This window comes from Arabidopsis thaliana, chromosome 5 (genome assembly GCF_000001735.4).
Source record: "Arabidopsis thaliana chromosome 5, partial sequence".
Lineage (NCBI taxonomy): Eukaryota > Viridiplantae > Streptophyta > Magnoliopsida > Brassicales > Brassicaceae > Arabidopsis > Arabidopsis thaliana.
Genome location: NC_003076.8, coordinates 6,474,977 through 7,493,256, shown reverse-complemented (window position 1 = coordinate 7,493,256; position 1,018,280 = coordinate 6,474,977). Strand labels below are relative to the sequence as shown.

General features: G+C 36.5%; 275 protein-coding genes, 28 long non-coding RNA genes, 18 other non-coding genes and 8 pseudogenes across 553 annotated transcripts in view, besides 2 other annotated features; 172 read left to right on the top strand and 157 right to left on the bottom strand.

The window, feature by feature from the left end:
• Window positions 1–1,901, top strand: part of AT5G22560 (transmembrane protein, putative (DUF247)) — a 1,914-nt gene extending 13 nt beyond the window's left edge. The window contains exon 1 of the mRNA NM_122162.3: window positions 1–1,901. This exon is cut by the window's left edge and continues 13 nt beyond it. Coding sequence (NP_197648.1) covers window positions 160–1,713 — 1,554 coding nt within the window. The 5' untranslated portion in view covers window positions 1–159 and the 3' untranslated portion in view covers window positions 1,714–1,901.
• An 832-nt stretch (window positions 1,902–2,733) lies between these two features.
• Window positions 2,734–3,887, bottom strand: AT5G22555 (uncharacterized protein). Its single transcript, NM_122161.3, has 3 exons — window positions 3,705–3,887; window positions 3,409–3,474; window positions 2,734–3,079 (listed from the first exon to the last, which is right to left on the bottom strand). The coding sequence occupies exons 1-3, from the start codon at window positions 3,805–3,807 to the stop codon at window positions 2,961–2,963; spliced, it is 288 nt and encodes a 95-aa protein (NP_568421.1). The 5' UTR covers window positions 3,808–3,887; the 3' UTR covers window positions 2,734–2,960.
• Window positions 3,888–7,774: 3,887 nt separating this feature from the next.
• On the top strand, window positions 7,775–9,394 carry AT5G22550 (transmembrane protein, putative (DUF247)). Of its 2 annotated transcripts, NM_122160.2 has the most exons (2): window positions 7,775–8,127; window positions 8,275–9,394. In NM_122160.2, exons 1-2 carry the CDS (start codon window positions 7,824–7,826, stop codon window positions 9,300–9,302), a joined length of 1,332 nt encoding a protein of 443 aa, NP_568420.1. In that variant the 5' UTR covers window positions 7,775–7,823; the 3' UTR covers window positions 9,303–9,394. The 2 variants fall into 2 exon arrangements, with proteins under 2 accessions (NP_568420.1, NP_974821.1); NM_203092.2 differs by having other exon boundaries at window positions 7,776–9,391.
• Window position 9,395: 1 nt separating this feature from the next.
• On the bottom strand, window positions 9,396–10,098 carry AT5G22545 (uncharacterized protein). The gene has a single exon (NM_147904.3). The coding sequence runs from the start codon at window positions 9,949–9,951 to the stop codon at window positions 9,616–9,618; it is 336 nt and encodes a 111-aa protein (NP_680209.1). The 5' UTR covers window positions 9,952–10,098; the 3' UTR covers window positions 9,396–9,615.
• Window positions 10,099–10,303: 205 nt separating this feature from the next.
• Window positions 10,304–11,860, top strand: AT5G22540 (transmembrane protein, putative (DUF247)). Its single transcript, NM_122159.4, has one exon. The coding sequence runs from the start codon at window positions 10,389–10,391 to the stop codon at window positions 11,709–11,711; it is 1,323 nt and encodes a 440-aa protein (NP_197646.1). The 5' UTR covers window positions 10,304–10,388; the 3' UTR covers window positions 11,712–11,860.
• A 190-nt stretch (window positions 11,861–12,050) lies between these two features.
• AT5G22530 (uncharacterized protein) lies at window positions 12,051–12,844 on the bottom strand. The gene has a single exon (NM_122158.3). The coding sequence runs from the start codon at window positions 12,631–12,633 to the stop codon at window positions 12,214–12,216; it is 420 nt and encodes a 139-aa protein (NP_568419.1). The 5' UTR covers window positions 12,634–12,844; the 3' UTR covers window positions 12,051–12,213.
• An 869-nt stretch (window positions 12,845–13,713) lies between these two features.
• AT5G22520 (uncharacterized protein) lies at window positions 13,714–14,397 on the bottom strand. Its single transcript, NM_122157.3, has one exon. It carries the CDS (start codon window positions 14,246–14,248, stop codon window positions 13,928–13,930), a length of 321 nt encoding a protein of 106 aa, NP_197644.1. The 5' UTR covers window positions 14,249–14,397; the 3' UTR covers window positions 13,714–13,927.
• Window positions 14,398–14,583: 186 nt separating this feature from the next.
• Window positions 14,584–14,688, top strand: MIR8173. The gene has a single exon (NR_142685.1). It is a non-coding gene; the product is annotated as a microRNA ath-MIR8173 precursor (primary transcript).
• A 233-nt stretch (window positions 14,689–14,921) lies between these two features.
• On the top strand, window positions 14,922–18,622 carry INV-E (alkaline/neutral invertase). 2 transcript variants are annotated; one of them, NM_122156.4, is made up of 7 exons: window positions 14,922–15,433; window positions 15,723–16,383; window positions 16,569–16,734; window positions 16,818–17,029; window positions 17,114–17,607; window positions 17,713–17,761; window positions 17,957–18,622. In NM_122156.4, exons 2-7 carry the CDS (start codon window positions 15,778–15,780, stop codon window positions 18,281–18,283), a joined length of 1,854 nt encoding a protein of 617 aa, NP_197643.1. In that variant the 5' UTR covers window positions 14,922–15,433; window positions 15,723–15,777; the 3' UTR covers window positions 18,284–18,622. The 2 variants fall into 2 exon arrangements, with proteins under 2 accessions (NP_197643.1, NP_001332722.1); NM_001343739.1 differs by having other exon boundaries at window positions 15,065–15,433; window positions 15,765–16,383; window positions 17,957–18,510.
• Window positions 18,623–19,123: 501 nt separating this feature from the next.
• Window positions 19,124–22,929, bottom strand: FAR1 (fatty acid reductase 1). Of its 2 annotated transcripts, NM_122155.4 has the most exons (10): window positions 22,641–22,929; window positions 21,843–21,946; window positions 21,511–21,716; window positions 21,310–21,410; window positions 21,044–21,230; window positions 20,796–20,957; window positions 20,621–20,702; window positions 20,184–20,453; window positions 19,694–19,821; window positions 19,132–19,500 (listed from the first exon to the last, which is right to left on the bottom strand). In NM_122155.4, the coding sequence occupies exons 1-10, from the start codon at window positions 22,714–22,716 to the stop codon at window positions 19,341–19,343; spliced, it is 1,476 nt and encodes a 491-aa protein (NP_197642.1). In that variant the 5' UTR covers window positions 22,717–22,929; the 3' UTR covers window positions 19,132–19,340. The 2 variants fall into 2 exon arrangements, with proteins under 2 accessions (NP_001331256.1, NP_197642.1); NM_001343737.1 differs by having other exon boundaries at window positions 19,124–19,500; window positions 19,694–20,453; window positions 22,641–22,814.
• AT5G22505 (uncharacterized protein) lies at window positions 19,408–20,717 on the top strand (the record flags this gene model as incomplete). Its single annotated transcript, NM_001343738.1, has 2 exons — window positions 19,408–19,482; window positions 20,583–20,717. The coding sequence occupies 2 exons, from the start codon at window positions 19,408–19,410 to the stop codon at window positions 20,715–20,717; spliced, it is 210 nt and encodes a 69-aa protein (NP_001331257.1).
• A 7,463-nt stretch (window positions 22,930–30,392) lies between the features above and the next one.
• On the top strand, window positions 30,393–30,749 carry AT5G03405. The gene has a single exon (NR_142684.1). It is a non-coding gene; the product is annotated as an other RNA (long non-coding RNA).
• A 1,414-nt stretch (window positions 30,750–32,163) lies between these two features.
• On the top strand, window positions 32,164–34,483 carry AT5G22490 (O-acyltransferase (WSD1-like) family protein). Of its 2 annotated transcripts, NM_122154.2 has the most exons (7): window positions 32,164–32,393; window positions 32,523–33,092; window positions 33,232–33,298; window positions 33,399–33,511; window positions 33,624–33,833; window positions 33,912–34,049; window positions 34,150–34,483. In NM_122154.2, the coding sequence occupies exons 1-7, from the start codon at window positions 32,208–32,210 to the stop codon at window positions 34,312–34,314; spliced, it is 1,449 nt and encodes a 482-aa protein (NP_197641.1). In that variant the 5' UTR covers window positions 32,164–32,207; the 3' UTR covers window positions 34,315–34,483. The 2 variants fall into 2 exon arrangements, with proteins under 2 accessions (NP_197641.1, NP_001330895.1); NM_001343736.1 differs by having other exon boundaries at window positions 33,624–34,049.
• A 1,908-nt stretch (window positions 34,484–36,391) lies between these two features.
• Window positions 36,392–41,754, top strand: AT5G22480 (ZPR1 zinc-finger domain protein). Its single transcript, NM_122153.5, has 17 exons — window positions 36,392–36,669; window positions 37,012–37,211; window positions 37,716–37,760; window positions 37,967–38,007; window positions 38,112–38,193; window positions 38,367–38,411; window positions 38,621–38,677; window positions 39,011–39,070; window positions 39,163–39,290; window positions 39,378–39,630; window positions 39,794–39,860; window positions 39,972–40,042; window positions 40,133–40,222; window positions 40,637–40,745; window positions 41,013–41,104; window positions 41,200–41,305; window positions 41,502–41,754. Exons 2-17 carry the CDS (start codon window positions 37,089–37,091, stop codon window positions 41,612–41,614), a joined length of 1,482 nt encoding a protein of 493 aa, NP_197640.1. The 5' UTR covers window positions 36,392–36,669; window positions 37,012–37,088; the 3' UTR covers window positions 41,615–41,754.
• A 453-nt stretch (window positions 41,755–42,207) lies between these two features.
• AT5G22470 (poly ADP-ribose polymerase 3) lies at window positions 42,208–46,295 on the bottom strand. Its single transcript, NM_001343735.1, has 16 exons — window positions 46,159–46,295; window positions 45,840–46,081; window positions 45,568–45,766; window positions 45,379–45,492; window positions 45,162–45,289; window positions 44,900–45,074; window positions 44,687–44,820; window positions 44,370–44,607; window positions 44,147–44,274; window positions 43,987–44,063; window positions 43,738–43,898; window positions 43,443–43,652; window positions 43,259–43,361; window positions 43,094–43,176; window positions 42,683–43,009; window positions 42,208–42,588 (listed from the first exon to the last, which is right to left on the bottom strand). Exons 1-16 carry the CDS (start codon window positions 46,210–46,212, stop codon window positions 42,514–42,516), a joined length of 2,448 nt encoding a protein of 815 aa, NP_001318618.1. The 5' UTR covers window positions 46,213–46,295; the 3' UTR covers window positions 42,208–42,513.
• Window positions 46,296–47,617: 1,322 nt separating this feature from the next.
• AT5G22460 (alpha/beta-Hydrolases superfamily protein) lies at window positions 47,618–49,797 on the top strand. 3 transcript variants are annotated; one of them, NM_180724.3, is made up of 5 exons: window positions 47,618–47,877; window positions 47,971–48,239; window positions 48,651–48,862; window positions 48,947–49,214; window positions 49,308–49,797. In NM_180724.3, exons 2-5 carry the CDS (start codon window positions 47,988–47,990, stop codon window positions 49,596–49,598), a joined length of 1,023 nt encoding a protein of 340 aa, NP_851055.1. In that variant the 5' UTR covers window positions 47,618–47,877; window positions 47,971–47,987; the 3' UTR covers window positions 49,599–49,797. The 3 variants fall into 3 exon arrangements, with proteins under 3 accessions (NP_851055.1, NP_001332031.1, NP_197638.1); NM_122151.2 differs by having other exon boundaries at window positions 47,857–47,877; window positions 47,962–48,239; window positions 49,308–49,749; NM_001343734.1 differs by having other exon boundaries at window positions 47,684–48,239; window positions 49,308–49,756.
• Window positions 49,794–56,352, top strand: AT5G22450 (spectrin beta chain, brain). 3 transcript variants are annotated; one of them, NM_001343732.1, is made up of 18 exons: window positions 49,868–49,963; window positions 50,073–50,160; window positions 50,357–50,675; window positions 50,760–51,000; window positions 51,255–51,520; window positions 52,017–52,181; window positions 52,274–52,413; window positions 52,494–53,025; window positions 53,114–53,205; window positions 53,527–53,589; window positions 53,670–53,758; window positions 53,844–53,909; window positions 53,998–54,627; window positions 54,735–54,800; window positions 54,919–54,989; window positions 55,067–55,124; window positions 55,208–55,463; window positions 55,658–56,352. In NM_001343732.1, exons 3-18 carry the CDS (start codon window positions 50,401–50,403, stop codon window positions 56,110–56,112), a joined length of 3,465 nt encoding a protein of 1,154 aa, NP_001330672.1. In that variant the 5' UTR covers window positions 49,868–49,963; window positions 50,073–50,160; window positions 50,357–50,400; the 3' UTR covers window positions 56,113–56,352. The 3 variants fall into 3 exon arrangements, with proteins under 3 accessions (NP_001330671.1, NP_197637.2, NP_001330672.1); NM_001343733.1 differs by lacking the exon at window positions 50,073–50,160 and having other exon boundaries at window positions 49,794–49,963; window positions 55,658–56,325; NM_122150.3 differs by having other exon boundaries at window positions 49,794–50,160; window positions 55,658–56,325.
• Window positions 56,353–56,487: 135 nt separating this feature from the next.
• Window positions 56,488–58,192, top strand: AT5G22440 (Ribosomal protein L1p/L10e family). 2 transcript variants are annotated; one of them, NM_122149.5, is made up of 6 exons: window positions 56,488–56,631; window positions 56,742–56,775; window positions 57,015–57,237; window positions 57,324–57,489; window positions 57,584–57,789; window positions 57,876–58,192. In NM_122149.5, the coding sequence occupies exons 2-6, from the start codon at window positions 56,771–56,773 to the stop codon at window positions 57,927–57,929; spliced, it is 654 nt and encodes a 217-aa protein (NP_197636.1). In that variant the 5' UTR covers window positions 56,488–56,631; window positions 56,742–56,770; the 3' UTR covers window positions 57,930–58,192. The 2 variants fall into 2 exon arrangements, with proteins under 2 accessions (NP_197636.1, NP_001078612.1); NM_001085143.1 differs by having other exon boundaries at window positions 56,605–56,775; window positions 57,876–58,181.
• A 111-nt stretch (window positions 58,193–58,303) lies between these two features.
• Window positions 58,304–59,467, bottom strand: AT5G22430 (Pollen Ole e 1 allergen and extensin family protein). The gene is made up of 2 exons (NM_122148.4): window positions 59,209–59,467; window positions 58,304–58,993 (listed from the first exon to the last, which is right to left on the bottom strand). The coding sequence occupies exons 1-2, from the start codon at window positions 59,342–59,344 to the stop codon at window positions 58,611–58,613; spliced, it is 519 nt and encodes a 172-aa protein (NP_568418.1). The 5' UTR covers window positions 59,345–59,467; the 3' UTR covers window positions 58,304–58,610.
• Window positions 59,468–60,431: 964 nt separating this feature from the next.
• Window positions 60,432–63,488, bottom strand: FAR7 (fatty acid reductase 7; the record flags this gene model as incomplete). Of its 7 annotated transcripts, NM_001343728.1 has the most annotated exons (10): window positions 60,432–60,803; window positions 60,945–61,069; window positions 61,183–61,449; window positions 61,549–61,630; window positions 61,741–61,902; window positions 61,996–62,188; window positions 62,518–62,618; window positions 62,726–62,930; window positions 63,011–63,114; window positions 63,279–63,488. In NM_001343728.1, the coding sequence occupies 8 exons, from the start codon at window positions 62,782–62,784 to the stop codon at window positions 60,671–60,673; spliced, it is 1,122 nt and encodes a 373-aa protein (NP_001331818.1). The 7 variants fall into 7 exon arrangements, with proteins under 7 accessions (NP_001331818.1, NP_001331821.1, NP_001331819.1 ...); NM_001343727.1 differs by having other exon boundaries at window positions 62,518–62,930; NM_001343729.1 differs by lacking the exon at window positions 62,518–62,618.
• Window positions 63,489–65,292: 1,804 nt separating this feature from the next.
• RHS18 (root hair specific 18) lies at window positions 65,293–66,947 on the bottom strand. The gene is made up of 4 exons (NM_122146.4): window positions 66,692–66,947; window positions 66,403–66,582; window positions 66,145–66,310; window positions 65,293–65,965 (listed from the first exon to the last, which is right to left on the bottom strand). Exons 1-4 carry the CDS (start codon window positions 66,908–66,910, stop codon window positions 65,535–65,537), a joined length of 996 nt encoding a protein of 331 aa, NP_197633.1. The 5' UTR covers window positions 66,911–66,947; the 3' UTR covers window positions 65,293–65,534.
• A 735-nt stretch (window positions 66,948–67,682) lies between these two features.
• On the top strand, window positions 67,683–70,587 carry AT5G22400 (Rho GTPase activating protein with PAK-box/P21-Rho-binding domain-containing protein). The gene is made up of 5 exons (NM_122145.5): window positions 67,683–68,388; window positions 69,027–69,147; window positions 69,234–69,353; window positions 69,430–69,660; window positions 69,746–70,587. Exons 1-5 carry the CDS (start codon window positions 67,922–67,924, stop codon window positions 70,205–70,207), a joined length of 1,401 nt encoding a protein of 466 aa, NP_197632.1. The 5' UTR covers window positions 67,683–67,921; the 3' UTR covers window positions 70,208–70,587.
• Window positions 70,588–71,688: 1,101 nt separating this feature from the next.
• Window positions 71,689–72,209, bottom strand: AT5G03395. Its single transcript, NR_142683.1, has one exon. It is a non-coding gene; the product is annotated as an other RNA (long non-coding RNA).
• A 1,712-nt stretch (window positions 72,210–73,921) lies between these two features.
• AT5G22390 (FANTASTIC four-like protein (DUF3049)) lies at window positions 73,922–75,162 on the top strand. Its single transcript, NM_122144.3, has one exon. It carries the CDS (start codon window positions 74,266–74,268, stop codon window positions 74,872–74,874), a length of 609 nt encoding a protein of 202 aa, NP_197631.1. The 5' UTR covers window positions 73,922–74,265; the 3' UTR covers window positions 74,875–75,162.
• Window positions 75,163–83,154: 7,992 nt separating this feature from the next.
• On the top strand, window positions 83,155–84,498 carry NAC090 (NAC domain containing protein 90). The gene is made up of 3 exons (NM_122143.3): window positions 83,155–83,378; window positions 83,694–83,980; window positions 84,073–84,498. The coding sequence occupies exons 1-3, from the start codon at window positions 83,219–83,221 to the stop codon at window positions 84,331–84,333; spliced, it is 708 nt and encodes a 235-aa protein (NP_197630.1). The 5' UTR covers window positions 83,155–83,218; the 3' UTR covers window positions 84,334–84,498.
• A 4-nt stretch (window positions 84,499–84,502) lies between these two features.
• Window positions 84,503–87,227, bottom strand: QQT1 (P-loop containing nucleoside triphosphate hydrolases superfamily protein). Of its 3 annotated transcripts, none has more exons than NM_122142.4 (11): window positions 87,060–87,227; window positions 86,579–86,674; window positions 86,227–86,271; window positions 86,072–86,151; window positions 85,907–85,981; window positions 85,714–85,817; window positions 85,470–85,626; window positions 85,290–85,377; window positions 85,118–85,190; window positions 84,910–85,040; window positions 84,505–84,799 (listed from the first exon to the last, which is right to left on the bottom strand). In NM_122142.4, the coding sequence occupies exons 2-11, from the start codon at window positions 86,668–86,670 to the stop codon at window positions 84,748–84,750; spliced, it is 897 nt and encodes a 298-aa protein (NP_197629.2). In that variant the 5' UTR covers window positions 86,671–86,674; window positions 87,060–87,227; the 3' UTR covers window positions 84,505–84,747. The 3 variants fall into 3 exon arrangements, with proteins under 3 accessions (NP_001332350.1, NP_197629.2, NP_001119261.1); NM_001125789.1 differs by having other exon boundaries at window positions 84,555–84,799; window positions 86,579–86,671; window positions 87,060–87,160; NM_001343725.1 differs by lacking the exon at window positions 87,060–87,227 and having other exon boundaries at window positions 84,503–84,799; window positions 86,579–87,035.
• A 146-nt stretch (window positions 87,228–87,373) lies between these two features.
• On the top strand, window positions 87,374–89,253 carry VAMP714 (vesicle-associated membrane protein 714). Its single transcript, NM_122141.5, has 4 exons — window positions 87,374–87,822; window positions 87,930–88,120; window positions 88,289–88,452; window positions 88,788–89,253. Exons 1-4 carry the CDS (start codon window positions 87,603–87,605, stop codon window positions 88,876–88,878), a joined length of 666 nt encoding a protein of 221 aa, NP_197628.1. The 5' UTR covers window positions 87,374–87,602; the 3' UTR covers window positions 88,879–89,253.
• Window positions 89,254–89,284: 31 nt separating this feature from the next.
• Window positions 89,285–91,550, bottom strand: AT5G22355 (Cysteine/Histidine-rich C1 domain family protein). Its single transcript, NM_147903.3, has one exon. It carries the CDS (start codon window positions 91,493–91,495, stop codon window positions 89,501–89,503), a length of 1,995 nt encoding a protein of 664 aa, NP_680208.1. The 5' UTR covers window positions 91,496–91,550; the 3' UTR covers window positions 89,285–89,500.
• A 416-nt stretch (window positions 91,551–91,966) lies between these two features.
• ELM1 (fission ELM1-like protein (DUF1022)) lies at window positions 91,967–95,871 on the top strand. Its single transcript, NM_122140.4, has 10 exons — window positions 91,967–92,696; window positions 93,377–93,618; window positions 93,803–93,899; window positions 94,101–94,250; window positions 94,347–94,473; window positions 94,608–94,720; window positions 94,806–94,869; window positions 94,965–95,058; window positions 95,138–95,246; window positions 95,394–95,871. Exons 1-10 carry the CDS (start codon window positions 92,511–92,513, stop codon window positions 95,493–95,495), a joined length of 1,284 nt encoding a protein of 427 aa, NP_568417.1. The 5' UTR covers window positions 91,967–92,510; the 3' UTR covers window positions 95,496–95,871.
• A 65-nt stretch (window positions 95,872–95,936) lies between these two features.
• AT5G22340 (NF-kappa-B inhibitor-like protein) lies at window positions 95,937–98,814 on the bottom strand. 2 transcript variants are annotated; one of them, NM_122139.5, is made up of 9 exons: window positions 98,598–98,814; window positions 98,339–98,511; window positions 97,919–98,038; window positions 97,758–97,814; window positions 97,512–97,592; window positions 97,390–97,424; window positions 97,181–97,270; window positions 96,925–97,084; window positions 95,937–96,807 (listed from the first exon to the last, which is right to left on the bottom strand). In NM_122139.5, the coding sequence occupies exons 1-9, from the start codon at window positions 98,746–98,748 to the stop codon at window positions 96,703–96,705; spliced, it is 972 nt and encodes a 323-aa protein (NP_197626.2). In that variant the 5' UTR covers window positions 98,749–98,814; the 3' UTR covers window positions 95,937–96,702. The 2 variants fall into 2 exon arrangements, with proteins under 2 accessions (NP_197626.2, NP_001031922.1); NM_001036845.1 differs by having other exon boundaries at window positions 96,382–96,803; window positions 98,598–98,784.
• Window positions 98,815–98,976: 162 nt separating this feature from the next.
• On the top strand, window positions 98,977–102,461 carry RIN1 (P-loop containing nucleoside triphosphate hydrolases superfamily protein). The gene is made up of 12 exons (NM_122138.3): window positions 98,977–99,275; window positions 99,849–100,037; window positions 100,158–100,289; window positions 100,381–100,530; window positions 100,737–100,892; window positions 101,050–101,184; window positions 101,270–101,335; window positions 101,432–101,538; window positions 101,630–101,729; window positions 101,808–101,899; window positions 101,982–102,051; window positions 102,142–102,461. The coding sequence occupies exons 1-12, from the start codon at window positions 99,186–99,188 to the stop codon at window positions 102,229–102,231; spliced, it is 1,377 nt and encodes a 458-aa protein (NP_197625.1). The 5' UTR covers window positions 98,977–99,185; the 3' UTR covers window positions 102,232–102,461.
• Window positions 102,462–102,643: 182 nt separating this feature from the next.
• AT5G22320 (Leucine-rich repeat (LRR) family protein) lies at window positions 102,644–105,272 on the top strand. Of its 2 annotated transcripts, none has more exons than NM_122137.4 (10): window positions 102,644–102,929; window positions 103,010–103,081; window positions 103,188–103,280; window positions 103,428–103,509; window positions 103,591–103,647; window positions 103,740–103,804; window positions 103,878–103,973; window positions 104,078–104,164; window positions 104,279–104,359; window positions 104,456–105,253. In NM_122137.4, exons 1-10 carry the CDS (start codon window positions 102,831–102,833, stop codon window positions 105,080–105,082), a joined length of 1,359 nt encoding a protein of 452 aa, NP_568416.1. In that variant the 5' UTR covers window positions 102,644–102,830; the 3' UTR covers window positions 105,083–105,253. The 2 variants fall into 2 exon arrangements, with proteins under 2 accessions (NP_568416.1, NP_001190363.1); NM_001203434.1 differs by having other exon boundaries at window positions 102,737–102,929; window positions 103,926–103,973; window positions 104,456–105,272.
• A 25-nt stretch (window positions 105,273–105,297) lies between these two features.
• Window positions 105,298–105,369, bottom strand: AT5G22315. Its single transcript has one exon. It is a non-coding gene; the product is annotated as a tRNA-Gln (tRNA).
• A 2,054-nt stretch (window positions 105,370–107,423) lies between these two features.
• On the top strand, window positions 107,424–109,674 carry AT5G22310 (trichohyalin-like protein). The gene is made up of 3 exons (NM_122136.2): window positions 107,424–108,340; window positions 108,424–108,516; window positions 108,592–109,674. The coding sequence occupies exons 1-3, from the start codon at window positions 107,912–107,914 to the stop codon at window positions 109,513–109,515; spliced, it is 1,446 nt and encodes a 481-aa protein (NP_568415.1). The 5' UTR covers window positions 107,424–107,911; the 3' UTR covers window positions 109,516–109,674.
• Window positions 109,675–111,231: 1,557 nt separating this feature from the next.
• On the bottom strand, window positions 111,232–114,070 carry NIT4 (nitrilase 4). 2 transcript variants are annotated; one of them, NM_001343724.1, is made up of 5 exons: window positions 113,694–114,070; window positions 112,530–113,612; window positions 112,109–112,402; window positions 111,728–112,009; window positions 111,232–111,641 (listed from the first exon to the last, which is right to left on the bottom strand). In NM_001343724.1, the coding sequence occupies exons 2-5, from the start codon at window positions 112,591–112,593 to the stop codon at window positions 111,493–111,495; spliced, it is 789 nt and encodes a 262-aa protein (NP_001330785.1). In that variant the 5' UTR covers window positions 112,594–113,612; window positions 113,694–114,070; the 3' UTR covers window positions 111,232–111,492. The 2 variants fall into 2 exon arrangements, with proteins under 2 accessions (NP_001330785.1, NP_197622.1); NM_122135.6 differs by having other exon boundaries at window positions 113,433–113,612.
• A 1,410-nt stretch (window positions 114,071–115,480) lies between these two features.
• NAC089 (NAC domain containing protein 89) lies at window positions 115,481–117,418 on the top strand. Of its 2 annotated transcripts, NM_122134.4 has the most exons (4): window positions 115,481–115,960; window positions 116,141–116,394; window positions 116,561–116,791; window positions 116,878–117,418. In NM_122134.4, the coding sequence occupies exons 1-4, from the start codon at window positions 115,759–115,761 to the stop codon at window positions 117,211–117,213; spliced, it is 1,023 nt and encodes a 340-aa protein (NP_568414.1). In that variant the 5' UTR covers window positions 115,481–115,758; the 3' UTR covers window positions 117,214–117,418. The 2 variants fall into 2 exon arrangements, with proteins under 2 accessions (NP_568414.1, NP_001330322.1); NM_001343723.1 differs by having other exon boundaries at window positions 115,590–116,394; window positions 116,878–117,381.
• A 44-nt stretch (window positions 117,419–117,462) lies between these two features.
• AT5G22280 (peptidyl-prolyl cis-trans isomerase G) lies at window positions 117,463–119,294 on the top strand. Of its 3 annotated transcripts, none has more exons than NM_122133.3 (3): window positions 117,463–117,751; window positions 118,122–118,300; window positions 118,876–119,294. In NM_122133.3, exons 2-3 carry the CDS (start codon window positions 118,145–118,147, stop codon window positions 119,044–119,046), a joined length of 327 nt encoding a protein of 108 aa, NP_197620.1. In that variant the 5' UTR covers window positions 117,463–117,751; window positions 118,122–118,144; the 3' UTR covers window positions 119,047–119,294. The 3 variants fall into 3 exon arrangements, with proteins under 3 accessions (NP_197620.1, NP_001119260.1, NP_001190362.1); NM_001125788.1 differs by having other exon boundaries at window positions 117,538–117,751; window positions 118,202–118,300; window positions 118,876–119,262; NM_001203433.1 differs by having other exon boundaries at window positions 117,538–117,751; window positions 118,731–119,262.
• A 703-nt stretch (window positions 119,295–119,997) lies between these two features.
• On the top strand, window positions 119,998–121,148 carry AT5G22270 (uncharacterized protein). Its single transcript, NM_122132.3, has 2 exons — window positions 119,998–120,216; window positions 120,441–121,148. The coding sequence occupies exon 2, from the start codon at window positions 120,489–120,491 to the stop codon at window positions 120,768–120,770; it is 282 nt and encodes a 93-aa protein (NP_197619.1). The 5' UTR covers window positions 119,998–120,216; window positions 120,441–120,488; the 3' UTR covers window positions 120,771–121,148.
• Window positions 121,149–122,961: 1,813 nt separating this feature from the next.
• On the top strand, window positions 122,962–125,622 carry MS1 (RING/FYVE/PHD zinc finger superfamily protein). The gene is made up of 3 exons (NM_122131.2): window positions 122,962–123,377; window positions 123,690–123,972; window positions 124,128–125,622. Exons 1-3 carry the CDS (start codon window positions 123,065–123,067, stop codon window positions 125,548–125,550), a joined length of 2,019 nt encoding a protein of 672 aa, NP_197618.1. The 5' UTR covers window positions 122,962–123,064; the 3' UTR covers window positions 125,551–125,622.
• An 835-nt stretch (window positions 125,623–126,457) lies between these two features.
• On the top strand, window positions 126,458–127,780 carry CAF1b (Polynucleotidyl transferase, ribonuclease H-like superfamily protein). The gene has a single exon (NM_122130.4). It carries the CDS (start codon window positions 126,816–126,818, stop codon window positions 127,650–127,652), a length of 837 nt encoding a protein of 278 aa, NP_197617.1. The 5' UTR covers window positions 126,458–126,815; the 3' UTR covers window positions 127,653–127,780.
• A 50-nt stretch (window positions 127,781–127,830) lies between these two features.
• On the bottom strand, window positions 127,831–128,568 carry OFP10 (Ovate family protein; the record flags this gene model as incomplete). Its single annotated transcript, NM_122129.2, has 1 exon — window positions 127,831–128,568. One exon carries the CDS (start codon window positions 128,566–128,568, stop codon window positions 127,978–127,980), a length of 591 nt encoding a protein of 196 aa, NP_197616.1. The 3' UTR covers window positions 127,831–127,977.
• Window positions 128,569–128,751: 183 nt separating this feature from the next.
• Window positions 128,752–132,722, bottom strand: E2F1 (E2F transcription factor 1). Of its 2 annotated transcripts, none has more exons than NM_122128.3 (14): window positions 132,326–132,722; window positions 131,693–131,855; window positions 131,505–131,561; window positions 131,338–131,423; window positions 131,170–131,258; window positions 131,021–131,075; window positions 130,510–130,562; window positions 130,385–130,435; window positions 130,259–130,307; window positions 130,106–130,171; window positions 129,952–130,025; window positions 129,596–129,866; window positions 129,396–129,465; window positions 128,752–129,279 (listed from the first exon to the last, which is right to left on the bottom strand). In NM_122128.3, exons 1-14 carry the CDS (start codon window positions 132,506–132,508, stop codon window positions 129,137–129,139), a joined length of 1,410 nt encoding a protein of 469 aa, NP_568413.1. In that variant the 5' UTR covers window positions 132,509–132,722; the 3' UTR covers window positions 128,752–129,136. The 2 variants fall into 2 exon arrangements, with proteins under 2 accessions (NP_568413.1, NP_001031921.3); NM_001036844.3 differs by having other exon boundaries at window positions 128,921–129,270.
• A 483-nt stretch (window positions 132,723–133,205) lies between these two features.
• AT5G22210 (aspartyl/glutamyl-tRNA (Asn/Gln) amidotransferase subunit B) lies at window positions 133,206–134,479 on the bottom strand. 2 transcript variants are annotated; one of them, NM_203091.3, is made up of 2 exons: window positions 134,374–134,479; window positions 133,206–133,723 (listed from the first exon to the last, which is right to left on the bottom strand). In NM_203091.3, the coding sequence occupies exon 2, from the start codon at window positions 133,706–133,708 to the stop codon at window positions 133,466–133,468; it is 243 nt and encodes an 80-aa protein (NP_974820.1). In that variant the 5' UTR covers window positions 133,709–133,723; window positions 134,374–134,479; the 3' UTR covers window positions 133,206–133,465. The 2 variants fall into 2 exon arrangements, with proteins under 2 accessions (NP_974820.1, NP_680207.1); NM_147902.5 differs by having other exon boundaries at window positions 133,206–133,708.
• Window positions 134,480–136,134: 1,655 nt separating this feature from the next.
• Window positions 136,135–137,687, bottom strand: AT5G22200 (Late embryogenesis abundant (LEA) hydroxyproline-rich glycoprotein family). Its single transcript, NM_147901.2, has 2 exons — window positions 137,255–137,687; window positions 136,135–136,703 (listed from the first exon to the last, which is right to left on the bottom strand). The coding sequence occupies exons 1-2, from the start codon at window positions 137,567–137,569 to the stop codon at window positions 136,386–136,388; spliced, it is 633 nt and encodes a 210-aa protein (NP_680206.1). The 5' UTR covers window positions 137,570–137,687; the 3' UTR covers window positions 136,135–136,385.
• An 881-nt stretch (window positions 137,688–138,568) lies between these two features.
• AT5G22190 (uncharacterized protein) lies at window positions 138,569–139,093 on the bottom strand (the record flags this gene model as incomplete). The annotated part of the gene is made up of 3 exons (NM_147900.1): window positions 138,569–138,760; window positions 138,851–138,995; window positions 139,077–139,093. 3 exons carry the CDS (start codon window positions 139,091–139,093, stop codon window positions 138,569–138,571), a joined length of 354 nt encoding a protein of 117 aa, NP_680205.1.
• Window positions 139,094–139,550: 457 nt separating this feature from the next.
• On the top strand, window positions 139,551–140,187 carry AT5G22180 (uncharacterized protein; the record flags this gene model as incomplete). Its single annotated transcript, NM_147899.1, has 3 exons — window positions 139,551–139,710; window positions 139,767–139,933; window positions 140,005–140,187. 3 exons carry the CDS (start codon window positions 139,551–139,553, stop codon window positions 140,185–140,187), a joined length of 510 nt encoding a protein of 169 aa, NP_680204.1.
• Window positions 140,188–142,066: 1,879 nt separating this feature from the next.
• AT5G22170 (uncharacterized protein) lies at window positions 142,067–142,682 on the bottom strand (the record flags this gene model as incomplete). The annotated part of the gene is made up of 2 exons (NM_147898.1): window positions 142,067–142,338; window positions 142,415–142,682. 2 exons carry the CDS (start codon window positions 142,680–142,682, stop codon window positions 142,067–142,069), a joined length of 540 nt encoding a protein of 179 aa, NP_680203.1.
• A 1,319-nt stretch (window positions 142,683–144,001) lies between these two features.
• On the bottom strand, window positions 144,002–146,313 carry AT5G22160 (uncharacterized protein; the record flags this gene model as incomplete). Its single annotated transcript, NM_147897.1, has 3 exons — window positions 144,002–144,453; window positions 145,588–145,907; window positions 146,024–146,313. 3 exons carry the CDS (start codon window positions 146,311–146,313, stop codon window positions 144,002–144,004), a joined length of 1,062 nt encoding a protein of 353 aa, NP_680202.1.
• An 882-nt stretch (window positions 146,314–147,195) lies between these two features.
• AT5G22150 (uncharacterized protein) lies at window positions 147,196–150,692 on the bottom strand (the record flags this gene model as incomplete). Of its 2 annotated transcripts, none has more annotated exons than NM_147896.2 (3): window positions 147,196–147,744; window positions 150,069–150,297; window positions 150,371–150,692. In NM_147896.2, 3 exons carry the CDS (start codon window positions 150,688–150,690, stop codon window positions 147,301–147,303), a joined length of 993 nt encoding a protein of 330 aa, NP_680201.1. The 2 variants fall into 2 exon arrangements, with proteins under 2 accessions (NP_680201.1, NP_001332348.1); NM_001343722.1 differs by having other exon boundaries at window positions 147,301–147,744; window positions 150,407–150,690.
• A 605-nt stretch (window positions 150,693–151,297) lies between these two features.
• On the top strand, window positions 151,298–153,202 carry AT5G22140 (FAD/NAD(P)-binding oxidoreductase family protein). Of its 2 annotated transcripts, none has more exons than NM_147895.3 (4): window positions 151,298–151,721; window positions 151,819–152,075; window positions 152,167–152,618; window positions 152,707–153,202. In NM_147895.3, the coding sequence occupies exons 1-4, from the start codon at window positions 151,600–151,602 to the stop codon at window positions 152,971–152,973; spliced, it is 1,098 nt and encodes a 365-aa protein (NP_680200.1). In that variant the 5' UTR covers window positions 151,298–151,599; the 3' UTR covers window positions 152,974–153,202. The 2 variants fall into 2 exon arrangements, with proteins under 2 accessions (NP_680200.1, NP_974819.1); NM_203090.1 differs by having other exon boundaries at window positions 151,466–151,725; window positions 151,823–152,075; window positions 152,707–153,135.
• On the bottom strand, window positions 152,229–152,831 carry AT5G22145 (uncharacterized protein; the record flags this gene model as incomplete). The annotated part of the gene is made up of 2 exons (NM_001343721.1): window positions 152,229–152,616; window positions 152,809–152,831. 2 exons carry the CDS (start codon window positions 152,829–152,831, stop codon window positions 152,430–152,432), a joined length of 210 nt encoding a protein of 69 aa, NP_001330889.1. The 3' UTR covers window positions 152,229–152,429.
• A 2-nt stretch (window positions 153,203–153,204) lies between the features above and the next one.
• On the top strand, window positions 153,205–156,099 carry PNT1 (mannosyltransferase family protein). 3 transcript variants are annotated; one of them, NM_147894.4, is made up of 5 exons: window positions 153,205–153,468; window positions 153,660–153,923; window positions 154,085–154,267; window positions 154,781–155,325; window positions 155,454–156,099. In NM_147894.4, exons 1-5 carry the CDS (start codon window positions 153,426–153,428, stop codon window positions 155,769–155,771), a joined length of 1,353 nt encoding a protein of 450 aa, NP_680199.1. In that variant the 5' UTR covers window positions 153,205–153,425; the 3' UTR covers window positions 155,772–156,099. The 3 variants fall into 3 exon arrangements, with proteins under 3 accessions (NP_680199.1, NP_001190361.1, NP_001332623.1); NM_001203432.1 differs by having other exon boundaries at window positions 154,025–154,267; NM_001343720.1 differs by lacking the exon at window positions 153,205–153,468 and having other exon boundaries at window positions 153,635–153,923.
• A 139-nt stretch (window positions 156,100–156,238) lies between these two features.
• Window positions 156,239–158,943, top strand: AT5G22120 (coiled-coil protein). Its single transcript, NM_147893.4, has 7 exons — window positions 156,239–156,821; window positions 156,951–157,033; window positions 157,120–157,182; window positions 157,285–157,530; window positions 157,681–157,842; window positions 158,145–158,234; window positions 158,458–158,943. Exons 1-7 carry the CDS (start codon window positions 156,502–156,504, stop codon window positions 158,643–158,645), a joined length of 1,152 nt encoding a protein of 383 aa, NP_680198.1. The 5' UTR covers window positions 156,239–156,501; the 3' UTR covers window positions 158,646–158,943.
• Window positions 158,944–158,974: 31 nt separating this feature from the next.
• DPB2 (DNA polymerase epsilon subunit B2) lies at window positions 158,975–162,432 on the top strand (the record flags this gene model as incomplete). Of its 2 annotated transcripts, NM_147892.4 has the most annotated exons (13): window positions 158,975–159,247; window positions 159,340–159,508; window positions 159,693–159,846; window positions 159,952–160,083; window positions 160,233–160,310; window positions 160,653–160,757; window positions 160,873–160,953; window positions 161,038–161,168; window positions 161,259–161,353; window positions 161,444–161,543; window positions 161,657–161,771; window positions 161,864–161,974; window positions 162,046–162,432. In NM_147892.4, exons 1-13 carry the CDS (start codon window positions 159,079–159,081, stop codon window positions 162,184–162,186), a joined length of 1,581 nt encoding a protein of 526 aa, NP_680197.2. In that variant the 5' UTR covers window positions 158,975–159,078. The 2 variants fall into 2 exon arrangements, with proteins under 2 accessions (NP_680197.2, NP_001332528.1); NM_001343719.1 differs by lacking the exon at window positions 162,046–162,432 and having other exon boundaries at window positions 161,864–162,022.
• AT5G22100 (RNA cyclase family protein) lies at window positions 162,327–164,387 on the bottom strand. The gene is made up of 6 exons (NM_147891.4): window positions 164,044–164,387; window positions 163,657–163,806; window positions 163,395–163,573; window positions 163,139–163,314; window positions 162,842–163,055; window positions 162,327–162,748 (listed from the first exon to the last, which is right to left on the bottom strand). The coding sequence occupies exons 1-6, from the start codon at window positions 164,240–164,242 to the stop codon at window positions 162,539–162,541; spliced, it is 1,128 nt and encodes a 375-aa protein (NP_680196.1). The 5' UTR covers window positions 164,243–164,387; the 3' UTR covers window positions 162,327–162,538.
• A 6,686-nt stretch (window positions 164,388–171,073) lies between these two features.
• AT5G03385 lies at window positions 171,074–171,746 on the top strand. Its single transcript, NR_142682.1, has one exon. It is a non-coding gene; the product is annotated as an other RNA (long non-coding RNA).
• Window positions 171,514–178,674, top strand: AT5G22090 (FAF-like protein (DUF3049)). 2 transcript variants are annotated; one of them, NM_001203431.2, is made up of 2 exons: window positions 171,514–171,729; window positions 176,812–178,674. In NM_001203431.2, the coding sequence occupies exon 2, from the start codon at window positions 176,863–176,865 to the stop codon at window positions 178,252–178,254; it is 1,392 nt and encodes a 463-aa protein (NP_001190360.1). In that variant the 5' UTR covers window positions 171,514–171,729; window positions 176,812–176,862; the 3' UTR covers window positions 178,255–178,674. The 2 variants fall into 2 exon arrangements, with proteins under 2 accessions (NP_001190360.1, NP_680195.2); NM_147890.4 differs by lacking the exon at window positions 171,514–171,729 and adding an exon at window positions 176,528–176,714.
• An 802-nt stretch (window positions 178,675–179,476) lies between these two features.
• On the top strand, window positions 179,477–183,086 carry AT5G22080 (Chaperone DnaJ-domain superfamily protein). Of its 2 annotated transcripts, none has more exons than NM_147889.6 (9): window positions 179,477–179,805; window positions 180,223–180,313; window positions 180,476–180,536; window positions 180,702–180,779; window positions 180,894–180,967; window positions 181,665–181,778; window positions 181,872–181,979; window positions 182,419–182,457; window positions 182,571–182,879. In NM_147889.6, exons 1-9 carry the CDS (start codon window positions 179,717–179,719, stop codon window positions 182,655–182,657), a joined length of 741 nt encoding a protein of 246 aa, NP_680194.1. In that variant the 5' UTR covers window positions 179,477–179,716; the 3' UTR covers window positions 182,658–182,879. The 2 variants fall into 2 exon arrangements, with proteins under 2 accessions (NP_680194.1, NP_001190359.1); NM_001203430.1 differs by having other exon boundaries at window positions 179,587–179,805; window positions 181,665–181,724; window positions 182,571–183,086.
• Window positions 182,890–185,363, bottom strand: AT5G22070 (Core-2/I-branching beta-1,6-N-acetylglucosaminyltransferase family protein). The gene is made up of 2 exons (NM_147888.2): window positions 183,905–185,363; window positions 182,890–183,313 (listed from the first exon to the last, which is right to left on the bottom strand). The coding sequence occupies exon 1, from the start codon at window positions 185,000–185,002 to the stop codon at window positions 183,914–183,916; it is 1,089 nt and encodes a 362-aa protein (NP_680193.2). The 5' UTR covers window positions 185,003–185,363; the 3' UTR covers window positions 182,890–183,313; window positions 183,905–183,913.
• Window positions 184,038–184,320, top strand: AT5G03375. Its single transcript, NR_142681.1, has one exon. It is a non-coding gene; the product is annotated as an other RNA (long non-coding RNA).
• A 2,023-nt stretch (window positions 185,364–187,386) lies between the features above and the next one.
• J2 (DNAJ homologue 2) lies at window positions 187,387–189,751 on the top strand. The gene is made up of 5 exons (NM_122127.3): window positions 187,387–187,741; window positions 188,073–188,380; window positions 188,481–188,757; window positions 188,842–189,040; window positions 189,137–189,751. Exons 1-5 carry the CDS (start codon window positions 187,589–187,591, stop codon window positions 189,457–189,459), a joined length of 1,260 nt encoding a protein of 419 aa, NP_568412.1. The 5' UTR covers window positions 187,387–187,588; the 3' UTR covers window positions 189,460–189,751.
• On the bottom strand, window positions 189,381–192,033 carry AT5G22050 (Protein kinase superfamily protein). Of its 2 annotated transcripts, NM_180722.1 has the most exons (8): window positions 191,718–191,922; window positions 191,033–191,288; window positions 190,884–190,936; window positions 190,747–190,814; window positions 190,565–190,660; window positions 190,425–190,487; window positions 190,017–190,338; window positions 189,839–189,996 (listed from the first exon to the last, which is right to left on the bottom strand). In NM_180722.1, exons 1-7 carry the CDS (start codon window positions 191,788–191,790, stop codon window positions 190,048–190,050), a joined length of 900 nt encoding a protein of 299 aa, NP_851053.1. In that variant the 5' UTR covers window positions 191,791–191,922; the 3' UTR covers window positions 189,839–189,996; window positions 190,017–190,047. The 2 variants fall into 2 exon arrangements, with proteins under 2 accessions (NP_680192.2, NP_851053.1); NM_147887.4 differs by having other exon boundaries at window positions 189,381–190,355; window positions 190,425–190,494; window positions 191,718–192,033.
• An 899-nt stretch (window positions 192,034–192,932) lies between these two features.
• On the bottom strand, window positions 192,933–193,268 carry AT5G22044 (annotated as a pseudogene). Its single transcript has one exon.
• A 675-nt stretch (window positions 193,269–193,943) lies between these two features.
• On the top strand, window positions 193,944–196,342 carry AT5G22040 (ubiquitin carboxyl-terminal hydrolase). 3 transcript variants are annotated; one of them, NM_147886.4, is made up of 4 exons: window positions 193,944–194,262; window positions 194,871–195,110; window positions 195,386–195,633; window positions 195,714–196,258. In NM_147886.4, the coding sequence occupies exons 2-4, from the start codon at window positions 194,894–194,896 to the stop codon at window positions 196,101–196,103; spliced, it is 855 nt and encodes a 284-aa protein (NP_680191.1). In that variant the 5' UTR covers window positions 193,944–194,262; window positions 194,871–194,893; the 3' UTR covers window positions 196,104–196,258. The 3 variants fall into 3 exon arrangements, with proteins under 3 accessions (NP_680191.1, NP_001119259.1, NP_001190358.1); NM_001203429.1 differs by having other exon boundaries at window positions 194,137–194,262; window positions 194,876–195,110; window positions 195,714–196,229; NM_001125787.2 differs by having other exon boundaries at window positions 194,109–195,110; window positions 195,714–196,342.
• Window positions 196,343–196,912: 570 nt separating this feature from the next.
• On the top strand, window positions 196,913–203,554 carry UBP8 (ubiquitin-specific protease 8; the record flags this gene model as incomplete). Of its 2 annotated transcripts, NM_122126.5 has the most annotated exons (16): window positions 196,913–197,007; window positions 197,660–197,911; window positions 198,035–198,124; window positions 198,446–198,569; window positions 198,655–198,708; window positions 199,121–199,180; window positions 199,308–199,400; window positions 199,558–199,887; window positions 199,995–200,135; window positions 200,271–200,441; window positions 200,920–201,177; window positions 201,296–201,444; window positions 201,766–202,302; window positions 202,509–202,782; window positions 202,989–203,132; window positions 203,201–203,554. In NM_122126.5, 15 exons carry the CDS (start codon window positions 196,913–196,915, stop codon window positions 203,100–203,102), a joined length of 2,742 nt encoding a protein of 913 aa, NP_568411.4. The 2 variants fall into 2 exon arrangements, with proteins under 2 accessions (NP_568411.4, NP_001318617.1); NM_001343718.1 differs by lacking the exons at window positions 198,035–198,124; window positions 198,655–198,708; window positions 203,201–203,554 and having other exon boundaries at window positions 198,446–198,587; window positions 202,989–203,102.
• A 56-nt stretch (window positions 203,555–203,610) lies between these two features.
• AT5G22020 (Calcium-dependent phosphotriesterase superfamily protein) lies at window positions 203,611–205,629 on the top strand. 3 transcript variants are annotated; one of them, NM_001343716.1, is made up of 4 exons: window positions 203,611–203,692; window positions 203,763–204,519; window positions 204,611–204,778; window positions 204,980–205,582. In NM_001343716.1, the coding sequence occupies exons 2-4, from the start codon at window positions 203,900–203,902 to the stop codon at window positions 205,377–205,379; spliced, it is 1,188 nt and encodes a 395-aa protein (NP_001331596.1). In that variant the 5' UTR covers window positions 203,611–203,692; window positions 203,763–203,899; the 3' UTR covers window positions 205,380–205,582. The 3 variants fall into 3 exon arrangements, with proteins under 3 accessions (NP_001331596.1, NP_001331597.1, NP_680189.1); NM_001343717.1 differs by having other exon boundaries at window positions 203,647–203,692; window positions 203,773–204,519; window positions 204,980–205,559; NM_147884.6 differs by lacking the exon at window positions 203,611–203,692 and having other exon boundaries at window positions 203,767–204,519; window positions 204,980–205,629.
• Window positions 205,630–205,822: 193 nt separating this feature from the next.
• On the top strand, window positions 205,823–212,936 carry RFC1 (replication factor C1). Of its 2 annotated transcripts, NM_147883.6 has the most exons (23): window positions 205,823–205,981; window positions 206,177–206,222; window positions 206,372–206,497; window positions 206,798–207,259; window positions 207,349–207,416; window positions 207,499–207,574; window positions 207,654–207,715; window positions 207,804–207,949; window positions 208,121–208,257; window positions 208,337–208,525; window positions 208,614–208,735; window positions 208,838–209,045; window positions 209,172–209,225; window positions 209,671–209,840; window positions 210,018–210,108; window positions 210,280–210,449; window positions 210,770–210,809; window positions 211,098–211,222; window positions 211,455–211,527; window positions 211,641–211,733; window positions 211,822–212,071; window positions 212,247–212,303; window positions 212,477–212,936. In NM_147883.6, the coding sequence occupies exons 2-23, from the start codon at window positions 206,220–206,222 to the stop codon at window positions 212,623–212,625; spliced, it is 2,871 nt and encodes a 956-aa protein (NP_680188.1). In that variant the 5' UTR covers window positions 205,823–205,981; window positions 206,177–206,219; the 3' UTR covers window positions 212,626–212,936. The 2 variants fall into 2 exon arrangements, with proteins under 2 accessions (NP_680188.1, NP_001330213.1); NM_001343715.1 differs by having other exon boundaries at window positions 212,247–212,936.
• Window positions 212,913–216,075, bottom strand: RHF2A (RING-H2 group F2A). Of its 4 annotated transcripts, none has more exons than NM_180719.4 (9): window positions 215,816–216,075; window positions 215,454–215,588; window positions 215,324–215,370; window positions 214,945–215,007; window positions 214,734–214,842; window positions 214,292–214,641; window positions 214,095–214,199; window positions 213,674–214,016; window positions 212,913–213,458 (listed from the first exon to the last, which is right to left on the bottom strand). In NM_180719.4, exons 1-8 carry the CDS (start codon window positions 215,819–215,821, stop codon window positions 213,704–213,706), a joined length of 1,128 nt encoding a protein of 375 aa, NP_851050.1. In that variant the 5' UTR covers window positions 215,822–216,075; the 3' UTR covers window positions 212,913–213,458; window positions 213,674–213,703. The 4 variants fall into 4 exon arrangements, with proteins under 4 accessions (NP_851050.1, NP_568410.1, NP_851051.1 ...); NM_122125.3 differs by having other exon boundaries at window positions 213,002–213,458; window positions 213,701–214,016; window positions 215,816–216,074; NM_180720.1 differs by having other exon boundaries at window positions 213,002–213,458; window positions 215,454–215,576; window positions 215,804–215,935.
• A 602-nt stretch (window positions 216,076–216,677) lies between these two features.
• TPR7 (Tetratricopeptide repeat (TPR)-like superfamily protein) lies at window positions 216,678–220,186 on the bottom strand. Its single transcript, NM_147882.3, has 11 exons — window positions 219,767–220,186; window positions 219,424–219,654; window positions 219,231–219,287; window positions 218,988–219,116; window positions 218,724–218,801; window positions 218,532–218,602; window positions 218,360–218,409; window positions 218,072–218,219; window positions 217,401–217,914; window positions 217,167–217,310; window positions 216,678–217,085 (listed from the first exon to the last, which is right to left on the bottom strand). The coding sequence occupies exons 1-11, from the start codon at window positions 219,860–219,862 to the stop codon at window positions 216,939–216,941; spliced, it is 1,665 nt and encodes a 554-aa protein (NP_680187.2). The 5' UTR covers window positions 219,863–220,186; the 3' UTR covers window positions 216,678–216,938.
• A 1,542-nt stretch (window positions 220,187–221,728) lies between these two features.
• AT5G03335 lies at window positions 221,729–222,034 on the bottom strand. Its single transcript, NR_142680.1, has one exon. It is a non-coding gene; the product is annotated as an other RNA (long non-coding RNA).
• Window positions 221,799–222,323, top strand: AT5G03325. The gene is made up of 2 exons (NR_142679.1): window positions 221,799–221,989; window positions 222,128–222,323. It is a non-coding gene; the product is annotated as an other RNA (long non-coding RNA).
• Window positions 222,066–222,983, top strand: AT5G00440. The gene is made up of 2 exons (NR_144148.1): window positions 222,066–222,587; window positions 222,708–222,983. It is a non-coding gene; the product is annotated as an uncharacterized misc_RNA (transcript).
• Window positions 222,984–227,382: 4,399 nt separating this feature from the next.
• On the top strand, window positions 227,383–229,429 carry AT5G21280 (hydroxyproline-rich glycoprotein family protein). 2 transcript variants are annotated; one of them, NM_147881.4, is made up of 2 exons: window positions 227,383–228,599; window positions 229,112–229,429. In NM_147881.4, the coding sequence occupies exons 1-2, from the start codon at window positions 227,743–227,745 to the stop codon at window positions 229,161–229,163; spliced, it is 909 nt and encodes a 302-aa protein (NP_680186.1). In that variant the 5' UTR covers window positions 227,383–227,742; the 3' UTR covers window positions 229,164–229,429. The 2 variants fall into 2 exon arrangements, with proteins under 2 accessions (NP_680186.1, NP_001332554.1); NM_001343703.1 differs by having other exon boundaries at window positions 227,406–229,045; window positions 229,112–229,377.
• Window positions 229,430–229,612: 183 nt separating this feature from the next.
• Window positions 229,613–231,734, bottom strand: AT5G21970 (Ubiquitin carboxyl-terminal hydrolase family protein). 2 transcript variants are annotated; one of them, NM_001343713.1, is made up of 2 exons: window positions 231,493–231,734; window positions 229,613–231,267 (listed from the first exon to the last, which is right to left on the bottom strand). In NM_001343713.1, exon 2 carries the CDS (start codon window positions 231,184–231,186, stop codon window positions 229,837–229,839), a length of 1,350 nt encoding a protein of 449 aa, NP_001331314.1. In that variant the 5' UTR covers window positions 231,187–231,267; window positions 231,493–231,734; the 3' UTR covers window positions 229,613–229,836. The 2 variants fall into 2 exon arrangements, with proteins under 2 accessions (NP_001331314.1, NP_680185.1); NM_147880.3 differs by having other exon boundaries at window positions 229,613–231,207.
• Window positions 231,735–233,688: 1,954 nt separating this feature from the next.
• Window positions 233,689–235,220, top strand: AT5G21960 (Integrase-type DNA-binding superfamily protein). The gene has a single exon (NM_147879.3). It carries the CDS (start codon window positions 234,047–234,049, stop codon window positions 234,695–234,697), a length of 651 nt encoding a protein of 216 aa, NP_680184.1. The 5' UTR covers window positions 233,689–234,046; the 3' UTR covers window positions 234,698–235,220.
• A 1,880-nt stretch (window positions 235,221–237,100) lies between these two features.
• AT5G21950 (alpha/beta-Hydrolases superfamily protein) lies at window positions 237,101–239,408 on the top strand. 7 transcript variants are annotated; one of them, NM_001343711.1, is made up of 4 exons: window positions 237,101–238,026; window positions 238,561–238,656; window positions 238,835–238,902; window positions 239,064–239,363. In NM_001343711.1, exons 1-4 carry the CDS (start codon window positions 237,235–237,237, stop codon window positions 239,188–239,190), a joined length of 1,083 nt encoding a protein of 360 aa, NP_001331426.1. In that variant the 5' UTR covers window positions 237,101–237,234; the 3' UTR covers window positions 239,191–239,363. The 7 variants fall into 7 exon arrangements, with proteins under 7 accessions (NP_001331426.1, NP_001331427.1, NP_001331428.1 ...); NM_147878.3 differs by having other exon boundaries at window positions 237,246–238,026; window positions 239,064–239,408; NM_001343710.1 differs by having other exon boundaries at window positions 237,101–238,656.
• An 861-nt stretch (window positions 239,409–240,269) lies between these two features.
• On the bottom strand, window positions 240,270–241,262 carry AT5G00435. Its single transcript, NR_144147.1, has one exon. It is a non-coding gene; the product is annotated as an uncharacterized misc_RNA (transcript).
• Window positions 241,263–242,486: 1,224 nt separating this feature from the next.
• On the top strand, window positions 242,487–244,243 carry AT5G21940 (hybrid signal transduction histidine kinase M-like protein). Its single transcript, NM_147877.4, has 2 exons — window positions 242,487–243,166; window positions 243,280–244,243. The coding sequence occupies exons 1-2, from the start codon at window positions 242,904–242,906 to the stop codon at window positions 243,809–243,811; spliced, it is 795 nt and encodes a 264-aa protein (NP_680182.1). The 5' UTR covers window positions 242,487–242,903; the 3' UTR covers window positions 243,812–244,243.
• On the bottom strand, window positions 244,087–250,255 carry PAA2. 4 transcript variants are annotated; one of them, NM_001036843.1, is made up of 17 exons: window positions 249,507–250,219; window positions 249,331–249,408; window positions 248,861–248,958; window positions 248,721–248,774; window positions 248,514–248,600; window positions 248,261–248,425; window positions 247,782–247,892; window positions 247,572–247,640; window positions 247,171–247,280; window positions 246,889–246,994; window positions 246,621–246,687; window positions 246,127–246,206; window positions 245,346–245,975; window positions 245,040–245,171; window positions 244,758–244,908; window positions 244,494–244,627; window positions 244,087–244,342 (listed from the first exon to the last, which is right to left on the bottom strand). In NM_001036843.1, exons 1-16 carry the CDS (start codon window positions 250,126–250,128, stop codon window positions 244,536–244,538), a joined length of 2,652 nt encoding a protein of 883 aa, NP_001031920.1. In that variant the 5' UTR covers window positions 250,129–250,219; the 3' UTR covers window positions 244,087–244,342; window positions 244,494–244,535. The 4 variants fall into 4 exon arrangements, with proteins under 4 accessions (NP_001031920.1, NP_680181.2, NP_001331520.1 ...); NM_147876.5 differs by having other exon boundaries at window positions 244,123–244,627; window positions 249,507–250,242; NM_001343706.1 differs by having other exon boundaries at window positions 244,123–244,627; window positions 244,758–245,171; window positions 249,507–250,242.
• A 121-nt stretch (window positions 250,256–250,376) lies between these two features.
• On the top strand, window positions 250,377–252,056 carry YLMG2 (YGGT family protein; the record flags this gene model as incomplete). Of its 2 annotated transcripts, NM_147875.5 has the most annotated exons (3): window positions 250,377–250,797; window positions 251,175–251,377; window positions 251,661–252,056. In NM_147875.5, the coding sequence occupies exons 1-3, from the start codon at window positions 250,492–250,494 to the stop codon at window positions 251,905–251,907; spliced, it is 756 nt and encodes a 251-aa protein (NP_680180.1). In that variant the 5' UTR covers window positions 250,377–250,491. The 2 variants fall into 2 exon arrangements, with proteins under 2 accessions (NP_680180.1, NP_001318616.1); NM_001343705.1 differs by lacking the exon at window positions 251,661–252,056 and having other exon boundaries at window positions 250,400–250,797; window positions 251,175–251,381.
• AT5G03315 lies at window positions 251,417–251,603 on the bottom strand. The gene has a single exon (NR_142678.1).
• Window positions 251,511–252,598, bottom strand: AT5G21910 (uncharacterized protein). The gene has a single exon (NM_147874.2). It carries the CDS (start codon window positions 252,466–252,468, stop codon window positions 252,130–252,132), a length of 339 nt encoding a protein of 112 aa, NP_680179.2. The 5' UTR covers window positions 252,469–252,598; the 3' UTR covers window positions 251,511–252,129.
• A 123-nt stretch (window positions 252,599–252,721) lies between these two features.
• AT5G21900 (RNI-like superfamily protein) lies at window positions 252,722–255,083 on the bottom strand. Of its 2 annotated transcripts, NM_147873.3 has the most exons (6): window positions 254,338–255,083; window positions 253,823–254,259; window positions 253,564–253,725; window positions 253,399–253,474; window positions 253,163–253,318; window positions 252,722–253,041 (listed from the first exon to the last, which is right to left on the bottom strand). In NM_147873.3, exons 1-6 carry the CDS (start codon window positions 255,016–255,018, stop codon window positions 252,919–252,921), a joined length of 1,635 nt encoding a protein of 544 aa, NP_680178.1. In that variant the 5' UTR covers window positions 255,019–255,083; the 3' UTR covers window positions 252,722–252,918. The 2 variants fall into 2 exon arrangements, with proteins under 2 accessions (NP_680178.1, NP_001330253.1); NM_001343704.1 differs by having other exon boundaries at window positions 253,399–253,725.
• A 1,522-nt stretch (window positions 255,084–256,605) lies between these two features.
• Window positions 256,606–256,974, top strand: AT5G21535 (annotated as a pseudogene; the record flags this gene model as incomplete). The annotated part of the gene is made up of 1 exon: window positions 256,606–256,974.
• Window positions 256,975–262,952: 5,978 nt separating this feature from the next.
• CKX7 (cytokinin oxidase 7) lies at window positions 262,953–266,651 on the bottom strand. Its single transcript, NM_180532.3, has 4 exons — window positions 265,693–266,651; window positions 265,301–265,576; window positions 264,257–264,519; window positions 262,953–263,517 (listed from the first exon to the last, which is right to left on the bottom strand). Exons 1-4 carry the CDS (start codon window positions 266,413–266,415, stop codon window positions 263,205–263,207), a joined length of 1,575 nt encoding a protein of 524 aa, NP_850863.1. The 5' UTR covers window positions 266,416–266,651; the 3' UTR covers window positions 262,953–263,204.
• A 2,966-nt stretch (window positions 266,652–269,617) lies between these two features.
• Window positions 269,618–271,078, bottom strand: NdhU (Chaperone DnaJ-domain superfamily protein). Of its 2 annotated transcripts, none has more exons than NM_180531.4 (5): window positions 270,696–271,078; window positions 270,515–270,576; window positions 270,307–270,396; window positions 270,053–270,193; window positions 269,618–269,952 (listed from the first exon to the last, which is right to left on the bottom strand). In NM_180531.4, exons 1-5 carry the CDS (start codon window positions 270,961–270,963, stop codon window positions 269,857–269,859), a joined length of 657 nt encoding a protein of 218 aa, NP_850862.1. In that variant the 5' UTR covers window positions 270,964–271,078; the 3' UTR covers window positions 269,618–269,856. The 2 variants fall into 2 exon arrangements, with proteins under 2 accessions (NP_850862.1, NP_001031919.1); NM_001036842.1 differs by having other exon boundaries at window positions 269,636–269,952; window positions 270,053–270,190; window positions 270,696–271,031.
• Window positions 271,079–271,128: 50 nt separating this feature from the next.
• On the top strand, window positions 271,129–271,200 carry AT5G21378. The gene has a single exon. It is a non-coding gene; the product is annotated as a tRNA-Asp (tRNA).
• Window positions 271,201–271,235: 35 nt separating this feature from the next.
• Window positions 271,236–276,013, bottom strand: CIPK26 (Ca2+regulated serine-threonine protein kinase family protein). The gene is made up of 15 exons (NM_180530.3): window positions 275,751–276,013; window positions 275,006–275,209; window positions 274,857–274,919; window positions 274,667–274,738; window positions 274,364–274,471; window positions 274,200–274,280; window positions 273,944–273,997; window positions 273,732–273,857; window positions 273,553–273,642; window positions 272,618–272,740; window positions 272,401–272,511; window positions 272,181–272,294; window positions 271,847–271,903; window positions 271,670–271,744; window positions 271,236–271,588 (listed from the first exon to the last, which is right to left on the bottom strand). Exons 2-15 carry the CDS (start codon window positions 275,174–275,176, stop codon window positions 271,514–271,516), a joined length of 1,320 nt encoding a protein of 439 aa, NP_850861.2. The 5' UTR covers window positions 275,177–275,209; window positions 275,751–276,013; the 3' UTR covers window positions 271,236–271,513.
• Window positions 276,014–277,204: 1,191 nt separating this feature from the next.
• CAM6 (calmodulin 6) lies at window positions 277,205–278,783 on the top strand. The gene is made up of 2 exons (NM_180529.4): window positions 277,205–277,382; window positions 278,144–278,783. Exons 1-2 carry the CDS (start codon window positions 277,307–277,309, stop codon window positions 278,515–278,517), a joined length of 450 nt encoding a protein of 149 aa, NP_850860.1. The 5' UTR covers window positions 277,205–277,306; the 3' UTR covers window positions 278,518–278,783.
• A 558-nt stretch (window positions 278,784–279,341) lies between these two features.
• Window positions 279,342–284,614, bottom strand: AT5G21222 (protein kinase family protein). 4 transcript variants are annotated; one of them, NM_001343701.1, is made up of 13 exons: window positions 284,329–284,614; window positions 284,012–284,199; window positions 283,665–283,869; window positions 283,430–283,492; window positions 283,224–283,295; window positions 282,945–283,052; window positions 282,756–282,836; window positions 282,506–282,559; window positions 282,303–282,428; window positions 282,129–282,218; window positions 281,431–281,553; window positions 280,378–281,250; window positions 279,342–280,291 (listed from the first exon to the last, which is right to left on the bottom strand). In NM_001343701.1, exons 3-13 carry the CDS (start codon window positions 283,833–283,835, stop codon window positions 279,557–279,559), a joined length of 2,496 nt encoding a protein of 831 aa, NP_001330026.1. In that variant the 5' UTR covers window positions 283,836–283,869; window positions 284,012–284,199; window positions 284,329–284,614; the 3' UTR covers window positions 279,342–279,556. The 4 variants fall into 4 exon arrangements, with proteins under 4 accessions (NP_001330026.1, NP_001330027.1, NP_850859.2 ...); NM_001343700.1 differs by having other exon boundaries at window positions 283,665–284,199; NM_180528.4 differs by lacking the exon at window positions 284,012–284,199.
• A 29-nt stretch (window positions 284,615–284,643) lies between these two features.
• On the bottom strand, window positions 284,644–287,780 carry AKINBETA1 (5'-AMP-activated protein kinase beta-2 subunit protein). 3 transcript variants are annotated; one of them, NM_001036841.2, is made up of 5 exons: window positions 287,342–287,590; window positions 285,923–286,033; window positions 285,659–285,834; window positions 285,415–285,577; window positions 284,761–285,332 (listed from the first exon to the last, which is right to left on the bottom strand). In NM_001036841.2, the coding sequence occupies exons 1-5, from the start codon at window positions 287,537–287,539 to the stop codon at window positions 285,018–285,020; spliced, it is 963 nt and encodes a 320-aa protein (NP_001031918.2). In that variant the 5' UTR covers window positions 287,540–287,590; the 3' UTR covers window positions 284,761–285,017. The 3 variants fall into 3 exon arrangements, with proteins under 3 accessions (NP_197615.1, NP_001031918.2, NP_001330544.1); NM_122124.4 differs by lacking the exon at window positions 285,923–286,033 and having other exon boundaries at window positions 284,644–285,332; window positions 287,342–287,780; NM_001343699.1 differs by lacking the exon at window positions 287,342–287,590 and having other exon boundaries at window positions 285,923–286,091.
• Window positions 287,781–287,877: 97 nt separating this feature from the next.
• Window positions 287,878–288,179, top strand: AT5G00430. The gene has a single exon (NR_144146.1). It is a non-coding gene; the product is annotated as an uncharacterized misc_RNA (transcript).
• Window positions 288,180–289,159: 980 nt separating this feature from the next.
• Window positions 289,160–294,624, top strand: LARP1a (LA RNA-binding protein). Of its 3 annotated transcripts, none has more exons than NM_001203426.1 (16): window positions 289,160–289,629; window positions 289,966–290,425; window positions 290,586–290,745; window positions 290,860–290,950; window positions 291,065–291,136; window positions 291,491–291,673; window positions 291,775–291,950; window positions 292,093–292,162; window positions 292,247–292,351; window positions 292,426–292,733; window positions 292,829–292,972; window positions 293,068–293,131; window positions 293,321–293,466; window positions 293,578–293,682; window positions 293,922–294,056; window positions 294,413–294,480. In NM_001203426.1, the coding sequence occupies exons 1-16, from the start codon at window positions 289,378–289,380 to the stop codon at window positions 294,438–294,440; spliced, it is 2,499 nt and encodes an 832-aa protein (NP_001190355.1). In that variant the 5' UTR covers window positions 289,160–289,377; the 3' UTR covers window positions 294,441–294,480. The 3 variants fall into 3 exon arrangements, with proteins under 3 accessions (NP_001190355.1, NP_001190354.1, NP_568409.1); NM_001203425.1 differs by having other exon boundaries at window positions 294,410–294,480; NM_122123.3 differs by having other exon boundaries at window positions 289,163–289,629; window positions 293,922–294,624.
• A 251-nt stretch (window positions 294,625–294,875) lies between these two features.
• On the bottom strand, window positions 294,876–301,018 carry AGO9 (Argonaute family protein). Its single transcript, NM_122122.3, has 23 exons — window positions 300,905–301,018; window positions 299,570–299,787; window positions 299,261–299,466; window positions 298,952–299,158; window positions 298,732–298,868; window positions 298,545–298,642; window positions 298,382–298,479; window positions 298,148–298,307; window positions 297,944–298,060; window positions 297,750–297,857; window positions 297,593–297,655; window positions 297,404–297,517; window positions 297,141–297,309; window positions 296,936–297,048; window positions 296,691–296,828; window positions 296,458–296,585; window positions 296,259–296,324; window positions 296,116–296,179; window positions 295,891–296,002; window positions 295,732–295,805; window positions 295,545–295,639; window positions 295,411–295,442; window positions 294,876–295,319 (listed from the first exon to the last, which is right to left on the bottom strand). Exons 2-23 carry the CDS (start codon window positions 299,783–299,785, stop codon window positions 295,144–295,146), a joined length of 2,691 nt encoding a protein of 896 aa, NP_197613.2. The 5' UTR covers window positions 299,786–299,787; window positions 300,905–301,018; the 3' UTR covers window positions 294,876–295,143.
• A 2,542-nt stretch (window positions 301,019–303,560) lies between these two features.
• Window positions 303,561–306,161, top strand: emb1379 (embryo defective 1379). Its single transcript, NM_147872.5, has 6 exons — window positions 303,561–303,850; window positions 304,138–304,334; window positions 304,572–304,652; window positions 305,083–305,310; window positions 305,427–305,501; window positions 305,599–306,161. Exons 1-6 carry the CDS (start codon window positions 303,736–303,738, stop codon window positions 305,839–305,841), a joined length of 939 nt encoding a protein of 312 aa, NP_680177.2. The 5' UTR covers window positions 303,561–303,735; the 3' UTR covers window positions 305,842–306,161.
• A 176-nt stretch (window positions 306,162–306,337) lies between these two features.
• Window positions 306,338–307,360, bottom strand: AT5G21130 (Late embryogenesis abundant (LEA) hydroxyproline-rich glycoprotein family). Its single transcript, NM_122121.3, has one exon. It carries the CDS (start codon window positions 307,287–307,289, stop codon window positions 306,444–306,446), a length of 846 nt encoding a protein of 281 aa, NP_197612.1. The 5' UTR covers window positions 307,290–307,360; the 3' UTR covers window positions 306,338–306,443.
• Window positions 307,361–307,828: 468 nt separating this feature from the next.
• On the top strand, window positions 307,829–308,209 carry AT5G21125 (uncharacterized protein; the record flags this gene model as incomplete). The annotated part of the gene is made up of 1 exon (NM_180527.1): window positions 307,829–308,209. One exon carries the CDS (start codon window positions 307,829–307,831, stop codon window positions 308,207–308,209), a length of 381 nt encoding a protein of 126 aa, NP_850858.1.
• Window positions 308,210–308,891: 682 nt separating this feature from the next.
• EIL2 (ETHYLENE-INSENSITIVE3-like 2) lies at window positions 308,892–311,331 on the bottom strand. Of its 3 annotated transcripts, NM_001343697.1 has the most exons (2): window positions 311,246–311,331; window positions 308,892–310,633 (listed from the first exon to the last, which is right to left on the bottom strand). In NM_001343697.1, the coding sequence occupies exon 2, from the start codon at window positions 310,626–310,628 to the stop codon at window positions 309,072–309,074; it is 1,557 nt and encodes a 518-aa protein (NP_001318615.1). In that variant the 5' UTR covers window positions 310,629–310,633; window positions 311,246–311,331; the 3' UTR covers window positions 308,892–309,071. The 3 variants fall into 3 exon arrangements, with proteins under 3 accessions (NP_001318615.1, NP_001332194.1, NP_197611.1); NM_001343698.1 differs by lacking the exon at window positions 311,246–311,331 and having other exon boundaries at window positions 308,915–310,668; NM_122120.2 differs by lacking the exon at window positions 311,246–311,331 and having other exon boundaries at window positions 308,915–310,636.
• Window positions 311,332–315,271: 3,940 nt separating this feature from the next.
• On the bottom strand, window positions 315,272–320,653 carry AT5G21105 (Plant L-ascorbate oxidase). 3 transcript variants are annotated; one of them, NM_001203424.1, is made up of 6 exons: window positions 320,231–320,570; window positions 319,603–319,695; window positions 319,308–319,520; window positions 318,706–318,903; window positions 316,001–316,810; window positions 315,416–315,617 (listed from the first exon to the last, which is right to left on the bottom strand). In NM_001203424.1, exons 1-6 carry the CDS (start codon window positions 320,528–320,530, stop codon window positions 315,600–315,602), a joined length of 1,632 nt encoding a protein of 543 aa, NP_001190353.1. In that variant the 5' UTR covers window positions 320,531–320,570; the 3' UTR covers window positions 315,416–315,599. The 3 variants fall into 3 exon arrangements, with proteins under 3 accessions (NP_680176.5, NP_001190353.1, NP_001154729.1); NM_147871.6 differs by having other exon boundaries at window positions 315,272–316,810; window positions 320,231–320,653; NM_001161257.2 differs by lacking the exons at window positions 319,603–319,695; window positions 320,231–320,570 and having other exon boundaries at window positions 315,416–316,810; window positions 318,706–319,331.
• Window positions 320,654–322,295: 1,642 nt separating this feature from the next.
• On the bottom strand, window positions 322,296–325,151 carry AT5G21100 (Plant L-ascorbate oxidase). Its single transcript, NM_122118.5, has 4 exons — window positions 324,688–325,151; window positions 324,072–324,164; window positions 323,581–323,982; window positions 322,296–323,506 (listed from the first exon to the last, which is right to left on the bottom strand). The coding sequence occupies exons 1-4, from the start codon at window positions 324,943–324,945 to the stop codon at window positions 322,538–322,540; spliced, it is 1,722 nt and encodes a 573-aa protein (NP_197609.1). The 5' UTR covers window positions 324,946–325,151; the 3' UTR covers window positions 322,296–322,537.
• MIR1888a lies at window positions 324,288–324,387 on the bottom strand. Its single transcript, NR_142677.1, has one exon. It is a non-coding gene; the product is annotated as a microRNA ath-MIR1888a precursor (primary transcript).
• A 754-nt stretch (window positions 325,152–325,905) lies between the features above and the next one.
• On the bottom strand, window positions 325,906–328,697 carry AT5G21090 (Leucine-rich repeat (LRR) family protein). The gene is made up of 6 exons (NM_122117.4): window positions 328,276–328,697; window positions 327,359–327,430; window positions 327,062–327,205; window positions 326,796–326,867; window positions 326,608–326,679; window positions 325,906–326,425 (listed from the first exon to the last, which is right to left on the bottom strand). Exons 1-6 carry the CDS (start codon window positions 328,497–328,499, stop codon window positions 326,353–326,355), a joined length of 657 nt encoding a protein of 218 aa, NP_197608.1. The 5' UTR covers window positions 328,500–328,697; the 3' UTR covers window positions 325,906–326,352.
• A 606-nt stretch (window positions 328,698–329,303) lies between these two features.
• AT5G03295 lies at window positions 329,304–329,549 on the top strand. Its single transcript, NR_142676.1, has one exon. It is a non-coding gene; the product is annotated as an other RNA (long non-coding RNA).
• Window positions 329,550–330,068: 519 nt separating this feature from the next.
• Window positions 330,069–335,454, top strand: AT5G21080 (Uncharacterized protein). Its single transcript, NM_122116.6, has 18 exons — window positions 330,069–330,485; window positions 330,839–330,913; window positions 330,999–331,114; window positions 331,198–331,312; window positions 331,404–331,532; window positions 331,619–331,666; window positions 331,759–331,934; window positions 332,019–332,215; window positions 332,297–332,589; window positions 332,684–332,833; window positions 332,932–333,390; window positions 333,469–333,615; window positions 333,712–333,781; window positions 333,904–334,031; window positions 334,122–334,328; window positions 334,415–334,552; window positions 334,635–334,763; window positions 334,857–335,454. Exons 1-18 carry the CDS (start codon window positions 330,351–330,353, stop codon window positions 335,220–335,222), a joined length of 3,078 nt encoding a protein of 1,025 aa, NP_197607.5. The 5' UTR covers window positions 330,069–330,350; the 3' UTR covers window positions 335,223–335,454.
• AT5G21070 (Fe(3+) dicitrate transport system permease) lies at window positions 335,368–337,194 on the bottom strand. The gene is made up of 3 exons (NM_122115.4): window positions 336,754–337,194; window positions 336,100–336,427; window positions 335,368–335,968 (listed from the first exon to the last, which is right to left on the bottom strand). The coding sequence occupies exons 1-3, from the start codon at window positions 336,899–336,901 to the stop codon at window positions 335,767–335,769; spliced, it is 678 nt and encodes a 225-aa protein (NP_197606.1). The 5' UTR covers window positions 336,902–337,194; the 3' UTR covers window positions 335,368–335,766.
• A 3,140-nt stretch (window positions 337,195–340,334) lies between these two features.
• Window positions 340,335–344,279, top strand: AT5G21060 (Glyceraldehyde-3-phosphate dehydrogenase-like family protein). 3 transcript variants are annotated; one of them, NM_122114.3, is made up of 12 exons: window positions 340,335–340,607; window positions 340,875–341,025; window positions 341,097–341,174; window positions 341,292–341,407; window positions 341,837–341,890; window positions 342,048–342,135; window positions 342,232–342,324; window positions 342,633–342,673; window positions 343,047–343,100; window positions 343,339–343,502; window positions 343,679–343,748; window positions 343,979–344,279. In NM_122114.3, the coding sequence occupies exons 1-12, from the start codon at window positions 340,512–340,514 to the stop codon at window positions 344,102–344,104; spliced, it is 1,131 nt and encodes a 376-aa protein (NP_197605.1). In that variant the 5' UTR covers window positions 340,335–340,511; the 3' UTR covers window positions 344,105–344,279. The 3 variants fall into 3 exon arrangements, with proteins under 3 accessions (NP_197605.1, NP_001031916.1, NP_001031917.1); NM_001036839.2 differs by having other exon boundaries at window positions 340,381–340,607; window positions 341,091–341,174; NM_001036840.2 differs by having other exon boundaries at window positions 340,381–340,607; window positions 341,091–341,174; window positions 343,679–343,752; window positions 343,983–344,279.
• A 20-nt stretch (window positions 344,280–344,299) lies between these two features.
• AT5G21050 (hyccin) lies at window positions 344,300–345,367 on the bottom strand (the record flags this gene model as incomplete). The annotated part of the gene is made up of 1 exon (NM_122113.1): window positions 344,300–345,367. One exon carries the CDS (start codon window positions 345,365–345,367, stop codon window positions 344,300–344,302), a length of 1,068 nt encoding a protein of 355 aa, NP_197604.1.
• Window positions 345,368–345,979: 612 nt separating this feature from the next.
• Window positions 345,980–348,428, top strand: FBX2 (F-box protein 2). 3 transcript variants are annotated; one of them, NM_001203423.1, is made up of 2 exons: window positions 345,980–346,239; window positions 346,468–348,380. In NM_001203423.1, exon 2 carries the CDS (start codon window positions 346,580–346,582, stop codon window positions 348,197–348,199), a length of 1,620 nt encoding a protein of 539 aa, NP_001190352.1. In that variant the 5' UTR covers window positions 345,980–346,239; window positions 346,468–346,579; the 3' UTR covers window positions 348,200–348,380. The 3 variants fall into 3 exon arrangements, with proteins under 3 accessions (NP_001190352.1, NP_001331436.1, NP_568408.1); NM_001343696.1 differs by having other exon boundaries at window positions 346,088–346,239; window positions 346,497–348,369; NM_122112.4 differs by having other exon boundaries at window positions 346,097–346,239; window positions 346,473–348,428.
• A 556-nt stretch (window positions 348,429–348,984) lies between these two features.
• Window positions 348,985–353,440, top strand: AT5G21030 (PAZ domain-containing protein / piwi domain-containing protein; the record flags this gene model as incomplete). 2 transcript variants are annotated; one of them, NM_122111.3, is made up of 21 exons in its annotated part: window positions 348,985–349,164; window positions 349,254–349,642; window positions 349,739–349,875; window positions 349,962–350,059; window positions 350,152–350,249; window positions 350,326–350,488; window positions 350,595–350,711; window positions 350,786–350,893; window positions 350,980–351,042; window positions 351,135–351,236; window positions 351,336–351,504; window positions 351,602–351,699; window positions 351,779–351,919; window positions 352,000–352,130; window positions 352,231–352,293; window positions 352,371–352,434; window positions 352,588–352,642; window positions 352,730–352,803; window positions 352,886–352,980; window positions 353,082–353,113; window positions 353,190–353,440. In NM_122111.3, the coding sequence occupies 21 exons, from the start codon at window positions 348,985–348,987 to the stop codon at window positions 353,363–353,365; spliced, it is 2,553 nt and encodes an 850-aa protein (NP_197602.2). The 2 variants fall into 2 exon arrangements, with proteins under 2 accessions (NP_197602.2, NP_001331316.1); NM_001343695.1 differs by having other exon boundaries at window positions 351,123–351,236; window positions 353,190–353,365.
• A 155-nt stretch (window positions 353,441–353,595) lies between these two features.
• AT5G21020 (uncharacterized protein) lies at window positions 353,596–354,495 on the bottom strand. Its single transcript, NM_203089.1, has one exon. The coding sequence runs from the start codon at window positions 354,232–354,234 to the stop codon at window positions 354,106–354,108; it is 129 nt and encodes a 42-aa protein (NP_974818.1). The 5' UTR covers window positions 354,235–354,495; the 3' UTR covers window positions 353,596–354,105.
• Window positions 354,496–354,545: 50 nt separating this feature from the next.
• Window positions 354,546–357,296, bottom strand: BPM5 (BTB-POZ and MATH domain 5). Its single transcript, NM_122109.4, has 4 exons — window positions 356,795–357,296; window positions 355,585–355,930; window positions 355,212–355,500; window positions 354,546–355,079 (listed from the first exon to the last, which is right to left on the bottom strand). The coding sequence occupies exons 1-4, from the start codon at window positions 357,193–357,195 to the stop codon at window positions 354,883–354,885; spliced, it is 1,233 nt and encodes a 410-aa protein (NP_197600.1). The 5' UTR covers window positions 357,196–357,296; the 3' UTR covers window positions 354,546–354,882.
• Window positions 357,297–357,995: 699 nt separating this feature from the next.
• Window positions 357,996–358,503, bottom strand: AT5G03275. Its single transcript, NR_142675.1, has 2 exons — window positions 358,350–358,503; window positions 357,996–358,190 (listed from the first exon to the last, which is right to left on the bottom strand). It is a non-coding gene; the product is annotated as an other RNA (long non-coding RNA).
• On the bottom strand, window positions 358,253–358,941 carry AT5G20995 (uncharacterized protein; the record flags this gene model as incomplete). The annotated part of the gene is made up of 4 exons (NM_001343694.1): window positions 358,253–358,402; window positions 358,478–358,567; window positions 358,681–358,805; window positions 358,898–358,941. 4 exons carry the CDS (start codon window positions 358,939–358,941, stop codon window positions 358,311–358,313), a joined length of 351 nt encoding a protein of 116 aa, NP_001332399.1. The 3' UTR covers window positions 358,253–358,310.
• An 803-nt stretch (window positions 358,942–359,744) lies between these two features.
• B73 (molybdopterin biosynthesis CNX1 protein / molybdenum cofactor biosynthesis enzyme CNX1 (CNX1)) lies at window positions 359,745–364,782 on the top strand. 3 transcript variants are annotated; one of them, NM_122108.4, is made up of 13 exons: window positions 359,745–360,057; window positions 360,139–360,265; window positions 360,461–360,591; window positions 361,099–361,200; window positions 361,284–361,367; window positions 361,483–361,710; window positions 361,910–362,100; window positions 362,197–362,301; window positions 362,428–362,721; window positions 363,551–363,708; window positions 363,792–363,898; window positions 364,153–364,209; window positions 364,290–364,782. In NM_122108.4, exons 1-13 carry the CDS (start codon window positions 359,860–359,862, stop codon window positions 364,518–364,520), a joined length of 2,013 nt encoding a protein of 670 aa, NP_197599.1. In that variant the 5' UTR covers window positions 359,745–359,859; the 3' UTR covers window positions 364,521–364,782. The 3 variants fall into 3 exon arrangements, with proteins under 3 accessions (NP_197599.1, NP_001332397.1, NP_001332398.1); NM_001343692.1 differs by having other exon boundaries at window positions 359,755–360,057; window positions 360,461–361,200; NM_001343693.1 differs by lacking the exon at window positions 359,745–360,057 and having other exon boundaries at window positions 360,086–360,265.
• A 62-nt stretch (window positions 364,783–364,844) lies between these two features.
• On the top strand, window positions 364,845–370,457 carry MS3 (methionine synthase 3). 2 transcript variants are annotated; one of them, NM_001085142.1, is made up of 13 exons: window positions 364,898–365,043; window positions 365,313–365,666; window positions 365,745–365,832; window positions 365,998–366,125; window positions 366,255–366,646; window positions 366,737–366,900; window positions 367,189–367,269; window positions 367,338–367,504; window positions 367,588–367,693; window positions 367,771–368,021; window positions 368,094–368,295; window positions 368,495–368,872; window positions 369,980–370,457. In NM_001085142.1, exons 1-12 carry the CDS (start codon window positions 364,904–364,906, stop codon window positions 368,858–368,860), a joined length of 2,439 nt encoding a protein of 812 aa, NP_001078611.1. In that variant the 5' UTR covers window positions 364,898–364,903; the 3' UTR covers window positions 368,861–368,872; window positions 369,980–370,457. The 2 variants fall into 2 exon arrangements, with proteins under 2 accessions (NP_197598.2, NP_001078611.1); NM_122107.4 differs by lacking the exon at window positions 369,980–370,457 and having other exon boundaries at window positions 364,845–365,043; window positions 368,495–369,108.
• AT5G20970 (HSP20-like chaperones superfamily protein) lies at window positions 369,256–370,457 on the bottom strand (the record flags this gene model as incomplete). The annotated part of the gene is made up of 2 exons (NM_122106.2): window positions 370,026–370,457; window positions 369,256–369,905 (listed from the first exon to the last, which is right to left on the bottom strand). Exons 1-2 carry the CDS (start codon window positions 370,123–370,125, stop codon window positions 369,256–369,258), a joined length of 750 nt encoding a protein of 249 aa, NP_197597.1. The 5' UTR covers window positions 370,126–370,457.
• A 25-nt stretch (window positions 370,458–370,482) lies between these two features.
• On the bottom strand, window positions 370,483–376,802 carry AO1 (aldehyde oxidase 1). 2 transcript variants are annotated; one of them, NM_122105.3, is made up of 11 exons: window positions 376,288–376,570; window positions 373,873–375,519; window positions 373,537–373,796; window positions 373,247–373,456; window positions 372,948–373,166; window positions 371,887–372,858; window positions 371,704–371,796; window positions 371,520–371,618; window positions 371,242–371,431; window positions 370,746–371,148; window positions 370,483–370,583 (listed from the first exon to the last, which is right to left on the bottom strand). In NM_122105.3, the coding sequence occupies exons 1-10, from the start codon at window positions 376,472–376,474 to the stop codon at window positions 370,919–370,921; spliced, it is 4,107 nt and encodes a 1,368-aa protein (NP_568407.2). In that variant the 5' UTR covers window positions 376,475–376,570; the 3' UTR covers window positions 370,483–370,583; window positions 370,746–370,918. The 2 variants fall into 2 exon arrangements, with proteins under 2 accessions (NP_568407.2, NP_851049.1); NM_180718.2 differs by having other exon boundaries at window positions 370,510–371,148; window positions 376,288–376,802.
• Window positions 370,569–370,691, top strand: MIR5631. Its single transcript, NR_142674.1, has one exon. It is a non-coding gene; the product is annotated as a microRNA ath-MIR5631 precursor (primary transcript).
• Window positions 376,803–381,803: 5,001 nt separating the features above from the next.
• Window positions 381,804–385,985, top strand: AT5G20950 (Glycosyl hydrolase family protein). Of its 3 annotated transcripts, none has more exons than NM_180717.3 (10): window positions 381,804–382,061; window positions 382,460–382,695; window positions 382,788–382,992; window positions 383,129–383,219; window positions 383,318–383,460; window positions 384,018–384,261; window positions 384,341–384,445; window positions 384,537–384,719; window positions 384,804–385,008; window positions 385,164–385,985. In NM_180717.3, exons 2-10 carry the CDS (start codon window positions 382,482–382,484, stop codon window positions 385,646–385,648), a joined length of 1,875 nt encoding a protein of 624 aa, NP_851048.1. In that variant the 5' UTR covers window positions 381,804–382,061; window positions 382,460–382,481; the 3' UTR covers window positions 385,649–385,985. The 3 variants fall into 3 exon arrangements, with proteins under 3 accessions (NP_851048.1, NP_001332146.1, NP_197595.2); NM_001343691.1 differs by having other exon boundaries at window positions 382,438–382,695; NM_122104.5 differs by having other exon boundaries at window positions 381,905–382,061; window positions 382,438–382,695; window positions 385,164–385,984.
• Window positions 385,986–386,290: 305 nt separating this feature from the next.
• On the bottom strand, window positions 386,291–389,226 carry AT5G03255. Its single transcript, NR_142673.1, has 3 exons — window positions 388,686–389,226; window positions 387,437–388,547; window positions 386,291–387,302 (listed from the first exon to the last, which is right to left on the bottom strand). It is a non-coding gene; the product is annotated as an other RNA (long non-coding RNA).
• Window positions 386,423–389,330, top strand: AT5G20940 (Glycosyl hydrolase family protein). Its single transcript, NM_122103.4, has 9 exons — window positions 386,423–386,835; window positions 386,909–387,113; window positions 387,196–387,286; window positions 387,352–387,494; window positions 387,569–387,812; window positions 387,907–388,011; window positions 388,076–388,258; window positions 388,322–388,526; window positions 388,709–389,330. The coding sequence occupies exons 1-9, from the start codon at window positions 386,604–386,606 to the stop codon at window positions 389,179–389,181; spliced, it is 1,881 nt and encodes a 626-aa protein (NP_197594.2). The 5' UTR covers window positions 386,423–386,603; the 3' UTR covers window positions 389,182–389,330.
• Window positions 389,312–389,873, bottom strand: CRR42 (DUF3148 family protein; the record flags this gene model as incomplete). 2 transcript variants are annotated; one of them, NM_122102.3, is made up of 2 exons in its annotated part: window positions 389,559–389,873; window positions 389,312–389,426 (listed from the first exon to the last, which is right to left on the bottom strand). In NM_122102.3, exons 1-2 carry the CDS (start codon window positions 389,807–389,809, stop codon window positions 389,312–389,314), a joined length of 366 nt encoding a protein of 121 aa, NP_568406.2. In that variant the 5' UTR covers window positions 389,810–389,873. The 2 variants fall into 2 exon arrangements, with proteins under 2 accessions (NP_568406.2, NP_001331861.1); NM_001343690.1 differs by lacking the exon at window positions 389,312–389,426 and having other exon boundaries at window positions 389,522–389,838.
• Window positions 389,874–390,050: 177 nt separating this feature from the next.
• TSL (Protein kinase superfamily protein) lies at window positions 390,051–395,389 on the bottom strand. Its single transcript, NM_122101.2, has 16 exons — window positions 394,793–395,389; window positions 394,446–394,535; window positions 394,103–394,306; window positions 393,782–393,832; window positions 393,477–393,584; window positions 393,323–393,367; window positions 392,553–392,665; window positions 392,176–392,242; window positions 392,010–392,079; window positions 391,789–391,883; window positions 391,516–391,695; window positions 391,225–391,435; window positions 390,876–391,140; window positions 390,724–390,778; window positions 390,482–390,646; window positions 390,051–390,382 (listed from the first exon to the last, which is right to left on the bottom strand). The coding sequence occupies exons 1-16, from the start codon at window positions 395,042–395,044 to the stop codon at window positions 390,287–390,289; spliced, it is 2,067 nt and encodes a 688-aa protein (NP_568405.1). The 5' UTR covers window positions 395,045–395,389; the 3' UTR covers window positions 390,051–390,286.
• A 722-nt stretch (window positions 395,390–396,111) lies between these two features.
• Window positions 396,112–398,608, top strand: EIF2 BETA (eukaryotic translation initiation factor 2 beta subunit). 3 transcript variants are annotated; one of them, NM_122100.4, is made up of 10 exons: window positions 396,112–396,245; window positions 396,588–396,634; window positions 396,762–396,876; window positions 396,968–397,023; window positions 397,126–397,180; window positions 397,275–397,369; window positions 397,460–397,605; window positions 397,723–397,865; window positions 397,957–398,042; window positions 398,192–398,608. In NM_122100.4, the coding sequence occupies exons 2-10, from the start codon at window positions 396,596–396,598 to the stop codon at window positions 398,261–398,263; spliced, it is 807 nt and encodes a 268-aa protein (NP_197592.1). In that variant the 5' UTR covers window positions 396,112–396,245; window positions 396,588–396,595; the 3' UTR covers window positions 398,264–398,608. The 3 variants fall into 3 exon arrangements, with proteins under 3 accessions (NP_197592.1, NP_974817.1, NP_001078610.1); NM_203088.2 differs by having other exon boundaries at window positions 396,146–396,245; window positions 396,765–396,876; window positions 398,192–398,539; NM_001085141.1 differs by having other exon boundaries at window positions 396,183–396,386; window positions 398,192–398,539.
• A 145-nt stretch (window positions 398,609–398,753) lies between these two features.
• AIP2 (RING/U-box superfamily protein) lies at window positions 398,754–400,745 on the top strand. The gene is made up of 5 exons (NM_122099.4): window positions 398,754–399,114; window positions 399,387–399,591; window positions 399,680–399,876; window positions 400,151–400,363; window positions 400,445–400,745. The coding sequence occupies exons 1-5, from the start codon at window positions 398,947–398,949 to the stop codon at window positions 400,592–400,594; spliced, it is 933 nt and encodes a 310-aa protein (NP_197591.1). The 5' UTR covers window positions 398,754–398,946; the 3' UTR covers window positions 400,595–400,745.
• AT5G03245 lies at window positions 398,834–399,103 on the bottom strand. The gene has a single exon (NR_142672.1). It is a non-coding gene; the product is annotated as an other RNA (long non-coding RNA).
• Window positions 400,718–402,553, bottom strand: JAZ12 (jasmonate-zim-domain protein 12). Its single transcript, NM_122098.5, has 5 exons — window positions 402,250–402,553; window positions 401,757–401,859; window positions 401,502–401,682; window positions 401,353–401,410; window positions 400,718–401,152 (listed from the first exon to the last, which is right to left on the bottom strand). Exons 1-5 carry the CDS (start codon window positions 402,372–402,374, stop codon window positions 401,056–401,058), a joined length of 564 nt encoding a protein of 187 aa, NP_197590.1. The 5' UTR covers window positions 402,375–402,553; the 3' UTR covers window positions 400,718–401,055.
• AT5G03235 lies at window positions 401,132–401,342 on the top strand. The gene has a single exon (NR_142671.1). It is a non-coding gene; the product is annotated as an other RNA (long non-coding RNA).
• Window positions 402,554–403,087: 534 nt separating the features above from the next.
• AT5G20890 (TCP-1/cpn60 chaperonin family protein) lies at window positions 403,088–406,604 on the top strand. The gene is made up of 11 exons (NM_122097.3): window positions 403,088–403,356; window positions 403,441–403,497; window positions 403,594–403,659; window positions 403,749–403,860; window positions 403,962–404,090; window positions 404,189–404,260; window positions 404,432–404,547; window positions 404,773–404,849; window positions 405,103–405,588; window positions 405,688–406,003; window positions 406,091–406,604. Exons 1-11 carry the CDS (start codon window positions 403,351–403,353, stop codon window positions 406,235–406,237), a joined length of 1,584 nt encoding a protein of 527 aa, NP_197589.1. The 5' UTR covers window positions 403,088–403,350; the 3' UTR covers window positions 406,238–406,604.
• A 1,793-nt stretch (window positions 406,605–408,397) lies between these two features.
• On the top strand, window positions 408,398–409,849 carry AT5G20885 (RING/U-box superfamily protein). The gene has a single exon (NM_122096.5). The coding sequence runs from the start codon at window positions 408,594–408,596 to the stop codon at window positions 409,122–409,124; it is 531 nt and encodes a 176-aa protein (NP_568404.1). The 5' UTR covers window positions 408,398–408,593; the 3' UTR covers window positions 409,125–409,849.
• Window positions 409,850–410,030: 181 nt separating this feature from the next.
• On the top strand, window positions 410,031–411,153 carry AT5G20880 (annotated as a pseudogene; the record flags this gene model as incomplete). The annotated part of the gene is made up of 1 exon: window positions 410,031–411,153.
• A 314-nt stretch (window positions 411,154–411,467) lies between these two features.
• AT5G20870 (O-Glycosyl hydrolases family 17 protein) lies at window positions 411,468–413,458 on the top strand. The gene is made up of 2 exons (NM_122094.3): window positions 411,468–411,870; window positions 412,068–413,458. Exons 1-2 carry the CDS (start codon window positions 411,518–411,520, stop codon window positions 413,218–413,220), a joined length of 1,506 nt encoding a protein of 501 aa, NP_197587.1. The 5' UTR covers window positions 411,468–411,517; the 3' UTR covers window positions 413,221–413,458.
• A 649-nt stretch (window positions 413,459–414,107) lies between these two features.
• AT5G20860 (Plant invertase/pectin methylesterase inhibitor superfamily) lies at window positions 414,108–416,522 on the top strand (the record flags this gene model as incomplete). 2 transcript variants are annotated; one of them, NM_122093.1, is made up of 5 exons in its annotated part: window positions 414,180–414,507; window positions 414,912–415,343; window positions 415,428–415,502; window positions 415,589–416,221; window positions 416,297–416,367. In NM_122093.1, 5 exons carry the CDS (start codon window positions 414,180–414,182, stop codon window positions 416,365–416,367), a joined length of 1,539 nt encoding a protein of 512 aa, NP_197586.1. The 2 variants fall into 2 exon arrangements, with proteins under 2 accessions (NP_001331066.1, NP_197586.1); NM_001343689.1 differs by having other exon boundaries at window positions 414,108–414,507; window positions 414,912–415,502; window positions 415,589–416,522.
• Window positions 416,523–418,413: 1,891 nt separating this feature from the next.
• AT5G20858 lies at window positions 418,414–418,485 on the top strand. The gene has a single exon. It is a non-coding gene; the product is annotated as a tRNA-Cys (tRNA).
• Window positions 418,486–418,829: 344 nt separating this feature from the next.
• On the top strand, window positions 418,830–418,901 carry AT5G20856. The gene has a single exon. It is a non-coding gene; the product is annotated as a tRNA-Cys (tRNA).
• Window positions 418,902–419,242: 341 nt separating this feature from the next.
• ATC2 lies at window positions 419,243–419,314 on the top strand. Its single transcript has one exon. It is a non-coding gene; the product is annotated as a tRNA-Cys (tRNA).
• Window positions 419,315–419,655: 341 nt separating this feature from the next.
• On the top strand, window positions 419,656–419,727 carry AT5G20852. Its single transcript has one exon. It is a non-coding gene; the product is annotated as a tRNA-Cys (tRNA).
• Window positions 419,728–420,288: 561 nt separating this feature from the next.
• Window positions 420,289–422,766, top strand: RAD51 (RAS associated with diabetes protein 51). 2 transcript variants are annotated; one of them, NM_122092.3, is made up of 9 exons: window positions 420,291–420,492; window positions 420,897–421,041; window positions 421,152–421,262; window positions 421,337–421,428; window positions 421,560–421,654; window positions 421,740–421,853; window positions 421,942–422,071; window positions 422,159–422,280; window positions 422,376–422,766. In NM_122092.3, the coding sequence occupies exons 1-9, from the start codon at window positions 420,397–420,399 to the stop codon at window positions 422,497–422,499; spliced, it is 1,029 nt and encodes a 342-aa protein (NP_568402.1). In that variant the 5' UTR covers window positions 420,291–420,396; the 3' UTR covers window positions 422,500–422,766. The 2 variants fall into 2 exon arrangements, with proteins under 2 accessions (NP_001332342.1, NP_568402.1); NM_001343688.1 differs by having other exon boundaries at window positions 420,289–420,492; window positions 422,159–422,726.
• Window positions 422,767–423,913: 1,147 nt separating this feature from the next.
• AT5G20840 (Phosphoinositide phosphatase family protein) lies at window positions 423,914–432,265 on the top strand. Its single transcript, NM_122091.3, has 16 exons — window positions 423,914–424,786; window positions 424,933–425,134; window positions 425,240–425,405; window positions 425,637–425,859; window positions 426,243–426,319; window positions 426,567–426,754; window positions 426,854–426,951; window positions 427,171–427,304; window positions 427,406–427,534; window positions 427,848–428,199; window positions 429,039–429,160; window positions 429,263–429,373; window positions 429,922–430,113; window positions 430,398–430,574; window positions 430,865–430,979; window positions 431,512–432,265. Exons 1-16 carry the CDS (start codon window positions 424,685–424,687, stop codon window positions 431,617–431,619), a joined length of 2,496 nt encoding a protein of 831 aa, NP_197584.2. The 5' UTR covers window positions 423,914–424,684; the 3' UTR covers window positions 431,620–432,265.
• Window positions 432,266–436,025: 3,760 nt separating this feature from the next.
• MIR8167d lies at window positions 436,026–436,100 on the bottom strand. Its single transcript, NR_142670.1, has one exon. It is a non-coding gene; the product is annotated as a microRNA ath-MIR8167d precursor (primary transcript).
• A 1,758-nt stretch (window positions 436,101–437,858) lies between these two features.
• Window positions 437,859–443,040, top strand: SUS1 (sucrose synthase 1). 3 transcript variants are annotated; one of them, NM_001036838.2, is made up of 14 exons: window positions 437,859–438,094; window positions 439,179–439,328; window positions 439,407–439,533; window positions 439,631–439,782; window positions 439,859–440,051; window positions 440,132–440,467; window positions 440,558–440,653; window positions 440,734–440,907; window positions 440,989–441,105; window positions 441,195–441,361; window positions 441,448–441,672; window positions 441,750–442,313; window positions 442,396–442,534; window positions 442,626–443,031. In NM_001036838.2, exons 2-14 carry the CDS (start codon window positions 439,225–439,227, stop codon window positions 442,656–442,658), a joined length of 2,427 nt encoding a protein of 808 aa, NP_001031915.1. In that variant the 5' UTR covers window positions 437,859–438,094; window positions 439,179–439,224; the 3' UTR covers window positions 442,659–443,031. The 3 variants fall into 3 exon arrangements, with proteins under 3 accessions (NP_001031915.1, NP_197583.1, NP_001332603.1); NM_001343687.1 differs by lacking the exon at window positions 437,859–438,094 and adding an exon at window positions 438,976–439,011; NM_122090.4 differs by lacking the exon at window positions 437,859–438,094 and having other exon boundaries at window positions 438,544–439,328; window positions 442,626–443,040.
• A 2,770-nt stretch (window positions 443,041–445,810) lies between these two features.
• Window positions 445,811–446,510, top strand: AT5G20820 (SAUR-like auxin-responsive protein family). The gene has a single exon (NM_122089.2). The coding sequence runs from the start codon at window positions 445,963–445,965 to the stop codon at window positions 446,344–446,346; it is 384 nt and encodes a 127-aa protein (NP_197582.1). The 5' UTR covers window positions 445,811–445,962; the 3' UTR covers window positions 446,347–446,510.
• A 595-nt stretch (window positions 446,511–447,105) lies between these two features.
• On the top strand, window positions 447,106–447,340 carry AT5G03215. Its single transcript, NR_142669.1, has one exon. It is a non-coding gene; the product is annotated as an other RNA (long non-coding RNA).
• Window positions 447,341–447,426: 86 nt separating this feature from the next.
• Window positions 447,427–449,499, bottom strand: AT5G20810 (SAUR-like auxin-responsive protein family). Of its 2 annotated transcripts, NM_122088.4 has the most exons (3): window positions 449,068–449,499; window positions 448,001–448,523; window positions 447,427–447,733 (listed from the first exon to the last, which is right to left on the bottom strand). In NM_122088.4, the coding sequence occupies exons 2-3, from the start codon at window positions 448,464–448,466 to the stop codon at window positions 447,702–447,704; spliced, it is 498 nt and encodes a 165-aa protein (NP_197581.2). In that variant the 5' UTR covers window positions 448,467–448,523; window positions 449,068–449,499; the 3' UTR covers window positions 447,427–447,701. The 2 variants fall into 2 exon arrangements, with proteins under 2 accessions (NP_197581.2, NP_001031914.1); NM_001036837.2 differs by having other exon boundaries at window positions 447,545–448,523; window positions 449,068–449,456.
• A 1,081-nt stretch (window positions 449,500–450,580) lies between these two features.
• Window positions 450,581–452,143, bottom strand: AT5G20800 (annotated as a pseudogene; the record flags this gene model as incomplete). The annotated part of the gene is made up of 1 exon: window positions 450,581–452,143.
• A 194-nt stretch (window positions 452,144–452,337) lies between these two features.
• AT5G20790 (uncharacterized protein) lies at window positions 452,338–453,583 on the top strand. Of its 2 annotated transcripts, NM_001203422.1 has the most exons (2): window positions 452,603–453,028; window positions 453,273–453,346. In NM_001203422.1, the coding sequence occupies exons 1-2, from the start codon at window positions 452,630–452,632 to the stop codon at window positions 453,291–453,293; spliced, it is 420 nt and encodes a 139-aa protein (NP_001190351.1). In that variant the 5' UTR covers window positions 452,603–452,629; the 3' UTR covers window positions 453,294–453,346. The 2 variants fall into 2 exon arrangements, with proteins under 2 accessions (NP_568401.1, NP_001190351.1); NM_122086.2 differs by having other exon boundaries at window positions 452,338–453,583.
• Window positions 453,584–454,787: 1,204 nt separating this feature from the next.
• On the top strand, window positions 454,788–457,652 carry AT5G20780 (annotated as a pseudogene; the record flags this gene model as incomplete). The annotated part of the gene is made up of 1 exon: window positions 454,788–457,652.
• Window positions 457,653–458,373: 721 nt separating this feature from the next.
• Window positions 458,374–459,069, top strand: AT5G20770 (annotated as a pseudogene; the record flags this gene model as incomplete). The annotated part of the gene is made up of 1 exon: window positions 458,374–459,069.
• A 998-nt stretch (window positions 459,070–460,067) lies between these two features.
• On the bottom strand, window positions 460,068–460,730 carry AT5G20760 (annotated as a pseudogene; the record flags this gene model as incomplete). Its single annotated transcript has 1 exon — window positions 460,068–460,730.
• A 1,236-nt stretch (window positions 460,731–461,966) lies between these two features.
• AT5G20750 lies at window positions 461,967–465,484 on the bottom strand (annotated as a pseudogene; the record flags this gene model as incomplete). The annotated part of the gene is made up of 7 exons: window positions 461,967–462,588; window positions 462,826–463,106; window positions 463,190–463,276; window positions 463,375–463,428; window positions 463,514–464,332; window positions 464,421–465,376; window positions 465,469–465,484.
• A 1,019-nt stretch (window positions 465,485–466,503) lies between these two features.
• Window positions 466,504–467,692, top strand: AT5G20740 (Plant invertase/pectin methylesterase inhibitor superfamily protein). Of its 2 annotated transcripts, none has more exons than NM_001343686.1 (1): window positions 466,504–467,642. In NM_001343686.1, exon 1 carries the CDS (start codon window positions 466,671–466,673, stop codon window positions 467,388–467,390), a length of 720 nt encoding a protein of 239 aa, NP_001332017.1. In that variant the 5' UTR covers window positions 466,504–466,670; the 3' UTR covers window positions 467,391–467,642. The 2 variants fall into 2 exon arrangements, with proteins under 2 accessions (NP_001332017.1, NP_197574.1); NM_122081.3 differs by having other exon boundaries at window positions 466,724–467,692.
• A 1,641-nt stretch (window positions 467,693–469,333) lies between these two features.
• Window positions 469,334–469,813, top strand: AT5G03205. The gene has a single exon (NR_142668.1). It is a non-coding gene; the product is annotated as an other RNA (long non-coding RNA).
• A 1,264-nt stretch (window positions 469,814–471,077) lies between these two features.
• On the top strand, window positions 471,078–476,812 carry NPH4 (Transcriptional factor B3 family protein / auxin-responsive factor AUX/IAA-like protein). 3 transcript variants are annotated; one of them, NM_122080.3, is made up of 14 exons: window positions 471,144–471,798; window positions 472,119–472,231; window positions 472,332–472,427; window positions 472,532–472,588; window positions 472,677–472,832; window positions 472,920–473,004; window positions 473,096–473,186; window positions 473,269–473,436; window positions 473,528–473,723; window positions 473,822–473,960; window positions 474,038–476,016; window positions 476,095–476,285; window positions 476,373–476,488; window positions 476,534–476,812. In NM_122080.3, the coding sequence occupies exons 1-14, from the start codon at window positions 471,753–471,755 to the stop codon at window positions 476,551–476,553; spliced, it is 3,453 nt and encodes a 1,150-aa protein (NP_568400.2). In that variant the 5' UTR covers window positions 471,144–471,752; the 3' UTR covers window positions 476,554–476,812. The 3 variants fall into 3 exon arrangements, with proteins under 3 accessions (NP_851047.1, NP_568400.2, NP_851046.1); NM_180716.3 differs by having other exon boundaries at window positions 471,078–471,798; window positions 473,269–473,433; window positions 476,373–476,812; NM_180715.1 differs by having other exon boundaries at window positions 476,373–476,787.
• Window positions 471,450–471,485: a sequence feature (AT5G20730.uORF1).
• Window positions 471,659–471,694: a sequence feature (AT5G20730.uORF2).
• On the bottom strand, window positions 476,559–478,595 carry CPN20 (chaperonin 20; the record flags this gene model as incomplete). 4 transcript variants are annotated; one of them, NM_001343684.1, is made up of 7 exons in its annotated part: window positions 478,341–478,588; window positions 478,069–478,247; window positions 477,619–477,798; window positions 477,364–477,519; window positions 477,199–477,276; window positions 476,801–477,076; window positions 476,559–476,591 (listed from the first exon to the last, which is right to left on the bottom strand). In NM_001343684.1, exons 2-6 carry the CDS (start codon window positions 478,240–478,242, stop codon window positions 476,903–476,905), a joined length of 762 nt encoding a protein of 253 aa, NP_001318614.1. In that variant the 5' UTR covers window positions 478,243–478,247; window positions 478,341–478,588. The 4 variants fall into 4 exon arrangements, with proteins under 4 accessions (NP_001318614.1, NP_851045.1, NP_197572.1 ...); NM_180714.4 differs by lacking the exon at window positions 476,559–476,591 and having other exon boundaries at window positions 476,776–477,076; window positions 478,508–478,595; NM_122079.4 differs by lacking the exon at window positions 476,559–476,591 and having other exon boundaries at window positions 476,776–477,076; window positions 478,069–478,244; window positions 478,508–478,588.
• On the top strand, window positions 478,227–478,530 carry AT5G03195. The gene has a single exon (NR_142667.1). It is a non-coding gene; the product is annotated as an other RNA (long non-coding RNA).
• Window positions 478,596–479,007: 412 nt separating the features above from the next.
• Window positions 479,008–482,806, bottom strand: BGAL7 (beta-galactosidase 7). Of its 2 annotated transcripts, NM_122078.5 has the most exons (11): window positions 482,551–482,806; window positions 482,196–482,471; window positions 482,015–482,107; window positions 481,477–481,815; window positions 481,307–481,394; window positions 481,105–481,223; window positions 480,674–481,020; window positions 480,364–480,580; window positions 480,052–480,279; window positions 479,755–479,966; window positions 479,008–479,653 (listed from the first exon to the last, which is right to left on the bottom strand). In NM_122078.5, exons 1-11 carry the CDS (start codon window positions 482,719–482,721, stop codon window positions 479,263–479,265), a joined length of 2,481 nt encoding a protein of 826 aa, NP_568399.4. In that variant the 5' UTR covers window positions 482,722–482,806; the 3' UTR covers window positions 479,008–479,262. The 2 variants fall into 2 exon arrangements, with proteins under 2 accessions (NP_568399.4, NP_001330417.1); NM_001343683.1 differs by lacking the exons at window positions 482,015–482,107; window positions 482,196–482,471; window positions 482,551–482,806 and having other exon boundaries at window positions 481,477–481,846.
• A 2,948-nt stretch (window positions 482,807–485,754) lies between these two features.
• On the top strand, window positions 485,755–487,590 carry AT5G20700 (senescence-associated family protein, putative (DUF581)). Its single transcript, NM_122077.4, has 2 exons — window positions 485,755–486,858; window positions 486,938–487,590. Exons 1-2 carry the CDS (start codon window positions 486,254–486,256, stop codon window positions 487,077–487,079), a joined length of 747 nt encoding a protein of 248 aa, NP_197570.1. The 5' UTR covers window positions 485,755–486,253; the 3' UTR covers window positions 487,080–487,590.
• An 891-nt stretch (window positions 487,591–488,481) lies between these two features.
• PRK6 (Leucine-rich repeat protein kinase family protein) lies at window positions 488,482–490,804 on the bottom strand (the record flags this gene model as incomplete). The annotated part of the gene is made up of 2 exons (NM_122076.3): window positions 488,482–489,274; window positions 489,394–490,804. 2 exons carry the CDS (start codon window positions 490,802–490,804, stop codon window positions 488,706–488,708), a joined length of 1,980 nt encoding a protein of 659 aa, NP_197569.2. The 3' UTR covers window positions 488,482–488,705.
• A 419-nt stretch (window positions 490,805–491,223) lies between these two features.
• On the bottom strand, window positions 491,224–495,267 carry TBL16 (TRICHOME BIREFRINGENCE-LIKE 16). 6 transcript variants are annotated; one of them, NM_001161256.2, is made up of 7 exons: window positions 494,907–495,267; window positions 494,259–494,405; window positions 493,886–494,037; window positions 493,492–493,575; window positions 493,005–493,346; window positions 492,612–492,807; window positions 491,224–492,489 (listed from the first exon to the last, which is right to left on the bottom strand). In NM_001161256.2, exons 2-7 carry the CDS (start codon window positions 494,309–494,311, stop codon window positions 491,661–491,663), a joined length of 1,656 nt encoding a protein of 551 aa, NP_001154728.1. In that variant the 5' UTR covers window positions 494,312–494,405; window positions 494,907–495,267; the 3' UTR covers window positions 491,224–491,660. The 6 variants fall into 6 exon arrangements, with proteins under 6 accessions (NP_001154728.1, NP_001078609.1, NP_001332054.1 ...); NM_001343681.1 differs by having other exon boundaries at window positions 491,310–492,489; window positions 494,259–494,357; window positions 494,444–495,214; NM_122075.2 differs by having other exon boundaries at window positions 491,347–492,489; window positions 494,259–494,478; window positions 494,907–495,154.
• A 4,041-nt stretch (window positions 495,268–499,308) lies between these two features.
• AT5G20670 (DUF1677 family protein (DUF1677)) lies at window positions 499,309–500,173 on the top strand. Its single transcript, NM_122074.3, has one exon. The coding sequence runs from the start codon at window positions 499,464–499,466 to the stop codon at window positions 499,923–499,925; it is 462 nt and encodes a 153-aa protein (NP_197567.1). The 5' UTR covers window positions 499,309–499,463; the 3' UTR covers window positions 499,926–500,173.
• Window positions 500,174–502,117: 1,944 nt separating this feature from the next.
• On the bottom strand, window positions 502,118–507,077 carry AT5G20660 (Zn-dependent exopeptidases superfamily protein). 4 transcript variants are annotated; one of them, NM_122073.2, is made up of 12 exons: window positions 506,523–507,077; window positions 506,200–506,438; window positions 505,945–506,101; window positions 505,721–505,798; window positions 505,297–505,371; window positions 505,092–505,211; window positions 504,835–504,999; window positions 504,203–504,725; window positions 503,901–504,057; window positions 503,309–503,418; window positions 503,095–503,207; window positions 502,118–502,972 (listed from the first exon to the last, which is right to left on the bottom strand). In NM_122073.2, exons 1-12 carry the CDS (start codon window positions 506,853–506,855, stop codon window positions 502,310–502,312), a joined length of 2,733 nt encoding a protein of 910 aa, NP_197566.1. In that variant the 5' UTR covers window positions 506,856–507,077; the 3' UTR covers window positions 502,118–502,309. The 4 variants fall into 4 exon arrangements, with proteins under 4 accessions (NP_197566.1, NP_001332551.1, NP_001332552.1 ...); NM_001343678.1 differs by having other exon boundaries at window positions 502,169–502,972; window positions 506,200–507,033; NM_001343679.1 differs by lacking the exons at window positions 504,203–504,725; window positions 504,835–504,999; window positions 505,092–505,211; ... (3 more) ...; window positions 506,200–506,438; window positions 506,523–507,077 and having other exon boundaries at window positions 502,214–502,972; window positions 503,309–503,608; window positions 503,901–503,924.
• A 142-nt stretch (window positions 507,078–507,219) lies between these two features.
• Window positions 507,220–507,959, top strand: COPT5 (copper transporter 5). The gene has a single exon (NM_122072.2). The coding sequence runs from the start codon at window positions 507,336–507,338 to the stop codon at window positions 507,774–507,776; it is 441 nt and encodes a 146-aa protein (NP_197565.1). The 5' UTR covers window positions 507,220–507,335; the 3' UTR covers window positions 507,777–507,959.
• AT5G03185 lies at window positions 507,305–507,570 on the bottom strand. Its single transcript, NR_142666.1, has one exon. It is a non-coding gene; the product is annotated as an other RNA (long non-coding RNA).
• On the bottom strand, window positions 507,892–509,017 carry AT5G20640 (LURP-one-like protein (DUF567)). The gene is made up of 3 exons (NM_122071.2): window positions 508,639–509,017; window positions 508,288–508,548; window positions 507,892–508,198 (listed from the first exon to the last, which is right to left on the bottom strand). The coding sequence occupies exons 1-3, from the start codon at window positions 508,876–508,878 to the stop codon at window positions 508,052–508,054; spliced, it is 648 nt and encodes a 215-aa protein (NP_197564.1). The 5' UTR covers window positions 508,879–509,017; the 3' UTR covers window positions 507,892–508,051.
• A 2,076-nt stretch (window positions 509,018–511,093) lies between these two features.
• On the top strand, window positions 511,094–514,100 carry AGG3 (guanine nucleotide-binding protein subunit gamma). Of its 2 annotated transcripts, NM_147870.4 has the most exons (5): window positions 511,094–511,684; window positions 513,020–513,072; window positions 513,148–513,192; window positions 513,293–513,337; window positions 513,526–514,100. In NM_147870.4, the coding sequence occupies exons 1-5, from the start codon at window positions 511,490–511,492 to the stop codon at window positions 513,941–513,943; spliced, it is 756 nt and encodes a 251-aa protein (NP_680175.2). In that variant the 5' UTR covers window positions 511,094–511,489; the 3' UTR covers window positions 513,944–514,100. The 2 variants fall into 2 exon arrangements, with proteins under 2 accessions (NP_680175.2, NP_001330927.1); NM_001343677.1 differs by lacking the exon at window positions 511,094–511,684 and having other exon boundaries at window positions 511,852–513,072; window positions 513,526–514,080.
• Window positions 514,101–517,220: 3,120 nt separating this feature from the next.
• GER3 (germin 3) lies at window positions 517,221–518,228 on the top strand. The gene has a single exon (NM_122070.3). It carries the CDS (start codon window positions 517,307–517,309, stop codon window positions 517,940–517,942), a length of 636 nt encoding a protein of 211 aa, NP_197563.1. The 5' UTR covers window positions 517,221–517,306; the 3' UTR covers window positions 517,943–518,228.
• Window positions 518,229–518,247: 19 nt separating this feature from the next.
• Window positions 518,248–520,204, top strand: UBQ4 (ubiquitin 4). 2 transcript variants are annotated; one of them, NM_001343676.1, is made up of 3 exons: window positions 518,248–518,408; window positions 518,794–518,874; window positions 519,103–520,204. In NM_001343676.1, the coding sequence occupies exons 2-3, from the start codon at window positions 518,794–518,796 to the stop codon at window positions 519,940–519,942; spliced, it is 921 nt and encodes a 306-aa protein (NP_001332370.1). In that variant the 5' UTR covers window positions 518,248–518,408; the 3' UTR covers window positions 519,943–520,204. The 2 variants fall into 2 exon arrangements, with proteins under 2 accessions (NP_001332370.1, NP_568397.1); NM_122069.4 differs by having other exon boundaries at window positions 518,295–518,408; window positions 518,794–520,187.
• Window positions 520,205–520,261: 57 nt separating this feature from the next.
• On the bottom strand, window positions 520,262–524,646 carry AT5G20610 (EEIG1/EHBP1 protein amino-terminal domain protein). The gene is made up of 3 exons (NM_122068.3): window positions 524,496–524,646; window positions 521,663–524,088; window positions 520,262–521,546 (listed from the first exon to the last, which is right to left on the bottom strand). Exons 2-3 carry the CDS (start codon window positions 524,071–524,073, stop codon window positions 520,463–520,465), a joined length of 3,495 nt encoding a protein of 1,164 aa, NP_197561.1. The 5' UTR covers window positions 524,074–524,088; window positions 524,496–524,646; the 3' UTR covers window positions 520,262–520,462.
• Window positions 524,647–525,223: 577 nt separating this feature from the next.
• On the top strand, window positions 525,224–527,079 carry AT5G20600 (ribosomal RNA processing-like protein). The gene has a single exon (NM_122067.4). The coding sequence runs from the start codon at window positions 525,314–525,316 to the stop codon at window positions 526,910–526,912; it is 1,599 nt and encodes a 532-aa protein (NP_197560.2). The 5' UTR covers window positions 525,224–525,313; the 3' UTR covers window positions 526,913–527,079.
• TBL5 (TRICHOME BIREFRINGENCE-LIKE 5) lies at window positions 527,031–529,919 on the bottom strand (the record flags this gene model as incomplete). 2 transcript variants are annotated; one of them, NM_122066.4, is made up of 5 exons in its annotated part: window positions 529,154–529,919; window positions 528,543–528,735; window positions 528,101–528,294; window positions 527,750–527,908; window positions 527,031–527,575 (listed from the first exon to the last, which is right to left on the bottom strand). In NM_122066.4, the coding sequence occupies exons 1-5, from the start codon at window positions 529,738–529,740 to the stop codon at window positions 527,251–527,253; spliced, it is 1,458 nt and encodes a 485-aa protein (NP_197559.1). In that variant the 5' UTR covers window positions 529,741–529,919. The 2 variants fall into 2 exon arrangements, with proteins under 2 accessions (NP_197559.1, NP_001331307.1); NM_001343675.1 differs by lacking the exon at window positions 527,031–527,575 and having other exon boundaries at window positions 527,746–527,908; window positions 529,154–529,820.
• Window positions 529,920–530,340: 421 nt separating this feature from the next.
• AT5G20580 (TMEM192 family protein) lies at window positions 530,341–534,660 on the top strand. 2 transcript variants are annotated; one of them, NM_203087.4, is made up of 14 exons: window positions 530,341–530,723; window positions 530,951–531,038; window positions 531,148–531,256; window positions 531,453–531,502; window positions 531,626–531,692; window positions 531,779–531,851; window positions 532,278–532,333; window positions 532,952–533,045; window positions 533,182–533,266; window positions 533,448–533,507; window positions 533,661–533,720; window positions 533,885–533,977; window positions 534,162–534,224; window positions 534,378–534,660. In NM_203087.4, the coding sequence occupies exons 1-14, from the start codon at window positions 530,665–530,667 to the stop codon at window positions 534,465–534,467; spliced, it is 1,047 nt and encodes a 348-aa protein (NP_974816.1). In that variant the 5' UTR covers window positions 530,341–530,664; the 3' UTR covers window positions 534,468–534,660. The 2 variants fall into 2 exon arrangements, with proteins under 2 accessions (NP_974816.1, NP_197558.2); NM_122065.3 differs by having other exon boundaries at window positions 530,453–530,723; window positions 530,951–531,042; window positions 531,152–531,256; window positions 534,378–534,629.
• A 258-nt stretch (window positions 534,661–534,918) lies between these two features.
• RBX1 (RING-box 1) lies at window positions 534,919–536,684 on the top strand. 3 transcript variants are annotated; one of them, NM_001161253.1, is made up of 6 exons: window positions 534,946–535,171; window positions 535,299–535,349; window positions 535,444–535,503; window positions 535,917–535,988; window positions 536,162–536,233; window positions 536,315–536,597. In NM_001161253.1, the coding sequence occupies exons 1-6, from the start codon at window positions 535,036–535,038 to the stop codon at window positions 536,350–536,352; spliced, it is 429 nt and encodes a 142-aa protein (NP_001154725.1). In that variant the 5' UTR covers window positions 534,946–535,035; the 3' UTR covers window positions 536,353–536,597. The 3 variants fall into 3 exon arrangements, with proteins under 3 accessions (NP_568396.1, NP_001154725.1, NP_001154726.1); NM_122064.3 differs by lacking the exon at window positions 535,917–535,988 and having other exon boundaries at window positions 534,919–535,171; window positions 536,315–536,684; NM_001161254.1 differs by lacking the exon at window positions 535,917–535,988 and having other exon boundaries at window positions 534,946–535,225.
• Window positions 536,685–536,782: 98 nt separating this feature from the next.
• AT5G20560 (Glycosyl hydrolase superfamily protein) lies at window positions 536,783–538,067 on the bottom strand. Its single transcript, NM_001343674.1, has 2 exons — window positions 538,033–538,067; window positions 536,783–537,903 (listed from the first exon to the last, which is right to left on the bottom strand). Exon 2 carries the CDS (start codon window positions 537,887–537,889, stop codon window positions 536,876–536,878), a length of 1,014 nt encoding a protein of 337 aa, NP_001318613.1. The 5' UTR covers window positions 537,890–537,903; window positions 538,033–538,067; the 3' UTR covers window positions 536,783–536,875.
• Window positions 538,068–539,285: 1,218 nt separating this feature from the next.
• On the top strand, window positions 539,286–540,860 carry AT5G20550 (2-oxoglutarate (2OG) and Fe(II)-dependent oxygenase superfamily protein). The gene is made up of 4 exons (NM_122062.3): window positions 539,286–539,634; window positions 539,723–539,970; window positions 540,040–540,370; window positions 540,452–540,860. The coding sequence occupies exons 1-4, from the start codon at window positions 539,401–539,403 to the stop codon at window positions 540,686–540,688; spliced, it is 1,050 nt and encodes a 349-aa protein (NP_197555.1). The 5' UTR covers window positions 539,286–539,400; the 3' UTR covers window positions 540,689–540,860.
• A 358-nt stretch (window positions 540,861–541,218) lies between these two features.
• Window positions 541,219–545,468, bottom strand: BRXL4 (BREVIS RADIX-like 4). The gene is made up of 5 exons (NM_122061.4): window positions 545,216–545,468; window positions 544,685–545,124; window positions 542,151–542,286; window positions 541,672–542,072; window positions 541,219–541,575 (listed from the first exon to the last, which is right to left on the bottom strand). Exons 1-5 carry the CDS (start codon window positions 545,312–545,314, stop codon window positions 541,497–541,499), a joined length of 1,155 nt encoding a protein of 384 aa, NP_197554.2. The 5' UTR covers window positions 545,315–545,468; the 3' UTR covers window positions 541,219–541,496.
• Window positions 545,469–546,742: 1,274 nt separating this feature from the next.
• On the top strand, window positions 546,743–550,302 carry WAV2 (alpha/beta-Hydrolases superfamily protein). The gene is made up of 8 exons (NM_122059.4): window positions 546,743–547,179; window positions 547,469–547,504; window positions 547,635–547,713; window positions 547,825–547,879; window positions 547,972–548,088; window positions 548,786–548,950; window positions 549,372–549,600; window positions 549,714–550,302. Exons 1-8 carry the CDS (start codon window positions 546,942–546,944, stop codon window positions 549,719–549,721), a joined length of 927 nt encoding a protein of 308 aa, NP_568395.1. The 5' UTR covers window positions 546,743–546,941; the 3' UTR covers window positions 549,722–550,302.
• AL5 (alfin-like 5) lies at window positions 550,246–553,444 on the top strand (the record flags this gene model as incomplete). 3 transcript variants are annotated; one of them, NM_122058.4, is made up of 5 exons in its annotated part: window positions 550,246–550,510; window positions 550,711–550,743; window positions 551,312–551,540; window positions 551,685–551,820; window positions 552,982–553,444. In NM_122058.4, the coding sequence occupies exons 1-5, from the start codon at window positions 550,411–550,413 to the stop codon at window positions 553,264–553,266; spliced, it is 783 nt and encodes a 260-aa protein (NP_197551.2). In that variant the 5' UTR covers window positions 550,246–550,410. The 3 variants fall into 3 exon arrangements, with proteins under 3 accessions (NP_197551.2, NP_001331722.1, NP_001331723.1); NM_001343672.1 differs by having other exon boundaries at window positions 550,349–550,510; window positions 550,711–550,902; window positions 552,982–553,266; NM_001343673.1 differs by lacking the exon at window positions 552,982–553,444 and having other exon boundaries at window positions 550,349–550,510; window positions 551,685–551,895.
• Window positions 550,488–553,004, bottom strand: AT5G03175. Of its 2 annotated transcripts, none has more exons than NR_142665.1 (1): window positions 550,488–551,103. It is a non-coding gene; the product is annotated as an other RNA (long non-coding RNA). The 2 variants fall into 2 exon arrangements; NR_142664.1 differs by lacking the exon at window positions 550,488–551,103 and adding an exon at window positions 552,485–553,004.
• On the bottom strand, window positions 553,409–554,840 carry AT5G20500 (Glutaredoxin family protein). The gene is made up of 4 exons (NM_122057.4): window positions 554,448–554,840; window positions 554,006–554,079; window positions 553,760–553,858; window positions 553,409–553,668 (listed from the first exon to the last, which is right to left on the bottom strand). Exons 1-4 carry the CDS (start codon window positions 554,603–554,605, stop codon window positions 553,592–553,594), a joined length of 408 nt encoding a protein of 135 aa, NP_197550.1. The 5' UTR covers window positions 554,606–554,840; the 3' UTR covers window positions 553,409–553,591.
• AT5G03165 lies at window positions 554,056–554,441 on the top strand. Its single transcript, NR_142663.1, has one exon. It is a non-coding gene; the product is annotated as an other RNA (long non-coding RNA).
• A 499-nt stretch (window positions 554,841–555,339) lies between the features above and the next one.
• Window positions 555,340–555,555, bottom strand: AT5G03155. Its single transcript, NR_142662.1, has one exon. It is a non-coding gene; the product is annotated as an other RNA (long non-coding RNA).
• XIK (myosin family protein with Dil) lies at window positions 555,427–566,741 on the top strand (the record flags this gene model as incomplete). Of its 3 annotated transcripts, NM_001343671.1 has the most annotated exons (39): window positions 555,427–555,879; window positions 556,714–556,842; window positions 557,112–557,255; window positions 557,361–557,506; window positions 557,609–557,765; window positions 557,932–557,990; window positions 558,347–558,506; window positions 558,612–558,761; window positions 558,847–558,983; window positions 559,068–559,214; window positions 559,407–559,508; window positions 559,590–559,647; window positions 559,735–559,836; window positions 559,928–559,965; window positions 560,123–560,249; window positions 560,325–560,495; window positions 560,815–560,946; window positions 561,071–561,180; window positions 561,331–561,391; window positions 561,479–561,656; window positions 561,883–562,088; window positions 562,214–562,333; window positions 562,418–562,516; window positions 562,591–562,812; window positions 562,934–563,073; window positions 563,276–563,393; window positions 563,491–563,541; window positions 563,640–563,711; window positions 563,822–563,992; window positions 564,111–564,266; window positions 564,366–564,572; window positions 564,849–564,986; window positions 565,077–565,147; window positions 565,242–565,341; window positions 565,433–565,489; window positions 565,583–565,639; window positions 565,734–565,814; window positions 565,894–565,976; window positions 566,058–566,741. In NM_001343671.1, the coding sequence occupies 39 exons, from the start codon at window positions 555,877–555,879 to the stop codon at window positions 566,191–566,193; spliced, it is 4,596 nt and encodes a 1,531-aa protein (NP_001318612.1). The 3 variants fall into 3 exon arrangements, with proteins under 3 accessions (NP_001318612.1, NP_001154724.1, NP_001318611.1); NM_001161252.2 differs by lacking the exon at window positions 555,427–555,879 and having other exon boundaries at window positions 556,693–556,842; window positions 566,058–566,637; NM_001343670.1 differs by lacking the exon at window positions 555,427–555,879 and having other exon boundaries at window positions 566,058–566,193.
• Window positions 566,742–566,810: 69 nt separating this feature from the next.
• Window positions 566,811–567,252, bottom strand: MIR5635a. The gene has a single exon (NR_142661.1). It is a non-coding gene; the product is annotated as a microRNA ath-MIR5635a precursor (primary transcript).
• Window positions 567,253–567,355: 103 nt separating this feature from the next.
• EFR (EF-TU receptor) lies at window positions 567,356–571,748 on the bottom strand. 2 transcript variants are annotated; one of them, NM_001343669.1, is made up of 3 exons: window positions 571,274–571,748; window positions 568,060–571,089; window positions 567,356–567,972 (listed from the first exon to the last, which is right to left on the bottom strand). In NM_001343669.1, exons 2-3 carry the CDS (start codon window positions 570,758–570,760, stop codon window positions 567,578–567,580), a joined length of 3,096 nt encoding a protein of 1,031 aa, NP_001318610.1. In that variant the 5' UTR covers window positions 570,761–571,089; window positions 571,274–571,748; the 3' UTR covers window positions 567,356–567,577. The 2 variants fall into 2 exon arrangements, with proteins under 2 accessions (NP_001318610.1, NP_197548.1); NM_122055.5 differs by having other exon boundaries at window positions 568,060–571,748.
• AT5G03135 lies at window positions 571,644–572,023 on the top strand. The gene has a single exon (NR_142660.1). It is a non-coding gene; the product is annotated as an other RNA (long non-coding RNA).
• An 831-nt stretch (window positions 572,024–572,854) lies between these two features.
• On the bottom strand, window positions 572,855–573,058 carry AT5G03125. Its single transcript, NR_142659.1, has one exon. It is a non-coding gene; the product is annotated as an other RNA (long non-coding RNA).
• A 78-nt stretch (window positions 573,059–573,136) lies between these two features.
• On the top strand, window positions 573,137–577,076 carry HDK (myosin; the record flags this gene model as incomplete). Its single annotated transcript, NM_122054.2, has 14 exons — window positions 573,137–573,430; window positions 573,528–573,626; window positions 573,701–573,922; window positions 574,048–574,175; window positions 574,328–574,418; window positions 574,620–574,784; window positions 574,903–574,999; window positions 575,601–575,697; window positions 576,026–576,092; window positions 576,182–576,238; window positions 576,332–576,385; window positions 576,472–576,552; window positions 576,633–576,715; window positions 576,798–577,076. 14 exons carry the CDS (start codon window positions 573,137–573,139, stop codon window positions 576,931–576,933), a joined length of 1,671 nt encoding a protein of 556 aa, NP_197547.1. The 3' UTR covers window positions 576,934–577,076.
• Window positions 577,077–578,401: 1,325 nt separating this feature from the next.
• On the bottom strand, window positions 578,402–578,954 carry AT5G20460 (uncharacterized protein; the record flags this gene model as incomplete). Its single annotated transcript, NM_122053.1, has 2 exons — window positions 578,402–578,497; window positions 578,898–578,954. 2 exons carry the CDS (start codon window positions 578,952–578,954, stop codon window positions 578,402–578,404), a joined length of 153 nt encoding a protein of 50 aa, NP_197546.1.
• A 979-nt stretch (window positions 578,955–579,933) lies between these two features.
• On the top strand, window positions 579,934–582,771 carry AT5G20450 (myosin). Of its 12 annotated transcripts, NM_001343664.1 has the most exons (10): window positions 579,937–580,130; window positions 580,446–580,487; window positions 580,603–580,770; window positions 580,898–581,029; window positions 581,122–581,253; window positions 581,361–581,531; window positions 581,657–581,779; window positions 581,882–582,055; window positions 582,170–582,362; window positions 582,439–582,771. In NM_001343664.1, the coding sequence occupies exons 1-9, from the start codon at window positions 580,125–580,127 to the stop codon at window positions 582,287–582,289; spliced, it is 1,068 nt and encodes a 355-aa protein (NP_001330934.1). In that variant the 5' UTR covers window positions 579,937–580,124; the 3' UTR covers window positions 582,290–582,362; window positions 582,439–582,771. The 12 variants fall into 12 exon arrangements, with proteins under 12 accessions (NP_001330937.1, NP_001031913.1, NP_001330934.1 ...); NM_001343665.1 differs by having other exon boundaries at window positions 579,934–580,487; window positions 582,439–582,756; NM_001343668.1 differs by lacking the exon at window positions 581,122–581,253 and having other exon boundaries at window positions 579,944–580,130; window positions 582,439–582,738.
• On the bottom strand, window positions 582,742–582,840 carry AT5G20447 (uncharacterized protein; the record flags this gene model as incomplete). Its single annotated transcript, NM_001125784.1, has 1 exon — window positions 582,742–582,840. The coding sequence occupies one exon, from the start codon at window positions 582,838–582,840 to the stop codon at window positions 582,742–582,744; it is 99 nt and encodes a 32-aa protein (NP_001119256.1).
• Window positions 582,841–583,260: 420 nt separating this feature from the next.
• On the bottom strand, window positions 583,261–584,651 carry AT5G20440 (Mob1/phocein family protein; the record flags this gene model as incomplete). Its single annotated transcript, NM_122051.5, has 7 exons — window positions 584,583–584,651; window positions 584,300–584,360; window positions 584,116–584,212; window positions 583,939–584,029; window positions 583,690–583,823; window positions 583,443–583,606; window positions 583,261–583,335 (listed from the first exon to the last, which is right to left on the bottom strand). The coding sequence occupies exons 1-7, from the start codon at window positions 584,609–584,611 to the stop codon at window positions 583,261–583,263; spliced, it is 651 nt and encodes a 216-aa protein (NP_197544.3). The 5' UTR covers window positions 584,612–584,651.
• Window positions 584,652–587,750: 3,099 nt separating this feature from the next.
• On the bottom strand, window positions 587,751–588,585 carry AT5G20430 (Mob1/phocein family protein). Its single transcript, NM_122050.2, has 4 exons — window positions 588,539–588,585; window positions 588,302–588,420; window positions 588,051–588,214; window positions 587,751–587,937 (listed from the first exon to the last, which is right to left on the bottom strand). Exons 1-4 carry the CDS (start codon window positions 588,550–588,552, stop codon window positions 587,866–587,868), a joined length of 369 nt encoding a protein of 122 aa, NP_197543.1. The 5' UTR covers window positions 588,553–588,585; the 3' UTR covers window positions 587,751–587,865.
• Window positions 588,586–589,014: 429 nt separating this feature from the next.
• CHR42 (chromatin remodeling 42) lies at window positions 589,015–594,467 on the top strand. The gene is made up of 6 exons (NM_122049.3): window positions 589,015–589,164; window positions 589,938–590,039; window positions 590,229–590,461; window positions 590,553–591,986; window positions 592,084–592,221; window positions 592,311–594,467. Exons 2-6 carry the CDS (start codon window positions 589,991–589,993, stop codon window positions 594,240–594,242), a joined length of 3,786 nt encoding a protein of 1,261 aa, NP_197542.1. The 5' UTR covers window positions 589,015–589,164; window positions 589,938–589,990; the 3' UTR covers window positions 594,243–594,467.
• A 6-nt stretch (window positions 594,468–594,473) lies between these two features.
• Window positions 594,474–596,794, bottom strand: MGD2 (monogalactosyldiacylglycerol synthase 2). Its single transcript, NM_122048.4, has 6 exons — window positions 596,187–596,794; window positions 595,767–596,101; window positions 595,319–595,685; window positions 595,178–595,240; window positions 595,025–595,099; window positions 594,474–594,936 (listed from the first exon to the last, which is right to left on the bottom strand). Exons 1-6 carry the CDS (start codon window positions 596,490–596,492, stop codon window positions 594,676–594,678), a joined length of 1,407 nt encoding a protein of 468 aa, NP_568394.2. The 5' UTR covers window positions 596,493–596,794; the 3' UTR covers window positions 594,474–594,675.
• Window positions 596,795–596,906: 112 nt separating this feature from the next.
• Window positions 596,907–598,531, bottom strand: AT5G20400 (2-oxoglutarate (2OG) and Fe(II)-dependent oxygenase superfamily protein). The gene is made up of 4 exons (NM_122047.4): window positions 598,153–598,531; window positions 597,810–598,057; window positions 597,402–597,729; window positions 596,907–597,308 (listed from the first exon to the last, which is right to left on the bottom strand). The coding sequence occupies exons 1-4, from the start codon at window positions 598,384–598,386 to the stop codon at window positions 597,072–597,074; spliced, it is 1,047 nt and encodes a 348-aa protein (NP_197540.1). The 5' UTR covers window positions 598,387–598,531; the 3' UTR covers window positions 596,907–597,071.
• Window positions 598,532–599,059: 528 nt separating this feature from the next.
• Window positions 599,060–600,557, top strand: AT5G20390 (Glycosyl hydrolase superfamily protein). Its single transcript, NM_122046.4, has 2 exons — window positions 599,060–599,131; window positions 599,227–600,557. The coding sequence occupies exon 2, from the start codon at window positions 599,241–599,243 to the stop codon at window positions 600,273–600,275; it is 1,035 nt and encodes a 344-aa protein (NP_197539.1). The 5' UTR covers window positions 599,060–599,131; window positions 599,227–599,240; the 3' UTR covers window positions 600,276–600,557.
• A 128-nt stretch (window positions 600,558–600,685) lies between these two features.
• PHT4;5 (phosphate transporter 4;5) lies at window positions 600,686–605,621 on the top strand. Of its 2 annotated transcripts, none has more exons than NM_001343659.1 (15): window positions 600,686–601,246; window positions 601,470–601,615; window positions 601,690–601,789; window positions 601,996–602,048; window positions 602,383–602,457; window positions 602,606–602,686; window positions 602,855–602,901; window positions 603,312–603,379; window positions 603,716–603,831; window positions 604,165–604,201; window positions 604,318–604,413; window positions 604,627–604,768; window positions 604,891–604,943; window positions 605,052–605,138; window positions 605,217–605,621. In NM_001343659.1, the coding sequence occupies exons 1-15, from the start codon at window positions 600,743–600,745 to the stop codon at window positions 605,319–605,321; spliced, it is 1,710 nt and encodes a 569-aa protein (NP_001330368.1). In that variant the 5' UTR covers window positions 600,686–600,742; the 3' UTR covers window positions 605,322–605,621. The 2 variants fall into 2 exon arrangements, with proteins under 2 accessions (NP_001330368.1, NP_197538.2); NM_122045.4 differs by having other exon boundaries at window positions 600,798–601,246; window positions 605,217–605,608.
• Window positions 605,622–605,798: 177 nt separating this feature from the next.
• AT5G20370 (serine-rich protein-like protein) lies at window positions 605,799–606,495 on the top strand (the record flags this gene model as incomplete). Its single annotated transcript, NM_122044.2, has 1 exon — window positions 605,799–606,495. The coding sequence occupies one exon, from the start codon at window positions 605,799–605,801 to the stop codon at window positions 606,324–606,326; it is 528 nt and encodes a 175-aa protein (NP_197537.1). The 3' UTR covers window positions 606,327–606,495.
• A 1,668-nt stretch (window positions 606,496–608,163) lies between these two features.
• On the top strand, window positions 608,164–611,925 carry Phox3 (Octicosapeptide/Phox/Bem1p (PB1) domain-containing protein / tetratricopeptide repeat (TPR)-containing protein; the record flags this gene model as incomplete). 7 transcript variants are annotated; one of them, NM_001343657.1, is made up of 4 exons in its annotated part: window positions 608,176–608,701; window positions 608,972–610,895; window positions 610,976–611,203; window positions 611,508–611,910. In NM_001343657.1, the coding sequence occupies 3 exons, from the start codon at window positions 608,627–608,629 to the stop codon at window positions 611,134–611,136; spliced, it is 2,160 nt and encodes a 719-aa protein (NP_001332686.1). In that variant the 3' UTR covers window positions 611,137–611,203; window positions 611,508–611,910. The 7 variants fall into 7 exon arrangements, with proteins under 7 accessions (NP_197536.1, NP_001332686.1, NP_001332687.1 ...); NM_001343655.1 differs by having other exon boundaries at window positions 608,236–608,791; window positions 611,508–611,915; NM_001343654.1 differs by having other exon boundaries at window positions 608,627–608,911; window positions 608,942–610,895; window positions 611,508–611,925.
• TIP1 (Ankyrin repeat family protein with DHHC zinc finger domain-containing protein) lies at window positions 611,751–616,816 on the bottom strand. Its single transcript, NM_122042.4, has 13 exons — window positions 616,228–616,816; window positions 615,983–616,123; window positions 615,749–615,861; window positions 615,174–615,253; window positions 614,909–615,072; window positions 614,466–614,604; window positions 614,268–614,367; window positions 613,845–613,902; window positions 613,644–613,721; window positions 613,437–613,535; window positions 613,006–613,084; window positions 612,762–612,910; window positions 611,751–612,559 (listed from the first exon to the last, which is right to left on the bottom strand). Exons 1-13 carry the CDS (start codon window positions 616,483–616,485, stop codon window positions 612,155–612,157), a joined length of 1,863 nt encoding a protein of 620 aa, NP_197535.2. The 5' UTR covers window positions 616,486–616,816; the 3' UTR covers window positions 611,751–612,154.
• Window positions 616,817–617,330: 514 nt separating this feature from the next.
• On the bottom strand, window positions 617,331–618,470 carry BG5 (beta-1,3-glucanase 5; the record flags this gene model as incomplete). The annotated part of the gene is made up of 1 exon (NM_122041.2): window positions 617,331–618,470. The coding sequence occupies one exon, from the start codon at window positions 618,468–618,470 to the stop codon at window positions 617,406–617,408; it is 1,065 nt and encodes a 354-aa protein (NP_197534.1). The 3' UTR covers window positions 617,331–617,405.
• Window positions 618,471–620,144: 1,674 nt separating this feature from the next.
• BETAG4 (beta-1,3-glucanase 4) lies at window positions 620,145–621,746 on the bottom strand. Its single transcript, NM_122040.4, has one exon. The coding sequence runs from the start codon at window positions 621,635–621,637 to the stop codon at window positions 620,600–620,602; it is 1,038 nt and encodes a 345-aa protein (NP_197533.1). The 5' UTR covers window positions 621,638–621,746; the 3' UTR covers window positions 620,145–620,599.
• A 2,203-nt stretch (window positions 621,747–623,949) lies between these two features.
• On the top strand, window positions 623,950–634,045 carry DCL4 (dicer-like 4). 3 transcript variants are annotated; one of them, NM_001203419.2, is made up of 25 exons: window positions 623,950–624,565; window positions 624,793–624,970; window positions 625,057–625,167; window positions 625,364–625,462; window positions 625,553–625,625; window positions 625,831–625,895; window positions 626,257–626,400; window positions 626,481–626,615; window positions 627,101–627,230; window positions 627,463–627,559; window positions 628,140–628,332; window positions 628,501–628,661; window positions 628,740–628,946; window positions 629,062–629,333; window positions 629,419–629,696; window positions 629,766–630,202; window positions 630,398–630,498; window positions 630,649–630,854; window positions 630,947–631,156; window positions 631,402–631,866; window positions 631,953–632,225; window positions 632,497–632,823; window positions 632,960–633,221; window positions 633,305–633,419; window positions 633,536–634,029. In NM_001203419.2, the coding sequence occupies exons 1-25, from the start codon at window positions 624,189–624,191 to the stop codon at window positions 633,684–633,686; spliced, it is 5,067 nt and encodes a 1,688-aa protein (NP_001190348.1). In that variant the 5' UTR covers window positions 623,950–624,188; the 3' UTR covers window positions 633,687–634,029. The 3 variants fall into 3 exon arrangements, with proteins under 3 accessions (NP_001190348.1, NP_197532.3, NP_001330078.1); NM_122039.5 differs by having other exon boundaries at window positions 623,991–624,565; window positions 625,322–625,462; window positions 633,536–634,045; NM_001343652.1 differs by lacking the exons at window positions 623,950–624,565; window positions 624,793–624,970; window positions 625,057–625,167 and having other exon boundaries at window positions 625,291–625,462; window positions 633,536–634,028.
• A 66-nt stretch (window positions 634,046–634,111) lies between these two features.
• Window positions 634,112–635,704, bottom strand: AT5G20310 (Adenine nucleotide alpha hydrolases-like superfamily protein; the record flags this gene model as incomplete). Its single annotated transcript, NM_122038.2, has 4 exons — window positions 634,112–634,856; window positions 634,934–635,131; window positions 635,230–635,351; window positions 635,441–635,704. The coding sequence occupies 4 exons, from the start codon at window positions 635,702–635,704 to the stop codon at window positions 634,256–634,258; spliced, it is 1,185 nt and encodes a 394-aa protein (NP_197531.1). The 3' UTR covers window positions 634,112–634,255.
• A 571-nt stretch (window positions 635,705–636,275) lies between these two features.
• On the top strand, window positions 636,276–639,958 carry Toc90 (Avirulence induced gene (AIG1) family protein). 5 transcript variants are annotated; one of them, NM_001036834.1, is made up of 4 exons: window positions 636,403–636,410; window positions 636,739–636,818; window positions 636,917–637,039; window positions 637,447–639,841. In NM_001036834.1, exons 3-4 carry the CDS (start codon window positions 636,925–636,927, stop codon window positions 639,711–639,713), a joined length of 2,382 nt encoding a protein of 793 aa, NP_001031911.1. In that variant the 5' UTR covers window positions 636,403–636,410; window positions 636,739–636,818; window positions 636,917–636,924; the 3' UTR covers window positions 639,714–639,841. The 5 variants fall into 5 exon arrangements, with proteins under 5 accessions (NP_197530.2, NP_001031912.1, NP_001318609.1 ...); NM_122037.4 differs by lacking the exon at window positions 636,739–636,818 and having other exon boundaries at window positions 636,276–636,410; window positions 637,447–639,958; NM_001036835.1 differs by lacking the exon at window positions 636,739–636,818 and having other exon boundaries at window positions 636,280–636,410; window positions 636,917–637,044.
• Window positions 639,959–640,150: 192 nt separating this feature from the next.
• AT5G20290 (Ribosomal protein S8e family protein) lies at window positions 640,151–641,916 on the top strand. The gene is made up of 5 exons (NM_122036.5): window positions 640,151–640,248; window positions 640,361–640,433; window positions 640,775–641,108; window positions 641,220–641,401; window positions 641,487–641,916. The coding sequence occupies exons 1-5, from the start codon at window positions 640,245–640,247 to the stop codon at window positions 641,560–641,562; spliced, it is 669 nt and encodes a 222-aa protein (NP_197529.1). The 5' UTR covers window positions 640,151–640,244; the 3' UTR covers window positions 641,563–641,916.
• Window positions 641,917–643,019: 1,103 nt separating this feature from the next.
• Window positions 643,020–648,545, top strand: SPS1F (sucrose phosphate synthase 1F). Its single transcript, NM_122035.3, has 13 exons — window positions 643,020–643,448; window positions 643,534–643,623; window positions 644,076–644,317; window positions 644,560–644,623; window positions 644,719–645,417; window positions 645,737–645,850; window positions 645,973–646,104; window positions 646,225–646,401; window positions 646,496–646,549; window positions 646,636–646,698; window positions 646,791–647,705; window positions 647,799–647,926; window positions 647,999–648,545. The coding sequence occupies exons 1-13, from the start codon at window positions 643,260–643,262 to the stop codon at window positions 648,261–648,263; spliced, it is 3,132 nt and encodes a 1,043-aa protein (NP_197528.1). The 5' UTR covers window positions 643,020–643,259; the 3' UTR covers window positions 648,264–648,545.
• A 1,765-nt stretch (window positions 648,546–650,310) lies between these two features.
• Window positions 650,311–652,424, top strand: HHP1 (heptahelical transmembrane protein1). Its single transcript, NM_122034.3, has 3 exons — window positions 650,311–650,902; window positions 650,984–651,059; window positions 651,612–652,424. Exons 1-3 carry the CDS (start codon window positions 650,601–650,603, stop codon window positions 652,230–652,232), a joined length of 999 nt encoding a protein of 332 aa, NP_197527.1. The 5' UTR covers window positions 650,311–650,600; the 3' UTR covers window positions 652,233–652,424.
• Window positions 652,425–653,647: 1,223 nt separating this feature from the next.
• On the top strand, window positions 653,648–656,476 carry AT5G20260 (Exostosin family protein; the record flags this gene model as incomplete). Of its 3 annotated transcripts, none has more annotated exons than NM_001343648.1 (4): window positions 653,648–653,931; window positions 654,023–654,170; window positions 655,357–655,711; window positions 655,789–656,476. In NM_001343648.1, exons 3-4 carry the CDS (start codon window positions 655,370–655,372, stop codon window positions 656,449–656,451), a joined length of 1,005 nt encoding a protein of 334 aa, NP_001318608.1. In that variant the 5' UTR covers window positions 653,648–653,931; window positions 654,023–654,170; window positions 655,357–655,369. The 3 variants fall into 3 exon arrangements, with proteins under 3 accessions (NP_001318608.1, NP_197526.6, NP_001330300.1); NM_122033.6 differs by having other exon boundaries at window positions 653,670–653,931; window positions 654,019–654,170; window positions 655,789–656,451; NM_001343649.1 differs by lacking the exons at window positions 653,648–653,931; window positions 654,023–654,170 and having other exon boundaries at window positions 655,246–655,711; window positions 655,789–656,451.
• On the bottom strand, window positions 656,395–659,693 carry DIN10 (Raffinose synthase family protein). 4 transcript variants are annotated; one of them, NM_122032.6, is made up of 5 exons: window positions 659,362–659,693; window positions 659,210–659,252; window positions 657,537–659,110; window positions 657,305–657,439; window positions 656,395–657,222 (listed from the first exon to the last, which is right to left on the bottom strand). In NM_122032.6, exons 3-5 carry the CDS (start codon window positions 659,048–659,050, stop codon window positions 656,622–656,624), a joined length of 2,250 nt encoding a protein of 749 aa, NP_197525.1. In that variant the 5' UTR covers window positions 659,051–659,110; window positions 659,210–659,252; window positions 659,362–659,693; the 3' UTR covers window positions 656,395–656,621. The 4 variants fall into 4 exon arrangements, with proteins under 4 accessions (NP_197525.1, NP_851044.2, NP_001190347.1 ...); NM_001203418.1 differs by having other exon boundaries at window positions 656,475–657,222; window positions 659,210–659,268; window positions 659,362–659,598; NM_180713.4 differs by having other exon boundaries at window positions 657,537–659,252.
• Window positions 659,694–660,710: 1,017 nt separating this feature from the next.
• AT5G00425 lies at window positions 660,711–661,267 on the top strand. Its single transcript, NR_144145.1, has 2 exons — window positions 660,711–660,964; window positions 661,056–661,267. It is a non-coding gene; the product is annotated as an uncharacterized misc_RNA (transcript).
• Window positions 661,268–661,741: 474 nt separating this feature from the next.
• On the bottom strand, window positions 661,742–664,353 carry PI (K-box region and MADS-box transcription factor family protein). 2 transcript variants are annotated; one of them, NM_122031.4, is made up of 6 exons: window positions 663,800–664,353; window positions 662,741–662,802; window positions 662,521–662,620; window positions 662,419–662,448; window positions 662,286–662,330; window positions 661,742–662,183 (listed from the first exon to the last, which is right to left on the bottom strand). In NM_122031.4, the coding sequence occupies exons 1-6, from the start codon at window positions 664,052–664,054 to the stop codon at window positions 662,049–662,051; spliced, it is 627 nt and encodes a 208-aa protein (NP_197524.1). In that variant the 5' UTR covers window positions 664,055–664,353; the 3' UTR covers window positions 661,742–662,048. The 2 variants fall into 2 exon arrangements, with proteins under 2 accessions (NP_197524.1, NP_001330416.1); NM_001343647.1 differs by having other exon boundaries at window positions 662,419–662,620; window positions 663,800–664,270.
• Window positions 664,354–665,086: 733 nt separating this feature from the next.
• On the top strand, window positions 665,087–665,354 carry AT5G03115. Its single transcript, NR_142658.1, has one exon. It is a non-coding gene; the product is annotated as an other RNA (long non-coding RNA).
• Window positions 665,355–665,508: 154 nt separating this feature from the next.
• BCB (blue-copper-binding protein) lies at window positions 665,509–666,892 on the bottom strand. The gene is made up of 2 exons (NM_122030.4): window positions 666,460–666,892; window positions 665,509–666,267 (listed from the first exon to the last, which is right to left on the bottom strand). Exons 1-2 carry the CDS (start codon window positions 666,629–666,631, stop codon window positions 665,849–665,851), a joined length of 591 nt encoding a protein of 196 aa, NP_197523.1. The 5' UTR covers window positions 666,632–666,892; the 3' UTR covers window positions 665,509–665,848.
• Window positions 666,893–667,144: 252 nt separating this feature from the next.
• On the top strand, window positions 667,145–668,722 carry AT5G20225. Of its 2 annotated transcripts, NR_143288.1 has the most exons (2): window positions 667,145–667,483; window positions 667,574–668,722. It is a non-coding gene; the product is annotated as an other RNA (long non-coding RNA). The 2 variants fall into 2 exon arrangements; NR_143289.1 differs by having other exon boundaries at window positions 667,159–668,249.
• On the bottom strand, window positions 667,276–671,376 carry AT5G20220 (zinc knuckle (CCHC-type) family protein; the record flags this gene model as incomplete). Of its 4 annotated transcripts, none has more annotated exons than NM_122028.3 (9): window positions 671,159–671,363; window positions 670,906–671,070; window positions 670,736–670,791; window positions 668,911–669,073; window positions 668,738–668,826; window positions 668,527–668,659; window positions 668,349–668,441; window positions 668,147–668,249; window positions 667,276–667,886 (listed from the first exon to the last, which is right to left on the bottom strand). In NM_122028.3, exons 2-9 carry the CDS (start codon window positions 671,047–671,049, stop codon window positions 667,486–667,488), a joined length of 1,182 nt encoding a protein of 393 aa, NP_568393.1. In that variant the 5' UTR covers window positions 671,050–671,070; window positions 671,159–671,363. The 4 variants fall into 4 exon arrangements, with proteins under 4 accessions (NP_568393.1, NP_001078608.1, NP_001330528.1 ...); NM_001085139.1 differs by having other exon boundaries at window positions 670,906–671,077; window positions 671,159–671,267; NM_001343646.1 differs by having other exon boundaries at window positions 667,486–667,886; window positions 670,906–671,363.
• A 53-nt stretch (window positions 671,377–671,429) lies between these two features.
• Window positions 671,430–676,645, bottom strand: AT5G20200 (nucleoporin-like protein). Its single transcript, NM_122027.4, has 8 exons — window positions 676,187–676,645; window positions 675,561–675,616; window positions 674,859–675,022; window positions 674,426–674,633; window positions 673,798–674,121; window positions 673,637–673,720; window positions 672,399–673,037; window positions 671,430–672,155 (listed from the first exon to the last, which is right to left on the bottom strand). The coding sequence occupies exons 1-8, from the start codon at window positions 676,479–676,481 to the stop codon at window positions 671,637–671,639; spliced, it is 2,289 nt and encodes a 762-aa protein (NP_197520.1). The 5' UTR covers window positions 676,482–676,645; the 3' UTR covers window positions 671,430–671,636.
• A 738-nt stretch (window positions 676,646–677,383) lies between these two features.
• On the bottom strand, window positions 677,384–679,495 carry AT5G20190 (Tetratricopeptide repeat (TPR)-like superfamily protein). Its single transcript, NM_122026.4, has 3 exons — window positions 678,616–679,495; window positions 678,349–678,521; window positions 677,384–678,236 (listed from the first exon to the last, which is right to left on the bottom strand). The coding sequence occupies exons 1-3, from the start codon at window positions 679,162–679,164 to the stop codon at window positions 678,086–678,088; spliced, it is 873 nt and encodes a 290-aa protein (NP_197519.1). The 5' UTR covers window positions 679,165–679,495; the 3' UTR covers window positions 677,384–678,085.
• Window positions 679,496–681,070: 1,575 nt separating this feature from the next.
• On the bottom strand, window positions 681,071–682,349 carry AT5G20180 (Ribosomal protein L36). 4 transcript variants are annotated; one of them, NM_180526.1, is made up of 4 exons: window positions 682,261–682,293; window positions 682,089–682,162; window positions 681,791–681,956; window positions 681,111–681,503 (listed from the first exon to the last, which is right to left on the bottom strand). In NM_180526.1, exons 3-4 carry the CDS (start codon window positions 681,943–681,945, stop codon window positions 681,347–681,349), a joined length of 312 nt encoding a protein of 103 aa, NP_850857.1. In that variant the 5' UTR covers window positions 681,946–681,956; window positions 682,089–682,162; window positions 682,261–682,293; the 3' UTR covers window positions 681,111–681,346. The 4 variants fall into 4 exon arrangements, with proteins under 4 accessions (NP_197518.1, NP_850857.1, NP_001330929.1 ...); NM_122025.4 differs by lacking the exon at window positions 682,089–682,162 and having other exon boundaries at window positions 681,071–681,503; window positions 682,261–682,337; NM_001343643.1 differs by having other exon boundaries at window positions 682,089–682,349.
• Window positions 682,338–685,882, top strand: AT5G20170 (RNA polymerase II transcription mediator). The gene is made up of 8 exons (NM_122024.4): window positions 682,338–682,616; window positions 682,705–682,909; window positions 683,070–683,183; window positions 683,388–683,473; window positions 683,965–684,352; window positions 684,435–684,881; window positions 684,991–685,305; window positions 685,386–685,882. The coding sequence occupies exons 1-8, from the start codon at window positions 682,528–682,530 to the stop codon at window positions 685,701–685,703; spliced, it is 1,962 nt and encodes a 653-aa protein (NP_197517.3). The 5' UTR covers window positions 682,338–682,527; the 3' UTR covers window positions 685,704–685,882.
• Window positions 685,883–685,911: 29 nt separating this feature from the next.
• AT5G20165 (kish-A-like protein) lies at window positions 685,912–687,715 on the top strand. 4 transcript variants are annotated; one of them, NM_001343641.1, is made up of 6 exons: window positions 685,930–686,110; window positions 686,477–686,529; window positions 686,619–686,725; window positions 686,823–686,891; window positions 687,006–687,040; window positions 687,234–687,663. In NM_001343641.1, the coding sequence occupies exons 2-6, from the start codon at window positions 686,527–686,529 to the stop codon at window positions 687,293–687,295; spliced, it is 276 nt and encodes a 91-aa protein (NP_001318607.1). In that variant the 5' UTR covers window positions 685,930–686,110; window positions 686,477–686,526; the 3' UTR covers window positions 687,296–687,663. The 4 variants fall into 4 exon arrangements, with proteins under 4 accessions (NP_680174.2, NP_001318607.1, NP_001331371.1 ...); NM_001085138.2 differs by lacking the exon at window positions 686,823–686,891 and having other exon boundaries at window positions 685,931–686,110; window positions 687,234–687,294; window positions 687,387–687,715; NM_147869.3 differs by lacking the exon at window positions 686,823–686,891 and having other exon boundaries at window positions 685,912–686,110; window positions 687,387–687,707.
• Window positions 687,716–688,030: 315 nt separating this feature from the next.
• On the top strand, window positions 688,031–689,563 carry AT5G20160 (Ribosomal protein L7Ae/L30e/S12e/Gadd45 family protein). 3 transcript variants are annotated; one of them, NM_122023.4, is made up of 5 exons: window positions 688,031–688,157; window positions 688,278–688,398; window positions 688,495–688,598; window positions 688,925–689,056; window positions 689,156–689,563. In NM_122023.4, exons 1-5 carry the CDS (start codon window positions 688,155–688,157, stop codon window positions 689,180–689,182), a joined length of 387 nt encoding a protein of 128 aa, NP_197516.1. In that variant the 5' UTR covers window positions 688,031–688,154; the 3' UTR covers window positions 689,183–689,563. The 3 variants fall into 3 exon arrangements, with proteins under 3 accessions (NP_197516.1, NP_001154723.1, NP_850856.1); NM_180525.2 differs by having other exon boundaries at window positions 688,062–688,157; window positions 688,278–688,598; window positions 689,156–689,475; NM_001161251.2 differs by lacking the exon at window positions 689,156–689,563 and having other exon boundaries at window positions 688,056–688,157; window positions 688,278–688,946.
• Window positions 689,564–689,601: 38 nt separating this feature from the next.
• SPX1 (SPX domain-containing protein 1) lies at window positions 689,602–690,975 on the bottom strand. The gene is made up of 3 exons (NM_122022.3): window positions 690,559–690,975; window positions 690,351–690,477; window positions 689,602–690,263 (listed from the first exon to the last, which is right to left on the bottom strand). Exons 1-3 carry the CDS (start codon window positions 690,826–690,828, stop codon window positions 689,890–689,892), a joined length of 771 nt encoding a protein of 256 aa, NP_197515.1. The 5' UTR covers window positions 690,829–690,975; the 3' UTR covers window positions 689,602–689,889.
• A 1,304-nt stretch (window positions 690,976–692,279) lies between these two features.
• HBP5 (SOUL heme-binding family protein) lies at window positions 692,280–694,425 on the top strand. 2 transcript variants are annotated; one of them, NM_001203416.1, is made up of 8 exons: window positions 692,280–692,745; window positions 692,825–692,962; window positions 693,039–693,107; window positions 693,190–693,261; window positions 693,347–693,429; window positions 693,531–693,665; window positions 693,764–693,977; window positions 694,096–694,334. In NM_001203416.1, exons 1-8 carry the CDS (start codon window positions 692,365–692,367, stop codon window positions 694,189–694,191), a joined length of 1,188 nt encoding a protein of 395 aa, NP_001190345.1. In that variant the 5' UTR covers window positions 692,280–692,364; the 3' UTR covers window positions 694,192–694,334. The 2 variants fall into 2 exon arrangements, with proteins under 2 accessions (NP_001190345.1, NP_197514.2); NM_122021.3 differs by having other exon boundaries at window positions 692,354–692,745; window positions 694,166–694,425.
• AT5G20130 (sulfate adenylyltransferase subunit) lies at window positions 694,358–695,896 on the bottom strand (the record flags this gene model as incomplete). Of its 2 annotated transcripts, none has more annotated exons than NM_122020.4 (3): window positions 695,602–695,817; window positions 694,858–695,079; window positions 694,358–694,772 (listed from the first exon to the last, which is right to left on the bottom strand). In NM_122020.4, exons 1-3 carry the CDS (start codon window positions 695,770–695,772, stop codon window positions 694,557–694,559), a joined length of 609 nt encoding a protein of 202 aa, NP_568392.1. In that variant the 5' UTR covers window positions 695,773–695,817. The 2 variants fall into 2 exon arrangements, with proteins under 2 accessions (NP_568392.1, NP_001332651.1); NM_001343640.1 differs by having other exon boundaries at window positions 694,557–694,772; window positions 695,602–695,896.
• A 111-nt stretch (window positions 695,897–696,007) lies between these two features.
• AT5G20120 (testis- and ovary-specific PAZ domain protein) lies at window positions 696,008–697,943 on the bottom strand. 2 transcript variants are annotated; one of them, NM_122019.4, is made up of 5 exons: window positions 697,704–697,943; window positions 697,109–697,557; window positions 696,652–696,816; window positions 696,518–696,569; window positions 696,008–696,425 (listed from the first exon to the last, which is right to left on the bottom strand). In NM_122019.4, the coding sequence occupies exons 2-5, from the start codon at window positions 697,366–697,368 to the stop codon at window positions 696,336–696,338; spliced, it is 567 nt and encodes a 188-aa protein (NP_197512.1). In that variant the 5' UTR covers window positions 697,369–697,557; window positions 697,704–697,943; the 3' UTR covers window positions 696,008–696,335. The 2 variants fall into 2 exon arrangements, with proteins under 2 accessions (NP_197512.1, NP_001331187.1); NM_001343639.1 differs by having other exon boundaries at window positions 696,013–696,425; window positions 697,109–697,891.
• A 1,894-nt stretch (window positions 697,944–699,837) lies between these two features.
• AT5G20110 (Dynein light chain type 1 family protein) lies at window positions 699,838–701,897 on the top strand. Of its 2 annotated transcripts, none has more exons than NM_122018.3 (2): window positions 699,838–700,474; window positions 701,557–701,897. In NM_122018.3, exons 1-2 carry the CDS (start codon window positions 700,004–700,006, stop codon window positions 701,713–701,715), a joined length of 630 nt encoding a protein of 209 aa, NP_197511.1. In that variant the 5' UTR covers window positions 699,838–700,003; the 3' UTR covers window positions 701,716–701,897. The 2 variants fall into 2 exon arrangements, with proteins under 2 accessions (NP_197511.1, NP_001332728.1); NM_001343638.1 differs by having other exon boundaries at window positions 701,220–701,897.
• Window positions 701,898–702,415: 518 nt separating this feature from the next.
• Window positions 702,416–703,322, bottom strand: AT5G20100 (plant/protein). Its single transcript, NM_122017.3, has one exon. It carries the CDS (start codon window positions 703,102–703,104, stop codon window positions 702,763–702,765), a length of 342 nt encoding a protein of 113 aa, NP_197510.1. The 5' UTR covers window positions 703,105–703,322; the 3' UTR covers window positions 702,416–702,762.
• Window positions 703,323–704,576: 1,254 nt separating this feature from the next.
• AT5G20090 (Uncharacterized protein family (UPF0041)) lies at window positions 704,577–706,423 on the top strand. Of its 4 annotated transcripts, none has more exons than NM_122016.3 (5): window positions 704,577–704,734; window positions 705,252–705,355; window positions 705,441–705,495; window positions 705,575–705,710; window positions 705,969–706,423. In NM_122016.3, exons 2-5 carry the CDS (start codon window positions 705,257–705,259, stop codon window positions 706,009–706,011), a joined length of 333 nt encoding a protein of 110 aa, NP_197509.1. In that variant the 5' UTR covers window positions 704,577–704,734; window positions 705,252–705,256; the 3' UTR covers window positions 706,012–706,423. The 4 variants fall into 4 exon arrangements, with proteins under 4 accessions (NP_197509.1, NP_001078606.1, NP_001119254.1 ...); NM_001085137.1 differs by having other exon boundaries at window positions 704,620–704,734; window positions 705,255–705,355; window positions 705,969–706,248; NM_001125782.1 differs by having other exon boundaries at window positions 704,620–704,734; window positions 705,575–705,732; window positions 705,985–706,248.
• AT5G20080 (FAD/NAD(P)-binding oxidoreductase) lies at window positions 706,410–710,746 on the bottom strand. Its single transcript, NM_122015.5, has 13 exons — window positions 710,379–710,746; window positions 710,124–710,166; window positions 709,927–710,002; window positions 709,542–709,601; window positions 709,371–709,421; window positions 708,838–708,892; window positions 708,627–708,697; window positions 708,483–708,534; window positions 708,071–708,148; window positions 707,796–707,885; window positions 707,583–707,696; window positions 707,344–707,412; window positions 706,410–706,953 (listed from the first exon to the last, which is right to left on the bottom strand). The coding sequence occupies exons 1-13, from the start codon at window positions 710,547–710,549 to the stop codon at window positions 706,897–706,899; spliced, it is 987 nt and encodes a 328-aa protein (NP_568391.1). The 5' UTR covers window positions 710,550–710,746; the 3' UTR covers window positions 706,410–706,896.
• A 9-nt stretch (window positions 710,747–710,755) lies between these two features.
• On the bottom strand, window positions 710,756–713,416 carry NUDX19 (nudix hydrolase homolog 19). Its single transcript, NM_122014.4, has 6 exons — window positions 712,771–713,416; window positions 712,366–712,506; window positions 712,172–712,276; window positions 711,919–712,018; window positions 711,331–711,423; window positions 710,756–711,232 (listed from the first exon to the last, which is right to left on the bottom strand). Exons 1-6 carry the CDS (start codon window positions 713,362–713,364, stop codon window positions 710,949–710,951), a joined length of 1,317 nt encoding a protein of 438 aa, NP_197507.1. The 5' UTR covers window positions 713,365–713,416; the 3' UTR covers window positions 710,756–710,948.
• A 169-nt stretch (window positions 713,417–713,585) lies between these two features.
• Window positions 713,586–717,184, bottom strand: AT5G20060 (alpha/beta-Hydrolases superfamily protein). 4 transcript variants are annotated; one of them, NM_122013.4, is made up of 9 exons: window positions 717,041–717,184; window positions 716,427–716,522; window positions 716,227–716,338; window positions 715,979–716,015; window positions 715,815–715,884; window positions 715,091–715,195; window positions 714,396–714,546; window positions 714,233–714,312; window positions 713,586–713,982 (listed from the first exon to the last, which is right to left on the bottom strand). In NM_122013.4, exons 2-9 carry the CDS (start codon window positions 716,455–716,457, stop codon window positions 713,810–713,812), a joined length of 759 nt encoding a protein of 252 aa, NP_197506.1. In that variant the 5' UTR covers window positions 716,458–716,522; window positions 717,041–717,184; the 3' UTR covers window positions 713,586–713,809. The 4 variants fall into 4 exon arrangements, with proteins under 4 accessions (NP_197506.1, NP_001331839.1, NP_001031909.1 ...); NM_001343636.1 differs by lacking the exon at window positions 717,041–717,184 and adding an exon at window positions 716,914–717,021 and having other exon boundaries at window positions 713,643–713,982; NM_001036832.1 differs by lacking the exon at window positions 717,041–717,184 and adding an exon at window positions 716,816–716,982 and having other exon boundaries at window positions 713,643–713,982.
• Window positions 717,185–717,321: 137 nt separating this feature from the next.
• Window positions 717,322–719,155, bottom strand: AT5G20050 (Protein kinase superfamily protein). The gene has a single exon (NM_122012.3). It carries the CDS (start codon window positions 718,874–718,876, stop codon window positions 717,518–717,520), a length of 1,359 nt encoding a protein of 452 aa, NP_197505.1. The 5' UTR covers window positions 718,877–719,155; the 3' UTR covers window positions 717,322–717,517.
• A 1,849-nt stretch (window positions 719,156–721,004) lies between these two features.
• Window positions 721,005–721,785, top strand: AT5G20045 (uncharacterized protein). Its single transcript, NM_203085.2, has one exon. The coding sequence runs from the start codon at window positions 721,100–721,102 to the stop codon at window positions 721,331–721,333; it is 234 nt and encodes a 77-aa protein (NP_974814.1). The 5' UTR covers window positions 721,005–721,099; the 3' UTR covers window positions 721,334–721,785.
• A 281-nt stretch (window positions 721,786–722,066) lies between these two features.
• On the top strand, window positions 722,067–725,556 carry IPT9 (isopentenyltransferase 9; the record flags this gene model as incomplete). 3 transcript variants are annotated; one of them, NM_001203415.1, is made up of 11 exons in its annotated part: window positions 722,067–722,531; window positions 722,704–722,757; window positions 722,863–722,905; window positions 723,010–723,118; window positions 723,233–723,431; window positions 723,579–723,804; window positions 724,034–724,146; window positions 724,527–724,621; window positions 724,827–724,902; window positions 724,989–725,128; window positions 725,219–725,455. In NM_001203415.1, exons 1-11 carry the CDS (start codon window positions 722,277–722,279, stop codon window positions 725,316–725,318), a joined length of 1,410 nt encoding a protein of 469 aa, NP_001190344.1. In that variant the 5' UTR covers window positions 722,067–722,276. The 3 variants fall into 3 exon arrangements, with proteins under 3 accessions (NP_001190344.1, NP_851043.1, NP_568390.2); NM_180712.3 differs by having other exon boundaries at window positions 722,087–722,531; window positions 724,034–724,128; window positions 725,219–725,556; NM_122011.4 differs by having other exon boundaries at window positions 722,087–722,531; window positions 724,034–724,128; window positions 725,231–725,318.
• A 998-nt stretch (window positions 725,557–726,554) lies between these two features.
• On the top strand, window positions 726,555–728,530 carry AT5G20030 (Plant Tudor-like RNA-binding protein). 2 transcript variants are annotated; one of them, NM_122010.3, is made up of 3 exons: window positions 726,555–726,725; window positions 727,216–727,604; window positions 727,690–728,530. In NM_122010.3, the coding sequence occupies exons 2-3, from the start codon at window positions 727,221–727,223 to the stop codon at window positions 728,284–728,286; spliced, it is 981 nt and encodes a 326-aa protein (NP_197503.1). In that variant the 5' UTR covers window positions 726,555–726,725; window positions 727,216–727,220; the 3' UTR covers window positions 728,287–728,530. The 2 variants fall into 2 exon arrangements, with proteins under 2 accessions (NP_197503.1, NP_001330569.1); NM_001343635.1 differs by lacking the exon at window positions 726,555–726,725 and having other exon boundaries at window positions 726,811–727,604.
• A 43-nt stretch (window positions 728,531–728,573) lies between these two features.
• Window positions 728,574–730,688, bottom strand: RAN2 (RAS-related GTP-binding nuclear protein 2). Its single transcript, NM_122009.4, has 5 exons — window positions 730,438–730,688; window positions 730,242–730,311; window positions 729,845–729,901; window positions 729,646–729,763; window positions 728,574–729,293 (listed from the first exon to the last, which is right to left on the bottom strand). The coding sequence occupies exons 1-5, from the start codon at window positions 730,438–730,440 to the stop codon at window positions 728,876–728,878; spliced, it is 666 nt and encodes a 221-aa protein (NP_197502.1). The 5' UTR covers window positions 730,441–730,688; the 3' UTR covers window positions 728,574–728,875.
• Window positions 730,689–730,926: 238 nt separating this feature from the next.
• RAN-1 (RAS-related nuclear protein-1) lies at window positions 730,927–733,163 on the bottom strand. The gene is made up of 5 exons (NM_122008.3): window positions 732,891–733,163; window positions 732,670–732,739; window positions 732,391–732,447; window positions 732,186–732,303; window positions 730,927–731,927 (listed from the first exon to the last, which is right to left on the bottom strand). Exons 1-5 carry the CDS (start codon window positions 732,891–732,893, stop codon window positions 731,510–731,512), a joined length of 666 nt encoding a protein of 221 aa, NP_197501.1. The 5' UTR covers window positions 732,894–733,163; the 3' UTR covers window positions 730,927–731,509.
• A 293-nt stretch (window positions 733,164–733,456) lies between these two features.
• On the bottom strand, window positions 733,457–736,624 carry AT5G20000 (AAA-type ATPase family protein). Its single transcript, NM_122007.4, has 9 exons — window positions 736,141–736,624; window positions 735,660–735,757; window positions 735,343–735,567; window positions 735,193–735,255; window positions 734,947–735,110; window positions 734,432–734,588; window positions 734,222–734,320; window positions 733,927–734,037; window positions 733,457–733,847 (listed from the first exon to the last, which is right to left on the bottom strand). The coding sequence occupies exons 1-9, from the start codon at window positions 736,340–736,342 to the stop codon at window positions 733,707–733,709; spliced, it is 1,260 nt and encodes a 419-aa protein (NP_197500.1). The 5' UTR covers window positions 736,343–736,624; the 3' UTR covers window positions 733,457–733,706.
• Window positions 736,625–737,941: 1,317 nt separating this feature from the next.
• RPT6A (regulatory particle triple-A ATPase 6A) lies at window positions 737,942–741,459 on the bottom strand. 3 transcript variants are annotated; one of them, NM_001343633.1, is made up of 10 exons: window positions 741,297–741,459; window positions 740,912–741,153; window positions 740,306–740,403; window positions 740,004–740,228; window positions 739,826–739,888; window positions 739,578–739,741; window positions 739,081–739,237; window positions 738,871–738,969; window positions 738,563–738,673; window positions 737,964–738,479 (listed from the first exon to the last, which is right to left on the bottom strand). In NM_001343633.1, exons 2-10 carry the CDS (start codon window positions 741,111–741,113, stop codon window positions 738,339–738,341), a joined length of 1,260 nt encoding a protein of 419 aa, NP_001318606.1. In that variant the 5' UTR covers window positions 741,114–741,153; window positions 741,297–741,459; the 3' UTR covers window positions 737,964–738,338. The 3 variants fall into 3 exon arrangements, with proteins under 3 accessions (NP_568389.1, NP_001318606.1, NP_001331019.1); NM_122006.4 differs by lacking the exon at window positions 741,297–741,459 and having other exon boundaries at window positions 737,942–738,479; window positions 740,912–741,277; NM_001343634.1 differs by having other exon boundaries at window positions 737,997–738,479; window positions 740,486–741,313.
• A 645-nt stretch (window positions 741,460–742,104) lies between these two features.
• On the top strand, window positions 742,105–743,644 carry GONST4 (golgi nucleotide sugar transporter 4). Its single transcript, NM_122005.4, has one exon. The coding sequence runs from the start codon at window positions 742,325–742,327 to the stop codon at window positions 743,348–743,350; it is 1,026 nt and encodes a 341-aa protein (NP_197498.1). The 5' UTR covers window positions 742,105–742,324; the 3' UTR covers window positions 743,351–743,644.
• Window positions 743,645–744,274: 630 nt separating this feature from the next.
• AT5G19970 (GRAS family transcription factor family protein) lies at window positions 744,275–746,443 on the bottom strand. 2 transcript variants are annotated; one of them, NM_001343632.1, is made up of 2 exons: window positions 745,467–746,394; window positions 744,469–745,370 (listed from the first exon to the last, which is right to left on the bottom strand). In NM_001343632.1, the coding sequence occupies exons 1-2, from the start codon at window positions 745,822–745,824 to the stop codon at window positions 744,616–744,618; spliced, it is 1,113 nt and encodes a 370-aa protein (NP_001330690.1). In that variant the 5' UTR covers window positions 745,825–746,394; the 3' UTR covers window positions 744,469–744,615. The 2 variants fall into 2 exon arrangements, with proteins under 2 accessions (NP_197497.2, NP_001330690.1); NM_122004.2 differs by having other exon boundaries at window positions 744,275–746,443.
• Window positions 746,444–746,875: 432 nt separating this feature from the next.
• AT5G19960 (RNA-binding (RRM/RBD/RNP motifs) family protein) lies at window positions 746,876–749,379 on the bottom strand. Of its 2 annotated transcripts, NM_122003.3 has the most exons (9): window positions 749,118–749,379; window positions 748,778–748,876; window positions 748,273–748,685; window positions 747,865–747,925; window positions 747,741–747,794; window positions 747,574–747,642; window positions 747,433–747,498; window positions 747,283–747,351; window positions 746,876–747,195 (listed from the first exon to the last, which is right to left on the bottom strand). In NM_122003.3, the coding sequence occupies exons 1-9, from the start codon at window positions 749,226–749,228 to the stop codon at window positions 747,124–747,126; spliced, it is 1,014 nt and encodes a 337-aa protein (NP_568388.1). In that variant the 5' UTR covers window positions 749,229–749,379; the 3' UTR covers window positions 746,876–747,123. The 2 variants fall into 2 exon arrangements, with proteins under 2 accessions (NP_568388.1, NP_001332039.1); NM_001343631.1 differs by lacking the exons at window positions 748,778–748,876; window positions 749,118–749,379 and having other exon boundaries at window positions 746,896–747,195; window positions 748,273–748,740.
• A 27-nt stretch (window positions 749,380–749,406) lies between these two features.
• Window positions 749,407–752,480, top strand: AT5G19950 (tudor domain protein (DUF1767)). Of its 3 annotated transcripts, NM_180523.3 has the most exons (7): window positions 749,407–749,836; window positions 750,005–750,172; window positions 750,374–750,587; window positions 751,085–751,303; window positions 751,479–751,771; window positions 751,939–752,121; window positions 752,241–752,480. In NM_180523.3, exons 1-6 carry the CDS (start codon window positions 749,555–749,557, stop codon window positions 752,092–752,094), a joined length of 1,332 nt encoding a protein of 443 aa, NP_850854.1. In that variant the 5' UTR covers window positions 749,407–749,554; the 3' UTR covers window positions 752,095–752,121; window positions 752,241–752,480. The 3 variants fall into 3 exon arrangements, with proteins under 3 accessions (NP_850854.1, NP_974813.1, NP_568387.1); NM_203084.2 differs by having other exon boundaries at window positions 749,484–749,836; window positions 751,945–752,480; NM_122002.3 differs by having other exon boundaries at window positions 749,484–749,836; window positions 751,939–752,480.
• Window positions 752,300–753,633, bottom strand: AT5G19940 (Plastid-lipid associated protein PAP / fibrillin family protein). 2 transcript variants are annotated; one of them, NM_001161250.1, is made up of 5 exons: window positions 753,340–753,633; window positions 753,125–753,248; window positions 752,872–753,051; window positions 752,648–752,786; window positions 752,300–752,549 (listed from the first exon to the last, which is right to left on the bottom strand). In NM_001161250.1, the coding sequence occupies exons 1-5, from the start codon at window positions 753,562–753,564 to the stop codon at window positions 752,510–752,512; spliced, it is 708 nt and encodes a 235-aa protein (NP_001154722.1). In that variant the 5' UTR covers window positions 753,565–753,633; the 3' UTR covers window positions 752,300–752,509. The 2 variants fall into 2 exon arrangements, with proteins under 2 accessions (NP_001154722.1, NP_197494.1); NM_122001.3 differs by having other exon boundaries at window positions 752,300–752,786.
• Window positions 753,634–753,683: 50 nt separating this feature from the next.
• On the top strand, window positions 753,684–755,745 carry AT5G19930 (integral membrane protein (Protein of unknown function DUF92, transmembrane)). Of its 2 annotated transcripts, NM_001203414.2 has the most exons (6): window positions 753,684–754,122; window positions 754,230–754,343; window positions 754,624–754,846; window positions 754,922–755,170; window positions 755,254–755,565; window positions 755,704–755,734. In NM_001203414.2, exons 1-5 carry the CDS (start codon window positions 753,974–753,976, stop codon window positions 755,383–755,385), a joined length of 867 nt encoding a protein of 288 aa, NP_001190343.1. In that variant the 5' UTR covers window positions 753,684–753,973; the 3' UTR covers window positions 755,386–755,565; window positions 755,704–755,734. The 2 variants fall into 2 exon arrangements, with proteins under 2 accessions (NP_001190343.1, NP_568386.1); NM_122000.4 differs by having other exon boundaries at window positions 753,883–754,122; window positions 755,254–755,745.
• A 15-nt stretch (window positions 755,746–755,760) lies between these two features.
• Window positions 755,761–760,046, top strand: AT5G19920 (Transducin/WD40 repeat-like superfamily protein). Its single transcript, NM_121999.4, has 7 exons — window positions 755,761–756,173; window positions 756,750–757,479; window positions 757,561–757,717; window positions 757,998–758,042; window positions 758,416–758,581; window positions 758,863–759,233; window positions 759,317–760,046. The coding sequence occupies exons 1-7, from the start codon at window positions 755,991–755,993 to the stop codon at window positions 759,633–759,635; spliced, it is 1,971 nt and encodes a 656-aa protein (NP_197492.1). The 5' UTR covers window positions 755,761–755,990; the 3' UTR covers window positions 759,636–760,046.
• Window positions 760,047–760,266: 220 nt separating this feature from the next.
• Window positions 760,267–762,279, top strand: MED31 (SOH1 family protein). 2 transcript variants are annotated; one of them, NM_001203413.1, is made up of 7 exons: window positions 760,267–760,485; window positions 760,565–760,662; window positions 760,787–760,883; window positions 760,978–761,056; window positions 761,122–761,211; window positions 761,390–761,643; window positions 761,761–762,021. In NM_001203413.1, exons 1-7 carry the CDS (start codon window positions 760,436–760,438, stop codon window positions 761,771–761,773), a joined length of 681 nt encoding a protein of 226 aa, NP_001190342.1. In that variant the 5' UTR covers window positions 760,267–760,435; the 3' UTR covers window positions 761,774–762,021. The 2 variants fall into 2 exon arrangements, with proteins under 2 accessions (NP_001190342.1, NP_197491.2); NM_121998.5 differs by lacking the exon at window positions 761,122–761,211 and having other exon boundaries at window positions 760,349–760,485; window positions 761,761–762,279.
• A 570-nt stretch (window positions 762,280–762,849) lies between these two features.
• AT5G19900 (PRLI-interacting factor) lies at window positions 762,850–765,915 on the top strand. Of its 5 annotated transcripts, NM_001343630.1 has the most exons (3): window positions 762,860–764,980; window positions 765,162–765,280; window positions 765,605–765,877. In NM_001343630.1, the coding sequence occupies exon 1, from the start codon at window positions 763,212–763,214 to the stop codon at window positions 764,694–764,696; it is 1,485 nt and encodes a 494-aa protein (NP_001331937.1). In that variant the 5' UTR covers window positions 762,860–763,211; the 3' UTR covers window positions 764,697–764,980; window positions 765,162–765,280; window positions 765,605–765,877. The 5 variants fall into 5 exon arrangements, with proteins under 5 accessions (NP_197490.1, NP_001331938.1, NP_001331937.1 ...); NM_001343629.1 differs by lacking the exon at window positions 765,162–765,280 and having other exon boundaries at window positions 762,853–764,980; window positions 765,605–765,886; NM_001343628.1 differs by having other exon boundaries at window positions 762,862–764,980; window positions 765,162–765,915.
• A 1,375-nt stretch (window positions 765,916–767,290) lies between these two features.
• On the top strand, window positions 767,291–769,181 carry AT5G19890 (Peroxidase superfamily protein). The gene is made up of 4 exons (NM_121996.3): window positions 767,291–767,604; window positions 767,731–767,913; window positions 768,223–768,385; window positions 768,470–769,181. The coding sequence occupies exons 1-4, from the start codon at window positions 767,380–767,382 to the stop codon at window positions 768,883–768,885; spliced, it is 987 nt and encodes a 328-aa protein (NP_568385.1). The 5' UTR covers window positions 767,291–767,379; the 3' UTR covers window positions 768,886–769,181.
• Window positions 769,182–770,779: 1,598 nt separating this feature from the next.
• On the top strand, window positions 770,780–772,873 carry AT5G19880 (Peroxidase superfamily protein). The gene is made up of 4 exons (NM_121995.2): window positions 770,780–771,055; window positions 771,607–771,804; window positions 771,989–772,154; window positions 772,264–772,873. The coding sequence occupies exons 1-4, from the start codon at window positions 770,846–770,848 to the stop codon at window positions 772,677–772,679; spliced, it is 990 nt and encodes a 329-aa protein (NP_197488.1). The 5' UTR covers window positions 770,780–770,845; the 3' UTR covers window positions 772,680–772,873.
• Window positions 772,874–773,953: 1,080 nt separating this feature from the next.
• Window positions 773,954–775,051, bottom strand: AT5G19875 (uncharacterized protein). The gene has a single exon (NM_121994.4). It carries the CDS (start codon window positions 774,843–774,845, stop codon window positions 774,474–774,476), a length of 372 nt encoding a protein of 123 aa, NP_568384.1. The 5' UTR covers window positions 774,846–775,051; the 3' UTR covers window positions 773,954–774,473.
• A 1,095-nt stretch (window positions 775,052–776,146) lies between these two features.
• On the top strand, window positions 776,147–777,292 carry AT5G19870 (transmembrane epididymal protein (DUF716)). Its single transcript, NM_121993.4, has one exon. It carries the CDS (start codon window positions 776,245–776,247, stop codon window positions 777,073–777,075), a length of 831 nt encoding a protein of 276 aa, NP_197487.1. The 5' UTR covers window positions 776,147–776,244; the 3' UTR covers window positions 777,076–777,292.
• Window positions 777,293–777,338: 46 nt separating this feature from the next.
• On the top strand, window positions 777,339–779,304 carry AT5G19860 (transmembrane protein, putative (Protein of unknown function, DUF538)). Its single transcript, NM_121992.3, has 2 exons — window positions 777,339–777,917; window positions 778,677–779,304. Exons 1-2 carry the CDS (start codon window positions 777,420–777,422, stop codon window positions 778,722–778,724), a joined length of 546 nt encoding a protein of 181 aa, NP_568383.1. The 5' UTR covers window positions 777,339–777,419; the 3' UTR covers window positions 778,725–779,304.
• Window positions 779,305–779,319: 15 nt separating this feature from the next.
• Window positions 779,320–781,314, top strand: RbcX2 (Chaperonin-like RbcX protein). Of its 2 annotated transcripts, NM_121991.4 has the most exons (5): window positions 779,320–780,093; window positions 780,189–780,280; window positions 780,405–780,462; window positions 780,802–780,867; window positions 780,978–781,285. In NM_121991.4, exons 1-5 carry the CDS (start codon window positions 779,812–779,814, stop codon window positions 781,089–781,091), a joined length of 612 nt encoding a protein of 203 aa, NP_568382.1. In that variant the 5' UTR covers window positions 779,320–779,811; the 3' UTR covers window positions 781,092–781,285. The 2 variants fall into 2 exon arrangements, with proteins under 2 accessions (NP_568382.1, NP_001330979.1); NM_001343626.1 differs by having other exon boundaries at window positions 779,577–780,093; window positions 780,405–780,867; window positions 780,978–781,314.
• Window positions 781,315–781,533: 219 nt separating this feature from the next.
• Window positions 781,534–783,523, top strand: AT5G19850 (alpha/beta-Hydrolases superfamily protein). Its single transcript, NM_121990.4, has 8 exons — window positions 781,534–781,821; window positions 781,943–782,035; window positions 782,114–782,325; window positions 782,412–782,556; window positions 782,627–782,699; window positions 782,794–782,940; window positions 783,013–783,138; window positions 783,225–783,523. The coding sequence occupies exons 1-8, from the start codon at window positions 781,595–781,597 to the stop codon at window positions 783,279–783,281; spliced, it is 1,080 nt and encodes a 359-aa protein (NP_568381.1). The 5' UTR covers window positions 781,534–781,594; the 3' UTR covers window positions 783,282–783,523.
• A 351-nt stretch (window positions 783,524–783,874) lies between these two features.
• On the bottom strand, window positions 783,875–787,932 carry AT5G19840 (2-oxoglutarate (2OG) and Fe(II)-dependent oxygenase superfamily protein; the record flags this gene model as incomplete). 2 transcript variants are annotated; one of them, NM_001343625.1, is made up of 15 exons in its annotated part: window positions 787,787–787,914; window positions 787,621–787,698; window positions 787,434–787,517; window positions 787,163–787,306; window positions 786,998–787,066; window positions 786,789–786,915; window positions 786,448–786,520; window positions 786,181–786,297; window positions 785,529–785,648; window positions 785,388–785,406; window positions 785,145–785,226; window positions 784,756–785,069; window positions 784,461–784,576; window positions 784,272–784,365; window positions 783,875–783,940 (listed from the first exon to the last, which is right to left on the bottom strand). In NM_001343625.1, the coding sequence occupies exons 1-15, from the start codon at window positions 787,883–787,885 to the stop codon at window positions 783,875–783,877; spliced, it is 1,602 nt and encodes a 533-aa protein (NP_001318604.1). In that variant the 5' UTR covers window positions 787,886–787,914. The 2 variants fall into 2 exon arrangements, with proteins under 2 accessions (NP_001318604.1, NP_001190341.1); NM_001203412.2 differs by lacking the exon at window positions 785,388–785,406 and adding an exon at window positions 784,625–784,695 and having other exon boundaries at window positions 783,920–784,365; window positions 784,461–784,562; window positions 785,145–785,224; window positions 787,787–787,932.
• Window positions 787,933–788,007: 75 nt separating this feature from the next.
• Window positions 788,008–790,175, bottom strand: AT5G19830 (Peptidyl-tRNA hydrolase family protein). Its single transcript, NM_121988.6, has 8 exons — window positions 789,764–790,175; window positions 789,573–789,657; window positions 789,394–789,461; window positions 789,005–789,055; window positions 788,828–788,901; window positions 788,544–788,602; window positions 788,370–788,446; window positions 788,008–788,266 (listed from the first exon to the last, which is right to left on the bottom strand). The coding sequence occupies exons 1-8, from the start codon at window positions 789,872–789,874 to the stop codon at window positions 788,132–788,134; spliced, it is 660 nt and encodes a 219-aa protein (NP_197484.4). The 5' UTR covers window positions 789,875–790,175; the 3' UTR covers window positions 788,008–788,131.
• Window positions 790,176–791,901: 1,726 nt separating this feature from the next.
• emb2734 (ARM repeat superfamily protein) lies at window positions 791,902–798,083 on the top strand. Its single transcript, NM_121987.3, has 19 exons — window positions 791,902–793,242; window positions 793,398–793,601; window positions 793,678–793,782; window positions 793,896–793,961; window positions 794,046–794,210; window positions 794,304–794,378; window positions 794,469–794,623; window positions 794,834–794,969; window positions 795,052–795,121; window positions 795,209–795,336; window positions 795,425–795,481; window positions 795,812–795,997; window positions 796,068–796,160; window positions 796,397–796,482; window positions 796,570–796,703; window positions 796,789–796,925; window positions 797,019–797,110; window positions 797,200–797,266; window positions 797,365–798,083. Exons 1-19 carry the CDS (start codon window positions 792,010–792,012, stop codon window positions 797,524–797,526), a joined length of 3,351 nt encoding a protein of 1,116 aa, NP_197483.1. The 5' UTR covers window positions 791,902–792,009; the 3' UTR covers window positions 797,527–798,083.
• Window positions 798,084–799,198: 1,115 nt separating this feature from the next.
• AT5G19810 (Proline-rich extensin-like family protein) lies at window positions 799,199–800,348 on the bottom strand. Its single transcript, NM_121986.2, has one exon. It carries the CDS (start codon window positions 800,203–800,205, stop codon window positions 799,456–799,458), a length of 750 nt encoding a protein of 249 aa, NP_197482.1. The 5' UTR covers window positions 800,206–800,348; the 3' UTR covers window positions 799,199–799,455.
• A 1,732-nt stretch (window positions 800,349–802,080) lies between these two features.
• On the bottom strand, window positions 802,081–802,737 carry AT5G19800 (hydroxyproline-rich glycoprotein family protein). Its single transcript, NM_001343624.1, has one exon. The coding sequence runs from the start codon at window positions 802,607–802,609 to the stop codon at window positions 802,319–802,321; it is 291 nt and encodes a 96-aa protein (NP_001318603.1). The 5' UTR covers window positions 802,610–802,737; the 3' UTR covers window positions 802,081–802,318.
• A 479-nt stretch (window positions 802,738–803,216) lies between these two features.
• On the top strand, window positions 803,217–804,149 carry RAP2.11 (uncharacterized protein). Its single transcript, NM_121984.2, has one exon. The coding sequence runs from the start codon at window positions 803,225–803,227 to the stop codon at window positions 803,984–803,986; it is 762 nt and encodes a 253-aa protein (NP_197480.1). The 5' UTR covers window positions 803,217–803,224; the 3' UTR covers window positions 803,987–804,149.
• On the bottom strand, window positions 804,086–806,227 carry TUA5 (tubulin alpha-5). Its single transcript, NM_121983.4, has 5 exons — window positions 805,933–806,227; window positions 805,635–805,849; window positions 805,358–805,557; window positions 804,738–805,246; window positions 804,086–804,646 (listed from the first exon to the last, which is right to left on the bottom strand). The coding sequence occupies exons 1-5, from the start codon at window positions 806,043–806,045 to the stop codon at window positions 804,331–804,333; spliced, it is 1,353 nt and encodes a 450-aa protein (NP_197479.1). The 5' UTR covers window positions 806,046–806,227; the 3' UTR covers window positions 804,086–804,330.
• A 2,285-nt stretch (window positions 806,228–808,512) lies between these two features.
• TUA3 (tubulin alpha-3) lies at window positions 808,513–810,837 on the top strand. Its single transcript, NM_121982.4, has 5 exons — window positions 808,513–808,895; window positions 808,978–809,192; window positions 809,270–809,469; window positions 809,581–810,089; window positions 810,181–810,837. The coding sequence occupies exons 1-5, from the start codon at window positions 808,783–808,785 to the stop codon at window positions 810,494–810,496; spliced, it is 1,353 nt and encodes a 450-aa protein (NP_197478.1). The 5' UTR covers window positions 808,513–808,782; the 3' UTR covers window positions 810,497–810,837.
• Window positions 810,838–811,202: 365 nt separating this feature from the next.
• AT5G19760 (Mitochondrial substrate carrier family protein) lies at window positions 811,203–813,951 on the top strand. Its single transcript, NM_121981.5, has 6 exons — window positions 811,203–811,528; window positions 811,933–812,016; window positions 812,262–812,323; window positions 812,428–812,789; window positions 813,297–813,511; window positions 813,610–813,951. Exons 1-6 carry the CDS (start codon window positions 811,412–811,414, stop codon window positions 813,664–813,666), a joined length of 897 nt encoding a protein of 298 aa, NP_197477.1. The 5' UTR covers window positions 811,203–811,411; the 3' UTR covers window positions 813,667–813,951.
• On the bottom strand, window positions 813,873–816,241 carry AT5G19750 (Peroxisomal membrane 22 kDa (Mpv17/PMP22) family protein). The gene is made up of 7 exons (NM_121980.4): window positions 815,784–816,241; window positions 815,492–815,579; window positions 815,121–815,215; window positions 814,893–814,965; window positions 814,710–814,802; window positions 814,513–814,599; window positions 813,873–814,210 (listed from the first exon to the last, which is right to left on the bottom strand). The coding sequence occupies exons 1-7, from the start codon at window positions 816,131–816,133 to the stop codon at window positions 814,130–814,132; spliced, it is 867 nt and encodes a 288-aa protein (NP_197476.1). The 5' UTR covers window positions 816,134–816,241; the 3' UTR covers window positions 813,873–814,129.
• Window positions 816,242–816,325: 84 nt separating this feature from the next.
• AT5G19740 (Peptidase M28 family protein) lies at window positions 816,326–819,383 on the bottom strand. The gene is made up of 10 exons (NM_121979.4): window positions 818,363–819,383; window positions 818,222–818,289; window positions 818,061–818,142; window positions 817,884–817,976; window positions 817,640–817,792; window positions 817,492–817,560; window positions 817,330–817,417; window positions 817,071–817,243; window positions 816,862–816,978; window positions 816,326–816,783 (listed from the first exon to the last, which is right to left on the bottom strand). The coding sequence occupies exons 1-10, from the start codon at window positions 819,269–819,271 to the stop codon at window positions 816,490–816,492; spliced, it is 2,046 nt and encodes a 681-aa protein (NP_197475.2). The 5' UTR covers window positions 819,272–819,383; the 3' UTR covers window positions 816,326–816,489.
• Window positions 819,384–819,631: 248 nt separating this feature from the next.
• AT5G19730 (Pectin lyase-like superfamily protein) lies at window positions 819,632–822,982 on the bottom strand. The gene is made up of 5 exons (NM_121978.4): window positions 822,325–822,982; window positions 821,253–821,442; window positions 820,953–821,159; window positions 820,639–820,874; window positions 819,632–820,202 (listed from the first exon to the last, which is right to left on the bottom strand). The coding sequence occupies exons 1-5, from the start codon at window positions 822,693–822,695 to the stop codon at window positions 820,055–820,057; spliced, it is 1,152 nt and encodes a 383-aa protein (NP_197474.1). The 5' UTR covers window positions 822,696–822,982; the 3' UTR covers window positions 819,632–820,054.
• A 787-nt stretch (window positions 822,983–823,769) lies between these two features.
• On the bottom strand, window positions 823,770–824,042 carry AT5G03105. The gene has a single exon (NR_142657.1). It is a non-coding gene; the product is annotated as an other RNA (long non-coding RNA).
• Window positions 823,838–824,149, top strand: AT5G03095. Its single transcript, NR_142656.1, has 2 exons — window positions 823,838–823,943; window positions 824,031–824,149. It is a non-coding gene; the product is annotated as an other RNA (long non-coding RNA).
• Window positions 824,150–824,556: 407 nt separating this feature from the next.
• Window positions 824,557–825,593, bottom strand: AT5G19720 (Ribosomal protein L25/Gln-tRNA synthetase, anti-codon-binding domain-containing protein; the record flags this gene model as incomplete). Its single annotated transcript, NM_121977.2, has 6 exons — window positions 824,557–824,764; window positions 824,834–824,891; window positions 824,979–825,068; window positions 825,140–825,245; window positions 825,336–825,436; window positions 825,531–825,593. 6 exons carry the CDS (start codon window positions 825,591–825,593, stop codon window positions 824,670–824,672), a joined length of 513 nt encoding a protein of 170 aa, NP_197473.1. The 3' UTR covers window positions 824,557–824,669.
• A 1,556-nt stretch (window positions 825,594–827,149) lies between these two features.
• AT5G19710 (histidine containing phosphotransfer protein) lies at window positions 827,150–828,512 on the top strand (the record flags this gene model as incomplete). The annotated part of the gene is made up of 5 exons (NM_121976.1): window positions 827,150–827,209; window positions 827,845–827,936; window positions 828,015–828,086; window positions 828,300–828,372; window positions 828,465–828,512. The coding sequence occupies 5 exons, from the start codon at window positions 827,150–827,152 to the stop codon at window positions 828,510–828,512; spliced, it is 345 nt and encodes a 114-aa protein (NP_197472.1).
• Window positions 828,513–828,800: 288 nt separating this feature from the next.
• AT5G03085 lies at window positions 828,801–829,071 on the bottom strand. The gene has a single exon (NR_142655.1). It is a non-coding gene; the product is annotated as an other RNA (long non-coding RNA).
• AT5G00420 lies at window positions 828,817–829,710 on the top strand. 2 transcript variants are annotated; one of them, NR_144143.1, is made up of 2 exons: window positions 828,817–828,947; window positions 829,140–829,710. It is a non-coding gene; the product is annotated as an uncharacterized misc_RNA (transcript). The 2 variants fall into 2 exon arrangements; NR_144144.1 differs by having other exon boundaries at window positions 828,817–829,710.
• Window positions 829,711–830,793: 1,083 nt separating this feature from the next.
• On the top strand, window positions 830,794–832,579 carry AT5G19700 (MATE efflux family protein). The gene has a single exon (NM_121975.2). It carries the CDS (start codon window positions 830,910–830,912, stop codon window positions 832,434–832,436), a length of 1,527 nt encoding a protein of 508 aa, NP_197471.1. The 5' UTR covers window positions 830,794–830,909; the 3' UTR covers window positions 832,437–832,579.
• Window positions 832,580–834,548: 1,969 nt separating this feature from the next.
• STT3A (staurosporin and temperature sensitive 3-like A) lies at window positions 834,549–840,951 on the bottom strand. 2 transcript variants are annotated; one of them, NM_001343623.1, is made up of 23 exons: window positions 840,245–840,803; window positions 839,938–840,000; window positions 839,778–839,833; window positions 839,620–839,691; window positions 839,424–839,529; window positions 839,294–839,344; window positions 838,955–839,050; window positions 838,717–838,776; window positions 838,512–838,625; window positions 838,277–838,363; window positions 837,826–837,929; window positions 837,553–837,648; window positions 837,288–837,408; window positions 837,098–837,178; window positions 836,877–837,005; window positions 836,545–836,781; window positions 836,292–836,435; window positions 835,977–836,163; window positions 835,799–835,896; window positions 835,602–835,681; window positions 835,443–835,530; window positions 835,271–835,360; window positions 834,549–835,096 (listed from the first exon to the last, which is right to left on the bottom strand). In NM_001343623.1, the coding sequence occupies exons 1-23, from the start codon at window positions 840,245–840,247 to the stop codon at window positions 835,043–835,045; spliced, it is 2,217 nt and encodes a 738-aa protein (NP_001332033.1). In that variant the 5' UTR covers window positions 840,248–840,803; the 3' UTR covers window positions 834,549–835,042. The 2 variants fall into 2 exon arrangements, with proteins under 2 accessions (NP_001332033.1, NP_568380.1); NM_121974.5 differs by having other exon boundaries at window positions 834,616–835,096; window positions 840,483–840,951.
• A 259-nt stretch (window positions 840,952–841,210) lies between these two features.
• Window positions 841,211–843,683, bottom strand: AT5G19680 (Leucine-rich repeat (LRR) family protein). Its single transcript, NM_121973.5, has 6 exons — window positions 843,325–843,683; window positions 842,867–843,097; window positions 842,638–842,784; window positions 842,407–842,549; window positions 842,208–842,322; window positions 841,211–841,773 (listed from the first exon to the last, which is right to left on the bottom strand). Exons 1-6 carry the CDS (start codon window positions 843,592–843,594, stop codon window positions 841,693–841,695), a joined length of 987 nt encoding a protein of 328 aa, NP_197469.1. The 5' UTR covers window positions 843,595–843,683; the 3' UTR covers window positions 841,211–841,692.
• Window positions 843,684–843,722: 39 nt separating this feature from the next.
• Window positions 843,723–846,559, bottom strand: AT5G19670 (Exostosin family protein). Of its 2 annotated transcripts, NM_001343621.1 has the most exons (5): window positions 845,549–846,539; window positions 845,330–845,460; window positions 844,655–845,003; window positions 843,844–844,567; window positions 843,723–843,749 (listed from the first exon to the last, which is right to left on the bottom strand). In NM_001343621.1, the coding sequence occupies exons 1-4, from the start codon at window positions 846,230–846,232 to the stop codon at window positions 843,899–843,901; spliced, it is 1,833 nt and encodes a 610-aa protein (NP_001332525.1). In that variant the 5' UTR covers window positions 846,233–846,539; the 3' UTR covers window positions 843,723–843,749; window positions 843,844–843,898. The 2 variants fall into 2 exon arrangements, with proteins under 2 accessions (NP_001332525.1, NP_197468.2); NM_121972.4 differs by having other exon boundaries at window positions 843,728–844,567; window positions 845,549–846,559.
• On the top strand, window positions 843,941–844,181 carry AT5G19675 (uncharacterized protein; the record flags this gene model as incomplete). The annotated part of the gene is made up of 2 exons (NM_001343622.1): window positions 843,941–844,033; window positions 844,062–844,181. The coding sequence occupies 2 exons, from the start codon at window positions 843,941–843,943 to the stop codon at window positions 844,179–844,181; spliced, it is 213 nt and encodes a 70-aa protein (NP_001332524.1).
• Window positions 846,560–846,706: 147 nt separating the features above from the next.
• Window positions 846,707–851,350, top strand: S1P (SITE-1 protease). 3 transcript variants are annotated; one of them, NM_001343620.1, is made up of 10 exons: window positions 846,707–847,387; window positions 847,518–847,646; window positions 847,787–847,939; window positions 848,210–848,336; window positions 848,460–848,644; window positions 848,755–849,018; window positions 849,123–850,191; window positions 850,289–850,792; window positions 850,875–850,935; window positions 851,054–851,317. In NM_001343620.1, exons 3-10 carry the CDS (start codon window positions 847,821–847,823, stop codon window positions 851,137–851,139), a joined length of 2,415 nt encoding a protein of 804 aa, NP_001331147.1. In that variant the 5' UTR covers window positions 846,707–847,387; window positions 847,518–847,646; window positions 847,787–847,820; the 3' UTR covers window positions 851,140–851,317. The 3 variants fall into 3 exon arrangements, with proteins under 3 accessions (NP_001331147.1, NP_001331146.1, NP_197467.1); NM_001343619.1 differs by having other exon boundaries at window positions 847,754–847,939; NM_121971.3 differs by having other exon boundaries at window positions 846,711–847,387; window positions 848,220–848,336; window positions 851,054–851,350.
• A 1,498-nt stretch (window positions 851,351–852,848) lies between these two features.
• OFP8 (ovate family protein 8) lies at window positions 852,849–853,802 on the top strand. Its single transcript, NM_121970.2, has one exon. The coding sequence runs from the start codon at window positions 852,960–852,962 to the stop codon at window positions 853,623–853,625; it is 666 nt and encodes a 221-aa protein (NP_197466.1). The 5' UTR covers window positions 852,849–852,959; the 3' UTR covers window positions 853,626–853,802.
• Window positions 853,803–854,465: 663 nt separating this feature from the next.
• Window positions 854,466–857,460, bottom strand: AT5G19640 (Major facilitator superfamily protein). Its single transcript, NM_001343618.1, has 6 exons — window positions 857,418–857,460; window positions 857,091–857,184; window positions 856,750–856,806; window positions 856,497–856,659; window positions 855,606–856,413; window positions 854,466–855,477 (listed from the first exon to the last, which is right to left on the bottom strand). Exons 3-6 carry the CDS (start codon window positions 856,795–856,797, stop codon window positions 854,667–854,669), a joined length of 1,830 nt encoding a protein of 609 aa, NP_001318602.1. The 5' UTR covers window positions 856,798–856,806; window positions 857,091–857,184; window positions 857,418–857,460; the 3' UTR covers window positions 854,466–854,666.
• A 4,083-nt stretch (window positions 857,461–861,543) lies between these two features.
• AT5G19633 (uncharacterized protein) lies at window positions 861,544–861,823 on the bottom strand (the record flags this gene model as incomplete). The annotated part of the gene is made up of 2 exons (NM_001343617.1): window positions 861,544–861,665; window positions 861,754–861,823. The coding sequence occupies 2 exons, from the start codon at window positions 861,821–861,823 to the stop codon at window positions 861,544–861,546; spliced, it is 192 nt and encodes a 63-aa protein (NP_001332354.1).
• A 1,409-nt stretch (window positions 861,824–863,232) lies between these two features.
• On the top strand, window positions 863,233–865,317 carry AT5G19630 (alpha/beta-Hydrolases superfamily protein). The gene is made up of 2 exons (NM_121968.5): window positions 863,233–863,683; window positions 864,788–865,317. Exons 1-2 carry the CDS (start codon window positions 863,320–863,322, stop codon window positions 865,108–865,110), a joined length of 687 nt encoding a protein of 228 aa, NP_568379.2. The 5' UTR covers window positions 863,233–863,319; the 3' UTR covers window positions 865,111–865,317.
• Window positions 865,318–865,362: 45 nt separating this feature from the next.
• OEP80 (outer envelope protein of 80 kDa) lies at window positions 865,363–870,060 on the bottom strand. Its single transcript, NM_121967.4, has 16 exons — window positions 869,227–870,060; window positions 869,040–869,133; window positions 868,583–868,665; window positions 868,377–868,474; window positions 868,166–868,235; window positions 867,795–867,888; window positions 867,533–867,614; window positions 867,411–867,446; window positions 867,154–867,307; window positions 866,939–867,079; window positions 866,692–866,762; window positions 866,492–866,570; window positions 866,300–866,415; window positions 866,035–866,182; window positions 865,882–865,951; window positions 865,363–865,770 (listed from the first exon to the last, which is right to left on the bottom strand). The coding sequence occupies exons 1-16, from the start codon at window positions 869,932–869,934 to the stop codon at window positions 865,616–865,618; spliced, it is 2,199 nt and encodes a 732-aa protein (NP_568378.1). The 5' UTR covers window positions 869,935–870,060; the 3' UTR covers window positions 865,363–865,615.
• Window positions 870,061–870,528: 468 nt separating this feature from the next.
• On the bottom strand, window positions 870,529–870,874 carry AT5G00415. Its single transcript, NR_144142.1, has one exon. It is a non-coding gene; the product is annotated as an uncharacterized misc_RNA (transcript).
• A 278-nt stretch (window positions 870,875–871,152) lies between these two features.
• GNL2 (GNOM-like 2) lies at window positions 871,153–875,592 on the top strand. The gene is made up of 3 exons (NM_121966.2): window positions 871,153–871,697; window positions 871,785–872,314; window positions 872,400–875,592. The coding sequence occupies exons 1-3, from the start codon at window positions 871,212–871,214 to the stop codon at window positions 875,509–875,511; spliced, it is 4,128 nt and encodes a 1,375-aa protein (NP_197462.1). The 5' UTR covers window positions 871,153–871,211; the 3' UTR covers window positions 875,512–875,592.
• A 617-nt stretch (window positions 875,593–876,209) lies between these two features.
• On the top strand, window positions 876,210–880,442 carry SULTR3;5 (sulfate transporter 3;5). The gene is made up of 10 exons (NM_121965.4): window positions 876,210–876,699; window positions 877,578–877,782; window positions 877,897–878,068; window positions 878,167–878,232; window positions 878,518–878,631; window positions 878,772–878,888; window positions 878,991–879,117; window positions 879,203–879,742; window positions 879,834–879,910; window positions 879,992–880,442. The coding sequence occupies exons 1-10, from the start codon at window positions 876,366–876,368 to the stop codon at window positions 880,142–880,144; spliced, it is 1,905 nt and encodes a 634-aa protein (NP_568377.1). The 5' UTR covers window positions 876,210–876,365; the 3' UTR covers window positions 880,145–880,442.
• A 652-nt stretch (window positions 880,443–881,094) lies between these two features.
• Window positions 881,095–882,829, top strand: AT5G19590 (DUF538 family protein (Protein of unknown function, DUF538)). 2 transcript variants are annotated; one of them, NM_121964.4, is made up of 2 exons: window positions 881,095–881,661; window positions 882,301–882,829. In NM_121964.4, the coding sequence occupies exon 1, from the start codon at window positions 881,188–881,190 to the stop codon at window positions 881,641–881,643; it is 456 nt and encodes a 151-aa protein (NP_197460.1). In that variant the 5' UTR covers window positions 881,095–881,187; the 3' UTR covers window positions 881,644–881,661; window positions 882,301–882,829. The 2 variants fall into 2 exon arrangements, with proteins under 2 accessions (NP_197460.1, NP_001332740.1); NM_001343615.1 differs by having other exon boundaries at window positions 881,095–882,197.
• Window positions 881,974–882,165, bottom strand: AT5G19595 (uncharacterized protein; the record flags this gene model as incomplete). The annotated part of the gene is made up of 1 exon (NM_001343616.1): window positions 881,974–882,165. One exon carries the CDS (start codon window positions 882,163–882,165, stop codon window positions 881,974–881,976), a length of 192 nt encoding a protein of 63 aa, NP_001332739.1.
• Window positions 882,830–883,457: 628 nt separating the features above from the next.
• Window positions 883,458–885,886, top strand: AT5G19580 (glyoxal oxidase-related protein). Its single transcript, NM_121963.4, has 2 exons — window positions 883,458–884,198; window positions 884,337–885,886. Exons 1-2 carry the CDS (start codon window positions 883,740–883,742, stop codon window positions 885,660–885,662), a joined length of 1,785 nt encoding a protein of 594 aa, NP_197459.1. The 5' UTR covers window positions 883,458–883,739; the 3' UTR covers window positions 885,663–885,886.
• A 49-nt stretch (window positions 885,887–885,935) lies between these two features.
• On the bottom strand, window positions 885,936–886,693 carry AT5G19570 (uncharacterized protein). The gene has a single exon (NM_121962.2). It carries the CDS (start codon window positions 886,516–886,518, stop codon window positions 886,105–886,107), a length of 414 nt encoding a protein of 137 aa, NP_197458.1. The 5' UTR covers window positions 886,519–886,693; the 3' UTR covers window positions 885,936–886,104.
• Window positions 886,694–886,750: 57 nt separating this feature from the next.
• Window positions 886,751–890,347, bottom strand: ROPGEF10 (ROP uanine nucleotide exchange factor 10; the record flags this gene model as incomplete). Of its 5 annotated transcripts, NM_001343611.1 has the most annotated exons (8): window positions 886,751–887,531; window positions 887,617–887,943; window positions 888,028–888,300; window positions 888,645–888,719; window positions 888,822–888,976; window positions 889,087–889,203; window positions 889,837–889,976; window positions 890,172–890,347. In NM_001343611.1, 7 exons carry the CDS (start codon window positions 889,964–889,966, stop codon window positions 887,127–887,129), a joined length of 1,482 nt encoding a protein of 493 aa, NP_001318601.1. In that variant the 3' UTR covers window positions 886,751–887,126. The 5 variants fall into 5 exon arrangements, with proteins under 5 accessions (NP_001318601.1, NP_001331395.1, NP_001331397.1 ...); NM_001343613.1 differs by having other exon boundaries at window positions 888,806–888,976; window positions 889,837–890,347; NM_001343614.1 differs by having other exon boundaries at window positions 889,837–890,347.
• Window positions 890,348–891,285: 938 nt separating this feature from the next.
• On the bottom strand, window positions 891,286–895,286 carry ASP2 (aspartate aminotransferase 2). Its single transcript, NM_121960.5, has 12 exons — window positions 895,003–895,286; window positions 894,589–894,660; window positions 894,413–894,474; window positions 894,235–894,318; window positions 894,010–894,109; window positions 893,794–893,914; window positions 893,355–893,518; window positions 893,074–893,211; window positions 892,815–892,936; window positions 892,357–892,451; window positions 892,122–892,242; window positions 891,286–891,744 (listed from the first exon to the last, which is right to left on the bottom strand). Exons 1-12 carry the CDS (start codon window positions 895,054–895,056, stop codon window positions 891,660–891,662), a joined length of 1,218 nt encoding a protein of 405 aa, NP_197456.1. The 5' UTR covers window positions 895,057–895,286; the 3' UTR covers window positions 891,286–891,659.
• Window positions 895,287–895,340: 54 nt separating this feature from the next.
• On the bottom strand, window positions 895,341–899,615 carry AT5G19540 (thermosome subunit gamma). Of its 2 annotated transcripts, NM_001343610.1 has the most exons (6): window positions 899,550–899,615; window positions 897,162–897,624; window positions 897,035–897,072; window positions 896,654–896,924; window positions 896,201–896,487; window positions 895,368–895,977 (listed from the first exon to the last, which is right to left on the bottom strand). In NM_001343610.1, exons 2-6 carry the CDS (start codon window positions 897,507–897,509, stop codon window positions 895,533–895,535), a joined length of 1,389 nt encoding a protein of 462 aa, NP_001318600.1. In that variant the 5' UTR covers window positions 897,510–897,624; window positions 899,550–899,615; the 3' UTR covers window positions 895,368–895,532. The 2 variants fall into 2 exon arrangements, with proteins under 2 accessions (NP_197455.1, NP_001318600.1); NM_121959.3 differs by lacking the exon at window positions 899,550–899,615 and having other exon boundaries at window positions 895,341–895,977; window positions 897,162–897,647.
• Window positions 899,616–901,893: 2,278 nt separating this feature from the next.
• ACL5 (S-adenosyl-L-methionine-dependent methyltransferases superfamily protein) lies at window positions 901,894–904,486 on the top strand. Of its 2 annotated transcripts, NM_001085136.1 has the most exons (10): window positions 901,894–902,057; window positions 902,176–902,320; window positions 902,403–902,469; window positions 902,604–902,698; window positions 902,920–903,022; window positions 903,110–903,198; window positions 903,286–903,442; window positions 903,549–903,624; window positions 903,707–903,902; window positions 904,000–904,299. In NM_001085136.1, the coding sequence occupies exons 2-10, from the start codon at window positions 902,187–902,189 to the stop codon at window positions 904,079–904,081; spliced, it is 999 nt and encodes a 332-aa protein (NP_001078605.1). In that variant the 5' UTR covers window positions 901,894–902,057; window positions 902,176–902,186; the 3' UTR covers window positions 904,082–904,299. The 2 variants fall into 2 exon arrangements, with proteins under 2 accessions (NP_001078605.1, NP_568376.1); NM_121958.4 differs by having other exon boundaries at window positions 901,952–902,320; window positions 904,000–904,486.
• On the bottom strand, window positions 904,291–907,902 carry MSL9 (mechanosensitive channel of small conductance-like 9). Of its 2 annotated transcripts, none has more exons than NM_121957.4 (6): window positions 907,784–907,902; window positions 905,809–907,261; window positions 905,604–905,724; window positions 905,156–905,449; window positions 904,854–905,056; window positions 904,291–904,726 (listed from the first exon to the last, which is right to left on the bottom strand). In NM_121957.4, the coding sequence occupies exons 2-6, from the start codon at window positions 907,176–907,178 to the stop codon at window positions 904,486–904,488; spliced, it is 2,229 nt and encodes a 742-aa protein (NP_197453.1). In that variant the 5' UTR covers window positions 907,179–907,261; window positions 907,784–907,902; the 3' UTR covers window positions 904,291–904,485. The 2 variants fall into 2 exon arrangements, with proteins under 2 accessions (NP_197453.1, NP_001331595.1); NM_001343609.1 differs by lacking the exon at window positions 907,784–907,902 and adding an exon at window positions 907,515–907,766 and having other exon boundaries at window positions 904,321–904,726.
• A 2,106-nt stretch (window positions 907,903–910,008) lies between these two features.
• AT5G19510 (Translation elongation factor EF1B/ribosomal protein S6 family protein) lies at window positions 910,009–911,599 on the top strand. Its single transcript, NM_121956.3, has 6 exons — window positions 910,009–910,205; window positions 910,296–910,412; window positions 910,506–910,575; window positions 910,792–910,915; window positions 911,029–911,142; window positions 911,240–911,599. The coding sequence occupies exons 1-6, from the start codon at window positions 910,120–910,122 to the stop codon at window positions 911,401–911,403; spliced, it is 675 nt and encodes a 224-aa protein (NP_568375.2). The 5' UTR covers window positions 910,009–910,119; the 3' UTR covers window positions 911,404–911,599.
• AT5G19500 (Tryptophan/tyrosine permease) lies at window positions 911,312–914,367 on the bottom strand. Its single transcript, NM_121955.3, has 14 exons — window positions 913,917–914,367; window positions 913,794–913,834; window positions 913,599–913,691; window positions 913,440–913,514; window positions 913,304–913,353; window positions 913,126–913,215; window positions 912,986–913,042; window positions 912,785–912,854; window positions 912,598–912,699; window positions 912,459–912,511; window positions 912,220–912,373; window positions 912,059–912,143; window positions 911,831–911,959; window positions 911,312–911,754 (listed from the first exon to the last, which is right to left on the bottom strand). Exons 1-14 carry the CDS (start codon window positions 914,236–914,238, stop codon window positions 911,558–911,560), a joined length of 1,518 nt encoding a protein of 505 aa, NP_197451.2. The 5' UTR covers window positions 914,239–914,367; the 3' UTR covers window positions 911,312–911,557.
• Window positions 914,368–914,748: 381 nt separating this feature from the next.
• Window positions 914,749–916,747, top strand: AT5G19490 (Histone superfamily protein). Its single transcript, NM_121954.3, has 6 exons — window positions 914,749–915,016; window positions 915,365–915,437; window positions 915,541–915,634; window positions 915,720–915,830; window positions 915,933–915,990; window positions 916,063–916,747. The coding sequence occupies exons 1-6, from the start codon at window positions 914,984–914,986 to the stop codon at window positions 916,486–916,488; spliced, it is 795 nt and encodes a 264-aa protein (NP_197450.2). The 5' UTR covers window positions 914,749–914,983; the 3' UTR covers window positions 916,489–916,747.
• AT5G19485 (transferases/nucleotidyltransferase) lies at window positions 916,723–919,665 on the top strand. Its single transcript, NM_001036831.4, has 13 exons — window positions 916,723–916,970; window positions 917,045–917,140; window positions 917,248–917,325; window positions 917,431–917,511; window positions 917,599–917,818; window positions 917,905–917,963; window positions 918,073–918,122; window positions 918,197–918,284; window positions 918,373–918,624; window positions 918,711–918,803; window positions 918,882–918,986; window positions 919,075–919,191; window positions 919,285–919,665. The coding sequence occupies exons 1-13, from the start codon at window positions 916,905–916,907 to the stop codon at window positions 919,348–919,350; spliced, it is 1,371 nt and encodes a 456-aa protein (NP_001031908.1). The 5' UTR covers window positions 916,723–916,904; the 3' UTR covers window positions 919,351–919,665.
• Window positions 919,634–921,785, bottom strand: AT5G19480 (mediator of RNA polymerase II transcription subunit). 4 transcript variants are annotated; one of them, NM_121953.3, is made up of 7 exons: window positions 921,559–921,785; window positions 921,402–921,453; window positions 921,021–921,313; window positions 920,669–920,872; window positions 920,500–920,559; window positions 920,240–920,366; window positions 919,680–919,941 (listed from the first exon to the last, which is right to left on the bottom strand). In NM_121953.3, exons 2-6 carry the CDS (start codon window positions 921,427–921,429, stop codon window positions 920,328–920,330), a joined length of 624 nt encoding a protein of 207 aa, NP_197449.1. In that variant the 5' UTR covers window positions 921,430–921,453; window positions 921,559–921,785; the 3' UTR covers window positions 919,680–919,941; window positions 920,240–920,327. The 4 variants fall into 4 exon arrangements, with proteins under 4 accessions (NP_001331154.1, NP_001031907.1, NP_001331155.1 ...); NM_001343608.1 differs by having other exon boundaries at window positions 919,634–920,366; window positions 921,559–921,756; NM_001036830.3 differs by having other exon boundaries at window positions 919,634–919,941; window positions 921,402–921,755.
• Window positions 921,786–922,300: 515 nt separating this feature from the next.
• On the bottom strand, window positions 922,301–924,095 carry AT5G19473 (RPM1-interacting protein 4 (RIN4) family protein). Of its 2 annotated transcripts, NM_001036829.3 has the most exons (3): window positions 923,972–924,095; window positions 923,483–923,713; window positions 922,301–922,627 (listed from the first exon to the last, which is right to left on the bottom strand). In NM_001036829.3, exons 1-3 carry the CDS (start codon window positions 923,987–923,989, stop codon window positions 922,577–922,579), a joined length of 300 nt encoding a protein of 99 aa, NP_001031906.1. In that variant the 5' UTR covers window positions 923,990–924,095; the 3' UTR covers window positions 922,301–922,576. The 2 variants fall into 2 exon arrangements, with proteins under 2 accessions (NP_001031906.1, NP_001332461.1); NM_001343606.1 differs by lacking the exon at window positions 923,972–924,095 and having other exon boundaries at window positions 922,341–922,627; window positions 923,483–923,893.
• Window positions 924,096–924,450: 355 nt separating this feature from the next.
• Window positions 924,451–926,986, bottom strand: NUDT24 (nudix hydrolase homolog 24). Of its 2 annotated transcripts, NM_121952.3 has the most exons (9): window positions 926,631–926,986; window positions 926,439–926,503; window positions 926,182–926,350; window positions 926,018–926,098; window positions 925,798–925,923; window positions 925,592–925,671; window positions 925,070–925,185; window positions 924,855–924,975; window positions 924,452–924,694 (listed from the first exon to the last, which is right to left on the bottom strand). In NM_121952.3, exons 1-9 carry the CDS (start codon window positions 926,898–926,900, stop codon window positions 924,625–924,627), a joined length of 1,098 nt encoding a protein of 365 aa, NP_197448.2. In that variant the 5' UTR covers window positions 926,901–926,986; the 3' UTR covers window positions 924,452–924,624. The 2 variants fall into 2 exon arrangements, with proteins under 2 accessions (NP_001318599.1, NP_197448.2); NM_001343605.1 differs by having other exon boundaries at window positions 924,451–924,975; window positions 926,631–926,954.
• Window positions 926,987–927,536: 550 nt separating this feature from the next.
• NUDT20 (nudix hydrolase homolog 20) lies at window positions 927,537–930,508 on the bottom strand. The gene is made up of 10 exons (NM_121951.5): window positions 929,870–930,508; window positions 929,659–929,723; window positions 929,340–929,529; window positions 929,179–929,259; window positions 928,918–929,043; window positions 928,684–928,763; window positions 928,481–928,596; window positions 928,270–928,390; window positions 928,058–928,148; window positions 927,537–927,965 (listed from the first exon to the last, which is right to left on the bottom strand). Exons 1-9 carry the CDS (start codon window positions 930,143–930,145, stop codon window positions 928,079–928,081), a joined length of 1,125 nt encoding a protein of 374 aa, NP_197447.2. The 5' UTR covers window positions 930,146–930,508; the 3' UTR covers window positions 927,537–927,965; window positions 928,058–928,078.
• A 691-nt stretch (window positions 930,509–931,199) lies between these two features.
• CDPK19 (calcium-dependent protein kinase 19) lies at window positions 931,200–934,926 on the top strand. Of its 2 annotated transcripts, NM_180522.3 has the most exons (9): window positions 931,200–931,448; window positions 931,763–932,295; window positions 932,486–932,609; window positions 932,701–932,844; window positions 933,115–933,267; window positions 933,339–933,454; window positions 933,546–933,716; window positions 933,794–934,024; window positions 934,433–934,926. In NM_180522.3, exons 2-9 carry the CDS (start codon window positions 931,786–931,788, stop codon window positions 934,583–934,585), a joined length of 1,602 nt encoding a protein of 533 aa, NP_850853.1. In that variant the 5' UTR covers window positions 931,200–931,448; window positions 931,763–931,785; the 3' UTR covers window positions 934,586–934,926. The 2 variants fall into 2 exon arrangements, with proteins under 2 accessions (NP_850853.1, NP_197446.1); NM_121950.3 differs by lacking the exon at window positions 931,200–931,448 and having other exon boundaries at window positions 931,457–932,295; window positions 934,433–934,831.
• Window positions 934,884–936,909, bottom strand: AT5G19440 (NAD(P)-binding Rossmann-fold superfamily protein). The gene is made up of 6 exons (NM_121949.3): window positions 936,641–936,909; window positions 936,213–936,382; window positions 935,941–936,132; window positions 935,651–935,813; window positions 935,355–935,541; window positions 934,884–935,278 (listed from the first exon to the last, which is right to left on the bottom strand). Exons 1-6 carry the CDS (start codon window positions 936,762–936,764, stop codon window positions 935,134–935,136), a joined length of 981 nt encoding a protein of 326 aa, NP_197445.1. The 5' UTR covers window positions 936,765–936,909; the 3' UTR covers window positions 934,884–935,133.
• Window positions 936,910–937,302: 393 nt separating this feature from the next.
• Window positions 937,303–939,554, bottom strand: AT5G19430 (RING/U-box superfamily protein). Of its 6 annotated transcripts, none has more exons than NM_001343603.1 (5): window positions 939,430–939,554; window positions 939,043–939,326; window positions 938,619–938,749; window positions 938,220–938,324; window positions 937,409–938,097 (listed from the first exon to the last, which is right to left on the bottom strand). In NM_001343603.1, the coding sequence occupies exons 2-5, from the start codon at window positions 939,118–939,120 to the stop codon at window positions 937,641–937,643; spliced, it is 771 nt and encodes a 256-aa protein (NP_001332225.1). In that variant the 5' UTR covers window positions 939,121–939,326; window positions 939,430–939,554; the 3' UTR covers window positions 937,409–937,640. The 6 variants fall into 6 exon arrangements, with proteins under 6 accessions (NP_001332226.1, NP_568374.1, NP_001332227.1 ...); NM_001343604.1 differs by having other exon boundaries at window positions 939,185–939,326; NM_001343602.1 differs by having other exon boundaries at window positions 937,303–938,097; window positions 939,043–939,554.
• A 419-nt stretch (window positions 939,555–939,973) lies between these two features.
• AT5G19420 (Regulator of chromosome condensation (RCC1) family with FYVE zinc finger domain-containing protein) lies at window positions 939,974–945,632 on the top strand. 3 transcript variants are annotated; one of them, NM_001203409.1, is made up of 11 exons: window positions 940,015–940,304; window positions 940,399–940,462; window positions 940,624–940,704; window positions 940,887–940,973; window positions 941,123–941,212; window positions 941,704–941,784; window positions 941,906–942,100; window positions 942,172–944,298; window positions 944,457–944,603; window positions 944,688–945,070; window positions 945,177–945,619. In NM_001203409.1, the coding sequence occupies exons 1-11, from the start codon at window positions 940,276–940,278 to the stop codon at window positions 945,310–945,312; spliced, it is 3,420 nt and encodes a 1,139-aa protein (NP_001190338.1). In that variant the 5' UTR covers window positions 940,015–940,275; the 3' UTR covers window positions 945,313–945,619. The 3 variants fall into 3 exon arrangements, with proteins under 3 accessions (NP_197443.3, NP_001330907.1, NP_001190338.1); NM_121947.4 differs by lacking the exon at window positions 940,624–940,704 and having other exon boundaries at window positions 939,974–940,462; window positions 945,177–945,632; NM_001343600.1 differs by lacking the exon at window positions 940,624–940,704 and having other exon boundaries at window positions 940,006–940,462; window positions 942,172–944,603.
• Window positions 945,633–946,079: 447 nt separating this feature from the next.
• ABCG23 (ABC-2 type transporter family protein) lies at window positions 946,080–948,134 on the top strand. 2 transcript variants are annotated; one of them, NM_121946.2, is made up of 1 exon: window positions 946,080–948,035. In NM_121946.2, exon 1 carries the CDS (start codon window positions 946,119–946,121, stop codon window positions 948,018–948,020), a length of 1,902 nt encoding a protein of 633 aa, NP_197442.2. In that variant the 5' UTR covers window positions 946,080–946,118; the 3' UTR covers window positions 948,021–948,035. The 2 variants fall into 2 exon arrangements, with proteins under 2 accessions (NP_197442.2, NP_001318598.1); NM_001343599.1 differs by having other exon boundaries at window positions 946,130–948,134.
• A 41-nt stretch (window positions 948,135–948,175) lies between these two features.
• Window positions 948,176–953,331, bottom strand: SMG7 (Telomerase activating protein Est1). 5 transcript variants are annotated; one of them, NM_001343597.1, is made up of 9 exons: window positions 953,129–953,331; window positions 952,583–952,688; window positions 951,791–952,387; window positions 951,573–951,695; window positions 951,245–951,459; window positions 949,976–951,167; window positions 948,972–949,879; window positions 948,761–948,895; window positions 948,176–948,662 (listed from the first exon to the last, which is right to left on the bottom strand). In NM_001343597.1, exons 2-7 carry the CDS (start codon window positions 952,652–952,654, stop codon window positions 948,995–948,997), a joined length of 3,084 nt encoding a protein of 1,027 aa, NP_001330788.1. In that variant the 5' UTR covers window positions 952,655–952,688; window positions 953,129–953,331; the 3' UTR covers window positions 948,176–948,662; window positions 948,761–948,895; window positions 948,972–948,994. The 5 variants fall into 5 exon arrangements, with proteins under 5 accessions (NP_001330788.1, NP_001330789.1, NP_197441.3 ...); NM_001343598.1 differs by having other exon boundaries at window positions 948,761–948,876; NM_121945.3 differs by having other exon boundaries at window positions 948,242–948,662; window positions 948,972–951,167; window positions 953,129–953,254.
• A 1,368-nt stretch (window positions 953,332–954,699) lies between these two features.
• On the bottom strand, window positions 954,700–961,728 carry AT5G19390 (Rho GTPase activation protein (RhoGAP) with PH domain-containing protein). Of its 4 annotated transcripts, NM_180711.2 has the most exons (23): window positions 961,660–961,719; window positions 961,298–961,583; window positions 960,708–960,744; window positions 960,501–960,577; window positions 960,297–960,367; window positions 960,139–960,217; window positions 959,900–960,029; window positions 959,614–959,733; window positions 959,282–959,359; window positions 959,072–959,127; window positions 958,926–958,995; window positions 958,706–958,793; window positions 958,234–958,477; window positions 957,944–958,159; window positions 957,319–957,663; window positions 957,074–957,123; window positions 956,748–956,808; window positions 956,590–956,673; window positions 956,370–956,480; window positions 956,118–956,287; window positions 955,755–955,824; window positions 955,464–955,670; window positions 954,774–955,245 (listed from the first exon to the last, which is right to left on the bottom strand). In NM_180711.2, the coding sequence occupies exons 2-23, from the start codon at window positions 961,349–961,351 to the stop codon at window positions 955,051–955,053; spliced, it is 2,613 nt and encodes an 870-aa protein (NP_851042.2). In that variant the 5' UTR covers window positions 961,352–961,583; window positions 961,660–961,719; the 3' UTR covers window positions 954,774–955,050. The 4 variants fall into 4 exon arrangements, with proteins under 4 accessions (NP_197440.2, NP_851042.2, NP_001031904.1 ...); NM_121944.3 differs by having other exon boundaries at window positions 954,700–955,245; window positions 961,298–961,728; NM_001036827.1 differs by having other exon boundaries at window positions 954,774–955,238; window positions 961,298–961,717.
• An 815-nt stretch (window positions 961,729–962,543) lies between these two features.
• On the top strand, window positions 962,544–966,450 carry CLT1 (CRT (chloroquine-resistance transporter)-like transporter 1). 2 transcript variants are annotated; one of them, NM_001161249.1, is made up of 12 exons: window positions 962,665–963,242; window positions 963,314–963,377; window positions 963,783–963,898; window positions 964,208–964,353; window positions 964,529–964,566; window positions 964,777–964,892; window positions 965,043–965,142; window positions 965,226–965,261; window positions 965,338–965,388; window positions 965,481–965,604; window positions 965,682–965,807; window positions 966,065–966,450. In NM_001161249.1, exons 1-12 carry the CDS (start codon window positions 962,812–962,814, stop codon window positions 966,238–966,240), a joined length of 1,524 nt encoding a protein of 507 aa, NP_001154721.1. In that variant the 5' UTR covers window positions 962,665–962,811; the 3' UTR covers window positions 966,241–966,450. The 2 variants fall into 2 exon arrangements, with proteins under 2 accessions (NP_568373.1, NP_001154721.1); NM_121943.3 differs by lacking the exons at window positions 963,314–963,377; window positions 963,783–963,898 and having other exon boundaries at window positions 962,544–963,242; window positions 966,065–966,445.
• Window positions 966,451–966,521: 71 nt separating this feature from the next.
• AT5G19370 (rhodanese-like domain-containing protein / PPIC-type PPIASE domain-containing protein) lies at window positions 966,522–969,239 on the top strand. The gene is made up of 8 exons (NM_121942.5): window positions 966,522–966,868; window positions 967,076–967,195; window positions 967,503–967,594; window positions 967,871–967,971; window positions 968,061–968,165; window positions 968,399–968,507; window positions 968,775–968,825; window positions 968,930–969,239. Exons 1-8 carry the CDS (start codon window positions 966,628–966,630, stop codon window positions 969,008–969,010), a joined length of 900 nt encoding a protein of 299 aa, NP_568372.1. The 5' UTR covers window positions 966,522–966,627; the 3' UTR covers window positions 969,011–969,239.
• Window positions 969,240–969,302: 63 nt separating this feature from the next.
• Window positions 969,303–971,852, top strand: CPK34 (calcium-dependent protein kinase 34). The gene is made up of 7 exons (NM_121941.2): window positions 969,303–970,287; window positions 970,374–970,526; window positions 970,601–970,716; window positions 970,810–970,977; window positions 971,060–971,187; window positions 971,264–971,363; window positions 971,446–971,852. Exons 1-7 carry the CDS (start codon window positions 969,477–969,479, stop codon window positions 971,539–971,541), a joined length of 1,572 nt encoding a protein of 523 aa, NP_197437.1. The 5' UTR covers window positions 969,303–969,476; the 3' UTR covers window positions 971,542–971,852.
• AT5G19350 (RNA-binding (RRM/RBD/RNP motifs) family protein) lies at window positions 971,774–974,480 on the bottom strand. 2 transcript variants are annotated; one of them, NM_121940.5, is made up of 8 exons: window positions 974,133–974,480; window positions 973,172–973,649; window positions 972,979–973,067; window positions 972,767–972,897; window positions 972,559–972,649; window positions 972,326–972,472; window positions 972,151–972,248; window positions 971,774–972,058 (listed from the first exon to the last, which is right to left on the bottom strand). In NM_121940.5, exons 1-8 carry the CDS (start codon window positions 974,277–974,279, stop codon window positions 971,962–971,964), a joined length of 1,278 nt encoding a protein of 425 aa, NP_197436.1. In that variant the 5' UTR covers window positions 974,280–974,480; the 3' UTR covers window positions 971,774–971,961. The 2 variants fall into 2 exon arrangements, with proteins under 2 accessions (NP_197436.1, NP_001078604.1); NM_001085135.2 differs by having other exon boundaries at window positions 971,782–972,058; window positions 972,979–973,055; window positions 974,133–974,419.
• Window positions 974,481–975,930: 1,450 nt separating this feature from the next.
• AT5G03075 lies at window positions 975,931–976,173 on the bottom strand. Its single transcript, NR_142654.1, has one exon. It is a non-coding gene; the product is annotated as an other RNA (long non-coding RNA).
• Window positions 976,174–976,559: 386 nt separating this feature from the next.
• AT5G19340 (uncharacterized protein) lies at window positions 976,560–978,165 on the top strand. The gene has a single exon (NM_121939.3). It carries the CDS (start codon window positions 977,095–977,097, stop codon window positions 977,884–977,886), a length of 792 nt encoding a protein of 263 aa, NP_197435.2. The 5' UTR covers window positions 976,560–977,094; the 3' UTR covers window positions 977,887–978,165.
• A 2,290-nt stretch (window positions 978,166–980,455) lies between these two features.
• On the top strand, window positions 980,456–985,681 carry ARIA (ARM repeat protein interacting with ABF2; the record flags this gene model as incomplete). 2 transcript variants are annotated; one of them, NM_180521.3, is made up of 19 exons in its annotated part: window positions 980,456–980,808; window positions 980,894–981,051; window positions 981,244–981,416; window positions 981,500–981,620; window positions 981,688–981,762; window positions 981,854–981,948; window positions 982,115–982,190; window positions 982,408–982,515; window positions 982,937–983,065; window positions 983,158–983,226; window positions 983,376–983,435; window positions 983,590–983,713; window positions 983,838–983,977; window positions 984,061–984,124; window positions 984,206–984,285; window positions 984,460–984,524; window positions 984,644–984,761; window positions 984,851–984,975; window positions 985,063–985,681. In NM_180521.3, exons 1-19 carry the CDS (start codon window positions 980,556–980,558, stop codon window positions 985,160–985,162), a joined length of 2,133 nt encoding a protein of 710 aa, NP_850852.1. In that variant the 5' UTR covers window positions 980,456–980,555. The 2 variants fall into 2 exon arrangements, with proteins under 2 accessions (NP_850852.1, NP_197434.1); NM_121938.3 differs by lacking the exons at window positions 983,376–983,435; window positions 985,063–985,681 and having other exon boundaries at window positions 980,498–980,808; window positions 980,891–981,051; window positions 983,590–983,671; window positions 984,251–984,285; window positions 984,811–984,957.
• On the top strand, window positions 985,612–988,165 carry RANGAP2 (RAN GTPase activating protein 2). 2 transcript variants are annotated; one of them, NM_001343596.1, is made up of 3 exons: window positions 985,612–985,729; window positions 985,826–985,965; window positions 986,283–988,165. In NM_001343596.1, exon 3 carries the CDS (start codon window positions 986,310–986,312, stop codon window positions 987,945–987,947), a length of 1,638 nt encoding a protein of 545 aa, NP_001318597.1. In that variant the 5' UTR covers window positions 985,612–985,729; window positions 985,826–985,965; window positions 986,283–986,309; the 3' UTR covers window positions 987,948–988,165. The 2 variants fall into 2 exon arrangements, with proteins under 2 accessions (NP_001318597.1, NP_197433.1); NM_121937.5 differs by lacking the exon at window positions 985,612–985,729 and having other exon boundaries at window positions 985,819–985,965; window positions 986,283–988,161.
• A 177-nt stretch (window positions 988,166–988,342) lies between these two features.
• Window positions 988,343–988,726, bottom strand: AT5G19315 (Defensin-like (DEFL) family protein). Its single transcript, NM_001036826.2, has 2 exons — window positions 988,659–988,726; window positions 988,343–988,538 (listed from the first exon to the last, which is right to left on the bottom strand). Exons 1-2 carry the CDS (start codon window positions 988,717–988,719, stop codon window positions 988,357–988,359), a joined length of 243 nt encoding a protein of 80 aa, NP_001031903.1. The 5' UTR covers window positions 988,720–988,726; the 3' UTR covers window positions 988,343–988,356.
• An 838-nt stretch (window positions 988,727–989,564) lies between these two features.
• CHR23 (homeotic protein regulator) lies at window positions 989,565–994,514 on the bottom strand. Of its 2 annotated transcripts, NM_121936.3 has the most exons (12): window positions 994,175–994,514; window positions 993,839–993,995; window positions 993,666–993,730; window positions 993,384–993,572; window positions 993,068–993,217; window positions 992,546–992,926; window positions 992,205–992,464; window positions 991,911–992,126; window positions 991,499–991,706; window positions 991,252–991,405; window positions 990,542–991,147; window positions 989,565–990,456 (listed from the first exon to the last, which is right to left on the bottom strand). In NM_121936.3, exons 1-12 carry the CDS (start codon window positions 994,349–994,351, stop codon window positions 989,825–989,827), a joined length of 3,195 nt encoding a protein of 1,064 aa, NP_197432.2. In that variant the 5' UTR covers window positions 994,352–994,514; the 3' UTR covers window positions 989,565–989,824. The 2 variants fall into 2 exon arrangements, with proteins under 2 accessions (NP_197432.2, NP_001330405.1); NM_001343595.1 differs by lacking the exons at window positions 993,384–993,572; window positions 993,666–993,730; window positions 993,839–993,995; window positions 994,175–994,514 and having other exon boundaries at window positions 989,618–990,456; window positions 993,068–993,241.
• A 410-nt stretch (window positions 994,515–994,924) lies between these two features.
• Window positions 994,925–997,823, bottom strand: AT5G19300 (methyltransferase C9orf114 protein). The gene is made up of 11 exons (NM_121935.4): window positions 997,305–997,823; window positions 997,161–997,208; window positions 996,864–997,034; window positions 996,706–996,772; window positions 996,418–996,482; window positions 996,235–996,307; window positions 995,969–996,087; window positions 995,803–995,882; window positions 995,628–995,697; window positions 995,427–995,504; window positions 994,925–995,335 (listed from the first exon to the last, which is right to left on the bottom strand). Exons 1-11 carry the CDS (start codon window positions 997,662–997,664, stop codon window positions 995,270–995,272), a joined length of 1,197 nt encoding a protein of 398 aa, NP_197431.2. The 5' UTR covers window positions 997,665–997,823; the 3' UTR covers window positions 994,925–995,269.
• Window positions 997,824–997,863: 40 nt separating this feature from the next.
• AT5G19290 (alpha/beta-Hydrolases superfamily protein) lies at window positions 997,864–999,431 on the bottom strand. The gene has a single exon (NM_121934.3). It carries the CDS (start codon window positions 999,142–999,144, stop codon window positions 998,152–998,154), a length of 993 nt encoding a protein of 330 aa, NP_197430.1. The 5' UTR covers window positions 999,145–999,431; the 3' UTR covers window positions 997,864–998,151.
• Window positions 999,432–999,817: 386 nt separating this feature from the next.
• Window positions 999,818–1,004,948, bottom strand: KAPP (kinase associated protein phosphatase). Of its 2 annotated transcripts, NM_001161248.1 has the most exons (14): window positions 1,004,664–1,004,938; window positions 1,003,330–1,003,519; window positions 1,002,954–1,003,154; window positions 1,002,673–1,002,848; window positions 1,002,429–1,002,587; window positions 1,002,196–1,002,339; window positions 1,002,047–1,002,108; window positions 1,001,449–1,001,587; window positions 1,001,244–1,001,338; window positions 1,001,093–1,001,122; window positions 1,000,645–1,000,760; window positions 1,000,425–1,000,557; window positions 1,000,285–1,000,339; window positions 999,818–1,000,206 (listed from the first exon to the last, which is right to left on the bottom strand). In NM_001161248.1, exons 1-14 carry the CDS (start codon window positions 1,004,805–1,004,807, stop codon window positions 1,000,075–1,000,077), a joined length of 1,776 nt encoding a protein of 591 aa, NP_001154720.1. In that variant the 5' UTR covers window positions 1,004,808–1,004,938; the 3' UTR covers window positions 999,818–1,000,074. The 2 variants fall into 2 exon arrangements, with proteins under 2 accessions (NP_001154720.1, NP_197429.1); NM_121933.4 differs by lacking the exon at window positions 1,001,093–1,001,122 and having other exon boundaries at window positions 1,004,664–1,004,948.
• Window positions 1,004,949–1,006,247: 1,299 nt separating this feature from the next.
• On the top strand, window positions 1,006,248–1,007,640 carry AT5G19270 (reverse transcriptase-like protein; the record flags this gene model as incomplete). Its single annotated transcript, NM_121932.1, has 2 exons — window positions 1,006,248–1,006,302; window positions 1,006,598–1,007,640. 2 exons carry the CDS (start codon window positions 1,006,248–1,006,250, stop codon window positions 1,007,638–1,007,640), a joined length of 1,098 nt encoding a protein of 365 aa, NP_568371.1.
• Window positions 1,007,641–1,007,916: 276 nt separating this feature from the next.
• On the top strand, window positions 1,007,917–1,008,408 carry AT5G03065. The gene has a single exon (NR_142653.1). It is a non-coding gene; the product is annotated as an other RNA (long non-coding RNA).
• Window positions 1,008,409–1,009,814: 1,406 nt separating this feature from the next.
• Window positions 1,009,815–1,010,165, top strand: AT5G03055. The gene has a single exon (NR_142652.1). It is a non-coding gene; the product is annotated as an other RNA (long non-coding RNA).
• A 2,362-nt stretch (window positions 1,010,166–1,012,527) lies between these two features.
• On the top strand, window positions 1,012,528–1,013,859 carry FAF3 (FANTASTIC four-like protein (DUF3049)). Its single transcript, NM_121931.4, has one exon. The coding sequence runs from the start codon at window positions 1,012,897–1,012,899 to the stop codon at window positions 1,013,761–1,013,763; it is 867 nt and encodes a 288-aa protein (NP_197427.1). The 5' UTR covers window positions 1,012,528–1,012,896; the 3' UTR covers window positions 1,013,764–1,013,859.
• Window positions 1,013,860–1,018,280: the final 4,421 nt, after the last annotated feature.

Here is a 1,018,280-nt window from a genome sequence, read left to right as displayed (position 1 = left end):
TTGATGATAATAAATGTTAGACCTTGTTAATTCATTATTTCGGTCTTTAATTCATTTGATGGTCTTACAATAATCATTTTGTTTTCGTTTTAATGTTCACTAAACCGTTTGATATTTTCTTGTCAAGAGAAAAAAGATCAAGAAAAATACAAGTACTAGATGAGAGCCATGTATCTTCCCAAGCAACACACTGGAGGAAGCACAACAATTTCAGGGGAAGATGATTGCATCGTACAAATCCGAAGGGTAGATGAAGATTCCAAAATACTTCTGAGAAATTCAGCAGCTCACCAATCTTGTTGCATCTTTAGAATCCCTCACACTCTCGTTCAATCCAATGATACAGCGTACAAACCGAAGATTGTCTCGATCGGTCCTTATCACCATGATCACGGTAAAGCTGATAAAGTCGATAAAGCCGATAAAGCGGATAAAGCACGTTTTAAGATGATCCAGCAGCACAAACAACGATATCTTGATATCTTCTTGTCCAAGACTACGAAAAAGGGCGTGGGCATAGAAGACTTGCAAAACGTGGTCTGGAAAAAGGAACATCTCATACGAGATTCCTACTCCGAGGAACTACAACTTAATCAAGTAGAGCTGATCGATCTCATGGTTCTTGATGGTTGCTTCATCCTTATGTTGTTCCTCTTGGTTTCACGTAAGGTTCCGCATAAAGCATTTGAGGATCCCATCTTCATGTTGAGGTGGATTTTACCAACTCTACGAAGTGATCTCCTCCTCCTTGAAAATCAGGTTCCGCTTTTCCTTCTTCGAGATCTTTTTAACACAACAAAGTTAGCTACTAAAACTAGCTTAAATGAGATGATCTTCAACTTTTTTGGCTATTCGATAAAAAGGCCACAAAAATTTTGGGATGAAAGAATGAATCTTGATGCAAGCCATCTTCTTGATCTCATCCGTAAGACTTTCGTACCAAGTCAACCTAAAAAAGCCGAAGGAGAAAGGTGGACCAATATGTTTTGCGGTTCCAGATGCTTCAATATGTTAAGTCCTTGGAAAAATAAAGTTCAAAGGGAGACATCAACACCACCACCAATAGAAACAAAAACACCACCACTACCACCACCACCACCAACACTAACACAACCACATCCAAAACCACTAACACCGCCTCCTCGCCGTTTCCTCAAGTTGGTTGTCTCAGCTAGAAAACTTCGACTCCGAGGAATAAAATTCCAACAAAAGAAGAAATTTGAGACACCTCTTGACATAACTCTCAAGAACGGTGTACTTAAAATACCGCCACTACTATTTGATGACTTTTTCAGCTCGCTTTTAATCAACTGCGTCGCCTTTGAGCAATTTAACGTGCAAGGCACGACCGAAATGACGAGCTATGTTACTTTCATGGGCTGCCTCATAAACACGGCAGATGATGCAACGTTCTTAAGCGAGAAAGGTATCATAGAGAACTATTTTGGAACGGGAGAACAATTATCTGTGTTCTTCAAGAATACAGGTAAAGACATTTCGTTCACAATATCGAAAAGTTACTTGGCAAATGTGTTCGAGGGAGTCAACAAGTACACTTCACAAGGATACCATGTACACTGGGCAGGAGTCAAGTACACATATTTCAAAAGTCCGTGGACATTTCTATCATCTTTTGCTGCTTTGGTACTTATTCTGCTTACCATTTTCCAAGCATTCTTCGCAGGCTACGCGTATTTTCGCCCTCCAAAATGATTACACCTTTGGCTCTGGATCTCACTAATGTTGCATCTTTCGTCTTTGGTTCTTCTTCAACCTGAACACGCCTGAAGCTTTCATCCTATCTTTAAATTATTCTCATCGCTATTTTTTTATACAAACTATGAGCATTTGTTGTTTGATTACATTTTTTTTTGTATTTATCTAAATTTTATTTCCTTTTCAAAAAAAAAAAAAAGTTTCACATCACATTTTCGGAAGTTATATGTTTACTGATGACTGCTCAGGTTTTAAAAGTTGAAAATACGTACTTACCGCAAGTACAATGGATTTTGAAATTAAGAGCTAATTAACCACACACGAAAAAAAAACGAGAATCAAACTTGTCTAAACCGGATTCAAATTGATGTTCTTGGATTTTGTTTTTAAATTTAAGCATAAATGAAACAAGAGATTTAGAAAGTAAAAAAAAATGTTTTTTTTTTAATATCTAGAATTTCAGACCCAAAAGCTCTACATCTCTCTGAGGCAAAATCCACATCAGATTAAAGAAGAGATCATTACTAACGTGTCTCGAACCCAACACCTCCACCTAGAAAATTTACCACTGGTCAACAACACATTGATAAGAAACATAGACATTGCTACAAGAGATCAACCAAACATGGTCACAGATTTCACCTGTCGCAAATATGTGGCCACACGAGTACATATGGCCACTAGGAATATCTCTAATAGTATATCTAAAACATATGGCCACTTGTACATCTTCTTTTTGTTTTTTTAACAAAAAACATTGTTTTGCAAAAATTTGAATTTTCTTTTTCTCAAGAGCAAATGGATTTTTAACCATTGGATGATATTTTTGCAAAGATATTCTTTTCATTCTTAACTTACAAAAAGCAAAAATTTATTTTAAAAATATGCTAAGATCCAATTGGATCTTAATCATCGGAGATGGTATAATCATCGGATCGCTAAGTTTTTAATAGTGACTAATGAATGACAAACGTTTGGCCACGATTTTTTCCTCATGCTCGATAATAAACCCGTTGCATATTTGACAAATTCCTTGTAGAGTGTGGTGATGTATGCTGGTCGTTTTCATCAGAAAAAGTATTAAGAATATAACACAACTCGTATAAAATGGGGAGAAAAGGAATAGGAAAAGAGAAAATGTCCACTTTCCCGGAAATAAACTATTGAAAAACACACATTTTTCATTTCATTATTGGATTTTAAATATGAGAAGATTCAGGGGAATGCATATCCCCCGTCGATCATCATTCATCACCGTCGTCATAATGATCAGCTTCGTGAAAGGGGTCAAACTCGTCTCCTGCATATGTCTCTGACTTTGCTCCGGCTTTACAGGTTCCATCAGCAGCATTGCATACATTTGCTTATATAGAAAAACCATTACAAGATTATGATCCAAGCTATGAAAACATGACGGAGGTAATCTCATAATTAAATAAGAATATAAATTATAACACAAAAGTAACTGACAATATCTGAATTTAGTTTTGTCTACAATTCAAATACATGTATGTTAAAATTATATACAATTTCTTCAAGAATTTTCTAGCCAAATAAACTTTAGTATTATAGATCTAATCCAACAGATTAAAATGAAACTTGTTATTGTTTTCTTTTATGTTGTTTCAGTTTCTTCTGAAACATAAAGTGACTTTAATTGTTATTAAATAAAAAAGACATTTAGGTAGATACCTCCAAGTGCTTGCGTTAGGAACAAAAGCAGGATTAGACATACTGCGATGATGGTGCTTCCGCCGCCTAGTACCATAAAAACCATATCAACTTTTATTAACACATGTAATCATTTTTCGTGTGTGTGTGTCATTATTCGGAACATTACAAAGAAAACGTAAAATATGTATTTCGTATATTATACCCAAATAACATTAAAAAGGATTGCAATAACTTGTCTACGAATCCATAAACCTCGATATAGACACACAAATATCTTGTCTAGTACGATATTATAAGAAAGTCGTGGTACTAACCTCGCTTATGTTTCGGTATTGGCTCATGACCGTTTGTATGTCGTTTGAAAATGAATATAGGGATTGATCCGAAAAAAATTGTTCCTAGCACCAAGCCAATCATCTTGTATCACTTTTTTGTTTGTTCTATTGAAGATCAGGCTACAACCCATGAACTGCTTTTTATAGAGAAATGGATTAAAGTCAATTGTAATGAGTTTTATGAAGCCGGGTCAATATTAATCGATCAAACCTTCAAATTAATCACCGGTCTTATTTAATTTATTATTCACAACATGGACCTTATCAACTTTTATGACAAAAGCATATTAGTATATATATTATGAATAAAGAAGGTGGAGAGAAGGTAGATGTTAATTAAAGACCAGTTACATATTTGATCCATAAGTTTTGTTATATATACAATAGTCAATACATATTTTATGATCAAGTTGGTATTAGTCGAATAACATGGAGTAATTAAAACATATGTTAAACGATAAAATATTTATCTGTGTTTGTATTTAAATGTGAATTTTGTTTTTACATTTACTAAATGTACATGGAGTAACATAAAACATATTCAGTTTTTCAGAATCTATATATACATTTTTGCAGCCATTTTAGCAAATAAATCCTGGACTTGGACTTATTTACAATTTAATGCTATCATCAATAAATCTTTTTTCCAAAATAATTAATTTTACTTTAAATTTTGATTTAAATTGTCAATCACATTATCAATCAAATTTAATCCCACCAAACTTCAAATCATTCCCTTAAAATTAGCATAAACATATTTGTTAACAATATTTTAAAACAAAGTTTTTTGTTAAATAAATATTATTCTTACTAAACGTTTTTTGTTTAAATAAATAAATTTTGTATTTGAACTTATTTACAATGTCATGTCACTGACATTAATTATTTATTAATGAAAATATTTAATTAAAGATTTAAATCTTCTAAATTCTTGCTTTTAGAGTTATTATGTCATTACCTTATAAGCAAAAATATTATTTTTTTAAATATTATTATTTATATATTTAAAATTTATAAAACATTATTAATATTTAAACTTAGAAAAAGTTTGATATATTACAATTTTTTAATATCATTATATAATATATAGAGTTTAAAAAAATCTTAATTTTTTTCGTCATATTTTATGATTCAAAATTTTAAAAATGAACATATATTAACCAATTAGCAAAAAATGTGTGGGTTCAACGTCCCGCATCGACAAAAATATTTACACAATGATTTATAAACATATCATAAATAAGATCAACATTAATATAAATAAATAGTTTTTTTACGGGACGGGTTTGGCGGGATGGGTTTGGCAGGACGTTACTTAATAACAATTGTAAACTATAAAATAAAAATATATTATATATAGATTCAATTTGCAAAAAAAAAAATTATACTAACTTTAAAAAGTTAAATTGTCACCGCGGTATACCGCGGGATAAAATCTATTACTATGTTCATTTTTGTTTTTTTTTGTAAATCGCAAACCCAAACATTAACGATTTTTTTTCTTACGTTAATACGGTCTATTGTGGTCTTACGTTAATCGTTATGTATTTTGTTTAGATGTGCAACAAAACCATTTGATCAAAAAAAAAAAAAATTACAAAGGAAAATAAGAAATAGAGTATCAATAGGAGAGCCATCGATCCTCTGAGCCAAATGAATAGAGGAAGAACAATGATCTCAGAGGAAGAAGAAGAAGACGAATTAGCTTCTTTGCTCTTAGATAAAGTGATCTCACCAATCCGTCTGATGAAATCAGCAGGTGATAGATCTTGCTACATCTTCAGAATCTTTTCTGACTGTTGAGCCTTGTGGCCGACTTGGGGTTTTTAGGCCGTGTGATTTTTGTTTTTTAGTTGATGGAAATTTAAAAGTTATTAACTAAAGTTTTAACTGCAGGTAGCATTACGTTAGCAAAGTTAACGGTTGTCAACTTAAAAATACAATTTTACCAACTTTATAAAAAAATGAAGATTTTAATAGACAACCAAAATTAATTGAAGTATTTTTTTCAAATTTAATAAAAAAATATTAAACCGTCAAGTAAAAATTGGATGACTGTTTTTTCAGCTTTTTTCCAATGAAAAATACACAATGTTTGGCACATTTCCCAATATTTAGGATTTGGCCCATCTAGAAGAAGATATAAGCGTATCAGCAAACCAACAAGGCTCGTTCTTTGCCAGTTCGCCTCACACCACCTAGGCATTCCATTCTTTTTTTTATAATGAAATTCCTAATCAAAGCATATTTGTACTATATGAGAGCGTTAATTACCTACTCTTTCCAACTATTACTGAGGTCCTTACTTAGATTCTTGTTTGGGAGGGGTAAGTTTATATTATTTTTTGAATTACTAAGAGGTTCTAGACATAGTCCGTACATTTCATCAGGCTATGAACCAGAACATTTTATATGGTGCCCTCCCACTCAAACCGGCGATCTTGAGTGCGAGTCTTTACTAGTTGAGTAATTGAAACTCAGTTAAGGGTTATTACAGTTCCATGATGAACTCTTGAGAACAAAAGGATAACAAATAACATATCTATAATATTTTTTTTTAACACGAGCACCTTGCCGAAACTGTGTGTAAAAACAGTGAAGAAACCTAATTGCTTGATTTCAATCATATGCATGAAATCAAGATCATTCATTTTAAATTTGCTACAGAGGAAAGAAAAATGCTGAAAAAGAGAGTTGACAACATAAATCTTGGTATAAAAATTGAACAAAATATCAGTTCATATGAATTCTAATCTGACTCGCTATCCTTTTGTCCTCCCAACACAAAGTCGTCACCTGCGTAGTATTTACAATCAACGGGCACTGATTCGGGATAAGGGTATTCAGATTCATCTGATACACCCGGGCTTATAAGGTGTTCCTCTTCCGCTCTATCTTCCTTATTAACTGCGTGTCGGCCACACAAAAAAAATTTATGTTACGGTGACGTTATGTCAATATGATTTACTAAAGCTTTATTATATGAAATCGCTTAGGGAAAAGGTTCACATTTTATGGCCTCATAATATAACTTACGGAGTACGTAAATAAGAAAAAAAAGAATAACAAGAAGAATTGCTCCGAGGATGAAGCATCCTAAGACAGAAAACAACATCATCTTCTTCAATTTCTTAGAGTGAGATGGATCAAGCTAAAGAAGAAAAGTCACTTCCTTTTATACGAAATAACAAAGCAAGTAAAGCGTCAACACAGATGGGAACACAAACACTAAACTAATAAAAAAGGACCTAACGTAGCACGTAAATACAGCTGTCTTTCTATTAAAGAGTATTAGGTATATTTTGATTAGAATTAGTTACACAGTTAATTACTTAATTCTAGCTTACTATCTCATGTTTCTCATGTGTAACTAATTCTAGGTAACTATATCTAAATATAATTAGTAAAAAGGATTAAACAACGTATGCTATGAGCTGGTGCTTTCCGACAAAACTAAGGCACTTCATGCCATAAAATAATAACACGGACGAGTATAGTTACAACGTGTCACGTTGGATATAGTACACGTGATTTTTTTTTACTAGATTAGCGTGATTTCTCCCTTCTCGATGATAGTGATGGAACCAGTGAAGTCTTACATTGAGAGGAGAAACGATGATTTTTATAAGATTCTATGATAATACCATATTACTATGTCTTTTGTCATTATTCAAGGATTAACATTGGCTGGCCATAGACACGATCGAGGTGTACTTTGGCACCAAAATTGGGATGAGGAAGTCCGCGATAGATCATGGATTAACTAGCTGATCAGGATGACCATAGATTGCATTGTTACATAGCCGGCTCGAAGTCTTTGAACAAAGTCCCAATCGACTTATATATTTTATGTTTTCTTCAATCAGTTAGTTGAGACTTTTACACAATAATAAAAAAAAAAAAAAAAAAAAAAGTGTGAACGGCTGGATCTGAGAAAGGTTTCACTAGTAATTAAGTGGAGAAACGTAATATAAAATTTAAAATAATATAGCAAGAAGAGAAAATTGATCACACTTATATTAATCATTAAATTATTGTGTTTAGATGTTCAACAAAACCATTTGACAAAAGAAAAAAAAGACTAATAAGAAGAGAGCCATGGATCCTCCCAGCCAAGCAAACGGAGAGAGTGCCACGATCCCAGACGAAAACGAAGAAGAAGCTTATTTGCTCTTAGATAAAGTGATCCCACCAGTCCATCTCAAGGAATCAGCAGGTGATAGATTTTGTTGCATCTACAGAATCCCTCACACTCTCAAGCAAGTCAACGACAAAGCTTATGCACCTAAGATCGTTTCAATAGGTCCTTATCACCATTCGAGTGATAAACAACATCTCAAGATGATAGAGGAGCACAAGAAACGTTATTTGGAGATGTTCGTGTCAAAGACTAAGGAAAATGGTGTGTATTTAATTCACTTAGTCGATCTAGTCTCGGGATTGGAACAGAAGATAAGAGACTCCTACTCTGAGAATCTTGAATTTAGTCAACAAAAGCTGATCAAAGTGATGCTTCTTGATGGTTGTTTCATTCTTATGTTGTTCCTAGTGGTTTCACAAAAGATTGAATACACAAATCTCAAAGACCCAATTTTCAAGCTACGATGGATATTGCCAACACTTCGAAGCGACCTTCTTCTTCTCGAAAACCAGGTTCCTCTCTTTCTACTTAAAGTTCTTTTAGAGACATCAAAGTTAGCTCCATCCACTAGCTTGAACATGTTGGCCTTCAAATTCTTCGACTACTCCATAAAAAAACCAGAAGGGTTCTGGGAGAAACACAACAATCTTCGAGCAAAACATCTTCTTGATCTTATTCGTAAGACTTTCATACCCGCCCCGCCTCCATCAACCACCCCCAGGCAATGTTGTATCAATATTTTCAATGGTCCTAGGGAATATTCAAGAACAGAGACATCCAAAAATATTTGTCTCGGTAAGATAAGTTGTTCAAAGGAGATAACGGGAGCGCAAACATCATCGCCTCCTCCTCCTCCTCGTCGTCCTTTTCTTGGGCTAATTGTCTCAGCAAGAAAACTACGACTTCGGGGAATAAAATTTATGCGGAAGGAGAATGTTGAGACACCGTTAGACATAAGTTTCAAGAGTGGTTTGGTTGAAATACCACTACTAGTGTTTGACGACTTTATCAGCAATCTTTTGATCAACTGTGTTGCCTTTGAGCAGTTTAATATGAGCTGCTCCACTGAGATTACTAGCTTTGTAATTTTCATGGGTTGCTTGATCAACACAGAAGACGATGCGACTTTCTTAATCGAGAAAGGGATCTTAGAGAACTATTTTGGAACGGGTGAAGAAGTTTCTTTATTTTTTAAGAACATTGGAAAAGACATCTCATTCAGCATATCCAAGAGTTTCTTGTCAAATGTGTTCGAGGGAGTGAATGAGTACACTTCACAAGGATACCACGTACACTGGGCAGGGTTCAAGTACACACATTTCAACACTCCATGGACATTTCTATCATCTTGTGCTGCTTTGGTGCTTCTTCTCCTTACCATTTTCCAAGCCTTCTTTGCAGCTTATGCTTACTTTCGTCCTCCCAAAAACAATTGAATAGTAGTGTCTTCTTTATCAGTTGTTTCTTTAGTGTTTCTAGTGTATTTGAATTTTAAAAGTAATATCAAATTCATATTTTAAAGGATGTTTCTTTACGTATAAATACTATATTTGTGGTTTTTACTTGTTCTCAGGCCTCTGCTGCTAAACACTTTGATTTTATTCTTGATTTTGAAAACATCTTTGAACTAAGTCTGACATAGCATACATGTAATCAAGTAGGTAAAAGTAGAGGCCAGTGGCTCAATACAAGTTTACAATATTGAGAAAGAAAGTAATCTATAAAGCTCATCAAGTCCCAACTTTTTCCTTACTTCTCCTCTGTTTTTTTCACTCCTCGTAAATCAAAGGTCTTCACTTTGTTGAAATCATTTTTCAAGGATGAAGAAGAATCACCTTCCCCAAGTTTTCGATAAAAACTGTCATTAGTAGACATATATTCAGGCCGGACATATCCCATTGTTCCCGTGATGTTCATCTTCTTGTCCAGGCTTTCTTCTTCATCATCTTTTATTCCTAGTGGCTCAACCATATCCTCTGTTTTCACAGGTGTGTGTTGTTTCTTACTCTGCTCCTTCTTCTTATTCTTCTGCTGCTTCTTTCTCAAACACATGATGTTGAGACAACTTGGACATCCTCTACACATTTTCTTGATTTTGATAACCTATTATTGCTTGTCGATTGTAATCAAAGGTATACGGAGACAAAATTTTGGTTCTTGATGTTTATATAAATGAGGAATATAGACTAGTTTTTGGCTAAGTATACTGTAAGCGAGTTCTGTGACTTTTGAAGTTGACTTAAAGTAAATGGAGAGTTGTCAGAATTTGGTAAGTGTAAAACACGTGGAGACTATAAAAATTGTCATGTCATGCAAGTTAAGAAGAAAAGTCAGTTTTCCAAAAATAATACTTTTGTTCCTCTGCCGACCTAACGTGGAGACTTGTCAACATTTTGCTAGGGCGAAATTTCACTCCTCCTTCTTAAATTTCCACAAAATTCTAGGGAATAAAAAAAAAAAGGTATTTCAAGTTTTCCACTTAACCAGAAGACAATCTGAGGTGGTATTGAAGGTTTGAATTAATGGATCCACAGATTGTTGTAGACATAAAGAGTTTAATCTCAGAAGATAATGGTTTGAAGCTTCTTAGAGAATCAGCTGGTTCAGAGTTATGTTGCATCGTGAGAATCCCACAGAGCCTCGCTCGAATCAACCTCAAAGCTTATGAACCGAAGATTGTCTCCATTGGTCCTTACCATCACGGCAAAGAGCATCTCAAAATGACTCAGCAGCATAAACGCCGATTCTTGAAGTTTTTCGTGGCTAAAATGGAAGAAAAAGGATTTGTTCCTCAAGAATTGGTCAAAGCTGTATCGAGTTTGGAAGGAGTTATACGAGGTTCTTACTCCGAGGATCTAGGTTTAGATTCTGAAAACTTGGTTCAGATGATGGTTCTTGATGGTTGCTTTATCCTCACGTTGTTCTTTGTTGTTTCCGGGAAAGTTGAATACACTAATCTTGATGATCCGATTTTTCGAATGCCGTGGATTTTGCCGTCGATTCGAGCAGATCTTCTCCTTTTGGAAAACCAGGTTCCTTATGTTCTTCTTCAAACTCTATTTGAAACATCGAAGTTAGTTACTTGTAGTGGTTTAAACGAAATCGCCTTTGAATTCTTTAACTACTCATTACAAAAACCAGAGACCTTTTGGGAAAAACATTATGGTCTTGAAGCAAAACATCTTCTTGATTTGATACGTAAGACTTTTGTTCCTGTTCCGTCTCAAAGAAGAATCAAAGATCATAGCAGTAAATCGTCATTCAATGATCATGAATATCTCGGATTTGTTCTCTCTGCCAAGAAGCTTCATCTTCGGGGAATCAAATTCAAACCGAGGAAAAACACAGACTCAATCTTAGACATTAGTTATAGTAATGGTGTGCTTCACATTCCTCCGGTAGTCATGGATGATTTTACCGCCTCGATCTTTTTAAACTGTGTCGCATTTGAGCAATTATATGCTGATTCATCGAACCACATAACGAGCTACGTAGCTTTCATGGCTTGTCTTATAAACGAAGAGAGTGATGCATCGTTCCTTAGCGAAAGGAGGATCCTAGAGAACTATTTTGGAACAGAGGATGAAGTGTCCCGGTTCTATAAACGCATTGGTAAAGACATTGCCCTCGACTTAGAGAAGAGTTACCTAGCAAAGGTGTTTGAAGGAGTTAACGAGTATACTTCTCAAGGATTCCATGTTCATTGTGCAGAGTTTATTCATACGCATTTCGATAGTCCATGGACATTTGCATCATCATTTGCAGCGTTGTTGCTTCTTCTGTTTGCGGCTTTGCAAGTCTTCTTTGCAGCTTATAGTTATTTCCGTCCTCCAAAAGAAAAGTGAAAGATGCTTTGTAAACATAAACTCATTGTAATGATTCTTTAAAGTTAAGTTAAGTGTTTTGATTCTTGAATCTATATTTTGTTTTGTTATTTTTCTTTAACACGTTAGATTTTGATTTTTTAACCTTCAAAACGATATGTTGATTTTCTTTTTCGTCATTTAGTACGTAATAGATACATCTTTCCTAGTGGTAAGATTTCCGCTGACCATCTTGCAAAACGTGCAAGTGGGTTCTGTTTTTACCATGTAAGTTCGACGGTTCTAAATTAGCTCTCTTTAGAGGATAGTTCTCATTCGTTAAGTAATATATGGAGCTTTGACGTCAAAAAGAAGAAGAAGAATATGCTTGCATTGATAAACATGTAACCAGATACATAAAAGCAGAAATCAGTGGCTCAAGACAAGATAACATTATTAAGATAGCCGTACAATTTCATGCATAAATATCCACTCTAAGATTACATGTGATGAACAATGCATCTCTGAACCTCTTCTCTTATTCCTAGGATGTGGCTAGTTTGACTCCTCGTATATCAAAGGTCTTCACTTTGTTGAATTCATTAGTCATTGACGAAGAAGAGTCATCTGTTTCTGCGTAGTGATCTCCATAAAAATCGCCGACTTTTGGTCCAACATCGTTGCTGCCTACATGCGAGATCCATTCTGGTTTGGGTTTGAACATGCATTTCTCGGGCATCTTCTTGCACGCGCTGTATTTTACATCTTTCTTTTTCTTTTCTACCGGCTCTGGCAATCCCTCTGTTCTCAGAGGTTTGGCTTGTATACCTTCTTTTCTTTCTACATCTTCTTTTTCTCCAACTGGCTCTGGCAATATCTCTGTTTTTACGGGTTTAGCTTCTTTCTTGCTCTGCTTCTTCTTGAAACACATGACTTTGAAACAACTTAGACATCCTGTAGACATTTTTCTTGGGGGATAGATGATTTTTTAACAAACAATATGTGTGCTTGTTTGTCGAAGGTAAAACCAGAGACAAAGATTAGGTTCCTTGAAGATGTTTAATCTTCAGAATGAGAAAAAGAGACCTGAGCTATTAAGCTGATTATTATAAGACCTGTTTTTCTGCAATTTTAATTTTTGGGACTCCACGCAGCTTCCTTTCTTCCACCACTCACTTGCAGGAAATTACCAAAAAGAGAGGGCAAAAAAAAAAACTAAAAAAGTATACTAAGTCCACGCAACTCACTTTGTAAAACTTTTACCTTTAGGAAGTTTTGTCTAAAATGCCATAAATCCAATTTTTGCTTTCAAAATGTGCAAATTATGTCATCTTGTAGACTGCATAAGTTTAGGAAGTTATGTTATCTTTAACGGTCTTCTTAAACTGTGTCGCATTATGCAGATTCAACAAAAAATGTGTAAAAATTATGTCATCTTCTAGGCAATTATGTTATACCTTTAGGAAGTTTTGTCTAAAATTGTGTAGGCAAAATTATTTATATAATAAGAAAGAGTTGGTGGAGACTAAAAGTACTAAATTTTTAGGCCGTAGTCCAAGAGTCGTTTCTTAAGTCTTTTTTTTTTTTTTTTTTTGGGTCAAAAGTCGTTTCTTTAGTCTTTCATTAGTCCAAAAAGGACTACTAAAAGTCTTTAATTATCCAAGCCATCAAAGGTGACTCCTTTTTTTGTAACTCCTAGCAAAGACACGTTAGGATTACTAAACTCTTTTATACTTTGGTAATGTCTCTCTATTATCAGATAAAGAGTAAGGTTCAAATAGAGTCACTTCTGCAACTTTTGTTCACTCTTTAAGGAGTAAGCTAATCACAGTTTACATTTTGGCCATCAAATGTTGTGTTGAAGTGACTTATGTAGAAAATTGAAAGGTAGTTTACGGGTGCATGCAATATATTTCCCGGTCCTCTAGAAACATCATAAAGGTTTAGAGGTTTGTAAGAAATTTCTTAGTAGACTTATAAAAATGATGGTAGAATATCTAGAACCTTTGTAAGCTATCTTTGGAGGCTATAAATACATCATCACCCCAATCATTTGTAATCGACCGAATAAAAAGCAAGTTTAAATAAAAGAAGACAGTGATGATCATGATTCTTGAGTCAATCCTTTGCTATTTTCTTACCACTTTTGATATTTTTAACCTTGAGAAATATATGCTTGCATTAAAAAAAAATGTGATAAGATACATAATACAGATAATATTATGAACAACGCATCTCTGAACCTCTTCTCTAAATCTTCACTTGGCCGCGACTTCTGTGACTCCTCGTATATCAAAGGTCTTCACTTTGTTGAAATCATTATTCACTGATGAAGAAATGACATCTGGTCCATACAACTCGTTGACATTCGGTTCAACATCGTTGCTGCCTACATGTGATGAGCTCCAATATGAATAGGACTTGCTTTCTTGCATAGGAGGCCTCTTCTTGTCTTTTCCATCTTCTCTTTTTTTAACCGGCTCTAGCAATCTCTCTGCTTTCAGGGGTTTGTTTCCTTTCTTGCTCTGCTTCTTCTTGAAAAACATGAATTTGAAACAACTAAGACATCTTATAGACATTTTCGTGGGGGAGGGTGTACAAACAAGCACAAATTGTACAGAAAATATTTGATTTCTTAAAGATGTTTAAATCTTCAGTGTTGAGAGAAGGAGACATGAGTGTTTTAGCTGATTTAAATCTTAAAGATTTGATTTCTTAAAGATGTTTAAATCTTTGACTTATCAAGATTTGAGTGAAGGCAGAATTGACCCATGCAGCTTCCTTTCTTTCACCACTCACTTGCTAGGAAACTACAAAAATAGAAAAAGAAAACTCACGGCAACCAAAAACGCGAACTCCTAGAGGGTTTCGAAGACTTTGAAATTTGTATCAGACATCAAATGAAATCTTTAACTTCTTTTACCTCAATCAGCATCACTAATCTTCATAGTTGTTACCAACGAGCTGTTGGCCCAATGGTAAATCTCCTAGGTAGATGTGCTGATTCGAGGTGGGAGGGATATTTTCTCCAAAAATAGATAAATTTAATTAGGTATGGGTCCCGCCTCTAAAAAAAATGTAGAATCTTTGGATTTGAACTTCCACATATTCAAACAAAAAAATAAAATCTTCACAGTTGTTCACTGATATTGTAAACATAAGATTTATAAAGTTTTTGTTAAACCAAGATAATTGTTTCATCTTCATGTGTTAACAAACATGTGGGCTATCTCCTCTGTTTAAGGCCCATTAGTTGATCTTCATTTGGCCTTGTCTACTTCCTCTGTTCATGGCTCTATACAAATCCTGAAATCAGGGCATTTACATTTTCCCTTTTGACAGAATCCGAAAGCGACCATGAGTTAGATAGCGATTCTCCAGTTTACTCATTTGATACACTGCTAAGAAAATAAAACTGGATATAGCCATATTTAGTGTCATATCTTATCTCTGTTTGAGTCAAGGAACCATCCAAAATCAATCCACACCAAACACATAACGCCATTAGGAATTTAGGATCAGGCTTGTCCATTTTCAAAATCCTGTTAAAAGAACAAACTAAAAAAAAAGAAAGTGTTTAGAGATTAGACACGTCGTCGTTTCACACGCGTAAACTCGTGGATGATGGAAGAAAGTTAAAAGCTCGTGTTTCGAAAGCAAGGGTTTTTGGACCAGTCGTCACTTTACCGGATTTTTGTTTTGGTGCTCGACGACTCTGATTCGAAATCTCTCTCTCTCGGAAAAGCTGAATCTGGATCATCAAAGTAAGTCTCCATCGTTACTTTTATCTCTTCGTGAAGATTCTTTAATCCCATTTATTTGTTCATATTTGCAATCTTCGAAAATTCCTGAAGCTAAACAAAAATGGGATATAGCGACAAAGCACTGAAATTGGACTTGATCAACAGTGTTTCTCTGTAATTAGAGCGAAATTTGGAAAAAAGATGACATTTTTCTATGATTTGCGATGTCTGATTCATTCATTCCCACATGTTTAGGTTCTCTTGTGTAAAGTTTGTTCCTTTCTTATGTCTTCTTATCCAATTTTTGCAGGTATCATTTTAAAGTTTGATCATTTCTTCTTTGGGTATATAGGGTAGTATTCAAAATGGCAGCTTCAGAAACAGTTCTACGTGTTCCATTAGGATCTGTATCTCAATCTTGCTATCTAGCTTCCTTCTTTGTTAACTCAACACCAAACCTCTCGTTTAAACCCGTTAGTAGAAACAGAAAGACCGTCCGGTGTACAAACTCGCATGAGGTCTCAAGCGTACCAAAACATTCATTTCATAGTTCAAACTCTGTTTTGAAAGGTAAAAAGTTTGTTTCCACGATATGCAAATGCCAAAAACATGATGTTGAGGAGAGTATTAGATCAACGTTACTTCCATCTGACGGTTTGAGCAGTGAATTGAAAAGTGACTTAGATGAAATGCCTTTACCTGTTAATGGAAGTGTTTCATCTAATGGTAATGCACAATCAGTTGGAACAAAGTCTATTGAGGATGAAGCTTGGGATCTGTTGAGGCAGTCTGTTGTTTTCTATTGTGGAAGTCCTATTGGAACTATTGCTGCTAATGATCCGAACTCTACTAGTGTTTTGAATTATGATCAGGTCTTTATTCGTGATTTCATACCTTCGGGGATCGCCTTTCTTCTTAAAGGAGAGTATGATATTGTTCGCAATTTCATCCTTTACACTCTCCAGTTACAGGTAATAGAGTCTTTCTTTGATAAGTGCAGATGGAAGCAATAGTATGATGTTGTCAAATGTTTTTGTGGTTAAGGAAATATGATTGTAGTAGTAACCTCTTTTTGTTGCACCGAGTTCAGTGTAGATTGATACGTAGCAGTTATTTGGTTTTGTTATGAGCTGATATGATGCTTATTCCTGACCAGAGTTGGGAGAAAACCATGGATTGCCATAGTCCAGGTCAAGGTTTGATGCCTTGTAGTTTCAAGGTGAAAACTGTTCCTCTCGATGGCGATGATTCAATGACCGAAGAAGTGTTAGATCCTGATTTTGGTGAAGCAGCTATTGGACGTGTTGCCCCGGTTGATTCTGGTAAGAGAAGTTTCAGATCCCTATGTGAAAAGGACTCTGGTATAAAATAACTAACTCACTTTTCATTTGTTTTGGATTTTCAGGCTTGTGGTGGATTATTTTGTTGAGAGCATATGGAAAATGCACTGGTGATCTTTCCGTGCAGGAAAGAGTTGATGTGCAGACTGGAATCAAGATGATCTTAAAGCTGTGTCTCGCTGATGGTTTCGATATGTTTCCTACTTTGTTAGTTACTGATGGGTCCTGCATGATAGACCGTCGAATGGGAATCCATGGTCATCCCCTGGAGATTCAGGTGAGCAGTTCCTTCAATCTGAGTTTGCACTAGAAGCTGTCTATGCAATTGGCAAACCGCTTTATTTATCGTTTACTTTGTCAGGCACTCTTTTATTCGGCTTTGGTCTGCGCTCGTGAGATGCTTACGCCAGAGGACGGGTCAGCTGATCTAATCCGAGCTCTCAACAATCGTCTTGTTGCTTTAAATTTCCACATCAGGGAATACTACTGGTTGGACCTGAAAAAGATTAATGAAATATACCGTTACCAGACCGAGGAATACTCTTACGATGCGGTTAATAAATTCAACATATATCCAGATCAGATCCCTTCATGGTTAGTGGACTTTATGCCGAACAGAGGAGGATATTTGATTGGAAACCTTCAGCCTGCTCACATGGATTTCAGATTCTTTACTCTGGGGAACCTTTGGTCTATAGTGAGCAGTTTGGCTTCAAATGATCAATCACATGCAATTCTTGATTTCATCGAAGCCAAATGGGCAGAACTTGTAGCAGACATGCCACTTAAGATCTGTTACCCTGCTATGGAAGGTGAAGAATGGCGAATTATAACCGGAAGTGATCCAAAGAATACGTAATTTCTCTCTCCCACATGATCTTTGAATAGATGTCTTAAAGTTTTCACTATTGTATTTCCACCATCCCAATTATCACTTTAAGCATCTTGATTATGTTGCAGTCCTTGGTCTTATCACAATGGAGGTGCATGGCCAACTCTGCTATGGCAGGTTAGTTCAGATTTCTCTCTTTCCCTTTTTGGTTCTCCGGTTTTTTTCCTTGTTTCTGAGATTTACATCTGAACTAGAACTGAAATTTTGACATATTGGATTGCACAACGAGATAATCGGTTTGGTTTTATCAATGAGAATTGCAAAGCTGCATTTGTGCTAATTTAAAATCTGAGTCCCATGTTGTTTTTTCAGCTGACAGTTGCAAGCATCAAAATGGGTAGACCAGAGATTGCAGAAAAGGCGGTTGAGTTAGCCGAGAGACGGATTTCCTTAGACAAATGGCCCGAGTACTACGATACCAAAAGAGCAAGATTCATCGGTAAACAGGCACGGCTATACCAGACTTGGTCCATCGCAGGTTACCTAGTGGCCAAGCTCCTCTTAGCAAATCCAGCTGCAGCAAAGTTCCTCACTAGTGAAGAGGATTCGGATTTGAGAAACGCATTCTCTTGCATGCTCAGCGCTAACCCGAGGAGGACAAGAGGACCCAAAAAAGCTCAACAACCATTTATTGTATGAGAGGCTCAGACTTATTTATTTCAAAGTGAGCCATGGAGGAGGCATGGACCTTCAACAGATTGATACAAAAACGTGTCATTGTTGTGTAAATAGTCTCTCTTAGAAACTTACATAAAAATAGATGATGTTTGTTTTTATCATATTATTAAAAGCGTGTTTGGCTCAAGTAGTGAGTGGTCCAACATGTTAAACATAATAAGAAACAGTAGCTAGTACCTAGAAGAAACATCCACAATTTTGCTGTAGAGCCACATGTGTTAGGTCCTATCGAACTAAATTCAACTGACAAGGCTATGATTTAGCCTTCGATAATATTTTAACTGGATCCCATCAGTGGTGGTGGTTGTTGCAGATTAATTATGTTACAGCATTCGTAGTAAATAGCCAGATTATATGACTCATATTTGTTAGAAAAGATTTACAGATTTCACTTATATACAGATTTGCCATTGAGTCAATTATCCAAATGATTGAAACAGTAAAATCATTTAAAGAGTTACACGTTATGCTAACTGACCTACAACTAAATAATTCGGTAGCGCAATGAGTAGTTGAGTACTATTTGTCATTTTTTGTTTTTGTCGATCGGCAGATTTCTAAGTCTCTATGCAACAAATTTTTTTTTCCAGGATTTGATTACTTTTTTTACACATAAACTCAAATATATACAGTTTTAAGGTGAGGATTAAATTGAAATAAATAAAGGTTGCAATTACATAGATTGAAGTTGTCTTCCAAAAATGACAAGTTTAAGAATTTCTCTTTGTTTTTTTCATTTTTAATAAACAACTAATTTTGAAAAATCCAAATCTAAAAAATAAAATGCTTCTATATATCATATATGTAAGATGGTGACATAAAAATATATTTATAACACGACTGAATATCATATGCATGATTCAAAGTCTTATCCATTGTGGAATAAGTTTTTTTTATTTATTTTGATATTACACGCCAACACAAACTGTAAATTACAAGATTAGAATGATATAATCGTATTCTTTAATAATATTACACACGAGATTCACAATAGTTCCAAACATATTACCAGCATAATTTATTGTTTAAGCACATGGGTGATGAGGCCAGGAATGTGGGTGTTTGTGATATAATTGTCCCAATCAATGGACTTGGGATCGAACTCGAACGATCCATCTAACTCTTTGATATTCTCCTTTCTTTTCATTCGCAGTCTTTCGGTATTTAAATCATCAAATCTGCACAAACAAGAATATATAATATCATGTCATGACTTAGTAAAGTTGTGATGACGACTCAAAGATATGATAAGAACTCATGTGTAGTAATAACTAGTGTTTGTTCTCTATCCTAAGAAATAAAGATGTTATACTGTCTTATTAATTAATCTTAAAGTTTGGTAATGAAAGTTTATGAGTGATATATACGTACATGCCCTTGAAGAGTAAGTAAGGCTGGTAAAGCTCAACTAGTCGCATAGCTAGCTTGATTTTGCGGCTTAGGTCACTGTAGTTATCTCCGTGACTCCATGGATAAACTATATTGATCAATCGAAGTATCTGGAAGGGAAAAGAAAACAAAAACAAATGAGAAACATAAAGGTAACAAAAAAAGCAACATATATGTTGAATATTATTCTTAGGTTCTGAATAGTGACTGCGTTTTATGGTGCGGGAGAAGTGCGGTGCGGTTTAAATAGTAACGAAAATACATATATATATATATATATATGTATATGTAGAGATTTTGATATTGTTACAACACTGTTGCGGTGCGGTTTTGGGTGCGGTTTTGGTTACCATTTACAGCCTTAGTCTTTTATAGATGTGCGTAAAAACTGAACCAAAATTTAGGGTTTCTTGGAAGTTTAAAAGTTGGGAAACGAAATGAAAATAGAACATAAATTATAATGTTAAGGTACCTGTAGAGGAAGCTTGTAACGAAGGGTCATGTAGAGGCTGAATTGAGCCATAGTGGACAGAATGGTTCCTTTGACCACTATGATTGGCGAGCCATTCCGACCAATCAAAGGACGTTTAGCGAAGTAACGAGCCGTGAAATCGTGAAGTTGTCCAAACGTGACTGGATTCTTACAAGACGAACCAACATGATATATTGCCTGAATCCCGGTGTCTCCCGAATGAGCTGTCGCGGCTGCAACCATCGCATTTACTACCATGTCTGCCGGTATCTGCAAATGTTATTATAATTTTTTCCATCAACACATTGTCAATGAATTGTATATAATATATTAATTGAAACAAGTAACCCGTTATTTAATATGCCATAAAAATTGTTAATATGCTATAAATTGATTTAGGTGTTGACTTGTGATACAAAGATGTTGAAAGGACTTACAAGGTCAAAGACTGAGTTTGAATCCGCAAGAAAACATTTAAGCCTTCCTTTACCATATGCAACAATCACACTGTCTAATGTTCTGCATATACAATGAAGAAAAAATAAATTAAAGATGAATATTGAGCACGAGATAAAATTAGATACAACAAGGATATAATAAACCAATACTTACTTCAACCCTTCAATCCAACCGGGGAATGGTTCGGCAATAGTACTAGTAATCATTGTTGGACGTATGATAACAAGTGGCAAATTTTCTCTGTATTTTCCCATTAGCATCTCTCCCATTGCTTTGGTGAATACATATGTATTTGGCCATCCATGAAGCTTTGCCCTATATTTAGACCATTTTAATTTAAGAATTAATGGATGATTGAAGTAAAAGTTTAAGAACATATACGTTGTGACTAGGCTGCAAACCTTGCCATTCCAAAATCTTTCATTGTTTGCGAGATCTCTTCATCAGAACAATCTTGAAGCTCTTTCAATTTTTGTTTCATTAGATCATGTTCTATATTGATGTCTAGTTCCCGATCCCCGCTGAGAGTCTCCCCCATCTTGAATGGTTTCTCTAGTAACAATCCAGGTTGTTCACCGCTTATATACGCTAAAAGAATACATACATTTCTCTAGTAAGCATCAGTATATATATTGGTTGTTTTTGTAAGAAAATAATTCAAACTCACCGGTTGAGACATGGAGAAGCAATTGTCCTTTAACACACTTTTTGGCGAAGTTGAGAACATTCAGGGCTCCAAATGTGTTGATGCCAAGACCAATATCATATCTTTTATTTTTATTAAAAACAGAACAATGAAAATCAAGTTACATTTGAATATTATTATACAAAGTAAATGTGATATATCATCAATTATTTTCGTAAATACCTTTCATCGAAATTTGTTGTGGCTGCTATGTTGATTATGATATCAATCTCACTCCACATACGTTGTATGAGATCAGTGTCTTTCAATCCCAAATTATCGATCGATATATCACCTGGAACCGGCACAATTTTTTCCCGCATCAAGGCATTCAAATTGTCTTCTCCTAGATTGTTCCTCAACACTTTAAAAAGGTCGATCTCCATAACCTGTTGATCATTGTAAATAAGGGAAAGAAAACCTATTGTTGATATTTTGAGATAATTAATTAATGCATCGCCTCTAGATGTGTATGTGTAGAGTGTTTTGGTTATAGGATTTAATATACACCATACCTCACTACGTAGGCGTTGCATGGCTGATTTTTCGTCGGGAGCTCTCAACAGAAGGTATATCTTCTTCACATTTGGTTGCAACCTTAGTATTTTCTCTACCAAAACTATGAAAACAATATTTTCGTTACTAAATTAATCTTGTAGTATACACATGAATAAGCTTAAATTCACCCTTTTTAGAGTGTTTAAATATTCATTATCGTAAATGGCTATACTGGTTTTTAAATGCAGTGCAAACATATAATCAGAAAAATTGGGGTTTAAAAGAATATATAAATATGAAGAGTACTTCACTATCGCAACAAATACTATGATACAGAATAATTAATTTTTCTCAAATTAGATATATATATATACAGAACGCATTGAATATTTGTAAGCTGCATCAGTATCATAATTATTGGACCATAAAAATCTATTGTGTTGCAATAAATGAAATGAACAGTATGGGACTCAATATTCTTGGTATATCTTAAAGTTATTATCACTAGCTATCACTCTCATTTTTTATTTAAACAAGACAAACAAACACATAATTAGCGCGACATCTACATATCCTTCTATCTTAAATATACGATTAACAATATATATGTTCAGTTTTCACCATAAGAAGACTATGTTGATGTCTATCGTACACTTATAGAACCAAATGCACGCATGTCAAGAATCTATAATAACTACGTACAAAGATAGTATGAAGCATATGAAATTTTCATTTAAGTTATTAAATCATACTAATTAGAACTTATAGCATAAGCAAGACTCGAAGTACTGAACCGAGGTGTAGAAAGAACGTACCCTTGGCAAGAAAACCAGGAGCTCCTGTGATGAGAATGGTCTTGTTACCGAGAAATTGAACACAATTGGATTCCATTGAAATGAAATGATTCTCAACCAACCTAAGAGAAACACAAGACTTTTTTTTTTTTTTGGATAAAAGGAAACAAAAGACTTGATTTTATTGAGTCACGTAATGCCTTTGGAGTCGAGGTTACTATATATAGAAACGCCAAAAAAGAGATCCATATGGTTGGCCATCGTATTAACAACTTCTTCATCTACCCGCATTGATTACAGAAGATGTGAAATGAAAATTTATTTAGTAAATAATGTTTTCTTCAGTATAATAAATACCATCTCTCACAATTCAAGAAACGTAACTACACGTCGGCCCATCATCTCAGACTTCCTGTTGAAATCATTAATTAATTTTGGTAGGCATAATTGTACTTTGACATAAGAACTATAACTAATATATCTCATTAAACAAATTATGTATGTTTTTTTGCTTGTCAACAACTTATGATTGTGTTAATTTATTACGTTACGCCAGTATTATACTTTTTCTTATTAAAGGGTTTAGGTCATATAATACTCACCAAGATAGACAAAATTATGTTCAGAATTATAGTTAAGGTACTTCCTCTCCTTGGGACATAGTCGTGCAAGGTAAGAGCTATAGAATTCAGTAAACCATTATATCTATTCATCGATCTTTTTATAAGATTATCTTTTTATCAACTAAATTAATTTTATTTTATTTGTCATTAATGCTTAATTATATTGAACATTTAACAACTACTATACCTTCATCCAAAATAAGAGAAATATTGGTTTTTGTCACTATACACATATAGTAAATATGCAATATGAACCTAAGTGGAAGCGCCTATTTACAGTTAGACAATAGGCGTTTGTCGGCTGCCTAAATGCTTAATGCGTTTTAAAACATTGTATAAATAAATGACTTCAAAAAAAAAAAAAAAAAATTGTTCAAACTGTTGAATTATCTAATTGAAACTAAATATTGTGTCCTTAAACATTTTAGTTTTAGTTCAGCTTTTTTTCTCAAAACACTGAAACTGTACTATCTTCATTTACTTGGTTTTCTATTACCAAAAGGTCCAAAACTATTCGAAACACAATCTATAGGACGTTAGCCAAAATAATACTAGTTTGTTAGGTAATATATTATTTTCAAAAGTAAATGTTCAGATAACTTCTAATCATAATTCAATTCTTTTAAGTTTATCCAATGATTAATCTTCCCAAACATGTGATCTGACGAGAAGGACACCTACCATAGTCCATATATGCAATTAGGAGTTAGGAAGCTGGAAGCTGTCGTCATTTTCTCTTCTTTGCCGTCCATTAATAAGGGTTTGCAATAATCGGTGCACTTCTATATGAAGTACTTAGTCAATTAAAAAAAAAAGTACTTAGTCAATAAAGTTTGGTAGAAACTAAAACGTTATGTTGTCTTCGTAGTTCGTACGTACCTCTATTTTTGGACTTACCCTACAGTGATATGATTGATATATTTCCATGATCTTTAGAGTTTCAGCTTAATAATGTAAACTACATGTTGCTCCAAGTAGTTGGGATTTTATCACACCGATCACAGTGGGTTGGCTCTTTGTGTTTATATGATCTTAATAAAAATATTTTGGTCCAAAAGTTTGGCAATATGAATGGTATATAAACAAGCTGCGTGTCTTTGACATTTTTTGCATAGATAGAGTCTGACACTTTGAGTTGCGAGCCATTCTATTTCACATTACAAACAAAAAATCAGTACGATTCTTTATTATTTATATTAAGTCTTATCATTTGCTTTCATCTATCTGGATCATGTATGTCTTTTAATCTTTTATCCATTTGAAAACACACCTATAGATAAATTACGATAAGGTTGGTGTTGGACCATTTGGTCCAGTAGTCTTGAACTTTTGATGACGCGTTGACATCCTGAATCATTCTATTAAATTATTTTATCAGTGTACATTTTTTTTGGGGACAAACATCAGTGTACATTCAAAATGAAGAACAAATAAAATAGAAATGAGCTCGGGTTTGTGATTTGGTATGTATTTCTAGGAAAAGTTAAAATTGTCAGAAAATATGTATGTAGCAATTTTTTCATGTATTGATACTCAAGGACTTTAATTGGCCTTCCATTTATACATTTTTAAAAAACAAATTATAAAATATGTTAATTTACATATGTAATAAACAAAAACATTATTTACATAATCATCATGTCTTTTCAAAACACAACGTAAGTAAAAAATGCATTGAATTTCTTCTCGCAAGGAAGTAGGCCAGCCGGTTCAACATCCATTTTGTTGGTGAGAGAGCGAAATTGTGTAGGAAGACTTATATTTATAATAAAAAGCATATGCAATTTGATGTTCTATACAAAAATATTTAGTATAAGCAAACTAATCCATCTATAACTGTTCGCATATCTTTTGATATATAAACAAATTCTAGATGACTTAAAGGAGTAAAACAAAAAGCCACAATATGTCACATATTAGGTAGCAAGAAGAAGGACGGGCCGATAGCCAATTAATCAGCCGACCTAGCTAAGACCATCTCCAATGATGCTTCATTTTTCACCTTTTCCTTCATTTTGAAGTGAAAAATGAAGAATTCTTCTCTAATGGTACTTCATTTTTATCTTCAAAATGAAGAATTGAACAGTGTATCTTCATATTTGAAGGTATACTATTAACATCTTCATTTTTTGAAGGTGAACTTTCTTATTTACAAAATGATCCTTCAAATAATAACAAAGTATTTATTTTGTTCTAAACAAATTATTTCTTTTATTTTAATCCAATTAAACTAAAATGCAAAAACAACTTTTATCTCGCTCGATTCAGAAAAATTAAGGATAAAGAAACTCATTTCTCACTTCGGAATGCATTAATTGATCATTTGTGGGAGAATTATATGTCTACAATTGTATCGTAAATATATATTTTTAATTAATGTTATGTAATGTGATTTTCTTTATAATAATGTACTCTAAATAAAATTGTTGGACTATTTGCTACTTATTAAACAAATGGGTTAAAGTTCATAAGTTTAGAAAGTAAATGGTATATCAATAATTAATAATAAAATAGAGATAGAATATACTTTAAAATATTCTTTTTGAAGTACAAAATGAAGGAAACCATTGGAAAAGGCTTGCTTCATTTTTGCCTTTAAATTTGAAAAAACTCTAATTTTAAAAATATATTTGAAGACAACCATTGGAAATGCCCTAACTGAGATTATCAGCTATATTATATGTCACATAAAGAGCTGCCATGGCTAATCAAAACGAAATGATCACAGTGATATTTTATTGACATACCACTCTACAAATCACATATTTATTCACTGATAATGCTTGAACGATCATCATATATCCTAACATTCCATGAACAATCTCTTAAATGAAAATACTCGAAAAGTCTTATAAATAATCATCTAAAACTCATAGACGGTCATAATTGTTTAGGCAACTATATATTAAAAAGAAAAATAACTATCCGATACGCTTGTAAACGATAACAATCATGCACAACAACCGTCATGAGATATATAATCAACACATTGATGTAAAGACAATGGGTACTCAAATTTTCTTATGACCGCCATGAAGCCACACATCTTGACTTCTCAATAGTTCAAATATTTTAGTTTTTGAAGTTTTTCAAAATGTAAGTTATTTTCCAAATATATACTTCAGAATTAATCTTTTTCCATAAATCTCCTCTTAAAATTAATACGTTGGGATAATATTTATCTGGATATCAGAGGACAAGTAATCAACCCAAATAACACAAAAGTATTTGCTCATTTCTTAATTCACCTTTTCTTTTCTCAGATGGTGTTTCCATGCATGTGGGTAGGTCCTGCTCACAGTATAAGAAAAAGCGAGGAAGCTGTAGATACCTCTGGCTCCACCTCACATGCAGTACACACATTAAATTTTGGAGACTCAACTCTCATAATTCTATTTGGCTCAACTGGTCAATATTTATTGTATTTAACCTCTTCTTTTAGTCTTGACTCCTAGTGATTTTCTACCAATTTCTAAATAGGCTAATATGTTTCGTACGTTTATTGATTTAATATCGGCTTTCAGATTTTTTTTAATAATCACTCTTCACTCATCTTGCTAATTTTGACTATTTTCCATTATTAGAGAAATTTTGAAAAATAACACTTTTATGGTATCCCTTTTTAAAAATACCACTAAGAGAAAAAAAATTCAAAAATATCATTTTATAGCATGTATTATAAACAATATAAAATTTTCTACAATTTGTAAAACCTTATAAACATTTTATAACATGCATTATAAAATCTGTAAAACTCTATAAAATATTTTGTGAACATGCTCTATAACAGTAATATTTAAAAAGTGGTATCATAAATTAAAAATTAATAGAGGTATACAGTTGTACTATATTTAAATTAACATAAATGAAGATATGCACACAATCTTAGATATTTTTTGAATATTTACCATTGATTTAGTAAAACATTTTGTCTTCACACCAATATTTATATAGAGAAATTAATTGAAATGATTATACTCTTATAGATAGTTTCTAATTTATATAAGAAATATTTTAAATTTAAGTAAAGGCGCCACATGGTCAAACGTTGTCTTAGATCCTCCGAAATCTATGCAAAGCCACACACGTGAGTGATCCATCTCCACTGGCACCTAAGTATGGTCCCCGAATACTGTCCCGCATAGTTATCAAAAATTGAAACTTATGGATAGTTTCCAGACAATAAACCAACGAAGAGCAGATGAATTACAAACACAATCTTGAAACATATATACAAACTTGATAAAATCCTAAGAAAAAAAAAATCATATAGTAATTAGTGAAACACTTCTTTTGAAGATAAAAAGTACTAGAAGGGTAAACTAAAACTCGATTAAGATTATACCTTTGAGAAAGTTGATTGTACGTAGTAATTAGTATAAAGCTTGTAACTATAGGTTCTCATCAAGTCATCGACAGCAAGATAAGAGAACTACATTAGTCTGTGAATCGCTCAGAAAATGTTTGGTGTAGTATAATAGTATCGTGAGGTATATCATCTTTCCCACTAGTTCTTTCATCTTTAGAGAATTTTAAGTTTGGCCCCATTGACATATGAGATGGCTTATAGAAAATATATCTCTTGCATTAGGCACCACCTCCAACATGTATTTCCCATTAATAAATAACACATAATTAATTTGTTTGTTGTTTAAAAAAATAAAAAAACAAGTGACATGAATTTTGTGATTTTTAAAAAAAAGATAAGACACTATTTATAAAACACATATGGGCCGTATTTTTGACAGTTTATGCACGAGAGCAAAGTTGTTGTATGGTTTTTACTTTTCTTAGATCCTATGGTTAGACATGCAGGCTGCAGCTAAAATATCAGAAGCAAGATTGTTTTTTTTTGGTGTAAAGGGAGGTCCTAGTTATCTATAGTATTAACTATATTATATATCAAATATTGTTTCGCTATATATAAGACAAAGAAATCCACATCACAACCCATAATTTTAGGAAATTTTCGCAAGCAAAGAAGAAAGAAAGAATACCGCGTGAAAGAAATACATAGTTCGTACCCCCATGACAGCTAATGTTTAATATATAGATGAGACCATCCCACATTCCCACGTAAATACCTTTTAAAATGTATAAATACAAAGTGGTTATTTAAGCATAGATGAATGATCACAAGTTCTATCTGAAACAAATATTGTAAACCAATTAATTGGAGATTAGAAGTAAATACGAATAACATGTTTTATAAAAGTTTATACAATTGTATAACAAAAAATATATACAACTAAAGGTCGATTTACAATTACATTTCAAGAGACCAAAGACTAATTAAACTTTGACTAAAACCTTTGCCGATCGACACAAAAAATAAGATAGTTTGTTTAAATATTCTCAGATATTATATATATATATAAAAAAATTATCAACAACATAAATATTGTCTTACTGACGACACTAAAACACGCTATTATATATGGTACATAGTCTTACATATATATAAAGTATATGGTACATAGTCTTACATATATATAAAGGATTACATTCTCCAAATAAATAGGTATGGGCATCGGTGCAGTGGACTTACGGAGACATTTTATTGAGGGGAATTTAACACTTGATAACTGTATAACGCATGTACAATGTCTAGTTCAATGCATTCTTTCCATTTTTGTAAGTCAGATTATGGGTGTCATGTGGGGTGAATTTGGGAGACACCCTTAAAACTTCTGAACCCACCACACCAATATCCACACGCAGACACATTTTGTGACATTAATATAATATTTGGTGTTATCAGAGTTGTGTGAGGTACATCTTTTAGAAAGTTATGTATGGGATCAATTTTTTTAACTAAAGTAATAATAACAATATGCTAATTAATATTGATGTACTTTAATGCTAAAGTTTATTAGTATGAAAATTATATTAACATATAAAAGTAATATAGGTTAAAAAAAAAAAAATACCAAAAACTATAATATTGCATGATCCGCTTTTAATCCCGAAATGTATATAAAACATGTAGATTTAGTTATGCAAAAAAAACAAAAAACTGTCAGTAAATATTCTTTGGCATAAATTTTTCTCCCAGGTGGAAGTTAAATTTTATGCTGTCGAAGTTCTGAGCTTTGCAGAGCAAATAAAACAATATATTGTTTTTGGGAAATAGAATGTGTCGTCCAAAGAAATCAGTTCAGGAAACTTTTGGGTGGGAACTGGCGGGAGAGATCATAAAAAAGATTGACATGATAGACCTCCGAGAATAGGCTAAATATCAAGATCGAGATACCACCGAGAGTAGGATTTGAGATTTACGCTTTGAATGGTTCAATGCTATAATGCGTACTAAGACATGCAATATGCATGCATATATACCAATATTTTGGTAAAGAGACATGCATACTTTAGTGTACATTAAAGCATACAACAGTACTATGCAATTGAGTTTAGTTTTGTTAAACTACCGGATGATAAACTACAGATTTGATAGTTATGAAAAATATCATGTTTCCAGAACAATTAATTAAGTGGAGAAAAAATTAAGCTTTAACAAAGAAAGAAAGAAGAACAAAATCAAAACTAAAATTTACTTGAGACTATTTAAAAACAATGTCACATTTTTTCTTATTGACATCTATAAAAAAATTATTGCTATTTGCCAAATTTATTTTGAATCTTATTCGATTCAACAAGAAACATAGATACATAAATTTTCCGGCTTAATAAGAAACAAAAGTACATTCCTTCAATTGATTTTGCATAAACACGTTTTTTTTATTTATCAAAAGCATAATATAGGAGAAAATAGAAAAAAGAATGAACGACGATGGGTTTCCGCCGATCACTCTTTTGATGTGACAAAAGTGTTTAGCGGAATTGTGTTTTGATTTTATTGACTGTATAATACACATATCCATATAGTACATGATACTTAATTAGGTGTATGGGCTTGGGCAATAAACACAAATATATAGCCCAATATGATGTTCCCCTCTATGTGGTTGAGAGCATGTGCATGCGCTGTGGTGAAAATGTATCTCTCCCTCTATCACACACACACACACTTACATAGTCTCTTTGAGTTTCCTGATGTTGGTTATGTTATATTTATCCTTTTTCATAGGCAGAGTTATACTCGTTGCTTGTTAAGTAATATAAAGGGTCTAGGAAACATGCTAGTTTCTCTTTAGCCTTTGTTCCCCAGTTTCAGCTTTTCCAATTGTGTACTTACACATATAGCTGTAATATCATTAATTCTTTCTGCAATCCAATGGTTCTTGAGATTGTTACTGTAGTGGGGATGAAACACAACTTATTATTTTAGTGATGGACAAGGAAATTTGAGGTGAAATATATTTATATTTGTGGTTTTGTGGCAATCAACTAAAGAACCTGTATATGGATATGGTAAAATCCGAATAAGCCACTATTAACTTAAATACTATCAAGGTGAGTGGTCTTTCTGAATCAGGGCATATCATTGCTTCATTGGAATTAAAATAGTCTTGAGTTTATAAACCCGAGCCGCTTCCTGCGTATACATAAGAATTTGCTTCCCTAACCTTTCTGAAAACTGTGAATTAGTTTGTTTCTCTCCTAGTGCGTGCATGCGGCTTGAATCTTGATAGAGGGCGGAAGCTAAATAACAGACGAGAACACAAGATCTCTAGGAGAACTCGGATTAACGAACGGATCTTACTTAGAACACCGAAACTTGACGAATAAGCAATAAGGATAAGGTCGGTTCCAAGAGATCGATATCGACAAGGTTTTGCAAGTCCTCCTTGCAGGGCTTGCACACAAGCTCTTAGGGTTGAGAGTCCTCCTCTCTAGGCTTTAGACAAAGCTCTCTTAAAACTCGAAGCTGCCTTCCAAAATAGACTCAAGCTCCTTAAATAATAAGAAACATAAAACAAAAACCCTAATCTAATGTAATACGATACCGACGAGATATAGATTTAAAGCCCACGAACACATGGCCCATTAGGCCATTAACAAGACTAGACGTAAAACAAAGAGAAATATCGAGCACCATGAAAGCCTTTGAAGTGGTGATCAATGATGTATAGATGCGCTGCATCAAATCTTCTTTCGTCAACGTCGGTCTCCCTTCTTGCTCCCTCGTAAGCAACCTTGTTCACACATTTGAAATGATAGGATGCAGAGCCGGTTCAAACTAAACATAGCCACTGTGTTACATATTCATTTGGAAAGGGTAACAATCTTCTTAGTTAAAAAAGCTATGAAAGTGTCAAAATGGTAAGAAAAAGAGATTCTACGGGAAAAGCAACGTTAACGTACGACCGACAATATAGTCTTGCTCCTGACCAAAACCCTAATACCTTTAGTTCCACGTGCATTTGCGCATCTCCCGAATGGATGTGATTTTTTTGTCGTACACAATTACTTCTTTTAGAAATTTAGATGGCCGAGGCGTCATATCATCATCGTCTTTGATTATTATCAGGATGTAACCATATAACAACCACCGGTTTCTGATATGCATGGTTTACATCAAAGTGTTGTCTACGAATCATTTTACCCATCAAAGTATTTTCAAACTAAGCAGTTTATTTAACCAACACCTGAAAATTTGATAGAGATATTATATGACATTATATGGTAGATTTGGTCATGCTGAAATTAAAGAGTTTGATCACACTATTGAAATAGATCTGAAATCACTAACCAGAGTCAGAGACGCACACCTAAAGACACTCAAACAAGAAAATAAATAAATAGAACCTTTTCGTTGAAGAAAATAAATAACTAACAACAAAAACAGACAAACGAAATTCATTTAAGAGATTTTTTTTTTTTTCATTTGACAGAATTTTAATTAAATGGGTCCATGCATGATTTGATGTGCATGAAAAGTCTTTAGTCGTTAGACTGTTCTTGAAGGACAATGGCATTATAAATAGACGATTGGTATTGCATTGATCAAAGTATAAAATAAAGATCAAGAGACAATAAATATAAAAAGAGAGAAACTAAGAGCATGGAGAAGAAGATGAAAGAGGAGGAGGAGGAGCCACTGAGCCCTATGGCTCGGGCATTTCAGGAGCCGAGCATCGACTGTGGTATTGTCATAAAGTTCGGGTGCAAAACCAAGATCAACCCTGACGTCATTGTTGATTCCTTGAAGCTTAATGTTTTCAAGCATCCTCGTTTCTGCAGCCTTTTGGTAAGCAGGATAATTATTATTATTTTCTAATGAAGGTTATACATTTTTTGAAAAGTGTTATTGATTTACTTACCAGCTTCTTAATACATGTGCTTCCAAATATTCTTACATATTTAGCTTATTTAATAGGACGATGATGGTACAAAATGGTTAAGGACCGATGTTGTCAATGTAGAGGAACATGTATTTGTACCAGACATAGATCCAAAATTGACAGAGGAAGACGTTGAATGGTTCGTTGAGGACTACATATCCAGTATAACGATGATTCCTCTAGACAGAACTAAGCCCTTATGGGAAGTTCATATCCTAAACGCTAAAACCTCTGACGCCGAAGCTATATGTGTCATAAGATGTCACCATGCATTAGGAGATGGAGTGTCTATCTTGTCTCTCATACTAGCATCTACCCGAAAAACATCGGAACCCGAGGCATTTTCTACCCTCCCTGTCCCAAAGTGTCGTGAATCTTACAACCATAGACGCGGGTTCTCATTCTTTAGATTGGTTCTTGTGGTTTGTTCCACAGTGAGATTGATATGGAATACCCTAGTGGATTCCTTTTTGTGCATGGCAACAATATTTTTCTTGAAGGATACAGATACACCCCTGAAGGGTAAGCCTGGCGCCATAAAGAAATTTTCTCACCGGATTGTGTCTTTGGATGACATCAAACTTATAAAGAACGCTATGGAAATGGTAAATACGTATTTGTTACAATTTTCCATATTGTATTCTCATGTGAAATTTTCTTGAATTATTCTTGATGCTCTTCCACAAACGATATTGTGGGTTTTTTATTGTCTAACTTCTCATGTGCACATTGTTTCTTTACAAGACTATCAACGACGTTCTTCTGGGGGTTACAGAAGCCGCTCTCACACGCTATCTGCACCAATCATATGGTATGGTAACGTTAGGATTTTCTCATCAACAATAGTCTCAACCATGGAAGAAACTATAATCATATTTTTCTCTTTTAATAAATTGCTTCTGTGATACAAGACAAGACCAATGAGGAAGCTGGAACATCGCTTACACCAAATCGACAAGATTTGCTTGATAGAATTCGATTACGTTCACTTATAGTAGTGAACCTAAGGCCTACTGGAAGCCAGGTTAAAAGTCCTGATCTTTACATGTAAAACTCTTTAAAGACTTTGTTTATTCTCACACGAATAACATGAAAATATTGTCCATGTCCCTTTGTTTCCCTTGGCTTTTTCATAGTCCATAGCCGATATGATGGCCAAGGGCTCTAAATGCAGATGGGGTAACTACATCAGCGTCATTCTCTTCCCGTTTACCATCGCCTTGCAATCTGATCCATTAGTGTATCTCTCAAATGTTAAATCCATGATAGATCGAAAGAAAAACTCTCTTATTACTTATATTATATACACATTTTCGGAGTTCGTCATCAAAGCTTTCGGGATCAATGTAAGAAATATTTTCTTTTCTTTTGGTTTTCACCACTAACAATATCAAGAAAACATCTACTTTTTTCTTTTTTCAAAGGTCGCAGTAGCGTTTCAGCGTAAAATCATGTTGAACACAACGATGTGCATTTCAAACCTTCCCGGTCCGACTGAGGAAGTTAGTTTCCATGGCCATCCGATCGCTTACTTTGCTCCAAGCATCTATGGACTACCACAAGTATACTTATTTTGTTGTTGATTACAACTTGCTAACAATAAGCTTTTAGATTTTGTTTCGGCCTTTCATTCTAACATCAATTTTTTTCTTGATTTGGTAGGCATTGACAATACATTATCTGAGTTATGCAAACAAGATGATAATTTCCGTCGCTGTTGATCCAATGATTATTGACGCTCACAAGCTATGTGATGAACTAGAGGAATCTCTCAAGAATATGAAACTTGCTATCTTAGAGAAAGGATTACCAAATCATGTCAATTAAGCTCCAAAACCTAAAGTAAGACGTCAGTGATAATGTATAATTGTCAAATTAATTTGTATTATGCAAGGGCAAGCTTTGTTATATTATCACCGCAAATAAAACATTCTTCTTGGTTGTATTATGCCGTCGTTATGTTAATCCGTATTAAAAACTTAGTAGTGAATTTGTGTCATGTTTTGTTTTGTTATTGTTCATTCTTTTACCGCACTTGTATTATCATCATTTGAAGATATATTAACTTTGGTATCCTATTACAAATGAACAATCTAACTTCCATATGACTAGAAAATTATTTCTGCAGTTTTCAATACCGACCGATTTCTATGGACTCACACTCCACATGCAATAGTTATATCTGCAACCTACAATATATGTGATTATGATGAACAACAACCACAAACAATAAAATCCTACGAACAAAAAAATATTTTTAGGATATATAGGTTCTAAATATATACTTTAGATTATTGTTCGTTTTGGCACTCCATAGCTAAATTTTCTAGATATATCTATTCTCTGCCTCTATACCATCAAACTCCCAACCATTTATCTATTTAAGTCTTGTTTGGATGCATTTTTCCTTCCTTCTAATTTAGGAGAGAATTGTCAGCCGATGTGTATGTTAGTTGCAAGATTTGACGATTAAATTGATTGAAGTTTTCTTTTCATGAAGTTATCTTTTCATGGTTGTAGTATCACTGCCTTAATACCATCAAACTCCCAACCATTGTAGATGTCCATTTAAGTATATTTGGATGATTTTCTCCTTCTTTCTAAGAGAGAATTAGTTGCATGATTTGATTGAGGTTTTCTTTTCATGAAGTTTCCTTTTCTAGTTATCAAAAAGAGTTTTATTTTCGTGGTTATAATGTCACTGTCTTGAAACCATCGAACTCCCAACTGTTATAAATTTCCATTTAAGTTTTTCTTTGGATGCATTTCTCCATGCTTCTAAATTAGGAGAGAATTGTGTGATACAATATATTTGTTACTTTCATGATTTGAAAATTAACTTGATTAGAGTTTTCTTTTCATGTTATCAAAAATAAGTCTTATTTTATTTGACGAAAAATCGTAGAGGACAAACAAAAGTTTTTTTTTTTTTTTTATGGTTATACTATCATTGTCTTAATACCATCAAACTTTCAACCGTCTTAGATTTTCATTAAGTATGGATTGAATGCCTCTCTCTTTTTTCTAAATTAAGAGAGAATGATTAGACGATATATATTTTTTTTTGTCATCAGATTTTATTTAGAGCTCAAAAAAAACAATTATGAAGAAAATTGTTTACATAAGTGATATGAAGCAGTTCAATACGAATTTTTCGTGCCTGCCTTTACATTTGCAGTTCGAGAAATTAAAGATAAAGAAAATCTTGTGAATTCTTCCTTATCGGTCTTGAATTTCCTCCAAATAAGATGAAAACGTTGGCCATTCGGTTGGGGAAGACACCATCTTCACCAGGTCTGAACAGTCTGTAAAAAATGCTACTTTTTGGCTATCGACAGTAATCATACTAATCATACACTTCATGGCCCAGAGTAAAACTTCGACTTTTGTTATATGTTAGTAGACGATATATGTTAGTTGCATTATTTGAGGATTATCTTGATTGAAATTTTCTATTCAACATATCAAAAGAAAACAAAGTTTCCTTCTCAGTCCGGGTATTTAAAACTGATCTTAACGAAACAAATCATCTAGGTTCTAAGAAGCTATTTATTATGCAGATTCGACGATGAAAATCTCAAGAAATTTACTAATCAAAATAAAACAAATGATACCTAAGAGATGGGCGTATTAGTCGGCCTCGAGCCCAAATGCTTGCTGAAGCCGGGTTTTGAGGGCTTTTAATAGTGTTTGAAAATGGGAATCTGCTTTGAGAAATGTGAGATTCGAAACTCATGTCGATATTGGTAAGGAACTAAGGATCATTCTCAACCATAACCAAATATAGTCTTCCATGTTTCTTTGATTTGCTTATGTTGTCGATGGAGATTTTGAGAAAACTATTAATGTAGTAAAGATAGTAACAATTTTTTTTTTTTAAAAGATAGTAACAATTTTTTTTTTTAAAAAGATAGTAAAAACTACGAACATCATTTTACAATAGACTATAGTCTATATCGTCGAAATCGGATATGGTCAATTTTTAGTTCGTGTATAATTTGACCTATTTTCCCTCGTTTTCAACAAAAACGACGTCGTACGAACGAACCCTAAAATCTCGAGCAGCAGAGCCAAAGCTAGATTTGATTCCCTCTCTTCGATTTTTAATTCCTTGCTCCTCTGCTCGTTTCTCTACCGGCGACGTAACCTCTCTGTCTCTGTTCTGTTCCTTGCCTGCTCGAGGTACAAAGCTCTCTGTTTCGTATCTGCTCTTAGCTCTCTTCTGTCTCGAGACTCTCTTATCTCTCTCTACTTTGTATTATATGGTTTAATCTTTACGAATCCTTGGAACCTTGCCATTAGTGTTTAGGTTGGGAACCAATAGATAATGCTATATGGTTTAAACTTCTATAAGCTTTTCCAGGAAATTGCAAATACTAATCGTCTTCGAAAATTTTGTTCTTCTTTAGTTTCAAATATGAATTCAGTAGAGACCCTTATAGAGTTAGCTGTTGATGGGCAGAAAAGTTTCAATCTTTTAGCTTCTTTTTTGTTTCCTGATGTGTTTGCTCACAAACCATTTAGGTGTGCATCTTCTTGGAATCAGCTGACTTTGCGGTCAATCGGATTTCTTGGGATTGTTTGGAGAAACTTTGGAGGTGATGGACAACAAAAATGATCAGGATATTGATGTTAGATCAGTGGTTGAAGCTGTTTCCGCCGATCTTTCCTTTGGTGCTCCCCTCTATGTGGTTGAGAGCATGTGCATGCGCTGCCAAGAAAATGTATGTCTCCCTCTCACGCACATACTTATATAGTTTCTTTGAGATTCCTGATGTTGGTGGTTATGTAGTCCTTATCCTTTTTCATAGGCAGAATTATAGAGTTTGCAACCTTTCTTAACTAATATAAGGTCTAGGAAACAGGCTAGTTTCTCTGTAGCCTTTGGTCTTTAGTTGCAGCTTGTTTCCAATTGTGTACATGCACATAGCTGTTGTGTACTTCAGCATTATCATTAGTTCTTTCTGTTCTTTAGACTGCTATGAACTGTAGTAAGGATGAAACACAACTTATTGGCATGTCTTGGTGATGGGCTGAGAAATTTGAGGTGATATAAGTGATATTTATGGTTCTGTGGCAATTAATTGGAGGATCTGTATATTGTGAACTTTCAGTTACTAGTGTATTTTTACCGAATTCTTTTAGTTATAAGCTGTTGTATGAAATTGTCTTGTCTTTCTCCTGATCCTTCTTCTATGCACAAATAGCTAATAATAATTTTTTTCCAGGGAACAACCAGATTTCTATTGACCTTAATTCCTCACTTCAGAAAGGTATGTCATACTCTGTTTTGAAGATAACCAATTCTGTTCATTTTCCAGATTCAAATTTTTCATACTTAATTCCCTATGAATTGACCACATTCTTGGGCTATAGATTTCTAGTTGGTTTAAAGAAACATGTTTTCTTTGTTGTATTTATACATTTCCATACCTTGTGTGAGCTTACAAGCTTATTGTTAACTTACTTGTGGGTACAGGTCTTAATATCTGCATTTGAATGTCCGCATTGCGGGGAAAGGTACAAATTTTAATGAATTGAGATTATTTTAAGTACTCATTGTTCAAAAGAATCACTAGAATATTTTAAGTAACCTTTTATTTTATCTTTGATCTATTTTATAGGAATAATGAAGTTCAGTTCGCAGGCGAGATTCAACCCCGTGGATGCTGTTACAATCTAGAGGTTCTAGCTGGTGATGTGAAGGTAGAATTTCTGTTCTTGTCTATACATATTTTTTTTATTTCATTTGGTGATATACTTACCATGTAGTAGAATGTAGCCCTCCATGCTTATTTTAAGAAATAAAGATATTTGTTTTTAGTGGTCTCTCACTCCTTCAGCTTATTTTTTACCTTCTTATATCTGTCTATATGCAGATATTTGACCGGCAAGTTGTGAAATCTGAATCAGCCACTATTAAGGTGAGCGGTCTTTTTAATTCTGGGCATGTCATTGCTTCTTTGGAATCAAAATACTGGTTTTCCAAACCTAAGCTGCTTCCTGCACATTTATAAGAAATTGCTTCCCCTAACGTTTTTGAAAACTGTGAATTAGTTTGCTTATCATACCATGAAAACTGGACTGATTTGAAGCTGGAAACTGACAGTAGTTTGCGAATAAATTTCTTCAGATTCCTGAACTGGATTTTGAGATTCCACCAGAGGCCCAACGTGGAAGTTTGTCTACTGTAAGTCCTTAATATCTTAACCATCTTGTTATGCACAGTTCATTTTTGGGTGTCTTCGTTTCTTAGAACAACCTAAAATGTGTGGTCTACTCGTGAGAACATATTGGTGGTGCACTTAATGACAATATAATCATCAAACTGTCACTTGGGTAGTAATTTATTAGGAAGAGCGAGAACCCTATCTTTGTTACTTTGTTAGCTTCCACCCGGTGTTAGCAGCTTGGAAAACATCTTGTTGGTGTATAATAGTCCTATGCAACTTCGTTTCAGATTGTTAGGTTTCCTATTACCTCGTCCTTGTCAACAGCTCCCGTTTTTTTGTTTTATTTACAGGTGGAAGGGATATTAGCACGGGCTGCTGATGAACTGAGTGCCCTTCAAGAAGAACGCAAGGTAAATTCTGTCTGGAGCTTGACATTAATGTTTTTATGCCCATTTAATTGGGTTTAAGTCATTAATAGTAATGCATATTTTGCTGGACACAGAAAGTTGATCCTAAAACTGCTGAAGCAATAGACCAATTCTTGTCCAAACTGAGAGCTTGTGCTAAAGCAGAGACATCCTTCACCTTCATTTTGGATGATCCTGCTGGAAACAGTTTCATTGAGAACCCGTAAGTATATTCAATTTGGAAATACCTAAAGATATGGAAGAAGTTATGTTTCTTTTATTTGTTTATGACAAGTTTACAACATGACAGACATGCTCCATCACCAGATCCCTCTCTAACCATCAAATTCTATGAGCGAACACCAGAGCAACAAGCAACACTTGGATATGTTGCTAACCCATCTCAGGCTGGACAATCAGAAGGAAGCCTTGGCGCACCTTCTACTAAAACAGCTTATGTACCTAATGGAACAATCGGAGCAACTGCTGGTCATCGCGCGATTGCTCAGAGTAATAGCACTGATATTTCCGACAACTTGTTCAGATACTCTGCGCCTGAAGAGGTAACTTCTGACGCTGTAACTTTTGAAATAGTTTTTGTTGGATGTTCTGTTTCAAGGTTATTATTGCTCGAGAAAATAATCAGCGCCCAAGGTTGTATTTGTGAGAGTGAATACTTAGATCATAGTAATATAATTTCATATCCCGTTACAATTTCTCTAACAGGTGATGACTTTCCCTTCAACTTGCGGAGCATGTACGGAGCCGTGTGAGACACGGATGTTCGTGACTAGTATCCTTTCAAAGTTTGGACCCGTTCATTTCTTGGTTTTCCGCAACAAGTTTCCATATTTGTGTTTGTTGGTGAATTCCTAGATGTTGTTTACCACTTAACAGAAAATAGAAATCCCGTACTTTCAGGAAGTTATTGTCATGGCATCTACATGTGACAGTTGTGGCTATCGTAATTCTGAGGTTGGGTTTCGTTGGTTTGATCTTGTTAGAGAATTTCTGATATATGCCTGGTGTTTAGGTTACTAACTTTTTTTGGGTTATCGTGAGCAGTTGAAGCCTGGTGGTGCAATTCCTGAAAAGGGAAAGAAGATTACTCTCTCTGTGAGGAACATTACAGACCTTAGCCGAGATGTTATCAAGGTCAGTTTTCGCTTCATTTTGTTTTGCACCAGTTCTCTCAGTGGCGGATCAATAGATATTTCCTCATATTATTCTATGTACCTTAAAAGTAGCTAAGATTGTCACAGTTTAAGTTTACAGAATGTATGTAGTTTAAGTTGGGTAAAGGTTTGACAAGGAATCTTGCTCGCTGCCAAATTATATATGGTATTCTCATGTCCTGGCAGAAAATAATATATCTAGGTAGTGGCAGATAAGTGTCGAAACTTCGAGATCAGATGTAAAACAGGCTTGTTTGATCTTTCTAGGCCTTTGGTGTGGCTATATAACACATCTGATGGCAATATTATAGTAGACAACCTTATGATCCTTTAGATTTTTATAGCAACACCTTCTACTATGTCATTAATGGTAAATTTTGATCGTGTGTATTAGTCGGACACTGCAGGAGTGATAATCCCAGAACTTGATCTGGAGCTAGCTGGTGGTACACTTGGTGGAATGGTAACAACAGTTGAAGGGTTGGTTACACAGATCAGAGAAAGTGAGTGTGCCCTTCAAAATCTCTACATTCCCTTCAAAATCTCAACATTATCCTTTATCCTTGTTATAATCATTTTAAGTGATTTAAGTACTCTAGAACACATATATTGAACCATGGCATAACTCAGTAATCCAAGTATCTTATATTCTGCCTTGCAAAGCTTTTGTTGTTTGGATAATGGAAGCGATTCGATATTTGTTATTGCCAATGATGGATTATAGCTCCTAGCTATTACTGACCCAAGTGTGGTATGGTTGGTTCTCACAGGCCTAGCGAGAGTTCACGGATTCACTTTTGGTGATAGTATGGAAGAGAGTAAGTTGAACAAATGGAGAGAATTTGGAGCCAGGCTCACTAAGGTAGGAACTTGATTGAATTTCTGTTTATTAGCCTTTGTCGTGTGCTTGATGTGGAAGAAAAAGCAATAATGAATATGTGTTTTGTTTGCTTGCAGCTCCTAAGCTTTGAACAGCCGTGGACATTGATTCTTGATGATGAATTAGCAAATTCCTTTATTGCACCAGTAACAGATGATATCAAAGATGACCATCAGCTCACATGTAAGTTACTCGTTTACCCTGCCTATGTAGCCTTAAGTGGGATATGAATACGAACTAAACAAATATTCAGACTTATCCATTCCTTTCTTGATGAATTTTATAATGAAACTGAGACATAAATTAGGACTCAATCAATATGTGAATTAGGACAGGACTTGGGTTTTGAATAACAAGTTTTGTTATGTTTGAACTACAGTTGAAGAGTACGAGAGGTCATGGGATCAAAACGAGGAGTTGGGTCTCAACGACATAGATACTTCTTCAGCTGATGCTGCTTATGAATCCACAGAGACGACTAAATTACCTTAAGATTAGTTGGTCTTACATGATTTAATTTTAGATGGTGATGATCAGACTGATGGATCCATATGTTGTTGTATTGTAACAATTAAAGAATCAAAGAACAAATTCCTCTTTTTAATCTATTAAAAAAAAAACTTTTGAGTTAATTTTGCTCGATCCAGCACCAAGTCCAGGTCCATATTCTACCAGTTTTCTGAAAAAAAACCACCAGAAATTTACTTGATGCTTCAATGCAATTACATATATTGTACTTTTAAAGCTTATCTACGATTGAAGAAGACAAGAGAAGATAACTTTGAGTCTTGAGAGAATGGAGAAGTGAGACTAGGGATACAGAAATTTGAGAAGATCTTTTGCAACTTGAGTTGTAATGTTGGCTATATACATCTGTAGATTGCTCTAATCTGTTAAGTTTTTCCTGTAATGCTGTTGATTAGTGTTAGTATGTAAATTCACAACTTTCGAGTATTGTGGCTAAATTATTTTCTAAAAAAATGTTCTCACACTGACGTGACAGCTTTTGTGCCTGAAACTACCGACTGTCTGACTGTATTTTAAAAAAACAGAGATGGAACTGAATAACCAGAAAACAAATGATTGATGAACAATTATCATAAACTTCTTTCCAAAAAGAGTAGTCTACTTTTTGTTGTTACCAAAGAACTTTAAAACAGTAGGGAGTACATATTATCGCGTAAATCTATTTACATAGCCAAAAGCTTTACACAGCAGTAGTTATATAGCTAAACTAGTTTCCTTAAAACCATCATAAGAGAAGAAGCCATTTCTTTTACATTCACAACCTAGAAAAGAAAACATGAAAACACGAAACACCAAAAAACCATCTTCTTCCATGGCTTCTCGCCGCCTGTAACCTCAAAAAATCAGAAACGGCTGTCTGTAATCTACTCTGGTTCGACATCGACTATCTCAGTTCCCTTCTCCTCGTACTTCACTTCCACCAAGAACCTTATACTTGTCTGTCAAACAAACCAGTATTTTATAAGTAAAGGCCTGAATGTCTTGTTGAACAAGTTGAAGTAAAATTATAGATTCAGTTTTTCCAATATTTACCTGTTTCGGATCATAAACCGCGTACTCGTTGTACTCAAGTGGACTGTCCTTATGTTCCGATGGAACCAACCGTCCACAAGGAACTTTTATGTCATCTCTCCACATGAAATGCTCCGACTCTTCAGTTTTCTTCCTCCCTAATCCTTTCACTCCAATCTTTTTATCTTCCAACGTCTTCGTATCCTCTGGTGGACTTGTAAATTCTGTAACTTCCTCACCAAGTGATGCTACGGCTAATACAAGAAACCCTTCTGGTCTATCCACAGCCGTAAAACCATACCTTGCTGCTTCTGCAGCTGCATCTGAACACACTATCGCTCTCCCAAACTAAAGCAAAGAAACACCACAAGACACTTATTATGATCTAAACACCTAGTGTAAAGAAAGAAGTAAAACAGCTTTTTTAATTACCATATAACCAGGAACCGGAAGAGAGCATACAGCAGGTAAGAACCCTTTGTAGATATGTCTCAATAGATTTGAGCTCCGAGACCCTATAAGAAAGAAAACACCAATAACTAATCTGACCACACTCGACAAAGGAAAGAACAGTAATTTAGAGTTTTGACTCCTTACCACACCATAAAAGGACCTTATTTGGTAACTTCTTGATATCATCTAATGAAGGAATTGCATCTGACTCAACCGCAAAAACATTCTGCACTGACACACCGTACTCCTGAAACAGTACGATAACACATCATTAATAGCAAATTATCTAAAACGTTTATAAATTGCATACCAGGAGACGGAGACTTACAACATCAGAGACTTTCACAGGCTCATAAGTAGTCTCGAGATACTTCACAACCATCTTGTAATCTTCAGACTCTTTGTCTACCACAGATATCTTGCAGCCAAGTTTTTTGTACCTATCAGACAACGGATCATCGAGTGTGTCTCCTCGCATGTCCCCTATCAAACGAGATGCTGTGTTTATGTCCCTCACCGTCTCAAAAGCAGAGGCCGCCTGTCACATGAATCAAATACTATATAACTTCAGTGTATTGACATACAACACATAAAAACAAATAGATGATAGTAACTTTACTTACATGGTCTGCAAGTTCATTGACATCGTGTAATCGCATCGGCCTAGTGCTGTGCATCAAAGAGAACCATCGTGAGCTGAAGTCTGCCCACATTGCTTCAGCTTTCTGACCTGTCTCTTTTGTTGTTTTGACCTTCTCAACAAACTCGAGTAATACCTCTTCGCCTGAAAAAAAAATACAGAGACCACCACTCACAGGTCAAAATCGTAATAGCAAAGTGATAACCAAATAGTTTGCTCCACCAAGCCTTACATCGTTTCAAGTGGATATCAGTTAGCATTCCCATAGGTAGATCGGGCGGATCCAATCCAAGCTCCATCAACGCGTAACTGCAAAGAAACGCCCAAGATCAGAACACCCACACATAGAGAAGGATTCTTGATAGAAATGAAGAAGGTTACAAAAATAGTACTTGTAAATCTCTTGACCACACAGAACTTTAATGAAGTTTGCAACAAACGAATCAAGCTTGCAATGAGCAGAAGCAATGCCAAGCTGCCTTAGACCAAGAGCCCCACTCCTTACTTCGATTCCATCATCCTGCAGAATCATAAGAACATCAAAATACTCAACAATCACATAGCAAATCAAGTAACAAAAGAAGTGACTTGAGGATCAAGGTACAATGATTAGACCATATCAATTGGGAAAAACTTATGAGGCTTCTTTTGAATCTTCTTCTCACGTTCCCATGGCTCAAACTCATTCCCTGCTATCTCCTCAAAAAGCCTTGCAAACTCTTTGATCGCAGCTTCTTCGTCCTCCCATTCCTCGAGCCTCTCTTCGGCATTAGGGTCATCTCCTACTTTCCCTCTCTTGAAGTACATGTTCAGGTTACTATCGGGTACCGTGACTAGCTGCATAATACAATACCTACAAAAACCAACAGATCAGAAAACCCATCCTGCCTCAAAAAAGGAGAGACTATCTTAAGGGTTCCTCAGTATCATACTCATTACGCCCTTTTCCCAAATCGCATATCGAGAAGGCACAGTTATACAAGAGTCCATCTTTCTCGAAGATCTTTCCTCCTCTCTCCTGAAGTTTTGTGTCCATGTACACTCCTCTTTTCCCATACATTTTGAGCTGAAAATATCAAAACACAAATCAAGATTTTGAAGCTAACCTATATTGAAATTAGTATTACTAATTGAGTAATCAATACCTCAGCAGAAAAGGATTCAATTGCCTCCTCACTAGGATCTTGCTTATCCCATGGAATTCCTTTCCCTTCCACTGAAAGATCACTGACCACGTCATAAGCTTCAAGTGGCTGAGCTTCATGCTTCTCCACGCTGTCGATCAACCATGCTTCGCTCACAACCGGTAGACCTTGTTCCCTTGAGGCACAAGGAACAAGACCGAGTTAACGATTTGAAGAAAAACACAAAAACAAACAAATTGTAGTAATAACCCTAAAACCTTACATTGCCTCCACCATCTTTGACGTACCACCTCGTTCTCTTTCAGCTGGCGAAACCACCAAACATGTTACGCCTTGAACAGTATTGGAGACTTTCCCACCGTTTCTCTCGATCTTTTTCTTCCAATATTGCTGCAATAACAAAGAGAGGAAAACCATTCTTAAGAGAGTCTAAAGCAAGGAATCACAATAAAGATCATTACAAAGTCAGGGCATATTACATGTGTTCTCGTGAGACGTCCCATGAGAGAGATCATCATTCCCACAAAGGGTTTATCAGCAGAGCCTAACTCTCTTTTAGGTCGGCTTTTAGGGTCCTGGTGTTTCTTGATCAACTACATCAAAACAAGAAAAAAATGAAGACTCAAACAAAACATGATTGATTGAAATCATTAAATTGGAATACTTACGTCAGATATAGCAGAGTTCATGACAGAATCAGGGATTTTAACTGGCTCTTCCTTTCTAGGAGGATCTTTCGTACTAAACACGCAACTGCACCACTCACTTATCTCACCTCCACATACAAATCTCTTTTCATTGTCGCAAATTAAAGTTCCTCCGCATAAAGGACATTTAGCTAATGCCCCATAGAACAGCAAATCTTGACTGGTCACCAAAAAACAAAAAAGAAATCTTTAAAATCTATTTTAAAAACTTGTTCAAATAATGAGAGACTAACCATTGAGCTAGCAAGGTCTCTTCTGGAGCAGAACAATCTTGGCCGTTGATTTCGAGAACTTCTTTAATCTGATCAATGGACAGATTCTCCTCAACCGCTTTGCAGAACTCATTGTACTCTGAAGCAGCATCTCCGGCGCCGTTGACAGAACGTCCGTCATCGTTTTCAGGCTTTGCCTTCTTCTGAGACTGTTCAGATTCTGGAAGTTTCCCTTCTGCTTTGTGCTTCCGCAAATTTCCCTTCTAAAGAAAACAATAGATTAAGTTAAAAAGACATTACTAATAAAAAAAATTAAAGAACAAAATGGTGTAGAAATTACCTTTTGTTCGTCTCCAGACATGTGAGCGTGAGATCTTGTCTCGTGAACCTTCATTGAGCAAACTCTTTGAACTGTATGATTTCAAGGAAACCAAAGATCACACAACTAAGTTTTGTTTTCGAGTGTTTTAGAGAGACTCTCACTTTTAGAGGCTTTGGTTTTCAGATTGCAAAAGATAATATAGAAAGATGGAAGGTCCTTTGTAACGGTGCAACGAGAATGCTACTCTGTCTTCTCCGAAAACAAACAAGTGTTCTCGAGCATGTAGAGATTAGCCACGTGTCGAAATGGAGTCTCATTCTGTGGACAGGTGGTTTTGGTCTCGAGTTATTTCTTTGTTTTTATCTCTTTACAATCTCTGCATGACTGCATGTTGCCATCTTCCATCTTTTTATATGTGTGTCGTGTCATTGTTTCTATGGAAATTCTTCTTTAAATTTGCATCATCTTCTGTACTAGTTCACTTCGGTTAAATCAGTTTTTTTAACCGGAAAGTACCAAAACAATCGACTATCGTTGTTTCAATCCTAATCAACCGGACCACGCATGAAATTTTTAGAGGCTTTGGAGTCTCTCGGCACTTATTAGAACGTTTTAGACATTTTAGGATCTTTCGTGTGATTGTGATTTATTCGATACAGATTGTTTAAGCCTATACAAAATGACGTGATTAGAAATTTTAAGAGATATTCACATTCTTCTAGATTGGTTAGTTAAATTAAATGTGAGTACCAATTTATACAAAAGCATAGGTTGTTTATATCATTGTCATTCCTAGCTATGAACAAAACAAAATTTTATATTTCTTCTATGTGACGACAGCTAAACATTTCTTGTTTTTAGTTGGTGTCAATTTAAGAATAATTAGAAAAATACCAAAAGAAAAAAAAGTAGAAAGTATAGAACAAAATAGAAAAGTGAGAATAATGGATACACACACACTAATATACAACTGCAAGCACATAAAATTTTCAGACACACCACACAACATTCACTTTCATTATAATTTTGGTATGTGTTGTATTATTCAATTTCCAGTTTTTTTTATCTATTCTTTTCTTAGATGTCAATTTTGTAGCTGAAAATTTATATAGTTGTCATAATATTACTGCAAATCCTATTGACTATTGTTAGTTTTCTATTTGGAGATTTTATAACATTTTTTCACGATTTTATGCTCCTTTAGATCGACTTCATATAAGCCTCCATTCAATATTACGTCAACAACAAAGCCATACATGAAGATTCATGAGAAAAGAACAAATTAGAATTTCTTTTTGGCTTTCTGTTAACAAGATACATTGTATGAAATGAATCTGACCCGTGATGACAATGCAACAATAATACTAGTACGGCTCTAAGAGTCATAGTCAAAAGAGATGGTGATTATAAGACAGCAATTACGCATGTCAACGTCACAATAATGCGTGCTACTACTACCATCCTCCTACTGTCTGCTACGTCAACAAGTGGATTGCAATCAGACGGTGATTGTGTCTCTTTTCATTCTCTCTCTTTTACTAATTTCTCTGATAATTAAACTGAGAATGTATATTAAGAAAAAAAAACAAAAACAAGAGAGGAATTTTCATACACACTAACTTAAGACTCTTTGTAAGTTTTCCCAAATATGGATTTTCTAGTATAAATATGAGTTCATTAGTTTCACCAAGCCTACAAGCATCTCTCCATCTCAAATCATATTCACCTAAAAATCAGGTCCCCTCTCTTTATATCTCTAACATTCTTATATCAGATCATATTTTTTGGATTTCTTGTTAAGTAACACCAATCTTTTAAAAGTGTTTTCAGGTTAATATAAAAGAATAATGATGTTTTCGGTGACGGTTGCGATCCTTGTTTGTCTTATTGGCTACATTTACCGATCATTTAAGCCTCCACCACCGCGAATCTGCGGCCATCCTAACGGTCCTCCGGTTACTTCTCCGAGAATCAAGCTCAGTGATGGAAGATATCTTGCTTATAGAGAATCTGGGGTTGATAGAGACAATGCTAACTACAAGATCATTGTCGTTCATGGCTTCAACAGCTCCAAAGACACTGAATTTCCCATCCCTAAGGTTCACTCTTATTCTCAATATTAACTCTCGTACATGTCACATGCCCATTTTCACCATTTTAGATATACAGTTTTGATACTTTACTTTGCATTTATTTTGCTATATGTAATTGAGGATATTGTTTTAATTTCTTTGGGTTTTTTTTTTGGCTAAATGAGAATTCAGTGTCTTTGGTTCTTAAAAAAAAAGTATTTGTTAATGGTAAACGCTAAACGCTATTTGAGTTTATGTTTTTTCAAGAACTGAAAACGTTTTATTGAAAATATACACTTTTTTTGCTATTTATAGAAAGGCATATCACATCTAGACGCAAACGCAAAATTGACTTTTGAAGCAACCACAATCTTAAATGCAATGAAAAATTACTTCTTCTTTTTTCTTTCTTGACGTGTCTTTTTAAATTTTTTGCAGGATGTAATTGAGGAGCTTGGGATATACTTTGTGTTCTACGATAGAGCAGGATATGGAGAAAGTGATCCACACCCATCACGCACTGTTAAGAGTGAAGCATACGACATTCAAGAACTCGCCGATAAACTCAAGATCGGACCAAAGTTCTATGTTCTTGGTATATCACTAGGTGCTTACTCGGTTTATAGTTGCCTCAAATACATTCCCCACAGGTAATAAAGAGTTGGAATCATGTTCTGTTTTTTACACTTTTTTTGTGTCTCATAATTTAATGTTCCTTTTTGTGGGGTTCATAGACTAGCTGGAGCAGTCTTAATGGTTCCATTTGTGAACTATTGGTGGACTAAAGTGCCTCAAGAAAAATTGAGTAAAGCGTTGGAGCTAATGCCAAAGAAAGACCAATGGACGTTTAAAGTGGCTCATTATGTTCCGTGGTTGTTATATTGGTGGTTGACCCAAAAACTATTTCCGTCTTCGAGTATGGTCACGGGGAACAATGCGTTATGCAGCGACAAAGATTTGGTCGTCATAAAGAAGAAAATGGAGAATCCACGCCCTGGCTTGGTAATATGATTAACCTTATACAATATTGCATTTTATGACAATGATGTTATTTAGATTTAATACATTTTATTTTATGATCTATATTAACCACAGGAAAAAGTTAGACAACAAGGAGACCATGAATGTCTTCACCGGGACATGATAGCCGGATTCGCGACATGGGAATTCGACCCGACTGAATTAGAAAATCCGTTTGCGGAAGGCGAAGGATCGGTCCACGTTTGGCAAGGGATGGAAGACAGAATCATTCCATACGAAATTAATCGATATATATCAGAGAAGCTTCCATGGATTAAGTACCATGAGGTCTTAGGTTATGGACATCTTCTAAACGCCGAGGAGGAGAAATGCAAAGACATTATCAAGGCACTTCTTGTCAACTGATGATCATCTCTACACAAGATGCCACGAAAAATATAGCATATTTAATAGATTTTATTTATGGATTATAATATTATAGCATATTATAAGTTTGTAAGTAAGATGAAAACCACTTGAAAGTCATTAATTTACTATAAAATACTTGTTATCTTCCACTAATAGTCATTAAATCGAACCAAAAATGTCACATTGGTCAAAGCCGTGTGAAACTGAGAGAGAATGATGACGTCATCAATCTGTGTACATAAATGTTAATGGACGTAGCAAAATTCGCCCAACCAAAACAATCCGACTAAAAGGGAACTTTTTTTTTTCCGTCTGATCTAAAACAACAACAACGAAAGCTTGACCTCGTTGAAAATCTTCGGGTGAGATATTTTTCAAAGCTTTGGTCTTTGTCTGAATTACGCTTTTTGGATTCTCCGAGCTTAATAATAGCGAAAGTTCGTTTCTTTGGGTTCTTCTCCGCGATTCTAGGGTTTTTCCAATTTCTCGCCGGCGTTGAGGAATTTTAGGGTTTTCGTGTTGTTTGTCTTTGATTCATGGCTTGGGCTTAGATGGAAAGGTGAGAATTTCTCGAAATCGTTCTTCAATTCTTGAGAATTGCGATTTTTTGGTCTTTAAGAATCCGTTTTACTAGTTTCAAAGTTAACACCTTTATTGCTACTATGTGCTTCCCTTATATCGCTCTTGTGGTGTGCGTAAGAGTGATGATGTTACTGTATTTATGGATTTACGAAACTCTCGTTTTTTTATTTCAGGTTTGAGTTGCTTTTGGAGTGAAGCAAGTAGACCAAAGGGCATAATGCTAGGTTCTGGTAACAATTTGAGCAGGGGTACTATAGGATTGTCATCTGATACCCCAAATTTGTCTCAAGTTTTAACATTGGAACCGATTAGATTAGGGAATCAGAACTATACTCGTTCAGGAGAGCTTAGAAGGGTTCTCGGTGTTCCTAGTAGAGCTTCATCGGAAGATAATTCTTTTGGGATGTCTCATCCCAGACCTTCTCCTCCTGTGGCAACTGAGGAGCTTAAGCATTTTAAAGAAAGTGTGCTAGATACTTCCAGAGAAGCTGGGTATGGATCTTCTTGCTTTCTTTCATAAGTTGTGATTGCTAGACTACTTATTCCTCATTTACTAAAACCTTGGGTTCCTTGTAGGGATCTAGTAAAGAAACTAAGTGAAAACATATTCAAGTTGGACAAATACGCGGAGACAATAAATTCAAAGAAGCGACGGCGAAATGATATACCACCCGGTGAGAGAATGGACGCAGCAACCTTTGATAAGGTCAGAAACCAGGTTCCAAGAACACAAGACATTATGGCTCAAAGATCCGAGGAAAGGAAAAAGATGCTTGGATTAAACAAGCGTGCTCGTACGACCGTCGCAGATGTGCGGGTTTGTATCTAAACCTCACTTTAGATCTAGAGGCTGCTTATTACTCTACAATAGATTGCTTATTACTTTACTTTCATTGCTATTTTTCCATTCTGTTCATCCGCCACTCCATGTTTAGTGAGTTTTAACATCTTTTTAGAATACACAAGATTTGAATATTTTGCTCGATTGTTCAATCATTGTGTTCCAAAAGCATTTCTCCCACGTCACTGTTGTTTAATGGTTGATTGGTTCCTGCCTGTTATTGCTGTCAGGGGGATGCTAGAATTTCTGCTCTTGCAAGGCAGCACGTTATTGAAAAGGGCTCTGATTCACCTCCAAGTGTTTCTGGAGAATCAGTGCGAATAGAAGAGAAGATACGCAGATTACCTGTGGGTGGTGAAGGATGGGAGACAAGAATGAAAAGAAAACGGTCTGTTGCTACTCTAGGCAACAGAATTATGAATCCTGAACAACGTGTTATGCAGCCAAAGCCAACAGCTGACTCTAAGTTGCGTTCTTGTGACTCCCAAAATTTCAGGTGTGCATTAAAGATATAAGATTAGTAAGCCTGCCTGGTAGTTATCCCTGTTGTTTAGCTAAAGTACAACTTAAAGGAATCCGGACATATAACACTGAACCCCATTTGAGAATGTTATTACCTATTTTCTAGTCCAAGGGCCAGAAGTGGACCTACAAGAGAGAAATATTGCGTTTATTTACTGGTTGTTGTCGCAGGTTCATGATTTTCTAGTGGGGATCCTACTCTGCTTTCTAATTGAGCTATGCTAGTCTACAAGTTTCTATTGTCCATGAGCTATTTAAGTTACTGCCAGAGATTGTCAAGTTTCTCATTTAAACTGGAGTTCATCTTGAATTTGTTTTGGTAGATCTTACTTTAGCATGATAATTTTGTTATGTTTGATGCTGTGGAATTTTCTTGCAACATGCATTTGTATTTATATAGTTTTCCAGATTGATCCCTCTTGCTTAACTTTCCTTCCCGAAGAATACATAATGTGACCCATTTGTTGCAGATCGAAATCTTCACCCGGGGTGAGTGGGATCAACAGACTTGATACTTCGTTTGAGCCAGACAGTCCATGTATGGGTGCATTATCCAGGAATGAGTTGGAGACTGTTTCCATTGCAAGGGATCGGTCAGTACTTGCTGAGCAGAGGCTAGCCAAGGGAAATAATAAGTAAGGAGATACTCAAGCTTTCGTTATAGATTTTCCTTCAGTTTAATAATAAATTGTTTACGACTGATAAATGCATAATTGTGAATATCCAGGAGAAACTTACTGGATGATAGTCCCACAAACAGCTCTACTGCAATATTGAAAGGAAAAGTTTCTAGGGCTCCAAGAACAGCAGCCATTATGGGTGTTGAATCTTCAGCCAAAGTTGATTCCCCATCCGGTGTATTACAAGGTTAGGAATAATCTAAGTGTTGTTTATATACACTATCTGTAATGTTTATGGGAATAAGCTAACGCTTCCATATCCAGCAGGTTCATCTGCACATGCAATGGCTCAATGGGTTGGCCAGAGACCGCATAAGAATTCTCGAACAAGGAGAACAAATGTAGTTTCGCCTGTAATAAAGCATTCTGAAAGCAAGATCTCAGGTCAAGGTTTTGCAACATCTGATTTTAGTCCTAGAGCATCCCCTGGAACCACTGGGCCACTCTCAGTTGTTGATAGTAGCCCTTTAAAAATGAAAAGGGAGTTGAGGAATGCTTCATCGCCATATGGGTTATCTGAAAGTGAGGACTCAGGAGCTGGAGACAATAAAACAAGAGAGCGTGCTTTTGCGAGTGGTGACTTGTTCACAACTCCTAAATCAGGGTCGCTATTACTTCCGACAAGGAAAAACAAGATTCAAACCAGTCATAAAGGAGGTGGTGCATGGAAGCAAGGAAAGAGTGAAAGTGTCTCGTCGTTGACAACTCCTGGCTTTCATCCTATCATGGTTAAGTCAGAGAATTTACCAGTAGAGAAGCCTTTTCACAATATCAAGATTGCCTCAGATAAGAATAGAAGGTGATTTATACATAATTAGTTCTTTTACTTACCACTTCTTCTCAAATACACGAACCAATTGTTCTAACTTGTCTCTCTCTCTGGACAGCAAATATGGGCGTCCACCTGCAAAAAAAGTTAAAGATCGTAAACCTGCTACTCGGCTTGCCTCAAATGCAAATACTCCTTCAGATATTACAGGTAGTTATTTTCTTTGTGCATTTCGAGTTCCAATCTTTAACCATATTCATGGTTATTGGATAGTATTATCAAACTAATTTCTGGGAAATTCTACCTATATCCTGAACGTGACTTACCCTGAATATTTGAGGTTTGATAACTATTAGTTCTTTCTCAGTTATTTTCATTTGTACAAAGGGATGTATTTGATTTCTAAGATGATAGTGATGGTAGTTGGATGTAATCTATGCATGTCAGCTGTATGATTCCTTTAAGAGCACCTCGTGCTTCTGGTGGTGTCAGTTCCTAAGCATAAATTTAAGTGAAATTTTGGCTTTTCAGGTGAATCTGATGATGATCGTGAAGATATTTTTGCAGCAGCAAATTCGGCACGGAAGGCAGCAAGTATTCATCCTTCCATATGTCATGTCTTTCAATTTTTATTGCCGCAAATTTCCTTCTAACTAGATATATCGTTTTTGTAGATCTTGCTTGTTCTGGTAAGTTTTGGAAGAAGATGGACCACATCTTTGCTGCTGTCAATGTAGACGACATGCAAAACATGAAAGATCAGGTAATAATCGATAGTTGATACTATATCATATATGACTTCTCTCTAGGATGCCCACTCTTGTTAACTTATAATTTTCTGAAAACAGCTGAATTTTGCGCAAGAACTCGATAAATCTCTGTCAGACGCAATCTTAGATGGTTATAACATCTTGGTAAGTTGCAAATTTCTATAGCAATGTCTAGTTTTCTAGTCTCTTTTATAATCTGAATGTAGAATGAATGAAAGAGTCCTTTTTTCAGGGTCTTAAATTGCCCAAAGCAGTACATCGCCCTGGTGTGGGAAATGTTGACTATTCAGGTCCAACCTCATCATGTGTATCTGGTCTTTCATTCGAGAGATTGGACATGAGAAAATTAAATGAGAGTACTCCATTGTATAAGAGGGTACTTTCTGCTTTAATTGAGGAAGATGATGGAGAAGAAGTTGTACAATTCAATGGAGGGAAGAATCTGTCTCTTCATTACGCTAGTGACGATTCTCACTGTGGTTCATGTACCTATATTGACACCGAGTTCAGAGAGAGAGACAGAATGGAATTTGAAGTAGAGTCAAGTGGGGATTTTCAGACCCCTAAGAGCGGTTTGTTTGACAGATTTTCCAGTGAGAGGAGTGTTGTGTCTAACCCTTTCAGAAATGGTGGCATGTCTATATCTGTGCATAGCAATGAACAGTGGATTGGGGATGATGATCTTTCACATTCAGACGCTGCACTCGGTAATGAGACATATTCAAATAGTCTGGGTCAATTGCAAGCTAGGGAAGTGAACATTCCCAACTTCCCGGTTTCTGACACCCAGTATCAGCTTATGTCTTTGGATGAGCGACTTCTTCTGGAACTACAGAGCATTGGTGTGTTTCCTGAGGCAATGGTAGGTTTTGCATCCAGTCATTTAATCTTTAAAGAACTTGAGCTAAATAAAAAAAAACTTGTTACTCTAGCTTGGTCACTGATTTCCAGTTTTTATTTTTATCACAGCCTGATCTGGCTGAAGAAACTATGAGCACTGATGTTATGGAGTTGAAGGAAGGCATTTATCAGGAGGTAAACGCAAAACAAATATTTCATGCTTTACGAGGAAGACTTTTTGTCAGATCGTCATTAAACTTTCGTCTTTGACGCATAGTAACCTTTCTCATATTCCATTTCTGACCAATACTAGATCCTAAACAAGAAGAAAAAGCTGGAGAAGCTTATCATTACCATCCAGAAGGGGAAAGATGTTGAGAAAAGGTTAGCTTTGGCTTTTTTAGATTCATATCTTCCAAGTTACACCTTTATTTTCGCTAAGATTTGAGGTTTACCTGCAGGAAAATTGAGCATCTTGCTATGGACCAACTTGTGGAAACAGCCCACAAGAAAAGAATGGTAATAAACGAAAATTAATTTGGATGAATGATTGTGGAATGAGAAATGGGGTTCTTAATTATATGATATTGCTCTGAAAACAGGCATGCCGTGGAAGTAAAGCAGCTAAAGTCAACAAGGTTACAAGACAAGTGGCGCTGGGGTTCATTAGGCGGACAGTTGCTAGGTGTCGTAAGTTCGAAGAAACTGGGTTTAGCTGTTTTTCTGATCCCGCACTTCAAGATATCTTGTTTAGTTCTCCCAGCAACGATGCAAAATCATCAGAAAATGGCGGCTCTGGAACAGCCAGTAACACGCTCAATGAACCTTCTAATCATCAGGCTGAGGCCAAGGGTTCAGGTACCCAAAATCTGAACTTTAGATGTTGATTCTATAATTGATTTTTCTATAGTTTCTTCTTCTATGGTGTATGACAACATCGATAAGATTATTTCAGATTAATGCGAGAGCACATCCTTGATAAAATAGTTTGACAGTGGTTATACTTTAAATCTTTTTGACGGAAAATTTGATGAGTTATTTGGGTTTTGTAGGTGCAGTGTCTAGTACAAAGAGGAGAGAAGCATTGATAGATGATGTTATCGGATGCGCTTCCTCCAAAGTCACAACGAGCAAAGGCAGTGCCGTTCTTAGTGGAGGAGGGGCTCAAGGTAAAAGAAGCGAGAGAGAAGATGGTTTCAGGAACAAGAACAAACCAAAACCAAAAGAAAACAACAACAACAACAACGGAAACCAATCAAGGTCGACAACAACATCAACACACCCAACAGGACCAGCAAGCAGAGGGGCCTCAAACCGAGGAGTTACCTCTGGAGATGGTGCAGTCGACGACGAAGCTCCCATAGATTTCTCGAAATTAGCGTTCCGTGATCTAGACGAAATAGATGAACAGGCAGATCTTGGAAACTGGTTCGAGGGTCTTCAGGATATTGATACAGCAGGTCTTGATGAGGTTCCTATGGATGATCTCTCGTTTATGTTTGGATAAGGAGAAAACAAACCACATTTGACAGGAGCGAAATTGGTCTTGACTCTTGACACAAACACCCACACCCACAAGTATTCTTATGATTTTGTTTTCTAACTAGTTTTGTATATAAAGAAAGATTTGTAGTGAATAGGAATGATTGTCTGCCTTCTAGGCTGAGTATTGTTTCAACTATGATTTAAAATATATATATAACATATGTATTTTCTTCTTCAGAGTATCTCTTTCATTCATACCTTCCCTGTGGTGCGTATAAAAAAGCTTAGTACAATCTACTTAACATTTCTTGATTTGGTTAAACAAGTTTTGTTTAGTGTTTAAAACCTTTCTGAAGAAATTAGGCTTTAATTCGCAGAAATAATAAGGCCTATAATATTTTATACGTTTCTATGTGGGCCTAAATACTGGGCTTTAATGAGAAGAAATAATTAGGGCTAGAGTTTTGTCACTAGTGGTTCATATAAGTAACAGACGATTGCTTGTGACGCCGTTCTTTCTCTGTTTCCGACCTTCCCACAGGTAAATCAATCATCTTCTTCAATACTTTTGTCTTTCCGTCCATCGGAGGATTCTCAATACGTTTCGTTACAACACTGTTAAATCTCATTTTCCTGAATCTCCGTTTACAGGAAGCAAATTTGTTTCAGGGAGTACCAAAATGAGGTTTGTTTACTCAAATCAACTTTATTTTGTTTTCTGCTAATGATTCAGATGAATGTTGATTTGGTATAATGGTAGATAGGATTTGAGGTGAAAAAGTTTGATTCTTTATACAAAAAACTATTGGTCATTGATTGTTTTCATGAGGAGGGAACAAAAGTTGTTGATTTCATAGTAATGATCTTGTTGTCATTTTGGGTTTATAGAAAGGTTACAAATTTGAGTTTTTTTTAATGGTGTAGTAAGCTTCAGAGTGAAGCCGTGAGAGAGGCAATAAGCTCCATTATCACTCACTGTAAGGAGACAAAGCCACGCAACTTCACTGAGACTATTGAACTCCAGATTGGTCTCAAGAACTATGACCCTCAAAAGGACAAGAGATTTAGCGGTTCTGTGAAATTGCCTCACGTTCCTAGGCCAAAGATGAAGATTTGCATGCTTGGTGATGCCCAGCACGTCGAAGAGGTTCACTTTTTTCCGCCTTTTCTTTTGAAAATGTTATGATTAGTACTTAGTAGTATAGTACTATAACTTGCGGTTGGTTTACTTAGGCTGAGAAGATTGGATTGGAATCTATGGATGTTGAAGCTCTTAAGAAGTTGAACAAGAACAAGAAACTTGTTAAGAAGCTTGCTAAGAAATTCCATGCTTTCCTTGCTTCTGAATCTGTCATTAAGCAGATTCCTCGTCTTCTTGGTCCTGGTCTCAACAAGGCAGGCATGTCTCTAACCTTACCTAATCTTTGCATATGTTCTTGTATCCTCTCTATATGATGCTACATTAAATCTTGACTCTTATGAACAATGAACAGGAAAATTCCCAACTCTTGTTAGCCACCAAGAGTCTTTGGAATCCAAAGTGAATGAGACAAAGGCAACAGTGAAGTTCCAGCTCAAGAAGGTTCTATGTATGGGAGTTGCTGTCGGTAATCTTTCCATGGAGGAGAAGCAGATCTTTCAAAATGTTCAGATGAGTGTTAACTTCCTCGTTTCTCTCTTGAAGAAAAACTGGCAAAATGTTAGTAACAACACCCTCTTGAACTTCTCGATCTTTCTCCATACATTTATCAGTATCTAAAACCTGAGTTGTTCCTTTGACTGCAGGTGAGGTGCTTGTACTTGAAGAGCACAATGGGTCCACCAAACCGAGTTTTCTAAGGTTATTATTATTACAAAGTTTCTCTAAGGTATCATCACTCTTTAGGAAATTTGATTTTCTTTTGCTGTCATGAGCCTTCTTCTTGTTGGGTTAAACTTCAAATTCCAGTATCCCGACTTTTGTAGGATCAAGATTTTTTTTAAAGACAATTTTGTTTCTTTTGTTGCTATTATTATTAGTGGATTTTTTCTCCATTTAAGCACTCAAATTTTGCTATCTTTGTTATCATCAATATCATTTAAGTTTGTCTTTTGACTTGTCCCAATGTTTCTCAAATCAGACGAAATACGACTTTATTAAATCCATCAACTCCATTGACTAGGGTTCAAAGTTATGTTTAGGTTTTGAACAAAAAAAGGTTGTGTTTAGGTTATTTATCTTCTTTAATTTTAGTTGCAAAATTATATAATCATAGAAGCATGAATGTTCACAATAAAGCGTATGTTGTTGGATTAACCCAACCTTCTTATTACAAACTTGATACAAAAGCAACTGATTTAAACTAAATAAAGCCAATAAATAACATTTTCTTAGCACATAAACAAACCTTATATCTCACTAAACAAAGTAATGTAATTTGCTAAATATTTGTGTCTTGTCTTGGCTGGCTTCATTCACGTAAACAACAAAACATATGTATACATATGTCTTTAAGGACTTAAAAGTAACACTTATTTAAATCATGGGATACCAATGATTGGTAAGAAGGGAAAGAAGCTGGCAGGTGGGAATCCAAAACCTCCTGCCCCCGGAAAATTAATAGTCTTGGAATCTCCGATCATACTTCCGATATCATCTCGGGATGGTTTGGGGCAGGAGAGAGAGAAGGCAAGTGGGTTTGAGGTAGTTAAAACTTTGGAATCGTGTTTAGATTTGACCAATTCAGAGACCAAGTTGTGTTTGTGAGCATAGAGTTGCTCAGGGCCTCCCAAGAGCTTTGCAAGACAATTTATGGAGCCTTTTTTGTCAGCCGTTGGAAGCACTGACCGGAAAGATCCGTCTGCAGCTGCCACCGCGGTTATTTGTTTCTTCTCTCCGTCGCATTTAAGGAGGACCTTAATGCCTGAAAAATAAATTGTGCAATACTAATGTCTTAGATATCAAGAAAACTATAGTCTAACTAGATATCATTTCTCCCTTTGTTATAACCCTTTTTAAATAAAGCTACATAAAAATGTGATTAGTGGTGTGATTGATTTGCAAAATGAAATTCATAAGTTAGAAACTTCCATGACATACACTAAAATCCAAGTGATGAAACTAGTTAAAAGAGTAGACCTGAGAAGTCGAAATCGCGGTGGCAGTCAAGGCAAGAGATCTTGCCACTGACAAGTGAAGAAGCTGAGAGCTCCAAGTTGGAGAAGACGGCTAAAGCGAAAAGGAAGAATGCTGCAGCAGCTGCTTGATTCGCCATTTCGATGAAGCTTCTATGGATATATTTTTGATGGCTTTAGATGTCTTCTTGAGTGAGTGAAATATGGGGAACGTATCTTAGGTTTATATAAAAGAAAGAAATGATTATTAAAGGAACCAAAATGCGTTGTTTTTTGGTGGTTGGCTTTACACAAATAGATAACGTACTTTTGCAGTTCTTCTATATTAACGGCTCTTAAATTCATCCACCTTCAAATTTGCTGCAAAATTTTATTCAACCTAACAATTTGTTAGATTCAAATCATTTATACACGAACACCAATTATGTCTAGCAACGGAGTTAAGGAGAGACCCTAGAAAACTATACATAAATCACCATTTTGAGAAACACATATATTCTTATACTGTATTGAAGTTCCTTCAAAACATTAATTTCCTCATTTATATTATGTTTAAACAATTTATTGTGTGTCAATTTTAATTCATCAGTGAACCATTTAAACTGCATTACTTGAAAACCAGACTTACTAGTATTTAATCATATACCAACTATATTTATATTACGCATTAAGCATTAACTAGCTATACTTTAGCCATCTTCACTCGCTAGAGTTTAGAGTGATACTAAAAATAGAAAGCCTAGTGGGGAAACATATTTTTTTTCTTACTGTCCTTTATAAATCTTTAATGAGCCGTGAAGGTTTGCTCAACAGTGTCAGTGGTTACATCATTTATATCCAATAAAATTATCTTTCAGTACTTGTCCATTACATTTGTGTCATTTTTTTACTTTTAGCTGAACTAGGTAACTACAAGCGCAGGTCACTTGTAAAATCTTTTTATATACTAGTGTTTAAGGTTGATGTCCATTTGCTTTGTAACCTCTTGCTTCACCGAAGCCCACCTTTACTTGTCAAAATGAGTAGTCCAATTTTACTTACGTCTAGTTGTTTTTCTTCTTTTTTTTCCTTCACTCAACATCTCTTTTTCATTCACTTAAAATATCATTAAAAGTGATGACGTTGCTTATCAAAGTAAAAGAACTAAAGAAATGTGGGATTCTGTCGGAAAAGTAGTATATGTTCTTGACTTAAAAAGTAGTATATGTTTACTTGTCAAAATGAGTAGTCCAATTTTATATATAACCAAAGACAAGCCGAGGGATTTTAGATAGGCAAATTCCAAATATGGATTATACATTAAGAAGCAAACAAAGACAACATTACTTGTCGTCGATTTTCCATCGATTTATTATTTATATACTTAGTAATTATATATAGTAGGCTTCATCCCATGCAAAACAATATCTTTGGACTTGACTTCGTATATTAACTTGTATTTGAAGTTCATTTCTTGAATACGTGTGTCATGAGGCCAGGGATATGCGTATCATAAAATAGTCTTCCCAATCAATGCATTTGGGGTTGGTGCCAAACAATTTCTCCATATCTTTGGCTTCATTCTTGATACGTAAAGTTTCCATGTTTTTATCATCAAATCTGCATTGAATACACAATAGAATTTCAAACTATAGTTAAAACGTGAACTAAGGCATGAAAAATATCTACTAGATACATTAAAAGTGGAAGAAAATACTTGTAAAAAAGGAATGTTGGAGGAAATATGAGAGTGATACATACATGCCCTTGAAGAGTACATAAGGCTTGTAAAGTTTCACCAATCTCATGGCCATCTTGAATTTACGGTTGTGAAGTGCAAATTTATCTCTTTGGGATAGGGAAATAACACTAAGTAATCCCAATATCTAAAGAAGAAAAAACACAAAGCCAAAATGAGAGGTTGCTATTAAAATAATAAAAAGAATAACACTCAAACAGAAAAAAAAAAAAATCGTGTGCAATTTATGCAAGCTGTTACCTGTATAGGTAATTTATAGCGAAGATTTGTGTATACACGGAACCTAGCCAGTGTGGATATTCTTGTAACTTTTGGAACTATAAGCATACCATTACGTCCGACAAGAGGGCTTTTCATGAAATAACGACTCATCATCTCATAAATTTGTTTATATATCACCGGATTTTGGTTAGATGAGCCGACATGGTAAACTGTATGACTTCCAGAATCATGGCAATGGTCAGCTGCGATTGCAATCATTGCGTTTACGACCATATCAACCGGTATCTTGTTATATAGAGATATTTCTTTGTTAGCAATCAAGCTAGTAAAAATAGAATTTTAGTTTACATTTTTCAAAGTTGGTAATGTGCTAGTGAAACTTACAATATCACATACTGTCTTTTGATCGACGAGAAAACACTTAAGAATTCCCTTCCCGTAGAATATAATCACACTGTCTACAGTTCTTCATACATACAATAAACACATTAGAAGTTGAGTCAGAAACAAATCAAGTACGTGGATGAATAATCTAAAGTAACTACTATAATGAGGAATGATAAATGGATAGCTTACTTTAAACCTTCAATCCAACCAGGAAATGGGTCCGAGAAAGTGCTTGTGATTATTGTGGGACGTATGATTACAATTGGCATAGTTTCTCTATAGTGTCCAAGAAGCATTTCTCCCATTGCTTTGGTGAAGACATATGTGTTTGGCCACCCATAAAGTCTTGCCCTAATTAACATTATATATATGAATAATGAAAATGCTTCGAGTTACTTCATAGTATCTATTTTCTAATTTCAGTATTTGATATTGTATAACAACCTTTTTAATCCGAAATCTTTCATGGCTTGTTCAGTTTCTTCCTCGGAACAACCTTGTTCTTTGAATTGTTTTGATTTCTGATCTGCCAATCGCCTTTCGGTATTAATGTCTACTTTGTTTTTACCGTTAAGGCTCTCTCCCATTGCAAAATGTTTCTCTACTATGTGTCCCGGTCTTTCCCCACAAACATAAACTAGAACAGAAAACAAGTATATTTATAAAGTAAAAAATAATTATAACGAATGTAGATAAATACTCCCTCCGTTTCATAATATAAGTTGTTTTAGATAAAATTTTTTGTTTCACAATATAAGTTGTTTTCAAGTTTCTATGCAAATTATATAATATTTTAATATTTTATGATTAATTATATTATGCAGTCTTTTTTTTTATTGGTTGAACTTTTTAAAAGTAAATGTTCTTAATCTACGTGCTTTTATCTAAAACAACTTATATTGTGAAACGGAAGGAATATATGATTATCAATCTATTTTGTTGTTAAAAGTTAAAATGATGATTCACCAGTTGACACATGGAGAAGCAATTTTGGTTTCACACATTTCTTAGCAAAGTTAAGGACATTGATTGCTCCAAATGTGTTGATTCCAAGTGCAACATCGTATCTTTTACACATACAAGGTGTAAGCAAACATGAAACAAGTTAATATTGTCCCGAATAACATATATTATTTGTTCTATAAAATAAGCGGATGTTCAATAGTAGTACTACCTCTCATCGAATCTCGTGGTGGCAGCAGAACTTATAATAATGTCGATATCTTGCATCATATCTTGTAAGAGATTAGAGTCATGCACTCCAATATCAGTCAGTGATATGTCGCCCGGAACAGGACGACTTTTTCCGAGATTAAGGCGTTTAGACTCTCATCACCAACATTCCTTCTTAACACCCTAAACAATTCTTTCTCGAAAACCTGTTATAAAGATTCACATTCGTATGAATAGTCTATTAGTCTACAAAAAATTTGGCGATACATATGTATATAAAATATACCTCACGGTGTAACCGTTGTTCCGCAGACTTCTTGTCGGATGCTCTTACGAGGAGGTAGAGCCTCTTCACATTTGGTTGCAATCTCAGAATCCGCTCCACGAGAACTATGCTTAGAAATTAAAGTTATTAATAAACAATAATGACAAATTAATGGTTAATTAGTTACAACTTACATGCATGGATTAAGAAGTTGATCCTGTAATATGTACTCAACTGATATTTCGTGGTATAGGAATATGAGACTGAAGAAATACTCAACAAACAATACCTTTAGCAAGGAAACCGGAAGCGCCAGTGACGAGAATTGTCCTGTTCTCAAGAAACTGAACACAATTTGGTTCCATAGTTTATACCCAAAAGGCTATATGAGAACAAAGAGTAAGTGCAAGTGTTTGTTACTTTGTTTGTTGAGAGTGTTTGATTATTGCACTATAACACATGTATTATTTATAGGGGGTGTGTGGGAGTTAGCTAGCCGGATGAAGATTCAAATGTTATTAAACTATGTATACGATTTATCTAGTTCTTATAAACGGAAGCGTTTACAGGACATTCTAATTGGTATCAGCGGATGGCCTAATGATAAAAGAATTCAATTATAAAAAATGTATTATTTAGAGAAAAAAAACTATAATTATTATAAAATATATAACTAAGTAAAAAATACTTGATAAATAGAATTGAACCTTTGTTTTATGTTACACACATTCTCTAGTTTAATTGTTTTTGTTTTACAGCCTCTACTTCCATTGATTAATGTATCAGACCATATAAGACTTTGATATCATAAAAGATGATATCATTTCATTTCATAAAAAAGAAGGAAATTCATATAATTTTTTACCCTTTGTACTTTGTTTTCAATATATAAGATAAAACCGTAGCCATCATTCGTTACCGCAAACGTTAAAAATAAATATTTGTAATCTAGAACGATTCTAACCGTGATAAAGAGATACAGAACAGTTTCTATAATTAGTATATATCAAACATATGCAAATTGCGGGGGAACTAATCGATATCATGATCACTTATAAGCATGCATGTTATTGTAAAACCAATCAATGATGAGATGATCATCATATTTAACACATGGAATCTTTCTCCAGAGTCTGTATAAGTGGACCTGAAATCTTGTGATTTCTAAACTTCTAGATGGTTGCTGACCAGACCAATGTAAGTTCATTATTTGTTACTAAATAAAGAAGTAAATGTAAGATATCCTTCCAAGTCGAAATTTTTGAAAATTGGCCCATTTCTTAATAACCTAAGTATCAAGAAATCTAATGTTAGGATCGATGTACCTCATATGAAAGTAAAAATATACTCGATTTCATTCAATAACCTCGAGTCTCAAGATGTTGTAAAGAAACCTGTAAGCCATTCGAAATAAGCTGGCCTCTCTATCTGATACCTCAATAGTGATTCGAAATAGTTTCTATCTTTAGATCTGGTTGGTTCTGAATTAATCAAGTACTATTGGTCACATGGACAACAACTTTATTATTAACAACCAACCACGACCCTAGCAATTACTCAAATCCTACCAAAATATTGTCCTATTAATAAAGGCAAGAGTTAGGAAAGAGTCTGGTGATGTAATTGTCTAGGAATGTCACATTTCTTGCTTCTTACTAAAAATTAAAGAAAAGAATCACGTTGGGTGGGGATTTAATTATTAATCAAGAAGAAAATTGATTTGAATACAAACAAGTTAAATTTACCTCTTTTTTTTTTACTTCGAAACTTTTTTTGTGACGTCTGCCACATTATCATCATAGATACTTTGATATAATCATATTACAAATATGATGATCAATTTATCAGATCTAGCTATATCTAAATCATGCAATTATGATGAACGACTCCGCAAACAATTCTACACGTGTAGTACTCGAATCTCCTACTGACAAATCTTTCATGCGTCATACCAACAATGGACAGTCTTACCTCTAACACTCGTAACTATAACGAACGGCTATACTTGCATCACTCTGTCATTTTCGATTAGCCTTATACCATTAATCTGAGAGAAATGGTGATCTATGAGCATCATTAATAGTGATCTATTGATTGTGACTGCCTCTGCATCTAGAGCAGAATTGACAATCCTAACTTCGGCTGCAAAAGCAAATATGACAAAGCACCAATCCTAACTTCCCATTCAAGGAGGTCATTAAATGTATTAAATTAGGTTTCCTTGACTCTAGTCGATTAAAACATTGTAGTACATCCACATGTGAATCTATAAATAGAGATTGATGCAAAAAGGAGGTCATTTTGTAGTCGAACTGTTGAAGCACCAGAACTGTGAGACTCAGTGATAGTACAACCCAAATTAACAAAGGCAGATAAACAAAAAAAAAGTTAACACAATAACAATAAACAAAAAAACTTAGATGCCATAACAATATAAAATACTTAACAACCCAAATAAAAAAATAATGACATATGAATAAAAAAAATGTGAACACAATAACATTAAACAAAACAAAAAATATAGCGCGTAACTTTATTCAACTGTTTATACGCATAATGGATTGTTGCAAGTAGAACGACATGATCTTCTTATCTCCCCGTCTTTGGGCTTACTAATAACTCTCACCGATCCCAAATTCACCATTGCCTGACCAAACCTAACCAAGAAATCGTTACCGTTGGCTATATCCGTCACCATCTTACTTGTCAAATCGTCGATGGCAAGTTTTTGATCGATATGAAGGACTCCACGGCTAACTTTTATCTCTTTGTAGAAAGATACATCCATAGTATTCGAGCTAGTAGCATTTTGATCCAGACTAATGATGCCATCGGTTGATGAACTCTTAGGGCATTTGGCGCTTAGTTCTTCGACCAATTTAGGATCCATAGATGGATCAGGCTTTTGCGTGTTTTGAAAGTTATATAATCTGTCCATAATGAAGGAACAATGTGTCACTCCAATCGTATGTCCACCTATACATTTATAAAGTTAAACGCAAAACAAATGTCACTATAAATTTAGAAAACCAAAAGATTTAGTAGTTGTTTTTACTAGTCATTTTAGAAACTAAATTCAAATTCGGTAGGGTGATGTTTGACTTGTAAACAACAAAAAATATATGATTTGAATTTAATATGTTTACTTCACATACCAAGAAGTAGAACCATATCGTTAAGGCTAAGTTTCCTCTGATCAAATTTAGCAGCAGTTTCCGCGACGGTCATCTTTGGAGACGGCAAATCGACAAGCAAAGCCGAAGAGATTTTACCGTCCAATCGTCCTGTTGGTATCTCATATCGTGTTTTCCCTCCGCTTGCCTTCAAACAAAAATGTAAATTATATTTTTGAAGTTGATTAGGAAAACATATTATGTAAAATAAAAGGTTGTAGATAAAAGAGAGGTGTTTACAAGAGTAACAAGATCTCTAGTCGCGAGAGCTATGATATCAGCACAAGAAACGACCCTGTCACATTCTTTTTCGACCGCAGACTTAATGTCATCTATCACTTCGTATCCGCGTACACTTAGATTTGGTGACGCCTTTTTCTCACTGTTCGAACCATCTAGAAGAAGCGATGCATCACACCCCTACATACATTTTTGATACAACAAATTAAAGATCAATATTTATTTCTTTTGAGACTCTCTAGGATATTCTAGAGAAATTTGTAGTATAATGAAGTATCAACCAACTTACGTTGCTAAAACAATCGTGAAAATAAAGGCGGATCATTGCGGGTGCAATCGATGAATCCTTGATGAATGCCTCTCCAACAACTTTAGATACGATGTTTTCGACGTTTTGGCAATTTTGACTGTAGAATCCGAGTCGAAGCTGGCCATAACAACCATGGCCGAAGCTAAGTAGAGCAAGGGAGAGGATCAATACTTCAATGGTCGAGATCTTCACGGCCATTTTTAGTTGAAATTTCTATATGAATTCTAGTATGTGGGGAACTGTAGAAAAATTGTTAACAACTTTTATAGTGTTCAAGTTTGTTACCAAATGTGTGGCAAGCACGATTCTCTAACGTGCGTTCATGGATATAGTATTTGATTCTAGCTCACTCATGCGATCACATTATGATTTTCTAATGTCGGGCTGGTTCTATTTTATAATAAAATTGGCAATCCGAATGCAAATAATAAGATACGTTTTTCTAATGTTTTCTTCAATTCTTTTTTTTTTCTCCCATAGGAAGAGTATATATCACATAATTTTTTGTAAGCAAATCACTTGTATGCATAACACGAGTTTATCTTTAAAACGCAATAAAATCCTTGATCTTTGTTTTAGTAAATTCAGCAAAATGCTTCTTAACTACTGGCTCAACATAGGGATTATGTACTATAGAGCAAGCGTTTGAATGGTATATTTTGTGAAAACGTGGATACTACTAATCTAAGAACATAACATGGTTTCACATTTTAGAAAACGTGCAAAAATCATAAAGTATACTGATTTTCCCCCAAACGAAATCCACATTTATAAGTGATAAGGACTTGTAAACATTAATATATCAATGTTTATCCTTTTATATCAATACTTAATGTTAACTAATTTAATTGTAAAACCTCCAATAGTTTAACTAAAATCAATCATAAATATGTAACAATCAGTAGTATTCTCTTTTTTTTTTGTGTTACCAAAACTTATCTTATTCAACTATTTTTATATGGTTTAACCACTTTTTATGGTCAATGTTTAGTCATTTATTTAAATTTAATTAGTAGTAACAAAACTCTGTTTTTTTGTTCATTAGTGGCAACCGAATTCATCTAATTAGGGTTTTGAATCAACAATCTAATCTTCGATCTTGAGCTCTATTTCCGGGTTTATACATTTCCTTCAATTCAAAACCTTTTCTTTCATTGACAAATGATTTGAACCAAAAAAGTTGTTTCCTTTGCCAAAATCTGAAGCGCCATGACTGAAGTTCTTCACTTTCCTTCATCTCCAAGCGCTTCTCATTCATCTTCTTCTTCTTCTTCTTCTCCTTCACCTTCTTCTTTATCTTACGCCTCTCGCTCTAATGCGACTCTCTTGATTAGCTCTGACCACAACCGGAGAAACCCAGTTGCTAGATTCGATCAAGATGTTGACTTTCATGCCTCAATCGAAGAACAAGATTTGAGAAGACGGAGCAGTACCGATGGAGGAGAAGAAGACGATGGTGGGGAAGATCAGATTTCGTTGTTGGCTCTTCTTGTTGCCATTTTCAGGAGATCTTTGATTTCTTGCAAGAGTAACCGGAGGGAGCTTTGTAGCATGGAGATTGGATGGCCTACCAATGTCAGACACGTGGCGCACGTTACCTTTGATCGTTTCAATGGCTTCTTGGGTTTGCCTGTTGAATTCGAGCCTGAAGTTCCTAGAAGAGCTCCAAGCGCCAGGTACATTGTCCAAAGATCCTACCTTTTTATTGAATTGCTCTTAAAAGTCTCCTCACAACAATGATCTTGTCCTGCAATTTTGGGGTGGGTGAGCAGATGGATATAGAATGCTTCTGATTAAGGCTTCCTTGTTTCGAGTTGTAGAACCTCTAAGTTTTGGTTGTATACAGATTAAGGTTTATGTGGAATTAGTGAAACCAAAACGAGAAGAACTTATTTGATTTTTGATTCCTTTATCAGTCAGTACATGAAGTGATTAGAGCACGTTCTTGTCTCTCTCTGTTTTTTCAGTCTCATAGCTATGTGTTTCCGTGGAAGCTAAACACTTCATATTTACAAGATTGGGCTATTGAGCCATGAACCAATGTGTTCATTCTTGCAGTTATACTATAGTTACTTGTCTTCAAACATCTATATTTGATGTCTTAGATACTATCTCTTAGTTGTTAGATTCTGTGAAGGTTGCATTGTTCATCCAACTATTTACATGCTTAATCGATAAGATCAATGTTGAAAAGGGTGAAACTGCGCCTATGCAATTGTAACTTTGCTCTTCTCGGAATATTTGTTTTGGAAGTATAAATTGTCTCTCGTGTGCTATCCCATCTCTTACCTCTTTTGGTATCTCATTACTTTAGTGCAACAGTCTTTGGGGTATCAACCGAATCAATGCAATTATCGTATGATTCAAGAGGCAATTGTGTACCAACCATACTATTGCTGATGCAAAACTGTTTATATAGTCAAGGAGGCTTGCAGGTAATGTACATTGCTTCATCGAGTTTACTCCAAAGTGAATATATTATAAGCTTTCCATGTAATCATTTCTTCATTTATTTTTTTAGGCAGAGGGCATTTTTAGACTCACTGCTGAGAATAGTGAGGAAGAGGCGGTTAGGGAACAATTAAACCGAGGATTTATACCTGAGCGAATCGATGTTCACTGTTTGGCAGGGCTTATCAAGGTATGTAACATATGCACATCTTATTTCCAAAACTTATATATGAACCTTGGTTTTTAATTCTGGTTTTCGGTTTCAGGCATGGTTTAGAGAACTGCCGACAAGCGTTCTTGATTCGTTGTCGCCTGAACAGGTGATGCAGTGCCAAACAGAAGAGGAAAATGTTGAGCTCGTTAGGCTTCTTCCACCTACAGAAGCTGCTCTACTTGATTGGGCCATCAATCTAATGGCAGATGTTGTTCAGTATGAACATCTAAACAAGATGAATTCACGCAACATCGCTATGGTTTTCGCACCAAATATGACACAGGTGAGTCTGCAACAACAAGGTTGATTATCAATGTTTAACTCGGGGTCAGATGGGATAAAATGATTGAGAAACACTTGTATTGTAGATGGATGATCCACTGACAGCACTGATGTATGCGGTTCAAGTGATGAACTTTCTCAAGACACTAATCGAAAAAACTTTAAGAGAAAGGCAAGACTCAGTGGTCGAGCAAGCTCATGCATTCCCTTTAGAACCGTCTGATGAGAGTGGTCACCAAAGCCCTTCACAATCTTTGGCTTTTAACACCAGTGAGCAGAGTGAAGAGACGCAATCAGACAACATCGAAAATGCTGAAAATCAGAGTTCAAGCAGTGAGATATCAGACGAATTAACCCTAGAGAACAATGCATGTGAACAGAGAGAAACAGACTTTGGAAAATACAGAACAGGAAGATTGAGCGACTCGAGTCAACAGGTGGTGCTGAATCTAGATCCTCCAGCTCAGTGGCCAGTGGGCAGAACAAAGGGGTTGACCAACTTGAGCCGTGTAGGATCGAGGGTAGAGCGTACTGAAGCTTGGCGGTGAAGAAAAAGGAGCAGAGAGCTCCTTGAGGAGACTTAAGCTGTTCTTCGAAATCAAATGTTGTTTGATTCGTTTTGTATGTGTTAATGTGGTTCTGTTGGTGTCATTGTTCTATATTTTTTGGTCAATGTTCTAAATTGGCTTCTTCTGTGTTAAAACCGTCCATACCGATTCTTAACCAAACTTGTAAACCGTATTGAACCAGTGTCTCTTTCGGGCTTCTCACGATGAAATGGTGAAGCATGTTCTTCCTGTCTACCTTTGGTATTGGTCGTGAAAGCTACAAATTTGCATATTTGGAACCAAATAAAGATGATATATTAATATTGTTATGTAACTATTTTTTACTTGTTTTGATACTAGTCACAAAATTGAAATATTGATATGAATAGTGTACAAAATAAAAGTTGAGATAATGGCAATTGAGAAAGATGGATTTAAAATTGGTTCTTCAATGGACCAAGGGACAAAAGTGCATGACAAAAGCATATTGTAGAGGAGAATATCTATATATTCAACATTGTATAGTCATGTAACTTTTTCTAGTGGGTCAAAAAAAAAGTTTCACGTCATTTGCATACTTATACACGTATTTGGATACGCCTTTCCCAAACAATGATTCTATTGAACATACCTTTTTAATATAATCAAAATATTAATTGGAATATTTTGATTGTGTATTGGTATTTTAGTGTTATCGTCGTGTCTTAAATCGAGTTTTTGGGATATGAGTAAAAGGATTATAAGAACAAAGTATTTTGAGAAAGGAGAAATTATGGGTTTGGAATTAGTTGAAGCATGTGTTTCTTGTTTTTAAACCCCTGTTTAAGGAATCAAATGTACCTTTATCAATGATCATATATCAATATTTATCAAAGATTATAAAGTTTTAAAAGTGGGAAGCTATCATATACTACAAATAGATCTAACTATACACAAATACTTTTATTTCTTCATTATTTAACATGTAACATTACAAAAGAATACTCACTTTAGGAACACAAATTTTACTAGTTATCGAATATACGTTCTAAATTCAAACTTTAAATACTTTTTCTAAATTTCTTAGTATTTCGGTAGATCATTGCATCAAAGACACTTCCACGAGAGCGTATTTTCTAAAAAACAAAAAATATATTTCATAAATCATGCACTACATTGGAATCATATCTTGAAACCATGATTTACGATTTTTATTCTTGATCATGCTTTGTTTGTTGGCACTTGGTATTTCTCACGTGGGTTATAGTTTGTATTTTGATTTTTTTTTCAAAATAATTTTTGTTATGGTTGTAGCTTTCTTCTGCATGAAAGATTTTCGCTATAATGCTGATAATGACTTGACCATTTAATTTGAATATCTACAGTGTTATCCATTCATATACCAATACGACCCTCTTATATATTCATGAGTTTTACTTTTGTAAATAAAAAATAATCCCTTTTATTGATTAATGGTATCCAACGAGAGTCGGAATTTGTAAGTAAAGAGTAGGTAGAAACATTATATACAACAAGAATCAGAATAATTAATAATCAACGAAAATAAAAAAAATGAGAAAAAGCTTTATCTCTTTTTAAAAAAAGTTTAGAAAACGTTGAATCAACTCTCCTAAAACTTTCACGAATAAGATTCGTTGGTCTAGTGATATTCCTAATGGCTATAAATCTTACGAGGAGCAAAATGCTCCAATACGTACTAGGAGACATCAAGGCTCCATTCTATGGGTTGGGTATCTAGTCAGTCGCTAACGATTAAATCATATTTTGTGGACGTTGATAAATATTCGTATAAGATTATTCGGAAAGTAAAACTTTATTGATCTACGTGTGTTTGAGAGCATATATAATAAAGATATAGATAAATGAGGTAAGGACGAAGATGTCGTTGGTCATTGACCAAGTGGAAAAGGTGAAGTCGTGATATATCTGTTGGGTGGATAGATTCGGACAGGGCTCCACGGACCACTGTTATGGAGACGGACGTCATACATCACAAATACACATCTATAAAAAAGAAATACATGAAAAAGTTATTAATTCTTAAAATAAAATCAGTTATATATATGAGAAAAATGATACCATTACCAACCGCATACCTGCCTTATTAGAAATATATGTTCACTCCAACAAAACTGACGTTTTAAAAATGTCGTAAAATATTTAAAAGCTGATTCGGATATTGGGAGAGATTATGGGATAAAAGTTTGAAACTCTCACGATTGAAGTAAAAACAAAACAAAAATCATTCAACCTTAAATATTAAAAACAGAACTAAACACAGATTTCGTTTTTGTATATATGCTTAAACAAAACTACATGATCAGAGACATGTGGACACTTATGTGACATGCAATAAGCATTAAGCATACATATATATGTGCTTACATATGACAAATAAAATATAAAATATAAAAATAAATAAATACAAATGTGCTTACATATTTCTACCATGCACGGTGGGAAAATGAATATCCAGCCCATGGTGAAACGGGATTAACGAGACCGACCGTCCCACATTAACATAAGGTCTTACTCATACCTACTAGCACAACTGCATAATGTTTTATTTTTGTTGTCACTGTGTTTGATATTGAAAAGAATGAATAATGCCATAATAATATTGTACTGGTTTCATACTATTCTCGATTCATTTAATATATAGATACTTAGGAAATACTGTTATATATGTTTGTATATTTGTGATTAGTCACCATAACACCTGGATATAAGAGAATATCATGAAATCAGCTTATGTGGTTGAGGATCACGAGGCTCCCACGGTCCAACCAATCACATCGACTCAACTACATCTCGAATCTGTCGTGGTTTGCCACCATGGGAAGTTCATTGTTTTTTGTCCAGAAAAATAAATAAAAATGTTGTAATCTGTAGAAAACTTCCACGTAGCTACCGTTTACGATTCATCTAATTTTTCTCTATATTTTCTATTACAATCATTGAAGCATAATAGATCCCAAGTTTTATAAATATAACGTGTGTTTCAGTCATTTGTATATTTTTATATGAAGATGCGATATTTTAAGGAAAAATCAAATCAAAAATTTGAAAAGAAAAATGAATGGTGGTATGATTCCATGATATAAAGAATATATAAGTAGTCCAAAATAAAATTATTTGGCCGCGTCCAAATATTTATAGCCACCAAAATTGGCACCACTTGGTCGCTCCTCTTTATTCCCCTCATTCTTTGATTTTTTTTTAATGATGAAATTTGTTTTTTTGGGTTAAATATTGATTTATTGGAGGTGTATTATAAAATATGATTTAACAGTTACAATTTATGGTATGGTCCATGGACATGTGATACCAATCTATTTAATATTTTTACTGAACCAACTTATGAATGCATGTATTGTATATTGTCTGTCATGCAATATGAATTGTATTCACATTAATTTCGCCATTTTTTCTGTGTATTCTAGTACCAGAATGTCTCACCTTACTAGCTAAATTGATTTATATTCTAGGGATTTAAATTATTGATGTTGTTGACCAAAACGAATTATAGATGTTAAAATATTCACATCAAAATATTCTTAAACCTAACTAATGTAATGCATGCAAACTGAAAATGTTAATTATAATATCATGTAATATAGTAATTATATGTGTGGAAAACTTAAGCTATATAATAACGTACAAAAAGTATACTCAGTGTAGACGACTAATTAAGACGAGTAAAATATTAATTCCTTCACTTTGAAGTTGCTTTTGTTCGTAGGCTGCAACCAATGCTAGCTATTATTATCGAAGTCACAGAATCATCTAGAAAATTTCGTCAGTCATCACCGTCGTCAAATTTAAACTGAAAAGAGACACAAAACTATAATAAATGTGCAACCAATAATTCCATTTGAATATAACAAAAAGTAATATATATTCATCAGTTTATTCGAGTAATTTTCCCCCTAAAGAATATATATTTGACAATACCATCTTCTCCTTCATGCTCATCTCGTGCCCTCCCTTTCTCTTTCTCCCAATCTCAAACCAACAAAGAAGAGAGCAAATTCTTAGTCTCTTCTTTCTCCATAACAATGGCAGCTTATGGAAGCTTTCACCGAATATTCGATAACCCAAGACAAGACAACTCTCCAAAGTCGTTTCTTGATACTCTCTCCTCTTCTTCACCTTGGAACCCAAGCAAAGGCCTCCACGTCACAACCCACCACGACGAAACGCCACCGCCGTTTACAGAGATATTCGGTGAGCTTCATTTCAGAGAATCATCCCATTCTTCTTACGAGAAAACCTCAGCCGAGAACAGCAGTCTTCAGCTGTGTACGGAAGGTCTAGGGTCAGAGAGTTATTACGGCTTGGAAGATGAAAAAGTCAACGGTGATGGTGACGGTGATGATGATGAGATTGAAGTGAAGGGTAAAGATAACGGAAGCAACGATGAGGAGGAGTGGGAACCACGAAGGAAGGAACGGAAAGAGTATCCTCCGGCGATGACTAGGATGAGCTTCAAGACTTATAGAAAAGAAGGGAGGCTTGTGTTGGAAGAAGTTAGGATTCCAAGGAGAGAGTTCCTTCGTGCAAGCCGCGAAGATGGTCGACTCAGGTTGAAGTTGGTTCAACCTGAGGACGACCATGACGAAGAGGAAGAGAATGAGAAAGATAAACATGTCGACGAGGATGAATAATTTTGTGAATTTTCATAGAATTGTATCCGTTGTTCCGCAAGATAAATGTCAATTATGAATGTAAAAGCTTCTTTATGCGGGTTTTGTAGTTGAATCTAGCTCTTGTCGCTTAATCATTCTGCCGAGTTCTTTTTTTCATTTACAACTTCTCTACCATTCTATCAATGGGCAATGGCAAGGAAACTAATTTAGTTTTGAGTAAGATATAATTGGTTTTGTTTAAAGATTTTGGAAAAACCTCTTTAAATATTAAAAGCCAAGACACACAGAGAAAACATGTTTCTGTGACCCATGAGGTCATAAAGGATAAGTTTAGAACAAGCCTAGCAAAAACAAAAACAAAAAGAATAATATTGAAATATTAACAAAATATTGAAATAACGTACAAATCATAGTTCTTGGCAGAAAGAAGAAGAAGCATATCTTAGTAAATTACATCTGTACCATAAAATATCGTTTCTTAAATTGTAATAAACTAGATTTTCACCCGCGGTATACCGCGAGAACAATTTATATTTTAAAATTAGTATATATAAAAGTTTACAATTTGTAACAATTTATGTAACTATCTATAAAATATTTTTATTTTATAGTTTAGAATTGTTATTAAGTAACGTCCTGCCAAACCCATCCCGCCAACCCGTCCCATAAAAAAAACTCATTTATTTTATTAATGTTGATCTTATTTATCATATGTTTATGAATCATTGTCTAAATATTTTGTAATTTTATAGTAATTAAATGCTATCAAATATCTCTGCGGTTTGATGATTATAATTGAATTGTAATAGTCATGCAGAAAAACAATATCAATAATGATAATTTTGTAGTAATTAAATGATATTAAATATTTTGAAAGTTTTATTTTAGTAACCAATCGTGTAGTTAATGTAGAGAGATTTTAGGAAAATTGTTAAATGTCAAATATTTAATTCGAAATTTTTTTTTCTAATTATCAAAAACAAATATTAAAATCCAGTGGCAACCATTGTAAATAAGTCTCAACTACACGATTTATTTCACAAAATGGCTGCAAAAATGTATATATAGATTACAGTGTATTTTTTTTGTAAAAAAATATTTATCTTCGGAGTCAACGCAGAAAGTATAATTAAAAATAAACTCTGGAATTCATGGAATCATGGTAACCAAAATATAAAGATTTTTTGTAGGAGTCTAAAGATCGTAGTACACAGGCCCAGAGATGAGCCTTGACGTTGTAAAGCCCAGATGCTAAACGTTTCAAACCCAGTACGTAAGCGAGTATATATAGATTAAGAAGTTTTTTTTGTTTGTTTTGTTAATGATCGTATAGGATTAAGTAGTTGTGAGCTATATTGAGGTGCGATCATCTAATCCTACTTTTTATTGTTCAATCTAAGTGATGCCTTCATATGCTTAATAAGTGAATATTGATGCTAACTAAATAAACAAGCAGTGGTTAATCAATCAAGTATTTCTTGATTTACTTGAAGTTGCTTCAAACAAAATTCGTTTTAAGTGGAGTCAATAGATGTTACCAATTTGATTTTTTTTTTTGTAGTAAAAAAGAACTGTTTTTAAGGTCAATGTTAATCAGAGTCTTCTTTTGTCATCAGGACTTCCGAAGTCAGATAAACATATTTCCTAGAAATGATTCCATGTCCCCTAAAGATGAAACATATAGGATCGTGAGATATATAGAGGCAGAAATTGAAACTCATATAGGTCTTGCTTTGATACAGTTTGCTTTGATTTGATAAGCTAACTGTTACATTAACCTTGTTGAAATCACTTATCTTTTCGTTTGCAGTGTACAATCAACTTCTTATTCTACCTTTTCTTTTATATGCAATATGCGATTTTAAACTCGAATGACGTAACAACGGGGATATAAACAAAAAGTTATGTCCGTCATATATCAAATTTAAACTTTATGTGAATTTCATTTAATATTCGATCAGGTAATCAATCTATTGATTGTCACCGACTTACTTAAGTCCTCATAACATCTTTATTGTTACTGCTCGCACAACTAGTACCAATTTTTAAAGCAAATTCGTCATCTGCGAAACCCCACACTCACGCATTTATTATGAAAAGTTCCACACTAATTAAAGACTCCTAGTTTTGACAGTTGTTTTTTTTATTTTGATATTATGTTCAACTTCAAAAAAATTTTTATCTTTTATTTGCGGTTAAATAAAGAGTTTTATTTTGCCGACAAAAAAATAAAAATAAAAATAAAGAGTTTTATTTTGCCGATAACAAAAAAAAAATATGTAAAGATTTTCGTTTCAACTTTACATTAAAAGAAGTGAATGTGACACGTTTAAGCACATTTAGAGAATTTTATTACTTTTGAGACACTTTATAGGGATGAGACACTTTTCCAACTTTTTCATTGAATTTATAACAAATTTGCCCCTACAAATGAAGAACGAGAATACTTTAGCGTTTGACAGTTTCAATGTAGTTAGGAAAAAAGAAACAGATGGTATATGATGAGTGGGTCGTTGGATGGAAGTTGTAACTAAGATCTGATTATCAGATTATATATATAATTTAATTACTCAAAAAAGTAATATATTCTTTCTCTATTTTTACTTTTTTTTTCTTCTTCTTCATCGTCTACTTCTTTTTTTCCTTCATCGACTCTTCTTCTTCTTTTCTTTCTCTATCTATCTCTTTTTTCATCTTTTAGTCTTTCTTGCAAAATCAAACATGAGAGACTTTGTCAAAATCATGTAGCTTCTGTATCTTCCTTTACGGAGAAGCCTCTCTAGATTTAAGTGACGATTAGGCTTATTCGATTGGTTTCGGAGTGGCAGCGCTTGTGGCCAACGACGGAAGCTCAAGTGTAGCAGACAGTAACATCTAGAGGTGAAAGAAGAAGAAGATTTGTTCCCTCAATCTTACAACCAATCGATCCAGGTTTTGCGACGATTCTTCAATTTTACGAATAGAATTTAGAGTTTTGTTAGATTGTGTAAATATCTTATTCATATTAGCGAAATTGTGTTTGTAAAGACGATGAGATCGGTTGCAGATCAAAAGTTCCTCTTTCCTTACTCTCCTTTGTTTCAGATCTGTTGCAAGAAGGCGACGAGAGAGGCGGTGATAACATAACGTGGGACGTTTCTCGACTTACTTAATTTGGGTTTTGAAATTCGATCTGAGAATTCGAACTCTCTCTTGAAAAAGAAGAAGAAATGGCATCGTACATGGAAGAGATTCCGTGAGAACAAAAATTGTTTGGAGTAACCTCGATATTACAGGGTTACAGAGATGCGAGGTCCTCGTTACTCTGTTCTTTTCTATGGAGCACCAGATTGGCAAATTCCAGTATTGAATTTCATATCCATATGATCAACTTGTTTGGTACCATTTGATTCTAGCTTGATAAATTGATGTTTCGTTTAACCTCTAAGCTAAGAGCACTTTACTTCGCACATGAGAATAAATTATTTCCACATGGTCACATCTTGTTGGACAAGTTTTTATGGAGATAAACTATCAAAGCATCCAACACGATTTCATTATATATAAACTAATAATCCTATAGGTCTCCAAGCCCCAAGAACAATATGTAGACATTGCTTTCAAATAGCAACACTCAAAACCCAATTAGTCAATGATAGTTTGTGTCCATTATAACTTGTCCAATTAGACTTTAACATGTGGAGTAATGGTGAAACATGACAAACACTTGAACACAAATAATTCACGTGTAGAGCTTTCATCAATTTTCTTTCGAATGAAAAAGCGTGTCATGGTGATGCAATAATCACAACTTAGTCAAAACAAATCATGCGTCTTTTTCTTATTCAACACAATATCTACAATAACAATACATTACTTACACAAAAGAACGAGACCCATCAAACATGCTTTCATATAAAGACAAAACCATACCAACTAAAACCCAAAATCTTATTAACATTCTTTCCTTCACGTAATCCTTTCTCTGCATTTGTTATTCTTATCAAATCTATAATAATGTGTCCATTTTAAATGTGTTCATACGGAAACTTGTTTACTAAGCATATCCATTCTACACCAAAGTTAATGTATAAGTCTGCTTTTATTCATTCAAGGCTCATATAATCAAATTCTACACGAATATATTTGTAAAACTACAATCATCTTAAGTGATTATGTTCCTCTTGTGTATTGCTTTCATTTTCTGTTAATTAACCAAAAAGCAAGTTTGTAATCAGATACTTAGTTGAAACCTAGGATACCTAATATCTCATGTTTACTAAAATATATAACGACTCCCCCTGTCAAATATACAATAATTCCTATCCATCACCCCAAGTCCATACAACCATGTTTACACCGCTGTAGAATCAAAAATACACAAATTCTATAGAAAGCATAAGTAATAATCACCAATTTCAAAAACTATGTCCATTACGATGCTTTGGGTTTATATTCTAACCCTTTACAAGTAGCCATCCACTAGCGACCATTCTATGTTGACCATATAGTTGTAGGGATCAATTACAATTTTCTTGTAAATGGTTAGAGTTATGACCATATGATGTATCATTGTAGAATGCGCAAACAAAATAAAGTGCTAATTTACCGAGCTATAAACACATTCACAGCAAATCAAAGACATAGTTGTTATCCATTGATGACAGTCCAAGAAGTCTAGTCCATATGGTTATCTAATGATTCACATGGTATTTTTATACCAATAAACAAGTCTATACATGACCAATAAACGCCAATCCAAAGTACATTGTCCATTTTTCTTTGACCATTTATTCACTTGTGTATAAACAATTCCATCAGTAGGACAATGTCAGTTACATAGCTTTTATAAAGAATGTAACGAAGATCTTATTTGTATTACACTCTCAATGAAGACCATTAGTTTACTTTGATACGTCCATATTAATCATTTGTAATAGGTAGAAGAGAGAAGGATGTGTCCCTTGCCATAAATTACAAATTTTTATTCAATAGAAATTCAACAAATATACATCGATTGTATAACGTCATAAACTCACAAAAGTTACTTTGATTTTCATCATGTCTCAACCTCTCGTTTCTTTCTTCATCTTGACTTTGAATTAGAAGTGATTACTCTCAGGAAATCAAATCAATCAGAAACAATACTCTCAAATTTATAGATCTGATGTGGAATAAGATTAAGAACTTTCTAGTTTTGTAGATCAGAGATACCAAAGTAATTAGGAGCAGAGAGACACCAAACAAAGCGACGAATAAGGTATAAAGCTCCCTCCGCCACCGCCACCGCCACCACCAATAACGCCATCATATCTTGGTTAGCTTTTCAAAAACAATCATCGCAAGGAATCAAAGCAAATATGTCGGAGATTAAAAGATAAAGCCCTCGTTTTTGAGCTTTGATTTTTAGTAAAAGATTTGATTTTGGTTTTGGAAATAGAGAAATAAAAACGATGGAGAAACGCTGAGAAGATATGAAAAAGAAAATGAGTTTGCAGTTAAAAAGGGTAAATTGGACAATTTGGTTTGACAAAGTGCCTTATCTTTTCAAAGTGTCTAAATTCGTACATACTTTTCTAAAAGTGCCATAGAATGTAATATTCTCTTAAAAGAATCCTTGAACACAAAAAAAAGAGTAACCCATAGCGGAATAGTGTTTATTTGTTAAAAGGGCAAACTATTTGTGTGTTTAATTAGTCCCGAATCCGAAAAAGATAAGAACCTTGTTGTCTTTCGTTGAAGAAGTCTTATCGGATTGTCTCTGGTTTTTACGTTTTTTTTTTTTTTGGTGATATTGGAACTGAAGATAAAGATTGATATCAAAACTTAACCATATTGTGAAACGATGAACATGTAAGAGGATGATAAGCTCTGGCTCTCTTATAAAAATAGTTTATACGTGATCCCTTTAGAAAATGATGATAATCACAATATTACCAGTGACATAAAAGGAATATATCGGACTTCAGCTGCACGCATGCAACAAAAGAATAACATATGATCGAAAAGAATAATCACAGAAAACTTGATTAAAATTAACAAACATCACACGTAAGTTGACAAAAAAAAAGAAATACAAATAATAATCACACGTTATAAATGGCCATGGGACATAACTAAATGCTCTAAAAAGAGTAAAACGTTACGTAATTCATTTGTATTAGTATTAGCCCACTGAGTACTGATGAGAGCGGACCAAGTCTCAAATCTATGCAAACCACAAGAAAAGACACCTAAGTATTAGTATGATGACAATTCTGTCGTAAATAAGATTTAGTTGTTCGATTATATTCTGGCTCCATGGATTTGTTTTTTTGCTCTTCTTGACTTGCCTTAAAAAAATTTAAAGAAGTCTACGGATTGTCGGGTTGTCAAAACTTGTTTTTGGTTTCGAGATTTTTATTTTGGTGATTTGATAGAGAAACCAAATAAAATTAAATATCAATCCAGCTTCTAAAGTTTCAATCTAATAAAAACAATATTAAATAATATATAAGAAATTATAAGGAATGATAATTTAATAGGTTCGTCTTCTATGTCGATTAAGTTTTATTCCGGTAATGTTTTTCAACTAAAATTAAAACGGCCATACACCTTTTTAGTTTTGCTTTTCACGATTTTTTTGTCACAATTTTGATACAGTACCAATTGTGTTAAATATTTTTTTGCCAAAATTATCACTCTATAACACTTTAAGTTTTAACTGGAGAAATAACAATTTTAGCTAGATCTTTAATTTATCTGTGAACGCATTTGAGTTTTGGATCATTCATTTCTTTAAAGCAAATGTTTGTACTTCCTGAAAACACTTGAAAAAGAATTTGGTAGTTTGGCCAAAAAAGAAAAACTTGTTTTACTTTCGTTGGTTGGGCTGTTACATAACTTGTTTTAAGTGAATTTGACATTTCTGTAATGAATTTCATATTAATAGAAGAAAGAGTCTCGGGTTGACCTATTTTTTAAGTAAAGGTACGGTTGAGATTAATTAAGGTCGCAACATACTTAAAACGAATTATTGATGTTGACCACTTTTACCTAACAATCCATAACGGTGCGTGATTAGTTTTCGTATTGGTTGGTTTATCTATCTGTTTTCTGTTTAGTGATTTAAATTAGAGAGGACCCCCAAACTATATAAATTATGTGCCCAGTTAAGTTTAATATTAGTGATGCATGCAAATACTCTACTAGTCATGGAGACGAACCTAACCAAAGTGGCATTTATTCTCCGAACTGGTACATGAGTACCATAATTATCTAGAATACCGTACACAAAAATCGTTATCTAGTGTCTCGAAATCGGTATCACAAAACTAGTCGATATAGGAAGCATTTTAACCTAGATTGAGAAAATACACAAATTTACCATTTTCTAACTTGCACATATATGATGTGGAGATTTTCAAAATACACTATGGGGCATATATAGTCTTCTTCTTTTTTGTTAAAGTGTATCAACTTTTGTTATTTAGAGGAAGGAATTGAAGTGTTTTTTTTCAATGGTCAATATATAGTTGTGAACAATTAGAATTTACATTCAAATATCTTCAAAATTTATAATTTTCAGATCTATGTGGTACATTACAAAGTATCTTGGTATTTAAAAAGTCATCTAGTGTAATTATACTCAATGATTAAATTTTGGAAAGTAATTTGCATCTATAAAAGATAATGTACCATGATAACGTTAATGTACTTGCAAATGGCCGAATTTATGTAACGAATTAACGAAAATACCCCAAGGCAAAGTCTTCTTCATCTTTTTTTTTATTTTCAACTTGTTATATACTTACACAGTTTTTTTTTTGTTATGTAAATAAATAAAGTTAACTAAAATTATGACGAGAATTGTTACACATACATTATTTCAGTTTTACTATACTTTCACTAGAAATTACATGTTCCTTAATGAACCTCATTACAAAGATTATTGTCCTCTGACAATTTGATTAGGCATTAGAAAACTAACCTATGACTAATCTGAGTTTGCTTCAAAAAAACTATTTACTAAAACTGGCAAGCCAAATTAAAAGATAGGAAAACTAAAGGAAAAGAGACTGAAACTTGACGGCAAAGACGAATGCTTGACTCATTCAATGGACGTACGTGGCTCGTAAAAAGTTTACTAAACAGTAAACACATAACAACGAAAGTAATCAAACACACACACACAAAACATCCTTGTCTTTACCAATATCCGTACAAAAAGGGAATAAAATAAAAAAAAAAAACGAAAAACGCGTAGAGAACTTTTCTCCTTTCACTCGGAGAAACCAATCTCTACTTCTTATTTAATGACAATGAATCCATGGCATCTAAGTTAATAATATAGGTAGCTACAACTAATTAGAGTGTTTCTTGTTGTTAAAAATATCGTACAAAAATGGCCGATGAGGTCACAATCGGGTTTCGCTTCTATCCCACGGAAGAAGAACTGGTTTCGTTCTACCTACGAAACCAGCTCGAAGGAAGGAGTGATGACTCAATGCATCGTGTCATTCCCGTACTTGACGTCTTTGAGGTCGAGCCTAGTCATCTTCCAAGTACGTTAACGGTTAACCTCACCTGAATTGTCGATATATATATCTACTATGGCATCAAAATCGTCATATCTTAATATTACTTGAGAGTCATTAGGACATCATACAAAGTTAGGTTTTATAGCACGTAAACTTCTCCATTTTGGTGTTTGGGTTTCTTGTTTTACGAAAATAGTAACCCGATTCCAGATCGGTTTAGTCGGTTTTGAATTGGTTCGGGTTTGGTATAATCAGATTGAACACCCCTAAAATACATGAATGCCATAAAGACTATATATGCGTAATGTTTTTATATATGAAACTCACACAATTTTGCAGATGTTGCTGGAGTGAGATGTCGAGGAGACGCTGAGCAATGGTTCTTCTTCGTGCCACGACAAGAACGCGAAGCAAGAGGAGGCAGACCGAGTAGAACTACTGGTTCAGGATACTGGAAAGCAACTGGATCACCTGGTCCAGTCTTTTCCAAAGACAACAAAATGATTGGAGCAAAGAAAACTATGGTTTTCTACACTGGAAAAGCACCCACAGGAAGAAAAACTAAATGGAAAATGAATGAGTACCACGCCGTTGACGAAACAGTCAACGCTTCCACAATCCCTAAGGTACTTGCATATAATTAAAAACTTTTAAATTAGAACATTCTTGTTACTTTTAATAACGAGATTTTTTGTTTTTGCTTTCTTGAAAAATGTAGCTGAGACGTGAGTTCAGTTTATGTCGAGTCTACATAACAACAGGAAGCTCCAGAGCTTTTGATAGACGTCCTGAGGGAGTTTTGCAGACAGAGAGAATGCTAACAAGTGATGTTGCAGTAGCTGAGACATCGTTCCGTGTGGAAAGCTCACTGGAAACTTCGATTTCAGGAGGAGAACATATTGATGTCTCTATGAACACAGAGTTTGTTGATGGACTATCAGAACCGATGTGGGACTGGGAACAGCTGACTTGGCCTTGAAGCTATATAGATTTTATAATCAAGCAAATTTAAACTTGTTTCAATTGCTTATTGTTAGTTTGAATTTTATGACCCGAAAGATTCTTTTTCTTTCTTTACCTTGTAACGTGAGAATTTGAGAAATAATAAATGACCTAGACAGTGACATTTGAGATGTTTTCTAGAGAATGTTGGAGTCATGGGCACGTGTGATTCAGAAACTCAAAAGTCTAAAGACAAAATTTGGCAGAAAGTTAGTCGTCTGGAAAATTAGCATAATCCAGTGAACCAAACCAGGAAGTTGTGTAAATCAATGTTGTTTAGACTTAAACCGAACTCAAAAATACACAAAAAGGTTCATACAAACCGTCAAATGGTTTGGTTCAGAGATATTTTAAACCAGCTCTCTTCTATATAAAGTTTCAAGCACTGTTCTCAGTCTTGTATTTCCTCATCTTCCATGTACTTCTCCTGTACAGCTGCGACTGTGAAGACTATCGTCAAAGAAACAATTCTTTTGTAGTAGACGTAAAACTAAACTCAAGAGTTATTGAGAGAAGTAATGGTTAAGAAATCCAAAATGCTAAAAAAGGATATCTGTTATAATCCCAATCAGTTTGACCAATTGCAATCTTGCTGTATTCAACCACACTTGCATCAATGCCGGCAAATATGTATCCATTGCTCTTGTCGATGAGCTTTACTAGATCCCCAACACTTTCTTTATCCTGAAAACAAAAAAGAAAATTGCGAAAAGATGCTTGTACAGAGAGAAAGAGAGAGAGAGGTAAAGGAAATCGCAAACCTGAATATCCAAGGTTGTAAAATTAACAAGACTGTAATCTTCAATGACACTACATAGCTCTTTTGTTAGTTTTCTGCAATGAGAAACATCAAGCTCATGAGATATTGAGCATGCTTCTAAATGGATAATTATTAACCGTTCAATGTGTATTCAGATGATGTTTACATCGAACCTGTACTTAGCAGAGCGAGGATCTTGACTAAGATGGTGCTCCAAGTATGACAAGTCTTGAACATCGGTATAGAAATCTAAATTGAAAGCTACATGCACAGAGATCCTAGTTAGTGAGTCCACAGTATACATTTGAAAATTCGATGTTATGAGAACAAAACCATAGATAGATTATTAATACCTAGCTTCCCGTAGCTTCCAATCAGATCGATTTTAGACAATACATTGACATGTGGGAGTTCCATGTGAAGCATTGTGGATAAGGAGAGAAGTAGCGAACTTACGTAGTTCCCGGGATCACAACATAGATGGGAATCAATTAGTTGCACAGCAGTTAACTGCAGAACAAAGAAATTCATCAGATATGTAGACTCCTAAGTAAGGTTCATTTAGCAAGTTAGTAATAAGTGAAGTAAAGCACATACTCTAAGGTTCAATGATTTAATCAGCTTCGTGAGAACATTCTTGGTACTGTCATGAATGAAGAACAATTCCACTTGGCCAGGAAAATCAAAGAGAATGTAATGATCTGCAAACAATTCAAAACGTTTTACTTTAAGAAAGAGATATTATGACCACGAAAAGAAGAAGAAGAAGAAGGGACATATCGTTGCTAACCCTTCAGAAGAGGCTTTAGTTTAGATTCCAGCCAGTCAATGTTTTTCTCCAAGTACTCCATACAATATACAAGACCTGTCACATTAGAAAGTTTCTTTGTTAATTTGACCAAAGATTAAAATCAAAAGTAAGAAGAAAAGGGAAAATCAAGATGGCAAAATTCACCTCCATTAGGACCAAGCGAGTGTTCCGACATAACATCTTCTAACTTGATCAATTCTTCTATATTCACACCACACTCATAACTAAAATCAATGTCAAGAAACAACATACACCTGCAATTTTTAACAATTTTGTTGTATTTGGCTTGAAAAGGATACGGTAATGCATCATTTGCAGGATCCAGATTAACAATAGCAACCTTCCTGCAACAACAACAAAATAGTAACTCAACGTTAAGAGAATTTACTTACAGAGAAGTTCTCACGAATCTGCAAATCTCTCTACCAAAAACAAAGACAAGGCAACAACATTTCACAATGACTCTGCTCAAAAGTCAGACAATTCAAATTTCTGGAATTCAACACTATTATTTACTAAAGTTTGCAACTTGTAAACTTTACAATGCGAGGGACAGCGAAACAATCAATACAAACAGAATTACAGATACAAAAGCCAAGTAAGCTTCATTCTTTGATCCAAAAAGAGAAGAGAAGAGAAAGAACATGAAACCTGCCCATTAGAGAGAGGAACTGAGACATTCCATTGCAATAAGTGGTCTTTCCCGATCCTGGAGGACCTATTACTACTTGTCCAAACACCATGCTTCTGAAGACGAAGAAGAAGATTGATACCAATCGGAGTCAAACACGTTGTATAATATCAGAGCCAGTCAGACAAAAAAACACAGTAATTGCAAAGCAAAATCATCTAATCATCAAACTAACATAACATGAATATTCAATAGAGAACATCAAAACCCTTCTAAACACTGAGCTCGTAGCACAATAGAAATCGGAAATGTCATTTGTTCGTCGGACACAGAATACAAACACAATCCTCCAATATTATTAACCCAATTCCTAAACCTCGTTTATAATACAACAAACAATTCACTGGAGAAAGAGAAGCAGAGAAACAATTTGCTTCAAGAGCATATTCATTATATCAGAAGCAACTGGAGACACAGAAGAAAATAAATAGAGAAGCTCGCCTGTGTAGTTAGCCGGAGAGAGAAGCAATGACAGGTCTGTTTGCCGGAGCAAGAGAAACTCGCAGCCGGAGACTCGTCGAAGACTCGATTCAAGGCGAAGTAAGCTCGCCGAAGACTCGATCGGTATATTTAAATTAGGGCTTTAATTTTAATTCGGTTTATTCGTGCTATACTCGAACCGAACCGGATAATCGAAATTAAAAAGAAGGAAACGATCAAGTTATTATTGGAGTATCCGAACCCAAACCGAAAAGTGAATTTCGGGTCGGTTTGTTTTCGGATAAGTTACCAAGGCCTAATAAATTGGTAAACCGTAAACCGATGCATCAGGGTTTAAAATGTAACAAAATAATATTTTAGGTGACAATTAAAAACGTAACAATAAAACAAGGGGTTATATTCGAAACGTTTGCACCTAACCTTATAACTTCGCATTTTTATACTCTGTTCTGATCGCAGCAAAGCCGACGTTGAACTTTCTCGCCGCCGGAGCGCGTGATCTCCACTCTCTGTCATCGAATCACTCTAATTGAAGATTCTCCGATGGCGATTGTCTATGCTGTTGTAGCGAGAGGTACCGTGGTATTAGCTGAATTCAGCGCCGTTACGGGAAACACAGGCGCCGTGGTGCGACGGATCCTCGAGAAGCTTTCACCGGAAATCTCCGATGAAAGACTTTGTTTCTCTCAAGATCGTTATATCTTCCATATTCTTAGATCTGATGGTCTTACCTTTCTCTGTATGGCCAATGATACCTTTGGAAGTAAGTATTTTTCACTTTCTCCGAATCGTAATCTCTCTTAAGAAGATTTAGTCTTTGTAATTGATTCTGAGTTTTATGTTTTGATGTGTTGGTGATTGGATTTTCAGGGAGGGTTCCATTTTCGTATTTGGAAGAGATTCATATGAGATTCATGAAAAACTATGGCAAAGTGGCTCATAATGCTCCAGCTTATGCAATGAATGATGAATTCTCAAGGGTTTTGCATCAGCAGATGGAGTTCTTCTCTAGTAATCCTAGTGTTGATACTCTCAATCGTGTTAGAGGAGAAGTCAGTGAGGTATAATTGTTTCTTCGTATGATCTCTAGATATTACTCAGCTATATCCATTGAAAAGGTTGAATTTTTATGAGTTATTACGCCTTCTTGGCTCACACAGGCTTCTTTAAATCTGTCTTGGGTGAAAGATGAAGTTTGTTATCTCATTGTTGTGTTATCGTGTTTACAGATTCGATCGGTCATGGTAGAGAACATTGAGAAGATAATGGAAAGAGGTGATAGGATTGAGCTTCTTGTTGATAAAACAGCAACAATGCAAGATAGCTCGTTTCACTTCAGGAAGCAATCTAAGCGCCTTCGCCGAGCTCTTTGGATGAAAAATGCTAAGCTCCTGTAAGGATCTCTCTCACTTCTAGATTCTCTTCATTCCTTTTCTTTGCTAACTAAGAGATACGCTCTTCTACATTCTAGGTGTTTCAACTCGCCTTTGCAGCATAGTTTATTGATATGTTTCTTAAACTAGAGATACAGTAGTTCTAAGATTCAACATTATTTTCGATTTTGGGAAATTCTCCTCGACAAAATATCTAATTTTTGGCTGATAGGAACTACACTGCCTTGATTCCACCTCTGCTTAAAGAAATTTCATTATTGTTTTGTTTTGATGCTTGAGTTCCAGATCACTTTTATTAATCAACAAAACTGCTTTTCTTGTTTGTGTTCGGCAGGGTCTTGTTGACATGCTTGATAGTTTTCTTGCTGTACATAATAATCGCATCTTTCTGCGGAGGAATCACTTTACCATCATGCAGATCTTAAAATCTGGCGGCCTTATCTAAGGTATACTGAAACGGACCACTGTTTTTGTAAATCAACTCAGTCGCATCATTTCGATTTGAAGCCTTGGTTTTGTCATGAAAATGACTGTGAGTTTGAAGTTACATGTCATGGTCCTCCTTGCTTATGTAACTCTTGTAAATGTCAAAATCAAAATGATACAGAGGTTCATTGAACTCTTGCCTTGTCTTTTAGATTTAGTCACGTGAGTGAGTTTGTTCTCTGTATTTCCAAAACTTTATCCGCTGTGTCTTTATAATTTTTGCATTTGCAATGTACATCACATATTCGTTATTTTTGTTGTTAAAATTACTTCAGTTTTCATCTTTGTTTAATAACATTTCTGATTCACAAATATCTGTTTCCATCATTTCTGTCTATGTTTTCATTAACTAAATCATATTAGTTGCTACTACCTTTTTAGCAAGTTTGTCATAACTTGTTACGACTTTATATATGTCATCGATACAGTTTAATCCTGCCTGTACTGATGAACACAGTATGAATATAACCAGAATGCTTAGCACTTGTAGTTGGAAATAAACTCTTACATCCAAAAAATTACGAGAAACAATAGAGTGAAATAAACAGCTACATAGTTGTCTTAGCTGTATTGATAGTCGGGCACTACACATGCATCGGAACAAATGTATCCAGTATATGGATCACAAAGCTTTAGAATGATAGGAGCTCTGCATCTGGAGTGACATTTTGCACAGAAGGGGCGAGAACTATAGCTGTTAAGAACCACTTCAACTCTAACATTATTGTAGTTGATGATGCGTCCTGGCATGAGACGTGAAAAGTCTCCAAGCACACATTCAATATGTGCAGTAACCACACATTTAGAGCAAGTGTAGAACCACTTACTTGGATCTGTTTCCGCCTCGCAAATATCACACCAATATTTTCCGGTTGCATTTTCGCCATAGCATAGGGAAAGAGGATGATTGTCGCAGCTGTGCTTTACCGTTTTTGGTAAATCAGTACAGTGTAAATCCAGATCAAAGTCACAAGTGTCACAGGAAAGCAGATAACCATCTATCTCTTTATAACATGCATCACAACAGTGATCTTTCTTATGTTCGTAATATAGAGGATGTCTGTGACCATCATGAATGACCGGTTCAGAACGCGAACCACAACGTACATCTAGAACCCACCAATCAGAAACGTACCTGAAACCAGTAGACTTCGTTCTACAAGCATAGCAGCGAAAGACATCGTAGAATCTAAAATCTTTGCTATGGAATGTACGAGGTGGTCTGGACCATAGTGTGAATGGTTTTGTGTGGAATACATGTCGTTTCTTTTTTGGATGATTAGCGCATTTCTCATGGAGAATGAAACGACATTCCTCACAGTTGTAGATCGGATCGGAATAGATAGGAAGGACGCATGCTTCACAACGTGAGCCTTCGTCACGATTGATATTGTCCTTGTTGAGTCTTAGATTATGTTCTTCATGACTGAAATGCTTGATCAAGTTATCACCCACCACTTTGAACGGCACAATATCTTCGTCATCATCATCTGGTGTCCCTTCGAGTTCTACCCCATCCCATACGTCTTTTCTTGTTGCACATAGTGAATGAGCTGCATAGTTCGGGCAACGAGGGCATAAATAAGCCCCATGGTATTGACTTATATCTTTGCGACAAATACCGCATCTCGAGTACCCAACACCGAGATGATGGGTGAAAGAGATGCGATGATCGTGACGGTTGATGTTTATGACACGTGGTAAGTCAATACAAGTTCTATGGACAACAAACCCGCATTGAACACACATGTAAGGACTTCGATCACCTTGCATCCCACAAGCATTACATTCAAATGAGATGAGTCTTGATAAGAGGACAAGTCGATGCTCGTGCGTCTTATGATGCTCGATAGCAAGTGGTGGTGGATCTTTTGTACAGAATCGACATACGCTGAAGTTGCATATCGAGCAGCGATAAAGCACTTTGTCTGGTCGTTCTCCACATAAAAGACATGTCTCTTCAGCATCACTTGTTAGTGATTCATATTCAAGTAACTTGAGAGAATGTTGAGGATGAGAAGGATGATTCACCTCTTGGGAAAGATTGACACACTCGACATGAAAGTGGACTTCACATTCAAGACATGCATAAGAACATCCACCATTATAGCCCTTGCAAATTCCGCATCTGCGCCTACCCGGCTTTGCGGGTTCTTTCAAGAAGATAACTGGATGATGATGAGACTTTGGATGTTCGATAGAAACCGGCAATGGATTTATCCCACAAGTGAGATCCACGATGAAGTCACATTTTGATGAACAACGATAACCAAAAGCGAAAAAAGTCTTGCCACATAGATTACATTTACATGGGTTCCTTAGAGAATTGTGGAGTTTAAGAGTGTGTTGAGGATGAGAAGGATGGTTGATAATCTCCGGTGGAGCCTCTGCGCACTCTTTGTGGAAGAACAAACTAGTAGAGGAAGGCTCGTTGCAACGGTAGCCGCCATAGATGGGACCTTTTATATTGCAACCTTTACAAGAATCATTAACAAAACGAGTCGAAATGGTCAAAGGATATTTGTGAGTTGGTAGTATTTTGGGTGGTAGATCCATTTTGTGATTCAAATGCGGTTTGTTTTCTGGAGATCTCAAGATAATACTACATCATATGAATGCATCTTTGTAACCCCAATATAACAAAGACACGTAATGTGTGAACACCTTAACGATTCTTGTCTCCAATGAATCATGTGCAATCGATCCTGTTTTCCACGAGATGATTATAATATATAGTTGAATTATTTCATATTCCTAACTGTTTACAACCTGCACACATTAAATTATCTTATCATCGTTATAGCTACCTATGAATATAATAGTATGAAAATACCCAATAAATTAATTTCCTAAACTCAACATCTAACGTGTTAACAACAGCTAAGATATATAATTATATTGAATCATTTCTGCAATTTCATATTCTCTATCGTGACACTCGGAGTCTTGAGATCGCTAGATTTCTTTGAATACTATGATTGGTAAAGTCGTGTGTAAAAAAGTTAGACCGAGACAAAACGAGGCACAGGAAGAACAATAACAGTTGGGCTTTTTCCAGATAAGGCTTCACCTTTTAACAATCAAATTCTACATATTGGGCCTACGAAGAGGTTCATAAGATTTGAATAGACAATTAGAAAAACAGCAATTATGTGACAAATAGTGTTTTATTCTAATTTTGGATGACTATCGGTGAAATTTTAATTTTAATCATCATATAACAAAACAAAATTCCAAAACTTCAAATTCTAAAATCAAAATTTTTAAAATACCATACAATTTCTTTTTTTTTAAACAATTGTATGTTTTGTATTGACAAAATTAGTTTTATTGATTAGCAAAAAATTCGTTTAAGACCTTAAATTTGTCCTTTGTTAATTGTTATACCAAATTTTAGCGTAAAGACAATCTCTTGAAGGAGAAAAGGAAAACAATCTCTCTTTCTGTGACCTTTCGCAACTTGTCAAAGCACCACGACCTTCTCTCTACGGAGTTGAGATCAATCCCCCCAAATCTCGGTGTGGTTCCTCTAGGGTTTTTGATCGGAATCGGAATCGATAATCTAACCGGCATGAGGCCAATCCTATTGCCGGATCCACCCAGTCTATCTACCGGCGTCCCTGATATTTTCGAACAAGGCGGTTCCCATAACGTCGTCAGACGCGCCGTCGTCATCGGAAACGGTTTCCCTGGCTCCGAGAATCAGTGTATCGGTCTCGTTCGTGCGCTCGGCTTATCTGATAATCACCTTCTCTACGTGAGTTTCTTTGATCTAGGCTCTAGACGTTTTTAGCATCTGCTTAGTGCTTTCATTTCGTCGACTATAAACCATTGATACTATACTCGAAATTCTCGTCAGTTTTTGCTAGGCGCATGATGTAGTTGAGAGATTGATGATTGCTTTTGGATAGGAGTTTCTTTTACTTTGTTGTTTCGTCGTGTGTTCTAGGTTTTTAGCTTGTTAGGTCTCAGTCTAAGTAGGAGTGGAAATTTCATATTGTTTAGTACTTCTTTAGAGTGTATGAATGTTCAGAGAAGGAGGAACTATTTGAATTTTTATGGAAACAATGAATTGGTAAATATGTAAATTTGCCAATATCTCAAGTTCTGCAAATTTAGGGTAAACAGTGGAAGGTTCTTGGGGTGTCATAACTACCTATATTGTCAGTTTTATTTATAATTTTTTTTGGTAAATCTTAAAGAGAATTGAATCATTGGTGGAGCATGATGCTGGTGCAATTACTGAATTTCGTTTACAAGGAACACTGGTAGTGGAGTCTTTAATGCTTCTTTTAGATCAGTTTGGATGCATATAAGGCTGTTTTGCTGTGTCTGGTTTCTCTAGCTTCTTGATCATTCATAGACTCGACATTCACGTAAATTTACATTTAACATGATTTTTGGTTAGCTGAGATTATCTCTTTTTCTTTATGCAAGCGAGTGACAAGGCCTAAAGGAGGACTAAATGAGTGGCTGCACTGGCTCCCAGTTGGTTTTCACAAGAAGTTGGACTTTATCCTCAGGCATATTTACCTCTACTCCAGATTGATGCTTGGATCCAAACAAAGTAAATACATCTCATCTGTACCCTCAGAGAATGGTGGTAATGTAGGTTTGGCCTCTATTCTAGAGGCTGATGTGAAGGGCATTGTAAATTTGGCCCGTCAGACCTATGAAAAGTATGTAATCTTTCTGAAATTTCTTTGTGGTGCTTATTCATTTAAACACTATTGCGTTTCTATGAGTTGCAAGTAGTACTCAAGCGAAATCGAAGCCTGAGTGTATGCCTTTCCATCATCACGAATTTCTGTTTGTCCATGGAATGGGAATGGGTATCTAAGCGACTTTATTTCCTTTTCGCAGGGATGGCCCGTTGATCGTGATTGCATGTGGAAGAGATACTATTTCTATTGCTAGCTCGATAAGACGTTTGGCTTCTGAAAACGTCTTCGTTGTTCAGGTCTATTATAAAATTTAACCTGTTTGTTATGTTAGTTATTAAGGCACAGTAGACTAAGCTCTGAAATACAATTCGAGACAAACTTTACTTAGTATCTTTGGGAAGAATTTTGTTGCTGAATCCTGTGATTTTCTAAAGAATGAGAATTTTTTCCTGGTCCTGTGAATTCTAAAGTAGTACTATTTGGTCTTCATTTTGTAGATACAACATCCTAGATCACATTTAAATAGGTTTGACATGGTGATCACGCCTCGTCACGACTACTATCCTCTAACACTCGAAGCGCAGGAGCAGGTCCCTAGATTTATGCGTAGTTGGATAACTCCACGTGAACCTCCTCAGGATCATGTAGTAAGTATCCAGTACCATGCTTTTTGCTCAATGCTCTTCTCCACTGTTGTGAAGATTTCATTTGTAATTACCTTGAATGGACACGCCTATTTTCAGGTCTTGACTACTGGAGCTCTACACCAGATCGATTATGCCTCACTCCGTAAAGCAGCTAGTGCCTGGCATGATGAATTTGCTGCTCTTCCGAAGCCTTTAGTTGTGGTTAACATCGGCTGGCCTAGAAGTATGTTCTGTTTACTTTGTTAAGTTAATAGAAGGCGTTATTACATTTGCATAGAACTCATGAGCTCCCATATTCTTTGAACACTGAGGCTTTTACCTTATTGACTTGGTTTGTTGTTTTGTCTTTCTAAACAGGTAACTGTCGGTATGGAGCAGACCTCGCAAAACAGCTAACAGACTCCCTTCTTAATGTCCTTGCTACCTGTGGAAGTGTCAGAATTACTCTTTCCTACAAAACCCCTGCAAAGGTCTCTTACACATTTTTCTTTTTCTACCCAGAGTTATAACTGATGTTCTTCTTGAGTTTCACCTGGAACTTTACTATCCAAGCAGGTTTCAAGAGTAATCTTCAAAGAACTTGGAGATAACCCCAAAGTTTACATATGGAATGGCCAAGGTACCTACAATCCAGAGCAAATTTTGCTTGAGCTTTGTGCACAAGTACAATGCGACCACAAAAGTTTCTAATGGGTTTTTAAAATTCTAATTCAGAACCAAATCCTTACATGGGGCATCTAGCTTGGGGTGATGCTTTTGTGGTGACAGCAGATTCAGTCAGTCTGATAAGCGAAGCTTGTAGCACCGGGTATATAATATGCTGACATAAACCCTTTCTTTCTTCCAACAACTTGAACTATAACCTTAGTACTCCTTCTCTGCTGCAGGAAACCAGTGTACGTTGTTGGAGCCGATCACTGTAAATGGAAGATTGCAGAATTCCAAAAGTCTTTGAGGGAGCGAGGAGTTGTCCGCTCATTTACAGGTTTCGAAGATGTAAGTATCTTTACATTATAGAGCTGTCTTTTCCCCTTATTTTTCTTCATGTCAATGGATCCTGTAAAAAATAAGAGAGGTCTCTGGTGGGAGTTCTGTTATATCCTCCATGTCTTCATTGGTTTGGTTCTAATGGTTTTCTTATAGATGTCGGAAAGTTGGAGTTATCCGCCATTGAATGACACAGCAGAGGCAGCTACGAGAATACGGCGTGAATTGGCTGCACGTGGATGGAGTTTACGGTCTTGAATTATATACTCTTCTTTGCTGTACCACTTATTTGCGGAATCACATTTTGTCCAAAGCTGGAGAAACAGAAGCCTAAGAGAATCGGATGTTGTGCAGAAAGAAAGAATAGTTGAAGATATCATTTAAAAAGGGTCATTTTACTCTAGCTTGCCCTAAAATTTTGCTGATAATGTTTTACCAATAGGCCAAATACTAAAAAAAATCTCTGTTACTTAATCGGAGAGGCCTTTGTGAGATAAAAGAAAGCGGAAAGGTTTTTTTTAATCTTTTTAACGTTTGTATTGTTTTGTCGACGAGATTTGACCGTTTGAGTGTGTATAAAAAATCAATGTTTCACGCACGTGACCTCCTTTTGATAAAATTTCCCCAAATTGGTAAAATGAAGGTGTTTTAACTCTTACCATGAGAAAATTAAAAGACCAAATGCTAAACATTTTGAGAGATGTAGGAGTAAAATGAATATCAGGGAACTGTATAATTTGCATAAAGAGGAGAGAACAGAAGAAGACATTTAGTTACTAAGAGTAAAATAAGTTTTGACCATGTTTTAAAAACACTTTGGGTTACTACTTTCTAACGAAAACAATAAGGAACTAGGGTTTTTACCACAATGTTTATATGCATGATTTGATGAATGGGGAGGAACTAGGAGATGCTGTAAGCAGGAGACACCACAACATCATCTCCATAAGAAGGCAAAGAGAAGAGTCGATAGAATGTCTCTGATCTTTTTCTTGGTTGTTTATGGTTCTACTTGTAAAGGATCTCTAGCTTGTAGAGAGGAACAGGAACTAGGCTTTTTAACAAGCTACAAGCTACGATCCTTTATTGTAGATCCATAAACAACCAAATTTCTCGTACTCTCGAAGCTGCCTCTGCTGCCTCTGATCTTACTTTTGATAAAATATTAAAGAAAGAAGCAAAATCCAATATAGTTTATTGTAAACTCATTCAAGTCATGCATATAAACATTGTATTATTGTTTTCGTTAGAAAAGTAACCCAGAATGTTTTAAAAAATAGAAGAGGTTGCTTTGCTTTTGAAAAAAAGCCGAAAAACGCCGTTTTGATCTATAACTCACTATATCCTCGGTCTTAGCGGATGAGTCTAGCTTCTGTTCCTGTTCCTCTCTCAAAATATGTACCGAACAATTCACAATTCTGTGGTTTCCTGGTCTATCTCGGAAGGCCGCTTGTGAACTTTGCAGTTAGTAGTCATCTGGGAAGATGAACTGAAGATCTTGGTTGTCTCTGTACACTTGAACGAGAGTTGCAGCTTTGTATACAAACAAACCAACCATTGCTGGAACTATCTGCAAAGCACAATCGTTGTGGAGAATATAAAGGTTCAAACTTGTCTAAGAACATGTGATAACTTTGAGGTATCACGGATAAACATAGCTAAAACCTCGCAACGTGGAATAGCTTACCTGAAAGTCGAACAAGTCGTTCTGGAAATACTTGTGAGAGAGTATCCACAAACCATAAATTGCAGCTGGTATCACCAAGCGTGGAGAAGAGAGAGCCATGCCACTGCCCCTGATTGTCCTCACTACAAAGTCCTCAAGGTCTTCACTTCTGATCCCGATTCTGAATTGGGACAATACAAAAGCAAGTTCAGAGCAATGTGAGTATGGGAAGTGAGAAGAAAACGTGACCAGACTAAAAAGTTGTCAAGGTCTTTACTTTTTAGACTTTTTTTTCAGGAAGATATCAGGAACAGCTTCACGTGATAGACCATCAGCGTATCCATACAAAAGCTGAAGGTACAAGCAACTGCACTATGATCAGATTTGGTTAGGAATACGCGAGTGCTCGATCAAGCATGTTGCAGAACTATATCTTACAACGTCAAGGTCTATTTATGTACAAACCAATTAAAATAGACAACTAACCTGAATAGAACCCCAACTGCATAACTGACTGCAGCCTGTCATATGTCAGAATATTTCTTTCAGACACATTTTCGTATAGAGAAGCCATAGTATAAACTGGTTAGAGCTTTGACAGAGCTTACCTGAACTGATAAAGCTAGTAAACAGTATCCGCTGCATCCAGTTCCAATTACAATCGACAGGTACATGAGTTCACGCTTCAGCTACAAAAATAAAGACACAAACGCAGCAATTTCAAAGTTCATTCTACACAAATTGACTACTGGTACATACTGAACAGCCATTTTGCATAATAGAGTGTTTTGTTGAATCATAAAGATCTGACTGGCAGACTAATTAAGAAAACATACTGAAAGGAATAATCATACAGCTTCATATTTCAGAAAGTTAAACTTCTTCCTTCTCTCGCTGTCATCTCGTAGTGCCTGCAATCAAGGAAGTAGGACAAACGCAGCAGAGTTTTGCAATGAGAAGGACGTGTGAATGAATGAATACAGAGAACAAGAACATTCATAAATAGATGACCAACCTTAGCTAGAGCTTTCTTATTCATGGGGGCAGAATCACTCTCCCAACCAATCCATTCTTGTGTCGGTTTAAGTTTCAAGAAACCACTTTCATCATCATCAGCGCCATCTATCAAGCTTTCCTGCATATACAACATAAAGACATTAATAAAGGAGCTATACCAAGTTACCAACCAAAGTAACAGTACCAAGTATAAGATTGTTGCCATGAAAGCTATAAATTTGTGAGATTTCAGAAATTCACAAACCAATACTGGATTTCATAAAAATGTAGTCACTCACATAACAATTGCAACAGGATCATATAACTATCAAACTATTCCTCGATACAAAGTTAGCAATTTTAATCGTCAAAAGCAAACTTAGAACTGAAGAAAAAAAACTAGCTACAGTTACTAATGAACAAGTGAAAGAAACTTAACCCGAGTATCATCTAGTTCAACAGCTGAAGAAGAAGCTCCATTGGAATTAACATCAATAGATTCGAGAATCTCCTTTAACCAGAGCCTATCAGAAACTTTAGATATGAAATCTCCATTTTCTTCTCTGTCTTTCATGAACATTTGCAACACATCCTCCTCCACTAGCTCACTCACTAAAAACAAAGCAAAAGACATGAAATTTTCCACAAAGAGCGAACATTTGAGTAGTAAGGTTCAATGTAGAGAGAGAGATTGTCACCAGAGCGAGAAGCGGCATTAATGGCGGCCAAGCGATGGGAATTCCTGTTGGGAGGTCGCCGGAGATGATGCGGCGGAGAAACTCTCACCTTCGTCGGAGGAATGGTTCCGCCGGAAAACCAAGAAGCGGCGGGAATCGAGAGACTCTCCATGTAGCGAGAGAGTGAGACGGCCTCTGGTTTTTTTCCAGAAGAAGAAGCTTATCACTATTGTTGATGAAGAGAAAGAAAGTTTCCAAAAAGAAGACCCTTTTATTATTCATATATTATAATTTCACCCCTTAATTTACATTTATGACTATTGAGTCCTGTCTTTTTGTTTCGCCCTTTTCTCTAATTGTTTTCGTTTTCTTTCTATTTCTGAGTTTAGGAAGTGTGGGGTGATTTTGTAAATAAAGGATAATATAAAGGCCCATTGTTGCAACAACATGTTTAACATATAAACTTTGTTAGGAAGAGGTTTTGGCAATTTGGAGTCAGAGGGAGGCGTTGCAAACTCAATAAAGCTCAAAACTTTCCGCCGTCGTTTTCGTCGTCGGAGAATACAACAAAAGACCTAAAGCAGATCAAAGTAATTGTAGTTGACGGAGATGGAGAAAGTAAAGATTGAAGAAATTCAGTCCACCGCTAAGAAACAACGGATTGCTACTCACACCCATATCAAAGGCCTTGGCCTCGAGGTGCTCCTTCTCCTCTCTCTCTTTGACTCTAGTGGATTCCAGTAGTTTGCTCGAGTTTAGGGTTTAGTTAAGGTTTTATGTTCTAAGCTTTTTTAGGGTTTTAAAGCTATTTGCTTCGTTTGGTACTACGCTTAGAGTTTCTTTTCTCTGTTCTAGCACAAACAAACCCTAGTTTTCATTTGTAAAGTTTCGACTTTTCTGGGGATAAGATGCATTGCAGTATTCTCGTATTGCTCAAAGTTCTTTAAGGTTTTGTGTTTAAAGTTTAATGATTTTTAGGGGTTTCAAGCTCATTGCTTCGTTTGGTATTCTCCGAGACTCTTTTTTCGGCTCTAGCACAATTATACTCTAGTTTTGATTTGCAAATATTCAATTTTAATACATGTATTTTATGAAATATATAGTACTTGACCGATGTTTGAAGACCTTTGCTCTTCCACTTTGGCACGGCACTTTGATTTTAATTAACTATCTTTGCTTCTTTTACTGACTGTAGTTTCTCAAGCATCTGTGTGATCTCGTTCTATAACCAGTACATCATTTCTGTTGCTAATGTTGCGTCTCTTTTTCTAGCCAACTGGTATCCCTATAAAATTGGCAGCTGGATTTGTTGGTCAACTTGAGGCTAGAGAGGCAGCTGGTCTTGTAGTTGACATGATTAAGCAGAAGAAAATGGCGGGCAAGGCTCTTTTGCTTGCTGGACCTCCTGGAACTGGGAAAACAGCTTTGGCTCTTGGAATCTCTCAAGAGCTGGGAAGCAAGGTAATTTTGGATGTCTCATTTTGTATCTTCTTTGTTACATTGTTTCCACATGGCTTCATTGTATGAAGCTTTTTTCTTTTACTTTTAGCTTATTTTATCTGGATTGTTTCTTTCTTGCAGGTTCCATTCTGTCCAATGGTTGGATCTGAGGTTTACTCATCAGAGGTTAAGAAAACAGAGGTTCTCATGGAGAATTTTAGACGTGCCATTGGTCTACGTATCAAGGAAACCAAAGAAGTCTATGAAGGGGAGGTGTGTTGCTATTTGCGGTTTCTTTTGCTGTGTTCTTATGCAATAGCATGTCTCGCTAATTGGTTTTTGACATGTTGTCCTTGTGTTCTAGGTCACCGAGCTGTCACCAGAAGAAACTGAAAGCCTCACTGGAGGTTATGGTAAAAGCATCAGCCATGTTGTAATTACACTCAAGACAGTCAAAGGAACCAAACATCTGAAATTGGATCCCACTATCTATGATGCCTTGATTAAGGAAAAGGTCAGTTCTTGGCATGCGATGCTATGCTTTGGATGTGGTATTTTCCCCTAAGTTTTTGCTTTTCAGTTTGTTCCAAAACCTGCTTTTCTTTTCACCTTTTTGGTTTTCTAACGATGTCATTCTGTGGGGACAATTGTGTATGAATTTGCTGATTACTTTGTCATTCTGATTGGTTTCTTTTTATATTTTTGCTGTTTGCCTCTCAGGTAGCTGTAGGAGATGTAATCTATATCGAAGCAAACAGTGGAGCTGTCAAACGGGTAGGTAGAAGTGATGCTTTTGCCACTGAATTTGATCTGGAAGCAGAAGAATATGTTCCACTTCCCAAAGGAGAGGTCCACAAAAAGAAAGAGATAGTGCAGGTTTACCTTCTTTGACCTCTCCCTTCTGTGTAGAGTAATTATTTTCTTTGTTGATTTATTATCTGTTATGTATTAGTTTGTATGTGTATTAACCTTAGTTCCTAAGTTTATTAAGACTACTTGTTACTCAACTAGACCATATACTTTTGACTGATAGGATGTCACACTCCAAGATCTGGATGCAGCAAATGCTCGACCTCAAGGTGGCCAGGATATACTTTCTTTGATGGGCCAAATGATGAAACCGCGGAAGACTGAGATCACTGATAAGCTTCGGCAAGAAATTAACAAGGTGATTTTCGCTAGTACATGGGTGATTTTTTTAAGCATCTTACTTTCTCTTTTGCAAGGTCTAATATTTTTATATGCCATTGTAGGTTGTGAACCGATATATAGATGAAGGTGTGGCAGAGCTTGTTCCAGGAGTTCTATTTATTGATGAGGTATTTTCCCAAATAAAGTTTTTTTTCATTCCACTATTGATCTTGCTCAGGACTCAGGAGCAGTAAGAATACCTTTGTTTAATTATAAAACCTCAGGTTCATATGCTTGATATGGAGTGCTTCTCATACTTGAACCGTGCTCTTGAGAGCTCATTATCTCCGATAGTGATATTTGCAACAAATAGAGGTGTTTGCAACGTAAGGTGAGAAGAGCGCTAGACCTTGATAGACATTTTCCTTTGGAAATCTTGTGAGTTTTTGTTAACTTGGTACTGTGATTTACTTTATTTGCAGAGGGACTGATATGCCCAGCCCCCATGGAGTCCCTATTGATCTATTAGATCGATTGGTTATCATCCGGACTCAAATCTATGATCCCTCTGAAATGATCCAGGTTACTCAATTGTCATTTAGCTTTTGGATTTCAATTACTACGAACAACATTCTAATAGATTTATCATTTTGTTCACAGATTATAGCCATTCGTGCGCAAGTTGAAGAATTAACCGTGGATGAAGAATGCTTGGTTCTACTTGGGGAGATTGGGCAAAGAACTTCACTAAGGTACTGTCATCATTGCTTTTCTAAGCAAAATTTCTGTTCGTGAATCTAAATACTAAAACCTTTTTTGTGCTTTCACTCTCAGGCACGCTGTGCAGCTTCTGTCTCCTGCCAGCATTGTAGCGAAAATGAATGGCCGTGACAATATTTGCAAGGTAGATTTACTTGTGAAATCTTAGAACAATAAAACAAATGTAAAATATGTGGATGTTATGTTATTAATCCTTCATCTTAAATTTTGACAGGCTGATATAGAGGAAGTAACATCACTCTACTTGGATGCTAAATCTTCAGCAAAGCTTTTGCATGAGCAACAAGAAAAATACATCTCATGAGAAGAACACTAATCGCACATTTTGTTGAAACATCTCATAATTTTTCTGTCGTTTTATTTTGTAATGTCGGAATATGGAGAATGTCTAATGGGATTACAATTTGGTTTCTCTGAATTCATTTATTTATGTGCTATTTTTTTGTTTGTGGTGCTAACTAATGAAAACTGAAATATGGTTTCACGTGTATACACATACATGGTCGTGAGATTCAAACTTTTGGTTTCATATTGAGTTCCCTTGTTACATTACAATACACTTATTCAAGATCAAACTGTTTGTGGAACATAACATTGTGTAATTGTCTATTTGGTTACTGTTAAAAGTTGATGTTGCGCCAAAAAGAAAGAAAAAAAACTCTATTATCAGAACAGAGTCAGCAGAGTCGGAGATTATAAAACTTGAGGATCAAAGTGGGAGGAGTACCATAAGAGGGTGTCCCTGATCCGTACAATAATAACAAGGTCAAATGTATAAACAATAGAAAACTGTGGGGTTTTTGGGTAAAGACTTATCACGGTTGGGAACAGAGACAATCTTTTGAATAAGGTGAAACCAAAAGACTAGGGTTTTGTGTGACAAGGAAGAAGACGAAGACGGCGATGAATTCGTTAACCGTTGAACAAGTATTGAAAGAGAAGAAGACCAATGACCCAGATTCCGTCAAGGAACTTAATCTCGGCCATAAAGCTCTCACCGACGTGAGTATTGTTTCTGTTCTGAAACTCTGTTCCCAAGTAGAAATTGATACGAAACCCTAATTGTTTAATTGTATATTTAGGTGTCTTGTTTGAGCAAGTTCAAAAACTTGGAAAAGCTTGATCTTCGTTTCAACAATCTAACAGATCTTCAGGTTGATTGATACATAAATCTCATTTTATAAGCATAAATAGCATCCAAAGTTTTGATTTTTAAGTTGCTAGAGCTTATTATATGTTGATGTGTTAATTGGTTTTTAGGGACTCAAGTCTTGTGTGAACTTGAAATGGCTTTCAGTTGTGGAAAACAAATTGCAAAGCTTAAATGGAATTGAAGCACTCACTAAGCTTACGGTTAGTTCCACTGATATCACTGAGCTTGTTTCTTTGAGATTTGTATCACTTACCAATAGTGAGGTTCTCCAGGATTAAGCTTTGTTTTGACAGAAAACGAGTTAATATGTGTGCTTTATTTGACTGTGTGATGTTGTTTTCTATCAGGTGCTTAATGCTGGAAAGAATAAGCTCAAATCCATGAATGAGATCTCTTCTCTTGTCAATTTACGGGCCTTGATCTTGAATGGTAAGTTGTCAACGGTTTTATGTCTTTGCATCCACAAGCTACTGTTTGATTACTTACTCGTTATTGTTTCACTTGTTGTAGACAATGAAATCTCCTCCATTTGCAAGCTTGATTTACTCAAAGACTTGAACAGTCTCGGTATGTTCTTTTACATCAAAATCAACATGTTACTGTTTAGATGTTACACCTAATTTCATTCTACTTAAATGTGTATGGATTCATTCATGCAGTTCTTTCTAGGAACCCAATCAGTGAAATAGGTGACTCACTTTCAAAGTTGAAAAACCTCTCCAAAGTAAGCTCTTGTTTTCCTCCCGTTTCGGAATCACAACTAAACTGATCCTTGTCTAATCCCATCTCGGTTTCAGATTTCTTTGTCTGACTGCAGAATAAAAGCTATTGGCTCTTCTCTCAAGTCATGCTCTGATTTGAAAGAGCTGCGGCTCGCGAACAATGAAATCAAGGTGATCTTTCTTACATTTATGCAATCTACAGAACAAACCTGCCTCTTCTCACAATCTTTTGTTTATATTGCTAATCGTTATTTCATTTACGCTTAACTGTTCAGGCTCTCCCAGCAGAACTAGCAGTCAACAAAAGACTACTCAATTTGGATGTGGGAAACAATGTGATTACGCAACTCTCTGGTTTAGAGGTATAGTCTAATTCATATAGGTGAAAGCAAATTTGTTAGCCTTCCCTAGCTTGTGGCAAGTTTTTGTGGTGATCGTGTAATAAACCATCAAATTTGTGTGCTCCCAAATGATAGGTTTTGGGTACACTATCTTGCTTGCGAAATCTGAATATTCGAGGAAACCCGATTTCTGATAACGATAAGTCAGCTAAGAAGGTAAAACAACTTTTTCTACTTCTTTTTTCCATTGTGATTAGTGTAACTGCGTGAAGAAATCGTATAAGAATGAGGAAAATTGTTTTGATGTCGCAGGTGAGAACGTTGCTTCTCCCTTCAGTGAATGTATTCAACGCTCAACCCTTAGAAAAAAGCTCAAGGAATGCAAAGCATATTCGGCTTGATACCGATGATGAAACCTTTGATGCCTATCACAATAAATCAGCAGAAGAGGAACAATCTAAAGAAGATCGAAAACGCAAGAAGAGCTCTAAGAGAAATAAGTCAGAAGAAGAAGAAGTCAACAATGAGGATCACAAAAGCAAGAAGAAGAAGTCTAAGAGCAACACAAATGTAGATCAAGTTGAAACAAAAAAGAAAGAAGAACATAAAGAGAAGACAATCCCAAGTAACAATGATGATGATGATGATGCTGAGAAGAAACAGAAAAGGGCTACTCCAAAGGAGGAACTCGATGCTATAGATGATGCTGAAACCTCTTTCGCAGAAATCTTTTCCCGGGAAAATGTGCCAAAGGGTTCTGAAGACGGTATTGAGAAGAAGAAGAAAAGCAGCGTCCAAGAGACAGGTTTAGTAAAAGTGATAGATACTAAAGCTAACAAGAAGAAGAAGAAGAGTGAAAAGAAGCAAAGCAAGAGTGTAGTGATTGATCTTCCCATGGAGGTTGAGATCGGGTTAGGAGGAGAGTCTAAGTGGGAGTAAACTGCAACAGAGGGAGTGTTTTACTCTTTAAAAGAAGGGACAGTTATGTCTGTAACATCCAACGGCTAGGGAGTATTTTGATATGGTTAAAGAACATAGGAGAGGAAGAAAGTGGTTTCGATCTTCTTTATAAATTGTTTTCTGCACTGTTGAGAAGCTATATCTAATTTTATAAAATGTTTGTGTCATTGAAACCAAAACAAAAAAAGGAGAATAGGTCCCACCGAGACTTGAACTCGGGTTACTGGATTCAGAGTCCAATGTCCTGACCACTAGACCATGGGACCATTCTATTCACGCTTTAATATTTGTTATTTTTATTGTGTTAGTTTCTAGTGTGTAATAAAAAAGAGAAATAAAATGATACAAGCTAAATGCTAGGAAAAATGTGGAAACACTAGTTTGGACAATGAGAAGTTTGAATTTTGATTTCAGAAAAGAAAACTAAATTAATTTTAGTGCAGACTATTCCGATTAGGTGTAAATGTGGTCTACATTTGTGATATATTATGAAGACGTAGAGAAGAGTTAGAAATTTTTGTCATCTTCTTTTGTTTCCTATGTTTGTTTTGTAATGCTAATGTTAAAACCGATTTGCTAGTTCAAAATGTCCGTATCTACCCGTATTGAATGTATGTAATTACCCATAGTATGTATTGTATATTGTAAACGATATTTTTTTAGTTTAGCTTATTTGACAAAAAAGAACGTCGTTTTTAAAGTAGAGTTTAGATTGCTGCTGCAAGAGTAGTTAGTATATTGAATAAAAGTATAGTGATATGACATTTTTGTCAAATTCTCCATGTGATATGTGAGTAGTAGTCAAAGACTCAAAGGAATAAAAGAGAAACAGACTAGAACTCTTTTTAATCTGAACCGTTCATCTATGTTGTATTTTTCTTCTATCATCGTGGCACTTCTCTAGTCTTCACACATTTTAAAATTCTTTTTTACTCGTATTAATTTATTTTTAAATTAGTAATATGTTAAATTATTTGTAATGGAGTTAAAAGAATCTGGAGGATGGATTTGATTTGACTGGCAGAGAAGGCATCTATCTCTTTGGGATGTTCCATAAGTATTTACTATTATTTGTACTCAGCATGTGCCTGTCTTTCATAATTCATATGCCAATCACAAAACTTGTGTTCAAATTAGTATAGAGACAATCATTGGTTTTGAGTTGTGAATTATGATTGGATAGTAGTAATCGTTAAGGCATCTAGGAAATTTTATGTCTGATTTACATTCAAAAAATCCTATATGTTTTAGAGCAGCAATATTTTTTTTTATGAATCCAAAAATCTAAAACCATGTATTCATTGTGTAACTATGATTGTTTAATGAGAGATTTTTAGCAATGATTGAACATCTACTATATATATTAGTGTCAAAATTGTCAAAGTTTCGATGTGCGACAATTCCAATAACTTATAACAACTGTCTGTAAAATTTTAGTGTATTGATCTTAATACCTACCTCTCTAGACAAAAGCCATAAGTTTATAAACACAATCCTAAAACATAAAATGAAGAACTATTCAATCCTAAACGAAAATGATTTATAATAATTATATTTCTGTTTGTGTTTTTGGATTGTGTATAACAAATATTCGCATTTAAACAAAAATACTATATATTATCTTTCTAAACACTATTCAATCATAATTGAACAATCTGCATGATATAAATCGTCAAAATCAATAAAAACTAATCAATTTTGCATTAAAAATAAAAAAACATCATCTAATTCAATACAATTTTTTTTCCTAAAACATAAGAAAAAAGGAGTATACTTTCTTGGCTCATGTATCTTGCCTTGTCTATGCATATTCATTTATTTCAAAATATGTCACCCATATTCATGTTTGTTGAAAACAATGCTACTTTATAGTAGTACGTAGTACGTTGTCTTTAACTCTTTTGACGTTCATATTATTTCCCAAAAAAAAAATACTAATCAAAAACGAAATGAGTCGGGTCTTAATCCGATCAAACGAGGTTAAATTGTGACCTAAACCCGTGTTCTGTTCGACTTTTGGCAAGTTCTAGAAAACACATGTTAGCTTTTGACGTTAGCATAGAGGTTAATGCTAGTTTTGATAATCTAGTACGTTGTCTTTATTTGATGCTCTTCTTTTTTTCTTCTCCAGAAAAGCCTACAAAAACTTAATAGAATCCTGTCTAATCCGATCAAACCAGGTTAACTTGTGGTCTAAAGATTCTAAACTCTTTAGAAAGCACTAATTTGGAAACATGGATTCCATGATATCTTTTTGCAAGTCATTGTTGCATTAATGAGTTAGCGGCAACAATATTTGTACTCATTGATTATGAAATTATTTTTGTTAAAATTAATGACGAAATTGGACAACATCGGTTCATGAACCCTCCAAAGAAAATTTACATTGCCCAAATAGACAACGCACAAACACAAAAACACCACACTGTCTCCATCTTTCTTTCCTCTTCTTCAACATCTCTCTTCTCCCAAGAAAATAAAACACAATTTCCCAGATTCAAAACTTCTTTTTCACAAATCACAACGTCTTCAAAGGGATCAAGAATCTTATTACTCTTCTCTTCTTTTGCTTTTAAGAAGAAGTAAAAACATCATCTTAACTTTCACTTTTTGTATTATCTTTCTCTTTCACTCACTTTAAAGTCTATTTAGAGATTCAAAAACAAAATCTTCCAGAAACTGCTTCTGATCTTAGAAGATGACTCACTTCTCCTAAAAAGCACCAATTTCAATCCTATTTTTTTCTCTTGTTTTCCGGCAAGATTTGGTAAAATTTTGTGTTCTGATTTGTTGTTTTGAATATCAACTATGGAACAACGGAAGAAAGGTTGTAAGATCAGGAAGAGAGGTGGTTCTTCCTCTTCTTCTTCTTCACTTGCTCGTCGAAACCGCTTCAAACGTGCAATTTTCGCCGGGAAAAGAGCCGCTCAAGACGACGGTGGCTCAGGAACTCCTGTTAAGTCCATCACCGCCGCTAAAACTCCAGTTCTGTTATCGTTTTCGCCGGAAAATCTTCCTATAGATCATCATCAATTGCAGAAAAGCTGCGTGTCGGCGAGAAAGCTAGCTGCGACGCTGTGGGAAATCAACGACGACGCAGACCCTCCGGTAAATTCTGATAAAGATTGCTTGAGAAGCAAGAAACCATCGAGATACAGAGCGAAGAAATCAACAGAGTTCTCTTCCATTGATTTCCCGCCACGATCATCCGATCCGATTTCTCGTCTAAGCTCAGAGGTTAGGGTTTGCTTCAGTTTCAAGTTTCCTCTGTGTTTTTTTTCTTTCTGAAATTCTAAGTCTGAAAAATCAAAATTGCACAGAGAATCGATCTCTGTGACGATATGATTCGTAGAAGATCAACAAATCCTCAGAAATTAAACCCAATTGAATACAAAATCATTGGCGCAAACTCGGTATGATTTGCAATCTTACCCTAAAAACACTTTTCTTGCGGAAGAAGAAAGGTCTGATTCTTAATTATATTACAGGTGAAAACTCGTTTCAAGAATGTCAGTGACGGATTAACAACGTCTAAAGAACTGGTAAAGGTATTAAAAAGGATCGGTGAGCTCGGAGATGATCACAAGACAGCAAGCAATCGTTTGATCTCTGCTTTGTTATGTGAACTAGACAGAGCAAGATCTTCACTAAAGCATCTAATGAGTGAATTAGATGAAGAGGAAGAGGAGAAGCGGAGGTTGATAGAGAGTCTACAAGAAGAGGCGATGGTTGAGAGAAAACTCCGGCGAAGAACAGAGAAGATGAATAGAAGATTAGGGAGAGAGCTCACGGAGGCTAAAGAAACAGAGAGGAAGATGAAGGAGGAGATGAAAAGAGAGAAGAGAGCTAAAGATGTTCTTGAAGAGGTTTGTGATGAGCTAACTAAAGGAATCGGAGATGATAAGAAGGAGATGGAGAAAGAGAGAGAGATGATGCATATAGCTGATGTTTTGAGGGAAGAGAGAGTTCAAATGAAGCTTACGGAGGCGAAGTTTGAGTTCGAAGATAAATACGCCGCCGTGGAGCGGCTGAAGAAGGAGCTCCGGCGGGTTTTGGATGGTGAAGAAGGAAAAGGGTCGTCGGAGATTCGTAGGATTTTGGAGGTGATTGATGGTTCTGGTTCTGATGATGATGAGGAGAGTGATCTTAAGTCCATTGAGTTGAACATGGAGAGTGGTAGTAAATGGGGTTATGTTGATAGCCTGAAAGATCGTCGGAGATTTGATGGCTCCGGCGGCGATGATGATGATGATGATCCGGTGGAGAAGAGATCAGTGATTGTTGAGAATGGTGAGAGAGATGAGTCTTTGAAGACTTTGAGAGATTACATTGTTTCAAATGTTAGATGTATTGGTCCTTCATCGTCAGAGCAGTGGAATCATCGGAATTTACCAAGCTCTGAGTTTGTGTAATCACCACCGCTAGCGCCGGCGAGGAAGAAAAAGAAATCATTTTTTTTTATAGTATATAATATTTCAGTATTTGTAATTTATTCAATTTAATTTGAAATACAAAATCAATTACGGAATATTTTTTGCCGGTATATCACATTTTTTCGTCTACAATGGTTTAACCTCAATTTACTACACATATCCAATCAAATCATTATTTGCATTTTCTATCAAAATATTCCGTTTTTATGATCGAAGTTTCAAGTTTGTAATCAAGTGATTTGTCAGAATTTGAAGTCTATTACGGAACTTAAGTGCTTATTTTAGAGAACAACAATTCATTACGTACGAGTTTTTATGTTTGTAACTAACTCTAATTAGACCATAATGTAGATGTAGAGAATAAGGGGAAACCAAACAAATCATGCTTGGAATGAATTGGAGGTGAATTGTACATTGTATATAACTATTAAAGAACTTATTTATTGGTGGCATTGAAGATATACACATGGAAACGTTGATTTGGTGTAAATTAAATCATAATGATTAGTACAACAATGAGAATAAGAACGAACAATAATGAGATATATAATTGATTCAAGAAAGGATTAGTTTAAGATTTTGAATCAAAAACGAAACAAGACATTTTCTCTATTATTGTCTAGACATTTGGACAGCATCGTTCCATCTTCCCATGTGATTTTGTCTCAACTATATATCCGTTACGTTTTACCCTATTTGGGAATATTTGGTAACAATTCAACCAAAAAAGTTACAAAAATTAATAAGATGACATGAACAATAACGAACAATAACGGATCTTCATTTTTCGATCATATATACACATGATTAGGTAATAGGTCAATTCGTGTGAAAGATATATGCATATACCAATCAGCCTTACTCTATGTCCCCCACTCAATATAATATTTTAGCTTAGAACCATATATATATGTACCATTAAACCAAATCAAGGGGTTTTGGGTTCCAAAAGTTTGTCTTTCTTTTTTTGTTTCATACTTTTACATAGTTTAGGGATAAATCATTAACTCGTATAACAAAATAAAACTACTAAAGTTGAAGCATAATATAGTGCCACTAGGCTAACTAATTTTCTCTCATTGAATGAGAAAGGTCAAATGCTAAAAACATTCGCATTATAGGGAGATATTTTGTCAGAGTGATGATCTTATCAAGTTCGTGTGTGGTTTATCTCTTTGTCTCCTCCTTTGTCTGTATAATAAACATTGATATATACAATGAACCTACCTACAAAATCACTATTTTGAAGACATTGATGTTACTAATATAGCAACTAGCAAATCAACTGTCAGTGGACAGATCGTCTCAAACATGGGCAGACTTTTCGTTTCGATTTTGGTGTTACCAAATAACACTTTGAATGTTAAAAATATGAGTTTTCCTATATATTAATATACTTCGTATTTTTATCCCAGAACTTGATTACATAATTTTTAAACCTATAAAACAGAGTTTTTAAAATTCCATATTTCGGTTTGTTTCGGTACGAATGTGTTGCTTATCCTCTATGCCAAACCAAAAAAAAACAATTTATATGAATGTTTTAGGTTTTCACAGGGTGGATACAAACAGAAAAGCCTAAGCCCATTCCAAGAGACAGGGAAATAAATAAGGAAACAAGGCCCAAACCCATAGAGAGTGTTGTGTTGCGGAAGAGTAGAGAGAATTGGTAGCTTATTTGTTTTGGCCATTTGGGTTTGTTTTTCTTTCATCTTTTTCGTAAAAATGACTCATCTTAATCCCTAACAAGTTATTGAATCACTAGTTTCATGTACAAATTTGAAGAACATGGAACGAGCAGAACCAAGCATAGTATAAACGAGGAATAGAAGACAACACTCAATCTAACGGTTTAGATTTTTTATCGATTTCAATTACAACACAAGTCTTGAAGTTTACTACAGATAAACTTCATCAAATTACAGAGAAAGTTTGGGTCTAACAAATGATCATTTGTTAGACGGATTCATCTTCCATTACCTTTGACGTCTTGAAGCTGACCGCTTTTCTCGGATGCTCCCTTATGTTCAAGCTAAACACTTCAGGCCTCGAGTAATGTCCGACCACATCAAAATCAAACTTGGCTCGTGCTATGTCCCCAAGATCTGTTAGAGATTTATAGGATATGATTAGTTAACTTTTTGTTCAAGAATGAATGATGATGATTAACAAATGTTAATTAATAATATACCTAGATCAGCTGTGATAAGAGCTTCTCCTCTATAGTTTGGTCCAGCTAAAACAATTCCCAAAGGTGAAATGATAGAGCTTCCACCAGCGCAGACAACAGAGTCCGGTGTTAGGCTCTCTTCTGAACCGGAAAACATGTATTCCGGCGGAGAAGGATAGTCTTTCCGACGACAAAACTGGTTAGCTGACAAAACAAAACATCCACCCTCAAGTGCAATATGAGTCATTGATGCTAGCCAAGTTTCTCTTGAATCAGCAGTAGGTGCACAATAAATCTCAATGCCTACAAAAAAAAACACAACAGTGTAACACACCAACATGATCAAATCACAAGCAACATACTGATACATTGTCCCTTTGTAGAAGCTAAAGAGAGACTAACCTTTGGCATACATTGCGGTTCTCAAAGAAGGCATCCTATTTTCCCAACAAATAGCAGCACCGATTTTCCCAATAGGAGTATCGAACACAGGGATGGTTGATCCATCTCCAAATCCCCAAATGCAACGTTCAAGAGCTGTAGGCATGAGTTTGCGGTGCTTACCTAAGAACAGACCTTGTGAATCGAAGAAAAGAACGGTGCAGTATAGCGTGTAGCCTTCCCTCTCTATCACACCCATAACCAAGTATACTTTGTACTTCTTGGCCATTAACGCTAATCGTTCCACTTCAGGGCCTAACACAAGATGGCACAGATGAATAAGTAGAATGTAATTTACAGTTTACACACACTTGGTGATTCAAGAAACACTATAACTAGTAGAGACTGAAACACTCAATTGTTAGTAGATGATCACACTAACAATTGTTGGGTTTATTGGCTATGAGATTGACCCATGTGAAAGCCCAAGTCACTGGGCCTTTCATAAGTTAAGCCCATGTGACTGTTGCTGAAATGATCTTATCTACAACTTCTTACTCTTGGAGCATCTGTGCCTCCCTTGAATGAAGCTTGTTGTGGAGTCACGGGTGGAGCAACCAAGCTACGTCTCTTGATGAACTGGTCAGATCTTGGTGATGCTACAAGCTCTCATGTAAGAAGGAAGAGGCATCTCCCTCAAAGCAACAAGAACCACCTTGATACCAAAAAAAAACAAGAACCACCTTGGTTGTTTGTTGCAGTTTCTGTTACAGTGTCGTAGTAGAACAGAAGCTGTTTTAAAGACGGCTTTGGTGAGAATTTATTAGATCTTAAGTGTGATAAGCTAGGAGATACGTGTGGTAGCTGAAAAGGAGGTTATGAGACACGTGAATAAGCAAAGAGAAGCATAGAAGTCATGTGAAAAGGAGTTAAAACAGAGCAAGAAGAAACAGATTTTGTAACCTCTTGTCAAGAGAATTGATGAAGTTATGCATGTATTGATGTGTTTTTAACAAACGTATGGTTTTATGGAGGAGAGTTAGGAGATCTCTTGAAAAAATCTCCATTGTTAGGGTAGTTCTTGAGTTTGTATCTTGGAATGAGAAGTGATAAAAGATAAGAGTTCATAGCTTCAAACTTATCAAATGGTGCAGTGAACGTGAATCGAACACGCGACCTAAGTGAATATAAAAGAGGGTTGCCTAGTTGTTCTATGTTGGTAGCTAGTTAGAGAACAATGGATTTATGTGGTAATAAGTGCGTGCCCTGGTATTCATGCTAAGATCCAAAATCGAAAGAAAAAAAGTGAGAACATAATCGGAGATATGGTGGAGGACTTTATTACCAGGAACATCAATGGCAGAAGCATGGTACTTGCGAAAGTCATCTCGTCCTTTAGCGGTACGAGAACCAATAGCCAATTCAAAGGTAGAGCCACGTGGATATCCACCGATGAAAGCCTCCGGGAACACCACTAGCTGAGATCCATTCTCCGCTGCCTCAGAAAGCAGTCTCTCTGCCTTATCTGACAAAATTTCGTGGATAAGGCATCGAAAGCGATCTCACCAACCATAGTGAATCAAAAATCGAGAAAACAGGAACGAACCTAGCGTGGCGGGAGTATCGTAGAAGACTGTAGAGGCTTGGACGACTGTAGCTCGTACGATGGAGGAGGAATCGCCGGCGGACATGTCAATCTCAGGGAAGATTTGATGGCCGTTGGTCTGTGGAGCCGCCGTCATGTGAGACGTTTCTTGTTGCATGGACATGAGAGAATCAGAGAAAGAGAGAGATTCCTTTTTTTTTTGTCAAAGAAGAAAGATTCCAATTGTGTTGTATCTTGTTTACTTGGTTGGTGTGTGTTTAACTTTGATATTATCGTGTATTTTATAAACTCTCTCTTTTTGTGTGTCGATTCTTTTTTAGTGAAGGGAAAAATGGGTTTAAAAAATCCTCATTTTCTCTAAAAACATTTACAATAACCATCACCTATATTGGTATTTATATGCATGCATATTGTACGATGGAGGAAGAATCGCAAGTGTATACGTCAACCACGGGAAAGATTTGATCGATGTTGACCGGAGGAGCCGCCGTGACTAGAGACATTTATTGGTGACTGGTCAGTTTGTCACCAATAAGATATATAGAGGAAATGAGTGATTCTAGTAGTAGTATCTTCTTGATGGGCTTGGTTGGTAGGTGTTTACTTGTACAACACATGATATATATTTTGATTTTTACTCTCTTTTTAACTGTAGGGGGAAATGCCAAAATGTGTAAAAAAATCCTCATTTTTTTCTAAAATCATCACCTATATTTATAGATTTTTTACAAAATTCAAAAGATAAAATACCCCCTCGATAACAAACCAACCTTAAAAACCAAACAAAGCGTTTGTTTATATATTTTGGTTGTTACTTGTTAGCATTCAATATTAATTATTGTTTACTTTTCGAAGGTATGAGGATTAGAAGATTAGATGTTTATCTCTTTTCTTAGTTTTAGACTTGATCTATATCCTTGGATGGTGTTATAAAAGGTATCGAACTCTTTCACGTATCATTAGCTTTTGACTAAAATATTGTTGAAGAGTTCTATTTTTTAGTTCAAAGGCCTATGAAAGGAGGATTTTTAATTCTAAAGAGTTTTGGTATGAAAAAACTCTTAAATCATATTATCGTTATCGATCATTGTTGATCTTGACAAAATATAAATTTGTTGCTGAAATAATTTGGAGAATTTCTTGTTATGATTGTTTATAGTTTCCGTTCATCATCAACTTTAAACTTTTAATTGTACGAGAAACTTTCAAAGTAATTTTTGGATTCACATCACCAAAAAAATTAACAGAACAGAGTTAACCACGTTAATATCACTTTAGTTTTTTTACAAATAATGATTTGAGTATAATTTGATCGTAATTTGTAACCCCATTTCATCATGGAAACAACAATAAAGTTCACTCATACATTTCGTTTTCCCTGTCGTACCTTGACACAGAAACATAGTCCACAGATTTTACTACTAATACTATTTCGAAGACGTACGAGGTTTTACGGAGGGAGATTTGCGAAAATTCACCTTTCTTGTTTAGCTTTTTTGAACATGAGTTTTTGATTAAACTTAACTATATGGAAAGTCTTGTGGAGCAGTTGAAATCCATCAAGAAGGATAAGTTTTCTTGTAATGATAAGTGGTTAACCCTTAAGCTTCAAATCAACAAAAACTTTGAGGTAACGCTTGTTGATTACGAGATCCTGAACAAGATATTTTGGGATATATAATTGTGAGCGATTGATCGATAGTAAGATTTCGGATATATATTGGGACTTTATCTGAAAACACTAAACAATAAGTCGTAAATTGGGAGTACGTAAAAACATTAAGGGTCTAAATGAAATAAAACCTATAATATAACTAGGTTTAGTGACGTGGCATGCACACGTAGATTAAGCAATGCCTTGGCAACACGTATGCAAAAACCCATATGTGTGCACCTGTGAAGTGTTCCAATAACAATTCAAAAGCTCCCTGAGCAAGTGAGAAGAGACCACACTGAGAAGAAAAATCCTTCAGGTTATCGAAAATTCCCGGATTTTACTCTTTGGGCGGTGGCCGATTTCTTACGCGCTCTTTTTGTGGCGACTGTTGTATACGCGCGAGCCTTCATGGACACGAAGGCGGTTGGAGTTTCTAAGGATACGGCGGCGTCGATGGAAGCGTCGACGGTGTTTCCTGGGTTTAAATTCTCGCCGACGGATGTGGAGTTGATTTCGTATTACCTGAAGCGGAAGATGGATGGCTTGGAGAGGTCCGTTGAGGTTATACCGGACCTTGAGATTTACAATTTCGAGCCTTGGGATTTACCCGGTTTGTCTTCGAATTCGAACCAATTGATTCTTTTGTGTCTTTCTTCTACTTGGAATTTGATTTTGTTGTTCTTCAGGCTTCAGGAGAGATCTCTATTTTGGGTGCCTAAGATATAAAGTTTCTATTTTTTGGCTCTTGGATTGGAATTGACAATTTTTTTTGTGTGTTTGTTCTTTGCAGATAAGTCGATTGTGAAATCTGATAGCGAGTGGTTCTTCTTCTGTGCGCGTGGGAAAAAGTATCCACATGGTTCACAGAACAGGAGAGCAACGAAGATGGGATACTGGAAAGCAACTGGGAAAGAGCGTGATGTGAAGTCTGGTTCTGAGGTCATTGGAACAAAGAGGACGCTTGTTTTCCATATTGGTCGTGCACCAAAAGGCGAAAGAACTGACTGGATTATGCACGAGTACTGCGTGAAAGGAGTATCTCTGGTAAAACTGTTCTCGAGAGTTTGTTTTTTCTTATAGATTAATTGTTAACCATTACATAAGAGGTGGTGACTTTGGCTACTTTTTGAGTCTCTAAGAGGAATACAGTAAAATTTTAGGAGTTTTGTCTTTGGCTTGAGTTGATTGATTATGTTTATGTAAATTCTAGGATGATGCTATGGTTGTTTGCCGGGTTAGGAGGAACAAAGAATACAATAGTGGTACAAGTCAGAAGGCACCAAAGCCAAATTCATCAGCCGAGAAGCATGCGAAAGTCCAAAATGGCGCTACGAGTTCAGGGAGCCCGTCTGATTGGGACAACTTGGTTGATTTTTACCTAGCAGGTGAATCAGGGGAGAAACTACTCGCTGAGATGGCAGAGTCATCAGAAAATCTACAGGTTTTGTCACCTGGCTTCTAATTGTTGTATGATGGTTCTTGATTGTTGTCGTTCTTCTTAATGAATGTTATGTGTGTGTGGTTTAGGTGGATAATGACGAGGATTTCTTTGCGGATATCCTAAGAGACGAAATCATCAATCTCGATGAAGCGGTGATGACAGGGAACACACCAAACGAAGTGCCAACACTAGAATCAGCATCAATGGAGATAAGGGTACTTCCTTTACCAAACATGATAGACAAACAAATGTCATCACTGTTAGAGGAAAGACCATCACAGAAGAAGAAAGGAAAAGACGCCACGGAATCATTGTCGAGCTGCTTCGTGGGTTTATACTCGATCAAATCAGTGAACAAGGCACGATGGGATGTTATTATAGGTGTAGTGGCTCTGATAGCAATGTTGTTTTATCTAGAATAAGAGGCTTATGGAAGTAGCGAAAAACAGTGTCCTAGCTATGTTTGTATCATCTTTTCTCGGACATTGACAAGGATTATATGATGTTTTTGTGTAAACGGTTTATGTTTTACACTTCTACTTCAAATCTGTGCAACCAAATCAAAACCTGAAATATCAAGCACAGAAGAACTAGTGGATATAGTTTTTACACTTCAAGGCTTATTAAGTGGTGTGTTTAATGAGAATCAGAGAATGGATAAATGATGGGGGCAAATTAGTAAATGACTATTTTCCAAATCCGTACTGTTTATCTTTCTCGTCCAGATGGTTGTTGCACTAAGATTTGTAGAATTTTCTCGCCGCCATTAAACCTCTGCTTTTGTTTCTTTCTCTCTTCTTCTATACGAGAACCCATTTTGGAGAAGTCAAGTTTCCTCAATACTCCGTCAAGCCGATTTTATTGATCTCGATCAGTTTCGTCAATTTTTCCGGTTTAAGAAACCCTAGAAAAGCTGATGATTCGATAATGAAGTTTGATTTCACTGTGATAAATCGATCTGTAAGTTGGAGATACTTAATCGTCTTCGTTATATCTTCTACGATGCTTCAATTTTGCTTTGTTGTGCTGAGGAAATTCAGTTTTTCTGTAGTATGTGTTATTTGCTTATCCTTAGTAAGTTAGTTACATATGAAGGAGATTCGTATTGAAACCCTAGGTCATTGATTTGATGGAGTTGCTTTTTATAGTATCAGCTTACACTGTTTACATTGTTCTACTTTTGGTTTTTAATTAGAAAATTTGAAGTGAGTAGGTGAATTTTAAGTCGCATCGATCTCATTTTCGATATATGTCTCAATTCGATTAGGCGTGGTCTTTGGATGTGTGTTTAGGATGGTATGAAATGGATTGATTGTGAAATTTGGAACAGGTTTTGTAAGAGCTGAATAGAAAATGTCGAGGCCGATCATGCTAGTCTTTCTTCTGGTTATACTTATAGTCACTTCTCAGTTTGAATGGAGGCAACCACTTCTTGAGCTTGATGCAGCTCCTAGCTTGTCTCAGAAACATCAGCAAATTGCAAAGAGGGAAGAAGCTGTCAAGGAGAAGGTACTTACTTCATTCTTAAACTCTTTTTCATTGAAGTTTTGTGTGTTCAGTTGTATGAGAAAGACCTGAGAATTCGTTTTGGGATTGTGACTTATAGATTAGTACAACTGTAGCAGAGATATGCATAATTGGATAGTGTCAGTTAACTTAGAATGCTCTGATGCTTAAGATTCCTATATCTGCTTCACTTGCCTTTTGAGTCAATCTATAACTATGCCTTAGTAGTTGTGTTGTTGACTTTATCCTCGACATTCTAGTCTCATGAGTCTCTGGACAAACATTCTTTGTAACTGGCTTTCATATCTCTATCTTCTTCTTTTTGAGAATGTCTATGGAATCCATCAATGACTGATCTGAGTTTTTAATGTTGCATAGAAATATTCGGGGTTTTTTTGCCTTCTGTTGTGTTTTCCCTGATTGCATCAAATAGATGAGGTTAGTGGAGAAACATAGACTTATTGGTCTTGCAACCTTAAAGTTCCATTGGATGTATGACGAACCTCATAACTTCAGCATAATTTTGAACCTGAAAATAGAAGAAGACCTGTCAATTCTTAGTTTGTTAATCGTTACAGATCATCTTGTCACAAGAGAGACATATCCAGAGGCTAAACGACCTTGTACGAAGTCTTCAAATGCAGTTACAGCGATGCAAAGGAGAGAACGAGACACGAAACGCCACTGAAACCTCCCATAATAACAAACAGTTCATTGAGCTCGAGAGGAAACACATCGTGGAAGACTAGTATTTCCTCCGGTTACATCAATTCTAATAAATAACCCAAATGGTACGTAAAAACTGTTGTAATTTACTTTTGTTGTGTTAAAAACCTTGCTGATGTTTTGATTAGAAGGATGATTTACTTTATTCACGTGTAAGATTGAGATATTTAAGTACTTGTAATAAAAGTTGAGAATTAGGGTACTTGTAATATCTTTAGTTATGGTTGATTGATTCTATCATTGTCGATGTCTTGGTATAGTCAAACTTTGGTTGTGTGTAGTTAGATTTTTACTTTGACTGATGAGGCTAACGAAAGTCTAAGATGACAAAAGCAATCTTATGTCATATTCTTTCCATGATTTCATCACTAGTCAGAGCCTAAATAAATCTCTTATTAGACACCAACCACAACTCCATATTTGTTCTAAGTCAAACAAAACCAAATCTCCCATGAATTTTCACATACTCATTTATTATTCTTCCATTTTACTATTTGGCATTCTAAAAGTCAATAATATTAACAGTCAAAAGCCATTCATCTGTTTTTGGTCAATCTTTCTATCATTTGTTGGCCGTGCGTCTAGCCGTCAAGCTATCCAAATTCATATTCACCAATACTTATCAATTTTTCAACAATAATTTTCGGTTTATTAAAAAAAGTATCATCATATACGACTTTAGAAATCTAATAATATCAACTACCCATTAAACTACAATTTGTTTTTGTCAACACCGATTTTAACTACATTACAACCTTCCAAGTTTGAAACAAATGCATTGTCTACTTCTTCCCTCTCAATTTGAATTTCGATTTTCATACTAATAATATGATGATTTATGAAAATGGACAAAAATATCTCCTTTGTAATTATCCAAATACTATTTGGTAATAAATGCAATTTCAAAGCACAAGTCATATACTCAATCTTTTGCATACTATTATTTTCAAATTACATTTATTGCTTACAAACACCTCATATTATAATTATTTTCTACAAGAATATTTATTTTGAAAGCTAGATGAAACTAATCCTACTAATTCATTAATATACATTCAATGAGACCCTCTCTCATCTTGCGTGTATCTTCTCCTCTATCTATATATATATAACAGCCACTAACATGCAGACATCAAACTATCTCTCTTTAAATCTCAAGAACAAGAACTAAACTACTACTAGTCTTCACCAAGGTAAAGCTACTTTGGAACCCGAGAACCAAGTTAATTTGTTCTCATCGAATTTTTTTTGTTCTCATATGTTGAAATTTTGTTATTGTCATCTTCACTTTTTGATTGATCGATAGAAAAATAAGTATTCAATTGATCAATTCTTTTTATATATATACATGTTTTATAAACCATGGATCTCCATCTAAAGTTTTGTTTTACTGTGTTTCTTATTCTGATTCTTGTAGAATAATATATCAACACACATAGTATACTCTTCTTGGAAGGCAAGGAACATGAATCAAGAAGCTGCGAGTAACCTTGGACTTGATCTGAAACTAAATATTTCACCGTCGTTGGATTCATCTTTGCTCACTGAGAGTTCATCGTCATCGTTATGCTCGGAGGAAGCTGAGGGTGGAGGAGGAGAGGCTAAATCAATGGTGGTCGTTGGCTGCCCTAATTGCATCATGTACATCATCACTTCTTTAGAGAATGACCCTAGATGCCCTAGATGCAACAGCCATGTTTTGCTTGATTTTCTCACAGGAAACCATAGCAAGAAGAGCACTAGTTAAAAAAAAAAATAAAAAAAAAATACATAATATTAAATTAAGGATGTTCTTTTATTTTTCTTTCTTTTTTCTTTTCCTTAATTTGTTGCCACATTTATTGATAGTTTGAATTAATCCACAATGAACGGATATGTTCATAAAATCGAAACCTATATACTTATGTTTTTAAAACATCCTTAACTTCATTTGTAATATTGACTGCTTAACGATGGATAATTCTTGTAGAAAACTAAGCAATATTAATATTGATTCTTTGCAACGGGTGATTACAAAAATTTAAACTTGGATTAATAGCTAGTATAAATGATGGATGTGTCATTGTGTCCTCATCAAAAGGTTACGTATTCGGACTATTGCGATATTTAATTTTATAAATGGAAAATGGTCGTTGTTGACTTGTTATAAGTTCAATGTATATGTACATGGCACAATTAATTATGTTTTTAATATGAAAAATGTGGAACAATGACTTTTTTTTCTTTTCCTTTTTTTGCACTATGTAATTCTAGCGTTAAATGCGAAGTATATACATAAATATATACACATCATACGTCAAACAATAAATAGGTTTGGTTTACTTGTTACCAAAGTTGTTGAACTAACAAATTAAATGTTTATAAAAACATGAAAAAGAGTTATGCTTATTATAAATGTGAAAAATCTTCACCTAAACTTACTATAAAAAAAATGCATGTTGGTTTTACATTAATGTCGGATTCAACATTACGTGTGTTTTGTTCCTTTCCCCAACTATCAAAAGAAACAACACGTATCCTTTAAGTAGATTTCTCACATTTTTATCATTATATTTACCGCTACTGGCAATTTCAATTGGACAAACCAAAACCAAATATATATTTTTTCGCTGACGTAAGACCTATCAAAGAAATCTATCATTCAACCAACAACTATAAAAACGAATCAAAGTCACTTGTTGGCTACTATTCAACTAACAATATAATGTATCGCTGCCTCGCTGGTCGTTGTTACTTGTTACTAAGAATCGTGAAACAAAAATGATACAAAATTATCAACAATTATTCAGTCTACGTACGTATATACCTACTTATACTATTAGTGGCTGTCAAAGTTTAAACTTTAAACACTAAACAAGTGATAGTAGGTCAACATTTTAGTTAGATATGCTTAATATTGATTCAAACTCAAATATTGCAATTGTTAGCATCGGGATTTAACAAGGCATATCATTAATTTTAAAAAAAGATTAAAATTTGATTGGTCTGAACTTTTAACTCTTTTTTTTTACGAAGATTGTAACACTAAAAACATATATTTGAAGCACTGAAGTGACTGTAAGTACCCAAAGTTGTTGTGATCACTGCAATCATTAAGGTGAGTACAATTTTGAATGTAATATATTAACTATTAAGTAAATACCATTGCAATTTGCAAACCACTTTTTCTGAGAACATAATTTGAAACTTTCTTTAAACCGCTAAAAAACATCTATTGATGTAAACACCTTTTTCTATTGATGTAACATATTAATTATGTTTAATTAACAATAACTATGTGGGTTTGAACATATAGTGATGACAAATCATCAACACTATCACAAATCAATAAACTACATATCAATTAAAACATTGATAATCGACTAAATTGAGTTTGTCCAACCACGCAAACACACACGTGTGTGTTATGTAATAGATGCATATATGTGCAGGTAGACATGACAGAAATTGACGGAACACAGAGTTAATCTGATTCTTTAAAAATGTGAGAAGCTCAAATGCATGTCTTCATTATTTTATTATATTATCTTCTCATGTTCCCAAGTCACGTGACATTCCTCACCCTCGATCTTTTTGCATGCCATTTGTCACATATTCTTACACAAATACATGTATATGTATTAAAATTATCAATCCAGTTTCGAATATTACAGAAGTATTTTTAGAAATGAAATTAGATTTGGGAATAAGAAGGGTTTGAATGTTTTTTTGAAAAATAGTTAATTATTTGGCTAAGAAAGAAAAGTTGTTAATGTTACAAGTCATGCACATATCAAGACCTAACATACAATCCAATGGTAACAATTGTTAATTCACAGTTTAATTAACCTTTCTCTTTCTCTCACTCACTTTTCCTTTTCATCACCACAAAGCACTAATTGTGTGACCATCATCTTAATGACTACTATATCTCTAAACCCTTAACACACTTCCTCAACACTTTTCGGTCTCTTCTTATAACAAACCCCATCATAATATATATCCAAATCTATCATATTCCTATTCCCTCTCTTCTCAAGATCAAACCAAATTTCTGATTCGATGGCGAATCTGATTCGAACAGACCATCAGCAACATATTCCAAAGAAGAGGAAGAGAGGGGAAAGTAGAGTTTTTAGGCTGAAGACGTTCGGAGAGTCTGGACATCCAGCTGAGATGAACGAGTTGTCTTTTCGAGATAACCTCGCTAAACTACTTGAGTTTGGTCACTTTGAGAGCTCCGGTCTAATGGGAAGTTGGTCTTTTCAGCTCGAGATTCAACGAAATCCAAATCCTCTCTATGTTCTTCTCTTTGTCGTAGAAGAGCCCATCGAAGCCTCTCTCAATCTCCGTTGCAACCATTGCCAATATGTTGGTGACGTCCTCTCTCTCTTTTCCCTTCTCTCTCTCTGTATACAATTTTTCTTTTGCGTATCTATCTATATATGCATGTGAATACATTCGTATATAACTATATATGACCTAAGATCATAAGCTGAAAATTTAGTAAGAGTTGACCTAGCTAGCTCAACATGTAAGCATTTTTCTTGCATATATATCTATATACAAGCTTACACGTACTTATGAACAAAAATAGCAATAATAATTTAATATATGGTTAAAAGTGATGCATTTATGTAAAGATCAAAAATATATATTATACAATGGTTTATACGGAACCTTGCAGGTTGGGGAAATCAAATGATATGCAACAAGAAGTACCATTTCGTGATCCCCTCAAAGGAAACAATGGCGGCTTTTTTAAAACTGGAAGGTGGAGGCTACGCTTTTCCCGAAAAGGAAAGTTTCTCCCATCTTGTGGAGCTTCAAGGCCATGTCCTTCACGGCTTCTTTCACTCCAACGGATTTGGTCACTTGCTCTCTCTCAACGGCATTGAAACCGGCTCCGACTTAACCGGTCATCAGGTCATGGATTTGTGGGACCGGCTCTGCACCGGTTTAAAGGCCAGGTACTAATTAGACTTTATATATTTGTATATCATATAAACCATTCAACACAATAACCATTCAACACAATTCTGTTAGTTTTCATATCATAATGGATTATTCCTAGCTATTAATTTGGATTTACACATAATGAGTCATTTTATTTTTGTTCATATAGGAAAATAGGGTTGAATGACGCGTCGCACAAAAAAGGAATGGAGTTGAGGCTGCTGCATGGGGTAGCAAAAGGAGAGCCATGGTTCGGTCGTTGGGGCTACCGGTTCGGGTCAGGGACATACGGAGTGACTCAAAAGATTTACGAGAAGGCACTTGAGTCGGTCCGTAACATACCCTTGTGCTTGCTTAACCATCACCTAACCAGCCTTAACCGAGAAACTCCAATCCTCTTGTCAAAGTACCAAAGTTTATCCACCGAGCCATTGATCACTCTCAGTGACCTCTTCAGGTTCATGCTTCATCTCCATTCACGTCTTCCAAGAGATAACTACATGAGTAACTCCCGAAACCAAATCATCTCCATTGATAGTACCAACTGCAGATGGTCTCAAAAACGGATCCAAATGGCTATCAAAGTGGTCATAGAGTCACTGAAAAGAGTCGAATACCGATGGATATCGAGACAAGAAGTGAGGGATGCAGCTAGAAATTACATTGGGGACACTGGTTTGCTTGATTTTGTGTTGAAGTCGCTTGGGAACCAGGTGGTTGGAAACTATTTGGTCCGACGTAGTCTAAATCCGGTGAAGAAAGTGCTAGAGTATTCCTTGGAGGATATATCAAATTTGTTACCAAGTAGTAACAATGAACTCATAACCCTTCAAAACCAAAACTCAATGGGGAAGATGGCGACAAACGGTCACAATAAGATCACAAGAGGTCAAGTTATGAAAGACATGTTTTATTTTTACAAACACATTCTCATGGACTACAAGGGAGTGTTAGGCCCCATAGGAGGTATATTGAACCAAATCGGAATGGCTTCAAGAGCAATCCTCGACGCTAAGTACTTCATCAAAGAGTATCACTACATTAGAGATACATCGGCGAAAACGTTACACTTAGATCGAGGGGAAGAATTAGGAATATTCTGCACGATCGCGTGGAAATGTCATCATCATAACAACGAGATAAAAGTTCCTCCACAAGAATGCATTGTAGTGAAGAAAGATGCAACATTGAGTGAAGTGTACGGAGAGGCAGAAAGAGTGTTTAGAGATATCTATTGGGAACTAAGAGACGTCGTGGTGGAGTCAGTGGTGGGTGGTCAAATAGAGATCACAAGGGTCGATGAAATGGCCTTGAATGGGAATAAGGGATTGGTGTTAGAAGGGAACGTAGGAATGATGATGAACATTGAAGTGACGAAATGTTATGAAGATGATGATAAAAAGAAGGATAAGAGAATAGAGTGTGAGTGTGGAGCAACGGAAGAAGATGGAGAGAGAATGGTGTGTTGTGATATTTGTGAAGTATGGCAACACACAAGGTGTGTTGGTGTTCAACACAATGAGGAAGTGCCTCGCATTTTTCTTTGTCAAAGTTGTGATCAACATCTTATTCCTCTCTCTTTTTTACCCTAAATCATTCATGTTATATTAAACCTTCTTTTTTTCTATCATTACGTCATAATACATAAATTATACTCCTCGATCAACGTGAATTCTAATGATCCCTCCTGCGTCTATATCACCAACATGTTGAATCACAAAGTCATATCCTTGCCTCCTCTGGAGCCTGACTGTTCTAATAATATCATTATCAACATGTCGCTCTCCTCTTCCCCTGATGACTCATGTGACGTCATCTACTCCAACCGTGATTCCAAGTTTTACTTGACAACAACCTTAAGGCTTGTCTCCAAGAAAAGGCAGTTAAATTTTAACAGAAAATAATTCACAACACAAGGCGGAGAAAGAAGTGTGTAGTGTTTTAAATAATTTAGGCTTACAATTGATGCAAAAACAAAATTACAAACAAAAGAAGGTTTACATAATTTAAATAATTTAGTTTTACAATTGATGCATTTGGAATTAATAAATTATTTCTTCATTAACATGGAACAATATCAAGTTATTGCAAACAAAGGAAATGAAAGAAAAACAGTCATGTGTTTAACAACTCTGTTCAAGGTCAACGTCCTAAAAAGTTTCTTATTATATTGACTGAAGATGGAAAACTCCACGGACTATCTACGTTTGTGATATTGTTTCTAGAAATTGGGACTTACATCCAAATCTGGAAGAACAATCTTCTAAACACTACCAACAAAGTCATGAGATTCGATGAGTAAACTAGGGAACAATGAAAACTGAAAAGGGCTCAACCTAGGCTTCGCTGTTGCTACAATTTCGTGAAAACATTAAAGCACAATCAGATACGTGTAGACATCATCATAATCTAATGATTCAACCCTTTAATGCGTTTTTAGTGCGTCGTTACATATTCAGTGTTTATTGGTAATATAGCAATATTCCTGATAAAGTTCATTGGTCGTAAGTCGTAACGTTTACATGTTTTATTCAACTCTTAAAAACCAATAGAAAATCTTAATGTACTTGGCCTTCTTATTCTTGTCGGCTTAATGTACTTACTTAAATACAACGACTTGAATTGCAATAATTCGATACACGAAGGAGAAGCCAACTTAGACTAAGTCAAGAAACACATTGAATCATAAACGTGCGCGTTTCTCACACTTCTTCTCCTCTCCTTCCTCGTAAACACTCTCTTACTCACATTCATATATATAACTAAACCTTGCAGATTAACCAAATCAACAAAAAAAAACAGACTTTTGATAAATTCACAACGAAGAAGAAGACCTAAAAGATCGGGACTTGAAACTATGATCAAATCAGAAGCAGATCTCTCCGATGTGATCGTGATTCGTGACGTTTGGGCTTATAATCTCGAGTCAGAGTTTGACCTAATCAGAGGAATCGTCGAAGATTACCCATTCATCTCAATGGATACAGAATTTCCCGGCGTGATTTACAAGGCGGATCTCGACGTTCTCCGCCGTGGAAACCCTAATTATCTCTACAATCTTCTCAAATCCAACGTTGACGCTTTAAGTTTGATCCAAGTCGGTCTTACTCTCTCCGACGCCGACGGAAACCTCCCAGATCTCGGCGGTCAAAAAAACCGTCGATACATCTGGGAATTCAATTTCCGTGACTTCGACGTGGAGCGTGATCCACACGCTCCTGATTCGATCGAGCTACTCCGTCGTCACGGGATCGATTTCGAGCGGAACCGTCGCGAAGGTGTTGAATCGGAGAGGTTCGCGGAGCTGATGATGTCATCGGGGTTGATCTGTAACGAGTCTGTGAGCTGGGTGACGTTTCACAGCGCGTATGATTTTGGTTACCTTGTGAAGATTCTCACGCGCCGGCAGCTTCCGGTGGCGTTGCGTGAGTTTTTAGGGTTGCTTAGAGCTTTCTTCGGTGATAGGGTTTATGATGTGAAACATATTATGAGGTTTTGTGAGCAGAGATTGTATGGTGGTTTGGACCGGGTTGCTCGGTCTCTTGAAGTTAACCGGGCGGTTGGGAAATGTCATCAAGCCGGTTCGGATAGTTTGCTGACGTGGCAGGCGTTTCAGAGGATGAGGGATTTGTATTTCGTTGAGGATGGGGCGGAGAAACACGCCGGAGTTTTGTATGGTTTAGAGGTTTTTTGAGGGATTTATAATTAATTAATTTAATTAATCTTTGTTAATCATTTATACAGTCGAAATCGAAATTATCTTATTCATCTCTCGTTTTAACCAAATCCAAAAACCAAAACGAAATAACTCAATTTGGTTTTGTTTAACCAATTTACACTTCAAAACTTTTTGTGCAGTAAAATATTATCGTTACGTTAGAGCTAGGCTTTGAGGTATAACTTTGATTTTTGTTGGTGTTGTTTAATAGTTTACATCTAGTCATGGAATCATAAATTGAAATTATTCACAATATTGTAACATCTATATATAGAGAGAGATATGAGGAGGATTTAGTTCCTCATTTTGAAGAAGTTTGGTGTGAGTCATCATCATTGTTATCAAGAGGATTGTTAACATATAGACGAAGCAATCTCCCAAGTGACTTCCCACGTCGGTCGTGTGGTGGTTGGAGATGTGAACAGACGTCGACAAAAGCACGGACGATGAGATTGTGTTGAGGAGAAGGGTTTATGTCCAAGAAACACCTTAGAAGCTCCTTAAGTTCACTTTCCGTCTCGATATATCTCTCTTCGATCATCTGATTCATCGACTTCTTGTAATCTTCGAACGGATTGATTGATTCTTTAGCCATCGCGACGCTCTCATCGATCTTAGGACATGGGCTGCGTAAAACCGTGGGAGAAACCGGTGGTCCCGGGGTGTAGTGGCTGTGAGAGGAAGGTGGAACGGTAGAGCCGCAACCGCATGCCATAAAAATGGGTTTGAATATGGTTTTGAGTATATACTTCATCATCTTCTTGAAAGACATTTTTTTTTTTACTAGAGGAAGAGAAAACAAGTTGAGATTATTGAGTGAGGATGTTGGTGTGGGAAAGTTTGTTAAAAGAGGAACCTTTTTTTCATTTAACTTAGCTTGGAGATTCAGCATTGCTCATTGCTTTGGAGATGCACAATTTTGATGGATTTCTTTTTTAAGGAAAATAATACCATCTTGAGGTGAATTCAAAGTTATATATGATATCATTTGTAAGAAACTATCTCGAGTGATATCAAAGGATTGGACATAGAAACCGATTTGAACCAAAAAGAAATCTCTCAAACCACAACCGAACCAATATGTTTTCGTCAAGATTTTTGATGAACGGAAATATGTTTTAGTTTCGATCTGGTTACCTTTTTGGTAAACCGGAAATGGAGCATGTAAAACTACTAAGCACCCGTCTACAACTCTAAAAGGTTTTGCAGTTTCACATGAACAAGACCAATATTAAGAAATCAATGGGCTAAGGCTAATTCTATATTAAGCCTGAGAAGCTAACAAAGAAAAAAAATGAAGAATACAACGAAGGGGTTGGTTTCTCTACTTTTATTTTGCAATCTCTATTCTATGATAATGCAATGCAGCTACTGTACAAGTACAACATTAACTCTGGTTTCACCGAAATCAGATTCTATGTACAGATATATGGTGGTGCTTGTAATGTGGTATGGTAACTTCAGCTACCTGTAGGTGATCTCGTAGCAGTGGATTCTTCTGGTGTTGGGCTCGATGGAGTTTGTGGCTGCTCCAAGATTTTGTTGTCGCTCGGTCCAGCGTGGTCTTGATCAAATGTAATCATCTGGTTCCAGTCTGGTCCAGCTAATGATGAAAGAGTCAAGGAGCTCTAAACAGATATCATATTTGGGGAGGAAAAAACTCAAAAGCTCAAAGAGAGATTAGATTAAATCACAGAAAGTGATAGAAATCAAGGATACATTCATCTGGCCACATGTCTGTGATGCTGACTTCGCCTACCTCTGATCGAAACCAGTAATCTACACCCATCTGTATATAATGTAACATACAGGTAAATATGAATTAAGTCAAGCATGATTTTTTAGATATGGTTACTTTTCCAGACTGTGATTATGTACATTGGTGAAAATTTTAAGCTGAGGAAGCAGTTGGGACTTACATCCAAATCTGGAGGAACAATCTTCATGATACCATCGACAAAGTCATGAGATTCGATGTCAGAGTAAACTCTTTGCGTATCATCAACTTCCTGTGTTTCCATGTTTCTTTCGGTGCTTTCCTCTTTCATCGGCATAGATACATCATGGTTCTCAGGGAGACCAGATGTTGATGGAAGATTTGAAGGTACATCAGGGACATTAGAGGGTTCATCAGGAACATTTGAAGGTTCATCAGCCTGAGGAATGTCCTCAAAGCTCTCTTCGAATTGACTAAAAAAGCACAATATAAATGTCAGTCTCACTTCCATGTTACAGATTTATCCAGGGCAAGCATAACGTTTGAGGACAGTGTTACCTGACTAGGTACACGTCTATTGGTCCCATTGTGCTTCTCAGAATGATTCTGTACCTCCTCTGATAACCACCAGCCTGATTAATGGCAGGATAAGAGGTGAGAATCGTTACAGACAGTGCATCGCTCATTTGGTTTTGTGCGCTCTTAAGCTTACCTCATCAGGATCTGGAACCTCAAGAGTTGTTCCATGCGGTGCCTTTACAGCTATCAGCGTCTTATTCTAAAATAGGCACCACAAAAACATGTTTCCCCAGTGAGAAGAATGCAAGGCAAAGAGAAACACGTAATTACTAGAAGGAGACCAGACCTGGAAGCATGGTAGGTTCTTAATGTCGTTTTCAGTGACGAACAGTAACCTAAAAAGTGGAGCGTCAGAACAAACAGATATGTTTTATTGTACCTTTCGGCAGAAGAAATAGCAGGGGACGCTTACCTTTTGTTGTTTTCATCCTCACTCAAGCTTGTTAATCTTTCTTGTGATTCTCTGCAACCAGGTCGACTCTCAAAAAGATGATACAAAACAGCAGAAAAGGGAAGGAAAATTATCTGCGAAAATACCTGATTTGGTCATCTAATCTTGCCTCCTCAGCTGCGAGGTTTTGTACTTCATCCTGTAAGATTGGTAACAGGAATTATAAAACATGAATAGTTTTTCGAACCAAAAACCCAAAACAAGAAATCAATGCAAGTGACTGAGATCGAAGAAAAACTGCAGTACCAATTTCCACTTATTCAACAGGTTCAAACATAAAACAGAAACTCATCATTCAAAGGTGCCAGTACGGGTATACAAAACAGAGCTTGTGGTTACATGTCATCGATGTTTGTGTGTATGGTAAATTTACTAGTATCCTAGTTACCTCCTAACACATTTAGCTCTCAGAAAACAGGCATAACAAGAATCATACTAATGCAGATTCATACGATGTTCAAGAAGACAATGCAAGCTAAGATATACCCTTAACGTGAAAACAATAATAAAACTGGTGATAATACTGAGCATTGCATAACAGAGTTCGCAGTGAAATGTGCAATGAAAAGGTAAAGAATATATAGGCATGTTCTGTACCTGTAGGTTAGCTATGCTTTCGATTGTTTCTCCTGGTTTTGAGACATCGAGACCCCTAAGACAGACAAGAAAATTCAGAGTACTGTCGCTCACACATGAGTCATCAAATGGAAGGAATCCAAGATTTGACAGTTCTAAGACATGCTTACTTCCACTGAATCCTGTTCTTAAGCGTCTTCTCTATCAAACCTATTCCTTCTAACACATTGGTTATATCATATATCCTTCTCTTTTGTACCTGCATCAACAGGAACATACAGCTAAGTTTGACAGAAAGTAATACATCAATATGGGAGTCTAGAGTTCAAATATGTCACCTCTAAAGTATCAGCTGCTTTGTTTAGATCAAGAATACCATCCTCTGCTTGTTTTATCAAATTGATAAATTTCTTTGTCAAAAGACCTGAAGCAGATTAAATCATTAAAAAAACTTATTATCCAAAAGTACATTTTTTAAACATTAGTTAATGAAATAAGTTATTACCTAACGAACTATCATATCGACAAGTACCGGCCTGTGCAAAGTTATTTCCAGGAGAACCTGCCAACACAAAAGATCCTTCTCACTACATTGCAATATCTCCACTCTTTAAAGAAGATTTAGCTCAGATGAGCACATAAGAAATATTTCTCATTGGCATACTAACACAGAGCATTTAGAACCAAACTCACCTGCATTAGAGCCAGAAGCTAGCGTTCCAGACTTATTAGACTTCGCAGACCTAGAAGTTTTCTTGGCTTTCCCCCCTTTCCCTGATACAGGTGTTTGAAGAACACCGGTATTCAATTCATTGACCTCAACTATTTGGTTTACCAAATCTGTCTTACGCTTCAGCTGCCAATAAAGTCACCAAAATTGAACAGTTAAATACATCAACGAATTGAACAGAATCAAATCCTATCAGCATCATACTGTCACTATGCTGAAATCTAAAAGCATAGACACAACTTTTACCAATTCCAACATAGCAAAATTCAGAAACTAATTTAACTAAACATAAACACAAAAGTGCATGAATCTGCTCTAAATAGCAATAACAGTAACACCACAAACCCTAAGTCCAGCAACTAAACTACTCAATAAGTACTTGCAATGCTAATTCCAATACTACAAACAAGGTTAATCAAAAGAGACCAAACGCAATTAACACCAACAGAAGCAGATCCCGACACAATTCTCATCAAAATCTAAAGCAACGACATCATCAAAATCATAATCAATAAAACCAAACCTCACACACAATCGAAAACACGAGAATTATAAAGCAAAATTCACAAGCAAAATTGAGAAGAAAAAAGACTTACAGTAGATTTGATCACAATCGCGTCAGAGACAACCTGATCAGCAACAGCTCCACCACCGCGAGTCTCCGCCGCATCAAACCGGTGATACTCACCAGGAGCAACTAGAGGAGGCTTCATAGAAGAAAGAGAAGGATGAAGCTGCCGCTTAGAAGATGGGAATTGTTGAGGTACTTCTTCAGACATAAGAACGAATCTCGATAAAAAATCCCCCAAAAAAAAAAAGAAACGGCGAAAATTGTCACGGAAACTCGGATCTCCGGTAAGCAGAGATCCCAATAACGATTAAGAAGCAGATCTACGGCGGGAATTACGGAGATTCCGGGAAGAGAATGTGAAGAGATCGGCGAATCGAAAAAAAGCGGGAGAGGAGAAGAAGATGAAGAAGAGGAAGGATTATAAAAAAAAAAAAAAAAAGAGACGGTGGAAGAGGAAGAGAGAAAACGAGGGAATGAGTTGCGTTTGGTTCTGAATACTGATGTGGAGGGAATTAGCGCTCTTTATCTCTCTCTTTGTACACAAATCTTTTTACCAATATCTCTCTACTAAATAATAATAATCCTATTTTTATATATAATACAAAATTATAAAATTTTAAGTAAGTTTTTTTTTTTTTAAAGTCAACGAAGTTAATAAAGCTATGTAACTAATTTGGATACAGTTTTATTTCCTTGAGATTGAGGGGAAAAAAATGAATTTTGGATTTATTCATGTTAAGAAGTGGAGCATAATAATTTCATCAAACTGTTGCAGCATCCGTTACACGCGTTAAGTGTGAGCAATTATCGTCAAAATCTGTCGAACTTATACGTTTTTTTGTTTTTAATTCATAGGTGAGGCAAAACTATATTGATGAAAATTATGCTCATGAGTGTCTCATCATTTAACAACTTTTTTAAATGGAACCTCGAAACATAGGGATTCCAAATCATAGCACCAAGACAATAGAAACATGTGTCGTCTGAATGCAGACACTTGGATCTCTTATGAATGCTATACTGTTTAGAGAAGATAATATATATTTATAGACTGAGCTTCCAAAACACAAGCTTTAAGTATGACTGTATGAGTAATCAAAAAAGATACTAAGACTTTGAAAGCTTCATACATAACAAACAGAGACAACAATAGAAGAACCCCTTTTTACTTGAACAAATGGGCAAGATCAGGGTCATCTAAATCTACATCAAGCGATCCATTTAACCGCATAAACTCGATGTAGCTATCTGGAGGAGTGATCGCACGAGTGTTGTTCTTCGGTTTGAATCCATGAACTCTCTGGAGATCTCTTGCGAGCCAACGCAGAAAAACTTTGTCCAATGGAGGTACAATCTTCAAATGGATCTCTTCGCGTTCTTCTTTCACCGTTGTAGCTTTGTTTCCCATCTTGCAAAACCCGATCTTTACATACATCATATATAGTATCGTCACATTGTCCAAACCACAAAAACAAGTTATCTAGTCAACAAGATGATTATGCAACACTTTTAGCAGATGCATTTTGGGATTAACACTTAACACAATCTATAATTTCTCCATGCACACCAATATTGCAAGTGTGTAACATTTACATGTTCGGATGCAAATTATCTCGTGAATAACACAATCGTCAATTCGTCATAACCATCTAAAAGGAGAGACTAAAAAGTTCTATAGAAGCTATACACTAACCTTAAGGACCATCAAAACCTTAATTAAGAGACCAAACTATTATACATCAACCAAGTAATCATCTCAGCGTCCATTTTTAAAGCTATCTTTGTTCCACTATGTCCAAGAATCATAAGATCCTCGAGCAAATAAATTGTACAAGATGAGACATCTATGAACCACCAATTCAAGGTCAATTCTTCAAGATGATTAACATGATAATATCAATTAGAAATCAACTCATTCATGAATACTAAGTCTACATTTAAAACCCCTAAATCAATGAGAAAACTGGAGAAATTACTTCAAATTTCTATCATCACTATATACCCAAAAAATCAGGTAAAATCCTAGCCAGCAAATTAAGCTTAGCGATATGATATAGATTCAAGAGATTTTACCTTTTTCAATCAGAGAGACAAAACATCAGAAACCGAAAGTGAGTCGAAGAATTTCTGACCAGACAGACACTATAGAGCGTTTTGCAGAGCTAAACCAATGTCGTATCGCTAGCTGTATGTCATTTTCTGGGTTAAGCCTAGTAACATAAAAAGCCCATTAGCTTTCACTTTTTCTTTGGGCCAACTGTTATGGTTTAAATGTGGAAACATAGCGACGAATGCTCAAAAAGGTGAACTACACTCTACAGAGACTACAAGTGTGGGTTTAGTTGCAAAGTGACTAAGTTTGTTGACGAATATTCGCTATAGTAATCATCTTTTTTTCCTTTTTTTGCTTTATGAATTTGTAAAACCAAAATTTTATGAAATCACAAAAGTTCTAAAGTTAGGAAAAGAAAAAAAAAAGTGTTGTTTTTGTTTGTTTTCATCTCTCACGTTATCAAGTTGATCAGTTAATTTTGTATTTATGAAAAGAAATTGATAACATTTTCTATGGAAAAGAAAAAGGATAATTGTGCTTCACGCTACACACACGGTAAGGTGTGCAAATGTCGTCACCAACGTGACGTTGATGTCACAACTCACATGTATTAAGTCATCATCTATTACATAGAATCATACATAACTAAGAATCTACACTTGGTTTGATGGGATTTTTTTGGTGGATCTGTTTTCAAGTGTCCATCAAATATATGTTTCTTGTTGCAATTGTTGCATCAAAACATATAAAGTTAATACATGATTTAAGGAATCATCGGGATTGTGATTTTGAATTGTTGCTTGCAAAAAATTGGTTTTAAGAATTAATTTTTAACATATTAATTTTTTTTACGTGTGATTGAGAATACTGATCAATCCTCATACGAGGCACACCAAACATGAGTTTGTGCCAACAAGCCCTTTGAAAATATTTCTTAGAAGAAAAAAACAATGACAATATATTTTTGTTATTAATTAGAAAATAGCTACTTTTTTAAAAATGCCAACTTTATAATCTGTTTGGAGTTTCTAAAATGTCAGAAACAGTTTTGATTATTTAATACTATTAAACTCTTACAAATCAGCACCTTGTAGGTCAATTCATTGAAAACTAATAATGTTTGCACATTATAATAGAAAGTAGGATAATTATTTTCAAAGCTGAAGTTATCCATAAGAAAACAATTTTGGGAAGAAATTAATTTACTCGAGAAGTCCGCATTCAAGTTCACATGACAAACAAAAAGTCTTTGGAGCTAAAACTTTAGTACCCAACAAACCAATAGCAACAAGGGAAAGGAACTGATATTTAGGACAAAGTGAATGTGTAAATATGATTTTGTCATTTCCCCATGAAATCCAAAAATATCTTGTAGTACATTTTTCAAAATTTTATAATCCCAAAACATAAACAAAGTGTTTCTAACAATAAATAATTCAGATTGCTAATTTTTAAAATTTATTTTTGGTGTGTTTTATATTTAAATATTTCATTCCATAAATACCAGCAGCTACATAGTCGTTGTCATGTGATTCATATCCAACTAGAAAATAAAACCACTATTGTAAGCTTTGCCTAATCCTGACAATTTCGTGTGCAGGCTGGAGAGTACTAAAAATGTCAGGATTAATTTCATTCATGTGTTAAATCTTTTATATATATGCTAAAAGCCTAAAACTCCACGTAAATTTAACATGAGTACTTCAAATAAGTATCTCGTAGTTCTAAATCATCAAATTTGTTTATCATACGTACGTTTGCCTAATGAAAACTATCTACTATTAAAATTGAATTGGATAAAAAGGAATACATGTGATGATGTGAACTTACTAATATGTTCTGCTTTCGCTTTAGTACCATGGACATTACTTAAACGAACAAGTTTAATTAGCGTTTTGTTCTTCCCTTCTTTTAACACCCTTTAGATAAATTAACTAATAAGTCAAATCAACAACAATTTGCTACAGCCCTATAGTTTACCTTTATATCTCCTTTAACACCCTAGAAAAAAAAAGATTCTTCTTCTTGTTTTTCATACGTCAACAGCACATCGCTGAACAAGCTGGTACTTGATCGCCGGACCGGTGCCGGTTAACTTTCCGGTGACGGTAATGAACGCAGGACAGTTAACGTGGAGGCGATAACTGCCAGAGACCCACGAGCCCACTTTCCACCTAACCCAACCGTCTATTTTGATGTTGAGAAGCACCAACCCGGCGAATAAGTCTTCGTTCAATGCCGAAGATAGGTAAGGAGCCACCGGCACGGCGGAGCCAATCAGAAATGGTGACCACACCGTTACTTCCAGATGTCCTTGATACGTTGACGGCAAGAGCCTCGCCAACGTTACCTAAATAATAGGGAAAACTAAAGTTAGAATTATTACATTAACACGTAAATGCTTAGAAGATAAAAACAAAAAAAAAACAAAAAAATGTTTGAAAAGACTTAAAACATTTTAGTAAATATGAACATATTATAAAAGACTTTATTTTCTCTTGTATTTCATTCAACTTTAATAGCTTGCCAAATTTCTATTTCCTTAAACAGTAAGTATTCATGTAAATGTTCTATAATTATTCGTGAATACAGAATGACATTCCAAGAAGAAGAAAAGAAGAAAAATAATTCTGCAAGTGGTACACAAATATGCATATGGTTGTATTGGTTTTTCAACATTGCAGATTTGTCAATTATGAATACTGCAGAATGATGACTAATAGTATAAAATTTAACCCAAAACAAATTGTGAATTCGAATTGATTCTTAAATATTCGTAGACATAGGTAAGGATGGGTGATATTTTGTGGGTTTAACGTTACAACATACTAAAATTTGCTGATCCATACACATTGCACCAAATAATACAAAAGAAAATTGCATTAAAACGCAAAACGCTACCTCTTGGTTCCGGTATGTGACGTAGATGTCGAGACGATCATAAAAAATGCCGATCTTGTCGTTTGGATTGCGAGAAGATACAGTGACCTGGAGATTTGAAGAGAGGAAATTTGGCTGAGAAACGTTGAAGTCGTTAATGGTTACGTCTTGGAGGACAAAACGCGGTCCGTGCGGGTGAAGTATAGCCCACACCAAGAACACCACGAACGCAACCGCCACGATTAGGCCAAGACATGCCCATGCTATGCGTCTCATCATCATCCTCATCCTCCTCTCCTCATAGCCGTTGTGTTGGTCGCAGTATCTCCCCGTCATTGTAGAGTTTGGTTGCGTTTAGCGTTTTGGTTGCAGAGAGGTTTTGGTTGTTTGGTGGGCGAAGAGATTAGAAGGTTAGTAGTAATGGAGTTTTGAGGGATATTTATGTAAATGGAGCCTCGCGAGTCGTGTGTGAATGTATAGTAATTATTAATTAATGTTATGTTTCTATTTGCAACCATATTCTTAAATTATCACACAACTAGTCTTTGACTCTTGCGACCCTTTTTTTTTCAATGGGCTTATTCTTAACTTTATGTGAAATTGGGAAAGCTGTTTTTAGTCCTTATCAACAACTCTGAGCAGGATAAATGTTTTTTTCTTTTCATAGTATTTGGTATTAGTTACAATGACAAGCACTTTGGAGGAGAGACGACGAATCTTCTTTATGCAGCTACTGAGCTACGCTTATCGTTTTATATTTTTACAAGTAGAAAACTAGAAATTAAGAAACGAATAAATTTGTGTATTGCATTCAGATTAAATATATGCCAGTCAATAGTATTAATTATATATATATATATATATTAAATTATATTCAAATATAATTTAAACCATTATTTTTAGTTTCTAAGAAAAAAAGATTAGATGCCTTTTAAGTAACCATTAAAGGAAAATAAGTGGTCCAGTATTGATATTGGTGATTTTTGCTGTTCTCCTGCATACAAAATATTGTTAAGTTTGGTAAATATCAAGAGAAGGTTTTCAAGCAGTTGGTATGTTCTCCGTCTTGGTTACTAATTTGGTTAAATCATTAGTTCTACATTAACTCAAAAAATCACTCGATTGAATTTTTTTTGCACCCATCAGGAAAATTCTAAGAATGTGATTGCGGAGACCCTTAAGCTAAAAAAGAGTTACAATATAACAAAGCTCTTAATACTATCTTATATTCAACCCAAAAAAATATAAAACAATTTGAAAACGGAGAAAATTAAATTCACTAACCCTAAAGGTAAGTACTCGTAAAAGAGAAAGATTCATAATCAAAGAGAAAAACTAAAAGTATGTGAGTGGAAACTCCTCCCGGAATATATACTCACACGGCCTCATATATCCAAGCAACGATCCATTCACATTTCCAGCCGGATCTGCCGTGAAATTCACCGGTATATTGCTGCAAGTCAAGAACAAGAAACCATCTTTTTGACGGCATTGACCTTTTATATTAACGCTAGATAGAACCTCCACCTTGAGATCCCAAACCACGCGGACGCGGGGCGTGTCAACCGTTTTGAAAACGGCATTTAGAAGCCGTATATCATTGATTTTTTCTGTTACGACTAAACCGACATAATCAGGAGTGGCTGACTCGGAGATAAGCTTATCTCCGCGGAGGAGACGCGATTTGATTGTGTGGAAAGAGAATTTACATTTGTTAGCTGGACTCCTTGTTGGCAAGACTCTAATTTCCTCACATCCCTCACTAAAATAGTAAAATGTAAAGCAAATACACTTTTGCACCAAAAAAAAGTATAGCAAATACACTATTTGACCAGCTAGCTACTTTAATTCTCCAGCCATTGTTTATATAATCTCATGTGACCACATTCGCCAACATCTATTAAGCAAATTTAGTGAGATATATAAATAAAACTATAGACGCACAATTATATGTTTTTCCATCGGCGATTAAAACAAAGAGTTGCAATATAATCTGTGCTAGTCATAAGCACGCCTAGCTATCTTATTATTAATTAAAAGTTAAAATGTTTAGAAAAGAAATAAACAAATTCACTAACCCTAACACCAAGCACTTGTGTAAAAGAGAAAGATAGATTCATGATCGAAGAGAAAGTCTAAAAGGATGTGCCCAAAAAAATTTTTATCATAACAAACTTTCATATCTTACCCACAAAATCTTATAAGACACAGAAAAAAAAAAAAACAGAGTTATCTAATATACAAATCAATCGAAAATATAAAAGATTTAGGTTCACATCAAACCATTCTTCATTCCATAACCTAATCAACAACAAAAATGGCAAACAGGCATCTGGAAATAGAGACCGGATTCCCAACGCCACTGTCCTCCGCCACTGATCCTCCTCCTCCATCACGGTGGTGGACACAACTACATTCATTATTCCTTCGTCGTAACGAACTCACTAAAGAAGAGAAATCAGCTATTTCAAAACCCCGTTTGTGCGGCTTCTTGACAATCTTAATCTTAACCGGTTTGAACCTCGTCTTACAGATGTACAACCTTTTATGCCACGCCAGCGTCTCCTCGAATCCATAACCGTTTCCCCCTCCTCTTCCGCCACGTTGCACATCGATTTTCTCGTGAAACCGAGCTCATCGTGTCCTATCCAATACAACGGAGATGACGTGTACGCCAAGCTAGGTTCCTTAAACGCCGCCGTTTGAAACTTTCGCGCGGGAGTGGTTCACGTGGCGGTCACACAAGTTTCTCGGTGGATTTAGCTACGGAGGGTAATCAAAGAGTTTTCGAATTAGACTTGAAACTTAGTACGATGAAGAAACAGCTTGCGTTAGTATATGAATATGGACATTTCGATATCAGGTGTCAGAATCTGACTATCGGTTATCAGAAGACTAAGTGTCATTCGTCTTACAAAGCGTTGGATGACCCGATACGTAAGCTATTGAATTAGGATCACTCTTATTGCTTTCCGTTAGCTGTTTCTTTTTCTACAACTAAATGGATTTCTTTTCATCCTCTTATTTTATTTTATTGCAAGTGTTTCTTCTCATAAAGTAAACTCTACATTTCTTCATCGTTAACAACGTATATAAAATTATAACGGTATCATCCGTTGCCAAGTTGGTAAATGAGGCTACAAGAGATATATCGATCGAGAACTTGCCATGTCAGTTTGGATATTTAACACTTCGTGATGAAAAGTGAAATAACAACAACTTACATGTAGTAACAATGGTGCGTTTCTTTTATAAGTTACTAGATAAGGCCCGCCTAAATAGGCGGGTGTAAGATGTAACTGTATTTTTTTATCGATAATATTTAAATTTTGAATAATAAAATAGTAATCTTATGCATTTTATTTTATTATACTCATTCAATCTTATTGATGATATTTGAAGTCTAAATAGTAACCTATACACTTTTTGTTTATTATAATTTAGTATTTAGAAGAAAAGAACAAATTTTTATCTTACATATTCAATTTTGTAATACAATTTAACTATCTATTTCATAAAAAACTCGATTTTAATTCTACACACTTCATCTTACTTGATAATGATTTCATGTCAAAATAATATATATATGAGATCAAATCTATATCTTAGTTAATATTAAAAATTATTAACAATTAACAAAACATAATTAATAATAATAAAAAATTTGTTAATACCATATATATTAAAAATTTGACCAATAACATATATAAATATTTTTGGTTAATTTTCCTTTTGGTTAAGAAAAACAAAATGTAATATTTTTTAGATATAGACATATGAATTAGTATATGTTAATAATGATTTATTTTTTAGTTTTCTATTTCTTTAAGAAAAAAAAAATTAATTGATTTTTTTTTTAGTATTTCTATTTCTTTAAGAAGAAAAAAGTTAATTATTTTCTTACACGTGTCAACATCTGATCGATAAACTTGACACATGGCATAATTCTATGAGTTAGTAATTTTCAAAACCATACTTTATATAATAAAATGTATATTATAGCCTTCATTTTTTCGCACTGGAAGAGTTAGAAATTCATTGTATAGGGGTCAATTTTTTTCTTAGTTACCATATACAGTATTATTATTAGAATGTCAACATATGATAAATATTTTTGGACAAAATATAAAGAATATGGTAATCCGTAATTCTTGAACTAGTTTTTGGATTAAGTTATGCCAAATTCCTAATATGATATCATAGCCAAGGTTAGTCCAATTAACAAATGTTTCAAAAAATGATTTTTCACATGTGTGATCCATATAAGTAATATGTCTTGTTGTATTTTCCACCTATGTAGTGTTGGAATTGGACATTTTAATATTAGGTGACAGAATCTGACTCTAGGTCATGAGAAGATTAAATGCCATTCTTTTTTTGTTGCATCACGCAATGAATTAGGAACTCTTCTTGCTTTCTTGCTTTCCGTTAGCTGGATTTTTTTTGTAATCCTCTTATTTTGGTTTATGGTAATTAAGTGTTTTTCTAATTAAACTCACATTTAATTCAACTCTATTTAAATGATGTTAGCTCTAGTTCCGAACATTCGAAAATATATACTTTGCAACTGTATCTTCCAAATTCCAACAACTTCTTGATATTTAAATTATTTATAATTGATGTTAAACTAAATCAAATTAATTGCTCTTAAATTACTTTAAAATGAATGAGAAAATTAAATTTTTAACGAGGTGATTATTTTCCCATCTTATTTTTCTTAATTCTAACTAATTATAAATAAACAAATTAAGCCAAGCTGTAAAAAAAAAAAAAAAAAAAAGATCTCGTATATAGAGATCGTAAATTCATAAACTAAAAATCTAACCGGGATATTTAATCACACCGTCTCATATTTCCAAGCAACGATCCCACTACATTTCCTGCCGGATCCTTCGTGAATTTAACCGGAATATCGGGACAAGTCGCTATCAGAAAACGATTTCTAAAGTTAGCATCTGTCTTCACAGAACACATAATCTCAACGCGAAGATTCCAGATCACGTCGCCAATAACTTCCGGCATCACCACCTTCTCAAAAACGACATTTGTTTTGTCTCCGGCACCATCCCACGATGGAGATGAATATTTGGACAAAACTTCGTCACCTCGGAGTAAACGGGATTGGACTCTATTTAGGTAGATTTTACAGCCGGAGACTGGACTCGCGCGTCGTAACAAAACCGATTCTCCAATCAGCGGTGGAAACGTTTGCGTTCACGTTTGCGTTTGAGACGGAGACGGAATCGGTAAAAAGCTCCAAGTAGCAACTATCTTCATCAATAAACATTGCTGTCATACCTAAAGCGAAGAGAAAAATAAGGAAGAGGAAACCTAAGCAACCAAGATAGGTAGCGCAACAATGAGCTGGAGTAATATCCTCGGGCCCTCGCCGGCGACATTGGCCAGGTTGGTGAATGAGGCCACAAGAGGTACATCGATAACTTGCCATGTCGGATGTTTAACACAAGAGAAGATAACAACAACTTATATAGTACTACGTACCTAAAATGTTACACACACAAAACAAAAAATGTAACTAACGAAGGCGTTTTTTCTAAAAACATTTATGTATATTTTAGCCATTATTTTTGTTCTAATATGTTCAGCTTGTTTAGCATATTGAAGAATATTTTGATTCGAAAGCAAATCTAAGGGAGTCTTGTTTATCTACTTTAATTATTAATATTAATAATATTTTAAATTTATAATACTTAACTTATTCTAATAGATAACACTAAAGTCTAAATAACAACAAAAAGAGTCTAAATTAATAGATTAAAAAAGCCCTCAACGGAAGCAAATATCAAAAGTGAGTAAAACTGTTAAACAAAATCAGAACTACTTTTATTTTCAACACAAAATATAGGAACTTCTGAGGAAATCACCTAAATCATCGCGACAGTATTAAAAATTTGTTCCGATCTTTTCTTTAATATATCCCTATATATTTACTAAAGAAACTTCGGGCTAAAGCTCGTAATCTCGGTTGGTTTGGAAACCAGAGCAAATCAAGACCTCCAATCATGATCAAAGGTTTACTGGTTGAGTTAGCTCCCTGTCGCCAGTATTTATTTATTTGGTTAAAAGTGATAGTTAAGTTCTCACTATTTTTATTGAAACTCTATAACTTGAGCATTTGAGAGTAGAGTTCTATGTTCTTCTTCGTTAGAGGCGCTTTTAAATAAATGATATAGTCTAGATTACCGAAATAAACAAGTAAAAAAAAAAAGATGATGAAGTAGAAAAGCCTAATTGAAACAATATCAAAATGTTTTTAACCAGAACAAGTTTACACAAAATTTCAAAAATTGAAATTTTAAGAACCTCGTTAGAGATTCTACCAATGGAGTAGGTCAAACATAAAAACTCATGAGGGTATTTAATCAAACTTTTGATTTTGAAAATTTAAATTCTAAATATTGTTAAGAGCCGATTACGTATGTGTTTTAGTAGTTTTTTTTTTTTAAATTGTAATACTGCTTAGTGAACTATGGATTTCGTTACCTCTCGGTTTTCATATGTTTGATTTTAAAGCAGATTGTGTGGCTTTGTAAACGTATCTACAAGAACACGTAATATGCGACTGTAATTTTTGTTTCTGTATAAATATAATTAGTGAGTGACTTCCGATTCACAAAAAAAAAAATATATCATAACATCATACCAAAAAAAATGATTCGGGACAAAAAAAAACTTAAAAAGTTATAGATTAATATACCTAAAAGAATTTAATAATAACCTAAAGCCAAAAACCCTCGTGATAGATATTCAAGAACTAAAAATCGAATGGGAGGAATCCAATTTTTCCCGGAATTCATAGTCGCACCATCTCATATGTCCAAGCAACGATCCCATCCCCTTCCCTGCCGGATCCGTCGTGAACTTCACCGCAATATCGGGACAAACGGCGATTAAAAAACCGTTAAAACATGAAACATCGGTGTCCATTGCAAACAAAACCTCAACTCGAAGATGCCAAATAACGTCGCCAATAACTTCCGGCTTAACCACCTTCTCGAAAAGGACATCTGGTTTGTCTCGGCCGGATACGAAATAATCAGACGAGTAAGATGCTGATTTGGAGATAACTTCACCGCCTCGGAGTAAACGCGCATTGAGTGGATGTAGAGAGATTTTACAGCCGGTATTTGGACTCTTCGCAACGAAACCGATCGTCCAATCAGCGGTTGAAACGTTTGCGTTTGAGACGGAGACAGAATCTGCAAAAAGCTCTACGTAACAACTTTGTTTGTCGCTATATTTCATAATTGTAAAAATACAGAGGTAACAAAGGAAGGCGAAACCAACTAAAGAAAAGTAACAATTGCAACAGCAAGTTGGAGTTATATCCATGGCCTCGTAGGAAATTGGCAATTATGGAAGTTTAACACTTCGTGATAAATAAATAACAGTTATATATATATATACTTGAATAATATGTTGATTTGTTTTTGTTTTATATTTAGCCTTTGATTTACTTTGTCTAATATATTATGATTGTTTAGATATAGTTGAATAATATTTTGTTTCGAAAGCAAATCTAACTTATATCTTTCCTTTTTCTTGTTCGTTTATCTACTCTAAGTTTTAATATTAACAAAGTGTACATAGTTTGTAATTTTAAATGCTTACCTTCTTCTAAATAACATAGTTTGTAATTTTAAAAAACTTACCTTATTCTAAATAACACTAAGCAGAAAACAATATATTTTTGGCAATCATATTTCCAATGAAACTCCAAAATCTTCATCTTAGTCTTTTCGCTAATGCTGCTGATGATCCGTTTCGTCCGAACATGAATTCTCTTTGAAATCGCTGCCCATTAGAAACATCTCCAATGGATGGTCAAGTTGCGGAAATCCTCATATAGAGATTCATTCTGGCCTCCAAATGCAGTGTGTTTTTTTGGATAAGCTAAGCAAGAGTGATAAATGCCTATTTGATCCTTACCCTTCCAAACACAAAATTTACGGCCATCTTTGTGTTGAAGTACCTTTCCACCATTCCCTTAGGGAGTATCGAATAAGACTTAACAAATACATGACCGATTAGTCAATATCATCTCTTACATATCTCAAGCATTACAACTCTTGCGCTGTAGAGACTCTATCAAATAGAATAATGTTAACAGAAGTTTTTTTTTTAATTTGGTTAAAATCGGTAATTAATTTCTCGAAATAATTAATACACTTCTCTTTGGAGACTATGTACACAATTGGAAACTTTTAAATGAAATCAGTTTGTTAAAAATAAATAAAAAATTAATTCACATAATTATATGGAAAAAAGGATATCGACTAAATAATAGAAGGAAAAGAAAAATAAATATGATGAAAAGGCCTAATAACAACGACTTCCAGTCAAAGCCTTCATATCTGTGTAAGAAGAGTAGCAATGAATCTTCTCAACGTTCTCATAGCTTCGGGTTAGATTTTGACACCTTATATCAATATGTCCAGCATAACCAAAGACATTTCCGTAAATCTTATGTTTCGTCTTTAATTTGACATATAATTCTTTGAAAACGACGCCGTTAGGGTTACCCTCGGCAATGAAATCCACTGAGAAAGCCGTGTGACTTCGAGACTTACGTTCGTGAAAAGTATCTAAAACGGCAGCGTTTACGGGACCAAGACTCACGGCAGTTTCATCGGGTCCGTAGTAGATAGAGTACCTGTAAGCAGTAAGACCATAGACATGCAGAAGAAGTCATTGCTTCGAGCATCAGTTAAATTATGGGAACATATTAAAATATATTTAATATACGTTGGACTGGTCTAATCAAAATACCTGGAGCTAGGGTTTTTGACGAGGAAATCCACGTGCCACGTGGCGGAGGAGGGAGAGACGGCGATGGATTGGATGGAGAATTTGGCGTGGCAGTGAGCATTATTGACGACGTGAAAGATCAATAAATATACAGCGACGATGGTGAAAAGGCCGGCGCAACAGGGTGTAAGGCAAACAGTAGTTTCCTTGCAAGTGGGTTCACGATCATTACTTAACGGCACGGTCACTATTGGTCGTGACCACCATCCAACACGAGGAGGAGGAGGAGGAATGGCCGAGGACGTTTCCATTGGATAGCCGTTCACTATTTCTGACACGGTGTAGGAATAATTGGTTTGGGAAGCAAGTCTTATTTTTGTTCTATCTCTCTATCTCTTTTTGTTGTGAATTGCTTTAGAGAGGAGAGAAAGATTGGATGTTAACCTAATTGCTAAATTATGGAGACGGTGAGGGAACATCGTGAATAAATTGATATACAATCTCGATTGATTTTTTGTTTAAAATTTTATGTTTTGATAATCATCAAATTTCCTATAAGATATATAGGAGATATTATTTATTAAAAAAAAGGTTTAGACTTACCCAATTTTATCAAAAAAAAAAATTATTAACAATTGAGTAAATCATTAGTCGTAGAATTGTTCAGCCATCACCAACTAGAATTAGAACTAGCAGAATAGAAACTAGCGAGATTACATCTAGAGAATGTTTAGCCAAGAGATGAGCAACAATGTTATAATGACGTCTAGCAAAAGTAAAGCTGATATATTGGAATCGGGATGCCCAATAGAGAATGTTTTTGTATATTCCTTGAGTTAAAACATCATCATCGTCCATTGACAACGTGGATAACAACCTCGCAATCAGTTTCAAAACATATTGAAGTGAACCCTATAGTCCATACTTGTTGCATTGAAGCTATTAAGGCAATGAATCAATAATCCCCACCATTTTGCTAAGCCATTCCCTAACAAAGCGGTCGTTTCCAGCTTAAAGAAGTGATCTTACTATCTTAGTCTTAAAGACAAAATCCAAACGTCAATTGATCTCTTTTTGATATTAAAATTGGAAAAAACAAAAGAAACAGTTTTGTTGAAGAAAAAGAAAATAGTGAGCAAGTTAGAAAATTAAATTGTTTTCTTAACAGACAACTTACATATATACTCGAACAATATATTAATATATCCCAATTCTAACAATAAAAATAAAACAAAATAAATGACCTAAGCCAACAACACCCATTAATAGAAACCATCGATTCAAGATCGGAGAGAATATTAAGCCAAATGGTTCTGGAATATATAATCACACCGTTTCACATTTCCAAGCAACGATCCCGTGACCTTCCCCGCCTGATCCGTCGTGAATTTCACCGGAATACGAGGACAAGCCGCCATCAAAAAACCATTTAAATATCTAACATCTGTATTCATCGCAAACATAATCTCAACCCGAGCATTCCAAATAACGTCGCCAATAACTTTCGGCATAACCACCTTCTCGAAAACGACGTCTGTTTTGTTTCCGGTGACGAAATAACCCGACGAGGGGGACGATGATGATTTGGAGATAACTTCACTACCTCGGAGTAAACGCGAATTGAGTGTATGAATAGAGACTTCACAGCCGGTGACTGGACTCCTCGCAACGAAACCAATCGTCCAATCAGCGGCTGAAACGTTTGCGTTTGCATTTGAGACGGAGACGGAATTGGTAAAAAGCTCTACGTAACAACTTTGTCTTATGTGAATTTTGGAAACACCTAAGAAAAAGAGAAAAAGGAGTAAGGAGCTAGAACCAGTGGTAAAAAAGTAAGCAGTGCAACAAAATTCTGGAGTAATGTCTATCGGCTCGTCGGATGGTGTTCTTGAAGTTTCCAGGTTACATTGGCCAGGTCGGTGAATGAGGCCACAAGAGATACATCGAGATCTTGACATTTTGGAGGTTTTAACACGTTCTAATGAAAAAGTATATACTTATACTAAATTTGTTATTTTTTTAAAAAATTTTTTTAATACTTTGCGTTAAATTTTGTTCTAATATATATACCATGTTTTTAATTTAGATACTTTAATAAAGCAAATCTACGGGATATCTTTTCCTTTGTTGTTGGCTCAATCAAGGGACTTCTATGGGACTTAATAGCCTTGGTTATCTACTTTAATTTAAAACATAAGATATAATACATAGATTCTAATTTTTAATACTTACCTTATACGATATTTATTACTAAAACTTAACTACTAAATAACATTTAAAAAATAAGCACTTTCAAAAAAATTAAGGAGAGAGTTTAATTATGGATTTTATTCAAATAATGATAATAGATTATTTTTTTTGGTAGGGATTAATGATAATAGATTTTAAAGTTTGGTGTTGTTTAACTAAATTTTTAAATAGTTAACTAAAATCTAGTGTTATTCAAAACTGAAGACTTGTTAAATCTTTGTATATTAAAATCTTTTTGGTGTTTCATAAGTATATTATTAGGAAACAGAGGAACAATGTACTTCATAATCTGCAGTCCATCCCTCCTCTGCTCATTTTCAATTCCATCGATCGTGAGGTGCGCAACACCATCTCCGCTGGGCGTCATAGGAAGCTTTGGAGAAACCTAATGCTTCTCTGGATCCGATAATTCTCTTTTTAAGCCATACTTATTGTAATCTTGCTTTTTATCTTTTTTGTCAAGATTACTCTCTTCTTAGGTAGTGTCTCTGTATTACCTCAATTTTCATTTTATATGATATTAACATTCATAGCAAAAAAAGAAAAAGTATATTATTAGGTAGAAAATTCAAAATATTATGCAGAGATTTTGAAATTCACATAAATAGTTTAAAAAAAGAAAATCATAAAATCTAAACACTAAAGAATTGAATCCTTACCAACAAATCTAAACATTAAAGAATTGAATAACACACCCGAAACTTTTAACGGAAGATAAATGGAGCTAAAAGAAAGAAAGTGGAGCTTTTTTAACTCTGAAATCGGGAGTACGACTACTTAGGAAACTGCAAGTCTGCAAATACATAGCAAATGGTTAATTATTTTTAAAAATTATCGTATTTTTTATATAGGAGATTTGAACATTGTTACACAAAAGTTATCTATGATATAAGAAAATTTAAACAAACCAACCAAAATTGCGAGAAACGATAAATCCAAAATTTAAAAAAAGGGGAAGTGGCTTAGAGCATCTCCATCTCTTATCATATGAGGAGGTCTTCCCACCATTAAAGTCTAATTTGTTTTTAAAAAAATATTATTTTAGTGTTGTAGTGTCTTTAAATTTAGAACAATATGTTTTAAATGTCTAGTTAGAGACATTTTTGAGTATGATGCCTTTAATTAAAAGACCCTTTATATTTATTTATTAATATTTAGTAACTTTTGTTTTTTAGAGACACTCACTAAAATTGTGCAATGAAAGTGTTTAGGAAGCTTTACTCTCAACCCACACAATCTTGTGAAAAAGTCGTTGGCGGAGGATAGCAACTCTGTTACAGTGAACCAACACAAAGACTTAAGAAAAGAGTTATGCATACCTCTGAATAATTCGCCCTTCTCGTAAATGGATTTTTGTCTAGCAAGATTGTATCTATGTCTAATAGAATAAAGTGTATTCGATGTCAGTCTTTTTTTTTTTAAAGCTTACATCATCAAATAAAGTGTATTTAAAGTCTTTAGTTTGTTTTTTCCGTTAAATGTGACAATCAAGAGAAGGGCGATTGTTTGTGTCGGTAACTTACTCGAGATATTTTCTTCTTCCATATAAATGTGTCTAGTATCGGATTTCATTTTAAGATTACCAATTGTTGTTTACATAGTCATCAAAGAGAAGTGTATAAAAAAAACGATGTTGGATTTACTACATAATAAAATAACTACTCGAGTGAATAACAAGAAAACAACAAGAATACGATGAAAAGGCCTAAAAATCATAAGGAGGAGTTATATACAAAATCTTCAATTTTGTGAAAGAAGAGTGACATTGAATCTTTTCAACGTTCTCATGGCTTCGAGTTAGATTACGACAACTTACATCAATATGTCCAGCGTTATCATAGTTTTCTCCGTAACTCTTATGCGTACCCCTTAATTTGACATCTAATTGTTCGGAAACGACGTCATTTGGATTACCCTCCGCAACGAAATCCACTGAGAAAGCCGTGTGACTTGGCGACTTACGTTCATGAGAAGTATTCAAAACGGCAGCGCTTAAGGTACCGAGACTCACTTCAGTCTCATCGCCTTCGTAGTAGATAGAAAACCTGCAAGACCATTGAACAAAAAAAAGCCATTATTGCATCATATAAAAGAAAAATATGGGAACAAATTAAATACCTAGGGCTAGGGTTTTTGACGAGAAAATCAACGTGCCAAGTGTCTGAGGGAGAGACGGCGATGGATTGGATGGCGAATTTGGCGTCACATTGAGCATTGTCGACGAAGTGAAAGAGATATACCATTACGGCGATGATGGTGAATATTGCGCCGCAAAAAGGTATACAGCAAACCGTAGTTTCCTTACAAGTGGCTCTACGACCATTTGTTGGCGGTAGTGTCACTATTGGACGTGACCACCATCTACGACGAGGAGGCATGTCCGAGGACGCGTACGGTGGAATTAGATATTCGTTGTAAGAATTGGTTTGGAAAGTCATTTCTTTGTTTGGCGCTTATTTGGAGAGGAAAGTAAGATTTTGATGCCAACTTAACTTATATATAGAGACGAGAGGGGATCTGGTTAATAAATATTAGTCTTTTTTTTTGGTCGTTTATAAATATACAGTAATTTCAATTGATCTCTTTCTTTTTCTTTTTTTTTACTTTGCATTTTATGTGTTGTGAAGATTGTTATGATATTGCGGGGATATTATTTATTTACAAATCACAATGAATTATTCATCTTTTTAATTTCTTACATTTAATAAATATCCGAATTTAACATAATTAAATTTAATAAATTGTGTCAAATCTCAAATATCTTACTTTCTTTTTCATATATGTCATTGTATTAAATTCGTCGGCCTTCAATGGCCATTTCTTGTGATATATATGTCCTATCTTTTGTCTTAAAGACAAAACCCAAAAAATCAAATCTTATCTTTATTATTAGAAAAGTATGTTTTGTTTTTTTTAAAACAAGAAAGAATGTAAGGAGTAAGTATATAAATTGTCAAAAAAAAAAAAATGAATGAGATTGACAAAACTTATACTCGGCCCAAACTCGTAAACTTAAGGGGCCAATATTCAAACTCAAAGGCCCAATAGCATTCAGGAACAAAATTAAAAATTGAAAATTGCGTTCTTCCGCCATTGACGTATTCGATGATGTAAGCTTACGGGAAGCTCCACAAGATTCTTCTTCTTCTTCAGGTATCTGAAGTCACTAAACACGTCAATCACAAATTCCTTTTACTTTTCCTCTCTGACAATCTTTCTACACTTCATCTCTCTATATATATATATCGAATCTTGAAACTGATTTGAAAGAAGAAGAAGAAGAAACCTAACGAAGAACATTCGAAAAAACCTAAACTGTTTTTTACTTTGAGCTTGAATCTGTAAAAATGGAAGGCATTGAATCTGGGTCTAAACAAGGAAAGAGAGTGGTTGTGATCGGCGGCGGAATCGCCGGCTCACTCGCCGCGAAATTGCTTCAGTTCGATGCTGAAGTCACACTCATCGATCCGTAAGTTCTTTCACCAGATTCTTAATAAAAACAACAAATTCTTTTTGTAATGTTCTTCGTTTTGATCATAAAAGCTCAAAACTTGTGTTGAGATCAGGAAGGAGTATTTTGAGATTACATGGGCAAGTTTGAGATCCATGGTGGAGCCTAAGTTTGCTGAGAGAACAGTGATTAACCACAAGAGTTACTTGAAACAAGGCCGTCTTGTAACTTCTCCGGCGATCAATATCACAGAGAGTGATGTTATGACTGAAGATGGATCTGTGATTGGATATGATTATCTTGTGATTGCTACAGGTCACAATGACTTGTTCCCTAAAACTAGACAAGAGAAGCTGTCACATTATCAATCTGGTATGAGATTTCTGTTTGTTTTGGTTGGTAATGAGATTGTAAGTGAAGATATTTAGTATGACTTAACAACATTTGATCTATTTGGTTGCAGAATATGAGAAGATAAAATCTTCTGGATCAGTTTTGATTGTTGGTGGAGGTCCATCTGGTGTGGAGCTAGCTGCGGAAATCGCGGTTGATTTCCCGGAGAAGAAGGTTACTCTGGTGCATAAAGGACCAAGATTGCTTGAGTTTGTTGGACAAAAAGCTGCTGATAAAGCATCTGATTGGTTAGAATCAAAGAAAGTGGAAGTTATATTGAACCAATCTGTGGATTTGAGTTCAGCTTCGGATGGAAACAAAATATACCGGACTTCAGGAGGAGAAACTATACACGCAGATATTCACTTCCTCTGTGTTGGGAAACCTTTGTCTTCTCAATGGCTCAATGGAACTGTTCTGAAAGATAGCTTGGATGGTAAAGGAAGAGTCATGGTCGATGAGTACTTGCGGATTAGAGGTCGAAGCAATGTATTCGCTGTTGGAGATATCACTAATATCCCTGTAAGTACATGATATCATCGAAATATCCATCTTTTAAAAAAGTTTCTTGGTTAGTCTCTTGTTTTGATTATATGATTGCTAATGACAGGAGATGAAACAAGGATATATAGCAGAGACTCATGCTAATGTCGTTGTGAAGAACATAAAGGTAATGATGTCAGGTGGGAAAAAGAAGAAGATGTCGACTTACAAGCCCGGTCCAGAGTTGGCCATTGTATCTTTAGGAAGAAAGGACTCGGTGGCTCAGTTTCCGTTTGTGACAGTTGTTGGTTGCCTCCCTGGTTTGATCAAGTCTAAGGATCTGTTTGTGGGGAAGACAAGGAAGGCAAGAGGCCTAAATCCTAAACTTGTATAAGTTTGATTCCTATTGTGTTTTGAGGTTACATCTTGTGTGCAGATGTAATCATGTTGTTTGTGTTTGTGTTTGTTTTTGTGTTGATTTCATTGTTTCAGTGTGTGTTGATTTTGCTTTATGTTGGTATCTAATGTATAAATAATGGAATTATTTGAGTCGACTAAACCGGAAAATCAAATAAGATCAAACCGGAAACCAAACATAAACCAGAAAAAAAAACAAATTGAAATCATTTCGTTCAAACCTCTGAGCATTCCAGCGACTGTTTTAGGTTGAATCGGAGATCTCTTGGCGGAGAGACATACACCGGCTAGTTCAATCATCCCTGTAAACCCCTGAATCTTTCCGTTGAAGAAACTAAAGTTTAAATACCTAAGAGAACGTTTACTTATGAGAGTGATGTGATCGAGACTTTTGTGAGTCGAGGTTTAAAGATTCAGAAGATAAGCGATATGTCTCGTGAATCAGAGAACACTGATGATGAACCATCGAAATGTATGTAATTCGTTCCTCTCTATGTAATAAGCTTTAAGATGCATTGAATCACGATAATCTGTGTATAATTTAGTCTGTTGGATTAACTTGATTAGGATTAGTAATTGCATACTAAGATCTTGGAGCTTTTGAATTTAGTCATTGTTGCTTCTTTGGATTGCTCATCATAATTTTAAATTCTGATTGTATAGGGATGAAGTTCCGTTCACTACTGGTGTTCTCGATGCTTCTGCGTGTGTTTTTGATTGTTTATGGAGAATGGCAAGATGCTCATATGGAGGTCCGGTACACTGATGTTGATTACATTGTATTTTCCGATGCTGCTTCGTTGATGGCATCCGGAGAATCTCCTTACAAGCGAACCACATACCGTTATTCGCCTTTGCTCGCGCTTCTTCTGACCCCTAATTCCTTCTTTCATCGGTCATGGGGAAAGTTTCTCTTCTCAGCTTCTGGTATGGCATTTCTTATAGTTATCTCATCTTTCTTATGTTTATTATGTCTTAACAGAAGAAAATTAGTAGAAAGTTCAACCTTTTTTGGTTTAGTTCATCAGCCTCACAATGTGTCGATGATTTGTTTCTCTGTCGTTTTGGAATCTATTTCCATGTTTCAGATTTACTGGTCGGCTGGTTTATCCATAAGATTTTGAAACAACGTAAGGTGCCTGAGAAGATATGTACATATTCTGTAATGGTTTGGCTTTTCAATCCGTTTACATTCACTATTGGAACCAGAGGGAACTGTGAACCCATCGTTTGTGCCATGATATTATGGATCATTCTCTGCCTAATGCAAGGTAGACACCTACTTTGAGATTAGTACAAGTCAAGGGAACTTTTTTTCTGTAGACTATTATTAAGTTTGCAGCTTTTATGCATTGATAGCCTAAATTTAGTTCCATGAACTAATTTATATCAGTTCAATTCATATGTGTGTATCTTTCACATTAGGTGATTATAACAGAAATATAATAGAAGTGTCAATACATAATGTCTTCTTTATGAACTGTTTTAGACAGAGAGTAACAGATTAGGCCATGCTGAGTATTCGGGAATAGGCTTGGAAACTTTTTTAGGCTTTGGAGAGTTTGGGGACTATATATCATTTCCTAAGTATATTTTGTTTTCTATTTCGTTCTCTGTGGTTTGGTCTGCAACTGTAGTTATGTTCATCGTTCTTAACAGCGATAAGTAAAGACTAAAGAGTTCTTATTAGGCTATTCTCCTGTCCTGTTCTTATCAGTGAAATATCCAGTTTGTTAATCCGGCAAACTATTGACACAACAACATCTATATATTTTGCTGTGTAGGTAATTTGTTACAAGCTGCATTTTGGTACGGGCTTGTTGTGCATTTCAGGGTCTATCCTATTATCTATGCCTTGCCAATCATCCTGGTTCTTGATACCCAGGTATTTAGATCTGGTCAAAAGCCGGCTCTTTTGTATTGGAATACCGGTCAGGCCAAGACACCTGCCAGTAACATGGAGAGAAAAACATTCCTCTTCAATCTCTTGACCACCTTGAAAAGTTTATTTTCCAGGGAGAGAATCATGTTTGCTTTGATATCCGGGGGAGTTTTTCTAGCTTGCAATGCTGTTTCCTTCTATTTTTATGGACAAGAGTTCCTGCATGAGGCTCTCTTATATCACCTTACTCGAACAGATCCAAGGCACAACTTCTCCATCTACTTCTATCACATATATCTTCACTATGAGCGCCAGTTTTCAGCTGTGGAGAAGCTTATCTCGTTTTTACCCCAGTTTACAGTACAGTTTGCTCTAGTCTTCTGCTTCTCCCAGGATCTAGTGTTCTGCATCTTTCTCCAAACCGTTGCATTTGTCACTTTCAATAAGGTATATAATGCATCACTCTATTCTCATACTGTCCAAAAAAGTCTTCAATTGTTCATTTTCATATACATTCCCCAGTGAGCTAAAACTTTCTGGTTTTTGCAAATGTTGATCGCCTCATTTGTCTCTAGGTGATAACTGCGCAGTACTTTGTGTGGTTTTATTGCCTGCTACCCCTGATTCTACCATGGAGCCATATGAAGCTGAAATGGGAAGGCTTGTTATGCATCATTATGTGGATCGGAGCTCAGACACATTGGCTCTTATGGGGATACATGCTCGAGTTCAAGGGCGTTAATGTCTTTCTACCGCTATGGATCGCGAGTTTGCTGTTTCTGGCTGCAAACACCTTCGTCCTTGTCAGAATCATACAACGCCATCGATTCTCTCCTCTCTTCAGACGGTATGAATCGTCCTCTTCTTCAAACAATGTTACCAAAGAAGACTGAGACTAGCCAAAAGTTATTTGCTTTGTTGAGTCATTACCATCTACTGAGACTTTCAAGTTTACGGCTTTTGTATATGATTCATGATCTGCAAATTTTGTTGGTGTCTGCTTTTTGTTTGATATGTATTCTAAAGGTTCGTTAGGATTTTTCTCAAGAAAAGTTCATTGATGAATATGAAACATTTGTAGACCTTGCTTGTCCTCAGATTCCTTGTACAAGAGAGACTGCAAATAGCTGTATAAAAACAACAGGTCATAAAAGCATCATCACACAAAGCGTAGATTGCTCTTTACATTTGTTTTAATGTGAGAGTATACAAACTTTGATACGTATATCATTAATTATGAAATTCCGGGCTTTTGCCACATAATCTCCCCATAACATGATCCATATTCCATACTATGGATCTTTGATAAAAAAAAAAAGTGATATCTGAATTTGTTTTTAATAGATAACTAAGTACACAGCTGATATTTTGCAAAATATAATTACAAGGTCCCAAACATTCACCCAAATTTACAAAATAGTATTTGGACAGCTTTGAGTTGAGTTGAGTAATAAAGTTTTGTTTCACCTTACTGTATTTTCTTTATAATTTTCTAAAACATGTTCTAAAAATTCAAATTGATTACGATGATATATAAATAAGAAGCAAAGAATCATCGCTTTCTAATTCGTGTGGATACGTGTGGGAATTTTCTGAAAGCGTCAGACTCGCTGAGACCTAACTATGGAGAACACACGGCCAAACGAAGAAGAAGGAAGAATAAGTGAACCAAATTGGAGCGAACGAGTGGAGGATCTCGTGGTAGCCGGCGACGTCACGGCGGCGATCTCCTTTCTCGAGTCTTTGGAGACCAATCTTCAATCGCGGTTAGGTTCTTCCTCCTCCGGCGAGAGAACGGAGTTTGGGCTTCAATTATCCGCCGCTCTTACGCAGTTGGCGGATCTCTACTCTTCTGAGGGACTTTCCCTTAAATCCGATGAGCTTCGAACTCGCTCTTCCCTCATTAAGCAACGAGCGTTGGATTGTGATCTTGCCTCTTCAAGGTACACTACTGATTTTTGTTGATCGGAAAAACTAGGAGAGATATGAGAAATGTGGTTTAGGGAAATTGAAAGCTGGAAAATTATATGCTTTCATCGATTTTAGGGTTCATATACGGTTTATGATTGCAGAAGTTCCGGCAATGTAGAGAATCAATCTGTTGCTTCCAGTGGACTCAAGTCTGACCCAAATGTCTCAAGCTTTGATGCTGATGGTTGTTCTTCTAGAGTTCTCATTTGTTTTCTATCTGATTTCTCCTTTTTTACGCTGTTATTGATCGATTATCATGGATCTATTAAGGGAAAACGGAGGATTCCAAAGTATCTAGCAGTAATTCAGCTGCTCATGATTCTTCAGATGATGGTATGTTACATTTGTTGTGACTTAACAGATGCATTGACCTCTTGTATCAATCATGAGATCATGTATGTGTGTATGTTTACATGACCTTGATTTTTGTTGCAGATTGGGAAGCTCTTGCAGATGTTGAACCGAGTAAGTTACTCCCCGTAGAAGAGTTGCCTGAAATATCAAAGCTTTCGGTTGAAGAACCTAAAGTTCAAGGACCTAAGAGACGTGGAAGGGGAACGTTTACTTATAAGAGTGATGCAATGTACAGTGATCGAGATTTCTCTGAGTCGAGGTTTGATGATGATTCAGAAGATAACGATTTATCTCGTGAGTCAGAGAAGACTGATGAATCACTGAAATGTAAGTTGTGACTCTCAATGTTTCCTTTCTGTTTTTTGGATTGTATTATCTGTAACAAGTAGAAGCAGTATGTTAGATAAATCTGATTATGATTTATATGCTGCCTGTTCTAAATACAACACCTGAATTTCTATACGCTTTTAAATGCAGCCAAGTATGGCACACGCCATGTCCTCGTACTTGCTGGTTTTTCTCCAAGTTTGAGAACTACTGAATTGGAGAAGCTATTTAAAGACTTCAAAGATAGTGGATTTATCATTCGTTGGGTCAATGATACAACAGCACTTGCAGTCTTCAAAACCCCTTCAGCTGGTATATATATGTAATTTGATTTTTCATCATACATGCATTGGGTTAACTAGGAAAAATTTTAGTTTTATCCCACTACTGCATTAGTATTTCTCTGTTCTAGTGTTGCATTGTGTTATTAGATAGTGCATTGGTCTTCATCTAGGGTTGAACCACGTAAAATGCACGGCTTAGTTGTTAAGTAGGTTTAGTATCTTTACAGCTAAAAATGTAACTTCTGCCTTTGTTGCTAACTAAGTTATAAATCAGGATAGACTTTCTCCTATACAGCTAACTCTCGCTGTGTGTTTTGAATATTGATACAGCTCTAGAGGCTTGCAAGCATGTTCAATGTTCATTCACAATACGTGTACTCGATGATAACGATTCTCTTTTGGGCTCAATTTCTGGAAAAGGTAATCTACTCCTTTTTTATGGTTCTGCAAAATTATTCCCTCTTTTAATCAGATATAAGCTTCCCCACCAAATTTTTTTCTAATTTCGTTCACTTCTATATGTCATCAAATTATGAACTTTAACACACCATTTTTCCTTAATCCGCTTGATCAAGCTGTGTAATTAATTAAACACCAAAACACATATGTGTAACTATGTTATGTTAAATGATTTCTACTTCAGATTTGGAACCGCCGTCTCAAAGACCAAAGACATCAGCGAAAACAGCTCAACGGTTGATTGCTCACAGCATGGGATTGAAGCTACCGGCTTCTGGATTCGGGTCTAAAGAGCGAGACCAAGAAGCTGCCCGGAAAAACCGGATTGTCTCGAGACAGAAACAACGGGAAGATGCTTGGGGAGATGACTGACATTAACCATACAGTTTGGTTTGCTCAATTTTCCAGCTTACCGGAGCTATATTTCGTGTGTCTACTTATTGGTATATACAACCTCAATCCACTTGAGTGATCCCTTATAAGCATTGCTACTTGCTAGTGGTTGTTTGTAGTGTTTTTGTGTATTAAATTTAAACAGTTTAAAAATGCTTTAACCGGAAATGAAATCTGGACCCGTTATTATAATATTATCCAAAGTTCTAGACCCACCCGGTTTAGGTAGAGGGGCAATAATGTAAATAACGTATTAGCGAAAGAACAAAGAATTTCCACCGATTAGGGCTCTTCCACATTCGTTTCCCGCCGATTTGGGATTTTTCAGAGTTTTGCCGCCCAAAAAGAAATTAAAGAGAGAAGAAAAAAGTTTCGCAGATTCAGAGAGAGCAAAAAGAGAGAAGTAGCGAGAATGAGCAGCACCAGTCAGAAGAGGAAGAAGATACAGAAGAAATTCAAAAACAGAGGGTACAACCTCAAATTCGATGCCTTAGACGAGATTCTCGTTTTCGCCGATCAATTTCCCGACGACGATGACGGAGAAGCTATAGATCTTCTCCTCGATAACCTCCAGGAAACGCGTATGCCGCCCAATTCGTTTCTCTCTCGTATTATTCTGCGTAATTTGACATCGATTCTGAAGTCGTTGGGTATTTTGTAAAAAATGTTGCAGATAAATCATCCACTGTCGACGCGGAATCAGTTCGAGGATTGATAAATCGCTTGTTAGGAGCTCATAACGCCCCGGAGGAACCTACAACATCTGCTTCTTCCTTGGCGATCATCGACGCGTTTCTGGTGCCAAAGTTTGGATATGATTCTGTTAAAAAAAAGTTCAACGAGTAAGTCCACTCTAATTTTCCTACTAAGAGTGTGTCTAGTGAGTTTCTAGAGACGAGTTTGATAGGTGGCTTAGGGTTTATGTGTGGTAGATGATGGAACTTTATAGTGATGAATTGTAATGGTCGTTTGCGCGTTGTTGATTGTAGAATTGGACTGATTGAAGTAAATTTTAATTGATACTAGGCATACGAGTAGCTTGCCTATTCACGGTGAGGCTTCTGCAAAAACAGCTTTATACAGGGAACGATTCATGTTGTTGTCGCAGAGAGTTTCTCGTGCAGAGCATTTTTCTAGGCCAGCATTTGATGCTGAAATGTCGCAGTTTGAGAACAATGAGGTTGGTCTACGTTTTCTGTCAAATGTGGTTGTTCTCATTTTTCTTTTGGGTTATTTTTGTGTTCAAAACTAAACTAAGGAGTTTGTACTGTGTTATGTCTAGTAGATATCTTCAATCCAGTCTCTGATTTCTCAAAGGGGAAGGAAATGGGTGATGGGAGTGATATCACAGTTGGAAGATGGACATTTCTACCTGGAAGACCTTTCAGCTTCTGTAGAGATTGATCTGTCCAAAGCAATATCCTTTTTTTAAGTTGGTTCTAAAATCTGCAAAAACTGGACATAGCATTTCAACATATTGTTTAATGTCTCATGCTGATAAAGACATAGGAAGGAATTGCGTTTGAGTTTTTTGTGCTTTGAATAGTTTTCTTTGACAATCAGTACAAGATAACAACAGGATTCTTCACAGAGAATACTATAATTTTGGCAGAAGGCGAAATGCAGGTTAACGGTATCTTTCAGGTAATTAGAATTGAAGGTGGCAATTTTGGGCCTTTCTCTCCCCCATTCTGAGTTAATTACTTTTTAACTAGGGAGATATTTGTATAATTTGCTGAGGTGCACATTCATAGATTTTACGATTTTGTTTTATTTTTCATGTTGGGGTCAAGATATTAGGCTATTAGCTATATGAAGGATCATAGAACTAAGTCATGTATAGGGTCCTTTCTGTGACAAAACATACGTACACCTGTCTCCAATAAACACTTGATCAGATTGCCTGTAACAAAGCTCAGTTTTTCATAATATGTTCTTTGACCAACTCATCCTCTTCTAAAAGTGTATTCTCATCTTGTGGTGAAGGTGATTACATGTGGATTTCCTCCCTTAGAAGACAGGGACAAAACACTAAAGGCGCATTCTGAATATGATTTCTTCGGAGGCGGCACACTAACTAAAGAAGAGATGGTAATCTTTGATTCGTTGTTTGTACTCGGATTGAGAATTTTGTAAATTTTCAATGCAATCCCTTACATAGTAGGTAAACCACACTAAAAATAATGTGTTTTTTGCCTGCCAACAGATTAAACTTGCAGACCTTGAAAGACAAGCGGTGAATGACACATTTGTCATATTGTCTGACATATGGTTGGACGACGAAGAGGTGAGTTGGTGTACCAAGTACTCTATTTAGCATCAATATTTTGTGACATTGCTTGATCGCCACAATATGTTGTCCGTAGAGAAGGTTATGAGGAAGCTGGAAACTGTTCTTGACGGTTTTGAAAGTGTGGAGACAGTACCCTCCTTGTTTGTTTTTATGGGAAATTTTTGTTCTCGCCCATGCAACTTATCCTTTGGTTCGTATTCAAGCCTTAGGTAAGGGATCATTGTAGTTAGAATCTTCAATTGTTAAATGGGAATTTCTTCTTATATATTGTCGATAACCTGTGTCCATTTCTTTCGCAGGGAGCAGTTTGGTAAACTTGGGAGAATGATTGGAAACCATCCACGGCTTAAAGAAAATAGTCGGTTTTTATTCATTCCAGGTCCTGAGGACGCAGGTACCATCATCACCACCATTACTATGTAAATAATCTTTAACTGAGATCCATGAGGTAACATGACTTATAAAATCTCATCATATTTGACAGGTCCCTCAACAGTCTTGCCAAGATGCGCTTTACCGAAATATTTAACCGAAGAGCTTCGAAACATTATTCCCAATGCAATATTTTCAAGCAATCCTTGCAGGTGAGTTTTCTATACGATGTGTGAACTCTCTATTGCTCATCATTAGTTTTTTTTTCTTTTTCTTTTGAATTGTGAACATTTGCCACACATAATCTTGTCTTTGTAAAATGCAGAGTAAAGTTCTATAACCAAGAGATTGTGTTCTTCCGACAAGATCTTCTGTATCGGATGCGTCGTTCATGCTTAGTAACCCCTTCCTCAGAAGAAACGAATGACCCTTTTAAGCATGTAAACACATCTCTCGTCTCTGTTATTTTCTTACGTATGATTTAAAAGTTTTCCTGGTAAATGATGGAAACTCCTGAAACGTGTTGTTACAGCTTGTCTACACAATAACTCATCAGAGCCATCTATGTCCTCTACCTCTCATGGTGCAACCCATCATTTGGAACTACGATCACGCTCTTCGACTGTACCCAACTCCTCATACGGTATTCATTTCTATATCAAATCCTGCACGAAACCCGCCTTATAACTAAGTATTGTTGTTGTTTCAAAACAGATAGTATTAGGTGACAAGAGTGAGCAAGAGGTTTGCAAATTTGGGGGAACAACATGTTTCAATCCAGGCTCTTTCTCAACTGATAGCACATTCGTAGCTTATCGACCTTCCACTCAAGAAGTCGAACTCTCTGCTTTGTGATTCTCCTTTTAAAATTCATCCCAGGAGATCAATTGAGTGCCATTTTTACCAGACAAGCCTGAGCTTAAAAGGTATACAGAAAGAGTGAAAAAAATACTTCATGCCCCATTCTTTGCTTCTCTGTTGTATACAAGTTGTATCCTTATAAATTAAGTATTCTTTTAGGATATGTCTTAAGGTAAACAAATAATAGTCATAAATTTATATCAGACAAGGGTCGATCTAAAGTAAAAAATGCATAAATTTAAATGCAAATTGCCATTATGATTAGGTCAAAAATACACATCCACTCAAATTATAGAAAAGCGCTTTCATTCAGACAAAATTGTAAAAGGTGACTGTGAGTGAGAAATCAAGAGAGCTTTCTGGAGAGGTTAATTAAGCCACTTCCAGTACACTTGAGTATAACAGTCCCAGTCAATGGATCAGGTTTGATGGCAAACTTAACTCCCAGAAACTCCTTAATGTTCCTCAACGTCTCCACTGCATATGGAGATAATGTTCCAACTCGAACCTTTGACACGTCTTGTTCAGATAACGCACACAGTAGAAACAACAATCCCTGTAAAAAACCTCAGAGAATCAACAACACACCCACTTAAAGTCTGATCGATCTTGGTGTCTATGGTTAATGTTTTCAAATTTTAAAACGTACCTGGTGTGTTGAATCAACAACTCCACCTTTTTCAATCTCTTGAAGAAGCCATGAAGCTACTTCAACTCCTGTGTCTTCTGCTGGCGATCTCTCTTTCTTCTCTACATCGAGCTCTCCAGTTTCGTCTGGTCTTTCACAAGACACTGTTGTATCTGCAGAGATGAAACATCCTGTAGTTGTTTCTGCTGCCAATGATATTCCGTATCCAGGAGATCTGCAATCACGTAGGTTTTTTTAAAAAGGTGAGCTTTAATCAATCAAGTATCTCTTGCTTTTGGTTTTAGTTAAGCTTCTTACTTTCCAGCCTGAGCGCCAGCTCTGTGATCTTGGAAAATGTGAACATCAGGCAAGAGATTGTTAAAGATACCACGAGCTGCGAATCTCATGGAATGTTCAAAGTCACTAGTCACTCTTGTAGAGAAAGTTGTACCACGTATCTTCTTCACCATTCCTTCTTCTACCCAATGAACCGCCTGAAGCAATAATATAACAGATAAGAAATCCATTTGAACCTTGCAATGCGGAAGAAGAAAAGAGAACAAGTACTACATACACTTAGAGTCTTAATATTTGGAACTGTTAAGAGAACTTCTCCACCTCCATTCGGAGCTACTCCACGGGCTTCGATTTTCAGCTCCAAATCTTCTGCAGGGACTCCAAAACGCTTTATGATATTCAAGGTAGTGGAACGGAATGTGTCAACGCTAGCGTCTCTTGGATCATTTGTAATTCCTGCAAGAGTTAAAATACTTGCTCACTCGATCATCAAATATCCACATGCTTTTGAAAGCAGTTTTACAGTAGAAGGTACATACCTTTGAGCCTAATCGAAAGAGGCTTCTTTCCAAACAATCCCAACAAAAGCAATGGCTCAAGATAATAGCCAATGGATCGACTCAGCGAGCAGCTGTGAACCAAGTTCTTCCCTCCCACTATAGTTCCAGGCTTGTACTTTAATCGAGTCCCTGCCAAATTCGCAACATACTAAAAAACTAACAAACCAATTCGAATTTTTAAAAATCATTTTCTTCTTCTACAAGTTTTGCTTTCAGAAACACAAACATGATTGGAATCGAAACCTAGCTGAAAGATACAAAATTTGAAGCCCTAAATTGGTGAAACTTTAGCTTCAGCTCAATATCATTCCTAAAATCAGTAAATCTGAAGTCATGAACCCTAAAATCAGGTGAAAGGTTACTTACCGGTCTCGTTAATATCAACGACGGCGTCGTCGGTGACAATTTCTAAGAGGCGGAGAAGATTAACCTCGTGAGGTCGGAGACCAGGAATCGTTTCGTCGGCACGAATCTCATCAATCGAGATAGGTGTTGAAGAAAGTGTTGAAAGAAGAAGTCTTTGTCTAAAGCTTTGGCTTCCCTTCATCTTCTTCATCATCACCATTTTTCTGTCTCTCTGTTTTCTCGGAAGATTTCTTAAACCCTAAATCCCAATGAGACCTTCTTCTTCACCATTCACTTTATGCGGCTTATTATTTTAATTTTCAGTTTTGGGCTTAACTTAATCGGGCCTCAGGCCCTTTAAGAGTTTTTTTTTCCTTCTTAACTTGAAATTATACTGTTGACTAAGAAGCAAAATATAGGGCCTGGCTGGTTTAAACGGAGTGGATGCGGTTACGGAAGTTTGCGGAAACCGGTGGTTGCGGTTTTAAGCGTTATCAAGCGTTTTGAACGACTGGATAAGCGTTTGATAATAGGTGCGTTTGCGGGAGTTTTATGACTGGTAAACCAGCGGGTGCGGTAATAATTAATAAAACTAAACAAAAACATATAATATATTACTATTAAAAAAAATAAAAATGCAATATATTATTATGATAAATTGATAATATTAGAAATTTTGATTTTTTGACCAAATAAAAATACAATATATCATCTCAAAAATTTGATAAAAGAAATAAAAATACAATATATCATCTCGTCTGATCAAATGATTTTCTAATCGAGAAAACAAATCGAAACATGTATTCAATTAAAAAACTCAAAAGAATACAAAATAAAAAAAAATGATGCTATGAAATACTCAAAGAATTACACTAGCTAATGAATAGATAAAGGGAAAGATGATATGTTTAATTCCTGATTTTGATTTTCATCAGTTTGGATGGATGCCATAATTGAGAGAATAGGGTTATATTGATTAGAATTTTCTAATAAAAATAAAATATAAAAGAACTAGATTATTTTAATTATAGTGATTGGGCTTTGGGTGGAAGCCAAAATTATTTTAATTAATTAAAAAAAGATTTTTTTTTCTTTTTAACCTAACCGCTTCCACCCGCAACCGCAAACGCTTGCGGAAATGAGCTTTTGAAATCTGACGATTTCGAGCGGTCCAAAGTGGTATCTAACCGTTTCTATGATTGGTATTAATCGTTACCAACCGCTACCACCCACAAACGATGTGGGTGGCAGAGGGAAAACCAATCAAGCCCATAATCATAACATTGTATAGAAATTATTTACAGAAAATAATATCTTCATATCAACGACGAAAAATGATTAAATTCACGGTTTAATTTGTGGTAATGGATATTAGATACTTGAAATATTAAAATAAAAACGCCGAATTAATAACCAAGAAAATAGTATCATTGATTGAACTTAAAGATCATTTAGTGATTGCCCACCAAATTTTCTCTGTAGATTTTATGCTACCTTCAAAAAGTAGTTCACACCAATAAAATTACGACAGCTAGATAAAACTTTAATGTAACTTCTTTTTTTGACAGCAAAACTGTTCATAAAACTTTTAGTAACCTGAATTATGTGAAAGAAAAAAAAACTATATATCAACATACCACTTATTAAGAAAAAAAAACTGACCTCTTATAATAAAGTGATCAAACTTTTTCGCCACATCGCTACAAATTGTTGTAGTTTGTTTTTGTCTTTAATTTATTGACAAAATTCTTTATTTTAATGTGAACTATTTTCTTTGTGTTGCAACTCACATTTCTATACAATAATAATTGGATTAAATGTCAAAATAAATATGATTTGATCGAAAGCATAATTGGGCCTTCCCATTTGTTAAAAATTCTTATGTTCATCCATACCTCATTTTAAGCAAAATAAATGTTTCTAAAAATGCTTTAGGCTTTAGCTTTTTTTTTTTTTTTGATCAAAGGCTTTAGCCAGTTAAATTCATCATTTTTAACTATTATAATTGCTAAAGTTACCGCTAGCAATTTAACAATAGTATTGTAGGTGTTCCCAAAAAAGAAAATCCCCTACCAGTAAAAGAGATTCTATGTTGCATATCAAAAAAAATGTGGCACAAAAAAAACAAGAAAACACGGGTGTGACTGACCACCAAACATTAATTCTGTTTTTAGGAAAAGCGATTTCTCGTCAACAAAAGAGCAAAAGACATTAGAAATATTTAACATTTCAGCAAAAAACGAAAATTAAATAAAAAGACACTTATTATAAACCTTCTCAATTGCAATTAAACCCTTATAATTCAGTTGTACGGACAATCAAGATCTAATGCATCGTTTTGTCCGTACCTTTTAAGTGTGCGTCACTCCCCAGTCTTGATTTCCAATTTTATTTTGCATCTTGGTCCTTCTGTGCTACTATTACTCTTATATACACCACTTTAATTTAGTAACGCCTTCAAATTTTCCTATCAATTAGCTACTTCAAATTTGCAGTTGGTAGAGCCTATAATGACATTTCTTAGTGAAATTATCGTTTTTCAAATTAATATTGTTTTGTTATTTGCATTGTCAGAAGAAAATTTAGTGTGTACAAATTTGCTGTTCAAATTTTTATTTTTGTGTGTCTATGGTGGTATTTAAATTTCGTTATGAGGCATCATGCATGGATTCTTCTATATTGCTGATAAAAGACCACTAAACACACTTTGAAAGAGGTAACATGTCACTTTTCTACCATAAAAATTATGAGTTTTTGAACGTTTGTAAAACTTATACATATTTTTCTAAAAGTTAACGACCGATATATGTTATACTAAAAATATATTCAAACATCATTTTTTGAAAATATAGTAGTATTTTAAATAAATCTGAGATTATTCTCTGAGTAAGAATAACACACTTTTGATTATTGGTTACAACTTATATTATACAAAATACAAAAATACTAAAACTCTTGCAATCAATTATTAACGAGAACCTACTTACAAAGCTGATATGGATAATTGTGACATAATTTGTTCTACTGACTTGTTGCAACTTGTGTTGTGTGTGGTAAGTTTTTTTAATGAATATATGACCCTTGCTACTTTATCCTCAAAACTACATTTTGAATAAGAAATAAGTTAAACCACATACAAAATATATTTATAACAATGTGACATGATTTATTCTACTTGCTTGTTGCTACTTGCGTTGCTTGTGGTAAGGTATTATTTGATCCTTGCTTTTTTATTCTCAAAATTAAGTTTTGAATTAGAAATAATCAAATAAGTTGTAACCACATACAAAATATATTATAACAATAAAAGCTGCTTTTTCATCTTTTGTTGTATGCCTTTTTTTTTTTTGTTGTATGCCTAGTCTCATGAATCGGTGCCTTCTGAATCCTTATTTTTTGTCGGCCACCTTTATACTTATTATCATATTCACTACGCAACATATTAATTACCGTTATACATTTTAGTCAAAAAACTTGATTTCTATCAATCAATAATTACATATTCAGAAAACGTCGAAATATATTTTCATATACAAAGATTTGTTTAAAATCGAATGTTCGGGTTTCACCCAACCATCTGATTAATTTTAGAAGTAAGCATGTCTCTTAACAAGAAGTTTTCTGCAAACCCACCACATATAAAACAATCGAATGAAAACCTAAATGATCAAGTGGCCTACACAAAATGTTCGTACACAATAAATCAAATTCATAATTGTAACTAGCTAATTATGTTCGTGGTATTTGCTATAGACTTGAGACCACTATGCTACCACGCACATAATTGCGTTAAAATGACAATGATATGCAAAGAAAAAGGTACCACAACTTAAATCTTACCGGACCACAAGCTCAATCGTGCAAGATAGTGAAGTCGATTCTCAAGAAGTTAGTAAGTAGTGTATACAAATCTAATCCATAACACGTGACATACAAATATGGCAAATGACATGGGATCTACGAGACTCACGTGGGAATATATCATACATGTTACCGTACGAATTTGCATGAGATCATATCCTTGTTGTAATTGGATGGACGAGAGAGATGGTAAAGTGATAATATCATCTCTTTTCTTATAATTTTCTCTCATAGAGATAATAGAGAATATTATGCAAAGATTAAAATTCCTTTAGGTTATACCATTTAGCATATTTTGTGGCTACGTACGTTGCCTTCGGTCCTTTCACTTCACTTCCAACAATTCCTCCAATTAATCAATTCCAATATAATATGAGCCGTCGATCTCACCGCCATTATGAACGGTGGCTCAAAAGTCCCAGACCATGGTTCATATAATGGTAGGGTTCTTGTCAAATATCAAAATGCATTATAGGTTTCTTAAAAGTATCTGAAATGCTTTTATAAGTTTTAGAAGTATGTATTATTAATTGAAAATTTATTCCATACTAACCTAGACGTGTTTGGTCATTTCATTTGGCACACGTGGCATTCTCCCATTTGTCAAATTTGCTACGCTGAAATGGACAACACAAAATGGAAAAATTCCATCCAAAAGAAGAAAAATTCTCCCCAATCCTCTCTTTGCTTTTGAGTTTCCACCTTTGTATTTCCTTTTTCATTTGTACTACATATAAATAGTTATTAGTTAAATAAAAGTGAAAATGTGTTTTAAATTTTACTTTCGTCTACTCTCTAGTCTCGCTCTCTATTTATTTCTCTGCCACCGGATATAGCATCCATTCCACTTATAATGAAAGAAGATCCTCACTCACTTAGAATTTGTTACCTATAGTAGTTTACACAAAAAAAAAAAAAAAAAAAAAACGAAAATAACTATGTTAGATGTTTTAAAAATTTACATACAAATAATTGTACATCATAAAATGCAAGTATATATATATTTTTAAAAATCTTAAATCATTTAACAAAAGTGTTTTCAAACCATTATAAGCGAATAGAGTCTATGACAGAAATTTAAGAGAAAAATGAAAAGAACTTACATAATGTTACGAAAATTTGCAAGTTTAATTTTGTAAAGACAGATTTCATAAAAATTGACTGATGAATATATAAACTGCGGCAAGAAATGAAAAATAATATGATTAAATTCAGAAAATTTAATATATATTTAAATTTAATGTAATTAGTGGGGACTGTGTAGCTTTATTCTGGAAAGGGGTATCCACCACTATTGACCACGGAAAGGTCATGGACTCACGGTGTTCATAATTTCAATGAAAATAGTGTAAATTATAATTAAACAATAATGTACCTTTTTGTTTCCAATAATTTATAGTAAAATATATTGATTTATATCTCGTAAAATGATTTTAGTTTACATTTAATTTTGATTAATAAAAATAAAACAAATTCACAAACAATTTAACCTAATTCTTTTAATCCACCGGTTTTCAAAATATATAGATAATATTGTAGTAAATTAATATATAATATAAATTTAATTATTTATGCTAGTTGACCCATTGTTGTTAAAGTTCCATTTTCTATTTTATGTTAATCTTAGATCAAAATGATGAATCAGTACAAAGAAATGTACTCATTGTTTTATTTTTGCAGAATTTTTTTTTTTTTTTTTTTGAGTGTTTTAAAATATTTTCAAAAAGTGATATTGTTGGAGAGTAAATTAACATTTACTACGGTAAAAATATAAAAGATCGCTAAGAACATTGAGGTGGTGTTTTCTGTGAACCTCTTACGTTTTGCACACCAAGGTGGTATTTTCGGAGGATCATCTTCAATGCTAAAATCATAAACGGTATAGAACAATTGAGGCTTAGAAACAACCATGCAAGTAAGTCAGTCCTTAATTTTAAGAGGTTTAGAGTACTTTCGAGTATTTTTTAGATGTTCATTGAGAATAAATTCTCTAAAGATATTTTGGATCTCTTTTATGATATATGAATATATGAGATATTTATAGAATTTACTTCAACCGAATTATTGAGTCGTGTGGTGGATTAACCATTCACTTCTTAATATTGTACCTGAGTCACTTGCGGATGAGATATTGTTGCATGTAACTCCTTGGTGTGCTCGATTAGATAATGTAGTAATTTCTTAGTATTAACATGTAATTTTTTTTTAATATTCCTAATATATATTTAACAAACAAAATGGCTTATCTATATGGTTAGCCAAAAATCAGTATGAGAGTACCATGATGCTTTTCACATCCAACAATTTATTAGGTAGTGATCTTAATCTATCTCTTTACTTCACACATCTATATACAAATTGTGATGTTAGGAATTTTTAGAAAAATCCGAAAGAAGGAATAATACTCAACTAAAAATCATCAGTACAGTGTTTAATAATGGCACTAAACTATTTTATTAGATATTTATAGTTTTGGATATTTAACTTTTATAGCTAAAAATAATAACCGCGGCTACCAGAATATTAAGGTGTCTATATTCCCACCTTTAAAAAACGTATTCTTAAATTAACGGAAAGTTGGAAATTTCACGTTTCATTGGCCTCCACTTGTTCTAGAATTTTATCCTAGCCTATGCCTAACCTCTCTAGCTATTTGTCTATAGTTTCATACGCCACATTTAAAGATTCACGTCACAGAAATAGAAAAAAAGAAAATCATGCACCCCTGATTAAATACATTTTTGAATTTCATTTTAGTTAGACTTTAATTACTAGTACTAATTAAGTCGGTGGATATATATATCTAATGATTTTTAGAGGACAAGGGAATCCCAAGTAAATAAATATTTTCAAGAATAATGTTGACTAGATTAAAGAGAATTGATAGATTAATACTCCATCATTAACAGATAAATTGTTATTTAAAGGTTTATATACAATTCTTAAAGTGCTTTCATTTTAAATTAATGTACTAAAACAAGAGTCAACTAGCTAGGAATCGATCCATATATAATATGGTTGGAAACAAGTAAATCGCATTACGAATAGTACAGAAACGACGTTTAATTAAGTGAGCGGTGCTAAAATAATATGTAAAACTTTAAAAAGTATTTCCTATTTGATTCTTATTTGGTAAAACTCCTATTTTTGAAATTAAAGCTTATGCATCCAGCCATGCAAAACGAGGAAAGTGTGCCTATGCGTCAATTCCCATTTGCTCAGTAGTCCTCACGTAGGTATACATTTTTAAAATTCCGTTTTTTGGTATAGTTTCGTCCTTACGATGGTTGCCGGTTTCCTTTTTTTTTTCTTTAGGTTTTACCAACCGATTGTTTCGTTTCATTGGTCGCAATGTATTTTATAAATTATCCTTTTTCTAAGATTTAATAAACTCTCTTGTATTTTTATCTTCATTTTGAAATGAAATAAATAATTGAAAATGAGTGGTGTTGTTGCTTTGGTTTATAGGTAGAGACAAAACGCATCCATGTCTCGTTTTATGCTTTTCCATCTCTTCATTTGTGGCGATGCGCTCTCTATCTCTTTCTCTACGCCCTAAAAACTCTCTTGATCATGCAACTTTATACGTAGATTACTATTAAATTCTATAGTTACTTTTTTTTTGTTCCCAAGTTAATATTATAAATACTCAGAAAAGGGATCAACATCGAGACCTTTTTGTTACATTACTGTTAATAGTTTATATTCTGATGAACGACGCTACGTATATGAGTATCTTTTGCACATCCGTAGAGAGAGAAAAAGAGAGACAAAAGGACCCAACATGCAAACAACAAGACACGAGCTTTCGGTTGCTTTCCACTTTCGTGATTCTTCTTCTCTTGGGTATGCTCATGTCTTTTAACTATTTTTATTTTACCTTTTCTCTAATCAGCTACTTCGTTTTATGCTTAGTTACCTATAAAATTAAAATAAAAAACTCAAAAAAATATCATTCCTTCATGTATATATTAATCAGAAAGACTGTATGTCTCAAAGATTTTTAAGTAGAAATTTGGTTGAGATTTTTTAAACCCATGAAAAATGTAGCTTATTTTCGCTATATTGTTTTTTCTCTAACTAAAAATGTCCAATGATATAATTTAGTTACTGATTTATAGAAAAATCTATTATTATAATGTTTTTAGCAATGTATTTTTCTAATATATAAAATGCATGTATCCTACCTACAGTAACCCTGAAATGTGTTCTAGCAAAGCAAACAACATATATACATATAGAAGTTAATTTCACAGTATAAAAGGAATCAACTATCTTAGTTAATTCGTATCTTTTCGACAAAAAATAATAATTAATTTGTTCTAACAGCATTTTGGTAATTTAAGTGTTATATGTTCTTTACCAAAAATATTATTGGTTATATTGTTTGAGAATAAATTCCATAAACATTGAAATGGCTTCTAAACCATATGTGGCTGTTAATTATATGGAAGGAACTTCTATATTAATTATATGGAGTGAAAGTATATTCCACGTATATATATAACAAAATAAAAGAAACAATACAAATAGATAAATAGGAATCCAAATCTATCGAATAAACCACCTTATGCTATTATCTCTAACGTTTTTAGGTCTTTTCATATATGCCATCTAATAAGTAATAACCTAATATTGGTTGTTCTTCTAACTGATTCCATGTATGATGTTTGAACACACACTAGCTAGCTTACACCTATTTTGTAGAAAACAATTTAAAATAAGAATGGTTTTCGAATGCTGTATTGTTATGGCTGTACTAAATCGAATAAATCATACCAAAATATTTCTATATAAGCATGTCGATTACATCAAAAACTAAAAATGAACTAGAAATAGCCTAACGGTTTATTGTGTAACACAATTTGTGTCATAAATCAATTAATGATCAATAGCCTTAGGGAATTCAATTTGTTTGATGACGTCATGATGAGTTTTAGTTATATATATGGATAAACTTTAATTTAGTAAATTAATTGGTCCATCCAATTGAATTTGGTCCTTTAAAGGGAGAAAGGCGATTCCTTTGCTTCCACCTTAAGCGATGTTTTGCCCACAATGAGTGTCTCTCGCTATCTTCCTTTAACCTATTTGGAAATGTTTGTTCTTTCTGGATGTCTTTCCCTTTGTGTTTTTTTTTTTGGTAAATTAAAAAAAACATTAATTCTATGTTTCGTTTCCAAAATTACTAAACTAAAAAAAAACACCACAAAATCTTTTGAAAGCATTTAAACTTCCAAGGTTTAGGAAGGCTTGTATAGAAAGGTATCTTTTGTATTCGTTTTTCTTTTTTGGAAAACATAATATAAAATTGTATTTTGTGACTTAATATTTTATATCAACAATACAATAATTTTAATTTATGTTATATAAAGCTGTTTCTTACATTGTTCTTCTTAGTTAGTAAAATTATACAATGGAATAGTATGTCCCCAAAATTCAATTGAACTTTCTTTTCACATTTCAGGTGTATTATGAAATAAGTTAATTTCTAATATATCCCCTTAAAAAATAAATTTACTTTTGGATGTTTATTTTAGTTAAATTTCATATCAACTAAAAGACTAAACAGGATAAAATTTATACAGTATACTTTCTAACTAAAGTTTATACTAAAATCTAAACGAAGCTGATTGTTTTTTTTAAAAATAGTGTAAATTGAATTCTTTGTGAACAAGACGACGGGTATAAATTAATATATAATTATAGTTTTAATAAATATTTATGAACAATATTTAATAAGCAAATTAAAACAAGAATAACAAAAAAAAAGATTGATACGTAAAAGTACGCCAATTTTGTTTTTTAGCTGGTTTTTTGCTCGTTTCCAATTAAACATATATACATCTGATGTTCAAAGAAGTTGGTAGTGCTAATAATAAAACAGAAACATCAACATTGACCAAATTAAATATAGACTTATATATCCTTTTAGGCTAGAGATCAAAGTATTTTATACAGTGTTTTCTCAAACATCACTAGGACCGATAAATTCTAAACTTTCTTACAAAAAATTACCAGTTGAATTATTGACATTTGATAAAAGAAAACAAAACCTGTAAATTTAACATAAATACATTAAAATTTGAAGAAATCATCCATGAACTTAGGTTGCATATATAGAATGGGAATCATGTATTCAGGTTTATGAGACAAATCATAGGGAAATACAAAAGCGGTGTATATAATTCTTTAACATCAAATACGTGACTCAAACCTTATACACTCGCGTATATATTGTATAATTGTCCTAAACAATAAGTAATCAACTAAAGGTAAAATCTATATTGTTCAAAGTTAAACTAGACCTTCCTTTCAGTCTTTCATACTTCTAAGAATTACCTAAAGGATACTAGGTCCAAAGTCTAGGTGGTGACCAAACATCGTCCACAATGAGCTAGCAGAATATATGAATTAAGAGTTTAAGACCAAAATATGTGATTAAAATATTGGGTTAATGATTTAAATATTTAGAAACAAGAATCTAAATATTTTGTATATAATAGTACTGTGTAGTTATTTACTTGATCAATAATTCACTAGAAATACGAATTAGACGTTGCGGGCCAATATTCTAGAGATATGATACGATCATACCATCAACAAGAAAAAAGGAAAAAAAAAACTTATGCATACCAAAACAATGTAACAAGACAATACACTTACGTACGTAGGAGTACGCATTTGATGTCTTTTGAATACTTTTAGAACATTTTATCGTTTTCTGGATAGGACCAATAATGATCTCATCATTATCATCAACATCATATATATACGGATATACATATATACGCACATAAACATGCAACCACGTACACTTGAGAACAAAAGATTATTCAGTCTTCGTGTCCCCATGCACACGTCTCTGTCTAGCTCTCGGACCGTATCCTAATCCTACTCACTCACCAACTTGTGTTTTGCCCCAAATAATTTTCTAACGATATTATCTATTTGTATAAACAAATATTACTGAAAATAATAATTTATTATACTAAAAATACGTTTAATTTTACTAAATGGCCATATTCTTTAGTAAAACTTGTATGTACACTAAAATTAAAAACCATCAAGTGACTTTTTTTTTTTTGTTAAAAATCAAGTAAGATTTTATGATATGAACTTTGATGCTCGTGCAATTTTAACATCTTTGAAAGAAACTTTTAAAAAGTGTTCAAACTATACGATTATTTGTTCTAAAGTTACAACTTTAGTCACTCTCAAAAGTCAAAACTTTAATTATATATGCATCGATATGAGAGGTTAAAATTTCTGTGAATTATTTGTGTTTTGTAATTGCATAGGAACCACTTTTCAGTCACATCTTAATTACGCGCCAATATACGTACGTTGATTTGGAGTCTGTTATGTAAATTTTGGCTAGGGTTATTAGGATTTTTGTAGAAAACAAATCTCAAAATAGCAGTTTGTTCATATAAATCAAATTTACAATATCTTTTAAAATTATAGATATATAGCCTTTTAAAACATTATACATTAATATCTGTTTATATTTTCTGTTCGTTTTTTTGACAAAAAAGCTCTCTGAAGTAGTTAATACTTTATAAAGTTTTCCTAAATCGTAGACGCCAATGTAACAGGCTACAAAAACCATGTCCTTAGTTTAGCAATATTAAACTAAAGATATTTTACATTATAATGCTTTCACATATACACTCTAATGTACAAACTATGCATATGGCATTAGTTGTGCTATTATACCTAACTCTACAAACAGCGATTGTTTGTTCAATAGTATAAAATAATTCCAAGTGGTAGTAGAAAGGTAATTAACTTATACAAAAAGATTTTTTTTTTTTTTTTAAAAAAACGAACATCCTAATAATGGCATCCAGCTTTCTTTGCATATTTTTGGAACATTCTCATCGTTTTGGCTCAAAAGAAGATGAAAATTGTGACTTCCACAATTTGCCACGTTATTGGTTCAACAGGGAATCGATGCCATACGTCAACATTTTTCTTCTTTACTTTTACATAATTGTACACAATTTTTATGTATTTTTCTTCTCATATCCCTTAGTTTTGTTTGACACCACACACGTTAGTTTTACACGACTAAATATATCCGTCTCGTTTTTGTTTGCACCGTTGTGATAATATCATAATAATATGCAAACACACGCCTGTGATTAGTTTTTGTTCAATGTAGTAATGGAAGAAAAAACATTCTGCAAATGATTCACACAACACACATAACCTATTGATTGTATATGATCACAATAATCACACTATTAAACTACAAACTTTAAATTGGCTTTGATTGATAGCTTCTCCTTGAATACTAATCACAAAACAATAGTAAAGCCGGTACCAAATACAATATTTTTATTTTTTCTTGTACTATTACTTCATTACCGATTTTAATTATTTTGATATTGTTTACCGTTTTCTTTCTACCTAAAAATCTTTACCGTTTTGTTTCACCAATATAACCTAGTGATTTTAAAGTCATACCTCTAAAAGAAATGCATGAAATATATTTTTGCTTGCATAAAAATAGTAATTTGAAAAACATTTACCGTTTTTTTAGTTGTTTTTAGAAATCTATACTAAAAGATACTACTAGTAGTAGTATAACTAAAAATAAACAAAAAAAAGTGGTGATGAAGAGTCATTTCATTTCATGGGGGACCCCACAGTACATGGTTCCATAATGAAAGAAGCAAATCTCTATATATATAAACGCATCCTCACTCCCTTCTTCATGTCTCATTCTCATCCATCAAACCACAATACACACTTCTTCTCTTAACAACACAACACAACTTTGAATTTTTCACCCTCACTTTCATTTATCTCAAATCTCCTTCCAGGTATGTTACATCTCTAGAAAACGATCACAATCCAATTAATAACAAGAGATAATCATTCATTTGTTTGCTAACACTTTGATTGTTATAAATTGTGCAGAAAAGCGAGGGAATAGTGTTGTTGAGAGGTTTGTGATTTCCTTTTGAAAAAATGATGGCTTGTGGCTTAAGCAAGAGCCTTGGCTTGTCTTCCTCCTTGAAGAAGCAACAAGGCATAGTGAGTATCCTTGGTGGCATTTCGTCGAACACTTCATCTGCACCTTCACTTAGGCGAACTTTCTCCGCCGATTTGTCCTCCAAGACTTGGGTTTCCCAAAATGGGTTTTCTCCTATGAAGAGAATCTCTTCCTCTGAGAAGCTTCGTCCTGACGAAGAAGAAGCAGAGGAAGAATCAAGATCCGGAGTCGATATCTGGGCACAGATTCAACAAGACAAGAACGATAAGAAGAAAGAGGAAGAGATCGAGCCGGGTCAATCCGATGTATGGAGCTCGATTTTGTCTGAGAAGAAGAAGACTGAATCGAGCAAGGACACTGTTCCTCCACCGTATGTTCATCCATTGATGAAACGTGCGAGTTCCTTGAGTGAGAAAAGCCTCGAGATTTGTACTGAGAGTCTCGGATCCGAGACTGGTTGCGATGGTTTCTCTTCGCATGCATCGTCGGAGACTGGAGATGCTGAGATCGAGATTCATGATGAGACCAATCTCGTTGTTAACGTGACGGAGACGAAGGTTGAAGAAATAACAGAGACTGAGATTGTGGTTGAGCAAGAATCATCAATCATTGTTCCGAATCACATAATCGAGCTGCCTCCAGGATCGTTTCCTCCTCCGATTCGTTCTCTCTCGAGCCAATCTGGTTCGTCTCTGCACATGAAAACTCGCCGTGACAATGGCCGATTGGTTCTTGAAGCTGTCTCTATGCCGTCGCACAACAACTTCTCCGCTAAGCGCCAAGACGGACGCCTCCTCCTTACTTTTGCTGAAATCAGCAACGAACCCAACTACGACAAAGAAGACGAGATTGATTCGGAGGTTCAGTGGTTCGACGAGGAGGAAGAAGAAGAAGAGGAGGAGGAGGATGAAGAAGAAGAGGCACCAGACGAGTTTGCCTACAAGCCCAATGGGCTTCTCTATAAGATGGCACAAAAGCCCATTCCTATAACTGTTCATAGGTTGGCCCATAAACCAATTGGTGTACCAAAGAGAAACTCTCGATGGCCTATGGCTGATGAATTCGACACCAAATCCGATCTGTCGACTCCGGTGGTTCACTCTCTGCCGCCGAGGCCAAGGGTGGCTCAGCTTGCTCGATCAACAAAACCACCGTCCACGGTGGACGACACCGTTGGGGCCGCTTGCTTCAACACATGTGACTACTCTTGGAAGTCCACTAACACTGAATCATTTGGCCCAAACACAAAAACCCAATTTCAAGCCCAAAACTTTGTCAACAAATCAATGGGTGACGGTTGGATAAATGGTTGCAAGGACCGAAGGAGGTCTCTCTTGTCCGTTGAGCCTTTCTGCATTGCCACATAAGAAGACCCTTAAGACCAAAAAGGGGTAATTTACAAAGAAGCATAAATTAAGCTTATGATATTATCTATATATGTGTATATGTAGTCGAGTATGTGTTTTACTCGAATATATATGCATATTAACCCAATAATTGTTGTTGAATCATGGTTTTTTCTACCTTATTTTTTTCCTCTATATGTTTTACCACTTAATACCTTGTTGGTTTGTGGGTAAAAAGAAAGATAATTATAAAAAGAAAATAAAGAATCAAGAGTAGGAGAGGGAAGAAAGTTGAGGAGTGAAAATTAGAAGTATAATTTATTGTTTTTAATGAGGTTTTTTACCTTGTTGGAGTAAGAAATATTTAATGATGAATGCTGTGTGTTGTACAAATATTTGTTGTTCCATATTGTTCGCAAATTAAAGATAAGAACCCGTTTTATTCAAATTTTTCACAACATTATATTAAAGTATGAGCACATAAGATAATAAGGTAAATGTTTGAGCTTTTAAAAAAAGATAAGGAAAAAAACATCAGTTATCTCTTTGGAGATTGAAAATTGAAAACTAAAATTTGTAAGGAGAAGAAGTTCATGAGTGGAATATCCAACGGGTCATGAATTCGAAGCAATATCTACCGGTTCACAAGCAAATACACAACAATATAGTCTCATTTCATATGCATTACGATAATGTGAACCCCCGGAAAAGAAAGTTTATATTTTGACCGTGTGGTGACTAAAACATGAGATTTCACATATTTTTCTGTTAGGAATTGGGATGGTAAGAGCTGTGTGACAATTGAGGTATATGAGATGATCCAATATTTCTCAATTTGTCTAAACAAAAATATTATTTTGTAAAACTATGACTATGGTAATAGACATGGATATTTAGGTCTATATATGAATTTTTTTCTTAAAAAGATACACATATCATTTTCACAAGAATTTTATAATGGTGTATTCCAATGTAGTAAGAAAATATTTAACAAATGATAGATTTTTTTCTAGTTCTACTATTCAACGTAAAAGAGAGAGTTTTCAAATAAAATTTAAGAACTAAGTATTAGTATAGGGGCCATAGTGGTTCACAAGTTGGTTTCATTGTATCCCTAGCCAAGCCAAAGAAAATAGACAAGTTGGTTTTTGTAGTATTTATTTTACTCTAATGATGTTTTAATTAACTTTTAACATAATTTAAGTTGTAAGAAATTCTTTAATCCTTCTATATTTTTCTCTGCCAAAATGCTTCAAGATATCCAATTACATTCTCTACCTCTCCCTAAATCCGAATCCATTTGTTCGGCCCAAAAGGCCTAACCCGAAAGACTCAAATCCAGACCCACAATTAAACCCGCCCAAGAACCCGACCTCAATTAGAAAATCGACATTTTTGTTTCTTCTCTCCGTTCTCTACTCTTGTCGTCGTTGGAAGAAGAGGAAGAGAGAGGACAAGAGAATCATAAGAAGAAGACATAGTCATGGGAGAGGTGAAAGTAGACGACGATGCGATTCTTAAATCCTTCCTCGCCGAGGTCGGAGAAGTTGAGAGAGATAACGAAGTCGGCAGGTTTCTTCAAAACCCCTTTCCTATGCCTAATTTAGCTCCTACCCTCCAATTCTGTTCCTGATCTGACTCTTGTTTATGCAATTCATAGTGATTTTGTTTCCTTATGGTTAATCTCTGAGGAACGATCGTAACTTAGGACACTGAATAAACATGATTACAACTATTTTAGCTATGTGTTTTTTGGATATGTCCATGACTATCCACTTATTACGTAGTGGATCTTGTGAAAATTTTGTCAAATTCTCTCCTTTTTCATTTTTTTTTGGGCAATACGAAGATATTATCTGTGGGTATTTACACAATCTTCCATCTATAGTAGTGACTGATTCCTTGTCACTGTTTTTACAATTGTTATCAGTATGCTAGTCATGTTGCATTCATGTTTCTTGTGATATCTTAAAGTTTGATACTTTGTAGGATTCTCTCATGCTTCAAGCTGAATCCGTTTGAGCATCTTAACCTCTCTTTCGATTCTTCCACGGATGATGTTAAAAGGCAGTACAGAAAGGTATGTTTCTGCCACTTTCCCGGCGAGTACATATGTTTTTTATTCCTTGGTTTTATCTACTTAGTAGGTAGAAACAAAAAGCTTGCCTGCGTGGTTTTAATTTCTGTGCCACTGATTTGGAATGCAGTGGAAACTTTATGACTGATCTGAACTTTTTTCCAGATTTCTTTGATGGTTCATCCTGATAAATGCAAACATCCACAAGCACAGGAGGCTTTCGGAGGTTAACATTCTGAAACTTTCTTGTACATAATTACTTACACATTCAGTTGTTTTTGTGTGAATCATCTTGGTCTTGTATCAAGCGAGAAATGCTTGGCCCTCCTTTAAAGAATTGATTTGTCTTGATGACTTGCCATGTTCTTATGGTTTCTTATTTACTGAACAGCATTGGCAAAAGCGCAACAACTGCTGCTAAACGACCAAGAAAGAGATTATATTCTTACCCAAGTCCATGCTGCAAAAGGTTGATTTTGTAGTTTATCTTAGGTCCAAATATTACAAGTCCGTCGTTTACCTTTTATTTTTCTGTCTCGTGAGTCGTGACGACAACCTTCTTTTCTTCAACTGTGAAATGCAGAAGAGCTTAAGATGAAGAGAAAGAAACAGTTAAAGAAAGACACCGCCTCTAAAATAAAGTCCTTGGTTGATGAGGTAAGAAACCCGTTTCTTTTGGGGGTTTAATCTAAGCCTTTTAATAATCTGAGATCCTCGTTTTTATTTTATCGTTTTAGCTGTCCAATGTAATTGGATCTAGAGTTAAGATGGGTAATTAATGGCTTCATTGTAACCAATGATATCAAATATTGTTTTTGAAGCTGCATATTTTCTTTTAGGACCCTACCTTTTGTCAAAATCAGGCTTCTTCTAGAGTGAACCAACTGTTGTTACTTGTTCAGCGAGTATAATATATGTGTCTTGCTGGCAACTTGCGATTTTTCCTAGAATTTTTTTTCGAGTTGCCAGATTAAGTTGTTTTTAGATGCATGTTTAACATAGTAGTACATTTTGAAAATATCTTTCTTAGCTGACATGATCGTGCTCAGTTTGATTGTTCCGTTACTTTTTGTAATGTAATCCCAAATTGTTACTCAGATTGAAACAGAAACCTTTAGTCTGTTATATACCCATTAAATAAGAATTCGAAGCTAACAGTAATCCTAGCTCATGTTTGTCAAAGTTTTTTTATGTGTTAGATAAAGGATACCTCAAGTGAATCACCACTTTCTGTCTCTATTCTTTGTTGCTTTCGTCTGATTTCTATATTGTCACCACTCGCTGTCATATCTTCCGTTTCCTATAAATTTTTGTAGTCCAGATTCCTCTTAACTTGCAATTTTTATGTACACAGGGAAAGCATGAGCACATATATGAGCAATCTGAGGAGTTTCAGAAGGAGCTCAAGTTAAAGGTCCGAGAGATATTAACAGACCAAGAGTGGCGTAGAAGAAAAATGGCAATGAGAGTATGTAGAGTTTCTATCCCTGTGTGAAATTTTCTCGGTGAGAAGTCTCACAATCATTCATTCATTTTTTGTGTTATTACTTCTTGCATTTAGATATCAGAAGAAGAGGGGAGACTGAAGAAGGATGAAGCAGAACAAAAGGAGATATGGAAGAAAAAGCGTGAGCATGAAGAACAGTGGGAAGGAACAAGAGAAAAAAGGGTTTGTTCTTTTGCTAATTGATGATCCTAATTCATTACCTGCCTGTGAATGCGTTATTGTAGAACATTTAGCTGACCCTTTGATCCATATGGATGCTTAGAAATGGCTTTAGAGAAGAAAACTCATCTGAGATCTGTTTGTTCTTTTGTTTGCCCATGATTCTAATTCCCTACCTGCCTATGAATGCAGTAGTTTAGAACCAGTTTAGCTCACCTTTTGATACTAAAGTTAATGGCTTTAGAGAACAGAACTCATCTCAAATAGTTTGAACCATTTGTGTCAATTCTTATGAACAAATACTCTTTACACTTGCTTTTGGACTCGAAGGAGGAGTGCTGGTTCCACCTGCTATTCATTTATCTTAAAGATCGTATATGCAAAATTGGTTCTTGTCCTTGAAGTTAGTGGTTTTCATTGAAGTTTGGGTTTCCATGTGCAGGTATCAAGCTGGAGAGACTTTCAGAAAGCAGGAAAGAAGGTAAGAGACACATTGTTAGCTAGGAAAATGCTTGCATTGGTGAATTACTTTTTTTTTTTTTTTTTCATTTAAGTGAGAACTCAATCTAAGCCTCTTTTTTTGTCACTCATCAGGCCAAAAAAGGAGAGACGCGACCTCCAAAATTGAAGACAGAGGATCCGAACAAATCATACGTCCAAAGGCCGGTCAAGAAAGGCTGATCTCTGCCTTCATTTGTTTTTGCTGTTGTTGACATTGATAGATATTGGTCTTCTCGAGGATAATCTCAGACTCTCTCTTCTTGTGTCTGTGTTTCTTCCCTTTGTACATCACCAACTTCATTCGTCTTTCCAAATACATCAGAGACAGGGAAGCGATATCTCACTTCTCACATTATGACCTTAACTTATTGCGTCTCAGTCCAGATGATGTCATTAGCCTCTAGATTAAAATAGTAAACTTTGATCTTTTATATATTCAATGTGGTGTTCACCACAAGAGATAACATATTCTCTTCATAGATTTCCTTGACACAATTATAATGCTACAGACCCCAAGCCTTTGAGGTAAAAAGAGCTCTGCTATGTAACAGCACCAGCTCCAAAGAACAAAAAGAAGAACAAAAAGAAAAACAAAAAAAAAAATTACAAGTTCGGTTTCTCTGTCTCTTGATCTGTGTTCTCGTGTCGTGTGATATATATGTCACAACAGCTAACAAGCCTGAGCTCCGAGTACCACTAAAGCTGGTTTATTTATTTCAAGCCTCAAAGCCTCCTAACATCGTTTCGCTTTGCCTCTTCTTAATTCTGAAAGTGGCATTTGTTCTTCAACCCATACATAAAACCTCTCCGGTCACCAAAACTTTTGTTTTCTCACCCTGAAAAGACAATACCCAAAAGCAAAGCGAAAGTGAGCATCTATTCAGTTTTGTTAAAGATCCCAAGCAAGTGAACACCAACACAATGCAGTTCAACACGACTTTTTCAACGATGTATGACAGAGGAATGAAACAGATAAAGAAAAGAGCAAGGTACACTTATTATGGCACATTTGTACAATCCCGTTGTAATGTTCGGGATTGTTTGATCTAAATTACTAAATTGGATTCACCACGTCTTCTTCAACAAACAATATAACAAAACAATGCAGCCGAAAGGAGTACAGTATCCTTTTCATGGCAGATTTGTATAATCCAAGTTGATTCTTATCATTCTTGATCAGTCTAAAAAACACTTCAAGTGCTTTTCTTTAGCCCTTCACTAATAAACCAGAGTTTGATGATTAAGCTATAAAATCCAATTACTGTGTAACCACCTTAGCCAATGTTCTACTTATAAAAACATTTTTCATTTTTGATGGCTTTAGATCAAAACTATCAATCTCGGTTTAGTTCCTAGACCAAAACACATAGACACACCACAATTATGAAAGTCAGTAACAAAGTAGAGGCTTTGGGAAAAAACCTTACCTGCATAACTTAATCTCTGAAAATCACAGAATCTGCAATGGCCAAAAGCGGCTTCAAGCAATCCGGAGTAAATTTGCGGGCGAAAAAGTAGGAGCTAGAGTGATTCGATCGCCGGAGTCTCTGGATCAACTCTGGCACAACTTCCTTTGGTTTGTAAGTATAAGGATGTCCTTTCACAGTCCCAGTCCAGTTAACTCGCGTCAACGTATACCCAGTGCAACCATCCGGATCCTTCATGTTCAACAGCGTCGGGAAATAATGCTCCTCCGGGTAACACTCATCAGAACGATAACACGGGAGCTTGAATTTACGCCACAAGATCCGATCTTTGATTGTTAACAAAGCATGTCTTCTAGTCATAACAAAGAACTGCGAACCAACTCTGAATTTCTCAAACGGAACCTCAGGCATCATAGCATACCTTCCTCTAGCAGTGTACCGTTTCCAAAGCCTAGGCTCATCAGATATCAGTTCCATAAAACTCCGATACAAGATTCTAATACCTCTCGGATTCGGATTCGGATCCGGATCAGATTTATCAAAAATTGAAGATTCAAAGAGAGAGCTATAAACATAGTTGAACGAGTGGAGAGGAATACAATACTGAGAGAGCACAGCGAAGTAAGTGTTCGCAGGGTCATCAAGGAAAGCGGTAGCGAGGAGGCGCCGCGTGGCGGAGATAAGAGTCGGAGAAGCTCTTGCGGTGCGTTTCGCGTTTGCAATGAAGGCATTCTCAAACACAGAGCCATTCCCAGGTCTTGTGACATTGACAAAAGGATCTGCGTGGACATAGACGTTGTAGAGAGATTTCGAATGACCAGAGAAGAATCGATCCCAGATTGGCGCGAAATGGAGATCGGAGTTGGTGAGGAATAGAAAAGCAATCTTGAGCTTAGGGTTAGGGTTTCCAGATGAGAGATGAGAAAGAGAGGTTGATCCAGCAGCGGCGATGAATAAACTCCGGTCATCAATCTCATCGGAGATTGGGATTAAAGATTCACCAGGAGGAGAAGGAAACACATGTGGCGCTACAAAGAAGAAAACAAATGGGAGACATAGGAGAAGAGAGAAGAAGAGAACAAACTGATTCGAGAACATTTGGAAAAGGAAAACAAAAATCGGAAACCCTAGAAATTTTTGACTTCCCCAGAAACTGGAAAAAAATCTACCGGAATGTGATTGAATCTCCCATGGATTAGCAGATTCTGAAGATAAAGCGTTGTCTCGATTTCACATTACTGGAGCTATGAGAAATAGATTCTCATAGCTTTTTTCCGACGATAATACGTCGACGAACCTCTCTCAAAGACTGAACGAAATCGATGAAGAAATATAGAAAGAAACTCCTGAAAAACGAAGGTTATCTATCTCCAGAAATTTGGGGGAAAATCAGCAAAGATTGAAAATTTATGGGGGAATTTAATGAGAATTTAGAAATATCTTTCAGATCTCAGATTGTAAAAAAAAAAAAAAATTCAATCACAGTCAGTGATGATGAGAGATTAAGATGACGGAGTATTGTTTTTAATCAATCTGTGATTGACGCGCCACTTTGGCCGTAGGGGTATTTACGTCAATTTACAAAACCGACAAGCGTTATAATACCTGACGTCGTCAAGTTTATTATAGTAACTGTTTTGTTTATCGGAACGAGACGGATGAGTTAACGGCGTTGCGCTGTGTTTACCGTCGTTGATAACGGCGATGATACGTCGGTCGATAATGATGTGTGAGTGCTATTTTTTATTCATTTGATTTTTATGTTTTTTAGTAATAAACGTGAGGATTTTTGTAATAAATTAGACATTGAATGTTGTATCTAATTCGGTAGGTCCAACTGATTTGGTAACTGGTAATGCACTATTTTGCTCGGATGGATGTTTTATTTCTTTTTAAGGACACGTATTAGATTAGATGTATAAGCTTATGCTTTTATACTCATGAGTCATGACTCTTTACAACAGAAATACTATGGTTCAATTTTCTTTGGAAGGAGATTAAACCCGCTTTTTATCCCCAGTCCATATGATTACAAATTATAATCCAAAATTTTCTGATTTTCGGTTTATGAAGGAAAAAATAAAATTACAATAGGGTATTAATCTGAGAATTACGCATAAAGTGCATAATGCTAATCGTAATTTGAATGGAGTCAATACTTCGTGGTAGGCGTCGTGGATGGTAAATTTTTTAAAACGATGTGATATATATTCAAATAAAGCCTCATAATGCTTAAAAAGACAAAATAATAACATTGGAGAATAGCCTTTTAGTATTATTTTTTTAATAGAATAAGTGTATATAATAATTTATATTGAATGTGTGAGTAATATACAGCCCAATGCAATCATTTTATAATCCCCATGATACAAAAGAAAGAAAGGAGAATTGATATAGATACGGTATACCAAAATAGATGCATTGATTTGAAGTCAACCAAAGCATATTACATGGAACATAGTCGAAACCAAGTCAAATTAAAGGCTGGATCCAGGAACCTAGAGGCAAAATCTACAACGAGTGCTTGTTGTTTTTTGTATATGTACTTTTTTTTTACTTTGTTAAAAGTCTTTTTATACGTACTTACGAAGTTGTATTAGCTATCATAAGCATTGGTCGTACATATCGTACGCGACACATGACGCACTTTGGTAAAGGAGAATGAATAAGTACCCCATGTGAATAATGTTTGAAGCACTTTTAGTAAACGGGTTAATATCTTACTCAGGCCCATGATTAATGATTTGTGTAATCATTTTGTTTTGAGATATTGCATTACTCATGCATTTATAAAATGATTTAGATCACTTGAAGTACTTGACAAAATTTGTCAATTGGATTCTCTATGTTGATCGGGTATAACATTTTTCAGTCAGGACTAAATTGCATTCAATAAATTATATTTCATCTATTCCTTGACAATTGATTTTCTAAAAAAATATACATATTAAAAGTTGATTATAAATATATTATTTTTGATGATTAATAATTTTCTACTATTCTAAACTAATATTATTTAATTATTATTTTTAAAATTTAAAATTTATCAATAATAACTAATAAATATTACATAGAAAATCGAAAAATTAATTTTTAATCAATAAATAACAGAAATAACTTGATTATATGCCTGTCTATAATATTTTTTTGTTTGCAGTTAGATTATATATGTTGATATAATACTCTAAAGTCTGTATTTAAAAAGAGATAAAATTATTGTATATTAATTATATTTGGATTCTGATTGATAAAAGAAAAACCTTAATATTTTGTTAACTGAAAAGAAGAGACCTTTAATATGTTATATGTCAAACAACAATAGATGAATATATGAACTTCTTAATGTAAATTTCAAAGTAATCTCCTTTTCTTACAATTTTTAAATTAAAATTTCCATAATTCCATATTTTTAGTCTTTTTTTTTTCCGTCTATATTTTTAGTCTATCATAGAAGAAATTTCCTATTTCTTTCTCAATAAAAACAAAATTGAGAAAAGGAAAAGGGCAAAAAGAAAAAGATATAAAAAGTTCTAGAGTGTTCCGCTTCACAAGACCTTGAACAGAAGCAAAGTCTTCAAAACCAAACAAGTTAGCAGCCACAACATTCTCCTTCTCCTTCTCCTCGTGAAGACTTTTCTCTCTGTTTATTTTTTTTAGGGTTTTCGTAAGAACAGAGCAAAAAACATGTTTGGAAGAGGACCTTCAAGGAAGAGCGATAACACAAAGTTCTACGAGATCCTTGGTGTTCCTAAGACCGCAGCACCAGAAGATCTCAAGAAAGCTTATAAGAAAGCCGCTATCAAAAACCATCCTGATAAGGGTGGTGATCCCGAAAAGGTTTCTCTTTTCGATTCTCGCTTAGATTCTCTGTAAATTCAATTCGTTAATCTAGTAGTTTGATTTGAATTCTCCGATTGATATAGGCTTAGATCTTCGTATTAGTATTACGAATGTTCGATTCGATCTGAAATCTGCGAGTTTTAGGTCAACTATTGATGGTTGTTTTTGTCTTGTGATAGTTAAAAGTTGTTAGATTGTTTGTTGTTGGGATTACGAATATTCAGATAGCCAAATTTCTTCTTTTGGAACTTTTGAGACAAGAATTTATTGCTTTGGAGGTTATGATGATTTGAGTTTATAGTTAACGGTTTAATTCTTGTTTCTGCAGTTTAAAGAGTTAGCACAGGCTTATGAAGTTTTAAGTGATCCTGAGAAGCGTGAGATCTATGATCAATATGGGGAAGATGCACTCAAGGAAGGAATGGGTGGTGGAGGTGGTGGACACGATCCATTTGATATCTTCTCTTCCTTCTTTGGTAGTGGTGGACACCCATTCGGAAGTCATAGCCGGGGAAGGAGGCAGAGGCGTGGTGAAGATGTTGTTCATCCCTTGAAGGTTTCCTTAGAGGATGTTTATCTCGGAACAACAAAGAAGCTCTCACTTTCTAGGAAGGCTTTGTGCTCAAAGTGTAACGGGTTAGTTCTTATTTACTTTATACTTTCACAGTTGTTGTATTGCTTTGTGTTTGTTACCAAATTTTTACTGTTTCTGACAATATTTGCTTTATGATTACAGCAAGGGTTCAAAGTCTGGAGCTTCAATGAAATGTGGTGGCTGTCAAGGTTCGGGAATGAAGATCTCGATCAGGCAGTTTGGACCTGGAATGATGCAGCAGGTGCAGCATGCTTGTAATGATTGCAAAGGCACAGGAGAGACCATCAATGATCGGGACAGGTGTCCACAATGCAAAGGAGAGAAGGTTGTCTCTGAGAAGAAGGTGCTTGAAGTAAATGTGGAGAAGGGAATGCAACACAATCAGAAGATCACATTCAGTGGACAAGCCGATGAAGCGGTATGTGATACTCTATTTGTCCTGGCTTTGATCATTATATATTTCGTCTATTGACATTTTCCTTTCTTTTTCATTTGGAAACAGCCTGATACTGTCACCGGAGATATAGTGTTTGTCATTCAGCAGAAGGAGCACCCAAAGTTCAAAAGAAAGGGTGAGGATCTCTTTGTGGAGCACACCATCTCTCTAACCGAGGCCTTGTGTGGCTTCCAGTTTGTCTTGACCCATTTGGACAAAAGACAGCTTCTCATCAAATCCAAGCCCGGAGAGGTCGTCAAACCTGGTACGTATTTTACTTTGGCCCAGTCATAAACCCTTTCTGTATTATAGATGACAACTTTTCTTTATCTTACCATGGTGTCTATTTTACTGCTGATAGATTCATACAAGGCGATAAGTGATGAGGGAATGCCAATATACCAAAGGCCGTTCATGAAGGGTAAGCTATACATTCACTTCACGGTTGAATTCCCGGAATCGCTGAGCCCGGATCAGACAAAGGCCATTGAAGCAGTTTTGCCAAAGCCAACCAAGGCAGCTATAAGCGATATGGAAATAGACGACTGCGAAGAGACGACTCTGCATGATGTGAACATTGAGGATGAGATGAAAAGGAAGGCGCAAGCTCAAAGAGAGGCTTATGATGACGATGAGGAAGATCACCCAGGCGGTGCTCAGCGTGTGCAATGTGCCCAGCAGTGATCAACATGCGCATCTTAGTGATCTCCAATATTTGCTTCTGTCTTTTCTCCTTTTCATTGTATTATTTTTGGGTCTTTTTATAGACTTTGCCAATTCAGTGGGAAGAACCTCGTCCTAATTCAAATCCTTGTTACACCATTTTTTTTGGTTTGAGAAATAAACTTGTAGTTCTTGAGATTTTGTCCTGACCCACCATCTATTTGTTGTCCCAAATTCTACCAAAATCATAAGTCGGGGATTGCCTTTTAGGCCTATTCAAAGTAGAGGAGACGTGTACAAGGATATGGTTCTGACAATACCAATATTACTTACTAGCGACCATTTAGATTGCAGCTTAGAGAATTAGAGATTCTCACCAGTACTTGGTAAAGAGTTGTTTTTCAAATAAGGTAAGAAAGAAATCAATTGCCATCAGTTACAAATATCAAAAGTTATATCAAGACAAGTACAATGCTACTACACTATAAGCTGTTATTACATCTAGAATGGTGTAAAAATAGGCAAAAGACTAAATAAGGATGATAAACCACATGTCATCTCAATTTCAACCATCAAACCCAATTCAATTCACAAAAAAAAAACTAGTATTCAAGTTGCAACATCGATCTTCTTCTGTAGATACCGGTATACATGTGTAATTGAGAATGAAGGAGGCTCATACCTCGTTTTTATGCAGAGTCGAGCCACGGCTAAGACTTTCTGGAGTTCTCTAGAGCTATAGTTGTTACCTAAATCTGGATCAATCATCTTATCAATTGAGTTTGCAATACACGAGTCTTGTACCCATTCGATCAAGTCATTGCCTTGTCTGTCTGATGATTGTCCTGTGATCAGCTCCAACATCAACACTCCTAGTTGGAATATCACGTTTCCACATTCCTCATCCGCACATGATCCTACATATCAAATTCTCAAACCTTAAGTAAAGCAGAATACCATTGATCTTGGAAAGAAGAAATTTTAACCTTCAGAACAAGAATCATGGGTTGCTTTCGGATGGTTTTTTGGATGTCTGTTGACGCGGATATCTGAAATCTGTGAGAGGAAGATTTCAGTTATTGAAATTTGGTTTTGTCTGCACTGAACTTTGTATCTTCGAACTTACTTTGGGGGTGAAGTTTTCATCCAACATGATGTTACATGAGTTCACTGAAACATCATATATCTGTGCATCATTACTGCTGAAGACTAGCAAGTATTCCTGCAGTCAAAGAGCGGATCATAATCTTCTTGTGTTGAATAAGCAAGAACTCATATTACTGTCCATGATTTTTAAAAACAACTTACTAATGCAGCTGCGACTCCAATAGCTATCTGAATGCGAGTCTTCCAATTTAAAGGAGTCTTAAGCGGATCTATCAAGAAAGAGACAAAGGTTCAATAAAGGATTATGTCTTGATGATTATGTATTGGGAGTTTTCTACCATTGAGGTGTTCTTTTAAACTTCCATTTTCAATGTTGTCAAACACTAGCAGCCTGAAAAGCAAGAACAAGAAATCATAAGCAAACAAACAAACAAAAAATTGTTTTTTTCTCTTTCAAGGTTTCAACTTTCAAGAAGTAAAAGGAAACCTCTTTCGTCCAATGCAAAACCCACGAAGTGTAAGGAGATGACGGTGACGTAAGCGACCCAAAAGCTGAACTTCCTCATCAAACCTTTCTCGTCCAAGATCAAGAGCAGTGAGTTCTTTGACCAAAGCAACCTCACCACCTTTGAATTTAGCTCTGTATGCAGACCCGTGATAGTTGGTGTAAATAACCTTACGGAAACCTTCTGTTGCTTTGATTATTTCCTTGTATCCAAATCGTCTGATAAACTCTATTCTTCCTGTAATGATATCAAAAATTGAAGCATGTATAAATTACTCCAGAAACTATAACATACAACACAGACTAACATTGTCTCATATAGAAAAGTCAAACCAAGTCACTCAAATGATTCATGAAACTAAGAAACAGCCAAGTTTATGGAACCAATTGAAATCTCCACGAAATTAGAACAGAGTATTAAGCAAATCATAGTTTTCTCCAAAGCATTGACCAACATCAAATTTACTAAAACCTCAGGGATAACGTAAACCCTAGAACATACTCGAACTATAGTACATCTATCAACTAGAAGATCCATTAGAATTGATCTGAGATTAAAGAAGAGCTAAGAAAGTCAAAATCTAGTCGAGAATAGTGGAAACCAAATCTGAAAACAGAGGATAATCACGAAAATGAAGGGAGATTGGGACGAAATTGTGAGGGTTACCGGAGCGAGAACGACGGAGCCAAGCAAGAAGAAGAAAGCGGATTCTGCGGCTTAAGCGAAGGCGATCATCCATGGCGATTCACTTTCCTTTTCTTCACTGTTGCTTCACGAGAAGCTCTATATCTTTGTCTCTCTCTCTCACTCGCTAATCTCTGTTTTAATCTGCTTTTTTTGAAAATTGAGAGATGATTGCGGAGAATGGGATCTGATGCTTTCTTGGAAGTTTTGGAGGAGTGTCAGTTGTACGAAAGCTTTAGCTCTGAGCTGTAATATCAACCTCACGCCTTTTTTTCTTCTTCCTCTTTCTATATTTTTAACAGTTATTAGTGATTTGTGTTAAAAAAAAAAAAACAGTTAGTAATGATAACGGTTTTTTAATACTAAATAAACAGTTATTAGAGATTATTTGTCACTAACCCTCTTTTGTTTCTTTGTTAAAAACTTTAAATTATTTTTTTCAAGTTTTTGGAACCTTGTAAAATAGTCTCAGTGATCGATTATTGAAAGAAAAAAAATTAGAAATTTCAAGTCCGACAGGTGAAGTAAAATCCTTTGTTAAATGAATTAAGTTTAAGGTTTATATTTTGAAAAATGTATATTGTTTAACACAATGTATATTAATTGAAGTTGGGGAGTTTTTTGTTTTCTGTTTTTTTTTTGCTCCTAGTTCATAAGTAAACTTTTCATATTTTCATTATTTTGGATAAGAACAACGAAATGTGGCCCCAAACTCTCGAGAAGATGTTGTCCATTACTTATTCCTCAAAATTTTGATTTTGTCTACCAAAGCTTAAACACCCATACGGCAGCATAATAACGAATCATGATGGTCTTCAAGACGATATTATTTTTAATAAAATGCGATCTTTAATTTCTATAAAACAAACATGTTACACTTAAAAGAAATGATTTATAACCAAGAAAGTGTTACCAGTAAAGACGTAGGAGCTGGTAAAAAACATCAAAGCCTAGAGATGAATCTTCCCACCAAAAATCTGAATTCATAAAACCTCAATAGATATCAGGTGTTGTGGGTAAATCTGAAAAACCTTAATAAGTTTTAGGACTACTTAGCTTGTTGATACCTGAATTGTTTTTTATTTTTTCTTCTATATCATATGTACCCGTTAATTTCAGAAATGTAAACGCATTTATAACCAAATATCCTAATTAGATGAATAATTATGAAATAAATCTATTTAAAATAATCTCTACTTAAAAACATCGGCAATTCGGACAGCTTTGATTCTGTTTCAGCCAAGAGTCAATACAAAGGCGATGAAAAACATGTCTACACATATTTATACGGATAATATCATGGCCATCTTCAAATTCTTCAAGACAAATTGAACAACAAATCTCATCAAATCCTTCCTCTTCGATACCTTTAAACTCTATTTTCTTAATATGCATCATATATTCGGTTTTGATGTCTTGTTGAGCTTCAAGTGCCGTTAGATGTCCGGTTTCAGTGTCTTGTTGAGACGGAGGTTGTGGATGATGGTTTTGGTTAGTCTCAAGGCTTAGTTATGTAAAAGGTTGTTTACGCATGTATCTCCAGATACTAAATAATATCCTGAAAATTAATAAACTAACATCAAAAATAATTTCATGTAAAACCATTGGCGCAATATTACTTTTCTACCAAGGAGATTAAATTTGGAGTTGAAGTTGAAGCACTTGCTTCAATTCGTATCCATAATCAAACGTTCACTTAAAATTTATAATCCTTCTTTTAAAATCGTTTTTGTAAAATTTATATATTTTTTGTTTTTAAAAATTAAAAGGTTGAAGGTTGAATCTTTATTACTACGAGATATACACATATTTTAAGATAAGTATGTCAGTTTACACTAATTGGGTTTAGATGTTTAATGAATAATGTAAAAAAGAAAGAAAGAAAGAAACTTTTAATCATATGAAATAACTGGAAATAAATAGGACAAATATTGGATTTTTGGATCATAATTTGGTGAAAATGATTTAATATCCCCTTGAATTTCTGATCCTCTCAAATTAAGATGAACAATATTCAAAACTAGATAGTAGCACATCCATATATGTGTGTTGTAACTTGTAATGGCTTAAACGTTTTTGTTATATGAAAAAGAAAAACTAAGAACTTCACAAATCACAAGTCTCTGTTTGTTTCTCCTACGCGTGAGCCACACGTTCTCTAAATACCGATTAAGAGCTAGATATTCGTGTATTCGGGTTGGACTCTGGTAAAACTCGATCGCGTTCGGATCTTCGGATAAAAAAATTTAGGATCCAATATGGTAAATACACAAAATCGGTTTAGTTTTGGTTTGGATCTTATTCACTCGGATTTGGTTCTGTGTTCCTCGGATCTCGGGTCTGGTTCGGTTGCGTTCTTATTTTTGGGGTCGGTATTTTCGCAGGCCTATACCGATTATACATGGCACAGATCCGACCCGGAGGCCCAATTAGAGACCCAAATTTCACAAAATACATCGCTTCTTCTTCCTCGGCTTTCATCGGCCTTGTTCGTCGTCTTTTTCTTCTTCCGCTTGAGTGGCTTCGGGTACGTTGTTAAACCCTCAAATTTCATCGTTCATCCTCTCCCACTTGTTTTCTCCTCTTTGGGTTTCTCTGTGATTTCTGATTATCATTTATCTTGATTTTTAAACTCTTAGGAGATCGAATTTATGTTTTTTTTAACCTGAAAGATCCAATTTTTCGTTTCTGATTAAGCCCGCCAAGTGTCTAAGAAGAATCCATAATTGTTGAATTGTAAAGATTGTTTCCGATTATAGCACTGAGAGACTTTATAGAAAGAGTGTGACTTTCATGTATGAATGATTTGGGATTGTTTGGTTTCATATTGTTGAAGGCCCCTTGTTATTGTTGATTAACCTAATGATATTGTTTTATGTCATGAGCGGTTCCAAATAATCTATGTTTTGGATTAGTTTTGCAAGATGATGTACAAAATCTGTAATTCACTTTGCATTGGTTCATTGGGTGATAGATTTAGCTGAATGGTGGTTGGTGGCTACATTTTAGATTGTATTTCTTTCTTGGTTAATCTTTTTATGTCCTTACTTGTTAGTTGGTTTCAGAGATTCTATAACTATGCTATGCCTGTCATGAAGCGTACCTAAATTTTCTTCTGAGTGGTCAACTTTGTAGGTCAGATTTAAAAGGAAGTAAAAATGAGAAGACAGGGAAACTTTGCGGACTCATCACCTGCCAGTGCATATGGAGCTGGACAGATACAGGATCCCCATTCTGATTTTCAAGGTCAATTAGAGGCATTCACGCCTGAGAGGGATCAGCCATATTCAGATTCACAAGCTGAGGGTCAATGGAGATGGGAAAGAGATGGCCCTAATATGTCAAGGCCAATGGCTACTGCTGTTTACAATGAAGGTTAGTCTTTACTTCATGCGTTGGTGTTTCTAGTCAGGTCTTTGTGTCTTAGCATTATTCAGAAGAGCAACCATCATCTGATGGGTTTAGCGTCTTTTATTATGGCCAACAGTTCTTCCCTTAAATCGTGAGTGTTCCAATGACATTTTACATGGGATGAGAGGAGTATTAGTTCTGGTTGAGATATTTGCAGAAATCTTTAGAGGAAAGATCTGCATCTAGTGTCTCTCGAGCTTTAGGTTTTATCGCTTGATTCCAGTGTTCTGTTTACACAGGACAACAAGGTGTTGATTCATCGAGGACGTATTACCGTGGCCAAATAGATCCAAAATCAGGAATGGAGAAGCAAGGCAGTGATCCAAGAGCTCAACCACAACACCAAGAAAATCCAAAAACCGGTTATGATAATAACCGTGGGGTGCAGACATTTGAAGGTCTTGAACAGAAGTTCATGGATGATATAACAAGACTAGCAAAAGATCAAATCGAAGCAGAGGATGCAGAGATCGCCAGACATCGAGAGGTTAGCAACAAATTGGAAAGTTCTGCTACTGAATCACTCTAGTTTGGGTTTTAATTAGTTAATCTGAACTCTGTGTGCAGAAAATAAACACTATAAACGCTAGATACGAAGAACAGTTAGCTACACTTAGAGCACGGCACACAGGTAAGAGAGAAGAGATCATGAGGAAAGAATCACTAGCTAGGCAGCAACAATTCAAGCAGCAAACCATGGGGATGATGGACCAATACCATCCAAACGTGGTTGGTCAGGCCAATCTAATGCCATCTGGTCATCCCCAAGGCTACATTGGCAGTGCTCAAGATCCAGCGGCTGTGGCGGATGCACCACCAAGATCATATGGCTCAGATCGGTTTGAAGCATACGGAGAGAGAGCTAGGTTTCAGGGAGGAAACAGAGATCACGGGTTCGAGCCTAGGGGTCCATACCCTGGTGGGAATGTCTATGACACCAGCTCACGGTTCTACTGATGTGATATTACTTGAACATATTGTGTTTTAGGGGATTCACTCACTCCCACTTTTTTTGTGGCTTTATAGATCAAAATCAAGCTTTTCAGACTATCCGGAATTTGAAAATGAAATCAGGGTTCCATTTTTTAATCCTGACGAGAGCATTTTAGAATTCATTGTTGAACCGTTTAAAGAAATTGCTGTACTTAGGTCCTTTCCAAATAAAAATTAGGATTCGAGATTATGCAGGATTACTAATTTAATAGCCAATTTCACAAATAAAAACCATAATGTAATTTAGCATTTTTTGTTCTTGGTTATATCGACTAATTTATACAGTTAAAATATCATCCATTTCAATTCAATGGAAACCTTAGTCTTTGAAAAAATAGATGATACTTGTCAAAATAAGTAAATAAAGATTATTCAGGAAACAGGTTAAATATGTTTTATGTTTTTTTTGTGTCTGCAAAGTTAAATATGATTTTATGTAGAAACATAAATTCGTTGTCAAATACAAAAAAATGCGATAATTTACAAAATAAAAATTATGACAACAATAGTTAGAACTTTGTGAAATAAAACTAATCATATAAATAGTGTTAAAAATAAAATAAAAATAATCATATAAATTTCCCTCCTTTCCATATATCATCATCATCTTCACAATCACAAGAGACAACACTTCCCACAAAAATAAAAAACAAAAAAAAATAAAAATTTGGCCAAATCTCTCTCTTTTTTTGCTTCTTCGTTGTAGATGCTGCTGGTTGTCTGAAAAACATTTATCTTTCGCTCTGCGAATCTTCCTGTGCGGAGGAGGAACAATGAACGGGACATCGCCCGACGAATCTCCCGATTCGACAACTCAGCGGATCGATTCGTTCAACGGCGAGCAGAGAGTCTACTTCGTTCCCTTGAGGTAATCTCATCTCCTTCTTCTTCTTCTTCTTCTTCTTCTTCTTCTTCTCTCTCTATCGTAATCGTTTGATTTCATGTCGTCCATCTTCCTTTTGATTGAGGGAATATTCGGCGAATCTGAATCGCATCCGAGTGAGTTTGATTTTGAATCTTGTGGGAGTTTAAAAAACTTGATTTGATCTAAGGATTCTGGAACTTATGGATCCTTTTCGGATGTATAGGAGATGGTTATCCTTGTTTTAAGCTTTATAGCGATGTATTGTTTCAAACATCTAGCTGAAGAATCTAATGAATGTGATTTCGATTTACTATGTGGCGAGATTTGCTTTTGTGTTCTTTATTATGATTAGGTGATATATCTTATTCACTTTGAAGAATTTAGTGCTCAGCAATTCAGATTTCATAGACAATGACAGTTGCGTAATCACTTTTGCTTACTTTCTTAAGCCTAAGAGGCTATGTTTTGAGGCTTTAGTGTTGATTGAAATATATATGGAGTGTCCTGATATGGTTTCGTGCACGATCGTTGAGTCAATTAAAGATCTACGATATACGATACTCTTTTTTTTTTTTCAGATTTATATAAGTACTCTCAAATGGTATTTGGAAATTAGTCAGTTAAGCAATGTGATATTTAAACTTGGAATTTTCAGGTGGTGGAAAGATGCGCAAGATTCAATGCCTTCTGAATCAGTTGAAAAAAGAGAGATCTTGTATACAGCAAGTTGCGGGTCGTCTTATGGAGGCCCAATGAAGTTGATAAATAACATTTTTAACTCTGATATTTTGTTCGATCTGAGGAGAGAAGGAGATGCGTTACAGAATGGTGAAACGGGAGAAGCAAGCGTCTCAGGCAGGGACTTTGCTTTGGTCTCAAGTGATATGTGGCTGCAGGCACTAAAATGGTAAGTGTTGTTTTCTCTCTACATATCTGATGCTTCCTTCTAGAATGGCTTGGGTAAATCTGTCACTATCCTTGTCATTTTTAGTGTTACATCCAATTGAACTGGAAATTTGATCTATCTCAGTATCCGATCAAATGATTCTTTTATGGAATTTTTCGTATTTTCTGCATCTGTTCATTCTTTGGAGAACGAGTTTTTAAAGAAGAGGCTGAGGTAGATTAGGAACTTTTTGGGTCACATTTGTGACACTAAGTAGAATTTGCCTATATATTGGACGTAGCCTGTTTAAATCCTATATGAGAAGTTAGTATTAGGATGTGGAGAAAATAAGTATAAAATTAAATCATGGTAGGACGTAGGAGAAAAGTATAAAGTTTAATAAAAGTTATTGATATGATGCAGGATTACTAATCATGCTACCTATTTCTAGTCTTGCAATATAGTTGGTAGTTGGTACCTTTTGTATATATGCTTGGGTTTCCGATACACTATGCCATCTAAAAAGCGAGAGTGTTCCCCAATCTTTCTTCCCAGGTATCATGATGATAAAAATACTGAGAAAGGCGTAAAAAGTTTCTCGGCTGGAGGAGTTGACAGAGGTGATGTTTATCCTGTACAACTCAGGCTCTCCGTTTTGCAGGAAACCAATTCATTGGCGGTCAAAATTTGCAAAAAGGTATCTTCAAACTTACAGCCTTTTTACATGCCTGATCAAGTGCCACATTTTCTTGCTGCTATAGAAGTGGAGTGCACGACTTTCCTTTGATAAAATGATTAAAAATCTAAACTGGATTCTGGTTTTCACTGGGGCCTGGTTCCCTTGGAAGTAATGTTTCATACTAAAAATTCCCTACCAGACAAGACATTACATAACTATAGGTCTGTAGCTCTGCCTCCCTTGTCCACATGAAACCTGAGAAGGAGATAGTTGAAATGAGAAACTATTATGAATATTAGAATATCCTGCTAGAGTGTTGCTATTCACCCTGAAACTTCTTGTTTTACAGTAGGCCAAGATTTCCTGTACAGTTCTTCTATATGTTTCATTAGTTCAATACCTATTGTTTTAAATACTTCATGTCCCCAATGAAGATTCATGCTTGAACCATATTAGAAACAACTGAGTTTCTTGTTCTTCCTATCTGCAGAATTTTTCTTAGTTTCTCAGCTGTTGTTCTGGTTCCAAATCTTATGTTTTCCCTCATGCAGGACAATTCAGTTGAATGCTTCAGAAGAGCATGCAAGATATTCAGTTTGGATTCTGAGCAGGTAAAGTGTTTCATGCATGTTCTTTTACGTACTGTGTACACGATATGCATGTCAGTTTATGCAATACTATATGTTACATGATTTATTCATGCAATTACAACTTATACGTGTGCTTTTGATTCTGTAGTTGCGCATTTGGGATATTTCTGGCCAAACAACCTTGTTTTTCGAAAGTGATGTGAGCAATTCCAAGGATTGTCAACAACAAGCAGATCAGGAAGTAAGTGTGATGCTTTTTGAGTTGAATGCGGATATTGCTCCATAGTTTTACAATTAAACTGCATTCGCCTTATTTCAGACTTGCCTTCCATTTTCCATTTTTTCCCTCATATCTTTGATGCTGTATTTCTTATTAATCTTTTCTTTTGGTCCAACAGATCCTCCTAGAGCTGCAGATTTATGGATTATCAGACTCCATCAAATTGAAGGAATCAAAAAAAGAAGATGGTTCCACACAGCAAACCAATGGGATTACCAATGGCATGAATGGTGGCACAGTGTTCAGATTTGGACGAAGTAATTCTTTGAGCTTTTTGGGTAAAGCTGGAGAAGCTGGAACTTTGGGGTTGACAGGCTTGCAGAATCTAGGAAACACTTGTTTCATGAACAGTTCCCTTCAGTGCTTGGCTCACACACCGAAGCTTGTCGACTTCTTTCTTGGCGAGTACAGTAAAGAAATAAATCTTGACAATCCATTGGGAATGAAAGTATGCCAATCTATGGGTTTCTGTATAGATACATATTATCTGCCGTGGTTAATAAATATATACTCTTGCTTCTTGGTTATCCTCACCGATCAAATTTCTTCTGGCAGGGTGAGATCGCCTTAGCTTTTGGTGACTTGTTAAGGAGTCTGTGGGCTCCAGGTGCATCAACAGTGGCCCCAAGGACATTTAAAGCAAAACTTGCTCGCTTTGCTCCTCAGTTTAGTGGCTTTAATCAGCATGATTCGCAGGTCAGAGAAAATACTTCAGTTTATAGAATCTGAATTACGTGAGCCTTCCTGATGTTTTATTCCTGTCTCTCAGCATTAAAGACTGCATATTGAGATATTCCATTCATGTTTTTGAGGTTTTTTATTTGGTTGCAGGAGCTTCTAGCTTTCTTGCTGGATGGACTCCACGAGGACTTAAACCGTGTAAAGAACAAGCCTTACGTGGAAGCAAAAGATGGAGATGGCCGTCCAGACGCAGAAGTGGCTGATGAATATTGGCGAAATCATGTGGCTCGCAATGATTCAATAATTGTTGATGTGTGCCAAGTAAATACCTTCAGGTTCCTAAATTGTTTATTTAACTCTAAGGATCGGGGTTGCTCATTAGGAAACTTTAGTTCGACCTCTTCTTGAAAAATGTCGGATGGCTCAAGCTGTATAGTATCCTGGTATCCAATTTGTAGGTTCTACATATCATTTTGATTTAAGCTGCATATGTTTGAATTTTCTTCCATCAGATTTGTCAGTGCAATTTTATCTTCTTGATTTGAGTTCTGTGCACACAATATTTTCTTTGTTTTAGGGAAGATCTTGCTCTGTCAATAACTACGTCAAGTTATTAGATTGTCCCTGTACACTTACTATTTAAGAATTGGTTTTCGTTTGATATGATGCTCTTTGCACTTGAACCATCTGAAAACTTTTAACATCTTGGATATCCTCATCTTCTGTGGTTCAGTGCATTTGTTCAAAAATGATCCTAATATTGTCGACCACTAAGACATTTATGTGTTTCTGGTTGCAGGGCCAATACAAGTCAACATTAGTTTGTCCTATTTGCAAAAAGGTTTCTGTTATGTTTGATCCGTTCATGTACCTATCGCTACCATTGCCATGCACATCAATGCGAACAATGGATTTAACAGTCATGAGTGCCGATGGGAGTAGTTTGCCTATTCCATTGACTGTCAACGTTCCTAAGTTTGGAAAATTTGAAGATCTTCATAAGGCTCTTGTCACTGCCTGTTCTTTACCAGAGGAGGAGACTTTATTGGTTACTGAGGTATATCTCTATATTCTATATGGTATACTGTTGCTATGAATCTCATTCTGGTGCGTTGGTGGAGTTTTTGTTAACACAGACAATGGAATTTCTCTTGATTTGGTCTTCACTTGTATAGGTATACAACAATCGGATTATTCGCTTCCTGGAGGAGCCTACTGATTCATTAACCTTGATCAGAGATGGTGACAAACTTGTCGTGTATCGGTTAAAGAAGGATGCAAACAATTCTCCTTTAATTGTGTATATGCATCAGAAGCTGGAAGAGTAAGTTTGCGTAGTATTCAAATGCTAACTAAGGTTCTTATCAATGCAAAAATTGCCCCTAGTCTCGTTTTCTGTGACAGGTGGTTTTGGACATTATCTGTTTGCTTATGTTGGCAACAATATGAATTTAAAGATCATTACTTGCAATTACCTCGATAATCAATACCTATAGCTCTTTCCTTTTTATAATGCATCTCCGTCATTCTATTGTTCAATTAATAAATGGTAGTGCAGCAGCAGTTTAACAACTGTTCAGTAGTGTTAAGCATAAAATATATGTCTGATGGGGACCAAATATTTAACCTTTCCAATGGTTTTCAGGCAGTTTATATCTGGGAAATCTAGCCCAACTTGGAAGGCATTTGGAATCCCCTTGGTCTCAAGGCTTTGTGATGTCGAGAATGGATCTGATGTCGAGAACCTGTACCTGAAGCTGCTTAGTTCATTTAAGATGCCTACTGAATTCTTTACAGAGAATCTTGAAAACCCAACTGAAGAAGAAGCCACTGATAAAACAGATACCGATGGTACTACTTCAGTTGAGGATACAAATTCCACTGATGTGAAGGAGACTACTGAATCTCTTCCAGATCCTGTGTTGAGGCTTTACCTCACCGACGACAGAGGAAACTCGATAGAAGCTGAAATGTTGAAAGAAAAGCCTGTAAATAAATCCAAGCGGTTGAATGTGCTTGCACGTTGGCCTGTAAAAGAGCTTGACGTTTATGATACTTGTCTTCTGAGCTCCTTACCTGAGGTTTCCAAATCTGGAACTAAGAGACCCCAAGAATCCGTTTCGCTTTTCAAGTGCCTTGAAGCATTCTTGACGGAGGAGCCTCTTGGTCCTGATGACATGTGGTGAGTTGAGGGTCAAACCATTTCTCATATCTATTCTCAGCTTTATAATACATGAGAACTTATATTTTGACAATCGTGCTCATAGTAATGTGATTTGTTTCGTTGTCTTGAAACTTTTGGGGCTTTTTGTGCGTCTGACTTGCTCTTTACTAATTCTTCGGATTACTCTGATCCTTGGTAGCTGACATGAGTCAAAACTGTATTAGGTATTGTCCTGGGTGCAAAGAACACCGGCAAGCCATTAAAAAGTTAGATCTCTGGAGGTTGCCAGAGATCCTGGTTATTCATCTGAAGAGGTTTTCGTATAGCCGGTTTATGAAGAACAAGCTGGAGGCATATGTGGATTTCCCGCTAGATAATCTTGATCTATCAAGCTACATCTCCTACAAGAATGGTCAGACAACATATCGTTACATGCTCTATGCGATTAGCAATCACTATGGGAGCATGGGAGGTGGTCATTACACTGCATATGTTCACGTAAGTGAAACGACATTTATATATCCTCTTATATTTGAAGCGTTTGTGTTGCAAAACTGTGGAACCCTTGTAGAGTAAGATAGTATTATGATCTAGATGTCACTAAGCGGGATATATTATTGTTGAAACGGATGGTATCCAGATTCATAGAGTTATAGTTGTTGACCTCGTAAGGATGAATTCATTATCTTCTTCTTCTTTTGCAGCATGGAGGTGATCGATGGTATGACTTTGATGATAGCCATGTCCACCAAATCAGCCAAGAAAAGATCAAGACCTCGGCTGCTTACGTTCTGTTCTATAAACGCCTTGTAGACTAAAGAAACTGAAGCGGAAAAGACAAGAAAGTGGTATTTGCATTTTTGCCGGGTTTGGCTTATTTAAAAACATCATTGGCTTGATTCTAATTCACTACAAGATCAAGATGAAAGCAGCTCTGCGTTGAGGCTAATTTACAGAAGAGAGAGAGAGAGTTGGGAAGAAGAGCAAAAGACCGAGAGGACATGTTGCGGGGAATTTATTTTATTCTTACAAAAATTGGTATCTGATTATTTTATTAACCATATTCAATTAGAGAATAGAAGAATAGAGAAAAGCCCTTTTGTGGGATATGGTTCTAAATTGTTGTTTAGTTCTTGTGTGTCAGTTTTGGCTCTCGTCGACCAAAGAAGATTAAAGAAACCTCTACCTTATTTTAACTCAATTCTTTTGTTTTTGCAATGTCCTTTGCTTTCCAAAATTGTTAGTCTTACTTTTCACTACTTTGATAGACATTGCCTTTGCGTTTCCCTGATTAATAAGCCAGAGTACTTAAATCAAAATTGACTGTTTTGTGCATCCTGCATCACGTTTCCAATCAGAACCATAGTGTTGTCGTTGTGTCATTATCCGAATTTAAGTGGAGACATTGGTAAGTTATTTATAAACTAATTACAATCTATTTTTCTAATTATTTCAAATAACATATTTAAGCTCTGTAGCTTCCACTAGACGGTGAAGATTTGAAGTGAGAGCTCTCTTTGCATTGCTCACCCACCAATGGATCTACCTACCCTTCTTCTTCTTCTCCTCCTTTTAAACCCTAAAAGTTTCTCTTTCCTTCAACAACGCCACAATCATGGCTTTGTTCTTATCTCCTAAAACCATCACTCTTCTCTTCTTCTCCCTCTCCCTCGCACTCTACTGCAGCATCGATCCTTTCCACCACTGCGCCATTTCCGATTTCCCCAATTTCGTCTCTCACGAAGTTATCTCTCCACGTCCCGACGAAGTTCCATGGGAGAGAGATTCACAAAATTCACTTCAGAAATCAAAGATTCTGTTTTTTAACCAAATCCAAGGTCCAGAGAGCGTCGCCTTTGATTCTCTCGGACGTGGTCCGTACACAGGCGTTGCTGATGGTAGGGTTTTGTTTTGGGATGGAGAGAAATGGATTGATTTCGCTTATACTTCGAGTAATCGATCGGAGATTTGTGATCCGAAGCCTTCTGCTTTGAGTTACTTGAGGAATGAACATATATGTGGTCGTCCTTTAGGTCTTCGTTTCGATAAGAGAACCGGAGATTTGTATATAGCTGATGCTTATATGGGACTTTTGAAAGTTGGTCCTGAAGGTGGTTTAGCAACGCCGCTTGTAACTGAAGCTGAAGGTGTGCCGTTGGGGTTTACTAATGATCTTGACATTGCTGATGATGGAACTGTTTACTTTACAGATAGCAGCATTAGTTACCAGAGGAGGTCTGTGATCTCTTGATTTTGAATGTGTGGATGTTGCTACTGATTATTTTATGTCCACAAGTTCTGATTTTTAACTGTGATTCTCTTTCAGGAACTTCTTGCAGCTCGTTTTCTCTGGAGACAATACTGGGAGGGTTCTAAAGTATGATCCAGTAGCTAAGAAAGCTGTTGTTTTGGTCTCAAATCTTCAGTTTCCGAATGGTGTCTCTATCAGCAGAGACGGTTCTTTCTTTGTATTCTGCGAAGGAGATATTGGAAGGTGAGTGTAGTGACCTAGTGATGGGGTTATCTTGAACTGTATATAGATAGACCTTGAATCAATTGCCTCACTAGTAGAAAGAGGAATTAGGGAAGTCCTAATAACTGATTGTTTTAGGAGAATTGAAAACATCTGTCTGTGTGTATGCATCACAGGATTCATTTCTTTGTAGTATTGAAGGGTCTTTTTGTTTGGATGCAGCCTACGAAGATACTGGTTGAAAGGCGAGAAAGCTGGAACGACAGATGTGTTTGCGTATTTACCAGGGCATCCTGATAACGTAAGAACCAACCAAAAGGGTGAATTTTGGGTAGCGCTTCATTGCAGACGCAACTACTACTCATACTTAATGGCAAGATATCCTAAGCTGAGGATGTTCATACTGAGACTGCCAATCACTGCGAGAACTCACTACTCGTTCCAGATAGGGTTACGGCCGCACGGGTTGGTGGTTAAGTATAGTCCTGAAGGGAAGCTTATGCATGTTTTGGAAGATAGTGAAGGGAAAGTTGTGAGATCAGTAAGTGAAGTGGAAGAAAAAGATGGGAAGCTTTGGATGGGAAGTGTGTTGATGAACTTTGTTGCTGTCTATGACCTCTGATTACTTGACCTATACGTAAACCACTTCACTCAGTTTCTAGATTTAGCAAATTCCCAAAACTGTTAGGTGTGTACTGAAAAAATCAAACACTTAGCACAAACAAACTCAATGTTATTATTATATCACACAAATTTTCAAACTCATCTGATTTTTTCAGCTAATCCGAAATTATGACGTTTTCCTACTCAGCAACTGCGATTTCTAAATCGTGAATACCAAATTTACTGACCAAAAATTAACCAAGAAAATCGACTTTCAAACCTTCAGGTTAAACGACAAAAACGTGAATGTTTTTTTGAGTGACTGGTAGATAAATCGGACCGGTATTAAGGTCGCAATTTTACCGGTCGAAGGCTCGCAAAGCTCTGAACTTTAATCATTGGGTTAAATATTAATTTTCTGAACTTTAAAGACTTTATCATAAGCTTTCGAAAAAATGAGGGATTCAATTCAATTCAATTAATAAAAGCTTCTCCTGAAAACTTCTCTTTTTACCATTGGAGGTGTGTGCCATTAGTAGTAGACACGGCGACCGTTTCTTCTTCTTCTTCTTCGCCTAAATCTCGCTTGTAGCCGGAAAATTCGCCGGAGGAGAATCAAGGGTTCGGTTTCGTTTCCCTTTTCGTCTTTTCGATTTTGTAAAATTGACATAACCCTAAATTTAGAAGCCTCTGCGTCGAGTAAATATATTTCTGGATTCTGTTGATCTCTACTGTTACTAGGGTTTATGCATGCTTCCAGTTTTTCCGATCAAGAGTCTTCGTTTATTCCAAATTCTAATTTCTGGTTTGCTGCAGCATTGTGCTCTTTGGTTTGTAGTCGAATTCTCGAGACGGGCAAATGGTAAGTTATTCGTCCTTCCATTAACTTTGCTTGATTATCCAGAATGATATATTCTCATCGAGAAAGAGAGAAAGAGAGAAAGAGGGTGTATTAGAGGTATGAAGTATATTGTGCTGATAAAGATATCATCTATTGTACTTGAATTGCAGTCGGATATTAGGAAGTGGTTTATGAAAGCTCATGAAAAAGGGAATGGAAGTGCTCCGAAATCGACGTCTTCCAAGGCAGGTCCTGTGAAGAATGCTGCAGAGACTGCACCAATAAAATCAGAGCAGGTGAGGTTTCTTCTGCTCTATATATGTTCAGTATGAGGTGTGTATCTTAGTAAAACACTAGAGTAGGTATTGCTAGCAGGACGAAAGTTAGTCGCTCTTTCTTTGTGACATTGTAAAGTTGCATTATGTGAGGTTGCATGAATCTTGAAACACATGATATTTGTTTCTTTTGTCTTTACTTTGTTTTCAGAGCCACTCATAGGCAACACATATATGCTATTTGCTGTTACAATCATAAATATTTGGTTTGTTTTCTGGAATAAGTGTCGTTTCTGTTAATCATTTGGAACTAATTGACAGGCTAGTGAAGACTTGGAAACTGCTGATAGAAGAAAAACGAGCAAGTATTTTGGTAAAGATAAAACAAAAGTTAAAGATGAGAAAGAGGTGGAAGCAATTCCTGCCAAGAGGAAACTTAAGACTGAGTCTGATGATTTAGTCAAGCCTCGTCCAAGAAAGGTTACAAAGGTTGTTGATGATGATGATGATGATTTTGATGTACCTATTTCAAGGAAGACTCGTGATACCACTCCCAGCAAAAAACTAAAGTCGGGGTCAGGTAGAGGAATTGCAAGTAAAACTGTTGATAACGACGATGATGATGATGGTGAAGATAAGGAGACTCCTCTAAAATCTGCCGGAAGAGGCCGTGGCGGTAGAGCTGCTCCAGGGGCCTCAACTGGTGGAAGAGGTAGAGGTGGAGGGCGAGGTGGATTTATGAATTTTGGTGAAAGGAAAGACCCACCGCATAAAGGAGAAAAGGTCTGTATTTTACTTGTTCGAATGTCTTATCTTATCTTGCTGTTACGTGTGGGGCTTAATGTATTTACTGACCTGTCTCTGTTTTTCAGGAAGTTCCTGAAGGCACCCCTGATTGCTTAGCTGGATTGACATTTGTAATTAGCGGAACACTTGACAGGTATTTCATTTTCTCATACTTTTTTCCTTTTCCCACGTTACTATTCCCTGTTACAGTTTCCTGTACCGTTTTGACATTGCAGTTTAGAAAGAGAAGAAGCAGAAGATCTGATTAAGCGGCATGGTGGTCGTATTACAGGCTCTGTTAGCAAGAAAACGGTCTTTCTTCATACCTTTTTTTATTTTTATTTTTGTTAAGTTAAAGGTAATGGCATAAAGTTACAATTCTTGTTTTCAGACCTACCTTTTGTGTGATGAAGACATTGGCGGAAGGAAATCTGAAAAAGCTAAAGAGCTGGGGTGTGTCCTCATTGATTGCATATCATTACAGTAACATTTTGAGGTGTTTTTGGTCTTCTAGCATTCTAACTTATAATATTCTGTTCAGCACTAAGTTCCTTACAGAGGATGGCCTATTTGACATAATCCGGTCCTCTAAACCTGTAAAAAAGTCTCTACCTGAAAGGTCAAACAAAGGCACTGAAAAAATCTGTGCACCACCGAAGACAAGTCCTCAGAAAGAAGAAACAAGAGGTAGGAACTGTAGTCTTGTATAGCATGCACTTTGGGTATTTGTGTCTTCAATTTATTAATCTGTTGCCAGACATTGCTCCTTTGGCTTCAATAAACCCTTGAGCCATTTACTCAGTATCCATTTCTTCTCAGTTATCCTCACAGTTAATAGTGATTACAATCATTTTTTAGGAAAACCTTTGGCAAAAAGTTCGCCCAAAAAGGTCCCCCCGGCGAAAGGAAAAAATAAAATTATCGAGACTTCCTTGCCCTGGACGGAAAAATACAGACCGAAGGTTCCAAATGAGATTGTTGGGAATCAGTCGTTGGTATGTGATCGAAACTACTGTATGTTGGTTTTTGTTCAACGACATGAAAATGATGGATCCTTTATCAAATCGATTGCAGGTTACTCAACTTCACAACTGGCTGTCCCACTGGCATGATCAATTTGGAGGTACTGGAAGTAAAGGAAAGGGGAAGAAATTGAATGATGCTGGTTCCAAGAAAGCTGTACTTTTGAGTGGAACACCTGGTATTGGAAAAACAACATCAGCAAAGTTGGTTAGTCAGATGCTTGGTTTCCAGGCAGTTGAGGTTAGCTCATGTTTCTTTAAATTTCATTGGTTAGTGATACAATTTCTTGCACATGCTTGAAAACAAATGCAATCTGCTTTCTATTTAGGTTAATGCTAGTGACAGTCGTGGAAAGGCGAACTCGAATATTGCCAAAGGAATTGGTGGCAGCAATGCAAATTCTGTAAAAGAACTTGTCAATAACGAAGCCATGGCTGCCAACTTCGATAGGTATGTTGGTGTTTGACTGTTTGTTTTATTCCCCCTAATGTTGATAACTGGTTCTAGATGCTTGTAGTTTTTTCCTGACTTGGTGGAAGATTCGATCTTCAGGTCAAAGCACCCGAAGACTGTTCTAATCATGGATGAAGTAGATGGAATGTCTGCAGGCGACAGGGGAGGTGTTGCAGATCTTATTGCTAGCATTAAAATATCAAAGATTCCTATCATCTGCATTTGTAATGACCGATATAGTCAAAAACTGAAGAGTTTAGTAAACTACTGTCTTCCCCTCAATTACCGGAAGCCCACGAAACAGCAGGTTGGATTTAGATGATTGTTTGTCCTTTCTGCGTTTTTTTAAGGATTATGCACAGGATTTTCATTCTATGTACCATTATTAGTCCTTGAGCTCTTCATTATCTTTTCGATTTGTCTTTTATTGCAGATGGCAAAAAGGCTGATGCATATTGCTAAGGCAGAAGGCCTTGAAATTAATGAAGTAAGATTATGTACTTTGTTTCTTTACTTCCACTAGCTTCTGTAAGTAATGCTAGCCAGTTCCATATAACTTACATCTGCTTGGGACTATTGTCTTTGCGAAAAATCTGGTTCGTGTCAGCCCCCTTTTACTAATAAGAAGTATGATAATAGAAGTATTAGATTTGGTGTGAAGTATAAGTGTCATGCAACGCTCGTTTCCTTAAAGCCTACTTTTGCGTTTCTTGATCTCTTTGATTCTATTTTGTGGAATTCAAGTGCTTGCGTATACCAGTTGTAATGGATCAAAGACGTAAGAATGGAACTTGAACCCTGTATTGTCTGTGACTCGTCCTGTATTCTAATACTTCTATCTTTTTCTGCTTAATCTCATAAGCATTTTGGTGGTGGGCGTTATGTGCTACCAGTTTGTCCCCTGAACATGATATATCTTTTCTTTTTGTCAGATTGCCCTGGAAGAACTCGCTGAGAGAGTGAATGGTGACATACGATTGGCCGTAAATCAGCTCCAATATATGAGCCTGTCCATGTCAGTCATCAAATACGATGATATCAGGCAGCGCCTGCTAAGCAGTGCGAAGGATGAAGATATTTCCCCTTTCACAGCTGTTGACAAGTAATGTCTGAAGTCCTTTAGTTTAGTTTATCAATGCACATAGTATTGTTTGCCAAACTTTTTGAGTTAAGTCTTATAGCTGCTGTTATAGAAGAAATTTCTTACCCTGGTTTTGTCGTAAAAAGTTTGGTTTTAAGCGGTCTGGACATTTCATAATTTAATTATAAATGATTCCAGGTTGTTTGGTTACAATGGTGGGAAGCTGAGAATGGATGAACGGATTGACCTAAGCATGAGTGATCCGGATTTGGTTCCCCTACTTATACAGGTATATTTTTTGGATTCTTGTGGGGTTATTGTGATATATCTTTTGGAACGGAAAATTGTTTCCTGCTACCTCTGACATTAGTGATTTCTAAAACTTGTATTCCCAACATGAAATTTGTACCTCATTTACCGTTAAATTTAAAGATTATTTATTTTCTTTCCATCTGGGCAGGAAAACTATCTCAATTATAGGCCAAGCGGTAAAGATGAGGCAAAACGAATGGATTTACTCGCTCGTGCTGCTGAATCTATTGCCGATGGAGATATTATCAACGTGCAGATTCGAAGATACAGACAATGGCAGCTCTCTCAATCTTGCTGTGTTGCATCTTCTATTCTCCCGTAAGTTGCTTCCAGTTCTTGAGAATAAAATTGATCCTTCTTTACCAGAAGTACTATTTTATTATCTCTACAAGAAGTTTGTGTTACCGATGAATATGCCATGTTAATCATCTAGTGTTTTCATTTTGTTTCTATTTTTTCTATACACTAAGTTCCTCTGTGATGGAGATCGAGTTTAATAAACCATATGCTGCCGTGTATATTCATATGTGTTGTTTTTCTTTGTATGGATTTCGGATCTCCGGTATAGAATTTCAGGGAGAAAAATGATATGCTTTCTAATATTTGAGAACTGACGTGTACTTGTTTTGTTTGAATAGAGCTTCATTGTTGCATGGATCAAGGGAGGTACTCGAGCAGGTAATAGTCTTTCAGTAAAGCGCATTACACCCTATGGATGTAACCTGGAATCTTTTGCTATCATTCAATGTGCCTCCTTTTTCTGATGATGCATGACCGTAATCAACATGATTTCTGCATTTAAGATTTTGAGTCTGCAAGTCGGAGTCAGTTCTTTATTAGGTTGTAATTTTAAGCATGATTACAATGGCGTATATAGATGGTTATGGTATGAGCCCTCCTTTTGTCGCTCTGGAGCTGCCTGAAATATCTTGGTTCAGATTAACCATGCATGATTACTGAATGCAGGGAGAGCGTAATTTCAATAGATTTGGTGGGTGGCTTGGCAAGAATTCTACTGCGGGAAAAAATAGACGGTTAATGGAGGATCTGCATGTTCATGTCCTTGCTTCCCGTGAATCCAGCGCTGGAAGGTTGTTTCCACCTGTACAGTTAGCTTTATGATTTACTTCTTTCTGCTAGTGAAATGTTTCCTTTTCTCTGCGATTTACTACTCTGATAGTCTTTAGACATTGTGTATTTTAGCTGCTACCTTCCCTTTCTTCATATCTTATCCTTTGTGTATATACTGCCTTTCTTCTTAGCAATATTCTGTGATATATTTTCTTATTTCAACTTTCTGACAAACGTCAACATTAACCACAGGGAGACACTTCGTGTTGATTATCTTCCCCTTCTCTTGAGCCGCTTGACTAGCCCACTTCAGACACTGCCTAAGGTTTGACTTATTAAGATGTGTTTATAAAATCAAGGATAAGGTTAATATTATAAGATATTATATATGTTATCTGTTACTTGATCATATATATATATGTGATAATATTTACTCAGGATGAAGCAGTTTCAGAAGTTGTTGATTTCATGAACTCCTACTCTATAAGCCAGGAGGACTTTGATACTATTTTGGAGTTGGGAAAATTTAAGGTATACACGATTTCCTTTTTCATGGGATATCACTGCCACAGCTACGACAATGAATCTTCTCTAATGTACTGCAAACTTTACAAATCAGGGACGTGAAAATCCGATGGAGGGTGTTCCACCTCCAGTTAAAGCAGCTTTGACCAAAAAATATAATGAGATGAATAAAACCAGAATGGTACGTGTGGCGGACATGGTGCAGCTTCCGGGAGTGAAAAAGGCGCCAAAGAAGCGAATAGCTGCTATGCTGGAACCAACTGTTGATAGTTTGAGAGATGAAGATGGTGAGCCGTTAGCAGATAATGAAGAAGGAAATGGATCAGACGCTGAAGAAGACTCAGGTACTATACATCTTTGTGAACTTATTTGTGTAGATTCAGGTAACTGGATCTGTATAATCAAAGACTGAGCCTCAGAAAGACATTACAAAATTACCTTCGATATCTAATATGACTTGGAAGTAGACCAGACGAAATCCTGACTTGGTTTCTTCTCTGTTTTGTTTCGATCTTCCAGAAGAAGCAACCGATGGAGAAAAGCTGGAGTCCAATCTTAAAAATCTGAATGCTAGAGGTTCGTCTTGTTACTGCTTTAGATAGTTGTCTTTACCTTAAGAAAGCCATTCAGTCTAGAACCTAAATTCATATATACTGGCTCTGAATGATGACGACTTTCCAAAAACTTGACTCCTTATCCCTCTCTGGGCGGGGATCTGCAAGTCTTAACGGAATATAATCGGGTTGCAGGGATCCAAGTGGAATTGGATTTGAAAGGAGCTGGAAGCTCAGGTTCAAGAAAGGCGGCTGGTAAAGGCAGAGGCAGAGGGAAAGCAGCTGATACGTCTGCTGAGAAGAAAGCTACAGGAAGAGGCTCTGGTGCCAAGAGAAAGAGATAAGAAGCCAATCGCATCGGTTTCCAGGCAAATTTTTTCCAAGAAGTCTCTATTGGAATCTCCATGTCTGTACAACGAAGGTTTTTTTTTTCTGGATTGGCAGATGAATTTATGATGTTTCTGGGGTTTAAGAGCGGATTCTAGTTTTGCTTGAACTCAGAATGCCTGCCATTTAACCGTTCGACTAATGATGAACACTAGTATGGTCAAAATGAACGCAGAATGCAAATGGATGAAGATTTTTGTAGATTTTTTGAGAAAGAGTAATACTTTGAAATTTTCACTAAAAGGGCAAACACAAGGTCAAAAATATCTTCTAAAAATACAGAACCTACAAAACTTAGCTCGATGAGATGATGAAATTCACATTTTAAGAAGTGAAAACTAAATCGAAAACCATTATTAAGCACCATAATTTTGTTTGTTCGACAGAAGTCACACGACACCATCATAACTATAGTACACTGGAATCGATACATTAAATTGGTTTTGCTAGACCAAGTTTTTGAAGATACATAAGTAGAAATTCATAGAAATCCGTAATGTGAACGACAATGTGAATTTACAACAGACCGACCAAATAACCAACAACCCCACACAGGTCTTTTACTCTAATTTTTCTCTTTAGTTTTTTTTTTGTTTGTTTGACATAACACAGAAAGAGGCGTCTTTAAGGCCTCCTTTTGGTCATATATAACTTTTCTTATTTATTGATAATCGGAAAACTCTTTTTCTTTATCAATAATAACCTTCTTCCTATGCTCCACACTTTTGAGACTTCTGACTCTGTATATATATATTATCAGAATTTCACAATGGACAACATCTTCCTCTCTCTGCAAAAACACAAACAGAACAAAAAATTTAGCATTCATTAGAAACATAGGCTTTGCATTGACAGTTTTGTAATTGGTGATGCAGAATTTGTGGGCGAAAAACGCAATTGATGAGATAAGCTTAAGCTTAGCTAACAGGTGAAATAAGTAACCAAATGCTATAATAACTAAACCATTCATGAACAACCACTTGTGAATCAAAGAGTCAAATTTACCTTTGCCAACAAGATGCTGGCACTCACTTATTAGCTTGAACCAGAACCAGTCGCACATGTTTCTTTAACACCTCTTTCATTCACAGAATGTTCATCACCCGCTGCTGCTCTATTGTGCTCATTGTTTGTTTCAGGAGTGTGATTTTCAGAGACATCTGATACAGATGCAGTGCTGGGTCTACTGTTTTCTCTCGTTTCTAAACGTTCCATCATGCGGGACACAGTGGCGATTCCGGCACTGACCTCTCTTTTAACCTCAGAGCCAAGATCTGCCATGGACGTGTTGCGAGAAAAAAGTCTATCTTTCCAGTTCCTTGTATTCTTTGATATCGATTCTTTGTATCTACATTGTGCATGGGGAATCACTTAGAATTGATAAAATTATTATACAAGCCAAAGCTGCCAGATATAGGCAGGATACCTCGTGGAGACAGCGTTTAATCGAGACTTAAGTGATTCCGAAAATGACTGGAGTTCTGATGGTCCAGCTCTATCTTGTTCACTTGGGGAAGATTGATTAAGAGGCCTGCATATGGTAAAGTAAAGGAAGCGTCAGATTGGCTGCATGTAATTACTCTGTAATATGAGACGATAAAAGGCGAGAGTTCTGGTAAAGACCTGCTGTTTGAATCAGATGCTGAGGGAGAAACCTGGCGGGGATGAGAAGAAGTTGGTGGCTGCGTGTTTGACTGATGAGAACCCTCCCCTAAAGCATTGTGAGGAAGGTTTGACACTGTGTCACTCTCATCTCTCTGAGATGGAGAAGAAGGCATGGGAGGATGAGGTGGAGGAGAAGAAGCATTAGGTTGCGAAGAGAACACCATGAACTGTTGATGTCCTTGACTTGACGACCTGCTTCTGTGGCCTTCCCTTCTTACCCCATGTCTTGCTCGTCCCATAGCAGCAGCAGCAGCCAAGTGCTGAATGATTCGTTCTTCAATCTCAGCATTATCCACCCCCACTGGAAGCTGCATTAAAGTAAAAAGATAGAGCTCTAATTAGATAATTCACAAGAAAAGAGATGTTATCAACTCAAAACGATAGTAAAAGGGCCACATACATGTTGTAATTCAAAATCACCAAGAGTTGGATGACGAAATATGGTGGCATTTCTAGTTGGATTGAAGCGGAAATTCCTCTCCTGTTCCACAGCCTCAAGCAACTCCTGACTGGACACATTGAAATACACATAATTGAAAACTCTATCGAGGATACCTCGTGGAAATGTTAGCAAAAAAAAAAAAATCATATTACAAGGAGACGAGATTAACCTTGTGGGGTCTTTGAGACTAATTGATTGCCAACACATAGGGCACTGTGAGCTTCTTTGACACCTGTAAATAAAAATACCACGGACCTTATAAGCTTGGCACAAAGAAGAAACACAGATACAATACTTGGGGAATTGATTATTGTGAGTTCTTCTTCTCTCCGCATAAGGAGTAGTAATTGGAATCTCTTCACCTCACCTTAAGTTCCCAAAACCAAGTCAAAGTCTCTAGTCTCTACCCACACACCACATAAAGAACAAGAGAACTCGAAAAACCACACATTCTATAAGCAACAACCCTTTTGGAATATATATGTTCAATGAGAGTATCAACCATGACAGCTCAAAAACAGAGTTGTTAAATTTGTTGAAGAGCTTACCACTCAAGAATGCATTGAAGATGATACTCATGCTTGCAACTAGTCAACTGCGAGAGAATAAAAAACAAAATGAATCGGTATAACCTCAAATGAAATAGAAAAAAAAAGTCTAAATATTTAGCAAACATACAGTAGAAGGATCGCTTTCGCAGAAGGATTCAAGACAAATGCTACAAGCATCATCACAAGCATCTTGAATTCCCCCTTCCACAAAAGCTGCTGCCGAAGTCAAATGCCCCTCCGACGTCGTCGTCTCTCCCGCTCCCTAACAAAAAAAATTGAATTGTCAGATATCATCAAAATCCCAACAGAGACGACGAGAGAATCATCAAGAGAAATTGTAACTTCGAGTCCCCAAAATCAAGGCAATTATATAGAAGAATTAACGCAATTACGCCGAATCAAATCATCTAAGCTCATAGAACAAGGGGATTCGATTGAATTGCATCAAGGAGCAGAAATGAAATGAAAAATTCAAACGGAAACCCTAACCTCCATGGAAATCGAGATGAATCGGGAGATGAGCTAAAACGGAGAAGAAGAAATGAGAAAAATATAAGATTGATGGAAGAAAATCTAGGGTTATGGGAGAAAACAAAACCCTAGATTCATGATTCGCCGAAGATAATGGGGGGGGGGAGAGAAAAAGGAAGAAGAAGGAAGACAATGACAAAGACTCTTTAATTTTCTTTTGGTCTCTTTTGTCTCTGCGCGTGGTCTCTATTGACTCTCTCTCCCTCCCTCCCTCTCACGACGTTCGATTTCTTCTATTTTTTTAATTAAAGACATTTTAACGAAGAATTGATTTAGCTGGGCCCCAGATTAAGACACGTGTTTCCTTCTCTTGTACTTCATCCTTCTAAGTTTTTTCTTTATTTTTTACTTTTGAAGAATGTGTATTCAGTCGTATATTAAAATAATTAAATTATCTAAATTTTGGGTGCACAAAAAAAAATATAATTTAAAATTTAATGAAGTTTTTTTATTTTTTTAATATCTATGAATTTAATAAAGTTTAAGATGATTTTATATACTTATTTCAAAATTTCTCCTCGCAAAATTTGCAAACGTTGGATTGCGAAAAAAAAATTTTTTACTCGAACTTTTCTCTTTAGAACATCTCCAACTCATCTTTATTTTTGTCTTTAAACTTTATTTTTGCCTCTATTTTACTCTAACTCATCTTTATTCTTACCTCTATTATAGAGATCTTTATTTTTTTTCTCTATATATAAAAATAGAAAATAAAAATCTCTATTTTTCCTTCTATATTTATAAAGAAAAATAGAGACAACCATTAGAAATGGTCTTTTCTATTTGCTAAAAGAATCTCCCAACGCAAATAACCAATTTTCTTGTAGAGGCGCTCTACCAGAAGCATAATTATGTTTATAAAATAACGAATATAAGGAAATATTCGTATTTTCTCTAATTTAAAATTCACTACAGAAGAAAGTGTAAAGAAATTTAGACACAAGTGGACTAACAAAAAGCTGAGAGTTAGAGGAAAGAAAAAGAAGATAAAACGATGTTACAGTTTTACAAACTAAACGAACCCACCGAAGACTGGTTTTATCTTCACGAAGGATTAAGCCTTAAGATACCGTTGTTTCCTCTAGTTTCCAATATAGCCGAGACGGTGAAGGACCATTGCTAAAACGAGCATTAATATTGCAAAGATCAATCCGCCTTTTCCGAACAACCACTTCTTTGCTTTCTTCGCTTTCTCCATCCCGGTTTGAGCCCGATCCGCCCATCGCATCTGCAACAACGTGTTTACAATTGAGACAACTATACAATCAACTTTGAATGTTCTTTTGGTTTTACTAAACCGAATTCGTACCATTTTCTCCAAGGCGTCGGGAGAAAGAGAAGCCATGGCTTGCTGAGCTTTTGCAGCGTCTTCTTGAGAAAGCTTCATTCCAAATTGTTCGCTCATGCTAGCCATCATCTCAGGGTTCATGTTCTTTATCATAGACGTGAACATCTACCAATATACAGAGAAACTACTATATGAACATCAACAATCACATTATGTTGACTAAATTGGTAAAACATAAACCGAAAATGATCAAACCTGTCGCATCGCTGGATCTTTCATTTGGTTTCTCATCTGTTCCTGTAAGTCAGCAGGCGGAGCAGAAGGGATGCTTGGTTCGAAACCGCTTCTTGGAGCCACAAAGGAATTTCCCGAAGAACTCCCACTCGCTCCTAAACTTTCCCGTGGTTCAGATGCTTCTGCATTGCCGTATGATGTTGAAGCTGGAGCGTTTGCTTTCAAAGACGATGCCATGTTAAACATCCTCTCACGCTCTTCTGGTGACATCTTACCCATCATATCAGATGCAAGTTTAAGCATGTCAGGTGTGGGTGTAAAACCGTTTTCGGTAGATGGCGCAGTCGGGGCGAAAGGGTTATCTCCTTTAAACGAAGAGGCTGTTTGAACCATTTTTTGAATCTCTTCAGGTGACATTTTGCCTATCATACTTGACGCAGTTTTGAACATGTCCGGTGACATGTCTCCAGCTTTGCCTCCGCTTAGAGCAGCAAGTGTATCGGGATCAGTTTTTGAAATGAAATTCTGGAAAGTTCTGCAGGCCATAGAAAGAATAAAAACAATTAGAAAATCATACTAATCGTGCCAAATGTAGCAGAAAAAGGATGCTTTAGATTATATTTGTCTTCAAGATTAGGAGACAAAAAGATGAAACAACACATCAAACACTAATGTTTGGAAAGGTGTCGAACCTGATTGCTTCTGGATTATCTCTGAGAGCTTGCAATCCATCAACATCAGTCTTTACGCCCTGAGCATGACCATTAGCCTCTTTTGACGGTTTTTTATTCTCTCCGGAAGTAACATTATTTTCTTCAGTTATGTCTTCAATCACCACACCTAATAACCAAACAACATAACATTTTTCAGTTCGTTTCCATATTCATGGACGAAGCATATCATTGATGTAGTAAAGAAACGTCTGGTCTGACATAATACACTGAATTCTTTCGAATAAATCATAAGGAATAATATTATACCTCTTGATGCCTTGCCAGGTCCCTCGACAGCCAATCTTTCCTTAACATCTCTGCATCAGAAAAGATAATACTTCAAGTCAAAAGTTATTTTTTCAATGTTAATATCAAAACCTCTGAGATAAGCAGAACTGAAAAGTATGACATTACCAGTAATGAATATAAAAATCCATACCTTAACACATCGGCAATTGTCTCATCTTCTGGGGAAACTTCATGGGCCTTGCTTAGATCAGAGACGGCATCCTTATAGTTTAAGAGAGTGAATGAGCATTGAGCAAACATATAGTCAGGACATATCTACAGTACAAACATATATATCGACAAGGAATCTCAAGAAAGTTCCATAAGCAACAGAAGAACTCACTTCAAACAAGCCCAAATCTCTGTAAGCTTGACCCCTTCTGTATAGGGCTTTGACATTCCTTGCATCATATCCCAAAACCTGAAATAATGTAAGAATGTAAATTTATCAGAAGAATGTCGAAACAGTTTTGAATAGATCATAAAACGCTGTATGACATCATGTGTTACATCTACAAAAAAGAAGCCAAAAGATTGCCATCTCTCTTTTTCCTAAAAATGTTTTCATCTATGAGTTTTCAGAAAATTAAGAGCATAAAGAATATACCTCAGAACCTTCCTTTATGCACTCTTCATGCTGATTCGTCTTCAAATAACACGACATTAGATTGAGAGAACAAGCCAACAAAATTGCTCCACCTTTAGAAGATGGAATCTCTTTCAGATTGTTCTTCGCCTGAGATATGGTCCAAGAGCATTGTAAACAAGTAGAAAAGAATCGCATATCAGGTTACAAATAAAACTCTTCTTGTCAAGTAGCATGACAAATGAGATACGTCTGCAGACTTACACGCAAGTATTTCTCTGCGGCATCGCTGAAATTTCCTCGGCTATGAAGCTCGTTTCCCTGCCAAACGTAGTAGAAAATGAGATTAACATCAAATTACACAAAGGTCCACTTGCTGAAGCCATTCTTGTTCCTTACTTTATAATCAGGAAAGCAAAATTCAATAGAAAACTTCTCTCAGGAAGTCAATTGTTACCTGTTTTTTAAGCATCTGAGCTGCATTGATCTGATAAGTAAATTGAGCATCAGCATGAGCACGCATAGCTGCAATATCTTCAGGGGAAGCTTTAGCCATCTTCTCGCTAATCTCAGCCATATCTTCAGGCCGAGTATGCTTAAGCTGTTCCGCAGCTTGTTTCAAATCTTCAGGCCTCATGTTCTTCATACTCTCTGTTGCCATATTCATCAAATCTGGATTTGACATCATCTGTATAATAAACAATGGTATAAATTCATCATACAAAGCCATAATCAAATCAAATCAAACAAATTCTCCTCAGAATCGATCGAATAATTCGAATCAGGAAAAATAACGAAACCTGTTGTTGGATCCTAGCGAAATCAGCAGGAGTCATACGACTCATCTGATCTTGAGCGAGCCGAATCATCTCAGGATCCATTAACCCGTTAAACATCGTGTTTTTTTTTCTCGAAGCTTCGATGTGGTTCTCTGTAATCAGATCGGAAACACAGAAAATCGAAATTCGCCAGAGAAGGATAAGCTCGGAATCTGGATCGAGATTGAGTTTGTGAGAATCGGAAAATCGAAGGAGAATTGTTTTGCCGACCCGAAAGTAGTTTCCAATAATATAGAATCGAATTGGAAAATTTATCGCTCAACCTCCTCAATTCACCGACCGGAATATGCCTGGATGATGGAGAATGACTGTTTTACCCTTGATCTACGATGATGCTGTGACGTGCCATAATAAATTAATTTACGTAATTGTATTGATTAACGTAACTATATGATTACGTGCAAATTGTCATGTCCTTGTCCATGTTGGAAGACTAATCTCGTGTTTTTTTTCTTCTTAAACTGAAACGAATCTCTTGTTAAACTCTTTTTTATTTCGTTTTAGAAAGAGTCGTCCAATTTAACTGTTACACGTGTTAAAGTGTCAATAAAATTCAATTTAAATTTGTTTGAGGGTACAAATAATTTTTTGATATTTTAAAATTCTTTAGGGTCTGGATATCGATATCATATGTTTGCCCAGCTACATCTCCATGATATAAGCTCCGAATGGTGATTGCGTTTTGCGGTGCGGGAGAAGTACGGTGCGGTTCAAATAGTAACGAAAATATATAGATACATATGAATATGTAGAGATTTTAATACTGTTACAGTACTGTTGCGGTGCGGTTTTAAGTGCGGTTTTGATTACCATTCAGAGCCATAATATATTTGTTGGAATCCAAAAATGTTTAGTATTCAGTTTCATAGACTCAATCTCTAAAGTAATCCATTTATTAAACTTTAAAATATGCATGTCTTCTGCAGAATTTTTAGTATCTTAAATATCAAAATGATCTTAACAAAAAAATACATATGTACAACTATTCGGGCAAAGAATTTTATTTCAATACGACAATCTTTTCAGTTGTTGAACGAGTTTTAGTGTTTTGACCATACAAAGAAAAAAGACGAGTTTTAGTGACATATAAGTTGTGTTTGGTAATACTTTTTTCAATATTGTTTCGATATAGTTTCATCGACGAGTACATCTATCAATTAATTTTTCTGAAATGTTTATTTCTCTCCACCGCAGCATAAATGTTTCAATGTTTGAAAGAATGGAAACGGTGGTATAGTCACATTAGAAGAGGACCACTTTGACTAAAGCTAGCTACAACTCTCATCTATCTCTCGTCTCCCAATTTTTCAATATTAGCAGAGATTATGATTCACTAAATGATAGCAGTCTGAGAGAAGTGAATGTTGATATGATTTATGATTATCAATTAACTAATCACTAAGTACTATTGCAGCGAGAACGAGGAAATTCTAGCAAACCTCTTCTTCTTGGTCACAATGAAACCAATGGATTAATAAAGTTATATCATATAACAAACAAGAAGGAAACAATATCTTCAACTTATAATTAATAAAGCAATATTGCTAAAGCATTCTGATACATGTTGTGCAACATCTCTCGAAGCTAGATTACAACATGCATGTGCTTCTAAATAGATTACAACAAAGCAACTTTTTAACATGTTTACACGAACCAAAATATGCATACACATATATAGCCTTGATTTTATAATTCACATAGCCCTTGTTATCCTTTAGAATACATCGTAGACACATTCTTACGTATTCTACTATTATATGGCAAAGCAATCTAGGATAATGAGTGAGTTGTATTTTTTGAATGTACCCTCTATTGTACAATGAAAACGAATGTAAATATTCAGTTTTGTTTTTGTTGCCCACATTTTATTGCCGTAAATTGCAAACTATTTTTTTAAAATTGATATGCTAGGGAAAAAATGAGTTAAAGAGCATGATGGAGGAAACAGAAAGAAGAAGGCTTTGAATTTTGATGGTTGTCGGGACGTGGAGAGGATCTCACGTGGCAGTTTCACTCTGATTGGGTCCTAAACCGCCGGCCCACGTGGCATGCCACTTGTCACTGGTACTTCTCTTTCTCTCTTTCACAGCAGCAAGTTGTGTACGATTGCTGTTCTTATTAGGATCCGTCACATCACTTCTCAGCCGGTCAGCCCCCACCTTCCTCCATTAACCCATCAATCCGGTCTTTCGTTTTTGTGTGTATGTTCTGTGGACTTGATTGGTAATTTGGTAACATTTACCATTTGAATGGTTGCTTACTAGCCTAACTTTTTGTTTACAAATGTGCAAAGAAGTTTTTTTTTTTTCTTCGCTTGTAGACTGTACTCTTATTCTGAAGACTAGATTTTGAAGATTCTATGGTGATTTCAGTTTTGGAAATCTTTTGGTGAATGAAGGTTGTTAGAATTTTAAAAATTGCATAATTTTAGCCTTTAATTTTTCGTTTCCTAGTGCTCTCTGATACCGGATTTGTATAACTGGTTAGAGCTTTTGTGTCCTCTGATCCTGTATTTCTAATATGTATTACTAATATGATACTTGTGAACAAACTCATGGCAATTTACAGATTTGACGGAAGTAAACTATGTAGTGACTTCGAAACAATTTGTATAATGTCGTTATGCAATACTTTCTACTTTCTAGACTAGCAAGTTTCATAAACTGAGTGACGTTTATCAAGTGTCATATTGAATCAGATAATAAATATTTGATAAGTTTGGTTCACGAAGAAGGGAAAGATCGACATGGCGTCATACTTGGTGCGTCTTGACACTGAAGAGGTAAAAGCTTAATTTCTAAGTATTTTGTTTCTGTATATACAGCAAGTTAGCGACTACAATTACAAATGCCGAATTTCTGATGCATGCTGATGTGTTTAGCAAATTGTTTCTTGGTTACAGGTTAGTTACAGATTTATCAATGCATTTCTTCCTCATGAGAAATGCAATGATTTAGATTTGTGACGACCAAAAAAAATATATTCGCTTGGGCATTGGTGTGAACGGAATCCAACAGAAAAGGCTCTGATTGGTGGAATTGGTGGTCTCTCAACAAAACTAAAACCAAAATTATTTGCATCTTTATCCACTTCTTCACGGTTCACATCTCTCGTCTTTATCTGCTTATTTTATCTTGTTTCTTTTTCCTCGTTTTAAAACAAGTTTAGCATGTTATCAGATTCAGTTTTACTTTTCTCAACTTTAATTATGATTCGTTTTTGTTGTCATGTGTACTTTTCTATATATATTTAAAATTTTGCTTACACTTCTTTTAGCGAGTATCCTTTACTTTTCAAATATTGTATCTCATGTCATGGTGCGATGTTTTTAACACTTTTGGGAGAAATAACCAATTTATGTACGTTTATACAATAGATTGATTTAATTTCACATACCTATATACGTTAACACATATGGAATTTAAAATAATCATGTACTATATATATAAAAGTTAAGTGTTTACCTCTCTAATAATAGATAAATCAAAATAAACTTTTAGAACAAGAGATAGTTTTCACAAAAACCTTTATACTTATACCCGACGACATTACATATTTTGCATTGGTATATGAAAATGAAAATGTTATATAAAAAATCTTTATAATGACAACATGTTTATTAAAAGTGAATAAATACACGGAGGAAGTAGGGTGGTCCAAATTTGACAACTAAATGATAAATATCGAAGCGCATGTGCATGCATACAATAATCCATAAATTAGAGAACAGCAATTATTTCCAAATGGAAAAAGGAAGCAGATTGAAAATTATAGAGTTTAGAGAAATCTCATATCAAAAATAAAATAAAAAAGAAACGAGACTACTTTTTTTTCTTCCAATACGACGTTAAATCAACATATATCGTCTTTGACAAAAACAAATTATTAAACAAAGAATGGAATTATACAGAAAAAGAATTTGTTTTTGATATAGATATATATAATTGGTGGAACTTCAAAAAAATTATTGAAAATATTTGACTACGAAGGAAGAAATTGTCTCACCTACTGCTGAGAAAGTGGGAAGATAGACAATTTTGTGTTTATTCTACCTTTTTTTTTTGTTAAAGTGTTTATTCTACTTGACTGGCGATCTTTTTAACGGACTATGAGAATTGTAAAATAATTTCATGTTTGATCCACCCTCTCTACTAAAAACTATGTATCATCATATAATTATAATATGGCATGGAGAAATAAACTCTACTTCATGTGAAAGATTAAAAATGTTATTGATTTGTGATTTATATAGATATTTAGTGATTTTTAGTAATTTGAAATGTTAAGTTAGTATTTATTTATTTTATTAAGAACAATTTACAAATAAATCGCAGAAACAAAAATCCTTGATATTATGTAAAGAAAATTATGAAGTTTCACTAGAAAAGTATAGCATCTATATTTTTTCTTAAGCAGTAATTATTGACTCTCACATACAAGTTTTACCAACGACAACCAAACTCTTTTTTCTTTCGACTCTTTACTCTATATAGCGTTGACTCTATCTTTGTTCCATAACATAACCTAATTAATCTGTATTATTGGTTTCTTTTTCACTTTCAATATAGAAAATTGAAATGTTTGTCAAAATTACCTTTATAATACAATAAGCTGATATTCATTTCATGCAACCCTTTTTAATTTATTGATAATTAAATAAAATTCTATACGATTTAAAACGTTATTAACAAGTGTGCGTTCTATCAAAACATGTTTGATAAATCAGAAATCGCTAAATCATAAAGCTGTCAATTTGACTCATATTATGCATCAAGCATCAACACAATTAAAGGCATGGTAATTCAATTTTAAACTTTTGTAAATCGATTATTGAAACAATAACGATGATTGAATGTTGGTGGACTCAGTAGCAGAACCAACGTCGGTCGGAGTCGGAGAGATGCATGGGGGCACATGTCTCGGGTGATATAAATAGAAAGTGTTTGAATGATGATGGTGTAATCAGTGGTTTTAAATCACTGATGTGTTCCTAGGTCAAAGGACCGAATTACTATATACGTCAATTGTAAAATGTTACCGTACCTTAAAGATATATACTTTTTCTTGTTTATTTATCTATATATATAGAAGAGTAAATATGTAAGAAATTCGATTAAACATAGTTTTAGTTATTTATCTAAACAGCAAGATTAATTGGATGGTGGTGAAAAGGCTATATATAATATTACTGTTTGAAAATAATAATATATATATTGTTTTCCCCTGATGAGAGAACAAGTTAAGTAAAAAAAAATCATGAAAATGGACTATGATAAAAAAATGCGACACTGGTATAATAATGTTATATATTTGTATGTAATGCAGAAATTACTTTCACTGTCTGTCACTGAAGTCTGAGAAATCTCTGCCAAAGGGAAAATAAAGGAGTAAACAAACTGGGTAACAGTGTCCATACCTCTGTCACTCACTCACTCTTCAGGGTAATATACGCAGATATATAAATCAAAATATCGTAAAAGAAGCCTAATACTCTTTGACACAAAACAAATATTGTAAAAGAAAAGAAAAAATTTCACACTTGCAAATCATTTTAAGCCGCAATTCTTTTAATTTGACTTTACCGGTGGCCCATATGTAGTTATTAGACATCGAATTTAATTATCGACCCACACGAAAAATTACTATAAAGTTTTCTGAATTCAGAATAGCTTTTGAATGATATGTGGTTGGTGCGGTCGATTAATAAGTGGATTTTATCGAAAAAAATAGTGGTAGTTTTGACGTCAAATAAGTGGTAGAAGATTAGTAGATTACTAACCATGTTAGCTCCATTGACTTCCTTTGTATGATCAGTCGCTAACCCGATTGTTAGTAAAGAACAAAGCAACGCCGTTGCAAGATACAAAGTGGCTGAATTTGTTCTTAAAGACACAAAAAAAGGTAATGATCATCACACTGAACATGTAATTTGTATTGGATGACTTGTATAATTCAGCCAAATCTGTAATTTGAACTTTCACCGATATATTATCAATTTTGCCTAGCAATTATACATTTTGTTGGGCGACTTCACATGATGAATACTAGCTAGTTACCACTTGAACAGTTAGAGTGTGAAAGTAAAATTGAAAAAGAGCCGTATTAATTATATAGTATTGACAATGAAAGGGGGATATAGTTGAATTTGAAAGAAACCTCGAATTTGGACTATTTATGGCGTTATTTCCCCACTGTATTGCTTGCAGACACATTTTCACCATACCTTCTCCCTCTCTCATACTCTCGTGATGTCAATCTCTCTAGTGTGCAACAACAACAACCCTTTTTAGTGTGAAATACATTACTACTACTACAATTCTGCGTGCATTTGATCAAAAATAATACAATTAGATAATTGGCTGTCTTTTAGTCAAATAAAGCTCAAATTATTATTTTTTGACCCACTTTTTCATTTCTGATAGTCGATTTACTTGCGTTTCTTCGTTATATGTATTTTAGTTTCCTTAAACATTTGTACTAAATTATTACTAATAATATAAAATATCATTCTTATAAGATCATGGCTGTTAGCTAGGCATGAATCAAGATCAAGCCAAATTTTCAGTTTTGTAAAGGTTTGACTAGTTTGATCAAATCTCGTATGAAAGTAGACCATTGTTTTGTTTTCGGAGTAAACGGATAATGTGTAATGAACAGAATGAAAGTAACAAAAAGCCAATCAACGATAATGAATTAGTATAGTATAATTATAACTAGCTAGCATCAAACAATGATTTTGCATGTCACCAACCAAAATCTTAACCGTCGTTTAAGCTTTTGACGAATTTTATCCTGATATCTTCTTTGAGAAAAAATTAATATATATAACCGGTAAATTTTTGTAACACCAGAGTAGCATCTCTCTTGTCACTAAATCGAAATATCGAATAACAAAACTTTTATATAAAGCGGTACAATATATATAAATATAATAATAATTAATAAAAAACAATATTTAAAATGAGCATTTGTTGATCTTCATGTAGGTGGACCCCACTGTACTTGCAGACAAAGGCTTTTAACAGAAGACTAGTGTCATATGGATTCTCTTCCTTAAATTCCCAAAATACCCCATGCCCAAAAAAGAAAGTAAATTTATCAAACCTCTTCCTGAGTTCTACATAACCTCATTTTCCTTGGCCATTTATAGTCAATCAAAACAAAAATGAAAAATCTTATGTGGTGATAAGAATCCTTTTTGTTTTGTTGGAAGTCATCTTCTAAGATTATTATCAAACACAAACACAAAAACAAACACACAATTTATCTCTTATACCATGTTTTGTGGTGGATAAAAATTTGAGACTTACTTTCAAGAGAATAAGCACTTTAATACTTGCTTACACAAAAACAGAAAGAAATTTTAACCAAAAAACAACAGAAAAATTCTTCTCCCAAATTCATATTTCTCTTCTTTTCTTAACATTAGAACCCAAAAAAAAAATCTTCTTGTGTAGAGTAGGAGGATACTTTGGTCAATTATTGCCAAGTGCCAACCATCCAAACAGACCCATTTACGGCAAAGTTTAATGAAAGAAAGAAAAGACATTTTCTATTTTTTTTTGCCAAAAATAGGGCAAAAGTACACACAGAGACACTGTTAGCTCTTAAGTAATATGTCATCGTAAGCAACAAAAAAAAATGAAAGAGCAACTAATTCTCATTTCTGATAATATTTTCTGATTTTTCACAAAAATAAAATTCTGTAAAATTGGGCTAGAGCAGAGTATTTATATCACCCACGAGCCTTTGCTTCTTCTTCCTTCTTCATCACCTCTCTTCTTCTTTCTGTTCTCTTTCCGGAGACATTTGTCTAAATCTCATCATCATTCACAATTTACTCAAACAAAACCTTGAGAAAGAGAAAAAAATGATCCAAGAGAAGAAGAAAAACCTATTAATGTCTTCTCAGTGAAAAACCATAACTAAAATCTTTAATGGTCAGATCAAACAAGCAAGAACCACGCGTCTCTTCTACTTACATCCGATCTCTCGTGAAGCAACAACTTGCTTATTCCACCACTATGACCACCACCACCACAACAACAACAAACGATGGTAGCGGCGGCGGAAAAACGCAAACGCAAACGCACAAGAAACAAGTGAGGAGGCGACTTCACACAAGCCGTCCTTATCAAGAACGTCTCCTAAACATGGCTGAAGCTCGTCGCGAAATCGTCACCGCTTTAAAACAACATCGTGCTTCCATGAGACAAGCCACAAGAATCCCACCGCCTCAACCACCCCCACCACCGCAGCCTCTAAATCTTTTCTCTCCGCCGCCTCCTCCTCCTCCTCCGGATCCATTTTCTTGGACGAATCCATCTCTCAATTTCCTCCTCCCTAATCAACCCTTAGGGTTAAACCTAAACTTCCAAGATTTCAACGACTTCATCCAAACCTCCTCAACAACATCTTCATCATCATCTTCCTCCACTTCATCTTCCTCATCCTCGATTTTTCCGACGAATCCTCATATCTACTCTTCCCCTTCACCTCCTCCCACTTTCACCACCGCCACTTCAGATTCAGCTCCTCAACTACCGTCTTCCTCTAATGGAGAAAACAACGTGGTGACGTCAGCTTGGTGGTCAGAACTCATGTTGAAGACGGTGGAGCCGGAGATTAAACCGGAAACGGAAGAAGTCATCGTAGTCGAAGATGACGTGTTTCCAAAGTTTAGTGACGTCATGGAATTTCCTTCGTGGTTAAACCAAACAGAGGAAGAATTATTTCATCCTTATAATCTCACTGATCATTACTCATCATCTCCTCATAATCCTCCATTATCCTGGTAATTATTTTGTATTTATTTTTCATTACTTAGAATTAAAGTTATTTTGATCGGTGTTGTTTTTCCTCCGGAATCACCGGTGGCGAAAATTGCGGCGGTTCTTGCATAAACTTCAGTGATTGAGTTTGAGACAGAACACAGAAAAAACAGAATCGTTCTTTTGTTTGGTTTTGATAATTAAATCGGAGTTATTGGATTAAAAATATGTGAAAGCTTGTGGTATGAGAAGGATCCACATAGGTTTATTGCACGATCTGAAGCTGTCCATTTTTTTCTTTTAGTATATGGTCCAATGATAAATAATATCGCCGACATCTATAAAACACTATCCTTACCCCATTTTTCTGAACTGTCCCAAAACCGTCTTGACGTCACCCGATATAAATTATATTTTTGTTATGTTATCATTGCACTTGCATTATTCAAATTTGGTTGTTACTTGTTAGGTAAATTATATATCTCTTTTGTGTGTTCTAATGAAACATTTTTGATGTGTGATATTCTTTTTACAGTATGGAGATTGGAGAAATTGAAGGCATGGATGGAGACGACTGGCTTGCTTGAACCACAAAGATTGATTACTGTTTTTTTTTTCAGACATGATGAATCAACTCTTTGGTTATTTTCTTATTATTTTTACCTTATTTTATTTGTTTTTCTTTATAATTTTTTCTTTTTGTTTGGTGACATTTTAATGAATCTTTAAAAATAACAACAAGCCTGCGGAGAGAAAATGTTCGATTTGGCAAAGCCACATGAATGAAGTAAAACTTTCATTTTCGTTGATTGACTTTGTTTTTTGTTAATAACTTATTATTAGACTTTAAATGTTTGATTAACTTCATTTTCTTTTACTGGTCATTTCAATCCTCATAAAAGAATTTTCACAATCATGTTGCAGCTTTAATATTAGACCCCTTCCCTCAACCTACACGACCTTGTTACACTTTAGCTATAGGCTATAGTAAAGATATTTGTTCAAGAAAAAAAAAAAAAGCTATAGTAAAGATACATTCAGAAAGGAGTTGTCTTTTTATTTGTCAATTTTCAATGTTACTGTATATATTTTTGGGAAGAAATGACGAAACAAATGCAAAAAGACCAGTTTCAGTTCAATGTTATTCTACAGTCTTGGAGATTTTTTGAATAGAAAGCTTATGAAGCTTGTCAATATAGAAATGTCAGGTTTACATTATAGTAAGAGCAAAGTTTACATAAATGATTTAGAAACTTTTGTCTAAACTTTGCTATTCTCTTCATATGCATCATTCACTTCCCCAATGTCCATCTCATCATCATCTGTTACCACATCATCATAATCACCATCTTTCTCAAATCCAACACTCAAATCTTCATCTCCTGAACCACTCTCCAGTAATTCTCTCTCTTCCATGTCCAAAGTATCACTATAAGTTTGAATATCTCTCTTCCTTCCTCTGTAACCCGTAAACTTCAGTAACTTTTCTTTCCAAAGTATCAAAGGACATTTCTCAATCAGCTCTGGCCCTTCGTAACCTTCAGTCAAGAACACACTGAATCTCTTCCCTCTCTCAGAGACATAGAAGATACCACAATGCTTCAAGAAAATCCTCATCAGCTTCTGTGGCATCACAAACTCCCTCCTGAAATGGGTTAGGTGATCTGTCACCAATCTCTTCTCGAGTGTAAAACTAAGCAGTTCGTGCATAACAGCAATTGCCCGCTTGTCGAATTCCTTTGAACCAGCTTCAAGTCCACGTGCATCGGCATAAGGAGACAGATAAGATCGTTTCTGAAAATGTTCGATCTTCCCTCTGTATCGGTACATTTTCTTGTACGACGGAGGAAACTTCATGGGGAAAGCCAGTGAAAGCATACCTGGCTTGTGTTCGCAATCCTCGGTTATACCTAAAGTCTTTTTCTCCAACTCTGTGATAGCCCAAGCTGGATTCCATGAAACAAGCTCAAGATACTCTTCTCCATCCCCAAGTTTCACAACTTTAAAATGCTGAGGAAAATTGTAGACCCAGTTTATCCTAAAATCAAGCGGCAACCCGAAATCCCTCCGGAAATGAACAATCTTATCCAATGGAAGCTTCTTATCAACAGACATCATCAAACACCTAGTCACATGTTCTGCAGCCTTGTCTCCATTCTCTTCAAGTAACTTGTCATGCTCGTCCAACAAATCTTCCCCTCCCTCTGTCAACCCGCACCACAAGACTCCTCTCTGATCTTTATACAATTCAAACAACTTCGGAGACTTTCTGATGAAATCACTAATCTTATGTGGTTTAGGCAAATTGATCTGCCGCCTATACTGTTCAAACGACCTGACGGTCATTATCATATCTCGCTCACCCTTCAACACCTCCATCAAGAAAATCACTTTAGAAGCTATCTTCCATTTCTCTGTCGCTATTTCGAGCTCTTGGACTCTCTTTTCCCTGCTCCTATCTTGAACCCGCTTGCTACTGGTCATGAACCTGACCCATACCCGCCTGAAAGAGGATTCTCCGTATAAAACGTTTCTTTCAGGCATTATCGCAAACACATTGTGTGCATTCCCATTCCGGTAGAATTGCAGCCAACATCGTAAACCTCCCATCAAAACCTCAGCTTTAAGCACCTAAACACAAACACTAAGAGTATAATTATCTCCAGACTTCACATAACAGTGTTCAGTGATCTGGAAACAGGATACAACAAAATACCAAGTTCAGTGAAAATTCGATTTCTAAAACCCCAAATGCTACAGAAATTATAATACAAATCCCCACAAATATGTATTGCAGAGATTAGGAAACATGCCCATTTTTTCACGATAAATGGATGGATGGTTACGATTACTTGTATCAACCGAGTAACTAGTTTTTGATGCCATGTGCAAATTTATCAATAGAGACACTAATACCTTAAACTATATGGCGGCGAAATAATGGAGTTAGATGGTTAGGCGGCGAGGTGAAAGATGATCGGAAACCCATGCGACGGAGGTCCAACGGCGACGGGAACAGAAAGGCAGAGCAAGGTGCTCATTGTCTTCGTCTTGTCGTATATGGGCCCAATAAAGCCCATTAAGTTCTCTTTTTTACTGACCAAAAAGAGAATTTGATTAATCTCGCGCTTTTTAGTTTGGGTCCTTTGGGATGTTGTTACTTTTCTTCTTCTATAGTTTACTCTACATTGATTTTTTAAGTTTAAAACCAAAAATAGTCACAAAAGACATATCCTAGTTTTTCAAACAGAAGTATGTATTCAGTAATGATATAATTATCTATAATTATAAGAGCATCTCCATCGGTTACAATTTTGAGAGTTTATCTTCACTGAAATAATATAAACAATTCATAAAAGAGGAGGGAGAATAACATAATTAAAGAAACGTTTCTGTGTAGAGAAATTTTAGAGTAATCATTGAGAAACTATGTGCATAGGTGGCTGCTTATAATTGGACAACTGAAAAAAAAAAAAAAATTTAATTACAAAATTAAGTCATTATAAAATAGTAATTTTTTTCTTTTTGATAAACTTCGAAGGTTTGTCACCAATAGAGATGGCCTAAGTTTCAATGCAAAAACGTGTACATGACTTTAGACTTTAGATACCCTACTATCTCTACCAATACTTTGTCATTGTGAAGAGAATACTCAAACTTTCAACTAATATTTTTTTTTTTTAATTTTTATATCTCGATAAATGCTGTTTTGTGTGTATATATTTAGACATCCGCACTAACAATTTCAAAAGAAGACTACCCATTTTCTGAACCGCATAAACTATTACATTAGATTAGGGTCTATATTTGTTCTTAAAAATCATATGGGTAAAAGCTGACTCGAATTATAGTATCCAATATTTTTTCAGTTTAATAATATTTTTGTCGAAAATTCAACGATGAAAGTACTAAGAAAGCAGATCATTCTTAAAGCAATTAACATTACAAATAACAAATTCATATAATGTAAGATTCAGCGCGGCAATAGGAAGGACCCAACAAAAGAAAGAAAGAAGGGAAAGATCCAAATTCCTTCACAAGTGTAGCTTTCATGAAACGTGATAATAGGATGTTGACCAAACACATGTCTATCTATCTATATATCTATTAAATATAAACAATTTAAAGTTGAAATAAAATAATATATAAGTAGTTTTATGTATGGGAAAAGGACTAGAAATGTACCAACCTATCCACTTAATATTTTCATCATACCTTTCACTTTTTGCTTTGCGTACGCAGGGAATGATACTTAAAAAAACAGGGTTACCGATTTCAAGACCAATTAAATAAACTGGAGTTGTTTATGTCTCTCTTTCAGTTTATTTTGACCTATTCATCATAGTCAAATCTTATTTACACATTAGTTATATAATAAACATCTAAAATCGTATCAATGCTCTTAAGTTTTCATTTTAAAATAGATTGATAAATAGTAAACTAATTCATGTATGTTGTCAAGAAAGAAAATCATGTCTAGCTAGACTTTAGTGTTTTACATTTTTCGATAGAAAAGTTCAATCAACCAAGAGCGAAATCTGAGCAAACAAGTGGTTGTTTCTCCTCGAGATCACATATCATCCAATATGGTATTGTGGTACTAGCAATTGTACCGGCACTACACAAAGCCTACTCCATCTTAGAGACCAACATTCTGAGCTCCAAGCTGGGAAAGTTGTTCTGATCAGTTTTATCGTCAAGTTCTTCAATTAGTTCTAAATTTTGAAGACTAGGCTCCAACTCACGTTTTCAGAGATCATATACCAAATGACTGCATTCATGCTGAGACCAATCATTTTTGATTTTACCTTTCACCGAATCAAACTTCTGCACATGGCCTATGACGGTTTGGCCATCATGACCGTGAATAGTTGTAGCATTTGGTACAAGAGGTTGCCTTTTTTTTTTAAAACTAATTTATTGAATTTTTACTTCTTCTTAAAATTAGAAAAACTTTTTTTAATGCATTTTTCACAATTGTTTTTCTTTTTGGTATCAAACATCTTTCAATTTCTCTGCAAAACCAAATTTATATTAAATTTAACTTTTGAAACTATATAAAAACCAAACAACGAAAATTAAATCAAAATATAGTTTTAACATGTATGATGATTTATATTTCGGTGAAAAGATGATGTGATTAAGGTCCAAATTTTGTTGTCTAGTAAAGAAAAACAAAAAAAGGTAAAAATATGCTTGTGACTGAGGAAATAACAGCACGTGTGGAATAATAAACATGACTTACTTCCGCGTTACCACGTAATCATCTTCTTCAACAACGCGCATACAAGCTGCGACCTTCTTCTTCTTCTTCTTATAACTGTACTTATCGCAAACACATGTATATATACACTCACAAGCCGCCATTTTCACTATACTGTCAGCTCCAAAACATACCTGAATAAGTGAATATACATTAAAACCTAATCTATCATCATATCCATCTCTTTCCCTCTCTGCATTTAGAGATATGGATGCATCCCCAAAGTACACAGGTGTACGGAAGAGGAAGTGGGGAAAATGGGTGGCTGAGATTCGTCTCCCCAACAGCCGTGACAGGATCTGGTTAGGCTCTTTCGACTCTGCTGAGAAGGCGGCGCGTGCTTTCGACGCGGCTCTTTACTGTCTTCGTGGCCCCGGAGCACGCTTCAACTTCCCCGACAATCCTCCGGAGATTCCCGGTGGTCGTTCTCTGACGCCGCAGCAGATTCAGGTCGTAGCTAGCCGTTTCGCCTGCGAGGAGGAGCTACTACCACCGGAACAACATCATCCGTCACCGCCACGTGGCGACCATAATACCGAGGAAGAAGTGATAATTTCGGCACGTGGGGAAATTAATAGTGGTAGTGGTGGGCCTACGTTAGGGCAAGTTGGGGAAGATAATAACAACGAGGGTAATAGTAATGACACGTCGTCGTATTGGCCTTTAATATGGGAGGAGGAGAATTTTGTAGGTCCTCCTAACTCAGATCATGAGTTCGGTTTTTTCACAGATGATTCAACCAATTTGTACTTCCCGACACAACAACAACAACAACATCAGCTCTCGTCTGATTTTTACTATGATGGAGCTTGTGAAGATGATTTCTCTCATTACAATATTAACCTTTGGAATTTCTGAGATCCATTTTTTTGGTGATCTTGGACCAAATATTCCTATATTGATTAATTCAATTTGTGGATTTCGAATTCGAGATTTCAAATGATCTTGAACCAGAATTTTCACCACCCACTAGTAGTGTGAATCATTTGTTTGAACTTTGAAGCGAATCCTATATGCCACAATGTAAGCAAGCCTGAGTAATAGCTTCACTACTTAATTATCTTATTCTTCTTCTTCTTTTTGTTTATTAAAACCAATCTGTTTCATATGATTTTTCAATATATTTTTTTGTATCTATGTGCTTTGTACGTATTACCTGGCACAATGTAATCTTCTATCTTTTCTAAGATTCGCTTGCATTTTTGTACAAAGCCAATCTTGGCCCCCCTATCTTTTGGTCTTATATACCGATGGTTTTTAAAGTTTATACGTAAGGTTCCATATGTGGTTTTCTATAAGTACTCACGTTTTGCGTGGCTGAAATGTTGTTAATTATATAAATTAATTTGTATTAAAAACTTTATACAAATATCATGTAAATAATGTTAGTTCAACTAGTTGAAGAGTCCTTAAAATAAATGAGCCGTGGCATAAGTCGAAAAGGAGAAAATTACCAAATTAAGTACTATATTTCAGTGTTGAAAAGTCCTTAAAATAAGACTGTTCTATGATGTTAATCAACCAAATCTGCTTATTTTTATAGGTCCATATGTCGAGAATACGAGATGGTAAAGGTAAAACCGTTTGTACCGCTAGCATTGACAAAATGCTTGCTGATTTGATCCAAACATTTACCGATTTGCAGCCTATGAGATTTCTCTGAGACCCTAGGGTGTTTTCTTTAATCTCAAGTCTATGGATAATTTTCCCATGTTTTTGGAATTTATAAATCTAAAAAAATGCAAAACAAAGTCATAAAATCAAGTGATTGTGGGGTTTTTTGTTTGTATTTACAATCAAATTAACGCAGTGCATTTTATATATAAGAGTTCTTTTTTTACAACTTTTTGAATATAACATGTGACTTTGTGAGTAGGCATGTTATGCTACAAAATAGTATGGCAACCTTTTCTTTCTTTGTTTGATAAACAATTTAATGGTTTGATGTTCGACCACATATACTACTAATCAATGTTTCATACTTGGTGGTAAAGATACAAAAGTTATGTTATCTAGGCAGACATAATACATGAAGTAGTTTTTGATGGCGATTTTGAGTACTATGAACAGTGTAATAACTCTCGTCGAGGGCTGGCCCTGGAAGGAGCAATGTAGAGCCCAATGGTCCCCAAGTCTCAAGGATTCCACGTTATGTAAAATGAGGGGTAATATACTATTATAGCCCAACGGCCGAAAAACATATAATTTGAAAATTGGCCGTATACTAAATACATTCATTAGGATGAAGCCAAACCGTCTTCAACTAATCCTGGTTTACTATCTAATATGTTTAAACCGAGTGATCACTTGATTTGAACCGGAAGATTCTAAGAGCATCTCCAACCTATCTCTATACTTTTTAGTGTAAAATTTACTCTAACTCACATGTATTTTCACCTCTTAAATAGAGATTTCTAATCGAAATTATAAACCTAAACCATTTACATTTATGATTTATTTACAATCTTAGCAAAAGAAAAAACATCTAAAACTAAAGAACTTAGGTTGGACTCAAGATTAGCACCAAATCTAGTTTCGGAGAGACCCAATAGACAAGTCCAAGATCCTACGGACTCTCCTCCTTAATTGCTTATTAAATTCTAGCTAACAAAGTAGCTCGTAGCCTCGTACAAACTTTATTTCTTTCCCTTTAATAGAAAACTCTTACCCATAAAACTACCACGTACGTTATAATTAATGTGGTGCTTTTAACTTATCGTGCGGACAATTCGTGACGAATAAGAAGGTTTTTTAGTTGCAAGACAGATACTACAACAATACTTATAAGTCTAAAATTGATTAATTATCCACACACAAAAAAACAATAATTGGTATCACCACTACTCAAATAGTGTCTTTTACAACATCCCCAAAGCTCGCAATACGACGACATACAGCTTGCTTTTCTAAATTAATATTGTATATGTCCGTTTTTTTAACTTCTACGTAGTTAGAATATGTGTGGTCAGATTTTTAACATTAAATTTTCTTTGAAAAGCATTAAAATTTCTTTATTTCTTCGTTTTGTTAATCACTTTCTATATAAAAAAAAAATATTTATTCTCTTAATAATTACCTAAAAATATATGTTTGCCTAAATTTCTCTAAATTTTTGTTTGACTAGCGTTACAAAAAATAAAAGTGTAAGCCGAATGTCATTAATTTAAGATAAATTATTGTTGGAGAAGAAATTGACTAGTCAAAGCAAGACTACAGGTAATTAATAACCCATAGTTACAAGTTGTTTAAACTTCTTCCATCTTCCCTTAACTCTGAATCATTAAAACTAACTAACAAATAAATCCAAAATTAAACAAAAGAATAATCAAACGTTACAACTTACAAGAATCAAACAAGGAAACAAGAATTAACAAAAGGTTAGCCTCTATCATTGTATGGTGCATGCAGCCAATAAATGCATTTATTTTATAACTGTCTATAAATGCAATAATTTCAAACTAAACATCTCTTTCTCTTTAGTTCTCCTATCTTTCCCCAATAATACTCAAAAAGCTTACTTATTGTTTCGTTTTCTAGCACTCTACAAAAATATGGCTCCCTCGTTTCTAAGCGTCGCAAGATTCGTTGAGGCACTACTCCGCCGGAGATTCTCCTCCGCTGGTCTCTCCTTACAAACCCTATCCATCGACTCCGAAACCACCATACAGTTCTGGGGACCACCACCGTCTTCATCATCGGAAAATACACAAAAACCGTCGCTCCTCCTCCTCCATGGTTTTGGACCTTCCGCTGTATGGCAATGGAGCCATCAGGTCAAGCCACTCTCTCACTTCTTTCGTCTCTACGTCCCCGACCTAGTCTTCTTCGGCGGCTCCTCTTCCTCCGGTGAGAACCGGTCGGAGATGTTTCAAGCGTTGTGCATGGGGAAGCTTATGGAGAAGCTCGAGGTCGAGAGATTCAGTGTCGTTGGGACGAGCTACGGCGGGTTTGTGGCGTATAATATGGCGAAAATGTTTCCGGAGAAAGTGGAGAAGGTGGTGCTTGCGAGCTCCGGTGTTAATTTGCGGAGGAGTGACAACGAGGCGTTTATCGCTAGGGCTAAGTGCCACCGTATCAAGGAGGTGATGCTTCCTGCTTCTGCAACAGATCTTAGGAGATTCTCTGGGATGGTTTCTTCTAAGAGACTCGATTATGTCCCAGATTTTGTCTTGAACGACTTTTGCCAGGTATCTTTTTTTTCTTCTCTTTTTTAAGGAAAATCACCCACTAATGAAATCTTAAAAAGTTTTTCTCCGAATTTCAAAAAATGTTTTTAAATCCTAAAACAAAAAAACTCAAGAAATTCGAAAACCTAGCTACAACTATAAAGGTTATATTCAGTCTCTTTGTTTCAAGTTTTGTATGGAAAATATTGAACAAAAAATATTTTTGAAAAAACAAATATTTAAACCCACACTTAATTATTGCAAATATTATAACACGAAAACGAAAGAAAATGGGGAGTATAAAGATGCACTCCACTACTTTATCTTTATAAAGACAGATGGATTAAAGAAAGACAAAGAAAGTTGTGATTTTCGTTTGGTTAGAGGACTTATAGACTTGCATAGAAAATGGGCAATGGGTGGCCTTGTAGCTCCCAAAGGAGGACACATATTTCTAATTTTAATAAATACAATTACATACTAGTTATTGAAAGAAGATTGTGTAGCTTGCATGATTGATGTATACATATTTTTATAAAATGAGAAATACGACAGAAAATGTATTCGGAAAAGAGAGAGGAAAAAGCAGAACTTCTCGAGGGGCTGAGTATTGGGAAGGATGACAAAACCAACGTTTCTCCAATTCAACAGGTTCGCCAATCGCTATCACCACTTTTTATTAGTTATTGAATTAGTGGGGTTTCTAAATAATATTTTATATGTATTTTGCATTATATAACACTAACATATTACATCAAAGTTTATAGTGATATCACTGATTAAAATTAAATGATTATAGATATGTATATGAACAATATGAATCATGCAGGATGTAATGCTGATATGGGGTGAGCAAGATCAAGTTTTTCCTTTAAAAATGGCCCATGACCTCAAAGAGTAAGACCCTTGATTATATTCTTTCTATTTGATCTAACTAAAGTTAATCGGGTAACCAATACCTATGCTACAAATACCAAGAGTGCGATTTGAGAACGAATTTTGGAATTGGTATAGTAACGAGTTATTCATATTCGTGTGTTTGTTTGTATATTTACCAGGATGTTGGGGACTAAGGCGACGCTAAAAGTTATACAAAAGACATCACATATACCTCAAACGGAGAAGTCCAAAGAATTCAATGGCTTTGTCATGTCTTTCTTATTACCTCCTTCTCCATCACCATAAATGTAACATCCATATTAAACTATAAATTACAATTTTTTTCTGATTTCGTCGATGTTAGAAGTATTTATGATGCATATGTCAGTTCATGATACATTTGAGAATATTTGTAACATTGTTATTGATGATGCATATGTCAAATTAGTTCATTTTTGATAAGTCAAATTAGTTCAAGATGGTTGATGAGACAATGTCCATAAAATGAATTCAACATAAACGCGTAAATCAAACACATATCTCTTGAACTACCGCTCTGTTATAGCATGTAGTTTTAGCAGGATATATAAGACTAATAACAAGAATGTAACTTAGGTTTTACATGTTAATAAAAAAAAAATCTCGGATTTAATTCAGCAACTAACAAATACTTAGTTTTTGAATGAAATATTGGAAATGGTTTTTGTTTTGCTTTCTGATTTAATATATAGTAATTCTAATATATTTGAAATATAATTTTAAGACAACTTATCACATTAATGGTCTATAATCGAGGAATGCGCCCTTTGAGTTGAAGGATCATGATTCAAAATCTTCAACTTCGATATTAAGCATGGTTAGCCAAAAAAAAATGTTTTAAATTAAATGATCTGCTATTTCACATATTTCGGATAAAATGGTTTGAGCCTTTGAGGTTTCGAAAAACAAGTACCACATAAAGCAAACTTTGCTCAACCATCAAAAACTTTGTTTTACGTTTGTTTCAGATATATTACGTACAGTACTGATAGGTTCGGGCAAAAGCAAAACCCGCCGTAGAGGAGCCTCTAAGCTTGCTTATTTAACAAGAAACAATCCACAAGTTTACTTTAGCCATTTTTGGGTCTTCTGAACCGTCTATAATTCCTCCCTTCGAAGATTAACTACAACTCTTCTTGAGATATTGGAAAATGCATCTTTAGGTAAATGTCAACTCTACAATTCCAAATCGCCTAACTAATTATCAAAAAAAAAAATCAATTATGTGACGAGCGCAACTGTTTTTTTAAGAATGTTTTCATAAACCCAATATTGGATACCGAAGCCCAATACCTATCCAAGTGGGTAGGACAGAATTGTCCAAACTCATAAGGTTCATTGCCAATTTAAATAAACAAAAAAGCTTCGACTACTTCGGCTTGATTAATACTTAGAAAAGAAAAAATACTTTGGCTTGATTGCTTTCACCAGGGCTAGCTAAAAAGCATTTCATATACACCCTTTCTAGAATTTATAGTTAAGATAAGGGTCCATAAATTTCTTTGGCTTTAAGGCTTTAAATTATATTAGACCAACCCTTGGCTAGCTAGAATGGAACTTTAGATACGTGAAGTTGATTTATGACGATAGAAGGCTTTTGTTTTTATTTTTATCCGCGAATTTCGGGCTTTGTACGTGTCCATGGACTAAGGACCAGAGTAGGGTAAATTAGCCCTCATCGAACGGGAGAGCTACGTTTCAACGCCCTTCAGACTGAACCACCAAACGAAAGCACGCTTGGGTTGAAGGCTTTGATGAACAAAGCAGAGGCTAGAAGTTTATTTCTGACATGTCACGGGGATGTCGTTCATTGTCATTGAATGACTTCATCTACAACTCTCAAAAAGCATGAATTCCTCTCGACCCTTGTTTTTGTTTACAAGAACATTCCTCCAAACATATTTTCTTGAGACAGTATAGCATTAGCATCATAGACAGATGCATTGGTGAGCGAAAACATGTGACAAAATTTAAGAGATAAGGGACGAAATAGGCAAAGCTAAAGTTCATATTATTATAGTGTTGGCCAAGAGCTTCCCTCTGAAGTTGATGTTGAAGATGAATGAAGTTGGCACAGTCCACCGTTGATTGTGCAACCAAAAAAATGTTAGGTATATAAACAAGGAATTGAATTATGGATAACAAACGGAATGAATGGGGTTAGGCAACGCCACGTGAACGGACGGACAAGAAGGTGGGAGCAACAACAATGAGTGGGGTAAGTGGTTCCGACACGACGATATATTTGAAAATATTTATTGAAAAGCGAAAAGCGAAATGAGAGTGGGTCTATAAAGGAGGACCCCCATCGACAATGATCCTGATCCTGATGAGATCCTATGTTGATACGCGGTTTCGAATTTGAAAATGCTTTACGCAACCAACCCTAGCGACTCTTCTTCTTTCTTTTGTTTTGCCAAAGTATTTTTTGTCTTCTTTTGGTTCTTTGTTTATGTCCTCTTGATTCTTTCAAAGAAGAATAATTTGCGATAGAGAAAGGGTTTGTTTGACTAGAAGAATTTTCAAATTTATATTACAATGAAGTTCATGCATTTCCTATCATTTTTTCCACACAAATTTTGAAATAAACTAAGCTTGAAGTATAAACAAGACCCGATAAATAGAATTTTATTCATTGATAACTTGCCAAAGAAGCATAATTCGGTGTATTGCCATTATTTGATGAGATTTTGAGTTCCACCTACAAAAGTAATAATAATGACAAAAATCTTCAGAAATGTAATTAGAACATAAAATAATGAACCGAATCTAGAAGAAGATAAACATAAATCTTCCAAAAGTGGTAACTGGTAAGAAGAAGGACATACAATTTGATAATTAAATGTGAAACAAACCTTTACCCATAATTTTGAAACAAATTATTCGGCTGGAAGGAATTAATAATTTTTAAAAAGAAAAGTAAAATAAAAATTCAGCGGAAGAGGAAATACTGTCGGCTGGAATAATATTTTGGTGGGTCCCACGTTTGATGTGTGGATAAGTCTCACCGTTTCTTATTTTACAAAGAAAAAAGAAAAGAGATGACCACCTCGTCATCGCCACGTCACATTCATCCTAGTTAGTTCCTATCCAGCCGCAACGGTCACCAAATCGCCACGTGTCGATGTCCCATGGTTCTATCTTCCCGCGAACTTTAAAGTAATCGAATAAGATAATATTATTCATTTACGAGGCATAGTTTACTAAATGGTCCTCATACTTGTTCGATCTCTCTAAATAGTCACAAAACTCTTGTATTAAAATGTTAAATAAAAAAGATTATTGTTATGGTTTTTAAAAAAAAGGACCAAAAAAACAATTTCTCCTAAATTTAAAAATATATAGATAAATCTTATCATTTATTTTATATAAAAAATATGATTTCACTTTTGATCTCTTTTATATTTATTCTTTTATCTATTTTTTCATTTATTTAATAGTCTACCAATCAAAGTTATTATATTTAATATTTTTTTGTAGGAAAATAAAAGAACATTAACCTCTTTCATGATATATATCTAAAGATTCTAAACTGTTCCAAGCATATCTCATCAAAATACAATCAACACAAACCTTAGACATAGAAGGATGATGCTAACAGTTATGGGGTTTAAAATGTGAAAAAAGAAAAGTTTGAAGACCAAACTATAAATAAATAAAAACAAGGTGAGAATTGCATGCAGAGTGCGTGGATGAGGATAAGGTTAAGCAACAGTTTCTTCTGTCCCCTCTTCAAAACTTTTACTTATCTTCTTCCATTTTTAAAATGTTAATGATACAAGTAATAAAACAACGTGATAATTATTATAATAATAAATTCTCTTTTTTGTTTTATTAGTATTTAATGTAGTAAGGAAAACCACCAGAGCACATAGACAAGAAGATCACATTATAAAGATCTCATCTTTCTCTTCTCCTTCTTCCCTCCTGTATCTGTATTCTCTTATCAGACAAAAAGTTCCAAGATTTTTCTAATAGCGATGGATTGTGTTGAATCTTATTTATCCGGAGATAATTCTGATGAATCTCCGGTGATGCATACTTGGTTTTCTCCGTCTCCGTCTCCGTCTGACTCTTCCTCTTCTCCTTCATCTTCTGCTTCTTCTTCCATTGGGAGGAATAGCGACGACGGTGAGAAATCGTCGGAGGACGGTGGAGATGACGCCGGAGAGAATGAAGTTGAGTCTCCGTATAAAGGTCCTCTTGAAATGATGGAATCTCTCGAACAAGTCTTACCTGTTAGGTGAGAAATCTGATTCTTTCTCTCTGTTTTTGTTAAAGTAACGATTTTTAAGACTTAAAACTTCTAAATTCGGTATCAGTTTTGGTTTCTGATTTTGTTGTGTGAATGTGTAGGAAAGGGATATCGAAGTATTACAGTGGAAAGTCAAAGTCTTTTACTAATTTAACGGCGGAGGCAGCTTCGGCGTTGACTTCTTCTTCGTCGATGAAAGATTTAGCGAAGCCGGAGAATCCTTACAGTAGGAGGAGGAGGAATCTCCTCTGCCATCAGATTTGGGAAAATAACAAGACGACTCCACGTGGTGGGATCTCGAAGAAACACGTTATGAGTTCTAGCAGAAGCGCTTTGACGCTAGCTATGGCTGTTGCGGCTGGTGTGATGACCGGAGAAGGATCTTCTTCCGGAGGTGACTCGTCGCCGGGATCAAGTCCGACGACTTCTGGATCTCCTCCGAGGCAGCTACATCATCATCAACATCAGATGAAGAAGCTTCCTCCGTTGTATCCTAGGAGTCAAGGGTCTTTTGGTAATTTGACTTCGTCTCAGTCGTCGTTGGGTTTTTGTGCCTGGAGATCGTTTTCGGTGGCTGATTTTCCGAGGTGTTTTCCGGCGACGGCGAGTGGGATTGGGTTTAATGACTCGTAGGAAATGATGATAACAATTGTTTTGTTAAATTTTTATATTTTGAAGTTAGTAACAACCACATCCGGAGAATGTATGTGTATAGAAGAGTTTCAAAACTTTTGAATGGATCATCCACATCTTTTTTTTCCATTTTGGTTTTTTGTTCTATCAATTACATCTTTTCAAAAATCTTTGTCATATCGAAATCTGTTATCTGTGTGGAAAGTCCAACATTCTTCTTTATGTGTTCTTATCCAAGTTATAAATGATAAATGCCTAGAAGCCTAAAACCATATGAAGTTATCTATATTTGTTTATTATTGAGAAGTAGTAATTAATAAGGTTGTTGTTTAGTGATAAGTGGGTTGAGTCTGATCCACCAAGTACATTTACTTGAAGATGCATTTGTGTCCACTCTTTTTAAGCTAACTTTGGAAAGTAAGTGATTTGGCCTTTATCCATACTTTTCTCCTTTTTATGGAACTGATTTGTTACCACCAGACTGGAAGTGAATTTTGCTGGTGAGATGTTGTCGTGGAGTTTCAAAGAAACCTAGAAGGGAATAGTATATGCTTAAGTTAAGATTATCTATATTTACGTATAATTATGATATAACCTCAGATTCATGAATAACAATACAAGGTTCATAATCGCTATACTGCTAAATAACAAACAAACTCCAAAAGAGCAGAATATACAAAACCTTCATTCTTCTGCTTGGACTCCAAAATAGATGTGGAGCCGATCACAAGCTATTTTTACTTGTTTCAGACTTATGGAGCTGCAGAAGTAATGAATTTGAAACGACAAAGATCGAGCTCAATGCCATTAGTCCACCTGAAATCAAATTAATGGTAAGTAACCATATGATATATGATATATGATCGGATTGTATGAATCTACTAGAATGGAAGTGGAACAAACTGTTTTGTAACTAATTAACTGGAATCGTATAGGGGCCGCTTACCAGATAACGAAGGTGTCATGGCGAAATCATACTGAGGAAGCAAGACACCTGCAGCTATAGGGATTGAGATGACATTATACGCAATTGCCCACGCTAGATTCTGATATACTTTCGACATAGTTGCTTGTGCAAGACTCAGTGCATCCACAACCTATAACCACACAAAAAAAAAAAAAACCACAAGTGATGAGCTTATTATATAGCTTAGATTTTGAAGTTGAGAAATTCTCAGGTTTGGTTATGGTCCCTTGAATGAGGAAAAGTGGCTCCTGAAGCATTTACATGTGAAAGTTTGTTGCGGACAAGTATGACTGATGCTGCATTTGATGCAGCGTTTTCTTGTGCCTCGATCTTTAGAGCTATTCCAACATCAGCTTGAGCCAACGAGGGAGCATCGTTTATGCCATCACCCACCTTTGAAAAACACAAAATATGCCGTTAGCCTTACTAATTCCATTCTCTATAACACACCAATGCCATGATTTTTTGACACACCAATGCCATGATTTTTTGAGGGGAAGATCCATGTACGACAAAGTTGGTGTGGTACCGTTTCTAGGATTAACTTCATTGATTGAAGATTCTTACCATAGCAACACGATGTCCAGAGGATTGAAGATTAGATATAAACTCAAATTTCTTTTCAGGAGACAAGGAATAATTGGTTGATTCACTCTTAATCCCCACATTCTTTGCCACAGTTGCCACTGCCCCTTCCCTGTCCCCTGATAAGAGGACTGTTTTGATGCCCTTCTCCTGCAGCCTGGCTACAGTAAATTCAGCATCTTGGCGTAAGCAATCGGATATTGCAATAGCACCAATGATCCCTTCTCCTTCACGGCCAACGTAAACAACAGTCTTTGAGTATCTAGACGTTGATGATGTGTTTGATAATTTATGATCCAATAAACTTTCCAGCTTCACCATGTCCGAGGAGTCGTTCTTTTTGAGGAAACGATCAGAAACCCACTCAAGTGAACCCACTGCAACAAAACGTCCGTCTATTTCTGCCAAAGTACCAAAGCCTGGTTCTGTCAATTGGCCTCTTGTTTCTGGAGTTTTCAAATTCAGAGATTCAGCCTCGTTTACAATAGCCTTTGCTATTGGGTGTGTTGCTGTCTTCTCCACCGCAGCAGCCATTTTAAGAACTTCTTGTTCTTCGTATCCTAGAGAAGCAACACCAGAGACGACAGGTCTTCCTTCAGTAAGAGTACCTGTCTGAAACAATAACTCGATTTGTTCAACTTTGAGGGGTTAGGGGTAACAGGAACTGCCCATACACTTATCTTATTTTCTAGAATTTTCCATCTTCATATAAAAAAGAGATAGTAGCGAGAGAGATGGGTGAAGCCCAAATGATTCGCAATACCTTGTCTAAAGCCACACAATCTATGGATGCCAGACGTTCTAAAACATCTCCTCCTCTGATAAGATATCCCCGCTTTGCTCCTGGACATATTTAGGCTGAAAGTTTCAATAATCTCGAATTTATTGTTGCTTATTACAAGGTATTATAATGCTTAACTACCCCTATTAACATGAAAGATTACCAGAAGGACTGCACGTACGACACCACAGAAACTAGAAGGGAGATTCTTCATGATTTCTAGGCCATATTTAGTAATTTCATGTATGAACTAAAGTCGCCATCAACGACAGAACTTTAAAACCAAAAAATATTTTTTCATAAATCAGGTTAGTCACTAGTCAGCAGGGAAGCACAGAACAGGAACAATGGTAGCTTCAGTGTCAGTTTCGAATCTTCCTAATAATTGGAAAACTTTGCACGCAAATTAGGTTACTCTTCTCAGCTACGTTTGCAGATTTTTATGCGGAAGAGAAATAATACGCTGGATAACATACCAAGAGAGGTGCCAATTAATATGGCAGTTGGTGTTGCAAGGCCCAGTGCACAGGGGCAGGAAACTACCTGATACACACAAAAAAACGAGTTGATTATCTGCTCAATATTTTCTTTCTCCAAAATTTCTTTCTACCCGAATTTAATCCTACATTCACTTCGTGAATTCACATTTTCCCCACAATCACCATTTTCCTCCCTCGTTAAGTCCGGCTAGTCCATGATATTTTCACATGAAAGATATAGCTTTGAGATGCATGTCTCACTCACCAAGACATCCACAGCCAGTTTTAAGCTTAAGGCCAAAGCATCTCCATCAGGTCCAGCAATATCATTGAGTAAAACATCTGGGAATATGTGTGAACCGACATAATACCTGAAGCAAGAAAACATGGGTCTTTCACTTGATCCAGAACAGGTAATTGACATATGATACTTCTACATTTCTACTTTATACTATAACTAAATAAACATAGCCTTGCTAAATAAATATATGACTCTTAAAAGAAATTTCATGTTATTTCCGTTAGAAATATGAAAAGAGGACCATACCAGAAGGCAAACGTCATTGCAGATAAAGACATTATAGTATAGACGAAGGGTCCAGCTATTGCATCTGCCAGCCTCTGTACAGGAGCTGCATTACCTTGTGCATCCTCAACCTTAAAATTCAGAAAAGAAAGGGTGTGATGAATTAAAGACGCACTACAGAGGAACTGAGGGTTCTGACATGATTTCATTCATACTTTCCCGTATGAAATTAGGTTCAGCTACAAACTTGTAAATGAGTTCTATTTGTAGGATTGTGACTCATTCATGATATTTCTATTTGTTGCTGTCTTTTCTTTTTCTGTTTTCGAGGAGGAAAGTCGGCTACAAATTACATAGATTACTGGCCACACACAATGTAACTTTCATTACATTTCATTGGCTCTAGATTCATAGACACTAACCATTCTGACAATTTTAGATATCGTTGAGTTGGAACCAGTAGAAGAAGCTTTGATCCGTAGAGGGCCATCCTGAAATAGGTAAAGTGAGATTCAGTTATTCAAAAAGATTCATGATCAGTGTATGTAAATCTAACTTAGTAACTGAGCACAGTTAGTTACATAAGTAGCCTTTTAAAAAAATAAACTTTTGTTTAGGTTGCGTATACTTACCCAGTTAATTGTTCCCGCTGAAACTGAGCAGCCTTCTTCTTTAAACACCGGAAGTGACTCTCCTGTCAGCATAGATTCATCTACAACACTTCTTCCAGCTAGGACACTCCCCTATGAAGAAAGTGATTAATTTAACATAATATCACTACTAGAATCAGAACTACTCATTAACCAGTCACAAGGATTATAACCAAGCTATCTTGAGCAAGAAAAAATAATATCCATTATCACGTGCAGAGAAGAATGTGCAATTAAACTGAATCTCAAAAAGAACTGAAAGATCCACATGTTTTTTTCTCAGCACTGATAAATTGAAATAGAACTCCTAAAATTGCAGAATGATGGTTACCAACCATTTAGATAGATTTTCATAACTCTTTTCGGAAACCCACACTATTATCTTTTGCTATGATCAGACAATTCAGCATGGATAAGCAACTAGGGAAATCGTAAGATGTCAGAAAGACAGAAACACTTACATCGACAGGAAATGTCTCACCAGGCAAAACCAATAGCGAGTCTCCAACTCGGATATCATCAACTGACACATTGATGCAAATTGAATCAGAGGAAAGTACAGAATCCACTGGGGTGTTATTGTCTGATGAAGTAATCACAAGTCTTGATTGAGTGGAGATGAGTGACTGCAAAAATACGTTTCAAGTCAAAAAAAAGGGAGGAAAAAGCCTACAAGTTAATCTTGGGAGGAGAATCAAGAAATGTCTAACATACCAATAGTTCATTCATATCGGTAGATGCTTGAAGCTTTGCTCTTTCTTCCAAAGAACGACCAAGGAGCACAAAGCCAAGCAGCATGACCTGCATACTAAATGACAAGAGCTATCAATCAGAAATTTACTATTGAAACTGTATTTTGCATGTAGTGGAAGTAATAATAAAAAGCTTTCATCCTCTTGTGGATCTGCTAGAGAAACTCACCGGTTCATCGAAGAAGGAAGCATCCCACTCCAGTTCTGGATTAACTAGTGAGATCTGCAAAATTCAGAATGCAGAAACTGCAGGTTTTCAGAATAGGATACTCACCAGTCAAATATAAATTACAGGGTACAAAAACTCACCAAACTGATGGAAAATGCAGCCATGGATCCCAATCCAACTAACGAGTTCATATTAGGTGATCTTTTCCCGAAAGCTTTTATGCCATCAAACAGCAATTCTACAATATACATCTATCTGTTTCAGTCATTTGTGTTTCCGAACAGCCTCAAATATCACTACCACCACTTTGTTATGAAAGTCGCAAAGAATAGTAGGAACCATCACTATCACTTAAGAAGTTTGAAAATTCAGAGTTTCTCTCTTATGACAACGACGACTCAATTAAGCTAACCATTATCCATAAGAAGAACTGATTCAACAAAGCTCACCTATATAATCAGAGTAGAACACTAGCACTTATCTAAGTCTAAACAATAGCCTAAGAACGACTACTTTGTCATCTCTCTCTTATGATACTAATTACTAAACTTATTATGCATTAGCTGGTAAGAATCATAGATTCGAACTAAAAGTTTAAACAAAAGCAAACCTCTTCCTGGTCCCAACAAAGCTCCAACGGCCAAACCACCTTTCACGTAAGAGTTGTGTAGCAAATCCCAAATCCCTCCTAGTAACATCAGGTGCAAGAGAAAGTCATAAACTACATCTCTTATCCAACAAATGACATCTAGCATCACAATTTTTTTTGCATTATAATCAATGTACCATGAGCAATGTGAATTCCCAAGGAATGAAGAATATGCGAAGTGTGAGACCCGCAACACAGAGCCACCAATGTCCACGCAAACGCCACACGGTTCCTGCTCTTAACAAGCAAGTCCTCTTTCTTACTTACCATCTCCTTCCACTTCTTCACATTCTCCGCCACTCCCATACCCGAGACTCTCCTCTTAGCCTCAAAACCACTCTCTGTCAATCTCTTAGCTAAACTCTCTGCCGTATCCGCCGTCACCTCAACCTCCGGTTTAAACTTCACAGCCGCGGTTTCAGTCAGCATGTTAACCACAGCAGACGCGACTCGATCATCAGACATCAAAACCGATTTAACTCGGGCGACGCAGCCACCACACATCATCCCACTCACATCGAGGAGAATAGGCGTGTCGCTCGTAATGGATTTCACAGATTCGATTGAAGATTCAGTAGATTCAAATGATTGAGTACTTATCTCGACCGAGTTTGATACTAAAAAAAAAGGTCGCGAACAGTGCCGCCGGATACGAGAACGGCGCAGTCTTGGAAAGCATCGGTTCACGAGGAACTTACTTGGACGAATATGAAGACTCGATGGCGGAGGAAGAGGAAATCGGAGAAGATTGCTCGCCATTTTCTCCGGCGAGACAGACGACGATAGTCACGCGATGTATACAAGTAAGAAACTAGTGGTGGACTGGTGTATGGTTCGTTAAAAAGAGTATCGCTAAACGTTGACACGTCGGATTTGGAATATATCCGAACATTAGCCATTTTTGTGGAATTTTTAAAAAGCCAGGCTGTCACCAGAAAAATCAGAGAGAGACATAAAACGCAAAGTTTTAATAGGTAAGACCTTCTAACTCAGCTAGAGGATTACAGCCCCCGGGACACAGCGATGCCACGTGTCATCTTCCTGAAATATTGTTTTTTGTTTGGAGGTAACTTTATCTTCTCAAGCTTTCTTCTTCTACAACACATCTAGAGCTTTGCAACAATGGAGGCGAGTGCGAATGAACCAGCTATGAAAAGCTTGAAATCCAATCCTTCAGGACCGATACCGAACTTTTTCGTATCGCTCTCTTCGGCATTTACGCAAACACCTCTTGTGCGTTCGAACAAACCCAATTTGCTTCTTCTACCACCAGTTGCAGACTCCGTCAAATTGATTCAAGACTTTCATCAGTCTCTGATTTCTGCTACTGAGAAATTTAAAGGATTCCTCCATTCGCTCGCCTCTAAGAACCCTCTCTTTCAGGAAGCGGTTCGCCTATCTTCCGAATTTCACATTTTGTGCGACGAGGTAACTTCTCTTAGCCTGCTTATGCTAAAGAATGTTATGGATTAAGTTAAGAAGATGATTGTGTGTTTCTCATGAACTTGCCTTGGCTCTGATTGTTACTGTAATGGGTGAATCTTTGTGGTTTCTATTTATACAAAATGGGTCATTCTTTAACAGCCAGTAGATTGTTGTCTAGATCATTTAGCATTTATTGGAAAACCTTCTCACATTGATAACCCTGAGTTATATATGTCCTCAAGTTGGGATCTTTTTTGGTTCTTTTCTTGTAAAGATGAAACTTGGCTTCTGGATAAGTCCGGTTATGATTTTGTGTGCCTTTGCTTCTGGTTTTGGGTTCTTTATGTCTTAAAGATGAAGATCATTTTGTTGCATTGCAGATTCGTTTGAGAAACACTACAAGGGTGAGGTTTGCGATGTCTAATCACGGATTTGCAGCGGTTCTGCCTGGAGATTCAGTTGCAGGATTGGTGGTTGCTAATGGTTTGATCAATTTCCTCAACATATATAACACCATCCTTGTCGTCCGTCTAGTACTCACCTGGTTCCCGAGTGCTCCTCCTGCCATTGTTAACCCCCTCAGGTAAAACGTTGCCTTCAAATGCCACAATGATTTTATATCTTATCCAGGTTTAAAAGTTTTCGATCAATCCATGAAAACAAAATCTAGATCATAGAAGTCCTATTCGTGATTGTTGAAGGTAGTCTTTTTACTTGATTTAGAGGAAATTTATTTTGGATAAACTCTGTCTACTACTTTTTTGTCCAACTCTTAAATGGATTAAAGATTGGTTAAACCCTGATTGATCTGCCCAGGAACCCTAGTTGATTCCTATTTATGTGTATATGCGTTACCATTGTTTCAGCACTTTATGTGATCCATACTTGAACATTTTCCGGGGATTCATACCGCCTCTTGGAGGATTAGATTTGTCTCCCATTTTGGCGTTCCTTGTTCTCAACGCCTTCACCAGCTCGGCTATGGCACTTCCTTGCGAACTCCCGTCAGCTGATGGAGCCGTTTCTCCAGCTTCTAGTGAGACAAAGTGGGTGAGAAGGAGAAGGTTGAGCAGCCACAAAGACCACAGACCGAGCTCAGCTTCTATGACCTGAACCTGTCTAAAATATCTACTCTTTTCTGCGCTTCAAATGTAAAATCTACCTTTCGAGTAATTTTATTACTCTGTATCTTTGGATTTCTGAGTTTTGTATAAATTTTCTTTAGAAAATGAATAAAAGAGTTGTGTTCCTGACATACAGAAATATTGTAAAAATTTTGCAAGAGATGAGCTTTTCTTCTTCATTTGTGGCATCAAAACAACTTTCGCTCAGATTCTAACCAGAGGCTTTGCATATCAAGACGAAAACAAGAAGGATGAGGATGACAAGCAATCCACCAAACGAACCACATAGCCTGTGAATCCAGTAAGGATCAAACCTGGTCAAGCTCGGGTCACTGTACAAGGACAAGGCTATGGCTAAAATCAACAAGAGGAGAAGCAGAGAGAAGGAAAACATAAAGCTGAAGAGTTCTTCTTCCTCTTCTAGATCTTCCTCTGATAATCTGTCGATGTAGAGTGGTGAGAGCACGGCTAGTACCGACAAGCTTATGGCCAAAAGCTTCCTGGAAGTAGTAAACCTCCCCATCATCGGGCTGGATGATCCCGTTTCCATCAGAAAAATGCCAGTACAAAATATATAAAAACAACTGGTAACTTTCTTTACAATCCCCGGTTGGTGTTCATCTGAACTAAAATGGCTTGTTTCTTGGTAAGAATCTGAACACAAGTTGCAGGATTGTTTCAAAAAGCCGTTTAGATGGTATGGTTTAGCTATTTACTCAAAAAGAGAAGAGAGAAAGAAGATTCTTTCGTTTCTGGTGAACAGTTGTGACCACACACTGCTAAAAATATTCCAAGGGATCATATGCTTAAAACTTTTCTTCTCTTTCTATTAGTTCAATCTTTTTACAAAAAGCTGATTCTAAAAGACATTGTAACATTGTTCATATATCACTATCTTTTTTTCTTTACTATGAACCTGTACAACAGCTATAATTTGGTCTAACAATGAAGAAAGGTCATCAATTCAAAGCTATATATACAAACGCCAGTTGTCTACTCATCAGAAGAACTTGGCACCTACACTTGGGTAAAAGTTATCAAGGTGAGCATAGAGTGAAGTCAGTTTCAATCCGGTAATATGAACGTCTGATCTTGAAAGTTCTTCAAGATATGTATCCTCCACCTACAACGATAATACTGTCATTTAAGTACTTTTGACACAGATCACCCCAAGGTTCAATTCAACATAAACAAAAAAAGGCACCAGTGTAACCTGAATTACAGGTTTCTCTATAATATCATACCTGCGTCCATCCAAATAGCTTGAGTGATTGAAGTGACGAGCAACAACGCAAAATCCGTCTTAGGTCATCTTCTTTGAGTCTCCGACACCACGAGAGGTCCAAGAATTGTAACATCTTACAAACTTTGGCAAGCGAAAAAGCAGTCTCTGGACCAACCTGTTAAAAACAAAACTCCTCAAACACTTTCGAAAACCAACTTGAACATGAACAAGACTTTAGGTACTAAAAACACTCACATCTCGGACTTTGTTTAGGCAGAGTTCTCTAAGAGAACCTCCCGAGACTTCAAGAAACGCGGCAATACATTCGTCACTGTCAAAGTAATCCCATACATTGATGATATTCAGAACACTCAACGGATGTTATGTACAAAAAGAACAAATTGGGAGACTTGTACGAACCTAAATCTGTTACTTGTAAGTTTGAGTGATTTCAAATATCTGCAACCCTCAGTAATAAACTCTAATGACTTATCAGTCAATTTATCCAAGTCTGTGATGTCAAGAGCTTCTAGCTTCTTACAATATCTCCCAATATGCCACATGCATTCATCAGTCACCTCACTAGTTACCATTATAGAGAAAGCAAAAAAAACATTAGTTTTCAGCATAAAACTTGGTAATGAATTTGGTATATCAAGGCCTAAAAAGAGTAACTTACTTGCAATTAGCGAGAGATAGATCAGTGAGAATCGAACTACGGAACATAAAGAAACTTCTGACAACACCATCATTAACACTAACGAGTCCCGCAACCGAAAGATAGTTCAATTTCTCGAACTTATACAGGCTGCTACTAAACCCTTTATGCTTTTTAATCCCTTGACATCCACCAATACTAAGCCCTCTAAGAGTTGAACCAAACTTATCAGCAAGAATCCTCAATGCACGATAAGTGAGAAGAGAGCATTCAGTGAGGTTAATATACTGAAGCAGAGGAGATGATTTCGATATCAACAACAATGCATTGTCTGTTAAACAGAACGCTCCTTGAAGAGATAACGTAGTCAATGACGGGAATCCGTTAGGCGCGCGTTTAAAGAACTGGTTTATCGTATAATCCGTCATCGATCTTCCGCAAAGATCAAGAATCAACACCTGCAAAAGATTGAAACTTTCACAAACAAAGATTGCTACCAAAAGTACTTCTTCTATAACAAATGGATTCTAATATACCTTCAAGCTAACTCTATCACAGTCACAGAAGATCTTTACCAAGTCATCCTCCACTAATTGGACACAGTTCTTAGCGCAAATCTCACTCGGAGAATCTTCAATCAAAAGCTCCATAAGACGTGTATCGAATTCACCTAAACCACTAACAAGATACGAGAGCTTCTTCCTCAAGTGATCAGGAACAAGTTTCAAAGACTTGATAGCTAAAAAATTCTGAGCAAGAACTCTCGCACTCAGCTCCACAAGCGAAGGAGCTTTCCTTCGTACATTCAGATCTATCTCCATATCACTTGTTGTAGAGATCTCTTGTCTTCTCTTCTTGATCGATTCTTTAGCTTTTCGAAACTCACTTTTATCTTCATCTCTTATTACTTCTTCTTCTACCTCTTCCTCCGTTTTTTCAACAATCTTGAGATCTGAATGCAATTCAAGAGCAAAATGTTTCGCAGCTTTAAAATTTCTCTTAACTTCATAATCACGCCAATAATCTGAACCAGTTTTAACAACGTCTGCTTCGGTGCTTTTTCTTTCTTCCATCTCCACGTCTTGATTTTGAAACCCTGATAGGAAATCACGAGTCACAGCTTCCTCCGTCGCCATGAAAAGTGCATCGATCGCTTCTCCATCGGTGTTGATTCGACGATTTTCTCGAGAATCGTTGGGGAAATCGGAAGAATTCATCGTGTGGTTGCAGCTAGAGAGGGTTTTGTTTATGAAGACGAAAGAACAAAAAAAACAATTGGGCTAAAATCAGAAAAAAGGAAAGATATATTTATACTTTTTCGTGACGAGAGATGTATTTTTTTCAGTGGATCCCATACGGAATTGACCTTAGTAGTCAACTCCTCTCATTATTGGTTCCTTTTTCTATAAGGAAATAGTTTTATTTTCTGAAGAATGGTTATATTTTTTTTATTTAGAAACGAGTTCTATGTATTTATGTAGGCGTTAAATTCTAATTTTTTGCAAAAGAATTATGAAATTTTGGCGTTTAGTTTATTAAATAAAGTTAGAATATAGTATTTTGGGTTTAAAATTTAGTTTTGTTGAGAATCTATTTATAAAATATATATATATATATATAGTGCGGAAGAATTGATTAACAACTAAATGAAGAGTAAATTCGTCTATAAGAAAATATTGTAACGAATTTGAAGATTTTCTGTTTGATAAATATATAGAACAGCATAAGCCAAGGCCTTCTCCAACTAAGATGGGCTCATGAGGATTCCAGGCCCATTGTGCTAATTTTCTATTTCCATTACTTCTAGAGCCCATGGGCTCATGTTTCAAGAAAATGTACTACTCACTTTCAGATCATTTTTCTTCTTCATTGGTAATGTACTCAATCAGCTGTTTGGTACTTTTGAAAAGAAAATGTTTTGTGTTTGATAATTTTAAGTATATATATATATATATATTTATAATCAACACCATAAAAACACTACAAGTCTCTCATGTGCTGACACCTCAGCTTTTTCAGTTAACCACAGCTTGACACCTCATTAAAATCAACAGTCAATCAGAACATTTCGATTAATACACCTCATTTACATTAACCAATAAAAACTTACTATTTTTCCATGTCATCCTATTAACTTAACAAAATTAAAATTAGACATGGGCCTAGCCAACCAAACTATTTTCAAAACTAAAATCTGTATAAAAATATGGGTCTAAACTTCATAATCTAGAAAACTTAGACCTCGGAAAATAAACCGCAGCGCTGTACCAAACCAAAACCGATGAAAAAACTAAACCGAACCGAACAAATAATTTGAAAATAACCGCATGGATATTAAATTCTATAACTGAAACCGAATGGATACAGACCAAAATATTTTGGATAACCGAAACTATCCGAAATATAATTATATTTTTAAAATTATTAGTTATTTTTAAACCTAATAATTAAAAATAGATATATAATAGTAAAAATAGTCGAAAGTAACCAAAAATATATGAAAATATCAAAATAACCAAAATATCCAAAAATATTTTAAAACAATAACCGAATAGATATAATTTTTAAAACCGAAAGAACCGGAACCGAACCGAATCCGAACTCAAACCGAACCAAAATTTTAAAATAACCGAATGCATACTAAACTTTATAACTGAAAGAACCAATAACCGAATAGATACGAACCGATACTGGATAAACAATCGAATGCCAATGACTAAGAAAACTTATCTAAAAGCTTGACTGGTTGAAACGAAGTGCCTACGTTTGTGACTGCATGAGTTTACGGAATCAGACGGTTGTGGTTTCAAGCGTTATAAAACTTTTTGAACGACTGGTTTAGAAATTGGTGCGTTTTTGGAAGCTTTATGACTGGTTAACGGATTTACATTTATATTAGGAAAATTACGGGTTTATGTTTTTGGCAAGCTAATTACAGATTTACGTTTTTGGCGGGAAAATTATGGATTTACATTAATTTGGCGGCAAAGTTACGGATATACGTTTTTTGCGGGAAAATTAAAGGTTTAGTTTTTTTTTGCGGAAAAATTACGGATTTATGTTTTTGGTGGGAAAATTACGGATTTCCTTTTTTGGCGGGAAAATTACGGGATTACTTTTTTGGCAAAGAAATTAAGAGTTTATGTTTTTGGCATGAAAATTACAAGTTTATGATAATGTTATCATCATGATGATATCTATCATGACTATGGTATGTTGATATGGTGATGAAGACGATAGTATGATGATGATGGTGATGATAGTATGATATTATGAGAGGGTAATGATGATGATGATATTGTGTTGATAATGAATAAATTGATGGGTTGATGAAGCCAATTAAAAAAAGATTGATTATATTCAATCGGTTTAGAGATTTTGGTACAACTAAGATGTCATTTTTGTCTTTTAAGGTCTAATTAAATTTATCTCTCTGGTATGGTTATTCGATTATCCAACAATCTAAGTTTTAATTTTCAAGTTTTGAAAAACAAACAAACATAGATTTTAGCTCTTTATGCTTTTTCAACATATGAATCAAGTATGCATGTGGAAGACTAAAATCAAAGATGATAACTCCATATAATATATTCTTAAGAATCTACAATGACTTTAACCTCACCAGAATTAACATCTGGTGATTTTTAACTCTTTTCACTTTTTTTTCTTAATGACTCGTCTAAAATAATGTTCGTAATACAAAAAAATAGCTTCCAAAACTTGTGAAAGCTATATAGATCTTACTTAAAAAAATTAACAAATGCATTGATGAATCATGACAAATAACATTCAATACCTACATACAACTTAACAAAAGTACATTTAAAAGAAAAAAGCCCGCGACTTGGCTCAGGTTTCGCCTTAATATCAATAATATCAATATACAGTTATGAATGATGAGGACTAACGAGAAATAAACAAGTTGATATCAGAGACTACAAATTCTGCTCAGCAGGTCACATGGAACTTTTCCTCACCAGTAGATTTCATTCACCTTAATAAAAACAAAAATGTAGATTTCATTGCAGATTGATACTATAAATAATTATAGATTCTTGTCTCTGATATCAACTTGTTTATAGTGTGGTATCAACTATCAAGGTACTTATTTTTTTCTTTTTCTTTTACTTTGTGTCTCTTTAAAGTTTGGTATCATTTATCTTTGTAGTTTAACAAAAAAAAAAAATCATTTGTCTTTGTATCCAACAAAACTCAAAGATTAATATATATCCACAGTAAAACCTTTATAAATTAATAGCATCTCGACTATAATAATTTATTAAATAATAGAGATATTACGTGATAAAAAACAATTTTAAACAGTTATTTTTATTAATTTATGGGGTTTTAATTCTTACACTATAAGGTTTTGAGTGTACCATACAATTGGGTCTTTTCAGTTTCTTATTTTTTTCTTTCTCCTATATTGAGATATAAATAAGAACTGAATTTGGACTCGGAGGGTAGGGACCAACTCACATATATAGGACTTTGGATGTTTGTTAAATCCAAAATCCACAATGGCAACAATTGTGCAAGTAGATGGCATTCCAAAATCTGGATTGTTTTGAGAAAATATAAGTTTTTCGTGTAAAATATCCTCATGAGTCATCTTTTTTTTTTGCACATATAAAAATCACATCGTAATAAATATCCGCAGCTCTATAAAAGTTTCTTATTGAATCTACGAAGAACTCGTATAGATTTGTCACAAAATGATTTTGAGTGTCACCTAACATGGTCAAGTATGACATTGGGTGGAAACAAAAATTGAGAAAAAGTTCATAACTCTAGAGTCGAATTAAAATTTACGAACAATGTATGTGTGTGTGTTTGTCTATATATGTAGAGCACAGTAGATACATACTAAAACATACCGTGTTGGGCATATCACATCACATCATTGTAATGTAGTTGTGGAGAGATAGAGATATGAAAACTGAAAAGTATGTGAATCAAAATTGAATGTGGAATGGTCCTTCCTAAAAGAATAGCTGTAATTGAACTCTATATGACATCGTTTTCTAGTGGACCGTTCTATATTCAACATATACACTACTTCGTTTTGTATCTTTGTAGCAGTAAAGTTTTCGATTGAGAGTTTTGTGTGAATGCTATTTCGATTTGAGAATGATATAAAATGTTCTTTAATTACTTTACTGAAACGAATAATCATATAACCATACCGACATGGGTTAGTTTGTTTTATTGTAATGGGTTAAAAATATGTTTTGTTTTTGAATGAAGAAATGTTGGTATTTGGTAGATAAAACGGAGCGAATAGAGTAGACTAGTGGAGGAAGCAATATAGGAGTTAATGCTGTGGACACAAGGGATGGTGCGGACCAGCCCGGTCTGGAAGATAAGTGGTTAAGCAAAAGATCAATGACTACCAAATATATTCCTTCTTTAGTTTCCTATCTTTTTCATAACAATGGTTATATATATTTTATATTTAGGACAACTAATTCAAATCTGTTTTCTTTTTCTAATCAAAGAATTGTTGTTTAAATTAAACATCTAATACGATTATATCCCTTTTTAAAAGCTAATGTTATTTATAATAATTCAAATTCATTTGTTAATTCTAACACTTTAAAATATGACAACCGACGAACTAGTTTGCATGAATAGTAAATAACGCAGTATGCAGATATCGATTTTAAATTTGGGAAAACCTTCTTTACTTTTTCTTATATAGTTGCTATGATCACAATAGACATGAATTTATATAATAGTAACGGCAAGTCCGAGGACGTAAATCAAAAGTATCTTTATGATAATTGTCTTCTCATCGTTGTTCGATTGTGCTCTATTCTTTTTATTTTAAAGTCTTCACATTTTCATTTCACTTTTTCTCTTTGAAATTTTCATTTCTTGGGCACTAAAACTTTATCTTTCTTTCTTTTCATTTATCGGGGAATCATAGATATTCTTTTGGTTAATTAATTTACCTAAAGCAAGTTAAAATTCACATGCATAAAGCATCTCCATTCACGTGTCAAACGGAACGTAATTCCATAAAACCAACCCTCACAAATTAATTCTCGCGAATGAAAAACTAAATTCATCAGCCATGACAACTGTATGAAGATCTATTTCACCAAACCATTATTTTATATATTCAAGTTTGAATTTTGGTCTCCCATTACCCCCACTGGTATCAGGATTTTTGGTTTTTTTTGGGGTTAATTAATACTTTAATAGTATCAGGATTTAAAATCAAACATTAGTTGTCTTCAAGATGAAGAGTACTTCTTAAAAATCTCAAATTATAATTAGTTCAAGAAAAAAGGTTATACCATTAGTAATGTGTAGCATGCATATATATTCATTAAAAATATGGTTCGTACATGATCTTAATACCATTATTTCTTAGTAACAAAAAACTTCGGACGGCCTATGTCCATAATCAGAACCGGTATTGAAATTTTATGGATGTACAAGCAAAATATTTTTGTGAAACTATTGATCTCAATAACATTTTTTTTTCTGTTGGCCATATAAATATAATACGTCGTTGAAGCTTGGAGGCCTACTTACATTTTTATCGACGTACGTACGTAAGTTTATCATTTATTAGTTTTATGCCATTTTTTCGATAAAAAATTATAATTAGAACTTTAGACTAATCATAAGATACCTACTAGACCAATTATGTTAAACCTGATATAATAGATTGTGTACCTATCAATTATTCAAGTTAATATTGCCTAATACCTTTCCTCGATTTGGACAAAACGAAGCTATAAAATAGTAAGAACGCCTTTGGCTTGTAGTGACCCATAAGCTGTAAATAAAGCAATTAAAAGCTGATAAACACGTCCGTGCATGCATGGCACGTTTAGCAGAACGTACTAGGATGATCTTGCATGGGAAATTCTTAGCCCATTGTTTTTTTTGTTCTATGGTTTCGATGAAATCATCATCTTATAATTGCATTATCTAAAGCTGTGAACAAATATATAAAAAAATTAGAATCTCATCTTTTGTGAAAGAGAAACAAACAGAAAAGCAACGAGTAAAGAAAAGTTGCTAGATGAAAAAGTAAATCATTATATGTATTTGTTGAGGGTTTGGGGAAATCGAGTAGATTTTGGTTCGGAACCCAAAATTTTGAAAATCTTTTCTTTTTAGTTTTTTCTGTACGCAGATTTATCCACTGGTATGCGACAAGCTTTCACATTCTTTCATTTAAAAGGGCACTTTCTTTGTTGAACAGAGATTGTAGTTCTCTATAATATTAAGAAAGGGTGTTATTACAGCAAAAAATATTAGCTTCTTTCAGCAAAAAATATTCTTATTTTTTAGTGGAACCTAGTTTGAGAATATCTATATGCTATACGATGTATACCTATTTTTAATGGACAAATGATCGAAATATATATATATCTTGTTATCTTTGCGACCAAGAGAGATTAACATATATACTAACCTTGTTTCATATGTACGTAACTCTGTAAGACCATGCATTTGAGGTTTACTGATCTTTCTATGCCTGGTTTCGATTCTATACCTATCTTGTTAACATTAATTATCTTCAAATATGTACAGAGGAAAGTTCCTTTAGCTGATCTTTATACAGACAGACACAAACAAAAATAATTGAAATCATTTCCTTTGATATCTTCAAACTAGCTAGCTTTACGTACGTTATCTTTATGGGCATGTGAGATTTCTCCCAAAAAGAAACAAAAAAAATAGAAGACAAAAGAATCAGAATCTCTTAAGAGGAACAATGTACACGAAAAATATACATGATTATCTACAACAACAAAAGATAAGTAAAGAAAAATATATATATGTGTAGAATTGTTTTCTTTTTTGATAATATATGTAGAAAGGTTGGTGAAGCTCAAAACCTTTTTCCTTGACTCTTTTGTGGTAGAAAGAAGAGAAGAATCTGATGCCCTAAATCTACAACTCTTATTAATTAACTTTTCTTTCTCTCGAAGATTGGCAAACAAAAAAGATAATATGGAGTGGTTAACAAGTCAAAAGTAAACCTTACCGCGACTGATCAACGCATCCATTTCCCGTTCTTTAATGTGTGAAATTTATTATTTTTACTACATATCAAAAATAAAAATCTCAAATATAAACGATTTTGAAACAAGAAGATATGTATTCAAAAATGTTCACATAAAGTCAACCTCGATTAACTAATTTTTTCTTTTTCCGGTTCATGTTATAATTAGTCTCTTCCCCATTGTTGGTGCTTAGAGACCTTCCCCACTTTTCTCTTTTAGGTGGTTAAGTGTATACCAATTTAACCGAACTTGAATAAATCATTTCATACTTTCCAAATTAGTGGTATCTCTTTTATTGATTTCGGTTGTTATTATTTGTCACGTTCATATATACATCAATATCTCTCGCGTGCTATATAACATTGCATCGATATGGACATACATCATCTAATTTGCTTGCCGTCGACATCTTTATATATTAATATTATGTTCATCAGTTTAAATTTGCTAAATTTCGCTATCCCATCACCGAATTATACATGTTACAACAGTACTCAATATATGAATTTGAACTTTGACTGGAAAGTCTACGACATGTCACAATTGTTAGAATAATTTGGAAAAGATAAATTGTTTTATATCTCCAAGTGCATAAGTTATTCCAAATGGTCCAAATCGAATAGTCGATAGGACATAAGAATTTAGTAGGAATTATCCAAAATAGTGTCATAATCACAATAGTATCATGGACTGGCTCCAATATGGATGATGGATGATTGATTTGATTGATCCATTTATAGTTTTTGGATTAATTATTGGGACAGCATGTGAAAAACAATCTTTTCTATGTCTATCAATTCCACGCATTTTGGATACAAATGATACAATATTAACTATGATTGAAGAGATGAAAGAAGAACAAACAAATTAACCCAATAATATACAAGCAAAATCCACATATAATAATGTGCAAGAATATTATCTAGTACATATGTAATGTGTGATTTATTTTGACCAAAAAGAAGATTTCGTTCAGCGATGAGTTCCCCAATCCAAATAACGTAACTCTTTGGAACTCCAATTTTTTCCCATGTCTCTTACCTCTCTTTTTCTATCATATAAAGTTTTATTTCATTCAAGATTTTAGATAATCTTCACCTAACAGACCGGTTGAAAATAAATTGACTAATTAATTACTTAATTCATAATATAACAAATTTTAAATTACATTTCAAGATAACCAAACAAGGACGTTTTTCTTGTGATTTTGTTATTCATAATTGGACATGACTCGTAGGCCACCTTTTATAAAAAACCAGCTGATTTTTTTCTTGGGAAAAAAGAAAAATACAGAAAAAATTACATAAAGACCACAAAACTCAAGAATACAAAAGTAAAAATAAGAAAAGTAAAAAAAGTAAAAATATGAGGGGTCAAAGAGACCTATTGAAAATCTTTTGACCCGGTGAAAGTATAGCCATGGGATCAAACATAGCTTTCCTATCAACAAATCTCGACCATCGGTTTCCAAAATGGCGAATCCATTCCTCTTGAGACTTGTAATGAGGAAGATACAATTTGTAATCAATTCCGTTTTTGACACACCAATGAACGATCTCTTGGTTTTGAGCTACCATTTTCTCTACCGAAGAGACTTTCGCACACGGCGGCACGAACCGAAGCAATGCCACAATGTAGAATATCTCTCCTTCTTCCGGTATAACCACGGACGTCCGATCATCCCACCTGATAAAAACCAACCAAATTATTATTTAATCATTCATATTATAAAACAAATACCCACTAAATCTAAATGGAACAAAAGACATTTTCCATAAAAAAATCGGAGAATAAAAAATAAACATTTTGGTGGCCCTTTGCTCACGATTGGTTTCATTTCTTACGTCTACTATTTGTACCAGCAAATCTCATTTTCCACATAAAGTAAAACATATAAAGACGAAACTACCCTTCAGTAACCTACAAAAGGCTATTTTAGAAATGTAAAATAAAAAATTTAACGTTAGTTCATATTGGGTCCCTACAAATTTCATCTCTTTCCCTATATGACGCTAACCTTAACGACGGTTACAATACATATCCGTCACCCACCCAACCGTAATACCTAATACGGCATCGTATTAGTTTAGTATTCTTTTTTTTATCTCGCCTACAAAATCTAAACGACCACACTAAATTCCAACTTTTATTGTACTTAAAACCCCGTACGGGTAAAAAAAATGACGAGGGGACTGAAGAAAGACACGTGTGCCACATTGGCGACAATTTGTTGATCACACGACTTGCGACTTGTGGAGCCTTTTTTTAGTTTAAGCATGCACGACTAATCATCACACGTGATAAACACATGCCATAAAACTAAACTAGACCGATCTTCTTTTAGTCTTTTAGATAGGTGCCTTGTCTAACCCAAAATAAAAAGATGGGTCCTAGTTAAAAGAGAGGAAGAGAGAGCAATATTCACCTGCTTCGCAAGAGTGGGTACACAAGCATTGGACCATTGACTCCGTTCTTGACAAGTTCTTTGAACACCGTCCGATTGAAATCTCCGATGTCTCGCTTCGACACGAAGAGGTTGAGCCAAGGGTGAGGCGTTTCCCACGTACCGTTCTCCTTCGCGATTTCTTCTGACCGTTTGACTCGTAGTAAAAAGTCAACGTACGGCAGATCTACCTCGAATCTTAATCCTTCATTAAATCTTAGCCGTCCGATCAATCTCTCCACCCTCTACACAAAAAAATGGAAAAAAATCAGTCAGGGGGTATTTCGGTACATACATAGATGATTCCATATAAAACGATGGCCAGATTTTAGCCGGGACCGTTTGAAATCATATCATCAATGTTTTACTACAGAAACGTTTACATGCTACAATTACGATTTCAACCTTACGTCCCATACCGCACGACCAATGGACACGTCACACGTGTTGGTTTAATCTAAATAATTGAGTAGAAAAAGGCAAAGTGATCTTAAAATATGTGTTTCATGAGAAAGACAACAAAAGCAACAAAAAAAAAGAAAAGAAAAAGAAAACGAAGACAAATGTCCTTTTCGTAATAACGTGGTTACGACAAGGGCATTAGAGAGAAGCAAATAAATATTTTTTTCATGTCAGACAATCCAAAATCGAAGATACATTACACAATGTCTCGTCAGTTTCATATTATGCAGTCAGACAAGAGACTGTATAATTCCCTTTCCCACCCTATTATATTTCCTTAACTAAACCATATATTATTATTATTATCATCTTTTTACTGTTTTTTGAATTGTATGTTTGTGTAATCATGGAGGTCGAGAAATCTGAAAACGGTCCTATATGAACTACGTGTCGTATAACAGTTAGTGAAATAAAACGGGTCAACTTCACACTTCAATCTAAGGTCAATTTCGGTCAAACAAAGTTTCTAGAACATCAGAATCTTCCACCGCCGTTAGATCATAAAAGATGAACGGTTCTTGAATTTCTGAAAAATGTTATAAAGTTTCTCAAAGTTATTATTACCTTGTCAATGGTTGAGTTGGAATCGGAGTCTCTGTAGTGAAGACCGAGTTCGAGGCAATAAAGAACCGACCCGCAAGATTGTGGTAGTCGGGTCGGGTCAAACTCGTGGTCCGGGTGGAGGGGAACTGTTGGCCATCCGTTAACCGGGTCAGCACCGTTGACAAACACGAATCCTTCCACGTAATCGAACGATGACTCGTTCTTCTGACTTACTAGCCACTCGGCGTCTTGAGTGAACTCATCGAACTCGGTGTATACTACTCTTATCCATCTCACCTAACACAACAATCATTTATATTATGGACCAAATATCTTATTTTTGATTGGATTAGAGAAAATATATATATATATAACTGAGATTGTTATTTATATTGTTGGTTTTAAGTATTCACCATATCAGGAGCTGGCTGTAGCAAAACCCTAGCTCTGGTGATGATACCAAACTGACCAAGACCACCTAAAACAGAGAAGAATAGCTCTGAATTCTCAATCTCCGAGCAAGTAACGACGTCACCATTTCCCGTAACGACGTCCAACTCCGTTACATTTGACGTCTGTGGTCCGTAACGGAACGCTTGACCACTAACGCCGGCATTTGACAACGTACCTCCCACCGTTAACCCAAGATAATCAGTCCAAGACCTCGGAGCCAAACCGTACTCCGAAACGCACCGTTTCAATACATCTTCCCATAATGCCCCTCCGGAGACATCAACAAACGCCGTGGCATCACCGCCGGATAAATAACCAACCTCGAAATGATTCTCCGCCGTGGTACTCATATCGACAACGAGTCCTCCTTCCGCCATGGCTTGACCGTTGATAGAATGGCCGTTTCCACGCGCCGCCACCGTTAGTTTATCTGACCTCAGAGCCGCTTTCACCGCTCCGGCGATATCTTCCGGTCCCACTGGTCTCACCACAGCAAGAGGCTTCACACAGTTCATGCCGCCAAAATCTCTCCCGGCGATATCCGCCGCAGCTCCACCACATAAGATTTCTCCTTGGATGTTAAGTGACTCAGAAACACCATCCGTAGATTTTCCGGCGGCGGTGGCGGCAGAGGCAGCCTCGGCGTCGTTTTCCAAGAAGTATGGTTCTATGTAAGCTATCATTTTGGTGTGTGTGTGTGTGTGTGTGTGTGATTGTGTGTAAATGCTAAATAGAGAGACTCTAATGTAGATGGAAGCTTTTTAGCTTTTGGAACCAAACCTTTTTTTGTTTGTCTGTGGTGAGAGAAGCTTGTGGCTTAGCTATAAATAGCGACTGAGGTTACAGATTTTGGATTATTTTTATTATTAATTGTTTAATTGTGATGAATTTTTTAATTTCATTCGGCCGTTGAAAATGCAATTACTTTTAATAACGTCTTTTAAAAATTAAATGTTATTTTAAACGAAGATATTGGATTTTTAAAATGTCTCCTAAAATTTGTCAACACTTGAGTTATATGAAGATAACTAAAGGAGGAAAAAAGAAAAAGATTCAACCATTCTTAAAAGAATGGTTAAAGGATCCTCAAAATCTGTCCCGTACCGAAAAAGAAAAGAAAAAAAATGAGAAAGCAGAAAAATCTAAGAAATTAATGGTGTAAGGAAGTTGGTCTGTATGCTTACGGCATTATAGAGAGATGACGTCGTTATTGTTTTTTTCTTCTTCTTCTTCAAAACAGCCAAGTATAACTGAGTTTTCTACCATCATAGCTCAGTAATTAGTAATTTCGTTTAAATTAGACGGTTTAAGAATTGCTTCATAGGGTTGGAATGACATCTAATTCCTTCTTCTTCTTTTTTTATTTTACAAAATTTAAACAAAAACATGGAGTTTACACCTTTATTTTATCCTATAAACTATTTGATGAAAACTTTTGGACAGCAAAAAGTAAACAAAATAATTGAGGTTGATAGATGATTATGTCATTCCCATCCCGAAATTTTAGCTATGGTTGATAATGTTAGGGATATGTAATCATTAATTATTGATGAGAACTGAGAATCACTCTGGTTTAGGGAGAGTAGATTGTTTAAATGTATAAAGATGAGTTCATAATTTACATAGTTTCAAGTTTTCTCTTTTTGACCACGATACATATCTCATTTATATACGTAGATGTACTGAGACATTCGTAGAAATATTCATAACAATTGTCCAAAATTAAACGAGACTAAAATGTTTTGAGATAAAACGTTAAAAAGATAAGCGTATACCTAGAAATAGTAAAACAAATAAAATAAAAACCCAACTAAGATGAACAATTTTTCCTTACCAAAAAAAAAGAAGATGAACAATCTTTGAAAATTACAATTGAAATTTATACTTTCGTATACAAAGAGGCTAATGTAGAAAACATGAGAAAATGCTTCTTAGAAGTTTATTTGAGAAACAACTCTTAAAGGCTAAAGCAAATGAAGAAACCCCTCGTTTTTTTCTCCTTTCAATTATTTATAATTAGACCAAAAAACAACATTTGATTCGTTAGAAAGTTGAAAGTTAGGTTTAACGTTTGTCTTAAAACTCTGAAATCATATTCAGTGTTGGTTAAAAAGATCAGTAAACATTGGTAATATGCAGTGAAATGTCTTTTTAAATAAAGAATTCCCGGATTCGGACAACGCAAATTTTTAATATTGGGTCAAACTACACTATTGATTCAGAAGAAGACAACATCCAATACAATCGTGTTCACAACTTCTTGACTTCTAGAAGAAGTACATTACTTAATTATAATTAGTACGAGCATATTAATAAATTCAAGATACCGCTTATAAGAAAATTTTAGTCGATTGAAATGAAAAAAATTAGTCGTTGTTTCTTTAAACCCTCAATCCAGTTTGAAATGTTATTGAAACGATACAACTTACATTATCCATGAATGAATCAAAATGCTTTAACTATCAGAATCTGTGAATATACGATGGTTGACATAACTAAAAATAGGGTTTAAGATAAAAGTTAGAAAAACACTGATTCTCCTATACGTTATTTAATTACTACACAGAAAAAGGACAAAACATATTAGAGTTTGAAGAATATGTAAAATAGTTACATGTTGATTGACTATACTATAGATTATAGAATAAAAATTGTGTTGTTCCAGTAGAAAACCATAAATTGAAATTTTTGAGTAACTTTATTACTCCTCATATACTACTATTTAGTATCTCCTCATATACTACTATTTCTCATGCATAAAGTAAACGTCAATGATGATAAAATAAATAAATATAGAAAGTAAACGTTAATGAATTGACGACATTAGTCTCTCTATTCAATTATTGTGGGGTTTATTATTGTTTTACAATAATCGTGGGGGCAGGCAAATTTACTTTATCATATGAATTAATTCGCTGACTTGGGTTTTTAAAAGGGAAAATAAAAGGTTTCTGACCGACTCAAACACTAAAATATAAAGATTTTAGGAGGGCATTTCCCAAATCCCGCCCGAATTGATTAAGTAATTCCGGAATGTTGTCCCAATAAAGTAATTTAACTACACATCTATTAAAATGGAGGAAGTACATACTTAGCAAAAAGAAGAAAGTTTGCAATTAATTATGAGTTTTACAGATTTGTTATTTTTGAATATTTTAAAATACATATTTATGATTTTCCGCTAAAATACACATTTGATAGTAAATATTAAATCTTAAAAACAAATAAAATCCACTAACTTCATATATAACGGATAAAATATTTGTTAAATTGCATTTTTTATATCTTGGAAAATATGAATTCAGATTTTTTATTGGAAAATTTAAAATTATTTGTTTGATATTTTTAATTTTTAAGAAAGTTCAATGTTTGCGATTGCAAACAGTATCCTAGTTCGTAATTCAAAAGTAAAAAGCTTGATCGCTACTATATCATTCTGAAGTCAAAGAGGTCGTGTAAGCTAATTGACGTTACTAAAATACACTGTACTACGTTTTTTTATTTGTATCTTATTGACTTATTAATTAGCTAGTACTGAGTCAAGAACTTATATATATATTTTTAACGTCAACGTAAACACTTTTTAATTGTTGATTAATATATAGATTGAATTTTTGATCCTGAACTCCCGACGACGTTTGTTTGAGAACCAGACCTTATCTCTCTTTCCGGTTTAAGATTTTAAAACATTTGCATCTCTTCTATTCCCACGATTTTTCTATTTTTGTTTCTTACAAACATTAAGTGCTTGGCACGCCCATCAGCAAATGTTTGGCCATATTTGTGATCAACACAAATTGTATGTCAACAAAAATTGAAATGATGTTACAAACAAAATAGACAAGACTATTGAAAATTCATGTTCTGATGCTTTAAACAGTAAATGATAAATGATGTGTCCATGCCTAATGAAAATTTTATTGTCCAAAAAATATAATTCAGATTTGGTATTTAGATTCTATGCATTACAACGTGGAAACGAGATACGTAAATACCCACATACAAAGATACGTTATATTGTTGTAGCTTGAACATCATCATCAAATCTAATCGGGTAAATAAACATCGGATTTGAAGTGAGGAAGAAGATATGAAAAGAAGAGCTATAAAGAAACGAAATTTGGCTAACGATTGAACGCAACCGAAAGAGCAACACCAAGGACAAGCCATGCTCCAATGAAGTATCCCAAAATCCTCGTTGGTCCTACATCTTCCGGTTCCTGTCCATTTCTCCCAAACATTTTATTATATTAGAACCCGACTTAATATACAAAGCCGAACCAAACTACATGAACTTTATAGCATTCTCAACATACGTACCTGAGGAGGTGGCTCTTCCCTGGATGGTTCCATGATGTCAACCTCAAATGGCCACACGTACCGTTCTGCTTTTTCGCTTCTTGCTAGACTCCAATCGTACATTCTTCTCTCTTCCACGGTCGACAATATCGTATATGACTCCTAAAAAATCATCCTCAACTTCCTTTATATATATAATAACTACATGATACTCACAAGATGATATATAAGATTATACAATTCAAAAGGTTCGGTTGTTAGGTGATGATACTGACTTTGATAAGATCCATCTTGGTCTTGAGTTGTTCTTCATCTAGTCCTTGTTCCTTCAACTCTTTAACTCTTTCTTTGTAACCAATTGTAACCTGATAAATACCAATATAAACTTCATACCGAGTCCTTCAATCTCAACATGTATCTAAATTTCTTATAATCTAAAATTGAATCTAAAGAGAATGAAAATGAGGACACATTAAAACAGACCTGATCATAAGAACAATTTCTGAAAATCCCAAGCCGTCCATAATGATCAACATCTGTAATTGCTGCATTCTAATCCAAACCACCATCAATTTTTCTTATTCATCTTCTTATTCTTTCAAGATTCAAACCAATAATTTAAAAAAATGGAAATGAGATGCAGAGAGAGTGAGAGAGGGATTACGAAGGCCACGTAGCGCGCGTTCGACGTTGAGAGCGGATATTAAAGATGGAGACTCTTTCGGTGCTTCATCAACGGCGGTGCTAGATCCACCTTCGGTTTCTGCCTCCGCCGATACTTCGCTGGAGTTCCTAGCCGGCGAACAGATAATCCGCTTCGTGTTGATAGTTGGCTTCCATGGGAAAGAGCACGTGCTTGGTACGTGATGGAGGACTGATTCACCGGGAATGTGGACTAAAGATGGTTGAGTTATCGTCGATAAGGAAGCCATAGCTCCAAGGTTTACACACCAAACACACAAATATTTCGAATTTTAATTGATAACGGATACCAAAATTGTATCAACCATAGAAATCTAAGCGGATAAATAAATAATGCAGGTCCACTATAATAAGACACAGCTATATAGTATTAGTTATGATTCTTTATCAACAAGGTCGTTGTAGTATAGTGGTAAGTATTCCCGCCTGTCACGCGGGTGACCCGGGTTCGATCCCCGGCAACGGCGATTTTTTATCTTTTGGTGTTAGATTTAGAAACGATGTCGTTTTCAGCTTACTTCAACGTTCTTACAGCATCTTTGAGCATTAATAGTAGTAAGTAAACCCAGTTAGACAAAATGTTTGTGACACAACACAATCGAAGTTTGCAATTATATGAACAGCATAAACTTACTGCACATGCTTCGATATCTACAGAGTCATCAATCTCATGGCTTTTTGTCTCTAATATTTAAAAGAATTGAGTCTTGAAAGAAAGTATCAGCAAAAAGCTAAATAAAAGATAGTCAAAGCAAGGACTTGAATCATCAGTCTTTTTTCTTATTTGCTTAGACCAGAGCTCTCGCCAGATTTCCAAACCACATCGTTAAGTGAGGTTGAGAGCTTCTTGTAGAACTGTAAAGAAAGTAGATGAACAGAGATATAAGAATCGGTCCTCAAGTGAACATATTAGTCGAAAACTTGAAAAATGATTACCTTATGGAATTCTAGTGTATCCCCTTTCGTTTTCCGGACTTCGATCATATGAAGAGACGGTGATACTTGAAATATCTACAAAACATTATAAGATACGGTCACTTCTTTAGTTCCATGACAATTTGGATTCAGATACTAACTTCATAACAGAAAAAGAGTCAGGAGTGCATAATGTACCTCAGTTGCAACTCTTAGGTTTCCTTTCCTTCCAGCAGTCACGTTTTCAAGTCTCATCTGTGTACATAAGTAGCGCTTCAGTAAAAGGAAACTTCCACACCGTAACGAAGTGAGCAATGAGGGTGATAATATGTTAATTAGGACCTTCATTTCTACCCTAATAGGTAATCCGTCTATAAGTGAACTTGTTGGTGAGGTTCGAGTTTATCGATTTATACCAAGGGAGTGAGTCTTTTTATCATGTGTTTGTGATTCTTAACTCTAACAGGAAGCCATCTAAGAAAAAGGAAAAGACGATGCCAATAGCTGTTAAGGTTTCACACGATCGCATTACCTTATAGTTTTTCTTTTGAATATCGAAACCAAGCGGCTTAGAAGCTTCTTCAATCTTTTGGACTAAATCATTAGCAGCACCTTTAGCAGCAAATCTCGTTTCTCGCTTGAATCCCTGCAAGTTAAACGGTATAGACTTCATTACTGAAAATATAATGTGGAAAAACAAGTGTTTGCTCAAGGATTCAAGCAAATAAGTATGTTAAGTCTAAGAGACATACCTCTTCTTCTTCAAACAAATTCCCGAGATCCAGAGCTCTCGACATTGATATCAACTCAAAGGCATTCATTGAAGTTGGTTGCTCCTCTTTCTTTTCTGTGACATGATGCTCCTGTTAATAAATTACAGACTGTTATGTACATTTATTCAAGTAACTTGAAAAAAGGAAAAACAGTTCATTTATCTTATAGATCGCAGACAAAATAAATAAGACTCACTTCTGAATCTTTGAAAACAGCGTCCACATCATCCAAGTTGGCTTCTTCCTTCTCCTCGAAAACAGCTGGCTTGTAATTTTTCTTGAACCACGCATCTCCCAGAACCTCTGGAATTGTGATACGCTGGCACGTTAACACACAGTCAATTAGTTCCACCGTTGAAATCAAGGACGAGCGGCTTTAGTCGCAGATGTTTTGAATGAGTTTAAGTTTAACATGCAAGACACAAAAAAAAGTAATAAAGAGTCGAAGAGGAAATATAGAAAGACTTTGATATAAAAAGTAGATAAAAGTGATTACACAAAGAATTCAAGAGCTTAAGAAATAGGAAACCCCCCCAAAACCCAGAATAAGAAAACACATAAATAAGCCCTTAGTTATATATCATGATTAAGATACTAATCAAACAATCTTCACCAAATCATAACTGAATATCTATCATAATCCGCTATGTATATAACTAAAAAATACAGGAGAATCATAAACTTTTGAGCAATTTAGAAAGATTATGATAAAATCTACCAGCAGAAGCTCATTGCAGGTAGATATCCCTAAAAGAAAATGTCAGCTAGAATGGAAATTATTAATTTATATGACACAGAAACGTACAGTTACTTTAAACAAGTCAATAATTCTGCTTACACGTTGTGACTCAATTTACAAAATAGTAAATGATGCCTAAATATGAAGAAGTATATTTGATATTAAACCTAATGCTAAAAATAGAACAAGACAAACAATAGAATGCCACTTTGGTGGGTTAGGCCGTTAGGGCTTAGACAATCAAATCTTCCCATATATGTTACCCTGGTAAGCCCTAACCTACCTAAGTGTCTAAGAATAAAAACAAGACAAGATTGTTGGGGTTCGACTGAAGAAAACAAAAGAAGAATAGATTTAAATCTTGAAAGCATTAATAAACTGAAATATCTTACAGTCATAGGGTTTGGATCCAAGATTCGGACAATCAAGTTCTTAGCACCAGGAGAGAGCCAAGGAGGACAATGATATTCACCAGCTATTATCTGAGAAATGACGAAAGTGTTAACATAGAAACAGTAATCACCGATAATGGTGAAAGAAGAAGCTTTGAAAAAATGACAAAACTTCTTACCTTTTTATACAGCGTCATGAGATTAGAATCCTCGAAAGGCAAGTAGCCAGCAAGTAGTACAAAGAGTATCACTCCACAGGACCACAAGTCTGCGGTTGCCCCGTCATAACCTTGATCATTAAGAACCTTGTGACAAGAGCAACAACGAAGCTATTAGTAACATAACATGGTGCAACAACCGCATGACATACAAGACACATGCCTAAGCATACCTCAGGAGCAGCATAGTTTGGAGTTCCGCATGCAGTGTGAAGAAGACCATCACCCTGCCAAGACCAAATAAGTTTGATAAGCTGAGAATCTAGAATGGTCAGTATTCAGAGCTTATTAAATATATGTATAAACAGTCAATGAGACACATCGTCGTTGAACTACAGGTTTCTTCATTAGAATAGGACAAGGACAAATCAGTGAGAATTCAGGTAAACAAAAGGATGCTAAGAAAGAAAAATAAGACTCAGTGATTACCCTGACTTGTCGGGACAACGCACTCAATCCAAAATCAGAGACTTTCAGATTTCCTTGAGCATCTAGAAGCAAGTTTTCCGGCTGCAGTGAAATTGTAAGTATCAATTATCTGCACATTAAAGAAACATACTGCAAACTTGGGCATAAACCAAAAAATATCATACCTTTAAGTCCCGGTGGTACACTCCCCTGCTATGGCAGTAATCAACTGCATTAATAAGCTGCTGAAAATATTTCCGTGCATTCTCTTCTTTCAAGCGCCCATCATGTACCTTCACAAGTTTACACATAATGCAAAGGTTAAATCTACAAAGGTTAAATCTACATCAGAGATAAGAGAACGTTTCAATTGCAAGAAACAGGAACATCTATCAAGATTGACCAGAGCTTAGCATACATGTTCAAACAACAATAGATGGATCAAGTAACAATTATAAATCCATTGGGAGGGATTAAGGAAAACTCACAATTTTGTCAAAAAGCTCTCCACCAGTGCCGAACTCTAGAACAATATATATCTTAGTCTTGCTCGCCAAAACCTGGAACGGTATCAATCATTTCCTTAAAAGTTAGCTTCAGCACATTGGCTTCACATACAAAGAGCTCTAAAGCAAGCCAAAGAAAAATAGAGACACAAATAGAAAAATGGAGATATACCTCATACAGCCGCACTACATTTGGATGGTTTATCAGCTTCATAGTACAAATTTCTCTCCTTATCTGTAAAAACAATCAGGAAAGACACACATCATACTTTTGGACTGAAGATGCATCTAGTATATTATCTTATTAGGAAAGAGAGTTACCTGTTCAGCCATCTTATGCTTAAGAACCTTCTCCTTATCAAGTATTTTGAGAGCCACGCGTTCTCCTGTCTCAGTATTAACAGCACACCGAACTTTCGCAAAAGTGCCTTGTCCAAGCGTCTTTCCAACCTCATACTTTCCAACACGACGCTGAACCTTTGGCCGATTCATCACTCCGAATGTTCACCTCTTGATCTTCAAAAGCTGTTTTTGGAAAATGTAATCTCGCATATAAGAATGATTCCATGAAAAGAATCCAACACAACAACAGGCAAGATAGTGTTTCTTTGCTCAATTCACGGAAACTAAATGCAAAAAAAGTGAAAGAAACCGTCAAGAAAAGAACAGTAATATGCCACAGAATTCAATAAAGACAAAGCGTAAAAACAGCTGAAAATCCACAAGGCAATGACAAATCTAGCAGCGGAGATTTTCTCCGGAAATTCCGATCATCCTTTTTAATTACTCCAAAAACAGCCTAAATCTCTAGAATCATGACTTAGATAAATCATATATTGTTCAAGCAAGCATCTACAAATCCAAAATTCTCCACTAAACCAATATTTGTACTGATACACAATTGAAGCGAGATTCTCGAGTTAGCTACAGAACTAATCATCATCACCATCATATAATATAGAGATTATGCACACTTTACACATAAACCAAAAGCGTAAGCAACTCTCTAAGTTACCGAATTACTCATCGAATTCGAAGCAAAAACATGGAGAATCGACCAACAAACCTGCAAAATTGGACGGAGAAAAGTGAGCGAGTAGAGGTGACAAAACCGATGTAGCCGCCTTTGGGGAGCTCAAGAGTTAGCAGGAGAAATTCAAAAGAAAATCTATGGCGGAGAATTCGCAGGAGAAATAAAAAAATGATGGGCTAATACAAGGAGCAACAAGAGATAGAGATGCGACGAAAGAGATACGATGATTGTAGAGAAATTTGTAGCTAACAGACAAAAACTTATTTAATTTCGTGTAGGGACTCTCTCACTTTAATGGACACTTGTTTTTTAATTTTTTTTTTTCGTATGGGACAATTATACGTTTCTTTCCTTTGTTAAGCTCCTCAATTTTCTTAAGAAATAAAATTATGTTTTTTGCCTTTTTTGGTCAATTATTTTGGGTTAATTAATGTAATGACAAAATATTTGAGTATTCAGATTTTGACTAGATATGGACCTAATCAATAGGTGTTTTTTTTTCTTTCTCATTTGAGTTGTTTCTAAGTAATCGATGAATTCTTATGTTTTTGTTACAGACCATTTAAAAAAAAAAATAGTTGTAACTGATTTTATCCACTATTATATATTTTTAAGTCTTAACTCTGAAGTATATATGAGTTTTTTGTAAGAAAGAAAAACCGTTGCTTCTTCACTCTCACTTACTTACTAGTCACTACAAAGTTCAACAAAAGTCATACATTGCAACCGTTTTGTGTAGTGTCAATGGTTATAGACTGATGACAATTATTAGAACATTGAACAAATCATCAACGGCAAAAGCTCATTAGACTCATTTGTAGCGAGTACATATATATTCTAGAGGTGTGGAATAATAAGACTCATATAAATGATCGAACACTCTTTTTGTTTTTAATATAAAAACTAAAAAAATTTAAAAACAGTTTACTTGGAAAAAATGTAGAGATATTGACTAACTTTTTTATTAAGTATCCATTTAAATTAAAACAAAACATGTAAAATCGATTCAAGTTTAACTATTTCTACAAAAAAGTGTATTCATGTAAAATTTTTGCTTATACATATCCGTTTCTGTAACGTAAATTTAGAGGATACTCTAATCATTTCATATGTATCCATATATTATTTTTTTCAACATATTATAAGTTTTTTTTTAATTTTCCAAATTAATTAATATCCTTAAATATCTATCCTAGTTTAAAAACTTTTTATAATTAAATATTTAAATGAAAAAAATAATGTCAAAAGTTTAATTGATATACTGTAAAATATTCTACTAAATCAGTTTTGAAAATAGTCAAAAAAAATTAATAATTGTTAATTTGATAGATTTATTACCTAGTATATATGTCTAAATTAACTGCAAAGGTTATAGTTTTCTTTATAATTGTCTTAAAAAACTAAACTAAAAAGACAAAAAAATCATAAGAATTACTGAATTAGCTAGTAAATCTTTAGAGGCCCAACCATAAGTTGTTGGGCTCTCTCTCTTTTATAAGCTCTCTTGCTGAATTATTATTAGAGAGGCAAATAATATATTCAGTAGCAAAAAAAAAATCTGGGATTTCTAAAAAAAGGTAAGAAGGAAAATGGCGGATCAGCTCACCGATGACCAGATCTCAGAGTTCAAGGAAGCCTTTAGCCTCTTCGATAAGGATGGTGATGGTATGTTTCTTTCCCAGATCTTTGCGTTTTTTCCCCGATGATTACTCCGTCCGTATACGAGTTCTGGAATTTGTTTGACAGATTTATGATCTTCTTCAGTTTTCTGTATGATTCGTGTTTGTTTCACTTGTGAACGATCTAGCTTTTGGCTAATTCGATAGCGATTCATGACTCACGCTGTGTTTTGTTCTTGTTCTGGTTCAGTCTCGTGATGCAGCAATGAAATGTTTTGGGAAATTTATCCATATGTTGAGATTTTGAGTAGTTTAATTGTTGAAAAAAGGATTGATGTTGTAGATATCAGGAATGTATTCTGCTTTGATTGGTGAAAAACTTGCAAAATTCTGTTGTGCATTATTGGCCTTTGCACGGTGAGATGTGGGTTCAATAGAACGAAGTGGCTAGGGTTTTGATTCTGGCTTTGATACCATGTAAAGAGATTTGGAGAAGAATATTGTGTCTTTTTAATACACATGATTCTAGATTTGCTAGTACACACACATAAGGAAAGACGGAATAAACACAGAATATTTCTTTTACCCTAACACTTTAGGTAGGACTTGGAAGAGTGATTATTTTTAGTTTGTATGAATGGAGTTTCTTTGTTAACTTAGTAGGACTTTGTTGAATGAAAAAAAATCATTCTCTTTTTTACTTACCAGATCTTCATCAGTCGAAATAAGAAATACAATGGCTTTTGTTTGTTGACTGTGGATATAAGTCTGTCTCTAAAAGCTTATTATACCTGAATCTGGTTGCAGGTTGTATCACCACCAAGGAGCTCGGAACCGTGATGAGGTCTCTGGGGCAAAACCCAACAGAAGCTGAGCTTCAAGACATGATCAATGAAGTTGATGCAGATGGGAACGGGACCATTGATTTCCCGGAGTTCCTGAACCTGATGGCAAGGAAAATGAAGGACACTGATTCAGAGGAAGAGCTCAAGGAAGCTTTTAGGGTTTTTGATAAAGACCAGAATGGTTTCATATCTGCAGCAGAGCTTCGACATGTCATGACAAATCTCGGTGAGAAGCTATCCGATGAGGAAGTTGATGAGATGATCCGAGAAGCGGATGTTGATGGCGATGGTCAGATTAACTATGAAGAATTCGTCAAAGTCATGATGGCTAAGTGAGAGAATTTTATCTTAAGCCCACAAAAAGAAACAAGATTTATGATTTCTACAGTGAAGTTACATTATGACTTGATTCTGGTTGCGTTCTTTAGGACATCATTTTGCTTATTTCCCTTGTTTGTTTGGTTAAGCCTTTTAGTGTTATGTGAAGTATGAACTCATATTTTGCTCTCTTTTTTGGGCATCTGATTTTATTCTGTAAATTTTTGTTAGTTGTTGTTTATCTTAAAGCAATGCCCTAAAATTTGGCCGCGTTTAAAATACCAGTAAGAGAATTGACCAACGAAAACGATTTTGCAACATCGCCAACGTTATTGTTATTTTACATGAAAAATATAGTAGTTATATGTATCAATAAAATTTACAAACCATTTTGTTTCTTAGTTTGTAAACCGTAAGTCCCTAACCTTCAAACCTTTTTTCCATTAGGATCATCAAAATTGGAAATTCTTTAGAAACAAATGTAAGTAGCCTCTAAATCTATTGTTGTCTAAAAGTTTTTTAAATGATCAAAGAGGTTGTAAACCTAATTTCGTACACTCCCTGATGCTAGAGAGACCAAAAGATGTAATGTGACCATCTCCCAAACGAAAATTGGACTCTTGACCTCTAGGTCCAGAGACTCTTTAGTCAACTAAGTTTGTTGGTGGATGCTTGGTTTATATAGGGTCAATGTTAACCCGATCCAGATAGCGAACCGGACTACCTTATAGGTCATCAGATCATCGTATTCACCCGCGGGTCAAATTATTATAATTTATTCTATAGAGATTATATAGTTTTATAAAGAGAAATTGCCTCAAATATCACATAATCAAGTTTTTGGGACACAATTAGCACCAACTTTTCGATTAAGAAACAAAAAAATACAATCTAACATTATCCATCTCATTGTCTTGCTTGTTAAACACCATATTTTTCATTTAACTGAAAAAGTATATCTGTACAGAAAAATAAATCTTAAAAATCGATCGACACCAATCTTTGATCAGCTTTTCTTACCCTTTAATTTAGCTCCATCTCTACAGCAAAACAAATTCTACATGAACTTACAAAATCTCCCGGCTTCCCCAATCTGGTCTCTGCACAACACCACCAAAAGAGTCTGCCTCAAACCAAACTGAGACTTGATACATAGCTTTGGTTTTTCAGGCATTCCTTTTAAGAACAATGGACTTCTCGACGAGGCGATATTATTTGGGATATTGAGTTTAGAGGAAGTTGAGAAGGAAGAGCCCAATGTATTGGCATCATTACTATTAGAGACACCAATAGATTTCCATCCATCAGCTATGAGTTGCATAGTTTTCCTTGTGGGAACAACATTCTTCCCTTCCATGTCTTTCAGAAGCTCTTCTGCTTTCCATGGCTGCTTCGCTTCCCCAAATCCCCATATAAGAGTCTCGTAAGTAGTCAAGTTAGGCGATAAACCAACGATTCCACACATTTTCTTATATACCTGCATCGCTTTCTTCATTTCACCAGCACTGCACCAACCGCTTATGATCTGTGTGTAGATCACTACATTTGGGCGAACACCAAATTTTCTCATCTGATTCAAGATTTGCTCCGCTTTTTCGGGCTCCCCAGCTCGAGCATACCCTTTGGCAAGGATACTAAATGCATGAATATCAGGATCTATTCCTCCTTCCAACATATCTGTATAGATCTCTTCGCATCTTTTCATATCTCCTACAGAACTCCATGCATTCATTAGAGTGCTAAACGTTACCACATCAGGTTTTACTCCAAATTCTTCCATCAGATCCACCACCTATTATATTAACTTGCCCATAGTTAAAATTAAAAAAACGAAAGTGAGTGAAAAATTATTGAAAGTTTATAAACTATAAAGCGCACCTCACCAACTCCATCCATGTCGTTGATGTTAAGGAAGCCTTTGATTAGAGAGTTAAAAACAAACAGATTAGGATGAACTCCAAGTTCCTTCATTCTATAGAAAAACCTCAAAGCTTCTTCCATCTTGCCCTCTTCACAGTAGCCATTCACAATGGTACCGCAGGTACGTACATTCGGTTTAACTTTATTGTGTAACATCCTTGGTATGATCATATCCTCAGCTGTACATGTTGACCCGATCCGCGCATACGCTTTTGCCAATGTGTTAAACGTAACTACATCAGGTTTTACCCCATAAGATTGCATCTTATATACAATGTTCCATGCTTCTTCAATCTTCCTCTGGTTACACCAAGCCTGGACAAGTATGTTACATGTTCTGTCATTTGGTTGGAGCATCTCATCCCGTAACATCATATCCAGGAGTCTTGATGATTCCTCCAGCTTACCAATTTTGCCATATCCTTTGATGAGAGTATTAAATGTACTTGCTGTGGGTTTACATCCACTTTCCTTCATTTTTTCGAAAATCTTCATTGCTTGATCGAGATTTCCAGACTCGGAAGAGGCGTTGATGATGGCGTTGAAGAGAATGGTGTCAGGTTTAAGGCCGTTTTTCTCGACTTTGGAGATGAGGGAGAGGAGAGAGTGGAAGTGCTTTTGACGGGTCAATGCAGTTACAAGCGTGGTGTATGTGATGAGGCTTGGCTTGTGGCCTTCCTCAATAAGTGTGTTGAAAATGGAATGAGCTTCTTGAGGCCTCCCTCTTTCTATCAAGCCGTTCATCAGTTTGGTCCTTGAACGAACATCACCACAAGTAGTACCACCTGAACATATCACACAAGGAAATGACCTCAGTTGCACTCTCCCTTCCTGTGAAGCAAAGGCGTACGTTATCTCAAACATGTTTTCATATTAGGATCAAAGACTTTGATATTATTGAATCAGATGCTCTATGCCTAAAAGGTTCGGTTAGTCTAGGTGATTATTTCCAGCTACTAAATCCTTCAACTCAATCATCAAACAGATCTCAGAATAGATAAAATGACTCACTTCAGAATCTTTGAAAACAGCTTCCACATCAGCCAAATTTGCTTCTTTCTTCTCTTCAAATACAGCTGGCTTGTAATCTTTCTTGAACCACACATCTTCCAAAATCTCTGGAATTGTTATACGCTGGCATGTTAACACAGTGAATTAGTTCCACTTTTGAAATCAAGGACGAGTGGCGTTGGCGTTTATTTATCCGCAGATGTTCTGAGTGATATTCAAATTCTACATGCAAGATACAGATAAAGCATCCACTTTGTATGACTCTAACATGCGCTTATCCACGGGACTAACAATTACAGGAGGGGTATACAACTTTTTAACATTTTTGAAAAGTGATAATCTACTACGAGTAGCTCATTTCAGGAATGGAAAGGAAAGGAAAGAGTCAGCAAGAATTGCAGAGTTTATGATTCCCAATTATGATTTCTGGTCTGTCCATTACTTGGAACGATTAAATTTACACTTTAGAGATTAGACCAACACTATATGAATGCCACTATGTCTATGTTGAATGATCTCTTCAAATTTTCCATTAGCGCTCAGGCATAAAATTTCCACCAGATTCCTAGTAACCCCTAACCCGCCTAATGATCTTAGAAAGAAAAAGAAAAAAAAGCAAATTGAGATTGTGGGGCTCCACAGAAGAAAACAAAAGAAGGATAAATTTAAATCTTGAGTAGTAAAGCGAAATGTCTTACAGTCATAGGGTTTGGATCCAAGATTCGGACGATCAAATTCTTAACACCAGAAGAGAGCCAAGGAGGACAACTAAAATCAGCAGATGAGATCTGAAAATAAAAATGCAACTTAGAAACAGGAATCACAGATGATAGTGAGAAGAAGCCTGGAGATATATATTACAAACTTCTTACCTTTTTGTACAGCGTCGTGAGACTAGAATCCTCGAAAGGCAAATACCCAGCAAGTAGTACAAAGAGTATCACTCCACAGGACCACAAGTCTGCCTTTGCCCCATCATAGCCTTGATCATTAAGAACCTTGGGACAAAGGCAACAAGGAAGCTATTAAAGACATGGTTCGACAACCGCATAACAAGCCACATGACTAAGAATACCTCAGGAGCAGCATAATCTGGATTTCCACATGCAGTGTGACGAAGGCCATCTCCCTGCCAAAACCAAGTAATTCTGATAAGGTGAGAATCTAGAAAGATCAGTGTTACGGACCTTGTTAAATTTTTGTGAATATAATCACTGATATCATCATTACTGAACTTCAGGCACATTCATTAGAATAAGACAAGGACAACTCAGTAGGAACTCAGGCAAACAAATGATGCTAAGAAAATAAAATTCCGTAGTTACCCCGGCTTGTTGGGACAAGGCAATCAATCCAAATTCAGCGACTTTCAAATTCTCTTGCGCATCAAGAAGCAAATTTTCTGGCTGCATTGAGAAAATAAAGAAGAAAAAAATTTAGGCACTAACTAGCTGCACTTAAAAGAACCTACACTGCAAACTTGGCCTAAGAGTTACCAAAAATGTTCCTTGTACCTTTAAGTCTCTGTGGTACACTCCCCTGCTGTGGCAGTAATCAACTGCATTGATAAGCTGCTGGAAATATCTCTGTGCTTCGTCTTCATTCATGCGCCCATCATTTTTCTTCACAAGTTTAAATTTAATGGATTGGATAAAAGTCAAAATAATATATTATCTAATCTGTAAGATACAGGAACTTCTTAGCTGAGCATGGGGCATTTGGTTCATGATTCAAATACCAAAGGATGCATTAGATACAAGTTAAAGCCCTTGGGAGGTAAAGGGAAAACTCACAATCTTGTCAAAAAGCTTTCCACCACTGATGAACTCTAGGACAATATATATCTTCGCCTTGCTCGCCAAAACCTGGAATGATATCAATCATTTCATTAAATGTTAGTTTTCAACATATTTGCTTAGACTCCAGGGAGCTGTTAATTTCTAGTTAATCAAAGGAAAATAGAGACACGTAGAAAAAAAATTGGGGCATGGAATTAGACCTCATAAAGCTGCACTACATTTGGATGGTTGATCAGCTTCATAATAGAAATTTCTCTCTTTATCTGTAAAAGCAAACGGGAAAGACCCACATCATACTTCTGGACAGAAGACGGATCTATCTGTGAATCTCGCTTTTAGAAACCACGTTTTACTTCAAGAAATGTAACATGGGCATATCAATGGACAAGAAAGGAGGCATGAAAAAACTAAATGCCGATTAGGAAAGCGAATTACTTGTTCAGCCATCTTATGCTTCAGAACCTTGTCTTTATCAAGGATCATCAAAGCCACAGGGTCTCCTGTCTCTGTGTCAACAGCACTCCGCAGTTTCCCAAAATTACATTCACCGATCAATCTTCCAACCTCATATTTGCCAACCCAACGCCTGACCTTTGGCTCACTCATCACTCAGAGTTCACCTCTTGATCTTCTTCACAAGCTGTTTCATGAAAATGTAATGTCAATGTTAGAATTCTATCTCCAAAGAACCCAACAGTGCAGGCAACAGAGTGTTTCTTTTCTCAATTCACAGAAACTAATGCAAAAGGGACAAAGAAACTGTAAAATACGAGAATACACACAAATAGTACTATGGCGTCAAATGTGATAAAGACAAGGCAAAAACAGCTGAAATCCACAATGCGATGGCAAAGCTTTTCAGCAACAGCATAAATTGTTGGGTATGTTTCTCATTGGGCCCTTTAATTCCAACATAAATTTCTAGAATCATGACGTCGATAGTTCATGCTACAAATTCATCATCGTCCTCCTACACATTTGATTATGTACAGGTCATGAACAAGTGACCAAATTATCCAATTTACCGAATGATTGATTCTTCGTTCGAAGTGAAACATGGAATAGTAGTATAGTACAACGGAGCTTCAGGAATACACACCTGCGAATTGTCCCGGGAAAAGGGAGTTGAAATCGCATGCAGCCTTTCCGGCAGTAGATTTCAAAAATCTATGGCGCAGAATTGGCTTATCGAAGGAGAAGAAGTAGTTTGTCGGACAAGAAAGGAACTCTCGGCGACAATGCAGAGCGGAGGAGCTCGAGAGAGTAGTAATTGGAAACAGAGCGTCTCAATTACTCGGTCGATGCTTCTTCCGCCATACTCCATCGTGTGGCTCACTTTTTCTCACCTTATTTCTCTTTTATCTTTTTCTTATCCAAATTAAAATTTTCAATCAAATAGACGACGTGGATTTATTATGAGTACACTTTCAAACTGGTTAGCCTTTTCCAATACCAAAAAGAAAGATTATTTTCAAAAATTTGTCACTTTCGCAAACGTTTTGTCAGAAGAAGAAAAAAAACAGGATTTATGTGTTTGGTTGCTAGCAGATAAGCTTGTTATAGCCATTATTAGCGAATGTATTTTACAGTTTTTGCAGAAAATAAAACAACAATCGTTACAATGAGAGAAGCTTTGTACACAAGCACCACAAACCAGGTAAGAAAGAGGTTAATAAACTCAAATGTTGGGCACTCACTAGTCACTATGAACAAAGAACATGTTTTCACATAATTGAGAGATGAAAAAGAAAGAAAGAGAGAGAACAATGTGGCACTGAATTTTTAGGGTTACCGTGTGAGCGGTTTGTAGAGGACAACAGTTATGTACTTAGACTCGAACCTGTGGGTTAAACCCAAAGCTACTATGGATTGAGGAGTCCATCCTTGCTCTATGAACACATGGTTAAGCACCACATGTTGAGGCTTTGTGGCTATGGCTGTCTCTTCAGTAGTGCCAAGAAGTGTTAGATGAAGCTGAGGTGGCACCGCCAGTGGCTCTTTCGCGTAATCTTCTGCGGCTGGTAGGGTTTGACCGTAGCTATGATCAGGTGATGGTGGCGCCTCAAACTCCACTATGCTTTCTGGGTTTTCTGGCACAAAGTTCTGCATGCATAATGATTGCAGATACTGTTAAGCTGATTGATAGATTTAACATGAGAAAAAAAGAGGTGGGAAAGTAACTTACATGAACATCGAGAATGTTACAGACATTGCCAACTTCGTCTGCTACAAAGGGTAAATCTGGGATGTATTTGGATTCACCGTCCACAATCACCTTGTAGTGGTATATGCCAGATGGAAGGACAAAGAGAATCGAGTGGTCTTTCCCTGATTTCTGCAGCTTCTTCCTGGTGAATGTAAACATATTGTTTTTAACATATATCACGAAATCTCGAGAGAGGGTCCACGAGAAACAAAGTCAATTATACCTTGATCTCCAATTGTCCCATGATCCTTCCACCGCCACATCATTACCTCCTTGGTTCCATGTAATGATGGTAGGGATTCCTTGCTCTGGGGGATTATCAAAAACTCTCTGTGATTGGTTCCATTGGATGTTATTAGGAGGAGGGGCGTTTGCTCTCTGCAATGGAGCCACGGGAACCTGAGAATATCCACATAAACACTGAGCCGTGAGATCTTACAAACCAATGTGCAAGAAGAATTTGCGAATGTCAAAACATTATATCTACCATCCGACACGAAATGCAGCCATTAGGTACACATGTTAAGCCTAAACAATGGAAGAGGTGACGCATAGGTGAGCAAATGTTGTAAGATGTAACGTGGAATAACAATGTGGGCTGAAAAGAAAAGGAGTCGAAAATGAATATAGCAACAGTAGACTCAGAAATTTACTCGCATACAGAGTACAGACAAGACCTTATTAGCAAAAGATATTTCACTATTCCCACAAAAACCTGATAACAAGGTCAATTTTAGAAGGTTGTCCTTCACTTATCTTATGAATTATTCACATATTAAGAACAATGAGAAGAATGACGAAACATCCAAAATCTGTAATTCGTTCAAGTAAAAGCTCTGCGTGTTTAAATTCAAAAAGGGCGAAGAAAAGAACAAGCTTGCCCTCCCTCCTCTTAAAAATGAAAGCAAAAGACATTACACAAAAGACTCACAATGCGACATGCAAATCAACAGAACAGTATCAGTAACTGGTAAATGACCAGAGAGCAGCAGGAAAGTCAAAATCAGCATAAAAACCTAGAGAGACAATAATCATCCTATTTGACTGCCATACGCTTTTCCACACCAGGCATGGAGGCATAATCAGAAGACAAATAAGACCTTCTCTAAAGCAGATTCTCTAGTATGATTAACAAGATTTTAACTCACCAAAAGGAAAAGACATAGCAATAAGGTGATCTAAGCCTCTCTCTCTCTCTCCACCAAAACTAAGGAAGAGTAACTAGCTACCTTGTCATTTACCAGAGTTTTTGACTTCTCAAGAACCAAACAAAACCAAGTCAAGTCTAATTCCTTTATACAAAAGATTTCATTCACAAACGTACTTAGTCTGCAAAGTTGCCCTCTTCACAATGAAACAAAGATAAATTACACAAAGACTCACTAAGGGACATCAAGAATCATGAGCGACCAGTAAATGACTAGAGACCGGCTGGAAAATAAAGAAAAAATAGCTAGGAAACCAAAACAACATCTTAAAGAAAGGTAGAAACTTTTCCACATTATGCATTATTTCAAGATACCTGAACCAAGATAACACAAAAATAAAAGAGATTCTCTAGTACAGAATCTCTAAACCCAACTCAGAAAAAAGCTTTAAGAACAAGAATCTACATTACAAATTCTCAAGAACCAACAGGATAACACAAATCAAGTGAACAAGTAGAGTTCACTCATAAAAAAAAGGCTGGAGATTTTGTACTTGGATCCTATCTAAATGAAGAAAGTGTCTCACAATTAGTGAAACAAATGAAAAGTCAAGTGAACGAACATTCTCTTACTCAACGAAACAAATCAAAAAGATTCTCTTACTATTATCTCTTTGGGCGAATGTTTCAATCGATTCAATTCAAAACCAGAAATCAAATTCAACGATTAAACAGAGAGAGATATTCGAGAGAGGGAACCTGAGGAGCGAATAAGAAAGGAGATGGAGATCGAGCAGGACTTCCGGGAGGAGAACTGCTCATAGAGTCTGAAGAAGGACGACGGTGACGACTGCGTGCAGAAGGATCGCCGCCATTAGATCTCGCCGAGGACGAGGTAACATCTGCACCACCGCTACCGGCGGCGGCGTCTTCGTCTTTGCCGTTCGCATTTCCCATCTGAAAAAGCCCAAATCACAGAAGCGAGAGAGACAAAGAGAGGAGAGAGATAGAGGAAAAGAGAGAGAAAACCAGACGTGAAGAAAAATGGAGGGAGGACGACGAGGAGGAGATAATGAAACGCCCCTCAAGTTAGAAGTTAATTACGAATAATGCCATTGGTAGCGAAAAAGAGATTTTGCATAAAAGGGGCTCTTGAGAGAGAGATATCATTAAAATCCGTACCAAATGGATAAACGAGTGACTTGGCGTCCAAAAGTTTATAATTATCCACTTTTTTTTTGTTTATTTCTTTTAGTATATAATAAACAAATGTGAATAAAAAGTTGGTTCAATGCCTTTGAGAAGGATAATGACACAAGGGCCAGTCACCTCCTTGCCACCGATTTGTGTGCCTTAACATCTTGCTAGAGCCAGTGATCATAGTATGCGTATCGTGACGATGAAAAGGCCTTAAACTCCAATAGGTGGGGTTAGAATAGAGATGGTCAAAGAATCATCATTTTCCAAGATTTGTATTGGTTAGTCCCGTAAACTAGTTATTGGTCGAAAGATTGTTTCGAAAAGTTTGGAGGGTTTCAAAGCCAATGTAAACTTGTAAAAGGCGATGGTCACTATTCACTAAGCCATGAGTGATTGTCATGCACTTTCCTTATAGGTTGAGTCATTGTTTTTTCTTTTGCTTTCTCGCATTGTATATTGGTCACTTTCAAATTGTAAGATTTCAGCTTTTGCTTTATCATTTACTTTGAACTAAGGTTTTGATTCAACCTCATATTTTCTTCAAACGAGTGTACTATCATTGGAAAAACTTGATTTCAATCACTTCAATTTTCATCAATATATTGACCTTTTGTTTAGAAATCTTATCTAGTGGACACTAAATCTTCCACAGACACCTTCAAATGTCATTTTCAGAGACAAAAATTCATTCAAATCTTCATCAATTACTTTATTCTTCGTAGGTTCACATATTGAAGAATTAAGATAATAGCCTCACCCAAAAAAAAAATTAAGATAATAGTTTTCACCTCAGAAATCATCGTTAATATCCATCATATATATAAAAATTATTATATGTATATTAACAATTCAGATAATTTTTCACGTATTTTTAAAAGACTAAATATTATAATTAAATAACTTAAACGAATTAAACAATAAAACAATAAAGAGATTATAAGAGCGATAACTAGTTATCTTCGTTCTCTTTTACCAACTACTAATCCTTAGTTGTAACAAAAGTTTGTTAGATCACATTAAAAGTACAAAATAACTTAGAATTGCTACACAAATTCTAACACATCTATTTAAGGACATAAACTAAGGTTAATAAATAAACGCGTTATAAATAGGTCTAACGAAAATAAGTTTATAAAGTTAATTTAAATTTTTTTAAAACCCTACATAAATGATGTTTTCTCAAAACAAAAATTAAAAAGAAATAAATTGAATGTTTTTAATTACGAAGGATAAAGACCAGATTAGAGGATATTTGTAATACTAGTAATTAAACAAATCATGAATATTATTCTTATTTTTTGTCAAATTTCAAATAGGAAAAATAGGAAATTGCTATATAAAATAAACATATACATATAAAAAAAGAGGAAAGTAACTAGGGTTTTTGGGGTTATACGTTTCACTGTTTGTTTCATCCTCGCTTATTCCTCCCTTAAAGAGTGTCGCCACCAAAACACACACACACACTTGCCTCCTTCTTCAACCTCTCTTCCTCACATTGCGTCTTCTCCATCTGATCCTTCAATCCTCGTTCTGTTTTTGATCCAATTGAATCGCTTCCTTGTTTTGATTCTGTTTATCTTTCCAAGTTTCTAATGATGGCGGAGACTGAAGGATCAGTGGCCGATGATCGAGAATTGATCACCCGTGAAGGTGGTATTGGGACTAAGTCTCCGTGGAAAACAACGACTTCTCCTGTTGAGACTATTGACGCTCCTGTAATGGGAGCTCATTCGTGGCCTGCACTCGCCGACGCTGCCCAACAACCGCGTCCTAAGAATCCTCCGGCGCCTGCACCTGCTCCGCCGTCTAAAAACATTCCGACGTCTATCCCAATCCCTACTCCGGTTAGTCAAACAACCGACTTCTTTCCGTTGATTTGTCAATGTTGTTTGATTATGCTTTAATTGAGTATTAATTTTCCGATTGTAATGGTGCGTGGTACTTGGTAGAGCTGAGAGTTATCTGATACTGGATATCAGTTGTGTTCGTGATTGGTTTAAGTTGGTGATATTGAATCTTTGATCGAATTTGATGCATGATGATTATGACGTTTATTTATTTGTCGTGATTTTCTTTTACTTGGCTTGAAAGGTTTATAGTGTGATTGGAAAGTCTTTTGTTTAGCATTGAATTTGTAGCCTTAGCTTTGCTCATAAAAGCTCTTTTGTTTTGTTGTTTAGGCCGTAACTGGTCAAGCGAAATCTAAGGGTGGTGGAAAGGCTAATCCTGGACACAAGAATCCATCTGGCCGTCATTCAAAACCAGGTCCGAGGAGCAACCAGAATGGTCCTCCTCCTCCTCCTTATCTCGTGCATGCTGTACCGTATCATCCACCTCCTTTTCCACCTATGGTGCCTCTGCCACATGCTGCTGGTCCAGATTTTCCATATGCACCTTATCCTCCCTACCCGGTTCCTGTGCCTCCTGTTACTGAGTCTGGCAATGAGAAGCAAGTTCAAGCTTCCCCTCTTCCACCTGTGTTGCCAGCTCCTCAAGGGGATCCTGGAAAGCCTTGGCCGCATCAGAGGGGTTTTGACCCCAGAAACATGCCACAAGGTGCTGGACCAAGAAATTTCGGGAGACCTCCATTTATGGGTCCAGCTCCTGGGTTCCTGGTTGGTCCAGGTCCAGGCTTTCCTGGTAAGATATTGATTCTTTGTCAATGTGTTTAAAGGGACTGGCTGAGAGTAGTTGATAAAAATTTAATTCTGTTGCTCTTGAATATATTTAGCATTAGGATAAAGGATAACTGTCGGTTTTTGATGCATGAGTGCTGTTTTTGTTTCTTCATTTGACACAGGGCCTGTATACTACTTGCCGGGTCCACCCCCTGGAGCTATAAGAGGTCCTTATCCTCCACGCTTTGCTCCATACCCTGTAAACCAGGGTCCTCCAATACTATCTCCAGAAAAACTCGACTTAAGGGATAGAGTCTTAAAACAAGTAGAGTATTATTTCAGGCAAGTTATGCTTCTCTACATCAATTTTTTTGTGATTATAATTATGTTCAGCTTATCCTTTATTGTGGCTCTTGAAATTTCATATTACCTTCCGTTTATTTATTCCCTTTTCAGTGATGAAAACCTTGAGAATGATCATTACCTCATTTCTTTGATGGATGAAGAAGGATGGGTTCCCACAAAAATTATAGCTGGCTTCAAAAGGGTAAAATTAGTAACATGAGCTTGACTTGCTTTCTTTTTCATTAATCTATTCTGTCATCTGTGTTTTTACACAAGTGTGTTGTTTTTTAAGTTTTCTTTTACTCTTGAATTGCAGGTTAAAGCAATGACTATGGATGTTGATTTTATAGTCTATGCGTTGGGGTTTTCTAATTCTGTTGAAGTGCAGGTCAGACCACCTTCCTTCTTTTCTGGTTTAAATGCTAAACTCTTGCTTTTGTGAATGGGGTTTTACTAATTCTTGGGTTCAGATTAGCTTTTGTATTAAAAAATTGTTTCCTTGAACACTATGTTTTCTTCGGTTGTATTGTGTATTTCTATTGTGGTGAGGCTATCACCAAAAGAATGGGTTAGAACTTTGTCTCTGAATAATAGTTTAAAGAAGCCTCTTTGATTATTCTAACTTAACTTAGAGCATGCTTGGTTTCCACAGGTGTAAGGCCTACTTGTTTTTTAAAACAGTATAAAATGCTGGTACTTCTTATCTGTTGGATCCTAATTTGAAATGCTGGTACTTTTACAGGGTGACCAGATACGCAAGCGTGACAAGTGGTCTGACTGGATTCCTGCATCTAAAAAGTCAACCTCTGCGGAGACAATTGGAGACGGTGACAAAGATTCCCCAAAAAGTATAACAAGCGGGGATAATTTTGGAAACCCTTCAAAGGGTTCTTCAAAGCCTACCGTGTCCGATTTCTCTTCAGAGGTAAAAAAAAATTTCTTTTGGTAGAGAAATTCTGTAAGACTGCCAAGCCAATGAAATTTTAGTTTTTGCTCCAGTCATAGTTTTTCCGTTGTGTGGTACAGGGAGCTCAGTCATCAAGAACCAATAATTATAAAAGTGGTAACCTGAAATCATCAGCAGACGAAAAAAGAAATGTGGAGGACTTGTCAAACGATTTTTCAAACACTTTCTTGCTTGACGAGGAACTAGATCTGGAGCACAGAAGCCCGAGAAAGAGTGGACTGTCCATGTCCAAAAGGTAGTGCGTGCACCACTTAATTAGTCCTGCTATTTGCTTTCTGTCCTTTTGTTTCCAATATGCCTTCTTTTTTTTATATGAATCTTAAACTGCATATATAAAGTACTGCAGTTGATGCTTAGGTTTATTTGACATTTTGTAGCATTGAGTATGAAGACGATGATATGGCTGTTGATGATCAAGATATTCAGAAACTTGTAATTGTTACCCAGGTATTACACAGAACTTTTTATATATTTCCTTGAACTCTATGTTTGGTGAAATCAATTATTCATGTTCCGTTATATGCTGGACAGAATAGTGGTAAAAGTGATGGCGCTGGAATCGGTGGGACGGAAGCAAAAAATATTCCTAAGGAGCTTGCCTCCACAATCAACGATGGTCTTTACTACTTTGAGCAGGTAAGGAATATTTTCCTATCATAATATGATTTACCTCTTTGGAGTCCAATTTCTAATCTTTACCTATGAAACAGGAGCTTAAAAAAAAACGATCTGGCCGTAGGAAGAACAACTCCCATTTGGATACCAAAGATGGGAAAATCAAATCTGGGGAAGGATTGAACACTAAGTTGGGCGAAAATTCCGCAGCAAATGATGGAGGGGAAGAGCATGGAATCATTACTTCACGGAGGAAGCAAAATAAGGGAACGCACAAACATCATACAGCCCATGCACGGAGGTTCTTCTCGAGTAACATAAGGAACAATGGAAATATATCAGAAAGTCCGCCTAGTAGCTCCATTGGATTTTTCTTTGGTTCTACACCACCAGACAGTCATGGGTCAGTATCTTAGCAATCCTTTATATTCCCAACTTTTTCTTATTTTTTTGTTTATCACTTGTCCTTAATATTCTGTTTTTATTGTATTTTAACAGCCCTAGGCTTTCGAAATTGAGTTCATCTCCACAATGTACACTTTCTGGAAGCAGTCCACCTGTGGGCTCTTTGCCAAAATCATTTCCACCTTTTCAACATCCGAGCCACCAACTGTTGGAAGAGAATGGGTTTAAACAAGAAAAGTGAGTCTATGGTTATTGTATGGAGCATTATTTTTTGGAGGATAAGATCGTATCTTGAAGGTCTCTGTTCTTATTCCTTTTAAATCTACCTATAGGTACTTGAAGTATCGCAAGCGCTGCTTAAACGAAAGAAAGAAGCTAGGTAGCGGATGCAGTGAGGTCAGTTTCATGTTAACCTCCTTTCGATGATTTCTCATCATGTATAACAAAAGAAACCCGCAATAGCTGTTACATGCTCAACTCATCTGTTTTTACATATAAATTACTCAACTCATACTTTAATCTAGTTAGAGATCAGAAACCCTAGTTTCTGGAATTGTATCTGAATTCTGGCTGTTCTTTTTGCAGGAAATGAACCATTTGTACCGATTTTGGTCGTATTTCCTCAGAGACACATTTGTTCTCTCTATGTATGATGACTTTCAGAAGTTTGCTCTTGAGGATGCAGCTGGCAATTACGATTATGGGCTGGAGTGTCTCTTTAGGTTTTATAGGTAATGCATACGTCTTAGATTTGCTTATATGTTCCATCTTTTTCACTGCGGATAAGCTCTCAGTGTAAAAAAATCTAATCCAACTAATATTGGTCTGCCTTGCTTCTTAAGTTATGGTCTGGAGAAGCACTTTGATGAGGACCTTTACAAGGACTTTGAGAAGCTATCGCTTGACTTCTACCACAAGGGAAATCTGTATGGCTTGGAGAAATATTGGTAAGGGCTCTATTATTATGATAATGGTTAAACAATATTGTTGCTACTGAATTCCTGTTATGGAACTGTGATTTTCGTTAATGTCTCTAGAGAACTTACATAAAAAAAAAGGGCTTGTAGTAATAATCTAGGTTAAAAGATGTTCACATAGCCTCAATGCTCTCCTTTTGATAATAGAAAAAGTTTGTTTGTTTGGTTGGTTGTGTTGAATAGGACCTAATCATCTCTCTCTTGTGTAGGGCATTCCACCATTATCGAGGCAAAGAAGAACCGATAACAAAGCACCCTGAGCTAGAGAAACTACTGAAGGAAGAATTCCGTAGCATAGACGATTTCCGAGCAAAGGAAACAATCACCAACCAAAAAGAAAACAAGTCTCACTGATGAGGATGTGAAGTGAAGAAGAAGCAGAGATATGTGTTGATGCCGCAGAGCAAATGATCCTTAAATCTTGACCTAAAGTTTTGTGTATCTCTTTCTTCTGGGGGAAGTGACCAACCAAGTGAAGCAATCACTCTGAATTTTAAAGGATAATTTCCTTGGTGGTATTTTTCTTTTGTGGGATTATTTTTGTGGATTTTGGATGGATGCAGGATGATCTCTGCAATACAAACAAGAGCTTTGACTGAAGAGGCGTTCATCTACACAAGAGTTTCGCCCTCTCCCTAAAAGTTGTAATCTTTTTCTTTTTTGTATATATTTCATTTTCTAATTTACTCAATTTTAGAAGAAAAAAAAACAAAAAAAAAATGATGTGATTTGTAGTATCTGTAGAAACAATAAGAGATGTTTTATTTGACAATTTTATATAGATAGTACATTTTCTTGTTTGTAAATTTTTGTCTTCTTGCATCTTATATATTTGGCCTACGCAGAATATTTTTTCAAAGAGTTCTTATTTACACAAATATTCCTGATTCTTTCTTTTAGATATTGATAACTCTGATGATTGCCGACAAAAAAAAAAAAGTCTGATGATTACCATGAATTTGCTTAACACTCACGAAAAGAGCGAAATTTGGGTTTTACGGTTTTACCAATATTCCTGAAGGGTTACTTAACTAACACACCCTGAAGGTTATAAGTACCTAAAGTTGCAAATTTTCTGGGCAAAATGTTTTCTTTTAAACCTAGCAGATGTTGTAGTTCATCGATATGTTCCAAATCTAACTATATGATGCAAATCACACTGCCTATATGTAATTCAGCCACAACATCAGATCGACGTTAAAAAAAGAAGAGAACTCAATGCCTTAAAATACCAAATCTGATTAAGCATAATAAAGTATCAACCAACAGCGCCCACAAAAACCGACAGAATATAAAGAGTATCTCCTCAATGTTAAAGGGTCGACGAAAAACAAAAGAGGAACCAAACCCAGAGAAGAGTAAACAAAAGTTCGTTGGTTCTCCATCAAAAGCATATAAACTCAGCTATCGTGTGGACTGGACCATGTTCCATCAACAGAAGAACATGGAGGTTGAAACATTATTGTGCAGCTGCGGCATAGGTGGCACAGGGACTGCTCCAGGTGTGGTGATTCCTCCATGGCTCGAAGAAGTCTCAGACAACTCTTCATACTTCATCACAGTTCCCATCTGTGCAGCTGCCAAATGAGCGTAACATACAGGTGCAACTGCAAACAAACATAAAGAAACTTGAGAATTGAGATATTGCACATAATGTTGTAGCTATCAGCAGCAACGCATAAAAGATGTGAGACTAACCGACTGAGATCGCAGTGGTGCTCCTCTGGTAGCTACAAGAATCAAAGCAAACAATTTGAAGATTATTGTCAAAAGTGATATAATTCCACAAAGATACCTATCAGATTAAGAGTTAAAAGTGATATAATTCTTACACATAGGACAGAGAATGCACAAGTTCTTGGAGGTCGTCTGTGGCAAACCCAATCTCGTCATACAGAACATGGTAATGTGTTGGCCTTGTAGTTCCCTAACACATCCAAAATCAATATAGAAAACTGTTAAGTTGGATTTATATAGTAACTAAGTGGTCAAAGTATTTCTGCAGGAGCTATAACTTACAATCATGCCAGCATGGGCGCAGAGATAGAAATCAAAGTTGCGTGGGTGACAGATCTGGCTGTCAATGATTGTTCCTGCAGGCAAAAGCCAGGTTTCAGGTCATTTTAAACACAAAATAATGACCAACAGAAAATCATGCATTTGTCAAATGGATTTTACCTGGAGGAACATTATCAGGGCCTCGAGACTGGAAGAACTTTGTGTGGTGGTTCTTCTGGGCAACTATCACTGTAAACTTCGGATGCCACGTATCATCAAGAAACTTGCATGCCTAATAAAGTAACAAAAAAAGAGATCAGGCAGGCCCAAAGATATCCAAGATATACTAAATAAAACGTCTTTGTGTCACTAAAAGCTCTGAAGCTCTAGAACTATAATCCATACCTGCATCATCTGATCCAATTCAATATTAAGAACTTGATTGAACTGAGACTCGCTTACACCATCCCTACATGTATATTAGTAACAGTGAGTTAACAAATTGGAGTATATTATTTTACATGATACCTTAATAGATTTAAGTATACCTGAAAATAATGATGTGCTCTGGTTTCCTATTCTCTGAACTGTAGTAAAAGTCTAACAAGAGTTCCCTGTAAACAGTAGGAAATCTCTAATTACACTGATGCTGACATACCTTTTTGTACAAGTATAAAAGAATATTGTACCATTCACAAGGCCCTAAAATAGAATTAAGATGACAAAAACGCTGCCTATGAATTTTACCTGAACATTCCTTCGTCTTTGCCATTGACGGGTTTGAAGAGATTATCAATCATTTCCATTTTGCGTGATTGTGTGCGTACACATGCCTTATATTTTGAGATGAGTGGCCATTGTCTTGAGCTCACAACCTACGATTTCCAACAAACACCAAGTTACCAGAGTTGTTGCCAAGAATGAACACACAACACTAAATGAGATCACACGAAAAATTAACAAAACAAAATCAGTATTACAGCAGCAATTGATGGTATATCAGACTGGCCAGGGGAACCATGGGATACATCCATCCCAACAATGATGGTAGGAACTTGCGTTACTTTTGGCATTGCTGGTGAGCGCTCCATAGCTAACAACGAATTCAATCCACCAAGCTACATATACGAATTATAAATCATTTCAGCTGTAAGCTTGTAAGCTTGTAAAGTCTTTACAATCAGTCTTGAAATTCGAATTGAATGAATTTACAACCTCCAGCTACCTTGGCATTTATCTTCAGGAGAACATTGGTGAGATACTGATCGTTCAGTCTGGTGGGAGCAATGCACTGAGTCACAATTCCAAGATCAACAAGATTCTTTTTTTTCCAAGGGCCTAAAAAATTTCAGACACATGAAAAGTTAAACATTTACATTCAAGGGGGAAAACAGGCCATATTCAAGAATGTAAAGTGTGATGTGATGTACCATAAACATCAGAGTTTTTCCTTTCAGCGAGTATGCAAAGAAGGAACAGAGGCGGCTTTGGGAGTTTGGATTTTATCTGCTCAAACATATTCTCTACTCTCACAGTAGCTGGTGCATTCCTAAACTGAGGATTCTCGTTGATGACATCCTTGAATGGAGGCTCTACATTCTGGGATAAAAGGGAAAAACAAAAGGGACGAATTAAAAGGAGTTGTGCATATGATTCGTTTGTATAGTAACCAATGAACCTAAAGAAGGCTTACAATTCCTTTCTCCCGTCCACATTTAATCAAGTCACGAATAAGTGTATTTGTATCACAGCGAGCAGAGAAGTTCACAACAGCCCATCTAGTAACCGTCGTTGGCTCAGCGAGTGTCTGCATTAGAATTCAATCAGTACTAGTCGAGGTTACAATATTCAAACTAGGGCAAAAGATAGAAAATCTAAGCACCTTACGCATAAAGTTCCATTTTCCTTTGATTGGGGAAAGGTTTTCTCCCTTGCCCACTTTCAGCTGTAAACAAGGACAAAGATAATCAACAATAAAACATCCACAAGCAAAAAGGAAAAAATACAGCAAGGAAAGCAAGAGAATCAACGAAAGTCACCATTGGTGTTGGTAAGATACGGCCTTCAACTTGGGTAAAATTGGTGATAATGCTAACACCACTATCTTGCAATACCGGGTCGGCATTGTAATTGCTGTCCTTCAGACCCTGCAAGATAAATCAGAACATAAAACATAAGAAACAGAAAAAGCGTCAAGGATAATGGGAAGAAGAACTATGGAAACAAGAACTACTTTGGTTAGCGAGGCCATCCTTTCAGGTGGCTTCTGCCTAGACTTTTCAACTAGGGCAGCCCTCTGAAAATTGGTAAGCGATTTTGTGTATCGCTGTAGAGACACAAGATTACAGAACTGCAAACATGAAAACCAAAACGATTGTCATAATCCGTTACAAAAAAATATGTGGAAAACAGAAAAACAACAATTCATTTTATTTACCTCAATGGGGAAGTAAGTGGGACGCTTCGGCTTACCAACATTGATGCAAGGGAAGTCACCTGAATAACGCACTTCAATGTTACGCTCTTTATAGTAATTGAGCACTGTGATCTCAACCTCCTCAAATTCTCCCTTGTCGTTAGGTTTCCTCCATGTAAATCTATCAATCAAAGACCAATATCTTAGAATAAACTCAAAAGCATATAAACTTGTGATCAAAGAAATTTGACATACAGTTGATCTTTGCAGCTGTGTTCACTTAGTCCACTTATCTTGTATTCTCTATTGGAAAGAGTAATTTGAACTCTCAGATTCTTGAGGACACGTCGAGCCTGATGAGATAAAATCAGATAAAATACATCAGTGAAATAGTACAACATAAAAGAAAATGATGTACCTTGTTCCAGTCCATTCCGTATGGATCTTTCTTGTTCTGGTTAGCAAGCAGGAAATCAACTACAGGTCCAGGTTGTACTATCATCGTAGTTGAAGTGTCTGAAGAAATGCCAAAGCAAAAAAATCAAAGTTTAGCAGCCGAATGTCAAGGAAGAATCTAATACACATTAGATCTGGAAAAGAATTACCAATATTCAGGGATAAGCCTCCCTGAGTAGTTCTGAAACTTGAATGGAACCCTCTGCAACCACTGACACCTCCACCAATAGGTACAAAGTTCTTTACGTCATTGTGGAAAAAGGACTGGCGAACAAGGAGGCAACCTCTGCGAACAGATATGAGAACATGACATTAAAGATCAAGCAGAGAATTTATTTGAAATACAAATACCCAGAATATTTAACTTACTGCCTAGCTGCACTCTGGCGCAAAATAATATCCAGCACTCTCAGAGCGTCTTGAAGATTCTCTGTCTCCTTCCCTTGAAGAGCGCTTGCAATAGCCTGCATGGGGATCTTTGCAGCATAACTTATCTCAACCATGAATTTCTTAGTTTGGTTGGGACGCCTTGATCTTTTTCTATCAGCATCATTTGTATCATTTCCAGCGTGATTTCTGCAGATAAAGAGGATATCAAAGCATATTAGACTTTGAAGAAAAGGAAACAGTCGAGAAATTTCACAGGGAAAAAAAAATCAAAAGAAGTCATAATCACACCTGCTAGAAGGTATTTCTTCAAGAACAACAGAGAAGTCAAGTTTGTTGCTGGGAAGAGCACCAACAGTGAAGAGAGTCTTCTCGCCATCATAAGCAAAGTATTTGGCACCCAAATCACTTTGATAGGTCTCCTGAACTTTGTCAAGAATCTTTCGGCCGATACCTTTAGCCTCCACTGGACGGCCATCTTCATAATTGATAGCAACCTGTAGCAAATTTTAAAGAAACAAATCCATCATGTATCATAGAGATAAAACAGGAAACGCACTGATACAAATAGAGGATTATTAGAGGTCACAGTATACATACACTGTAATGAAAGAAGTAACCGCTTGGTTTGTTGAACTTGACTCCAAAGTGATTAGTAAGAAGAGGAATCTTCTGTCCTTTGGAGCCGCTGCCTCGAGGCCGAGCCATTGGGAGAAGAATGTTCTTTTTTACAGGCTCCACTTCAGGGACAAGATTTGCTGGAACGAAAGGTGGTGGAGGTGGTAATCCACTCCCATTCGGTTCATCAGAATCCATCTCTGGGATACAAATATCAGAAGGTCAGAAAAGAACAGCACCAAAATATAATCTGTTTAAAGCAATGGGAAAGCATAAACGCTACAAAGAAACCATTGTTGAAGCCAGATTTATCACAAATTTTTAGTATGAAAATAATTCTGACCCGAAAATCTAAGCCAGTAGAGCTGAGAACTATTAAATCACAGGACAAAGCAAACGTCACATAGAAAAACTCATGGAGTCAGGTGTCATCTTGATAAAAGCAAAGCGATCTTCACACAGTTACTTAAAACCATTAAATCACAGCATATAAAACATGATTCAGGAACAAACAGAAAGATGGCATAAACAAAAGCATTCACGCAAAAACACTGATCAACCCACACTTGAACAAGTACTAGAGATGAAATCTACAGATCTAAAGAACAGATTCGTCACCATCACAAACTAGACTCAGATTACTCAAAAGCAAACAAAATCATTCGCGTCATGCTTCAAAGCCGCATAAGGAAGATCTATGACAGAAAAAAAAAATGGTGAAGAAGAGATGTACGTGACATGATCATATATGACAAAAAAAAAATGGTCACCTAAAAAGCGAGAGGGAGAGAGAGAGAGAGAGATCTGTTGGATAAAGCGAATAAAAAAATGAAGGTAGAGACAAAGAACACAAAGCAGCAAAAGAAACCCAGAAGATTTTTCTCGGGAAAATGCAAACAAATTTTTTAGTAAAAAACACACGCCAACATTTATTTTTCCAGATTTCTTAACAGAGGTCAAAGAGAAGACCAAAAAAACAAAAAATCCAGAGTAGAAAAATAAACAGCGATTACTCAGAGGAAGAAGAAGACGAAAATCATGTAACAACGAACGCAGCTTCAAAGAGAAAAAAAACAGTGAGATTCAACATAAACAAACACTACCATGACCAAAAAATCCAGAGAAACTCATGAAACAACAAAAATCACTTGTTTAACACCAAACGACGACGACGAAAAATACAGATGAACACTAACAGCGCAGAAATCGCTAAAAAAAAGAGAAAAAAACCACCAAAATCGACGAAATGAACAGGAATCATGCATGAAAGCTTCAAAATCGAACATACATTGAACGATTTTTGAGTAAAAAACAAACCTAGTACTTATAGAAGAGACGAACGAGAAAAACCCTAAACAGAGCAGCGAGCGAGAGAGAAGAAGAGAGAGAGGGATTATGAGAGGAAGAAGAAAGGGTTTGTTTGTTTTGGTGATTCACTAAAATATAGGTGTGTCGCTTATAAAGAAAGCCGCAGACGCAAGACGCAAGAGGTTTTATAGGTAGGTCCCACTGTTTTCTTTCTTTTCTTAATTATTTTTTCGCTCCATATTCCTTTCTTTTCGTTTCAATGTCTTATCAATTTACTTCTCTCGTTACGTTTTTTTTATTATTGTTAGAGAATTTAGAAACAATTTGGATTTGGACAAAATAATGTTAGGTGATTCGATGTTATATGGAATCTTAAGAGTATATATAGAATCAAATCGTTTACAAGTAAATAGTATATGGAATTTCATTGTTTGGTGGATTACTAGTGCAAATATTCAGGTACTTAAACCGGTTATTCATCTTATTTGTTATGATCTGGTTCAAGTTAACACATCTATAAATTAGAATCTTGCAACAGTGAATGAGTTGTTGAATATACTAGTAACAAAAAAGCTCTTCTTCTCCACTTACTGTTTTCTACCTTTGGGATCATCTTTTTCTTCACCATTCCTATTTATGTCGTTCTTTATCAATTTTGGTGCTAAAGATGTTGTTCTTTATTATAGTATTAAATGACTGGTATATCTTTCTCCTCTTCCAGATAATTTTTTGTTCGAATTCTAACAGTTTTACAAAAACATTAGCGGAATTACTCTATGGTATAATATAGATTTGGAGGTAATAACTCTCTTAAATGAGTACCAGAACCATTGTGGATGATATCAGTTAAAACTTGAAAGTGTTAGTTTCATTTATGAATATCTTTAAGCCATGATGCATCGATGTGGCTACATGACCCAAGTCTATAAAACTGTATAACACATGCTATATGTTACAATAAACGAACTATGATATGCAATGATTATTAATTCTTGAATCAGATCCATATATTCAAATACACAAAAAGAGCTATATGAACAAATTAGTAACATGATATACTACTTAATTACGTACCTATCTTTGTATTAAGAGCAAATGTATATATCCTTTTTTTGCAACATATATGTATTACAAGTGTTCCAATAAACAATTGTGATTGTGGCAAAATGGTTTCACACATATATTATTATTAGGCATGCAGTGACAATCCTATATACATGGAAGTGAAAATGAAGAAAAATCGCAAGTTTAACGTCTTCAAATATCAACAACTTTGAAAAGAACTAAAGTATACTATAGGTTAAAAGAACTAATCACATTTTCACAATTGATAGATATAAATATCTCAGTTTGACCGTTTGACTAATTTTTTTTTTGTCATCACCTCAAATTTGATCACTGGTTTGAATTTTGAAATTAGTTATTGAAAAAGTGAAAAGATTACAAAACTATTTACCACAAAAGATAAAAGAAAACTGGTTGTACGTAATGTCTCTGTGTCCTGCAAATACCAAACGTATAAAAACAAAATAGTAAATGCTGCAGTTGTGTAGCATGAAATAACGAGGGCGAGTTTCTGAGATGTGCAGTGGATGTTTTTGTCATCTTGTATCCTTTTCTATTCCTATTCCTATGTTATTCTCTCGCTCCTTTAAATGTTTTGCAGGTCGTCGTTTTCATGTATATAATATTAACTTCTGCTTTTTCTCTTTTATTTTCTTTTTAAAATAACGTTATTATCCGTTTATAAAAGTTTCTTTACTCTTTATATACTCCTATTTCAACTCACTAGTCACAAAGACTACACCAAATTGTTCGTTATAAATTGAGTCAGTTGACAAAGCGGTCTAATTTGTCTGCGGTTTACTCCTTCTCATTTTTGGGGCAGATAATAAACCTCTGCGAACCAAGTTTATTTGTATGTAAAAACGGTCCGCAAATGATCCGCTGCGGTTTTCTTCTATTTTTTTTTGTCCCGACCACTGCGGACTATAATTGATGAATGGTAAATAAAAAGTGGTCTGATCCATTGACGATTGTGTCCGCCCCAACTGCCGTAACTATTCACACCCTATTTACCAAAAATATCTAAAAGTTGTTGTATGATTAGATTGGTCCTTTTAACTATGGTATTCTTCATAAACGAGACAATACACATCTTACTGTTAAAAAAATTATGAATTTGTGGAAACTGTTTAACCAAAAATTGGAAAAAAAAAAAAATGGGCTCATAATTTTTTTTTCTTTTGTTTTCTATAGCTTAAATTTTCCAACTTATATATTTCTAAGCTATAAAGTATTATGTAACACATGATTTTAACTAATTCCAAATGAATAAATAAATGATTTAACGTGATGTGACAAACATAATTTTCAATCTACTTTTTTTTTTTTTTCATTATGCTTATAACCTGCAAACTAGTGGAAAGATATAATGATGCCATTACTCTTAAATATATATTGCTTTTTGGCAGGTCCTTTTTAAGTCATTTTTTGCAATTCCAATACATTTCATTGTCAGGTTTGCTAATTTTCATTAATTTTGGACTACTTTACAATTACGGAATTACCACGCCTCTTAACCACAAACAACAAACGCAAAATGGACTTTTCGTATTTCAGAAAAGATAAAATTAAAGCTGTATTAAAAAACAATTACCTGTCAAAATAATTTTATGGCGTCATCGTGTCGATAACGCTTCCCGCCATTCCGTCTCTCTCTCACCGCACTTTCTGTCTCCCCAACAAATACAAAACCCTAATTCACAGAAACAATCAGGGTTCACCAGATTCTAAAACCCTAGCTTTTTCATACTGTGAAATTACGGAGGTCTCTAAGGATGGCATCGCTAAGCTGGAAGCACCATACCCTAATTCAGGCTTTGATTTCACGAGGTCCTCTCAAGGAGAAAGAATTTCACTCAATCTTCACCGCCGTCACCGGCAGAAACCCAGGTCTCGCTCTCCTCTTATTTAATACGATTCGGATGAATATCAAACTTACTTTTGTGTGTTAATTCCGGATTGAATTTCTATTGAATCAAAATCTGTAATTTACGAATTCCTATGATTGTTTAGCTGGTCTGGTTTAGTTATTGCATATGCTGCTGATTGAAAGGTTTATTGTAGACTTGTATCCTGATGCTAAGGGTGAATTGAATTACTGGGTACCTTGATGTTGAATGTTGTTAAAGGAACCACATTATATTGATGAAATTGTTCGTTTGTTTTTTTGGTTGCAGTAACTGTTAAAAAAATATTTGACAAGTACCTTCTTGAGATAAACAAGGAACTCTCATATGTTCACTTTGAGTTGAAGGCTTGTAGAGATCAGTATGATGGCCAAGTTTGTTATGGAGTCGTTAACAATGTGGCTGATGATCAATCCAAACTCGGGACTAAATATTCTGTTCCCCAGATTGCATTTTTTAAAGGCATTGTAAGTCACTCTCTTGGACTCTTTTTCTCTCTGGCTTTTCTTCTGTTGTTGATCAAATATCTCAAGTTCTATTCATTTGTACGAGTTATCATTATCTGGATTTCACTCTTCTTTGCCACAAGTTTATATAACATATAAATTTCTCCTTTGTCATTCCCTTTTCTTGCTATGTGTGCACTCAGTGGATGGATATCTGTGCTACTTTTCTGTGACATTGATGACTTTAACTTCTGGCAGATAGAAGCAATTGCACAGGATGAAGCTGCTCAAGGTTGCATATCGAGCTTTGATGCTCTTAATATTCGATTGGAGAATCAGGTCAGTCATAGTCTCTGACTTATGTCTATCTAATATTTACCTCTTCATTTATTGACTAAATGAATCCATCCATATCCATTGTTCAATTAACTGATCATGGTGACTTCAATACTGGTTCTACCTTACAGAGTCGCTTGAAAGTATAGTATTCTGTTCTGTATGAGATATGATCTCAAACGATAATCAACTTTGTCGCTTGTGCGCTTGTGGATAAAATTGCATGCACTCTGAGTTGTGTTTTTTGTATGAAGTGTTTTATCCCCGTTTATGATTGTTGAATCAATATGAATAAACGAATCTCAAATGTCTCAGATATTCTCATCTATCAGTGTGGTGAAGACTATTAATGAATTTTAAAGCTATTATTGCTATGGACTGTATAAATGTATTCTCTTTGTTTCGGTTGACAGATCTTGTGTTAATATCTCAGATATCAAGTGAAGCCAGCAGCAGTCAACAGCAAGTCCCTCCTGCTTTCAAGAACTTTTCAATGACACAAAAGGAAAAAACTCTCGATGAACTTGTAAGGGACAAGTGGCTGTGCCGCACAAGAGAGAGAAACATTGGACTTGGTATAAGATCTCTTCTTGACCTTCGCAGTTGGTTCAGAAACAATGATGTTCCTTCCTGTGAGGTCTGCAATGAAGCTGGAGTAAAGGTCTGCATTCTGAAAAAACCTGATTGGATTAGAACTCACATTGTGATGATAAACTTATTCGCTACTGATTCAATATCTGATGCTTTGTTTTCTGACACTCGTATCCAACTTTTCAGGCAGATTTGTGTCCAACCGAAGGTTGCCCTGTCCGGATACACAAGTACTGCCTCAAAAAATTGTTATCTCAAAGGGTACACACTACACACATATTCTTTAGATTTTCCTCAATAATGGTATATGAGTTTGACTTCAATAGTATTTTACATTCTGATCACATTGAAATTGTAGGATGATAAACGTTGCTCTGGTTGCGGGAAGCCATGGCCCTTGAGTAAAATTACAAAAACAGAAGCTGCTGAAGAAGCAATGAATGATGAAGAGGAAAGCGAGACTCAAGCAACAGCTCCAAAAGCCAAAAGAAGAAGACAACAGCGAGACTCAACTGAAAATGGTTCTTCTCAAGCTTCTTTAGCTTCAACTAGTGGTGCTAATACGAGAAGAGTAACCCGTAGCGTTGGGCACTCGAGGTAAAAAACCGTTTAAGAACTCCGGTTTTAGGGCTTAGATGTATATTTTGATGGCCGTTCTATGTCCAAACATCACTAGAAGTTTGGTATGATCTGATGCTTTCTCTTGTGGATCATTAATGGAGTCATGGAGTGTTAAAATATATTTAAACTCCTCGGTTAAAGTCTACAATATATTTAAATTTTAATTCCGAGAATTTATACTAAAATGTGATTTTGTCCTTTGTGCATTTAACTAAAATTCAAATGAACTTATAAATGTAAAATTTTAATTTAAAATTTTTTATTTAAGAATGGTAGGATATCTTAAAATATTTCAACAAATGTTAAGATATCCAATTGACTTGAAATGCATTAATGCCGAGTTTTATGATTTTTTTCTTATTAAGAATCTAATTTCACCTAGATTTTCTACTAATTTTAGTCATTTCAAAATATTTCAGTCAATATGTTTCTCTTTTCCAAATGTAAAACTAAAATTCAAACTTCCAATTTGAACAGAGCAAATTTCAATTTTAATTCAAAAATATATATTGAATCAAACAAACTAAAAATAACATAATTCGAACAAAGCCCATCAAGGCATAAACAAAACTAGCTCAAATTTTACAACAGGCTCAAGCCCGTTTCGCAATTTTCCGTCTTCACAGTTGCTGACGCCGTTAACTTATCCACTGTTATTTTGCAATCCACCGTAATGGTCATCGTCCACGTTGTAACGGAGCCAACCTTAAACTTAACCGGCGCTTTAATTCTGAGACCAAACGGCACTTTTCCTTTCTTCTGCGATTCCGTTAACTCTTTACGCGACGAGCTCTTTAACTTAACACTCGATCCCTTTAACACCGTCACGATCACCGTTACATTACCCGCCGGCTGCTTAAACGCCGTGAACTCGCCGTTCCCAAGTTTGGTTCCGTTAAAAAACACGTCAGCCTCATTTCCTTTCTCGTATATCAAACCGAGTTTACCTTTAACGTTCTGAGATCGCAACTTGATTCTGATCACCGGAGAAAACGGAGAAGATGACGTCAGGTTGATTCCGGTGACGGAGACTCCACTCACGGAGAACTGTGGCTTATGCGGCTGGTAAACGAGGTAGAAGAATCCGAAGGCAATCGCTGCGAGGACGATAATGATGAGTAAAGCAGAGAGGGAATAGCATAAACATCGCCGGCAACACGATTTGTTTGTTTTCCGGCGAGAGAGATACTCGTAACGGTGAGCATTTTCCGGTGGAGGAACACGGTAGATCTGATCCTTAGGGAGTTTGATGACGTAAGTCCCAGGCGGTGGTCCTATTCTTGATTTCTGAGAATCGACGGAGTATCGGCTGGAGGAACTATCGTTGGTATCTAGCGATGGATGCTTTATTCTGTGAACGTCTTTGTTAGTTAGGAATCCGTCGGAGTTTGTATCGCCGGTCATTTCTTGTGGTTTCTCGACCGTCATTTTTCTTGAATCAGAGAAATAATGCGAAGCAGATGAAATGAAGGTTTTGATTTGGTGACAGTAAGGATTTGGAGTAAATCATTTTATTATAAGATAAAGAAAGTGCATATTTGGAGATTAGGACGTGATTGCATGAATATCGTCCAAATATCATTTTGGAGATTCTTTTAATAACAATTATTTAATGAGTATATATTATTTTGTTGATTATCTATTAAATTTTCCATTAGTACAGATGGAGAAAGAAATTGGAGGAACCTTGAATGGAAAGTTTTAATAGAATATACGGAATGTAAAAATTGGTCAATGTAAAACATTTTTGCCAAGAAAAAAAATTGAAGAAGAAAAAAAAAAAAAAAAAAAAAAATATTGAAGAAGAAAATGAATGAAATAAAGTAATAGACAAAAGAGCTTAACTTGACTGAAATGAGAGGATGCAGCCAATCCTAGCATGGAATGGAATAGTGGTAAGAAAAAACCGGTAAGGATTTGATCATTTGAATAAATACAAATTTGTAGATGAGTGATGTGATCATTATATGGGAGACGATATGGGAGGCAATAACAAAGGGCATCTTCAAAATCAGTACAGAACCGACTGGGCTCAAGTCTTGGATTATGTATCGAACCAAAGCAAAGTAGAGCGGAGAGCTATCTGTCTCGCTATGCTCTACAAACCACTGTCTATACAATTTGAAAGGAGAGGAATGGAAGAAGGCACAAAAAGGAACCACATCCGGGGGCTCTTATCACAAAATGGATTTATAAACAAATTTGTATTCATATTTCCACCATTCGAACAAGAGGAGATAGACGGTACGACAAAGCGTATCAAGCATGGATCCTTGCTAGAGTTTAAGCTCCTGAGGTCACCAAACCAAGCTGCTCTTTTACAAGCGTTTTTTTTTTTACTCTTTTAGATCTTTTTAAAATTTATTTTCAAACTCACGAACCACTAAATTGTACAACGAACATTTTTTTTTTGAATATAATTTAACATTAGATTCAAAAAAGTAAATATGATCATTATAGTGAATTATAGCAATACATTGAATTTTTTTCTTTTATAATCAATTGTTTCGATTTTCTTTATTTGTATCAACGGTTGTATTGGAAATATTTATATTTCTTGTAAACTCTTTATAATATAAGTATTTGATTTGCCGAAAAAGGTATAGTTTTATATAGTAAGGTCTTCACATAGTTTTATTTTATGAATTTAATATGCGAAATATCATTTAAATATTTCTGAAATTATTCATATTAACTTTAAAATAGCATATCGTCAAACTTAGTTTATTTGATTTTTCAATTTGAGATTTATATAGAAATACATCTTTTAACCATTAATCTCTTTTAAAGGCACAAAATTAATTTAACACATAAAAAATCTGTTATTTATAGAAAACAATTCCCTATAAAAAGACATAATAAAAAGACATAAATAAAAATATTATCATACCAACAAAGTTTAAATTATTTAATATTAAAAATGTCTACAAACGCCTTCTTCCTTGAAGCCCAAGGCGAACACAAATACACACCTCTAAAGTCTAAACAAATAAAGCATTTTCTACTGTTCTTTTGTCAAAAAGAGAGGCTCTTCAAATCACATAATGAATTACTTTGAATTTGGTTATTAACTTATTATGAAACCTAATCTTCTCCATTGCTACATGGGCTATGAAATGGAGAGATCAAAAACTGTGTTTAATGAGAGAATAAGCAAGAGACAAAGCTATAAAGACTAGAAAACATAAAAAGAAAACTCTGAAGCTTTCTTTACTGAATCCAAGATGTGGGCAACTCTTGCCCTTGATTATGCAGATTGTTCTCTGTTCCTACTGTTTCCTCACCTCCATTGAAGTCAGTAGGTAAGACTAAACCAAGATTCTGATTCAGCGTCGAAGGAGAAGGATTCAAATCCTCAACCAAGTCATCGTTGCCTCTTTGTGGAGCTTTTGGTCTGTAGAGATCGTTGGGATGATTAAACTGGTCTTGAAAGCTCTGAACCTGCTGCTGCATCCCGTTATAATCCGGACAAGGAACCATTAAACCCGTCATACCATAGGGTTTAGTTGGTTGGTAGAAGGAAGTGACTTTATAAGGACAAGTCATTTGGTGATTCTCTCTTAAGTTCCTGTCAAGAAATCCCATATGTGGTTGGCTATAAGGACAGAGACTGTTCTCACATGTTAGGAGTGTTGGATGCATTGGCATCCCAAAATCTTCTTCAAACTTTCTCTTGTAAACACAGTTGTAGTTGTTTTCAAATTCAGGATACTGCTGATTGGTCCGATGAGTGCCACCAATCAGTTCAACATCATAGTCTGTAGATTCAGGAAACAAAACATCTGGGTCTCCACCGGTTGCAGGAACAAGAAAGTTAGAAGTGTTGTTGTTTTCTCTAGACATGGCTATTTGATCAACAATAGCCTTTTCTCGGTAAAGAGCAGCGAGCCATAAAGCGCCTTCTCTTGACGTCATTTTCTCCTGCAAACTTCTAGACCGTCTCACGAGATTGGGTATGTTGCTAATGTCAGAAGCCATATGTCTGATTACACCAATCAAAACACCAATTTTCCACAGCTTCTTGAGATCATGAGGCTTCTTGTAAGGTGGCGGAACACCTCGAAAATCAACGGGTAAAGACAGTTGATCCCACCAATCTTCTTTCCCCGTTGGCCACCATGGCGGTGTCACGCCTTTCTCCAACGGAAACCGCCTCTGAGGAGGGTTGCAGTGAGGAAACAGAGCCGATAACAGAGCTCCAAGAGTAGTATCTTGAAGCTCAAGCAACTTCTGTGCGGTAGAATCCCCAACCTCAGACCCTGAATCACTTCCATCAGAAAGATTGATATCCCTTTGGTGCTTGATTATAGCAGCTGGGCCGTTCCTATCAAACCTCACTTTGTCTTTCCACCATTCACGGAGATTATCAGAAGATCCCGCTACCGTTTTCCCATTCTCTAACACAATCCCATAAACAAAACCTTGAGCTTTATATCGCTCCATTGTCTTCGACATGTACTTCAAGATCCCATCTTGTGCCTTGTACATGGTTCTCTTACTAGAGTGCTCTGGAAAATCATCATGTTGCTGCTTCAACAACAATCTTGTTCCTAGACCGTTCTTCGCCATTTCCTTGAGCCGCTTTAAACGCTGCTTGTCTCTCCAGATCTTCTTCTCAAGCTCCTCTATTTCCATTTCCTCATCACTACTCAGATCATCGCACAAAGCCGTATGCGAATCAGAACACATATGTCCCTCTGTAAATGGAGGCGCCGAGCTACAAACTAAACTCCGGAACATCCCTATATTGTTGTTATACATATCCATAGAATCTGCAAATAATGTCATCAACTATGATTCACTTTAAGAATAAAATTGCATAATCATCGTCATTTAGTAATGCCGTATTTATCAAAATCTAAATTAAAACTCTCTAGCAATAACATAACACAAAAGAAAAAAACAGAGACTTTTAGTGAAAGATCGAGAGATCTAACTTGTGAAATAAGATTCATCATATGAATAACACAAAGATTTAGAGATCCAAATTCCATTAGTTATTACTCCCAAGGGATTGAATAAATACTATAGGAAAACTACTACCAAAGAGATTAAGTACATAATATAGGAGAAATATTTAGAGAAGGTAAAAGAAAATCACAAACAAGATTAATGGTTTATCATCAAATGATTATACAGTAAAAGCATCGATCTTTTTCTTTCTTTTGATTCTTATCAAAGCATATAACGACAAAACAATCCAGTCCGTATTACTACTGAAATACTTGATCTTGCAAAAGTGAAAATGGAACCCATCGGACAAAATATCAGATAGACCAAACCCAACAAGTCAAAAAACAATATTTGCAAGCAGACAATATACGTAAAAGCAAAACAAAACAAAAACAAAAATAAAGAGAAATCGAAGGAAGAAGAGAATATACCCAGAAAACTCTTGAGACCTTTGTGTTGCTTCGGCCACCAAATTCAAACCAAAGAAGCTATTGGGACCTTCAGAGAGAGAGAAGAGATAGAGACATGTATGTATGTATGTTTGTGTATCTATATATATTATGAGCATTAAATAAGAAGAGACTGCGAAAGGGTGGTGATAATAGGCCTGTAAAAACCATGCTAAACGACACATTTCTTTGTGTAAGGATATGGTAAAAATTTCTTATTTATCTCCTTTGAGTTTCATTCCATTTCTAGTTCAGATTCTTTATTTAAATATATAGTCACTTCTTTTAAAAAAAAGAAAAATTAACATGCCCATAAAATGGTTATTTCTGCCTAAATTATTTTTTGTTTGATAGCCTAAAATTATTAATATCAATATAAAAAATATAATCATGTCTACTATAAGAAAAATATCAAATGTAGATGTATGCTTAAGCGGGAAAAATATAACCCCTAAACATAAAGCGAGTATTTTTGAAAACAAATAGGAATCAAGTACCAAATATAGACATTTTCTAAGGCACGTAAATTTACTATTTTAATGGTATAAAATCGTAGCATGTAATTTTTTTTTTATAAAATATTTAAATAATAGCTTTAAATTAATTGGTGCGTATGTTTGAATTTTAAAATTTGTTAATGCATTTAATTTCATGGGGAGCTGTATCTAAATATATCGGTCTAGATAAACAAATAGTAAAACAGTAAGTAGTTCCGTACGATCTATTTATACTTTAAAAAAAACAAAATACAACCTATTTATACTAATTTACTTGTATTAGTTTTATCAATTAGTTTTTACAATGGAATTTAAATGAGATTCTTGTAGTTCTACCAAGTCCTGAATACTAAAAACTTATCATGCCCAAAGACTTACAAAATAATTACTCTCTTTGTATCAAAATAAAAACGTTTAAATTTTTCCATATTAAGAAATTAATGATTTTCTTTATTTTACTAAATCAAAAGATATTTTATGATTTATCTAATCACAGTCCAACCAATAAAAATAAAGTAAAAAATGCACATTGTCATAAAATATATAGAAATTATTACATTTTGCTTTGAAAATGTAAACAAATCACATAATATGATATAGAAAAAAATATCATAGTTTTAAATACAAAAGCTGGCAGAGTATGAAAGAAAAGGGAAAAAATGTTGCCAGTACTCACTAATTAATTCTGATACATATATGATAATGCTAAAAAAACAAAATTATTGAAGAATTCCTTAAAATAGCTCAGAATTGTGGCGCTTTCAATTTCTTACAAAATACCAAATTTCCATGATTTTTGTTTAAACATTTAAAAGCATACAATTTGACATTCTTTAGAATAGAATAAAAATACTTAGTTTACCATTTTTGTTTTTGCATTATATTAGTATATGCTAGATATAAGAGCCTTTTAAATTGCACAAGCTCATAGCATTAAAATTGAAAAGTTTCATATAGGTAAGTATTTTGTATTAAGAATTGTGAATTTTGTATTCTCTATGAATTTATGATATCTTATATATACTAATATACATTCAATCCCTTTGGATACTGGCTCTAAATATTTGACCAACAGATTGGTTTCTAGTATTACTGTCTATATATATTTCCCCATTTTCCTTTAAGCATTCCATAAATGTATTTTTAATATAAAATTAGTAGTTAACAATGTTTTTTATTTTAATAATTTTCTATTTATCCAGACCATCTCAAGAAGCCAAAATTTAAAGATGATAATATGGTGTTTTAAAATCTATTTAAAACAATCCTTTGTAGCTTATTGTATTGTTTTCTATGCTGAATTGTAAACTGTGTCATATAATTGAAGATATTATTTTTTCTTTAGACAAACAAATATATAACCTTCTAAATCACATTGTCTATATATCCAATGGACGATTATGATTCTTATGTAAATCGATCAACATTTTTCACAGTGATATTTGTAATGCACGACTCAAAAAATAAAATAAAACTCTCATCAAATATTCGTTTTTCGATTTTAAAACTCTCCCATTAAAAGATAGGTATTTGAGATTTCGTAATCTTGGCGCCATACTATAAATTGTCGGGTTTCTCATTGCAAAATGTTATATAAACTACTTAATAAATCATGAAATGTTGACCTTTAATTATGATGATATATTATCTATAACTGTTTGTATAACGGTCAACGTGTGGGTAATGAAACAGGTAATACTTTCGTTTTATTTTATTTTGGTTATCCTTTAGAAATGTCAACTAGTTATCTAAATATCATATTTGATTTTAAGTTCAAATGAGATACGGTATATAGTACAACTATATATTATAGGGTATAAAACCTATTTCAAATCAAAGAAAAACAATACCAGCATGATGTTTTTAGTATTTATTTCTTAATATGATAATATAATGTTTTCTTAGAGAAAATGTAGAAGAGGTGCAATGAATATAACCAAATAGCCAATAGGAAAGTAAACAAGTGCCACGAAGGCACGTTTCGTCGCCAGCAATGATTCTTTAAAATGTCTGAAACGTGTCTCCCGGGATTTTTTTGTCGGCTACTCCACAATTATTGGAACTCTCGTCGTTTTCCTATAAGTAATGTTTTATTAATATAGTATGTGAAAATATGCAACTATCTATCGTACACATTAACCAATTAACGACCACTCGTAAACTGTTTTTAACGTCCTTGCTTTGGCCTATATGCCTTATAGTGCCCATGTCTCTCGAATGGTCGGTCGCCAAAATTATTCAAACTCAAATCGTGTTGAAAATTCGTCAACTCATAGTCATAGAGGCTTTTATTATCTTCTTATAAGTACACTTAAAACACATTTGACATAGATTGTCACTTATTATTCAAACCGTAAAATGTCCATAACCATTAATTATATCTCAATATACTACTAGACTATGCACAGTTTCAAGAGTTTTGCGTGCTAGTAGGGCTTGAGATGTAACTAGCAACTATTACAATCATGAATCCTCTAAAAGTAAATTCCGATGAATTTATACCTGCTTCAAGGTAAATGATACGGATGAGAACAAACGGAGTTATCTTGACACCATCAACAATAGAAGGGTATTCCCACAAAGATTGATCCCCAGCCTCCTTCCTCGAAAGATACCATAAAGGATTTATGCAGCATATAAGGTATGTAGCGTTTAAAACTAAGTGACAAAAACACATTAGCAAGGCATAAAAATGTAAAGTCATGAAGATATGTAAAACATATTGTGGCCGAACTAAGCCTAGAGAATCAAATGCAAAACGATGAAGAAGCAGGCCTAGACATTAATTAGTTCAACCTAAGTCCTATGCACATGTCAACGGAAGTAGCAACACGTGGCTGTCCTATGAAGGTCCATGATCTTGATCTTTCATTTGCATCCATATTCCCAATGTCGAAAGTTTGAGGTTGTAGCCATGGGTAGTGTTTTTGCTTCCATTGAGCTCATGATACTAGCAGTTTCTTTGCATTGTAGATATTGGGATCATTTGGTTAGTTTGAATCTCACTACATTGTCTTCAGTTTCTACCTATTCAAGGACAACCTATTTCTTAACTTCTTTAGGAGATAGAGTGTGAATGTCTGTCAGGTGTACACAGCTCCAAACGAATGCGGGTGAGGATTTTGAGATTATGTAATTGTGTCATCACGGTGCCCTGATTACAGTAGTGGGAATTGGGTTATAGTCTTCTAAAGCAGTCCGAGAGGGCGCAATGGATATTCGTGTTCTATCATTTTATATGCAAGGATGCAAACAATAAAAAGTTAAGACAAGTGAGATGAGTAGCAAATAGCTAACCAAACTCAATAATGTTGCTAGGCCCAATGAATCTAAGTTTAAATTCAATTACAATGGAGAAGTCTTAAGTTTCGATTGATATGAAATGTACCATAACATATTTATTAATAAAAAAACTTAAATTTAAAATAAATATCATCATAGCGAAATTGAAGCAACTTTTCAACAATCTATTAGTACAAAGCACAAATTCAAGCATCAAGTTTCCAAAATGCTCATTTAACTCAAATTAAAATTTTCAATTTGTTGTCAACAAAGACGAGTTGTCCTGCCACTATCTCGTCAACTCCAACTTTCTTATATGACTTGGTATATTTAGGACTATTTTATACTTCTGTATCTCTATTTTTTTCTTTTGTTAAATCTAAAACTCAAATGTACTTATACAAACTTGTATTTGAACAATACCTTTCCAAATAACAATTATTATACAACATCACTTTGTATATTTTCACAAAACGAAAAATAGCAAACCCAAATATTCTCACAACTACAGATAAAAATTATCTTAAGTGAAGCAAAAGTTTGCCGGTGTAGTTTAACTAAATTTGATATTTTTTCTTCGATTTGTCCGATTCCACTGATAAAATAAATCACGATGAAGCTCTATCCACCAAGTCAATTCGGCTGGAAAGAACTCGCTGAACTAATCCCGATCAAAATAACCGATATAACCAACTAACCAACTAACCAACTATACCAATAACATGAACCAATCTTCGGTTGACAACATACCGAACACAACCACAAAACAAAAAAGCACACTCAAATGCCGTCATACCTTACTAAATCAATTGCGGTTCCGGTTCATGAGAAATTGCTTGGTTAAACCACAACCCAACGCCTCATCAGGTACCTTACCAATACGGTTTAATCCCTCCGCGAAAACCACACCCATTCCCATATGCAAATGCGGTTCAATGTGACAATGAAAAAACCAAACCCCTGGATTATCCGTCACAAACCTTATCGCCGTCCATCCATACGGATACAAAATCGCCGTATTCCGTAACGGCGGATTCTTCAAATTATACGTCTTCTCATCAATTCCCGGTTTAAATTTCCCGTCACCGTAACCCAAAACCCAGAAATCGTGACCGTGAAGATGCCATGGATGAATCTCACTAACAATACCTTTTAAAACGTTAGCGTTTTGGATAATCACGTCGACCGTTACATTAAACGGGAAAACGTATATTCCGTTTCCTGTAGTGGTGTTAGGAAACGGCGGTGGATTCATAATATCGTAATCCATACGGTAACTCCTCGGCGGCGATTTCCGGTTAAATCCGAGTTTCAAGTTGTATTTAACCGAACCGAGATACGGCGTTGCCGGAGTCACTAGAGAGACGTTGTTGATCGCCCATTTCGTGTATCCGTCGATTAGATTCTGTGTGTTGAGAAGAATCAACCGTTTTCTGTATTTCTTCGGCGGCGATGGTGATCCCATCGCTGAGAAGATCTTCTTAGAGAAATTTTTGCTTCGTTCGAAATCGTCCCACCGTGGAGTCACCGGTGGAGGAGAAGAAGGGAGTTTTGAAGCAGGGGCAGTTACGTAATTTAATATAGTGAGTGCCTGAGTTGTGTTTGGTTTCCGGCCACGGACGCCGACGGAGATGTAATAGTTTTGTGAAGGGTCTTGATCGGTGGTGAGAAGGACGGAGTAGCTTTCGCCGGAGTATATGTCGATATCGTCGGTCGTGAACGGCGTTATGTAGTTGCCGTCGGCTTCGACCACCACTAGCTTGTGTCCCTGCATGTGCAAAAATCACCACACGTGTGATCAAAAGTTTTTTATTTTGAAGTCTGTGTTCCCAAAAAAAAAAAAGGAACGAAAATATGTAATTGTTCATTTTCTTTCTTGGACCGATTACTATAGAATTAGGCCTAGTACAATGTGCCCATATAACACATCAAATAAATTATTATCTTCCTTTTAGGATTTTCCCATTTATTAGTTTTCGTTCTTGTTAAAAACATGCATTATGAGTGTTTCAAACCGAAAGGTTACACTGTCGGCACTAATACGTCGTATAATTAAAACATTACTTCAGAAAATCATATATATGAAAGTTGGTCAACTCTCTCTGATTGTCACATCAATACATAAAAAAATAATATATGTCATGTTACATTATTTAACAAAAAGTTTAGCATAATTCATTGAGAGAAAATGAAAAGTCTTCTAATAATATCACTTTTAATTACTTTTTATAACTTTTAAAAATACAAAATCAGGGTAAAGTATCAAACACTATTTTACAACTTATCAATGACATTTTCTCTTTTCATTTTTGTGTCTAATGGTAAATTAGTAACAATGAAATGTAAGTTTTTTCATGTAATGAACCATTGAGACATTAGACATACCAAAAAATTCAAAATACGAGTCTCTATAGCTATATAGAAAGAGAGAAATCTAAAGTGTTTAATCAAATTACTAGCACATCATGATGTGGTTGGAATAAAGAATTGTTTATTTAAGATCAAGTTAGACAAGTTTTAAACAACATAAGTAACATAATTACATACAACTGTATCAATACATTCTATATTATTGTTGTATGTATTCATAATAGTGAAAGATTAGAATCTTAAGTCTATAAATAATCAGATTTATACGTGAGAAAAGTATAATTAATATTTCGAGTTAAGGATTAATCTAACTATTACAATTATAACTATATGAAAACAAAAATAAATAAAAACATATAAAAATTGAATCAAAGGACTAAGAATCTTGAACAACAACAAAAAACACTATTGAAGCTCATTGGTTTTTTCTTATGCACTAATATAGCTGAACTTTTAAAAAATAATTACAAGTCATATTTACGTTTTAAAAATAATACATTCAAATTTACTTTATAAAAAAATATATTATATAAAGTATTTATAAAATAGTAACACATAGATTCGCACATAATGCGGGTATTCATCTAGTATATGGTAATACACACAATAGCTGAATAGAAAGGCTTTTTAGCAAAAATGAATTGAACATGAGTTTGCGTGTCAAAACTCAAAAGTCTAAAGTAACACTGAGGCCATCTCTACCTACTTGATAGATTGATTGAGACCTCTTAGTCAAATCCCTACGGAACGTTGCACACATCTCAATACAATACATAACTTTTGTGGTGTAAAATACTACATACTATAAAATTCTACTTTGTTTTCACTGTGGACCTACCCCCATCACTTTCCAGTCCAGTGAGTACCAGCTCATACTACTGTCTATACTATCAAAAGAGTTTAGGATAGTCCATCATTCTTTTTAATTTTGTTCTCTTTTAGTTATTAATAAATCACCTCTATTTGAAGAAAATTTCCCACTATGATACTATTTTGTTGGTAGGTATTGGCTAATTGGCAATCTTCATTGACTTTCAGCCAGAAAAAACCGTCGGGTATGAAATTTGCCAAAAGACTCGTGACCCATAAGTCAAAAATCATTAAATTATTTTGGCAACATATAGAAAATCGATCATATTTTATGTTTTAATATATAGCTAAAGTCCATTGCTATTTTGGCTGTTTTTTGCATATGATTGAATACTTCAAGTTTGGTTTTTGTTTTTAGTTTGAGAATTTCCTACTGAATAATGAAAATGGAGATATAAAATAAAATGGAAAAAAAGTAAAAACCTGAACAGCCAAGTTGAGGGAGGCAAGAGCGGTGGTGCTGGAGAGTCTGATTCGGTAAGTCTTGTTCGGCTCCACGTGGAGTATCTGTGGGGCGCACTGATCACCTTCTTTAAACGTGCACATTGGTAATGATGTGTTGTTGCTAAATTGCGCCGCTAATGAACAATTGAATTGTCCCCTCCCATTTATCAATATGCTCTTCAATTTTTCATCAAAACAAATATGATGCATATATTAGAAAACTCTAAGCAAAAGAATAATTTATTCTTTTTTTCTCGCTTTAAAGAAACTCAGTGGCCAATCTATTCACATTCGAAGAATTTGCTACTTGTTAGAATTGCTTTAAAAGAGAAATATAGAAATCATTATGCCTATGTTCAAAATTCCTTTCCCAAAAAAAAAAAGAAGTTGATATGCCAGCTGTACTATTGCTTGTGCAAATTGCTCTTTATCTCAATCAATCTCCATTCTCCACTATTAAAAAAGAAAAAATGCACCTACTTTTTTGTTTTTGTTTTTAAAACAAATTTTGAATTTTTTTTAGTAAATTGATATTGTTTTAGTAAGTAAAAATAGTAAAGAGATAGTAAAAAAAAAAGAACCTGAGCTTCACCGATCCAGCGCATAGGTTTGGAAGAAAGACCGAGTTCTTGGGAGGGAATAGCCTCATGCCACCAGTCACTGAGTAAGAGATTAAACTCACCATCGTATCTCAATCTCTCGCTCTTTCCTTTAGCCACGTCCACAATCAACGATCCGTATAGCCCAGCTGATCTCTGCATGCCATAGTGTCCATGGTAGAAATGTGTTCCCGGCTGCACCATTTCATTTATCCCCAAATTTGTTACTATTTATTTTTGTTACAATAATGGAAAAAGAGAAGAAGAAAAAAGTTACCTTTTCAACAGTGAAATTGTAGGTAAAAGTCTCTCCAGGGTTAATTGCGCATTGAGTAACTCCTGCTGCTCCATCTGCCCATGGACTTCCGAACTATATTCACAAAACGCAGTTAAAGTATTCAGTCATCTACTAAGTAGTAACTTTACACTGAATTAGGCTTTAGGAATGCAAAATAAGGTAAATTATAGAGTAGTGTCAATGTACTATTTTGTTGCGATAATTTTAAGGGACAATAAATAGTGTTTATGGGAAAAGCAAACGTCGTAAATGAAGTTATTGAATCAAGAAGAGACAAAGTGATCATGCATGGCATGTGCTGCTTAACCCATTATTTCTGCAACTTCACCCATTTTCTTTCTTCTTTTATCATCTAATATCATGACAAATCATACCAATCTACAATTCTTTATACAATGGACACAATCATTGAATTAATGTATAGAGAAAAAAGAAAACAAATTAAGCAGAAGAAAATAGAAGATCTGAAAAAGTTCATATGGTAAGTGATGATCCGAGTGATGACACTTAGTGTATCCATCTTAATAATAACTTCTGTTGTGTTTACAAAATACTCGGCGCTTTCTAGATCCATGATCTGGTTATAGTGAAAAAAAAGAGAGAGAACCTGACGGATTCCATGCCAATGGATGACAAGGCCTTCGGTGGTGAGTTTGTTGGTGAGATTGACGACGATGGTGTCTCCGGCGAAGGCTTTTATGGTGGGACCAGGAAACTCGCCGTTGACGGTCATAACGGCGCCCTCTTTGCAGTCCGGCGACCAATACTTGTACTCCACCTCCCAATGATATTCTCTCACGGCGGCAGACGCCGTGTGAGTCAAGACAGCCACCACCAGCACTATCCACCACACACCCATTTGGCTTATGTATGTGAATGATGATGATGTGTGCTCATCATAAGACATATATATAGGAGGAGAGAGGAAGAGATAGTGGGCAAAACCATAGATTGGGTTTTTTGGTCAAAAAGGCTATTTATTTATTTTTTCTTTAAATTTTAGGGTTTTAGAATGGTCACAATGTTAATGGACATAATTGCGATCGTGTAAACAATCAAAATATCTCAAGAAGATTCGGTATAGTAGTGATCTCATGTTACATGTTTTTAGGGTGACAAAGTTGAATTTGTCTTAGACGGTGAGATCACGTTCACAATCTTTACAATGCCAAGTTTATCAATCTCACTTCTTGGTTGTTTTGAACATGTACGTAATGTTAACTATCACACAAAATCCTATATTTTAGGTATATGTCAAAAATTAAATACGTCTTTCTTGTGTATTTTTAAAATATTTTTTTAAATTATTTAATATTATTCTTTTGTGAACATAATAATTGATCGTGTCAAATAAAAACTTTAAAAATTAGAGTCCTACTTGTCTACTTTTTTTTTTCATCATCAGTCCTACTTGTCTACTTTACAACCACGCATCACGTACGTCTATAACTTTGTTAATATGCTTTGAATCTGTTCGACGGCTAGCAACAGCATTACGAGAGATTTGTTAAAGGATATGTAGGCCGTAGCTTTGAATTTTTTACTTGTGGTCTAAATCCAGTTAGAGTTAAGTAGAGTTTCTCAATAACACACTTGTTCTCCCTAATCTCTGTTATAAGTGAAACAGTTTTTCATTACATTATATTTCCCGTAATAAAACCAGTCTCATTTGACATCCGTTCTGTCAATAATGTGTAGCCTAATAGTTTATACCAGTGATATATATAGTATCATATCAAATTTTAAATTCAATTCTATAAAGTGCAAATGAGTGAGATGATGAAAAAGAGAAGTTGACGAAAGCTCCACGAAAAACTCGTGAAACTTACTAACAAGCAAAATAAATTGTAATATATTTTTCCTTTTTGATCTGGAAAGGAATGGTTGCTCACAACAAATTTCGAATTTAGATGGCTCCATTCCACATTAATTAGGACACCACGATAATTCATACTTTAGACTATTTTAGTGACACGATGTGTTGTTGTATACTTGTATCTCTGGTAATATTCTTTTATTTCGAGTTACTATACTTTTGGCAACCTACAATAGTCAATAGTCTTAATCGGTGGAAAAGTTTATACATCCATAAAAGTTTATACCTTTTGAATATATTACTTTGAAATGAATACTAACAGTCAAAAATACTAACAGTCACACTAGCACCATTCGGAAATTAACTCGCTTCAAGCAGTGTTGAGTAAGTATAATTTGTACATACTATAAGTTAAATTGTTAAGAGGAGATGAATTCAGGTTATCCAATAATTAAGTATTATTTTCACTTAAACCAGTTTAATATCCAAAAAAAAATCTTTGTTACATGGAATTGATAGTCACTTACGATGATCCTGACAAAAAATGAAAGCCAGTTAAGTGACTTGGGCCAATACACCATGGCTAATACAATTATCTATCATCTACCACTTATCAATTTCTTTTCTGTTCTAGCTTGTGTTCCCTACTTGTTCCCTACTTGCTTATAAGAAGTAAACTTATGAGTTATGAAATACGACCTATATTTGTACGTTACCACAACAAAAACTAAAAACATAGCCAATATCAAATCCTATGAAAGTACATATTTGTGTGCAACCATATAGAGCGAGATGGTGACATATATGAAGTGGACTAAGTCACAAATTAAAAGGTTCATATGTAAGTTATGTACCATATTAATTATAAATATGCATGTCATACGTAACTAAATAAGATTTTAAGTTTCTTTAATAAATCATACACTTAAGAGATCCTGTTGCACCATAAAAATAATTTAGAAAGAGATCTTGTCCCCCAACAAGAGAATTAAACATATTTTCTTTGATCCTATCAATTAGAACATCCTTATTTTTATCCCTTTAAAAAATTAAGAAACCCAACGAGGAAAATAAACACACATACCAACCCCGGTTCATTTAAGGGCGTCCCCGGTTCATAAGCCATTTCCTGGTTAATCCACAACCAAGCGCTTCATCCGGTATCTCCATCTTACCAATCCGGTCTACTCCCTCCACGAAAACCACACCCATACCCATATGCAAATGCGGTTCAATATGACAATGAAAAAACCAAACCCCTGGATTATCCGTCACAAACCTTATCGCCGTCCATCCAAACGGATACAACACCACCGTATTCCGTAACGGCGGATTCTTCAAATTAAACGTCTTCTCATCAATCCCCGGTTTAAATTTCCCTTCACCGTAACCCAAAACCCAGAAATCATGACCATGAATATGCCACGGATGAATCTCACTAATCACACCTTTTAAAACATTAGCGTTTTGAAGAATCACGTCGACGACGATTCCAAACGCGAAATTGTAAATCCCGCTACCTTTCGTTGTGTTTGGATTCGGCGGCGGTTTCATGATATCGTAATTATCCATAATTAACTTCTTCGCCGGCGATTTCAAATCGTACGCCGATTTTAAACCGTATCTAATTGATCCGAGGTACGGCGTCACCGGTACGGATAATGAGACGTTGTTGATTGACCATTTCGTGTAATCTTCGTAGAGATTCTGTGTGTTGAGGAGGATTAGCTGGTCATGTGATTTCTCCGGCGGTTTTGGATATCCTTTAGCGGCGAAGATCTTCTTCGAGAAGCTTTTGCTCCGATCTGTGTCGTTCCAGATTGGAGTCACCGGTGGTGGATGAGATGGGCGTGACTCAGTGGCATCAACGTAATTTATCACGGTGAGTGCTTGAGGAGTTTTGGGTTCTCGGCCACGAACGCCGACGGAGATCCAGTACTTCTTTGATGGAAGTGCGTTGGTTTTAAGGAGAACAGAATAAGTTTCGCCGGAATAAACGTCAATGTCGTTGACGGTGAACGGTGCGACGTAGTTGCCGTCAGCTTCAACAACCACCAGCTGGTGTCCCTGTCACGTGCGCAATCAAACCACACGTGTGAGCTTTTAAAGTACACGTGTGAGTTGAAAAGAAAGAAACTTACTTGAACAGCCAAGTTGAGGGAAGCAAGAGCAGTTGTGCTAGCGATTCGAAGACGGTACACTCTATTGGGTTCGACTCGAAGAGTTTGAGGTGCACACTGATCATTTTCTTTAAACGTGCATACATCTTTCTCTCCTCCTTTGTTAAAATACGCTGCTTGTGAACAATTGAACTGTCCTCTTCCATTGATCAACAAGCTTTGAGGTTCACCGATCCAACGCATAGGACGAGAAGAAAGAGCGAGTTCTTGCGCGTGAATGCTTTGGTGCCACCAGTCACTGAGCAAGAGATTGAACTCTCCATCGTAAATTAACCTCTCTTTTGGTGATCTTACTATTAACATTCCGTATAGTCCCGATGATCTTTGCATTCCGTAGTGTCCATGGTAGAAATGTGTTCCCGCCTACACCGTATTCTTTCCCAATTAATTAACCAAATAATGTTGTTTCTTAACATTCATAAAATATAAAACTAGAACAAGTTTAAAGTAACCTTATCGACAATGAACTTGTAAGTGAAAGTCTCGCCAGGATTAATAGGACACTGGGTCACACCTGCTGCTCCATCAGCCCATGGAGTCCCTTTCTGTTCCATGATCACAAATTAGTTTTTGATAATAATTTTTTTTGTGAATTAATTATACAGACTGTATAGTACTAGTAGTGGCTCTGAAACAATCTAAGACCACCATTATCGGTAGTATCTTAGCCAAATCTTAGCTAAGATTTATGAAGAAAAAATTTAAATATAAGCCTAAAAACTCTTATATAAAAGCTCTTTCTTCACAAATCTTAACTTAAAAATTTGGTTAAGATACCACCAATAATGATACCACCAATAATGATACCACCAATAATGATGCTCTAACATCACACACAAAAAAATTGAAAAAATAAAACTGAAAATCAGCAGAACAACGGTTAGCATTTGTATTTTTTTTTTGTTGAATAAAAAGTAATGGTTCTAATTCGGTCGTAAAACAATCAAACATATAGTTGTATAGAATAAGCTCATTGTCACATTTTTTGTTTGTTTGTTGATGCTTCTTGTCACATTACATACTTATATTTTTGTATAGAAGGAAGAAATTTAGAGTTTATTGAATAACCTGACGTATGCCGTGCCAATGGATAACAACACCTTCGGTGGAGAGTTTGTTGACGACGTGGATAATGACCGTGTCTCCGGCGACTGCGTCTATCGTTGGCCCTGGAAACTGGCCGTTGATGGCCATAACGATTCCTTCTTTACAATCCGGCCACCAGTACTTATACTCAACCTCCCACGTTGATTCTACTACTGCCGCCGACGCCGAGTGAAACGCCACCACAACCACCGTTAGTAGCCACCACACAATTACCGCCATGGAATCTTTCACTTTATTTTCTTTTGCGTGGCTTATGAATTATGATGAATTGTGAAGCACTGGTGAGTGTATGAAATAGGCTTTGTTTTTTGAAAATTTCAAAAATTGAACCTTAAAAACAAAAGTGGATTGTTTCTCTAAGATGCAGTTTTATTTTGTGTGTGGTGGATATTAGTGGTTGAACTTAAACATTACAAACGAAAAAGAAAAGACGACAAGATCGACGGGGCCATATATTTTGGCAGTTTCGTATGATGGACACTGGAGTAATTATTGAATACGAAATTTCGAAAATCATACGATCAATTATTTACGTATAAAAATACGAGCGTACATTCATGTGGCTTTCTAAATTTCTATCATGCACAAAATAATGTAGCTCTTACTTATAGTCTCCATGAAATTGTATGTGTTAATTCACTGCTGTTATTATTGCTATGAAAATGCTTCTTATTTTTTATTTTATTTTCCAAAGAGTTACTGATATTATATATATGAAACAAAGAGTTCTTATTGTGTTTAATTGACCAAAAAAAAACTGTATTTATATATTTTTAAAAAGAGAAGATAATTGACCAGAAGAAAGAAACTGACAATGACAAGTGTCTTTCACTGAGAGAACTACTTTCAGTGATGTACATATTGATTTGTGTTAAAATCATTATGATACTTCATACTTCACATTCAGTCATATTCAAATCGATATACTGCCAAAATTTAAAAAACATAATACGTGTTATTGTCTTATTGATAATAACAATACATGCCATTGGTCCCAAAATTATATGGACTTAGTTGAAGCTAATCCTAAATTTCTCAATTTCTAAATAGCTGAGTAACCCAACTATTCGAGGATATTAAGATGTTTTTCTTTACATAATCCACAAACTCCTATTGAGGCTATAAACAGTACAATATAGGAAGCACAACACGTGTTTTCTTTCTTATTTTTGCAATTTAGCCGAACTCACATGTATGCTCTGTCTGGTATGGGTTGATGATGAATCGCAGAACAATGGATATGATAAGTATGGGATTCGAATTGGAAAATAAAATGATAGTACCAAATCACACAAAACCTTTTTTGGCTTTATATAACAGATCTAAAACACAAGTGTTAAATGCAGACAAGGCAGAACAACTTGATACCATACCAATACAAATGTTACTTCTCAGAATCCCACAACCGAACATTACAGTAAGCGAAAATCGCATTTAGAAATTTTACATACAGACCTCGAAGTTCTCAATTGAGACCAGATGATATTACCGATTCGATTCTTCATTTTTTTTGTTTTTACTACATATATATACTTATTACATAATAGATGTGATATTTGATAAAGTGGTGAAGTGTTCTTACAAGGTCACCCCCCAATTCTTCATTTTCAGGTTTTGCCAGTTGTTTCAGGTGCAGTTAGTGTCGTAGCTTGCAAGACCGAGTAATTCCGGTCCCTCCAATCTCGGGTTGTTCTCAAAGCTGCACCATTGTTTTGTGTTATTAGGTACAAATGCTCATATGCAACTTTATCAGTTTATTATACGAAACATATGATTCAATTGATGTCTGTATCAAAGACTACTTACAAGAGACAAAAAATGCAAAATGCAGAGGAAACGTTATGAAGAAGCTTTGTTGGCTAAGTGAAAGAAGAAACTTACTTCTGTAAAGGAATGTGAGCAAAGGGTCCGTTTGTTGGGATTGTTCCACACAAATCATTGCTTGAGACGTCACTGAGCAAAAGGAAGACAAATATAATATGTTTTTTTAAGCAAAAGGATGAAGTCTGGCAATTTTAGAGAAAAGTAGCAGAGCGTTAACAGACAAACAATGAAAAAGCTGAACTTACACAACTTTAAGGCTTGGGATTGCCGTGAGTGCTCTAGGGATTGGACCGGTCAATCGGTTGTCATTAAGCCGTCTGCCACATTAAACAGTTTCTTAGAGAGACAATGTATGAAGAGGCATCACAAAAAAAGAATCAGGTATTGGAGAACAACCCACATAAACAATCTTGTTCTCTTACTCAACATTTGATAAATCATTTTGCAATTTTTAAAGAAGTCTTGAGTATATTGTTCAATGTGTCTGTATCAGAGTTTGAGAGAAACTTACAAAAAGACCAGAGACTTCAATTTTCCCAAAGAAGTGGGAACTATCCCTGTAAGATTGTTGTTGTACAGATCCAAGCTGATGAGATTCTTCAGATTTCCAAGTTCGGAAGGTATAGTTCCTTGGATGTTGTTTTTGTAGAGCTCTCTGCATCAATCATAGGACAAGTTAAGAGTTAGTCTTACATTGTCTATAACATAACCAATCTCAAAGTAAACAGTTTATGTGCATTATATGGTATACAATGTTAATTCCATTATAAATTTCGGATAAGTAAAAGTCAAAAGAGTGATGGCATACAGATACTGTAAATGTTCAAGCTTCCCAAGCTCAGGCGCAAGATGTCCAGAGAGGTTTGAATTTCCCAAATCCCTGCCAATATATGTAGAATTAGATATGCAATCAACAATACCAATATTGATATTGTAGAAGAAGAAGACAATAATGCACAGATGAACAAGAGACAAGCATTAACTTTTTATACTCGATTAGCTGTTCTCTTGATACATCAAACAGTTATTAGAGATAATGTGAAATCAAGTACAAAGAATCCACAATTCTTCTAAAAAAGTAAGAACTCACAAAGTAGGGACCAAAAAGTAAGCTAGATCAGTAACAAAGCATTGAGAAAATCATAAGGTACAAGTAAAAATTGAACTGCTTAATAGATGGAATAACTATTAGGGATTCTTTCAAGGAATCCAATGACTAGAAAAGTCTACACAGTGCAAAACATAGGAGCTTTAGAGTTTAGATTTCCCCTTTTCATACTAGAAAGTGTTTCTTTTTTCCTTTAACTTGTTGTACTCTACATTTGAAGCTTCGAAAAGGACCATATCATAAATAGTTTCATGAACCTTAAAGTTACCCCAATCTGAAGTGTTTACAAGGGAAAATGAAAGCTAGAAACAAATACAACACACAGACAAAATCCCCATTAGACTTATCCATCTCAATCTCTAGGAAGTTATGGTCAAGTTTATCTAAGATCTTCCACAACGACCAAAAGGGTCTAGATATGACTCTAATACCATCATGTTAAAGCTCAGTCATAAATCGACTGAAACATCAAACGATGCTATCTAATAATAGAAACAAACCCAGAATATCTATCCTATAAATAGAGCAAAAATTTCAGACTGTATCAATAGAATCTCCACAGATTCTTGGCGAATCAACTTGTTCAAAACAGGAGATAAGAGAAAAGAGGATCTTACACACGAGTGACGCGGTTGTCTTGGTTACAGGTGACATGGAACCAGGTACAAGGATTAACAAGAGTTGGATCCCAGCTCTGGAGGACATGGTCTGGATCTGTCAAACTCCGGCGAAGAGCGTAGAGAGCATCTCCTTCGGAGTTTGCTTCGACCAGGTGAATCAAAGCTAAGGTTAGGGTTAACGAAGCTGCGAAGAGCTCCCACCGATAGTTTCGAGACGCCATGTGAGCTTTCGGAGGTTTAAGAGAGGGAAATCGAAAAGGAATTTGAGAGTAAAGGGAAAATTTTCTGAACAAAGAGGAGAAAGCAAAATTAGGGTTACGTTGGTTCCCCTTTATTGAAGTTGGAAGAAATCGATTATGCGATTGGTGTGGGAAATGACAGAGAAATACTCCTTTTCAGTTTTACTTTTTTGTGTCTTTTTTTGTTGTTCACTTTCTTTTTACATTATTTTATTATTATTTAAATTCTTGTCTTTTTCTCAATTTCTTTATTTTTTTTAATCAAGCTGTTTTTTTATTTTTTTCCATTTACAAAGAATGTATACAGAACTCAACTCACTCCATAAAAAATAAAATAAATTAAAGGAAAAAAAAGAAGAGGAATTTGCTTTAGATTTAAAATGAATTGTATATGGACACATTGAAAATTAAACTCTGAAGCAGTTAAACTTTGATTTTTAAGAGAAAGAAACAAGTCAAGTCTTCGTATGTAACTTATTTCATGGTTTTAAAAATTGTTGGTCAAAGAAGTTAAGAGGTTGTTTGATTTGGTCAACATTGGAGACTCTTGAGAGTTCACTTCACGCGGAAACAAACAGTGGTTTTTTGTGTGCACACATTATTCTTGTGATGATATCATGAAGATTAGTATGAATAATGTGATATTTATTCACTTTTTGTTAATTTGGTAAGAATTATTTTATCATTGATTTTGATGGAATACGAGTTGTGTGCACTAACGAAAAAGAGAGAGTTTAAGTGCAAACATAACAAATTAAGATTTAAGACAAAGTCAATGATATTCGGGGGGAATAAGATAAGATTCTTAAGATAGAATCCGATCCGACAAACACATAACACTTAAATGTCGGAATAATAATAGCAACTCCACTCCTCCCTTACATTATAAAGGTAGCAATTAGCAAACAAATGACGACAAAAAGGGTAGGAATTGTCTTTTCTTAACGACACCGACTTTTCCAAATCGTTCGCCTGGAAATGAAATTTAAGGACCGGTGATTACGCTTCTGACCGGTAACTCGCCATTCGTATGGGTTTCTCTAGAAGCCTGCAGGTTTTACTGGTTCGGGCCAAATAATGTAGACCCGCATCTCTGAAAGTTTGCCCTTAAAGAATAAAGACTATGGGCCTAATAAATAAGCCCACAATCTTTTTATTTTAGGTTTTGGATATTGTTGTGATTTGATCTTTCATTTAAAAACACCATTTCAGTATGCTTCTTTATACCATTCTATTAAAAAACACACACAGACTAAAGTGTGGTATTGCAGTCATAAGAGTATTGTTTCTTGGAGAGGAAGAAAACTACACATTTTGGTTTGGAGGTTTGAGAATGAGAGGATGTGATTGCATTTACCCAAAAATAGTTCCTCTATTCACGTTCCCTCACATTATTCAACATTCTCCTGCATGAATGGAATTGGTATGTCTGTATGTCATGACAAGTTCAGGCGTCTCACTAACAAAAACGTCCATTACTTTATTAATTTAATTACAATAAGATGCCTTTTTTTTGTTTAATATCATTCAAATCATTATGTCCAAAAACACAAAAATAGTAAATAGATTGCAAAAAAAAAAAAAAAAAGAGTTTCAAAATATGGTTTTGAAAAACATATGAAAAAACTTCCGCAATTATCTCTTTTTCTTTACAAAACAAAACAGCTTCGTCGATTCTCTTCTTCCTCCTCAAATTCTCTTTCACATTTTTCCAGATGGATCTCTGTTTTGACTCTTCGTTATCCCAATCATACATTGATTTCACGGTTATGATGTTGTGTCTGTAAATCTCTCGTATCATTGTTCGAATATTCGCGGAAGAGAGATAGATCGATGGGGGTTGTTTCAAGAACCGTGTTCCCTGTATGTGAAAGCTTGTGTTGCTTTTGTCCGGCTTTGCGAGCCAGATCGAGACATCCCGTCAAAAGATATAAACATCTTCTCGCTGATATCTTCCCTCGATCCCAGGTTTTGCTTCGATCTCTTTGAATCAATCCACCATTTCGCATTCCTCAGTAATATAATGCCATTAGCCAAAACTTGTCTTGTTCTCGTGACCTACAGATAGAACATGAGTTTCATTGAATTAGGATGAGATTAGTGTAATTGTTGCTCATATCCAAGTCGGAGCCATAACGATGGAACTTCATTTGCAGAGCACCTTATTACTTTAGTCCTATGTAATAACACTTTCTTGAAAATCGAGTTTTGGAGAAGCATCAGTTTTTTACACTACCGAAACGTTTTTTTAAATCCACTATGCATGTTCTGATTATTGACTCTGTGAAAGTCTCTCCTAAATTTTGATTCATGGTCTGCAGGATGAGCAACCTAATGATCGAAAAATCGGTAAATTATGCGAGTATGCTGCGAAAAACCCTCTTCGTATCCCTAAGGTGAATTCCGCATCAAGTTATTCTTTGATATTGGGATATCGTTGATCTCTACAACAACTTTCTCATTTCCATTTACTGTTTTCAGATCACAACCTCTCTTGAACAAAGGTGTTACAAGGAATTGAGAATGGAACAATTTCACTCTGTTAAGATTGTAATGTCTATCTACAAGAAGCTCTTGGTTTCCTGTAATGAACAAATGTATGTTTTTTTGTTTTTATTATTTCAACATTATACTGCTTAAAAATGGTTTTGTCTTTCCTAATGAGTTATGTCTTTTACAGGTTGTTGTTTGCTAGTAGCTACCTTGGTCTCATTCATATTCTTCTAGATCAAACTAGGTATGATGAGATGCGCATTTTAGGTTGTGAAGCTCTCTATGATTTTGTTACCAGTCAGGTGAATAACTCTTGTCAACTTTACTTATCTCGATTTGTCTTATAATTGACAAAGTCTGATAATTAATGTATATTTCTGATTTTTTTTTCAGGCAGAGGGCACTTACATGTTTAACTTAGATGGGTTGATCCCAAAAATCTGTCCTTTAGCTCATGAATTGGGAGAAGAAGATAGCACAACAAATTTGTGTGCTGCTGGCCTCCAGGCCCTCTCATCCTTGGTATTCATATTCTCTGTGTTTTTTTTTTCTTATGATTGAGAACTTGTAAAAAAAAGTACTGATATGATCACGTCCATTTTCCACAGGTTTGGTTTATGGGAGAGTTTTCTCATATATCAGTTGAATTTGACAATGTAAGCTTGTATATGAACTCTATAATGACTGTATTTATTTCTTGGATTGTTGAATACTTTATCCTCTGTTTTGTTGTTTCTCTTCTTTTCAGGTAGTCTCTGTTGTCTTAGAAAATTATGGAGGCCATAGTCAATCGTCCACTTCTGCAGTCAATCAAGACAACAAGGTTGCTTCCATTGATAAAGAGTTATCTCCTGCGGAAGCTGAAACAAGGATTGCTTCTTGGACAAGAATCGTGGATGACAGAGGCAAGGCAATTGTATCTGTGTAAATCCTTCTACTCCAGCTTTACTTTGGCATGCTTCTTGTTGTTTTTAGAATATATTTTCTGATTAGAGAGGGTAATAACAGGGAGGATGCTAAAAACCCCAAGTTTTGGTCGAGGGTTTGTCTGCATAATCTGGCAAAGTTAGCTAAAGAAGCAACAACTGTGCGACGTGTTCTCGAGTCACTCTTCCGTTATTTTGATTTTAATGAAGTGTGGTCCACCGAGAACGGTCTTGCTGTATATGTGCTGCAGGACGTTCAGTTGCTGATCGAAAGATCTGGTTCGTATTGTCTCCGTTTGGTTTGTTTGTTTCTGGTCACCTTGTTAGTAACTTACTAATAGTGTGAGTACTTGACGACAGGGCAAAACACGCATTTCCTGTTGTCTATCCTGATCAAGCATCTTGATCACAAGAATGTTCTAAAGAAGCCTAGAATGCAACTTGAAATAGTTTATGTTGCTACTGCACTTGCCCAACAGACTAAAGTTCTGCCATCCGTGGCAATCATTGGTGCCCTGAGTGATATGATTAGGCATCTGAGGAAGAGCATCCATTGTTCATTAGATGATTCGAATCTAGGGAATGAGATGATTCAGTATAACCTGAAATTCGAAGCTGTAGTTGAACAATGCCTCCTGCAATTATCCCAAAAGGTAACCCCTATTTTAGCCCCAAGAAGCTCTAAAAGCTATACAATTTTCATATGTACAAAAATGAATAAATCGCTGATTGTCTCACGAAATGTAGGTAGGAGATGCAGGTCCTATCCTTGACATAATGGCTGTCATGTTGGAAAGCATGTCAAATATTACAGTCATGGCAAGAACCCTAATCGCCGCAGTTTTCCGTACAGCACAAATTATAGCAGCTATACCAAATTTATCATATGAAAACAAGGCAAGATTCTTAAGCCTTGAAGAGTCTATCTCTTTTTCCCTCCAATATGTAACCAAAACTGCTATGGATTGAGAAGATAACGTGAAATTCCTTCACAGGCTTTTCCAGATGCACTTTTTCATCAACTGCTTCAAGCTATGGTCTGTGCTGACCATGAATCGAGGATGGGGGCTCACCGTATATTTTCTGTTGTTCTGGTCCCATCTTCTGTTTCTCCAAGTTCAGTTCTCAACTCCAGAAGACCTGCTGATATGCAGAGGACACTGTCAAGAACTGTGTCTGTGTTTTCTTCTTCAGCTGCACTCTTTAGAAAACTGAAGTTGGAGTCAGATAATTCTGTTGATGATACTGCAAAGATGGAGAGAGTTTCAACACTTAGCAGGTCAACGTCAAAATTCATAAGAGGTGAAAGTTTTGACGACGAAGAGCCAAAGAACAATACTAGCTCAGTACTGAGCCGGTTAAAGTCAAGTTACAGCCGATCTCAGAGTGTGAAAAGAAACCCGTCTTCAATGGTAGCAGATCAGAATTCTTCTGGAAGTTCACCAGAGAAACCAGTATGTTTTACATTAGATTCATGAACTTATCATTTTGTAATAATTTGGTTTCAATGCCTTCTAACGGAAAACTTTCAGGTGATACCCTTAAGATTAAGCAGCCACCAAATTTGCCTTTTGCTTTCATCGATTTGGGTGCAGTCTTTATCTCCTCACAACATGCCACAAAATTATGAAGCCATTGCTAATACATTTAGCTTAGTACTTCTCTTCGGCCGGACTAAGGTACAGTAGTTAAAAAGTTCCATTGTATGAAACTACATAGTTACACTGCATTAGTTCATGTTTTACAATAGAAGTTACCTCTTTTCATATATGTAGCACTCTAGCAATGAAGTCTTGGTCTGGAGCTTTCAGCTAGCATTTTCTTTGCGTAATCTGTCTCTTGGAGGTATAGTCCCCTGCAGATAAACTTGTGGACCATCTCTAAATTAAGATTTTAGTAGATGCACACTGTTATATGCAAACTATCTTCCTTTTTTTTCACAGATTACTTTTTGTTTCCAATTATAGGACCCTTGCAGCCATCACGGCGTAGATCCCTCTTTACTTTGGCTACATCGATGATCATTTTCTCAGCGAAAGCCTTCAACATCCCTCCTCTTGTTAATAGCGCAAAAACCTCACTACAGGAAAAAACGGTAGTTAATAGTTTTACTTATGTTCTTGCTCTGTCTCTTAGTCTGTTGTATATACAGCTTGATAATAAAATATAAAATGTTGCATATCAGGTAGACCCGTTTCTTCAATTGGTGGAAGATTGCAAGCTAGATGCTGTTTTCTATGGACAAGCAGACCAACCAGCAAAGAATTATGGATCAAAAGAAGACGATGACGACGCTTCACGTTCACTTGTCACGATAGAAGAAGCTTCACAAAATCAATCTCGAGAGCACTACGCTTCCATGATAATGAAGTTTTTGGGAAAACTATCAGATGTACTACTATCATAATGTTGATCACTATTTATGAATTATGTTGGAGTGTATAACTACTTACCTGTGTTAATGGTTTTAACTTGCAGCAAGAATCGTCGGCTATAAAGGAGCAGCTAGTTTCAGACTTTATACCTATCGATGGCTGTCCAGTTGGAACGCAGTTGACAGAATCTCCAGTTCAAGTTTACCGTTCTGAAGAAAAAAACAACAAACCTCGAGAAAATGTATCCACAGTTTGCGTCTGATTTCTCAAATTTGAAGTTAGTTACTATTCTAACATCATTATGTTTCCATTTACTTTCGCAGGCTGAAACTCAATTGCTTATACCGGAGAATGATGCAGTGCCGAGTCCTCCAGAAGAACAGTTTAGTCTTGACATACAACCTAATGCTAAAACTGCATTTCTTCTGAGCATTGATGAACTTCTAAATGCAGTGAGTTATTTTTCTTTTTGGTTCTAAATGCAAACGCATAAACGTAAACAAACATTCGAGTCATGAGACTGACAGAGAAGAAAATGGGTGCAGGTGTCTCAGACAACAGCACAATTAGGGAGATACTCAGTGTCTGATCCACCAGACATGACATACACAGAAATGGCAGGTCATTGCGAGGCTCTTCTCATGGGAAAGCAAGAGAAGATGTCTTTCATGTCTGCCAAAAGCAACAAATTTAGCAGCAGCCAAACCAAGGAAGCTGTTGCTTTGCCTTGCAGTGGTGGGAACCCGTTTGTGGACCAGCGGAGCTCGTGGGAGATGATGGGATTAGGTGCACCCGCGGCTTCAAATATCTGTGTCACAGAGTATCAAAATCAGCCTCCTTTCTTCAATCCTCCTTCCTCTACTCCTTTCGACAACTTCCTTACAGCCAAGCCGTTGGTTCCTCTTGATTAGTTAGTTGTTAAATTTATCCCAATTTTTCCTATGCTAACATGTGTTTCAGTTTTTTCCTCTTCAATACTTATTATACACATTATCGAATAAGTTATTTCCTCGAAGTAAATGCAACGGTAAGTTGTTTGCATAAATAATTCTTTGTTTGGAGTGAATGAAGAATCAAACATATGTAAAAACTGATAATGTTAGATTAGCTTCGGGTTTGGTGCAACCATAGTTATAGGAAAAGTCGACCACTAAGAGCTTAAGATCTAAATTATGTTATGACTCGAAGACAACTATGTTGTATTACAAAAATTAAACCCAACTTTATCAACGGAACAACTACAAAATTATGTAAAAGCTACAAGCCTTACACTAGACCTCCAAAGAGTTGTTCTATTTAAGGAATTTAATGCTTCCATATGTTTCTTCACGTGCAACAGAGAGCGTTACAACTAGTTATAGACATACAACGCGAAGCAGAAAGATTAATAGACCTTAAGACGCTCTACAACAAACAGACATGACAGATAGGCAAAACAGAGACTCGAAACGGTATCTAAAGAGTAATGATTTTCCTGTGGAGTTGATGTGCTTCATGACCGCCATGGTCATGATCATGGAAGAGAAGGGTTAAGATACCTACCAAACACAGGACTGAACCAACCAGTAGTTTGTCGTACCGCTCCACCCAGTGAAACTTGAGCTGGCTTGCACCATAGAACGATAGAGCAACCAGCGATGTCATAACCAATATGGTGCTGCCCAAAGAATACCAATCATTTCAAACATATGTTCTTTCCCTTGTAAAATCATATCTAATTGCCATAAGATTGACGATATCAAGAGAAGGCGTAACAAATGTGACCAAAAACAATAGACTTAGTCTCACCTGAAGAGCAGAACTATGATGGCGAGAACCATCATGGACTTGGAATTTCCAACAGCGAGGAAAACCGGGAGAGTTGTTGCACAAGGAGATAATGCAGGAACAAGGACAAGTCCAGCAACAGCCATTTTCTCCATGGGTTGGTTATGAGAATGAGTGTGACCACCTTTACCAGCCAAAAACAGCAAAACATAGCTTCCACCGAGAAATACAAGCAAAAGGGAAGCAAGTTTGTGAACAGTCTCTTCACCAGCGATGGTATTCGCCATTGTGATTGCTGTTATACCAAGGAGAGAAGTGGATATAACATGTAGGACTGCTCCAAATGCAGCTGAAAATGGGTGACACTAGAAAAAATCAGATAAGAATCTCACATCATCTATATCCCATCAGACACCAAATGCAACAAAAACGTTGATGATAAACATGATCAAAACAACTACAAGTCAAGTCCTTCGACCATTAAAGCAGCAGTTGAAATCATTCATAATTCCCAATTATCTAGTTCTAGCTCAATCAAAGAATGCACACACAATGCTTCGATTATTATTGATTCATCAAAAAGCAGAACAATGGATAGGTATCAAACGCGCCATCAAAGTCAGAAAATTCAGAATTCAATATATAGGAATCAGAGATTTAAGATTGGAAACCTACTGACGAGGAGTGTTCTCGAAAGCGTCCATTTCTGCGCACGTCCGACGATGGAGAAAGGTAGCCAATGCGTCGGAATAAACGAGTGAAGGAGCGATACTGTCGCTATTCCGCCGATCGTCGACAGATCCTCCGCCGTGAAAGTATCCATTCTTCTTCTCCCGAGATAAATACACCGTGAATTGAAAGAAAAAAAAAAACACGATCCGCAAATTGCAGTAGCTCGATCTGAAGTTTCCGGTGAGCAAAATATATGAATCGGAGGCTGAATTTACATTTGAATCTTCTCGGATTTCATGGGGAAACTTCTAAGAATAAGATCTGAGGTTCTGAGGAAGAAGAAGAAGAAACTTGTGAATCAAATCAGTGAACAAGACCGGGTAATCGGATAATCTGACGGGTCAAACCCGGATCTTGAGGTTAGTTTCTTCTAGCGGGTTTTTAATTTTAAATGAAATCGATCGAACCGAACCGAACCAACAAATAACTAACCCAGTTTTTTCTTCCAGTATTAGGATGTATAAATGGCCGAGGCTAAGGGCCCAATGACCTAATCCCATTATTGTTTGCCTTATTAATCGACTTGGGCCCAATGTACTTGGAAAGTTCCAAGTCAACCACTTGAGGAGTCAATATTAACGAAATAAATTTGAAATTACAATTTTCCAATTTTGAAAGTTTCAGAATTTTTTTGTTTGGTATTACCATTATATATATATAGTTTTAGAGAGTTGACATAAAAACAATACTATTAGTTTTAGGAGCAAGGAATTAGAATGGTAAATGGGGATCCAAGTCCAACACATCAAAACGTCACACATAAACATCACTAAAGATTTAATGTACTCCCAATCTTCCCAAAATCAAAGAATCCAAATCAAGTCTCATCATGAGTTCCTCCACAATCGAAGGTAATATGCACATTCAGACTGTAATATCCATCTTCTTGAATCAACTTATCTTTATCTCTTTGGTAATATGCAAGCAGCTCCACCGATTCAAACTATGAACACCGAGGAAGACATCAAAGCAAAGACAGAAGAAGTTGTTAACGCCCCGTGTTGTCCAAACTGGTTGGCACATATATCAATTATAATTTGATTTTTGATAGAATTAATCAAAGTTACTAATCTTTGCTCCAACCGTTGTAGCGATTGCACGGGATCTGAAGAAGGTTCATCAACAAAAGATGATTGTACTGTCACATATTTGAAAGCTCTTTGTGGAATTAATGATTGATCAAATGGAGTTAAATCAACGTTCCTATGTTCCTTCTTCAACGTTCCTATGTTCCTATGTTGTTTCCACTGTGAAATGTTTTCGTAACATAATGGCTCCGATTGGTGATGACAAAAAGAACAATAGAAATATGAATGAAAAATAACAAAAATGAGAAAAAAGAGGAAAGTAGCCATAAGTAGGAACCAAGAAGAACATAGGAATTGAACAAAATGATTATGGTAAATGGTAACCAAAAAGGTGAACTAATATTTAACATAATAATTACTAAAAATATCATTTATTGAATTTTGTTTATTAATTTCATTTAAAATTAAAGTTCTGTATGAATTTAAAATAAATTAAATTATAAATTTCTCTTCAAAACATTTATTTATTTTATAGTAAAAATTTAAATTATATTACAAATTCAAAATAAATTTCACTTTAAAACATTTATTTATACTAATTTAAAATAAATTCATAACATTCATTAAATTGAAAGTTTGATAAAAAAATATATTTATATATCAATATATACTAAAGATATGGAAAATATTATATATGGAAATATAAATATTATCATAAAAGCTATTTTAAATTTATTTAATAAATAAAAACGAATTTTACTTTTTTGTTCCTCTTGGTTCCTCTACAATTTTGGGATGGAACAATTTTGTTCTATCATTCTTTTTTTTTGAGGAATGATGAGGAAAAATGTAGGACCCACATGTCTGAAAATGGAACAAAAATACATTGTAAATGGTAAAAAAAACTAAGGAACAAAGAAGAACACAACTTTTCTACTCATTCTTTTTCTCAAAAGTGGTTACCAATCGGAGCCAATGTATCCTACTATATTATTTGGGAAGTACATTTTAAATGTAACCTTAATTTTTGTAAATAATTACATAGGTATGCCATTAGAAATAAAATTTTAAAAAGTAAATTAATTTATCTCTTTAATGATTAAAATGTCAAATACTAATTTAATTAATTAAATTTAATTAAAAAACGAAATATATTATTAATTTCCAAAAATAATAACCAATCAAAATCAACATATAAGATTTGATATCTAAATTTTAATTAATTTAATTTAATTAAAAAAACAAAATACATTATTAATTTCCAAAAAAATAATCAGTTAAAATCAACAAATTATGTTTGATATCTAAATTATCATATTATTTTTTTATTAATTATTATAGTTCACTTCTCATCTTTATATGATTCTATTTTTGCGGAAAAATAATATCATCATTATAAAAGAATAATTAGAGTTTTTTCGCATATGCCATAATTTGAATTTTTAAAAACAAATATAAACTGTTCAATACATGAAAAAATATTATAACGGTGAAAAATAGATTTAAGAAAACTTTCTTCTGAGTAACGGGTCATAATTTGAAATATTTATATTCAATTTCATACATATTATATTGAAAATTTATAATTTATATATACTACAATAATTAATAACATATTAGATGTGATTCAATTTTTAATACAAGACGGGTTTTTGAATCAACATTAATAAAAAAGTAAAATATAATTAATCCACTGTTTCAATACGGGTTAAATCTTTAATTTATTATTTTTTAAGACCACTAATATTAAACATATCAAATCATCCTAATTTAGAAAAGATTATATAAAACCAAAAATGTTATGTGGTATGTATAATGTTACTATATATAAAATTAAACTATAAAATATAAATGTATTAGAGAATGATACAATTTGTAAAACTTTTATATATGAAAAATAATTATTAAATTTTAAAAATTACTACTTAAAAAAAAAATCACGGGACGAGTAAAGAAATTACAGAACGTGTTTTATTTTGGAATTGGATTATATGGTGGATGTATTTGAATCAATATTTATAAAATTTTAAAATATTATTAACATGCTGTTTTAATAGAGGTTAAAAACTTCAGTTTTTTAACAATTGTCTCATGAATTCGTGGTATAGTGTTACTTAATAACAATTATAAACTGTAAAATATAAATATTTTATAAAAATAAAATTTGCAAGTTTTAATATATATTACTTTTGAAAAATAAATCGTCCCGCGGTATACCGCGGGTTAAAATCTAGTATTAGTATATTATCCCATTAGTGAATAAACACTTACATAGTTACATAAATTATAAATAACTAGGAAAACTTGCAAAATATATAATTCCAATGTTTTTAATTATTTTAAATTTATGAATTTTAGTTGGAATTCATCTCAATTTTTTTCGGTTTTGTTGTGTTATAACGATAAAAAGCGATTTGTGTAATTGTTATCAAAGTATAATTGTTATCAAACGCTAATAATACTAATCGTATGCAAATATAGCGTTTGTAAGTAATTGCGGAAGAACCAATCTAGTAGCCTTTGACACCCGAAACGCCTGGCTACGATTACACGCGTTTCCGAAACGTTGGGCTTTGCTTAGCTGCGACATTTTCAGTGAACGAAGAAAACCACGGTAGTAGACTAGTAGTTGTAGAAAAAAACAAAACGAAATCGAAGAAGAAGAGAGGAAGGATGAAGAAGATCCCGGTGCTTCTCATGGGCTGCGGAGGCGTTGGCCGCCACCTTCTTCAACACATCGTCTCTTGCCGATCGCTTCACGCCAAAATGGTCCTTACTCTCTTTCTCCTCACTTACTTGTGTCTCCATTGCTCGATTTCTCAGTAATGAATGAATCCTATACTAAATGTGGTTTCTGAATCGTCTTACTTCGATTTTGCCATGCTTGTAGAGGAAAATTTCTTCATCTGCATTATCATCCTCACCATCATCTAGGTTTTTCTCGAGTTGATAAAATGTTGGAAGTAATGGGAATAAGGCAAATTCGTCTAGCTTAGCTCACAAATTATGAATTCCTCACTTGTATCCGTTTAACAGGGAGTTCATATACGGGTGATTGGAGTATGTGATAGTAAATCCTTAGTTGCTCCAATGGATGTGCTCAAAGAGGAACTGAATGATGAACTCTTGTCAGAAGTTTGCCTTATCAAATCAACTGGTTCTGCATTATCGAAGTTGGGTGCTTTGGGTAAGTATTTACCATGAGTCTCTTTATGGATCATAAGCCGAATGATCATATGTTCTTAATCCCAGAAAAAGGTGGATATCGAGTCGTCCATGATTCCGAGTTAAGCACGGAAACAGAAGAGATTGCAAAACTTCTTGGTAAATCTACAGGTTTGTACCAAATATAAGGTTGAATTACAACTGTTGTGGTCAACATTTTGTAACGTTTGAAATCTGGTGTTGGGCCTCAATAGCTTCTGATAGATAAAATCTATGTACTTGCTATAGGCTTAGCTGTGGTGGATTGCTCAGCCAGCATGGAGACGATTGAAATATTGATGAAGGCAGTTGACTTGGGTTGCTGTATTGTCCTGGCAAATAAGAAGCCTGTTACTTCAACGCTGGTAACTTCTTGTCACTAGTGCATGTTCTGCTTATGTTATTAATGTGAAAGCATACGCATCGGATTGTTCCCTGAAGCTGTTTCTCTTCCCTTTTGGTTTTATTGTTGTGTATCATTAGCTTGAACAGGTATATTCAGGGACATCATAGAATCTTGAACTTTTACTTTATGTTGTTTTCAAGAATAAGAAGTTGCCTTAGGTTCTCTTTGAATTAAAAATACCCTTTCTGCAAATTGTTTCAAGAATAAGAAGTTAATCTAGTTCTCCAAATTCTCTATCTGCAAATCCATCTTGTTTTTTTAACAACCGGACATACCCTAGATAGTAGGCGAGAACTACAAAAAAAGTTTCTCAGTACATCTGTGCTAATCTAATTTTTCAAGTAGTTGGAAATTACTCATATTTTCTCTCATCTTGTCTTCTGCGCAGGAACATTACGACAAATTGGCTTTGCATCCGCGATTCATCCGCCATGAATCTACTGTAGGTGAAACACAGCTTGTGTATAGAGTATAACACTATTATATCACATTTTAGTACTCATTTGAAAATGAAACTAGTTGTAAACATGTGGTGGTATTGTTGGCTCTATACAGTAGGTAGTGAAAAGCTTTTGCGCCTGACATATGTTTATTTATAGGTTGGTGCTGGTCTTCCTGTCATCGCATCCTTGAACCGCATAATTTCGTCTGGAGATCCTGTTCATAGGATTGTCGGTAGTTTGAGCGGTAAGCAGACTTCAGATGTTTATCGTTTTTCTTATCCCAATATATGCATGTATTATTTATTTACGTATCTTTGTATCCGTTCTCGATTAATGATAGGTACCTTGGGATATGTAATGAGTGAGCTTGAAGATGGCAAGCCTCTAAGCCAAGTTGTTCAAGCTGCCAAAAAGCTGGGGTACACTGAACCAGGTCCGTCCAGTTTTATTTTAGTCATCATAGCACATATCTTGTTTTCTGATTGATAGTCATCTCACATCTGCTTTATCTACTACTATTTTAGCAACACTATCTTCAAATAGATATTGCTTTGTCTGCTTTTCTACACTCCATTAGCTGTTTTGTAGCTCGACAATATACTCCAACTTGCTTTGACCTGATAGTGCATCATAGTTGGTTTAGCCTTGGGAAAAACTACATGTAATAGATGAAAAGAAAGATCATCTTTGAATATTCTTAATATGATGTTTGATTGACATGTTCTTTTGTTTTCTTCACAGATCCACGTGACGACCTCGGTGGCATGGATGTTGCTAGAAAGGTATGAACATATATATGTAGTGTCTCTTGCGAGAGTTAGAGTGCATGCATACCTTTGTTGATGTAGGTGAGAGGTTATCTTCAGTCCAGATGGCAGATTGCTTTCTTCATCTAATTTGAGTAAAGTAGAAAAGGCAGTTATGATTTGTCTGGTGGTCATGTGAACAACTCTTTTTTCTTGAATCTGATTTCCTGATGCTATTGGTAGGCAAATCCTCCAATTTGTTCTGTTTTTACCAACTCACTGCGATTAAAAAGACTATGCGTTGATATTCCCATATATTTTCATTTTTCAAGCAAATTTTTTTGTTGACGAGAATATAATTAATACAAACTTTAATTTGTTTCAACTTTGTTTGTGTCTGTCGTGATAGGGTTTGATTCTTGCTCGACTTCTTGGGAAGAGGATAATTATGGACAGCATTAAGGTATGAACCACATTCAAAGCTTTTTTCTTTTTTTCTTTTTGTATTCTGATGCTATGATATATGTTTGGTAACCAACTCTCTTCGAGTAAGGTGGAGAATTCTAGTTCATTTCTGATCTCAGTCTTGTCTAAATTTTGGTTCTGCTTTCTCGATCCCCAAAAAAAGGCTCCTAACAAGACTCCTTTGATCCTTTTCTCCTGTACATAACCTCTGTAGTTTTTTTTGGGTGTATCTGTAGATAGAGAGCTTGTATCCAGAAGAGATGGGACCTGGACTCATGTCTGTGGATGATTTCCTCCATAATGGAATAGTAAAACTTGATCAGAATATAGAGGAGAGAGTTAAAAAAGCTTCATCAAAAGGGTGTGTGCTTCGTTATGTCTGTGTGATTGAGGGTTCAAGGTAATAACGGTTACCTTTACTCTCACAGTCAATAATCAATAACGTAAAGAAATTTGTTTCAAGGCTAATTTGATGTAGTTAGAGAGAACAATTGTTTCCTAATTATATTGGTACATGCAAATGCTAGTGTACAATGTCGGAATCTTCTGATTTTGAATTTCACGTTCTCTCTGCAGCGTTCAAGTTGGCATTCGAGAAGTTTCAAAAGATTCACCATTGGGACGGCTAAGAGGCAGTGACAATATAGTAAGTTTGTTATAATATTCTGTTTGTTAAACCTTTCTGAAACTGCTAATACTTCGGTTTTCAACGGCTTATCAGTGCCCTTCTCCGCAGACTTAGCTCATATGAGATTGTCATATATTGATTGTGATTCATTTGCTCACTTTATCTCATGAACGCAAGCACAATATTTGCCTCTAGATTGTCTTGTGAGTAAGAATAACTGATATAGTGATATGATTGGAAAACTGCAGGTAGAGATATATAGCCGTTGCTACAAGGAGCAGCCTTTGGTGATTCAAGGTGCCGGAGCCGGGAACGACACAACTGCAGCCGGTGTTCTTGCAGACATCATCGACTTGCAGGATCTTTTTCACTGAGAGGAGGCTGTGGTATTTAGTTTTTATCAAAATAATAATAACACAATTCATAATTGATCTCTTCTCTGATCTTGTCAAGGCAGAAAATTAGCCAACAAGAACGTGGCCTCTCCTTAACATTACCAAAAAGAGATTTTTTTTTTTTTTGCTGGTTGTTTAAAAGAAAGCGTTGACTAAATAAATAACAAAACGGGGTCAAACGGAGAGAACGGTGTCGTTTGATAGCTCAGTGTGATCGATTTGATTCTTGGGATCAAGAGCCATCTCACGGAGCCGAAGAAGACTTCCGGTAGCCAAAATCGCCTTCGGATTTATATCATGCAGAGATCGGAGATACAAACTCTGACAAGCTTTATTCGCCGCCTCAGATAACTCCCTATCTTCCATTTTGAGCCCAAGGAGACAATGCCCTAAGATCCTCAAAATCGGTTGGAGAAGCTCCCATGGCAATGGAATCCTTCCACTATCTCTCTCAGATCTTCCTCCAATAGCAACATTCTCTTCCTCTCTCCACGAATCATCGCTCAAAGTCGGAATCACAGCCCGTGAAGATTGCTCCGTTTCTCCGTTTTGCCCCGCCCATTTCTCACACGATTCACAGAAATTAAGCTTAGATTCGCGTGGCATTTTCGAGATTTTGCTATAGTAAAGCTCCAACGCGACTCCGACGATCCTCGCGCGGCGCGTGGATCTAACCGTCCCGTGTGGATCTAACGTGGAGGAGATCACAGCGATGTTGAGGCACGTTGAGTTGTTGTTCCTTGTGAGACCTTTGGATTCATGGTAAATGCTTGGATATGAGAGATCTGGAATGTTGACGGTTATTGCTTGACCGGCACGTGAGGTTGTTTCGTGCGCGTAGAGAGCGAGTAAAACGGCTTCGAATCCGGCTTGTGGTTGACGGAGAGGGACACGAGAGAGGTAGAGACCAGCGATTAAAGGAACGAATCGGAGGACGAGAAGCTGAAGCGATGGTTCCGCGGATTGGAATGTGTCGTAGAGCCAACGGCAGAGGTTGTTATCTCCGGCGCCTGAATCGGGACGTAGGAGGAGAGAGGAGATCGCGGTGGAGACGGCTTCATCGTCGAGGAGGATGGTTATTGTGGAAGGGATGTTTGTGTTTGTGACGATCGTGGATAAGGATTGGATTGCTGTTTGACATTTTGTGTTGGATTCTGATTCGTTGTTGGTCACTGTGGTTTCTGAATCTCCGGTGATCGCCGGAGAAGGTGGTGAGTCATGGCTTGAGGAAGAATCAGACATTTTGGGGAAGATGATGATCGCTTCTGAGAGAGTAGAGGTGAAAAATATGGAAATTTTGAAAACTTTGAGAAAATTACGCAGCAAAAATAGAATCAAATAAAAGTAAACCAAATTATGGGCTTGATAGTTATGGGCTAGAAGCCCAAATTAAATTTGATCTTTATCCCGTGTATTTAGATGGGTCATTTCACACCGAAACTTTTCAAGTTATCTCATGAACGTGACCGTTTCAAAGACATCATGTGCATCCTCAATAGTCGCTTGTGTGTATCGGAGACAAAGGGGCTAACCCAAGTGATATGGTCGTTAGATTCTTCAGGCGGCAACAAGCCATGGAACAAATTATGTTCGATAGATCTCACAAAAACTCTTTCTTTGTCCACTTCCCTCTGGCGCCAATAGCATTATTGGACAAGAATAAGCTATTGCTTCAAGGTCATGGTTGCATGGAAGAACATGTGATATATGATCTCCATGCAAAATCTTACTCTTACTAGAAAAAGCGTATTTACAACTAAAAATCACTTATTGTGGAATTTTGAAAACTTTGAGAATATAACGCAGCAAAAATAGGATCAATCTTATATAATAAAACAAAGATATACATGTGTTGTAGCTGCTCATATCGTACGATCTGGACGCTTGATTTGTTTTTCGATCGGACGGTTAGTATAGCACCGTCCGGGGACCATAAAAAAAAAACAAATTGGCAATAATGTTTTTTTTTTTACATTGTTTGATGCTTGGTTGGTTTTGGACCTTTTGGTTCTCCATCTTCAAAATCTCATCAATCCGATTAGAGAAATTAGGGCAACGTAATTTTGGCGAAAATCCTCTCTCTGTTACGAATAGATTGTTTTTGATTACTAAAGGTACTAACTTTTCTCGATTCCGCTTGCTTGTTTTAGCTTTCATCTCTGTTTCTAGGGATTTATCGTTGTTCCTCTGTTTCGTTTTAGCTAACATTTACGAATCTCTTCGTTTTTCTTTGTTTATGATGTGTTGGTCTGATTGTTATCGATTTTTGGGGGTAAAAATTTGTATTTTGTTTAATCTGGTTTGGTTCTATTGATGAATCGTTTTTCTCGTTTATCTTCAAGCTTAGCTGGATTCGTCTCTGGTGCTGTAGATTTTCGAGATCCGGTCAGAGTCGTTCGTGAAAAGCTCCTTGTTTAAGTGTTACGGGCTACATCGGACGCTGACTGGCTTTTCATGGAATTTGAGTGCCAAGAGAGACTTGAAGCTGCGAACGATCAAAGAAGTGAGTCTGGTCTTTTGAATACCGATTTGAGAATAGGTAATGATGGGTCTGTTGAGATTCCAAATGTGAAGTTGTGTTGTCAGAAAAAGAAGGGAACTTTAGTGCCCAGTGGCTCGAAACAGTTACTCTCTGACAAGGATTTGTCTACTACCATTATTGATTTACCTCAGGCATTGATATCTGAGATTCTTAATTGCCTTGACCCAAAAGAGTTGGGTCTAGTGTCTTGTGTTTCAACTTATCTGCATAGGTTAGCATCTGAGCATCACGCTTGGAAGGAGTTCTATCGTGAGAGATGGGGACTCCCTGTAGTTTTCGGAGCTGCAAGTTCAGGGCTTTCTGATGAGAGATCATGGAAAGATCTGTTTGTTGAAAGGGAATTTAGGAGTAGGACCTTTTTAGGACGTTATAGTATTGATACTCTGTATGGTCACACTGAAGCAGTCCGGACTGTTTTTCTCTTAGCTTCTGCCAAGCTCGTTTTCACTTCTGGATATGATTCCATTGTTCGGATGTGGGACATGGAAGAAGGCTTGTCTATTGCGGCATCTAAACCTCTCGGTTGTACGATTAGGGCACTTGCTGCTGATACAAAGCTGTTGGTAGCTGGCGGTACTGATGGATTCATTCATTGCTGGAAATCACTGGATGGTCTCCGGAACCTGTTTGATCTCACAGGTTTTCAGAAAGAGAAGACTGAGTTTCGGCTATGGGGACATGAGGGTCCTATTACATCTCTTGCCCTGGACATGACAAGTATCTTTAGCGGTTCATGGGATATGTCTGTTCGTATATGGGATCGATCTTCAATGAAGTGTGTCAAAACCTTGAGGCATAGTGATTGGGTTTGGGGACTTGCACCTCATGAAACCACCCTCGCTAGCACGTCAGGTTCTGATGTATATATTTGGGACGTTAGCAGTGAGACTCCATTGGCGATCATCCCTGATGCTCATGAGGGTACCACTTACTCTTTGGCAAGAAGCCATACTGGGGATTTCCTGTTTACTGGTGGAGAAGATGGAGGGATTAAAATGTTTGAGATCAGAAGATACGGTAGTGAAACAAGCGTTGTACTTATATCTCAATGGATGCCTCACACTAGTCCTGTCTACTCTCTTTCTTTTGAGTTTCCTTGGCTTGTCTCAGCATCCGGTGACGGTAAACTCGCACTTATCGACGTTAGGAAACTGTTAAAAACTAACCGTTGTGCCTATTCCAAAAGGATTTCTTCGAGTACTGTGGAACCGCCACAACGAATGCTGCACGGGTTCGGGTCAAACTTGTTCTCTGTGGACGTGGGTTATGACCGTATAGTGTGTGGAGGTGAAGAAGGCACAGTCCGGATATGGAACTTCACACAAGCATTGGAGATAGAGCGAAGGACCCGAGCTCTGAAAGGAATGAGGCATGAGAATAGGATGAGACGAAGGAGAATGCAAATGGAGATGAACGCAAAGAATGGAAGGCCTGACCAATGCTCCATTGCTGCTCATAAGAACCCCATCAATGGAGAAAGGAACCGAGCCTGGCATAGTAAACGAAGAGCAAGCGGGAAGGCGAAGGCCTAAGCGATAAGATTGGATTTATCTTTAATACATTTAGTAAAGCAATTTTATAACCTTGACACATGTTGGCTTTAACTTTTAAGCTATCAGAGTTGGGTCTTTATGATTGGTGGAAAATGAGAAAATTGGCTTTTAGTTCATATATTTTGGAAGCTTTTAGTATGAAAAAATGCAAGAGATTCCTCGAAGGTTCACTAACTTCTAACTGAATTTCAAAATCTTACAATACAACAAACATAGTAATATTTTTCAAGTTCAAAAACAAGAAAACGAAAAATATAAACAAAAAAGGAAGTTCCAATTCTCTATTGGCTTTTCTTTGAAACTTGAAGAATTTGATATTTGATCGACCATGACAGAATAGCAAAGCCTCATGAGTCTTGGTTCTTTCGTTTGAATTCCCAGATCAATTCCTAGTTCTCTCGTTTGAATTCCTAGTCTCTTCGACTTCAATCTACCCACTAAATTCTATTGCAGTTAATCCACAACAAAAGCCAATAATTATCCACTTAATTAAAAAAGTAATGCATGCAATGTAAGTGAGAAATCAATGACTAGTGTACCCTCTCGAATTTCATGTACAAGAAAAACTCTTTGTCTTCCTTAGCGTAAAACATAAAAAGGCTTTAAGACTCTTTGCACTCACCGCACGCCTCTTCATCTCCTCTTACATAATCCTTTCTTTTACTATTTAAGGGTTATTCCTTATTCGGGGCCAAACACCTTAGGTACGTCAAAGCCAGAACCGAACTAAGGATCAACGACGCATAACATCTGGAGGCCGAGAAATGGATACGACTCTACCGCCTCCTCAACACATGGAACGTGAACCTTTGAAGAGCAAGAGTAGTCTTCTTCCAATGACTCGCCGTGGCAACGGTTCCAAAGGACAGAAGATTCTTCTGCTCACTAACCACTTCAGAGTCAACTTCAGAAAACCAAACAGTCATAATTTCTTCCATTACAGCGTGCGCTTTTTGTTTCCCTTCCTGTTCCTGTTTCCATGACTTGATTTGGAAAACATACTTTATAGTGTGCTTTGTCTCTTTGGATACAGGTTACTATCACATATGAAGATGGTAGTCCACTTTTAGCCAAAGGTTTTGGCAGAAAGATTCTTGAAAAAGTTCAACAGACTTGTCAAGCTGATTTGGGTTGCAAACATTTTGCTTATGATGGCGACAAGAATCTTTATACTGTTGGTCCTCTTCCTAGATCCAGTCTAGACTTCTCTGTTGTTCTTGAAACCGCGCCTTCTAGGAGAAACGCAGACAAAAGACTAAAGCTTCCTCACCAATCCAAGAAATTCAATGTTGCAATCCTTTTTGCGCCTCCAGAAATCCCAATGGAAGCTATTGCAAATGCTCTTCAAGGAAAGAAAACTAAACATCTTCTAGATGCTATCAGAGTGATGGACTGTATTTTGAGCCAAAATGCAGCTAGACAGTTAGTGAACCTTTTTTAGTTTTTTTTTCTTAGATATATTCTTGGATATTTGATGTTCTTGATGTTCATGTTGTGACACATTTCTATTTTGCGCAGAGGTTGCCTCCTAGTTCGGCAATCTTTCTTCCACAATGACGCAAAGTACTTTGCGAATATCGGTGAAGGTGTAGATTGTTGCAAAGGATTTCATTCAAGCTTCAGAACTACTCAGGGAGGCTTGTCCCTCAATATTGGTAATTTCTTTTCTTTTAACATATGTTTTTTCATGTGGTATTAAAAACATTCTTTGTAACATTTCAGTTTTAATTTCTTTCATCAGATGTTTCGACTGCTATGATAGTAAAACCTGGTCCTGTTGTTGATTTTCTTATTGCAAATCAAGGTGTGAACGATCCATTCTCTATTAACTGGAAAAAGGTATTTACAAGAATTTCAAATGGTGTTTTAGCATATCTTTGAGGTGAAGTACTTCATTTTCTGATTTTTTTTTTTGTTTCTCTCTCGTATAGGCTAAAAATACTCTGAAAAATCTTAGAGTTAAAGTCCTCCCTTCAAATCAAGAATACAAGATAACCGGACTAAGTGGACTACACTGCAAAGATCAAACGTATGTTGTGAGTTGATATTTATTTTAAGTTTTCTTGTTTTGCTTCTCGTTTATCTCTTTTTCTTGTGTGATTTAGGTTTACTTGGAAGAAAAGGAACCAAAACAGGGAATTTGAGGAGGTTGAGATTACAGTGTCCGATTACTTCACTAGGATCCGTGAAATCGAACTGCGTTACTCGGGTGGCTTACCTTGTATCAATGTTGGTAAGCCAAATCGTCCTACCTACTTTCCCATTGAGGTAATATTTGTTTTTTGTTTTGTTTTTCTTCCACATAATCTCATGTTTAATGGCTTATGATACTTATGATACTTTCCCATCTTTTGTTTTATAAAACATTTTGCAGCTCTGTGAGCTTGTATCTCTACAACGCTATACTAAAGCGCTAACCAAATTCCAGAGGAGTAACCTTATCAAAGAATCAAGGCAGAATCCACAACAAAGAATTGGTGTGTTAACCAGAGTAAGGACTTTAAATTTTCCATTTATCCTCTTTTTATTTGCATTTTTATGTATACTAAGTTCCATGTTTTGCAGGCTCTCAAGACTAGTAATTATAATGATGACCCAATGTTGCAAGAATGTGGTGTTAGGATTGGCTCTGACTTCACTCAAGTCGAAGGCCGCGTGTTACCAACACCAAAGGTGATTTTTCTTCCATTACATTTTTGGTTATGGAAGGTTTGATTTTATTATTATATATCTGTGGTCTCTTAATCCCTTATAAACAGCTTAAAGCTGGCAAAGAACAAGACATCTATCCTATTAATGGGAGTTGGAACTTCAAGAACAAGGTCCTTAACTATCCTCTGTCTTCTCAAACAAGTTTTGTTTTGAAAACTTGTGACACTGATCATCAAACTTTCATCTACAGACATTTTTTAAGCCAGCCACAGTTACTAGATGGGCTGTTGTGAACTTCTCTGCTCGCTGTGACCCGCAAAAGATTATTGATGATTTGACCAGATGTGGAAAGATGAAAGGAATTGTAAGCTTACTTTTCGTCATCAGGACCATTGGTTACTACAATAAAGAACACTAATAACAAAACCCTCTCTTGGTTTTTTTGTTTTGTTTTCATTACCAGAACGTAGATTCTCCATACCATGTCGTCTTTGAAGAAAATCCTCAGTTTAAGGATGCCACTGGTTCTGTAAGAGTTGATAAGATGTTTCAACATTTACAATCAATACTCGGCGAAGTTCCTCCAAAATTCCTTCTATGCATACTCGAAAAGAAAAACTCTGATGTTTATGGTAACACTAAGCACTTAACCTTTCCTGAATCATATAGTATACACCTTTTTTTTTTTTCTCATATGGAAAATTTTATCACTTAGGTCCTTGGAAAAAGAAAAATCTTGTTCAATGTGGAATTGTGAATGTATTGTTCCTCCTCAAAACTTAAATGATCAGTATCTCACAAATCTTCTACTAAAGATAAATGCCAAGGTGATGATCTCTTCTTGAATCAATCTTTGTAGTTTCTGATATAATAATCTTATAGTTAATCTCTGCCATTTCTGTATAGCTTGGTGGATTGAATTCAGTTTTGGATATGGAGCTGTCAGGAACAATGCCTCTGGTAATGAGAGTTCCTACCATCATTATTGGAATGGATGTATCTCATGGTTCTCCTGGACAGTCTGATCATATACCATCCATTGCCGCGGTAACATTGTTTTTTTTTTTCTTTTTCACTTTCTTGTGTTGTATTTTTATGTAAGCTACTGATATCTTTGGAATGCATAGGTTGTGAGCTCCAGAGAGTGGCCACTGATCTCAAAATACAGGGCTTGTGTGCGTACACAGTCGCCTAAAGTTGAAATGATCGATAGCCTCTTTAAACCCGTCTCTGACAAAGATGATCAAGGTATCATGAGGTAATACTATATATTACTGGACTATTTTGTAACTCGTATTAATTAGCCCTGCTTTTATGTAACAGTATATGATTTTTAAGATTCAATGATGTGTTTACAGAGAGCTCTTGCTTGACTTTCACTCAAGTTCTGGAAAGAAACCGAATCACATTATCATTTTCAGGTATGCATGTATAATTTTTAGGCATGCATGTAGTTTAATACAATTTTTCTAACTCTTAACTACACCAATACATGCAGGGATGGTGTCAGTGAATCTCAGTTTAACCAAGTTCTTAATATTGAACTGGATCAGATGATGCAAGTAAGGATTTTGGTTTTACCATTTTTAAGCTCTTAAATACTTAGCCTATGTTTGACCATTTTGGAGTTTAAGGTTTAACTTTTGTTACATTATTAGGCATGCAAGTTCTTGGATCAGAAGTAAGATCCCAAGTTTACACTGATCATAGCTCAGATAAACCACCACACGAAGTTCTTCCAAACCGAAAGCCCTAATAATGTTCTTCCAGGTAAACAGTTGCAGATATTTTTTTGTGTTTTGTTTGTTTGTTAGTGTTGTTGAAATGACTTGAAACCTGTTCTCTATTTACCCGCAGGAACAATAATTGACAGCAACATCTGTCACCAACACAACAACGATTTCTATCTTTGTGCTCATGCTGGAAAGATTGTAAGTGATAAGTATATATATTATTATGCTCGAATCCTTTATGAATCGAACAAAAACTTAAAAACACTTTTCGATGTGTTAGGGAACTACAAGGCCAACACATTACCATGTGCTCTACGACGAGATTGGATTTGACACAGATCAACTCCAAGAACTTGTGCATTCACTATCCTATGTGTAAGCAGCACATCACTTCAAACTTTTTTTTACCTGATACATTAAATCTCTGTATTGAATTTAGCCATTAATCTCTTAATTCTTTGCTTTATTACTTGTAGCTACCAGCGGAGCACAACTGCCATCTCTCTTGGTAATTCTTTTGGCATTTGATATCTCAGCTTTATGTGTAGAATTTGAAAAATTGACACAACTTGATTATTATGCAGTTGCGCCGATATGTTATGCTCATTTGGCGGCTGCACAGATGGCAACTGCAATGAAGTTTGAGGACATGTCTGAGACTTCATCGAGCCACGGCGGGATCACCACAGCTGGAGCAGTCCCTGTGCCTCCCATGCCGAAGCTGAACACCAACGTTGCTAGTTCAATGTTCTTTTGCTGAAAGAACAAAAATAAGCACAAGTGACTTGGCTTTTCTTCTAATGAACAAACCAAATAACAAGATTGTTTCTCTCGCTTTCATGACTTTTCGTTTATTCTCTATTTTATTGTTGATTGCTGTTTTCGATTCTTATTGAATCGCAAACTTAAGACATAATCAGTTGCATTTTATTACTACGATTGATATAAGTTGTTTCTTGTTACATGAACCTGAGTGAAGTTTTTTTTTTTCACAAGAGAAATTTTGTATTAAACATATCCAACTCATACAAGGCCTAAGAAAAGCCTATTCAAAATGCAAGATTACAGAAATTATTTAGACCCAACAAGGCCCAAAGAGATTTCCTACAGAAGAAGAAACTGGAATTTGTCTCTATCTCAGATCACGTGTCGTCAATAGGAGAAAGACCTATACGTGTGAGATGAGAAGCCTAAAAGTGAACCGACTTCTTCCTTTGTCGTCCGAGCACCGATTCCGGTGAAGAAGGAATCACAACCGATAACAATCGACATAGATTCTTCTGATTTTTCGCCGGTATAAAGTAATCGAAACTCCAATTAAACCAACAGCTTAAGGCAATGATAATAAGCGAAGGAATCAACTTCTTTTCTTCATCTTAAAACTCAAATCTCTGTAAATATTCCTGCAAATTGAATCTCAAAAGAGAGTGGATTGGATAAGAAGCAATAGAAATCGAGATTGCTATCACTATTATCACCAACACATCTCAATGAGAATTATTAAAAGTAAAACAGAAACAAATAAACCGGATCTAACACCGGTACATAACTGGCCAAAACCACCGGAAAGATGACGGTGGAATGACCAGAGACAAAAGCGGACACCATCGCATAGAAAGCCGAAAACATGCCGCATACAAGAGGAGCCAGCCAAACGGTGCTACGGAGCCATCGTTGCCGGAGAGAAAACTGGCCGACGTTGCTGAGGGAGCCAACACCGCCAGTGAAAAGCCAACCAACCTCCTCTATAATAGCCGGAGGCTGTTGGACTGAAGCTGGTTTAACAACCAGATGGCTTTGCCGGATTCACCGGATGGCGGAAGAAAAACTAAGCCCTTCTCTCTCTAGAAGATTTGAGAGAGATAAGAGAGAGAAGGCTTTTTAAGATATGCTAATACTTTTTTAACCCGAGTGAAGTTATAACCCAATGTCATAAAGAACATTTCTTGTAGTAACAGGCTCGAAATTGCCATAAAATCAACTCACTCGATGGAAAAATATGCATCTGTTTGATATGTACACTGGTATACTTCTGGATCCGTAAAAATCAAAATGTTTTAGAGTAAAAGAAACAACCACATGTTCTGGGATTTAAAATACATAAACACGAAAAGAAGAATAATCCAAAGCTGTTACTGAAGTGATAAGTGAAAGAGTTTACCTATCATAGAGTTAGGACTTGGGATCATATATTTTTTTTTGAATACAGAAAAAAACAGCTATTTACCCTCTCTATGGCTACTATTAACCTGAGGAAATGATGCATATTTTGAGGCTCTAGGTGGTTCGTTGTCTAACATGTCGGCTGGTGGTATCGCCCCCGCCGTCAGAAAGTTGGGCCCACACGCTCTGAGACTTTGCTCCTCCAGTACTGTTACTACCTTCCTCGTGACCAGCCACCGCCTTCAGAAGCTCGGACTGGAGGGTCACACATTCATCCTTCATCTGTTGGTAAGCGTCTGTCTCCAGGACAGCTGCAATATCCAAGGCCACACCAAATCAAATACAAGAGAAGATCCAATAGTTCTATGGAGACCATCATACACTTTAATGGCCTAGCGTATGATATTAAAACATTGTTTTAAAAATGCAATGTAGAAGCATACCTGCTAGGTTCTCGGCAGTAAACTTAAGGCAAACGCCTTTTAGTTCCTTAGCATTATATCTGTCAGCCAACGCTAAGATCTTCGCGACGGATTTGACTGATACGCCTTTGCAGATGTGGGATTCACACAACAACCTGAGCCTAATCAGGTCGTACTTGTCGGCTGCTGCTAAAACTTTTACAATCAATGTTTCGTATATTTCTGACAGCTTTAAGCGCTCAAATGTATGAGCTGTTGCAGGCTCCACATCTTCCGGAAGAGAATCTTTGTACATGAATTGTAGCAAAGCCTGGATGGAACAGAGCATTAATACAAGCACGATCTAAACTAACAGAAATAACTAAAGAATAACCACCAATGATCAATGATGTACCTTAAAAACCTTAGGTTCCAAATCGTTAATAGTAACCTCTGTATTGTTTGCTTCAAACTCACTGAAAAACTTAGACTTGAAAAATGGAGATCGAGCAGCCAGTACTAGTTTATGAGCTAGAAACTTCTCGCCAGCAATGTTAAAAGTTATATCAGAACCTTCCATGCTATCCAGTAGAACTCCAAAATGTGATCCAAGTTCTGAATCAGGGACGTGAACAGAGTGTAACTGTGGGCAGAGTATTTCTGAAACCACAACTCCAACCGTACAATTGATTATCAAGCAATCGTCTTTCAGGTAGTCAGATGTCTCAAGAATGGAACGTCTGAAGAAACGCTTGTATCCCCTAATCAAACCACAAAGAAGAAAAGGGTATAAGAGGACCTTGATTAACCAGAACTTAAGCAAAAGATATATGTAAAGAGAAGATCAAATATATCTCTTTCAAGAAGGATCAAAGTAAATTGGAAGAAATAAAGACACAGCTTCTCCACTTAAATCAAGATTTTTTTTCCCAATTAAGACTTAAGCTAAGGCTCTGTCTGGATACACTCAGAAAATTCAGTTAGCTAAACACCTTAGAAAATATAGATTTTCCCATTCAATTTTTTTTGGCGTCATGAACATTAAACCACCCACATCACTCATTAGTCAGAGGAATGTGTTACTACACTGACTATGAGTAGCTGAATTCTTCAATTTTCATGCTTTACACCACCAATATGAAAAATCATGCAGTACAAACACAGTTCAAATTTACATTTCTCTTAGAAATTCACAAGTGTTCGATACACCTATCAGCTATGGCTGTCACTTCCAAGTAAGCCCAGGATTCATCAATAGAGAAACTGAACTCTGAACAAAATCTCTCTGACAGTACCCTAATAAGATTACCATGATGTATCTTCTAATTCATGTGATCATTTTCACAGTTTCTCATCTTCAGTTTACCTCACAGCTAGTAAACAGATATCTCTACCATAAAAGCTAGATGAGGGAATCCACGATCACGTGTCAGATCAAGCTCAAGGCTAATGCATATAGAAAGTACTGAAAACCCTAATCAAAAGTAGTTCTTCCTCACAGGAAATGATCAAACATGCATCAATTTAGAAAGCTAATGAAACCCAATGCGAACCCTAACCCTACAAACGAACTAATTGAAATCAAGAAAAACTAAAATTATGAGCAGTGAGCTGAAAAAACTTACCACATGCTTCCTCTGTATTTGAGTGTATAAGGGCCACCATCGAGTGACCGCTCAAAATGGCTATGAACCTTATGTTTCCCCTTTCCACTTTGGTCAACAAGAGCTAGCTCGAAAAGCGCCCTAACTTCGGTTCCTTCACTGGCCAATGCGATAAAAACAGAGACGTACGACGAATTATCCTCCGGATTCTTACCGTCCGGGTAGAAGAAGATCCCCCACTGATAACCTCCGACGGAGAAATTATCACTCGCTATGTGCTTCCCTATACCCATCCCTTTCGCTAAGCTGTATCCTTGAATCACGAATTGATGCGACCCGTTCACCGTCTGCGTCACTGATTTCGAGCTCGTCGGAGATAAAACCCGATCCGGATTCGATCCCTGAATCACTGATTCTGACATCTCCGTTTGAAATTCGCTGCTAATCTAAATGGTATCTAATTGATAGGTTATGCAGAAAAAGAAGAAGAAAGAAGTCAAAATTGGCAAAGTGTTGTTGAGTTAAAGGAAACAGGGAGACACCTCTATCTGAGACAGAGGCTTTAGCTAGTATCAAATAATCTTAGTACTATGTCACAAACCATATATTCAAGTGGAGAAAACATCATCCTTCCTCATTGGATCAAAGTTAGTCATTTGCAGCGTTAAGTCTGTTGTGATGGTCTTCGTGTCTCATATTTATTTATTTCCAAATGCGGCTACTCAACTGCAGATGGTTCAGAAAAACACCATCCCGAGTGACCAAAATCGTGAGCGACCATATGTTGTCGCCGGAGATAGCGTAAACATGATAGTAAAAACTTCAAGTTTGGCTCCCTATTATGTTTTCAAGTCATGTTTTCATACCCTTCATGGAACAGTCCATACTCGTGGAGTTCTAGCTATTGACAAGTCTATGGAGAAATATATAGTTGGTAAGGCTGATGACTGTGTTAGTGATGTTGCAATTTGTCAAGTTAACCCCATTGATGAAAATGAGTTTGTGGGTTTTATCGAGTATAGTGAATTGCTACTAGGAAGTATGTTCTAGTTCCTGATTCTTGAGAACAGAGCTAGGCTATATCTTCTCAAGACACACCTTAAGCAAGCTGAAAAGTCAATGAAGACATCTTGTGTTCTAGTGGAAACGGCTTTCAGTGGAGCTAAGGTTGGGTGGAAACAAGAGGTTATGATGTTGGAACTTCAACTTAAGAGTGTGGAAAATATGTGGGAATGGGCTTATGATGAAGGCAAGAATAAGCCAAGGAATGATGTTGATTATACTCTAATCTTCTTTGTGATTTGATTAAAAACCAGTACATGATAATCATATCTATCTGTATATACCGACCTATCATTCTCCAACTCTAGTTGTATCTCCCCGTAGACCGATGCTATAATTTCTGAGCACTGCTTCTCAGCTGCAGATTTCAGTTTCTTCTCAAATTTCAGCAAAGACACAATGAACAATGCAACAGCCTTGAGATGTGGAAGATAATCAGCTTAAGCCAAAAACGAAGATTTAAAGTAAATGAATGTCATACTACTATACTAGTAATATCAATAACAATAAGAGACCTTCCAAAGCCTTCCTCTTCATCCATCTGGAAAGACTGAGTACTATATATCCCTGCTCAATTCAATAGAAAAATGAGAGTGCAGTATAAAAAAAACCACAACGACGCCGTACAAACGATCAGTATACCTTTGGAAATCAATGAGGCAGGACTTAACACAAGACGTCTAATGCCCTTAAGATTAGCTGTGGCAGCTTCTCTTTCTTCGAGACCTAAATCTAAAGATCAAGAAAATAAGCAAAACATGGATTCTATTAAGAAGCAACTAGGATCTAGAGGGAACAAAAAATGTGAGGCATACTGTTGTAATAAACCAACATATGTTAATCACCTATGAGTTTCTCATTAGACAACGGATCTGTATCTTCATTTGAAAAATCTCTTGTCTTCCCCGAGAAGTCCTGAAAAAATAAATGTTTGACACATGTCAAAGATGAGTATATGTAGATAAGGCAGCTTGAGATTAGTGATTAGTGATTAGCTACCGAAATATAGCAGAACATATGACAACACATACCAAGTAAACTAAAGGACATCTAGTTACATACGTATATGGATTGCGTGACAACATATACGAAGTATATGGTATCATGTCATCAATATCATAAACATATAATCTCAGGTTAAAACATATATCATAAATAACTGATCGACTAACTCCGGCGTTAGCAAACAAAATATTCAAAACTAACTTTTAATATTAAAAACATTATTTTTATTTGATACTGTATAAGAAAATAAAACACATTTTATATCCAATATAAATATATTTTGTATATAGATTTAATAAATTAATTCTTACAATATAGTTAGTTTTTTTCAATTTCAAAACTAAATTAAGAGAATAAACATTTTTTAAGATATGAACTATTCATTAATATTAATAGTTAGTTTTTTTAAGAAGTTAATTTTTTTAATTGTTACATATTTTTAATCAATAGTTAGTTTTTTTCTTATATTATCAATTAAAATTATTAACTTTTTAATTTAAACTAAAAAGTTATATACTCAGTTTTTTCATATTACTTTCATATGAAATTCATATAGTCATGTGTATTGAGTATAATTGTAATAATTTATTTTTTAATAAAAATAAAAAGTTAATTTTTTTAATTGATAATACAAAAAAAAATTCCGTTCCCTTACTTAATTGTTGCTAATAAAAATTTTCTGGTTTTAATTTTAAATTTTTATATCTAAAAGTTTTAAATCATTTTTTTTATATTTTTAGTTTAGTTTTGAAATTGAAAAGCTAATTATTATAAGAATCAATGTATTAAATATATATGTAAAATATATTTATAGTAGATATATAATTATTTCTGATTATACAATAACAAGTAAAATTATATTTTTATTATTAAAATTATTTTTGAATGTTTTTGTTCGTCAACGCTTGTCGCTGGTGGACGTCGAAGTTAATTGACCATTGACAATCTAATAGGGTCATATCTAATCCGATTGCTAAACAAGGCCATCGTCTCTCTCTATCAATCAGCGACGGAAATAAATGGAAGGTCAAGGTTGTTGTGGCGGCGGCGGCGGAAAGACGGAGATGATACCGACGGAGGAAGCTCTGAGAATAGTATTCGGCGTCTCTAAGCGTCTGCCTCCGGTAATCGTATCGCTGTATGAAGCACTTGGGAAAGTGTTGGCGGAAGATATTCGAGCTCCTGATCCTTTACCTCCATATCCTGCTTCCGTCAAGGTTACTAATAGGATCAATTTAATCTGGTGATGATTACAACAGCGAATATTTGATTAATAACTTGACATTATCGTTGTTTAGGATGGGTACGCAGTTGTTGCTTCAGATGGTCCTGGAGAATATCCGGTGATTACTGAATCAAGAGCTGGGAATGATGGTTTGGGTGTGACTGTTACTCCTGGAACTGTGGCTTATGTGACAACTGGTGGTGAGTATATTGCATTTGATGACTTGAAAACTTTGTGCCTGCATTTTAGAGTATATGAAAGTGCTTCTAATTTTCTGTTCTTGTTCACTACTTACTATTTTTCCATTTGGTAGTGTATATGCATGGAGAAGTGTCTGAACGTATATGTTTCTTTGATTTCAACCTATTGTTTTCTTTGGTATGTTTCTCCTTTAGGACCTATACCTGATGGTGCGGACGCAGTTGTCCAAGTTGAGGACACTAAAGTAATTGGAGACGTCTCAACTGAATCAAAAAGAGTAAAAATACTGATTCAAACCAAGAAAGGCACCGATATCCGTAGAGTGGTATGCTTTCTTCTTTTCTCGTTTATGTAACCAGTGTTGTACTTGATATCTTTGATTTCTTATATCTCTTACTGTTTGCTAAATAGTTGAAATCTCGTACTTTTCTTTTATATGTAACGCCATTTGTTGATCTAAGACCATTTTTTTAGGAGTATGCCTAACCGATTTGTTAAATAAATTGAATTACTGTGTCGTTTGATGGGTAAGTTATTGGAACAAATGGAAGATGGTGGGCTAGTTTTGGATATGTACTTGAATTGTCGGACAGCATCCTGTTTTTTGTTATTATCTAGGTTTGTGTTTGCAATGTTTCTTAGAGAAAAGACTCTTGTGGGACTAAGAATAAGCATGCATGAGGTCACCGCTAGAAGACCTGGGGATAGATAAAGCATGTTTCTCTCGTATTAACCATCAAATCTAAGTAGGTGATGAAAAGCAGCTTTTTCAGCTGTTTGGAGGAGATACAATCGTCATATGTTCATTATTGTTTGACAATTTATATGCTAGGGTTGTGATATTGAGAAAGATGCAACTGTACTAACAACTGGAGAAAGAATTGGTGCCTCAGAAATCGGCTTGCTAGCAACCGCAGGAGTAACCATGGTGAAGGTATTGCTGTATATCATTTTTATTTTAGCAGAGTTACTAGAAGATAAGTCCAAAAAAAGTGTTGAAAAAAAACTTTCCTGTAGGTATATCCTATGCCAATAGTTGCTATTCTCTCTACTGGAGATGAACTTGTGGAGCCGACAGCTGGGACTTTAGGTCGTGGGCAGGTATTATGTAGAACTAAGATTCCTGATGCATATGAAAGTTATACCTGTGTAATAATTGCAAATAGGTATTGAACCTTATAATATCTTTAGAGGCTTAATAATGAGCTCTCTGCAGATTAGGGACTCAAATCGAGCAATGTTAGTGGCAGCAGTGATGCAGCAGCAATGCAAAGTTGTTGACCTTGGAATTGTTAGAGATGATAGAAAAGAACTTGAGAAGGTTTTGGACGAGGCCGTATCCTCTGGAGTTGATATTATTTTAACTTCTGGTGGTGTTTCAATGGGAGACAGGGATTTCGTCAAGCCATTACTCGAAGAGAAAGGGAAAGTATATTTCAGCAAGGTAAATAAGCAGTAGAAGTTTTCTCCCTGCACTTTTTCTTTCTCTGCTTTAAAGCGGAAGAGTTGGCTACTATGTTTTCTGAAAATTCTTTTTACGGGACTCTACTGTTTAGTTTCTCAACTAAGCTCAGTAAGTTGACTATGTTTAGTTTGCTATATAGAATGAACCGAGAAGTTTTCATATTTTAGTTTTTTTGCAGGTATTGATGAAACCCGGGAAACCTTTGACCTTCGCCGAGATTAGAGCAAAACCAACTGAAAGTATGCTGGGGAAAACAGTCCTTGCATTTGGATTACCTGGAAATCCTGTGAGCTGTTTGGTTTGTTTCAATATCTTTGTTGTGCCTACAATCCGCCAGCTTGCAGGATGGACAAGCCCCCATCCACTGAGGTAACTGAAGTTTTTCATTATACTTGTTTCTCTATATGAATTCATTCTAAAATGATCGTCGAGAAAAGGGTAGATTACAGTCTAATCTCTGCTCAGAGTGCGACTTCGACTTCAGGAGCCCATCAAGTCTGATCCCATCCGCCCCGAGTTTCATCGGGCCATAATCAAATGGAAAGACAACGATGGATCAGGGACTCCCGGGTGAGCCTGTTCATAATTATGTCTTCTTGTGAGTCAAAAACTTAGCTGGATCTTCCTAGATTTTCTTGGAAGTTCTAGTATGCATTACTATCTTAAATGGGCTAATAAGATATACCTGTTTGTCAGATTTGTTGCTGAGAGCACTGGACATCAGATGAGCAGTAGGCTTTTAAGTATGAGGTCGGCTAATGCTTTGTTGGAGTTGCCTGCTACGGGAAATGTGCTTTCTGCTGGAAGTTCTGTATCAGCTATAATTGTTTCTGATATTAGTGCCTTTTCAATAGACAAGAAAGCCTCATTATCAGAACCAGGCTCTATTCGGAAAGAAAAGAAGTACGATGAAGTACCTGGGCCTGAGTATAAAGTGGCTATTCTTACCGTCAGTGATACTGTCTCAGCTGGGGCTGGACCTGATCGAAGGTATGATTACTGTTAAACTTTATTGATTGTCCCGTTGCAAATCTGGATGAATTGAGTTATGTAAGAATGTTGAAGATATACACACTTTGCATCTTTACAACCTTAAGACTGCATAACCACTGTAAGAAGATGATTCGGAAATGGCAACACTGAGTTTTTCTTTGTCCTGGAATACATTGGTTTTGATGGTCTTAAACATATTTGTCACATATGTCTTAGCTTCTGATAATTGCGGAAGTGGCTAGTTGATGGGTATATTAAGTTTATGCTTGTGGGTAAAAAGTTTTCTGTCTGTTTAGAAGACCTGTTACTGACTGACTATTTGATGAGGAATGAGCTAGAACATGAATTTATAGTAAAAAAACGTCTAGATTCACCTTCTCGATTTTCTTATAATGTGGCAAAATGGATGCAAATATTAATAATGTAGAGTTGATATCTCCTCATCCCGAGTTAAATTCAGTGAGTGAAAACTCTGGAACCGAAACTTCTTACAAGACTTACTTCATTTTGGTCGATTAAAAAGAGTGCATCTAGATACACCTCTCCAGTTCGTTATTCTGGTGAGGTCACAAATTCGATGCCATAGTAAAACTGCACAGTTATATTGCTCCCTGTCATAGTGAGACAGGAAAGCATCACAGTGCTTTGCTACATCTTTAAGCAAAATCTCATCTCCATGCCATTCTTCATGTTAAATGCCCAAACCCTCTCCAGATAGTTTTTTGTTTGTATTCACTTCAAATTTGTGTGAAAGTTTTGGTCTTATCAATTATTTATCCATTGGTTTTATGATCATTTCTTGTTTGAATTTCTTATGCTGGTGTAGTGGGCCCAGAGCTGTGTCAGTAGTTGATTCCTCGTCTGAAAAACTGGGGGGAGCTAAGGTAGTTGCAACAGCTGTTGTCCCCGATGAAGTGGAAAGAATAAAAGACATTCTTCAGAAATGGAGCGATGTTGACGAAATGGATCTCATTCTTACACTTGGTATACAAACATTTAGTTACTTATTGTTGATTTGTTGTTGTATTTGAAGCATATTTTTGATATAGTTAACATCTTGGAATTAGGTGGTACTGGCTTCACTCCAAGAGATGTAACACCTGAAGCAACGAAAAAGGTGATCGAGAGAGAAACACCCGGTCTCCTCTTTGTTATGATGCAAGAGAGCTTAAAGGTTTATTACTTACCTCTTAACTCTACTGATATTTAATCTTATAAACCAAACCCATCCAATTCAAAAAATTGAGCTTCAATACAGTCAGAATAGTTCTTCTTTCTCTAATATGCAAAATCCTGAAACCAAATTAGGTCACTATTTTCTAAAACTGAATAACCAGACCTGGATTGAACATTGTTGCTTTTCTTCATAATGGAAAAGAATGGTGGTGAGCAGTCATCTGATTCCGTGTCCTTTTTTCTCTGTGACAGATCACTCCATTTGCGATGCTCTCGCGCTCTGCGGCAGGAATTAGAGGCTCAACATTGGTACAAATCTCTAACTTCACATTAGTATAATATCTAAGTTGCCATCATCACTCACGTTTCCATGTTTTTGGTTTCCCCAGATAATCAACATGCCTGGAAACCCAAACGCAGTGGCCGAGTGTATGGAGGCTCTGTTACCTGCATTGAAACACGCACTGAAGCAGATCAAAGGAGACAAGAGAGAGAAACATCCGAAGCACATACCTCACGCAGAAGCCACCCTACCGACTGATACATGGGACCAAAGCTATAAGTCAGCCTATGAGACGGGAGAGAAGAAAGAAGAGGCTGGATGTTCTTGTACTCACTAAAACTCTCCAGCTTCTCCACAAAGCCCCAAGTGATTTTGCTCTGCACTGTTGTGACTGTAAAACTTTTGACAAGTTTTGTGTTTGCTGAGTTAGTTACACGAAACCCAAATACTATATATGGTGCGAAATGTAGTTTTTGTAATAAGGTTCTACTTTTTTGTAATAATATGCATATCCCTTGATGAGAAAAATACTTTGCATAAGCCAAATAACAGAAAATATCAACAATTTGATTAAACATTCATTTTCGGTTTGGTTTACGAATTTTCGGTTTGGTTTACCTTAATTAAAACCTGGGAAACGAAATGAAATAGTAGAGAGTCTCCTCTTTCCCCGGATAGTGAACAGAAATAGGAGCTCAGTTTGAAACCAAAGCTATAAAAATGGGTCAGCTCGCTCTTCAGAGACTCCAGCCGTTAGCTTCGCTTCCAAGACGCCCTCCTTCTCTCCCGCCACCGTCTTCAGCTACTCCGTCCCTCCCTTGCGCAACCGCCTCTCGCCGCCCCCGATTCTACGTCGCCAGGTTTTCTTCTATTTCCCTCGGATGATTCTATCTCTCTTGTTGGTGTATTTGCAACTCTATTTACTTTCGTTATGGTTTCACTATTCAACCTAATCCTGTTATGGTTTCTCTTGTTTGTTTGCAGTATCGATTTTGTACCATAGGTTGTTTTTCATCCTCCATTTGCAATTTGCATAAGCATTCGAAAAATGTATTGATGCTGTGTTGTATTATTTGTTAGATTCATGAATTTTCCACTAATCCTGTTGTTGTTTGTGAAAACAAAATAGAGCAATGTCATCCCACATCGTTGGGTATCCTCGTATTGGACCGAAGAGAGAGCTTAAGTTTGCATTGGAGTCCTTCTGGGATGGGAAAACCAATGTTGATGATTTGCAAAATGTTGCTGCTAATCTGAGAAAATCGATTTGGAAACATATGGCTCATGCTGGAATCAAATATATTCCCAGCAATACTTTTTCATACTATGATCAGATGTTGGATACCACAGCGATGCTTGGTGCTGTTCCCTCTAGATATGGTTGGGAAAGTGGTGAGATTGGGTTTGATGTTTACTTCTCCATGGCACGGGGAAATGCTTCTGCTCATGCTATGGAAATGACCAAGTGGTTTGATACCAACTAGTAAGTAACTGAATCTTCTTTCTTCCCTCTTTGTTAAGTTTCTTTCTCAGTTATTATTGCTAATAAATGCTCTAACAGCCATTACATTGTTCCTGAGTTGGGTCCTGACGTCAATTTCTCCTATGCATCTCACAAGGCTGTGGTTGAATTTAAGGAGGCGAAAGCAGTAAGTTGACGACTGGAACCCTTTTCACTTAGTTTCTCGGAATAACTTTTAGTTGAGCTGATACTGGCATATAGATAATTGATGGTATTGCTATTCTCTTCAGCTTTCCTCTTTTTATCCCAAGGTTCTTATTCACAGCTGTGTTTTTGGCTGTTCATGGCACAGCTTGGCATAGACACAGTTCCTGTGCTCATTGGTCCCATGACCTACTTGCTCCTGTCAAAACCAGCAAAGGGTGTTGAAAAATCATTCTGCCTTCTTTCTCTGATTGACAAGATTCTTCCTGTCTACAAGTAAGAATAATATTACGCCAACTGTGACGCTTTTAGAAATTAGCTAGACCAAAATAAATTCAAAAGATACAATTTCATTTGGATAGTGCTCGAAACCATAACTGGTTTATGTGGCATTTATTTTGGCAGAGAAGTTTTGGCTGATCTCAAGTCTGCTGGTGCACGATGGATTCAGTTCGATGAGCCTATACTTGTGATGGATCTTGACACCAGCCAATTGCAGGCATTTTCCGATGCGTACTCTCACATGGAGTCATCTTTGGCAGGCTTGAATGTTCTTATTGCCACATACTTTGCAGATGTTCCTGCTGAAGCGTACAAGACATTGATGTCTTTGAAATGTGTTACTGGGTTTGGATTTGACCTCGTTCGTGGATTGGAGACTCTTGATTTAATCAAGATGAATTTTCCTCGTGGGAAGCTACTATTTGCTGGAGTTGTTGATGGAAGGAACATTTGGGCGAATGATCTTTCTGCGTCACTCAAGACACTACAGACTCTTGAAGACATTGTTGGAAAAGGTGTCAGTAAACAAAGTTTCAGTTGATTGCTTTCACTTCTTTTTCCTATCTAGCTTCAGATTGATGTAAACCTTTCTCTTCTCTTTGCAGAAAAAGTTGTGGTTTCTACTTCTTGCTCTCTACTCCATACTGCTGTGGACTTAGTGAATGAAATGAAACTTGATAAAGAACTAAAATCTTGGCTTGCATTTGCTGCACAAAAGGTCGTTGAAGTGAATGCACTTGCCAAATCATTCTCTGGAGCTAAGGATGAGGTACATCTTTTGCTTATTACATTATGTAGTACTTCTGAGGTTTTTTAATATTGGAAAGGCTTTGCGTTTCTAGTTGTCTTTGACTCTTTGACTTATAACTTTTCCCACGGTTGAAGTGATCGGCTTTAAACATATGTCCCAATGACTGCAACTACATCGATGCCCAATGAATTTATATCTCATATACTGTACCTTTACCTGATCTCATGGATCATTGCTGGACTTTGCTTTTATTTGATATCAGAAGTAGTTAACCTTAGGCTTTGTATTGTCTTGGTCCTTTTGTAGGCATTGTTTTCTTCTAATTCCATGCGTCAAGCTTCTAGAAGATCATCGCCAAGGGTGACAAATGCAGCTGTACAGCAGGATGTAAGGGGTTTTCTAACAAATTGCTCTTTGTATCCTGGACTTGTATCTTTAATTACTTTCTTACTCAGGTTGATGCAGTAAAGAAATCTGATCACCACCGTTCAACAGAAGTAAGTGTTAGGCTACAAGCCCAGCAGAAGAAGCTTAACCTTCCTGCTCTTCCAACAACTACAATTGGATCTTTTCCTCAGACCACAGATCTCAGACGGATACGCAGGGAATTCAAGGCCAAAAAGTAGGCCTATCTAATCCAGTGATGTATCTGAAATATTCTAACATATCATTATATAAATACTGATGTATACGCTGCATTTGCAGGATATCAGAAGTTGACTATGTCCAGACTATCAAAGAGGAATATGAAAAGGTAATCAAGCTTCAGGAAGAACTTGGGATTGATGTATTGGTGCATGGGGAGGCAGAGGTGGGAATATACCTTAACCTAGGTTTATTATTCAAACTATTTCATTTTTACCCCCCTGATATGACATAGTCCTGCAGAGAAACGATATGGTGGAGTTTTTCGGTGAGCAGCTGTCTGGCTTTGCTTTCACTTCGAATGGGTGGGTCCAGTCATATGGGTCCCGCTGTGTCAAGCCACCTATCATCTATGGTGATATCACCCGGCCAAAGGCAATGACGGTTTTCTGGTCGTCAATGGCACAGAAAATGACCCAACGTCCTATGAAGGGGATGCTCACAGGCCCTGTTACAATTCTCAATTGGTCCTTTGTTAGAAATGACCAACCCAGGTGTGACATCTAAGCCTCTCAAGCTTCCTTTCGCTGTATGGTATTCCATTTCACCATTCTTGTTGTTTGTAGGCATGAGACATGTTTCCAAATTGCACTTGCCATCAAAGATGAGGTTGAGGACCTTGAAAAGGCTGGTGTCACTGTTATCCAGATTGATGAAGCTGCATTAAGAGAGGGATTGCCTCTCAGAAAATCCGAGCAAAAGTTTTACCTTGACTGGGCCGTCCACGCATTCAGAATTACAAACAGCGGTGTGCAAGACAGTACTCAGGTATTTGTATTTCACTTTATTGCTCCTTCCCACTTAAAGAATGTTTTTTACGAGTATGTTGACCATAATGTGGTTTCTGCCATTTTCGTGGACAATAGAATGTGATATCAAGATGAAGGACGTGAAACAATTACTAAATAAAGGAAGAGATCTAATTTATTCAAATGACACCTTAATGTTCTTCTTGTACTTCATGCAGATCCACACCCACATGTGCTACTCAAATTTCAACGACATCATCCACTCAATTATTGATATGGATGCTGATGTGATCACTATTGAGAACTCACGGTCAGATGAGAAGCTCTTATCAGTCTTCCATGAAGGAGTGAAATACGGTGCTGGAATTGGTCCAGGGGTTTATGACATTCACTCTCCTCGTATCCCATCTACTGAAGAAATAGCTGAACGTATCAACAAGATGCTTGCTGTTCTGGACAGCAAAGTCCTTTGGGTGAACCCTGACTGTGGCCTAAAGACGCGGAATTACTCTGAAGTTAAATCTGCACTTAGCAACATGGTTGCAGCTGCCAAGCTAATCCGCTCTCAGCTAAATAAGTCATGAACCTTTCCTCAAGTAAGTTTCCTCAAAATCGTTGCTTGGGTAGGTAGAATTTCTCTATGAGTGCCTGGAATGAATTTCATATTGACGCATGCAACAAGTCTCATCGATTTTCATCTTCTTTTATAGAATTCCTCCCCTTTTTTTTTGTTTTTTATTCATTTAACAGTTCTTCTTGGGTTGGAAGTTATGTTATACTTCTGATTGTTTTCCTCAATTCTAGTTAAAATTTCTGGCACCGGAATTAATTATACTAGGGCTAATTAGAAATCTGTAAAATGAAGCTTTTGTCATTTCTCGTCACACATTTTTACAGAAATGTAGAGTAATATAGCAAATGTTATTTATTTTCTGCATAAACAAGCTTATACGTTGTGAAATACAAATGCAAGTGTCACTCATTCCTCGGATTTCCACACAAGGGATGAACGTACTGCATTTCTAGCATACAGTAAGATTAGCAGAACCAATGAAACCGAAGCAGCCAAATTGCAAAGTAACTGTCTTTTGTTCTTTGCTTCCTTTACCACATTTCCAGTTGCCTCTTTGTACTTCTCAAACCATTTCGCTCCAACTTTGTCTTTCTCGTCATCCTTGGAACTCAAAGGTCCTTTAGGCTCACCAGTTAATTTATTCTTTCCACTCTGTACTACCTCCCTTGCTTTTTGCTGTGCATCATGTTTCAGCTGCTGTGCATCATGTTTTAGCTGCTGTGCATCATGTTTCAGCTGATCGGTTTTACCACCGCTTGGCTTCTCAACCATTGCCTTTGGACCCTGGCCTTGTTTTCTCTCATGCTGATCATGGGGTTTCATGATCACCGGTGTTGGTGGCTTGGTTTGAGGGATTTCTGTTTTGAGTTTGGGATGCCGGATGTAGAGTTTGTTATCCTTGAACATGGCTGAAACTGAGTCGATGTCAACGGTCAATGGAACTGGAATTTCCTGGTGGAAGCGAATCCATTTGTTTCCACCAGTTGGGCGTTCTCCTGTTAGTCTTAGCTTCCTTGTTGCAGTTACCGACACTTTAAGTTGTTCTTTCTTGAATCCTAACGACAGAAGACAATATGAGCTTGCTTGCTCTTACCAAAATCTTTCTCTCTATTCTATGTGTTTAATGTAGAAAAAAAGGAACACAAATAAACAAGATCGAGAAGAAGAAAACAAACCTGGAAGATCAGCGACAAGAACCTCGGCGTCTGGTTCAGAGGTCCATCTAGTTGCAGGCTCAAATTCTTGGTAAACACGTTCGATTCCAAAGTTAGCCATTCTCTATCTCTCTTTTGCTTTTGGCTGCTCTTTGTTTGGTTTATAGGTAAATGTTTTGTTTTGTGAGAAAGCATAGAAAGATCACTAAGATTTTATAGGCAAAGAAGATTATTAGACAACAAAGAGTTTTGGTTTTAGTTTGAAGAAACGAAGGCTTAGTTCTTTGGGTTTACCACTTCCTCTTCCTCTTCTTTGTGTTTTCTTTGTCTTGAAGATTTTGATGATTCTTTGGATTGAGTTTAGTATTAAATATCCCTTTTTAATTGTCTGTCAACAAAATTAAATTTTTTAACGTTTGTGATAAACATATAATTACATTGTATATTTCTACTATTATTATTGTACATACATATGTATATGAAGAAATAATATTGTATTAATATGCAACGTTGAGTGATGATGACTCTAAACAGAACACCACAATTGCCATGCTCAAATCTTCTAAAATTATGTCCTTCCTGCCATATTATATTTAGGAAAAAATAATATCGTATTATACATATAAACAGAAGCCTCTTAAATAATTTTTTCCTAAATATATAATATGGCAGGAAAGACATAATTTTTATTACAACAATGGAAAATTACATCACAATCCATTGCCATCGACATAATTTTTCCTAAGCAGAACACCGCCATTGCCATTGCCATTGCCATTGCCATTGCCATGCAGCTTATTACAACAACAAGTATATCACAATCCCAAACATTCTATCAAACGCTTCAAACGAATCAAACCACAAACAAAAACAGAGCAATTTTACATTCACATCGAAAACACAAACACAAGCTATCAAACATTTTTCCTTTGCTGGATTTTCCATTCCAAGTATTTCTCGACAACATCAAGTCCACAAAACTCCTTCACAATAGGCATTGTTGCTGGAACAGGCAATTCGAAGTACATATCAGTCCCTTGTTTATTACTATTCCATGACAGGATCTGTTTCCTAGCTTCTTTAACAGCTGCTCGTACCGCGCAGTGAACAGAAGCCGCTAAAAGCAATGGCGGTTCACCCGAAGCTGTATCGAAACCAAAACAAAAGGTTTAGAAAGAATTTTTGAGTTGTTGATCTTTTGGGTTTCAGTAAAAGAGAAAATAGATAAGTAAGTCACCTTTGGATGAAAGAACACGATTCTTGTGTTGTCCACTGTTGAGAATCTCCACATTAAACTGTCTTGGGATTGTGTCAACCGTTGGGATCTTGTAAGTCCATGTGCTGTCTGTTACCACGAGACCGTCTGAGTTCATTAGGAACTCTTCAAGCATGAAGAAACCAAGTCCTTGAACAAAGGCTCCTTCAATCTGTAAACAAAACAAAATAAAATAAGAGAATCATGAAACAGAACAATATAACATAAAACGGCACATAGAGTGGTTTCCTGGCTCTAACCTGTCCTAAATCAACAGCGGGATTGAGACTCTTCCCACAATCATAGATAATATCTGTACGCAGGATCGTTGTTTCTCCCGTCAAAACGTTTACTTCAACCTATTGATGACAACCAAAGAAGTGAATTATTTCACAATTTGTAAGTAAGCTAAGAAGAGCTATTCTTTAATATATAGAGCTTTACCTCGCTCGCTGCAATTCCATAGTTCAGGTATTCGCCAGTGGAGTCAGGCATGTATTTGCTACTAACGGACATGTTTATCGATTGCTGATAAGCCTACACCAGAATATTCAAGAGTAAAGCACTGTAAATTCATTCAAAGTTACCAGAGAACATCAAAAGCATGAATGTTTCAAGAGTATGAACCTGACTGATGAGACTATCCCAAGTCACAGGTCCTCCTGTTTGCTCCACCAAAGCGGTCTTGACTGGTAAAAGCCTTTCAACTAAGCCATCACAGCAAATCCTTACCGCTTCACTACTCGCTTCAGAGGTTGTACTACCAGCAGTCATTGAGCCTTGCACCATACTTAGTGTGTCGGATTGAATGACCCTGATTTTTTTAAGCAGTTCATCACTTGTAGTACCGCACTGGATCAAACCAAGGGAATATGCAGCCATCTGTTTCACCTTTGTCCAAAGCCCTTGTCCTATCTCAATCCCTTGAACCTCCACAACTATTGACCCATCTCCCAAAACGCTTACTCTTCCCGGTGTTGATCGCATGTTCACTGCATAAACCGCAGGCACACGTGAAATCCCTCTCTTTCTCCACTTGTTTGATGCATTAAACTCCTCAACCACCTTCCTCCGCTTGTTAAATCCCGAGAACTCATCGATTCTGTCCCAAAGCAATGGTAACGTATACTCAGAAAATTCACCAGCTTTGGCACTGTGAAACAACCTTAAGCTCTCATATGTATGAAGATTAACCTTCCTGATCTCATCAACATCAACTGAAAGATATGAAGCTACTTTTTCAATGATGGCTTCTCCTATATATGATCCTTGTACATCCCCAGGAGCTCTCAGCGCGGTTCTGCTCACAGTGTTTGTTTTGCATACTTTCACATTGAAAGACAGAGCACCCCAATCATACTTCATTAGTGCTCCTTGTATTCCCTTCGGCATAAGCGGGCTTATATCTTCGGTTAACCCTGCATCAAGTAACACCTCTACATCTAAAGCAGTAATCTTTCCATTGGATTTGAATCCAACACTATATGTGACTTTCATCGGATGTCTTCCTCCGGTAGTTATCATATCCGTTTTTCGGTTCACATATGTCCTCACAGGACGCTGCATTTTGGATGCTGCAAGTGCACAAGCTGCAGCAACCTAGAAAACAATTTGTTGATAGAAAGAGAAATGTTAAAGCCAAAACATCAAAACTCTCACTTGATAGTACTTTCGAAACGCGAACTCACAGGCATTGATTTCACGGCTTTCCCACCGAATCCGCCTCCAACTCTTCTAGTGATGACACGCACATTGTTCTCAGGAACTCCAAGACATCCAGCGATGGTTTGATGTACAAACTCAGGGGTTTGAGTCGAGCTATAAACCACCATACAGTTGTCTTCATCCGGCACTGCAAGAGCTGTTTGTGTCTCCATATAGAAGAAGTACTGTGACCCGAAACTTATCTACACAATCACAAAGATTTTATATGATGGTTAGAAAAGAGCACGGCTTTAGAGGTGTATATGTCTTGGAAAAGAACCACCTTTGATCCAAGAATCTTATGTTCAGCTTCATCCATTCCCTTGGTGATATCACCAACCGGGTAACCACGCAGAGGTGGAGGGACCTCGAAAAGGCTAAAGTTTTCGACAGCTTCTTCTAAGGACAGTATAGGTGGTTTTAAATCTTTGGTGTCGTAATCTATCACAACAAGATTTGCTGCAATATCTGCATGCTTTTGACTATCTGCAACCTGTAGATAAAACATATTGAATCTAAGTTTTATTCTAAATAAAAGATTCAGAGAAAATGAGAATTCTTCACCAAACTTACCAAAAAGGCGATTATCTGACCCGCACAATGAGTGACTTCTTCTGCGAACAAAAGATCCGAGGTAAAGAAACCGTTGGTACCGATATTTTGCCCGCCTTTGGGAATATCTTTGTAAGTAATAATGCCAAGAACTCCTTCTGGAACTCTGTTTTGCTTGAACCTTATACCCTTAATTCGCGCTAGCGGCATTGTACTGTAAATAAATGCGCCGTATAGACAATTTTCCGGAGCAGGAATGTCGTCTACATAAACAGCCTCACCTGAAAATATATTACAACATTAACAAAGAAGCAATGTTTCACATTTTCACCTGGAAAATGATCAAAGAGCACTCACCAGATGCTTGGAGACAAGCTCCAGCCTTTGTAATGCCTTTCCCGACCGGACTATGCTCTTGATTTTCAACTATTTGTTGTGCAGATGACAGCATAGCTTCAGGTTTCAAAGATTCAACATTCTGATCAAAACCAATCTCTTTGCATCCTCCATTGAGCCAACCGTTTGTCGTTTTAGCGTTTTTTTTAGTTAAAGATCCGAAGAACTCGAAGAGAAAAGTAACAGCCAAGCTTGATCTATACCCGGGATTCGAAGTACCCTTATCAGGTACTATCTCATCTTTAAGTAAGCTAATAGCTTCCATCAAAACTTCATCAGATATCACTTTTCCTGTAAGAAACTCTTCTACTTTCTTTGCCCTGTGTGCATGTTTGGTCCCATAAGCTCCAAAAACTAATTGGCAATCATTTACAACAATGCCATCAAGTGCTTCAGTAACTTCAGCTGAGAAAGCCGCATTCAGAAATGCCAATGCGTTTCCTAGAGGACGAGGCGCTGCTCTGTAAGTTTCAAATAGCAAAATACTATCTTCTGAAGAACCGTTCTTCTTCGCGGAGTGCCAAGATGGAATCTCGAGGCTCAAAAGAAGAGATTTTGCATCAAGAGGAGGTTGTTGTAGAAACTCCTCCAATGTGAACTGTTCTTGACTCGAGCTGCTAGTCATGATCTTCACCGTTGCTTGAGCAGCAACAAGTATGGTTGCAAGATCCGAAGGAAACTGTTTTCTCTGAGCCATCATAATGTTTCCACCTATCGTTCCCGTGTTCCTCACGAATCTGTTTGCAATTTTCTCCATATGAGTAGCGATTTTCGCCAACACAGAAACATTTTTTTCCTCTCTTAGAACCTCAATAGCTTTCGATATAGTGACACAAGCTCCTAATTCAACTCCTTTCTCATCACTTCTCACCATAGTAAACTCCGGAATCTTCCTGATATCGATAAATCTTTCGTACTTCCTCTCTTTTTCTTCTTTGTAATACCCGGTGCTCGTGTTACCCGCAACTAACTTAACCGACAAACCATTCTCGACTTCTAATAACCCTTGAAGCTCTGAGACACTAACCGGGCTTGACCATCGATACTTTCTTGAATGAAGACTCATATCGTTCTTGATTTCCTTCTTCAAGAACTCCGGAAATGTACAGACATGAGATGATGTATGATCATAACATGGCAACCTTCTTAAAACCTCATCTCTGTTTTCTCCCTTCTTGCAAAAGGCATTGAATCCGAGATCTTCGATATCCACATCCGCTGCAAAACTCTTACAAGCATCCACAAGCGGTCTATATCCAGTACACCGGCAAAGATTCCCTGACACAGCCTTCTCAGCTTCTACAGCCGTGAGATTTGAGAAACCGCTGCGAGGAGGTGGATGAGACTTATCAGCGTTCAAGAGAGCAGAAAACATCGAAACGCTCATTCCAGGAGTACAGAAACCGCATTGTGTGGCATGAAAACCGGCGATACGCTCGTGGACGGCATGGAAACCGACTCTGCTGTTGCCGAGCCCGTCTGAGGTAGTGATGGAACAGCCATCAATGCTACAGAGAAGCGTGAGACACGAGCTAATTGTGAATTCATCGACTTTTTCGAGCAATGGATCATACTTTGAAAGAAGAACAACACAAGCGCCACAACCACCTGCACACACAAAGAAGATACAATATAACTTAGGACCCAAGCTTTAGGGGTGTTTATTCACTCATGAATTGAATAGACTACTAATAGACCATAATTCTAAACACACTTCACATTATTACTATTATTCAATTTTCAGTTATTTGCTAAGAGAGTTTAAAGGGTAGTGTTATTCACTTATATTAAAACTTCAATACTTTTTTCAGGGAATCTTAGTATAAAATAATATCAAAATTAAACCCTTCGATATTATAAAAGCATGTGGAGTTTTCTTGGAATTATTGATCCAATAACCCCTCTTTAGTATTTTATTTAAAGTTAACACAACTTAAAAAGTAGCAATTACGATTACAAATTACAATATTTTATGGAAAAGCTGAAAACAATTTGTTTTTGTTGTTGTTTACAAATCACGCACTATCAGATTTGAATCTGGACTATAACATGGTGATGGCACAATAAATCAATGAATCATCGTCGCAGAAATTAGCGTTTAAAATCGGAGTCGAAATCGGATCAGTCTTTGACCCCCAAAAAAAAAAAAAATCGGATCAGTCTTCGAAAATGAATCAGTCTCTCAAAACATAGAAACCGAGGTAAGAACATAAGAGCTAAAGGGTTCATACATAGAGTGTATATTTAATCAAAACTCTTTTGAATCTAAAACTCTAGTTCATATATACACTAAACTAGGGCTTTTTCTTAGAGAGGAAAAAAACTTCAAGAACATGAAGATAGAGAGCGATCAACTTTGATTATTGTTATGCATACCTTCGCCACAACCAAGCTTGACGCTCTTGAAAGGAGTCTTGTTGCGCAAGAAATCGACGAGTGTGGTGGAAGGATCAATAGAAGAGAGCTCGAGCTCGAATCTTTGTCCGTTAATGGCGAAAACAAGAGAGGTCTTGCTGCTCTTCATCGCTTCTACTTTGTCTTCGTCAATCGCTTTCTCACCCATAGCATAAAACCAAACCAGAACTTAGTTCCACGACATCGACTCTCTAAATGGAGGCTTTGGTTTTTTGCGATATATGTAACAGACACGAAGTCTTTATATTTCCTGTGTACGAGAATACACAGATAAGATTAGTCGTATTCAATATTATTTTATACATATTTGTACGGTTGGTATCTGGTGAACGTAATGGATTAGGTAAGATTAATAATGAAAGATATAATGCTAACAAAGGTAAGTTAATGAAAAGTAAAAATAAGGGTTCACCATATTTTGTTTGCTTTTGATTTAAGAACGTTTGGACAAATCAAACCGTTTACTTGTATTTCTTCTAGTCGTCCACAAATTGGATACGTGTTGTACATATTTGAATCTTCTGGAAAATTGAATCCGAGGAGGTAAGAGATATTGACAACACTGAATATAATAAACAAACTACCAAAACGTATATTAAAAATACCATATAAAGTTTCAAAATTTCATAGAGTGGAGTGGACTAGTCCAGGGACCTGATAAAATGGAAACAGACTAAGAAATAATATTAATGTGAGAAGACATATTAAAAAGAAATTGGAAAAGTAAATATCATTACATAACTATTTTTTAGTCAAATGGCCCGTCAAAAGGAAAATTAGTGAAAAAGAGAAATCCACTTCAACTCTTTTTTTTTTTCAGTATCCCACTTCTTGCAACAAATTAATAGGTGGGAAATATTGTTTTTTACTTATTTCAATAATTGTGTTCATTGGTATATTCAGCACATTCTTTCGATGAAAATTACCTGTTACACCTAATTGTGTAACTTTCCTAGAGTTCAAGTAGACCATGTATATATTATAGTCTTCAAAACTAGCACACTTTTTAGCATCGCATATATGAAACTTGAATTTTAAATAAAATATCGTGAGAAAGAAAAAGGCTACAGTCCCGTGATTATGATCCGACAAATCTTGCCTCGTTGTCTAACTTTACGTAAGTTTAACAGTCTCTCCATTTTTCAAATAAATTAAAATAGTATCGTTTTACAATTGTTTTATAGTTTAAAATTTTAGATTTAAATATAAATTATAGCATAAAATACTTACTTATACCTCAATTCTAATTTAATGACAAACCATGATACCAAAATTCATTTGTCTTTTAGATGTATAATGGGTGTTTTAATATGTTTTGTTAAATTGTATGGAAACTGGAAAGTTTTAAAACCACACTTGAAATAAATAGAGTATTTTACACTTTGTTACTCTATAATTCAGTTTACAACAATAGCATTCAAATAATATACAAATAAAGATTGGATAATATCACTTTATATGCTCAGAAGAGTGGATAATTAAGTCTCTTCCATTTGAACTGTTGCCTTAGTACTGTTAACATTTTTTTTACTCATATACCCCTACGTTATTGGTTTTGTCAATTATAGAATGTACGTAGGGCATGTTGTAGGAATAGATTTTGTTGAGATATTGTTTTGGGAGTTTTTTTTTCTTTTATTTTCTTTTCTCCAATTAACCAATAGTCTTCTTCTTTCATGCCTATATGAATATGAGAGATGGAGTTCAAGATCGTTACTGGATTACCCAGTGGAAAATATCTGAGTTTGAAGATGAAGAAGAAAAAAGGTTATCGCGATACTAATGTTATCAGAACGTGTTTCTAGTTTTGATTCTTGTTGTAAAACACAAATGAACAACATGTATCAAGAACGTGTTCCTAGTTTTGATTTTTGTTATAAAACAAATGGACAACATGTGGCATCGTTGTTATTATTTTAATTATCTGCTAGTAGTTATATCGACTAACATTGTTACCATTTAAACTCGTAGTCTATTGATTGTGGACTTTCTTTAAAAAGTTAACGGAAATATCATCGCGTTTAGCAGATACGAGATTATCGCGATACTATTTGTTATTCGAACGTTGCTTATAGTCAAGGAGACCACATAGTTTCTATTTAAACCAGCGTATATATTCGATATACCCACAACTCTATATATATCAGTAATAATTTACAATATCTTTATGTATTTAATGTGTGCGGGAGATATCTTCCCGGATATCTTTAACATGCTTCACCTATACTATAAACTATTATAGTTATTTCAGTTTTATAGAGACTTTTTCGTCAAAAATTTATGATAAGGAAAAGAGAGAATTGATTACTGAATTTCGATGTATAGATACTTAATATTATGATTATCTGGGCATAGATATTAATATAAACCACAAAATTTTGGCCGAAGACAACCAACTACATTTTTTTTTTTTGGTTTAATGTTAAACTTTATACCAAATAAAAAAAGTTTTATATTGTACAACGAAAACCCAAAAACATACCGAATTCTTAAAAAGAGAGACTAATGGAACACGTTACATAGATACTAATGAGCTTAGCCACACCTCAGGTGAGCTAGAGATACAACCAAAGTAGACAACCAACTACATGTCGTCCACTTTTCTTTTTCTTTCTACATCTCGTCAACTTATTTTGCAGGTTCTCTTCTCCATAGGTGAAACCAGTCCCCTCAAGGCTATCTCAAATCAGCATGCAAGATTCGAAGTCTCCGAAAGCATCTTACAGTTTAAAAAAAAAATGAACATATTACAATTTAGTTTGATGTTATTCCGGACCGACTAATCGTAGCAGTCGAAGTAGACATGGTCAGCACTCAACTAGGTGTATGGTCCAAAATGATAAATGTCCTCCAACGAAAGCAAATAAAATAAGCAATTGTTGAAGTGAATGTGGGAAAAGTAGTAAAAAGACTGAGCTAGATTTAAATACTTGTAACGTTTCTTTACAAAATATTATTCCACAACAACATCAACCAACAACACTTTTTTCTATTCGTTTCGTAGTCGTTAGGGAGTCACGAGAATGACTAAAAATTTTGTTTGTTAACAAAAAAAAAATTAGTGACTATGTATTTTGATCGTTATAAATTTTAGGATCTAATATATTGAAATAACAATCAGTCTCGATAGTCGTAATCGGCTGATCGCCAACGATTACCAAACAAAAATATGAATTATTAGTTGTTATCATTGACCACTGTGAAACAAACTTATACGATCTGGACCAACTTGTATCTAGTGTGATTTGATGTTTTGGTGACAAAATAAATAAATACCTACAAGATTCGTTGACAAAAAGGGATTAATCATCAATGTTTTGTCTATGCATTTATATGACAGCTTTGATCGATTGACAATGTGGTCAGCGATAGTGTAGTTTAAGATTCATACCGGCCAATCTTGTTTTTGCAGTTATTAAAAATCTGGATATATCCGAACAAAATAAATTAGTCATTTTTGTAACAATCATCAGTCGTATTGAGACCATAGTTTATCTTTTTCCGCCGATGTTGTCAAATTATTCATTTGTGTTACCGATTACGTTTTAAGATCACAATTGGTAGCATTTGGCTCTTGTAGCTTGTTTGCATGCTGAAGCAAAGGTATTTACTAGCAAGTACAAATATTTAAATGAAAAAAGTTCAAATATAATCAGCTGCGACATTAACCTTATCAGCCCATCAGAGTTTAGGTCAGGCCCATTAGGTGTTATCATAGACAAAATGTATAACAACTGTTTGCACTCAACAAGTCTACAGTTTAAAGTATCTCAGGTACACATTAACCTTAACACCAACAGCCCATCAGAGTTTAGGTTAGGCCCATTAGGAATTGTATGACACAATTCAAAAACATTTTTTTGCTCTTAAAAATCTCTCTCAAGAAAGTTGACATCTAGTCAAAATCAATATTCTTTTCTTTCGGTTTATGATTTGTAGGGGTAGTTTTTGGTTCGAATTCTCATTCTCTAGGGTATGCAATCCAAACAACTACATCTGATATATGAGAGAGAGACTTTGGTATTTACTTCTAATGCAGAGATCAATTTATGAATAAACTATAGAGAGTTTTGTCTTCTAATTCAGCTCTAACTTCTCTATACTGAAAACACCACTAATCTTTCATTGGAAAACAAAACTCTCTTGAAACCCAATGATCAACAAGGCAAATTAAATAATCAATAAATAAATAAATAAAACAAAGGAAAAAAATATCTGCAAGACTAATTGATTAATAAAACCATGCACATGCACTGGCTACAAAATGAAAACTACTTACTACAAACTTCCAAAAATCATCCTAAGAAAGATCAATAATCTATAAGAAAACAAATCACATTCAAAACCCATAAAATTCAAAGTTTATAAGAAATGAGATGTACTAGTCAAATAAAGCATCTCTATGTTATTCTCTATGTTTAAGAGTAAAGAAAGAGAGAGAGAGAGGAAAAAAAAAAGCGAGAAATTGTATCCGTTACAGAGATCTGAAAAGCAATATGAGACCGTTTGGAGTGTAACGTGCGTAACCTCCTGGGACCTTGCAAGCATCACGGTCTCCGATATGATCCACTCGAACGGGCCACAAATTGTTCATTTATATTATTATGTATGTATTTGTGATGATATTAGTATATATACAACTTGGTCGATTTGAAATTCTAGTAACAAAAGTTTTGTTATGTGATAGAACTTAGACGACTGAAACGACTTTTCCAAATATATATAGTATAGTTTGATTCTTAATAGTATAATTATTCGTACAGTTTTGCAGTGAAGAATGATTACATAAACGCTCTTAAAATAGAGCAAGATATTGTAAAACTATTTCGGATAACCAAAATATTTGTTTAGAGGTTTGCTTCTCAAGTTTCAATAATTAGTCGTCTTGTGATCTAAGATCTTGAATAGTTTAATTAACTTAACTACAATTTCGTAAAGCTTTTTGCTTTCATTGCTTAAAACTTGTAGACAAGAGATATTACTATTATCCTTGTGTCAATTTGTTTTTGAAAAAAACGTTGATATTAAGTCATGACATAATCGGCATCATGTGGTAGTCAAGACGTAATTGAGTGATATGTACCTTTGACTTGAGTGTACGTACGCCCACACTATTCGTGCCGATATTTACGACTCGTGTGACTTGTGATAGTGGATAATTCTATCTATCTAGATATGTTATTTCACGCTTTCTCTTATTTTAAACAAAATTAATGTAGACAATACTGATTTTGCTAAAGGGATTTTCATTTTGTTGGAGCCAACAATAACAACCGACAGAATATGATAAGTAACGAATTTTTTTTTTTGAAAGCCATAATATTTGGTAGTAGCAATTTTTTAAAAAATTTTTAAAAAGGGTTTAGCTAATATTTTTCCCATATTACAAGTTAGTTTATTTTTCTGTTAAAATGAAAAAGACAAAAACTTTTTTAATTTTTTTTTTGTCAAACCTATTATCATAGCAAAATATATAATTTTTTGTTCCAAATTTTTTTAAAAAATCGTTGGAAAATTTTGACCAAAAGAAATCTTGAAAAAAATAATGAGAAAAAGAGTGAAAAAGAAGAGCAACTTTTCAGTGTTATTAAAAAGAAGAGAGAGTAGCACGAAGAAGCAGCAGCAGCAGCACACTTCTCAAGATCTCTCTCTGTCTTTGTCATCACCACTCTATCGTCTACTAGAGGGAAGAGATCATCATTCTACAGTTTCAAGAAGATACCATTTCCAAGACTGTAAGCTTCTTCATCCTTTGCTTCTTCGTCTTCTCCAAATCCTTGTAACTTTTATTCCTATATTGTTTTCAAAAATCTCTTCGTCTGTTGCTTTAGTGTATGTTTCTTGTTTTCCCATTTGAACAACTAATCTGCGTCTGTCTTTCCTTTCTTCACCAGTTTGCTAATAAAGATCTGACTTTTCAAAACCAGTCAGTCTCTACCAAAAAAAAAAGATTTGATTTTTTCAGCTCTTTCATGTAAATGTAGCTTCTTGTACTGAAAGTTTTCAGATTTGGAAGTGTTTCAGTTTTAGATTCTTCTTTTCTCGAGTTGTTTCTTCCACTATATGATTTGATTTACAATGGAACAGTTCCTCTGACTAACAATAGCTTAGATCTGATTATCTGCACTTGTAGTGAAACTGTGGAAGAAGCAAAAATGGGGACTTTGAGTAAGGTGCTATGTCTCATGCTGCTTTGCTGTATCGTGGCTGCTGCTGAGGGTACTTTGAAGTACAAGGACCCAAAGCAGCCTTTGGGTGCAAGAATCAGAGATTTGATGAACCGTATGACTCTACAAGAGAAGATTGGTCAGATGGTTCAGATCGAACGCAGCGTCGCTACACCTGAAGTCATGAAGAAATACTTCATTGGTAAGAAGAAAATGAGCTTGGAGGAATTATTGTCTGTTAAGTGTTCGATATATTGTTTAAATGAGTGGACTTTGTTGGGTTTTGGTGTGTAGGGAGTGTTTTGAGTGGTGGAGGAAGTGTGCCCTCGGAAAAAGCTACTCCTGAAACTTGGGTGAACATGGTCAATGAGATTCAAAAGGCGTCTCTTTCGACCCGCCTTGGGATCCCTATGATCTACGGGATTGATGCTGTTCACGGTCACAACAATGTGTATGGCGCCACCATTTTCCCGCACAATGTAGGCCTTGGAGTCACCAGGCAAGTAGTTGTCATAGAAAGCCTTAACTCTGGTTATCACAAACTTGAAACGACTTTGTTCTTGTTGGAATTGGTCTGTTTTATATAGCTATGATACTGAACAACTTTATGTTTGTGTTTTTGACTAATCTCTTAGGGATCCTAACCTTGTTAAGAGGATTGGGGCAGCAACCGCGCTTGAAGTCAGAGCGACTGGAATCCCATATGCCTTTGCCCCGTGTATTGCAGTAAGTATAATGAAGCTATCTAGTTTGAAGTTGTTGCAGAAAACTGATTAAGAAACGTGTATGCTTAATATTTCTGCAATGTGGATATGCTTTGACAGGTTTGTAGGGATCCAAGATGGGGAAGATGCTACGAGAGCTACAGCGAGGATTATAGAATTGTCCAACAGATGACTGAGATTATACCCGGTTTGCAAGGCGACCTTCCTACCAAGCGAAAGGGTGTTCCCTTTGTTGGTGGAAAGTAAGTAATTTTGCCTGTAATTAATCTTCCTTCTGTGATATGTTTATAGATAGTCACTAGGAGAATTTTAAAACTACTTTTATGAAGATACAATTAAGGCAAGAACTCATGTTAACTTGCTTTCTTTTTCGATTACATTTGGGTATGATTTGAATTGATTCTGTATGTTGAGTCAATGATCAGAGTGGGGAAAATCATCAGGTCATGCTCACGCGTGCTTTCATTGAGAAAGTGGTGGTCAATTTTCCAAGTGCAAAGCCTGTCTGGCAATGAATGACTGGCCAACCCATGTGATACGTTTTAAGTCTATCTATCTATTGTAGGTTCAGACAGGTTCTTAAAGAGTCGTGGTTTGAATTTTCTGCCACTGTAGGGACCAGTGTGAACTTATTACTATCTTTCACATGTGAGGGAGATAAAATGAGCTTATTTCTCGTTGAAACTATAAGTATATTGTTTGACTAGATTCATTTCAGTCATAACTTAATTAATGCATTAGTGAATGATACGAACACAAATCCCATTTACTTACCGAAATGAGTTTGTGACTATTACAGGACAAAAGTTGCAGCTTGTGCAAAGCATTTTGTTGGAGATGGAGGTACAGTGAGAGGAATTGATGAGAACAACACAGTGATTGACTCGAAGGGCCTGTTCGGAATTCACATGCCTGGATATTACAATGCTGTAAACAAGGGTGTTGCAACAATAATGGTGTCTTACTCTGCCTGGAACGGTTTGAGAATGCATGCTAACAAGGAACTTGTCACGGGTTTCCTCAAGAACAAGTTGAAGTTCAGGGTAAGAAATGATACATGTGGATTCACATAATCTTCTGTGCTATGGTTCTTAAGGCCCTTCTTTCTGTTTTTTTCTGCAGGGTTTTGTCATCTCTGATTGGCAGGGGATTGATAGGATCACGACTCCTCCTCATCTTAACTATTCATACTCTGTTTACGCGGGAATCAGTGCTGGAATTGACATGGTTAGTCTCAATAGTGATTCTATCTTACACATCTATGGTATGCGCTCCATGGTTGCTTGATTGTTGTGCTTGTGCTTCTGTTTAATTGCAGATTATGGTTCCGTACAACTACACTGAGTTCATAGACGAAATCAGCAGTCAGATACAGAAAAAGCTTATTCCGATTAGCAGGATCGATGACGCCCTGAAGAGAATCTTAAGGGTCAAATTCACAATGGGACTCTTTGAGGAACCACTGGCTGATCTCAGCTTTGCCAACCAGCTTGGTAGCAAGGTCTGCTATGTTTATCTTTTGTTTAGCCATCATACCAATCGTTAGCAAATCATCAGAATGAAACTGAATAGAACACTTTAACAGGAACATAGGGAACTAGCTCGTGAAGCCGTGAGGAAGTCTCTGGTGCTGCTCAAGAATGGTAAGACAGGTGCTAAACCTCTGCTTCCTCTGCCTAAGAAATCAGGGAAGATCCTTGTCGCGGGAGCACATGCTGATAACTTGGGATATCAATGTGGTGGCTGGACCATCACCTGGCAAGGCCTTAATGGCAACGACCATACCGTTGGTATGTTTACTCATAAAGTTCTCTTTAACCTCTTTGTCTTGGTTGCAACCACAGCAATCGCTAGGTTTTGGCCATCCATAGTGTGCGAGCTAATACAGAACATTGCCTTACAAAATTCGGATGTTTAATCTTGACTTTTGTTTAATTACACACAGGTACAACAATCCTAGCGGCTGTGAAGAATACAGTGGCTCCTACCACACAAGTCGTCTACAGCCAAAACCCCGATGCGAACTTTGTGAAGTCGGGTAAATTTGACTATGCCATTGTGGTAGTCGGGGAGCCACCTTATGCTGAAATGTTTGGGGACACCACGAACCTGACCATAAGTGATCCTGGTCCGAGCATAATAGGAAACGTGTGCGGATCAGTGAAATGTGTGGTGGTTGTGGTCTCTGGCCGTCCCGTGGTGATTCAGCCTTATGTTTCGACCATTGACGCTCTCGTGGCGGCTTGGCTTCCGGGAACAGAAGGTCAAGGAGTGGCTGATGCTCTGTTTGGTGATTACGGGTTCACAGGAAAGTTGGCCCGGACGTGGTTTAAGTCGGTGAAGCAGCTACCGATGAATGTTGGAGATCGGCATTACGACCCATTGTACCCATTCGGTTTCGGGTTGACCACAAAACCATACAAAATGTAGACTCCCTTTTAGTTATTCGGCAAGGAGAGGACAATATTAAGGGACAAAACGAAATAACTTCGATGCACAATTTTGTGGGTTCTAGCTCTCAAGTTAAGGTTGAGGCTTTGAGATTGTCTGTCTACAAAACTAGTATGTTATAAACAGTGATGATATGAATCAGCTTTTGTTATTTGCCCGTATGATTCTGTATTTTGTTCCATTTTATGAGATATCTAACATTTGGGCCTCTCATAAACCGAGATGAGACTTGTGCCACATGCAGGGCGTATCCAGACATATGCAGGTGTGCATTTGCAAAGGGACCTTTTCAAATTTCAGAAAAAGAAAGAAAACAATAACATGCTAATTTTAGAGTCCAAAATCAAAATTCAACATAAACTTGCAAGAAAAATATTCATCTAAAAAAGATGAAAAGTTTTGAAGTGGAAGTAAAGTCCAACCTATTTCAACAAAGCGACAAGCAAATAAAAACATACTTCAAATGAAACAAATAAAGAAGAAAAAGAAAGAAATCGCACAAAGAAAAGAAACAAATGATTTGCTATGTCTATGGAAATTAGGAAAAAAATGATGATTTTCATTAGCTATTAGAACAAAAAGTAGTTCCTACAAGCTAATATTTTTAGAATGTTATTTTGCCAAAGTTAAAATTGGTTTACTTTTACAAAGATTTTATTTTATTTGACAAAAGGGAAAGAATCCATTTTGTTGATGTTCTCTAGTCACGGAAATGGTTTCACACGTCTCTGTACATCATCTCACAAGCAAAACAACCCAAGTACAAGGCATATAGACAAAATCTCAACCTCATGATGTTCCTTATCTCGTTCGAAATATTGTAATACTCATCGTTGTTGTCGTCAACATATAGCTTGATCGTCTTCCCCTTCTCAACTGGTTAATCAATAATCAGCTCTCGACTATTTTATTGAGAGTGAAAGAGAAGACAAAGATGGGGAGTTCAAGTTACTTGCTACAAACGTTAGGCCTTCTGCTGCTCTGCTGTACCGTGGCAGCTAATAAAGTACCACTCGCAAACGCCAAGTATAAGGACCCAAAAGAGCCACTGGGAGTCAGGATCAAGAACCTGATGAGCCATATGACCCTTGAAGAGAAAATCGGACAGATGGTTCAGGTGGAACGTGTCAATGCCACAACCGAAGTCATGCAAAAGTACTTCGTCGGTATGATACTGGACCTTCACAACGTTGTTAAAATCTATATGAACACTCAACAGTTTCAGAAGTCTGTTTGTAGGGAGTGTGTTTAGCGGAGGAGGGAGTGTGCCGAAGCCATATATCGGTCCTGAAGCTTGGGTGAACATGGTGAATGAGGTCCAAAAGAAAGCTCTTTCAACCCGCTTAGGTATTCCCATAATTTACGGGATCGATGCTGTTCATGGTCACAACACCGTGTACAACGCCACCATTTTCCCGCATAACGTAGGCCTCGGAGTCACCAGGCAAGTTCTTACAAAATATCCCATTTCAAATGAATGGATAGACCCAAAACATTGTTTCTTTACTGTTGTATTCATCTGTTAGGGATCCTGGTCTTGTGAAGAGAATTGGTGAAGCAACTGCGCTTGAAGTTAGAGCAACAGGAATCCAATATGTCTTTGCTCCATGCATTGCAGTAAGTAAAATCTAATCTGAACATAAGCGGAAACATCAGTTTTTGTAATTAATCACTTTGAACAGGTGTGTAGGGACCCTAGATGGGGAAGATGCTATGAGAGCTATAGTGAGGATCACAAAATAGTTCAACAGATGACTGAGATCATACCTGGTTTGCAAGGTGACCTTCCCACCGGTCAAAAGGGTGTTCCTTTCGTCGCTGGGAAGTAAGTACACTTTACTGAATCTCTAGAGAAGCAAAGATTCATGGAGTTAGACAGATGACTGGGTAAACTTACAGGACCAAAGTCGCAGCCTGTGCTAAACACTTCGTTGGAGATGGAGGTACATTGAGAGGGATGAACGCGAACAACACGGTTATTAATTCAAATGGATTGCTGGGGATTCACATGCCAGCTTATCACGATGCGGTAAACAAGGGCGTTGCAACAGTTATGGTATCCTACTCGTCCATAAACGGGTTGAAAATGCATGCTAATAAGAAACTTATCACGGGTTTCCTCAAGAACAAACTCAAGTTCAGGGTAACTATAATCATAGAAAATTCCAGCTTAAGCAAAGCATCTAGAAGCAGCCATTTCAGTATTGACATGAGAAAGATTTTAAATCTCTCTGCAGGGCATTGTCATCTCCGACTATTTAGGTGTTGATCAGATCAACACACCTCTTGGTGCTAATTATTCACACTCTGTGTATGCTGCTACCACTGCGGGACTCGATATGGTCAGTCTCAAAAATGGTTCTTAATTTCAAAGATATAGAAAGTGATTCAAATTTTCCAATGCAGTTCATGGGCTCATCAAACTTGACCAAATTAATCGACGAGCTAACCAGTCAGGTGAAGCGAAAATTCATCCCGATGAGCAGAATCGACGATGCTGTAAAGAGAATCTTAAGAGTCAAATTCACAATGGGGCTCTTTGAGAATCCCATTGCTGATCATAGCTTGGCCAAGAAGCTCGGTAGTAAGGTCTGTAAGATAAAAAAACAGTTTTAAGATAGATCCCAACTTAACATTGAACAAACTCAACAGGAACACAGGGAACTGGCAAGGGAAGCAGTGAGGAAATCTCTCGTGTTGTTGAAGAATGGTGAAAACGCAGATAAGCCGTTGCTTCCTCTGCCAAAGAAAGCCAATAAGATCCTTGTCGCAGGAACACATGCTGATAACTTGGGATACCAATGTGGTGGCTGGACAATCACATGGCAAGGCCTTAATGGCAACAATCTCACCATTGGTACACACACCTTTCCTCACTCTATTCCAATGAATCATCATCATATAGAAGAACATTAGGGTTTCTCAGAACAAGTGACATACTCTAAGATTCATTTTCATACCACTTTTTGTGTGTTGTGATTTCAATATGCAACACTAATGAAGAACATATATTTACCAGTCTGAAATTGAATGTTGCAGGAACAACGATCCTCGCCGCAGTGAAGAAGACGGTGGATCCGAAGACGCAAGTTATCTACAATCAAAACCCCGACACCAATTTCGTCAAGGCCGGTGACTTCGATTACGCAATCGTGGCCGTCGGAGAGAAACCGTACGCGGAGGGATTCGGAGACAGTACGAACTTAACCATATCGGAACCAGGTCCGAGCACGATCGGGAACGTGTGCGCATCGGTGAAATGTGTGGTGGTGGTTGTATCGGGACGTCCGGTGGTGATGCAGATTTCGAACATCGATGCTCTAGTGGCGGCGTGGCTTCCGGGAACGGAAGGTCAAGGAGTGGCTGATGTTTTGTTCGGAGATTATGGATTCACCGGGAAATTGGCTCGGACGTGGTTTAAGACAGTGGATCAGTTGCCGATGAACGTTGGTGACCCGCATTACGACCCGTTGTACCCGTTTGGATTCGGGTTGATCACTAAACCAAATTAACGGTTTTCGATTCGGTAATTTCGGTTCATTAATAAGATTGTTGCGCCAAAACTTAAAATGGCAAAATGTTAAAATAATAATTCGTATTTTTCTGTTGCTTATACAATTTTAGAGACATGATCTCAAATTCTCAATCACTATCTCCTTCGTCAAGCTCTAAAGCTTTGAAATATTTACCATCTAAAAGATATGTTCCAATGGAGAGTCTAACTGCCCACAAGTCCTTTGGTTTTCTCGACACGATTCTGCAAAAACAATAGGATAAGAAAGAAGAGAAGTAAAATTAAGCTAATTTAATTGGCAAGAAAACACTGTTTAGATGATTAGTCTGAGTTTTGTCTTAAAATCTGTATAAAATAGAAGAAGAAGAAGAAGACCTTCCAACATCGCCAGGCTTGACCAAGCCAGAGTTGGCCCTAAGGCAAGGCATTGAAGCGGCCGTTTTTATAACTTTGGGAGCTTCGACGATGATGATCGGTGATCCTACTTGGAGCTTCGATTTTGGTCGTGGAGCCTCGTTTGCGATTTCACAGCATCTCACACTGACTCGTTGCGTGAAGGATCCACTGTGCCATATGCCATATTGCATCTTGGAGAATCTAGTTGAAGAAACAAAAGATAAAGCCATGGAAGAAGAAGCCAGCAAGTGTGAGTTTTTTAGTGGTATGAGTGGGGGGATAAGTAGACTTTTGTCTCGTAGTAGTTTACTAGCAAGCCAATGATTTTCAATCTTCGGTTTTGTCTTGGTTTACTCTTCGGTTTAGTTCAGTTCCAGTCCAGTATTCTCCAGCCGGATTTGTTATATTTCTTATTTCTTCAATTGATCACATTTCATATTGTCTTAAACCTGAGAAGCAAGAACGATTTGGGGCCTGTTTCCAACTTTCAGCTTTCTTCTATTATAAAACATGAAGAATATACATAACATGTTACATAATAAAAGGAAGACAAGACACATTAACTTCACCCGAAATTAATATGGTTCAAGGGGCCGGGAGATAAAATATTTAGACAAACAAAACAGAAACTTTATAAGCTATACCAAAAAATATTCTAGGATCTGGTCTTTTAGCATCTCTGGTTTGTTTTTGAAGACTACACAATCTCACTTCTTAGAGTAGGCAAGATATGGATCCTGTGCCATTGTTAGAACATCCGGCCTATCTTCTTGGTTATATGTTAGACACCGTCGAATCAAATCCTGCAGAAAATGCAAAAGTGAGAACATGGAGAGACAGTTTCATGACTATTTGGTACTACTTTACTTAAACCATGTTTAAGACCGGTACAGTTAATTTACCTTCGCTTCATTTGAGATGGCAGGTCTTGTTACTGGGAACTCAACCTTTTTGGCTTTAATGATTGTGTCTTCTCTTAGTATCCGTTCTTGGCTTTGGTCATGTCCAAAAGGTCGCTTTCCAAACAGCATTTGGTAAAACAGAACACCAACTGACCATACATCAACCTGAGTTTCAACACAATTTAGTACCACAAAACTTCTATAAGATAATCAGATTATGACATCATTGACCAATCACTGACCTTTGATGAGATCATAGGAGTTTTGTTAAGCTCAAAGCATTCTGGGGGCAAGTACCTATATTATAGAACCTTGTTAGCTATAAGATGTCCGGAAGTAGAAGAGACAAAAATAATATAGACCATATCAAGGAGACAAAAACTAGATTGCTCACCAGTATGTTCCAGCTCCCTGTGATGTAAGCTCCATTCCTTGAGAACCAACATTGTCCTCCACTATCTTGCTTAGACCAAAATCAGTTACTTTTGCTACTCCAAACTCATCAAAGAGAACATTACCAGGCTTCAGATCATAGTGGATTATCTTCTGTGACTTTTTGTTCAGATATACAAGGCCTTGAACTATTTGCACAATGATAATCCTTGCTTCTTTCTCAGGAAGATTAGATGTTGCCTTTAATACAGCATCAAGGTCTTTCCCTGCATTAGAAATTCAAAACATAAGAGTGAGAACTCAGAACTGTACTCCAGGATCTACAAAGGAATAGGAGAATTCTGATTTACCACTACAATATTCCAGAACGGTGCAGAATGTATGCATGTCGATATGAAATTTATCCCAAAGCCGAACAATGTGGTGATGCACAAGACTTTTATGGATCTCACATTCCCTGTTGGCATGGCGGATGTAACTTTGCTTCTTTTCTTCACTCCACTGAGCATTTAAACCATGAAGCTTGCACGCAACATATCTATGGTCCACCAAATCATATGCCTGCTTAAAATCCATAACATCATATTACTGCAAAATAATTCTCACATGTAAAAGAATGTAGTATCTATCAATGTTCTGACCTTATAGACTTCACTAAATCCGCCTTTACCAAGAAGATTTAGAAGAGCATAGCGGCTATTCAAAACTGGGAAATGGTTGAAACGAGAACCATCTTCATCTCGTATGCGTTTCATCTCCCTCATAAGTAGCCCCTTCTCTAATGTGTACCTTTCTCTCTCACGCAAAACAGCTTCCTCTTCCTGAAAGGTAAAACCAATAAATGTATGATACGTAACCAGAACCGAATCAACTTATAGGAAACAAGAAGCTGAGATGATGCATAAAGAACATACCCGCTTAATACTAGTAAGACGAGACTTGTAAACCTCGTCAGGGATGATATCTTCCTCCTGTGCTCCTGATTCTGTGTCGGTTCCGTCATTCTTATCTACACCCAAATGGAAAAACCAAGGGTGCCAAACATCATAACAATTTGCCCAAGGAAAAAATCACAAGATATATTACAGGAGATTGCGGATTCACTGACAAACAAAAAAATACTGGGATAACATACCACCATTTTGTCGTTTCTTAAGTAACTTTCTTTGTCTCTCAATAGCCTCCTTGGTTTCCAGCAATTGTCTCTTTTCGTTGCAAATTTATAGAAAAATCAGTACAGTTACTTCAAAGCTTATTGGTATTAGTTTGATAAAAATCCCTCGCTACACAGCTTAACTTACAAGTTGAGCATTCAGATCTTTCAACATTTGTCCGTCCTCCCATGTCTCAGCTATGATCGTTCCTGTCCTGAAATCACCAAAAAACACACACAAGCATATGTATTAAATTTTGATCACAAAATCAAGAACTAACCTTGTAACTTAGCAAAGAAGAGAGCTGCAATTATTGAGAAATGTGAAAGCAACTTCTATCTAAAACTCTATTCGAGTTTGTTTAAAGATTTTACTATAAAGCAAATTTGTATTTGCTATACATGTTTTATTATACCTCTCTGTGAAATATAATTTCAAACCTTGTGTAAATGATCACAGAAATGAATGATATATTGGATAAATACTAAGAACTCATATAAAATTATAAATATATTATGGCAGACCTGAGAACACCAACACTGCCTAATCGCAAAGATTCATTTCTGACTTTCGTTCTTGCTTCTTGTCTCTCAGTTTTGGAAACAGATATGAGAAGGTCCGAGATTACTTTAGTTGTCTGCGTGAAGAAAAAGAAAGGTTCAAAGCTTGCTGTTAGCAAGTGCACTGTTAGCTTAGACCAAATAATTCCGCATGATTTCCATAAGTATGTAAGAGTTATTAAGAATATCAGAGAGAAGCAGCCACAAAACATTTGATAAATTTCTTCATTACACTAACAGTAATAGTGCTACAGGGTTTGCAAAAGTTTCTGCCAATTTAAGTACCAAGTTGATATGAAGATACCCAGTTCGTTACAATTTGGTTCCACATTCAATGCACCTAAATCGCCTTCTCCGCAATAGATTGCCTATTAATTATTACCTAAAGAAATACTACTAAATGCTTTACGAAAAGAGCTCACTGGAAATGGAGTACTATAGGTAACGTAGACAATTGCAAGATCCAAGCTTTCACAGATATTTCAGTTATTTAGCAGCAGCACCATCAATAAATTTACTGAGCATTCTAAGCAAATCAGGAGACTGTCTATTGATTTAACTTTCTCGGGATAGAACTACCATGCTTCTTATGGAGAAAAATGTTTAACTCTAAGATTCTCCCAAAATCATTGAGAATATTAAAAGTAACCATGCCATAGTAGGTGCAAAATTTTATAAAAGAACATAAAAATTCTCAATAATCTATTAAGACACGGAAACAAAAGTTTGCGTACCTTTTGCTTCCCTTGTTGTTCCTGATCTTTCAGATCTTTTACCTCCTGCATATATCATTACTAGGATTATAAGCAGAGCAGGGGAATGGGAATAGATAAAAATGGTAATAGCATAGGCACAAATAGCTAAATCTGAAAGGCATTCACACAATACATTCTCAAGATTCCTGACAAGGTGGTGATACTCAGAAGAATCTTGTCGAGATTTACGCAATTCCTCCTCCAGCATAGCGATTTTTGCACGCAAAGATTTTAAGTCTTCCTGATTTATAAACAAGGAACAAAATAGTGAATAAAGAAAGATATAATTGTACAGTTTCATTGTTGTAGGATAATCATATATAATAATCCCGTTCACTTATTCTAACCAACTTAGAACATGCAGCTTAGTCCTAGACGATGAGACACAAACATATTCTCCAATATTACAGAGTAAAAGACATTATAGGAGAAACTTACATCCTGGAGAGAGCATTCACCATTCCTGAGCTGTCCATCAGGCCTAAAATCCTGGAGAATAAAATGCAGAAAATATTCATTGATAAACTGCGTCTGGTCATCAACATCAATGCAAACAGCAAAAAAAAAGGTAGGAAAAGGCATAGTAATTCTTTCTTGTCCTGCTTAATTTTTTCATACAGGCCAATTAAAAGGTTTTACTTCAGGAAAACATATAATTTGTGTCCACGTTTGTCAACGAAATTAAGTCTCATATATGTAAATCCTCGATGATGAGAAGAGTGGTTCCATGTAAGGTCCGATGAGGTAAACAATACTAACCTTTTGATCAGAGGCATCCAGTTGACTGGCAGCTGATACTGGTGCAACCACAAACTGAGATTTTGTCACATCGTTATTAGTTTTAGAACCACGCCCTCTACCTGTTGACGAAGCCCGACCTCGACCTTGTTTCTTCTTACTTACATCAAGGCCTGTCTTGGACTCAGCATCATTTTTCCTTCCATCATATGCTGCCTCTTGTGGCTTCAATTCAACAATATTCTTCATTATAAGTTGATGAGAAATACTAGGAGACAAAACTTACATCATACACCAATATTTGATATAAAAAACATCAACCCGATAAGAGACTAAAAGAAAACTCTTTATGAAAAATCAATACCTCAACATGATCAACAACACTGAAGTTGTTAGATTCTTGAACTTTCTGGCGCTTTTTTGTATTTGCTCGGATTAGGAAATCTCCAGTATTCTGAGACAGTAACAAGGAGAATGAGATCTAGCTAAAAAAGAGACTGTATTTCTTGTTCAAGAAAGAAATATAGATGCATCTGCAATGCCAGGATATGTAGCCAGCATTGCATACAACTTTGATCAATCTTTAGGCACAAACTGATCAATACAAGGAGGATAGGGACATCAACAATTCAATTAGCAACGACCCTTAGACTCACAAGAATCATAGCATAGACATAAACAAAAGAATTTGAAACAAACATCGGAAGCTACCTCGTCGTCTGAATCACTGATAGAGGTTTCGGACAATCCCGGCGGTGTGGAAGTGACGACTTTGACAGCGGCAGAAGCAGATGACCAGAGAGAGACCTGCTGCTGCTGCTGTTGTTGTTGTTGTGGTGGCTTGGCCGAGGAAGGGGTCTTACCAGTCAAGCGGGCCTCAAGCTTGGCGATTTTGTCGGGTAAAGAGTGATCCGACTGATTAGAAGAATTCGAGGAGAAATGCAAAACCATGTCATCCGACATTGCCAAACACTTGCGGACACTTCACTCCCTAATTTCTACACAGATCAGAGTAAATTCGAGAAATTAGGGTTTTTTAACGGAGAATTACGGAATTGGAAGCTAGAATCTGGATGTCGAAGAGAAACCCATCAACAAATTTTCATGCTTTTATGCAAATCCACGTGGAGGAAAGTGAATAAAACGTACAGAGAAAGATAGACAGAGAAAGAGAAGGAGGAATAAGGTTTTTGTTTCGGTGAAAAAGAAAAATCGAGGAACCCTAAGGAATTAGGAGGGAAAGAGAGGTCAACACAAAGTTCTCTTTAGCACTCACTCTGATACATTTTTTGGTTTATCAGATTTTAGCCTAATTATATAATCTGAGGTTTGAGACAAGTTTGAGTTATGGGTGTGTTAATTTGGGAAATTTCCATTTTTTCTTTCTTTTTTTTTCTCCATTTGGTATCATGGATTAGGGTTGACTATAAGTAGGGTTTTCTTTGATCTAAGGCCAGACTCGTGGTTTAAACGCTAAAATCCGATTATGACTATATGAATTTGCGGAAGTAGGCGGTTGCCGTCTCAAGCGTTATTAAACAATTTGAACGATTAATTTAGCGGTTGAAAATTAATGCATTTGCGGAAATTTTGTTACTGAATATCTAACAAACTAAAATACTTAATATATTAAATAATAAAATAATATAATTTAGTAATTTATAGTAAAATAAGATATGCTAGACTATTAATTTTGACACTAAATATATTCTGATTTCTTTCTTTACTAGTTTCATTTATATTTAATAACATTTTTATATAATTTACTATTCACAGAATTTAATAAGAAATAAATCTTAATTTGAAAAAAAAAAAATTGATTTGATAAAATTTCAATTGATTAATTAATTAAGACAAATAAAATAATAAATGAGAATCTCAGTGTCAATTAATAGATAAAATTAAAATGTAACATGCGTTAAGAAAAAGAAAAAAGTAAAAATGTAATATTAAGGTTTAGGCAAAATGAAATATTTACAGAGACCTTTTACTATTGAATTAAAAAAAAAAGTTACAATTCGAGATGGACTATTTTTTTGGAGGAGCAAGGGTTAACTCTTATCTCAGATTAAAACAACCCCTGCGCCGCTTACTCTCTCTCAGATTCCTCCCGAAGCAACCTCGTTTACTCTCTACGCCAATTTCAGCGCTTAGACATCCCTTTGTGAGTTTTCTTCGATTCCTTTTCGAATTCTTCTGGTCGATCTCAGAGTAAATCGTGTTTTTGGAAGAATTGAGTATAAACAGATTGGTAAACCTAGCTGTTCCGTTTCTGATTTGAAGCCTTGTCGTACATTTTATTTGGGTATTTTTTTTATTGGGAATCGAAAAGTTGTTCTGAATCTCGTTATGGTTTTGTTGCGTTCCGAATTACCTCTCTGATTTAGAAACCCTAATTTCGGACTTGCCTATGCTCATCGTTGTTACAGATTATGTTGATTCTAATATGTATATGTTTGGTTTCTGAGGTCTTATTATCATTGTGTGTTTTCGTTTTGTATCTCAGTTGCAATCATGGCTGATGAAATCAATGAGATAAGGGAAGAGCAAGAAGTAAGTTTGTTTTTTTTCTCTGTTTCTTAATGATAGGGCTCAAGTTAGCCATATAGATTTTTTTTTTTGTTTTGTTTGATGAACTCATGATTGAATGGTTTTTATGTTTTGGTTCATCCTTTTACAGCAGCTCGCACCCTTTGATCCTTCCAAGAAGAAAAAGAAGAAGAAGGTTGTGATTCAGGAACCTGTCGAGGACTTAGCAGAGTCTTCACAGACTGAGAAATCTGATTCATTGCCTGGTATGTATGATGAAGAGTCAATGTGATGTGAAACATTTTTTTTGTTTCAATGGTCTTTTGTGTTACTTTGTCTAATTCCTTGTTTTTGCAGTTAATGATGGTCTTGAGAGTTCATTTACTGGAATGAAGAAAAAGAAGAAGAAGCCAGTGAGTATTGTTTTACGTTTTGTGCCTAGTATTTTTTTTATGTCATTAAACTTGTGTGTTTGATGATTCTGTGACTCACATTTGTTCTTGTTTGATATTTAGACTGAATCAAGCTTATTGAACAACGAAAGTGTTGATGCTGGGGAAGATTTGGATGGTACTTTTAATATCCTTTTTTTTTGTTTGCTAATATACCTTTTCTCTTGGCGGGGTTTTTATCCTGTTTGAATCTTACTGAGAATATATTGCAGAGATTGCTAATGACGAGCAAGAGGGGGAAGAAGGAATAGTTCTACAGCAACGTTACCCCTGGGAGGGAAGTGAGAGGGATTACATATATGACGAGGTGACTATATTTTCGATGATTTCTTTTGTTTTAATCCTTCATAAATATCTTGCTCCCTTGTTTTTTTGCTGACGGGAGTTATATATGCAGCTTCTTGGTAGAGTCTTTAACATTCTCCGTGAAAATAATCCGGAGCTTGCTGGAGATAGGCGTCGTACAGTTATGAGGCCTCCTCAAGTTCTTCGTGAGGGGACAAAGAAGACTGTCTTTGTCAACTTCATGGACCTTTGCAAGACGTATGAGCTAACTCTTTATCTTCCTCTTCAAACTTTTTCTGTGTAACCATAAGTAATATTACCATTTAATTTTGATGACTTTTCGATGACATGTCTTATCTGCATATAAAAAATCAGGATGCATCGTCAACCAGATCATGTTATGCAATACTTGCTTGCTGAGTTGGGTACTAGTGGTTCGCTTGATGGGCAGCAAAGGTTGGTTGTTAAGGGAAGGTTTGCACCTAAGAATTTTGAAGGAATTTTGCGGCGATATATCAGTAAGTAACTTTCTTCTTAGTCTCAAAATTTAAGTTGCCATAAAAGTATATCAGTTTGGAGTTGTTAACCTCTTGTTTTATTATTTCTCAGCTGACTACGTCATTTGCCTTGGTTGCAAGAGCCCAGACACCATTCTCTCCAAGGAGAACCGTCTCTTCTTTCTGAGATGTGAAAAGGTATAAGTTAATCTAATTAGTCCTGATCTTGATATGCATTCCTTTGTTTCTGTTTTACAGTTTTACTTTCTGCGCAACAAAGTAATAAAGTATTTTGTGTGTTTGAATTTGCTAATGTGATTAACGAGTGGGCTACATGGTTTTTGCAGTGTGGATCTCAACGATCTGTGGCTCCGATCAAAACAGGGTTTGTTGCTCGTGTTAGTCGCAGGAAGACTTGAGAAATTAGAAGGTGAAGTGACCTTGGTATGGAGTTTGGAGCTATTCTACTGCTTCTGTATGAGTTTATGAGTTGAAGAAATACTTGTCTTGTTTTTTTTATTTTGTTTTGGAATATGATTATGACTTGACTTTTAAAATGGGATAGGATCAAAACCTTTTACTCTGTCAGGTTCATGTGGTCACCTTGAAGGTTGATTTAGTAAATCCATGGACTTCTTTTTTGTGTTAAGATTATTCTTAGTTCAAAATTAATAGACTAATGATATTAACGTCCACAGGCATTGCGTTCAACATCTCAAATTAAAGCGTGGAAGGCTCAGAAAGTCCAATATACACTATGTTTATCTACAGTTACAATCATACTACAAAAAACAAATAATGTATACGGTTTGGTCTAATATAGCCGCATACGATTTAGTATTTACCAACAAAAAATTGGTCTCAAACCAAACCGAACAATTGGTAATTAACAATTGTTCTTTTGGTCTTGAACCGAACCAAACCGAACTGAACTATATTAACCGACCGACTTCGTCCTTTCCTCCTGATCAAGAAAACTCGTCTCCTACAAAAATCCCAGAAGACAAGAGATTGGTTCTTCTTTTGCATCATTCTTACAAAATCCCCAAAATCATTCGAAACCCCTGAGTATTCTCCTTAACTCTAAGAAATAAATTTCTGAATGGATGCATCGTCTTCACCGTCTCCTTCCGAGGAAAGCTTGAAGCTTGAGCTTGATGATCTTCAGAAACAGCTGAACAAAAAGCTGAGATTCGAAGCATCCGTTTGTTCTATTCATAATCTTCTCCGTGATCACTACTCTTCTTCCTCTCCTTCTCTCCGCAAACAGGTTGGTTTTTATTCTTAGATTTTCGGATCAATAGATTCAAAATTATTCGGAATTGTTAGGGTTTATGCCTGCCTTGACGTTTACTCATTGCTTATGTCTGATGATGGGTTTAACTTTTGAGGATTGAATCAGGAATCAAATATCTTTCTTTTATTGTTTTTCTATTTCAATTGTGGAGAAAGTTCATGTTCATGTCAAAAATTTCATTTAATCCGATCTGTTTTTGTTTAGTTACCCTCTGTGACATAGTATTGATTTGATTGCCATTGCAGTTCTATATAGTTGTATCTCGTGTCGCTACGGTTCTTAAGACAAGATATACAGCTACTGGATTTTGGGTTGCTGGACTGAGTCTTTTCGAAGAGGCTGAGCGACTTGTCTCTGATGCTTCTGAGAAGAAACATTTGAAATCTTGCGTTGCTCAAGCTAAGGAGCAGTTAAGCGAAGTAGATAATCAGCCAACAGAGAGCTCACAAGGTTTGTGAAACATTTAGTTTGGCTTTTGATGGTTTTAAGTGAAATTTATCTGGAGATGATTTTTATTTCTCTTGTGAATTTTTTGCAGGTTATCTTTTTGAGGGACATCTTACGGTTGATCGTGAGCCGCCACAGCCTCAGTGGCTAGTACAGCAGAATCTCATGTCTGCTTTCGCTTCTATCGTTGGTGGTGAATCCTCTAATGGTCCTACTGAAAACACTATTGGGGAAACTGCTAACTTGATGCAAGAACTTATCAATGGTCTTGACATGATCATTCCAGATGTAATGCCTTCTCTTTTCTTCCTTACTAGTTTTAGATTATGTACTATCACACATAGCTGATATCACAAGTTTCTTCACCTAAAGATAGAGATGAAAGCAATTCTTAATCATCCGCATTCTACTCATATGTTGTTTTTTGCATATTGAGTTTCTCCACTTGGTTGTCTCACTCATCTGTATCAAGAGTGTTTAACCTCAACCTCTAATATTGTATTGGTAGCGTCTTTTTCTTAGCTTCATGATTGAAAAGTGATATATGATGTGTTCTATGCAGATACTAGATGATGGTGGACCACCAAGAGCTCCACCGGCAAGTAAAGAAGTTGTAGAGAAACTCCCAGTCATTATTTTCACCGAGGAATTGCTTAAAAAGTTTGGAGCAGAGGCAGAATGTTGCATCTGCAAGGAGAATCTAGTTATTGGCGACAAGATGCAGGAATTGCCATGCAAGCACACATTTCACCCTCCTTGCCTAAAGCCTTGGCTGGTATAAAAAAAAAAATCCCATTCTTTCAAGCTTACTAGTAAGTAAGAACATAAAGCTTATGCTCATATTGTTTTATGGCAGGACGAGCATAACTCTTGCCCTATATGCCGCCATGAATTACCAACAGACGATCAGAAATACGAAAACTGGAAAGAGAGAGAGAAAGAGGCCGAAGAAGAGAGGAAGGGCGCAGAGAATGCTGTCCGCGGAGGTGAATATATGTACGTTTAAATTTCAATCAGTTATGGCACACTCCCATTGTCTTTCCTTGAAACATCTCCGAATTGTTGTTCATCATTCACAATTATAAATCCCATTTTACATATAGATTCAATGTCTTTTGTATGAAAGCTTATAATAACAACACAGACTTCTTTACTTTACACACAATTGTATCTTGAAGAGATGACAAGTTCAATAACATAACATCAAAGAGTCATTAGTTAGATAGACTCTAGGACAGTGTTACTAACTACAATAGTTTCTTCAGTAGAATTGTAAAATGGCAAACATATCTGACCACTCCCAGACATGGAAACAATCTTCGGTTTGTCTAGCAAACCTATACAGACACTATCATACAACACATTACACACAGCAGCGTACATGATAGATTATCATATTAATTACTATATTGACAAAACGTTTTACTTAGTTTGCTTATAAGCTTAATGTGGAGGTTTGATCTTCTGCTAAGCAGTTGGAAATTCCTCCTTGATAGAGACATTGCCTGTTGGGACATCTGTCTTTTTGAAGTCTGAAGTAGGGTAAGGGTTTTTGTTGACCAATCTGCAGATAAAAAAAAGTGAATGTTATTGTTAGATGCAATATCAAGGTTAAACATTATGATCAATCTGTCTTTACAAGTCTCTCACAGGTACATTAACAAGCTCTGTATTAGTAATCAATCAAAAACTGAATAAAATAGATCAGATTTGAATTTCCATTGAAATGGAGAAGGATGAAGTGTAATTTTAAAGGCTGCATACCTGTCCCGTCTTTTCTCGAGGAATCGTTGAAGCGAATGCCTCCTTGCAATAGGTAGATCTGTTACGGCAAACATAATTGTAAGAAACTAATGAGAGTATCCATTTTCAAGGTTTGAAGATTACTATAACCAGTTGAATCGAATACTTACCAGCCGTGGATCTGCAAAACGAGATTGGCTGAATAGGAAATGGCTGTGCAGCTGGTGATGCCACATTAGATGTGCTTGAGAAAGAAGGAGCTCTGTTCAGTGCTGGCGATGAGACAGGACTGATGCTTGTAGAATTCTTTGTCTCCATTGCTTTAGCAGCAATACGAAGGATTTCTTGAACCTATAGGCATAGATCACAGTGAGAACAGAAATTCTGAAGTTTTTCTGACAACAACAAAGCTCTAATGGACCAACCTTTTCTGATGGAAGTCCATCAAACACAGTAACACTTCCACCAAAGAAAATAGTAAGTTGATTTGGAGGAACCGTTGGCTCAGCGGTTTGAATCTCCGTGGACCTTCAATAGCAGAAGATCTATTAAACTTGTGACCGACACTATAAAGATGGACTTATTGATGCAACATTAAGAAAACTCTCCACATATGAATCCAGTCTCTCCAATTTCACATGTTAACGGTGAAGTTCTATTAATCAAATTCACATGAAAACTTATGTATGCATTAAAGGACTTTGAAAAACACAAGTTTGTTAAGAATCCAATTGTTCCAGCCAAAAAACAAATTGGTTCCATTGAGAAATATGACTTTCCCTAAATAGAAACTAAAGTAACCAGATCGAAATGCTGATCTTCCTTATCAGAAACAAGATACAATTTTAAGTACTAAACTCAAAGCAAAGAGAGAAACAGATAAAAACATGTGAAATCAACAGTAAACACAGCTCATACCTAACTTCGTTAATCGATTTCTCAACAGATCCGGTACCGCCGATCTCAGCCGCGCCGCCGTCACCGTCGGCAACACCACATCCACCTTCAACGGAAGCGCGTGGCTCATCTTTCACCTTAGTCATGGCTTGTCTCTCAAAATTTGTAGATCTGTCTTTTTCCGATGAGAATTTTGATACTTCTCTCCCTTAGAGTACTTTTGTTTCGCTTCGTCTCTACGTCGTTCAGACCGGGAACCTCCGAGATTTATCCTTCTCAGAAGCTCCTGTAATTTGACACCTGGCGATAGATATTGATTTTTATTGTTTGACTTTTGGTGCTACGACAGTAAAAGACAACAAGAGGGTAATTAGAAACGTGCTCGAATATGATACGGTGTCGTTGGCCTTCTATGTGGGACATGCTTTCTCATTTCGGTTATCCGGAACTCCAAACGTGTATAATTTATAAGTGGCTGAGACGTTAAACTAATTGAGTTTGCTGGACCTTGATTCATTGGGCTCTTAAAGTACTGTTGGGCTTAGTCGTCTTAAAATGACTTCTAAAATGGACCTTGACTGCTTACATTTATAATGTTTCTCTTTCTATTTTATAAGCCTCTTTACATTTATAGTTTTTTTTAGTAACAATATTCGCATACAAATCACGAATTAATTTATTTCTGTTTTTGTATTCGACCGCTAAATCATCACCAAATTCAAATTTGTATATGGAACATTTTTTTTTTTCCTCTATATAATCAAACAAAATGCAAAATTGTCGAAACTATAAAATTTACTTCTTAATGTAACTTATAACTTTTTGGTTAAGGGTTAATCTAAACTTTTTAGTTTTTACTGAAGGGCGCATAAGAAATCTGGGAAATACGAGGGTAGTTTGGTCTTTACGAGTTTCATTTAGGGTTCCGAAAGATCTGGGTTTTGGCTCTCTCCTCTCATTTTCTACTCTTCTTCAAAAGCACACTCAATATTTCGAGATCCTCTCGGCTTGTTCGTTCTTCGTGAACGATCCCATCTATTGTTTCTCGCTAGTCTCAGATTCGACTAACTTGGATATCTCCGATACTGAAGAAGCCTCCTTCTTCTTTTTCCGCTCTTCCCGATGCCGGTAATGTTCCTCCGTCGTCTCTTTCAATCCTTTTGCTTTTCCCCAGTGCTCTCCGTTAACTGAACTTAGCTATTTCGTATTTAGATCGATAAGATCTTCAAAGATGATGCTAGTGAAGAGAAGGGAGAACGTGCGAGGATGGTGAGTCTTTTGAATCGATTAGGATTTAGGGTTTTTCAGATTCACTCTTCTACTGTTTAAATCTGATTTTCTTTTCTTTTGTTGTTGCTCTTTTAGGCATCATTTGTTGGTGCAATGGCTATCAGTGATCTGGTTAAGTCTACTTTAGGGCCAAAGGGCATGGTAATTTCCGATCTCTGAATATTTAGAAAGCTACAAACTTTCAATTTGGTTCTATTGATTATTGTTGAATCCTTTTTATTATTGTTTAGGATAAAATCTTGCAATCTACTGGTAGAGGTCATGCGGTCACTGTTACTAACGATGGTGCTACTATTCTCAAGTCACTTCACATAGACAACCCTGCAGCTAAAGTTCTTGTTGGTATGTAATTTCCCTGCGACATTCTGGCATGAAGTTTTCACATTCGTTTTTTCTTAGTTGGGTTTTCTCTCACAGTTCGTTGTATCTGGTTTGTTCTTCAGACATCTCGAAAGTTCAAGATGATGAGGTTGGTGATGGAACTACCTCTGTTGTTGTCTTGGCCGGCGAGCTTCTGAGGGAAGCAGAAAAGCTTGTGGCTTCTAAGATTCACCCTATGACCATCATAGCAGGTACACTTTTGGAGCTTTAAGTGTTAAGATGTCAACTTTGTATCAGCTTCTCTCACTATGGCAATGATTTCTAATTTTTTCGTTTTCTGGTTTCTTAGGTTACAGAATGGCTTCGGAATGTGCTCGTAATGCTTTACTGAAAAGAGTCATTGATAACAAGGACAATGCAGGTAATCATTATAGAGATGGTTAAACCTTGTTATGCTGACATATTTAAGTATAGCATTTTCTTGTTTGTGTGATTACTTCGACTGTTGGGTTCAAGCGGTGATTTCCTTTCAGTTGAATACAGAACGGAAATCACACTGTTATTTTACAGCATTGTATTTTTGTCAATGCAGAGAAGTTTAGGTCAGACTTGTTGAAGATTGCGATGACTACTTTATGTTCCAAAATTCTCTCACAGGACAAGGAACATTTTGCAGAAATGGCCGTGGATGCTGTTTTCAGGCTAAAGGTTCCATTTCTTCCTCCTTTTGAAACTGATTCAGCAATGTCATGTGTTCCTTCCTTCTTTTTCTCTTGATTTATGTGTTATCTCATGAAAGAAGATCTTCCTTTGACGAAATGTCATGAAATTAGGCTATTATCATTTCACCATTAGTCTTTCCCATAGTTGCATCGTTTCGTTTTGGATTGTTATATGATTTTTTTCTGACATTCTGCTTTTATCGTTCAACAGGGAAGCACAAACTTGGAAGCTATTCAGATCATCAAAAAACCTGGAGGGTCTCTGAAGGATTCGTTTTTGGATGAAGGGTAAGACAACACTTTGTGCCTTTGGCGTCAGTTCAAATTCAGTTTTCTGAGCTATTGATCTTTCTTTAGTATTCATCTGTTCATGGTAACTCTGTCGTGTTTCTTTTCTTCTTCATAGCTTACGCACCTTAATTTCATTTATAGTGTTATTTTGGAATGTTGATAGTCATCATGTCATCTTGTTGTGTTGTGTTTCTTCTTCTATCGAGTAATATGGTCTCATGTCACCTCAACTTAAAATCTATGCCTGTAGGTTTATTCTTGACAAGAAAATAGGAATTGGGCAGCCTAAGCGCATAGAGAATGCAAATATCTTAGTAGCTAATACTGCTATGGATACCGATAAAGTGAAGATTTACGGTGCACGTGTCCGTGTGGATTCCATGACCAAGGTTGCTGAGATTGAAGGGGCTGAGAAGGAAAAAATGAAAGACAAGGTGAAGAAGATCATAGGCCACGGAATCAACTGCTTTGTTAACAGGCAGTTGATCTACAATTTCCCTGAGGAACTCTTTGCTGATGCTGGTATACTTGCTATTGAGCATGCTGACTTTGAGGGAATAGAGCGTCTTGGTTTGGTTACTGGTGGTGAAATTGCTTCGACCTTTGACAACCCAGAGTCTGTTAAGCTTGGGCATTGCAAGCTTATAGAAGAAATCATGATTGGTGAAGACAAGTTGATTCATTTCTCTGGTTGTGAAATGGGCCAGGCTTGTTCAATTGTCCTAAGAGGGGCCAGGTATCCATTTTCACTCCCATTACTTGAAAGACTTCGTCTAAACTTTATTCTGTTTCTAATTCACTAATCAATTTTTGTATGGGTTCTTTTTTCTTGCAGTCACCATGTCCTAGATGAGGCTGAAAGATCACTCCATGATGCCTTATGTGTACTCTCTCAAACAGTGAATGATACTAGAGTTTTGCTTGGAGGTGGATGGCCAGAGATGGTGATGGCAAAGGAAGTAGATGAGCTTGCAAGGAAAACTGCTGGCAAAAAATCTCATGCCATTGAAGCTTTCTCACGTGCTCTAGTTGCTATACCGACAACAATCGCTGACAACGCTGGTTTAGACAGTGCCGAATTGGTTGCTCAGCTTCGTGCAGAGCACCACACTGAAGGGTGTAACGCTGGGATCGACGTCATCACTGGAGCTGTAAGTAAACTTTATAAACATTAGGATTCGCCATTGAATGTGCAAGGCTAGACTTGAATTGTGATGATGATGATTGATTGTTTACAGGTAGGAGATATGGAAGAGAGAGGAATCTATGAAGCATTCAAAGTGAAGCAAGCGGTTCTGCTTTCAGCCACAGAAGCATCTGAGATGATATTGCGAGTGGATGAAATCATTACATGTGCTCCTAGGAGGAGAGAAGACAGGATGTGAAAAACTCAACACAAACACATGAACGTGGTGGGAGCCTAGAGATTCCATGATTGTGTTTTCGATTTGGATCAGAATACAACTTTTCTAATATGTTTAATGTTTTGCTCCTCCTTAGAACTCATCTTTTTGTTTTGTTTCCTTTTAATCTTGTTTTGAGTTTGAATTTAGACGTTTGAAAAAAGTGTTAGCTCCAAAGTTTTTAATTTGTTTGGTTGTGACGTTGTGTCTTCTGTTTCTACCTGCATCCCATTTTGGCATTTTCACTGAGATGGTTCTGATATAATAGGGATGTGTGGAAAAGAAAAACGAAGTACCAAAACGTAAGTTATTTGGATACCAAAGGAAAACTTGAAGGATCCCATTTCTGAAAAAATCGTAGGCCATCTTATATATAAATAAATATCTATAAGGTATATCATTCATCACCTACAACGATGAGGTAGTTTTGCGTTGTAAAGGTTTGGTCAACCGACCAAACCACATTATAAAGCAGAGCAGATCAAAACATGGGTCCTTGCAATCGCAAACTTTAATTATAGCGACCCTTTATCAATCGTCTTACCAGAAAAAATATGTTTGTTTTTCGATTTTGTTGTTTTATATATGATTTGATTTGAATTCATGGTTTCATATATTTCAACTTCTTTTACCAAACAGTTAAAAGTCCCACAAAAAAAGTGCACCAGTTTATCAAGAAATTTTAATGGAAATGCATAAACTATACATTTTCAGAAAATTATAATAAAACAAATAATATTGAGCCGACATGAATTCATAGTCTAGACTCTAGGGACAAGGTTCGATAGATTGGTTGACATGTCATCCTAGGTTTAAATTTGGGCTTCCAAAGGTGTTCGATTTTCAAGAATTTATCACGATTCTGTTATTCAAGACTCTTTATCTTTATTATAGTTCCTGGGAGATCAAGACAGAGCAATGCATATTCCTTTGTGAAGAAATCTCTTAAACGTTTGTTGTTGATACCTTGTCTTGTTTTGATAATCTCCTGATTACTACAATTTTTTGTCAAGGCCACCATTTTTATTTGATTCTTTTGTAGCAAACTAATAATGACTAGGATACAAAATAACTCATTGGACTTTATGAATATACTATATTCCCAAACAGTTAGTTGCGTTATCCTATCATATACCCGATTCATTTTCCTAGACTGTGAAATTCGGGTCGAGTATGAGTCATATGGACAACGAAAGCAAGACCAATGGGATTGATCAACTATTAATGGAGTATTTGTAAATCAGTCCATATCATTCATTAGAGAAAAAGGTATTACATAAGCGTAAGTATTAAAATATAATTAACATATTGGCCGGTCAATAATCACGTAAGGTAGATAGAAAAATTGTCTCTGCGTATGGGCCAAAAGCCAGAAATGACGCCATATACAATCAGCTTATCATAGTAATATATTGTAAGCAATCAACTTAACATATTACAGTATTTATCTCTCTTTATGGTCATCAAATGGTCATCTCCCATCAAAAACAAGATAACAAAACATAAAATAATGTTTCTCTTTAGGGGTGCTTTGCTAAAGAAAAAAAAAAGGCAAAAACTAAAGTGTGACACGAACGGCACAAAATACTTAGGCAAACGTCATTTACTTGATTCCTATCATCATTATTAATTCATAGTCTATAACTTTTACGAAATTGCAATGTTCCCACGTCATTTACTTGTTTCTTCTTGTCATAGTCTATTAACTTTTATAAATTTGCAGTTTTGTCCCCCCACTCACTCGTTACACACACGGCCCAAAACTGTAAGAATCTTTTGTTTAAAACTTTCACATAATGACCCCTATATTCTCCTTCATTACTCATATTTGGACCGGAATCTTTTGAGTATCTCCAAATTTCAACATTATTTGAATGATTCGTTTAAACTAATCATGTAAAGCAGCAATTATGTGTCTCATCATCGACTAATTAAAAATCATATACTATTGTTCACCCATTACATAATAATTAAAGCAGAATATTCCCAATTTTTAAAAACCAACATAGCTTTTTAGTCATGTACATCATCACAATTGAAAACTTGACACCTGTTTTGTAATATATATAAAATCATCTCCAAGCAACTTGAAAATTAAAATAATTAAACTCAAAATAAACCTAATTTAAAGTTTAAATTAAACTAAAATGAAAATAGTAGAAAAATTTAAAGGCTCCACTAATAAAGATAAAGCAAAGCATCATCATTCATCAGCAACAAGCAGCTTTATTCCTCTATTAAAAACGAATCTCATTCTCCACTTTCTCCTCCCCTTCTCTCTCTCTCTCTCTCTCTCACACACACACACAAACGCACATACTTGAGCAAAGTCATCACAATGAGCTTCTTCATCGAAGATTCTGGTCTCATAGTCACTCAGCTTCTCTACAAAATGGCTGTTCTCATCACCGTCTTGAGATGGATCCTCGCTTGGATCTTACGCTACCGATCCAGATCCAGATCCACCTCTTCTTCCACTTCCGCCTGTCCTTCGATTTCCTCACAGGCGATCAAAGAAAGCCTCTCCGTGACGACGTTCCGTGACGCAGCTGAGAGATCTCCGGCGATGATCAACGACACCTGCGCTGTGTGTCTCGGAGATCTGGAAGATGGAGATGAGGTTAGAGAACTCAGGAACTGTAGCCATATGTTTCACCGTGAGTGTATTGACCGGTGGTTGGATTATGAATGTTGCGGTGGTGATGAGAATAACGAAGGTGAGGAGGATAATCACCGTACGTGTCCTCTTTGTAGAACTCCGCTACTTGCTGCTAATACGACGTCGTGTGGTGATTGGCCGACGAAGAACGAACCTAGCTGGGCCGTTGAACGGCTTCTCTACCTCTTCGGAGATGATCTTCACGTCTGATTTCATTTTTTTTTGTCTTTTCCGATTTTTATTTGATTTTTTATTTAGTGGGATCGATTTTGATCAATTAGAAATTTAAGTAGTGAGAGTGGTTAATTTTTGTAAATTGGGGGATTTAATGTGTTAGATTAGGAAATATAATAATAATATCATCGATTAATTTCAAACCATCAGATTTCTGGTCGATCGTCAGCAAATGTTACATTCACATACCTATGGGGGGTAATCAATCTTTCTAATACGAATCTCTAATCAAATTTGCATTGATAAAACCTTTCTATTTTTAACAAAGTCACTATTTTTAACCATCTTAACTAGATTTGTGGGATTGTAACAAAGTGAGAATAATACATACCAAACTCCTTAATTTCCCAAATACAAATGTTTTCTGGTTGGTGGTGAAGTGTTGATACTTTGATCAACCATACCATCTTAAAGTTGTAAAATCCAGCCGACACCACTAGGTTCATTCTCAGTTTCTCATGAGCCTTATCATGAACCATCAACCTACTACTACAAGTGAAAGTATGATGGTTAGGTTAATTCTCAGTTTCTCACCCTCTTCCGGCCGCATGTCTACCTCGAACCAAGCCTCACTCTCCTTGGACGCAATTTTAGCAATATACACAACAAAGATTTCTTAGTGTTTAGTCTACTCAAATCCTTGCCACTAATTTAGTCTACTCATATTAAAGGTTTAGTCTTTTGTGAGTGACATCCTTGTTAAAAAAAAAAAAATATCATTGGCAAGGGACAGAGAAAATTGGGGGGGGGGGGGGGGGCAAGCAAATGAAGCGCAGTCGTTTTGATGAGTAGGTCGACTGTGGGGTCCACTCTTTATGTTTCCTGAAGAAATAAAACATGTATAGAAAAAGAGGGTTTTTTCGTAGAGGAGAAGTTTGTTCGTTCGTTGCTATCAAATTCATCTTCAATGGCAGCGATACAGATTCTAGATCAGGTCGACGATTCCGCAGATTCACTGATAGAATCGATGCGTGGAGTTCAAAATACGATGGCTTTACTTCACTCGACGGTTGGTGAGTTACTCAATTCCATGTCCGAGACTCTAAATTCCATGGCGGAGATGAAATCAGCACTTCTTCAACAACCCACAGCTACAGCAACGTCGGAATCTACTAAAGTTACGGTGGATCATGACCTCCCTGTAGCACCACCACCTCCTACGAAACAATCGACCGCGGCGGAGGATAACTCAATCGACACGCACCCGCACCGTATGTCTCGCTACATTCAGCTGATGAAGCCCAAGATCGAGATGCCAGTCTTCGAAGGTCCCAATGTTAACTCATGGCTCACCAGAGCAGAACGATACTTCGAGTTTGGAAGTTTCACAGACGCGGAGAAGATTCAATTAGTTTACATGAGTGTCGAAGGCCGTGCTTTGTGTTGGTTTAACCTTGAGAACCGTAACCCTTTTGTTGATTGGAATGATTTCAAAGCTAGGGTTTTACAGAGGTTTGGTGATCCTAGATCTGCAATGGAACGTTTGCTCACTCTCAAACAGGTTGATTCTGTTATATCATATCTTGGTGAATTTGAGGATCTCTCGACGCAGTGTTTGGATGACCTTGATACTGTACTTGAGGTTGTATTCGTCAAAGGGCTTAAGGAGGAGATTCAGGAAATGCTTCGTGTGTTTCAACCAAAGGGTTTGAGTGATATCATCATGATGGCTCGTAGATTGGAGAATAGTCCTTTTTGCCGTCTGATCAAAAATTCACAAGTTTGAAGATTTGTCTTCCCGGAGAAATACCCTTTTTGGTTCTTGATGCTTGTCTTTCAAGATTGTTTCTTTGACCTCCCTTGTCTAAAACATAAAACTGTTTTAGATTTCTTCATAGAAAATGTTTTGACATCTCTTTAACTTGATACACAATGTGAGGAATCTCAAGGTTAGGACTTGCTATCATATAGTAGTTTGGCTAATTGGGTCGTGAGATTCCATGAAGTTAGCAAAAGTTTATAGACTTTCTTCTAATATTCTCTAAGAAACAAACTGCAAATGCCCAATGACATGGTCTCCATCTTTTACACTCCATCCCTTTCTTCTTCTCCCTGCCACTTATTGGATATTAGCATCAATGGTTAATCACTAATAATATGTTTTAATAAGTTTGTTTTGTGCAACAAATACATAAGAGATGCTGAATAGTTACTTGGATGGTTTAAATTCAGGTTTACCACCAATGGAATCAAGTTCCTTATTGAATTACTAACACAAATACCTTTCCTTTACCCTCTTTCTTCCATATACTCATCTTCCCCATCTCCTACATCTATATCTCTGTCTATATTTGTATATATACACAAATAAAACCCAAATTCTCATTAGACCCCACATTCTGAAACCCAAACCCCACACTTTTAGAGAAATGAGTAGTCATGATACATACCAAAAACTCATTTTGTTTTGCCTATCCATATTCTTTCTTCAAAACATATTGAAGAATGTGGAGGGCTTGGCATGTAACTGGGGTACACAAGCGAGCCATCCACTACCACCAAACATAGTGGTGAAACTCCTTAGGGACAATGGGTTCAACAAAGTTAAGCTATTTGAAGCTGACCCTGGTGCACTCAGAGCTCTTGGTAAATCCGGTATTCAAGTCATGGTCGGTATCCCCAACGATCTCTTGGCAACTATGGCATCCACTGTTACCAACGCAGAGCTTTGGGTTCAACAAAACGTCTCTCAATACATCTCTAGATATGGAACCGACATAAGGTAATTTGCATTGCAGTTCAATAGGCCATTAGCTAAAACATGTTTTTAAGTTTGTCAAGCTTGGATTTTTAAGCTAAAACATGCTTAAGCTTCTGAAGAGTAGACTTTTAAACTAAAAACAACCTTCGAAAGCTTAGACTTTTAAGCTAAAAACATGCTTGAAGTTTCTAAAGATTGGATTTTTAATCGGTGATCAGATATGTAGCGGTGGGGAATGAGCCATTCTTGAAGACCTATAATAACAGATTCGTCCGATCAACATATCCAGCGCTGCAAAACGTTCAAGCAGCTCTAGTTAAAGCTGGTCTTGGTCGGCAAGTCAAAGTGACGGTTCCTCTTAATGCCGACGTCTACGAATCCAGCGATGGTCTTCCTTCTTCCGGCGATTTTCGATCAGACATAAAAACCTTAATGATCTCTATTGTTCGATTCCTAGCTGATTCCGTCTCACCAATCACCTTCAACATCTACCCTTTCCTCTCTCTCAACGCTGATCCAAATTTCCCGCGCGAATACGCCTTCTTCCCAAACGGAGGCGGCGGCGGTGGAGCTAAGCCCGTCGTCGATGGTTCAATCTCTTACACGAACGTCTTCGACGCAAATTTCGACACTTTAGTCTCGGCGCTGGAGAAGAACGGATTTGATGCGAACAAAATTGAAATCATCGTCGGAGAAGTCGGATGGCCAACCGACGGTGATCAGAACGCAAATCCTGCAATGGCTCAGAGATTCAATCAAGGGTTATTGAATCGTATCCTTCAAGGACAAGGTACGCCTCGCCGGAGAATGGCGCCGGAAGTTTATATATTCTCATTAGTAGACGAAGATGCCAAGAGCATTGATCCCGGGAAATTCGAAAGACATTGGGGAATATTCTCTTATGACGGCGCCGTTAAGTATCCTCTGAGTCTCGGTAACGGCCGTCCGTTGGTTCCGACTAAAGGTGTTCGTTACCAGGCACGTGAGTGGTGCGTGCTCTCCACTCAGGCTGCGGGTAACGGTGCTGCCACTTGGCAGGCTTCTGCTACGTACGCGTGTCAAAATGCCGACTGCACCTCGCTCGGGCCGGGTTCCTCCTGCGCCGCCTTGGACCCGACCGCGAATGCTTCTTATGCGTTCAATATGTATTTTCAAAAAATGGATCATCGTCGTGGCTCATGTGATTTTAACAATCTTGGGGTTGTTACTAAGATAGATCCGTCAAGTGGTTCCTGTAGGTTTCCTATCGAAATCGACACGAGCAGGCAGCAGATGTCGAATCCGCCACCGAGGAATTCAGGTGCATCTGAAGCAAAGTATAGGTTGGGGGCAGCCGTGGTGATGGTAATCTGTTTGGTGTTCTCTAATTGATCCTTGGGGATGTTTTTTTCATTCTTTCATTGAAATGTAAATACAATTGTCCATAATTCGATAACTGGACATGTAATTATTCTGTCTTAGAACTTGTTTTCCTTTTTTTCACTTGTTATGTTAAATTATTGATAGGTTAATAGTGATGATTTGATTCGTAATAGATGGAATGAAAGCGGATAACAAGGTGGACGTATGTGATTAGAGTCCATAATCTGCCTTGTCTTTGAACCTGAAACGTTTTGAGACTTTTGTGGTAAAACCTTTTCTAAGACAAAAGAACTATACCAAAATTCAGATAAGGAACTATAGTGTGGTGGTCCGTCGGATTAGCAGTTATTATGTCACTCTTCCGTATGATAAAATGATTTGACTTCTTTTTGCAGAGTTGTTGTAGTAAAAGCATGTTACATTATCTTCTTACCAGTTAGAACTGATTGTTTTTTCGGTTCCATCTTGTTTGTTTACCCACACAGAAAGTAGCTAAGGTTTTCATATGTCGTCCAAGTCAACTAGTACGAGAGTTATGACAGGTATTATATGTTCTGTTTTGGCATTAGTGGATATATAGTTTAAGTGATTGGATAATGGTATTTTGGATCTTGATGATTAAAAATTGGGTATGATCGAGCGAGTATTTGAGGTATATAGTTGGATCAAATTGTCCAACAAAAAAATATGTTTGGTCCCAAATAAAAACGAAAAAAGAAAAACAAAACAAAAAAGTGAGTGTTAATGATCCCATCGAAGCCACTCAAGTCTCAATCTACTCTATGAAAAAAATGGTAGACCGCTAAACTAACTCACCAGACACTCACCTCCTCAGCTAAAACTATCTTCTTCATTCCCTCCTCTCTATAAATCAATGCTAATCTCTAGTTAATTGGATATCATCAACTTTACCACATAAAGTACCCAAGAATATAAATAGAGGATAACCAACTTTTTGTTTTAAAGAAATGGGTGTTATAGATATGGTCTTGTTTTGGGTGTTATTGGTCAATGCCCTTCTCATTGTTGATGCCTCTTCAAGAAATATGCCATTTGCTTACCAAAATGAAATGCAAAGGCATTGTAGCTCCACAAAGTACACCTCACTCTGTGTCCAAAACTTACGAGAGTTTCGACATGGATCTCTTGACGGTCTCGACTTTGTGTCTTTTCTTGTTAACAAGACTATCTCTGATTCCAATCTGCTAATTCCACCTCTCTCCTCGTCGATGGGTTCCTCCAAACTTGTTTCTCTGGAAGATTCCACTTATACGTTGCCTTCACCTTCGGTCTCAGGTACACATCATAATTAACATCTCTAGTTATAATAAAATTTTTGTTAGGAATCATCTATTTTGATAATTTTTCTCTTCCGTAACATTTGTTTATCTCTGTCTTTCATTTTAGTTGCTAACAATTTTACTCAAAAACATTTTAGATATAGTTTATGGTGTACGTAGAAAAATATGTGTATGCCAGAAACTATTATCTACTTGGTTACTAAACTAAAGAAGAATTCATAAAGTAGTTGAAGTATTTCTCTTTTATGTACCAAGTTACCTAATAATTTTGACAAAACACACAAGCTAAGTACAAATTCTCGGAACATAATATTCACAACTACTAATTTATTTTTAACTCAAACCGTTACGTGAAAAAAAGAAACTAATAAGCTAATTGGCATCAATAACGTTATACAGATTCTTGTGAACGGCTCATGAAAATGTCCACAAGACGACTTAGGCAAGCCATGGAAGCTCTCAATGGCTCATCGAGAAAGCGTCACACCAAACACGATGTCCAAACATGGCTCTCCGCTGCCATGACTTTCCAACAAGCTTGCAAAGACTCCATCCTTGACTCCGGTGGCTCCTCCTCCGCCTCTGCCATCAGCCACATATCACAGAAAATGGATCACCTATCTCGACTGGTCAGCAACTCCCTGACTCTGGTCGACACAATCATGAAGAATCCAAAACCAAAGACAAAGTCAACCGCTCTTCCCCGGTGGGTCACTGCCGGAGAACGGAGACTTCTAGTAGGTAGAGCAAGAGCACACGTGGTAGTCGCCAAAGACGGTTCCGGAGATTACCGCACCGTGATGGAGGCTGTCACGGCTGCCCATGGAAATGGTAGGTTCATAATTTACGTGAAAAGAGGGGTTTACAAAGAGAAAGTAATAATCCATAAACATGAGATTACTTTGATCGGAGAAGGCAAAGACCTGACGGTGATTGTTGGCGATGATAGTGCCACCGGAGGAACTTCTGTCCCGGACACCGCTACAATGAGTAAGTACATACACTCATTCATTCGTATACATAAATTGTTTATAACGAAACTTTGTTGTTTGATAATTAGAATGCAATTTTTGTAGCGGTTACGGGTGACGGATTCATTGCACGTGATATCGGAATCAAGAACATAGCAGGGCCTAGAGGACATCAAGCCATAGCATTAAGCATCACATCAGACCAATCAGTGTTATACCGATGTAGCATCTCCGGTTATCAAGACACACTTTACGCAGCTGCCTTGCGTCAGTTCTATAGAGAATGTGACATTTATGGAACTATAGATTTCATATTCGGAAACGCAGCTGCTGTTTTCCAAAGCTGCAACATATTCTTGCGTCGCCCTCATGGTGTCAAGGCCTATAATGTTATTCTTGCTAACGGGAGGACGGACCAACGTCAAAATACCGGATTTGCACTTCATAGTTGTAGGATCAGGACAGACTCAGATCTTTCGCCCGTGAAACATAAGTATAGCTCTTACTTAGGACGCCCGTGGAGAAAGTATTCGAGGGCTATAGTGATGGAATCATATATTGACGACGCGATCGCGGAGGGAGGATGGGCCGGGTGGTTAGACTCCGGAGACGAAGTACTAAAGACGTTGTATTTTGGAGAGTTCAAGAATTATGGTCCTAAAGCTAGAATTTCCAAGAGAGTGACGTGGGAAGGGTTTCATTCGATTGGGTTTGAAGAAGCAAATTATTTTAGCGTCGGTAAATTCCTAGATGGAGTTTCTTGGTTGCCCTCTACGGGAGTTCGTTTCACTTCCGGGATTTAGTGAAAAAAAGTAAAGAGAAGAAATGGAGAAGACGTCACTAATGGTTTTAAGTATAAGTTTAAGATTAAGATACAAATTTAGAGTTTTTACACCAAAAAAAAAGATACAATTTAGAGTTAACCATCGAATGTAAATTCAATTTGGTATGGTCATGAATATATTTGAAACTTAAATGTAAGACTTTCTTCTTTTTCTTTTGGTCAAACAAATGAAAGAGCATACCAAATTGTTAGTGATAATTGTTTATGATATTTTATATGAATACTAGATAAGGCCGCCTATTTAGGCGGTTGTAAGATACAAAAATAAATTTTTATCGATAATATTTGAATATTGTATAGCAATTTATATATTTTTCTTGATATTTAATTTAATAATTATTGGTGTAAACAAAATTTCAGTCTTATACATTTTATTTTAATTTTATATACACTCAATCTTATCAATGATATTTGAATTCTAGAAAGTAACCGACCATTATTCTATATTTAATTTAGTATCTAGAAAAAAAAAAAAAAAAAAAATTTCTATCTTACACCATTCAATTTTGTAATACAGTTTAACTATATATGTCATCATAATAAACTCGATTTAAATTCTACAACTTCATATTGAGTTTCATATCAAAATAATATTTATGACATATCAAATCTATATCCTAATTAGTATTAAAAATAATTAACAATTAACAAAACATAATTAATAGGCCTACGCATAATACCCAAACCCGAAGAACCGACCCGAAAAACCCGATCCGAACCCGGACCCAAAATTTTCAAATACCCGAACGGGTCTAAACTTCAAAACCCGAAAAACCCGAACCCAAACCCGAATAGGTATCCAAACATATCTCAAATATAAGTATATATTAGTTATATTTATACTTATATATATAAAATATTAGGATGTTTTGGATATTTTAGTTATTTTTGTGTATTTTTAGATATATTCAAGCAAAACTATTCGTGTTGTTTTGGGAATTTTTAAAATTTTCAAGTAATTTAATAGATTTGCAGACAAAATTTGATATTTCAATAGATAAATAAACTGGAATCCGAACCGAACCCGACCCGAAATCTTAAATTACCCGAACGGGTCCTAAACTTCTAAGTCCCAAAACCCGAACCCAAAATACTCGACCCGAATACCCAAACGCCTAGGGCTAATAATTAATAAAAAAACAGAAATCCACAAAAATATTTAGAAACCAAACATTATTGAATATTGTTTTTTATATATGCCGTAATCTCGTAAGTTAATTTTACATCATGCAAATTAATATTAAATGAGTTAAAATTAATAAATAAAAATATTCTCGTTAAAAATAATTGAAAAGTTAAATCCTATAAGCTAAGTTATTTTTCTCAAAATGTTCTATTTTCACTTATGATTACATTAGTTAAAGACAAATTTGTTAATTTTCCTTTTGTTGAATAAATGTTAATTGTTTATAAATATATAGATATATAAATTAGTATATGTATATTTGTTTACTTTTTAAGATTTTCTATTTTTTAAAAAGAATAAAAAAATAAATTTTGAATGAAATATGTAAACATCTGATCGTTTGACTTGACACGTTGCACGATCCTATGAGTTAGTAACTTTGAAAACCATACTTTATATAATAAGATACTACATTAGTAAATATTTGACTTGACAACGTAAGGACTAAAAATAATAATTTAAAACTTTATAATTAATAAAGCAATAAGGTTTATATTTCGGTGGTAAAGCAATTGATTGCAGATCAATAAGTCACCGTTTTAAATCCGATTAAATCTTATAATTTTTACAGTTTATCAACAATTTTTTATTAGAGCTTTATTTATACATTTGATTAGCTTTTAGCAACTAGTAGCTAACTAATCTTATATTTCAAGGTTCTAGCTCGCAATATTTCATTTTTAATAAAACATCTTTGACAAGTTTTTGTATATAATTCTTTAGCAAGTGAATATGTTTTTCTTTATAATTTCAAGGTTTAATTTGTTTGTGAAAATTGTTTTTGATAATTTATATGATTACTAAATAAGTAAACAATTGACTTGCTTATATTAGATTTCTTAGCAAAAAAACAATTAATGAAATAAACAATTTATGATTTTGAACTTATTAAAGCAATAAAGGTCCATAGCTCAGTGGTAGAGCAATTGACTGCAGATCAATAGGTCACCGGTTCGAACCCGATTGGGCCCTATATTTTTTCAGTTTACCAATATTTTTTTATAAGAGCTTTAGTTATATATTTGATTAGCATTTAGCGTCAAGTAGTTGGCTAATCTTATATTTCAAGGTTTTAGCTAGCAATTTTTCATCCTGAATAAAACAAATTTTGACCAGTTTTTATATATAATTCTTTAGCAACTGAATTTTTTTTTTAAAAAAAAATTCATGGTTTAATTTGTTTGTGAATATTTTTTTTAAAATAATTTATGTGATTTCTAAATAAGTAAACAATTGACTTAAATATATTAGATTTCTTAGCAAGAAAAAATTGATGAAATAAATAATTTATAATTTTGAACTTATTAAATCAATAAAGGTCCATAGCTCAGTGGTAGAGCAATTGACTGCAGATCAATAGGTCACCGGTTTGAACCTGGTTGGGCCCTATATTTTTTCAATTTACCAATAATTTTTTAGAAGAGCTTTAGTTATATATTTGATTAGCATTTAGCATCAAGTAGTTGACTAATCTTATATTTCAACGTTTTAGCTAGCAATTTTTCATCTTGAATAAAACAAATTTTGATCAGTTTTTGTATATAATTCTTTAGTAACTGAATTTTTTTTAAAAAAAATTCATGGTTTAATTTGTTTGTGAATTTTGTTTTTTAAATAATTTATGTGATTTCTAAATAAGTAAACAATTGACTTAACTATATTAGATTTCTTAGCAAAAAAAAATTGATGAAATAAATAATTTACAATTTTGAACTTATTAAATCAATAAGGGTCCATAGCTCAGTGATAGAGCAATTGACTGCAGATCAATAGGTCACCGGTTCGAACCCGGTTGGGCCCTATATGTTTTCAGTTTACCAATAATTTTTTATAAGAGTTTTAGTTATATATTTGATTAGCATTTAGCGTCAAGTAGTTCACTAATCTTATATTTCAAGGTTTTAGCTAGCAATTTTTCATCTTGAATAAAACAAATTTTGACCTGTTTTTGCATATAATTCTTTAACAACTGAAATTTTTTTAAAAAACTTTCATGGTTTAATTTGTTTGTGAATTTTTTTTTATAAATAATTTATGTGATTTCTAAATAAGTAAACAATTGACTTAACTATATTAGATTTCTTAGCAAAAAATAATTCATGAAATACATAGTTTATAATTTTGAACTTATTAAATCAATAAGGGTTCATAGCTCAGTGGTAGAGCAATTGACTGCAGATCAATAGGTCACCGGTTCGAACCCGGTTGGGCCCTATATGTTTTAGTTTACCAAAAAAAATTAAATATCATCTTGAATAAAGAAAATTGACAAATTTTGTGATATTTGTAATATTTTATTTTTGTTATAATAAGTGATTACTACATTGTTGGAATTGTGGTGGTTCTCGGCGGTCAAACACCTAGGTACCATTTGGTTGACATTCAAACACCTAGGTATCACTCGGCGGTCAAACACCTATTGTTTTTACAAAACGTTAATTTAGTGTTTTAAAAATATATAATTTTAAGTAAAAATAATTTAAAATAAAAAAATAATTTTGAGAATCCATAATTCGATCAACTTTGATAATATCTAACATTTATAATTTCATGCATTTAACTGAAAATTTAAAATTACTATGGTACTTAATTAATAATAAAAATGAGGAGGATTTTGTTGTTGTTTTTGAGTATTTTATAGAATAAGAATTTGGGCTTTAATAGCCTTTAAAGCCCAATATGATCAAGGCCGAGGAAAAGCTGACCCAAACGTAATCGAGACTTGTTGAAGAAGCCTTTGCCCTCATCGTCGTCTTGTATAATAATTTTGGTTGTGGCGCTTCTTTCAATTTGTTTTCAGTTTCGCCATTTCCCTCCACTCTCAAGCTCTCTTTTGCTTCTCTCGCTTTCTCTGGTGACCCGAATCTGCTCTGATTGAGAGAAATGACGACGATGGAGCAGCGTAGAAACCAGAATGCTGTCCAACAACAAGACGATGAAGAAACCCAGCACGGACCTTTCCCTGTCGAACAGCTTCAGGTTCAATTTCTGCAGATTTCTTTCATTTGTTGTGGAAATTTACCTTCGCAGTCTATACGCTTCATCAGATCTTGCGCTAATTGAAATGGGTTCGGCTTTAATTCACTAAAAATTTCTGCTTTTTTTGTACATCGCGATGTGAAATAGGTGTGAATCTGGGCGAGAATTGAGTTTCGCTACTGTCTGTTAGGCGAATTGGTTTTAGGGGTTCGTTTAATTCAGAAAAAAATCGACACTTTTTGGGGGTTTTATCCTTTTCTGGGGAACTTCTCTATTGCTGTGACTCCAGTGTCATATAATCTCTATAGTTCTTCTCAATTCGTGTTCATAAAAGGGAGATGCATCAGTGTGTTTTGTGTTATGATTATATGCTATTTCATCTCTTTAAATCTTCAAAACTTCAGGCAGCAGGTATTGCTTCTGTTGATGTAAAGAAGCTTAGGGATGCTGGTCTCTGTACTGTTGAAGGTGTTGCTTATACTCCGAGGAAGGATCTCTTGCAGATTAAAGGAATTAGTGATGCCAAGGTTGACAAGATTGTAGAAGCAGGTATTACACATGTAGAAACTTTTTGCTTTCCTTCTCTGTTAAATACATAACACCTCTTTGATACTCTTAGAGTTAATGTGTGTTCTTATTTGTGTTTTCTTCTGTGATAGCTTCAAAGCTAGTTCCTCTGGGGTTCACTAGTGCGAGCCAGCTCCATGCTCAGAGACAGGAAATTATTCAGATTACCTCTGGATCACGGGAGCTCGATAAAGTTCTAGAAGGTTGGTGCTGGTTTCTGGTGCATCTTATAACGGCATTTTGTTATTGTGATCTTACTTTGCCGTATGCTCAACAGGAGGTATTGAAACTGGTTCCATCACAGAGTTATATGGTGAGTTCCGCTCTGGAAAGACTCAGCTGTGCCATACACTGTGTGTGACTTGTCAAGTAAGAACCCTGTTCCTATACCACTCAGTTATTGTTGCTTATCTAGCAGAAATCAGTGATCTTGTCTTTCTTCTTACAATTTCCAAACCTGAGAAAGATATTCACATTAAGGTTCACGTTTGAATGATTAGCTTCCCATGGATCAAGGAGGTGGAGAGGGAAAGGCCATGTACATTGATGCTGAGGGAACATTCAGGCCACAAAGACTCTTACAGATAGCTGACAGGTATGTTATTCTTGTAACACACATGAGATCACAATAGCGTTCTTGAGACGGAATCATCTGTAAGAAATCAAATGAAATGATGCAGGTTTGGATTAAATGGAGCTGATGTACTAGAAAACGTTGCCTATGCGAGGGCGTATAATACAGATCATCAGTCAAGGCTTTTGCTTGAAGCAGCATCAATGATGATTGAAACAAGGTGTGTTGAGTTTATTTTGGTGTTCAGTTCCGTTATGTCTATCATGAGAGTGCTAACTTTTAAAGTTACGATGACCCTATTGGCACAGGTTTGCTCTCCTGATTGTCGATAGTGCTACCGCTCTCTACAGAACAGATTTCTCTGGAAGGGGAGAGCTTTCGGCTCGACAAATGCATCTTGCAAAGTTCTTGAGAAGTCTTCAGAAGTTAGCAGATGAGGTGAACATTCAGTACTAACTGTTTCTTTTCCAATATTGCTCTGAGACACCATCCTGAAGTATTCTCTCTTATGTTTAATGGCTCTAGTTTGGTGTGGCTGTTGTTATAACAAACCAAGTAGTTGCGCAAGTAGATGGTTCAGCTCTTTTTGCTGGTCCCCAATTTAAGCCGATTGGTGGGAATATCATGGCTCATGCCACCACAACAAGGTCTGTAATGTTTGCAAATTCGACAAATCCATGTTTCTTAGTGTTTTTTGTTAGGGTTCGTTAGGAAAGTGTGTTTGTTATGATAATTGATACAGGTTGGCGTTGAGGAAAGGAAGAGCAGAGGAGAGAATCTGTAAAGTGATAAGCTCGCCATGTTTGCCAGAAGCGGAAGCTCGATTTCAAATATCTACAGAAGGTGTAACAGATTGCAAGGATTGATGTTTTTGGCCACAACAATGCCTTGCTTCTCTCTGCCTTATGTGCTTTTTTTTAGCAACCCCTTCACTTGTATTGATGTCAAAAAACCGTTTTCTTTTGTTTTTGTTTTTAACTGTTGATCATAGTGTAAGCGTACAAGTAAGTGATGATGGAGCAAAAGAGCTTTGTAAGTAAAGTTTTTCGGGTAATGAACCTTTTGTGTTTCACAAACGCACACAGCCTCGTGGTTTATACAACACTACTAAATTTTAACCCACGGTATACCGCGGAGACAATTTATTTTTTAAAGTTACTATATATAAAAGTTTGCAAATTATATTTATCGTAAAAATATTTTTATTTTATAGTTTACGATTGTTATTAAGTAACGTCCCGCCAATCCGTCCCGTAAAAAAAACTCACTGATTTTATTTATGATATGTTTATGAATCATTGTCTAAATATTTTTTAATTTTGTAGTAATTAAATGCTATCTAATATCTCTGCGGTTTGATGATTATAATCGAATTATTATAGTCATGTAGAAAAACAATATCAAAATGATAATTTTGTAGTAATTAAATGATATTAAATATTTCGGAAGTTTTATTTTAATAACTAATCGTGTAGTTAATGTGAAGAGATTTTGGGAAGATTGTCAAATATTTAATTCAAAGATTTTCTTTCTAATTATCAAAAACAATTATTAAATGCCAGTGGCAGCCACTGTAAATAAATTCCAACTCTAGGATTTATTTCACAAAGTGGCTGCAAAAATGTATATATAGATATATTACTTAGTGAACAATCAAATATTAACTAACCATTACTTACAATTAGAATGTCTTATGGTTTATCATGTTTTTTATATACTAATAGGCATTTAATCACATTTCTTTTTATTTAACAACGAAAAATCCATATTATTACAATTTTAAAACATAAAAGCATCACCATCTCCAATGGTTTAATTAGTAATTGTGATTCACATATTGTGATTCTATAAACTCACAAATTGTGATTCGATAGAAGTCTAATTATTATAATAAAAATTGTCATAAGAACACTAAAATAGTTTATCATGTTTTTGTCATACTTTCTCAGATAATTTTCATTTTTTCTGTTGTTGACATCACCATCTCCAATATTCAAAACATGATTTGTTTGTACCTTTTTAGTATTAACAAAACTTTTGTTAGAATGACTCATCCTCTACATATATAAAAAAAAATCATTAGTATTTTTGTATCAAGTCTACAAATGATTTTCATTTACTTTATTCTTTTTTTTTACCAAACACATTTAGTTCTATATACTATTTATTCTTATTAACTAAAGTTACTCAGAATTATAGGTGTAACTGGAAAACTGGATAAAGAGAGAAAGAGAGAGAGTACATAACATAAGTCCTCGAAAGTGCAGCTATTCCATTAGCGGCCAGACAGCTGTTAGTATATATTGCTTCGTCACGGGCTCTTTTTTTTTCTTTTTAATTTAAAGATCCCTTAAAAAAATCTTTTTTGTTTTAAAGAAGAGAGAAATTGTGGTTTTGTTGCGTCGTCGTCGTCGTCTCTCTCTCTCTCTCTTCCCCGATCCAATCTTCTCCTTTGTCTCTCGACACAAACAAAGGAAACAGCTGAGAAAACTATTATCATCATCATCATCTCTCTCTATATCATAAACCCTTCTTTTTCTCTCTATCCTCTTCTTCTTCTTCCTCATATATACTTGTCTTCTTTTTTCAAATTTTACCAATTCGTAATCTCATCTTCTGTTTCATCTGCGAATCTGAGCTTCCTTCTTCGTTTCTTTGGAGCTTCTGGACTCGTGATCGGGTCTCTCTACTTGCTTACCTCTTTTCTCTTTCTATTAGTCTCTCGCATTTGTTCTCGATTCGATTGCAGCAGAAGAAACAATCACTACTGTTTGTTTTCGTCGGTTCTGGAAGATTTTTCTGGGGCTGCTTGATTGTTTTTGCAAGTCCATGGTTTAAATCTCGGGAGCAAGAGATTCGTGTTTTGCTTCAAACCCAACGATACGTGGTCAAAGTTTTAGAGTATCTTTGATTGAATTGCGTCTGAATTGAATTCGACATTTTATTTCGATTTTGAATATTGGTGAATGCTCCGGCGAGATTATTCTCTCAGCCCATCGGCTTGGGCTTAGATCTGTAAATCAAAAGGAACCAATAATTGAGAAATCAGCTATGACCTCATCGCCATCAGTGGAGAATGGCGGCTCAGGCTCCTCTGGATCATCTGCTCTTTTAGGCTGTATGCAACAATTCAAGCTCTTCGAGACTCAAGCGGTATTTTAAAACTTCCACTTTTGAGTATTTTCACTGCCATTTGATTGCTTTTTCTTGTCTCATGAATCAGCTATGAGATCTGTTTTCGTGTTGTACTATTGTTTCACTATAGATATTTGTAACTAACATGATGATATATATTTCAGAATTTCTATATGATTGGTTGGAACGGTAGTGGAGTATATAGAATACTTAAGATAGACCGGCTCGAAGCATCTGAGCTTAATCTCAGAGAGGATTCGACTGCGTATACCAAAAAAGAATGCTACGAGTTGCTTAAACGGATACACGAAGGAAACAAGGCGACTGGTGGACTGAAACTTGTCACTGTTTGTTATGGAATCATTGGTATGTGTTTTTCTCTCAAGTTTATGTTTACAGAAGAGTAGTAGATGGTTTTACTTTACAGATTTGTTCTCACAATTTGTTATTTTTTTTGGCATTTGCTCTCAGGGTTCATTAAGTTTTTGGGACCATATTACATGCTGCTTATAACTGAAAGAAGAGAGATAGGTGAAATTTGTGGTCACATTGTTTACGAAGTGTCAAAGAGTGATATGATTGCATTGCAACATTCTAGCGTGCTTTGCAACACTGCAAATTTAAGAGACGAGAACAGGTATTTTGATATATCTTTGGCTACATTATGCTTTTTTAATTTATATATATTTATTGCAATCCCATTGCTGAAGAAATGTTCTGTTTTTCGTTTCTGTTTGGTCGTTTCTGTTTGGTGAAAAGCGAGAGTGCACGGCTTTAGCAACATTGTACCATTCCATCCATTATATGTACTGAAGTCATTAAACTCTTGCGTTTCTCTATCTGATGTTTCCCACTTGTTGATAAATAGGTACAAGAGACTCCTGTGTATGGTGGACCTTACGAAAGACTTCTTTTTCAGCTATTCTTACAATATAATGCGAAGTTTCCAGAAGAATATATGCGACCATGAGAGTGGAGGTACTCTCTATAAGAAAATGTTTGTGTGGAACGAATTCTTGACTCGGGGAACTCGACATCACCTTCGGAATACCCTGTGGACTGTAGCATTGGTGTATGGGTTTTTTAAGCAGGTGAGAATTGTATGTTTTTCTGCACCTCACTTACTACCCAGAGGAAAGAAAGTTTGCCCGACTTCAATTGTTTTTCTTTTGTAGTCTTTTTATTTGTGTACCATTTTCTTTAGGATCACTATTTTGCTTCCCTAAATCAAGTCCTGTCTTGCCTTTTTTTTTTTTTTTTTTTTCATCAGTCCTGTCTTGCCTAAAAGGTCTGGAAAGAAGCTTTTTGTCTCATATGCAAATTTTTAATAGTTGACTATCAATTTTGATATACTTGGTCGTGCTACTTCAGATACAGCTATAATACTCTGGCATCTTTATTTTCATATACCTTCATAATCGCACAGTACTGTTTAGATTCATGGATGCTGAACCTTGTTTTGCTGTGCATGTAGACAATACTTTCCGAAGCTGGACGGAATTTCAAACTCACTCTTATTGCTAGGCGTTCCCGCCATAATGCTGGAACCAGGTATCAGATTTCATCACTCCCTAGTTTCCATTTCTGTGGTAAACGTGACTATTATAAGTCGCTCTGTATTCTACTTTTTAGCAGTAGCATGAAATCATTGCAAATAAAGTCCACACTGTTAATCAAATAAGAAGTTTTTCCATCTCGAGGGTCTTTTTAACATTATGAGATTTAAATTATATATCTTCACTTGAGGCATAAGGGTAGTTATTATGCTTATTTTCTCTTAAACTCCTTATGATTTTAGGTACTTGAAACGAGGAATAAACGAAAGTGGCAATGTTGCTAATGATGTGGAAACAGAACAGATAGTGTCTGAGGATGTTCCAGTAGACCGTCCCATGCAAATAAGTTCTGTTGTGCAGAATCGTGGCTCAATCCCTCTATTCTGGTCACAGGAGACCTCACGGATGAAAGTTAAGCCTGATATAGTATGTAAGTGTTATTATACTAAATAAAATACTGCCTGGTCATCTTTCTTCCTCCCTCTCTCTCTCTTTTCTTTGTGTTTAAACACCTCAATCTCAATCCCAGTGTCAAAAAGGGACCTGAACTATGAGGCAACTAGAGTTCACTTTGAAAATCTTGTGGAGCGTTATGGAGTCCCCATCATTATTCTGAACTTGATCAAGGTGAGTTGCCTAATCTAGCTTGTTTCACGTTCTTATCATCTTTCACGCCTAGTCCTCACTTCCCTGGGTACCTTGTGTATTGGCAAGTGACGCATCTTCTTACACCTTAATACCTTATTCTAGTTAAACTATCAATGAAACGAGTGTGTACTATATTTTTGATGCTCTCACACCTCGACGCTTTCACTGATATTTCTTGTTACTTTTGACAATCAATAGACCAACGAGAGGAAACCCAGGGAGTCGATTCTCCGGGCAGAGTTTGCTAATGCAATTGACTTTATAAACAAAGATCTGCCGGAAGAAAATCGGCTTAGATTCCTCCACTGGGACTTGCACAAACATTTTCACAGGTATCCTTTTAATTTGCGTTCCAGCTGCTTCAAATAATGAATATCTATCAATACATTTTTAGATAATAACCAGTTTTCTCTCTTCTTTGTCTTTATTTCAGCAAAACAGAAAATGTATTGGCACTTCTTGGAAAAGTAGCTGCCTGTGCTTTGATGCTAACAGGTTTCTTTTATTATCAACTTACACCAGCAATGAAGCTTGAGGGTTATATGAGCTTGTCTTCGTCTGAGTAAGCCTTTTTTTCGACTTCCTGTAACTTACTCGTTCATCATATAAATTCTTCTCCGAGTTATATGCAAAGTAGTTCACGCAATTATTCATCTAGAATAAAAGTCCTTTCCTGGCTATCTTCCTGCAAATTGGATAACTTGTTAATCGTCGCCAACCATTTGATTATTTGTTGTACTCTTTGAAAATGGGTAATAGCATGCAACTATTGCTTGGTGGAAAATGGTTTTATCGAAATATTTCTATTAGAAAAGTTATATTTTCCTGCAGCTATATAGTAAACACTTACAGTACTAATGTCTTTAAATTTGCAGTGCCGACACGTCTCCACATAATAGTTCTGATGATGATAGTAGGGATTATGACTCATTAGAGAAGAATTGCCGCCCAAGTAAGAATGTTGCAAATGGTGATTATGATGTCAAGCCTAGCAGGCTCCAGAGTGGAGTGCTGCGGACCAACTGCATAGATTGCCTTGATCGTACAAATGTTGCCCAATATGCATATGGTTGGGCTGCTCTAGGGCAACAGCTTCATGCTTTAGGAATTAGAGATGCTCCAACAATAGAACTTGATGATCCTTTGTCTAGTACTTTAATGGGGTTATACGAGAGAATGGGAGACACACTAGCTTATCAATATGGTGGATCTGCAGCCCACAATAAGGTATTATTATGCTTACTTTGTTTTTATAAGTCTTGACATGGCAGCAGACTAATTTTGTTCATGTTCATATGGAACTGTCTCATATTAAGTCTTCTGCTAGAGACAGTTAGTTGATACTAAACGCTGGACTGTTAATTATGCACAAAATAGATTCCATTTAGTCTCGGTTGGGAATGATTCATGACTGGCTCCATGAGATGATTTGTATCCCTTTTCTCGTCAACATTTTTTATTGTTTACAATTAAAATAACAAGCCTTACCTTAAAGTAAATCTAAGCTCATGAAAAATCTAGTGTTCTTTGTACATCCTTGTTGCTCGGTCTAACAACAGGAATCCGTCATGCATGCTGATCAATCATCTCTTATATTTGAACCTCTCTGTAGCTGACACTTTTCAGCTGACATTATTATTATGATCTGATTCTTATGTTAGAAGCAGCATATACATGATTGGCAAATTTTAAAATGTTTTTCTTTTTGAATTTTTGGAATTCATCATTTGTGATGATATTGCTGTAAGAAAATCTGGTCTATTTTCTGATCTTGGTCTTTGAAGTCCAAGAATTACAAGGGTTATGTGATCTATATTATATCTTAATCACAACTGTGCCCTCGTTATTTTACTGTCTTGGAAGGATATCAGACTTGGTGACAACAAACAAAAAAAAAAAAAAAAAAAAAGGATATCAGACTTAGTTAACATTCATTTTGTAATCTGTCTCATTGTTCTGCACTGAATTATGATGTATTGATCTTCTGCAGCCGACTCAAGTTCCCATTATGTTCACTATTGTTGGGATACACTTTGTTGATTCCTAGAATTTTTGGTGTGTAATAGGTTTTTAGTGAAAGGCGAGGCCAGTGGAGAGCAGCAACCCAGTCACAAGAGTTCTTGAGGACTCTGCAACGTTATTATAATAACGCATATATGGATGCGGATAAACAAGATGCCATTAATATGTAAGCTGCTCTATGTCACTCTCTCGTATATATCCATGTTACGCGATGATCTCTTAGAGTCTTACAGAAATTCTTTGGGCCTTTGTGAATTTCTATATGCAGATTTCTTGGTACTTTCCGGCCTGAACAAGGGAGCCAGGCGGTTTGGGAGTTGCGTTCAGATTCCCACTCTAATGGACGAAGTGGAGAGATAAGCATGGGGGAAGATGAAAAGTAGGTTCTGTGACTGCTAACTTGGATTTCATAAATTCAACAATAATATGCCTATATAATTAGTTGCTGTCATGTAGGTAGAAAGGTTTTGAGGTTTCCATTTTCTTCTTTAGACATATTTTGATGATTTATGAGTCACATGAGTTCTAATATCTTATACCTATTTGCTATGCATTAAGTTTACGAATTTGAAAAATATAGGCTCTACATATCTCGACATTATCCATTCACTGGAATTTTATTCTCCACCATAACTTCCAGTTTAGATCCTACAAAACTGTTGTGACCCTAATCATACGAAATTAACATAGGATTTAGATACAAGGAGGTATGGGCTTTTGTTATAGACATATGGGGTCATGGGAAACTAGGATTGGTTTGTTAACTGCATCGAACTGTACCAAAATCTGTACTCTCTGCTAGCTTAAGAATGCTCTGTTTTTTAGTATATGAAGTTTCCAACTCTATTAGCCTTCCTCTAAAAGTGAACAAAAATATATTGATTTTGTTTCGCATCTATATCATAGCTCTTATTACTGTGTTTCCAGGTTTCTTGTAAAGAGGTGCTTATCAGATGGGAATATTCTCCATGAAAGTCACACTCCGATGTCTGCAATGAGTAGAAAGAATGAAAGCATATCACATAGAGGTTTTGTGTCGTCACACCAAGTGACTCGTACTCATATAATTTCAGAATCATCACCAGATATGCCAGCTGCCGGTGATGTAACATTATCGAGGTTTGTTTAAATCTTTCTTACATTTTTCTTCATTATAGCTAGATAAAATATGTACTGCTGGTACATTTAGCTTGAGTGTCCATGCTGTGTATGCATTATAATTTTCCTGGGTCAAGCTCTATTGTGCTTGTCAATTCTATCCATGATTATAGCTCATATATTATTCATGAGGTGGTTGTCTTTACTCTTTATGCTTCATGTAGCTTAAGATTTTGTGTGTACTAGTACATAATAATACTCGTCTTTGTTGTTGGTCTTAATATTCAGCTATAAAATCTTTGTAGGTGTACTCCGTCAATGCCTAGCACACATTTTTTTGGAGATGTCCAAAAAGTTCAACATAATGGTAGTAGCTCCATTTACTTGTCCGAGCAAGAAGATATGTCTAGTGTCTCAAATTTCGTTGATATTGAGTGGCTTTCGTCGTCAGAAAATCTATGTGAGAACGATCACTTGTCCAGGTAAAATTACTGTGCACTAAAGAGATCAATTCACGATTTTAAGCAGTCAATAGAGCAACCAGATGTCGTCACATAGAAGCTTAAAATTTCACATCTATAGCATTATATCGTCCATCAATCTAAAAATCCATCTGATTATGTTCCATCTGAAAATGTTAAAACCAAAATTTTCAAATATCCATCTGCGTATGTCTAATATAACAATAATATTCATCATGAATGATCAACAATTTTTTTAATCACGGTTTGGTCAATTTTACTGTGCAAGTCTCATTGCATTATTTTGGCAGGCCGTCAGCGCTTACAATATATTCAACCGCAGAGACGTCTTCATCAGAGAATATCATCACTGAAGTAAAACAATTGACGCCAGCTATGAGAGAGAGTGGATCAAGCAGCAGGAAGGTCAGACTTCCAAATTCGACTTTGCATATCTCCCTAGCTAGTTTTGTACAGTGAGAGTTGGTGTTACTTAAATAAGCATGTGCGATATACTTTCTGACATCTAGCTTGCATTTTTATCCATATTATATCTTCTCTGAAACCTGGATGAACCATTTTCCACCATTGTCTAAAACTGGAAACACGGGAACTAAGTGTTGAACGAGCTCAGATTGTAAGCAGATGCTATACTAGGATTTAACGAGCAGAGTATATCTAAAAGCTAAACCTGTCACAAATAGACGGTTCTGTTGACCCTGTTCTATTACTAAGCATGTAGTCCTTGTCTTAGAACGTTAAATTAATATGAAATGGCTGGAGTCTGGCCAATCTGTATTAGTTAATCTAGTGAAGTACTCTCAGCAGTGTGATTTCATACGGTATTGTATCATTTCATATATCTCACAGCACTCGGATTGTTCGATTATTTTGAAAGGCGTATACTGTCATTTGGTTTCTTCACTTGAAACTCAACCGGATTTATTTCCTTTGGCAGGGAAAAGAACCAGTGGAAACCGAACTGTCTGTACACACAAAGATTCGCGATGATTTCCCAGATAGCTTCAAACAATGGGTAGCATACGGGGAAGCACTCTGCCATTGAAGATCTCTCAACTTTCCATTTCCAACAAAGAACATACTTTGCTTTCACCAAACTTAAAAGTCTTCTGAACATTTGGGTATAACGGTGCAAACATGGAGAAGCGACTGGTGGAAAGATCCTCAGTACCATGTATATGAGGCTTCACGGTGACGACCGAACGGTCAAAAGAGATAGAACTATTAAGAGGAGCAAATACTAAATAAGCTGAGAAGTTTGAGTTTGCAGTCTTGCAGAGAAAACGAAAATTTCATCTTTATGGAGAGAAGAAATTAAACTTGTGATAATCTGAGACTTTTGTTAGGGTCTTTTTTTGGGGGGTTTGAAGTCTGTTGTAAATATCTGTATCATTTGTTAATCCATCTCGTAAGGTCTTTACTATTCGTAAAAAAAAAATCCATTCGTCTAACCTGTAGTCGCTTCAAAACACAACTGCATTTTTGCGTTTCGCGGTCTGGGGAGAGTTCTAAATGCTAATTTTCTGTTGGTTTTGACTGGCCTGCGATTTCATTGGTTTAAGAACTAATCTTCAAATAGTTAAAGAGGATCTTTCAGGGCTTGTCCTTTTGGTTTTGAGCCAAGTTACAAATCGTTCGACATCTTTCAGGGATCCACACCATCCTTGCATTGCCTAACTCGACCAAATGATTCTCTTTTGAATAGCATATAGAACTGTTTGATGTGAATGACATTATTATTTGTTTTCATTGTTCCTAGAAAGACAAATTCCTAATTTTATCCATATTAATTTCAAATTATATTAAATCTTTTCTTAATATAGATGAAATGAGAGTATTATTATTTTGTTTCAAGTCTTAATCCGAGGAGAAAAATTTCCGACCTACCATGTTAAGTCATATATAAAAGCTATATGTAGTCTGAAGTTTCCCAATTCTTCTTTAAAATGCTAGAAAAAAACATATCATAAAAAATTACACACGTAGAATGAGGGGAAAAAAATAAACACGCAAAAAATCAGACACTAGGATTTGTCTCTGACGAAATTATAAAATTTCCTAGATGGTTATCATACAATGGCATATATTTGCGTCTTTCATTTGAAGAACAGAAAAATACAAACCCTCCATTTTTTTTTAAAGAAAAGCAACGTGACCGATATTGTGGTTTGTTAAAGAAAATGATGGATGATTGAATATAGCAAAAAAACTTTTTACTATTTCTTTGTTTCTTGAACCTGTATCAATTATAGAAGAAGATGTAACTTCAATTCCAGAAATTAGGCAAACCTAATGGAAATCATGTAATGTTTGACAACTACCTAAAAAAACAAAAAAGGAATTTCATACTTTTGAAAAATGCATTTTTTTTGTAAGTCACATTTTATGCTATTTTTTTCTAATTACTTTCATACCATCATTATAAATTTGAATTAGGAAATTTATGAATATAATGGATTTGATTGGTGATATAAGAAATGGTGACATGCCAAGAGTTTCTACTTTTTAGTTTCAAACAAAGATTTGTAATATTTAACAAAAAAACAGTGTAACATAAAAACACTAATTAGCTTGTAGAGACATGAATGAACTAATTAAATCACAAAAAAATTATAAAACTTTATCGTCTGCGCATAAAAATTTATTGCATGTTTTACTTTTCTTCCTTTTGGAACTTCTTTAGGTTATTTAGTATAATATTTACTTCTTTTTTAAATGTATATTCTATTAAAATGCATGAAAAGCCAAACAAAAAAAAGTTATTAAACAAAAAAAAGTTGAGACTGAACCTGATGAATAACTGGAAAACTAGTTGGTTATTGGCAACTTATACGCAACTATATCTTGCAATTGAACCAACTCTTCTCCTCGGTAAGATCGAGAATGGAGAGGTTATCATGAGAGCTCATTACCAAAAAACCAGTGTTGCAAAATCAGCTGCTTAGACACCTTACAATTTTCAACAGTGCAAACAACCTAAAGTTTTTTTTTGTTAGTTAAGAATGTTGTTGTTCAACAAAGTAAAGATTAGTTGAATCGTAAATATTCACTTGAAAAATTACTAATGTTTATGTATCAAGGCAAAATAGCCAGGGATGTAAGTTTCTTTTACATTAATTCCTCAAAACATGATGATCGTGCCTTATTATCAGGTTGAGTGGAAAGTGGAAACTCTATTGCTAATTGGTATCAAGGCTAAATAGCCGGGGATGTAATCATAATTTAATAGCAAGCATAATTGTTTACAAGGATTGTTCTACTCAGCTTCAAATTTTGTTTATTTTTTTATGTATATAAATGAATTATCTATCTACCCCATTCCTCATTCTTCTAAATTCTCTGCGAAACAATTTAATTTATTTTTTTTGGTTTTTCCAGCAACCATCTATTCACAGTAACACAACTAATACCGCTTTCACTTACCTCAAAAGTGAAAACCACCCCACAGGAAATAACAGTGGACTGTGTTAGTGGAGACCAAATATTACTTTTTATGTACGACATTTGAATTAAATTAATCAACTGTAATTGGATAATCCTTATCCTAATACAAATTATTACACAAATTTGATACTATTTCAAAGTCGGTGGAAAGCCACGTCACAATTGCTATTTTGCCTTTATCTAAGTCCTCCGGTTTTGTTGGTGTAGCTCCTAGATTCACAAATATCGTCATTCCACATGAAACTCTTCTTGTAGCCCAACACGTGGTGGTCGATATATGGGCAATTAAATTTTATCTATATGACGACCATTTACAATTTCTTTTTAGAAAAATGCTTCCATCACAACAAATCATTTATATGTAACCAATGGATAATAACCTTTTAGCAAATGGATGACAAAACCATTAGTCCCTTCGGGAACGTCCAATAAAACCGGATGACAAACCATTAACGTTTTTCTTTTCTTTTAGAAACCGTTTGATCTTATTTTTATTGCACTATTTCATGCCACACTATGATGGTGTAATGAAAAATTACTTAAGGGATTATTATATTACGTTAGAATTGTGAACTAATAAGCAAAGTGACGACGAACGATGTTAAAAGTCATTTACCTATAGAGTTTTTTTTTTTTGTTTTTTTAAGAAAAATATTTTAGGGTCAATTGTAAAACTAGTTATATTTGATAACTTAATTAAGAATATAGCATTATATACATATAAATTAAGAAAATAGCATATAAGAGTTGAGAAAAGACAATCTTGGTGTGGAATAGTTGATGAGAGATGATTTAGTAACACTTCATTTAGTTTTCACCTATTTTTTGTATGTTTTTGTTATATATCTTTTATAAAAAATAGATTCTAATTATGAAATTTATTAGATAAAAATTTCTGTTTTTTTCTACATACAACATAGTTTGAATTTTTAAAATCGGATTTGTATTTATAAAATAGTAAAAAATGTTTGTAAGTAAATTATATTGTATTATTTATGATGTATAGAAATAGAATGTTGTACTATACTATTTTCATAAATCATTCGTAATTCAGTTTTAATTTTAGTATAAAACAAAAAAGTTTAAATTAAATAAAGTAATAGTGGTGGTAGTGGTGGTGGGATAGTAGTTTAGGTTGCAATATTAGCTACGATAATCGTAAAAGATAAAACATAGACGATTTAAATTACCGAGTTAAAGCGATATGATCCCCATTAAAAAACTATACCATAAGAGATACAATATTGGAAACCCAAACAAGCAAGTTAACTGTTGTAGTGACGGCAATACGATTGTAGTGACGACAATACGGTTATAGCAGTGAGCCACTGATAAGGATAATGGTGACTTGGTAGTAGAGGTAATGGTGTAATAATATATATGATAATTGTATTATGAATTTTATTATGTGTAATATTTTTTTTTGTTAGAATAGAATAGAAAGTACATATAGAAAATAGAAGTAAGAGACATTAAGAGAGAGAGATTTAGAGAGAGAGAAAGGGAGAGAGAGAAAGAGAGAGAGGGGGAGGGAGGAAGAGAGAAAGAGAGAAAGAGAGAGGAAGGGAGGGAGAGAGAGAAAGAGAGAGAGAGGGAAAGAGAAAGAAAGAGAAAGAAAGAGGAAGGGGGCAAAATTGTGATTAATACACAAAATATAAAGAATATCATCTCTTTTTTGTTTTGATACTACTTTATTAATTATAATTTTTTTGTGTGTTAGATTTGCAAATTTCCCAATATTTTATGACTATTTGTAAAACATTCAATCGTAGTATTTTCGGGTGATCAGTTTCCCATCATTTAAAAAAATACATTTTTCATTTATCAAAGGTTATGTAGATAGAGATATCTAAATATACTAAATCAGCAGTCACTTTTCCAATAACTGATGCATTCAGTGATTGACACATCAGCTTAATACTATTTTTTTATTCTTTCATTTTCACGAAGGATTTTTATGTGTCGTTTTTATTTAACTTTGTTTCTTTCTCAAACGATTTTCTCTTTCATCCCCACGATCTCCACATCTCCACTTTCTCTCTTCCAAAAACTCCATGACTACTGTGTAAAATCTCAAAGATGGGTTTCTCAACATCATTAATCGATTACTCAGAAATCAGGTACTTTGTTCATCTCAATGAACCAATTTACCATCTTCTATTTCTGTTTGTAATTTTGTTTTATATATATAGAATTCTCCATAGATCCGAAAATCATATATCCTTCTTCTAGATTTTTATGGGGTTTTTTTTTTTTTTTTTGCTTTGTTTCTGCTTTATTTGACTGAATTCGGTTTCTCTCATACATCTCCTTTTTTCCATAAAATTATTCTTTAATACAATCAACGCCTATGATTCTCCCGTCTCACAAACACTCAAGGAACAACGACAAATTTTGGCTTCTCATCTGAACAATTGCCTTAAAACAAGGGTGAGTTTAATATCTTAATCAAAGCTCAAGTGTTTTTTTAATGGTAAATTAATTCTCATACTTTTTACTATTCTTCTTTCATCTTTTATTTTACTTCTTTATATCTGCAATTTCTTTTTTGTATTAAACCGCAATTGTATTTTCACGCAAGATTTTTGTATTAATACAAATACTTCAATTTTAAAGTCATCTCTTATTTTACTTCTTTATATCTACAATATCTTTGATATTGTTTCAAAGGCAGCGTCTGCGTCATGTAGTTACTTACTTTTGCACATTTTACATTGTTTTTAGACTTCCAAGCTTTGGGTGTCAACGAATGTTTGTAAACTGAATTACTGATGATGAGAAGAAGAACACATTACAATTGGTTGTAGCTAATGATGAAATAAGCGGACATGTATATACCCAGCATAATTTTCGTACTTATACTCTCTTATATTTCTAAACTCTTGATTTGTTAGTTACTGTCTATCGCAATTGATTCATTGGGTAGAAAAGTTATACCTTTTTTATATCTTTTTCTTAATCTTTGTATATTCTTCAGTTAATGATAATAAATTTGTTGTATATTTATGCTGTCTGTTTTATTTTAAAAATCTTAGTTAAGAGTTGTAGCAAATATAATTTAAAACAATGTTGTCTCTGCATAGCAGGGGCCAAATGTTAGTTAATTTCTAAAATATGAGTAAAAAAAGAAGTCAAGGTTAATCAAGAAGTTAGGACTAGTTAATTGAACTAAAGAAAGGAAAAGAAAAAAAGATTTGTTAAAACTGGAATTAATTATTTTCTTGAAAAGGTCAAAAAGGAAAACGTGGGATATATAGTTGCAGCTTATTCATCAAACAGTTACAAGTTTTTTATTAAAAATTAGCAAAAACAAAACAAAAAAAACAACACATAACTTTTACAATTTATAATATAAATAAATAAACTTTTGGGTTGAAAAGTTAATTTAACATTAATATTTAAATATTTTGAATTGCAAAATATTTGAGAATTAATAAAACTTTTTTTTTGCATTTATTGGAAATTAAATATAACCTTAAACTAATACTTTAGATCATTTTCATATTTAGTCAAAATTATTCAACAAACTTTTATTACAATGATTCATTTTAATTGTATCAAACAAAATTTCCATAGAGTCAAACTTATAATTTATATGTTTAAAAGCTGTATTTTTTTTTACTTTGGTTTTAAATATGATATTTGTGTGTAATTAATTTTTCTTGTTTGTCAAGTATTATTAAGATAGAGAGATATTATTTCATATCATCAAATGTAAATGTCTTGTTAATCCAATTATCCAAAGATCAGTGACATATCCGATATATCTATTCTATTTAAAGGAAAAAAACATTTAGTGATTGTTTTATTATAACATTTAAGGAAAATGTACACTATTCAGAACTTTCCTATTTTCCTAAAACACCCTTTTCCTTGGACTTTTAAATCCATTATATTTAGTCTTCTGGGTTTGGAGCCCAAGAAATAAAACGTAGAAGGAAACAGAGGGAAGTAAATGATTCATATCAGCTTACCAAAATTTGTATCAAGCTTTAAAAATTCGTCTCTCTATAAATCTGAAACATATTGAACATTAACCTCCACATCTCACTCAAAACCACTTCTCTATACTCCAGGTTCATTTCTTCTTCTTTAATCTTTAAAGTTTGGTTTAAAGTTTTTCTGATACATTTAGTTTAATCATTTTTCGTTCTTATGATAGTTAACGAAACAAGTTTTTGTGTTTATTTTTCTGACAAAAAAGCAGAAAAATAAGATGAATCAAACAACATCTTGTTCTTTTTCTTAGAAAATTCTTGCCTGAAAAATCTCTGGTTAGTAAAAAAACACCAAAACGTTTTTATATTCTAAAGAATCAGTCGTGATTTGTATTCTATTTTATCGCTTTTTAATTTTTTTAGAGGAATTTTCTCATAGAGAATTTTCCAGCTGTGTTGCAGAAAACAAAAGAATGTCACGTCCAACATTTTCTTTAATTTAGTAAACATTTTCGGAAAAATTCTTTTGCATTATGAACCATTTTCTCCCGATAATAAAACTCCAAATAAGGAATCCACTATAGAGACTTTTGACTGTTCAAGAAACTCAAAATATATGTTTAGTTTTCCCTTTACAATCATAATTTCTTTTAATGTACTGTATGACGTGTACCAGGATTCTTATTCTTGTCTTTATTTTACATGTCTGCATCCAACTTTTTTATATGTCACACACTTGGAATTAAATTTGACGAAGATGTTTTGTAACTTGTATGGATTCCTAAACACCATTCCTTTAAAATGGATGGTGGATAGGAAACGTTTAACCAAAAAACTAATGAATTTGATGGATAAGATTGTTCTTTAAACATCAATTTCATTTTGTAAAACAATGTCCTATGTCGGCTAGAAAATATATTAGTCAAAAACGAATTTTGGTTTCGCCATGTGTACATGTAGAGGTCAAGTACGTGAATATAATAACAACCTCTAGCTCTTAGCTCTACTGCTCTAGGCTTGTTTCGTAAAACCTTGGAAGCTTGAAGGCTAAAAGCGTAAAAGAAAAGTCATGTTTTCAATAAATTTCTTGACTTTTAGTTATAATATCTTGACCTTTGTTATAATATCTAACCCATAGTTTTTCTTTATATATAATGTGAATATGGAAAACACAAGACTTCATCTTATATTCATCAATCTTATTCTTATTTTCTCTCTGCAGTTTTCAAAAACTTTCTCACTGTTATCTGCGTCTCTTTTTTGGATCAATGGCAAACGCTGAACGTATGATAACGCGCGTCCACAGCCAACGTGAGCGTTTGAACGAAACGCTTGTTTCTGAGAGAAACGAAGTCCTTGCCTTGCTTTCCAGGTATTTACCTTTTTGATGGCTTTTTGTGTTAAATGGTTAAAGAACAAATAGTCTGATCACTTCACATGATTCTTTTAGGGTTGAAGCCAAAGGTAAAGGTATTTTACAACAAAACCAGATCATTGCTGAATTCGAAGCTTTGCCTGAACAAACCCGGAAGAAACTTGAAGGTGGTCCTTTCTTTGACCTTCTCAAATCCACTCAGGTACACTATTTACACTAATTTCCAAATGGGTAGTGAAAGTTTTGATCTTTTTTTCTCAGACTAAAGTTTTGATCTTTTTTGGTTTGGTTAAAAACAGGAAGCAATTGTGTTGCCACCATGGGTTGCTCTAGCTGTGAGGCCAAGGCCTGGTGTTTGGGAATACTTACGAGTCAATCTCCATGCTCTTGTCGTTGAAGAACTCCAACCTGCTGAGTTTCTTCATTTCAAGGAAGAACTCGTTGATGGAGTGTATGTAACCATTTCTCTCAACTTTAACTATGTTGTATAATCACTCTGTTCTCATCAATGACATTTTGATTTGCAGTAAGAATGGTAATTTCACTCTTGAGCTTGATTTCGAGCCATTCAATGCGTCTATCCCTCGTCCAACACTCCACAAATACATTGGAAATGGTGTTGACTTCCTTAACCGTCATTTATCGGCTAAGCTCTTCCATGACAAGGAGAGTTTGCTTCCATTGCTTAAGTTCCTTCGTCTTCACAGCCACCAGGGCAAGGTATTTGATCAAATCTCTTTAAATCTCTCCTCTATTAAACGCAGAATTTTGTTTGAATGATTTGTGTTTTTGCTGTGTAGAACCTGATGTTGAGCGAGAAGATTCAGAACCTCAACACTCTGCAACACACCTTGAGGAAAGCAGAAGAGTATCTAGCAGAGCTTAAGTCCGAAACACTGTATGAAGAGTTTGAGGCCAAGTTTGAGGAGATTGGTCTTGAGAGGGGATGGGGAGACAATGCAGAGCGTGTCCTTGACATGATACGTCTTCTTTTGGACCTTCTTGAGGCGCCTGATCCTTGCACTCTTGAGACTTTTCTTGGAAGAGTACCAATGGTGTTCAACGTTGTGATCCTCTCTCCACATGGTTACTTTGCTCAGGACAATGTTCTTGGTTACCCTGACACTGGTGGACAGGTCAGGACCATTATCTTCTTCTTTTTCTAGTAGAGATAAACTTCTTGTTCTGTCTTTATCGATGAGCTCAATATTTTGTGAGCTTTGCAGGTTGTTTACATTCTTGATCAAGTTCGTGCTCTGGAGATAGAGATGCTTCAACGTATTAAGCAACAAGGACTCAACATTAAACCAAGGATTCTCATTGTAAGTTTTTAGTAATTTTGCTTTAACCATGGATTCTTGTGGATGTCTGATTCTCACTGTGTGTTTTGGTTCTGTTGCAGCTAACTCGACTTCTACCTGATGCGGTAGGAACTACATGCGGTGAACGTCTCGAGAGAGTTTATGATTCTGAGTACTGTGATATTCTTCGTGTGCCCTTCAGAACAGAGAAGGGTATTGTTCGCAAATGGATCTCAAGGTTCGAAGTCTGGCCATATCTAGAGACTTACACCGAGGTGAAGTACACTCATCCTCTTCCTCTAAAACCATGTTCTGTTCGCCATTTTAGACAAACTGAACCTTTCTTGTTGTTTCAGGATGCTGCGGTTGAGCTATCGAAAGAATTGAATGGCAAGCCTGACCTTATCATTGGTAACTACAGTGATGGAAATCTTGTTGCTTCTTTATTGGCTCACAAACTTGGTGTCACTCAGGTTTGGCTTCTTGAAACTTTAATCTTTAGCATCTCTCCAATGAGATATGTCAAACGTCAAGCTAATGCATTGCGAATTATCTCTTACAGTGTACCATTGCTCATGCTCTTGAGAAAACAAAGTACCCGGATTCTGATATCTACTGGAAGAAGCTTGACGACAAGTACCATTTCTCATGCCAGTTCACTGCGGATATTTTCGCAATGAACCACACTGATTTCATCATCACTAGTACTTTCCAAGAAATTGCTGGAAGGTAAATAGATTGATTATGAAGTAAACATAAGTAGTTTCTTTGAAGTTGTGTCAGTATAACAATGGTCTGCTTTACTCATTTTGCAGCAAAGAAACTGTTGGGCAGTATGAAAGCCACACAGCCTTTACTCTTCCCGGATTGTATCGAGTTGTTCACGGGATTGATGTGTTTGATCCCAAGTTCAACATTGTCTCTCCTGGTGCTGATATGAGCATCTACTTCCCTTACACAGAGGAGAAGCGTAGATTGACTAAGTTCCACTCTGAGATCGAGGAGCTCCTCTACAGCGATGTTGAGAACAAAGAGCACTTGTAAGCTTTTGTTCACTCTTCATGTTCATCTTTAACATTTTGAGTGTCGTTCTAATGTATCTGATGTTTTGAAACAGATGTGTGCTCAAGGACAAGAAGAAGCCGATTCTCTTCACAATGGCTAGGCTTGATCGTGTCAAGAACTTGTCAGGTCTTGTTGAGTGGTACGGGAAGAACACCCGCTTGCGTGAGCTAGCTAACTTGGTTGTTGTTGGAGGAGACAGGAGGAAAGAGTCAAAGGACAATGAAGAGAAAGCAGAGATGAAGAAAATGTATGATCTCATTGAGGAATACAAGCTAAACGGTCAGTTCAGGTGGATCTCCTCTCAGATGGACCGGGTAAGGAACGGTGAGCTGTACCGGTACATCTGTGACACCAAGGGTGCTTTTGTCCAACCTGCATTATATGAAGCCTTTGGGTTAACTGTTGTGGAGGCTATGACTTGTGGTTTACCGACTTTCGCCACTTGCAAAGGTGGTCCAGCTGAGATCATTGTGCACGGTAAATCGGGTTTCCACATTGACCCTTACCATGGTGATCAGGCTGCTGATACTCTTGCTGATTTCTTCACCAAGTGTAAGGAGGATCCATCTCACTGGGATGAGATCTCAAAAGGAGGGCTTCAGAGGATTGAGGAGAAGTAAGAAAAAAAATAAACTCATCATGGCTTGGTTCTTTTACTAGTATATTAGGTGCTGACTTATCTTGTGTATGTTTTGTAGATACACTTGGCAAATCTATTCACAGAGGCTCTTGACATTGACTGGTGTGTATGGATTCTGGAAGCATGTCTCGAACCTTGACCGTCTTGAGGCTCGCCGTTACCTTGAAATGTTCTATGCATTGAAGTATCGCCCATTGGTATGCATTCTTAAACTCTTTTTGCATTGAAAGACTGAAACTTTTGTCTGTTTCTAATGTCGTTTTTCTACTGTTTCTTTGCGTCTTGTAGGCTCAGGCTGTTCCTCTTGCACAAGATGATTGAAGAGAAGAGAAAAGACTCGGAACCAGTAAAGAGTTTGAAGAGAGTGGTTCCGGTGTTTGAAGAATAAAACAAGATCTCCTTTTGATTCTTATTATCATTCGGATTGGGAAGCGCATTTTGTGTTCCTCTGCTTCTTTGTTATTTCAATCATTTGTCTTTGTTTTCCTTTGCCTCTGTGGCATTGCTTTGAATTCTGGCTGTTGGGAGATTCCCCTTCTAATTGCAGTAAAGTGTCTTTTGCAAAATATTTCTCAATATTTACATCTTCCAGTAACCAAATGCACCTTATTAGCAAAGAAGTGTGACCATTATCAGATCACAAAACAATATCAATATTTGTTTGTTAAAGTTGGGCTTATTTCTATGGTGGACTAACAGTGGATCTTCAATGGGCTTATTAATTGGACTTACTTGGGTTGTTGTAACAAGACAAGGCTAGATAACGTCATTATCATTGTGCTTCATCTCTTCTTTTTTAGTTCTTAATTAACATCTCCTTTTCTTGATAAAAAAAATAGATTAAATTTTAACCCTCCATATATCAGTCAGCCCTGTAGAGAACCTAACTTTTAAGCAAGCTATGACATATTCCTTATGGAAAGATGCTATTGATGTTGAACTAAAGACTCTTAAACAAAACATAACTTGGAATTTTGAGTCTCTACCACCTAAAAAGAACTTAGTAAATGGCAACATAAACTTGATGGTTTAGTGGAGATAGAATAAAGCAAGCTTTAACCATCTTGTTGAATATTTTGACTCAGCCTTAGCATTTTGACCATTTTCACTCCTTGATTGGTCGAATGTCCTAAACACATAACATGATAACTCACATCTACTGCCTCCCGTAGAGGTACATTCAACTTCAGTTCATCTACAAATGTTACTTGATCTTGTGCTACAATCAAATAATTCACATATTGTATTAAGATTTAAGAGTGTCATTAATAGTATGCAAGTGGAGAGGGACGCATAAGTCAATACACACCAACTTGTTGCACATGTCTTTTCTGTTTTGGTATGTTTGACGATGGTCGATTTTCTCACATGTATAGTGCAACAATCTTTGTAACAAGACGGATTTTCATGTCGATGTTGTATAATATATGTGTGGAACAACTTGATCAAATAACCTAAGTTGGTAGAAATTGGATGATATTATTTCTTCTGATGATTATAGATTCGAAGCATTTCTCATTTTTATAACCCTTGTGTCAGAGTTATAATCCTTATGATTAGTCCATATCATTTACATGTATCTCCGATTCTCCACCTTGTGATTAAGACATGGATTTATGAAAGTATGATATAAAATTGATTCTAATTAGGTAATAATAATTTGGAAGAAATAGGGATAATAATATAGGGAGAATTTTTGGGTTTCCGACAATATATATTTTAATGATACAATATTTTGAATAAAGACATCAAAGGATCCAAATGGGTCCTCGCTTACCAACATACACTAAGAGGGAATAGAAGCGGTTTAAGTATTTATTAAACTTTTGGTATTGTTTATAAATGTTTCCTCAAAACAAATGTTTGGTTTTATTGTCCACGGGCTATGCACCACTTAAATAGTGGGGAACACACATGTGTGTGCATTCCCCTTTGTTTAAGGCAATTCTGATATTAAGAACTAAAGCTTTGTATCAACTTTATGAGTAAGTTCCATGCTAGCTTTAGGTTTTTCAAAGGTTTAGATTATATGTCTGCAATGGTGAACGTAAACTATGAATGCATATGCATTATAAGATAGTTTTTCAACGTTTTTTGGCCTTTTGGGAAAGAAACTTCAGTCGTCTAAACGGTTCCTCTAGTACAGCTTGACGCTTTGGCAGGTGATCGAGTCCGCCCAAAAATAGAGAACTTGACATTTTCACTAACAAATTTATTTGATACTATAAATCTGTGATTGGTCGTTGCTCTCATCTTAATTTCTTCTATATTATCTTTACTTGGACTCTTCCGCCAATCTTTTATAAATCTCACACTTTTAATTAATATGATGTCTAGTTTATTACGAAGATTGATAAACTTTTCAATTAATTATAAGTAGACAAACTAGGAGGAGGTCCAATTTCATATTAATATTTTGGTTACATGATTAGAAAGACATTTGATGCCCTTGTGTCGGCTGATTATGATATAAACAATTTTACGTAAAAAAAGAAGAAGACAAATCTTCCGGAACTCACATGCTGTAACAGTAGAAGCCAATACTACGTAAATAATAAATAAACTTCACAAATGAATAATGTCGGAGTCTAATCTAACCACAACAAAATGACAAAATTTTGCAATTTTATAGTATTTGTTATTGTAACATGTTATGTGTAAAAAAAGAGAAGATAATTTTTTTAATCAAAAGCAGAGATAGCCAATTACTTACCTAACTAATTAGAACTAATAAGCCGCTTTAGAAGTTCATGAACCTCCTTTAGTTGTTGGATTAGTTTATTATAATCAAGTGATTACATAAAGTTCACAGCTTCATTTATATTGTTATGATCTTCATTCAAAGAAATTTATATTTTATATAAACGAGAAAAATGGGAACTCCATAAATTTTTAGAAGAAAAATTGTCGTAGTTAAATATCTAACTGAAATTCGTTGAAAGAAAAGAGAATATATTTAAAGTTTCTAATAAATACTATGAAAATCCTTTGAAGAAAAGTACATATTGAATAGAACATATAATCTAGTAAGTTTGTGGTACTCGTTACTTCATCATTTGGATTGAAATGACACAAAAACAAATGTGATGAAGATCCAAACTTAACAAAAATTCATCCAAAATATAAGTTTACACTTTACACACTCGAAGTCTCGAAGGTTCTTACCACAACGTAGTTAAAACGTTAGCCAAATTTAGTTTTAAGAAAATGGTTATGGGGAAATGATGATGTATATGGTTGACTGGGATAACAAAAACTTTTGGAGTGATGTGGGTTTGCATGTTTTAATATATACTTTTAGCTTTATCTTTCCAATTCATAATCATAATCTTTTCGAATAATTGCTTCCGGCTCTTGGAAACTTTTAGATCATTGGATAATGGCTATTCAAAAATCGGTTGATAACCTAAACGTTCTCAAACTTATTAAAACCATGAAATTATACTGAAAATAATAATACTATAATTACGAATCTACCCTTAGCAAGTTATATAAGAACATCATTCTCCTTTCTCTCTTCGACATCGACATTCCTCTTCCTCGCTTCTCTCTCTCTCTCTCTCTCACCGGAAAACTCACTCGGACTTACATTTCCGACGTCAAACTTCTCCAAACCGAATCGGTAATGGCGAAAGGAGGAAACAAACTGATGAAGCTGAAATCAGTTTTGAAGAAACTCAATTCATTCAACACCAAGCCTAACCAGCCACCAGCTCAAACCAATCACAGCCGATCCTCCGCCGTGAGTGCGTTCCCCTCTGAAGACCTTCAAACTGTCTACGTAGGCCGAACACGGAGGACATACCACGTGAGCTCCGATGTCGTGAGCCACCCGCTCTTCCAGCAGCTAGCGGCGGTGGATGGTGGATGCGGCAGCGAGGACGGTTCCATCTCTGTGTCGTGCGAAGTTGTCTTGTTTGAGCATTTGCTTTGGATGTTGGAGAACGCCGACGCCGATGAGTCACGCCCCGAGTCGGTCTACGAACTTGTCGAGTTCTACGCTTGTTAACTCTTTATGATTAATTTAGGTTCAAAATATATTTATGATTAAATGTTACATGTTTGTATATTCTACACTTTGTATACTTTACACTTTACATAGTATTTCGTGAAATAATCTATTTTCTGTTAAATGATACAACAACGATAAAATAAATGTTTAAATGTGTAAATATTGTCTTGCAAGTTGCAATGTAGTTTAAAAATGATGATTTTTTAATGGTTATACAAAGAGCTAAAACTAATTGCAATGTCAATGTTGTATTTGACTGACTTCGTGAACTAGATCAATCACGGGCTACAAAATTTCAAACCCTAATCAATTCATCTTATCTACTTTAGATTGATTGGCCCCTACGTATTTAAATATATTTATAAAATTTATCCGTGTATCTTTTTTTTTCCATAAAAACATACGTATACACGCATGTCATGCACAATTGCACATAAACATACAAACTAAACAATTAAACAATGAACGTATTATATAGATAAATAATTTTGATAAAGTCTAGACGGATTTGCATCTTTTAAAGTCGCAAAAGAAATATGATGACTGAGAAAAAAAAATATAATAAATTAAATCTACATGTGATGTTTTTTAATTTTTGTTTTGGCAAAAGTCATGTAAGAAACTGATTTTATTTGGTAAAATGCAGAATGAAAAAAAAAACGATTAAACATATTTAGGCTTTATGTGAAAAATTAGAAACGAAATTTTTTTCTGACTGGATCGCTAACAGACGAATGCAAGACTTGGAATGGGGTACACCGCTTTTTGGAGATTGGAAACACATGGAAAACCAAATAAGTAGTGCTTGGTGACTTTGGTCCCATAGCAAAGGGTGAAGTTGTGTCTTTCCTGAATTCGAGTGCATGCTGTTTGGGAGAATTCTTTAACTGTTAGCTCCGGCCCAAACAATCGTAAGTAGTGTATACGAATTATATACCAAATCCGACCAGTTCTTGACAATTCGACCACAATCCATCTTCCCCACATTGTTGCATATTATTCATTAGTCTACTTGATTGTCACACATAACAATTTTCGATAACAACATCGAAGAAGAAGACAAGAAATGTGAACATGTTTTCGTACAAGAAGTTATATTTTTGTTTCGTATCACACTTTGACCACCAAATTTTTTCACATCTAACATACATGTCCTAAAACTTAAATCCCCCTTGAAAAAAGAATGGAGAATCAATAAAGAAACCAGGAAAACACAAAGATAATCTGATTTTACAATTACACCCCAAAGTAATCATCCCTAATTAACAATTTCCATCAGTATATGATTAAAGGATAACAAGAGAATCAAAACAAAATAAATGTTTTAAGATTTTTTATCACTTGACTTGTATTTACTCTTCCTTTGCTGCTACTGCCTCCCCATCTGCAAAAGACAAGACAAAGCCATTAGTGTTTCTCAAGAATCAGCATAACAGTGTCTAATAACTAATCGTCTTGCTTGTTCTCTCATCAAACAAACTTGTGAATGTTAACGGGCTTGGCCCGGCCCATTTTAAACGCAGCATGTTTTTAGACCTGATTCTTCAGGGTTTAGACTTTAACCCAGTCCCTGGATTAAGCCTTGGCTGGCCACCAGGATTTGAGTTCATGGTATGATCTCTAGGTAAGAGTTGGTCTTTGGGGGGCTTACCAGAGTTGTCATCAGGATGAAGATCTTTAAGATTGTTCTCCATGCACTTAAGCAAGTACTTGAAAGTCTCGACCTCGCAAGGGATGGTGAGCGCACCGCTCTGATCAAACCCAAACTCTTCCTCTGCTTTCTCGAGCAAAACCTTGAACAGAGAGTGGCTAAGATAGCTTGTCGGTATGATAAACCTCCTTAGCTCCGGTCCAACATAAACAGCAAGATTCCCTTTAGGAACATCATGAGGCGGCTCAGGACTTTGACAGGTTTCCTCATCCGAGTCACCGTTCTTGACATCTAATAGCCTCTTGTTGATGGCGGGCGAAATCATCGCCACTGCTTGCTTTCCAGCTGCCAATGGAGGAACTTCTGACTTGGGGCCTATGGTGACGGTTTGCCATTTCTGCAAAATCTCCTTAAGCCTGACAATCTGCCTGATACCGGTTAACTTGGCCGCGTTGTTTTCATCCATCTGGCTAGTATAACGAAAGATCAAATGTCACATATGATCTTCTTCTTCCCTTTGTAGCTGCATTTACAATGTCACAAAACTGTTTGATTAGTTTCTTTCTGACTCAGTTGCATCAAAATAAATGAAAATACACATTACTATAAATCTGTGTAACGAGAAAGAATTAAAAATCAATTAACCAAGTTTATTGACCTCTAAATCAATTTGAAGCATTACTATATAAATAGGTTAGGTCCCAAATAAAGAAAAGAATATCATCAAAAAAAACAGAGGACCCACCCAAATACACAGAGAAGCAGATCCCAAAGACGTCTTTATCAAGGGAATGTTTTCTCAGATTCCTAAATATTATTAGGGTCCAATTCTTATCTATGGTAAACCAAATCAATCTAAAGAACATCAAACCCTAAGTTTTTTTTAAAATATAATTTCGCTAACTTTATTTAGCAAAATCAGCGAAAATGAATCCAGATTTGATCCCAATCCGCTAAATCAAAGTTCTTCTCAAAAACTGTAAATAGTTCAGATGAAACCAAAACACGTAGCTGAAACAGACTAATACGCAATCGTGTAAATTACATTATCAAAGAGTATAAATTACCTGAAGAGGAAAACGAATTGAAGCTTGCTTTAGCTATGGACACGATGAATAACACCATGCAAAAAAAAATAGCCCCCGAAAATTTGTTTGTTATGATTCGCTTCGATCTTTTTTTTAAGGATAATTCTGTTCTCGGAGACTGGCAGAGCTCAACGATGATGATGATATGAGAGGAAGAAGCAATTTCTAAGTACTGAAACTACAAAAAAAAAATTAAGAAAAAAAAATCGATAGAATCTAAATATTTGGTGGGGGTGAAAAAAAAACGAATAGAGAAGCGAATTTTGGGAGATGAGAGAAATTAGGGATTAGGCTTTATTTGGATTTTATAGTTTTTGAGTTTTCTTCGTTTTTGATTCTCTCTCGCACAGATTTGTTTTGATGGCTTTCCCGTCACTTTCGCCTTTTCAGGTTCTTCCGTTTTATTTTCTCACGTTCTTCTCGATACCGATGGTTACTTTATTTTCAATTTGACCCCTTTACTCCGATATTTACTTTATTTTACAATTTTACCCCTTTACTACTTTATTATTCATTTAACACCTCATCCGTGCCTTCCTTGTTAAAGTTTTTAATTATGTGATCTATAATGTATTATGTACTTTAACTTATTATTATTATTTTATAATAATTTACTTAACTTAGTTGATCCTGTTAATTTATGATATATCAATTTAGTAATAAGATAATTTATGTCAGAAGCTTATTATAAGATGTGGGCTTATTCTAAAGAAAAGATTATATAATTGTGGATAGTGTTCTTTTTGCTGAGGATCATGGATGGATTTTACAAAATCTTCTCTCATGTGCATTGTTTTTGATAAAGTTTCTTCTCATAATTAAATTCTTGAATTAGACAGTTCTATCTGTCTAAATGGGCCGTAGTATAACCTTTTCTATAAGGAGTAGTCTGATGGGCTTAAATGGTTGGTCTATAAGTTATTTATGATTTTTTTGTTTTTCTAAGAGTCTTATATATATTTTTTAATAAAAATATGACTCTTTTAATTTAGTAATAAAACATATCTTTCTTCTTTTTATTTCTATTTATAGGAGTTTTTATTTATTAAAACTTTTTATTTCTATTTTAGAAGTTTTTATTTATTAAAAAAAACAAGACAAGGAAATACGGAATGGTTCTTCGTAAATGTGTTAACTATTTAAGTGAAGAGAGTGTAATTTGGTCATTGTATACTAACTTAAATACAAAACAAAAAAAAAACGACGTTTACACTTTTTTTTTTTGTCATCTGCTTTTAATTATAACTCAAAAGAGTCATTCCTGTGGAATGTTGTTTACATAAGTGATGTGATGCGATTCAGAACGGACATTCCGTGCCAAATTATCCGCTTTTACATTTGCGCGTCGTGAGATTAAAGATAAAGAGAAGTTTGAAAACTCATCCTTGTCGCTCTGAAATTCCTAGAAATATCCTGAAAATGCTGGCCATTCGGTTGGGGAAGACACCATCTTCCCAGGTCTGAACAGTCTGTAAAGAACGCTACATCTTAGTTATCTGCACCGATCATACACTTCATCCCCCAAAGAAGAGCTTCAACTTCTGTATGTAATGGGGAGAGACTTCTACGGAGATTAGTAGTGCCCATGCTTGAGGTTTCTTCATTTGATGATGTACAAAACCATCCTAATCCTGAAAACTGATCACTCTCTTTCCAAGATCCGTCTACAAAACAACGAAGTCCTGCATAAACATTATCCTCTGAGATATTTCTCACACGAGTTCGTGATTCCAAAAAAGAAACCGGATTTTCAGAATGTAGCTCAACTTGAGCTGATTTCCACGATTGTGCTTCTTTTTCCGCTAAACTTAAAATATCAAGTGGATCTTTATCCACATTATCAAAAAGCTTTGCATTCCGTGCTTTCCAAATATACCAGATAATCCATGGATATGAAAATGAATCAACTGCTGATTGTACTCTCCAAAATAAGTGATCTAAATTCTCATAAATAGAATCCGAGGGAAAAATTCCTATAACCGTGGGAATCTGTGAAAGCGCCCAAATCTGTCGAGCTGGATGACATTGAAAAAGTGTATGATTAATTGTTTTCTCCGTGGCACCGCATCTTGCGCAACCTATATCACAATTTATGCCTCTTTTCCGTAAATTTTCTCTGACCGGCACGCAACTCGCTAAAATTTGCCACAAAAAGTGGCGTAGCTTTGGCGGACATTGCACTTTCCAAGAATATGCTTTAAGCAATGTGATCTCCGGACCAATAAAAGACAAATTTGTATCTATATATTCTATCCGAGAAGTATGATATCCAGATTTGAAAGTATATTTTCCGGATTTTGTAAAATGCCAACCTAGAGTATCCTCTTTGTTGGGCGCACCCACATGCAGGGCACTTATCAACGGGATATCATTTGGATCAAAAATCTCATGTAAAATATCCATTTTCCAAAAGTTTGACCTTCTGTCAATAAGGTTACTTACTTTTAAAGATGGATCAATAACAGACCCATTACTTTTTGCTGGTCTCGGGAATTGAGCTGAAATCCAAGGATCCTCCCAAACGGAGATGGATGCCCCAGATCCGACTCTTTTAATTAATCCTTTTTTAACCAGAGATCTAGCTGAGCAAATACTTTTCCATCCATAAGATGGAGAGTACGATTTAATATTTTCTATAGGATTAGATTTCCGAAAATACCTTCCTTTGAAAACCTTTGCAAATAGTGAATCTGGAACCGTAATCAACCGCCATAATTGTTTTGCTAGAAGCGCAGAATTAAATCATCTACATTTCAAAAACCTAATCCACTATCTACCTTACTATCACATAATTTATTCCAAGTCATCCAATGCATGCTTTTAGAATCGACATTTGAACTCCACCAAAATTTAGCGACCGCACTTGTAAGCTTAGAAGTAATGGTTTTTGGTAGTCTGAAACAAGACATAACATAAGTTAGTAATGCTGAAGCTACCGATTTAATCATCACTTCTTTCCCATCCTTTAATAAAAATTTGGCCGACCAACCATTAATTCTAGTTTATAATCTATCTCTAATAAAAGAAAATATTTTTGTCTAACCGACGTTTACACTACTAATAAGCGATTTTCCACCACTTATATAACTCAACTTCTAAAAAATTAATATTCAAAATTTAAATCGATAATAAAGTTATCTAAATTTAGTGATGTACGAACACGGAACATCCTCCACCTAGTAAATGTTGTATCGGTCATGCACACAACCGTAACGTAAGCACACGAACAAAGAGTCGTATTGAAAGTCTATTAAGTTTGTTATATGTTTTCTATTATTAAAATCCATAAGGAGAATAACTCTTTGGGCTATATGCGCATCTTTCTTCAAGACAGAAGCATCTTTCGCTCTCGATTCTCAGCATCTACCAAATATTCATACTTCCACTTGCTCTTCATCCAACGGCTTACCTTTCCTCACTCAACTTGCTCTTCATCCGACGGTCCAGATTTCATCTATATATCCCTTCTCTCTCTCCTTTATATAACCGACTGAATCGTTCACCTCTTTGCAAAATTATACACACTTCAATAAAGAGATCGATGTCGACTTTGGAATCTCCATTAGAGGCGTTGGCGTTTGAATACGCTAGCTTAGGTGTTTTCGCCGTCGTCAACAACGTCTGGACATGGATCGCCGTCGTGACTGCCGCTGTCAGCTTCTGGAGGATCAGAGTCACAACCATAGGAGTCGGAGACGGCCATGCATGTGTCTTGATAGAAGAATTAACCGGTTCTAAATCTGAAAACGAATCCGGTCGTCTCGAACCGAAATCAATAACCGGTCCGGTCAAAGAAACGGTTGCACGAGTGAAGGAAACGGTTACGAAAACGGAGCCGTTAATATGCGATGACGGAGTGACAAAGGGGAAGCTGACGATGTGCTACGAGGTAGACGTTGACGTTGACGGTGGGAGGTGTGTTAACGGAGATTTAACGGCAGTTAGCTACGGAGGAGGTTTGGGTAATTGTGGCGGGGATTGGTGGGAGAAATGGGATGGAGTGGTGAGGATGAGAAATGGTGATGACAGTTGGTACCGTTACGTGGATTTAACGGTGATTAATGGAAATGTGGTAAGGTTATGGGATGACAACAAAACACTAGTAACGGCGGCATGTGTCTAAATTAGAGAAGTTTCATATTTCGGAAAGTTTTTAAATCTTGAGAAGCTTTCTTGGTTTGAAGTGTTTTTTTTTTGTTGGTTGATTAAGTTGTAATTTGTAAATAATTTTCACACAAGAGACCAAGAAGGAACGCTTAAATCAATATCAATTGGTGTTGATTCCCAGCTTTTTCTAGTCGAACTTAGGTAACACGTCCATTGCGATGATGAATTCGTGACAAGGGGTCAACTATTTGAACACAACAAACAAGTGCGTTTTCTTGTTAAGGCCCATCTAAAATTGACTACACACATTTACTTTTAGGCCCATTTTAAACTTGACTGTAGCCTGTAGGCATGTATTTGTTCGTGTTACTCCCAGCCTCAAACCCGCAAAATCCACGAATTCTTCTTACTTAGTCTAGACTCTGGTCTGATCGACGTACCCGGATTTTTTTTAGCTCAGTTTGGCTCTAACATAGCTACATAGTTTTTTCGGATATTTTTTGGTCGACAGCTTTATTCGTGTAGCTTAAATGAGCCAACTCTGAGAAATATTATTTTCTGATATTTCTTTGAAACAATAGATCATTTTTAAAAGTAATATACTTTTTTACAAATGCGAGTTAAGGCAATGCAAAAATGAAAACCGAACATATTTTAAATCATACTAATAAAAAAATAGTATAAATCACATTTTAAAACGGAAAACGGGAAATTTGCATAAGGCATGTAATATTATTATCACCATCCTGATTTGTATATAAAAAATAATAATTTCATGTTTGTGGAAGACAATTTTAATATTTATCTCTAAATGTGAATAGTAACTGAACACAGTCATTAAGTAAAAACTTTGATGTCATTGAAGTTAGGGTTGGTTGGCTAAGTAGTCACTTTTGAGAACATAATTGGGTAATACGGCAAGTCACTATTTGAAATTGGCAAAAGAGGTAACTTGGAATGCGCGTGTAATAGAGGAGCGTGAAATAGAAGTTTTGGTGGGGTAAGAGATGGTGTTTGAAATGACCGAATAATCCTTTTGACAGGAAAGAGAGATAAATGGGAGACACTGGGGAGATAGAGTGTTTGTAACGAATTTTGTTTATGTGTGGGCCTAAAAATGGGCTTTGATTCCTTACACATTTGGGCACAAAAATTTTCAGTTGGACTTAAATGTAAGGGGGGAAAATAAGAAGGGTTTAAGCTCTTAATAGTGTAGCTATTTGTAGATGATTAGCGATAGGATATGAAAAATCTGTGGAAATTATATTAATAATGGAATCGTTATTGGAGGAAAATGTATGGGGCGGAACGAGAAACGATTTGACAGTAGAAGATATATTTGATTTGAGAAGGATAAGAATATGGCTGTGTGTAATAAATGTTCAACAATAAAACGCAGAGAAGTTTATCACCAATGGAAGGTGAGAGAACTTGTTTTTTTGGATTAATTTTGTTCAGGAATTGAATGCGAATTAGTAGGTGTAATAACAGACATAACCGACTATTTTTGAATTCCAATTGCAGCGGATGATACTGTCGTCGCCCAAGCGGGTAGGTGGATTCTGTACAGCTCCGGAGAATGGGAGTTCAAGATGGATACTTTCCGGCAAGGTCGATGTTTGAGGATGTCAGATTTAAAATGTTTGGTGGATCTGGAATTGAAGGTGAAACAAATATTCAAAATGGAGAAACGTACGGTTTTCGTGGAGCTTAGCTACATGTTTGAGGACAAATTGGCAGTATTGAGAGGGGTAGAGGAAGGTCCAACCATGATTAAAGACGATTGGCAATTCAGGTTTTTCAAATCTCTAAGCTTAGGAGACAAATCTGTGAACCTATTTGTCTGCTTCAGAGAGACAGATGGGACTATTGTCGGACGGGAGGAAGAGAAGTTAGGGAGTTTGCAGAGTTGTGATGATAGTAGGTTAGAAAGAGGATCTTCGTCGAGAGGGTTTGGGGATGTTGGGTACTTTGGAAGCCTAATGTCTGCAGTTGTCGAGAGAGCGAAGACAATAGATGAGGAGGAAGGCAGAGGTAGCAAAAGGACGGTTTCAGAAATTTGGGAAATAAATGACGAAGATTTAGTAACACATGTAGAAGAGGTGGAAGCTGCTTTGTTAGGAGAAGATGGGAAACAAAGTGAGATTAATGATGATATCCTGCTGGAGCACGTACAAGCTGTGGAGCTGCAACTTTTAGGAGGCAGAGAATTGGAAGCTGTGGAGAATTTGTTTGATGGACAGGATAAAGGGACTGAAAACTGTAAAGACGATGAGGACAGCTCTGATGGATCTTCTGTTTATAGTCAAAAAAGTGGGGAAGAAGATGATGACTTTGATGGAGATAAGATTGAAGATATGGGCAATAAAGGTGATAGTAAAACAGCAGAGAAAGGAGAAGACAATGGCGATGATGACTTCATAGAGCATCCACCATCAAATAGGAACAAAGGTAAAGAAGTTGTCGTCTGGGGTGCAGGTAACCTGTTTAAAGGAAATGCGAAAAGAGCTCTTGAGGATGCAGCTAAGATTGGGATAACGATAGATGAAGTTTATGGTTATGCGGACCTTGAGCCTATGTTTGCCGACGAGGAGATGAACAAGAAAGCAGCTCATGTGGACTTAACAAAGGAGGATGATAATATGTATGTTGGGAGAACATTTGCTACAAGAGAAGCTTTCAAAACGGCATTGTCAATTTATGCAATAAACCGCGTATTCAAATTCAAATTTACAAGGTACCGCAAAGACTATCTAGTAGCAGAATGTGATGACAAAAGAATATGTGATTGGAGAGTCTTTGCACATAAAGTAGGTGATTCAGAAGAATATGAGGTGAGGAAAGCTAAGCTTGATCATCTCTGTAATGTGGAAACGTGTAGCAGGTTTTCGAAACACGCTACATCAAAGGTTGTTGCTGCTCTTTTGAGGTCAAAATATGCAAACGCTTATTGTGGGCCAAGAGCAAGAGACCTGCCAGAATGTATTCTCACTGAGCACAATGTTAGGGTTTCGTACTGGAAGGCGTGGAAAGTGAAAGAATTGGCTGTAGTGACAGCACAAGGGACAGACGAGAGTTCTTACGCACTATTACCGGTGTACCTACATGTCTTAAAACTTGCAAACCCTGGAACAGTGTAGAAGTTAGAAACGGTTAGAGATGATAATGGTGATGACTGATTCAAATATGTGTTTGTTGCTTTGGGGGCTAGTGTGCGAGGACTTTCGTATGTTAGGCGAGTTGTAGTAGTTGATGGAACAGACCTATTTGGGAAATATTTGGGATGCTTACTTACAGCAAGTTGCCAAGACGCCAATTTTCAAATATTTCCCATTGCCTTTGCAATAGTGGACAGTGAGACAGATGAGTCGTGGAGATGGTTTATGCAGCAGCTGAGTGAAATTGTTAACGATGGGCAAGACTTAACATTTGTTTCAGATAGGAACTCTTCCATATTGAAGTCTATACCTGAGGTGTACCCTAAAGCACATCATGGCTTTTGTTTGGTGCACATACGAAGGAATGTTAAGGCAAAGTACCTGAAAAAAGTGGACTTCCATCACTTGTGTGGAGAGCAGGAAGTATGTACAGGAAGAAAGATTTCGATGATGAGTATGATAGAATAAAGCAGAGGAATGTTCGTTGTTGGGAATTCTTGGAAGGGATAGGAGTTGAAAATTGGAGCAGGGCATATTTTGAAGGAGAGAGGTATAATCTAATGTCAAGCAACATTGCAGAGTCATTAAACAAAGCATTGCTACCAGCTAGAGGCAGCCCTGTATTAGCACTGATAGAATTCATAAGAAAAATGCTAGGGAGATGGTTTAAAACACGCAGAAAAAGGATAGCAAGAACCGTAGGTGATATCCCAATAGCAGTAGAAAGGGAATTGCTAAAACGATTTAAGGGAGGCTTGGGGATGATTTTATTGGCTGTTGGAAGATGGGATTTTGAGGTAAAGCCAAAAGAGGGAGGTCACTTCCATGTCTCGCTGCAGAAACGTACTTGCAGTTGCTTAGAGTTCCAGAAGAGGGAGGTCACTTCCATGTACACACGCAATGGCTGCAGCTCACGAAAGGGGATTTGAATACAAATTGTTAGTTGGGGATATGCATAAAATTAAAATGTGGCAACCAACGGTCGAAGGAGCTATCCTACCAGTTCAGGATCCAGCCGAAGTGGAAGTGCCAGAGGATATAAGAGTGATGTGCTTAATGCCTCCACAAACAAAGAGACCACCAGGAAGACCACCAAAACTCCGGATACATTCAGTAGGAGAATATGAGGTTAGTGGTGAGGACTGTGCTTCAGAATTGCATATTGTAATCAATAAGATAAAGTAATATAATGGCGTGATAATGTTGTAGGGGAAAAACAAATCGAAACAGCCTAACAAGTGTGGAAGATGTGGAGGGCTAGGACACAATAGGGTGACATGCACCAACCCACTTGGTTGATGATGGGATGGAGAAAGATGAGGGGCGAAAAGTTTTTTTGGCAAATTACATTTGGTTTAAAAGTTTGGTGAATTCGGTTTGGTTTTGCGTAGTTAATTCCTATGAAAATAGGCTTTTGGACTATGGAGTACAATAACCATAGGTATGGGGAATGTTTTTTGAATAGAAGGTTATAGGACACTTTGGATGTTTTGGTTAGGGGTAGACATATATATGAAATATGGTCACAAATGTTTCAGATAAATGTCTACTGCCTACGTTGTATGAAGTGATATTAGACTTTGCAAGGATATGTAATCAGCGTATTTCTAATGTTATTTTGAAATATAATGATATTTTGCAATAGATTAAAAGCACTGTACAGTTATACAATTGTACAGTCAGGCGCTGGATAGTATATATAATATCCAGCGCCTTTGTTGTACAAAAGGTGAAAACATGTACCTCAAACATGATTTGTACAGAATAATGGATGGAGTATGACTATTCATCCATCTAGTATGTTGTACACATAGTAAATACACCTGATGTGTAAATGAGTGGGAAAAGCATAACGAAACTTTTAGTTAATCATTAAAGACCTCCAACTGTCAACCACACAGACAACTGTGGAGGCTACTTCATAACAATATTTAAACATTACACAAGTAATTTGGGGGAAAACATAAGAAACATAGAAAACCAAAAGAAACTTGAGTAAAAGAGAGCGAAGACGATGTCCATGGAGATGATGCCTGATTTGCCAGATGATATTTTAGCAAAAATTGTAAAGCTGGTGGCGGATGATCGATGGTGGTTACTAGGACCTATTTTGAAAGCTGGAACTAGGGGAAGAAATATTGTGTACCGCAGCGATGTTTTGAAAGATGCAAACATCTACAGCCTTTGTACTGATCCAAGCGACCTCTACTCATTTCGTTGTCAAACAACTGGCGTCCAAATGAAAGGGAGGTACCGTGATTTCTTTGAAAGATGCCTTAATTCTGGGAACAATACAGCTATTTACTATGAAGGGTTAATGGTTGTGGCAGAAGAAAGAGACGTCAAAAGAGGAATAGCATTGCTACATCAAAACGTGCCCGATGACGGGCTGGCCACATTCGCATGTGGAGTACTAAGTATATGTGCTGGAGATGAAGAAATGGCTGTTCATTATCTCGAAGTCTTTGGCGGTAAACATTGTAAGTTGGGAACAGAGGAAGTCAGACGTTATGGGGAGGAGCTAGTACATGACTTACAACCGTATAGAAGGCACACCAGTTTTCCTTTGAGAAAGACGTTCGTCTATCCTATCTGCAAGGAGCTTCCATCACCAGATTGTGCTATGGATTGTGCAACTGTGTCTGGTCCTTACGAGATCTTGTGCAATGAATGCTATTTGTGGTGGTTATCAAGAAAAGTTTCACAGATGCTGTAATGGTTTGAGGTAAGAATGTAAAATAATTTTGAATCCTTTTATGTATTAAATTAAGATTATGTTTTTTGTGTCATGTTATGAATATTCTCTTTCTGTATAATTTAGGTAATATTTAGACGCTGAGGAGGTAATGTTTTAATTCTGTTTAATTAGGGTAATGTATGAATTGGTTGTAATAGTTAATTTGGTTTTATAGTCCAAAGTAAGAAGGAATATGAATCTGTTTGTAATGATCCTGTTAATGATGAATTGTAATGTAGTTGCGTTCGAACAACAAATTAAATGTAGTTGCGTTCGAACAACAAAGTTTAGATGTGAGGTGATAAGATGATGGAAGTTTTGAGCATTTTTTAATAGTATTTAGGGCACCGAGTAAAAGTAAATTTATGTGAGGTGATAAAAGTAGAACTGTTGATAGAAATAAATTGTAAATTATATTAGATGCACTTATCAAGGCATGCAAAGATTCCAAGTGGGTGTGAGATTAGACAACCCTGCGAGAAGGGGTTAGTAATTAGTGGTTAGTGTCAATATTTACCTCTTTAAAATATTAGTTAATTTTTACTAAGGGCAATAATATAGTTTGTGTGGGAAAGAAGGACTTATCCAAACGGATATAGGGGATAGGATATAGGGGATACCAATGTAAACTTCCAAACCTAAAAAGCGTGTAAGACACATCAACTGACAATAGTTGGTTTGGAGATAAATGGCTTTTCAAAACAGTCATTATGAGATTGGAGAAAGAAGAGAGAAGTACATATTTTTTGTTAAAAAGTTTGTCAGTTCTATATTTAATTCTTATATAAGCAAATGTTATCGGGACTGATAATATATTACAGAAAGAAAACCCCAAAAATATTACACAAGTAATTACAGTCCTTCGACGGAGAAAACATAGGAGATACCAAAATATAAGCAATACAATGGAGATTACATGAGACCGAAAAAAGGAACAAATTACATAAAGCATCGCATAAAGAAAAACGTAAATTATACTAGAGAACTTCTAGAATACGCAAAGCAACATAGTAAATGTAACATCCTTCGCAAAAGTACTCAACACCATGCCAATCTGGACATTCGGAAATGCTCAAGCAGTCGGAGGAGGCAAATTTCCAGTCAGGAGCGAAAGTCATGCCAAAATGTGGTTGAAAATCCATAATCGTGTCAATAAGAGCTTCACACTTGACCTCTAACTCGAAAGAATAAATAGAGCCCCACCTGGAGACTGAGTTTTGTTCAAAGATGGTGTCAAAAGTGGTACCTGCGAGATCACCTCTCCCGGCACACATTTGGAAGAAGGCATATGCTATAGTGGCATAGTCGTAGGTGGGGACAAGTTGGTTAAGCAAAAATAGAGACCCCATCACATTTTCCTCCCTAACAATGAGGCGGATAGCTTCATAGTACATGGCCGTCGCATTCTCGAATTCCAAACATCGAACAAAAAAATTTCTAAATAGCTGGCCGGGGAAAATGTTAGGTGGGTGTAGACACATACCCATTAGGTTGGCAGACTTAAGTATCTCTCGAGACAAACCGATGTCCCTCCCACGCTTGTTGGAACGAATGATAGGGCCTAGATGATTGAAGTCTTCATCTCCAAGCTTCTTGACAATGATTTGGAAAATATCATCGGGTAAATCAGATAGTGACATTTTCGTTTGCTGAAAAGGAAAATATAATAGATATAGAGTGATCGAAAAGGTAAGTGGATATAGGTTTGGAAGAAATAAGATATTTATAGGGAGAGAATTGATGGCAAACGAGAGATAAGTAAGAAAGAAATGAGAATTACTATATTATTAAGTAATTGTACGATACAGAAACTGTACAAATCATAAACTGTACAGTATATATATACTCGTACAGCTTATATATATGGGAAACTAACTTGTAGGAAATACATATGCCCCAAGGGTTTGGAATAGACCATATAAAATTCACCAAGCAAGTAAAAGAGAACCTAAAAGGATGGAAGTGAACTTATACAAAAATATGGGAATTACTATATTAGTAAGTAATTGTACGATACAAAATGTGTACAGCTCCATAAACTGTACAAATTATATACAGTACAGTTTACATGAATGGGGGATTAAGTTATGGGGAAGACATCTAGCCAGAGGTTTTGGAAGAGAAGACAATAGATTCCCCAAGCTCGTATCATGAACCTAAGAGGATGGAAGGCAATATTTATTTCTGTACGATAACAAGATGTACACTAATTACAAAGTGTACATTTGACTATTTGTATAGAATATCTGTACAAATTGGGTAACAAAAAAAGATTTGCCAGACAGTGCTATTCTTATATACAGTACAGTTTACATGAATGGTGGATTAAGTTGTGGGGAAGACATCTGGCCAGAGGTTTTGGAAGAGAAGACAATAGATTCCCCAAGCTCGTATCATGAACCTAAGAGGATGGAAGGCAATATTTATTTATGTACGATAACAAGATGTACACTAATTACAAACTGTACATTTGAATAATTTTACAGAATATCTGTACAAATTTGGGAACAAAAAAAGATTTGCCGACAGTGCTAATTGAACACATTTATAACTGTACAGAATCGATTGTACAGAAATACTCTGAACAGAATCCATTGTACAGACATATCTGTACAGAATCGAATGTACAGTTTGAAACTTTGTTGGAATAATATATCAGAGAGTTTAAAAACAAAGAGTGACAAGGCAGAGAAGGTAATGAAAGTTAGATATTTAGAACAGAGAGTTTGGAAGAAAGTTACAAGGAGTTACAAGGCAGAGAAACTAATAAAAAGTTCAGAAATAAATACAAAAGTTACGCATAATCGTTTGAAGAGAGGGTGAGTGAAGAAAAGTAGAAGTTTATAATCCAAAAAACAATATTAACATCCAAAGCACTAGGCGGCTTGATTAGGGGAATCAACAAAGGTGGCATATGTGTCCATCGCATAGACTTTCCTAAACCTCGATACAACATCATCAGTAAGCCGAGCCATGTCAGCAACACCTAAACCATGAGCATGCATCTCCAGAAACTTGCAGCTAACTGGGCCACAGTCGCCATCGCCATTGTTGTCATATATGGAAGATGCTCGGGACCAATCGAAGGGTTCAGTAGTGAGATTTTCAGTGAGAGCTGGAATTGCAAATCTTTTAAGCAGCGAAGGAAGCAACTCTGTAACAGGTTTGATCATCACCGAAACTTGTTCGTCCGGAAAGGGGGCACTAAAAGGGTCAAGAATCAGCACATTACGGAGCTGAAGATTGATTACCAAGCCAACCCAATGACAGGACCCCCAGTTCATAGGAACATAGACAACATCAACATTCCTTAGAAATTCAGACTTCATAAGATTTCCGATTGATTTGCCAGTTACATAAGCCTTCATTGATAAACCCCAATCGTAGTTTCCCTTGTCTTGACATTGCATGAAATCTTCATGATGTGTCATCAGAAGAGCAGTAAACCAAGTGTCAATTATGGTAATCCGTTTGAGGGCATATGATTTGCAGCGGCGTCTCAACAACATTCCCATGATAAGTTGCATATGCTGTTTGAGAAGTAACAATATGCTTAAATTTTGGCATAAGGCATTAGTAACATTGTATGGAAAGATTCAAGTATGTATTACCTCAGTTGTCACCCACTTGTCCTTGGTTGCAATATCCAAAAAGTGTGCATTAGAAAGCTTGTGGCCAGTGCAGATGGTGGATTAGTAATTTGTAAAGCAAGGAAGAGTGTGTTTAATAACTTACTGGTCTGTATCTTCTTGAAGAAGAGATTTAAAATTCTCAAATTCAAGCTCATCCAAAGACCCAAGGGGGCTGTAGGCAGGCTTCTTGGTTCGGCTTTTAAACAAAGCACTTATCCTAGCGTCCACACTATATTGAGCAGGGTCAAGGTACCGAGACCGTATTGGAACACGCTTTTGAAGAACTGGCTGTCGAATGTTAATCGTCTCGTGAAGAAAATATGCAGGAGCTACAGGGACAATGGCTGACGAATTGCAGTCAACTTCATCTCCATCCCCAAATACCTATAAAACAAGACACCAGATTTATTTCCTCAATTCCATATGTTATGACTGAATCTTAACCAGCAAAATGGCTAGAGGAATACCTGATCTGAAGGCGCCGAAGGAGTTTTGGGTGAAGACAAAGGAGATGAAGGCCAGGGCAGGATTATTGGGTGTTCCCCTACTTGATCCTAAATAGTATTTCAAAAGAATGGAGAAATACATTTATATGGTTTGGAGGGCCCCTAGAAAATGAAATATTGAAAGAAAAGGGAACACATATATTTACCACATCTAAATCTTTCATTGGGAGAGGTGGCTCTTGAGTGTCTCCACAAAAGTTCTGCCAAGAACACATGACAAAACAGATTAATGCTAAGGTATTGTTGAAACAGATAAGAAAACAATGAGAAGAGAAGTATAGTTACCTGACTAGTAGATTTGGCATCATCATGACCTTCAGTTGCTGGTAAGTTGGGGTTAAAAGGAGAGTCAAAGGATGGCGCATGGAAACCACCATCCTGAACAATATCCTTAGAAGTGTCAGGAGATAATGATTGGACTTCTACGCGTTGACGCTTACGGGAATCAGATGGAGGAGGTTTTTTGCTGACAAAAGGCGAAGGTTTCTTGCTGAGAGAAGTTTTGACTTTGCGGGAAGGACGAACACCTGACTTGAAAGAGGCAGACTTCGACTCTACAAGCTTCTCCATATCAGCAAATAAATTAGAGCGCAGCAAATGTAACTGTTGAGAGAACCAATCCTTCAACCCCAGCAAATCAGAATGGGTAACAAAAGCAGCAGAACCTTTCTCACCGCGCGGATGAGAGCCATCAGCAGGCGCAGCAAAACCACTATTTTTGCTTTTCCTGGAAGGAGGGTTACAAATAGGATTAGACGGACCTACTCCACACGACTTGCTAGCTGAACGAGTAAAGGGTTTGCGGGGGGAGGGGGGGGGGAAGGATGACTGCTTTGGTTCTTTAGCTGACATCTCAGGGATAGGATGAGCTTGTGAGGTTTCAGCCAGGCCAGGAGAGGGACGCCGGTTACCACTAGGGTGTTGTTCATCATTAGTAGGTTGCACAGTAGTGGCATCAATAGGCCATTGGTTAGGTTGGAATCGATGACCTTTACTAATCAAACCAAGCATATGTTCAACCTTCGGATCATCGTTTTCTTTAGACCAAGCAAATTCATTCTCATTAAGTACTACAGAGGGAGTCAAAGTGTAGGCAACAGATAACTGGGAGAAATGGAAACAAGTGGCTTATCATATAAATAGAAGATCAGGAAAAAAAGAAGAAAATGATGGAAAAAGTAATATTACTTACATTAGCATCACACTCAACCTCAAGAACAGGAGATTCACGGAGGAGAATAGTCTTGCCCAGCACAACAGGAGATCGGTCTATGAAATTCCTCATATCAGTAGGATCTTTTATCTTGCTACACAGGGCCGGAATAGAGTTGAGGACTTGAAGCTGAAGGGCAAGAGGGAAGCCATAACAAAGGCTGGTTTTCTGACATAAACGTTTCTTCAGTTCAACTATAGGGTTCGAATCCCCAAGGTCAGGGCCAAAACGCTCCATTGTTGAAGAGAAAGCCTCACGGCCCCATGGGTAAGCCATGAAAAACTCAGGTTCATGTAACATTTCAACAAACCGAGAGGTTACTCTCCCGGCTAACCGGTTGCTACATACAACCACACCATCAACAATGACTATTAGAGCTAGACATAATTTTTTCCAAGTCGTTAGCTTCTTGTTAGCCGGCGCTTCCAAATCATCTTGGAGCATCTGAAGCACTTCGGTGACAAACACAATTTTCTTCTCCCCAAAAAGACGATTCCAAACACACAGATATGCAGGGTCTTGGTGTTCTTCAACCTCAGCTTGAGTGGGAATTTGATGACACAAAAGACCAGTGGAAATGTGGAACTCGCGCAGAGAAAAACGAAAAGGAAACCCACCATAAACCACCCACAGTTCGTTAATTTTCCGGGTAATCACTTGACGCGACAGCATTCCATGGATCAATTTCGCTGAGTGAGAGCATCTTTCAACAGGGAGTAAGAACAATTTCCTAAATTGAGAAGACATTAATATAGCCCAGGCTTCAGAACCGTGCAGTAGCTTGACGAGAGAACCCAAATACTCCGGTGTGGAGTAGATGTTAAGCCGAGCACCCTCTGGCAAACCGTCAACAGCGAAGAGGCCTTTAGGCAAAGTAGGGATTAAGTCCCAATTATCAACGTCCGATGAAGCTCCGGTGGAAGACACCGCCGGATCTGCATTTCAATTTGGGATTCCGGTACTAAGCATTCACAAATTCACAGAATCGAAAACATAAAACGAAATTAGGGTTAAGTTGAAAATTTACCTTTAGTAGAATACATCTTACTTTTACTACGATTACGAGGAGATTGACGTTGATTCACTCCGACGGAATCAACGAAAATTAATTTTTTTTACTGGATTTGATTTCTCTTTTTTTCGTCATTCTCTGTATAATTTTGTTTTGACTTCAGACGAGACAAAAGGGGAAAACAAAACGACATGGGCAAAATCAGAAAGGATTTACCCAGTGGCAGTTTTGAAAATACAGAAATTTTAAAAGGGTACACAGGATGTTTCAATGTGTGGGGTTACGACCAGGTTACTAAATTGCTAATTGTGAATAGTATGTTGTCCAAATCAATAATTAAGTTCAAATAAGTGACTAGATAGCAACTTATCCCTTGAAGTTATTGGGATATATCGATCATCACATGGTTATGGTGAAGAAATCGGTCTCCGTTATTGTGAACTTGTCGATCTTTCGCAGACTAAAGCGGCCTCAAAGACGATGATCAAAGTTATTTTTCACACAATTGACCTGACTCCTGAATCTCCAAAACAAATAAACATACGAAGATGTGACATTTTCTTTTAAGTGGGTCCTTCTAGGAAAGCATCATTAAAGTTATTACAGACCAAAACTTTAGGATAGTTTGGTGTTATTTTTTATTTCTTTGGGATAAAATAGTGTGGTGTTATTTTATTTAGTAAATTATACTTGGTTAATCAAATTTGCTGTTTGTTTTCAAATTCAATATCAGAATATGAATTTTGATTTAATTTTTACTCGTTTTTAATAGCATGTAAAAATGTAATGTAGAATTCAGTTTACCCTTAAAAGTTACAAGAGTGGAGCAAAAGAAATGGCAGCCATTTAATGGCAGATAAAGATTTTGTCTCTGAAACCTCTTTTGTCAATTCATAACCCAACGTGGACCCAAACTTCTGAAACCTCTTTGAAAATAATTGGGCACTGGTGACCAGTCCGCCAATAATTCTACAAGTTTTGTTCCTTTTCGTATCGTTACTTACATATACAAATTATTTACATTTTTGTTATTAATCTATGCATTGCACAGTCTTATTTCTTTCGCTGGATTCGCTATTCTCTGTTCTGTAATATGCGGTGCATTTAATTTTACAGATTTTCCCCCATAATCAAGAGATGCTACATTCACCTTCCTACCCCTATCCTTTTACACGTAAAACACGTAAACATAGGAAATATCTGAGGGTAATTAAGTAATGTTCTACGGACCTACGACTTTAAATTCTTACCCACCACCACTCTCCTTTTCATTTGCACACATAACCCTAATTTGGTCTCTTACTCTAACCCGAGAGATAATGGCTCCTACACAAAATCTCTTCCTTGTCGCTATTGCCTTCGCCGTCATTTTCACCGCCTCCACCGTACATGGTCGTCATAATGGTGCAGAAGATATCGTGCATTCCTCCTGCGAACACGCGAGCTATCCATCACTATGCGTCCGTACTCTTTCGTCATACTCCGGTCCAACCATCACCAACCGCCGCGATCTAGCTCAAGCCGCCATAAAAATCAGCCTCTCCCACGCTCAAAGCGCCGCGAAGAAACTCGCGGTGGTGCGAGACTCGGTGGGGAAGAAGAAGCAAGAGAAAGCGGCGCTTGTGGACTGTGTGGAGATGATTGGAGACTCTGTGGACGAGCTAAGCCGTACGCTCGGCGTTTTGAAGCACCTCCGTGTCTCTGGCGGTTCAGCTAAAGAGTTCCGGTGGCAGATGAGCAATGCACAGACGTGGGCTAGCGCGGCACTTACGGATGACGACACGTGTCTCGATGGGTTTCAAGGGATGGACGACGGTGAAATCAAAACGGAGGTGAAGCAGTGGATGACGAAAGTGGCCAGGGTTACGAGCAACGCGCTTTACATGGTCAACCAGCTAGATGAGACACGTGGCAAACCCCACGACGTACATCTTTGATGTTAATGCACTAGATCGTTTTAATGGACGGTCTTTATTGTGTGTGTTGGTTTTTCGTTCATGTGTTTTAAGTGTGAGATTATCTATCGCTACGATATATAGAAATGAGTTTTTGATTATGGATAATGTCGTTTTTCGTAGTTCTGATTATGGTCTAATAAATAACATGTTATTTTATCCTCTATGTCAGTATACGGTGTTATGGATCCGTTGAGATTCGATTGAAAGACTTGTTACTCTCGTACGTACGTCATGTGATTTTGTCTTGATATGAAACTGAAACTCGATTTCTTGAGACTGATAACGTATGCGTATAACTCATAAACTATAAATGTTTGACCAAAGCTCATGAGAAATCAGGCCCATCAAGAAAGCCCAACATCGACATGGCATCATGTCGTTAAGACTACTGATAAATCCGGGATCACAAATAAAATGGCTTCGATCGAAATCCATAGTGCCGCGAGGAAACTTGCGGCATGAGACTCGATTGCGCTAGAAGATGGGATTTTGGAGCCGGTCGAAAACGAATGTCCTATACAATGGCTAAAGAGGCATGAGAAAAGGGTGGGCATTGTTTTCTAAGAAGTCAAGAGCTGATTATTAGACATATTCATTTTCATATCCAATTATACTCAGCATTTTGTACTAACTTATATTGATATCAATAAAAGAATGTATATATGTACTTTAAATCTCCGGTCCCTTAAATCATTCCAGTTGATGCTTGTTCATTATATACGACGAAGATCTTAATTAGTTTCCACATTTTATATAATTAAACTCAAATTTCTTAAAAGTATCTAGAATTTTCGCTTCATTTCCTAATCCACCCATGTTGGTATCATATATATGAAAAGAAAAATTTACCAACTAATTTTTTCAAATACATACACACGACAATTTTGGGCTTTAGAATTTTGTTTTCTATCTAAAGTTAATAGAAATTATCATTTTCTATTTTACAGTATTATTTACACTTTCGAGTATACAAAATAAAAATAAAATAAAAACCAAATAGAAACATTATTTTGTTAAAAAAGAAAACCCCTACAAAATATAATATAATTCGTCTTATGAACATATCTTAAAATTAATTCTCAAATAAATGGTCACATGTAGAATCATTTAAGACTTTTTGTTTTTGTTCTTCTTTAAATAGTTAACGACGCTCTTAATTTTGTTATTATACAACCACAATGGTCAGTTTGAATACAAAACTAAACTATAATTTTTTTGTTTGTGAATTTTTCTAGAAAGTAAACAGATTTTTTGTATATTTCTGAAAATAGTTAGATCGTTTGAAAGCAATATTTTCTTGAAATTTCAAGGAAGTTGTAAAATGTACATTTTCTTTGAATAGATTTGACTAATCCAGGTCCACGGCGAAAGAGATGTCGCAAACCAGCTCATGTCACCAAACAACAATTAGAGCCAATGTGAAATGGGGTGGGAGTGTGACCACGTCAGGTGGGATTTGCCGTGAGAGGCCCTTCTTTATTGTTTGTTCCTTTTTCTTCAATTATTATTTTCAATAATAATGTAATTAAACTTATCATCAAATACAAATATTCGATAAATTAAAGGATCCTCTACAAGAAATATGAATATTGATAACACATAAGAATAGCAAAATTTTTGTAACTATTATTAAAAATAATATTCGAGATTTGTTAACCATAGTATAACATTTGTAAACCACTAAACATAAAAGTAACGAGAAAATCTCCTAAAGCAAAGTAACGTTTCTCTATATTTAGCGTTTTACAAAATTTATGTTAAAAAATTATGTTTAGCGTTTTACAAAAATTATGCTAGAAAAGTTTATGTTTAGCGGAAATCTAAAATCACTTAAAACGCAAAAAATTAATCAGTACGTAGATTATTTTCCACAACTCTCTCTTACATACAAATTAACAAATAATGCATATCAGAATGACATAGTAAAGTCGAGAAAATCATGGAATCGTAACGAAACTTCCTCGTCTCTCTCTGATAATTCATCCAACTCAAGTGGTGTATTTTGTGGTTACATTTACATATATTGTCAACACCAACTGTCGAATTCATTAAATCGGCTAAAATACGTTGATGTGATTCTGGAAATATCTTTAGGACAGTATATGAGTTATTCATCTTGTTCATTTTCCACTTTCCACTGCGGACACCATACGGACACACAACCGGTTCTGAAATGCGTCACGCTCTTCTTCCTTTCATTCCAACTTTAATACATGCATGAAGTCGTAGTTCGGAGTTCATACTAAATTTCGGTCACTTTGTAATAAGAAAACTATTAACATTTTTCTTTTTCTTTTTTTAAACGTTAGCTAGGCCTCAAAGTTTCACAAAAAAAAAAGAAAAAAAAAAGCTAGGCGTCGAAATCCATAACTTCAAAAGGCCTTCTTACATTCATCCAATCTCCAAACTTCTGTCTTCACGCATTTATTGCTCAGGGACATCATGTCGCTACTCACTGCCACTTATTTGAATTGACATCCATTCATTCCATACATATATATTACCTTCACTTAAAGTTGTAAGTATATAGAATTTTAAGCATTCCTGCCAAATAAGTTTTGGATCGAACCTAAACTAACAAAGAGGTTACTGTTTTGTAACTTTCTTTTTTGATGTGGGGTCATTCAAAGGGTTTACATGCATTTTACAATGGTCTGTGATGAATATGGAGGTTCAGTCTTTGGTAGATAAAACTTGTTATGTGGCCTTAAACCAAATAGATTGTAGTTTGTACAATGACATATTTATGGTTATATTCGGTTTTCCAATATGTTTAGGAATATATATCACCGTTTTTTTTTGGGTAGACATTTTAACGATTATAGAGGAAAATTTTGAATGATGGCTGTACTGGGAAAAGAGTGTAAGTTGTGATCATCATATGTAATTTTATTTTGTGTGACATTATAACACTTCTTCCAAAAGACAAAAGTTTAGGTTAATTAATATAAGAAACCAATAAAGAATCATGAACAAAGAGAGAACTTCTATCATTTTTGATATGAAATCGTCCGTTAAAATATTGTTCTTTGTGATCGCATATGCTGTATGTACTTAGATTTGATCAATTAATCAACATTTACAACAAAATAAGATCAATTGTTTATAATGATGATCTAAGCGAATTTAGATTTGTTTGTTATTATAGAACTCATTACTAAACATTTAAGTTCCATTCTCGTTTAAAACATGAACGCTAGTTTATGAAACTCAGAACCAACCATGTAAAACTCCACAAAATTTCTAGTAAAATGCTTTTGTTCAAAATAATGAAAATCATAAAATTTTTTGATGAATTATGAATCCTAAAATCTATCTGAATTAAATATAGTTAACTACAAAAGAAATTGCCAAACATATATGTACGCACTTTGATCAAATAACTAGCTAGTCAGCTTAGTTTGTTTTTTTCAATACATCCCCTATAAATCTATGTTATCCCTAATCAAGTATTACAATAAATGATACAGTAATAATAACCTTAATGAAAAAAACTTATCAAATTATCAGAGATAAGGAAAAAGAAAACACTAATAAAGTTGTTTTTTTGTGTGTCAAAGTTAAAATTTTAGAGGACAATAATAACATTAAGAAATTAAATCGTGGCCAGTTTGCTAGTGAATATGTCGGCTTCATGAGCATAACTAAATAGGTATAAAAAAATAAAAATATCGGAAAAAGAAAAGAGAAGGAAAAAAAAAGGAGAGGAAGAAGAAAAAGCTGTTCCTGTGCTTTAGCAGACCTTTTGGTAGTTGTCCTGGTCGCTGATCATCCCTTTCCGACAACTCTGTTGCTCTTTCTCTCACGTTTGAGTCTTAATCTTCGATTGTCCTTGGTCATCCTTAAGTTTTGTTTTTCTCTTTCGATTCATTTTCCAGATTTCTTTTTATAGAAACCCGTCTCTTTGATTTGATTCCCCCCAAGAAAGGAAAGCAAAACAAAGAAGAGCAGCTGAATCAAGTAACTTTGTGGGTGTTTTTGAATTATCTGACTCGAGATAAAGAGCTTCGTTAAAAACGGAATCTTTTTTAAGGTCGTATGCTTTGTTTGTCTCTCCGGAGATTCCGCGTGTGAAAAGTCGTGGTTTTTGATCTCTTTGAGATACTTAAAATTTCCGAGAAATTGGCGGCTCTGTCGGAGATAAAAAGCTGAGATCTTGGAGTTCCCCATTTCTGATTAACGATTCTCTCTGCTGTTACTTGAGCTAGGAAGCTATTAACAACTTGAGTGAAAGTTTAGGGCTTTTGATGAAGCTCTCACGCAAAGAGCTTAGCTTTGTATAAGCTCAGATTCAGATTATTTATTGGGTTTATTCTTCAGAGAAAGTAAAGTTGAGTGATCATGAAAGCTCCTTCATCAAATGGAGTTTCTCCTAATCCTGTTGAAGGTTTGTGTGTTTCTCGTATCTGATAAATGTCAATCCTTTAGTAGAAGAAATTCATTGCTGGATTTGAATAGATTCAAGTTTTAAGTAGAAGAGGTCACACATTTCTTCAGAATTGCTGGATTTGAGAACCTGAATTGAATTGGTTTCGGTCATTTTCTGCTTAGAGAGTAAGCTAAGTTACTATTGTATTGGTTTATAAAGACTGTGGCTTTTAGTTGGTTTAGAGCAGTTCTCTCCTATCTTGTTGGTTTGATAATAGTAACTGAATGAAGATCCTAGAGATTTTAAGTAATCACAGCTTTGATGTTGTGTGAATGCAGGAGAAAGGAGAAATATAAACTCAGAGCTATGGCACGCTTGTGCTGGGCCATTGATTTCGTTGCCTCCAGCAGGAAGTCTTGTTGTTTACTTCCCTCAAGGTCACAGTGAGCAAGTATGTTGTTCAATAAAGTTTGGTATCATTCGCGGCTGATCAAGAATGAGTCGCTGATTGGAAATTTCATGTGGTTGCTATTTATTTTTCTGTTTCTTAGGTCGCGGCTTCAATGCAGAAGCAGACTGATTTCATACCAAGTTACCCGAATCTTCCTTCCAAGCTCATATGCATGCTCCACAATGTTACACTGAATGTATGGTATCTTTTAAATATCTATAATGGCCTCTTAGGCTAGTTGTTTTAACATTTTTTGCTTTTGAGTTGCTAATGTTTTGCTAATTGTCGACTGTGAACCAGGCTGATCCTGAGACGGATGAGGTCTATGCGCAGATGACTCTTCAGCCAGTAAACAAAGTAGCTTACCTTTCACTGAATAACTCGATTTATAGGTGTATTTAAGGAGTAGGGAGGGACTAATTGCTCTGAGCATTTTGTTGAACAGTATGACAGAGATGCATTGCTTGCTTCTGACATGGGTCTTAAGCTAAACAGACAACCTAATGAATTTTTCTGCAAAACCCTCACGGCGAGTGACACAAGTACTCACGGTGGATTTTCTGTACCCCGACGAGCTGCTGAGAAAATCTTTCCTGCTCTGGTGTATATACAATACTTTCTTATACATCTGATAGTTAGTATCTCTGTATTGCCTTAGTTTCTTACATTGTTGGCAATATTTTACTAGGATTTCTCGATGCAACCACCTTGTCAGGAGCTTGTTGCTAAGGATATTCATGACAACACATGGACTTTCAGACATATTTATCGAGGTTTTACCTTGTTTTTGGTAGATTACCTTCTTTAATCAATTTGGCTTTCGTAGAATTGTTCTTACGTTTTGGATATGTTGACATTTATCAGGTCAACCAAAAAGGCACTTGCTAACTACAGGCTGGAGTGTGTTTGTCAGCACGAAAAGGCTCTTTGCTGGAGACTCTGTTCTTTTTATAAGGTATATCAATCTCAATGTGCCAATGCTCTCTTTCGGTATTTTTTTTTGTCAAGATGCTAATTCTTTTTTTCTTTCAATTAAGAGATGGAAAGGCGCAACTTCTGTTGGGGATAAGACGTGCAAATAGACAACAGCCTGCACTTTCTTCATCTGTAATATCAAGTGATAGCATGCACATCGGAGTTCTTGCAGCTGCAGCTCATGCTAATGCTAATAACAGTCCTTTCACCATTTTCTACAACCCGAGGTGGCGATCTATGTTTCCTTTTGTCTACGTTAACCTTACTATATATGCTTGTTTCATGGCAATTGCTGAGAGATTTACAACCGAGTTTTTTCAGGGCTGCTCCTGCTGAGTTTGTGGTTCCTTTAGCCAAGTATACCAAAGCGATGTACGCTCAAGTTTCCCTCGGTATGCGGTTTAGAATGATATTTGAGACTGAAGAATGTGGAGTTCGTCGGTATATGGGTACAGTTACCGGTATCAGTGATCTTGATCCAGTGAGATGGAAAAACTCTCAGTGGCGGAATCTTCAGGTAGTTTGAAGTAAAACTCATGATGAATGTCAGATTTGTCTTTCTTGATACATTGCACCATTCATTTTAGTTATGCTTTGTTTCTGTTTCTGCTAAAGATTGGATGGGATGAGTCAGCTGCTGGTGATAGGCCCAGTCGAGTTTCAGTTTGGGACATTGAACCGGTTTTAACTCCTTTCTACATATGTCCTCCTCCATTTTTCCGACCTCGCTTTTCTGGACAACCTGGAATGCCAGGTAAATTTTTGTACCATTTCATTTCGACACAACTTCTTTGAATCTCCTCAAGGACGGAATTTCCGGTGCTCTTGCAGATGATGAGACTGACATGGAGTCTGCACTGAAGAGAGCAATGCCATGGCTTGATAATAGCTTAGAGATGAAAGACCCTTCGAGTACTATCTTTCCTGGTCTGAGTTTAGTTCAGTGGATGAATATGCAGCAGCAGAACGGCCAGCTACCCTCTGCTGCTGCACAGCCAGGTTTCTTCCCATCAATGCTTTCGCCAACCGCGGCGCTGCACAACAATCTTGGCGGCACTGATGATCCCTCCAAGTTACTGAGCTTTCAGACGCCGCACGGGGGGATTTCCTCCTCAAATCTCCAATTTAACAAACAGAATCAGCAAGCCCCAATGTCTCAGTTGCCTCAGCCACCAACTACGTTGTCCCAACAACAGCAGCTGCAGCAATTGTTGCACTCCTCTTTGAACCATCAACAACAGCAATCGCAGTCTCAACAACAGCAACAACAACAACAGTTGCTGCAGCAGCAACAACAATTGCAGTCTCAACAACACAGCAACAACAATCAATCGCAGTCTCAGCAACAACAACAATTGCTCCAGCAGCAACAACAACAACAACTGCAGCAACAACATCAACAACCGTTACAGCAACAGACTCAGCAGCAGCAGCTAAGAACACAGCCATTGCAATCTCACTCGCATCCACAGCCACAACAGTTACAACAACATAAGTTGCAGCAACTTCAGGTTCCACAGAATCAGCTTTACAATGGTCAACAAGCAGCGCAGCAGCATCAGTCGCAACAAGCATCTACACATCATTTGCAACCACAATTAGTTTCGGGATCAATGGCAAGCAGTGTCATCACGCCTCCGTCCAGCTCCCTTAATCAAAGCTTTCAACAGCAACAACAACAGTCTAAGCAACTTCAACAAGCACATCACCATTTAGGTGCTAGCACTAGCCAGAGTAGTGTAATTGAAACCAGCAAGTCTTCATCCAATCTGATGTCCGCACCGCCGCAAGAGACACAGTTTTCACGACAAGTAGAACAGCAGCAGCCTCCTGGTCTCAACGGGCAGAATCAGCAAACACTTTTGCAGCAGAAAGCTCACCAGGCACAGGCCCAACAGATATTCCAGCAGAGTCTCTTGGAACAGCCGCATATACAGTTTCAGCTGTTACAGAGATTACAACAGCAACAGCAGCAGCAATTTCTTTCGCCGCAGTCTCAGTTACCACACCATCAATTGCAAAGCCAGCAGTTGCAACAGCTGCCTACTCTCTCTCAAGGTCATCAGTTTCCGTCATCTTGCACTAACAATGGCTTATCGACGTTGCAACCACCTCAAATGCTGGTGAGCCGACCTCAGGAAAAACAAAACCCACCGGTTGGGGGAGGGGTCAAAGCTTATTCAGGCATCACAGATGGAGGAGATGCACCTTCCTCTTCAACGTCGCCTTCCACCAACAACTGTCAGATCTCTTCTTCAGGCTTTCTCAACAGAAGCCAAAGCGGGCCAGCGATCTTGATACCTGATGCAGCGATTGATATGTCTGGTAATCTTGTTCAGGATCTTTACAGCAAATCCGATATGCGGCTAAAACAAGAACTCGTGGGTCAGCAAAAGTCCAAAGCTAGTTTAACAGATCATCAACTAGAAGCATCTGCCTCTGGAACTTCTTACGGTTTAGATGGAGGCGAAAACAACAGACAACAAAATTTCTTGGCTCCAACTTTTGGCCTTGACGGTGATTCCAGGAACAGCTTGCTCGGTGGAGCTAATGTTGATAATGGCTTTGTGCCTGACACGCTACTCTCGAGGGGATATGACTCCCAGAAAGATCTTCAGAACATGCTTTCAAACTATGGAGGAGTGACAAATGACATTGGTACAGAGATGTCTACTTCAGCTGTAAGAACTCAATCTTTTGGTGTCCCCAATGTGCCCGCCATTTCGAACGATCTAGCTGTCAACGATGCTGGAGTTCTTGGTGGTGGATTGTGGCCAGCTCAGACTCAGCGAATGCGAACTTATACAAAGGTTCGATTGTGCTCTGATCTATGCTTGTTGATATTTGGGTTATGTTTTCGGTTTGACAAATGTTAAATTTTCCTACAGGTGCAAAAACGAGGCTCAGTGGGGAGATCAATAGACGTCAACCGTTACAGAGGTTACGATGAGCTGAGGCATGATCTAGCGCGCATGTTTGGGATCGAAGGACAGCTCGAAGATCCTCAAACATCTGACTGGAAACTTGTTTATGTCGATCATGAAAATGACATCCTCCTCGTCGGCGATGATCCATGGGAGTAAGTAGAGAGCAATTACATTCACACATCAGACTGTTAGAAGTTCCATTATTTTTTTGCTAACCTTTAAAATCGTGATTTTTGCAGAGAATTCGTAAACTGTGTTCAGAGCATTAAGATCCTTTCATCAGCTGAGGTTCAGCAGATGAGCTTAGACGGGAACTTTGCCGGTGTACCAGTTACTAATCAAGCTTGTAGTGGCGGTGACAGTGGCAATGCTTGGAGAGGTCATTATGATGATAACTCAGCCACTTCGTTTAACCGGTGATGGCAGAAGAGTTCTCTCACAGACAAAGATTCTTTTTTCTTCGTTTTGTAATATAACTTCTCGTTGATAACATGTCTCAAGTTTCCACTGGGCACTGTAGAGCATTTACCTGTAAAATATCTTCCACTAAGTTTACACGGAGATTTTATTTGCTGTGAGTCACTGTTTCTACCAAGTTTAACTGATCAACTGAAACCGCTTGTAACCAAAAAGAGAAGGAAAAACATGAAATCAGCAATAAAATCACATTTTCAAACTCAAGTCTTTATTCCAGATTATGCTCAGGCCGTTTACGGAAAAAATTTCCACAATTGGGATACAAGTTGCAGATTACAAAGATATAACATAACTAAGAAAGTATAGCCATCACATCTGAAGCTCTGAGGGCAATGTAGTTGGAACCATCTTTGCCCTTGAAGTCGTTACCAGCATACTTGGAGTAAAGTACTGTGCTTCCGGTTGATACTGGTAGAGGCGTAATTTTACCTTCCTCGTCTAGGGAACCCGGTCCAACTGCTATCACCTGCCATAAAATGAAGAGGAGAATATGTATAATTGGAACTTGTGTATGAACTGACTATCACATCAAGCTACTAAGAAAGTATCAGATTCCCCGAATGGACATGATATCAAGTGAGCACTTACCGTGCCAATAGAAGGCTTCTCTTTGGTAGTCTCGGTTAACAACAACCCTCCAGCTGTTTTCTCCTCCGCCTCAGCAACCTAAACTCAAGACATTTCAAAACAGAAGTTAACATTTGCATGCAGAGTCAATAATAAGATGACTAAGGTAAAACAGAAGGGACGAACCTTAATAAAGACTCGGTCATTCAAAGGTTTGAGATCTTTGATGTCCTCTGTCTCAAGAATGCCAACAATATCATCTTCCTTGAGGATAAGATGCTTCACATCATTGAACTCCACCTCAGTTCCTGCGTATTTGGAGTAGATAATTTGTGCTCCAGTCTGCATCAGGAAAAAGATGGAGGCATATCAGATATACATTTATTAGCAAACAACAAAGCAAACAAAGAAAGAGGGCTTGAAGGGTAGTGAGGTTGTTACAGGGACAGTGATATCAATTTTGTTCTTCCCAATAGTTCTTCCTTCACCCACGGCAACGACTTCACCTCCTTGAGGTTTTGATTGAGCAGTGGATGGAAGTAAGATACCACCTAAAGTCTTCTCCTCTGCCTCCTTGATCTTCACCAAAACTCGATCTCCCAATGGCTTAATTGAAGTATACTGTAAATAACCATACACAATAAACAGAGAAAATTATTAACTAGAAGAGAAGGGACTTCTCAAAATGTCTCACAAGGCGCCATTAAGATACAAACCAAGCTTGCAAAAGAGAAGCTAGAAGCATCTAAAGCTTAGTTTCTTTAGACATCATTTAGCGGATTGGATTGTATAACACAAACGAATGGCCAAAACAACAAAACAACAATCCAAGATTCAGATAAGTTATCATCCAGAACAAGTAACCAAACAACAAAGAATTGAGAAAAGTACCTTAGGGGCAACAACAGAAGCAGCTTTGACAACCAAACGACGGAACTGGCTCTGTCTAAGGGTCCCTGGTTTCAAAGATGAAAACTTGACACTCGAAGCTCTGAGACCATCCAGCGAGGCTAAGCTCCTTGCTGACATAGTCACTGGTGACGCTGTAAGTTGAGTCGCCGCCATTTCTCCTATCCGTCAAAACACACAAACTCTCAATTAGTATGAAACTGAGAGAGACAGATAAACAAATGGGCAAAAATGAAGATTTCTCCCAGATTCACCAAAATAAGAGTAAAACCCAACCACTATTGAGCGAACTAGATTACTTTATCCGCCCAAAGTTCAAACCTTTGTATTCAATTCTCGTTGTAAAGGATTTCTATAATACGAATAGACAGTGAAGAGAGAGGGAGTGGGTAGCTAAAGAGAAGAGAGTGAGTGATGATACCTTGTTGAGGATAAGAAAAAGGTTGAGACTTTCGGAGGATAAAACCCTAAAAATTGCAGTAGAGAGAGAGTTAGATAGACTAAAACACATGACTCCTCTCTTTTTATTGCCCAAGTGTTCTAGAACGCTCTAACCGGGTGGGTCTTTTTTGTCTTAAACGGGTCCGATCCGGGCGGTCGGGTCGGGTCGTTACCTAACCCTCTTGCCACACTTTCTGAAATTTATAGATTAGTAAATCATTCTGAGATGTTTTTCTTGTTATGAATCATGCTAAAACATCTATTATTTGGTAATCACAAAAATATTACACTATCCAAATTAAAAAAGAATTTTAGTACTATATGAGGAGAATGCTGATAATACTTTTAAAATCATAAATATTATGTGTAATGAGAAAGTAATTTAATCTTTTGAAGTATGCTTCGCCTTAGCTAAGAGCACGACAGATACTATAAAATGTGGTTAATGTTGACATAAACAAAATTGTGGCTATTGTTAAAGAGAAAACTGTGAAACTTATTTCTTAACACAACAGAGAAAACAAATTGTAGTGTCGTTGCTTAATAATATAAAGGTCAGAACAAAAACCATCTCAAGATAAAATATTTAAACAAGAGAAACTTTTATTCGATCATAATATTTATTCCACAATCCTAAATCCAAATCATCTAAAAAACCTGATAGATCAAAAACAAGTACGACATTATTTGATGGAAATTATTGCAATCACTAGCTAGCTAGAGCTAAGATCTAATCTAGCACTCCAATTCCACGGCCAATTTTTTAGGTGAATCTCCACAGTCCAAAGTAGAACCAAACGTGTCGGAAGACACATTGACAGTGCAGTTGAGTTTGCCAACACACTCTTTAGCCACGGTCTTCGCAGCATCCTTGTCTCCTTGGCACGTACCAACCGCGAATGACCCACAATGCCCCAACGGATTTCCAAAGCTTGCAAATTTAACGGCTGAAATCGGCCGGTTATGGCAGGACAACTCCACTTTGTTGTGTTCATGAGCCCTGGCACAAACTGTTCCAACCACTACTGTCTTGAAGTTCACCATTGACGGGTTACCGCCCATTTCTTCGAATAGTGTGATAGTGTTATGTCCGCTCGCATTCAAGAACGATCGTGGAACATGGTACCTACAAGAGTTCGGCCATCAGAGATTCAGAATAATGAAACGTTAATAATTATAAGTCAAAGTTATGTGATGTAATGAAGGAACCATTAGTAGTTTAGTTACCATCTTTGAGTTGGTTTGCCGCACATAAAAGCGCATTTGTCGCTACCATACGCCCCACGGTAGTCACATTCGTCTTTGCAACCATCATCGCTAGAGTTAAAGCTCGGCCAGTAACGACCAATGCTCTGACCGTTGATCCAAGCCTCACCTTTCCCGAGACCATTTAAGTCCACAATCACTGGCTCCTTACCAAGAGGAGCCTTGAACTTTGCCTGAAGATATAACATTTCATTGTAAGAAACCGTTCATTTGCAAAAACAAATAATTTTTTTGTAGAAGGTTTTAATTAATACTGACCTTGTACCATGTCAACATCCGACCAGTAGGTAGCTTTTCGTTTGCCCATTTTTGGTGACCAACAGATTTTATGCTGAAAAGTTTGTCGTTGTATCCATTCAAACCAATCTTGTAGTCCCATTGATGCTGCGAGAGATCCTTCTCGATTGTTTCCTCTCCTTTGTATCCGACTAAGGACACAGGACCATTGATTCCAGTTGGTCCGCTCTCAAAGAAAGGTCCATAATTCTATAACATATGACCACAACTTTAGTTGTCACAACAAATTTTGGAGAAAGAAATTTATATAAAAACTATAGTTTCACATCTTACCTGTAGTCCAACGGAAACGCTGAGAAGTGAAATGTGATTAGTCCCATGAACGAGATGATTGACCTTCCTCTCAAATCTGTAATCAAATTTCCCGTCCTTTACGAATTGGTTACCGACGTATTTTCCATTGACGTAAGCGTGTAGAACATGGGCATTGCTGTGAACCCGTAACGTCATGTTTCGGCTCCAAAGTGGATCTTTCTTGTCGAGATGAAGCCTAATGAATACAAAAATAAGTTAAGACAATACAAATTATTTCAAGATATTGTAGGTCTAGGTAATTAATATATATGTTGGATCATAGATATACCTAGTCATGTACCAAAGATAGTCACTAGCATCGTTTGTAACATCTTTTTGGTCTACAAGACCCTTGGCAATGAGATCTCCACTGCCTTTAAGAATCATCTTCTGAGCGGACTCCGGTCTCCAGGTCCATTCCAGCCTCTCTGGCTTACTAGAGTCCTCGGTCATGATTGATGTTTGAGTGTTCACTTTTGCAGTGTTGTAAGCCTCTTTATCGCAGTCCGGAAGAACACTTACAGACCAAGCCGGTACGTGGTAGTCTTTTCCTTTGAAGTTGACTAAAGCATCCGCAGTTGCGTTCACATTACCGATGAAGCAGCTTGATCCCTCCTTTGTTGTGTAAATCGTCGCCTTATTACAGATACAGCAAACATGTTGAATGTTAATTGATGATAACGTCAACATATAACCAAAAGAAACAGAGCCGGATCTAACCTTGATTGAGTTGCCAAGATCGATTCTTGATATGTTTCCGTAAGTCAGCGATTTCTCCATGGATTTTAAGACTGTGTGGAGCTGTTTCAAGTGACCCCATTTAGGCTGGTTCAAGTTACCTGAAAAAAATATGTCAAGACCCTATAATCCTACATTTTAAGCGTTATGTATATTTCATTTTTGTTTGTTAAGTTGTTTATACCGAATTCATCAAGAGGAGCATGGTAATCATATGAAGTGGTGATGTATGGACCTCCAGCGACTCTTCCAAAGTTAGTACCACCATGGTACTGTAAAATTTCACATTAAATAAAAAAGGTTTAGATAAGATTGGTTACTAATACTAACGAATAAAAATGAGCTGAATCTAACCATGTAATAGTTTTGGAAAGTTCCTCCGGTTTGGAAGAATCTAGCAACTGAAAAAGCAAGATCCTCAGCGGTTCTGTAAGGATGTTTGCCTCCCCAATTCTTGAACCAGCCGGTCCAATTCTCTGTCCACATCTTTGGGGTGCTCGGGTTGGTTGGTTCGTACTGGTCACAGTAGAATCCATTGCACGTCTCGAGCATAGGCTGAGGAGCGTTTGGTTGTTGGCACATAAGCCATGGAACACCAATGTCTAGAGAGTTGGCCATGTTGGCACACCAATCAATGTAGGCCTTACCCTCTGCTCCATACGACGAGATCACATTCCCGTATTCATTCTCGATCTAAAATATGGAGGAACAAGTTAAAAAAAAAAAAAAAAAAAAAACCGGTTTATACCAATATAGAGGAAAAAATATGATCAATAAAACGTTTTTGATGTATATGACATATATAGTCGTCAAAGGCTGATTCTGAGCCCAATGGGCCAGTCCGGGGGATAAAGGATGCCCATAACATCCTCCATAATGATAAAATACATACCTGAGCTAGGATAATTGGACCGCCTTGTGAAGCAAAGAGCTTCTCTTCCTTCATCATCTTCACTATCTTTGTAGTGAAATTTTGCATTTCATTCTGCCATAAAGATATTTCAAGCAAACATTTGAAGAAATTCAAGAATCTGACAGTAGCAAGATTTGTCAAATCAAAGTTTTGGTTATACCATGAAACTAGGGTTAACTGTTCTGAATTTCATGTTGGGCATATTGTGCAGCCACACGGGAAAGCCTCCATAATTCCATTCTGCGCAAACATAAGGTCCGATGCGAAGAACGGAGTAGAGACCTGCGTCTTGAATGGTTTTGATAAAACGAACAACATCGAGATTCCCCGAGAAATCGTATTCCCTACGTTTTGGTTCATGTGCGTTCCAAAAAACGTACGTCTCGATTGCATCTAAGCCACCATCTTTGGCTTTGTTGATCAGATCAGGCCACATCTGCAACCAAAAGCCACTAAAACATGAAAATGGATGAAAAAAACATATGAAAGTGATGTGTTAAGTCATTAATGGTTACATCAGCAGTGCTTCGTGGGTAATGAATGGAGCCTGAAAGTAGGATCCGGCGTTTTCCATTAATTGTGATGGCTCGTTCATCATGAGAGACAATGGTTGATTTAGCCAAAGATAATGAAGTAATGAGGATGAAGAACAATGATAAGAGACGAGTGAAGTGTTTCATTTTCATAGCTTAGTGTTGAGTTTCTACGGTAGAAAACAAGTGCTTTTGAAGGGTTTAAGATGAACTATTTTTATAGTAGTTTTGATGGAACAATAACCTACGATTTTTTAGATCTGTCTGTTCAATATCTTAATTAAATCTAATTTTAGGATTGACTAGATAATTGAGATAAGAACAATTCCAACTTTGGTTCTTAGATAATTCTTAGCTAATTTTTACCTATTAAATTGATTAAATATAATGCAAACAACAAATCTCTAAGATTTATATCTTAATTAAGATGTTTTCTTAAAACTAAGAAGAGGACATGTGTTGTGTATTGAGTAATCATCCAAGTTGTTTTTTAAGAACCCAATAGTTCTTAACCATTGGAGTAGAAATAAGTTAAGTTTTTTTTATAACTTTTATTAACTTTGTAAAAACAACATTTTAATATAAAACAAGGTTAAGAATGAAAATTAAGAACCAATTGATTATAAACCAATGGAGTTGCTTTAAGAAAATGTATTAGAAAAACGTTTATACAGTATTTAGGATTTAAATCTATCATTTCAATAATCAATAATAATTCAAATTCGGACATCATTATCGGTACTTTTTTTTTGGATAAAACTACTGGTACTTCTTTTCAATAAAAAAATGTACATTATTTGGTTTTATAAACTAAGAAGAATAGAAGATAACATTTAAATTTTGCATTGAATATTTATGCAGAAAACTGTCGGATAGAGTTTGTGTGTTTTTAATGAACTATATTTATATGTATATTTTTCACTTGTATGGAACGGTGGAAAATGATTTTAGTTTCTCATTATATATATAGATTTAACTTAGGAGTTATCTACTATCTTAAGTATTTAGCGTTTTAGGATTTGAATAGGTTGTAGGAAAAAATGAAATTAAATAATTTATCTAATTATAGATTTTCAGAGTTTATAGGATTTGATTAGGATATCTTCTTCTTTTCCAGTAATTGACTAGGTTATTTTTTAATTATTTTTTTGGATAAAGGATTGACTAGGCAAAACACTTTTGGATTATGTTCGTCGAACAATTAATTAGGGATGAGAAAGAAGAGTTTTTTTGTTCGACAAAATTATAATGGATAATGTTCGACAAAAAAATGGTTTGGAAAATTATGTGCTAATCGATCACATTAGTTAGATTATTTTGTTTGTTTAAAAACAGGTAAGAAAAAATTATACCGTTGGTAAAAAATTTGACACAAAAACGATAGGCTGGTAATAATACTTTTTGGAAAATTTATTAACAAAATGGCAGAGAACAAATAAAGTTTGCAAGAAAGTTAAACTATTTTTAATGATAAAATGTCGTACGTAAGAGAAAGTAAGTGAACTCATCATTCACTTATAACAACATGGTCGTTAATTATTCAAAGCATGAGCATGCCACACTCATTATAAGGATTCTATATGATAAAAATGATTTTTTTTTTTTTTTTTTTTTTATTTTTTGCTATGCAAAGAAAAGGATATAGAAAATTGTGGAAAAAGAGATCTGTAATCCGGATATAGAAAAATAACTCGATATCGATAAACCGGGAGGAGAATCGGTTAAGGATCCAAATTTTGGGAATTTAAACTTTCAATCAAATCCTAGTGCTTGGTTTTAGATTAGACCAAACCATCTTTGTCTCCCAACTTTTAGTTCTAAGAGTTTCACTATTTCCCTTTTTGAAAATCAAAATAGGGTAAGTTGTTTTAAAATGTGTGAAGACTATTATAATTTCCTAAACACTCAACTGATTAAAATTGTGAGTCATTTTTACCTAGAGCTCAAATATAAATTTTTCATTAAACAAACTTTGTATTTCATTTGATGGAATTCATTTTATGATTTTGACGGATTGTTTTGGTTGTAGAACAATTTAAATTTTCTTTTTAGTTTCCTATATAATTCTGCGAAAATACATATAGGGGGATCTTAGTAGGGGAATGGGACCATATAAAAAAGGAAATAATAGTAATGTAAAACAGAAATCCGAGTCAGAAAAATAATAGTGGAGGGTACAATGTAGCTGTTGATGAATGCCACGTATCCACATCTCATGAAAGTGCTCAACGAATCCTCTTTAATTTAGCCTGTGGGATCCATTGGCCACATTGTCGATCTCGACTTTTTTGGTGTTTTGGTTTGTATTTTTTAAAGTAAATTAGTTGTCTCTTTGTGGACCACTCTTTTATTGGCACCTCACCTTCATATTCGTTTTAATATCTCTCTTATTATTGTTTTTATGTCAGTATTTTAAAATCTTTTATTTGATTTTCTTACAAAAACAAATCTTTCAAATCTAAATCATTATAAGCATTGTTTAGGGTTTATGTCAATTCAGCTTATACATATAACACTCAACTAAATATTTGTTTAATTTATTGAATAACTAAGAAAACATGCATGTGTTGCTGTTATGTACAAGTTTGGGCAAATACAGATGGTTGCGTTTGGTTTAGACATTACTGCTCACAAAACGTTAATATATCTTTGTGGTTGCATGATTTTTTTTTCTTTTTTTTTTTTTGGGTATAGCGTTTGTGGATGGATGATTGTGATTGCATATTCGCATCATTTGCATGCATTTGAAACTAACTTTATAACGCTGTAAAAGTTAATTTCGAAACCAAAAGCTATCCTCTCGTAGCGTTTGTGGTATAGCCCTATTAGTATGATTTGTTTTTCACATATGAATTCATCTCCATATTTTTATAACAATTTATGTTTTCTTATTAGTAACATAGATTTATGACTAAAGAGCTATTATTTGCCTCATGTACATAATTTTATTTTTATGAATAGAGAGCTATTATTTGCCCCATGAGTTATGACTAAAGAAATAATTAACCTAGATTAATATAATGTACAGTACTAACAGTCTAACAGTTTAACACCGTGTCACCCACACTATTATTTGTATAAAGAAGTACCAAATCATATTTGCGTCAATTAGCTTTAGTATTTTGACAATCTTCATAACTATAATTGACGACTTACTCATGTACTTATAATATACTTACATACGTACTACATTCAATTAATAGATCAAGACACTACTGATTAGACCAAATTTATATATTTCTCTCTTCTGTTTTTCCTTGGATAATAACCTGGGATCAGCTATTCTACTCCTACTCTCTCTCTCTAGACGTTCATAATAAAAAAAATCCAAAAGATTTCGATTTGAATTAGCTTCACACGCTTCGTGGCATGTTACGTCATTTAGATATTCTATGGTTTAGTTTAGTTTTGAAGATAAACAGTAAGGGTTTTATTCGTGAAATAAGAATAGTTCACGTGATTTTTTGTAAATACCGCAATAAATAAAAAGTAGTGTAAAGGGTTCTCAACTCAACTCTCCCACCAACTCCACCATAAATAACACATCTCTCTCCCATCTCTTCTCTTCTCTGTGGAGGTTTACAAACACCACCAATCTTCTCTCTTCTTCTTCTTTTATGTTTCTTCTTTTTGTTTTTGTTTTTTCGATTTAATCTGATCATCAAAACTCTGCTCTCTCAAGATCATGCTTACTAAAAGAACCCATCCCATGATCGGAAAGATATCGGAGCTCCTCGTCGGTGTCAACCGATCCACGGCGGCTCCTTTCTTCGACGTCTTGATGACGAGCCCTAAAAGCCCACTGGATTTCAAGATTCTCCCTCAGATATCTCAAAGAAACAGCTCAAAGAGATTCTACGATGACAATCTTGGTGGCTCTGTTGGTCTAGGGATTGTAGCCGCGCTCGAGAACTCAAACACTCGTCGAATCACGAGCGTTTGTAGATCGGAACCGAACCAACCCGGCCGGTCTGATCCGGTTCAGTTCATGAGCCATGGTGGAAGCACGGACGGAGAAGACGAGGAGATGTTCATAATGGACGAGGAGGATTACACGTTGGTGACATGCCACCATGGACCAAGTGGATCTTGTAATACAAGGGTTTATGACAAAGATGGGTTTGAGTGTTTCTCAAGTAAGATCAACGATGATCGTCGGGAAAGACTTTTCGTGGTCGATGTCGTTACGGAATCTCCAGAGAATTCGCCAGAGTTTCAGGGTTTGGGTTTCCTCAATTCATGTTACTTGTGCAGGAAGAAACTTCATGGTCAAGACATATTTATTTACAGGTATAACTTGGGAGCATATATATAAGTATTTTTATACTATGGTCGTATCTTTCGATTGCTTATTGCTTTTTATATGCAGAGGAGAAAAAGCATTTTGCAGCACAGAGTGTCGATCGAGTCATATAGCAAATGATGAAAGGAAAGAGAGATGTAGATCAAAATTCTCAACCTCTCCTTACACCGCCGGCCAAATTTTCTCCACCGGAGTTCTAGTGACTTAGCCGGAGTTCTTCTACTGATGAGTTTATATATATATATATGGGGGATTGGGGGTAAATAAAATAATTAGGCATAAATAATCGGGGCAGAGAAATAAATTAGCATATATATATATACTAAGACATGTATGTCCATATTATGGTGGAAACGAAACAACATCGAGAAATTTTGATGAGGGGGAAAATGAAAGTAGAGAGAGCTAAAATTCTTGATCGTTAAGCATGGCGAAAAATAGAATAATGCTCTCTTTTTTTTTTTTTGGTTCTTGTTTTTTTTTCTGTACTTTATGATAATTAACATATTAAAATAATTTTGTCAGTTTAAAATATGGCTTTTCCTTTTTATTGTGTCCGTTCTTTTAATGGATGTTTTCAAAGGTGAATATAAAACTGCTCCAACAAGCATCAGATCAAATAATTGAAGCGAATATTAGCAACAACAATGGAGCGGTGAAAATTGTTTTAAGAATTCGAATATTATACGTGCGATTTGAGCATAATTATGATGTAGAAGTATTGTATTTGTATATAAAGCATTAAAATGGTTATTGCCGTGTTGGTTTGTGTGTGGTTTATTCATCAATCAGTTTGTGAAAGATACGAAAAATATAAAAATAATCGTAATAAAATAATATTGACCTATACGGAAGAAGCCAGCACTGAGAATAAGCCCAAAAGAGGGACATCATTGCTGAGTGGTTGGGGCCTACCATAAAAGTCTCAATTATTAATTAATTATAATTAAACTTAAGTATATAGGAAGAAGAAGACAAAACCTAATTTCTTTGTGGTCCTTTCATTAAAATTGACTTGCATGCAAAATTTTAATATGTCTTTGTTCGTATTCGAATCGAGTCTCCTACCCAATACTCAAGCTTTTGGGGTCCATTAATATGTCGCTCTTTATAAATCTCCTTACACAATGGGTTGCTTGTGTTTAAATTGTAAGCTTTTGATGGTTAAGACTTAGATTCAGGGATATATATGAAATCTGAAGAAGTTTATTATATCATATAGAAGACAACGTAGCTACATGTGAACTATCCTTTTTTAAAAAATACCACTAAACTAAATACTCAATTAGAAGAATGCGTTTCAAAGTCAAAAATTCAAATGAAAAGAATAACAGTGAAAAGACTTTACCACTGGTTGGTACTTTCGAATCTTTTGCATGCATTTTTAAATTCGATATTTCCCAAAATATAATGGTTAGTGTTAAAATAACAGTTTTCGATTTTCCTTGAAGAAAATAAGTGTTTACATTTAACCTTATTCTTTTGACTGAGAAAACGAGAAGAATTAAGAAAAGTAAAAAAAAGTGAAAATATTTGTATCTTTCTTGTGAACAGTTGTGCATTTCTTATGGAACGGAAAAGTTTTTTTTTTTTTTTTTTTTTTTTTTTTTAAATTTCATTGCAAAGATAGATCACTCCAACCACAAAAGAATTATAGAAGCCCTCCCAAGAAATACAAACCATTTTCCTATATACGTGCCCAATTTTTTCGTCCTTGTTTCACACTTAGCTTTGTCGTTAGTAGTATTACATCTACGGATTAATCCAAAGGTTTCTTTCTTCTCTTTAGAGTTTGATTGTTCCAACCGTGATTGCATGCTTTCTAAACACCACTTCAAGTTTTTACTTGTTCTATCCTTCTAACAGCTTCCCTCATGTCTAATCTCTCATCTGGATTACTTGCGATACAAGCAGCCCCAACCCGCAACAATTCCACCATCTGTCGCATTGATTCAGTATTGTTTACTATCTCCGGATCGATAAGTTCTTCTTCTTTTTGCTCCGCAACCGAAGATTGTACCCATTGTACTATATCCGTCCCGCCTTTACCGTTGTTTAAGTATTGAGAAGGGAATTTCCCCGTCAAGATCTCTAGAATTATAATTCCGAGGCAGTAGACGTCTGATTTATGCGAGACCTGTTGTGTCTGCGCGAACTCGGGAGTCTTGAAAGCAAACAATGCTTGCGATGCGTTGCTTGGTTGGAGAAGCGGTAAGAATGCGTAATCACTGATCAAAGGCTCGTAGGTCTCGCTGAGGAGAACATTGCTGGATTTGAGGTTACCGTGTGGTAGATCATAAGACGCAAACTCCTCGTGCAAGAACTTCATTCCGTGAGCCACTCCTTGGATGATCTTCAATCTTGTTGCCCAAGTTAGCTCGGAATGGTATATCCCACGATCTCCTTGAGAAAAAAAAAATACCAAAGATTATTAAAGGTTTCCTAAAATGTTTTAACTGGCAAGAAATTTGCTTTTGAGAGGTCTTATAAAAAGGAACAAATTAAAGAAGCATTTCGGTTACCATGTAAAACGTAAAGCAAGCTGCTTTTAGGCATGTATTCGGAGACTACAAGCTTCTCTTCGCGGCGGTAGTGATAGGCTAAAGGGGTCAAAATGTTAGGGTGGCGGAGTTTCCCGAATCGTCTCATCTCGACATCGAAAGGTTCACGTGCAAGTTGATTCATATCCCTAATCCTTTTCACCACAACGGATAATCCAGTGGTCATCACCGCCTTGTAAGCTGATCCAAGGCTACCGTTGCCAAGCACCTCGGCTGCAGCCTTCATCAGATCGGGTAAACCGAAGGAACCTTTGTCGGTATTCACCATAATAATGTCACCCATACCACCGCCTAGAGCTCCTCCTCCTCCTCCGTTACCACCTTTACCAATATTCGACACACCTTTCTTGGTGGAACCGTCATCCGAGTGCCCACCGCGCTTCCTGCTTGAATCTGTAGACCTTTTGGCGGTCGTGGATGAAGACTCGGATATCCTGACTTCCACAACATCGTTTTCACGGTTGTTGGCGAGCATTCTAAAGTCAGGGTTCTTCTTCTTATTTCGCCTCTTTATAACGCCAACAATAATAAAGAACAGGAGAAGAAGCGATATCGACACCATGATTGCGTTTATTGCGGCCTTGTTCGAGGTTTCTGGTACCGAGGAGGATGGTTTCGACGGGGGTTGTCCTTCTTGCGGATCGTTTAGCTCAATATTCTCACATCCAACGTCCACCACCGGCCCGCACAAGTATTCGTTCTCTGTCAAATTAACAGCGAGATTTTTCTTATCCGCAATGCTTTGCGGGACGATTCCATCGAGGCTGTTGGTTGAGAGGTCGAGGACTTTAAGGTTCTTCATGCTGCCAAACTCTGGAGGTATCTCTCCGGTGAGGTTATTACTTTGCATGTGAAGCTCCTCGAGTTGAGGGAGCTGCGTAATGGAGGAAGGGATACTTCCCTCGAACTTGTTATGATCAAGAAATAGTCGCTTGAGCTTTGACATGTCCTTGAAAAAATCGTCACGGATCTCTCCGGAGAAGCTGTTGTTAGAGAGCATGAGAGATTTTAGGCCACGGAGTTTAAAGAAATGCGGGAGAGGACCGGAGAGGAGGTTGTTGTCAAGCCTGATCGTCTTTAGATTTGGGAGATCCTTTAAATCATCCACGGTGATGGTTCCTGAGAGACCTAGACGTGTGACGTGAATGCCTGAGACTGTTAGACCCTTTTGGCAATAGATCCCAAACCATTTCCCACTGCAAGGATCTGTCCCTTCTCTCCATGAATTTAGGTCCCCTTTGGTTATCTTCACCGAGTTTTTGAACCGCACAAGCGGTTCGGACTCGCTCACATACTGCAAAGAAGGGGAGATTGAGAAAGATAAGAGGAGGATGAGGAGAAAGAAACCGGGATTCAGAACAGCAGCAGCCATGGATTGAAGAGAGGAGATGCTCTTTTTCTTTTTCTTGTTCTTGTTGGGATGTTACGTCTTAAAACAAGGACAATGTTTTTGATAATGATGATGATGCTCTATAGTTTGTTGAAAGGTGTGGTTTTGTTTAGATTGTGTTTGTTGTTCCAAACTTTGGACATTGTCTGTTTGTGAAGGTTGAGAAGGAAAGGGTGGCATTTTTTCTTTGATTGAATTAGTTGTCAAAGTTTAGACTTTTTTTTAAGCCAAAAATAGTGTTTTTGTTATAATTTTTGTAATCCTATTTGCTTGTTTCTGAGAGCTTTGAGAATTTTTTGATAAGGATCTTGAAGTTTAATCTTATACATTTGCATCTCTATCTATTTCTTTTTCAACAGGTAAATGTCTCATCACTGTTATAGAAACTGAAATAATTAGTATCTTAAAATTCGGACAAATCGAATAGGTTTCCAGTCGATTCATATGTCTCGGGTTATTTGCGCACATTTAGGCAGCATCAAATTCATGCTTTTAAGGAAAAATGCTTAGTGCTTAGGCAGAATCCAAACGATAACACATGAACTATTTAGAAGTAACTCTAAAATTTTCTTTTAATCGATCAAAGACAAATTCCAAGAGTTAGAATCTGTTCTGTAAAATATGGTCGAAACCAAACCCCGGTATGGTTACGATAACGACAATACGTCTATGATACCCAGAGCTTTGGTTTTGTACCAAAATAAATACTAACTTACACCTCCTGCCGCTAAAACTTCAATGTGTGTTGTAGAAAGCTATCAAAGGCTGGCTTTGATTTGGCTCAAGCCCTTTCTCTGAACTTTTCTGTTGATTGATGCAACAGCTGTAACTTGAAAACTTAGATCATTGCAAAAAGGATTTCATTCCACGTATCAGGAACACCGGGCAAGCACCAATGGAGGCAATCCTGAACTCCCCGTGAAGCCGAGATACTGAACCGTGATATGTGACCTTCGTCTCTAATATGAGATAAGGCTGTTATGTCTAAAAGCTTAACCCCTGTACCTTTCACTGCACGACCCGCGCTGTAGTCGCTTGACTCCTCTTGCAAAACTTCTTTCCCGATAGACATTGGGGTTGTGTTATTGCAGCTCCCTCCGGTGTTCCATTCCCCACCCACGAAATGTCTCGGTGAAAGGCTTCTGTAGAATGCCTTGAGACCGGGATGGAGAGGGAGTTGTGAGTTAACCCAACTAACTGTGCTGTGGATTGTGAAATTCTTGGCGTTCCCAAGAGCAGCTAACTTCCTGTTAGTGTTGGGAACGCCATTAACATGCATCACCCATTTGTTCCCGTTGAGCTTCCCGCGGTTCCAATGGTGACCTGTGTTCATTACCAATACGTCGATCTTTTGAAGGTATTGGCGTAAAAACGCTGGTGGGCGATCAAGATGCATAGCGTGTTCAGTTGCGGGGTCAGTGATGTTGAGCGGTTCTATGTCGCACAGTGTAGATGACCAGTGGTATAGGACCGTTGTGTTAGTTTCTGGGAATCTGTAAGCCCAACCACCAGGACGAGCTCCACCTTCGGGAGTTATGAACCCAAATTCTGGTCCCACATCAAGGACATCGAGTCTCTCTTTGCCTCCCGAGATCATACACATCATAGACTGAAACTGTTGTCTTCCCAACGAGTCTCCAACAAAGGCTAGGGTTTTGTTCTTCATCCTGAGGGAATTTGTAAAATAGAGCCACGCACTGTTACTAAGGACTTGATGGGAATATTTGACAACGTCTATGGATTAACACATGCATAAGTTGGAATGAAATATAGGAATTTTTCTGTTTACCTTCTCAAGAACTTGGAACCCTCAAATTCTTCCATAGAGCAATCTTTAGGTTGCCATCTTAAACTTTCAAAGGCAAAGTCTGTACGTTGCATCAACCTGCATGCCCACATTGAAGCAAGCCACTGTTTGCATTGAGATCCTGAATACAAAGGACGGTGATTGTCCACAACCCATTTCCCTTTCGCATAATTGCAAGCTAGGGGAAAAAAATATAAAACAACATGTTATTTCAAATAGGAGGGAATCATACTAAAATAACAGCAATACGGGGTAGAGATTTTCAACTAATAGTTTCACCGAGATACAAAGTATGTCCAGTTTCAGAATAATGAACACTCCTAAGATACTTTCACGCATCATAAAACTGGGATCTGTGAAACAAAGATTCTCTACCTTGATTCGTGATGCGAGCTGTTGAAGTACCATCAGTCCTCTCTTCGTCTGTTGCAAGAATATTACTCTTTGGATCTGAATTAGTCTCTTTAATATGTGTTGTCTCCGTAGCTTCGCCCTCACCAACAGCAACCTCATGTTTCACCTTTTCTAATTTAAAATCTTCTCTAGTTGGCGTCTTCCGATATTTTGGCTCACTTGCAATAACTTCATGTTCCCCCTTTTTTTCTTCAATCGTTGGTATCTTCCCTCGATTCGTATTACTTACAGTAACTTCTTCCACTTGTTTCTCCTCTTCTTCTTCTGTATCTTTATTATCGGATGAATCCTCTTTGCTTTCCTCTGTCATAGAAAAGCCAGGAAAAGGAGGATTTTTATGCCAAGCGTAGTTCCCGGAATTCAGAATACAACAGACAGGGTGCATAAAATACTTTTGAGCAGCTTACAAGATGCGTGAAAGAGCTTCTGTAAATGCATTGAACAATACCTTTGTTTACAAATGGAATAGCTGATGAGTAGCTGTCTTTAGTTTCAGTATTCAGCGCAGTAGGTAATTTCTCAACCTTTTCTTCTGCAAATGAGAAAGAACTAGGTCAGATGTACCCCAGAATATAATTGTACAATTGGTTTCATAAACATCTACAGTAATTTGTGAAACATAAACAGGAGAAACAACAAGTGAAAGAAAAAATATTGAAACTTTTGGACAAAAAACAATTCAAGACCTGAGAAATATAAACAGCAGAAACTAGAAGTGACACATTTCGCTGTCAAGTACAGAATGAATTTAAAAATTAAACAAAGTCTCTATAGTATTGTTCCAGTATTCAAACGGCCTAACAAAATGTTGCCAGAAAGAGAGCTTAATGTCATAGTTAAACCTGATTGCAGCTTTAGATAGTGACTTTCAGGTGGAAGAAAGGCCGAGGTTGGAGTTCTATCCCATGTCCATATGACTACAGTTGCACAAACAAGTACAACAAGCATAACAGAGATATCCCTAGCCCTTCGTCTAAGGGCTCCTCTTTTCATCCTATACAAATTCCAATAAAACAGCTGTAAGACATCTTTCTGTCAAACTGAATAATAGATTACAAAAAAAAAAAAAGATGATGAAAACTAGAGAGGGCAGCCTTCGATTCTCCTAAACAGATACGATCACATCATCCAACAAAATACCTGTCTTATTAGCTTAGACTGCATACACATGTCAGCAAAAAAAAATCTACAATCAATCAACTAGGAGATTTCTACCTATATCTATGGATGGTCATGCTTCTTGGCGTTGCAGAGAAAGTTTCGTTCATACTAGATCAAGGCATATGTCCAGCTAGCTCGAGGTTCAGTGTGATCCTTTCACAACAATTAGTTGATCAACACATTTAGGAGTAGATTCCTTGCCTAATCACATAAGATTATTGGTGACCTTTCAATCTTACCTTTAATGACCAAAAAAAAATCCTAAACACTGATCCTATCACAAGAGGAACATGGATTAAGACACAAAAAAGTTTTCATTTTTTAAGAGTGAAATTGATGGGCAAATCATATACACAATTAGCTAAATTAACATCTCCACCTACCAAAACACTGTTCCATCATTAGAACTAAAACTGGTAAAAACAAAAAGAAACCCACACGCATCGCATTACTTGAATTGATAAATTCACTACAATCAAATCACAGTTTTAGACACTGAGGCAATATTGCAGAATCGGAAAGGTTTTTGATTCCCAATACGAACCCTAATTCAAATCTCAACGCAACTAAAACCATTTCCTCAATCGTACTAATTAAGGAAAGTCTCATAACATTACCCATTTTTCATATTTCTGCCACGATAAAAGCCGACAACTAAATAGATCAGATCGAAACGGTGTATCGAAATGATTATGAACATACCTGGAATCTGAGATATCAGATCAAATACAAATCTCTTCCTCGTCAATCAATTCGAGGGAACAAGAATTTGGGAAGAAAGTGAATCAATAGATAGACACTCTTTTAGGGATGTCGGCGATGATGAAATTCGATTCACCGGAGACGCCGTACGGAGGAAATCACTACGTTCGAGAAATCAAATCAAATGTCAAATTCAAATAAATTTGGGAGAGAACAAAAAAACAAGGCTTTGAATGATATGATGACCCCTAATCACTTGTTGGCCCTGGAATCTTATTTTAATGATTTGTGTAATTTGCTTTGAACTTGGGTCGTTTATTTTTTAGAAATAATCGTTGTAGATGGAAACTAAAATAACTTCAATTTAAAATGTTAGACCCAAAAAAAAACTAACACCAATATGATTTAAACAATTTTAATATTTTTCCTTTGACATCAATTTTTTCTATGACATTTGCATACTCTGCCAAATTTGATCTCTTACTATAGAACATAAACCAAATTAAAAATCGGGGGAAACAATATATTCAAAACCTGATTAAATAGAGGTTTGATTAGATTGTGAAAAGGAATGAGAACGCAAATAAATGGGATAGAGGAATAAAGTTTTAGTTTTTACTAACTTAATCCTAATTAGTGTAACATTCCAACATTACCCACTCACAAAGTCACAATGCATTTAAAAAAAAAAAAAAGTCACAAGGCATGTAAGTTGCTTACCATATATGCATGCATGGACCTCTCAAAATGGCCCAACAGGGCCCAATTAACACTCTCCGACTCTCGAACCCATAAATTTCTAGAAAACAGAACTCATCAAAAATTAAACAAATGCTCCTAAAAACACCAAAAAACACATATTCACTTAAATCTTCTTTTCTACACTATTTGGAATATAAGATCAGATATATTACAATTCAAAAGTCAGGTTTTTTTTATTGATGGGGGCTGGTTAAGATTTTTCTCCCACTGATATAGTATAAATATTTCATTTGTTTTTGTCAAGTAAAAATGATTTAATAACCAAAAAAAAAATGATTTTTGAATGATTTTTTTCCTTTAATTTTTTTTGTATAGAATATTCAAGTTTGTGAAGTTTGTTAGTACAAATATTTTGTACTGCAAATCTAATTACGTAAAATCCGGATTGGTAGATCTTTTTATATTTCAGATCTCTGTAGTGTGCAAATAATTACGTCGAATCATTCGATATAATTTTTTATCTACTGATTTATTAGAATATAAAATTCTGAAAAATATGCTCACCCCAGAATTTTGTGAACACTTGAATGATCTGGATATCACATGGTGCCAATATTTTTCTTTCTTTCTTTCTTTTTGTTATACATCAATACATGTATGTGTATATATGCCAAAAAGACCACAATATTTGCCGAAAGTAGGTAAGAAAAATAAAATGTGTGTGTTAACGGTCGAGATTAGAAAGAAATCATAAAACTAATAAGTGAGTGTTCTTATAATAAACAAGAAGATACTCAAAGAGTTTAGCTATCATTCATGTTGAAGACAAAATCACGCCAGCTGTTGTTAGTCGATTTTGGTACCACATTACACATAATTGATATATTACATTTGTAATTGTATTGAAGGATCATAGTAATTCTATAACTAAAAATTGCAAATCGTACTACTCAATTATTTTGTATTTGTTGTACCAACATATATAGAGAAACATATGTGAGAGCGATAGAGACAAAGAACATGTTGCTTCTTTAAGAAAACGATTCGAAAACGTAACTATTTATGACTGGTTATCATCGTCCTTGTTTAATTATGAAAACGATTCTAAAACGTAATTAGTACTGTAGTATAAATCTGTGATTGAACATCAAATCAACTGCCTTTTCTTGGTAAATCGCAAAAAAGTGGATGATATATCAAACAAATGACGATTAATGGATGGCTAATTATTTAAACAACATTATGGGACAAAGTAAATATTTTGAGAATCCGTAAGATGTTATTTTTAATGTAGACGTCTAATTTATCGAATTATGTATCTTTCTAACAAAATTAAACTCTTAACATTTTTTATGTTTTTTTTATCATATGCATGGACTCCATAACAAAACGAAATCCTTAATTCGAAATTAATTATAAACCCTAATATCCATCAAATGTATCAGTCTTCTATTAGGTGAAAAAAACTTCTTAACAAAAACATTTTAATTAGTCCAGCAATCACATGTTTATCCCGGTTCAGCTTCCAGTTCCAGCTTTCTTCATGAAGTTCATTGCTTCAACATTATGTTACTTTAATCCTCGAATATATATCATTTGTTTGTATCTTTGTTTCTTAACATCTATCTTTTGTTTCATAAAGTCGTCATATTTGTTCACATTCAAACATATTTGAAAATTTTACATACTGTATACATGTTATCGATCGAATCTCACCGAAAACTTATATCTGATCTCACTCCCAAAGTATTTAGAGTTAAATCGACTTATATAACCAACACATCATACTCGTAACGAAAACTACAATATTGCCATTACAGTGCACGAGCTTGTTAGGTGCTTGTCTTCAACTAAATCCTACAAGTCAAAGCTTCTGATTTGGTTAGACTCTCGTCTAGAGTCAGCCAAACGTAGCAAACCTCTTTGCTTGACTTGATCAACGTTGATAAGAAATAATGGTTTGTTCTTTTGATTATTGTTGCATGTTGGGGCTATATAGGTTACATAATACTTATATTGTCATAATCTAATAGATTCTTACAACGTGGCATACATATACAATATTACATTTTTATGTTCATATCTATCCAGTTTTTTTTTTTTTTTTCATTATATATTTTAAGACCAGAGATATATCTAATCAGGAAAGAAAAATATATCATGAGTTTTTTTTATAGATAAAGCAAAGCTGAAGAGAATATGATAACAAATATATCATGAGGTATAATGAGGCCAAAGAAGCATCGACTTCATAGAAACATTTTGGTATTAATTGGTTGAATTTGCTACTAAGGACTTCATGGATTAGCTAGTAATTACTAATAAAATAGTAAAAGAAAAGAAAGCATTTACTAAAGTGAAAAGAGCAAAAGAGTTTTGAGAAAGATAAGAAAAGAGAACGAATGGGAGACGAAATCGTGAGATTTCTAATTAAATTGGCCAAGGACATATATCGTTTAATTTCACTATGCAGTATTAATTGTGGTATAACACAAGTGAAATCCATTAGATATGTTTAATTTCATTGTGCTGTATTAGATGGTATGACGGGTTTAGATCGATAGTAATACGAAACGATATACTACGGGTGAAATCCTAAATATAACAATTAAAATCTATATATACATTATCTTAAACACTAAACAAAGTAAACAATATTAATAAAACAAATATCTACATATACATTTTATATAACAAATTTTATTAAAAACCTAGCATACCGCGGGTCAAAATCTAGTATATGTTTATAATTGAAAAAAAAAATTCCTTCAAATTAATTAAGAACAAATATACACAAGATTTAAACATATATAGACGCAACGATTAGCGCAACAAACAATCAAGATCTTTTAGCCTCTATGAAATTATTACTGTATCCCATTAGTATATCGATTTTTCATTTACAGACTTGGAAATCTGGTTAATACACCCAATTGGATGTTAACCAAATTCATACTTCACCAATCGAGTATTGCTTCAAGGACTAGGTACCTTCTCAACTATTGCCATTGAGAAAACATGGACCACCTCACTTCTTTTTATGTAACCACAAATCTTTTTTTTTCATCCGTTTTACATTCACATCGATCCTACGACGGATAACCTCAATTTCAGGTCCACATTTTATCATTCTCAATATACATATTGCTTCAACTTTCAAGCAACCATATAACTGCCATTATACTTATCACTGATCAACTAAGTCGAGTCATTGGCCATTAGCAAGTAACAAATGCTACTCTTTAACTACCTCTTCGCCTCACAATGAGTTCAAAAAGTTTCACTTGTTGCCACAACAAGTTGCACTATTTGCTCATTCTTATTGATTCCATTTTAATATGCTTATTACTATCTCTCTCTTTCAGTTATTACTATACGAGTACAAAGAGAATCTTATAAGAATATAGACTCAACAAATTACAAAGATATGACAAAATATTAACTGAATACAGTATATACAAGTTTAGATTAATAGAGTCGAGTGAAAAAATGAATATATTTAACAGCAAGATTGCATAATTATTTTATGAATTTATGACTTACTCAAAACAAAATTCAATAATTATCCATCCACACCCACATGCATAATTTCAAGAAACAAACAAAAGGTTTCTCGCCACATTATCTCACTCACATGAAGCCAAATCCTCCTCCAACCTCACATTATTTAACATACAAATAATAATAATTTTCTCAAAAAAAAAAAAAAAAAACAGAGACATATGTCTCCATGTATGATCTATATATACATCCAATAAAAACCACCTGTATCTGTATATGATATAACCTTAAAGCCAGAGACTCGTAACAGAAAATTTTATTAGTCTCTCAATCTCATTTTCCACAAAACAAATCATGTCATCATCATCATCATCGTCAGCCACCGATACTAACACAAAGCCATCGTCTTCGTTGCCGGCGGTGGAGTCTGTCACGTGCGACACGTGCGGTTTCGCTGAAGAGTGTACGCCAGCTTACATCAACCGTGTCAAAGAACGGCATAAGGGACACTGGCTTTGTGGGCTTTGTGCGGAAGCGGTAAAAGACGAGGTGGTTCGATCTTCCACTCGTATCTCCGTCGAGGAGGCTCTCCGCCGTCACACGACGTTTTGCCACCGTTTCCGTTCTTGGAGTCCCGATGAAGAGGAAGATCCGATATCCGTCATTGGTAGGATTCTACGGCGGAGTCTTGATGGCTCTCCACGGAGAACCAATACGAGGACAAGCTCGAGTGGAGCTTTGCCGGGGATCGACGGCGTAGAGTCACGACGGTCGCTTCTCCGATCTGGGAGTTGTTTCCCGTCTCTCTCTGCTTGATCAATAATCTTGTTAGTTTTTGTAAATTTGTTTTTTACTTTTTTGGTTTAAGATTATTTGCATCATTTTAGAAGGTGAAGAAAGAGTTGGAATCCGAGGATTAAGTTTCCTATGACGTTAGCCTTTCTTCATATTTGAGTTAATCAAATGGTGTAAAAATGAGCAAAGCTCATCAGTTCAAAATAAAATAAAATGAGTAAAGCTCATGTTCTGTGTTCTTTATTCTTTAATTTGGGTTGCTTAATCTCTATTATTTTTTATTAATTTGAAATGCTTTTACAAAGATAATCTACTGTAATTAATTGTATATTAGGGTTAAGAAATATAAAAACTCAAGTAGCTAATGAAGAGAAGATAAAACAAACAAATCTGTAAAACATTGATCTCGTTCAAATTCGGTAGGATGTGCATGTTGTTGACAATTAAAGAAAAATTAGTTTAGATTGATAAAATTAGTGACGCAATGCTTATATTTAGATATATAAACTCGAAATCTTACCGACTTTTAAATATCAAGAAACTTTCTTTTGCTTAATCATCATAGTAAAAAAGATTCTTCTGATTTCATATCTCAACTGTCGAAGCTAGGTCATATAATATGTCCCATTTGATCCGATTGAGTTTGACTAGTTGATCTGATTTGTTTTTTGGTTTTAAGGTTAATAAAGTTGATATGACTTGGTTACAAATAATTGATGCAACTCGGCCAAATTCAGCCGATGTACATGGTTAAACCGCAAATCAAATTGTCTGTCCGGTCGAAGTTTATTTCTGATCATAACCAAATATTGTTTTGATCCAACACAACAAACTATAACTAAAAATTGGCTAAAACTCCATCAAAGCCAAATTAAACCCAATATATGGTTAGTTTCCCGAAAGAAAAGGAGGGCGCTGAAAATTGAAGCAGTGTGGGTTAATGATAAACACTGGAAACTGAAGCGACTTATGTAATGGATATTAATTCTGAGAGAGAAAACCACTACAGTTTTTGTTATTTGCATGCATCATTAATCATGCATGCCACTTATATTATTGGGTACTTAAGATAACCTATACATAAATTGCATATACTGTATACACACAAAGTTCAAAAAAAAAACCAAAAAAACCCCAAACAAATGGACATAAAAGGGTTTCAAACTTTAAGGTTTACCCATGCATATTCATGAACTCCAGTAATAGTGCATAATTATTTCTAGAACTTATGATTCTGATAAAAGATTTGAATTAAATTCCATTATAGTTAAAAGTGGATATTCTAGTTATCTAGTGGACCTAGTGGTAGAGCTCTAAAACCATATAATTTATTCTTTTAAGATGAGTTTTAAGCTGAAACAACTTGTTAATACCTTGTTTTTTCATGCAACTTGAATTCATCAATTTTGAACTATATATATGTCACAATTATCCCTTAATCATATATTATATATCATCAAAAGAGATGATTACATGAGATGTTGTCTAGTGAATTGTACTTCTGTTCTCAATGTGTGTACTCAGAAAAATGCTTGCTAATGATTTTTTTTTTTTAACGGAATATATGCCACATGACCGGTCACTAGACAATTGAAAAATATCAGTAGACCAGAAACCATTTTTCGTATCACTACCATATAGATTTGCAGTATTTGTTAGCCCTAAGATTAGCCTAACACCTAGTAGTCTCTTAGATCCAATTTTGTAAACACATATGAGCGTATATATGAATGCATGGCACATGCGGATATGTCCAGCTTTGGTATGATAAGGAGACACAAATGTTCATTTGTTATGTTTTCACATCACTTCCCTATTTGTGTGGCGTAATGGGGTCCTTCCTCTTCACTTTGTTGCCCACTTGTCCTATACACTCTCTAACCTGTCATTTTGTTCTCTATTTGTCTCTTAATTTTCTTATAAAAATAAAGACAATTCCATGTTTTTTTCTTGTTTCTTTTTCCTTAATTTTATGGTCAATTTTTGTTGCTTTTGTTAAAAATATCTCGAGCTCCTTTCACGAATATCTTTGAGTATACCCACCAAGATCTGTACCTACCATGTTCCATAAAATAGCATCTCTTACTTAGAGTATGTAACGATCAAACTATAGGATTTGACGAACTTTTAGTATAGTAAGTTAGTAACACAATTTTACCAAAAAAAATAAAAAAATAAAAAAATAAAGTTAGTAACACAAATGCTAATTTGAATTTTCAGGTATAATTATCGGAAATCATCTATGAGTTTGAGAAATGAGAATATTTGGTCGTTTACGTTCTCTTTATTCATCTGCTTATGTTTCATTTACTCTCAGGGACTTTAACTCGTGCTTTTGATGTCAACAACATAAAAAGACTTTATTACAAAATGCGTTAGCAAAAAGCCAAGTGAGTGGAGAAGTTTTATTTGGTGTAAGGAAGAGAAGCAAGAAAGGCGAGAGTAAAAGGAGAAGTGGATTTGCCAAACATTGTGCAAAATGGAGGAAGTCTTTCGAGAACCCTTTGGACTTGTGGAGTGCGACGGTTCAAGTCAGTTCTGAGTTTCAAGAGAGGTCTTTGCTTCTTCTTATCATCAGATACTTCTTCCTCCTTGTAAAGTTTGAGAACAAAGCTAGTTGGTGCCTTTTTCCCACCTGCGAATTGAATTTGATGCCATCCTTCTTCATTGCTGCTTTTCTCGCCTCGTTCTATCATCAACTCTTCTTCTTCCTCCTCACCTACTTGCATTGTAAAGTCTTCTATTTCATCCATGTCAATGCGAAGTGTCCAGCGCGATGAGCCTCCTGTGTCCATTGAAACCGCTATGACTCTTCCCCCTTCTCTTTCTTTGTCGTTTATGACACGCAGAACTGGAATATCGTGTTTGTCCCATCCAACCTCTGCGTCCTTCTTGGTCACACAATTGTATTTAGCTTCAAAACTGACAAAATCAATCTTATTCTCTCTACCACATCTGAACCCTTCTTTGATTTGCTCTGCTTCCATGTTTAGGTTTCCAGGAGTGTTTGAGAATAGTGATATAAACGCCACTTGATCTTGCCCGCTTGTATCCACAACATGTACTACCTACATGTGTACAACCATATATCGAAACGCTGAGTCCCATAATGTTTGAATAACTTAAAAGTAGCAACACAACAGAAATAAAATAAAATAAATCCACTGGAACGAGAATCAAAGGGGCATACATTTACTGCTCTTGCAGTATCCTCAGTAAATGCAGGAAGAACACCAGAAGATACAAGAGCAAGAGAGAGGGCAGTGATAATGCATAATGCTGTGACAATCGACTTTTTTGCACCTGGAGACCACAAGTTTGGCAGGAATTATTATGCTTAATCAACCTAAAGTTTGTAATTATTGTGATAGGTTCCATAACAAAGTTTTGGAGTAGAGCATTACCGGAGAGATGAATATAGGCCAGCAGGTATACCATGGACAGACTTATGAAAGTAGCAATAGCAACAGCGATCAATGCACTGCCTAGCCATTCTGGAGTTACTCCTGGGTTACTACACACAAAAATACCAAAAACAACAGCTACAATATAAGGTTTGTTGAATGCTAAATAAGAAAGAGATTCACAGAACTATTAATTCCCATAGCAGCAACCGCATTCTGACTTTTTTTCTTTAGTCGCCATGTTTACTTGGACAGCTGCGAGCTAAAAACTAATTACCGCTCCATGGATTTATTTCAACCCTGCTCCAACATAGTATGCACATTTTATTTCACTTTCTAAGTTTAGGCAAGAATTTAGCCTGTTTATGATAGGAACAGAAAGCAGAACTGTCTTTATTTTTCAAAGGAAGAACATGGAGAACCAATTTAGGTGAATTGATCAGTTATTGTTTGTTTTAGAGTTCCTAATATCTCCCAAATTCCTAAGGCTCCCAAGTCCCAATGATCAAAAAGACTCCTACCTATTTATATTATTATTTATTGTTTATCCATATGTATCAAGCATCTCACAATATAGTGCCTATCAGTTTACCTGTCAAATCGAATGAGCATGCCGATCATTGTGCCTGTCAACTGGATAAAACTGCCAGATGAAACCAAAATTGGTACAGCCAGGCTGATAAGCAGAGTTGCAAGTTTGAGGGGCTTTGGCAGTCGGATTGGAGATAAAGTTGCCTCGAGCAATCCATCTGGACAACCATTAGGTTTGATTAAGTTAAACTTAGGATAGCTCTAAAGGGTATATACTCTTTCAACGTCTTCAATGAATGTGGTTAGCCTGATCAGTAAAAGTAATATCCCTCATTATATCAAACAAAGAAAAGATAGCCTTACATGCAAATGCAGGAGGAACTAGCCAAACCAGAGCGAGGTAAGTCGATCCAAGTTTATAATAGGTTCCCAAGGCCAGAAGAACAAGCCACTGTATAAAACCAGATTTAAATAGCCATCTTTCAGCCTCCAGCCTGGCCAAATTATCTCGTAGTCTTGGTGAGACTTGCATTTTGTTTGAATTTCTGTTCGAAGATTTCTTTCGAAGGAAAATAAAGGCCACATGCTGACCACTTATTGACCCCAAAATCGCAGGCGACACAAACAATCCAACTACCATCCATGGGTTAGAAGCAAACGGCACAGGTGACGAGGAAATCCATGGCAATATGAATGCAACAGCTACCGAGAAAGCTACTGAGAATATCCATGAGAGGATAATACTCAAACACGACAAAATCAGCGACACAACAGCCGGATAACCACCCATGAACACAGACAAAACCCATATAAGAATCGATTGCATGATCACTGAAACATATAGCATCGTCGCCAAACTTTGCCGGTATACAATCATATACTTCCCCTAAAAATTGACATAGAAATAAAGGAGCGCCATTAGGACATGACAAAGAAAAAGCTATGTAAGTACATATCTTAATAGATTATAACAACAGAGTTAGTTCTGTAATCACCAAAACGTCAAAATAGACAGCTGAGTCCGGGTTGGATCTTTCCTCTCCCTGGAGCGTTTTATCCTTTGGCAGATCAGAAGATGAAGCAACCCGAAGGAGGAAAGCAAGCATATTTTCCCCAAGATGCTGGAGCGATCCTGGTTTTATTAGTTCTATCTTATCGTTCTGCGACGCAAGCAATGACATATTAGACATCTAAACTGGGATCAAAACAAGAAGAAGTGAAGAACATCATGTAAAACAAAAAAGGGAAAAACCTTAGTGTGATAGACAGCAGTATTATCTGCAAAAGCAAAGTCCAACCCTGATAGACCAGCAACCTCCTTGTATACTTGGAAATCAGTCGCAGATTTTATGATTCCAGAAGTGAACAGATCCTGTCATAGTAAAGCATTAGCATTGACATATAGATACTGTATATACCAGTAAGAGGGGAAAGAAACATCAGTTGAAAGTACATACCTGTCCGATGATTTGACCAGATGGATATTTTGCGGCTAAAGCAAAATTCTCAATAGCCCACGGACTCGGGCCAGCCTATACCGGGAAGATAACAACAATCAGAAGGTCGGAATTCACACTTGGAGTAAAGAGAAACAATTTGAAAACCGGGTTCCTCTTTCACGTACAAGGCACCAAACAATAGTAATTACGTTCAGTATAAGAACTTAACTCCCAAAAAAAAAAGAATAAAGACCATAGCCAAAATTGAGTAAAAATTACAAAAACCCTTCACATGCAATTTGTTTTCATACCAATTCCTTTTGATGTTTTACAAGGAAGGGGGAAACTCACATGATGAAAAGACATTGTACTTCTTACTAAGTATCTCTTATAGTTTATATTAAAAACTGTGATGAACGAGAGGTAGTGCATAAGATTATACCTGAAAAATACTGGACTTTCCACCCGTACCCATGGCCTCTAAATCAATAGCTAAACGAACAGTGGAACTCCATGGATGCTGCATCAGTAATTCACAATGTGAATCAGAAACCATAAGTTGAGGAATTAAGATATCTAATCCGATCAATCCGACCAAGTCAAAGTTAAGAGAGAGAGGGAATCACATCAAACTCAAAGCCATTAAGGTCAGTGTATCATATATACCTGAGTTATAAAGCTATGAGCGCCATTAAGACCTTCTTCCTCTCCAGTATTGAACAAGAATATAATCGAATTCTTGAATCCATGAGCTGATTGGGAAGCAGATCGAGCTAGTTCCAGCATTACAGCTACACATGAACTACAATCTCCAGCCCCACCTCTTCATACATTCACAAACAAATTTAACACACACACTTGATAGTAGCAAAATGGTGAACAATAATCCAAAATCAACGGATAGGAGATGAAGCAACATACGTTGTGAAGACAGTATCAATGTGAGAAGAGACAAGAATAGCATTGTCTCCAGCGTCTGATTCATATTTAGGCAAGATTCTTAGTACAATGTGACTTATATCAGAATACACAAGTGACTTCCCCTTAAAAAGACCACCAACCAAACGATTTACACCAAATTTGGATTCAAAGAAATCAACATTCACATCAACTTCCCAATGAGCTGTTTCTTTAACTTTCTCAACTTCTGCCAATACATACTACAGAGACGAACAAATAACAAATTCTGAGTACACACCCAAATCAAGAAAAAAATGGAAAAAATAACTAAAAAGAAACAAAACCTCAAGGGCATGGACAAGAGCATCAGAAGAAACAGGATGAGGACCAAACTGAGTCAAAGCTTTAACATGTTTGATTGCTTCAATTTCAGAGAAACCCCTTTTACCAGCTTGTTTTGCGGTTAAGGGTTTAGGTAAATTCCCAAGCTGATAATTGTAAACAAACCAAGATGAGTAAGTGATCAAAATCAACACTGACAACCATACTTTCCCTGATCTTTTAACATCAGCCTGCACTTCCTTATCGAGAGCATCTTTATCAGAAGAAGCATCAGTTTCTTTACTCGAAGAAGATGGCTCTGTTAAATCTGATGCCTTTGGATGACGCTTCCTCATCGTCTCCGGATTTTGGATCGACTCAGAACTCTGGTAATGGAAACAGAAACAGGTCTCACTGTCTACAGAGACAACATCTGTTCCAAGGTTGGAGTCGTCAAAAGCTATAAAGCAAGGGTTTTTACCAGAATCAGGTTAACACTATTGAATTTGAATGGGACAAATAGAAAAAATCAGCTTGATGATGATGACGACGAAGACGAGATTTTTTTTTTTTTTTTTGACAACAAAGGAAGAGTTGATTACAAATGCCCCTTAGATTGCACTTATTTACGTAAATACCACTTTGACTTTTTAGCGGCAGTAGCTGCACTAAAATATATGAAGCCTTGTGTTATTGTAAGCCCACTGGACTATAATGTGAGCCCACGAAGAAACGTATCTTCTAATCAATAATTCAACAAACCAAACCTCTTCCCAATCCCAACAGCTTCATCGTTTTATCTTCCAATCAAAGCAGCTCAAATCAAGCTCGCAAAGATGATGCACATGACCTTCTACTGGGGAATCAAAGCCACAATTCTCTTCGATTTCTGGAAAACTGACTCATGGCTTAGTTACATCCTCACTTTAATCGCTTGCTTCGTCTTCTCCGCTTTCTATCAATACCTCGAGAATCGCCGCATCCAATTCAAATCCCTTTCTTCCTCCCGTCGTGCTCCTCCACCGCCTCGCTCTTCCTCCGGCGTCTCCGCGCCTCTTATCCCTAAATCCGGTACCAGATCCGCCGCTAAAGCTGCTTCGGTTCTTCTTTTCGGCGTCAACGCAGCGATCGGTTACTTGCTGATGCTTGCAGCTATGTCTTTCAACGGAGGTGTTTTCATCGCGATTGTCGTCGGATTAACCGCCGGATACGCTGTTTTTAGATCTGATGACGGCGGTGCTGATACCGCCACGGATGATCCATGTCCATGTGCTTGATAATGATTGATAATAAAATCAAAATCGGAAAAATCTCAAAAAAGGTGTGTTTGATAATTGATGTTTGTATTGTTGTTTGTTTCTGTATGATTAGTTGCTTTGTAACAAAATAATCCAATCTAAATGTGTTTCTTGAGTATATGCAAATCTGAATTCTTATGATTTAGCCAGAATTCTTCAGCTACAAGCAAAAATTTCAACACTTGCAATGTCCATTGTTACATGGTATGGTTTAATGTTATCACATTCAGTGACATAGATAGAGATAAGTAGATCTAGCAGATGGTAGATTCGCCATGAATATAGTCGAGTATAGCAATGAGACCGACGATGAAAGATTGGTCCACATTTGGTTTGACAATTACATGATACAGATCCTTCTTATTCCCCACCATTTCCTCCATCTCTTTCTCTATTCTCACCTGTTTTCAGTTATTTAGCAATATCCTCTACGACTTTAAGACCATTTTTTTCAACACAATTTGTCAGAAATTGTAAGATTTATTATTACCTTAGCTATGGCTTTGCCATCTGAATCCATGATGTTACAAGCTCTCTCTGCAAAAGAGCCTTTGATCTCTACGTAGTTGTTGCGAGTTGATGATATCTTCGGGGGTTTACCGTGAACTAAGATTTTGATTGAACTGTTTTGAACAAGACATGAATCTTTTGGATCTTTCAAGGTGAAAACTAACCTCTCTGTTCCTTCATTGTCATAGCCAAAACCTTCCCATTTGTTGTGTACCATGTTCAGTGCCTGCACTATTCCTCCCTTTAACCAAATAAGAGTAACATTATGCACTCGTTTCATTGTAATTAAACAGAAATGATCTAAACTAAGCAAAAACATAAAGTTGGTTACCATTTTGCGGATGAGAAGCAAATCATTACCATCACCATTTCTCAAGAGAAGTTTGCCTTTAGTTCCAAGAACTCCACACCCATCAACTCTAAATACTACTACTTGTTTGCTATTGCTCACTACGAATCCTCCTCCGTTCACCATAGGCGGTCGTCGTCGCACCACTAGTACTGTCTCTGATTCCGATGAGTATCTCCGGCTCAACACTGGATCCACAGTCTGGCTGCTTCTCGCACCCATGACGTCTATACACACTCGTGCCTGACCTCTTAATCCTTATATATATCCAACACTTATGTAGATGAAGATGCTAAGTGTCAATCTTTTTTTGATAAAGACTTTAAAAGCTTAGTGACAAAGATGCTAAGTATCTATTTCTGTGACAAAAGTCTTCAAAAGCTTAAGATTTAATAAACGGCAACTTGATTAATTATTGGTGTGAGTGGGCATTTCTAAAGCTAAAATGAGATACGAACATTTGAATATCTCTTATCAATGCAACAAAGGTGTTGCTTCTTTAAATTTCTTGGCAATTTTTTGTGTGAATGAATTTGTGAAAATTACCATAATTTGAGTTCATATCATGACTATTTAATTGGTAAATAGACAGCATAAACAATTTGATGAATAGTACAGACAAAAATGTTATCTATCATCTTCAATCTCTCTTTCTCATTTATGTGCAAATCCAAAATATTGGAGTTGCTCTCATTCTAATTTTTTTGTCCGGTCTTATCATAATATAACAAATACAATTTTTTTTTTTGCGCATATGCCTTGATTTAAAATTAAAAAAAAAAACTCAAAAATAATCGAGAAATAGATTCAGATTCCATATGAGATCATATAGTTATTTTTTCTTATAAAAACATATAGTAAACTGTTGTTTTGTTTTATTTACCTACATAACATGTTTATTTTATTTTACCTGTATAACATGTCTAGGTAGATGTAACTTGAAGCTAAAACATTATTTGAAACTTAACTATCTCATTCTTGCACATAGTAAAAGTGACTAGCTTTTCCAACATATCTTGAGTTATGCAATTTCGAATCAGAATTATAGTATCATTAGAGCATCTCCAATAGTGAGAGCCCTCTATTGGGTTCTCACCATTTTTTTAAGAATAAAATTTTGAATTTGAAGAGATGAGAACTTATGTTATTTTTTTTAATTTTGTAAAGTCCAATGGTAATCTCTCTTTGTGGAGTTCTCAGGGAAAAAAATTCTATTGATTTTGAAATTGAAATGTTGAAATGTTTGATGTTGAAATTGTTGTAATAGTGTGAAAATTTCAGTTGATTTTGTTGTTAAACAACCAATTAGTGTAATAAAATCATGATATGGTCGGTCTCTAGGGAGAGATTAGTTGTCATCTTTGCATCTGATAATATCTGAGTTGAAATAATTTCCTCTGCCTCACAAAGAACTATCTCAAGATTTTAAACTTTGTTAAGATATGGCTGAAACATTGCAGAAAACAAACTGGAATATTGATACATGAATTCAAAGTCTCAAATTGAAAACCTGCAACTACTCAAAGTCTCAAATCATTGATAAGAAAAAACTGTAACTCATTAAACACTTGCAACTCATGAAACCTACAACTCAACCTCCATCTTCACTATCTTTCAGTTATTGGAAAGAAGGTAGTGCTGCTTCGTATTCTTAAACCAAACCTTGCAGAAACCTGCAATTTCTCAAACCAAAACATGCAAATTAGTTCACCAAAACCTGCAATCTATAACTCAAAAAATTAAAAGCTGCAATTTTTCAAACCAAACCTGCAACTTCTTCACACAAAGATAACCTGAAAACGAATAAGGCAAAAAACCATAAGTAGTTGAGATGAAAGTCTATGTGAAACTCTTCGACACTTCTGTAGCTGCAGTATTAAACAACAGAAGCATAGATTTTTATCACACTAATGACTAAACCATATAAAAGCAAGCTAATCACTCCTTAATCGCAGTCTATAACCAAAAAAAGCACAGCTTTATTACACAAATCCCTAATTTAGATAGAAGCTGACCTTTACATCTAGAGCATTAACATCGAGATGATCTGCGATTAAGAATCGGAACCGAGAAGATTAGTATACCAGATCCAAGAACTCGATTCACCTGAAAATTAGAGAGTTTCCAAGCAATGTAAGTCAAAACATCGACATGATTAGAAACAATGATCAAGATAGAATCAGGAGAAGCTTTCACGCTTTTTTTGCTTTTTTTGTTAAAAACAATTAACCAATGATAAGGCACCACATCATCGTCTCTCATCTCTCTCAAAAACTCTCTCAAAAGAGACAGCTCTCTCTCTCTTTTAATCCATTTTGATTTATTTTTCAACTCTTTTTTAAGAGAACCAATAATGAGAACTCCATTTTGCATCTATTGAGATACTTTTAAGTGCTCATTGTTTTACCATCCAAAATCATAATCAAGATACTGTGTAAATTTAATGAATTAGTAAAAAAAAAAACATTATTGTCTTTAAAAAGTTGCATTAAATAAGAATTATTTTTTGTTGTTTAAATAAAAAGCCTAAAGATTAAAAATATAATTAAGGTTTTAAAAAAAACAGAGACACGGAGCCTTAAAAGGGGCAGAGGAAGGTAAGTAATAATCCTTGTCAGATGCTATAATTACTTCCTCTGCCACCCACCTCTCTCTCTTCCTCTCTACTACTACACACTCATCTCTCTCTCTTTCTCTTTTTCTTTCTTCTTTGCATTGTTTTTCTCACTCACTCGCCGCTTCCTCTTCTCTTCTTCTGGTTCACTTCTCTCCTAAGTAATAACACCACTGCATGTTTCTCTCTTGAGACACTCCAAACCATTTCTCTCCGAAAATGTCTGCTCCTTCTGGCGGTGGCGAAGGAGGAGGAAAAGAATCAGCTGCTGGTGGAGTGAGTTCATCGTCTCTTGCTCCGTCGTCTCTACCACCGCCTCGTCCTAAGTCTCCACCAGAGTATCCAGATTTGTACGGGAAACGCAGAGAGGCGGCGAGAGTTCAGATGCTCGAGAGAGAGATTGGTTTTCTCGAGGCAAGTCTCTCTCTCTCAATACTTTTATTTTATTACTACTACTACTACTATTTTAAAAACAGTCCTTTTCATTCTTATTTTATTCATAAAATCTGTGCCATTTTTGATTACTCTGAGGAAGTGTCCCAATATTTTGAATTTCATCACTCCTTTGTTTTTATTATTATTACTCTCTCTTTTTCAAAAAAAATTGGTACTAGTATTAGTTTCTGATTAGTAAATTAATTAATGCTAATTAACCTCTCTTGTATAACTAAATAATCCAGTTGTAGTACTATTTGATTTTTGGTTGTTGTGAGAAAAGAGTGTTAAAACTTGGTCCCTACTATATCCAGGTTGGTTTGGACTCTGGACCGTTGTGTTATGTTTTGACAGCAATTATAGAAACCCAAGACATTTAATTTATATTTGTTCTCTTTGATGCTCCCAAAAAGAATTATTAATTTCTGTCATCAGACACATTTCTCTATTTCTATATCTAATTAAATTCAAACTAGTACTATGATATGCCAACAAGGGCTTTAACCACTTAAACTAATGCATGTTTTCTTAATTGAAAATTAATTTGAATCATTTCTCTTAGTAATTTTTTTGTTAGTTGAGGGAGTTTCAACGGATCTATTCTTTAAAAACTAAATTAATTGGGTTCCTATGCTTTTCGTTAATCAGGATTTTTTTTGGGTTATAGAATATTGTTAGTAGTTACATTCTGTTTTAAAATTAAGGATACATAAAAAAAAAAAAGTAAAAAAAATGTTAAAGGTAAAAAAAAAAAATGTGATCATGTTGTAGTGTGAAGTGACCGATGAGACGCCCATTTACTCAGTTGTTTGCATCACTGAGGCCTAATGTGTTCGTGCATGTGTACTATGAAAGTGAGTGCTTAGTCAAAGAGAGTATTAAAGGGAAAAATACATAAAGATAAAGAAGAAAAGCATTAGAAGCAAAGTAGGGAAAGATCTAAAAAATATATTGAATTTGGTTAGCTTCCATTGCTGATTTTGTTTTGTTTTGCTTTGCCATATCAATCAATTTTTGTGAAAGCTTTTGTCTTTATTGCTATCTGCGTTTGAAAGGACCAATTCTTGGTCACCTTTTTCCTCATGTTGCTTTCTCATTTCCCCCTCTATGATTACTTTTTCTATAGTGCATATAATTGGTTGTAATTAAATTATTTTTTACACTGTATATGTTTAGTTTAATATGCAATTCTTGTTTTGTCCCATTAGTGTCTACTTAATTTAGATCTTCTCTTTTTTTAACCAAGCAAATACAATTTGGTTGATTAATGAAATGATGTTTCTTAACCAATATTTCGAATGTCGTTATGATCAGGGCGAAATTAAATTCATCGAAGGCGTACAACCGGCATCTAGATGCATCAAAGAGTGAGTGTTTTAAAAACATTCTATCAGTTTTTATCAGTTTGGTTTATTGATAAAAGAAATATTTTGTTGTGGCAGAGTCTCTGATTTTGTTGTTGCAAATTCTGACCCATTGATCCCTGCGTAAGCGTATTTCTAGTTCACTCAATGACTTCACACTTTTCTCGTACTTTGCCCGCTCTTACAATTCCGTTGTGCTGTTTTTGTCTTCTCATATAAATAGACAACGAAAAAGTCGAAGATCCTTCCGGTTCTGGAAGTGGCTCTGGTAAGCATTTAAATTGGAACATTATATTTTGAAAATATTTTATTTTCGCAATTTTATATAAAATTTGCATAAGACCTCAACTAGTAAGAAATGTTTTTAGCCAATGCTTTTAATCTTAGATTTTGCTAGAATTACTGATATGTGTAGCTATCTGAATAAAGTGATACTAATTAATTAACTCAATGCAGTGGCCCATGTTTGAGCCTGGTGAGTTTCTGCTGTTGCTGCCAATCCAAATGTTCGTGCCATCTGAGGAAACCCAAGTGCTGCAACTGTACATCTTGCAGCTGTATAGGGTCCAAATGCTGTGACGGGTCATGCTGCTCAAACATTTGTTGTTGCCCGAGACTAAGCTGCCCGAGCTGTTCATGCTTCCGAGGTTGCTGGTGTTCTTGTCCGGACATGTCTTGCTGCATTCCCAGCTGTTTCCGCAGTTGCAGTTGCACTCGACCGTCGTGTCTGAATAAAAAGAAGAGCTCATGCTGCAGCTGCAACTGCAAGATCAGATGGTCATCTTGTTTTAGTTGTCCCAAGGTACGACTTTGTTCTTGTTGTTTTTGCAATTGTAAAAATCTATGTTCTAATCCTTGTTGTTTAGCTTTCTAATTAAACTTTATTATTATTATAATCATTATAGCTGTTTCCTCTATTTTTTGTTCAAATTTTTTCTTAATCTCTTAAAGGAAGCAACACTTTCTTGATTTTGTAATAAAATTGTGAATATTTTTGTCTTTTTGTAAGTGATGAATGATGATTACTATCAACTATCAAGCGAGTCTGTCATGGGATATGTTTTTTTTTTTTGGGTTTTAGCCGTGGGATACTAATGTAAAGTATGTACACAAACTATGTGTAAAAAACGAAGAAAAAAGATACAAAGCAATCACACAACTCTGATGTTCGACCGGCTCAATAATAGGGAAAAAAAATTAGTGGCCTATCTTAGTATACGAGTTATATATGGACCATAATCACGTGTAAATTTCTCATTTTAATTGTTTAAAACACACCAATTTTTTTATTTGTTAATTTGCAGCGGATCATGTGTAAAACCACACTTTGCACATTGACTAGTAATTACGGCTTTAGTTCGAACAATAGCTACCCGGTGAAAGAAATTTTAGCAGATGTGAAATGTGGTGAAATATGGATAGAAATATAAATATATAGAAATATAGAATAGTTGTTATTATGTCAAGAATTTACAATCCATTTCGCAGTTAAAAATTCAAAAAAAAAATCATATACAGGTAAATAAAACGAGACATGTTCCTAGTGTCAGCATACAGCTCAATTTTCAAACTTTTCGTAATTTTGTTTCTTTACGAAACTCCATTTTCTTCAATAGCTAAGGTAAAATGGATAAAGGCAAGAAATGACTACAATTTGGTAATTAATTATGGATCAACCTGTAATTACTTGCATTTAAAGTTAGATAGGTTAAGCAATAAAATCGATTTCCTCACTGGGTTATAGTAGTAGTCTGAAATGAATCATAACTAAATGATAACAAGATAATTTATAGCCAAAATTTGACGAGATTCGTAGGACACAACTAGATACAAAATTGACGAAACATCTATAACAGAGATCCGACATAACATTCACTGCTTATATCCGATGGGTTTTAGAAAAAGATCTCAGAGATATTCGTAGGTATTAATTACTAAACTATATTCTTTTTTTGATAAAAGAAGTCAGAGAGAATAATTCAGCAGAGGGTAAAAAAATAGATTTTCATGGTGAAAAAGAAAAAAGATAGAGAGATAAATTCGTAGTCGTGTAATAATTGATCAAGGGTTTCTGGTTTTTGTACGGTACGGATCCAACTGAGGGATCAGAAGTCAGAAGTGAAGGTCTTTTCTACTTTTTCTTTTTTTCATCTTTCATAGTTTTTATTTGTGTGTTAATGTATTTGTAGAGGTCCCATTAAAGAGAGACTGAGGTGTTGTCCATGTCAAGAGTAAAATTAATAAAAAGAGGGGTTGAAAACGAAATTAGAGGAAGTTTAGGGTACAAAAAAGTGTCAGAGAGGGATGGTGTGGACCTCTCTGCAAAGAAAAATTATTAAATGCAATTTGTCAATGTAGCATATGGCTCGATGCATTATGTGAATTCTATACTCATCTCTTCTCTGACACTCTCCGCTTGTTGTCGCTGGTATTTATATCTTTCATGTTTCTATTATTTTCTTGGTACAAATAAAAGTTGACAGATCGATATGTATATCTTAATATTTAGATTAATCATGTTTTGGTTGATTAATTGTAATCTACATTTATAATATGCTAATGGTGGCTCTAATTGGATTTATAAAACGTTTTATTTTGCAACTTCTTTTGCTGTTGGGGTAACTTGGTATTGTTTTGTGTTTTTTGTTCACTTGTTTGCTTAGTTTTGTTTTACGTATGCATGTTTTCCTTTATGGGCTTTTTAGTTTTGGGCTTATCTTTTTAGACATTTAATCTGGGCTTCAAAGATCGAGTTCTTATGTTACCAATTTCAAGAAGCCTATATTGCATGGACCAAAGTTTTGGGCTAAACAAACACACAGGCTTTGATAACAGTACTAAAATCACAAGAAGCCCATGCTTGAATCAAGTTTTGACCATATTAGACTAGTGTTAGTTATAAGCTTGTTAGATGGTTTATCAAGTTGTTAATTAATAATTAGTTAGCTAGATTGAGCTTATTAAAGAATCACCTTGTATATAAAGCAGTGTACATTATAAGCTTTATTCTTTTATCCTCTTGTTATTGCTCTTGTGTTCTTGGAGAAGCTTCAATATTGTTGAAATTGTCATATGGTAGAATCAGATTTTTTAACAAATTAAATGTAAAAAAAAACAAGATGCTATAAAATGTAAAAAAAAAACAACAACCAAGTTTATCTTCTCCAAGAATTGTATTTAAAAATCCAAGACCCGAAACAATAACTTATTTTGCCTATACTGTAGACTGGATTTGGAGATAGTAAATGCCCTATGCTCGAGGGAACGTTAAAGAGCCACACGATTTTGAAAATTGCTGAGATGAGAGGATAAGTAAGTTGAGCAGAGGAGTCCAAATTAGAGAAGGGAAGAGACATGTTTGCTCTTTACCCAAAATTGGACCACACCAATCTCTTTTCTTCTCCATTCATATCTTCTTTACAAAAATATCTCATCAAAAAGAGGTTCCTTTTGGATAGTATGATCTTTGGGAGCTTCTAACAGCTTTTACCTTTCAAGATTATAATTCTTACTACGTTGTACATTATAGTTATCAGGATCGAAACCTTGAGGATAGTTTAAAACAATGATTTTATTTCTCTTAATGCTAAACTATTATGTAAATTTAGTACCATGCACACCAATTTTTTCGAATTATATATCCTCAAAAAATTATTCACAACGCATCTTTAATTAGTTTGTACTACGAATTGTTGCAATTTAAAAAGCACAAAAAAATTCTATATATAACGTCAATCCCGTTGCTTTCACAAGAGTTTACAAAGTCATTGTCGTACAGCGCTTCATTGGTAATGATGTTCAATAACCTTCCTTTGCTAAACGATTTTGACATGAATTTCATTCTCTCTTGATAAAGGTGACTTCCTAACTTTGGATAAAACTCTAAAAGTTTGAATGCAACAGGGTGATTAGTTTTACACTTGTGCCAGTAGAATAAAACTTTCTTAAGCATTTTTTACATCTTATTGAAAACGAACCATTTATCACCATTCTCCGAAACTGACAAAAATCTCTGACATGAAGCCCCATCAAGCCATGTGGGGTTTTTCCCACGTACGTACACCCAAAGTTCACATGCATGCAATGCTAAAAAAATAAGATGCCTCTAGATTGCTTCAAGACCATCCTCACGTTAACCATATCAATATCTTCTCAGTCTCTATATAAACCAGACTGCCTCTCTTTCTGCCTCATAACTTCAACAAAAGCTCTTATCTATAAAACATTCTAAAGAAAAATGAAGATGATAATCCAAATTTTCTTCATCATCTCCCTCATTTCAACCATCTCTTTTGCCTCTGTTCAAGACTTTTGTGTAGCTGACCCAAAGGGTCCTCAAAGCCCATCAGGTTACTCTTGCAAGAACCCTGACCAAGTCACCGAAAATGACTTTGCATTTACCGGCCTCGGCACAGCTGGAAACACTTCCAACATCATTAAAGCCGCAGTGACTCCAGCCTTTGCTCCTGCTTACGCAGGCATCAATGGCCTTGGCGTATCTCTGGCTCGTCTTGACTTAGCCGGTGGTGGTGTCATCCCTCTCCACACTCATCCTGGTGCTTCTGAGGTCCTTGTAGTCATTCAAGGCACCATTTGCGCCGGATTTATCTCCTCCGCCAACAAAGTTTACTTGAAGACTCTCAACAGAGGAGATTCTATGGTGTTTCCTCAAGGACTTCTTCATTTTCAGCTAAACTCTGGGAAAGGCCCTGCCTTGGCCTTTGTCGCATTCGGAAGCTCCTCCCCAGGGCTCCAAATTCTACCATTTGCTCTGTTTGCAAACGATTTGCCTTCAGAACTTGTTGAAGCCACAACGTTCCTTAGCGATGCAGAAGTTAAGAAGCTTAAGGGTGTGCTTGGGGGAACTAATTAAGCTTCTCTTAGTTTCATTGTTCATTTTTTTAAAAATGTGGTTGTGCGTTTTGTTATTTCGAGTTCCTTTAGCATTTTGAGTTTGTTTCTTCTAATGATTTGGTTTTTCTTTATGAGTTGTTATTGTTCTCAATGTTTCATTTTATAGTCTCTTTGGCTTCAAATTGTAATAACTAATAAGCATTATATTGCAGATTTCTAAGTAGCTTGTCAACTATATCTCGACATTTGCACTAATAAGCAACTATTTAGCCGATGTTCAAAAAAATTTAAAATAAATAATGTTTTGGGCCTTTGGGCCTTTTGGGCCAATTAATTAAAACTCGGTTTTGGTCACCATTATATAAGAAGGCTATTTTCTAGCGAAGTATTATCTTCTGCTCTGATTCTTCATCTCTCTCACAGAAAAAAGTAAAAAAAAACCTAGATCGCTCTTCACATCTCTTCGAACGATTCTCTCTTTCAAGGTACCTGTTTCTCTTATTGTTATTTCTATTTGATTTCGCGTCTGATCTCTCGTTTAGGTCTGTATGATGTCCTTGGATGATTGAATCGGGAAATTATTGATTCCGTTTCATCTATGCTTTTCTCGATTCTTTGATTTATGAGTTATCTCGATTTTATGATTTTAGGAATACTAAGATCTCTCAATTCGTAGTTCGTCAGGTTTTTATGTTTGTAGTGATCTTTGTTTTGATAAGAAGTAATATCGTCAATTTCTTGTTTGTTTGTGCAATTCTCATATAAGATTAGGGTTCTAGATCAGTTCTCTGGTTTGTTTTGATTTCTTATCACAGTTTCTAGTTTGGTTATTTTTGCTGATCGATTACTACTTGCTCTCTTCCTTCGCAGATGCAAATTTTCGTGAAAACACTCACTGGTAAGACCATCACTCTCGAGGTTGAGAGCTCTGACACCATCGACAATGTTAAGGCAAAGATCCAGGACAAGGAAGGCATTCCTCCTGACCAGCAAAGATTGATCTTCGCTGGTAAGCAGCTAGAAGATGGCCGCACCTTGGCTGATTACAACATCCAGAAAGAATCAACACTCCACTTGGTTCTCAGGTTAAGAGGTGGTATGCAGATCTTTGTCAAGACTCTGACTGGCAAAACCATTACCTTGGAGGTTGAAAGCTCTGACACTATTGACAACGTCAAGGCAAAGATCCAGGACAAGGAAGGAATCCCTCCGGACCAGCAAAGACTTATTTTCGCTGGTAAGCAGCTTGAAGATGGAAGGACTCTTGCTGACTACAATATCCAAAAGGAGTCTACTCTTCACCTTGTCCTTCGTCTCCGTGGTGGTATGCAAATCTTTGTGAAGACTCTGACGGGTAAAACAATCACCCTTGAGGTTGAGAGCTCAGACACCATTGACAATGTCAAAGCTAAGATCCAAGATAAAGAGGGAATCCCACCGGACCAGCAGAGGCTTATCTTTGCCGGTAAGCAGCTAGAGGATGGTCGCACTCTTGCTGATTACAACATCCAAAAAGAGTCAACCCTTCATTTGGTGCTTCGTCTGAGAGGTGGTATGCAGATTTTTGTGAAGACCTTAACTGGCAAGACTATCACTTTGGAGGTTGAGAGCTCAGACACAATCGATAATGTCAAGGCAAAGATTCAAGACAAGGAAGGGATTCCACCAGATCAGCAGAGACTCATATTTGCTGGAAAACAGCTTGAAGATGGACGCACACTCGCTGATTACAACATCCAAAAGGAGTCTACCCTCCATCTTGTGCTTCGTCTCCGTGGTGGTATGCAGATATTTGTGAAGACCCTTACCGGAAAAACCATTACTCTTGAGGTTGAGAGCTCAGACACAATTGATAATGTCAAGGCTAAGATTCAGGACAAGGAAGGGATCCCACCGGACCAACAGAGACTCATCTTCGCTGGGAAGCAGCTTGAGGATGGTCGGACTCTTGCAGATTACAACATCCAGAAGGAGTCGACTCTTCACTTGGTTCTTCGTCTTCGTGGTGGAAGCTTCTGAGCTTTTGTGATGTGATCAAAAGTGGTTGTTCGAGTCTCATGCACTTGGGAGGTGAGATCTTCACCTGGTTTGGTTTCTGCTTCGGTCTGCGGGAAAAACTTATCCTTATCGATGTTCTGAAGTTTCATTTTCTGTTTTCTTTTATTTTCTTATGAACCTTTGGTTGCTGTTTCAACTTTTAATAATAATCCAAGTGCATGTTAAAACATTCCGCTTTCTAGAAATTATTATTACCCTAATGTCCAATAATCATAGAGTAGCCATTATGATTTTTAGTCTAGTTTGAGTAATTGATTTCAGACATTAAAGTAGCCAAGTTCAAAGGATCTTGTTTGTTCCATTGATCTCTTAACTGTACCACAAACAGCGATTAGTTTGATCCGCAAAACCTAAAACTGCAAACACAATATAAACCACATGCAACATTTGAAGTGAATCTACACACAATCCACCACACCACATAACATTAACTTTACTTAGCATCAAAAATACAGAGCAGACACATGCTACTGCTTCAGTTTCATTTTGGCATTATTACATTCGGATTTCGAATGTGTGTGTTCGACTTTCCCATTTTCCCAAGCTCTTTCCATTTAGACCCAGAACCAGAGACACTCCACAACTTGTCACCAGGCTTTGCCGAACCCAATTTTGGTTTCATAAGAGGAAGCTTGTTGTTCCCTTTTCCCATTCCGTTAGCCATCAACCACCTTGAACCAGACTGCACCTGCTGCTGCTGAGTCGTGATTCCCCATGGCTTCTTATCTGTCTCGCTCTTCATACCGGTAAGATGTACCTCTGTGATTTTGTACTGAGGTATTCCTTGTTCCTCCATGGGTTTCTCTTCTTTCTTTGCATCACTCGCGTCCGCTTCCTCCTCTTCATCGGTTTTCTTCAGCTCTGAAACTGTGCTGTAGATTTTGGGCTTTGGAGGGACGAACAATCTCTCAACTTGGATAAGAGAAAGCATAGGAGCTCCTACTGGTTCGTAGTTCCTTAGTGGATCTCGAAGTTGCACCATTAGTGCTACGGTGAAGGTATTACCCAGTAAACCGCATTTCCTTCCTTTTTTTCCCTTTCTTTTCTCCCCTTTTGATCCTTTACGGATAAAGTTTAGTGGGTTTGCATGATGGGCAGCCAGAATTTTTGAAGTTCGCTCATTTATTTCGTCTTCATCGCCAATGTCCCCTGAATCTAACTTCATCCACTCATCAAGAGTCAAGGAGAGTCCCATTAAACCATCATCATCATCGTCCCCATCATCTTTTATGTCCAGAAGTTGTAAACCGGCAGCACCTTCTAGACCAACGCACCCGCTTTTCCCTTGAAAGGCTGAGATATCTCCAATAGATTGTGCAGTGATGTCCGAGGGTGCATCCTCATCTGACATTCCTGATTGTATTCTCAATCCTTCCAAAGAAAGTGCTTCAATCTGATCCATAGCCAAAGGAGCAAGATCTTCAAGTGATACATACTCCGAGTCAAAGTTATTGTTACCAGAGCTTGAACCAAACTTTTTTGGCTTAGCTGCAAATGATGTTCGTCTTTCACCTCCCCTCACAAAACCAGATGCATCACCAGATTCACGCTCTGATACATGATCCCTGTGTTGAGAAGATAAACCAAATACAACCAACTTGTAAGAAAAGCTGTTTTAAGCACAATTTTCACTTAAAACTCCCCACAAATCAAAACGAGCAATGATAAGAGTGATGCAAACCTGTCCCCAATGTCAATTGTAGGTGAAGTTTCCCACAACACCTCTTCCATGGTTTTCCCTGTTATATCGTCCAAAGGCATTACTTTATTTGCCTGCATCGAGAGCTTCTCAATTCCAGCAGTGGCTAGTTTTTGAAGTATCTCCATGATACCAGAGCCCATCTCAGCAGGCACCACCACTGGAGTTGACACTTGCATGATCAAGCTGCCTCCAGCTTTAGAGTTCCTGAACAGTAAGGGATTCATTGATCGCAAGAACCCTCCATTCTTTGTCTGCACAACTGGACCCAAGCCATCTCCAAGAGGAGGCAAATCAAATGGCTCCTTCACTGGAAAATCAGCTGGATGAAACGCATCACGACCATTGTGAGGCGGAGAGTTTTGAAATGTGTTTTCATTCATACCCCACTCACGCATCAGAGATTCTGTTTCCAAGCCTTCTAACATTTTGGCCCTGGGATGGCTAACTCTTGCTTGAGCTTCCAACTGGTACTCTTCTTCTATGTCATGAACAAGGGATGCCAGATCAAAACCTTCTTCAAAATCCGACTCATACTCGTTCGGAAAGTTTTCATCACATTCCAATTGGGGATCATCACCTTCAATACTAAAGTCAAACAAAGAACCTGCCGCTAGAGTTTCCATTTCAAACTCTCTTAACAGGCGCTCCCTTGGGGATTCAGGTTCACTCTCAGAACTTAGACCAAAAGGGCTGTGTTCAATACCTAGCATGTCTAAGAACTCACATGCCACAGATTCAGCCACATCTCTCGAACATGATGGCACTGTTTCCTTCATTGGTGTTATAAAATATTTATCTTTGTCTCCATGCTTTTTTCGATCTTCCTCGTCTTCTGACGCAGTAGCTTCCAACATTTCTACACTTTTCAAAGCTGATTCAAGATCTTTCATTATCATTTCTTTCAAGTCTTTCTCACCGTTCATTACCTCTTCAGCATCTTTAGGAACAACACTTTCCTCGTTCTTCGGAGAAATTTTGTTTCCCTCTTCTGGAGCCAACTCTTCTGTAACAATCTCAACAGCTTCCTCACTTCTAGCAATACTAGCTTCGCCAGTAATCATTAATTCCTCAAAAGGAACATCAGTTTCATTCCCATTTACCAAGGGCTCTTCTGGAGGCAAAATTTCTGTACCAACTTCGTCCCTTCCAGCAGTAGGAACTTCACCAGCTTTCTTTAATAGTTCAAAAGGAACATCAGTTTCATTACCGTTTACCAAGGGCTCTTCTAAAGGGAAATTTTCTGCACCAACTTCGTCACTTCCAGCAGTAGGAACTTCACCAGCTTTTTTTATTTCCTCAAAAGGAACAACAGTTTCATTCCCAGTTACCAACTCGCTTTGAAGTGCATTTGCATCTTCTTTTTCATGAGATATCGACTCAACAGGTTCAATGTGTTTAGTGACAACGTCAAATTCGAACTGAGACTCATTTGCAGGATCCACCTTCTCCTCATCAAATTTTTGATACAAAGTGTTTACAGAACTACCCAGGTCAGATTGTACAGCAGGCAAAATTTCATGAAGGTCTTTAATTTCCTCCATATTCTGGGACAAAGGATGTGATTCTCTGTTGACAATACTATGATCATAACGCCGAGACGCGGACTTTCCATTCCCTAGACTAGACTTTGCACTGATAGCTCTTGTCAACCCTGTGTTATTACTAGTTTGTTTTACATTTGACGAACTGCGGAAATTCTGAGTGCTACCAGATGAAGCAGGATTACGAGTATCACCAACAACAGTGTACCCAAAACTCATGCTTAAAGTAGCACCATTAGCCTTTCCAGACAACTGAAATGTCGTTGACCACTTACCAGAGCTTTTCTCATCCTGCAACTCCTCAAGTGTGAGAGGAAGCAATTTAGTGAGATCCATTCGATGTTTTCCCAAATCAATCTCAGGAGATCCAACCAGAGAGACATACAGCAAGAAATGCTTAGCTTCATACTTAGCTGAGTGATGCGGTCCACTTCTGCTTCCGTAGACCGAGCATGTATGTGTCAGCTTGTCCTTAAATTCAGCTCTTCCATTAGAAACTTTTGCAGGACGAGTGCTTAAAGATTCATCACGACGTTTCCAGTGCACAGTGAGAGAAAGATCCTGGAATATCGGTGGTAATCCTTCGATGGAATGGACTTGAGCAGAGAAACAACAATTGAATCGGCGGTTTCTGACATGATTAATAGCTCTGAGAGGCCAATTCCAAAACGATTTCTTCTCCTTAGGCTCAGCCAAGTTGCTACGACTCAATGGTTTCGTTGGAGTCTTATTAGAACCAGCAACTGAACCCCTAGGATTCTTGTTCACATACAGAGCTTCGCTTATTTTCTCAACCTCCTTCAACAATTTTTGGCTACTAGAAGATTCCTCACTGTTAACTTTACTCATCCTGGAACCAGAAATCTGCAGAAAGAATTTTGTCAGTATCAGAGAAGCAATCTAGCTCCACGCAACAACAGTTTCAAACAAAGTAATTGGAGTCTTCCTTGTACATAATCAATTGAGAGATAGAGATGTGAGCTTTGCTACAAGCTGGATGAGGTCCAATGACTAAAAACTCTCAACGAATCTCACGCCAAAAACATTTGTAATTCTCCAGCTTCTCACATGAATTTAAGCAAGCAAATTAAAATTAACGATTACAACAAGAAATTTTACACTACGGGTCATGTGAGATAGATCCATATCCAAAAAATGATCGGTGCTAATTTGGCCAGAAGATGACCAAACGAAGCAACCCAACATCACTGAGTTCAGGAAAAATCCGAGAAAAAACAAAGAAGATGGAGAATTGAAGAAGTAGAACTCACCGGCGTGAAAGGGCGACTAAAGAAAAGTCGTCTCTGTGGAAGCTTGGAATAAGATAAAAATGGTGGAGGAGCGCGTCAGAGACGAAGAACAGGAGAAAGAAAGAAAACTTTGTTTTATTCTTTTTTCATTTCTCTTCCTTTTGTTTTAAATTCATTTGAACTTTTTTTGTTTTTATCATATTCGTGAAGTTCTTATACTTTTCTCTATTTCATACAATTTGTCTACAAAGTTTATTTTAGTTATATATAACCCTCGTGTTCATTAATCTTTTATTTAATGTACAATAAATTGTATCTCTCAGATCCAATCTTATACCAATGACATAATTATAACTTGAATCACATAATTGAAAATTTTCTAGATCAAAGATTGGATACAAAGGATATTTCTCCATTAAATAAGTTAGGGTATAGTAAAGAAACCATCAAATATTACAATTACAAATTTGATGCAACGTCAATTTCTTTTTATGCCAAGAGAATATATTGAAAATTACGTTTGCATTTCAAAAGGATAAAGTGTATTTTAATCAAAGAAAAAATGTTCGTATTTCAAAAGGTTTTAAAACAAGAGCTATTTTCCAAAGAACTTTAATTATTTTGATTTTTATTTAAATTGTCCCAAAAATGATTTGGACAAAATTTTTTTTTTGTAAAGATAAGGGTTAAAATGTAAAAGACAAACAAAATGAAAGAAACAAAAGCTAAACCCTAATCCTTGTTACGTCCTTCTTTCTCTTTATCTCCCAACCTCTCCTACCCAGAATCTGCCGTCACCTTTTTTCGGTTTTTGCGTCTTCCTCAAAAATTCGATAACAATGGTGAAACGGAATCGAGTTCCGCCGGCAGAACAAGCATTACCCATCGAAGAAGATTGCAAATCGTTGATAAAAAAGCTTGCTTCGTGTAAGCAATCAATCCGCGACAGATCCTTGCGAACTGTTCTTCGTACTTGGCTCCCAGAACAAACTGAAATCTCCGATGAAGATATGAAGAAGCTATGGCAAGGAATCTTCTATTGTGTCTGGCACGCTGATAAGTCTCTTTACCAATCAGAACTTATTGATCGTCTCTCTTCTGCTCTTCAATCACTTCCTCTTCCTTTGTCTATCCATTACTTCACCGTCTTCTTGTTCACCATGCGTCGTGAGTGGTCTCGTATTGATCGGCTCAGGTTAGATAAGTTCTACCTATTGATTCGTAGGTTCTTGCACGGTTTCTTCTCACTTATTGATAGCAATTCATGGGATTTGGAATTCACTCGTCGTTTGATGGGTATTTTGTTCGACGGGACTTTACTTGCTGATGATAAGTTTCAAGGGAATGGTGTTAACTATCATATAACTTCTGCTTTTGTTGAAGAGCTTAGGCCGTTTCTTCCATTAAGGAAGGAGGTTTTGGAACTTCTTTTTGCTCCTTTTGTGAAGATTATGGGTGTTGTTAATGATAAGATTTTGGTGGGGAAGATTAAGAGTAATTTGTTTGATGAGTTACTGAAGATGGGGAAGAAGCTACTGATAATTAAACAATCTGGGGATGATGCAGTGCCTGAGGATGATGATGTTGTGGTTTTGGGATCTATTGCTTTGTCTATGGAGTTTGCAAAGAGGTTTTATGAGTTGGGTTCTTCTCCGGAGTGTCATCAGGGTAATAGGAAATTGATATTTGCTCTTCACAAGGAGTTTTTGCAGTTGGAGAAGGATATGTCGAGTTCTAGTATCGAAGTATCTATCGTAGAAGCTTCTCGTCCTGGCAACGATGAAGTTCCTGAATCGGTTCCTGTGTCTGAGTCTAATACAAATGTTGTTTCTAAGTCTAAGAAGATTGTTGCTAATGGGTCTTCTTCAAAGAAGAAGGGTTTGAAGAAATGTTCAAAGACTAAAAAAGACAGTGTCAAGAAAGGTGCTGTTATGGATAGTGTTGTCGATCTTGGTAACAAAGATGAATCCTTTGATGAGACTATGATATCAGATCTTCGACAGGAGTTTGAGAAGATTGCCTCTGAAATGAGTCCGTCAAAAAGTGAGGTTGCAAGTGTCTGTGACGTGGCAGAGCCTGTGTCCGTATCTAAAAAGACCAAGAAGAGGAAAAGAGAGAACAAAGGGGAAGAGCAAGTTAGTACTGTTAACAGAGATGCAGCAGAGACAAGCTTAGCTGGCCCGAGCAGTGAGAAGAGCTCAAAGAGAGTAAGATTCGCAATGAAGAACAATTTGGTGTGGAAGCCTCATTGCCCTCTACCTCCACAAGATTTGAGGTGTCCTCCGTCTGCTACACCAAGAGGAAGTGCTCTGAAGCAAGGAATCCCGGCCGGTCCAGTGAGGGAGTTGGCAAGTAGGAAGACGAAGAAGAAAGTGAAACCCGCTGCTCGTAGAGGAGTGAAGTCTATCAAGAATTTGAAGAAGAAATTGTCGCCATGAAAATGGAGTGTCAAGTCGTTTGTTGCTTTGCTGCTAGCTTTTCTCTAAATTTTCCCTTAAATTTTGTTGTAGTTTCAATTTTCAATACGTATTTGAGATTTTGTTTACTGATTTGACAATTATGAGAAAAATTGTTTGCCATTAAAAAACCCTGAAAATTTCATCCTGATTCCGTTTGTTCACACCTCTACATGAAAGTAACAAAAAACTACTTATCAGCTCCAAGGGCAATAAATTACACAAAATTTGACATCACTACTACAACAGTGAAGACTGGACTGGTCATTTGTTTCTGCTCTTCTCTTTCTATCTAATTTTGTTGATGTATGAGCTCAACTTTAAGAATGTGGTTGAAGGAGCAAAGATGCGTAGATAAGATGGTTCCAAACATCGGGAACTCCCGGCAGGCACCAGTGGCTGCAATCCTGTCGCCTTGTCGACACTTTCTTACCATCCGTGTTGGTCTTACCGTAGATTGATGGATGTCCGTCTTTGCGGAAATTAGTCAGCTTTGTCACGTTTAGAAGAATCACAGGAACTTGCATCTCCTTTATGGCTTCCTGGACTATCTTCATTTTCAAAGGATAGGAATCGATGATTGAACCCTTCTTCACAGGTTCTACCTCCCCGTTGCATGACCCTCCCGAGTCCCACTCACCTCCCCTGTTCAAGTCAGGACACAGAATACACGGAAGAACTTAACTCTTCTGTAAGAAAACCGCAGCAAAAGTAAATACTATGGGGGTGGCGTATAAAAAAAACAAATTTAATCTGAACCTAAGTGCTGAAACCGAAATGAACTCACTTTCGGGTGGTAAATAAAAGATCAGGGTTTACCGAAAATGGGCAGAGGAGTATCCGCGATAAAATACAAGCTGCTTTTTGGGATTCACATTCTGATCGATCCATTTTGCCCAAGTCTTCAACGACCTTCTGTATGCTTCAGTAGCATCAAATTTCGGGTAGATGTAGTCACCTTCTTTGTAGTAGTTTTTCCTGCACTAATTTTATTCACCAAGTCATTTGCCATTTACACAAGTACAATGGGATGCAACCACTAATATCAAGCTTTAAGATGATAAAATTCAGAAGATTTTGCAACTTTGATGAATTTGGGATTTGGAAATCCTCTGACTAAGTCAACATTTGTGAAGAAGAGTGATAAAGCAGAAAAGGAAAGAACCATACCCTCTGGCGGTCTTTCCATGAACCCACCAATGTCCAGTGTTAAAGACAAGAATGTCAGCTCGCTTCCATTTAGCATGTGACTTGTCAATGCGATCAATGGAAAGGGTCGGATTAGTATTTCCTTGAGCATTTGCTCTAACTCCTTCCCTCACAAGAAAATGTGACCTCACAAACTCTACTGTGCAATTATAATCCTGTCAGACATTATCAAACCCTTACGTTAATCAAGAGAAAAGGATGCACAAATATGTATACTTTTCTCAAACAAAAATGTGGCAATTAATACAACAAAATTAAAGGTTTTAAAAAGTGTTGCTGGGATTTCTAATAAAGTTTAGAGAATCCATAACTAATATGTTGCTTGTTCCAGTATCAAACCAGAATACCACAGTAAAAATTCAATCGAAAACACAGGCAATCATGAACAGAAGAGTGGACTTACTTCAAACTTGAATACAAAGTAGCCTCTCCCTTTTGTTATATTATGGCCATGAACCTCATACATTCTACTCTTATCCGATAAACCTTCTCGTAGAACGCAAAGCATTGATTCAAACTGGTTACGATTCATTGAATCTCCAACCAACATCAAACTTTTACCTCGTAGCTTCACCAAGAAGTCTGTAGCATTAAACCTATGATTGGAAAGTCAATAAGAACGGGATACATGCATTCTATGCACAAACAGAAATTACACATGATGTGTTCTGCGAACTGTATCATCTATAAAGTGTGACAGTAAATACATTGATCAAAGACTAACCGTTGATTACAACTCTTTTGTTTTATTGTAAAGAGAAAGAAGATTCTTTTACCTATACTAACAATTGTTCAAATACCCTTCGCTTCACAGTTCACAATCAGCTAATAGGAAAATTCGACTCATGTTCAACATTAGTTCACACTCTGTCCCTAACACTAGTTTAATGCTGATCAACATTTCTATGGATTGACAATAATGCTCAACATTGTACCATCGCCATAGCTGCAAATCAAGTATAACAATGGCGGTTTGAAACAGAGAATAGAGATAATACTAAAAGCACATCATACCGTGGAAGATCACAACCGTCAGGCTTCCATCTCCAATTAAGATAGTCAGAATCACGCCTCCCATTCCTCTGGCAATCAAAAGCATCGTCCACATAAGGACACGATCCAGGCTGATACAATGGATACTCATCATCGCCCTTAACCCACGATCCCTTGTACAAATCACAGCCTCTCATCTTCTCAATCACCGCATGTTCCACAGATTCTACGGAAACTTCACCGGGCGATTCTCCTCTACCTTCTTCCTCCTCCTCGGTTTTCTCCGTGTGCGAATCTTCCACATCTTTCAGTTTCAGCTCAGTCTCTACCGCGACGTCATCGCCTCCGCGGCGCGAATCTTCTACCTCCTTAGGATTCGTTTCCACGGTGACGTCACCATCGTGAGGCTCGATTTGAGGGAGGAGAGGCGTAGGAGGTGGTAGATCGACGGCGGGGAGAGGGATGTCGGCGGTGTGGTAAGGAGAGAGAGAAGGTTCGAGAGTGCGTCTAGTGAAGAAGAAGACGCTGCATAGGAAGATAACGATGAAGAGCGAAGTTGTCACAGTGTAGGAGACGATGGTTCGAGGGAAAGAAGAAGAAGTCGACATTGTGAAGCCACCACCACCATTGGAGCTACGAAGAACTCATCTCACCGTGAGATGCGACTTTGGTCAAATTATATGTGTTCAATCATTTTCTATGTTATTAAGGTAATAAATAACACAAATTCTCGTGAATTCACAAATGTTTTCTACCAAATCAGGTAAATTCTAAATTTCGAGTACTGTTTATATATATGTCTATACTAAATTTGGTCAATAAGTGAATGAAATGTATCAAAACTAAACTCTATGTACAAATGTTTAGTATGGGAGTGTTAGATCTGCTTATAGTAACGATGAATGAATCAAATTGATTATCCTTGTCAAAAGAATAAAGATAGATTAAGTTACAACGATCCATTTTTATGTTTAAGTTAGGATAAAAGTTCTCATATCACAAGTGTGGAAATATATTACTTTTGCTCATCTATGTAGAAAGCATGATATAATTTACACGAAAAAAGGATTAAGAAACCAAATAATGAAATAATGATGGAAAACTATGTGTTCCGACAAGTTTGTAGATTCTTAGCAATGTCGTTTATATTGAAGAATGATAAGTATGTGTCTTTAAGAGTTCCAAATAGCGATTATTCGATTAATAAGGTTCACCAAAGACCAATAAGAAAAATTCATTTTTTTTTGGTTTTAATTGTTTAAAAATTTAGACCAATCAGCAACGGTGACAGCGTTATTGACTGGTTGTTCAGAGAGACTTCACAAATCAGAACCAAACATTCCAATCCTTTGATTGATTGATTTCACAGTGAAGATTTCTAATTCTTACGCTTGCTCTTCACATCTCTCAAATCTCCAGATTGGAGCAACGAATCTGATTCAACCCTAATTTCAAGCAAAAACCCCTTACCAAGCCTCTGAGATTACATACAGTCGTCACTCCAACATACGAGAGAAGATACCCAAACCAAAATGGCCAACGATCGACGCGCTTCTTCTGTCAATCCGTCGACGGAGCAAGACAATGCTATGTAAGCTCATTGATTTACAAAGCTTCGTGATTTCGATCGTTTGTTTCTGAGCTCTGGATTTTTCGAGTTTTGTTCTTATTTCAAAGTTTGTTCCTTTTGGTCCCTAATCTCAAAAATCACTTGTTTCAAGGTTGAATAATGCAGCTCCTACATTCTTGTATTTGTAGATTTCACTATATTCTTTATTGGCTCCTCATCTAGTTTCGCCACTGTTTTTGTAATTGTAGGTTTCTTGATATATTGCATGAAGCTCCTCTCTTTGGTCATCGTGAATCGAGAAGTCTTGTTGGAAGCTGCATTTATCTTATCATATTGGCATGTGCTTCCAAACTCTACTTTAAGACAAACTTTTGTAACATCCCTTTGCAAGGATTAATAAGAAACATGTATGCCTAACTTTCTATTTACTATTTGTTCAATATAGGCAGGTTATGCTATTTTAGCAGCAGGGGCACCGTGGATACTTCAGTCTGTAGACTATCTTATCCCATCGCTGCTTTGCAGCTGTAATGTTGCTTTATTGATGTTAACAGGTAACCACAATACCCACCTTCAGCTTATTACTACAATCTTTGTTTAGAAGCAAGTCAGACTAAATGTGGCAAACTACTGCCTAGTAAATTTGTAGTTAGAACAACAATTTCTTGCTTTATTGTTATTATGTCCAATTTCAGCTATAAAATATTCTGCCGGATATGTATAAATTATCGTAAGTACTTTCTGCAACAGGTATGTTTCAGCAATATTTTGTCAATCAGGTCCAGAAAATACGCTTGCAGGTAACATTTACTCTAACAAGACGGATCCTGCTCATTTTATCTCTTTTGTAAACCGTATAGAAATAGGTTGATATTCTCTAGTGTAGTTGTAATCATTTCATCTGAAAGAACCTTCCATTGCAGGGTTATTACAGTTTCAGTCAGAAACTGAAACATGTAGTTCGTCTGCCATTTGCAATCATGGCCTATGGTAATCTTTAATGCTACTTTCCTAGTCATAAATTGTTACATATATACCTTTCTTGTGCTCAATAAAGTGACTCCGTGTTGTTCTAGGGACTGCATCTATGCTACTTTTCATGGAGTGGAGACCATATGTCAGTGTTCTACCCATTTTTACTGTGCAAAGGTCTGCAGCCTTCTTTTTATACATTAACTGCTTTTACACTCTTATGAGTTTTTCTTTTCCAGTTGATCACATTTTCTGTTTTCTTTCTTTTGTCTTTGACAATAAAGAATGGTAGGAAGATTCTGACTCAAGCCTTTAACTTGTCTCGCTAAGAAAATTATTGCACATCACATAGTGTCATAGTGAAACGTCTAAGTTAATGAGAATCTGTTTTCATTTACTCAGGTTGAGAAATTTGACTTAACTTATTTACCAATATCTTAGCTAAAATTGAATGCATATAAGAAGTTTAATATTGATGCCATTGACTAGAAATAGGATTTTGAACTGGACAATGTCTTGCGTATTTTTATTTTAGAACAACTGGGTGAAGTAAGTTTAGTTTTGGCGTGGTCGAAAAAGCTTACGAGTATATTTATTTTGCAGGTTCATCATGTCTGTTGAAGCAATTTCTGCTGCTTCTTTTATGATTGTATTTGTTGGTAAGAATAAGGTCCATATAATCATATTCATACTATCAGGCATGCATTGAGCTTCATTTTAGTATCTCAAATAGAGCAGTATAGTGCCAAATCGATTCGCTTTCCATTTGCGAGATATATGAAATACACCAGGTTCAGCTGTTACGTCGTGATGGTTTTTCTTCATCTTAAATTTTTCATGCCATGATTGCCAAGTGTCAGATTTATAATCAGTTTTCATTTCTTATGGTGTACTAACTGAAACCATTCCATTGCATATTTGCATCTGGGATCTATCGCGATCATATGCATGCTAAATCACTATCAAAATTGTCTACATCTGCGGCCATACATTTGTGTTTACATTTATCATGTATACAGTTCTTACAATTGGCTATAGTTTGTGGTTGAGTATCAGGAGATCATTTAAGAATTTGTGTTCTGGGTTTCAGTTTGAAAACTCTTTGTTCTTGATGCAGAAATTTCCATACCGTGTCTTCAAAAAACGATTGGCTAGAGCATATTGTGTTCTTTTGGCATCTTTTTTTCCTTACAATATTTCTGTTGTTTGTCTTTAGTAAGAGATTCTGTTGCTAGGTTATTATGCAGCTGTTCTTATCTGTATTTTAATACTGGTAGGTTATGTTCGCCAGTATAACTCAGTGAATTCTCAGCCCGATGTCTTAAATTCATTATATTCTCCTCTTCAACCAGCTGCTTTGGAAGGATTGAGGTACTTTCACAATCTCACTGAAACCTTATTCCTAGTCTTCATGAAAACTTTGCTTTACCTCGCAACCTTATATTGCAAATGGCAAATGTTTTTACAATTCTCAAGTCTTACTTCGTTTTTTTTGCTTGAAACACAGATACCATGAAGCCGGTCGCCTTTCTGATCAACAAATGGCTCTACTGCAATATCAACGCGAGAATCTCCATTATCTCAGTGAAGAGGTGACAATCCATGGAATATTTATCATGAGTACTTCATTTCTGAATCTTGATGCTTGTGATGTTTCTTACTAGTAATTCTAAGTTCAATGCTCTCTCTAGCTCTTCATTGTCTACCCTAATTTTCTGAATTTTCCCATGCTTTCGTTAGAGTGAGTCTCTGACCTCTCTTGTTTTGTTTCAGATTCTGCGTTTGCAGGAGTCCTTAAGTAAATATGAAACGAATGGTAGTAGCACGCCTCAGGTTTGAACTGCTCCATTCTGAATTTTTGACTTCTTTTTATCAGCGTGTACACATTCTAACAACATTCTTAATAAATTTTCTTAAAAGTAATGTATAACTTTTTCCTTCCACTGGGATTTTAATTTTTGCATTTGATAAATGTTAAACTTTCAGGTTGATCTGGCGCATCTTGTGGCAACTCGAGATCAGGAATTACGAACACTATCTGCTGAGGTAAAGCTCGGTTAACAAATGATAAACTTGCAAATTCCCATGGTTAATTTTTCTTTCTCATCTCTCTTTTACCCATTTGGTGGAAAACATATCATAGTTGATTGACATTTCAAGGCTAGTATCCTTGATGTAGCATCTTTAAATGAAAATTGTGTGTCTTGCAGGTGGATCAACTCCATTCAGAGCTTAATCTCGCTCGATCTCTGATCTCTGAGAGAGATAGAGAGATACAACACGTCCGGAATACCAATAATCAGGTTCGAGTCTATCTATAAACATAAGAACATATGAGAACAAAACATACTTTCACAGCATCACATCATGTTTATCATCAACACAGCTTTACCATGAATTGTTTTTGCATCAAACAATTTGCAAGGGCTACACATTTTTTCTGATCCCTGAACTCATCATCTTTTGTTTTTGAAACTCCTGAAACAGTATGTAGCAGAAAATGAAAGGTTAAGAGCTATTCTTGGAGAATGGAGTATGCGAGCTGCAAAGGTACAATCTTCTCTTCTCTCTCTCTCTCTTCATTGTATGTTTTAGAGATGCAGCAATATGATAGTGAAAAATCTTAAGCCAATATCGAGTTTATCGAATTCAAACCCTTTTGTTTACTATGAGAGGCTAAACCAAAACCAACGGATTGTGTAGCTTGAACGAGCTCTGGAGGTGGAGAGAATATCAAATATTGAACTGCGGAAGAAAGTTTCAGCTCTCAGAGACCAGAGGCAGGTGGCATGAAGCATATACATCATCTAACTATATGCAACTCTTATGGCTTGTAGAAAAATATCTTGACACTATTTTCTAACATCTTGATGCATTGAATACGCTAAGCTTTTATGATGTAATGATTTTCCAGTTAATTTGAACTAAGCGTATGTAATGATTAGTTAATTAGTCATATAGTTATTGTAAATCTTCTGGGAATAGTTAGAAAAAAATATATATATATGTTTTTTTTATTATATAAAATAGATATTTTCCGTAATCTTTTTGCTTAAAAATATTTAATTTATCAATTAAATAAATAAAAATCGTTGGGATAATAAAGGAAAAATTAAAATATTTATGTAAATCGTAGGATGAGTAAGATTAAAAAAAGGAAACCTTAAACCGAATTATGGAAATTTACGGGAATCTAATTCCGACGAAAGCCCACTATACAGGCAAAGCCCAAAGCTGCTTTATATATCTCTCTTCTTCTTCCTCTACAATCTCTCTCTACAACAAAATCAGCGACAGCTCAAACGTTGATATTTTTCTCCGGCTTTTCTAGGGTTTAAATTTTCTTTCCGATCAGAGATTAATGGCGACTCTAGACTCCGACGTTACCATGATTCCTGCCGGAGAAGCCTCCAGCAGCGTAGCCGCGTCGTCTTCCAACAAGAAAGCTAAGCGATTCGAAATTAAGAAGTGGAGCGCCGTTGCTCTCTGGGCTTGGGGTAACCTCGAAAATCCTTATACACTATCTTCAATTGGTCTTTCGATGTTTCGATGTTTGTGTTACGATGTTAATTTTTGGTTAGGTTAAGAGTTTTATTGATTGATTGATCTTTGTTTTGGTTGCAGATATCGTTGTTGACAACTGTGCGATCTGCAGAAACCACATCATGGATCTTTGTAAGTCTTAAAACAATCGATTGATTTTGGAATTTGTAACGATGATGTTGAATGTTTATGCTTATTTCGTTTTTGTGTTTTGGTTTGTTGTTAGGTATCGAGTGTCAGGCTAATCAGGCCAGTGCCACAAGTGAAGAGTGCACTGTAGCTTGGGGTAAGCATTTTTCTTCTTCTATGATCATGATCTCAATCGTTGCTTTTTGTTTGGAAACTTGATTTGGTTTATAATTGTAGCTATCGTAATTGTGAATCTAGAAACACAAAACTGTATGCGAAAGTGTTGTGTGAAACAATTTTAGTATCTCTGAGTGCGTGTTTTAAAACTTGACATTGAATTTTACTTATGTGGTAGTATCACTCTGATAGATGTCTTTGCTTTATTTGAGAGCAGACCCTGTTCCTTGTTTTGCAGCAATCTAGATTGGTCGATGAGTAGTACAGTTGATTAGATTTATGGAGTTTTAAAGATTTTCTGAGAGAGAGAGAGACCAAATTGTAGTTATTGTGTTTACATGCTTTCATAGTCTTGCAGTTGATTGTACGATTGATGATGAATTAAAAACTCAGAGGACGACCAAAATAACTGCAATAAGTATTTCTGTATTCTTGATTGCTCAATGAAAGATGACCACTTGGAGGGTGAATCTTGTTAGCTAGGAAGTATTAGAGAAAGTAGGAAGTATTCCTTTAAGATGTATGTGATTGTGTGATGACCTTTTCGAATCTTTTTTCTATAATGTGACAACTCAAGTGGATATACATAAATTATTTAGTGCCTTCCCTAACGAAAGATACTCAATATGTACTTGCAGGGGTTTGCAATCACGCCTTCCACTTTCACTGCATCAGCAGATGGCTAAAGACTCGTCAAGTTTGTCCATTGGGTATGTGTTTCTTGGTTTTAAGCTTCTTGACTAGTATGCAGTTTTTGTTTGTTTGCTAATATTGCTGAGTTGTTTCAACAGATAACAGTGAGTGGGAGTTTCAGAAATATGGTCACTAAATCAACAAATGGTTCCAGCAAGCATGTGTCTAATCGTGAAGACATCAGGTTCATTTGGTTACCACCGCATATGATAACTAAAGATTGTTCAAGTTTTTGCCCTTTTTTTGGTACTGTATTTTACAATTTGTGGAAACAGAGATTTACTGTTCAGTGTTCACTAAACCTATTATGGTTGTGCTTTGGGTGACGTCTTTGATTTCAAAATTAAAAAGTAAAAATCCTGCAAAGAGTTTTTTACTCGTAAAAAAACATAGGAGCTGGGTACCAAACGCTCTTTTGATCCTCAATTGTGTTTTCCTTCAATTTAGTAGTTCCAAATACTAAAGTGAAATTTCTAATAAGGCTAACTCGAAACCCACTTAGATTATAAACCATAAGTTTTATTAAATGGGTCTTTCAACCCCTAAACAAACAATACTAGAGCATTATTTTGACAACACAGATTCTTAAGAGAAACAGTAAAAACTGACCACTTGAACACAACATCGAGGATCAGAAGAGCGTGTACATGGGCGTCGTCTCAGTAAGGATCGTATAACCCAAAATGCTGATAGATTCCAACTGGCTTCTGGTTCTCATTGTACGTCTCAAATATATACGCATCAATTCTACTATTTGGCCTCTTAGGCGTTCCTTTACCACTTGCAACATGCTTCACAAAGTTACCAATGTACGTATATTGAAGAGCCGGTGTCGTCATGCCTCCATTCCCGGCAGAGGGCCACCCGGTCTCCGACACCACCAAAGGTAAACCTTTCACTCCCTCTTTCTCCATTGCCCACAGAAAAGCGTCGAAAATTGCATCAAACAAGTTGGAATATTTTAGTGCACCGTCTTTGACCACGATCTGGTCGTTATTGAAATTGGCGTACTCGAGAGGGACGTTCTTTGGGTCGGAGGCATGGAAGTAGTAAGGATAGATATTGACGAAGATCGGTGTACTTGTTTGAGACAACAATCTCAGCACGGGGACAAGCTGTTGACGTGCTTGGGGTGTTAAAACTCCTGCAGAAGGCGGTTTCAACCTGGCGAGGCTCGTCGTAGTGACCGTGGTGCTGATTGATATCTGGAGATTTCTTGACTTGACGAGGTCGGTGAGAGATTGAATGACAGGAAGCACGTGAGGGCCATGTTTGTCGCCCGGGATGGCTTGGTTTCCGACGGTAATGAATGTTATGTTCACGTCGGCTATGTAAGGATCAATGTTAGTGGAGAACCAGGATTTAACTGCGTCTTTGTTGGCTGCAAGTGCCTCCAAGTCTTCGTTCTTGATGCCTACGGTGACTCCAATATCTCGGTTTCCACGCAAAGCGTTTAGGACGTCTTTGTTTGGCTCGAATATCCTGATTTTCGCAACGTTTTGAGATTTGTAGAACTTGATAACATTGGACGGAGATGGGAGGTTGTCTCCGAGGAGTCCGTAATTCAATCCGACGACTGATGCAGTACTTAAAGAATCAACGTTGTAGTAGCTGATAATCAACGCTGTGCATGAGAAAAGTAATAGGAACAAGTTCTTAGAATAGTCCTCCATGATATAACTTGTCTCTGCAAAATCAATAGCGCCAGAAAAGTTGTTGTATTAGAATATTAGATATATACAATGAGTGTATCTACAGACGTATAACATTTACATACAAGAAACTCAAACACCACCACATGATCATATATACTTGCCTGAAGAACCGAGACGAAAAGAACCAAACTTGTTTTCTTTTTGTTTTGTTTCGTGTAAGCTTGCAAGTTTGAGTTTATATATGTCTGAGATACTGTTCCCTGTTTAATGAGTGTGAGATAGACCTTATACATGTCTAAGATCTGTTTCCTATAAAAAAAAAAATATGATATGTTTCCTAATTATTTTATTTTATTTTGTTTATCTCTGCAAGTTTGAGTTTATTTTATTCTATTTTGTTTATCTCTTATGAGATTAGACCTTATACTTGTCAAATTATTTACAAATTTGGTTTTGTCTTATTAACAGTTTTAATTTCACATACAACACACACAATATGAATTGAACCCACCGGATGGGTAATACCACGACAACTCGACAAGACGACACTTTGCTAATGAATGTTGCTAACTCACTTTAGCGAAAACAAATTCAAATCCATTGCTAATTAATATGTTCTGTTGCTGAATCGAAGAGTTTGTTGGTTTTCAAAAAAATTGCGGTATGGCAATTCGATATCTGGAGTTTAAACAGGAAAATCCTAATGAATGTTGCTAACTCGCTGTTTATATTCTCATGTTAATTAAGACCAAAGATATAAATGCAAAAATAGTGTTCTGATTGGTTGATCTTTGTTTTGGTTGCAGCCTTGCATGTATATCATTTGATACCTCGATAAAAAATTAAAAATAAATATTTGCATGAAATATGAAACTGTAAACTAAATATTTTTTAAAAAGAAATAATGTTTTTGAACTAAAAACAGTATGAAGTATGGGGTCATGTTACCTCAATAATTAAGGGGGTTAAACACAAACAAATATGGCTAAAGACTCATACTATTTTATAATGAAGAAATATTTTTATATATAAACTGGGTCAGTTGCATACTTGCATCCCCAACTTTGAACGTATGTCTTCCACTGCATACAACTTTGTATTTGTAAACATTTACTGAATATGTCATTGGTTTATTTTTTTGGTTAACTAATAGTATAAACTATTTTGCTCGATTACTAATTGATTTATTAAGTGGTTAAAAACCTAATTTCTATTAATATAATCTATTATATTCATTAATGATTTATTTAAAATTTTATACACGTTGGACTAATTTATATCGAACTATGAATTTGGTTCAACATTATTGAAGGAAGAGGAATTTTTTTGGAAGAAAACAAGTCTAGGAAGTTCGTAAAAATTATTGAAAATCAAAAGATATCTTTTTTTTTTTCCAGCAACGTGCTTCTTCTGCATTTTAAAATAGCGTTGTGAGTTGTGACTGTTTGCTTTGGGTTTAGAAAATTGGAAAATAGTCAACTTGCTCTGTAGTCCTTAAACGCTCATCAGATTCAAGATCAGTAGTAACAATGGAGAAGCCAAAGTTCAAGACTGTCCAAGAGGTGGTTGCAGCAGGCGAAGGAATACCGGAGAGATACCTCCAACCACCAGCCGTCGACGACAATGGTCAACATCTTAACGCTGCCGTGCCGGTGATGGATATTCCGGCCATCGATTTGAGTCTTCTCCTCTCTCCTTCTGATGACGGTCGAGAAGAGTTGAGTAAACTTCACTCGGCACTCTCTACATGGGGAGTTGTTCAGGTTTGACTCTCTTAGTGATAAGCAGAGAGTCATGAAGTTCTGTATAAGTTCTTGTGAAATGAGAGTATTTGATTTCTTATCGATGCAGGTGATAAATCATGGAATTACAAAAGCGTTGCTCGACAAGATTTACAAGCTAACCAAGGAGTTCTGTGCACTTCCGTCCGAAGAGAAACAAAAGTACGCGAGAGAGATTGGTAGTATCCAAGGATATGGTAACGATATGATTCTGTGGGATGATCAAGTTCTTGATTGGATCGACCGTTTGTATATCACTACTTACCCTGAAGATCAGAGACAACTTAAGTTCTGGCCTGATGTCCCTGTCGGATTCAGGTAAAGCTTATTATACCTTTCAGTTTCAATAGCATCTACTTAGGTGATTTTGACAGTCAGTTTATTCAGGGAAACTTTACATGAATACACAATGAAGCAACATCTAGTGTTTAATCAAGTCTTTAAAGCGATGGCTATATCGTTGGAATTGGAAGAGAATTGCTTTCTAGACATGTGTGGAGAAAATGCTACGATGGATACAAGATTCAACATGTATCCTCCATGTCCGAGGCCGGACAAGGTTATTGGCGTTAGACCGCACGCTGATAAGTCGGCTTTCACTCTTCTCTTGCCTGACAAAAATGTCGAAGGGCTTCAGTTCCTTAAAGATGGGAAGTGGTATAAAGCTCCAGTTGTCGCTTCAGATACAATTCTGATCAATGTTGGAGATCAGATGGAGGTAACTAATATGCATATCATTTTGAAATATTTGATTGGTGTAGATTTGACATAAATAATCTCTGTTCTTGTGTGTTTTAAGATAATGAGCAATGGGATATACAAGAGCCCGGTTCATAGAGTGGTGACTAATACAGAAAAAGAAAGGATATCTGTGGCAACGTTTTGCATTCCAGGTGCAGACAAAGAGATTCAGCCTGTTGATGGGCTTGTGTCTGAGGCAAGACCAAGATTGTATAAGCCAGTAAAAAACTATGTGGACCTCTTAAACAAGTACTATATACAGGGTCAAAGACCAATTGCAGCGTCATTGATCTGATCATATTTTTCAAGTCTCCTTTATTGGTTTCACAAATGAATCTGTTTCTTTCGTTACTTGATCCTTTATAAGAATAATAATAATGTTGCTTTGTTTGTTGGAATGTGAGAATGTAAGACTGCATTGTGTTATTTGTGTTACAATTCTGAGACAATAGAGAGGGTCTAAAATCGATGCTCCCACTTATCAGTTGCTGTTAAATCATATGACGTTTAACGTTATAAACATCAAATAACTATAATGACATCAATGTATCGGTGTGCATGTCGTAAAGAAATATAAAAGTCGTATTCTTATACGACACATAGAAACATTGATTGGTACTTGCACATACAGTAATAAACACATTGATTGATTCGTTCGGTTTTGCATTTCCGCCTATGGTCAGGGATGGTTTCTTCTGACCCAAACAGTAAGAAACACAATGGGCATTACTTTTCTAGTTTAACCTTCTTGAAAATACTATCAGCACTTGTAGTTTCTTTAGTTATTAAACGTTTCGCTACTCTTTATCGAAAACACCTATAGATGAGCTGAAACAATACTAAAAATTTGAAGAACGTATTTTTTTAAAGAACTAATTAAGGATACACATATTGAGCAAAGGAGACAACATCTTATCTTTTCCAAGCTTTCTCAAATTTTTTTGAAGGAAGAAAATAAGAAACCTCCTTAAAACATATCCCACAATTGATATTTTGAGATTTCTGGGAGGCACAATGAGTACCTGTGGAAGAATTTACTTGAGCTGGAAAAAAAGACTGTATACCGAGAGAATGAGGAAAAAACAAAACTCTTAGATTTATGATCACAAGTATTGTTCATGTATCCTTGCCCTGTTCTCTTCCCACCATAATCTCGCGTGCATCTCCCCGAATCTCTCTCGGCTGCAATGCAAAAGAAAACACAGTTTGAGTGATGTTTAGTTCAGAACCGATGGATAAACCCGGGTTTTGAGACAATGTAAGGAAGTTTAACAGTACCTGAATCTGACTCTTCGAAGCTCTCTTTTCCCACCTGGTAAAACTTTAATGGTGATATAAACGCCAGGCTCATCTTGCTCCACCCATTCGTTGTCAACATCACTCGCATTGCTTACCGACATTTCCTCTGACCGGTCTGCATCTCTCGACGAGCTGCTTCTTATGGAAGCATCTATGGAAGAAGTTTCTGTCTTGGCTACACTGATGCTTGAAACTTTAGGAGTTGAGTTGAGTAGACCAGAGTCATAGAACTGCTGGCTCTGCATTGAATTATGGTCGAGTGAATCTGAGGATGAGTAAGCAGCCAATCCAGGTGGACGATGGATAGTACGAGGCAACCGTTCTTTGTTTAGAGGCGGTGTTGCAGGAGTGTCTTCTGGATGGTACTCCACTTTTGCATTCTAATCAAAGATTTCCAAGAGGGATTAGTGACTAATCAGGGGTTTAATTGTCACACATTTTTCAGTGAAGAGGCTAACCTCGTCTTCGGATCTAGGCGGGGTGGGAAGCGGGAAAGCTTGGCGGCTTAGTTTTTGAACATTGTAAAGTTCCATTACTTTGTCATAGTTATCTGCCCACCATCGTTGAGCTTGTAACTTGTTGAACATGTCTCGGCTAATCAAAAACCCAAAACAAAAAGTGAGACACAAATACATTTTGGAAACATGTTAATTTTCTTCAAGCTGCTACTAGGAAAAGGTCATGATTAAGTTACAGCAGTCAAAGAGCAAAAGATGAAAACTTGGCAATGACCAAAAGTATAATGTACGTTAAAGTGTAATTGCATCCCATTTCTGGACTAACACAACTTGGCAATGACACATAAATTTTCTCACAACACATGAGATTCAAAGTTAATTGTAATGGTTAAATTAAAAAATTAGTAAAAGAAGCGACTTTAACCAGATCCAATGGACCAAATTGGACATTAACGAAGGCGGATTAAAGGGAGACTAGACAAAATAACAAAAGCTAATTCAATAAACCTTTTGACAAATTGAACACAGAGGCTAGGGGACTAAGAAAGAGAGTTGAAAACAGGAGACACAAATACAACCTTTTGAAAATTGGAATTTGGATATAATTTTTTTGTTTGTTAGGGTCTAAATTGATGGTAGGCTGATAGTAATAATCAATAAAAAAAAACTCGTAGAAATAAAGAAAAAAAGCAGGGACGAAGAAATAGCGACAACAATGGTCAAAGCTAATAATTAAGAAATACTATGATTGTGGCCTACACAGTAACAAGAAAATAATGGTGGAGGTGGGTGGGAGAGAATTTCTCCAAGCAAACTCAATTCTATTAATTAATACTATATTTTTCTGTACCAATATCGAAACAAAAAAACACACATGTAACTGAGGACTCAATCTAAATCATCTGATTATGCCCTCAGTGACGAAAACTGATCGAAAAGAAAACAAGTAGAGGGCAAGAAAGAAAGAGAAGGTTTCGACAAAAACAGACAGTAAGTGATAGAACTAGAAGTGTGATTTAAAACTGAAAGAAGACAAAGAATCGAAGCCAGGAAGAGACAAACTCCGTTGAAGTTGTCTTGTCGTTATCAATAGGCGTGAACAAAACTGTGCTAAAGAGGCTAAAGCTATTTGCTTTGTTTTATTTATAGTATATCTTTTTGTCTTTTAGAGTAAAATATATATATATATATATATATATATATATATTTTTGTCTTTTGGAATAATAATAAGAACCATATTTTCATATGCTCCAACAACAGCAATAATTTGATTACAGGACAAAGACGCGGAGAATAAGGAATCAATAAAACAAAATTCTTTATTTATTAGAAAAACGTTAAAAATTATTGGTGAAAATGATTTAATATAACATGTACCAAACAATGATTTGGAATGTTTTATTAAACAAAATAAATAAGGTTCGTTACATTCGTAAACATCTAACAACTCCATAAAGATTTAAGTTAGTAGCAAACTTATCAGACACATTCTAGAGTGATTTCATACACTATGTATGACTGATAATTCATAGGTTTAACCAAAGTTTGAAGAAAACAAAAAGAGGAGGAAAAAATGATTATCAGTCAAATAAGTTTATATTGAGAAAAGCAAAAAAAAAAAAAAGACAGAATGAGAAGAGATGACCCCAGAAAGCACTTAAAAAAGAAGACACCCAATTTTGCTTTTTGGACCTTTTACGGCCTTTGCTTCTCATTAGGCGTGAAGCGTTACTGTCGACAACTCTGTCCCCATTCTCTCTTTATTTTTACCTACTTTCTTTCCCATTTTCACACTCAGAAATTCACAAATTACCCATCTTCTAGTTCAATATTGGGTAAATAATTCTTTTTTTTTTAAAACCTCAGATACATTTCACTTACTGTCCTAATTTCGTGGGAATGTTCAGTTTAATTGAGTTTAGAAATGCACCAAAATTCATTGGCAAATTTTTAACTCGATTGTAACTTTGAACTATTTTATTTTATTTTACCTACATAAACATATGACCCAAAATGAAAAAAAAATCATACCTGAGCCAAGATCAAATCAAAAGTAAAAACAAAAACTGAAAAACCTACAGTTGGGCCCTGTTATTTTACCTCCTATAGAAATTTGCAATATTCAATTTGTAAATTCGAGATACTATATTATTTTAAAAAATTTAGGTAGTAGATTTTCTACAAAAGACATGGCATGATTGTTGTTAGATTCGTATGCTCTAGTATTTCACTTATTTTCAACAATATATTCCCTAGACATGGAAATCCACAAAACCATATTCATCTACGCTAAATTTCAATTTAATCTCTATCCATATTTTATAAAGAAAAAAAATAAGAGATCAAATTCAGTTCTGTGTTCCTAAGAATCAAGCATTTTCCGAACATTCTCACAAAATCACGACCAAAACAAACGTGCTAAAAACAAACGAGGCAACGACGAAGCCAAACTAAACCTAACCGTACGATAAGAAAAACAGAGTCAACAAAACAATCGTAACCGTAGGATGAAGTAAGGTGCACAGTAACGTACCTGAAACGTATCCGCTTGAGATCATTACCACCGCCGGGAAGAGAAACGAAGGTTATGAGAACTCCGGGCTCAACCTGAGCAACCCATTCTTTAGGCTCTTTCTCCTCCACAAACACAATCGGGTCGACCCGGTTTCTCCCACTCGCCGATTTCGGAGTCGCTTCGCCGCTCGAAATCCCTTTTAGTCTCGCTTCCATCTCCTTTCCCCAAACCCTAGGCTGTTGTTGTTGCGTCGCCGCCACCGCCGCCGTAGCTGTAATCGAACTGTTTGATCTTCCGTAAAGCATTTTAAACCGTTGATCCGATTCGAAATCCGACTTTACCGACGACGACGACGGATTGTTCTTGATCGGACCTTGTCCTTGTCCCTGACCTTGTGCCGCCGTACACGGCGTACAATGCCGGTAAGCTCCTGATGCTTTCAGAGCCATATCTTTGAGCTGATATTGAATTGACGAAAATACCCTCAATCAGAAGAGAGAATTACGAAAATTGGAGACGGAGGAGAAGAGTGAGTTTATTTCAATTTACCTGAGATGTTAGAGATTTGGCGTTTTTAGAATCTGGATCGTCTGGTTGACCGGAGGATTCATCGCCTGCTCGCTTCGAACGAGCTATACACGTCAGCATTTTCCGGTGACTGGCTTGGTCTTTGATTTGAGATTTTTTTTCTTTCTCTTTTTGGATACGGAGAGAGAGAGACAGAGATGGTGTCAGTTTCTTCTACTTTGGTTTGGGTTCGGTGCTCTTTTTATGTTTTATTCTCTCTTTTTTTTTATAATTTCTGCTTAAGAAACTTTAAACCGGGATTACCGGTTTCCAATAAAGGTTCCGCGTCTCACTACGGTAATTACGCAATCCGGTGGTTAAAATTTCGAAAGTGAAAAAAGTAAAAAGTTTTGGTCTTGCATAAGGTAAGGTAAATCATTTTTGTTTGTTTACTGATTAGCTAAACTTGTACAGAGGTTAGACTATATACATGATTTTTGGCCTGTGGATTTAGACTTTCAGAGGTATCAAAGGTCGTTCTTCACACTCAAGTAGCCAAGTGTGCTGCAAGATTTGAAGTTAATCGATATGTATGCAAAATTTGACTCTGACTTTTGAGAAACCTAAAACGAAATAATTTATTATGTGTGGTTCTAAGCTAGATCACAATAATAAAAAGTTGTTCTTAGCATTATTCATTAAATGGGTACTGTAGTGTGTTGTTCATAACGCTTCTGATGGCAACTCATTGACATTTAATTTAAGGATAGCAATATGTTCCGTCCGACAATATTTATGTATGTGACGTCTTCGTCTACATTACATTTCAAGTGAATAATGATCCAACGACTCGAAAATATTAATAGTGTAAGTATTTTTGTTGTTGTTGTTGTTGTTGTAAATTTGGTAATGTACTAAACTGAAAATTAAAATGTTTTGGCAAAGGGTGGTGGTCCAAGACTTGTTTAGTTTACAAACAACTCTTCAGTATTTTTCTTTTTTTTCGACCAGCCACTATGGTCTTGTTATCGTTGAGTGTCAATATAACCTTTCTGAAACATTACACTAGGGTCACTAAGATAAATTGGTCTCTTCTCCACTTTTATTATTTCATATACAAATTTGTATGTACCAAGATCTTATCCACAAAATTTCGTTTTTCCCAAAACTATTATAATATTATTAAAGAGGTCAAAATGGTTTGTGCTTGTTTACAATATATTTAAGTTTTTTTTTGCTAAGTTTCTTACAACATTTCAAAATGCATGACAATGATTTTACTTAACTCATTTAAGCAAATAACTTCGCGATACAAACAAAAATCAAGTTACTATTATATAAAAATCAAGATAGAAACTGTAGAATAATCTATATAATTGTTGAGTACAAACTTTACAACTTAGCCGAACTATTGATTAGAGTTCATCGGGAAATGTCATATTTGAGTATTGTTGGTGGACTCGCAAATGAACAATTTAGACCACCAAATAGAGCTACATTTTCTTATGGTGAAGACTCAAAATCGGTTTGGGTTTAGCGCATAGATGGGCTTTAGTTTCGGCCCAGTGAAACTCTGTCTCAATCCTTCTCACCTGTAAACTTAAAAAAAGAAACGAAGAAGCTCTTTTTCTCCCCTCTGAAGAAGAAAAGCAAAATCCACGAGAGAAACAGATAGAAAGTTGCAAAAGTGCGTTCGATTTTTGCTTCTTCTTCTGTTTCGGATTCGGATTTGGATTTGGAATCTGCTCCTTTAGCAGAACCAGAGGAAATGGTGACGTACGTGAGCGCGTTGTTCTACGGATTCGGAGGGATAGTCGTCGCCGGAGTGGCGCTGCTCGTGGCTTTCCAGGAGAAGCTTGTGTACGTCCCAGTGCTTCCGGGTTTAAGCAAGTCTTATCCGATCACTCCCGCTAGGCTCAATCTCATCTACGAAGATATTTGGCTTCAATCATCCGATGGTGTACGTCTCCACGCTTGGTTCATCAAGATGTTCCCTGAATGTCGAGGTCCACACTCTCTTTGATCATTGAGTCTCCTTTCGATTCAGTTTTTTTTTCCTGGTAGATTTGATTTTACATTTTCGAATAAGCTTTTGAATCTACTGAATTTTGAGGGATTTTAGGTCTTGATGTCTCTGTCTTTAGCTAGGTTTTGGATTCCTTTTCTCAGATTTGTGATCCCTAAGTCATTTTAGCTTTAGTTTGGAACTTATCTGTCACCTAAAATCTAGTTGCTTGTGGTTGGTAGCTTTAGCCTAATTCGAAGTCTTTCTAATAGTTTATGTTTGGCATGCAGGTCCAACCATTTTATTTTTCCAGGAGAACGCTGGAAGTATCCTTTCCAGAGCCATTTCTTGGTTTTTGTTTGTTTATATTTGTATGCTCTAAGGAACCTATTTTATGTTCCATGTCTGTTAGCTGGGATACTTTGTCTTGTTACGACCTTGACCTTAGAATCCCAGACATCGCTCATCGTCTGGAGATGGTTCGCATCATGATACAAAAATTGAAGTGCAATGTATTCATGCTTTCATATCGCGGGTTAGTTTCAGTTTGCTGGTTTCTGGTCTATCTCTTATATAAATTGTTTGTTTTTGAGTCTAAACCTTGGATCTGTTTATACAATGCTTATTGATTTTCCCGTGCAACCAGCTATGGGGCAAGTGAAGGCTATCCTTCACAACAAGGTATCATAAAAGATGCTCAGGTTTGCTTGTCTCCCTAAATTTATCCACATATCTCTTCTGTTGCGTCTCCATGTATTCATTATCCATTTTCTTGCCTGATATTTTTTGTTAGGCTGCATTGGATCACCTTTCTGGAAGGACTGACATTGATACATCTAGAATAGTTGTATTTGGAAGGTCCCTTGGGGGAGCTGTTGGAGCTGTGCTTACCAAAAACAATCCAGATAAGGTACTATTAGTACATATTGCTATTGGTAGCATTTCATGAGTAGGGAAAATGTATATTTTATTAGAAGAGAGACAGTATAGGCCAAGTACCAGCCGCCAGCTCTGTGGATGTTACTGTTTAAAGGGAGAAGTATTATTGAGAGTCCCACATGGTTACGAATGAGACTAACAAATGCCTTATAAATTATAACGCCTAAGGGCACCTTCCTCTCTCCTCTAGGGGCTTGGTTTGGATGGCTTCTTATCAGTATATTAATGAGATTCTGGTTACTGTTGCAAATTATTATAACTCATGGTCTTTGGCAGATGACCTGGAGTCCAATTGTATAAAAATTTCTAGAGTACCTCTTTATTTAGATTCTAGTCACTTATCATCAGTAACAATCTACGCGGTTTGTACTATCTGAATATAATTATTTTTTGTGTTAAAGTTTTAGTCATCTGGCAATAAAAGAACCTGGTTGATAGGGGTATTCGTTTGAGCTTTGTTATAGGCCTCCTTTTATCACCCCCACTGATATTTACTATTATATGCACAAGAACCTTATCCTTCTCAGAAAATTTCTTGGTAAATGAAATTTGTAGATGCCTTGATTAAGCTATTATTTTTGTTCTTGTTGTCTCTACTTCCAGTATTTCATTTGATATCCACACGCCTTATAGTTGTATGTTTACCATTTCTCAATGTCGCTATATAGGTATCTGCATTGATTCTGGAAAATACTTTCACATCCATTCTTGATATGGCTGGCGTTTTGCTGCCGTTCTTGAAGTGGTTTATTGGAGGAAGTGGTACGAAAAGCCTGAAGCTTCTTAATTTTGTTGTACGTTCTCCCTGGAAAACAATTGATGCTATTGCTGAGGTAAGATGCAAATGTAGACTCTTGCAGATAGATGTTAGATGGATTCTTTTCGTTTACTGTTTGCATATGCCATAAAATGACTCATTTAAGCAAAAAACACTATGGTACCCCAATGACCTCACTGGCATATATATTAATATATCTCATGCATTTGCATTCCTTCATTTCCTTTTAACGGGACATAGTGTATATATCTTTGCGGAATATGTTGAATTCATGATAAGCTAACCCGAACTATAAAATTATTCATGTATGCCGCAAGCTGATTGATTGCTCCCTGATTTGTTCTATGGAGTAAAACTTGAAAGGAAACAAGAAAGGAGCTTGATGTGCTGCTAAAAACATATCCCTGTTAAAAAAATGTCTCATCGTTTGATTTTCTGTAGCAACCTGTGATAAACTGATCTTGCAACAATGACAGATCAAACAACCAGTGCTTTTCCTCTCTGGACTGCAAGATGAGATGGTCCCTCCATTTCACATGAAAATGCTGTATGCGAAAGCGGCTGCCCGTAACCCTCAGTGCACATTTGTGGAGTTTCCAAGTGGGATGCATATGGATACATGGCTGTCTGGTGGTGAAGTTTACTGGAAAACAAACTTGCAATTTCTCGAAAAGTATGCGCCTGAGAAAAGGAAAGAAGATACAGGTAAGATGATCTACCAAGTATAAGTAACAATTTTGTTTTACAGAGATGTTTCTTGGGATGTTTTTCCCAAAGTAGAATACTAGGCTTGACGTTGGTCTCTAATCTGATGACAGGAAGGTAACGATCAACGATGCTGTGTTTAGAGGAAGATTCGACTCACTTATTTCCTATTGCAACCTGAAACGACGGTATTGTTTGTTATAAGCATGTGTATACGTATGTTGCATTTGGGAGTGACAGATACAACTTGTTCAGAGAGTGAGATATTGGACAGGAACTTTTGTAAGCAGAACCAGCTAGTGGAGATGGCAAGTGTAAGCTAATCAGATGCATTTGCTTCGTCTCAGTTTTCCTTCTTTTTTTTGGGTTATTTTTTTTCCAATTGTTGTTGGTGTTTCTCATCTGATCGTAACTATTTCCTCTGGATGATCATGGCTTTGTAGATGATTGAGAAAAGTGAAAAAAGACATGGTTATATGATTATATCTTGAATGTGTTGATTACGTCTGTCATTCATAATATTTATGAAATCTGTAGAGTAGTTTTTTTCCCGACAAACTTGATTATGTTTGAAAATGAGATAACACCAAACTAAACGCACGAAGACATTATTAATGTCCATTATTTATGTATTTTTATTTTTAAATAAGTGTTGTGACTAGACCGGGTCGGTCACTGTCCACGGGGCAACTTTTTAGTCTGCATTAAGTTTTCTTACTTTATCACTTAAGAACAAAAATTCTGCTTTAGAAAAAAAAAAGAAGCAAACCTCACTGTTCTTTCATCGTTTCCGAGAGAGGAGAGACGGACATGGAAGGAGGAACTGCGCACTACAGCCCTCGAACTGTCGAAGAAGTCTTTCGAGATTTTAAGGGCCGTCGAGCTGGCATCATCCAAGCTCTCACCACTGGTCTCTTCTTTCTTCTCTTTGCTTTTTAAAGTTTGAAACTTTTCTTATGGGTTTTGAGTTTTTCGTGGGAATTCTTCTCATGACGATCGTTTGGTGGCTTTATTTAGACCCTTTTTCAACAATTGTGCTCTAGTGTTATGGATTGTGTTGATGATGCTTAGTTCTTCGAATTAAGAACAATTAATTTCTTTTTTTTGCAGATGTGGAAGATTTTTTCCAGCAATGCGACCCTGGTTAGCTTTTTTCTCTCTCTAGCCTTAAGTATGCTCTCAAGCTGTTTCAGTTATTCCTGATTTTGAATATGCAAAGTTGAGATGGTAACATAGGCTTGTCCAAATCGACACTCACACTGAAAAGTATAAGATCTTGCTCTGCTGCTTACATGTGTTTTGGTACTGGTGACTGATTATGTTGAACATTTGAGCAACTTTTATTTTAGTTCGGTGGTTTGGTCTCCCCATGAACTATATACTCTTTCGCATTTGGTGCTGTTATCTTTCTCTATATCTCGCTTTTGACTTCATGCTTTGTGCCTTGATCGACATAACCATAACCATTTAGAGGTTGCATGTCTCTATGAAATTTCTTGTGGCTCTAAAACTTGTTTTAGTTAAGAGGAATATATTAATTTTTTGTCATCAATATATTAATTTAATAAACATGATTTCGTTATTGAATATAGCTGCTTGTCTTGATTTTACGTAGCTAAATATCGTTTTCAGAGAGTATTTCGTTGCTTTCTCTGCTAATTAAGTAGCGTTGATAAACTGAAGTTTGTATGACTGTTTTATGACATTTCAGAGAAGCAGAATCTCTGCTTGTATGGATTCCCAAATGAAGTGTGGGAAGTTAACTTACCAGCTGAAGAAGTGCCTCCTGAGCTTCCCGAACCTGCACTCGGCATTAACTTTGCCAGAGATGGGATGCAGGAAAGAAACTGGCTTTCTCTCGTTGCTGTCCACAGTGATGCGTGGTTACTTTCTGTGTCTTTTTACTTTGGTTCAAGATTTGGTTTCGATAGAGCTGACAGGTATCATTCTTTCTTTCTTGGTTGCTGTGTTTTCTCTTCTAACCTGGTGTTCGTTGTTTAATATCTTCTCTGCTCAATTCTCTACCATTAATTATCATGATATCTGAAGCATTTCCATACTAACCCGTACACTTACAAATTCAGGAAGCGCTTGTTTAGTATGATAAATGAGGTTCCTACTGTATATGAAGTTGTAACTGGAAATGCAGAGAAGCAAACAAAGGAAATGCCCTCTTCAGCAAATCAAAATGGCAACAGATCCAAGTCAAATTCAAAAATGGTAAGTCTCATGCTCTCCTTTAATAAGATACAGAACATTAATTATGAACTAAGAACAAACCAAATCCTTTATTAACTATGAACTGGGAACTATGAACATTAATTACTATGCTACTCTTCCAAACCCTTTCTCAACTCAGTATCGCGATCCTATCACCTTCGGTTCTCTATATAACTCCTCCCATAGTACACTAACCGGTCTAAGTTGTTCGTTAGTTGAGCTGACAACTCAACTACAATCCTACAGAAAAAGGTCTATGATTGTTAATGGTATCCTGAAAGTTTTGCGGAAATAGCTCTTGTTTCATTCTTAGACCTTCTTTTCGATACTCAAGCTTTGTCCTTCGTCTACTCTTATCATTTTTTGTTTTGTCTTGCAGTATTTCAGAAATTAGGAATGGTTAAATGGATATTCAATAAAGCACAGCACTGGCATATGTTATTCACATTCACATCGTAAAGGATTCAACCTATTTATGACATTTTCATATACAGTCATTGCACTATCTTGGAAGTCTCATTTGAGTAGCTGCTACACAATTCAACTATAGTTTAACAGAACACCTTGATTTCTAACTTTTTAAGAGACACGTTTGGAAATATTTGAACATTGAAATTATTTATAGTTATATGAAAGGTTTTCCTTCTTATATTATAACTACATATATATTTATTTATGTTTCAGATAACACAACCATATTTGATCAGGGTTAAAGTATCAGAAACTGTTTTGTTTTTGTGCTTTAAGGTTACTGTTGTAGCGTACCTACTACCTACAATACTTCTCATTTTCTGCTAACCTCGAGCGTATGCTGCACAAGTTTGTTCCTTAAACATCTGTTTCATCATATGCATTATAGATTGAGATCTTACACAGTTTGCTATTGAGTTCTAAAACATTAACTGAACACAATACTCTTACTTCCATAATCGTAGTTTGTGAATTGTGTGGCATAAGAAACCTCTTAAGTTTCAGGCAGCACAAAGATGTATCTTTAGTTGCAATCATCTAAGCGGCAGGTCTGGAATTACTGTATCAGTATGCAATGAAATGGCCAATTTATCACAAGCTTACCGCTCCAGTGACACTTGTTGATTACTTTTTATAGTTTACTCTCTGCTATTTTGGTGTAGTTAATACATTTCTTGATCTGGAATGCAGAGAGGTTTAGAAAGTAAAAGTTCAAAGACGATACATGCCAAGGATGAGGAAGAAGGATTAGAGTTAGAAGAAGGGGAAGAGGAAGAGGATGAGGATGAAGACGAACACGGTGAAACCCTATGTGGAGCATGTGGAGATAACTATGCTTCTGATGAATTCTGGATTTGCTGTGACATGTGCGAGAAATGGTTCCACGGGGAGTGTGTGAAGATCACTCCAGCTAGAGCGGAGCATATCAAGCATTACAAGTGCCCTACTTGCAGCAACAAAAGAGCACGACCCTAGATGTTTTATTTCCACTAATCTTAGCTACTATCTATTTTGTTTTATTTCCACTAGTCTTAGCTACTCTCTATTTATCCCCCAAACAGTACAATGCACTTAAAGTTTGTGTGTTGTTCAGATAAGTTATTTGTAGCATGTCCAGATTTGATTCCTCAACCCAATTTGTATAACTCAGAATGTGGTCTTTGATAAGATACGTTTAAAAGGCAAGATCAAGCTGTCACAAGGTCATGATCAAGCTGCAGAACACAATACAAATGGAAATTGAATTGCTTACACCTAAGCATCACAGAGAGTGTTATCAATTCTTCCAACTATATATAACCTAGAGTTCAGCTTCTTTGTTCCCGGAAACACCAAGAAGCTTGGCGAGTTCACCGCTCTCATACGCATCTACGGTATCTATAACCAGAAACAAAGATAAATCTATCGATCAGCAAATGTTGGCATAAGCAAAGACGTTTTGTTGAAGGAAAAGGAGTGTTAAGTATACCATCTGATCCTCCGAGATGTTTTCCGTTAATGAAGACTTGCGGTACTGTTCGCCTTCCAACAATCTCTCCAAGTGCAGTCTGGATGCTCCAACCATCTTCTGCAAGACCAAATTTTTACCAACCATTAGTCACAAATGAATCTTCTACATAGTGATCGGACAAAGTTTCAAATGACAGAAATGTCTGAGAGCTAAGAAACATTGTTGGATGATGAAGACATGATTCCCTTTAACCTTAAAACACACCTCTTTCATCAAGCTCGACAACATAAGGAACTTGATCCAGCTCTCTGAACACTGATTTAGCTTTCTTGCAGTAGCTGTTGACCAAACCACAAGGAAGCAAAGGAAAAGTAGAGATGAGTCATATACATAGGTACATGATCTCTCTACACAACTCAATTAAGGCCAAAGGAAAAGCAAAGAGAACAAATACTGAGAACTGAACCTGAATATATCTTAAACGAAAATCCATATTGATTTCAACCACCATTTGTAAACAGAGATAACAAAGTTGTCTCATAAAAATCCAAATCTAACGAATACAAGTTCATTGGGTTCAAGTTTTCACTCATATTTCAGATATTAAGATCTAAAAAACAAAATCGCAAATTGAAGTCACCCAAGATCCAATTTTTCTGCGAATCGGATAAAAAGTGATTAAACATGAGCAGAGAAAGAGACATACGGGCAGTAGGATTTGGAGAAAATGACGATCTTATGGGAAGAGATAGTCTTCTTAACAAAGTCGGCTTCTGGGGACGAAGCAGCAGAAGAAACCATAGAAATGAATGTAACTAGTGCGACGAGCAGCATTACCATGGAGATAGATCTAAACATTGTCATGGCTCCTTTCTTCTTCTTCTTCTTCTTCAGATGCCAATTGAAGACGATGACTTGCAGGATCGATACTGTGGAAAGTAGGTGTAGGTGTGTTGTGGCGGGTACGGTTTAACCCGGCCCATCTAAATAAGGGTCGTATTAAAGCCCAAAATCAAGGTTATTGTTTCAGCCCAACCACTATTACATAAATTGGGTGAACTTAACAAAAACAATTATTTTTTACTGGGCTTCAAAAACATAGAACATTTTTGGAGTATAAAGGATGATAATGATAATGACATGACCAAAGCTGGTATTAGACGTCTTAACACTATCTTGCGGGTTCAATTTGATTTCCGCTAAACTAAGAAAATCATACATCATCCCAAAACCTAAAATTAATATTTGTGTCACATCAATTTTGAATATATGAGTCAAATCATTTGTAAACATTCTTCACAAGTTATATCCTATATTTTTTATAAAAGAGAATTTCAAAAACAGAAACGCTCGTAAGAATTTTAAAATATTTCCACATCTAACCAATCCACTAACGAAGACAAATTAGCCATAATTTACTAGTCTTAATTAAAACAAAAAAGGGGATAAAAGTGTAAAAATGAGCAATTCAAAGGGCAGAGACAAAAACAAAAGATGTAGTAATGTTTTTTTTATTTACGAAACAATCTTTGTTGTTGTCTGTGTGTAGACTCAAAGAGTGTTGTGGGTGGCTGACCACGAATGTGAATGTCCAACTCGATCCACCTCCCTTCTCCTCATTGGACCCCACTTGACCAATCTCAATTCTCAAGCACCAACATTTTTTTTGTTTGAAAACAATACACAAATAATAATTAAGAAAAAAAAGTGTTAGAGAGAGAAAGACACACAGCTCAAAAGAGAACATTGTTGTTGCTCGAGGAGAGAGAAAAACAAAAAAAAAAGCCATTAGAGAACGTCGTCTGCAAAGAAAGAAGAAGGCCAAGTCTAGCTTTCTTTCATTCTGCTTCTTCAACAATCAATCAGCTTTCTTGAGAGAGATTAAAAAATTCATTCAGATTCAGCTTTTTGAAAAGAATTTTGGCTCCGTTAATTCCGATCTCCCGATTTCTCCGTGTCTGCTTTGAGCTGACTTCAAGGAGAATTTTTCTCAGACACACCAACTCGAGAGAATCTGCCCGATCTGACTCGTCTTGTTGCCTGACTCGCTGAGTCAGCTTTCTGCAAAATCGGTCTCTCTTGGATGAGTTAACTGGGAAAAAGAGAGAGGATCTATTGGAAAAAAAGGAGTAGCCATGGTAAAATCATAGATATCATCATCCTCGTCGTTTTATTCAATTGCTTATTGTATTTTCTCAAATGGGTTTATGTTGGATTTAAATCAATTAAACGGATTCATTTTTAACACTTGTCCGATTTGGTGTTCGTTAGTAGAGATATCTTTGTATGAGGTTTGCGTTTTGTTTTCGATCCCTAGTTCGTCTTCCCATTAACACGAGAGATTCTCAATCCAACTATAGTAGAAAAGTTGAATTTTGTTATTTTGGGGAACATTATACAGTGTTATTGAAAGGTAAGGGTCAAGAGTTCTATAACAAGTTGAAGTTGGACCATTTCAGTTATCTTAAATTTCATTTCGTGGACTTATCATTTCCTATTAACATTTCACTTAGCGGCTCTCACCATTTTGGATTACTTCTATTATTAGTAACGAGGTTATGTAAGCTTCTATGTTAGATTACTGTCCCTTTATATATATGTTTCATCAGGAAACTTCTTCAGGTGAGACCATTTTTTTTTTATATACCTAAGTTTTATTTGATATAAAGGCTGAAGATTTAGTTTCCAGAATGAAGGAAACTGAGGGAAATGCGCAGTGTTATGCTATCTTTGTTGTGTTTCTAAGTGAGTGTTGTCTCTAGATTATAGGCAGTGTTATTGTCCTGGTTTTGCGGGAAATTTTAATCTATAACATTAGTTACTTTCGGTTTAGGTTCGTATGTCTGGTGCCATCTATTTCAACTGCTTGAACTGATGATATTTGGTATTTGAAAGAGGAACTTATGTAACAGCTTGTGTGAGGTTATTAAAATCTTTGTACCTCACGTCTTCAATATTTGTATCTTTTGTAGGTTGGCCCAGTCAATATAATAGTTGGTTCTCATGTTTGGATTGAAGATCCTGGAGCGGCATGGATTGATGGTGAAGTTGTCAAAATTAATGGCGAAGAAGTTCATGCACATACCACAAATGGGAAGACCGTAAGTTGTCTATCCTCCTCCCATGCTTTTGCATGTAAATTTCCTTTTGAGAAATAATGTCACTGGAATGAATAGGGTGTTTCTGCTTAGGGTGTCTGTTTAACTTTGAACAAAATGTCACTAGTCCTCTAACCCCTTTCCCTGTGGATACCGTGTTACTCCTCTAACATATGAGTTTTGCATGACATTGACATCCCTATTTCATAATTATATTATACAATCATTGAAACCAGATTATGTATCAATCAATCAATCAAATTTAATTTCAGGTTGTGGCCAATATCGCAAACGTATTTCCAAAGGATACAGAGGCTCCCCCTGGGGGTGTTGATGACATGACAAAGCTCTCATATTTACATGAACCAGGTGTTTTGAATAACTTGGCCATGAGATATGAGTTGAACGAAATTTATGTAAGTTGTTATTCATTTTCTGCACTGATTACTTATGAAATCACTTACTGAGTTCCTAAGCAGTAGAAAACATTCCTAAATATTTCCGTTAAAATATGTTCGCAGACATATACTGGTAACATCTTGATTGCTGTAAATCCGTTTCAAAGGTTACCACATCTCTATGATACTCATATGATGGAGCAGTACAAAGGAGCAGGCTTTGGGGAACTAAGCCCCCATGTGTTTGCCATTGCAGAAGTTGCTTACAGGTTATTAATCCCAATCAATGATCCACTAGCAGAAATTCTCGTAGTCACTCTTTATTCATACATTTCTCATGCTAGTCTATTCTCTTTTGCTTCTCTGGGTAGGGCAATGATAAATGAGGGCAAGAGCAACTCAATTCTGGTAAGTGGGGAAAGTGGTGCTGGTAAGACTGAGACAACAAAGATGCTTATGCGCTACCTTGCTTACCTTGGTGGTCGATCCGGCGTTGAAGGAAGGACAGTGGAACAGCAAGTTCTGGAGGTGAGGCTTCAAAAAAATATGTTTCTTTTATCTTGGCTTTGAAGCTTGTCATGGAGAAGAGTCTAAGCCTTTACACAGATACTTTTAGTTACTGCATTGATATGTTTATAGAGAGGCTTGTAATGCTAGCCTGATTCACTATTTTGGTTTTATTGATGGTATACAGTCAAATCCAGTTCTTGAAGCTTTTGGCAACGCTAAAACTCTCAGGAATAACAACTCCAGGTACGTATGCGTATGTTCACTTAGAGGTTTTCCTTTGGATCTTTCTCTTGAAAAGTTGTCATTAGTTGCACAGTCAAAGTTGTTTTTGGCTCAAAGCTTCCTCAGTCACCACTTGTCACAATTTTGTTTTCTAACTATATAACAAACCCCAAGGCATCAACTGCACTGATGGTACATAAGAAAAATTAATCACATATAAACTATGCTAATCTCTTGGCCTTTTTTATCGGTAAAGTTAGAGAGTAATCAACTCAATAGTAATACTTTTGTACGTGATTGATTATTGTACTATAGAGTTATTTTAAGCTTCAAGGCAGATATCCTCATTGTAACTTTTATTTTCAATCAAAATGCAGTCGATTTGGAAAGTTTGTCGAGCTTCAGTTTGACAACTGTGGGAGAATATCTGGAGCAGCTGTGCGAACATATTTGTTGGAAAGGTCTCGAGTGTGTCAAATATCAGATCCTGAAAGAAATTACCACTGCTTTTACCTTTTATGTGCTGCCCCACCTGAGGTATTGGTGCTACACAATGATGCCAATATACCTTATTGTTAGGCGTTCTGCTTTAAATCACATGATTAAGTGGTTGTGGATTTCATTTATTTTCCCAATCTGTAGGAAAGAGAAAAGTTCAAGTTGGGAGATCCTAAGTTATTCCACTACCTAAATCAATCGAAGTGCTATAAACTGGATGGAGTGGATGACACCGAGGAGTATCTTGCTACCCGACGAGCTATGGATATTGTTGGCATCAGTGAAGAGGAACAGGTCAGTCTTCCATTTACTCCTTTTCCAACAAGAAATGATTTCTCTGGTAGAGCATCTTATTGACCATTCTGATAATTGCTATCAGGATGCAATATTTAGAGTTGTTGCTGCAATCCTTCATCTAGGTAATGTCAATTTTGCAAAAGGAAAAGAGATTGACTCCTCAGTTTTGAAGGATGAGAAATCAAGATATCATCTTGATGTATGTGCTGAACTTCTTAGGTATGTGCAACTTACTTGTTTAATCTCGATTTCTATTTTGTTTCCTTTTTACATCTTTGATCGTGGACTCACTTCTTTCAAAAGGTGTGATGCAAAGAAAATGGAAGATGCATTGATAAAACGTGTAATGGTGACACCAGAAGAGGTTATTACAAGAACACTTGATCCTGATTCAGCCACGGGTAGCAGGGATGCGTTAGCAAAAACTATCTATTCACGCTTGTTTGATTGGTATAAAAAAACTTTCTCTCTATAGACTTTCCAGTTCTTATGTTTTATTTGTTTTCTGGTTTCACTTAGTTCACTCTTCTATAGAGGGCATGTTTCACTTTGAAATGTGTTCAATTACTTTATGGAAATATTTCAGTTCATCTGCCACTTGAAGTTTTGCAACTTTTTAAAACCCGTATAATTTGTTTTCAGGCTTGTTGACAAAATTAACAATTCCATCGGGCAAGATCCGAATTCTAAGACAATTATTGGTGTTCTTGATATCTATGGGTTTGAAAGCTTTAAGATCAACAGGTAAAGTTTATGGCTTACAGAATGATTTCTTCTTCTGTAATATTGTTAAAGGTCTACTGATTTCTATGTATTTTTTCTCAGCTTTGAGCAGTTTTGCATCAATTTTACCAATGAAAAGCTGCAACAACATTTCAACCAGGTCCGTTGTGTTCTTACACACTGCTATCTTTCGAATATATATTCCTCTCCCTACTTCGCTTTGACATACAACTTTTTTTTTTAACAGCACGTCTTCAAAATGGAACAAGAAGATTATACTAAAGAAGAGATCAACTGGAGTTACATAGAATTTGTTGATAACAAGGATGTCTTGGAGCTCATTGAGAAGGTGTCCTACTGTCTTGCTATCTAATTTTTGTGGAAGATTGTAACTTTTTCATCTCTTGACACATATGTGTGTATATGAATTGCTCTTTCAGAAACCTGGAGGAGTCATTGCACTTCTAGATGAGGCATGGTAGGCTGCTAGACTCTTTAGAGGAAACTGTTTCAGTTTATGCTTAAAGTTATTCTACGATTCTGATGAAAATGCTGACTTTTAAATAACCTGGAATAAGTACTCCAAGGTTTCAAAGTAGGCTTTTGCTTGAAATGGATATTCGATTCTTTTGCAGTATGTTTCCGAAGTCGACACATGAAACATTTGCTCAGAAGCTGTATCAAACGTTCAAAAACTATAAGCGGTTCACCAAACCAAAGCTATCTCGGACCAGCTTTGCAATATCGCATTATGCTGGAGAGGTATAACATCTTTCACATGCTTATGATAAGTTTAGATATGTTCCTGTTAACATTCTCTCTTTTCTGCTGAAACAGGTAACATATCAGGCTGACTTGTTCCTTGATAAGAATAAAGATTACGTGGTGGCAGAACATCAGGATCTTTTGATTGCTTCCAGTGATACTTTTGTAGCTGGTCTATTTCCTCGCCTACCAGAAGAAACATCAAGTAAAACCAAATTTTCTTCCATCGGGTCACGCTTTAAGGTATGCTTTTTTTTCTTCCTTAGACTGCTATGCTATTATTCTCCTTTACAATGAATATTTAAGGAACTAGGATTTTCCTCTTAGACAGATAATGATGGATAGTCTGTATACAGTGGCCTCATCTCTAACATTTGGGTCATGAGTGTGCATGATAAAGCAGCCATATCACTGATTCAGAATTTCAGACATCATTAACTTGTTTCTTTAATTCACATTGACTTTGTAATTATTATTTTTATTCTATGGCTTTCAAGTTTTCACCCTTTATGTTAGCGAGTTTATCTGTATCTAACAAGAAATTCTCAATGTCAAATTTCAGCTTCAACTTCAATCTTTGATGGAGACACTGAGTTCAACAGAACCTCACTATATCAGATGTGTGAAGCCAAATAATGTACTTAAGCCTGCTATCTTCGAGAATGTGAACGTAATTCAACAATTACGGTGTGGTGTAAGTACAATTGGAACCTTCCGTATAATTTTTGTCTGTTCAGTGGTATTATAATTGAGGCTCTTCAACCTAAATGTTTGGTTATGAAACTTACAAGCTTACTATTTGTCTTTCTTTTGTTAAGGGTGTTCTGGAAGCTATTAGAATCAGCTGTGCAGGTTATCCTACAAAGCGGACGTTTTATGAGTTTCTCAATCGTTTTGGTGTACTTGCTCCAGAAGTTCTGGAAGGAAAGTAAGTCCCAATTGATATCAACTGTTTTTTCGCTCGTAGTTATGTATAATCCAAAAATGGCCTTGGTTTTGAAAAGACAACTGATCTATTTTGTTTCTTGCAGTTTTTTTTTTCTTTGAAACAAGCTAATGGTTTCTATTTTCTTTGCAGTTATGATGACAAAGTTGCATGCAAAATGCTTCTGGATAAGATAGGCTTAAAGGGTTATGAAGTAAGCCATTTGTAATTGCATTATGTAATGGTTCCTTTGATGTTTTAGGAACTATTTCTAATTTATCCAACATGCTGCCATTTCCAGTTAGGGAAAACAAAAGTATTCCTTAGGGCTGGGCAGATGGCTGAGTTGGATGCAAGAAGAGCTGAGGTTCTCGGAAATGCAGCTAGGAGAATTCAAAGGCAAAGCCGTACTTTTATTGCGTGCAAAGAATTCCGTGCTCTACGAGGAGCTGCTATCGTGTTACAGTCTAACTGCCGAGGTATCTTGTTCCGTAATTTATTGCAAAATTTTGATCTTCTCTTATGTTGCTATTGTTGTAGTTGTCCAGCATATTGGATTCAGAATTTTCTTGCTTCTGTGTGTAAACATGAAATTAGTGGCTTGTTATGGTCCGTTGTTTCATATTTCCATGCAGATGTGAAATATATTAGTGGATTGTATTATTTTTGGAGTTGAGCTTCTCAAACGTTTTTGTTGCATGCAAGGCAAATTGGCATGCAACCTTTATGAGGAAATGCGACGCCAGGCAGCAGCGGTGAAGATTCAGAAGATTTTCAGAAGACATATTGCCAGAGAATCTTATTTAAGAATTAGACATTCAACAATAACAGTTCAAACAGCGCTAAGGGGAATGGTTGCTCGCAATGAGTTCAGGTTTAGAAAGCAAATGAAGGCTGCTACTATTATCCAGGTAATTTCTTAGAAACCTCTTTGGGTCAATTTTTGTACCCAACTGAGAAAATAAGAAAATGTCAATGTGCATAATTTATTCTTTACATCAGCAATCTGATGGTTCTTCCTTTTTTTTAATTTTAGGCTCGTCTTCGAAGTCATCTCACACATTCTTACTACAAGCAACTCCAGAAAGCTGCCCTTTCTACACAATGTGGCTGGAGGAGCAGGGTTGCACGAAAAGAATTGAGGACACTTAAGATGGTTCGGTCTTTTTTTGGTTTTAAAAAACTAGTCCACTAAACATGAAACGTATCAGATTCTTACCTTTACAATTAACTGAATCAGGCCGCACGAGACACAGGAGCCCTTAGAGAGGCGAAAGACAAACTTGAAAAGCGTGTTGAGGAATTAACATGGCGTTTACAACTAGAAAAGCGACAGAGAGTAAGTTCATTTCCATACACTGGCATGATTTCAAGCTTTTTTTACACAGTCATTGATAATCCCTGCTAATATAGACCGAGCTGGAAGAAGCAAAAACCCAAGAATACGCAAAACAACAGGAGGCTTTAGAGACAATGCGGTTGCAAGTTGAAGAAGCAAACGCTGCTGTAATTAGAGAGCGGGAGGCTGCAAGGAAAGCTATTGAAGAAGCACCTCCAGTCATTAAGGAGACTCCCGTATTGGTTGAGGATACTGAAAAAATCAATTCATTAACATCAGAGGTGGAAGCTCTAAAGGTATGTGTTTTCACGTATTAGACCATCCTTTATGTATACTAACAAAGTTAGTAGATATATGTTCATTAGTCTCTTAATAACGTGAAGTGGATTGGTTGGTTTAATACATCTTTTATTACAGGCTTCGCTTCAGGCTGAACGACAAGCCGCAGAAAATTTGAGAAAAGCTTTCTCTGAGGCAGAAGCTAGAAATTCCGAGCTGGCGACAGAGCTTGAAAATGCTACAAGAAAAGCAGATCAGCTTCATGAATCAGTACAAAGGTTCGTAAAATATATTGATGTACAATCAACAGAAAAAGGCCATATTGAATTTGTCATGCTTCTTTAACTTAGCCATGTACTTTTGATACTACTGCTAAGAAACTTTTACTAATCGTTGTTATATTTGATGCTTGATTGAATAAGTTATCACTGTGATTCTTCTGTTCCGGACTTTTACATGTTGATTTTGCTTCTTGTTCAGACTAGAAGAGAAGCTTTCGAATTCAGAGTCAGAGATTCAAGTACTCCGTCAACAGGCACTTGCTATTTCGCCAACCAGCAGAACTATGGCCACACGATCAAAAACAATGCTTTTACCGGTGCCTACAACCTGCACTGTTTCTCCTCATTGTGGTTTATAAAATTTCAAGATGGCCTGTTTGTTAATGTAGTTTTTTTTTTTTTTTCAATGTTCAGAGAACTCCAGAGAATGGAAATTATCTTAATGGAGGAACAAAGACTACACCGGTAAGGGGAAGTGCATTTTCTGATTAAATTGCACGTTCAAAAGGAGACTTGGATACTTTGTTGTTTCTTCAATTGCTTATCGTCTAAAAATTTCACAGGACATGACTCTTGCTGTACGGGAACCAGAGTCTGAGGAGAAACCACAGAAACATCTGAATGAAAAGCAACAGGTATCATATATATGAATTTATGGTACTAATTGTAATGATGGGACCCCATTTCTTGCATTATTTCACTCTGCTTTTCTCTTAACACATGTTATAAACTTCGTGTCATGCAGGAAAACCAGGATTTACTAGTCAAGTGTATTTCACAAAATCTTGGATACAATGGAGACAAGCCTGTTGCTGCATGTGTCATATACAAATGTCTTCTTCACTGGAGATCATTTGAAGTGGAAAGAACTAGCGTCTTTGACCGTATCATTCAAACAATAGCTACAGCCATTGAAGTAAGTTGATTCTTTCTTGCTTCATTGTTCAGAAGCATTTATGTACTATTTCAATGTTCTAAAGCCCAGAAGGGGATATGTTTCTGAATATTAATTGGAAATTTTGTCTTTCATCCAGGTGCCAGATAACAATGAGGTTTTGGCGTATTGGTTATCTAATTCGGCCACCTTATTATTGCTTCTGCAACGCACACTCAAAGCAACTGGAGCAGCTAGTTTAACACCGCAGAGGCGAAGAACAACATCAGCATCCCTTTTTGGAAGGATGTCACAAGTAAGAAGCTGTAAAAATCAGATCATTTTTCTGACTTTTTTATCTGCCTCGCATGTCAGCATCAATTCATCGTGTGTACCTCTTTAACAATCTCAATAGGGATTAAGGGGATCTCCTCAAAGTGCTGGACTCTCTTTTCTGAATAGACAAGGGCTCACCAAGCTTGACGACTTGAGGCAAGTTGAAGCAAAGTACCCCGCACTACTTTTCAAGCAGCAGCTTACTGCATTCCTCGAGAAGATATATGGAATGATCAGAGATAACCTAAAGAAAGAGATCTCTCCTCTTCTTGGCTTATGTATACAGGTAATTTTTTTGTTGCTTGGTGTTCATAGAAGTTTCTGGGAAGAGAGGTAATAATTAGACGGCTTAAAAGTTAATAACCAGAATGTTCAGGATAAACATTTCTTAGCTAACGCCTCCAAAACATCCAGGAATATTCTTTCTTTTATTGCTTCTGAGAAGGGAATTCGTGTAGTTCTTTGTTGTTTCTCTTTTGTGGAAGTTGATATGCTGAAACTTTTTAGTTTTAGTTTCGTTAATTTTTTCGATTTTGTTTAAGGGAATGTTTACATGCTATAGGCACCAAGGACATCAAGGGCAAGTTTGGTGAAAGGAAGAGCACAAGCAAATGCTGTTGCTCAACAAGCTCTGATTGCACATTGGCAAAGTATCAGAAAAAGCCTAAACAGTTACTTGAATTTAATGAAAGCAAACAATGTGAGTCTGAAGTTCCATTAAGAATGAACAAAAGTAAAAATTTAACTTCTTTTGGCAATGATGTTTACAATCTATGTCTACATGATACAGGCTCCACCCTTCTTAGTCCGCAAAGTATTCACACAAATATTCTCCTTCATCAACGTTCAGCTTTTCAACAGGCATGTTTCAGTTGGACTCAATCTTTTTTTTCTTCTTATGTCCAAGCACTTTTTTCTTGGCTGACAGAAAGATTCCTGACATTCACTTGTGCAGTCTTCTTCTACGTCGTGAGTGTTGCTCATTCAGCAATGGGGAGTACGTTAAAGCTGGTTTGGCTGAATTAGAGCAGTGGTGTATAGAGGCTACCGATGAAGTAAGCCGAGATTTTGTCACGCTTTACCTCTAAATCATTTGAATATTTTTTTTATCTTTTGAAATGGAATTGTTGTTTCATTTTCGTACAGTATGCTGGCTCAGCTTGGGATGAGTTGAGGCATATCAGGCAGGCTGTTGGCTTCTTGGTAAAATTCTTAGTCGATACTATGCCACTCCTTTTATGCACTCCCGTTACATTGTACTTACGTGAACGTTGCTTGTTTTGACTCTTTGTTCAGGTTATTCATCAAAAGCCAAAAAAGACCTTAGACGAAATTACAAGAGAACTCTGTCCGGTATTTAGTCTATTCTACTCAGTTAAAGCTGTGTTTAGCTCGTGTTAAATTATTTTGCCATGAGATGATAATTGAAGTTGCTTTTCTGGTTCAGGTGCTAAGTATACAACAGCTATACAGAATCAGCACAATGTACTGGGATGACAAATATGGCACCCATAGTGTTTCTTCAGATGTATGTTTCGCTTGTAAATAACTAAGCGTTCTTCTTTTGTGTAGATATGGTACTAATTGTGTTCTTTCCAAAAACATAGGTTATTGCAAACATGAGGGTTATGATGACAGAGGACTCGAACAATGCCGTAAGCAGCTCCTTCCTTTTGGACGATGACTCGAGGTAACCTGATTATGATATGTTGTCAATCTCTTTGTACCATTCTTATTTCTTAACTAACCTGAGAAATCAATCAAAACGCAGCATTCCATTCACGGTGGAGGATATATCAAAGTCCATGCAACAAGTGGATGTAAATGACATTGAACCTCCTCAACTAATCCGTGAAAACTCGGGTTTCGGATTCTTGCTCACACGTAAAGAAGGCAGTACATCGTAACTGCCCTCGGAGAACTCGGTATGGTCCATCAAATACGATTGCATCTACCGCATATACATAAATACATCGTGTGAGCCGCTGCATTCCTATGGGCATTTTGTGTATATTATCTTCTTTTCGGTTTCCATTCTTTCTTCTTCTTTGTTTTGGGGTTCAGTCTCCGGCCTTTGTATTTGTGGAGAGGCCGAGTTTATTTCATTCTTTGCATCCCTGTGTAGTTATGGAAACTCACAGGGGTTATTTGTTTGCCATTTTGGTTTTGTCATAGAATGGCTTTAGGTGTGTTTGATGCTGTCCTGCCCAGAGAGGGGAGGAGAGTATTGTTTTAGTCAATTACTTATTTGTTGGTTTGGGCGAGTTCTTATACTCGTTTTGGGAAATTGTAATGAATGAACTAGAATTTGTTTTCACTATTTATATAGGTTGCACATCTTATATTTTTCATGTGTTTCTTAAAGAGACTTTTTTGTTGTTGTATTGAATGTTTCTAGAAGTAGTCCAGAATACAATAACAGAGCAATGTCCAATCGCAGAACTGAAACGAAACAATAAGTGTTATCTGTAAAAGAAGAATGAGCAGTCACATTATGGATGTTAATTGGGAAAAATGTTATTTAATACCTGAACTTTCAAAAAATGGCCAAATTAACCGTGAACTTTTGAAATGGTCGTTTTATACCTCAACAAAAAGTTGACTTCTAATTTAACCTATAATTTATCGTTGACTTCTAATTTGACCTATAATTTGTCGTTGACCCGGCCAAATATACTCACCGTTAACACTCCTTAACAGCGTTCCTAACAGCCGTTACAAAACATGGCCTAACAGCCGTTATTGTTGGTTTAAGGACAAAAACAGTTGTTAGTTACGCTGTTAGGAGAGCTGTTAAGAAGTGTTAATGGTGAGTCGATTTGGCCGGGTCAACGATAACTTATAGGTTAAATTAGAAGTCAACTTTTTGTTGAGGTATAAAACGATCATTTCAAAAATTCACGGTTAATTTGGCCACTTTTTGAAAGTTCAGGTATAAAATAACATTTTTCTCGGTGTTAATTAATGTGATTTGTCTTCTAATGAGTGAATTTTGTTAAGTAAGTTTTGCTACTAGTGAACATTTTCAAACAAGGTTTCTCCAATCTTTATGGACACAGAGAACTTTAACGTGTATCAAAAGTGAAATGAAAAAGGATATTCAACGACCATATATATGTGATCATAATCATTTTCACCCACAACAAAAAAAAAAAGGCTACAGCAGAGATAGATTTTAATTTATTCTCTTATTATAACTAGTAGTCTCTCCTCCTCCCAACATTTGTTCTGTTTCGATGATGCACACGCAAATACACTTTTACTGTGTCCCCATAAGTAGTTGAGAAGGGTCTACATAGTATGCATGTCCGTATTTAACATCCATTCCTGAGGAGAACTTTGCGGAGCATCTCGAGGACTCTCTGTAATAGTCGTCTTGGAACTGAAGAACTTAGATCTTATTGAGATTAATTCTCGTACTGCTTCATCCGTTCTCATCCTATCCCTCGGATATTCTTCAGAACACTTTATCCCCACCTGCAAAACCAGTCTCAACCCCTCATCAATGGCGTTGCTGCCTCCACTGCTCGTGCAACCCGATAATATAGACTTTGTGTAGCTGTGGAGGTTATAATCGCCTGCAAATGATTCATCTGTTGGTTTCTTTCCACTAAACATCTCCAAAAGTAGAATTCCGAAGCTGTACACATCTCCTTGTATTGATGGTTGGCCTCCCATTCCATACTCTGCACATATTTCAAAGAAACAACACACAATGAGGTTGGATAACTCTTTTGTTAAACAATACTTTTTGCATATAGATGTTTATTAACCTGGCGCGGCATAGCCAATGGTGCCTCTGACACCAGCAGAACTAAACTGGTTTAGAAAGGATTCTCGATCGTATTTATAGAGGAGCTGAGCCAAACCAAAGTCACTAACATGAGCAGTCAGATCATCGTCTAGAAGAATGTTGCTTGGCTTAATATCACAGTGAGCTACAGGGTCATGACAATGAACGTGCAGATACTCCAAAGCTGAAGCCACATCTATTGCTATGTTGAGTTTCTCTGCGGGTGTTAAAGATCTCGAGTGATCGTTTACCCTTTCCAGATCTTCTAGCTGCAGCCACATATCCAGACTTCCTTTTGGCATGAACTCATAGACCAGAGCTCTGAAATCATTTCCCTCGGAATCAAGGCTTGAACAAACCGTTATCAGTTTTACAAGGTTACGATGTCGTATACCCTTGAAGGTTTCACATTCCGCCATAAAGCTTTTCGTCGCTCCATGCTTTAGGAGGTTCAAAACTTTAACCGCGACGAGTTTATTCTCAGGGCCAAGCAATCCTTTAAACACATTACCGAAATTGCCTGAACCAATCAAATTGGTTGAAGAGAAGCGACTTGTTGCACTATGAAGCTCTTCATAACTTACCTTCTCATGGAACATCCCCAAAGTAGTAGAATCAGATGGGTTACCATCACTGGCATTGTTTTTCTTTTTCCTCTTCATGAACCAACACAGAGAAGCCACAATTATGATTAACAAAAGCGAAGCTATACCTATACAAATACCACTGACAACTTTCTTTCTAACTGACAGAGGCTTTCTCTTCCTTGGAGATGCCTGTACAATGCATGGCTTTAGTTGCATTTCTCGGACGCCTCCGCAAATATTTGTGTTACCAAAAACAGAAACTGCTGTAGCATTTCGAAACACTCCTGTTGTTGGCACCCTTCCCTCAAACTTGTTCATAGAAAGATTCAGATTTCGCAGCGAAGGAAGACTGGCCAGATATCGAGGTATCCGGCCAGAGAGATTGTTGTTGGAGAAGTCAACATTCTTTAGGCTTACCAACCGGCTTATATCTGGAATGGCTCCGTCAAACGAATTTCCTTGCATAAAGAGAAATTCCATCGAAAGACAACCCCCTATAGCTTGTGGCATCTTTCCTGATAATTTGTTGTACGAAGCACCTAGTCCAACAAGAAGTTCTAACTTTCCAACTTCTTCTGGAAAATGGCCTGTCAAGAAATTGTTTGACAAATCTATGTAAGCGAGGGATGGAATTTGCAGTATTTCCTGAGGTATAGTCCCATTCAACCTATTTGTATCCATCCACAGGTCTAGCAAGTATCGACAACGTCCAAGACTCTGAGGGATTCTTCCGTGGAAACTATTGCTATTCAAATGGAGCTTCTGCAACCGAGTCATGTTGCCAAAATAAGATGGTATTTCCCCCGATATTGCATTTGAATACAGATCCACAACCTGCAAGTTCAAAAGCTTCCCGAAAGAGACGGGAAGTTCTCCACTCAACATATTTGTTTCTAAGCTGAGTTCTTGCAGGCTTACAAGATTCCCGATGTCATGAGGAATGGTTCCAGAGATAAGATTTTGTCCAAGGAACAGACTAGTCAATGTAGTGGACAGATTGGCTATAGAAGCAGGAAGCTCACCTCCAAGTCTATTGTAACCAACATCTAAGTACTCTAATTGAGTGCAGTTCGCCACAGCCCCAATAAATTCAAGACCACTGGACGAGTTATTTCCAAGAGAGTTATTACGAATCCCTAACCACCACAGATTACGTAACTTTCCAAAGCTCAAAGGGATACTACCAGACAGGTAATTAGATGAGATATCAAACCTTTCAAGGCTTGAGATATTGGCAAGTGTTTTGGGAATAGCTCCAGTGAACTGATTTGTTCCCAAAAGAAGTCTTCTTAGATTTGGTAGAAGATAACCAAAATCAGCCCTAAGATTACCCGAAAAGCTATTGTCAGCTAGAGATAGAGACTCAAGAGAGGAGATGTTGTACAATGCAGGAGGAAAACCACCTGAAAAACTATTCAGTGCTATTTGGAAAAACACCATTTGAGTCAATCTAGCTACTTCGTCTGGAATCTCACCTCTCATCTGGTTATATGCAAAGTCAAGCTTCTGAAGTGACGTCAAGTTTCCTAAAGATGCAGGAAAATTTCCAGTAAGGTTGTTTTTGCTAAGATCCAGAATGGCAAGCTTAGAAAGTGAACCTAGTTCTGAAGGAACACCATGTCCAAGATGGTTTGACGATAAATCAACGGTCGACAGTCTAGAGCAGTTAGAAAGACTAGACGGAATCCTTCCTTCGAGAAGATTATAGCTCATGTTCAAGTACTGAAGCCTAAATAGCCTTCCCACCTTTTGAGGGATGGTACTTCCAAAAGAGTTGTCTGCAAGATTAAGTAATCTAAGAAAGGAGAGATTACCAATGGAGGGTGAGATCACACCGGTTAACTTGAATCCTCCAAGGTTCAAACTTATAACTCTTTCTCTCCTGCGGCCACATGTGACTCCAATCCAATTACAAAATGGGGAGGAGTGATTCCATGAAGCCAAGACCTCTCTCTTGTTGTTTTCAGAAACTTGAGACTTGAACTCAAGCAAAGCTTGCATATCAGTCTCATTAGAAAACCTGGCTTGAGCAAAGATGCAAACTTGAAGAAGCAACGTGAGAGCATTGAAAACAAGTGAAAAGGACAGCTTCATGTCGATTATAAAAAGATAAAAGAAAGGTTCTTCTGCTTCAACATTAAAATGAAAGGAAGTTTAAGGTAAACAAGAAGCAAAATCCAAACTGTGATCCCCATTACAGTCGTGGGGCAATTAAATGCGGTCCAAAATCATTGCAAATGGTCACAAACAAACAAATTGTGTACTGCGTAGACTTTTGAAATATCTTTCGTTTTTTTTTCAACAGTCAAAACACATAAACGTGTGTGTGTAAACAGAGTTAAGGCAAAGTGCTACCCAAAACAGAACACATTGGTCGACATACACCAAACGTCTTGTCTAGTCATTTTGGTTTCAATCTTCTTCTGAAACTTGTATTGACAACCATCCATCAGAAAGTTTGAATTTATCAAAGTTAATTCAAAGACATTGATAGAAATTCTTGTTTATAAATTCTGAAACAAATTACATGTACCAAAAAAAATGCAATCTTTACTTGTTGATAAACTACTAAAGGGTCTTAAATAAAAATAAAAAGAGGATTTTTACTTTACGATTTTTTGCGAAGGTTTCGATCAATTGCAGTGTCGTAAAAAGCGCCCGATAATTTGAGGAAGCCCATCGATTCTTGCAAAATCAGCACAGATTGGATCTTCCGGCGAATCCCCTGCGCCATAATCAGAATAATTGGGAAGTGTTGTCACTGTGACGGTAGAAATGTGTGGTGTTTATGATCTATTAAACGGCAAAAGTAGTTCGTCGACGAAGGAGAAAAACAATAGACTGCATGTAGTTTTGTTATGTGACCTTATAATTTGAAGACACAAGCCACGATTATAAGTGACAAGCCCATGTATTGTTGGAAACGTATCCATGGATGAAGTTCAGATAGATTTGCTTCTGCAAAAGTTAGTTATTTGATGGGCCTTTCTTGGGCTTTTGTAAATCTAAAGTTAGGGCTTTTGTTTAAGCCTTTGTATGATATAGTCAATCTTAATAAAATCCCATCTTTGAATAAACAAAAACCCATGCATTGTTCAATTCTAATGGCTTCTCAAAATAAAAATTGTGATTATATTCTATGTTTACATGATGCAGGTTCCACCATTCTTAGTCAGAAAAGTATTCACACAAATATTTGCCTTCATCAATCTTCATCTTCTCAACAGGCATGCTCACTAGTAATTACTTATTTTAGTATCTCTCAATCCAATTTTGACGTAAAGATTTCTCTGTAATAAACTTGTGCAGTTTTCTTCAATGTCGTGAATCTTGCACACCAAGAAATGGGGACCACGTTAAAGCAGGTCAGGCTGAACTAAAAAAAATGGTGTGTAGAAGCTACCGATGAAGTAAGCCACAAGTTCTCGTCACACGCCTTTGCCTATTCGACATTTTCACCCGAAAAAATGACCTTACGGTTTAAATCTCTTACAGTATGCTGGCTTAGCTTGGGATAAGTTGGACCATATCAGGCAGGCTGTTGCTTTTCTGGTATGATTCTTAGTTGATGCTATGCCAATCTTTTTATGTTCCCAATACTTATAAGCTTACATTGTTTTGGCTCTCTGTTCAGGTCATTCGTGAAAAGCAGAAATGACCTTAGAAAAACTAACAAGAGAACTCTGTCCGGTATTTACTCAGTCAAATCCGTCCCTTAGATCATTATGTTTTCCATGAGGTGAACATTGAACACCTACAGCTTTGGAAATGAATTTTAGAGTCTCTTTTCATCATTAGTCCACTTAGTTTTTTGTTTGAGTACTACAGTTCCTTAACTTTCCACTCTTTTTTTGGATCTTCCCAACTTGACTTAACTCTGTCCAAGCATCCTCATTGTTTTCCATCAATTGTTTAACCCACAAACCAATTGATGTTCAAAAGTATGTAATTTTACAAATAAACTGATATTAGAAAGTAACTATGAGAATAATCATCGGTTCAACAAAAGTATTTGATTTGTTCACCAATGAGTGGAATGAAGGTTAAATCTTTACGGTTCACTACGGATCAAAGACAGATCAGAGATTTTTGGAAATGTTAATTAATTGTATAATCATCAACTTGCGGATATATTTTTCCTACTGACCTAAGGTCAATGATTTCATTCACTTAAAGAGAAATAATCAACGGTTTCGCTTGAGACAGTGACCAATTAGATAAAGACTTTGTAAGTTTAGAGGCCAAGTGGGAAATTCTCTATTGAAATAGATTAATTAAGTAATGCACTTAAAAATAATTAATATACACTAATAACGAAACTGTATAAGAAAAAGAATCTCTCAAGTCGCAACCGTTAAGAAAATGAACTCCATCGAACGTGAGGGAGAGTTTATATAAAAGTTGTATCCTTGAGAGAAACCTTGTTTGTCTTTTCTGCTTTTACATGCTCAATTACTTAATCGTCTAGATATGCATCAGGACATGGTTCTACTTGTACGGGAACCAAAACCTGAATTTCGGTTGTGCCTTTATATCGTGTTTGACTTTATTCAAATCTTAATTTTTTTCTTTTGTTTGATGTTTATACAGACTTGGCTTCATTCTGAACAAGAAGCAGCAAAAGACTTGAGAAAAGCTTTATCAGAGGCAGAGGCTAGAAATTTGGAGCTGGCAACAGAGCTTGAAACTGTTACCAGAAAATTAGATCAGCTTCAGGAATCGGTACAAAGGTTCAATGAATATTTGAATATGTCACTTAAGATGGTTCAGTCTTTTTTTGGTTTAGTAAAACTGTTCTGCTAAATTTTCACAACTTCATAAGACGAATCAGGTTTCTTACCTTTACAACTAACTGAATCAGGCCGCACGAGACACAGGAGCCCTTAGAGAGGCGAAAGACAAACTTGAAAAGCGTGTTGAGGAATTAACATTGCGTTTACAACTAGAAACGCGACAGAGAGTAAGTTCATTTCCATACACTGGCATGATATCAAACTTTGTTTACACGGTCATTGATAATCCCTGGTAATGTAGACCGACCTGGAAGAAGCAAAAACACAAGAATATGCAAAACAACAGGAGGCTTTACAAGCAATGTGGTTGCAAGTTGAAGAAGCAAACGCTGTTGTGGTCAGAGAGAGGGAGGCTGCAAGGAAAGCTATTGAAGAAGCACCTCCAGTCATTAAGGAGATTCCGGTATTGGTTGAGGATACTGAAAAAATCAATTCATTAACATCAGAGGTGGAGGCTCTAAAGGTATGTGTGTTTTCACGTATTGGATCATCCGTAATGTTTTCACTAACAAAGTTTGTAAATATATGTAGATGAGTCCCTTAATAACGTGAAGCGGATTGGTTGGTTTAAATCATATTTTATTACAGGCTGAACGACAAGCCGCAGAACATTTGGAAAAAGCTTTCTCTGAGACAGAAGCTAGAAATTCAGAGTTGGCGACAGAGCTTGAAAATGCTACAAGAAAAGCAGATCAGCTTCATGAATCAGTACAAAGGTTCGTAAAATAAATTCTTTTGCTTACAACTTTTGATACTACTTCCTAGAGACTTTTACTAATCATTGTTATATTTGTTGGTTGATTAAATAAGTAATCACTGTATTTCTTCTGTTCCGGACTTTTACATGTCGATTTTGCTTCTTGTTCAGACTCGAAGAGAAGCTTTCGAATTCAGAGTCAGAGATTCAAGTACTCCGTCAACAGGCACTTGCTATTTCTGGAGAAACAAAGACTACACCGGTAAGGGGAAGTGCATTTTCTGGTTAAATTGCACGTTCAAAAGGAGACTTGGATACTTTTTTGTTTCTTCAATTGCTTATCGTCTATAAATGTCACAGGACATGACTCTTTCTGTAGGAGAACCAGAGTCTGAGGAGAAACCACAGAAATATTGCACTCTGCTTTGCTCTTAACACATGTTATAAACTTCGTGTCATGCAGGAAGATATACTAGTCAAGTGTATTTCACAAAATCTTGGATACAATGGGGACATGCCTGTTGCTGCATGTGTCATATACAAATGTCTCCTTCACTGGAGATCATTTGAATTGGAAAGAACTAGCGTCTTTGACCGTATCATTGAAACAATAGGTTCAGCCGTTGAAGTGAGTTGATTCTTTCGTGCTTCATTGTTCAGAAGCGTTTATGTACTATTTCAATGTTCTAAAGCCCAGAAGGGGATATGTTTCTGAATATTAATTGGAAATGTTGTCTTTCATCCAGGTGCTAGAAGACAATGAGGTTTTGGCGTATTGGTTATCTAATTTAGCCTCTTTATCATTGTTTCTGGAACAAATAATCAACGCAGCTAGATCAGCTAGTTTGAAACCGGAGAGGCGAAGACAAACATCATCCATATTGCGAAGACAAACATCATCCATATTTCTAGGGACCCTGCTACAAGTAAGAACCTGCAAATCAGTTCGTTTCTCAAACCTTTTTTTTTTTTATCTACCTGGGCATGTCAGCATCAATTCATCGTGTGTGCCTCTTTAACAATCTTAATAGGAATATAGGGAATCTCTTCAAAGTGTTCGACTCTCTATGCAAGTAAAGCACCCTGCACTACTTTTCAGGCAGCAGTTAAATGCATACCTCAAGAAGATATATACAATGATAAGAGATAACCTAAAGAAAGAGATCTCTCCTCTCCTTAGCTTATGTATACAGGTAATCTTTATGTTGCTTTGTGTTCATACAAGTTCTAAGGAAGAGAGGTAATAACTCGACTGCTTGAAAGTTAATAACCGAATTTTCTGGATAAACATTTCCTAGTCAAGGCCTCCAAAACATCCAGGAATATTATTTCTTTTAATGCTACTGAGAAGGGAATGCATGTAGTTCTTTGTTGTTTCTCTTTTGTAAAAGTAATTATGCTGAAACTTTTTAGCTTTGGTTTTGTTAATGTTTACATGCTACAGGCACCAATGACATCAACGGAAAGTTTGGTGAAAGGAAGAGCACACGCAAATGCTGCTCTGATTGCACATTGGGAAAGTATCAGGAAAAGCCTAAACAGTTACTTGAATTTAATGAAAACAAACAATGTGAGTCTGAAGTTCCATTAGAAATGAACAATAGTAAAAATTAAACTTCTTTTGGCAAATGATGATTAATACAATATATGTTAACATGATACAGGCTCCACCCTTCATAGTCGGCCAATTATTCACACAAATCTTCTCCTTCATCAACTTGCAACTCTTCCACAGGCATGTTTCACTTCGAATCTCTCTTTTGTTTCCTTTTTTTTTCCTGTCAAACCACTTTTTCCTTGGTTGACAGAAAGAATTATGTCATTAAACTTGTGCAGTGTTCTTCTACGTGGTGAGTGTTGCTCATTCAGCAATGGGGAGTACGTTAAAGCTGGTTTGGCTGAATTAGAGCAGTGGTGTATAGAGGCTACGGATGAAGTAAGCCGAGATTTCGTCACGCTTTGCCTCTAGATCGCTTGAATATTTTTTTATCTTTTGAATTGGAATTGTTGTTTCATTTCGTAAAGTATGCTGGCTCAGCTTGGGATGAGTTAAGGCATATCAGGCAGGCTGTTGGCTTCCTGGTAAAACTCTTAGTCGATGCTATGCCACTCCGTTTATGCACTGCCGTTAAATTGTGCTTATGTGACTTTTGCTTGTTTTGACTCTTTGTTTAGGTTACTTATCAAAAGCCAAAAATGAGCTTAGCCGTAATTACAAGTTTCTTTCCGGTATTTAGTCTCGTCTACTCTGTTAAAGCTGTCTTTAGCTCGTGTATTTTAATGAGATTATAGTTGAAGTTGCTTTTCTGGGTCAGGTGTTAAGTATACAGCAGCTATACAGAATCAGCACAAATTACTGGGATGAGAAATATGGCACTCATAGTGTTTCTTCAGATGTATGTTTCACTTTTAAAATAACTAGGCTTCCTTCTTTTGTCTAGATATGGTACTAATTGTGTTCTTTCCGAAACCATAGGTTATTGCAAACATGAGGGTTATGATGACAGAGGACTCGAACAATGCCGTAAGCAGCTCCTTCCTTTTGGACGAGGACGATAGGTAACCTGATAATATTTTTTAGGCAATCTGTTTCTATCCTTCTCATTTCTCAACTAATGCGAGGGAATCAATCAAAACGCAGCATTCCATTCACGGTGGGGGATATAACAGAGTCAATGGAACAAGTGAATGTAAACGACATTGAACTTCCTCAGCTGATCCGCGAAAACTCAAGTTTCAGCTTCTTACTCACTCGTAAAGAAGCTAGTCCATCATAAACTGGCATTGGTGTGTTTGACGATGTAGTCCTGCATTGAGAATGTATTCAATCTTTTTTTTGGGATGGATTTTAATTTAGTTATTTATATATTTTGCTGGTTTGAGTGTTGTTGCAATAAACGACTCATAACTTATATTTAAGAGGAGCCAATTCTGCTTTATCAATCAACATGGCATTCCTCCATATCCCATCCAAATTCTTTAGGTTATGAACGACGAAAGATTTTTAATTGATTTTTAGTTTTTCGTTGATAAAAGTTTTATAATAATAAATAAAAAGGAAACCTTATTTCCTAAAAATAAAAGCTTTCCACAAAAAGCTGAAAATCATGGTCTCTACTTTCTACTTTATGTTTAGAGAAACCATTAAAAAAATACTAGTTTCCCTAAATGTTTTTAAGAAACTAATTTCTTAAAAAATATCGAAAGGTGAAAAAAATATATTTACAAATAATCAAAAACCAAAAAACTAGACACGGGACACGGCTGGAGTTTTTGAAGTAATTTTTGGATTTTGATTTTGCAAAATCCAAATAATTACCCGTTCATGATTCTACAAAAAGTAGATTTCCTAAAAAATAGGAAAACCAGATTTTATGAGCTTTTAACTATTTCATCATAGAATTTAAAAACCAAGTTTTGTGGTTTTTTTAAAGAGAATATTACACTTTTACACACTTTTTTAAAACTATTTCCGTGTTTAGGCACTTTCAAAAGATTAGGCACTTTTTTTATGTTATTTTACTAAAATACCCTCTTAACTAAAATATTCTCTTAACCCACGTTTTCTCTTTTTCTCTCTCTCTCTCTTCATCTCTCTCTTTCTCTCTCTCTCTCTCTTCATCTCTCTCTCTCTCTCTTCACCTCTCTCTCTCTCTTCATCTTTGTAAAAAATGAGAAGAAACTTCTTCTTCTTCAACAATGGCGGCTTGATTTGATTTTTGCTCTCTCTCATGTGTCAAACTCGTTTCATCTACGTAGCATCGAGATTTCAGTTAATCGAATCTCCTGTTATCATGGACATGTTATATAAAATGGATATAGATCAGTAAAAAGGTTTCCGAATGGATATATTGAAATGGATTCGTTATTATGGACACCAAAAAATTGTTTGTTGATTTTTTTTTCAGTTTGCAGAGACCTCCACCTTCAAAACCTTATGGACATGGAACTTTGGTTTCTTTACAAAACACGGTTAATCGAATCTCCTATTATTATTGACATGGTATATAGAATGGATACGGATCAGTAGAAAGGTTTCTGAATGGATATATTTAAATGGACTTGTTATTATGGATACCAAAAATTTATTTGTAGCAAATCAACCGCATATAGCTTGTTTTTAGGATGTTAGACATGCTTCTCCAATTCTTCATCTTTTACTCTTAACATGTAAGACCAAAAGATTTACAAATCTCACCATATCAATCCATAATATACAATCCATGATGCGTCATCCATAATATGTCATCCATGATTCATCATCCATAATGTGCCATCCATAATTTGCCATCCATAATGGACATCACCAATAACAAACGCCGTAAGAGCTACAAACACATCCTTAGCCACCAATGAAGATTTACCAAACACAAATAATTCCAATGAACAAGATTTCAACAAGAACACAAATTCTTTTTAAGAAAACACAAATAACCCTAGTTATACAGAATTACTCGCCAAATCAATGAGAACACAAATGCCTTGTAATAAATCACAAATAACCCTAATCATCTAGAATTAGTCGCCAAATCTTACTTAAATTAGATCCATCTTGATATCTCTTCTAATCTATGTTGTATGCTTAGTTGTTTCCTATTGGTTCCCAACTTGATTAAAAACGAAATCACCAAACATAGCCAAAGAATTCGCCAGAACTCCATGACACTCTTCCGTAGCCAAAGAATCGTTCATCATAAACAAACAATCAAATTTTTTTAATCCATGGAAAGAAATCACAAACCTGTCCAACACAAGGAGATCCTCCTTCGTCTAGAGTAACCATAGGAAAAACCTCCATTTACTACTATTATCATGTTCATGAGGAAAGTTGTGTGGATTAAAGAACTTCACAGAGAATAATCGATTAATTCCATGAGAAACGATTTTCAACATCTCTCTGCTTCGTTTTTAAACTACTATGGATATATGAAAAAACGATCTTCAGGAAGGAGAAACGGAGAAACAATTGTTTTTTTAGAGAGAGAGATTTAGTTCTAGAGACGAAGAGAAATACCTTTTTCTAATCAGATATATAACATCAAAAAATTAATCCATTTATTGTCTTTAATCTCATAGATCTTAATTTTTATTTTTCAATCTAATGGTCTATATTAATAACTACGTATCTAAATTCTTTTATTTTTTTAATTGTTTGGTTAAGATATATATTTAATTATTGTTTTCGATTGTTTAGTTAAGGGGTATAAAAGTCAAGTTTTCCTTCAAAAAGAAGGAAAAGTGCTTCTAACTTGGAAAGTGCCTATATTGTCTAAACTTACGTTTAAAGTGTCTTATATTGGAACATTAAACTTACGTAACATTTATTTTTTAATTTACTATTATTATTTAATTATGCTATTTTTACCATTTACCAATTCATCCAAACATAAAATCTTATTAGCCTATCCAAAAAAAACGTAAAACCCTATTCCATAGATTTTCATCTAAAACTAAAACATTATTCTGTGAAGTTTTAACTAATTTTTATTTTAAACACAAAATATATATAAAAAATACACAATTTAAAAACATTTAAAATTAATATGTAGAAAACTATAAACATTTAAAATTAATATGTAGAAAACTATAAATTAAACAAATTTCCATTCATGATTTTGCAAAAACTAAAATCTACAACAAAAATCAAAAACTACAAAAATCAAAAACCAAAAACTAAAAACCAATAAAAAAAACTAAGGGACCTAATTGTTATCATCGTTAAACCCTTTATGTAGACCAAAACTTTAAAGCCCAAATACCAAAGCCCAATACTAAGCCTACTCAGTCACTCACGAGCACTTCAAGCGAAGAATATCCCAACTTAGTCCCTCCCCAAATCGGCGATTTTGTAATCCTCCGACTGGTTTCGTGTAGCTTGTTTCGTAGTAGATTCTCAATTTCGAACTCCTTTCACTGGTGAATCTCGTCTTGTTCAAGCCGTTTCTTAGCGGGTGGCTCTGATTTGAAGATGATGGTACATATGGATTTGAAGTTGATTGCTTTTTCTTTTCTTTTCTTTTTCTTTTGTTAAAATTTGAAGTTGGTTGTTTCTTGCTTCATTGTTGTTCTGTTTCATCATTTTTAGAATAATGTATGTACTATTTCAACATGTTTATGTGTACTCTCTCAACATGTTCCAGATCATTTATGAACACGGCAGCGTCTTTCGTTTGCTCAACTTATGAATCAATTCGTTTTCTCAATTTCTGTTACATATGATTATATGTATACAAGAAATCATGTTTGTTCATTGTTTCTTCAATTTGGGTATCGTCTATAAATGTCACAGGACTTGGAACCTTTTACTGAGGCTGTTACTAGGATTCTTCAGGTCATTATCATAGAACCCTCTTCATTAGTGTCTGTCATTCTTGTACCCAACTTATACATTAAGAGACCCTGAATCGTTTGCAAAAGTTGTTGCTTTTGAATATGCAAAACTACAGGAGGCTTTGCACGCAATGTGCTTGCTAGCTGAAGAAGCAAAAGCTGATGTGATTAGAGAACAGGAGACTGCAAGGAAAGCTATTGAAGAAGCTCCTCAAGTCATTAAGGAGAATTCTGAGGATACTGAAAAATTCAATTCATTAACATCAGAGGTGGAAGCTCTAAAGGTATCTGTTTTTAACTTATGAGATCATCCTTTTATATATTCACTATCAAAAGTTAGTAGATATACGTTGATTAGGCCACTTATATTGTGAAGTGGATGTGTTTGTTTAAATCATATTTTTATTTCAGGCTTCGCTTCAGTCTGAACGACAAGCAGCAGAAGACTTGAGAAATGCTTTCTCAGAGGCAGAGGCTCGAAATTCGGAGCTGGCCACAAATCTTGAAAATGTGACAAGAAGAGTAGATCAGCTTTGTGAATCGGTAATCATCTAACCTAGTGCTTTGTGCTAGTATCGTCGCTATGTCACCATTTGTGAAGTGGATATGTTAGTTTAAAACATTTTTCATTACAGGCTTCGCTCCAGTCTGAACAACAAGCAGCAGAAGACTTGAGAAAAGCTTTGTCCCTGGCAGAGGCTAGAAATTTGGAACTGACCACAAAACTTGAAAATGTGACAAGAAGAGTAGATCAGCTTTGTGAATCGGTAATCAACTAACCTAGTGCTCTGTGCTAGTATCGTCACTATGTCATCACCCAGGTCAATAAAAAAAGACTTATTTATTCATGTAATTTTGGCTTGGTGTCAATCAGGAAAGCCAGGAAGTACTAGTGAAGTGCATCTCACAAAACCTTGGATATGATGGAGGCAAGCCTGTTGCTGCATGTGTCATTTACAAATGTCTCCTTCACTGGAGATCTTTTGAAGTCGAAAGAACCAACATCTTTGACCGTATCGTGAAAATAATAGCCTCCGCCATTGAAGTAAGCTGATTCTTTCTTGCTTCATTGTTCATAAACATTTATCAACTAAATCAACATGTTCTAAAAAACCTAAACTTTGAAAAGTTTTTGAATATCAATATGAAAACTGTTTTCTTCCATTACAGGTTTCAGATAGTTACAAGGTTTCAGATAATAACGAGGTTTTGGCGTATTGGTTATCTAATTCAGCCATGTTAGTTTGCGTACTGCAACGCACATTCAGAAGCTCTACAATGCTATCGTCCAAAGTAAGAAGCTGCAAATCTAATTTATATAAAAATATTATCTTCCTTAACATTTATTTGCTTCAATTCCTGTATAATGTTGTGTCTTCTTTACAATCCAAATAGGGATTGATGAGTGGTGTTCTAGTCTCTTATCTGGATAGACAAAGCCAAGTCGTACCAAAGTGCCCTGCAATGCTTTTCAAGAAGCAGCTTATTGATTTCCTCCAGAAGATTTATGGAATGATGAGAGATAATCTAAAGAAAGAGATCCTTCCTCACCTTGAGTATTGTAAACAGGTAATGTCTTCTTTATTACGTCTGTGTTTATCGATTTATAGATCCGCTGATTCATTTAGGTTAGATGTCATTTACTTGTCAATATAGTGTATAAGACATGTTTACATGATACAGGCACCATGGCCATTCTCAAACCCAAAAGAACGGATTGTTCATTGGCAACGTATTGTGGGAAGCCTGAGAAGTTACCTAAATATAATGAAAGCAAACAATGTAAGTTTGAGGATCCGTTAGAAAATTAACAAAATAGTAAAGTCATGGTGGACTCGAACCATGCCGGTTCGTCCCTTTTGGCCGAGGACTCGAGGTAATCTAAAAATTTAGTGGTCAAATCTCTTTAATAAGCTTCCGTAACTAACGCTAGGCAATGAATCAAAACACAGCATCCCATTCGCGGTGGAGGATTTATCAAAATCAATGCAGCAAGTGATGTAAATGACATTGAGCTTTCTCAATTGATCCACGAGAAACCAAGTCTCAGCTTCTTACTCAGTCGTGAAGAAGGCAGTCCATCATAAAATGGCATAGGTGTGTTTGATGCAGTCTTTACCTAAGGAGTTATTTTGATGTTATTTATATGTTATTTCAGGATAGATGTTGTTTTAGTTATTTATATGCACTTACAGCTTTGGAAATGAATTCTGAGAGTCTCTTCACATCATTAGTTCACTTAGTTTTTGGTTTGACTACTGAGTTCCTTTCATTTTCCACTTTTTAAGATCTTCCCAACTTGACTCCATAACACTCCAAGCATCATCATTGATTTCTGGTATGATAGACATCATATTGACCTCCCCATATCCATATCCATAGTTTGTTGTATCAAACACCACCTGCCTTGATATTAATTCTCTTGAATTCTCGCAAGACCTCACATGATATATCAGAGGACTTTTAGCAAAATTATGCTCTGCAAATTTCTAGCTACGAGAAGAGAAAAAATAGCCTGTAGTTTCTGAACAATGAAGTTAAAAAGAGGTTCTGCTGGTTCCAAAACACAGCCTTTTGGCATCATTAAAGACATAATTTGGCTATGGTCTGGTCCTATTTAATGAATGAAACCTCACAAGATCAATAATAGTTTGCATTACATCAACTCGCTTTGTAAAAGGCAAAGTCATTATTACATAAATCATAAACTTCTTCTGGATGTTATTGGTGGGATATATGAAAATCCCTTTCCCCCTGAAAACATGAAGAGTTTTCTATTGGTCCAACATAGTTTCCACTAGACTTTTAATAGGAGCCATCTCTTTTTCTTTATCAACCAACTGGAACTCCTGCATGTTCCGAAAAATCGTCGTTAAATATACAAACTCTTACCATCAGCTATATGAGAACATTCCTAAGAACACAAAATGATTCCATGGAAGATTCATCAACTCACAGATACGAATAGAAGAAAATGCTTGAAACAAGTGTTGAGATGAGCTTGTTCGTTGAGAGCCACAATCTCATGAAAGTGAGAATAATAGATGTGTGCATAGACACGAAACAACTTTCTCAAAATCCGCTTCACGAAATCCTCAAAGTTTGGAGGGAATGGTTCTCCTGAATAAGAAAGAAAGAAACACGTGTTACAAATTAAAACCAACCTAATGATGTTTAAAACTACGTATCAGCTTCACATATACCAGGGTTTTTCGGGAAGATGGCTTCGTTATCGATCTCAGTTTCAACCCAATCAATGAGATACTCAACATATTTAGGGGCTGAAACCGTTTTTGGCTTAGTTATAGTAGTTCCATCTGCCCATCTATACTCATATCTGCAAAACAATAAGACCGAGAAAGATCGATACTATGCTACAACTATTGTTTTACGATCAAGAAGCTTTGGATTTGAATTGATATGGATGAGAATATCAAAAGTGAGAAAGTTACCTTCCAGCATTCATAACTGGACAAGTGGTCTGTGTGCAGAACTCTTCAAGAGTAGCATACAAAAGGCTTATTTGGTTGAAGAAATCTACAGCTAAAAGACAAGACACGAGAACAAATTTAGAAGAAACACTCGAGTTTGGAAAAAGTAACTATGGATGATAATGATTGTGTCTTAACTGTTCATGGCGAACCACTCGTTAATGTCTACACCTTGAGGTAGTCTCACAGCTTCTCTGAGATTGTCACTCCTAATCCCTGAGATAAGCTCGCGAATCTGAGATCCCTATAAGTTTTATTAGAATTTTACGTACAATTTTTAAAAATGTGATCACAGAGTCATAATTTAAACCATACTACTAACCTTGCTCTTATATTCAGGATGTTTCCTCTTCTTTGATGGAACTGTCCTCACAACATTGTTACTGTAAGACAAAAAATATGATCATCCATCATGTTGTAGTTTGAATGTAAAACACAACACAAGAGTAAGGAGAAGCTAAGTTTTAGGGATTATCAGGATTTGGACTTTGCCCCATCAACAAGCAATACAAACTGTAAACTTGAGACCTAAAATACATTACAAAGTTTACTAATACAAAAACAGAGAGAATGAAAAAGAAATGTATTGAAACTTTGGAAGATACCTGCTGTTTAAAACCAAAAAACCACCCATGTCTGGAGAGAGAGTGAGGCAGAGGACGAAAACTTGCAGAAATAACCGAAGCTTGATCAACCTAAAATCAAAGAATCAACGTCTGGATTATATGTTTAAAAATCTTCTACCAGGCGATTGCATTTTTTACTAACATTTTTTCTTAAGTCCAACGCGAAGACGTTACCAATAAATAGTATACAATTTAAATTTCAAAAATAAAACAAATCATTATTAGCTCTAAGGTTTTCAAATTTTTGGTGTAATTGATCGAAATACTTCTTCATGTAGTTTATTGGTTTATCATAATACCCACATACATACACATGACCAATTCATAGAATATTTTGAACACTGACTTTATATATAATATATATAATAATAAAAAAGGTGCAAGCTCACAAAATAGTCATATAAGGCGTTTATGTTTATGGAAAGAAATTGTTCTAAACAAAAGAAAATGTTTCACTTTTTCAAGTTTTTCCTTAAACTTATTTTTTGTTTCGGTATAAAGAAGGTGGATTCCCATACTTGATTTCTAGGAAAAGACTAATTGATATATAAAAAAATTAATGGATTTCTTTCTTTCTCAAGAACCTAAACTTTTCATATAAACAATAGTTAGAGATATATCACTTTTAGGTATTTTGGAAAGAGAAAAATATAATGTAATTATTAGTAGAAAAAAATAAGATTGTGGACAAAATATTATTGATTAGCAAAGTTGTGTAGCTTTTACAAAGAAAAATGTATAGGTAAGCTTATATCTGACCAAAAAAAGATGTTACATGTATTTACTTATTCTTATTAAGTTTTTTGTTTTTACATAGAGATAAATACAACATGAATTTATTATATAGTATGAAATTTTTCCATTTCCTTTTGAAGTAATATATAATGGTATCTGTTTTTTTGGTATTATCTTTATTTGCAAAGTTTTGTTGTTATTGGGTATTAGTGTGTTTATGGATTGGTAAGAGTACCACATGAAAGGTTTGTGGTCCATCACTCTCCAGCCAATTTTTCACTGGAGCAATGAACCAATTGAGTGTGAGTTTTAGATTCACACTACATGCAGATCTAGGTAATTAAAAGGAAAATAAAATGACACTTATCTGTCAAAACTTTATCAAAGAAAATCGAATTGAAAATTATGAAAAAGTTGGTGGTTTAATTATAAGAATTGAGTATTGCCTCCAATGAAAAGAAGGTTCGAAGCAATGAACCAGTTGAGTGTGAAGCGATTTAGATTCAAACTTACTGGCATATCTACGTAAAAGAAAAAGAGAAATAACACTTATCTCTCAATTTTTATATTAAAAACTAATTTAAAACTGTGAAAAGGTTGGTGATTTCGTTATACGAATTTAGTATCGCCTCCAATAAAACGAGATTCGAAGCAAAGCGAAACAAATCTCAATAAACAGTAAAAACGTAGATGATTTGGAATTATATAATACTTCAGATGCACTTCGTCATTTAAAATATAATTTTTAGATATGCCACTAGATTACACTGTCAGAAACAATAATTTTGATTTGTAACGAAAACGATGCATGATATGAGTGAGATGATTGTAATACCTCAATTTCTTTTGCAGATGAAAACCTTTACTTCTTACACCTATCCGGCTTTGTGACCAATTTTTTTGTTCACTGTACTACTACTACTTTTTTTTGTTCACTGTACTACTACTACTTAAAGTTATCTTTTATATTGAAGGATAGGATCCTAAACCTACTTACTCTCTGCAACACTCAGCTGTCAAAGAGTTTTCTTGTGTTGGAAAATCTATCTAAACAGATAAAATATAACAAATCACAGCCGTCTATCTAAACCGACGTCCTTTTGTTATAAGCTCATAAACGACATCGTTTGATTTAACAGAAATTTCTAACGAAAAGTTAACTCTGTTTATGGAAATTTCACTGCATGTCTGAAATGATCCAGTTAACAAAACTTATCAAAGAATCAAAAATAACTTTATGACTTAAATGACATTTTGAAAATTCAAAGTCTTTTCGTCCCAAATTTAAAAATTGATGTTTTTCCGACATTTTCTCAATCTTTATTCAATATTTTATCTTCACAGTGGCCAACAAGATTTTGAAATAACTAGTTTGGTATCGAACTCTCCGTCCTTTTTCTCTACATATTTATTGAATCATGGAATAGTAGATTATATGCTCTTGGTCTCCATTTCACTTGCACAATCTGCTTTTGTTTCGAAGGTCCGATTTTCTTTTCTTGAGTTCAATCTGAGTCTTGTTGTTGCCTTGGGCTTCAAGATTCTGCTTTCTTAATCATAATCGTTTGCTTTTGAATCAAATTCTATTCATCAAATACTCTTTATTTTTATTTTATTTTTGTGCTCCTTTAGATATATGGTTTTTGTTGACAACGATGCTTTTAGCCTTTAGTGATGACCGATTTAATATATTTTTTTGCCTCTTTTGGACTCTCTCTGTTCCAGGAAAATTTCTGGATTTTTGTTTTTTTCCCAAGAAAATTAAATGTAACATTTGTGAGACTTTTTCGATTCTTAATGTAAAATTTGAGTCTTTTTGTGCATCCGATGTGGGTTTGGTAGTGTATGATCAAATAGTCATATTTACAGAGTTCTCTGTTCCTTGTGTGTGCATTTGAGATTAGACTTTGTTTTTAGTGTTTTTTCATCAACGAATGTGAAGTGATTTGGAAAGGTAGAGCAACATCATTATCACTCTTTAATCAAATTTTGATTACATGCACAGATGTAATTAGCATTTTCCTCAATGATAATAAAAAAGCATAAGAGCAGAGCACTCTGTTGTTGTCCCATTTTTGCTAAGGACATGCTTATCCGCATCTAACTTAACAGTGAATCCATGCTTGCTAATAGGAGATAACCCGAGATTAAATTGATTGATATCTAATGCTCAAAAAAACTAACACCTAGAGCTTTGGAAGTGAATTTGAGTCTATACTCATTTTTACTTAACCACTTCTACACAACACCAAGACATCCCTTGGTTTTGTGATTAACAATGACTAGCCAACGAAGAGGGGAAAAAAAATAGCCTGTTGTTTCTGTACAATGAAGTTAAAGAGCGGTTCTGTTGGTATTTGATGCTGATCTTGTTTATTGATTGAAACCTCACAAGATCAACCTATTATAGAAGCCAAAGTCATTTTGTAAAAGCCAAAGTCATTATTACATATATCATAAACTTCATCAGGATGTTATTAGTGGATATATGAAAATCCCTTTTCCCCCTGAAAACACGAAGAGTTTTCTATGGTTTCAAAATAGTTTCCACGAGCTTTTGAATAGGAACCATTTCTTCTTTATCAACCAACTGGAACTCCTGCATGTTGCCAAAATCGTGCATCATCGTTAAATATACAAACTTTTACCATCCGCTATATGAGAACAGTCCTAAGTACTCATCATGATTTAGAGAAAGATTAATCAACTCACAGATACGAAGAGAAGGTAACGGTGGAAGCAAGTGTTGAGATGAGCTTGTTCATTGAGAGTGACAATCTTAGGAAAGTGAGAATGATAGATGTGTGCATAGACACGAAACAACTTTCTCAAAATCCGCTTCACGAAATCCTCAAAGTTTGGAGGGAATGGTTCTCCTGAATGGGAAAGAAAGAAACAAGTGTTACAAACTAAAAACCAACTTCATGATCATGTTTAAAACTATGAATTATCTTCACAAATACCAGTCTTTTTCGGAAAGATGTGTTCGTTATCTATCTGAGTTTCAATCCAATTCATGAGAAGCTCAACATATTCAGGGGCTGAAACCATAGTAGTTCCATCTGCCCATCGATACTCATATCTGCAAACAATAAGACCGAGAAAGATCGATACTGTGCTATACAACTATATATTGTTTTACGATCAAGAAGCTTTGGATTTGAATTGATGGATGAGAATATCAAGAATGAGAAAGCTACCTTCCAGCCTTCATAACTGGGCAAGTGGTGGGTGTGCAGAACTCTTTAAGAGTAGCATACAAAAGGCTTATTTGGTTGTAGAAATCTACAGCTAAAAGAATATCAAGAATGAGAAAGCTACCTTCCAGCCTTCAATTTTTTTTACGTTGTACAACTACTACCTAAGTTATAGGTCATCATAACCTACTTAGGCTCCCTACAACACTCGCTGTCAAAGAGTTACCGCCATATCTCCACCGTGGACCCCACAAAAGTTTCATATAACTTTTCTTGTGACAGAAAATCTATCTAAACAGATAAAATATAACAAATCACAGCCGTCTAGTTTTCTCTTCCAGATGAAACGTACAAATCACAGCCGTCTATTTTTCTCTTAGATAAAACGTAACAAATCACAGCCGTCTATTTTTATCCTCTAGATAAAACATAGCAAATCGCAGCCGTCTATTTTTCTAATTACCTTTTCTCCTTGAACCTTTTCCTCTTGTCCGGTTCGTTTGCCAACACTCCCTTTCTCACTCACTCACTCTTTTTTGTTTGTTGTATACAACAAAATTCATGCAAATCTTTATTAAGTAATTTATATTCACAGTGGCCAACAAGATTCTGAAATAACTACTGAGGAGGTATTGAACTCTCCGTCCTTTTTCTCTACATATTTCTTGAATCATGGAATAGTAGATTATATAGCTCTTGGTATTCAATTTCACTGCACAATCTGGTTTTGTTTCCAAGGTCCGATCATCTTTTCTTCAGTTCAATCTGAGTCTTGTTGTTGTCTTGGGATTCAAGATTCTGCTTTCTAGATCATGATCGTTTGCTTTTGAATCAGACCCTATTCATCAAATACTCTTTATTTTTATTTTATTTTTGTGTTCTTTAGATATATGGGTTTTGTTGATAACGATGCTTTTAGCCTTTAGTGATGACCGATTTAATATATATTTTTTTGCCTCTTCTGGACTCTCTGTTCCAGGAAAATATATGGGTTTTGTTTTTTACCTAAAAACACAAATGTTAACAATTTGTGAACTTTTTCGATTCTTAACGTAAGATTTGAGTCTTTTCGTGTATCCGATGTGGGTTTGGTTGTGTATGATCAAGTTTTCATATATGCAGAGTTCTCTGTTCCTTGTTTTGTATGTAAGATTAGACTTCGAAATGTGAAGCGATTTGGAAAGATATAGCATCAATTATAACTCTTAACCAAATTTTGATTACATGCACATATGCACTTAGCATTTCCCTCAATCAAAAAAGCATAAGACTGAAAACTAAGTTACCTCATAATAGCAGAGCAGAGCACACTGTTCTGTCCTTTTCTGCTGATCTTTGAGTTATTGCTATAAAAATAGGCATCTGACTTTTGGGGTTTGTTATACTTATGTTGCCGTTGTAGGATCTTCGCATAACAATGTTGTTGGTTGATTGGCCCAAAAGTTATAAAAAAATATGAAGAAAAGAGGTTTCTACAATTTGAAGCATCCATTTGATCCATGTCGTAAGTGCATTTCCCTTTATATCAATTTTCTTCTGTTCTCATTTAAGTGCAAGTTAGCCACAGAGCTGAACTTAAAGTTATAAACCATTCAGTACTTTGAGAAGTTGGAAATTGTTGGATTGAAATGCCAAAGTACAGACTGGATTACTTTGACTAATGGATAACAATGTTCCGGTTCTTACTCTTTAGCTTTCGAGTTCTTCTGCTCGGGTACATGGAAGCCTGTGGAATACATGAGGATCGAAGATGGAATGATGACAATACGTCTGTTAGAGAATGGTTATGTGTTGGAAGATATCCGTCCTTTCCAAAGGCTTCGTCTCAGATCAAGAAAAGCGGCTTTGAGCGACTGTATCTGTTTCCTTCGGCCTGATATCGATGTTTGTGTTCTCTATCGTATCCACGAGGATGACTTGGAACCGGTACATGTAGCTGAAATCGCGTGAATTTGATTCTTCAAATACTCTGCATCTTCAAACTCATCAAAATACTCTGTATCTGTTTCTTGCATAGGTTTGGGTGGATGCGAGGATTGTTTCTATAGAGAGGAAGCCTCATGAGTCTGAATGCTCTTGCAAGATCAATGTTAGAATTTACATTGACCAAGGCTGCATTGGCTCGGAGAAACAGAGAATCAATAGAGATTCCGTGGTTATCGGTCTAAACCAAATCTCCATTCTCCAAAAGTTTTACAAGGAACAAAGTACTGATCAGTTCTACAGATGGAGATTCTCTGAGGACTGCACTTCCTTGATGAAAACAAGACTGTCTTTGGGAAAGTTCTTGCCGGATCTTTCGTGGTTGACTGTTACCTCAACTTTGAAAAGCATTGTGTTTCAAATAAGAACAGTGCAAACCAAGATGGTTTATCAGATTGTAACAGATGAAGAAGGCTCTAGCAGTACGTTGAGTTCGATGAATATTACTTTGGAAGACGGTGTTTCGTTATCAAAAGTGGTTAAGTTTAATCCGGCAGATATATTGGATGATTCTCAAGATCTTGAAATAAAGCAAGAAACCGATTATTATCAAGAAGAAGATGAGGTAGTGGAACTACGTAGGTCCAAAAGAAGAAACGTGAGACCGGATATCTACACCGGATGTGATTATGAGCCAGATACAATTGACGGTTGGGTGCGGATGATGCCGTACCAGTTTGGAAAATGTGCTGTTAATGTTGAGAGTGATGAAGACGAGGACGATAACAATGAGGATGGTGATACTAATGATGATTTGTATATACCATTATCGCGTTTATTCATCAAGAAAAAGAAAACTAATTCTCGAGAAGCGAAACCGAAAAGTCGAAAAGGCGAGATCGTTGTGATAGACAAGAGGAGAGTACATGGATTTGGTAGAAAAGAGAGGAAATCCGAGCTTTCGGTTATTCCTTTCACTCCGGTGTTTGAGCCTATACCGTTGGAACAGTTTGGTCTTAATGCTAACAGTTTTGGTGGGGGTGGTAGTTTCTCAAGAAGCCAGTACTTTGATGAGACTGAAAAGTATCGAAGTAAAGGCATGAAATACGGGAAGAAAATGACGGAAATGGAAGAGATGATGGAAGCTGATCTATGTTGGAAAGGTCCTAACCAGGTGAAGTCGTTTCAAAAACGAACATCCCGATCTTCGCGGTCAGTTGCTCCAAAAACAGAGGATTCTGATGAACCACGGGTCTATAAGAAAGTAACATTGAGTGCAGGTGCATATAACAAGCTGATAGATACATACATGAACAACATTGAGTCCACAATTGCAGCCAAGGACGAGCCTACCAGTGTTGTTGACCAGTGGGAGGAGTTAAAGAAGACGAATTTCGCATTTAAACTGCATGGGGATATGGAAAAGAACTTGAGTGAGGATGGTGAGGGAGAGACTTCAGAGAACGAAATGTTATGGAGAGAAATGGAACTATGCTTGGCTTCTTCTTACATTCTCGATGACAACGAGGTACAATTCTCTTTGAGATATCGCATATACTAAAACTAAAACTATATACAAGCATTTGCCTGCTAATTCCATTGTTGTGGTGTATCAAAATCTCTAGGTAAGAGTGGATAACGAGGCTTTCGAAAAGGCGAGAAGTGGTTGTGAGCACGATTATAGGCTGGAGGAAGAAATCGGGATGTGTTGCAGGTTATGTGGTCATGTAGGAAGTGAGATAAAAGATGTATCTGCACCATTTGTAAGTGAAACTCACAACTTACAAATGCATAATGTTAATGTTACTGGGCTTGTAATAAATGATTATATTTCATGGTTTGGTTTGAATAGGCAGAACATAAGAAATGGACCATAGAGACTAAGCATATCGAAGAAGATGACATAAAGACTAAGTTGAGCCACAAAGAAGCCCAGACTAAAGATTTCTCTATGATAAGTGATTCTTCAGAAATGCTTGCGGCTGAAGAAAGTGACAACGTTTGGGCATTAATACCTAAGCTTAAGAGAAAACTACATGTGCATCAACGAAGAGCTTTCGAGTTTCTCTGGAGAAATGTAGCAGGATCTGTGGAACCCTCGCTTATGGATCCCACTTCAGGTAACATAGGTGGTTGTGTGATCTCTCATTCACCTGGAGCTGGTAAAACATTCCTAATCATTGCTTTCCTCACTAGCTACTTGAAGCTATTTCCCGGGAAAAGACCTTTGGTTCTTGCTCCTAAAACAACTTTGTACACATGGTACAAGGAGTTCATCAAATGGGAGATCCCAGTTCCGGTTCATTTGATCCACGGTCGAAGAACCTATTGTACCTTCAAACAGAACAAAACGGTTCAGTTCAATGGAGTTCCTAAACCGAGCCGAGATGTTATGCATGTTCTTGATTGCCTAGAAAAAATACAGAAATGGCATGCTCATCCGAGTGTTCTTGTAATGGGTTACACCTCGTTTACGACTTTGATGAGGGAAGACTCGAAGTTTGCTCACCGGAAATACATGGCTAAAGTGCTAAGAGAGAGTCCCGGGCTTCTTGTTCTTGATGAAGGGCATAACCCGAGGAGTACCAAGTCAAGACTACGTAAGGCCTTGATGAAAGTTGGTACTGACTTAAGAATACTTCTTTCGGGTACTTTGTTTCAGAACAACTTTTGCGAGTACTTCAACACGCTATGTTTGGCTAGACCAAAGTTTATTCATGAGGTTCTAATGGAGTTAGATCAGAAATTCAAGACCAATCACGGTGTGAATAAGGCGCCTCACTTGCTCGAGAATAGAGCTCGTAAATTATTCCTCGATATAATTGCCAAGAAGATTGATGCAAGCGTGGGAGATGAACGCCTTCAAGGTCTCAATATGTTGAAGAATATGACTAATGGTTTCATTGATAACTATGAAGGGAGTGGAAGTGGAAGTGGTGATGCTCTTCCAGGTCTACAGATCTATACATTAGTGATGAACTCGACGGATATACAGCATAAGATACTCACGAAACTTCAGGATGTAATAAAGACGTACTTTGGGTATCCACTTGAGGTCGAGCTTCAGATAACATTAGCAGCTATACATCCGTGGTTGGTCACAAGCTCAAACTGTTGCACAAAATTCTTCAACCCGCAAGAACTTTCCGAGATCGGAAAACTCAAGCACGACGCAAAGAAAGGATCTAAAGTCATGTTTGTGTTAAACCTTATTTTCCGAGTGGTCAAGAGGGAGAAGATCTTGATCTTTTGCCACAACATTGCGCCAATCCGTATGTTTACCGAACTGTTTGAGAACATTTTCAGGTGGCAAAGAGGCAGAGAGATCTTGACCTTAACCGGTGATCTTGAGCTGTTTGAAAGAGGTCGAGTGATAGACAAATTCGAAGAACCTGGAAACCCATCCCGAGTCCTCCTGGCCTCGATCACAGCTTGCGCAGAAGGGATTAGTCTGACCGCTGCTTCACGGGTCATCATGCTCGACTCAGAATGGAACCCTTCTAAGACAAAGCAAGCTATAGCTCGTGCATTCAGACCGGGACAGCAGAAAGTTGTTTACGTTTATCAGCTCTTGTCCAGAGGAACATTAGAGGAAGACAAGTACAGGAGGACAACATGGAAAGAGTGGGTCTCGTGTATGATATTCAGTGAGGAGTTTGTTGCGGATCCATCTCTGTGGCAAGCTGAGAAGATTGAAGATGATATTCTTAGAGAGATCGTTGGAGAAGATAAAGTTAAATCTTTCCATATGATCATGAAGAATGAGAAGGCTTCAACAGGGTAAATGAAGGTTTGTATACATAAAGAATAATGAGAGCCTGGAATTTTCCGCAAACAGAAACAAAAAGGTTAGTTCTCTGTTTTAGCCATGGCTTGGAAGATCCTAAGTCTCTGGAACTCATGTGTCATATACTAATAATGTGAATATGTATCATATACTAATAAGAAGAAAATGTATCATATACTAATAATGTGTAAGTCCGTCTCTAATAATGTGAAATATATCGACAAAATTAATAGTAATGTGATTCTATATGAACAAGAATCTCTTGTTGATATTGTTAATGGCTAACAATAATGCAAAGACATCATGAACCTTTTGCTTAAAAATAATACATACAACTTCAATCAATAAACAAATTAGGGAATATAAGGAAAGGAAAAAATAACAGACAAAAGAACTACTAAGGGAGACATGTTAATATAAACATGGGACATCAAACTAAACTGGCAAAAGAAGAGGTAAGATTGTAAGAGACGCTAGCAAGAGGACCTCGTTGCTCTGAGAGCTCATCAATGTCTTTGACAATGTCGAAGACTGCCTCAGGCTGAGCTAGTTTACGTGCATTGTCTGAAGTTTGTTCCAACTCATCTGTCTTTGTGCTAAACCATTCCCCAACGATTCTAGCTGTCTCTTTGGGACTTCTTGTGAATACTCCTGCACCATTCTCCACTACATACGGCACATTCCCTTTCTCCTGTTTGGTTTCAAGTGTAATTGATATGAGAATTATACATATATATATATATGAGCAGGAAACATTAAAAATGCAGATCTCAACCAACCTGTCCAGGAATGTAATCGTTGAGGATGATAGGAAGTGATCGAATCAGCGATTCAGCGATTGTTCCTGGTCCAGCCTGCAAGATTTGTAGAACATTTAGCTTTATGAACATTTTGGTTAACAGAGGTAGGCATAAAAACCAAATTCCTCTCACTTTTGTGATGATGCAGTCACAAGCTCCCATCCATTTCTCCATTTGAGTCTCAAATCCTCGAACCTATAAAGTCAATATCCATGAAACATGAATCTTATGAACCTCTAATAATGGAAAAGGGTTTGTTTAAATCATGTATACCTTAACAGGAATCTTCCAGTCAATGGCTTCTAATGCAGATGCCAATTTCTTGTTACGTCCACAGATAACAACCATTTGCCCAATAGGCTTCCTGTTCTCTTTATCATACAAAAATTCCTCAAGAGCTTTAGCTGTTTCTTTCACAGGACCCATACCTTCCCCTCCTCCCATCAGTAGAACCGCACGAAGATCTTGATCCATCTCAAGCTCCTTTCTTAGATCATCCTTCACCAAAACCGCTCGTGCAAAAGATGGCCTCACAGGTAAACCAAAGACACGGACTTGAGACTCATCAAGCCCATCAAACAACGCCCTTTTCGCCACTTCTTGAGACGGGCAATAGCACCTATTCACCCCCGGATGAAACCTAAACCACAGAAGATTAAAAAAATCAAACTTTGCAGCTACCTTCTTCTCTCAAAGTCTAAACCAAGCTAATAAAATATACCAAGTAGGATGACAAGTGTTGAGATCAGTAATGACAGTAACAAAAAGGACTCTCTTTTGTAGCTCTTGCCATTTAAGAACCCACAATGGAATATGTTGCATTAAAGGATGAACACTAATGATTATCTCCGGCTTATACTCCATTAAACCAGCCTCTACTTCCTTAGCGTAATAAGCAGCAATGGCTGCTAGATAACAAGAGTGGATCCATTTGGGTGATGTGCTGTGAAAAGCAACTTTCCATAGCTGAACATGCTTCACCATGAACTTATATGATCTCTCCATATCATTCAATGGCCACCCTGTGTATTCCTTCCACACATCCTTCACAATTACCTGTCAAAACCATACAATTCTCAATCAAAAACCAATCCTTTTAGGGTGAGAATAAACTACAATTTCTCAGCATTGTTCTTTTTACTCTATATTTGTCTCCGAATTCGATCTTGAAAGCGTCACGAATGGCTTCAGCGGAAGCACGGTGACCGCCACCAGTATCGCTCATGAGGATCAAGACGTTCTTAGTCCTCTCAGCACCGATCTGGATAAGCTCCAATGATGATTCATCCTCGTCGATGTCGTCGTAGCTTTTGATACGGTGAATGTGATGATGGGTATGACGGTGAGTCTTTTCGCCGTCGCCGCTTGTTACGGAAACGGCGGATTTGGAAGTTCCGTAAACTCTTTCGAGTACTTTCTCTGCAAGGGCCATGACCGTCGTCGCCATTTATAAAGGACGAGTCTTTGAGATGATTAGGTGAAACAAAACGGAGACTTTCCCGGAAAAATCACCTTCCCTCGGCGATTCGACACCGGAGAAGGAGAAATTTCCGAGGAAAGAGACAGAGAAAGAAAGGGTGTTTGGGTGAACGATTGATGTTGTAAGAGAGAATCATGGAAGAAAAACAGAGAAGACTGGTTGTCCAATGATGACAGCCGTAAGAATCGTGACTTATTTTTGGAATGTTCGATTTGAAAAGATTCGAATATTCAAGGTCCTCGAAAAGTAATATAAACCTAGAATTATTAACAAAAGAATATTCAGTAGTATATAACAACTATGCAAAAATAATTTTACTTATCTGTTTTAGTGTTGAGCTCTGTTTTTGGGTTAACCTCTGTTTTTAGTGTTAGAACTGAATATGGAAATCAACTTTAGACTTATATTTCTGGTCTCAGAATTGCAACACAATGCAGCCTCACATTCCAACAAACAAGGAAACAGTTTTATTCTTATAAAGGATCTCAAGTAACGAAAGAAACAGATTCATTTGTGAAACCAATAAATGAGACTTGAAAAGTGTGATCAGATCAATGCAGCTTCAATAGGTCTTCGGCCTTGTTGATAGTACTTGAAGTAGAGCTCCACATACTTCTTAACTGTTTTATATAATCTTGGTCTTGCCTCAGACACAAGCTCATTCACAGGCTGAATCTCTTTATCTGCACCTGGAATGCAAAAAGTTGCCACAGATATTCTTTCCTTTTCTCTGTTAGTCACCACTCTATGAACCGGGCTCTTGTATATCCCATTGCTCATTATCTGAAAACACACGAGAAATAGAGATTTATTTATGTCAAATCTACATCAATTAATCTTTCAAAATCATATTCATATATGTAGGTGACTGATTACCTCCATTTGATCACCAACATTGATCAAAATTGTATCAGGGACTATAGGAGCTTTATACCACTTCCCATCTTTCTGGAACTGAAGCCCTCCGACATCTTTGTCGGGTAAGAGAAGAGTGATAGCCGAGCCATCAGCGTGCGGTTTAACACCAATAACCTTGTCCGGGCTCGGACATGGTGGATACATGTTGAATCTAGTATCCAACGTAGCACTTTCTCCATACATGTCTAGAAAACTATTCTCTTCTAATTCCAAAGATCTAGCCATGGCCTTAAAAAATTGCTCAATCACTATCCGTTGCTTCATTGTGTATTCATGTAAAGTTTCCCTAAACAAACAATATGTCAAAATCACCAAACTCAATGAACAAAGATGCTGTTTAAACTGAAAAGGTATAATAAACTTTACCTGAATCCAAGTGGGACTTCAGGCCAGAAATTAAGTTGTCTTTGATCTTCAGGGTAAGTAGTAATATACAAACGGTCGATCCAATCAAGAACTTGATCATCCCAAAGAATCATGTCGTTACCATATCCTTGGATACTATCAATCTCTCTCGCGCACTTCTGTTTCTCTTCGGTCGGAAGCGCAAAGAACTCCTTGGTTAGCTTGTAAATCTTGTCAAGAAACGCTTTTGTAATTCCATGATTCATCACCTGCATCGATAAGAAACCAACTTCCATGATATCACCTCCTCACCGGAACTTCTACAAGATTTCATTACTCTGATCAATCACTAAGAGGGTCAAACCTGAACAACGCCCCATGTAGAGAGTGCCGAGTGAAGTTTACTCAGCTCTTGTTGACCAGCTTCAGAAGAAGAGAGGAGAAGATTCAGATCGATGGCCGGAATATCCATCTCCGGTACCGCTGCGTTAAGAGGTTGAACTTCGCCGTCTCCGGTGGGTGCGTGGAGATATCTCTCCGGCAGTCCTTCGCCAGCTGCAACCACCTCTTGGACAGTCTTGAACTTTGGCTTCTCCATTGTTTCTACTTGAGTTTAGAGGATCTTGAATTTGTTGAGCGTTTTTGCTTCTTATAGACCAACGACGATCTTGACTTTGTCGTTGCTTTGGCATTTTCTAAGACTAAAGATATATTACTTTAATATGCAGAAGAAGCAAGTTGCCCAGTTTCAAGATGCCTTTTGATAACGTTATATTTCGAACTTCGAAGACTTGTTTTTCCCCCAAGTAAATCATTTCCACAGAAATTTATTCAGCGTGTTTATATTTTTTTATCTCATTAAAATAGATTATAGAAATGACTAATTTATAAATGGAGCAAAATATTTTCACTGAAATGTAAATAAATGACATATGTATATGGTAACTATTTTCAAAATCAAAGCTTTACATAAAAATTCGAGTGTAAAGAATATTATTAATTTTGTGGTGTAATTCTTATAATTTTAAAATGTCAGGGGGCTACATACGTCTAGATAAAATGTAGTTTATTTTTGAAAAGTATAGAGCAAAAATAGTGGAAAGCAAATTTGAAAATAGGCATAATAGACAATTAAACTATGCCCCCAAAAAAAGATAGACACGAAAAGTTTAACTATAACAAAAAAAATTACTATTTTAGTGGTACTAATAAAATAGAAAGCATATCTCAACTATGGATATAAATTGCATGCATCTACAATCTTTTGTTTTGCAACGAATAAGAAAAGAAGAGAAACATCAAACATCTTTGGTTTGCTTCCCTCGTACCCGTTCTTCATACAAGTATGATCATCTGCTGTCTCTATATAGACATACATACAAAAAAAACTTGTATAAGATTTGAAACTAAAATATTAAATTTATCCTCTATTTTGCAGGCACGCCTTTAATTATGGATTGTCATAGAAAGACGTTCTTGTTGAAGTTTTTGTGCGTGGCATTTCTGTTAAACTACAGCAATGTTGGCTTTGTAGACGCAGCAACAAACATTGGCTTGAACTACGGCCTCCTTGGAGACAACCTCCCGCCTCCATCTGAAGTTATCAACCTCTACAAGTCCTTAAGTGTTACCAATATTCGGATCTTCGACACAACTACGGATGTCCTTAACGCCTTTCGAGGGAATCGCAATATCGGAGTTATGGTAGACGTGAAGAACCAAGACTTAGAGGCTCTTTCGGTCAGCGAAGAAGCTGTTAACACCTGGTTCGTGACCAACATTGAGCCTTACTTAGCTGATGTCAACATCACGTTCATTGCTGTCGGGAACGAAGTCATCCCAGGGGAAATCGGCTCTTATGTGCTACCCGTCATGAAATCTCTCACCAACATTGTCAAGTCGAGGAGTCTCCCGATCTTGATCAGCACCACGGTGGCTATGACCAACCTTGGCCAGTCATATCCACCTTCGGCCGGAGATTTCATGCCTCAAGCACGTGAACAACTTACCCCGGTGCTGAAGTTTTTGTCTCAAACAAATACGCCTATCCTCGTCAACATCTACCCCTACTTCGCATATGCTGCTGATCCTATCAACATTCAGCTCGACTATGCCATCTTCAACACCAACAAGGTCGTGGTCCAAGACGGGCCACTTGGTTATACAAACATGTTCGATGTGATATTTGATGCGTTCGTATGGGCAATGGAGAAAGAAGGTGTGAAGGATTTACCAATGGTGGTAACAGAAACTGGATGGCCATCTGCTGGTAACGGAAACTTAACGACTCCAGATATCGCATCTATATACAATACCAATTTTGTTAAACATGTGGAAAGCGGTAAAGGGACGCCAAAGAGACCAAAGAGTGGCATTAGTGGATTTCTATTTGCGACGTTCAATGAGAATCAAAAGCCAGCGGGAACCGAACAAAATTTTGGGTTATATAATCCAACAGATATGAAGCCCATCTACAAGATGTTTTGATTTTTAGATTCTTGATTTTATAGACTATCCCAAATCATTAGTAAATTAATGATGCTCTAATAGTTGTAATAGAGCGGGATAAAATCAAGATCTACAACAACATTCATTTTATATGTTGTATGATCTTCTTAAATAAAAAAACTTAAGAAGCAGAACTCTAGCACCAGAAAAGATAACATCTTATTAGCTATGGACAAGTAAATTGGCACAATTTTTTCATTTTTTTTTTAAATTGGCACAATTTGGTAGTCTACAACAAATATTACTAATTATTGTTTTTGACAAATTACTAACAGTGGCTGCTATATAAATATATTTATACTATCCTAAATCATTATCTTAAAAATTAAAATGCTCTAATAATGTTTTTTGCAATTTTTATATAGTAGTCATTAAAAAAAAAAAAAAGTGTAAACAAGAGAATCACGCAAAGGAAGCTTTTGATACAGAAGGAAAAGGGACCCACAATGAAGACAATACTGCCCACAGTGAGAGCCACACAAGCTCTCTTCTTCCTCCACCGTGTCCTCCTCTCTCCCTCTTCTTCTTCTTCAATTCAGGCAATCATTCTTCATTTTCCATTTTGCTTCTTCTTCCTTCTTCTCCTCTCTCTGACACCAACAATGGCGAGACTTACCTTGAGACCCCACAATCACTTCTTCTCATCTCCTATCTACGCACATAAACAACCTTTCCTCTCCGTATACACCATCTTCCCCCACCACCACCAAAATCCTCTTATCAAATCAAGGGTTAAGTGCTCCGCCAGTGGTACTGAACGAGTCAGAGAGAGTAAGAAGCTTCCTCCAAAGGATCCTATCGAAGACCCTAAACCCCAGCTTCCGATTCCTGAAGTTCTCAGTACGGAAACGGGTTTTGAACAGAATTGGCCTCCATGGAAAAATATACCTCAGAGATATAAGCTTATCGGCGCTACTTCTCTCGCCTTTGTTATCTGCAATATGGACAAGGTTTCTCGCTTTAAAATTGAAACATTTTTTTTTGCAATTCTTATGGTATGGTTTTAGGTTAGCTTACATGATATATGAGGATCAGGTTCTTGTGAATTTGAGTTCAATTTAGTTAAGGTGTAGTTTTTCTTGTAGTTTCTTCTTTAGGTGGTTTTTGGTGATGATTGTGAGGAGTGAGGACCATATAATTTGACTATGTATATTGTCTGGTGAGAATTTGCAGGTGAACTTGAGTATTGCTATAATACCAATGTCACACCAGTTTGGATGGAGCTCATCTGTGGCTGGGTTGGTCCAGTCTTCCTTCTTTTGGGGTTATGCCTTGAGCCAGTTGCCTGGAGGTTGGCTTTCCAAGATTTTTGGCGGAAGGTGTGTCTTCTTTTTTCTAGGCTCTTCCCATTTTTGATTTCAGGGCAGTTCATGAGTTTGTATGCTTGATGCAGAAAAGTGCTTGAGATTGGTGTCTTTACATGGTCTTTCGCTACAGCTCTTGTTCCACTACTTGCTGGATTTATGCCCGGTTTGATCTTTTCTCGAATTTTGGTAAGCATGTCCATTTGTTTATGTCATTATAGTGATTTATGCAAATCATTCTAGTTTCTTTCGACTCATGGTCTTGTTACAAATTCCTTAGTTTATTAAGCTTGTAAAAAGTCCCATGAACACTCTTAAGCTCTTTCCTTCTCTCCCCTACCCTACTCTAGCCTTACATTATGTCTTTGTCTTAACACAGAGATTTGTAACTCCAGGTGGGAATAGGAGAAGGTGTTTCCCCATCGGCTGCGACAGACCTTATTGCCAGGCATGTATTAATCTGGAGCAAATTTGTAGAGTGCTCATACTTTAATCGAATATAAATTATGTGTGTTTAATTGCTTATGCAGCATTGTCTTTAAATTTAGCTTATGATCTAGATATGATAATCTACTAAATCCATAGTTTGGTCTTCAATAGCCGATGGGCAACTTCAAGAACTGGACATTTTTTTCATATGAAACCCTTTCTTAACTAAAACTGAAATTACATATGCATGTATTTAGTCGCGTTATGCTTAAATTTCTGGCTGCACATATTACATTATAGCTTTTAGCCCCTTCTTTCATATCCTGATTGCGCCATTCAATTGCTGGGTACAGGACAATACCTGTTAAGGAGCGCTCAAGAGCGGTAGGCTTTGTTTTTGGAGGACTGAGTTTGGGGAGTGTAATGGGGTATGTTTTTCTTGTTGTGATACTTAAACTATAGAAGTTACAAGTATGTGGTTTTTATTTATCAATGTATATGATTTGGTTAATACTCTAATGAAGACGAATGGACAGCTTCGAGACTTGCACAGACCTAACATTATTATGTCTGCAGGCTTCTCTTGGCTCCTCCCATCATCGAAACCTTTAATTGGGAATCTGTCTTTTACTTGTTTGGTCTCCTTGGTGTTGGCTGGTAAGTCTCATCGATTACTGACTAAAGACTTTCACAACATTGTTATTCTGACTATACTTCTTTTTCAAATATTGATGGCTGAATTTATTTATTTCATCGTCCATACCAAGATGCCAACATGCTATTTTAGTATTTCTGTATTCTCAGTTTTTCCCCTATATGTTGAAGGTTCGTCGGGTTTCAGTTTCTTAATGAAGAAGAAGTTTCATATAAAGGTGGTTTCTCCTTCTTTTTGCTTATTCAAACTTTATTTAATCTTGAATATAATTGTGAAACCAGGGAGCTTAGATGTCACATAATTGTATTTAGTACACATTTACTTACTTTTGTCTGTGATTTATATTGTGAAAACCATCCTAGTCGTTTCTTTTTATAATATGTGAAACAGAAGTGTAACAGATGAGAATTACTTGTAAATCCTTCTCTAACCCACTATTAAGTTCGTATCATCTTGAACTGAAGCATAGACTGTATTGGGGAGTGAAGCAATTCTTTGAATGTACACTTAGCCAGATAATCTTTTGTTGTCTGTTTATTGGCCAACTATTATAACTAATACTCCACTCAGTTGTTTGGATCTTGGACTTGAACACCATTTACAATAGGATTGCCCTTTCTTTGATAGGTAATGAGATCTCTACTTCGCATAAATCAGAAAACGCTACAAAGGAAGAGTTGGGGAGCTCATTGAAGGTTGGTTATCTAATATTATGTCTGTCTGGCTACGTTCTTTTATTTCATTTCTAGTTGATATGAAGGTTGAATTTAGCGAGAATTCACTTTGTCAAGCCTTTGAAGCCTATGTGTGTCTACTATAAGTACGTAGTTGCAATAACTATGTAGGAGAACTGCATAACCTTCTAGCGAAGGAGGATTGGAATTATATTTTAGTTGTAGTCACTTGGTTTAAAACCATGTCCCCTAATATGGTGCAAAAATGGCCAAGAAATAAGCAAATGGTTTTGAACAACCAAAACCTTATAGTTTGCTTTAAGTCAATGCTTCAATTTTTTGGGTATCTTACTACAGGAGATTCCATGGAAGTCATTTTTCCAAAGCCCGGCTGTTTGGGCAATGATATACACTCACTTTTGTGGAAGTTGGGGTCACTATACCTGTTTATCTTGGCTACCAACTTATTTCAGGTAATTGTGGGGTCTACTTTCACCATGTTAGATTTTACTGGGCAATGCTTAAGCTGCTTTATCTGTTGAAAAGCTATATATCTGTAGACTGAAATTCTAATATTTATTAGCTTAATTTGTACAAGAGGTGTTCTCATTTCAAGACCTAATTGATACTTGCTTTATGTTTTGCTTTCATTACTCATCTTTTCCGATCCGGGCCATGATTTAGATAAAAATACTTTTAAATTGTTCTCTAAAAAACACATTGATGGTTATACCAGTTTTCTGTCTCTTTCATTCTGTATCTTTGTTGATGACGAGAGTAATTCTGATTATATTTCCGGTATACAGTGAGGCTCTGAGTCTAAATTTGACAGAAGCTGCTTGGGTAAGTATAAAACTGCTTTTATCTTGTGTTTTCCCTGGAATATTGAAAAATCAGTTCAGCTTGCATTTTGCAAAGGTATAACATTTCGGGATTTAATATGTGGATGTGAAGATCAGGTTTCCATCCTTCCTCCACTGGCTTCGATTGTCGTGACAAGTCTTGCTTCACAATTTGCTGATTACTTAATTACAAATGGAGTTGATACTACCACGGTATAAAATCACATATCTTCTCCCTGTATGTAGCCTTGTAACAAACCAAAAGGGTCTTCACTTGAAGGCTCTTGCAGATCGGTTATTCTATACTCAATTTAGCAAATTCTTTTTTTTATTCCCTTTTCTCATTTTGCACCTATGCTTACCCGGATATCTAGAACAACCTGTCGTCACTTCGATATGTAAACTCCTTGGGAATTTGCCATGTAGGTCCGAAAGATTTGTCAAACGATTGCGTTTGTGGCACCAGCGATCTGCATGACACTTTCATCTGTGGACATTGGATTGCCACCATGGGAAATTGTAGGAATTTTGACAGCAGGCTTGGCCCTATCAAGTTTTGCTTTATCAGGTACCTGGAGATGTTCTACCTCTCTATCTTCTGTCAAAAGTCTTCAAGTAACTTCATATAAGAAGATGCACCCGAAGGAGTTTTTTGTAATGGATTGACAAACACTATGTTCCTTTTTACAGGACTTTATTGTACTCATCAGGACATTTCACCCGAATATGCAAGCATACTCCTGGTACTTCTCATATGAACCTTGCTAGATGCTAATGAGCTATGATATTATATATGTGTATGAAGAACTAGCTTCCCTCTAAACTTGTTGTGTGATATTTATATATTTCAGGGTATTACAAACACAGTCGGGGCAGTACCTGGAATTGTAGGAGTGGCCCTAACTGGTTTTCTCCTAGACTCGACCCATTCCTGGACTGTAAGTTGCTAGCTTTACCTTCAATGATGATCAGTCCCTAATTGATTAGTTAACTCAAAGGTTCTGATCACCGTGTAGATGTCTCTATTCGTGCCATCAATATTCTTCTACTTGACGGGGACGGTTGTATGGTTGGCATTTGCAAGCAGTGAGCCTCAGACGTTCAGAAAGGAAGACTCATAAGTTTTGTTATTGAGGCACAAAAACATGGAGAAACTTTTGTTATTGTATAGGTAAAAAAGAAATGGTAAAAAATTTTCTGTTGTGAAAGCAAAAACAAAGAGCAGTGGTAATTTTGTTCACTGCCTTATCCTGGTTTTTGCATAGATGCAAATTAAACTCAGTGTTAATGGGTAAAAGGTGGAGTATTGAAAGGATTGACTCTGATTTTTCCTTCCAATTCGGTACATTAATTCTGCTTAGGAAAAAGGAAAAAATAACATTTTACAGGTGACATTAAATGACAGATTTGACCCTGGACACGATTCGCAACCGCCAGAGATCTCTACGTAGATATACTCCATAAATAGATGATGCGAAACAAAAGGAATCGCTGAATCTTCTTCAACAAACAGAACCGAATTTAATTAAACACTTAACACAAAAAAAACAACAAAACGCTTAAAACTCTCATCGATCTCTTCACTTGTGCAGAGAGAAATGGCGGCTACTGGAAGATCAAGCCGATCAGTTCTACGTCCTCTCTCTTCTTCACAGAGATTACACAACAATCATCATCATCATCATCGTCAACGATCTCCGTCTCCTTGCAACAAGAATCTCAATCTCCGATTGAAGTTTTATTCTCCCGGAAGCATCCCGAAACCATCCGTCGTAACCGTTTCTTCTAATCATCAGACCAAGAGAAAGTGTTTGTGCTCTCCTACGACGCACCCTGGTTCTTTCCGGTGCTCTTTTCACCGCCGATTAGAACATGAGAAATCCAAAACCCTAGCTTCTTCGACGGTCAAGCGTAACAATCGTGGTGATAATACGATTAGGGTTAATGTTGGATTGAATCTGAGGAAATTGGCGTTGATGAATTCGTTAGCGAAGATCGGTAGTGTTGAGGCGGAGAGGTTTAGGAGATCTTTAGCAGCGAATTTGGCTAAACCGTCGTCTCTTCATAGCCATCGCCGTCCTGAGTTCCGGCCACGACTTAGCCGCTTCCATGAAGATCAAGATTAACGAGCTAGGGTTTCGAATTTCCTTTTTCTTTATGTTTTCTTGCGTACGAAGGAACTTTTTTAGGGTTTTCCTTGTCGCAGTATATTGATGAACTTTTGTCATTTGTGTAGATACTATAAATCACATTTTCTTAGGACTTGATTTAATCAGTCTGCTCGAATTCTTCCTTAATTTTGATTGGAAATTTTCCTAATGCGATTGGTGTAGTTAGGAGTTAATGAATTCTGATGATCTTTTCCAAACAAATTCAATGAATCTATTTTAGCTTAAATAAGCATGTTTTCTTATAGTCAATTTGATTTTTTGGTATGTTGATTAATCCTCTTGTTCACTTTTTTTTTATTTCAGTCAATCATAATCTGCCATCAATTAATAAATAATTATAAAATCTAAACCTTAATTTTTTTTGTTCAAACCTACATTTAAATTTAATTGTAAAATCTAAACCGTAACCGTTTTTTTAAACCCAAACCGACATTTAATCTCGTTTAATTGTAAAATCTAAACATGTTTATAAACTCATATCAATATTTAACCTTTTTGAATTACAAAATCTAAATTTTAATTCTCTTTGTAAACCCAAACCGATATTAATCTCGTTTAATTGTAAAATTTAAACTTTTTATAAACTCAAACATACATGAAACCTTATTAAATTGTAAAATATAAACTTTTTTATAACTTTAAACTAATATTTAACTTCGTTTAGTTATAAAATCTACCTTGTTAGAATTTAAGATTTCCCATGAAATCAAAACAAAATGATGTACATATATTCGAACTTTTTCCATCGTAAGAGGTCGAGCAAAATGATGCACATACATTTCGTGCTTTTTGAATATGAAAACTATTTCTATTTTTTTTAGAAAACCAAGTGAAAATTAGAAAATGTCTATAATATAGTTTGTATAAGGTTCTTTTGCGCAAGAGTGTGCCTAATATTGTAATCCTCAAACTTGGTTCTAGTGAGCTCGATAATATATTATATATTGACAGAGCAGCTAGAGAATTTGTTTATGACAAGTTCTTACTATTCCATTAAATGTCGTTGTTGTAATTACATCTGACTTTGGTTTTCATAATATTGTACGTGTTTTAAAAAATGCCGGAAAACATATGGGTCTAATTTAGTATAAACTTGTTTTTTTTTTATAGAGATTTTTAAATATAAAAGGGAGTGAATTAAATATAGTTTTTAGGCTCATCCAAAAAAAGTTATCGGACGTAAACACTACATGTTAAGGAGCCTTCTTAACGATTGTTGTATCTTGTACATTTCTTCTGGCATTATGTATTTATGGTGATAAATTAGTGCACAATATGCAATATGTGACGAATTAATGGTTGCACATTGCTATTATTTTGGTATGGTCACACAATCACAACTTTTATGAAAGTCGATAGTGTAAAAACGGAAAATTATCACTGTATTGATACAGTTACACCATTGCAATTTTTGATGGCATGGCCATTGCATTTTGTTACAACAAATCGACATATTATTACTAACTTGTAAATTACAAATGTAAACACAACCGAAAGCTAAAATAATTTCAAGAATATATGAAAGAATAATTAACTTTTGTTTTTTGAATATTTCAACCATTGAATCACTATGAATTAACTTAGATATACTTTCAATTGAGAAAAAACACATTACAGTATAGATTGTATTTAAATAAAAATAAATGCATGAATAGAAGAAATGGGAATTGAATAAATTCCGAAAGTATTAATTCGCTGTAAAGATTCGACACGTGTCAACAAACGGGGATGATTCGATTCGTCTTCTCCTCTTTTTCTTATATTATTAAAAAATTTAATAAAGTGTTTGGCTCAACGAGTCGTCGTGGCTTTACGACAAAGCAAGCTATCTCGTAACAGAGCCACATGGTCCAATCTTTTCTTCCTTGTCGTTCCTCTTCTTTTACCATCGCTTCTTCGTCTTCTCTCCATCCCCATCTCTTTCCTGGGAAATTGATATCTCTTTACCCGAGATAACCCATATAATCTTCCCAGACACAGCTCCGGAAAATTGCCGTTTCTTTTCCGATTCAAGGATCTCGATTCATAAGAGGTAGACACGTTTCGTTCGTGTTCTATCTTGTAATCTCTCTAGGGCTTTTGTATATTATACTTTAAAAATACATTTGTATTCTTTCTTCTTTCTTTTGTGTGCACTGTGGAATTAGCGGTTTTTATAGTTTCTCTTGAAGCTCGGGCATAGAATCTCCTCATGAGTAGAAATCATTTGTAAATTTGGAATCTTCCTCTCGTTGTTTTGCTTCTGAGGATTTGCCATGGAGAAGCAAAATGAGGAGATATCTACAGATGATGCTGAAACAAGCCAAAGTCAATTAGTGGATGATTCAAAGGTTGAAACTTTAGATGATTGTGTTTCAAAGGTTGAAACCTTAGATGACTGTGTTTCAAAGGTTGAAACTTTAGATGACTGTGTTTCAAAGGCGGAAACTTTAGCTGATTGTGTTTCAAAGGTTGAAACTTTAGATGATTGTGTTTCAAAGGTGAAAACTTTAGATGACTGTGTTTCAAAGGTTGAAAATTTAGATGATTGTGTTCCAAAGGTGGAAACTTTAGATGATTGTGTTCCAAAGGTGGAAACTTTAGATGATTGTGTTTCAGAGGTTGAAACTTTAGATGACTGTGTTTCAAAGGCACAAGGTTTGAAGGAAGAAGGGAACAAGTTGTTTCAGAAGAGAGATTATGATGGTGCAATGTTTAAATATGGTGAAGCAATCAAGATACTTCCTAAGGATCATGTAGAAGTGTCTCATGTTCGAGCTAATGTGGCTTCTTGTTATATGCAATTGGAACCAGGTGAGTTTGCCAAAGCCATTCATGAATGTGATTTAGCGCTAAGTGTTACTCCTGATCATAATAAAGCATTGTTGAAGAGGGCAAGATGTTATGAGGCATTGAATAAGTTGGATTTGGCTTTGAGAGATGTTTGTATGGTTTCGAAACTGGATCCCAAGAATCCCATGGCATCCGAAATTGTTGAGAAGCTTAAGAGAACTTTAGAGAGCAAAGGGTTAAGGATTAATAATTCAGTGATAGAGTTGCCTCCAGATTATGTTGAACCTGTTGGTGCTTCCCCTGCAGCACTGTGGGCTAAACTAGGCAAGGTACGAGTGAAGAAAACTAAAAAGAGCAATCAAGTGGAAGAGAAGAGCGAGGGTGAGGGTGAGGATGTAGAGCCTGAGAAGAAGAACAATGTTTTAGCTGAAAAAGGCAAGGAAAAGATTAAAATGAAAGTAAAAGGGAAACAGTCGGATAAGAGAAGTGATACGAGCAAGGAACAGGAAAAAGTGATAATTGAGGAAGAACTTCTGGTTATAGGTGTAGAAGATGTAAACAAGGATGTGAAATTCGTATACTCTGACGATATAAGATTGGCTGAGTTGCCTATAAATTGCACTCTCTTTAAACTTAGGGAAGTTGTTCATGAGCGTTTCCCAAGCTTAAGAGCAGTTCATATAAAGTACAGGGACCAAGAAGGAGATTTAGTGACAATCACAACAGATGAAGAGTTAAGAATGAGTGAGGTGTCATCAAGGTCACAGGGCACTATGAGGTTCTATGTAGTGGAAGTTAGTCCTGAGCAGGATCCCTTTTTCGGAAGATTAGTTGAGATGAAGAAACTCAAAATTACTGCTGATTCTTTTAAAGCAAAGGTAAACGGAAGAGGTGGATGTAAAGTTGAAGATTGGATGATTGAATTTGCTCATCTTTTTAAGATCCAGGCCAGAATTGATTCTGATAGATGCTTGAATCTTCAAGAACTTGGGATGAAACTTAATTCAGAAGCTATGGAGGAAGTGGTAACCTCCGATGCAGCTCAAGGTCCTTTTGACAGGGCAGCTCAGCAATTCCAAGAAGTTGCAGCTCGATCATTGTTAAACTTGGGATATGTGCACATGTCAGGGGCAAGGAAAAGGTTGAGCCTCCTACAAGGTGTTTCTGGAGAATCTGTTTCTGAGCAAGTTAAAACTGCTTATGAATGCGCTAAGAAGGAGCACGCAAATGCAAAAGAAAAGTATGAAGAGGCCATGAAAATAAAGCCAGAGTGTTTTGAAGTCTTTCTGGCACTAGGTCTGCAGCAGTTTGAGGAAGCAAGACTTTCATGGTATTATGTACTTGTCAGTCACCTTGATTTGAAAACATGGCCGTATGCAGATGTAGTACAGTTTTATCAAAGCGCAGAAAGCAATATCAAAAAGTCTATGGAAGTGTTAGAAAATTTGGAAACCGGAAAGGAAAGTGAGCCTTCTCAAGCAGGCAAAACCGATTGCCTGACACATGAAAAGGATCTGGGTAGCTCAACTCAAAATAACCCAGCAAAAGAAGCAGGAAGGCTAAAGTCGTGGATAGATATTTTATTGTGTGCTGTACTTTATGAGAGATCAATCATGGAGTACAAACTTGACCAACCGTTCTGGCGAGAGAGTTTAGAAGCTGCAATGGAGAAATTTGAGTTAGCTGGAACTTGTAAGGATGATGTTGTTGAGATAATAAGTGAAGATTATGTGGCAGGCAATACATTACGAGGTACCACGTGATCTAGTTCAATATTGATTTTGAAAAAGATAGGCCATGATGTTTGATATAATCCTTTTTCATTGCTGCAGATATAAGGTTTCACATGGAAGAGATTATACAGATTTTTGACGAGATATATGAAGCAAAACATTGGACAAATGGGATCCCTTCAGACCAGTTGGAAGAGATACTAAAGAGAAGGGCTGAAAATATATTTCATGTGCCAAATATAGCAATCCAACGTGGTTGAAGCGGTTTCCATGACAAAGTGTCTCAGAATGATTTTGGTCATTATCTTGATCAAGCTTCATTTCAAGGTACATATATAATCTCACGAAATTGTTAGGTCTGACTTCTGAGGAACTAAATGTTGTTGGCCAGTGTTAGGGCTGAACCTTATGTTCAAGATGATAAAGAAACTTAATCAGACCAGACTATACTTAGTCCATTTCATTTCATTGTCCAGACTATGCTCTGTCATAACTACCTAACTTTTATTTTACTTATTGCGACTGTTATAGGCAATGCTTTTACTTCTTTGACCTGAACCAATAAGTGTTCACATTCTGGATACCACTTGGGTTTGAAATCATCAGCTAACCACAAAATCTCTCTTTGCAGGTTTTTGTCTTGTTGTGGTACAACCAAATTCAGATTTTTGTAGACAGAAAAAAACATATATGTTCTATTTTGTTTGTGTAACATTTATACCATTGATTTTGGTGAGGGGTGAAGCAAAGATATCATGCAGATTCTTCTTCTGCCACAGGGTGAGTTGTGACTTTATTCATTGGTTTATGACTCAGATTGCATTTGGCGTGAAACATTCATACACAAACAACAAATTGTTTTTTTTTTCTTTTTTTTTTCATTTTCTATTTTTGGGCCCTTAGCAAGATTTTGGTGCGGAGTCAGTCATTGTCTTGTAATTCGTTGTTACATATAAAATTTAATGATGTTTTTGTTACATATAAGCAAGTCGTATCAGTGTATTGACGGAGTCAAACTTCCATACCTCAGCCAGAAAACATAATGTACAACCATTTCTGTTATATTCTCTGTGTCATTGAGTAAACTGAATTCAACCAATAAGAAAATATACTCTAAAAATAATTGATAAGAAACATGACATTTAATTTTTGCATAGAAAATTGAAAACAAGGGAGTATTACTATCTTCACATGAAACGGATAATGATGTAATCAATGACTCGAGGAGAGAAAACGTGTTTCTTACAACACAAATGCACATTTGGGACACGGGCCATATTATGGAGATACAACAGGTCGGGTTGGGTTGCGGCTAAGACCAAGTCCCAAACCCAAAGGAACATTGTCACTCTTTGACTTACTATTATGGCTATGGCTGCAGTTGGCAGAATGAACATGTGCTGACTGTGAATTATGTGTCGGGTTAACATCGATAGCAACATGGCCATTGCCATTTTGAAGATTTGGATTCCGCTGCATCTGCATCATGCTAATACCCTCTGGTCTCTGTGTTGCGTCTTCTTCATGACACTCAATATCTTCGTTATAACCTTTTACTAAGAAGTCCGAGCAGTTTCTTCTGCACCCGAGATCATAAGGATTCCTAAACCGACCACCTGGACCTCTTAGGTAGCTGTACCGCAGGGCGTTGGCCATTTCATTTGTGGTTATGTTCCTTGATATCTGTAAGGGAAAATAGGGAGAATGGATCTTCAGGATGAGGCAAAACACCACGCCATGAAAATCGAATAATCTAGTCTACTTAGTGAGTTTTAGCTCTGGAGCTATTCTAGAGATGAGTAATCCGGGGAAGCAAAGTACGAAAGAGCAGCCTTTGTATGAGGAACAAAGATGTGCAGATAAGGAAAAAGGAATGAGGGCTCACTTGTGACGCTTGTATGACTGTTAAGACGGCGACAGAAAAGAAGAGGCAGAATTCCACTAGCAGAAAGGATAAAGCACCCACATGATTACTAGCGACATGGCTCATCCATGCTCCAAAAGAAGATGGAGCTGAAGGGTCACTCAAGACTCCTGCATGTAGATAATACAACATTTACATTTTTGTCCGAAAGTTTTCTCTACATTTACATATAATGATTAAAGGGCATTTTCCACTACAAACATACTTGCAAGAGTGACGCCACCAGTTATCAGCATCGCTAGAACTTCAAGTAGAAGAAAAAGAAAAAATTCCCACTTGTTTTTCTGCAAAATAGGTTGGAAAACAAGGACAATCCACAGATTAGTATCACAGACTAGTATCATGCTCGAGCTGCAAGACTAACAAATCAAACCACTAGCAACCAAAATAAATAGAAGAGGTGATATGACACCAAGAAGCATATCTGTTGATCTGTATACCCAAATATGCAACACAAATATACCACTAAGCATTTTCGAAAAGAACTGTAAGTTAGGTCACACCAAAAGAGACAATGAAGAGCAAGGCAGATTTAGTTTATATGAAATGTTAGTATCAAACAAAAGCCTGATCCGTCTACTCCTATTTTGCCAACTTCTATGTCAAAAACTAAAATAGGAAAGGAACTGTACTTACTTTTCCAACACAATTTGATACCCAAGGACAATGGTGATCAAATTGCTCTACACAACGATCACAGGTGGAACAGTGCTTAGCTCGAAGAGGTCTGATAATCTGAATAAAATGAAACACAGTGGACCAAAACAAGTAAATATGTAGCATCGATGATTAAGTATGGTGTTAAGATTGAAGAAAGACATAAAACGGAATTTGAGCAGGTACCTTGCATGTTGCACAGAGCTGTGTCCAATTCCCAGCAAGCAAAGCAGGATTGTTTAGCTCTATTTTTAAGAGTGGTTCCTGTAAAGGGGTAAGAAAACCAGTCAGACACTTGAACAAGAAAATAGTACTCAAAATCATACCGAACCGGATATAATATGGACAATTATGTAAGTTAAACTTGAGAATCAATAAGCTACTAACATCATCTTTCATGGTTTGCGGATCATGGATATTCATTCTGATGTAACCTGGATCCTTCCTGCAGAAAAAATAAAATTACAATATAAAACAATAAGAAAACCCGCTTCTTGTGATACAAAGGTATTTACACTACATGGAAAAATAAGGAGTTCACAATAGAAACTACAGCTGGAACGAAGTAAAGGCCTTAAAATCCCAAACTGCTATCGCTAGGTGATGAATGAAACCATGAAGAGAATCGGCTTAGAATACTATAATGTAATATCTTAATCTGCAACCGTCAGGTGAAATATAAGAAATTTATGCATAGTGAAGAGCCAAAGATACACTATACTAATAATCAGATAACAACAGAGAGCAGACATGGCTACTTTTAGAAGATATACGAAATGGAAATCGAGGAAGGACAGGGTGAGCATATACCTGCTACAGCGGTAGAACAAAAATAATCCTGCAGTTGCAAGAATGAATCCCAGCCATGCAAGCGCACCAATCCCAGTCGTTAACTTTGGCAGATTGGATGCTGCAATGGTCAAAGGGTTCATAAAATGATAGGCATGCATAGAACAGTTACTTGATATGATGCAGACAAAGGAGAATTGAGAAGGCCAAGGTAACTACCCAAAACAACCGAATTCGTATATACGAGCAGAAGCAGCAGGATCATGATCCAAAGAACTGGAGCGAGTCCCAACTTTGACAATCTTCCGAGGGGACTGCTTCCGTCACAACGCTTTTCAAGCAGGCTTCGAGCATTACCCTGCACAGTAGCGTTTATAAGACAGATTCAGACAAATATCGACACAATTTTCTCAATAATTTAAGCATAATGCTGCTCATTTTGAATGGATAAGAAAATCTACAGACTTGGAAAAACTAACATAGTACAGCTATAAGTAGAGTTAACTACACCAGGTATGCAAAGGTCAAATGAGATGCACATAACTGCCAATAAAATGATTCAACTACTAATTATTGCAAGCAGTACAGCCACTACGAAAGCATCAAATCAAACAGTATGAATACATATTGCTACACAACAAACAAGTAAAACAGATACCTACAAGGAAAAAAGAAACTTGTCTGTGATTCTTTTCAGCAGCAAGTTGCGCAGGGGTTAGCCCAGTCTTGTCAGTAATCATCAAATCCTCTTTCTTTCCAGCCTGCACCAAGACAGTGCAAGCCTCCAAATTACCTCGGATGGCAGCCCAATGCAGAGGAGTGCAACCTGATAACAGAATCAATATAACGGAGAAGATGTTAGAAACGTATAGTTAATCTAAGAAAATAAACAAAGAAGATTTAAAAAAAAAATATGTTTGTAACCACCTTCTTTGTCTTGTCGTCCTCTATATGCATCTAGAAATAAAAGTAGGCGAATGGAATCTGCAAAACCTTTATATGCAGCCCTGAATTTCTCAAATTATGAGAAGAATATAAAGACGAAATTAGAACTGTCTTCTGAAAAGATACTGTAAAAATAGGATAAAATCAAAAGGTCAACATAAGAAAGCTAAAAATCATGCAGTAGAATAATCCATGTAACGGTAACGAAGTCTCAGTAAGAAAAACGGGAGAGAAAATAACCTATGTAACCTTAGTCTCTAGATGGAAAACAGTAATACGTATTCACAAATCTTCATAACAAAAACTCGAGAACTATCATAGGCAAATAGTTGACAAAAATTAATTCTAATCCACCCAGTATACTTGGCAACTAGAACAAAATTGAACGAAGAGATATTAAATCTATAGGAATAATAAGAAAAGGGAACAAATAAAACCAATTATCCAGTCTCCAAATAAGCGTGCAAGGCTAAACAATTGTAAGAAAAAATAAAAAGAAGCCAAAAACCAATTACTAAGTAACAATTTCACGAAGGCAAGCTTTGCAGCAAGCATACCAATGCAAGGGGCTTCTTCCATCATTATCAGGCACGTCAGGATCAGCATTCCACTTTGAGACAACGTGACAAAGAAAAGCAGTCTGGCCATACTGTGCGGCAACATGTGTTGCCTACAAGCAGTTCAAAATTAAGTATTAACATACACCCATTGAGAACTAAACAAGAAAAGAAGGGAAATTTGATAGAAGTCAGCAGAGAACATGGACGCGTAGTTAAAGAAGAGATATGAACCTGATAGCCATACATATCCGTTGCATCTACTCTTGCACCCTCTTGTAATAACAGTTCTGCAACTTGTATCGCACCACGAACAGCACTCCAATGCAATGCAGTCTGTCCAGTATGATCCGTCGCGTTTACATCTCCACCATGCTGGAAAAACCAGAAATCGAGAAGGATCAGTTTTAGAAACTTGAAAACCACTAGTTCAAATCTAATTTAGCAATCAACAAACAATTCGTAAAATGACACAAAACCTCGATAAGGTACTGGGCAACGGCGACGCGGTTGTTCAAGGCAGACCACTGAAGAGCATAGTAGCCAAGAGCATCAGGCTCGGAAACAGAGGAACCCTCACACTCAACCAATCTATGAAGCTTCTCCAAATCACCATAAGCGGCAGCAGTATAGACATCGTTCTTCAAGCTCTCTTCTTCAATCCCTTTAGAACTCGATTCCCCATTCTCCTTGGGATTCGATTGGATTTCTTCCACCACCTCAATCTCCGATGACATTTTTTTCTTTTCTCAGAAGAAATTGAGATCGATCGAGATTCGATTCCCTCCCTAATGGATTTTGACCTTTGATTAGTCTCCCCCGAGCATAAATAAGTCGTGAGATTTGGGGGGAAATGAGGGAAGGAGCTAGGTTTTTTCTGGGGGAATCAGAGGAAGAAGAAGAAGAAGAATATGATTGACGAACTCAAAAAATTGACTAAGAATCGGATTAAGACGGGTCAGAGACAGACTTGCTCTCAATTCTTATCGTTCATTCATTTCATTAACTTTTTTTTGTCAAACAAAACCCAACATTATTTTATTTTTTGGTTTTAGTGTTAACCAAAAAAAAAAAAACCAACATTTATAAATTGATTAATTTCATGATCATTTTTTTTTGTATGTAATGGGAAATATTATACCTGGCTAGTTGAGTGATATATATATAGTTCAATGGAATATGAACGAATCAAAACATCTGTCTTAATCATAAGAGATACTTTTTCATTTTTCATATCTTGACAAAAAGAGTTATATTATAAATGTTAAGAAATCTTTTATAAAACCTTGAACTATTGAATCATTTTGGGACAGTGATTTCTTATTTTGATAAAAAAAACACTGGTTTGCATATATATATAAAAAAAGTATTATTTTGAAAATGCATACTCTTGTATTAATAGATGAAGAAACATAATGGAATGATTTTAGAAGAAAAAAAAATATATGAAGAAACATAGTACGTTTACTAAACCAGAGAAATTGCTTTTAAATAATAATAATTTTACAAAAGTCAACTAAGTTCCGCGACGAGATCTCATCATCTCAGTTGCTTATAGTATGTGTATATATCACTGTTAGTTTTACTTTAATTCACTAACAACTAGTGTAACATAATTATTGATGAATCGGGAAAGTCTAAGCAACTTTCACACATATTAGAATAGATTGTAGATGGGCTTCATATCATTCGGATTGTATAACCCAAAGTTTTGTTCAGTCCCGACCGGCTTTTGATTTTCATTGAAAGTTGCAAACAAAAACCCGTCGATGCCTTTGTTAGGCCTTTTAGGTGTACCTTTTCCGCTTGCTATATGCTTCACGAAATTTCTGTTATAGGTACCCGCGATATCCGGCGTGGTAATGTTTCCATTCCCGGCAGATGGCCATCCGGTCTCGGACACCACCATTGGTAAATCTTTAACGCCTTCCTTCTCCATTGCCCACACGAACGCATCAAAGATTGCATCAAACATGTTTGAATAGCCCAGTGATCCATCTTGTACCACGATGGCCTCAGTGTTGAAGGTGGCATAGTCCAAACGGATGCTAGATGGGTCGGACGCATAGGAGAAGTAAGGGTAGATTTTTACGAGGATAGGCGAATTTGTTTGGGATAATAGTTTCAGCACGGGGACAAGTTGTTCACGCGCTTGAGACGTGAACATTCCTGCGGAAGGTGGGTATGATTGCTCGAGGTTCCACATAGCCACCACCGTGCTTATCGAGATAGGAAGATTCCTTGACTTGACGAGGTTGGTGAGAGACTGCATGACTGGAAGCACTTGAGGACCGATTGGTCCGGGGATGACTTCGTTACCAACAGTAATGAACGCGATGTTGATGTCGGATAAGTAAGGCTCGATGTTGGTCGCAAACCAGCCCTTAACAGCTTCTTCGCTAGCTGAAAGAGCAGCCAAGTCCTGGTCCCTAACTCCTACTGTGACCGCAATATCACGATGGCCACGTAAAGCGTTAAGAACCTCAGTGTTTGGGTCGAAGATTCGGATTTTAGTGATGTCTATGGACTTGTAAAGGGTTATAACTTTTGACGGAGATGGGAGGTTATCTCCGAGGAGACCGTAGTTCAAGCCAATGCTATTTGCTGCGTTTACGAAGCCAATGCTATTTGCTGCGTTTACGAAGTCACTATTGTTGTAGTTGACAATCACCACAATGCACGAGAAGAAGAACAAGAAGAGTTTCTTAGGCAAATAGAGCATGATGAAACTTTTTTTCTGCAAAATGTGTGTATATAGAGATATCCTAAGATCGTACTTCTATGAAGAAGAAGAAGAGAACCAAACTTGATTTGTGTTATTATGTTTTGTTGCAAAATATTTGTTTGCATATATAGATGCATATCTGAGTCTATTTTCAGTCTTATTGGTATGAATAAAATAGTAAAATTCTTTTATTTTGGTTCTTGGTGTAATCTTAGCCCTCGATCTATTTACAAATTTGGTGTTTTCTTTTTTAACTAGTTACTTTCTATTTACATTTTATTGTTTAACTGAATCTTACTATTCCATAACAAACTGAAATCAACCCAATTGAATTTTGTTGTCTAGAAGAAACGTATCCAAAAATACAGGAATTTTGAGTACATAAATAATTAAACTGATACATAAATATAAAATATATATAACTAGTAAATTCATGTATAATCGATGTTTTTGTATAACTAACAAACTCAACTTAAACATACATGGACTTGACTACCAATATACATTAAGTGAGTCAAGTTCATGGGTAGTCTTCTTGGTTATGAGATCTTAATCCTACAAAATTCATTTCTATTGAAGACAAGTAATATGAGCTAGATAGATACAAAATAGGTTAATATTAAAAGGAGCAAACAAAAATAAATAAGAACATGGGCAGTCTTCTTGGTTGTGAGATCTTTATCGTGCAACGCTTCAATCACTTCCTTTTTCACACGTTCCATCTTAACTGTTAAACAAAAAGGGTGATAATAGATTCAACTTTGGATTATTGAAGGCTAAAACGTGTATGGCCTTAATTACTTAGCTTCCTCCATTTCGTTTCGTTCATATTAAGAGTACAATTAAAGTTTCACTGTTACCTCTCCTTCATTAACACACTAAGGATCATTAACATAATTTTCTTTTAACAAACATCTACATTGAAAACATAAAATATCCATTTATTATGAAACAAAAAATTAAGTATCTAAAAAAGGACAGAGTATAAACGAATATTTTCAATGAAACTATCACCTTCTTTATTCTTTAAATGTCCAAAAGCAACTTTAAAACATCAAAACATAATGATATCTTATTTAGGTCGTTCCCGGGTTTCCCGGTTAGCCAAGTCACGATCATTATTCCAGCAAAGAAGAGACCAAAATCCAAAAAGATCTAATTTCGTATCAAAGTTTAGAACTTTATAAACGTCAAACCAAAAATTAGGGCATCAACGCAAACATATACATAAACTTGGATTCCTAATCTAACATAAGAATTGATTAGATTACGTCTGTTAATCTAATAAAAGGGACAAATTAGGTTAGAAAATCTCTTTAACGACATCTCATAAAAGAAAGATTTTCGTTTTAAACATAAAACCATGTAAATTACTCTTTAATTAAGTTTCGTTTCGTGTTGGTCTGGTGGTCGTCATATAAGTAACTCTATTTATAAAGTTACTGATGCTTTATTATAAATAAAGTTTATACAGTAACAACGAGGATACTAATAAGACCATCATTATTGATGGGTTCTTAGATAAAATCTTAACATTTTTGCTCTACAAATTAATAATTTAATATTAGGGGATTCTTAGTAACAAGAGAGAAAGTATAAAAAATCTCTTATTTAAGAGCCAATTTTACTTTTTAAGAACCCTTTTTAATTTTATTATTTATATTTTGTTTTATATAATATTTTAAGAGATTTTCTTAACTTTTTAAGAAACCATGGATTATGATGCTCTAAGCATTACCTCTAAACTATAATTTAGGAATAGTTTATACAGTAACAACGAGAATACTTAGCACTTAGCTTGTCAACTTACTTTAAGTGGAGAGGCACAAACCAGACCAGTACATTCGTTGTCAACTGGTGACTTCAAATTAAATTCGATGCCGTAGGCAAAGGTTCCTTACTTTATTGAAGAGGCAGTACATTCGTTTATAAAACCAGGAAATTGGTTTTAAATACTACATTCAGATTTTATTACAAAAAGTCAACTAAGTTCGCTACGAGAGCCATCATCTCATAGTCACCAGTTGCTTATAGCATGTGCATCATTGTTAATCTTACTTTAATTCACTAACAACTAGTAGAGCATTATTATTAGTGAATCGGGAAAGTCTAAGTAACTTTCACACTTAGAATAGCTTGTAGATAGGCTTCATATCACTTGGATTGTATAAACCAAAGTTTTGTTCAGTCCCGGCCGGCTTCTGATTTTCATTGAACGTTGCAAACAAAAACCCGTTCATGCTCTTGTTAGGCCTTTTAGGCGTCCCTTTTCCGCTTGCTATATGCTTCACAAAATTTCTGTTGTAGGTGGACGCAATAGCCGGCGTGGTAAAGTTCCCGTTCCCCGCGGATGGCCATCCGGTCTCGGACACCACCATTGGTAAATTTTTAACGCCTTCCTTCTCCATTGCCCACACGAACGCATCAAAGATTGCATCAAACATGTTTGAATAGCCCAATGATCCATCTTGGACCACGATGGACTTAGTGTTAAAGCTGGCATAGTCGAGACGGATGTTGGCTGGGTCGGACGCATAAGCGAAGTAAGGGTATATGTTGACAAGGATTGGTGTGCTTGTTTGAGACAATAGTTTCAACACGGGGACAAGTTGTTCCCGCGCCTGGGAGGTGAACATTCCCGCGGAAGGTGGATACGACTGCTCCAGGTTCGACATAGCCACCACGGTGCTTATCGAGATCGGAAGATTCCTCGACTTGACTAGGTTGGTTAGAGACTGCATGACGGGAAGCACTTGAGGACCGATTGGTCCGGGGATGACTTCGTTACCAACGGTAATAAATGTGATGTTGACGTCAGCTAAGTAAGACTCGATGTTGGCCGCGAACCAGCCCTTAACAGCTTCTTCGCTTGCAGCAAGAGCAGCCAAGTCTTGGTCCTTAACGCCAACAGTGACTTCAATATCGCGGTGACCACGTAAGGCATTGAGTACCTCAGTGTTCGGGTCGAAGATTCGGATTCTACTAATGCCTATGGACTTGTAAAGGTTGATAACATTGGAAGGAGACGGGAGGTTGTCACCGAGGAGTCCGTAGTTCAAGCCGATGCTATTTGCTGCGGTTACGAAGCCACTGTTGTTGGAGTTGACATACAGCACAATGCACGAGAGGAAGAACAAGAACAGCTTCTTAGGTGAATAGAGCATGATGAAGACAAAAGATATTACTCGTCTGAAGAAGAAAAAGGAACCAAATTTGTTTTTTTTTGTTGTTGTGTGTTTCCTTGCAAACTGTAGGATCTATTTATATACTGTAGATACATCTGATTTCTATTTTCAGTCTTATTGGTATCAATAAAATAGTAAAATACCTTTATTTTTGGTTCATGGTGTGATCTTAGCCGTCGATCTATTTACAAATTTGGTTATTTCCTTTTTAACTAGTTACATTTATTTATTTTCTTTCCTTTAACTGAATCTTACTATTCCATAAGAACGGAAAATTAATCTAATTGAATTCTGTACTTGTCTAGAAGAAACGTATCTAAAAATACAGGAATCTAAGTACATAAATTTTAAATATACATAATCAATAAATTCATGTATAATCGATGTTTTTGTGTAATTAACAAACAAAAAAACTTAAATACATGAATTTGAATACCAATAGACAGTAGTATAAGTTAAAGATTTTTTATTTTTATTTTGAGTAGAGAGTTAAATGAATTAAATTTTCCATATTTCACACGGAATCTTTAATACAAGTGCACGCGTTGACAATCACGAGAAAGAGATTTATCATGTGACATGTATACATATAACTAGCTAGACAAAACCACTAAGCAAATAATTATAATTTTCTTTTTGCATGTTTGAAGTGTTGATATATAACGGTGCTAGCCAACATTTCCAATGTTGTAATGTTTTATAAAGCTTGATGAGAATTAAGAAGATGTTTATAAAAGAATCACATTTCCAATGATATTCACTCGGTATAGGTATATAACGACGTACTCATTTGTACTAATATTAAAAAGTTCTCGATAATAATCTTTTTTATTTTTAAATGCAAGACTTGCACCAACTTTCTCTATAATGGATAAAAGGTCGATGAATGATATTTTAGGGTTGACTAATTTGTTATACGATGATACAATCGAGTTTTATCCGATTATTACTATGGTAGTAAATAACGCGGTCAAATGTGGTCGAACCGAACTGGTGACGATCATAACATCAAATGTGGTCGAACCGAGTGACGATCAAAATATCAACATATGTGGTCGAACGACTGAAAACCAAACTAGCCAAAAACACACATCAACTTTTTTCGGTTTGGCTTAGTTACCCTAGAAGATTACCCTCAAACAAACAAAACCCAAAAAAATTAAAATATTAATTTTAAAATAGAAGAAACATATTTTAAGAAAAAGTCATTTCTTTTAATTGTTACTTTAGTTTTGGACACTACAAGCTGACCGAGTAGTCCAACATTCGATATGAAAGAAAGTGGCTCACTGCCTATATAGCTCTCGCCACTGGGAGAATACAAGGTTCGATCCTAGATTTTGATGGAATGTCAACCAAGATTCATAATTTGTGCACTTGTTTTTTCCCCATAATTTCTTAGTTAAAGGTACATCAATATAAATTTTAAGTAGTCAAGTGTGTCCAATCAACAAAAGGTAAATCTATAAAAATTTGGAAATTTATCAAAATGAATCAATGTAATGTTGTATAATATGGAAAAATATGTAGTTTAGATGTTTTTACTTTATAATACTTATCATTGCTGCATCACCACTCATATTAAAAATGACTAAATAAATACTCAAGTATGTGTTAACCTCATAAAAATGAAATGAGGTTAAACTTCTGCAATTTCACATATGGTAAATTGTTTCTAGAGCTAAAAGACCTGCAACAAGGTGATTCAATCTTCTTCTTCGACATTTAACAAGTCGGAAGTTCATGCTACAAATATCAGTACAAAAAATCATACTCTATCCATTTCAAATTAAATTTAGTTCAAGTGTATACGTAAATTTAAAAAATGAACGCATTTTAGATTTTCAAAATCTGAGATCAAATACCTAATTTAACCTTATCAAAATCAAGAGTCATCTAGATTGTAAGGGTATAATAGAAATTATAATGTTTTTAATAATTTTTTGTAAAAATTTTAAATGACACTTAAAGTAAAACGGAGAGAAGATAACTTAACAGCCACGAAATCGCGACTTGAGATTTCAAAGAGATAAAGTATTCATCTATGTACTTTGGCACATCAATACTCTTAAAATTTACCAAAATATGTAATATAACATCCCTAACCATCAACAACAATCAACATAAATTTTAATATATATGTTTTTGTAATTTTCGTAAAAATGTTAAAACAACACTTATAGTAAAACAAAGAGAGGATAACTTAACAGCCAAAGAATTGAGATTTGAGATTTCGAAGAGATAAGATATTCATCTATATATCTTGACACATCAGCACTCTAAAAATTTACCAAAAGATGTATTTTAAAATCTCTAAACTCAATAACTCCACAAAAATTTTCAGAATCAATGATTGTAGAAACACATGATTTCTGGTTCAGAATTTCACACACTCCACCCAAAAAAATACCCTTAAAAAGTTATAATTGTATTGATTAGCTGATAAAATCAATTTATTGGAAAGAAATCCTAATAATAACGCTGTAATAGAAGAGAAGAGAAGAGAGAGGGAGACGTGAGATCGTGAATTATGCGTGACGAAGTTGACTTGAGCTTGACCATTCCCTCGAAGCTTTTGGGGAAGCGAGACAGAGAACAAAAAAATTGTGAAGAAGAAAAAAACAAAAACAAAAAAGCTAAAAAGCAGCAAAAGGACCCAATTCTTCTTCACACTAGTGCTGCCACTCACAAGTTTCTTCCTCCTCCTTTGACCATGCCGTACAGTGAAATCGGCGACGATCTTCGCTCACTCGACTTTGACCACGCCGATGTTTCTTCCGACCTTCACCTCACTTCTTCTTCCTCTGTTTCTTCGTTTTCCTCTTCTTCGTCTTCTTTGTTCTCCGCGGCTGGTACGGATGATCCTTCACCGAAAATGGAGAAAGACCCTAGAAAAATCGCCAGGAGGTTCGATTTTTTCTCGTCTTTGCCAACACTTTTCATAGCTCGCATTATCTTCGGTTTTGCTTTGCTTCCTTGCTTACGATTTTGTACGGATGGTATTTTATCGATTCTGTTGTTGTATCGGATTGTCTTTAGGGAAAGATCGCGACGAGTTTTTTTTGTTTGTGTGTGTTGCTTGTGGTGAAATTCGTTTTTGAGAAGGCTTAATGATTTTGTTTCGCTGTATGAAGGTATCAGGTGGAGCTGTGTAAGAAAGCAACGGAGGAGAACGTTATTGTATATTTGGGTACAGGTTGTGGGAAGACTCACATTGCAGTGATGCTTATATATGAGCTTGGTCATTTGGTTCTTAGTCCCAAGAAAAGTGTTTGTATTTTTCTTGCTCCCACCGTGGCTTTGGTCGAACAGGTGTGAGGCTGTTCATCTTGATTATATGTCGGTGTTTAATGCGGATTGATTAGTTCTAACTGTCTTGAGTTTGTTGTTGTTTACAGCAAGCCAAGGTCATAGCGGACTCTGTCAACTTCAAAGTTGCAATACATTGTGGAGGCAAGAGGATTGTGAAGAGCCACTCGGAGTGGGAGAGAGAGATTGCAGCGAATGAGGTGATTTCCTGTTTTCTCATTCTATTTTTAGCCTATGAGACTCATTTAAGTTGATTGTTATTTCCATTTTACAATTATGTAGGAACCATCACTTTATTATATGCGATCTTCTTTCAATTGTTTGTTTTGTTCTTGGGACTGAATTTTCCTGCAGGTTCTTGTTATGACTCCACAAATACTTCTGCATAACTTACAGCACTGTTTCATCAAGATGGAGTGTATCTCCCTTCTAATATTTGATGAGTGTCACCATGCTCAACAACAAAGCAACCATCCTTATGCAGAAATCATGAAGGTATCTTCCTTCACATTATTGGTATATCGTGCTTGAAATATTATTAACATATAATCAACTTTTAGTTGCTCCACTTTGTTGCAAATGCAGGTTTTCTATAAATCGGAAAGTTTACAACGGCCTCGAATATTTGGAATGACTGCATCTCCAGTTGTTGGCAAAGGTAGGCCCATTTTTCTAATGGTGACTATGGATTGCTGGTCCATTACTGTCCAAAGATTTTATTATGATTTAGCTTCTGCATTGAGTTCCTTTTGTTCGTTCTCTTTCGGTTGTGAGGTTTGTCGTGATCTTGATAATACATGTTTACTTTTGATCATCTCGTTCTATAGATGGTCCACCTCTTGACAGCTTTACCTACTTTTCAGGGTCTTTTCAATCAGAGAATTTATCGAAAAGCATTAATAGCCTTGAAAATTTGCTCAATGCCAAGGTATGCTGGTTCTGAAATTCCCTTGGTTGGCTGTTGGCAGATGAACTTAGAACACATTTTTGGTATTTAAGTAGCAAGATATCTTTCCTAGAATTGAATACTGCCGGCTTATTTATATTGAGCCCTATCACGCTGTGTTTTGGGTGATACCAAAGTAGAAATAATACTCTGAGAAAGCTTGAATCTTTTGTTTTTTTTGGTATTTTCGGCCCAAGCTTATGGTACCAAACTAATCATTTATTGGAAGTCTAAGGCAGAAATATCTTTCTCATGTTTAGATTCGTACTAATGTTCTTACATTCAGTTGGTCTTTCGAAACAATGTTCTAAAATTTCCCTTTTTGTCTCTCGTGATCTGAAAGGTTTATTCAGTGGAAAGCAATGTCCAGCTGGATGGTTTTGTTTCATCTCCTTTAGTCAAAGTATATTATTATCGGTCAGCTTTAAGTGATGCATCTCAATCGACCATCAGATATGAAAACATGCTGGAGGACATCAAACAGCGGGTTGTCTAAATGTGTCTCATAAATCTTTTGAATCACTGTTCCTCGATATATGAGCTTATATTTCTTCCTGATATGAACAGTGCTTGGCATCACTTAAGCTGCTGATTGATACTCATCAAACACAAACCCTCCTAAGTATGAAAAGGCTTCTCAAAAGATCTCATGATAATCTCATATATACTCTGCTGAATCTTGGCCTCTGGGGAGCAATACAGGTAGAAATTTCATACTGAACCAATTTATAGATTTGATATCAGGTTTTCAGTTTTTGCTTTCAGATGTATTGATTACCTTGTATTTCCTGGTTTCTTCAATGTTTTACCAAGCAGCTGATGCATGTTTTAGGGTACAGTTATTACCATAATTGCCAACTATATTAAACTTTTGCATTAGTAGTGTACTAGATCGAAGTCAAAGACTACAATGACTGGCAAGATTCACAATAGCTGTACAATAGGGAAAAAGTGGAAAACAAATAAGGGTTTCTGTTAGATGCTTGCTGAATTGTATAAAAATTCCTAGAGATTTTTTTTGGTAAATTTATGTGCATGTTTCTATAATTTGTTACAACCATCTAACCTCGATATGTAAACTTACCTCTTTGCCAAATTAAAATTATGTATGTTGTTTCTTGTTGGTGTCATATGTGTCTTAATGCATGTTGTAGCGTGCTAATGTTTATTGTCTTCGTTTTTTGGAGGCTGCTAAAATCCAATTGAATAGTGACCATAATGTACAAGACGAGCCTGTGGGAAAGAATCCTAAGTCAAAGATATGTGATACATATCTTTCTATGGCTGCTGAGGCCCTCTCTTCTGGTGTTGCTAAAGGTAAGATGACATAGTACCATAGTGAGTGTTTTTTTCTTCTGAACCTTAAATTTTCTTCCAATACGGCCATGGCAGAAACGGAAACGTTTTTCATTACATATATTTTTCTGGAGTTCCAACTTTTAAAATATTTAACAAATTCTGCACTGGATTTGTTTTTTTCATGTGAATGCCCTATTAAACTAGCCATTGATTGCCTAATTATTTTTTCTCATCTTTTCTGTGGTTGTAGATGAGAATGCATCTGACCTCCTCAGCTTAGCGGCGTTGAAGGAACCATTATTCTCTAGAAAGCTAGTTCAATTGATTAAGATCCTTTCGGTATTCAGGTTGGTACTTGATAGAGGTGACAGAGTCTTAGAATGCTTTTATACCGAATAGTCCATAAAGCATGTGTGAAGTAAATAAATGATTGAACTGTCCTTAGCTTTATTGAGTGGCTACGTAACCAAAACCCGATGCGTTTTCTCAAAGTTACCATTTGCGCGAAAAATGACAAACTTACTTTATGTATGAAAGTCTAGTCCTACTTACCTTTTTTTCCTCTCTACTTTTTTTATTTTTTTCATTCGTAAGATAGGACTGAGAACCTAGAAATGAAGCTTTATAGATACACAAGAAAATTTGCTATCGTCGATAGATCTCTGTTCAAAAGTCAGAATATGGCCTTTTCTGAGTAAACAACATTCAGCTCATGTCCTTTCCTAGTAAACAACTTCCAGCTCTTGATTCACCATTAAAAAGACATTGGATATTTCTATATGAACATGGTAGTTGTTATTGTCCACTGGGTCTTGTGAAATCTTAATTGCTTTTCACCACATTGTGCTTGATTCACTTGTCATGCATTATGGAAGAGAAACCAATGGTATTTCTTGCAGTAAACTTCCATTTTTCTTTTTCTTTCAGGCTAGAGCCACACATGAAATGTATAATATTTGTCAATCGGATTGTGACTGCAAGAACATTGTCATGCATACTAAATAACTTGGAACTGCTACGGTCTTGGAAGTCTGATTTCCTTGTTGGACTTAGTTCTGGACTGAAGAGCATGTCAAGAAGGAGTATGGAAACAATACTTAAACGGTTCCAATCTAAAGAGGTGATAATTTAGCCATCTTTATTCCTATAGTTAGTATTCGGAGATATCTGCACTTAATATTCCTACACCCATGATATTTAAACACCCATTTCGATAAACATGTATTGTCTAGGATTAATCGTCAAGCCACTTCCATTTAACTTCTAGAGGTTCCTTTTACTGTTCCAGCTCAATTTACTGGTTGCCACTAAAGTTGGTGAAGAAGGCCTTGATATTCAGACATGCTGTCTTGTGATCCGTTATGATTTACCAGAGACTGTTACCAGCTTCATACAGTCCAGAGGTCGTGCTCGAATGCCTCAGTCTGAATATGCGTTTCTAGTGGACAGGTTTGCACGAATGAGAAAATGATAAGCCCATAAGTATGAGTCCTTACGCGATTAACAATGTTTTCTTTTATGATTCAGCGGAAACGAGAAAGAGATGGATCTTATTGAAAATTTTAAAGTAAATGAAGATCGAATGAATCTAGAAATTACTTACAGAAGCTCAGAGGAAACTTGTCCTAGACTTGATGAGGAGTTATACAAAGTTCATGAGACAGGAGCTTGTATCAGTGGTGGAAGCAGCATCTCCCTTCTCTATAAATATTGTTCTAGGCTTCCACATGATGAGTAAGGCTTTAAATTTTCTGTTGTGTTCTTTTTAAAAAGAGTCACCTTCCATAGTAAATGGGAGCTTGTTCGTGGCATAACTGAATCTCCCTTTGCCACATTTTGATTCCCTCAGATTTTTTCAGCCCAAGCCAGAGTTTCAATTCAAGCCTGTTGACGAATTTGGTGGAACTATCTGTCGCATAACTTTACCTGCTAATGCTCCTATAAGTGAAATCGAAAGTTCACTACTACCTTCGACAGAAGCTGCTAAAAAGGATGCTTGTCTAAAGGCTGTGCATGAGTTGCACAACTTGGGTGTACTTAACGATTTTCTGTTGCCAGATTCCAAGGATGAAATTGAGGACGAATTGTCAGATGATGAATTTGATTTTGATAACATCAAAGGTGCATGCGTGGTTCAGTTATAAAATCTAAGCTTTTTTATGCTATTCGTTTGTTGTATAACGCCATCTATTTTACTTCCTGCTAGGTGAAGGCTGTTCACGAGGTGACCTGTATGAGATGCGTGTACCAGTCTTGTTTAAACAAAAGTGGGATCCATCTACAAGTTGTGTCAATCTTCATTCTTACTATATAATGTTTGTGCCTCATCCCGCTGATAGGATCTACAAAAAGTTTGGTTTCTTCATGAAGTCACCTCTTCCCGTTGAGGCTGAGACTATGGATATCGATCTTCACCTTGCTCATCAAAGATCTGTAAGTGTAAAGATTTTTCCATCAGGGGTCACAGAATTCGACAACGATGAGGTACTGAGATTTTAATTAGATAAATAATAAACTAGAATGAACTCCTCTTATTTGATAATGTTTATGCAGATAAGACTAGCTGAGCTTTTCCAGGAGATTGCCCTGAAGGTTCTTTTTGAACGGGGGGAGCTGATCCCGGACTTTGTTCCCTTGGAACTGCAAGACTCTTCTAGAACAAGCAAATCCACCTTCTACCTTCTTCTTCCACTCTGTCTGCATGATGGAGAAAGTGTTATATCTGTAGATTGGGTGACTATCAGAAACTGCTTGTCATCACCAATCTTTAAGACTCCATCTGTTTTAGTGGAAGATATATTTCCTCCTTCGGGCTCTCATTTAAAGCTAGCAAATGGCTGCTGGAATATTGATGATGTGAAGAACAGCTTGGTTTTTACAACCTACAGTAAACAATTTTACTTTGTTGCTGATATCTGCCATGGAAGAAATGGTTTCAGTCCTGTTAAGGAATCTAGCACCAAAAGCCATGTGGAGAGCATATATAAGTTGTAAGCTACTAAACTTCTATTATTCAGTAATTGTTTGATTGCGACTTTTCTCAGGGGCATGTATTCTGTCTTTTCTTTCTTGTTAATGTTCTTTTTCTTTTTCTACAATCCATTATAAAATTGGTTGAGACTCTAGATTTGAGGATTATATGATTTTCTGAGTTAAGAACCTTCTTATTTTTATGCACAAACTAGGTATGGCGTGGAACTCAAGCATCCTGCACAGCCACTCTTGCGTGTGAAACCACTTTGTCATGTTCGGAACTTGCTTCACAACCGAATGCAGACGAATTTGGGTAGATTTTCTTATCTGATTTTTGCATATCACAATTTTCTTGTGCATGTACATGTACACACAGCACACCTTTTGACCTTTGTATACTGTAATTGTTAATTCTCATGTTTTGGTTCAAATGTTAATAACATTCTCACATTGCCAAGAACAGAACCACAAGAACTTGACGAATACTTCATAGAGATTCCTCCCGAACTTTCTCACTTAAAGATAAAAGGATTATCTAAAGACATCGGAAGCTCGTTATCCTTGTTACCATCAATCATGCATCGTATGGAGAATTTACTCGTGGCTATTGAACTGAAACATGTGCTGTCTGCTTCGATCCCTGAGATAGCTGAAGTTTCTGGTCACAGGGTATGATCTCATTTCACTTGATAACCCATTTACTTGATTTTCCTAAAATTTGTTGATGTTTGATACTTTACTGACCGAGTGAATTGGTATAGGTACTCGAGGCGCTCACAACAGAGAAATGTCATGAGCGCCTTTCTCTTGAAAGGCTTGAGGTGCTTGGTGATGCATTCCTCAAGTTTGCTGTTAGCCGACACCTTTTTCTACACCATGATAGTCTTGATGAAGGAGAGTTGACTCGGAGACGCTCTAACGTTGTTAACAATTCCAACTTGTGCAGGCTTGCAATAAAAAAAAATCTGCAGGTTCTCATGTTTCCTATAAATGCTTTGATTGCTGGTACAATTTAAATCTGGTTTTAGCTGTGATTGCTGCACACAACGCAAATACTTATCATGTGCAGAAGCGCCGTCAGACCCTTTGCCTCCATACAATTAATACAGTCTCAATGACATGTTTTCAAAAACAAAGCTTTTTAGATAGAGGCAGACAAAAACGTATTAATTTTATTGTTTAGTTTTGTATAATATTAACTTGTGCGTCTTCCCAGGTCTACATCCGTGATCAAGCATTGGATCCTACTCAGTTCTTTGCATTTGGCCATCCATGCAGAGTAACCTGTGACGAGGTAGCCAGTAAAGAGGTTCATTCCTTGAATAGGGATCTTGGGATCTTGGAGTCAAATACTGGTGAAATCAGATGTAGCAAAGGCCATCATTGGTTGTACAAGAAAACAATTGCTGATGTGGTTGAGGCTCTTGTGGGAGCTTTCTTAGTTGACAGTGGCTTCAAAGGTGCTGTGAAATTTCTGAAGTGGATTGGTGTAAATGTTGATTTTGAATCCTTGCAAGTACAAGATGCTTGTATTGCAAGCAGGCGCTACTTGCCCCTCACTACTCGCAATAATTTGGAGACCCTTGAAAACCAGCTTGACTATAAGTTCCTCCACAAAGGTCTACTTGTACAAGCCTTTATCCATCCATCTTACAACAGGCATGGAGGAGGCTGCTACCAGGTATTTTTGTGTTTCCTTCTTATTTTTCATTTCTCTCGATAATATCCATCTATGGTAACCAAATTTCTCTAATTGGGGGTCCTCAGAGATTGGAGTTTCTTGGGGATGCTGTTCTGGACTACTTGATGACATCCTATTTTTTCACAGTCTTCCCGAAACTGAAACCTGGTCAACTGACCGATCTAAGATCTCTCTCAGTAAATAATGAGGCGCTAGCAAATGTTGCTGTCAGTTTTTCGCTAAAGAGATTTCTATTTTGCGAGTCCATTTATCTTCATGAAGTTATAGAGGATTATACCAATTTCCTGGCATCTTCCCCATTGGCAAGTGGACAATCTGAAGGTCCAAGATGCCCAAAGGTGCGTTCCGATCTCCCTTTCACATGTCATAGTAAAACAATGATAAGATTCACTCGTATTGATATCATCTTACTTACATTTTGAGAATCTCGAACTATCTCTGTTACCTTTCTACCTTAATATCTTTTTATCTATACGAGATGTTGAGAATGGAAGAGACTATCCCCATCTCATTAGTTTTAGTTTGCAGTCAATTAATATCTTAATTACATAAGAACATACATAGGTAAATTAGTGGAAGAGCTAATATAGTTATTATATTCTTATGCAGGTTCTTGGTGACTTGGTAGAATCCTGTTTGGGGGCTCTTTTCCTCGATTGTGGGTTCAACTTGAATCATGTCTGGACTATGATGCTATCATTTCTAGATCCGGTCAAAAACTTGTCTAACCTTCAGATTAGTCCTATAAAAGAACTGATTGAACTTTGCCAGTCTTACAAGTGGGATCGGGAAATATCAGCGACGAAAAAGGATGGTGCTTTTACTGTTGAACTAAAAGTGACCAAGAATGGTTGTTGCCTTACAGTTTCTGCAACTGGTCGGAACAAAAGAGAGGGCACAAAAAAGGCTGCACAGCTGATGATTACAAACCTGAAGGTACTTTCTCAAAATCAAAAGAAACTGTAGTGTAACAAATTTCTTCAATTGATGTGATGTATATATATCTTAAGCTATCTAGTGTTCATATATGTAACTCGTTGTTCAAGAACTTCTTTGTGTAATTCATCCGCAGGCTCATGAGAACATAACAACCTCCCATCCGTTGGAGGATGTTCTGAAGAATGGCATCCGAAATGAAGCTAAATTAATTGGCTACAATGAAGATCCTATAGATGTTGTGGATCTTGTTGGGCTGGACGTTGAAAACCTAAATATCCTAGAAACTTTTGGCGGGAATAGTGAAAGAAGCAGCTCATACGTCATCAGACGAGGTCTCCCCCAAGCACCATCTAAAACAGAAGACAGGCTTCCTCAAAAGGCCATCATAAAAGCAGGTATGTGGATGAATTCTTGTGTATTTTATCAGGAGATTGTAAATTTAGTGCAATCTTGAATTATCGATTCTATTACTCCACAGGTGGACCAAGCAGCAAAACCGCAAAATCCCTCTTGCACGAAACATGTGTTGCTAACTGTTGGAAGCCACCACACTTCGAATGTTGTGAAGAGGAAGGACCAGGCCACCTGAAATCGTAAGTAACTTGATCAAACACACTGCTAAATCTCTGAACTTGAGCGCGCTAGAAACTTAATAAACAAAATATCGGTAATTGGAATTTAATGTCATCAATTGTGTGCATGAATACAGATTCGTCTACAAGGTAATCCTGGAAGTTGAAGATGCGCCCAATATGACATTGGAATGTTATGGTGAGGCTAGAGCAACGAAGAAAGGTGCAGCAGAGCACGCTGCCCAAGCTGCTATATGGTGCCTCAAGCATTCTGGATTCCTTTGCTGATGATCTCGAGCGGCTATATATCGGTTAGAAATAGATGTTATCATAGGCATATATAACTTTTACCAGAGCTACATATTAGCATATATGATCGACACCTACAATTTCTCGAAAGAGAAAAAAGGATGTCTGAAAACTAACCTTAAACCATAGATTTTGGAGCGGAGAGCTTTCGGCAAAAGTTCTCTTCGATTGCTCTTCTGAATTTCTGAATATAAGTATATGTTTACTTGTACTTGATGAACCCATAGCATGATAGGCTCCAAAAATATAGTTTACTCATCTCTCATGCATCAAATATGTTCCTGTGTGATCTTAATTAAACAATATATGAACTAAGCGTTAACTGGTCTTACATTTTCAAAAGGTGTGAAAATTTTGACTTGAGAATAGTTTCAGCAGGAGAAAGGGGAAACAATTGACAACGAAATAGAGATATTTTTTAGGCAAGATTTTGCTTGCAAGAGTGACATCGTGAAGAAGAAAACAAAGGAAATATGATTAATCTATACAAGAGAATCAATGAGCAACTTCTCTTGGACCAGATGAGAGACTTCATCACTCAACTCTATTCACATGAAATAGAGTTTTCTTAGTGTGAAATAAATATAAAACAAGAAAAGCACAACTAAAATATGGAGCAAGCTCTCATGTTTAACCACAGTATGAGACTCTCCAAGAGTATCCCATACCATCTTTCTGTCATCACTCCCTTTCCCTTTCACCGCCTTCATCTCCATGATAGCCATTCTTGCTGTTTCTTCAGCCATTTGAATCCTTAGTTCTGCTTTCTTTTTCCACATCACAAGCTCTACTGCTCTTTCTTTTTCCATAAGAGCTTCTTTGCAAGCGGCGTGGTACATGTTCATCGTTTCCTTGAGCTCTTTCTTCAGCCTTCTCATCTCAGCCGTAGCGTCATCGACTGGTGATAATGGGGAAGCTAATGTACAATTCTTTTCATCAGAAAGACTATTAAGATAGATGGAAAACTTGGCTTTCTCATCATCAAGAACAGAGAATCTAGGAATCTCCAACATGGGTGGAGCTGCAAGTTTCTCATAGAAGGCGAGAACCGAACTGTCTGTACTGAACCTGTTACTAATGTTCACACTAGAATCTGAGTCAACGGATGAAAACTCTTCAAGGAAAACGTCGTCTTCTCTTGACAATGACCTGTAAGGACCAACCAATTCATCATAAACATGGGGCATAAACAAACCTAATGTAATAATGGGTTTAGGGTAGATTACATCTCAGAGGGAGCCTCATCGCCGTTGCTGCGTGGTGACAAAGGTGCAGTCCCTGAAGAAGAAGATGGCAAGACTTGAGGTAAAGGCCGAGTGGCTGCCCGTACACTTGAAAGTCTTCCCTTTGATAAAACTAATACAGTGCAGAAGTCTGGAGCCCATCTCATCACATTACTTGGAATGTCATCAGCCTTGAACAGCCTTCAAATCAAAACCATATTGGAGAATTTTTCAGACAAGATTATTAGGTACTACTGGTTTCATCAGAGAGAAAGATATAGAAATACTATTTTGTGAACCTGGTAATGCTCTTCTTCAACGAGGCACCTAGAATGAATGTGGAAATACAATTCTGGCTAATATATTCGATCAAGGCTTTCGCTACATCTTGATCTTCCAGCAAAACTATTTCGCTTTGTATCTAATTATAGACATTGATCAGAGATGCTTTTAGAAGACAGGTCAGAAAAAGAAGAAAGAAAGCAAAGAAAACAGACTAAAAAAACTTACATTTCTTCGCATACAAAGACAGCGCAATGGAAGAAACTGAGCGGTCGTCCGTTTATCATTGCTTTGTCTTTCAGATGATTCATCATCTGTGTGAGATCCATTAGAAATATTCAAAGCAGATCTTTGGATGACATGAACGAGTTTTACAGTCCCGCCTCGAGGTATATAATGATCGACAGCCCATTTAAGAGCTTGGCAGCTTGTTGTTTTATCTCTGTCAATTGCAATAGCTATAGGCCCTTCCCTTACTTCATTTCTCTCCATATTATCTCTCATATTCGACATCATTTTCCACTCAAGGAAATGTTACATTGGCAAAGTATATATCACTATTCTAAAGACGAAGATGTCGTCATTGGTTCATGGACAACAAAATGGAACATCTAATTAGCCAATATGAGATTTGAAAAGACTTAAAAAGAGGTGTAGAGAAATAGAAAAAAATCAAAGCCCCTTCCACTTTGAGAGGAGAACCGAATCTAGCTAAAAATAGAACTGTTATTGCAGCTAACTCCAGGCCATGCATGCACAAAAAAAAAACTGTTATTGAAACATAAAAACCACTACCAATATGTTTCAAACAACAACATGAAAGAAAAGTCAAGTTTCTCTGGCCGTGTTGAAAACAAGATCTGTTGGAACTAACGCTTGATGAAGATTTTAAATTATATACCATACCGATGCTGAGATACTTGAAGTTGAAGCAAATTGTCGTTAATGGTTTGGAGTTGGGTTAATTCGGATTTAGCGAAACCATTACTGCATTTTAATTTTAGTTCGGTTTTGGGTTGGTTTAGTTCGGTTTGATATCAACATTAGTTACAGTTTAGCGACTGGTATGTGGGCGCACATTAGCGTGCACGGAAGAAACAAGAAAAAACAACCAAAACAACATCTTCTTCCTCGTTATCTTCAACCTACCCTTTGTCTTACCTTGATCCTCTCTCTCTCTTTCTCTCGCCAACACAAGGTTCTCTCCGATTTCTCTTCTTCTCATTCAATGTCTCGTCTTCTACTTTTCTCGATTTCCAGTTGAATTTTTCTGGGGATTTAACAATATGTGTTTATTTTCTTCTTCTTTAGTCGGTTTATTGTGCGGTGGAGAGTTTCTCACTCTCTTCTTCTTAACCATCGGAATTTCTTGAGCTCGATTTTTGTCTAATTCTAGTTTTTGGTTGACCCAAGTTTGCTTCAAGAAATTTTTGGTGCTCTTTCGATTTCTCTAGTATGAAATGTTCTCTTTTGGGTCAATACTCCAACACTTTCCATGTGAATAATTATATGATTGCGAATCTTAGGTTTTTGGGTTCCATTGAGCTCACTTACATAACATGGACTCATGGAATTTGGGGAAAATGGGTTCCATTAGATCTTGCAGGTGTTTTGCATATTATTTTAGCAAGTGAACAAGATTGCCACTTGTGGCTGAGACGAAATGTGGCATAACTTTAATATCATCTTCTTGCTGTTGGGCAGATAGTTAAATGAAAGGCTTCAAAGACTGGGTTTTCGCTCTATCCAACTCAATGGCATCATCTAGACCACTTTTGGGAAGTGACCCTTTTTTCCGTGACCCTCATCAAGAACAAGATAACCACTGTATGGTATCTCTTTTCCTTCCGTGTATCCTCTGTTTGTCTTCTGAACGATGGATGATGCACTTGATTTATGGGTTTATATGTTACAATGAAAATAAACATTGTGAGTTGGGTGTGGATATATATTACATTATTACTACCTCTTAAACTGATCTACTTAACCTCTCCTTGTGCTCTACCATATCTTCTTTAGGCCCGTTTATTGAAATGTCTAAAAAGTACTTCATGTGTTTTGCTTGAAGATTTCGTTGCTTTACATTGCTTTTCAAATTGAAAATTGGACTTTTCTTTCTGATACTTTAGCAAATTCTTGAGATTATCCAGGTTGATTATATGATCAATCTCACAAGTTTCTCTTCTTCCTGATGTATTATTTGACTAATAATAACTTTCAATTTTTATTTTCAGCTCAAGCACCTGCCGCACCACAACCAGTGACACTCTCGGAACCACCATGTTCAACCAGTAGTGATTTAGAAATTCTGCCTCCTCTCTCTCAGCAACAAGTTCCACTTGAAAGCTTGTACCAGTCAAGTATTGATCTTAACGGAAAGAAACATAATCCACTAGCAAAGATTGGTGGCCTTCAAGTGCAGTTCTTACGCCTTGTTCAAAGGTTTGGGCAGTCACAGAATAATATTCTAGTCTCCAAGGTTTTGTATCGGGTACATCTTGCGATGCTGATACGAGCTGAGGAATCAGAACTTAAGAATGTAAAACTTAGGCAAGATAGGGCCAAAGCTTTAGCAAGGGAGCAAGAATCATCTGGCATACCGGAGCTTGATTTCTCACTTAGAATCCTTGTCCTGGGGAAAACAGGTGTCGGCAAGAGTGCAACCATAAACTCTATTTTTGGTCAGCCCAAAAGTGAGACTGATGCTTTCCGACCGGGCACAGATCGCATAGAAGAGGTTATGGGAACTGTCAGTGGAGTTAAAGTTACCTTTATTGATACCCCTGGTTTTCACCCACTGTCATCTTCTAGCACAAGAAAAAACCGAAAGATTCTCCTATCTATTAAGAGATATGTTAAGAAGCGTCCACCTGATGTAGTTCTTTACTTGGACCGCCTTGATATGATCGACATGCGATACAGTGATTTCTCCCTCCTGCAGCTTATAACTGAAATCTTTGGTGCAGCTATATGGTTAAACACGATACTTGTAATGACGCATTCCGCAGCTACTACAGAAGGACGTAATGGACAATCTGTGAACTATGAGTCATATGTGGGCCAGCGCATGGATGTGGTTCAACATTATATACATCAGGCTGTGTCTGATACAAAACTAGAAAACCCTGTTCTGTTAGTTGAAAATCATCCCAGCTGTAAAAAGAATCTTGCTGGTGAGTATGTTCTTCCAAATGGGGTGGTATGGAAGCCTCAGTTTATGTTTCTGTGCGTTTGTACCAAAGTTCTTGGCGATGTCCAGTCTTTACTGAGATTTCGTGACAGCATTGGCCTGGGTCAGCCAAGTAGTACCCGAACAGCTTCCCTTCCTCATCTTCTTTCAGTTTTTCTGCGCCGTCGCTTATCATCAGGTGCAGATGAAACAGAGAAAGAGATAGATAAGCTTCTGAATTTGGATTTAGAGGAGGAAGATGAGTATGACCAGTTGCCTACAATCCGTATCCTTGGGAAATCCCGGTTTGAGAAGCTGTCAAAGTCTCAGAAGAAGGAGTATCTCGATGAGCTTGATTACAGGGAAACCCTTTATCTGAAGAAACAATTGAAGGAAGAATGCCGAAGACGACGGGATGAAAAGCTAGTTGAAGAGGAAAATCTCGAGGACACTGAACAGCGTGATCAAGCAGCTGTTCCACTGCCTGACATGGCAGGTCCAGACAGTTTTGATTCGGATTTTCCGGCTCACAGATATCGATGCGTATCGGCAGGTGACCAGTGGCTCGTGAGACCTGTCTATGACCCACAAGGTTGGGATCGCGATGTGGGATTTGATGGAATAAATATTGAGACGGCTGCAAAAATAAATAGGAATCTATTCGCTTCAGCTACAGGACAGGTGAGCAGAGACAAGCAACGCTTCACTATCCAATCTGAGACTAATGCAGCTTATACTAGAAACTTTAGAGAACAGACATTCTCTGTAGCTGTTGACCTTCAATCATCAGGAGAAGATCTGGTGTACTCGTTTCAGGGCGGCACAAAGCTTCAAACATTTAAGCACAACACAACTGATGTTGGAGTTGGTTTGACATCTTTTGGTGGGAAATACTATGTGGGCGGAAAGCTTGAGGATACCTTATTGGTTGGGAAGAGGGTGAAGTTAACTGCGAATGCAGGTCAGATGAGGGGTTCAGGGCAAACAGCAAACGGCGGGAGCTTTGAAGCTTGTATCAGAGGGAGAGATTACCCGGTCAGAAATGAGCAAATCGGTTTGACAATGACGGCTCTGTCTTTCAAGCGAGAACTGGTCTTGAACTATGGTTTACAGACTCAGTTTAGACCAGCCCGGGGCACGAACATAGACGTCAACATAAACATGAACAATAGGAAAATGGGGAAGATAAATGTGAAACTTAACAGCTCTGAGCACTGGGAGATTGCTTTGATATCAGCGTTAACGATGTTCAAGGCTTTAGTACGGCGGAGTAAGACTGAAATGACTGAGGAAAATGAAGAAGAAAAGATTGTGAATTTTCTCGTTTCCTAAAAAAATTAGGTAAAGAAAATATATTTTGGACACATATGAATAGATGATAACTGATGTAAGAGATGTTTGGAAGACAGAACATATGCACATTTCCTTCAATTGTTCAATATGTTATACTCTTGTCCTGTTGATAACTTATGTGCAAGAGTCTCTCGTTGGTCAGTGTGAAATGTTTATGTTGTTAGAACAGATTTTGGCTCTCAAACCCAACACGTTTTCAATAAAATATGCACGGTTAGATTCACCCAACCCTAGTTCAATCTGCCAGGATCTATCTCTTTTTTTTTTACGATTTTCTTCAACCAAAACAATGAAATAACACACAAAATTATTATCACTAGACCAAATTTTATTTATAACATAAAACGGCCGGAAGCTGATGCTTCATGGGCTTGGCCCAAAGGCCGGCTCTGGATGGGCCAGATGATAACCTAGGGTTTATACTCCCTATATATTTATATTTAAGCTCTTCGTTCACTCCTCTCAACTCCGCGCAGCTAAACTTTATTGGAGAAACCCTAATCGGCGACAATGGGTACGAACAATCTCTCCTCGCTTTCTCTTTGATTTCTCCACTCCTTCGATCTCGTTTCTGTGTTATGCTATTGTTGTTTAGATTCTGATATATGGATTCTGGTTTCTCTTAGGTATTTCTCGTGACTCTATCCACAAGAGGCGTGCCACTGGAGGCAAGCAGAAGCAATGGAGGAAGAAGCGAAAGTGAGTCTTTCGTTTTTCTCATTTTTTAGATCTCTTCCGATTCATTTTATGCTCCGCTCGTCGTAGATTAGAGTTTGTGAATCTCCGTTTTAAAACGCTTAAGAGTTTTGTCCGCTGTTGTGAACTGTTAAATCTGAGTGTTTGCCTTTAGTAGATTCAAAATCTGTAGATTACTAGAAATATTTTGCCGTATCATAGTATGTGATTCTTCATATGCTATCGTTTAATTGTTAAAACATAGTAATTGTCACATTTCTGGGTGTCACGGATTCATGATATGTTACTAGCTTGGATTCATTTTGTTGTTCTGATTTGTGAGTTTTATGTTTGGGTTTGTGAAGGTATGAGATGGGAAGGCAGCCAGCCAACACCAAGCTCTCAAGCAACAAGACGGTCAGAAGAATAAGAGTTCGTGGTGGAAATGTTAAGTGGCGTGCGTTGAGGCTCGATACTGGTAACTACTCGTGGGGAAGTGAAGCAACTACCCGCAAGACCAGAGTCCTTGATGTGGTCTACAATGCCTCCAACAATGAGCTTGTACGTACTAAGACACTTGTCAAGAGTGCTATTGTTCAGGTTGATGCTGCTCCGTTCAAGCAGTGGTACCTCTCGCACTATGGTGTTGAGCTTGGGCGCAAGAAGAAGAGTGCTTCTTCCACCAAGAAGGACGGAGAGGTTAGACCATTTAACAATTGATTCATTTGCTTGTTATGTTTGAGTCTGTTCATGTTTTTGTAGCAGTAATTTGAAACTTATGATCGATATTATATAATGTTAACTATATAGGAAGGTGAAGAGGCAGCTGTTGCAGCTCCTGAGGAGGTCAAGAAGAGCAACCACCTCCTGAGAAAGATTGCAAGCCGTCAAGAGGGTCGCAGTCTTGATTCACACATTGAGGACCAATTTGCAAGTGGACGTTTGTTGGCTTGTATCTCTTCAAGGCCTGGCCAGTGCGGGCGTGCTGATGGGTATTCATTATGTGCCTTCACTCATTATTTTTGTTGAAACGTCCTTAATTACGTTTTGCTCATACGTTTTGCAAATGATGTGCAGATACATCTTGGAAGGTAAAGAGTTGGAGTTCTACATGAAGAAGATCCAGAAGAAGAAGGGCAAGGGTGCTGCTTAGAGTCTCTTCTTATCTGCCTTGAGCTTTTGTCTTACAACATGTTTTGAGTTTTCAGTTTCAATTGTCTGAGAAACTATGTTTTTGGATTAGCTTGTGGTATTTCTTTGAAACTCCCATTATGGTACAATGTTTTTGTCTTGGATTTTCTTTATAATTTTAATCGATAATTTCACTCAAGTTTTATGCAGTCAATATTAAGATTGTTCTGTTGGTGAATTTGAAATTTCTTTGTCTGTTTGTTTCATCCGTTGTAGCATTAAAAAGAATCGTGAGATCGGTATAAACCATCTAACTTCTTGTGAGATGATTGTAACAAAAGTCTATTTATGGGAGTGTAAAGATTTTAAAGTGTTACAAGCTCTGACTGAATCTGCTATGTTAGATGTATCTAATAGACACAAGCAAGATATGATGCCAGTTGGGCTTACTCGTTATTAAGTCCAATTTAGGCCCATGACTTTGAGGCAGCCAGCCAGGCAGGGTTATGTAGTGCGGTTTTCTAAGATCTTGCTTATTTTAAAATTTTAAGTGTTGAAACTAGAAAGTAACGTTGCGTCTGGCTAAAAAAAAATGGGGAGACTTGTAAATCAACTGCAAACACTATCCTACTCGAAAACATAACGTTGACCAAAAAATGGGGGGATAGTTTTTGATCTCTCTCCCCATTTTTTATGTTGAAAAGCAAAAGTTATGATCATGACTGATCAGGTATTTACTGTATCAAAATTTCATCATATTGCTGTTATGTAACTTTGACCAAAAAATTATTTAATGTTTTTAGGATCACGAGTGTTTTCATATTAAAGGTCTAATTATTAATATATTGCATGTAATGTGGCCGGAGTTACTCAAAAGAGATCATATTCTTCCTCTGTGAGTTTTTAATACCAATAGTGAAGGCAAGAGAATACGTTGATTCTTTCATAATAATATCTTATCTTATTGTGCTTGACATAGTATATAAGGAATCCCTGAACATATATAGGCTATACACACAATGATGGGAAAAAGAGACATTTTAAGGGTTGAAAGTTGAAACTAGAAAGTAACGTTGCGTCTCTGAGCCACAAACTTGTAAATAACCTTCAAACACTATCCTACTCGGAAAAATAGTAAAATAGGGAGAGAGATCAAAAATAATTTGTGATGAGCTGAAATTTTTTTTATCAAATTTGGTTGCACAAAATCTGCTTGTATCAATAGCTGGTTGTTAAATAGTTGGCAGAACAGTACTTGACATCACCTAATAATAATGTGTTGTTCAATTATGTATGTGTCTCAGTGTCTCAATTTTGAAAATGATATTTTCTGTTGTAAACTTGGTTGATGACAAAAGATCATTAGTGGTGGTAATTAAACTCTTAAAAAAAATCACTAAAAAAGGATCTAAACATTTAAAAAATTCACCACAGAGAATATTCTTTCATTTGTTAAGAAAGATATTTTCCATTGACACTTTTTTTTCTTTCTAAAATATAAAAAATGGGAAGAAATATTTGAGCCGTTCGAAAAGGATGCGTGTCTTGTGTCCAAAGAACTGTGTGATTCGTCACTAACCCCACCACCACACTCCAGCTGAGTCCTTTGTCGTCTATCAAACCAGAAAAAGGGTACGAGATTCAATCATCTCCAATCCCAAAATTCCACTTCTGTCCACAAAACACAAAGCGATTCTCGATCTTTGATCGTCCCACCAGATGGCCGGGAACGATTGGGTAAACAGTTACTTAGAGGCGATTCTCGACGTCGGTCAGGGTCTTGACGATGCTCGCTCTTCTCCATCACTTCTTCTTAGGGAGAGAGGTCGATTCACTCCCAGCCGTTACTTTGTTGAGGAAGTTATCACTGGTTACGATGAGACTGATCTTCATAGATCCTGGGTTAAGGTGTTAATAATAATAATCATGATCAAAAACAGAGTGTTTTGTGATTTGTGATCGATTCATGTTATGAGTTTATTTCTTTGGTTAGGCTGTTGCTACGAGGAGTCCACAAGAGAGGAACACGAGGTTAGAGAATATGTGTTGGAGGATCTGGAATCTTGCTCGTCAAAAGAAGCAGGTCCTTTTTTCTACTTTTTGCAACATCTTTTGATGCGAATTTAAAACACACTGTTCTATTCAGTTGTCTATTATTCCTCTTTTTGCTCTTAACTTTAAAAAGTTGGTTTCAGAGAATTCATCAAGACGGATGCTTGACTTTTTATATAAATTGTTGACTCTCAAGTCAAAAAATTTAATTGTTTTTTGGTCTTCTCTAATTTGAACCTTTTCAAAGTTTGCATTTTTTTAAAAGTACATACGTAAGATGAACAATTAGAAAAAGTGGGAGAAAATGTTACTTTTGGTTGTAGCTTTTCCTGTTCTGCCTTTGGGAGCTGACTTTTAATGCATAATTTGTGACCTTGGATCGTTGAATTATGAATTTGATGAACTTTGTGGTTTTGATACATAAATATCTTGAACGTATTGAGAATTGATGTTTTGTTTTTTTTCATTCTTATGTTTGTCTAGCATGAGGAAAAAGAAGCACAGAGGCTGGCTAAGCGCAGGCTTGAACGTGAGAAAGGTCGCAGAGAGGCAACAGCTGATATGTCTGAGGAGTTTTCAGAGGGAGAAAAAGGAGATATCATCAGTGATATATCTACTCATGGTGAAAGCACCAAACCAAGGTTGCCCAGAATTAATTCTGCTGAGTCCATGGAGTTATGGGCTAGCCAACAGAAGGGAAATAAGCTCTATCTTGTTTTGATTAGGTATGTGCTCAAACTCTGGTTTTCTTGGCGTTTGCTTTTTACATGTGTTTGTTCTGTTCTGTTTCCGTATGTAATTTTCTTACTTGGTTAAGTCGAGTTATATTTAGGCTCACCTTCTAGGATCTGTTTTAACATATACTCTGAGTAAGTAAACATATGGCAACTGATCTTTCAATTGAGAAGGTGTAATAGTAGTGATGGAAACTTGTATGTTAGTTGTTTAACATTCAGTATGTATGCAGTCTTCATGGTCTCATACGTGGTGAAAACATGGAGCTCGGCCGCGACTCTGACACCGGTGGACAGGTAATGATACTTGATTAATGATATGGACAATTTAAGTGATTGAAATATGGCTCAAAGGTAGGCTAGTCCTCCTCTTACTGCTTCTTACGTTACAGGTTAAATATGTTGTGGAACTTGCACGTGCACTGGGTTCAATGCCAGGAGTTTATAGGGTTGACTTGCTTACTAGACAAGTGTCTTCACCAGATGTTGACTATAGTTATGGTGAACCTACGGAAATGCTGACTCCTAGAGATTCTGAAGATTTCTCGGATGAGATGGGGGAGAGTAGCGGTGCTTATATTGTGAGGATACCATTTGGTCCAAAGGACAAGTATATTCCAAAAGAACTTCTATGGCCTCACATTCCGGAATTTGTTGATGGTGCTATGAGCCACATCATGCAAATGTCAAATGTTCTCGGCGAGCAAGTTGGTGTTGGGAAGCCTATTTGGCCTTCTGCCATCCATGGACACTATGCTGATGCTGGTGATGCCACTGCCCTGCTGTCGGGTGCACTAAATGTGCCTATGCTCCTTACTGGTCACTCACTCGGGAGAGATAAATTGGAGCAGCTTTTGAGACAAGGCCGCCTTTCAAAAGAAGAAATAAATTCAACGTACAAGATTATGCGTCGGATAGAGGGTGAGGAATTATCTCTTGATGTTTCTGAAATGGTAATAACTAGCACTCGACAGGAGATTGATGAGCAATGGAGACTGTATGATGGATTTGACCCCATATTGGAGCGCAAATTGAGAGCCAGAATCAAGCGGAATGTGAGCTGCTATGGACGGTTCATGCCTCGCATGGTTGTAAGTAACTTAAACCTTCGCTGTTTTCTTCATCCTTGACCATTGGCATGGTTAACACCGTCTGAAATATATGCTTTCCACAGTTGAGACTTTAGTGCTTACTATTGGGAGATCTTATTTGGTGACAACCTACTGATAGATTTGTTTAGGCCATAGCCCATGAGTGATACGTTTAGCTGCAGCAAAATTGTTGCTCTGGATTTGTATAGACATGCCTTTTAATTTACGTTTTAACACAGTAGATCATTTTTAATACTCTATCCTTCTGACTCTTTTGTAGTATCATAAAAATGTACTCTGTTTTTTACTTCTTCTTCAGAAAATTCCACCTGGGATGGAGTTCAATCATATTGTCCCACATGGTGGTGATATGGAAGACACAGATGGGAACGAGGAACATCCAACTTCTCCAGATCCACCAATATGGGCTGAGGTTCTTTGCTTTAATTAGCAATCTATATCACCTTAATGAGATTAATTCTTGTAAATAATATTTTCACATTAGCTTTCCGTTAAGCAATTTACTCAGACCTCCAAATTCTACATGTGATGCAGATAATGCGTTTCTTTTCGAATTCCCGAAAGCCTATGATACTTGCCCTTGCGAGGCCTGACCCAAAAAAGAACATCACGACGTTAGTGAAGGCCTTTGGAGAATGTCGTCCACTGAGAGAGCTTGCTAACCTGGTATGTAAATGCCATATGGGGACTTCTGTGAAGACATTTCTCTGAACTTTGGTTGTTTGTCTTCTGTCTTGTTTTGATCACCATTTTATTTTCCTTATCTTCCATATTTCTGGTTTGCAGGCACTTATTATGGGCAACCGAGATGGGATTGATGAAATGTCGAGCACAAGTTCTTCTGTTCTCCTTTCTGTTCTGAAGCTAATTGACAAGTATGATCTCTACGGTCAAGTTGCGTACCCTAAACATCACAAACAATCAGATGTTCCAGACATATATCGCCTAGCTGCAAAGTCAAAGGTACTAGCAGAGTTGGTCTCACAGTTAATAATAAGTATCCTTTGCTTTCATTCACCTCTTTAGTAGATTAACATTGTTAATGGATCCTTTGCAGGGTGTTTTCATCAATCCAGCTATCATTGAACCATTTGGACTTACTCTAATTGAGGTATTGTATTCTCTTTTTGTCACATGTGTATATTTCATGACTCGTTCTTGTCATCTGGATAAAATTTGTTTCTTTTTTCCTTCTAGGCTGCAGCTCATGGTTTACCTATGGTTGCTACAAAAAATGGTGGTCCTGTAGATATTCACCGGGTATGTGTTTTTACGATAAAACATTGAAGTCCCCCAGACTATTACATACCTGCTCGTTTGTTCTAAAATGTACTTTGGAAAATTTCTACCAGGTCCTGGATAATGGCCTTCTTGTGGATCCTCATGATCAGCAGTCTATTTCTGAAGCTCTTCTTAAGCTTGTTGCTGATAAGCACCTATGGGCAAAGTGTCGGCAAAACGGGTTGAAGAACATTCACCAATTCTCTTGGCCAGAGCACTGCAAAACTTATCTATCTCGCATAACCAGCTTCAAACCAAGACATCCACAGTGGCAAAGTGATGATGGCGGTGATAATTCAGAACCCGAGTCACCTAGTGATTCTTTGAGGGATATACAGGATATATCCTTGAACTTAAAGTTTTCATTTGATGGAAGTGGGAATGATAATTACATGAACCAAGAAGGGAGCTCCATGGATAGGAAGAGCAAAATCGAAGCTGCTGTCCAAAATTGGTCTAAAGGCAAAGATAGCCGCAAAATGGGATCACTGGAGAGGTCAGAGGTTAACTCTGGAAAATTCCCAGCAGTGCGGAGAAGGAAGTTTATTGTTGTTATTGCTCTTGATTTTGATGGGGAAGAAGACACGCTAGAGGCTACAAAAAGAATTCTTGATGCGGTTGAAAAGGAAAGAGCAGAAGGATCTGTTGGGTTCATACTGTCGACATCTCTAACGATCTCTGAGGTACAATCTTTCTTGGTGTCAGGAGGCTTAAACCCGAATGATTTCGACGCTTTCATATGTAACAGCGGAAGTGATCTCCACTACACATCCCTCAACAACGAAGACGGTCCTTTTGTCGTAGACTTTTACTACCACTCCCACATAGAATATAGGTGGGGCGGTGAAGGGCTGAGGAAGACTTTGATCCGTTGGGCATCTTCGCTTAACGAGAAAAAGGCTGACAATGACGAGCAGATTGTCACTCTTGCTGAGCATCTTTCAACTGACTACTGCTACACATTTACAGTCAAAAAGCCTGCAGCGGTAAATTTAACCAGGCGCAACATTATTAGAAACGTCTTCACTAATCTTCGTAGCTTTCCGTTAAGATTCTTTTGTTTTGGTTTCCATTCCCAGGTACCTCCAGTAAGAGAGCTTAGGAAGCTGCTGAGAATCCAGGCTTTACGTTGCCATGTCGTTTATAGTCAGAATGGCACCCGAATAAACGTCATACCGGTGCTGGCTTCTCGTATACAAGCTCTGAGGTAACTTATTGATTACGTAACTATGATTTCCATTTCAAAGCACTGCCCTTAACAACGGCTATGGTTAACCAGGTATTTGTTCGTCCGGTGGGGAATTGACATGGCGAAAATGGCGGTATTTGTGGGGGAATCAGGTGATACTGATTACGAAGGATTGCTTGGTGGGCTTCACAAGAGCGTTGTTCTAAAGGGAGTGTCGTGCAGTGCATGCTTGCACGCTAACCGGAGCTATCCTCTCACCGACGTGATCTCCTTTGAGAGCAACAACGTGGTTCACGCATCACCAGATTCGGATGTTCGTGATGCCCTGAAGAAATTAGAGCTTCTCAAGGACTGAAACCTAAAATAAAACGATCACATCTCCAGTCATCAATGGGTTGGTACCAAATGCGAACTATCTTTTTCATATTGACCACATGGTTTGGTTTGTTTTATTACTTCGTCGTACATAAGCTGCCGGAAATACCTAACTCTTCATATGGTTGTCTCTTTGACACCTACCGGATTTTACTTCATTTATGCAAAGTATTGTAATAATAAAAAGAAAAAGAGGATATTCCCGGTATTTTAATTAACAGAACAACATTCATATAAATAAAACCATTCCTTTTGATTTTAATTAGGCCTAGGCGACAAAATATATAATTAAGGCTAAATAGATTGCAAACACATGGCAGTTATATCCAAAAGTAAAGATTACAAAAGATGTCGAGAAGATAAAGTCATTTTCTTCTTCAACCATATTTAACAAAATCTTAAGTTATGAATTAGTAATAAACTATTTTCCCAAGAAACTTAAACACACGTATATGGAGTTTGCGTATATGATTGCGATTCCTTGGGGGTGTTTCAGGAGTGACCTCTTTGGTTAATGTTTTCCCAAAAAGCCTAAGCCAACCCAAATCTTGAAAGACCAGAAAGCTACAACTATGGCCATTTTATCAGCTTTAATTTTAGATAACAAAACTGAATTTTGTAAGAGAAAAAATAAAGGTATGGCTATGGGACGCCGAGATGTTAATTACTATCTACATAATAACAACATATTTTTTTTTTTGAATTTAGTGTTAAATTATATTCAAAGAAAAATAAACTGTTTATATACAGAAATGCAAACTTTTCTTAAAAATAGATCAAAAGTATATCTTATTTATCTTTGATTTTGTTCTTGCCTAAAAGTAAACCACACTTGGATTCCTCTTGCGTACTTCTCTTCACATCTTACCCTCAACGTGCTTAATCCATTCCTTATGTTTTTGTCTATCAGCCTGATTATCTTCTTCGTCCTCGATGGCGTCTGTCCATATCTCCTCTCATTTCTTTCTCTCCATATAGAATGTATCGTGTTTTGAAACACATACCGAAGTACAAACCTTGTAGTGGCGTCAAGATCTTTACTCACTAACTCCTTCATAATAACAGCATAATAACATGTATTACATGAATGCATGTCACAAACGTTTATAATTCCCTTTTTTTTTGCCAACAAAACGTTTATAATTCCTTGTATGAAGATATTTTCGTCTAATTTTTAACATCCTTTTTTAGTTGATTTCCAAATAAATTATAAATTTGTTCTAAAGTTTAGTCATCTGCCTAATTAATTAACTTGAAGTTCTATATTGCTAGAGGCATTTAAAGGTCAAGTCCTTTTCAAGTGGTAACTCATTGAAAATGACACTAATGTTTTTTGCAACATTTCACAAGAAAAAAATAGAAATTTTCATGATTTTGGCTTTTGTGGTCTACTCTTTTAAAAAAAGGAATCCTTGAAATGTTTGCATGCTTGTTTTTAGTATCATTATTTTTGTTGTCATCCACTTGATGGAAAGAGCTTTGACACTTCTTTACCACAATCACTTCATAACTCATAACTACATTAAATTCTGTTGTTATCCTAACTTCTTCTGTTAAAAAAATTACTTAGAATTACACATAAGAACTCAAAAATGCAAATTTTCTAAAATTACTCGTCTATTTCAAGTAAAGTAAACCCCTCACCAATCTTAATTTCACACAGAATTTAATGTTGATTGAAGCATAGTAAAAGTCTAAATGAGTCCTTATTTTTTATTTTTACATCAAGAGTACTATTTTGTTTGCATCACATATCTTATATCTTTCTTATAAATACAAACGATCCGGTGGGTACAAGGCATCAATCATGTAAAAGAGGTACAAGCCGGTAGTGAATTTTGAGTCGGTCGGTCTTAAAATCGCCTAAATTTACTCTTCTCGTATTCAAAAGATTTTCCATATCTCAAAAAGTAGTGTAAAACTGAATCACTTTTCTTGTTAAAAAAAAATACAATAAAAACAAACGTAAGAGAAAGGGAAATGAAATAATAATAATCAAAAAAGAAGAATTTATTGATAACCTAACTAACAACTAAAAGATGAAAACACGACACCAACTTCTACCTGCATACTAAAGTTTCGTCTTTAAATGTTGCAGCTGTCTCCTTACATTTCACATCTTCCTTGTTTCTTCTCTCTCTCTCTCTCCCCTCAAACTTAAATTCACATTTTAATACTTGTTACTTCAACTATAATAATAATAATAATCTTTCTTCATTATATATTTTCCTCTCCTCTCAGATCTTCTCTCTCACCATCTTCTCTTGAGATCAAGATTGAGTATTCTTGTCTCAAGAATCGATACTCGAGAGCTCTTATGGACCAAAATGGTCATAACGACGAAGCAGAAACAGTTTCATGCGGCAACGGCAACTGCAAAAGCAAGATCGTGCCTGGAGATGATCACGGTGGAGATGAGAGTAGTGGTACCAAGAGAAGGAAGAAGAGAAAAACGCAACAAAAGACAATGAAACGACGTGAATTAATGTCGTATTGTGAGCTACCGGAGTACATGAAAGACAACGAATACATATTGAATTATTACAGAGCTGATTGGTCCATTAGAGATGCTTTCTTCAGCGTATTTAGTTTCCACAATGAGTCCCTCAATGTTTGGACGTAAGTACACCAAATTTTACTTCTAGTTTCAATTATTTTTTCTTCGATTTTTTTTTCTAATAGTTTTTTTTTTTTGGACAGACATTTGATTGGTTTTATCTTCTTTGTGGCACTAACCGTCGCCAATATTATTCATCACGACGGATTCTTCCCCGTGGTAAGTGTCCTTTAATCAACACGTTTATTTTTGTTTTTGTTTAATAATCGCAAGTTTAGCCCGAATTTCAATTTATTCCCTCGAGATCCACATGCAACCACTATATTAACTTCAAATTAGTCAAGTGAATGTGTCAAGTAATTAGATATATACCTAATTGGTTTTGATTAACTTATCTTAATTTTCTAATGAATTGTTCGTTGCTATACCTGGATTTTGTTATGATGATTTTGAATAAGATATCAAAGATATATAGACATGAATCGAAATGATGAATAAAATCTTTGACAATATTACATTGACTATAATTTGTTTTCTGTAGTATATTCTAAACAACTCAATAAAATGTAATTCTTTTAAGGATTATATATCAGCTCAAATCTATTATTTAATCACATATCTAAACAACTGAAGAAAATGTATTTCTTAACTAGATTAGAAATCAACTCAAATATGTTATTTGATCATATATCTAGTATATGTTTTTTTAGTATCTCAAACTAGTCAATAAAAATGTAAAGCTAATGGTGGTATCAATGTTGATGATTGTAGGATGCAAAGAGTCCAGGGAATGTAACAAGATGGCCCTTCTTCGTTTTCTTAGGAGGCTCAATGTTCTGCCTACTCGCAAGCAGCATTTGTCACCTCTTCTGTTGCCACTCAAAAGAGCTTAATGTCTTCCTTCTCCGAATAGACTATGCCGGTATCACCGCCATGATCATCACTTCCTTCTTCCCACCAATCTTCTACATCTTCCAGTGCACTCCTCGGTGGTACTTCATCTACCTCGCAGGCATCACATCCATGGGAATCTTCACAATCATCACACTTTTCACCCCATCACTTTCCGCTCCCAAGTACCGAGCTTTCCGCGCTTTGCTCTTTGCCTCCATGGGGCTGTTTGGGATTGTCCCAGCTGCCCACGCGCTAGTGGTCAATTGGGGAAACCCGCAAAGGAACGTGACGCTCGTGTACGAGTTGCTTATGGCAGTGTTCTATCTTGTTGGAACAGGATTCTACGTAGGGAGAGTGCCAGAAAGGCTTAAACCGGGATGGTTTGATCGTGTGGGACATAGTCATCAGATCTTCCATGTGTTCGTTTTGTTGGGTGCTTTGTCTCACTATGCAGCTGCTCTCTTGTTCTTGGACTGGCGTGACCACGTTGGTTGTTAAACCATATATTTGTAATTCTTTTAAATATAATATTATTAATTTGTTGTATCGTGGTGAACAAAATTGTAATAACCCATTTGTTTTAAATTGAATTGTAATTCAACTTGTGTTAATTGTTATGTTTGTTGAATATGCATGATTTTCAGAAGTCTTTTTCTCTATGAGAAGTTAATGGTAAATCAAATATTTGCCACTGAATAGTTTCGTTTTTGAATATGATGACTTCAATTGTTTGTTTGCTTTATATCATGAAAGCAAACAGAATTGAAAAGACATAAAAAAAAATTGATGTAAACACAAAAGCAAAAATTGACGGTTGAAACAACCAATGATTTGTTTTATAAAAAAAAAAAAAAACCAATGATGCAAAGGATGGACTTCATGCATGGTTGATGGTTCTTTCATCTATCTACATGCGCACTTAGCTTAGTGTCAGGATTCCCTAACCACAAGAGAATTAATATGTATATATGCACCATCAAATGTTCATCAAAGTCTCCGCTTCCTTTTTCATTCTTCATAGCCGAGTCCTCTTATTATTGCTTCAAAGTTTTTTTGTTCTTTTTGATTTGATATAAATATATGTGTTACTAGGTTATACAGGTGTTAATTAGATGCAAGACAAGGATTGATCAGACATAAACATAATTAAAGACCAAGCTTCACTCTGTAACTAGACTCTTGATCGATAATGCGTGAACGGACCCAAACTCTTTTCGAATTTCGGAAGCCAAATGTCTTGGTCTTGCCGTGAGACTTGGTGTATATTTTCATATATCTTTTTTTTTTTTTCCTTTTGATGTATGAAACTTTTTTTATGTGTGGTTAATGAGTAAAACAAAGAATCGAACACCATCACCATTAGTTTAAGGTTGATGTGTGAAACATAGCGTACGTGAAACAGTTCTTCTAATTAACCCAATTTGATGTTATTGTTAAATTATCTTCAAGAGTGACAAATATACGACCAAACATGTCAGCTAAAGCTTTATAATGCCGGTTATGCTTAACCACCCCAAATTTGATTTGCCTGCCTCAGACCGGTTATAGCAGTACGGGAAGAACCGGTTTGATAATGGGTATAAAAGTTTTTCGTTTTTCTTCTTGCAACCAAACCCAAAATTGACCCTAAAATTAAGCATGCCATGATAGCTAGCTAGTAACGATCGACGGTGCCAAACCCCGAACGATATGAAGATTTACTTCTGATTCGGTAAACATTTTTATAAAGCAATAAATACAAAATTAATGTTATTTGCTTCTCAATTACTCTATTAGTCTTCCGTTTCCTTCCCTAATAGGATTTATTTTGGTCCATTTCTGCTTTAATTTTTTACCTTTCTAGTGATTTTATTTGGTAGACTTTTAGCTGGTTTGGATTCTCTACTATAATAGACTCTTATATTCCTCTACTACATAAGTATATACCCTAAATGTGTCACTGCCCAAGAAACTAGAGAAAAAAAATATGGAACAATCAAATTTTGTTAATATGAAACTCTCTCTAGTTCCAACTCTTCTTCTTCTTCTTGTTCTTCTCGTCTTTTATCAACATCACTCTTCTCCAAACCTAAACTCGAACGCTCTCTCTTCTTTCGTCGACGCTACGTCCCTCGCCCCATCTCCTTCACCGTCCCTGTCTATGGAGTTTAGTGTCGCCTCATCAAACCTTTCAACAATTTCGAGTCCTCCTGAAAATGTATGTTTTTATTAATTTACGTGATTTTGTTCATTTATGCTATAGATTTGTTTTGACTTTTGAATATATATAATTTGTTGTAATAAGAAAGGAAATAAGAGGAACATAATTGAGGAAGGTTTAGCAAAATCAAGATCCGCCATACGTGAAGCCGTGAGGTTGAAGAAGTTTGTATCGGACAAAGAAGAAACCTTTGTTCCTCGAGGAGCCGTTTACAGAAACGCTTTTGCATTTCATCAGTAAGTTTCTGTTTCCTTTTTTTCTTCGTTTCTCCTTTTTTTTTTGTCTTTCAAATTTTCATTTAAAGTTACTTTCCATACTAGGAAATAAATGTAATACTAAGATTTTATTGGGGGAAAAAAACTAGTCAATATGAAAATTATTAAGTATACAACTACATTTTATGCTAATGATATGACAATTTTCATTTAAGTTACCCATAATTTTCTCCCCAGATCATTTGGATTTCAAAGAAGAGAAATTCAAAATTTACCTCAAAAGTGTAACCGACATTCGACAATGATTTTTAAGCAAAATACATTTATTGTTTACATGAATAAATTATTTTCGAAATCCTTTTTATTCCCTTCATTTGGAGTATGTATAAATTCGGTTTTCTTGAATTATTTACTCGTTTGCTATGGGAAACGAAGCGATTGAGTATAATTCTAATCCTTCCTCGTTCCTTAGTTCTCTGCGTCTCGTTAAACTCAAGATTGAACTATTTAAGTATTCATTTTCACTTTGTTATATGGTTTATATTATAACTATTTAAGTGTCCATGCTCTTATACTTGTTTTTACTTCAATACATTGTATTGCTTATATTACACACAACCAAGCGTGTGTATAGTAAATACCAAAATAAATCTTTCTCCCAAATCTTAAAGCAAATTGTACCTCTCTTAAAGAATTGCGTAAACTTTATAATATTCAGAAAAGTATGTAAATTTTTTATATAGTCAACGTGTCTTAATTAAGGGACTATACTATATATGCACAATGGTATGCGGGTAGAGAAACGTAGCGCCTACTTAAAGCCCTGCTTTGGTAATTGTAGTCACAGCTCTATGTTATCTTCACATTACAACCTTAGTTTAGTTATTAGAGTAAAAAAAAAAAAAAAAATGTTTAGTTGTATTGTACTACTTTTTATTGACTTCAAAATCATCATTTCTTTGCTTGTTGCAAAATTGAATTGCTGCTCCCAGTTATTTTATTAAAAGAGAATTAAATTACTCTAAATACATAGTAAGAAATTACCTAACCGTATTCAAAAACTGTCTTGTGAGTTGTGATTAGTCTATCACAAATTCGTAGACAAACTTTAAATAAACAAAAATTGTAGCTAGGAACAAATGTACTTCACTGTGTTTATGAATTATGATCGAGTAGTAACAACACTTTTTCTTATGAAATTGAGCAGAAGCCATATAGAGATGGAGAAGAAATTCAAAGTGTGGGTGTACAGAGAAGGAGAGACACCGTTAGTTCACATGGGTCCAATGAACAACATATACAGCATTGAAGGCCAATTCATGGACGAGATCGAGACAGGGATGAGCCCGTTCGCGGCTAACAACCCCGAAGAGGCTCATGCCTTTCTCCTCCCTGTCAGCGTCGCCAACATCGTTCATTACCTATACCGGCCGCTCGTGACCTACTCGAGGGAACAACTTCACAAAGTTTTTCTTGACTACGTCGATGTTGTGGCTCACAAGTATCCTTATTGGAACAGAAGCCTTGGAGCCGACCATTTCTACGTTTCTTGCCATGATTGGGTTTGTTTTCTTTCTGGAACCAGACTTATTTTTGTGATGTTGCTACTGAAATGTAACATTTTTAAAGACTCTTGCAGGCACCAGACGTCTCAGGATCGAACCCGGAGCTGATGAAAAACCTGATAAGAGTTCTCTGCAACGCCAACACATCAGAAGGTTTCATGCCCCAACGAGACGTCTCAATCCCGGAGATCAACATCCCCGGAGGCCACCTGGGACCACCTCGGTTATCGCGCTCTTCGGGCCATGACCGACCCATCCTTGCTTTCTTCGCAGGGGGTTCACACGGTTATATCCGCAGAATTCTATTGCAGCATTGGAAAGACAAAGATGAGGAGGTCCAAGTCCACGAGTACTTAGCCAAAAACAAAGACTACTTCAAGCTCATGGCTACGGCAAGGTTCTGTCTCTGTCCTAGTGGCTACGAAGTGGCTAGCCCTCGAGTCGTTGCAGCCATTAACTTAGGTTGCGTCCCTGTCATCATCTCTGATCACTACGCCTTGCCTTTCTCAGACGTTCTTGATTGGACTAAGTTCACCATTCATGTTCCTTCTAAGAAGATCCCTGAGATCAAAACCATACTAAAGAGCATATCCTGGAGACGCTACAGGGTGTTGCAGAGAAGGGTTTTGCAGGTCCAGAGACATTTCGTGATCAACAGACCGTCACAACCGTTTGATATGCTTAGAATGCTTCTTCACTCTGTTTGGTTGAGAAGACTAAACCTGAGGTTGCCTTAGTAGTGATACTCTGTTTTTTTTGGGGAATTAATATTGGTATAGAACAATAACGTGAACTGTAGTATAACATTGAAAGTAGCTACAATGGTAACCAAAGGTTTACAAATAATAAAGACTATTTAAAACTGTTTTGAGACTGTTTTTGTTTAATGAATTGTATGAATCACTCTTCATAACTCAACTTGGATCAGATGAAATCGTTTGTTCTCTATAGGCATTTTGTCTAACTCAAAGGTGACCAATCCAGAGGAGGAATCGTACTCGAATGCAATCTCATTTGACTCAACAACGCATCTCTTAGGCTTCACAGAAGAGTAAGATCCGAATTTGCCACATCCTTTAACTTCCATTACCACTTTCATCTTCTCGGCTTCATATCTAAGTCCTTCGATAGCTCCTCCCGAATTGTACATGTTTACTAGACCAATTGGGGCAAAAGATACACCATCAACAAGATGACTAATGGGGCTCACCGTGAAGATCTCGTGCTCACGGATTTTGAGTGAGACTGGAAGAGACACATTGTATGGCATAACAATAAGTTCGCCTCTGCTCTGGGAGTAAACAGCACAGTCTCCATTCCAGGTTGTTGGATCAGTGGAGGCCTCCGATATTGAATGCACATCACGACCACGAATGGAGCCAGTGAGGCTATCAGTTTTAGTCTGGTGGAAAATGTTTTTTCTCTCTGTGCTGCTCCAAGCTGCTCCTTGGCAGTTATACACGCCAAGAACTCCAGTGTACTTGTTCATGTTCCATATCTTTAGCAAGCTGAAACCAAAACAAAGCATATTAAGAAAATGAGAAACCAAAAAGTTTTGAAGAATTATCTTTATAAGCCAAATTTGCTTACCTGACACCATCACGGGCAGGATCAGCGAACAAACAATCGCGAGTTGGTCTACCAGGGAGTCGAGCACGAAGAATCGATCCATCAGGCAATACAAGCTTTCTTAGAAGCTCAAAGTTGTGCTTTCCAGGAGAATCACTATATATTAAGAACACAAACAACATGTAACAATGTAAGTTTGCAATCAACAGGCAAGTTCAACTAGAGAGATATACTAGTAGTTGAATGATGATACCTGACATAGAGAGGCCCACCACTGATGGCCCTAGCAGAGGCATGATACTCTGCAGCAGGGTGCACGGAATGGAACATATCCCAGTCAGGCTGCATAAACTCTCCCAAGAACACACTGTTATAAGCAACGGAGGCTATATGGATGGTATGAGACACCGGATCCCGTGGATAGAAATCATCTGATGCTCTAATCACAGCTGCTTGCTTCGAGCAGTAAAGAGCATCCGTATTATGGCTCATACAAGCAATGCAGCCATTATCCGGGAAGTTCTTAGCAACAGAGGAGTCAAGAGCTTGATGAAACTGACGAGTCAGCTCAACCCGACCGCCTAAACCACCACCCAAAGTCTCCAATACACACTGCACATCCACTTTCACACCGTCCACGCCAGCATCAGCCAAGTAACTATGAAGCTCATTGTAAAACTTATACACTTTCTTGGGGCTAACCAAACCCAACCCTTGCAGCGTCATTACATCAGTCTTCCACGTCGGATCATTCTCCACCACACCCTTTGACATATTAGGATATTTCATAACAGATCCGTATTCTTCCCCGGGTCTAACTCCGCCCCAATAACCCGTTATCGCGTGCCACACGTAAACATATTTCAAACCGTGTTTCTCCTTAGCAATCTTGACAATGTTCTTAATCCCAACGTTTGGATCATCCTTCTTCTTAAACTTTTCGTTCTCCTTGATCCCCGTCAGTCGAAAAATCGGTGACTCTTTCTTCTCATCTCCGGCCTCCACCGTGGCATCTCTCTCAACTGATTGCCAACCGTCGTCTATGATAACAAACTTCGGCGGCGTACCACCGGCGGCGAGAGACTTAAGACCAGCTTCGACGCCTTCCTGAGTCACTTCTTGATAAAACGCGTCCCAAGTGCACCATCCGAAGTAGTCAACGATCCCTGGAAGCTTCTTTTCGTGACGTTGACGGAAACTATTCAGATGCAACTTAACGGTGCGAATAGCGTCCGTTATTGTCTGAAACGGATCTGTACCGGCGTGAATATACAGAGAGTGAGTAAACGACGACCGTTTAGTGTCCACGTCACCACTCTCCAAACAGAGCTCAACCTCATCGTTAACGTTTCCTTGGAGACACGAACGGAAAGATCCTTCGATTAACGGCAAGAAAACGGTGTAAACTTTCTGGTTACACTCGACGCCGTTAGCTCCGTCAGACTCAAGGTGGGACCCATCGTTGCTCTCGACCAATAAGAACTGCGTCTCGTAGGGAATATCTCGGCCCATTTCTCCCATTCTCTGGGCCATCCACCAGAGCTTAAACCGGAAACAAGACATAAACCGGGAATTGCGAAGCGTACCGATCGGTACGATGTGTTTACTCTCTTCCTTGTTAAATACAGCTCCGACGAAGACTCCTTCTACCGGTCCAGCTTCCGATGCTGACGTCGTGATGACATTATCTGGTACACCGGTTAGAATCGTCCGGTTTTTGATGATTAGATTCCCGTCGGAAATACGAACCGCCGGTTTAATCGTCATATCTTCTTCTTCTTCGTTTTCTCTGTACCTCGTCTTGAACGGCGACGCTGCTTCGCTTCTCTGTAAAAAAAAAATCCCAAATTTCGGAGTTTTATCAAAGATCCAGAGTTCTGAGATGAAGTCTGATTCTGGGTTCTAATAGATCGAAAGAAAGAGTACCTTGTATGACCAAAATTGAAATCCTCGAGTAGACGAACAATGCCTGCGATTTCCAAGATATGGAGATAAAACAATAAAAAGTCGTTGTTAGACGCAAAATCTGGGAACATAGAATGATTGAAAGGAGATAGATGGTGATTAAGATGCGATACCAGAAAGCGAAGAAGATGAGCGAATACGAAGCTGTTGTTGTGAAGAGGGAATGTGAGATTTGAATGGAAGAGAAGATGAGGAGAATCGATGAAATGTGAGAGAGTGAATCAGAGGATGAACCCTTTTTATACGATGGATTCCATTGTAGCAACTCTGTGACGCCATTTTTGTTTCTCTCTCTCTCTCTTTGGCTTTCCTCGTTTGGTGAGTTTTTTTACAAGTTTGTAGGACGCTTAACTCAGTTGAATTTATAATATTAAATAAATACTTTCTTATTTTGGATTTTGTTTTTCTCATAAAGGATAAAAAAAAATTGGATGTTGAATTGGATCTCTCTTTTATTTTCTAATTACTTTGGTTTTTAAGTTACACGTCTTACGTTTCTTGTGATTGTTTCTTTCGTATTGTGCAAGATTGCAAGTAATCTCAGACATTAATTGATATATTTTTCTATGGTTTATGTATTAAATGGTCAAATTATGCAAAAATGTTGAGGTGATTATGAATTTTGCGAAAGATGTGACATGACTACTCAAATATTCGCATACGGTTATAAACCCAAACTTTTTTTTTGACAAATGAATGAAAGATTAATACCACAAAAAGAAATAAAACAATAGTTGACCGTTGACAAGTTTTAAAGGGAGGATGAGGATGCCACGTAGGATAAATGCTGGAACACATAAGGATATTTAAAGATATTTTGTCTTTTAAGGATTAAAAGATTTGTTTCCACGGCCGTATTACGTGTCATCGTGTCAGCGGGTAATTGGGACGACCTTATCACCAACTAAATTGTTTTCTTCAACATCAATCTCAAAATAGAAGTTTTCTTGCAACTTGTAAGCTAAAATTGACTGTTTTTAACTTTTAATGATTTAATTGTTTTCTTAGTCCAATATTTGTAAAACTTTCCTGTTGCATGATTTTTCTTCTCAACTTTTAATATCTCCTCTTCTCATTCTAATAAATGGGATTGTCATCTATATAATTTATATGGTTATAACTAATCTATGTCAATGTCCTAACTCCCAACCCAAGTATTGGTTTAAAGGTTCTTCTGTAACTTTTACCTAAGAAGAAATGTATCAAAACTTAAGAATATAATTTGAATAGAATTGTGAAAAGTGTAAAATCAATTGGGTGCGGTGCAATGGACAGAAGGTTCATATACCAAGTGGCAATATTATCTTCGCAGATCAACTTGCTTCAACAGATATTGAGCAATGTGCGGCTGCATGCCCCCACTACAGCCCCACAAGTGCCCATGGTTTTCTAGAAAAAAAAAAACTCATTGTATGAAAATAAATCTTAAATAGAGAGAGCGAGTGCTACACGCCTACACGAAAACGAATTATTTGATTTTTTCTTTCTGTTGTTTCTTTGTTTTCATTGTTATACTCATAATAACAGAAAACGAAATGTTCGGCGATTCATGATTCGCTTGCAGCAAGTGATTTGGTTCAGAAAGTGATTGGGAAAGCAAATCAACTTGTCTTTATTTTATTTTGAGAGAACAAAAAGTTAGAAAGTTGTTGTCCAATTGGACCCTATGGGTTTATCCATTCATTATACATTAGTTGGCGGATAAGGGTTTGTCAGGTTATTAATGTTTATCATCACACATATTCATAATTTTATTTTTATTTTGTTAAAACTGTATTTTTAAAATTATTCATCATCATTTTGTTAGGGGATTAACCAAAATATTTCCTCTCCAATCAGTCATTTGGAGGTTAAGAGGTAGCCACCTGACCAAGTTACCATCACTATTTTGGCGATTTTCTGTGTCACCAATTTATCACGAAAAGCCATGGTAAATTTTCAAACCTCTACACGTCTCATATATCAATTAATTAGGAGCAATGTTTTGAGGATGAATTTTCTCTGTCACCATCAATATTGAAATTGTTTTTTTTTTTTTTTTTTTTTGCTAAAGAATATTGAAATTTTATGAAAGCAAGATTAAACTGCAGAATATTGGTTGAGTGATTACAAAGTTGTCTTTGTACATGTTAACTAAAACGTATTTATGGGTCAACAATGGATAAGGGCCCATATATCGTTAAATATAGTCACTAGTCAGAACCCAATAACCTACATAAACACCATTCTCTTTAGCCTTAAAGAAGAGCGGCCAAGGCTGATTTCTACATTTTTTAGATTTTAGTTTCTTAAGAAAAAAGGTTGTTAATACAGGCTTTTGAAGGGGGAAGATATAAAGTTCAACCACATTTTTTTAATTTTTACGACCATAACCTCTTTGTATGAAGACATATTTATTCAAAGTAAAATTATTGAAGGGTATCCAGACAAAATATTGTATAACATTTTACGTTTACCTTTTTATTTTACTCCAATTTTTTTTCTTTTTTTTTTCTCTCCAAATTAGTTAGAGAACAATTCTAACTTTTAGAAAGAGAAAAGGATCTTCTTCTTTATCACAAATAGCTTATCACAGAATAATAAGTTTCACACAGATCAATTAGTTCGAAACGTTTAAGCACACAACACAACCAATACATAGAGGTCATAAGCAAACAACACACATATAGCTTAAGTAAAAAGTCTGATAGCGAGTATATATGTTGCTCGAGATTAAGACACACAGATTGATAAAGACAAACTAAAGACCACGATATTATAGATAGGAGTTGATCAGGATGAGATTATAAAATCTCGATGATCAATCGATGACCAAAGACATAATCTTTTCCTGAAGATTTGGCTGAATCGGTTGCACTCTATATCCAAACTGCCCATCATGATCTCTCATCATCATTCCTCTTGCGTTGCTTGCTATAGCCATCTCCTGTTGTTGCTGCAATTTCCAAAAACCATATCTTTACATAAACATACTAATAGTTTCAAACCAAATCATTATTAAAACTTATAAATGCATGAAGATTCATTATATGTATACCAGCTGGAAAGTGAGTTGCCGTTGCTCCTCCGCCATCATCTTCTCCTGTTAAGAAAGAATGATGCAACCATTAATACATATTTCAATCCGAAAGCTAAGAAGTAGAGTACTATAAGATTAGTTATATGCTCACATTTCTCCTCTTTGATATAAGGATCTCCATCTGTGCCAAGCAGACCAAATAAGAAGTTAAATATATTCATGTGTATGAATGTATGTAGAAATGTATACATACCTGGTGGTCTCGGACTTTGTCGAGGCCATGTTCAATGGCGTGCTCGACAGCCATCAGATTTTTCAAGTTGAGAGACTGTATATCTTCTCCCTTCAAATGCCTGTAGTCACAATTTCCATGAACTTCTCAATTTGATATTTCAACATTATTATAATCAAATGTTTTATATATATACTATACTAGGGTAAAGATATGGCAATGAAGGGTGAAGAATAATGACCTGAGCTCCAGTTGTAAGCTATCATTCTCTTTCTTGATCCTATCAATCTCATTGCTAAGGTTCTGGAGACAAAAAATATGTATTAGATGAGCAATAAAGGTTTTAAGAATTTAGATCAAACAAAAAAAATACTTAGTAATCTGTACAAACTAAACATAAATATAGATATACAAAGAAGCAATCCATGACAAGTCTCTCTATGTTCATGTTTCATGCAAAGCATATAACACACACACACACACTGACACACATATATGTATATATATTGATATTAGTATATGTAAAAGCATACACAGATATACATGCACAAATACTACTAGGCAGTGACTTAAATGGTATAAAAGCCTCTGTATGCTTATTACCCTATAGAGATATATCTCATTTGTGAGAACTAAACCTACATTTGTCAGAGCTAATTAATAATACATATAATATTTGCATCAAAATTTAATTTAAAAAGGATACTCAAAACTCAAAAGCAATTTTCAAGTTTTCAATTAGTTTTGAAAGCCAGAAACGTAAAATCAGTGTACTAATCAGAAATTCTCATTCCCAGATACATATCACATCCCAGATTTTTCTCTCAATTAATAACTCCATAAACTACGGATCTGATTCGCATAAGATTTGGTCTTGATGGTTTCAAAACACAGTTGGTTAGATATACTCTAGATTATACAAATTAAGCAGGAACAAAAGAAAAGAATAACTTCCATGTTTTGTGGCTCCATGTCTTGTTGAGTACAAGAAAATCAATAAAGACGCATGTTAGGCTACATACACAAAGAAACCTTTGTAGATCTGCATCTAGGGTTAGAGTATTTTTCTTTCTCTTTGACATATTTTAGGAAAAGAAAATTAAATAACCAATTTCATGATATCTAGCTCAGAATATATGTTTTTGAGACAAAACACTATAGTAGATCTGCATCTAGGGTTAAAGATTCAAGGGTCTTTTGACATGTTTTTGGTAAAGAAATTGAAAACTTATTACATGATTTTGGCCATGGAATATTTTTGAGACAAAGAAACTTTAGATTAAAAAGAGAGCAAAATTACCTCATGCTTAGCATCCCATAGTTTCTTGCCAGATAACTTCTGGTATTGGTCCAACATAGCACCAAGATCCATGGAAGGACAACAGTAATCAATCATCTTACCATTACTTGCAAAGATTATGAGGGCAACTTTTGCATCACAAAGAACTGTGATCTCTTTAGCCTTCTTCACCAATCCATTCCTCCTCTTTGAGAACGTCACCACTCTGTTGTTTGCGTTCTCTATCCTCTTTATCTCGATCTTTCCTCTACCCATCTTTCTCTCTCTATCTCTTTCTCAATTTTAGGGTTTGCTATGAAATTGTTAAGATATGGAGGAGAGGATATGTGGTTTATATGAAGAACAAGAAGAGGAGCATTGGTTTTAAAGTAACATTGATGAGATAGAGAGAGAAATGTTTTGATTAATCTTGAGGTGAAGAGAGACTTTGACAGTTTGGGATTGAAAACAAAGCTACTTTCTTGAGGGCACAGTCATGGAAGGCTTGCTTTTGGTTCGCTTATTACACATAGCCAACTCTATTTTCTCTCCTTTTTTTACAGTACCAAGAAGATAAAAAAAAAACTTGAAGTAACGTAATAAAATAAAGTAAAAACAAACTTAGTGATTTTGCTTAATGAACACTCTTTGCATGTGATTGATGTTTATTTTCTTTCATTTGATTTGATCATCTCAGTCTCTCTCGTGATAGGTTAAAGTGTCGTTTAATTAACCTCTGGTCTCTTCCGTACTATGTTTTCTTCAATGAACTGTGTAGAGAAAACAAATTCTAGATATCTGGAAAGATAAAATTCTTCATATGAAATGTGGTCAAACTTTTATTTAGCTTACTCGTGTATGTATATAATTAATTAAATTTAAATTTGAGAGGCAAACATGATAATACCATAATTTCTTATCCAACCACATATATCATCAATTAATTACTTTGGGAAACTATCTTATTATGTCATCAATTATATAAAACGTGAAATAAGATAGTGTCCCAATGATTTTGCAACTAAATCATTTTGCAAATAAATTTCCCATTTTGTCTATCTCGAAAACTAACCATTAAATCAAATGAAAGCAACGAGTTTTGCAACTTTGTAGATTTAAAACCAAAAATCTCTGTAAAGAATTGCTTTTATTTTTACAGGTTCTTACTTTGGCAAAACCAAGACTTGCTATTTCAAGAACTCTATGTCATATATAGGTCTTATCGAATATCGTAGCTACACTAAAAAATCAAACATATTAAATTATTGAAAGTTGAAGATATCACATTGACAAATGAAGTAAATAAAATAAAGTTAAATTCAGATGGTTTAGAAAAAGGAAAAAAAAAAAAGAAAAAGGAGCAGTGTAATTACCAAAGACCTTGGTATAACCATTAGACTTTATCATGCTTACATTGTTATGGGGAAAATGTCTTTGGTTGTTGAAAACAAAACAAGTTTATGGTTTTCTTGATTCACGTCGATCAGACACGTGTCAATTTATTGTGGAATTTTGTGGTCTTATGTTTTGTACTTAGTACGGGCATACTTTTTGGCATTTTCTCGATTATCAAACTATAAAGCCAGAGATTAAAAATCTCCACACACAAAAAAAAAAAAAAAAAAAAAAAAAAGTTGTGAATTCAGGTGAGAAACGTATCCACTGAAACAAAAATACCATATTGTTGGTATATTGAATTAGTAGATAACCTATGTCTTTTTAATATTATTCTAACTTCGGTTCACAATCAGGTAATGTTTACTCGTTGATTGAAAATATTGAGAAGGCAAATTTTGTCTAATTATACATGAAAACTAGACAAATTGGATGAAGAAGATGACTAATTTTCATGAAATATGGTAATATATAGTAGTAATCTCAATGATATTGAAACCCACTCTTTATTTTGCAACCGAATAATCATATATTGAAACTCAATACTAATCACAAGTATAAGACGTTTATAATGACTTGAAAACAAGTCCTTATTCTCACAAATAATCAAATACATGACTATTTAAATAAGGAGAGTAAGGTAAAACAAATACATAACTAGGTTTCGAGTGTGACTCAAAAGAGAGCAACAACAGCAGAAACAAAAGCGACCAGAAAAGTAGCACCACCTAATGAGGAAGCGGCATTTCCAGCTGGAGTAGTGGTTCCGCTAGAGCCTGAAGGTGTTGTGGTCCCACCCGCAGTGGGAGGAGTGGTTCCTCCAGTACTTGGGGTTGATCCAGGTGCTGGGGTAGCACCGGCACCAGGAGTAGCACCTCCAGTTGCACCAGCAGCAACTACAGTGATGGAAAGTTTTTGACCAAAACGACAATGGTCACCGACGGTGCAGATAAAGTATTGTGGTCCAGTGGTGTTTAGCATAATTTTGACCGGAGGAACGGTCATGTGGCTAATGGGTTTCTCTTTCTCACAGTTTTCAAATGCAGCTTCTGATACAACTGCCACATCATGCCTCCCAGCAGCGAAATCAAATTCTGTAATAAGAATATCAACATCAGTCGGTGGAAACTCAATTAATCCCTTTTTTAGCTAAAATATGTTCATAAGAATATAGAAAGAAAGACAGAACAACACCGACATGATCCATGCACGATCCCATAACTATGACTGTTATAAGAACAAGAAAAACAAAGACATATTTCAGCTATAAGAACAATAAAACTCACCGAGCTCGTCGCCTACACGGAAAGTTTTACCGGTAGCCCAAGTAGTATAGAACTCGGGGTCCATAGGTCTCGTCCATTCCGTATCATCACCAACATCGTAGTCCTCCGCGAAGACAACAACGGCAGCGAAAACCAAAACAAGAAACGTAACCGTTTTGAAAACTCCGGCCATTATGTTATGTGTTGAAGAACTCAGGTCACCCCCTTTTCTTTTCTTGGTCGAGAACTATATATGTCGTCTCTTAAAAGATAGTAAATGACCCCTTTTGATTTTTGTGTTTGTTGTGGTTTCAAAAGTCTTGCAAGAGAGACTTATATTTATAGGACAATTAAAGAGAGGCTCTCAAGGAGTCATACGCAAGATACGGGAAGACGCGTTACGTGTTGTGTCGTTGAACAAATCCAAATTTAGATATTATCACTTGTGGTCAATTTTGTCTGCTAAGTTTTTTTTGTCCACAATTGTTATTTTTAGCGCGTAAAGACATTGTACATTTGTAAATTTAGATCAAGTAAAAAACGTGACTAATTACTTTTTGGGTAATGATTATAAAATTTAGTGTTCAGACTAAATATAACTACCTAATAATAACCATCCGATATTAAGGCATCGAAGAATAGTAGCATACTAATGTTAGAAAAAACAAAGTGTTAAATGTGGATATGGATGAGATATTAGGTGTTTATAGCATTTATATGGATAAGTCGATAATTGTTCAGAAATTTCTAGGCTCGATTGTCTTTCTTTGCATGGGTCCGTTGTACCAATTCAGGTCGTATTCAAGAAAAATCAACCCAACAAGTATATATACTTGCACGTAAACGAATGCGGTCATAACCCGAAACCAAAAGCGGTCAAACTCACTTCAGTTTTTGTTTGAGTTTAGATAGTTCAAAAAAGACCAATCGGGACTCAAGTGATTGGTCCGATTATAAACCCGAAATATCCATCCGCTAAAAAGGACTTGTCAGTGATTGGTTATTTCAGCTTCAATAGCAAAACCAAGCCTAACCAAATAAACAGGTTCAAGAACCTTCTTGCTCTAAACAAGAATCACTGTCTGAAACTTGTTTACTTGGACAGGTTCTTACATTATGTCCCATTTTCTTGCAGAACCCACAAGCATACGTTATTTTACCAACACCATCTTCCCCGGAATTTTCACCACTGCAACTAGGATTCACTCCGGTCGGCTTCCGGCATGTTCTGCTGTTGTGACCTCTCTCACCGCATATTCCACATTTGTGATACCTAGTGGAAATGCCTTTAGTGACTATTGATTTCGACTTAGGACAAGTTCTACGGTTGTGGCCTTTCCCGCCGCAACCCCGACATCTAAATTTTCTGTCCGCATTAGTGCCTAGTTCTGGACAGTAATGGCGTCTATGGCCTTCCTGTCCACAGTTCTTGCAGTAAAACTTAGTTCCTGAATCAATGAGAGAAAAATGGTTCTTTTACCATTTCATAGCTTGCACATGGAACTGTCACCACAAAAGGAAATCAAATCGAAACCTACATTTCTACACTTCGAATCAACATTATATCTCAACTTTAAGTGACAAGCCTCAACCTAATTCATCACAGTGATCTCACATTATTGGAGAATGTAAACAGATAAAGCTCAAGAAACAAAAGAGTACTACATGGACCTAAACTCTGAAATTCTACCAAGAAACTGAGACTTACCTTTCATAGATAGGCTTCTCTGTTCACGGTTTACAGGGTTACTGAAGAAAGCTTTCATAGATTCGGATGCATGCTTTCTAGCAGCTGGTGTTCCTTTAGCTTTCTAGAACACAACAACACTAAGCAGATTCAAGGGAAAAAAACAACAAAACTTGTTCCATGTTAATTTAGGATATAAAACAAAATGGAGTAGATTACAGACCTTAATTGCAGCTACTCTTTGAGCATGAAGCACTGGATCACGATGTATAATCTTCATGCGCTTACTAAAAAGTCCAGTTTTGGCATTGAGACTCTATAAAAACCATAATTTGGACTGACTATGACAATTTCCCATGGAGAGAGTAGAATAACATGAAGTGTATATGAATGAAACTAACTTTTAGAGATCGGCTGATCTTTTGTCCAACTTCAGGAGTTGGTGACTGATAAATCCGCTTCGATTTTCGCCTTTTACTGAACTTTATCTCTAAATTATCAACCTCATCATCCTCCTTTACTCTAAATGGAGAACTGTGGCAGAAAAAAATGAGGTTTATTAGTCAAACATTAAACAGAATTAAGACTTCAACTCTTGAATAACAACACTACCTGGATCTAGCTTTCTCCCAAGGTCGTTCATCGATTGATTCTTCCCATATGACACAATCCCCCAAACATCTGAGACAAGTCATTATGCCCTACACAAATTTAAGCAAAGTTTCTATAACAAGGAAAGACTTTTGTTACTCAAAAGTTTAAAGTAATTTAATACTTTTAAGTACCTTTCCTTTGCATTGAGGGCAGTCTAATCGCGACCTCTCGATTCCGCAATTTGAACATGAAGTATAACCTCTTCCCCTACAAGTTGGACAAGGAAGCTCTCGAATGTACTGACCGTTAGGACCAAACCATGACCTTGGTTCACGCGAATCACCAGATATGAACCTGAATAAACCATCACCAAAAGCACATTTTTGAAGCTTAGCCAAATTGTGGATCATGTATTTTACCAACTATCAAGTACACCGACTTGACCAAGTAACAATATGTATTCCTTACTTTTTTAAGATTTTCTTTTTCTTTTTAGGAAATTATTAAGAGTTTTTTTTTTCCTCAAACTTCAAAGAGTTTCCATTTTGGCATTTTTTTTTTTTTCCTATTAGTAGAGTGCTTTGCTTTTACGTTTTAGTATAAATAAAGATAGGGTCTCGATTATGAGACTCATACAAGCTAGAGAGAGCTTTGAGTTTTATACGTTTTGGGTTTCTTTGAGTCTTGCAATAAAGAGAGCTTTTCGTGGGGTTCTGTGTGACCGTGATTGTTAACTACCTGCAAATAAGAACTTGAGGAATGACTACCAGTAGGATTGAGTCACGTTTGATCGCGATAGAAAAGTACCACAAGGCCTTGCATGAAGAATTTATTGGGTTTCATAAGAGACAGAAAGAGATCCAGGATGCTATTTTGGAGTTTACAAGGATGGTTTCGGCTTCAAAATCGTCGCATTCTAAACAAGAATCTGCAACTGTCCTTGAGGAGGACATTGAGATGCCAAGTTTTGATGGAGACCATCTCTTCATATGGCTAGAAATCATTGAAGTTTACTTTACTTTGCAACTCGCTCCAGAGGTTTGCAAGGTAGACACTGCATTCAGGAGTATGGAAGGTGATGCTCTACTCTGGTTACAATGTCTACGACAAGAGAACCCGACTTTAACATGGTCTCAACTAAAAACTGAGCTTATAGAAGAATTTGGAGGAGGAGATATTACGGCCTCTCCTGAAGAACAATTGGCATCACTTCGACAAACAGGATCCGTAGATGAGTACGCTAATGAATTCCGTGCTCGGGCAGCTCAAATAGGTAATAAGGACCAACTTGTAAAAGGCATGTTTCTTAATGGACTTAAAGAAGAAATCCGGGTGATGTTCCGACCAAACGATGCTGAAGGACCAGAGATGGCTATACGCACCGCAAAAGCAATCGAGAGAGAGTTGAATTTTAACAACCGAGCAAAGGGTAGACGCCAATATTCGTCGCACCAAGAATATTTTGACATGGAAGGAACAGGCCTTTGTTATCCCGGCTATCAGCCGTACTCCATCTTTGATGACTTCTGAGGATAAGGCAATCATGGATGGAGAGATACGTGCTATGTAAGAAGAATAGACTACACTACCACAGGAGCAAGCCTTGAGGACAAGACTTTACTTTGGGAGGCTGGAATGTTATGTTTTTTTCTTATTTTTATTTAGGATTTTCTATTTCTTGAATTTATGAAGGATTGTTTAATGCTTCCACTATTCTATTTTCAAGATTACTTCTACATCCATGCTTGTCTTTTACGTTTTAGTTTACTTATGCATCCATGCTTGGTTTTTCTATTTTTTTTTATGAAAGATTGTTTAGGACTTCCACTTGTCTGATCCTAACTCAAATAAGACATTGCAGGCAGATGCCAAAATTATCATACTCTTGCTTTTATAAAAGAATGAGAAAACTAGTGATTGTTTTCATTAAGAAGCTTCATAGTTGTTTTGAGTTTAGAGCTGTTTCATGAAATTGATCGTGAATTCAGTATAAAAGAGGTTTTGAAATTGTCTGACCTGGGCTTGAAATCAACACCAAAGAGTTCCTCTGAAGGATCATAACCCATCTGTCGCTGTTTCAAAGCAGGGGCAAAAGTGAAATTCCATCAATGTGAGTACAAACAAAGAGTGGAGAATTTTCGTATACGATTTGTAAGAGATAGAGAAAGGTTTTAATAATATAGTACGTTGTTTTGTCTGGAAGATGAAACTGAACCATCGTTGTTGTTGTCGGAAGAAGAAGAAGAAGAAGAAGAAATCGCGCGAGGAAAAAAGACGAATTTTGAGTTGGGATTGAGAAGGAACTGAAATCGGGTCTTCTTCTTTCTCATCCATTGTGGTGGCTGCAAAACCTGAAACCTAGCAAGAATCGAGCACATGAGGATTCAACAAACCCTGGTTACAAGTACAGTCAAGGAAGATCAGATCAGGAACACCCACCACCACACACACGAGTGTTCGTCTGGAAAATAAGAGAAGCTTTAACTTTGCTGCGTCTTCGATAGATTGTGGCTAATACGCGGGGACGATATAACGTGGCATATCTTTTGTTCTCTAATTCGAACCCACCACAAACTCTGCTAATTACATCAATTTTATATTGCTACAACTCTGCTTTCACCAATCAAATTCTTCCAACATTAAGGATATACGAGAGAAAATACTTAAAACGTAAAAAGTTAGTATTATTTTAAAGTAATCAAATGACATTTTCGACCTATAAATCTCGATTAACCTTTTATTTTTATAAAAATCGGATTCATAAAGAAATCAATCCTCAAATGAATAGAAATCAAAACTCATGATCTAGGCACAAAATTCTACTCTCAAAAGTAAAGAAGCAAAAACAATTCGAGAAAACAAAAAAGGAAATTTTTTTGGAAAACATACAAGAAACAAAGACCGTTGTCCTTGTCTTTTAACAGCAGACACCGTCACTTCCTGCTGAGCTGAATGATATCCTCTCCGGCTTTTCTGACCCAAATGTGTATTTGATACCAAACCTCGCATCATCATCCTCACTGACCACCTCTTCGCTTACAGAGGGAAACGAAAACACCAGGGGCGACTTATCTCCTCTTCTGTTGCTGCCGTCGAAACTAAATTGAGGAATCTCGTAATCTTTTCTCGCTTCGTGATGATTCGTAATGGCAACACCACCACCACTTGCTACTGGTGGGCTTGTTGTGAAGGGCATGATGGATGGAGTTGTGGGCTCTGATGATGTTGTTCCATCAGATGAAGAGACCGGGAATGTGAAGCCAGCGTTTGAACCCGAAGGGACTGCCCATTTTTGGAAGGGCTTGGCTACTGAGATCGATGGAAGTACCGGTTTGTTATTTCCCAGTGAGTGAGATGGTGGTTTGGGGAGATTTGCAGTTTCCCCTCCAAAAGAATAGGGAACAGCTTTTGCAGCGTCCTGAGAAGAAGTACCCAACTGCAATTCAATTTGCCACAAGATCAAAATTCAAACGGTCAACAAAGATATATATAGCTCCACAAATGTTACCATTCTCCAGTTTCCGGAGAGATCTGGGTTGTTTTAAAGTCACAAACGAATGAAAAACTCATTAAGCTTGTTTACTTCCTATGTTACGGGGTATATCAAGGTTCCTCGCACTCAGAAGCCAAAACATGATGCAAGATGCATTAAGAAAAAAAAGACGAGTACTCAAAGTACCTCATCATGCATGCTTCTGGAAAGAGAACCCTTAGGCTTCCCAAACTCATATTGGAGTGCGTTACCACCGCTACTTGCTGCTTGTGTTCCACGGAATATTCCATTTGTCGCTGAAGCGGTCTTGTTCATTCCATTTTGAATGTCACCAGTGGTAGTTGCAGGTGGTTTAAGAACAGAGGATGGCTGATTCTGAGAGAAAATGTTCTGGATATCTTCATGCAATTTAGCTGAGCCATCCTTTTTCACATTGGTGACGTCCGAGCTGCTTTTTTCAACGGTTTTCGAAGACTGTGGATGTCTCCAGGAAGTGGCAAGCTTTAACTCGGCAGTTTTATTTTTTGGGGTGGATTGGGATTGGGTCCGTTCAAGGTGATCCAATATTGTCCTAGCAATCTGACTAGAATGTGTAGGCACAGTCAGGGTACCAACTTCTGCCTCTTTATGCTTACCATAAGTTGTTATCTGGGACCTAGATAGGTAACTTGATTCCCCTGCTTCAGAGCTCTTCATGATAGCAGAATTTTCAAAACGAGATGCACCACGGGAAGGTCGTGAATAAGGAGACACCATGGACGGCGTGGCGCTCTGACGAGTTCTTCTACTGGGTCCAAAAAGTCCACCATCCCTTCCCTTGCTAAGCTGTGCACATTAGAAAGTGGTTTATCAGGTTTCAACTGAGGAAGATAGACGGAACCCAGGAAAGATTCAAAAGGTAGTATAGTGATGACTCTAATTAAGAACCAAGTTTTACAAAAGGTAACAAGACCTAGAGGACGACATTATGAATGCCTAGACGAAAATAATTTCAGAGAAGTCAAGGTAAAGGTGTCCAAAATTAAGTCATCCACACAATTGCATACTTGATCTATTCTTCTGTTCCTCAATCACATCAACCACCGTTTCATTCACATTCTTTAAGTATACATTAGATAACCAATCAAACACTGGTTAAGCCAATAGAAAACAATTTCCATCGATCTAGTGGCAAGAACAGTACTTTGAAACAATTAACTGACTGCTACAGTTCCTTTGCTTAAGATCCCATCTTAGGTAGATTCCCTAACACCATAAGCCATCCAACACCTCTGCTTAAGGAGTTTGGAAGTCAAAATGTTTGGGAAGAATACAATACTTTCTTTAATATTGTCTTAGAAGTCTAAAAATAAATAGTAAGCGCACATTTATGAAATAACCTCTTACAGGTAATCAGAATTATAGAGCCCACTGAGAGAGTTTACCTGGCCATATCTTCTCTCCACACTTTGAGAGGGAGACTGGAGGTTGCTTAGGTGCTTGCTACTATCGTTCTGCAATTGCATCAACTGAGCCAAAAAAAAAAGGAACAGCTCAAATATACCAAAAATCTTTAGTAAAAAGTAATAAGAAAAACTCCACACACCTTTGACTTAGAATTTGAAAGAATGGTTCTAGAATAAGGAGTCCTTGGAAAATTTTGAAGCCCATAGCTCTCTCGTCGGCTTTGAGGAGTTGCAAAACCAGATTGCTCACTTGACTTGATACCAGGCCAACAAGCAGAAGGCTTGCTTGATGGTGATGCAAGTGATGATTTCCCTACAAGCATACTCCTATCTAAACAATCCTTTTCATTTCTTGCTACAAAACCTTGGGAACTACTTGATGATGTCTGACCTCCCATATATGCCTTGGCAAGTTCTGCCGGTGAAAGACCAACTTCATCTCGTATTTTGTCTCCGTCAAGTATCTACGAAAAAAGTTAACGCGAAAAAAGTGAGTAAATTGAAAAAAATCAAATAATAAGGAAACAAGGACCAGGGAAGTAAGAAACATCAACTCTTTGATGAAGCAAATATGTGAAATTACATAGTTCTTCCTGTTTACATATTTCTTCATAAGTTTTCACAGACAGACCAACCTCAAATTAGTCCTATAGTCTGCAAACAAACTTTTAGAATTTTCCGGCTACTTGGAATAGCCTAAGCAATTCATGTTAATGCTAGTTTCATCAGAACGTCCTAACAAAAAAGGCTGGATAGCAAACAACTCACTATTGACTTTGCAAGTGGGGTTGGTGTAGCCCATATTTCACTATTAGCATCCTTGCCACCAATGGGCTCTTTTGCCTTATCAAATAAACTCATATTTTTCTTGGCTCCCTCTCTCAAAGGAATCTCCAAATTTCTCTCGTCTCTCTTGACATCAGGTAGATCAATAGCCCTCGAACTTATCATCTCTATGAGACGATCAATTTCAGCTCTGCATAGAGATTAAAAGATGTCAGTGTAAAAATGGTATATAATCAGAACTGTCAGGAAAAGATAACAAAAAGGCAAGGAAAAATAAGCAGCCAGTCAATAGGATACTAATGACGGAGACGTGAATATAAGCATTAACAAAAAAAACAAGTAAAAGGAAGCACATTTCCATCAAGCATCTGCATCATTTGAAATGCAATTAATGTAACAAACTTAAAGAACATACTGTGAAAACGTTTTTCCTTCCATTAGCCTTTCAAGCTCCGAGATTGCAACGTCGTCATTTAAAGCTGCTTTCCCTCTTCTCTGTGCACTGATACTGAAATTGCCTTCGTTCACGTTTGCAGTACCACTAGGACCTCCCACTTCAATTGATGCTGGCTCCGGTTTCTGAAAAGTTTTTCGAATCAATTAATGGGAGAAAATGATGTATGCCATCATAACAAATCACAAAAGCAGGCATTAAATGACGAGAGAATGAATAGGAGGAGGGAATAAAATTGTGATATTTACTTGGAATCAAGAGAAAAATCCAACGCAAGAGCACGGAACAGTAAGATTACATCATTCTTAGGTTATGCAAAGATCTGTGTTATACATTTATATTACCAGAATCTCACAGAAGAAAATTGCATGAATGTATTCTTTGGTAACACATTCTTTATACTATTAAATCAGCTGCAATATAAAACAGACCGATAAGACAAACACGATTTCTCATCATACAACACCTCGCTCAAATTGAGATATCAATGTAATATCAGTTGAGAAATTAACGCCTAACAACAAAGTGTCAAAGATACCAACAACTCCTTTGAATAGAACTTCAGCATGATAAATAATGCTTCAAAAAAAATCACCTTAGCGAAAGCAGTAAGTTCCCAATTGAGTTTAAGAAAAGAGCGAGGAGTAGTTGAAAGACACTTACATTTGAAATTGGGGTTACACTGGGATCATTGTCCTGTGGATTATTCTGCAACTCACCTAGTATAAAGAGAGCCAAATGTTAAACAATGACAGCTCGAACGAATAACTCATCTCTCTGTACTAAATTGTAAATACATTGCACAAAGTCGAGATAACAATTGCACTATATATTTTACAAACACTACTTTTTGAGCCAACAAGTAATAAACCCATCACTCACTTGACACTAAAAGAAATTTAGTAACACCAGAGCATACATCTGGTCAGTATCAATGTGTCTCGCTAGCAAAAAAAAACTAACAGAGGCTAAGACTAAGACCACACTGGGTGACAAAATCATCTTACTTGACCATTAGAAGTCATGAACAAAAACGCAAACAGAGAAGCTTTAACTTCTATAAATTCCACTTGAATCAAAACCAGAAGAACCTTCTTCTATCCTGGCGATTGGCACATCTAATTTACAGCATCGAAACAATTTCAACAAAACCCTAGATACTCCTAAGCAGAGAACAGATATACCACCATAGAGATCAATTGATATAACACACCCCGAAAGCTGCAGAAATTTTCCAGGAAGAAAAGCCTTAATACGAGACTAGAAAGAGCAAAGGATAGACCAAAAACCTTGATGTTGATTTTGATCCTCTGGAGGAGCAGCAAGAGCAGGAGCGGAGGCGGCGTTCGAGAAGAAATATGGAAGTATTCTGGTAGCGCCGCCGGAAATAATCCGATAAGCAGGATCGACGATTCTCGAGATCCACGGCCTCCGTTGTACCTGGTTCTGTGTTGGTCGAGAATAAGGTGTCGCCGCATGCCTCCTCGCCGATTGCCGCTTCAATTTGCCACCAACACCTCCCGTCGGATAGCTCGACGTCGTCGTCGCGGCCGCGGAGAACGTCGCTTCTCCTTGAGTGGCCATGAACTCTCTTTGTTTCAGTGTTCCTTTCTCAAAAAATTTACCACTTCCTTATAGAAGAAATCTCTCTGTTGTTTATTGTTATCCCGAGAAAATATATTCTGAAGTGTAATTGCGCTATTTTTAAGTCAAAGGGTTGTTCTGTTCATGTGTGTTTTTCTTTTGACAATTTTCTACAACTTGTAATCTTGTATATATATATACTTTTAATCGATTTTCAGATTCTCAAATCAAGAAATTTAAAAGAAGAAGGAAATTGGAAAATAAAAACATGATCATTTTTAATTGAGTTAGGTGGATTGTGGAAGCAAAATTAAAAGATTATCTAACCAAAAAAATGAAAACAATCTCTAATGATAAAGAAATAAACCATTTGTTTAGAACTTTAGGTTTGGGAGTTATTAATAACGTTTAGAGTTTACTTGAAATTTTTTTAGGGTTTTAATATGACATTCTAGGTGTTTTTTTTCGTGAGAATATTTTTTAAAATAAAATATTTTGCTTACTAACTTTTTTTTCAAATGTAGTTAAATATTCAAACACATTTTGGTCTTAGGTTTGCGTGATTTTGGTTCCACGCTTGTAAATGAGAAAGGTAACGCTTCAGCCTCACTAAATAGTGATCAAAGCGGCTTAGGAATTGCTAAACACACCATGGGGAAACTTCATTCGTCTAACGTCAAGGGGCGATGGTAAGTTGCCTAGGCAGAGGAAAGATTGTCGCAGCATTTGCTTTCCTATACATTTTATCATTTTAAAACAAACCTTATAAAATACCTAAAAGTTTAAACAGAAAAAAAGGAATTTATTTCTCTAATTTGTAAATCTTAAAAGAGTGTTATGAAAAATAGGTCTAGTTCAATTGAAGTTTTTTGGTCAAAAGAGATGGATTATACTCTCTTGCTGCCCCCTAACCCATCTCCTGTGAGCCGAGCCTGATATACCCCTGCGTTTAACTCTGACATCGAGCAAGATAGAGCGGCCAGCGGCAGGAAGTTGCTTCTCAGCTACAGAAAGTTGCTTCTCTAAAGTCAAATACCCTATTCTGCTGATCAAAGTCTACAAACTTCAGGTCTCATGGACAGCTAGCTCACTGCCCTTGTCTATCTGTCTGAGCTTAAAAATCCTCTAAATGGACTTAATGTTACCAGGTTTCTCTTCGACATGATTTTACGGACTCAAGTAGGTTTTAACAAGAGGCGCCGGTCGTTATCCTAACGAGAACATTCTCAGCCTTTCTAATGGCTAACATGACACTGAATTCCTACATAGTTCCTGCATCAGAAGAAGAACTAGCAGTCATCTTCATTCATAGTTGTTCTCCTTTGTAATAGGTTTGGTGTGTGCAGGCTTGGTTCTATGACCGGTCAGCAAATATCACAACCCCAACTCATTTACACCAACCAAAAAGCAAATTGTTTATTGCATATCTTATTATTCTTTCAGTGGTATTACTACAACTGAGACAAATTCTAACACCGAGTAAAGAAATACCCATAAAAAGGCTTAGCTAAAGAATTCACATTAAACAAAAGGGTTAGATAATAAAATCATAGACGTGACACGTTTATCTAAATCTATAAAGGATGGTAATGCCGACCACGAGTTTAAGACATGGCCGTGATTGGAGAAGGTCCGGTGAAGAAATTCATTCGAGAAGTTTGATGCTCAAGTTCTTCTTCATGTCTCTCTTCCTTTTCCTCTTCTTCTTCCTCTTCAGCATCCCATAGAAACCGTGCATACGAAGCTTGTACATAACTGCAGAAAACAACAAGTACGTTAGTCAGAATTCAAGCACAAGAGTCACACAACTACTATCAAAGTCCTAAAGAAGAGAGCTTGATTAATAAAGTTAGAATCTTTTTCTTACCAGTCCTCAGGAGCAGCTGCAACAGCTTGATTGAAGTAATTCTCAGCACGAGATGAATCCTTATGGATCTTCCAAACCAACTCAGCGTACATAGCCAGAACATTCCCATCATTAGGACTCACCAGAATAGCTCTCCCACAATATTCCTCTGCTTTCAAGTAATCTTTTCTAACCTGTTTCAATCAATCATACGACACATCTCAATATGATAATCGCCAAATCAAAATTTCAATTCAATTCAGATCTAGAAAGTACACAAATCTGTACCTCCTTCAGGAATTTAGCATAATTACTGAGAAAAATCCCATTTCCAGGATTAGCTTCAATCATCTTACGATAATGAACATCAGTGTTATCGTCACCTCCATCACCACCATCAGATCTACCACCACTCCTTCCTTTTCCTCCACCGTGAAACATCCCACCACCACCACCGCCAGCAACCTCAGTATCTTCATCCAAAGCCCAACTTATACCATCATAAGACGAAGTGCGTATAAGACCGAATCCGATTCCTTCATCCACATCCTCCATCAAAGCACCACCGCTCAAAAACTTACTCACCGGCGGTTTCGTCGATGTCAAATGTCGTAGATCGCTATCTGACGCCGTTCTTTTCATCCTCCTTGAAGAATCGTCGCTAGAGTGTACAGACATCGGGCTATAACAGCAAGAGGAAGAAGACGCAGAGAGTGTTATGGATCTGTGTCGTTGAATCTGATGAACAGATTCAACGGTTTCGATTGGAGAATCTCTTGGACTCGAGACATGAACCAATGAGTTTAGAAGTGGCGTTGAAGCGCTTCGTAGAAGCATCTCTCGTTCTGGATCTGAATTAGGAGATTCTTAGGTTTTGATTAGAGGAAGAAGAAAGCTTAGATTTGTTGTTTTCCAGGTTTGTTTGAGCTGGGGATGAGAAGTGAAGACGGTGCTTTTTAATAGAGAGGAAGGTAAAGGAAAAGCAATCTCAGCCGTCGATTAGTTTTTAATCACGTGGTGGATGTTTTAAGCATAAATTAATATTTTCTAGGTTAATTAGTTTTTGGTTCTTTCTCCGAGATTTTTTTTGTTTGGTTGGTTTGATTTTCCAAGTGGTGTACCAAAATGATTTTTAATTTGACTTTGCTTGTGTATATCATTGGTCTGCGGATTCTTCTCTGCTCGTTGCTACTAAGCTATAAAAATCTCGTGCACAAAAGTTACAAAACGCGGAATATTAAGTTCACGAAGGTCGCAGAATTGCAAGTGGACGGCAGTGTCACCAGAAAATATAGGTTCACGGCTGATCTTTCTACAAATGACACGTGGGACAAACTCTTTTAATGCAAATGTAACAGATGGACGGTAGATTCGTTCATTGCTTTTGCACAACGTATCAATGTAGTTATAGGTAGATGTGTGCAAAAAACACAAATATTGTTTATAAATAAAATTGAATTGTAAGTATATGTGTAATTTGAGTATCAATTGGGTGGGTGGGTCCTTCTTTGATTGTACGGTTCACGGTTCCATGTGGCTCACGAATGTTGTAATTGACGCTTTGGCCCATAACCATTTCTATCTTTTGATTTTTTTTGGGTCCCATTTCTAAGTTGATAACATGGCCAATAGTGTATTTGTTTTTGTTTTTTGGTCTTTGATACTAACTTTTAACTTTTCGGTAGTACAACTAATGTAAGGATTAGCAGCGAGAATCTGAACGAATCGTCTCGTGTCAAAATAAGATAAAAATAGTACAACTAATGTAAGGATTACGAAAGTGCTTATTTTGGCTCAATTCAACGGCAAATTTTAATTTGATTTTGCAGGTTTATACTACACCATCATCTATACATCTTTGTGTACTAAAAAACCAAACTAAATTTCAGGACAATTTATTGATAAAAGTTCTACTATCATTCTTAAATTTATACTATTATAAATCCGAAACTACCAAATTCAAATTAAAAGTTCGATACTGAAACTAAAAATTGCAAGAAGACAATTAACTGAAAACTTTAAAGTTAGAATTCAACCAAACACATTAATCAGACGACAAGTGAACAACTCAATTATTCAAGAACAACCGTGACCAATACGTCATATAGTCCAAGTAAACAAATGATATATATATTAAGATCATGTTAATTTTCATTGGCAAGGAATCCTGAACCTTTGAGAAATTATCCTTTCTGAATTTTATATATTGAGTAGATTAATTATCCCTTTCGTATTTTTTGTTTCCTGTGAAAGAAACACAATTATGATGGTTATCTCTCGAGATCAATTGGTTAAAATTGCAGCTCAAAAATGGAAATTACGAAAGAGTATGACAATTATTGGTGAGGTGATTTTTTTGGAATGAAGCTGTTAACGATTTGACTGAGGGAAAACTACAACAAAAAGTAATAAAGAAGGCTTGTTATGTCCAAAAGTAGTACTGTCCAGAAGCGGGGCCCATGGGATATGCCTATCAGAGTGGGCTTCCTGTGACCTCTCACACCACCACGTAGGACCTACGAGCCGAGTGCTCAACGGTGGAGAAAGAGAAGGGTCGTTGTCGTTGAGAAGTCTCCGTCTCTCCAGTTTCATTGTATTTGATTCGCATTTAGTGGGTGTGCTTTGTGCAGCCTCATTTTGGAATAGTGAAATTTGACTATAAACATGCGCAAATGAGCCACAACATATTTCAAACTACTTGGTACGCGGTCAATACAAATTCAACCACAATTTGCTCATTTCCTTGGCATGTAATCGATGTGGATATCACTAACCAGAGTTTTCTAAAAGAAAAACATATTGATCCCTAACATATGCTCCAGTGGAAAATGTAAAAACAAATACTCGAGTGTCATAATATATCTCTTTGTTCAGGTCATGCGAGGCACAATCAAACAGGTCTCGAAGGAGCATACGACTGACCAAAGTAAAAGTGGAGAGATATACAATAATGTTTCATAGGAATTGGAAGAAAACTGCGATTACAAATCTGAAGAATAAAAAGGGAAATGCTGACATCCTAATTTCCTTGTTTGAAGAGAATGGATGCAAGACCAGACCTCCATCCGAAATACGCTGTTGGCATAGGCCTTTTGTGTAAAAGTGATGCCAGTCCGGCTGATACCCCCTGACCAGGCAGCCTCACCAACTCCTGACTAGCAATCGGCTCAGCAAACCTGTTTTACAATCCCAAATAACTTTTTAAGTAAGTTACTCTCAACTCTGCGAAGGAAAACAAGTGCACATGCTTCATGCTTCTGTGTGATGTTCCACTATAATGTATTTTAGTAACTGTTCAACAGACTCTAAATAGATCCTCACTTTTCATTCAATGATTCTATAGGACAAAATTTGGGTAGTAAGTGATTCACAGTAGTCAATATACACTGTATTTAACCCGTCCAAAATCCGAATGAGACACCTAATTACTCAAAAGCGAAAACCAGATACAAGATTCACTTACAAAGGGGAAGGTGTAATTCCTTCATAAGCAAAGGAACTGAACCCTTGTCTTTGCTTGTGCTTAGGATTGGAAGAGCATATAACATACACACGTCCACGACGTTTCACTGTTTTACAAAACTCACACATCTTCTTCACAGATGATCTCACCTTCATTGCTTCTCACTCTGCAATTCACAACCGATCATTAACACAAAACTCATTAGATGAAAATGAAAGAGAACTCTTCAAAGTATTCAACTTTAAGATTCAAAACTAAGGATTGTATCCTCTAAACATATCATTTCTACTTAATCTACCAGAAAAACTGCAATCCTTAGTTGATCCGATGATGGAAGCAAAAGTAAAACGAATCTGAAGCATCCATCTCTAACTACACGGAATCACACAAGAGAAAACCCTATAATAGATCCAGATACGAAATCGAGTGATAATCAACGAGAACCCATCAAGCGAAGAACAAAAAAATACCTGCGAATTCAAAGGCGACTACGAAGAAGAGCAATCGATTCCCAAATGCAAATGAAAGGGTTTTACGGAGGAGTTTTGCACAGTCAGAGTACAACATATTTTGGGCTTTTAATGGGCTTTACCCGTAAAAATGATCCGGAATTTTTTTGACCCGGATTATTAGATCTAAATATCCGATTTGGAGCGTTGAAGCGATTTGGCCGGACTGTGTTACCGTCGACCTAGAAAATCTGAATTTTTGACCGGGAAGATTTTTTTCTGTACGATATGGATAGCGACATGGAAATCTCTCTCGACAGGCTTCCCATTAAACGATTGGAATCTATCGAAGAAAATGGCGCCGAGCGTTTTCCTTCGTAAGTGTTGTCTGGTGTTTGAGAAACGAGACAAAATCTTCCCAGATTGTTTTGCTTCTAAATTATTCCTTTTGTTTTTGACGTGTAGTGATGTTGATTACGATGATAAGAGAGTATCGCTGATTCGGAGAATAGACTTCGCGTGGGCGTTGGAAGAGGAAGATGAGCTGAAGAAGAAGAAGCAGAAGAAAAGCTCCAAGGATAGCGTGGAGCAATGGAAATGGAAGGGAATGGTTGAGAATTTGCAATTGGCTCATCAGGAGCTCACTGTCATCATTGACCTTATCGACACAGTGAGTGACTCTTGTTGATAATAGATAAGAATTTTGGGATATTCATAGCTCTTACAGTGTCTGTTTTATTGGTTTGAATGGAAGGAGCTGAAGTTTGGTTTCTGATATTTGAATAGAGAGTAAAACTTAAACAATTTATCTTCTGATTTTATCTTTGAAGGTCCAAGCAAATGATGCAGTAACAGTTGCTGGGATGACCAGACCTAAGCCGATGCCGAATGAGATTCTCTCGGATCTTGCTGTGTCTACTGCTACCAAGCTGCAGGGCTACCGGGTAATCAGTAGCTTACTTTCTTATGTGCAATTTAACTTTGCTTAAAGATGGAAGGATTCTTGTAATTGTTATTAGTTAGGCACTTTTTAGTATCCTGAGAAACTGTTGGAAACATTAACTTGGTTTCGTAAAGAGCTTTTTAACTATATAATTGTCTTTGGATGGTATGCTTATCTCACTTCTGAATATCTGTTTCCTCTGCAGAATTTAGGAAACTACTTTAAACAATCAGCAAAAGCTTTAGAGCAGAAAATCAATCGTGAAGCAAGGTTTTATGGTGCTCTTATCAGGTTCGAGTACTTGCTTTTCATTTAATGTCAGTGGCTATTTTCCTTAGTACTATTTTGCAACTTTTAAGAATTTGTTGTTTGCATTCTTGATACTAGTTTTAGGTAGCTTACAATGTCATAGCTATTTGTGTTGTGCACAGATAATTAGCGTCCGAATTTTGGATGTAGAGTTATTACGCACGTAGGTTTTGTAATATGTTATGACTTATGACTGATAAACGTGAAAGCATTTTATTATTCTTGTCTAATGTGAAAAAGTTCTAAATTTTGACTTCTACACCGTCTCTGTTACTGAACCTGCATAGTACAGTACTTCAGGAACATCCATTTTGTTGTGTAGTGACTGCTTAAGATTATGCCAACACAAATTAGAGAATTTCCGTTGAAATTGCTCATAATTTGTATAAAATGATAAGCTGACTTCAGCTTCCAAAATAGAGATTGATTTATACGTGCAAATGGTTATTTTTGCTATACTAACAAGCTTATAGGTTGCAGCGGAACTGGAAAGTCAAGCGACAACGCATGCTTGCTTCAAATGCCAGCAATGAGGGCTTCACCATTGATCTTTCTGACAGTTCATTATATGATCCGACTTCTGGTTTTCGCCCATCTACACTGTCCACTATTCGTGTAGATCATGATTCAGCTGGTATGCTGGCCATTAATGTACCCCAAGATTCATGGTACTCTCTTCGGTTTGGGTATGTTGGCTTAAATCCGATTGGCAACTCAAACGAATCTGATGAGCACATAGACTCGACTACTGGTCACGATATCCCTGGAACATCAGAGAAGTTGTCTGCAAGTGACGACAAATATGTTAAAGAAACTCATTCGCTACTGAGGGAGGTGCATAAATCAATTTTTGCTGAGCAGGTGGTATTTTTGTCATATATCTTGTAGTACGCTTGGTATATCTCTTCACGACTATTTCTCACTTCTTTGGTCTTCTTACCAGTTGTTTGACATGCTAAATCGTGAAGCATTCAATGAAGGTGTGGGATTCAACATAAGTGGACTACGAGAAAATTTTATGGAAATGAGCATCGGCCAAGGAGCTTCTCTGTTTGTGTCTCTCCACCCATCAGGCAAAAATCCCAGCATCAAGAAGTCGGAATCTGCAACCTTGCTCATTGAATCATCTGGCAGAGTAGAACCAGCAGAAGGAGGAGACTATCGCTTGAAGAAGCTAGGGTTCCCTAATCGCACCAGCTATGAAATATACTTGCAACAAATTTTTCACGAGCATGCCTTTGGAAAAGCTAAAGATCAGCTCAAGTCAAAAAGTATCAGAGCATCCAATCAAACAGAAAAGGACAGCAACTCCGGACTTCTTGACCATTTCTGCTTATCTTTGACTCATAGAATCTTCTCAAATAGAGTTCTTGTGCATCTTGAAAGCGTGGTATTTTCCCTGATGTGCTAAACTTTATTGAATGATCCTTCTCTATCAAGAAACTTGTTGTCATCTTTGATCATGCTTTAAAAAAAATGGTTACTTCCTCATTGAACAGGTCTGCAAGGTCCCGTATCTTCATCTGATATCTCATCCTACATGGAATTCTCGGACATCGTCATGGACTGTCTTCATGACTGTTCCTCCATCAATCATCCCCCAAGGAAGGTCTGAAACCCAGTCTCCTGATGGTAAGAGGAATCTTAAGACGCAGTTCCGGACAAAAGTGGTGGTGAAGGATGATTGTATTAGTGTTGAAGCGGAATGCACGCCCAATGTGGTTGGCTTACTCAAAAGCAGTTCCTGCAATCTATTCTCTATAAACAAATACGAGTGCGACGTGGCCGACCTTCCCGTGATGATTCTCCAACAGGTATGTTCTTTCGTTTCCTAAAGTTGATCATGTCTATAGCAACACGGTCCCTTAAACACGCGGTTTATTTATTTGAGAAGGTGGCGAGCCAGATAGTGTGTTGGCTACTGGAGGAAGCACGGACGGTAGGGACAAAAGCGAGCAGGGAATTTCTGTCACTATCGTTAGAGATAGTGGAAGGGGAGAGAGTGAGCCTGGTGGCGCATGTAAACCCGGAAGACGCAAAAGGATGCATCTCGTGGTGGCTAGTGATGGAGAATGGATGCACAGAGGAGAGGGAAGGAGTGTCGGAGAGTAGGAAGTTGTTGGGTCATTTGTCTCTGGATGTCTTGTACTCTGTTCTCATGGATTTGATCAACTTGTGTGGTACTGGTCGCAATGCTTTAGAGAGATTGTAAATGCTGAAAGACAAGTAGTGAACATGTTTAGTTCTTCAAGATTTGTAGATTACAATGGTTTAGTGAGACTCTAGTGTCTAGCCCAAACATCACTTTTTTGAATAGTTGGAAATGTGGATTTTATGGATTAAGGATTGATGATTATTATAAAACATCTTTATTTCAAATAATATTATCAATTTTTCTTTTTTAAAAAATCTTTGAAATCATAATGACTTTAGTACTTAAAGGAAGAAAGGGGTAGAATTGGAAATATGTAGAGAAAACGAGAATAACTCTGACGCGAACGTTTCTCTCCTCCGTCTCTCGATCCCTCTCTTGACGTCTCGCTGATCTGTTTTGCTAAGATTCAAGCTTCAAAACCCTAATTTCTCTAGCCATTAGCATCGATTTCAGCTCAACTTCAGGTTTGCTGTTCCCTTTTTTTGTATCATCCCATCCACCGATCGATATTTCTCAATTTTCTGATTTGCTGCTCTCTCGAGAGAGAGTCACCGTTATGGAGTTGGATTCACTATATGATCTGATAATTATGAAATTCACAGATGCTTCTATATATAGTAAATCTGATTTATTAGTGACGAATAGATGAACATATTCCCTTGATTATTCTTCTACAAATCTCGGTAGTGATAAATTGTTAGGTTTTGACGATAATTGTACTTGCTCAGTTTTTCATGTGTTTAGTTATGATTCTTCTTGGGCATGTCTGTGTCTTCGAATCGATTCTCATGTGATTCCCATTATTGTTTTTTTTCTTCTGGTTATTTCAGATTCAAGGAAACAATTATTAGCTTCTCAAGTGCTTCAGTGATCCGATACAATGGTAGTTATTGCCTTCTCTGTTCCATTGTTAAATTTTGTTAATTTCAGTGATTTTGAGCTAAGAGTTTTGTTTATCTTTGATAAATTCAGTCAGCTTTGTTCAATTTCCATTCGTTTCTGACGGTGGTGCTGCTTGTGATCTGCACATGCACATATCTGAAGATGCAGTTCCCTGCCATTTTAGAGCAGAAAACTGGGTTTGTACCTTCTTTGTTCTCCTTTTTCGTGAATTTTATTCTCAAAACCGATAACACTAACACATTTGGAGCTTTGACACCGGTTATTGTTTTCAAGCATTGTCTTTTGCCAAATTAAAGATGCTTTGTCAGATTTCTCTGCATATTGTTACTTTAGATTGCAAATGTTACTTCATCCTAGTGCTTTTTTTGTATTTATAGCTTGCATCTAATGCCCTCAGTCATCACTTTGTTCTATGCATATTAATGATAGAAATTGCTTGATTAATTACTATTGCAGGTTTCGAGGATTTTTCTGGAAGGCTGCTAGAATAGGTAGGCCTTTTCACCCCTTTGGAGCTCAGTTATCTCTTGTGATTTCAAAACCTTTCTAAAAACATTGTGTTGAACAATATTTCTTTGCATGTGTTCTATAGAAAGTAGTGATAGGCTTTCTAGGAGCAAGAACTCGTTACTAATCAATGCAGCTACTAACAATTGTACTATAAATTCAACTCATGAATACCAGATTCTAATGCTTTAAAACCCATGGTCGATCTCCTATTTAAGCATATGCATGATGGCATATAGTTAAGTCTATATCCTCCTACTTTTACTGCCATTTGTTTTCCATCGCCGAACATTCTGTTGCTTAACTTTGCTTTGTCATCACTTGTACCAGGTGAGCGTTTGAGCCCTTGGGTCTCCGCTGGATGCTTCATGATGGGTGTGTCGATCATTTTCTTTTGAGTGTCAACTTCTTACATATCCAGTTCTTGTAGATTTTTACTTCTTTGGGATGCTCATTTTTCTGTATGCAAAAGATTCCAAGGGGTTGTTGATGAAACTGAAAGAGTAGAATATTATCCTCTTTGGATTATGGATATGGTCTTGTATTTGGAACAAATTGTGTCTGTTATTTTAATGTGGAGACAAGTCCATAAAGCTCAACCATAGAAATTAGTAGAGCATAAGACACCAGAACCAGCTAATAAAACGCATCTTTGTCGTAAAGGAAGAGAGTAATCACATACGTAACTTCAAGTTTACTAATTTCATTGAACTAATGAGAGCATCAGTTAATAAAAGTTTGTTGTGTGTGTGGTAGCTGTAAAATTATCAGTCAATTTGGATAATCGATCAGTTTTATGCGAGCAAAAAGAACAAAGGTGAAGTCATGGTTACCCTTTTGGGCTTTAATCAAAATTTCGCCGACAAAAGAAGAAACTAAAAAACCAAACTCCCAAAGTCAAAACTAGTTCTGTCGGTTAAGGTTAGTTCACATGGGCCGAAGTATATCATCACCCAGGCCCATTAAAAAGATGTATAAAATCGACAAGCATATAAGTAACAGCGTAAGCCTAAGTTATCATTCAGAATATTCAAGCTGAGAAAGTCGTAGCCTCTAAAACCCTAATCCTCTCTGAAACCCTAGACATCGCAGCTGAAAATGGTACTTCTCTCTTCCTCTTTCTTCTTTTCGGTATTATCTTGCAGTGTTTTCGAAGGAATCTTACTCTTTGATTGTCTGATTTGGGTTTTAATTTGTTTTTGTTTTCGTTTCTTCTTGCAGACCGGAGAAGTCGTCAACCCTAAAGCGTATCCGCTTGCAGATTCTCAGTTATCGATAACAATTCTTGACCTCGTTCAACAAGCTACTAACTACAAGCAGCTCAAGAAGGGTGCTAATGAAGGTATCCGCTTGTTACTCATGTGTGTTTGTCTCTCTTATTTATTGAGTTTAATGTTTGTGAAGTTGTTCCTGATTTATTTAAATTTGTTCATTTCAGCTACGAAGACTCTTAATCGTGGAATCTCCGAGTTTGTTGTCATGGCTGCAGATGCTGAGCCTCTAGAGATTCTTCTTCATCTTCCCCTACTTGCTGAGGATAAGGTTTGACTTCTTCTTTCTCTGGGTTTCTCTTTTATTATACACCAGTTTATTTAGCAAATGAGATATTTGTTTCCTTAGTTCATAGAAGAGAATTAAGTTTACTTGCTGAGGATATAGTTTGATTAGTTTGTGCCAATGTTCAGCCAAGTTTTGTATATCATTTTGTTAACTAAACTCTGATTTCATACTTGTTGGAGTTTAAAATGACAGCTTTATGATTGTCTTTTATGATTTTGTTTAGCTTGTATGTTTTTGATTCTGTAATGCTTTGTTGTTCTTATATACTAGTTTTCTATATTCTTACTTTCTTTGTGAATGTTTTGTAGAATGTTCCTTATGTCTTTGTGCCTTCAAAGCAAGCCTTGGGAAGAGCCTGTGGTGTGACTAGACCTGTTATCGCTTGTTCAGTCACATCTAACGAAGCTAGTCAATTGAAATCACAGATTCAACATCTCAAGGTAACTTAGCCCTCACTTGTGTACTCTCTTTATAACCTTGAACCATCATTGATTCCACAGAATTGGTTAATCATTAACTCTTTTTTTACATTTCTTCAGGATGCTATTGAGAAGCTTCTGATCTAAGGCATTCTCTGAATTGATTGCTCGGTATGATGGGTCTCCGCGAATGGGAAGGCTTTGACTGAAGTTTTGTTTAGGCAACTACCAAATCAAAAACCGTCCATTATTCTACTATCTTCTCTTCAAGTTTGTAACGTAATTCACTTTTCTGCAACTTGGTTTCTTAAGAATTTGTGTTGGTTTCTGGTTTTGGTTTGTAGCGAATCATTGTGTTATTTATAAGAACTTGTTTTGATATCTATCACAAAACGAACAAAAAAATTGAAATAAAAATTGAAGGACTTGAATTGAGATTGAATACGAAATCAATTGGTCTGTTGCATTATGCAAAGTCTTACCTTGAATTGAGATCGAGTCACTAGTATCATTTGCAGTCATCATTTCTTCTTGAAGAGGATTATGAACTTGTATATGTAGTAGTAGAGAACTTGAAATATCTAGCATATGACTTTGGAAAAGAAGAAATCAATAATTAATCTGAAGTGGTATATATTACATCAACTACAACACACCCAACACAGAAACAAAGTTACATTGCAGTTTTGTGTAACCTAAGGACTTATGACCGACCAAAGATGATATCCAGAAACATGATCCTATAGTTTCTTCTGCCTTTTTGTGTACATTGATGATAATGTCTTGTTTAATCTGTTAGCTTCTTCTATTGTATAAAAAAGTGGAATAGAGCGAGTGTGCCTCTGTCTCACTCTCTATTTGGCTTCTTGCTCCAACAATGGAATCTTCTTCCATGTCTCATCTAAGCCATTTAACTGTAGAGGCGGCAATGAAAACACACTAACAGTAGAACTTCCACTCCTGATCTCCTTCAAAACCCGCAAGGCAGCGATTGTGCTCTTCATATGAAGACTCTCCATGAACTTATGCTCTGATAACTCTGCTTGGATAATCTCAGACTCAGTTTCGTTAGCAGGGAAGATCTGATCAAGCATTGCCTCAGATTCCTTGACAAGCTTGAACAATAAGTCAGTAGTGTAAAAAGGTTGCTGAAGAACTTTCTGGATGAAAGGTAAACGCATGAGATCACCAGTTCTTTTGTCATACTTCTTCAGTATCTTAACCAATCCTGTTGTTTCAACAAACCATTCATCAACGTTTTGTTCTACTACTAATAATAAGATTAAGTCTTAATGAGGCAATTAAATTAAATTACCAGTGTAATTAAGAGCACTGTAATTCTCAAGAAGAACCATTTCTCCATGGAAATCAACAATCTCCTTCCTGATTTTTATCATCTTCTCCATTGAATCCTTAGCTTTCGCAATTCTATCTCTAAATTCCTGTTTTTGTACAGACAGAGACACATTAGAAAAAGAGATGATCATTTTTAGGAATCGGATTCGAAATGTTGTTTATATTACCTTTAGTCTGATGATATATTCTTCTTCCTTCTCAACGAAGAAATTGTTGAATTTCTCCAACTCGTCTTCTAACAATTGGATGAAATTGATCTCTTCTTTCGATATTCCGACGGAAAACTCATCTAAACGGAGTCGTTTAACGGGACGATCGGCGGTTTTGGAACCGATGAGTTTGAGTCGTTTTTTGAGTTCTTTGTAAGACAAGAACTTGTCTTGCCATTCAGGAAGAGTTTGCTCGATCTGATTGCTGAGACTCTTACCAAACTTCATAGCTCTTTTATTTTCTGGGAAACTTAAGTGAGAATGATGAATGAAGAAGAAAGAGAGGGGGAAGAGGTTTAGAGATATAAAAGGGATTAAAAAGAATATTCTTAAGGTTTCTAATTAGAATATCCTTTTTTCTCTGTCTTTCTTTCGGGAGAATATCTTCCTTTTATTCCTTTCTTATTTATTACTTTTTCGTGGTTATCTGTGGGTGAGATTATAACACATGCCTATGTCAGTTCATAAATATCAATCACAACTCACATGCCAATTTATTTATCCAATACTTATTATTACAGATTTGCTGTCCAAAAAAAGAAAAATAATATTACAGATTTTATATCCATTTATCTGATTCATTTTTTTCTAAATTCGTATGGGTATCGTACTAATATCTTGATTCATTTTCTTTAGAGTTTGTACTGTATTCATCTGATATTTAAATATTTTACGATATTAGATTTCCTTATTTGGTATTGTCTATATATGTTCATGATATCTTCATAACTATGTACAGTATGTATTAAATCATCTTTTTAAAAATATATGTCTATTTATACATGCAGATACACTATGTAGTAGTGATTTTTTATTTTTTTTGCATTTTTAGATTTAATCAAAAACGAATTGCAAAGTAAAAAAAATGAATATTGGATATAGTATTTACAGTTACAGATATCCTCAAATCCAGCTCAGATTGTCGTCATGACATAAATACGTGGACGTTTGGTCTTCATGATCATATCTGTCTCTCCATGATGATGGCATGATCAATAAATAGTAGTTCAATACTACAACTAGTTTGACAATTTACCCACTTTTGATTTTCTGAAAAGATTTAACAAATACGCAAATGGGTCAAAAGTAGTTGGATTCCATGGAATATTCTTGATAGGAAAAGGGTATAAACCTCGGCATCTTTCAATCTTTCTTTAAAGCACCCCCCAATGGACAATTTATTGAATTTTCCCGATTCGCGTCTTAATTCATTCACATTTGCTCATTATTAGCTTCTGATTTTGACATTTAGGATAAACCACCGGTCCATTTGACATTGTCTATATGCAGCAAATTCTGCTGATTTTACAACTTGTCAATTTATATTTATTAAGAAGACTATCAGTTTATTAGTCAAACAACCAAAGTCCAAATCCTTATGACATGGTCGTCGTATTCTTTACAATCTTTGACGGATAAACTAAAACAATATTTACTTTGCCGTATAATCGAAACTTTCGTGTCTCTGTCTCATTTCTGGGTACGTATGTAATTAATGTATGCAAGCAAAGTAATCCATTGTTGGAGTTAAGTTCCCTCCAGTAGCCCAAATGGAATGGGCCTCGTTAAGTCAAAGTTCCATAATGAAAAAAGCCTAAAGAGTGAAAAAAAAATCTGAATTTTAACCGAAACAAATTTAGTTTGGTTCGTAAATAAAACCAGAACCAAACCGAACCGACAGTACCAAAAAAGAACCGATTGTTAAATGAAAGCGAACAACCACAAGAAATAAAATAGAGCAGAAAACTTTTTTATCAACGATCAATGGCTACCGTTAATCAGCAGCTTTACCGGCCAATACTCACCGCCGTCGGAAGTGACTGCCGGCGGCATGTAACCACCCGTTTCCTCCCTGTTCCGAGACGCAACGTAACCACTCGTCTACGGCCAATTTTGAGTCTTGAGGTGGGCAAGGAAGTGGCTTCAGCACCGTCGACAGTGAACATGGAAGAGCTCGTCGGATTCTTGTACGAGGATCTTCCTCACCTTTTCGACGACCAAGGAATCGATAAAACGGCGTACGATGAGCGCGTGAAGTTCAGAGACCCAATCACTAAGCACGACACCATCTCTGGCTATCTCTTCAACATTGCTTTCCTCAAGAATATCTTCACTCCTCAGTTTCAGCTTCACTGGGCTAAACAGGTCTTTGCTAACTTTTGTTTATCATTTGATTTCTTTAATTCTAGTTTTTTTTAAGTTCACTGATGCAGCTGATATATAGACAGGTCCATATGAGATCACTACGAGATGGACAATGGTGATGAAGTTCATACCTTTACCATGGAAACCAGAACTTGTCTTCACTGGATTATCAATCATGGAAGTTAATCCTGAAACTAACAAATTTTGTAGTCATCTGGTATGTATGGTTGCCATGTCCTTCTTCCAAAATCTATTGTGGTATGGTCTACTTATTACAAGTAGATGTTGTGCAGGACTTGTGGGATTCTATCAAGAACAATGACTACTTTTCTCTTGAAGGTCTTGTTGATGTTTTTAAGCAGGTTGCTTTCTTGGCATTTGGCATGAATTGAGCCCCCTTAGAAATGGTTAATCATATCTTACAAGTACTACCTTTTTTTGCAGTTACGGATATATAAAACGCCAGACTTGGAAACTCCAAAGTATCAAATACTGAAAAGAACAGCAAACTATGAGGTCACATATCTTCATGTATTGGCTTAATGGAACCAACTATGCAAATGTGGTTGCTTGCCTTAAGTTGGATTTGATTGTTTGGCAGGTTAGAAACTATGAGCCCTTCATTGTGGTGGAGACAATTGGTGACAAGCTTTCTGGTTCTTCAGGTTTCAACAATGTTGCTGGGTGAGGGTTAAGTCTAAGTTTCTGTGAGTGTCCATAAATTCTTCTGGCATCTTGTTTTATTTTGATAAATGTAACACATGCTAGCTTTTTTACCTATGAAGCTACATATTTGGAAAGAACTCGACCATGGAGAAAATACCAATGACAACTCCAGTGTTTACTCAAACAACAGATACTCAACTCTCTTCTGATGTCTCTGTACAAATTGTTATTCCATCAGGAAAAGATCTTAGCAGGTAAAGCCTTATCATGGATAGTTTTTTAGTTGACATCAGATATGGTTAATGAGAATCATTGTGTGATGAGAATGGTTTTGCTTTCCTTTTTCCTCTAGCTTACCAATGCCTAATGAAGAAAAGGTAAATTTGAAGAAGTTGGAAGGCGGTTTTGCTGCAGCAGTGAAATTCAGTGGTAAACCGACAGAGGATGTTGTCCAAGCAAAAGAGAATGAACTGAGGAGCAGTCTGAGTAAAGATGGTCTGAGAGCTAAGAAAGGTTGTATGCTTGCTCGTTACAACGATCCAGGACGAACATGGAACTTCATAATGGTATGATTCCAAGCTTTAGCAATATTTGATGTCTAGTTAGAAACCATCTATTAGTCTTATTTCTTTTAATTATTATCATCATGACATACCCAAATGATGGTTTGATCATTGTCTTCAGTCGCAGGTTCTATCATTTTCGTCTGATTCGTGGCTCTCATCTGTTCTTTGTGATTGTCTTGCATTTGCAGAGGAACGAAGTTATCATATGGCTTGAAGATTTCAGTCTGGATTAGCTAGAGCTTGGCCAAATGTTACCATAAGACGTATGTAGAGGTTCCATCTACTTTATAATTTTAAGATTGCGACGACAGAAAAGCTGTATAGACACAAACCTACAGGCTACAACATTAAGCTTGCTCATTATTTGTGGACAAGCATTTATCTATGAGACATATTTGCTCTCCTCTTGATGTTAAAAAAATGGATGATGGAAGTTACAAACAGAGTCACTCTTTCTTGTTCACAGAAAATACCTATCCTCCATTACAAAACTGAAAAGGTCGATTGCATATTATCTCATCTTGATGTTACAAAAACACCCAAAGTCATTCTTCTTGAGTCAGCTTTAAGAATTGTGTTTCAGTCACTTCCCCATTTCCGGACAACGCTCTCTTTAGCAGTGGAACCTTCCTTCTTCCACATCTCCTCTGAGTTGTCACCACTCACTTTGGAAGCTTCTCTTCCCATGAGTTTGGAGCTTAGAGAAGACAAACCTTCCCGTGTTCCTCGCAACGCATACAACAACGGGTTTAACACAAATGCAGCCATGACTTCACCTTTCGCAACCACCATATACTGCAGCAACCATTAAACAATTCAAAACCATCAACAACAAAAAGTCTTATTCATGAAAGACCAAATACATTTACTTAAAGCATACCACGGCAAGTATTGCTAAGAGGGTAAAGGCAATCTGTTGTGCCTCTTTCCAGAAATGGTCGCCACTAAACCAACCACCACCTCCAAACCAACCTCCTCCTCCTCCACCTTTACCACCATTTCCGCCACCGGATTCTTCTCTTTTCTTGATCTCTTTGTCCCACTTCTCAAACTCATTCTTCTTCCCACCAAGAGCGCTTTCCAATGATTTACGAGCTTGCTCCTGCACAATCAAGGAAATCGAACGGCAGAGTATTAGCCACCAAATCATGAAGCTACCTCTTATCTGTCTCTCTTTAGTTTTGTCGCTCTGTCATAAAACTTTTCATTCAGAGAGATAGAAAGTGTGGGTTTTTGTACTTCCTGGAATGAAGTTATTGCTAACCAACTGCTATTCTCATACGAATTCACCAAACCAGAGAGAGTTGATTAAAGAGGAACTTGAAACTCTCAGCCAAATGGCCAATCAACACAAACTTATGAAACTCCTACTCTCGAATCTAACTCACAGCGGATCTAATCTGCTACACCCAGTCCTAGACTAGATACAGTAGACATATAGCTAAGAGTTGAGCTGCTAAACTTGTTCAGAACCTTATCAGTAACAAGCATAATTAATTGAGTAAGACCATTCAAAAAGAGTCAGACAATTCGACCCCATGTTATGTACGCTCTGATTGGGTTCAGCAGATTCTACAAGATTTGTCCTTTCGAAGAATCAAGGGAAGTAAGTAAGAAAACTAACCTCTCTCTGGTTGCCGCCGGAGAAAAGACAAGAGAATCGTCCCTTGCTTTTGGTGATTGAGGTTCGAAGAGAGAAGACAGAGTTAGGGTCAAGAGTCCGGTGGCAACAACGGAGGTGGAGAAGTGGCGAGGAAGACGAAGGGTTTATCAATAGCCTCGTTACGTGTCCCATCGCTCTCTCTTCCTCTCCCTTATCCCACCACAATAATGCTTTCACCAAATTTCTCCTACATTTTGTAGTCTGTTGTATTGGTAGCATTTGCTTTTGTTTTTTGGATTTTAATGACAAAAATAAAAAACTTTAAATAAAATGAAGGTTAGCATGACTAATTTGTTTTCTGATCCATAGAATTTTTTACTCTTACCCTTTGCATTCTTTAGATTCCTGTCTCTTAGTAAAATTGTGGCTTTGTAGGCTTGTTGTAGTCTTATAGCTTATGAGCCTTCTCTACTACAAATGTTTTACCCTACAGATTGAATTCGTCGAAAACTAGAGTTTGAAGGAGACTGAATGAGAATATTTTTCACTTCACTGAACTCAGAAACGAAACAAGACATGAACCAATCTCAGAGACCAAAAACAGTAAAGAGAAAAAAAGATCCCTATTGATCAATGAGTTCATCTATCTATATACCACAAACCAACAAATTCCCCCTTCACTTTCAGATTTATTGACTTCTGAATAACAAAAGGGTTTCAACGTTCCCAATAACACTATCTCCATTCTCTACAGATCAATCTATGCGGAGTTCGTCGTTTTGAGGCCTGAATTTGATGATCATGAGATGTGGGAACACAACAAGGCATGCCATGAACAATGTGAACTGCATATCATCAAAAAAAAAAAAAAACCAATATATTCATAACCAGATGAGATTGTCTACAAGGACGAGTTTATTATGGACTGAGATCATACCAGAAGGGGGAGAGTCAAGAAGCCCCATATAGGCCACAGAGCAAAGGAGAGCCTGCATTTTGCAAATTTTGTCACACATAACTATTATGAGACTCGCGTAGTTCCTGATTGACTAGAAAATGTGATTTACTTACAGGCCAAATGAAATGATGCCGAGTAGGGTGATGAAAGGCAGAGCAGAGATACTCCACAGTTCCCATTTCTCATCAAACCTTCTCATGCTCCAAGATAACATGCTTTCGTAGATTATGATTATAATGTTCACAGCTATTCCCAACATCCCGAAATACAAAGGCATCCTGGAAACAAGGCCAATGAATGCATTATGTTTATTTTGGTTTTCAGCAAGAACCATCATCCCAAACAATGTTGAAATCTCAGTAAACTACACCAAACCATGACAAGAGAAGCTACATTTTCCCACACCATTTTTGACAATAAACCATCATAACCAAGAATATTGACTTCAAACCTCTAGGGCCATCTTCAAGTTTAAAGTGAGCCACATATGTTTTCTTTTTAGCCATATATAACACAAGCAATAATCCAAAAAAGAGCAAAGTGAAAAGAGCCCATCAAGAAATATGTTACCTTTTGATCCGAGCATCACGTAAGAGAATATGTATCATATTAGAGTGCCTGTCTCCAAAATAGACAATGAAGACAGCAGATGCAATCCAAAGCACATTCTCCAAAATCTCAACCCAGGTTTTACTTCTAGGATTCTCTAAAGAAAAAGGCTGTGGCCTAGAGCAAGCATCATCCTCAAGATCATCACCACCAGAAGCATAACCTTGGCTATGTCTTTGCCTAATGTACCCACCACCACCAACTGGAGTTCCACCAGACATGTTCCTAGAAGCTAAAAGAACCCTCTAGTACACAATAATCCCACCTCCTTAGCAACACAAAACCCTAATAGACGTCTCTATATAAAAGTCGAATTGGTCAATTCAGGCAAGTAAAAGATACCAAACTTTGAAATTCGTCTCATTACAAGCGATCCCCCAAAGTCTATGATGATTGCGCCGCCAACGAGACTGCAACGAAAAATTGACAAATGGATTCAATTCGAAAGATCGATCGTATCAAGAGATCGAGAACGGAGAATTGAGAAACCCTGAGCTGAGAAAGAAGAATTCACTAGCAGATACGGAAAATTCGATCAGAAGAAGAAATCAATAACCTCAAAAATTGAGAGCTCGTCGCGAAGGAACGCTTGGTGAAAACCCTAAGAATCGGAATCACAAATTCTCTAAGAAACTTCGTCCCAAAAAGGAAGCTTTTTTAGGTTCCTTGGAGACTGAAGCGTTTTGAGAGAGTCTGGCAACTGAACCGTTTTCAAAGCAGATTTTAACGAAACGACGTCGTTTTGCTTTCTTTCTTCTATGATAAAAAGTTAAAAACAGATAAACATCACTAGTAGTCCCATTAAATTGCGATCTTTATTTTTCTGTTACGGTTTAGGTAACACTTTTGTAGCAAGAATCACATGAAATTTGTCGTTTTTAGTCTCTCCACAACTTGAAAGGATAATTAGGTTTTTAGCTTTATCAAACTTTTTCAAGTTAAGTGAATCAAATATCTTTGAGTCAAGTTTATAATGGAACAAAAAAAATCATGATCTTAAGTTATGCGATAAAGGAGAGTTATGGTTGTTTGAAACGACACATGTCTTCTTGCAAATAAATCTGTATACTTAATTAATTATTTTAACATTTCGTTATACATTATTAGTAACTAAGGTAGTAGCAAGTAACCACTAAATATTTGTAGCCATGTGTTTTCTATGTAGCCACTAATATTAACCACTCCCAACTGGGAGAATTTTGGGTTCGAGTCATTTTGGCCACCTACCCGTGCTTTAAATTTGAAATATTTTCGAACGTGTATCCAGATCCAAAGCCTCATACGATTAGTTTTTTGGATGTAGGAAACCTTTGGAATCCCAACGGTTAAGAAAAAACATAAACATGACCAACCTATTGTGGCTATATAGTGATTACTTATTTACTTAGCTAAAATGGCCAAAGAGTAGTATTTAGCCACAAGTATGCAAGTGCTTCAGAAATAACTTTTTGGCCACCACTTTTTAGTGAGAAAACTAACGTATTCGTGACAAATCTTTTGTCATACCCACAAATTTTCACGGTGACTACTTTACGTTGCATTTTTGAAACCATTGACCTATGCTATAACCACATAGTTAACCGGTGGTCATATGTGACTAAATTCGAGTTCACTACGGATTTTACCCCTCAACCATAAAAAATCTGTAGCTAATACATAATTTTAAATTATATTGGAATTCAATTATGTTTTGTTGTGCACTACCATAAATACTATCAAGATTGATATAGATTTTAAAAACCCCACCATATATAAACCAAACAAATGCACAAAAATTCTTTGTTAATTCAAATTGTCTTATAAGACCCCTACTAAACTTGGTTGGAAGTTCACGAGCCAAGAGGGTCCATATATGACCGGGTCCTGATTTGATGAGCATAAATCGATAAGGTTAACGACTAATAAAATATCAGATTTGGGGACCCGGAAACAGTGTTTGAGAACAGTAAGTGTTGTTTCAACAAAACAATATTTAACTTATTAAACAAACATCTCCAAGATATATATTGATTACACTTGTTGACAAGAAATAAGAGGCTAATTTCACTTGACTTAGAACAAGCCACATGGTTTGATTCTATAAATCACCGTATTCACTTTCTAAACCACATTATTTGATTTGTTCCACTCTTATTATTGTCTTGGTCTTGGTACGGCCGAGTTAATTAATTTTGGGGTATATTAAATGGCTATTACTCAGTTATTAAATTACGACGAATTTGACCATGACTTGCAATATAACGTAGTGGTTTGTTATTAGTGTTGATCTTGTATCACACCACTTAGATTCTCGATCATCTCATACTCATGAGTTTTTTCTAGCCGATAGCCCTTAAGTCGGCGCGGCATTGCCACTTTAACTAGCTCCAATTGGGAGGTACTGTCTCATTGGGAGGTACTGCCTCATTGATTCTGATTAAGGATTATTGCTGTTTTTATGTTTGAAGTTTGTGTTTTATCAAAACAATTATTGTCCAAAACTAAAACTAATATATAATAACCTTTTCTTAGATGTTGCTAGGCAAATTATGCACATGTGACGGTAGATTAGTTAATATTTTGTACAATCCTAGCTAGTTCCGATTTCAATTATTATCCTTCTGCAAACCAACAAATAAAAAATCATAAGAAAATGTTAGAAATGGTACGCATAGGATGCAATCCATTGGATTATAAAATAATTATGTTATATTGATGAATAAAATTACATTGTGCTATATATTCAATTGCAAACTCGACAGAATTAATAATAATAGAGAGCGGACTCATTTCTGTCTCTGACTCTTCCGTATAAATAACGCATATGAGCCACTAAAGAGTTTCCACAAATATTATTACGAAAAAATAACAAAAACAATGAATGAAGAGAGACCCAAAAAGTCGAAGAAGAAAAGTCTCATGAACTTCTACAAATTCTCAATCACTTCGTCGAAACACTCACTCATAAACCCTAAATCCAAACCAAAGATCCCGATCAGTACACCATCAATATCTCAACAAGAAGTAGAAGAAAAACCAATCGTCCAGTCGAATAAAAGTCATCAAAACCATGTGATGAGGGATATATTCGAGTTAGAGACTACTTGTAGTAGAAATAATGAAAGAAAGAAAGGCGGTGGCGCGGCGGAGGAGGGGAGAAAATCGGTGTCTCACGTGGAGAGGGATACGGCGGCGAGGATAGAGGCAGCGGCGGAGATGTTGACGGTGAGGATACTAGCTGCGGACATGCCGGGGTTTATGCAGGCACATGCGTTTAGGTGTGCGAGAATGACTTTAGATAGTTTGGAGAAGTTTAGTTCGAAGCACATGGCTTTCAATCTCAAGAAGGTAACCCTTTTTTTCTTCCTTTCTGCTTTTCTTTTTGTCCTTTTCTCCTATTTAAATCATTTGTTTACATATGCATGAATAGTTTTTATATCACAAGAGGCTGATTTTCATGAAGAAAAAGACAAAAAGAAAATTGATAATACCAAAACTTACAGTGTCACTAAAATATGGTTTTTGTTATTTTAGATGATATCTTTAAATAGGTTTGTAAACCAAAATTTGCATTTAACCAATCATAATAGTCTAGTTCAGTTTATGATTTATCCGATTTTTCTTTGTAAATATATGTATATATTTTCTTTTGAAATATTGGTTTGAGTATTTGAACCGTTTTAGTTATATTTAAGTTGTTGACAAAGAAAAAAAATATTGAGTGTTTGAAGTTGTTTTGTGTTTTTGGCGCAACAATTTACAGTTTTAGAATACCTATAAAGTTTGTTTGTGAATTTTAAATTATTGGAGAAGATTAAATAAATGGAATGGGCATACAAATTGATGAGACAAAGATAGCTTGTATTGGTTTTTTCGTTCAAGCCACATATAAACGAACAACTAGGCAGAAACTCATTTCTAATACCTAAAACATCTAAATTACTAATTGTCGCTAAGTCATTAAAAGTTTTCACATGACTACAAAGTATGATAGGAAAATGACACATCATCTCTCTTAAGTCTTAACCAATTGCTTTTTTCATGATATTTGATGTCAATATCAAACAAATGACCGGTGTTATATGGGCTGCAGAATATTGAATTATATAAGTTTTGGATCTCAAAAAAAATGGATGGAAGAGTGATTACTAGAATTAAATAATAAAACAGAGTGATGGGGAAATGGTCCAGCTAATATTGAGAAGGGCATCAAAGGGGGAATGACCCAACAGAGCCATGTGGTCCTCTTCCACCCTTATCCCTTTTCTTACACTTATTTTTTTGGATTCCTCTTTTGTCTCTCTCTCTCTCTCAAACTTCACGTTAAGGATTATTGACTATAAGATCTTTTGTTGTAAAAAGGATCAAATTTTCAATAGAAAATGTTTATCTATTTTGATGTAAGTGAGATATGAAATTTTTTTATGCAGGAGTTTGACAAAGGGTATGGACCAGCATGGCATTGCATAGTGGGATCAAGTTTCGGGTCGTTTGTGACACATTCGACAGGTTGTTTTATTTATTTCTCAATGGACAAACTCTACGTTCTCCTCTTCAAAACCAAAGTTCGTCCTGCTTCTCCCCATTGATTTTCTTCTTTAGGTTGTAACAACTTATACCAATGGTAATCAAAAGGCTTACTGTAAATTCATTATTACTATGTTTTTAAATATATATAATCATAAGTTGGAAAAACAATTAAATCTGTTTCCTCAAAGATGGAAGAAATCAAATGATTTTTATTAAAGATTCGAATGTGAGCATATCATAGTAGGCGAAAGGTTGGTGAATCATTCATTTCCGCATGAAGTAGCTCATAAGGACACCACTAGTGATTGGGGAAAAAATCCTAGAGCGATAGCATAAACAAGCCTTTGTACTTTATTTCGACTTTCTACTCGTTGTATGAGAGGTCCTATTGAGTCTTACATAACACCAAAAGTTTCATATCGTTGAAAAGAAAAACAACGTAGCTAGGAGTTGAGGGGTAAGAGGTTAATTTATTTTTATAAATGTAGCATCGGGATCGGAATATGATCTTCATCGTTAGTAAAGAGTTTTCCGTAAATCCACCACAAATAAAGCGTTCGGGCAGAAACCTAAGTAACCACGTCGTCCATGCACAATATTCACGGTGGTATCAAAACCGGGTATGTAGTGAGTTCTATCCTTGGTCTTAAGAACCAATATCACCACCACGGGCAGGTTTACAAAGAGAAGTTCTCGTCAAATTTTCCTCTTTCTAGATTTTTGTTTTGTGAAGTGAATTCAACAAAACAAGAATGCTAGAAATTCAGATACATTAGAATTTACCAACTATTGTATCCTTGACGTAAGCTTCTTACATTCAGAAATACCATTCAAACTATTTTGGTCTCTAGCATCATGACTAATTCCAAAACAGATTCTTAGAAGACTCCTTACTTGATTGATAAATCGATGAAAACAAACAAACAAACACATTTTCGTAAGGATCAATCTATAAATAAGCCTTCTCTTGAAACCAAAAGCCATTCCTAGGCTTTATCCATCAAGATTTCGAAATTTTTACATAAAGAGAGAAGAACATAATCAAATCCTAAATATGATCTCATAATCGTTTAAATTATGTTCATTAATTACCGTTTAAAGATAAATTAAGTACTTCCACCGCTTGATCTTCTCCTGCCTCTGCTTCTTCTTTTCCCATTAGACGAAAACAAAGAACAAAAGCCACAACCAACGGCAGATATTTTAGGTGAAGGTGGATCCAACGCTGGAGATAGCTCCCCCAATCTTCCACCATGGCCACATCCTCCGTCTGATGCGCTACGTTTCACTGTTGCAGTCGTAGCAGCCATTGATCCGTCACGATGATCGTTGCACCGGTCTTCTTGTCTTTCGTCGTTGCGAATTTCTCCGCTCAAGAACCTGTCGTTCCAGATGAGTCCTGACGATCCTTGTCTCCTAAACGACGCTGTTGATCTCTGCAACGCCATCTTTTCTCTTCTCTCTTTCAATGGAATTGTGAATTTTGTCAAGGAAGAAAACGTAAAACAAGCATATTAATTGATTATGGGAAACTATGTTTTTTTCTTCTTGTTATTACTTGTTTTCCTTTTTGGAAGTTTTCTTTTTATTTTGGTTTTAATTGTTAAGTTGGAAGTTTTCTTTTTAATTTGTTTACTTTTTCTTTTCATAATTATTTTCTTATTATGGTTTCATATCTGTAGTTTAAAGTTTTAAACTAACAATATTTGGTAAAATGAGATTGTTTATCAAAAATAGGAATATAGGATAACCAAAAATAGGAATATAGGATAAAAAGTAGGGATTATTTTTGTGTAATACAGAACGTTTGATCAATGAAAAATTGACACGTACTCGGATCCAAAGGTGGGCTAAAAATCCAAAAATGGACTCGGATCCATTGTTTACTATCATTTTCGATTTATTTTTCGGATCTATTGGGCTTTAAATCTGGACTTAGATTCACCCATAAAGATGGTCTAAGAGCAACTCCAGCGTATCAAATTTATGTAGTTTCTAAAAAAACAAAAAGTATTAATATTTTATTTTTACATCTAAAAAACCAAAAAAACAAGGTATATAAGTAATAGAAACGATCATAATATTAGGAATTTTAGAGATTCTCTCTCATCTGTTTCTTAACTTTTCAATATTTTTATTTTTTTTAATTGTATGAGTTTTTACTAAGAAACTACTGGAGTTGGTCTAAGAGACTAAATATCGTCAATCCCATCAGTACCTAAATGTTTTCTGGTGGCTTCGATATTCTCAAACTATATGATATGTTGTAGCGGCAACCATTTCCAGAGAACCCGTTCTTGATGTATAATATATATTCTTGTTTCATTTGAAAAAAGAGTAATGAAAAGGATCTTTCTTATAGCTAGAGTGGATCGGAAACCTTCCAATATTGTATCAGTATCACACACAATGAGTAAAATTCCTCCGTATTGGTAGGTATGCAAATCAAGTGTTTACTTTTCACCTCGAAAGAACCTTCCTCTACCACTGACAATGGAGTATCATGGACGTGGTGACTGGTGTAATGGTTCTTTGACGGGTAATGATATCTTTTGATGTTCTTCATAGGAAGTAAAAGTTAGAGACGAATTCAATGCAGAACTAAAAGCGTTAGTATGACTATGAATGACATGTATATATGATGGAGCATTATGAAACGTTGGTGTCTTCCACAAACATTGTTCAAAACCGATGAAAATGAAATCAACTCTCGAAGATTGACTTTTCATGCACGTCTTAAAATAAGTTTTTCGCTTCTTGAAAATTGCTTTAGTGCTTTTATTTTGTTTATCTCAGCTTGTATTTAATTCTAAAGCTGATTAGTGATTACTAGTACATTTTGTGAGTGACATTTTCCTAGGATTTTATATCTCCGGTTTGGCTAACCGAACCGACCATATCCATTAATTAATATATTTTCATTTGGCAAAAAAGTAAACGAAGCCCAAACCCATTTAGCTTTTGACTTGTGTTGTTCTTCGTCGCTCTGTCTTAATATTCCCTCACCAACTCGTTTCATTTGGGGACAAGCTTCTTCGATTTTCCTCTCAGACCAATCGGGCTTTCGAATCCCATCAGGTTAGTGTCGATCTCAAAGTAGATAGTCTTAGGAAGAATCAAATAACAAGATTGATTCTAACCTAATTCTTCGGTTTCTATGTCGTCATCATATGGCCATAAAAGATTTAAGATTGGGAATCGAAACGAATTGTGATGTTTATGTAACTTTATGGAGTGGTTTTGTCGAGAATTCGTAAAATTCGAGGGCTCTGTGCAATTGCCTCACAACCGGCTCTGGGTTTCTTAATGTGCTTGTGATATAAGATTTTTTGATATGATGGATTTGGCTTTATGTTAAGTAAAAGTGTGTTTTGATTCTCCAATCAAATCCTGTATGTGCTTTATTTCATCTCTATGGGCTCTTTTTTCGAAGTTTAGACAGAATCTGTGTTGACCAATTTACTTATCACACTTAGTAGTTGACATTCACAAAAAAACTGTATTATTGAAATCATTAGTCTTATCTAGCTTTCTCATATCCTGAACTCGAAATGATGGTTTTGTGATAATCAGCTTTCACAATTCTTGATTTCAGTAGAAATGGCTACATCAAGGTTCCAAGCATTCTTGAACAGTCCCATTGGCCCAAAAACAACTCATTTCTGGGGGCCTATCGCTAATTGGGGTTTTGTTGCTGCTGTATGTTTTCTCTTTCCATGTCTTTTTTTATTCTATCCATCTTTTTGGGTGATTCATTATAGTTTTCGAATTGATTTCACTATAGGGTTTGGTGGATATGCAAAAGCCCCCTGAAATGATTTCTGGAAACATGTCGTCAGGTATGATAAAAGAGACTGCTCTTATATGCAACATTATTAGCTAAGCCTCTCACGTCATCTTTTGAATTTCTTTGTACAGCTATGTGCGTTTACTCTGCATTGTTCATGAGGTTTGCCTGGATGGTGCAACCACGTAACTATTTGCTACTTGCGTGCCATGCATCAAACGAGACTGTACAACTCTATCAGCTCTCACGTTGGGCTAGAGCCCAGGGGTAAAGTTCTCTATCTCAGAGAGTCATATGTCCGAGTGTAGATTATATACAGTACGTGAACAAATGCACCGTAAAATGAATCACTAGCCTTTGGAAACAAGTTCGCTTTTAGATTACTGTTTTGAATTAAAAAGCTTAACAGATAAAACCAGGTTTCTGAATCCTATGTACACTATTTATGCAATTGCTTCTTAAGTCTAGCTTTAACCTGTTTTCGTTGCTCACTCGTGAAATTCCACAAATGTGCTTAAATGACAGGTATTTATCCTCCAAGAAAGAAGAGGAGAAACCATCTCAGTAAACCAAAATGAGGAAAGGTTTCTTCAACGCTGCTTCAGAATTTGTTCGTGGGAATTACTGAATCCATCCATTTGATTTTCTTTCGAAACGTGTTTTGTATTGTGTCCCCAAGCTATGGTTGCTTTACTTGTTGGATCATTCACTAACATTATATCCTTTGTTTTCATAAGTAACCGCTTGTAATAAAATTTGGGACCAGTCGTCATTCCACATTCGTGTTCACACAAAAAAGGGGTTCAAACATGAAAATCTGTCCCAACTCCTGCAATCCTTTACCATATTGCAATACTTGTCCTCGTCCACCTGCTTTGTAATTTCCATAGTAGTATCATCTAACGAGTTCAACAGTTCAAATCGTTCAACGTGCAAGTTGGATTTCTGCAATTGCTCTCACCGCAACTAATGGACGTTAGCGAGTAAATTTCTTTATTTAAGACGCAGAGAATGATTTGGGACGGTGTCTAATAAGAAGAGTAGATTGATTTGCAGGTTAGTCAAATCAGAGCCAAATTAACAACTGTTGAACAAGAGAGGTCAAAGCCAAGTTAAAAAAATTTGCTGCTTGAGATTGGTCCAAAAAATGCTAATTGGATCTTTCTTCAAGCACAAGAGATGAGTCCAAAACACAGACGCGAATTTTAAACGCACAATTATCATCTTTCGAACCATATTCAATATCTTGGTTGCATAGAAATTTACCATCAAAATCAAGTTCCGCTATTACCTGCAGAGACAAATGACTAACTGATCCGTTTTGCTTTGTTTATTTTCAAAGCTCGGTAGCTCGATTGTCAAGCTCACTCTGCATCAATTAATGTTTGCTTGGGGCCATTTTATTACATGAAAGGAAACCTCCTTGAGATCGTATTCTGATTCTCTAGTCCACTCAGAATTTGAACACCATTTCCTCTGTGTATCCGAGTTCCTTGAGAATCCCCTTGACCTGCAGTAAAAAAAACCAACGAGATATTAGATATGAACTTCTCTGCATCTTGCTATTGATTGAGTGGTTCTCTCCAACTAATTACAGTGACTCGAAACCGACAGACTGCAAGACATTTTTCAACTTTTTGTGCCATCAACTTATCAATTTTTTCCTAATAACAAAGACTAAGCTATGAGCCATCTCATAGCCTTTCCCTGAATACATTTACTATGCCCTCTTTCAGCTCAACGTTGTTTACGTGTGTGTTGCTAATTGCATTTAAACCACTAGCTATCAGAGATATCCGATATGGGTATAGATAGTTTCAACACAAAGGTTTAGATAACTTTTAGGATTTAAGTTATTAAATTGCCAAGAAAAAAACGATGTTAAGGGATTGGTACAAACCTCTCCTTGTGACCAGTCTGGAGCTTTGCCTCCAGATATATGCTCCATCATCCCAGGAGGACCGCATACCTGAATTCATAGTGAAGCATGCCGCATTTTTGTTAACCATGTATGTTTGATTCAATCCATAACTTGTTCGTCAGTAGATCAAATCCGTAACGCTTTTTTTTACATCCTTGTTGTCATACTCTCAGAATACAGTGTTCCATTATGGTTCTGAAGATAGTAAGGTAACTTACAAGGATAAGAGTATCGTCGGTAGGAAGAGGTAAGCCTTTCAGAGCCATATCCTTTGAAATGTAACCTACTCCTCCTTTCCAGTTTTTAGTAGGGTTGTCAACAGTATAGAATATCTGTAGATTTTGAACATCAAAATCTTTTTAAGAAAAGTGTGTATGCTAATAGTAACCAGCTAGCAAACTAATCAATTGACAAATCCAAGAGAAATCTACCTTCAAATTTGGGTGGTTAGCCTGAAGTACATCAAGCTTCTGCTTCAGGAGTATATCATCTGGTGACACATTGGCATAAAGCAATGATATCTGTGCACACAGAGAAATCGTAAATTTCCATGGTTAAGACTATTTTTTTATGAAAATTTCAGCTGATTTAGAAATGAATTGTAGAGGATGATAACACTTTCAAGATCTTGGTAAACAAACCAGCGCTAGAATAGGAAGTACTTCGAAAATTCGTATGAAAAATAAGTCAATAACAAATTGGTCACCTGCGTGTTGTCCTCAGGATTCTTCACAATGGCATCAATCACCTGAAGCATTGGAGTAATCCCACTTCCACCGGCAATCTTCAAGTATTTAAAAAAAGGGATAGCCAACACAAAAAGGTGAGAATTTATATTTCATTACATTGACTTGTCAGCATAATACAAAAAATAACTACAAGTCAGTAAATCATACTACTAAACAGGAAAGTAGAAATGAAACCACATAAAAATTGAATTTATATGGACTTGCATGTCAGTAAATGAGCAGGTGAAATACTTCCATACGCTGAGATGAGAAAAAAACAACTGTACTAGTGCAGTTCGTATCTTCAAAGTTCTACTTCCATATAACAAAACAGATTCTATGCAAGAACCCTTCAGTAAAGTTGGTTGTAACAAGGGAATAAGGGTATACCATGCCAATATGTTTCTTCATATTCGGCGAGTATTTGAACTTTTCAACGGGTCTATACGAAAAGATAATGTTAAACACCATATGAAATAAAGAGCTATCACCAACTGTAGATAAAAGACTAACAATAGTAAAAAAAAACTATACCCTTTTACTTCCAACACATCCCCCGGTTTTAAGCTGGCAAAATGCTGACTCATTTTTCCGTCAGGATATACCTGCAAAAAGCAATGAACTACATCACAACAAATTCAAAACAAGTCGAGGAAATAAATGCAATCATAATATATCTAGTTGTTTCTCGAAAATAGCAGTAGAAGTAGAGAGAAGCACATGTATATTAACAGGACACTCATACCTTAATCAGTAAATCAAAATAGCCCTTAGCCTCTGGATCTGATATAGGAGTGTAACTGAGATAATTCACAAATATAAGATAAATAAGGTCAAAAGAAGCCTCACGTACATAAGTACAAGTATTAAAGAGCTTTATCGTAGAAAGCAAGAAAAATAATGATCTGGAAGATTTATTTGCAAGATAAGTTTGTATACTGAAAAAGTGGGTTGATATTTAGAAATTAGAAGGCAGATAGCACAAAAGTGGTAACTTCAGCAGCTCAAATTTAGAATCAAGTAACCTATTCTTAGAGATATGGCTGCATAAAATCTGCATCTTTTCCAAGCTATCTATTTATTTTCTTAATGACAGCTATCAGCCTTCAACTTTAAGTTGCAGACAATGGCACAATGCGTAAACTAAAAATGCAAAGTTACAGATAAGCTAACAGAACAAAAGTGAAAAAAATGCGACAGATAGGCTAGCAATGGTTGTCCAGACATGAAATACAATGCAAAGCTTTAGCTGGTAAAAAGTTTTTTAGCGGAACTTACGGTCTAATGACATATTTCGTTTTCCCTTCAGCATTATAGCCTAAAGGAGCCCTGTACAAAGAAAATGGAAAGGTCAGATTTACGAATTTAGTTTAGTTGAGAAATTTTACACAAGTCGTCCAAAATAAATTTCTTTTACTGTAAAGTTGAACGAATGTGACCACAGCATACCTTGTCAGGAGACAAGAAGCAACATGTAGACCCAACTCAGCTGAGGGGTCAAATGAGAACCTGGATTTCAAGGAAATGCCAAAATAAGAAACCCAAAGATTATCGTTATGACCGATATATAACTATCATTCAAGAAATGGACTTAAATACAGAAGTATTGTGGGAAAAAAATCTATAGTTGCTTAAACTGCGGACTCTAACCATATCAACAGCAAGAATGCCCATTACTAAGAAGATTTTTAAGCTTAGCGGGTTAAACAAACTAGATCACTTGTACTTTGACCAAAATGACATTCAATTATGGAAATTCGAAAAGTGTTCATGAGAGTCCAAAGCCAATGTGTGTGTATGTTTCAATCAAAGTATTAGTAAGTTAAGTGAAAACCTGAACAACTGAGTGTTGTGGCTAACTCTAGCAGTGTCTTGAAGCTTGAACTCGAGCCATTTATCAGGGTTTAGAGCTGACATCACACAGCACAATACAATAAACAATCATAATCTGATCATAAAGCAGGCTAGTAGCAAAAACGTTTCAAAGCTTTCGTAACAAAATAAGGAAAAGCGTAGTTAGAGAATACGCACCGGTTTTTGGTCCTGTCTCTTCCTTAGCTTGATCCAGATAAACCTGAGATCATAAAGTACAAACGAAAATGAAGATCTACATACTTTGTATTGATCGTATAAACTCGTCTGATTGAATATGAAAATACAACAAACACACACATTGGACAAAATGCAAGAGAAAGGGATCAAAAACCAGCTCGACGAAAAATTAAACGGAATTCGAAGTGATCAACTATTACATAGAAATCAAAGACATTAGATAGAAAAATTCACCAGATTGTTGCCGGATGTCAAGTAGTAATAGGAGAATCCACCGGAAAGTGCCGCGATTGCACCGGTGGAGAACCGGAAAGCGCCAGAACCAGATTTGCTTTGAGATCCAAATGCGACAGGGAATGTAATCGGAGCTGACCTAGCGAGTCGCCGGAAGAAGGAAGTAGCCATGATGGTTTAGATCTCTGAGAAAGAACAAAATGGTTTGGAGGAGGACTAGGGAGGGGGTTTTAGAATCTGGGGAAGGAGAGTGAATGCTACGCTATGGAGATGTGTACTCTAAGAACAGTGGAATTCTCATTTGTTAACTTTTTTTTTTTGTTTTACAACAAGAACATTAGGAAGAAGCAGTAAACATCTGATTTAGAAGAACACAGCCACTAAAGAAAAACGAACTATAAAACTCAAATTTATTGAGGTCAATCTTTGATTAATTTTTATTGATCTAAATCGTCGTTGCAAAGAAATAACTTCGAGCGAAGTCCACACACTTAGGACTCAGCAATTCAAAATAAGCATAGAAGCCATAGCAAACGTTTGGTTTCTAAGCATCTAAGTTCATCTTTCTAGCTACAAACTTGAGAGAGAGACACCCGCTTGTTGTTTTGAGTGAACATCGTCAGGAGCCTGATTTACCCATGCTGAGATCAGGTGGTGCGCGATGGCAAATGGCCCCGGGATAAACATAGGAGCAAGCTCACCGCTTTCAAGATTGAAATCAGTTGATAGACTCTGGCTTCTCTCCACACCTTTACAGATCTGCTCTACCTTTGCAGCTGCTGTTCTTTGAGCCTTCCTGTATTCTGCAACCGCCAATGCTTTCTTCACCTCTTCTCTACTGTGCCATTGAGCATCTGCGCAACAACAATAACACACAAACATGTTAAGAATGTGATGGACTTAAAACAAAACTCTGGCACTCCAAAGAGTTGTTTGAGAACATATATTATACCTTCTAACTCTTCTTTGTCTACGTTTATGTCGAGCGTCTTGGCGAAAGCAAAGAAACCGAGCATCAATTGGCATGGCATGCTACTTGGTCCCACTACAATTTCAGAAACCCATATTCTCGTTTATGTTAAACTTGCATTTCGAAAACAATTTGAAAGAACTTTTGGCATTAAAATCAAGAGTCCTAACTACCTAGAATAAAGCAGTGGCAACCACTGTAGAGGCATACTAAGCTCTACACATGGAAAAACATAAAAACAGAATGTGACAGGACAGCTATCGGAAGACATAATAATAAGGTTAAATTGAATAAGTTTCAAATCTATACATTAAAGAATACTTTGCTACGAGATGCAAATTTGCTCATAAGGAAATTCTCCTTTTCATTCTGCTCTATTACTAAATTGCTCATCAATAGCAGTATTTTATGAGGACTACGTGGTAAAGGAATTATAACAGTCATGAATGCATGCATTGTACATTAGCTAAATATAAACTTCGTAAGCTAATAAACATAGATAGATATATAAATGTGAGGCAGAAGAAACCCAAACCAAAAATCATATTAATTTCTTAACTATTCAATTACCAGGCCAAGGCTGAGAGCTGTGGTATACAACATCTCCTACTTCAATGCCTGTCTCTTCCCATGTTTCCCGCCTCACAGCCTCTTCTAAGCTTTCCCCTGGCTAGCAAAAGCAGCATAGATTATACATACAAATCTCCATGCAAGAGTAAAATAAGTGGAATGGCCTATCCAGGGGAGTTGGATGAAAAAATGACAAAGAGAAAGTTATTATTAAATATCGAGTTGAGATGATTTCGCAGTGAGGTTTTCATACCTCAATAAATCCAGCTAAACAACTCCACATTCTCGGTACATATCTAGATTGCCTGCTTAAAAGTGCGCGATCATTTTCTCGATCAATAACTAACATTATAACCACCTGTAATAGACGGATGACCAATCAGCCAGAAGGTCCACAATGGCCATACTCTTAGTGAAATCTACAAAATGTAAGAAGCTCCAATATACCGGATCAACACGGGGATAGACCCTCTTTCTGCATGTTTCGTCTGAGCATTGTTTTCTCCTTCCTGCTTCCTTTGGAAAAGTTTTACTTCCACATGATCCACAAAATTGTGACACGTTGTGCCATTCAAGTAACGCCCTGGCCTGTCATTAGGTATATAAGCACCAATACAATGGTATTATCAATATTGTGGGAGAAAAGCGAGAAACTATCCCAAAGTTTTGAAATGCAGCAGTTTCAGCAAATAAGCTCTAATAATAATAGCATTCAAAGAACTTTCAGCCATGGATACGACTCTATTACCATAGATGAGTTCGTTTAGCTCAACTTCCGCAAACCATATCATTAAAAAAACACAATTTTTAAGCATGATTGAAATGAAATGCATCTGGAAAAAGCTCACATACATTGCCGGCAATAGCCAACTCATCCATAGCACGTTGATCCGCCCAATCAGCAGCTACCATTAGGGTTCGAAGCTCAACAAAACACAACTTCCTACCTCCCAATTCAGAAACGAAACCATCCTCTGCCAAATCAACAGCCCAATACACCAAATCTTCTTCCAACTTGGGTCCTAAATACACGAGTGAGTCCTCATTCAGATCAACCCCACAACTTGCTAACAAAACCTTACAATCAGCCAAGCTGACCCAACCCAGATGCCAAATCGGCGTCGTATTAGCATCTCCACCGCTTGAGAACACCAGTGGACGACCCTTGCTAAAGGGAAGGACTTTAAAATCAGGGGAAGGTGTTGAGTGATTAGGGATTACTGGAATTAGGGTTTTCAGAGATTCGAAAGCGGAGGTGGGTGAGAATGGATCGGTAGATTTCGGAGTTTTCGACTTCAAGGGATTGCCTGCGAAGGCATGAGTCTTTAGGTTCATCGACATTGTGAGAGCTGAGAGTGTTGTTGTTCTGGCTAAGTTTAGAGTTACTGATCTGGAGAGGAAAGAGAGAGTTGGATACGAAGAAGAAGAGAGGAAGAGAGCAAGCATCTCTGGTTTCGTCTCCCCATTGTTTAGGCTCCCACACAGAGTGAGAAATGAGCAACGATGATTCAGAAGAGTCTCGTCCTCACACGTGTCAGACTATAATCCACACACGTGTAGACTTTGCAATTGGTTACTTTAGTGATGCGCAACTGTCGGCGCCTACTCTGAGTTATTTTAAATTAAATCAATTTATTCAAAGGGAATTTAAGTTTTTGTAACCCTCTGATGGATAACAAGTCTCTATCAAGGCAATAATTTTGGAATCCATAGAACGGTTGATTAGTGATGAGTATGTTTTTGGACGTGCCAAAGGAGAAGATTTGCTACTAGACGAATGTGTCTTACACAAATATTCCAATGAAAACATTGTGAAATCCTGAAACATCCAATTCAATCAAACTCTCAAGAGTTGAAGGGTTTTCATCAGAAAGCTACATCATAGGAAGTATCAACCTTCGAGGCTGAGCGTGGATGTCAACCATGCGCACAACTCATCCAACTCCTGTGGGATTGTGTGGTGACCAAGTGCACTGTAAGGTTTGAAGGTCACCTTCTTAAACCCATTTGAAAGCAAAGCCTGTGAAGATTTCTCCCCAAACTTGAACGGTACCACATCATCAGCTGCAAACCAAAGTTACATGAATCAATAATATGAGAACATGAAAGACGAGAAAATCTTTAAAATGTAACCCTTTTTACTTGAATTGGTGTTATGGAACAATTTGAATAACCGGTTGCTCGCGAGAATATTTTTCTTAGAGAATATGAAATGCATTTACAGCAGGGTTCAAAACCAAAAAGATGACCATATTAAACATACTGAGAAGTGAAACAGTTCAGAAAGTAAGGGTATTATAATATGCACAATTACCTTTTCCATGACAGACAACAATGGGCAACGATGCAGCTCGGTTCTTGATCTGTTCCTCTTCTAGTTTGCCAGCCAATGTCCTATGAGAATAATAATAAACGCACCAAGGTGACACCATTATCCCATTAAACTAGGAGAACGTTAGGAGAAGTTGAAAACATACTTTGCACAAGGAAGCCAGCCGCTTAAGCCTATGATTGCGCTTAAATTGATAGGGTATGGATTGCCATTTCCATATTTACCGAGAGCAAAACAAGTTGCAGAATATAGAGATGTCGCCGCACCCATGCTGAATCCTCCAACACCTAATTTAACTTTGAGCAATGAAAGATAAACACAGTTTAAACCAGTGTCCAAATTCCCAACAAAAGTATTTAACTCAAATATCCAAATTATTAAGTCAACCAGTAACTAACTAGAGTAAAGTCAGATTTCTGTTTGACTCTAGAATTCCTGCCTAGTAACTTTCTGTAATGAAGTCAGATATTTTGGCTTTAATGTTAAACATGTGTAATACTTTTAGTTGAATGGTATTAGCTCTTCGAAACCTCCAAATTCTATTGTTTCTCTCTCTAGTTCTACTCCCTTAATCTGTCTCCTTTTAAATCTTAAATCTTTCTAACTCTACTCGGCATACCCACTATACAACCTCCTTTCAATTGAGAATATCTACTCCTTCAATTTAAAAAAAAAAAAGGGTTTCCCCCTAGATTTGAACCTTAACTATTAGGCTACAATAGTGTACCGTACAACAACTTGTAGAAATTATAATCGTCATGTTTATCATTCTTCTTACTAATTCAGTGATCACTGATTGATGGAGGGGAATGAATATGCAAGTTTGGAAGGATAACTTACTGTCAGCAGGCTCATTCGACAACAGATTTGCAACATGTGCAGCAGCCACATCCAATCCTTCCATATCATCAGGTCCATCTTCATTGATGTCCACAACATCAAACCCTACATAAATTCAGTAGCAACTCATCAAATCTTTTCTCAAAAAAAATACTTCCCTACTCATAGTAATAGACATTTGTGCACAAGTCTGATGATAGTGTCTATATAAAGAAAGGTAAAGAAGGCTCTATCTGTTGTACCAAATATTGCCTCCAAGGAGAGAAGTAAAGTCTATTTTTCGGTTAAAGGTAAACTATATTGTTGACTGAACAACCTTGTCCCTTATGTAGCATAGCAGAAGATTAATTTTTGCATAGAAATTCCCAAATTTTAGCAAGAACAGAAGAATGTTTCTTTGGTCTAGTGATGTGGAGCCGAACCAATGATGTGTTGTTTACTACTCTAAACTAAAAGCTAAGATGAGCTTCCTACAAAGCTACAGACGTGTAAAAGAATTTGATCTCTAATAGTGAGCTTATCCCCAACCACTTGATTGACTACTTTGCTTACTAGCTTACGAATTTCAAAACCATAATTGTTGAATAATTGGCCCATGGCAAATTCTTCTGCATGAACATGATTAAATTTAATCTATTCACTTTAACCTATCTGCCTATTTACATTAGGAATAGATTCCGCTTAAACAAATGAAAGGCGAATCCTATGTAGCAAATATACTTACAAGCTGTGGAGGGAAAACCACCAAATAAACTTATTGGTTGAGAAGGAGCAGTCGGGCAAATCCATTTGATCTACATGTCAAATACAATGGTTTAGTATCCGTAAAGGTAGATTAACCGAGTGCTGTTAAAATACAATGGATATCACTTAAAGCTTATAACTCACATTTGGAAGGGGAAGGGTCTCCAAAAGCTGGGACCAGCTGCAGTCAAAAAACAAAAAGACTTAAGGTACCAACTTTTTAACAAAATGTGTATCAATCAAGATGATGAACGATGTAAGATTTGAACGCTAACATAAGTTACATTCATTACTGATAGTCAATAGTCTACCAGCTTATTTGCAATTTCTACAATTCCAAATATCCATCTAGATTCTAGACTGCAAACCAACTTCAGAGAGAAAAGACTGACCTCGAGCCATTGTCCCCAAGCCCATGTAACCAGACAATAGTTGCTTGATGTTTCCCTTTAGGCCTAACCACATGAGTTTTCCCAAACTCTACCGCTCTTCTTAAATTTCTGCCTGAAATAATGTTGCAATTCAGAGTTTTATTTCATAATTTCCATTTAAACCGAAACATTATGTAACAGAAAATAAGAATACACTAAACCTGAACCAACTGCAGCACCGGAGATACTCATACTGGAGGACAAGCAATGCCGTGAACGAACACTTGGTGAAAAAATTCAAGAAAAAAAAAATGACCCTGCAGGAAAACAAATACATAAATCATTCACACCACATTGATTAAATCAGGTGAGATTGTAGCATTTTTAACAACATGGATGATGAATCCATGGACATAACAGAAAACAAATACCACATTCTTCAAAGTTCAAATCTAAAATTCTTAAGAACTTCAAAGTGAGATAACATTAAGAAGTAAAAACAACATCCCTTCGTTCCCAATTCGAACTATTCTATTCATCAGACGGATAACGTTGAGAAATTCCCAGACGAAATCCGAAAACAACAATAAAGCTCCAAGAGAGCAAAAACCTTAAAATATTTAGTCCGTTCAGACATTGTGCAGGAAAAGAAACAAAGTGCTCGATCGATCGACAAAAAGTTACAAGGATTCACGAAAACCCAGATACCAAAGTCGTGTTGTCTTTGAATACAAAATTGCAAAACGAAACCAGAATGATACATTACAGAGCAGATGCTAAAGAAATTGGAAAAATCGCATAGAATAAATATCTAAGCTGAGACCTGAGACAGTACCTCGGCAAGGGTTAATCGACGGAGAAGTCTAAGGAAGCAAAAAGAAACAGAGCTTTCTAGCAGCAAGCAATCCATAAATTCTGATGTGGATTGCACTTTTTGTTTGCCTTAGCGTCCTTCATGTTTTTGTTCTTTTCACTTTCTCCCCAAACCTTTTGTTTTTATCAGTTTCTTCTTCAATAATAGAATTGGGAGATTCGGTTTACTTTGACCGACCAAATTCGGTTTAAGATTCATTGACTTTCTTCTATTCATAACCAATTGTTCATAACTGGATTGATCTTTATAATTGATTTGAGATTCATTAAGCGTCCCCTCGAGACGATGGTTCTTCTAGTCATTCATGTCGAGATAATGGATATATCATTTTTGGTATAAATTGTGTTTATTATACGTATCAAAGGTTGATTAATAGTAACACACCAAACATACTCAGTTTTTGATTGAAACAAAACCAATATGAACACACAAAAATAACTAGCGTGGAGAGATGGGAGATATGATACTAGAGCAAATGGATGATAAACGAAAATTCCTCTCCCTATGGATTTGCAATTTCGGGATATTTACTACCCGTCGAACACCGGTACTTGCATCATCATCATCAGCCGCCAAAAGATCGACCACAACAACATCTGAATCCGGTGGCTCGTTCACCGGAACTCTCCCTTCAAGCATCTCAATAACCATAGTCATATCAGGCCTTTTCTTAGACTTCTCTTGTATACACCACAAAGCCACACACACCAATTTCATCACTTCCTCTTCATCTACCTCATTAACTTCAATCAGCCTTTGATCAACAATCTCCATTATCTTTCTTTCTCTCATCTTTTGGTTCACAATCCTTGGGAAATACTCTAATTTCTTCTTTTTTGTTTCCTTAACTTCTACCCTTGAAATGCTTCTCCGTCCTCCGATCATCTCTAGTAACACAATCCCGTAGCTATACACATCGGATTTCTCCGAAATACCGTGTTCAAGAAGCCACTCGGGGGCTAAATACCCCCGAGTACCACGGATATCCGTTAGTACTCTGCTCTCATCTCTAGCAATCAGCTTAGAGAGTCCGAAATCGGTTACCACCGCTCGGAAATTCTCGTCTAGTAGAATGTTTTCGGGTTTAACATCGAGATGCAAGATCTTAGATCGACAATCATGATGAAGATAAGCAAGAGCTTTAGCTACATCAATAGCAACTTGGTACCTTTGTTCCCAAGACAAGCATCCTCCTCCGGATCTTCCTCTGTTTCCTCTATCCGGAAAAATCCAGATATCGAGAGACGAGTTTACGATATAATCGTAAACGAGGAATCTCGGACGATTCGCGCTAGTCGAAGACGAATAACCGTAAAGACGAACTAGATTCTTGTGCTGAACGGAAGCTATGGCAGCTACTTCGGATCTGAACTCTCTTTCTCCTTTCTCTTCTCCTTCGATTCTCTTCACAGCTACTTGACTTCCGTCTTTCAAAACTCCTTTAAACACCGAACCGGAACCGCCTTTTCCGATCAAAGATCTGAATCCATCGGTGGCTTCTTCAAGATCTTCGAGCTTGAATTTGGTTGGAACTCCGGCGACTTTTCTCAAGAAACTGTACTCGATTCGTAGCTCTCTGCCTTCGGAGGCGAATCTTGATACCAAGAGCTTTCTTTCTTTGTTGTAACGGCTACGGATTATGAGGAAACAGATCACGGCGAGGATCAAGGAAATGTCGACGCCGGCTATGAGATAGAATGTTTTGGAGAGTTTTAGAGAAACTCGGGCGGCGATTATCACTACGACAAGGGCTAAGATTAATATAGTAGCGATTATGTTTGCTTTCTTGTCCTCCATTAGAGGTCTTTTAGAGCTTCTCTGACTTCATTTCTTTCAGATAAGCACTCTGGTGACGAGAACAAAGACGAAATATTTCAAACTAAGACCAAAAAATATACAGGGACTTGTATTTTATCTTTTTCTGTTATTTTTTAGTTGAAATAATATAAAAAAAAAGTCATAATTTTGCTAACGAGAAATTCCGTATTTTGAATTATCTAATTTTGTAAATGTCAAAATCGAAAAGAAATATTTAAAATCTGAGATAATTTTGGATGAATTCAAGGTCAAATATAGTAATAAATTGTACATATGTAGAGTCGTGTACAATGCACATTAATACTATTAGGTTTGTCATAAATTATGTGAAAAGAGCCATTAACTAGTAGCATCTGCAAGTTGTGCCAAGTTGGATTGTTCAACCGATCGGTGTGTGTTGAAAAAAATTCTTTAGGAAAATTTGCCACGTTGGGTTTAGCTTGTCGGTTAAACTGATTAGTAATGTTTTTGCTTTTAACAATGATTAATTAACACTACGAATCGGAATCAATTAGGCCGGCATGCAGATTGATTATGAAATTAATTAATATAAATGGGTTTTATGGAATTGAACAACTCAATTCGAGTTGGAAAAAAAAGAGTGAGTATTAATTTTTTAATTAATAAAAAACAATGGTATAATTCAACACAATTATGCATTTCAGTATACTATTAGACTGTTTCTGTCTGGTTATTGGCTAGTTTTTGTCTTGGGTCAACGTTTTGTTGTGGTTAGTTAAAAACCTTTTTGGCTTCTTCTTTTTTTTTTTTGTCAACGGATATCAGCCCTATGATGTCCTTCCCATTGGTTGGCCGACTCTACGCTTCACTTTCATATATTTTTTTTGGCTCGTAATATCCAATTTTGACTTCTTCAAATTGAAAATTTGTCACAGAAAAAGCTTTAACCACAGGAAAGGAGTAGCCAGCCAGATCAAGATTGAGTAGAGCACGATCAGTCAAAATAAGTTGCTCCGTATATATATCTTTTCCAAATAGAAAGATGAAGTTTACTCTATGGGCATACCACTCTCAATCAGAGGCTGTAGCCAAGTAGGTATTACGTTAATAACTGAATAACCAAAAAGATCAAGAAAATAGTCTATAATGACCATTCTAAATTCTCAATAAGGGAATATTGGGTATGCATATATGCAATGTATTTTTTTATATTTTCTTTTCATGCAAGCTCGTAGGAAATTATATGTAATTTTTTCACAGGTTAACCAAGAGTTGGTTGGATTAATTAATTGACGCAGGCCGGACAAAATCTATGAAAAACTTATGATAGTACTTGTATTCTGTACATGCATCCATACAACTTGTATTCATAAAGCTACAACATATATATGTAACGGAGAATATGGACTACGTTATCTTGTTCTGGTGAATTTAAGGCCTTGAATTTCTTGATTAATAAAAATTTGATATTATGGTATAGCTAGCATGTATTCCTAACTAGCTAGATATTGTTAGGATGAATATATATATTTAAAGAAGTCCGTTGTCATATGAACGCGCATTTTGACTTGTGGAAAAGATTCACATGCATGTGCACCTTTAAGTTCGGTGCAATCAAACAGAAATCTTAAATTTTTGAACGAGTTTATATACCTTAGTGCTTATTTGTCAACGCTCTATGTCTCGATTTATAATGCGTCTATGCTAATATAATTTAGTGCAGCCAAAAAATTAGTATACAAACAATATAACTCCTTGTAGTATGTGACTTTTTCATAAAGCTAATCGAAACAAATGAAAGATTTTATGACCAAAAAAGCAAAGAAAAAAAAAGATTTACGACCACAATTTTACAACTGTTAACTAGATCAAAAGAATTTAAGATGCAATTTTTTTTTTGATATCTTTCATTTTCAAATTTCAACTCTTCTTGGGGGGATAGCCGAATCGTATAAGTCTTGCTATCAAAAGCTATTTTAACAAGTTTAAATTTCGTAAGCAAAGTTCACCTATCATATTCATCATAACTTAAGCCATAACTTCAGGAGTTTGCATGCAACATTAAATGTCTCCAAGCATACTATACGCTTTGACTTTTGAAATCTTATATATAATGTTGATATTGTGACGAATAGAAATCCTTATACATACAAAACTGCATAGTGGCTAAAGACCATATATATAAGCAGATCACCGTTCGTATAATATATAGTTTCCAAATCCAAATTAAGGCGCCATAAGATGCAAAGGTTACAAATAAGTTCTCGGCCATCTGAAGAGTTTCTGATTAACCTCTCGGTGGATTCCGCAAGCCCTGACGGTCTCGTGGTCTACGACGACATAGCCAAGAAGGAACTGTCTCTACACAACAATAGTTACAAGTCTGCTAATGGAGAGAGAGCTATTCACCTAATCCCTATTGTTCTCTTTCTATGTGGTTTTATGCTTTGGGTTTTCTCAAGTGCAACTATATAATTACTATGAAGCTACGCCACATAAAGGAATGAACTTTTTTCATTTGTGAATTGTGATCACTTGAAATTTTAATTACAATATTTGCTTCTATAGATTCTTTATTCGTTAATTAGTGTTAACTTTCACGGTTTTACTTGTTGTTTTTTTGTCTCTTACGGTCAAAATAGCCACGAAAGATAAGAGGTAAAACTTTTATTTGATCTTCGTGTCCATCTTTTGACTAATTCGTGGCCAATGATCAAGGAACAGTCGTGGCTACAAAGGATATGACTTATTCGAGAGAACAAGTGTACTTAATCAACATATATGATCACTATGGTGCATCTTCAATAAACTACTTGTCTCTGTATATGACTAATTTTACATGTTACATCTTGATATTTCTTTATGTATGTTTGGTTTTATAATCCCGATCCATACCCAATTCCTACTACATAGGCGAGGTTATACGGCTTAATAGAGTCGAACTCCGATAAAAATGATAAAATCAAATAGATTTAAGAAAATGTAAAATCAAATGAACTTAATCACTTGACTAAAGACACATCCTATAATTTAAATTTTCGAATATATAGATGGATCGAACCGGTCGAATCCTACCAGCCCGACCATAAAAAACCTAATCATAGGACCCTGTAATTGATCAAAAACCATATGTAATTGTTCCATTTTTTGGTTGTGTAAGTAATTAACACGACATGATAACATCGTTTATAACTGTCTAGGTTTAAGTAAACCGTTTAATTTCGGTTCGCTTGTTCGGTTTATGTGTAAACCTAACCGAACCGTAGTTCTCTAATCCCTTGCTCACTGTCTTCGTCTCTCTTCGAGATGAGCTTTCGCGCGGGTCGTCCTCCTTCCCTTCTATCAACCTCAGTATATCCGTAGCAAACTTGTGCTATCTTCCAAATTCTAAATTTCAAAGCTTCGTTATCCGTTTATAATGGTGATTGGCAGTGGCGTATTTTTGACCCGTACCTGTTACTTGAGACTTCAACCGCCAAGCCTTGTACTGCGCCGGAGATTCTGCGCAGCCACCACGGCCTGCTCTGTTCCTCTGAACGGGAACAAGAAGAAAAAGTCTGAAAAGGAGAAGGTGATTGTGATTTCTGGGCCCACCGGCGCAGGAAAGAGCAGACTTGCCATGGAGCTCGCTAAGCGACTCAATGGCGAAATCATCAGTGCTGACTCCGTTCAGGTCCATTTTCTCACTTGTACTCTCTAAATAAGTTACAGCTCACTTGAAATTTGAAACCTTGTTGAGGATAATTGCTAAAGTTGAAGTTTTTAGTTTTATCAATTCCAGAACTTCGCATCTATGTTTGGTGTGGATTAAAAAGGTTCTTGCTTTTGTTTTACCCCAATCACAGGTGTATAAAGGCCTTGATGTTGGATCAGCCAAGCCATCAGATAGCGATAGAAAGGTATCTTTCTGAAATATTTGGTAAGATTTATTCATTTCTATCTCACGTTGGTGCCGTTCGTGATCACATTGTATTTGAAAGTTGTATGTTTTACGAATTATTCAGGTGGTGCCTCATCATCTTATCGACATTTTGCATCCGTCTCAAGGTATTTGTCGACTTTGTTGCTATTGCAAATGCCACTAGTGTAGATGCTTCTGATACTGATGTATGTAAAGGAAGAAACTTACACATTTTTCCATGCTTTGTTAGACTACTCTGTGGGGCAATTTTATGATGATGGAAGGCAAGCTACCAAAGATATTCTTAATAGAGGGCGTGTTCCCATTGTTACGGGTGGAACTGGATTGTATCTGCGATGGTATGGCTGTAGATTATATACTTGTCTAGTGGCTCTTTCGTATAATGTTAAAAGCAATTATAGTATACTGCAAAATCTAGAATTCATCCATTTACATGCTTTTGTTAATGTTAGGTTTATGTATGGGAAGCCGGATGTGCCTAAACCTTCTCCAGAAGTTATCGCTGAGGCCCATGATATGCTAGTTGGTTTTCAAACCGAATATAACTGGGACGCAGCTGTGGAGTTGGTGGTCAATGCTGGTGATCCAAAAGCTTCTTCTTTACCTCGTAATGATTGGTACAGACTACGCCGTAGCCTCGAGATACTCAAGGTTTGACAATTATTAACTTCAACTGTTGTCTTGCCCTTGTAGATAAATGATTTCTTGCCTGATAGGTTGATGAACTATCATTGTTTTATTTTGGATTGTATGCAACTATGCACTATTAATCTTGCTTTGAATGTTTTTTCCTGGCAGTCAACTGGATCGCCTCCGTCTTCCTTTCGCATTCCTTATGATTCCTTTCGAGTAAATTTAGTTGCTCCTGATGCTGATGACTTCCTTGAGGACGGTTCATCTGCCGATATCTCTATCCAAAACATAGAGACAGATTTGGACTATGACTTTCTTTGTTTTTTCTTGTCAAGCCCACGGGTTGCTCTCTACAGATCTATTGATTTCAGATGTGAAGACATGCTTTCAGGTAAAAATAAGTGCTACTACTTAATTAGTAATAACTTGCAAGAATACAATTGCAGCCCCATTGCATGGCACCTTACAGTAATAAGTCTTTTCTTATCTGATTCTTCTAATTATAACCCAAAAAAGAGACAATTTGCATGCTCTTTGCTGTGTCGTATGCAATTTTGTATATATTTGCTTGGCATTGCTTCTGAGTTTATCTTTCCTTGGTGCTTTGTCTCTCAACTCAGGACCCAATGGAGTTTTGTCAGAAGCTAGATGGCTTCTTGATCTTGGTCTTCTTCCAAACTCAAATCCTGCAACTCGTGCCATTGGGTACAGACAGGTGAACTCTTTATTTCCTGTACTGGGTTGTGAATAACGAACTGAGAAGAGAAGGCTTTCTTCTGTTAATCTAGTGCATAGTCTTTATAATTAGCCAAGGGCTCTGCAGTGGATTGTAGCTGTTAATTTGGCAGCATGTCCAGTTCAGTGAAGAATATGGATTTGGTTCTAGAAATTGCATGACTCCATGTTATATAACAGTTATTTTTCGGTTTAAGACATATAGCCATTACTATTAGCATATATCATCATCCACTTATACCAAGTTGGTTCAGAAAGGAAGTCCATTCTTATTTAGTTGGAAAAATGAAATACTTTACGACTTCATCATTGCAATTTATTTGTCGTACTTTGATACCGTTTTTGATCAACAATGGAAATATGATTCCTTGTTTTCAGGCCATGGAATATCTATTACAATGTCGTCGATATGAGGGCGAAAGTTCCCCTAGAGAATTTTATGCTTTCTTGAACAAATTTCAGACAGCATCCAGGTGAATCCTCTACATAGACTTGAAATATCTAGTGTATTAGCTTTTGGACGAAATAGTGATTGAGAATAAATGAAAGTCGAAGTTCTGTTTTGATTCTTTCACATTGATTCATTTCTTCACTTTTTGTCTCCTGCAAAAGTTTAAAGAACCCATGTTATCCTCTCTTATCGCTTTTAAACTAATACTTGGTTTGCTTGATACGCAGAAACTTTGCAAAAAGGCAAATGACATGGTTCCGGTGTGAGCCTATGTACCACTGGCTCAATGCTTCCAAACCTCTGGTATATGTTTAAGAGGGCTCTCTCTGTTCTATTCAGTCTCTTATATACTATCAACCAAGCATTGTGATAATTCATTGTTCTGGCAGGATTCAATACTTCAATGCATATACGATGCTTATGAGAGCGAAGCAGAGATGGTGGAGATACCGGAGTCTCTAAGAATGAGCAAAGACGTAAGAGATTCTCGAGAAGCTTCTGAACTAAAGGGGTATCGCTCCAAAAACAGGTACAAAGATCAAACATAACACTAAATTAGGCTTTCTTTTGGTTATTAAATTCTTCTTCGTTTGGTAATGGGTTGAATCTCTTAATGAAGGCATTTCGTAAGACGAGAGGACTGTTCTTCGGTGTTAGAATGGATCAGGAGTGAAGGATGTAAGAGTGAAGCTTCATGCGTGGAAAGCGCAATAGCATAAACACTGCTTCATTTTATCCGGAAAAGCCAAAACCAAAACCAAAACAAAAGTGTGTTTTGCTTATAAACTTTTTACGAGTAGACAAGATTTTGGATCATGTTCTTGAGTACACGTATGAAGAAAATATTGCACACCCTTCTTTATTCATGAGCTCATACAATTAGGAAGCAATAATGATTTCCAAAAAAGAGAAATTCAAAAGTTGTAAAATCTTATGAACCATTAGGAGTCGCATTCAAATAATTCTAACACTATTGTTCAGGTGATGACACAATCCGTTGTGAAATCAAGAAGATATGAATAAGTACTGCAAGGGAAAGACAAACTAAAATATAAAATTTGATCGTTAGAAGCCAAAAAATATGGACCCTACGATCTCGATAATATTTTTTATGACCAAAAACTCAAAAGTGAATTGGGAATTATGTAAAGCCACCTGACCTGACCATCCCCATTACGTTTTTTTTTCCTTCTTTTTCTAATAACTGTTTTTAAATTAAGTAAATATGTCGAAACTTTTGGCACACCGGAACACGCACTTTGCTCGTGCTCACCTAGAAACAAACAAATAACGTAACGTCAATACATATTGATAAACTGTTATACTATGAATTACAGACTATGATTATCCTATAATTACGTACATAAGTGTGTAAGTATTTGATATGTCGAACCAATAAGACGAGCAAGGGATATGTTAGTCTCAAAATAATGATAACTTTCAGATAAGGTGATTAAATTTATAAATTTTGCACTTTCGTTATGTTTAGTGTTATCTTAGGCTGATCAACACCTAGATTACAACATCATGTTTCCAATTAATCTTCTTTTTCTTTTGGTCAACTCATATCAAAATCATTCATTGAATTAATTAAATGCTATACACCACTCCTATGAAAAATAAACCAAATCATAGAGGTCTAATTAATGTTGAAACAATTCTCTTTTAGATATCTCAAATATAAGAAAACATAACAAATTCAACTTTTAATCTTTTACATATCTTCCAACAAACCATCAAGTTATTCTCACTTATCAAATTACATTTTTTTTGGTTATTTTACACAAAATAGTCCCATATCAAATAAAATGAAACAAAAAGGCTATTTCTCATGCAACTTGAAATATTCTCTTCTTCATTTTCTTAAAAATATTTTCATTTAAAAAATGATTTTTGGCTTGCTGCTGCTGATGTGGAATATACATTTATCTTTTTTGTTCCTTTTGATAATTATTTGCATATACGTTTTTAATTTTGTTTTATTTGCCCTTTTGATCCAAGTTTGGTTGCCCAGAAATATCAAAGAAAAAAAAACAAAGCTTTGTTGTTTCTGGCAGTAGAATCATTCATGGCTTTCTTTGCGTGTTAAACATTCACTAACCTAAAAACTAAAACTTCGTTTTCAGGTAATCACAATCACAATCTCAAATTTATTTTTTTTTTCTTTTTTTTTTAATTTGAATTTTTGAGTTTTAAGTCTCTTCATGTCCGCTTAAAGATTTTTGATTCTCTTCCCCTAATCAATTTCTCAGTAATGAAGATTGATCCTAGGAACTGAGTCATACTCTGTTTTCAATTTCATTAACATTTCAAGCCATTGTATGCTTCTGGATTTGGTTTTTTGCAATTTAGGACTTTTTCTGCAATCTAGTGATTATGAAGCAAAACAATCTGTAATCTTTATACCAATTGGTTGAAGTTGAATTTTTTGGATGTGAATGAGTCTAATGGATCTTATTGGTCCAACTTGTTTCTGGATATTTGGATGTATTTATCTTGTTTTGTTGCTTAATGATTGTGAAGCACCAGCCTTTTAGCATATGTGATGTTCAATTCTGATCTTTATAAGCAGTTGGAATGTGAAAAGATATTTACTTTAAGGTGTTTTTGAAGCAGCAATCATGAGATTCAACAAGGGAACTAAAGTCGAAGTGTTGAGCAAATCATCGGTTCCATCTGGCGCCTGGCGGTCTGCAGAGATCATATCAGGAAATGGGCATTACTACACTGTCATGTATGATCATAATGATGGTACAGAGAGGGTACCGAGGAAGAGTATGAGGCCTGAGCCTCCTCGTTTACAAGTTCTTGATGCTTGGTGTCCTGGTGACATTCTTGAGGTTTTCCAAAGTTGTTCGTGGAAGATGGCAATCGTTTCCAAGGTTTTAGGAAACGGTTGTTTCTTGGTTAGATTACTTGGTTCCTCACTGAAGTTCAAGGTGACTAAATCCGATATTCGGGTTAGACAATCTTGGCAAGATAACGAGTGGATCATGATTGGACAGGTACTTGTTTCTTTCCTCTGTGACTATATCTTTTTAAAGTCTGTTTTTGAGCTGACATTTTGTTTATTTTACCATTTGGCTGAAGGGTACATCAAGATTAAGCGCACAGACTTCAACAGGAGAACTAAGGAGAAAGGTGAATCCGAAAGGCGACTACATTTCATCTGAGAGCAAAGACAAGCTTGATGAGTCTGATGTACCTTTGTCAGTAGGTCTAAAGAAACGGACTTACTCTTTGGTTGAACCTCACAATCAAACTAGAGCTTTAGCTGCTTATCCTCCAAGGTTTCGTGAAGAAGTGAAAGAAGAAGAAGAAGATAGAGAGAGTGTTGCTTCTTCTGTTGGTAGTTGTTGCATGGATACTGATGGTCTCAGTGCTGTTTCATTCAATCCCATTGAAACCGGTAACTCTAGTGACACAGAGTCATCGTCTTGTGGCTACGGGAAGGTCAAGAAGTTGGTGGTTCCAAGAAAAGGCTCAGAGGCTGCTGATGTTCATAGGTTAGAGCTGGATGCATACCGAAGCAGTATCGAGAGATTGCACGCATCCGGACCAATCATAACATGGGAACAAGAAACGTGGATTACAAATCTCCGTCTCAAATTGAACATTTCGAATGAGGAACATCTGATGCAGATAAGAAACCTTATCTCTGACGATAACAGTACTATATACAGATAGCAGCAGCAGCAGCATTGAGAACTACAGTTTGTGTTACATAGAATAAAAACTGAGTGTAGATTGTACAAATGTCATTTTATTTTTCATTCAGGTTTTTTGATTTAATTCCAAACTTGTGAAAGAAAATTTGATCATCTTTACTCTTTTATCTTTGCGTTGGACTTGAGGAAGACTAGCAATGTATATATGATTCATGCCATGGCCTAAAAGCTATACATAAAAAAGGAGATGAGAAGATTTGTGTACGTAATTGAAACACTAGTGATTAAACTAACAATTTCAAGTAGCACAGCTAAATATTCTCCTTTTATGTTTGATTCATATGACCAAGTAGCTACAATAGTTACAAAATCTAAAATGTTGCAACTGGCAAAGTAAAAGAAAAGTGGGTAGAATCAAAGTTTTCCAATAACCGCATATTCTTTAAGGCAGAAAAAACTTGACTGCAAATTCTCTTTGGGTCCCAAAAAACAGAACAATCCAAATAATTCCCCCAATTTTGGTTCTAAAATAGACCGATTGATTTATATGTAACATCAACTCAAAAAACATCATAGAGGAAAACCACAGCAGACATTTTTGGAAGATTTTACTCAAATGCGTCATCATCATCATCGGGGAGAGGCTGAGCTGCAGCAGCTGCAAGATCGGCCTCATTCTGCTGCTGAGCAGCAATGTCAAGGTGAACCTCTGGTGGAGCAAGAGCTGGTGACTCCACAAAGTGAAGGTTCTGGTCTCCAGCCAGTTTCCTAGCAAGGTACAAGAAAGGCTTCTCGAAGTTGTAGTTGCTCTTTGCTGATATCTCATAGTACTGCAGATTCTTCTTCCTGTGGAATGTGACTTGCTTTGCCTTCACTTGCCTGTTCTTCACATCGACTTTGTTTCCACACAGAACAATCGGGATGTTTTCACACACCCTGCAAAGATCACGATGCCATGTCGGAACATTCTTGTATGTGAGCCTTGCTGTGACGTCAAACATTATTATCGCACATTGACCATGGATGCTGCAAGAAAACCGAAGATTAGCAATATATCCAGATGGAATATCAAACAAACCATTATCATTCAAGTCCCAGTCAGCTATTCCTATTGTCCAGGTAACAATAGTTGCAAACATGACATGTGAGATGGTTCTTGAATTTCACAACCTAACCAGCGCTAATCAAAACAATGCAAACTTTAATAGATATTGAGATCTTAACAGATTACTTCAACAACATACGATTCCTATTCCCACCGTCCAGGTAACAAATCGGTTGCCAATTTTACGCACAAACCAACCAGAGCTAATCCAAACTATACACACTCTAGATTGAGTATACACACAAACATATCAATGGAGATATGTATACTTACTAGTATCCATCCCTAAGGCCACCAAATTTCTCTTGTCCAGCAGTATCCCAGCAGTAAAAACGGATCTTTCCGCAGTTTGTGAAGAAATCCAAAGGATGAACCTCCACACCAATAGTAGCTGCAACAAACAAGATTAGGACTCAACATCAGATGATGTTCACAGAAATTGTGCATTCACAAGCATCTTTGCTATACTTACGTTCATACTTCTTCTCAAACTCCCCAGTAAGATGTCTCTTCACAAAGGTCGTTTTCCCTGTACAAAACACCAAGAGCAATCATAGGTTTAGCAAGAACTAATCAAAAACATTGAACCATACTAAAACTGAGCCAATGAAAACAACATTCCGGATCATCTAAGAATCGATATCCCAAAGATCTGCTCAACGAAGGCCTAGTCTGTAAGGTTCTCTTTAAAACCAATCAAACATTGATATTATCAAAAACCAATCGTACAAATCTAATCAGCACATCATCAAAATCTCAAATCCGTCTCTTAAACGAGAATGCTTTCAGATGGGGACAGTGAAAAGACGATCAAATTTCAGAGATCACAAAAAACAATAGGTCAAAAAACACGGCGAAGAATACTGTACCTGTGCCTCCATCACCAACGATGACGAGCTTGAAGCTAGGATAATCTACGGTTTGTTGGTTAGGTAGAGCCTGAACAAGATATCACAACAAAATTCAGTAAAATCCGAAAAAAGAAACATCAACGAAATTAAGCGATCTCGTGAGATCTAAATACTACAAGACGAAGAAATCGGGAAAAGAGAAGAGAATGTTCACCATGTGAGAGGAGAAGCGAAGTCAGACGTTGATGTCGTCGAGGTTTAAGAAGCGATGCGGCGAGAGGGACTAGGGAGAGAGATGGGGTTTTAATAAGGAGAATTTTGGGAGGTTTTGGCTTAGGTTTGACGCTATTTTTTCCACCGTTAGATTCCATCTTTTGGCTCTCCAATATCTACGCAGCTTTCTGCACCGTTGGATCTTTTTTTTTTCAGCTTTAGGTCCTGGTTTTGAGTTTTGACAAAATAAATAATATATTTATTTCCTGTATCGTATGTGAAGTTTTGATTTTATTTGTAGCATAGTTTTTTACTAACAAATCATTTAAATAAGGATTTATTGTCCGTAACGGATAGTTTCAAAATTTCAAGTACTCACTCACATGACATCCATCTAATGATGCCTTTCAAATTTAATGGTAACATATTAATACCAACAATATTTCCAGAAATTAATATACACATCGATAAATTCTTAAGCTCAAACTTGCAGAAATTGGTCTTAGAGCTCACGGTTGAAGAAAATGTCTGGAATCACGGATTGAAATCGGTCGTTGATTTGAGGGAAAGGGTTACTTCATTCTTCAATGCAAGAATGGTTGCCAAACAAAAAGTTATCCGATTATTATTCTACAAGTTCTGGTGCGGATTGATTAAGAAGATCAAGTTTCAAAGAAGAAAAGGAAGAGGATTGCAGAAGAATCTGCAAAGCTAGAGAGATCGGGGAAGGCAAAGAACTTAACCATTGTCAATGCAGGTCAGGTCTCCCAACAAGATCTACTTGCAGCTAATTTTACCCAGGTTTATATGACATCACCTGGTAGCTAAAGAGTGGCATCTGAAATCTAAGAACTGGCAAGTAATAGGAGGTAGAATAAAGTTTTCCAATCAACTAATATTCTTGCGAAGAAACAACTTAGCTTTGGATACCATCAGAAGAACCATCCAAAAATACATACCTAATTTTTGTTATAAGAAAGACCGATTGATTTATATGTAACACCAAAACAACATAGAGAAAACCAAAAGGAACAAGCAAGAGCTTCCCACGGCAGACATTCTAGAAGGATGATTTACTCAAAGATATCATCATCGTCATCGGGGAGGGGTTGAGCTGCAGCCTGTAAGAGCTCGGCCTCGTTCTTCTGCTGATCAGCAATGTCAATGTGAACCTCTGGTGGAGCAAGCGCTGGTGTCTCCACAAAGTGAAGGTTTTGGTCTCCAGCCAGTTTTCTAGCAAGGTACAAGAAAGGCTTCTCAAAGTTGTAGTTGCTCTTTGCTGATATCTCATAGTACTGCAGATTCTTCTTCCTGTGGAATGTAACCTGCTTTGCCTTCACTTGCCTGTTCTTCACATCAACTTTGTTCCCACACAGAACAATCGGGATGTTTTCACACACCCTGCAGAGATCACGGTGCCATGTCGGAACATTCTTGTATGTGAGCCGTGCTGTGACGTCAAACATTATTATAGCACATTGACCATGGATGCTGCAAGAAATTCAAAGATGATTAGCTATACATCCAGATGGAATATCAAAATTAAAATTCAAGTTCTACTCTATTTGTCCAGGTAACAAAATCAGTTGCAAACTATGCATACTTCAAAACATACCAGTCTTATACCCATTGTCCAGGTTAATCGGTTGCCAATTTCAAATCCTAACCAGAGCTAATCCAAACTAAGCACACTCTAGATTGACTCTAGACACTAACCTATCAATGAGAAAGTAAAGGGTCCACACTTACTAGTATCCATCCCTAAGGCCACCAAATTTCTCTTGTCCAGCAGTGTCCCAGCAGTAAAAACGGATCTTGCCACAGTTTGTGAAGAAATCTAATGGATGAACCTCCACACCAATAGTAGCTGCAACAAACAAGATTACGACTCAAAATCAGAATCATTTAAGAGACATGAAGAACAGAAATCTGAACATTCACAAGCAATACTTACGTTCATACTTCTTCTCAAACTCCCCAGTAAGATGTCTCTTAACAAAAGTAGTCTTCCCTGCACAACCACCAAAAGCAATCAAAGGTTTAGCAAAACAATCAAAACACATTACCATACTTGAAATCAATTGAGCCACTGGATACAACAGTACGGATTATAAAGAGTCGACTAGCAAAATCTGCTTAGCATATGAGCCTATCTCTATCACCCCAATCACCATCAACGTAAATCCAAGCATTGATTAATCGATAAAAAAAAACACGGCGAAGAGTACCGTACCTGTGCCTCCATCACCAACAATGACAAGCTTGAAGCTGGGATAATCTACGGTTTGCTGGTTAGGTAGAGCCTGAAAAATATATCCACGACGAAATTAGAAACTAGAACATGGAAACATCGACGCAATCTCGTGAGATCTGAGACGGAGATAATCCTAGATCAAGGTATACAATCTGATAATACACGAAGAAGAAATCGGTAAAATCGAAGAGAACATGTACCATGTTTTCGCAATCGCGAGCTAGAGGAGAGCGAATTCAGGCGATGGTGTTAAGAAGGAAGCGGCGAGAGGGAGAATGAAGATGGAGAGGGAGAGAGAGATTGGGGTTTTTAAAAGAGAAATTTGGGAGGGTTTGGCTTTGAGTTGACGCTACACTATTGGCCGTTGGATTCTTTCTCTTTGGTTCTTCTGCAATTTTAACGCAGCTTTCTCCACCGTTGGATCTTTTTCTAGCTTTAGGTCCACGCGTACTCATTCATCGGCATTGATTTTTCTTTCCTTTTTTCACATTTAGCAAATTTTGAAATTAAATTCATTACAATATATACGCGTTGGTTTTGACAAAATAAATTATTTATTTTCTTTATCATATTTATACCTCAATTTTTAATAATAGACACCATTCATCAATAAGGATTTTTATTGTTCATAACGGATAGTTTTCAAATTATTCTTGACACATGCCAGATGGGTTGAATTTCTAAATTAATGTACACTCCAAATTCAAATCACTCACTATTGACCTCAGCGGTGGATCTCAGGTACAAAGCTATGTCGATTATTTTGTCTCAAACAATCTTTTAGTTGGTTTTCTCTTTAAGCTAATGAGACTGAGTTGGAGAAGAATATACTCTTAAGATGTAAAATGTAAGCTTGGTTGAATCGAAGATGTTATGCTGAACAACCATTTGAATGAATAGAAACTAGTGTACAAACATTGTTTAGAAAAGCTTAAAGCGCTAGCCGAAAAGGTTTCAGAAAGAACCACAGACAGTAGAGAAGAAATAATCGAAATTAATCTGTGACTCTGAAATTCCTACTTCCAGAGCTTACGCAGAGACATGTTCTTCTCTGTGTCTTTCTTCATTACCTTCGCCACAGCCATCTCAAAGTCTTCCTGAGTCACATGTACTCTCCTCTCACGAAGTGCAAACATGCCCGCCTCCGTGCATACAGCCTGACCGTAATAACCAAAAACATTAGAGAGAGACAGATTGGAGAGAACAAGACAGAAGCAGGGACAGAGAAACACTTACCTTCAGCTCAGCACCTGAAGCACCATTCATCTTCTCTGCAATCTTTTTCAGATCGATTCCACGCATCAAATTCATTTTCCTTGAGTGTATCTTCAAGATATCAAAACGTGACTGCAACACATATTAGAAATATACATTAGCCAAACCGTCCTGCCTCACTTTGGGTACAATAAGTATGGAGAAAAGTATTTTACGCAGTAAATGATAGTTTACCAAAAACAACGGAGTGAGCAAAGTTGCTACTTCAAGTTTAAAGTTATTTCTAATATCATGTCCTAAGAAACACAAGCATTACCTCTTCATTAGGATTAGGAAATTCAATTTTCCTATCAATCCTTCCAGGCCGGAGAAGAGCTTGATCCAGAATATCAATACGATTTGTAGCCATCAAAACCTGCAACAGTCATTTAAGAGAATTAACAACTTTGTCTGCGAAATTCAGAGTAACACAGAGTTATCCTTTTCAGCTTCATGACTATTTTTTCATTCACAACATAAGGCATACCTTGATTTTGTTTGACGCCTCGAATCCGTCAAGTTGATTGAGAAGCTCAAGCATAGTCCTTTGCACCTCACTGTCACCATTTCCACTACCAGATTCCATACGAGCAGACCCGATACTATCGATTTCATCCATGAAGATGATTGATGGTGCATGCTCCCTGAAAACCATAAGCCAGAGGTACTAGAAAGGTAAGCTAGCTGGAATAAGTATTTTTCAGCACAATGAAGATGATTAATGGTGTATACTTTGCTCATTACAAAAGACTATTACTGTGGCCTAAATGCTAGGCATCGAGACTACTTGTAAAGATCATTATGCTTGAGATCGTATACATGTTGAAACCATATTCATAGCAGGAACAGAGAACAATTTACTCAATTTATTTTACTCCACATGTCCACTACAGCTACTAAGCACGGGCATGTAAAAGATTTATCGTGTCAAAAGTTCCATCTTTTCCAACCTACCACTTTTACCATGCTTGAAATATTAAATAAGGACTAGCATGTACAAACCTTGCCATCACAAAAAGTTCTCTGACCATTCTAGAACCTTCTCCAATGTATTTCTGGACCAGCTCAGAACCAGAAACTCTGATGAAAGTACAGTCAGTGTGATGTGCCACAGCCCGAGCCAATAGTGTCTTCCCAGTTCCAGGTGGACCGTACAACAACACACCCTTAAAAGAGAGGGAGAAGCAATCAGTTCGAAATCCACTTAGCAGCGTCACAATATAGATAAGCTTTGAAATTCAAGTGTACCTTTGGCTGCGCAATTCCAAGAGACTCAAACAATTCAGGATGCTTGATTGGCAGTTCAATGACCTGATAAACCAGTAAAGATATTATATAAAATTTAAAAGCATGAAACCAGTGACTTTTAGTATCGTTTGTTTCTTTCACTATGCATACCTCCTTTATTTCCTTGATTTGCTGGTCAAGACCACCAATCATGTCATATGTGGAGTCTGGAACCTTCTCAACTTTCATAAGGTTAACCAAGGGATCTACTTTACTTGGCAGAACCAGGTGGAGAACATAGCTATCATTACGGAGAGCAACTCTCGTTGATGGAGTGAGTTTCGTTATGTCTATACTTTTGTCAATATCGACAACATACTTCCCCTCTGGATGAACCTGAAACATGGGAAAGTATTATTCTATCAATGTTCATATGATTGCAAACAATTCAAAAACCAATCTAGATAATACGATAAAAACATTCATACCTTAACCAAGACCTTGTTTTTTCCCATCACTTTTACCACTTCACCCACATAGGACCCAGGTTCTTGAAGGAGCTGTAACTCTTCTCTGAGCATTCGTACTGTTCAGTTTACAATGACAACAAGGTTTAAAATGTTCAGCAGTATACATCGATTGTATCAATCACTACATACTTTGCTAAACAATCAAATATTGACAGAAGCTGATTCATACTCAACACAAACAGAATCAAGAAGAAATCTCAATAGGGTAACTTAGTGATGCTAAAAATCAAGGCGCAGCATAGTTTAGATCCAGTTCTGGAAAAGATCAGAAACCCTCAATCCAAACAATCACCGCAACAATTTATAAATTTAAAGCACCCAGACGAAATCTAAAGTCCTAATATGGAATTCGAGATTACTAAACTTAAGAAGATGATCAAAAGATCCAACTTTGCAAAGAAATTCAATGAAAATTAGAGTTAGAGAAGGAAAAAGAGACCTCGAGAATTGAGTTCATTCCTCTGAGCTTCAAGACGATTAAGGTTATACGACTTTTCGCGTTGCAGGCGCTGGAGCTCATCGAGATGCTGGAGGTAGTACTTGTTAAGCCCTTCTCCTTGTTTCGCCGCCGCTCCCTTAACGTTGCAGGTTTCCTCCATCGCTGTCACAGGAGGTCTCGCCTCCACTCCTACGGCCGCCATTAACACGGTGATTGAAGCAAATTATCGAAACAGATCTCTCTCAAGTATGCTTTTGAGATTCAAAGATAGATCACAGGGACTAAGATCATGAGCAAAGAACCTTTATATAGAAAAGAACCTTGGATTATCCAACAAGACATCTTTTTTTTTTTTGTAAGTTCAATTTACTATTTTTTATTTTGTGAGAATAAAATGGAAAACGAACGACCCAAAATAAACCGAGTCTATAAACCGCTTGGTTTTGTTATTTTTAATGTCTGCAATACCAAAACCACAACTAAAGCCTATTATTAAAACTTTTTTGGGTAACCCAACTAAAACCACACCGAATAAACCATATTATTGCATAAACATTTGTATTTTAAAAAAAAGTTTTTAGTAATAAAACCACTCGACTAAAGATGATTGTAAAAATACCCTTTAATTTAAATTCTGTTAATACAATTCTCTCTTCATTTTTAGTAATAAAAATTAGACGGGTTAGGGTCAAATTAAAATGAATCGACTTCGACAACACACAAACCTTATAAAAATCTCATTTTTCACTTTCTAAATTTTAGAGCTTAAATAAATTAGAAAATTTAGATTCGGTATAAATAAGAACATTTTGTTGTTTTTATTTACAATTTTTATTGTTTAAGTGTATATTTATTATTTTTCAATTTGTGAAAAATATTACATTTTATTTTAATTGTAATCCGTCCAATTTTCACGACAATATAGATGGATGAGGATTTACATTAACAAATTTTAAGTTTAGAGTTTTTTCACTAAATAAATAATTGATAGGTTTTCTCACGATTCATCTTTAGTTGAAGGATTTTATTACTAAAATAGTCATATTAATTAAATTATAATAATATTAACTTTATAGCTTTTTTCTCTCTAATCAAATATGATAACTGATTTGGACATAAAAACTTTGAACATGTGTTCGTTTTAAAGACACATTTAGATATAAAAAAAAAATATTTAGGTCATAAAAACTTAATCTAAAAATGTTTGATGAATCAACCGAAAAAGGGTTTCAAAACCAGCAATCGACAGCAAAGTAAAGAAACTCTAATTTGTCATATCCGAAATGAAAATGTGGTTTTCCATTGACTTGAATTACATAACAAAGAGATTCCTACTTCCAGAACTTACTCAGAGGCTTGTTCTTCTTTGTGTGTGTTTTTCGTTACTTTCGCCACCGCCATCTCAGTATTCTTATGTCACGTGTACTCTCCTCTCACGCATATCAAATATTTTCGTTTCTGTGCACAAAGTTTAAACGTAATAACTGGAAACATAAGAAAGGTGCAAAATGTCCAGAGAACAAGATATAAGCTATTGTATTTTTCTTTTCCATTGCTTATTGTGTATTATATAATTCATTAATATCATATGTTTTGTATAATTTTGTAACTATGTTATCATTTGTATTAAAGATCTTTTTTTTGCTAAACTTGTATTAAAGATCTTGTATTAAAGATCTTGCTCTTTTTAAGTTTAATTTCATATGATTTTTTATTTGGGAGAAAAATAAAAAATGGAATGACGGAACCAACCCAAAATTAACAAAATTTATAAACCGCTTGGTTTTGTTATTTTATAAGTCTGCAATACAAAAAGTCCAAAACCACAACTTAAGCATACACCAAAACTTTGGTAACCGAGCTAAACCATACCGAATAAACCAAATTCGTGCGTAAAATTTGTAATTGAAATAAATTATCATAACATTTACATTATAGGCTTTTTCTCTCTAATGGAATATGACAGTTTCGGACAGAAGAACTCTTAACATGTGAAGGTTCTGCTTGTTTTGGTCTTATAAGCTCAGGTTCTTGAGTTTTGGGAATTTCCTTCCATTGACCTCAAATCGCATACTAGATAAACTCGTGTCTAGATAGTAAAAACTTTGTTCTAAAATGTTTTCATGAGACAACCGAAAAAAGGTTTCAGAATCAAACAACAAACAGTAAAGTAAAGAAAGTCTTTCCATGAGAGATTCCTACTTCCACAGCTTACGCAGAGACATGTTCTTCTCCGTGTCTTTCTTCATTACCTTGGCCACCGCCATCTCAAAGTCTTCTTGTGTCACGTGTACTCTCCTCTCACGCAGAGCAAACATTCCCGCCTCCGTGCACACAGCCTGACCGTATTAACCAAAAACATAAGAGAGAGGCAAAATGTAGAGAGAACAAGATAGAAGTAGAGAAATAGAAAACACTTTACCTTCAGCTCAGCACCTGAAGCGCCATTCATCTTCTCTGCAATCTTTTTCAGATCGATTCCACGCATCAAATTCATTTTCCTCGAGTGAATCTTCAAGATGTCAAAACGTGACTGCAACACATTTTGGAAACATACATTAGCCAAACCGTCCTGCCTCACTTGAGTAAAATGAGTATGGAGATAAAGAAAAGTTTTTTATGCTGCAAATGATAGTCTAAATACTAAATAAGGTGCCTACTTTGACGAATAATGTATTCATATCACCAAAAACAACAGTCAATATCATTTTCTCAGAGCACAAGTATTACCTCTTCATTAGGATTAGGAAATTCAATTTTCCTATCAATTCTTCCAGGCCTGAGAAGAGCTTGATCCAGAATATCAATACGATTTGTAGCCATCAAAACCTGCAACAGTCATTAAAGAGAATATGACTCTGTCAGCAATTTCAGACTACAATAACACAGACTCATCCTATTCAACTTATGGTTTTTTTTCCTTTACAACTTAATAGGTACCTTGATTTTGTTTGACGCTTCAAAACCGTCAAGTTGATTGAGAAGCTCGAGCATGGTCCGTTGCACCTCACTGTCACCATTTCCACTTCCAGATTCCATACGAGCAGACCCAATACTATCGATTTCATCCATGAAGATGATTGATGGTGCATGCTCCCTGAAAACCATAAACCGGTGTAAGCCAACTGGAAAGAGTATTTTCAACGAATCATCTCACCTATTTGTAATTTGCTCCTTACATGAGACTTGGCACTGTGGCCTAAATGCTAAGCACTATGACAAAGAATACTTTATAGAACGATATTCATTCACAACGGAACCATATTCATTGTAGCAACAAAGAACACTTTCCCCATTTAACTTAACAGCTCATGTCCATTTTATAGCAACTAATGGCGGACATGTTAAAAGATGTTATCTTATCAACAGTTCCATATTTTCCTATCAACCACTATTACCATGCTTGAAATTTAAAATAGGGACTACCATATACTAACCTTGCCATCACAAAAAGTTCTCTGACCATTCTAGAACCTTCTCCAATGTATTTCTGGACAAGCTCGGAACCAGAAACTCTTATGAAAGTACAGTCAGTGTGATGTGCAACAGCCCGAGCCAATAGTGTCTTCCCAGTTCCAGGTGGACCGTATAACAACACACCCTAGAAAGACAGAGAGATGAGATTACGTCTAATCCACTTAGCATCATCACAATATGGAGAAGAAGGTTTAAGATTCAAGTGTACCTTTGGCTGCGCAATTCCAAGAGACTCAAACAATTCAGGATGCTTGATTGGCAGCTCAATGACCTGATAAACCAGAAAAGATATAGATATTATATAAACATTAAAAGGATGAAACAACAGAGGAGATAGCCAATACTGTAGTGACTTTTAGTTTCGGTTTCTCATTCACTAAGCATACCTCCTTTATTTCCTTAATCTGCTGGTCAAGACCACCAATCATGTCATAGGTGGAGTCTGGAACCTTCTCAACTTTCATAAGGTTAACCAAGGGATCTACTTTACTTGGCAGAACCAGGTGGAGAACATAGCTATCATTACGAAGAGCAACTCTCGTTGATGGAGTGATTTTCGTAATGTCTATACTTTTGTCAATATCAACAACATACTTCCCCTCTGGATGAACCTGGAAAATGGGAGTGTAAGCCTTACTGACAACTATGTTCGTAGAAATACAAACATGATAATAAAAAAGATTCATACCTTAACCAAGACCTTGTTCTTTCCCATAACTTTTACCACTTCTCCCACATAGGACCCAGGTTCTTGAAGGAGCTGTAACTCTTCTCTGAGCATTCTCACTGTTCAATTAGAAATAATTTTAGTGTTAACGAGGTTTGAGATTTAGAACTAACTACAAATTATAAAGACTAGTAAGAAAACCTTCATGCATAAATAGGATGGTGATCATGATGACAACAGAAGCTGTTCTATAACTTTAAATGTGTAACTAAAATCATGGTATAGTGGAAAGGACTATATGGGCTCCTTCCAAAAGTATATATTCCTCAATGAAGATAGTGAAGAAATAACTAGGCTTTCCTGAAAAAAGCCACATACTTTGCAAAAGAACCAACAAGAAGACAGAATCTAGAAATCTAAACAAGTTAATGTTGCTAAAATCAAGACTAATCACTTCCAGATCGGAAACACTAAATCACCACAACAATTTTGAAATTTGAAATCACTCAGCTCCAATTGGAACGAAATCGAAAGCCCTAGCACAGAATCTGAGATTACGAAACACAAGGAGATGATAAAAAAGATCCAATTTTGCAGAGAATTAGGGTAAGAGAAGGAAGAAGAGACCTCGAGAATTGAGTTCATTCCTTTGAGCTTCAAGGCGATTGAGGTTATTAGTCTTCTGTCGAAGCTGGCGCTGGAGCTCATGGATGTGCTGGAGATAGTACTGCTTAAGCCCTTCCCCTTGTTTCGCCGCCGCTCCTTTCACGTTACAGGTTTCCTCCATCGCTGTCTCAGGACGCCTCGAATCTACTCCTACGGCCGCCATTTTCTCAGTGATTGAAACAAATTATCGAAGACAGAGATCTCTAGTAAGGAGATGAGAAGAAAAAGGAGAGAGATTAGTTTTCGTCGATCAGAATCTCAGAAACCCTCACGCGAAGCATTATATGATATCACCTAAATTAATAAAAAGGAAATTAACTCAACAATAGAAATATTTTTATTTTACTTTTTGCTTGTCTTAACCTTCTAGTTCGTTTAGAGTCCTTCCTCGAGTCTACGTTTTCTCAGGCTTACTCTAGCTGGTGGCTAATAAGCCGTTGGAACCATCTTAGAGATAAAACGTTCTGCTTGTTAGTAATTTAAGTTTCACCTTATCGAGTAAGAAGAGAGTTGTCGAGGGAGATAGTTGAAACTTTGAAACATTCGGATTAATAACTTCTTCTTTTTCGTTTAAATCTTACTTTAATACACATCATAAACATGTTTTATTACTAGATCAAAGATTTGAATAACATTTTAGTGTAGTTGATGCATGATGTCTCAACAACATGTTTCAACATCAACGACTTTGATTGGTGAATAAAAACAAAGTATTACAATTTGTATAGCTTTTTTTTATACAAAACACAAAAAGATTATCAAAAGTGTTACAAAAAGTTTTACTCTCACTTTTATTGTAAGGTTTTCTCGTACCGTTCTTTTTTACAGCTTTATAATATTCCGAAAAAACGTACACCTAAATTTTTTATACGACTTATTGTAAACAATCAGATCCGTTAATCTAAAATTTTGTACAGCTTTGTGTTGTACAGCCAGATGACAACAATTTTAGATTTATTATGTTTATTTAAGCGTTGGTTCAGCACATATCGTTAATCTAAAAGAGAGTGAATCTCAACAATGACTACATGCAATCTCAATTATTTGCTTAATTAGTGCATTGACTAGTTTATGTCCAAAATACACAATAATTTCTCTACAAACAAACAAAAATTCTCTACATACACACAGACAAAATCAATATGTTTAATATTCTTCCATTAATGGTGAGTTGACCAAAATTAACACCACAATTAAACTCAAAGTGACTAAAAAGATTACTAACAAAATTGTCCCGTACGATAAGACACTGACGAGAGAAGTCGTCGCCTTCCTCTAATTAGTCTCTGAATAATCCGATCCAGATCCCAAATCCTCTCTTCTTCATCTTCACCGATCTGGATCTCCCAAAAACCTCCACCAAAAACCAAAACAATGTCGTCCTCTCGATTCGATTCAAACAAACAATTAACAACAAGCAGTCTCGTAATCGGCTACGCACTCTGCTCAAGCCTCCTCGCCGTAATCAACAAATTAGCAATCACATACTTCAACTACCCAGGTCTCCTCACAGCTCTTCAATACCTAACCTGCACCGTCGCCGTCTATCTTCTCGGCAAATCAGGGTTAATCAATCACGATCCATTCACATGGGACACTGCTAAGAAATTTCTCCCTGCAGCTATCGTCTTCTACCTCGCTATCTTCACAAACACAAACCTCCTCCGTCACGCTAATGTCGATACTTTCATCGTCTTCCGATCTCTAACACCGCTCTTAGTCGCGATCGCTGATACTGTGTTTCGTAGTCAGCCTTTACCTTCGAGACTTACGTTTTTGTCTCTCGTCGTTATCCTCGCTGGAGCTGTTGGGTATGTTGCAACTGACTCGTCTTTTACTCTAACGGCTTATTCATGGGCTTTGGCTTATCTTGTTACCATTACTACTGAAATGGTTTACATTAAGCATATGGTCTCTAATATTAAATTGAACATTTGGGGATTGGTTCTCTACAATAATCTACTGTCTCTGATGATAGCACCGGTGTTCTGGTTTCTTACTGGAGAATTCACCGAGGTTTTCGCGGCGTTGAGTGAGAATAGAGGGAATTTGTTTGAGCCTTATGCGTTTTCTTCTGTGGCTGCGTCGTGTGTGTTTGGTTTCCTTATCAGTTACTTTGGATTTGCTGCTAGGAATGCTATCTCTGCTACTGCTTTTACAGTCACTGGTGTTGTTAACAAGTTCTTGACTGTTGTCATCAATGTTTTGATTTGGGATAAGCATGCCACTCCTGTTGGTTTGGTTTGTCTTCTTTTTACTATCTGTGGAGGTGTTGGTTATCAGCAGAGTGTCAAATTGGATAAACCCATTGAGAAGGTCAGCGAGAAAGATAGCGAGAAGGGAGAGGAAGATGAGGAGTTGACGCAGTTGGTTCCGGGGAAACTAGCTTCTGTTGTATGAGAGAAGTGTCATTGTTTTGCAGCCTGCCTTTTCAGGTGTGTAACCTTTTGAATATCTTAGCCTTTTTTACATTTTAACGAGGTTTCTAGTAAAAGTGAATACCTTTTTCTGGTTTCTGGCCTCTATAGTATTAAATTTTGTAAAACCCTGTTTCACATTATCCTCATATCCATTTATACAAAATCAATTTCTGTTCTCTGTGTTACAAGATTTTAGTGATGCACAAAAGATTTTGTTGTGTTGTATAATGCAAATGTGAAAGAACAGTAGCAGGAATGGATTGTTCTGTGTGCCTATTAGTAGTTGTAGTCTTACAATTTTGTCAGTTTACTAAATCCATTCAGTTGAAACATAACTGTCGAGACAGTTGAGCCAGGTATGTATTGATTTTTTGTTTGATTTAGAGCATTTGAATGTGTCACGGCATTCTATAGTTGTAACCCTTTCATCGACTTTTAAGCTATGAAATCACCACAAAACCTAATCATACATACCTAGCTCAAAGCAGATACGCTTTGAAAAATTATGACACTCTTAAATTGGCCAACCTTTTTGCTATCTTATAAGTTCAAAGAGCATCCTCTCCTCTCAAGCTAGCTTTTAAAGATGTCTTTTATACCCACTAGAGTTGCTTGTGTTGAGAACGAGCACACATGCCAAACTCAGAAAAATGAGACTTAGGCGAAATAGTATGTTTTCATCATATCATATTTACAATTTGACCTATAGGCTGCGTGAACTTGGCATAAGTTTGTGCACTTTATTAGTGCAAACCTATCCTAGTGACTTACACGCAAGACCAATGTGTATCAGATCCACGTGGCCAGCGTAAAAGACTCTTTACTAAAGAAAGGTTGAGGTCGTGTGTTGGACGCAATCTGACTGGATCTCCATCTTTGTGCACAACAACGCTGGTTCACAAGTTTTGTTTGTTTCTTTAGAATGACATTGCTTCAACCATCAGAACATTCTGAGTTTTAGCTAAAAAGATCTTATTTTGAGGTATATATGAGGTTGATCCATACACCTGAAAAAATACATAAAAAAAACACTTTTTTTGTTTTCCAATTATATTCCACTTGTCTTCTTCTAAGCCCGTGATTCAATAATTTTTTGGAGAGTTTGCATCCGTGGTTGACTTAAATCATCAAGCATGAGTCATGACACTGTCCCTCGTGAAATTCATTTATTAATCCCTACAATCATATAACAAAAAGGAAATGTATGGTCGTATGATTGATACCGACATTTAAATATTAAAAACTTTACAAAGAGAAGGTGAGGCCAGAGGAGAAACTAATCCCGGCCATATTTGAGCCTTGCAAGAATCTACAATCAGGTAGTGGAACCCACTCCCACTTATCCTTATGCTTGTCATAATCCAACCAAATTATATTCCATAGACCTTCATGATTCGTCATTAGAGCCACTCTAATCACCCCTAATCTCCTCTCTAAGCATCCCATCATCACACCACAAGGCTTCTTGCTGATCACTTCACTTGGTGCTCTTGACACTAACTCCCATTTCTCACCATTTGAGCTTATTTCCCAAACCTCTAAACTCTTCATCACTTTATTCATCTTTGAATTATCAATTCTGTCTAATCTAATAACCACTTTGTACTCATCTCCATGTATATGTAACAACTGACTCTCTAGATCGTTCCTACTGAATCCAACACTCGACGGGCATTGTCTGATCGCGTCTTGGTTTATCCTCGGCCGCAAAATCCTCGGAAACCGGTTTATTATCGAACCATCGTCAACGCTCATCACAGTACTCTCGTGAGGTCGATTTGATAAGCTTAAGAATAATACATTACTGTTTTTCTTAACCTCCCAATTTGTTGTATCCTCTGTTTCTTTAGTATGCCACGTGGCTGTGTTAGAATAATAAGTAAACAGAACCGGTCGGTTATTGACCATCTCAGCGAACATAAACCGGAAATGACTAGGATTTGATGGATCAGGCACAAGCTTCATACCGGATCGTCTCCAAGACGAAGTTCCACGTGGACCTAACGGACATGAGCTGATTCTTGTAACGATCTTGCCCACCAAATCAACGGCTATGATTCCACTATGAGTATTAGAAGCAAAGAGAAGGAAATTACCACTAGCAGTTAGTAAATACAAATCTTCGCCGGGACGAATCTCCCCGGCGAGTATTTCAGCCACCGGAATCTTGAACCAACGTACGGATCGGTCCGAGAAACCGTGAAGCACACCGTTGTCACGGCGCCAACGCCTCGTGTAGACGAAAATCCACGTGTCTCTCTGTGATCCATCGTTGAGTTGTCGGATGAAACTCCGGTCAGAGATTGTGGTCAAAACATACTTATTGAGTAGTTTCATTCGGATGATCTCAGGTATACAAAGATGGAATAGAATGTTTTGTATGAGTTCAGAAGGAAGAAGGCAAAAGCCAATGGTGGTGTTTGTGTCTTTGTTACATCTTTGGCTTTTTTCCATTTCTTAGTATTTTTTTGGAGTGGTGTTTTTGAGTTGATAGGATCAACTTCAATGTTGTAGGTTATATATATAGAAGAAGAGCTAGCTATCTAACAAAATATAAATTTGTGGTGGGAATATAATAACCTTTTAAGTTCACTTGTTAGGTCAAAGAAAAGTTAATTACATTTTGACTAAATGAAGTTTTGATATACCAGTTTTTTTACTTGAGGTTTAGGGAAAAATACAGTAAAGTAGATATGGGCATGAACATGACCTACTAAATCACTTGCATCATGCACATGCCTATTTTGACTAAATGAAGTTTTGATATACCAGTTTTTTTCTTCTACTATTTATACGAAGTATAATTACCTTATTGTAGCACATAAACTTTATGACTCCTAAAACTTTAACATTTTCCCTTACTGAAGTGACCTAATTACTCTTTCAATAATCATCTTTGTCAAAACAACTAAAATATTCATATATATATCCACGTCGATTTGACAATACGGCTTACCAAGAGAAGAAGGAGAAACGTGGAATTCCACTAGAGCCATGCGACAAGAAGAACACATTTGCTTATGCTATTTACTGCTACTGGTTTGCTATAAGATGTACGAAACATGCCTTGAAGAATATATATGAATAATGGATAATGCCTTAATATTACTATAATGAAATTTATATGAGAAGACAAACATATAGAGTATCCTAAATGGGGTTGTTCTTAAGATCGTCACGTATAATGATGATTTGAGTGTTGGTTGGCTAACTTGGCTTTACAAGCAACGATAGGTCAATGGATGATGTTCACATCTTAATCAAATAAAAAACATTCGGCTGACGAGTAATGGACGGTGGAGATGATGGTTGTGTCAACCTTAATAATTTAACTGTCTATTCTTTTCTCTCTTTTTATAACATTTTCACTGTAGCCAAGTATCTTTATATTAGTAAAGAACAAAGCAAACATTACAAAAAGAAATAGTTAATTTGTCAACTTCATCTACTAAAATATTTTAACTATAGCCAAGTACTATCTAGGACTTCTTCTCTAACAAAGCTTTGAGACTTTACTTCCACACTTTGTATGGTGATTGTTTGGTTTCAGTTGCAAGTTGAAAACATAATTATTTAGTTCATGTTCGTATGATAATAATACATCCCGAATGAAATGAATACATACTTGCCAAAACAAGTAAATATGTACCAAATTAGTGTAGCTCGACTAGAAAAAAACTCGGAAAGTCACAAAGAGAAGACATATCAAAGCTACACTTTAGACAAAACAGATCATACATGCGGGTGACCGTGTTACGGATACCCGTGTCCCAATCCTTCATCAGCACCTGCCACGCCTTCTCTAGCTGCTGAATTAACAAGCAACTGCGAGAAAAGAATAGACACTTGTTTCGATTAGGCCTAATCTTTATGCAATGACAATCACTAGAATAAGAAAATTTAGAAACTAACCTGGAGTTCTTGTTCACAGTCTTTCAGGTTGTCCGTGCACTCTCTAACCCTTGAATATGATTTATGTAGCTACCACAAACATAGACCAAATGTCAACAAACATTACCTAACAAAACCGACTTTTAGAACAGGAATCGAACCTATGCTTACCTTTGCCAATTCTTTTCGGCGTTGTGAAACCAGTTTCTTTTCATTGATCAACAAATCTTCTAATCTCTGTCTTAACCATTTCAAATGAGAACAAATCTGTAGTCAAACATTTTGGGGTTGTAAGATATAGAAGACACATACCTTAGATTTCTTCTGTAGCTCTGAGCACACTACTTCTTTTACTTCCAGTCTCTCTTCCATCACCATCACCTTAAAAATGAAAGTAGCCCATAAATTCATTGGATCACTCGTGATTATGTAAAATAAATCTACCAACAGCCTATATGCACAGATAAACTACCTCATACCTCATCTCGAAGCGCCTCACGCATCTTAATCAGCGCTTCCAGATCTTCTTTCACCTGTAATAGAAGTTGCAAGTTATAAAATGAATTTATGCAAACACTGCATGGCTAAGAAAATCATCTTTACCTGATGATCTCCACTTGAATTAGAGAAGTGATCTCTGCCACGTCCACCATCAAGAATGGTACTGTCAATCCAACAAGAACACACAAAGATTTAGACATGTTAACAAAACCAAAGCAAGCCAAAACATTCCTCAAACGGTAACATGCACAAAGCCAACAAGAGCAAGAAACTTCCTCAAATCCATTACACTAAAATCGATGATAATTTATCAAACTTAACCACAACAGGTGTGGATGATTTGGTTTAGCGGCGTGACTAAGACTAGCATCCCAGTCTTTGACTCATTCAAACTAGCAGACCAATTTTACAAGAACAACGAATGTCACAATTCAAAGAAACAGGAGGAACACTAAAAGTTTGAAATCCAATGTGAAGTCTACAACTGCATTGTTTTCAACAAAAGTTTACCTATCTTCTCTCTTTGTTTCTTGGCTCCTTCCTTCGTGAGCACTGGTCCCATTTATTCCCCTACCATTATCCACATAAGACCTATCCCCACGCCAATCTCCTTCATCACCATCGAAAACTCTTTCCTTATAACCATTTCTATCTACCATATCATGATCATTCCTCCTCTCAAAATCATGTGAATGCTCATAAGCTCTTTCCTTCTCTATGTAGCGATGATCTTTTCTCCTATCCTGAGACCTATCCCGTTCTCGAGACCTATCACTATACCGATCCCTCTCATAATTACCATCACTTCTCCTATCAGGACTTCTATCCCAACCACCGTGTGGTTGTAACCGCCCCGGACCTGGATTCATTCTTCCACCTCTTGTTGTCACATCATTCACACGCACTGCACGCCCACCAATACTCTGATTACGAGCTCAATACCGTCAACAATATAAACACACCACGTACATGATAATATAAACAAAAGAACAAAACTTTAGCAGTAGAACCATACTTTTCCATCCATATCTTCGATAGCATCATCAGCCGATCGACGGTTCGAAAATGTAACAAAGCCATAGCATTTCCCTCTTACACTCCGGTCATTGACAATCTGAATTCTCAAATAGTACACATATATGTCAATATACACTCTGACCAGCTCACATGTAAGATATATCAACTAGCAATTGGATGTTATCTAAATCACTTGGTCAGTCTTTCTACATAGATATCTACTAAAGCTTATCATCTATAAGATCATACAATAAGATTGGAACTTCAAAATCACGAAACGAATTTGAATCATCCTAATTAAGAAACTTAAATCAGGATATTGAAAAGAGAAAATTAACCTTAACGGTGAGGACGGAGCCGTAAATGGAGAAGACGCGACGGACAGCCTCCTCGGTGATGTCGTAAGGGAGGCCGCCGACGTAGACGGAGTTACCATCGTCCATCGTCATAACTCTTTATCGACTTTGGTCGGAATTCAACAAGGAAAGCAAAGTACTTTAGAAGTCGTACTGTCAGAAATCTTCGTGTTACATATGGGCCATTAGGCCCACTAAAACGAAACCGGAAAATACCTTTTTTATAGGACTTTTTCGAATTACTTTTCTAGTTTTTCTGTTAAAAATGTTCTTCTTTATTGATCAAAACGATTTTATGCAAAAAGTATCATTAGTGAATAGTAATTAGTTTAACTCGATATTGACCATAACAAAATCAATTCTCCAAATTAAAATCTCGTCTTCCCCAATTGGTTTAGCGCGACAAGAGCATCAACGCAATGGTGGGAACATCAAGCTCCTCCGCCGGCGACCACACCCACACCGTCGTGATAAATGCCCTAACTAGTCGGGGCTGGTGCTTCAGAGACGTCGAATACTTGAAATCCCTGGTCACTGAAATCTCTTCCTTGATCGGCGGCGGCAATAAAACAGGCGCCATCGTGGAGTCAGTGGAGGCGGAGCTGCTTAACATGGATATTAAGTTAATCGGAGGTAAATCCCTCCCGGACCCGACCGAGTTACGCAGGTGTTCTCATCTTCAAGGCCCCAAAGTTCTCCAGGTACATTGCTTCAATCAGCTAAAGTCAGTAACAATTGGCATTAGGTCTTCGCTAATTCAATGAGTCACTCTCACTGATATACTTAGATTTAAACTAGTTTCAGAATGCTCAATTGTTGCAGTTGATTCAAGCTGTTGAGTGTTAATTTGTTTTCTTTTGTGAGCATAGATAAGTTATGTTAGGGATGTTACAAGAAGTAGCGCAGAGGAATTTGTGGGAAGTTCCACTGGTAAACGAGTGCTAAAATTCGCTCTGACTGACGGGAAGACCGAAATATCCGCGCTTGAGTACTCTCATATACCAACGATTAACAATGATGTCACTCCTGGTACTAAGGTAGTTCCATTTCCATATCAATCTAATTCAAATTCTCCTTTACTATGTTTCTGAAAGTCTCATGCAAATATAATAGTTTGGATTAAGATCTAAATCAATAGAAAGCTAGTGCACATATGTGTTTGTCATGCATCAGAGGGTGTCATATGCAAATCATAAATCATTTTGTATTGTTGATATTTTGTACTGTCTCGTTGGCAGGTACGTCTAGAAAATAAGGCTGTGATACGTGATGGTCTAGTATGTTTGACTCCAAAAGAGGTGACTGTCTTGGGCGGTTATGTGCAATCACTCACTGAAGAATGGCAGATGAAGAAAAAATACGCTAGTTTGGCTCGATCTCAGGAAAGCAAAGCTGGTGATGGCCCTCCTCCATTTGAGGAGTTGAAGATTCGAACAGGTTCCCATCACCGCGGTAAGCAGGATTTTCTTATTCTCATCATTTTCATTCAGTTTTCTTCTAGTAATTTGTTGCATATTTAGTTCACTTTGAAACGGTTGGCCAATCTTTGCTACCAAATAAAATATCTACCATTTTCTATTTCATGTTGATAGTGTACATAAATATGCATTGACTGCAGCAAGGACTTATTCCATCCAAATGCACTTTAGCATAAACATATTAGTAATTTGACCCGAGCTCCAAAATCCCAATATATCCGTTTATGTAACCTATGACGACTCATGTAGAGGTCTGATCTATGTTTTCCCTTGGCTTTGTGTCCAACATTGGCGCTGTTGGGTCTCCATTGTTTCAATACTTAAACTTGAGTGAATGCATTTTCATTGTGGTAAAATTTATGATCTATTGAATTGTTCTTCCTTTGTGTGGGCTTACATAAAGTATTGTGATGGAAGTTTGGCCAATGCATCAAAAATTTAACTTGTCAGCATATGTTTGTTGGTTGACAGATTACAACAAGACGACTTCTAGAAACAATGTACCTATTGCTGCAGAAAGCTCTGTAAAACATGCCGGTGGAGAAAAAGGTGAAAGTAGTGAAGTTGATGGGAACAAAAGAGGCACAAATAAGAATATACAGAGGAATCCTGCAGATTCTGATCCGAAAATATCTGTCGAAGTTGAAAATCAGGAAAAGCGAAGCAGTTCCGATACACGACCTAAACAAGGTTTGCCATCATCTTTTTCCCTCATCGTCTCAAAAGCTCATTGTACAGCAAAGAACATTAAGGAGCGTTAAATTAGTTTGGCATTTTCATCTGGCAATTGCGTTGAAACCTTAGATGAGATATCAGATATCTATCGTTCATCCCTATACGCCAAATAACATCTCCCATGTTGCAGTGGTGGAAGCTGTTCCTTTACAGAACCAAGCGGCTGCGCAGATACTTCTTGAGAAGATGAAACATTCTAGTTCAAATGATAGGCAATACCAAGGAAGAAGAGGTAGGGGTAGAGGTAGAGGTAGAGGGAGGGGGAGAGAAGAAGAAGACTCTGCAGTATTTACACTAGATGAGTGGGAAAAGAGGAATACTGGTGGGGGGGCTCTTCCAACAGCTAACCATCCAAGCGACACTACCCGCGATGAAGATCTTGCATGGCAGCTTCAGAATCAGTTTGATCTGGAAGACTCTTATGTGAGTCACAACAACCTTTATTATCCCTATGACCCGTCTTCCATATGCTCATTATTTTGATTAGCACACTTTTTATCTGTCTTTCAATGGCTTATTACTTGTGTTTTGGGATCATCCATACAGAAATGGTTACAATAAGAGCTTTGTTATTGTAATTTTCTGTATAGGGGCAGGAGATGCCTGGAGCCGGGGCAGCGGATATCAGAATGAATATGTTTGATTACGGAAGAACAGAAGATAACTTCGGCCATGGAAGGGGAAGAGGAGGAGGAAGAGGAAGGGGTAGAGGGCGAGGACATAGACGGGGAAGAGGACGTGTGTAGATTGTAATGAAATCATCCAGGCTTGTGGTAATTAAACAAAACTTCATCATTTACATCTGTATATCTTTATGTATGTTTTAGAGTAAACATGTATCTTATTACATATTTTAGAGCATTATTACTCATGTATGCTTTGGTTCTCACAGGTGTGGCAGCGCTGAATCTGTACATGTTTGTTTTAGGGTGATTCAGAATTTCAGATTTTCGTGAGAGGTTTTGAATTTGAACATAAAGGCTGCTAAGTCATTTATCTTTCTTTGTTGCTATAGTAATTCTTTGCGAAAAGATGTTGAAGTTCACCAGTAGCTTCCTCAACAACTCATCTGAAGTGAGACACTCTTAAAATGAAGTTTACATTACAACAAAGTTATATCTAAAACACCATTTGTGTACACAGCATTGTGGATATTGACCATCATACTCTCGCAGGACCCCATATGTTGTTTCCTTTTTTTCTGTAGTGATTTGCATTGGTTGATGCACGAGGGAGAAACGTATATATTATTGACGCCTTCTAAAGACGAACAATGATCCTTTAGATCCCAATCCCAACCTAAGTTTCTCATCAACGTATGTGATCCGAAGCTTCACTTCGCTTTCGAACCCGTATTTGAACTCCAAAGATCCAACCTTGATTTCCGGAGGCTCAAATATCACCTGCACCCACTCACTGTCCAACGCTTTCAGCTTCCCTACAGATAAGATCACACAAAGGTGAGAAGATTAAACACGGGAGAAGATGAGACTGAATGCATATGTGAATTTTGCAATAGTCACCTGTCAAGGAGACGTCTCCGTCTAGAAAACCAAAAGCATTAATGGAAACTTTGTTCCTAACGATATCAGGAGCATCGATGGCTTGTATCATCTCTTTCGTTTTGAAGAAGAGACGGCCTATCACGCTTCTGTAGCCTCCACCAGGAGAGGTTGGTCTAGAACAGTACACCACTTCCCAATCTGCACCAAATCCCACAAGTTCACATATTGATCCAAGGAAGAAGCAATGGCAGCTAGGTTCTTACACTTTTACCTCCAAAAATGAGAGGATTTTTGACAGGCTCCTTGACACAGTACTTTTGAAGCTCTCCGGCCACTTGTGCCACCTCCTTGTGCTGCTCAGGGCTTAGCGTCACACCTCCATCACTATTCGCAACCTATTCACAATTCACAAACTTTCAAATAAATGCGCCAAACTAAGTCAGATCCTCAAGATCGGTGTATACAAATCAGAAATCGTTACACAACCTTAGAGAGGAGGGTAGAAATGAGATCATCAGGTCCAGTACGGAGCTCAACGTTGGGAGCTGAAACAGAACTGACGACGAGTCCTAATCTTCTACTCCTACTCCGTAACACCTTGTACGGGATTGAATATTGAAGAGGGAGATTCAAACGTCTCGAGGAATGGATCTGAGTCCGTGGTTCGGAGAATGACGACGCGATTGTAAGAGAAGAAGCAGTCGCAGCCATTGTTGCTCTGGAGAGAGTAAGAGAGAGAAGCTCAGATAGAAAGGGAGAGAGAGAGGGAATACGGATATTGTGATTTAAGTGGTGCCACGTCATAGTAGAAATCGATACTGGGGCCCATAGCTCAATCGGTGATTGGATTCTCTCCCGCGTTATCTCGTCTGTCCCATTCCGCAAATCTAATAAATGGCCCACGACTACATGGTCTAGATTAGATTAATATTTGTTTTAGCAAATCTATTGGGTCAGCCCATTTGAGGCCCATGTTTTGAGACCAGGTCCGAGCCTGCGTAACTAACATGTAACCAACACTTGAAATACATCAAATCAGTGAAGACGTTGGGGTCAACTACCCTCTCCCCGACGCTGAACTGAATCTTCGTCGTCAACAGATTCTCCGCCACTGGAAGAAATGGAAACGTCGCCGCAATTCAGACTTATCTTCGCCGTAATCATTTCTTCTCTCATCGCTTTCCGATCGTACAAGCGGAAGTCGCTCGATCTCTCCGGTGGAATTGCTGGATTCCTCGTTATGACCATTCACTTCACCGCCGGTTTCAGGTTTCTTCTCCTGTTTTTGAGATTTTATCTGTTATCTTTTTCGTTGAGAAATTGTTTTCAATCGTTTCCCGACGGGTTTGATCGGATTAATCTGCTGAATCTGAAAGGTACGGAGCTCTGCTGCTTGTATTCTTTCTTACTTCCTCGAAACTTACCAAAGTTGGCGAAGATAAAAAAAGACGCGTTGATGTTGAGTTCAAAGAAGGTGGACAAAGGAACTGGTACATTTCCTTTCTTTCTTTCTTCGTTTTTTTGTAGGCTCCGATTTTTGAAATTGTGAATTGTCTTTGAGAGTCTTTGATCAAGGAGGGGGAATGAACTCTAGATCTTTGAGAGTCTATAGTGAATAGCATTTAGTCTTACTTTCAACATCGTGTTGGTCGGTAACATGAAATTAATTTTCCATTGACATATTAGCAAATGATTTCACTTTCAGAAGTTGTTATTTATGACCAACAAAAGGTTGTTTTGACAGAAGATTCCTCAAATATCTTGTTTCAGGGTACAAGTGCTATGCAATAGTGGAATTGCTTCAGTTCTAGTTGTAATTGCTTGTACTTTAACGGGTTGGAAGGACAAGTGTTTGGACTCGAAGCAGTCAGAAATTGTAACAGCTCTTATTGGTGGGATCATTGGTCATTACGCCTGCTGTAATGGAGACACTTGGTCCTCAGAGCTTGGGGTTCTTAGTGATGCCCAGCCTCGACTAATCACAACGTTTAAGGTTTGTCCTGTTCCTTTTTTTGCAAGTCGCTAATGAACTTTGTCTGTTTCGCTTAACGTTTGGTCTCACTCACAGCCGGTGAAGAAGGGCACAAATGGTGGAGTTACAAAGGCAGGACTCTTAGCTGCCTTGGCAGCAGGCACCACTGTTGGATTAACATTCCTTATCTTCGGACTCTTTACCGCGAGTTGTGCAAGTGATGTAGCTCTAAAGCAACTCTTAGTCATACCACTCTCTGCACTAGCTGGACTATGTGGGAGTCTTATTGATTCTATACTAGGAGCAACCATTCAATTCAGTGGTTTCTGCTCTGTCCGGAACAAGGTAAAGTCTAAAAGAACATACATGTAAATACATATGTAGGATCGAGGGAAAAGAGTAGTTGACTGAATTTATGCATGGTGCAGGTTGTAGGGAAACCGGGTCCAACCGTAAAGAAGATTTCAGGTGTGGACATTCTTGACAACAATGGTGTGAACTTTGTCTCCATACTCTTGACATCTTTTCTGACTTCCATTGCTTCTGTGTACATTTTCTGAATGATGAAGCTACCAACCTGTTTTCTTGACTAGACTGTTTTAGATTTTCACCTTTTGCATGCCAAATTTGGTATACAAACATACTTTGATTTTATTTCTTAAATTGTTCATTTTGTTGTATGCTGAAATGAGAGTTTTAAGTTCATAGAAAACTTTGATCAAAAAAAAAAAAAAAAAAAAGTTCATAGAACACAGTCTCTTTTATGTTCAGTACAATAATCACAGCTACCAATGTAACTGAACATGTATTTGTTGTTTTGTTTAAGAGATGTATCACTGTGCTTCCGTCAAAGACCTCAATACTCGAATAAACTATAGGATTTTTTTTTAATATAAACAAAAAAAAAGGACACGCGATTTTTTTTTTTTTTTTTTCCACAAAGAATTTTTGCGAATCTGTGTTTACACTTTACACACTCTGGTTTTGTCAATGAGAGCACGGGAGCTGCACACGACTACATAAGCCCTAGTAAGTGAAGCGGCAAAACCGGAAAAGTTAAAAACATGAGGTTCCAAAATTGAAAAGACGAGAGGGAAAAAGCAATCCCCACTACGCACGATCGGGCGGGAATAAAAGGGTGGGAAGAAGACGAACCGAGTCTGCAATGGCTACGACGGCGATGAATAAACCTAAAATTGAACAAGGGGAAGAAGTAGAAGTAGAAGCAGAAGCGAGAACGTTCTCGACTCAAATCCCAGATGATAGAGAAGCTCTTTTAGAGTTTATGGACCAGCGTGCCAAATCAATCCAACGCCTTAAAGACCAAATCTCAAGTTTGGATAGGAAGGTCTCTTCTTTCTTCTTCATTTTTTTCGTTTTCTTTGTTTGGCTAATTCGGCGATGTGTTCTTCAGATTTTGGAATCTGTATCGCTTATTGTGTACTTCACTGAAAGTAGCGTTTCTCCGGGGTTTTTAGTTGCTCTTCTTGTTTCAATTTGAGTTCAATTTTATGCAAATTGCAGCTTTTCATATTCAGTCACCTCTACAGTATTCAAATGTCTAGGTTTAATTTCAGAAGTTTCCTTTGATCAATTTGTTTTTGTAGCTGATTTCTGTTGTGTTTCATTTAATCTCCATTTGCAGTTTTCAGATTCGATGCAGCTTATTGTATAGTTTTGTTGATTTGGGCATTTGCATTTGTTAGTTCACAGCTTTTAGGATTTTCCCATTTTGATTTTCTGTTATCGTTTCAATTGGAGTTCATTGCCATCTTCTTGCTGATAATTTTAAAGGACACCTAATAGAAACTCAAAAGTTTCCAGCTTTTTGTTTTCTCATGTTCTGCGTATATCTTCCCTTGGAATGTGCAAGCGAGAGTCTTACTGTTTGGTCTTCTTCTTAAAACTTCTGATGTATCTGCAGCTTGCTGAAGAGAGAAAACTGATGGCAGATGCGGAGGCTAAATTTTTACAAATTGATCGTGTTGGAAATGGTATCTTTTCTAAGTCAAAACCAAAAGCGCCTGGTAAAACTGGAAGTATACTTGGTATAGCAGAGTTCTGGAACGAGGGAAATAAGACGAAGACTGCCAATGAAAACTCTACTCCACAATCACCTAGTGAGATGGAATCCTTGAAATTGCCATCCATTATCTTACCGCCTTCTTTTAAACGAAGAGCTTCTGCTACCGTCAGAGCTGAAGTAAATGAGACCACCCAAGCTCAACCCATGGCTACAAGGGATTATAACATTCCAAGGGAAGACACATGTGGCCCCGAGGCCAAGAGACCTCGTAGTATTCCTGATGAAGTGGTAAGGGAAACCCAAGATCGAGATAAGGAAACTCAACCCATGGCTACGAGGGGTTATGATGTTCCAAAAGAAGATAAAAGTGGCCCTGAGGCCAGGAGATTGCGGAGTATTCCTGATGAAGTGGTGAGGGAATCCCAAGGTCGAGATAACGCAGCTCAGCCCATGGCTACAAGGGATTCTAATGTCCCAAAGGAAGACAAAAGTGGTCTTGACAAGAGATCTCGTAGTATTCCTAATGAAGTTGCTCAAGCTCCAGATAACCACACTAATAAGGATTTGGCAAAGCCAAGGATCAGAGTTTCTTCTAACATTTCTCAACAAGGACAACAGGAAAAATCTGGTAAAAGCCATTCATTTGGTCGATTTGCCACATCTTACCTTCTCATTGCTCTGAATCTATTGTTTCTTTTGTTCTTTACAGAATTCCGAGGACATGATGAGTTGATAGCACTTATAGGTAGAAGCTCTTTGCGTCCCACAATTGAAGGCCGTACTGCCGGCATGCTACCAAGTTGCCACACGAAAAGAATGAGAAGTCTTGCTCTTTCTCCTTCCAACCGTGAGCTATTTGCTACAAGGTGCTTTTTTACATTATTTATGTTTTTCTCTTTTCCAAAAGTGAATAGAAGATGCTACCTAAATTATTATCTGCCATTCTCCTGGATGAAATTCGGTCTCATAACTGTCGCTTGGGGCTTTGTCTGGATTTTTTACTAAGGAAATGATATTATATGCATAAGAGGGAATCATGGAACCAAGAAAGTCATTGGTCAATTAGCTAACCTAATATACTCTCGACTCATGTGCTTAATCTTTTTCTTTTCCCTCTCTTGATTTTGGTTTTTGGTTATGCTTCAGTGCATTGGATGGGGCTGTTCATTTCTGGAAGCTTCAGTCTGATAGGTAAGTCTCCTGTAAATATGCCTGATCTACTGATTATGATATTTCTTTCTGATTTCTTGGGGGTTTAAATGGTTTTAGGAGGGGTTATTGGATTATTCAACTTCAAATCCATATAGAATTCCTTGATTTTCATATGTATCAGAAATTTTAATTATGTATTTCTAGTTCCAGTTGACATCACCTTCATCCATCCACGTGATAAGTAGGCGAAATTTAGTTTCACTTATATTTGTCAACAAGCTGCAACGTTTAGTTGTACATGATCTTAAGAGATAGAGTTTTGTACAATTTTTTCTACTCTTATTTTCGTGAACATTTTAATCTGAATTTCGTTGGATACTAACCTATCCATCATGCTTTCACCATTGAGCAGGTCCACCGCTACTTTGTTTAAGACGGTTAATCGGGTAGCAGTAGATCAGAAGAAATGGGCAGAAGATATAGCTTGGCATCCACATAAGAATGCACTTTTCTCCGTGTATACTGCAGATGATGGTCACCCTCAGATATCAGCCATATATCTGAATGAAGCTGGAGAGGTAAAAGTATATGAATGCTGTAGCACATTCTAGCGTTTTACCATATTAAATTTGCGATTGGACATTCATGAGTGGAGTGTGTGCTTAAACTTGTAGAAAGTTAACTTGGTCTTCATAACCTGTTAGAAAGAAAAAAATCAATATAGCTGGAATAATTGGGAATTTGATTCGACCCTTGACTTATCTACTAGTTGTAAGATCTAACTTGATGGTTATAGTCTTTTATCCTTGGGGAAGTTAGTTATGTGCTCATTTCTTTTTGGATATCTGTTCATCTGCAGAGATGTGAGTCGCAATTTATGGAGGACAGGCCTCATAGCAAAGGTCTTATCAACAGAATCATGTTTACGCCTTGGGATGATCCTTGCTTCATCACAGGTGGGAGTGACCATGCAGTAGTGTTATGGCGGGATCAGTGTGAGAATAATGCGTGGAAGCCGACGCTTCTGCATAGGGACTTGCATTCGTCGGCTGTGATGGGAGTTACTGGAATGCGCCATAACAATCACGTCTTGTCATGTGGAGACGATAGGAGATTTGTTGGGTTTGATGCCCGAGAAGAAAAAGTCACATTTAAACATAGACTAGACAACAGATGCACAAATATAATGCCAAACCCGCGAGATGTTAATCTTGTCATGGTTAACACGAGGTAAAACTGACTCTTGATTTATATATATCCCAGAAGAAGCGATTGCCTTAAAGTCCGTTCTTTTGCTTGTGTTGTGTTTGCAGGCAGCTAGACCGGCAACTGCGGTTGTATGATGTTAGATTGCCTCAGACAGAACTATTTTCTTTTGGGTGGAAGCAAGAAAGCAGTGAATCGCAGTCGGCTCTAATTAATCAGTCTTGGTCTCCAGATGGTTTACACATCTCATCTGGTTCTGCAGACCCCGTGATCCACATCTTTGATATCCGATACAATGCACCGAGCCCGTCTCTCTCGATGAAAGCTCATAAGAAAAGAGTGTTCAAAGCCGAGTGGCACTCTTCTTATCCGCTGCTCGTCTCCATCTCATCAGATTTAGCAATTGGGATTCACAAGCTATGGTGAAAACTTGTAAAGCCATCACCTGAATTTGAAGGCCATTAACTTCTGAAACAGAACTTGTCTTGGCAAGTTGGCACAAGGTGTTGATTGGCAAGTAAGAACTGAGTACAGCACGCAGGCTGGATACGAAAACTGTCTTGGGAGTTGCATAGGTCAGTCCAGGGTCTGATGGCTCTTGTCTTTTGATTTTTTTTTTTAACTGTGGGAAACTCTAGCTTTTTAGCTGTCACATTTTGCGGGGATTACAACATTACAATGTACAGTATACATTTTTGAGGGCCAACTCATTGGAGCCAAATGTCCTCAGATTTTCTGTCTGCTATAATCCTCAACCATAGTTAGCATGACAAAGAGTTGCAACATCTATATCGATTGGTCACAAAAAAACTTTTGTATGATTGCATAAAGATTCCGGTCCATGTTTCAAAATTCAAGATTTGTCCTTGTGATTCATAATCTTGAGATAAGTAAGAAAGAGATTCATAACATGACTAAAAATGCCACCAAGTGAATCTTTGAATGTAAAGTAACTCCAAGTTTGGGCAGAGACTTCTCCATCTGCTACCGAGTATAACGGTTCTTTTAAGACCGCTTCTTGTGGAAAAAAAAAAAAAAAGACCGCTTCTTAAACCGTAATTTTGTACTAATTTTCCAATCTCTTTTTCTATTTGCATTCAGAACCGGTTTAGGCCTTTGGTTTATAACCAAAATTCAATTCAGAAATCAGAACCAAAATCCTCCGTCTACCTCCGTCTGATTCCTCTATTGGGAGAATCCAAATTTGCTTCAGGTTCCGTTCGTTCATGGCTTCGCCAGAGGAGATGGGTGATGATGCATCAGAAATTCCATCCCCGTGAGTGCATCTTCTTCCTCTTGTACACTTTCATATTCTTCAAATCTGCTCTTTTATTATCTAATTCGCATCTCTACAGGCCAAAAAACACTTACAAGGATCCCGACGGTGGAAGGCAACGATTCTTACTGGAACTTGAATTTATTCAATGTCTCGCCAATCCTACTTACATCCACTGTAAGTTTAGAATTCGTTCTATGGCTTAGGGTTTTAGTGTTCGAAATTGAGATTTAAAAAGGGATTTGTTCTAAGGCTTAGGGTTTGTACTTACCACATTCTGCTTTTGGTTACTGTTTGGCAGACCTGGCACAGAATCGGTATTTTGAAGATGAAGCATTTATTGGATACTTGAAGTATCTTCAATACTGGCAGCGACCAGAGTACATCAAGTTCATTATGTAAGTTGGAATATCTTATGGAATTGGTGTAGTCTTGTAGAGTCTTGTGAAGGTTTGGATAATATATCTTTGGTTTCCTATGTTCTTGTTACAGGTACCCACACTGCCTATATTTCCTTGAACTTCTTCAAAACCCCAACTTCAGGACTGCTATGGCTCATCCTGCAAACAAGGTACAAGAATACGATATGAATCATCAAGTGAAATCAGCATGTTAGTGAGCATTGTGAATAGGGAGTGGTTCAAAATGTTAGGGTACTGGTGTTTTTGGAATGTGTTTTGGGGACTTGTAGAGTTTAGGGTCTCTCTAGTACAAAACCTTGCTTACGTTCTGCTAGTTTGGTTCTGTGATTCTGCGTTTATGCCCATCTATTCATGAGATAGAGAAAGTTGTTTAATATTCTAAACTTTATGTCCTTTGTCAGAATTTCTTATAGGAAATCTATTGTTGTTGAAGTTTTCTTAAGTTTTGAACTTTGTCTTCGGTTGAATCTGGATTTTTCCAGGAATTGGCGCATAGACAACAGTTTTACTATTGGAAGAACTACAGAAACAACAGACTGAAGCACATTCTACCTCGGCCTCTTCCAGAGCCTGTACCTCCACAACCACCAGTTGCACCTTCAACTTCTTTGCCACCTGCACCATCTGCAACTGCTGCTCTCTCTCCAGCCCTTTCTCCAATGCAGTACAATAATATGCTTTCTAAGAATGACACTAGGAATATGGGTGCTACTGGAATTGATCGTAGGAAGAGAAAGTATGTGCTCCTTTCTTCTTCTTGATAATGATGACCATTTTGTGTGTGTTTTTAAGATGACTGCAAATGTGTTACGAAAAAAAGCAACACTCTAATATGTGAGTCATATAATGTCAGGAAGGGTATATAAGCATTTCCTGCCCTGAAGCATACACCATGGCGTCAGTCGTCAGATATGGTTTCCTCCATGTCCTAGGAGGGAAGCCTACTTGACTCAGGTTACAAAAATGTTGGAAACTCGGTATTACTCATTCCGTGTCATAGGCCGTTTATGGAAGTTGTCATATATGGTGTTCAATCTTTGTCTATGATATACAACAACCCCCAATCAGTATCAGTCTTTATCTTTGTTCCTATCGATCTTGACAATTGCAACACTTTATTTTTTTTGAGAAGCTTAGAAGCAATAGGAAAAATTATGGGAATGCCAAACATTTGTCCTTGGCAGAGATTGCTTCTGCCGGTAAAACATTAATTAGGAGTGGGGTTTCCATGTTGCACTTGTTGGTGGAAATTGTACGAAATGACTCTTTGACGTATCTTTGACAACAGTTAGAAGACCCAAACATGACAGAGTGTGCTATGGACCATGGTATACGAAACTTGATATGTGATGAAACTCGTATAACGTAACTCACGGTTCAAGAAAGGAGAAGAAAATAGCATAACTCAAGGATATGAATAAAAGAAGAACATGAACACTTATGGATTAGAAATGACTTTGATACCTTAAAATGTTGAGATTCTTCTCCATTGAATGATTAATTATAGGGAGGTTTGTTAATATAGTCCAAATTTTGGGGCTAATGTGTGATTGCAATCAAAACCAAATTTTGGAAATAGTCCACTTTTCTCTAAAATTATAATTAAAATACCATCATCAAGAGAAAAAAAGAGGCAAAAAACATAGTTACCTAAAGTAGAACGTCCAAATATGAATTTTGATATTAAAGTTAAATTAACTTTAGCAGAAAAAGGTTGAATAATATTTTGCCAAATTATCAAGTGATTAGGTTTATGATTTAAAATATTTCTAACTAATAATAATAATAATATCAAAGAAAACCGTAACCGACTCTACCCTTTAAATATAAACATAATCTCAGCCGTCGGTTTAAACGTGTCGCATCTCCATCGTTGATTAGGACTTGGCATCTTTTCGTCGCCTCTATTTAAAGAATCTCATCATCTCTTCTGCCGTTCGTACACAGAGGTTCTCTTTGCCTTTAATTTATTTTTCTTCTGCCCAAACCAAAAAAAAAAAGTTTCCAGATCCAAAATTACAACAAAGATTCTCAAACTCCTAAAACTTCATCTTAAAAACTTAACAAACAAAATTCTAATTACGAAAAATCCCAATCCTAGTGTTTCTCTTGTTGGCTTTTTTGTTTGATCTGTCTGTAATTTTTTTTTTGTTTGATCTGTGGTTTGTTTTGTAAAAATTCCACTCGTCAGCACTCAGATTAATCTCTTGTCCATTGATCTATCTATCGACTTGCTTCGACTTTTGATTTGAGATTTGCGAAAATTAGGGTTTTTGTTTCGAAATTAGTGTTTGTGTCACCTAGATGAACGATCAATCTAAGCTGATGAATCCGCCACCTCCACAGCAGATGATTGGTCAGCCTCCACCGCAACAGAGGATGAATCCGCCGCCGCCGTCACAGGTACCACGGATTATGAACCAGAGTCCGTTATTAGGCCAATCTCATCCGATTATGGGAATGAATCAGCAGCCACCACAGGTTATGATGAACAGCAATCAGCCAATGATGATGAATCCACGCAACTTTAACCTTAACCAGAGTTTGAGTTCCGAGTATCAGCAGAATCTTGCTCCTAATAACTTTGGTTCGAAAATGAGTCGGAACAATTGGAAAGGGAAGAAGATTACAAGTGACAAGAGGCCAATGATGGAGCAGCAGCAGCAGCAAATTAGGAGGATGCATAACTCTGGGATTCCTATGTATAACCCTCAGCAACTTCCTGGTTCTGGTAGTATTCAGGTTGGTGCTGGTGGTTACAAGCCGCCGACTTTGAATGAGCTGCAGTCTCAGAATAGGTTAAAGACGAGGAAGTTTTATCCGAAGAAGAAGTATGGTAACCGATATGTTCCTTATGCGCCGAGGAACACGACTTCGTTTATTATCAGGGCGAAGAAATCTGGTGGAATTGCTGAGTTGGTGTCTCCATGCCCTGTGACACCGGCGGTGTTGCCTACGCCAATGTTCTCGCCGTCTAGGGAGGTGTTGGGTGATATGGCGAAGGAGGAGTGGGGGGTTGATGGTTATGGCTCTATGAAAGGGCTGATTAGGCTGAGAGCTGATGGGAATGAGTTGGAACCTTATGAGGAGGATGATGAAGATGAAGGAGGGTCGAGTGAGAGTGATGTGGAGGAGCATGTTGAGGTTGAGAGGAGATTGGATCATGATTTGAGTCGGTTTGAGATGATTTATCCGAATTATGGTGGTTCTGAGTATAACAATGTTTTGGAAAACCGAGTGGATGATCAGGATAGCCATATTGCTCAACTGGAGGAAGAGAATTTAACTTTGAAGGAAAGGTTGTTTTTGATGGAAAGGGAGTTAGGTGACATGAGGAGAAGATTACAGTATCTCGAGAGGCGGGATATGGTTGCTCAAGATGCTAACGAGGAGGTTGTGGAGAATGAGTCTGAAAGTGATGGTGATGATACAGGGGGATCTGATGCTCGTACTAGTGGTGAAACAAAGGAGAACCATGTAGCTGCAGAAGATGTTTGTATGCAGGATGTTGCGGCAAGGGATAATGAGGCTGTGGTGAAGGAAAACAACAATAACAGCAAGAGCGTGGATGAAGTGAAAGCGAACAAACAATCGGTTGGTGTGGGAAGTTCTGGGGAAAGTAAACCTGAAGGTAAGGAAAAAGCTGAGACAGAGTTTCGGGAAGTTTCAGGGGAACAATGTGAGGAAGACAACCAAGGTGTGGTTGGTATGGATCAAAGTAAGGAAAATGAAATGGCAATTGAGAAGCTTGAAGATGCGTCTGAGAATGATTCTGCTGGAAAACAATGAGCGACCATATGATACCTGGACCAAGGAGGGAAGCAGACGAGAACCCATGATGATAGGCAGTGGTTAACTAACTGGTGATGCAAAAGTTGAATGCATACGAGTTTCACTTTGAAATAATGTAAGTCTCTTGTATGCACAGGCGTCAGTGATGGATATCTGCAGCAGCTCTATGATGTATATGTCAAAATGTACTTGTCTTAGTAGGTGTAGTCTAGTTCTCTGACCGCTTTTGGTACCAGAGTTTAGGAGGCTCGCTTTCACGGAGAAGTTCATATGAAGTCATGGTAAGCTTGTTTTTTTTCTTTTCTGGTACATCTTGTTGATGATAATGGATTGTAGTAAAACAGGGTTCATTGTAGTGAAAAAACTTATGGGTGATAGAGTTTTATGTTTCTTTTTTTAATGCATTTGGATGCTTCACTTTAGTAGTATTAAGCGTAATATCTTTGTCTTGGTTTGAGACAGTTGCAGAGAGCTTTAAGAGAATCTCAGAGCCGAATGAATGATGTCCTTATTTGGTTGGATTCAGATTCTTGGATTGCCTCTGAGAAACAATTAGGCCCACCAAGTTTGGGCCCGGATGGGTTAGTGGGTTGAGTTATTTAAGGTCCACGATACTAATAATAAAAATAGAATAACCGAATCATTAGATCTCTATAGAGTTAATTAAGATTAGGTAATTAATAGTGATGCGACATATTGCTTGTAATAAATGAATAACATTCATCATATTTTCTTTTTAATAATATCACAGGAATTAATAATTCACTAAACTCAAGTTTAATAATTCGCCAATTTCAGTTTTGAACATGTAACATATAAGAATATTTAGTTATTTACGATGGTATAATTTGAAAATATATTGCATTCTAATAACAATTTGTTAACCATTGTTTTATTTTGTGTAGCCTGTAGGTTTAGATTGCTTCTCAATGTCAAGTGTAAAGGTGAACCATCTTATGAGTTATGACACACTGCCTGAAGAACGGATGTTTCAATGAATAATCGGAATTTCTATCAGTTATTGAAGTCTCTTAATCTAATTTACGTTGCTTTTCTCTTATTCAAATCTTCTCTAATTTCAGTTGTTGTAAGTTCTATGTGGATCGATCGATTCCAATCGTTGTAAAAGTCGATTTAGTCAATGAAGCGTTTGTGTGAATATTAAAACAAAAAATCAAGAAAACTGTGATCGAGTTTTTTTGTATCTGAAAAAAACAACAACATTGAAAAATATCTATTTTTATATGAAACTCAAGAACCAAGGATTTAATGTATATGTATACATGTTTAATAAACTTTCTTTTACCAAATTCAACAATTTTGAAAAGATTATCATACGAGATTCTTCTTTCTCTCTTTCTTTGATTTTACGTAATTTTTATGAAAAACTTTGTACTTTAGTTAGTCTGGTTTTCTGAACCTTTAAAAATATCTCTTAACTACGATTTGGTGATACAAAATGCTCTAGAGGGATCGAACGTGGAATTTACACAAGTATGCGACGTTGACATACGAATTAAGAATACAGATAATTAAAATACATGTGGTAAGACTGTGGTATATGTATTTTTATATCGCATGCCGATAATGCTAAGAACACGAGGAATTGGAACGTTTTGGGTCTTTTGGACTATGCACTTTGTAAACTAACAAATTATTAAAAAATCGCCGCAAGTTGCAAAGTTCGAGGAGGAAGTAAGAACACAAGAGACTAACTATTACGTGGAATCTACCATTAAGATTGTTTTCCGAAATTCAGAGATATACATGTTCTTTTGGTTTTTTTTACGAAAATATGATGTTATCCATTCGCCATTTTGCGTTCTTAATTAACAATCAAGTTTCACAAAATTTAAATGTGCAAGTAGAGTAGTCAAATATGGTTTACAAACAAAAAAACACACTGATTTTCAGAAATATGATATTAATTGGGATTTTAGTAAGTCATTTATCAAATTCGTAAAAAACTAAACATGCATAACTTTTTATAAAAAAAATAAAATAAAAAAAACTGTTGATAATATTTTCATATCGGCAGAATGTGTCTAGATACGTTGTTTTGGATAAGTCATGCAATTAGAGAAGTGTGGAAAGAATGACATAAATAATTTGTTAACAATTTTTACATGCGCATGTACAAGTACATATAGAAAATTAATAGTCCAAATTTTTCATAGTAAAAGAAAAAAATGAAACTCAATTGCATGCTTTAATTACATACGAGTGGGGAGAGTTGATTTATACCAAATCCACTTGCGTTCTCAAAATACATTAAAATACAACACTATTGAAACAAAGTTGACTACATGATGTTAGCTAGTAAACACAGTCACTTGTTTTAGTGGATTAAACGTAAGTAGATCAAACCGGCCAACTTACTAAATAACAAGATAGAAATTCATGAATCTATGAACGTAAATGGCTCTTAGTGCCTAATCTTACATGAATTATAATAATATGGAGTTTAATGCATCCTCTTGAGCATAAGAAATCAATCTTTCAAAGCCGCCACACGTCACTATGCACTAATCATTCTCTTAATAGCCCACTGGCAGAAGCACAATTAAACCCTTGATATCGATCGTTACTATCTAGTTTTCTCTATAAATAGAACTCCAATTCTTTCTAAGTAATAATAAACTATCTCTTTAGTAAGTCTTTTAAACAAGCTATCTAGATAATGAAAACACAAACCAAAGTGATGGGAGGACATGTCTTGCTTACTGTTTTCACTCTTTGTATGCTTTGTTCAGGGGTTAGGGCACAGCTAAGCCCTGACATTTATGCTAAATCGTGCCCCAATCTAGTTCAAATTGTCCGTAAACAAGTTGCCATCGCCCTGAAGGCCGAGATACGGATGGCTGCTTCTCTCATTCGTCTTCATTTCCACGACTGCTTTGTTAATGTATGTATTTGTTATCTTTACGTGTTTTTTTCTATTATAGAATTTTATAGGTTATAGGATGTTGTTACAAAATAATGTTCCAAACACTTTTCATAAGTTTCCTAAAACGTAACTCGAACTTTTCAGGGGTGTGATGCGTCGTTATTGTTGGATGGAGCTGACAGCGAGAAACTCGCGATCCCAAACATTAACTCTGCTAGAGGATTTGAAGTAATTGATACAATCAAAGCCGCTGTGGAAAACGCATGTCCTGGTGTTGTTTCTTGTGCTGATATCCTCACTTTGGCCGCTCGTGACTCCGTTGTATTGGTAAGCTAGCCCTTTTGTCCCCATTTAACAACCATCAAAGCCTTAATATATTTACTTTATTTTCAGAGAAATTCTCGAGATTTTACTAATTTTCATACAACAACTATTTATAATATGAATTAGGTGGTGACTATTTATAGTAACAAACAAAATGATTATGTTTTTACAAATGATTATATATTCTATTATAATATTGTAATTATATATCTTCCTTCGTCTATAACTTACACATGTATACTCTCGGAATTAAATTAACCTGGATTATATCTATTCGATATTATGTCGCCTATAACGGGTTTAAATTTGTAGAGTGGAGGGCCTGGGTGGAGAGTGGCATTAGGAAGAAAAGATGGATTGGTGGCAAATCAGAACAGTGCAAACAATCTACCATCTCCTTTTGAACCTTTAGACGCCATTATCGCCAAATTTGTAGCCGTAAACCTTAACATCACCGACGTCGTAGCTTTATCAGGTTTAACTAGTTTCTTCAAACCTTAGTTGGTATTCTTTTATTCTAAGTACTTATCACTTATGTAAGCCCTTTTTCATTACAAAGGAGCTCACACCTTTGGACAAGCGAAGTGTGCTGTCTTCAGCAACCGTCTGTTCAACTTTACCGGCTTGGGAAATCCCGACGCAACACTTGAGACATCACTCTTGTCTAATCTGCAAACAGTTTGTCCGCTCGGAGGAAATAGTAACATAACAGCACCTCTTGACAGGAGCACTACGGACACCTTCGACAACAATTATTTCAAGAACCTGCTTGAAGGAAAAGGTCTTTTGAGTTCTGATCAGATTCTGTTCTCGAGTGACTTAGCCGTGAACACCACAAAGAAACTAGTGGAGGCTTATAGTCGGAGCCAGAGCTTGTTTTTCAGGGACTTCACATGTGCGATGATCAGAATGGGAAACATTTCGAATGGAGCTAGTGGGGAGGTTAGGACAAACTGCAGGGTTATCAATAATTAGCATGTGTGTGTGTTTTCGAGTTTATGTAATGTTTGGGAGTTGATCGGTCTCGTGTGTATCAGAATGATCACGTGTGTAATAATAAGAATTAATGGGGTTTGTTGGTTTGCCTAATTAAAAGTGATTTGGTAAACCTGGAAATTTTCATTGATTTTAAAATTAAACAAGTGTGTTGTAAACCAAAACATGTGGATTTCAAACCAAAAAAATGGATTCGAAACTCCTAAAATTTATGATCATAATAATGCAAGCACAATATATAGAAGCTTCCATTGTTATTAATTTTGAAATAGCGTCGTATGTGATTTTCTTGGATTAAGAAAAATTACTTTGTTAGGGTTGTTAAAGGGTTGCTTTGTTAGTTTTTTAAGGATATATATCCAAAATATTTACAACCAAGGGGATATGTAGTTGCAGCACTTCTTTGATTCTTTCGAATAAGAAGATGAAACCAATATTAATCAATCAATATAATGGAACAAAATATCGACCGCCGGTAATAATTAGCTGAAAGCCTGAAACCAAAATAAGGAAAGGAAAAGAAAAAGTTTTATATACTTCTAGTTTTTATGGAACGCAAGGAATCTTTGTGCGCATATGAAAACGACCCCGTCCAATTGTTTTGAGACAGCTGACTCCGATTAATCATTTTTTTTGTCAACAAAACTGACTCTATTACGATGGCTTGAATACGACAGTTTCAAATTTACGCGGAAAGGAATAGTAAGCATTATGCGATTCCAACAAGTAATTCATAATTAGTGTTGACGTAAGTTAGTTTTTGTTTTCTTTAATTAACTGATTTTTCATTAATACTTTTTAATTATAAACATGAATTTGATTAACTCGATCGTTTACTTAAAATTCATTTCAATCAATTTCAGAGCAACGACTACAAGTAAAAGACAATATTTAAAATTTGAACTTTGTATACGATCTGAGTTTCTATCTACTGACTACTGTATTTGTATCTGAGGTGAATTAGCTAAATATGAACATGAAAATATGTTTATCTAGATAAGTGACAAAACAGCTGTTATGAAGCATTCATATATTTACGTTTCAAAATGACAGTTACATATTTGCATGTTAGATATATATGCAACAAAACAAGGTCAAAACACATGTATTTTTTTACTCATCGATCGAGTATTACGATAGTACATACCTAATTTTCTTCAAGTCAATTCTAGCTTTGCTATTTAATTATTCAACATGCCGTTACGAGCTTCTTTTGTCTTTTTTAATCAGCTGTAGTTATTTTCTTTCATCCATGACGACATACATTGACATAAATATATATATATATATATATATAGATATACATTTTTAAAATAACTAGGCTAGTTTGATGATTGGATTTACAGAAAAACTGTAATATATTATTGTATCTTTGGTTTAAGAAAAAAATGTATGTAATATACATTTTTATATTTGAACGAATGGATTTTGTAGGTTGCGAAACTTATAGAGATTGCTCTCAGCCTTTTATATTCTTGAACAATATCCATTTTTTCTCAGTTAGACTACAGTAAATATTGTGATTAGGAAAAGACACATATACACACATGTTTTATGTTCGCTTAGTGGATACTAAATTTTAGAGTCGTTGTATGTATAGTTTACAAATGCAACAAATTTTAGTAACTTGCAAATGAAGAATTGATTAATTTATGACCACTGATGAATTTTTCCAAAACAAAAAGAAGCAAATTTTAGTAACTTAATAGAATGCTTATCATTATATTATGATTTTTCGTGTCCTTCAAAAAGAAAAGTAAAAGTCTAGACGAATTGAACTGAAATGTTTTGTATTTTTCCTGGTACATGTAGAATTTTCTTCAAACATTAGGTATAAGCTCTCTATAAAAGGCTACGAAAGTCTTTCATTTTAGCATCAACTCCTCTAATAAGCTTCTTCTTTCTATCCCTCACTTTTACAAACAAAGGGAGACCAAAAATGGGTCTAAGCAAAACTATTCCCTTAGTGTTACTCCCGATTTTGATGTTTGGGGTTTTGAGTAACGCTCAGCTTACCTCTGATTTTTACTCCACGACATGCCCTAACGTCACAGCCATTGCTCGGGGACTGATCGAGCGAGCAAGCCGTAACGACGTCAGACTCACTGCTAAAGTCATGCGTCTTCACTTTCATGACTGTTTCGTGAACGTAAGATATATTTCTACTCAATACCATATGTTTGTGATTGGTTTTGGTTTAGTAATGAAACCAATCGTTTAATGTGCATCAGTCCATGTGATCTTATGATTCATCTTGAATCCAAACCAGCATATATTTATGAATGAATATAACTAAACATGACTTTACTTTAGGTTTAATGGGGATTAATAATAGTTCATACTCGTTGTTTGACCAAAAAGTGGATTTCAAACAAAAGCAACATTAAAATTAGAGTTTGCATTAGTGGAATCATTTTTCAAGGACAAATTTGACGTTAATTTCTTTTTGATGTTTGATTATATATATGTTTGACTATAGATTCTGTCTTAATTAATGGTTTCATATGGAGAAAGTAACGGTCTTTCTTAACCCAAATTAAAATATCTCCTTTTTTTTCCTTCGCTAATCGTTAACTAAGAAAAGTATAGAGTCTTCGTCAAGAAAACATAATTAGGTTTATTTTGTTAGTGGAATTAGGTTTCTTTAATTTGAAAAGTTAGATATGCATAAAATATTGAAGTCATAGTTTGTGAACACAGGGGTGCGATGGTTCGGTACTATTGGACGCTGCTCCAGCGGATGGGGTAGAGGGTGAAAAGGAGGCTTTCCAAAACGCGGGTTCTCTTGATGGATTCGAAGTGATCGATGATATCAAAACCGCCCTCGAGAATGTTTGTCCCGGAGTTGTCTCTTGTGCTGATATCCTCGCTATCGCAGCTGAAATCTCTGTTGCACTGGTAATAACATCATTCTTTAAATTTATGTGCTTTCAGATACCTTTTTTAACCAATGGAAACATAATCATAACCAAATCTCTGTTACCACAGCATTCAAATTGAGAAAAAATATTATGAAAACATTATAGTAATATACCGTAAAAATTCATACTCTAATGTTTTTATTTATTTGATATCATTTAAGGCGGGAGGGCCGTCATTGGACGTATTGCTAGGAAGGAGAGATGGCCGGACAGCGATCCGTGCGGACGCAGTGGCTGCACTTCCACTAGGACCTGATTCTCTCGAGATTCTTACTTCCAAATTCTCCGTACATAATCTTGACACTACCGATCTCGTCGCTTTATCTGGTATTGTACTTACGCATCTTAATATTTGTTTAGTTTAATTTTGTCATAGGTCATCTTAGAAATATCTTAAGGTACTATGAATCATAATACATATAATGTACGTATTTAGGTGCTCATACCTTCGGGAGGGTTCAGTGTGGAGTGATAAACAATCGTCTACACAACTTTAGTGGTAACAGCGGACAGTCCGACCCAAGTATCGAACCGGAGTTCTTGCAAACGTTACGACGACAATGCCCGCAAGGCGGAGATCTCACCGCAAGGGCGAATCTTGATCCTACGAGCCCCGACTCATTTGATAACGACTATTTCAAGAACCTTCAAAACAACCGCGGAGTGATTGAATCAGATCAAATCTTGTTCTCTTCGACAGGAGCGCCTACTGTGTCTTTGGTGAATCGTTTTGCTGAGAACCAAAATGAGTTCTTTACAAATTTTGCGAGATCAATGATCAAGATGGGAAATGTGAGGATTCTCACAGGACGTGAGGGAGAGATACGTAGAGACTGCAGACGCGTCAATTAATAAGTTTTGCATGGTTAAATGATCAAACGTAACTTATTGTTATTCATGAAATAAGTGTTCTTTAGTTTGTGCTTCTCCACAATTAATTGTTTTTCTTCTTTTGATTTTATTTACTGTTAAGCATGCCATTGTTACTTGTAATTGTAAATCTTATATAATATTTTTCTTTTTGAAAAAATCCACTATCATGTCTGAAATTATTATTAGTCCACCAATGAGGATTCAACTCCCACCTATGGTTCATTAGACTGATTCAACGGCATTACTGTTCTTATATACGGAAGAAAAGAAGAATATATCAATATTATGAGGCATGTCGCTTGACCGATTCAAAAAGGTAAATTTTATTACCTCCCTCGATGAGTTAGTTCGTAATTCCTATCTAAATTTTTTGAAGATGTCTCGACTCAATATTCTATAACTTCCACTTCATTAACGTATGTTTTTTTTCCCCGGCCAATGTACCACACAAGTGATTAGATCCAAGTTTAAATAAAATGGGAAACCAAATGTGAGTCAAGTAGTGGAAAAAAGTCACTGAAATTTTCATTAAAATTTGTTTTGAATTTCGCATATGTTAAGATCCAATGACACTTTATTACGAATCGATACTAGCTACCAAAAGGAATTTTAACTAAAGATTTACCCTAACAGCCAATATCAATTTCCAGCACCAAATAAACCCTGAAAGGACCTGAGAAAAGTGGCGTCAAAGGGCCCAAAGTTGAGTGTGAACGAGAAGATGGAAAAAGACTCATTTCTTTCATTTAGTATTCGAATCTAGAGGATAGTTGACTCTCCAATTGTCGTTGCCTCTCTGATTTTTCAGCTCTTTGATTATGATTAATTTAGCCATTTCTATCATTTAGCAAGGAAGATTTGAAAATTTGGCAAAATTTTAGTGGGACAATGTCGCTTTCAATCTGGAGTATTTTATCAGACTCTAGAATCTACCCCTAACTTTATAAACGAGTGGTGGGAATGTAACCAAAACACGTCGGTATCTTTTTTCTCCTCAGAAACAAACTTTAAAATCAAAGATTATAACATTTTGGTAACTATTATATAATTTAGATTCTTCAAAATTAGATTACTATTTCTATAAATAATTAAAATAATGCAAAATAAGATTGAAACTAGACAGAAGCTTTAGGAAATTAGTAGCGACTTCAGGGAGCCAAAACTAGCTAGAGATGCTCAAACAAAAGCACTACAATTCATTGAATTCTAGGAAATTAGTATTTTTTACTACTTCCAGTAGAAGTGCACTTGGACGCAAAAGGTGTTGCAATTTCTTAGCAAAAAAAAAAAATGGTGGAAAACTCCGGAAAATATTACATAGACAATAACAAACCCCCACTTGTCAAAAGAAGACAAGAAAAACCACTACTACCACTCGTTGTCTAAGTCAATATACACACATTACGCACCATATTCACTTCTATTGCACATAGTAATTCATTTTAGCCATCCAATATTCATCCATCAAACTTTTCTGTTGTATCCAAAAGTCTCAGTCCATCTCATTTTCCAAAAGAAATGTAACAAATAAAAGAAAAACATACGCTGAGACAACTTCATCTACGTACATATACAAATCTCTTTATAAGACCTTCGAAAAAAGTTTCATTCCTACACATATTTAATTTAAGTTCACATGAAAGACTAAAGTTAAGAAAAATACATATAATAATCTATTATTACCAGATTACTCAGGTACTTTGATATTTTACATGGATGTTCCATATATAGCTAGAGAATAACTAAAGCTGGTCATCATAAACTTTGATTGATCTACTTAGCCCCAAACGGGAACCACCTCTCCTGGAAATCTGACTGGTACGAAACCATGAACAATATGAGCACGAGCACGGCTGCTACGCCCCAAGGGGAAGAACCAGCACGGTGAATGGAGTCTTGTTCAGGCCAGGGGACGTAGAAGGAGAGGCCACCGGAGAAAAAGTGGACGAGGAGGAGGAGGAAGAGAGGGGTGAATATAAAGACGAGCTTGAGGTGGTCCAGGGTGTCTTCGATGATGGACTCGAAGTTCAAGTACCATGTGAAGGACAACACGAAGAAGACGACGATGAAGAGGAAACAGAGATGTGGGTTTGGGAGAGAGAGGTAGTCTAAGTAAGATGAACCATAGTATGGTGATCTAGCCATGCCTTCTTCTTGGTCTTCTCTGGTTTTGATAAAGGTCTAGGTGTTTTAGAATGTGTAAGTGAAATCTAGATGTCTCTATATGTGTGTGTGTACATATATAAAGAAGTGTAGATTATCTTTGGAGAGAAGAAAAGAGTATGCTTTGAATGGGTGTTATATTTTACGTTATTAATAGATTAAAATATTTCAGGGCTTTTTGGTTTTTGAAGTGGTCGGTCGAGACCACGTGGATATGATCATATGGGTGTTCGTAATTCTGTATTAATAATTGGGCCCTTAAAACTTATAGTTATTGCTTTTGAATTTAAAAGCAAATAAAGCTAAACTAAAGGGGGTAATGTCTCGTCATTATTCGTATATTTAAACAACATAAATTTTTAAAGTAGAAGGTAGGTGTGTGGTCTAAGAATTATTTTATTTGGGTGCTATTCTTCAGCTATGGTTCTACTTGGATCGCTTGAATTATTAGAGAAGAATTATCTAAAAATTTCTGGAACTTTTGGATCGTAGCTTAGAAAAAATTGCTATTCTTACTAATTGATAAGTAACGCTTTTCAAATAAAGATAGGTTTGTGTACTAAAGGGATGAATATTTTCCTGATTAACCAAAAAATGAATGGTGTGCTAGGGTTTTCAAACTAAATCAAGAAGACAACATATGTCTTCTTCGATTTGCTCCTCCCACTAGTCCTTTTTTGTCTCTTTGTTTTATTTGACACTTTAAACTCTCTTAACACATATAAATACTCTATATATAGAATAATAGTTATAAACCAAAAATAGTAAGTTGTTATTGATATTTATTTTCCAAATCCTTGTTTTCATGAATATTTGCTTGTCTTGTCTTTCCTTAATATTTTTTCTTTTAAAAATTATTTTTTTGTTCTACACGAATGTAAATCTAGTAGCATGCATGTGTGAGTTGATGAGCTACTGGATTTACAAGTTAACAAAAAAAAAAATCGTATGTTCTTATAACATACATCAATTGGGTTCTTCATTATTTTATCAAAGTTTTCCGTGCCATATCGGTTTTTGTTTCTCTAAATTGTGTTACATGAAAAACCAAACTGAAGTCTACCAGAAATGAGAGGCCCAAAAAAGCCTAAGCTCATATAGGAAAGGCCACAAAGATATGATAACGTAAACATACACGTAAGGTCGTTAGCCTAAACTTGCAAGTTACTTTGAGATCGATGTTTGACAAATATAAAAATCGAATCGTGTCTTCTCACTTGCCTTACTACATGACCAGACATAAGCATCATCATTCTTGAAGCAAAATCAAGAAATGGCATAATCTCTCAGCTCATCAACTCTTATAGTCATTTTCATTTCAATAGTTTTCCCCAAGTATATTTATAGGACCCTCCATAATCTCAACCTCCAAAGCTTCAACATGGGAACATTGGTGGGTCACATTTTACCGGGCTTTTTCTTCTTTGCACTTGGTCTTTGGCACCTCTTTAACCACATCAAAATATTTTCTCTACACCCAAAATCGTACATAGCACCTTTATGGTTCCCCTTATCGAAACCAAGATATTTAGAGCCTCTTGTGATCATTATAGCCTCCTCACTTTCCATTTCTGTCGAACTCTTCCTTGGCCAAAAGAATCACCAACCATTTGATCCCAATGATGGAACCATCCCATCAAACCATCTCCATAACTTTGAACACTCTTGCATCTCCTTCACCTTCATCACCTATGCAGCTTTCGCCATCGTCTTTGATAAAACAAGACCAATAGCTCATCGATCCCTCATCAACTTGATCGCGGCCCTCGCCTTCGCCCAACAACTCTTCCTCTTCCATTTCCACTCGTCAGACCACACAGGCGTTGAGGGCCACTACCATTTATTGCTCCAACTCGTAGTTTTCGTCTCCTTGGTCACAACACTCTTGGGAATCGCCTTACCAAGTAGCTTCATATTGAGTTTTGTTCGGTCACTTAGTGTTTCCTTCCAAGGAATATGGCTTATGTCAATGGCTTGCATGCTTTGGACGCCAAGTTTAGTTCCCAAGGATTGTTTCCTTCACATTGAAGAGGGTAAACACACCATTAGATGCTCAGACGTCAAAGCTCTTCATAGAGCAATATCATTGGTTAATATCCAATTCAGCTGGTTTCTTGTGATCATAACCATCTTTGCAATGTGGTTTTACATATTTTTGCAAAGGATCTACGGTGAGAAAATTGAATACTCTCAGCTTCGAACAAAGGATTAATCCAAAAACATGGAGATCATGATCACCATGACTGAAGTTCATGATGCTGAGTCACAAAATGGAGTCGAGCCACTAGTTTGAAAATCATTCCCACTAAAAACTACCAATTTTCTTATAATGTTTTCTTATTTCCAATTCAGAGAAGCTTGATCATTTGTATATATTATAAAAACATATTGTGTAATTATTGTAAACGACCACTAAATTTTAGATGAGACGTGGCAATTACGTCTACAATTTTCTTAGGTCTAAAAAAAAGAGTCAAACTAATCTCAAAAACGATTCTCTACAAAATCAATCAATCTCAGAAGTCTTCTCTCTCTCTCTCTATCCTCAAACAAAGTATGGCCCTTTATCCTTTCTTCATCTCAATCTTCATCTTCTCTTTGACCCTCTTCACTACGACGACCCATTCCCTCAACGAACCCGACCCGGATTCGATTTCCACCGTTTACGAACTCCTCCCAAAGTACGGTCTCCCAAGCGGTCTCTTACCGGACACCGTCACCGATTTCACCCTCTCCGACGATGGCCGATTCGTCGTTCACTTGCCCAATTCCTGTGAGATTGAATTTGACTACCTCGTTCACTACGATAAGACCATATCTGGTCGTATCGGTTACGGTTCAATCACCGAGCTCAAGGGTATTCAGGTGAAGAAATTCTTTATTTGGCTCGATGTCGATGAGATCAAGGTCGATCTTCCACCTTCTGATTCAATCTACTTCAAAGTTGGCTTTATCAATAAGAAGCTTGATATTGACCAGTTTAAGACTATACATTCTTGTCACGATAATGGTGTCTCTGGCTCTTGTGGAGATTCATGGAAGAGTTTTCTCGAGGTAAAGATTAGATCTTTGCGTTTTTGGGGCCGTAAATTTGGTTGATATGATTGAAGATATTTCTGGGCTTTAAGGGTTCTTGAGGATTTATAGGAGATACTGATAGATTCTGGAATCTCTGAGTTTCTGGGTTCAAGTTGCACTGACCATTGTTGGATTTGTAGATTGTTTCTTCATTTCATTAGGCATTGATTATGGGTAAATGCGTGGGTACATATAATATATATCTGTTGAATGCAATTTACACATTGACTGAGGAACAACATGAACATGGCAGCTTTCTCAAAATTGAACCACAGAAGGCTTAAAAGCAAAGTCTTTGGAGAATCAGACTAAGCTTGAGAAAGGGTTGAAATTTATCTATCTAAGACTTGTGAAAAGAAACTGTATTTAATGCTTTCACATTGCTGGTTTTTGAGGGACATACATCATTGAAAGTTGAAACTGATAGTAGCAGAGTTTTTTCCTCTGTTTGGTTCTCTTTTGTTCTTTTAGTTCGTAGTGATAGCTTAATGCGTAGCTGAGAAAAGTGGAATGCTGTTTGTTTATAATACTAAAGTAGGTCATTCTGCATTTCTTGCAATGTCAGTTGTACAAGCCTCTAGCAAATGTTTTCCGATCTTTGATGGTTTTTGTCTGGTTCTTGAAATGGTCATTGCCTTAGATCCTTTCAAACCAGCCAACTCGCGAAAGTGATTCAGGCTGGTTTGTAGGGAATTGGTGGTACCTGCAATTAACAGAAGCTTTTGTTTTTCTCAGAAAGGGCAAGGAATGATGGATGAAGCGGAAATGTTAATCACCGAGTAAAACACTCTTGGCAGTCACAGAGTCTGCGACAACACGCAGATAGAGTTGAGTCTCTAAGTCATGTTTGTACATATACATACAATAACTAGACAAGTCTTTTCTGTAAGACTTGGTATGAAATGTCGATATATCCATTATGTACGTCTTGTTAAAACTGGTTTCCACGAAAATGTTGTATCTCATGACTAAATGTCCCCGAGTTCGTTCCTCACCACCATAGTTAGACTGTGTGGCCGTTAAGCTCCTTACTACTAGTTGTTGTATCATGTATGGCATAACGAATGGAAGATGCATTCTAAGAGCTGATAGGTTGTTTCATATATTACATTAGAAGGTGATCTGCTTGAGAACTTGATCTGTTTGACTCTTACCAGATTATACTAAGAATACATTCAAGTTCGGAATGATCTGCTTGAGAACTTGATCATTCTCGGTGACCGTAAGGGTTTTAGTGGCTGTGATGAAGGAAAGGGCTGAGCACAAGCCTTGATGTACATTGATGTCCTTGTTGATGTGATAGTGGAATGGTTTTGAACTACTGATTCGAGAGTCATGGTGGCTGAGATATGCCGAACAAGATGGCCGAGAGTCTTATAGCAAACTTATTTTCTCCATTGGTAACCAAAAAAATCCGGCCTTTGATTATGCCTTGGATTCATAAGCATTTTAGACCGATGCCCGAACTCGTGATTTTGAAGACTTTCTCGTGATTCTGCAATTCTCCCATGTTTTTTCTAACTTACAAGCTGCAAGACGACAAGAAATACACCTTATTTTAGGGAGGCGTCCACGTAAACCCGAAAGCCCACCCGGTGCTTTTCTTGTTTGTCTTTGCCTTTGCCTCTGCTTGCTAGGAAAAATAAATAAATATCACAAGTCCCTGATTTTGACTGGCTAAGATTCAACGGCCATTTTCCATCTTACAGACCCAATTCTTGTTTTCTGTTTTGCTATAACAAACCAGGGTCAGGGTTTTATCTTCCATATTCTTTTCCCACTGATTCTTACAATCGATCTAAGGGAATCTACGAACTGTTTGGTAATTTCTGGTGGGAAAAGTCTTGATCTTGCTGTTTGGTTTGGAGTAATGGTGAGTGCTTGGTTTGTTGTTGGCTCACCGGTGATGGACTCTTCGAGCAGTCCATGTTTATGTCTGGATGCTCACACGACGGGTACCATCAGGAGGAAGAAGATCCTTGGCAAAGCAAGAAATCTGGAATTAGGAAGCTCTTTCACTGGCTCACGCATTGTTTTTAGGCTTTCTCCGAAGCGTGTATCGAGAATTGCGAATCGAAAGAGCAAAAAGCTCTTGATTGTGAATGAGGATGTTGCTGGTAATTACGACGATACCTTCGGTGATGTACAAAAGGTGAGAGAACTTTTGCATGAACCCTTGTTTTCATAGACAAAGATTTGACCTTTGGCAATAACCTTATTATGGATGGCTGGCTTTCGATTTTGTAGCAAATTGTTAATTATTTTACATACAAAGCTGTGAGGACGGTTCTTCATCAGCTGTACGAAATGAATCCTCCTCAATACACTTGGTTCTATAAGTAAGTTTCTTATGCTTTATCATTTGATTAAAGTTCTGTATAGGATTAGATTTAACAAAAACACTTTACTCCGATCATTTTTGCCTTGTGGTCTTAATTATGTTTCTCCTTTGTTGTAAAACAGTCATATCATAACAAACAGACCGACGGATGGCAAACGTTTCCTCCGTGCCCTCGGCAAGGTAAACAAGTTTAGTTTATATCTCACATGAACAAGCATCATCTGTAAGATGCATTAGGTCTAGTTGAACAAGTTCAGCTGGTATACTATAACTAGCCGAGGACTGAATGTAGCAGATTGTAGCTGTGGTGAGTTGGTTAATGAGCAGTTAGTGAGGGCTGAAGTTTATAAGACTTGTCTCTGATTTGGTGTATTGCAACAGAGATAGCAGTTCCATAGATTTGTTCTTATTACAATCACACTGTGTTGTGATAAATTATGTTTGATTCAACCTTGTTTAGAGCTTGGTATTTAAACACAGACAATTGAGTTTGATTTTTTTTGTCTTAACTACTTGTAGGAGAGTCAGGAGCTTGCAGAAAGAGTGATGATCACGCGTCTTCACTTGTATGGCAAATGGATCAAGGTAAAATCGCTTGCTATATCTCGCTCCAGTTTTGGTTTATGTGTTTTTCCCTTCCTGCCATGGGAACCAGAAAAGACTCAAAAGTTAATATTGTATAGTTTGTTGTGTAGAAATGCGACCATGGGAAGATATACCAGGAAATATCGGATGAAAACTTGGCGTTGATGCGTGAACGCCTGATGGAGACCGTGATATGGCCTTCCGATGACACAAACTCAAGGTAATAGGCTGAAGAAGACAGCGCACACCACAGCACAACATTTGCTTTGTCAATTTGCTTCTCAGTTTTTAGGACTTCGAGTTTTTTAGTTTGATTACATATTACTATAGTGAAAGAGCAGTGTGTATATGATGTCTATTCTTGGCATGTACTATATGATATTAGGGGCAAAAAACAACACCCTTCTTGTGCTCCTAAACTTACTTTCTCAGTCATCTCTTACGCTCACACCACTCACATTAACATTGGTAGGCTCAAAATGATAATCACAATGCCAATCTTCTCATTTTGCAAATAAAGAAAAGAAAATAATAAAAATTGATTACTAGTTTTGAGTATTGACAACCTTTATAAGCAAGCAACAACAGGCTTGAATGCAATGACGTGGTCATGATTAAGGAAAACAGCGGTTGGTCCAAATCGTAACACTTGTCCTCGTAACAACTTCAAAACCTGGTTTGACTTATATTACAGTCCTCACTCATCACGGAACCACGCCGAAAATTCATGGCGAAGACTAGCATTTTTGCAGCTCTACCCTTTACCAACTTCGAATTCCCGTCGCTGTTCCGTGTCAAGAACTCTTCGATTATCAGTTTCAGCGAAACCCATTTTCTCCGACAATCAATTTCGACCGCAATCGTAAGATCTCCGACTAAGAGGGGAATTGTGTCCGTCTCATGTTCTTCCGTCACGGACGAAGCTTCTTCTGAAGAGCTACAAGTTCGAACCTTGTAATATCACCTTCCTGTTTCTTCTGCAATCTATGTATATAAACTTATAGCTAACGATTGGACTGGTCTTTCTTGGTTTCTGATTAAAATCCGTGGATTGACGAAATGTGGGTATTTGCAGGACATGGAAGTGGAAAGGTTATTCGATAAGATATCAATGTGCTGGAACCAGTGGCCCTGCTTTGGTCTTGGTTCATGGTTTCGGTGCTAACAGGTCTAAATCATTGCCCCTTTAGCTGATAGGGACTTGAGAACCATATGTTTAACAGTAACATTTTTGTTATGTTATCAGTGACCATTGGAGGAAGAACACACCTATTCTTGGGAAAACACATAGGGTGTACTCAATCGATCTTATCGGATATGGATACTCCGATAAACCGAATCCTCGTGAGTTTGGTGGAGAACCATTCTACACTTTTGAGACATGGGGTGAGCAACTCAATGATTTCTGTCTGGATGTGGTCAAAGATGAAGCTTTCTTTATTTGCAACTCTATAGGAGGTAGAGCTCTGAAGTTCCAACGCTTTCAGATTTAAGCTTTTTTCCCCTTTCGGTTCAGTAATGACAGAGAGATTGGTGTTCATTAGGACTTGTTGGTCTTCAGGCAGCAGTAAGTAAGCCAGAGATATGCAGAGGGCTTATGCTTATTAACATATCCCTCCGGATGCTTCATATCAAGAAACAACCATTCATTGGAAGACCTTTCATCAAATCATTCCAGAATTTACTTAGGTATTGTATAGCTGTTTCAACAAGATCCTCTCTGGGGTTGCAGCTGAATATATTATCATGTCGGTCTCAGGAACACTCCGGTTGGAAAATTATTTTTCAAGAGCATTGCTAAACCAGAGACAGTAAAGAGCATTCTTTGCCAGGTATTGGTGGTTGCATCTGAAAACACAAGAATGAGTTTTATATTTTATAGTGAGCTTAAGGCAATCTTGTTCGTTGTTGTGAATTTGCAATTAGTGTTACCATGATAGCTCGCAAGTGACAGATGAACTAGTTGAGGCAATTCTACGTCCAGGGCTTGAGCCTGGTGCAGTTGATGTCTTCCTTGAATTTATCTGTTACTCCGGAGGACCACTTCCAGAGGATTTACTCCCACTAGTCAAGGTTCGTTACTCTGGTCTCCTCCTTGGCCATAGTTAAAACTAAACCTTAGTCTAAGTTCTCTAACTGTTGCAGTGCCCGGTTCTAATTGCATGGGGAGAGAAAGATCCATGGGAGCCCATCGAGCTTGGACGAGCATATAGCAATTTTGACGCGGTTGAAGATTTCGTTGTTCTTCCAGATGCCGGCCACTGTCCTCAGGTATCTCTCTCTACCTCCTCTGAAGATGGAAATGCAGCAAGGAACCTTTGTTTTCATATTATTATGTTTCTATAAAAAAATTGCAGGACGAGAAGCCGGAGATGGTGAACCCACTTATTGAATCATTCGTTGCGAGACATTGAAAGTCCAATACATCCATCTCCCCAGACATTTGATCTTTCTAGTTTTTAATATATCTGTACAGAAACAGTATACCTGCACGAACACTCAGAGTTGTGCATGAACAGTCACAGGTGAGATTTTTCAGTAGTGACAAAACTGTGATTGTAAGGATACAGATGTTGATAGAGTAAAGAGGTCGATAAGAGAAACAAACCTTTTTCTTCCAAACTCAATGGAAATACAAGACTTTCATGTTTCAACACAAGAATTCATGATTGGTTTCCATCCAACACACATTTTCTAGCAAGACCTATCTAACAAATTTGGAAACCATACATTACTTCCTTAATTCCCTAACCAAAATTCTGATGTTGTCGGCTGTAATATTCAAAAGCTCCCTCCGCTATTGGCCATGCAAAAATGTAGGAATCCTATTCGATGGTAGAAGGTAAGGCCAATGAGAGTTAACAGAGCAGCTTCCAATCTCAACAGCAACATTTTAATCAGTTTCCCAACAAAGACGACACTACCTTTACCATATCAATACCAATACGCTCTCTCTTGCCCGATCACATACATTTTGGCCACCACAGACGACCACACCCAAGACCCTTCAAATGTTTGTTGTTGGTGAAGCAATGTTGACCCCCAAAAACTTGTCTAGTACATTCTTAAATGCCTGTATAACAAATGTAATTAAAAATTTATGTCCATGGGGATTTTCAAAGACTTTGGTCATAAGTTTTTTCTGCATCAGCTAGTCAGATAAAGTTCTCGGGTAAGGAGAATTCCGAGTTAACAATGTTGATTCATGTAACTGATTATATGCAAGTATCAGCCTAATGCCAAAACATTTATCTCCTTCCATCTTACGTTGGTTCACACTCAACAAAGAGATGCTAGAGATTTATGTAACCAGGTTTACGCAGATATCAGTATGATGCCGAAAATTTCTCTCCTTTGAGTTTATGGTAGGTTCTCAGTCGACAAAGTGATGCTAGAGAACATACCTGAAATGCAAAAGCCTCTTTCCTACTTAAAATTATATCCATCGCAGCTGCTTCATCATCGAATGCACTATAAAATTCCCGAAAGAACTGGGTCCTAAGAATTGGAAACGAAAAAAAGAAGAGAGATAACAAGTTACTCTCCAGTTTTAAAGTATGGAAATAAAAACACAACAATGCTTCAGAACAAACCTATCTTCTTCACCAGTCTGTTGGTCAATCTCATCAAACTTCTGTGTTAGAACTTCCGCAGCAATGGGTGAGAGCATGTGGAGTATTAATGCTTCTAAAGTTCTTGGGAAATAACGCTGAAATAAGTTACATGATAGGACCAAATAAATTCAAAGGATTTTCACTCAAAAATCTTATGTAAAACTAAAACGAAAATCTCCATTTTGACCAATAGTTTTAGGTAACTTAACTCCAGCTAAGGTAATACCATGTGAGGATAAACACAGTAAAGTAATGCCTTTTAGAGTTAACTTACTGCCATTGCAAGGAGAACATCCCGAAGTCTAGAGGCTTCAAGATTCCAAAGCAAATGGGCAACGCGATCATCTTCTAAACAAGACATTGCATTCACCAGGAACTTGCTTTTTTCGCCGCCCTCTGAACAACTGGGTGAAGTGTGTTGGAGTCCCTTACTTGTATCAACAGCATTAACGTGGTCATGGACTAAAGAAATAAGATCATGAAGCGCCTGGGAAGCAGAAGGATCTAGATCGTGCAGCGACGCTTTTTCATGCAATGTGCTGAGGCCCTTTTTAATGCTTTCATTGCCTATATTATCATTCCCACCTTCTGCAGTTTCAATCACCGGCCAAGTCAGGTAAACAATTATAACGTTTTCTCAGGATTTAACCATCAGAGTCTTACCTGCCATCTCAATGCGAGATTGGTCAATATGCTCAGACAGGTGCCTTAAATCAGTTGAAGAAGGCTTCGAGACTAACAGGCTCTGTCAATATCCATGTTACACCAGTAAATAGAAAGGTAGAAAACTTCGTAAATGCAAGCAAAGATGAGAAGACGAACATACACATTTTAACAATAAGGATGGGTAAGAAATATATCATAATTCCAACAATCTTTACTGATGAGAGAGAATAACTTACACACCATTTCTCTGTCTATCAATCTTAATTGATAACACAAGAATCCAGGAGCACATGCAAGAAAAAAGAACAAAGTCAGGAAACAAAACAAATATGGTATGCAGAAAGATATCCTATATAAAAATCCAAGATGTGTAATCAAGACCTTCTTGTGATTCGACGCAGATAATACGAATCCATGTGTTCAGGCATGTTAGACATATAGTTTGATTGCCACCAAAAGTTGACAGCAACAGTCAGTTCATCACTATCCACCTGATGGAACCTGCATAAGTAAAATAAAACTTAATCTGAAATAATCCATCAACCTGCCTACTGATTGTTCTCGCCTTAAGTAAAGTGTCAAAGCTTCGATACTTACAATTCTCTTACAAGGTAACCAAAGAAGTGTCACTTTAATTAGCATGGTTCTGAGTAAGCTAGCTAACCAAAATGACATTTCAAGCATCTTTGTTTGTGTCTGGAATAAAAACCTAAAGGAACTCATGTCAAGCATCTAGATTAGAGGCTCTAGGCATATTCATACGATATGACATAAACTATATACAAACCCACACACTAAAGAAAGACCAAGAAAAAAGAGATTTCTTTTGCATACGTTATTGATATAATTGCAGCATCTAAAATAGTGGCTCAGCTAGAAAAAGCTACATAACAGAGACATGATAACTACAAGTGATTAGGAAAAACAGGTTGATACAGATGATGCAGGATATCTTAGAATATTCAGCTTATTCTGAAATGCAAAGCTATGCGCTACTAGGAGAGCTTTAATGAGAAAATACGAGTATACTCACCAACCTTCAGGAATGAATACTGCATCACCAGCGTTAAGAGTAATCTCCTGTGACTGCTTCAGTGAATGCTCTGCTCTTGGATAATCTGATAAATTTGGATTTTCTAGACCAACCGAACTACATGGACAACAAATATAAAATGCAATGAAATCTCGTAAATAAACGTTGGCATAGAAGAATCATTGATACCGCTAAGTTGCAGTAACGGAAGTGCGTACTCATGATGTAACCACAAAGCAAATCATATGGAACGTCCAAGAATGATACCTATGGTTTGATGCTTCTCCGTATATAGGCATCGGGTAGAGCGAGGGACTGGCGGAAGGGGGCCACAATACAACTGTTGATGATTTTTAAAGTTGAAATTGATTTAGATGTAAGAAGACAAAACATATAGTTTAATCATCGAATCAGCCAATATTTCAAATGAACCTTAAACTGACCTCAAACGAGCTGACTTAACATTCTATAAACCACATTCCCTAAATTTCTACGAAGCAATTTAATTTATACTTGGACCATACGATTCCAATTTGACTCCACTAAAAACAGACAACAGAACGTTTTTGTTCCTGACAGTTTATCACGAAGAAAAACAATGGATTGACCTTTTTTACGCCCTGAGACTACGCATAGAAGGTTATGATGTGGATCATAGTGGGTACTTGATCGAGCTTCTGCAGAATTCATCCAAAAGTTGATAGAAGAAAGTGACTTTGCGTCTAAAAATGTGGGCTGCATCAGTTCAGATAGTTGATATTAAGATAATTCAAGTAACCAGCTTTGCAAAAACAAGAGTTGAAAGAAGTATGCATACCGTCTGGATATCTTGTCTCAGAATCTTAAGTAGAACCTTCTCTTCTTTCTCATCATTCAGAATTGGAAACTGGAAAAAGAAATACATATTCATGTAAGTTCAACACAAAGGCAAACATATTCATACACGAGAAGCACAATAGATAAAACTGAATATCATCTGAACCTGTGCTAGGTATATTTGTCCAGGTCTATAGTCCTCACACATAGGATTTAAATCTGCAGACTTAGCATCAACACCAGAACCATTCCCTTTGCCTCTCATATGCTGCTTGCAGAATCTGATAAAATCCGAGAAAGGCAATGACACCTACAGTACAACGAAAACATATTGTGGTGGATACAACAAAACTATTATAGAAGCAGAACCATAAACAATTAGAACTCAAATCAGCCAATAATCTGTTAAAGAACCGAGAAATGAGGGGGGTTGTTACCCTCTCATGGCTTCTGATATCACCATTGAAAACTGGAGCCGTCCTCGAAAGCATTGCCTCCACTTCAACTGAACCTGCACGTTCCTTCATATAATAACGCATAAGAAGGTTATACAATCTTCAATTACCAGAAAAAGGAAACGAAGTCCGTCGAAATCAAGTGAGGGGTAAGAACTAAGAACAGTACCTCCAGATAATCGAGGCCACTGTTGAATGGATTCCACTTAGAATACGCATCCCAGACACTAGCACATCCCCGAAAAACCTCCATAAGAAGAAAGAGCAAATTACGAATCAGACGACTAATCAGATTTAGCGGGAGAAAGAAAGAGAGGTATATTCCGGTGAATTACTGCTGGGAAGTTGGTGAGCTCGACGGTAGACTCGAAGTCGGCGGCAGTAAGAGCATTCTCGAAGGTTTTGATCATCGGAAACTCGCATCCCGTCGGCATATTTTACCCTCCGGAACTTTTTGTCAAACTCGAAACTCCAATAGTCAATAACGAGTACGACCATATATATATATATACGTTTTTGGGAATTGGATTCGTGTAATTAAGCTAACAATCTGAAATCTGGAGTCTTTCCACTTATTATTGGAAAATCATAAATGTATACAGGTACAAAAAAAATCGAACAAGGGACAGGCACCAAGATGAAAAATATATACATAAGTCTTTCTTATCCGAAGCATTTGGTCAAGCTGATAGTATTGTGTGTTGTTTTAAGTGTTTGTACTTCTGTTCCACATTGAACAATCTCCAGCTTTCTCCAAAGTCTTTAGCCAAGACGAGCTTCAGAGCATCCACCCCTTCTGCTAAAGCTTTATCCATCTTTCCGAGAAACACACAATACACAGGGAGCCATAAATACAATTCCTAATGGTTATATAAAGCCACAATGTTTGATGCCAATAATATAGGCTCAAAGACATACCCGTTCACGAGCTGGCATGCTGAACTTCTGCAACAAGAACGCCTTTGGGTCCATTTGTCCCGGAGGCTTTCCAATTCCTTGCCATTGTTGGATATGATAATAATATCTCCATTTAGAATTAAAGATGTTCATGAGAAAGAGAAAGTGTTCAAAGGAACAGAGGTCGAAACCAACCGATTCGTAGCCTTGCAAATTCCCTGTTGCCTCGGAAATGGTTCATTACACTTTTTAACCTACGAAGAACACAAGAACAATAACTACCATATATACTAATGTCAATGATACCCCAAACAAGTATAAACCTAAGATGATTCGCATATAATGATGGTAGATACTACGGTCTGACACATGTGACAAATATTGTGTTAGGAGAACCACGGAAAGCTTAAGAGCTTAATTGATATGAACACTGTTTTACAAATGACCACATCCCAGTGAGAAAAATGTGATTCTCATACCCGTTGTGACATCCATGGCCTCCTTTTTCTTGAAGACGAAGAACACCACATGGCAATTGCATGTCATCATGAACCTACATCACCAAACCCCAGAGTAACAATGGAATTATACGTCTTCTGGCAAAACACTATCGTAAGGATGGTTAGGCCTTGAGCCAGAAACAGTAATAGGATTACCACAAGCACACGATTGAGAGGTAACTTGTAATAAGCTGCGAGAGGTCCACTCTGCACAATTTAAGGAGAGGCGAAGTTACTAACACAATCAAGCAAAGCTAAAATGCAACAAAATGAAGCTCCAGTGATGATAAGACTAGGTAAATGCAGCTTAATTTGAGTGGAATAATAAGCACATACCAAGCAATAGATTTTATAACCATACATCTCTACAAAACTATAACAGTGTCATAACGAGGAATCTTCTCATCAGGACTTTAACATGTTTTACGTACAAGTAGAGAATGCCTAATCTTGGTTTAAGACTCACAATTTCATATGCCTAGAATCACTAGATGCAATAATCTACACTTCAAGACTCATAGTAAAGAATAGGAGAAGCAGATAACTGATTCACCGCTCAAGTTCATGTAGGTTTGCGGTTTTGCAAGGATGACGGGAAGATCTGCCACGAAACCTGAGAGGGGACAACACAAAATTGGAAGCCATTAATTCAACATCAAACTAACACAGCTTTTGTTCATACAAGAGAAAGTTAAAAAAAAAAAAACTCATGTTACTGACATACCTTGTCCCATTATAGCCTTGAAATTTACCAAGTTCATTTGAATCCCCACTGACTCAGCGAAAACATCAATCATTTCGAATCCAATCTGCAGCACAACAAAACAAGAGCACACATCGAAACTATTTGAAAATCAACACAACCAGATCCTAGTTGTTTTAAATGCATTATCACCAAAAAGAACATTTGAGTACGTTGTGTCTAGTTCCTTTGTATTTGTCACCTGGATTGCCCAGTCCTAGAAACAGCCATGGCCGATGAACAGAAGAAGTGCAGTAGCAACGCCTTGACAACCTACTCAGCATAGCTTTCAAGGATTAACCAAGCCAATCAATGTTGGTCTAAATCCCTAAACCCAATTTCCCAAAGAAAGATTTCCCAGAGTAGTGTTTTAAAAATTAGGCTTCTCTGTGTGAATTTTAAACATAGAAGCTGAAACACTTTATAGGATGAGAGGAGAGCTGCGGTTGTCCGGGAAACAGACGGAGTCGTAGTGATTGCAAGAGGAGATGACCGGTGGAGAAGGATTTGAAAAGAGGAGGAAACAGAGAACGACGACTCACGGTTTAATCGGAATTAGGGGTTTAGGTTTGTACCAACACTAATGCACCGGTTTCCAAAATTGGTGTTAACCAATTACGAGTACCATCTAAGAATCACTATGTCATTGCAGGAGTTTCGGCCTCTACCTACAATGATTCTTAATTTTAGATATGCTTTTGTTCCATTCCATTTCATAAACTCGCTTTTCATCCTTTAAAACGCTAAAAGATGGTGAAGGTGAAGACCATTTCTGATTACTTTCATACTTTGTTGACCTAGGTAGGTTGTAGTATGTAGTATGTTCCAAAGCTTGGGATGTTAGCCTTAGCCCATTAAAGTTTTACATGATTTGTTCAGAACGTCTTAGGTAGTTCAGTCTTTCTGTTTACTTTCATTCTTGTCCATCAAATATAGTGTTTTTTTTTCCAACACTCTCATGCCATAAAACTGATCATTAAATAAAAGCAAAGGTCAATCTCTATTTTCCAAATCCTCCACAAAATTCAAAGGAAAAATCTTGAAACACACTTTCATCTATGTCTTTTCCATTACTAAACAAGCATGTGGCCATTTAGTAATTGTACCCAAGGCCAACCCAATCTGACCTAATAGGATTATGCTTTTTTTTCTTTACTTAATATTAAATACAAAATAGTAATGTGTGAAAGTATATAATAAAGAGTTTTTTCAAAAAATATAAAATTCACATAGTTTTAAAAATTATATATCTATATATACATTTTTGCAGCCATTTTGTGAAATAAATCGTGTAGTTGGGACTTAGTTACAATGGTTGCCACTAGATTTTAATGTTTGTTTTTGATAATTAGAATAAAAACTTCGAATTAAATATTTGACATTTAACAATCTTTCTTAAATCACTCAACATTAACTACACCATTAGTTACTAAAATAAAACTTCCAAAATATTTAATATCATCAAACCATAGAGATATTTGATAGCATTTAATTACTACAAAATTACAAAATATTTAGACAATAATTCATAAACATATCATAAATAAGATCAATATTAATAAAATAAATGGTTTTTTTACGGGACGGGTTGGCGGGACGGGTTTGGCAGGACGTTACTTAATAACAATTATAATTATAAAATAAAAATATTTTATAGATATATACAATTTGCAAACTTTTATGTATACTAACTTTAAAAAATAAATTGTTTCTGCAGTATACCGCGGGTTAAAATCTAGTTTATATATATTCGCTAATTTTAAATCAATATTAACCAATACGTTATTCACTCGTTTCAAATACATTAATTCAATAACATTTTTGATATAAAAATTAGATATTAATAAATCATATATTCATATTAAATCCGCGTATTAAATATATTACGATAATTTATAACTATAGTATATTTTTTACTTTTACGTACTTATTTATAAATATATTAATATATACCCTAGGTATGTGAAATTATGAGATTCTGTCATTAGAAAAATATATAAGCTAATGCCACCTATTATTTACCTTTTTTAATAAAGAAAATAATATAAGATAATAATCAAAAATTTATATTCTTAAATAGTTATACCTAGGAAATAATAGAAACTTTAATTTATAAAAAAAAAAGGAAACACGTATTGGTGATCAATTTATCAATCCACCCTTGAAAATACAGCTAATGACATTATCATTGCTTTGCTTTAATTTTTATTTTTCCTTAATTTAATTTACACCACGGCGGCCCCACACCACCCCAAATTACGAATACATAATAGTTGGAAAATAAATGGAAATAAAAATAAAATATATAATTATCCCTTCACAACCTCATCCCTCCTTCGCTACCTTCGGACCTTCCTCATTCCTCCTCTTAGCTTTAGCCACTTTTTAACCCTAGTTTTTCCCGCCGCCACCATCCCCCATGGCTTCCGAGGCGAATCAGCTTCAGCAAGCGCAACTCGCGATGGTTCTCGGCTCCGATTCCGCGCCCTTCGAGACGCTAATCTCTCACCTCATGTCTTCTTCCAACGAGCAACGTTCCTCCGCCGAGTCTCTTTTCAATCTCGCTAAACAAAGCAATCCCGATACCCTCTCTTTGAAGCTTGCTCATCTTCTTCAGCTTTCTCCTCATCCCGAAGGTCGTGCTATGGCCGCCGTCCTTCTCCGGAAGTTGTTAACACGCGACGATGCTTATCTATGGCCTCGTCTCTCCCTCTCCACTCAATCTTCCCTCAAATCTTCGATGTTGTATTGTATTCAACATGAGGAGGCTAAATCGATCTCTAAGAAGATTTGCGATACAGTCTCTGAACTTGCATCCGGGATTTTACCGGAGAATGGATGGCCGGAGTTGCTTCCGTTTGTTTTCCAGTGTGTTACTTCTGTTACCCCTAAATTGCAGGAATCGGCGTTTTTAATCTTGGCTCAATTGTCGCAGTACGTTGGGGAGACTCTTACCCCTCACATCAAGGAACTCCATGGCGTGTTTCTTCAGTGCTTGAGTAGTAATTCTGCTAGCTCCGATGTTAAAATCGCCGCTCTCAACGCCGTGATTAGTTTCGTTCAGTGTCTGGCCAACTCAACGGAGAGAGATAGATTCCAAGATGTTTTGCCTGCGATGATCAGGACGTTGACCGAATCTCTGAACAATGGGAATGAAGCAACTGCACAGGAGGCACTTGAGCTTTTGATTGAATTGGCTGGTACCGAGCCACGGTTCCTTAGACGGCAACTTGTTGACATAGTTGGTTCGATGCTTCAGATTGCAGAGGCTGATTCCCTCGAGGAGAGTACACGTCATCTTGCGATTGAGTTTTTGGTTACTCTGGCTGAGGCGCGTGAGCGTGCCCCTGGTATGGTCAGGAAGCTTCCTCAGTTTATTGACAGGTTGTTTGCTGTTCTTATGAAGATGCTCGAGGATATTGAGGACGATCCTGCTTGGTACAGCGCTGAGACTGAGGATGAAGATGCTGGCGAGACAAGCAACTACAGCATGGGTCAAGAGTGTTTGGATCGGTTAGCAATTTCTCTGGGAGGAAACACCATTGTTCCGGTTGCATATCAGCAGTTTTCTGCTTACTTGGCTGCCTCTGAGTGGCAGAAACATCATGCTTCTTTGATTGCACTTGCTCAGATTGCTGAAGGTTGTTCAAAGGTATAATTTTTAGTGAATAACATGTCTTAATGAACTTTTTCCTTAATTGTTTCATTGTTTTTACTTTCAATTGGATGTTAAATAATGATTGATTCTGAGTTGATTTATCTTTGTGGTTTTCAATCTGATAGTGAATATCTTGAACTTTGATGTAGGTGATGATAAAAAATCTAGACCAAGTGGTGTCAATGGTTTTGAGCCAGTTTCAAAGTCCTCATCCTCGCGTAAGGTGGGCTGCTATAAATGCGATTGGACAGTTGTCTACAGATTTGGGTCCAGATTTGCAAAACCAACATCATGAGAGAGTGCTCCCCGCACTTGCTGCTGCTATGGATGATTTCCAGAATCCACGAGTGCAGGTAAGATCCCCTGTTTCTCTGTGAATATAATCTTCTAACACTTTCTAAAGCAGTACCTTGTGACCTTTTCATGTAGGCTCATGCTGCTTCAGCAGTACTCAACTTCAGTGAAAATTGTACTCCTGAAATATTGTCACCTTATTTAGACGGAGTAGTGAGCAAGTTACTTGTGCTACTACAAGTAAGTCCATTGTGTAAATTATTTCTTAAGATAAATAGCTAAAAAAGAGCAAATATTTTGCACTCTATTGATTTTAAATGATTAACTTTGGATTATAATGGTGTTTCGTACAGAATGGTAAACAAATGGTGCAAGAAGGAGCTTTAACTGCTCTTGCTTCAGTGGCTGATTCATCACAGGTATTTGTAAAGAAGTTGTGTTGCATCTATTGTTTTCCCTACATGCAACTCTTGATCTAAGTCTAACATAATCTAAATTTGTAGGAACACTTTCAAAAGTACTATGATACTGTCATGCCTTATCTCAAAACTATTTTGATGAATGCAACTGACAAGTCTAAGCGGATGCTTCGTGCCAAATCCATGGAGTGCATCAGTCTTGTTGGAATGGCAGTTGGAAAGGACAGATTCAAGGAAGATGCTAGACAGGTATGCTTATATGCGAGGGTCAAATCATGATGCTATCTATATCCAGTAGTTCTATTCATCATCGCATGAAAATATTTCACATATCCATGCCAGGTCATGGAAGTGCTAATGTCATTGCAAGGTTCTCAGATGGAGGCAGACGATCCAATAACAAGTTACATGTTACAGGTGATTTCCTACAACATGCTAGGTCTATCTGTTATTTATAAACATAGAGAGGTAAGTTCGCTTGCTTACATTTACCTTACACTCTCGTAGGCATGGGCTAGGCTTTGCAAGTGTCTAGGTCAAGATTTCCTCCCATACATGAAGGTTGTGATGCCTCCTTTGCTTCAGTCAGCTCAACTTAAGCCAGATGTAACAATTACATCTGCTGATTCAGAAGATGAAGCAGAGGATTCTGATGATGAAAGGTTTCCATTCTTCTTGACACTTATCTGATTGTTATGATATCTCTATGCCTTTGCATAGAAAATTAATTCTTCTCTGTGTTGTTGGGGGTGCAGCTGCCCTGCATTTTTTTCTTGAGATATTTAACGATGTTGAGATTCTGTCCATATAATGATATGATATGTTCATAAATAACATGCATAAATCTGGGCTATTTCCCTCTCTTGATACAGCATGGAGACCATTATCCTGGGCGACAAAAGAATAGGGATCAAAACAAGTGTTCTAGAGGAAAAGGCCACGGCTTGTAACATGCTTTGTTGCTATGCTGATGAGTTAAAAGAAGGATTTTTTCCTTGGATTGATCAGGTTTGTAATGTTAAATAACTCCAAATTGTGTCAATATCTGGTATTGTTGTTGGGTTCGGGAGAGTAAATTTTTATACTGTAGGTTGCACCTACATTGGTTCCTTTACTGAAATTCTATTTTCACGAAGAAGTTAGAAGAGCAGCTGTTTCAGGTATATCAGAAAATATATCATCTATAATCTACTGTTTTGATCATTAGAACACAAGTTTCTAAGAATTTGGATAATTTTTCTTTCTAGCCATGCCGGAACTAATGCGCTCAGCCAAGCTGGCAATAGAGAAAGGGGAATCTCAAGGGCGAGATCTATCATATTTGAAGCAGCTTTCTGACTACATTATTCCAGCCATGCTGGAAGCTTTGCATAAAGTTAGTGTGTGTTCTGTTCATTTTTACTTTTCTCTTTTTGGCTTTGATTCACTTTTTTTGATGGGGCGGAGGATTGTATTTTATGTAGGAACCTGATACAGAGATCTGTGTGAGTATGTTGGAAGCTATCAATGAATGCTTGCAGGTAAATTTTCATTACCAGATGTTGGGACTTCTTTTTTATGTGCTTCTTGAATGCTGCATTTTCCTTGGTAGTCGTGCTGTTTTTTCTTCTTAATTAGGTCACCTATTTGGTTTCTTGTTGTTGAAATCCTCTAAAGAAGACATGGTGGCCTTTTTTGTTTTCTTTGCTTCGTCACTTGTCAATTTTCCTTCTGAGCATAGATTTTCATCCTTTCCTAGGGTTAGGGTATGTGATAGAGATGTTACGTTGAACAAGTCTTTATTGTGTGCCCTCTTGGAGTAAATTGTAGCATTACAATGGAAAATGTTATCTTATAACCTTTGTTTCCAGATCTCTGGAAATCTTTTGGATGAAGGGAAAATTAGATCCATAGTTGATGAGATAAAGCAAGTTATGACCGCAAGCTCTAGTAGGAAGCGAGAGAGGGGAGAGAGGGCCCATGCTGAAGACTTTGACGCTGAAGAGGGAGAGCTTATTAAAGAGGAAAATGAGCAAGAGGAAGAAATTTTTGATCAAGTCAGTTTTCGCTGATTCACCCTTTGAAAGTATACTATCTTCAATGTTCTAATTTTTGTTTTTGAAATAGGTCGGTGAAATATTGGGAACATTGGTTAAGACATTCAAGGCCTCATTTCTACCTTTCTTCGATGAACTGTCCTCTTACTTAACTCCTATGTGGGTATGTGGCCATCATCACCCAAGTCTTTTATTTTGAATTGTTTTTGTTATTGACAGAACCTCGTAGATTCCCTAACATATAAGTACATAACTGAAGTGATATAGTATTAGTGAAAAAGTGTAGAAAATTATGGCACTCTGGTTCAGGTGAATGTAGTTTCTAAATTCTGTGGCTGTTACCATGTCTCTGGTACAATATTAGTCTTCGTTCACCTTATGTGTATTCGATGAATTCAGGGAAGAGATAAAACAGCGGAAGAGAGAAGGATTGCTATATGCATTTTTGATGATGTAGCAGAACAATGCCGTGAAGCTGCCTTTAAGTAAGGATACGCATCCACTGGATCATTTTACATTTGTAGGTTTCCAGTTTTAGAGTTCTGATAAGACACCTTATATTTGTTTGGCAGATATTATGATACCTATCTTCCATTTGTACTGGAAGCTTGCAATGACGAGAGCCCAGAGGTTCGACAGGCTGCTGTTTATGGGCTTGGCGTTTGTGCTGAGTTTGGCGGCTCTGTATTCAAGCCTCTTATTGGAGGTATGACATACCTTTGCCCACTGGTAGGTTTTTGGGCTTTGATCCATACTTGACAGTTAAGTAACACATGATTTTATGTCAACAGAGGCTCTGTCAAGATTAAATGTTGTGATACAGCTGCCAAATGCTCGGCAATCTGAAAATGCCATGGCATATGATAATGCTGTATCAGCCGTGGGAAAGATCTGCCAATTTCACCGTGATAGTATTGATTCTTCTCAGGTAGATTATAATAGTTATTTTGGTTTCGCCATCGTACCCATACATGTGGTTGGTTTTGATGATTCACAAGTTACCTTGTTTTGGTTTTATTAGGTACTTCCTGCGTGGTTGAACTGTTTGCCTATAAGCAATGATGTCCTTGAAGCCAAAGTGGTTCATGATCAGCTCTGCTCAATGGTTGAAAGGTAAGCAATTGCGTTTAGATTCTAATTTTACTTTCGTTTTCATTCCTTATGACTATCTAAAACAGCTTTGATTGATGATAAACTTGCAGGCAAGATGTAGACCTTTTAGGCCCCAATAACCAGCATCTTCCGAAAATCTTAATAGTTTTTGCCGAGGTTTGTTAGTTACGCTTTGCATAGACAATTTTCATTCTTTGATCTTTTGCATTATTGTCTTACTCATAGAGAAAATCAATGTGTATATCGTTGGCCAGGTACTTACAGGGAAAGATGTGGTGACACAAGAGACAGCAGGTCGTATGATAAATATATTAAGGCAACTTCAACAGACACTGCCACCATCGGCGTTGGCCTCAACATGGTCAACGCTGAAACCCGAACAGCAGCTCGCTCTCCAATCCATGCTTTCCTCCTAAATTCAATCCAATCCGATCTCTCTGTTTATTTTTACAGTTTTGTGAGCTCTGTTTTCACCACAAAGCGTCGTCAGTTTTGCATTTATGTGTTTACAAAAGTGTTTCTTCTTCTTTTGCATTTTTCATCTAATTCTTTTGGGAGGGATGATGATGGGTCGGTCCATCCTTCAGAAGTTACAAAATGAAAATTTCTATCTTTATGGTAGGAAGTGTATATTAGGAGGGAAGGATGAAATTGTTAGTGAAATGTGTCATTGGGTATGGTTCCCCAAATACACAGGTCTGCTGTTGGTGTCGGTGTTGGTTTGGGTTTGAGAGTGGGATGAAGTTTTGGTGCTTTATACGAGAAGGAACAAAACAGAAAGATTTGATTTTGAATTTTTGTTTTTGTATGCAATTGGGAATTTTGGAAGAATGATTCTTTTCTCTCATTGCCTTTGTTGATTTGTACTCTTTTGGACACTCTTCTTTGGCCTTTTCTTAATAAAAGAAATGTCTTTTTTATTTAATTTTATTATATCGTTGTCATATGATAAATTTATCAGACAGCAGCTAAGCATGTCAATAAAATGTTTTTTAAGTTTTGTCTGGAAAAATTGATGCGCCGGGCCGCCGGCCACGAGATGGTCACTGCAAAATGTTTGGACCCACCCATTACATTTCTCATTTATACCACACGTCTTTGTTCTCTCACTCACTACAAAAGGTAGCTTCAGGTTTGTATCTTAAAGATTTAGGCATTTCTCAATGAGAAGAAGCCTTAATTGAAGTTTTAAGTTAATCCATGTTAAAGCAATCAAGTTTTGCTTCCCGTCTTCGAATTGAATGAATTAAACGTCATCATCACCTGAATTGTCCTTGATCTGCCAAACCTAATTAATGAATCTCGAGTTCGGTGATCGATCGCATGCTTGACTTGAGCCTCTCGCCAATAATGGTGAGGCCTTATGGCCAAGACACCTAGGTCATCACAAAACTTTGATTTATGAGGTTGTGGTAAGTATGACCCATTTTGAAAGAAAACCTAGCGATAGAATGTGTAATAGCTTTTTCTTTGTATATCAGTCCATGATTTAGATATGAAGGATATGATCCCTATTAATAAAAATACACCTCCAAAACAGACGATGAAGAATAACTAATAACAATCTAACAGCCGAGAGTAAAGATATTCTTAATGAATGATATTTGAACTTTTAGGAGCAAATTATTAGAGAATAAAATCCTTTAGTATCCCCGAAATTTCTAGATTCTTCTTGAGCATTTAAGAATTATCCACAATGTAGACATCCATATTTGAGGATGAACCACTTTAAGCTAGGTATCAAAGGAAGAACCACCCTTTCCCGGTCCAAAAAATTCTGAAGCCTTGAAGGGAAACGACCGTGCATGGCATCTTCTTCATCAAAAACGGTGTTCTCTCTTTGATATTTGATGGATGTAATGACTTAGATCTAAATTAATCAACTACGTGCATTTTTTTAAGGATAAATATGCCATGTAACCTGAAACATTGTATAAATCTTACGTAACTAGAGTTGGATGATGGTTACATTTGATCTAGTTTTGTTTACAAAAGAACTGTTTTGATGCAAGTCAAAAGGGGTGTATATATTGTAATGATTATCTTTAAAAGAATCTGTAACAAAGTCCTCAAACAATAAACGAAAGACTGCCCATTTGATGTTGAGTCAGAAATTTTACAATACAATAAAAAGAAGCTGGTTTAAAAACAAACAGAAGAAGCTTCAGTCACACTACAAACCGCGAGAAAAAAAAATACCTAGAAGCTGAGAGACAGTAAAAAAAAAGTTAAACGCTGAAGCACTCTTACAAAAACTTATTTCGGATAACAATTCATCAGTGAATAATATACATATGGTAGAAAATTAATGTCTTCTTCTGAGCCGCTTGCATGCTTCTAACTTCTTAGAGCTTCAAGAACCACAACCATGATTTTCCGGGAGGAGGTGGTGAATACACTCTTCCATATTTAGAGGGTGGTGGCGGCGGTGGAGATCTCTTGTAGGAACGAGCGGCTTGAGGTGGAGGAGGAGGTGGTGGATACACTCTTCCATATTTATAGGGTGGTGGCGGTGGAGTTTTCTTGTAGTAAGCAGCGGCTTGAGGTCGAGGAGGAGGAGGAGAACGAGTAATTGTGGGTGGAGGAGGAGGACGAGTAACTGTGGGTGGAGGAGGAGAAAAAAGAACCGGAGGTGGAGGAGGAGAAAGAAGAACCGGGGGTGGAGGAGGAGATAGATTAACCGGGGGCGGAGGAGGAGAAAGAAGAACCGGGGGCGGAGGAGGAGAAAGAAGAACCGGTGGTGGAGGAGGAGAAAGATTAACCGGGGGTGGAGGAGGAGAAAGATTAACCGGGGGCGGAGGAGGAGAAAGAAGAACCGGGGGCGGAGGAGGAGAAAGATTAACCGGGGGTGGAGGAGGAGATAGATTAACCGGGGGTGGAGGAGGAGAAAGATTAACCGGTGGTGGAGGAGGAGATAGATTAACCGGGGGTGGAGGAGAAGATATATTAACCGGGGGTGGAGGAGGAGATAGATCAACCAGGGGTGCTGGTTCTGGAGCAGAAGTCAATAGCTTTCTGTTGTTGTTTCCATTAGCAACTGTGATTAAGGTTGCCAAGAGAAATAGTAGGATCAGGGAAAACCTTCGGGACACCATCTTTCAGGTCAGTATTCTCTACTCATTGTTGTTAATATTCTTCAGACTTATAGATAGATATTTCTTGTAAGCTCCCTTTAGAGGTTTCCCACTAACCTTGTAAGATTTTGTCAAGATCACTGTTTATTAAGTATAAATTGGTCGGCTTAGCATTAATCTCTTCTTTTCTTATCAAGGCCTCCCTCTAAACATTAAGCTAAAGTCTTAAAAAGGTATAGTTTGTTGAGTAAAATATTTAATTTTATTATTTCATTGTCGTATAAGCACGATAAATATGTCAGCCAGCAAGCCTAAGCATTTTAATAAAATGTTTTTAAGTTTGTGCTTGGAAGAATTGGTGCGCAGGCCAAGAGATGGTAACTACAAAATATTTGGACCCACTCATTACATTTCTCATTTATATCATATGTCTTTGTTCTCACTCACTACAAAAAGGTCGCTTCAGGTTTCTGTCTCAAAGATATAGGCCCATGACTTGGTTACAGTTTAAAAGTTAAATCCATGTTAAAAGCAATTCTAAGCGTCTCTCAAGTTTTGTTTGGGTAGCTTCAATCACCCCTGTCTTCAAACTGGATAAACTAAACGACAATTTCACTCTGAATTGCCCTTGATCTTGCTAAGTTTTCAATATCGATACCTTTATTCCTTAACCAAACCAGTACTCACTATTCACTAACACACCATACACGAGAGAGACTAGCACATCACTAGGTCAGCTCTCAATACACCATACGGGAGAGACTATCACATCACTAGCTCTTCTCTTAAGTCTGTCATGAGAGACTCATACTCATATCAGATTCAACAACAATCAACATAAACCTCTCTCAAAATTCAGAGCCAGTATTTATACTAGAACAGAGTTTTCTAAAGATATTTTTAGATCCTAAAAATATCTTATTCTTCAAGTAAGCTTCCTTCTCACGTGCCTCCTCACTTGCACGTGTGTTCTTTTGCTTTGTCTCTCATTCTTATTCTTCTTGATACACCAATCGTATCAGATCTGCCAACCTCATTAAGAATGACTCCGGTGATCGTATGCTTGACTTGAGCTGGCCTCTCACCAATGGTAAGGCCTAATTGCCCAAGACACCTAGGTCATCAAAAACCTTTCGCTTATGAGGTTGTGATAAATGTTGGATTGTTGAAGGACTTTGATAAATAAGAAACAGAGAGACTTGTCGACGAGAGAGACAGAAACAGAGTTATGAAATTAAAACTGAAGTTTCTTATTATTGAAAATCTGACCCGACCAAACAAAGACAACGTGTTCTTATAATATTCAACAGACCCGACCAAACAACACTAAGAACAAGATTTGTAACTCTCCCCTTTTAACTCTTAACATAACTACCCTTAGGACAAGACCCAACTCCTAATGTATAAACTTAACAAACATACACATAATTAAATAAAACAAGCGACCAAACTCAATTAACCTCTAACAAAAAATATGACCCCTTTTGAAAGAAAACTTAGAGAGAGATATGTGTAATAGCTTCTCTTTAGTATCCCCGAAATTTCTAAATTCTCTCGAACACAAAGAATTTTCACAATGTAGACGCCCATATTTCCACTTTTGGCTAGGTATCGTATCAACGGATGAACCACCCTTTCCCGGTTAAAGACTCTGTGGCATCTGCTTCGAAAATGGTGTTCTCTCTTCGATATTTGATGGATGTAATGACTTTGTTCTAAATTAACCACTACTTGTATTTGTTAAAGGATAAATGCCATGTAACCTTAAACATTGTATAAATCTTACGTACTTAAGAGTTAGATCTATCCATGTAATCTAGATGATGGTTACATTCGATCTAGTTTTGTTTATAGAAAAACTGTTTTGATGCAAGTCAAAAGTGGGTGTATATATATGTAATGATCATCTTTTATAAAACCTGTAAAAGAAGTCTCCAATCAATAAACGAAAGATGGCCCATTTGATGTTTAGTCAGAAATTTTGAATATACAAACTGCAAAAGTAATCAATACAATAAAAAGAAGAAGGTTAAAAAAAAACAGAAGAAGCTTTAGTCATCGCTACATAACAATCCATCAGTGAGTAATATATGGCAGAAAATAAATGTCTTCTCCTGAGCCACTTGCATGCTTCTTAGAGGTTAAGGAACGACCACAATGATTTTCCGGGGGGAGGTGGTGGATACACTCTTCCATATTTAGAGGGTGGTGGCGGCGGTGAATATCTCTTGTAGGCAGCAGCATGCGATTGAGGAGGAGGAGGAGGAGGAGGAGGAGGAGGAGAAATTGGAGGTGAATAGACCGGTGGCGGAGGAGGAGAATATTTGTAAGATGTCAATAGCTTTCTGTTGTCGTTTCCATTAGCAACTGTGATTAAGATTGCCAATAGAAAAACTAGGGTCAAGGAAAACCTTTGCGACACCATTATTTCAGGTCAGTATTGTCTACTTATTGTTGTTAATATTCTCTTTTTCTTTGCTAAAGTTGTTGTTAATATTCTTAAGACATATATAGATTGATATTTTTCTTGTAAGCTCTAACTTAGAGGTTTCCCACTAACCTTGTAAGATCTTGTCAAGATCATTGTTTTTAAAGTATAAATTGGTCGGCTTAGCATTTAAAAAATCTCTTCTTCTCATTATTGAGGCCTCCCTCTAAACATTAAGCATACGTAAGTCTTAAAAAATATAGTTTGTTGGGTAAAATATTCGCAGTTCCAAGCTGAGAAATAAACACATCATATTTGTCTTCTGTACAAATCTTTTTAATACTAAGAAAATCAGAAAATGGTGCGCACTCAATTAATACATGGAACCCACATAAAACCTCTGAATGATTCTCAAGAGTACCCAAAAGCCCATAATTATAAAATTCATATCCGTAATCCGTATCATCACTAAAATAACAAGAACAAGTTTTCAGAAAGACGAGACAACCACTAAGATTTGACCCAAACATACGAGCACAAAATGGAAAAATTTATGTATCCCTATATATATGCCTATAACTATGTCTATGTACAGATTCATACAAAAAAAATATGGAACATCAAACAACTCCAAAGCAGAAAACTAAGGAGAAGAGCAAAGGCAACAAGACTAAGTTTGTGGGAGTTAGGCAAAGGCCTTCAGGAAAATGGGTGGCAGAGATCAAAGACACTACACAAAAGATACGGATGTGGCTCGGAACCTTTGAAACCGCAGAAGAAGCCGCTCGAGCCTACGATGAAGCTGCATGTCTCTTACGTGGCTCCAATACTCGCACCAATTTCGCAAACCATTTTCCTAACAACTCACAACTATCTTTGAAGATCAGAAATCTTCTTCACCAGAAGCAGAGCATGAAGCAGCAGCAACAACAACAACACAAACCAGTTTCTTCTTTAACGGATTGCAACATCAACTACATCTCGACTGCTACTAGTCTCACCACAACCACCACCACCACCACTACCACGGCCATACCGCTCAATAATGTGTACCGACCAGATTCATCGGTCATTGGGCAACCAGAAACCGAGGGTCTCCAGCTTCCTTATTCGTGGCCCCTTGTCTCTGGATTCAACCATCAGATTCCATTGGCTCAGGCAGGGGGAGAAACACATGGACATCTCAACGATCACTACTCAACCGATCAACATTTGGGTCTTGCAGAAATTGAAAGACAGATATCTGCGTCCCTATATGCAATGAATGGAGCTAACAGTTACTATGACAACATGAATGCAGAATATGCAATTTTCGATCCTACCGATCCCATTTGGGATCTCCCTTCACTCTCCCAACTCTTCTGCCCTACGTGATTTCCAATTTACTTTTCCTGATCAATTCATGTAATGTTTGGATCAATGATCCATGATTGTAAAGTAGAACACATCTCTACAATGTTCCAATAGACAAGATTGTACCTAAAGAAAATGGACAATGTAAGAAGATAATGAAGGTTTCGTACAACAAAAGCTTGATAATGAACTCGGGATCTTCCCCAATGGTCGCTCTACCAATGAAAATGTATCTAACCGAGATGAAACACGAAGGAGGATCGAATATTGTACAGGATTAAAACAAACATGTAATCAACAAGAATCATTAATGAAAACAGATAAACGAAAAAACTTTTTGGTAGCACATTGCTTGAGAAAAGGTGTCAATAGTCTTCACCTTCATCTTCTTCATCGTCTCCACCTTCAGCACCAACTTCTTCGTAGTCTTTCTCCAGTGCGGCCAAGTCTTCACGTGCCTCAGAGAATTCACCTTCCTCCATTCCTTCACCAACGTACCAGTGCACGAATGCCCTCTTCGCATACATGAGATCAAACTTGTGGTCGATCCGTGAGAACACCTCTGCAACTGCTGTGTTGTTACTGATCATGCATACAGCTCTCTGAACCTTAGCGAGGTCACCACCTGGAACAACTGTTGGAGGTTGGTAGTTGATTCCACATTTGAACCCAGTTGGGCACCTGCAAAACAAAACCCATGCCAAAGGAGTTACTATATAATAACAACATAAAGGTAGAAAAATTAGCAGCTATATCCATTTCTAGATCATACCAGTCAACAAACTGAACAGTCCTCTTTGTCTTGATGGTGCCAACGGCAGCATTAACATCTTTGGGAACAACATCTCCTCGGTACATCAAACAACATGCCATGTACTTTCCGTGCCTTGGGTCACACTTTGCCATCATGCTCGCTGGCTCAAACACGGCATTGGTGATCTCAGGGACTGATAGCTGCTCGTGGTAAGCCTTGGCGGCTGAGATGACTGGTGCATAAGATGACAGCATGAAATGGATACGGGGATATGGGACAAGATTGGTCTGGAACTCAGTGATATCCACGTTGATGGCACCATCAAACCTCAAAGATGTTGTCAAGGATGAAATGATCTGTGATATCAACCTGTTCAAGTTTGTGTAGGTTGGCCTCTCGATATCTAGGGATCTGCGGCAAATGTCATAGATGGCTTCGTTATCCAAGAGGACAGCTACATCGGTATGTTCAAGAAGGGAATGCGTTGAAAGCACACTGTTGTAAGGCTCTACAACAGCAGTAGAAACCTGACATCACAGAGGAATATGCATTAAAACCAAGTTTCATCCAAATTAGACCACTATAGAAACATGTCATGTAAGAGGTTCTACTTCAGTGTCTAGCAAAAGAAAGAGTACCTGAGGAGAAGGGTATATGGTAAAACCAAGCTTAGACTTCTTTCCGTAATCTACAGACAAACGCTCTAGCAACAGAGAACCCAATCCAGAACCAGTTCCACCACCAACAGCATTGAACACCAAAAACCCTTGTAAGCCAGTACAGTTGTCGGCAAGCTTCCTCACACGGTCAAGACATAGATCCACAATTTCCTTTCCAACTGCAATTACAAGAAGCATTCTAAGGACCATTTCAAAAACCCTAACAAGTTAGAACAAGCAGAAAGTGGATTCTCACCAGTGTAATGTCCTCTAGCGAAGTTGTTAGCAGCATCTTCTTTCCCAGAAATGAGCTGCTCTGGATGGAAAAGTTGACGGTAAGTACCAGTACGAACTTCGTCGATAACGGTAGGCTCGAGATCAACGAAGACAGCCCTAGGAACATGCTTCCCAGCTCCAGTCTCGCTAAAGAAAGTATTGAACGCATCGTGTGCAACACCAACTGTAGTATCACTGCAACAGAGCAAAACATTCGTCTCTCAAAAACCTTCAGATCCACAGAAACAGAGTATAAAAGAGAGAATTAGGGTTTATACCTCGGCATCATTCCGTCGGGCTGGATTCCATGTTCGAGACAGTAAAGCTCCCAGCAGGAATTTCCGACTTGGATCCCGGCTTGTCCGATATGAATGCTAATAATTTCCCTCATCTTCTCTCAGCAGAAACCCTAATTCGAGCGATGCTCTGCGACAGACGGAGAAGGAGGAAGACGGAGATCGAGGAAATGAAGGCGGTGAGAGTGAGATCTTCTTTTTTTGGTTCAACTTCGTTGGCAAATTAGGTTTATATTTTGTGAAGGGAAAATGATTAATTTATTGAATTGGATTTGATAATTTGTTGGGGTCCGCCATTTTGTGACAGCCTGCCTTGGGTCCCACGGCTTCGCTTTTGTTCGAAAATGAGTTCATTTTACAATATTGCCCACACGATCCAGTTCATTCTACAGTTTCTCAATTTTGGCTGGCATAAATATCTTCGGCGGATACATGTTACTTATTGTTATGGACCGGATTGGTTTACGTCAATTTAGGATATAGGATCGAATCGTGGATTGGTTTATCGATCCGGTTCAATGTTTTTTTCATTATTGTTTGTTCAAACAGATTCTACAATTTTTTTTTTTTTGAACACGTTTTAACAGATTCAGTTGTGTTGATCTACATAATGACAAAAGTCACATAAAACTATTGGTCATGATCATACTATAGTTGTTTTTATATCATCAATTTTATTTAGTGATATGCTTTATGAATTAATAATTATGGATGGACATTTAAAACACCAAAAAAAAACATAATGGACAACTCTTTGGTATTTAATGGTTTTTAATCAAAAAATTGATTAGGTGGAAACAAAAAAAAAGTGGGTGCACAAATGAAAATATACAGGGTCATTCGATTATATATACTAGTAAAAATAATATGAACCTCTCAATAATATATGTATAAGATTATGTGAAGTTATTGGGTCGGCAGTCGGCACCTAACGGGAGTGAGATCAAATGGATGTAATCATGTAAACTTATGTGCAGAAAAGAAAATAATGTAAACCTATGAATGAGTAGATTATTAGTATTGTTTAGTGTTTCTTGGAGATGTAAGGGTTCTCACATCCACATTCTACTTCATCTTCCTCAAATCCTCTGCAATTGTTTTGTTCCCTTTCTTAAAACGATTTGGGAATGTTCTTAGGATATTGAATGTAAAGTAAAAAGATTTGTCCCTAGTCTGAAATCTATTCATTTTCATGATATTGTGTGAATGAGAACCACCACAATACATAACTGAAGTTTTAATAAATTACATGCAAAAAATTTAAATAACTATTTATGTAATAGTTATATATCTCTCTATTCATTATTTGTGTTCATAAACAAACCAAGTCATGTGGAAATATGAAATAATTGTCTTGATGACATATTTAATCAAACAATTCCTTAACCCAACCCATTTCCAATCATATCAACTAGCATTTTTGTAAACTCGCAAACTTTGTGACCGTTATGTACTCTCTTCGGATTCACGGTTTCACTCGACCGTTGTCTACTTTACTGTATACTCTCTTTGGGAATTTTTTAGTCTTAAGGTTAACTATCAATTGCTTTAGGATCATGCATTTTTTTGTCTTTTTGTTAGTTTGAATGGATGAAAATTCCCTTAAAACATTATATTTATAGGATTGAATTGCTACTTAAGCTATCTTCCTAACCGCATGCATGAATTCAATGGATTTGATAATCGTTTATCTTGAAATCTTGATCCATTATATCTAAACAATTGCTTAACCCACTTTGACATCTTTAATCTGAAACCGCTTAGGAAAAATATGCTATATAGAATTAATATAGCTGATTGTCTCAATTCATCTAACTTAACTTAGCAATTAGAGAATTAATCTAGCTGACTATCTCAATTCATCCAATACAATCTTAGAATGATCAATTTATATGAGTTTATCTTTCGTATCATTACAATCATTTTGGTTATCAAACCATCATTTTGGTCGTACCTTTATCCACTCATTGAAAAATATAAAAATATTTGGCTCCGATTAGTAATACGCGTAATTGCAAAATGACATTTTTTTAATACGAGTATATAAGAATGTTACCAATTAAGAAAATTAACATAATATTTATTAAAACGCAAAAATACAGAATTTTTGTTTTCTTCATAGAAAATAAAAATAAAAATTCATTATGTAAATACATATTATATGTATATTTAATTTTAGACACATATATTTGTTTGTTTTATTATGCAATTTTTCATTCTACAAATTTATAGTTTTGCAAATTTTTATTCTCCTACTTATGTCATTAAAAGGATTATACGGGGTTATCTCAGAACTTGTGATTTCAAATCTTGAAAACACGTTTTACGTAGTCAATATTTATGTAAGTTAATTAATAAATAAATGCACTAAGAGAATCAAAATCTTATAACAAAGACAACCTTACATGACGTTTCTTTTCTGTTTGGCGCTTACAAAAACATCCTACTATAACCAATAGTTATTTAAACCACTAAACCCTAATTTAACCTATAATATCGATTTAGGTCGGTTAAGCTATTATTTACCTCACTCATACTAACGAAATACCTAAATTCCGGTAAGTTATTTAAACCGGATAAAAATCGACACCTTCCAGATCTAGATCCAGATCGAATCTCACGTATTTTGTCTATGCCCAGTCCCAAAGGCAGGCTGTCACAACTTGGCGGACCCCAACCAATTATCAAATCTCATTCAATAAATAATCAATTTCCCACAAAAATCATGGAAATTAGGAAAAAAAGAAGATCTCGCTCACCGCTCTCATTTCCTCAATTCTCCGTCCGTCGAAGAAGCGAATCGCTCGAAATTAGGGTTTCTACTGAGAGAAGATGCGAGAAATCATAAGCATTCACATCGGACAAGCTGGGATCCAGGTCGGAAATTCGTGTTGGGAGCTTTACTGTCTCGAACATGGAATCCAGCCGGACGGAATGATGCCGAGGTATAAACCCTAATTCACTCTTTGTACTCTGTTTCTGTGGATCGGAAGATTTTTGAGATACGAGTCTTTTGCGTTGTTGCAGTGATACTACAGTTGGTGTTGCACACGATGCGTTCAATACTTTCTTTAGCGAGACTGGTGCTGGGAAGCATGTCCCTAGGGCTGTCTTCGTTGATCTCGAGCCTACCGTTATCGACGAAGTTCGTACTGGTACTTACCGTCAACTTTTCCATCCAGAGCAGCTCATTTCTGGGAAAGAAGATGCTGCTAACAACTTCGCTAGAGGACATTACACTGGTGAGAATCCACTTTCTGCTTGTTCTAACTTGTTAGGGTTTTTGAAATGGTCCTTAGAATGCTTCTTGTAATTGCAGTTGGGAAGGAAATTGTGGATCTATGTCTTGACCGTGTGAGGAAACTTGCCGACAACTGTACTGGCTTACAAGGGTTTTTGGTGTTCAATGCTGTTGGTGGTGGAACTGGTTCTGGATTGGGTTCTCTGTTGCTAGAGCGTTTGTCTGTAGATTATGGAAAGAAGTCTAAGCTTGGTTTTACCATATACCCTTCTCCTCAGGTACTCTTTCTTTTGCTAGACACTGAAGTAGAAACTCTTACATGACATGTTTCTATAGTGGTCTAATTTGGATGAAACTTGGTTTTAATGCATATTCCTCTGTGATGTCAGGTTTCTACTGCTGTTGTAGAACCTTACAACAGTGTTCTCTCAACGCATTCCCTTCTTGAACATACGGATGTAGCTGTCCTCTTGGATAACGAAGCCATCTATGACATTTGCCGCAGATCCCTAGATATCGAGAGGCCAACCTACACAAACTTGAACAGGTTGATATCACAGATCATTTCATCCTTGACAACATCTTTGAGGTTTGATGGTGCCATCAACGTGGATATCACTGAGTTCCAGACCAATCTTGTCCCATATCCCCGTATCCATTTCATGCTGTCATCTTATGCACCAGTCATCTCAGCCGCCAAGGCTTACCACGAGCAGCTATCAGTCCCTGAGATCACCAATGCCGTTTTTGAGCCAGCTAGCATGATGGCAAAGTGTGACCCGAGACACGGAAAGTACATGGCCTGTTGTTTGATGTACCGAGGAGATGTTGTTCCCAAAGATGTTAATGCTGCTGTTGGCACCATCAAGACAAAGAGGACTGTTCAGTTTGTTGACTGGTATGATCTAGAAATGGATAAAGCTGCTACTGTTTCTACCTTCATGTTGTTATTATATAATAACTCCTTTGGCATGGGTTTTGTTTTGCAGGTGCCCAACTGGGTTCAAATGTGGAATCAACTACCAACCTCCAACAGTTGTTCCAGGTGGTGACCTCGCTAAGGTTCAGAGAGCTGTATGTATGATCAGTAACAACACAGCAGTTGCAGAGGTGTTCTCACGGATCGACCACAAGTTTGATCTCATGTATGCGAAGAGGGCATTTGTCCACTGGTACGTTGGTGAAGGAATGGAGGAAGGTGAATTCTCTGAGGCACGTGAAGACTTGGCCGCACTGGAGAAAGATTACGAAGAAGTTGGTGCTGAAGGTGGAGACGATGAAGAAGATGAAGGTGAAGACTATTGACACCTTTTCTCAAAAAAACTGCAACCAAAAAAAGTTTTTTCGTTTATCTGTTTTCACTTTTGATTCTGTTGATTGTTTAAATCCTGTAAAATATTCGTTCGGTCTTCGTGTTTTATCTCGGTTGGATACATTTTCATTGGTAGAGCGACCATTGCGAGTTCCCGAGTTCATTATCAAGCTTTTGTTGTACCAAACTTTGATAATCTTCTTACAACTGTCCATTTTTCCTTGAAGTATAATCTCGTCTATCGGTGCGCTAACGTTTATCAACGTTCTGTATATGCTTTGTTGTCGTATCAGCTAATAATACATTTATGAGATTCAACTAATGTTAACAAACCACGTTGATCTTCACAAAAGGGCATCAGAATTATCAAATTGCATCAGAAATACTGCTCCACTGGTCCACTATCTAAAATACGGCGTGAAAAATGCCAAAAATTATTGAACAAATACAAAATACAAATACAGAAGATCAATTTTTTTAAAAAATTAGAATTTATTGGACCCAAAAAATTCAGAATACTAACGATTTTCAACTTCATACTAGAAAATTAGAAATGGACGAATGTCAAATCTAAAATTCATATGAATGCGTAATAAATAACTCTAAATATTTGGATTGCGTAAAATCCGAATGGTGAAAAGTAAAGTCCAAATTAATAAATTTAGAAAATATGTCTGGCTTAGATCAGATCTCATATGCAAATGGAAAAAAATAAAAATTAAAAAGGCAAGGGTTTGGTGCAATTTAGTTTCAGTTGGGTGGTGTTAATATAAAAGGCCCATAAGCTTCACACTTCATCGTCTCCTCTCCACCAAGTGAATCTCTTTCTCTCTCTCTTTTTCTCCGCGGAAGGAATCTCTTCTTCTGGTTGCGTTTGAGTCCGTACGAAAACAAAAGAAAAGAGAGAGATGGCGGAAGAGAAGAAAGCTCCAATCAGTGTCTGGACTACCGTGAAGCCCTTCGTCAATGGCGGTGCCTCTGGTATGCTCGCTACTTGCGTTATCCAGCCGATCGACATGATTAAGGTCTGTCAAATGTTTACGGATACACGTTTCTGTATCACCCATCTCTATGTCTAAGCTCGTTAGTATTAACAATTCTTGCTTGATTTGCTGGTATTGATACCTACGAAATCCGTAAATGTTGTTCATCAGATCCGAGTCTGTAGATTTTATCTCTCAGATCTGAGTTTTTGTTTTGGCTTATTATAATCAAATTTCATTGCTCGGAACATAGTCAGACTCGTTTGAGTGTGAATTGTTGCTATTGATACATGTTTAGATGAAATGTTCTAGTTCAGATCTGGATTTTGATTAGAATAACGTTCTTAGGTTCATCACAATGTGTGATTCTTCGCCTGTGTTCATAGGATTTTTAAATGATGTGAATGTAATTAACTAATACTTTGTTTTGTTTCTGGTTGGTGAAGGTGAGGATTCAACTTGGTCAGGGATCTGCAGCCAGTATAACCACCAACATGCTTAAGAATGAGGGCGTTGGTGCCTTCTACAAGGTATAAATTGCATTTCTGGATGCATTACTTATCTTGAAGATGTACGTTTTGTGTAGTATGTTTTCTATTGATATGTTCATGACTTTTGTTGATTTGTAATGTATATGATTTCTGCATTTCCGGATCTGAGTCTCAGCTATTCAAAGAATTAATTTCCTTATCTAACAGTCTTTCCAACAACAACATTAGTTATACCCCATTGAAGATGTCTCCTGAGCTTATTTGATGTTAATTTTTTTTAATAGGGATTATCTGCTGGGTTGCTGAGGCAAGCAACTTACACGACAGCCCGTCTTGGATCATTCAAGTAAGTTAGTCATTCGTCTTTCGTCTTGAGCCCATCCAGATGAATAGATTTTTATTGCCTTATGGTTATGGATAAATCATCCTCTCTTCTGTCAATCTTATTAGGTTGCTGACTGCAAAGGCAATTGAGTCTAATGATGGAAAGCCTCTACCGCTGTATCAGAAGGCACTATGTGGTCTGACAGCTGGTGCTATTGGTGCTTGCGTCGGTAGTCCAGCCGATCTAGCACTTATCAGAATGCAGGCCGATAATACTTTGCCGCTAGCTCAGCGCAGGAATTATACCAATGCTTTCCATGCGCTTACCCGTATTAGCGCTGATGAGGGAGTTTTAGCACTTTGGAAAGGGTGTGGGCCCACTGTGGTCAGAGCTATGGCTTTGAACATGGGAATGCTTGCATCTTATGATCAAAGTGCTGAATACATGAGAGATAATCTTGGTTTCGGGGAGATGTCTACGGTCGTAGGTAAGCTGCTCTTCCAAGTTTCTCATACAGTAAGAATATATTTTTTCTGTGAGCAGGTAGATAGCAGTTAGAGTCAAGGATCCTAAGAATCAATCGTCTTGGAAATTTACATTTGTAGCATATAATCTCCTGATTACACGAGTGTTAGATTGTCATAAATTAAATGTGTATTTCACTTAATACAATCTATCCAAGAACTACACCAAGGAAAATACTTTATTAATGAGAGGACTCTCTAAACTCTCAACCGTTGCCCAAACCCAGATCTAAGACCAATCCAGAATGGATCCCATTGCGTTGTCCTTACTCCCTTTTAAGAGCTACTAATTGTAAGGTCGCTCAGTTGGCAAAACTACACTTTTCTCAACTTCCTAGGCTTGTTACACTAGTTCTGCACTAGACTTAACAAGAAACCTTTATCAGTATTTTCATATGGTCATGTAATCTCTGTATGATAAATTGTAGTTAAAATAGATCTCTGAGTTTGGTTTTTGTTTACTTTAACAGGAGCAAGTGCTGTTTCTGGGTTCTGCGCTGCGGCTTGCAGTCTGCCATTTGACTTTGTCAAAACTCAGATTCAGAAAATGCAACCGGATGCTCAAGGAAAGTATCCATACACAGGTTCGCTCGATTGTGCGATGAAAACCTTAAAAGAAGGAGGACCTCTGAAATTTTACTCGGGTTTCCCAGTTTACTGTGTCAGGATTGCCCCTCACGTCATGGTATAATAGCTCTTATCTCCCTTTTTTGTTTATGTTATTGTAATTACCACTTCGTGATTGCCTCTAAGATAGTTGTTGATCGGGTTTTCTTTTGGCAGATGACATGGATCTTCCTAAACCAGATTACGAAATTTCAAAAGAAGATTGGTATGTGAGGAACAAATACAGCAGCAAAAAAATAAGATGAGAAGAACGAAAACACAATTGGAATTGTGTTCATTTGCTTTTTAATCATATACATAACCTGCCTTAAAAGCATATTATTGTAGCTGTTTGAACTTTAATTTTTTGTTTCGGTCGGTGATTGGTCCGGTGAATTTTAAATTTTCTTCTTTGGTGGAAGTTTAAGACACATAGCCAGAGATTTCAAAATTTTCATACGAACTAAAAAAATTCTCTGAATGAGGAAACAATAAATATATGAAACATTGATGATGGGGAAATATTTGAAGTGCTTGAAGAAAAGCTTGTTTCAACTCTAAGAAAATGTCAAGTGCAGGGTTCCCAAATAATTGTTTCGAAACACCAAACATTTGCATCAGCAGACAAGACCGTTTCCCCAAAACTCTGCCGATAACAATCCAGCAACCACCTCTAGGCTCCAGGTAAGAAACATGTCTACTTTGCAACAACTTCTTTGTGAGCTTTGAATGATAAAATCACATTCCAAGCCAAAGCCACTACGTTTGAAGCAAGTACCTGCAATAATTCATATATAAGACATCGATTCATCCTCAAAGCCAAAGAAAATCTTGCTAAGCATACTAGCTAGAAGCTAATGTCATTCAAGCGTAATTCATCTCAAGCTCATCATGTCAAAGATGTTTTTAACAAGGGCTCAAAAACATGAAAATGCGTAATAAATTCTCAAAGATTATACTAAGCAGAGGATTAACAGCGTGTGGGTCGTTATTCGTTATGTATGAAGCATATCTATCTTAACCCAATTGTATTTTTTTTCAGACTCCCGTTTCATGTAGTCACAGAGTTTAGTATCAAACCTGGTAGTTCTGTGGAACAAATCTGAAGTTAAGAAACTGAAATGGTATCCATAGCTGCCAATTTGCTATCATTGCACCAGTCCACTCCTATACAACCAGCAATTCATGGATTCAATTAGAACACCGCAAAAGATACAAAGTATCAAATTTAGATTCCTGCACCGGAAATATTAAGTTTAGTTAGGTTTTAATCCAACCTGTTGTAGCTTCGGTATGACATTTGATGGTTTTCCTTCAAGTGTCACAACTGCTGATAAGAAAACTCCAACAAAAATAGGAGCAAAAACAAACTGCAAATACAAATTTTGGTGTTAAGTGCTAACACAGAGGAAGCAAGATGGGAACATAATTGTTAGACTGGGAACAGGAAACTTTGCTACCTGATCCAGTAGAAGTCGTATAACTGCGCCTGATAATCCAGAAGCTGTCACCACTTTGCTCAAATACAAATACCTAATGGATGGAGTTGAGAGATTTCAGAGAACAGAGAATAAGCATAAGTAATATACCAATGGATGCATAAGTCTCTTCAACTGAAGAACCACTAGCAGAGACGTAATATAGTTAGCTTTTGCGGTGTCATACGAGTGAAAGGTCCACGGAAATACCAGAAATGCAATGTTGGACCGACTAGCCCTAAGCCCAAGAAGGTAAAGGTGAGTGTCCTCTTCTTGTCCAGCGATGAGGTCTTGTTGATAGTAAGCTGCAACCAAAAGTGATACGAATAAGCAATGTCGCTCACATATCTAGCAGAATACGATCAAGCATTATAAAGAAAATGGGGCTTTACTACATTATCCTGTATTTTGGGTCTATTAGCTTCCATTCTAACTTTAAAAAAGAGATAGCACAATTCAAGTTAAAGTCTGTCTGTTCAGAAATACATAATGCAGCAGCTCATGAATACTGTTTTATCTCGATATATCCTGAATAGTGAAGAATCCAAACTTCAAAGATAGCACAAAAATGAGAGAGTTACCTGACAGATCAAATCTCCAACGAGGTTCAAAAGTGCTGCGGTCACAGCTTTGGTCAAAACAGGAGAGTTTGAGAGAAGAGCCTGGTACCTGAAGCACCATAGAAAAAGGCACACAAAGTGTGTTTATGCTCAAGTCAAAAGCAAAGAATCATACTAGAAAAAAAGTGTTCCGTGAGTAAATTATTAACACATCCAAGAAAAATTTCCAACATCTGCTTCAATGAATTGCTTTTCAAAGAAACATCTTTACACAAGAACAGGAGTAGTGACAGGAGCAAGTAAGAAAAATTACCATGAGAGAAGTGACCACTTCTTTCCTTTTCCGTCGCTTCCATCACCACCACCGCCGCCGGAACCACCACCACCACCGCCTGAACCACCTAACCCGCCAGAGCCACCTGAATTCCCACCTGGGACCGCAGAGACCCGGACTAGATGCCCAAACGCAGTCCCAGAACGCCCCGGCCAATTGCTCCGACCACACTTCAGTGAACCAACATTTTTGTACCCAAACGAAAGAGCCTTGCTCGAACTACCTTCCGTTATAGTTCTTCGACCAAAAGACGAAGAGTGATTACCTGAAAACCCAACAGAGTTGAACGGGAGTGGTGGTTTCCGGGTTAAAGTGATAGAGTTAAGCATCGTTGTTTCGTCTGGTCTGAGACTGAACGGCGTTGACTCTAGCTTTTACAAGTATAGAACTCCTGAATCTAGCTTCCGGTTGTATTTTGGGCTTTTATATGGGCTTTAGTAATGGGGTTTTATATGGGTCTTCATATGCTGATATGCATCGAAGCGACGCCGGAGTGTATTGATCTCACCGGAGGTTTTCAAAGCGTTTCAGGGTTTAACTTTAATCAAAAGAAACAAATTTTAAGCAAAAGAAATAGAGGAACTACAAAATGTAAACACCAAAACTGAATAAACTTGTGACAGAATCTTATCTGCCTTCATTATGTTCACATCATTGTGCTGAAGCAACAAGAGCATTCTTGATCTCATATCAGTTCACCTTTTAAAACAAGTGAAGCATGTCTAATAGCTCTAGAGACTCTCCAAATCTGGTGTTGAACATTTTCCCAAGATGCTTTTGTGTTTAGCTTCTTTGCATTGTCAATTGCATCATCAACTCCAGGGAATGATTTCGATCCGTAGTCATCGTACTTCGATGGTCCGTATATCAAATGCTTGTACCATGGTCTTTCAGAGAGTCCATCTCGGTCTGTTAAAGCTCGTTCTGCCATCATTAATCTGTCATTAAGCTCTCTCACTTTAAGAGCTCCTTTAATTGCCTGCACAGTACATTCAAGACTACTTTCAATATAGTCACTATACTTGTCACTTTGTCAAATGTAAACTAGTGTCATTACCTCTTTCTCTAGGGATATATGTTTTGCAGCCGTAGATAGATCTTCTATCGACTTGATCAACGTAGAAACATCTATGTTATGTCCTAACTTCTCATTCTCCAAATCTTCCGCGCTTTTCTGTTTTATGCAGGTTGACAAATACCATTACAGCAACCTCTTAGCTCATTAATTGCTTTGGCCATATGTTTTATAGGATATCAATTAGTTACCTTGAGTTCTAATGCATAGGAAGTATAGTTGAATGGTATAATTTCCTCATCTGCTAACCGAAGAGCGACCAAACCAAGAACACTAGCCATTGCGACATGTCGCTGAAACATCGGATCACCAAACTTTTCCATCCAAGTGAAGTCATCATACATAGAGTGATATACTGGATAGCCTATTAGTAAAAATGCTTATTGACTCGGCGTTTATACAACAGACAATGATATTTGGTTCATGTAAGTGGCTGAATCAGATATTTACCTCGTCCAAAGGACATGTCAACTCCTGGAACACCAACATGTTGTACAAATGATGCATAATCCGAACCTCCGCCCCCTAATCTCCTGATCTTCACATACCAAGTAAACAAATCAGTTTAACCATAAGACAAAATTCATTATCTAAGCTAGTCTCTTCACTTACTACAACAGAGTCGCTTGATCCTATCCACGATTCATAGATTGTTTGCGTTGCGTTATCTGGATCCCGGACCTGCACACAGTTAACCAAAAAGCTTGATTATGTGTCCTCCTTGCTCAAAAGATTGCTATAAAACTGCCTTTGAAAGTACCTCTTGAGCAGCTACTTTGATCAATTCATCTAGTTGTGGAGTCGCAGAGGCATGAAATCCAGGGCCAGATACCGCACAATCTACATTCAAGTAGGCCACTGCTCTCGAACTTAACATCTCTCTATTTTCTTCTACCCATTCTGTTGACCCAATCTACATAAAAAAAAAACATCAAACCCCAAATTTCTGCTTCTTTCAACATCACAAAAGCACACATATAAACAGTGAGGTAGAGACTAGAGACCAGGCCATACTCCTCAGCATCCCAATTACACAGAATAATCGTCCTTCGAGGCTTCCATCCTCTTTTCTGCAGCTTATCTAGTCTTTGTGCAATCTACAACAGTTTCAAAAATCTCTCATTGCAATAAAAACATTGGAAACTTTCACCAAATACATGTTGCAGATAACTTTTACTCGCCTCCATAAGTACCGCAGTGCCACTGTTCGGATCAACAGCTCCAAAAGTCCAAGCGTCTCTATGGTTCCCAAGAATCACATATCTAACCAATCCATTCATATACAATCCCTAGTTAGTTACTACAATCAGAAGTCTATTGCCACTCACTATTGAAAATGTACCTATCAGGCTCTTCTTCTCCTTCAATCACTCCAATAACATTCTCAATCTTGGCAATAACAGTTTCCCCCTGAAACCAAGACCCAACAAAACTCAAATCCAAGTAAGTAACACACATCTCAAACAGAAACTCACTCACTCACAATGTAGCTGAGGTTCAAGACCCCAGGTCCAGGCCCCACTGGATAAACATCTCCATCAGAAACATCTCCAACAACTGTCTTCAGAATCACTTCAGCATCAGCAGCTGAGACAGGCAACGACGGTATAAGCGGAACATCACCGCTCAATTCAACCGCCTCGTCCGATAATCTCTCACACCCATCAACACTTGCCCATCCAGGAGTCGTTGGATCACCTAACCCATTATAAACAGTACCAACTTGAACCCCACTCGGTGGCATCCATTTACTCGCCGGAAACCACTCATCTCCGCCGTAATCTCTCTTATCAGTATATATCACAACCCCTACAGCTCCTGCCTCGTAAGCGTTCTTCACAATGTCTCCTCTGTATATCTGACCGTACCTCGCGATTACAACGGCTCCAGAGACATTCACGCCCATATCTTTCTTGAGTCTCACGAAATCTTCCACTCGTCCATAGTTTGCATAAACCACTGGACCTGAAACGTTACCTGACTTAGCGTATCCATGAAAAGTAGGCATCACTTCATTAGCATAAGGATTGTCTCCGAGTTTTTCTTGTTCCAGCAAGAAAGTGATTGGCTTTGCAGAGTCTGTCGGCGTTAGTACCAAAGAGCGATGAACTGGGTAAGTTAGAGACACTTGGTAAGCAACGACGTGTGATTTGAGAGCAGAGGAGGTGAAAACAGAGCGAACATATTCCGCTGCTTCAGCGTTGGCCACTGTACCGGCTACATGAGGGCGGCGCGTGAGGGTGTGGAGGTTTAGAGCGACGGAAGCGTTGTCGGAGAAGGAAGTGGAGATGAAGAGCTCGTGGTAGTGAGACTTTGGTGGAGAAGAGAAGAGGGAGAAGAAGGAGTAAGATAAAGCAGCGATTACGAAGGCTAGAGATTTTGATTTCGACATCAATGGGGCTTCTTCTTAGATAATCATCAATGGAGTTGGTTGTTTGCTGTTGTTTTTCTGATAAGGATTTGATGTTCCCAATTATTGATCTTCGGAGGAATCTTTTTACTTTAATGTCAGTATGTCACCTTCACTTAGAATATTGATTAGGATACATAAATTGTTACCACATCATACTGATTTTGGGTCCCATTTGTGACAAACATATAAAGTTTTTTAGTGCTAATGTTGGAAGTGTTAAAATTATAATATACCCACTTTCCAAGTTTTTGTATTATCCTTCTCTTCTTGATATCATCAGTCTTACTAATTAAACATATAATTGAACATTAATTTGTCAGCTTTTACCAATAAAATGCACACTTTTCAGCCTTCAGGGGAGTGGAAAATACAAAAATGACCACTGATAAATTATGTCATTTTAAAACACAACCCCCAACCCTAACTTATTATTACATAAAAGGTAAAATCCAGGTTAGTTTGTCTGAACAAGACTTGTATCGTTTTGAAACTCATATGAAAATAATTAAAATAAATACACCAATCTGTTTCAAAATACATTGGACTACACCGGAATTCTTACATGCTTTGGCAAAAACATATCTAAGTGGTGTATCGCAAGATGGGACTTGGTCGGCAATGTTCGGTTGTTCAATATGGGCGTCGAGTCATGGAATGAGGTGTGCATGCATATGAAATGTTTAAAAAATTATTTTTATTTTATTAAAGGGAAAATGTACATTATTAATTAGGTGGAAAGAAAATAAAAAAAGGTGTATATGGTTAGAGTTTGATCCATTCAGAGCCGTCGATAAAGGTAAGAGAAAGAAAAGGCTTAGCTTCTTCGTCGGTGAGCTCTCTTGCCCAAGCCACCCTCCCTCCATAGTTTGCTCCTGCTCCCGTGCACTTGTACTGCCCATAGAACACCGTCCTGCACATTTTTTTCATTTTTCCTATTAAGTTATTATTCACATTTCTTCTATGTATGCGTTTTGGAGCTACTAAAAGACACTATGCACGCCTACGTACGTTGATGGCCTTAAGTTCCAATATATCTATACAAATGCATGCGCACACAAACAAAGTATTACTAATTTACTATTATCTCAAAAGCAACTTTTTCGGGGTAAAAAGACAAAAATGAAGTCGGTCTGAAATATGTAGTGGCCGGTGGGACCTATGACGCTGAAATAGATGAAGCAACGAGATAATGTTTTGTAAAGTTGGACTGATATGTGTTGTTCAATTTGTAATCAAGTATCAAGTATGGCATGTTCTCTCAAGCTTTTTGAGTCATAGCTATACCGACTAACTTTGGTTATACGTGATAATTAAAATGAGACCAAAGAGGAGTAAAGTAAACTTACATCTCACGGGAAGGGTCTCCCCAATTGTACCAGCCTCTAGGGAGGATGATGTTGTCCATGTAAGTGTAAGCAAAAACGACTCTTGAGAAGGGACCCCATGCCCTCCCAAGATACAAAACCCCTGTCCCTGTCACCTTACACTTTACGAACGAGAATCCGGTGTCCTCTAGAACACTGCTCCTCCCCTGTGCCGTCACTGCTCCTAGCTTATCCGCTATCGCATGCACGTGGCACCCCTAAACACCACTTTTGTTAGAGCAAGGACCAAACTAAAAGTTCTAACTTTAAATAGTATTCTAAGTGAGAATGCTTACTTCATAAAGAGAAAGGGCATTTCCAAAGATGAAGTCCACTGATCCCTCAATGTAACAATCTTTGTAATAATGTCTTCCCAAATGGTCATAGAGAGTGTCTTGAGCACCAAGCATTCTACACCCAAAAAACGCGGCATTGTCTGCCGACACCCTCAATGCTACCGCCTGTTTACCAACTGCACCGGGCAAGGGGACTGGGGTCGTGTTCTACATACATATAAGATCGCTAAGATGGATATAAAACTTATACGTCCAATTAAATTTTAAGACAACTAGTGTATATGTTAATAAGTTATATACCCTGAATGTGATATTCTTAGCGACAAAGAAAGGAGAGTTGACCGCGAACGAGGCCGAGTTGTAAGTGCCCATGGGGTTGCCTTTTGAGTCAGGGGTTTGTGCTGTGTCTCCCCATTCCACTGTTGTCTTCTCTGCTCCTTCTCCTTCTATTGTTATAAATGCCTTCAGTGGGGGTATGCTCACCTTCTCCCTAGACACATTTTCCCACATTTTTTCATTAGTATTATTAATTTTCTCAAATTTGTATAGTTCTTAGTCTTAGCTATAGTACGAAATAGTTCGCATAAAATCTAAAATTAAATGGACAGTAAGCGTGAAGCGTATGTGGACCACTTATGCGCTTTATAACTCGCAAAGGCCCAAAATGTCACTATAAAAGTCAAATTTCTAAAGATTATATTCATAATACATCCAGCTTACAAAATTCTGAGTTCACGTGATCATATAGTGTTGATTCCAAGGGAGAGATCATTGATTGCTACCTTTTTTCTATTGGCAATACGTTTTTAGACTCTCTTTCAATTTCATAATTAATTTTGGCTCATGCAAATGCAGGGAAGGACGAACAAAAAAGATATGGAAATATGGAATCCCCATACTACTTTAATAGAATGAAAACAAATTGCAAAACTGCAAAATATATATAGACAAAACTCTAGAATCTACGGTTGATCATGGCTGTTGGAATATACATACTTGCATCCCCACATTGAAATAAAAAATGAAAATATATCTAAAGATGTGGTACCAATTCGGAATTCATCAGTTTGCAAACTGTACAAAACACTATTTTTTTTGTTTAATTATATATCTGCAAGATCAACCTAATAAATATCATGTCCTCTATATATACCTCATTACCAAAAAAATGTGTGGTTGGAAAATAATGACGAAATGTTGAAAACGAAGGAGGATAGTATTTTTTATTTTTATTTTTATTTTTTTTAAATATGTTAATATTAAAATATGTTTTGATCATTATAATGTAATTACACCACTAATTACATGATATAGATCAGAGCTGTTAATTATGTAAAAATAATGTAATGGAAGAAAGAGTACTTGTGCTTACTTGTAAACTCCGGCATGAACTTTGATGACGACACGAACAAAGTTGATGAGAGGGAGAGAATCAATGGCGTCTTGGATTTTAGTGAAGTCACCTTTATTGGATTTCTTGTGGACAGTTAATGTATAAGAAGGGAAGAGTTTGTTCTTGGCTGCCTTGAACACTGAGTGTTTAAGGCTTCCAACGAATCTCACCCATTTCATGAACTCATCTTCCGGGTTTTGTGTCCGATCACTCGTCGTGTTCATATTCTTCTGGTTTCTTGGTCGTAATCGGAGACCTTTGGTGTGGCATTGTGTTTGCGTTGAACAAAGAAGGATAACGAGAAGGAGAAGGAATAAATTGGGAGCTTGGGTTGAATTGAGTTTGGGCATCTATACGACAATTAGCATCAAATACAAAAATATAAGGAGTTTTTTTGTTTTTGTTTTTTGTGTTTTGCCAAAGATACAAAGTACGACCAAAAAAATATATGGCTATGTGAATTCTCAATATGTATGTGTATATATATAAATGTGTGTGGATGTTGTTAGATGCGGTCGAGTGTTTGGCACTTTGGTAAGGGAATTAGGTGAAAAGAGACAGAAGGGAAGAGGTCACGGGGCGGTTCCACTCACATCCACGTAGAATGAGAAGCCTAGCTAAATGCCAAATATAAAGACAAGGAACCAACCCACAAAAAAGAAAAGAAACCCAACCCACATTGATGTGGTGCTTATTTCTTGTTTATTACACTGAGAAACAAAAGCTAATTAATCACGAGACACGACTTATACCATATGTGAATTCAATTTTATGCTCTATTTAGTCATCAAATAGGAGAGAGGTGTTGAACATGAGCAAAAACTAAGTTAGAACGAAAATATAGTAAAATAAAAATAAAAAGATATTTGGATATATATAACTTTTTTTGGACTTTCATGCGTTTTGACACTTTCATATAACCTAAAATGCGATTTAATTTGAGCACTTTTCTTTGGTTAAACACATGGGTTACCTGCGGAAGAGCGCCTATGTTAGTGGTCACGACCGTCTAGCTCTCTTTTTGGACGTTGGAGTTAGACTCCACTTCTCCACATGGAGTTAATTCTGTTTAATTGGCAAACGGACGTGGATGTGGATGTGGATGTAGTTGGATACATTGATGGTATAAAACTGAAATACATAATTTTGTGGGATGCATATATTTACTTAGGACGTTAATTAGATGTGCACAAATTTTTTGTTCAACACATATTTACATAAGTACATTAATACATATACAATGCAATTTACTAAATACCTAATGCACTAACACGACAAGTGCTATACCACAAAATACTTTGATTATGTTCACGAGTATACATTTGATATGGCTTTTAAATGATGGAAATAAACGATAACATATTAGTTTAATGCGGGATAAAATATTCACTGTGGATAGCATTATTTTTAGTTGCTTGCACTGCTGCGTACCAAAGTCGCATGCTGCCACCAACAAAAACTATTTATGAAATGTGGAAGTGAAGATAAAATATTGCAACGGCGAATTGGTGACGAGTGATGAATGATGAGAGTCCACTGAGAGGTGCACATTTAAATTTTGTGTTGTGAATAGTTTCGTGCACAACTAACTAATTAAGGTGGCTTTTTATTCTATGAATTTGATGTTGTCTTTCAGTGCCCGTGACTCCTCTCTTATAATCCTTTCTTGTTGCTTTGTGGTAGGGACAAACACTCTTCTCGTGAACTGTGGTTTCCCATCAATGCTTATTTTATTTATCTATTTGTGGGAAGTTTCATTTATATGGATTTCAAGATTATACTTTTAAATTATGGGGAAATATATGTTCTGTAGCCATGAATAAAGTTGAAAGGAAGAAAATAAATGTACCATAAATTCCTTGCGAATTCTACGGGGTTCGAATTCTTTTGAACTATTAACATAACCATTAACCACAATGATCTTTTGCAGGAAAAAAGCAATCATAAAATAAAATAAAATAAAACAATTCAAGATGATGTAATGGTCGGAGTATTTATTTTATAAGTTAAAGATTCAAGTGCACTCAATGCAATTTTCCGTTACTGAAAAAGAAAAAGCAACCAAACACCAAAGTAAATAATCCAAAAGGAAGAGTTGGTCACAAGTTTTAGCATCAGAAGTTTATAAACCAATTGAGTTTAGTTTCAATCTTAAAAGAATACCGAGATATCTGAACCACCTATATCGAACCAAACCAAAATTTATTCTATTTGTTGCCACAATGTGCCTTTCTACCAATATTCCATTCTCCATTATTTAACTCTATTAGGGGTTTTAAGGAGTTTTTGACCAGCACATGTTCATATGTTTGGTGTGAGTGTTTCTATTTCCCACCTTTCTTGTAGCCATCTTTGAGTGTGACCGTCCGGTTAAACACAAGCTTTCCCGGGATAGAGTCTTTGTCAACCGTGTAATAACCTAATTCATCACATTCAACGGTGTCAGTGTTTATTTAATGGTTGAACGAGCATAGGCATTAGAAACTACCACTTTGGAGTTGGGGGTTAATGTCAGTGAGCCAATCATCATTGAGTTCAGCTGGGTTCTGTTATGGTAAAAGAAATTGTCTTAGCTCAGGGAAAATCTTTGTTACTCAGGAAGTACAATACAACAAAAGCGAGACAACAATTACCTCGGAGTTAAAGAGGTTCTCAAATGAACAGACTTCAACCTTAGTTGGCTCTTTTCCTGGTGAATATTCAGGGACCCAGTGTAGAACACCCTGCAAATAAAAGAAACGATTAACAAGTGCCGCACAACTGCAGAATGTATTGAGATGGTTAAAGAATGGACCTTTGGCTTTATCTTCTTCTCGGGATCATACTCCACATAAATCTCACAAACAGTTTTAGTGTCATCAGCAAAGACAACGTTGGTGCACTTGATTGGGAAAGTGTATCTGCAAACAGCAGAAAGTTCAATGAGTCACAGATGAATCAAATTCAATGCCAAAAGTAATGATGATAAAGGATAAGTGTGTGGTTCGTACCGAAGCAAGACTGATTTACCAGGGGCAAGTCCATAATAATTTTTCGAATCCTCATTTTGGAAGTCAGATTGCTCCATGTATATAACTCTAGAGAGCGGAACCTAGATCAACAACCCAACCAAAAAAAAGGATCAGCAAAAGAGGTAAATGTTCCACTATGTGTAAGAAATTCGTACTTTGTGAAACTTATTTCACCTTGTAGAATGCTGAGGGATCATCATTCGGAGCATCAGGCCATCTTTTAGCATCAAGCTCCATAACTTTGTCTGCTTCCAAAAATTGGTGATAACCACCTTAAGAGGATTCAGCACCACCATGGTGCGGGGAGCTGTTTAATTTAACTCCTCTCTAATATGATGCTCAAGACGAGTCACATGTATCATGTGGGTATATAGTTACATAGTTACATAACTCCTCATGTGGGTATAGTATCATGTGGGTATATAGTTACATAAGGCTACCATCACTTCAATAAACAACAAAAGATAGAAAATTTAAGTAGCATATGCCAATTCGTATAAGTTACTGCAGCCTCCAGATATATATATAGCAGACCTTCTACTATATCATTTTCGGGAACCATGGCGCCGAGAAACTAGGGTTTTGATGATTGATGTTGATGGCGCGAGAAACTATAAATCTCCTCTGGTTTCCTTCCGAGTCCAAGCGGGCAACAATCTCTTTTATAATAAAAAGAATAAATCTATCAATTCTCCAACTTATACGAATGCGAAAAATTCAAAAAAATGAAGATTGGGGAAAGTTCACGCTTTTTAAAAATCTCACATATAGGGGAAATTAATTGGGTATCAGTAGATATTGGTTATAGTAAAAGAAATATGGTAAAATATATCCATGTGTGCTGTCAAAAAAAAATATATATCCATGTGTAGCTACAAAAACAATTATTAATCTTATGAGATTTTTAGCATAGCAAATCAGACCGTCCGATAATCCAATGTCCGAAAGATAAAGATCTCTATATAGACAAAAGCGGTTAAAGTATTACACAATTTATCGTACCTTGATTCTTTTATCATGAATCCTTTAAAAGTTCCTAAAATCTCTATTACTCTTTTCCCTAGAGCCAAATCTTACACAATAACCTTTAAAATAAGATTATTTTGTAATTAAATGTAAACCATTTTCTATTTTTTATATGTTGTATGGACCAGCCTGAGTCTAGAAGTTTAAAAGTACAATCAAATTCCTTTTCCATAAACCATTTTAACCATTGAAGAACAATCTTCTGTATAAAACTAATATTAATTACTCGTAAACAGTAAACTAATTTCCAAATCATCGGGACGTCTATTATAGGAACTTACAAGTTCACCTTAATACAATGTAAATCGTTTAATAATTTTGTAGCTCATCTAATTAAAGAAAACTATTGTAAAACCCTTTATTATTTCCAGATTATGTATTTACTTTTCAAGATTTGGTATCAGAGCTTCTTAAAGTCGCAGATGTTTAGAGCCATTGCACCAATGACTCCTTGGATGTAACGATTATTACTCTAAGAGAAAACTTATTATAATCTCTAAGCTAACATACATTATTGATAGAAAATAATATTTACTGCAAACACTGAAACACAGATACAATTTTAATTTTCTTGCAAATGTTGACCAACAAGAGGTTGTTTCAAGATTTTCTCATTAAATTATAATTCTAAGCTTTCACTTTATTGCCATATATATATGGATTGATGTAGATGCAACATTTACATGCATTTCACTCTCTCTATTTGACCCTATATTATTCTTCTTGAATTTGCAAAAGCTTATTTCCAAACAAATATTTTAGTTAAAATGGTGATCAAATCCCTCCATGTACAAGTTGAAGAGATGAGACAATCTTTCTTTGACGAGGTTAGTATATTTCAAACTAATGCACATATAATTAAGCGTATAGAGGATGATTTACACATATCAATCCGGTTGATTTATATTTTGAATTACTTGTTTTTATAAAAACATGTAATTTTCTAAGGAATCTCGTTTAATCTTTCAAAGTAAATAATGACGCAGGGGTACCTTGATCGTCAGTATACTCAGCTTGAGGCTCTGGCGAAAGACACGAACCCTAACTTTATTGTAGAGATAATAACTCTTTATTTTAGGGATTCCCCTAATGTGATTGCTTCTTTGGAACATGAATTGTGAGTTTCCTATCTCTCTTCATATGAAATTTTGATCCATGGAAATATGGAATGCATCAACATTGAACTTATATAATGTAATGAAACATAGTTCGAATGAAAAACCAAGATTTAGTTGAAAGTAGATGCAAAAAAAAAGAAAAAAAAAGGGCCCAAGTTATTGTAATTTGTTATGCATTTTACTAAAGGCCGTATAAATCTTGTTTGCATAGGGGCATATAAAATGTTGGGCCGCACCTATAAATATGAATACAAGAATTATATTTGAATATAATGATTTAATTTAAACTTGGCTAATGCCTAATGGTTGGTATCTAAAGTTTTAAGTTGATTTAATTTTGACAGGGAGCGAGAGCCAATAGAGGTACCCATGATTACCCGATGCATTCTTCGGCTAGAAAGCAGCAGCGCCAGGCTAGTTATAATATTTTTGTAATGTGTTTTGAAATATAGAGATAAGAATTGTAACATTAATAAATATAAATTGCTGATTTTTTTTTTTTTTTTTAATACAGCATCGGTGCTATCAAAGTTGTTAAGGAACTTAAGAAGGCAAACACATTTCTCAAAGCTGGCAACATAGAAGGGTAAGTACAGCCTTTTCATTTTATTTTATTTTTCATTTCCTTTGCATAATTTTAGTTCTAAATAGAATACATAAGTTTGTCATTTATGCATCTAAACTAAGATATGTATGAGAATGTTCTTTAACAAGATATATATATATATATATATATATATATATATATATATATATATTGATGCAAATGGTTGTTTTTGCATACATGTATACTTTAAAGAGTAAAAGGAGCACTGCCTGATATTAAGAAAGAGCACAGTGAACTCCGGGCAAAGTTTGAGACTTATTTCCAGGTTTATAAAATTCTTAATTAAAGTATTGTTAATAACGTATGGTTATGTGCTCGAATGGAATCTGATTCTAGCTTCTTCAATGTGTTTGTCAGTTGATGAGACAAGCTGGTCCAACAGATGTAGCTGTGAATTCAAGCTGAGAATGTGTAAACCAGGATAGTTTGGTTCGTACGACAAATATTCTACCTGCCCAAACCCAAGTTACTACCATTGATCGTTATCAGTTGATCATGATCGTATTAATTTTTGAATGTTTTATTTGTTAACTTATGTTATGATGTCGAGTTTATTTTTATTAGATTAATATATATTTCGTCTAAAAGATAAATATATTGCTGCAAATTAACCTCTTTTTTTTTGTCAATAATAATTTAGAAAATTGAACTAAACAAAATGTCTTATAATTACATAAACCCAAAATAGAAAAAATAGAAAAAGAAAAAGAAGCCATGTCGTGATGTGAATACACACACATTTCTCTCTGGACCTAAAAATCTCTCCCTTCTCTCTAAAAACAAAAGGAACCGCCACCTAGATTTTTTATATTCATAGTGGCTTCCATAGCACTAGAGCCGGTAAAATTCTTTCTCTTTCTTTGTTTTTCTCTTTTTTCGGCACATCCATGATTTTTCTTCCAACGGAATCAATTCTAGTTTTCTAGATCTAAATATTTAAAGCTTAAATCTCCTCCTCCTTTGGTTTTTGATGTTTTGCTTTTTTGTCTCCGCCATTCTCAGCATCATATCTGGTTGTATCTTTCTTGGTAGGTAGAAGCAGTCTTCAATCGGTTCTTCTCTGCCTCAGATTAAGAAATTTCGCCATCGTAAATCTAGATCTTCTTCCTTTCTTCAAGAGACGTTCTTTGAGTCTCTATTTTTTTGGATGCGTTTCACCGCCTCTGTGACTTCTCGAGAGTATTATAAAGAGGGTCACACGACACTTTCATTTGGTTTTAACTTGTTATAAAGAAGATTCTTGTATTATAATCTGTTTGTGTGTTTTTCTAAGTCTCAGTTTTGTTTTAATTTGCAAGGTTTAGGTTTTGTTAATCTTTTTTTTGAATTTCCAGATTCTGATCCAGAAAGTATTAATGGATGTTGTGTAGTTTATTTGCTCGGGTTTTTTTCCCTTTGTTTACTTTGTTTGATCATTGTTTCTGGTGTTCTTGTACTCGCCGACTAATGTTTCCGGAAGTGTTCATGTACTTGCCGGCTCTTTGTAATTCACTTTAAACCTTATCAATAGAATCTTTTTGATGAAAAAGAAGAAGAAGCCATGGAGCTATTCAAACTCATCTAACCGATTGGATAAAACAGCTCATTCATAGGAGACTACGCCACCAAAACTATTTTTTTAATATGTTTCATATCCCTAACAATACATTCTTCTTGAAAAAATATTCTACATAGCTCACAATACAAAAAACTTGGTTTAGTGACATTTGACATTTACACATATGAATGGTTGCAATATGGTCATAGCACGTAAAAAATGATCATATATTGTTCAAAAATATAGATCTTAATGCATATCGATCATGTCCCTCTGGTCCAATTGGTTTTATGATTTTTTTTCCATATCAATCAATCAAAAAGGAGGATCAATTGATCTGGCCCTCTATAACTAAATTTGTTTTAACTAGAAAAACTGGACCGCTCATTCTCCTCCTCTCAAGTTCTGGTTAGCGTTTTTTGAATCATTTTCAATCACAAAGTTATTTTTAAGAAAAAATCTAGGAAATGCACAACTTTGATTAAAAAACAAAAAAAAATTATAAGATTACATCTAACTTAATAAGCAATACTTAAGAAAAAAACAAAAGTACATACCGATAAAAACACGACACGTCAAATTTTATATCTAGACATTATAATATACATATGAATTTTAGTAAAAGGTAAAACAAAATGTAAATGTTGAAAATAGTAAATTTAATTTAAAATTTTTGAAAAAAAATATTAATAAAATACATATCTAATATAGTAATTTATAAAATATCACGTGGCGTTCGGCAATATATGGCACAAAATTTTCAAGGATAAGATTTTCTAATTTCCAAACTTTTATAATAAATCTGATAAACTTGAATTAATGTTACCAGAATCCCATTTAATAAAATCAGAACTAAAATTAGGCATTTTCATAAAAGTATTGTGAAAACATACAAATTAAAGATGTTCTTATAGAAAAAAGGGATTTTTTCACTATTAAAATTAAAAAGATAATAATCTAAAACAACCTTGTAGACCCAAAAAAAAAAGATTACAAAAATGCCTAACTTCTTTAACATTTTAAGAAGTCTTATCTTCACAGCACCTTCTAAAAGAAAAGTGTTCTTTCTGTAATTAACCTTTTTTAAACATTAAAACATAAAGTCTATCCTTTTAATAAATATTTGACTTTTATCATTTGACTCCTTCGCTAAGTCCGACGTGACGGACATATAGGTAATTTGTGTATATAAACCAGAAGTGTTCTGCTGGTAATCATATCTTGTAACCATAATCGTCTTGTGTCTTTTATTTCACAGAGACAAAATGGAAACCCCAAACATCATCAGCCACACAAATCTTCTATCGAAGATAGACCTGGAAAAACAAAACCCTGCCCCCATTTTCCCGACAATCACTGAGCTTAAAAGTGAGGCTAGGTCTCTCTTCTCCTTAGCCTTCCCGACAATCCTCGCGGCCCTCATCCTCTACGCTCGCTCCGCCATCTCGATGCTCTTCCTCGGGCATATCGGTGAACTAGAGCTAGCTGGTGGCTCCCTGGCCATTGCCTTCGCTAACATCACTGGCTACTCCGTTCTAGCAGGTCTTGCACTCGGCATGGACCCACTCTGTTCGCAAGCCTTTGGAGCCGGCAGACCAAAACTCCTCTCTTTAACGCTTCAACGAACCGTACTTTTCTTACTCACAAGTTCGGTAGTAATCGTCGCTCTATGGCTCAACCTGGGGAAGATCATGATTTATCTTCATCAAGATCCAAGTATCTCATCGTTGGCCCAAACATATATCCTCTGCTCTATTCCTGATCTGCTCACCAATTCCTTTCTTCACCCTCTTCGTATATACCTTCGAGCACAAGGTATCACAAGCCCTTTAACTCTCGCAACACTCGCTGGCACCATCTTCCACATACCCATGAACTTTTTCCTCGTTTCTTACCTCGGATGGGGTTTCATGGGCGTTTCAATGGCCGCAGCCGCTTCAAATCTTCTTGTTGTCATTTTCCTTGTGGCCCATGTTTGGATCGCAGGTCTACACCAGCCAACGTGGACCCGCCCCAGCTCGGAATGTTTCAAAGATTGGGGACCAGTCGTAACCCTAGCCATACCTAGCTGCATCGGGGTATGCCTAGAGTGGTGGTGGTACGAGATAATGACCGTTCTATGTGGTTTACTCATAGACCCTAGTACTCCAGTGGCATCAATGGGCATTCTTATCCAAACGACGTCTTTGCTTTACATTTTCCCATCGTCTCTAGGGTTAGCAGTCTCCACCCGAGTTGGTAACGAACTTGGCTCAAACCGCCCAAACAAGGCTAGGTTATCAGCCATAGTGGCGGTTTCCTTTGCTGGGGTAATGGGTCTGACGGCGTCTGCGTTTGCTTGGGGCGTAAGCGATGTCTGGGGATGGATCTTCACAAACGACGTTGCTATCATCAAATTAACCGCAGCCGCGTTGCCGATTCTCGGGCTTTGCGAGCTCGGGAACTGCCCGCAAACAGTAGGTTGCGGGGTTGTTAGAGGCACTGCACGGCCGTCCATGGCAGCGAACATAAACCTAGGAGCGTTTTACCTCGTTGGAACGCCTGTAGCCGTTGGGCTAACGTTTTGGGCCGCATATGGATTTTGCGGACTTTGGGTAGGTCTTTTAGCTGCTCAGATATGTTGTGCTGCCATGATGCTATATGTCGTGGCTACTACGGACTGGGAGAAAGAAGCAATTAGAGCCAGAAAGCTAACGTGTACTGAAGGCGTTGATGTGGTAATAACAACAACGCAAACCAACGGAGACTTATCGGAACCATTAATTTACGTTGTCACTGTCGCTACTGACTGACATCGATCGGTGTTTTGAGTTGTTTTATTTTATTTTACTTAATATTTGTGGATGAATCGATCAGTTTTTTTTGGGAGGGCATTGGGAGACATTTGTATTTTTAAACGAGAAAGTTACCAAAAAGAATCTGATTCATAATTTTGATCCAAAGTAATTGTGTCCTAAGTATTTGTACTTCATGCTATTTTAGAGAATTTTCTTTTTCTATATAATCGGCTTTGATTGCTCCAGAATTCGAATTCAAGTTGTTGTGCAACATTTTCTGATGTGTTCAATTGTGTTTTCGTTGTATAAGTAGTAGATCATGACTAAACATGTGTTCACGTTATATAATGATTATGTATGTTATTCAGTTTAATTGTATATATTTTTTCATGTATAAAAAGTTATGTTTTTTAAAAATATATTTCTTTTACTTTGATTTATTAAATATAAGATCAACCTATATTTGTTGTCAAAAAAAAGCATTAGGAGGATTTGAATTCGATTACAGCCGCAAAATGTTACAGCTATTTGTGCTGGTTAGTTCTCCAGTCAGACTCTTGGTGGTATTACTGCAACTCATTAATTTTTCTATTTAAAAAAATATATGGTGAAAGAAGTTCTTTAAATTCCAGTTTTCAACACGTATGCACAAAATTTTGCTTCTCAAAATTAAATATACAGGGGGAGGGGACATCTATACTGTTTGGTTACCTAGGTTTAACATCAAATACAAGTAAAAAAAAACGAAAAACGAGACTTAAGTATGCATGGTTAATGTAGCTATACATCGACGTCCATGAGATGTACTTTAGTGATTTGTATTAGTATTTAGATGTGTCACTACTTAAAATTTAATTTCGCATATTACATGTTGATGTTGTTAACGAAAATATATATACAAAAATAAGTTTTGTAGATCTACATATATGGGTATTCTTATATAATAAAACTCTGATCAATTTGACGGGAAAAAAAAAAAACTCTGATCACTTCCTGAATTTAAAATGTTCGTGTCATCGATAACTACATAATATTTTTTGTTATCAATGACGAGTCATTGTAATTATATATATTGGCAAAGGTTCTTGGAGTCATGTTTACTTGTTACATGTAATAGAAATTGTCTGAATAAACCTGTCCCTTTTCTTAAGAGTGTTAAACCTCTTTTCACTTGATTTGGTCATTGTCCCCAAACATTCCAACACATGTTTTGGGCCAATCCATGATGTTGCCTAAAGATCACCGTTGACTTTTCTTTTTTTACATCAGTATGACTTTTTTAGTTGTTACGTTGTATATATTTGACTTTTTATAAATTTTAATATTATATTAGAATTCTCCAATGTATACAAATTAAATAGCTTACAAAGCAAAAAATATCAAATACTACCCAAGAAGTATAGTTAGTAATAGCTGATTTTATCATTTTTCCTTTGAAGATTAGCCGTTACTTGGTTAAAAATTAGTAGTAAATTATTTAAACAGCATTTGTACGTCTTTTTTTTTTGTTTTCTTGGGGTCAATTAGCATTTGTACACTATTGGCATGTTCTAGGCTTATAGTTTACTTTTAACCCACGTAAAAATATTAAAAGTTATGTTTCGACTTATGACTTTTCTCAAGAGACGTGTTTTTCGATTGGAGTCATGTCCAGAAGACACTGAAGCATGCTTGTTTTACAACCAGTCCACGTTTTTAGGCGTCGATTGTTTTTCTACTCTTGCTTTTTCCAAAACTGATCTTTTCTCCATCTTGTAAAATACAAATCTTTGTATTATATTCTAAAATATTTACTGGTAAATCATCTTCTTGAGTTAAATTACTTTATAAATATTGTATATATTGTTATACAAAATAATTGATTACCAATTCATCTTTATGTATGTATATTCTAGTTTTTACCTCTCTTTTTTTTTTCTCTCCTGAACCAGTAAACTATAGATGTGGTTGCGTAAAATGACTTGATTGCTAGACGTATTTGCTTTCGTATGGCGATATAAAAACTTGTTGTCAACTATTTCGTCAAATCATATAAAATTATGTCTACTTATGACTATCTTTTTTTCGTAATAAAAATATGGTGCAAACGGCGAACCCTATCGTGTGTCCTCCTTGCACATATACAATTATATGCTTGTAAGAATAAAAAGAAGTTCCATTCATATACTTACTAAATATTACTAGTTGTCTATCCTTCCTGCACAAAGCATATAATACTTACCCAACTTTAAGCTCATCGATTACTAAAATCTCGCTGTCTATCTATACTTTGGATGTTCATGTAAACACGACGTCTTCCACCCGACAAAAAAGTGAAATCAATAAAAGAAAACTTTAGATTCGAAAAATGAGAGAGATATTGTGGAGGCGAAGAGAAACATAGGAAAGAGGTTAGTCGACAGAGAGGGAGGGGCGAGGGACCCAGAGTGGATGTAATATGGATACTTTAGCTACCGTACTTGAAAATCTCCGCAATAAACATGAAATTCGAATAAAGTTAACAAAATTTTTACGAATCCTACACCAGAAACTTGACTGCGTCTGCAACAACTTTCTCGATAATAAAGAGACCTAAGAGTTGACATATAGCTCACCATCCAACATTGAAAATTCTAGGATTTCTAGACCCACGGGTTCTTCTTCGCTGATTTTGAACTCAATCCAGAGCTTGTTTTCTGGCAACACAGCAAAAGCTACATTAGTATATCTCATCTCAACACAACAGTCATGACGGTCCCTCTTAGCTTCGAAACTCATTATTTCACATTTGTGTACTGCCCATTGAAGTCAAGGTTGAATGGGGTTTAATAATATGTAGGAGGATTTTCCCAAAATTGTCAGGTGCTTACCGATTTCAGTTTCTTTGCTTTACCACGAATCCTGTTCCTGGGAGGTTTCAGCTTGTATAGCCGAACCATCCAATGGTGACTCGTGAAAACCTGATGACAAAACCAGTTACATTTACCAGAATCCTAGTGGAATCAATGCACCCTGGTTTGTAGTAAATAATTTAAATCTCACCTCTTCGAAATGTGTAAGCTTAAAATGCTTCTTCCCAATCTCTGTCCGCCTCACCCGATCATAACCTTTACCATCCGTCTCTACAAACCTGGAGAAAAAATATTAAAACTCAGCCTTGTAAACAGAGTTCGAGGTTACAGTTACGAGAAAGTATCATACCTGTAGTAAGAGAGCTTGTACATAAGGCTGTTCAACATTGTTGGAGTGGCCTCAGAATCAATCCGGTATTGCCCATCTCTCTTTTGCAAAGCAAATATTAGGTAACCAGGTTCAGATTCAAAGTCTTCAAAATTATTGAGCCATCACAACTTGTTCTAAGACCGAAAGAAACAAAACAAAACAAAACAAATAAGTACCAGATAATCAGCTTCCTTTATATGTGGAAAGACGCCGCCTCCAATACGAACCATCCACAGAAACTTGTTGATGTCATCACTAGGGTAACCAATAAGACCTAATGAAATGATTGTCCGATCAGAGAATATACTTCAGAGATAATACACAAGATGGCAATGTCATGAGCCAAACACATACCACCAAAGACGACAAGAACATATTTCACATCCAAGGAGTTGAAAATTTCCCACGCCGCCTTTTCTGGAGATGACATTGCAGTGCCAACAGTTGCAATGTGAGTATTATTCCATGTGTTGTTGTCAACAATCACAGTTCTATTAGCCATAGCTGTCGTCTGATAACCATAGTCCCACCATGATGCCACCTACCAAGATTTTATTTTTGCAAATCAAACTCAGGCAACTTCATATATTAAAGACAGCTTATACCTCTACCAAAGGATGATGCTTAACAGGAACTAAAAACTGACTTGTTTTTGTTGAAAAAACTTACTTTATCATCCACATCAGTATTATGGCTTAACCATGCATAAGACTCTCTAAAATCATCAAAGACGTGTAGGCCATCACGTGACTGAGATGTCAAAACTATTGATGGAGCTGAATATGCTTCTGCAGCTGCCCAAACACAATGGATCTACAAAACAAAGGTATGCATTTCGAACTCCTATCATTTGAATGTTGACGACAAAACTAACTGTAAAAGATGGGACCATAAAATAACAACTCGAAGAAAGTCTGCATACCACATAGAAAGCACCCAACATTATAAGGAGAAGAAGCGCAACTATAGAGGCTTCAAGAGGCAAAACAAGAGCCTTCTTTTTAATCTTGGCCTTAACAGAAGGTTTATCAGCCGGTTCTCTCTCTTTCTTCTTGCCCTTTTTGGAAGACCGCTCTTTTACAATCTCTTCACCCTTGTCAGTCTTACCAGCAGAAACATCATCTTTTGGGGCATTGTTCGTGGAAGTGTTGTCCTCTGCCTAACAGTCGAAACACAAACCATTTTTGTCCAGAACTTGTCAACACAGATGATTCAACAGATCAGAGAACAAAGTAGACAGAGAAGCATACTTACATCATCTGTGGAATTAGACGATGCGCCTAACTGGTATTTGATGGAACCCGTGAAAACATCAAAAGCTTGAGAGAGCGCAATCCCAGACATGATGCATGCTGCTGGAGCAAGCACGAGCATAAGACGAACCTAAGAGAACAGGAAGACAGGTGAATACATGGTTCAATAAAATAACTAGGCAACAGAAAGATGCAACGGCAATTCATAGACACACAACTTACCATAACTCCAGAAAAGTATACAGACATTACAATGTAAAGGACCACAAAAGAGCTGGCATCAGATAGAGGCGAAAAGCACGCCTACCAACAGAAGATAAGAAAAGAGGAAAGAATCAACACAAAATATATGGACAAAAAATGTTATTCAGCACAAAATCTAATTAGTAACTACAATCAAAATTTAACTCACAATGATGCCAGCAGGGACCAAGAAAGCCAAAACATTGATATCCATGAAATAAGATGGCCAAGTTGGAGGTTGATGTTCACTGACACTTGCAATAATTGGAATATACTTGCTTGCATAAGTTCTGTTGTACGATAGATAAAACAAAGAAAAAGAGTGTCAGGTATGTTAATAATTATAAAATGATAAAGCGGAATACCTGAAACGTGGACAAAGACATAAAATAAATGGCTAGGAGAAGAAAGATTGAAAAACTAGAACCACTCACGGATCAAGTAAACTTAAACTCCTACCACTCCATCCTCCTGTTGGACTTGAAGCCACCAATGCCACAAGAATTGCCACAACTATGAAACACACAACCCTGTAAAGAATAAACGAGCATAGATAAACATTTTACCCAATGATGCATAATCCAGAAAATCTAGAGGTTATCCCATCTGTACTAGCTTTGTGAAGTTGGATAAGAAGCAGATAAACTCCTCTTATCAAGGTGTGGTAATTGTAGACATGTAGAGAGAAACAGTATAAGAAAGCGTACATGCCGATAGACACAACAAGTGTCACAGCAACTTTGAACATTTTGGGAGAAAGAATGCCTTTGATGTAGTATACGAGAGCTACAACGTGGATGATGATAAAAACCTGCATAAGTTATAGACAAAAATTTCTTAACAAAAGTAGAAGTAAATGAAGAGAATAACTAGTAGAAATTTTTTGTCCATTTGCAGAAACATTAAGTTTAAACCCAATATTCGTACATATATTAACTTATCTCACAAGTGAAAACTTAGAATTTAAAAAGGTTTCAGTTTTTTTTAGCTTGAATAACTCTACAGGCATCAACTAGTAAACTCGTGTCCAGAAAACGATGCACCAAAAGGACTAATCCATGGTCAGTTCAACACGCAAAATCCGATTCAATAAACTAAGCACTAAATGAAGAGGCATACATAACAAAATAATTGAGAAATAATTGAGAAAAAACTCACCAAAAACGAGGCAAAATGTTCAGAAGTCAAAACCGCATTGAAACCAACAACAGGCACCAATGCCGCTAACAACGTGCCTAACACAACCTGCATACGCATGAGCAAACCTGGTGTCAATAACTTTCAGTATTATGTAATTTTAGCTATCTTTCAGCATCCTACGTGATATATACAACTACTGGTATAGGTTGTTATAATAATTTTTATCTGTCTCCAGAAGGAAGAAGATTCTTACCAAAGGAGCATAGGCAATGTACAGTCGGGGAGAGTATCGCCCAGTTACAATGCACAAAAGCACGTGCATTGGTATCAGATTGATAATGAAGGTGTAACCTCCCCATGAACATACCTAATGATGGAAAAAAAACAAGTAAAAACTGAGCAGAAAATAATACTGAAGAGGAAAAGGAGAAAAAATGGTGAATTATCGCAGGTCGTACCATGTAAAAGTATGCAAGAGCATTCAGGGTGGCATAAAATAAGGAACCTGTATTTAATGTCTGCATAAAATTCATGATAAGGATCACTGGAAAAATAATTAAAAGGAATTGGCAACTAAGAAACAGAGATTTACAAGAGAAGGTTTGATGTTGGTTGCTGAAGGAATTTTCTTATACACATGCTCCAAAGGGTGAAAAAATCAAAACAACTTTACATGCCATTGGAGAAAACCCTAACCTTTATGTAAAGATAAAAAGTGAAGATCAAAGCAAAGATGGCAACAGCTTCATTGTCATAGCTACCAGCTACAGATCGGGATATATATGAGGGAACCTGCAAAAGTAACCATTCAGTAAAAAGAACTAACACTCTAAAGAAACACATCAATAAAATTTTGTGGTAAATTCCAGTAAACAATGCACCAATGCTGAATAGTGTACATGACATCAAATCACCAAACGCTAACCTATTAATTATCATAGCCATGATGTTCTAGAAACTTAACGTTTGCTGTTCAGAATTTTCCCGAAACATCAATTGAAGAAAAATATCACGTATACTAATTGACTAAATTACCATGGCCAAAAGAGCAGCAGCTGCAAGTCCAGCACCGGAGCCCTTAACTTCCTGTTAGAATGCAAATATGTACTTATCATTTATTGGTTCTAAAATTTACTAGAGAAATCATGTAAGAAAAAAGACAAACCTTTGTCAAAAGGTAAGTTGCCCAGGATGCAAAAGCTGAAAATACAGGTGCAGTGAAGACACAGACAGTCTCTACTGACAGAGGAATGTTTAATGAATTTAATCCCCTGTGGCACATAGATATAAATAATTAAAACTCAAAACTGACCCATACGTGTGTATCAAATAATTGCTGATAACAGTGAAACTACACTCACCACCAGATGGTTCCAGCAGTCAAAGTTAACCCAGGGTAAACAGTTCCTCCAATCACACGGCCAAGAGGATACCTAATATCAAATAAAATGGGGGAAACAAAATAAGTACAATGCTATTGAAGACAGTAATAGACCAAAATTTCTGATCCTCAAATTACCAGGTCCTATCATCAAACCAATTCCAGAACTCGTATATTCCATTCTTCGATAAGAACTGAAATAAACAACAAATTAAATAGGACCGCAATCTCAGAAATTAAAAGGAGAACTCGCCCAAAGCTAAGATTAACATCCTGGAAATAAGAAAAGAGAGTGAACCTGAGTGACTCTATAATTGAAGTAAGGATCAAACTCATGAATCACACTTTCATACTTTATAACCTGAAAAATAAATCAAGAACGTTACCAAAAGCAATAAAAATGAAAAGTATGAGATGATTGCTAGAATCAAACAAGAATTAGCCTCTTCTGCAGAGTAGATAAGACATTACTGAATTTACTAGAGTCTAGAGAAGTAAAATTAACTAATTCCAAGTATTTTCCTAACTGTCAAATAAAATGGAACAAGCATTGATTTAACATTTCAAAGCTAAAACACTTAATTTCACTCTTAAGATACATGAACCATCACTACGACGAGGAACAATATCTCTCCGACGCAGCGTTAAATAACAAGTAACAACAACAATCTGTTTCTTTAACACAGAGACAGTGAGGAGAGAAACGAAGTTACACCAATCAATCTCAAATCATGAGATCGGATCTAGATTAGTCGGATCTAAACTAGTCCGATCGGATCTAAAGCCTAACAAATTGAAGAACACTGAAATGAATCAACCAAGCAGAAACATCAGTGAACTCACAGAGAAGAGTCGGATCGAGAAAGCGAGGACACCAATGAGGACGAGGATCAGGACTGATAAAACGTTGCCGAAAGCATTCCTCATCGCAGTCGGCGTTCCCGGCAGTGGGCTTTCTAGAGCCGCCATTTTACGCGGCGGAAGGTGAGCTCTCCGGCTCGATGAATCGGATTAAAGAGAGTGAGGAACTACTATCTCCGGCAAAGGTCGAAGGGTTTTTGGAGACGCGAAAACTACTATCTCCGGCAAAACAATCTCTCACGGGAATTACATGTTTGAGCTGCGGTAACTAGTAAACAAACGACTGACCCAGCCTTCGTGGAATTAACACATGTCATGTGTTCATTCGCTACAAGTCATCTTAAGCTATATCCGGTTTTCTTGCGTGATGTAAATATCAATCAAATCAAACCGGTGAGCGACTATAAAAGAGAAGTTGACTTTCCAAACCGATGAAATATCAGGTCAACCAAAACCTCAATTCAAAATACCACCATTATTATAAACATTTTCGGTTCAAATCGGTTTAGTATAAACATAGACTACTTCCATTAATATTTTGGTACGTAAGATAATTTAAGGTGATACTTTGCGGCTAACTCTCTAGAGAATGTGATTGCAGAAGTGCAGATCTGTATTGGTGAAATGACTTTTTTCTTTTTCTTTTATACCACTCTTGTACCTTCTTTTATACAGCAAATTTCTTCAGTTCATTAACAAAAAGTACTTCTGTCGGAAAGAAAGATTAGAAGCCCAAAACTTGTAACAAGTTACCAAAAAGTAGTAAAATATGTAATATAGCAACCTTTCAATACTGAACAATCACATGAAACTATAAAGATAAAAAAGCAAGGGGCAAAGTCAAAAATATGGATCAAAGTATTCAAGTTAGTGTTCTCGGTTGAAACTTGAAACAAAGACAACTTCAGACTCGGGGATTCCCTTTTACAGACACAGTCCACATACTATTACAGACCAAAAACAAGAATTGGTTTACTTGCAAGGGAACACTAGAATTTCAAAAACGTTTTAATAAATATCCATGACGAGAGCGATTTAATTTGCTCATTTGCACTTCTTTATGATAAACAGCAGACACATGTATATTTTGAGGAATCCGTGTTGTACCTGATTTCCTAAATTCGATGCCCATGCCCATGGGATGAGGAAGCAGACATTCATACAAACAGCACGACAAGGAATATATCCATCTCTAAGCAAATAAGTTAGAATCAATTTGCTCCACATTCGGGAAGATTTGTCTGACCGCAGCAACATAATCAGAAGACTTGGCCTGAGAGGAGATGGACAACAGAAAATGATACACTTATATTAGATAACGTTTAATGGCTCTCAGTAAAATAATTACTTTTCACATCTTCTGAGCCAAAGAAATTGATAATTTATAGAAGACACTGGGACTCACCCAAATAAATGAATTGACTTATGCAAAAAACTACAACCAAGTTGTGGTACTCAAGTTTACTTAAATGCATAAGAAACTTTATAGAAAAACCCAAGGTTTCTTATGCATTATCAATATATACGGAAAAAAAATAATCTAAATTACGATGCACATTGAACAAGACCAGCAATGGGATCACTCTGTGTACCATTAAATTGACATTCCATATCAAAAAGCAAAAGCAAAACCAAAGATAGGAGATCCTACGATACTGAGTGACAAGACTTTGATGAAAAGTGACTAAAGATTATGATTAAACTTACACAAGGGTTATTTTCGAGGTAGATAGTGGTAAGCTTCTCTTTAGATCCTGTAACAGCTTCTGTGATTGCTTCCAGTGATTCTATCTGGTTGTCATTAAGCCACAAATCTTCCAACCTATAGGTTAAGTTAAAGTCAGGATGGAGAAAATAAATCACCAAAAGACAAAAATCGGTCTGAAGCAAGGGAAAGGTGAAATACTTTGTGAGGTTCTGAATGTCATCAACTGAAGTAAGCTTGTTGTTCGACACGTCCAATACCCGTAGGTTGACCAATGCACTCAAGCCTTCCATTTTGGAGATACCATTATGGCTCAAATATAACTCTTCAAGAGCAACACATTCCTGGGTACATAATATTTCAAGCATCAGAAGAAATAAAAATGCTGGCATGAGGAATGAGTATATCTGCAGAAAGGTAAATGAAGCACACCTCAAATCCTTTCATAGAGGTCAATCGATTGCTCTGCAAGCTAATCTTTTTTATGCATTTGAGCCCACACAGGTTAACAACTTTGATACGGTTTCTTCCGAGCCATAGTTCTTCTAATTTTGTGAAGTTTTCCAGATTTTCCATCACCTGAAACCTCAATGCTTTCAAATTCATTGCTGAAGCACTGTAAAGAGAATAAAAAAATATCAAAGAGGAGGGAGGGACAAACCCGCAATCTATTAGACCCCAGTTCAAGAATCTGCAAGTTGTGTAAGTGTTCAATCTCCATAATCTTGTTAACTTCATTTTTAGACACATAGAGTTCCTTCAGTGTGCTAGAGGCCTTGGATATTCCTTCCAAAGAAGTGATTTCATTGAAAGATATGTCGTAAACCAAAAGCTTCGTGAATATGCTGACATCTGGTACTTTCGCTAGCTTGTTATCTCTGAGAACTAACTCCTGCATAAATTATAGCAAGAAACACTCTTCTTTATCCACTGCCCACAAATAACTATGCCTCTCAGACTATCAATGCCAATTTTCAATTCTAGTGAAAATCAAAAGTGAAATGCAAAAGGCAATTAGCCAAAATCATAACGTTCCACGGCCAAAAACAAAATCAGATGCCTAGATATTTCACCATTTACAAAATCACTCAAAAGATAAATCAGAGAGTCGAGAATCACCTCGAGATCGGACAAGGCGTCCCAGTGAGACAACGGTTCGACGGCGGAATCATCAATTAGGTTTTGGCGGAGAGAAAGCTTCTTAAGCGTGGAGAGCTGAGCGATCCTCGAGTCCAATCCCGACAAACGGTTCGCCGTAAGGTCCAGCTCAATCAGGTTCGGCGGTAACTCGACCGTATCGAGACTGTGGAGCTGATAGCTAGTGAGATCGAGAACATTATTCGAATCGCCGATCTCTTCCAATGGCTCGTCTTCCTTCTCACTGTTCATGGTTTTTTTGGTTCAAGCTCGCGCGATGACGACAACGAGCTTTGTGGGGAACTGGTCTAAACTCTAAAGCGAAGTTCTCTTAAACTTAAACGTCAACGTTTCAGGCACACTTGTAACATTGTTGCCTGTAGGGTTGTTATGGTGGGCCTGAAAACCTATGAATAGGCCCAACATCAAGTCGAATTAGAACAAAATTATGAGTCAATATTTACAAAGGTAGAGTCAACTTTGTAGCTATTCATTACTCACACAACAAACAAGCACATTGGGTCTAAACTTTCACCATCAGCACTCCATAGTAACATCATCTACGCTTTGCTTGGAACACTCTGTTATACCAAATAGAATGCAAAACCATATGAAACAGATCATATTTCTCAGGTTTAGCATGCCACAGAAAGTGCCTTTGCGCCTTTCTCACCGCCATTTGCATCTTCACGTATTTGTCTTCTGGTATTGATAACAAGATATCTTTCAACCTCGGGATGTCTTTCTCCGCAACAATGACCGAGAACGCACTCCAATCAAGAACCTCGAAGAAAGGTGGCACAAAGTTGTCGGAGATGATCACAGGGACACACTCATAGAAAATCGATTCAACCACCCTCGGGCTGTTGACTTCGTACCCTTTAGGACAAATGCAGTACTTGCTGCTTTTCATCTGCTCGATGTAATTCATCTTGCTCGCCACACCAAATGGCATTCGCCCGAAGATTTTCATGTCCGGGTCTTTGTCTTTCCAATGCTGTAGCAGAATCTGACGTAAGTAACCGTGCATGCTTCCAGCATAGAAAGCCAGGGTCCGCCTCTGAGACGGCGGTTTTCCACCCAAATCACGAAGCGGATTTTTGGCGGCTCTGACATATGTTTCAGGGAGTGAGATGTCTCTTCCAATCTTAAAGCCTGCGGTTACGTCTGCATTGCATAAAGCTTTAATGCAATGCTCCATGTGGTGCCTAGTCTCATATGGTGCCTGTTAGTGAAGCCAAATTCAACATAGAAAATTGTTACCTATAGAAAAAATGATTAGTTAACTTTAAAAAATGAAACAGATGCCTACCCAATCATGACAAGCAACAAGAAAATGATCGGCTCCATCGGTTCTATTGAAGAAAGGGTACTTGGAACTGATGTGCTCCGTATATTCCTTAAGAAACTGGCGTAGGTTAGTGCGGTTGTGAGAATTACGCACATAAAGTGTGTATTCTAGCATCCGTGCACTAAATGGCATATAGTACAAGTGAGCCTTTCTTGGGTCCTTTACAGTGTACTGCTTGTTTCCTTCCATCAACTTCATGAACCATCCCTCTGATGCATACAATCCCTTGAGTATCGGAGTATGAAAGATGGGGCGGTTCCCTTCCTTATATACGTAAACTTTGAGTATCCGTTCCATAAGTTCGTAACTCCTGAGGCACATAACTGAATCGGATATGTCAAGATTACCTTTTATAAGAAGACACTACCAAACAGAACGAATTTGTGAACTAAACATATAATATGAACTCAGGCTTTCTTTTTCTTTTTACTCTCTTCACAGTACTAAGTTCCGAACAGAAAATTATCTCAACATAGGACCATATGATGCGGATTTTACAGTAGGAGTAGTGCTAAAGTTTCATCCACATAGGACTAATGATACTACTGAGGATTCATCAATTCGTGTATATACCATTACTCTTTTTCATTACCAGCAAATTTAATTCAGAATTAGCTCTAAGTTCTGCACTTTTACCTTTTAAACAGGGAAACATTACGGAATATTGGAGGGTAGAGCTCCCGTTCAAGTTTTGCAACCGGAGCATTCTCTATCTCCTTCCTTGCAGTCAATATCTCCTCATCTCTCCTCGAAGACCAACGCGGTCGCTACATTGGAAGTAGTATATCTCTTAATTGCATCATAACTAAAGTTCCACAGGTGAAAAGAAAATAGAAATGACAGCTGCACACATACCATTGCTCGTGAAGTTCTACGGTGCCTTGCTAATATCCGATTCATCTCATCTATTGTTGTCACAGATTTTGGTGGAAGATCACACCGCATTTTCTTCTTCTTACTTACTTTCTTAGAAACAAGCAAGGAACTATTTCCAGATGCAGGACTAGCAATGGAGGAGCCCCCACTTAAAATAGAGCTTTTGACGTTCTTCTGACTTTGAACCGTCACATTTTGCACCTGATAACCATTATTACTCGTTGAAACACTCTCCTTTTGCATTACAGTAGTCTCTGAAGGAAAAAGATTATCACTGCTTCCAGCAACTTCTTTGATGATGATACTGTCTTTCACATCTTCAAAGCTCTCAAAATCAACATTTCCAACAAACCCTTCATCATCCTCAGACTCATTCCTTAGACCAAAACCTGAAACATACCCATTTTTCTCCAAGACATGAATCCCCGAGACTGCAGAATCCTCAGAAACGTTAACCGCAAGTGTGTTTCGTGATGGAGTCATCAACAACGCATTGTTCTCATTGGGAAGTTTCAGTCTTCTACCATCAGGCAACAGATATCTTAAGGCGTCACCATATGAAAGTAATAACAAGATATGAGTAAGAGCCACAATCCCAACTAAAATAGCCCATTTCCTCTTTCCACTTCGTGACTGTTTTCGGAGCTCAGATCTAACCTCCATGACAGAAGGAACTATACAGATTCAAACCCACAAAACCTTCAAGTTCAAGTATTTAACAACAAGCTTCAAAAACTAATCCTGCCGACACATTCACGAGAACAAAAAAAAAAGCTGGAAAGACATAAATTCCAACGATCTTGATCTTAAATTGGAAATCGGAAACATTCGTTGCTCAATTCAGAGTAAATTTGAAACTCTTGAAGTGGAAAAGACATGAAGATGCACCAACGGTAGAATCTTCAAAACAACTCCGACCCAAGTGAAGAAGTGTCTGTACTGTATTTTTGGTGTTGGTCTCTTCTCTTTGACGACCTTTGACTAATTTGGCGACGATAAAACTGAAAAAGAAAGTAAAAAAACCAAACCGAACCAAAATTCATAGATCTGAACAATAAACCGAATTGTTGAAAAGATTATACCGAACTTAAGAACCGGTTGCTTAAGCTAAACCAACAAGCCGGTTCAAAAGTCGCTCCACCATCAGAGTATGTTCATCAGAGGTCAGAAAATCAAATTAGTTACATAGGAGTGAAGCAAATTTCCCCCGGCGACGACATGGACGTATGTGAATGAATCTCGCTATCAAACCCTAATTCAACCATCGCCATGAAGGTGCTCGGAGAAGCTTCTTCATATCCTTACAGATCCTGTATCATCGTCGTATTTCTCTCCGTTTCTCTCTTCTGGCTCCGTCCCAGCACTTACCATCCCCAGCAACAAAATCTCAATCCAGAGAACGTAACTCGTTTGGAGTCTGAGAATGAAACGAAGACTAACTATATAATCCGATTTAAGCAGTATAAGCCGGCGAAAGATCATCGAATTTACCTCGAATCGAAGGTCCGATCCGGTGGTTGGGGTTGGATCGAGAGGATTAACCCGGCGACGAAGTATCCGACTGACTTCGGTGTTCTATGGATCGAGGAAAGCGGGAAAGAGGCCGTGGTTGGAGAGATTGAGAGGCTGGAGATGGTGAAAGACGTGAACGTTGAGTTTAAGTACCAGAGAGTTTTGCTTGGAGGATCTTTTCCCGACGGGAAGAAACGTCCGGGGAAGATCTTCACTTCTATGTCTTTCGAAGAAGGAACTGAGTCCTCTCCTATGGCCGATACAAGTAACACCACGTTAAACTGGAGTCGACATCTTCTCGCTCAGGTGAGAAATTGTGAAGTAACATAGTCAATATCTGTTTTTCTCTGCTCACTATCGATCTATGTGCTAATTTTTGGTATCGTAAACTGTAAGTGAGGTCTTTAATAAGTTACATTTGTTTTCTAATTTGCAGAAGACTCAAGTCACGTCCATGTTTGGAGCAGATCATCTCTGGAAGAAGGGTTACACCGGCGCTAAAGTTAAAATGGCTATATTTGATACTGGAATAAGAGCTGATCACCCTCATTTTCGTAAGATCAAGGTATCACTTTTTGGAGAAACTGATAAACCATAGTATTTCTCAAAGATTTCTGAGAAGTGTGAAGTGTTTAAATTACTAGTTTTCTTTTATCTACTTGCCTTGTTAAGCTCTGAAGCTGGTATTGACGGAGTAACTTTCAGGAGCGTACGAATTGGACAAATGAGGACACTTTGAATGACAACCTGGGTCATGGGACGTTTGTTGCTGGTGTTATTGCTGGTCGAAATCCAGAATGTCTTGGTTTTGCCTCAGACACGGAAATCTATGCTTTTCGAGTGTTCACAGATGCCCAGGTAATGCATGATCACACAACAGATACTTCTTCTCATGCGGGATAAGGTTTAACATTCCTTCAACTAAACTAAATCCACTCATGGTCCAGTAAATTCTGTTTCTGTTTCCCTAATTACACTTGCTAAGATACTGATATTGGTTACACAGTGATCTTTATTTTGTCCTCGAGACACTGTAATTGAGCGCTATAAATCTGTGTGCCTTCCTTTTCTCTTTCCCAGATACGCAAGTTGTCTTAATCAAATAGGTTATGATAAGTTTGCGCTCAGCTTGTTGCAGGTATCATACACCTCATGGTTTCTTGATGCTTTCAATTATGCTATAGCAACAGATATGGATGTATTAAATTTGAGCATTGGGGGACCGGATTACTTGGATCTGCCTTTTGTAGAGAAGGTAATTGTTCCTTAATCTCTTGGTTGGAGTTTACTTATCCTGTTGAGTCGAGTGGTGGGGATGTTTCTCTCTAGCATATATGAACAGTCGTGTGTTCCAGAGGCACTGATTTTCTTCTAACAGGTTTGGGAAATAACAGCCAGCAATATCATTATGGTGTCTGCAATTGGAAATGATGGGCCACTTTACGGAACGTTAAATAATCCAGCTGACCAGAGTGATGTAATAGGTGTCGGAGGTATTGACAATGATGATCACATAGCTTCATTCTCATCTCGTGGCATGAGCACCTGGGAACTTCCTCATGGGTACTGTATTTCCTTGCTGCTTCTACATTCCCTTTTACAAACCCTACAATCGTAAAGATACAAAATAGCTTGTTTTCTTGCAATTCCTAACTTCAAAGTTTTGCTTACAGATATGGCCGTGTGAAACCAGATGTGGTTGCATATGGCCGCGACATTATGGGGTCCAAGATCAGCACTGGTTGTAAAAGCCTGTCTGGAACAAGTGTGGCTAGTCCTGTTGTTGCTGGTATTGTTTGCCTACTTGTAAGTGTTATTCCTGAAGCTAGAAGGAAGGATCTGCTCAATCCAGCAAGCATGAAGCAGGCATTGGTCGAAGGTGCTGCTAAGCTTTCAGGTCCTAATATGTATGAACAGGGTGCTGGAAGAGTTGATCTGTAAGTTACTTATCCATATTGGTTATCACCATTGTACTCTTTATTTTTATTTTAATCCTAGTTCCTTTATTTTTGTAGTCTCTAATTTTTCGACTCTTTGTCAGATTAGAATCATATGAAATTCTAAAGAGCTACCACCCCCGGGCAAGCATTTTCCCGAGCATTCTTGATTATAATGATTGTCCATATTCCTGGCCCTTTTGTCGTCAGCCGCTATATGCCGGGGCTATGCCCATCATTTTCAACACGACAATTCTTAATGGTATGGGTGTCATTGGCTATATTGAAAGTCCACCAACATGGCACCCTGCAAACGAGGAAGGAAATCTTCTGAGCATTCACTTTAAGTACCCGGATGTTATATGGCCGTGGACTGGTTATCTAGCTCTACACATGCAGATCAAGGAAGAAGGTGCACAGTTCACAGGTGAAATAGAGGGTAATGTAACTGTGAAAGTCTATAGCCCACCAGCCTCTGGAGAAAGTGGGCCTAGAAGGAGTACTTGTTCTCTTCAGTTGAAACTGAAAGTGATTCCCACTCCACCACGAGCGAAACGTATTTTGTGGGATCAATTTCACAGCATTAAATATCCTCCTGGTTATATTCCAAGAGACTCTTTGGATGTCCGCAATGACATACTTGATTGGCATGGTGATCACCTGCATACAAACTTTCACATCATGTACAACATGTTACGTGATGCTGGGTACTATATCGAGACTCTTGGTTCGCCCCTTACATGTTTTGATGCTCAGCAATATGGAACCCTTTTGATGGTTGACCTTGAAGATGATTACTTTCCAGAAGAAATTGAAAAACTCAGAGATGACGTTATCAATACTGGACTGGGTCTGGTTGTGTTTGCTGAGTGGTATAATGTCGATACCATGGTGAAGATGAGATTCTTCGATGATAACACACGCAGTTGGTGGACTCCAGTCACTGGAGGTGCAAATATCCCAGCACTTAATAACCTTCTTGCATCATTTGGGATTGCGTTTGGGGACAAAATTCTGAATGGGGATTTCAGTATTGACGGTGAGCAGAGTCGATATGCTTCTGGAACAAACATAGTCCGGTTTCCTGCTGGTGGGTTTTTGCACACTTTTCCTTTATTAGACAGCTCTGAGAGTGGCGCTACCCAAAATCTACTGCTAACTGAGGCATCAAAGGTAATGAGAAACCAGTTCTCTCCACTTCTAACTGTGCCTTGGATTTTCTTAATTAAATTGCAGTGATTTGTTTGTGATAATGTGGCTGTGTTTACAGGAAGACCCTGCTGTTCTTGGGCTTTTGGAGATTGGTGAAGGTCGGGTTGGTGTATATGGAGACTCAAATTGTTTGGATAGTAGCCACATGGTCACCAACTGCTACTGGCTCCTGAAGAAAATGCTAGATTTTAGCAGTTCAAATATCAAAGACCCTGTACTTTTCTCAAAATTTGCTAAGAGATATTCACCAGTAATCATAGACGAGAAGCAACTGCCATCCCGAAGAACTGATGTAAATTTTTCAACATACTCTTCTGTGATCGGAAAGGAGCTAATCTGTGAGAGTGACTCCAGATTTGAAGTATGGGGGACTAAAGGATATAACTTACATGTCAGAGGAAGGAATCGTAGATTACCCGGTTATCATGGCATTGATTTGGGTAGAGGCTTGAATTTCACAGTGGAGAGTAAAAGACCAACGCGTTGGAGATCAGCCAAGGAAGGAGGTGAGCTTAGTTCTTCCAGGAGCAAGTCTCTGGGAGGCCTTTTCAATAGAGACGAGGTAATTCATGTAATCTTCTAGTTTTTCTAATTAATTTTGGAGGGACCAAATAATTTTCTAATATTTTGCTCTCAATTTACAGATTGACATGCCATTTCTTGTTCCTACTCGCTGGATCGTACTTGCTGGTGTTGTAGCTAGTGGTAATATACTCGAAAACTTTTGGAAGATATTTAGTCTCTTGCTTAACCTTTCATTGCATGATCAGTATGATTCTTGTTTCCAAAGTAGGTCATCAAACTTTTTCGGGTTGTGTTGTAGGAGTTCTAGTGCTACTAAGCATATGGAGAATCAGGCAGAAGAGGGGTAGGCGGAGAAGAGCATCAGGGTCGAATCGATTAGCCTAGCATATAGCCGTGTCTGGGGTCCAGTCTTTTTTCTACTGTCATTTACACTGACCACAGAATGTAGTCTCACTTTTACTTGGAAAACTGGCAATTTTGTTTTAGGTAAATCATTTTTAAAATCATCATTCAAAGAGCTAAAATATGTAGGAAGAAATACTAATTTCTAAAAACATTAGCCTCCACTAAAAAAAACAATTTTATTTGAAATGTATCATGCATACCCAAATTAGTGTAAACTTTTTGAAATTCAAATAGGAAGAGGCAGATAATATGGTCCCCAACCTGCCACCACACCAAAACCTAACAATAACGTAAAAAAGGTAAATTAGATTAGCCAATAAGCATATACACTTCCAAACATCAGACCTATCATTCCTCCTCCTTTTTTCTTTATAAGAAATATTTCAATTGTCCTTAGGAATTTGCATTTAGGAAGTCTGCTCTAGCAGCTGAAAATTAATAAATCATGCTAAATTGACTATATAGGCTATAGTGGTCCTCCACTTGGCCAGGTTCTCTGTTTTCATTGGGGTTCGATCCCCATAGTGGGATTATATGCATGGGCTGCTCCACTGGAGCAGAGGAAGAAAATTCATTCTTTGTTTTTTTTTTTTTTTTTTTCATTTCTTCAACATGTTGAAAGAAACGATTGTGGAGAAGATTTATACATCAGTGTTCGACTTCGATGGTTACATTAATGAAAATTAGTTTTGAAAAATGTTAGTAGTCGGATGGACACAACAATACCTAATCTTTATAGACATTGCAGTTTTAAAACTTTACCTTGCGACGACTAAACATGCAATTTGATTAATGATCATATTTCAAGATTTTCAATATATATTCATTTTATTAAACAAAAGTCCATTAGGATAGATGGAATGTTTTCAGTTTCATCAAACTACCATTGATGATTTCAAAAAGTAAATCTTATTTGCAAGTTTTGGAAAATTTTGTTTATTGGTAAATGAATCTCTCCTTTTTCTTGTTACGAAAGTCAATGTTATCTATTTTATTTACTTGCAGATATAATCTGACTTTTGGTGATCATCGTGCACAACCTTTCTGTGTAATTGTCATTTTCAATCATTTAATTTTGAATTAAGTTGCCTTTTTGAAAAAACGTTCATTCTCCAAAACCGATGCACGAATTCCGGGGAGAAGTTTCAATTATGCATCGTTAAAAAAGAATTCAGAATTGTATCACCAAAACTTTGTAACGTTAACGTAAGATTGACTATAGTACTTAATTACTTCTGGTACTACAATGCAAATCCTTTAAGTTAACAATGATAAAATCTTCCAAGTAGAAGAAGTTTTAACAAACTCTACTTTTTAAGTTGCCTGATAATGAGGAATTCGAAAAGCTAAAGAAACTGACTGTTATATAAATAAAAAAAATCAAAGAGAAACTGACTTTTACTAGTCTACAAGATGACAAACATTACAAAACAGTTTCATGTCAAATTTTCAAAATTAAAATATTTTAAAATTAGTGAAAAACGAGCAAAGCAAGGTCAAGCGTCTCTACCTAAAATAAAAACAGAAAGAAAAAAGCAACAAGGAAATTCCAATGGTTAATTTTTGTGTCAGCAATTCGAATAGTTTAAGATAAAGACGACAGTGAAATGACAAAAGACATTGCAGAAAGAGTTAAACGTAAAAAGTTGTAATCATTAAATTATCATAAATATTACGAAAAATGAATGCTAGTACAAGAAAAAACACAACAGAGAATTTATCTCTCCTTCCCTCAAAAGTCTTATATCACACGACTTTAATACACCATCTTCATTAGTCTCTCTCGATATTCTCTAAACATGGAGAAGAGAATGAAGCTCCGGGTTTCAAGAATAGTCCGGTCATCTTTAAGCTCTTGCCGACCACGAGATCTATACGACGTCGTCGAGACTTGTGCTGTTACAAGTAAAGCAACGTCTTCCGAGAGGTTCTTCGTTACCAAAGCCAAAACCAAAACTCCATCACGACCAAAGAGTCATGCTTCTTCTTGCCCTCGTGCGTCACCTATATTCCCACCAAACCCTTTCTACGAAGAGAGCCGTTCATTTCGAGATTTAAGGAAGAAGGTCAAGACAAACAGGAAGCAAAGATCGCAGTTTGGTTCTGACCCTCTCTTTGCCTCACGTTTTAAGTCAACCGGGTCTTGGTACTGGTCTTGTAGTGAGGAAGAAGACGAAGGAGACAAAGAAGAAAGTGAAGATGATGATTCTGATACTCTCTTTTCTTCTAGAAGCTTCTCCTCGGACTCTTCAAAGGCGGAGAGTTTTGCGGTGGTGAAGAAGTCAAAGGATCCATATGAAGATTTCAGGACGTCAATGGTGGAGATGATTGTTGAGAGACAGATATTTGCACCGGCTGAGTTACAACAGCTTCTTCAGTGTTTTTTGTCGTTAAACTCTCGTCAACACCACAAAGTTATTGTCCAAGTGTTCTTAGAAATTTATGCCACCTTGTTCTCTCCCTAATTTCTATATCTACTTTTTAACATCTTTTGCTAAAATGTACTATTTTGAGTCTTGAATCTTGCTTTAGTGGTTGGTTCTTTTTTTCGACTAGATTCTTTTGTTTTCAGATTATCTTTGTCTTAGCCTTTCTCTGTATTTTGATTTTCATGAACCAAATTGAGTTACTTTACAAGAAAACGGTAGGCCTTAAAAACAGACAGCGACATACCATTTAAAGCATTGAACACTTTATCAAGACCTAAAGAATTTTCTGCATATATTGTTGTGTACAGTTTATTAAAAAAAACAATATATAAACTAGACATAGATAAGAAAATTCAAACTTTTTAAATAGATTGAATACACATCATTTTTTTCTCATAGATATATATCATGAGTATCAAAATTAAATTTATTACAAAGAAATATATATTTATATAAGAAATCAATACTGTATCTTATAAATCACAAGTCCCTTTACCAATAGTATTGTGAAATGTGTCCATTCACAAAACAAAATTAATAAGAAAAACAAGTTTCTCTAAAATGTGACGAAACAACGGTTATTTTTTTAAAATAAATCCAAGTTTTTCCACGAGCCATATTTATAGGAGCATGAATTTTAAAAACAAAATAGAAAAATACAGTTATTTGTCTTTTTAAAAAAACTTCTATTGCGACATAACTTCTGTGCAAGATAGTACAGTATTTAATTTTTAGTTGAAAGCTTGACAAAAAAATGTCACATTAGCTTTAATCATATTGGCTAACATTGCCATTCATAGACACAAGATTTTCATTGTTATTAATCTTATAAAACTATTGAAGATAACAAAACATGTTATTCAAACGACTAGCTTTTTTACTAACGCAAAGGAATCGGAAGATTTTTTAGCAACTACCTACTTATTATGCTCTGCTTTAAGTATCCCTACCGAGCAATTGAAAATTTCTAGAAACTAACAAAAAGATCGTCTTCTACGGTTCTACCAATAAAAGAGAAACATCTCAAAAGATGACTTGCGGCTAAAACTTAAAATCTAAAGAGAAAAAGAAAAAAAATCAAACTTGTTCCAACTCAGAAACGGTCTTCTTCAGACTACCACCAGAACCGCCCTTGATACTATCTTCATCATGACTTATGGGTTGGTACCACTTTGCAAATATCAAATAAACCACAAAATCGATAGCTGCTAACGCGGCAATCAGAAAATAAAACCGATCCATATGACCTTCGTTGAGATTTTCCGGTATCCACCCGGGGCTATTCTCACCTCTTTTGGTTATGGCCATAACAATATTAACCATCAAACTGCTCACGTAGTTACCTAAAGCCATCGAAGCCATACACAACGAGCTTCCTAAGTTCTTTAACCCGTCTGGTGCTTGTCCGTTGAAGAACTCTAACTGTCCAACGTACATGAACACCTCACTTGCTCCCACAAGCACGTACTGTGGAATTTGCCATAAAATGGTGAGCTCACTCTCCTTTTGCCCCGGGACTACTCGTTTCAGCCGTTGGATCTCTGTTAATCCTGCAGCTACCATTGCCATTATCCCTATGATCAGCCCTATCCCCATCCGCATAAGTTCCGTGGGTCTCACGTATGGAAATATGATGTGGCGGTAGATTCCTGTTGATACAAAGACGCTGAATATGTCGAAGACCGACATGCTCGCTGCGGGGATGTGGAATTTCCCTACGTATGCATTCATCACATCACCTTGCTCCACAAACAATGACGCCATTTGTGTGAAGATCACTGAGTAGATTATAGTGCATAGCCATATTGGAAGCAACTTCATCACACATTTTGCCTCCTCTACTTGAGTTACACTGCACAACCTCCATGCATTGCTCCTTGTCCCATTCCTGGATACAGTCATACCGAAATTTCATAAGTTAAAAGATGACAACTATATGAAGTATATATTTGGAATAAAACTTGCATGATAACAAAATGAAAACGAATAATATAATGTTGTTTATATATGGTTTACCTATCATTCTCTGTAATCACTGCTGCTCTATCCAAGAAGAGAAATTTGGTACTATGAAATATCTTTCGACTTCCTTTAATGGCGGATTCAGGACCTTCAAGTTCGTACAACTCATGCGGATCTCCTGGTCGAACAACACTCCACTTACGAGCAGTGGCCACAAATACTTGCGCCACACGAGGCAACGGGTTACCACACGGCTTGACATAACGATATTGTCTTGTTGGGGCCAAAAAAGCCACCAATGCGACAATAGCGGAGCCTAGTGACACCAAGAAACCTTCAGTCCACAACCCTTTATCCTCAAAATAAACAAGGATTGTGTTTGAAAAGAGAGCTCCCACGTTGAGAGCAAAGTAGAAGTAGCTGAAAAACGCAGCTTTGGAGTTTTTATCATCATCAAGCTGGTCTGCACCGAAAGTAGCCAGCGTTGGCTGGTGGCCTCCGTATCCAAAAGCTACCAAATATACAGATAGATAAAAGATAGCAACTCCGAGGGAAGAGGGAGGGTTGCATTCAAGGTCCCCATCGCCACATCCTCGAGGTTTAATCAAGAAAAACCAAGAGACAAAAGAGAGGAGGCCAACACCGATAACGAAGATGACTTGGAATATCGTGCAAGTCAAGTAACGACCCCAATAGGAGTCACTAAGAAATGCCCCAACGAGAGAGAACATGTAAACTGTTCCTGTCCACTTGCTTACATTGTTCGCAGCTTCTGCATTACCTTGTCCCATAACACGTGTTAGGAACAACACCAAGTTTACTCCCACACCAAAGAAGGCCAATGTAGCTAACCCTTGATTTACTGTTCAGATAATGATGAATTATGTAAGATTATTTGAACTTATATACAAAATCTTTAATTTTAGTATTAATTATATATCATACCTAGCAAAATGATTGCGTTTGTCCAGCCACCATTCTTCTTCTCCTCTTTCTTCATCATCTTTTTCTGAAGGTCAGAATCGTTGGACATAAGAGACACCACACTTTGATCATCTTGAACCTCTACCACTTCACGAACTTCCAAATTTTCTGCTCTCTCCCGCTCCTTGCAATAATTAATGTCTCATTCAAATTAAATTTCCACAAACTATTACTTATTTATATTCGTTAAAGTCATAAAGGTTTGTTTACATACATTTAGCGGAGCAACGTTGCCATTATTTCTCGGATCCATAGCGGCCATTTTAGGGATCTGTACGAATTTTAGATTGAATTAGGTTTTAGTGAAGAACGTACACGTACGTGTATATATTAACGACTAAACTTGATATAGTATTCATATATGATGCAAGAAGTCTTGTTCTATATGTTTAAGCGTTTTAAGCCTGCCAATTTCCAAATTCATCACTAACAAAAGTAGTAGAAAATCAATAAAAATTGTACTAATTTAAAAGTAGATATGAATATATGGGGTAAGCAAAAATTTGTTCATTTCTAAAACAATTCCATGTAGTAATTTATGTATCAAAATATAACCTTTTTCGAACAATCTCCGGGGAAGGAGAAGACGTTATGTCGACGATCAGGATTGGCCGGAGAAACACTGTCGATGGGGAGAAACTAGAAACACCTTTTGTCATTTAGGTTGAAGGATTAGTGTTTTGTAACTTTCTCAAAGTTTGATCAAAATTGAAATCGAGTATTAAACTCAAAGAAACAGAGAGAGATACAAGTGAATCTAGCAATAGAGCTTAACTAATATAAGAAGCTGGCTCGTTCTTGTATAGTTATCATGAGAAGTTAGAGCCCTAATCTAGTTGTTGCAATTGTTTTGTGTTACTGGCCCTACAAAATATTACTTACCTTGAGAAATTAAGGGAGTAAAAGCTTCGAGTTTGTTGGACAATAGACTTCTTCTTCATTTTTTTTTTAATTAACGATAGACTTCTTTTTTTTTTTTTTTTTTGATTAGAGAGAGTAAACTTCACTCTCCTTTTACCCCGGGAATATTCGAACAAAAGACTTCTTCCTTTCTAGGAAAATTATTAACCAAACGTTTTTTCGTCTTTGAATTGTAGGAAAAAAGAGAGGAGGATATTAGTAGATCTTTGAGCAAATTGACCCAATTTATTGGCAGAAAAAGGAGGATTGATTGAGTCAAGGTCCAATTCACTCTTCAGAAAGAATTTATAAGAGGTTGACATAAAAAGGACAAGCAAACAATTTTTTAAGAGAATATTACGTGTTGAGGCACTTTTCTGAAAGTTTAGCCGTAATTAGGCACTTCACAATCATTAGACACTTTTTTGATGTGAATTGACATCACTACCCTTTAACTATCTCTTCCTTTGCTTAGTAATATGGGATTGTGACACGTTTAGACACTTTTTGATAATATTATTCTTTTTGAGACACTTATGAGAGAGTGAGCACTTTGCCATCTTTTTGAGAGAAAATTGGACCAATTTACCCCTAAAGTAGTGATTACGCAATAATTTTAACTCATTATTGTTGAGATCGTGTGGGTGAGAAATTTTCTTCTTTTTATCATCTCTCTCTTCCATATTCTTTTGTTTTTCATCATTTTCAATTCTCTCTTTCAAAATCATTGTTGTTCTCTATAATTCTTACAAAATCATGGTCGTTCCCATTAATTTTCTCTCCTTTCCATAAGAAATCACCAATCTTCATTATACCATATATAATCTCCTCATAAACTTTCGATTTGTCGTCTCCTCATAATCTCTTCATAATCTCCAAGTTTGAGATCCACGACAACAAACCCAGGAAGAAGATGATCATCATCCTTGCGATTCTCAGAATCCTCTAACAATAAGTTTCTTTGTTATTGTCTCTACTGATTTTTTCTGTTTATATCACCGTAAAATTCTAGATATTACGATGTTACAGAGATTAGAGGTCTTTGTTCATCGTGAATTTACTTGCGATTAAATCGAACAATTAGTGGATTAGGCTTTTATAGTTTGCTAGTCATGTTTTTTCTGAAAATATTGAAGTTATGGGTTTAATTTATTTGAAAACTGATAGAGAAGCCCAAGTTGATATATCGAACGTTGATGGATGTGTTTGGTAAATCTTTGTTCGTGGATAAAAGTGTGTTTGTAGCTCGCTCTGCTTTTGTTATTGGTATGTGCATTATGGATGGCTTATTATGGATTGTGAATTATGGATTGTTATGGTGAGATTTGTGAATCTTTTCATGTTTGATTAATAGGTGAACAATCCCAAAAACAAGCTATATGTGGTGATTTTGTTACAATGATGTCCATATTAATTGGTGGTTACAGAACACTTGCTGCAAAGGCTACAGAACAGTGGCTGAAAAGCGGTGGATAGAGGACATTGACGAGTGTCCAAAAAATCAAGTCCAAATGGTCACCTAGTAACTCACATGTCGTTTCATATCAATGCACAAATTTAGACATGAACAGTAATCGTCGATAAAAAATTGTTGAGCTTTTGGGGTTCTTCCTCTATTTAACTTTTAGAGGTTCACTTCTCTTACATCTCTCATTTCTCATTAATGCTTTGCTTAACTCACTCATTTTAACACAAGCACAAAAAGAACCTTCACTCTCTTTCTCTCTAGTCTTTGGTTAGTTTCTTGTTTTGACACGAAGACATAAAACGATTAGTAAGAGAGAGAAAAGAGAAAACATTAGTTGTCAACATTTTTGTATTGGATCTAAAGATAAATTCTTATAACAAGACATACACACATTTGTGGATGGTTATAATTGTTAAATCCAACTTTTAATTTTACTGAAATTACAGAAGATCTCTACAAGGTCTCAAAGGCTCACGTTGTATCCATGAAGCTAAAGTTCATGAACCAAAATTAGCAAAGGCTGTCCACAACACTGACTGTCATTATGATGTGTGTCCATATATCCAACGTTTTATGGTAGAGTTTATATAGTATAGTATGTGAATGTATTAACCTTGTGGATGTAATTGTATGGTTAATTTTGTTCATTTAATAAGATTAACCAAATTAATTGGTCATGGTTTCCAAAATAATCTCGAATCCTTTGTAAAAAAAAACTAATCTGCGAAATATAAGTGAAGAGAATCAGAGCTAGATCCACGTTTGAGAGGATAACGTCCTCTTGACGGAGATATGATTGTTGGAGCGGCAAAAAGATAGGGTCTAGAACTTCGAGAGAAAGAGAGAAACGTAACTTGCCCAAGTGGTTACAATTTTGATGCGGTTGTTGAAATTCGGGAGAGGCTTCACGATCATGGAATCGAAATCGAAAGAGAGAATGTCGATAGCGTTGTTGTAATTTTCGAGGAAACTTCTGACGGAAATTCTGTGACCGGAGACTTTCACATGTTTTGGAATCGGATCCAGCAGACAAAGGTGGATTTGAGAATATATTTGAAAAAGATCTCGAGAGAGAAAGAAGAAGAGAAGCAATAGATTGTTGAGAGATAAGGAAGATGATGATAAACCTTAAGAGATTCAATTTTGAATATTAAGAGTGTCCTAAAAGATTGGATTTTTATTCTGGAAAGAGAGATGAAGAACAAGAGAGGCCAAAATTGTTTTTGTATTCCTAAAAAAAAAGATAACGAAGAGATATTACTAAGCAAAGGAAGAGATAGTTAAAGGGTAGTGATGTCAATTCACATCAAAAAAGTGTCTAATGATTGTGAAGTGCCTAATTACGGCTAAACTTTCAGAAAAGTGCCTCAACACGTAATATTCTCTAGTAATATCTCTTCGTTATCTTTTTTTTTAGGAATACAAAAACAATTTTGGCCTCTCTTGTTCTTCATCTCTCTTTCCAGAATAAAAATCCAATCTTTTAGGACACTCTTAATATTCAAAATTGAATCTCTTAAGGTTTATCATCATCTTCCTTATCTCTCAACAATCTATTGCTTCTCTTCTTCTTTCTCTCTCGAGATCTTTTTCAAATATATTCTCAAATCCACCTTTGTCTGCTGGATCCGATTCCAAAACATGTGAAAGTCTCCGGTCACAGAATTTCCGTCAGAAGTTTCCTCGAAAATTACAACAACGCTATCGACATTCTCTCTTTCGATTTCGATTCCATGATCGTGAAGCCTCTCCCGAATTTCAACAACCGCATCAAAATTGTAACCACTTGGGCAAGTTACGTTTCTCTCTTTCTCTCGAAGTTCTAGACCCTATCTTTTTGCCGCTCCAACAATCATATCTCCGTCAAGAGGACGTTATCCTCTCAAACGTGGATCTAGCTCTGATTCTCTTCACTTATATTTCGCAGATTAGTTTTTTTTTACAAAGGATTCGAGATTATTTTGGAAACCATGACCAATTAATTTGGTTAATCTTATTAAATGAACAAAATTAACCATACAATTACATCCACAAGGTTAATACATTCACATACTATACTATATAAACTCTACCATAAAACGTTGGATATATGGACACACATCATAATGACAGTCAGTGTTGTGGACAGCCTTTGCTAATTTTGGTTCATGAACTTTAGCTTCATGGATACAACGTGAGCCTTTGAGACCTTGTAGAGATCTTCTGTAATTTCAGTAAAATTAAAAGTTGGATTTAACAATTATAACCATCCACAAATGTGTGTATGTCTTGTTATAAGAATTTATCTTTAGATCCAATACAAAAATGTTGACAACTAATGTTTTCTCTTTTCTCTCTCTTACTAATCGTTTTATGTCTTCGTGTCAAAACAAGAAACTAACCAAAGACTAGAGAGAAAGAGAGTGAAGGTTCTTTTTGTGCTTGTGTTAAAATGAGTGAGTTAAGCAAAGCATTAATGAGAAATGAGAGATGTAAGAGAAGTGAACCTCTAAAAGTTAAATAGAGGAAGAACCCCAAAAGCTCAACAATTTTTTATCGACGATTACTGTTCATGTCTAAATTTGTGCATTGATATGAAACGACATGTGAGTTACTAGGTGACCATTTGGACTTGATTTTTTGGACACTCGTCAATGTCCTCTATCCACCGCTTTTCAGCCACTGTTCTGTAGCCTTTGCAGCAAGTGTTCTGTAACCACCAATTAATATGGACATCATTGTAACAAAATCACCACATATAGCTTGTTTTTGGGATTGTTCACCTATTAATCAAACATGAAAAGATTCACAAATCTCACCATAACAATCCATAATTCACAATCCATAATAAGCCATCCATAATGCACATACCAATAACAAAAGCAGAGCGAGCTACAAACACACTTTTATCCACGAACAAAGATTTACCAAACACATCCATCAACGTTCGATATATCAACTTGGGCTTCTCTATCAGTTTTCAAATAAATTAAACCCATAACTTCAATATTTTCAGAAAAAACATGACTAGCAAACTATAAAAGCCTAATCCACTAATTGTTCGATTTAATCGCAAGTAAATTCACGATGAACAAAGACCTCTAATCTCTGTAACATCGTAATATCTAGAATTTCACGGTGATATAAACAGAAAAAATCAGTAGAGACAATAACAAAGAAACTTATTGTTAGAGGATTCTGAGAATCGCAAGGATGATGATCATCTTCTTCCTGGGTTTGTTGTCGTGGATCTCAAACTTGGAGATTATGAAGAGATTATGAGGAGACGACAAATCGAAAGTTTATGAGGAGATTATATATGGTATAATGAAGATTGGTGATTTCTTATGGAAAGGAGAGAAAATTAATGGGAACGACCATGATTTTGTAAGAATTATAGAGAACAACAATGATTTTGAAAGAGAGAATTGAAAATGATGAAAAACAAAAGAATATGGAAGAGAGAGATGATAAAAAGAAGAAAATTTCTCACCCACACGATCTCAACAATAATGAGTTAAAATTATTGCGTAATCACTACTTTAGGGGTAAATTGGTCCAATTTTCTCTCAAAAAGATGGCAAAGTGCTCACTCTCTCATAAGTGTCTCAAAAAGAATAATATTATCAAAAAGTGCCTAAACGTGTCACAATCCCATTTTTTAATTAGTCAATATGGTGGTGACTTAATAAAATTATTATTGAACAAACAAAAAAACGCCATTCTGATCATATACAATTCAAACAAAAATAGAAAACCAAATATATTTTTGTTTTATGATAATATCAAAAAGGGTTATCTTAATAAGTATATAATTTTGAACTGCGAATATGAAATAACTAATATGCACATTTTCTTACAATATAATTTATGACATATGAAATCATCACTTCAACAGAAAAATATCAAATAAGAAATTTATATATGAGATATATTATCGAATATTTTTTTTAATTAAAATTTTTTATAATCTTTATTTTTTTCACAAGTGTCTGATATTATTAAACTGAACCAATAAACATGGGCTAAAATAAACAAAAGCCCCACAAGTATAATTTTACAAGAATTATTTAAAACCAAACATGGTCCAAAAGCACACCGTAATGAAGAGTATTAACATTGAGTAGAACTTCTAACCGTTGATTTTATTTTGTGGATAATTTTTAAAATCTTATTTTGAAATATATAAATTTATTAGCCAATTATTACTATATAAATATATTGATTTTTAAAAGTAAAGAACTTTTTTTGCAAGTATTAGTAATCTATATATATATATATATATATATATATATATATATATATATATATATATATATATATTGAGAAAATTTTGGCTTCGTGCTAGTGGAGTAGTGGTTATCAACATATTAATAACTCTGGAAGAAGTGTAAAACAAAAAAGTTCCTTACTTGTTCATTCGTCGTCTCTCCTAAAATGTCGTCAAACTTTATAGTGGAATCGTGTAGCGTTGATTCAGAAGAAGGGGTGAAGCTTCACACGAGAATCTTCAAACCCAGAAACGAAGGAGAAGAAGTCAGCGACGATGAGAATCTGGTGATAGTATTGGTCCACCCGTTCTCGCTCTTGGGTGGTTGTCAAGCTCTGCTCAAAGGCATAGCTTCTGAATTGGCCTCTAAGGGTTTCAAGTCTGTCACTTTCGATACGAGAGGTGCCGGAAAATCCACCGGAAGAGCTACTCTTACCGGCTTTGCTGAGGTCAAGGATGTGGTCGCTGTTTGTCGGTGGCTTTGTCAGAATGTTGATGCTCATAGGATCCTGCTCGTGGGTTCTTCTGCTGGTAAGGTTCTTCTATGCCATTCAAGTTTTGATTTTGTTGCTCCTTTCGTTGTTGATCTGGTTTTAGTTTGAATTTGATTGCAAGTTAAAGTCTGATGTTTTTGATCTGGTAATTGCTTCTTACAAGTTGATCTGTAACAGTTGATTTCGAATTCAGTATATGGATTCGTATACAGATTCTGGGCATTGCTTTATGTTAAAATTTGTGTTTGATCTGTTGGTTTTTAAGATAAAATGTGACCCTTTTGCTGCTTATTCACTTCTCATTAACATTACAACGGATTGGTGACACAGAATAATTGGTTTTAGGTTTATGCTTATGCTCTTTTGTTTGCTCATTTAGTTGATATTATCAGCTGAGATAACTTTGTTCCGGTTTGGTGTTGGTCATGTTAAGTTCCAGGTTTTCTCTCTCGTGTATCTCTAAGTGGTTTTAGTTGATGTAATTGACGTTCCATGTTTGAGTATAGTGATGGTCTGATAAGATGAGAATGGAGTAAGAAAGTTCAATCCACTGTGGAAAGAAGAAGATTAGCATTGTTTTAACATTGAACAGAGTCAATTTAGAGTGTCTAGGTGGTTTTGAGGTAGACTTTATCAGATGTTACAGTCTCCCAAAGGAAATTCTCGTTTGTTCTTCTTATCTACCGAGATAACTCTGTTTCTTGTTTGTGTGTCATAATTCTGTTTTGATGTCCCTTACACATATTTGCAAAACTGCAATTGATGATATATGAGTCCTTTCAGGAGTTTTTTAAAGACTATGAACGTATCAGTTCTTCTAGGATTGCTTTCAGTGCCCCCTTTTATTGGTATACTTGCATCTCTTTGCGTGTTTGTTACACATAATGTATTTTCCATAATTTCTTGCTGAGCATAGAACCAATAGCAAATAAGAAATTTGTAGATAAAATACTACAGCATCTAACACATCTCTTACCTATACTGATCATAGTGACCGACTAACTTTCTGATATGACGTGTTTAATGGATGAAGTGATCACATTACTTTTCAAATGAATATTCTGAGACAAATTTGATATCTCATGCCAACTTCTTTATATTGGTTAAAGGAAAAATAATTGAAGTTTTGACTCTTTGGCAGGTGCACCAATCGCAGGATCAGCGGTGGAGCAAGTAGAGCAAGTGGTGGGATATGTGAGTTTGGGATACCCATTTGGCCTAATGGCCTCGATTCTCTTTGGGCGACACCACAAGGCCATTCTCTCATCCCCTAAACCCAAACTCTTCGTAATGGGAACACAAGACGGGTTCACTAGCGTTAGCCAGCTAAAGAAGAAGCTGAAATCTGCAGTCGGACGCACTGAAACACACCTCATTGAAGGCGTTAGTCATTTCCAGATGGAAGGACCTGAATATGATTCTCAGGTGACCGATATTATATGTAAATTTATTTCATCCCTGTAAAATACCACATGAAAAGATAGACCTTAGGGGATTATTACATCCTCGTCGAACTACGTTGGTGTATGTCCGGAAATTACTTGGATAAATCTTTACTAGCACGATAGGAGTTTGATGTCCCTGTACACTACGCACTAAAAGACTTGTTTTCATATGTTGAGTTATTATCACTCTATCGGACATTTCTTCAAGCTTTGCAATTGCATCGAGAAGAGTTTGCTCACGATCATGTGACATCCTAAGGAGACAAATCAGGTTCATACTAGGATGAAGAATAAAAATCCTAATCTTGGTTCTATTAATAATTTTAACTGGGAGTTTGGTAAAATGAAAATCATCTACATGAAAAGCATTCATACGCGACATCTCTCTCCATGCACAAACCACTCACAAAACAGTGAGTTACATAAGATGATATAAATTATCAAAATAGACAAGCATCATCTAGATGAATGTGCGACAAAGGCCGACAAAACACTTATCGAATCTAAAAAAGAAACAGGAAAATTTAGTTCCGCAGACCAACCCCAAAGTGAAACCTTCCCGCATGTTGATCGTTGAAGGCATATTCAAGGCGTAGCGGCCCCAACGGGGAATCAACACGCACCCCTAAACCATATCCATAACCGCTTCCGGGCTTCAGTCTTGCCCCCGCAGGATCACCTAAAGGGCAGAAAATAACAAAGATGAAGGTTCCCTGAGATTCTAAAGCTATTACAAGCATATATGGAAAGGCTCAGAAGGAGAAAAAAAAAACGAAAGCCTAGTCTGTACCTGGGACGGTGGATCCTGATCCCATATCAGTGCCATAATCTGTAAAAATGACGCCTTCGACCGGTCCTCTCTGCACAATAGGGTAAGAATGAGAGTCATGATTTTTACACCATTGTGAAATGAGATCTTAGGAATGTTCAAAGAAAAACCCACCACTGGGAAAGACAGCTCCCCTGAACCAACTACATATGACCGACCAGATCCTACAGCGCCCTCTTCGTAACCTCTTACGCTGTTTGTTCCACCGATGACGAATGCTTCATGAGGTGAAAATTTTCCCACCACATGTCCACCAGACAGACTATAAACATGAACAAGGTAAGATACACTATATAAAACTTTAGAAATGATGATTCGAATCCCAAAAGGTAAATAGAGACCTCAAGAAAATTATATGCCTCAAAGGAAGTTAGCATACCTAAAAAGGAAACGAGCTGGTCCAATGTGTATGCCTTTCCTGGCACGTCCAGTCACTCGATTGAAACATAACCATTCGGGCAAAACAGGAAGCCCTTGTTCCATGTTAAACGCAAACTGGTATAAAAATACAGATAGAATTAGGCACTGAAAAAAGAAGGGGAAGATGTACCAACAGAGGTATCAGACTGACCATCGTTGATCCTTGGTCACCTGAGCCAGTATAAATGCTTTCAAGTTTTGCTAGCATGGTCTCATCATGGGGCTTACCACTGCATGAGAAAACATTAATAATGGCATCTATCAAATTCATATGGCCAAATACAGCATTGGTGAAAACAGTGAGCAGAACCAAAGACAAATCATTCTTTGGGAATTGGGACATATATATACCTTGCAGTTAGAGGGCTACTGTAGAAGTCCTTAATGATAGGGTTTCCTTGTTCATCACGAGCACCAGCATGCTGAAACATGAAATTCAAAACGAAATTAAGGGTAACGTATATATTGGTCAAAAAGTAAAAAATTTACCAGTTTGGATCTAGTCAGAAACGACAAGAACATATATTTTAATTGCTTTAACACCAATATTACTCTGGATTGGTACAGAAACTTAGAAAATATTGGGAACAGTAGAGACCTGAAATATAAGTCCAGCAGTACCATTCCACTTTGGCCTGAATGGACGACTGTATTCAACACCTGCTGTAACCCGACCAATTGTGAGACTACTATTGTCTGGTTGATTGCCGTGAACAAGATTCCCCGGTGTTCTTGAATTCTAACTCAAGATGAAGTTCATTAGTTTATTAGTCATCTCAGCAATCTCATTGAGATAACCAGTAAAGGTGTTACCTGAACCATAATAGATCTGGACGTCCTCTTGTCATCTCCTTCAATCCATGGATCAGTGTAGTTTATACGAAATATAGAGTCAATTTGACCCCTCTCTAAGGAAACATTAAGCTTCTGGTTTCTTCCAAACAGATTGCGGTGGGAATAAGCGAAGCTGCATAAAATGATTACTTCAACTACATCAGTAATGTAATACACACAGCCTAGGCCAGAAATAAAAAAAAAATCATTACAAATAAAATATACATTACTTTTACCTTCCAATTAATCCTGATAGGGGGCCACTTGTGATCCTACAAAAGAATTGGACAAAAGTTGTCATCAAGCTACAAAAGAAAAAAATTGAATCGCTGTAAGTAGCAAACAAACTAAAACTTACCCACTAGATATCCCACCACCAGCAGAGAAGCCTCCACTGGGACGCTCGACACAGTTCATGATCAAATCAACCTTCCCACTATCTAACAGGAATAAAAAACAAGGAAAAGAAGAAAGTTTCAGAATCAGACACTGTCAAAACCTTTTGTTACTGTGCCTAAGGATAAGCAAGGAAAATACTTTCTTCACTCATACTACTGCACCTTAAGCACAAGATGAAAATTAAAAGTATTAGCTGAAAAGAAAGAAATATATTTACACACCTCCTGCAGGTTGAGGAATAATACTAACATCTTCCATGATTCCCATGGCTAGCACAGTGTCTACATCCCTCTTCCCTTGAAGCATGCTGTAGACCTAAATTGACCAAAAGCCAGATTAGACAAGATGTGTATGTAGAGGCCCTACTTAGACGCTCATGCATAAAGACTTTAAGGCCAAATTTTACGAAGAAACATACATGATACCATAAAGAGTGATTAACCTTAATTAAAAATAAGATCTCCAAAGGATTTCATACACAGATGATGCACTCAGAAGTGTTATTTAGCATAAAAATACAGCTCAGATAGTTTATGATGTTTTAGTCAGCGACTTATCTTTACATCTAAGCTGAGAAATGCCCAAAAAATACCTGTCCCTTCTTTGTTGTAAGTTGCCGTAGTATTGTCTCAGGGCTAGTCTTCCCTTTAGTTGGTTCCCCACTAAATATAGAAGGCACCATTATCAATGAAATCGTAATCTAATAGTTGAAATAAAAGGAAGCTACCAGTGCCATCCAGAATTGCCTACAATTTAAACCAATATAAACTACATTCATAAGGGAGGGATTGGCACCAGCTTACGTCTTACGATCAAGGAATCGGATGGATATGTTGTTAACCTCTGCTTCAGCAACCTGAAGCCTTACTATACCTCCAGAAAGCGTATCAATATCTGAAACCTACAATGGCAGACAACAGAATGATGATTCTAACCACAAAGTATAAGACTGAATCCAGGATGATTTTTTTTTTTGAAAAAGTAATTATGGTGTAAAAAGAGCACTTACAATTCCGAAAAGACCACGCTCCATGTACCATCCATTGATGGATGTAATAGCTTCTTCCAGTCTCTTAATATTAATCACTTTCCCTACACAGCTTGACACCAACATTTACTAACCATTACCCTCTCCAATCAAACACACACCGAACAGAAGGAATCCACCTAACTAGCCTCAATACATTAATATGTGTAAACTAAATGCAACTTCAAATTATGCTCTGTTTTGGAGCATGGATACATTTTGAGAATACTACCTACCTCTAATCTATCTTCTTCATTCAAGGCTAACACATTTTACACCATGTGTTAGAAAATTCTTAGCTTCATCATTAGTACTCGAAATATTTGTCAGGTTCCAATATCATTAATCCATTTTACTCCCAACGTAAATCAATGAATTGACAGATAAGTCTAGTACAGTACAGAAGAAAAAAAAACAAGCTAAATTGGAGGATACGTACCAAACCCATCTCGGAAAGCTTCATGTATGAACTTGGAAGGAAGAACATTTGCATTTTCACAGACTAACCCACGAAATTCTTGGTTTGGTTCTACCTTATGGCAAGAAAATGAGAATTATTTGCATCCCAGAAACATAAAAACGAGACCTTTCTCCTCCAACAAAAAGAGTAACAATCAAAATATTACCTGAAACATCAACCGAATCCCGTCTCGTGTATCAACAGCAACAGGAGTACAAGAGCAAAAGTACCCACTTTCTATAATCCTATGTACATCCTCCTGTACCTCACGAATAGTCAACGCTGAATTAGCTCTACAAGCTTTCAAAGCAGCCAATGCCTCCATTTCCAAATCCTTCCTCTCAAGTTCCTCACCATCTTTCGTTCTTACTAAAACCTCACTAATCAGAACTCGTTCCTCCGCATTTCGACTCACCGAGTGACCCTTCTGCTGCTGTACTGTATCCTTCCCTTCCACTGACTGAGTCGACTCGTTAGGTCTAGTTAGAGACAAAGAGGCACAACAGAGCAGAGGCGAGCTTAGTCCACGGATTGTCTCAACGTTCTCATCTCTTGATTCAGACCAATTGAATTGGGTGGATTGGATAAGAGACAATGAAATTGGAGAAGACTTCCCAATCATAAGCTGGGTTACTGAATTGAGCATCTGAGTCGGTAAATTGGGACGACGAACCGAACGTGGAGGAGGAGTGTGGCGATTCTTTAGCGACTGGAGCATTTGGTTTAGTGAGTTACGAGTATTTGAGAGGTGAGAGACGAAGGTTTTAGAGCAGGATTGGAGATTGGTGAGTAAAGAGTGTTGTTCTTTGGGAGATGGAGAATGGATTCTGATAGAAGATGAAGAGAAGCGAACATCATCGTTGTGACAATGCATTGTTAATCGTACTCGGGAGTGAAATTGAGGAAATGTCAAGGAAGAAGAAGAGCTTAAGAGATAAAATCTAAGAACAAAAAATAAGAGCTAGGGTTTTTTTTGATTCGGAGACTCGGAGTAGAAGATGATAGAGTGAAAAGGAGGTGATGTTAAAGCCCATTTACGAACAAACAAAAAACAAATTATTTTTTTGAATGTTTTATGTAAACATTCCTTTGAGTATATTATTAGGTTTTGTAAAATTACTGGATTTTCAAAAATGAAAATAAAATTGCGTCAAATAAATATTTTGGAAAATAATCAATTTCTCATTAAGGGGATTTCTCATTTATTTGACGGTAAATTAGTTTTTTGTAGGGTAAATTAGTTAACTAACGTTCAAAACATGTTAATCAAAATAAATAAATAGATTTTTGAGAAAAAAACGTTAGTTGATTTCTCCTATCCATTTTCTTGATTTTATTGATTAATAGATCACACACATGAACAAACAAGGATTATTGAATAGTTTTTCTGTGAATTTTTTTAGTAGTTATGGTCACAAACATGTAACAAAACCAATTATATTAATTTTGTCAATTTTAGACTTGTTAATTATAGAGAGTTTTGGCTCTTCTTAAGCAAGCCATAAACCCTTAAAACATTCATCTTATTAGGACCAGTACATAAATAAGTTATGGTCTGAATTTTAGTAAAATTTAAGCTGAGAGATATATTCTCTTGGAAACACTAGGACCAGTACATAAATAGAGTTATGGTCTGAATTTGGTAAAATTTAAGCTCCATTAACCTCTTAAGCGTCAGTTTTTCTCTACTGGTTAATTGAATAGTAGAGGAAAAAAACTTCAGCTATGCAAAGTCTGACTCAGATCAGTATGAAGAGGCCTAATCCTACAAAAATGGTTTCCACTCCAATCATCGTAGAGTTTGCTTCTACTTTAAAAGAAGAAGAAAAAAAAACCTTGAACACATACGTTTGATCCAAATAATGTATCCTTAAATCTGAATTTTTGCAGAACGTACATTAGTTTTCTATCTTAAGCCTTAAAGAAATTGACGGTAGCTGATGATGGAGTTTTCCTAGATGTGTGATGACAAATGGTTGAAACTCACCCATCACTGAGTCTCAGCCACTAAAACTTATATACTAAATATAGGATCAAACCAAGGCAAGGCAACACCGTACACATAAAGAATAAAAACGAAGAACAACAAAAAAAACAGTTGCTGAATGATTTTTCTTCTTTATCGGCAAGAAGAGTGTGATAAGGTGAGAAATGGATCGTATCGCCGTAAGAGCAAAGCGGAAAGAGCTAGGGATATCATGCATGCTTAACACGGAGGTTGGTGCAGTCCTTGCCGTCATTCGTAGACCCCTTTCAGAAAGTTACCTTTCTCCCCAAGAAACAGACCACTGTGATTCATCAGTCCAACAATCTCTCAAATCTCTTAGAGCTCTTATTTTCAATCCTCAACAAGATTGGCGCACCATAGATCCTTCGGTTTATCTTTCTCCTTTCCTCGAAGTTATTCAAAGCGATGAGATTCCGGCTAGCGCCACAGCTGTCGCTCTTTCCTCCATCTTAAAGATCCTTAAAATCGAGATCTTCGATGAGAAAACACCTGGTGCAAAAGATGCTATGAATTCTATTGTCTCCGGGATTACTAGTTGTCGTTTGGAGAAAACAGATTTGGTGTCTGAAGATGCTGTAATGATGAGGATTCTTCAAGTTTTAACCGGAATCATGAAACATCCATCCTCTGTACGTTCATTAACTATAATCTTTTTACTACAAATGTTTATTTTGTCCTCTTTTAAGACAGTAATAATAAGTTATGTATTAAAACAGGAGTTATTAGAAGATCAAGCGGTTTGCACAATAGTCAATACATGTTTCCAAGTAGTGCAACAATCTACCGGTAGAGGAGATTTGCTGCAACGAAATGGAAGATACACAATGCATGAGCTGATTCAGATCATTTTCTCCAGATTACCTGATTTTGAGGTCAGAGGAGACGAAGGTGGTGAGGATTCAGAATCTGATACTGACGAAATCGACATGAGCGGCGGATATGGAATCCGATGTTGCATCGACATTTTTCATTTCTTATGTTCGTTGCTCAATGTTGTTGAAGTTGTTGAGAACTTAGAAGGGACAAACGTTCACACTGCAGACGAAGATGTGCAGATTTTTGCTTTAGTTTTAATAAATAGCGCCATTGAGTTAAGCGGTGATGCGATCGGGCAACACCCTAAGCTTCTTCGGATGGTTCAGGACGATCTATTTCACCATTTAATCCATTATGGAGCTTCTTCAAGCCCTCTTGTGCTATCAATGATCTGTAGTTGTATACTCAATATATATCACTTCCTCCGCAAGTAAGTCCTCTGTTTTTTATAACATTAAAACCTAAAACTCTGTTTATTCTCAACTTTGTCTAACAACAATGTGTTGATTTATTAGGTTCATGAGGCTACAACTCGAAGCTTTCTTCTCCTTCGTGTTGTTGAGAGTTACAGCTTTCACAGGCTTCCTTCCGTTACAAGAAGTTGCTCTTGAAGGGCTAATCAACTTTTGTCGACAACCTGCTTTCATAGTCGAAGCTTATGTAAACTACGACTGTGATCCGATGTGTAGAAATATATTTGAAGAGACCGGAAAAGTTCTATGCAGACATACATTCCCTACCTCTGGTCCTTTAACCTCTATACAAATCCAAGCCTTTGAAGGTCTTGTGATCTTGATTCACAACATCGCCGACAATATGGATAGAGAGGAAGATGAGGGTAATGAAGAAGATGATAATAACTCCAATGTGATTAAGCCAAGCCCTGTTGAGATTCATGAGTACATACCCTTTTGGATAGATAAGCCAAAAGAGGATTTTGAGACGTGGGTAGATCATATAAGAGTAAGGAAAGCTCAGAAGAGAAAGCTAGCGATCGCTGCAAATCATTTCAACAGAGATGAGAAAAAGGGTTTGGAGTATTTGAAGTATAACTACTTAGTCTCAGATCCTCTTGATCCAATGGCATTAGCTTCATTTTTCAGATTCACACCGGGTTTGGATAAGACAATGATTGGAGATTACCTTGGAGATCCTGATGAATTACATCTCAGTGTTCTTAGAAGCTTTACACATACATTTGAGTTCACTGGTATGAATCTTGATACCGCATTGAGGACATTTCTTGAGTCATTTCGGTTACCGGGAGAGTCTCAAAAGATCGAACGTATGATTGAAGCCTTCTCTGAGAGATTCTATGATCAACAATCATCTGATATTTTTGCAAGCAAAGATACTGTTCACATTTTGTGTTACTCGCTTATAATGCTCAACACGGATCAACATAACCCTCAAGTTAGGAGGAAAATGACAGAAGATGAGTTTATCCGCAACAACAGGGCAATTAACGCGGGAAATGACCTTCCAAAGGAATACCTCTCTGAGCTTTTTCAGTCCATTGCAACAAATGCATTCGCTTTATCGACACATTCCGGTCCGGTGGAAATGAATCCAAACAGATGGATTGAGCTAATGAACAGAACAAAGACTACACAACCTTTTAGTTTATGTCAGTTTGATCGTAGAATAGGAAGGGATATGTTTGCAACCATTGCAGGTCCATCAATAGCAGCAGTTTCTGCATTCTTTGAGCATTCAGATGATGATGAAGTGCTTCATGAATGTGTTGATGCTATGATCTCTATAGCAAGAGTTGCTCAGTATGGCCTTGAAGACATTCTTGATGAGCTCATTGCTTCCTTTTGTAAATTCACAACGTTGTTAAACCCTTACACTACACCTGAAGAGACTTTGTTTGCATTTAGTCACGATATGAAACCGCGAATGGCTACTCTCGCGGTTTTCACGCTCGCTAACACATTTGGTGATTCTATCAGAGGAGGGTGGAGGAACATTGTGGATTGCCTCTTGAAACTTAGGAAGCTTCAGCTTCTTCCACAGTCTGTTATTGAGTTTGAGATAAATGAAGAAAATGGCGGATCAGAATCCGACATGAACAATGTTTCGAGCCAGGACACAAAATTTAACCGACGACAAGGTTCTAGTCTAATGGGTCGGTTTTCACACTTCTTGGCATTAGACAACGTGGAAGAATCTGTAGCTCTTGGAATGAGTGAGTTTGAACAAAACCTTAAAGTCATAAAACAATGCAGGATCGGTCAAATATTCAGCAAAAGCTCAGTGTTGCCGGATGTTGCGGTGTTGAATCTTGGTCGGTCTTTAATCTATGCAGCTGCTGGGAAAGGACAGAAGTTTAGTACAGCTATCGAAGAAGAAGAGACGGTTAAGTTTTGTTGGGATTTGATCATAACCATTGCATTATCTAACGTCCACCGGTTCAACATGTTTTGGCCAAGTTACCATGAATATCTACTCAACGTTGCAAACTTTCCGCTCTTTTCACCCATTCCGTTTGTCGAAAAAGGGCTCCCGGGTTTATTTAGGGTATGCATCAAGATTCTTGCTTCTAACCTTCAAGACCATCTACCAGAGGAGTTGATTTTTAGGTCCTTGACAATAATGTGGAAGATAGACAAAGAAATCATTGAAACATGTTATGACACAATAACAGAGTTTGTCAGCAAGATCATTATAGACTACTCTGCGAATCTGCATACCAATATAGGGTGGAAAAGTGTTTTACAACTACTTTCTTTATGTGGAAGACATCCAGAGACCAAAGAGCAAGCGGTGGATGCTCTCATCGGTTTAATGTCATTTAACGCATCGCATCTATCGCAGTCAAGCTACGCTTATTGCATCGATTGCGCCTTCAGTTTTGTTGCTTTAAGAAATAGCTCTGTTGAGAAGAACTTGAAAATATTGGATCTCATGGCAGATTCAGTGACAATGTTGGTAAAATGGTACAAAACTGCCTCTACTGATACCGCGAATAGCTATAGCCCGGCAAGCAACACAAGCAGTTCATCATCCATGGAAGAAAACAACTTGAGAGGGGTTAACTTTGTTCATCATCTTTTCCTCAAACTCTCCGAGGCTTTTCGAAAAACGACCCTTGCACGCCGAGAAGAGATAAGGAACAGAGCAGTGACGTCTCTAGAGAAAAGTTTCACCATGGGTCATGAAGATCTTGGATTCACACCTTCTGGTTGTATATACTGCATAGACCATGTCATATTCCCAACAATCGATGACTTGCATGAGAAGCTTCTCGACTATTCAAGGCGCGAAAACGCGGAAAGAGAGATGAGAAGCATGGAGGGGACGTTGAAGATAGCTATGAAAGTGCTCATGAACGTTTTCTTGGTTTACTTGGAACAAATTGTAGAAAGTGCTGAGTTTAGAACTTTTTGGTTAGGAGTGTTGAGGAGAATGGATACGTGTATGAAGGCGGATTTGGGAGAGTATGGAGATAACAAACTTCAAGAGGTTGTCCCTGAACTTTTGACCACCATGATTGGTACCATGAAGGAGAAAGAGATTTTGGTGCAGAAGGAAGACGATGACCTTTGGGAGATTACGTATATTCAGATTCAATGGATTGCTCCAGCGCTCAAGGATGAGTTATTTCCCGATGAAGAGATTTAGACTTTTATTATTGTACTATGTAATTCATGATTTAATGCTCAAATTATATGATCAACTTCAAGAAGTCATGAGATTTTGGATATATATAGCTTCTACTAATTCCATAGAGCAATCATCAATTTTATGGCAAATAATCCATATTAAATATATATACCCTTATAAGTCTCATTCAATTACCACATACCACATTAGTCTCCATTTTTTTAGACAACACATTAACTCCATAGAAGAGTGATTTGAAGCAATGCAATGTGATAAGATAAGATTAGCTAATTTCGTAAATGGTAACAAATTTTGGATGTGATGTGGTGACTCTATATTCTTTGAATGGAAGAAAATAATTGGATCCTTTGGAACAAAATATTAAAGTATTTTGACTATTTATGTAATTGTGAAGCACACCAAAAAATATGATTCATATATATAACAATTTTTCTATCTATTGTCCTTCGTAATTTGATTAATTACTGAAACACAACTTTTCAATAAAAATCAACACTGTCAAGAAAAGGAGAAGAAAAAAAAAATCGACAGTGAAAATGAACCTAGTAAGATACATGGATATTAATTACATACCGAATCAACTGCAGTAAAGATAAGATTAGCAGATTTTATAACCAAAAAAAGACAAAGACCACACAAGCCTAATTAAAACATGGGTCAACGTGGAATAATTCTGTAACAGTATTCTCCACTTTCCTTGGCCATCCTTCTATATAAACGACCATACTCTCTAATAGTCTAATTTGTTCTCTACAACGAACTTTAAAGTAACAAAGTACACAGAAAGGTTTTTACTTCTTCCTTGCTTGTTGTGTGTATTCTCATTCACATACAATTGTTTTTTTGTAACTATGGAGAATACTATAACGAGCTCTACCTCCTCACCGAAGGGCCGGGGAGTAAATTTCTCGACCCCGAGAGGCTTTGGTTCAAAATTTAAGTCAAAATGTAAAGAAACCTTCTTTCCCGATGATCCATTCAAACCGATATCGCAAGAGCCAAACCGTTTGCTAAAAACAAAGAAGTTATTGGAGTATTTTGTGCCAATCTTTGAGTGGCTCCCAAAGTATGATATGCAAAAACTAAAGTATGATGTGCTCGCCGGAATCACCATCACCAGTCTTGCTGTTCCTCAGGGCATCAGCTATGCTAAGCTCGCCAGTATCCCTCCCATCATAGGCCTATGTGAGATCTCTTCCTCTTGTTTTTCTTGTTCTTTAATTATGCATCATCCATCAACAATCATCACGAAATATAATCTTACAAAATGATAAAATCATATTTCTTAAAGTGATTTCGGAGAAAGGTGTAATTTCGATTTTGCAATACAACAAAAAACTTATTTCTGTTTTCATATTAATTAAATATGAATTTACGTTTTCCAAATATGGTTTTACTCTGTATATGTATGTATAGTCTACCGTTTAGCCATGCAGCTCATGCTACTATGTTACCTACCACTTTATCTCCATATTAATGAAAACGTTTCTATATTGTAAAATTAATACTGATTCTGAATATACAGTATGAATCCACTTGAGTTTGATTTTTCAAAAGTGTCTTCTTTTTAAAGATTAATATACAAGATGATTTTCTTATTGTTTTTAACAAAATTATTACTTCTTACATAAAGTATTTCTGAAATTTTTCATATATATATATATATATATATATATATATATATATATATATTTAAAAATTGAAATCTAAATGCTCCATATCTAGACAAGTTTTCCATGTTTTTCTTGTGTAACTAAAATAGTAGAGGAACCTAAAATAGAAATGATATTGGCAGAGTGCTTTATTGTCTACACAAACTGACAGTAGGTGTTGCCCAACTGTACTAGTCTCAATTTATTTCTCTTTCTATTTTGTTCATATAAAAAAATAACAAGTAAACTCCTCTATATAAGTTTAATTATTTGTATTTTTCAAATATATAAGGCTGTAAAATTATTCCAAATTTAATTTTAATATTGAACATATTACTAATAATTCCATTGATGTTAAAAAAAACAAAACTAATAATACCATTTTTTGTTAAAAACTTTATGGAAATTCAGATTCAAGTTTTGTGCCGCCTTTTGTGTATGCCGTGTTCGGAAGTTCGAACAATCTGGCAGTGGGAACAGTCGCAGCATGCTCTTTGCTGATCGCTGAGACATTCGGTGAGGAGATGATAAAAAATGAGCCTGAACTCTACCTTCATTTGATCTTCACCGCCACTCTCATCACCGGTCTATTCCAATTTGCTATGGGATTCTTGAGGTTTTTCTACATACAATCTCTATCCTTACGTTAAAAAATTTAACTTTTAAGTTATTTAAAGAAACAACAAAAATAATAGGTCTTTAACAAAAAAACAAAAAACAAAAATAATAGGTTGGGGATATTGGTGGATTTCTTGTCACACTCGACCATAACGGGCTTCATGGGCGGTACCGCAATCATCATTCTCCTACAACAGCTTAAGGGCATCTTTGGACTAGTCCATTTTACGCACAAAACCGATGTCGTATCAGTTCTCCACTCAATCTTAGACAACCGGGCTGAGGTCATCTCTCTTTCTTTTTCTTTAAAAAAATATATAAATCTAAGAATTTGTTACCAGTGGCTAATTGTGTTATCCTGGGAGGGTGTTACTTGGTGCAGTGGAAGTGGCAAAGTACCTTGGCTGGTGTCTGCTTTCTTGTATTTCTACAATCCACTCGATACATAGTAACTTTCTTCTTCTCTTTTTTTCATTTGTTTAAGTCTTTTATCCACTTAGTAGGGACAAAACCATTGGATTTGGACCCTCTCAAAATCTTTCACTTTTTATTTTTGTAATCATTCCTCAACTTTTCACATACCACTTTGAGTTGGATTTTTTTGAATAACAATGATTTAGATACGATTTGTCCTTATTTTCACATAGCCACCCTTTCACATATGTTAAAAGTCAAATGGCTTCTCAAATGCTTAACAAGAATTAACATGTTTGAAAATTTGTTACTATTGCAGAAGCAAAGATACCCAAAGCTATTTTGGGTATCAGCAATGGGTCCAATGGTGGTGGTCGTTGTGGGTTGCGTTGTTGCTTATTTGGTGAAAGGAACAGCACACGGCATTGCTACTGTGAGCAATGCAGTCATATACACATATTTATATACTAACAAATAACAATCACATGCAAACATAATTAAACTTAATTAAGCGAACAAGTTTTAAAGCTTGAGCATCAAGGGTTTCTATTAATAGTATGTTTCTTAATACAGGTTGGGCCTTTAAAGAAAGGACTAAATCCTCCTTCTATTCAACTTTTGAACTTTGACTCCAAGTATCTAGGGATGGTGTTTAAGGCCGGAATCGTCACAGGACTCATCGCTTTGGCCGTAAATAACTATATATTTTCACCATTTTTTTTTCCTTAGCTCATATTGGACTATGTATGTGTATATGATTTTATAAAAATATGAATGGATATATAATTTCAGGAAGGGATAGCAATTGGAAGAAGCTTTGCTGTAATGAAGAACGAACAAACGGACGGGAACAAAGAGATGATAGCATTTGGTCTTATGAACGTAATTGGCTCCTTCACTTCTTGCTATTTGACAACGGGTAAATAGTTACAAATATATTGACATACTTCCACCAATGTATAGTTGTGGTGTTGATGCTAACTAATCATGGAGGGAATTTTCAGGGCCATTTTCAAAGACAGCAGTGAACTACAACGCGGGGACAAAGACACCGATGTCGAATGTAGTAATGGGCGTTTGCATGATGCTTGTGCTTCTCTTCCTAGCGCCTCTATTCAGCTACACACCATTAGTTGGTCTCTCAGCCATCATTATGTCAGCCATGTTGGGTCTCATCAACTACGAGGAGATGTACCATCTCTTCAAGGTTGACAAGTTTGATTTCCTCGTCTGCATGTCCGCCTTTTTCGGTGTTTCATTCCTTAGCATGGACTACGGTCTCATCATCTCCGTTGGATTTTCTATCGTAAGAGCTTTGTTGTACGTTGCAAGGCCCTCCACTTGTAAATTGGGAAGGATACCAAACTCGGTTATGTTTAGAGACATAGAACAGTACCCTGCCTCCGAGGAGATGCTTGGTTATATCATTCTTCAATTAGGCTCTCCAGTCTTTTTTGCCAATAGCACTTACGTCCGTGAACGGATCTTGAGGTGGATTCGTGATGAACCTGAAGCCATCGAGTTTCTTCTCCTTGATCTCTCTGGTGACTTTAATTTTACTTTTGCATTTCTGTCTACAATGTTACCAAACAAATATATTTTCTTTGATTACTAATTAAAACATTGTTGTGGCAGGAGTTTCAACCATTGACATGACCGGGATGGAAACACTACTCGAAATTCAGAGAATCCTTGGATCAAAAAACATCAAGGTTTGTACTCTTCACTAATTCTAATATTATACCAAACCACAATTTAAATTAAACTTTTCATATTTTATTTATTAATTGTAGATGGTGATAATAAATCCAAGATTTGAAGTCTTGGAAAAGATGATGTTGTCCCATTTCGTGGAGAAGATAGGAAAAGAGTATATGTTCTTATCGATTGACGATGCAGTTCAAGCATGCCGATTTAATCTTACCACCACCAAGCCGGAAGTGTGACCTTCTTCTTAGTTATTAGTGGGAAGGTTCTAATAAAATGCGTAATCTTTTCTTTTTTGTCAATGGAAGTTAAACTGCTTAACAGTGGAACCAAAATATAGATTAAGAAAGAAAAAAAAAACAGAAGTTAAACTGCTTATCTTTGAATTATGGGAATTAAATGTAGTGGACCCAAAATCATGAAATGGTTTTAATTAGACCACTATGATTGCTTCGTGGCTATGAAAGAGTTGTAACCGAGAAAGAAAAGCAAGAAGCGATAAATGAAAATTTCAGTATTATTGACTAAAACAAAAAATCATTGTGCAAAGTTTCTGATCTCAAACACATTAAGCTTAATCAACATTAATCACCTAAAAACTAATGATTAAGTTGTTAATATTCCTCCCCCAAACTGAAATCTTGAGGGAGTAATTAATAGACATGAAACAATTATGTTTAATGTGGCAATCAAAGTTCCCTGAAATTTAATTAGAATTTTTTAGTTATCTCACCGACTCAAGTATCCAATTTTTTTTCTAAACCATCTTTACATGTTGAAATTAAGGATTTGAGTGGTAACATCATACAATTTTTAAGTGGTAACATCATACAATTTTTAATATGTATTGTACCACTTAGACAGTTACAATCACTAAAGCGATATTAAAACTTTATTAAAAACGTTATTCACAGTTTTTTTTAGTACAATTTTTATGTACAACTACTGTTTTGTACAGTTTTATATTATTTCGTAAAAACTTATCAATCTTACTACCAAGTAAAAAATTTGTGTCAGCAATCAGAATTTATATATTTTAACATAAACGAGTAATTTGAAATTGCTAATTCCTAAATCCTAATTATTATTTTTTGTCATCAACTAAATTCCTAATACTTTTTTCCAACTAATTCCTAATTACCTTTACCAAATTTGTTTTTTGGATAATCGGATTCGGAAACGGGTACAAACGGTTGACCCAATCCAAAAACACAAACTTTTTAAAGCGAAAAGTCTGCCAAAATCTCTGTGGTTCGAAGCTTTTCTCCTTCACAAAAAAAAAATGAAGATTTCTCTCTTCCTCCTCTCTATCCTCATTCTCTTACCCATCTCCCTACAAGATCCTACTCCTGAAGTCAAGAAACCAACTCGTGCACACGCAGAGCTCACGAATCATGGATTCCCAATTGGACTCCTACCTTTATCTGTCAAAGATTACTTCCTCAACCAAACCTCCGGCGACTTCTCTCTTTTCCTCAACGGAGCATGCAAAATCACGCTTCCACCTGATAACTACATCGCTACTTATTCTAACAAAGTAACGGGTCGGATCTCTCAGGGTAAGATCGCGGAGCTCCAAGGGATTCGGGTTCGGGCGTTTTTCAAGTCGTGGTCTATTACTGGGATTCGATCTTCTGGAGATAATCTTGTCTTTGAGGTTGCTGGGATAACTGCTAAATACCCTTCGAAGAATTTCGATGAGAGTCTTGATTGTGAAGGGAAACGATCTTCTTCTTGATTTCAATTTGAATTAAAGGTTAGAACTTTGGGATCTTTAGGGTTCTACAAATTTAGGGCTTTTGAATTTAGTTGAAATCTTAGCTTGGTTCACTAGTTTTGGATTAGATTGCTTGGTTAGGGTTTTGTTCTATTTGTTATGTGGAATTTGACTTCTGACGTAATAATCCATTGACTTAGCTTGGATCATTGTTTTTGAATCTCTGGAACTGCAATGGATTTAAAGGTTGGATGTTAGTAGCTTCCTATAAGTCCTTGGTCTTTGTTTTCTTTCTTCATAGTTGTTAGTAGTCTGTCATACCAAGCTTTAATAGATGCTTTATTGCTGCTCTTAGTTCTTCGCCATGACCTTACCGTCGGATATAGAGGCAGATATAGTCTTTGTTGTTATGGTTTTGGCATTTGCTAGCTTCTTTCCTTCACTGTTGGACTTGATCTTTTGATAGGTTAAGCCTTTCATGGCAAACTGTAATACTAACTGTCGTGAAAAGAACCTCCTCTGTATTGGTCTGCGATGCCACATATTCTTAGACCACGATGTTATGGTCTTCTTTGGTATCTAAATGCTATGGAGATTGCTTTCACTAGGTATCAACAGTTTTGCGTTTGGATGTTTTGATTTGATTATTAACCGAGTGGTTTTCGTTCTACATTGCAGGCAGATCTGTGAAGGCAGGGATCGACAAGTGAAGAATGGTTTGTAATATATTGTATCTCCATTAGATAAATCAAAGCTTGTAATGTAAAACCGCAATAACCACGACTGTGTTCTCTGCAAACTAAGGGTTTCAATGTTTCATGGAGGCTTGTAAGTTGTCAATCAAATATGGGTTAAAATGTGATATTATTGGACTAAAACAAGCAGGACCAATTTGTGTATTTTCTAGAAAGCCATGAAATTAGTGTACATAAATAACTAACTAATGGAGATTACTTGTATTTTCTAAAACCGAAGTATATTACGGAAATCCAGACTAATCTCAAGAGACATGTAAAAACCCGGTATTCTTGTCACTACTGGTGTTTACCGTGGCCAAAAGGTTAACTACAATGATTTTCATAGAGAGTGTTACTCGATCCTCGACTTTGACATGTATGGTGACTTGGTGAGTCCTCGACAAATTCAAGAGACCATTGGAACACACACTATTGGTCACGACTATATTACGAGAAAGATTGAATGTTATGGAGTTAAGGATAATATGTATTTAGAAGTCTTTGATTATGTAAGTTAGATTGTTGTTAGTTTTCAATGCATGGTGTTTTATGTTTACACTATGTTTGATAAAGAAAGTTTATGTTCTTAAACTACAATTACTTTAAGTACAATCTTGTTCACTTTGAAAAATAATAGGGTCCTACACAATTATACGTCACCGCAATTATTTATCTTTATAGACATTGCTGTTTTCAGTTTCATAAAGACTAACACTAGATATATAGTCACTTCCCTCAACAAGGAAAACAATTATCAACGTCGGGACAGATCTACTCTGATGCTTGTTGATGTGCAAGTCCACTGCAGCCAATTAAATGTTAACAATGTCCGTGACATGCATAGTCATTATTGTTAAGTTGGCTCATTTGGGAATGTGTTAATCATCTATTAATTATGTTAGTTGAGAGTTTGTTGCCAATCACGTTTCTTTATTACTTTTCAAAATATGTGTAATATGTATAGTTATGTGTACGTATTATGCAATCCTTTACCCTTTGGATCAGCCCCATGATGGTTTGTAAGGAAATGGTCCTTAACTTTATGACATCAAATTAAGAAATTGTCTGCATGACCACGTCATTGTAAAAAAAAGGGCACGAGAGACAGATACGAAACACCAATGTTTTCTTCTATCACAGAAACTCCACAAATCTATAGGCTGTTTTGGGGAGACGTCTTCTTACCACACATTTAAAAATAGCAATTGCTAATAATAAACGTAAGTGAAATAACAACACCTATAAATCACGCAGAGACAAGAGCTTGTTCTTCAGGCATCACAACAATCAATATAAGCCTGGGATCCAATTTTCTTATTTCCCCAACCAAAACAGGGGAAGAAAAAAAAAGAAAACAAAAAAATCAAAAAAAATTAGAAAATGAAAGCCTCAACAAGAGTCATATGGACAATATCTGTCCTTATGCTCGCTGCTGTGTCCGAGGCCATCTTCCCTCTACCGTTTCTACCGTTCCTCCCTGGGTTCAACAACGGCTTTAGGGACAATGAGGCTGTCAAGGTTGCGAAACCACAGCCTGCAGGAGCAGTTGGTGGAAAAGCCGCAAGAAGGCAGCGTGGCGGCGGTTTAGACGCTCAGACAACCTGGGGTGGTAAGTGGGAGCTCTTCTTGGAAAACTCGGGTGTGTCAGGGATGCATGCGATCCTTATGCCAGTTATCAACAAGGTCCAGTACTATGACGCCACCATTTGGAGAATTTCAAAGATTAAGTTGCCTCCAGGCGTACCATGCCATGTCGTGGACGCTAAGACTAACAAGGTCGATTGTTGGGCTCATTCGATTCTCATGGATGTCAACACCGGCGCCCTTAAGCCTCTAGGGGTATGTTCAAACTCACGACACCATCTTTTTTTTTTTTTTTTGGGCCTAGGCCTAGACACGGGTTATCTTCTTCTCATTAAATAGAATCATATTATACGAACTTGAATTAAATATTTGCATTCACATGTTTCATGATAGCTTTCCACCGATACATGGTGCTCATCCGGAGGTCTGACCGTAAATGGTACATTGGTGAGCACTGGAGGATACGGAGGAGGAGCCAACACCGCGAGGTACCTATCCAGCTGTGAAAACTGCAAGTGGGAAGAATACCCTCAGGCATTGGCCGCGAAGAGATGGTACTCAACGCAAGCAACTCTCCCTGACGGAAAGTTCTTCGTGATTGGTGGAAGAGACGCCTTGAACTACGAATACATTCCTGAGGAGGGACAAAACAACAGGAAGCTCTTTGACTCATTGCTCCTCAGGCAAACAGACGACCCGGAAGAAAACAACCTTTACCCTTTCGTCTGGCTTAACACCGACGGTAACCTCTTCATTTTCGCTAACAACCGATCCATCCTTCTAAGCCCCAAAACAAACCAAGTCATCAAGGAGTTCCCTCAGCTCCCAGGTGGTGCCCGTAACTACCCGGGATCAGGTTCTTCCGCACTCCTCCCCATCCAACTTTACGTGAAAAACCCCAAGGTCATCCCAGCCGAGGTTCTCGTCTGTGGTGGTTCCAAACAAGACGCGTATTACAAGGCTGGTAAAAAAATATACGAACCAGCACTACAAGACTGCGCCAGGATAAGGATCAACAGCGCAAAGCCACGATGGAAGACGGAGATGATGCCAACCCCACGAATCATGAGTGATACTGTCATCCTCCCTAACGGAGACATCCTTCTAGTCAACGGAGCTAAACGTGGTTGTTCAGGCTGGGGATATGGTAAAGACCCTGCCTTTGCTCCCCTCTTGTACAAGCCCCATGCTGCACGTGGCAAGCGTTTCAGACAGCTCAAGCCCACCACCATCCCACGTATGTACCACTCCAGCGCCATCATTCTTCCAGACGGTAAGGTTCTTGTCGGTGGCAGCAACACCAACGACGGTTACAAGTACAACGTTGAGTTCCCAACGGAGCTTCGCGTTGAGAAATTCTCCCCACCTTACCTCGACCCGGCTCTAGCCAACATAAGGCCAAAGATCGTCACCACCGGCACCCCAAAACAGGTCAAATACGGACAATTCTTCAACGTGAAGGTCGACCTTAAAGAAAAGGGAGCAACCAAGGGAAATCTCAAGGTTACCATGTTAGCCCCTGCCTTCACAACACACAGTATCTCAATGAACATGAGGATGCTCATCTTGGGTGTCAATAATGTCAAACCTGCTGGTGCCGGTTACGATATCCAGGCCGTTGCACCACCAAATGGAAACATCGCTCCACCGGGTTACTATCTTATCTTTGCCATCTACAAAGGTGTTCCCAGCACTGGAGAATGGATTCAGGTCGTCTAATGACGATAATTTTTACCCATTTTGTCTTATGACCGTAACATCTTAATATAAAACAATCACATAATATCAGTTTTTTTTTCCTTCTATATATATTGTTTATGCCACCATTAATGGATCCAAATTACTTGTGTTTTCTTTCACTTCTATAAACTTTTCCGTTCATGTAAACCTTTTCGGTGAGTTTTTATGACTAAATTTTGTATTGGAGAAATTCTTTTATTATTACTTTTGGCTCTATTCTTTCTTCACTAGTTCGGTTTTGCGTATAAATCATTCGATGCGTTCATTGCAAGTCACTGTTTGTTTCATTGACTAGTAATGTTAATTACCTTCGATAATATTGCAGAGAGTTAGCTAAAATTCTCAAAAGATGGTACACAAATAGTTCTTTCGCAAAATAGATCTCACAGAAACAGAGTCACGGTTTTACAAAATTCGAATTTCACAGAACACAAAGCCAAATTCCAAATACAATAAAGCTCGTACCTAACAAAGCAAGTCCGATTTGAGTTTCTTCCCCTAAAAGGATCCCAAAAGCGGCGGTTGCGGCAAAGGTTGTGGCGTTAGTCACCGGAACGGCAAGAGAGATGGGAGCGTGACTGAGAAGGGCGAAGAATGTGGCGGAGGCGGAGAGGTTTATGAGGAAAGGAATTGAGTATTGCCAGAAGAGGAGGAGATTGATCCAGTCGCGGAGAGCAATCATGATTTTGCGGCGGATCTGAAGAGGAGGAGAATGAGATTCTGTTGTCGAAGAAGACTTTGTTTTATCCCAGGCAAGAGCGCCACGACGGATCAGAGCATTGGTGGCTCCCCATACGAGCCCTACCGCCACCATCTTATCCATGTCTTCCTTCATCGCCGGTGGCTGATCCCGATTTGCCTTTTCCGTTGTTCTGTGTTTTAACCACTAAATGTTGAGTAAAGGAGATCAAAAAGAAGAATTATTTGGATATCCAGAACCGACCCGAACCCGAAAGGTACCGAACTAAACCCGATCCGAAAAATTTAAAAATCCAAATAACGGACCCGAATACCTGAATAGTCCGGATGGTAAACACAGATCAATGGTATTATCACAAACCACTAAATTACATGTCGTCATCAAATAATGTTTCATTACAATACTACTACACTACTAGTCATTATCAATGAGCTTCAAAATCCATTAGGAAACAATGTTGTAGATTAGACGTTACAATACAAAACACCAAAGAACAAAAATACCAAAATATTGTTACACACTGAATCACACTTCCTTCTTAGAAAAAACAACAGGAAGCAATAGTCAAAACAAGCAACAATCATGATCAAACACCAAGTCTCATGTCCAAATCCTAAAACCAATGCCTGCATTGTTATATATGTACATTCTCACACACTTTAACCTTCTTCTATTCTCTCTCTCTCACTCTCTTTGTGTTTTTCTTCTTCTATGCCCTGTTCTATTACCTTCTCTTTTCACTATCAGTGTCTGTCACTAGGGCTTCTCATGTTCTCTAACTTTGCTAGATATGAAAATTTCTTCGGTAGAGCTCTTGGAGACTTCATCATGGGCTTCTCCTTCTCCTGCTCAACTTTGTGGAAGAATTCTATATCACTCATTGAACTATGCTTCTTAGTATCAGATGACAATCTCCACCCTATGAAGTCTGATAGTTTCCTCGAGTTTGGTGTTTCCGCTGCAACCACCTTTTCAGTTTCCTCGTATTCTGATTCTGCCTCGCTTTCTGATCTTGTCTCTGCCTCTCCCATCAACTGTCTTTGAACTAGCCGATCGGCTTCAAGAACATCCTCTATTCTTGACATTATCTTTGAAGCAAGACTCTCTAGTACCCTTGAATAGCTCTCCAAAATCGCCTGTCCAACATCCTGTAAGATCAAATCACAACAAACTCTTACTCAGTCTCACTACATTTTTGTTGATGTTTGTTTAGTCTTTGTTATGTTATGTTACCTTGTTGTTTTTAATCTTGGAGACTTCAAGGGAGGATTGTGGGATCCCAGGAAATTGTTGTTTGAGCATAACCAAAATGGTCTCAGCTCGGACTTCGAAAAGCTCCCTCTTCTCTAAGCTAACAGTGGATCCCCACTGAGATTTCCCGTCTTTCTCTTTCTGGCACATCTTCCTCTTCCAGATCACCATGGAAGCTTCAATCCTGTTCTTTAGATCAAGTACTTTGTGTTCCGTTGACAAATCCAAGAAAGAGACAAAGTAGTCAGGATCAAAGCTCTCCTCTGTTATGCTCTTGTAAAGAAAATCTCCCAAGCTTGTCTTCCCATTCTACATAACCAACAGCCTCATCAGCTTCCTAGCTTAGTGGAAATTGTAAAGAAACAGAACACTTTTGAAGAAGAAGTAAGTAACCTTTGGAAGGGAATCAATGTAGTTTTCAGGAACGTGCATTTCAGACAATACATGAGCATTGATGGCCGTGGCGGCTTTAAGGACTTGAGCCACAGAATCTTTCTGATTCTGCAACCATCTACGTGATTCCTCAGACAAGCCATCTGTTGGAACCTTAACAACTGGTAACCACCAGTTCTCATCCCTCCTCCAATCTCCATTGTGATCTGCATCCTCCATATCTCTTGGCACATACCAAAAGTCTTTCTGATCCTTGAAGTTGTCCAAAGTTTCCTGCCAAATGAGTAATTGCATTAGTATGATAAATGGTCACAACTCATCTATTTTTGTTTGTTATATATATATATCATGATCATTTTATAATACATGCACTCCTATATGAAATTAATTAATGAGATGGTACTCTTGGTGTTATGACGTTTTCAGTTATATTTATCTTTATAATTTGCAAAGATGACTATGACTTGTAGTATATATAGTAGTTTGTCCTAGTGTCATGGATATTGTTGCAAACAAAATATTTTTGAAACGATGTGGTGTTTGATATAATATAATGGTTTAATTTTTCCCAAACGTTGAAACCGCGGTTGAAACAATCAAGTAGTAATTAAACTCACGAGAAGAACCGAGTCAAGTTTGCGTAAAGCTGGAATGTTCGTCAGCAAATCATCTCTTTGTTTTGTAACCATGATCTACAAAGGAGAAAATTAGGGTTAATAAGAAAAATCGTCACTAGTAGACTAGTAGTTGTTATATATGTACGTAATTAATGACTAACAGTTGCATGCATTCACCTCAGTGAATTGGCCATTTTTACCCATTTGTCTAGAAGGAACAAACTGGACAATGTGATCAATCACAGATAATAACCAACCCATTTCTTTCCTCCAATTCTCTTTTGTCTCCGGATACATAGGCTGCAATTTCATCTGCTCTCCAAACATCGAATCTGCATGCCAATACCAAAGCCACATTAATTAGTTTGTGACTTATTTTAACCATTCAAATCGTTATTAGACATTTAATGTTTTAATCATATTAGTAGTGTTAAAGGTTTACCAGCGAGTTTGGTGATGGCGTTTGACAAAGCTAACGCAGAGGTCTCCCCTGTCCCACCGCCTGACATGTCCTCTCCAAGAAGCAGTTTTGCGAATCTTTCCTTCATCACTTCCATGTCTGAAACAGATATCAATACAAAGATTATGTAAGGAATCCAACATAGAATAATATTAATTAAATAGTTATCAAAAATATATAAATATTAGTTAAAGAACTCATCTTTATACAACGATATTGGTAATTCTACTCTTACCAATTGATTTTCAGATCCAACCCATGCATCTTACACAAATGCAATCTAAATGCAATTCATTATGCTATATACAATACATCTAATGAAGATATTAATACATCTAATTCATTGTGGTTTTGGGATAACATTTTATTCGTTTATGTGGTTATCAAATTTAGCAATAATTAATTATTGCGGATCACATAATTTTTTTCCGTGCAATAATATCATTTTCCTGTCTATATATAATTTATAAAATGAGGACTTCTTATTTCGGTCAATATATATAAGCGGGTAATAAATGATTTAGAGATTCTACATTATCATTAATTGGAGCATTAATTAATTATTGGTGCAATGGATATATTTACGAAAATATGAAATGGATATTTTTTAGAAATTCTTTCACCTAAAGTTTTCTTTCTACCATTATATTATCTCGAAATAAAATTTTCATTTCCATTAAATTAAAATTTTGCCATTACCATTTACCAAATAAACTTGCACTAATATGTTACCTGATCTCCTATTTTGCTTGCCTCTACGAGTGGATGGTGCAGCATGTCCGGCGAGTTCGTGCTCGGGTGTATGCATGCCATCCCCACGAGAAGAGAAAGATGAATGTCCAGAGTTCCGACCATCGAACATCTTTCTAAAACTAAAAGATCTTGGCCAGCTTAGTTTACGTCCTAATGTCCGCACCATTCCCAATTTACTCCTCTCAATTTATATCTCTCCACACACTTTTTTATATTTCTCTCTTCTTTTTTCTTGTCTCAGATCGTATTATATAAAAGAAAACAAAGCAAATGAAATCCACAAAATGGAAGAGAAGAAAGCAAAAGAGACGTACAGATCAAGCAACTAGTCCTTTAGCTCTCCCTTGTCTCTGTTCTTTCACCACCGAATGAAACAAAACTACTTTATGTTCTGTACTTTTTTCTTTCCAGTTGTTTTATGTTTTTGTTTTTTAGTTGGTGCAAAATGAATGAAACAGAGAAATGTTGAAGTAGTTTTCTAGGGCTGGAGAGACAACGTGCGGTCCATGTTTTCAAAAAACAAACAAAAGATAAATAGTGGAAGGGCGGTTAAAGATACTCCGACTTTTCCTTAATTTATTTTATCTTTCATTTGTTTAGAATTTTACCTCACGCTGCTCAGGTTTTGATTCACTGGAACAATTTCGTGTAAGAAAATTGTTCGTTATTTGAACTAATCCACATTTCGTTAAATGAGCTTGTAAGAACATTTTCTAAATAAAATATGTCTACAAAAATGTGACTGGCTCAACCGATTAGAAAAATGATGTTTTAGAGTTACCCGCCGGACCGAGTTAGAATCCTATGTGCTATAAACTTGGAGAGGGATAATTTATGTTTTGTGGATCGTTATTGTTTAAGCCTGATCTCGAATTAAGTAAGACTATGGATCAAATATAGCTGGAATTTACAAACTTAATAACTTAAAAAGAGAGACAATCGAATTTTAAAATCAGATTTTGACTAATTCGTTAGTGCAACAGTAGCATGGAGGCATGTAACACGGCGACTCTTTACCAAGTCTAAACATTTCTGTTTATCCTACTAATTTAAAAGATTTGATTTCAATATCTTATAATACTGCTTTAATCGTTTAATCACGTCGTGTAATTTATCACTTTGAAAAGTGGTGTTTATGACCATTTTCTCATCCACTCACTGATGTATAAATATTGCATTGACATTTTTTTTTATCAAGCGGCTTAAACAAATGAGTCTACCTATAAATGGACACATTGAAACAAGTTTTCATTAAAGAAACAAAAGAAAACTAATTAAATACAAAAAACCATATAACCTCATTCCGTTTTACATTTTCTTATCTTTCATGTTCACTATATGTCCCTTACAATTCCAAACGATCGATTGCTTCATTTGAAAATTATGTTTATGTGATATTTTAAGAGATGGACCAATTAGAGAGTATTCCGACAAGTATTTTTTTTTCTAATACAAATCATACTTCTTCTTAGGTGTGCCAAACTTCCCAAAACTTATTTTTTTCCAGCGAGAACCAAACTATAAGGATCTCTCAGCAAATAAAATAACAGGACATTTGAAAATTCTGCAAAATAACAATTGTTGGTGGCAAATTAAAGTAACCAATATTTTCTTAGAAACGGTAGATCTCAATGTCACAATCCTCACTTTGGTTTTGGTTCAACCATCTTTAGTCAAAAGACATGAGGAAACATATGGTACCATCAGAAAAAAACCATAGTATATAAGCCAACAAAAACGGTGTTCTTTTTTTTTGTCCCATTTTATTTGTAGAAACAGCAAAAAAATGTATGGTCGCTAGTTTAGCCGAGGCGGGTCACTGCAGCATGCATAGCATCGGCAAGGTGAGGCACTGTCTTCGAACTTAGACCTGCCATGCTTATTCTCCTGCAATACAACAAAGTAACCCTTTTTCAATTTGAAGCTCAGAAAACTTACAAATCTGGTATTTTCTAATATCCTTTGCTTCATGCAACTATAATTTCACTAGCAAGAATATGATGTCATATCTCACTTTCTCAAAATATCAAAGCAACTATCTTGGTTCACATGCCTAAGAAGAACATAATGAAACCTGTGGATCTAGTTCTATATATATCTGGTTATTACTGCTAATACTCTTACAACTAAGAGAGTTTGGCGAAAGTATTTTAGGACCTCTTAGAAATACTTCATGTCATATATACTTATGGTTTTAGGCATAGCAGAAACCAAACTCACTCATATTCCTAAAATTATCGAAAAGAAAATATAAGTTGACTCACCCATCAGAGGTCATGTAAATGTGGAACTCTTTGGTCATGAATTCAACTTGCTCCTTGTTCAATCCAGTAAATGTAAACATCCCAATCTGTTTGATAATATGACTCCAGTCACCAGGTGTACCTGCAATCCAGACAACGTGTCAAGAACAAAAAACTGCAGAGTAATGATTCTGCAAACATGGAAAAGAAGATAAACAGAGTGAAAAATAAGAGAGGAAAGGAATTAATAATAAACCTCTAGCTTGTATAGCTTCAAATAACTGTTGGCGCATGCTCTTTATACGGTCAGCCATTTCTTTCAGCTCGATGGTCCAGTTGTTGTACATATCACTGCCAATATATACAAAGAAATTTTAGAAACTTAGAGCAGAACCTAATTCCATAGATATTCATTATAAGCTTGATAAAGCAAAGGAAAATGTTTGTGATATATGCATGATTCCATAGAAAAAGAAACTTGGCATAACCATTTCAACACAGCATAAACTATCAAATTACTGCGTATGGAAGATCAGTAGGGATCTCTCTTTCCACTTGCCTATTAATTTTTAATGTCAGCTTTCAATGTATACATATATCTTGTATGTAATAATCTAAAAATGTAATTTTACTATACTAACTCCGGTTTAAAGGTTCCTTCTCCAACATAATATATTCAAAGTAATTGTAAACTAAAGCATGATAATCATGTACCTGCTTTTTAGAATGGTGGCAACAATTGATGCTCCATGAATAGGGGGGCTCGAATACATGGGCCGCACAACAAGCTTCACCTGGCTCTCAACCTTACTAGCCACATCTGCTGACTTGCAGACCTTCACATTATATCACACAGATTAGATGCAATTTTTGAATACTGTATTCTTGTACTATCCATTAGATGAACTTTTTGACTAACCATAATGTCAAATGAATAGAAGCGAATAAGAAATTGAGAAGTTTGGTTCCTTACAATGCTAAGGGCACCAACACGCTCCCCATAAAGTCCCATATTTTTGGCGTAACTTTGAGCTATCAAGCATTCACCGCCATCAGCAACAAATGTACGGACAGATTGTGCATCTGTGTCAAGGCTACCACTAGCAAAACCCTGCAAAAGTGTTAGGAAAAATGAGTCAGGCTGCTATTTTTCTACATTAGATAAGATTCAAGCATACACTATAACGGGGTTCATTTGTTTGTAAACCACCATTGAATAAAGCAACAAAGCAAGACTTCCTTTATGAGTGCTACCTGATATGCACTATCAAAAAAGGGTAATAAGCTTTTAGATCTCATCAGCTGTCGAATCTGTTCCCACTGTTCAGAGGTTGGGTCAACTCCAGTGGGATTGTGTGCACATGCATGAAGTAAGACAATAGCTCCAGATGGTGCAGCGCCAAGATCCTCGAGCAAGCCTGTTTTTTTGGCATCAAAGGTCAATGTTTGTATCAAATGCCATTTTACTTTGACAGAGTGCAATCTTGAGATTTCTTTCCTTACTCAAATTTCAAACATAGAATTGTCAAAATACGATCATTAAACTTACAGAAATAATTTCATTGTGGTTATATCAAGGAAAACACAGGAAAAGTAGAGTAGATGGATAATCAAGCAATAACCATGACTAAATTAATGTCAGTGCAACCACATGAAGATGAAAACAAAAATTAATGGAAAGTTAAGAATCAACCTTTGAAGTCAAGACCACGGGTTGCAGGATCATAGTAGCGGAAATACTCCACAGACAAGCCTGCCAAGTTGAAAACTTTGGGATGGTTCCCCCAAGTTGGTTTTGGAATGTAAATGACACTCTGGAAGGATGAGAACCATAGTAAGCAACACTTGTTTGATTACATAATTCAATGACTGTCAAATATAATAAAAAACTAAATAGAGAGAAGTTTACTTGGTGGTAGTGTGTTTTGAGAAACTCAGCCCCAACTCTCAACGAACCAGTACCAGACAAGCACTGGACTGTAGTAACTCTACTTTCTGTAATCGCAGGACTGCCAACAAAACAAGAATATTTATAAAATATTAAACTTTATCAACTAAAGGGGATATTATGTCACAAGAGAAACAAAGCAAAACACAAATGAAAAGATAACAAATAAACAGTATAGATGATTACCTGTCAGCACCTAAGATGAGCTTGGCGCTTAACTTGTTAAAATCGGAAATACCAACAATGGGAATGTATTCCTTGACCCGAGACCTTAGAGAAGTAGAGAAAAGAATTTAGGCATTAGCAAAAAACAAGAATAAGAAGAGACAACTACACGAATTAGTGACAATGTTCTTCAACTCACGGATCGTTCACTAGCTGTTGCTCTGCCTTACGCACCACATCAAGAACAAGAGGCTTCCCTTCCTTTGAAAAAAAGAGAAACAAACTAATCAAAACCTGAGCTTTCAAAAACTGGCTAGTAGAAACAATTGATACCATAAAGTTGCTTAACAGTTTAAGCAGAAATCGAAAAATTACCTCAGTTCGGTAGGCACCGACACCCAAATTGATCTTAACAGGACTAGGATCATTGTTGTAAGCAACAGTTACCTGTTTTCAACAAATCATTAACTCTCAAAAACGTTACTAAAAACTAATAATCAAATCATTGATCACACAGACTAATAATATTCACTGTGCCAGTAGATCATCGAGAGTCATATGTCTTCTAATTCCCAGTAGCCAAATAAGAATCATATCCAAATCGAGTAAAACACAGAGAAATCAAATCCCAACTCTCTCCGATCAGACGGAAAAAAAGTAGAGACGCACTAAAATCAGATATAACCGTCATGATTTCGGATAACCGAGTGAGATCGAAGCAAAGACGGAATAAAAAATCAACTAAAACGCGAAAAAAGTAAGAGGAGATCAAACAGAGAAGCGACATACACCGAGAATAGGATCTTCGGGAGCACGAGCAACGTTAGAGAAGACGGAATCCATGACGAGACAAGGGATTGAAATTGCAGACAATGGATCTTGAAGAAGCAGAGGAGGAATAAGTTAAAAGAGAAGTCGTCTTTTTAATCTTGTTCACAAAGAGAGAGAGGTTTTGAGAATCAACTTTTAGCTGTGGGCGCCTATATTGCGATTTGGCAACTGTGGGCGATGCTTGAACTTGCCCAACAAGTCGAGAAATTTTATTTACATTTTTTTTTTATACGAGAAATATTCCAATTCCTTTTTTCTTTGTCTGACTTCTTTTTTTTTTTTTGTCGTTTTTCTTTGTCTGAATTCTAATTTCCATTTATTAAGTAATTTTTTTTTCTTCATAAAAACATTATCATCAAACCAAAAACAACTAGAGTTACCTATTCAATAGATTTCTTTGACATCAGAGCCATGTTTGCTTTACAACAGAGAGACTTGGGACACTGTAAAAGGTATTTGACACTGTTTGTACATGATTCTGTGCTGCGTCATACAATTTTTGTATTATCTATAAACTGGTATAACTCTGCACCTATCTGGGTAGCCCAGTCAATTGTCGAACCAAAGAAGAGCTCCCAAAAGCAGAGATCCAGTGCAAGTACAGATGAAAATATTAGCAATGCCAATGTTTGGTACCGGTTTAGTGGCCAACGCAAAGCCTCTGCCATTTTCCTCAGAATCGGATATGAACTAGTCTCCAAGTCCGTTGGATTTCTGATGGACCAAGCTGTTACCCATCTTACCTCTGAAGGAACAAGATCAAACTCTTCTCTCAGTCGTCTTCCCAGGTCGGGCATGTGGCCTCCGCCATATAGAATTCCAATTCTCTTGTGTCCTTGCTCTATTGCTCTTCTTAAAGCTTCCGTAGCTGCTCGGTTTCTCTCACCAATGATGACAGATTTTTCCTCTATATCTGATGTCTCTAGTGTTAGCCTTCACAACAACAACAAAAAATAATAGAATAGTTAACTTCCTACTAGCCTTACATATATTTGCATGTTCTAAGAAAATAAGAAAAAAACTACTCTGCCTTGCCCTATCTTTGAAGCACATACACAATTCAAATGGTAAGAAATGTGTCAAGTAGAGCACATATCCCAAGTTTAGATCAGCAAAAGAAAAACAACTTCAGAATCATGAACAAGACCGGACTTACTCGGATGTCAATCTCTTAGCAAGGAAAACCTTCATAGCAGCTCCAAAGTCAAGCCGTGAAAGTGCTTCTAATTCTGGATAGTCTGAGGTCTGATCTCCAAAGTCAGCACAAAAAGCCCCGATTAGGAAAAGACCCACAAGAGGCATAGGAAAAACCCGTGAAACCCATAGAAGCTTTGACCTCCAAGTATCACGACCTTCAGTTACCAAAGCTGGCTGTATCATTGCTTTTGTTGATCTAATAGTCATGTCCCTGGCAAATGAGAAGAAGCTTTCTCCTTTCTCCTTCTGCAACAAATATGATACAGGTTTAATCATCATTCAACTGATAGTTCTCACTCCCAAATAATACAACCATGATACAGGCCAATGCGGAAACCAAAGAATATTACTCAAAAATGACAGAGAACAAGCAACAACTAAAGACAGGCACTTCTGTTCTTTGGAAACAAACCTGAAGCAACTGGAATGTCTCGAAATCGAGATCAGCATGGTACCAATTCTCAGTATCGTAATCTAGACAATCTAGCTGAAAATCAAGTGTTAGTACTCTTGCCATCTGCCGCTGAATGAACCCAAGAATACTGAAACCTCTTGAACGAGAACTCTTGAGCCTCTTAGATGCAATAGGGTTTCTCCTGTTTTCCAAGGTCTCTTTACTAGCCACCATCTCATACAAGATAGAATCATATGGTTCAAGCTCCTTCTGAAGAGTTGTGAAGTACCTACACACCCAAACCCAATCCACATATATCACCACACAAGAAACTAATTAAAACTTAATCAAACTCACTAGTGATATAAACAAATTACGAGCAATAGAAGAAAGACTCACTCTTTATCTGCAATATGAATAGTTGAGACCAAATCCACCTGCAATATAGAGATGATGAAATCGATAAAAATGTTACCTTTATCGATTTAAATGGAAACCCAGCAAGTAACAGAGATGGTGATGTAACCTGAAGAAAAGGGTTGAGAAGAATCCAAGGGAAACGTTTCTTGTAACTCACGATTGCAGTCTGCAACTCGCTGGTACCATTTCCGGGGTCGGGACGGCGTTTGAACCGCATGTAATCAGCAATTGAATTGGATTCGAGAAAAAGGGCGGCGTCGGAAGCATCATCAGAAGGCTGATTCAGTGAGCACGAGACGAACACATTTGGACAACGGGAATTTGACTGGAACCGGTATTGAGATATGCGGAGAAGTTTCGAAGATGAGTAAAACGAAGAAGAAGAAGATCTATCGGTTGTGGAGCTGTATGAGGAACCAAATGGAGGAAGGACGGCGAATGAGCTCACCGCCATGGTTCCTCCCTCGTTTTTGTTTTACGGGATAGTTGAGATTGAGCAGAAGAAGAACTAGTGTGTGATGTGGAGAAGATATTTCGCCATTTTTCAACCAGAGGAAGTTTACACGTTTCTACTTCGGCCACAAAAAAAAATTCGGTGAATTACTTAGTAAACCGAACCAAATAACTGAATATGATTTAACCAAACCAGTTCTAAACCAAGAGAGTAAAATATGGTCTATTCCTTGTTCATAAATCTATATGGGACAACAGAAACCATAAATCATTGGGAACTTTTAAATTAGCCATATGTTTTTCATTTTGGGTTTTTGCTAAATGCCAATTTTGTTTGATAAAATTGGCCATAAAGAAAAAAATGAAGTTGAGACTGAAGCACGAAAAAAAATCAGCTCCATAACCATTCTAAGCTCAACTTCATCCCTAGAAAGGAACTACTGTTAGTTATTAAACTTAAGAATATAAACATGTTAAGAGAATATAAGAAGGAACAGAACTATTACCAATTGAAATCAGTCGTTAACAAGAGAGCTTGGCCAAAGCTGATACCGAGTTCACGAAACATGTTGGGATCTTTTAATTAGCCATTTGTTTTTTTCATTTTGAGTTTGCTAAAAGCTATTTTTTTGTTAAAATTCGGCCACAAAGAAAAAAATTGAAGTTGAGATATCACGAGTAAACCAAGTCTAAATGCAAACCGTGAGTTGTTTTGAAGCTGATTTAGTTCAAAAACAATTGTTCTCTTTTCATTCTTTTCGAGTTCTGATTGTATTCTTCCTAATCTGCGAGCATTATTAAGTGGTTAGACGAGTGTTAATTTGCCATTTAATCGAGCTATTGACTGATGTAATTATAACTGAAAACATTTAGTTAGCATGCTACTGTATTAGTTTTTTTGAGACTTGGTAACATCTACTATTGTGTTACTTATGCATGCATACATTTCATGTTGGTTTTCAATAACTTAGGAAGACGCACATATACAATGCTGTGTGCTATTGCTTTGGAATAGCAAACTAAGTACATATTTTTTTTTTCTTTTTTCTTTTGCATTGTTCAAACATTCAAGAATTTGACCAATTGAATATATATATATTTTTTAAAACATTATATTAATAACCGATACAAATGTTATGACCAAAAGTCACACAGTTTTTTGAAGTTCCATACGCAATATAGCGATAGACTAAAAGTATATAGAGATAATAACCGAATCATCAAACTAAGTACATATTTAGTTTTAGTTGTCTATTAATTTGGAGTACATATTTAGTTTTAGTTGTCTATTAATTTGGAGTATTACGGTACTAACTGCTAAGTTTTATATAGTGGAATAAGCTGAATAATAATAAGTTAAATGGGGGTTACGGGGTCTCTTCTTGGCATTGCATTTCCCGTGGCATGTCAGCTTTTCTTTGTCTTTAACTTCATATTCATAACTCACCAATGATCTTTTGTTCGTAAGAAAACTTATTCATTTGTATAGCTTTCTTCTCCTTACTTTTTTTTCTCTGCATTCATATAAATTTCAATTTAATTTATATAGGACTCTTTTCTTATTAGATGAGTTATGTGATCATGTTACATGCAAACTTAAAAATACAAAAAAAAAAGATTTGAAGGGTGTATTTATATTTTATTTTATTAATCTATATTTTAGATATTTAATTAATAATAGAGATTATGAAAGAGAAAGTTTGTCCACAATAACAAATTTTGTAGAGATCCTTTGCTAGTGCCCACAACTTTGTGCACACATATATCTATATTGATACATGCAGTGCATAAGTTGAGTGTGGTCGGGTAAGTCATAAGTGGAACCACTTTAACCACGTAGATGTTGGAGGAAAGTTAGTCACGCTTTCATTAAACAAATAATTTAACATCATTCTAAAGTCAGCTTCCACACAATCCTTCTTGGTCTTTTAACCAAGTTGTATAACAATGCACCATTAGATATCATCAGTAATTATATGTTTTTCTAACAAATCAAATGTTTCTTTCAAAAATGATGCGTAATATATATAATCTAGATTACCTGTGGAAGACAACTCGACGGCAAGCTATTCATTAGGCAGGCCACTTTTGAAGACACGAATAAAAGTGGTTGTCCTTTATGGTTCACCTATTACCTCATTTATCTGGACCATTGATTTTGTTTTTCCACCATGCGCCCACCATCGAATGGTATGCATCTAGTTTTTTGCGCATACATGTAAAGTTTATCTTCTAAAGACCTTACGACACTAAAATCAGAAAATGCTCAAAATGAGATTAGTTGGTAAAGTATGGACATGAGATAATACTCTTTGATTTAGTGTACTTTTGAGTATTTAGTCTCTTAATAGTATAAGTTCTCTCAGTAGAATATTAGAGAGAAGTTTTCATATTCCTTTTAAATGGTGCTTATCATGATATTTGAATTTGGATATATATTGGGTATCCGAGAGATATGGTGCTAAGACCATCTATTTATTGGCCTTCCTCATAAACCATTTGGATAATAGATGCGACATAACTAGCTTTTCTGTTCTACACTATCCGAACATGCATGTGGATTAGGTAAACGTGATGAGTCCGTAGATACATTTTTTGCAGGAGGTGTGCATGAGGCATCCCATCACAAATCTATAACCTATAATATGGTTAACGAATTTTCTAGGCTTAAACCAATTTGTAGCGTGTGTTTTGTCTGCCGAGACACAGACGAAATATTACAAACCCACTAATATCGCTACCCTTTTTTTTTTGTCACTCACTATTCTTTAAAGTGATTGGTGCTGTGATGTTTATCACTAGTTTAGACCATATATTGCATCATTTCTTTGAATGTTTTAAATATATGATCGTCGTCTCTTCGTGAACATATAGACACACAACATGTATAAAAATTAAACGTATACACACAGAACGAGAGATTTTATAGATAGGTAATGATATATATATATACAAAGGGCGTGTCGTGGGGATTTGGCTTCATTTCAAGATCTTCTGTACACAATACATGTGAGCAAGGATCTTGTTGATAAATGATAATATTGATGATGATTGTTATCATGGTGATGGTGATGGTCATGATGATGATAATGCACGTTTTTTTTTCTTGAACTAAATGACTTAAACTCAACTAAAGAAATATCTTTTGTTAGAGGCAAAAGAGAAGTAAGAAAGGGGTATACATATAAGAGTGGAGTCTCCAACAAAGATATCATTCTCTTTTGAGTGGATTAACTCCACGCTTAATTAAGTGTGCATATCCCATACCTCCAGATGTGGGTCCCATTCTAATTCTTCTGTTTCTTCGAGTATTTATGATCCTGTGTCACTAATTGGGACTATTGTTTTGCTAATGACGATAATATTCCAACTTTTATTTCCAATTTCATCTATTTGTGTTTGAACCTCACAATAATCTCTAGAAACTATAACAGAGTTATGTTCTTAATCATGTGTTGATAATTTTAGATACACCAAATTCTTCTGTAGACTGCGGAAATTAGTCAAAAAAATAATATAACACAATTACTTTGAATTTCGATTCAAAATATTTTAACTATTCGATGTGTATTTATTATATATACGATTAAATAAATAAAAAAATTGTAATGTGAAAATATCATAGTCGAGAGGGGAACTGACAAGTGTACATATGTATCTAGCTGTGGATTCCACCAAAATTCTGGCAGGGCCATGATCTAAAAACTGAGACTGCGCGTGTTGTTTTGCAGTGATTTGTATTTCATATTTGCACCATCCTACACAGTCCACTTGGTATCGTAACCAAACATAAGGAGAACCTAATTACATTATTGTTTTAATTTCGTCAAACTGGTTTTTACCTTTTAGTTACATAGTTGATTCTTCATTTGTTTTAGTAGTTATGGAGCACAATAATGTGCAACAAAGAAAGATCATAGTGGATTAATATGTTGAGAGGTCAGAAATTCTTGGTTAACAAAAAAAAAAAAGTTACAAGGACTGAGATTTTGGGTGGGAGAAAGCCATAGCTTTTAAAACATGATTGAACTTAAAAGTGATGTTATGGTTTGAGGGGAAAAAGGTTGATGTCAACTAAGATAGTTGAAGTAATGTCTTAAACTAAAGTAAACCACCGGTCCAAACGTGGTCCGGAAGCATCTCTGGTATGATTTATCCTAAAAATCAAAATAGTAGAAACATACTTTAAATATATACATTGATCGGACGAAAATTGTAAACTAGTATAGTTTCAAAAACTAGTTGAACAGGTTATGTACCTTAAACATTTATTTCAAACTTAAACACTAAAGAACATATATGAATAGAAGTTTATATAAATTACTATATATCTACCATAAATCTCTTATAATTATGATGTCACGATGAGGAAGTGTTGAAACGTTAAAATGCCAAAATATAAGCATGCGACGGAATTTTGGCAGAAGATTGTAGAGTTGTAATCTGTCGCAATCATTACTCATGCTAGCATTTTTCATTTTCCCTTCATTTGTGGATAACGCACGATATAACATTCTACACACCAACAAGATTCTATAAAAACGCAAAGGTTGTCTCCATAGAATATCGTCCCATCACCAAACATTAAGTAGCACTCTTTTTCCTCTCTATATCTCTCACTCACACTTTTTCTCTATATCTTCTCCTCAACTTGGATATGGGTGAAGCCGTAGAGGTCATGTTCGGAAATGGGTTCCCGGAGATTCACAAAGCCACATCACCCACTCAAACCCTCCACTCTAACCAGCAAGACTGCCATTGGTATGAAGAAACCATCGATGATGATCTCAAGTGGTCTTTTGCCCTCAACAGGTTTTCTTCCATTTCAAGTTGACTTGCTCTTATTTTAAATTCTCCTCGTCTTTTATTTTACAATTTTCTTTTTTGTCGACAGTGTTCTCCATCAAGGAACTAGTGAGTACCAAGATATTGCTCTGTTGGACACCAAACGTTTTGGAAAGGTACATTTTGTCAATTATTCTTATGAAACAATATTTTTACTTAAAGTTCATGTTTATTTTGTATAGTTTTGATTACTACAAATTTCTTGTAGTGATATTATATGGTGGAGACTAATTAGTAAAAGTTAAAACAGGTGCTTGTGATTGATGGGAAAATGCAAAGTGCTGAGAGAGATGAGTTTATCTACCATGAATGTTTGATCCATCCCGCTCTCCTTTTCCATCCCAAGTATGCACTTTATTTTACTTCACTTACAAATAAAATTTTGTATATATAAAAGATTTTTTAGTAATCAAATTGAGTACTTCAGATTTGAACAGTGCACCTATATAGCCTACTGATTCTACTAATATTTAGTAAATTATATCACTTGTTTATTATTATACATGAACATTTTATATAAACATAGTTTGGAATTGTCATTTACTTAACATTTGCTCATTGAGTAGCCCCAAGACTGTGTTTATAATGGGAGGAGGTGAAGGCTCTGCTGCAAGAGAAATACTAAAACACACGACGATCGAGAAAGTTGTTATGTGTGATATTGATCAGGTTAATCTCATACCTCCAATTGTATTAACAAAAATATACGTTCATGCATGATCTTAACAAATACATGTTTTTTCTTTCTTCTTCTAGGAAGTTGTTGATTTTTGCAGAAGATTTCTGACCGTTAACAGCGATGCTTTCTGTAACAAAAAGCTTGAACTTGTGATCAAAGATGCAAAGTAAGGAACCTAAAACAAAACAAAACAAAAAAAGTTTTTATCTGACGTTTAAAATCTCTAAAAAATATAATTTGAAATGTGAAAAAGGGCTGAATTAGAGAAAAGGGAAGAGAAGTTTGATATCATAGTGGGAGATTTAGCTGATCCAGTGGAAGGTGGACCTTGTTATCAGCTCTACACCAAATCCTTCTACCAAAACATTCTCAAACCCAAGCTTAGCCCTAATGGCATTTTTGTCACCCAGGTCTATACATCTTTTATTTTTTCTTCTAATTATTCTTTGATAAATATTAATAATTTTAGAAGAATGATAACAAAAGACTAAATTTACTTACTTAAATCATTCATAGGCTGGACCAGCAGGAATATTCACTCATAAGGAAGTCTTCACATCAATCTACAACACCATGAAGCAAGTCTTCAAGTGTAAGCAAATTAAAGCCTGTTTCGTGTGTGTTCTTGTAATGACATTATTGGATCCATTTTTTGATGATTGATATAAAAACAGACGTGAAGGCTTACACAGCACATGTGCCATCATTTGCGGACACATGGGGATGGGTGATGGCATCGGACCACGAGTTTGACGTTGAAGTTGATGAAATGGATCGAAGAATCGAAGAGAGAGTTAACGGAGAATTGATGTATCTAAACGCTCCTTCTTTCGTCTCTGCTGCTACTCTCAACAAAACCATCTCTCTCGCGTAATTTCCATTTTTCTCTCTTTTATTTTCTTTTCTTAACACAATAAATAATTATTCGATTTATTTACAAAATTTTTGAAATTAAAAAATTGAGCAGGCTAGAGAAGGAGACTGAAGTTTATAGTGAAGAGAATGCGAGATTCATTCATGGTCATGGTGTGGCGTACCGGCATATTTAAAGACGAACCGGTTTCAGTTTCAGTGTTATTACCAAACCCATGTCACAAAAACAAAAGGCCGGTTTCTTTTCTCCGCACAGAACCGGGTGTTGTCTTGAATCTTGATTACTTTGGTTCGGTTTTATTTTCTACATTGCTTTTTGTTTTCTTGTTCTTCCCTCAAGTTATTCCGGTTTAACAAGACTATATTGCTTACTAAGAAAGACCGATCTTCAATTACTTATTTCTCCACACCAAATCTAGAAATCGAATAGGCCAATTATGGTTCGATTAAACCGAAGCAATTAAAGTAAACCCGAGTTTCTGAGTGCAATTAAACCGAAACAAATCAAATTTAAACCGAAGCAAATGAAGGAAACTAGTACTAGTGGAATAAAATGCAAAAGAAGAGAAGGAAAACACGATCATTTGTGACCAGTGAGATTGACATCTTGAGGAAGGAGAGTGTAATCGATCTCAAGATCCTCGAGAATTCGCTTGATTGCGATGATCAGCGCGGTTCTTCTTAAACTCTTCTCTACATATACTTGGAAATTTATCGTGTGTTGGACCAGTATATTCAATACCAGCTTGTTCATATTCTCAATTGCCCTCACCATCACCTGTGCTTCTGGATACCAATGTTGTGAGTTTGCCACCAAGTATCTGACCAATTACAACACCAAATTTAGAGTCAATGAAAAGTCAGTGATTTAATGTGGTCAAGGTCATGTTATATGGTAGTTAGGGGACTAAAATATATATGTGAAGAACCAAGATGCCTAATACTTACTCTCCGATTTTTCCCTTGAGACAGCCGATTTTCTCGGCCGGTGTTGAGAATGCGATGCCGAAGTCGACATAATCTCCCATATCTGGACTTCTGTAGAAGTTGCTTATCGGTTTCGATATTAAAACCGAATTTGGGTAGAACACTTTCTCGTTGTCAATCTTGAGGAACACGGTTGTTAAAAGATCTATTTCTTCAACCAACAACTTCAAGCAATAATATAAAAAAAAAATACCTCAATGATTTAGATGTTTTAACTGAGTAGTAATAGTGAGCAAATTAAACAAACTTGCAAAGTAAGTTACCATAACACCGTCGACAACGCAACGATCTCCGACGTCATAAGGATGCATCACAAAGACGAACATAAAGGATTCGAAGATATTCTTACAAGTACTTCCGATCATGAAAGCAAGACCCAAAAATTGTGAGGAGAAGACCAATAAAAGCTTGGTCGATGCTATATCCAGAAGTACCATCCAAACAATGAATGTGATAACGGTCAAGATTCCAGTTATAAGTTTGTCCAACTGCTTAACCGCTGTTTTTGTGTCGTTCAGTGAATGCCCTATAGTTTTCCGACTTGTGTATACATTAACCTGTCAAAAAATGGCACAACACACCTACTTTAACTTAACAACTTCTCTAAATAGACATGTGTTATGTTTTTATCTAGGGTTTCCTTTATTGGTAACCATTAGTCATCTAAAACAACTTTGAACACAAAAATTAAGGGTGTTTGAAGAATGTTACCACCCATTCTGTAAAAGTCTTGCGTGTGATTTTTCCGGTGTCGGCATCTTCTATTAATGGGAGTACAAGGTCTACTTCTTCCTTTATCATGAACCTCAATAAGTCATCTTCTTCTATGTAACTGAGAAATTAAAAAGCAATTCAAGTTGTGAGATTAACATGAAAACAGAGTAGAAGAAAACAGAGTATTTGTGTGATGACTCACTTGTGGTTTGGCTTAGCGACATTGTTGAAGACGTCATAAGCAGCAGCAACAGCCTCCATCTCATTTGTTATCTCTTTATCTGTTCTCTCTTTCTTATTGTTGACCTCGTCTAGAGTGCTGGATATGGTTGATATACCTGAAGTTCCCACGGCTTCGATCAAAACACGCATTGTCCAAGCAGAGACCTTCTCTTGTTTCATCCTGTGAACCTTTCCCATATCGATCACTTTCTTGTCTTTCACCTTTCCATCTTTGGTTCTTGTGAAACTTAGGTGACCTGTGCTTGGCACGCGCCCAACGTTCTCTGCCTCTTCGATAAGCGGAGGTCCCGAGAGAGTCTGAAGAACGTATTGGTGGAAAACAGACTCTTGAATCCTCTCAAAGAAGTTTCTGACGTTGAACTTTGAAGCAAGAACTTTCAAGGCAAACGTCTTCACCAAGAAAAGGATTGACCCTACGAGAAGAGAGACAATAGTCCAAGTGATGAAGTCTAGAAATCTCTTGGTCTTACGAGTACGTTTAACATCACCATCGAACAGACATATCCAAGCAATCAGAACCAGACTAAACCAAATGAAGACTTGAACATTCTTCTTCAACCCATGCACAAAGTACAAAACTTTTTTCCGAAGAAGATAGTTCTTTTCTATGATGAACACCACAAAATGCATGAACCAATTTGTCACCAACATGCCGCTGAGTGTAACCATCACAAGCACACACCATTTCCAAAATTCCAACCCCCAAATGGTATGCTTGTTCACCACATCAATGGTTAAACTCACAATTAAAGCCCCCAAAATGGCCATAAACACTACCAACTCAAGAAAGGCCAGAGGTTTCATTCCGCTACGCTTCACTCGGTGTAGCTTAACCTTTTTGTAGATTTCTTCATTTTCATCCGGTTCCTCCTCAGCAACTTTACTCAGTGCTGCTGACGCAACGCTCCTATTGGATTTGTTATTAGGAGAAGCCCTGTCAAAAGAACCCCTTGCAAATGAACCAGCACCAAACTGTTCCCTAAGGGACCTTCCACCATTTTCCTCTCTAGTGCTATCGTATCGAAAAGACTGTTGCTCCCCAAACCTTGACTTAGGCTTGGAGTAAATTGACCTCGAAAGAGACTTCCTCCGAACTAGACCTTCAGGACTTGGAATTTTAGGTGGCTTATGAACGCTACCAGAGAACTTATAGATTTCAGGAGTAGGAATGCTTATGGGCGGCACTGGTTTCGATTTCTCAATCCCAGCATCGGAGTCTGGTGAAGCCAATGGATTGAAAGAAGGAGATGCTCTTGGATCTTTTGAATCTTCTTTATCTGAAACATTAATAACAACTTCTTCTCCGTTACTGACTCTCCTCTCAGCCATCCCTAAGTCACTTCCAACCAATAAGTTTGCGGTGCTGTTTGACTCCAATGGCTCCCAAAAGAGCCTAGAAGTTGGACCAAATCCTAAGAACACGAGAGTAGAAGTGCATCAGTGATTACATTAATCACAAACTCTTTACACAATTAGATACAACGAGATTTGACATAACACATGCTTGACACCGACTTTGGACTTAGTTGACTAATGACTATTGACAAAATTTTACACCAAATCTAAGCTAAACCTTAAAACCTAAACCAAATCCTACAAGGCTAGAAAAGAGATCTGCAAGAAAGAACATTTTTTCTAAGTAAATGAGTACTCTTTAAAACCAACCAATTTTCTGAAGAAAGCCGTAAGAAGGATCAACAGTTTCCCAAAACACATATGTATACTTCCAAAGAAAAAGTAAACCAACAGTGCCTCGTTGGAAAATATTCAAACGTATACTTAGGATATAAGCTTACTATAAAAGTTACAGAGACAAAACAGAGCAGGTATTGAACTCTCTTTATCTTTGGGTGGACAAAAAAAAGAAAACACTTTTAGAAACTTAAAGAAACAAATAAAGATAACAGAGAAAGGGAAAAGAGAGATAGTCGTACAAGGACACTGAAAGGCCAAGCAAGGATTGATCTTGAAACTTTAGTTCTGCTTTGCAAAGAGCGAAAACTCCAGCTTATAAGTGCATTTACCAAAACGAAGAAGTTGAACAAATTTATTTTTAAAATGAATTCCAGTAAATACAGACAAGAAACAAATAGGCATCAATTAAATAAAAAATAAAATCACGTGGATCTCAGAGGGGATTCCCAGAAAAATAAAGTTTTATACTTCCAATGTGAATTGATAACAAAAAGATATGAATACAGTCTTATTTATTTATCTTTGTTGTTGTCAACAGTCTTATTTTTAATTTATAGACATCTTTTTCTTATGTCTCGCGAATATGTTTATATTTTTTAGTTTAGTTTCTTTAATTAAGTAGTACTATATTAATAATGATTCTTCAAATAGAATATTGAAAATTCAGTGTCATTTAGTTAAAATGATGTGATCAATGCATGTGATCTACGTAAAAAACAACATGAAATGAGAAGTCGCATTAGCTTGGTTAACGAACAAATAGAGAAGGGTTAGTTAATGCAGAATTGCTACAGCTGCTTATGAATGGGTCTGGCTAATATCATAGATCTTAAATTGCACAAAAATCATATAGTAGTAATGTAGTTATAATTTTTAAAAACTGTAATATAATAGTACCACTTAATAAGAGTTGAAAAGAAAAGACAAAGGCGACAGCAAGAATATATACAGACACAGTCCTTGGTTTTACCGTTATTTTCACAAATGAAATATATTAAAATTTCGGTAAAGACTAAAGACGAATTTGGCATTTCGATGAAAAAATCAACTTTTATATTGTTTTGAGTGTAAACTACGTACCTATCTTCTTAGTTCTTCCCATGATTTTAATGTGCACGGTAGGATATTTAAAATAACTCGCATCGAACAAATCCGAATTCAATTATTCAAAATTGAACCTATCCTTTTATGAGTACTAAAGGACGACAACAAAAATAGTAGTAGATAATTTCAATGCGTGGATATTTGAATTTAACTACTTTAATGTTATCTTGTGTCTATGTCATTTAGCCGTTAAGCTTATTATTTAAAAATGTAAATTTGTAATTAATAGATTTTTCTTATAAAGATGCCAAATATTGAATACATCTTTTTCCCAAATGTTATGTACAATTTGTAGGTACGTAATGTGGTCATGTCATCAAGTGTTTAATCTCACAAGTCGAAAGTAAAGGTGATATATGGACCAAAACATAAAACTCAAACGATATATGGACCAAAACATAAAACTCAAACGTGACAGTGACCAGTAATATGTACACTTTGACATTTTTCTTTTATTGGCAAAGGATTTGTTTGCAATAACAAAATAAAGTTTATAAAAGAATTAAACATGAACCATATCAACCAAAAAATAGAAGAGAAAATAAACACCCTATAAATGTAGCATTCAAAGAAATATACAAATTCTCAACCATCGTTTCACCAAACTAATAAGTGGTAAGTTGATAACTACTGATCAAACCAACATCACTAAGTAAGTAAGGGACCCCAATCGAAGCAGAGCCTAAGCTTTGTTTAGAGAGATCTTCTTGGTCTTTTGGGACAACGGTAACATCAGGTTGTAGTGTATAATGTCAAGGTGATAATGGTGATTATGTTCCTTCCAAGTTTCATAAATCGCCATCCTTGGAGCAGACTCAAGCTTTATCTGTTGTATCATGCAGCAACCAAGAGAAGTTGATTCCAAGATGAAGGAGCCAACTATAAATATGCAGCATGGTAGTGACTCATTGCCATATCTGGGAAGAGAATTGACACTCAAATTCTGTTAAAATATACACATGACATTACATAATTGTCTAAGTTAGTTACTAAAATAACACAAACTAAGTCCAAAATGAGCTCTGGTTTAGTATGATCAATCGGAGTCAAGTAAATTTAAATTCATCAAAAATATTTTACTTTTCATTACAGATTTACATATATACAAAATAGTACAAATTACAATTCATTCATATCAAGGTTTCACTCTATACCCAAAACTGGGAAGAATAAATTTTATCATTAATTTGTTTATTTCCAATTTTGTAGATACCTTTACCTATTTGAGAGTTGAGACCTATGTTATTTTTTTCCAAATAAAGAACAACCTAAATGTTAATTTTACTTTTTCCGGACTCTCTTTGGGAACGAGCCACTTTGAAGGCCCATAAATAAGCCCAAATATTTGTCAGTTTATTTGGGTTTAGGGTTTCTCAGAGTCTCACAGCTCAGGATATACTCTTTTAGGTTTCAACAGCAGCTTAGTCTCTCTGATCTCTCTACCTCCCTCACACCCTAAAACTCAGCAACAATGGCCGTTACCTTTTCAGATCTACACACAGAGGAGGGTGTCAAATCCGTGGAGGAGCACCTCGCCGGAAAAACCTACATCTCCGGGTAAAGTTTCTCACTTTTCCTATTGTTTTTGCGACACGATTCGATTGTTTCTATTCCCGTTTTGACGTATAAGAGAGTTTGAATTTGCAGAGATCAATTGTCTGTGGATGATGTCAAGGTTTACGCTGCCGTTCCAGTGAAACCCAGCGATGCCTTCCCCAATGCTAGCAAGTGGTACGAGTCCGTGGCTTCCCAACTTGCTAAAAGGTTCGTCCTTTTTTCGGAATTTTGTAATAATCGATTCAGATTTGGATTTGTATATTGATCTTCCAGGAATTGACGAGTTTTGATTTGTTGCAGTTTCCCTGGAAAGGCCGTTGGAGTACAATTCGGTGGCTCTGCTGCTGCTGCTCCAGCTGTTGAAGCTGAGGTACCTTTACTTGAATGCTTTATTCTTTATTACCATAGTCGTAGACCTTAGAAAAAGGGTAATGAATGTAGTTTGGAACTATGATTTGAAAGGTGATATTTCCAATCTTGTATTAGGGATCACGAGCTATGTTTGGTAGGGGAATTGATTGGAGTTTGGTTTGGAATGTTGTGTGTGTGTGTGTGTGTTTACGCTATCTTGCATAATTGTCAACAGGCACCTGCAGCTGCAGCTGATGATGATGATGACATGGATCTCTTTGGTGACGAGACCGAAGAAGAAAAGAAAGCTGCAGAGGAGAGGGAGGCTGCTAAGAAGGACACCAAGAAGCCTAAAGAGAGTAAGCCTCTTAATTGAATTCGATAGTACATATACAAGCATGTGAATTAGTAACTGCATCTTAAATTTTAATAAGGGTTCTAACTCTCTTTTGAATTTTGAACTCTTTGTTAGGTGGAAAGTCTTCTGTGCTCATGGATGTTAAGCCATGGGATGATGAAACCGACATGAAGAAACTGGAAGAGGCTGTTCGTGGTGTTGAGATGCCTGGTCTTTTCTGGGGAGCCTGTACGTTTAAACTTTCAATCTTTATATCAGAGTAAGCTTGTTACTCTTTGGGTGAGACAGTTTTATAATTGATATTTTTTTTCTCCCTGTCTTGCAGCAAAACTTGTACCAGTTGGTTATGGGATCAAGAAACTCACAATTATGTTCACGATTGTTGATGACCTCGTGTCCCCGGACAACCTCATTGAAGACTTCCTCACCTCAGAGCCTAACAACGAGTACATCCAGAGTTGTGACATTGTCGCTTTCAACAAGATTTAGAGACTTCAAATTTCTCCTTACCGAAACATATCTGAATTTCAAGTTTTGTTTTCGTTTGTGTTGTTTACCGAAATGTTTCTTTCCTAGTTGCAAGACCGCTTTCATGTTACAATAACACTAAATTTTCAATGGTTACTATTCCGTTGCATCATTGTTAAGAAACATTTAGATACTTTGACAAATTCTCTATTACTTCAGAAATAATTACGTATCCTGCAGCTCCCATAACCAGAGAAAGGGTGAGTTTTCCTCCGGGAACAAGTTGAGGTAATCTTGTCACTGTTGATGATGAGACTATGTACCTATCTGACCAAGACATTGCTGCTGGGAGGATTCCGAACAATACCAGAACTACGAAAGAGAACATACAGTTGTTAGGTTTTCATGTTTGAACTTGTTGATTCAGGTTTCTCAAGAAGAGACTTACCTCCATATGTCCCGGCAAAATCTAAGGCCTTGAAGAAAATCTCTGGATCCAGTAGGGACAGAACAAGCGGTGGAACGAGAGTAAGCAAGTAAAGAAGAGGCTTGTTCTGGCCACTCGGGAGCTTCAATACTGAAAGTTTTCGATGAAAGAATAGATTATACAGTTATGTCTCCATGGCTGTAGATTTAGTAGAAAAACATAAAAGTTTGATTGTTTGATGATACTTACAGTCAGAGAAGAAATCAGAGAGGCCTAAGACAAACCCTATATAAGATGTTGCGATTGCAAAAAGAGAGAATGCTTCCACAAACGGCTGTGTGATCAAAAGAAGACTGATTAGCTGGTGATTGGTGAGAGTTTATCAAATAAGCAAGAACAACTAAACTTACACCGACAGTGACACTACTTGATCTCAATTGTTGCAGAGGATCGACCATCTTCTCAACAGCCACCCCAGTATCTACTGGAAACGATCCAAGAATCACAGCGTCCCACACAAGAAACAAGCCAAGTGGTATGGCTGTGCCAAGAACGATGGCGGTTCTGAAGATAAAGATATTAAGAAGGTTGAGTTAGTCCATACAGACTGAGTGAGTTTCACCATTAACGTTGCAGGGTATGATGTCACCTTACTCTCGGCAAGTCTCCTTCAAGATCTGTGCAGAGAACCGGCACCACATTCTGTAAGAAAAGCAACCAATTGAGAAAGATTCTTCATCTTGGAGCCAAGAATCCAAGTTTGAAATAATGAGATTCCCTCTGACTACCTGATAAACAAATGACAGAGCAATGATGGGTACACTCATGGGAACGGCCTCAAAGTTAGCCTTGAGAAGAGCTTCCCAGTGTAAGTCTCCACTTGCAACTGCCTAACAATATGGTCATGAGGTCATCTATGGTTTTGTTTTCCATTTAATGAATTCACAGGAAAGTATTTAGCCAAAAACTTGTTACCACGAGTGCTGCAAACGATGCAATTACTCCAAACACCAGAACTCCATTGGCTGCACCGATGAATCGCTGGCTGCAACCACATGGAGGAAGGTATGATTAACTTGTCGGGTCTACCACTATTCCACTCTGGTTCTCCTTGTGTTTATACAGTTTCTGATTTAAATTGTGGCATCAGTGATTAGTTTAATATGGAGAGCTAACCTTCCAAAGAAGCAAAGGCCTCCGAAGATCAGTGAGAATAGAGTTGCACTCTCCCATCTACAGAACATTCTAGGGAATAAGTACAGAAGCACAACACTCAAAAGTGTCAGTGTAAATGAGGATCAATTGGAGTTTCATACATCGGAATGCCGAGGAAGTTGGTAAGGATGCCTGATGACCGAGCAATGTAAGCCACAAGAAGGGTGTAATGTATGAGAAGATAAGACCAACTACACAACAGAAAGGCTTGTTTCAAGTTTAAATGAAAGAAACAGTGATGGAAAGCAAGTTCTGAAGTGAGAATGAGAGGATGATTACGAAACAACTTGAACTCCAACAGACCCAAGAGTCCGCTTCGCCATTGAGACCTGCCAAAATATCATGTCAAAGCTGAGTTTAAAGACATAATAACTAAGCTAAGTTTTCATAGAAGTATTGGTTTGAGGGGATATACAAGAGATACGCCTCCAGAGCCTAGTTCACTCATGGTGTTGACATTTACTTCTGCAACCAGCAAACCTGTCACAACCTGAAGCCAACATGTATTACTAATGACCAATCCGTTACTTGCAAGAAACATAAAACAGAGATAAGAAGAATCATCCATCATCACCATGAAGGCCCAACAGAGAATGCAGGCGACTGCAGAGGCTAGAAAACCTGATTCTTGTGTCACAGCTGGAATCGCAAGTATCCCTGCACCTACCTAATCAAGAAAAGGATAAAAGTTTAGCAGAAAACAAACTTGATTCCTTGCATAGTTTCAACAAGAATATGGACAGAGTTATGAGAAAGTAGACACACTTACGGTAGTGCCAGCAACCAAGAAAATTGCACTGGACAAACTTCCTGAAAATTTCTAAAACTTAAAAACCAAAAATTTCTATCCAAATTTGGGTATTCACATGCAAAATGGTAACAGTCTTTGTACCGGATTCTCGCTTCAATGTTGATTGATTCAGGTTAGAGAAGAGCCTCTCAAATACGACAATCTTTTCTTCCTCATCTTCTTCTTCTTCTTCTGTTGTTACTTGTGTTTCTCTGCGTTCATCAGACACTCTCTGAGGCAAACACTTGAAGAATCTTGGGGTCTGAGTTCTTATGAATGGGTTTGATTTGAAACCAAAACAAGATGAGGAAATATGAGATCTTGGTAGATAAAAAGGGAGAGGTCCATTGAAACTAATGGGTTTCGTTGGAACTGAAAAGGTGGGTAATCTAAGAAGACAAGTGTAGCTTAGAGACACAGACATGTCTGTGTTTGTCTGATATCAGACACTAGCTATGAAAAGCCTATGATCAGTCTTCTGGTTTGTTTTCTGCGACTTCCGACAGTCAAAAGATTGTGTTAGAGAGAGCTTAGCTTCCAGATTAACATGTGTGGCTGTCTTATTTTTGAAGTTTTATTTCCCAATTAAATTTAAAATCTATGCATTTTATGCTTCTATTTTGCTTTTAGAAAATACTATTTGCATCAATGATACAAAAGTTGTATGCAAGTAAAAGAATAGCAATGCAAACATAAAGTATAATTTACAATTTACTCTATAAAAATAATTTTTATTTATTTTGAGTTTATGGTTTCTTAAGATATCATGTGATAAATCAAATTAAATGTTACATAATACATGCTGTCAAAATTAAATAATTGTTACATAAAACTTGTTAAATGAAAAGCAAAATAAAATATAAGATCTCATTATTAAATTAAAAAAGAGTGGGAGAAAAAAGGTCCAATTGCGTATGATTTGGGTCCGACAAGGACGGGTCAGAAAACAGAGACCAATTTCTAACTAGAAAAAAACAGATCCAAAGGAATTTATTTTTTTTCCTTTTCTTGTCGTGTTTGATGGAATCAATATATATATTTGTTAATTTGATTTTCTCTTGTTATTTATTCCAGAGAGAACGGAAGCAAGCAACACAAATTTCAAAATTAGGGTTTTTATCTTCTTCCCCTTGACTTTGGAAGCTGCTATTCCTCTGTAAAACAATAGCATGAAGAAGAAGCTCCAGACACGTTTTCCAGCGGTATGAAACATTACTTTTCACTGTTTTATAGTTTGTTATGTTCTTCTTCTTATGGAGATAACCATGAACTCTGTTTTGTGAGTTGTGAGAGTAGTTAGGTTCAACTTTTGCTATGATTTCAGGTTTACTTCTTCAGGGTTCCATGGTCCTTGTCTTCATTAGGTTTTTAAATTTATCTTTGTGAATGTATCTTTGGACTTGGAGGGCTCTTTTGTTCATGGCTAGATATAAATAAACTGCAGAGATATCTTGTTTAGGGCTAATCAAAGATGTTGATATCTACATAAGAAATTTCTTAGTGTCTGAGTCTGATTTTGTATGTGTTGATATGTTCAAAATTTGTTTCAGACAAGGATTAAGAAGATTATGCAAACTGATGAGGAAGTTGGCAAAATAGCAATGGCAGTCCCTCTTCTTGTTTGTAAGTGATGTGATGTTTTTGATTTTCTTACTCAAACGTTGTTCATATGTTAGCTTGTGTCACATGTAGTTGATCTGTTCTGGTTTTGAATTTAACTTTTCAGCTAAAGCTTTGGAGCTGTTTTTACAAGACTTGTGTAATCACACGTATGATGTAACTCTAAGCCGAGGTGCTAAAACTGTCAACGCCTTTCATTTGTAAGTGTGAATCTCATCTTTGGATTTTGCTTATATAAACCAATTGTTTTCTTGCTTCTTCAATACTTTTCTATTCTTTTTCCAGGAAGCAGTGTGTGCAAGCGACTAATGTCTTTGATTTTCTAAGAGACACTGTCGCTAAAGTTCCTGATTTGGGTGGCTCAGACACTGAAGACCAATCAGCTACCAAAAGAAGGTTAGGCCCGCTTCTTCTATAGTTCTATTCTATGTCAGCAATCAATCTACCTAATTTTGATATCGGTATCGTGTCTAACAACTTGTTTGTTCGACTTTTCAGGAAAGTTGTTGATGGAAGTAGTTGCAACGATGAAGATATGATAAAGACCACTCAAATGGTAACTAGCCAGACTTATTTTGCCAATAGACAATTGTATATTACTTAACGCATATGTTTCGCCTTGTTACAGCATGAGGTCAAACATACTAGCTGTGGCAGAGGAAGGCGAGGTAGAGGCCGCGGACGAAGTAGTGGAAGAACAGGAAGTGGGCTGTCTCTAAAATTTGAAGAAGATTTAGAAGACGGTTCTCCCGAAAGCAGCAGGACCCCGTCTCCCGAAAACGGGAGCCTTTCTCACGACGATACATCTTGGAAGAAAGTTGCATCACACAACAATCATCATAGTAGTAACTCAGAGGTAAAAGTAAGGAACTTCGATCTTAATGTTGAATTAGATGAGAATGGAGACAATGCTACATGGCTGGAAACACAGCTAGAGAGAAGTCCAGATTACCCGTTGGAGATTAACGAAATGAAAATAGATCCTGATGATCAACAACAGGCTAGTGCTAGTGACGAGGAAGATTATGATGAAGAAAGCATAGACCAAGAGTGAAAGAGTTTCAGTTTAGGTGAAATGACTTAAAACTAAAGGTAGGAGAAAGAAAACAACAACTTAGGAATTGACACACTTATATATTATAGAAGCAGTGTGTATGTAGGAGATTGCTCTCATTCTCTTTAATGTAATTTCGTTTTTTTCATTCATCTCTTCTAATTTGATAGCAAGCTTTACACAAACTATAAAATCATATACATAAAGTATGGTTTAATCTTTGTTAATGTTTAATTTTAATTAAAATATTTAAGTGAGATAGATAACCCAAGATTAATGGAACGACCCGTCGGATCCAAAAGAAAGAAACAAGCGGGTTAAATTGATATCGTCTTCGTCTACCGTTTCTCAAAATCAAAACCCCAGAAAGCAGAAACCTCTCTTCTTCGTCTTCTCTCGTCAATTCAGCTGCGACAATGGATTTCCAGGTCGTGATTCTAGCCGGCGGATTCTCTAGTTATCTTGTTCCCTTAGTCGCCAAGGTCCGTCTCTCTCTTTCACTCTCATCATCAGCATAACAGTTTCGACGAATTGCTAATTTGTTGTTGTTGTTCAGGAAGTTCCTAAGGCGTTGCTTCCCGTAGCGAATCGTCCGGTGTTGTCTTACGTTCTGGATCTTCTCGAGAGTAGTAATCTCAAGGATCTGATCGTCGTACGCCTTTTATCTTTTCAATACAATTACTGATTTCCTTTTGCGAGTTTCTAGGTTGAATGTTTTCAATAGAGCTCAGATTTTTTCGTTTCGCATTGGTGGAACAGGTTGTTGAAGGGGAAGATGCTGCTTTGAAAGTTGGTGGATGGATTTCTTCTGCTTGTGTTGATCGTTTACATGTTGAGGTATTTACTCATCTATGGCATCTGAATTCTGTAAAACTCTATGCATGATTGAAAGAAACTAGTGTCATATTCGTTATTAATGTTCTGCTGGATATTTTACTTTAGGTTGCTGCTGTTGCTGAGAATGTTGGAACTGCTGGGGCACTCAGGGCAATTGCACACCACTTAACTGCCAAAGACATTTTGGTTAGCTTTTCAATAAAGACGTCTCGTAGCTTTTGCTTTGTGCAACTTTTTGAGCTTCTAGTTAACTGGTAATTTGCTTTGACGTAGATCGTAAGTGGAGACATTGTTTCTGATATTCCTCCTGGTGCTGTTGCCGCCACTCATAGAAGGCATGATGCAGCAGTGACTGTTATGCTTTGTGCTCAACCTGTCAGTGGGCCATCAGAATCAGGAGGTTCTGGTGGGAAAGATAAAACCAAAAAACCTGCTTGCGATGATATCATAGGGCTTGATTCCTTGAAACAGTTCTTGTTATACATAGCCAAAGGTCCTACTTTTAATTTTTCTTTATGTTTCTTAGAGGTAACAAAATGCTTGAACTTGTTGTTGGTTTACCTCCTGAAATTGTGTTAGGTACTGAGATTAAGAAAGATACCCGAGTAAAAAAGAGCATTCTCTGTGCGGCTGGCAAGGTAATGTTCTTATTAAGTTTTTGAAATTACCTACAAATGCATCTTTTTATGATTCATATATTACAAATTCTTAGTACAGTTTCTAATTATCTTGTCATTTTCGATTTAGATGGAAATTCGATCAGATCTGATGGATTCTCATATATATGCCTTCAAGAGGTTGGTCAGATCTGCTTTCCTGCTATCAAAGTAGTTTTATCTGTCGATACTCAATATGTTCTTTTGTCTTACAGAGCAGTTCTGCAGGAAGTTTTGGATCAAAAACCTGCTTTTAGGAGCCTAAAACAGGATGTACTACCGTATCTTGTTCGTACACAGCTGGTTAGTCGGATACGGTCCTTGCAAATGACCATTTTTTTTTTATTACCATTTTGATTCCTTATTTGTGCGGTTTCCCCTTGAGTATCAGAGATCAGATGTCTTCTCTGACCAAAGTAATGTAGAAGAAAATGGGAATGGAAATGGAAAAAATAATATGCAGAACAACGAGGTGGTCTTGTCTCAAATTCTCTCCAACGCATCCATGCCAAGCTTTCATCAAGTCTATGAATCAGGTCTGGGTACCCGGAAAACCCATAAATGCTGTGTTTATATAGCGGATGAAAGTAAGTATTTCGTCCGCTTGAATAGCATTCAAGCCTTCATGGACGTAAACAGAGATGTAAGTTGTTTACACATGGGATTCCTTCTCCAGTATTTTTTTCTCAGTTGACTTATGAAGCTCCGCAATTGTTCAAACTTGTGCAGGTTATTGGTGAATCAAACCACCTATCTGGATACTCCTTTTCTGCTCATCACAACATTGTCCACCCATCAGCTGAGCTTGGATCGAAAACCACAGTACGTAACTCTACATGTGTAGATATTGAGCATTTGTTCTGTGAGTTGTGATCGTGAATAACAATTTTTGGGTTGCAGGTTGGACCTCATTGTATGCTTGGAGAAGGCTCTCAAGTCGGTGATAAATGCAGTGTCAAAAGATCTGTAATTGGGAGACATTGCCGGATAGGCTCCAATGTGAAGGTAATAATTAGCTTTTTACTCAAGCCAGCCAAAGAAAGGTGGTGTACATCTCGAAAAGACACTCAACTGCTTGTATATGTGGGTGCAGATTGTTAATTCAGTTGTGATGGACCATGCCACAATTGGAGACGGATGTTCAATACAAGGCTCAGTCATTTGCAGCAACGCACAGCTTCAAGAGCGTGTTACTCTAAGAGACTGCCAAGTACGTTACCCCCTTCAGTTTTCATAATACAGTGTCCCCTACGTATCAATGCTTTTACAGATTCCATAATCAAAACATCAATTGGTTTTATAGGTGGAAGCAGGGTATGTTGTTTGTGCCGGGAGTGAGCACAAAGGAGAGACCTTTGCTAGAAAATGAAAAGGAAGGATAAGCAAATGAGGTCACATCTTGGAACGCTTTTTTAAAATGAAAAGCAGCATTACTTAGTCATTCGTTTGGTAGGAGAGAAGAGTGTGAAGGATTGGAAAGTTTCCCACTAAGGGTTTTGTTGATTAAGAGTTTGAGATTTTCCGTTAGTATCTTTTACTGATAGAGTTTGATCTTTTGCTATTCATTACATATACATGAAGTCTTGAAACACTTTGTCAGCCACTGACCCTTCTCTCTGTTCCGTTGGTTATATTACATATGTCTTTTTTTGTTCTTCTCATTATTTACTCTTTTGTTCGAGATAAAACACTTTCCTGAAAGATCTAAATTTTGTTTTTGGTATTTCCATAGAGACGAATACACCCAAAAAGTCACATGCCTTCAGATTCGATAAATTTCAGAGTAAATGATTTCGAATGTATGAAACCTTTCTGTTTAAATAGTCACGAGAATAGATAAACTTCATAGCTTGTTTAAAGTGTAACAAAATGTACAAGTTGTGATTCTTCTTGGCGAACTTTTCGTTGCTTAACCCCTCCTAACTTCTCCCACAATGCAATTTTTATTTAGAGATTAAACCTGCAAAACCAAATCCAAATCATTTTATGTTATGTTGAGACAAATCTACACCATATAGAAACATTTCTAATTATTTGAGACTCCAAAATAAAGTTAGTGCACTCTCGGTCGCTAGAGTTCCAGGTTATCTTCTTATAAGCCTTAGACAATAATTATTTCTTCATGTTTAAAACAACCATAGCTTTGTTGACTCAATCATATTCATCATGTACAGTACCGTTGGTTATGACAGACGCAGCCCCATATGAGAAACGTGCGTTATCTAAAGATGAGAAGATGACTCTAGTGACCGAGTTACCTAACAAAGTTAGCTGCTTCTAAGCCTCTCCATGACACCTTGGGTGTGCAATACAAAAATGAAAGTGTGCACGGCTTCAGCCTCCAACCTACATCGCTCCCATCTCATCAAGCTTTGAGCTCTTATGCTGCAAAAAAGTTAATTTTAGGGCCGACAAAAATAAAATTTGCAGAGCAACACCAATGTGCGAGTAACCAGAAACTTCTAAATTCAGCTTCACTAAAAAGAAGGAGATGCCTCCATTGCCATTAGTATATTACCTTACTCTTTTTGTGCCTCTGAACGTCATCAGCATCTTCAGTCCCATTGTTCTTCCTTTTCTGAAAGTAAAGTGATAGCGTATACCACGTCAATTCTATCGAATTTAAGAATCCAAAATATACATATATAGACGGCCTAGGTACCAACAAGAGCAGACAGTTTTATAACCTTATCATGGTGTCCACTTTTTTCCTTCTTTTTGTCTCGATCCTTGTCTTTATCCTTATCTTTGATCCTATCTTTATGCTTGTGCTTGTGCTTCTTATGTTCCCTATCTTTCTCCTTCTTGTCTTTATGTTTTCTATGTTTCCTATCCTTATCTTTTGACTCACTTTTTGATTTTGATACAGTGGTAGGAGCTCCCTTCTCTGCCTGAAATAAGAACAGGAGATCTCATATTCTCAAACCTAGCTCAACTATCATCACAAGATACTTGGAAGTAATTCAACTTATCATGGTTAGTAAAAGATCTAGATGTTACAGGAAGTTAAAATCTAAACAGAGAGAGCAATATTCTTACTGGAGGCAATTCAACAGGAGCTGTATCATTAAGCTCAAAAGCCTCCTTAAGTTCATCAAGAACAAAAGGTTGGATGCGAGCATTCGTATCTCGGCTACTAAGTGATGCATTAGGAATAAGCTGATCTAATTGCATTCCTTCTCCTTTTCTAATCTCTGTGTCTCCAACCAAATTATGAAGATAATGAGCATCTGACAGTGACTCTGGAAGTGATCTCTTGCAAAAGAATTCATGGTGTGGCAACAACTTGTATTGTGTTATAAGATCTAGTGCACCACCCAATTCTCTAGGACCTGCACTTAGAAACCCAGAAGCTCATTGACCCTCAAATCCCAAAATAATAAAACTTGACAAAAATCAAAGCTTGGAAACCAAATTTACCTCCAAACTTAACGCTCTCTGATTCCATATTTTTTTGTTGTTGTTGATTAAACTGCAATTATTGGAATTTGAAAACCAAACAAGCCAAAGCTCAATAAGCTCAAGATTTGACGAAAAGCGAAAACAAAGCTGAAGCAAAGATCAATCACCGCCATACATGACTTCACGAGGCAGATCTCATCGCAACCCAGAGATATAAACCCTAATCTGGAAAACGGATTGCTCTTGGTCGTGAATTTCCCGCGGGAATATCGAGGAACGTTCGAGAAGGAAGTAACTAGGGTTTGAGAATGGATTAGGAGTTTCCTCAAACAATGGCGTTATAAAATCGCGATTTCTTTTTCTTCTTCTTCTGTTTTTTTTTCGTCCAAAATTTTGTTATTTATACGGGTTACCGCGTGGGGTTCACGCGCTTCATAGTGCGTATGATCAACTTTACAGATTTCACAACGACTTTTTTTACATTTGTATTTTTATTTTAATAAAAATTTCAATTTTCTTATAATTTGCATTTTTAATCACATAGTTAAAAAAAAAAAAAAATGCTAATATAGCCGTCAAATAATTTTTGTTGCAATCGTCAATAGCCACCGATTAAGACGGTGGTCAACTTGTTAGTGGATATGGCCACGATTAGGTGGTGGCACTCAGTTGCAAGATAGCCACTGTTTTTCATATGGTCATATGTATGTGTATTTGTGGCCAAATAATTAAGACCAATTTGCTAAGGCCAAAAAGTGATTCGTTTAGTCATTGCTATTGTTCGGATCCTTTATATTGAAGTTGGAGAATGATTAACCAAAGCTAAAATCACCCAAATGGCCAAATCGTACCAGCAATCAATGCATGATTTCTTAACTCTTGTTTCTAAAACTATGATCATCCGACAATTCTCAATTTATCGAAGATTAGTTAAATGGATTCTGCATCTGACGGTTTGGTTAAGTCATGTTTTATTTTGTTCTCGTATGATGTAGGAAGAAGTCAAAATGTATCACAACACAACACAACCAGGGGTATCTTAATAGATGATGCACATAGAACAGAACGTTTTTTTTTTTTGTGTGTGATAAAGAAGATTACAGAAACGTTACACTACTGTCTTTACACACTTGAGACATATTTGCTATATCGCTGAAGAGAGAAAGATTCCGACTTTGTAGAAGAACAAAGCCCTAGTTTGGCCTTATACAACAATTAATGTAGGTCAAGATCCTCTTCTTCTTCTGCATGGTAATTAAATTAGTAATGTTAGAGAGACTTATGACGGTGACAACATGCTTCCTCTTAATACATTTCACATATTGCATAATGCTTCGTATAACAAGGTGATTTCGACTGTTATACAAACTAGAGATGGAGTTTTCATATTCGCTCTAGAAAAGCAGTGTACATTTCGTTCATGTTTGCCTCTTCAAAGTTTGGAGGCTCCAAGCAAAACAAATTTATGTAACTCCCAACATATAGTTAAAACATAATGCAAAGATTATAATATGATTCAGACTTTTAGTTGGTTTAATTATATTTTTATCTAACAATAGAAGTAATGAAATTTAGCTTAGGTGGGAATATAATGTTAAAATATGGTTGCTTATTGAAATGTTATGGAAAAAATGCAAAAAAAAAAACAAAGTTTTCCTAACAAATAAAAAGAAAGTAGAAAATGGGAAAATGGAAACGAACTATAAATTCATTGTTCGAACAAAACACATCATTTCAAAACCATGGAAACAAACTGCAAGCCAATACACTATAACATCAAATTTAAAGATACACTATCATTACATATTCATAAATGAGACCTGATACTATGATGCATGTATTAACTCATAATTAAGTTGAATAACATTCATGGTTCAATTATGTCTCTGAGTTAAGAAAGAAATGGAATGAAATATTCTTTTTAGGCGCATGCAAAAACACAAAACAAACAAAAGACGCAAAGAGAAAATCAATTCCTGAATTGTTATACCACCTTGTGATGATCCATGCGCGTTGACTAAGGGGAAAAGGATCATCACAAGGTGAATATGAACCAAAGAATCCATGGAAGAGTAAGTAGAGAGAGATAATTTAATTACCATGACAGGGTCATCGTCTTGAGTTTCATGGCGATGGTGAAGTTGTTGGTGGTTGCGACGAACACTTACCATGAGTTCTTGTTCGCTTCCCAAACTAGAATGTCTTACACCAGCTTTGTTCTGCTTCCTGTTTGCGCGAGCTTTAGAAAAGACAACCGAGTAGTTTGTAGCATCATTTGGTCCTTTTTGGTCCCACCCTCCGAACTGTGGAACTGGAGTCCATGCAGCATTCTGTATCCAAGAATAAAACTCGTTAGATAAACATATAATTTGCTTAGGGAACCAAATATTTCCGGAAAAAAAAAAAAGAACAATGAGATCGATGTTGAGATTGCATCGGTTAATTTTCCCCATTCTATAAAACGCGCATTAACCGATGAAAGCTCAACATGTCTCGATTGTAACTCAGACATCATAAAGATCGATGATTTAGTAATAGTTGGATAAAAGAAAAGAAACAAGATTTTATAAAAAAATTAGAGAGCATGCCTCCCTTCTTTTATCCATAAATAGATATTGCTTGGTTTAGAAGAAAGATGTTCTTAAACATTGATGAAGGTGTTCATGACGAGGAGGAGAACGATCTCTCTTGTAAAATTCCACTTTTTCCTTTATAGTACAAATTGTTTGAAATCACGATTTCATAGGAGCAGATTTAGGAGGTTTCTAAACTTGGAGGATCTCAAGCAATGGTGTTCCTTTATGTCCGGGGGATTTTTTAATACTAACTTTTGGCATCCTATTGGAAAAGGCTGTTAGGGGTCATGAAGACTTCTAAGCAAGTAGAAAGTTGTTGAGGTTGAAATGTCAATCTTAGTGTACTTTCATCATATCGTTACAAGAATTCGAATGGATAACGATGAAAATAATTAGTGTTTGCTTCACACAATTGGATTAGCTTTCTGATGCTAAAAATCAATAACTCTGTTTGAAGAGAACAATTAAATTGTGAACTTGTTTTGCTCATTTGTATAAATGAAGTTTTATAACTTCCTTGATTGGTATATATATGTTCATGAAGGCACATGAAGACTCTGAATATTATATACATGCATGAGTCTTATTACATAGTCAGAGTATCTAATATTAATTTATTAGAGAGTGAGCTTTTTCTTTAAAACATTAGATAGAAAGTAACGTCCTTATGAGCAATCTCCATTCCTCAGGCGTCGGTATAGATCCAAGTAACCCGGTGACTCTGGTCTGATTAACCTGCATAGACAAAATGGAACAGAATGTATTGCCAAAGGGAATTGGAGATTGCTCATAAGGATGTTACTATCCGCGGCGAGAGCATAAAAGTCCCGCAATATATAATGGTAAGTAACATGTTTCTTCTGAGGTAGAAATTTTGGGAGAAAAGAGTGAGTACCCGTGCCGAAACAAGAAGTCAATAATGACCAGGGAACAACTGTCCTTAAAAAAACTAGTCTTCCGAACCACATTAGCAACTTGAGCGACTGGAATCAACCTGAAGCTGTCAACTTCTCCATCTGCAATGTAATTAAGATTACTATGCTATGACAAAGTATATCTACCTGTCTATCTGAGCAAGATTACTGATTGCTTTACTAGTTATTGCCTAACCTTGATTTGTGGGAACAAAATCTTGAGGGAGTTCCAAATCATAACAAAACAGCACATCACGTGTGAAACAGTACCGATCGATATCCATGTAGGAAACAACACCGACCGCAATCGCCCTTTAAGAATACACAAAAATGCAAGAGGTTGGAAAATATCAAGAGAGCTATATAGGTACTACTTTGTTAAATACTGAGCAGAATGTACACATACACTTGGGTGAATCAAATAATGTGGCATCCACCCCAAAAACTTTTTGACCAGCTGGGACCAAATTTTATTTAAACTATTAAGTCATAACTATCTTGATTTTTAAGCGAATTTTTTATGAAGTTTTTAGTTCAAATCATAGTAAAAGGTTGTTGCAATATACTGATGATATTGTACACAAGGAATTTGCTGAGATACATATTTTACACAAGGAATTAGCACTTTCGTAGCCTTTTTTAGTTTTAGAATTTTTTTGTGTGGACTTGGGCAAATATGCCTTTCCAACACCACATAAAGCATGGCTCAGTGTCTTACCTATCAGCCAAGACTTTGGAAATCCCAGCTTCCTCTTCGCATTCCTTTACTAGATTCTCACAAACGCTAATCCCGTGAGGCTATGCACCAAATGACCGAATAAAAATGTGCATTTCGATTCCCTCAAATAAGAATTATTATTATCTGGTATATATAGGACATTCTACAACATGATGTATAATCGACAAGTAAATGAGAAATCTTACCAATCCTCCAGCAACCAGATGATCAAGTTTTCCTGGATAAGTGGATTTTGCTAGACTTCTTTTACCTATCCATAGAAATTTTTGTCCATCTCTTTCTACATACCCATTCACATGAATTGCGTAACCCTAGATCAGATGTAACAAGTGAGCGAGCCATGCACGTAAATATTTCCATTATAAAAGAGCAGATTTCACAGCAAAACATCTAAATTGGTTTAACCTTCAATCCAAAATAAGGAGCAGCAGCACGCTCTATAGAAAAAAAGGCAGGAGCATTAAACGATGGCTTCACAGGATATAGCTGGTGAAAAAAGAAAAATAAAATAAAAAGATCAACAAATAAAGACAACTATAGAATCATAGAACCAAAACATGGACCCATACCTCATTTCGTATCCCAGGGATGATTCCTTTGTTACCCAATATTTTGATCACATGTGCAACTGCTCTGGTTCTTTCTTCAGGCTTGTCAAGCATCATGTTAAGCGTTACATGGCCACCATATTGTGAAAATGTAAAGATATCATTAAAGTCCCTCAAGTACTTTGTAAATCTGTTCAACGTATAGACAAACCACACTTAGAGTACTCAAAATTCTGCCAAAAATAGCTTTATATATATAGTTGAGCAAGAATAGTTACCCCTTGTGAATATAACCAACGATTTGTTCCTCTATAACAAATGGAATGAACTCACCTAACTTCTCCTGAAAAACGTATGGCAAAAAAAGTTTTTGAACTTCATAAAAACTATAAAAATAAAAGGACTTTTTATTTTTTTTTCACTTTCCTAGAAACTATACAAGTATCAAACATTCAATTCAGTGGACTTACTAATCCACGATTACAGCGGTCGACTTTCTCGAGAAATCCGGTGAGATCGGAGGAGTTCTGAGGCACGTATTCTTTTCGACTGTTCTCAAAAACATCGTTCCAGGTGAATGATGGGCTTAAAGGAACAGTTTCAACTGATAAAACGCGGGAAATATGTAGCGGAGGAGACCTCGAACTCGAACTCGAACGCCACTGTAGAGTGGGTATAAGCGCGTGGGAAGAGAATAAGGAGGTGGGAGTGGGACAAAGTGAGCAAAATGCAGATGCCATGTCTGTGGAGGAGACACAATGCTGTTCTAGCTTGGGATGCAAGGCGTTATAAATACAGATGATTAAGTTTTTTGAAAAAAAATCTCATGTGTCGCGCTCACAATAACTTCACATGAAAAATATTTCAAAATTAGTATATTCTTATAATTGATGTTTGTATTTGTCCAAGATCTTAGCGTAGATTCATAGATTCATTGATTCCTGATATGCTCAGCGGAGGGGACCTTGAAGTCGAGCGCCATCAAAGCAAAATCCAGATGCCACTTGGACGGAGGAGACACAAAGCTGTTCTTGTCTAGGATGCAAGACGTTTTAGATACGGACAAGTAAGTTTTTTGAACCTATCTCTTGTGTCGCACTCAAAATACCTAACTTTTTTAGTTAGCTTAAACAAATACAAAACTTTTCATTTATTAATTGCCTAAACTTTTTAAGAAATTGCCTGAAAACCAAAAAATATTATCACTTGATTTTGCTGTTAAGTGTTGCCCAAAGTCTTCATTTATAACCCTAAACATGATTTCACTCTCAAGGTCACTTGAACTATCCTTGACAAATTATCATTTGTAATCTTCCACTAACGAGAAGAGTTAGTCGTACCATTCTGCCCACTAAAATCAAAGTTGGGAGGACAAGCAAGGCTCACATTAGAGCTGATCCGTAGAGAGAATGTTGCGATCTTTGCATCAACCATGATTTCACAGTCAAAGTATGGAACATTAATCGAGAAACTTGTATATTGATCGAGAAAGAAGATAATGATCACAGTGCGATTTACTAGTTAAGCAATTACAGTGTGTGATCCCCTAATCTCGGCTAGGTTTCCAACAATTCACTAAGCTAGCCTTCAATTCCATGTGAGCTCATTAGCTTCCGGTTAGCTCAAACCAGAAATCACAACTAATAGAGAAGCATTTTCCCTCGTAGTCTCATAGTCTAGAACAGAACAGGAGCTAAAATGTACAACTCTAAACGTGAGTTTGTTTTGCTCGCTCTCTGTATAAAAAATTGTATTCTTTGGACTTCATTATGTTCATGAAGGCACCTGAAGTGACCCAGCAGACTCTGAAATAAAATGCAATACATTATATATACGGATGAACCTATTACACAGCCAAAGTATCTAATATTAATTCATAGAGTGAGGTTTTACTTACAATCATCAGATAGTAACATCCCTATGAGCAATCTCTATTCCTCAGGCGTTGGTATAGATCCAAGTAACCCGATGATTCTGGTCTGATAAACCTGCATAATAGACAAAATGGAACATAATGTGTTCAGGGGCGAGAGCATTAAAATCACGGAACATTAACGTAAGTAAATTGTTTCTTTTAAGGTAGAAATTTTGGGAGATAGGAGTTAGTACCCGTGCCGAAACAAGAAGTCAATAATGACAAGGGAACAGTTCGCCTTGAAGAAACTAGTTTTCTTAATCACACTAGCAACTTGGGCTACTGGAATCAACTTGAAGCTCTCAACTTCTCCATCTGCAATGTAGTTTGGACTACAATGTTATGAAAGAGTCTCTCTAAGCAGCAATTCAGAATTACTCATTGCCTTACTAGTGATTGCCTAACCTTGATTTTTGGGAACAAAATCTTCAGGGAGTTCCAAATCATAACAAAACAGCACATCACGTTTGAAACAGTACTGATCGATGTCCAAATATGAGACAGCACCAACCGCTATTGCCCTTTCATAAACATAAAATGCAACAGGTTGAAATCATCAAGAGAGCCTATACATACTACTTTGTTCAAGACTGCAGAGTATGTCTTACCTATCAGCAATGGCTCTGGAAATCCCAGCTTCCTCTTCACATTCCTTTACTAGATTTCCACCGCAGCTAATCCCGTGAGGCTATGGTTCCCAGCGAATGATGAAAGGAAACGTGCATTTCAATTTCCTCTAGTGAGAATTATAATCACTAGTATAGACTTACTGTATCATGATGAATTTACTTTCATCATCAGCAGACAACCATGGATAAGTATAAGACTAAGATAAATCTTACCAATCCTCCAGCAACCAGATGATCAAGCATTCCTGGATACGTGGATTTTGAGAGACTTCTCTTACCTATCCACAGTAATTTCTGTCCATCTCTTTCTACATACCCATTCATGTGAACTCCGTAACCCTATATCAGATAACTCGCATAAGGAACGCAAAGCAAAACCAGGAAAAGAAAACGGTACACATGTATTGATGGCAAAGCATATAATTTGGTGTTCATGGCTACAAGCTTAACCAATTCAGTGGAGTGTGGTTTTACCTTAATTCCGAAATAAGGAGCAGCAGCACGCTCTAGAGAAAAAAAGACCGGGGCATTAAACGATGGTTTCACAGGATACAGCTGGTGAGAAAGAAAAATTATCAACATAAATGAAGCATCATTAGAGAGTTAGGAGATCAAACCAAAACATAGACCCATACCTCATTACGTATTCCTGGAATGATTCCTTTGTCACCCAATATTTTGATCACATCTGCAACTGCTCTGGTTCTATCTTCAGGCTTTTGAAGCATCAGATTAAGCGTTACATAGCCATCAACACGGTCAGGACAAGAACCATTTTGTGAAAATGTAAAGATATCATGAAACTCCCTCAAGTACTCCGTAAATCTATTCAATGTAGACAAACAAGCATCAAAATCCAAGATTCTGCTAAAACTAGTTTGTGAATGAATGCATAAAAGAGAAGTCTAATTTGTACAACCTCAAGTTTAGAATCACAGAAGCAAGAACAGTTACCTTTTATGAATATAACCAACGATTTGTTCCTCTATAACAAATGGAATGAACTCACCTAACTTTTCCTGAAAAACGTATAGCAGAAAAGTTTTGAACTTTATAAACAGAAAAGAGGAAAAGCTAACATTTTTATTGAATTTCAGCTTTCCTTGGTCAATCTCACTCTCCTAGGAACCGATACCCTAAAACCATTCGATTTAGTAGGACTTACGGATCCGCGATTGCAGCGGTTGATTTTCTCGAAAAATCCGGTGAGATCGGAAGAGTTGTACTCTGCCCGACCGGTCTCGATTACGTCGTCCCACGTGAAGGATGAGCTTATCGGAACAGTTGTTGCAGCTGATAAAGCGCGGGAATGACGCAGCGGAGAAAGGGACATAGAACTGGAACGCCACCGTAGAATGGGTAGAACGCGCCGTGTAATCGCGTGGGACGAGAATAAGGAGGTGGTGACAGTTAGAGCCAGTGAGCAAAACCCAGATGCCATTTTCGATGGCTGTGTCGAGTTTGGAAATCAAGAGTTATTATATACGGATGACCAAAATCGGAATCGAGTATACTCGATATTGAAATGCTTGATTTTTAGTCACGGCTCGGTACTGTTCGGTAAAAAGCACTGGTAAGTAGTGATTATTAACAAACGCAAATGGCAATATCGTTTTCGTTAAATAGTTTTGTCTTTCCGCGCTATAGTTTTGGTCACGGCTCGTTTGATTGGTAACAATCTAACAATTGCTCCCACCTATTACTCTATTAGTATACGTCCTATTGCTATTATTTTGTGTTGTTTGGAAAAATATTTATAGTTAAATAGTAGTAGTAGTTTTTATTTATGAATTTGATAAACGTGGAACATATGGTTGAGTTGACCGATTAGTTCTTTTCTTTTTTGAATGCATATGTTGACTGGTTCTAATTATTAGTACTGTTTACTTTGGAGTTTTGAATATTGATAACAAATATATTTTATAAGCATTGATTTACTGTCACGGCCAAAGCTACTTATGATTGATTTCAAATACCGTCTAAATGTTATTGTCCATAAACATGAGAACAAGATCAAGTGATCACCTGTAAAAGTGGCATTTTTCAAAATTTCTCTTAATTTTTTATTTTTCTTTCTTTCTTATATATATAGTAAGACTACTACAAGATAAAATTTGAAATACATATAAACCAGTAAATCACAAGGTTATTGGTTTCTACTAGACATATCTATCTATCTTAATCATATTATCAATCCATATAGATCAAATGCCTCACTAATTATTGGTTTGTACTAGAGATATCTATCTTAACGTAACCTATATAACATGTGTATGAATGGTGGATTATGAAAAGACTAATCTTTTTTTTTATTATATCAAAATCCTTAGAGATGCGACAAAACACAAAAGCCAATCCATGACACATTATTGTGTTTTAAACTTTTAATAACACATGTTCTTGTTCAATAAGAAACCAAAAAAAAATATATTTTATTTTGAGAAAGTTAGTATTTGTGAGGAAGGAACAATAAAAGAGAGAGAGAGTGGTGGTGAGTCTGATTGTGACCGTGTGACTGTCTTTTACAAATTGGGTTATCACCTGACTCCACAATAGAGAGAACCCAAAAACCAAAAAAAAAGAGTCTCTCTTTGCTCTCACCACACTAAGAAAGAAGAAGCGAGGGAGAAGGAGACTTTTTGACTCTTCTGCTTCTTCTCCTTTCTCTCTGTCACTTATTTCCCCTCTTTGCTTCCGTCGATTCATCCCAATCTGATCATCTCTTTCTCCGGTTAAGGTCTCAGGTTTGTGTTTCCCCTTTCTAATTAAAGCTTCATCCTTTTTGGGTTTCACCTGATTTCATTTGCTAGGGTTTACTTATCAGCTCTTCAATTTCTAGGGTTCTTAATTTCGTTGCATTTTTTGTTCTCGATCGTTTGTTTTGCCCTTTTATCAAATCGAATTTGTCTTGCTGTAAGTTTTAGGGATTAGTGAGAGTCTTTAATTCCTTAAATTGGAAAAATTTGGAGATGAATTGATAAAGTTTTAAGCTTTCTTGATTTGGAAAAAATGACATGTTTGCGTTTGTGAGTGATTTAGTTGTTTGATGAAATCTCAGGACTTCTCAGATTCGAATTATAAATGGGAAATTGTTGTGCGAGCCCGGGTTCGGAGACTGGGAGTAAGAAGGGGAAACCAAAGATCAAAAGTAACCCGTTTTATAGTGAAGCATACACTACGAATGGATCTGGAACTGGGTTCAAGCTCTCTGTTTTGAAAGATCCAACAGGACATGATATATCTCTTATGTATGATCTGGGGCGTGAGGTTGGTCGCGGAGAGTTTGGTATTACTTACTTGTGCACTGATATCAAAACGGGCGAGAAGTATGCGTGCAAGTCTATATCAAAGAAGAAGCTTAGAACAGCTGTGGATATAGAGGATGTTAGGAGGGAAGTTGAGATAATGAAACATATGCCTAGACACCCAAATATCGTGTCGCTGAAGGATGCCTTTGAGGATGATGATGCAGTGCATATAGTTATGGAGTTGTGTGAAGGAGGTGAGCTGTTTGATCGGATTGTTGCTAGAGGTCATTATACTGAGCGAGCTGCTGCTGCAGTGATGAAGACTATTCTTGAAGTTGTTCAGGTTTGTAGTTTTTCGTTTTTCATTTGCACTCTCGTTTTGTCAACTTTCTAGCTGGTCTTTCTTGCCTCTAATTCTATTGCAAGGTTCCTTGTTTGTCTTTATGCAGTGGCTTTCACTTACAGTGTAATGCTAGTTAAAGTTGTTATCCCAACTTTTACCTTTATGATTTGAACACCTTTTGGTATTGCAGATATGCCATAAGCATGGAGTGATGCATCGGGATCTAAAGCCTGAGAACTTTCTCTTTGCAAATAAAAAAGAGACATCAGCCCTTAAAGCCATAGATTTTGGATTATCAGTCTTCTTCAAGCCTGGTATAGATTTTATAATGTCCATTATATATCTCAGGTCAACAGATAATTTTGTTCTGTCTACGCCACTTGATATATTTTGAATTTGTAACAGGTGAGGGATTCAACGAGATTGTTGGAAGTCCTTATTACATGGCACCAGAGGTACTTAGGCGAAATTACGGACCTGAGGTTGATATCTGGAGTGCTGGAGTTATCCTTTATATCCTGCTCTGTGGTGTCCCACCATTTTGGGCCGGTTTGTTATGATCCATCTTATTGTCTTAATCCATTTTTTGTTCTTCAACAGTGGATGTTTTGTACGGATATGCAGCTGGTTGATTTTAGTTTCCATAGATGATTAGAAAGATTTACTGCAGAACCACTAGTTTCCTCTGTGAATGATTTAGGATGATGTTATCAAATTACATGTTCATGGATTCACTAGTGACCTCTTTCGATTTTTTTAATTGCTTATCTTCGTCCACTTTTTGAGTTTCTTTTCTTGATGTTGTTTATTTTTGTAAAGAGACTGAGCAAGGGGTGGCTCAGGCGATCATTAGGTCAGTTATCGACTTTAAGAGGGATCCATGGCCGAGAGTTTCTGAGACTGCCAAAGACCTTGTGAGGAAGATGCTCGAACCTGACCCCAAAAAACGGCTTTCTGCTGCACAAGTACTCGGTATGTTTCCTAGTGTGTTTCTAAAATCTGTTACTTATGGAACATATATATCATGACACTTCTATCTGCAGAACATTCTTGGATACAAAATGCGAAGAAGGCTCCAAATGTTTCACTCGGCGAGACGGTGAAAGCAAGACTCAAACAGTTTTCTGTTATGAACAAGCTCAAGAAAAGAGCGCTACGGGTATTCTGTCTAGCATTGCAGCTGCTTCATGACCTTATTTCTGTTGGATTTGAAGAAATAATGCGAAACTTCTTTTTTCACTTCCTTTCAGGTGATAGCCGAACACTTATCAGTGGAGGAAGTAGCTGGCATCAAGGAAGCATTTGAGATGATGGACAGTAAAAAGACGGGAAAGATAAACCTCGAGGAGCTTAAATTTGGACTTCATAAACTCGGACAGCAGCAGATACCTGATACTGATCTACAGATTCTGATGGAAGCTGTAAGAAAAAACTTAAAACTTTGGAGTTTGTGTTCCAACAGATATTTGAAAGCCTTTTTTTTTTATCTGGTGTGCAGGCTGATGTTGATGGGGATGGGACTTTAAATTATGGGGAGTTTGTGGCTGTCTCTGTGCATCTTAAGAAAATGGCGAACGACGAACACTTGCATAAGGCTTTTAGCTTTTTTGACCAGAATCAGAGCGATTACATAGAGATTGAGGAGCTGCGTGAGGCTTTAAATGATGAGGTGGATACTAACAGTGAAGAAGTTGTTGCAGCTATTATGCAAGATGTTGACACAGACAAGGTAACCACAAAATATGAGATTAGAAATAGACACTTTTCACTGCAAATGCGTCTTCACTCAATAATGTTATGTGACGATAATATGGGGACACAAATGATTCAGTGTAGTAGCATAAGACTTGGGTATGTTTGTCTGAATCTTTCTCCTCGGAAGGCTATATGTGGGAATATGATAGGAGTTCACCAAGTGCACATGCCATATCAGCATTTTAATGCGTGATTGAGATTATGTGTAACCTGGTTCATTGAGAATAGATGAGATTATGTGTTTGATCTTATCAGTATATCTCAGAATTGTGCATCCTTAGTTCTCAAGTCTTGAACAGGCAACTTGATGGCAAAATTGGTTTGGAAATACATAGCAGTTTACAAGTCTTCTCTTGATTTTTTTTATCGTCTTGGTGATTAGGACGGACGAATAAGCTATGAAGAGTTTGCGGCGATGATGAAAGCTGGAACAGATTGGAGGAAAGCGTCGAGGCAGTATTCCCGGGAAAGATTCAACAGTTTGAGCCTCAAGTTAATGAGAGAAGGTTCATTGCAATTAGAAGGCGAAAATTAAGAAAGGTTCTTTGTTTCTGTATCTCTTAAAGAAGTAAAAAGAAAAAGGAAAAAACAGTATTCTTTGAAAATTGTTTATCTTTTTTTTTCCTCAATAATTGTAGATCAGGGTTTCAAATGTTTTAGTTACTTGAATAGCCAGCCATGTACGATATGAAGCAGATGTTCTTAAATTTTCTGACTCTTTATTTTCATGTTGTCTGGATCCTTAATACTATTTGTTGGCAAACAATAGTGTAAAAGTCCCTTTAGTTTTGTTTACTTCTTTCCCGACCATGTCACCATGGGTCAGAAGATATTCATTAATCATTGTTTGATCATTTGTAGATTCATCAGTGTAAAGATGCTCACTTGACTCGAATTCTTATTTGATATCTTACTAACAAGAAATAAAAGGAAAAGTAACTCATTTGATGGAACAACAATAAAGTACACAAGAACATACTAATATCTCCTTGAGAACATTGACATGTTCCAAATATTATTTCTGAAATAGTCTTCCAAATACTTTATCTAATCTGGATTAAATCCATTGGCTCAAATGCTTTCTCAGAACTGTGCGAAACCTTTTTCCTTCAAGGACTCGACGGTCTCCTTGATGCTAACCTTCAAGGGTATGTAGTCTATGCCAAGGCTCCTCGTTTTATCCTTGGACACTTGATACGTTGGCACGTAGGGATTCTCGTCCACACACCTGCGTATGAGGCAAAAGTTATTGACACAGGACATGAACAAAACAACCGGTGTAATATATTTAGTTCATGTTTTACCTTTCAGGTAGTGGGAGATTTGGGTAAAGCTCACGTAGAATGTTAACAATCTCGGAGTGGTGAACGACACGCTCGACCAAACAATAACGCCCATTAGCTGAAGGGACCTCAAATGCTTGGATGTGCGCATTGGCTACGTCTTTTACATTAACCCATCCGAAACTCAAGTTTGGGAAAGTCTTTGCACCTACATATCGGAAATAAATAAAAGACACCAAGTTGAAAAGGGTTTCTCTAGCTAGCATTTGACAAACCGGTCCTAAGTATCATGAAAGAAGTAAAAGTTTTTCTCTTACCATTGATTAAGTTTAATATAGCAGCAGCACTCGTGTTCAGAGTTGGCTGTAGGAGAGGACCGATCACCATAGCCGGGTTAATAGTAACAATGTCTAAGCCTTTCTCTTTAGCGAGTTTCCAAGCTGCATCTTCCGCCAAAGTCTTGGATAGAACATACCACATCTGAGCCAAGTAACAAAGCATAACATTTTAGTTTGAAGAGAACATTACAGCACAATAAGACGACTAGTTGCTAGTAGATGACAACAAAATAATCGAAATGAATCATGGCTCAATATTCAAAACACACCTTGGAGGCCTCGCAAAGCTCAGGATCAGAGAACCAAGTTTCATCGACGGTAACATCAGGTGTGCGTGGTTTTCCATTGTAACCAACGGCAGCCATGGAGGAGGTTACAACAACCCTCTTAACCGAAGAGGCTTTGGCGCACGAATTCAAAACGTTAAGCGTCCCCTTGACCGCAGGATCAATAAGTTCAGCCTGGAGATGTGGATACATAGTTAAGATCAAATCAATCCACAAAATAAAAAGCAATTTTTTGAGGGAATAAAAAACCAAACCTGTGGGTCTTTGGCATCATTAAAAAATGGAGAAGCAGTGTGGAAAACTCCATGGCAACCATCAATAGCAGAGTCGAAAGAACCTTGTTCCAAAAGGTCTGCTTTGAACAAGTGAAGTCTTTCCTTTGCACCTTCTAGTGAAACTAAGTGTTGTGTCTTTTTCGGATCACCTGTGTACAAGCAGAGACAAGAACATCAAAGGATCATTGTTTGTGTGTTTAGATTGTTCTTAAGATCAAAATTGGTATCCAATTCCAAAGTATCAGTTTTTAAGATGTAGCCTTCGATTCACTAATAGAATCAGGATCCAAGCACACAGAGTTTACCAGTAGAAACCCAAATCTTAAACTACAGTAACACAGACTTAATTGGAATAGTATATGAACCCTAAAGCAAATGAATGTGATAGAGAAGAGAGGGTACGGAACTGGGATCACGGACGGAGGCCTTAACAGTGTAGCCACGGCTAAGTAGGAACTTGACGAGCCATGAGGCGATGTAACCGGAGGCTCCTGTTACACACACCACTTTACCTTCACCACTGTTTGCCATTTTTCTCGATTTTAGTTATGTTCTGTCTGCTTCTCTCTAAGTGGAGGGACCAAATGACGAATGCGTATATTTGGGTGATTTCTTTGCCCTCTTTAAAGACTTTTTTGATATTTTTCCTTTTGCGTGGTTTGCACAATGGTTAGGTGGAAAAGAGACACACGTTGTTGAGTAGTCAATTCCAATTTCACTTCAAACTCAATAGTCAATTCATTTTAAAACAGAAAAGAACATTATAATACTTCAAAAGATAAAATCATATATCCAAAATCCTCTAATATAATATTTGCGTAGTTTGGCCGAAAATTTTACAACAATAAAGCAAAATTTAGAAATTGTTTTACAACAACATTTTTTAAATAGAATTTATACCATATGCTATCATGAAAAAAGAATGTATAAAAAGACTTTGATTTTGGCAAATATGAATACTATAGGTTTCGTATTTTTGTAACTTGCATTGGATCTACCCCTTGTTGTGCCATAAAGTTGGGCAAACTTAGTATCCAAAGCTCACCGACCAACTCAGACAACGAATCCATAAAAAGAAGTTGTCTTTCTTCTTCATCTAGACATATTTTTACATATTCAGTATTCACACCAAGAAAATCAAAAGCTACACTACTTTCTCATCTGATCAATGATTAGAAACATAACAAGATTTAATGAACAGAGTAATATGATAGCCAATGGTTGTCCAAGTATTGTATGAGACAATGAGTCACAACTTCTTGTTTCTACCATTCCAAACCCCACACCATTATATAGTGGTCTGACAGGGATTAATCACAACATTAAAAACTACTTGCTGTACAGATGATACTAAGTAATGGAAGTAGGTGGAAGCTTTTTGAGTGCAATTTATTTACAGATACACACTCACTTCCTTCCCAACCTAACCAAATGGGCCTCGTGCTTTGCTGCTGCAGTTACTTCCGCTGCTTTGTTTGCAGCTTCACGCTTCATTGCCCTTTTTGCACGTCTTCCTGTTGTGTTTGTCGTCTTCACCTGCTTATCCTTAGGCTCACTTGAGGATGACCCAGAGCTGGAACTGGAACTAGAACCAGAACCACTGTATCTCTGGACAGGCCTGGCTTCTTGACGCCCGGATCTGACAAAACCATTGCCACCCCATCTCCGATTTCCTATGCGAAGACTTGAGCCGTGCAGATAAAACTCGTCAAGGTCATCATCTTCATCCTCGTAGTCATAAGGAATGTCAAAATCATCATGGTAACCATGGCTGTACGACGCCTGTTCCACCACATCCAATGGTACAAACCATGAGGCTCTAAGGAGAAGGCACACACTCTCCTCAAACAGAAAATCTTCAATGCTGCATAGAAATACAAAAGAGAATTTATACAACCAAACAAGAATAAGAAAAAGAGTTTGATCAAGCAAATGGAGTAATCGACTAATATATACACAAAATTGTAAATAAAGAAGGGAAGTCACCTGCCATCAAGTGCTCGGTGGACACTGAGAAAATCAAATGGATGCTTACATTGTGGGCATGTGGGACTCTCTTTGCAACTCGCCCAACGAAGTATGCATGTCACACTAAATAGATAGAAATGAATTACTCCTCTTAAAACCCAAAGTAGAAAGAAAGTCAGTTACCACGTAGGCATAAAAGCAAACACAGAAGATAAAAGGTGATCACGAGTTTACAGGTTAAACCTAAAACCAAGTTCCACAACTGAAAACTTGTGAGAAGAAAACAAAATTCATTTGACGAAATCAATATGTTCATACTACAGTACAGACTAAACTTTGTAACTAATAAAATATAGATGTAACCAAATCAGATATATATCATCTAAAAGAAACAAAGAGAAGAAACAACAGTATTACCAGTAAGTGTGTTCACAGCCTTTGACCATAGCAGTTTCTTGAAGAGGAATTTCACTCAAACATATTGCACAACAGCCACCATGATTCCCGAAACTCGGCTCATGGATCTCTTCCTGGATCTTCTTTTTGTCCTGAGAGAGAGGTTCAGATAAAATCTCTTAAATCACCTCCACATGCAGAGAACACACAACATCATCTTAAAGAGTTATGTTTAGATGTAAGAACAAGAGACCTAAGTTCTGTGAAAGTTATGAAGAGAAAAAGAAAGCAGATTCATAAACAATATCAGTAGCAAATTCAGCAACAGTCAACTTCACATTGTAAACCTGAAGAGCCCTAATCGTCCAATTCGAAATTAAACACATAATAACGCACAAAATCAAAAATTTACGAAACCCTAATATTGTGGAGCAAGGCTAGATACATTTCCACATAGAAGCAGAAGCATCATGGACAGAATCAGCTCCAACTCCGAAACAAGACCGACACACAAAGCAAACATATTTAAAATTTGAAAATTTTCATCAAGAGACGAGAATATGAATTGAATAAGGGTAACAAAGAACCTGATTTTGAAGGGCCAAATCCTGAATACCGTCGATCACTTGCTGCTCAGACACGATCTCGGTAACGGAACTCATGGCGGCGAAATTAGATAGAAAAAACGAAAGATTTGGTAGTTGAAGAAAGAAGATGTTCTTCTGAAATCTGTTCGTCAAGATTAAGGAGCCCGGATTAGAGAGAGTGGCTGTGGGACAGCGAACCACCGAGACGAGAAAAGGAGATATGCTAAGAGAATGATTCCCGATACCTCAAGAACTAACAACAAAGCACACAAGAGACAAAACAGAACCCGAACCTTCTTCCTCCACCAGAAGTTCTAACCTGTCCTATAGAATTGCGACAGATCAGTACACTCAAAACGACATGTTACAGATCATAAAGCAATTTTTAAAATGTCAAGATTTATAACTTTTGAAGAAAATACATTACATCATAGTCATAGAGTATCCATTACAAATAACATAATTATGTGTGGTATTTAATTTGCATGACATCTTCTATTGAATCATTCTTCTTTAATTAGGTGGTAGGTATTTAAATTCTTTAAAGTCCCATCATTAGAAAAATTTAAACCAAAAAAAAAAAAGAGCAAATGTATACACGAAAGTAATATTCGAAAAAAGCTTGCTGAAAAAACAGATATTCGCAAAAAGCCTTCCACATTACTAGTCACAGAAATACAAAATGTTTAAGGAGAGTAAATTAATTGGGAGTGTACAGTGGTATATCCCGTAATTAAGGAGAATAATGACGGGTTTTATATATCTAAAAAATCAATAGAAAGCAGAAAAAAAGAAGAAGTATAGCTTTCTCTAGTCAGAATCTGCCTTTTGGTCTCTTTCTTCTCTCTCGCTCGCTCGCTTTAAGCTGCGTAGTATAGATCATGCCATGTCTCTCTAGCTAGATTCTCTGTGTTTCAATTCCTCTCGAAGAGTTTAATTCAGCATCCAGAAGAACATATTTGAATCCTTTTACATTTGATTGAAACGGCGCTTTTTGTTCTACTGTTTGGATCGATTTGAATCTAAATTGGAGCTGAAGAAGCTGCTCTGGCTTCGAATTTGAATCCAAGATCGACGATCAAAGTGATGTGATGTGGAGTGGATTTCGTGATTGCACGAGGTCTATTGATTTGAGCTTGACGACTAGTGTGAATTTTTTTTGAGGTTTTCTCGGCTCAAGGGGTTTGCTACTGAGGAATTTTGTTTATGTCGAGGAACGGACGAATGACGCCGTCGGATCTTAGTAGAGCCGGTCCAGTGACGAGGGATATTGAGCAGGTTTTTTTTGGTCTTGTTTATGATTCCAATTCTACTGAATTGTTAGGTTTTCTGTGGAACAAATCCTTTGTTAGGAAGGTTAAGAGAAGGTTATTTTCTTAGGCGTGGCTTAAACTTTGAAAATTAGATTTGGGATTCTTGGTTAGTGTGACTGGTTTTAGCTAAAGATTGAGCTCTATTCCACTTTTGGAGTCTCCAAGCTTGACTCTAGCTATATATTGGAGAACAAAAATGCACTTCATGTTTTTTTCCTAGCAGTTAATCTATTTTAGGTGCAATTTCTCAGGATATAGTTATTGCTCATCTCTATTTAAGACCATTTCAGTTTTATTATATAGCTGTATCTAAAGCTGAAATCACCCCTTGCCAATATACTTCACCTGCTTTATTTACGGAAACTATTTTTTTTTATCAATTGGCTCAGGCTATCACTGCTCTTAAAAAAGGAGCTTATTTGCTTAAGTATGGCAGAAGGGGAAAGCCTAAGTTCTGTCCATTTCGCCTTTCGAATGTAAGTTGTGTTGATATCATTTTCTTTTACTCTTATGTAAGAGTCTGTAGAGTCCTTTTGTTTCGTTATATTTTCTCTCTGCTGCTTCCTGCTGTGTGCAGCTTCTTGTTGTTCTGTGTCAAGTAAATAGTCTGTCCTGTAACTTTCAGGATGAATCTGTTTTGATATGGTTTTCTGGGAAGGAGGAAAAACATTTGAAGCTAAGTCATGTTTCCAGGATCATCTCTGGGCAGCGCACTGTAAGTTTTGACATCCGTAGACATGTCATTTAATCTTTCCTTAAGCTGGCTATTAAATGTTCAGAATAAGTTCGTTAGACTAGTATTATCCATTTTTCGATGCGTTTATATGGTTGGATATCTGATAAGAGTATCTTCTTCTGGTTGTGTCTGAGCTCTACTGTCATGATTGTGAGTAGGATGGCCTCCTAATGTGATCTGAATTGTTGTTTATGATTTTTCCAAGTGGTGTATGTTATGCACAAGGCTCTTTTCTTAGAGTCGTTTTATCAACATAAACTCAAATGAAGATTACGTGCTTATGCTATGTTTGATTGGATTCATCATTTTTTTTCATTTCACTTCAGCGTGGCAGGTCAATCTTGATTTGACTTTGCATGTTTCATGCATCATTTGCATGAGCCAGTTTCCATAGTCGTAGGTTGCATATTTGGACCTTGCATATCTAGTGTGATATTCTGACAAGTCTTGCAATGGTGTTTCTCTTGCAGCCTATTTTTCAGAGATATCCACGTCCTGAGAAGGAATATCAATCGTTCTCGCTAATATATGACGAGAGGTCACTGGATTTGGTGAGCTTTTTCTTATAGTATATTCTTTTCCTAATTTCCTCTATGAAATCATTATTCCATCATTTAAATGCCTGTTATTATTGAAAGTTCATTAATTAGGTGTCAGAATTTCATTTCATAGATATGCAAGGATAAAGATGAGGCTGAAGTGTGGTTTAGTGGTCTAAAAGCCTTGATATCCCGTTGTCATCAACGGAAATGGAGGACCGAATCGAGAAGTGATGGAACGCCATCCGAAGCTAATAGTCCGAGAACATATACCCGGAGAAGCTCCCCTTTACATTCTCCATTTAGTAGCAATGAAAGTTTCCAGAAGGTACTAGAATGAAATATTCCAATTCATTTTGTGCATTACTTAACTAAGGTAATATTTCTCTTACCTTTCAGGAGGGCTCAAATCACCTTCGTCTTCACAGTCCATATGAGAGCCCGCCTAAGAATGGCGTTGACAAGGCATTTTCAGACATGTCGTTGTATGCAGTTCCTCCAAAAGGTTTTTTCCCCCCAGGTTCGGCAACTATGTCAGTTCACTCTTTGTCATCTGGAGGCTCAGATACGCTACATGGTCACATGAAAGGAATGGGTATGGATGCTTTTAGAGTTAGTCTGTCAAGTGCGATTAGTTCGTCGAGCCATGGTTCTGGTCATGATGATGGAGACACATTGGGAGACGTTTTCATGTGGGGAGAAGGAATAGGCGAAGGTGTTTTGGGTGGTGGAAACCACAGAGTTGGAAGTTCGTTGGAGATCAAAATGGATTCCTTACTGCCAAAAGCTTTAGAGTCTACTATAGTACTTGATGTCCAGAATATTGCTTGCGGTGGACAACATGCTGTCCTTGTAACAAAACAAGGAGAAAGTTTTTCTTGGGGAGAGGAATCTGAAGGTAGGCTTGGCCATGGTGTGGATTCCAATGTTCAACATCCAAAGCTCATTGATGCCCTCAATACCACAAATATTGAGCTTGTAGCATGTGGTGAATACCATAGTTGTGCAGTTACTCTATCGGGGGATTTGTATACCTGGGGTAAAGGAGATTTTGGTATTCTGGGACATGGAAATGAAGTCAGTCACTGGGTCCCCAAAAGAGTAAATTTTCTGATGGAAGGGATACATGTATCATCCATCGCTTGTGGGCCTTACCACACAGCTGTTGTGACTTCCGCTGGGCAGTTGTTTACTTTTGGTGATGGGACCTTTGGTGTTTTGGGCCATGGAGACAGGAAAAGTGTTTTCATACCTAGAGAGGTAGACTCCTTGAAAGGTCTTCGCACTGTTCGGGCAGCCTGTGGTGTATGGCACACAGCCGCAGTTGTAGAAGTCATGGTTGGGAGCTCGAGCTCTAGTAACTGCTCTTCAGGAAAGCTCTTTACATGGGGTGATGGTGACAAGAGTCGTCTTGGTCATGGTGACAAAGAACCAAAACTTGTGCCTACCTGTGTTGCAGCTCTTGTAGAACCTAATTTTTGTCAAGTTGCGTGTGGACATAGCCTAACAGTTGCACTTACAACATCGGGCCACGTCTATACTATGGGCAGTCCTGTTTATGGTCAGCTTGGAAACCCACATGCAGATGGAAAGGTTCCAACCCGTGTCGACGGCAAACTTCACAAGAGTTTTGTCGAAGAGATTGCTTGCGGTGCTTATCATGTTGCAGTTTTAACTTCAAGGACTGAGGTTTACACTTGGGGAAAAGGATCAAATGGTAGACTAGGCCATGGGGATGCAGATGATCGAAATTCCCCCACATTGGTTGAGTCGCTGAAGGATAAACAGGTGAAAAGTATTGCATGTGGTTCTAACTTCACCGCAGCTGTCTGTCTTCACAAGTGGGCATCAGGGATGGACCAGTCCATGTGTTCAGGTTGCCGTCAGCCTTTCAATTTCAAGAGAAAGCGGCACAATTGCTATAACTGTGGACTTGTGTTTTGCCATTCTTGCAGTAATAAAAAGTCCCTGAAGGCTTGTATGGCACCAAACCCTAACAAACCATATCGAGTGTGTGATAGGTGTTTCAACAAATTGAAAAAGGCCATGGAAACGGATCCATCATCTCATTCTTCTTTGAGTCGAAGAGAAAGTGTCAACCAAGGATCAGATGCAATTGACAGAGATGAGAAGTTGGATACTAGATCCGACGGACAGCTAGCTAGATTCTCATTGTTGGAGCCCATGAGGCAAGTGGACAGTCGATCCAAGAAAAATAAGAAATATGAATTCAATAGTAGTCGTGTCTCACCAATACCGAGTGGGGGCTCGCACCGGGGTTCACTAAACATAACCAAGTCTTTTAATCCAACTTTCGGATCATCAAAGAAATTCTTCTCAGCTTCAGTTCCTGGTTCCCGAATTGCGTCCCGGGCAACTTCACCAATATCAAGACGTCCTAGCCCACCTCGGTCAACAACGCCAACTCCCACTCTTTCAGGACTAACTACACCAAAAATTGTCGTGGATGATACCAAGAGAAGCAATGATAACCTAAGCCAAGAGGTGGTTATGCTAAGATCTCAAGTAAGCTGCTTTCCACGCTTTAATTCTTGTTCCTTACTCCTGTGTATTTAGGAAAAAAACATAGCTGGTGAGATTGTGCTATTTTGTTTCATTAACATATCGTTTCATTCTTTGCAATTTGACTCCTTTTGCGAACTCAGTAGTAAATGATTTCACAGGTTGAAAATCTTACACGGAAGGCACAACTTCAAGAAGTTGAACTGGAAAGAACAACCAAACAGCTAAAGGAGGCACTAGCAATTGCTAGTGAAGAATCAGCGAGATGCAAGGCAGCAAAAGAAGTGATCAAATCACTTACCGCTCAAGTAAATTCCAAAGTTTCCTCTCTGCTGTTAAAATGAATGAAAATGCTCTATGCAACTTACTGATTTTCTCAATAAAACATGCAGTTGAAAGACATGGCTGAAAGACTACCTGTTGGATCAGCTCGGACTGTCAAGTCTCCGTCTCTCAATTCATTTGGTTCCAGTCCTGATTACGCTGCCCCTTCTTCTAACACCTTAAACCGTCCAAACAGTCGAGAAACTGATTCTGATAGCCTAACCACCGTCCCAATGTTTTCAAATGGGACCAGCACACCTGTTTTCGATAGTGGAAGTTACCGACAGCAAGCTAATCATGCTGCTGAAGCGATAAATAGAATCAGCACACGATCAAAAGAAAGTGAACCCCGTAACGAAAATGAATGGGTTGAACAAGATGAACCTGGTGTGTACATCACTCTCACAGCCTTAGCTGGAGGTGCAAGGGATCTCAAACGTGTCCGTTTCAGGTACCAGAATGCTTTTTTTTTGTTTTATAGTCTTAGCTGGAATGTTTGGATGCTCCTTTTTATTGGTTATGAAATGAGCTTAATCCGAGGATGTCTTTGATGGCAGCCGGAAGCGGTTTAGTGAGAAACAAGCAGAAGAATGGTGGGCAGAGAACAGAGGAAGAGTTTACGAACAATACAATGTACGCATAGTAGTTGATAAATCCAGTGTGGGTGTAGGAAGTGAAGACTTGGGTCATTAATATTCTTCGCTAACCCCTGATAACACAGAAAACCCTGAGTTTCCCACTCATCTATTCTTTTTTAGTTTCTGTCTACGGGTTTCATAGGTTTATTTGGGGATTATAACCAAGAGAGAAAATAGTTTTCATCATAGTTTGGGTGTTTTTCATATGTAAATTCTTTTGTAAATTCCACAAGCATACATTGTTTCGTTCTTTGTCTCGATAAATGTTATTATTTGATGTTGAAATTCAAACAGCATTAATGGTATGGTGTCAGTGCGAGCTTATACATTTTAGATGTCTATGGGCAAATTTAAATGATATGCTTCTTAACATCATAATACTGTATTTTTTTAATAGGCTTCTTTTTTTAACAAAATCATTTAATGCCCCTTTGGTATATACAAATTATTACGAATGCTATCTTAAATGCAATTAATTTTGTATCAAAATCTATTTTCAGATTCATTCTTTTGACATCATGAATTTCTCATGACGGAATACAATTAGCATGTTGATACCATTGGAAAGTACATTTTAGTAATGAATTTAACACGTTACCTTTTTGTTTGATACACCAATACTCTTTATTCCTGGTCAACCACTAATACCGTTTACATATATGTAAGATAAATTTATCTTATACGATAAACTCAGCAAAATCAAACAATTAATGACCAACCAAAAAGAATTAGATACACAGGTTTTGAAGAGTTGCACCAACCTCTGCCTACCACATTAAACACTTGTTTCTTTTGTTGGTCGACCAATTCTGAAAAAAAAGTTTTACTCATACATAAAAAGCATTAGTAGACCTTTTTGATATGAAGAAGAACAACAATACTCATACCATGGCTTCCTGCTTCCACCCTTCTGCTATGGCTACAAGCCACCGCGAGGAAGACTCCATCATTCTTTTCTCAGCATCAAACTCTCCTGATGAATTCTCCTCTGCTTCCTCTTCCTTTTCTTCTTCACCACTCCCAACCCCTAACCGCTACTCTTTAACCGTCACTAACCTATCCTACACCATCAATCACACCCCAATACTCAATTCCGTTTCATTAGCTGCTGAATCCTCTAAAATCCTAGCCGTGGTTGGACCGAGTGGAACAGGAAAATCCACTCTTTTAAAGATCATTTCAGGAAGAGTGAACCACAAGGCACTAGATCCGTCTTCCGCGGTTTTGATGAACAATCGTAAAATCACTGACTATAACCAACTACGAAGGCTATGCGGGTTTGTCCCGCAGGACGATGACCTACTGCCTCTACTTACCGTGAAAGAGACGTTAATGTATAGCGCCAAATTCAGTTTGAGAGATTCAACGGCTAAGGAAAGAGAAGAGAGAGTGGAGAGCTTGTTGAGTGATCTCGGTCTTGTTCTCGTCCAAGACAGCTTCGTGGGAGAAGGAGACGAAGAGGATCGTGGCGTTTCGGGTGGAGAGAGGAAGAGAGTCTCTATAGCCGTTGAGATGATTCGTGATCCACCAATTCTGCTTCTTGACGAACCAACCTCTGGTTTGGATAGTCGAAACTCGCTTCAGGTTGTTGAGCTTTTGGCTACTATGGCGAAATCCAAACAGAGAACCGTCCTCTTCTCCATCCACCAACCAAGTTATAGGATCCTCGATTACATCTCCGATTACCTGATTCTTTCTCGCGGATCGGTTATCCACTTGGGAAGTCTTGAACATCTCGAGGACTCGATAGCGAAACTAGGGTTTCAGATTCCAGAACAGCTGAATCCTATAGAATTCGCCATGGAAATAGTTGAGTCCTTGAGAACTTTTAAGCCAAACTCGGTAGCTGTCGTAGAATCATCATCAATGTGGCCTGAAAACAACGAAAACGATGGGATTATCTCTAAGAAAGAAGCGTTTCGTGTCCTAGACGTCACCGAGATCTCATACCTCTGCTCAAGATTCTGCAAGATCATCTATAGAACAAAGCAGTTGTTCCTGGCGCGAACAATGCAAGCGGTTGTAGCTGGATTAGGTCTAGGTAGCGTCTACACAAGACTCAAGCGTGACGAAGAAGGCGTTGCAGAGCGGCTTGGACTCTTTGCCTTCAGCTTAAGCTTCCTCCTCTCTTCAACAGTCGAAGCACTTCCCATTTACCTCCGAGAACGTCGCGTTCTGATGAAAGAATCATCTCGTGGATCCTACCGAATCTCATCCTACATGATAGCCAACACCATCGCATTTGTACCGTTCCTCTTCGTTGTATCTCTCCTCTTCTCCATCCCAGTCTACTGGATCGTAGGCCTAAACCCATCGATTCAAGCCTTCTCCTTCTTTGTCCTCTGCGTCTGGCTCATCATTCTCATGGCCAGTTCTCTGGTGCTTTTCCTCAGCGCTGTTTCTCCTGACTTCATCTCTGGTAACTCCCTCATATGCACTGTTCTTGGAGCCTTCTTCCTCTTCTCCGGCTACTTTATCCCAAAAGAGAAGATCCCAAAACCATGGATGTTCATGTACTATGTGTCCTTGTACCGTTACCCGCTGGAGTCTATGGTGGTGAATGAGTACTGGAGCATGCGAGAGGAATGCTTCTCCAGTGGGAACATGGGCTGCTTGATGACCGGAGAGGATGTGTTGAAGGAGAGAGGGCTTGACAAGGATACGAGATGGATCAACGTCGGGATCATGCTTGCCTTTTTCGTTTTTTATCGAATCCTCTGCTGGGGTATTCTACTCAGGAAGGCTTCCAAGTCAACCCATTAAAGATTTCATTGTATAGGGAGAACTGTATTCAGTCTTCTATGTTCATATACAATTACAACTTCTTTTTAACATTTTTCGACATCAGTTTTATCAAGTTCATTTGTAGCAGCATTGGCATATTACAGATTTCAAAATGCCAAGGGAGTAAAATGAGCCTGTAAATGAAGTGAAATTATGTATAAAATCCGACCTTTAAAATCAAAGGTATTCTCACAGATCTTCAAGAGGAGGAAGTATTTCAACACCAAATCATGTTTTATCACATGAGTCCCTTTTTTATTCATTGCAAAGTTTCACACACCTTATGATGGTTCAACTTAAAACGACACAGCAAAACAGAGACAAGTTTGAGACAAGCATAGAATATAGAGGAAATAAAAGTAAAGCAACCCAAGAGAGAGAGAGATAGCTGCAAGAGGACGGACAGCTACACAGTCATACGCAAGAAGAAAAGAAAACAGCAAACAACTGCTTCAGATATCGAGAGTGAGCCACATGCTACGTATGTTCCTTTCTTATTCATAAGGTTTAACATCTCCACCTCAAGTAGCACGAGAAAGGCACTTTACTCCTATCAATTCCACAGAACCATTCATTCTTGTTACCACATATCTCTTCACCAACATGAGCTGTGTCCTGAATCTATCATCAATAAACATTGGTGATTTGTATGAGTGCCTACGCATGTGTAAACAAGGAACTGCAATACTAGCTTAAAGAAAACGATGAAAAGGACCAACCCGTCAGGTAGGAAGTGCCCCACAAGAAGCCAAGGCCACAAAGACTCCAACTAGAGACTTCAGCAGAACAAGGATCAGTTGGAGTTAGGTAGCAATAAACGTTGCGTAACACTCACCTGCATCATTCCCAATTACCTAGATCAACACTAATAACAATAAGATAGTTTACAAAGTATTTGATAATGCAAAGGAGCTTTATGTTTGCTCTTACCGTGTTACTCTTCCATTCTGATCTCACACAAAGTGACGACTCGACCAAGTCGACTGTCCTTGATATTGCTCGGGGAGTTGAGTTGACTGATGGTTTTTGTCCACAAAGTTATCTTTCTGAGGGTTCTGGAAATAAGGAAAATCTGCTTGGACCTGTGAAGTTGGAACTTGTTTTCCAGGAAACGGAAAGTTGGCAGGCCCGTTCAGTCCATTGCCAGTACTACCCAAGTGTTCTGGTTTCCCAGAGGTGGCGTAATTCAAAGAACTGTTCAGCCCAACGCCTCGAGAAGATTGAGCTTGGTATCCATCCAACCAGCTGTAATCATCAACCGGTAGGTGGTTGTTGCCAGACAATTCCGAACCAGGTGCTGGCTCCTTTTGCAGCTTAGCTGGGACAGAGTTAAACCCAGGCGGAGGGCCAAGATGCCTGAAGGCTCTACTGATTGGATTTTTCTTTGCTAATGAAGATTGGACGCCCAGGCCATCAGCAACAACTCCGGATGATAAAACAGGATCAATTTTGGGTGGGAATACAGCTTCAGGTGTTCTTGACTGAGAATATGGCATACCACCCATACCATTGCCATTGTAAGACTGGTGGACGGGTAATGAGTGTGCAGGGTAATAGGAAACTCCATGATTTCCTTGCATCTCATTCCTCATTACATGACCATTACCCAGCTGAGCAAACCCAGATAGGCTACTAGCAAGAGAAGCAGCTTCTTCGGGTGACCACTTGCTACCACCACCAAAGGAAGTAGATTGCGAGTGGGCCGGTGAAACATGTGAAACCTGAGCTTGAGTTTGTTGAAAGTGCACAACCCGTGATGGCAGTGGTTGTGCGACCTGTGATTGTATTGGCTGAAGTCGAGAAGCAGCTAGTGATTGGGCTGGCTGAGGATTCACTGCCTGCGTCTGAACTTGTTGCATATGCATAGCTTGAGACTGGGTTGATGTCAGAAGAAGTCCCAGAAGGTTAGCACCAACAGATGCAGGTACTTGAACCTGCGTCTGAACTTGTTGCATATGCATAGCTTGAGACTGGGTTGATGGCTGTAGAGGTCCCAGAAGGTTAGCACCAACAGATGCAGGCACTTGAATACTCGCATTGCCTCTAGCTTGCAGAATTTGATTTTCATGAAAAGCTACATCAGATCCACTTAAAGCTTTAAAGTCCCCCATAGTAGTAACTTGATCAGATTTCCTGAAGCCTCCACTAGGAACATATATTTGGTCAGAAGCCTCTTTCCTCTTTTCAGTAACAAGCGGCTTGAAAACAATTACTTCATCATCATCATCTTCCTCACCCATATAAATCTGTTGATCAAGCTGCATTATTGGCGAGTTATGATCTATCATTACCTGGTTATCTTGCAAAGCATTACAAGCTTTAGGTGGGCTTGAATGAGAATCCAGAAAGTCATCTGCCGGTTTTACACCAACAAGAAACTTCTTCTTCTTTGAATCAAAATATACATGATTCTGATCAACTTTGATCACACTGGTCAAAGCTTTCCCTGCTGCAAAGATCCTCTTTATACGAGCTTTCTTTTCCTTGGGACCTTCAGTTCCAAACGAATGTTTCCTTGAGAAGTTGAGAATCGTCTGAGCTGGAAGCAGTGGCAAGAATCCTCTTAGTTCATAGTCCTCCCATAGTGCAAGCCGGTTTTCAGTTTCTCTTTCATCATACAAGCTCATGTTTGAGAAGCAAGTCTCGTCTTCGACATCATCAATAAACGTAGGTCCAAGCGATAAGACTTGATTGAAGAAGACAACAAACTGGTTCCAAAAGCTATTTCTTACAGCAGTCTGTCTATCATCGGGATCACTTCCCAGTGCAATGTCAGGACAACAGGCCAACCATTCAACAAAAACTAAGACACCAGGCAAAAAGTAACTCGACGAAGGATCTCCCAGTTGCACACACTTCTCTATTACGAGTCCAAGTAACTCGAAACTAGCTGTTAAGGAGTTTCTGGCAGGCTCAACACGCTGTACAATCTCTGCATATGACTGACCTTCTGTCTCTTTCTTTGAGTTATGAACACTAAATATAAGCATTGTCACGACTCTAACAATGAAAAGTGCGCTGTCACTGGTGTCTATGCCCAAAGTCAGCTCTTTAGCTGAGCCCAAAGAAATCACCTCTCGTAAACTGCTGCTAGTGGAGGCAAGAACATCAAAGAATGTCTCCAGGCTGTGAAGACAAGTGATAGGTATTATACCAGAGAGCCGGTATCAGAATCTAGAACAAAATAATTCAGAAAAATTTACCTTGTTCGGGTAAAAAGAATCCCATTGAGATGAACAAATCTAATGCTGAATGCTTTGAGCATCTCATTTGCAATAGTTACTTTATCCTTCTCAGGACCAGCTACCAAGGTCGCATCTTTCAATGAAATATCTGCACCTTTCCCTCTTCCTTTACCAGTCAGCCTCTTGGATGAGTCTTTGGAGGGCACAAACAATTTTTCATAACTCTGACGATTCTGCTCAAAGAGAGAAAGATACATTATATTTGGATGATAAAAAAGTGAAAGAATAATCACACTCTTACGCCAAGCCACTAAAATAATAATGAAACAGGAACTTTTTAGTTAACCTTATCAAAAGCAACAATCAAGTTGTCACGGGCAGTTGGGAAAGGATACTCCACAGCCAAACTTCGGAAATAACGATATGTTGTTACAAACTCATCCCTCGAATAAGAAGCAACTATTGCAAGCTGAGACATTAAGTTAATCTAGTCAGAAAAAATGTATTCCATAGTTGTACGAAATATAAAATAACATGAGAAAGAGGGGAAAACAAGGGAATCACCTGATGATGTGGGTTTCCACTGGCTGGCCATAGAGAAGCTGCTTGCAAATAGTAACTTGAAGCAGAAGCATACTGTCTGCTCCTGGAATCCCCCTCTGCATACATTCCTTTATACCGAGCCAGATCACCAAGGTATATTAAGCAACGATGACAAGATTTCAAGGCTTTTTGAACTTCTGCTAACTCTTTTCCATCTTTATCAGACAAATTTTGACTCTGTTGATCCTCAGAAAAAGAACCCAGGGGAAGGCCATACTTTGATCTAATTTTTAAGATCATGTCATGGTAAAACCCAGTTGCTTCTGAAAGGAATGTTCTGAACTGCAGCTTGAGTTGTGCAATTTGTTCTGCTTTAGAAGGACCCTTGACATTTTGCGCTGCTGTCGAGGTACTAGAAGCCAATACACGATTGATGTGTAATCTAAAATATTCAATCCGTTTGTAATGCAACTGCCACAGAGGAATTTCAATGTTGTGCTGCTCAGAAAAGGTATGACTTTCAAGAATTATTGCTTCATACTTCTCACGTAAGAGCTGCAACAAATTTGGGTCAGGTGGATTTCCAGCCTTCTGACGCTTGTTTGCTAACTCAGCAATCTGCAAAGTAAGCATCTATAGTCAATACAACGTCGTCCCAAAATCTTACAAAGATATAGGGTCAAGTGAATTGACAAAACGACCTTATACATCCCCAACAAATAAACTAAGATTGCATCCCTAAGAGATATGTTAAATCACTCCAAAAACAAGAACAAACCAAATTGAGAAATGTAAGTGTAGTAGAGAGAGAACCTCATCATATATGGACTTGGCTCGCTCCCATGAAGAGGAAGCAGTAGTTTTATCCATCTGTAAAGTCATCATCCATCAAATGTTTCAATGTTATTTCATATGTAACCTGCAATAAGATAAGAAAGCCAAAACCTTATCATCTAAAACAAAGTAATAAAACAGCCGAGCTAAAATCGTCTAAAGTGTTTGGAGCTTTATACTAAAGAACAGAGACAAGTCAAACCCTTGAATTGGAATAAAGACCATTGACATAAAATCAAAACGATTGCACCAGTGATCAAACGCCGATTTCAAAAGAGTAAAAGAACACATGAATCACAAAGACCCTTCATATCAGAATCGTTTTGCCTATAATCATCAATCATAAACTATTACCCGCAAGACGAGAAGCGAAATCAAAGCAGAATCAGGATCGAATTCAAAAAGGGCAAGCATACAAAAGAAACCCTATTCCCAAGATTTTTAATTTTGAAGAAAAAAAAAACGACGAGATAAGAAGAAAACAACCAAATTCTCGAAATTAGGAATAAAGGGAAGAAATCTAACCGGAATTAACAGATCTGCGGGGATGGGCTATGCGACCAGAAGCATCGGAATGAAAAATCGGTGAGAAGAGAGAAAAACTAGGGTTTTTTTTTCCGCGAGAGAGAGGAAAAAAAAAATAGAGACGGTGAAGATTGTATAAGGTCGACTTTTGCTTATATATAAAAACAATAGAGAGGACATATAAATAGTGAACAATGAATATTAAGAAGAAGAAAAAAAAAAGGATTGTCCAAGTGTTTTCTTTCTCGCTATTGGTTTAGTCAAACGGAGAATGTTGCCTTACGGGATTTGATGAACGTCGTCGTTTCTTAGTCTTTTCTTTTCAAAGATTTGACATCAAAGATTTTTGGACTTCTTTATTACTACTTGTTCTCAAACACATTGGTTGTGATTTACTAGTCGAGACAATCTGCATAATGTTTAACAAACAGGTAAAATTACTAGGAGAATGATTGAAATCTCGGTTGTTTAGTGTTCGTACATCTTGTTGGATGAGTTATACTTGTTTTTCGTAGTGAATGATACATAATTATTTATAGTAAGTTAAGATATATGTGTGGTGTGTTATTTGAATTTCGCGGGTTTTTTTTTTAACTTCTTCCAACGGTATTTAATATTTCTTTTTATTCCTTATATATTAATTGAGAAGCATTTTAAAAAAATAACCATACTTTTATGTATCATTAAGGAAAATGTCACGCTGACATGTCGTTCTCACATTGCTTCTCAATCCATTTAATTAAACACCCAACATAATATTTACGAATTTGTCATTAGTTTTACTTCTATTTATTTTTTTAAATTAATTTATGCTTTTCATTCAATTATTAAAATGAAAATTCAATTAAAATATATGATTAAGAGATATAAATCTATACAAAATAGAGTATCTAATATTTTATATCTATTAATATAACAAGATATACATAATAAATCATGATAAACATAAACATTAATACATAAATAAATATTTCACTAATTTTGATAATTAATTAATACACCATTATTTATCTAATAATAATCAATTATATTGCGGGTATTAAATAATTATACATAAAAGTTATCAATTATACATAAAAGTTATTAAATAATTTTTTCTACCCCGCACTATGTGCGGATATTATCTAGTTGTATTGTGATGGCGATTTAAAAATTAAGCCCTCCCACATAAGAGGAAAATGAAAATGTAATACTGTATATGTTAAAATTCCACATTAATGTAAATATCTATGTTTATGCTTTTATGATTTTTTTTAAAAAATAATGTATTTATGATAAGATTTCATTCCCCTTTTTAAGACAGATTTTCTTCCTTTTTTAAACATCTTGTTTTAGGATTTTTATGTTTAGTTGATTTGAATTGATATAAAATCAATAATCAATAAGATTTTATTAATTTATTCATTTAGTAATTGGACATATGTCAACTTCCCATACTCTGATGAGATCTCACATAAAGGTTCTCTAACTTTCATAGAATATATATATATATATATATATATATATATATATATATATGTTTTTTTAAAAAATTGGTTTTAAACTTTGATAGAATAGATTAATATAATATTGTTGTATATCCAGGTTTGATGTAACTGAATCATGTAAATACATTATTGGCTACAAATGAAAATTAAGAGACTTTCAGTTGTAATTGGCTTGGTCAGAAACTCAAGAGCATAAAGAGACTAACATATCAATACAGCTTTAGAGTTAACACATATGAACAAACCTCACGTAACAAAAAAAATTGCATTACAAAATACCTTTATATACACACAAGACTGTTGCCCAAAAGAATAAGGTCATTATAGTCTTCTGGGGGAGAAAATGAGTAGAGCAAATGCTAACATCATTAATCAATCACCAAAAGGATATACAGAACAAATAGAGCCTTTTCTTCTTCTTTTTTTCTCATGTTGTTAGTTCCAAGGTGGAGATGATGGCCGGTGTATGAAATCTTGGGAAGATGAGCCGCCGTAGTTAAGGTCGAGGTTCTGGAGCTGCTCCATGAGCTGCGAACGTCTTTCCTTGAAGAAATCAAGACGTGTTGTTAACTCTACCAGAGCTGCTGATGCAGCAGCTGACGGATGATTAAGCCTTGGGTACTCTGTTATCTGCAAAACCTCAAGCATGTTAGTGTGCAATGTCATTGCTTAAGATGTTTCCTTAGAATTTTTAAGAGCAGTCAGCTTTAATTTGCTAGGCAGAAAGCGATCGTGCATGTCTCTGTAGTTACTATTGAAACCAGGTAAGGCCAATCACAGAATTGCACACAATACTACGCAACCCAAAAGTGAAGGGAATGATAATAACAAGGAGCAAAAGGTCTTACATCTAATACTCTTGAAGTCGACGGAATAGATGGAGAATCTATGGATGAGAGCTTGTCCACGGATATCTTTCCAGACTCTTCACTGATTTTAGAGTCAGTTGTGTTTGTTGATTCTGGTATTTGTTTACGAGATGGTTGCCTGCTATTGCCAACACCAAAAGATCCTGCCCCTTTACTATTTCTCCACTCCGCTCCCAGTACATTCTCCTGTAGGCCAAACAGTAAATTCTATAGGTTTGATCTAAACTATGAAAGATGATGATTGATGACAGAAATATCAGTAAGAAGTACCTCGTGTCTTTGTTTCCTTTCATGATTTACATAGGCAAGAGTGGAATCAAAATCTTGCTGAAGAAACCTTCTGCGGAAATACATAACATGGTATTAGAGAAGAAACACAGATGTGAACCAATCATAGTACAAGATATGTTGTGCAAAGGTTACTTCAAACATAATTCTCACAGCTGTACTGAGTTGAAGATTAATGCTGGATAAGTTAATCTGAGATATTTGTTAAACATCTTCACTAGCTAAAGAAACAAGCCAGTAATTCAAGCATAAAAGATTTACAGAAATAAGGGTAAGTTATCACAAAAAATAACTTGGACTACAAGCTCCTCAGTGTGAGGAAACAGGGATAGTGATACAACTCACTTTTGAGGATTGTGATTCTGGAGATACTGATGAGTATCACGTGCATCTGAGAAGGAACCAAAATGAGTCTGACGTTGCTGGTTAAGCTGATGGTGAAGTTCTGCAACTTTCTGCTTCAGCCTGGCCACATCAGCCTCAGCAAGAGCAATTTCCTCAAGCTCAGCCCTTGTCTTCAAATACTTGGATTGTAAGTATTTTTTACGAGCTAATTGTTATAAAGAAAGATACCATTTCCTTAAAATGTATACTTACTTTTGAATCTACACCATGTGAACTGAATTGTCCAGAAGACATGCTCAAACCAACCTCCAGTGCTGCTCGGAGATCTCTTTCAGCTTGCAGCTGCTCTTGTAATCTTGACACCTAAATAAGTATTTTTCATCAAATCAGAAGAAGATTCCTTTGACATTAGGATTAATAGTGGAGAGACGAGATTTATAAACACTGATAGTTTTAAAGAGAAATTCTTTACATCTTGTTCAAGCGACAAACGACGTTCATGCAGTGCTTGTTTCCTTCTCTCCAAGCTAGCCTGTAATATTGCATTACCTCTGGCCTATAACAATAACGGTGACCAGTGTTAATGACTTTATGAAGGCAAAGAATAATATTTCAGCAGTAGATGATTACCTCCTTTGCAATTCGTTGTCGCAGTTCATTTTTTGTGGTCTCGAGCCTCTGTATAGCAAGCCTACAAACAATGAACCAATTAGCAGTACAAAAACACCAAGCTAGTGTAATCTTCGATTCAAGCATTTACCAAAGAGATGAAGTAGTAGTATAGATAATCAAAGTATTTCAAGCAAAGGAAACATTTAAACTTGAAAACTTATGGATAGATAATCACAGTAAATGATAGTTTTGCTAAGAAAATCAAGAAGTTGCCTATGAATACACTAGCTAGAAGAAAATATATATATGGAGATGGAGAATACACCCAAGAGTTAAAGCCTTACTCGTCTTCTCCTGAAGAATCAAAAGACCCATCTGTGGATATCTTTCTGGCCTGAGACAAACAAAGAGAAGAAAATATTATTCCGTTGGCTCATTATCTCCATATGATTCAACAAAGGTGTGACACTTCTATCAAATTGGAGAAAAAGGGTTTTGTCTAATGCATCCAATTATATATGAACTAATGGACCAAATCTGCCGCGTGTACAGAATCAGAAGTACTTGATAAAGATAAGAAAACACATACACTGCCTCGACCCCAGAATGTTGCGCGTTTTGCATGAACAGAGGAGGGTGTGCCCTTATTCACGGATTTCGCGCTTGGTGATTCAAGACCAGGAGCAGCCAAAGTATTCCCATGAGTGGGTACATTTAGACCCGTCCCTGATTGTTGATAAGACTCACTAACATGTGCGAGACACGAGTTTACTCCGTATTTTGTTGGATCATCGCCTATCTGCTCTCCAGCTTGTTGATCCGTGGAATTGACAAAAGGATTTCTCATAAGATGATCTGTTCGTATGTTTGAATTACATCTTGGGCCATTTGTGTCTCTTGGTGATTCAATATCAGAGTCATCAGCAACAAATCCCTACAAAGAATGTTTTCAGCAATCATGAAATAACTATTTTGTCCAACCTTTCTTCTTAGCTGCCAAAAATTGCCGACTCTGGTTCATCGAAAAATAGCACTGGAAAAGGAAAAATATACAGTAGCTACACCTAAAAACATATTCCAAATTCCTGAATTATACTTCCCTAACTTAAAGGCATTTTGGTATATCATCAACTATACAAATAAATGTTTCATGTAAACTTGGATGGATGCATGAGTATATTGAAGGGAGAGATACTGGCCAAAGGAGAAATTACCTTGTATTCATAGAGATCGCTGCCTGTGCAACCGCTGCTCTCACTCATTTTTCCACTCAATGCACGGTCATTATCGTCATCAGTCACTGGTTCAACTTCATTATCTGCATTGTGATATCCATTTTTCATGTTGTTGTCATCATCACTTGAATCATCAGGCCCACTATTTCCAATATGTGATTCAGTTGATATAGAACATCTTTGAATATTTTCTTCCTGAAATTGCAAATAAGCATATAAGACATACACCATTGATGAAGGTTGAATGAAACTATCAGAGTGCGTCTTACATCGAAAATACTTCCATAATCCTCCAGAAGAACTGTAATGATGGCTTGAGCATTGTTGGCAGCATTAGCAGCAGCAAGAAGCTGAGCAGAATTGTCTTCACCACCATCAAAATCGTCCTCTAAATCACATTCACCAGCCAGAAGAGGACGTAGGAGCAGAGGAGCCATGCAAGCAGCTACAGCATTTGGGTTCATTCGATTTTCGTGGGAATGAGACGAGATAGTATGCATCATTTTCAGAATTCTGAGGGTACAAAGAAAATATGTAAGGGTGTAAGAAAACACCTTATAAATCTCGAGCACTCTTACTCATAAAAAGACACAAGGAATTCATCTGGCCGATAGACGCAGACTTGGTAGAAACAAGTAATCTCAACTTTAACATCTAATATTTAATCTAATCTATAAACTGTTAGCAATGTGAAACAGGCTATTAGCTCAAAACAACCCGAAGGAAGATCTGGAAACATACCGTTGTAGTAGACGTCTATTAGGTTCCGGAAATGTTTCCGCTATAGCAGAGCGCAATGAACTAATGCGAGCCTCCTTAGACTCGATTCCTGATCCAGCAAAACCAATTAAGAGGACGTTAACTTCACAGAAGTTCAGTCAGATCTCCAGGAATTCTTTAACAGAAGACCCACACAAGTATGACTTAATCAAAGGAAGGAAACGATGGTAAGGGAACTCACTGTAAGCTTCCAACAGGGCAGTACAACAAGATGCTGAAACCGGAGAAGAAGGCAACTCCCTCAATACATGCTGAATGTAAAATGAAACTGCCTTAGTATTGTAACAATGCACAGACTTTCAGAATAAGAAGTTGAGAAGAAACTACCTTAATGCAGTCTCCAACAACATGTGGATCTTCATCAAAAGTGAACTCCGTTTTGCCTAGGTTTCATTTGAAGTGGAAGAGGGGAAAAAATATAAATTGTTTTTTAGAGAGAGCACATACAAGGGAAGTCTAAGAACATATTATATATTAGCTTAACAAGATGTGCCTAAACTTAATCCAGAGAGAAATCAGTAAGCAGTTTATAGGTACCCTGTTCATATTCTTGAACTCTACGTTCCACCTCTTCCACATCAGCAGACTGTCTTAATATCCCTTCAATTTTAGTTCCTGTTCAAAGAAAAGAAATACATCAAGTTTCAACCGTTGCAACAAATAGTACAACAGATTGAATGAGATAACAGAATCATGGAACAAATGTTAAAACTTTTACTGAAATAAATACTTTCCACGTATTAAGTACGCTGACAAAACTATGGACACATGTTGATCTAAAAGCGAATAACCCCAGCAAAGTAATTTGGGGAACACCAGGTAATCAATAAAGCTTGGTGATAGCTATTGATATTTTCTTAAGAACGTACCATACTTCTCAATAAACTGAAGAGCTTTCTCAAGGAATGATGGGCTTCCATCAATATCTTCCAGAGCAAGTAAGATTGGTCTTCCAACAACCAAGGATTTTAATGGACGCTTCTCCCGCCCTAACAATTATGGACCATAAAGGTAGAATGACGCATAGATGATGGAAAGTAAACTATTATTAAGGCAGAAATATACATAAGAAATAAAGGCATAAATATTGTGTATATGTAAGGCACTTAGGCCAAAGCTGTAACATGGACTAGAACAAAAATTGATGAAAAGAACCTTCAATAGCCTCGTTAGTTTCAGCACGGAATATTCCATTCTGACCCATGATGAGTGCTGCATTAGGGGCTTGTGCAAGAGCCTGCTCAAGAGCAGTTTTCCACTCGTACAAATCTTCAAATGTCTCAGCCTGCAACATCCAAAATTAGTAACAAAAATATATTCACAGAACCATCTTAAACGACTTGAAACTCGTTCTTAGAGTAGGTATTTCAAATTTTATGATGATGATGAATCACCTTAAGAGTGAAAGCTCTCCCATCACGCCCATCTGGAAATAATACCGTCAACAGTTTTTTATCCTCTCTCACCACAACACTGAAAACAAACAAAAAAAATCACTGTAAGTTCAATTATTCCATGAAATTTTATAATCGACGAGCAGTATCCTGCATACCTTCCAGAGTTATTCAAGTCGATTCCTCCCAGAGTTAAGTTAACTTCACCACCCTTTTGTGGTAGTGTACCCTGTGAAAAATTAGTTAAATAGCTCAATATATATGATTATCAAGAATCTTATCATACAATACATTAACAAAATAAGTCAAATACACATTTAAAATCAACTGTGCAAAAAGGCAGTATGGTTGTGAATACTAACAGGGTCATTTTTGAAGAAAACCAAAGAAGTCCGTGTGAGGATGAACCAGCGTTTCTTCCAAGACGTCCAACCCAATCCTATTGAGCAGAATACCAAAATAAAATGTTTAATGGATTATGATATCACAATAGCCTCAGGGAATTGAAAAAATGAGCAAGTATAGTGAAATGTGACAATATAGGGAGGTGAAAAATGTCACACGGATACCTTTAGATGATATGAAAAGTGGACCACTCTTGAAAACCTGTCAAATAATCGTGAGTTACATAATATTAGTAACGATCATCAGTTTAGTATCAAACTTAGATTTTGACAAACTAGAGAATATAGATAGTCCCAGAGACAAGTAAAATTCAGTAAAATTCTCTTAATTGTTTCAGTTTATATTGGTAACCCGACATGCACAAATATATAAACAATTCAAAACCTCTGCCTAATCACTAGGAAAGTCATCAAGCTTCTCTTTTGATGTTACGGAAATGTACTCAACACAGATATTGGAGTGTTTTGCTAAAACTTCAATGAGCGATCAAACCAATAGGGCTTCCATGAACAGCTAATCAAAGCTTGTCTCACAACTAATGTGTATCAGGAGAATCCTATAACAACCGCTGCCTGATAATACGGACATTGAAATCTACAAACTCCAATTTTCTTATAAAAGATTAAAACTTTAGCAATCATTTTCATACTTTGTCCTATTTTTAGCGATTTCGGACAATTAAAAACATAGAAACAACAATACAAGTAAATTTCTGAATTTCACTCAGCAAAAACCCCAAAGAAACCTCCATTACCGTATTAGAAGCTGAACCTCGTGGCCGCTCCAAAGCCGCTAAAGAAGCCTCCATTGCCTCAACAGCATAATCTCCAGATCCAACCTCGAAACGAAACCCAGCTAAATTCGACAAATCCTGCTCCAATTGGGTTTCAATTTCACCCTCTTTCGATACAAACAATTGAAAACGACAACAGCTACAAACAATTCACCCAAAACCCAAATCTCCGCACAGGCCTCAAAGAACCAGCATCAACACCATTAAAGCCGTCGCAGAAAGCTCTCTCTGGTTATTCCGTCGAACGCTAGATGTGTAATAGCAGAGAGGTATTAGCAAAGAGATAGAGAGAAAAGAAGAAGGGGACATTGCTTTCCACCTACTTCTGCTGTGTTATGTGAGAGAGAGAGAGTGGATGGGTCATGAGTGTCGGAGAAGTCACGGGTCGGGTCTGGTTCAACTTAAGTCTTATATATTTTAAAAATCAATCTAACCAATAACGATTTTCCACGTCAGCAACAGCTGGTATGATCTTGCTCCACTGGTCCAATTTAATAATTGGCGATTAGGTAAATAGGTGCTACTTCGATTAGTTAGAATGGATCCGAGCTACGACTCTCTGTAAAGTGTAAACGAACTACTCTACTTTTTGTATTTAATGTATAACTTATTGACTACTACTAATCTACTTGTTGTGTATAACAAAAATAAGACGACAACCATATATACAAGTATGATTTAATATGCTCAATTTTATTTCATTTTGGATCCAAATTTGTGTGGTACCCCATTGCAATTTGTTACACCAAATGTACGTGCTTTGAGAATCCTAGTAGAGATTGATTTTGAAGCATCATCCGCAACGCACATATGGAGTTTTGTCATTGTCAACACATCTTCTCACCTTACAATGGAGAGCATCCAGTCAGTAAGGAAACCATGGCTCTCTTCGCTACTGCTTAACATATGACTCTTCTTCAAAGGTAAATCGCAGCTTATCAAAACATCTACTTCTCTATCATCAACTCGATCATACGCTCCAAAATTATCGCCATCGTAGTCATAGTTCCAACAGTTTTTTTGGCAGGATGGTTTCTTAGCTTAATGAGCATAAGAGACCTATCACCTATGTAAGATGGACATAATTTGCTTCGGCTACTACACACAAGTTAGGCCCAATTACGTTTTTGGGTCAACTAGTCAAATAGCCCAAACAACATGATCAAAAAAGTTGGGTCAATGGTACAATGTTACGTTGAATTTCCATATATATAATAAAATACTATCTGAAAATACACGAAAACTATTATTCATTTGACGAAAATACCCTTTTGACACCCCAAAAGCCTCTGCTATTTTAATCACACTTCTCTAAACAGCTATGGAGTGCTCAAAAGAAATTGTGATACGCGAAAGAAAGAAAAAAATTACTTTCAACTAAAAGAAGCACACAGCACAAAAGAGGTAGTCTCGTTGTGATGTCAGTATAAAGCCAGTTGACGCAATTCCATCTCCCGATCGAACCTGTACAAACCATGGCAACAACGAGCTCCGACCGGTTAATCGCCGGTTTAACGGCGTCGATCGGCTCAATCGAATCTCGTTACGCAAATCCAGCTCAATCCGTTTCTCTAATCTGTCGAAATCAAATCAATGGCGCACCGCCTATCGTCTTGCGGTCCTCTCGAAGGTCCAGGCTGTGGTTAATCGAGGCGATTCCTCCGGCAAAGTCCTGGAACGGATCTAACGATGGCGACGAAGATATCAAGAAGTCAGACACTCGTAATTACGCGATCGGTGGAACCGGTGGTCACGCGGTCGCCGGAAAAGATGACAGAACGATGGAGATAGTAATAGCAGCGGCGACCACGGCGGCGCTGGGTGTCGGGAATCGCGTACTGTATAAGCTGGCTCTTATTCCTCTCAAGCAATATCCCTTCTTCCTCGCGCAACTCTCCACATTCGGGTAACAAATCTCTCTCTTCCTCACTCTCTTTGTAGAAATGGCTAATATTAGATTTCAGTTTTGGTTTTGAGATTTCGATTTCGATTTGTGGTCTCTTTTGATGATCTAGCATTCATTGTGTTCAATTGTTGGACCGTACGTTTGGAAAATGGAATCCCAGATATTCGTATGTAAAAATGTAATTATCACAAGATTCTCTCTTGGAACAAATGGGTCATAGTTGGCGACTTTTTTCAATTACTTTATCTTCACCTAAAATATTTTTATGCGCACTTTAAACGCTTTCTCACGTGCGAGTTGCTCTGCGTCACCTACGTGAGGCTATTCGTTTTTAATTAGTGAGTTAATTACTTTTTTGTTGGATCTGCGGTGAGTTTAATAAAGAGTTTTTTTAACGAAATTTATATCGTGCCTAATATTCTGAATTCATTTAACCAAGTGTAAATCACGTGTCTCACTATCTTTTGTATATGGGTCGTTGGTATGTTTTTTTTTATGTATGTGCAAGTTGGTATGTTGATTGTTGCCTTCTTGCATCAGATTTTTAAAATGTCGACTACTACTGAGAACAGGAAATTCTATTCACCGGTTTATACATTAGCAGTGACAGTTTATGAGATAGACGCATTAGATATCACTCTGGGACTGGAAGAAATGTAATGTATATATTGTAGAGAATGTATATGATTGTTTTGTGTTTGATGCATCCGAAATTTAGTCCATAGTAAAAATGTGACTTTGGCCGTGTAATTTGTGTTTTCACAGTTTTTGACCTATTCTACTGTTGAACTCCTCCTCTCATGATCTCGGACTTGTAGAAAGAGAAAGTAAGCTTGAAGTTTGTTCTAATTGTTCTTCAATGTGGATAAATCGCTGTCATGTTCATGCAATCGATTTCCTGGATGTATCTTGTTTCTATTTACACAAAAAACACAAATTTTATTTTGCTATGTCTTTTTTTGCAGGTATGTAGCTGTATACTTTTCGATTTTGTATTTCAGATACCGAGCTGGAATTGTTACAAAAGAGATGCTATCAGTTCCAAAACTTCCATTTTTAATTGTTGGCGTCTTGGAGTCTCTTGCTCTAGCTGCTGGGATGGCGGCCGCATGTAGGTTTACCCTTAAAGCTTCTTTCCCTTCCCATTTTCTACTGTAATTTTCAGTAGATGTTTAATTCATTTTTCGATGTAATTACAGCTAAAGAAATTATACATCTAAACACTACTGATGCATGAAAATCAATTCTTTTCATCTTACTTACCACTGTTGTTTTTCTTGACTCAGCAAATCTTTCTGGACCATCTACTACAGTTTTATCTCAGGTTAGAATCTGAAAACATTACTATCTCTTATCTTCCATAAGATCAAAGTACAACATTAATATTCCTAAATTTTTGTTCTGGTGTGTGAAAAGCTGCAAATTCTTCACTCAAACTTGATATTTTCTCTATTTCCTAGCTAGTTTGCTAAAAATATGGTTTCTTGTCTGAAAAATGTTTCAGAGTTAATTCTTGTCATTTATTTCTCTGCAGACATTTCTTGTCTGGCAAATTCTTTTCTCCATTATATTTCTCGGGAGGAGATATAGAATAAATCAAATATTGGGATGTACTCTTGTAGCATTTGGTGTAATCGTCAGTGTAGCAAGGTTCGCCAGCTTAATTAACTTGCTTGATACTATTTAAGTGACTTGGTTTCTTCTTTCCTTTTGTTAGACTTCTCAATCGACACAACGTAACCAGTTTTAACAAATTTCATCCATGTTGAGTTTATATACTACTTTCTCATCCATGTTCAGTGGGTCGGGTGCCGCTCATTCATTTAAAGATACAGGAATACTTTGGAGTCTTCTTATGGTGTTTTCTTTTCTGCTTCAAGGAGCAGATACAGTAATGAAGGTTTGTCAATCATTTTCTAATTAGGTCGCCAACTTCAAGATGTTGGGCTCTTCTCTTTAACGGTACATTTCATATCCTTGCAGGAAGTCATCTTTCTAGATAGCAAAAAGCGATTGAAGGTAATTATACCGCGGAACCCTTTAACAACATTCGCGAGTGTTGGATTCTGAAAGAAATCTGTTCTTATTATTACAGGGTGCTTCACTTGATTTGTTTGTTGTAAACTCATATGGTTCAATTTTCCAAGTAAGAATTCTTAGTGTAGCTCTTTTTTTTTAATTTACATTGAATGTGAATCTCTTTGATAGCTAATGTGCATCTTTTTGTGGTAAACCCAGGTCATATGCATTGCGTTGCTTCTTCCTTTTCTTTCAAAGCTTTGGGGCATACCGTTTAACCAACTACCGAGCTATATCAGAGACGGGGGTGCTTGCTTTCTAAATATTGGTTCTAGAATAACAGGTAGTTGATGCTAACGCTTTCTGCTCCAGTATCTCTGTTTTTTTCCTGTGTAACACGCCAATTTGGGTATGACACAGGATGCGAAGGGGCTCCCCTTCTTCCTGTAATGTTTGTCATGATGAACATGGCTTATAACATCTCTCTTCTACGCCTCATCAAGATTTCATCTGCAGTTGTGTCGTCTCTGGCATCCACCGTTTCAGGTACAAAACTTTGTCTCGTTGTAGCCTTGCCATGCTTTCATGGAAACCTACTTCTTCAGCGAATTAGTAATTACCAATGATATACCATCATCATCTATGTGATATCTTATAAGTCAACAATGCTGTACCAATCCTATAAACAACCAAACTTTTTTTGGTCATAAATTTTGGTGGAATGGCATAGGAGTTAGCATCATTTATAAGCAGAAGAGAAACATTTGTAATATACAGAACCTTGTTTGGCTTTGTCGATGCAGTGCCCATAGCGGTGTACTGTTTCACGCTTCCCCTACCATACCTTGGGGTGGCATCTACACTACCAAGGGGGTTTGTTGCAGGCACAATCATCCTTGTAGTCGGCATGCTTCTATATGCTTGGACACCATCTACTAACACTTCCGATTCAATTATCCCCTCACCCCCATCCACATAGCGGCAGGAAAATTGGTTTTTGTAACATTATTTGGTTTCCTTCTCTCTTCTCATCTTAGCATATGCTCTTTTTTTGTCAAATAAGAAATTTTTTTATGCATTCTTTACAAAAGAATGGTTAGTTTTCAGTTTTGCTTTTCAAAAACTATGCAGAGGATAATGTACTTTGTAATGATGTATATCAATTATCAACATATTTTTTGTCAACAGCATACAATTTGCGGATTTGAATTTAAGTTGATGACACTAACAAAAACTACTGAAAAAGTTCGAACACAAAACACTAATCAGTATTTGTGGATCAGAGGCCCATATTATTCAGTCTTCTTTGAGTGGTTAACTTGTAAATTTCTCTCACACTTGGACTCGTTACCCAAAAGAACCCATAATGTTTAGAGTGACCGGAACTCTCTCGGCGGCATCATCTCCAGCGGTGGCGGCGGCGTCTTTCTCCGCCGCTCTAAGACTTTCCATAACTCCCACTCTCGCTATCGCCTCTCCTCCCCATCTCCGTTGGTTCTCGAAGTTTTCTCGTCAATTTCTCGGCGGACGCATCTCTTCACTCCGACCACGCATTCCTTCTCCGTGCCCGATTCGACTCTCTGGTTTCCCGGCTCTCAAAATGAGAGGTACAACAAAACATGAACTGTATCAAAGACTTGACTGCGAGAGCATCTTCTCAGATTTCTAGTAGGAACGAATTTACCTTTACTCTGATCTGATTTTTCTTCAAAATTCATGTGCGATTACCGTTGCTCTGTGAACTGTGTATATCTGAATTATTGATTATTTAGTTTCTGATTGGGTTGATTTCTGATTATCTTTTGTTTTTTCAGCTTCGTTTAGCAGTGGGAGTAGTGGAAGTAGTGCAAGTAGAGAGATTCTGGTGCAGCATTTGCTTGTTAAGAATAATGATGTTGAGCTCTTTGCCGAACTCCAAAAGAAATTCTTGGATGGTCTGATTCTTGAATCCTTTTTTACTCGTTTGATATTTCAACATACATAGTAGCTAGGCATGTAAGCTTTTATAGTTGTTTCTGCCATGAGCTTTGTCGCTGTGGAGCTGAACTTATATTATGTGTCGCAATGTCTATAGTCAATGGCGTCTCTGCTTACTCGATTTTAATTGGTTTTGGGGTTTGGTTAGCACATATCATACTGACACATATATGAATTTTTCATTACTCGACTGTCACTTTGTTTTGTTTGTATTAGAAGATTAAGGCTGTCTACTGTTTTTTCAAGTAACTGTTTCTTGTGTAGGAGAGGAGATGAGTGATCTTGCGGCTGAGTATTCGATTTGTCCTTCCAAAAAGGACGGTGGTATACTTGGATGGGTAAAACTGGGTCAAATGGTATGCTCTCTTTTTTATAATATTCTCTATTTATTTTGGTTATATTGTTGCATAGACACCTTCAGATCTATAGGACCCTTGCTGTCTTAGCCTTGATATTTCACAAACAATTGGGTGATGTAACAGTCCCTGGTGAATAAAGTTTCAGTATTGACATCCATGTGCAAATGGAAGTAGTAGGATGTAACCAATGATAAAGTAATTCCAAAATGTTTTGGACTTTGGCAAGTTCCTGCTGCGATATGAACATGGCAGACCAATTAAAATTGTTTTCAGGTACCAGAGTTTGAGGAAGCTGCGTTTAAAGCAGAGCTGAATCAGGTGGTGAGGTGTAGAACCCAATTTGGCTTGCACTTATTGCAAGTTCTATCTGAGAGGTAATTCTTCTGAAAACTATCCTCCGCTGTTAGCGACATTTACTATCTGACTGTTGTAAATTTCTTGACGAAAAGTTTTATATTAACAGAGAACCGGTGAAAGATATCCAGGTAGAGGAGCTGCATTCCAAAATGCAAGATCCAGTTTTCATGGATGAGGCTCAGTTAATTGATGTCAGAGAACCCAATGAGATGTAAGTTCCTTTCATTTCTCATCTTGACATACTTTTCCTTCTTCAATGAAGCCCAATGGATTAGCTTCATACTTTCTCAACATTATGATTCATGTGTATCTTGCTGAGTTTGATTGCTCTGCCATTTAGATTCATGTGTACCTTGCACATTTTTATCTTAGAAGGAGGACAAAGTATCCATAGTCAACTCACATTTGCTTTCTTCTATTCTGTTTCACTACTTGTTGTACCAGAGAGATAGCATCCTTGCCAGGATTCAAAGTGTTCCCACTCCGCCAATTTGGAACATGGGCACCAGACATCACTTCAAAGCTGAACCCTGAGAAGGATACATTTGTCTTGGTATGTATATCAGCCTCTTCTCAACTGTTAGATATAGGTATACTGTATCTAGCCTAGCACAATTTAGAGGTGTTGTAGGTTGGTTAGAGAGCAGTTAGTGAGGGCTGGGTTTATTATGGGTGTCCCAGCAGATTGTTTTGGGTATTTATCTGGTTAGGAGTTGAGAGCCTCTCATAAGAAATCTAAGATCATCTGAAACAAAGGAACCTCTGATGTTGAAATGACTTTTTAAAGTTCTTCTCTACTAAGTCGCGGCCTTTGTTACAGTGCAAGGTTGGTGGCAGGTCAATGCAGGTTGCCAACTGGTTACAGTCTCAGGTAAAAAGCTTTCCTGCTCCTTTATAAGTATATATATATATATATATATATATATATACATATGCAATTATGATATCTTCATGGCTTGTTCTCTTGTTCCTCAGGGCTTCAAGAGTGTGTACAACATTACTGGTGGGATACAAGCTTATTCTCTCAAGGTTGACCCATCAATTCCTACTTACTGAAATTGAGCATCTTAGTCTCTTTTTCTTGTATCCTCCTAATTCCAAATTAGATTTGCAAATTCGTATTCAATAAACTATATAATATAAGGTTCATTTTTGAGAATATAGATAACAAATTTAGAATATTACAGGCAAGTCCGTATTAATTCTCCAGGAAATGCTCTCAACCTTTTGTACTAAATCCTAAAATAAATAACAAAAATACAGAGACAGGCTGCTTTTGGTTCCTAAAGTCCCTCCCGATCATTATCGTTTGAACTTGAAGGCCAGCAAAACGAAAAAAAACTTACAAAAACAGAAAAATGCTACTCATAGCCATTTCATAAGCAAAAAACTCCTAATTTTTCTTGCTAAAGAAGAAACCAAAAACCTAAAAGAACAGACAGAGGAAGAAAAGATCTTTAATATTTTTTTTATTTCTCTTCCTGGTTGAGAACTTTTACTTCCTCTCCCCTTAATTGCAACAATGGGAAATTGTTGCTCTCATGGAAGAGATTCAGATGATAACAAAGAAGAACCGAGGCCGGAAAATGGAGGCGGCGGTGTTGGTGCCGCTGAAGCCTCTGTTAGAGCTTCTAAACACCCGCCAGCATCTCCTCCTCCTGCAACCAAACAAGGACCAATAGGACCTGTCTTAGGGCGACCAATGGAAGATGTAAAGAGCTCATATACATTGGGTAAGGAGCTAGGTCGTGGACAGTTTGGGGTGACTCATCTCTGCACGCAAAAGGCCACGGGGCTGCAATTCGCTTGCAAGACCATTGCTAAAAGGAAGCTCGTGAACAAAGAAGACATTGAGGATGTGAGAAGGGAGGTGCAGATTATGCATCACTTGACCGGTCAGCCAAACATTGTGGAGCTTAAAGGAGCGTATGAGGATAAGCATTCTGTGCATTTGGTTATGGAGCTTTGCGCGGGAGGTGAGTTGTTCGACAGGATTATCGCAAAGGGACATTATTCGGAGAGAGCTGCAGCCTCGTTACTACGGACGATTGTGCAGATTATCCATACTTGCCATTCCATGGGGGTTATCCACAGGGACTTGAAGCCTGAGAACTTTTTGTTGCTTAGCAAGGATGAGAATTCTCCTCTGAAAGCCACCGACTTCGGGTTATCCGTGTTCTACAAACCAGGAGAGGTGTTCAAAGACATTGTGGGAAGTGCTTATTACATTGCACCAGAGGTGTTGAGGAGGAAGTATGGACCAGAGGCTGATATTTGGAGCATTGGTGTCATGTTGTATATCCTCCTGTGTGGTGTTCCACCTTTTTGGGCTGGTAATGATATCTGACTCCCTCCCTATCTTGTCAAAACAAAAGACAGGGATCTTCTGATTCATTCATGTTTGTTTTTTCGATTACAGAGTCAGAGAATGGGATTTTCAATGCCATCCTAAGTGGACAGGTTGATTTTTCAAGCGATCCATGGCCAGTCATCTCACCACAGGCAAAAGACCTCGTTAGGAAGATGCTCAACTCTGATCCAAAACAAAGATTAACCGCTGCTCAAGTTCTCAGTAAGCAGCTCTTATCTTAAAAGCTCCTATATATATTTCATTGAACTCTTCTTGACATTTTTGTTGTTTTAAAGATCATCCATGGATCAAGGAGGATGGAGAAGCACCGGATGTTCCTCTTGACAATGCAGTGATGTCTAGGCTCAAGCAGTTCAAAGCAATGAACAACTTTAAGAAAGTTGCTTTACGGGTAATTAACATTCTTCTCAAAACCATATATGTATTGTAATAAACAATGCGAGTCTTTTGGTCTATATATCTCATTGGCATCATCAACAAACAGGTGATAGCCGGGTGCTTATCAGAGGAAGAAATCATGGGGTTAAAAGAGATGTTCAAAGGAATGGACACTGACAACAGTGGAACCATAACTCTTGAGGAACTAAGACAGGGACTTGCTAAGCAAGGTACAAGGTTATCCGAATACGAAGTCCAGCAACTAATGGAAGCTGTAAGTACTCTGTTCTTTCTTTTGTGTGCTATTTATCCATTAAGAAAGATGTAGAGACCTGATCTTTTCTGTGTTTGTATAGGCTGATGCGGACGGTAATGGAACAATAGACTATGGGGAGTTCATTGCAGCTACAATGCACATCAACAGGCTCGACAGAGAAGAGCATCTCTACTCAGCCTTCCAACACTTTGACAAAGACAACAGTGGGTAAGTAATTGAGCACATGTGTAACAGTTCTGATACAATTTGAAACCAAAACCAAATGATGCTCTGTTCCTTGCAGATATATCACAACGGAAGAGCTAGAGCAAGCCCTTCGGGAGTTTGGCATGAACGATGGCAGAGACATTAAGGAAATCATTTCTGAGGTTGATGGAGACAATGTAAGCCTCTTTCACTATCACAAATTAAATTGATATGAACATATAACAACAATCTAATAATACAAAACATTTTTTCTTATAGGATGGGCGGATAAACTACGAGGAATTTGTGGCGATGATGAGAAAAGGAAACCCAGATCCTAATCCTAAGAAGCGGCGTGAACTATCATTCAAATGACACCACTGGAACAGATAAGTAAGCACATAAGAACATCAAGAAGAAGGCTTGGGTTGCTCATGATTCACCAAGAGAGAGGAGCAAGGCTTAAAAATGGGATTAGGGAGGTGTTTCATGTTCGTGAATATTTTATGCTTGTCTACTACTGATTTTAAGTTTCAGAGGTTTCTCAATGTATCAGAATTCTTTTTCAATTCGATTGTATGTGCATTAGTGGTGTTTGTTAATTTAACGGGTGAGTAAAAAAGTAAAAGGCATTATCATTGACCATGGCAGAAAAGTTGGAAGATTCATGATTTTGCATTGTAACTAGATCCTAACTGTAGATTACAGAAAAATCCCAAACAATCAGACAAAGAGCAGTGAAATGGACACACTAAACATCTCAAAGCACCCACCATTTTATTCTTCTCTTCCCGATCATTTGCCCAATTGTGATGTGAGCGATGAGGTCCGCTGCCACATTGGCCTTCCTAATATGGCACTTGCATGAACCGAAAGGTAAGCAGCATTTAACCTACAAATGCCAGAGGAACAAAACAATGAATGGGGCATTCAACGAGACACCAACCCAGGTAAGAAGGTGTAAGAAAGTAATAAGAATCTTACTTGTCTACATCAGGAGTGGCCAGAGGATCATACAACTCTTGCTCTGCACCTGCTACTCCACCCGCCGCAGAGTTCGAAATGTCTTGTGTACCCTCTCCCTAAAAAATTGTCTGACCATGAAAAACAAGAAGTATCCATAAATTGCAAAAGCTTTTATAAGTTTTCATGTCTTTACCTGTTGCGGATACTGGGGATAGCCATATCCACCATATGCGTACACGGATGGATCTTGAGTTGCCCCATAAGCATATGCATCATAGCCTTGCCCATAACCATAATACCCATTCCACTGATTCGGATCTGCTTGTGTAACCCAACCATCCTATAACAAATACCAAAGGTCATCAACCACATTCAGTGAACACAGCAAGTATAATAATGTCATACATCACATCAGTAAGCTTTTACCTGTCCTGGATTTTTACTCCAAGAGATGCGAACTGCTTGTTGACCAATCACTTGTCCCTGCATTCTTTGAACAGCTTCTTCTGCAGAAGGCCTGGGGTCAACAAGGGCAGATATCAAAATGCTAGTCAACGGAGCTAGAAATGAGCAGACATCACAAACTGATACATGGAAGCAATCGCAAGTGACTGAGTTTTACTGGGTGGCCTACCTGGTTTTGAATTGAACATAACCATATCCCTTTGTTGCAGGTATTTTGACATAAATAACCTCTCCTAATTGGGAGAATGCTTTCTTCAGCTCTTCCTCTGTAACATTTTGGTCCAAATTGGCAACTGAAATCTGTACACCAAAACCAATGCATGAAAACAATCAGGAGACTTGACGAGAAAAAAAAACTCAAGCTTTTCAGATAAAACTTACCGTTGTACAGGTGACATCACTTTCAGGTGGAGCAACGTATGCTTGGACTGGTGCAGCAACTGCAGATGGGACTGTAACTGGGTAAACAGCTAGACAAAAACTCCCAGTTAAGCAAATGATATCCAAACAGTATATAAGCTGGACTAAACAAAATCTGATTAACAAAATCACGTATCGTGTTTTGTTCTCATACCTTTGGTGACATATTGTTGCTGCACACCGACGTTTTTTTTAGGTGTTGCTGCGCTAATACGCATAGGCCTTGTTGAGCAATACAAACCATTCATTTCAGCCATAGCCCGATTCCTTTCACTTTCCTCTGCAAATTTTACAAATCCATAACCCTTTGATCGTCCAGTACTTGGATCAGTAACAACCTTGGCACCTCTAACAGAAGAATAATGAACACGGAATGTCTCTTGAAGAAGATAATCTGTAACATCAGGTGCTAAATCTCCAACAAAGATAGAATGATCAGGTCCAGCATCAACTTTCTGTCCTGAACCAAAAGAAGCCCAATTTAACCGAAAAGTTAACTCAGTTCCAGGCATCTGTGTCCCATTGTACGTCTGCAGAGTTCTCTCTGCTGCTGCATGAGATATAAACTCTATAAAACCATACCCCTCTGGCTGTCCCGTGATCTTGTTACGTATTACCTTGACAGAAACGAGCTGCACAAATGTGTATATAAACCATTACAATCTTGACACACTTGAAGATCATATAGGACCAGAACTTAATAAATTAAGCACATACAAAGATATAAATTAGAGAGTTAAGAGAAGGATCTAGAAGAAAATTTCTAACAACAAATCTTACTTGCAGGAAACAGAAACAAAAGCCTATTGTGGAATCGAAAAGGAGATACAGAAGTACCTATCTGCTACCTATTGAATTAGGAGCATAAAATATAGACGGTGAACATAGAACATCGTGCGAGTCTTTCGAGAGAGAACAAAACCATATTAAGAATCAGTGTTTCAATAAAGCACGAGAAATATAAGCCAACCCTTAAAATCCCGAAAGTAAAATTCACTGCTTTATCTTGTTCCTAGATGGCGAATAAACCCAGGAAAATGGAGAGCTGTGAATTGGAAATTGACAAAGTCACAGCTTTTAGAGAAAGCTGAGGAAACAAAGAGGTGAAGAGATACCTCGCCGGTTTGGGAGAAGCAGGAAGTGAGGTAATTTTCGTCGACCCAGTACTGCAAATCACCAATCCAAAGAGTTCGAACTTCTTCGAGCGTCTGAGGATGGTGATAGGAGCCTTGCGGCGGCTGCGGAGGATGCATCATCGCCATCGTCGTCTATTTTCTTCACTGGCGCGCCAATACGTTAAACCTAAACCCACGACGCGACGGGTCGGCTCGCCAAATATCCCGACCGGTCTATCAATTATTTTTATTTTTGTATATTTTTAGGATTTTGGGTAATTCGATGTAAACGAAATTTAGAAAAAGGAATTTATTTTAATTTCTCTGTTTATAGACGCCAAATTAATTTATGGTGATTTTCTTTAATTTATTATTTTAAAATTGAGTTTCAATAAAACTCAATTAATGAAACTAATAAAAGATTTTGATTATTTCGTTATTTTTCATTTTTGTAATCGACTTCGCTATGAAGAAAAATTTGTACACGGCTATCAACCACTCGATGAAATTCCAAAATACATATGTGATGACAAAACATATTGTTTTTAGCGATTTGTTACACATCGTTTTCTTGGAATGAATGTGAGTATGTGACTATCAAGTTGTTTGAGTGAAAACATTATCTTGGATAGGGTTTATGTTGTAGTGAAGCCATGATGACTATGAGACAGGGCAAAACTAGTCCAAACTAGCTAGTACATAACATGAAGGTTGGTTCGGCTATTGTGGATTTGCACAACATTTATACAAAAAAAATCGTTAACCATCTCTAAAACAAAAAATGGATTTGATACCTTGCTCCATTTCATGCACGCACCAAAATCTCAGACAGTGATTCTGGTGCCTTTTTTGCATATTTATTGAACCTTATGGTCACTGTCAAACCAAAACAGTGACATTCTTGTAGTTAAACATAAAATGTGCATGACAATACATAAGCTTCTAGATTTTGTTTGGGTTTTTTCGAGAAGATATTAATGATGATGATGGTCGTACAAATTAATCATATACGTAGAGTAGAAGTTCAACAACATTAACCACGTATGCATTTGTTTGGCTCTAAGTGGATGGATACATGTGCTTCTTTGCATTGAGAATCGGTTCATACGTGAATAAAGATTCTAATAATGTGGTCAAAGTCAAAACTTCTACACTTTGTTTCTCTTATACATTACAAACTAAAATATTCACTTGTATGTTTTTAATCATAACCAATAATGAAGTCCTCATTTGATTTTGGGGGTCTCTTCATTTTTTCCTTGACCATCTTGAATCCTTGATGTTTATATAAACACAAGCACAGCGAAATGCAATGATATAAAATCATTTTGGGGACCTCTCTAGTTACTACTTACAATTATTGAATTTTCTTGAACACCATGATTCTTGTTTTTCTGTATATGTATATCATACAACTTGAAAGATACTATTGACGAATTTGATGTAGTGATGAGTTAATATATAAGTAATGTGGTTAATGATTGATTAGTGGAAACAAATACTATTGAAAAGTTATATAGGATAGACTGGAATTTTGTGTTTTGCATTGCATGGTAATGGACAGTTAATGATAAACAGTGACATGTGTTTAGTAATGTTAAGATCTTTGGTAACATCGCTGTCTCTCTCCCACTCTTCTCGACGACAGCATTTAATATTTGCACTGTTGCAGAAAAAAAGAAAACAAAAGAAAAAACTAAACAAATGAAGCATATTGGCACTTTAAAAGGGGATGTGTTTATGTAATCGTAATAATATTTTTTGTATTTAATTTGGCAATGATAATTCTGCACCAAAACAAAGAAAGGAGTGGTCCAACACCAATAAAACCGCTGCTCAAAAGTGTCTCCAAGTTAATATCGAGTAATCACCATGTATGTTTATTAAGCTGATCGAAATACCCATTTTTGTTACAAATAATAAACATATCACATTTGTATTCGACTATTCATAAGCAGAAGCCAAAAGAACGTGAATCAAATAATAGGTGGCTATCTCGTCTTATCCGACAGACAGTTGGCTAATCTGAAAATGAAGAAGACAAAAGTCCGGAAAGAAAAATTATCCAAGTTATGTGTATTTTTTAATCAAGTTGATGTATTTACAATTCATAAAATTAATTACGTATATGTTTCATTTCTGATCAAATATAAAGTTACGCAGTTTTTAGTGTAATAAAGTATTATTTTATATAATTTATTAACAACATATACAACATATCTTTAAATATGTTATATTGTGTAAAAAAACTTAAAATGACTTTAATATTGAAAAGATGAGAAAATGAGTATTTACCAAGTTAATGATTATAGAGACAAAATTCTTTTCTAATAATCTTCCAATGATTTACTGTAAAAAGTATTTAACCTAATGGTAAAACTAAAATTTTGATATGCCCAATGGTAAATATTTGTACGAAGAAGAACACAAATATAGATGAGATATTATATGTATCTCGTATTTAGGAGTTGTACTTGTTCTCACATGGCAAAGACACCAAGGTCATGTGAGTACATGTGTTCACTGTTCAATTTTTCCTCCTTAATCTTCAGTCAAACCTCCCTTGATCCCTCTTTCAAATCCACATCTACATTATTCAAATAATTAAGCAGACTTAATCATTGAAAAAACAAAATAAATATTCGATATTCTTACTATTTATCCAACGCATCTCCCGATCGATGTGAATAATATTTTATATGCATAATGCATGTTCATTATCTAAATCTTTCTTCATCTTCCATAGGTTCCTTCCTTCTTCTCTTCTTACATCTCTGTAATTTGTCTCCTTCTCAACGTGTCCATGTGGTCTTCTTACTTCATCCCTTCTCTCTCTCTCTCTCTGTCCTTTATATAAATGTTATAACCTCATCTTCACTTCTCTCTCACAAAGTCCACTTGCTCTATACACGTTGCTTTGTTTGTAACTTCATAACTAGCTCCATTGTTACATAGTACGATCATGGTATCAGCAGAAACGGCGACAATGGCTGAGGCTGAACCGTCGACGACAGGGCCTCGCATTTCCTTCTCAGCGGATTTGTCATCATCAGATAGCGACGGAGATTTCATCTGTATCAACCCTGTGATGAATCTCATTGTGGGTAGAGAAGAAAAAGACAAGAGCTCAGTGAAAGCCGGAGACTTTGAGTTTCTGTCGGAAAATGCAACGATGCTTAGCGCTGACGAGTTGTTCTCCGAAGGAAAGTTACTTCCTTTCTGGCAGGTTAAGCATTCAGAGAAGCTTAAAAACGTTACATTGAAACCAAAAGTCGAAGTCCAACAAGAAGAAGAAGATCATAAAGTAGTGAACGAGGAGGGTTTTGTTCATAACAAGGAGCAAGAGAATAATAACAACAACAACAACAACAACAACAACAGAGGAAGCTGGTTTCTTGACGACGACCCTTCTCCACGTCCACCAAAATGTACTGTGCTGTGGAAAGAGCTTTTGCGGCTGAAGAAACAGAGGACTACCACGACTACGACGGCTTCAACGAGGGTATCGTCTCTCTCGCCGTCTTCTTCTTCAAGCTCGACATCGTCTTCTTCGAGTTCGATTGGCGATGCGGTGAAGAAGGAGGAGAGAGAGAAGGAAGGGAAGAGAGGTAAGAAAGGGTTAGAGAGAACGAGATCTGTGACTATGAGGATAAGACCAATGATTCATGTTCCTGTTTGTACTCCGTCTAAGTCCTCTTCTCGATTGCCTCCTCTGTTTCCTCTAAGGCTCCAGAAAAACAGAGTTGAGAGATGAACTTGATCAACATATCTGTTTATCTTTTTGTGACTTATATATCTGTTTATCCTTTGGTTGGGTTTTTGTGATTAGATGGATCTTTGTGATTGAGATCTGAGGTGTGACAGTGTAAATGTGATGGGCATTTTCATACCCGAAAACAATAAGAAATTTCATCATTGAACACATCCATTTTTATGCTTTTTCATTATGTATTTGGATTCGAAAGTCTTGTTCTTTGTTGTGTATCTCTGTCAGTATCTAAGCCTAAAGTTTTCAAAGGTTTGGGTTTATTAGAAAGATCAAATCTTTGGTTTACACTTTAGATGATTTGTTAGTTTGAGAGAGCGACAAAAGAGTAAATGCCAAAGATAACGAAAGAGCAAATAGTGTATTGATAATGAATGATGTGCACATGCAAGTTTCAGATGTTTTGTTTAGATCCTTTTTCTCTCAGCAAAAATCCACCAAGTAACTTTGGCTCAACGTTTATAAGACAGGGTCCACTTCTGTAACTCTCTCTGGCCTAACGTTTTGAACCCAACATTCAAACTAATCCCTGACATCAAAATTCATCATGTCTAATTCTGTAAAAAAGTGAAATCAATCTTTGACGTATTCGTTAGATCTGTATATGACTTCAATCATGATAATGCCACGCTGTCTTCTTTCACTACACTAAAAAATACAGCAAAGAATGGATGGACAAACAAAAACACTATAAACGAGTCTATACACTGTCTTAGCCTGGGATCACTATTTTCTTTTTCTTTGTACTCATCTTAAGATGAAACCTACACTAACTCCGAGTCTATAGAAATACGAGTTTTCTTGCCACTTAAAATGTCTACATGTAGTCAAGCGGAACGATGAGATACAGTTTCTCACTTGAAAGGATTATTGGCCTAGACCAACATGAAGCAGAGCGAAACCACTCGCCATCTACCAGTTTGTGACGAATGTAACTTAAGATATCTAACTTCACACACATGCTATAAAAGAAGCAAAAACTTAAATCATGTTGTGTCATGTGAAAAAAGAATTTTACTGTTCTTGTTTAAGCAATTTGGAACGACTAATGTCTTTGTTCGTAGTTCAACGTTAAGGTGAGATATAATATAACTCTTATCGGATGGGTGAAACCCACTAGGAAGTTTTGTGACTTAGCTAAGATCAAGTCTTGGTTTCTCAAGAAGATTGCTTGGAACTTGGCCCGGTTAGACTATAGTTTTGTATGATTCTAAAACACAGGAAACAAACATATATAAGTATATAACAATCTCAATGGTCTGGCATGTGATTCGGAGAAGGTTCAGGGTTTAGGTAAGGTCAGAGAGCAGAAGGTGTTGACCCTCTGGTCCGGCCGGAGATCAAAAACGAAGAGCGAGTCAAAGAGAGGTCCTTTGACCTTTTCTCTCTCCGTTAATTCCATTGCGGCTGACGTGGGAATTTCATGCCTATATGGCCCAGCAACGAGACCTGGCTCATGATCAGGCCCATTATTTTCGAAAATCTTCTATTGGACACTCCACATTATATCATCTTGATTGGGTTACAAAACAAATATATTATTTATGTGAAATGTAAAATAAAATAAAAAAATTGCAAGTAACATGTATATCATTATATATTGATACTTTTATAAGAAAAAAATGTATATATGGATACCAGCTAGCTTCACACATCACTACATAGCATCACACACATCACTACCTAGGCATTTGCCCACTTTAGACCTCACAATAATTATTTCTTATGATCTCATAGTGAATCAATCACATTTTTACAAACACAAATAATAAGATACATGCTCTATTGCTCTTGAGAGAGGCACAAAAAGAGATATGCTGCTGAATTCCATATATCATAATGAGCTATGATTCTATGAATAAACCTTTTATTTTCTTCCACTTTATCGTTTGTTCTCGCTTTTTTTTTTCCCCTTTGTTTGTTCAAAGCATGCTCGTGCCTCCGAAGTTTTGATTTCATGTGGTCACCATATATAAAGAAATAGTTCCTTTTATCTTCTCAAATTAAAGAAATAGTTCTTTCTTCTCTCTTTGATATTTTTATTCACACTTTCAAACACGTCTCCTTTGTGGCAGACCACCCAAAAGTTCAAAAGCCTTACTATTACTTATTTTTATTATTATTGATACCAACTAATAATGACTATAAACCATCAACAATAAGTTTTTAGTTGTTGCAATAAAACTGCACAACCTCGAGGTGGGAGTGGGACAATATCTTTTCAGTTCCGGTACGCCCAAGTTAGCAAATCGGCACCACCAGTGAGGAGCGCAAATTAGCACTATGTCGCTAGAAAAACATTTCAATATATATATATATATATATATATATTTGTCTAAAAACATTTCAATATATAAACAATCAAAAATGTAAACGAAAAATTAAAAACGTTTCAATTATACATTCTTTGGACATTAATAAGAAAGATCATTTATGTCTAATACTCTAATCCCAAGTACGAATTTGTTTTTTTCTTTTCTTACAATTTAAACTAGAAATACAAAATAAAAATAAAATAAAGGGTTTTTATTTGTGAGTCGAATGAAATAACGAAAATACCCCTGATCTCTTTTGTGCCTGAGATTGATTTCAAAACGCTGCTTCTTCTTCTTCTCTGATCTCTCCTCTTCTTCGGATCGTCTTTTACTTTGTGAACGATGGACCAACAACCGGAGAGGCGAGAAGGCCGGAGTTTTCCGGAGCGTAAAGGACAGAAGCGGAAGCTAGAGGAAGGAGCCGCCGCCGTAGAAGATCGAGAGATCTCTGCCGTCAGCACCGACGGAGGCCAAGCGCTTCTTAGCGAGGTTGCTGCTCAAGTCTCGGTACTAAACTCTGCCTTCTCTTGGCAAGAGTCCGATCGCGCTGCTGCCAAGCGAGCCACTCAAGTTCTGGCTGAGCTAGCCAAAAACGGTGAAAATCAGCTTCCGATCTTACTCCTTTTTCTCCGGTTTCTTCATATTTTGTTGCATGACTAGTGACCTTTGATGTTCAGCAGAGGATTTAGTGAACGTGATTGTCGACGGAGGTGCTGTTCCAGCTCTTATGACGCATCTACAGGCGCCACCATACAACGACGGGGACTTGGCTGAGAAGCCGTACGAACACGAAGTTGAGAAGGGAAGCGCTTTTGCGCTTGGTCTTCTTGCTATTAAGGTTGTGATCCTCATTTTCTCTATGTCAGCTCCTTGTATAGTGTGTTTAGCTTGTTAGAAAGTAGTTTCCTTTTTTGTTTTGTTGATCCAAATCAATTTTTTTTAAGGCAAAATTTTGGTAATTGAACTCTTATACACGGAGGGGATTATGTATTGTTTGTGTGATCGTGTTGTGGAATTGATTTCTTAACAGCCAGAGTATCAGAAACTGATAGTAGACAAAGGTGCCTTACCTCATTTAGTGAATTTGTTGAAGAGAAACAAAGATGGTTCTAGCTCTCGAGCTGTGAATAGTGTTATCAGAAGAGCGGCTGATGCCATCACCAATCTTGCTCATGAGAACAGCAGTATCAAGACCCGTGTTAGGTCAGCATATTTAAGTGGTTTTCTCCTTTCGAGATTTGTTTTCAGTACAACTCTATCCTCTTGACTTCCAGTTTGACAAACAGGGTAGAAGGCGGTATTCCACCTCTCGTGGAGTTGCTTGAATTTTCTGATTCAAAGGTCCAGAGAGCAGCAGCAGGGGCATTGAGAACCCTTGCATTTAAAAATGATGATAACAAGAATCAGGTAAATATTGCTATCTTACAGCTTCTACTTAGATTTAGCCGGAGCATGATAATTATTTTCTTTGCAGATAGTTGAATGCAATGCTCTTCCCACACTTATTCTAATGCTAGGATCAGAGGATGCTGCTATACATTATGAAGCGGTTAGGAATCTTTTTATAATCAACTGTTTTGCTACTTATTTATCTATGTGGGATTGACGTTGAAATAACCAGTTGAGTCATGCTTTTTAAGGTTGGAGTTATAGGCAATCTAGTACACTCGTCTCCACACATTAAAAAAGAGGTTCTTACTGCCGGGGCGTTGCAACCTGTCATTGGTCTTCTTAGGTATGTGGACCCTCACCATTTTGATATACATGGTTGATGGTTCAGCATAGAGTTGTTATGACTTTGGCTAGAGCTGAAATCTTACCAGCTTCTCTATTGTTGAGGTTTTTATTTCGCTGTTAACCCCAAGTTCATTCTTTTGATTTCTTGAATTTTTCTTTTACAGCTCCTGTTGCCCTGAGAGTCAAAGAGAGGCGGCTTTATTACTTGGGCAGTTTGCCTCAACTGATTCTGATTGTAAGGTACAATTTCATCCCAGGTTTTTTTATCCTCAGCTCTTTTTCCATTCCCGAAAGCCTTATATCTTTTTTTGTTTGGTTATACGAAGTGATAAGTTGTTTGTTTCTGTTGATTTGTAGAACATACCTTCCCATTTCTCACTAATTCTACCATTTTCCCTGATTTATATAGGTTTGTTTTGTTCATTCTTCACTTCATGCTCAAATTATAACTTTGCAGGTGCACATTGTGCAAAGGGGTGCTGTCCGTCCTTTAATTGAGATGCTTCAGTCCCCGGATGTCCAGTTGAAGGAAATGTCGGCCTTTGCACTGGGTAGATTGGCACAGGTTCTTCTTTTAAAACTTTTGGTAGTTCGGTTATGAAAGTGTACGCATTCCCATTTGAGTGTTGTGAAATAGTAACTTCACGCTTTAGATGTTACCTCTTCTTACTTCCAGATCAAACATTTGATACCACAACTGTTATTAATTTGTAGCTTTTGTTTCTTAGTGTTTTCAAATAATTCCTAGTGATCCTGGATAATTTGCTGTTGCCTTGATTGTCAACTGTTTTCTTATTGGTTACTTCAAGATTGGTTTGATTTTAAATTTATAGATGCTAAAAAAGCTGGCTTCCATGGTTGTGGAAGATGGGTATTCTTATTGTGTTTCTAAATCTGTTTTCATTAGGGGGAACTTTTAAGTAGTGAGTTATATTAAATAATAAAACCGATGTGTCTTTTGATTTCTAGCATACTCTTTCTTGCAGGATGCCCACAATCAAGCTGGTATTGCCCATAGTGGTGGTTTAGGACCTTTATTGAAGCTTCTCGATTCAAGAAATGGATCATTGCAACACAATGCTGCATTTGCTCTTTATGGCCTTGCCGATAATGAGGTGTGCTGTATGCTACTTTCGGTTTATTCATTATGCAGAATTTGATGGTAAACGTCGGTAAATGGGTTATTGATCCATTTTTCTTCCCCTAGGATAATGTGTCAGATTTTATCAGGGTGGGAGGTATCCAAAAGCTACAGGATGGAGAGTTTATTGTTCAAGTATGTATGGCGTTGCCACTCTTCCTCTACTTTACAGAACCACATTGTCATACTCCTTTATTGGCTAGATACTGAAGTTTCTTAGCAGCTTTAATCGTATTTTTTTACTCTTCCCCTTAAGGTGTTTATAATATATCATGATTTTTTAGGCAACTAAAGATTGTGTTTCCAAAACACTAAAGAGATTGGAGGAGAAGATTCATGGAAGAGTAAGTGAAACTATACTTTTCTTTAATTCTTTTTTTTTTTCCATCTTTGATGACTAAAACTGCTTTATCCTGGTTGAGTTTCTGAAGCTCTGTTGAAGTTTAGCATTTCTTTATTCAACCTTTGAGATTTCTGTGCTTTGATTTTCTTTTGTAGGTTCTGAGACATCTGTTGTACCTAATGCGCATTTCAGAGAAGTCTATCCAAAGACGAGTTGCTCTTGCCCTTGCTCATCTCTGTTCACCCGAGGATCAACGAACCATATTCATAGATGACAACGGCATGTGACAGTTTTTTTATATTTTCATGAGCTAAATGAGATGCATGCGTTATGTTTAATGCGTTAACCGTCCAGTTTAGATGTTCTTTGTCCAAAAAGTTAATATTGAGTTGTCTTTTGACAGGGTTGGAGTTGCTACTCGGTCTTCTTGGTTCTTTAAACACTAAGCAGCAACTTGACGGTGCAGCAGCGTTGTACAAATTAGCAAATAAATCTATGGCACTTTCTCCAGTTGATGCTGCTCCTCCTTCTCCAACACAAAGGGTGAGTTTCCTTTCTGCTTCAGTTCTCCTATAGGTAACGGGTGGAAGTCTCAATGCAGTATTCTGTATGTCTTTTTGTGACAGGTTTATCTCGGAGAGCAATATGTAAATAATGCTACGCTGTCTGATGTAACCTTTCTAGTCGAAGGTAATCATATATAAATCCAGAAGTTGTGGAACTCTAGTTAGCTTCAAAGTCCATATGTAAAACAGAAAAATCATACTGCAGGAAGGACATTCTATGCACACAGAATTTGTCTGCTGGCATCCTCAGATGCATTTCGTGCAATGTTTGATGGTGGTTACAGAGTAAGTGAACTAAATATTTTGGTTTTTCGATAATGTTCTTGTGGGGTAAATGATATTTTGATGACAATGACGTATGGATGTATGCTGGTCTGCTATTTATCAAAGGAATACAATTATCTTTTGGGGAAATTAGACCTGAATTGTGTCACGGTTTGTGTTTCGTTTATATCACAGGAAAAAGACGCTAGAGATATTGAGATTCCAAATATCAAATGGGAGGTGTTTGAGTTAATGATGAGGTATGATGAATGAACCTCTGCATGCTTTTGATTGACTCACTCGAGATATTGAAATTTCGAAAAGTCTGTGAGAACTTTTCATATACACGTAATTGACTCCCTTGGATTATGATTTTCAGGTTTATATACACTGGATCTGTCGACATAACAAATGAGATATCAAAAGATCTTCTAAGAGCAGCGGATCAGTATCTCTTGGAGGGCCTGAAACGACTCTGTGAATACACAATTGCTCAGGTGAGCCAGAATTATATCACAATGTAAAGTGATGATGTGGTTTGCGTAGTACTTAACGAAATCTGACACGGTTACTTTGAATATGAAAGGATATTACGTTGGAAAGTATAGGAGACATGTACGAGCTATCAGAAGCATTCCATGCGATGTCGCTGAGGCAAGCTTGTATCATGTTCATCCTGGAGCATTTCGATAAACTGAGTTCAATGCCTTGGTAATATAAACAAGATGTCACTCTCTCTCTCCACTAAGATTTGTTTTATTGCTATTAGTCTGAAACAAAAGTGAATGGAAAATGCAGGCAGAACGAGCTGGTGCAGAGAACAATACCAGAGATAAGAGAGTACTTTTGTAGAGCCCTAACAAAGTCTACTACAAACCTGCAAAGCTTGAGGTTGTAGAATGCGGAAGAAGAAGACTGCACTTAACTAGAGGTAAGTAGACAAGGAATTATATAGAGAGAAAGAGAGAGAGAGATCAAGAGCCGCCATTAGAGGTCTTTATCGTCCTGTACTGGGTTGTCTTAGTTATTTGCTGTGCTTTTTGGTTCGTTTTGGTCATTTTGTATTGTATTAATTAATCTCCTCTGATCACAATCGGTCTTGAATGAAATCGCTACCCTTTGTATCCAAAAATACCATTGTGGTATAACTTCCACTATTCAATTCAAAATCCACTCTCCAACTATCCTCTCTGTTGAGAAAAGATACTTTGGGTAGGTTGTGACTAAGCGTAGCTGTAACGATTTGATATTGGTAGTGGTGACCAGTGAGTTCATGTCTGAATAATTAAGAGATGATTCAACACAGAACATAATATCCCATTTTTGTTTTACAAATAAAGAATCAATCGAAAGTATTACTGATGATTAGAGACTGTAACTTGTAAGTATTTTGTAGCACAAGCCACTGAAAATTACATTACACATAAAGGAGTTTTCTTTAACATGAAAGATTCAAAATTACCAGGTTGGTTCTAATTAATTACGTTTTCTTCCAAAGTGATTAATTACTCAAGTCACGATGAATTATTAACCTTTCTCTTTTTTTTTTTTTTTAAATTAGTCTATAGAGACTTTTGGTTCAACGAACGTAGGAGGGAGTTTTAAAGAGCTCCGGTGAAGGAGAAACCCTAAAAACACACTCGATTTTGCAGCCAGAGAGAGTCTCAGAGCTCCGAGATTCAGACAATCTTCATCGGTCCGGTACGCTTTTCATTTCCGTTTATTCTCATCGCAAACGGATAATTATTTGTCTGATCCGATTTTACCCTGTGATTAAGCACCGATGTTCCTTCCTCGTAGTTGGTGATTTAATGCTTCTTCTCGAAACTATCCACTTATAGGATCTCCGATCTTTACGAGATTACTCTCCTTAATCTCTGTTATTGATTTAGTCACAGCATTTTCTGATTTATCAATTAGTTATTCCTTTGGGCTCAATGTTAATCCTCCTAAGTGATTAGTGATTACGATAGAGCCTCCTCTGATTATTTCTAACTTTTGTGTGTATGTTTTTGCAGTGATATTAAAACTCTGGATTTGCGATAATGGCTGATATACTTGATTCTCGACCTCATGCATTTTCGATTAAACTCTGGCCACCGAGTTTACCTACAAGAAAAGCTCTCATTGAGCGTATAACCAACAATTTTTCTTCCAAGACTATTTTCACTGAGAAGTACGGTAGCTTAACCAAAGACCAGGCTACGGAGAACGCTAAGAGGATCGAAGATATTGCTTTTTCCACTGCTAACCAACAGTTTGAGAGGGAGCCTGATGGTGATGGTGGTTCAGCTGTACAGCTTTATGCCAAAGAATGCAGTAAGCTTATCTTAGAAGTTCTCAAGAAAGGACCTGTTGCTAAAGTTGCGGCAAGAGAATTGATTTCTGAGGATTCTGTGTCTCCCCGCGAAACTTTTTTCGATATTTCTAAAGGTAAACGGGCTTTCATTGAGGCTGAGGAAGCTGAGGAGCTTCTCAAACCTTTGAAGGAACCTGGCAATGCCTACACTAAGATATGCTTTAGTAATAGGAGTTTTGGCTTGGGAGCTGCTCGTGTCGCTGAGCCTATCTTGGCGTCTTTGAAAGATCAGCTTAAGGAAGTTGACTTGTCTGACTTTGTTGCTGGACGACCTGAGCTTGAAGCTCTTGAGGTTATGAATATATTTTCTGACGCACTGCAAGGTAGTATTCTCTCGTCTCTCAACTTATCAGATAATGCATTGGGTGAGAAGGGTGTTAGAGCGTTTGGGGCACTCTTAAAATCTCTGAGCTCTTTGGAAGAGCTGTATTTGATGAATGATGGTATCTCTAAGGAAGCTGCGCAAGCGGTCTCCGAGTTGATTCCTTCAACAGAGAATTTGAGGGTCCTTCATTTTCATAATAACATGACGGGAGATGAAGGGGCACTCGCTATTGCAGAGGTTGTCAAGCGTTCCCCACTGCTGGAGAATTTCCGTTGTTCTTCCACAAGAGTCGGCTCAAAAGGGGGAATCGCCTTGTCAGAAGCACTTGAGCATTGTACTCATATGGAGAAACTTGATCTGCGGGATAATATGTTTGGCACAGAAGCCGGAGTTTCTTTGAGCAAAACTCTTTCAAGCTTCAAACACATGACTGAGCTTTACTTGAGTTATCTAAATCTAGAGGATGAAGGTGCCATAGCCATAGTAAACGCTCTAAAGGAGTCTGCTTCGCCCATTGAAGTTCTAGAGATGGCAGGAAATGACATAACAGTTGAAGCTGCTTCAGCTATCGCAGCCTGTGTTGCAGCAAAACAAGATCTGAACAAGTTGAATTTGTCTGAGAATGAGCTGAAAGATGAGGGATGTGTCCAGATTGCAAATTGTATAGAAGAGGGTCACTCAAAACTGCAATACATCGATATGAGCACCAACTACATAAGAAGAGCCGGAGCACGAGCCTTGGCTCATGTTGTTGTGAAGAAAGAAGCTTTCAAGCTGTTGAACATTGACGGGAACATCATATCAGAAGAAGGCATTGAAGAATTGAAAGAGATATTCAAGAAATCCCCAGAGTTACTTGGAGCTTTGGATGAGAATGATCCTGATGGAGAAGAAGATGATGATGATGAGGAAGACGAAGAAGATGAAGAGAACGAAGGTAATGGGAATGGTGAGCTGGAATCGAAGCTGAAGAACCTTGAAGTTAATCAGGAAGATTAAGTCTGTGATGTTGGTACTTTTCAATGTTTTTGTTTGTTTTGTACCAGTATTATTACTCTAGCTGCTGCTACAAAGACCAAAACATATTTGAGACATTGGTGTTAGTTTTATTTTTGCCGATAGCTTATTGGTCCTTTTTGTTTAAACACGATTGTATCGCTATTCTGAGGTCATACCTATGAGCAAAACAATTTTATATTCTATTTGGTTTGGTACCGTTTTGGTTTAGATACGATTTTAAACAAATTTTGTTAACTTGAAAAGTTTAAACTAACGTGAAAGAAGTTTTCAGGAGTGACCATTTCACATACTAAAGATATAATCAACAGTGAAGACAAGATTTTGAGTTTAATACTAGTTAGAATAAGCAATCGAGGATTGCAAACGCAAGCATAAAAACATATTTTTTTTAACAGTAACAATGGCATTTTTTTGCTCCACCAGCAAAACGTTTGCAAAAACCGCCTTTCTTATTATCACATCCATCAAGACACCATTTGTTGCATCTCTTTCTGTCTTGGTATGTGTTGCAAGCTCCAAATTTCGCATGTGTGTTACAGCACAACGAACTTCCGGATCCTTCAACGACATCTATAACATGCAAACAACAATTTTTCATCTTTAAGATTCACGTAAAGATCAAACAAAAACTTTTTATATAATACATCTTTGTATCCCCAAAAATATCAAAATTTATGGTGAGAGACTAACCAATAGAGAACAAAAGAACAAGTAGCATAGCAAAAGACATTATTTTCATGGTGGTGGTCATCTTCTTGATCCTCTTCTCCTCCCTATGAGCATAATTCTTTTTGGTGGAGTACTCTTTCATCTATTTATCCTATTTTGCCAACGTATTATAAATTTAGATACCTAATGCTATTTCCCGATTTAATGGATCAAATTTCCTTTTGTTTCACCGGTAATTATAGATCAGTTATCTTTTTCCAGATTCATGTTCATGTTGATCAAAACAATTCTTGTTATATATGTTGAGGGCAATCTAAACAGTCATTCTATTTGCAAAATCACCAATACTAGTATATTAGGGTATTTGATCCAAGTATTGTAAAACTAAACTTGCAAAGGTTGCTGTGATGATGGTAGAAAAGATTTGATGTCCATTTGTAACTTGAAAGAAAAACAAATGACTTGATTCTTGAGAAATCAGGCCAAATTACCAAAAACAAAACTTAGGGGGTGTTATGTATTTGTGATTTAAATAGAATTTTAGTGACTTAAAATGTTATGTAGAATCTGTTGTTATTTAATCAAGATTTTTTAAAAATATGTTAAAGTTTGGTGTTATTAGTTTAAAATTTGTAAATAGTAGTATAAAATCTTCATAAATCTGGAATTGTTGGATTCCTACTTTATATAGTCAATAAAAGTTTTGTGTTATTCAATTAAAACAAAAGAATCTATGATTGTTAATGAATTAAATTATTATGTTATTAGTTTATAGTTTTTTTTTTACATTTTTCTTTACAAAATAAAGTCATGAAAAATATCATCAAAATAGAGAGATTGGTTGGAAAACTACAAGATTATGAAAAACCAATCTAAAAGATTTTAAAAAAACCTCTAGCAAGCAATAGTTTAAAATATTTCATTTGTTTACTTTCTATAATTTTATTAAAATCATCAAAATTCCTTGTAAAATAGGAACTAATAACCACCCTATTAAATTCAACGGTCGATATCTATATTTTTTTTCCAATTTCCCCCTCTCATCTTTTTAAGCTCTGAATTCTAAAAAGATATATTTTTCACAAGGTTTGAATTATAAAAAAAACAGACAAATTTATGAGAAAATGGCTCGATGCTTAATACTTGTAGACCAACTCAAATGCCTAATACTTGTAGAAACCTTATTCTCAGTTTCGTTTACTTCCTTTTGAGCTACCTTTACCTCTAGAATTAGGTGAAGAAGTCATAACAGGGTATCTTGACCGTTTCTTCTTATTAGTTTTCCAACTATGTAATGGCTTCTCATTTTCTTCTTCACTCTCTTTCCCACTCTCCTCCTTCCTTTCTTCTTCTTCTTCTTCTTTTTCCTCATCGCTTTCACTCAACACAGCCTCTGCCTTTGACCCATTACTCATTCTTGTCTTTGTGTCCGTTCTCTTTCGTTTCTGAGAGACTTTGGAAGCATCTTCGTCTTCACTCTCCATCGCTTTCATCCACTGCAAATCGCTTAAAGAGTCGCTATACACTGCTTCTTTTCGTTTCCGTTTACCCGTGAGGCTACCAAAATGGTTTTTCGCGTTAGTCTTGTCTTCTTGAGTCTCTGAAGTGTAAGCCCACTCGGGAACTTCCTTCTCTTCCATGAGACGTGTCTTGTAGTTCTCCTTTTTACGTCTTTCCTCGTCCATTTGTTCAAACATCCAAAACTCTTCCTCAGTTCGAGCTGCGAGCCGGTTAATCTCTCTCTCACTTGGCACATCTTCTCCCAGTGAGCTTGTTCCTTTGCTCATGATCTCTTCCAGCATCTCTCTCCTGTCTTGAGCTGTTGATGATTCAAAGAGATTAGCATGTAGTCTCCAAATCATGTTTTTAGTTGATAAGAATATATATATATGAAGACTTTTTACCAGTAGAAGTTGTGTTGAAGAGCCCTGCTTGTATGACTTTCGCATCGATGCCCATCTTTTGCTTTGCACGCTCCAATATTACTTCTTCAATGGATCCAATGCTAACCAAAACAAAAACTCTCACTTCCTTTTTCTGCCCTATCCGATGAGCACGATCCTCTGCTTGCTGGTCCATTTGTGGATTCCAATCACTGTCAAATATAATTATAGTGTCTGCAGTTTGTAAGTTCAAACCAAGACCACCAGCACGTGTGCTCAGAAGAAACATAAAGTAGGGAGAGTCCGGTTCGTTGAATTGCTTCAGTAAAATCCCTCTTTGGTCTGTCTTTGTGCTACCGTCAAGTCTGAGGTACATGTAGTCATTGAGTGACAAGTAAATTTCGAGAAGGTCAATGAGACGAGTCATTTGAGAAAAGAGCAGAATTCTATGTCCAGCTTTCTTCAGTTTTGGAAGGAGGCGATCAAGTAACTCGAATTTTCCTGAAGCTCTCACAATCTCAGGCTTCTTACACATGTTATAATCTGCTCCAACGAATAGGTACGGATGGTTACAACACTTTCTTAATTGCATTGTCAGATTCTGCAGACTCTTTGATTTCCCATTGCCTGCACATAAGGACTCCATTAGCAATTTAACTTCCTGACTTATGTTCTTTACCGAAAGATGAAAGCATTTTGGAGAGAATGGAAGTTCAAGTTTAGCTACAAACCAGAATGAAGACCGACCCTGCCTACGTCTGTAACTTGTTTGTAATACAATTTTTGCCAAGCCGACATATCACACTTCAGTATGACTTGTGTCTTTCCAGGAAGGAATTTCTCAACCTCACTTTTTTTCCTTCTCAGTAGAAACGGCCTTATGACCTGAAAGTGACATTAACATCAAGTATCATGCATAACGCATTTTCTATAAAAGAAAAAGGGTCTAAACCAAAAAAAGGTGCATAATAAACCCACATGATGCAGACGGTTAATAATCAACAGCTCCTCTTCATCTGTAAGACTGGCACTACCACATTCTGCGAATGGAGTATTAAACCATTCTTCGAAATTATGAATTGAGTTAAAGATGTGAGGAAGAAGAAAATTAAGCAGCGACCATAGTTCTTGCAGACTGTTCTGTATGGGAGTTCCAGTTAATAGAAGTCTGCGCTTAATCCGGTAGCTGCATCCAGGACAAATTAGTGTAAGCAAAATGTCTTTAAATTTCCTTTGTGACAGTATCTTTAAGAGATAAATCAGAGTAACAACTAATTAACACCATTCACTTCAGACTTCATCAAGCTAATGCGTAAAAAGGCATGTCTAAACATCTTTAAGAAACTAGATACAGTCTACTCAAAGACCAGAGTAACATACAGAAACATACCCAGTTCCTAGAGTCTTTGCGAGAGCACATTCATGGTTCTTCAGACGATGTCCTTCATCAACAATCATGTAGTTCCAGTCAATTTTCTTCAAAAATGCTTTATCTCTCATGATAAGATCGTAGTGGGTTATCAACACATTAAATTTTCCTCCTGCTATTCTTGCTCTTATTTCAGTTCTTTTCTCCTTTGATCCATCGTAAAGAAAAGCGGAAATGCTGTCAAATGGACAAAAATGAAGCAACGTTCATACACTCCATATCAATGTAATTAATGGAGAATAAATTGGAACATACCTGGGTGCCCATAATGCAAACTCATTTTCCCAATTTGGTAGCACAGCTTTTGGAGCCAATATTAGATGAGGCCCATGAAGATCTTTACTCTCAAGAAGATACGCAATCAGTGCAATCGTTTGGATAGTCTTTCCTAAACCCATTTCATCAGCTAAAATGCCATTATAGTCATTGTTGTATAGAGAGACCATCCATTGAAGTCCTTCTAATTGATAGGATCTTAGTTCCCCACCTTGTAGAAGGGATGGCTGCTTTGTCACCTGTTAAAAAAAGCATTGATAGCTGACTTAAACAAACTTAACAGTACTCATATTAAATACTTGTAAAACAATCATAGTTACCTTCTCTTGTATGGAATGGATAGCCAAGTTAAACTGCCTCTCGCCTTCTAGTAAGTCATTAGAATCATCATTATTGTCAGAGTCAATGATCTCAATATCTTGGGCAGGAAGCACATCCTCAGGAGCATCAACATCAGATAAGTCAGATTCTGAGCCTTTCAGTAATTTGGTGTTTTCTGAAAGTTTGGCATCTTTCTGACGCTGGACTGCAGCCCCCAAACTAACAAAGATTTTGTTTGTCTCCTCTAGAAAAAGGGTTAGTTTTTCGTTCTTACTTTCCTTTGCTAGTTTCATGTATTCCTCTTGATCATCAGATTTAAGGGCCATGATCCTTAGTTTTTCAGCTCGGGTGGCACGTTGCCTTTGCTTTCCATGCCAGGCCTGTTAGATAGATGGCAATAATTTCTGTTTGTAAGACTTTGTATATTTATGACGTTTAAGGATATACATAACTCAATTATATCATGGGTTCAATGACAAGAAAAATGAGCAATGAAAAACATAAGGGCAGAGATATCATACCTGGACACCATCATTTCTTTGCTTACACCGTCTATGAGACGCCTGAATTTGCAACTGGAATTCACGAACAGCATTGAGTACTTCTGCAAAGAATTTCCTCTGTGTCGTTTCAATCAGATTCTTCTCCTCTTCTTCTAACCGTAATAACCTCTGAACAAAGAGTTTAAAAAATCATCAAATAGTATCAGCATATATGAGATGTTCCTATCATCTCAAAACGCCATCAGTTTCCATTCGAAGAAAGACTTCATCACTATAGGTAAAAATATAAAATCTGGGAGCAAGCAATTTTGCGTTGGATTAGAAAGCAAATGACCTCGGCATCACGCTTGTTCCTGAACTGATCATCAGCTTCCATAACAAAAGAATCTCCAACCCCATACATTCGGCGAGGCAACCGCATCATGCCCCAATCATATAGTTGTCTCTCCGGATCTGCACAATTCAAACGCAGCCAGTATTCCGCACTCACCTCACCCCGAACCCTGCATTGTAGTTCTTGTAACTGCCATAAACAAACGAGACAGTGTCAGTGTCAAGGAAATCATATTTTAAACAATGTCTGACAATAAAAAAGATCAGCTAGTGTCACACATACCTTAAGACCATAAAGCTCAAGTAAGCATTTTTCCTGCAAATCTTCACCTCTATTGGAAGGTAATCCTGATTTTTTTTAAAAAAAAACACAAGAGTAAGCATTCATCTCACAGGATAATTGGCTCCATAGGCTTTTTCAAAAAATTACAAGCAGCATAGTCAAACAGCAATCACCTTCAAGTTGAGATAATCGGTTGTGGATACGATTCTTATACCGAGTTTCCTTTAACTCGGCTAGTCGAGAGCCTGATTCATAGTTTAGTCGCTGTTGCAAAAGTGCATCTTCGAACTCGCTCATCAAATCACCTCTATTGGGAGTATAACTATTTCCCTGCAAAATCCAAGCATATAACTTCATCCAAAAATCACAAAAATCAATGAATTCGGATTCATCGAATTCGAGAAGGAAACTCCAAGGAATTGGTTAGAGAAGGAGTTGAAGAAGCACAGAGCCAGAAAATTCGATTCACAACCACAAATCCTAACATGCAAATCGAAGAAACAGCTTACACGAAGAGGCGGAGAAGGAGAGAGATCGGAGACGGAGGCATGGTAAATAGAAGAAACGGAAGCGTAAAGGTGAGAAGGCAAGAGAAGGTCGCGAGAAAGGTAGTTAAGAGCAGAGATCAGAGACTTTGTCTTCTCGACGGGATCGTTCTCCTCCTGCTCTTGTAGCTGCTTCACCATGGCGGGAGTTTCTAATTAGATTATTTAATTTTCTGTTGCCGTTCCGTTTTTATTATTTTTGTTTTCTCCAAATCTCTCTATCGCTGTTGCTTTCGAGTTTTTAGCCCCGAAAGATAAACGAGACGGGAGAGAAATCGATATCACGAACGATTATTTAGTCGCTCACGCGCACCGGTCTATTAGGGATAAGGAGGGTCTTAACCCCTTTCTTTCCGCTTTTACTATATTACCCTTCTCTATTTTGGGCCGGGCGTTTATGCTTAATTTTAAATATATTGTAAATTAACGGCCCACTTCACGTAATTGTTAGTAAACTACATACCCATTATATAACAAACGTAAGTTTCAATACTTGGCAATGATATTATTATTAGAGGGTGTATCGGATCTAACAAGATTTTTTATATAATTTTAATGATTTTAGAAAAGTTAATGTGATTTATTGTAAAACTTTTTTAAAGTTCTATCTAAAACTATGAGATTTGAATTTCTGTATTTTTATCTAAAGAAATTTTCTAAAATCCTCTCAAAATTAATAAGAATGAAATTCACAAATTGTTTTCAATAACAGTAGATTTAAAGGTAGATTTTTAAATCATTAGCTCAATACCACTAGATTTCATTAGAATTTTAAAAATCCATGATTGAATAACACATAATTTGTGAACTTTACACAAATCACTTAAAATACTAGATTAAATACACCCCTCTTAAATTTGTTACTCAGTGTAAAAATTGAGTACACTTCGTGTGCCACACTGCCACTAATGGAGGAAAATTGTAAGAACCCAAAATTGGGATAGTACAAGAATAAACACTTGGTCCAAATTCTAAAACAGTTACATTACATCACTCTTTTTCAGACAAACCTCAGATCTATGAGAACAAAATAGCTTCTTTGACTCTTTTTATCGAAGCTTAAAGTCTTCTCACTGCCCTGCTGATGGGTTCCTGGAAGTACTGAAGTGATATAAACATCGCTTCCTGCATATTTATTACACAATGTCCTCAGCTCAATCATCCCGGAACATAAGAAAAGGAAAAAACACAACTAATAAGAAAAGTTTGTGAATACCTCTGCTCGAATGGTTCGGCTACCTTGATGTGGACAAGTATTCAAGTATACATTAAACACATCTCGAACGTTTTTCCCCTGTAAAACAAAGTCTTTTGCTTAGTGTCCATATCAAACACATGTAGTATAGACCAAAACAGCTTTAGATCTTTAAGAACTTTTTAGTCACTGTGAGAGACAAAGAGCTGAATATGAGGTTACCTTATACTGATTATCATCTTCAATACTTTCTTCAAGCCCAGCAAGTCCACCAAATGCAATCAATAGGTGCCTATGATTTCAAGCCATAACCATTGGAGTCAGTCCCCCAAATTTAAACGGCTAATAATGTGTTTAGACACAAACTTATACCATGTTAAGGGGAAATGAGAATCACCTAAATGTTGGTATTTTCAGCTCAGATGAACTAATTACCAGGCCGTGCTCCGAGGTACCAATCAAATAATCGTAACCACCCTGCTTTTGGTATTAGGAAATAAGGTTATGCAGGAAATATGATCTAAGTTGTAGAAGGATGTGGAGACGAGTATCATTATTATTACCTCGAAAGGGCATTCCTTGAATACTGAACTTAATTGTGATGCATATCGTACTTTGTATCCCCAATACATTCCTGCTTCTTCCCTTGGCTTAGAGGGTGGAACAATCTGGCGTACCAAATCTACATGAACCAAATTCAAAATATATTAACTCAACAAGTAGATGTAGGTAGCTTAGAGAAACGTATATAAATGATCTAAATAGAAATTTAAAGAAAGAAAACAGATATGCATATGGTAACTTGAAAGAAAATAGAGATTATCAGTACCTAAATCGTGGTCAGTTCCCATGGCTACCGTGACTCTAATTCCTGGACCCAGCACTTGATCAACAACAACACTCTGCATCACGAGCATCGAATAAAGGTCAATCTCATGCAAAAAATGTGTAAAACAAACAGGTAAAATGGAGGCCAACTGAGATATAACAAGCTGAGAGGAAGTAACGATACCTTGCTTAAACCCACATCAACCAATGTACCCTCAGAATTTGGAGCCTTTTCACTCAGTGTCACACCTAAAAGATTATCATTTCCAAAACAAAGGTGAAACAAAACAAAAAACACAATATCACAGCTTTCTAAAACAAGGAAAGGTAGCAGCTTTATTCATATTTCTCCAAACCAGCTTCTTGTAAAAGACATTTGATATTTCATATGGTATCTCTAAAGATGTAATCAGCAATTGCGAAGTCACGGGTTTAAAGCAATCTCATTAGATGCATGTGGAAATTATATTACCTTCACGGTATTGTTCCCACTCGTGCTTACGCAGATGGTGAGGAGCATCAAGAGGTGGCAACATACCCTAATCAAACAAAATCTGGTCACAACACACTTTTAAAGAAAAAGAATGAATACAAGTGAGAAACTTGAAGAGAAAGGACTCAAGTACACACCACATATCTAAGATCATTTTGCTTGGGGAAGAGAGATTTCCTCAAATATTGTGGTGTCTCTAGATACTTCAAGATACGAACGAGAAAGGAGGCACCACTTTCATTGCTATCAGAAGCATTCGTAGCAGCTGATTCGATTTCTGAGCTGCTCTTATTGTCGAACACTACGATCTGATTTAAACAAAAACAAAAAAAGCTTTAGAATTTAGCACAATTAATTTTCAACATTGAGTGGTTTTGATGCAACAGGAACAAGTTTTACAAGCTCTATGGATTGAAAGAAGAGGAATCACATACCTCGTCGATTCGGAAAATTGTAGCTGCACGAGCAATTTGGCCGGCGAGCTGAGAAATGTTAGAAATGGAAGAAGGGGACTTTAAATTATCTGGGAATGGAAAAACAGAGAAACGAAGGGAGAGATAGAGAGAAAGAGAGATTACGCGTGTGGCGAGCTCAAGTGATTGAGTGTTGTGGATGATTGAACCAGCTATGGCTATGCTAACAGTGGCTCTACCCTCTTCTACATTTCCCTTTTCCTCCTCTTGGACTTTCGTTTTCTCCGTCACAAGCTCTGGCTCCTCCTCTTGGTTCTTGTTCTTCCTCTTCTTCTTTATCTTCTCCTCCTTCGAGTCTCCGTCGAGACTCATCTTTTGCTCCGGTTCTATCTCCGTATCTTCATGGCTTCTCTTCTTCTTATTCTTATTTTTCTTCTTTTTAGAGTCTCCATCGATTATTTTCGTTAGCTCTGGCTCCAATTCGAGCTCAGACTCGTCTTGACTTCTCTTGTTCTTCTTCCCCATCTCTGCCGCCGGCGAGTGCAGCAGCCGCCTGCCAATTTCGCAGGGTTTATGTGGTTTTGGGTTCTTACTGGATTAATGGGCCTCAATTATCTTAATCTATTGGGCCTATTTTACGGCCTGTTAACTTACGTTCTTAGTACATAACTTGAACCATTTGACATTTGTTCTAGACGACTATGTCAGAGTAACTTGAACCATTTATGATTTGAGCTCTTGTCCCTTGACGGAGAAAACAACGACATTATCAGATGGTTGACCATTATTTGAAAATTTTCTGAAATTGGTAGAGAATCTGAAACATTAATTTTCAAATATTTTTTTCTCTTCTTGTCAACGATTTTTTATATTATTGATGATACCCAAAGGTATTGGTTTAACTGTAAACCATGTGCTACGATTACGAAACAGTAAAACCATAAATAGTTTCTTGCCAGATGGCACAGTCCTATTGGACTACAATACAACACCCAAAGACTCAAAAGGGACTCTAAGCTGCTCCTCCATCAACGGCGGCGCGTGCCTTCCTTTCAGCTCGACTCTTGAGCCAGCTCAGCATATCACCGTAAACCAGATCGACTTTCTCCTCCGATTCCCCAATCATCTGATGCCACAACTCAGGGTAGATCTTGATCGTCTTATCCTCACTAATCGCTCTCCGATGAAGCTCCTCAACACACGCTACGTCGCATACAACATCACCTCCGCCGTGCACAATCAGAAGCGGAACCTCCACTTCCTCAAACCTCCCCTGCAGATCCTTACAAACACGAATCAGCTCATAAGCAGTAGCGGCCCGTGGTTTCGCCACCGTCCTCCTTGGGCTAGCCATGGCAAGCTTCCTCTTCCACGGCTCCTTGAACGAAACATCGGGAATAGATCCGCGAGTGGGGATAACGCGCCAAGTAGGGATAAGATTCGCGACGACGAATAGCAAATGCTCCAACGGCCACGGCGGTTTGAATTTATCGCTGATTCCACACATAGCTCCGTTGAGGATAAGTCCATCCCAAACACCTCTCTGACGAAGCGAGATGTAGAGAGCAATCGCGCCGCCTAGGGATTCAGAGTAGAGAAAACACGGCAGATCTGACGGTGTTTGACGGCTACGGAAGTCATCGAAGAAAGAGATACAGTCATCGACGACGGGATTGATGTCAGGGATATGAGCGATGAGTCCATCGGAGAATCCATGGCCTTGGTGATCAATTGCGCAGGTTATGAAACCGGATTTAGCGAAGAGGATTGATGTGAGCTGAAGGAACCAACTGGATTCGCCGGTGAAGCCATGAACGACAGCGATGATACCGATTGGTTTAGTTGGAGGGAGTGGTGACCACCATTGAGTGAAGAGTTTGAGACCGCGAGGGTTGGTGATGAAAGCGGAGGAGTGGCTAACGGAATGTTTGGCGTAGAATTCGTCGGCGGTGAGAGAGCCGAAGGGATTGTGTTCATTGGCGTCGGAAATTGGATGCAACCCCATTTTCTGGTTTTTTCCACCAAAAGGTTGAGAGAAGGGGAAAGAAAAGGATGTGAGGTGTGGGGTTTGGTTAACCGTTGAGAGGATTTAATGACGTTTCATAAATTGAGAGGATAGGATCTGGTGTTGTTGGGACACATGCTTTTAGTGTGGACGCTCGAACTACTCCTGATTTTTGGGCCCGCTTTGTTTTCAATTTCAAATCTTTTTGGGGTTCTGTTTTTCTTAATTTGTTTTAGTACGATGCAAAAGGTTGAACAACAACTCCAATTTTTAAAACGGAAGTTAAACTAAAATTTATTGAGTCAAAACTCAGATTAGGTAGTAAGATTACTTGAGGAAAGAATCCCAAAATCTCTTGAAATTCTTGACTGTTGACTATTTTGGTTCATTCCATATATATCAGTCAAAATTGTATACGTGTTCATTCCGAAAATAGGCAGATTTTTATTACAAAATCTGTGATTTTCTTTCTACTTCTAACCGAACAACAGTCAAAATAGTATTATTTTGGTGCCTGCGTACACATCGTAAAAAGAACAAAACTGAAATAGCTGGAACAAAACTGAACCGAAACTCTAGAATAACCGTATTGATACTAAAATCAAAAACCAAAATCGAAATCCAAAAGTACCAATGAATACTCAGAATTACGGACTCCATAGTCCATACTAAACTGATAAGTTGTATTGTCTGATGAAATTCATTCTCACCAAAGAATAAAATACGAAACAGAAACTTTAACTGATAATATTATTAATTATATAAGTAAAGATAATGAAACCAATGTCGCTCACCAAGACGATCCATCCTAAATCTCTGCATCTGAGGTTTTTTTGTCTCTCTTATACCCTAACAAAAATACTAATACATAAAAAGATGGTACACAAAAGAAAGACACTTCCCAAATATCTTAAAAGATGTTTCCTAACATTACAGGGAAGTATCGAAATCTAAGTAAATAATGGAGGTGTTGTCCTTTGTACGCATCGCTCTAGCTTCATTCAGCAGACCGTTTGCTATCTTCTCCGCACTACTCTCTCTCCCTCTCTCTTTATCTCTCATCTGCCATAACATAAACATTACATGAGATCGACGTTTTCAGACATAGCAAATGTCTCAACGAGTAGAAATTGATTTTACCTGAAGTACAAGCTGCACAGCTTTCTTCGGACTTACCACGTCCCATAACCCGTCACTGCAGTATTCGGATTTCAAAAATTAGCGAGCAAGAATCAGAAAACGGGAAAAAGCTTATTATGTTTATGTTTATGTTTTTTTACCTAGCCAATACAGCAAATACGTCTTTACTAGATTGATCGATACGCAAAGGCTCACTTATATATGGCTCTGCACTGAAACGGCTGTCTTGTTGCTTTGGAAACTTGTCTCCAAGCATCCTCGCAAGGTTTATACCTGAAGAAAATTATCACATCAGATTTGGTCATTTTGTTACAAAGAAGTTGCAATCACCTGAGCGTGTTTAATTCATTGAGCTAATACCAAAAAGCCGAGTCTCTCCATCTCTCAAGGCTAGTCCTGCTTCTTGGAATCGTTTTCTCTCGCTCAAGCTAACCACTCGATGATCTTCAGTCATTTGTATATATCTGCCACCAAGACTGCCAAATGCAAACCAAATCGTAATCAGTTAAGAAAGTCGAAGTTACTATTATAATGCCGAGACCATTAATTCCTAAGAGCAAAACAACTATCAGAATTTTTTATTATTAATTAAGATCCGTATCAAGGAAGATGTAGGGATAAACTCTCTTTCTATTTCCACAAAGCAAAGCAACGACATTCAAATATTCTTTTTCTTATCCAAAAAAATTCTACTCCGACGTGAAACAATCTCATCTATTGATGTCTATTTACTCTACTATAAAGCCTATATTAGTAATCATCTACTGTTTCCAAACCAAGAGGTTTTCATTAAGAAGACCACACTCACTCACGCTTTAAACACGCAAGATCTTTGTTTCTAATCTGAGTAATCAAGTCCCCTCCCTCTTTCTACACCAAGAAATGCTGCTACAAGTCTGGTTAATGCAAGCTCAGCAACTACGAATCTCAAGAATAGCAATATAATATTTTTTACGTACTGGATAACACATGCTGAATCCCCAAGATTGGCACATTGTGCGAAGAAGTTTTCTTCATTGTCTTTCCAAACCAAGAGAACAGTAGCTGTACAACCCTGCATCGATCAACTAATTCATTAAGTAGGAAGCAATGAAAAAGTTCCAGCCAAGTCGTCAAGAAGGCAAACATGCCATCAAAGGAAAAGAAAAGGACAAACTGAAATACCTCATATTGGTGTTCTTCGAGGCGAGCTTCTGTTTTAGCAAACATGTCCCTAAGGACGTCCGAAGCATCCCTTTTTGATAACACTTTCTCCTTCCTCAGCGAGTCTGATAAAATATTCGCTAGAACCTCCGGAATAATTCTGGAGAAGAAGTTTAATTAGCTTATATATTCAAGTATATAATTGCCGTTGTTGGAGACACAAGTAAATCAAAGATGCTCCAGTAGTTAGTGAAGGCTCCTAACATATAATGACTAAGCCCATTTACAAAAATGAACAGAACAAAGTTTCATATATTTGTTCCCGGCTGTAACCACGCCTGCCCTAACTGTAACACATTTGCATGGCTAATCACATGCAGCTAAAAATTTTAAACTACATAAGAAGTTGATTAATAAATGAAGCAAAAACAATAAAGAAAAACTCAGAAAGGCGGATGCTGTTAGAAGTTTAAACACAGCCAAAACCGCAGCCTTTTTCAGGTTAGGACATTTCGTAGGTTAAGCATACAAAGAAAACCCAAAATAAGACCTATCGAGGAGGATTTTATAAAAGAAATAGTTAATAGAGGTGATTTGGATTTTTTTAAGAAAGACTCACTTGATTGCGGATTGAGCAGCCCCTGATCCCCCATGTCCATCACAAACACAAAACAGTCCAAACTGAAACCATATACATTTGGAATTATGTTATCAAAAGCAGCGAAGCCCATCATCATACATACAACTCAAATCACTAATCAAGGTAACCTTATTAGCCCCAGGAAGCGGCCACTTGTAATGACAAACATCTTCCATCGGAAGTTTCCTGCCTCCTCGACGCATAGCCATGGGATCTGAGGCCACACCAATTTTGAAGGGTATCTGAAACTCATTCTGAGAGGAGATACGGACCTTCCAAAGATGAAAAGAAATTGCATGAAATTAACAAGGGAAACAAAAAAAATTACCAGCAAGCACCTTCACCACTCAGATTGACTTACATAGACCTTTGTTGTTGTTCCCAAAGTTATTATATCATCACTTGCAAGCTCGACAGGGTTACCCCACTTCCGGCTGCCTAAATCAGGATGACTTATTGAATGAGAGTTTACGAGAGTTCCATTTAGGCTACCCATATCTACCAGCTCCCATTTAAATTTCTGAAATCAAAACCAGGCAGGTGTGACGCACAGTGTAAGAAGTGGCATGCAGAAGTCGTATAAATAAATCTACATAGCTCCTTACAGTAGAGTTCCATGTTATCTGTGCATGTTTCCCAGAGACTTCTGAGTCCTTCAATGCCAAATCAGAAGGAGAAACCCTTCCAAGTTTCACTGGCAGCTTGGAGGAACTTGTGGAGTTCACAGCATGTTGAAGCCCAATGGCAGGACCCGCGATGACTTCCAGGAACAGCCAACTTCCTGCACTTCTAACACAAAATATGATATATGTCTTGCACAAGTAATTCAAAAAATGGATTGAAGTTGTATTACACACCCTAGGCAAGCAAAAGAATAAGAAATTACTTTGATCTTCCACGAGCCTCGGAGAAAGATTAATAAGTCGATCCTTTTCCAGATTATATTGCAAGTTTTCATTTCTGTTATTCTGCCAGTCATATGTTTGCACTTCTGCCAAGGAACCTTTTTCAGCTGGAAGTTTAAGCGTTTGGCCCACCAAAGCATTGTCAGAAGGTTCAGAAATTACTTCTAGAACAAAGCTTTCACCTACATAAGTTAGGGCAGATTGGTAAGGTCAAGAATGAGTGATGCATAGAGTTCATAATGCAAAGAGGATGTTTCTGATACAACTGTATCATTTCCATCACGCTAATGATCTAGAGTCAATCCAACTTGTCTACCAGAGCTGGACATAGCAGGGGAGGAAAGAGGCAATGAGTACCTTGGGAGAAATGGGGAGATGACGAAGGAAGCCTTTGTTTGTAAAACCGTCCCTCAGTCAGAGATGAATGCAAAAGTCCATCATTTTGGTAGCAAGCTCCCTCTAAATCATATTCCCTTGTTACCTCACTGGTTTGTCCTTGGATCAAATTTCCATCATCAGAAATAAGTGGTCTCTGCAAATCCCCCACCTGCAAACAATGGCGCTGAAAGAATTAGGGCTAGGAGCAAAAAAAAAGTTGCGTAAACTGGATACTCAATAGCTGAAAGATGAGAAACTCAATATTTCCCTATATGAAGAATGTAGTAATAATAAGGTGGATTTAGTTCTTATACAATTTTAGTATGTTATCCAAGTTATGGAGAAATTGCAAACAAATGAAATCTACAAGCGAAAAGACTAGATGGATGAGCTGTATCCTATTTCCAGTGAGAGTAAAACCGCCTATTAGATTAGTAAGGAGTAGAGTATAACAGAGCTAGGAAATGAATGAACAGCTGATTTCACCTTTTTCATTCATTTGTTACCATTTCTCCGGTAGAAAGACAAAAATACAAAAAAAACAAAACTCACAGAATTCCTACAAAAAGGTAACTAATGAGGAAGAAGTTCTCCCACGATAATTTCCCACACTGAAACTGAGTTCTTGGCAACATTCACATTGCCTAATATATAAGCACCAATGTCCAAATTCAGAAACAAATCGACAGTTTTCGCAAGCAAATTCACAAGAGTTCCCTACTTCCAATGTCTGTCTAAGTGCACATCAACAGTTTGAGCCGTTGAAAATGTCAATTAGCCATGGCTAGAGAAGAAGAAGAAAACATAGCACACAAAAGAAGCTGAAACGGCCATTACGCTTTATTCAAACAAAACCATTTTGTGCAAATCGAGCAGGCAGAGAAAATCCAGCCACACTCATTATAAACCAAACGAATCTATCAACTCTTGAGCTTCAAAAGAATCTAACAACAACAAAAGAATCCTAATTTTTCAACAGTGAGAAAACTCAACAACACATTATCATCTCCAAAAAGTCAATCAGATTATTTCAGAAACCAAACACACAATATATATCTCACCGCCCCCACGTCGACAAAATCAATCAACGAAATCGCCAAATAACCCCAACTACTATCGGAATCCACGAGAAAAGCATCATGATCCAGCGACGTAACACTTGTCACTGATGATCAAATCCTTTATCAATTGATCATTTCGCGAAAACAAACCATCCGACATAAAATCGAATCAAAAATCAAAAAACGAAGCCGTGGAACGAAGACTCTGAAAATTGAATAGAGAATGAGATAAGAGGAAGAGGAAGAAGAAACCTTGAAGGTAGAAGAAAAACGAGAGGAGGATCGGAAACGAGAAAAATATCGCCATGGCTTGCAGGCGAAAAGGATGATGAGGGAGATGAGAAGCAACATAAGAACCATGAATAGCCCAATAATGTTCATCCCTATCATCGCCATCGTCTTCGCTTCTCTCTCTCTCTCTCTCTCTCTGCACCCCTCCTCCTTCCAGATTGGTTCCCGAGAACCTCGCTTTGAATTTTTCTTACCTTCTCTGTTTTTTTTTTTTCTTTCTCTTATCGTATTTTCACTGTCTTTTTATTTTCACTGGTCGATAGACTCTAAGAGTACATTATCCCTAACGCTTTACATGATTGGCTAGGGTTGGATTAAGCTATATAATTATCACCTCCACGAGTTACTATTGGTTAATATGTGGATTACGCTATAGATTATGAGATTTTTTTTGTTTTTTACACTTGATTTATGGTTTTAATTTTTTGAAAAAAAACAAATTAAATAGATTAGAATTATCAAGAATCTTGTAAAGAAAAAGGTTATGTTTTTGAAGACTTAAGTGATATGTAGATATGATTCTAGAAATCTCATTGTTAATGAAAAGTTTTTCGATCGAGATGACTTATTTATGTTTAGATGTATTTCGAGTAACATCTAGAAAAATTGGTATAATATAGAGGTACAAAAATAACGATGGTAACGTTTTGGCATTGTTAATCTTACCGCCTTATGTATTTGGTAACAAAAAATATCCGATTATTTTTTATCATTGCAATATATGATTGCTAATCAAAAGCAGGAATTGGATAAGAGAAATAACAGTATACTTCTTACCATTGCGATATATGATTATTAATCAAAAGCTTACTGCTTTTTGTAGGGTAACAGAAATAACGGAATAGTACTTCTTACCGTTGTGATAAATGATTACTAATCAAAATAAATTAGTTAGCACAAAAAATAACAAAATGTAATCCCTAATGCAGTAAAATTTAAACATGAATGTATAATGCATTCTAATATACCAATCGTAAATATCAGTCTTGTGCTCTTCTCTTTTATGCAACAGACAAGCACACACACGCACACAAGTCATTTTCCTAAAATCTTGTAAAACATAGTAATCAAAAATGTCTATGTGAGTATAAAACATGTTACAGTTACCTTTATTCTTGAATCAGAGAGAACTTCCATTTTCTTTTGTTTTATCAACAAATGCAACTACTCCATTTTTAAAGTCCCATATGAATTTATAATACCAATATGCATACAATTATGCATACACGAGATGGAAATTACATAAATGATACTTACTAATCAACTTTCAATATATTATCCATTTGGTAACGTTTTTATTTTTTATTGACTATGCTTTAAATGTGGTAAACATATACGAATATATAATTTGGTAACATAATAATAGTCTTCATTCACTACCTTCTCAATTTTGTGTATTTAAGAACTCTCAATTTGTTTTTTGTTTTTTATGGTTGTTCAAAGACAACAATTGGTAAAGCATATATATAAGAAAATTTGTTGTTAGAATCTTTCAGTTGGTTAACAAAACGGCCGGTCAGACCTTTAAACAAGGTTCAAGAGACGATGCTATTGTCTACTTCTCAAGTCATGATTGCTCATCACAGAGGACACATAAATCGTAACTGAACCTTCTCTCTTTGATATATCAATTTAAATCTATATGGTTCTTGTCAATTTTGTGTTTAACACTCTTGTGAGTTTTTAACTTTTGTATGGCTAATGAGTTTTGTAATCTTTTTAATTTGATGTCGTTGTCCTTTTATCATAAACTATACAATTAGCCTAATGTCTAACGTTTGTTTTTAAAAAGACGATAGCTAGAATTTTGCAATTTTTCTTGTAACTTGTATCTAACTAATAATTCAGAAATTTTATCTTTAATTTGTTTAATAAAAATGATAAATTGCTTGCAGGTAGACATGTGGATTTGAGTGTACAAGGATCCATAGGGGTTGAAGAAGAGGAACGGTGGCTTAATGCGCGACAGATAGATACATATGGCGCATGCTTTGTTCGGGGGACGAGCTTGGATCTTAACTGGACTCCTCCAGACTTTGGAATTGTTAAGTGTAATGTGAATGCTCATTGGGGAAATGCTGACATGATGAGTGGGGTAGCTTGGATTGCTCGTGATGTTAATGGTTTGGCTCTATACCATGCAAGAGATGCTTTTACAAGGTCTTCAAATAGGATCATGGCCGAGTTGCGTTGTATCTTGTGGGTGGTTAAAAGCTTACGAGATCTTCGTTTGCAAAACGTGATAATCTCTTCGGATTGTCAAGCTGCAATTGCTGCCTTGTATAATCCTCGGGATTGGCCTCGATATGCAATGTGGCTCGATACTATTTTCATAGCTTGTCAATCATTTCCTTTTATCATCTTTGAGCTGGTGTCTTGTCCTGCTAATTCCATTGCACGGGACATTGCGGAGAGTGTTACAAGGGATGGTCGTTTTAACCCGTACCTTTCTGAAGGTGGACCGGTGTGGCTTCTTAATCGGTTACGTAGTGAGGCGCAACGTGGACTGGCGTTGCTTCGTAATCGGTTACGTGCTGATGAGGACGAAGGTGGACCGGACTGGGTTCAAGATCTGTTAAGTAGTGAGCCACAAGGTGGACCGGCCCGGTTTCATAATGGGTTACGCAATGAGTCGCAAGGTGGACTGGCCTGGCTTTATAATCAGTTCCGTAATGAGCTCCAAGGTGGACCGGCCTGGCTTTATAATCGGTTCCGTAATGAACCGCAAGGTGGACCGGCATGGCTTTATAATCGGTTCCGTAGGGAGCCACAAGGTGGACCGGTCCGGTTTCATAATGGTTTACTCAATAAGCCACAAGGTGGACCGGCCTGGCTTTATAATCGGTTCCATAATGAGCCGCAAGGTGGACCGGCCTGGCTTTATTATCGGTTCTGTAGGGAGGCTCAAGCTGGACCGGCGTGGTGTTTTTCTTATTGATAATTTGTTTCTCTTTTACTATGTTTTTGCAATTTTATATTTCATGCAACAAGAAAAAGAAAAAAACCTAGTAATTGTTTAAGGAAGTTATGTTTATGTATAATCATCAAGACGAAGAAGATATATTTTTAAATTTACAGTTTTTATGAATTGTTATTTGTTTTTCCATTTTCCAGTTTAATTATTTTTATAAAAAAAAAATGTAAGAAGCCTAGTGTGACACGTGGCACATGTGCTAGTTCGTTCCAAGAAATTTTATTTTTGTTTCCATGGCGATTCCGGGAAGAGAAGAGGAGGCCACGTCGTCACATGGCTCACATTCCGATGCTCAGATTAATACCACGTAACCGTTCCCTATGACGTTGTCTCCGTTCTTCGTCTCTTCAACCTTCAATTTTGCAAACCCTAAACGTTTCGTTCGTTAGTCGCGCGTACTCAGATTTCAATGTTGATCGTCGATTATGTGGTTGATTGCTACGTCGTTACCCAGATGTTCCATTGGTGCGTGCCTTTTCTATCATGATACACATTTACACATAGAAAATGTATAAATTAATCCAACGGTTGAGAGCACTCTACTACATGATCATGTAGATGATTGAAATTTCATTATTTCGACGTTGTTATTGCATATGAGCCTGAATGTTTCATTTTTTTCTTTTCTTTATACGGGTTGGAAATTTCTGCAACTATAGTTTGAAATTTTTCTGCTTATATATGTTCAATGAAATGTGAAGAGTCATTAGACATTGTCTTCCCTATTGTACCGTAAAGATGTTGAATTCTTGAGGGTTGCATTTTGATGAGCAAGAATGCATTATATTGATTTGATTTAGGGATTTAGTAAGAACTTCTTTGTTAATGTGTGGGATATCTTTAATGACATTGTATGATGAAGAGAGATTTCTCTATTCTACATTAATTATTGAGAGACGGATCGGAGTAATGGGTAATGCTACATGCATTTATCTTCGTACAATCAATTAACTACAATCATGTTTGGTATGCCATTTTTGTTCAACTTCTCAACTATTGTATCTTACATTTTACCTCTGTCAGTAAATGGATATGCGTTACCGGTGCAGCCTAAGCTAAAAAAAAAACTGTAGATGTTTTTAGTGAAGATTGTCCATGTTGTTGTTTTACTCTGTTTGTTTTGCATAACAATATTATAGCCCTCTCTAATTCTATATTTCTCTTATTAGCTTGGTTAAGTTTAGTATTGATGAGCGCCACTCTAACAGAATCGTATTTATTGAGTGTTTTCCCATTAATAGTAAGTGAATCATTCAATTACTTTGAGTGCTAAATTTGACTTTAATCTGTTTCTGCCTCAATCTTGGTTTTAAGTGAAAGTTTAGATTCTCCTCTAACTTGAGAAAATTTTCCCACTGTCTTATGGTTCAAGATATTCTAGGCATGGCACAACCATGAAGAGCTTTCTGGCGTGAGATACAATATCATCTTTGTTGGATCAACATGTCTTTTCATTTGGATAAGACCGAGCTGATGAAGAGTCATTGACTCATTGTTCCTATAGTGCATCAACTAAATGTAAGTTTACCTGTGTTATTTGTTCGTATTAATCCGTACTTGAGTCGTGATAACTAGACCACGCTAAAACTTTTGAAAAATGTTGACATCTAATCTGCTGAAATTTTTACTTGTTTGGGTGATATGTGAGTAAGACATTAGCTATGGATGAGATTGTTATTTCGTGTGGATGTCATGCTTCCCTAAAAGCAAAGGAGAAAGTTCTATTTCCTAATAATCTTTAGTTTCTATTCTTTCTCTGCCTAAAGTTATAAATTATGTTAGCCGATAACATTTGTATGCATGGCTTAGATAAGCTCCCTGTCTCATTCTAATGATATAGATTTTCTTTCTGGGTCAGAATTTTAAAAGTCGGAGAATTGTCACATAAAGGTTCCACTAATATGGTCAAAAAGATGGTGGAATGCTTCTTTTTTTTTGTTATGCAATTTATAGTGAGCCAAGAGATTCAATACTCGTGTTTTACGCTGTGATCATAGAACATAGATGGAAACGTAAGGCTTAAGTTTATGTCTCCACTTAACTTCAAGTGGTATGACGTATTTCCTTTGCTTTTAGATCCTCCATTAGTTGAAAACTTGAAACCAATCACAAACATTGATGGATTATGATTCGAAGTTTCACTCTGTTTCTTTTTTCATTTTCTTTCTTCTTTTAACTTTCTTGCGTCATGGGCATGAACCAAGCGAGTGATACGAAGTCAAAACATATTCTGATTTAAATTTGATGCTTTTGGCCTCTGTCATTACTCACTTAATTATCGTAATCTTAATCATGTATAAAAAAGCAGCTTTTTGTATGAGGACACACTCAAAAGCATTCTCCCTTCGAGTGGCCAAAGGTTGCTGTGCTACTTTCTTCTCTTCTATGGAGGTGGTTCGGATCTTGGGACCACCTCTGCTGATCAAGATTCAATTTGTGGATATTTGTCTAGAGATTACGTCTGCAGGTCAGCTCCTTTTTGTTCCACTTTTATTAGTTTAACTATGTCATAACTTTCTTACTCTTGCTTACGTTAGAGAATCCTAATTATTATTTCATTCTTTATTCATTCTAAGCATGTCAACTAGTTGCTTAATTATATCATTCTTGATTCCTTCAGCAGAGGAAGTGGGACTAGAAAAACCAACCTAGTTTTATGGATAATAGCATTATTAATAGCAAAACATTGATTGCTAAATTACTAATTACTGAGTTATATACCGAATATTGAAACGTGTCTTGGGTAGATCTATATCCATAAACCACATGAGGTTCTTAATAACACATTTTGACCACATTTCTGTTCTCTACTGCATTTGTACATGTTATTGGTATGTTCTAGAGGACTAAGTAATACGTGATCAACCACCGGGAATATATCGTAGGATGCTACTTGCTATAGAAGCTGAGTACTGATATTGGACACAATCTGATAACAGTAAGAATGGTTTTCTTTTGTTGTTGTATAATATATAATCAAAGGTATCTTTGTACCAAATCCTTTAAGACTTAGTGACCACAGAATCTCTTGAAAACATAAACTAAAATCCACTTGCTTTGTTCATGTCGCAATAAACCTCGAAAAGACAGGGAATAGGTTATTAAAGTTGATCATAGAGTTATACAGCACACAAGCTAGCATTATGCTCACAGTTCATCAATGGTAGTAGCTACACATTCTTTATCTATGATACAAGTACTAAACTGAGATGACTTTTTCTGTTACAGGAAACCCAAGAAGATCTTACAAATCTCTCCCCCACCCTCTTTGGAATAGGAACAGCTCATGCATTCTAGCTTTCTTTTGGTTAGAGAGAAGAGTACTAGGTTACATTAGTTTATATAATAAATAAATCCACAAGCCTTAGAGTTAAGCAAAAGTCAGTGACCCTAGGGCATTTGTTTAATTACTAAGAAATAAAAGTGTCTTTTGTTGTTTAGAATGGGGTTAAGTACGTAAGCATCTGATTTAACAGAGAGACAGAAGAAAGAAAAGTGTTTTAGTGGGGAATCACTTGGTTCTTGCTGACGACTTAAATGATTCTTAAACTCTGTCTTCTTAAGCTGTTCCGTACGGTTTCTTTAGGGTAACACATGGGCTTAAGAGGGCAAATCTTGAAAGTTTACTGTTGGCTAGATTCAAAGGACAAGGTTTGATGTTAACTTAAGCCAATATTTTTCAGAGTTAGAGAAAAGTTTTAGATGTTGAAACATAGGTGGTTTCTTCTTATTTGTCACTAAACCTTATTGTACTTCAGTTAACTAAAACCTTGGTCACTTTGATTTGATATGTTTCTTTTAATTATTTCTGTTCACATTCATTAAAAAACTAAAAAAAAAACTTTCATTTTTAGGTCATAATAAGTGGGCGGAATTTGGTTTTTGCTTCCTTGCATTCAAATACAGTGTAATTGAGGTGAGTGTATTTTCGGCTCACTTTCTTTGTTTTTGTTTTATGCTTCATGTCGTGGTTTCTTGATACATGAGAATTTCCTCAATTTATGACCATTGTTGTCTAAACATTAATTTGCATGGAAACTCATCTTATGTTGATTCCTTGATTAGTGCCAATAATCATTTTTATTTTTCTTTCTGGTAGATGGGATATAGATTTCAAAATTAGTGGGCTGTTGTTATCATGTTGTTTAAATCGGGTCTAAGAATTACCCGACATAGGTTTTGACCATCCATGCCTCTGTGTGACACACGACTCCTTTGCTTTAAATTATGTGAAATGGAGACTACTATTAGAGAGAAAAACAAACAATCGTTTTCATAATCATAGCACTACTATATTGGGGAAACCATATTTGAGAACTTTCATAACTTTTGTTGGATTGTTTTAGTTTTTTTGGAAGGTAAAATTAAAATATAAAAGAAAGAACAAAACTTGTCTGTAACTTTTTGACATGTTACTTCCATTACGTGTCTCTCTGTAAATGGCCGTATGTTTTTTTTCGTATGCGTTTGATTTTGCTATTTTTCATTCAGATGTTAAACTGTTGTTATTGTACCTTAATAAGATACAAAATTTTACTCTTCTTAGTAAAACCTCATTTGAATTATCTTTTCACTAATTTTCATTTTTTCATTTGGAACTTTCTCTTTCTCTCTATTGATTTTTTTTTTCTTCCTTTTTATGGGTAGTCTCTTTCAGTCCCAGATCACATGAGGGTCGAAAGTTCCTTGGCTGCTGAATAATTCAGTCTTTATATTTTTTTGCCAAATGAGTCAAAAACGATGATTAACCAAAGTTTCCTGTATAGTCTATGCTTTCCAAATCTTTTCCTATTAACTAACAAACAAATCAGATTTTTTTCTTTTGTAACAGTAAAAAGATTATATGAAGGTTTTTTTTCAATGTTATTCATGTGCACAATACTACAGCGACTCTCCCTTTGTTACATAATAGTATTCTTATCTGCATTTGTGTGACATAATAAAATAAATAAATAGAAAAGATTTTGCATTATTCAAGTGGTGGTGTGGAAAAGCTCTCTTACCCACCTCTCTAGTCTCTGCACATTGCACAGTCACTTCTCTTTTTCTTTATTTTCTTTATTTATTTTATTCACTTTTTGTGACACTACAAATTGGCATCACCTCCCTCTCATTATCCTTCATGCTTATTTCCAAAAACATCTCTCTGCTTCTTTAGTTTCACATCTCACACAAGTCTTTGCTCTCTCTTAACAGTTTTTCTTCTATCATCTTTAAACTATGGGAACTGTTGTGTATCAACAAGGGTTTCAGTCTCAGCTTAATGAGCCTAGGGCTTTAAGGCTTAGGCTATCTTCACCAAATCCTCACTTTTCTCAACCATTTGGTTTAGCTCTCAAATCTCATTTACTTGACTCCTCTCATGCAGAGGACACCCGAAACCGTAACGATGACAAAGCTGCTGCTTCCCCGGTCTCTGACTCGAGTGGCTGGAGCTCTCTCCAGTCCCTATCCTCTGGCTCCTCCTCCTCCACAAAGACGACGACAAGCTCTGAGAAAGAGAGTAGTTACTATGTTCAACGTCCGTCTTCTTGTAGAGCTCTAAGCGACCAGAGCTTAGCATTGTGCACTGAGAATCTCGGAAGCGAATCTGGTTCTGATGTTACAGATATTGATGAGTTGTTCTCGCTTGACGTGCAAACCAAGAATCTCGGGGAAACAACAACGGAGACAAGAACGTTAAAAAGTAGGAAAAGGAGTGTGAGCCCTAGTGATCTCCCACCTCCTTTGACCACTATGAGAGGATTTCAATGCATTCAAATGAGACCACACCGTGAAAACGGAAGATTGGTCATGACCGCCACAAACGCGCCTCCTCGTAACGGATGCTTTCAAGCTGACCGTAGCAATGGTCGTCTCCGTCTCTCTATCTTGAAAGACTCCAATGAGTTTGTAGAGAACGAAGAAGAGACTATTGAGCCTGAAGAAACCGAAGAATACGAGGAGGAGGAGGAAGAGGAAGAAGATGAAGATGAAGATGAAGTGATGGGCATTGAGAATGTTCAAGTATCAAGAAGATGTGTTCAAGGCGATCGGGAAAACAGGGGATTGCTAAATTGGGAATCTTTCTGCGTTGCTACTTCCTAAAAGAGAGAAACTTCTTATTTTGCTCTGTATTTACAATTTCACAATTTTTCTCCGATGTGTTTGATTGTTTTTAATAGAAAAATCATCGTTTCCTAACTCGAGAAAAAACTCAAAAGTAGATTCAATTAACTTAAAATAAAAATGATAAAATAATGGAAAGAAATGGGCAGAGGGAATATGCTTGTGGTCTGGTCGGCAGTTAATCTAGTTTGGTAAGAAAGATTCCCTCAGTGGTTCGAGATTAGTGGCAACCTCAACTTTGTTAGGACGAGAAGCTTCCTTTTATTATTATGCCAATTCAATTTCCACCAAATCAAATCAAATTAATTGCATGTATATCATATGATGAAAAAGTAGGATCGATTTCAAGAACTTGTGATACAGGAAGTTCCACATTTGAAGAAGAATCTTCCAAAAAATTAAAGTTCTATGATAAAAAAAAAAAATACAGAATATACATTGAAATTTTCTCTTTGATGGCAACAAACAACAATAAATTAAAAAACATAATTAAGCTCTCAAACATATAATTATATATAAATCCAACTTCTCCAACAGAAAATTAATGATCTCAATCAAATAGTATGGCCCAAAACTTCACCAGAAAAAGATTTTTCGGTTTTAGTATTAAAAATCAAAAGTTTCTGTAGTTAAGAATTAATAGGCTAAACACATATGCATTGTAGGCCGGTATCCCTATATATGTAATATTTTCTTGTTAAAAAATAATATAATGGAACACGGATCAAATTATACAAAAGTTCCTTACTAGTTATAAAATCAGAATTAATTGTTTGGTCATTGCTTAAATATTTGAAAATTCGAAAAGCAGAGAGGCAAAAGACAATTGAAAAAAAACAAAAAAAAACTGAAAAAGATAAATTAGAAAGCATATAATCTGTTTGTATTAAAAACGCATACATATATATATACACACAACATAATAAAATTTAGCAAGCATATTTGACGTCAATATTCTCTCGAAGATGATCAATTGTTTTATAATGTAATAAGTATGAACATTTTTTTATCAAAAAAAAAAGAAGAAACTAGGTTGGTCCGTACAATAACGACGTCATCACAAACCCGCGTTTGGTTAAACCCAAATCAAAAGGCTTTTCCTTGTACGGACGGCGAATGTGTTCGGCGTTTGGTTAAAAACTTTTTTAATTATTATACTTTTACTTTCTTTAATTGCATATGACTAACACATACTGGAATACATCGTAATTATTTTTATTTAAACCCCATATTTTGTTTAAACCCATCTTTGCTTATAATGATAACTTGAGATAGTATTTATTTATTTTGTAACTTGTACATAGTGAGACATAATAAATTTGAAGGTAGTTTTCCTAAATATGTCTCCAAATTAAATTACTATTAAATTACAATAATAGTGCAAGTTTCCACTCGGTTTGGGAAAAAAGCTTTAAAAACTGCGGTTTCTTTTTATTTGGCCGTTTAAAATCTGTAGTTTTAAAATTGGAATAAAAATACCAAAATTATTTTTTGTTGCCTTTTAAATCCGTAGTCTTTTAAATTTTGGTAATTTCGAACTTGCGACTTAACAACTGTTACTGGGCGTTACGAAAGTCGTTTACGGTGTTAAATTTAATACTTTAAGTTTTATATATATACAATCGGTTATGAGTGCATTATGAAAATATTTTCTTGGTCTAGTGGTAACCTGGGTTTTGTATAACCCTAAGTTAACGGGTTCGACGCAACTTGCAACTTTTAAAGTTTTTTTTTGTTTTTATTTTGCTTTTTTAATTTCACTTCATCTTCTTCACCTTCTTGCAATTGATTCTGCCACTACTTTTTCCAACTCAATTCCTTCACTCCCCCAACGATCTCCACCATAAACCAAAATCCCTAACTCTCTGTTCATCCAACCTCCCATCAATCACATATCTCTCCATCACCACCAATAACATAAACGATGAGAATTGAATTGAAAAAATAAAATCAGTTACAGTAAAAGAGGTAAAAACCAGAACAAGATTGGGATTGTGTTCAGGCTGAAGATGAGGAGAGACTTATAGAGATTATCAAACAAGCGTCAAAGGAAGGGTTCTAGGACCAATCATCGAAGGGATTGCGTCTCAAAGATCTATGAGCAAAACCCCAAATGAAATGGACCAAGTTAAAAGAAAAAAAATAAGTTGCAGGTGGACTCGAACCCAGATATCAAGAATAAAATGATTTGGGTGTTAGCTCACCAGACCAAAGCAATATCAACGGAATAATTCGTAAACATATTATATATATATATATCTAAACATGTAGGGTCAATATTTAACGTCGTTAACGACTTCCGTAACACCCATTAACAGATGTTAAATCGCAAGTTCGAAATTACCAAAATGTAAAAGACCATGAATTTAAAAGGCAACAAAAAATAATTTTGGTATTTTTATTCCAATTTTAAAACTACAGGTATTAAACGGCCAAATAAAAAATAAACCACGGTTTTGTAGGGTTTTTTCCCTACTCGGTTTCTCTTTATATGGAATATAATAATAAGAAAATGTAGTGAGCGACACGTGAAACTCCATCTTTGAAACTCTTTATGGTTAAGGGTTTTTGTCTTCTTTTTGGTTATTGTTAATTATTAATTATAATTACTACTGTGAGCCTGTGAGTGGCGATTGGTATTATAAAAGCTCCTTTTTCACGTTCCTTTTCTTGCAAAGTAGTCTGCATGGGATCCGCGTCTATCCATTTCGGTATTATTGCATGTTCTTTGGAATTATTTTGACGCTATATACTTTGGTTTATTGCTAGTTTCTAAGGAAATTGAATTTTTATATTTTTGGTATAATTAATAACCAAGTATTGTTCAAGAGACGAAAGAAATAAGTGCACCAACCCCCTTTTTGTTGGTTAAAATGAGAATTAAATTAAAATGACAACGGCTCATCACGACTTCCAGTACATCGTTAAATATTTGTATCACAAACTTTTACATGGCTAAAGTAATGTCGTGAAATCTCCAAACTACTAACCCAACTTTTAAAATTTTGGATCCGATGTTTCAAACTGTACATGCATGTCGATGCTTCATATTCATGAATCAAAATGTCCCTTTAAACATCATTTGTTTGACCTATTGACCTCCACATGATTAGTTACGCAATGTCTTTTTGGTGTGCTTATACTTTTATGTTTAATCTGAAAATGTTGAGAGAGCAATTATATTGGGTAGGTTTATTTGTGGCTAAGCAGAGCAAAAAGACATGGTGAGTGATGATTTCAAGTATGTGGACGTCTGATATACTATCCTCAAAACGGTCACACCTCACAAGAAGTCACCCTTTTGCCCTTATTTTATTAGCTAGACATAGTTTTTTTTTTTTTCATTTTTAGTTATTAAACAAAAAAAATTGAAACTTGAAAGTATTTATTTATTTTAATTAAATTTTTGTTCTTTGAACGTGGGCTTCCTTTTGATTCTTTATGTTGTCGCTCTCTTTGACCGAATAATTAACCAATTCACTTGTGAATTTGATTACATCACCAAAATTATGTTGAGTATAAAAGATTATATGAGAAAAAAGCCTTATGAACATGTATACCTAAAATAAATAAAAACATGTAATCTGATAAATATGATAACTTCTAGATTATTAATTTTTGAATCTGAAATTTATTTTAAAAATTACTTCTAGATTGAGTTATCAATAATAGAGCAATATTTTAATTATTGTCATAAAAAATAAAATGTTATAAAAAAGCCTTCTATATTAACTTATTAAATAGTACTAAATAGTAATATGTACAATTAATATTATTTTCTAGTAGATTGCAACTAATTGTGTTCGGAAAAGGTTTTTTCAATCGAAAAACATAAAAAAAAATCTGTACAGTTGGACATGATAATTTGGCGGGTGTGGATGGATCCGTGAACCGTGAGTAGTGGTCAACATGGCGACAAAACCAAATCCTAGCTGGTACTCTATTGGTGGATTTGCTTCTGCCCTAAAATATATATTCTAGATTCTTTTTCTCTGCCAACTTAGAAGTACGTATTATTCAAAATATTAAAGTTGATTAACCCAATCAGAAGTAAATGTAGAACTAATTGAGGTAACAAGACCCGTAAAGGGTTAAACAAATAGTACAAGATTAAGCACAGACACTCTTAAAAGACATCAAGACCGATATAAATGATTAGGAATAAATACGTCGGGTTAGGAATATATACAAGAGTGTCTGTGATTACAAGATCAAGCACAGACAAGACCCGTAAAGGGTTCCATTTGAAACCCTTCTGATCACACTAGCGCGGTATAAATGATTAGGAATAAATACGTCGGTGGGAGACGCACTCTGATGAGATTTATGCGTTTTAACGTGGATGTTCATAATTGTAACGTGGATATATTCATAATGCTTTTGAGGTTTGAAGTATTAAATATCATATTTTTTTTCTTTGTTGACACGATCAAACCCTAGTAGTTGCTACAATAAGCCCTATAAAAATAAGTGTATCACAGTAACGATCGACTTCG

Bases quoted from the DNA above. Each gene is read 5' to 3' on its own strand.
- MSL9 (NM_121957.4), bottom strand. From the start codon at position 907,178: ATGGCTGAGAGGAGAGTCAGTAACGGAGAAGAAGTTGTTATTAATGTT. The intron at 905,725-905,808 runs GTGAGTCATCAC...TTAATTTCTCAG, and splicing joins GTCGCTAAGCCAAACCACAA to TTACATAGAAGAAGATGACT. The intron at 904,727-904,853 runs GTAAGTATTAGG...GTAATTGGTCAG, and splicing joins CTCAAGGGAAAAATCGGAGA to ATACTTGGTGGCAAACTCAC.
- STT3A (NM_121974.5), bottom strand. From the start codon at position 840,608: ATGGCGGCTCTAGAAAGCCCACTGCCGGGAACGCCGACTGCGATGAGG. The intron at 840,001-840,482 runs GTGAGTTCACTG...TTTATTTTTCAG, and splicing joins TCTCGATCCGACTCTTCTCT to GTTATAAAGTATGAAAGTGT. The intron at 835,682-835,798 runs GTACTTATTTGT...GCTTTGCAAAAG, and splicing joins TAAAGGAAGCTGATTATCTG to AGAGATGGGCAATACCGGAT.
- TBL16 (NM_001161256.2), bottom strand. From the start codon at position 494,311: ATGAACGAAACTTTCTCTGCAACGCCAAGAAGCATGACCATCCATAGA. The intron at 494,038-494,258 runs GTAGAAATCTCC...GAATTTGTATAG, and splicing joins ATGACCATCCATAGATATAG to GATGAAAAGAGGAGCCCTTA. The intron at 492,808-493,004 runs GTAGAGAATCTT...TTTTTCCCCTAG, and splicing joins AGCTCGCATCACGAATCAAG to CTTGCAATTATGCGAAAGGG.
- TUA5 (NM_121983.4), bottom strand. From the start codon at position 806,045: ATGAGGGAAATTATTAGCATTCATATCGGACAAGCCGGGATCCAAGTC. The intron at 805,558-805,634 runs GTGAGAATCCAC...TTGTAATTGCAG, and splicing joins CGCTAGAGGACATTACACTG to TTGGAAAGGAAATTGTGGAT. The intron at 804,647-804,737 runs GTATGATCTAGA...TTTGTTTTGCAG, and splicing joins ACTGTTCAGTTTGTTGACTG to GTGCCCAACTGGGTTCAAAT.
- AT5G19880 (NM_121995.2), top strand. From the start codon at position 770,846: ATGGGTCTAAGCAAAACTATTCCCTTAGTGTTACTCCCGATTTTGATG. The intron at 771,056-771,606 runs GTAAGATATATT...TTGTGAACACAG, and splicing joins TTCATGACTGTTTCGTGAAC to GGGTGCGATGGTTCGGTACT. The intron at 771,805-771,988 runs GTAATAACATCA...ATATCATTTAAG, and splicing joins CTGAAATCTCTGTTGCACTG to GCGGGAGGGCCGTCATTGGA.
- LARP1a (NM_001203425.1), top strand. From the start codon at position 289,378: ATGATGGCGGAGACTGAAGGATCAGTGGCCGATGATCGAGAATTGATC. The intron at 290,426-290,585 runs GTAAGATATTGA...CATTTGACACAG, and splicing joins TCCAGGTCCAGGCTTTCCTG to GGCCTGTATACTACTTGCCG. The intron at 290,951-291,064 runs GTAAAATTAGTA...CTTGAATTGCAG, and splicing joins TTATAGCTGGCTTCAAAAGG to GTTAAAGCAATGACTATGGA.
- EFR (NM_122055.5), bottom strand. From the start codon at position 570,760: ATGAAGCTGTCCTTTTCACTTGTTTTCAATGCTCTCACGTTGCTTCTT. The intron at 567,973-568,059 runs GTTAATAAACAT...AAATATGTGCAG, and splicing joins CATTGGCTATGCCGCGCCAG to AGTATGGAATGGGAGGCCAA.
- AT5G22270 (NM_122132.3), top strand. From the start codon at position 120,489: ATGAATCAAGAAGCTGCGAGTAACCTTGGACTTGATCTGAAACTAAAT.
- emb1379 (NM_147872.5), top strand. From the start codon at position 303,736: ATGGCATCGCTAAGCTGGAAGCACCATACCCTAATTCAGGCTTTGATT. The intron at 303,851-304,137 runs GTCTCGCTCTCC...TTTTGGTTGCAG, and splicing joins CGTCACCGGCAGAAACCCAG to TAACTGTTAAAAAAATATTT. The intron at 305,311-305,426 runs GTCTGCATTCTG...CCAACTTTTCAG, and splicing joins GCAATGAAGCTGGAGTAAAG to GCAGATTTGTGTCCAACCGA.
- AT5G20110 (NM_122018.3), top strand. From the start codon at position 700,004: ATGAATGAAGAGAGACCCAAAAAGTCGAAGAAGAAAAGTCTCATGAAC. The intron at 700,475-701,556 runs GTAACCCTTTTT...TTTTTTATGCAG, and splicing joins TGGCTTTCAATCTCAAGAAG to GAGTTTGACAAAGGGTATGG.
- AT5G19960 (NM_122003.3), bottom strand. From the start codon at position 749,228: ATGACGATGGACGATGGTAACTCCGTCTACGTCGGCGGCCTCCCTTAC. The intron at 748,686-748,777 runs GTATGGTTCTAC...GCTCGTAATCAG, and splicing joins TCGAAGATATGGATGGAAAA to AGTATTGGTGGGCGTGCAGT. The intron at 747,352-747,432 runs GTAAGCATAGGT...TGTTTGTGGTAG, and splicing joins GCCGAAAAGAATTGGCAAAG to CTACATAAATCATATTCAAG.
- AT5G21222 (NM_001343700.1), bottom strand. From the start codon at position 283,835: ATGAGTGAGCCAAAGGTCAGGCGTTGGGTTGGCAAATATGAGGTTGGA. The intron at 281,554-282,128 runs GTAAGACATTTC...TTAACATGCCAG, and splicing joins TGGATCCAAACCCTATGACT to CGTATAACAATTCCAGAGAT. The intron at 281,251-281,430 runs GTGAGTCATTTT...TTTGCTTCACAG, and splicing joins CTGTTTTCAAAGATTCTGAA to GAAGGGAGAGTGCAACTGAG.
- FAR1 (NM_122155.4), bottom strand. From the start codon at position 22,716: ATGGAATCCAATTGTGTTCAATTTCTCGGTAACAAGACCATTCTCATC. The intron at 21,411-21,510 runs GTATTTACGAAA...TAAAAATAAAAG, and splicing joins ACAACAAATTTCGATGAAAG to ATATGATATTGGTCTTGGCA. The intron at 21,231-21,309 runs GTGAGTTTGAAT...GTATTCTTTTAG, and splicing joins GCTTCTCCATGTCTCAACCG to CGTATATAAGCGGTGAACAA.
- ABCG23 (NM_121946.2), top strand. From the start codon at position 946,119: ATGAAGAAGAACAACAATACTCATACCATGGCTTCCTGCTTCCACCCT.
- AT5G19370 (NM_121942.5), top strand. From the start codon at position 966,628: ATGTTTAGAGTGACCGGAACTCTCTCGGCGGCATCATCTCCAGCGGTG. The intron at 968,508-968,774 runs GTATGTATATCA...CCTTTGTTACAG, and splicing joins AGAAGGATACATTTGTCTTG to TGCAAGGTTGGTGGCAGGTC. The intron at 968,826-968,929 runs GTAAAAAGCTTT...CTTGTTCCTCAG, and splicing joins CCAACTGGTTACAGTCTCAG to GGCTTCAAGAGTGTGTACAA.
- AT5G20120 (NM_122019.4), bottom strand. From the start codon at position 697,368: ATGTCTGGTGGAACTCCAGTTGGTGGTGGTGGGTACATTAGGCAAAGA. The intron at 696,570-696,651 runs GTAAGTAAATCA...TGCAAAATGCAG, and splicing joins GGCATCATTTCATTTGGCCT to GCTCTCCTTTGCTCTGTGGC. The intron at 696,426-696,517 runs GTATGATCTCAG...GATGATATGCAG, and splicing joins TCTTGACTCTCCCCCTTCTG to TTCACATTGTTCATGGCATG.
- AT5G20885 (NM_122096.5), top strand. From the start codon at position 408,594: ATGAGCTTCTTCATCGAAGATTCTGGTCTCATAGTCACTCAGCTTCTC.
- CHR42 (NM_122049.3), top strand. From the start codon at position 589,991: ATGAAGAAAAGAGGTTTCTACAATTTGAAGCATCCATTTGATCCATGT. The intron at 590,462-590,552 runs GTACATGTAGCT...TTTCTTGCATAG, and splicing joins ACGAGGATGACTTGGAACCG to GTTTGGGTGGATGCGAGGAT. The intron at 592,222-592,310 runs GTAAGTGAAACT...TGGTTTGAATAG, and splicing joins AAGATGTATCTGCACCATTT to GCAGAACATAAGAAATGGAC.
- SUS1 (NM_122090.4), top strand. From the start codon at position 439,225: ATGGCAAACGCTGAACGTATGATAACGCGCGTCCACAGCCAACGTGAG. The intron at 440,908-440,988 runs GTGAAGTACACT...TTGTTGTTTCAG, and splicing joins ATCTAGAGACTTACACCGAG to GATGCTGCGGTTGAGCTATC. The intron at 441,673-441,749 runs GTAAGCTTTTGT...GTTTTGAAACAG, and splicing joins GTTGAGAACAAAGAGCACTT to ATGTGTGCTCAAGGACAAGA.
- AT5G20820 (NM_122089.2), top strand. From the start codon at position 445,963: ATGGCGAAAGGAGGAAACAAACTGATGAAGCTGAAATCAGTTTTGAAG.
- MED31 (NM_001203413.1), top strand. From the start codon at position 760,436: ATGGCTTCGCCAGAGGAGATGGGTGATGATGCATCAGAAATTCCATCC. The intron at 760,663-760,786 runs GTAAGTTTAGAA...ACTGTTTGGCAG, and splicing joins CAATCCTACTTACATCCACT to ACCTGGCACAGAATCGGTAT. The intron at 761,057-761,121 runs GTACAAGAATAC...GTGAATAGGGAG, and splicing joins TGGCTCATCCTGCAAACAAG to TGGTTCAAAATGTTAGGGTA.
- AT5G20870 (NM_122094.3), top strand. From the start codon at position 411,518: ATGAGTAGTCATGATACATACCAAAAACTCATTTTGTTTTGCCTATCC. The intron at 411,871-412,067 runs GTAATTTGCATT...ATCGGTGATCAG, and splicing joins AGATATGGAACCGACATAAG to ATATGTAGCGGTGGGGAATG.
- AT5G19500 (NM_121955.3), bottom strand. From the start codon at position 914,238: ATGTCTGTGTCTCTAAGCTACACTTGTCTTCTTAGATTACCCACCTTT. The intron at 912,700-912,784 runs GTAACAAGTTTT...CCATATTGTTAG, and splicing joins CATCGTTTGCAGCACTCGTG to GCAGTTGCAAGTGGAGACTT. The intron at 912,144-912,219 runs GTAAGTTTAGTT...TTGATCACACAG, and splicing joins CAAGTAGTGTCACTGTCGGT to CCGTTTGTGGAAGCATTCTC.
- AT5G19300 (NM_121935.4), bottom strand. From the start codon at position 997,664: ATGGGGAAGAAGAACAAGAGAAGTCAAGACGAGTCTGAGCTCGAATTG. The intron at 997,035-997,160 runs GTATGTGATTCC...TGTTTAAATCAG, and splicing joins CAATTTTCCGAATCGACGAG to ATCGTAGTGTTCGACAATAA. The intron at 996,773-996,863 runs GTGTGTACTTGA...TTGTTTGATTAG, and splicing joins AAAATGATCTTAGATATGTG to GGTATGTTGCCACCTCTTGA.
- emb2734 (NM_121987.3), top strand. From the start codon at position 792,010: ATGGCTTCCGAGGCGAATCAGCTTCAGCAAGCGCAACTCGCGATGGTT. The intron at 793,962-794,045 runs GTATTTGTAAAG...CTAAATTTGTAG, and splicing joins CAGTGGCTGATTCATCACAG to GAACACTTTCAAAAGTACTA. The intron at 796,161-796,396 runs GTATGTGGCCAT...CGATGAATTCAG, and splicing joins CTTACTTAACTCCTATGTGG to GGAAGAGATAAAACAGCGGA.
- INV-E (NM_122156.4), top strand. From the start codon at position 15,778: ATGGCAGCTTCAGAAACAGTTCTACGTGTTCCATTAGGATCTGTATCT. The intron at 16,384-16,568 runs GTAATAGAGTCT...ATTCCTGACCAG, and splicing joins TTTACACTCTCCAGTTACAG to AGTTGGGAGAAAACCATGGA. The intron at 17,762-17,956 runs GTTAGTTCAGAT...TTGTTTTTTCAG, and splicing joins GGCCAACTCTGCTATGGCAG to CTGACAGTTGCAAGCATCAA.
- AT5G22450 (NM_001343732.1), top strand. From the start codon at position 50,401: ATGCTAGGTTCTGGTAACAATTTGAGCAGGGGTACTATAGGATTGTCA. The intron at 53,590-53,669 runs GTATTCATCCTT...TCGTTTTTGTAG, and splicing joins TTCGGCACGGAAGGCAGCAA to ATCTTGCTTGTTCTGGTAAG. The intron at 53,910-53,997 runs GTAAGTTGCAAA...TCCTTTTTTCAG, and splicing joins TAGATGGTTATAACATCTTG to GGTCTTAAATTGCCCAAAGC.
- AT5G20890 (NM_122097.3), top strand. The intron at 404,091-404,188 runs GTACACTTTTGG...CTGGTTTCTTAG, and splicing joins CCCTATGACCATCATAGCAG to GTTACAGAATGGCTTCGGAA. The intron at 404,850-405,102 runs GTAAGACAACAC...CTATGCCTGTAG, and splicing joins GATTCGTTTTTGGATGAAGG to GTTTATTCTTGACAAGAAAA.
- BRXL4 (NM_122061.4), bottom strand. From the start codon at position 545,314: ATGCTGACGTGTATAGCTCGTTCGAAGCGAGCAGGCGATGAATCCTCC. The intron at 545,125-545,215 runs GTAAATTGAAAT...ATTCAATATCAG, and splicing joins CCAAATCTCTAACATCTCAG to CTCAAAGATATGGCTCTGAA. The intron at 542,287-544,684 runs GTACGTTACTGT...GTTTTTGATTAG, and splicing joins CTCAAGCGGATACGTTTCAG to CCGAGACATGTTCAACAAGT.
- AT5G22540 (NM_122159.4), top strand. From the start codon at position 10,389: ATGGATCCACAGATTGTTGTAGACATAAAGAGTTTAATCTCAGAAGAT.
- AT5G19630 (NM_121968.5), top strand. From the start codon at position 863,320: ATGTCGTCAAACTTTATAGTGGAATCGTGTAGCGTTGATTCAGAAGAA. The intron at 863,684-864,787 runs GTAAGGTTCTTC...ACTCTTTGGCAG, and splicing joins GCTCGTGGGTTCTTCTGCTG to GTGCACCAATCGCAGGATCA.
- AT5G22555 (NM_122161.3), bottom strand. From the start codon at position 3,807: ATGATTGGCTTGGTGCTAGGAACAATTTTTTTCGGATCAATCCCTATA. The intron at 3,475-3,704 runs GTTAGTACCACG...TTATGGTACTAG, and splicing joins AATACCGAAACATAAGCGAG to GCGGCGGAAGCACCATCATC. The intron at 3,080-3,408 runs GTATCTACCTAA...TTTCTATATAAG, and splicing joins CCTAACGCAAGCACTTGGAG to CAAATGTATGCAATGCTGCT.
- J2 (NM_122127.3), top strand. From the start codon at position 187,589: ATGTTTGGAAGAGGACCTTCAAGGAAGAGCGATAACACAAAGTTCTAC. The intron at 188,758-188,841 runs GTATGTGATACT...ATTTGGAAACAG, and splicing joins GTGGACAAGCCGATGAAGCG to CCTGATACTGTCACCGGAGA. The intron at 189,041-189,136 runs GTACGTATTTTA...TACTGCTGATAG, and splicing joins CGGAGAGGTCGTCAAACCTG to ATTCATACAAGGCGATAAGT.
- ACL5 (NM_121958.4), top strand. From the start codon at position 902,166: ATGGGTGAAGCCGTAGAGGTCATGTTCGGAAATGGGTTCCCGGAGATT. The intron at 902,699-902,919 runs GTATGCACTTTA...CTCATTGAGTAG, and splicing joins GCTCTCCTTTTCCATCCCAA to CCCCAAGACTGTGTTTATAA. The intron at 903,023-903,109 runs GTTAATCTCATA...TTCTTCTTCTAG, and splicing joins TTATGTGTGATATTGATCAG to GAAGTTGTTGATTTTTGCAG.
- AT5G21070 (NM_122115.4), bottom strand. From the start codon at position 336,901: ATGGATACTTTCACGGCGGAGGATCTGTCGACGATCGGCGGAATAGCG. The intron at 336,428-336,753 runs GTAGGTTTCCAA...ACCCATTTTCAG, and splicing joins TTCGAGAACACTCCTCGTCA to CTGCATTTGGAGCAGTCCTA. The intron at 335,969-336,099 runs GTGAGACTAAGT...TTCTTTGGGCAG, and splicing joins ATCATAGTTCTGCTCTTCAG to CACCATATTGGTTATGACAT.
- AT5G20430 (NM_122050.2), bottom strand. The intron at 588,215-588,301 runs GTATTTGTGAAG...TTTCCCATTCAG, and splicing joins CATCTTTCCGAAAAAGACTG to GAGAACCATTCCCTCCAAAC. The intron at 587,938-588,050 runs GTGAGTTGATTA...GGCAACATGCAG, and splicing joins GTTACCTTCTCTTCGTATCT to GAGTTCCAGTTGGTTGATAA.
- AT5G19590 (NM_121964.4), top strand. From the start codon at position 881,188: ATGAAGATTTCTCTCTTCCTCCTCTCTATCCTCATTCTCTTACCCATC.
- TSL (NM_122101.2), bottom strand. From the start codon at position 395,044: ATGTCGGATGACATGGTTTTGCATTTCTCCTCGAATTCTTCTAATCAG. The intron at 391,884-392,009 runs GTATGTTATCCC...ATTTGGGTGTAG, and splicing joins TAAGAAACGACAAAATGGTG to ATAAGAATGACGGAACCGAC. The intron at 391,141-391,224 runs GTAAATCAGAAT...TTTCTAATGCAG, and splicing joins CGTTCTGGAATATTGTAGTG to GGAAAGACCTTGATGCTGTA.
- AT5G19850 (NM_121990.4), top strand. From the start codon at position 781,595: ATGGCGAAGACTAGCATTTTTGCAGCTCTACCCTTTACCAACTTCGAA. The intron at 782,700-782,793 runs GTATTGGTGGTT...ATTTGCAATTAG, and splicing joins TAAAGAGCATTCTTTGCCAG to TGTTACCATGATAGCTCGCA. The intron at 782,941-783,012 runs GTTCGTTACTCT...TAACTGTTGCAG, and splicing joins ATTTACTCCCACTAGTCAAG to TGCCCGGTTCTAATTGCATG.
- AT5G20660 (NM_122073.2), bottom strand. From the start codon at position 506,855: ATGAGGAAGCGTCATCCAAAGGCATCAGATTTAACAGAGCCATCTTCT. The intron at 506,102-506,199 runs GTATGTTGCTTC...GAATGTATGAAG, and splicing joins ATTGATACTGTCTTCACAAC to AGGTGGGGCTGGAGATTGTA. The intron at 504,058-504,202 runs GTAAGGCTATCT...ATGGTTGTCCAG, and splicing joins AGTTCCTCCTGCATTTGCAT to ATGGATTGCTCGAGGCAACT.
- AT5G22310 (NM_122136.2), top strand. From the start codon at position 107,912: ATGGAACAACGGAAGAAAGGTTGTAAGATCAGGAAGAGAGGTGGTTCT. The intron at 108,341-108,423 runs GTTAGGGTTTGC...AAAATTGCACAG, and splicing joins TTTCTCGTCTAAGCTCAGAG to AGAATCGATCTCTGTGACGA. The intron at 108,517-108,591 runs GTATGATTTGCA...ATTATATTACAG, and splicing joins AAATCATTGGCGCAAACTCG to GTGAAAACTCGTTTCAAGAA.
- AT5G20670 (NM_122074.3), top strand. From the start codon at position 499,464: ATGTCATCATCATCATCATCGTCAGCCACCGATACTAACACAAAGCCA.
- AT5G19580 (NM_121963.4), top strand. From the start codon at position 883,740: ATGAAAGCCTCAACAAGAGTCATATGGACAATATCTGTCCTTATGCTC. The intron at 884,199-884,336 runs GTATGTTCAAAC...GTTTCATGATAG, and splicing joins GCGCCCTTAAGCCTCTAGGG to CTTTCCACCGATACATGGTG.
- AT5G20740 (NM_001343686.1), top strand. From the start codon at position 466,671: ATGTTCTACGGACCTACGACTTTAAATTCTTACCCACCACCACTCTCC.
- AT5G22210 (NM_203091.3), bottom strand. From the start codon at position 133,708: ATGGGAAACAAAGCTACAACGGTGAAAGAAGAACGCGAAGAGATCCAT.
- AT5G20500 (NM_122057.4), bottom strand. From the start codon at position 554,605: ATGACAATGTTTAGATCTATCTCCATGGTAATGCTGCTCGTCGCACTA. The intron at 554,080-554,447 runs GTATGTCTCTTT...TTTGGTCAACAG, and splicing joins TTCTCCAAATCCTACTGCCC to CTACTGCAAGAAAGCTAAAT. The intron at 553,859-554,005 runs GTGTGTTTTAAG...TTGGTCTTGCAG, and splicing joins TGTCGAGCTTGATGAAAGAG to AAGATGGTTGGAGCATCCAG.
- AT5G20080 (NM_122015.5), bottom strand. From the start codon at position 710,549: ATGGCTACTTCCTTCTTCCGGCGACTCGCTAGGTCAGCTCCGATTACA. The intron at 710,167-710,378 runs GTGAATTTTTCT...TTATGATCTCAG, and splicing joins TGACATCCGGCAACAATCTG to GTTTATCTGGATCAAGCTAA. The intron at 710,003-710,123 runs GTGCGTATTCTC...GTGTGATGTCAG, and splicing joins AGAGACAGGACCAAAAACCG to CTCTAAACCCTGATAAATGG.
- AT5G20700 (NM_122077.4), top strand. From the start codon at position 486,254: ATGCTTACTAAAAGAACCCATCCCATGATCGGAAAGATATCGGAGCTC. The intron at 486,859-486,937 runs GTATAACTTGGG...TTTTATATGCAG, and splicing joins CAAGACATATTTATTTACAG to AGGAGAAAAAGCATTTTGCA.
- AT5G19340 (NM_121939.3), top strand. From the start codon at position 977,095: ATGGTATCAGCAGAAACGGCGACAATGGCTGAGGCTGAACCGTCGACG.
- AT5G19390 (NM_121944.3), bottom strand. From the start codon at position 961,351: ATGGAGGCTTCTTTAGCGGCTTTGGAGCGGCCACGAGGTTCAGCTTCT. The intron at 960,578-960,707 runs GTATCCGTGTGA...TCTGCTCAATAG, and splicing joins ACTTTTCATATCATCTAAAG to GATTGGGTTGGACGTCTTGG. The intron at 957,124-957,318 runs GTATGTGTTTTC...TGTTTGTCTCAG, and splicing joins CATTCTGGGGTCGAGGCAGT to GCCAGAAAGATATCCACAGA.
- AT5G21060 (NM_001036839.2), top strand. From the start codon at position 340,512: ATGAAGAAGATCCCGGTGCTTCTCATGGGCTGCGGAGGCGTTGGCCGC. The intron at 341,175-341,291 runs GTTTGTACCAAA...TACTTGCTATAG, and splicing joins ACTTCTTGGTAAATCTACAG to GCTTAGCTGTGGTGGATTGC. The intron at 342,325-342,632 runs GTCCGTCCAGTT...TTTTCTTCACAG, and splicing joins GCTGGGGTACACTGAACCAG to ATCCACGTGACGACCTCGGT.
- AT5G22020 (NM_147884.6), top strand. From the start codon at position 203,900: ATGGCTTTGTTCTTATCTCCTAAAACCATCACTCTTCTCTTCTTCTCC. The intron at 204,520-204,610 runs GTCTGTGATCTC...ATTCTCTTTCAG, and splicing joins AGCATTAGTTACCAGAGGAG to GAACTTCTTGCAGCTCGTTT. The intron at 204,779-204,979 runs GTGAGTGTAGTG...GTTTGGATGCAG, and splicing joins TGCGAAGGAGATATTGGAAG to CCTACGAAGATACTGGTTGA.
- BETAG4 (NM_122040.4), bottom strand. From the start codon at position 621,637: ATGCTCTATTCACCTAAGAAGCTGTTCTTGTTCTTCCTCTCGTGCATT.
- AT5G22545 (NM_147904.3), bottom strand. From the start codon at position 9,951: ATGTGTAGAGGATGTCCAAGTTGTCTCAACATCATGTGTTTGAGAAAG.
- AT5G19540 (NM_001343610.1), bottom strand. From the start codon at position 897,509: ATGGCGGTGAGCTCATTCGCCGTCCTTCCTCCATTTGGTTCCTCATAC. The intron at 896,488-896,653 runs GTTTGTTTCCAA...TATTTGTTGCAG, and splicing joins AGACATTCCAGTTGCTTCAG to AAGGAGAAAGGAGAAAGCTT. The intron at 895,978-896,200 runs GTAAGTCCGGTC...GTTGTTGTGAAG, and splicing joins GCTAAGAGATTGACATCCGA to GCTAACACTAGAGACATCAG.
- AT5G22200 (NM_147901.2), bottom strand. From the start codon at position 137,569: ATGACGGGGAGATACTGCGACCAACACAACGGCTATGAGGAGAGGAGG. The intron at 136,704-137,254 runs GTAGCGTTTTGC...CCTATTATTTAG, and splicing joins TCACATACCGGAACCAAGAG to GTAACGTTGGCGAGGCTCTT.
- RHS18 (NM_122146.4), bottom strand. From the start codon at position 66,910: ATGGCCGTGAAGATCTCGACCATTGAAGTATTGATCCTCTCCCTTGCT. The intron at 66,311-66,402 runs GTAAACACCTCT...TTTTGTTTGAAG, and splicing joins CTAGAGATCTTGTTACTCTT to GCAAGCGGAGGGAAAACACG. The intron at 65,966-66,144 runs GTATGTGAAGTA...ATAAATGTATAG, and splicing joins CGATATGGTTCTACTTCTTG to GTGGACATACGATTGGAGTG.
- AT5G19440 (NM_121949.3), bottom strand. From the start codon at position 936,764: ATGGCAAACAGTGGTGAAGGTAAAGTGGTGTGTGTAACAGGAGCCTCC. The intron at 936,383-936,640 runs GTTCCGTACCCT...GCTTGTACACAG, and splicing joins GGCCTCCGTCCGTGATCCCA to GTGATCCGAAAAAGACACAA. The intron at 935,814-935,940 runs GTGTGTTTTGAA...TACTTGGCTCAG, and splicing joins AGCTTTGCGAGGCCTCCAAG to ATGTGGTATGTTCTATCCAA.
- AT5G20190 (NM_122026.4), bottom strand. From the start codon at position 679,164: ATGCTTCTACGAAGCGCTTCAACGCCACTTCTAAACTCATTGGTTCAT. The intron at 678,522-678,615 runs GTACAGATTTGT...TGATTGAAACAG, and splicing joins ATGCTAAATTCCTGAAGGAG to GTTAGAAAAGATTACTTGAA. The intron at 678,237-678,348 runs GTAAGAAAAAGA...TGTTTTCTGCAG, and splicing joins GCAGCTGCTCCTGAGGACTG to TTATGTACAAGCTTCGTATG.
- OEP80 (NM_121967.4), bottom strand. From the start codon at position 869,934: ATGCATTGTCACAACGATGATGTTCGCTTCTCTTCATCTTCTATCAGA. The intron at 868,475-868,582 runs GTAAGTGCTCTT...CTGCCATTGTAG, and splicing joins AGCGTGGTCTTTTCGGAATT to GTTTCAGATATTGATACGCT. The intron at 867,447-867,532 runs GTAAGTTTTAGT...ATTCTTTTGTAG, and splicing joins GGTGGTGGGATATCTAGTGG to GATCACAAGTGGCCCCCTAT.
- RAP2.11 (NM_121984.2), top strand. From the start codon at position 803,225: ATGGAACATCAAACAACTCCAAAGCAGAAAACTAAGGAGAAGAGCAAA.
- CIPK26 (NM_180530.3), bottom strand. From the start codon at position 275,176: ATGAATCGGCCAAAGGTTCAGCGTCGTGTTGGAAAGTATGAGGTTGGA. The intron at 274,472-274,666 runs GTGAGTTTTCCT...AAACTTGTGAAG, and splicing joins GAGAGCTTTTTGACAAAATT to GTACATGATGGGCGCTTGAA. The intron at 271,904-272,180 runs GTAATGCGATCG...TTATGTACACAG, and splicing joins TTCAAAAGAAAAACTATAAG to ATGAGACTTGAAAACGTGAC.
- MS3 (NM_001085142.1), top strand. From the start codon at position 364,904: ATGGGTCAGCTCGCTCTTCAGAGACTCCAGCCGTTAGCTTCGCTTCCA. The intron at 367,505-367,587 runs GTAGGCCTATCT...CTGCATTTGCAG, and splicing joins AGGGAATTCAAGGCCAAAAA to GATATCAGAAGTTGACTATG. The intron at 368,296-368,494 runs GTATTTGTATTT...TACTTCATGCAG, and splicing joins GTGTGCAAGACAGTACTCAG to ATCCACACCCACATGTGCTA.
- AT5G22460 (NM_180724.3), top strand. From the start codon at position 47,988: ATGATGTTTTCGGTGACGGTTGCGATCCTTGTTTGTCTTATTGGCTAC. The intron at 48,240-48,650 runs GTTCACTCTTAT...AATTTTTTGCAG, and splicing joins CTGAATTTCCCATCCCTAAG to GATGTAATTGAGGAGCTTGG. The intron at 48,863-48,946 runs GTAATAAAGAGT...TGGGGTTCATAG, and splicing joins CTCAAATACATTCCCCACAG to ACTAGCTGGAGCAGTCTTAA.
- AT5G20610 (NM_122068.3), bottom strand. From the start codon at position 524,073: ATGAGTAAAGTTAACAGTGAGGAATCTTCTAGTAGCCAAAAATTGTTG. The intron at 521,547-521,662 runs GTTTGCATCACT...TTCTCAACACAG, and splicing joins ACAATTGACATTGGGGACAG to GGATCATGTATCAGAGCGTG.
- E2F1 (NM_122128.3), bottom strand. From the start codon at position 132,508: ATGTCTGAAGAAGTACCTCAACAATTCCCATCTTCTAAGCGGCAGCTT. The intron at 131,424-131,504 runs GTAATAACTTAT...AATCTGCTTCAG, and splicing joins TCGATATGATAGTTCGTTAG to GTCTTTTGACAAAGAAATTT. The intron at 130,172-130,258 runs GTCTGGTCTCCT...TGCCTATTTTAG, and splicing joins AGAACCTACCATGCTTCCAG to AATAAGACGCTGATAGCTGT.
- UBQ4 (NM_122069.4), top strand. From the start codon at position 518,794: ATGCAAATTTTCGTGAAAACACTCACTGGTAAGACCATCACTCTCGAG.
- AT5G21910 (NM_147874.2), bottom strand. From the start codon at position 252,468: ATGGAAACGGGATCATCCAGCCCGATGATGGGGAGGTTTACTACTTCC.
- BGAL7 (NM_122078.5), bottom strand. From the start codon at position 482,721: ATGAAAATGAAACACTTCACTCGTCTCTTATCATTGTTCTTCATCCTC. The intron at 482,108-482,195 runs GTATAACCAAAA...TCTTTATGGCAG, and splicing joins CAGTTAACCCTAGTTTCATG to AATGAAATGCAAAATTTCAC. The intron at 481,816-482,014 runs GTATGTATTTTA...TCCATATTTTAG, and splicing joins GTCCAATTATCCTAGCTCAG to ATCGAGAATGAATACGGGAA.
- RPT6A (NM_001343633.1), bottom strand. From the start codon at position 741,113: ATGGCGGCCGTAGGAGTAGATTCGAGGCGTCCTGAGACAGCGATGGAG. The intron at 739,889-740,003 runs GTATGCTTAGTG...CTGGTTTATCAG, and splicing joins AGATTAAGGAAATAAAGGAG to GTCATTGAGCTGCCAATCAA. The intron at 738,674-738,870 runs GTAATACTTGTG...AATGTGTTGCAG, and splicing joins TTCCTAATCCTAATGAAGAG to TCACGTTTTGACATCTTGAA.
- CLT1 (NM_001161249.1), top strand. From the start codon at position 962,812: ATGGCAACAACGAGCTCCGACCGGTTAATCGCCGGTTTAACGGCGTCG. The intron at 964,893-965,042 runs GTTCGCCAGCTT...ATCCATGTTCAG, and splicing joins GTAATCGTCAGTGTAGCAAG to TGGGTCGGGTGCCGCTCATT. The intron at 965,808-966,064 runs GTACAAAACTTT...TTGTCGATGCAG, and splicing joins TCTGGCATCCACCGTTTCAG to TGCCCATAGCGGTGTACTGT.
- NUDX19 (NM_122014.4), bottom strand. From the start codon at position 713,364: ATGCTTGCTCTCTTCCTCTCTTCTTCTTCGTATCCAACTCTCTCTTTC. The intron at 712,507-712,770 runs GTATGTGAGCTT...ACCTAATGACAG, and splicing joins AGTTGGCTATTGCCGGCAAT to GCCAGGGCGTTACTTGAATG. The intron at 712,019-712,171 runs GTATGAAAACCT...TGCTTTTGCTAG, and splicing joins GTTTAGCTGGATTTATTGAG to CCAGGGGAAAGCTTAGAAGA.
- TPR7 (NM_147882.3), bottom strand. From the start codon at position 219,862: ATGTTTAACGGGTTAATGGATCCTGAGATGATTCGGCTCGCTCAAGAT. The intron at 218,802-218,987 runs GTATATTCTTTA...ACATTATTTCAG, and splicing joins GCATAAAGGAAGGTTCTGAG to GTTTTGGGATATGATGCAAG. The intron at 217,086-217,166 runs GTACGAATTCGG...ACGTTGTTGCAG, and splicing joins CCGACGCCTTGGAGAAAATG to ATGCGATGGGCGGATCGGGC.
- RAD51 (NM_122092.3), top strand. From the start codon at position 420,397: ATGACGACGATGGAGCAGCGTAGAAACCAGAATGCTGTCCAACAACAA. The intron at 420,493-420,896 runs GTTCAATTTCTG...TCAAAACTTCAG, and splicing joins TCCCTGTCGAACAGCTTCAG to GCAGCAGGTATTGCTTCTGT. The intron at 421,854-421,941 runs GTGTGTTGAGTT...CTATTGGCACAG, and splicing joins TCAATGATGATTGAAACAAG to GTTTGCTCTCCTGATTGTCG.
- B73 (NM_122108.4), top strand. From the start codon at position 359,860: ATGGAAGGTCAAGGTTGTTGTGGCGGCGGCGGCGGAAAGACGGAGATG. The intron at 361,711-361,909 runs GTAAATAAGCAG...GTTTTTTTGCAG, and splicing joins GGAAAGTATATTTCAGCAAG to GTATTGATGAAACCCGGGAA. The intron at 362,101-362,196 runs GTAACTGAAGTT...ATCTCTGCTCAG, and splicing joins ACAAGCCCCCATCCACTGAG to AGTGCGACTTCGACTTCAGG.
- CHR23 (NM_121936.3), bottom strand. From the start codon at position 994,351: ATGGTGAAGCAGCTACAAGAGCAGGAGGAGAACGATCCCGTCGAGAAG. The intron at 993,996-994,174 runs GTAAGCTGTTTC...TGGATTTTGCAG, and splicing joins CTCCTTCTCCGCCTCTTCGT to GGAAATAGTTATACTCCCAA. The intron at 991,148-991,251 runs GTTTGTAGCTAA...CCTTATGTGCAG, and splicing joins CAGGGTCGGTCTTCATTCTG to GCAATGGGAAATCAAAGAGT.
- AT5G20400 (NM_122047.4), bottom strand. From the start codon at position 598,386: ATGGAGAAGCCAAAGTTCAAGACTGTCCAAGAGGTGGTTGCAGCTGGC. The intron at 597,730-597,809 runs GTAAAGTTTATT...TTGTTTGTTTAG, and splicing joins GAAGTCCCACTTGGATTCAG to GGAAACTTTACATGAATACA. The intron at 597,309-597,401 runs GTAATCAGTCAC...GTGTGTTTTCAG, and splicing joins ATGTTGGTGATCAAATGGAG to ATAATGAGCAATGGGATATA.
- AT5G20100 (NM_122017.3), bottom strand. From the start codon at position 703,104: ATGGCGTTGCAGAGATCAACAGCGTCGTTTAGGAGACAAGGATCGTCA.
- AT5G20030 (NM_122010.3), top strand. From the start codon at position 727,221: ATGAGATTCAACAAGGGAACTAAAGTCGAAGTGTTGAGCAAATCATCG. The intron at 727,605-727,689 runs GTACTTGTTTCT...ATTTGGCTGAAG, and splicing joins AGTGGATCATGATTGGACAG to GGTACATCAAGATTAAGCGC.
- NIT4 (NM_122135.6), bottom strand. From the start codon at position 113,856: ATGTCCATGCAACAAGAAACGTCTCACATGACGGCGGCTCCACAGACC. The intron at 112,403-113,432 runs GTAATAAAGTCC...ATCTTGTGTTAG, and splicing joins TTCTGCCATTGATGTTCCTG to GCCCTGAAGTGGAACGATTA. The intron at 111,642-111,727 runs GTATATTATTAA...AATCTCTAACAG, and splicing joins TCTTATCACAGCTGATCTAG to ATCTTGGGGACATAGCACGA.
- AT5G20580 (NM_203087.4), top strand. From the start codon at position 530,665: ATGGCCAACGATCGACGCGCTTCTTCTGTCAATCCGTCGACGGAGCAA. The intron at 532,334-532,951 runs GTAAGAATAAGG...TAATACTGGTAG, and splicing joins TTTTATGATTGTATTTGTTG to GTTATGTTCGCCAGTATAAC. The intron at 533,508-533,660 runs GTTTGAACTGCT...TTAAACTTTCAG, and splicing joins ATGGTAGTAGCACGCCTCAG to GTTGATCTGGCGCATCTTGT.
- DIN10 (NM_001203418.1), bottom strand. From the start codon at position 659,527: ATGGCGTCACAGAGTTGCTACAATGGAATCCATCGTATAAAAAGGGTT. The intron at 659,111-659,209 runs GTACTCTTTCTT...TTTTTTTTACAG, and splicing joins TTCAATTTTGGTCATACAAG to AGAAGCGAAGCAGCGTCGCC. The intron at 657,223-657,304 runs GTAAGCAAATTT...TTTTGGTTTCAG, and splicing joins CCTGCCCGTGATGGTGTCAG to CTTGCTAAAGATATGGAACA.
- AT5G21020 (NM_203089.1), bottom strand. From the start codon at position 354,234: ATGTTTTCGGCTTTCTATGCGATGGTGTCCGCTTTTGTCTCTGGTCAT.
- AT5G21100 (NM_122118.5), bottom strand. From the start codon at position 324,945: ATGGCGGTAATTGTGTGGTGGCTACTAACGGTGGTTGTGGTGGCGTTT. The intron at 324,165-324,687 runs GTTATTCAATAA...ATCATGGAACAG, and splicing joins ATTGGCACGGCATACGTCAG to AAAGGGACTCCATGGGCTGA. The intron at 323,983-324,071 runs GTTACTTTAAAC...AATACGGTGTAG, and splicing joins ACAAGTTCATTGTCGATAAG to GCGGGAACACATTTCTACCA.
- RAN-1 (NM_122008.3), bottom strand. The intron at 732,448-732,669 runs GTACGGTACTCT...GTGGTTGTGCAG, and splicing joins TGTTGGTGATGGAGGCACAG to GGAAGACTACTTTTGTTAAG. The intron at 731,928-732,185 runs GTAAGTGTGGAC...AATTTCTTGCAG, and splicing joins GGCCTTAGGGATGGATACTA to CATCCATGGTCAATGTGCTA.
- AKINBETA1 (NM_001036841.2), bottom strand. From the start codon at position 287,539: ATGGGAAATGCGAACGGCAAAGACGAAGACGCCGCCGCCGGTAGCGGT. The intron at 285,835-285,922 runs GTAGATATAATG...GGATATTCTCAG, and splicing joins GCTGCATTTCGTGTCGGATG to GTTCCCGTGGCTCCATTGCA. The intron at 285,578-285,658 runs GTATAATTGACT...TACATTCACCAG, and splicing joins TGGGACAATTGGAGATCAAG to GAAGAAGCTGCAGAAATCAG.
- AT5G19350 (NM_121940.5), bottom strand. From the start codon at position 974,279: ATGGCGATGATGCATCCTCCGCAGCCGCCGCAAGGCTCCTATCACCAT. The intron at 973,650-974,132 runs GTATCTCTTCAC...ACATTTGTGCAG, and splicing joins GCTTCTCCCAAACCGGCGAG to CTCGTTTCTGTCAAGGTAAT. The intron at 972,898-972,978 runs GTAAGTTTTATC...TTTGGTGTACAG, and splicing joins GTGATGTCACCTGTACAACG to ATTTCAGTTGCCAATTTGGA.
- EIL2 (NM_001343698.1), bottom strand. From the start codon at position 310,649: ATGACATTATTTGCAGATTCTATGGATATGTATAACAACAATATAGGG.
- WAV2 (NM_122059.4), top strand. From the start codon at position 546,942: ATGGTGACGTACGTGAGCGCGTTGTTCTACGGATTCGGAGGGATAGTC. The intron at 547,714-547,824 runs GTTAGTTTCAGT...CCGTGCAACCAG, and splicing joins TTCATGCTTTCATATCGCGG to CTATGGGGCAAGTGAAGGCT. The intron at 547,880-547,971 runs GTTTGCTTGTCT...ATTTTTTGTTAG, and splicing joins GTATCATAAAAGATGCTCAG to GCTGCATTGGATCACCTTTC.
- AT5G19290 (NM_121934.3), bottom strand. From the start codon at position 999,144: ATGGGGTTGCATCCAATTTCCGACGCCAATGAACACAATCCCTTCGGC.
- AT5G19430 (NM_001343602.1), bottom strand. From the start codon at position 939,120: ATGTTTGCTTTGTGTGTCGGTCTTGTTTCGGAGTTGGAGCTGATTCTG. The intron at 938,750-939,042 runs GTATCTAGCCTT...CCTCTCTCTCAG, and splicing joins TTCTGCTTCTATGTGGAAAT to GACAAAAAGAAGATCCAGGA. The intron at 938,098-938,219 runs GTGACTTCCCTT...ATTTCTATGCAG, and splicing joins CACCGAGCACTTGATGGCAG to CATTGAAGATTTTCTGTTTG.
- AT5G19473 (NM_001343606.1), bottom strand. From the start codon at position 923,836: ATGGGGAAAATTAACCGATGCAATCTCAACATCGATCTCATTGTTCTT. The intron at 922,628-923,482 runs GTAATTAAATTA...ATTACCATGCAG, and splicing joins AAGACGATGACCCTGTCATG to AAGAAGAAGAGGATCTTGAC.
- CKX7 (NM_180532.3), bottom strand. From the start codon at position 266,415: ATGATAGCTTACATAGAACCATACTTCTTGGAAAACGACGCCGAGGCT. The intron at 264,520-265,300 runs GTAATAATAACT...TTTTTTGTGTAG, and splicing joins CCAACTCAACCATTGACAAG to AGGGTGGAGAGATTGATCGG. The intron at 263,518-264,256 runs GTGAATATTGCT...GGTTTTTATCAG, and splicing joins TACCCACTCTTGCGAAGCAG to GTGGGATGATCGGACGTCCG.
- OFP8 (NM_121970.2), top strand. From the start codon at position 852,960: ATGGAGAAGAGAATGAAGCTCCGGGTTTCAAGAATAGTCCGGTCATCT.
- RBX1 (NM_001161253.1), top strand. From the start codon at position 535,036: ATGGCGACTCTAGACTCCGACGTTACCATGATTCCTGCCGGAGAAGCC. The intron at 535,504-535,916 runs GTAAGCATTTTT...TTAAAAACTCAG, and splicing joins AGAGTGCACTGTAGCTTGGG to AGGACGACCAAAATAACTGC. The intron at 535,989-536,161 runs GTGAATCTTGTT...ATGTACTTGCAG, and splicing joins GAAAGATGACCACTTGGAGG to GGGTTTGCAATCACGCCTTC.
- AT5G20290 (NM_122036.5), top strand. The intron at 640,434-640,774 runs GTGAGTCTTTCG...GGGTTTGTGAAG, and splicing joins CAATGGAGGAAGAAGCGAAA to GTATGAGATGGGAAGGCAGC. The intron at 641,402-641,486 runs GTATTCATTATG...AATGATGTGCAG, and splicing joins CAGTGCGGGCGTGCTGATGG to ATACATCTTGGAAGGTAAAG.
- AT5G21080 (NM_122116.6), top strand. From the start codon at position 330,351: ATGGGGGTTGTTTCAAGAACCGTGTTCCCTGTATGTGAAAGCTTGTGT. The intron at 333,782-333,903 runs GTATAGTCCCCT...TTCCAATTATAG, and splicing joins GCGTAATCTGTCTCTTGGAG to GACCCTTGCAGCCATCACGG. The intron at 334,553-334,634 runs GTATCCACAGTT...TTACTTTCGCAG, and splicing joins ACAACAAACCTCGAGAAAAT to GCTGAAACTCAATTGCTTAT.
- AT5G22550 (NM_203092.2), top strand. From the start codon at position 7,824: ATGGATCCTCCCAGCCAAGCAAACGGAGAGAGTGCCACGATCCCAGAC.
- PI (NM_122031.4), bottom strand. From the start codon at position 664,054: ATGGGTAGAGGAAAGATCGAGATAAAGAGGATAGAGAACGCAAACAAC. The intron at 662,331-662,418 runs GTGAGCATATAA...CTTTCTTAACAG, and splicing joins TTATATCAAAGAGGAGAAAT to GAGAAGATGATGGCGGAGGA. The intron at 662,184-662,285 runs GTATACATATAA...TGGAAATTGCAG, and splicing joins GGCAACTCACTTTCCAGCTG to CAACAACAGGAGATGGCTAT.
- AT5G20560 (NM_001343674.1), bottom strand. From the start codon at position 537,889: ATGGAGGACTATTCTAAGAACTTGTTCCTATTACTTTTCTCATGCACA.
- TUA3 (NM_121982.4), top strand. From the start codon at position 808,783: ATGCGAGAAATCATAAGCATTCACATCGGACAAGCTGGGATCCAGGTC. The intron at 809,193-809,269 runs GTGAGAATCCAC...TTGTAATTGCAG, and splicing joins CGCTAGAGGACATTACACTG to TTGGGAAGGAAATTGTGGAT. The intron at 809,470-809,580 runs GTACTCTTTCTT...CTGTGATGTCAG, and splicing joins CCATATACCCTTCTCCTCAG to GTTTCTACTGCTGTTGTAGA.
- AT5G22120 (NM_147893.4), top strand. From the start codon at position 156,502: ATGGAGAACACACGGCCAAACGAAGAAGAAGGAAGAATAAGTGAACCA. The intron at 157,531-157,680 runs GTAAGTTGTGAC...TTTTAAATGCAG, and splicing joins GACTGATGAATCACTGAAAT to CCAAGTATGGCACACGCCAT. The intron at 158,235-158,457 runs GTAATCTACTCC...TTTCTACTTCAG, and splicing joins GGGCTCAATTTCTGGAAAAG to ATTTGGAACCGCCGTCTCAA.
- AT5G21950 (NM_001343711.1), top strand. From the start codon at position 237,235: ATGGTGCATGCAGCCAATAAATGCATTTATTTTATAACTGTCTATAAA. The intron at 238,027-238,560 runs GTATCTTTTTTT...GAAATACGACAG, and splicing joins TCTTGAACGACTTTTGCCAG to AAAATGTATTCGGAAAAGAG. The intron at 238,903-239,063 runs GTAAGACCCTTG...TATATTTACCAG, and splicing joins ATGGCCCATGACCTCAAAGA to GATGTTGGGGACTAAGGCGA.
- AT5G19920 (NM_121999.4), top strand. From the start codon at position 755,991: ATGGCTACGACGGCGATGAATAAACCTAAAATTGAACAAGGGGAAGAA. The intron at 756,174-756,749 runs GTCTCTTCTTTC...ATGTATCTGCAG, and splicing joins TCTCAAGTTTGGATAGGAAG to CTTGCTGAAGAGAGAAAACT. The intron at 757,480-757,560 runs GTAAAAGCCATT...TGTTCTTTACAG, and splicing joins AGGACAACAGGAAAAATCTG to AATTCCGAGGACATGATGAG.
- AGG3 (NM_147870.4), top strand. From the start codon at position 511,490: ATGTCTGCTCCTTCTGGCGGTGGCGAAGGAGGAGGAAAAGAATCAGCT. The intron at 511,685-513,019 runs GCAAGTCTCTCT...CGTTATGATCAG, and splicing joins GAGAGATTGGTTTTCTCGAG to GGCGAAATTAAATTCATCGA. The intron at 513,338-513,525 runs GTAAGCATTTAA...AACTCAATGCAG, and splicing joins CGGTTCTGGAAGTGGCTCTG to TGGCCCATGTTTGAGCCTGG.
- AT5G19420 (NM_001203409.1), top strand. From the start codon at position 940,276: ATGTGGAGTGGATTTCGTGATTGCACGAG. The intron at 940,463-940,623 runs GTTTTTTTTGGT...GACTGGTTTTAG, and splicing joins TGACGAGGGATATTGAGCAG to CTAAAGATTGAGCTCTATTC. The intron at 945,071-945,176 runs GTACCAGAATGC...CTTTGATGGCAG, and splicing joins CTCAAACGTGTCCGTTTCAG to CCGGAAGCGGTTTAGTGAGA.
- GER3 (NM_122070.3), top strand. From the start codon at position 517,307: ATGAAGATGATAATCCAAATTTTCTTCATCATCTCCCTCATTTCAACC.
- FAF3 (NM_121931.4), top strand. From the start codon at position 1,012,897: ATGGGAACTGTTGTGTATCAACAAGGGTTTCAGTCTCAGCTTAATGAG.
- AT5G22070 (NM_147888.2), bottom strand. From the start codon at position 185,002: ATGTTCTCGAATCAGTTTGTTCTCTTCTTCTCTCTTCTCCTATGTCTC.
- AT5G22090 (NM_001203431.2), top strand. From the start codon at position 176,863: ATGATGGCTTGTGGCTTAAGCAAGAGCCTTGGCTTGTCTTCCTCCTTG.
- AT5G22100 (NM_147891.4), bottom strand. From the start codon at position 164,242: ATGGTGATGATGAAGAAGATGAAGGGAAGCCAAAGCTTTAGACAAAGA. The intron at 163,574-163,656 runs GTATGTACCTTC...TAACTCTTGCAG, and splicing joins TCTTTCGATTAGGCTCAAAG to GAATTACAAATGATCCAAGA. The intron at 163,315-163,394 runs GTATGTAGTACT...TTATTGCTTCAG, and splicing joins CAAATATTAAGACTCTAAGT to GCGGTTCATTGGGTAGAAGA.
- AT5G20940 (NM_122103.4), top strand. From the start codon at position 386,604: ATGGGGAGTTCAAGTTACTTGCTACAAACGTTAGGCCTTCTGCTGCTC. The intron at 386,836-386,908 runs GTATGATACTGG...GTCTGTTTGTAG, and splicing joins CATGCAAAAGTACTTCGTCG to GGAGTGTGTTTAGCGGAGGA. The intron at 387,287-387,351 runs GTAAGTAAAATC...CACTTTGAACAG, and splicing joins TCTTTGCTCCATGCATTGCA to GTGTGTAGGGACCCTAGATG.
- CAF1b (NM_122130.4), top strand. From the start codon at position 126,816: ATGATCAAATCAGAAGCAGATCTCTCCGATGTGATCGTGATTCGTGAC.
- AT5G19480 (NM_121953.3), bottom strand. From the start codon at position 921,429: ATGGAATCAGAGAGCGTTAAGTTTGGAG. The intron at 921,314-921,401 runs GTAAATTTGGTT...TTCTAAGTGCAG, and splicing joins AGAGAGCGTTAAGTTTGGAG to GTCCTAGAGAATTGGGTGGT. The intron at 920,873-921,020 runs GTAAGAATATTG...TTCTTATTTCAG, and splicing joins CTCCTGTTGAATTGCCTCCA to GCAGAGAAGGGAGCTCCTAC.
- TIP1 (NM_122042.4), bottom strand. From the start codon at position 616,485: ATGTCATCGGAGATTGAGGTGGTGGAAGAAATCCAATCGAATCCCAAG. The intron at 613,536-613,643 runs GTACCTGCTCAA...CATTTTATTCAG, and splicing joins AGCTCTGTGCAACATGCAAG to ATTATCAGACCTCTTCGAGC. The intron at 613,085-613,436 runs GTAAGTACAGTT...CCTATTTTGCAG, and splicing joins TATCAAATTGTGTTGGAAAA to AAAAACAAGTGGGAATTTTT.
- AT5G19510 (NM_121956.3), top strand. From the start codon at position 910,120: ATGGCCGTTACCTTTTCAGATCTACACACAGAGGAGGGTGTCAAATCC. The intron at 910,413-910,505 runs GTTCGTCCTTTT...GATTTGTTGCAG, and splicing joins GCTTCCCAACTTGCTAAAAG to TTTCCCTGGAAAGGCCGTTG. The intron at 911,143-911,239 runs GTACGTTTAAAC...CCTGTCTTGCAG, and splicing joins TGGTCTTTTCTGGGGAGCCT to CAAAACTTGTACCAGTTGGT.
- AT5G22440 (NM_122149.5), top strand. The intron at 57,238-57,323 runs GTTCACTTTTTT...TGGTTTACTTAG, and splicing joins ATGCCCAGCACGTCGAAGAG to GCTGAGAAGATTGGATTGGA. The intron at 57,490-57,583 runs GCATGTCTCTAA...AACAATGAACAG, and splicing joins TCCTGGTCTCAACAAGGCAG to GAAAATTCCCAACTCTTGTT.
- AO1 (NM_180718.2), bottom strand. From the start codon at position 376,474: ATGGGTGAGAAAGCGATTGACGAAGACAAAGTAGAAGCGATGAAGAGC. The intron at 373,797-373,872 runs GTGAGTGCTCTT...ATATATTTTCAG, and splicing joins AGCTTGTCTCCAAGCATCTG to GTGAGGCTGTTTATGTAGAC. The intron at 371,797-371,886 runs GTTCATACTCTT...ATTCTGGTGTAG, and splicing joins GGGATAGTCTCATCAGTCAG to GCTTATCAGCAATCGATAAA.
- AT5G19875 (NM_121994.4), bottom strand. From the start codon at position 774,845: ATGGCTAGATCACCATACTATGGTTCATCTTACTTAGACTACCTCTCT.
- AT5G19800 (NM_001343624.1), bottom strand. From the start codon at position 802,609: ATGGTGTCGCAAAGGTTTTCCTTGACCCTAGTTTTTCTATTGGCAATC.
- AT5G19490 (NM_121954.3), top strand. From the start codon at position 914,984: ATGAAGAAGAAGCTCCAGACACGTTTTCCAGCG. The intron at 915,017-915,364 runs GTATGAAACATT...AATTTGTTTCAG, and splicing joins TCCAGACACGTTTTCCAGCG to ACAAGGATTAAGAAGATTAT. The intron at 915,635-915,719 runs GTAAGTGTGAAT...TTCTTTTTCCAG, and splicing joins ACTGTCAACGCCTTTCATTT to GAAGCAGTGTGTGCAAGCGA.
- AT5G20790 (NM_122086.2), top strand. From the start codon at position 452,630: ATGTCGACTTTGGAATCTCCATTAGAGGCGTTGGCGTTTGAATACGCT.
- AT5G22320 (NM_122137.4), top strand. From the start codon at position 102,831: ATGAATTCGTTAACCGTTGAACAAGTATTGAAAGAGAAGAAGACCAAT. The intron at 103,510-103,590 runs GTAAGTTGTCAA...CACTTGTTGTAG, and splicing joins ACGGGCCTTGATCTTGAATG to ACAATGAAATCTCCTCCATT. The intron at 103,974-104,077 runs GTGATCTTTCTT...TTAACTGTTCAG, and splicing joins TCGCGAACAATGAAATCAAG to GCTCTCCCAGCAGAACTAGC.
- DCL4 (NM_122039.5), top strand. From the start codon at position 624,189: ATGCGTGACGAAGTTGACTTGAGCTTGACCATTCCCTCGAAGCTTTTG. The intron at 631,157-631,401 runs GTTCTCATGTTT...GCGTCTTCCCAG, and splicing joins CAATAAAAAAAAATCTGCAG to GTCTACATCCGTGATCAAGC. The intron at 633,420-633,535 runs GTAAGTAACTTG...GCATGAATACAG, and splicing joins GGACCAGGCCACCTGAAATC to ATTCGTCTACAAGGTAATCC.
- AT5G22520 (NM_122157.3), bottom strand. From the start codon at position 14,248: ATGTCTATAAGATGTCTTAGTTGTTTCAAATTCATGTTTTTCAAGAAG.
- NAC089 (NM_122134.4), top strand. From the start codon at position 115,759: ATGGACACGAAGGCGGTTGGAGTTTCTAAGGATACGGCGGCGTCGATG. The intron at 116,395-116,560 runs GTAAAACTGTTC...TGTAAATTCTAG, and splicing joins GCGTGAAAGGAGTATCTCTG to GATGATGCTATGGTTGTTTG. The intron at 116,792-116,877 runs GTTTTGTCACCT...TGTGTGGTTTAG, and splicing joins AGTCATCAGAAAATCTACAG to GTGGATAATGACGAGGATTT.
- AT5G19680 (NM_121973.5), bottom strand. From the start codon at position 843,594: ATGAACAGTGAGAAGGAAGACGAGCCATTGGAAGAGATCGGCGATTCG. The intron at 842,785-842,866 runs GTTTGTCCCTCC...TTGAGGTTTCAG, and splicing joins TGGGGTCTAATAGATTGCGG to GTGATGGAAAATCTGGAAAA. The intron at 842,323-842,406 runs GTATTTCACCTT...CTTAACCTATAG, and splicing joins GACATTCAGAACCTCACAAA to GTTGGAAGATTTGTGGCTTA.
- AT5G22430 (NM_122148.4), bottom strand. From the start codon at position 59,344: ATGGCGAATCAAGCAGCTGCTGCAGCATTCTTCCTTTTCGCTTTAGCC. The intron at 58,994-59,208 runs GTCTACTCTTTT...TTTATTTTTCAG, and splicing joins CCGCGATTTCGACTTCTCAG to GCATTAAGGTCCTCCTTAAA.
- AT5G20200 (NM_122027.4), bottom strand. From the start codon at position 676,481: ATGGCCACTCAAGGAGAAGCGACGTTCTCCGCGGCCGCGACGACGACG. The intron at 675,023-675,560 runs GTAAGTGTCTTT...AAAACTTTTCAG, and splicing joins GTGTAACCCCAATTTCAAAT to AAACCGGAGCCAGCATCAAT. The intron at 673,721-673,797 runs GTGTGTGGAGTT...TTTTTGGCTCAG, and splicing joins TTTCAAATTCTAAGTCAAAG to TTGATGCAATTGCAGAACGA.
- FBX2 (NM_122112.4), top strand. From the start codon at position 346,580: ATGGAATTTGAGTGCCAAGAGAGACTTGAAGCTGCGAACGATCAAAGA.
- S1P (NM_121971.3), top strand. From the start codon at position 846,839: ATGAAGGTGCTCGGAGAAGCTTCTTCATATCCTTACAGATCCTGTATC. The intron at 849,019-849,122 runs GTAAGTTACTTA...ACTCTTTGTCAG, and splicing joins GGTGCTGGAAGAGTTGATCT to ATTAGAATCATATGAAATTC. The intron at 850,192-850,288 runs GTAATGAGAAAC...CTGTGTTTACAG, and splicing joins TGCTAACTGAGGCATCAAAG to GAAGACCCTGCTGTTCTTGG.
- HBP5 (NM_001203416.1), top strand. From the start codon at position 692,365: ATGGCTACCGTTAATCAGCAGCTTTACCGGCCAATACTCACCGCCGTC. The intron at 692,746-692,824 runs GTCTTTGCTAAC...GCTGATATATAG, and splicing joins AGCTTCACTGGGCTAAACAG to ACAGGTCCATATGAGATCAC. The intron at 693,430-693,530 runs GTGAGGGTTAAG...TTACCTATGAAG, and splicing joins GGTTTCAACAATGTTGCTGG to CTACATATTTGGAAAGAACT.
- AT5G21940 (NM_147877.4), top strand. From the start codon at position 242,904: ATGGATTGTGTTGAATCTTATTTATCCGGAGATAATTCTGATGAATCT. The intron at 243,167-243,279 runs GTGAGAAATCTG...GTGAATGTGTAG, and splicing joins GAACAAGTCTTACCTGTTAG to GAAAGGGATATCGAAGTATT.
- AT5G19830 (NM_121988.6), bottom strand. From the start codon at position 789,874: ATGCTGAGTAGGTTGTCAAGGCGTTGCTACTGCACTTCTTCTGTTCAT. The intron at 789,658-789,763 runs GTACTCAAATGT...GTTGTGCTGCAG, and splicing joins ACAAAGGAACTAGACACAAC to ATTGGATTCGAAATGATTGA. The intron at 789,462-789,572 runs GTATGTCAGTAA...GTCCCCTCTCAG, and splicing joins CAAGGCTATAATGGGACAAG to GTTTCGTGGCAGATCTTCCC.
- RIN1 (NM_122138.3), top strand. From the start codon at position 99,186: ATGGAGAAAGTAAAGATTGAAGAAATTCAGTCCACCGCTAAGAAACAA. The intron at 101,336-101,431 runs GTATTTTCCCAA...ATAAAACCTCAG, and splicing joins GAGTTCTATTTATTGATGAG to GTTCATATGCTTGATATGGA. The intron at 102,052-102,141 runs GTAGATTTACTT...AAATTTTGACAG, and splicing joins GCCGTGACAATATTTGCAAG to GCTGATATAGAGGAAGTAAC.
- AT5G21105 (NM_147871.6), bottom strand. From the start codon at position 320,530: ATGTCTTATGATGAGCACACATCATCATCATTCACATACATAAGCCAA. The intron at 319,696-320,230 runs GTTCTCTCTCTT...TTGTGAATATAG, and splicing joins ATTGGCATGGAATCCGTCAG to TTCGGAAGTCCATGGGCAGA. The intron at 318,904-319,307 runs GTTCTTTTTTTT...GAAAAATTGAAG, and splicing joins GCTGGATCGGTGAAGCTCAG to AGCATATTGATAAATGGGAG.
- AT5G20810 (NM_001036837.2), bottom strand. From the start codon at position 448,466: ATGGATGAAAACAACGCGGCCAAGTTAACCGGTATCAGGCAGATTGTC.
- AT5G20840 (NM_122091.3), top strand. From the start codon at position 424,685: ATGACCTCATCGCCATCAGTGGAGAATGGCGGCTCAGGCTCCTCTGGA. The intron at 426,320-426,566 runs GTATCAGATTTC...TTATGATTTTAG, and splicing joins CGCCATAATGCTGGAACCAG to GTACTTGAAACGAGGAATAA. The intron at 427,535-427,847 runs GTAAGCCTTTTT...TTAAATTTGCAG, and splicing joins ATGAGCTTGTCTTCGTCTGA to TGCCGACACGTCTCCACATA.
- AT5G19570 (NM_121962.2), bottom strand. From the start codon at position 886,518: ATGAAGGAAGACATGGATAAGATGGTGGCGGTAGGGCTCGTATGGGGA.
- AT5G22140 (NM_147895.3), top strand. From the start codon at position 151,600: ATGGAAGGCATTGAATCTGGGTCTAAACAAGGAAAGAGAGTGGTTGTG. The intron at 151,722-151,818 runs GTAAGTTCTTTC...TGTTGAGATCAG, and splicing joins GAAGTCACACTCATCGATCC to GAAGGAGTATTTTGAGATTA. The intron at 152,076-152,166 runs GTATGAGATTTC...ATTTGGTTGCAG, and splicing joins GCTGTCACATTATCAATCTG to AATATGAGAAGATAAAATCT.
- AT5G20600 (NM_122067.4), top strand. From the start codon at position 525,314: ATGGTGAAACGGAATCGAGTTCCGCCGGCAGAACAAGCATTACCCATC.
- KAPP (NM_001161248.1), bottom strand. From the start codon at position 1,004,807: ATGGCGATGATAGGGATGAACATTATTGGGCTATTCATGGTTCTTATG. The intron at 1,002,849-1,002,953 runs GTAATTTCTTAT...TTAGAAGTGCAG, and splicing joins GAGGCTCGTGGAAGATCAAA to GAAGTTGGCTGTTCCTGGAA. The intron at 1,000,558-1,000,644 runs GTATTAGCTCAA...AATTTTCTTCAG, and splicing joins TGGAGAGACTCGGCTTTTTG to GTATAAACCTTGCGAGGATG.
- AT5G21960 (NM_147879.3), top strand. From the start codon at position 234,047: ATGGATGCATCCCCAAAGTACACAGGTGTACGGAAGAGGAAGTGGGGA.
- AT5G22280 (NM_001203433.1), top strand. From the start codon at position 118,145: ATGTCGAGGCCGATCATGCTAGTCTTTCTTCTGGTTATACTTATAGTC. The intron at 118,301-118,730 runs GTACTTACTTCA...TGCATCAAATAG, and splicing joins AAGAAGCTGTCAAGGAGAAG to ATGAGGTTAGTGGAGAAACA.
- AT5G19950 (NM_180523.3), top strand. From the start codon at position 749,555: ATGGTGGGAACATCAAGCTCCTCCGCCGGCGACCACACCCACACCGTC. The intron at 750,173-750,373 runs GTAGTTCCATTT...TCTCGTTGGCAG, and splicing joins ATGTCACTCCTGGTACTAAG to GTACGTCTAGAAAATAAGGC. The intron at 751,304-751,478 runs GTTTGCCATCAT...CCCATGTTGCAG, and splicing joins CGATACACGACCTAAACAAG to TGGTGGAAGCTGTTCCTTTA.
- GONST4 (NM_122005.4), top strand. From the start codon at position 742,325: ATGTCGTCCTCTCGATTCGATTCAAACAAACAATTAACAACAAGCAGT.
- NPH4 (NM_180715.1), top strand. From the start codon at position 471,753: ATGAAAGCTCCTTCATCAAATGGAGTTTCTCCTAATCCTGTTGAAG. The intron at 473,187-473,268 runs GTATATCAATCT...CTTTCAATTAAG, and splicing joins GACTCTGTTCTTTTTATAAG to AGATGGAAAGGCGCAACTTC. The intron at 476,017-476,094 runs GTTCGATTGTGC...ATTTTCCTACAG, and splicing joins GAATGCGAACTTATACAAAG to GTGCAAAAACGAGGCTCAGT.
- AT5G22530 (NM_122158.3), bottom strand. From the start codon at position 12,633: ATGTCTACAGGATGTCTAAGTTGTTTCAAAGTCATGTGTTTCAAGAAG.
- AT5G20390 (NM_122046.4), top strand. From the start codon at position 599,241: ATGGATTGTCATAGAAAGACGTTCTTGTTGAAGTTTTTGTGCGTGGCA.
- AT5G20640 (NM_122071.2), bottom strand. From the start codon at position 508,878: ATGGGTGCGAGAAGCAGCCAGACTGTGGATCCAGTGTTGAGCCGGAGA. The intron at 508,549-508,638 runs GTAACCAACTTT...ATTTGGTTAAAG, and splicing joins TGCTTCTCATCCGCAAAATG to GGAGGAATAGTGCAGGCACT. The intron at 508,199-508,287 runs GTAATAATAAAT...AACTGAAAACAG, and splicing joins ATGGCAAAGCCATAGCTAAG to GTGAGAATAGAGAAAGAGAT.
- AT5G21130 (NM_122121.3), bottom strand. From the start codon at position 307,289: ATGACGGTCGAGAAACCACAAGAAATGACCGGCGATACAAACTCCGAC.
- AT5G19640 (NM_001343618.1), bottom strand. From the start codon at position 856,797: ATGGCCGCTATGGATCCGAGAAATAATGGCAACGTTGCTCCGCTAAAT. The intron at 856,414-856,496 runs GTATGATATATA...TTATCTGAACAG, and splicing joins AAACGCAATCATTTTGCTAG to TAAATCAAGGGTTAGCTACA. The intron at 855,478-855,605 runs GTAAACCATATA...GACTGTATCCAG, and splicing joins GTGATTACAGAGAATGATAG to GAATGGGACAAGGAGCAATG.
- AT5G20165 (NM_001343641.1), top strand. The intron at 686,726-686,822 runs GTTTGTACCTTC...ATTGTTTTCAAG, and splicing joins ATTTTAGAGCAGAAAACTGG to CATTGTCTTTTGCCAAATTA. The intron at 687,041-687,233 runs GTAGGCCTTTTC...CATGAATACCAG, and splicing joins CTGGAAGGCTGCTAGAATAG to ATTCTAATGCTTTAAAACCC.
- AT5G19485 (NM_001036831.4), top strand. From the start codon at position 916,905: ATGGATTTCCAGGTCGTGATTCTAGCCGGCGGATTCTCTAGTTATCTT. The intron at 918,804-918,881 runs GTACGTAACTCT...TTTGGGTTGCAG, and splicing joins AGCTTGGATCGAAAACCACA to GTTGGACCTCATTGTATGCT. The intron at 918,987-919,074 runs GTAATAATTAGC...ATGTGGGTGCAG, and splicing joins GGATAGGCTCCAATGTGAAG to ATTGTTAATTCAGTTGTGAT.
- AT5G22470 (NM_001343735.1), bottom strand. From the start codon at position 46,212: ATGAAGGTTCACGAGACAAGATCTCACGCTCACATGTCTGGAGACGAA. The intron at 44,821-44,899 runs GTATTGATTACT...TGATATTTTCAG, and splicing joins TTGAATCCTTTTCTGCTGAG to CTCAAAATGTATGGGAAAAG. The intron at 43,899-43,986 runs GTAAGGCTTGGT...TTTTTTTTTCAG, and splicing joins TGATATCCACTTGAAACGAT to GCGAAGAGGTATTACTCGAG.
- PNT1 (NM_001203432.1), top strand. From the start codon at position 153,426: ATGTCTCGTGAATCAGAGAACACTGATGATGAACCATCGAAAT. The intron at 153,469-153,659 runs GTATGTAATTCG...CTGATTGTATAG, and splicing joins TGATGATGAACCATCGAAAT to GGATGAAGTTCCGTTCACTA. The intron at 154,268-154,780 runs GTAGACACCTAC...TTTGCTGTGTAG, and splicing joins CATTCTCTGCCTAATGCAAG to GTAATTTGTTACAAGCTGCA.
- AGO9 (NM_122122.3), bottom strand. From the start codon at position 299,785: ATGGATTCTGATGAACCGAATGGGAGTGGATTACCACCTCCACCACCT. The intron at 298,308-298,381 runs GTATGTCAAATT...TTTGATTGATAG, and splicing joins CACAGCTGCAAAGATCAACT to ATTTACATGGAGGAAACCTA. The intron at 298,061-298,147 runs GTAAATAAAATG...TCATGTTTGCAG, and splicing joins CCACTTACTTCCCCATTGAG to TTCTGTAATCTTGTGTCTCT.
- AT5G21280 (NM_147881.4), top strand. From the start codon at position 227,743: ATGGTCAGATCAAACAAGCAAGAACCACGCGTCTCTTCTACTTACATC. The intron at 228,600-229,111 runs GTAATTATTTTG...TTCTTTTTACAG, and splicing joins CATAATCCTCCATTATCCTG to TATGGAGATTGGAGAAATTG.
- AT5G21970 (NM_001343713.1), bottom strand. From the start codon at position 231,186: ATGGGAGGTTTACGATGTTGGCTGCAATTCTACCGGAATGGGAATGCA.
- AT5G19315 (NM_001036826.2), bottom strand. From the start codon at position 988,719: ATGACCACCACCATGAAAATAATGTCTTTTGCTATGCTACTTGTTCTT. The intron at 988,539-988,658 runs GTTAGTCTCTCA...TGCATGTTATAG, and splicing joins TGTTCTTTTGTTCTCTATTG to ATGTCGTTGAAGGATCCGGA.
- AT5G19700 (NM_121975.2), top strand. From the start codon at position 830,910: ATGGAAACCCCAAACATCATCAGCCACACAAATCTTCTATCGAAGATA.
- MGD2 (NM_122048.4), bottom strand. From the start codon at position 596,492: ATGGCGACGACGGTCATGGCCCTTGCAGAGAAAGTACTCGAAAGAGTT. The intron at 595,686-595,766 runs GTATATTTTATT...TCTGTGGTTTAG, and splicing joins AACACTTGTCATCCTACTTG to GTTTCATCCGGGGGTGAATA. The intron at 595,100-595,177 runs GTGAGAGGAATT...CAAATCTTGCAG, and splicing joins GTGACTGCATCATCACAAAA to GCTGGACCAGGAACAATCGC.
- RANGAP2 (NM_001343596.1), top strand. From the start codon at position 986,310: ATGGCTGATATACTTGATTCTCGACCTCATGCATTTTCGATTAAACTC.
- MS1 (NM_122131.2), top strand. From the start codon at position 123,065: ATGGCGAATCTGATTCGAACAGACCATCAGCAACATATTCCAAAGAAG. The intron at 123,378-123,689 runs GTGACGTCCTCT...GGAACCTTGCAG, and splicing joins CAACCATTGCCAATATGTTG to GTTGGGGAAATCAAATGATA. The intron at 123,973-124,127 runs GTACTAATTAGA...TTGTTCATATAG, and splicing joins TGCACCGGTTTAAAGGCCAG to GAAAATAGGGTTGAATGACG.
- AT5G21090 (NM_122117.4), bottom strand. From the start codon at position 328,499: ATGGCGTCTCGAAACTATCGGTGGGAGCTCTTCGCAGCTTCGTTAACC. The intron at 326,868-327,061 runs GTAAGTTTCTCT...TTAATGTGGCAG, and splicing joins TTGAAGTCTCTGGTCTTTTT to ACGGCTTAATGACAACCGAT. The intron at 326,680-326,795 runs GTAAGTTCAGCT...CCTTTTGCTCAG, and splicing joins ATCCCAAGCCTTAAAGTTGT to TGACGTCTCAAGCAATGATT.
- AT5G22040 (NM_001125787.2), top strand. From the start codon at position 194,894: ATGAGAAGACAGGGAAACTTTGCGGACTCATCACCTGCCAGTGCATAT. The intron at 195,111-195,385 runs GTTAGTCTTTAC...CTGTTTACACAG, and splicing joins TACTGCTGTTTACAATGAAG to GACAACAAGGTGTTGATTCA. The intron at 195,634-195,713 runs GTTAGCAACAAA...CTCTGTGTGCAG, and splicing joins AGATCGCCAGACATCGAGAG to AAAATAAACACTATAAACGC.
- RAN2 (NM_122009.4), bottom strand. The intron at 729,764-729,844 runs GTAAGTATAGCA...TGTTTGTTGCAG, and splicing joins GTTTGAGAAGAAGTATGAAC to CTACTATTGGTGTGGAGGTT. The intron at 729,294-729,645 runs GTAAGTATACAT...GTTTTCTTGCAG, and splicing joins GGCCTTAGGGATGGATACTA to CATCCATGGTCAATGTGCGA.
- AT5G19740 (NM_121979.4), bottom strand. From the start codon at position 819,271: ATGTCGAAATCAAAATCTCTAGCCTTCGTAATCGCTGCTTTATCTTAC. The intron at 817,244-817,329 runs GTAAATATCTGA...TTTTACTAATAG, and splicing joins TGACATGTCCTTTGGACGAG to GCTATCCAGTATATCACTCT. The intron at 816,979-817,070 runs GTAACTAATTGA...TGCATAAAACAG, and splicing joins CCTATGCATTAGAACTCAAG to AAAAGCGCGGAAGATTTGGA.
- AT5G20060 (NM_122013.4), bottom strand. From the start codon at position 716,457: ATGAGTATCTCCGGTGCTGCAGTTGGTTCAG. The intron at 716,339-716,426 runs GTTTAGTGTATT...ACATTATTTCAG, and splicing joins CGGTGCTGCAGTTGGTTCAG to GCAGAAATTTAAGAAGAGCG. The intron at 716,016-716,226 runs GTCAGTCTTTTC...TTTTGACTGCAG, and splicing joins CTTGGGGACAATGGCTCGAG to CTGGTCCCAGCTTTTGGAGA.
- AT5G19970 (NM_122004.2), bottom strand. From the start codon at position 745,824: ATGGAAAAAAGCCAAAGATGTAACAAAGACACAAACACCACCATTGGC.
- QQT1 (NM_122142.4), bottom strand. From the start codon at position 86,670: ATGGTGTTTGGACAAGTAGTAATAGGTCCTCCAGGATCGGGAAAGACC. The intron at 86,152-86,226 runs GTATCCTTTTCA...CATTGATTTTAG, and splicing joins CCTGCAAATGATGCATTACC to TTATGAGTGTGGTGTGAATA. The intron at 85,627-85,713 runs GTATGTGCTTTA...TTTGTTCTGCAG, and splicing joins TTAAATCATTGAACCTTAGA to TTAACTGCTGTGCAACTAAT.
- AT5G19900 (NM_001343628.1), top strand. From the start codon at position 763,212: ATGAACGATCAATCTAAGCTGATGAATCCGCCACCTCCACAGCAGATG.
- AT5G22480 (NM_122153.5), top strand. From the start codon at position 37,089: ATGGACAACAAAAATGATCAGGATATTGATGTTAGATCAGTGGTTGAA. The intron at 37,761-37,966 runs GTATGTCATACT...TTGTGGGTACAG, and splicing joins TAATTCCTCACTTCAGAAAG to GTCTTAATATCTGCATTTGA. The intron at 38,412-38,620 runs GTGAGCGGTCTT...AAATTTCTTCAG, and splicing joins CTGAATCAGCCACTATTAAG to ATTCCTGAACTGGATTTTGA.
- NUDT20 (NM_121951.5), bottom strand. From the start codon at position 930,145: ATGGCATCTGGGTTTTGCTCACTGGCTCTAACTGTCACCACCTCCTTA. The intron at 929,044-929,178 runs GTAAAACCACAC...TATCTGATATAG, and splicing joins CTCCTTATTTCGGAATTAAG to GGTTACGGAGTTCACATGAA. The intron at 928,764-928,917 runs GTAAGATTTATC...TGGGAACCATAG, and splicing joins ATCTGGTTGCTGGAGGATTG to CCTCACGGGATTAGCTGCGG.
- AT5G20000 (NM_122007.4), bottom strand. From the start codon at position 736,342: ATGGCGGCCGTAGGAGTGGAGGCGAGACCTCCTGTGACAGCGATGGAG. The intron at 735,111-735,192 runs GTACACTTGAAT...CTCTCTTTTAAG, and splicing joins TTGGAATTGCGCAGCCAAAG to GGTGTGTTGTTGTACGGTCC. The intron at 734,321-734,431 runs GTATGCCTTATG...TGACTGTTGCAG, and splicing joins AGGCGTCAAACAAAATCAAG to GTTTTGATGGCTACAAATCG.
- AT5G19760 (NM_121981.5), top strand. From the start codon at position 811,412: ATGGCGGAAGAGAAGAAAGCTCCAATCAGTGTCTGGACTACCGTGAAG. The intron at 811,529-811,932 runs GTCTGTCAAATG...TGGTTGGTGAAG, and splicing joins AGCCGATCGACATGATTAAG to GTGAGGATTCAACTTGGTCA. The intron at 812,324-812,427 runs GTAAGTTAGTCA...CAATCTTATTAG, and splicing joins GCCCGTCTTGGATCATTCAA to GTTGCTGACTGCAAAGGCAA.
- AT5G19730 (NM_121978.4), bottom strand. From the start codon at position 822,695: ATGCCCAAACTCAATTCAACCCAAGCTCCCAATTTATTCCTTCTCCTT. The intron at 821,443-822,324 runs GTAAGCACAAGT...AAATGTGTCTAG, and splicing joins GTTCATGCCGGAGTTTACAA to GGAGAAGGTGAGCATACCCC. The intron at 821,160-821,252 runs GTATATAACTTA...ATATGTATGTAG, and splicing joins CTAAGAATATCACATTCAGG to AACACGACCCCAGTCCCCTT.
- AT5G19810 (NM_121986.2), bottom strand. From the start codon at position 800,205: ATGGTGTCCCGAAGGTTTTCCCTGATCCTACTATTTCTCTTGGCAACC.
- AT5G20550 (NM_122062.3), top strand. From the start codon at position 539,401: ATGGAGAAGCCAAAGTTCAAGACTGTCCAAGAGGTGGTTGCAGCAGGC. The intron at 539,635-539,722 runs GTTTGACTCTCT...TTATCGATGCAG, and splicing joins CTACATGGGGAGTTGTTCAG to GTGATAAATCATGGAATTAC. The intron at 539,971-540,039 runs GTAAAGCTTATT...CAGTTTATTCAG, and splicing joins GATGTCCCTGTCGGATTCAG to GGAAACTTTACATGAATACA.
- NUDT24 (NM_001343605.1), bottom strand. From the start codon at position 926,900: ATGGCATCTGCATTTTGCTCACTTTGTCCCACTCCCACCTCCTTATTC. The intron at 926,351-926,438 runs GTAACTATTCTT...TACGTTGAACAG, and splicing joins GTTGGTTATATTCACAAGGG to ATTTACAAAGTACTTGAGGG. The intron at 925,672-925,797 runs GTAAGATTTCTC...TTTGGTGCATAG, and splicing joins ATCTGGTTGCTGGAGGATTG to CCTCACGGGATTAGCGTTTG.
- ELM1 (NM_122140.4), top strand. From the start codon at position 92,511: ATGAGGCCAATCCTATTGCCGGATCCACCCAGTCTATCTACCGGCGTC. The intron at 93,619-93,802 runs GTATGTAATCTT...TCCTTTTCGCAG, and splicing joins GCCCGTCAGACCTATGAAAA to GGATGGCCCGTTGATCGTGA. The intron at 95,059-95,137 runs GTATATAATATG...TCTCTGCTGCAG, and splicing joins AGCGAAGCTTGTAGCACCGG to GAAACCAGTGTACGTTGTTG.
- AT5G21900 (NM_147873.3), bottom strand. From the start codon at position 255,018: ATGAATTCTTCCGATTTCCCCAACGATTCTCGAGAAAATCGTCGAATC. The intron at 253,475-253,563 runs GTTCGTACAAGT...TTACTTTGACAG, and splicing joins CTTACAAGTAACAGATTTAG to TGACGAATGTATTGCCGCGT. The intron at 253,042-253,162 runs GTATGATATTAT...TTATCGTTGTAG, and splicing joins AGCTATTTGGATGGACGCAG to GTGGAGGATACATATCTTGA.
- PAA2 (NM_147876.5), bottom strand. From the start codon at position 250,128: ATGGCGAGCAATCTTCTCCGATTTCCTCTTCCTCCGCCATCGAGTCTT. The intron at 248,959-249,330 runs GTTTGCTTTTGT...TGTATATTGTAG, and splicing joins TTTGTTGGGACCAGGAAGAG to AATTGCTGTTTGATGGCATA. The intron at 247,281-247,571 runs GTTAGTGTCTAT...CTGAATTTTAAG, and splicing joins TATCTAAAATTGTCAGAATG to GTTGAGGATGCACAAGGTAA.
- GNL2 (NM_121966.2), top strand. From the start codon at position 871,212: ATGGATCGTATCGCCGTAAGAGCAAAGCGGAAAGAGCTAGGGATATCA. The intron at 871,698-871,784 runs GTACGTTCATTA...GTATTAAAACAG, and splicing joins TCATGAAACATCCATCCTCT to GAGTTATTAGAAGATCAAGC. The intron at 872,315-872,399 runs GTAAGTCCTCTG...TTGATTTATTAG, and splicing joins ATATATCACTTCCTCCGCAA to GTTCATGAGGCTACAACTCG.
- COPT5 (NM_122072.2), top strand. From the start codon at position 507,336: ATGATGCACATGACCTTCTACTGGGGAATCAAAGCCACAATTCTCTTC.
- AT5G22080 (NM_147889.6), top strand. From the start codon at position 179,717: ATGGGAGAGGTGAAAGTAGACGACGATGCGATTCTTAAATCCTTCCTC. The intron at 180,537-180,701 runs GTTAACATTCTG...TTTACTGAACAG, and splicing joins AGCACAGGAGGCTTTCGGAG to CATTGGCAAAAGCGCAACAA. The intron at 181,980-182,418 runs GTTTGTTCTTTT...TTCCATGTGCAG, and splicing joins AAGGAACAAGAGAAAAAAGG to GTATCAAGCTGGAGAGACTT.
- NdhU (NM_180531.4), bottom strand. From the start codon at position 270,963: ATGGCTTCCTTATCGACGATAACTCAACCATCTTTAGTCCACATTCCC. The intron at 270,577-270,695 runs GTAATCCCTCTC...ATTAGAATGCAG, and splicing joins ACGCGCGCTACGTGGCCTTC to CAATTACAGATGTTGATCAT. The intron at 269,953-270,052 runs GTACGTATGTTG...AGAAATGGACAG, and splicing joins GGGAAGAGCCACCTCCTCAG to GAACCGGAAGATGTAGGACC.
- AT5G22400 (NM_122145.5), top strand. From the start codon at position 67,922: ATGACTGAAGTTCTTCACTTTCCTTCATCTCCAAGCGCTTCTCATTCA. The intron at 68,389-69,026 runs GTACATTGTCCA...TCATTACTTTAG, and splicing joins AGAAGAGCTCCAAGCGCCAG to TGCAACAGTCTTTGGGGTAT. The intron at 69,354-69,429 runs GTATGTAACATA...TTTCGGTTTCAG, and splicing joins GTTTGGCAGGGCTTATCAAG to GCATGGTTTAGAGAACTGCC.
- AT5G19670 (NM_121972.4), bottom strand. From the start codon at position 846,232: ATGGAGGTTAGATCTGAGCTCCGAAAACAGTCACGAAGTGGAAAGAGG. The intron at 845,461-845,548 runs GTATGTGTGCAG...CTTCCAATGTAG, and splicing joins GTAGAACTTCACGAGCAATG to CGACCGCGTTGGTCTTCGAG. The intron at 844,568-844,654 runs GTAGGCATCTGT...CTTCACTAACAG, and splicing joins TTGTTGCTTGTCATGATTGG to GCACCATATGAGACTAGGCA.
- AT5G22490 (NM_122154.2), top strand. From the start codon at position 32,208: ATGGAGAAGAAGATGAAAGAGGAGGAGGAGGAGCCACTGAGCCCTATG. The intron at 33,512-33,623 runs GTTAAAAGTCCT...GCTTTTTCATAG, and splicing joins TAAGGCCTACTGGAAGCCAG to TCCATAGCCGATATGATGGC. The intron at 33,834-33,911 runs GTAAGAAATATT...CTTTTTTCAAAG, and splicing joins TCAAAGCTTTCGGGATCAAT to GTCGCAGTAGCGTTTCAGCG.
- AT5G20050 (NM_122012.3), bottom strand. From the start codon at position 718,876: ATGGAGGACAAGAAAGCAAACATAATCGCTACTATATTAATCTTAGCC.
- AT5G20450 (NM_001343660.1), top strand. From the start codon at position 580,618: ATGTGCTTGCTAGCTGAAGAAGCAAAAGCTGATGTGATTAGAGAACAG. The intron at 581,532-581,656 runs GTAAGCTGATTC...CTTCCATTACAG, and splicing joins TAATAGCCTCCGCCATTGAA to GTTTCAGATAGTTACAAGGT. The intron at 582,056-582,169 runs GTAATGTCTTCT...TACATGATACAG, and splicing joins ACCTTGAGTATTGTAAACAG to GCACCATGGCCATTCTCAAA.
- BPM5 (NM_122109.4), bottom strand. From the start codon at position 357,195: ATGTCAGAATCAGTGATTCAGGGATCGAATCCGGATCGGGTTTTATCT. The intron at 355,501-355,584 runs GTACATCATTGA...TGTTCCATCCAG, and splicing joins TGGAACCTAAGGTTTTTAAG to GCTTTGCTACAATTCATGTA. The intron at 355,080-355,211 runs GTATGCTTCTAC...TGGATATTGCAG, and splicing joins TACTGCCGAGAACCTAGCAG to CTGTCCTGGAGACAGACGCT.
- VAMP714 (NM_122141.5), top strand. From the start codon at position 87,603: ATGGCGATTGTCTATGCTGTTGTAGCGAGAGGTACCGTGGTATTAGCT. The intron at 87,823-87,929 runs GTAAGTATTTTT...TTGGATTTTCAG, and splicing joins GGCCAATGATACCTTTGGAA to GGAGGGTTCCATTTTCGTAT. The intron at 88,453-88,787 runs GTAAGGATCTCT...TGTGTTCGGCAG, and splicing joins ATGAAAAATGCTAAGCTCCT to GGTCTTGTTGACATGCTTGA.
- AT5G20180 (NM_001343643.1), bottom strand. From the start codon at position 681,945: ATGAAGGTGAGATCATCTGTGAAGAAGATGTGTGAGTTTTGTAAAACA. The intron at 681,504-681,790 runs GTAAGTGAATCT...ATTGTAAAACAG, and splicing joins GGAATTACACCTTCCCCTTT to GTTTGCTGAGCCGATTGCTA.
- AIP2 (NM_122099.4), top strand. From the start codon at position 398,947: ATGGATGCATCGTCTTCACCGTCTCCTTCCGAGGAAAGCTTGAAGCTT. The intron at 399,592-399,679 runs GTTTGTGAAACA...AATTTTTTGCAG, and splicing joins GCCAACAGAGAGCTCACAAG to GTTATCTTTTTGAGGGACAT. The intron at 399,877-400,150 runs GTAATGCCTTCT...TGTTCTATGCAG, and splicing joins TTGACATGATCATTCCAGAT to ATACTAGATGATGGTGGACC.
- AT5G22390 (NM_122144.3), top strand. From the start codon at position 74,266: ATGGCAGCTTATGGAAGCTTTCACCGAATATTCGATAACCCAAGACAA.
- AT5G19940 (NM_122001.3), bottom strand. From the start codon at position 753,564: ATGGCTGCGACTGCTTCTTCTCTTACAATCGCGTCGTCATTCTCCGAA. The intron at 753,249-753,339 runs GTTGTGTAACGA...AATTGTGAATAG, and splicing joins TTTCTACCCTCCTCTCTAAG to GTTGCGAATAGTGATGGAGG. The intron at 753,052-753,124 runs GTAAAAGTGTAA...GATTTGGTGCAG, and splicing joins AAATCCTCTCATTTTTGGAG to ATTGGGAAGTGGTGTACTGT.
- SPS1F (NM_122035.3), top strand. From the start codon at position 643,260: ATGGCCGGGAACGATTGGGTAAACAGTTACTTAGAGGCGATTCTCGAC. The intron at 645,418-645,736 runs GTAAGTAACTTA...CTTCTTCTTCAG, and splicing joins GGTTCATGCCTCGCATGGTT to AAAATTCCACCTGGGATGGA. The intron at 646,402-646,495 runs GTACTAGCAGAG...GATCCTTTGCAG, and splicing joins GCCTAGCTGCAAAGTCAAAG to GGTGTTTTCATCAATCCAGC.
- AT5G19930 (NM_122000.4), top strand. From the start codon at position 753,974: ATGGAAACGTCGCCGCAATTCAGACTTATCTTCGCCGTAATCATTTCT. The intron at 754,344-754,623 runs GTACATTTCCTT...ATCTTGTTTCAG, and splicing joins GAAGGTGGACAAAGGAACTG to GGTACAAGTGCTATGCAATA. The intron at 755,171-755,253 runs GTAAAGTCTAAA...TGCATGGTGCAG, and splicing joins TCTGCTCTGTCCGGAACAAG to GTTGTAGGGAAACCGGGTCC.
- AT5G20170 (NM_122024.4), top strand. From the start codon at position 682,528: ATGGATAGCGACATGGAAATCTCTCTCGACAGGCTTCCCATTAAACGA. The intron at 683,474-683,964 runs GTTCGAGTACTT...ACAAGCTTATAG, and splicing joins TTTTATGGTGCTCTTATCAG to GTTGCAGCGGAACTGGAAAG. The intron at 684,353-684,434 runs GTGGTATTTTTG...TCTTCTTACCAG, and splicing joins AATCAATTTTTGCTGAGCAG to TTGTTTGACATGCTAAATCG.
- AT5G20950 (NM_001343691.1), top strand. From the start codon at position 381,872: ATGAGAAAAAGAGTGAAAAAGAAGAGCAACTTTTCAGTGTTATTAAAA. The intron at 384,262-384,340 runs GTAAGAAATGAT...TTTTTTCTGCAG, and splicing joins AGAACAAGTTGAAGTTCAGG to GGTTTTGTCATCTCTGATTG. The intron at 385,009-385,163 runs GTATGTTTACTC...AATTACACACAG, and splicing joins TGGCAACGACCATACCGTTG to GTACAACAATCCTAGCGGCT.
- CAM6 (NM_180529.4), top strand. From the start codon at position 277,307: ATGGCGGATCAGCTCACCGATGACCAGATCTCAGAGTTCAAGGAAGCC. The intron at 277,383-278,143 runs GTATGTTTCTTT...ATCTGGTTGCAG, and splicing joins CTTCGATAAGGATGGTGATG to GTTGTATCACCACCAAGGAG.
- BCB (NM_122030.4), bottom strand. From the start codon at position 666,631: ATGGCCGGAGTTTTCAAAACGGTTACGTTTCTTGTTTTGGTTTTCGCT. The intron at 666,268-666,459 runs GTGAGTTTTATT...TTCTTATTACAG, and splicing joins CCGTGTAGGCGACGAGCTCG to AATTTGATTTCGCTGCTGGG.
- SPX1 (NM_122022.3), bottom strand. From the start codon at position 690,828: ATGAAGTTTGGTAAGAGTCTCAGCAATCAGATCGAGCAAACTCTTCCT. The intron at 690,478-690,558 runs GTAATATAAACA...GTACAAAAACAG, and splicing joins AATATATCATCAGACTAAAG to GAATTTAGAGATAGAATTGC. The intron at 690,264-690,350 runs GTAATTTAATTT...TTGAAACAACAG, and splicing joins CAGTGCTCTTAATTACACTG to GATTGGTTAAGATACTGAAG.
- AT5G19870 (NM_121993.4), top strand. From the start codon at position 776,245: ATGGGAACATTGGTGGGTCACATTTTACCGGGCTTTTTCTTCTTTGCA.
- SMG7 (NM_001203407.2), bottom strand. From the start codon at position 952,654: ATGATGACTTTACAGATGGATAAAACTACTGCTTCCTCTTCATGGGAG. The intron at 952,388-952,582 runs GTTCTCTCTCTA...CTTACTTTGCAG, and splicing joins CCAAGTCCATATATGATGAG to ATTGCTGAGTTAGCAAACAA. The intron at 951,168-951,244 runs GTAAATTTTTCT...TTGTCTTCACAG, and splicing joins ATTCTTTTTACCCGAACAAG to CCTGGAGACATTCTTTGATG.
- ASP2 (NM_121960.5), bottom strand. From the start codon at position 895,056: ATGGATTCCGTCTTCTCTAACGTTGCTCGTGCTCCCGAAGATCCTATT. The intron at 893,915-894,009 runs GTAAACTTCTCT...TCATCCTTCCAG, and splicing joins TCAAAACACACTACCACCAA to AGTGTCATTTACATTCCAAA. The intron at 892,937-893,073 runs GTAAGGAACCAA...TATAATGTGAAG, and splicing joins GTGTTGGTGCCCTTAGCATT to GTCTGCAAGTCAGCAGATGT.
- AT5G20160 (NM_180525.2), top strand. The intron at 688,599-688,924 runs GTTTGACTTCTT...AATGTTTTGTAG, and splicing joins CCCTACTTGCTGAGGATAAG to AATGTTCCTTATGTCTTTGT. The intron at 689,057-689,155 runs GTAACTTAGCCC...ACATTTCTTCAG, and splicing joins CACAGATTCAACATCTCAAG to GATGCTATTGAGAAGCTTCT.
- CDPK19 (NM_180522.3), top strand. From the start codon at position 931,786: ATGGGAAATTGTTGTGCGAGCCCGGGTTCGGAGACTGGGAGTAAGAAG. The intron at 932,610-932,700 runs GTATAGATTTTA...AATTTGTAACAG, and splicing joins ATCAGTCTTCTTCAAGCCTG to GTGAGGGATTCAACGAGATT. The intron at 933,717-933,793 runs GTAAGAAAAAAC...TCTGGTGTGCAG, and splicing joins TACAGATTCTGATGGAAGCT to GCTGATGTTGATGGGGATGG.
- RHF2A (NM_180719.4), bottom strand. The intron at 214,642-214,733 runs GTATGTGGCCCT...ACTTTAATGCAG, and splicing joins GTGATTTTGAATTACAACAT to CTTCCAGTGGGGGTGGATAA. The intron at 214,200-214,291 runs GTCTTTACCAGA...TACCATATGCAG, and splicing joins GCATCTGATTCAAACAGCAG to GCCTCTTAATCAATCTTCCC.
- Toc90 (NM_122037.4), top strand. From the start codon at position 636,925: ATGAAAGGCTTCAAAGACTGGGTTTTCGCTCTATCCAACTCAATGGCA. The intron at 637,040-637,446 runs GTATGGTATCTC...TTTTATTTTCAG, and splicing joins TCAAGAACAAGATAACCACT to CTCAAGCACCTGCCGCACCA.
- JAZ12 (NM_122098.5), bottom strand. From the start codon at position 402,374: ATGACTAAGGTGAAAGATGAGCCACGCGCTTCCGTTGAAGGTGGATGT. The intron at 401,860-402,249 runs GTATGAGCTGTG...CTGCTATTGAAG, and splicing joins AAATCGATTAACGAAGTTAG to GTCCACGGAGATTCAAACCG. The intron at 401,411-401,501 runs GTAAGTATTCGA...TTGCCGTAACAG, and splicing joins GTTTTGCAGATCCACGGCTG to ATCTACCTATTGCAAGGAGG.
- AT5G19860 (NM_121992.3), top strand. From the start codon at position 777,420: ATGGCCCTTTATCCTTTCTTCATCTCAATCTTCATCTTCTCTTTGACC. The intron at 777,918-778,676 runs GTAAAGATTAGA...TGTTTTTCTCAG, and splicing joins CATGGAAGAGTTTTCTCGAG to AAAGGGCAAGGAATGATGGA.
- CPK34 (NM_121941.2), top strand. From the start codon at position 969,477: ATGGGAAATTGTTGCTCTCATGGAAGAGATTCAGATGATAACAAAGAA. The intron at 971,188-971,263 runs GTAAGTAATTGA...TGTTCCTTGCAG, and splicing joins TTTGACAAAGACAACAGTGG to ATATATCACAACGGAAGAGC. The intron at 971,364-971,445 runs GTAAGCCTCTTT...TTTTTCTTATAG, and splicing joins CTGAGGTTGATGGAGACAAT to GATGGGCGGATAAACTACGA.
- AT5G19750 (NM_121980.4), bottom strand. From the start codon at position 816,133: ATGCTTAACTCTATCACTTTAACCCGGAAACCACCACTCCCGTTCAAC. The intron at 814,600-814,709 runs GTTGGATTAAAA...CTGGTTGTATAG, and splicing joins TCATACCGAAGCTACAACAG to GAGTGGACTGGTGCAATGAT. The intron at 814,211-814,512 runs GTTTGATACTAA...GAATTATTGCAG, and splicing joins TTGTTCCACAGAACTACCAG to GTACTTGCTTCAAACGTAGT.
- AT5G19890 (NM_121996.3), top strand. From the start codon at position 767,380: ATGAAAACACAAACCAAAGTGATGGGAGGACATGTCTTGCTTACTGTT. The intron at 767,605-767,730 runs GTATGTATTTGT...CGAACTTTTCAG, and splicing joins TCCACGACTGCTTTGTTAAT to GGGTGTGATGCGTCGTTATT. The intron at 767,914-768,222 runs GTAAGCTAGCCC...TTAAATTTGTAG, and splicing joins CTCGTGACTCCGTTGTATTG to AGTGGAGGGCCTGGGTGGAG.
- AT5G22355 (NM_147903.3), bottom strand. From the start codon at position 91,495: ATGGATCTACCACCCAAAATACTACCAACTCACAAATATCCTTTGACC.
- RFC1 (NM_147883.6), top strand. The intron at 209,841-210,017 runs GTAATGTCTGAA...AAATGATTCCAG, and splicing joins CCTTTCACAGCTGTTGACAA to GTTGTTTGGTTACAATGGTG. The intron at 212,072-212,246 runs GTACTATACATC...TCGATCTTCCAG, and splicing joins AGACGCTGAAGAAGACTCAG to AAGAAGCAACCGATGGAGAA.
- RbcX2 (NM_121991.4), top strand. From the start codon at position 779,812: ATGGTGAGTGCTTGGTTTGTTGTTGGCTCACCGGTGATGGACTCTTCG. The intron at 780,281-780,404 runs GTAAGTTTCTTA...GTTGTAAAACAG, and splicing joins CAATACACTTGGTTCTATAA to TCATATCATAACAAACAGAC. The intron at 780,463-780,801 runs GTAAACAAGTTT...AACTACTTGTAG, and splicing joins TCCTCCGTGCCCTCGGCAAG to GAGAGTCAGGAGCTTGCAGA.
- AT5G22340 (NM_001036845.1), bottom strand. From the start codon at position 98,748: ATGGAGAGTCTCTCGATTCCCGCCGCTTCTTGGTTTTCCGGCGGAACC. The intron at 98,039-98,338 runs GTTAAGTTTCTT...TTGTATATGCAG, and splicing joins TTGAACTAGATGATACTCGG to GAAAGCTTGATAGATGGCGC. The intron at 97,425-97,511 runs GTAAGCTCTGTC...GACATATGACAG, and splicing joins TACTAGCTTTATCAGTTCAG to GCTGCAGTCAGTTATGCAGT.
- AT5G20045 (NM_203085.2), top strand. From the start codon at position 721,100: ATGCAAAGGTTACAAATAAGTTCTCGGCCATCTGAAGAGTTTCTGATT.
- AT5G20090 (NM_122016.3), top strand. From the start codon at position 705,257: ATGGCTACATCAAGGTTCCAAGCATTCTTGAACAGTCCCATTGGCCCA. The intron at 705,496-705,574 runs GTATGATAAAAG...TTCTTTGTACAG, and splicing joins TTCTGGAAACATGTCGTCAG to CTATGTGCGTTTACTCTGCA. The intron at 705,711-705,968 runs GTAAAGTTCTCT...CTTAAATGACAG, and splicing joins CGTTGGGCTAGAGCCCAGGG to GTATTTATCCTCCAAGAAAG.
- AT5G22050 (NM_147887.4), bottom strand. From the start codon at position 191,790: ATGGATGATCGCCTTCGCTTAAGCCGCAGAATCCGCTTTCTTCTTCTT. The intron at 191,289-191,717 runs GTAACCCTCACA...ATATCATTACAG, and splicing joins GCTCCGTCGTTCTCGCTCCG to GAAGAATAGAGTTTATCAGA. The intron at 190,356-190,424 runs GTTAAAATTTCT...TTTGATATGTAG, and splicing joins CCATGATTCTTGTTCTGAAG to GATCATGTGCGGATGAGGAA.
- HHP1 (NM_122034.3), top strand. From the start codon at position 650,601: ATGGACCAAAATGGTCATAACGACGAAGCAGAAACAGTTTCATGCGGC. The intron at 650,903-650,983 runs GTAAGTACACCA...TTTTTTGGACAG, and splicing joins GAGTCCCTCAATGTTTGGAC to ACATTTGATTGGTTTTATCT. The intron at 651,060-651,611 runs GTAAGTGTCCTT...TGATGATTGTAG, and splicing joins ACGACGGATTCTTCCCCGTG to GATGCAAAGAGTCCAGGGAA.
- NAC090 (NM_122143.3), top strand. From the start codon at position 83,219: ATGGCCGATGAGGTCACAATCGGGTTTCGCTTCTATCCCACGGAAGAA. The intron at 83,379-83,693 runs GTACGTTAACGG...ACAATTTTGCAG, and splicing joins CGAGCCTAGTCATCTTCCAA to ATGTTGCTGGAGTGAGATGT. The intron at 83,981-84,072 runs GTACTTGCATAT...TGAAAAATGTAG, and splicing joins ACGCTTCCACAATCCCTAAG to CTGAGACGTGAGTTCAGTTT.